Source organism: Canis lupus, chromosome 14 (genome assembly GCF_011100685.1).
Source record: "Canis lupus familiaris isolate Mischka breed German Shepherd chromosome 14, alternate assembly UU_Cfam_GSD_1.0, whole genome shotgun sequence".
Classification (NCBI taxonomy): domain Eukaryota; kingdom Metazoa; phylum Chordata; class Mammalia; order Carnivora; family Canidae; genus Canis; species Canis lupus.
The window spans coordinates 48156715-49310147 of NC_049235.1; the positions used below are offsets into that span (position 1 = coordinate 48156715).

General features: G+C 40.1%; 5 protein-coding genes, 6 long non-coding RNA genes and 1 pseudogene across 24 annotated transcripts; 6 read left to right on the forward strand and 6 right to left on the reverse strand.

Moving 5' to 3' along the window:
* Window positions 1-110482: 110482 nt before the first annotated feature.
* Window positions 110483-636175, reverse strand: ELMO1 (engulfment and cell motility 1). 4 transcript variants are annotated; one of them, XM_038557346.1, is made up of 23 exons: window positions 636050-636175; window positions 537465-537603; window positions 512972-513012; window positions 511948-512020; window positions 475859-475909; window positions 471527-471696; window positions 460419-460454; window positions 449816-449915; window positions 441660-441811; window positions 439242-439320; window positions 434727-434771; window positions 433675-433725; window positions 430958-431080; window positions 429182-429313; window positions 380227-380331; window positions 345721-345829; window positions 270946-271082; window positions 151918-152081; window positions 143889-144001; window positions 134503-134610; window positions 126583-126665; window positions 117462-117539; window positions 110483-111875 (listed from the first exon to the last, which is right to left on the reverse strand). In XM_038557346.1, exons 1-23 carry the CDS (start codon window positions 636136-636138, stop codon window positions 111675-111677), a joined length of 2379 nt encoding a protein of 792 aa, XP_038413274.1. In that variant the 5' UTR covers window positions 636139-636175; the 3' UTR covers window positions 110483-111674. The 4 variants fall into 4 exon arrangements, with proteins under 4 accessions (XP_038413274.1, XP_038413276.1, XP_038413275.1 ...); XM_038557348.1 differs by lacking the exon at window positions 636050-636175 and adding an exon at window positions 558578-558729; XM_038557347.1 differs by lacking the exons at window positions 434727-434771; window positions 636050-636175.
* On the forward strand, window positions 137918-145968 carry LOC111098824. 2 transcript variants are annotated; one of them, XR_005369701.1, is made up of 4 exons: window positions 137918-138045; window positions 138256-138377; window positions 140782-141025; window positions 145731-145968. It is a non-coding gene; the product is annotated as an uncharacterized LOC111098824 (long non-coding RNA). The 2 variants fall into 2 exon arrangements; XR_005369700.1 differs by lacking the exon at window positions 140782-141025.
* On the forward strand, window positions 241134-264516 carry LOC111098825. Of its 4 annotated transcripts, XR_005369704.1 has the most exons (6): window positions 241134-241259; window positions 241945-242245; window positions 242590-245496; window positions 245872-246181; window positions 251176-251305; window positions 257092-257857. It is a non-coding gene; the product is annotated as an uncharacterized LOC111098825 (long non-coding RNA). The 4 variants fall into 4 exon arrangements; XR_005369705.1 differs by lacking the exons at window positions 245872-246181; window positions 257092-257857 and adding an exon at window positions 264383-264516; XR_005369702.1 differs by lacking the exon at window positions 245872-246181 and having other exon boundaries at window positions 257092-257856.
* On the forward strand, window positions 569910-570162 carry LOC119866623 (40S ribosomal protein S21-like). The gene is given in 2 exon segments (XM_038557350.1): window positions 569910-570035; window positions 570037-570162. Coding segments are annotated over 2 exon segments (252 nt in total).
* An 86321-nt stretch (window positions 636176-722496) lies between the features above and the next one.
* LOC119876979 lies at window positions 722497-724851 on the reverse strand. Its single transcript, XR_005369710.1, has 2 exons — window positions 724118-724851; window positions 722497-723680 (listed from the first exon to the last, which is right to left on the reverse strand). It is a non-coding gene; the product is annotated as an uncharacterized LOC119876979 (long non-coding RNA).
* Window positions 724852-758010: 33159 nt separating this feature from the next.
* GPR141 (G protein-coupled receptor 141) lies at window positions 758011-801145 on the forward strand. Of its 4 annotated transcripts, XM_038557353.1 has the most exons (4): window positions 758011-758155; window positions 788548-788626; window positions 789297-789372; window positions 800080-801145. In XM_038557353.1, exon 4 carries the CDS (start codon window positions 800094-800096, stop codon window positions 800997-800999), a length of 906 nt encoding a protein of 301 aa, XP_038413281.1. In that variant the 5' UTR covers window positions 758011-758155; window positions 788548-788626; window positions 789297-789372; window positions 800080-800093; the 3' UTR covers window positions 801000-801145. The 4 variants fall into 4 exon arrangements, with proteins under 4 accessions (XP_038413281.1, XP_038413283.1, XP_038413282.1 ...); XM_038557355.1 differs by lacking the exon at window positions 789297-789372; XM_038557354.1 differs by lacking the exons at window positions 788548-788626; window positions 789297-789372 and adding an exon at window positions 793341-793456 and having other exon boundaries at window positions 758013-758155.
* Window positions 801146-820284: 19139 nt separating this feature from the next.
* Window positions 820285-827566, reverse strand: LOC119876977 (THAP domain-containing protein 5-like). The gene is given in 5 exon segments (XM_038557351.1): window positions 820285-822361; window positions 822363-822518; window positions 822520-823215; window positions 823717-823909; window positions 827366-827566. Coding segments are annotated over 5 exon segments (1185 nt in total). The 5' UTR covers window positions 827446-827566; the 3' UTR covers window positions 820285-822301.
* Window positions 827177-832575, forward strand: DNAJB9 (DnaJ heat shock protein family (Hsp40) member B9). 4 transcript variants are annotated; one of them, XM_038557357.1, is made up of 3 exons: window positions 827177-827367; window positions 829899-830125; window positions 831073-832575. In XM_038557357.1, exons 2-3 carry the CDS (start codon window positions 829909-829911, stop codon window positions 831522-831524), a joined length of 669 nt encoding a protein of 222 aa, XP_038413285.1. In that variant the 5' UTR covers window positions 827177-827367; window positions 829899-829908; the 3' UTR covers window positions 831525-832575. The 4 variants fall into 4 exon arrangements, with proteins under 4 accessions (XP_038413285.1, XP_038413284.1, XP_038413286.1 ...); XM_038557356.1 differs by lacking the exon at window positions 827177-827367 and adding an exon at window positions 827780-827877; XM_038557358.1 differs by lacking the exon at window positions 827177-827367 and adding an exon at window positions 827921-828007.
* A 73555-nt stretch (window positions 832576-906130) lies between these two features.
* On the reverse strand, window positions 906131-934086 carry LOC111098828. The gene is made up of 5 exons (XR_005369709.1): window positions 933340-934086; window positions 926297-926384; window positions 913978-914125; window positions 908097-908291; window positions 906131-906533 (listed from the first exon to the last, which is right to left on the reverse strand). It is a non-coding gene; the product is annotated as an uncharacterized LOC111098828 (long non-coding RNA).
* Window positions 934087-966799: 32713 nt separating this feature from the next.
* Window positions 966800-969017, reverse strand: LOC111098827. Its single transcript, XR_005369707.1, has 2 exons — window positions 968879-969017; window positions 966800-967042 (listed from the first exon to the last, which is right to left on the reverse strand). It is a non-coding gene; the product is annotated as an uncharacterized LOC111098827 (long non-coding RNA).
* A 61290-nt stretch (window positions 969018-1030307) lies between these two features.
* Window positions 1030308-1144457, forward strand: LOC111098830. Its single transcript, XR_005369708.1, has 6 exons — window positions 1030308-1030436; window positions 1031476-1031622; window positions 1074444-1074601; window positions 1115924-1116097; window positions 1141535-1141620; window positions 1144328-1144457. It is a non-coding gene; the product is annotated as an uncharacterized LOC111098830 (long non-coding RNA).
* On the reverse strand, window positions 1135621-1135708 carry LOC119867743 (annotated as a pseudogene).
* Window positions 1144458-1153433: the final 8976 nt, after the last annotated feature.

Below are 1153433 nucleotides of genomic sequence, written 5' to 3' on the forward strand. Positions count from 1 at the left end.
GAGCAAAGTCATATGCCATTCTCAGACAAGATAAGGGGACTGGGCCAAAGTACCACAATCTAGATAAATCTGGGAGGTCCTGCAATTTTTACTCTCCTTGATTAGGCTCTGAGGAAAGCTTATTATTAACTTCATGAAATATTATGAAATGAAAAATTATGAAAACTATCAGACTTGGTGGAAAGCTCTCCTTCTCCTCCTCTTGCTTTTATTTAAGGAGTAGCGTTCAAAATAGCACACAGAGCTTTAGAGTTGTATTCTTTCCAGGATGTAGGAAATACAATTTTTATGGTTTAAAGATTGCTTTGTAGCCATTAGCTTAATAAATGCCAATTTGTCAAATCTCTGAATCTGCAGCAGAGATATCACATGCCAGAGTGATTCCTTGCTTATGTCCTGGGATAGGTTGGTCCAGCAGACACCGTGGATGACCTTGGTCATCACAGGCCTGTGACTTCCTTTGAGGCTAGTCCTCAGGGTCCCTGATCCTGTAACTAAGGAAAGCTCTGGAGGTCACCAGGACCACCACAGCGGGCAGGGCCTAGAGAAGTTCCAGAGACTTCCTAAAGAGGCAGGATAATGGAATGATTAAGAGCTCATATTGCAAAGACAAAAAAGACCCATGTTCAAATATTACACCTATTGTTTACCTCTGAGTAATGTACTAGATCAGTAATATAACCTTTAAATGCTTCAGTTTCCTCATTTATATTGGGATAATGATATTTGTCCTACAAGGTTGCTGGAAGGACTAAAATAGATGATGTAACCAAACTATAAAGCAGTGAACCTGGCAGGAAGAAAGTGCTTGGTAAATCAAAGCTTTGGTTATTATTCCAGCAGGAGTGCGATGAAGTCTGCACCCCAGGTCAGCCTTCGAGAGAATAATAAGACACCCGAGGTAGTTGCGGGCCAAGGTGTGGGGAAATGGCATGGATTGGAAGAGGCAGCATCTATGCACCGGGCAGCGCTCCATGAATGCACAGTCTGCTTTGCTAACCCATAGATCAGTGAGGAATCTTCAGGCAGCTTCCAGAAGAGCACTTGGCACAGGACTGGGCCTCCTGAGGTTCTTCTGGCCTAGATCTATAGCTGTAAGCAGGCCTCTCAGGGTGGGAGGAATTTCTCAGTGTGACACTGTGTGTGGGTTTTAAGCCTTGGTCATATATGTGTGATGCAGGCAGCTCTGCCTACCAACCTGCCCCCCACCCCCCACCCCAGGAACAGGGAGCCCTGAGGTGACCTGGTGTGCTCCGGCCTCCAGGCTGGCCAAACTGGGAATGCCTGGCTTGGCCGTGCAGCGCCAAGCACATCCCTTACCATTTCCAGGTGTGAGATGCCTCAGCTATAGGGGTCTGTCGCACTTACTACACTGCATACACTGCAGGTTTTCCACAAGCAGAGTCATTTTCACACTCGAAGGTCAAGTTCTTACTGGGCAGGGGCAAAACAAGAACACGGAAATCAGGAAGTGATTTTGCTAACTAATGCTGCAGCAAGGGTAGGTGCCTGCACACTGCCGAACAAGACCCTTCCATCACCAAGGTGGGGAGCTCCTCGAGGCGCCCCTCAAACTGGCCGTTCTCATCTCCCCCAGCAGGGCTGCCTTTGTTCGTTGAGCATCGAGTGCACATGACCGAGGATTTCTGCACGACGTGCTGGAGGGCCCTGGATCTGCCCGTGGCTTATCATAACTAGCTGGACCCTGTACGACACCCCTAGGGGACCCCAGCTGTCAGAGGCTCCAATGCTGATTTTCTCAGTATCTGCTTTTGGGAATGAGATTTCTTCCTTGCAGCATTTTGTTACTTTATGTGAGGAGTTTCGATTCAAACCACAGTCCCTGTAGCAGAAGGCTGATGGTTTATAATTCCCAAATGCTACACCTGTGGTCCTGGTTTGTTCTGTCTGAATATGCTTCCTGATTATTTTTTGACCTGCATTGGCCTCAACCATCTCATTCACAGCAAGTGTCTTAATCAGGAAAAAAAAAAATGACCTGGATGGCAGGAGATAATGTAAAAGCTGGTGCTGTCACCAAAGCATATCTTCCCTTTGACTTTCTCCTCTTCCTGACACCAAGGGTCCCTCTCTTCGCTTCTGGCTTCCCAGGATTCCCTGCGGTGGTGCTCAGTTCAGACCCATCAACCTCAGACCCTTTGCTGACCTTCTCCTCCCCAATCAGAGCTTATTTATTCTAGCTTTAAGCCAATCCTCTTTCTGTTCTGTTCTAGAGAAATAGTAAATCCACAACAGGGCTGCACATCTGCTGATTAAAAGAGTTATGAATTTAGGAGGCGGTACCTACATTTTCATTGCGGCCTCACCACTTCCTACTGTGTGCCTTTGGGCAAGTGGATCTGCCTCTCTGGGATTAGTTGAGGTCACTGTAAAATGGGTCAACTAATGCCAATATTATAGAAAAATTCCTAGGATTAAAGAGACAATGAGAGTGAAAAAACCCTAACAGTAAATGTTAGATAACCTCAAAGCCAACAATCAATTAATATTATCCTTCTCAAATAATATTGGAATTTTAACATGCTTTGCTTTGCACATTTTCTGAGGACATTTAAAAGGATTTTAAAAGGGTTTTAGTAATGCACATAAGTAGATGCAAAGTCAGAATTCAGAAAGCCCCAAAGTGGCCAGCCACAGGTCCTATCCCTGGTGAGGGGGAGACTTGTGATGTAATGTGAGAAGCACAGAGTGGGCAATAGGCCAAAGTTTGGAGACCAGGAATGCCTCTCTGGAGCTATGCTGGTAGCTTCCAGCAGGAAAAGCCGTGCACCAGGAAATAAGCCAATGATCCTTGAGCGATGGGTGGCCCAGCAGCAGTGCAAAGCAACCTAGACACACAACAGGTTGTGTGCTCCAACACTCCCCACAAACCCGACCCACTCATTCACACACTTTGAGGTTCTTGAGATTTTTAGAGATATGTATCTGGCAGGAGTATCATGCCTTTTATAACCACGGCCTTCTAAGGAGGGTGAATTCTATGAAGTATAACTTCTTTTGTCTGCTGGGGACCTGATCAAAGTTTGGGGAAAGGGGCTGTGGTGAGTGAAGTACGTTTCATAAGCAAGGCAGAAAAATTTGGACATAATCCAGAAGGAAGAGGGTAGGAGCAGAGAAATGAGAGTGGAGGGAGAAGAGGGACGGATGAGACACGAGGATCTCCCTGGCTAGAAAACAGAGAGAAGAGTGCTGGGAAGTGAGGGGGCAAAACTGAGCTAATAGAAAGGTCCGATGTAGATTTGCAAGGCGTTTGCTGTGCCATGTGTGAAATGATACTTTGTCCAGGTCCTGTAAGGATTTTTGTGGAAATCAATGAGAACAAGTTTCATGCTTGGATCAGAGCAGGGCAGAGCTAAGAAGTCACAGGTGGAAGGAAGTACAGAGGCAGAGAGACCAAGAGAATACAAGCTCAGGAATTCACAGGTGTCTTGAGGAGGGTTTTGGACTCTAATATGCTGTAGATTTGGGGGGGGGGTAGTCTTAAATCATTTTTACCTACGCCTCCAAAGTGTAAAGTTAAGTTTGAATGCACAAAGAATAGAATAAAATAAACATTATCAAAAGTAGCTTGAAGCTTATCCATTCATTCTTTCTTTCATTTTTAGATAAAAGAAGTCCAAGGGTAAGCGGTTTAGGGTCAGTCTGAGAGTTCCATGATGTCTTCGGGGACTTAAACTCCTCATTTTCTGTCCCACTATCCTAGAACTGATTTCCATCCTCAAGATCAGCTAAAAGTGTAAAATGGCTGCTAGAGCTACAGCTAATGTGTCTACATTCCAGGCCAACCGTAGAAGAAAGCGGAAGGCTAGTAGAACTCACACTTTCCCTTATAAAGGAGTTTCTTTCCAAACCTCCCCCAACACTTTTGCTTACATCTCGTTGGCCACACCTGGCTACAAGGCATGCTGGGAAATAGAGTCATATGCCCACTGCTAACCACAAGGGGAGCTGGAGCAGGTGGTCTTTATTCTGGTGGCAACATGCTCAGCTAAAAACCAGGGTTCTAAAAAGAAGAAGTAATTGAATTGGAGGCAACTGCCAACCATGTATGATACACATAAATGCGTGTAAACATTTGTCTTTCTGAACTGAATATGTTTGATTAGGTTGTGTGAGTTCTGGGAAGGGTGGAATGAAGCAGACATACTGGCCTGTCGTATTCTTCTCAGTGGGGTTTTTTTGAGTGCTGGGCAGACCTATGCTCCCCAAAGATGCTTTCCCCTCCAACTCTTGGACCAGAGAGCTTGTAGAAAGATGAGCTGATGAAATCCTCATGAACATCACAGCTGAGGCCGAGACAAGATGGACCAACCTGCAGTGACGGGACCAGCAAGTGTAAGACACGCTCCCGTTGTGTGGGAGAGTTCATTACTACGTTAAAAACAAACAGGGATCCCTGGGTGGTGCAGCGGTTTAGCACCTGCCTTTGGCCCAGGGTGTGATCCTGGAGTCCTAGGATTGAGTCCCACGTTGGGCTCCCTGCATGGAGCCTGCTCCTCCCTCTGCCTGTGTCTCTGCCTCTCTCTCATCTCTCTCTGTGTGACTATCATAAATAAATAAAATTAAAAAACAAACAAACAAACAAACCCAAAACCAAACCAAACCAAAACAAACAAATAAATAAACAAAACAAAAAAAAAACATGAACTAAATCTCTTTTCTGGAAATACTTTCTTGAAGGGACCCCAAGGAAAATTCAGTAAGGTACAAATGGAATATGAACAAAATACTAAAAGCAGCTTCTGGGTTCCTGGTGCAGGATGCTGCACTTGCAGAGGGCCCTTAGGTTTTGTGGTCGACTAGAGGGGTCAGGGTGAGTTGTGCTGGGAGGTTGAGTGGCTAAACAAATGGCAACCCTGTGAACTTGCCCCAGCTTGAGGGGACACTGACTATTTCGTGGCGTGGGCCCCAGAGGCACACAGCAAGCTCAGTCTGTCTGTTGCAGGCTTCTTTGGAGCTCCCGCATCAAGACTTAGGGTCTCATGCTGACTCACTGAGTCATTGCATCAGGAGTTAGTGGAAGACAGAGTAAGAGGGGAGGAGAGAGGATCACAGAATTGCTTCACTGGTCCCTGGCACAGAGCAGTGCTTCAAGCGTTGCCTCCAAACTCCTGCCAGGGTTTCCATTGGGATGTGGTGGGAAGAAGAAGGGGTGGGGATGAACAACTTTCATAGATTTGGCAAGATAAATAAGCAGAATAAATATATCCCTGAATGGCCTTATGTTAAGATAATATGGACCTTTAGAAAAAAAGAAAGATACCAGGGAAATCAATTAAATATAAAATTAGGATTAAAGGCAAGTAATCTTAGTCAAAACCCAATACACCATGTTATCCTATTGATTGTAACTGCTCCAAAGTCCCCAGGGCCACCAACTGAAAGGGTGAATTCTTCAGAAGGGCTCACAGTGCTGCTTGTCATCTGGGGACTGTTATCTCCCCAGGCAAATTTCTAGTCACTTTGCTATGTGTTCTACGTGTTCTACGTTTAAGCGACACCAAATTCCCAGTGATGTCCTCAGACATGCCAAGCGGTTTATGTTTCAGTGCCTTCGCGTGAGTTTCACTCTGCCTAGAATGTTCTCCTCCTTATCTTCCAGGACAACTCCTCCTTCTCCTTCAAGGCCACCTATGGCAGAAACCTTCCCTGTCCCTTGCCAAGCACAAGTGTTTGCTCTGTCTTCAGTGCTCCCAGGACACTATGGGCAAGCTCCCCCTAGCCCTTGTTTTTGTGGCATGGCCATTAGCGTAGGCATCTGACTCCTACCAGATGCTGGCTCCTACAGGGCAGGTTATTTAGCACTGTCCCCCCAGAAGATGCACCTGACTCATGGCAGGTACTCAATAAAGTTCCTGAGGAAAAAAAGAGAAAATATGCTATCTATTATAACAGAACAGTGGGGCGGATGAGGATATTTTCTAAAAATGTTCTCAGGAGCCTTATGTGAAAGCAAGAAACCTTAAAGGCAGGCAGTATATTTGGGGTTCAGAACTAAACCCTAGTTCAAATGCTTCTGAATCAGATCAGGGAAGGGCTGAGCATCCAAGTAGGATCGATCCTAAGACTGGGTAGACAGAAAACGAGAAGTGAGAGTCATGCTGTCGGGGTAAAATCTAGAGTCATGTAATTTCCTCCTGGTTTTTCACTGTTTTTGTAATAAGGTGGTAAAGTTCATTTCCCAGGACACTGTGGACCTGAGCCAGCGGGGAAGGGTAGCCCCGGGGAAGGGCGTCGCCTTACTGAGTGCCCGAATGCACTGCTCTGAGGGGCAGTAGGAAGGGGTCAAGCGACCACACTCATCTCCCAGAGAAGGAAGACAGGGGGGCCTTTGTCTCTGCACCTGCAATAGCAGGTCCTCTCTGCCTCTTGATGATGCCTGAACTGCCTTTATAAATTGCTTCTTGCCATGATTTGGGGTGGGAGGAGAATGGCCCACTTAAATGGATACAGAGGAGTAAAGTGAAGCAAGGTGTTGGGATTGGGGACCCTGCCAAGGGGACTGAAATCTTGAGGGTCAATCTGAATTGACCTGCATTTTTCTCCTCCTCTCATATCCTAAATAATGCTTTAAAAAGCCACTCATCAATTTTTTTTTTTTAATTTTGCAGAGTTGTAGTGTATGTGTGTGTGTGTCCATGTGTGCATGTGTATGTTGGACTGAAGATGGTCCCAGATTCTTTAACACTCTCACTCTGAGAGATGGGGTCCATTTGCCCTCCTCCTGAACCTGGGCTGGTTCATGACTGCTGACTGATACAGTCTGGAAAGAGTGGTTCTGGGCTAGTGCCAGGCCCAGACTTTCAGGGGACTGGCAGCCTTTGCTTTGGTGTCTTGGAGCTGGTTGCTCTGCTACAAAGACCACACGCAGATCCTGAGACTACACGGGGAGGGAGAAGTGCCCTGCTGACTCAGCCTTCCAGCTGTCATTCCAAAGGCACCAGACGTGTGAGTGAGACTAACTTGCCAAATAAGAGTGAAGGCATCTTGGGCTCTCCAGTCCAGCCTGCCTGCCAGCTCAATGCCAACAAAGCTCCACCCCCACCCCCAGTTGGTAGTACTTGAAGCAGAAAAAATCTACCAGAGGAAACCTGCCAGGAAAAGAGATAATAAGATAGTTGTTGTGTTAAGCCCCTAAATTTGGGATCATTTGTTATATAACAGTAGATAATCAGAACAGTGTGTGAGATTGGAGATTGAGGTATGGTTGGCCAGGCTGCATCATCCAGGTGTGAAGGGTCTGGGCATATCTGCCCCACTTCTTTGGTGTTGTGCTTTTCAGAACACTAAGTTCCTTCATTTGAAATCAAACCAGTCCAAAAGCATTGGACTTTTCTAGTGATCAGAGGTGGTTGCTGCATGTTCCAAAGGATCAGTAACCCAGACTCAGAAGATGAAAGGACCATGTAAGACTTTCAAGGGCAAATATCTTCACATTGAGAGCAAAGGTCACATTTTCTGGCTCACACCATTGAAGTCCCCTGAGAATACTGATGTTGCTTGTTTGGGTATATGGGTTTGTTTTTTTTTTTTAAAGATTTTATTTATTCATGAGACAGAGAAAGAGAGGCAGAGACACAGGCAGAGGGAGAAGCAGGCTCCGTGCAGGGAGCCCGATGTGGGTCTCGATCCCGGGACTCCAGAATCATGCCCTGGGCCGAAGGCAGGCACTCAACTGCTGAGCCACCCAGGGATCCCCGGGTATATGGGTTTTTATTGCAATGAAGGTACGGAGAGGAGAGAGGTGAAGGAAGAGAGCTTATCTGCCTGGGGCTTGTTAATATGCTGCATCTGGAGTAAGGACTTGGGTTGTAGGATCCTTTGTTAACATTTGCTACCTCCAAACTAGGTTGAGATAACACATTACCTACTCTCAAGCACCACAAGGTTGGTAAAAATCTCTGAGCCAGTGAACAAGGGGAATCTTTGCCTTGACTCCATTCTCCCCGGAGCTCAAGGGAGGCCTTGTCTCCTGAATCAAGTTAGGAGCAGGGAACATCCACAGAATGTTACCGAAACTGAGGCCCAGAGAGGTCAAGATGACTTTTCTGGAGTAATAGCCCAGGATGGAAACCCTAATACTGATTTTGAATCCAGAGTCTTCTCTGCTGCTTCTTTCCATATCTTTCCAAAGACTCTTGTTTCTTCTATTCTGCTTTTTGGAGACATTCTTTTTATTCCATTCCATTCTATTCAATTCAATTCTAATTTATTTATTTATAATAGAGATTTATTTATTTGAGAGAGAGAGAGAATGCACAGGGGGAGGGGGAAGAGAGAGGGAGAGGGAGAGTCTTAAGCAGACTCCATGCTGAGCCCAGAGCCTGACATGGGGCATGATATCACAACCCTGAGATCATGACCTGAGCCAAAACTGAGAATTGGATGCCTAACCCACTGTGCCATCCAGGCACCCCAGTTTTATTCTATTTTATTTTAGTAAATGTTTTACAGAAGGATGTAAAAGTTTAAATACATATTTATACATACATATAATATATACATTAAATAAATAAATACAATAAATAAATACAATAAATATATATATACAATATATATACAATAAATAAATATATACATTAAATAAATATTTAACATGTAAATATATATTAAGTAAATAAATACATATAAAATTGTTGTTAAATGGGAACCGAATGTTAAAATACATTCAGGATAAAATAAATGTGTTCTAGTATAGCTACATGATTTTTAAATTCGACGTTAAAAGAAATCATTGACGCAGTATGTTTTGCTAAAACAGTACCTCCCTCTCTTTTGACTCCATGAGTTTAGGCAGCGAGTCCCAGATAAGGACATTGCCATTGGGCAAAGGTTCAGGTGCAGGTGTAGTTTGTTTCAGCCTCCTTGTCCCTTAGATAGTCTGGGTCTCCCTGAGGCCTTGAGGGACACACAGACGCAGGTAAGTTGCTCCAGGTCAATGGGGATAGGAGTTTCCTCCAAGTGTGTCACATCTTGTTTTCCCTGGCTTCTCCCTGAAAGGGCTGTCCTCTCAGATCCTCATATAATTTACCCCACAACAGGAAGATAGTTAGCTGCAGCTAGAGAGGTCTGAAATTAGGAACTAGTATATGTCAAGGCTTTGTGCTCTGGGGTGAGCCCTAGCGCCACTGGTTCTCCATGCTGCCTGCTGGCTCAGTGTCTGAGTCTGACATTGCTTCACCTCCCACTAAGCTCTCCTGATGCCAAACTGATCTGAATTTCCGTTAGGTTCCTGATACTCTTGCCCCTCCTTATGGAGCTAGAAAGCCTCATTCCTCCACCTTACAGATAGTTGCTGGAGTCTCACTGTGTGTGGTCTGACCACTCATACTGCGTCCCCTTTGCTCACATGACTGTACGTGCTATCTGTTGCCTGCAATTCACTTATGTCTTACCTCCTGGACCATACCTCTTCTGGGTTCTTGGTGTCTGCCTAAAATAAGCTCTGGCTTTCTGTAGCCATTAGATCCTGAACTCTGGCCCCAGTTTCTGCCTTGATAAGAGCCAGCCTCAGCAGTAGTGTTGGGGCCACCTCAACTTTGTCTGTCTTGGTCTTGCAAGTTTTTCCATTCTCACTAGTCTGCAAAGCTGAAGTCTAGTTGGTGTTGCATTTGAGGCCATCTGAGATACTGAGTCCCAGGCTTAAAGTCATTCTAGAACCAGAATTTTGAATCATTCCACACCTCCTCCCCTACCCTTCTCCAGAAAAGTTATAAATGCTCATGATGGTGGCCAGCGGACGAGTCCGCCAACCTGTCAGATATGACTAATTAGCCATATGCAGAGTAACTTTGCCCAGTTTGCCCTGACCAAGAATGACCTTCAGACCCTCCTACCTCAGTCTCCCAGGACTAGACTCTCGAAGGCCATTCATTAGACCTATTCACTCCCCCTAGAATTCACTACTTTTCTGGAATATGTTTCAAGAGTGAAATAGTTCCTCCAAAGCTACCATGTCCTCACTGCTTTGTGGCATCAACAACTCTACTTTCCCAGAATTCAAGCCCAAAGAGAATGCAACCATCTAACCAGGTATGCTTTTTAAGAGGGCCCATTTGAAGTCCTCTCCCTGCAAATTGACCAGTTCTGGTAAAACACCCAGCCGGCACCTTCCTTCAGAAGCTCTGGTGAGACTTCTGTGCTTGAGGGTCCAAACACCTCATGGCTGCAGGCCACGGTATAAGAAATCTACTTAATTTCTGATTCAGAAACTCTCCTTAAACTCTTTGATGTGAGAAAGTGATCAGACTTCAAAATAGACCTGTGGGCTTAGAAAGCTGCTATTTGGTGGGTCTGACACCAGATACCCATGTGGAAGTGATCCATGCTCGGCTTATACCATCTCTGCCAAAGACAATCCAATTAGCACATGACAGCATGAATAATGCACTTGAGTTCCACCCTGCAGGGAAATAGTTCATTTTCAATCAACAACAATAGAAACCTTTCATCCTCTCACTGTTTGCTCTGAAACTTAGATCTTTTATTTCCATGGGGTCAAAAGTCCTAAATTATATGATTCTGAATGGAAAGAATCAGGTAGTGGCCTTGCCTCCCCATTTTCTTCCACATGCGAATTTTTAATATAAATAAAAGAAAATACTGCACCAGGGAAAATCAAAATGTTTCAGTGAACAGCTTTCAGACTTTCAGCATGAAAAAGATTATAAATAATATATTAAAATGTTCTATTTAATGCCAATATATGGCTTTTAAATAAAATCAAATAAATTTCTTGTTAGCGGTAGAGTACATTAAAAAGCCAGCCTAATTTAATTGGACCCAGAGTCTTTGTAGGGTTTTAGAAACTCTCTGTTGATGGATTCATTAAGTGCATATCTATTGATCTCCTACTATTGATCACCTTATAGTTAGACATTGCTGTAGGCATGAGAGTGAGGAGAACTTAAAAGATTCTTGCCCTCATTGAGTTTACATTGTTTGGACTCATAGTTGACTTGCTGTGCCCTCTGGCAAATAAATTTATTTAAATATGGTTAAATCACTTGCTTTTTGCCATTACTCATCCACATGATCGGAGCATAGCCCCTCCTTGGGAAACTCAAAACCCCACAATTTCCCCAGAGAGCCAGCTTTCTTTATATCAATTTGGTCATTAAGTGAGTGCCAAGGATGGGTTGTAAGGTTTACAGACAGATTGGTTCCCATGTCGAGTGTGAGCACATTTCATAGATGGGGGAAACAACTTCTTATATCAGGAAATTAACTGATCACCTTATATAAATATCTTATATTTTCTAGAATCACAGACCCCTTTGACAATCTGATGAATGGTATGGATCTTCTTATAGGAAAGGAATTACATTAAAAAACACATTCAATTTTATACATGAACTTAAAATATTATGGATCCTTGAAATCCACTTACTTTCTAGGGGTTCCTGGATCCCAGGTCAAGAAGCTCTGGTCTGAAAAGTGTTACTTTTCTCAACTTCTTATTATGTTTTCCACATATGGGAAGTTCTCATAAACTAGAGTTTCTTCTTTAAATTTAGCCACTTGGGTTGAGAAATTGTGTAGTCTGGGCAAACCTATTTCCATATTAGCACTGTGATGTAAACTCTTCCTACTGAACAAGAGAACCAGGGCAGACACTCCCTGCCCTCTGAGATAGAGGCTGCTATCATGAGGCAATGTGTGGGGAATGCCAGCCCAAGATGTGGTCTCCTTTCCCCAAGCCAGATACCATATACTGGCCTTCTTTTTCTTTCTTCTTTTGGTTTATGGCAATAAAACCAAAGTTATTTTTATATTTACTTCACATATTTGAGCGAGCTTTTATATTTCTTTGTATTCCCCCTTTTTTTTGCCTTTTGTAGAATCTGCTGAGCATCCTACCATAGCTGTTCAGAGAATGATCAGGTGAACACCCACAGTGCAGCTATCTCCCTTTCCCCTGCCATGAGGGAGTGCTTTCAGAGGATAGGATGCTGACATGAATTTAGAATTGGTTACAAAATTTACTTGTCATTGCGGTAGCTTGGATAATGGCTCTCCAAAGATGCTCATGTTTTAATCCTGAAATCTGTGAAAAAGGTTTTGCAGATATGATTAGAGATCTTTAATGAGGGAAATTACCCTCGACTATCAGATGGGCCCAAAATAATCTTGAAGAGTCTCAAAAGAGAGGCAAAAGTGGGGCACTTGGGTGGCTCAGTCTGTTAAGGAACTGATTCTTGATTTTGGCTTAAGTGATGATCTTAGGGTTGTGAGATTAAGTCCCAGGAACTTGCTTAAGATTCTTTCTCTCCCTCTCCCTTTTCCCCTCCCCCGTCCCCACTCACAGGTACATACTCTCTCTCTTTCTCAAGAAAAAGAGAGAGAGAGAGAGGGACAAAAAGTTCAAAATAGGAGCAGAAGATATGACAATCGAAGGAAAGGTTGGAATACAAAGAAGAGGCCATGAGCCAAGAAATTCAGGTAGCCTCTAAAAGCTGGAAAATCAAGGAAATGGATTATTTCTTAGAGAACCCAGAAGGAATGCAGCTTTGCCAACACCTTGAGTTTAGTCTGAAAGACTCAGTTTTGATTTCTGACCTCCAGAACCTGTAAGATAATATATTGTGTGGTTTAAGCTAAATTTATTTGTAATTTATTATAGCAGTAGTAGGGAACTGACACAGTTATTAACTATTTAATTAAAAATGAACAAAGGGTCAAAGCAAAGGCAAGAGCAACTTTCCTCAAGAGCCTACCTGTACTCTGTCCCCTAGAACATCTGTAGTAGAAGATGCTCTGGAGTTCATTCAGGTGTGGCTGGTTCTTCTCACTGACTCTAGATGTTAGAGCTTCATAGCTCTGTGTGTGCTTTTTCTGGTCTCTGTGTCTCCTCCTCCCTGTGTTCTCACAGACAGTATGCAGGCTTCTTTGCTCCATTTGACATCTTCATTCTCCTCTGAGTGGAAAACCAAACAAATTATGATTAACTTTAAAAAATAAGAGAAACAGATTTTGAATGAGAGCTCAAGGAAATCTATCAAAGGACCATCTGACCTTTAAGGGTTTTACTAAAGCATCTATTTTGGGAAGGAAATGACATAAAAGGGTTTCAGGTCAGACAGAAAGGATTGGGAAAATCATGTCCCTTTTGAGCTGGCAAAGTGGAGGAGAAGAGCATCAGAGAGGTGAGCAAGCAGTCAGACATATATAAAATGACTTATCTCCCTCCAGGCCCTAACTGAGGGTTGTAGGTGTTAGAAAGATTGAGAGGGCAGTCAGGAGCAGGAGGTTTTACCTTGTTTTACTGTTTGAGACGCTGCACCATCCCACATAGGGAATCTCTCAGCTGCAGGAGATGCCTGTGGTAGAGTAAGAAGTGTGGTGCAGCAGATGTGGCATGGAGATCCCCAGCTTCCCTCAGCTTAAGCATTGTATACGGGGAACTCAGATATTTATTCATGGCATTTAGACTAAGTAGAAGTTGGCTGAGGATGTGGCTGGTGAGGTTTGTGGTGTACAAAGAGATAGTACAGGGACAAAGAGATCCTATAGCCAAGGAGGTTGGGGCAGATAATTCAAGGGCCAAAGTCGACCAGCTCGGTGGGAAGGGCCACATGGCTAACAGGGAGCCTAGAGACCAACAGTGAATTCACCAGCTATAGATTTCAGACTCAGAAGCCATCAGCAGGGCAGGGGACATCCTCGTGGGAAATGGGACTGCCACAGGACATTGTAGGAACTGAACATGCAGAGTAGGAGTCTGCTCTTCCCCACCACCTTCAGATAACCTCCTCATTTGCCATCTTGAAAAGGAATGAGTGAGAGATTCTAAAGATTGACCACATTCCCCAAGAGACACTTGGTCACTCTGAAGAGGCTACTCCAACCCACAGAGACTGAGATGTCACTAATTGGCAAGTTTAAAGTGTAACCTTCATTACATCTGTCAGAAAGGCTAAAATAAAAAAGACCAAGAAATAACAAGTGTTGGCGAGGATGTAAAGAATAAGGAACCCTCATGCACTATGGGTGGGAATGTACATTGGTGCAGCCCCTGTGGAAGAGAGTGTGAAGGTTCCTCAAAAAAATAAAAAATGGAAATACCATATGGTCCAGTAATTCTGCTACTTGATATTTACCCAAAGAAAATGAAAACATTAACTCAAGAAGATACCTACAGCATTATCTACATGTTTATTGTATCATTATTTATAATAGCCAAGATATAGAAGCAACTTAAGTGTCCATCAATAGAAGAACAGATAAGGAAGATGTGTTATATATATGTTTTATATATATAGAGAAATATTATATATACATGTAATATACACATATATGTATAATATATACTTATATAATATACACTTATGTAATATATAATACATAACATATAATGAAATATTACACAGCCATAAAAAGATGACATTGTGTCATTTGAGACAACATGGGTGGACCTAGAGGGTATTATGCTTAGTGAGATAAGTCAGACTGAGTAAAACAATACCATATAATTTTGCCTGTTGTGGAATCTAAGACAAAACAGAAAAATGAATGAAGCAAAAACAAAATTAGACATAAATACAAAGAGCAAACTGGTGTTTGCCAGAGGAGAGGGGAGCAGGGGGGATGAGCAAAATGGGTGAAGAGGAGTGGGGCACATGGGCTTTCAGCTTTGGAATGACTAAGTCACAGGAATAAAAGGCACAGCATAGGGTACATAATCAAAGATATTGTAATGGCCATATAAATGGGGACAGGTGGGAGCTGCACCTGTGGTGAACATAGCATAATTCATAAACTTGTCAAATCACTATTTGGTACACCTGAAACTAATAAAACATTGTATGTCAACTATACTAAAAAAAAGATGGAAACATTAAAAAAATAAAGGATAACCTTTATGTGCATTATTCACAGGATGAAAGGAAGATTCCTTCATTAGTAGAAAACAAGGATGCTGCATCTTTTTCCCATGAACCGGCAGTGTGTACAGTTTTGGACCCCAGTCAACATGGCAATGATAAGGAGGAGGAGGGGTCTATAACAGGGTGACCTAGCCCTTGCCCTTGTATAAGACGTCTTCGCCAGGCTTATGAGTAGCCACAGAATGAAGAGCTAAAGACCCTGACACAATCACGTCAGGAGAATTGGGGAGCGTAGAGCCAAGGGTGGCTAACTCAGCTGAGGGAGCAGAAGGACCTCACCAAGGGAGGCAGAGCAGTTACTAGGGTGGTCAATGTGCTCACTTCTCACGGTGAGAGAGGCCCTTCTGTACCAGGAAACTGGCACCTTCCTCAGGCTCTTTTGGTTGTAAGTCACAGGAACCCATGGTAGCCAGCTTGAGCTAAACCTAGAGTTCAATGGAAGGATGCTGCAGAAGCTCATGGGTTTTAGGAACAGAAAGTCCATGGGGCCTCGGGAAGCACAGGACCCAGGAACTCCATAAGGAATCTGAATGGATATCTTCACTGTTTTTCTCTGAACCTCCACTTCGCTCCCTTTGGCTTTGGATTATCTTCCCCTGTTGCCAGCCTAGAAGGCCGCCAATAGCTTTTGAGTTTATATGTTGCAGGACCAAGTTTCTCTGTATCTCAGGTGAAACTTCATGAAGGGATTCATTTAACTCCTTAGATCCATCTACTTGGGCTAGAAGAGAGGGAGGTCAGCTGTTCAAAACTGTCCCCAAAGCCGTGTAGTGTATGGAGTGGGAGGGGCCAGGTATGAATAAGGGGTCTAGGCTCCTCCCTCCAGGCCATTAGGAAGGGTCTGGTCCTCTCTCTACTGAGTTAAGCAAATTCTAGAGAGCAAGGAGAATGATTTGAGGGAGGGGAGTGGGAGTGGGTAGAGGAAAGCCCCCTCCAGCTTCCTCTGGGCTTGGGAAAGCAGTCAGCACTCTCCTGGCCGTAAGTTGGGGAGCAAAGGTGCAGGGGATATGGCTATAGGACCACTGGCACATTTTATTTCACTTTTTCATGATGTCACCTTAAAGAAATTAAATGAGACTCTCAGTAAGGGAAAAGAAAATTAATGGTGGGGAAGTTATCCAAAGGCAGAAAATTTGTTAAACATTATACCGGGATTTCACAAGAGGTTGGTGTACTGATTTTCTCATGGCTCCTTAATGAGTCTTAGGGAAAAATCATCATATAATTTTAATTTGATTTTGATTGCTTTGTTCTTAGGTCAACTTGATAAGTTTCTCATGATGCTAAATTAGTCATTTTATAAGAAGCTTGCATAAATAAAAGTATAAGGCCTCAGGTGTCCAGGAGTTTCAAGAAAGAGGTTGGAGATAAGTGTGGGGAGAAAGGGAGAGGTAGCCAGAAAGAGTGGCTTTGCTCTTTTCCAGAAATCGTGGCATCACAGAGAGCTGGCTTTCGGCATTGTCCACAGTCTGAGTTTCAGCAGCACCCTGCAGCCCAAGACCACTGGAGTGCCCATGTAGTCAACAAAATTAGGCTTCTCAACTTTGCAGCAAGGGACAATACATACCCTGAGGAGCTTAGTCACAGGAAGGTCTTGGCAGGCTTTGATGGGATTTTATAAACTAGGGAGTTCCTGGAAAAGCCAGCAGTCTTATCTCTGGGACACATGAGTCTGTGTGAAATTACTGTTGGGTCGGTCTCTTCATGGTCTTAGGTCGGTGCACACGTGTTTGAAGGAGATGGTGTTTCAAGACTTTGAGCTCCGATAGTCTGTGCTGCACACATGAGACAATTTGGCACGATTGATCTGTTTTGTGAGAAAGGCTTATGTTTCACCAGTGTAGTTTCTGTTTTCGTTCTCAAGCCTCCCCACTCCACTATAGTCTGGCTGTTGGCAGGGTCTATTTTCATTTTCTCCCCTTTTTAATGTGCCATAACCGTAGCTGTTCTGCGGCCATGCTACGTGTATAATGTCAAGAGCCCTATAGCTGGATGATCTCCTGCAAGATGCCTCCTTTCATTTGCAATGGAGAACTGGTGATGGTGCTCACTTCTGGAAATCGAGCCCTCCATGCATCATCCTGTTTGATCATTCCCCTCTCACAGGTCTGCACCTTCACTGTGCAGGACGGATGGAGTGCGTCTTAGAGTAAGCAAACAATTCAGCTCAACAAATGACCATATCAGGAGCTAATTATGAGTTCTTAGAACTTGTGCTCTCTCCCTCTCTGCTCAGACTCTTTGTTAGGAGACCTGGCCAGGATGCCAGTAGGGGAGACCTTTTCCTGGGATTGGGTCTTATGGTGGGTACTCTGGGATGCAAGAAGTCCAGCAGAACCACAGTGACATACCACCTCACACCCACTAGGATAATTACTATCAAAACAAAACAGGGATCCCTGGGTGGCGCAGCGGTTTGGCGCCTGCCTTTGGCCTAGGGCGTGATCCTGGAGACCCGGGATCGAATCCCACGTCGGGCTCCCGGTGCATGGAGCCTGCTTCTCCCTCTGCCTGTGTCTCTGCCTCTCTCTCTCTCTGACTATCATAAATAAATATAAAATTAAAAAAACAAAAACAAACAAAAAAAAAACAAAAAACAAAACAAAAAAACCACAAAAAAACAAAACCCAACAACCAGAAAAACACAAGTGTTGGCAAGGATGTGGAGAAATTGGAATCCCACAACACTGTTGGTGGGAATGAAAAATGGTGCAGCTGCTGTGGAAAACAGCATGACAGCTCCTTGAAAAGTTAAAAATAGGATTACCATATGATCCAGCAATTGAACTTTTCAGTATATACTACCCAAAAGGATTTAAAGCAGGGTCTCACAGAGTTATTTGTACTCCTATGTTCATAGCAGCATGATCCACAGTAGCCAAAAGGTAGAAGCAACCCCAAATGTGCATAGACAGATGAATGGATAAACAAAATAGGGTATACACGTACAATAGAATATCAGTCTTAGAAAGGAGGGCAGGGGCATCCCTGGGTGGCTCAGCAGTTTAGCACCTGCCTTCAGCCCAGGGCGTGATCCTGGAGCCCCAGGATCAAGTCCCACATCGGGGTCCCTGCATGGTGCCTGCTTCTCCCTCTTCCTCTGTGTGTGTGTGTCTCTCATAAATAAATAAAATCTTAAAAAAAAAAAGGAAGGCAGTTCTGATACATGCTGCAATATGGATGAACTTCCCAGATATTATTCTAAGTGAAATATGTCAATCACAAAATGACAAATATTGTATGATTCCACTTACAGGGGTACCTAGGGTAGTCAAATTCATAGAAACAGAACGTAGGCAGAATGGTGGTTACCAGGGGCTGGGTTAGGGAGAATGAGGAGTTGTTCAGTGAATACAGAGTCCGGAGGCTCCTGGAGTGCCCATGTTCTTAATCTGGGTGGCAAGGACATGATTGTGTTCACTTTGTAAAAATTCAGGTCAGGACTTACAGACTTCACTGTAACATTAAGTTTCAAAAAAAGTGAAATAAACACAGACAATTCCTGGGGATCACCCACTGCCCGCATTCCAAGCCATGCACCAAGGCTCTGTCTACACTGGGCTTATCTGTGGTTTTCGGATGCGCTCATTCCCTCTTGATCATGAGTGAAATGAATGTGAATGAGACATTGGACGCACTTGTCTCTGCCCTCTGTTTACCCACCTGTCATTGCGGTCATTGTTCTGAGTTCAGAGTCAGGCTAGATTGCAGCTCAAGCGTTGCTGTATGGACGCTCATCCTAACCCTTCTGAGTGAAGCAAATGGTCTATGTCTAAAATGGGAGTGACCAATGTTATTGATGAAATCCTCTGCTAGGAACAGCAGTGGGCCAATCTCTTAAGCCAGGCTTATGTTTGGAGCATTTTCTCTGTACCCACATACACAGGTGCCACATACACAGGTATTAGGAAGCTGAACTTCCTGGATGCAAAAACTACCCAGTTCTGGTGTTTAGGAGACAACATACTTATCTCATTTGCTAGCCATGGGAACAAAATGAAGCTCAACAACAGAATGCATTCAACTTGTCTTTATCTGGGCAGTAAAGAAACTGGTTTTCACTTTTCTTCATATGCAGTGTGTACTCAAGTGCGGCATGGATGTTCAGATAATGATCACAAGCCAACTTACCCCTTGCAGTGACCAACCAATACTCTCAGTATGGTCTGAGTGTAAAGCAGACCTTCAAGAATATCAGTTCCAGAAAGAACTTAAGAGACTTGCCTTTCGTGGCCCATGCTCCCACAGTATTAGTGGCTTGTCCATTTACTCTTGGATTGGCTGAGGTGACCATGGCCTGGATTCTGAATGCCTGAGTGCTCGGAGCTTGTTATACACAATGAGCTGACTCATGGCTTTTATTTTTATTTTTTATTTTTTTGGCTCATGGCTTTTAAAAATTGCGAATAGTGTCTTATTGGGGCATTTTCGGATGGTCCTGAGCTAATGTCACAGTCGGCAATGTCTATTTGCTCAAAAAGGACCCAGCATCATCAGCCTTATGTCTAATTCATGTTATAAATTACTAGTGGCAAATGGGCTCCTAGTCTGTCTACCCTGTGCCTCAGTATCGGATTTGTTTCCATCTCTCTCTGCTTCTCTAGATCCTCTGGGAGTAAGGTCTACAGTCATGTCATCTGTGAATAGTGACACTTTTACATCTTTCTTCTGGGTTTTCCTATTTCTAACCTTTCCTTTTTGCTTTCTTTGCATTGGCTAGGACTTCCAGTTCAATGGTAAAGAGAGGTGGTAAAAGCAGATATTCTTTTTTATTCCCTGCCAGATGTAATGTTTACTCTGGGGTTGGTTTTTGTTTTATTTTCTAGATTCCATAATTTCTGTTTAAAAAATAGACTTAAGACTTTTTATAGTAATGTATCTTTTTTCCTCTGACTCCTTTGAGGACTTTTGCCTTGTCTTTGGTTTTCAGCAATTTAATTATCTGTGGCTTCCTTTGTATTTATCCTATTTAGGGCTTACCGAGTTTCTTGAACTTAGCTGCTTCTTTTTTTTTTTTTTTTAAATCAGTTTTGGATATTTCTTTCCCAGTTTCTTCAACTATTATGTCTTACTTATTCTCATTATTTTTTTCTGTCTTTCAATATTAGTTATATATTCCCCGCATCTTTTTTGCTCTTTTCTGTATTATTTTCCATCTTTATTTTTTCTCTTGGTTGTTTTCTGTTTGTGGTTCAATCCAGTTATATTCTGTTGGCCAACTTTCTGTTAAACTAGTTCATTGTTCTTTGATGAACATGGTAGTAAACCCAACTATTGAATACTTATTATCATTTACTACATTTTCCAGTTCTAGGATTTCCATTTGTTTTTTTTCATGGATTCCAATTATCTGGTAAAGTTCTATATTTTCCATTAGTTTTCTTTTTGTATATATTATAGTTATCTTAAAGTTAGTATTTGATAACTCAAATATCTATGTGATCCTGGATGTCACTCAATTTTCTGGAATTTCTTTTATTTTTCCATTGAAAAATATTTCTATTTCATTTTATGCCTATCAATTTTTTACTGAATACCAAAATGTATGAAAAAGAGCAGAAGCTGCAGATAATGTTATTTTCTTCTGGAAGAAGATGTTATTTACTTCTGGGAGGCAGACAGAGTATTGGCAGATTATCTGGGTCCAGTGGAGTTGGGTCAACGTCTGGTTTCCCCTACTGTAAGTTGTGTCCTTCAAGAGTTTCAACAAAACCTTAGAGGTTTATCAGGGCTCCTTCTTTATGTGTTCTCAACTAATTTTTTCTCTCTCTAGCATTTCCAGAAATCAAAATATCTGCTTAGTTTTTACTCTCTCAAAAGTTTCTTTCTTTGTTTCTCAGTATCTAGCCCCATGCAAGCACCACAGAGGGAACAGAAAGTGTCTCAAGAGGTGTTTGTGCGCCAAATGTCAGACTCATGGCAATGCACTCCCTTCTCTATAGGATTTTCACTTTGTAAGAGCTATGCCTTGTTGGGATGCCTGGGTAGCTCAGCGGTTGAGAATCTGCCTTTGGCTCAGGGCATGATCCAGGAGTCCTGGATCCCACATCAGGCTCCCTGCATGGAGCCTGCTTCTCCCTCTGCCTGTCTCTGCCTCTCTCTTTCTGTGTCTCTCATGAATAAATAAATGAAATCTTGAAAAGAAAGAAGAACTATGCCTTGTTAAGGAAACATGGCTTCCTTGGTTTTTCCCTGATGCCTTCAAATGGTTGTTGTTATTTTACCCAGCTTCTGTAGTTGCTTTCAATAGGACATTTGTCTGACACCTACTACTCCATCAGTAAGAAGTGGGAGTATTCTTGTGTTTGGCTTCTAATTGATTCAATATTAGAGACCCATTAAAAGCTCATGATGAAAAATTTGAACTATTTTATGTCATTTTTATGAATGTTTTATTTTTCTGCCTTCACCTTTTTGAGGTATGCTTGCATAGAGCAAAATGTGCTGATCTGAAATGTGTGGTTCAATTGGTCTTTACACGTGTATACTCATGTAACTGTGTCATTTAAGTTTTAAACGCATTTTTCTTATATCACCTAACTTAATCAACACTGAAATAGCTTTGGCATGATAGTCAAGATTCATAAATCAAACAAATTTTCATAATTTGGAATTTAGCAAGGTTTATTTTACTGTGTGAATTACCATTTTAATGCAGCGTTCTCTGCAACAACCTACAACCATGCCTGGCTCTTAGATGAATAAATGTCTTCTGGATTGAAGTAAATTGCTGACTTTATTTTAAAAACTAAGTTGCTCAAGTCTTTGCCTTCAATAATAAATAACTCTAAGTTTGGCAATTTTGTTTGAGTTATTTTTAAACCACTTTTTATTATAAAGATAAATCATTTTTACTGTTCAAAGATGCTAAAATATAGGAAGATTTCCCCAAAATTTTCCTCACCAGCAAGTCTATTCTAGATATAACCAGTATTTATAGTTTGGTATATATTCTCCCTGGCATTTTATGCATGTATATTTTTAAAATTAAAAATACTGTCATATTTTTATAAATTGTCTTCTCTTAAAAATTTACCAATAAACCCCTGTCTCATGTTAACAATTATACTTCCATACTTTCCTAAATAGATGCATATAGTGTATTATACAAAATTTACTTTAAAAATACCCAATTGTTGGAACTTTGGATTATTTCCATATGTTCTCCATTAAAAAACCACATTGTGTTATACGTCCCCAAAGTGAAAAAAAATTCTCCATCTACTAATTATTTCCTTAGGATAGATTTGTATCGGTGGAATTGCCTTGTCACTGTTACACACATTTTTTAAAGACTTTTTTTCACATAGCAAAGTTTCCCAGGAGTACTCTTTGCCAATTTGCACTTCATCAGCTGCACAGGAGAGATCTTCATTCTCCCCTTACTTCATCTACAAAGGCAGAAAATATGTCATGATTGTTTTAACAATTTGTATTTCTTCTGTTACTATTGTAAGGCTTTTCCCCCTTACATTTGTTCTCCCTACATATATTTTATATATATTTTTAGAATGCCTGTTTATACATACAGTTTTTCTTTTTTTTTTTTCAAAGGTTTTATTTATTCATGAGAGACACACAGAGAGAGAGGCAGAGAAGGCAGAGGGAGAAGCAGGCTCCATGCAGGGAGCCTGACGTGGGACTTGATCCCGGGTCTCCAGGATCGTACCCTGAGCTAAAGGCAGACACTCAACTGCTGAGCCACCCAGGTGTCCCACATGTTTTTTCTTTTTGAACAGCTCATGATTTGCTTACTGATCTATAATAGCTGTTTATATATTTCACACTCATGAAAACCGTTGGATTTTCATGTATGTGACAGACACTGTCCCCTTTGCCACTTGCCTCTGCTTATGTTCCCTGCTCAGTGCTGCTAGAGCCCCATAGGGCAACGGGCAGCGCTCCAAGCACCAGATGCCAAGTTGGGGGTGTGTGTGAGAGGGCTGAGGCCTAAGAGCTAGCCACAGGCCAGGTCACCCAGGGCTGGCAGGTCACACGAAGGACCTGGAAGATTCCACCAAAGAGGGAGGGATTTAAAAATATCTAGGGAGTGAAGTCTTGAGGTTTTGAAGGAAATGAGAGAAGCAGAGGTGACAGGGTCAAGACTCTGACTTCTGGCTGGGCGATGGAGAGCAGGACCTTGAAGTAGGTGAGGGTCCTCAGGTGAGAGCGTGCCTGGAAGGGAGGAGATGAGCATTGGAGTTATTCCCCACAATGTCTGCGACACTCGGTATTAGTAACCTTCAGGGCACCGCAGCTAAGTACAGTCCCTACACATAGAGGATTGCCCCCTGGGTTGAGTTTAATTAAGAGGAATCCAGCCTCCAAAAAGTGTAGTCTGTTCCTCTTTGGTGCCTCTCGACTCTGTGCCTGGTGCTAGCAACCTCACAACTAAATTTAATAACCTCAGTCCTGCTTCTTTGGAACCCACAGATCCTAAAGAGAATAAAGGCCAAAGATGACTTTCCCTTCACATCCAGCTGAGGGCCAGTACTGTCCTAGGGGCTTTATTTGTTTTCCTCTGGGGTTTATATGGCTAAGGCACATGTTTCCAGAGTGCTGCATGGGTTTCCTGCTGGAATCCAACACATAGTTCGCCCATATTCCATCTTCAGCAACTTCTTGGGCTCTGGTGAGGCTGCTCCTGGGGACTCTCCCTCAGCCTCTAGTGAAGCCATCTCTAGAGAAGGCCCTGCTCTGAGCAACAGTGGCATGGAACACCGCTGCCTCACAGACAAGTCTGAGGAGTTGCAGGTTGTTCGAGTGGGCTGGGGGTGAGAGAAGCAGTGTTCTCATTCTGGGGGAAAACAAAGGCAAGGGGGTTGTTGGATGAGTGGTGTGGGGTGGAAGGAGGGTGTGTAAGAGAGCGAGATCTAAACAGAAAAGCCTGTAGGAGGTTCAGAACGAAACTTCTTAATTTAGCAGTTCTCAGTATTCGCAGCTATTATAAATTTCACATTTGGGCTAATTCTACAAGTCATTAATCACCTAGCACTAGGTGTATTAGATCTGTGGTCACATTGGAGTTCTCTGAGCATTTAGCACGTCTCCTTTGCAGGCAGAATGGTCCGACAATAAATCTCAGGAGGGTTAGTCTGTGCAGAAGAGGCCGCTGCATCTGTTACTGTGCCCAAGATACTTGGAATGCATGTGTGCATCTGATCTCCATTCCTCACACGGACCTGAAGATCCTGCAGCTTGCTGCTCAGCTTTGTCCTGGGTGCTAGAGAGGGGCTGGGGGCTGTGGGGGGCCAGGGAGAAAGGAATAGGGTCTATCCCATCAGTAAACTTTGCATCCCTCTGATATTTCATACCACCCTTTTCTTTTTCATTTATACTTAAAACACAGTCGGCACCTGCTTTGAGCCCCACCATGCCAGGCATGGAAACCTGAGAGATAAATAAAATACAGCCCTTGTCCTGGAGAAGCCAGTGGGCAGGGGGAGGCAATAGACATATCAAACCTTACAATTCCGGCTTACTGTTTCCGCACAGCTGCATGAACGGAGTCCTATGAGGTCATGAAAAATAATGCAAGTAGCTCCGTGTGTTCAGGCTACATAGATGTCTATGCAACAGGGACTTTTACAGGTGAGAGGGATTTCAGCACAAGGAAAGCATGGAGGGAAAAGTTGTGAAGCAGAGGGAGCAACAGTGTATGCAGAGGCATGAGGATTCCCGGCCGGTGATGGGAGCAGAGGCTGCCAAGAGGGAGCAGACCTGAGAGGGGAATGTGGGAAGGCTATGGCTGGGGAAGAGGTTGGAGCCACAGGTGTGCATTTTCTGCTGAAGAAGAGAGAACTGCCCTTTGGCACATCTTAGGCCGTGTGTAAAGAGGGCTCTGGAAGTGCACACAGAAGTGGACAGGGCATAGAAGGCTACTTCCAATCCTATAACAGCTAGTGGCAGTAGAAACTGGAGAGCTTATGCTATTAGCTTTTAATTTCATTTCATTATCAACATCAAATATTTATGCAGCCTCTGTAGGGAAATGAGTCCCATAGTCAGTAAGGGGTGGAAGATATAGAGGTTAATCAAAAAACACAGTCCTTGGGTCCCTATGTTTGCAATTTAAAATGGATACCCTGGGGTGGAAACGGTTGAGAGAATTAATAGCGGGACAGAGACAACATTTTTGCTAATCAAATGTTAGCTATGAGACTTTGCTATGTCCTTTTATTTTGTTAGCACCTTAGCACAATGGCTCTCAAACATTTTTGACCAATGCCCAAAGTAAGAAACACATTTGAGGCTGTGACCCAGAACGCATACAAAAATTTCACCAAGTACTATTGTGATGTGCTCTGATATTTTATATCCTATTTTATTTTACTATTTTTTAAATGCTGGTCACTGACCCTCTAAAACAATTTCATGACCCATTGCTGGATTATAACTTGCAGCTTGAAAATTGCCATCTTCCCTTGTCCACGAAGGGGAGATGTGTGTGGAGGGAAGAAAATGAGATCACAGACTGGGGGAGTGGGTGAAAGAGTGAGCACCTTTCTCGTGAGGGAAGGGGTGACACGCACAATCGTTCCAGTAAATGCATGTGTCCAAAGAGGAGAGTGAATGATCCAGGGCACTGGACCGGGAAGGGGGACTTATTTGCTCTAAATTAGAAGGTAATTGCTTGATACCTGGTAAAGATGCGGAGTAGCACTGAAGAACCTGTGTTGCATGGGACATTTGGAAATAATAATAATATTCCTTAAAAGAAATTATTGAGCGGTGGAATAAATGTAGGAAATGCTAAAATTTACCTCTCCTATTTGAATGACCACAAAGCATATTAAAGAACTGAGAATATTTCCAGTAGCAAAATCAGTTTATCCCCCCCTCCTTTTTTTTAAACCCAGGATTTACTTTACAGAACCTTTTCTGTTCTGTGGAACACCTATCACCACCTCACAGAGCAGTTTGGGAAATGAGTATAAAGACAGGAATCATTGCAGAAGACACAACGGAGGGTGCCGAATCAAATGGAAGAGGGTTAGTGTCCGAGGGAGCCAGGCCGCCTGTGGAGGCTCTAAACCAGGCCAGCATTTTCCGTGAAGGGCCAGAAAGATTCTAGGCGTTGTAGGCCGCTGTTCTTTGTTGTATCTTGTCAGCTGTGCCATTGTGATGCAAAAGCAGCCATACACAATACATAAGGGAGTGACAAGGCCTTGTTTCTTTCTTTCTTTCTTTTTTTTTTTTTTTAAGATTTTATTTATTCATGAGAGACACAGAGAGAGAGAGAGAGAGGGAGAGGCAGAGACATAGGCAGAGGGAGAAGCAGGCTCCATGCAGGGAGCCTGATGTGGGTCTCAATCCCAGGACTCCAGGATCATGTTCTGGGCCCAAGGCAGGCAGTAAACCGCTGAGCCATCCAGGGATCCCCCCGAGGTCTTGTTTCAATTCAATTTTATTTATAAACACCGAAATTTGAATTTCAGATGATTTTCCTGTGTCAAGAAATCTTATTCTTCTTTTCAGGTTTTCCCCCAACCATTTAAAAATGTAAACACCGTTGCATAGCTCACAGTGGATTTGGTTTGCCAGCCATGGGTCCAGATCTTTGGCATTTGCCTCTTTGCAATGGCTAGAGAGAGTCTAAGATAGAATGCCTTTCTCTCCCCAGCTGCAATACCCAGCCAAAGTAGCCCTAATCCTGGGAGAAAAAAAAGTCCCCCATGCCTCACTTGTTCGTGCCCTAAGGATTTCTATTGTGAATTTTAAACTTGTGCTCTTTCTCACACTAGTAAGAAACTGTGTGGGGAGATTGTGGAAGCTTCTTCGACCTCAGAGCTGTCTGAAGGTCCTTCATCTGTCTCCTGCCATCCACCCTGGGCATGTCTCTCGAGCTGTACCTCCGTATCTGAGGATGGCTTCTCTGACCAGCAACTACTCAGGACTGCTGCTTCTCAAAAATTTCCACCAGAGCCAGAGGAAAAATGATTTGGAGTCTCAAACCTTAAGAAAAATAAATTTCAATTTTGCATTCTACTCCATGACACTTACTCTAATATAAAAAATAATGTGTTTTCCTCTCAGGAAAGTATTCTAGTAAAACCAGTGCTCCATGAAGGGCCTTGGTTACCTGGTTTGAATATCAACTCCTGGCACAGCACCACTCACTCTATGTTTGGAAGCACAGGCTTATGTGATAGATTTCAAAATCCTGGCACTTAACACCCAACAAAATCTGGTCCCAGCCTATCTTTGCAGCCTCTCTTCCCATAAAATTTCTCCTGCCTATAGATGCCAGCACAGGTGGCACCCCCTCGGAAAATGTTCATGATCTTGTAAGCCAATGTGATTGTTGTTGCCTGTGGATCATAACATTCTTACTTGATGTATTATTACATATTTATATGTCTTGTTTGCTCAATTCTCTAGTAAGCTCCTTGAGGCCAGAGAGTATAATTTATGATCTTTCTTTTATAACCTCCTATGGGAATAGATTCCAATGTCTTCTCCCATAGTCCTTGACTCCTGATGCATATACCCTTTTGTGCAAACCCTCCCCTCAAGTGTGGACTCAAAGTGTCACTTGCTTTTAACCAACAAAATATAGCAAAGGTGATGGGTTATCATCATGACCCCTATGATTACCTAAGATATTGTCAGGCTAATAGACTCACCCTAGAGATGTTCCTTCTGGCTTGCTATACTAAAAGGCCATATGGCAGGGGGTCTAGATGGCAAAGACTACAGGTGGCCTCCAGCTGACAACTGGGAGAAAGCCAGTACCCCCAATTCTACATCTACAAGGTAATGATCTCTGCCAACAATCTGAGTGAACTTGGAAGGGGTTTCCCCCGAGCCTCCAGAAAGGACTTCATCCCAAGTGATACCTTGACGGTAGGCCTGGGAGACCAGAACAGAGGAGCTACCTAAGGTGCGCTTGGGTTCCACTCAGAGACTCTGAAATGATAACTTTATGTTGCTTTGAGCAGTTAAATTTGGTAACTTGTTATATGGAATAGAAAAGTAAGACACCCCTTCCTCCACTGGACTGCCTTAACAGCCGTACCTTGTAGGGAGCACACGCTCATTGAAGATTCACACCATGAGTTCTTCACAAATTAGGTCCTAGCATACCCTATCCATATCAAATACAATCCAAGGTGATGTTTCAGGCAGGAGTGTAAACTTATGCCAGATACTTGTTTCTTTTCCTGCCTCACCATCCTCATCCTCATCCTCATCGACACATAAACAACACAATTACAGAAATAGAAGTAGCAAATTAAATCACTAGAGGAGAAAAAGGAACACAAAGGCTAGTACAGTTATTATGATCAATCATCTCACGTAAACCGGAGAGTCCGGGGGTGCCTGAGTGGCTCAGTCGGTTAAGCTTGGGATTCATGACTTTGGCTCGGGTCATGATCTCAGGGTCCCGTGTCAGGCTCCCAGCTCAGTGTGGAGTCTGCTTAAGAGATTCTCTCTCCCTCTGCCTTCCCCCTCCCACATACATTGTCTCTTCCTCTCAAATAAATAAATAAATCTTAAAAAAAAAAAAGCCAGACAGAAAAAAATCTGAGGGTCCTGGCAGCTTAATGAGAAAGGAGAAACATCATGCATTACATGGCTTACAGCTGTGGGATAAGAGAGCCCTAGCAGCTCTTCAGAGGAGACAGTACCTTGCACTGGGCCTGCATCTATTGTCCTTTGGGGTTAGAGTATGGCCTGTAAAATGGGACTTCCTCTAGACAGAGTTGCCTCACACCTGAGGTATGGGCATATTTGGGAGGTCACTGAAAAAGATTATGTGTGTGTGTTTTGTACACGTACATGTATATATGTGAGTATGTACGTGTATTTGTTAGGAGCTGCAGAATGACTCTTTGACACATCATGACTCCATCCAAACCTCTTCCTTCACTAACTGATGATCAAACTCTGGCAGGGCTTCTAGGAATATAAGGCTATGTCCCTAGGATGACCCCAGTTCTCCCTTAAATGCTTTTTTGGGAAAGTTCAATGCTGCCAATGCAGCCAAGCCCTGGAAGAACAATGCTTTACTCACCTAGAAAGAGGAGAGACAGAGCTACATCAGCTCCAGTAGTGTGTGTTGGACCCCATGGCTAGCGGAGGTCCCTGGCAGTCCCCACAGGGAATTGGCCTGTGCTCACCCCTCTGGTGCTGCAGCAGAAGGACCTCCACTCTCTCCCCTGGAGTTGGAAATACTGAAAGCTGAAGGGGTGCCTGGGGATGGCTGACGCCATGCTTACAGAACAAAGGAGCACATGAGGCCTGGAACAGGGAGAGAGAGTCCCACACCAGGCGATAAGCCCGGTGCAGGCTGTATGGGCTCCTTATCTCCTGGTAAGGAATGTTCCAGGCCCAGAACCCTTTCTTATGTGGCTGAGAAGACCTACACTTGAGATGCTGTTACAGGAGAGCTAAGTTCTTGTCTCATGGAGTCGAAGAATGAATCTTGTGGACAATGGAGATGTTGAGTAAAGGGTTAGAAGCTTATTAAGCACAGATACAGAGAAAGCTCTCAGGAGTGAGAGGGGTCCCGACAGCGTTGCCACTGAGGGCTTTTAGTGACAGCCATGGAGAACTGACTGGGAAGCTTGTGGCCTTGAGATTCTTGTGCTGTGTTGGTTTGAGTAAGGACTATTGATAACACCTTCATGACTTTTTTCTTTGTGGTCTGGTTTCTATGATTACTTAGTAACCATTAAAGGAAGATAATCCCTAACATCTTAGAGCTAGGGAGCCATATTTATTTTTACTTATTTTTATTTTTTCTGTTTTTGCTGCCCTATCTCTGTTTCCTTGGGATGGGTAGGAGCCTGACTCTGGGGCCTTGGTGTCCTTGGGATTTATGGGAGTCTACAGATTTATGGGAGCCTAACTCGGGGCCTTTCCCTTATCTTTCCCTGCCTAACCTCATCTACCCCTAACCTGTTCCTACATCATTGCTTTTTTTCAATAATTTACTACGAAGGGTTTACAATTGAAAATATGCATCTCCTACAACTCAGAGGCATTTTTCTCAAGGACCTAAAAGTCATTCCTTTGAAATGTAATCATCAGGAGGATAGGTCCTCTGTCCCTCAATTTCTTTCTTTCTTTTTTTTTTTTTTACTTTTTAAAAAAAGATTTTGTTTATTTATTCATGAGAGACACGCACAGAGGCAGAGACATAGGCAGAGGGAGAAGCAGGCTCCTTGCAAGGGGCCCAATGTGGGACTCGATCCCAGATCCCAGGATCATGCCCTGAGCCGGAGGCAGATGCTCAACCGCTGAGCCATTCAGGCATCCCTGTCCCTCAGTTTCGATGACAGGATAGACTCCTGATTTGGGTAATTACCAGCTAGCAGTCACAGCTGACCTGATCTCATTGAACTGACCAACCCTTTGTTATTTTTCACCTCCCTGACTACTGAGTCCCTGCTCACCCCTCTCTATACCCCTTCCTTCTCCTTTTAAATGTCTAGTCACTTGTGCATAAATTGGAAAGGAGCTCAGCTGTTTTCCAGCTATCAATAGTTACTGAATAAAATCTGTTTTAGCATTTCAATGTCTGGATTTGTTGATTTTTGACTCCATGCTACATGTAATATAAATGTCTATGTGAATGTATATGTGTAGGTATATGTGAAACATGCACAGATTTTACAGGAGACCAAAGGAAGAGCCTCTGCACCCACCTAGGGAGGCAGGGAGGGATTTATGAGGATTTTAAAACCATGTCAAGAAGGTCTGTTACTAGAGTATCTGGGAGAAAAATAATTATGTAAATATTGGCAGCCAAATTCTTTTTTTTTTTAAACATTTTTTAAAAATTTTTATTTATTTATGATAGTCACACAGAGAGAGAGAGAGGCAGAGACACAGGCAGAGGGAGAAGCAGGCTCCATGCACCAGGAGCCCGACGTGGGATTCGATCCCGGGTCTCCAGGATTGCGCCCTGGGCCAAAGGCAGGTGCCAAACCGCTGTGCCACCCAGGGATCCCCTGGCAGCCAAATTCTTAAAGGAAATAAGCCATGTTTTTGCTGGTCATTTTGTTTTTTTTTCTTAAGCAATTAACTTGTTAGAATAATTTGGCCTATCAGGTCAGGATCCATCAGAAGTGGAAATAGTTGCTCTGCAAGTAAAGTAGAAAATTTTTGCATTTCCAAAGGCAATGCAAGGGGGTGGGGTGGGGAAAGAGGGAGGATCCGGAGGGTCCAGGAGGTGGGTCTTGGGAGAATCCATGCCAGAGGAAAGTGCCCAGTGGCAGGTCAGGCAAAGGCTATAAAAGACCAGAGATCAATTATTTAATTGAAGTTGTTTATTGTGTGCTCATCCCCAGCCCCAAATCTGCAGATGTAGCCTGGGTACCACTGCCCCATTTTTGGCTATAATTTTGTTCCACAAGAGGTCTGAAGCGTGATGCAGCACTTAGTTATATTCCCCAAAGGAAAATCCACTTCACAAACATTATCACCAATGATTTCAGTATGTGCTCGCTTCGGCAGCACATATACTAAAATTGGAACCAATGATTTCAGTAGAAGAGTCGGAAGAGGGTCTTACGTTATGCTGTTTCATCAAGTCCACTCTGTATCTGTCCCTTCTTCCCTAGACCTCACTCGCCTGCTCTGCCAGCCCCTGAGAGAAATGGCACAAGAGGTTCCCTTCTCCAGGGCTAGATTCAGAGGCCTGTGACCTGTGCTATCACCTAAGGGCCCAAAAGCAAAGAGGCCCTTATGCGATTTAATGCTCTGCTTTCATCCTCTTAAAATAGATAATATTTTATCCATGAACTCTGTTTTGAGAGTAGCCTGATAGGACAACAGAGCCTGTGCCCACGTGCAGGAGGTAGGTGTCATGGATACATCCACAACCCCCTACCTCCCCAAATCAATATTTGTAATACCCCATCAGTACAGAATTTCAGTGGACCCTGGTTCATGGGACTTTAGCAGGACTCAAAGAGAGAACAAACCAACAATTCCCACACCTTCCACTCAAATCAGAACACCCTTTGACCACAAAAGGAAGACAATGGTGCTCTAAGACACATGAAAGACCAAAGAACCTCATCATATCTGTTCTCACTTGTGTGATATCAGAGCAAGATGTGATCAGGAGAAAAGTAAGCCTTTCGGGAAACCCAGGAGATTTTGGTATAGATGGAGGTGGAAGGAAGAGAGCCATGATTTCCCCCCAAATTGAAGGAATTTCAGCCTTTAAAATTAAATATCAAAGACCAGGGAGTCTCCAGCCAGCTGGAGGACATCTGAGCAGTTAATATCTGAGCTACAACTGTGTCTCAATCCCCAGGAGGAGAGAGACTATTATTGGAAGTCAGTTGTTATTGGTTATGGTAACCCCAGCTGCCAAAACACCCCCTAAATATAATAAAAGTTCATTTCTCCTTTTCCAAAATAGGTATTCCCGATGACTAGCAGGTCTGATCCTCTACAGACTGTCCTCCAGTGGAGATTAAAGGACCAGATCCTTTCTTTCCTGTGGCCCCACCACCTTTATCTCCCAGCTCTCCTGGGGCTGTGGTCCTCTGCAGTAGTCTGTATGGGGGAAAGAAGTCCTTTGGGTCAGGCTGAAAGTGCCCAGATGACTTCTGCTCTCGTTCTATCAGCTAGAACCCAGTCATATGGCTACAACTAACAGCAAAAGGGGCTGGGAAATGTAATCTTATCTGCGTAGCCAGGTAGAAGAGGAAATGAGCTAGTGAGTGAAGAAGTAGGGAAGGCATTCTGGCAAATAAAGACGTGGAAGGCAAAATGCCATGGTGCAGCAGGGCACTCTGAGCCACCGCGGTTGTCAGAACACCTGCAGTGTAGCACTCAGCTCTTCCCCACCCTACCCCTACTTGCGGAGGGCTAGAGACGGTTGGGGCATTTAGTGTGAAGAATATGAGTATTTGTAGAAGATGGGTGGGAAGCTCTGTCTTCTCTGCCTTCAAAGCAGTAAAATCAGAAACAACAGAGCCTCCTAAGATACCAAGGTCATGTGCTTCTTGACAGCCTACCACACCAGTCCATCAGACAGAGACTGGAAGTCAACGCTCCAGATATAAAGAACCCATATTTGGTTGGTGTGTTCTTTGTCTTCTCTCCCCAATGAGCTTCAGATGTACTGGTGGATGACTGGACACAGGAACCCAAAGAATCAGATTTTTACAGAATTACTGGCTGGTGCATCACTCACCTACCTGTTCTCCCAGGAGACATCTACCTTCTGCTAATGGCTTTCTCAGGATTGTGCTGAGCTGTGCCATCTCCTCTTTCAAATGCCAGGAGGAAGAGCCCAGAGCCTTCCAGGGAGACTGTGACATCCTCCCTGGAACATTCTCCAAGGCCAGGGTGAGGTGTATGAAAGGGTGAAGGAGGCGGCCATCTGCATTAGCTAAGTCTAGCCAAGGAAATTGTTTCTGTCTGCTGGGGCTTGACAAATCAATTGATCTATCACGCTGTTCGCTGGGTTTCTTGAGAGCAAGGGCTCAGCTTTGCTGCACAAATACTTCCCAGTATTGAGCTCAAGTAATAGACAGAAGGTTATCAGCGATCATATGAGAAAAGAGCCTTTCTCTAACATCACTTTTCAGCACTAAATTGCAGAGAAATCCATGCAGTTTAAAGGGATGAACTTGCCTCTTTTCACTAAGCACCTCTCTTTAGTGATGTTGTCCCTGTCATTCCTGGAAGGCTGTACAGGGGGGCACTGCTAAAGGACACTAGTTCATGCCACCCCTCCCTCAGGCCCCTTTCTCCTTGCACCCGTTAGGTGATGTTGGTGCAGCTTCTCAGCCTCCACCCTTGCCTCTGTCAAGTTACAACCAAAACACCCAAAGCCACTTGTTCTGACAGTCCATGCAGTCACAGGCATGGCTCACTATGTAATTTGCAGGGCCCAGCACAACATGGAAATGTGGGAGAGCCCTTGTTCAAAAAGCAGGGAAAACATACCATTAAAGATCCTACAGCACAGATCTTGTTCTCTCTTCCACATTTTCTCTCTTACCTTGTCCTGGTGTTTTTAAGTTTTTTGTGTAGTGTAAGTGAAAAATTAAAATTTTACATTATTAGTTTGAATTTTCCATTTGTATTCATATTGTGCAATACCAAAGTTAGATGCAAATGTAAACTTCTCATGTGAGATCACCAAAATCACACAATTTTGGTTTCATATCTCATACATGTATGTATGTTTCATTTTAACAAAACACTGGAAATGCACAGAAAAAAATCACTCTTTTATTTTACATTTCATATGTGCATTTCTACTAATACTCTCTACCTTTGGCTTTGTGGTTTGTGAGAAAGGAGTGAAAAGAAAAGGACAGGAACTATGGGGTGCCATATCTTTTCCTTTTCTTCTACGTGATCATTTTCAGTACGTGGTTGGCTCTTGCAGGGAAGTAGGAAGAGGAAGAGAGAATATGACAGGATTCTTTGGTCGTTCATGTTTTTTTAGAATGCTATTGCCTTCTTTTTCTGTTCAAAGCAACTTCTGGTTTGAACAGAAACCATGGGCTCTTAGAGCTGTCAGCACCTCCACTCACTCATTGGAGACACAACAGGTTTCCTTGTATTCACTTTGAGTCTTGCTGAGCTCCATGCATTGTGGATCTTCTGGGATTCTCTGCTCATATGCATCTCAAAGGCTAAATGCAAATAGACAGAAGCCAGAAGACCTGCATACACCACAAGTCACCTCTGCTCATTCCCTTGCCCCACTGGATTTCACTTACAAAACACAAGCCAAAGATAAATTATTAAGAATTTCAGGATGGGGGCATCTGGGTGGTTCAGTTAGTCAAGCATCTGACTCTTGATTTCGGCTCAGGTCATGCTCTCAGGGTTGTGAGATCCAGCCCCATATAGAGCTCTATGCTCAGCACTGAGTGTGCTTGAGATTCCCTCTCTATCCTTCTGCCCCTCCCCCTGCTCTCTAAATAAATAAATAAATTAATTAATTAATAAAATCTTTTTTAAAAAAGGAATTTCAGAATGATTACAGCAGAACATTATTTTTTGTTAAATTAATTTACTTTTTTTTTTTTAAAGCTTTTATTTCTTCATGAGAGACACAAAGGGAGGCAGAGACATAGGCAGAGGGAGAAGCAGGCTTCTCGCAGGGAGCCCAGTGCGGGACTCAATCCCAGGACCCTGGGATCAGGCCCTGAGCCAAAGGCAGGTACTCAACCTCTGACACAGGCGGTCCCTACAGCAGAACATTAAACTAGGCTCAGGGTTCTTCTGAACTTGACCCTGTGTAAACCAGCTCTCCTGGTGAAGCACATCCAGACAGAGTCAAACTGTATTCTTTTTTAATTTTTTTAATTTTATTTATTTATTTATTTGTAATTGACGGAGAGAGAGGGGAGCAGGCTCCATGCAGGGAGCCCGACGCAGGACTCGATCCCGGGTCTCCAGGATCACGCCCTGGGTTGAAGACAGTGCTAAGCTGCTGAGCCACCCAGGCTGCCCTCAAGCTGTATTCTAATGCCCAGTCCTGCTTAATTTCTCCACCAGAATATTGACAATAGTAGTCAAGGGAGGTGTGGATATTTACATCTTACTTTACCCAAGAATTTAAAGAATTCTTGGATCTTGCAGAGACAATAAAACATAAGGACTAAAAATCCTACATATTTATGATAGTGTTAACCTAAATGTCTTTACAATCAACACTTCTTAAAAGACCTTCCATGGGATTCTCATATTAATTTCACCAAAAGACTGGTAAAAAGCCTTAGTCTGGTATCACCAAGAGAATAGTCTGGTCTGTCCCAGACTGTAGTTTGGTGTCTAAAGGCCAATTCCATTCTTGTTCCACAGCAATCCTTACTGTAATATCCACAGAGGGCTTTATTCTCAGCTTCTGTCTCTAAACATGTGCAATGTCCTTATTTAAGTGGTCTTGTTATCCCAGAATGAACATATTTTTTCTGCTTTTTTCAGTATAAAAATAAAACATATTTGTGGTTAAAAATGAAAATGATACAGAAGGTATGGAGAAAGAGTTAGAAGTTTCCCGTCTAGTAATCTGCAAACATAGCCACCATTAACATTTTTGTGAATATCTTTCCTGACTTTTTCTATTCACATACACATGCACTCCTATAATTCTGGGAACACACACACACACACAAACACACACACACACACTTTTGTTTGTGTTGTTTTTCAAAAATAGTGGCATTCTGTATAGAACATCAGCAGCTTCTGCTTTTCATTTTGATATTGTGTTCATTTTCCCATAGATCTACAGATCTCTCTTTTAATGCATAATTATAATGCTGTTTCTTTAAAATTATACTGATAGATATTTACGTTGTGTTAGGTTTTTCATTGCCATTGTTTTGTTTTTATGTCTACAAAGTGAAATAAGCACATTTCAGGGGTATAAAAAGAAGGGCTGAACTATCTTCTTGCTTGTCTCAGTGTAGATGGAGACCATGATATCTGAATTATCCTTCCAGTCACCACATGACCTGATGGCAAACACTCTGGTCACCCACCCAGTACATACCTGGAGCTCCTCCCTGGCCTTGGCCTACGTAGGTGCCTTCTCCTGCATGGACCTTGTAGCAAACTCCAGTCTGGTCCTTCCTCCAGTCTATTTCTCATTCATCCTGCAACCAGAGTGACCTTTCTAAAAATAGCTCTGCTTGTCTCACCTCTACTTAAAAATCTTTGCATAAGCAGAAGCTGGAGGGGCCATGCTCAGAAGCTTCTGGTGTCTTTCATCAGTCTAGTCTAACCTCTTTCTGCTTACTCTATTGTTGATGTGAGCAGACTTGACTTGTAACCTTCATGTCCTATTTTATAAATCATTGGAAGGTGAAGTTCAGATCATTTTGTTTCTCTTGTCTTTTCTTTTGGCATATTGGCTCATCTTCCAGGATCCATCACTTGAAACATACTCTATCTATGGAAATTGACTTTGAATGGGAACATTAAGTGAAATTAATTCTTGGCCAGAAGGTAGGTTTGGGGAGAAACATTTTCCATTTTTTGGCCACTTGAGAACCACATATAAATTTTTGTTGGCATTAGGAATGGCTCCAGTTAATTTAAGCTAAAGAAAAGGAAAGGATCACAGGAGGAGGCAGGTAGCTCAATTAATTGAAGAAAAGGCTGACCACCCTGAGTTTGGAAAGTGGGAGAACTCAAGCATGGTCTGTTTTGGACAGTGCCATTGCAGTGTCTGCTATACAATCTGTCCCTCTAGAATTAGGACTTTCTGAAGAGAGAGAGAATTGGTCCACCTGGGATAGGAAGCCTGTTGGGTTGGGGGATCTTGGCGTGGGAGTGACATATGTTGATATTATCATGCCGTGAATAAAGGAGGAAGTGTAGCCCCATATTTAGTCTGCTAGGGTGTCTGTAACAGGATACCAGATACTCGGTGGCTTAAATAAAGGAAATTTATCTTTTCACAGTTCTAGAGGCTGCAAGTCCAACATCAAGGTACTGGTAAGTTTGGTTATTCCTAAGTGATCTCTCTGTGACTTGTAGAGAGACACCTTCTCCACATGGCCTTTTCTCTGCATGTGTGCCTCTCTGGTGTCTCTTCCTCTTCTTTTAAGGATATTAGTCCTATAGGATTGGGGTCCTACCCTTATGACCATAGTTAATCTTAATCTGCTCTTTAAAGGCCATTATCTCCAAATATAGTCACATTGTAAGGCACTGGGCAATACGGATTTACCATATGAATTCTCGGAGGACAGAGTTTAGTCTATAACACTGCTCAAAATAATAAGTGACACTATCACCAAAGAAAAAGGAAAGTGCTGCTGGGCAGGCAAGAACAGTGGATGGCCTAACCTTATTTCTCTGGACCCTCATCATACACATAAACATATTTGTCTGACCCATATTTTTTTTTAACTGGTGCAATTTTGTTTTTTAATGATATAAATATATTGGAATTCAGGGAAGGAAATTTAGAAACTTAGAGGAGTGAAGGTTCTCAGTTAATCCCAGTTCCATTCATCCCCTCCATTGCTATATTACTGAGAGAAGGAATGAGGGATGCTGAGTAAGGTGGGGAACACGGGGAGTCTTGGAGGAGACTCAGGATAATTAACTGGACAAGGTGGGCCCATTTCAAACATTGGTCACTTTTTCTTAATAATCCTCAAGTTAAATAATATATTGATACTTCTATGAGATGAACTAGAAATAACAACAAAACACATTCTCATTGGATTTCTCTCCTTTTATGACATAAATTAAATCTCTTTTGCTATTTGTCTCTTTCTTTCTTCTTTCTATACCTTAGTTTGTTTGTTTGTTTGTTTGTTTGTTTGTTTGTTTTTCCCATCTCCTCTCTTTAAGACATCTGGAAGATTAGAGGTTCATCACTGATTTCTCAGCTCTTAGGTTTGCCTTGTCCTCTGTCTAGCTGTTTCTTGTTATCCACAATTCATTGGGTTTTTTTTTTTTTTCATCAACATATATATATCAAACACCTACTATATACCACAAATTGTTCTGGATAATTTGGAAGCTTCAGGGAACAAAACAGGTGAAGACGCCTGGGCTAGGAGGGTTTACTTTCTACTAGAGAGATAAAGAACATGCCATAAATATACTAAATAGGTAAATTACATATGGTTGATGATAATGGTGCCATGGAAAAAGAAAAAGTAGGGTAATGTAAGGAGGATGGAGAATACCAGGACCTGAGGACATACTGATACATTAGAGGGTTCAGAGTGGGTTTCTTGGTGAAGATGATATACTGATAGTCTGTTGATCCCTGTAGGTCTGTTCTTTACCCTTCATCCTGCTCTCTGCTGTGCTAGATGACTTATATGGGCTGCACCAACAGGCTCTCTTGCTCTTTGGCTTTACATTGGGTTAGGCCTATCAATGACACTGACGGGACATTGAGGGAAGTAGCACATTGAGGTCAGGATATTAATTCCTCTGAGTCCCTCCTTGCTAGGCCATTGTTTTGCAGTGGCTATAATCCTTACTGGAAGTTACATATATTTCTGGGTCCCCATAACTATTCTCTCTTCTTGAGTTCCAGTGGTTGCTCCTTGATGTTGCTAACCCCGTGGTGCTTCTCTATCCCTTATTGGTTTCTATTAAATCCACCCACACCTTTGTAAAATGTCCCTTTATTACACTCTCAAATTACCCTAATTTGGATGGCTACTTGTTTCCTGCCAGAATCTTGACTTACGTAGTAATTAGTACTGGGAGAAGTGGTCCTAAGATACAGCCTCTTAAAAAAAAAAAAAAACAACACTGAACATGTTTCTATGATTGGATAGTTCAAATTTGAGGAGTGCATAGATAACTTTCTTGATGGGAGGAGAAGGAAAAGGATAAGATGCTAGTAATCCTTGGCAAGCAGATGTGTCTTCTCTTATCCAGTTCTCATCTGGTTATTTCCCCACTTCCAAAAAGTATAGTTAGAACTGATACACTCAATTGGCAGAATGTTCACATTAGTTCTCTTCTGTGCGGGATGAAGATTATATTGATAGGAAGATCCAAGTGGAATCTCCAAAATAATAAACTCAAAGTAATGTGGCATTCCCTGGAGGAACTGCAAAGATTAATGGCACCATCAGAGACTTGGGAGACGAAGGAGTGATTATTCCCACTTAACTAGTCTTGTTTGGCAGGTGCAAAAGCCAGATGGATCTTAGAGAATAATGGCAGATTGTTCCAGACTTAATAAGGTGGTTATGGTAATCATAGCTGAGATTTTGGATATGCTATCTTTATTAGAAAAAATAAAAAACTGCTCCTGGCACCTGGCTTTCAGCTATTGGCAAGCAAATGCTCTTAAGAAACACGTGGGAAAGGTAGCTGTCAGTCACTCTCCTTCCTTGACCATGTTGGTGCTTATTCAATGAGCCCATGTAGAAAGTGGCTATAGAGACAAAGATGGAGGCTTACCATTTCTCATCCTCAAGGCTTATTTGGCTGGAGCCACTGCTGATTGTCAAACTTTTCAGCAGGCAAGGTCAACTCCTGAGTCCCTGATAAAGCACAGAGTGAGCAGTGATTTGTCCTTATAGGAATAGATGTATATCTCAGATATACATCGACCATGTTTTATCAGAATTCTTCTGCTGGAATTCCCATTTGTGGACATACGAATGCCTTATCCATTGACATGGTATTTCACAAAATGTCACAGCTATCTAAGGCATTTATTTGATGGCAAAGAAGTATGACAATGGGCTCTTTGATATTTACTACTCTCCTGTCACTTAGAAGCAGATGGTTTGATATATTATTGGAATGACCTGATGAAGAAAATCCTTTACAAGCAGGTGCCTTAAACCAGTGGCCAATAGCTGGTGCCATCTTCTCTGTAGCCAGAATGCATGGGCCTAGGAACCAAGAGAAACAAGAGTGGCCAGAGTAATGTTTGCTGTTATCCCCAGAATCTTCAGATCTCTAATCTAAGGAGGAATGTTCTAGCAGAAAACAGTGTCATCGTTCAACTAAAGTGGGAGGTGAGCCTATTTCAAGGCCATTTTTGAGCTCTTCATACTGTTGAACTAAAAAGAAGGTAAGGAGCGGCCACTGCACTGACTAAGGTAGTTGGTACCGTGAATTTGTCAAACCTACTTCTGAAAATACTGGAACAAATTCACAACTGACTGAAATAAATGTTTAAGCAAACTGTACCACCATAAGAAGTGGATTAATGTAAAATATTCATCAAGGACTTCCTCTGAGAAGCAAAAAGTAAAGTCCCAAGAGTCGGTAGTAATTACCCTATTCCCTCTCTTCCAAGGGAACTATCTGCCAAGATGCTCTGTCATCCTGGCACATACACCTTTGGATTCTGCAAGGCTTCCATGACTATCTTTGTAATTTGTTTTTCATATTCTACATAATCTTTATTCATAGCCACATCAGGACTTGAAGATTGGCCCATAAAGTAAACACTGAGCCAAAAATGTACAAGCTTTAGCCAAGACTAAGATAATTGCCAAAAATTCTTGTCTGGGAAGAAGGTAATTCTTTTCGTATTGGCATCCATGTTCTACCTCTCTCTACTGCAAGATGCCTTAAGTGCCATGATTCTGCAAAAATACTGCACTGACTTGACATCAGAGGGAATGATCATTAAATCCCTTTGCCTGTTGGGGGTTGGTTTGCCAGATATAGTGCAACTGAGATTCGGTGGTGTCAAGGTCATGGATCAGGACCGGTAAAGCAGTATCAGTGAGACTATAGTATGGTCTGACAACTGGGTTGTTGTCCATCATCGGAGACAGACAACTTGGCGAAGGAAACATCTGGCTGTCCTTGGTCGGAGGGTATACAGTGGCACTCAGGGAATCTGCAAAAGCTGCGTTAGGAACCATGGGCAAAGAACACTTGTAATTACACCAGCTAGATGAGACTTATGGCTATAATGCTTTCAACAGTCGCCTGAGGGCTACCACCAAATTTTAAGCTGAAACTACCAGCTCAGCTCTGCCATGCTTGGCCAGATCCTACAAATCTAAGTGGCCTTTGATGATTATGCCCTCCTTGTCCATATCTTCTGACGAAGGCAATGTTGCCAGTTGTTTGGAACTTGGGTTAAGGGTATAAATCCTGACTGTGACATCTACTGGCTGTGGGTCCCAAAACCAGTTACATAACATTTCCCAAATTTTCAGGTTTCTCATAAGAAAAATGGGAATCATATTTCACAGAACTAGAAGAAGTAATACTAAAATGTATAAGAAAAAAAGGGAATCAATATTGACTCCATGAGGATGTCATAAGGATTAGATGAGATCATGTTTGTAAAGCACCTTCAAGATTGTCTAGTGCACATCAAGGCTCAATAAATGGCAAAGGTGTTTATCAGCATCATTATCACCATGAAGGCAGCTTCTTCAGAGTCCAGAGGGCAAGAAGATTTAAACAGTCTTGGAACTGGTCTCTTTTTTGATGCATCTTTCATGCACTGCGCTGGGCAAGAGTTACACTATTAAGACTCTGAGATGGTGAAAATGAAAGGGATATATTTGAGTCATCTGTATTAGTCAAGACCGTGAGGATTGAAAGCCACCTGTATAAGAGAAGGAAGAGATATAATACATGACAAGAATACTCCTAGGAAAATGACCAAAGTTAGAGGAACAAGAAGAAGCACAGTAGGGGATAGACACTGGCAAGACAGCCTCAATGGTATTTCTAAAACCAAAGGAGACACTGTCTAAAGATGTATTACTGAAGGCATCATGCAAAATGAGGACTAAGAATGCCATTGAATTTGGTAGGAAAGAGGTCTCAGTCTCATCAAATAAGCAGTTTCCATGAAGTGGCATATGTATCAGTCAAGGTTTCAATTAGGCAAAAGCAGTAGGATACATATGCTGAATATAAATATTGTGAATTAAAATAATATTTATTATCAATTATATACATTATAAATATTAATACAGATGTATTGATTAATAATAGATATTAATGATAAGTATAATATGTTCATTCTTATTAATATATTATGGTATTTGTCACAAGAAGTTGCGTTACACAACTGTGGGGACTTGCAGGCTAGAACCCCATGAGCCCAAGCTGAACCTTACTGTCCACAGGCAGGCAAGCAAGCAGGATGATCCGATGTGAAAAGAGAACCGCTGTAAAGCTAACTGTAGTCTCTACCTCAGGAAAGGTCTAAGGTCTCTTTTAAAAGGTTTCTAATTAAGTAAGGCCTGCCCATGATAATCTCCTTTTTGATGAACTTAAAGTCAACTGACTTGGCAGTTTACAGTCTACATTTGTAAAACCCCTTCATAGTAGGATCTAGAATGGTATTTGTTTAACTAGGAGAACATGAGAAAACAGCCACCTTTGCCCTCTGTCCTTCAACTCACCCAAGGGAATATCACTTGTAGCGTGCCCTAACTAGAAATACTAGAAAGATAATTCTCTGGCTACTCAGCCTAGCCAAGTTGACACAACACAAAGGCATCACAGAGGAGCTAAACAGTGGAGGCACAAAGGCTAAGAATTTTGGGAATAAAGTGGGAGACATCTGCAACAAGAAAGAGAAAGAGCTAGAAGAAGAAATATGTGCAAGGGAATGATTCAAATGGAAAACAAAAGAATGAAATCTAGTTGGAGAGGGTAAGTAGGAACAAGCCCCATTGCTGTCTAGAGAAGGACTCAGTACTGAGAGGGGCCATTCCTCATGAGCCCTTAGTTTCCCTAAGTATTCTTGCTGAGGATGCCCAAAATGCAAGGGCCAGTCCACTCTTTACTTATACCATTTCTCAGAGTTGTGTTTGCAGTAAGCAATCTTCAGGGATGAGGTAATATCTTTCCCAGACAAATAACAGGCTTGCCTTCACTTGCTAACGAAGCAATAAATCCCCAAATTTAGTGTTCCTCTCTTGTAATGCAACCCGTAGCATATGTGTTGCATTACACCATGGGCTCTTTCTGTCGCCCTCATGGGCTTTGGTGGTAGGAGATGGGGATTGGGAACCAACCAACATAAACCAACATAAAGCTCTGGCTACTACTTTTGCTGGGGATAATCAAGTCTTTTGTCTCTGACCAAGAGTCTTATGTCTTCTACCAGCATCCACAAAGTAATAGCAGGTTAGTTCATTCATGTCCAAGCAGGGTAAAATCCCAGACCCTTTAAAATCCTTGACACACAGATGAGAAGACACAAATTTCTAGTAACTACGGAAAGTGCTAGACCTTAAATCTAGCAGAAATCCATTCACAATCAAATTTTTAAAATTTAAATAAATTCTAGACTTCTTTAAAATATTGGTTTATTGGTCCTTGTAATCTGGAAAGCAAACTAAGCTTATTCTCGTCTAAGCCCCAAAGTCTAGCTTTAAATGTATTATCTGGAGAGTGGAATAGTCTAGTGATTCAGTTGTAGAATCTTAAGGCCTGGGCTTTGAACCTTATTTTCCTCACATATAAACTGGGGACCCTAAGACCTGACACTTGCAGTATTGCTTTCATGGGTCATGTGAGAGCCTGTATGGTATATAGGCTAGATACTATGGACACCTCCCAAATGTTGGTTCTCTTTTGTTTTCTTTCTTCCAACTCCTATGCCACACACAGCCATAGAGTTGTTTTCTAGTTTTTGCATAGATTTTGCATGTTTTTACTCAAACCAATGGCATTCAGTATTGTGTGTCCTTTAGATGCCTTATAGAAGATCCAACCATTAACTGGCTTTTATATTCCTCTCTCAAGAGTTCAGCTACTTACAGCTTAACTTTTACTTTTCTGTCTCTGTTTCAGTCCATAGTCTTTTTTTTTTTACTGTGCCACTTTCTATGGAATAAGTGCCATTTGCAAGCAGTTAACATTTACAAAGAGTGCTCGCATTTATCATCTCAGGTGAGCCTCCTCCAGTGCATCGCGTTGTATATGGCAGCAGTATGATTGTCATCCACTCTGCAGATCATTAAGTGGATATGTTACGCTGTCACCCAGGGTTGTACCTTACCAAGGTCATTGGCAAATGGCAGAGCAGGAATATAAACCCTAGTTCAGGCTCTCAGTCTCATGCTCTTCCCTGTCTTATTGCCTGCTCTATCCTCTCTTTTTTCTTCCTGTTCTAGTTATGCTCACCTCTGGGTTGGTTTTTCTGAAGTCTCTTTTTGACCATGTTTTTCAGTGACCCTGTGTATTAGCCAGGGCTCTTTCAATTTCGAATCACAGAAATCCCACTTAAAAAAGATTGATTGGCTCATGTACAGAGAAGGATGGGGAGTAAGTGGTGTCAGGCACTGTTGGGTCTGCGGGCTCAGAGATGTCATTAGGGTTTTTTTCTCCTCTCCATTTCTCAGGCCTGTCTCTTTCTGGGTTTTAGCCTCATTCACTTCCTGCAGATGGGTTTCCTTTTTGTGGTAGCAAGTATGGCAGGCAATAGCTCCTACATACATCTCCACTGCTTGTTATTCTACAGGAAAGAAAGTCACATTATCTATCTGTATGAAATTGGCTCCATTTGGATCAAATGCCTATTCATAGGACCGATCATGGCCAGGTGAAGGGGTATTATGATTGGCTGGGCCAGTGTTATGTGTCTAATCTGGTCACCCAGAAGTTGGGGTTCTGGGTCTGGCAGTTCACTAGCATGCCCTGATTAGAAAGGAGGCAGCATGACTTGGAGGGAAAGTGTAGGGGGAGGGGTCATCTGAAAGCAAAGGAAAACAAGACAGAACAGAAGCAAAACCCCCCAGATGGCTACCAAATTTTACATTCTAGATTGTCATGGATAATTCAAATTTCAAATATTGTAAAAACTGATAGAGATTTTCCCTGAATTTTTACTTGAGATTTTATTCTTTGCAGTAAAGATTATCCACGAAATTTCATGTGATTTAATTTAATACCTGTGAAAACCTTTTCATAACACTAAATTAAAACTCAGGAGCAAACGTGCTTGTCAGACCACACATCCTGATTTGGAGCTCCTAAAACGTGGCTCTGCTAAGTAAGGACAGCAGAGTTTATGGGCGGTGGGGGGGGGGGGGGGGTGCGGTGGTGGTGTCTATCGTTCCTCCACCTGCCCACCTACGGGACTCCATTTCTTGGCAGGGAAACCAGCCTACTCGAGCACTCATTGAATATATATTTAATGGTGCGACATTTACATGATGCCAAGGAGACTTTGAAATGACTAAATTTAAAATAGATTTTAATACCTAAAGCAAGAGAGAGAAAGCAGAAGGAAATGAAGCACATTCTCTGAGTTAAGAAGACACATTACAGAAGAGCTAAAACCAAATAAGCCTGCAGATTTCCAAAATAGATGTTTATTGTGCTATTTCCCATCGTTTTTTTTTTTTCTCTGTCTCTTCCTTCCCCTCCACCCCACATGCATTAGGCGAATTAGTGAACAACAACGAGGATGTTTAAATTACTACTATTTACGGAGCACTTACTCTGTGCCAAGCACTTTACCAAGATTTTAAGATATAATATCTCATTTAATTCTCACAAGAGCGCAATGAGTATGATCCCTACTTACAAGATTAGACAGGAGGCTTAGGGAGATTAAATGTTTTGTCTGAGTTCATTCACTTGATAATACTTCTATTAGTTTCCTATTTCTATTGCGACAAATTACCACAAATTCAGTGTCTTAAAACAACACATGCTTATTATCTTACAGTTTTGGAAGTCAGAAATCTGAAATGGGTCTCACTGGGCTAAAATCAACGTATTAGCAGGCCTGTTTTCCATTCTGGAGGCTCTAAGGGAGAACCCACTTTCTTGCTTTGCTAGCCTCTAGAGGCTGCCTTTGTTCCTTGGCTTATGGCCTGTCTTGACCACCAAAGCCAATAACATTAGACTGAGTCCTTCTTACACTGCCATCTCTCTGCTTCTTCATCTTTTGCCCCAATCTGCCACTTTCAAGGAACCTTGTGATTACATTGGGCCTACTAGAATAATCCAGGATAATCTTATTTTAAGATCAATTGATTAGCAGCCCTAATGCCAACTGCATCATGAATTCCTCTTTTCCATGTAGTCAGACATATTCACAGGTTCAGGGGTTTGGGACATGGAATCTTGAAGGGCCATTATCCTGGTTTCTACAGTACTGTCCTGGTTACTCCACTCCTGATCTCCCTTGCTTCTGATCCTTAGTCCCAGCTTACTCCTTCAGCAGTCACTAAAGATGCTGGCTACACTCCCAGCCTCTGGCTGTTAGGCTCCTGGTACTTCTGTTAAGATGGCTCAATCCCAGACACGTGTACACATATTCACAGATACACACAGACTTCCTCTAGGGAAACTTGGAACATATTGAGCTTCTCTGACTCCTCGCTTAGTACACATTTGCTGAGCCCTAACTCTATGCCAGAGATACAAGACAGCCCCTGCCGTCAAGATGCTCACATTCAGAAGGAAAACATGCAGGTAAACCAGCGGTCACAAGATCCTATGGTAAAATGTGCAGAGTGCTGTGGGGGGCTGAGGAGGGAATTGGGGAGCGTATTAGGGAAAGATTCAAGTGAGAACTGACACTTAACTAAAATCCTAAGTGATGAATAGGAATATTCAAGCAGAGATAAAAAAAAAAAAGGAGGGGGCAGAGTCTAGACAGAGGGAATGCCGTGTACATAAACATGGAGAATAAGAGAAATGGACCATTTGGAGATGCAACTAGTGTAGGTTAGATGGAACATGGGATTCAGTTCGAGATGAGGGCCACAATGACATGAGAAGAAGGCAGTTTAGCTAGTTTGGGTAAAGACTAGGATAGAGTAATAAAAAACCTTCAAGTACAACACCCCAAGTAGAATACATTTTTTTTAAAATATTTTTTTCTTTATTTATTTATGATAGTCACACAGAGAGAGAGAGAGAGAGAGAGAGAGAGGCAGAGACACAAGCAGAGGGAGAAGCAGGCTCCATGCACCAGGAGCCCGATGTGGGATTCGATCCCGGGTCTCCAGGATCGCGCCCTGGGCCAAAGGCAGGCGCCAAACCGCTGCGCCACCCAGGGATCCCAGTAGAATACATTTTATTTCCCTGTCACAAAATTATCTTGCTAGCCTAGGCTGGTGCATAGCTATAGGAGGATGTTCAGGAGCCATATTGTTCTTCTACCTTTGCACAGTTGAAGGCAGGTCACTGCAACGTCTGTTCCAGTTTACAAGAGTAGAAAGTGAAGAAGTCTGAGGCAAACAATTTCCTTTTAAGCAAGTAAGGCAGGGCTGGATTAGGAGGACATTTCTGACCATGTGACAACATATAAACTTTATCCCAAGAGCAATAGGACATGGCTAAGGGGTCAAAGATTCAATTTCAAATATGCAAATTCAAGCACTAAGCAAGGATAGACTGGACAAAGGCAAAGCTAAAAAGCAGGAAGTCTGCTAAATGCGTCTTAAAGATGCATTTAGCAGGAACCCAAGGGGGAAGTGATAAGAAAAGAGTAGATGGAATTGAGTTTGTGGAAGCAAATACAGGAGAGTTTTAAAAGTGAGAACGGATTCAATTGTTAAATGTTACAAAGATGTCAGGCAAAAATAAGGACTGGGTTTGGACTAGGATGTCATTGGTCAGCTTGCTGAGAGGACTTCCGGTGGAGTGTTGGCACAGAAGGGAGTGGAAAATTGGAAATAAGGAATGTAGAAAATTGTCCAAGATGCTTGGCTATGACATAGACATACGTGGTGGTAGTATTTTTTTTTTTTTAATATAGAAGAGCCTAGAGATGGAACGGTTAAAGATAAATGTGAGCAAGGAGTAATTAACCAACAAAAGTGGTTAGAAGGAGGGAAAGAACAGGATCCAGGGCCCAAGGGAGAAAATAAATTCTGTGACAGAAGATAGACCCAGAGCCATTAAAAAAAAAACCATTTTTCCCTTCAACTGAGACATTTAGAGAAAATGCCAGAGATGCTGCCAACTGTCAGCATAAAGATGGAAGGCAGTAAACCAAGGGCAGTAAGGTCTGTCTGGGGTCTGAGGGTTTACTTCTGCTTCAGAAAGTTAAGACTAGATATTAGGACAATTTTCAGTGATGAGTAAATTTGATCACAAGGCAAGATTGCAATATGAGTTGAGTCTTATACAATGAGATGTAATTAATTCCCTGAAGGTACAACCAGAATTATCTTAACAGTCACAAAAAGACACATTGGAATGTTAATTTGCTTCCTCCCATTCTTCTTCTTCTACCCATATCCCCAAGTGTTTTCCCTTTACGTAGACTCTGCACTAAATCATCTTAATGATGAACCCTCCTTAACTTGGTTTGTTCTGCCTGTGGCATCCTTTTCTGCCTTCCTAACTCACCGAATTCCACTTTGTTATCTCAGCATTTCCCTGGGGATCTTTTAGGCGTCTACATCTTAGTTTCATTTCAGTATCTTCACTGTGTCTTTTGCATTACATCAACAGTCTGTTAGTTTCAGACTTTGCCTTCTGGTACCCAGTCGATTAATATACGATTTTGAAAATGTAAATATGCATATATGCAGCAAAGTGCATCAGAGTCGAAAGAACAAAGAAGCAGTTTGTGTTGGCCTATAGGCTGCAAAACCATGCGGTATAATAAGCCCTGAACCTAGAGAGAGGAGTTGGACTTGGCTCCTGTCCATCCAAATGATGTACGTGAATTTCCCAGTGAGGTTCATTGCAGGTATTCAAATGCTGGGTTTTTTCTCCCTCCACTCTCTCACAGAGTTCACTTTCAAATGGGGGAGGCATAACTGTGGCCTCCCCCATTTTATATTATAAAATATTATTTTATATTATAAAATATTTATAAATATTTTATAAATAAATATTTATAAAAGGGAGGAAGGGAGCTGTGCCTGGGTGGCTCTGTGGGTGGGTTAAGGGTAGGATTCTCGATTTCCTCCCAGGTCATGATCTCAGTGTTGAGATGGAACCCTGCATTAGGCTCCATTGAGCTTGGAGCCTGCTTGGGATTCTCTCTCTCACTCTCCTTCTGCGCCTCCCTCCTCTCACTGGCTCTCTTGCTCTCTGTCTCTCCCTTGAAAAAAGAAAAAAAGAAAAAGAAAAAAGGAGGGGAAGGGAACAATAAGGCGATAAGGTTCCACACTTGAAGGAACAAAGACAAAAAAAAAAAAAAAAAGCCCACATAGCACACCAAGGAAAGTAAGGAGAAACAAGTCCACCTGCAGTAGTCTCCAGGACCTTGTTAACAATGACACATTTAGATTTTGATCAATCACTTTGACCAAGATTTTTTTGTGTCAGGGGGAGACACCCAGATTAAAGTTTTTTTGTTTTATGAGATCACCAAATAAGGATCTAGGCTATTAAATTACACAGCTGATGACAATTTTTATTTGTTTAGTTTAGTTTATTTATTTAGCCAAATACAGCCTGGATTTCATTCCCTGGCAAATTTGTTGGTAGCATTTGGGAAACAGGCTTTGGTATAGGACACTTACTACCCAGTAGCCTTGTGATCCTGGTTAAGTTACGAAGTCTTTCTTTCTCAACTGCCTCATTCTCGTAAGGTTGTTAGGATTAAATAAGATAACCATATAAAGTCCCTTGGCACATAGTAAGTGCTCTGCAAATGGCAGTCATGTTGAAGGAAGCAATCAAGAGGACGTGACTGCCTCTTGACTGGAGAGTTGGATCCAGGCAATCTGAGGCTCCTCCCTCCCAATCCTGTCCTTGGAATGTACACTGTGCCTACTATTCCTGCAGTGAGAGCTCTTTCAAGGACATAACGTTGAGAGAGTAAGATGTGTTCATGACTGGAACCCAGCAAAGACCTTTAGACTAATTTGATAGTAACTCTGCAAAAGACAGCATCTAGAATAAATCTATGATTTCCTAGGTTGTAATCAGGATAGTGGAATAAGGAGTCCAAAGCAAATGTGCCCAAGAATTTCTTACACAGAAACTGTTGTGACAGCATGAGCCATCAGTAGAGACACCCCACCATATATATATATATATATATATATATATATATATATATATATATATACTTTCACACACATTTGTGCAATGCATTACATTTAGTGTGCAGATGTGGGTACGTGAAAGAATTAGAGAAGGATGTGTGTCCCCTTTCATTTTGCCACCTTTATATTCATTAGAAAAAAAGAAATACTAAATAAAATGTTAATTAATTTCCCAAGATGTCCTAGTCAATATTCCTGTGTATGGGGACAGGGCTATTGGTAGCAGGGAGGACTTGCAACAATGGCAACAATGGATTGAATATCCCTTTAAACTAAGCTGATTCTATGATCATCGTATTTTTCTGTAATCACAGCCATACCCTAGAGGAAAAAAGGGTAAGCAAAACCCTTTGCTATTACTCTAAAATATCCAGAAAATAACAATAACCCTGCTATTGAAATAGCAAACAATTATAAGGATATCTTTTATAGCATGGTTAAAAGTGGAGAGTATGGGAAAGAATTTAAATTTCCAACAATTCAGTAAACAAACAACGACAAAATCATAGAATAGAATATTTTTCAGCCTTAAAAATGATGCTTGTAGAAGGGTAGGCAATAACCAGGAAGGATATTAAAATGTATTGTTAAGTGAAAACAAGTTATAAAACATGTACATTAGAGTGTTTTTTTTTTTTTTTGCCAGGAAATACCCACCTATCATTTATTCACCAACCTTGCCATCAATCACCCACCTATTGAAGTGTATGCACCAAACTGTGAAAACCAGTTATCTCAGTATGAAAAGATTACTGGTCATTTTATGCTTTATTTTCCTTTTGCTTACCTTTATTTCTATGGTGTTTTCTCTGTGTTGAGTATTTCTTACTTTTTAGAATAAGAAAAATAAATACTATTACTAGAACAAGAGAGAGTCAGAGTGAGAGAGAGCAAGTGCCAGCATGCTAGGGAATATGTTTGTGAGAGAAGAAAGGAAACATTAATTCAGAGACAGACTGGGGTTTCCAGGCCCTAAACTCCGAATCTGGCTTTCAACCTACCTTCTACATTAACTTAATTCAAGTCCTGCTTCCTGATGGATAATTAATCCTTTTGACGGTGAGCTGTCTCCTCATGGCTCATACCTATACCTTGAAACTGACTCAAGCCTATGTCTGAGCCCCACTTGGACCCTGCCTCCTTAAATCTATGCATGTCGTTATGATAAAAGAAGATTTTGCCTTATGTCAGAAGTTGGACCATAGATGATATACCAGGCTGTGTCGATTTTATGATGGGTTGGGGCTACTTACAGTACATATCCATATATACATGTAGTAAACTTCCAGTCTACAATGGAAGTACAAACTAATTGCCAATTGTCATTTATTAGTGCTCTTAGCACTTTTTTTCTTGACACCTATATCATTTTTCTCAATTATATTGTCTGTCCCTGATCCCTGGCATATATTATATAAACATGAGTGTAAATTTTGTATATTAGAACTTGTTTTGGGTAAAATTTCAGTAATTGAAATTTTAATATATTAGGAAGTGACTTTAATATTTATAGCTTTATTCCTAATGTTAAAAATTATACAGGGCAGCCCGGGTGGCTCAGTGGTTTAGCACCGCCTTCAGCCCAGAGCCTGATCCTGGAGACCCGGGATCAAGTCCCACATCAGGCTCCCTGCATGGAGCCTGCTTCTCCCTCTGCCTGTGTCTCTGCCAATCTCTCTCTCTCTCTCTCTCTCTCTGTCCCTCATGAGTAAATAAATTTTAAAAAAATCTTTAAAAAATTATACATTCAAAATTATGTTAACGCTGGTTTTCTAAATCTTTTAGTTTATCTACTTCATTTATTTACCATAATAGGATAATGAAACACAAAATTTAACTCATCTGGTTCAACTGAATACTTTAATTTTTTTTTTTTTTTAATTTATTATTTATGATAGTCACACAGAGAGAGGAGAGAGAGAGGCAGAGACACAGGCAGAGGGAGAAGCAGGCTCCATGCACCAGGAGCCCGACGTGGGATTCGATCCCGGGTCTCCAGGATGGCGCCCTGGGCCAAAGGCAGGCGCTAAACCACTGCGCCACCCAGGGATCCCCCAACTGAATACTTTAATGAAGGGATCATGCAATGGGCTGAATGGGTCCCCCTAAAATTCATATGCTGAAACCCTAACCCTCAAGATAGTGGCACTAGAAGGCAGGCTTTTGGACATGGTTAGATCATGAAGACAAAGCCCTCCTGAATGGGGCTAGTGACGTTTATCCCTAAGAAAGAGCTCTCATCTCTTCTACCACATAAGGTTAGAGAAAAAAACTAGCTCTTAGTAAGTGGGTTTGTACCACAGAATCAGCCTACACCTTCACCTTAGACTTCCCAGCCTCCAGAACTGTGAGAAATAAATTTCTGTTAGTTAAGCCACCCAGTATATGGTATTTTGTTATAGCAGGCCAAACTTACTAAGAAAGACACATGGTTTGCTGAGATGTGGGCAGGATTGAAGGAACCAAAAAGCATGTGGAGACATCCAGGACCTAGTGGTGTTGGAAACTATTATGGGCCTCAGACCTAAAGAGGCAAAAGGAGAAAGTAATGTTTCTGGATCGCATGAAGGTTTGGCACTGTGGAGGAGGGGCCACCCGTGGGAGCTGTGGTTGTGGAGGGCACAGCCATCCCAGAAGCAAAGTGCAGAAGAGGGGCATGGGAAGAGGTACTTACTGGGTCTCTCTCCCCTCCTTCCAGCCTCCCATTGCCCGTAGCCAATGGACAGCCACCTGGCAAGAAAGCCTGGGTGATGCAGTCTGCAAGGGTCAGGACAGGGACCAAAAGAAATCAGTGGAGAACAGAGAATGAATGGCAAACAGGGAAATAAAAATAGTATATTCATGCAACAACTTTTTTTTTTTAAAACTAATTGCTGTCCTCCAAACATTGGGCTAAGTGTACTTGATTCTCTAAACTTTGGGGATTCTAAGTAGATTAGTTGGGCACAGCTTTAGAGGAAGTCTCTGTTTTCTTGAATATTATTTCTATTTACGCATTTCAATAGGGACAGCACTTCATGGATTAGACTTCCAGTGAGCTTTGCTACCTTTTTGCTTCTGCTTGCTGTTCTACATAATGGCACCATTTGAAAAGCCATAAGGATAGAACAGGCACGACTTCTTATAATTAAGCTCAGGAGTAAAATACACAGTTGAATTTTGGAATTTTACATAAGGGAGGTTTCGAGGCTCTTTGTTGGCTTTTGAGAACAAGGACAAATAAGGACACAGAACACAGGAGATAGGAGGCAGGAACGAAAGCAAATAGCTTAATGAGCTATTCAAAGGGAATTCACAAACCGTGCTTCCTGAGCCTTGAGAAATATGGAGGTATTTGGGTGAGGAGCTCATGTTATTATCACTGGAAATGCTTGTATGGAGAAAGGCAATGGATTCTCAAAGAGGGAGAGTTCTGATAAAAATCCGAAATTGCAGAACATGCCTCTTCATTCAGAGCTACACAATCCAGGCTGTGGAGTACTGAATGGGCTTGCATTTCTCTAGTCTACCCTCTGGCAATTTTGGAGTCCTGCTCCATTGATTTTTAAGCACTACCCTCTCTCCTCCTTTCATACAGGCCAAGCAGAAGAACTTGGATAGTACAAGTATATCTTATATCACACAATAAATTAGTTTCTTTGCTACTCTACATAGACTAGTATTTCTTAATGGATGTGTAAGTTTTGAAACTTAAAATATCCACCTTCTGATTCAGGTTCTGTCACTGTGTAAACTCAGAGAAGTCACTTGATTTCACAGGGCCTCAATTTCATCATCTGCAGAGATCAAGTGGGAAACGGGGGGGTTTACTTGGGCTTTAGGAAGTCATTAAATGCATGAGTTGTAATCATCTGTACATATCTGTGTGTACACGTTCCCACTTGCAAATGGAACATCAGTACCATCCATCGGCTTCTCCAAGAACTTTGTGTTCCCTAAAAACAATTATACAAATCTAAGCCAAAAATGTTAGGCACACCCCCATTTTAAATTAAGAAATTCTACAGCTTCATAAAAATCTTTGGTTTAGATTGCAATTTCAGAGCTGTCAAATCCTTTTCTTGAGCTTCAATTGATAGTGGCTCTGCCAAATTTAAGTTTCTACTCTCTTCCCAGTTTTAATGATCTGTAACCAAATAAATCAAACTTCTAACAAGGAGATAAGCCATCAAATGTATTAGAAACAGTCTCGTTTAAAAGATCATTTTTACAATATAAGTAAATATGCCTTATTTTATCTGTTTTAAAAATCATCATTTTAATATTTGGTTTCTCATAACATCCAAGGAACTGCAGCTTGAGATATTTAATAGAATTTCAGAGTAAAATGAGATCTTGGGCAGCCCGGGTGGCTCAGTGGTTTAGCGCTGACTTCAGCCCAGGGTGTGATCCTGGAGTCCCGGGATCGAATCCCATGTCAGGCTCCCTATATGGAGCCTGCTTCTCCCTCTGCCTGTGTCCCTGCCTCTCTCTCTCTCTCTCTCTGTGTCTCTCATGAATAAATAAATAAAAGCTTTAAAAAAATAAAATAAAATGAGATCTTGCAGCAGCACTATCCAAAAGAACTTTCCGAGATAATGGAATGTTCTATAAATTTGTATTGTCTGATACAGTGGCTACTAGTTGTTTCTGGCAATCGAGCTTTTGAAATGTGGCTAGTATGACTAAAGAATTAAACTTTTGATTTAATTTAAATAGTCACACGTGGCAAGTGACTACCGTATTGGATAACACTGTCTTAGAGAATGTCCCCTGTAACCTGCATAAGGAGCTAAAAATCTCACAGCACCTCCTATAAAGCAGGATTTCTCAACAGCAACACTGTCTATTGAGTGGGGTCAGGTAATTCTTTGCAGGGAGGTTATTCTGTGCACTAGAGGGTGTTCAGCAACATTCCTGGCCTCTCCCCACTAGATGCCATTAATGCTTGATCCCCAATTGTGACAGTGTCTTCAGACATTGCTAATTGTCCTCTGGAGGTTCTAGTCGTCCCAGGTTGACAATCACTGGCCTTAAATAAGTTGTCCTTAAGCTTTTCCTTGAAAGTACCCAGGGACCAAGCACCTTGACCAAATGGACCAATTCTAACCAGATTCTTGAAATTATTCGGAGGTTATTCCATATATATGAATGCCCATAAATTCTTATCCAGTGTATGTACTTGTTGGCAACTCTGGTAAACTGTTTATTGAGGAGGAAGGTGGAACTAAGCAAGCTAGTTGAAATGTGTATTAACAGGAAGCTCAACACATAGTGGTTAAGAGTGTGATCTCTAGAACTAGACACAGGCTCAATTTCTGGTTTTGTCAGGAACAAGTTGTGGGTCATTTGCAAGTTAATTTGGTTCTCTGTTTCTTAATTTTCTTGCTTGTAAAAAGGAATGATAATAGTAAACAGACTAGTCTTAGAATTAAATGTAAATAATGCCAATAATACACTTGATTCTTATTATTGTTAAGTAACAGTGACAATAATATTCTACTTTCTTGTGGTGCTACTTGTTATCAAATATTTTATCACATGTGATCTTCTGAATGATTTTATAGATATTGGTACTCCCATTTGATAAGTGAAAAATGTGGAAGCTCACGTAATTTAAATGGTGTGCTCAGGCACATGCTCGGTGGGCTCAGAAAGCTGGATTCACATCCAGCTTGTCCAGTTCCAATGTTAGTGTTCTGTCTGCCGTGCACAAAGATTTCTCCCTGACTTCACCATCTTACATTCTGTGTCTGTGAGGCTATGTGTACCAGGTATGGAGAGTTTTATAGAGTGATCAGGGATTTGTGTAACCATTGGAAGGGCCAAGGTGTAAAAGTCAGAGAAGCCACCTGCCATGATCTTAGCCTGAAACACTAAAGCAAGAGAGGTTCTTAGGAGTTGGTGGAAAGCTGCTGTGAAGCTGCATCTGCTCATGCATCTACATAAAATCATCTCCGCAGGATAAAGGCCTCTGTTTCTCCTCTGCCTTCCAGATAGCTCACTGATGTTCTTACCTGGATCCTGCAGGGAATGGAATTCTGGGAAGTGTAGTTCCTGCTTTACTTCTGCAATGCAGTGGAGACCTAGAAGGGGATGGTAGTGATTCTAAGCTGACAACCAAGAATCCAGCACATAGCCAAGGGATTCATTCAGTCACCAGCAGATTATATGCGGCAGGGAGATATGTAGGAAAGGTCATGGGTCCAAATGCCCCCTTTGGCACCTCTAGTTATCAGTGAGTAATTCATTTCACACTCTCAGCCTCTTTGCCTCTCAGGATTAAATAAAATAACAAACACTGCATGATTCTCACAGTCTGGAACACAGTGAATGCTCAGTTAATACTGGTTCTTGCCTCTCCCAGCTATACCCGGGCAAGTGTATTCTGTAGGCTATTTGCCCTAAGTGCTCTTACATAGTTTAAGACAGATGCTTTTCAGGCAGAGATTGCTGGTTGCTGTATCCACCTTCCTTTCTTCCATAGTGATAGAGACCCCATGATGGCCCAGATGAAGATCATATTTCTGGCCTATTTTGAAGCCAAGTATGGCCACATCCTCACCTGCAGCTGTGAGGGGGAGGTGATGATACCTCTTCCAGGTCTGGCCTTTGAGAGGAACTGGACCCACACTGCTCTTCGTCACCCTCTTTCTGCAGACTGGGACACCACCATGTTGATAAGAGCCAACTGTGGGCTGGCAGCCATGGATCGAAGGCAGCAGAGCAAGAAGCCAGAAGGAAGTAGGCTCCTTGTCCCTCTGGGACTGCATGTCAGCCAAGACAGCTTGACTCAGACTACTATGTGAGTGAGAAATAAACTTCTGTCTTGTTGCCACCACTGATCCTTCTTTGCTGTAGCAGCTTGGCCTGTCTTCTAACTATACATCATTGGATGCAGTCACTCCTACATAATTCCTCAATTATTACATGAAGGCAGCTTTCTGTAAGGGTGTGAATGCTCACTTGAGACAGATTTCAAGCCAGAATGGCCAATATCTCACTTAGCCAGCTAACTTTATTTGAAATACAGATCCTGAGAGCGGTGGGTGCAAAAACAGGGAGAGGCAGAGAAGCATCTGGAACCAACACTGAAGGAGCTCAGATACCTAGCAGGGGAAGCAGGAAGCCCTTTAAAGCCACAAGGTGTACTGTCCAAGATGATAGGAGGGCTGATAAGAAATGCTTTCAATGCAGAAGTCAGTGACATTTCCTGGCTTTCATGAATAATTCTGGTATTAAAAACAAACAAACTAGACAAATAGAGCAATGCTTCCCTCAGCTGAATGACTGGGTGATCATCTGTGCTCAGCAGAGCAGCACGAATACTTCCAATCATCATAATTTAAAGATTCCAAGTGATAAAAGCATCACATTGAAATATCTGTTGCCTTCATGCTGGCCTGGCTATACAGACACAAAGAACTAGAAGGTACTGCTAAGTCCCTGGGATCGCGGCTGGCACGTTTATCGCGGCATTTACTACGTCGTAACCTCATCAGTTGTATAGATGTCCTTTCTCTAGACTGTGAGCCCTCTGTGAATTATTTGCCTTTGTACCTTCTGCTCCTAGAATGGTCAATAAATATTTAAATGGTTGAATCTGTTCAACCTCTTTACTTTGCAGTGACTTGTTCAAAGTCAAAATTAATAATAGAAAAAATCTAATTGCTTTTTTCCTTCTGTGTGAAGAGTTCTATTTTTTCCAGGGCATGAATGGCTAATACAAACCTCAGTGACAAATACAAATATGAGGCATTCTATGACCCAGACCCACATATACACACAAACACAAACACAAAAAAACACACTTGCACTAACATACACATAAACAGAAAGGCACATAAATAAACACAAAACACACATAAGCACAGACACCATACAACACACATACAAATACACAAACTCATGGGTTTTACATTTGAATTTCAGGCAAATAATGAGTAACATTTTAGGATAAATAAGTTTTAAATATTGTATACACACACACACACACGGGACATGCTTATCTTAGGAGCATTATTTGCCCATTTACTTGAAAATCAAAATTGACTGTGTGCCCTGTTTTTTTATTTGCTAGATCTGTCAACGTTACCACAAACACACACATAGGTATATGTGCAGAAGTTCATACAAAAACACATAAGCAAGTATGTACATAGATACATACACCACAAAGATTTAGTTCTTCCTAATATCCTGCCACTGACAAACTGCTCAACAGATTACCTGTTTTAGCTTTCCTTAGAGAGCTGGGGGATGTCAAAGTGTTTTAGGAGGGAAGCAGAAGGCTGATGATTCTCCACTAGTGGTCCTGTATGGAGGAGGGAAAGGGGAGCCTTATTCTTCGGTGATAGGGCCAGCTGCTTTAGAAAGAGCATACCTCCCTCCAAAGATTCTCTCTCTCTCTCTCTCTCTCTCTCTCTCTCACACACACACACACACCCCTCAGCATCTCCAATCACCATAGTCACCACTAGCAATTCCTTCCATGTGATTTTGTAAAGAAAATCAGGCTCCAGAAAGAAACTCCACCCCCCCGCCCCAGAAATCTATGATGCTGAGTTTACAAATATGCTTGGCAGTGAATGATAGGATGGGTTTGTATGAAATCCTACCACTGTTTAGAGTGCTACTATATACCCTTAACTTAGAGATCCTGTGGGCAATTCTTGACACTATGTTCCTTATTGCTCCCTACCCCATAATCCCTTGACCATTACCACCTGCTAATGTCTATTCTTTTCAGAAATGTCTTGGCTATGCTTTTTGGCCTCCATTCCCATGGCGACTGGCCATCCTTTGCCTCTTACAATCTCTTACCTCGATATTGACTTCAGCCCCTACTGCCTCCCTACAATTTGCCAACTAATTCATCTTCTGAGAAAATACCAGAGTGGAGCTCCCAGTGTACAAGTTTGATCATGATCCTCCCTTCCTTGAAATCCTTTGATGGAGCTCTATTTTCTCCACCATGAACCCTTCCTTACCTTTCAGCATGGCCCGAAAGGCCCTTCTCTCTCAGAACCCATTCCAACCTCAGTTTCCACTTTTACCTCTGATGTTTAGCCTGCTCCACCAAAATGAATGATTTTCCATACAGTTACTTCCACTGCTCAGCCTTTCTCCCATCATTCTCTGTGCATGAAGTGTTCTTCCCTTCCTTCTCTGCCTACTGAATTAATGATCCTTCAGATCGCATTGCATATCCTCTTCAACCCCATCCCACACTAACTTCCACTCCTGTAGAATGAATTGCTCCCTCCTCTGTGCACCCATGGTCTTTTACATATACTTTCCATTTACCATTATAGTTATTTATTATCATTTATAAGCCACTCTCCCCACCACCTCCAAGCTTGTGAGGTTAACTCTTATTCATATATGAACCACCAATATCCAGGATGGTGCCTGACACAGAAAAGGGTCTTAGGAAATAACCTAGTTGCTAGAATGTTATTGGGTAACAGGGTGGGTTGAGGCTACTAGCTTGGGTCGAGGCTTTGGAATCAAGAAACTAATATTTGAATCAAGAAAATCCTGTTTATTACCTCCATGGCCTGTAACAAGTTATGTAATAGCTCTGTGGCAGGCAGAACAATGGCCACCCTGAAGAGGTCCACATCATCACCCCTAGAACCTGTGAGAATGTTGCATGCATGGCAGAGGGAAATTAAGATGGGTAAGCAGCTGACCTTAAGAAAGGGAGAGTAACCTAGACCATCCAAGTGGCCCCAGTGTAATCACAAGGGTTCTTGAAAGTGAGAAATTGAAGCAGAAGGGCAATCAGAGTGATGCAATGTGAGAAGGGCTCAACCTACTACCATTGCTGGCTTTGAAAATGGAAATGGCCTTGGAACCAAAGAACAAGGCCACCCTCTGGAATGCTGGAAAGATGAGGAAACGTATTCTTCCCTGGGGCATCCAGAGGGCATGCCTCTGCCAATCCCTTGGTTTTAATCCAGTGTATGCCATTTCAGACTTCTGACTCTCAGAACTATAAGGTAATGACATTGTGGTCTAAGTCACTAAGTTTGAGATAATTATTACAGCAGCACTAGGAAACTCATACAAGCTCCAAACCTGTTCCTTTTTTGGAAAATGAAAACAATAATAATCTCAATCACACAAGGTGATGGAGAAAATCAAATAAGCTAATTATGTAATGCATTGGCACGGTGCTTTGCACGGAATGGGTGCTGAAGAAAGATAGTAGTCGAAGTAATAGCTACAGTACTAATACTCCCACTAATATGATATTGTTGTCATTTAAAGCGGGGGGGGGGGGGTAAGTTGGGAGTTAAAAAAGATACCCAGGGAGCAGCAGTCTACTGGAGTTGTTCATAAGAGGGTAGTGAGAAGGGGCTGAATCACTGCCTTGGAGATCCCCAGGCCCCTCTACAACGACAACAAATGGAAATTGCCACCACTCCCCTTCCCATTTGAAATTCTACAATAATTATGACTATGCATTTGTAGGATGTCATTAGCTACACAGCTCTTCATATCAGCCTATAGCCCATTAGGTAGAAAGTCATCTTTATTTCTCAATGATTTTTCTTGTATGATCATTTTACTGGAGAAGTTTCTCACCTTTGTCTTTTGAGAAAGCTCAGAATCTTATATATAATACATTTCATGGCTGTCATAAAGAGAGAAGAGCTTGAAGCCTACATTCATTTGAAGATGAGATACTGTGGAAGTCAAATAATAATGAACTACATTATTATTATTATTATTACTATTATTCAGTAGAGAAAGAAATGTCTGTACAGAAGAATAAGCCAGATTCCATTAGTCAGGTTATATCCATTATGTATTTGATATGAACTTAGTGTGTATAGTTTTTAATATGACTTTTGAGATTAGAGGTCTGTGTCAAAGTCAGCACCAGAAGACAACAAAAACTAAACACACAACTCTTTAAGGATCTATTCTCATTATAGTTTACACAAACACTTAGATGACTTTTTTTTTTTTAAATCCTGGCTCTGCTGACATCCTAACTTATAATTTGATAAATGCATGATGTGTCAATCCTCAGGCAAAACTTCACTGATGGGCAGAGATACTTACATTCAGCAGAAATCCACAGATAACCCTTAGCTGAATTGTTAGCAGATAGTTAGCTCCCAATCTCACCAGTACTTTAGTCTTCTTAGCCATAGAAAGAGTTGTCAATGTGGATTTCCTGTCTTTTTCCATCTCGGTCCCCAGTCTCTTTTGAAGGGGCTACTGAGCAACAGAGTGGCTACAGGAAGCAAGGAAATGAGGCAGTGAGGGAAGAGGGTGGGGGTAAAGACAGGGGGTAAATACTGAGCCTCTGCTCTATATCAGGCTCATACTTTGCAGATGTTAAACCCATGGAAATTTCCTACGGTCCTGCAAGGTAGCCCCCTTCTCACATACAGGATCCTGCTGGACTGTAAGCTTCATGACTGTATCTTCACTGTATCTCCAGGGATTCGTATGTGCATTAATGCCTGTTGGGGGGAGTTGAAGGACTTGCTGAGGTTGTATAGGCAGCAGCAAAACCAAATTTGAACCCAGGCCTGTCTGTCTGTACATTGACCCACACTGACTATAGTCCGGACACCTGAGCTTCCCGCCCAAGACTTTACAACAGAGCAGTCATGGGCACCGCTCTTGCCGTGTGAAGAATTATGACATGAGATGCTCCTTCTGACCTCCCATGTCCACTCACAGTCTGAATGTGTCTGTGTGTGTTTGCAGGTAGGGAGGCTGGCTGGTCCTGGGAAAGAATGGAGATATATGGGAAGTGAAATCGTGAGCCCCACACCTGTCTACGTGCCTCCTTCACCTGAACACACGTCTGTACTACAGTGTGTAATTCTGTTACTATAAAAGCAAGTGACACTTCAGGACAATATTACCCAGATTGCTTTAATTCCTCTGCTAAAAAGGAAAAAGAACTGTTTTTTCCTATTTCCATGCAGTCCCAAATTCCCATGTTAGCCTAGTTCCCTTTTATAAATGGGGGACACAAGAAGTTTACCTTGACACAGAAGTCAGTATCGATGGGCTCTACTAGGTTGCGGGTTCAAAAGAGGCTGAGTTATGTCTCCTTTTATTATTTCTCCTAGGGTAGAATTAAAGGGCCTAAGGATGACATCAAGTCTTAATGCTATTAGATTTCAAGTGCCAAGGGACCAATCTTTGCTTGTTTTTCTTTTTTCTCTAACAGAAGCATTAAACAGCAAGCAAGTATCATTTCTAGACTTAGAGGGAGAAAGTGCTTATTGCACAGTCTCTCTGGGAAGGAATACAGAGGTTGGAAAAACTGCCACAGTTTATTAATTCCATTTCTTTTCAAAGGAAAGGATGATTTTTCACATGGCCATGCTATAGAGACTTAGCCCATAAAATGAGATTTTCCAAGGGTTTTCCTATACATATCTTAATTATGATTTTTTTTGTTTTTCATGTCTTTTGGTTTTTATCTATTTCTGGGCTGTGTTATTTGACATGGAAAGGTATGCACCTTTCCATGTATTGCCATTGCAATTGTACTCTTATCCCTTACAAATAAGCTTCTTTGTTTTATTTAATCCTTTGCCATAGATTCGACATCTTCAGATAATATTACCATCCCCAAATTTTGTGTGTTTTATTTATTTGGTAGACCTCTACCTCCCTCTTTCATTTAAAATTTTCTGATTATTTGCTTTAGTTGTATCTCTTTTTTTTGTTTGTTTTTAATTCTTGTTCAATTTGAAGAAGTTTGTCTTATAATAAGGAAAGTAATCTATTTATATTCACTGTTTGATCTCTTTCCTGTCATCTCTAAGAATTTAATGTTTTTCTCTTTCTACAGTAATAAATGCTTTTCCACACTTAATGTTGTATATTTTTGTCTCTCTGCTTTGCTTTCTTGGTTGGCCTGCCCAGAATTAAATCTACTTCATCTATCAATTCTATTTCAAATTTTTTTTTTATTTCAAATTTATTTTCAGTTTATATGTTTTTTCTTTTTCTTTGGTCAGTATTTGGTAAAAGTACAAGTCATGTATTTTTTTTTTTTTTTAAGAGAGAGGGAGCATAAGAGCCTGCTTATTCACACCCATGAATGGGGGAGGTAGGGGTAGAGGGAGAGGAAGAGAGAATATTAAGTAGACTACACACCTAGCATGGAGCCAACTCAGGGCTGCATCTCATGACCCTGAGATCATGACCTGAGCTAAAATTAAGAGTCAGGCACTCAACCCAGTGAGCCAACCACACACCCCTTTATTCTTTGTGAAATGTCTTTGAGATAGCTTTGGCCATACCATATTAAAATGAATTCATTCTAGTCATTATAATCACTTTCTAAATCATCCCTAATTGCAATTTTGATTTCTTCTTTGACTCCAGTAGAATTTTTTTTAAGATTTTATTTATTTATTTGAGAGAGAGCACAAATAGGGAGAGGGGCAGAGGGAGAAGCAGGCCAGGGAGCCCTACTCGGGGCTTGATTCCAGGACCCTGGGATCATGATCTGAGCTGAAGGCAATCACTTAACCAACTGAGCCCCCCAGGTGCACCTCCAAGTAGAATTTTTAAAAGCCATTTGCCATTAACTTTCAGTTTTATTGCACTGTGCTAAAAAAAGTTAGTATAATGTCTCTTTTGGAATTATTGAGATTTGCCTTGTGACTCAAGATATCTATTTTTATAAAAGTACCATGAATAATTATAATTTATGATAAATAGATAAAAATAGACATACAAGCTTATTAATTACATTAGTTTTATAAATCCTTAGTAATTTTCTCTGTTACTCTCTAGACTCTAGGACAGGCACACTGAAATTTACTATTGGATATATTTTTGTCAATTTATACCGCTAATATATATTTTTTTAACATTTTAATGCTACATGATTCAATAAATAGTTAGTCATCATCCATGACCATTAATTCTTTATTATTATTCAAAAACATAAAACTATCCCCATTTGTCCCAGTTAGCAATTATTTCTCTTTTTTTCAACCTTATTTGATAATGTTATTGCCATCCCTACAATCTCTTTTTGTCCACTGAGTCTTCATCCACATTATTTTTAATCTTAATTAATTGTAGTTGAATCTCTGGAAAATCCTATAAAATTGAATCTTTAAGTCTGTTATCTTGGTTTTAGTACTTCCACTGAATATATTCATATTCATTTTAATAATTTTTTTCTGATTTGTCATCTTGTTTTGTACTTTTAAACATATTATCCAGGGATCCCTCGGTGGCTCGGCGGTTTGGCGCTTGCCTTTGGCCCAGGCCGCGATCCTGGAGTCCCGGAATCGAGTCCCACATCGGGCTCCCTGCATGGAGCCTGCTTCTCCCTCTTCCTATGTTTCTGCCTCTCTCTCTCTCTATCATAAATAAATAAATGAATCTTAAAAAAAATAAACAAATAAACATATTATCCTCATTTATTGTTTTTTTTTCCTATTTTTTTCTTACATTGGCCAAATTTTTTTATTTTTTATTTTTTATTTTTTTTTAGTATTTCTTTAGAAATTAAAAGTTGTAATTTTGGTCTACTACTGATAGTCTTTAAACTGAAAAAAATATATATTTCTTAATTAGCTCCAAGGATAAAAATAATGCCTTTTCAATATCTATATAAATATGGGATTTAGTGCCATCATACTCACTTTCCTTTCTCCCTTCTTGCCTAACATGTCTCCTTAGGTTTTGTTAATAAACAGTGGGCTTTCCGATCAGATTAATAATAATAGTAATGATTTTTTTTGGTTATGTATATTAAAGAATCACTCTTGACATCTGCATTGTTTTATTTCAAATTAATATCAATTATTTAGATTAATTCAAAATTTTACTTATTTTCTTGCTCATCACCATTAACTTCTTATCCAACCTCCAGATTCAAGTTCTTGGTTTGGGGTATTTGTGCATTAATACTTCTTCAAGTGGGTTTTCTTTTTTAAGATTTCATTTATTTATTCATGAGAGACACAGAGAAAGAGGCAGAGACATAGGCAGAGGGAGAAGCAGGCTCCCCCATGGGGAGCCTGATGCAGGACTCAATCCAGGACCCTGGGATCACAACCTGAGCTGAAGGCAGATGCTCAACCACTGAGCAACCTAGGCATCCCTCAGGTAGTTTTTATTAAGGAAAATAGATGGATGCTATGTTTCTTAGTTCTTACATATATGAGACTCTGTTCTGATGCTCTTGCACATGTTAAATACCACTTTATTAGATGCAAAACCCTTAGGTCGCAATATTTCTCTCTCAAATGCTGTGGATATTCTCTGTTGACTTTCAGCATTTGGTATTTTTAAGAAGTTGGCACCAGTGCCAACTGAACTATTTTTATATTTGGAAGACAACCTGTTTTTAATCCCCGAATTCCGGTAAGATGTTTCTCTTTGTCATTTGAGTTTCAAAATTCTACCACATAGATGTGCATTCCTTTTCAGATATTTTGCCTGGAGACCCTTTTGTATTTCTTTTCAGATATTTGTACTTAAAGACCCTTTTGCTCTGAAGGCTCTAGTCCTTTCAAATCAGGACATTTTTCTTTTATTATTTGTTTAGTGATTGCTCCTGCTCCTTTGGTCTGCCTTGCTTCCAGAATCTCTCTTTCAGATGAAACACACATATACACACTCACATAATCCTCTGGGGCTACTTTTCATCTCTTTTATATTTCTGCACATTGCACATTAGCTTTTTTTTTTTTTTTTTTGGCCTGGGTTTTGGGAGCCTTAATCTCATCTTCTTATGCACTCACATGTGTCTATAGTTCCCCATCTGTTGAAGGCAGCTTCTATTGCATGTTTAAAAAAAGAACAAACTATTGACTTACTTTTAGCAATACACATAACAGATTAATTCATCTTACTGATAAAGGTTAAAGCGATTCACGATTCAAGTAAGATGAAAAGCTGCCCTTAACATCTTCCCAACTCACTTCCCTTCCCCAAATTAGAAAGATGTGTATGTGTGTGGGTGTGTATTTCCATACTTTTTTATGTATATTTACATCCATATAGAAATGTATGCTTTTGAATTTTTTTATTATTTGCAAAGAAACTTTCTATTCATACTGTTTTGCAATTTGTGTTTTTCATTCAGCAACAGGTAGTGGAGGTCACTCCACACTGGCTTAGGTCAGGTTTCCTGGGAAACAGAAGCTGAAGGAGAGAACTGCGTGTTGGGGGTTGATTGGCTACTGCTCTTAGGAATAACATCTGTGGGAGAGGAGAGGGACAGGATTGAACAGAAGGAAAGGTTAAACTGCAATGCAGCCACAACAAAGCTCTCAGCCATCTCATGGAGGGCTTTGGAGCTTTTCAGACTCATCTCCAATTGGGGAAAGGAGCCATATGTACCAGAGATTGCATGTGAACTGCCCTCAGAAGAGGTCATGACCTGGCGCGAGGCAGATCCCCTTGACAGCTTCTGGGGAGGGATTCAGCTTTCAGACATTGGCAGGGAGCCCTCTGGGCAGCTGAGGAAACAGTCCTTCAATCCTGAAGGGGGACATAGACATGGCATCCCAGCACCCACCAATACCTACAGATCTAATATTGCAAAATTCATGAGTGATAACTTTTGGAGTAAATAGATCATCTAAAAACATTCTGTTCCAGAGGCTGCTCACTGTGAATAATGGATCAAATGATGGACACATTGTCCATTTTGACTAAAATGTCACTGATTAAAAAAAAATTTAATATGAACATTTTCAAACACACCAAAGGTATCAAAAACAATACAGCAAACCCTTGTATTCACAGCACCCAGATTCAACAATTACCAAGATACTGCAATATTTTCTTTATTATCTTTTTGAAGTATTTTAAAAAGAATCCCATCTTTTATATACAGCATGGTGACTATAATTAACAATACTGTATTATATACTTGAAAATTGTTCAGGTAATAGATTTTAAAAGCTATTATCATGAAAAAATGAAATTATGTGAGGGGATGAAGATGTTAATAAACCTTATTTTGGTAATTGTTTTGCCATACATTCATGTGTTAGATCATCATGTTCCAGACTATTTCTTAATTTTTTTAGTCTTTATTGTGGAAATTAGGGAAGGAATGGAGTTAAATATGGGATCTCCCATAGACTTCATCAAATCTACCAATTTAAAGAAGAAAACATTATCTATTTATACAAATGCAATGGGTAAGTGAACCATAACTTTTGCTTAAAAGCCATACAATGCTCCAGTTAGAATATGTGTTAAAAGAGTATAAATACCTCCTGTGCATTCTAAGTTTCATAATTAATTTACCTATTGAAGATTTTCTTTCTTTTTTAAAATTTAAATTCAATTAGCCAATATATAGTATATCATTAGTTTCAGATGTGGTTTCAATAATTCATCAGTTGTGTATAACATACAATGCGCATAATATCACATGCCCTCCTCAGTGGCCATCACCCAGTCACCCCATCCCCCCACTTCCCCCCCAGCAACCCTGTTTGTTTCCCAGAGTTAAGAGTCTCTGTGGTTTGTCTCCCTCTCTGATTTGTTCCCATTCAGTTTTCCCTCCCTTCCCTCTGGTCCTCTGCACTATTTCGTATATTCCACATATGAGTGAAACCATATGATAATTGTCTTTCTCCAAATTATGTATTTCACTCAGCAGAATACCCTCCTGTTCCATCCACATTAATGTAAATTAATGATAGGTATTCATCCTTTCTGATGGCTGAGTAATATTCCACTATATATATATATATATATATATATATATATATATATATACCTTCTATATCCATTCATCTGTTGAAGGACATCTCGGCCCCTTTCACAGTTTGGTTATTGTGGACATTGCTGAGGAAAGAGAAATCAAGCAATCAATCCTATTTGCAATTGCACCAAAAACCATAAGATACCTAGGAATAAACCTAACCAAAGAGGTAAAGGATCTGCACTCTAAAAACTATAAAACACTTATGAAAGAAGTTGAGGAAGACACAAAGAGATGGCAAAACATTCCATGTTCATGGCTTGGAAGAAAAAATATTGTTAAAATGTCTACGCTACCCAGAGTAATTTATACATTCACTGAAACTTTTCTTTAAAATATTTAGTTATTCACCTTTCTCCCACATATGAGCTTCCCAGGGCTATTTCATAGCTTTTTGTTTCCCATTGCAAAATGAACTTTTACTGTGAAATAGAAGTGTTCATTATCTCCCTTACTCATTTTTATTCCTCCTGTTGCTCTAAAGTCATCAAATGGTTCTTCCTTTTTTCTTCTCTAAGAAAGGAGCACCACCTGAAGCTACAAAGCTTATCTCTCTGGAGACTTCCCTGTCTTTTCCTCTGTTGTCTTTTTTTTTTTTTTTTTTTTTTTTTTTTTTTTTTTTTATGATAGCCACAGAGAGAGAGAGAGAGGCGCAGAGACACAGGCAGAGGGAGAAGCAGGCTCCATGCACCGGGAGCCTGACGTGGGATTCGATCCCGGGTCTCCAGGATCGCGCCCTGGGCCAAAGGCAGGCGCCAAACCGCTGCGCCACCCAGGGATCTTTAAATAGCCTTTAATATGATAATGCACAATGTCTATCTCCAACTGCTCCTGCTTTGGGTTCTTCATCTATGTAATTGATATAATCTGTGAATACAAAAGTCAGATCCATATCTATCTATGTATCTATGTATCTGTCATCTATTTATCTACCTACCTTCTATCTATCTAAGTACCTAGTACTATCTATCTTAATATTTTGAAATACCCATGGAAATAAAACACAGATATCACCTGTGAATTGGTTTCCTAACTCACATCCAACCATTACTGTGCCAGGGGCTGGAAAATACTTTGTTCTGGGTCTTGCTCTCTAGAGGATTAACCTAAATCATTTAACTTTAACCCAGTGACATCTTTACCTTTGCAGGAAGTCCTATATAGTATTACTGAATGATATAAATATGATTGTTGGAGTCATAAATCAGAATCATGTGACCTACACATTCTGTTCTCAGACGAAAGCCAAGATTACACAAACAAACCCCTAAGAGGTAGACATCTCCAAGAGAAACTTGTTTTTCTCCAGCTTTATTGGGAATAATTTACATAAAACTGTATATATTTAAACTGTACAACTGATGATTTGATATACATATACATTGTGAAATGATCTTCAGGAACAAGTTGATTGACATGTCTGTCATCCCACATAGTTAACTCTTTTATTTGTGTGTGTGATGAGAACACTGTGAATTTACCTTCAGCCAATTTCAAGTATACACTATTATATTATTAACTATAGTAACCATACTGTCCAAGAGAAACTTTTTTAAAAAAATCATTATAGAAAATGAGTATGACAAGTGGAAATAACGTGGTTTTAGGATTTTGACTTCATCCTCAAATTTCAGCATTGTCATGTGTCAGATTCCTCTTCTATAGAGTAGGAATAACAATATTGCCCAGGACAGGTCGGAGAAGAGCCTCAACTAAATATCTGCCCAAATCCCCCATCCCTCAGAAGTTCTTAAATTTTTTCACGTGCAAATATGTTTTGGAATCTTCCTACCACTTTCCATTGTGAAATTATTTTTTTTAAAAAAACTACTTATGTGAGCATTTAATATGTATCAGGTTCTGCTTTCAGCTCTTTCACCACATTGCTTTCATGTATCCTCATGGCCATCCTACAGAATTGGTGCTGTTATTATCCTTGGGGAAATGAACAAAGACCACCCGAATGAGAACAAACAGAGGCTGTTCAAGATTTGCTATAGTTGGGGAGCCAGCCACCATCACTTGCATTTGGTAGAGACAGTCAGGGGAATGGAAAGCTCTCTGAAAGGACAGTCTTCAAGTTTGCTCTGGTCAGAAGCTGTTGGCATGCAGAAGCAGGAGGTAGGCTAACTTTAAGTGGGGCATTTTATGTGATTTCGGGGTGGGGGGTATATTTGGCTTTCTCCAGTGGGTTCTAAGTTGAAAGGAAAGGCAAAAAACTAGAGAAGCTGGCAGTCATGGGTCACATCCTCACACTTCTGGACTGATTACCATAGACCTGGTGGTTTGGCTTCCTGGGCTGGTTGCTGCAAAGGTAGAGGGCCAGAGTTCTGTTGTCACACACAGTCTGACCATTGTCCGTTTGTATATTCAGTCTCTTATTCCTACCTGTGGTTGAGGACGAGAGCTTAACTGACTTGCTCAAGGCATCATAGCCATAAGGGCTTTGTTGGGATTTGGACCAGGCAAGTGGGCTGAGCAGAGCTCCATCCAGAGCAGAGCTCAGCTCCCAGGCTCCATCCACCCCCCCTCCTGCCTGTCAGCTCGGGGATCCCCCAGCTCTTCCCCTTGCCACGGTGTGACCCAGAGCAGCTTGCTTCTTCATCGCTCTCTCTGCCTCCCTTTCCTCATCTGGAAGACCCTTCGAAAAAATAAAAGCCAAACTTTCACAGTATTTATATGAGAATTTAAGGAAATATCCACTGTAAAGTAGCAGCACAAGGTAGATGCTCAAAATATGTGTCTTACTTTTGAGAGAACAAGGATGTACTTTGTAAATACAGGTTGGTTTCTAAGTCCAATTGACAATTATCTATGCCTTCAAATTTTTTTGTTTGTTTGTTTGTTTATGACCAGGAAGTTGGGGAGGTTTATTTGAAACATATTTCAGGCAGCTTTCCTCTGGATAGAATAAGGTATTATGGATATACACGCCCACTACTACTTTTAATAAAATAAAATATCTGGGAATCCTTGGGTGGCTCAGCAACTTAGCACCTGCCTCTGGTCCAGGGCAGGATCCTGGAGACCCGGGATCGAGTCCCACATCGGGCTCCCTGCATGGAGCCTGCTTCTCCCTCTGCCTACATCTCTGCCTCTGTCTATCTTTGTGTCTCTCATGAATAAATAAATAAAATCTTTAGAAATAAATAAAATAAATAAAATAAAATAAAATAAAATATCTAACAATTTCCCCATCATTTCTTCAAATCCTTTTCATTGAGAGTGTCCCTGCTTGAAGCCATTTCTGCTATTTCCCTTCCTCTGGCAGCCCCCACAACAGCATCTGCTTTCTATTTACAGAGCCAAACCCACATCCCCAAGCCAGTCTGATTAATTAGAAATTACCACAGCAGGACACACTCTTCTCCTGCCCTCCCCAAACACAACAGTGAATCTTTTTTAATCCTCTCAATAACCAGCTCATATCCCCCAATTTAAAGCATTTGACCTTCATAGCTGTGTTGTTTCAGGCCCAATGAGAGGCCAGGGATTTGCCTGGCCACATTCCTGGTTACCAGAGCGGCCCCCTGAGCTACTCAGGGGAATGCATGGCTCCAACCAGACTTCTGAGAAACTCAGGCAAGTGGGAGAATTGATGATATACAAAAAGCCTTGGTCTTCTCAAGGTTGTAGTGCTGAGTCCATAGGGCCAGAAAGTGCAGGAGACAAAAGGTTGAAGGAGACCCAGAGAATTATTTAGAATTGACTTGTCCTTCTGGTTCTGCACACACTCTCTGTGTAACCTGTGAGTGAGTCCACAACCTTATAGACAACAGCACTCACCCTCCAGGGTTGCCTTGAGGCTTATAGGAAATAACAGACACAAGTGCAGAGGTAGACTCTACTCACCCCAAGAATGGCATGTACTTTTCCAAGTAAACCATCTTACCAAATGGTAAAAGATTCTACAGTTGTAATTCACCAGTGCAGACTGATGTGGTTTTGAATGGTGGGGTTTGGAGCCAATGGCCAAGAAAGAGTTCTTGAGTTGCTTCAGTGCAAAAAGGTGGTTTTATGAAAGTGCCAGGACAAGGACCTGTGGTCAGAAAGGGCTGCTGCCTGAGGATTTTAAGGACCAACTGGGAATATACTATGGAGTTGGGGGGAGGTAAGGGCAGGGGGAAGTTTCCAAAAGGATTTTTGTATCCCAAAGAAGATTCACAGGATACTGCAGGCCTTGCTATCATCTAGCTAAGGTTGTTCTTCCCTCTAGCAAGGCATTAACATTAAGATAGTTGGGAGTTTCCTAGAAAAATGTTAAACTTTGCCTGCCTCTAGTATTTGTCAATGAGCTGCAGGTTACAAGCAAATTTAATTTTATCTACATTCCCTTCTCACTTTATTCCCCACATCACAGACCATAGCCAGAGGCATAGATTTGGTTAACATTATTGTCAAAAGACTCTTTGAGGGATGCCTGGGTGGCTCAGTGGTTGAGCGTCTGCCTTCAGCCCAGGGCCTGATCCTGGAGTCCTGGGATTGAGTCCCACGTCGGGCTCCCTGCATGGAGCCTGCTTCTCCCTCTGCCTCTGTCTCTGCTCCTGTCTCTCTCTGTGTTTCTCATGAATATATAAATAAAATCCTTTAAAAAAAAAAAAAAGACTTTGATTTTCTAGAAAAGAAAAATGAGAATCTGGTTCTTTAACCTGGATCATTTAACGCTCAGCCACTTTCCACTATGCCCCCATCCCTTGAAGGAACCGGAAGAGCTAGATGGGGACAGGAAGCAAGATAAAATGAAGGGACTCTGAGTTTGAGCCTTTTACTGTGCCTGATACTATACAACTTTTGACATTGTCTCACTTAAGACAACAAAGGGTTTTTAAGTATATGGATTCCGGAAGAGAAAACTGATACTCATAGAGGTTGAGTGAATTGCCTAAGGTTACACAGATAGTGAATTTCAACTTAAACTCACAAAAAATTCCTCAAGCTCATGAGCTAGGACATACTGGTTCAGAGGGAAATGACCTGACCTATTAGCCTAAGCATCAGGAATCCAACAGGTTAACATTAGCAACCTGTTCTTTTTTCGTTCTTTCTTTTCTTTTTCTTTTTTTTTTTTTTAATTTTCTCTGTTCCTAGTCTATTCCACACCTTTTATCTAATCCTCAGCACGAGCCTACAGGAAAAGTGGTTTCAATTATGATCTGCTGCCGAGAGGGATTGACTTTCCCAGTGTTACACAATTAAATGGGAGAGACAGGATTTGAAGCCACGTCTGCCTACTTCCAAAGGAACTGCATCTTTTCACTACATCACATGAAACAAGAAAGACTGAAAAGTGATACTTACTCGGCTCTAAACCAAAGGATGTCCTTTGAAAACATTTCTCAGTGCTTGAACTCTTGGCAACAGCAGCTCCAGGTCACGAGGAGTAGGATTGGTGGGGCGGAGGGGTTGATAGAGTCTCTTGTCTGTAAGCTCTCATTTGGCCCTTCTTTCTACTACTTTGTTCCCTTTCTGCTCTGCCATTCTCTCTTGCTATCAACTTGCAATATCATTGTCCCTATGAGCCCATGAGCGCATGAGCCCAGGAGTTTTTTTTTACTTCTCTGAGAATTTTAAATTCATGGTCAAGTGCACATAAAAAATTCTTGGTGAAGATATTCAGATGGCAGCACAAAGAGGGCTGCCCCTGGAGGAAGGCCTGCAGACTGGCTCCTAAAAGGGCTCCTAAAAGAGTGTGGGGAGATGCTAGGGAGTAGGGACCTTAGGTCAGTCCCCAGTGCCAGTGGCTCAGAAACCTGGCCTAGTCAACACACAGTAAGTGTGGCTCATTCCTCAGAAGTTGAGTCACATTAATCACACTCTCGAGTCTAATGTATTGATATATAACTGACAATTTATTGACTTAAATGAGAACTCACTATTACAGGTACAGAAACACTTGATGCTGACTAAGGTTTTCTGTCCCCTGGATTGAACCAGCATCTGCTAGAGATGTCCCTTGCTCTGCTTCCTTGTTTATTCACTCCCAGTCCTTGGATCTATGGATACATTTTGCCAAGCAATTTTCAAGTCTTGCTGACCAAGGAGCTATGTTTTTCTTACAACTTTAAAGTTACTCTGTATGTCTCCCAAAGATCAATTAGGTATTGATTTAGTAGTTTATTTATTTATTTATTTATTTGAGAAAAAGAGACAGAGACAGAGAGAGGTGGGGGGAGGGAGAGGGAGAGAGAGAATCTTAAGCTCAGAGCTGGACTTGGAGCTCAATCTCAGGAGCCTGATATCGTGACCTGAGCCGAAATGGATCAGAGGCTTAACTGACTGAGCCTCCCAAGCACCCCAATTTTATAGTTTAAATCTAAAATTAACGTTCCTTTTATTTATAAATTATTGGAGGAGAGGGCATCGGACCACAGGTTTTAGCTACTGACAACATGGTTGCATGAATAAATAAATGACTCAGATTCTAAATAGATGTCAATTCCTAACATTCCAACGAATCTATTCTTGTCAATATAGCCAGTGACCACTATACTGCTAAAATATTGGTTAATTCTTAATCCTAAACTTGACTTAACAGCATTTCACACAGCTGATCTCTCTTGTCCTTGATTTGGTTTCTTCACTTGATTGCTATATCAATGATTATCCTTCTATAGCCTCTTTTACTGGTTCCTTCTCTTTTCCCCCTGCTTTTTTCATGGAATGCCCCAGAACTCTTTGGTTTTGTGTTCCTTTCCATGTAAGGGAATCACATAGTCTTATGGCTTTAAATATCTTTTATATGATAGCACTCCCACATTTAAATATCTTTTATATGATGGCACTCCAGCCCAGACCTCTGTCCTGAACACAAGGTTAATATATACATCTAATTATTTGACATTTCTATTTGGATACCTAATGGACATTTCAACTGTACATATCCAAAACTAAATTTCTTATCTTGTGGCTATGTAGCTGAGTTTTGGCTTGTGGAATGTGAGTGGAAATATACAATTTTCTGGGTTTAGGCCATAAAAATCTTTTGTGTAATCCTGTTTGTTTTCTCTCTGTCTTCTGGCTAGAAGTTGATTCCATGGGCAATCTTGAATGAAAATGGATCCATACCAGTGCACATCATAGTAAAATGTCAGAACACTGAATATAAACAGAAATTTTTCCTGAGAGGAGAAAATAGATGGCCTTTCTGTGAATTCTATCAAACATTTAAAGAATTAACATTAATTATTTGAAATGTCTTCAAAAAATAGAATAAGGAAGACTTCTTAGTTTATTCTAAGAGACCAGTATTACTCTGATACCAAAGCCAAAGGCATCACAAGGAAAAGTAAAACTACAGGCAAAAATCCTTAAAAATATAGATGTAAAATTCTTAACCAAATACTAGGAAACTAGTAGAATACTGAAAAGATTATACACCATTACCTAGGAGAATTCTCCCAGGAATACAAAAGTAATTAAACCTATAAAAATCAATATAATATACCACATTGACAGAAGAAAAGAAAAAAGACCTATATGATTATCATAATATACACAGAAAAAAGCATTTGACAGAACCCAATAGGCTTTCATAATAAAAGCACTCAACAAACTAGAAATAAAAGATAACTTCTCTACCCAACAAAGGGCATTTGTGAAAAACCCACAGTTAATATCATTTTTAAGGGTGAAAGACTGAAAGCTTTCTATCAGAAATAAGACAAGGATGTCCCCTTTGGCCACTTTAGTTCAACAATGTGCTGGAAGTTCTTGCCTGTGCAATTAACAAGATATAGAAATAAAAGGTATGTAGATTGGAAAAGAAGAATTAAAACTGTTTCTAGCCATAGAGGATATGTTCTTATATAGAGAAAACTCTTTGAAAATCCATTAAAAATGATTCAAATTAAGAGAAGTTCCTCGAGGTTACAGAAGAGAGGATCAACATACAAAGATCAGTTGTATTTCTAAGTGCCAGCAATGGACACTCAAATGAAATTAAGAAAACAATCTGTTGCACAATAATATCGAAAAAGAATAAAGTACCTGTGCACAAATTTAACAAGGCACTGCAAGACTTGTACACTAAAACTGTAAAATATTGTTGAAAGAAATTAAAGAAGCCCAAAATAAATTGAAAGACATCATGTGTTCATGGATCAGAAGACTTAATATTGTTAAAATGCAATACACTCCGAAGCAATCTATAGATTCAGTGCATTCCCTCTCAAACAGGCCTCTCCAAGGGCCTTTTAAGAGAATTGGAAAATCTCATCCTAAAATTCATATGTAATTGTAAGGGACCCTGAAGAGTCAAAACAACCTCAAAAAAGAACAAAGGGAAGACTCACACTTCCTGATTTCCAAACATGCTCTAAAAGCTTTGTTTTCAAAACTAACACACACGGTATGTTACCAGCATAAAGACAGAAATATAGATGAATTGGATTGAATTGAGAGTCCAGAAACAAACCCATGTGCATATGGTTAATTGATTTTTCAACAAGCATGCCAAGACCTTTCAGTGGAGAAGGAATAGTCTTTTCAACAAATGGTGCACAACAATTGGATATTTATGTGCAAAAGAATGAATCTGAACCTCTACCTCATACTATACACAGAAATTAACTCGAATAAGGAGATCTAAATGTTAAGAGCAAAAACTATACAACTCTTTGAAGGAACTGTAGGTATAAATCTTTGCAACCTCAGATTAGGCAACAATTTCTTTTTTTTTTTTTTTTGGTATATTTTTTTATTGGAGTTTGATTTGCCAACATATAATATAGCACACAGTGCTCATCCTGTCAAATGCCTCCTTCAACAATTTCTTATATATGACATCAAAAGTACAAACGGTAAAAGAAAAAAATCATAAAATGAGCTTCATCAAAATTTGTAAAAATTGTGCATCCAAGGATGTTATTATGAAGCGAAAAAAAAACCCACAGGACGAGAGAAAATATTTATATATCATATATCTGAAAAGGGTTTGGTAGCAGAAACATAAGGAACTCAAGCTCAACGACACAAAGACAGCTTATTTTAAACCTGGGCAAAGGACTCAAGTAGACATTTCTCCAAAGGAGATACATGAATGTGCAACATCATTACCCACTAGAGGACTGCAAATCAGAATCACTTCACATCCATTAAAATAATAACAATAGCAATAATAAAAAATAAAATGGAAAATTAGAAGTGTTGACAAGGATACAGAGAAATTGGCCACCTGTATATTTCCATATTGCTGATGAGAATGTAAAATGCTGCAGCTTCTGTGGAATGTGGCTTGGCAGGTCTTCAAAAAGGTAAACATAGAGTTACCCTATGATGAGCAGTTCCTCATCTGGGTATATACCCAAGAGAACTGAAGACAGATGTTTGCACAAAAACTTGCACATGAATATTCACAGCAGCATTCCTTATAATGACCAAAAGTAGAAAAAACTCAAATGACTATCAACTGATAAATAGCTAAAGAAATATGGTATATTCTCACAATGGAATAGTATTCCTCTGTGAAAAGAGTAAAACATGGAAGAACGTTGAAAATACTATGCTAAGTGCAAGAAGCCAGCAACAAAAAGCTATCTATTGTATGATTCCATGTATATGAAATATCCAGAAAAGGCAAATCCATAGCAACAGAAGGTAGATTAGTGGTTGGCAGGACAGGGAGCAGGACAGAATGTGGAGTGATCCCTTAAACAGTGAGGAGGTATTTTGGTGGGGGAAGTGATGAAAATATTCTAGAATTAAATAGTGGTGAAGGTTGCACAACATCATAAATACACTTAACAATGCTGAATTTTACATTTTAATTTGGTTAAAATGATAAAGTGTGTGTTATGTGAACTTGATTTCAATAAGCAACAATTCCAAAACGAGGGTGTAAACCAAGAGAGCAGGAGACTTGGGATCCAGGAATCAGATGATGAACCTGGATGACCGTGAAGGGAGATCCTAGATGACCACCTTGCATGGAGAGGGAGAGAGCAACTGGTTCAGCAGGCCCTGAGAGAGTATCTGTGAGAGGATAAAATTGGCATTATTCCTGACATGTTCTAAAGGATTGGGGGAGATTTACAGGATTGAGTCTGGGCAAATACAAAGAAAACTAAATTAAAAAACAAGCCTGTCATTAATTTCAGAGAAAACAAATAGTTGTGCATATTCCATGTGGCTCAACCGAGAATTGTGTTTACATAGTTATAATGTCAATATTAAACACTGAATTAATAAAAATTTTGGTGTAAGTGGAATCTGAGGGGAAGGAATGCATGTGTGTGTGTGTGTGTGTGTGAGAGAGAGAGAGAAAGAGAGAGAGAGAATGTGTGCAGGAGAGAGGTGAGAGGAAGAGTAAAGAAGAGATAGGAGGGAGGCAACTTATGCTGCCCACCACTAAGAAATGACAAGCAGTGCTAAAAGCAGCGTGTAATTTATTGATGTGCCTGTGAAAGATAAGAGAAACAGTTGAAACAGTTGCAGAAGGTGGCCTCTTAGAAATGGAAACTTCAGATTGTGGGTGAGGAAGGGGATGGTTTTGGCTTGGTTTGATTTTGGTGAAAATCCTGGTGGAACTATTTGACTCTGTATGTATGCATATATAAATTTGATAAAAATAAAAGCTAAATTATAAAAATTGTGATAATTGGTCTGGAGAAAATCAGTAACACTATTCTTTTCCCTGGTAGTTTATTGTTCTGTATGAACTCCAAGACTGAATAAAGGAGACAAATTCTTTCTGCAGGTGATCACGGAGGTATGGGGTATGTGTGTGTGCATGCACGTGTGTGTGTGTATGTGCATGCCTTTGCATGTGTGTTCACGGGCACACTAAAATCTACTTGTTCACTTACATGTGCTGAAATGAAGGGAAGCGTATTCATGTATACTAATGCAGACCTGGCTTGTGCGCAGCAAGAGAGTAAATAATGTGACGGTTATAAGAAAAGACAAGAAACAAGCTAAAATAATGGAATTAATTAAAGGAACCATGGGCAGAGATTAAGTTTTTAAAAATCTAACTAAACAGCTCTTTAGAATGTAACAGCATTGTGTGGATGAAATAATTGAGATATCGAAATGACTATTATTTTGTTTTGCATTCATTTTCCATAAATAGGACAATCTGATAATTATCATTGTTAAAATAATCTGTTATTCAATAGAAAACTTATAAGCATAATTAACAGTAAGTTTTTGTCAGTTTCTGAAACAAATCAACAACAGCAGCACTGAATGAAATAAATATTTAAATGCCATCTGATATTTTTAAAAAGAATATTTGTATTCAAAATATATAAATTTGGTTGATTAAAAATTAACGACAGTTTTACAAACTGTTTTATTTGTGTGGTGGCATGGTATTGGAGACGGTTGTCTACTCCCAGAAAGAGATAAGCTTTTTTGAGATAGAATTCTGGAAGGAAAAGTATGCACTTGATTTGAACCCTAGACTTTTGGCTCTCAATGTGTGGCTGGGAACCACCCAGTCCTAAGATTTTCTAGCTCAGACTGGATGGAGATGACCAAAGATAAACCCACCCCATTGATAAAAACCACATGTGGCTGACACACATGTATACATATATTGCAATAAACTACTGAAAAATGGACAATGAAATCTGATGTTATAATCCCTGGCTCCTTCTCTCTGAGGGAGTAGAGCCATCCTTCACCTATTCCTTTCCTGGGTGTTACACATTACTCTTAACCCACAAAGGAGATGACCGATTGTTCTCTTTTGTTTCAAAACTTTATTAAGAAGTCTTAGTCTTTGGTTGTGTTTCCTACAAATACCAGGTTTACATTCTGAGCCTTCCTCACTGATTTCTAGCATGGGCTTTGCTTGCTTCCGATGCACTTGGCTGGTGATAGCTGTGGGTGTAGCTTCTGTGATTCTTTGTTCTGGCTGTTACACCCAGTGCTCTCAGCTGTGATGACCATGTGCTTGGGCACACTGTAACAAGATGAAAGATGTTTTAAACTCCTTTTGGAGGGTCAGGTCATTTCTGACTTGAACTGGAGCTGAAATTATCTCGTAAAAAAACAGTCACCAAGATATTTTTTATGCAGCGCCATTATATTCTCCAAAGAACAGGGATTCAGCATGACATCATTCAAACATTTCAAACTTGGTGTCATCCAGCTTGCAGAAGGAGCTTGAAGAGGTACCGTAACCTGTTCTCTTTTCCTCCTTCCAAGCTGAATTACACTTCTCAAAGCCACTCACTGAGCAGATGCTTATATAATGGCAGCAACTCCTGTGTGTGTGCATCTTCATGGATTTATCCTGTTCTCCTTTTCCTCATCTTCTGGTAATAAACCCCCTTTACAGTTGAGAACCCGTTCCAAAAGATTTGAGAGGGTCTGAGTTCCTATTTTAGGGTCTGATTTTCATTTTCACCTATCCTAGCTGTTCCCAAACTTGTTTGATCATCAGACATACCTGAAGAGCTTTAAAGAAGAGGAAGATTAAGTAAATGAATTCCCAAATTTGGGAATGGGTATTTTTCAGAAGCTGCCCACGAGGTTCTAAATAGCAGCCAACTTCAGAATTCACTGGCCTGCTTAAACTCTGGCAACCATTAATTAAACCATTAGTTAAATGACCAAATTTCTTTTTGTGTGTGTGTGTGTATTTTTTATTGGAGTTCGATTTGCCAACATATAGTATAACACCCAGTCCTAATCCTGTGAGGTGCCCCCTTCAGTGCCTATCACCCAGTGACCAAATTTCTGATTGCTGCAGAAAGGCAGACATTTAAAAAAAAAAAAAAAAATTAAAAAAAAAAAAAAAAAAAAAAAGAAAGGCAGACATTTGATAGGGTCACATGATGTTTCACGTTATCCATGTATTTGTCCGTTGCAGGGCCTGCCCTCAGCTCTGACAAAAGAAAACCTCTACTTCCCACCTACCGAGTGGGCCGAACTTAGGACAGAGCTTGAAGTTACAGAACAGGGATGTTCCAACCACAGAGCAGAGAGGCCATGTCCTACAACAGAACCCTCTTGAGGATAAAAGTAATTAGTGGCTAATATTTTCAAGGCTGCATTGGAGGGAGGTAAAATATATAATTGAAAATGGAAATAATTAGGGACACCTGGGTGACTCGGTGGTTGAGCATCTGTCTTTGGCTCAGGGCATGATCCTGGAGTCCAAGGATCGAGTCCCACATCAGGCTCCCTGCATGGAGCCTGCTTCTCCCTCTGCCTATGTCTCTGCCTCTGTGTGTGTGTGTGTGTGTGTGTCTCTCATGAATAAATAAATAAAAAATAAGAAAATGGAAATAAAGTGAAAAGCGAACTAGTTTTATAAGTTGAGGCAGACAGCACGGAGCAAGAGTGCAACAGGACCTACCACAGGATGGTCAACAGCTCATAGACTCTCCAGAGAGAAGAGGGAGCCAGATGAGATCAGAAGGAAGAGCACTCTCTTTGCCCCATAGGGTGCCCAGCCTCCAAGATGGCCCCTGGTGATCCCTGCCTCCTGGTATTCACACCCCAGTAGAGTCCCCTCCCACATTGTACCCATTCAGTCTGTGTGACCAAGAGCATATGGCATAAGTGATGATATGTCATTTATGAGATTAGGTTGTGAAAGGTTACAGCTTCTATCTTGGGCACTGTCTTCTTTGCCTGTGCACACTCTCTGTTGGATCACTTGCTCCAGAGTGAGCCACATTGCGGGTAGTCCTATGGAGAGACCCACATGGGGAAGAACTGATGCCTTCTGCCAAGAGCCATGTGAGTAGCCTTGGAAATGGATGGTTAAGCCTCAGTCAATTCTTCAGAGACTATAGCCCCAAGTTATCACCTCATGTGGGACATTGAGCAGAAGCCACCTAGCTAAGCCACTCCTAGATTCCTAACACCTAGAAATGAAAAGATTGCATATGCTTATTGTTTTCACCTGCTAAGTTCTGGGGTTATTTCCTCCAAAGAAACAGATAATATACCATGACAGCTCTACCGTGAGGAGAGGAGGTCTATACACTTAATATCAGAAATTGCTCTCTATCTTTACAACTTGTAAGTTACTGATGCTTTTGCCAATCTAAAGCATATTATTTATACTCTAGAATATTGGCCAGCAACTCTTGGCTAACCTTTTTGTCACTCTGATTCATTAATTCAACAAATATTTAATCACCTACAATACCAGATTCTGTTTCTGCCTCCATGAATAAAGCATGAACAAAAGGACAAAGTCCCTACCCTTGTGCAGGGCTCATTTTACTGGTGACAGACCATAAAAAGTAAACAAAGACATTAAAAGGTAATTTCAAATAGTGATAGTTTTCATGAAGAAATAAATAGGTGAGGTGAATGAGTGTAACCAGCTGCAGGGCTGTGGAAAGGAAACTTCTTTTATAGGCTGGGCAGGAAGGTCTTGCTGGGTAGTATTCAAGCTGAGACCTGGGGTGAAAAAGAGGGTAGGCCTGGGAAGGGAAGCCTGTTGGTTCAAACTCTCCTCTGGAGTTTATAGGAGTAATCTAAAACCAGCTCCCTTTGTGAAGGACAAGACCCAAGAAAGAGGCAGGCCACTCTAGATTGGTAGGGGGTAGGTTTAATCAGCAAGGGAACTTACTTGCCTGGCTTGTCTTGGGTAGCTAAAAGACAAGGAGATCTCTGTGCCCACCTGCCAGAACCTTATAAGTTATATGGAGGTCTTACCTGGGTTCACTTATGTATACCATCCAGGTGGTCTCGGAACCACATCACTGTCTTCTGTGAGCAGAGAAGGCAAGCAGAATGCAGATTCCAAGGAAAGGGGAGGGATGAGGACCCCAGGTTCTCAACTGCCCTGGCCCACCTTACAGGTCAATTGGTGGTCACGTCCTGTCAATGACTACCCCCAATTGGCCATAAGGAAGTGGACCAGAAAGCAATCCTTCCTTTCAGAGTCGCTATCTGAACTCAACTCCATAGGTGCTGATGCCCAAGTGAGCAGCATTCCCTTCAGCACATTGCTAATTCACAGCAGAGCATCCACATGTTTGGCCTTGGCATATTGCTAATTACAATTCTCTCTCTCCTCCTATATCCCTGGCACTTTTTGAAGAGCAGTAGGGAATATTCTTATAAATTGTTTTATTGGAATGTTGTTTTACAGGCTAGAAAAGAGAAATTATTGCCTGCTTTACTAAATAGAATTTGAGAAATCCTTGGCTCCTCAACATGGCAGTTTTTAATAAGCATTTTTTAAAAATACTCTTAGCTTTTTACCTGTTTCTACAAAATTATGAGAAAATTGTGAGTTTTGGAGACAAGATCAAGTATATTTTGTCAATCTTTTTTGAGCCATTCTCTTGCCCAGCTTCTTGAGCTATTCACTTGCCCACTCTCAAGGTCCTCAGTCTTAGCACCCCACCTGCTGTGTGACCTGAGGAGTGCCACTGGGGTGGAGATAACGTCATCTTGACCATGTCTTTCATTGCTGTGCTGCCATTAATTCTCCCATGGTCCCATTTTGTGAGTCTCGCCTTTCTTCTTGTTGCTTGCAAAGCTTAAAATAGCTTACCATCATTGCAAGATGCAGCTGCTGTGCTCTGTGAGGGCATGAGATCCTCTGATGCATTGGCTGGCTGTTCCAAGCACCCAGTGAATCACTTCTTTCTTCAGCAATCTGGTTGTGCCACTCTGTCCGATCATATTATTTAGCAGCAGTTAATTTGGAGGAACGGAATGTTTTGCATTTGCAGTGTGATGCAGTCTATCATCACTGTTAGTTTGATGTGAATACGGTGTGTATCAGAGTGAGCCTGGGAAGGCACTATGACCCTTGAAGAGAAGCTGGCCTGTGCACAATTTTTCTGTTTCATGTGACAGTGCAATGCCATTGAAAATCTGGCTAATTTCTCATTCTTGCCCTCTAGACTCCCTGTGACATAAATTATAGTGATATTCAATGTGTCACCAGATTGGTAATTGAAAGAACACTTGGCATCCTCAAGAAGGGTTCAGCTGGAGAGATAAATCTATTGGAACATGGTTGAGCTGTCCTTTCCACAAATTTCCTTACTCCTGCCTGGATGGTTAGAAACTGACTAATGGACTCATGAAGTATGGCTTATATTTAGCTAAAAAGACAAAGATTCATGAATCAAAATTAATTGTTGTTACAAATGATGATGTGTAAGTTGGAAAAGAATTGGAGTTACAACAAACAATGCTAAGTTAAAAGAAATCCTGGATCATTTTCCTTTAAAGTGTTGTTAACAGAGAGAGGTATGTTATCTCTGCGGGATGTTGGCAGATTGCATGCTATGATTTGTTCCTTTGTTCTTATTTCCATTCAGAACATCTTTTATTATTACCTCCACTTTACTTGCCCCCCACCAAACCCCCAAGGCAGGGTAATGCCAACCCCTCTGGGGGCTCACTAATTCTTTTTTTTTCAGTATCTATTTTATTTTTCCCCCTTTTTAAAATTTAAATTCAATTTGCCAATATATAGTATAACACCCAGTGCTCATCCCACCAAGTGCCCTCCTTAGTGCCCGTCACCCAGTCACCTCATCCCCTCCCTCCTCTCTTTCTACAACCCTTTATTTGTTTCCCAGAGTTAGGAGTCTCTCATGGTTTGTCTCTCTCTTTAACTTTCCCCCACTCAGTTTCCCTTCCTTTCCCTAAGGTTCCCTTTCACTATTTCTTATATCCTACATATGAGTGAAACAATATGATGATTGTCCTTCTCCAATTGACTTATTTCACTCAGCATAATACCCTCCAGTTCCATCCACGTTGAAGCAAATGATAGTTATTCATCCTTTCTGATGGCTAAGTAATATTCCATTATATATCACATCTTCTTTTTTTTTAATTTTTATTTATTTATGATAGTCACACAGAGAGAGAGAGAGAGGCAGAGACACAGGCAGAGGGAGAAGCAGGCCCCATGCACCGGGAGCCCGACGTGGGATTCGATCCTGGGTCTCCAGGATCACGCCCTGGGCCAAAGGCAGGCGCCAAACCGCTGCGCCACCCAGGGATCCCATATCTTCTTTATCCTTTCATCTGTTGAAGGACATCATGGCTCTTTCCATAGTTTGGGGCTCACTACATCTTTATCTGGCCTGTCTATGGGAAACAACAATATGTGTGCCACAAAATGGGTTCTCAATAAATAATTGTTGAATAATTTTAAAAAAGGACCTTTATAATACATTGTGTGCCCCTCCTGATGGGGCCATGACAGAGATATATTTACAATTTAGTAGGAAGTTGATAATCAATAAGCATTTCAACAGAAAGCACATCAATATCAAACAAATCAAAAAACAGTCTCATGACCTTGGGGTAGGAAAATTTTTCCTAAACATGACATATAAAAATATTACTAACCATAAAGAAGAACATTTGTAATCAGGACTACATTAAAATTAAATTTGTTTATCAAAGGAACCATTAATTGGGTAAAAAGACAGGTCACAAAGTAGATGTTATTGGTAATACCTATATTCAACAAAAGATCCAAGTTCAGAATATAAAGAATTCCTACACATTAATTAGAAGAAAAGCAGATAAGCCAATGGAAACATGGGGAAAAGCACTGAACAGACACCTCAAAAAAGGCGGCTTTCAATGGCCAATAGCTGTATGAAAAGGTATTGAACTTCATTAATCAATAGGGAAATAGTTTTAGACTACGAGGTGATATCAACATGCCTCTACCATAATAGCTAAAATGAAAAAGACATATACACCCTGTATTGGCAAGGATGTGAAACAACCATAGCACTCATAAACTGAAGGGGAGATTGTAAGGGGCTAGAATTATTTTGGAAAACTATTCTGTAGTATCTATTAAAAGTGAATATAGGTACACCTTATGAATTAGCAACTCCACTCCTAGACGTATAGTTAACAGAAATGTGTAAATGTATTCACTTAGAGACATATATAAGAACTTAGAAAAGCACTATTAGCAATAGCCAAAACTGAAGCTCAAACGTCCATCAACAATAGTCTTTACACAGTGGAAAGCCATTCAGGGTTGAGAAACAATCAACTGGATGCCAGAACATGGATGAATCTCACAAACACAAAGTTGAATGAAAGAAACCAGACACAAAAGACTGCATAGGATATGATTCCATTTGTATACATTCAAAAGCAGGCAAAAGAATCCGTACAATTAGAAATCAAGATAATGGTTATATTTGGAGGGTGACTAGGGACTAGAAAAGAACCCAAGGGATTTTTGGAGTTCTGACAATGTTCTAGTTCTTGGGTGCTGATTACTCACTGATAAGGATTCGCCATGGTATACAATTGCAATTAACATTTTTTTCTGGATGTATTCCATACTTGGATTAAAAGTTTATGTTAAAAACCCTCTGCAGATTAATGGATGACCAGAATTAGTATATCCATTCAATGGAATATTATTCAGTCATAAAAAAGGAGTGGAGCATTGATATATATTATAATATAGGAACCTTGAAATCATTATGCTGAGTGAAAGAAGTCAGTCACAAAAAAGCCACATACTATATGCATCCATTTATATGAAATGTCCAGAAGAGGCAAATCCGTGGTTGTTGGGGGCTGGAAGGAAGAAAAATGGAGAGTGACTGCAAATAGAGAATATGTCTCTTTTTGGGGTGCTGAAAATATTCTGGAATTAGTGGCATTGTGCAACCTTGTGAATATGCTAAAAACTACTGAATTTTAAAAGGATGAATCTTACTGTGTGTGAATTATATCTCAGTTTTTATAAACAGTGTTAGTATATTATGTGAATAAACCTGTATTTCCACAACCATCAAGACATATGGATTCTTTAGTTTCTTGTTTAGCTGACACAATCTGCCTGGCTCATTTGAACTATGGATTCCACATCAGTTTGAACACTTGGATTAGGAATCCTAAACTTTTCTTTTACATGGTGGTGGCACTGCCATTGAAACCTTTTGGACCACTAAACAATTTTATTTTATTTTATTTTTTTAATTTTTATTTATTTATGATAGTCACACAGAGAGAGAGAGAGAGAGAGAGAGAGAGGGGGGCAGAGACACAGGCAGAGGGAGAGGCAGGCTCCATGCACCGGGAGCCCGACGTGGGATTCGATCCCGGGTCTCCAGGATCGCGCCCTGGGCCAAAGGCAGGCACTAAACCGCTGCACCACCCAGGGATCCCACTAAACAATTTTAAATATTTAAAGCCAAACCAATAGATTGAGCAAAGTGAAGTGTTATATACATTGAAGAGCATTAAAGCTTTGCTATTTCTAACAATTTGTAATTCATGTGCCCATAAACACATGTCTGTTACAGAATATTTGTCGATAGCAGAGCAGCACTTGCATAATGAACGAACATGAATCAATGTTCTCAAAGTTGTTTGCACTCTTTGACCTAGAGATCCTACTTCTAGGAATCTATTTAAAGAGATAATTAGAGATGCTTACTCAGATTAACTTCCCAAATGATAAAGGAAGGACAAAGAGGGATGGAGTTAAGGCCTTCCAACACTCAATAGTGAATCAGGGCACTATTGAATCTGAGGGAGTCAACCTACCTACCCTATTCCACCCCCACACATTACTGGACAATAGAGAAATATTAATAATGGGATATCACAAATACCAAGACAGATATGACCAAGGCAACTAATTCAAGTCATCTGCCCTCTTTGCCTCTCCTCTCCAATCTTGCTATACTTACCCGAGCTGCTCAGGGCCTGACATTCCCTAAAATCCCCAGAAAGAACACTGATAAGCTTTGGGCTTCCACCAGTTAAAATCATCTGGGGAGTTTTGATCTGAAAATACCTCTAGGAGTGGTATGGGACTGTGTAAATAAATGTTTGGAAATAGGACAGGGAAAGCAGTTGAAGTGTTAAAACAAGAACATTCTCATTCAGTCGCACCAATGCATTCTCTGCCAAAATGTGTGATCTCTATTCTGTGGACGCACAGCAGCGAAGTGAAAAGAATGGAAAGGAGGAGAACTGGGCCACCTTGTCCCTCTTAGATTGGCTTCCAGTTCTTTGAAGAGGAACATAGCAGGGCCAGAGTGGGTGAATCCCCTTTAGTGATACTCCACGGAATTCTAACTTCTGTCTATGTAGCAGGAGACAATGTCAGTATTTAAGAGGCTGCATTCTTGTAACTTGATCTACTTTCTTTGTCTTTCTTTCTTTCTCTCTTTCTTTCTTTCTTCTTCTTTTTTTATTTTTTTATTTTTTTGAGACAGAGGGAGAAAGAGGGCACTAGTGGGGCGGGGTAGAGGGAAAGATAGAGAGAGAATCTCAACCAGGCTCCGTGCCAAGGGCAGAGCCAGACTCTAAGATCACACAACCTCTTGGGGGTCTTGAGATCCATGGCTAACTTCAGCCAGAGAACAATATATTGTTAACTAAAGCAGGAAAGATCACCTCCTTAACTGTTAGTGTTTAGTACTGGTAACATTTGGAAACGAAATAATAAAAACTTTAGCTTTGATAATGTTGGGTATTAACCTGTCACTGAACAACCCCTGTGGCATAAAATATATGCTACAAAATATGTAACTGTTTTTAGTTACCTATTTATCTGTGCCACAAAACAGTGGCTTAAAATCACAAATATTTATCATTTCCCACAGCTTCTGTGGGTTAGGAATTCAGGAGGGTCTGAGCTGGTGGATTCCTGGGCGGGGCAGGGGGGCGAGGTTTTGCTCCTGAGGCCACAGTCAAGATGTTGGCTTGGGGCCATGTTCTCAGAAGGTGTGGCTGTAGCTGCAGGACCTGCCTCCCAGGTGGCTCACTCAGATGATTGACAAGTTGGTGCTGGCTGTTGGTAGGCATCAGTTCCCTATTCCCTATACCTCTCCATAATGAACATGACTGTCCTCAGGGCACAGCAACTTCTTCCTCCAGAGTGATCCAAGCATGCGAAGTGCAGACTACAAGTTTCTGGCCAAGCTACGGAAAGCACACTTGATTGTATCTGCAACGTTCTACTGGTTACAGAAGTCAACCCTCTTCAATATGGAAGGGAATCACAGGGCCGGTATACCAAGAGTCATAAATAATGCAGGACCATCTTGGAGACTGGTGGGCAGACCACCTGCATCAAAATCACCCAGGTTGTTTTTTAAAACTACCTGGGCCTCATCTTCCTTTTAAACAAGCTTCCCAGGTGATTGTATCACTCATATCAAAATTTGAGGACAATTGCTTTATTGTACCAAACCATGTCTATCTATATCTATGTAGAGATACACAAAAACATTGAGGTTATTTGAATAGTTGTTACTTCTGGGGAGTGAGACAGGGTGGCTGGGCAAATAGCACTTTTTAAATAATAAACGTGCAAATTTACAATAGTTTTAATTAATTAATTTTTAATTTTTTAGACTTTTATTTCTTTATTTTAGAGAGAGAGAGAGCACAAGTGGAGAGGTAGGGGCAGGGGGAGAGAGAGACAGAATCTTAAGCAGGCTCCACACCTAGCAGGGAGCCTGACTCAGGGCTCGATCTCACTACCTTGAGATCATGACCTGAGTCGAAATTGAGAGTCAGACACTTAACAACTGAACCACCCTGGCACCTCCTGAAGTGTTTTTTGATGGCATAAATGGTACTCAGAACACATCTAGTCCAACCATCTTGTTTATAGAAGAGCCTAAGGTTGGGAGAGGACAAGTAGCTAACAAAATGAAAGTCAAACCTAGTCCCTGCTTATGAGACTGAGTGCAGAGCTTCTTCCACTGAGGTCCAGCCACCCCCAGTCTGAGGGTTATGACATAAAGCCACCTAGGTCATCTAACTTATGATGATGACACTGGAGACTGGCTGGCATCTTGCCTCCAATGCTTCCACCTGCGTGTTTACCTCTACTGAGAAGCTTTTAAAACCCCAATTCCGAGGTTGCACTCAAACCAGTTAAATGAGAATTTCTAGGGGTGGGCAGGCAGCCGGGTCGGTTAAAGCAGTCCAGGTGATTACTCAGTGCAGCCAGGTTTAAGAGCTCCACACTCAGATTTTGATGATAGAGTTTTGCACGATCTTCCAAGTTGTTGGTGCTACTTTGCTTGTGACCTTATAATAGGTTAGATCATGCCTCCTCCAAAGCATATGTTCTTCCCAGAATCTCAAACTTTGGCCTTATTTGGATGTTGGGTTATTGCGGATGGAATTAGTTAATTTAAGATGAAGTCATACTGGAGCACAGTGGGCTCTTAATCCAGTATGACTGGTGTCCTTACAAGAAGGGGAGTGGCACAGAGACAGACACACAGAATGGAGAATGTCGTGTGAGCACACCAACGCAAGGGGAGACAGCCCCATGTTGACAGACAGAGATTGGAGTTAGATGGCTGCAAGCCAAGAAACATCCAGCCTGGCTGGTGATCCCCAGAAGCCTGGGGAGAGGACCTGGTCCTGCTAACATCTTGATTTCAGACTCCTAGCTTCTGTAAGAGAATACCTTTCTGTGGCCGGAGGTCACCCAGTTTGTGGGAGTTTGTTCTGACAGACCTAGGAAACCTCACGCACCTCTAGACCACCGCAGGCTTGTCTGCACACCAGCTCCCGTTCATGCAGGTGCTGTTCCGGCAGACCCGGCTCTCCCTCACCCCCACTCTGACCACCCATGCCCTACTCACGTGGCTTCTGTCCGGTCACTTGTTCATGCGTTGGTCCTCTTCCTTCCATTCACCTCCAGATCATCCCAGCTGCTGAAGCACCTAGTGGACCTCCTCTGTCCCTGTCTTATAAGGCCCCTCAGAGTTCCAAAATGCCCTGATTATGGGCCTGGAGAACATTTCCTATATTGTACTACTTGCTCCATAACCTTTTGTTCTTTCATCTTTACTGAGGGAAGGGGAGAGGATGGTAATCAGGGACACAGATGCTAGAATTAGGGAGAACTTGCTCATTTTCTGGCTCCATCATGTAGTATCTATGTGGTCATAGAAAAATGTTTTGACCTCTGTGAGCTTCAGTTCTATAATCTGTAACACGGTGGTAATAACCTCCATGCGGGTTGTTATCGTAAAGATGGAAGGGGACAATGTCTACAAAGCGGACCAGGCAGTGTCTTTAGTATCTAGCAGGGATGTCTCTCTCTCAAACTGCTCTTCCCAATCAACCCTGAATTAGCATTCCAATTATCCCTCTTAACTGGTTCCATTTCCTTTTTTTTTTTTTAATATTTTATTTATTTATTTAGGATAGTCACAGAGAGAGAGAGAGAGAGAGAGAGAGAGAGAGAGAGGCAGAGACACAGGCAGAGGGAGAAGCAGGCTCCATGCACCGGGAGCCTGACGTGGGATTCGATCCCGGGTCTCCAGGATCGCACCCTGGGCCAAAGGCAGGCGCCAAACCACTGCGCCACCCAGGGATCCCTGGTTCCATTTCCTAATCCATGGCTCCCATGACATTTATTCTTTCTTGACAAGACTGTAGCCCCCTTGAAATCCTTGTCTCCTATTATTCATTGAATTCTCTGGAGCCAGATTGTAAAACCCCACAGCTCCTTATAATGTGGTGAAGTAATACGTCATCATTCCAGCTCTTCAGATCTGTGATCTACAGAGGCAGCATGGTTGACATGAAGGAGTTTCATTTTATAAGGTAAGAGGTCAGTGGTGTGTGTGTGTGTGTGTGTGTGTGAATGTGTGCACGTGCATGCACGTTCTTGCGTGGGCACGTGTTCACTTTATTTTAGAATTGTCTTTCCTAAAAATCTATATGGAAATCTAAAAATATTTGGAAAAATTTAATGGGGCCAGAGAGGAAGGGAGTATACTGTTAGAAGGAAAAAGACATCCAATCTCTGTTTAGCACAGGAAGTGGGGGAATTATTTCCTGAACTGTTATGCAACAACAGACAGAGGGAGCAAAAAATGGACAAAATAGAAATTAGAAGGAGAAAACCTAGTAAGAAAATGACTGGGAGAGACAAGCTAAAAATTTAAGGGTAGAGATTTTGAAAATGAATAATAGGACAAAAAAAATTAAATGAATCAGTAAATGAATTAAAGTAAAAACTTCAAGAGATACCAAGGAAAAGTTTAGAAATAAAAATTAAACAATTGAAAAAAAAAAATTAAACAATTGAAAGAAGTTCAGAGCTTAAAAGCCAAAATGAAAATCCAAACAAATTCAAATGTACATAAGGTAAAGTAAGGTAGCATGTTAACGAAAATTTAAAAAACTAATAAAAGAAACTGGCTCTAAATCTCAGAAGGTTAAAGATTAAATGGTAAAGCAGGTAAAATAAGGTGAGAGTCTTTAGAGAGGAGGATAAAACACACTCACATGGCAGAATGAAAAGACATTTTTTTAAAAAGATGTTATTTATTTATTCATGAGAGATACACAGAGAGAGGCAGAGACACAGGCAGAGGGAGAAGCAGGCTCCCTGTGGGGAGCCCCATGTAGGACTTGATCTCAGGACTCCAGGATCACAACCTGAGCCAAAGGCAGACGCTCAACCCTGAGCCACCCAGGAGTCCCTGAAAAGGCATTTTAATGTTGAGATAATAATAATAATAATAATAATAATAATAATACCAACAATGAAACACATAAGCAAGTCAGTCGTACCTGGTGGCAGCTGCCAACTTTTCTAGGCCCTAGGTGGGAACCTTTAGGGGCAAGACTCACGTCCTTGTGACCAGGCCTGGTGACTGGAACTGTGGCCCAGCTGCTATTCCAGAGCTTGAAGGCCAAGTCCCTTAATAATTCCTATTTTTGGTTGGTCTGCAAACACCACAAAGAAACCAGTTGTCTTCTTCCTCTCTCTGCATTTTCCCTACCATGAAATATCTTATACTAAGACCCTGACTTGTCATTTCCCTTTAGGGCACCTTCTCACTTCTAAGAAGTCTTCCTGCCAATGGAACCATGATTGGGCTTGCTCCAGTGATTAGGGAGGAGGAGAGAGGGGTTAGCCTCCCTGGCAGATGGAGCTGCTCTTCTCTCACAGCAACAGTCCCTGGAGTGGCCCTCAGTGTTCCAACCCCTATGACCTACATTCAACCACCCATCTTCCTGCAGATGTGTTCCTCCCATGCCAGTCTGCCCACCCTGAGTTCATTCTGCTGTCTAATGTGTACGCCATTGGCCTAACCAATGAAGCAAGCACACTCAGAGCCACTCCGGACTGCTCCCTCGTGTCTACTCCAACATCCCATTGGCCACCTCTTATCCCTCTAAATCTGTCTTCTGGCCTTGTCAGCTCTGCACTTGTCAAGCCCTCACAGTATTGATTTTTAAATATTTTTAATTAATTCATTTATTTTAGAGAGAGTATGAGGATGGGGAGGGGCAGAGAGAGAGGGAGAAGAAGAGGGAAAGAATCCCAGGCAGACTCCATGCTGAGCACAAAGCCCTGACTGGGGGCTCAATGTTATGACCCTGAGATCATGACCTGAGCTGAAACCAAGAGTAGTGACTTAATCCACTGAGCCACCCAGGCACCCCATCAAGCCCTCATTGTAAGTAAGAGGAGTCTGAAGAAATAAGCAAGGGCCCAGAAACGAGTGGCTTTAGGTTCCCTATTTGCTGCCAGAAACTCGAGAAGACAATAGTTTACAGGGATGTGTATTATCTCGAAGGCAGAGGATAGGAAGGAGCTAGGAACATTGAGAGTCAGAAAAAGGATGATTAGCACCAGACCCAGGTGGATGTGCAGACTCCAGAGGTGATTCTATAGCACTGGGCATGCTCGGTGCTGCCCCACTTGACACACCTAATGAACGTGGTGTCATCTTAAGCAGCAGAGGTAGAATGTCAGCTTCTCTGTTGGTTGAAGAGGGTCTGTAGAGAGAGTCTTCAGAATTCCTGTCTTGCTTAACATATGTCTTATTCAAAGAAAGACCAGAATATCTGAGAGGCAGTGGAAGGCTCTGGGGCCAAGAGGCTTTTTAACAATCCAATCAATCCATCTCTGCCTTTATTTCTCCACAATGGAGCGGAGGGCTGCACAGTCCCTTCTTACTCTTATTAATACAAGAGGATCCAAGTCAAGGGACCCCGAGACACGGCCCAGAGCCTTTGGCCTCACTAATCTGATTAAACACACAATCTTCCACTGCTATCTGATTCAGGCCAACACTTACACACCAAGGCCTTTCTGGACTCTGGAGAGAAGCACTGGTACTTTCTTTGCATGGAGAGCTTTGAGCTTGGCATGCCTTGAACTGGCTGCATCTGGAGGGGGCCACCGGGCTGGGAGAAGAAGATGTGGCTGCAGAGACTTTTGGTGACCAAGTCTGACACTGGCATCCCCAGGAAAATCGCTGCAGCTTGTTTCAAAAACAGCTTCCCATAGATGTCGTGCTGATGGTAATCAGATTTAAAATTAGCCTTAACGTGCCTTCATCAAGGGAGGCTTAATTGCAGGGCCCAATCAGTAGATAAAATACTACAACGGCAATTTTGCTGACAAAATAAATCTAAACAAACCAGAGTATTTTGAAAGGGTAATATCTTCTCTGAGGGATCACTCAGTTTTTGGTGTTGCTAAAGCCTATCCCTGTTCAGAGCCATCTCCTTATGCTCCAGATCTTCTGATTTTGAATTTATAAATTCAGAATTTATAAGGTTTCCATCGTGCAGACTGTAGGAACTCTCACTTTGTGGCTGGGTACAGCATTGTAGGGTAAGGGGCCCACTATTTAGCAGCTCTGTGATCCCCATCAAGTTACTTATCTCCTCTGAGCCTGTTTTCTCACTTGCAAAATGAGGGAAATAAGGCACACCTTGACAGACTGTTGAGAGGTTTAAAATAAGTAAGATATGTGAATGATTTGTATTTCCTTTATCTTCCCAACCCAAATGGCTGTGGGTGCTTTCAGCCCTGATGTCCCTAGAGTCATTGCTGCTGACATTTTTTCATGATTTGCAAATAGGATCATTCTGTTGGATGTCAACAGATAGTTGGAGTAGCTCCTTGTCCCCATCCTCTACATCTAGTTCAGTGGTTCACAACTGGGGGCAGTTTTGCCCCCCAAGAGACATTTGGTAAGACCTGAAGACATTTTTCGTTGTCACAACTTACAAGAGGTGGATGCAGGGCAGATACTATTGGAATCTAGTGTGTAGTGTCCAGGGAGGCTGCCAAACATTCTACAAAGCATGGGGCAGCCACCCACAGCAAAGGATTATCTGAACTTAAATGTAATTAGTACTAAGGTGGAGAATCTGGCCCTAGAAGATGGTATGTATTCTTACCCCTGAGCTCCTCAAAGATAAAGAATATGCCCTATACAGTTTCCTTTCTCATGAAGAAAGTTTGAAAGAATGTTGGAGAAAATACTCAAATGGAATTGCTCTAATTATTGAGTGTAAGTGGGGAGGGCAGATTACATTTAAGTCTGACCTGGTCCTCTTTGGTCTTCAATTTGGGCTCTGTTAACATTTCTCTATTATCCTGATTCAGCTCATTTCCTTTGACTTTCCCCCATTTGATCTATGGGATTGACTTGTTTGGTATCTTCATGTGTTAGTACCAGACACCAAGAAACATGAGAGATATCCTGGTGTATGAAGTTGAGGGTGCTCAGACTGGCGAGGGGACTTTTCCAGAAGTCATCAAGGAGTGACCACATGAAACAGATGCTAAACACTAGAAAAAGATGAATAGAATCTCTGGATGAGACACCAAGAAAACTTAGCTAAACTGAGGACAGAGTAATAGGAACAGTCTCATTTTCCCTGGTTGATTCCATTTAGTTGGTGATACAAATGCATACAAATATACAGCATATTCTCAATAATTATCTATCTATCTATCTGTCTATTATCTATCTATCTATCTATCTATCTATCTATCTATCTATCTATCTATCTATCTATCTATCTATCTATCTATCTATCTATCTATCATCTATCTATTATCTATCATCTATCTACCTACCTGTCTGTCTATCTATCTATTTATCTATCATCTATCTATCATCTATCATCTCTCTATCTCTCTATCTTCTATTTACCTATCTGTTAAAATACAGAGAAATGCCTGGAAGGGGAATATAGTAAAATATTAGTTATGATTATCTTGATCAGCTCATTTTTATCCCGTGTACATGGTTCTGAATTTTCCAAAAGTATTTTATAAATTGAAAAACAAAAGATACTATTTTTTAAAGAATTTAAAGAGCCATTTTCAACACGTTTGCCTGAACCTCATATTCTGAGGATTTCTCCTCCTCTGTAAATTGCAAGTTAGATGTTGGCAAGCTGCTGCTAAGAGATAAATTGCTCTCCCACCGCCCCAGCGAGGAGTCATGTCTGGGTAACAGCTGCTTCGATAATGACTTTATTTGGTGATAGATGAATTCATGGTTGCTTTACAGATGCTAAAATGACTTGGGCCAAACAAAATTGGATGTATGATTCTTTACTGCTCCTCACTTTTCTCATAGTAAGTGTGGGAAAGAGACAGCTCCAAGATGGGGCAGAAGGAATGACATGACATGGCTTTCCTCTTTACAGAGGCAGGGTCAGCCCTGAGCACTTGCTCTTGGAGGGCTGTGCATACCTGCCAAATGTGCCAGCATGGGAATACTGCCCCACAGAAGGCTCCGCTGGGGCCTGGAGCTCCATTCCTGTTCTGGCTCTTACTCCCTCTTCCGCTTTGCATTCTGCAGTGATAGCGTATCACTCTTTCCCAGATGTAGACAGGAAAATGCAAAATCTTGTCTTGGATTTTGAAGAAATCCAAGAATGGTCTCCTTTCTCAAAAAGCCACTAGTCTGTAATGGGGGAAGTGCTAGAAAGCTGATTATAGGAAAAGCCTATAAGGCACCCACTGATAGGACAAGGATCATTTTTTTTTCTTTTGTATTTGAAGCACCTCCTCACAGGTCCTGGGCATATATTTTGGAACCAATCTTTATAAAAAGCTATCTGGTGACTTTCAAGGATCATGGTGACCCCAAAGAAAATGGGGAGGTAGCTAAAGAAGTTATCTGAGAGCAAATATAAAAGAGAGAGGCCAAAAAAGAAAACTTGATAGAATCCAGGATACATAAATCAAGGTTTATAGGGGAATTTATTTTTATTTTTTTATTAATTTTTTAGAATTTAAATTCAGTTTACCAACATATAGTATAACATCCAGTGCTCATCCCATCAAGTGCCCTCCTTAGTGCCCATCACCCAGTCACCCCATTCCCATACCCACCTTCCCTTCCTTAACCCTTTATTTGTTTCCCAGAGTTAGGAGTCTCTCATGGTTTGTCTCCCTCTCTAATTTTTCCCCACTCAGTTCTTCTCTTTTCCCTTATAATCCCTTTCACTATTTCTTATATTCCCCGTATAAGTGATACCACATGATGATTGTCCTTCTCCCATTGACTTATTTCACTCAGCAGAATACCCTCCAGTTCCATTCATGTTGAGGCAAATGGTGGGCATTCATCCTTTCCGATGGCTGAGTAATATTCCATTGTATGTATAGACCACATCTTCTTTATCCTTTCTTCTGCTGAAGGACAACATTGCTCCTTCCATAGTTTGGGACTCACTAATTCTTTATCTGGCCTCCTTTCCCACTGTCTATGGGAAACGACAGTATGTGTGCCATAAAATGGGTTCTCAATAAATAATTATTGAATAAGACAAAAGGACATCTCTAATATTGTATGCTGTATGAGTGAGCAAAGTCAAAAATATCAGTCATGACCTAAGTAAATAAAATATACCTTTGATGATTCCAAAGAGGTCAGAGATCAGAAAAAAAAGAAAGAAAGAAAAAGAAGAACAGAACAAACTAAAAGGACCACTAAAGTGAAAAACAAATTTTAAAACAAAATAGTAAGAATAAAAAACAAAAACAAAAACAGAAAAAAAGGGGTGGTTGTAGAGAGAGAATATCGTCTCCCAGAGAGTACCTAAAAGGGTGTTCCTCTTGATTCTGAGTGTATTTTATTCTGTATGTTAGAAGATTCTCAATTCCAAATTTATAAAAGCCAGCAAAACTTATATAGAGACCCAACATCGACCACAAAAACAGAAACAGGATAAAAGAGGGGGGCAGAAGGGGAAGGAAGAGAGAATATAATCTCACATAATGAACCAACATGGTGTTCCATTTAGTTCTGGGTGTATTTTTGTCCTTGTGTTAGAAGGTGCTAACTTCCACCATTATAAAACAAAAGAGATCAAGAAAACAAAAAACAAAACCCCATAACTTGTATATCTACTGAAATTAAATTGAATACATTGAAAGGAATCCAATAATGAATAATATATCTAAAACATGTAATTGTAGAAATATGAAAGTCAAAAAAGAAAATGCTTAAAAACGAAGAGTTGGTAAAATTGTAGTTAAGGAAGGAAAAGAGAAAAAATATTGGAAAATTTTAACCTGAAATACAATGAATCATAATGTAAAAAACCTTCTACTTCTATATACTATTTTCCCTCAGTCCTGGAGTTTTCCAGTGCTGCTCATTCAGTAAACTTGCTCTTCTCTTGTTCTTCCAGTCCTTCTTCTAGGGAGGGGTCTGCTGTGCTGATTCTCAGGAGTCTGTGTCTGGGCAGAGATGCCCCACCTCTTGCCAGGTGCTGGGCTCAGTATGAACTTTTTATCCTGTGGGCCTTTGTTCCCTGGTGGCCTTGCCTCTCCCAAGTCAAAGGTGAAAAGAAGAAAAAAAATTGGCTGCGGCCAGACCTCCAGCTCCAGAGCCAAGAGCTCCCCGTGAGTACGGAGCCGCAGTCTTCCAGACCACACTGGTATCGATGCTCCTGGGGGCAGGGGCAGGTGCACTGATCTGCGCAGCTTGCAGGGCACCCAGCAGCAGATGAGTTCTTGCTGTCCTGTGCCCTCCCAGGGTCCTCCTCTCCCAAAGGGAAGGGCACAGCTGCCTCTGTCTATTGCCGGGCTCTAGGGAAAAGGGAGCTCCAGTGCCAGCCCACGTAATCAGATGGCTTCTCCTAAATGCCCCCAAGAGTTGCAGCACTCCGGCCCTTTACCAAGATCTGACCACGGTTTACGCTGAGCTCTCTCTCAGGCGCCCCTCTTCCAGGAATATTGAGGCTGTGACTTCAGGAATATTGAGGCTTCTCTATCCCTCCTTGATTCTGCCCTATTTCCCTGTCGAGCACTTTTCAGTCAGGGAAGACTCAGGCACGGATTTTTAAATTTCCTGCTTGTCCAGGGATCAGCTTTTGTGCCCTGGCTTCCGAGCTTGGCTTTCAGGCTCTGCATGTCCCGCTCCCCTTTCAGGCCCAGTTTGCCTGGTTTACCGCAGCTCCCCTCCCCCACATTTTTTTTTTCTTCGCTTTCCTACCTTGTTATAAGTGATCACTTTTCTCTCTGTAGCATTCCAGCTGTTTTCTATATCTCAGGTCGAATTTGTAGGTGTTCAGGATGTTTTGAAAGTTACCTAGGTAAGTTGGTGGGACAAGATGAACTGAGGACCCCTACTCTTTTGCCATCTTGCCTCCTCTTTTGTAGGGGAATTTTGAGAATAGTGAGAAAGGTCTGTTACAAGTAATAACTGGGTAAGGCATGAGAGATGCCTGGTGAAAGATCTAGAACTGATGCAGCTGTGGAGACAGGCTCAGACATGAAGCTGAACAGGTGAGGCATGGTTTAAGGGATTAGGGATGGCAGGATCCCAAGTAGGCTTGGGTATACAATCCATGGGGCTTCTAGAGAAGCCTAGTGTTTTGGAGGTAAAGAATTCCATTAGCAAAATACCATGGCCTCCTTTCCCTCACTGAAGAGAACTGAAAGTTAAATTTAGGATTAAAAAAAAATGGCATGAGTATTAGAGGTTGAAGATCCACCACAACTGTCCTTTGGAGTCCATAGAGCCCATAGAATTAGAGAAAGCCTGACTCAGTCCCAGATTCATCTCCTTACTGTGTGACCTTGGAGAGAGACCTAAATTCTCAGAGCTTTGGACACCTCATCTGGGAAATAAGTAACACTACCACCTTCCTCACGAAGGAAATGATCTAATGAATGGAAGGCATTTAGCAAAATGTCTGCCACTGAGTGATCAGTAAAAGGCAGCCAGAACCACACAGGGGGCCACATTTCTCTTGTCCAAAAAAGTCAAGTTACAGAGATTACCCCATAATTCCTGGCACCTCTTGAAATACCCCTTAGCTCCTCACCTTGCTTCCTTACCTACCTGCTCTGCTTGACTCCTGCATGATGACTCAGTTTCTACTTTTGCTCTATTCCTACAGGTTGGACCACTGGTCCTGGGTTTCTAGATAATACCCAGGATCTGGTCACTTAGCATCCACCACTTAGCATACCACACAGGAAGGTGGGGGTAGGATTTGAATACTGAAATAAGGTTTAACAGTAATTCATGAGGAAAAGTGTGAAAGTTATAGTTAACTATGAGACCCATGTGGTCAGCAGGTAACCACCTGGGAGGAGGAGTAGAGTGTGACCTGGTTCTCAAACTCAAAGTGACCAAGTATAGATGTGTTTGATTGTGGGCATCTGAAATGTCTGCTGTGATTTATTATTCACTATTTTTGAGTATTTACTGTATTCTAGATATTTCTTATGAAATGTATAAATATGAATTAATGTAATCAATAGCTGTTATAAAATGATTTTATAGAGAAAGTTTTATAAACCAGGAAATAACTTAAAGTCACACAATCAGCATGTGTTAGAACTGGAATTTGTACACAGAATTTCAAAGCTTAGATTATCTTAAGAACTCTACAGCCATGACACTGGATAAGAGTTGGGCTTTTTTCCTCAACACACATGTACATTCTCTTTCTCTGTCTCTCTCTCTCTCACACACACACATAATTAGCTAGAATCACATGCACACACACTCAGGAGTTCTTTTTTGGTATTTAATTTGTGCATTTATTTTTTTAAATTATGTTTCATATCATCTGATTTCGCTAAATCTCAAAATCTTTGGTTAGGAGTATGTGGTTCTCAAAATCAAAATAAAATAAAATAAAAAGTCATGTTCTTAAATTCTAATCATGAAAAAATATTCTGTAAGTAAGGTCTTTTGTTTGCTGGACTGTCAAAACACAGAGAATTGATTGGTTTCAAGTGACATATTTCAAGTGGAACACCATCAAACTAGAGTTTATTTATTGATGGTGAGCTACAATCCATGTGTCTTACTCTTTTCTGGCTGCTACAACAAAATACCACATACTGGGTGATTTTTAGCAACAAAAATTTATTTCTGGCAGTTCAGGAAACTGGAAGTTCAAGTTCAGGGTACCAACATGGCCAAGTTCTGGTGAAAGCACTTTTCTGGGTTGCAGACTGCCAGCTTTTCACTATATCCTCATGTGACGTTGCTCCCTGGGGCCTCTGTTATAAGGACACTAATGCCATTGATGAGGGCTCTACCCTAGGCCCCTCCTCCAAATACCACCGCCCTGAGGGGTATGTTTTCAACATAGGAATTTTGGGGTACAAGACATTCAATCCATAGCACTAAGTCACATAGGAAGGGTCAGAAGGACTAGGGAAAGACTGAAAAGGACCATAATAGCTGCTTTCAAATATTTAAAGGTTGTCATAAAGAAGATGGATTGAATGTATGCATATGGCCTTAAGTGGTGCACACAGGACGAGTAGATGAAAGTCAGTAAAGGTAATAATGAATGTTCTTTTATTCTTACATGCACAGTAGTCTCCCCTCATCTGTGGTTTTGCTTTCTGGGGTTCAGTTACCCCCACTCAACTGCGGTCCTGAAGCTGATGACCCTCTTTCTGATGTATTGTCAAAGGATCAATGGTAGCCTAATGCTGCTGTCTGTGTCATTCACTTCCCTGCCTCCCATCACATAGGCATTTGTCATCTCACATCATCACAAGAAGGGTGAGTACAGTACATAAGATATCTTGAGGAGAGAGGCTACATTCACAAAATTTTTAAATAGAATATTGTTATAATTCTATTTTAGTATCGGTTATTGCTGTTAATCTTACTTTTACTTACTTTTCTTAGGAAAAAAAAACATAGTGTATATAAGGTTCAGTACTATTTGCAGTTTCAGACATCCACTGGGGGTCCTGGCATGTACTCCCTTCAGATAAGGGGCAGGGGAACTGCTGTGTTCAGATTTTTCTGCATTAGGAGGGGGCATCTCGGTGACTGGTTGGATTCTAGGCACTGTAGTTTTCCAGCACAGGCTTGCTTGAAGATGGGCATCCTATGCCTGGATGGTAGGTCGGATTAATGACTACTAATACAATTTGACCCATTTAGCCTCATCATCCCCAAAGGCAGAGATCCTCATAGTTGTTGACAGTTTTTGTAAGAATCTGGAAGAGACAGACTACAGGGGGTGATTGGAGTACCATTGCCCGTGAGTTATAGGAGGGGCTGCTCGGAGGAGGAGTCAGGTGAGCAGGGGAAGGTAGAGCTGATGTCAGAGACCGACAAGGACATAACTGAGGGTCAATGGCAGCGACAGACAAGGGTATAGAGGATTGGTGGACATTGTAGAAAGCTGGAAATGAGAATGTATGGGCAATAGAGCAATGTAGGGAACAGAGTGAATAATATTAGTGCAGGTCATTAAACTACTGGCATGAGGTTTAAAAAAGCAAAATAAGTTTTTCTTATTTCAAAGGCAGGGCCATATATATATTACAAAAATCTGAAACACAAACTTGGCAATAAACAAACAAGCAAACAAATTCTCAGAATCTATCCAAATATCCAAATAGAGGAAACCATTAAAAACACCTTGGTATATATTCTAAATCCTTTTCTATGCATATTTAATACACACATTTACATTCAAAAATAAAATACACATACTCCTATTCTTCTATAACCTATTTTTTTCAGTTAATAATTTATTAACATCTTTCCTTTTAATGAAACATTCTGTGTAATTTTGAGAGCCAGTCATGTGCCATGGTAGAAATGGATGTCCCGTAAGTTATTTAATCCTGAGGTTTTAAAGTTTTATTTTTAGACATTGAAATCTCTTAAAATCATACACAGGATCTTAGTGTGTAAAACAGATAAAACAAAGGAGCAGCTCTGTTTGATGAGAATTACAAGGTCAGAGTCAGTCATATGTTGAAAACTCTAGAGATATGTTGCCAACTTTTTCTTCAGGAAGGTTGTGAGAGCCTATTTCATTATCCTTTTACCATTCATCATTGAATGTATACATTTCTTAGGCAAAATTCTGTCTTTAGATGTTAATAATATGCCTTTTGAAATTATTTGTGGCCATGAACACTTTCTCTGCTCATTGTATACTCATGATTCTTTCAGGATTTACTTACTTTTCTTGTTAACCTACATTTCTTTTGGAGTATTCTGTGTTGGGTTATTCTGTTTTTCTTATTGATCCATTTACATAGTGAGAGAAATAACCTGTAATCGTATAGCCATTGCCAATGGTAGTGGGCCAAATAGGCATCTCCTTTTGATGTGCATCTCTTCGTCTGTGTGGTGGTGAAAATTTTTTTATTACTCTACCGATCATTCACCTTATATTTTATTAATTGCCTGTTTGATTTCCTTTTCAGAGTTTTCAATTTTGGGGTGCTCTTTTTTATTTATTATTGAATTGACCTAATTTTCTTTATTATATATTTTTTCTTCTACTGATAGGGAAGTCACACATTTTTGTTTTTAGTATTTTCAGTAGTTACTCCCCAGTTTTTACTATGCAGAATTAATTTAAAGTCTAAAAATGTTCAGTATTTCTATAATACTGAAGGTTAAAAGACTAAAATGTGTCAAGTCACATCATGCCCTTTCTTTGTGTGTTATATCCTTGTCTCGCATTTTAATTCCATATTGCTTTAATACACCTTAAATTAGTTATTACTGTTGTCTTTTACACAGCCCTTTGTTGTTAGATTTACTCCAGGTACTCTCCATTTTCTTCCCACTCTTAGAGATCATCTGCATGTGACCAACTCCCTTGAACTGTTGGAATGAAAAAGTGACCATTTTTTCCCCAATTTTGATTGCCATTTTAACTGGGAATAGAATTCTAGTTTATTATCTTCCACTTATTCACTATAGATAGCTTCCAGGTGTTGTTTTACTTTTTATTTTATTTTTTAAAGATTTTATTTATTCATGTATATTGAACTGAAGACTATATAATAGTCTTAGTTTATGTATTTTGGGGCCATTTTATTCGGCAATTACAAAATAATTTTTCTTTTCCACAGCCTGTATTGTCATGGAGCCTTGGCCACAGCTTAGTGCTTCCCATTGAGTGTCTCCTCATCGTGGACACCTGTGGATTTCACTTTCTTTAATACAAACTTAGGTAAAATCATTTAAAATCATTTTTATTGTATTTAAGTTTTTTGTTGCATTTAATTTTGGGGGGGGGGATGATATTTTCTGTATTGTCATGGAGCCAGAAGTCCTTTGAATAAATTCATGAGAGAGAGAGAGAGAGAGAGAGAGAGAGAGAGGCAGAGACATAGGCAGGGGGGAGAAGCAGGCTCCCTGCAGGGAACCCGATGTGAGACAAGATCCTGGGACTGTGGGATCATGACCCAAGCCGAAGACAGATGCTCAACCACTGAGCCACCCAGGCATCCCTTACTTTTGATTTTAAGCACAACTTTATAATGCTCCCCTCCCCCCGTGGGAATCCCTTGTAAATTGCCTTATAGGGGGTCACATCCAGAATGGTTTTCCATTTACTTTTGCCAGGAGTCCAGCTCTGTCCAGCCTATGACCATGTTTTATGTTAGTCTTTCAAGTGGGCATTTTAGAACATATGGGGGCTGTACAAAGGTGAGCCCTAAATCCATATGAGTCATGGGATTAAAGGTCTCAAGATTTCATATTATCATCCTGTATCAATGGATAGATATTTCCCCCTTCTCACCTGCAACCAAGCCTTCTCAGGATCCTGGCTTTTATGGGAAGAGCCCAGTTCTACCTCTCATCTGGCTTGCACACGATGCCTGTATCCATCCTCACTTGGGCATGAGAGCCCACAGCCCTGTCAAGGCACCAACGCCCTCGGCCACAGCTTAGTGCTTCCCATTTAGTGTCTCCTCATCATGGACACCTGTGGATTTCACTTTCTTTAATATAAGCTCAGGTAAAAATCATTTAAAATCATTTTTATTGCTTTTAAGTTTCTTGTTGCACTTAATTTGGGGGGGGGAGTGGGGAAACGATATTTTCTGTATTGTCATGGAGCCCGAAATCCTTTATACTTACTTTCTATCTTATGGCATAATGATTTTCTTTGCAGACAACTACACAATTAATTTAGAACATATTCCAGAGATATTTGGATAACATACATTTGTTGTAGATTATACATATTGAAATATCTATTGAATCCAGTTAATCGTATTACTTAAAGCCTAATACCATTATTTAAGGTCTCTACATAAAGCATGGTGTTCATCAATTCTCTTATATTTATAATAGTCTTAGTTTATGTATTTTGGGGCCATTTAATTCGGCATTAGACATTCTTGTCAGTTGTGTCACCATAGTAAATTGTACCGATGTCAAAGAGAATTACAAAATAATTTTTCTTTTCCACAGCCTTTTATCTTCTATTTTACTTGCCTGACATTTATTTGCTCCCTCCCTGCTATTCTCCCTCCCTCTATGCGTCACTGTGCCTCTGTCTTTGCTGGGACATCTTACCCATCTCTGTACTTTCAATTACTCCCTATCTTTTTTTGTAAATCGGCATTGGTCCAGAGTTTGCTTTCTCAGGCAGTCTGAGGAAGATCTGGTCTTATCTCTGTTTTTGTATTTATACATTAGGCTTCCAAAACATATTCTTTTGCCTTTTATTTTTTGCCTTGCCCCGGTGGTCGTTTCACCTCTTTCACAGCACCTGTGTATAATCTCCATCAGGCGCTATGTGAGCCCAGTCATTTGATTGATGGGCACGTTCAGCCTTCTTAAAAGTGAAGCACCTTTGACACAGGTTCAGCCCCACCTACCTGCCTCCAGACCCATTCTTCTTCAAACTGTCTTTTGTGCTGCTGCCAGTGAGAAAGTGGTGATGTTAAAATACAGATCTGGTCCTGCCAGTCACCTATGGGTATGTCAGTGGCCCCTGGTGATGGAAAGCATACACATCCAGCTGCTGGGGTTGCCATTCACGGTTCTTCACTCTCTGTCCCAAGCTTGTCTCCTACTGTTCTCTCCTGTACTCATGGCTCCAGCCTCAACACGTTTCCTCTTTCTAAGGCCTCATGCTCTTCCCACTTCCGGGAATGCCCTTTATCAATTGTTCTAGAAAATATTGATGGGATCCTGTTGAGTGCCTGGCACTGTGCCGTAGTGCAGGAGCATGGTGAGAACACTTGGCCTGTTTCCTCCCCTCACGGAGCTCCTGGCTACTGGGCAAGACGGTGAAAAGCTCAGTTACAACACGGTAAGTAGAGGTGGCTATGGGAGCATAGAGCAATCTCCAGCCTTGACTTTGATATCCAGGGAATGCTCTCCAGGGAAAGTGAGACCCAAAGGACAAGTAGGGAGCGAGCTTGGCCTTCTCTCCCTCATGACCTGGTGGCTTGCAGTTCCCGCTCTGATTTGTCAGGCCTCACTTCCTCCAGGCAGGGGCAGTCCCCTCTGGGTCTGCGTGCTAGCTCAGTAGGTTGTACAGTAGGGTCTTCTTAGCCATAGACTGTGTTTATTCAAAGCCTCTTTGTTCCGTGTTGGACTCTGAAGTCAGAATCCACTTCTTATTTTTATATCCCTGTGCAATGTGCTTGGTGCCCAGTTAAAGTGCAGTGGAATTGGGTTCCTGGACCCTACTCTTCTCTTGCGCAGCACCTCTTCTGGCCCTGGCCTCACTCCATGCTTTCCGAACCTCTTTCTCTGGCCAAGCCTTCTTTGGTTGCTCTACTCCCAGAATCCTTTTCTGATTCTTCTATCACTCTGTCTCTAAACCCACTCCAGCACTCAGATGGTCCCTTCACTGGCACCCGTGTGCTTTCATCCTTTCAGGGGCTGTAAGGGCAACCCCTTTCATTCTGCAAAATAGAATGACAGACAAGTAGCATCTGCTAAGCAGTGTCTATTGAAGGTGGTAAGTGCTTTTAATAGCACATCTCCTCCAAAAGTTGGTGCCTGGGAAGGTGGCCTTCTTATAATGGAATACAATTTTTACTAAGAAAATGAGAGCTATTCATCCCACTTGGCTTCCTTATTTACACTGGCTTCCAGGAGGAAATTTGGATCTAACATTCAAGTTGGCAACTCTCTTTACATGATGTCTCTAGTAGAATTATTTCCTTCCTTCACCTGGATGTGTTCTAATTATTTTTCTGAATTAAAAAAGCCTACTTAACTTGAAGTGTTCATTTTACATTTTAATGTCAGAAAACATGTAATTACATTAAAAGAAAAATTTAGAGTATAACTATATTTTCACATGAGATTAAACCATACCTCCTTTCCCCCCAAATTTATTTTAAATTGTGGCTTTATTGCAAGTTATTGAAATCCTTATTTCAAGAAGGATGTTAACAGCTTCAGTTTTTCTTTGTTCTTCTCCCATCGCTTATTTTTCTTTCTCACAAAGCAGGCTGCATCTGCTGAAACATGTCATTTAGTTTGAGCTGTACTAGAGATGGTTCACTCAAACCAAAGGAAAGGAAGGGGAGGCCACGGCTGGAGAAGAGAGGGGACTTATTTCCTGAACACTGATTTTCTAGCCACCTTATCCACAGTATTCTCAAGTAATGGGATTTCCATTTTATTAACAAGGAAAGAAGCTCACAAAGGTTAAATGACCTGCCCAACATTTTACTCCTTTGTTTGGAGAAGTCCAACAAATTCATAGTTTATGATCTCATCTCATTGTCATTTCCTAAAATCTCCTGTCCCCCCTCTATTCCTGATTTTAGAGAAAAACAGCCCTGTTATCTGCGTACTCATTGCGGAAACTCAGGAGTCATTTGCACTCTCTCTGCAGCTAGTAGTCCTGCCTCTTTAATGCCTTTGCTCTCTTCTTTCCCGTTGCTTGTACGAAAGTCTGGGCTCAGTGGCTCTGGCTCTGGACAATTTCCATCACCTTCTTCCTAATATCCCTGCTTTCAGTTTCTCCCACTCCAGTCTTTCCCCCACGTGGGTGTTTTGTGGTGATATTTCTGAATGGCAACTCTGACAACATCCCTCCTCTCACTGCACTCTCTTGCCCCCAAGTCAAAGTCCCTTGCCAGCCATGTCAGGATTTTCACAATTCGTTTACCTCCTCTCCAGTATTCTCTCTCATATGCATCCTACAGACCAGCCACCACCAAGTGACTTACAGATTTGTGAAATCAGTCATGGGTTTTCATGCCTCCATGCCCTCTGCACTTTGCTCTGCCTGAAGTGTTCATCTCATGCATGGTGAACATCTGGTGTCCTTTGCAACCTAACTCAAATTTCTATTCCTTTCTTGTTTTTTCTTCATCCCATTATCAAAAGTGTTGAGCACAACCTCTTTCTAGTTCTCTACCCTGTACATATTTATATAGTCCTGTTTACTGTACTGTGACACAATTGTTTGGTTTTTATATTTCACTAATGGATTTGATTATAACTTTCCTGATTTTATAGGTTTTGCTCTTATTTTTGCAAACTTTAGATTTACGTATTTTATTCTTGTTGTATTCCTTGTGCTTAGCTGTGAGCACATTTTGGATTATGGTATGGATATTTTATTTCCTTCAGGTTAAAGGTTTATGGTCATTGTAAAATATTACATAACTACAGAAGATAGATGAAAGGCATGTCCATCATTGGGACACCTGCTGAGTTCATTGTAAGAGCAGGTGCTAGGACATGCTTTATTTGGAGGTGGTTTAGGATGGATTTGCAAATAGACTCAAGAAGCATTCAGCCTGGCGTTTTTTCCTTTGCAGTGACTGTTAGATTTTCTTACCTTATAAGTAGTTGAGTTTGAGGGGGGGCAGTTACATTACCCTCCCCTCTATGGGTTCTGAATAAGAAACTAGACAGGAATGAAAATAGCAGATTCAAATGCAATGATCAGTTTTATTTCAGGTAAAGCTGGATTGGAGAATGCAGCGTAGATCTGATGACAAAGTCAACTTCCTGGGGATCCCTGGGTGTCTCAGCGGTTTGTTGCCTGCTTTTGGCCCAGGGCGCGATCCTGGAGTCCCAGGATCGAGTCCTGCGTCGGGCTCCCGGCATGGAGCCTGCTTCTCCCTCTGCCTGTGTCTCTGCCTCTCTCTATCATGAATAAATAAATAAAATCTTAAAAAAAATAAGACCAAAATCAACTTCCTACTTCACTGCTTCCTTGGCTTTCCAGATTCACCCAGGCTTGAAGGAAGGCTCACGGAAAGCCTTGGCAGCTGAGACATACAAGATGAGCTGTCCAAATATGGACAGCAAGCCTGCACCACATTGCTGCAAAATGAAGAAATGATGTCACACTCTCCAGATCTCACCTGTCTGTAGACAGAGGGTCTAAGGAGGGGTAGGAGAATGCTCTCTTCATAGTCTGGACAGGGTTAATTTCCTATTTAATGCACCAAAGCATGAGTGCTGAAAGAGAGAGAGGCTGGTTCTTCCCCAAAGGGTTATAGGACAGATCAGTCTCCTAAACCTAGAGTATTAGGACCTCAGATACCTTGATAGAAAGAGTTTCCCTTTCATGGACAGATTTGGAACTCTGAAGTAAAAACCAGTATGACTGTCTACTTTCTTTTACCTAACATTTGTCATTGCATCATGATGGTGGGTAGATCAATAAGCACTCCCGACAAGGAGGACATATGGGTTAACGTCATTAAAACTTAATGATAAAGGATGCATTGACTTGACAGTCAGGTGTGAGTGCTCTGATGGGAAGCATAATCGCCTGTGAATTCATATGGATTATAAAGGATTTTTTCCCTGCAATTTATGGAGGGCTCTGGACCATGTCATCTCCACTCAAGTCAATCTGTAATTGCACATTTTGATGACGGTAAAGAGCAGTGACCTGAAGGCATCTAACACTTCTGTGGTGAGTCCAGAGTGGCTTGTGCTGCAACCATGCTTAATTTGCATGCTTGGACCTTTCTGACATCCCTTGCAGCCCTCAGAATTTACGATCCAGATACTCCTCCAATGGAACTGACCTCAGAAAAATCTTTTGCTGGGCTCTGACCCATATCTTATTAATTCATAGTTAGATTTATTTAGCTTTGACTTAATTTATTCCTGGTCTATGGGTTTGCATTCTTTTTTATTGCTAAATGTGCTCCCTCAAAGTGTGATGTGTTTAATTTGGTCAGTTCTGTACATTATAAAATGGTAAGGAAGAAAAAAAGAAAAGAGGAGAGTCCCAGTTAGGAGGTGACAGTGTAATATACATGGTCAGATTTTCACATAGTAGGTCTTTCACTACGTGAAAATCTTCTCCATGAGTTGAGATGGTCTTTAGAAGTAACGTTCTTTACTGATGCTCTGAGTGTATGGTGACCGGGCAATGGTTGAGTCCCCTAAGGCCAGGCTTCTCAAGAGTTAATGTGCATGCGGATCACCTGATTCTGCGGGTCTGGGGTAGGGCCAAAGATGTGTCTGACAAGCTCACAAGTGACGCTAATGACTGAGCAGCAAGTCCCTAAGTCACCAAATCAAAACAGCAACTCATCACAATTAATTTTATTCCACAGCATGTATAAGGGAATGTTATTCTCAGGAAGATGTTTAGGATTAAAATAATTAAAAAAAAAAAACCTTGAAAGTACACACATTTATGTATCTCTTCTTTTCATTAAATATATATCTGTTTGGCAAAAAAATGTTAGACTCTTTTGTACAAAAACAAAGCAAAACAAAACAAAACAACCAACCCCAAACCCTTGCAAATTGTCAATACTTGTAATAATTACAATGATGTAAACTTGGATGTCTGACAGCTTGACCATCCTGCGGAGCCTGTGTTGTAGCAGAACCCCCAGGAGAAGGTAACACCAAACCCGTAGAGAGGGGCCGCCTGCCACAGAGGCATTTAGGTTTAGTATATTAGAGATGGGGATGACGACTGATTTCACCAATTGTGCTTTCAGCTAAGGGGCTGGAAGGGTGTGAGGCATGAAGAAGGCAGGTGTGGGTTGGGGCAGAGAGAGGACACCCAAGACTAGCTGGCGAGGAAAGAAGGTTGGCCACGGTCACAGTGCAGACGTGGAGTGGGCATGGGACCTGGGACTGTGTCCGGGAGACCCGGTGCCGGCCACAGCTAGAACGAGGCTGCTGCTGCTGCTCTTGGAACCAGAGCAGAACAGCACAAGGCAAAGGCCTGCATGGAGGAAAGAAGGGACTGGAAAGCGGATTTCAATTCACATGGAACTGGTGGTGTGAGCGGACTCTAGAGAGAAAGGGAATAAGGAGGTGGTGTTTGGTTTTCTCCAGCAGCTAGGCTGTTTCTTCCAGACACAAGCATTGGGACACTCCCTTCGGTCTGATGGGCAGGTTTTGGGGCAGTCTGGTGCTACTGGCTTGCACCCTCCAGGGAGGGAGGATATGCCTGCTGGGGGTTAGGATGGAAGGGCCCCTTTGGCTCTCTTACTGGCGGTGGGTTTTGCTCTGCTCCCACCAGTAGACTGCAGCAGTGGGAAGTGACCTAAAGCAATGGAGTCTAGAAACAGAATCAGGGCAGTGAGCAAGATGCCAGGGAGGGGCAGAAGAATGTTGGGGGTAGAGGCGAGGCCAAAGAGAGTGTTGACCCACAGCTTCTCTTTACCGCGAGAGGGTTCCAAGGCGTGGGTGTGTTTTCATTCTTCTCTCCCATTAGCTAGATTTTCCAGTTTTGGAGGGGGCGCTTCCGGGCCCGGCCACTTCAGTTACAGTCATAGACGAAGTCATAGTTGCTGGGCTCCTTGGGGATGGGTGGAGGTGCGTCAGGGATCTGAATGTTTTCCAGGTCAAGGAGGCGGAGCTTGATTTCCATGCTGAGCAGGGTGTCCAAATCATTCCGGGTCAGCTCACTCATCATATCCTTCCCCAGCAGCGCATTCAGTCCGTCCGTCCAGATACAGTACTGGTGGAAAAGGAGGTGACAAGGGTAACTACTCACGACAAGAATGGTGACAGTGGTTAACGATGATTACTCAATGTGCGCTAGGCTGCGTGCTATGTGCTCTGCCTATAGCATCATTTAATAAAGTTGACACTTGTGTTTTCCTCTCTGTTTTGCAGATAAGAGGACCAAGGCACCGAGAAACCAAGGAACTTGGTGGCTTGGGGAGTGGGTGGGATTTGAACTCAGGCAATCTGACTCTAGTGCCTGCACTCTTCTGTGCAAATAATACCTTCTTATGTAACAGCAAAAAGATCCGAGTTCTGCATGACCTCACAAACCTCTAACATCCTACCTATGAGTCTGATTTTAAGCAATTGGTAGGCTATATCCCAACACGCCTAGACTCAGCATTAGGTCAAGCTTGCTTCTTTCCTGACTCCAAGCATGGTTCCTGGTTTAGTGGCTAATTTCTGCCTCTCCAATCTGATTCTAACACTCATGATGACAAGCCACTCCCACCCCGAGGAGTATTACCAATGGTAGTTCCGCCTTGGCATTTCTCAGCAAAAGGGCTAGGAAATAATGTTTTGCTGCCCAATGTCTGGTGAACAAGGCTACAATTATTGGTTGATCTTCATGGGAGGTGGGCTACCTCCCTCTCTCTTCTCTCTGAGTCTCTAGTTTCCAGGTTTTTTTTTCTCCTCTGGGTCTGGGAAACCTGGTTCCTAGGGGCGTCGCCCAACTTGGAAAGTCCTCCAGAGCCCCCAGCTAAGAATTTGGTTCTTCCTTTCTCATTAAAACTGACCATGCCTTTGTTTCTCCAGGAGACAATGAATTCCTCGAGGAAAGAAAATGTACCTTGTTTATCTCAGGACCCACTTTGCTCTTGTCATTTTCCCCTCCGAGAAGCTGTAACCTGGGTTATGAGGGTATCAGAGCCATAGTACCTGGTGTCAGAAGTAGCTTCTGCTGTCAGCATCTAAGAAAATTGCCTGCATTCTAGATGCTGTGATCTGCTTACCTTTTAGGATATCCTAGTCCTATATAGGACCTCTGTGATAGCATTTGCTCTGCTCTTACTGTCAGACTAGTCTTCTTTCTGGAATGTGCCCTAGATTCCCCCCTCTCCTGCCCTCACTGGGCCACATTACAATTCCAGGCCCTGTACTTAGTCTGATCTTTGTACGATGGTTACCTGGATTAGGTTCCAGAATATAATAGCAGATCTTAAAATAAAATGTATTACAGGACTGCAAGTACTTTACAAATCATAAGTCACAATGATCTGGAAATCTCACCATGATGCACATCAGTGGCACCACTTTTTAAGCTGAGGGGATGCACCATGAGTATATTATGAGGGTATATATCTGAGTAGTACAGCCCTGAAGTGTAGAACTTTGCCTTGTTTGTGTGATCTCTGCCAAAGCATATAACCCATTTAAACATCAGTTGAATGCTAACAGACATCTGGAAATATTAATGTCCTCATGAATATGTTAGACAGATTCTGAACTCATCTAAACACTTGTTTCCACATAAATAACCTTCATAAAGATAGATACTAAGGTTCTACCCTGGAGATCCTGATCTTGCAGATTGTGGGTTGAGTAAATTTTACTTATAAAAGCCTCCAGATAACTCTGATATACTTCCAGATATGGGGACCACTGAACTCCATGCCCTCTGAGGTCTCTTCCAGCTCAAACGCTGTTTCATTGTAAATCCCTTAGTACTGGATTACTGTTTTTTGTATAGCCATTCCAGGCCTGGCCAGCTTCCTAGTACAGATTAATTTAACCCACAGGAACACTTTCGTGGTGCCTTTCTTTTGAGAAACAGCAGGTGCAGAAAATTTCATTAAAAAGTACACCAACCAATAAATAAAAACTCTGTACTCCTGAATCTGAGTTGGCAGTATCAAAATGAACTTTGAATGTATTTTGTCTTTAAAGAAATGATGTTAACTCCTAGCTTTGTCCATAAAAAAACTAAACATAATGACTAACCAAGTAATAGTAAGCACACCTAATGCCCAGATTCTAGTTGCTAAATACCATTTTCTACCAAAAGGGACCAAGGCTCCCCAGAGAAAATTCACGAAACATGCAAGATGAGCCTGGAATATTTTGTCATAGTAGAATGTGACTGCATATTGTCAAAGACATCTGGTATCATGTCAATAGGACTCAGAAGCCAACCAGAAGATGCTCCTACTTTCTCTAGATAGGACAGTTTATTTATTTATTTTTAAAAATATTTTATTTATTTATTCATGAGAGACATAGAGAGAGAGAGGCAGAGACACAGGCAGAGGGAGAAGCAGGCTCCCTGTAGGGAGCCTGATATGTGACTTGATCCTGGGTCTCCAGGATCATGCCCTGGGCCAAAGGCAGGTGCTAAACTGCTGAGCCACTCAGGGATCCCCCTAGATAGAACAGTTTAGATACTGCAACCCACTAAAACACAAATATTTTTAAATCCATTACTTCATAATGATACTCAAACACCAAAACCACCTCATTGTTCTCACTTGGAAGATGCGCATGACTTTGAAGACTGACAAAGAGAATCAAATATTTATTCTGCCCATTACATATAAATTGTGTAACTGCAAAGATGAGGCCAGTTTCCCACTAATAAATGAAGAAGAAATGATAAAACTGAGATATCAATCTTTTCAATGTCGAATGGGGCCAAGGATCTGGGCAATAATAATCAGTGGCTGCTAACATCCCCCAAAGAGAGAAAACCAGACACCACGGAAGAATACAACACCACTGTTGCTTAAAGTTGGGCCTCCATTAGATTAATCCTCTAATTGCCACTTAATAGGAAATATGGGAGACAGAAAACCATGCGAAATAAAGCGCAGGTGGCGGTAGGCAGAAGAATTCCCTCCTTTTAAAGGAGATCGTGTCCTAATCCCTGGGGCCTGGGAGTATGTTAGGGTGCATGGCAAAGGGAATTTAAATTGCTAATCAGCTGACCTGCAAACAGGAAGGTCATCTGGGATTGTCCAGGTGGGACTAATGTGATCACAAGGGTGCTTAAAAGTGGAAGAGGGAAACAGGCTAGGAGTGAGTGACAGAAGGGAAAGAGAGGGAGTTTCAACTATGGAGGAGGAGGGTGGAATGAGGCGGTGTGGAGATTCAATCGCCACTGTTGGATGAATGTACACCGTGGCCACGGGATGCCTTGTGGCCTCTAGCAGTGCAAAGGGCGAGGAAACGGATTTTCCCCTAGATCCTCCAGAAAGGAATTCAGCCCTGCCAGTACTTTGATTTTAGCCTGGAAAAGGCCTGCATTAGACTTCTGACCTCTGGAATTGTAAGGTAATACATTTATGTTGTTTTAAGCCACTAAATTCGTGGTAATTTGTGACAGTGGCCACAGTAAACTAATACACATAATTATAATCAGCAAAATCTTAGACTCTCAGCAAGGTCACCAGACAGATGACCTGTTTTTTTTTTTTTTTCAATGAATAAATTGCAAGGAGAAAAAAAAGCACAAGCAGATGCTCCCAAGGGAGGGAGAGAGAGAGAGAGAGAGAGAGCAGGAAAGAGGAACCTATGATCTCAAGGAAACTGAAGAAACATGTTGACCAATTGCTATGCATGGATCTTATTTGGATTCTGATTTGAACCAAGTATCAAAGAAATAAAACACACCAAGGAGACAAGTGGAGAAGTCTGAAAACTGACTACCCTTGCTGGTATCAAAATGTTAAAAAAATCGGGTGTGATCATTGGTATTGTAGTTGGTTTCAAAGGGATGCCATTATTTAGAGATGTACACGGGAATATTTACAAGCAACTGATGTATCTGGATTTGCTTTGCTAAGAATCTAGAGGGGAGGCAACTGGGTTCAGGTATAGATGGCGTCACTTTGGCCCTGACGTGATTAACTGCTGACACTGGGGGGCAGGCACTGGCAGGAAGTAGGGAGGTTGGATCCTGTTTCCTGCCTCCCATGCTGTATACATGGTATTGGGGCCAAGGAGACCGGGTTTCTGAAGCAAGGCTCCACGGTTGGAATTCCAGCTCTATTACTTACCACTTGTTTGACCTTGGACAAGAGTCTTAACCTCTTTGTGACTCGTTTCCCTCCTTTATCAAATGGGCATAATAATAGTTTGTTTCTCTCAGCAGTATGATGAAGATTAGGTGAAGTACATAAGACATGGAATGGTTACTGGCACAGAGGAATCCAGGCTAGTTCGCAATTACTATTATCTTTACTAAATGTTGAAGTATTTGGTTTTCAGAGGTCTTTCTCCTTATTTGATAAATGAAGATTATCTGTAACAGAACTTCCTATTTTATTGAGTGATTATGCAAATCGAGGTAATACATATGAAAGAGATCCAAGGAAATTAAAAGTATTCACAGGTATATGGCATTTTCCTCTTCACTATATCAATAAAAAGTGGCAGTGACAAATAAAAATTTGGCAGTCTGAGAACATTTATCCTTATCTGGAATGAACGCACACTGGAGAAAACAGCCTTGCCCAGATTTAAATAACATCCACAGTTCTACTTTCTAAATAGTTTGCCATACAGCCGTATACCTCTTAAATATGGTGGCCTGCCTGCGTGTAACAGCAATTTTATTTAAAAAGAGAAACGGTAGGCCTCAGTATCTATTTTCAGAAAGATGAAGACAAAGTCATACCCTTTTGCAAACTAAATGTCAAGTAACACAGAATTACATTTAAGCACCATTCTAAATGCAGGATTTGCATCTAATCTTTCCTCTCTCTTTGGGATGTACAATTTTATTCAAAAGCTTTAAAACCAGTGAAAAGCAGATACTGAATAACTTCTAAATGAGCAGAGTCTCCTAGGGGAAATGGGAAACAAAAGTCAGATTCTATTAAAATGCTCCCTTCTTTTCTAAAAGCTGTTTATGCAACCACATGCAAAACAAAAATTTGAATGGTATCATCTAAAAATAAGAGTTTCAAGCATAATGTTAGGTTCTCGTTTACAAGAGAACGAGTTACATCAACCATAGATGCTATTTCACCTTACAAATACATTTTCCTAGATCTATGCTAAATATTTTAAATATAGCTGACAGGCATGCTTCAAGAAGAAAAACAAATTATACATATAACAAGATGTCAAAAAGGAATAGAACCATCTCAAAAATAAAATTCCAACAGCAGAGACAGCCCCAAATCTCTTAAAATAACTTAAAGAAACATGGAAGAAAACCTACTTCATCAAATGTTTTAAAGAACAGAGACAAGTTTATCTTGGGAAGATCCTGACTAAAATTTTAATTCTCAATGAAAACCAAAGCTTCATCAGGGCCGATTCTTCCTCAGGGTTGACAGTTATGCCCTTGCTGAGTGTGAAGCATTTGTACATTCTTTCTTTACCATGAACTCTTGGTCAAGACAGTAAGAGGTTGAACCTGTTATAACTGGCAGTTTTAAAAGGAGTTTCCATTCTATTCTAAATCCTTTGTCTATGATTTTTCTTAGGCAGGCTTTTTTGAAATGAAATTTCTTTCCAATACTTCTCTCTGGCTTGTTTTTTAGAAGAAAAAAAGTGACACTGTCTCACAAATTAACCCCAGTGAGACCCTTACCTCGTGCTTGTCAGGAGCTATGAAGTTCAGCTGGCAGTTTGAGTCATACAAGATGGAGAAAGCAAGTTCAAGCACCTCCTACAAGGGATCAGAGAAAACACCGTCTTAAGGAAAATGGGAACATTGTTCTGCGGTTAAAAATGGCTGTGGACTGAACATAGAATATGTAGACATGAGGGGCAGTGGTGAGCTGATGGGAGGAAGGAGTATTTTTTGTTTGTTTTGTTTTGTTCACAGAACATGTCCTTCTATTCCGGGGAAGTCTATATAACCAGATCATTTAATTCTCAAGATAGTCCTTGTAGCAAGTCTGAGTGTTCCTCTTTGATGGGAAGGAGCTTGGAGAAGGAAATGATTGTCCAAAGCCATATAACTCCAAAGCCATGCCACTCTTCTTTCTTCAGCATCTCCCTTCCAGGAGTTAAGGGCTGTTCTATCTTTGATCACCCCCAATGTCCATAGGGGTATGAACTTCCTAAAACATGGAAGCTACATGGGAGCCAATGAGGCTTGCGAGTCAACTCATTATCTTTAGGTCCTTTGATCTCTGAAGTTCTATACAGCAAAGGCTACATAAAACTTAGATATTATCTAGAGGCTGAAGAATAGAAAGGAGAATCAAGGGCCCAATGCTACATTCATTCATTGGTGAGCGTCTACTGAATGCAGGTATGAGTCAGACCCAAAGGGCCAAGGACTAAGTGACACTGTCCTTTCATTGTAGCTGTATGGACATTGGCTGAGACATTCAGGGTCATGTCTAACGTACGTTTTAATAGACTTCTCAAATTATGTGCTGTACATTATTGGGTACAATGATTGTTCTTTGGTTTGAGCAGTCAGCAGGATACAACCTTTGGAAGATGAGAGTCATGGCTCATCTCAACACCCTAAAAGCTCCTAATCTGGAGGGAAGGGGCCAAGTGAACCCACATTGCATTGTTACAACACACAAATATTGTGTAACTCGCACTGCATTGTTACAAAACACAAATATTGTGTAATTTCTTAGGAAGGTAGATCTTTCCACATCATTCTTTGCCTAACATTTGTCAGGGGATTTGCCTTTGACCAGTAACTCACAGCAAGAATGACCGAGAAAGAGGGAAGGCAGAGATAAAGTCAATGCTTCCAGATTTCAGAATTTCAAATGGGCTAAAGAATCTTTGCCAGGGGAACTATGAAGGCCTAGCATTAACTGGATACCTTTCCTGACACAATCAAACATCTAGCTGTTTGGGTTCTTGTGAGGTTCCTCTGTGTCTAACTTGCCTCCAGCTGTCCCCTCATTAAGAGGGAGGGGCTCTTGCTCTGAGCCCAGACGGTATCTTAAACTCTTATGGCCTCCTCACTCTGCCAGAAATAGGGACAATTAAAGGAAAGAATGCTGAGGCAGGAATGGGAGCTACCCTGTAAAACTACCTCTCTCCTCATCTTCATTACTTCTACTGTAGGCCTCTATTCAGGCCTGCCCGCCCAGTGAAGATCAATAATATTAAAAAAAAAAAAAAAGTTCACCAAAACTAATAAAACAAAAACATTTTCTCCATTAAATTTGACATCTCTCTTGAGTGTTTTGTTTGTCATGGGCCCTATAGGTGACATCATAAATTGGATCATCTTTAAAAAAAAAAAAAAAAACAGTCAGGCAATCCATATTAAGAGCCTGGGATCCCATTCCTGGGATTATTCCTAGAAAATTGAAAGCAAGTGAATGCTGTATACATCATCACCTGAAGAACATAATATGAACTAAATAAATGTCTTCCCCAATTTGGGTGAACCGTTAAATAAATCATGAATTAGCAGAGAAATTTATTCAGCCAGACATTCAGTATGATAGTTATGAAGATTTGATAAAAAAGGGGAAATGAACATTATTTACATGCAGATCACAATTATGAACAATGTCTACCTGTGGACAGAGACTGAAGGCAAATAATGAGAAATTAAAATTAATGTTAAGGGGCTGGGATCATAGGTGATTATTTTTTTCTTTAAAAAATGTAACAGTTTATTTTCAATAAAATGTTAAGCTCCAATCTCATAAATTCATAAAAAATTGTTTTTAGATTAGGCACATTGATATAAATGATTTTGTACTAATCTTAGTGTCATTTATCAGGAAAACTCCCTGACTCATGATTGAGAGACTGGGAAGAAAGGTGAGGACCGGGCTTTGCTTATGAATGACCAGTCAGTATATGGTGACAGCCTAAGGTGACCGTCAGAGGTCACTAGGAAAAGGTAAAATTCAGGAATGCATTTCTGGGCTGACACTGGACAACTGGTACTCCTCTTAGGCAGTCATGTGAATCATCCCCTTGCTAACCACAGCCAGTGTGAACACCATCAGAGCCCAGACTCAGCCTCTTGACTAGGTGCTGAAGTCACCTGAGGCCAGAGTGTCAGTGTGATTGTCCTTGTGACATTTTCTCTTCTGCAGAGGCCCAGAGAAGGAAAAGAAATGATGGGGCCTGCACATGTTGGGCTCTGCCCTCCTAAGGCACAAACCAGTGAGGACGTGAATGAGTGGAGTCGTCATGACCTAGATTCCTGATAAACACAGGCAGGAAATAGGAAATTCGTGAGAATGTCAATCCCCACTTTCATTTCACCAAAGCTGCCTGGGAGGGGTGGGAGGAATTAATTCTCTGAACCACATGCCTGCATTAAAGGCTGCTATCGCCTATAATGAGTTTTATTGACGTCTCTGGCTTGTTGTCATTGAGTCACTGGTGGAGGTCAGCTCTTCAGCACTTCGAACACACAGGCTACAGAGCTGGGAGCGATGGCACCTCTCAGACTAACACTCCAGAAAGCTGCCACCTGTCCAAACTGTCTGTGAGGGATAGAGGTGCCAGGAGGTGGGAGAGTGGCAGTCATGGATCTGGGGCAGTGTCCCCCTCAGGGGCTTTGTCACACTCCACAACATTCAGACATCTGATGCTCTGGGGCTTTGCTACTCACAGTCCTTTTTTCCCCTCTGGATTTGATTCAGTGAAAGATTATGTTCAGGAGTTCCTATTTTCATCCTCTATTTCATTAATTCACATCTCTCAGTAGGTGGAGGAAGGCCTGGGATGGGAGAATTCTGAAACAGGGGGCAGGAGAATCTGAATTCCCCCCTCTACCCACCAAACCAGCATGCACTAGGGCCTCTGACCCCATCTTCAACTCTTGGGCTTATGACCAGTGACAAGGCATGTTGGGTCAGGGGAGGCTCAGAGAAATTTTGGGCATGGATGACATCTTGTTTTGGGGACTGCCATTTTCCAGGGATCAAAATGACAGACTGAATATAAGAGCAGAATTTCATAGGACATGTATTCAGTATACAGTGCTGGCTGCCATTGTTTTGAGGTGACAGGTCTCATTTGGGCATTTTTTCCAGCACTCACTTGAACTATGTTGGTTCTCCACCATTTATTCAGGTCATCTTGGAGGGCAAAGACACAAGACATAACTTGGCATGTGCATGTGCTAAATATAGCCATAGACATAGCAGTAGATTTCATAGCTATAAAACACTGCTGCTCATCTATAGGTCTGGGAGTTTGAGTTTCTGTTTTAGAAGGCAAAAATTACCCATTCATGTAGTATATACTAGTAGAGGATACTGCCCTCTTCAGGCAGCTGTAACTTTCTGGCCCCACTCTATCTTAGCCTTATCAGCCAATTGTTCCCCAACCCATTTTCTTCTCTGGGTCCTTTGCCTTCTCTGTCTTTGTTTCTCAATCCTATACTCTGAACTCAGTGATTCTCAATCACTCTCAAAGAACAGAGGATGTTCTTTCATATGGTGGAAGGACCTTGTGCCTTTTCACATACTCCTTCCCCCTCCTAGAAAGTCTTCCTCTTTCTCCCCTCCCTTAGCAATTCCTTTTCAATTCCTCTGAGAGCCTCTCTTCATGTCTCCCGGGCTCTCCCTGTATTTAAATGTTCCAGGACATAGACAACATTGGATTATCATTGCATGTTGGCATATAAGTCTTGTATCTACTAGACTCCTAGGGCCAGGGGCCAGGTCATGTTTATCTCTGAATTCCTAGCTCCTGGCATAGACCTGGTAGAAAGAAGATACTCAATCTCTTATGAATACAAGTGATGAATGAAGTAAATCTCAATAAAAGCCTTTTGGGTTAAGACCAGGGTTTTCAAGCTGATGTTAGAGCATTAGCTTCTAGTTTAATCTGCTTCTTATTTCTGGTTCATAAATCACACTGGAAAAATAAAAGCTGGATTCTAGGACATCGTGAGATGGAAGCTTCTGCTATGTCAGATATATACCTACCTATATCAGTAAGATCTGGTTAGATCAGTTCCTTTCTTTTTTCTAGTCCCAGGACCTTGGACAGTGCCCAGCATATCAGATGTTGAAGGAGTGAGAAGTGCATCAGTTACCCACGTATTGCTATTAGCGAAGTATTTCCCTTATGGATCCTAATGTGTCAGTTTGTCCTGCTTAGTGTTTAAGCTAACCAAAAGTCCCATGGCGCAAGATGTGAGAAACTACCCTCTAATTGGAAAAACTGTCTGAAGAGCCAATAACACACCTTGGTTACTGCCCACTACCATGTACTAACAGACCTCCTGTGGACACATTTTGGTCAGCTTTCCTTTTAAGCTGCAGGTCTCTCCTTTTCTACCAGAAGTCCCAGAGGTAGGGAACAGCAGGCCTGTGGAGTATTAGGAGAAGGGGTGTGGGTATGGGGGATTGAGGAAGGAAATTCTTAGAACCATGGGTTTCCCTTCTGCCTTTTGATGTTTTGCCTGATAAACCAGGTGTATGAACACTATAGACACCGCAAGACAAACAATCTTCATGTGTATGCAATGAAAGAGACAGGCTAGCAGAGATACTGCTTTTCTCAGGCCTCAAGGTAGCCTGGAAGAGCTGGAGGTGACTGGAACATCTTGACCAGTGAATGTTAGGAAATAGCCTCTATTTGCTCTCTTATATATGTGGCTATAGCAGTGTGCCCCATTTATTTCTCCATCCATCCATCCATCCATCCATCCATCCATCCATCCATCCATCCATCCAATTTTCCATGAATACCATGCATGGCAAAAAAAAAAAAAAAACAAAATAGATTGGAAAATATCATTTACTCTGTTTTGTTGATCTCATCTAAGGGGAGGAGTCTGACACAGGAAGGCCACATTGCACCCACACATATCATATGCTCAAATGAGATCATCTCCACACCTGTTTTGATATTGGCAACTTGTATCTTCTTCTCTTTCTCTCTCTCTCTCTTTTTTTTTTTTTTTTTGGTTAGTCAGGCTGGATGTTTAACTGTCTTATTAATATCTTCCAAAACCAAGTTTTGCTTTTGTTTATTTTCTCTGTTTTCAGTTTCATCGATTTCAACTTTAATATTAATTATTTCTTTTCTTCTCTTTGCTTTAGGCTTAGATTGCTCTTCTCCAGTTTGGTAAGGTAGAAACTTTATTGATTTTTAAATCTTTCTTCTTTTCTAATATATATGTGTTTAATGTTACAAGTTTCCCTCCAACATTGCTTTTGCCCCATCCCCCACATCTTGATCTTATATTTTAACTCTGTTTATTTTGTAATTTCTCTTGAGACTTCTGAACTATGGGTTATATACAAGTGTATTCTTAAATTTCCAAATATTTGGGGAGATTTCCCAGCTATCTTTCTGTTACTGATTTCTAACTTAACTCCACTCTGGCCTGAAAATGTATTTTGTATGATTGCTGTTCTTTTAAATTTGTTAGGGTATATTTCATGGCCCAGAATGTAGTCTATCCAGTGAATGTCTCTTGTTTCATTAGAATGTGTATTCTGCTATTGTCAGGTGGATTTCCTATTAATGTTAATTAGATCAAGTTGACTGATGGTGCTGTTCTAAGTCATCAATATCTTTATTGATTTTCTGTCTGCTTCATCTATCAATTACTGACAGACGGGTACTGAAATCCTGATATAATGATAGATTTGTGAATTTCTCCTCTCAGTTCTTTGTCTTTGGTTTTCTGTAGTTGGAATATGATATGCCTAAGTGTTGTGGTTTTTTTTTTTTTTTTTTTTTTTTGCATATTTGTCCTGCTTAGTGTCCTTTAAACTTCCTGGATGTGTGGTTTTGTGTGGGTTATTAATATTGGACTGTCCTTAGCCATTCTTGCTTTAATATTCTTTTGCCCCATTCTTTTTTTCTTCTGGTATTCTGATTATACATATGTTATACTTTTTGCAATTATCTCCCAGTTCTTTGAGGTTTCCATTTTTTCCCTCCTTATGATTTTGTTTAGAAGTTTCTGTTGACTCATCTTTAAGCCACTAATCCTTTCCTTGGCCATGTCAAGTCTACTGATAAGCCGAGTAGAAACATCCTTCACTTCTGTGACAGTGTTTTTATTTATAGCCTTTCCTTTTGATTCGTTTCTAGAGTTTCCATCTTTTTGCTTACATTGCCCATCTGTTCAGGTTGTGTCTTTTTTCCATTAGAGTCTAAGACACTTATAATCTAGTTATTTTAAACTGATAATTCCAGAGTCTGTGTCATAATGGAGTCTGGTTATGATGACTGCTTTGTTTCTTCAGGCTGTTTTTTCTTGCTTTTTGGCAGGCGTGTAATTTTTTGTTGAGATCCAGACATGTTGTGTCAGGCAATAAGAAGTGATATATATAGACCCTTATGGTGATGATTTATGTTAATCTGGCATGGAATTGCAATATGTTTAATATTTACTGAAGCTTTAAGTGCCAGAGGCTTCAAATTCCTCTAGTATCCCTCTTTTTGCCTTCTCTATTGAGAACAAGTGGGCTTCCCTAAGTATTCCTCCTCAGAGAGAGTGTATGTCTGGCAGATCTTTCAGCCCTAATCCAATGTTATTATCTTGGATAATAGGTTGTGTGGCGGTAGGATAGGATATGGGTGTGGTGGTAGGATTTGGGTGAGGGATTGGATTCTATAATTTACCAATTAAACCTTTATCTTTTAGGGACTCTATATCTTGCAGCTGTCACCTTCTCAAATGGTATAGCCTTCCCCTTCCCCTCCTACTCCTCCCTTTTTCTCTGGCTGTAGAGTTTCCTATCAATTTCCTTGAGGCTCTGACTGTTGTTGACTATGTCTCTTCCACCCCCAACCCCACAGTTGAGACAGAAGGCTAAAATGAGATAAAATGGGATAAATTCTCTTCCCCTAGATAGGAAACGGGTCTGCAAAACAGAACTTTGTTATGGGGAAGTCTCTGGCATATGTCATGATTTCTCCTCCTTTTCCCCTGCCAGAGACATGAAGGGTAGTCCTTTTCAGTTCTTCACTGTGGGAATCTGCTAGGGTTACTGGTTGAAAAGCCCATGAAAGCATGCCCCCCAGAAAACTGAAACCCTGAGTTTCTCACCTTCACACTAGCCCACACTCAGCCTTCAGCAATTAATCAGAATTGTCATTTAAGTGATCCTATAATTTATAGTTCCAGTGGATTCTGCTCAGGTGAGCAGATCTGGCTGTGACTCTCTGGATGCACTTGACTCTCCAGATTCCGGGGTGGTGATTTGCCCTGTGACCTCAGTTCCTAGTAGATCCAAGAAAATTGTTGACTATTACTTTATTCAGTTTCTTCTTACTGTAAGGACAGGAGTGACAATTCCCAAGTGCCTTCCACGTTGGGACTGAAACCAGTCTCTCCACACATATTTTACATTATCTTCTCTATCCCTACTCAGAGTGCATGAGTCCTGGCAGTCTGTTTTGCTGCCAACTACACCCTTCCTGGCCTTCTCTGGGTTATAAAGTCTTGTTTCTGCCAATTTCCTCACATTGTTTCCTGTTCAGCTCCAAGTGTTATGTAACCATGGGACAGAGCTGAGCCAGTGCTGGAAATGAGCAGAGACAGTAGTCCCTGAGATTGTGCTCTGATATCAGGTGGTAGGAGAGGCAAACCATGAAGACTGGGAACCTTCATTCAGTTAAGGATGCTCCTCTGAAATCTGAGGAGTGGTACAATCCCTGTTTCCCATATCATGAAAAAGAAAGAAATGCTGTGTAACAGTTGACCCACAGACTCTGAAGCATGCCCTTATATCATTATGTTTGTCAGTTAAGCGCATCATCTGATGATGCTGTGACAGGCTTGACAAAGAAGGAATTCACATCGAGTTGAGGTGAGTTATATTTACGTGACTTAGGAAGCAGTGATCTTGTTATCGGCCTTCTTGGCTGTATCCGCTTCCCTTTACCTTCATAAATAGTACTTTTACAGTACAACTGATCTATGTGATATTTTTGGTACCAAGGTGGCTAGAGCACCCAGATCAATCTAGATAATTTTGTTTATGGATGGGTACTATGTATCACAAGATGCTGAGAGGTAGAAACAAAGAATTGGCTCCCTCGTGGCCTTCCAAGGGCAAATACCTCCAGACTGGGGGCAAAGGAAATTCTTCCATCTTTTCAAATGGTGCCTCCTGCCATACCCTCTGGTATGGAACAGGCTGTTATGATGAACAGTTGGTTGGTAAACCAGGAGGGGAAGATGAAAGATACTGTGATATGAAGAGAATTTATGCAATATTCACGTTGGGGGAAATTTTCTCCCTTAAGCTGATTTTGAGTTATTTAATAATACTTTCCATGATGCTGAAGACTATCAGGCCCTTAAATTGTCTAAAATGTTTTGAGTGTTCTGGTATCTGCCTTTCTCAGGATTCACAGAGACTCCAGAGAGGCTACCGAAGGAGGTAAAATGGAAGAGATTGGGGTGGAAGTCAGGGAGGAGACAACATGAATATAAATGGGAGGCTAGGAGAGCCCCAGAGAATGGATGAAGATGAGCAGAGAAAGCTTGGGTGACAATAGTGGGTGAAGACAGCCATCCCGAAGGTTGTTAGGAGACAGGAAGGGAGAAAACGGAAGAGGTGGGGGTTCTGAAGTGATCAGTGAAAGTATAAGGCTAAGGGATATAAAAGCAGTCAGAGAAGGGAAAAGGAGAGCTAAGTGACATGCAACAGCACATGCAGATGCATGCATGCAAGCACATGCGCACACACACGCACACTGTTACTAACACAGGGATGGGCCCCCTACCATCGCTGAATGCACGGTGCAGATAACACTATTTGCAAGAACTTTGGAAATCATACCTTGTTTTGTTTAAGGGCACCTTTCTCTTTCATATGAGGGCAGTCCTTCCCCGTCACCACAGCTTTGATATCTGCCACCGGCACTGCAATTCATAAGAAAATGAAAGTCACTACACCATGGGAAAGCTGAGATGTCAGTAAAGAAGCAGGGGTGAGCACGGTGTCTGTGGGCACAGCTGTCATTCCTGGAAACTACTGCAACAAGAGAAAAGAAAAAAGGTAAAAAGAGAAAGAGAAAAAGGCAAAATCCCAGGACCAGAAACTAAAATTGATTCTTATATTTTACTAAAAAGCATCCCTGGGAAGAAAAAAAAATCTACGTTCACAAGCAGAATTTGGTTCACTAAAACAAATCCTAAGAAAACCCATCATTGTTGTGTAAAAGTAATGGTATCAGAATCAGCAGTAATGATACTACTACTAGCAGTACTGATACTGATAATACGGAAGAACCGCTGCTGCCAGGAACAATGCCAGGTGCTTCACACACACTGGTATCTCTTGCTACAGTACCTGCATCTATTAGCTTCTGAGTGTTGGATAACAAGGAGAAGCAACCTTACCACAAAAAAAATGAATCCGGATCTGAACACTCACTCTCCAAATTCCAGCTCTCTATCATCTTGTTATTTTTTTCTTAAATTTATTTATTCATGAGAGACACACAGAGAGAGGCAGAGACACAGGCAGAGGGAGAAGCAGGCTCCATGCAGGGAGCCCGATATGGGACTGGATCCCAGGACCCCAGGATCATGCCCTGAGCTGAAGGCAGATGCTCAACCACCCAAGCATCCCCCATCTTGTTGATTCTCATGGCAACTTTGTGAGGCAGGCATATTTTTAATCTCTATTTTACAGACAACAAAAGTAAACTCAATTAAAGAAAGGGAACATTCTTTTCTGATAGGGAAATGGTAGCTGGTATTAATCTTAGAGATCCTGAGAATAATGTAGTTAGATAAAATGATGTTATCTCATGTCTTACTCAGGACTTAGGAGGAAGATAAAAGACATGGACAGGTTTGAGCATTGGAAACTTTTTGCCAAGATCATCTGAGAGAGAAAAGGCAGTAAGATGGTTTGGAACCACACTTTAAAAAACTGTGAAATCACCTGTTCCTCTCCAATCCCTAGTCTTTTAGGCCCACAAGGCATTGTGAACTTAGGATCTGCAGAAACTTTGAGTAATCAATGCCTTAGATTCCCCTAATGAAGAAGATAATAAGAGATTTCATAATTAAAGTTCATATACCTTTACTGAGGAATTGGGTTGTAGGGGAGAGATTTAGATGAAGATGAAATGATGAAACATATAGAATATCAAAATGATACCACAGGAAGACCCTGGAAAAGCTAACATTTTCCAGGTTCCCTACAATTGCTAAGATCTTGTTCAAATCTGTTGAGAGCCCTAGAGCTTTCTCTAACCCTGGATAGAAGTGGGGTTGTAATGAACCCTTCCCATAATCTCTGCACATCCTCCCTGCTCTCTGTTCCCCCATCCACTCCTTCATCTTGCAGTCCTGATTCTAGATTGCATGGGCAGATGTTACTTGTGCTGACCGATATCTGGTCTTCCTCCCTTTCTGGGCATTGGAAGACTATACTTCCCAGCAGTCTATGCAGTTAGGTTGGGCCCCCTGATTAGGTCTGGCCGGTGAAATGTGAGAGGCAGCAGCATGCATGTGTCTTCTTGAAGGAGGCAGTAAAAAGTCCACATCCATCAGCCTCTCGTCAGAAACTGAACAGGCTACACTTTCCATCCAGATGGCACAGATGTGGGATGGCATAGCAGCCATTGGTGTGGCGCAGTCCTTTCACAGCCCATGTCAGTTATACAACGTGGGTGAGAAACTCTTGTCATAAGCCATTGAGATCTGGAGCTGTTTGTTCCAGCAGCATACTGCAGCAATGCAGCCTACCTTGAGGGACATCATCCTTTTTACCTTGGATGCTTTTCCTGCCCCTCTGATTTGGCATCTTCCTATAGATGGTCTCTATAATTCCTGGACCTACTTGTGACCACAACCGGCTGACTTCAGCTCTCCTGAAATTCATTTTTATAACCAATAATCAGCCCTGTTCTCCTCAGTGGTCAATCTGGTTGCCTCATCACTACCCCAGGAGGGGGACATTTGGGCACTTTCAGAAGTTGGGTTGACTCTGTGTTTACTTTTCAATTGAACATCCACCGTGGAAGTGAATTTGCGAAAGAGTTAACCTACCAATTCAAAAGCCTTCTCAAGCTTCAGATGGAGTTTGAGTCACAAGTACCTTGCGGAAATCTTTTGTTGTATAATATATAACATGGTCAACGAACTAGAAAGAGTTTCTACAATCTATAAATACTAAGTTACCCTTTGGCTTTGAAAACCCATCATATGGAACCCGACAAGAGTAACACAAAAGTCTACAGTGGGAGTAGTCTTCAGAATCTCTAATGAGAAGGCTTCAGGGGAGAAAAGGAACTTTTCCACCATGCTTGTGGCAGTACATATTCTGTTTTTTATATGTATTGTCCCCTGTCAAGGAGACAAGCTGCTGTATTACTCACAGGATTATGGCTAAGAGGAAACACAAAATTCTAAAAATACACTGTGGCTTTTAAAGGTTGCTGTTTGCATAGTTTGTCTCTAGATGTACTGGAAGATTAGGCATCAGAAGGGCTAGAATGCCATCCTTTCTATTCCCATGAGCAGAATCAGACTCATGTCCCTTGAATCTACACTCTGAGGAGGCAGGAGAGGGCTATTGATTACTTCAAAGTCAGGCTAGTGTTTCCATTAGACTTTTTTTTTTTAAATGTGGGAGCAGTTTAAAGAAGTGGTACCCGGAGATATGAGAAATAAAAGGGTCCTTGCTGGCACCCTACATCCCACTCTAAATCCTTGGGGCATTCATTCCTTTCAATCTTTTTTCAGGCTGAAGCCTACAGAGAAGAAATAAATGATGCAATGTCACGTAGTTAGTGGGGGACAGAGTTGGGACTGTTTTTTCTTCTACTCTATGCTCTCTCGCTTAGTCATGACTTCTCCCTATTTTTGGAAGGTATCAGCACCCAAATCATGCTGAACACAGCCCCAGAGGTGGCTGGCAATCACTTCAGATACTCTAGGAAACTCTATGGCTGCTAATTTTTGTGGAAGGAACTGAAATTATGATTTAAAACAAAAATACAACTGAAAAAAGTTAAGTATAGCCACCAAAATTCTTTTAGGTTTCACCACTGGGAGCTAAATTGAGGCAGAAACCACCCTAGGAAGTAGTTAGTAAGCCATGAGCAATTGCTGTATATACAGCACCATAGGTGCCTCTAAGAGTGGTGATACAGATGAGAGACAGGTAGACCCTATCCCTGTACAGTTCAGTGAAGAATCTGATCTCTAACTTGGCAGCACAGAGCGGTGGGAAGGGCTGTGCCTTTGGAGTCACTGACTGGCTTTGAATTCTAGATTCACCACTGGTTGTTCCACTTAGGGCTGAAGTGCTTGGAGCCTAACCTTCCTCATCTGCAATGTGGAACACTTACATCGGTTACATCATAGAGTTGCCCCAAGAATGACCTCCTAACACTGGACCCAGGATCATTGTTGGCTTTTCATCTAGGTAGTACAGGGTTGGGGGTAAAAGCTAGGGCTATGGAGTTGGATGGTTGCATAGATCTCTGTTCTACTGTTTACTAGCCATGAACAGGTTATTTAAATTTTTCTGTACCTCAGTTTCCTTATCTGTAAATGAACAATGGGGTCCACCTCTCTAGGTTAGGAAGAGGGAAATTTATGTAGAGCTTTTAGCACAGTGCCTGGCATATAGTAAGCACTCAATAAATGTTTGTAATTATTCTCATTATCAATAATCAAAGTTAATTGTCTCCGTAGATTGAGGGACCTGAATTATTCACCTTGCTTCAGTGACCTAAATTTCCACTTTGCTGTCTCAGCTGCTCCTCTCATCCTCTGTAATAGGCTTAATCACCCTGTGAGGGAGTGAGCCTTTTCCTCGTTGGCCCCTTTGATGTGGGAGTGAGGAGCTCTGGCCTAGATTCTTTCAAAGGGCAGCACTGAGGAGCCTGGGGGCACCCCTGGAAAGCCATGGAGTCTAGTGACTATTGGGGGTGACAAGAGTCTGTAAACTGGTGGTTGAGATGTGGGGCCACCTCTCCTGCCAAATAGAAGTAATACGAGGAGAGATTTCCTAAACCTTAAGGGGTGATGACAGCCAAGGAGAGGCCCTCAATCTTTACTCACCCTCTCTTTATTAAGAAGATTCAATTACACTCTTTGATTCATCAATATCTCAATATTCAGCACTGATTAACTCAAGGGGCGGAAGACAATTTCCCCCTTGGTCTCAAGAGAGGGCAGTCGTACATGGCAGGAGCAGTGGCACTTGATATTAATTAAAGGAACATTTCATTTTTCTAGTGGAATGAAGTTTATGACTTCTAAGGGCTCTAAGAGGATGGGGGCAGAATGCAGAATTGGAATTAAATGCAAACCAGTGGCAGACCTGAAGCAGCAAACTTTAGTTTCCTAAGCTGGGGCCTGCTCATCCCAGGCACATACTGGGCTCATTTTACTTTTTTACATGAATACACACCCTCCTTGGCTCATATGTGCATACAGATACAATCTCTCTCTATCTCTCTCTCCCTCTCTCCCTCTTTTTCTTTCTTTCTTTCTTTCTTTCTTTCTTTCTTTCTTTCTTTCTTTCTTTCTTTCTTTCTTTCTTTTCTTTCTTTTTTTAAATGTTTATTTATTTTATTTATGATAGACATAGAGAGAGAGAGAGAGAGAGAGAGAGAGAGAGAGAGGCAGAGACACAGGAGGATGGAGAAGCAGGCTCCATGCCGGGAGCCCGACGTGGGACTCGATCCCGGGACTCCAGGATTGTGCCCTGGGCCAACGGCAGGCACTAAACCGCTGAGCCACCCAGGGATCCCCACCCTCTCTCTTTCACACACACACACACACACACACACCCTCTTACATGCACACACCTGTACAAGTATGCATTCCTGGTTTATCCTGCAATGGATAAACTGTTGATGGAACAGCTCTTTTGAAGTCTGAAGTACTGGCTTTCAAAGGCTGCAGAGGAAGGGGTGGGCTGGGGGTTTTGAGCCATTGTCGAGGGACCACTGTAACCCTTTCCCGGAACCAGTATCACTCTGTGGCCACTCCCAAAAGCTGTCTGGAGATTTGCAGCACTGGCCTTACTCTTCTGTGACCACCTGTTGAGCTGGTTCTCCCCGGCACTGGTAGTCTGGGTTTATAGCTAGTTACTTTCACCCTGGCCTCTTGGGGTGCAGGCTTTGGTAGAGCCAGGGGGTATCAGCTTGTGGACAAGCCCTATAATTGCCCCTACAAGGCTTAGGAGTGGTCTACACCTCGACTTTCTCTAGGAGCAGGGCTACCAATTTCCTAAGCAGCAGAACCAGCTAGAATGGGAGTGCTGCATATAAAACCTGCAAACAGGGCAGCCCGGGTGGCTCAGCGGTTTAGCACTGCCTTCAGCCCAGGGCAAGATCCTGGAGACCTGGGATCGAGTCCCACATCAGGCTCCCTGCATGGAGCCTGCTTCTCCCTCTGCCTGTGTCTCTTCTTCTTTCTATCTCTGTGTGTCTCTCATGAGTAAATAAATAAAATCTTTAAAAATAAAAAAAAAAAACCTGCAAACAATGCCAATTGGATATCCATCTCTGAGTTGAGAAGTGGATCATAGACCTATAAATTTGGGGATAGGGATCCCTGGGTGGCTCAGCGGTTTGGCGCTTGCCTTCGGCCCAGGGCATGATCCTGGAGACCCAGGATCGAGTCCCACATTGGGCTTCCTGCATGGAGCCTGCTTCTCCCTCTGCCTGTGTCTCTGCCTCTCTCTCTCTCTCTGTGTCTCCCATGAATAAATAAATAAAATCTTTTACAAAAATATGGGGATAAATAATATGTCCAGTGAGAGGGAGAGCCGATTCACTGTCTGTGTGAGGCAGAAAGTCAATCAAGGTGTGTGTGTGTGTGTGTGTGTGTTGCCCAGATCACTTGCCTATTTCCTGGTCAGGTTAAGAACCAGACTATGAAGACTTTGTATATAACTAGTTGCGTTGAGTAACAGTAACCTTTAACTCTTCATTTTACCGTGGTAGAGTCTTGATTCCAAATTGCTGGCCTCTGAACAGTTCCAAGTTCACAAGGGAGGTTTCACCAGTGAGTTTTCACCAGTTAATAGCAAACAGAGGAAAATACAGACACAGCTGTGAATTTTTAATAAAGCTAATGTGATTTAGTAGATGGGACTGTGCTATATTCCAAGATTAGGTCTTTTAGGTCTCTCTTATTGTTTTTCATGATTAAGAGCCCATTTTTAATGAAAGAAATGTGATATTAAATTTTAGTTAGATCTCATTTTTTAATGGAAGACCACCACGAAGAGAAGAGTATCAGGCAGTGCCTAGCTCGGTGGTTCTTGTTTTCATGAGCGTGCATCAGAATTGCCTGGAGAGTCTCTTAAGACTGAGATGGCTGGCTCCCAAACCCAGTTTCTGATTCAGTAGGACTGGAAATGAGGCCAGGGAATCTGCATTTCTAGTACGTTTTCAGGAGATGCTGTTCATGGTCCAAGGACCATACTCAGAACCACTGGTCTGGCCTGTCCACGGTGGAATGGAGAAGGCTTTCTGAGACCTGAAGGGAGGGTCCTCATTAGGGCCAGAGCCCCAGAACGCTGCCGCAGTAGGGGTTCACAGACACTACCCCAGACTCTGCAGTCATGTGTTTCGGATTTCCTTCTCCTCCCACTAATAGGTACCGATGATGTGGGCCAGGAAGGCAGTGCTCCTATGACAGCAAACAAGCTTGCTTCTGAACTAAATGACCCTATGAAGACCAGAGTCTTCCATTTTGCAGCAGGGGCAAAGAGAGAATGTTCCAGCGTCTGAATGTGTCAGGAATTTCTCACTGTGGTTATTTGTTGCCTTTAGTAGCCATGGGCTGCAAGGAAGGCAGTCCAGAGCTGACTTCTGTGGGTCCTGGGGTGATGAAAGGAAGGGTGCTGGGGCTTGGCATAAGGATTTGATCTGGTCAGCATGACTTTTGAAGACTATTTGAAAGTGTTTTTTTATTTTTTTTTTCTCACTCTCACTCTTTGATTTCTCCACCTGGGATATCCTCTGAGGTTATGTTCATTTTATCTCATTCCTCTTCCAAATCAATTCATGACCCTGGTATATTTTAATGTTTCTTTAATACCTGGTTTAACTTGTACACTTAATATTGTCTAAAACCTGGAACCTGGCTTGGTGTTGGGCTAAAATAATCTAGTAAATTACGGACTCTTCAAAACATACATGTTAAAACAGACACCATGCAGAAACAGCAAATAAATACAAATAACATGTATTTCAGGGAATCGTTAGTTGACAATGGACTGTAACTGATCATAGATTTTTCTAAGTTACCTCTCCTGAAGTAGGTTAGCCATACTGGGGTCTGCCATTAGCTCTGCATTATAATTATAGGATACACTGAACTACAATGAATAAATGTGCTAGAAATCAAGCACATGATTCATGAGAAATTATTTCATCACCAGAATAAGACAACTGACAGAGTCAGGCTTCTATTGTCTTTGCTTCTTGAAACAGCACCTGGAGAAGTAGTGCAAAAGTGGATGTCTGAACCCCAGGCGTACGTCTTTCTGGAAAGATATGTGAGCATTCCTTCTGTGCCCTCCTCTGTTCAGTCCCAAACCCCTAATCTCTCAGGTTCTTGTCCATGATGAGAATGCTCAGGCCAAGATGCTCAACAAGATGAGACATGCCCAGTGGATTTATTTGGGTTGGTCGTTTTCCAGCATGCTATTTTGTGACCAGGAAGCTAAACCAACAATGCAAACTCACTCCTCCTGCATGGGAGAGCCACTTACGTTTGTCCTGCAAGGAATCGTGGGGCACTTCTCCCTGAGGACTTTCTTCCAAGTCTCCATAATGCAGGACCTTGTGGTTGGGTGAAAGTCGACAGTACCAAAACTTGTCTGAGGGAAAAATACAGACACAAACACACAAATTTATGAGACAGGTGATTCTGAATTCCAAAAATATCGACATCCTTATTTTCTAATAGTCTTGCCTGGAAGTGCAAGTAATGCATTTGATTTTAAGTCTTCGGGAAGGAATGAATTCTAGAGCCCTGGGCAATGAGTCCCCTTTGGATTTTGATATTTAGTTGGCGCTGTCCTGCTTAACCACTGGGGAGGTTGTGAAATCCTTCAGGAATACTGACACCAGGTTTTCTGAGGTGGTGGTTTCCAGAGCATCATTTCATTAATATCTATAATGACTATGGGGTTTACCACTTGTCCACTTAGGCCTGGCAGATGTGGGGAGGGAGATGTAGAAAAAACGGCTTTCTTGGAACTCTTCTCCTTCTACATACCTCTTTTAAGACTGTTGAGATAGCTGTGTGCCATATCTTAGTTGGTATACCAGACCCCCATCCCTGGGGCTACTACACACCAATTAATCAAAGAATGAATTGTCAGGATATTAGTGATACACATGGGGGTGGAATTCATGAGGAAATAATCTAAATAATTCAGGGATTTATCCAAAGCGCGAGGATATTCACAATCGTCTCCTCTCTAATTCCTAGAGTTTATTTCTCTAAATAGACATGACTAGAATTGGGCTAAAGGGTACAGTCTCCCAGTTATAAAATGAATAAGACATGGGATGTATTGTATAGCATAGAGAATGTAATTGGTAACACTGTAACAACTTTGTATGGTGACAGATGGTCACTACGCTTACTGTGGTGACCATTTTGTAACATATATAAGTATCAAATCACTATCTTGTACGCCTGAAACTAAAAACATATATAAAATATTAAGACAAAACCAAAGAAATAGGCATGACCAGGGCCTTAGGGCCATTCTTATAAGTAACTCCCTCACTTAACCTCCTCTGCATTCCCATGTATTAAAAATATTTGAATAAGCCTGTGAGGTAGGAAGGAGGAGGCAAAAAACACTTTTTATAGATAAGGAACTTAAATTGTGACAGCAATCTTTGTGACGCTCTCAAGCAAGGCTGTGCTTAGACGCCTCTTCCCCCAGGAAGCCCTCTCCGATTACTACTGCCGAAGGGACTCTCCCCATTCTCCTAGCTGCCCCAGCATATTTCTTGATTATTGGTATCCCCATGGTAAGCCTCTTGGTATTTCTCATCATTTGCCACAAGCCGCAGGTAAGCAACTTGCCCTAGCAGGTGTACTGTGAACAATTACTGATGCAAGAAGACTCAGGATACTCATGAGCTCGGACAGTGTGGGGAAGCCAGGGCTCTCTAATGACAGCCACTGTCTTCACAATTGCACGGTCCCAATCCCTTGGCACAGTGTCTGGGACATAGAAGTTGCACAGTTGGTGTTGGCTAAGTTGATAAATGAGGACCCAAGGAGACTTGGTCAAAACGCTTAAGGCACAAAGCATGCATGACCTTGAAAGCATCTGTACGCCCATCTGTGCAGTTATGTAGTTGGTGAATATGGTGGCCTTGGTCAAGTCACCTCATTATTGTGTCTGCAGATGTATTGTTTTGAACTATTCTAATTAGAAAGTGCTCTGTAACATTGTAAGGAAATGGTTTTCCTATCTAAAATTGCCTTCATGCAAAACTTGTGTTTTAACTAAGACTCTTGTAATAGAAAAGTAAGTTTTATTTATTATTTTTAAGATTTTATTTTTTTATTCATGAGGGATACACAGAGAGAGGCAGAGACATAGGCAGATCAAGAAGCAGGCTCCCCACGAGGAGCCCAGTGCAGGACCCGATCCTAGGACCTGGGATCACGACCGGAGCCGAAGGCAGATGCCCAACCACTGAACCGCCCAGGTGCCCGAAAAGAAAGTTTTAAAAATGGAAGGAAAACCACACAATGAACAAAGAAAACTCCCAAACTTGACCCACAAAAGTGAAATGCCTCTGTGATTCCTATCTTCCTCATCTATAAATAGGGTTTGAGAATTCTTGAGTGCAGTCCGAATATGGCAACCCATATATTTAAAAAGAATATGAATTCTGGTGGAAAAATGCGAGAGGAAAGGAAAAATTACTTGACGGCTAGGGCAGCAGCTGGTCTTGCTCAATTTTCAAAATTAAGTTCTATCTATACATACAACACAGGTCATTTTCCTGGGAGAGTATTTCAAAGGGAGAAAATAAAGTTACTCCCTGAATAATTTCCAGTCATTTCAATTAGGCAAACATATAATCATCAGTCCTCTACGAGGAGAATACATTTGGGAATTGGACTTGTGATTCACAACAGGAATTGTGAATTCCAAAGGAGCTGGCCGTGCTTTGGCCGTGAGCATCAACAGTGCTCTTGGGGGGCCTGCATGATGGGCTGCGTAGCTTCTTCCTCCCCAAAGGGAGCTTTCAGCTCGTCTAAGTGGCCTGCGGAGACTGTGCAAAGCCAGCTGGAGAGATTTACTATGATGCCTCCTTCCCGACACCTCGGCAGTGGGAGTTTTAGCTAGTGAGCAACTGAAGGGTGTCCAAAGCTGGCAAGGAAGTCAGTGAGCTGTGCCCTGGGACACGCTGGTCTTATTCTGAGTAAGGGCCCAACCTATTCTCTCCAGGGATCCCTCACTTCTTAAGCTGGGATAAGCTCTAGGGGTAACGGCAGCAACCCAAAGCCCAAGGGTCAATATGACGCAATTAAAGATCATTCATTCTCAGGATGCTGGGGGAGCATTACAAAATTTAAGTGGTACAAACAGATAGATTGTGAAGTAAAATGCACAACTTATATTCATTTGTAAGTCTTCCAAAATCTCTGCCGCGTATACTTTCAAGGGACGTTTATTTATCCAATGAATATTTGCAGAGTGCCTACGAGGCAGGCGCATGGCAGTCTACTGGGTACAGCAAAAAGTCATCAGTATGAAAGGCAGACAGATGTGAGAGACAAAAGCCAAGAAGTTGAAGGACAAAGAGTTCCCCAGGTTCTTGGTGGCAACTGAGAGAAACATGGTGGAAACACCCGTTTCCTAGGTTTGGGAAGTAGGCTTAGGGACTCAGCAACTCTGACTGTACCACAGGGAAAAATGGGAATAGGGAAGGTCTCTTGTGCAACATATTCTCCAACTCAGAAGCTAACAGAGAACAGTGGCCAGTTATCAGGGTTCCTGGAGGCAAAGCAAGCATCGTCTTTGCAAAGTTGCGATGGCCATTAGCTGAAAGGGAACACAAAAGGCTCCCCAGAACCCTGCCATGACAATATCAGGTGCACAGCTGATGGAATTTCCTCCTTCCAGAGGCTTAGGTTCTCTTGACTTTTATGACACCACACTCCTCTGGTTTTCCTCCTGCCTCTGGCTGACTCCTCTCCTTCCTAAGGAGTTCCTTTTTCTCAGTCTACTACTAAAATGGGAGAGAGCAAAAAAGATCTGCACGTCATTGGTGTAAGTGATTACTTTGTTCCTCCCCATCAAACAGGAATCTTGGATGGATGGCAAAATATTAGAGACGGGGCTGAAAAGTCTTGGGGAGGCTGTTTTGCTCATAAGCCAATGGGTAGATATCATGCCAGTGCCTTCCTCAGGATAAAGGCTGGAGTCATTAGCTCTGGGGAGGTTTAGAGGCATCATAACTGGTGTATGTCTGTCTCCAAGGTGGAGCTGCTGTAAAGGACAGCAGAACTGCCAGCCCTGAGCAGCACAACACGCCGGCTCATCGCAGGAGACAATTTTAGTGTCAGCCAGCAGCAGCAGCTTGATTTGCAGTTTCTTTTATGGTAAGAAAAATGTGTATTTCTTTTCAAAACCCAGCGTGATGTTACTAGTTCCTCAATCCCTCTGGGCAATGAATGAGTGGATCGTGTCACTAAAAGCAATTAGTAGGAAGCAGTGAGAACATTATCAAAGATTGTTTACTAGCATTTAAAGAATAAACAGGAGTTAATAGAGAGGTCTTCCAGCCAATTATGAGTGTTAGCATGCTAATAGCCATTTCTTCATTCTCCAAATTCAAAAACTGACAATGGAGACAATTTTGTGCTTCATTTTCTCGTTCTATCTCTGTACGCGTGCATTTGTGTGGGTGTGCGTGTGTGTGTGTGTGTGTGTGTGTGTGTGTGTGAAGAATCAGAAAAGAAAGCCGGTTTTAGAGCTCACAAGCCTGGTGAGAAGGTCTCCAGGGCTGATTAAAGCTATTCCCAATGTCGCATAGATCATTATGGAGCTAATAACCACTGACAACTGTAATTCTTGCAGCTTTGTGTGATAGAGAACTTTCTGAAATGACAGAAATACTCTGTGGATACTTATCCAATAAGTAGGAAAAGAAGTTTCAAGTTTTATTTAATTCCAATTAAATGAGCCATAGGTAACTATATCCAACAGTACAACTAATGGTTAGTCTCCATCATCAAGGCTAGAGACATATTTAGGGCTGGCCAGCAGGACTGCAGGGGAGCTGGGCAAGTGGAATACCAGCTACTGTTGTTGAGTGGGAAATGCTGGGCGGGTCAGTGGGGCACAGGGCACAGCAGGAATGGAGTCTTGATCAGCTCTGCTGTGGACTCAGGGGCACATCTTTGTCTTGGGTACAAAGCCCCTGGTTGGCAGATACGTGCTGCCCAGGGGGCCCTGAGAGTCCTGTTTGGGAAGCAGGTGACTTTCACTAAAGTGAGATCTTAGGGCACTTCCATCAGGATTTTAGAGCTTTCCTAGGTTAACCTAAAATGTGCAACATCTTTAGAGTGTGCAGGTCTTTTTCCTGCTCAGGCTTGAAGCTTTTCAAGTCATAAAACACAAAAGGGACCCCAGCAATGGTTTTAAAGGGAAATGTCTTCTTTGAGGGGTTATGAGATACCAGATTCCTCTGCTGGTCCAGTAAAGGAAGACAATGAATATAGGTAGAGACAGAGGCCCATCCTGCCTTCCAAATCTTCCTCATTTCACTGGACAGTCTTCAGAATGAGAGATGGCTCCCTGCAGACTGCTACTTTCTTTCACAACAGAAGAGGACTCCAGAGCCCCAAATCCTATTAAAGATGGTTTGGCCTAAGTGCTACTTCGGAGTCATACGCACCTGGCCCTCACACATCAGTTAAGTGGCCGTGGCCAAGTTACAAGAACCTTAGGGATTCTGTTCTTTTGTTAAGTAATGTTAATTATCATATTAGTAAAACATATATAAAATCTCCATTTCTGCACCCTGCACAGAGGTGGCTCACAACTTCCTGTTCTTCCAATGAATGGCAACCCCTCTTGTCCACTCCTGCTCCCTCCACCTTCCAAGAACAAGGATTATCTCTTATTTCGATCTACTGGAAAGTGCTCTGTCCCTGAAAATCAACTGGATTTTCTTCCTTTGAAAATCCACTTTTATTTATCCTTGCTTTTTAAAAAATTTTTTATAAAAAAGGGGTTATGATAAGGTTTAATTATTGAGTGAAAAACTTCAATCAAGGATAGAGGAAGAAATAGCCTGCTCCTAACAAGAGTTCATTTGGTTACCATGCCTGAATATACCACTTGGCTCCAGGTTTTCTTAGTGAGCTGAAAGACCAAAGTAAGGTATATCCCTCCTGGAAGCAGCATGGAAACATGCCAGTTCCTCAGGGGCATATGTTTTGCTCACTTCCGAGTCCCTAATTAAAAGTTTATCGAGTTCATGCTTAGAGAAGGGATGTTGGCCAACAAAATGGACAGTGTTTTCAACGAGAAGCAAAAGTTTCATATTATCATTTCTTGTAATGACATTCCACTGTGTAGCCCTGTGCTTTTATCAAGGCTATTCAACACAAAGGATTCTGAAAGACCCTAATCTCTGAAATGTAAGGAAAATAGCAATTCCTGGTCCTGCAGATTCTCATGATGCAAATAATGGCTAACATACACAACTTCTGGAATTTTACCTGAATGCTGTCCTGCAGAAGCCCAGGAGACACAGAAGCAGGGCAAACTATCTAACTATCTTACTCTGGGGTAAGAACAGAATGGAGTGAGGTTTAGTTTGTGAAATCCTTTGTCACTCTCTTGCCTGTGTTTAAAAACCTATATTCTGAGGATCTATAAGCTAAAATTAATGCTAGATATCACTAAAGCATGTTAGACAACGTGCAAAGCACTCTACTGAGTGCTATCAATGCAGGGTATTATCTAACCCTTACTTACAACTGTTTGTAACTGCAGGAACTGACGTCATTTGACAAATGAGGAAATAGGACCATGGACAGCGGTCTAAAACATTACCCAAGGCTACCCAGCTAGTGAGCGGGGAAAGCAAGGCCTTGAAAGCTGCTTGATGGGTCTCTCATGACTTACTGCCTCCAAGTTCTAATGTGGTCAGAATTCCTAGAAACCCAGATTTGTGAATCTCTACATCAGTCTAACCAAGCAGCAGAGCTGTGGATGAGGCAGTCCGGATGATGGGCAGGTATTAACTCGGGTCTTCTAGCCAAAGGCGGTGTTGTAAAGGACTCTATCTGTTCCTCTGCTTTCCAGTGCTCTGGGACAGAAAGCTCTTTCATATTATCCCCTGTAAAGCTGATACCTAAATTGACTCATCACTATTTGACTCACTGTCGAATAAGTTTAAATGGAGCGTGGCCACCATTCCTTCCCAGTGTGCTTGCTCTTTGACCTGCGATGGCACATGGCTGTTCCCTTCTGGGAGCGCCTGTGGGAGCACACCTCTTCCGAAGGGATTAAAATGAGTTTACATCGTGTCCTCATGAATCTGTGTGAATCTAAGTGGAATGTTTCGATGGGGTGATAGGAAACCAATTTCAGCACTGTCTGCTTTGAATCCCTAGTTTTAAGCACATAGACCTGGTCACCAGCTCTTAAATCCATTCACCAAACACCAAAAGGCCTTCCTTTCTGCACCCAAAAGGATGATTTTATATTAAATACGGATGGCCGGGCTCTCTAAGGAGCTTGACTGATAAATGTATAATCCAGGTGCTAATAATTTTTTGTTCATTAGGTAATTTGTTTTTAGAAAACCGGAAAAATTTGCAGATAATTGGCTGACACTTCTTTAGCCAAAAAAAAAACCTCTGTCATAATTACACCTAGGAACAGGATTATTCTAGTAGAATCTATCCCTTTCAGCCTAGAAAGGGAAGACTCATGACAAAGTAGACTGGAAGGTGAAGTTGAGCTCTCTGAATTAGGTTCCGGAGGATTCTAACTGGACGTCAGTGGAGTAACTGGATGAAATGTATCTCCGTGCCATCTCCTCCCTCCTTCTCCTACTTCTATGTCCTTTGGCCAAGTGAATAAAAACTTTATAAATCATCTTATGGGAGCAATATGTCCCGACTATTGATTTTTCCAAAGGTGATGAAGAGATCAGGGATAAAATTGACTATCTGCCCACCTGAGCAAAGAGATAGATCATCTAGTCCTATTCTCCCACTATAGTAGGTGGGAAATTGTAGCCCTGAGAGGTCACGTGTCTGCCTACAGGCAAGGCACTCAGCTGGCTACTTAGGGTTGGGAAGCCTAGAACCCAGTCTACTCACTCCCAGCACGTTGCTCTTTTCCTACACAATCTCCCAGAAGAGTAGTAGCTTCCCTCCGTTGTTGCTTTCCAAGAGCTACAGTCGTGATCACCTTCCCTCCCCACGCTAACTTTAGGACACAGGCATTTTGTCCTCATTTCAGATAGGGGAACTACCCGTGGTCACACAGCTGGTCAGGCACAGAGGCAGGACTGCACCCATTTCATCGGGCTCCGGGGCTCTTGTCCTCACCACCATGCCCCAATACCTTCCTGGAGCAGCATCTGCCCTGATGACAACATCCGATGCAAGGATGCGGGGAGAAAGGACGGGAGCTCTCTCTTCTGCTGTTCTCCCAACCAGAGCCTTTCTCGGCCCCAGCTGTAACTCAGCTCTGATTATTATTCTGCCCATTGTCTGCTCCCCTGAGGCCCCTTCTGAAGCTCACTGCTATAGCTTTCCATCCTCTGGGAACAACCTACATTTTCATTTCTCAAGGAAGCCCTGCCTTCGGAAGTTCCTTAATATGATTTTTAACCATCATATTTGAAATAGTTTTGATTTTACTCAATATCCAGCACAAAGCCATTAAGGCAAATGGCCAGGGGGATGGGCCCAGCATAAAGAACACGAAGGATGTTTGTCATTAGTGGGTGAGCTCTGTGTCTGAGCAGAGCATCTGCTCGCTGGCTTTCAAAAATATCTACCCGAGTTTCTCCTGGGCCGTAACTGGTGTTTGTTCTTGGTATAGTTGCTACTGCTAATGTGTGTTCTTCACCTCTCCCCAGATCTTCTTTTTCAGTTTTATTTTTCTGACTGTGTGTTTAGAGGACAGTACGATGTGAATACTGTGACTTTGTAATCAGCAGCCTGTCAAGAGAAGAAGAAAGCCATCCAAGGGCTTCACTTCCCTGACTCAGAAACACCTGGAAGTGCTCCCTACCTATTGGAACTAGTCTAATGGCACCCATTTTGGCATGATATTTTGGGATTAAAATTCACTTGAGACAATTCAGAACTTCTTTTTGCAAGACTATGAACACTGATTGATCCTATCCTGTCTTGGTTCACTGTTACTTATGTCTCCAAATAAAGTAATTTCACCTAGAAGGGAATCAGTATGGGGGTTTGAGAATCAGGGCCATTCATGATGGAAGTTCAAACCCAACAGTGGGTGCCAGCTTTCCTGTGTGTGCAAGCTGCATCTGTCCACGACCATCCCGATACCTTCCAAGTTGGTGCTTTAGAGAATTATTTATTAAGAGTTAGTGGACAGGGTTATCTGTCAAAACAACAGCAGAGTGAGTCATTAAAAGTAAGGCCATAAAAAAATAAAAAGAAGGGCTATAGGGTGGCAGGAGTATGAATCCTTGCTCTTCCACAACTTTGGGCAAGTTGCTTAACTCCTCAGTCTTGGTTTCCTTATCTGTGAAGTGGTGTAATCACAGGGTTACCCAGGGTTACCAGGAGGATGAAATGCGTTAAAATAAGTAAAATGAGAGCTAGTATGTGGTAAGCTCTCAATACATGTTAGCTGTTCTTGAACAACTACTAGGAGGCTCAAGGCACTAAATAGCTCAGCATGGCTCTTCAGTTCCATGGGTCTTCTGGTAATTCTCTGATTCTCCCTAGGAATGCATGGGGAGTCAGAATTTACCTGGGCTGCTATTCTCATGCTAAGTCCCATGCTGCATGGCCAGCCCTTAAAGCAGCACCCATGCCCCATGATTCCCCGTGGAGCGGGCCGCTGCTCACCCTAGCCGAGGGCAGGGATGGCCCCAAGCACAATACCTTGCCTCCGCCGGCTGTTGAGTTTCCTAAAGCAGGTCCCCTCCACGAGGCGGTTCAGGCGTTGCTGTTTGATCAACTCCAGGATTTCTGGTTGAATCTTCTCCTTTAGTTCCCTGTGAAGGACAAACACACATTGCACAGCATGCCCTGAGAACAGTGCGTGGTTGAAAGGGCATCATGGGCAGATGGGGCAGGAAGTGCAAGCTGCATCTGTCCACGACCATCCCAAAACCTTCCAACTTGGTGCTTTAGAGAATTATTTATTAAGAGTTAGTGGACAGGGTTATCTGTTAAAACAACACTATAGATTCTCTGACATTTACAGAATATTCACAAAAGCACCAGCCGGTTCAGTGACGTTTTGCTAGACCAGTCTCCTGAGAAATGTCTTTCCTTGTTTCACAAAGCCACAGATAAAAACTCACGCAGAAACACACTTGGCTTTGCCAAGGCAGTAAACCTTTGGTCACATGTCCTCCCTACAGCAGGTAAGCTCCCGACTACATTTGTGATCTGCCCGAACAGCAATATTGGGCAGGCATGTAATCATTAATTCCACAGCAAACACTGTCCTGGGCAAACCACAGGACCACAGTTTGCTTTCCATTCTATCACTCACAGATGGGAACAACACATCACCCCAGATCCCAGCCCATAGAGATTGGCATCATGATGGGACAAATTAGGGATTATTTGCATCTTGAGTCAGGCTAATACAGAGTAACTTAGTTTTAGATGCACTATGCTGTTAAGATATCAGGATAGAGTACAGTGTTTTCTAAATCTCTCTCTTTTTTTTTTTTTTAAGAGCAGAGATTTAAAAAATTTTTTTAAAGATTTTATTTGTTTATTCATGAGACACACTCTTTCTCATGAGAGAAAGAGGCAGAGACACAGGCAGAGGAAGAAGCAGGCTCCTTGCAGGAAGCCCGATGTGGGACTAGATCCCAGGACCCCAGGATCATGCCCTGGGCCAAAGGCAGGTGCTCAACCACTGAGCGCCTGCCTAAAAAAAAATTCTTAAAAATATTTTATTTATTTATTTGAGAGAGAGCAAGAGGAGAGAGAGGTAGGGAGCAGAGGGAGAGGGACAAGTAGACTCCACAAGGAGCCCGATGCTGGGCTTCATCACAGGACTTGAGATCACAACCTGAGCTGTAATCAAGAGTTGGATGCTTAAACGACTGTGCCATCCAGGCACCCAGGAGCATAGTTTTTTTTTTTTTTTTAATCATCATCAAATAAAGCTAGAGTTGTTCTATTTGAGCTGGACAGGGAGAGCCGTCAGCAGTGTTAAAGTAGTGATTAGGATATAGAACTTGAAAGACTTGGGTTTCAATCTAGACTCTGCCCATGACTTGCATTTCATGTAGCTCATCTAAGTGTCAGTTTCCCCATCTGTAAAATCAGGATAAGAATCTTTTTATGAAACTGCTGTGACTCCCAAAGGAGACAGTGTGAGTGCAAGTGATTTATAAGCACTGGGCAGGGACAGGAGGTATCACTGAATTTGCCTTGACAATATTCTCTCCTTTCCTCAGGCCAACTCTCCATTTGCCCCTATTTTACTGTAGTCAAGGCTACCTATCTGTCAGCTTCAGCTTTAACTCTGGACCTGCTCTGGAGTGCAGGCAAACTGTCTACACAGGGTGTTCAGCTCACGGAGAAGGTGGGGGGGAAGGTACTCATGCTTTTAAGTGTCTGCTCTGAGAGCCAGGTAGTAGTACTATCTGATTTTAGCTCAGTGAACATCCCCTTCTCACTTTCTTTCAACCCCCCCCAAGTTCTGGGAATAGGTATTAGTGTCATTAATAAGTGGGTATTATTATTTCTATCTTACAGATGGGGAGACAGCTCACAGAGGTTAGGAGTGGAACTCAGTCATCTGCCTACGACCTGCTTCTATTTACACGTGAGATAAAGAGAATTAAAAAGTCACATCAAAGGACCTGGCCATCGAACAGGGTGTGGTAATACTCTGCTAATACATATTTTAAACTCAAGTGGCTTCAAACCTCCTGTCATTTGATACTGTTCCAACTGAACATCTATAAACCATAATATGGAGATTGAGCCCTAATAACACAGCTTGGTACATTTGTAGAGCTTTCCTGTGCAGATCTCCAGGGTCTCGTCTCAGGCTTTCAAATATGAAAACTATTTATTATCAGTGTTCGGCTTTTCTAAAATGGACTTAGTAGACTGCAGCTTTGATGAGCCCTGCTCTGGATGGGAGAAGCGGGGGGCGGCGGGGGGAATGCTGGGGCAGACACACGCCATATGGAATCACTGCTCCTGACTTCCAAGACGAGGCGATGGGGCAGAGAGGACGACACTGCACCAAGGGATGGAGAAACTGGAGAAGGGGCTTGGGAATTTCACTGACTCTCAGGTTCAGATGTACCTTTAAATAATAGTGTTAGTAGGCCGGAGTTGAATTATTAAAATGGAGATAAAGATGCAGGGAAGAGGACCAAAGGAGGAGATAATTGAAAGTGCTTCCGAGTCATTTTAGTTGATGATTTATGACATTTTAGTGTGAGACCCAGATGTGCGCATCATAACACCCTCCATTATTAGGGAAACATCTCCCGGGGATACACTACCAGAGTGAGTGAATCTGCTGCTGCAGGAGTTAGGCGTTCCTTGTTGTGAACCCCCAAAGGCCTCCAAAACATGACTGGGCAATGAGAAAAAGAGGACAACTTTTCTTTTTGTTTCTAAGTGATTTCCTCTTCTTTCCATGCAAATGGACCCACTTGCTATAAAATTCACTCATCTTAGGAAAACATATATATCACACCTACACGGTGTGTCTGTGGATGAGATTTGACCTCAGGGTAATCCAGCCAATAACACCATGGGCAGCAGTTGGGAATAGAAATTCTCAGCTTGGGGTCAATGAGGCCAAGGTTATGGGTTTACCGCCTTTGTTTTCATAGATATTCTTCTAATTCTGTCTAAAGGCAGTGTAAGTAAATAAAAGAAGGAAGATTAAAGGGGGTAGGGTAAATGAGTATGTGAAGAGCAACTCCAGGTCCAGCATGGTTTCTGGGAGACAACCCCAGGTCCAGGCCCAGTGAGGCCAGCACCATACACAGAACACAGACGGCACCACTGGATCAGTGAGATGTCTCTCTGGACCTGTGGTCTGCCCTACTGAGCTGCTACTTGGGTGTTCGCCTAGAACAGAGGTTGGCACACATTTTCTGTAAAGGCCAGACAGTAAATATTTCAGGCTCTGGGGCCCATATGCTGTCTGTTGCAACTACTCAGCTTTGCCACAGTAGAGTGAAAGCAGTCGACAGTATGCAAACACATGAGTGTGACTGTGTTCCAATAAAACTTCATTTACAGAAACAGGTAGTGAGCTGGATTTAACCCAAGAGCTATCTATACTTTGCCGACCCCTGATATCTAAAAGGGTTCTCTGATGACTTTGGGTGGGCTGAGTGACAGTGTCTGTTTCATGGAAACTGATCTCTGTCTTGACACCGAGGGTCTCCAAATTCAGTCCTGGTACTTCTTCTGTTCTTTATATTGTAGATTCATGACTTTAAATATCAACTTTATGCTGACAACTTCCTAAATTTATATTTCCAACCTGGACCTTTCAGCTGAACTCCAAATTCATCAATCCAACTGCCTGTTTGGATGTCTCACAGCCATCTCAAACTTGACATGTCCAAAGCTGAACTCCTGACCCCCTGTCTCCACCTGCTCCACTCTTTCTCTCCTTTGGTTGTTTAGCTCGAAAGAAACCGTGAGCTCCTCCTTGACTCCTCTCTCTGTCATATCCAATCAATCATGAAATACCATTGCTTCTTATCTTCAAAATCTGTCTAAATCTATTGTAGAGACTTTAATCACTTCGAATCATCTCTTGCTTGGATTATTGAAATAACTTTACTGATCTCCCTGCTTTCAAACTCGTCTCCCTAGAGTCTATTCCCAATATAGTGGCAAGAGGGATCATTTAGAAGCCCAAGTCAGAGCACATTAATCCTCTGCTCAAAACCCTCTAGTGGCTCCCCAACAAGGCCCTCATAATCAACTCCCAGCCACTTTTTGGGACTCACCTCCTATCATTCTCCTCCTTGCCTATTTCTCTAGCCACAGTGGCCCTTCTTATTGAGCATCCAGACCTACTCCTATCTCAGGGCCTTTGCACTGGTGACTCTCTCTGCTGGAATATCCTTCTCCTAAATATACACATAGCCTGCTCCCTTAGTCCCTTCAACATCACTCAAATGTTACCATCTCAACTAGAGGGATTTGCTCTGACCCCATTAAGACTGCAAGCTCTCTGTTTCCATTACCCTGCTTTATATTTCCATTGTCCTTATGCTTTTTAACAAGCTCTAATCTTGTTTACTATGCTTATTATCTGTTTCTCCCCACTAAAATACAATCAATGCAGGGCGAGAATTGCGTGTTCCTCTTCACTGCTGAATCATCAACACACAGAACAGTACCTGGTACGTGGCAAGCATTTGATAAGCATTTGTCAAGTACGCTGAACACTGAAAATTACGTGACTGATCAGACTATCCTAGTAGCACTGGCTAAGTGAAATCCCTGACCAAAGCTTGTGCCCAATCTTTAGATTGAAGCCAGATATGCAAGGTAGGCGGTTAGCCTTATTTCTGGCTCTGTTTTTACTTTTTCTTTCTCACCTATACTCCCACTGTACCTTCTGAGATAAGGTGAGACATATACAAATACGTTCATAGTGTGAGTTTTACCATTTATATACCGACAGTGAAACAACATGTGCCGTTCTGGTTATCAGCTAATGATAAGAGTGACCATTTCTCTGAGTGGATATTATGTGCCAGAATATATGCTAGGTGCTTTTCAGGCTCTGCATCTTGAATCTTCATAACAGCACAACCATGTGGATAGTTTAATCATCTTCTTCTTTAGACATCAGAAAAACAGGCTTGGAATGGGTTAGATAAGTTGTCTAAACAGCCACATTTCTAAATAGTGCCCTTGGAGTCTGATACCAGATCTGTTAGCTCCCTGGGTGTGGATTTCCTACCTTTTGCTACTATGCTTCATTGGTATTTATACTTGCATCTCTGCTTCCCCCCAATGTAGTGTTAAATGACCTGTTTTTGGACTATTCAAGCTTTAATAGCCATTAACTTGGATTAATTGTGTGGAGGGAATTATCTTCCCTGTAAAGTCATGCTAAGTGGAAAATAACAAATACGTCCTCACCAAAATAATCAGTCAAGAGCTAAGAAATACAATGGAGCTTCTTCAACCCACTGGATAGTCCCCCTAAATATTTGCTCACGCAGAGTGTGCATTTTTCTTCTCTGGAAACATAATGTTTTATAATAATGGGACATGCACCTCAAAAGATCTCTGCGGCACTTAGGTTTGCCATTGTGCTGTGTGCGGCAGGCACAGAGGGAGCCAGGCAACAGGGAGAGCGCTACGGGGCTCTAGAGGCTCGTAAGGGCACGGCCAGCAGGCTTCTGTGCTAGCAGGCAAGCCCCAGCCAAGTCATTGACCCAGTGTGCAGAATGAAAAGCTTGAACTAGATGACCTTAAAGGTGCTTTTCAGCTCTACATTTCTAACATCCTAACCCCTGAGCTTGGTGAGATGAGTCTCCCGTGTGCTCTCATGACAGCCCCTCACCCAAGCACAGTCCGTGCTCATCCTACACTCCTAGTTTTACAACCTGGGACAGTGTGGGGCGGGTGGTGGTGGTGGTGTGGGGGGAGTCAAGTGTCTCTGCTTGTCCACAGCACTCGATACATATTTGTTAAATGAACGAATGAGCAAATGTAAACCATCATACATAGCCTGTCCCTTTCTTTCTGTTGACACAGGTTTGTCCCATGAGCCATTTAGGCTTCATCCAACCCCACAATGAGTTCCTGTCCGGTAGGTCATTCTAATAGACAAAATATCACTGCACAAGAAGCTGGTGCTTGGCTCCCACCTACCCATTTCAAAGGCTAAGATAATGATCAGGCTGGTCCATGGCCTCCCCCTTAAATGCAATAGTTTCTGACAAGTCTTTATGACTTTATCTCAACGATGGCAAGAACTCCAGTGAGCTGTAGTGCCGTTTAGTCCCATGGCCGAATGATGATGCCAAAGTGACATACACACAGAAGATTTCCTTTATATTTACATTGTTTCTCCTTACATAATAAACGTAAAGATAAGAGCTTCTTATAATTAAGAGAAAACTTCAGAATGTCCTGGGCAGAGTCTCAGGAAGTAAAGAAATGAAGCCCCAACAGGAGCAAAGGGTTTACATTTCACATGTAGTTAACATTCTTACTTAGAACAAAGTCATGGTCAAATGTTAATTTGGGATCCCTTGGCCTTCACTGCAGTGGTTCCTTGAGTCTCCCTTTAGGTTTTATGAACTGTTGTCAAAAGCATAATAAAGCCTCCCTGTGTTTACACATCTGCTGAAACAAACCTTATGAAATCCAACATTTCGGTACTGTATGCCCTGTGATGGGACGAGGTGCCACTCACTGTCTCTCTCTGCAAGTGAGAAACCACATCTATGAGGAGTCAAGCATTTATTGGAGGGCTTTCTGTTTGGTATTTTAAGCTGTATCTTCTGGTTGAGGACCAATACAAAGTCCCAGCAGCACCTGCCGCAGAGCTGGCTGGCGCTCAATGCAAGTACGATTCAGGTGTCACCTGATGCAAGCTGAAGACCCCGGGAAGCATTTCTGTCCCTTGCTGCCCAGCTCCACTCCCACTAAACACTACAGTTTTGCTCCACAGAGTCTACCAGTGTTTCTTAGGACCTGAAAGCAAACACAGTAGGTAGCTGCAGACCTGTGAACTTCTATAAACCTCATCTTAGTCTTACACTTTGCAAAGGAGCTCTGCTGAGGTGGAGAAAGCATGAGCTTAGGGATCAGTGGGCTGGAGTTCAAGTCCTGGCTTCTCACCTCTCCAGACTATTCCCGCTCCTTGAACGGAAATAAGATCTACCTAATTCACACAGATGTGAAGAAATGAAACAGCGGGGGGTGGGGGTGGGAGGGTTCCTTTGCAAACTGCCAAGCATTAAAAATCTCAAATATATAAGAGTAAAAAACAGAAGGAGGGGCAGAAAGAAAAACGAATCAGAAACAGAGAGGGGGTTGATGTCATAATGACACCTGTGTGGTAAGTTGGCTTCGTACGAAAGTTCGGAGGAAGCTGTGTCCACTCTTCTGAGGGAAAAATGAGAACAAATATCACACACTTCCTTACCCCCACCTTTTCTCCTGTTTCTTTCTCTACAAATTATAAGCGTAACAGAACTGACTTAGCTCTTAGAAAACGACAAGGGAAGATAAATAGGCCAGTTCTAAGAAAAGATGAAGCAAACCAAGCAGTCTTCGTGTCGGAGGCTCAGAACACCCTAAAGATGGAGATGACAACTGTTGCAAGTGGCATCTGCTACAAAGTCCTATAAACAGGGGGCTCTGCTGCTCTCTACCTGGGCCTGAGGGCTGATAGTCACAGGGGCTGATGCAAGATGCTCTGGGGTGAGGCAAAGCCAATGGATGAGGCAGTGAGGAGTGAATGTCTCTCTTCTTCTTCTTCTTCTTCCCACTCACTATTTCAATGTTCACACTGCCTGAGCTAAGTGGGCCTTGCTCTGGCTGGGCAGGGCATCTTGCTACTCAGAGGCACCTGCCAAGAAATAGCTTCATGGGCAAAAAAAAAAAAAAAAAGAAAAAAAAAGAAAAAAATTATCCCAAGATAAGAAAAGGTGCTCTCACTTTTCAGCTACAAATTCTCAGAGGACTCATCAGTAAGCAGGCCGCTTCCTGGTTTAAGTCCTGCTGCCAGCACCTGTCACCACCTTCCCCTCGGCTGCCTTCCTCAGGGAGCTGCTGAGATGTAGGGAACTGAACACTTCTGGAGTGTCTTTGGTTGGCCTTCTGTAGAGAGGTCACAACACAGCCCACTTGGGTGCATGTGACAGGCGTTTGGACCAGAAATGGTGGGTCAGAGCCTCCAAGGAGAGAGAGCCCAGGGGTTACTTACAAAATCGGGCGAGACTGGAAATCTTCCTGGTTCATCCTCTCAGACTGACGGATTTTCAGGATCTCAGTGTAGCTCAGGTTCTGCAGTTTGCACTTGAACTGGTCCAGGGAGCTAGGCTTGGTTGTAAGAGCTCTCATAACCTGCTCCTTCACCACCTGCATTACCTGTAGATGAAAGGAAGACCATCATTTTCCTGGGGGTTGTCCTCGCCCATCTGGAAAGATCTTCCAGACTTAAGGGCTCCCTACACCCCTGCTTCCCTTCACTTGCACTCTCTCCAAACCTTGAGAGTGCTCTTCAAAGAGCAAACTGCCATAATGTACATCTTCCTACTTTCTCTTGTGCGGCTGGAGCCACAAGGAAGGAGATGGATCGACTAATTTGGAATTGGGAGCAGTGGGCCCGGCTGGGAGGAGTGCTCCATTTGCTCAGCATATTACAGGACTATCGCTGAAGTCACACTGGGAATGATGCAAACTTCAAAAGCGAAAGAAGCCTAAGCAAAAGCTAGGAGTCTGCATTGCTGCTATTTTTTTCCGGAAGAAAATCGCTGAGACACAATTAACTGTGGAAGTCTGGTTGGCGTTGGTTCAAATGAACGTGAAATGATACCCACACTCGCCCCTCCGAGAATGCTTTCTCCACATAGTTAAGGCCTGAGTGTTCATACAAATGAGGGATTTGGAAATGTGCATGTGCTGCTGCCTTCTTGAGCCAGGCACTAAAAAAAGAGATCTATTAAACAGAACAGACATATCCCATTGGAAGTCTCGAGAAAAAAGAATATGGTAATGTGCTGCCAAAGGACAGGGCCAGCCCACAAGGAGGCAATTAAACATTGCCTTTATTAATGTGATTTCATCTTCATCAGAATTTGTAAAGCAGGAAAAGACCAGAAAATACATAAGGCATCCGAGAGATGTGTAGCAATCTTTCTGTTCCTTTTTTTTGATCCTCCACTGCAGAGGAGAACAATTGTTACCACTGACAAGGTATCTACTGTGTGCCAGATACCGTGGTGGGAGCTTCATGTGTGTTCCTGATCTTAACCCACTCAAGTCTAGGAGTTAGATGTGGTCATCATTCTATTTACATATGAAGAAACTGAGGCTCTGAAGTATTAAGTAACTAGTTCAAAATCATACAGCTGGTTGGTTGGTGGATCAGCTGGGATCTGAACCGAGGATGTGAACACTCTACCCTACTGCCAATCATGCCACCTTCTTGGAGTCGCTTAGTAAAGTAAAAATGAGAGAAAAATCACAAATGTACCTCAATTATAAGCTAGGTTCTGTGCCAGACACATGTTTATTCATCATCTCATTTAATCTTCCCTCCAATAAAGTAGAATAGGTGTTATTATCACCTATTTTAAGACAAAGAAGCTGAGACTGAATGATTGAGGACTTATCCAAGGCCATATGTATCTAGTTGAATTCTATGACACCAGGTAGCTCCATGTGGTGGATACAGCATGCACTCAATGTTGAAGAGCCTTGGGGTGCTGCTTACCCTTTATCACTACAACTATGATCCCACTCTACTCCTTATGGCTTCTTACCAGTTGTTGGTTGAACAAACCATGCATGGTAGGTACTTGGTAATTGCTCCTGGACTAGTCCTACACCAAAATGCGTTCTCATGAAGTGTTACTGTAACAGAGGTACCAATTTTACAGCATGGGAATGACTGTGGCAAACCCGAACTTCCAAGTGTGCCTGAGTGCTAGGTGATGGGAAAATCTCCCCACCTTAGAAGCTATCAGGCGACTGAAATGTCCTCCAAACACCTGATGGCTCCTTGCACTTGCTGAGCTCTGTTTAGTGGTGCAGCCGGTCTCCCATGGTACAGGTTGCTAAGCAATCCACTCAGGTTTCTTTCGCCAAGTATATGTCTCTCTCATAGCTGTCCTGTCACCTAAGGATCCGTCCATTGACCTGCAGGGGTCTACAGGACATTGGGAGGTAGAACACCTGGTGGTGAAACTACACTGGCCTCCAGGAAAAGCTAGGAGCTGCCTTGGAGGCCACAGGTGAATCCAAGGCCATGAGTCCCCTCCCCAGGGATGCCAGGTGCCCTCAAGCTCTGTAGTCATCTGCTGACCCATTGCTTTTAGTGCCCCCACGCTCCGAGGACCCCAGATCAGCCATGTTTTCCTTTAGTCAACTGAAAATGTCTGAACTGAAGGGAAGACAAGTCATAAGTAATGGCAATAAAAACAAACCTGTTTTGAAGCGATATCAACCCTCACTTTCCCTTATATGCTTCTGACGTGTAGGAACTCAAGTTCACAATAAGAATCCCCTCCACCAGGTAAGACATTTGCATTTTCAGGAGGGCTTTCTGGGAGGTAGTTCATGAAAAATGAATCTAATGGCAGGAATCTCAGGAAACTATGGAAGAAAACTTGGGAGAAGGTAGATCTCTATCAAGTACTCATAGATCTGCTTTATCCAATAGGCACCATTGTTCTCTGAGGACCTGTGTGCCATGCCTGCCCTGTGAAGGGGCCGTTGCTGGTGACAGCAGTGGTATAAAGACATAAAGGCAACTGTCCTCTTGTCCTCTGATTCATGGGTGTTTCGAGGACCATGATTGGGTCCTTCAGTCTAACTCCATTGGTCACCAGCTTACCATACACCAGATGATATTGATAGAAGCATTAATAAAAAGTTGCTTGAGAAGCATCCGTTATGAAGTCAACACAACAAACATCACTGAGTACTTACCATGTGTCTATAGTGGGTGAAGCACTAGGAATTCAAAGGTGAATAATATATGGCCCTTGCCTTCTGTGAACTAATGATCTAGTAAAAGAGTAGTCAGACATGGGACATGGGCAATGATCATGACAATAGAAGAGTGGATATAATAGACAAGACGGACTGGTGGCCTTTGGTGGCAGGTGGGGGGGGGCATTTCAGAGAAGAGATCCTATGGCTTTTGCAGGGAGAATGGGTATTCAATGCTGTGGGAAGAGAAGAGTAACCTGAGCCCGACCCCGTCATTAACCCCTTTGAGCCTGGGCTATGTCTGAACTGGAACCAGTTACATAAGCATCGTTTCATGCTCCCAGCATAAGGGCAGAAAGGAAAATTTCCACTTGACCTTCTACCTGATTTGTTTCTTTCTTTCTTTTTTTTTTACTCAAGCAAAATGCTAAATTTGGGATGCTTGACAAATTTTGAAATTGTGACCATCTTATATCATGTGGTATAAACGGTGGTTAAATTTGGTCACGGCTGAACTATATAACACTTTGCTGTTTCATGAGAGGGTCATCACAGGAGTGGCCTCTTTCCCCATTTAGAGAAACTCAGAGTTGAGTTGAAGAGATAATTATCATCTCTCGATTTTATTTGACCTTCACGTGGGAGGAAGGACATGTAAGAGAGACTAAGAGTGATTAGAATGCCAAAAATGAGGAAATAATTTTTAAATAGAATTAGGTTACAGCTGGGCAAGTTTCAGAGGCATCTCCACTTCCTTCATTTCATAGACAAGGAAAGAGGGCCAAGGGATTCTCTCGCTTCATGTGCTGCTTAAGGGGCTGTCGCAGAGACAGTCCTCAGACCACATGGGATTAGACACAATGATTACACTAGTATAAGTGGGCATGTGACCTGAACTGACCAATCAGTATCCTTCCCCAGACCTCTGCCTTGACTGGAAGCAGAGCTGAAGCATGCTCTTTTCCCCTAAAATTGACAAGTAATAACACTGTCTCCTAACATGTGGGAGAGTGGAAGATACTGACACTGATTCTATTGAAATAAAATCTATTGGAAGAAGGGTTTGTGTGTGTCTCTGTGTGTGAGAGAGACAGTTAATAATGGTTAAATTGCATTCAACCATAATGTCAATTCAATCCTGACATTTGGTGGTTTTGTTAGATGAACGTTTTTTGTCCCCATTTGAACAGAATTCTTATCACTTGCAACTTAAGATCTCAAGGAATACATGCAATGAAGTCAAAGAGGAGTGTCAGCTTATGGGATAGAGGTTGCCCAGATTGGGTAAAAGTAAGAGAAGGAAAGCTGGATAGAAACAACGAAGCTACTTCAATAGGATATAACTTTAAAAAAATCATCTTTATTTATATGCTCACGGTTGTACCTTTTCATGGAAATGATGATAATCCCTTACGGTGGTATAGGAAATTCTTCAGCTCCTACTTATATCTTATGTTTAAAATCCACTGTTAAGAGTTACAATTCCTCTAGCTTAAGGCTTTCATCTTTTGCTAGATGTAAGAACCCATAAGTGGGACAATCTTTTAAATTCCCAACAATCACTTATGCCTCAGTTTAAAAGTGAATATCAACCATTTCTTAAGAGTAGGTTGATAAGAAAAGAAAGAAGAAGCCAAGGGGGGACACCTGGCCCCACGGAAAGGGAGGAAAGTGGTTGGTATACAGCAGAGAATGGAAGCTGGTGGAGACAAAGACTGGCTTTGCCTGATTTACTTCACAGTTTTGCTTGACTCTGGCCCTGAGAAGGTCTATGGTCACTGTGTGTGCCACAGAAAATGACCCCAGTGAAAGATGTCATTGATTTTTTTTTTTTACAAAGACAAAATAGTTATATAAATCAAATATTCCTCTATTTCTTTGCAAAGTAGCTTTCAAAAGGGCTACAATTAATGGTGTTCAGTCGCTATCAATGCTCTCTATATACCATTTCAAATCAAGACACTCACAACCACCATGCTTGACTCTGTCTTCTTTGGAAAATATCAAACCTTTTCTCATTGTTTAGAAAACCCACAGATGGTGTTGCAGAGGTATCAGCAAATCAATGGACTTAAAACTTCTTAATTACAGAAGATGCTTTGCCACAGACATCAAATAAAATGTGCTTTCAGAATCCAAATTCATTTACTGGTGTTTTCTCAAGGTCAAACTGTGCCTATGGTGTGTTTCTGGAATTTTTCCAGCACATGTTCTCTGTAATAATGTCACAAGTTCCAAAAAAAAAGTGGGAGTCCCATAACACACATGTACTTCAAATGGAGAAAACCTTTTGGCTCGTTGGAAGATTGGGTTAAAGATGTAAGTTCTGGGGTCCCCTGGCCCCTAACTATGCTCCTGGTTTCCCTGTTGTTCATTGAAATGCGCTCCTGTGTTTTATTCCAACATCCCTTGAGCCTCCATATGCTCCAAGTCTAATCACCAACTTGACTCCACCTTCATACCACAATCCTCATCCAGCATTATTCATCCATTCTCAAGCACCTACCATGTGCAAGGCACCATAAGTGAGATACCTGAAGCTTTGTATCAAATGAGCTCCTAGTTTGGGCAAGTGGATAAGACATGTACATATTTACCTCCTCCAAGGGAGGAAGTGATATTACCATCGTAATATCAAGGAAGCAAGGGGGAGACATTCATTCCCCAAATATTTAGCCCCTCTCAAGTGCTGACACACTGACAGCACAGCATCAGGACTTTGGCTGGGAGAAAAGACCAGATGTGGATATGATGAGAGGCAGAGAAGGAGCCATATTGTTGGAAGAAACAGCATGAGCCAAGGTTTGGAGAAAGAAGAGCATAGCCCTGGGTGGGACGAGTGTATGATGGTTTTATTTATTTGGAAAAGTGAGGTGGGGCTAAGAGGTAAGGCTGAAAGTCAGGCTGGGCCAGACAGTGGTCAGTATGTGGGCTATGATGAAAATTTTGGATATTTTTCCCCTGTAATTACTGATAAGTCACCAGGGGATTTTGGTGGTATGATGGAATTCCATACTATAAACTATGTTGGGGCGCACACAAAAATTGGAGAGGTTCTGCTTGGAGAGGCATCTGGGGAAAGGAAGACATTACAAAGGACTCATTCTCCCTGCTCAGTTAGGGTAAGGAGGGATGTCAGAGAAATCTGGAAGGCTGAGACAAGACTGGTCAGAACTTGAAGGACAGATGGGAGTTGTGAGGTGAAGAGGGGAAGAGAGTCCAGGTAGAGGGACCAGCAAGAGCAAAAGCTGGAGGAAGGGGGTGCATGGCTCAGGCATGAGACAAAATATACTTTGGGAGCCCCCATTCACAGCTTTCAGCAAACGGATGCTACTTGTTTCAGGATGGCTTCTCAGCCCAACACACATAATTATAAAGTCAGGCTGCGATCTTCCTCAAGATATTCAATCCTTCTGAGACTCAGTTTTATCATCTGTAAACCAGAAGTACTAATCATTTAAAAACCATCGAGGTGTTGCTCATTAGATAAAGCCTCATACCCTTTCTGGTACCCTGTGGATATTTGCTCACTATAAAGGGGAAGTAATAGTTCAGAATTCACAGAGGTTTTGTGAAATCTAAATAAGATATTACTTGCAAAGTACTGATACACTGAATGGAACATACTAGACACGCAACAAATGTGATGTAATATTCCCTTCCCTTTTGAGAATGAAATGACCTATGTCAGAGATGTCTCCTATAAAAAAATAACCTCAACAGAGTATTCCCAGACCACATCAGTATCAACCTGGGAACTTGTCAGAAATACAACTTCTCAGACTCACCTGAGACCTACTAGTAAGTAACGCTAGGAGTGACACCCTACAACAGTCCCTCTGGGTGATTCCAGCTCTCACTCAAATGTGAGGAGCACTGGTCTCAGCAAACATCCAGCACCATGTCTCAGCCTTCAGTATGGTATCTATGGTGGTTCTTGTCTATCACAATAAAGCAGTTATGTCAGTTATTGGTGTTACTTTTCCCCTTTCTAGGTATTACAGTAACCTAGACTGTAAATTGGTAGAGGGCAGGCACTATTTCTTATTTGTATTGTGATCCCTACTACTTAACACAGTATCTTCCAGACTTTAATAATGGTTGATATATTCAATGCCGAAGATGCTTAGGTTCCCACCTTTCATCTGTAGAACTAGACAAATACATCCTTAAGAGAATTATAAGACTGTTAAGGTGGTTTTCAAAGCGCACTTTTACAAAGCCTAAAAAATAAAGTCGGTGGCTTTGAAGTGCTGTCTTAGGGTCTGAGAGGTCATTTTGGGGCTTTCCTTCCCAAGCTGAGCTGGAAAAGGCTGGTCAGCGGGCTGAGCAAAGGGTTTCTGGAAAAGCCACTACTGGGCATTGCCGCTAAAGTGGGGGGAAGGGTGAGCACTTAATAAAAATGTCCATCTACCCAATCAGTGGCAACCCATTAAATGGATTTATCTTCATAATGAAGAGAAAAGGCTGTCATGGGGAAGACAGATGTCAACACAATCCAGCTTAAAAATGAGTCATGTGGGAGAACTTTCATTGCTGGGCTTCGGGACTGGACCATTTTTCTTCCTGAGAATGTTCCTTACACACACACACAAAAATGACTGAAGACTAATAAGGACCAAAAAATTGGAAGGATTATGCCGGAGAGGTGTCTGGGTGCTCATATACAGACAGGAGGACTTTCCAGAGGCCAGGGATCATTTTGAAGGGCTCCTCTCCAAACTTAGGATGTGAGGAGAAGTGGCCTTGCCCAGAAAAAGTACTGGAAGTTAGGGTAAAAACTGGTGACATACCTGGCAGCTGGTAAGCAATGACCAGCAAATGACCTAGATGCAGGCTGTTGATCCGCCCCCCTCCCCAAGTCCCCTAGAGGTCTTTAAAATTAGGACACCTTCTGGAAACTAAAAATGGTTTCACTTTGTAGTTTAGCCATAGCTGGGGAGTGGAATGCCTAGGCTCGTCCACACAAATGAGAGTTTTTGCTGAATGGTGTCAAGTGTATTACATGTAAGGGGAGAGAAAAAAAAAATAAAAATGCTTCTGGACCCAAGGAGCAGCTTTTAGGTTTTCTGTATTTATTCTGGGTGTGGGCATAGAGCAGAGGTTGGCAAATTTCTGTTAAGGACCGTATCATGTATGCAGCAACTACTTAGCTCTGCTTTGGCAGCGTGGAAGTGGCTGCAGACAAGAAGTAAATGAATGAGTGTGGCTCTGTTCCAATACAACCCGATTACAAAATACAGGTGGTGAGCTAGATTTGGCCGATGGGCAGTAACCTGGCAAGGCCTGGCAGAGAGGAAAAACACCGGCTTTAGAGTTAGGCAGTGCTCATTTAAAGTCTGGCTCCACGACCCGCTGAGCTAGGTGAATCACGCAGCTTCTCTGAACCTGTTTTCTTATCTATAAAGTGGAGGTGCTCATCTTTAGTCTGTATTAGGAGATGCCCAAACATTATACCCACCATCATGAGGTTTCCTGTGAATCCCGGTCCTAAAGACAGCTTATCCAGAGAAAAAAGAATCCTCCTTTGCAGCATGCAAATGACACATGTGATGACATGGGGCGTTTATAACACATGTGAGGCAGGTCAAGATTATATTTAAGTTGCACTGAACAGAACTGATTTCGAGATTTTAAAGTTCTTGTTTTTAAAAAACAATGTTTTCAACCGCCCCTTTTCCCCCTGCCCTCCCCCCCCCCCCCCCCCCATGAATGGTTTCCAGGCTTTGAAGATATTTTGGCCTGTCCTTGCTTCCTCCTGCCACATCTCCTGCTGGGGTCTGACCAGTGCAGTCCTCTGGTGAGGGGCCTCGTGGGGTCAGGCTTAATGTAAGTGGACAGAAATCACAGATCAGCCCAGTTGGTGTGCAACCCCCAGCCCCTCTTGATTTCATCATGCGTCCTCAATTATACCAGAAGAATTTGAAGCATTTTGTTCATTAATAAATGCAGAAAAGCTCCTTTACATTTCACAGTGGACGTGACCTGATCTTGGCAGGCAGTCATAACAAGAATCAGCAGGTTACTTAACTTCTCCCTCCCTGCGTCTGTTTCTTCAGTGAGTCTCTAACAGCACTCTGAGCTCTGAACAACTAGGGTGTCTGTCGGAGGGGGTGATGATGACCTAATCCAGAGCCAAAGGCCAGTGCTGTGTGCGACGTGGGCAGTGAGGTCACTGTAATTTTTCTTAAGATGGTATTTCTGAAGCCAGCACCTGCTAGGCTTGTTGTGCATCACATCTAAGGCCAAGATCCATACCCCAGAGCTGAGAGAAGCACAGTTCATTGCAGCCCAGAACTTCCCACTGGTTTGACTCTTCTCGAGTTAGAGCCTGGAATGCAAACTGCTGACAGTTGGGACCTGTTCTTTAGGCGGCCATATATCTATACCTGTACTGGTGACCGAAATGAGACTCTGAGTTGCATTAAGTCTTCGGTGAGGGATGGAAAACTATGTAGCAATGATCAAAATAACAGAACTACCTGTGCTTGGAAGTTGGGAATTTTCCTCCAAGGATTATACTTTTTAAGAGTGTTGTGAAATCGACTCTCTTCTTGAATAGCTGTTCCTTTTGTCTACTTTGTGTCATTCTCACCAGCCCCTCCCTGGGCCTCTGGCCCATCATTACCTGTCCTGATCTACCCAAAAGCCTCTGCCCCTTCCAGCCCCTGCTCACAGAAGCTGGATTGTTTCCAAAATGCAAGTCTGATCGTATCATTCACCTGCTTCAAACCTATGATGGTTCAGCACTGCTTGTAGATGAAGACCAGGCTCTCTGGGGTGACCACATGGGCACTCATGGTTGCCTTCCAACTTGTGTTCTAGCAGATGCCTCCTCTTTGGCTTCACCCCCCCAATACCCCACGATCTAGCCCCACTGAGATCCTTTCGGTGCCTTGAACTTCACCCTGGTGCCTTCATTTGTGCTCTTCCTTCCACCTGTGAATAAAATTCTCCTAATACCTGCTCATTCTTCAGGTCCATAAAATCCTCCTCTTGCCGTGCTGCCCTCCCCCCAAAGGTGGTGTTGGTGCTCCCATTCTCCCATCATAGGATTGTCCCATAATGTCATGAACTGTGTCTTTTGTTTACTATGGCATATCCAGAGTCTGCACAATCCAATCACTCAGTAGTTACTGAGAAAATATCTATTTTAACTTATGACTGATGGACTCATCAAGTAATGAAGAGAAAGAAATAGCTTTAGGAATCAGTAATTCTCAACCCTCAGTCTACAATAAGATTTAAAGCATACCTTTAAAGATTCTGATTTGTTTGGTCTGGAATGGTTTTGGAGCACTGGGCATGTTTTACAGTGCCCCACAGGGATGCCAATGTGCAGCTGGGCTTGAGGTCTACTGGTCTAAATGAGAAGGCATAAGGAGATAGGAAGGAAGTGACGACTGCTGCCCTTTCAGGGAGAAGAGAGTAGGGACATGCCCCGGTCCCTCATCAAACTTCCCAGTGCACCTTACGGAAGAGGACCCAAGACCTCTGCTTGTTACTGCCTCTAGTTGCCCCAAGGCGTGGCCTTCAGGTATTGGCTACAATGTGGACAGGATGAGTGCTCTCCCCTGGACAGTCAGAGAGATGGTCAGGGGACCATGCAGGCTCTGAGCAGGCTTCAAAGAGCCACTTTTACTCAGGAGACAGACCATGCGGCCTGGGCTGCTTATCACGGAGGCAGCCAAAGCCACGGTGCTGTGGGCATCTGCCTGCCTCGATCAAGTGCTGCTGAGGGACCCCCTTTAGCAAGGGCAGCCACTGTCTTCCCAGTGAGCCCACAATTCCTTGGGCATCAATCAGCATCAGTGTTCCCCGACACAGGGCAGCAGCCTGTGTGCCAACCCGAGCAGGCAACCTGTAGCTGGCAGTGTCCACACGGGCTTGGGGAACCTGAGGGAGAGCTCGTATTAGAGGGTAGGCAAGGTGACTCTTCAAAAGTACCCTGAGAGCAAAGCAGATGGCACCGAAGCCCTTAGAAAGGGAGCCGGCTGCTCAGCACTGTTCCCTTGCTTGAGAACTTCCTCTGGTTTTTAGCTGCTAATAAGATAGGAATTGGATGGCAGGAGATAAGAGAGATGCTGGTGCAGCTTCAAGCATCCTGAGAATCTGATCCTAATTCAAACTGAGAGCTTTGAGGGCCTTGGCGTCAGTCCCCCAAATAACCCATTACACAATGCCCAACTCCACAGTCCCGTGCAGGTGCTAACTGGGTGACTTCACATTCCAGAGACTGAAACACTAACAGCTGTCCTGTGCCTCATGAGAAGGCATTTAACTTAAGACTTAAGCATCTTTATGGCCAGTAAAAAAAAAAAATAATAATAAAGCTTTCAACTGGCAATTCATCTGAAAATCAATTAGTGCTGGGTGTGTTGAAGAACAATGGATATGGACGCAACACACTTCTCATTTTCTTTAGCATCCGCAGGAAGCCAGTTCAAAAGAGGAGAAACAAAGGTGAAGTTTGGGATCATGACCTTCTCTCTGCCACCTGCCCTTGAAGGGACAGCAATTAAGAGGCAAACAGCAGTGTGGCCAAACTTCCTTTCTCCTCTGAAGATAGGGAGCCAAATTAATACAGTAATCAGGGCAGATTTGCTGGCCAGCTAATTGAAGATCCTGGTTGACAACAGGAAGCTATTTTCTCCAGTGTCTGATGGAGTCGGCCTCAGGCAGCAAAGTCTGAGCAAATCACATTAGTGGGTGACATTTAATCTACAGCTTTGAAAAAACAACATGTCAAGCAAGTCAGTCAAAACACGTGACCTTGTGCAGAGAAAGAGGCAGAAACAAATGGGGCTGGTTTGCTTACAAAAGTCGAGAAACTTTCTTCCCGTAGGGTTGGGGGAAACAGCTAAGAGTTTTAAAATAATTATGCTACTGTTGGTTTTTTAATGCTTGTTCACCAAAGTTAGCCATACTTTATCAAGCACGGATGCTGAAAGCAAAATCTTTTGCAAACCTTCCTGGAAGTTACAAAGAATGACCTTCCCAATGGGAAACTCAAACTGTAGTCACTGCTGAGGTATTGCTCTCTTGCACTATGGACTGTCAAGGCTGAGTGGTGGTGGCAGTGGTGGGGGGGACTGGCTGTCCTGGGAGGTCCCCAAAAGCAGAGGAGGAACCTCACCAGAGAAGTGAACTTTTGAGCCTCAAAGGATTTTCCTTTTTTAAGACACATGATCATGGGGCCAAAATACACAGTGCTAAATGACGAGCAACTCCCGATTGTCCTTGTTAATGGATAAATGACATCCACAGATATCCCTTTATTTTTTTTTATTATTATTTTTATTTATTTAATTATTATTATTTATTTATTTATTTATTTATTTATTTAATTTATTTATTTTTAAAGATTTATTTCTTAGAGAGAGAGGTAGAACCCAGGCAGAGGGAGAAGCAGGCTCCATGCAGGGAGCCCAACGTGGGACTCGATCCTGGGACTCCAGGATCACGCCCTAGGCTGAAGGCGGCGCTAAGCCGCTGAGCCACCCGGGCTGCACAACAGATATCCCTTTAAACATTATGGGCCATTTACCAACAAATCTGAGATCGACTCACTGTCCCTTCACTCACTTGTAAAGTGTGAAGGAAAGGAGTGAATGGTAATGTCTGCTTGTGTGTTGATCTACTCTGGTGTGTCTATCTCTGTGGAGGGTGAAATTTTACCTAATTCATCCCTGTGTGTCTACGATCAGTTTCACAAATATTTGTAGAGTGACTGACTAGGCTAAAGGAAGATGGAAAAGAGGAATAACAGTGGGTGCTGTTAAATTAGCCTCAAACTACTCTGAAATTAGTTGCCATTAAGAAATAAATGAAATGTCTACTGTTTCACAAGGAGGTGAAACCAGAAGCTCCGCACATTGAGGTTTTCTGGCATGTTTTGCATAACGTGTTAAATAGTGACAAATGAAATGGGACAATCTGCCCCTCTGGAAGAGAGATTTAATAAACTTTTCATAAGCAGACTGCTCAGGCAAGACTACAGGGGATATAGGGTGGGAAAAACGAGGCCCGGCTCCCATAAACTAGCTCTGCCATCAGGCAAGTCTGCCAAACCCCAAGAAGTCAGAATCATCGCCTCAGCGAGTCACTCTGGAAGGACAGTGCCACCAAAATGGAAGTGTTGGTAGATGCTACTCAGCAGACAGATGGAGCAGGAGAGATGGCTACACAGTGGGACTTAAAATTTAGCAGTATCCACTGTTCTCTACTCTGGGGAAGGATTGCTCTTTTTTACTCTTCTCCAGATACTTTCCCCTTTTCACTCCTCATCAAACTAACAGTATGACATTTTGAGTGGACCATTCTCTGCTGAGAAATTTTAAACACCATGGTATGCATTTTAATTTCCAAATAAATTCATCTGAATCATCAAAAGAATATCTTAAAGTAAATATATTTTGATTTTCTAAATTTTACCTAATAAATTGTCAATTCCCAGTATTAAAAGCTTTAGAAGTACACGTTCAGTCCTGTACTAGCTCAGCTGACATTTATTAGGCACTTAATATGGGCTAATCACTGGGTGAGGTACTGAGAATACAAAGAACCAGACCCAGTGCCCACCTTACAACACTCACCCTTAGGGGGAGGGAGGTGTATAACATTGGACTTTAATAAGTCCTGTTATAGGTGTGGGCTAACAATGCAATTTGAGGGCAGGAAAAACAAAGTCATTATTAAGCACACCACTGTTTTTTGCATATACAAATGCATTTCTATTCTTACCCTATTGTTTCAACAATGGCACTCTTCAAAGTGAATTGAAATGATATATTCACTATTGGTCTCCCCGTAGGACCTTGAGCTTTCAGAAAGAAGAGACTATACCTCATTTATATTTTTATCACTAGTGGGTTTTAAAATCTCTCATACCTGGAAAATTTCCTACTCAGTCCAGTAAAGTGAAGGTCAACCAGACTGTATTTCTGAGTTACATGTTGAAAAAATGCTTTCTGGTGCATCTTTGTGAAGGCCAGGGATGAATCCCTGTGATAGTTTTAAGCAGAAGGAAAGAGAGGGTTTAGAACAGTAGCAATGATAGATTAACTCTGGTTAGCACACTGCTATACCAACGTCCTGCTGTATTTTTCCCAGATGGTTGTAAATTGGGACACCTCATAAATCCCCAGGCCTTTTCTTTTCCATGGCTGGTTATTACAGTGTCCCAGGGCAGAAGAGCACTTTCTAAACTAAAGTAATTGTGAGCCATTTATTATCTTTAAAGGAGAACCTGTCAACTACCACAGCACAAATTTTAGACAATTAAAACAGCCTAGACTGCTCTGATTCTGCAAAATCCCAACAATCACTTGGTGATTTGGAGCCAGTGAGCCCAAAGAAGATCTGAAATAGCTCCTTTCTCCACTCAATATCTTTTCTTTTTTGCTGATTTGCTCTACCTCTCACAGCTGGTGGAACATAGCTATTTCCACAGTTTCCAAAAATCTACTGCATCTGCCATGCTTCACCTGAATGTGGTTCCTTGCCTTCCTGATGTGTCCTTTGGAGGAAGCTGCTTAGAAGGTAATTGTGCGGCATATGCACCATCATCCCTCTCTCCATTGTCAATGTTGGGCATCACTAATCTATTAGGAGACTTCTTTTTTTCTGCTGGACCAAGACTCTGCCTGCAGGCAACTCCCACCAACCAGTTGAATTTGGCATTCACAACGGCACCCATCTCCATTTCTGGAGGAATTGATGTTGATGACCGATAGTTAATCTTACTCAATACATTTAACTGTTCAATAACTTTGGATTAGAGTTTCCTAAAAGTCCCAATGCCCAATTTCTTTGAGGATTAGCCCAAGTCCTTTCAGGGCCTGGACCTGTGTTCAATCTTAGGTACTTGTGAAAGTTGTTCAATAACTACACAGTTTTTCTATCTGACTCACCATCTTGGCAAGTGAAACCAATACTAACACCTCTAGAAATGATGTACTGTCCACGGTTAGAGTAGGTCTTTGGTCCTAGAATAGTGCCTGACACTCAGAGCTGACACATGTTTGCTGACATGGTGAAACAGTGGGTAGACATGGCTCTCCTAGGTCAAATTATACACCTGCTGATGTTGAACACAATCACCATTTTCCTTCTTTTCAAATTTCCATGATTTTTCTAACTCTGGAAAAAACTCCTGACTATGACCAATGTTTGAGGAACTTCCCTAGAATTATAGTTTTGGTGAAATTAACTGAAGATTTTTTGGAAGCAATCTGTTTCTATAACACAAATCCTCTTGCTACTTATTTATTAAAAACAAATGAAATAATTTCCAAGAGGATATAATTTATATTAGAGTTCAGATATATTGGAGAGTCAATGTTCTGTTTCATTATTATTTTTTTTCTAAAGAAAGTGTTAAAGAAGAAAGGGCATGAATCATGTAAAGTGGTACAAACAAAGCAAGCTTCAAAAAACAAAAACACATTAAACTATACCTATGACAGTTTCCAATTTCTCACTTAAGAAATGTGTGCAGGTTATGTTGAATCTCCCCATGCATCCCATTCTTTAGAAAATAAAATTTTAAACTGAAAACAAATCTAATATCCACCCTTTCTCTCACCTCATCAGGTATGCTTATAAGAGTCAAATGGGATGGGTGCTCATAAAGGTGCTCAAAAGCACCTTTTCTCTATTAGAGGCCATGGAATGGTGACTCTTAGTGCTTCCTGGTGGTGTACTAAGTGGAGGTATAGTGTTTTAAGCTTGGTATCTTTAATCTCATCATATCTTCACAACAATCTTACTACATAGGGACCCTCCATTTCCTTCATTTACAGAAACCACAGGTCAGAGAATTTATAGTGGTGACAGGGGAGAGACTTGAATCCAAGTTCTGAATGTAGAAAGCCTATGCTTTAGGGGTACCTGGGTGACTCAGTCAGTTACGTGTTCGACTCTTGATTTTGGCTCAGGTCATGATCTCAGGGTCATGAGATCGGGCCCCACAATGGGCTCTGTACTCAGTGTGGAGCCTGCTTAAGATTCTCTCCCTTTCTGCCCCTATCCCTACCTGCTCATGTTTTTTTCTCTCTCTCTCTCAAAAAAAAAAAAAAAATTAAAAAAGAAAGCCTATTCTTTAAATTATTAAAATGGAAATACCAAGGTGAAGTTGATTTCAGAATATGAGAGTTGGATGAAAATATGCTTGCAACTCTAACCTACAGTTAACAAATGCTATTGTACTAATTTGGTGAAAAGATTAGCAAGTAGCACATGGTTCCTGGCTAGTAAGTACTCAATTAGTAAGCAAACTCGAAAAGTGTTTATAAATAAAATCCAGGTGAGGATTTTACTTTTATTATTATAGGGCATCTGGAAATTAACATGAACAATCTGACAAATAAAAATGGGGTCTGAGAAATTTGCTGAGGCTTTGCGGGGAGGAGGATGGCATCTACTTTGCAAAATGATGTCTACTGATGGGATAAGCAGAACTGCCATCTGCTAAAGTGAATGTTTGAGGACCTGCAGGAACCAAAGCGGACAAGTGTCACTAAAGGTGGTATAGAAGATGATAGTCCTTGGAAACCATATTAGAAATCTGGTGACTTCAATTAATTGATAACCATCCTGTTTTTTTTTCCCCTGAAGGCTGATAACTATAGGCTTGTATGTACAGATGCATAAGGATTGATGAAACGTTGAAAAATTTGACACCGAAAATGTTAACAAAGTGCTTATTGGTATTTGCCCAAACTCCTTTTTCTGAGCTCACATCTTGTCAAAGTGACTTTTCCTTCTGTTTTATCTCCTTTGGGTGAAAAAAAAAAAAAAAAAAAGAAAAGAAAAGACCTTGCCCTCGAGGAGTTCACTCCAAACCAATAACTGTATTGTCTAAAATGGGAGGTGAGGCCTCTGGAAGATCTCAGAGCTTCTAAGATCAATGCTGAAGTTCAATGCTCAGTAAATAAATGAATAAATGACTAAGTGAATAAAAAGATGTACAGGACTCAACACACATTAGAAATTATATATATAATAACAACTTCAGAATCTTAGTATTTTTTGCCCGGGTGGGACTTTAGAGGTCAGGTTGCAGCATATGCTAATGATAAATTGATTTAATCAAAATCACACAGTAGATACTGGCACAGCAGGGATTTTACTCCAAAGCTCCTAACTCTTACCTGCTTCCTACTATTTGCTCTGAGGCAATGATGTCAAATGGTCATTCCCAAGTACTCTGTTGTTCAAGGGAAGGGAGACCACTTCCGTTTGGGGATGAGAAAAGACTCTAGGATAAAGACAGGTTCTGAGTGGGGTCCTGCAGGATGGGTATGATTTAGATCTAAAAAGAAGAGTGAGGGGGTTAGGGCTTCCTAGGTCAATAGAAAGGCAAATGCTCAAGATCACTTTGAATTTATGGAAAGATCAAAGGAAAACAGCAAGCACTGGAGTCAGAACTGGGTTTAATTCTTGGCTGTCTCACTTTTACCATCCATGTGTTCTGGGGCAAATTTCTGAACCTCTCTAAGCCTGAGTTCCCCTAATAAACTGGAAATTACAGTATAGACTTCGCGGTGTGATATAAGGCTTAAAAGAATATTTGTCAAGCAGCTTTTGCAGGACCAGACATAAACAATAGCTATTGTTTATGCTTATTCACTTAGGGGGAGGGGTAGGATAAAGTAGAAGATGGATTGAGATCAAGCTATGGAAGCCTGTAACTGCCAAGTAGAATAATTTGTTTGAGGGCACCTGGGTGGCTCAGTCGGTTAAATATCTGCCTTTGGCTCAGGTCATGATCTCGGGGTCCTGGGACTGAGTCCCTCATCTGGCTCCCTGCTCAGCCGGGAGTCTGTTTTTCTCTCTCCCTCTGGCCCTTCCCCTGCTCGTGCTCTCCCTCAAATAAATACACAATTTAAAAAAATAAAAAGAAGAATTTGATTGAACTGTATCTTACAGAAAGCAGTGGAAATTTAAGATCTTGAGAGATTAGAACTATGTGATAAAGTCAAAGATTAATAATTAAGTCAGGTGCTTAGCTGGCTTTGCATCCTTCTTGTGCTGCATCCTATGTAACCCTGAGCACATCTTTCCACCTCTCTGTTTTTTCTCCCCCATCCCCAATGGCTATAGGCATCCTTTTAACTTTTGAATTGAGCATTCTAAATGGGCTAGTGAAAAAAAATGCCCTCTAAACAAGGTGTTACTGATCTCTATGAATTAGATATTCATAAAATCTCTAGCTGGGGGTTGCCAAGGGAAATTTAGATATGCTTTCCAACAGTTCCCTGTTAGTAATAGGGAGAAAGAGTCCATTCTGGAAAGGACTACAAAAACTATGCTGTGCCCAGTTTTGGTATGCCACTAAAAGGATAGCACCCCAATTAGAGCTGAGACATTTCTCTACAACTTCAAGATCAACATATCTCTCCTCATTGTCCCACCCAAAGAATAGAAGGAGGCAAAAAGGAGAAAAATTGGGGCACCCGAGTGGCTCAGTGGTTGAGCATCTGCCTTTGGCTCAGGTCATGATCTCGGGGTCTGGGGATTGAGTCCCACATCAGGCTCCCCGTATGGAGCCTGCTTCTCCTTCTGCCTATGTCTCTACCTCTCTCTATTTGTCTGTCATGAATAAATAAAATCTTAAAAAAAGGAGAAAATTTGAGTAAAGAATGGATGCTAAGCCAACACAGTGCATAAGGTGAATGGAATGAGAAAGAAAAGCAAGAGACAGGAAGTGCATAAGTCAAGATAAGTACTAAATTTATTTTTTAAATTATTTTTTAAGACTTCATTTATTCACGAGAGACACACAGAGAGAGGCAGAGACACAGGCAGAGGGAGAAGCAGACTCTTCGCAATGTGGGACTCCATCCCAGGACCCTGGTATCATGCCCTGAGCCAAAGGCTCAACTGCTGAGCCACTCAGGTGTCCCAAGCACTACATTTAAAGCTTTTTTTTTTTTTTTTCAGTATAAGATTCACTTGGAAAAAAAAAGTAAAGCTATGAATGCTTGCTCTTTTAGCATAAGATCTTCAAAAGGAACATCTCAAGATACTTTACTGATATCAGGGCATTTTGTTTGAAGGTGACTGGGAAGCAGCTAGGCTCTGGCATGCAAGTTTATAAATGGTGAGAACCAAGGCATAGAGAAAGGATGTAGTTGCATGAACACAACAGACCCACAGCATCATTTACTGTGGAGCCTGTTCCTCCCCTAGTTAGGATAACCAAAAGTCACACTAGTGTTTCTAAATGACTCCCCTGTCTCAAAAGCCCACCTCCCATGCTCCCATCAGCCAACTTCCAGCTATTTGTCTTTGGCTAACTGGGTTTCTAAGATGGCTCTGCAAACTGCTCACCCCCCCGGCACATCATTAATCAGTGCCAAACTAAACAGGCTCCAGGCCCAGCTGAGAATACAGTGGCTTGGCTCATCACCCCAAGACCTAATGAACACACATGAGTGATGACTATTGGGTAAATACCACACGGAGAATGTGAGTAAGCTAAGTGACTATTGCTTTAGATGTTACACCTAGGAAGTTGTATGACAAATATTGATATCCAGATTGTTTCAGACATATAGTAATTTTCCAATGCGCTGAAGCTTGCTGGCATTTATTTAAAGTGTTAAATTGAAAGGAGGATAAAACTTGGGTCATTTAAGGAGTATATTCAGCAATTTCTATGATATTGGATAAATGTGGCTGAGAATAATAATTCCTGTCAGTAAAGGAAACCATACAGGTGGGTTTGTTAGTAGTTTTGTTAAAAAGGATACAAGAAGCCCTGAATTATAAGAAAAGGTGCCTGCCATGTCTGTGTCTTATCAAAAATGTTCATGCTTTGGGAAACCTGGGTGGCTTAATTGGTTGAACATTTGACTCTTGGTTTTGGCTCAGGTTATGATCTCAGGGTTATGGGATCGAGCTCTCAAGCAGTGTCTGCTTAAGATTCTCTCCTTCTGCCCCTCCCCAACTCTCTCTCTCTCTTTGTCTCTAAAATAAATAAATAAATCTTTTTAAAAGTTCATTATTTATTTAAAAAGATGGTATGTCCATGGATAATTGTCCTGGAAGGGTAGCACACTTAATTATATCTAATATTAATACTACTATCAAGGATTAGGCAAATCATGGGAGGAATACAAGAGACAGTTTCTAAGCCACATCCAAAGGGATGTTTTTTAAATTACCAAGATATTAATAATAGAGCTGGTAAGGTACAAGCCCTAAGGATGTTCCAGGGTATATACTTAACCATAATGGGCAGGGGGAAAGAGATGAAGTTAAGAGAAAACTGGAACACTAAGTAGTAACTAAGTGGGTCATATTCTTTCTCACTTGATTATTTTAGTATATTTCCTAGGTTCTTTAGCTATATAGAGAGGAAGTACATGAGCATTATTTTTTAAGACTTTATTTATTTATTTATTTATTTATTTATTTATTTATTTATTTATTCATTCATGAGAGAGAGAGAGAGAGAGAGAGAAAGGCAGGCAGAAACACAGGCAGAAGGAGAAGGCAGATACATGCAGGGAGCCCGACGTGGGACTCGATCCTGTGACTCCAGAATCATGCCCTAGGCTGAAGGCAGCACTAAACCGCTGAGCCACCCAAGCTGCCCTTACATTAGCATTAGAAACAAGGTGATCTATGGTAGCTTGGTTATCATCTCTGGGCCTTAATTTCCTCTTCTGTAAAATGTGGATGATACTTCAAAACATAATTTGGAAAATTCAAGTAGAAAATGTAAATGAAAGTGCCCGAAGTATTTCTTGATACATATTAGGTATTCGATAAATACGGTTTCCACTTTGATTTTCTTCACATTTATGGCATGTATCACATCTAGCTTCCATTATAGCTTATTTTGTCTGCCTTTGCTAAGCTGTGAAAGTTTCTCAAGTTCAAGATTTGTCTGAGTATCTGTCTCCACAGCACCTTGCAGCTTGTTCAGGAGGTTATACAAAAATGCTCACTGGAACTCAGCTGAATGCCTCAACCCATTAGACAATGGATAGTACAACCTGCACAATATGACCTCCCAGCCCCCACACCTCTACTAACACAATGATCACACTGTGTATAATTTATAAATCCACATTTGCTTCATTCCTTTAGACTGGATTCCTCAATGAAATGAGGATACTTTAATACCTCTTTATATCTGTTTGGGGTACTCTGTTGATGTGAAAGACTATTGCATTAGAGGAGGGGAACGTCAACAAGGTTCACTGGGAGAAAGAAATGTGTGATAAAGTTTATTTCAGAGGAGCTTGTACAGAGCTTGTAGGAAAGCAGTCAAAACATAGAAGTGAAAACTACAGAATGTTCATATTCTTGTAAAAATGCAAGAGACTTGAGGTCTGGACACAGATTCTGACCTCTGGCCAACTTGAGCAGAGGATACAGTGGAAGACAGAGCTGGTTGTCCTCACATTAGGATCCTCACTGTATGACAATAATAAATTGTAACAAGAGAGACCAGCGAGCACCTTAATAAATAGTAACAGAGTCTGAACAGGTGCTCTATTAGCTCTGCCTTAGAGGAGAATCTGGGGAGGAGTTTATGACAAAGGCAAAGAATGGGGTCATAATAAAAAGATATGAGAGGAGTGCAATGGAAAGTTAAAATGAGCCTGTGTGCTACAGTTTCTGGGTTCTGCCATTGTTGGCTGATCCTCTACTGACTTGTGTTGATAATAAACCATGTGGTTTTAACTGGACTCCTCCAATTACACAACAGCATCAGAGGACCCTTGACAGTCTCTCAGTATATGACTCGGAAGCTCAGAGATTTGTACAGAGTTTTAAAGCTCTGTGTCCTATTTAAAGTAAAGATTATCAACCTGGAGTTCTTTGAACTACCTGAAATTGTGTGTCACGTCTCATGAACATGCACAAATGTGTTCTTCCAACCCCAGGGACTCTGTTGCTTTCATCATGTTCCCAAAGTTGGTCATGATGAAGTCCACAAGAAATCCTGATTTAAAGAGGTAGCATGAGTAAAAGAATTACGAAAACCAGAGAAGAAGCTGCATTTCTAGCTTTGGGCTACAAATGGCTTTCTTTGTCCATGGAATATTTTCTTCTAGAAGTGTCCCATGAGCTCCTCTCACACCACATTCTAAAACTCAACTTAACTATCTTCTTTTTAAAATGTTCTTCCTGCGACATTCCTTCTAAGAGTTTATAGTATCCTCCTTTGGGCCCAAAATAATGAAGTCATCTTGCACACGTTTTTCTTTCTTGTGCTCTGTGTCTAATCATCAAGTTATGACTCTACCTTCTCAGTGTTTCTCTGTTCTGTTTGCTCCTTTCCACTGCTCCTTCCTCTGCTTACTGAGGCTCAACATGCCTTATCTGGACCCTTCAGAAGCCTCCGAGCTTATCTCACTCCCTCCATGTTCAGCTCCTCCCATCCCTTCTCCACAGACAGTATGATGAGCTGAACACAAATCTGACCCCCGTGGATCCAGGTGCTCAGCAGCATAAAAGCCAAACTTTTCAATAATGAAAACCGTGCTTTCCATCACGAGGCATCTGCCTGTGTCTTCCTGTCTCGTTGCCTATCATCTCTCAGTTCAGATGCTACCTTCTAGAAACCCTGGGTTACTGGCAATTTCCTTGTTCTTTTGTGCTGATTTCTCTTTTTGAAATGCCCCTTCTAACAAGGCTAACTGCTCATCCTTCACTCAGGCAGGCTTGCCACCCCATCACAGCCTGATCCCACTGTATTAAAAGACTTAATTTAAGCAAACAACACTTCCGCCCTCCTCTATACTGCTATATTCTAGGCAAGGACACTTCCTATTAATCATGTTATCTCCAAGACCTAAAATACTGCCTAATCTACTGAGAATTTGTGGGCTATTCATTTTCTTCTAGTTGGGTTATCCTGAAAGCATCATGGCTGCTCTGGAGTCTCGGCCAACAGCAGCTAGAAGCAGGGAGCTGCCCTGAAAGGAAAAGGTAAGCAGAAAAACAGTTCACAAAGAAAGGTCCTGACTTTTTATATGGCGAATATAAAACCGTGCTTCATTCCATGAGTCCTGCCCCACGGACACTCTGACCTGAGAGTCAGCCAGCTGCATGACATTTCAGCCTTACTTCCATTTTTTATATGGACCAGTTCTCCCAAAATCAACACTATTTCTTCATCAATGCAGCACTGTTGGTGGCAAAAAAAAAAAAAAAAATCCCCTAATGACTCACATGTGGTAGGTCTGGGGAACTCTGCTGAACCTTCGTATGCATACCTTTGTTTTTCAAAACTAATGCTTTATTATAAAGTTTAAGGCTTTTTCGTCTAAATTTGCTTATATGAAATAGGGCTGATAAAACCTGCTCCTTAGAGTCACTAAGGTAAAATACACAACATACATGAAAACACTTCAAAAACTGTAAGGTTGCATACAAATAAATATACATTCTTACTCTCCATTGTTTTAGAATGATCAGAAGCATGTGAATAAACTGCCTCCTAGTATAAAATGCAAAATTCCAGAAGTTCAAGTTGTGAAACACAGAGAGCTTTAATTCAACAGAGCACAATCTCTTAAACAATTTGCCCTAATAATAAAAGGCTAAGATTAAATATATCTATTTGAAGTGAAGTCACTCAACAATATTATTTGATATATTTATTCTTCTCTTTTAGAACTAGGAGGGGAAAAGATGATTTCCTAGTTGGAGGGATTCTCACTGGAAGTGAAAGAAAGCTGAGCAAAGCTGCCACCAAGTTCGGCCCCCAGTTGTGGCCCAGATGTGCACCCTCTGAGAAGAGAGAAGAATCTTTCCAACATGTAAACCTCCTCAGCTTGTAGCACAGAAAGAATTCATGAATGAAGAGAGAAAGCCGAATTGAATCAACAACTTGGGGAGCCAGAAGGCCGGACTGCTGTTTTTCCCAATCTTCCTATCCGAGGCAAAACCCAAAATAGCACGAACTGGTTGTTGGAAACACGGGAAATCAAAGCAAAGGAAGATGCTAACAGCTGAGTCACGGCAAGTGACCTCTCTGATAAGGAGGCTGAGTGCAGCTATAGATGACAGATGATGGGACTTGATCCAAAGCAGGAGGTAAGGCCCTGAGGGAGGCAAGGAGGGAGAGGACTGGGACATGAATATGTTGCCCAGAGTGACACAGAACCACTTATGAAGAACTTCCTTCCAAAAATAATAACTGCTTACATAAAGTTCAGGGAGGCTAATGTTTAAAAAGATGCAATGCTTCTGCGGAGGCATTCTCATACAGTGCAAAGAGCCCTGTTTGGGGAGCTGGAGAACTCAGAGATCTAAGCCTTTCCACTTAACCTAACATGGTTCAGTTTCATCACCTTTCAAATGGATACAACAGGGAGACAAACCATGAGAGACTCCTAACTCTGGGAAACAAAGGGTTGACGAAAGGGAGGTGGGTGGGGGGTGGTGTAGCTGGGGGAGGGGGGTACTTGATGGGATGACCACTAGGTGTTATACTGTATGTTTGCAAATTGAATTTAAAATAAAAAAAAATCACAGTAAAATGGATACAATAACACCTCCTTCCTAGAGTGGCGGTAAGGATTAAAAGGAATGAGGCACCTCGCCTGGCCACTAGACCAGAACAGGTCAATAAATGTTCCTACTCCCAACAGACAAGAAGCTTTAGTGCAGGTAATTCTTTTGACATTACTTTCTTCTCTAATCATTTCCAGTTATTGCATCTCTGCACAAACAGGCAGATTAGAGATCATCTAGTTCTACCTTCTACCCAAACTGGTGATAATCTCTACCATCTCTTGACATATGGCCCTTCAGCCTGCCTGCTAGGAGGGGTGCCACAATATGGAGCTTCAATTGTGGGAAAATTTTGCGGCAGCTGTTAAAATATGCCTACCTTAGAAGGTTTTATAATTTCAAATCATGTTAAAGTGTTTTTCAAAATGTAAAGCACTATATAAATGTAACACAAGCCGAGAGATGAAAATGTATCAGTTTATATTAAGTAGTCTAGTTCTCAGAGGCAGTGCTTCTCCACCCCCCCACCCCCGCCACCCCTTTTTAGCAGTAGAATCCTTTTTCAAATAGATCTTACATATTGCCCAATACCCACAACAAATAAAGGCAAAGCCTGTCTGGGTTCAACTGGAGGAGGGGGTCTGTGCTCAGCCTCCCTCCAGTCCCCAACTTCCTCCTACCATTCCCCTCACACAGCCTGTGTGCACCCCAGGGCTCCTTGGAGAAAGAAAGCTTGAAATCCTTTGCTCTACGGAGAGACAGAACTCTGATATCAGCCCCTGTACTTTCCTGAAAAAGGCAGAGATGGCACAGAGAAAGGATTGGTTTACGGTATTATTTTGAGTGAAATGGCTCCATATGAGTACAAGTAGTAATTAGCTTAATGAAGGCCAAAGCTGTAATTACGACCAGCCTGGATGTAATGCAGTTTGAGACACTTAGCAAGAATTTCAGGGCAGAAAGGAAAATTCAGTGAAATCTGACAGAGAAGCTGTAGGTTGCAATTTTTAAAAGATTGCTTGTTTTTAGTGCAAACAATACTCGATTGCTTTAAAAGTGTTGTGAATACCGCGATTTAACTCATTAACAGCTAATTTATTAATTCTTTCCAATCGTGTGCCAATAGTGTGACTCTGAGCAACAGTACCAGGATCCTGTTTCCTTGTCTACATAAATGGGAATCTTAATCCTTACTCTGAGTGGGAAAATATCTCATAAAAAAGATCCTAAAGACATTTCCCATAAGATGAAAAATTGTTATGTCAGCCCCTTTTAAGTAGTAAGGACTTTTACTCAAATATAGAAATTATTGGTAAATTATCAAATAACTAACTGGGAGTTAATTTTTGCAGCAGCTAAAGCTGACAGGGGATTAATGTCTAGAATATAAAAAGAAATGAAAAAGTGGATAAAGAACATGAAAAGGCAATGCTCAGAAAGGAAAGTCCAGATATGTAAAAACCATGTGAAAAGATGCTCAAATTCACTAGTAATCCAAGGTATAAAAATGAAAACAACAATGACTCTCAGCTATCAGAGTGACCAAAATTTAAAAGATGGTTCATACCAAATGTTGGTGGGGATGCAGGGAGAAGAGAACTCTCACGTACTGTTTCCATTTAGGAAACCAATCTGAAATTAAATATGTGTATATCCTATGACTCTGAGATCCAACTCCTGGGCACAAGTCCCAGAAATCATTCTCACACAGGTCCCCGAGGATCACAAATGAGGATGCTAGTTGCAGAATTTTTCGTGACAGTGGGGATCTGGAGGTAGCATGGGTATATGTCAACTGGGAAGGATATAAATCAAAGGGGGTGAATGCAGACAATGAAGTACTATGCAGACGTTGGAAGTCTACACAGCAATGGGGATATATCTAAAAACATAATGCTGAGTGAAAAAATAAGAAAAATTCTTACTTTTTTATAGTCTGTTGACATTACAGATTTATCATTTATGTAAATGACCAATACACACACACACACACACACAAATAATAAGATATATTTTATAGGGACACGTGCACATTTTAGTTCTGGCATATTTAGGTGGTTCTCTACTAGGGAAGGGGAGTGGATTTGGGGAGCAAGGGTAAAGAAGAACAATGACAAAATAAGGGGAAAGTCTTCAGGGACTTATGATAATAAAAAGCTATGAGCTCAAGGGTCTGCATGACTCAACTCTATATCTGAGGATCAACTGATTCTTCAAATTTTGCTAAGTTCTGCAAAGATTAAATAAAATCCATAAGCCAAATTGCATGATTAAATAGGAGGTACTTGACACCTATTTGTTTCCTTCCTCAATGACTCTCAGAAGATATAAAAAGAATGGAGTCCTCTTTCCTTTGTTTCTCTACTAGATGAAAATAAATAAGGGTCTCAAGAAAATGAGGTATAGGAGTAGTGCTCAAACATGGGTATAGAAGCTGCACATCAGAATCATCCAGAGGATTTACAAAAAAAAAATACAGATAAACAGGCTCCACTCCCTTACCCTCCAGAACAAAGTGGATTATCTCCTCTAGGGTCGGGAGGCAATGGGGATCAGGGCTGAGGTCGGCAGAGCTGAATTTGAAAAGCACTGGCATTGTGCCTCAAGGTCTGTCCACTGTGATCTCAGCCACTCATGTCTTTTGCATCATTGCTTTTAAAACCTTCAACGGCTTTTGCTAAATAAAGCAGAACCAAATTGCTCAAAAAGAAATGTATTTCAAAATATATGACTAGTGTATACAGTATGGTACTCCATCTGCTCTTCCAAAATACTTGAGTTTTAGAAAATAATGTGTAGATAGGTCTATAAATTGCTACCTCCCACAAAACAAAGTAGACTCGCTTTAGGGGGTATGGGAAAATATTTTTTCCTTTGGTTTATCCGCAGCAAGAAAGCTAATCTGTAAGAGCAAGCAAACGTGCCTTCACTCATTCATTCATTTAGTCATTCAGCCAACACCTGGGCTAAAACAAAGTGCTGAGGAGGTACTGAGGATGGTTTGGCTAACTCTCTGTTGGATGTCACTAGGTGCCTCCTTGGACTCTGGCATTTGGTTAGTGTGGAGTAGGACAATCATTCATTTCTATCTTATTTCCCACAGCATTTAACATCATGGATTCTCTGACTTTTCCAGTGCTGCTCAGATGCAGGCTGCAACCACAGAGCTGTAAGGCTATCACCAACAAATTCCTGAACCAATCTCCCCTACCAATGGGTAAGGCTACGACTAGCTTGAGAGAAGCAGCATTTAGTAAAGCAGGAAAAATGTGGGCTTTGGAGTCTGCTAACCCTGGGTTTGCATCCTGACTCTGTCACCTGCTGGCTAAGTGAGTCTCTGTCTCCTTACCTGTGAAATGGGCTAAGGATATCAACCTTGCTGTGTTGCCATGAGCATCAGATAATGAATGTACAGTGCCTGGGACAGTGAGGGTCTGGAAAATATGGAAGTGAAGCTGCTGCTGCTCTAGGTGTTGCTACAAATCCCATATCTAGTCTTCCTATGAAAGCTCTGCCCCGCCCCAGTGCTCACAGAGCTCCAATTCATATGTCTATGTTCCGTGATACATGCAGGGCTCATGTAGAAGAGTTTCTGTAAGTCCAAAACTCTCATGAGAATTGAACCCTCCCTGAGCCCACTCTATTGCCAACTTGGCTGTAACTGGAACAACCCACCTATTTTCAGCCACCCTTCCTTGGAGTCCTAGCTCCTAGCTCGTAACATTACCAAATCTCCAGACAATGCCTGAAATTGATATCTTAGATTCTGTGTACCACTCAGAACTAAAATGTGGCACTACTGGAAACCCTCCATGATGGTAAAATCTTCCTATTCCCTCTTGACATCAACAGTGATATGATCAAGATGCTGGATTCTTCCCTTTGGGCATACTAGCCCTGACTGAAGTCTAACAGATTTCTCTTCCAAGGGCCAGCCTCAGACCTCATCTTCTAGCCTGGCCTGCAAGACCCAAATCCCAACCCTTCTGCCCTGAGTAATATGCCTTTTGGTCAAGCCATTCAAGAGCCAACATATAGGGTTCTGAACCTACTCAAAAAATATTTGTTGAATATGAGTCAGTGAGTCCATGAAAACAAATGATGGAGTGAATGAGGTGTGTCACTCTTCAATTCTGAATGAGTTTTGGATTGATTGGGTAGTTGGACTGTTGCCCAGAGCAGGCAACCATCATCTGGCACTGCCTTTGGAGAGAGACAATGACCTCATATAGCTCTGAAGAGTTCATGTTTTCCTATTCATCTGATGTGTGGATATTAAAACAACTGCCACAATGTCCGAAACTATATGGTTCTTTAAAATTTAATCATAACACGGCACTTGGTTTATATCCTGAAACAATCTCTCACCCAGCACACTAATATAGATATCTACATAATGAAATTCATGCATATATATATATGCACATCTTTTAATGAATATCAATAGATTACTATGGTTTTATGCATGAAAGGGTTTTTTAAAAATCTGGCATAAAACATATCCATATTGAATCTCTCTCCAAAATGGTAACTCAAGAATAAAATTTTCTATGCTGTTTTCTGCCATTTTACTTTTTGCTATTAGATTGACCATCTTGCCTCTCTTGAAATGTCACCTCATTGGACACCCTAGCTAGTCACTCTAGTCTCTGTACACCCAAAGCTCTTTCTATAGGCGTCTATGAGCACATTAAGAGGTGATTTCAATGTCTATGCCCTTGAGAAGCAGTGTAGCCACACTGTGGTCAAGAGCTGGTCCACTGGATCAGAACTTCTGCTTTTGGAACTTAGCTCTGCCATGTACTAGCTATGTGACCTTGTCAAGTTACTTAACCTTTCTTGGCCTCAGTTACTTCAACTATAAAATGGAAATAATAGTACCATACCCCATATTAATAATAATACTTAGTTATTGTTATTATTATTATTACTACTACTAGTACTCTCTTCCTACTTATTCTGTGACCTCCTTGACAGCTAGATGAAGGTCTTCTTCTTTGTTGCACTGGCTCAAGAGTCAAGTGTTGATATATTGTTGATATATTGCGGGCATTCAGTGACTATCAGTTTAGTCCTCCAGAACCCCTTATTTTCAATACAGAAAATTTCCCAAAATGTTCTGTGATGGAGAAAGGGTCCAGATAGGAGTCTATCTTAGTCTGTTTGAGCTGCTGTAACAAAATAACACGGACTGGGTAGCTTACAAACACCAACGGAAATTTATTTCTCCCAGTTCTGGAGGCTGAAAGTCCAAGATCAGGGTGTTAGTTTGGTTGGGTGAAGGCTCCCTTTTGGATTCATAGCTGGCATCATCTTCTTACTGTGTCCTCAGGTAATAGAAGGGGTTAGAGATCTCTGTGGGCTCTCTTTGATAAGAATACTAATCCCATTCACAAGGGCAAAGCACCCCAAGTTCTCATCTCCTAATATCATCATCTATGGAGGTTAGAGCTTCAACATACTATTTGGGCTGGGGGTACAAGCATTCAGACCATAGCAGATTCATTGCAAAACCCCCTATTATTTATAGCAGTCGTTTATCTTTCAAGGTTGTATATCTCCAAAGAAAAGTCCTCTGAAGAAGGACCACATCTGTCTTTAGCACGTTTTCTGGGCTTTAGCCTACTTGACACTGTCCGATTGCCTTCCCTTTTCCTGTGGAACTTTCCCCATTCTCCATCAAGCACCTGAAATTCTCCATATTTGCTCCTTGATAATTTTTTCTGTTCCTCTATGGGAATGAGACAAACTTCAGGGAAACAGGGAAATTTTAACGAGTATGATATCTATTTACAGCAAAACAGGTAAGAATTGCAATAATAATATGTAGGTAGTCAGGTGTCCAATTGTACAACTGAAACAATTTAACTTTTATAAAGGAAAGGAGGCTAAGCTGAGTGATGCTATTCTTGAAGGTAAATCTACAGATTCATTGGCTGTTTTATTATGAATACATTTTCTCTCAACCTGGAAATTCACAGAAGCTCATGGACTTCTATTTATTATTTTATTTTATGTCCTTAATTTTTTTCACTATTTTTTCCCTTTAAAGTCAGATATCACAGACTGAAGAAAAAAACCATAGATAATTGAGATTCTTTTATCAGCCTCCTCCACTAAGCACTTTAAGAGACATTTTATTTATTCTTGGCTTTTGGGAAAATTTCAGCCCACAGATTATTTGTCATTTTTCTCATTTTGGTTAATTTGTCATTGTAGTTAGTTTTATTCTTGGATTCTGTGATTTTAAAAATTGAAGTAAAATTGACATATAATATCCTATCAGTTTTAAGTGTACATCATAGTGATTCTATATTTTTATACCTTAGGAAAATGATCCCCATGTCTCTTTTTTTTAAAATTGAGGTAAATGGTATATCTTGGATCTTTTCTCTTTGAAATTAAGAAATCCTCACAAACGTGATTTGACAGAGTGAAAGTGAAGGGGGAAACAAGGAAGACAAAGAAAAACATGAAAACCTCCATCTTGTAAATGAGTATGACTTAATAATTCTCTTCCGTTGGGCGGTATCAAGGGGAAATGGTGGCTGAGTTCCAGACATAGCATGAGCTTCCGTTGTGGATGCTGCACCTGGCTGCCAGCAGGAATCAAGGTCTAAGTAGCTCCATTTCACATTCATCTTTCATGATAGTTTTAAAGAAATGGTGAGCGTCAGCTTAAAACTTCCTCCTAATGACATATTTCCTATTACGACGTGCTTGCAGAGCCTCTCACACCTGCTGTCTTTCTTAAGGGTGATAATGAGTAAGAATAACTATAATTAAAGTAATCCAGGAGGATGGCCAACAAGAACTGATATTGAGATGGGAATGCCACAGGCATCCAAGGACCTCACACTCACAGCCCTGTCCCTCTTCCGTGCCGTCTGTTTAGACCTTCCAACAAGCTGTCTCTCTCTCCAATGGGCTTTCCCTATTCCCAGCACATGGTGATGGGAACGTGTTTTCTGGAAAGTGGAGATATTAAAGGAAATAGTTATCTCACTGAACTGTGGGCTTCCTGATGGTGGAATTCTTTCATTAATGAATGAAAAAAAAAAAAAGAGAGAGAGATTAGTCAAAGGCATAGGATAGATTGCAACTTACAGAACTTATGGGCTCATTAACCTAACAAGTGAAATTCTGAAATTGGGCTCACATCTTGCAGGAAATCCCTGTATATCAATATTGTATCTTCAGGTAGGAAAGTAAAGGTAGAAAGTAAAATCAATCTCAATTTAGGGAAAAACAGTTCTAAGGATGTCATGACAACTGAAAACCATACATGGAGGGAAACCATGGTTAATAACCCTTGTGTTGGCTGGATACACAGCAGTGGAGGACCTATGGGCTTAGCATTGGCTGGGATTTCCAAAGAAGAGGTTGGATAGGGACATTGGAATTTTCAAGGCACTTGATGAAATTTAGAACTGAAGTTCTAAAATGAATGCATTTCAAAGAGAGAGAGAGAAGAGAGAGAGAAGAGAGAAACTCTTCCTAAAATAGCAAATCTTAAGTGACTTGTATAGGACTGGGATCATGAACTAATTCATTCACTTACATTCAGGGAGTGTGTACTCTGCACCAAGTTTGGAAAATAGAAAAAAATCATAAATAATTCTAATGTATCCTGAGAAGAATCATAATACACTCTAGTTTATTAGGCAGAGAGGTAGCACCAAAGATAAGATGCTGGGGGCAAGTCAAGAATGATGAGAAGGAATTTCCCAAGTAGAGAGATGAAAGGGACATTCCAGGCATGGAATGGAATAGCCTGACACACTGGGAAGCCTGAAAACAGTTGTGCATAGCTGGAACACAGACAGTGAGGGAGCTGGCCAGTGGGGAGACTGTCAATGAGTCTGATGTGGGCAAATCACAGAAACTTTATATTCCAGGCCAAGGAGGTTGGACACCTTGTGCTGGAAGCACCAAAGGGCTCCACAAAAGAGTGACATGGCCACCAACATTATGTATTAGAACAATTACCCTCCTAAATGTTACCTCTTCCAGCCAGGCTCCACTTCATATCTTAAATTTGGATCTTTTTAAACATTTAGATCTTAGACTATTGGCCAATAGCCCTGGCCTTGACCTCATGGTTTAGCTCATCTTTCCTAGACAAATGTCTTTCTCTATTCTTTGGGGGTGTGTTGAATCTGGGTGCAAGAGGCTTGCAAGTGCATGGGCTAGAGAGGCTGTGCCCACTCAGTACACATTGCCACAATCTTGTATGTAGGTGCTTTGAAACAGAGGTCCTCCCACTGGCAGAGCATGTCTCCCTGCTTGCATTCTAGGGCCCTAAGTAACGGAAGGTGTAAAAGAAACCTAACACTGTATAAAAAATACAGAATCACAGAGATCTCAGGATGAATATGTCCTCTTGGCATTGCCTTAAAAAAACACACGTAAACAAATCCAAATGGAAACACTGAGTGGAAATGTGTTTTCTCCTGCTGAAGCAGCACATTTGGCAAACTTATACTTGCAGGACATATAGTTGGTAAATACAATGCAAACATTTCATGACAAGGACAGTGTGCATTAAGCTTCCTACATGTTGCAAGGGTGGAATGCACTTCATCTGATGGAGGCACTGAGAGAACAGAGGGGCAAGAGTGCCTCCATGGGGGTGGGAACAGAGGGGCAAGAGTGCCTCCATGGGGGTGGGACAACCAGAAGGAACATGGGTACAAGGGAGACCCGTGGTCTGCGGGGGACAATTGCTTACTGAAGAAAATGGAAGGCAGGGCCATGGGAAAGACTACTTTCTGGGCGGCAGTTTCAACTTTGGACAATTTGCACCCCCCCGTCCCTGAACTCCACGATGTTCAGTCATCCCAGCTGGAAGCAGGGGTGCTATCAGCATTCAGGGATGCTGCTAAACATCTTGAGATGTACAGAACAGCCCCTGCAACAAAGAATTACCCAGTCCCTAGTGTCAATCGTGCTGAGGCTGAGAAAACCCTGATACCTTACAAAATTTTTTCTGTGCCCACCCTTGGCAGCACTATTCTACTTTCCATGGCTGCATATGAAGACAACTGCCAGTAGATTTAAAAAAAAAAAAAACACCGTAATGTCTAAAAATAAAACCATTTTTATACTTCAAGGAACAAACAGAGCGATCATTTTTTCGTGACTCTCTCAGTGCTTGAACATTTCCAAAGGCTGGGAAGAGCAACCCTGCAATCTATACATAGCTCCCAGCCCCTCAGATCCTCCCTGCGCCGTGCCTCGCCTGGCCTCTCTGGGCTGGCTGCTGCAGCAAAAGATAAGAACTTAATTTATGAAAGGATGCTATTCCTGGCAGGTAATAGCCAGAAACTTCCAGGAAAGGCGTCCTTTCTAATGCCCAGAATCCCTTCCATTCTCTCATTCAATCCCTAGCATTTGGTCCCTATACTGCCCCTACTCATTTCAATTTTCTTGGGCCCTAATTCCAGTCCCGAAACCCCAGCAAGTGTCTGTACAGCTATGCCCTAACCCCTTTGACTCTGATTGCAAAGATAAGCCAGAAAATGAATTTCCTAACAAGCAAATTTTTTTTTTTTTTTTTTTTTAAAGGCAAAAGGTTCATGTGCCATTAAGAATCCGAAGCCCAGCCCGGCTATTACCTCAGACAAATCACCTCTTCATAATTTTCTTCCAGCAAATGTCTGTGAGGGCTGCTAGGCTACAGCAGAAATTTGTTTAATGACAGTCTCTGGAAAATTAAACACCCTCAACAATGGTGATGGATGCATCTCCCCTCGAGCCCACCCCCACGGCCTCTTTTCCAACCGCAGACCCAGCAGCCACACAGAGGACCGAGTACAGATGAATGCCCTGGGCCAGAGGAATCAATCTCGATTTTACGCATACTCTGTTCCTTGCCATTTCCCTCTGAGTCCCCTTCATCTTCATTCGTCTATCCCCAGAACCCCGAGCGGTACTGGCTTGGCTACAGCATTGGGGTAATATTTTTACCTTCCTGCCCTCCTTTCCCTGACCGTGTTATGTAAGAAGATCCCAGCTGCCCAAGGCAAGGAGGTGGAGAGGGGGGAAGGACGCCGAATTCGTGACCAAGACTTCGTCCTCATTTCTCCCCTGCTGCGTAGTCTCAGCAGAATTCATTGTCCTCAGGACGACAGGAGGCTGTCCTACAGGAGGGCAGGGCTAAGACCCAGGCTAAGACCCATTTCATAGATGAAGAACCAAGTTTGGGCCTGGTGGGACTTGCTCAAGGTCATGCACTTGGTTAATGACTCGAGTAGGGCCCGGGGTCCCAGTGGAACTCCAGACTCTCTGAGGAGTAGGGCTGTGAATTTATAAACTCAAGTGGGCAATTTTTCCTTTTGTCTTCTGTGTGGTAGGGTTAGAGGCTCTTTGCACGGTCCCCCAGAATCCCACTGAAGTGACCCACTCAAATTGAGGCTGGGATCTCAGGGCTTTGCCCTTTTTCTTTTTTTTTTTAGCTTTGGCCTTTACTGGGGATTGCACTTAAACCTCAAATGATTAAAGCCAAGCCTTCCCTCTCTTGCCTCTCCCCTCACTGTGAGCAAGGAGAGGATGGAGAGGAAATCCAGCTCTCAACGCCTGTACTTAGTCCCAGGGAGGCTGCATTCTTACATGCTCAAAATGCACAGAGGGGCAAGACGGAGCCATATGATCTGCTGCTTTGCCTGCTTTCATTTCATGCATGAATTTCTGACACCCAGAGGCCTGCCCTTTTGGTTCTCAAACTACTATTATGTTCAAATTCCTATTAGACTCTTATGATTTATACTTTTCTCTATATCTAATGCAATGGAATCCCATAATTTATTGTGTTTCCTGCTTTTTAAGTTAATTGCATTCTAATTCCACACATGCTGGAGAAAAATAAATGCCTGTATACCTTAACTTAACCTACCAGTTTTCCTGGATTCACTCCACTGTTTTTGTTGGAGTATCTAGAAGCATGCAAAAGGTACACACTATCAAACCAAAAAGACAAGGGGATCAGGGCTTCGAAAATGACAAACGAATGGTTGAGACATTCCATGCATCTATGCTCCTCCTGTCTTTCTTCACTCCCCTTAGCCCTATCGAAATTGCTGCTCCCATTTCACTTGCAGTAGATTTTTGCCTCCAATTTAAAGAATCTGAGTGACTCCTGTTAGAGGAGGCTGCCAAATAGCATATCCAGGCTCTGGACACTTTTGGTAACCATGGGCCATCCAATGGGAGAGAGGCAGGACTATGGGCAATGCCAATGGGCGGACTCAGCATCCTTGGAATAGGCTCCAAGTTTCACAGCTGGGGAGGTTGCTGCTGTTGCTTATTTTTTGTAAACGAATTTTCATTTTTCGTCTGTGAGAGGAACCCACAACTAACAAGATTGACTCAAACATTTAAAATCACCAGTTGCAACCCTTGACAGACAGCTGAAATTTGGGAGTTTTAGAGTGGTTTCTGAGCTCTAAGAAGGAAGCAGTATAGTGTATGGGGCATGCATGGACGCTGGTGTTAGGCAGAGCCAGATCCAAATCCTAAGCTGACCTGTTCAGTTGTGCGACTTTGGGTAAGCGGAGTCCAAATTTTTTTATGTGTATCATCAAGGTACAATTTTGCACATTGCTTTTTGGGTGTGGCTTGAGTAAAGAATAGATGCCTTTTCTTGCTCCCAGCACCAGAACACCCAAGTGCAGCCCCAGATACAGGGCAATAAATATTTTGTGAATGAATGTGCATGAGTGCCCCGTCGCTCCCCAGAGTAGCCAGGTGGTCAGCTTCTCTCCTTTATCTGCATCAGCCACATCTTACTAGCGACCAGGATTACACAAAGCCTGAGGCTGCAGTGGGCCCAGAATTGAGAACTCCCCACGGTGGTACCACGTCCAGTCTTACTTCTGGGAGATAGTACCAAACTGCTTTGATTTTTGTAAGACACATGGCCCTTCCTGGTATACCCTTAGTATAATTCTAGAAATCAAACTTGATGGAACAAGATCACAGTAGTATATGAATGATGGACAGAGGCCCATGGGCTACTTATATATATTTAAAGAAACTGGTTACTTTTAAAGACTGTCACTTCAACACCTGTAATAGACTCAAGGGAGAGAAGTTTTGGGGTTCAAATTGCAGGAAGTAGGTGACTGTCTCTCAATTCTTCTGGGAAGCCACACTTGAATTTAACATAAATAAGGTGGGCCAATCAACCTCCGATTATTAAGAAGCCCGAGCTTCATCTCTTTGTGCTCCATCACTTTCCTTAGATGTTGGTAAATCTGTGAAAAGCTCAAAAGGCAGATCAGGAAAAAGAAGATTCCGAAGTTTCATTTTTTGCCACTTGTTAACCAAGAAGATAAGCTCCTTTTGGTTCAGGTGAGGCTTCAGGATTAAGTTCAGGATTCATAAATGTGTCTTTCCTCTGCCCTAGAAAACAGAAAGCTGGCTGTCTCTTGTCACCTGCACTTCCTATCCAAAAATGGGATTATTTTAAGACATTCTGAATCTCCTTCTACCTGCTATCCTGCAGACTCCAGGGCTTTGACAGTAATGCCTAGCCTTCCCCATCCAATCAATAGGACTTTAAGCAAATCATTTAGTGTAACCAGTCAAAAAGAACCATCTGTAAATCAGGTGCAGAAGGCAATTAAAACAGCATCAGCTGCACACAAACAGCATTCTATGTTTGAAAAGTTAAGTCTCTGATAAGATTGGTATATTTTGTCGTCTTTTTTTTTACCCCCATCCGGGAAGCACTGACAAGAAAAGCAGCAGGAGCAGCAACACTCTGCAACAAAAAGATAATGTCGACATCTATTTTGGGCCCTGCTTGGATCCCACTGCCTAGTTAATAACACTTGCTTCTAAAGAGTTGGCTAGCCATCCTCCCAACCTCATTCCCAGTCCTGACTGTAAATATTAACTACGGTCTAAAAAGCAGTCAGTCATCCTACCCATGGGGCTGTTTGGAGAGGCCCCAGGAATGAGACAACCCCTGCAGAGCAAGTAGGAGCCCTTTTCTACTGGATTGAATGTGAAAGAGCTTTTCTGAATGGCAAGAATGTACCCAAGTGTACACTCTGTAGATCTGATACAAAGAGAGCTGCAGAGTGAGTGGGTGACCTTTTGCATGTGTACAGTCATGGACAATGGGCTAGAAGGACAACAGGGACTAGGAACAAGGCAACATAGCCACATTCATGGAAGGTTTTGTCTGGCCAGCCACTGAGCTAAGTGCTGTACCTGTCCTAGTAGTAGGGATGTTATTATCTCCACATTACCAAGAAAGGGCAATTCAGAGAAGGTAAGAGCTTTACTCAAAGGTCATACAGCCAGTAAGTATCAGACTGGGAACCAAACAGAGGCTATAGGAGACAGCAAAGCACATATTCCTTACTGCTGCCTTTGAGGAGTTACTTCAGCCTGGGCAGCCACAGGCTGGGATATGGGTTATGCACTCCCACTGGGCTCACTTCCTGATGTCCAGAGGCAGGCCATATTGCTGAGCCCTGCCTTCCCCCAGTGTGGATGAATGAGTAGGTGCTGTCATATGCTCTTAGTTTCTTAGGTTTCCTTTTTTGTTGTTGTTGGGCCTCCTGCCTCCCATATCTGGTTTTCTGAAGGAAGGTGAATACATATCAAGGTACTACTTAGAAAATTTCTCATACTAGGTTAGAATTAAAATTGTCATTTAACTATTTCTTTTTAAGATTTTATTTATTTGAGAGAAACAGAGTGAGCATGAGTGGGGCGGGGGTGGGGAGGAGGAGAGGGAGAAACATACTCCTCACTGAGTAGGGAGCCGAATGTGGGGCTCAATTCCAGGACCTGAGCCGAAGGCAGATGCTTACCCAACTCTGCCGCCCAGGTGCCCCATATAAGCCTCAGCATCACCCTCCAGACCTTTATCAAGCATCCTTAAAGTCCTCTAGCTTGATATTCAGTGTGGCCCAGCTTGATATTCTGAATGGTTGGCACTCAGTTAGTACTTGTTGAATAAATGAACAATGAATGGCTCAGTCAGCTGATGGATTTAGAAGAGGGTGGGTCTTAAAATCACTGTAGCAGAACAATATAAAAGTAGCTGGCAGGGTGTACTAAAATATTAAGTATTAGAGTCTACAATAGCCAAATCCATTGTATTGGCTTCCAAATGCACTTGAAGAACGCTGCTTCCCAGTGAGTTGCCTGGATGTGAGCCAATGCTTGTCTGGTCAAAGAGTTACTTCTAAACTGTAAGTAAAAAGGTTCATCAGCTTTGTACACCCCTTTGGGAGCAATTGAGAAAATGAATAGTATGCTGCTCCACGAGATCCAAGTGGCCTAACAAAATAATGCAACTCCACAAGGGCCTAAATTATGTTTGGGGATTATGTTGCTCATTAAGTAGCATCCCTGCTGTGAGGAGAACTGGTCAACCCAATGCAAAGAGAAGTAGGAAACACATCTAGTCAGTGAGTGGCCATGAGCTCTTTCACTGTATTGCGATTGAACTGATTATCCTGTTGCACAAGATCCCCCAGCCCCCAGGCCAGCTGCCCTTGAATCAGGGAGTAGCCATTGCCCCCCATGTGTCTAAAAATGTTAATTGGGTATTTGGCGCCCTGAGGAAGTCTTGTTAATAATATCAATAGCAGGTCAATGTTAGGAAATTCAAAAGCTATATTTCGCTTCCAAATTGCAGATTCAATAAATTTTATTCTACATACATATATTGTAATATTTTAGAGTGCAATTTTTTAAGTTAAAAAGAGTTTAAAGTCTACCTACATGTAATTCCCCCAAGTTAAAGCTAAAATTGCCTAACCTTTGAAGGTTCATTTCTCTTATGCTGTCATTAAAATTACTTATGCCTTTAATTTGCTGAATTGCATTTAGTGGGAAATCTCCCAAGCCACACACTGTGCTCCGTTACTCACTCCTGTGTTCTGGGGCATTGCTCCTTATAAGAGTAAGCCATAATTGAAATACTCCCCAAAATTGGATAAAATTATCTTCTACAGAGCATGCTCAGGTACATAATTTAAGTAAACTTGGTTCCATTTTCTGTTCTCAATGAGAAAGTCTATCATTCCAACCATGTCATATTTGCAATTTCAGCTGTTTTCTAATCAGGTAAGTGCCAAAAAAAAAAAAAAAAAAAAAAAAACAAACCAAGCAAATCCGTAGAGTGGTAAGGGTTTACTTCCTCCAATTCTGTATAATGAGAGCATGCAGACGAATTCAGTGACTTTTCAAATAGACTTACTTGTGATGTAAGATTATGGGTACTTTTAGTTTCTTTCTCTCCATCTCCATCTTTATCATGTTCTTAGTCATTGAAAAAGGTCAGAATGGAAATAAATTTCTGGCTTTCCTTTTGTACTTGATCCATTAGCATAAATTTTATAGTTGACACACTGGGTCTTAAATATGCAAAATTTGAATAAGATAGAAACTTTGGCCATGATTACGCTATTGAGTGCCAACTTATAGTAAGAAAGGTGGGTGCAATTTTGGAAAGAAAATTGTTTCCTTTAGAATGTATAAGGAAGCTTTCTTGGGATTCATTCAAGAGGGTCAGTTTCCTTGGAACAGGATGGGCTACTTGAGTCATATCGAGTGCTCTTGGAAAAGAACCCTGTTATTTATAAACTTGTGGCCTTAAGTAAAACTCATTTATCTTCTCAAGGCCTCAATTTCATAATCTCTCTAATCACAACATTAATATAGACTCTAGGATCAAATTATAATCACATGGGCAGCACCTAACACATGGTAGGTCCTCAACACCTGTAACTGAAACACAAATTGAAAACATGAGCTGTGTGACCTTGGATGCACAGGGAATTATCTCCATGGAAAGGAGAATGGCATTTCCTATCTCACAGAATTCTTTTAATGACCATCTGTAAGTATCAGATAGTAACTGAGCAAATTGTACATGCCAGGGACTTTTGTGTATATGTCTCTCTTTAAGGATGTGAATGACAATTAGAAAGCTCTAATACAAGGTATTGTTTCAGGTAATCAGATACTATACATAAGAAATTGCATGGGTTTAGGTGGCAAACATGCGCTATAAGATATAAGATTACCTGCTCTTTAGAAGGTAAATCTCATTCATTGATTCATTAAACATTTATCGTTTGTGTGTTAGGAGGCAGGCAAGGCACTATTAGACACAGTTTAATAAAACATGGCCCCTGTCAATGCATGAGAGAGAATTTCCACACAGTTCTTGGCTCAGTATCTTCGACTCTAACTATTAGTTTTCTTCTTTTCCTCCCTCAAGGAGATCTCTGATTAACTGGGAGACAAGCAAAAATCAATTCAAGGATGGGATGGCAAATACTAAAAGAGAGTAATATGCCTGGTGCCCTTCTGTCACTTCCAGATTCATGGATGGAGGTGAAAAGAGTGTGCTAGGACTGAGAAGTCTATTTGCTTTCTAATGGAATCTTGAAATGCATGGATAAAAAAATGCTATTAATTCAGACCCTACTAATCAAAAGGCTTTGTAATTTGGAAAAAGGTGGTCTGTGCTTACCCTTATAGGGGTAGAGGGTAGGAGAATATAGTGCTAAGGAAATACCAAGTGAGACACAGCTGGAAGGTTCTACGGACATATGTTTTTGTTGACTGGGGAGAGAGAACTGGCTGAGACGATCCAGAGAACAGAGGCAGAGCCTGAGGACAAGAGCTGATTTCTTTTCTTCTCTAGGTCTCAAACATCCAACAAACTCTTGGATGTTTCTAAGATGAAGGTTCCCTGTATCTCTTCAGCCTGCTGAGTAATGACAACACTGTCCTGTGTGCTCCATTCACCTCTGAGTGCCCAACATCAAGCTCGGTGGCCAGCACAGAAAAGGCTCTGTAAACATTTGTTGACTTGGCAGATGAATGGGAAATGCCTGTGTGGTGCCTCAGGGTTCCTCCTGCTGGTGACAGAGACAGCGGATAGAGAAAAGCCTTCCCAGAGCTGCTATTCCAGCCAGGGCTCAGGAATTTTGTTTGGACTGGCCTTGAAAGGACAAGAAGAATCAGTCTTGCTCTTTATAGCAACCCAGAGAGGCACTACAGTGATAGGCGCACTGAGGTGACCCCTGCCTCAAAGCAGCTCAGACCATGTAGGGTTGGAAAGGACCTTTTATGCCGCTCACATGCTGAAGGCTGGGAGCGACTGTACTCCACGCTTGCTTGGATGACACTATTCAAGTGCCACAGATTTTGTGCAGCTAAAACTTTACAGGAACGGGGTGCCACTGTGGCATTTTCAAAGACACTAATCTATTTGGTCCAAGGCACCTCAGATAGGAATGAGTAGTTTTTTCTAGGAGGACCATGCAGTTTCTAGCCGAGGAGCTGGGAGGCCTCTAACTCTATGCTCTTCTCTTGGAACATGGGTTCTCGCCAGCCCTCCAAGGTGAGAAATTAGTGGTGAAATCATAATCATATGAGCAATAGTGACCCAAGCTTGTCTATCTGCACACATTTTATTTTTTATTTTTAATAATTTTTAATTTATTTATAATAGTCACAGAGAGAGAGAGAGAGAGAGAGAGAGAGGGCAGAGACACAGGCAGAGGGAGAAGCAGGCTCCATGCACCGGGAGCCCGACGTGGGATTCGATCCCGGGTCTCCAGGATCACGCCCTGGGCCAATGGCAGGCGCCAAACCGCTGCGCCACCCAGGGATCCCTATCTGCACACATTTTAAAAAACTTTCTGTCAAATATTTCCTGGGCTTGGCTGAGCTACAAAGAGAGGTGTGTGACCAACTCTAGTCCTTGGGAGGAGATCCAGAACCGGGGCAATAGGATAAGGGCAAAGCTCTTCTGCATGCAAGGGCTGGATCTCTGTGGGAAGAAGGGCGATTCTATGAAAGCCTCCCAGGCACATGAACTTGGGGAGGTTTGGGGTTTCCAACTGCTAGGCAGAGAGGGCAGGCAGCTGGGGAGCAGAATGCAGGTGCAGCTGAGGGAGGGTCCCAGCTAGATTAGCAGTGATCTCATGCTTTCAGGTCTGTGATTTCTATACTGTGTTCAAAAGACATGAGGGATGCCACCTCAGTGGACCAAAAGCCAAGAGTTCAAGTTGTCCCCTCCCACTGGAGTGGGAACGGCTCTGCTTTTATCTCTATTTTTTACTGAACTTCCCCTTAGCCTTTTTTAAAAAGAAGAGTTTGGCTGTAGAAATGTTTCAAATATGCTGATCTAGTTCTCCTGGCTGGATCCCAGGGGCTTTGGGTAGGTAGGGGATTGAGAGAGCCCTGTGGGACTGAAGCCAAGGGGGCTGGGTTGAGGGCAGGTCTCACTCATAGAGGCAATCTGTAGCACCAGGAAGTGGGAGCAAAGTCTTAAAGAGATTGGGCCGGCAGAGCGAGGGACAAACACGTGGAGAAGTGGGGACAACTCAGATGGCAAGACATATTTCTGACATTCTGCAAATAATCAGGCTTATTCTGTGCAAATTTAATTCAGCCCTTCCCCCAATCGAGACAGTAGGACTGAGGCTGCTGAAATACTTTCCCAATTAGCTCAGGCGCCAGGGTGGTCTGAGAAGAGGACATCTGCTTTTGCATTAGAAATTGCAGGTAGGGAAGGGCACCGGCTCAACAGCACTCACACAATATGCATCCCTCTTGTTGCACACACCTATGAGACCAAACCTGGAGGGCATGCCTTCCAAGGGGGAAGAGAACCTTTGGGCATGGCTAGGGAAGCCCGAGAGCTGTTTCCTTTTGGGGAGTACACAAATTAGTAACATTAGGATTGTTTCTGCTTTGGATACAACTAATTGAAATGACTGAAATGGAAATGAACATGTGCTTTTGATGATTAGGAGATGAAAAAGAAACAATTAGCATGAAGGTTAATAATGGGCAACATAATTTTTTTCTCCTCGACAATACAGATGCTCACGAGAGGAAATGTCCTTGAAAAACTTTTCAAGTTTGTAATCCTCTACTGGAGACACTAGAAAAAACTTCAAATAGTCAAGGGCCAGATAAATTCTAAAGAAAACTCCTAGAAGTAGTTCAACTAAGTGTTAGAGCCAAAAACCCAGGTTGTCCCCAAGGTCTGAGTGTGAAGAAAGTCTTCCCATATTTTTCATCACTGGACTGAGATGCCAAGCATGCAAGAAAGCTTCTATTCTTCCATCTTGGAGTTTCTGTTCCTGCTCAACCATAGTGAATACCACCATTGCAAGCTTCTCCTTAGACATTATAGAGGTATTGCCCTGTCTTCTAAAAAGGAGTACCCAACTAGCCTAACTGCAAAGTTGCGGGGAGTTCTTTTTCTCTCTCTGATATCCTTATTTGGTAAGACAGCCTGCCTGATATCTTGATCATAGTGCATTAAAGCAAAAAGCATGGCTAGCAATTCAGCGGCCCTACTGAGGCCGTCTATGAGGTGGGACTCCATCCCCCCAGCATAAGCACTCCCAGAATTCTCTCTTGACACTCAACATCTCAACAGCATTTTTCACTCACAGAAACACTCCACATTTTGAGACTCTTGGTGCTCTTATTAGAAAGCACATGGTCAAGGGTGTAGAACAAAGTTCCTAAGAAGTAGAGCCTAGGAAACTACTCCAAAAAGCACAGGAAGTGCTGTATCACTCCAGTAAGAGAACTGGTGGTAGCATGCTAAATGAGAAAGTCAGAGACATTTGGTGCTGGATGTTAGCCTAACATTGATGAGCCGTGTGATTTTGGGAAGAAGCGATTAACTTCCCTAAATCTGAGATATTTCATCTGTACACAGGGCCTGCTGAGGTGGGTGATTGTTGCTGGCTTACCTAATGGTTGCCTTCTTTCTTCTTCCTACTTTTATCCATGTGTCTGTCTAACCTCCGGGCAGTCCTTTAGCCTGAGTAAATGCTGACCCTGCTTCAGATGCAGATCTGATTGGTCTGAGTATAACCCATCCTTTTCTGGTACAGTATATGGTTCAGAACTGGATGTGTGCTCATATTTAAGCCAAGGTAGAGGGGTGACTGGGTACTTCTAGGAATGTTCTTGATTCTTCTGGGGTCATGTCCTAAAGTGACCTCCTCTTCACTGGATATTGTGGTATGTACATCACTAAAGCTGCCACACAGAGGAGGGCAGAGCTCCAGGAATCACAGGAAAAAATGAAGCTGAAGCCCCTGGATTAAGCCAGCCCTAAAGTCCACATTATCACTACCTTCTAGTTATATAAGCCAATTATCTTCTTGTGAAGGATGATTAAAATTTATAAGTTTTCTGTTACTTGCAAATTAAAGTATATAAAACAAGAGAGATAGCTATTAGAATTTTTGGGGACATAAATAAAAAACAAGAGATGTGTTACATTGAGCATAGAACTAAGCACAAAATAAGCACTCAAAACAGGATAGCTTCTTTCACTGGCATATCTTTTCTGGCAACACCGCCTCATCTCAATTAAGGGATTCTTCCAGAGGATCTATTTCAGTTTTATTCAAGCACAGGGACATCTCTGGCATTACAAATGTTGAGAGGCTTTGTTTTACTCATTGGCAATTTCTAGAAGTTGAGAATGCTGGCAGGCAGAAAGAACTATATCCAGAGGACTCTTAATGCCAGTTATGAGTTGAATTGTGTCCCCTTCCAAAAATATGTCAAAGTTCTAAAGTCAGTACCTCAGAATGGGACCCTACTTGGAAATGGGGTCATTGCACATGTAATGAGTTAAGATGAGATCATACTGCAGTAGGGTGGGCCTCTAACCCAATATAACTGGTTTTCTTATAAGGAGATGGCAGTGTGAAGACACAGATATGCAGAGAAAGAGGTCATGTGATGACAAAGGCATAAATTGGTGTTACATAGCTGCAAGCAAGGAACATCAAGGACTGACGACAAACCACCAAGAGGAAAGGAAAGATTTCCCCACAAGTTTCAGAAGGAGCATGGCCCTTCAACACCCTGTTTGGATTTTTAGGCTTCAGAACTGTGAGGTAATAAATTTCTGCTGTTTTAAGCCACTTGGCTTGTGGTACTTTGCTACAGTAGCCCTAGGAAATAAAGACAGTGTCTATTCAGAAATACTAAGAAATCAGATGGAAACCAGACATTGTAAATCATCTATGTTTTTAAAAGACTTACAAATATTATCAGGTGTCCTCTACCCATGATAGTTTATTCCAGGCAGCTAAAAGTTTAACATTTCCTCTCTCAAAGCATCCCAATATCCCTTTACTAAAAGGTATGACCATTCTCCAAATCTTTTTTTAAGAAAATGAAATTAAACGAAGTAGCCAGATGTATGAAATAGATAAAAGTATAGTTCCTACAGTTTAAGGAAACTGGGGGGTTCAGACCTGGTGCCAATTCTCTCTTCTGATCCCAGATCATCCCTGAGGAACTACCAGGTTTCCACAGCACTCAGGCTGAGAAACATTGTTTTAGGGAATGCAAATTATGGGTGCTTACCACCACATTCAAAAGTACAGTAGGAGTTCTCTTGAATGATGGCCACAAAACTGACTCACCAAATTAAGAAATGTTCTCCTTTCTGTAAAACATAGTGACTGATTCTCAAGCTGAATCTATGAGTTGTGCCCCTGGTACTTCTGCTTCCACCACTTGAGATGTGAGATTTTGGAGTCTGTTTTCAAACCTGCTTCTGCCAGTTTGTCTTGTTAGTGTAATTACGTAATTTGGTTGCAGATTATATACACTGATGAAATGTAAGCGTGAAAAGAAAATGCTCTAAGTTGCATGCTTTGGAACACTGGATAAAAAAAGTTGCTAAAACAAAATGAAAACTGCTGGCAAACCAGGTGTGGGTGGGTCAAACACAAAAGACTAGAAGATTCTGTAGTTAGATTGCTTCCTGAGTGCCTTCAGGATCTCATTCTATTTTAAGTAAACGGGAACTGAAAATTGCAGATGGTGACTTTTAGGTATGGCTTCTTGGTCATAAAAAACTCTAGTCACGGGGATCCCTGGATGGCTCATCAGTTTAGCGCCTGCCTTCAGCCCAGGGCGTGACCCTGGAGACCTGGGATGAATCCCACATCAGGCTCCCTGCATGGAGCCTGCTTCTCCCTCTGCCTGTGTCTTTGCCTCTCTCTCTGTATCTCTCATGAATAAATAAATAAAATCTTAAAAAAAAAAAAAACTCTAGTCAGCAAACCTAAGGAATGCTTTGGGCTTACATGAAATAAATAACATGCATTTATATGCTCTAAGTTCAAATAAAATATTGAAGGTACACACATATCATGTAATGATTAATCATAAAAATTTTCACTTTTTTTTTTTTATTAACTAATCAGCTGCCAGGTCTACCTGCAGAGTGAGAGGGCCTTTATTGCAGTTGCTTCATTTTGGATACTCTGTTTTTTCGGATGGGCAAATGTTGCTTTTCTATCTTAGTCATCAATGGCCACCTAGAATGTAAGCTCCATGAGGGTGAGAATGCTTGTTTGCTTTGTTCAGTAATGTTCATTTCTAAAGAAATTCTATTGGTTCAAAACACAATATATATGGTCAGTTTGTTTTTTTTAAGAAACATGTGTTTACCTGTATACTTTTCTTAAGGATTTATTTATCCACTTTACAGAGTGACAGAGAGAGAGAGATTGTTGTATGAGCAGGAGGGGCAGAGGGACAGGGAGAGATAATCCCAAGCAGACTCCATGCTGAGCATGGAACCAGATGGGAGGCTCAATCCCATGACTCTGAGATCATGACTCAAGTGGAAATCAAGAACTAGATGCCCAACTGACTGTGCCACCCACGTGATCCTACCTGCATAATTTTTTAAAGCTACTTTAAAAAATGGAAATTGACCTATAAGTAACCACCTTGTGGGTATAGTTGTGCATTGGGCGTGAGTCCCAGAAAGGACTTCGTTGACTTCCTGGCCATATCATAACTAGGTCAAAGACTCAATCACTTACCAGAGACAGAGAACTGATACCTGCTCTACAACCTGACGCAGTCAGGTGTGTGGGCAGTAGGGAAAGCACCCTTAGAATGGCTCTACCTGCTATCTTTGAATGTTTCACCTTTTGCAAGTAAAAGTCTACAGAGCATAAATCCCACTGCAACTTAGATTTCTGTTTGACTTCATTAACTTAAAAAGAGTTATGTTCTCTGGACATTCTCAAACAGGAAGCAGTAAATAAAACATATCAGTGGTACTGCAGTAGTTCTGGACTATTCCATATGCATACAAGGGTCCCCATCCCCATTCAGATTCCAGATAAACCATTTCCCTGGGAAGCTGCACCCACTCTAAGAAAGCTAGGCCAAGGAGAGAATAGAAAGTGTGACAGCCCATTCTGCTTTTAGCTGAGGAGATTGGGAGCCAGAGGGGCCAAGTCGCTTGCCCATGGCATGCATGGGGTGGCATCTGATTTAGAGTGATAACTCAAATTTCCTGTCTTATTCCCCATACTGTATGGCTCTAGCAAAAGCAAATAGGAGGAAGAATCAAAATGAGTGTGGATGAGTTCATGGTACCACCCTATCTACCCTTACATGGGTCATATGTTCAGTAAATAGTGGTTAGTTTGACATCCTGACTCCACAGGTGGCAATAGCCTGGGAGTTGCTGGGTGTGGAAATCATCAAGACTTTGCAAATGAGAAGAATCTGGAGTGGTATATGTTGTTGGCATCTTCCTAACCCCATTAGCAGCAGGACAAGTGGAGAGCAAATAGACAACCATTTCCCAGTTCTAAGGCCATTCTCTCTAGAGGGATTTTTCTAAAGGAGAAGACTGCCTAAATTGGCAATTAACCCAAACTTAACAAGGGCTTATAGTCACAGCATGGCAAATCTGGTGAAAGCAACCCCAGACAGAACAGGCCAAGGGAAACCTTCTACACTCAAACTGTAGGAGAAAAAGCAATTGGCGGGTGGCCTGTAGTCTTTCATTTCTGGATGTGGCTATCTTTACATTGGAACTTAAGGATATTGGGGATATTGCTGAGGCTGCTTTACTGGATTGTGAGTATTTGTCTACTCATTAGCCCCAGAGAGGGTGATGCTTAATGATCTGCAGCACAGGTTTGGGCAAGAGACACCTATAGTTTGGAGTACTGATTCTGATACTGGACAAGTTATAATTTCTTAAAGCTTCAGTTTTTTATTTATAAGCTGAGGGAAAAAGGTATCTCCCTCAGGGTTTTGCTATGAATATTAAATGAAATAACCAATGCAGGATGCTCAGCTCATAGTAGATGCTCAGTAAATATTAGCTAATAATAATAACAGTAAATAATCTTTGGAAAATACAAAAAACTCTTTCATCAAGTCAATCTCTGAATGTCTATATGTACAAACTCATTGTTAGACATTGTGAGGCTCTAAGAAGTACTCCACAAGAAGAGTTTCTTCATCAGCACAGGAGATAATCCATGTACTTGATTAGTTCTCGTGTGAGGTAGAAAATTATAAATGCAAGGAGAGGCATAGGTAAAGTGTGGTAAGAGGTTGAGAAGAAGAAAGGACAACTTTCTAGCCAGGGAATTTAGAGGGGCTTCATGAAGGAGGTAGCATTGGCTCTCAGCTTTTATGTTTTATGAAATATCCCTAGCCAATGTAAACTAAATTCCAAGTTAGTTTCCAATTATACAGTACATTCCTGGGATAAATTCCATTGTTCTTATTCACATTGGCTCTAAAAAAATAAACTGATTTCTGAAATATCAGCTAAACAGAGACCATGTAGGAAAAAAAAAAGCCTACTGCTCCAATCACCTTCATTTCCTCTTTATATTCAGAAGTCATGTACTTTTACCTTATACGGTGTTTGGTATTTGGCATTACCTATGACACCATGCCTTTCTACTACCACAGGCGTAAAGAGCTGAGTGTAGCCCCTTTAGAATCCGTTGGATCTGCATTTTTCATTCAAAATATGCTCCAGGTAATACTAGTTTCGTGACATGCTGGGTGGGGTTGAGGAAGAAAGGAAGCATGAGAAGAAGGAAAGAATTCTGAGATGTAAAGTTTTGAGAAATTTCACTTCTTTTATATTCCTCCTGGAGCTTCACTATACATATTAGCATATATCAGTTAAACCTACCTAACTCGTTAAACCTAGGATGTCACAAACCTATTTGGGCATGTAGGACTTTTTATCCTCTGGCACAATACGCACTAATTTCCAGTGCAACTTGGAAATTGAGCAGTTGGCATGGCATGTCCAAAGGGTCATTAGAGTATCATACCAAACCTAAACACATTCGGGCAATCTGGAAACCTAGGATAAAAGGTCTGCAGCTTCCAGTCTTGTGATTACTCCTGGGTAGATAATCAAACATGGACTGCCTGAAGGATTTTACTCACCTTCTCCATTTGGAAAGCCCTGCACTCACTCTATAAAAACACTCTTATCTGGACTTTTACAGCATCCTGTGAGGTGGGCCTTATTCCTCTCCTTTTCTCAGATGAACAAACTGAAGCTCAGGGAGATTAACCAATGTCTCTAAGATTGCACCACTGGATGGTGACAGGACTTCAATTCTGTTTCCTAAGCCTCCGTGTCCATTCTACCTCATTTGCCTTAGATTCACAATAGTACTAGGAAGCTAGCATCACCTTAGTTTAGTGCTGGGTAATTCCAGGGAACAAATATTTTTTTTGGGCAGAGATAAACAGTAATCTATAATTTTCATAAAGCCAATGGATTATACAGTCATCATCTCATCAATAGATATTTAAAGAGAGAGATTTTTTTTTTTTTTACAATAAGATAGCCCCCAGCACTCCCTGGTAGGCTAGATCTACACACACTAGTTCACAATCTGGTGGACACTGAACAAAGATGAGCAGAGGTCACTGAGCTATACCCAACACTGACTCAATAAGTAGCCCCCTCCTCTGCTGCATCAAGAATATCTTTCATCTTCTACCAGGAAGTGCAGCTGCATGTTACTTCCAAGACCCCTCAGCTATATCTGGAAGAAACAAAGTGATTTTGCCAAAGCATCAGTCAACAACCCTTGAAATAGAAACATGAAGTGATTACAAGTGACAGTCCTCAAATTGTGCTAAGGCTCGAAAGTGGCGCTTTCTTAGTCTCAGGAGAGAGGGTGGTGCCGCCGCCATCTAAGGAAGCTTAGGTTGTGTGATGGGGATTTCTGGAAAGATATGAAGAGGGCATTTTCTTTGCTGCAGACAATGGATTGTCTTAGTTACATGAAAGCCATAGATTTACACTATGAGGGACTAATCTGGATAAATGGCATGATTTATTCCTCTTAAAGGAAGTGCTTACTTTGATGGTGGATTCATTGTGTTTTAGCTTGAAGGAATTATAACGTGAAAGCATACATGGCATTGCATGCTAATTAGGAGGTTTACTGCCCCAGCCAGGATATTTTTTAGGCTCTGTGAAAAATTCCACACATATGACGAACCCTCGCTGAGAAAAGTACAGGAAGCCCAAGCGTTGTTATACAAACTGGTACTAACTGATAAGATACTCCCAGGAAGGAGGGGAGAAGATGCCCTAGGAGCCCTAAGAAAAAAGGTGATTGCTCCCAACCTGCCACTGAGAAATCCCAGAGTTCTCTTGCAGTGACAAATCATCATGACCAACCACCTTCAGATCACAATTGCAGTAAGTTGGCATCGTGGGACAGTTCACTGTGGACTGCAGTCCCCCCGCAGAGCCTAGATTCCCATCTCAGAGGGGCTCCTTATGAGTGCTATCTGCTAATTTTCTTTGAGCTCCAGTTTCTTCATTTGTACAGTGGGGACACCACTGATCACCTGGTTCAAGGACAATGAATCGGCCAATGGGAACAAAACATACTCATTGAGTCCTCCCATTGTGCCCACTCATAATCATATTTTGCTTTAATTCTTAAAATTTCTAAGTAACATTAGTGTTTGTATTAATTCAGTCTTCCTTTCCCACATCCTCTATTATGCTCTGCTCCAGCTAAGGTACTACACTAGTCCTAACCTAAGGCTGGTTGCCTTTCCTTTGTGATCTTCTTTTTGGTATTCTGGATCATTTCATAAACACATCTTGTCCAATCTCTTGTGCTATCAAATTTCATTAGTTAACACTAAGTCCTGTTAGTCAGTCCTGTTCCTATCTCTAGCCCCAGCACCTGGTGTAGGACCCACTATAACTAGAGGGTATTATGCGAAGTGAATTAAGTCAGTCAAAGACAAATACCATATGATTTCACTTATATGTGGAATCTAAGAAACAAAACTGATGAACACAGGGGAAAGGAAGGAAAAAGTAAGATAAAAGCAAAGAAGGGAGGCAAACCATAAGAGACTCTTCACTATAGGGAACAGTTTGAGGATTGCTGGAGGGGAAGTGGGTGGGGGGGATGGGATAGCCGGATGATGGCCATTAAGGAGGGCACTTGATGTAATAAGTACTGGGTGTTATATGCAACTGATGAATCACTAAATTCTAACCCTGAAACTAATAATATACTGTATGTTAACTACATTCAAAATTAATAAAATCTAAAACTGATGGAAAAAAAAATTAGAATAAATGGAGTACATATCAACATCGTGAATAAGTGAAGGATATCATATGCCTCCATGGTTCACTCATCCCTTAGTAAATGAACATGTGTATTACTTTGGTTTTTGGAACACTTTGTACTTTATTTTTCAATTAAAAAACATATTTTCATAATGATGAAAAAGGAACAAAACCCTAACTCCAGCCCTGCATAACACTCACCCCTCTCTCTGCTGGGGCCTCAGAGGCTGCTTTCCCGGCTTTGTGTGGAAGCCGACCCAGTCCTCTCTTAGAGCGGCCACCTGTACTAGACAGGAGCTGTGCAATCCTTTATGAAGATGGCAATACTGTGGCTGGCTTCACAATTAACAAAATTGTTCGGGAAAGCAGGAGAGTGAGAGAGGAAGATGGAGGAAGAGAGCACACCAGGCAAGGCATCCTTGCTCCGAGCCATCTGATATTGTCACAAGTACACACTGAACACTTAACTGCCCAGCTATTCTAAGCACTTCACATATATTAATTATTTATTCCACACAGCAATGCTCCCCATTTTAAAAATAATGACACTTGGGTACAGAAAAGTTAAGGGATTTGCTACAGATCACTCAGCCGGTAAATGGCAGAGCAGGAATGTGAACCTGGCAATGTGGTTCCAGACATTGGAACCGGCGGCGGTGACATTATACTGCCTCTCGGGGGCCACAATTCTGAGAATTCGATTGCTGTCATTTATTTTCTTAAAAACAGAGAAGTTGAGATTCAGAGAGACTCAATAACTTGGCCAGAGTCCACCAGTCCACACGAAAGAGTGCATAATTCAAAATTTAGTCTGTCTGATTACAAAGCTACTGGGGCCTCTTGGAGTCTACATTCCGTCCTTCTCGCAGATTTAGTGGAAGATGACTCATTATTTTCTATGCTGAGCATCTTGCTCAACTATACTACTGAATATCAAGCAGCAATTTTACCCATGAAAAATTTTTCTGCTCTCTTCCCCAATATGGAAATTAGATTCCCCTGATAACCAGAGCTTACTGTGTCTACTCCACTCTACAAACATTGATCTGGTGCCTGCTGGCTGCCGGGCACCTTACCGAGTGCTTGGGAAGCTCAAGGCATGGACACAAGCCGCTACTGAAAACACAGACATCATACACGGAGATAAAACAGGAGAAAAAGTCCCAAGCCCCAAACCCTTAAACACTAGTACTCCTCAACATGGAATTATAATCAGGAGGTAACCCCACCAGAAAAGCAAAAGACACCTTGCTATTGGTGACCAGTTGCCCAGGAGCAGGAATAAAAAGTCTGGAATTCACCCTGTGAACACAGAGCACAGCAAACATGTGCTATACTTTATAACGACTACAGACTCACGTCAGCTTTGCTCTCCTCTCTTAGGATACGGCTAAAGAAAACACCACACAGACAGCTCTGCTTTGGGTGTGACACCTCATTACTTCATTATTCACATTTCTCCACAACATTTTCCTCCTAATTTTCTATCACAAATTGTCTAATTGCACAGTGTCTATTATTATCATGTGTTTTCTCCAAGCCTTTGGTAGAGGGAGAAAAAATAATAATTTTTTGATTACTCTTGCTGTCTTCGACGTCCTCTAGAACCCTTTGACTCGCTTCTCTACTTCCATGAGAGTTTAAAGGGGCTTACAACAAAATGCACTAAATTGATGAGCCCAAAGAAATACAAAACAACAGAAAATAAATATTAAGGAGAAAGGGAAATACAGGTATACCCCAAACTAGAGCCTGGTCACAATGACAGATCATTCAACGTAGCACTAAGCTTTCTGGGCATCTCTAGAATGCCATCGCTTCAGTCAGAATCATTCTAGAGATGGACCCTTAGCCCAACATTTGCGAAATAAAAATGCCTCTGCATTTTTCCAGTGGTGGCTTACAACATTCCTGTTGGCTCCTTGGGTGGGGTGAGACGGTCACTGGGCAAATTTTCCCAGCAAGATGACTTGCTGGTGTGAATGGCTCCCCATTGCGCACATTCCCCGTCAGGTCGGCCTCCGTGGGGTGGCCACAGACAACAGTCCAACGTCTGCCCAGAGCCCTTGACAGCACTATTTTTAGCAATGCAGCCACATGGCACACAGTGCAGGAGCCTGTGTGTCTTACTTACTTCACTTGATTTTCTTTTCAGTAAGACCAGCTTTAATGACAAGGGGCCAACAAATCCCCATATCAGACAAATCCCCACTTTTGAGTGCAAAACCTGAAAAAGTGACATTTTGAAGAATCCCCTTTGCCATCCTGGCATGAAAGGCGCTGAAGGCAGGTTATTGACATGACTGATCTCTGCTGTCCCTGCCTCTGCCCACCAAGGGAGGATGGGCTGGGGACAGGCTGCAGGCACAGCAGAGGCGGCCTGAGCTCGCAACGAGAACAGCAAAGCTGACAGCTGTGCTTTTCTGCACCGAGCGCCCTGGGAAAATTAACGCTTGGGCAGCCCTGCTGCCATCTGTGGAGTTTCTACAGCAGACAGGTTATTTATAGAAACTTGTTTGTGCAAAGCCAATATTTACCTGTCGGGGCTGTCAAAATTTACAATTCATCTGTGCCATTAGCCTGCTGTTTCCCAGTCAATAATGGAAATTTCCATCACCAGGAAGAGAGGCTTGGGGTAACTATGAGGGTTACACTCCCTCCAGGTGGACAGGAGAATGAGTGGTATGAATGGTTACAGGGAAAGGGCATCTGTCATCTGCATGGCCACTGGACCCTCCTGCTATGCTGTGAAGATAAGGGGCTGTCAGGACTAAAAAGTGGGAGTCTCCCATCACTTTGTGGTGGAAGCTTCCAAGCCACCCTTGGTCAAAACCAGAATGGCATTTTTCTGCAACAGCCTCTGTGTTGCATGTGTTGTGCGCTGTATATGTGTGTAAAGGTGTGTGTTGCTCTCTGCCTTCCAAGGGAAGACTTGTATCTAGAGTAAGGATGGGGGTGGGGCAGTTTTCCATAAAAATCCACACCTTCCTTCTGAAACCAATAGGACCCTCTATTTTCCCCTGAAAACAGCCATCTCTTCTACCTCCCTGATCATCCTCTTCAGTGTCTTTTGCAGGTTCTCCTTCTTCTGCAGGCTCTTTAGATGCACATGCACAGTACTGTGCCCCCCTCCTCCCCTCACTCTTTACTCTCTCCCTTGGTGACCTCATCTATTCAAATGTCTTGCAATATTAGCTCAGGCTTGTGATACCAATTTTGTATCTCCAGCCCCTCTCACTCACCTTTGCTCTTTGGACTCTCTAGCGTTTTTCCATTTGGATGTAACCAGAGCATTCCACAGGTAGCTCAGAAAGTGAACTCATTGCTCCCCCAAATCTTGATTTGCTCTTACTCCCTCCCGTATTTCGTATCTGGGTGGGAAGTTCCAATATCTGCCAAGAAATCATCGTCAATATCTCATTCTCCAACTCACTCTCAATTATATCCAATGGATTACCCAGATCTGTTGATTCCAAACTCTAAACGTCTATTGACCCAGTTCCTATTTTTGGCCACTACCTTGATTCAGGCTCTTTATCATCTCCTGCTTGGATTAGGCTGCTGCCTCCTAACCCAGTCTCTCCTCTGATAATCCTGGACTTTTCAATTAGACACTTCTCTTTCTAAAGCACAAATCTGATCATGTCTCTCCTTGTCTTCAAATATTTCTATAATCTTCAGTAACCTTAGGACAAAGCCCGAACTCCGCAGCAGTTTAGAGAAGGCCCTTTCCATACTGACCTTCCTTGCCCCTCACCTACTCAGACACTGATCAGTGATCTGGAAGGCCATAAGGAGGCTACCCCCTCTGCCTGGAATGTCCCACAAGTGGTCTCGTGCCCCCCACCCCCCACCCCGGATTCTTCTGGCTGACTGTCCTCCTTCAGGATGTAGCCTAGGTATATCGGTTAAATAATATGACAAAATTCCTGAAGGCAGGCTTCAAGTGACTCATCATTAAGAAGCTGAGAAAACACTTGTTTGTGATAAACACAGTCAAGTGGGGGATTATGTGTTCTTTGACTTAATTTCCCCAGTTTCTAGGACACTTCCTAACATGCGGTATATGCTCAATTGATGCAGATTAAGTAGTAAAAATGGTGAAAAGCATAACTAGGATGAATAGGATCTTGATTTTACATGAAAACTTATCTTAGAGTAGCTTAGGAATACTGTCCTTAAAATTAGTGAGATAGAGAAGGGGGATTTGCTTCTGTGCATTGATGGGGAAAGTGGGGGAAACTAAGGCAACATGTGGGATCCAAATTCACAAAACTATGGGCAGAAGCTGGACTCTTTTAGCTAAACCCTGGAACAAGGAGAAGATTTAGCATCTGGTTAGTATGTCAGCCAGGTATAGGCACTTTGTATATATTATCATTTTACCTTTACAAAGGCTCTATAATATAGATGAGAAATACGGAATTTCCATCATGGCCTACTAGACTATCCATAAATGGGCTGGTCTTGTTACCTCTGATTTCTCCGCTTGGCACAACCCCCAGCACTCCCACCTCACCTCACCTGGTGCCTTGTGCACAGACGGAGGGCAGTAAATCTTTGTTGATAGCCAGGGAGTCTCAGACAAGAGCTGAGATTATAGTTGGGATTTCACTGAATTTCCTCATCTTGTTTCTCTAGTGACAGACCAGCTGACGCACCCTTCCTAATGCGGCTGGCCGTATCAGTTTCTGTTGATAGTCATCAGACCATGCTTTCTTGTTCTGTGCTCCTCACATGGCCTAGCCCAGCGTTTTTCAACCTCGGCACTATTGACATTTTGGTCCAGATAATTCTATGTTGTGGAGGCTGTCCTGTGCACTGTGGGAGGTTTAGTAGCATTCTTTGCCTCCACCTGCTAGATTCCAGTAGCCACCCTCATCCACCCACCTAACTATGACAAAACTGTCTCTAGACATTGCTAAATGCCCCCTGGGGTCAATTCCTCCCCTAATTGGAGAACCACCAGTCTTAAATGCTGGTTGCATAGATGATGCAAACATATTTCTGAGGCAAATTCCCAAAGACCTGGGTAAGCTGATTCTGCTGGATCAACCTCCCATCTTTTTAGGTCATAGCTCTTTCGACCAGAGTTACCAAGTTCTCTATTCTCCCCATGTTCCTTTGTGTCTTCTTTACATCTGCCTCGTCCCCATCCCCTGTGTCTCATCACATTTTTCAAGGTTTAAATGGCTGCATCTGCATACTTCAAATAGACAGCTTAAGTGAGGGAAAAGGTATTATGCATGTCACACCAACAATAAGGTACATGGACAATTGGAGGTTCGATTCCTGAGTGGCTGGACTGTCTGACATGCTTATTATTCATTGGTATAAGAGAGGAGGTGACATTTCCTTCAGCCTCATGAGCAAGACTCGGGAATTGAGCAGCCCACAAAGCAGCTTTTTATGTAACCAGCCCACCTTCTCTGCAGGAGACACAGTTTAAAAATCTGTTTTCCTTCCTATTCCCCCCTGCAGTTCCCTCTTCATGGTAGGTGACTGAGCAAAGGGTCACTCACTACTGAGCCACAGATTTCTCTAATTTCTGCCTTTGTTCCTGGTCACTCCTGCCTTCTGCTTCCTCTGGTTCAACCTCCACTGGATTCTAGGGGTATCTCTGCTTTATGGCTCCAGGCAATTTGCCTCTCTTTTCTCTACTTCTTTTCTCCTTCCTAAAGTGAAGATAACAAGTATGCACTCCTAAACAAGCCTGGGGACGGACTCAATCCTTTTCCAACAGGACACAGTTTTACATGCAGGTGCAGTCATTTAGGTATTCCTCAAACCTTCGTGCACACAGGATACTCTGCAAAGGGATAGAGACTTTATAAGGATCAGCCCAATGGCTCCTGTCTTGAGGTCTGATTGGATTGAGGAGGTAGCCTGTGAACCAAGGTGACGATAGGCTTCCTGATGCTGTTGACACTGGGATGCCTGCCCAAACACGTTATGGAGAGTCTAAGATAAAGGCCAAAAACCATACCATGGAATTACTTTCTTACCTCTACCTCCACAGCTACCACCTTAGCCCAGGGCACCATCATCTACTGCTTGCACCAGTACACCAGCCTCCTAACTGGTCTCCCCACTCTCACTCTGAAAGCCTCTGGTCTGCTCTGGGCTCAGTAGTGGAAATCATCTTAAAAATAATCAGATCAGTGCATGATATTTCTTAAAATGTTTCAATGTTCTCTCCCTTTACCTAGACTAAGGTCCAAACCCCTCCTTATAGATTAAGATAAGTGTGATTTGACCCCACTCAAATTACTAACATCATCTTCTGCTCCCCTCACTTGGCTCTGGCCAAAGCAGTCTTTCACTTCCTTGAACAAGTAAACCTCTTTCTTGTCTTGGGTCTTCAGCACCCTCCGCCAGGAATTTACTCTCCTCCACACTCTCACATGGCTGCTTTCTTCCCATCTAATAGATGCAACCTACACTGGTCATTCTCCAACATGCGTGGGCATCAGAATCATCTGGAGGGCTTGCTACACACAGCCTTCTGGGCACACCCCGGAGTCTCTGATTCAGAGGTATATGGTACAGTCTGAGAATCTGCATTTCTGACAGGTTCGCAGGTGACAATGATGGTGCTGGCCCAGGAAAGCACAGCTTTTCCTAAAGCACACTGTTCAAACTAAGGCTCACCAGCCCTTGCGGATTCTGTCTCTGCCCTTTTTTGTTCACTTCATGGCACTTCTTACACTTGAGACAATTTTTCTTTTTTATTCCTTTGTTTTGCTTTTGACGGTCTCCCCTGCTACAATGTAAACTCCATGGGCCAGAACCATGTCTTTTCCGCTCAGCATTGTGTCCACAGAGATAGGTGCAGGGCCTGGCACATAGAAGGTACTCAGTAAGTATTTATTGAAAGAATGACTAAATAAAGGGGGGATTTAAAGGCTGGAGCAAGGGACTCTGAACTCAAAGACCCCTAACAGAAGTTAGAAAGTGGATTTTGAAGAAGAAGGTGGTTAGGAACCAGGGAGGAGGGTCTGGACGCCAGAAGAATATCCCCAGGTGAGGGGCAATGACTGGTGAACAGGTGTGTCTCACTGGCAAACCCACAGCATACAGATGCTCAGTCTCATGCCAAGGACCATCTTCACCCCTGGGGGCTGCCATCTGGCTCAGTGTAGAACACAGATCCTGAGAAGAAGCTCCCAGAGGTTCCAGGCAGATTTGAAAGGAAATCAGTCAAAGAGGCCATCAGAGGCCCTTTAATTAAATGTTCTGCTTGGTAACCTCTTAGTGATCTTCCCGTGTCCCCAGGGGGTCAAACACAGCACCTGGCCATGGGAGGTGAGAGAGAGAGATGGAGCCAGCCACCAAAGCATTAGTGGAATTTTAATGAATGTCACAGACAGTGAGCAGAATGGGTAGACAAGAGCAGTGAAAGATGACACTAATGAATCTTATCCAGCTGTGCAGGTTTATATGATTAATGCCCAGCGCCGAGCAAACGTTTGATTAATAAGACAGCACCTCCATATTATCGCTCTCACCTTCGAGGCCCTAGGTTACAAAGGCTCTTGTAAAGGAGCGGAGACACTTTCAAGCAAGGTTCAAAGAAAAAAAGCAATCATTCTAGACTCAGTTATGAAAATGAATGGAAGGAAAGTGGGAATTATAATGGTGTTCTTAAAAAAAAGAGAGAGAGAGAGAGAAAAGACAATATATTCTTTTCTATCACAGAGAGCCTCAAGAGAGGTCTACTTACATAAGAGAAATTCTATTGGTGTATGAATAGATGGGGAGGAAAATAATACAGAGAGCATAAGAGGACTAAAGTTGCTTCTGTTCTTAGGGGAGACAAATCTTGTTACCCCCAAAGTATTACTTAGGGGACCTACAGGAAGATGACAAGACTCTCATGACATTTTAGATAATAAGGTGAGGATGCCAAATAATGGAAGATACTGGTCTCTTAATATAAAGATAGGCATCATACAAAAGCCTCAAATTAGCTGCACAGATACTTTTTAGGTCTTAAAGTTTGAAGGCCCCAACTGTTAAACTTGATTAGACATATTTGTTTATTATACAAATATGTTAAATTCAATGTAGTTAAGTTAGAAAGAATAGCTAAGCAATATTTTAAAAAAATGATCTCTAATCCTATCACAAAAAACCTAAAATTTTTGATGCATATCTTTCTAGAAATTGTTATTAAGAATAGTTTTAGTATAATAGTGTGTACAGTATGTTAAAAACTTTGCATATAACACCTTTTCTAAATGAAAAACTATGCTAATGAACCACCATCTTTAAGGAATGCACAGTTTTCTATTTATTTAACTTTGCTCCTATTGCTGAACATGTAGATTATCTCCAATTTTAGCCTGTATAACACGGGCCCACTGAGAGTCTGGCACCACATGGGTGTATATGTCTCATGTTGCTAAACAAATCACTAGGTTGCCCTATTTCCTGCTTAATGACTGGTACAGTATGTAGAGTGTGTGTGTGTGTACATGTGTGCACGTGTGTCATATGTTTTGTTATCTTGAAGGGAATTTTGGAAAAAGGAGAATTAAATGTTTCGATCCAAAATTATCATCTTTATGGACAACAGATGCATGAAAAGATGCTCAACATCCCTAATCATCAGGGAAATGCAAATCAAAACCACAATAAGATAATATTTCACACCAGTCAGTATGGGTAAGTATTGAAAAAACAAGAAATAACAAGTGTTGGCAAGGATGGGGTGAAAAAGGAACCCAAGTGTACTGTTGGTGGAAATGCAAATCGGTACAGCCACTGTTAAAAATAGTATGGAGGTTCCCCCAAAAATTAAAAATAGAAATACTGCATGATCCAGTAATTCCACTACTAGATATTTATCCCAGAAAATGAAAACACTAATTTGAAAAGATATATGCACCCCTATGTTTATTTTAGCATTATTTATAGCAGTCAAGATATGGAGGGAACCCAAGATTCCATTGATAGAAGAATGGATAAAGAAGATGTCATGCACACACACACAGAGGAATATTATGTAGCCATAAAAAAGGATCTTACTATTTGTGACAGCATGGATGGACCTAGAGGGTATATGCTAAGTGAAATAAGTTGGAAAAAGAAAGACAAATATATGATTTGACTTATACATGGAATCTAAAAAGCAAAACAAATAAACAAAAAGCACAATCAGGCCTATAAATACAGAGAACAAACTGATGGTTTCTAGAGGGGAGTGGGGAGGTGGGGGATGGGCAAAATAGGTGAAGTAGAGTGGGAGACTGTTCACTCCAATTATGGAGTGGAGAGTCACGGGAATAAAAGGCACAGCATAGGGAATATAGTCAATGGTGCTGTCATAGGAGTGTATGGTGGCATTTGGTAGCTACACTTGTGAGCAGAACATAGAGAGTTGTCCAATCACTACATTGTACACCTAAAACTAATGTAACATTGTGTGTCAGCTATACTTAAATAACACCTCAAATTACCATCTTTATTCAGAAGCTAACAGACTTGTTGTGAAAAATTTAAAGCTATTTTCTGCTCTTGACTCTATGCCCAACACTTGAAACCTTGCTCTGACTCCTAGGCAACCTTGCCACACTGTCGTTGCTCAGAAGAGTGTAAACACACAAGTTGCTGTAAGGCATGAGCCCATTATGGTCTGGATGGAGGAGCCCACACAGCAGGTTCACACAGAGCATTAAGCACATCTTGTTTCATTTTCTTAGTGGTGCTGTGATCATTTATGGTTGAGAAATGGAAACTGGGAACTTAAGGAAATTGTTGGAGGTCACAGAACTGCTGAGTATCAGAATTAGGGTTCAGGCCAAACACTTAGGGCACCTTCCTGATGGCAGATGCCCCTGGGGCAGCGCTGATGGAGAAGCAAGGGAAGGTGAGGTGCTTCAAGAAGGCAGGCTGATCCTCAGCAGGGGACACTGCTGCCACAAGCAGGATCAGCATGTTGGGAAAGAGCCCCAGGAGCCCAAGAGCCACAGGCTCTGCTTTTCAATCCTCACTCCAAACACTGTCACAGGGCTTCAGAAAAGTCAGCACTTCCTTGATTTGGTTCAAGGTAGCCAGGTAAACTTCAGCTGTGACACCTGTCAAAGAGGATCCACAGAAGCTCAACAAGGAGTATACATACTTTCTCTCAGAAGGTAAGGACCCAAGGCTTTGTTAATAGGCTGGTTACTTTCTGCCCTGATTGTGCTGGATACCTACATCTTTTAAGATCTTTTGGGACAGTTTCTCTAAAAATGGTCTCCTTGAATCACCTTCTTTGGAATCACATGGAATGTTTGTTTAAAAAAGCAGATTCCTAAGGCATCTCCCTATTCAGTCCTACTGAATTGGAAATTCTGGAGGAGGTTCCTAAGATTTGACATTTTAATAAATATACCAGGTGAGAAATGTTTTGGGGATATATCCAAAGTTTGAGAACCGTTCCCTAAGTTCATCCTACAATTTATGACTCTGGGCCTTAATAAAGACAAGTTCATTACTGAGAGATTAGCATGAATATCAACTCTCATGTCTATTGTACTAGAGGGCTTTCATGTTACCCCGTATATGCTGTTGTATGTCTCAAAACAACTCACCAGCTGCCCCTCTGCAGAGGAAGGAATGGATTCCAGGAGTTCTGGTGGGTTTAGGGCCACACAGTGCCTAATTGCTCACACTAGGAAAGAAACACTCCTCCCCTGGCTCAAATCATTTTTCTTTCTCTATACCATCTTATCTCTCATAATTCTTATCACTAAGCCCCCTGGCTCTTGCTCACCAAAAGATGGAGAATCAATTTTTAAGAACAAGTTCCCAAGAAAAATAACGCAATGAGAAGGTGTAAAGCCTTCCGTTATCAAAACACCTACCAGATGAATTATTGAGACTCATCACAGAAAAATGATCCAATCCATATTACTTCAGTTCAATAATTAGATTTCTGAAAGTCTCTGAGTAACAAATAAAAATGAGTGTTCTCCATAATGTCTTGGAAACATGTATACATCTTTTTATTCTCTCTAAATCTGTCAAAGGTAGAGTGCCAGGAATCTCAATCAGAGGCCCCTTGTTTTCTCCACAGGGTCCCAAAGGCTATCCTATTCATGTCTCCATCCTTTGCTCAGGCTGTTGTCTCCTCTTTGAATTTCCTCTCAGATGACCTACCCTACTCCACTCCTACCCAAAATGTCTAGCAAATTCTTTATTATCTTCCAAAGGCCAACTGAAATATCTTCTGTTCTTGGTAGGTTCCCAGCTCACCGTCCTCCATTTCCTGCCTCTTTCCTCTCCCAAGAGGACCTCACACCCTCTACTTAAGTTTAATGGAACTCAAGAGTTATTGGTTTATGTCTGTCTCCACTGCTAGACCATTCTACACTTAAGATGAGATCCCTTTTTCATTTTTATATCTCCCTCTTAGGACTTGACACGTAAATAGGTACCTGATTCAAATTTATCTCTCCCAATATCTATTCCCTTTCTGAAAAACCTTTTCTTGTCTAGAGTGTCCTTAAGGCTATAAACATTTTGATTCAGGAACAGGTCAAAGTAAAAATCTATAATTCACTTCAAATTCTTGAATATGCTTGCTTTCTTTCTTTCTTTTTTTTTTTTTTGTTAAAGAAAATAATTAAGCCAGAAACTTTTAAAACAAGGTCATGTTCTCTTCTATATCCAAGAAGTAATTTTAGACCCAAATGCCATCAGATCAATCAATGTATTATATGTTCGTAAAGGACAATTCTGAAATCAGCTAGATTGCATGTAGGAAAAAAAGGTCACTTTATCCAATGGGTTTCATTTTACAGCTCAGAAATGCACCCAGGCGTACAAGAAAACTAATTAGACTACCAAGTGAGGCCATCTTGAGACAGCCTGTAGTGACAAAGCTTTATAGCAGTTTTTGGAATGACTACCATCAAGAATATGTTTTGCCTACATAAAAACCATCAGTTGGGCAATTTTTCAATGACTACTTTGGAAAGCAAGAAAGCTGAACTTATAATAGGTAAATAATAAGCAGTCTATAGATTTGATTATAATGCAGGAAAAATGGCAAGAAATCATTTGTTGAAGCAAGTCCCCACTGCCCTTACACATTAATTACCTCTTGAGTAATCTGAATTTCCTAAGACCAAAATGCCTAGTGGTGAGCAAAGAAAAGTATCATTTCCAAGTTATGTTCCCTGGTAATGTTGTCGATTTCCCACCAACTGTGATCTCCCCCAAGAGATAGCCAAAGCTATTTAGGTGCTGTCAGCCTTGTTTCTGTGGAGAGGAATAGCATCGACTCTTTTGCAATGTAAATTTGAAGTGCGCTCCATGAAAACAGTATTTGTTGAAGCATTCAGCCAACCTAGTAGTTCTGAAATACATTCAAAGACCTCATCACTAAGTGACAATTTTCCAATCTAGAGAAGGTAATGGACAGTTGAAGGAGTATGCTTTCTGGAAACCTTGAGCTGTGTCCTTGACAGGATTAAGGAAAAATCCCTAGAGCTCTGCAGTCCCTGATAGACTATTCTCCTTGGCAGCCAAGGAGTCCTCAAGCAAGAACGCCCTGGCCTTCTGGTGCAATTTCCACTCTCCCTCCTCCAGATCTTCCACTTCGCCAGAAGAACCACCAAAGAGACCAGGTGCAACAAGTAACTAATTTTAGTACTTAGTATCCCACTTTTTCTAAGACTCCACAAGAATCAGCCCATCACGCCTCTTATTCCTATAGGCCTCAGTCATGAACTCGCTCCCAGGAAGCCAGCTCATCCTCCATCACCTAGACTCTCACAGATCTATATTCCCAAAGGCTCTGCTTATGTCGTAAAACGCCTGAATTTCTGACCACCCCTGCCTCCATCTCCGAACCTGTCTACTGTGTCCTCTGCAACCCAGGGTCTGTCATCAGTATACATACATTCTCCTGTATCTTCTCCAAGCACTTGTTTATCTTTCTTGCCCTGTTAAAAGTCTGGCTGACTTCCTAGGAGATTGTTTCTCTTGCATTCTTTTCTAGTTTTGCATCCGACACTTGGTACTCCTGATTTTGGAGATTGGATAGGCTCCTTCCTGCTCCTTCTTGCTGCTTCCAGACCATTTGTTTTCCTACTGCCTAAGCCCCACCCAGTCAGTTCCTTTGAGTTGCCTGCCATCCGACTGTAGTAGCACTATCTCTCCTTATGTTATTTGCTCTCCTCCTGGTCATGTCCACAATATATGAAAGATTTTCTTACCTTCCTTTCTCCTTGCCACCATTCTGTTATCATTCTCAGTAATTTCAATATCCTCACAGATGATCCACCAAACCTCTAGCCTCTTAGTTCCATGGTCCCCTCAATCAATGATCTCAACCATTATATTCCCCGGAGTCACCCTTTGCTGTGATTGCATCACTCCCTTACATTGACTCTCAAATCCCTAGAACCTCTTCCCTGCCTTATGTTTGCCTAGCCAAATACTGATCTTCCTTAAATCCTGTTCTCTGCCTCCACCCATCTGAACAGGTCTGGAGAAAAGCATTCAGTGGTGCTCATCTTAAACTTTAACAAATGAGTTCTTAGTTCTGTTTGGCCACTCTTACTGCATTTCCCTAGTTGATCTACTCTTCACAGCTTCTCCTCCATTAGCAAACCTCTGCGGCCCCAAATCCTACCTCCTCAGTTTTCATCAGATAACTTTGATTCTCATTACACTAAGAAACTAAAAGCAACCACAGGAGAACTTCTTTAATGGGGCAGTGAATGAGCTGAAACTGCTCTAATCATGGGCACCAGTGACCTCCATTAGGACCAATCTGATAATTTACAGTCTTCATTTTACAATAGCTTTTGAAACAGGTGATTATTGTCTCCTTATAAGAAAGTCTTTCTTTTCTCGGTATTCACCGTATTATCTTTTTGTTGTTGTTTGCATACTTTCTACTCCCCCCCACCCACCTCTATTTCTTTCTTAGTCTCCTTTGCTGAGTTTTTCTCCTCTTCCTTCCCTCTAGATTTTCTTTGAACTTCTTTTCTATTTCCACTTACTCCCCCGGGGTGGTCTGATCTAGGACTTTATATGTGTGGACCACTCTCAAATTCTATCTCTTCCTTGGCCTCAGATGCATATATTGCAGTGCTCTCTCCACACCTGCACTTTTAAGTCTGTCAGACATCTCACATCCAACAGGCTCAAACTCAACTCTTCTTCCCTTGCCTCAGTCTCTTCCTCGCACATGTTCCTCATCTCTGTAAATGGTGCCATCAAAACCCAGAATCATCCTTGACTTCACTCATTCTTTCCCATCCCACACCCAATCTACCATATCCAGTCTGCATATCCTATCGGCTCTGCCTTTAAAACAAATTCAGGGCTGTGCTGCCCTGCTCTGTGGACCCAACTAGATCCATCTATGCACCGAGTAATCTGCCTGGCTCTCATGAGCACCATGAAGAAAGTGGTTCACCAGCTCCGACTGGAAGCGGGCTCAACCTCCTGAAGGGTTCCCAGGCAGCTGCAGATTTGAAACAATCCCATCTACAGAATGCTCCACACACACCCCCTCCCCCCCCCCTGCTGACTGGAGTATCTTCAAGTACCAATCCCTTCAGACCTCAGAAAGTGTGCTCCTTTTTGTGGTAAATGAATCTTTGGATGGTTTTCTAAACCACTTTTCATGGACCAGTGAATATTCAAAGGAGAAATGAACTTGAAGCCTGTGCCCCAGCTTATCCCCATCACATGCACCATACTCTATAAACTTCTGCTTTTGTCAGTCCTTAACATCCACCTCACTGGATATTCATACATTTCTATTTCACAAGGGTAATTATTTCGTATACACTTGCAGCAGCATTCAATAACACTCTAGTGGAAAAACCCCCAAATTCAGAACATGACCTCCTTTACCAAGTTCAACCCTTTGGCCTTCGTCTAAGCCACCAGTCAGCCCTAATCTGACCTAACAGCAAGCAACAACTTTCTCATCTGTTTCATTTCACCCTTACTCCCCAGCAGGCACAGTGATCCTTTAAAGCCTGTCATACCATGCTGCTCCTGTGCTCACAACCCTCCAATGGTTCCCTGTCTCACTCAAAATGAAAGCCAAGGTGCTAACCATGGCCTACCATGGCTGACACCCGGCTGGCTCCTGGATGCAGTCCACTACCACTCTCCTCCTTGTTCATTACCCTTCAGGCATACTGCCCTGTGGTTTTGAAACACAGCAAACTTGTTTCCGTCTCAAGCCCTTTGAGCTTACTCTTCTGTCTTCCTGAAGTGCTCTTCCCCAGTTATCATTATATAACTTCCTCTTCACAACTCCAGGGTCTCTTCACAACTCACAGGCCCCATTCATGAGCACCCACAGCTAGAGTCTCCTCTTCACAGGGCCCATCTATGAGCACTCACAGCTTCAGGGTCTTCTCCTCACAGGGCCCATCCATGAACACTCACAGCTTCAGGGTCCCCTCCTCACAGGGCCCATCCATGAACACTCACAGCTCCAGGGTCTCTGCCTCACAGGACCCATCCATGAACACTCACAGCCCCAGAGTCTCCTCCTCACAGGGCCCATCACTCACAGCTCCAGGGTCCCCTCCTCACAGGACCCATCCATGAGCACTCACAGCTCCAGGGTCCCCTCCTCACAGGGCCCATCCATGAGCAATCACAGCTCCAGGGTCTCCTCCTCACAGGACCCATCCATGAGCACTCTGACCAAAAAAAATCCTCTATCCTTCTCTAACTCTTTACCATTGTTTAATATTTTTCCATGACATTGTTACTACTTGACATAACATTATCTGTCTGAATCATTAATTGCTTGATTTCTATTATTATTATATAATTAATGATAGAAGAAATAACCATCTAACTGAAAAATGATGCTTTTAAAAAGCAGCTTAGAGATTTTTTTGAAGTAGGTGAGACATTGATGGAGAACAGTGCTACTCAAAGCATGGTTATAGAGTAGTGCAAGTGAACTGTCTTAGTCCAGTCCAGAACAAGGTAAGGAGCTTATATGAGAATGTGTGTCAATGCCCTGCTTCCTTCATTGAGAAAGTCATCCCAGGAAAAGGATATGATCTGAACTAAACTGTGTGCTTAATGACATAATTGAATTGCAATTTAGCATAAGATCCTCATCCTGCTGCAGATTAGTTACAAATAACTCACTGACCAGCATTTTGAATAACACTGATATAGATCATCTAGCTTAGTGTCTCCTGCTATTTCTTGCCTATGGTTTTGAAAACGATTTTTTAAACTCTTGACCTATCTAGAGACAATGAAATGTGCTGTGAGTTGCCCCCACCACATACATATATAAATAATATACACATTGATAACAATTTTGGAATATATGTATCGATAATGTGCAACACGGGTGATAAGGTAGGATAGATATGAAAGAAGACAAACAGATTTCTTATTAGATTCACCCTGCAATGTACATAGCACGATAATAATTTGATAAATCTGTTGGATTTAAATAAAAGTTATTTTCCACTATAATAAGCTTCCTTCAGGCTGAGAATCTACTTTCTCTCTCCTCTTATATGTCCTCAGAGGAGGACGCTACACAAAATCTCTGTTGTATGGCATGCAGTCATAACTCAGCAGATATTTACCCCATGCCTACCATGAACCAGGGGCTGGGGACACAGTGTGAACAAGACAGAGAAAGACTCTGGCTTTAAAAATTACATTTTAGTGGAGGACAGAGAAGGAAAAGTAACCAAAATTGTTTTAAATCCAACTCTGTATCTTTCAGGGGTACTATTAATGATATTAGTGACTATATAATAATGGGTGTTCACATTATCTGCTATAAAATTAGAGATTTTAGTCCACTAAAGTCCTTAAGGATTAGCAAGAGATGAGATCAAATAAACTATTATTGTAGTACTGTCTTCAGTTTCACAAATGTAATTTTTCTTTAAAAACTGCACCATTAATCCCAAGAGGACTTCTCAAAAATCTTTTTTTCTTTTTTAACAATTTGACCAGATGAATATTCTTTCCTATAAGAAATACAAAGAATCAAATGGCTTTAAAGTATTTTTCTAAGGAACCCAACATTTGAATGTCTTAATTGAAAAGAAAAAAAGTTTAACACAGTGCTTTAGTAGGTTTTTAACAAAATACCCTCCTGCCCCTCTGTCCCACAGAACAATACCTTGATGCTCTGAACTTGATGCAGCCAAGCACGGAGTAGTCTCTGGAGCCAGTCTTTAATTTCAACTACCTGCTTTGCATTAGCCGATAGTAGAAAATCCTGACTCAGCAGGAAAAGCTTTCATATCTTAAAAATTGTCACTTAATTAAATTAGGATTCCTAAATGGAAATGATTTTATAATCTACACTTGCAAACATGCTGCTCTTTGGTGAAATGCTTTTGAATTTTTTCCTAAAATAATCACAGTGTGCTGGACCATTTTAAGCTCTGGCTAAGAGAAATTTCTAGCTGTAGCTGGCTTCTGCTCTAGAATAGGTTCCAAACAGACCAGTGCTTCCTAAGAACCCACCTTGGGAGTCGTGAAGGGCCACTGAAATCACAAGGGAAGTTTAAAATATATAGATTCTTAGGATTTGGCCCAGGTGACTCGATCCAGAAATAGAGGCCTGTATGCTAAGCCATAGGGTTTGAATTTTATCTAGAAAGCAATATGGGGTCATTGCAAAGTTTGAGACAGAGCATTGGCCTCATCATATTTATAATAAAATGAAGTATGAAATATGGATTAAAGGGTGAACCAAACCCAAGAAGGGAAGAGTATGTAGGAAATTCTATAGAGATCCAGGGTCAGTGGTCATGGCCTGAGCCAGAGGAGGGTGGAAAACAGATTCAGGACACTTTTAGGAGGCAGAACTTAAGGAATTTGATGACTTATTGAATGCTTTCCATGCTCTGGCTTAAGTTATTGATTTAGAGCAATTAGCGAGGTTGAAATGGGAAGAAAGGAGACACAAATGAGAATCTAAAATTCAGGGGCCTCTTTGGTGCTGTGAAGGCCCCCTTCCTTCTGTAGAAAGGACAGCTTAGCATTGTTTGTAGTTAGAGCCAATGAACAAAAAAGTCTGAAGCAAAACTTTGGGTATTTATGTGGATAAGTTAGAACTAGAACAGTTACCAAAAATCACTGTTCTCTCCATGTCTAGAAAAGTACTACAGAAGATTGGAAAAGTGTGGGAAAATGTATTTTAAAGAATGTGCATCCCAGTATTGGTTCTAGTGGTGAAAAACTGGGGACAACTTAAGTGTCAACTCTAGAAAATTGGTTAGGTGACTTATGATACAATTATACACCAGAGTGCCATGTGGCAATTAATAAGGCTATCACTGACTGTATGTCTTGAAGTTTAAGTAAGGAAAGGGAGTCACAGAATCATTTAGATGGTGTGATTCTCTCCTCATCCACATTCATAGAAAAAAATGTCTGAGAAGACATGGACCAGAATATCAACAAAGTATTTCTCTGGATAGATGGATTAGAGGCATTTTTTTCTTTAATGATGCTTACAGCTTAACTCAATTTTCATAACAAAGCCAATTTATCACCTACACAACTAATATCCAAAGTATGATGTCTCTAAATGAGCGAAGCAGAAGACCTGCCTCCCAGGCCCATGACAAAGAGTCACCCCTGAACTGTATGAGGACGAGCTCCTGGGTGTGAAATGAGAGAGCAGAGGAAGACAGCCTCAAGAACTGGGCCTGCCGCCCTGCCCCAGGGCACTGTGCGGGAAATCCTTGGATTGTGGGAAAGCTATAAACTTGTCTGGCCACTTTAGCTCTTTCCTTTAACCCTGAAATGCTTCCAGAGTCATGCTTTACTGTGACACCTATTATTCCTGTTTCTAGGTACTCTGAAAACTAATATTTATATCTCCTGCCTTGTAGTAGAGTTATTTGTAACATCTGTTATATACTGCATTAAACTGCAAGCTCCTGGAAGGTAGAATTTATGTTTGATTAAGGTTTATATTCCCTAGAGTGTCAACAATTTGCATGCATTAGGTATTCAACATTCATAAAGGGAATTATTAATGTTTCTTATATAAGGCCCAACGGAACACATTACGTTTAGAATTTATTTTAGAAGTTTCTTCCCTTAAGAATGGATAGTCTTCCTTTTTTTTCTTTAACTAATCAGAATTACAGAAGCCATCATTTTCTTCTTTCATTTTCTTTTTTAAACCCTGGCTCTGATGGAACATAGAACTACATTTTTCCTGCTCAATCTCACTATTACTTCATTCACCTGCCACATGGTTTTGAGCTTTTATTTGAATGGACTGGTGTTTAAGCATCATGTATGTGAATTACCTCAAAGCCCATTTGGAAGTCAGGGAAATAAAAATATAAAGAGCTTAGGGGCGCTTGGGTGGCTCAGTTAGTTGAGCACTGACTCTTGATTTCGGCTCAGGTCCTGATCTCAGGGTTGTGAGATCGAGTCCTGCATCAGGCTCTGCGTTTGGCACAGAGTTGGGGAGTCTGCACAAGATTCTTTTTCTCTCTCTCCCTTTGCTCCTCCCCCCATGCATGCTCTCACTTCTCTCTCTTCTCTAAAAATTAATAAATTTTTAAAAAACATAAAGAGCTTAATCACAAATAGTTTAATGATAAACAATTAAACCATGATTGAAAATGAATTTAAAATAAAAAGCAAACTAGGGAATTTCCATCATGGCCTACTAGACACTCCAGGAAGGAGCTTGCCACAGCCGCTAACACCCCCATATCCTGGTGGTGACATCCAGTGTGCCTCAATACCCCTGCTTCAGAGATTTCAGGAGCTTTTGTTGCCTAAAACACCCCCAAGCTCTGACTATGGCCACTCACCCTCAACACCCTGGTTTCTTGGACAGACCACACCCTTCTTCCCTTTAGCCTCCTCACTAGAACCCCTGTCTCCTTGCACCTCCATCTCTATTTTCTTCATAGCACCCAACATGTCCCTGGCTGCCCAGCTAGCTCACCCCCACTGCCTCCCCCAGAGCAGGCTCTTGGTCTTCCTTATTCACTGCTCCATCCACGGTGCCTAGAAGAGGGCACTGAAGAAATACTTGTCCCGTCAAACAATGAATGAACAATTAAAGGCATTTCCCCCTCTGGGTTATAGAGAAGAAATCTTGTTCTTTCTCCCAGAAGACTATTTTCAAGCTCTGTCATGGAGAGACGTGGGGGAGGCACTGAAAGAAAAGCTCGGGGGTGGGGGAGTGGGGGAGGGCAGTGGGGGTGGATAATCTCTGAGATGTGCAACCTGATTTCCTTCATAGAGTTGTACTTTCATGTGCTTTATAGGTAAGGGTCCACTCTGTTGAAACTAAGGTTCTGCGGCTAAAATAAAATGTGAAAAGCAGTGATCAACACAAATGATAGGCCTGCAAAAGAATCCTGGCCTCTAGTTAGCACTGAAAATTGCAATCGAGTTGCTCTAAGAAACCTAATCCCAGGCACTGTGTACAGTGTACAGATGACAGGCGGAAGGCTTAAATGCTGCCGAAGCCCATTCAAAAAACAGCATTTCCTCTGCATTACCTAGTAGATCATTAGCACCTCTTTGAAGCTCACATTTGCCTGTATGATGTGACCTTAATTGGAACCAGGCATATCTCCCCACATAAGGAGTCCTGAGCTATTAAACAGATACTGCTGGAGAGAATGCTCACATTTGCATGTTTCGATCCCCCCTATATTGCCAGTGTTAGTTTTTCTTTCTTTCTTTCTCCCCCGTATAGAATGCCTTCAAAGCAAAGCTCTGAAGGAAAAATGAATACAGCTCATTTATTTTTAAACTCTGCAAAATCATCCCAGGCAGGCAATAGAAAGAAAAAGAGGAAAGTGCTTGGTGTAATAGAGTCTCATATATATATATATATATATATTATTTATTTATTTATTTTTTTTTTTCCTGCAGCACCTCCATTAAATCTCGGGACCTCTGGCTGCCTTCCTTTCAGGATACAACCTCATTCAAATCTTACATTATCTTGCCTACTTCCAGACGTTCATTATTGTGGAAGTCATGCCATAACGGCATTCCGCCAATGTGAGTTTTAATGTCACTTTTATACAACCTAACTGTAGGCCTTGGAAACCGTTTGTGAAGTGGGAATCAGACCTCAATCTGATCTGGTCAGCTCAAAGGTTATTTATATTTGGAATCCTTTGTGTAGCACTGAATATTAAGACCACAGGTCTTTCAAGTAGGACTCCCGAAAACTCGATCCATACCCATTGCTCCCCCACAGTCATGCTGTTTCAGATGACAAGAACACTCTTTCTCAAGGCAGAAGTAGCAATGGGAACTACCGGTCTGCAGGTCCACAAGAAGGCTCTTTCTTCTCTCAATCGATAATGATGAGAGACCTAGTCTCTAAAACTTTAGATGTAAATGATAAATGATTTGGGTAGCGTGTTGATATTAATATGAACAGTCTCCTCTTTCCTGCATGTAGGATTAACGTTAGTGAATTGAATGAATGTGCCATTTGACAGTTTTGAACAAAGAAGTGGTAAAAAGGGATCACCGAAGACTACAGAGAAATAATGAAAGGAAACTTTGGCCATGAGACAAATTATTCTACAAAAGGGACCAGAATAGAAACTCTAGTTAGAATTAGGGCCAGTTTTATTTAAGAGACCCATTAACCATCTGGAAAACATGATAAGCAGCATGTTGATTAAATCGGCGAGCTGTTCCAAATGGGCTGGCTGTCTAGAACCTGGAAAGAAAATCTAAGGTGTGGAGGATGTTTAGAAATACGAATGGAGAATAATAAGGCAACAATGGCCAGGTATAACTCACTTGTCTCTAACTTATACTCCCATATATTTATAGATAGCCTAAGGAATAAAAGTAGCAGCTAGCGTTCTCCCAAGGATTCACTAGAGGAAATTAATACAAATGCGTCTGGCCTCTCTTCTTCTTTGGAAATTAATACTAAATTAGATTTACAAGAATTTCTTCTCACGCTGCCTCTGTTTTCTGTAACATTCAGGGATGTAGAATCTAGGTCAATAGTTTCCACACTTGAAGATTTTAATCACTGGGCTGCTTGTTAAAGAAGGAATACATATGTCTGAGCCACACACTTGAGATGGAGTCCGGCAATATGTGCCATTAAGTGCCTCGATGAACTGACACTGGCATCCGTTTTCAGCCCCTGGCTCTTGGCGAAGTAACTTTAGGAGATTTGTTAAGTTGCCACTAGGGGGAGTGTTGACCAAACTTTATGTTTCTGGTAAAGGGAGGGAGGGAGGGTGCCAACCGCACCCTGAGGATCACTGGTAACACCAAAGACCTCAGGTTTGGAGAAGAACATGTCCTCACTAGTACCTTCTCCCTTCACCTCTCCTCTGTACCCCCTTCAAGGGAACGGGAAGTATACAAACTACTCAGTGAACACCAGAGGGTTTTGCAGCATTCTCAGTCTTGATAGGCTATATGCACGTCATGCTTTTTGTTTGTGCTTTCCTGGTTAAATGTTTTTCTATTATTTTATATTAAAATTTCTCCAGTTACTTTCATAATTTTATGGTCTAGTTACAAAAGACCGCATTCCTCACTGAGGAATGTTTGGAAGACACCCCCAAATCACGGAGGAGACGATAAAGATCACTTGTAATCCCTACACCCCAAAAATGAGTGTTAACATTGTGGTGCAGTCCAGAATCATTTCAACTCATAATTACATGCTTTTTCCTAGATCAAATCATTCTATTTTTGTATTTTCCCACCCAAATGGTAATATCATCAGCACACTCCCGTGACATTAGTCTTCTTAAACTCTGTCTCCTATCAAAGAGTATCTTTCTACATTTCTGATTTCCTTTTGATAAACTACTTGATTTGGAATAAGAGGGTCAAGGATCATATAAATTTTTAAGTTCTTGATACACATTGCCATTTTCAGGAAGATCACACAAATACATGTTTCAACCAACGAAGTAACAGAATTTGCTCTGCTGGCAATTTGTATATTTTGCCTCAAATACATGCATACTTAATGGCCTATAATTATTTCACTTGTGTGTGTGTGTGTGTGTGTGTGCAAACTGACTGAGCTTTACCCAGTATGTTGCATATTGCCACCCATTGAACTCATTAACGATGTTTTAGCTACCTCCATGCCTGTTTCAGTATCATTTTCAATTATAAATTTGTTAATTCACATTTCCTCTGTATTTTCTTTGACAAAATTGTCACTGGCTATTCATTAATAGAAGGAGTTCTTGGGAGGCACCTGGGCGGGTCAGTCAGTTAAGCATCTGCCTTTGGCTCTGGTCATGATCCCAAGGTCCATGATCCCAGCCCTGCATTAGGCTCCCTCTCTTTCCTGCTCCCTCTGCTTGTGCTCTCTCTCTTTCTCTCTCTGCGTCAAATAAAATCTTTAAAAAAAAGGAGTTCTTGGATTTATTTAAGATTCTATTAGTTCTCTGTTTTCTAGTTTATTATCTTTATTATATCTTTCCTCTTGCCTTCTTTGCTCTTTTATTTTCTAATTTGAGTTAAATCTTTGGTTCACGTATTTTCATTCTTTTTATAAAAATAATAATTTTAAAAAGAATGATTTTTAGGGCTCTTCCATTTGAGGACTTTGGCTGTATTGTGTAAGCTTTCTCATACCACCTTTTCATGGTCATTGTTTTCTAAATAGCCTCTAGCATAAGTTTTGCTTTCTGTTTTGATTCAGTAGTTACTGAAAAGCCAGTGGCTTTAGGAATGTATTAAAGACTTTTGGCCATGTAAGTGAGATATTTTTAAAAAGTTTCATGGATCCTTAGAAAAGAAGGTATACTTCCAGTGGAAGATACCAACTCAACATGTACCTATTGGTTAATGCTTATTAATTATAAGGTGTTCTATGTGTTATATTTGAAATATAACAATAATGCAATGATGTTTTCTCAAAGCTGTATTTTTGTCCATTTCTCTTTTTATTTCTAGTTTTTCCTTTTCATTTTGATGATATTGATATGTTCTGAAAAAAGATTTATGACTACTCTATTTGTAAATCAGTTTGGATGTTTCCTCTATGAAATGATTCTTCTTGCCAGCTAAAGCTTTTTGGCTTAATTTCTTCTCTGATGTCCATATTGCCATTCCTATGTTTTTCTTATTTGTGTGCTGAATTTTTCCCTTTAAATATTTTTTTCTATCATTTCCTTGAATAATTGTTTGGTGAGTAAAACATGATCTATATCGTGTTTCAATCCAATTTAAGATCTTTATCTCTTCACAGGTCTCACCTCATATGTTCATGGTCACAGTGGATAGTTTTTGTCATCTTCCATTTCTACTCTGGCCCTATGCTTTCACCTGGCACACATCAGAACCACCTGAGGAAGTTGGTGGTGGTGGGGTGTGTGCATGTTTTTAAATACACATAACTAAGACTCACTTGCAATTCTGGTTTATAAAGTTGGGACTGGGTTTTTTTCAGTTTTAATAGAATCAACAGGTAAAAATCACCAAAGGATGAGAATCACTGCTTTAAACATTTCCAAAACAAACTCTAAATTGTATTTCTCCAATAATTAAAGTCAAGGATATACACACTTTCCTATTATATTGATAGTATTTCATGGCATTTTATTTTTTATCATTATTTTATCAAGATTTATATTTTTAAAGAATCAATTTTGATGTTTAAAATAAAATAAACATAAGTATAAAATTTATACTAAAAATATGTATAGAAAAATATCATATTAAAAATAAAAGTCCTGGGCAGCCTGGGTGGCTCAGCGATTTAGTGCCGCCTTCAGCCCAGGGCCTGATCATGGAGACCTGGGATCGAGTCCCACCTTGGGCTCCCTGCATGGAGCCTGCTTCTCCCTCTGCCTGTGTCTCTGCTCCTCTCTCTCTCTCATTCTCTCTCTCTCTCTCTGTGTCTCTCATGAATAAATAAATAAAATCTTTAAAAAATAATAAAAATCCTTTTCTGGGTTCCCCAGCCTCATTTTCTAGAGTTATCCACTGCCTTATTCATTTCTTATTCATTTTCCTATATATATGCAAACACATACAAATCTATTCATACTCCCAAAACATAGACATGTGTGAGTGTGCGCGCGTGCACACACACACACACACACACACACCCCATGGGTCATATGCTGTATATTATCCTACTGCTTTCTTTGTTCACTGAGAAATATTTCTTGGTCATTTTTCCTTGTCAGATACATATACAGTTCATTCTGTATAATAAACTCGTATTATCATAATTCATTTAGACAGATGCCACTTGGTATCAGACACGATATCTTGGTTTGGGAAAGCCCACGCAAGTGTAACATATGGTGCTCTTCACCATGGGATATTTTTTCAAATGAACTAGTTACAGAATAGTGGCCTAGGATTTATTTCACTTGAAGCTTACAATTCTGTTATTAACTAGGTAACACTGTTCAATATGATTTCCTATCTTGTAAGCTTTTCCCTGTTTTCTAAGATCTTTGAGACCAAAGTCTAGATCATATTCTCTTTGGATTCCTCTGATTTACCAAAACACAGTGCTAGGCACTTACTATTCACGTGACAAATGTTTTTTATCAATGAATATTGATGACAAGTGCAAAACAACCACACTTCTACTCTTCTGAAATAAGAGCTAAACCATTTCCTGTTTTCTTGGCTACATGAACAAAAACCAAACCCAAATGAGTAGGTATGTGCTTGTGCAATGTCAGAGCTGTCATTCAATCTAGAATCCTTCTTCCTCTAGAACTCTGCTCTTTGGGGTCAGAAAGAAGCAGTGGCCACTCAGAAGATGTGGATGCACAGTGTAAGGTTGCTCGTGCAAGGAGACATCAGAGGAGAAACCAGGAGCCCGCCCAATAGAGCTGTACACCGGGATGGGCATAGCATTCCAGTTGCTATTACCAAGGGACTGGCTGGCCCCAAGCAGAGATTCCTCCTGCAACTTCCTACAACTCACTGGTGAGGCTGTAGCTCTTACAATATGAGAATAATTTCAACTAAAGGGAGCTTAAAAAAGACTACCTGGAGAGAGGCCTTCTTTAGCAAAGAACGGAAGGTCTAAAAATATTGAATTTCACCAAGCATCGTCTAAGAGAATGCGATAATTATCTCCAAGTACTTAACGGGCCTTAGCACCAAGGTGAGACATGAACTGTTTAAAGTGCTTTATGGAGGTGTGAGAAAGTCTTGGCAGTTAGTGGTAATTAAATTAAGTTGAGTAAAATTATATTTCAGATGGGGATCTAGGAAAGTTTCCCTTGTCTGTTAAACAAGTATCCCAAAGGATATGTTGCAATCATTTCAAGTCAAACTGAGGCAGTTATTAGAGAACATCAGAGAAAGAATTATCTTAAATGGGGGTGAGGGAGAGTTAAGTAGGGAGGAGATAGCTGGTTTATTAGTCACATTGTCCCTTTTGCTTATAAGCCTTGTAAATACCTCACTTCCAATGCTAGCTGGGAAGGAAAGATCATGGAGATTCCAGTAACTCAGAAAAGCAATATCACTGAGAGATCTAAGCTGGGCATTATTTACCCACCAAATTTACTCTTTGAAATGTGTTTGGTCAGCTGTGTTTGGCTTCTGTGACTAGCTGTATTTGTCCAAAGGCTAATTAGCTCGAAGGGTAAAAAGATCAGTGAGTTAATCCATAATCTCAAGTGACTGATGAAATCTAACTGCCAACTGGTGCTGGAGCAGATACTTTTTTAAGGATTAATAAGGCATGCCAGCTATTCTCAAATATTAGGCTTTGCTAGAATAAGACAGGATACAACAAGAGAAAAGACAACGCTAGATTTAAAAAAAAAAAAGTCTTTCTAACATTTATATGGTAATTTCACAAACAAATCTTACAGAATTTCAAGGGACATGTGTGTAGTACTTTGCTAGGTGACTCACAGGTCTGAGGTGGCCTTAGGCAGAGTTTCTTCTTTTTGGTTCCTCAATAATACAATGAACATTTCATTGTTGAACATTTACTATGTGCCAAGCACTGGGTTTTACATCTGAACTCAGTTGGTCCTTGCCATAACCTAACAAGGCAGGTGCTGTTACTCTTCAATTTAATAAGTGAGGCCATTCAAGCCCCAAAGTCATATGGCTAGTAAAATTTAAACCCAAGGGCTCTGGCTCCAGAGTTTTTGATATTAACTGCTCTAGGGGGAAGGAAAGGTCAGGATCAAAGTCTCCCTGGGTCCAGTTCTCTGTCTTTAGATTCATTCTGATAACTTGTGCTCTGATGGGCTATGTCATGTAGTAATTTCAGAACACAGCTAAACATAAAAGTCACTGGGCTTTGGAAAGTTCATTAAAAGAACCTGTGCTGGGACGCCTGGGTGGCTCAGGGGTTGAGCACCTGCCCCTGGCTCAGGGTGTGATCTGCGGTCTCAGGATCGAGTCCCACATCAGGCTTCCTGCCTAGAGCCTGTTTCTCCCTCTGCCTACATCTCTGCCTTTCTCTATCTGTGTCTTTCATGAATAAATAAATACAATCTTAAAAAAAAAAAAAGAATCTGTGCTTTTCAGCACACTGTATTTATTTGTTAGGGCTTTGGTCAGAAAGTACAAAGTACCACAGACTGGGTGGCTTAAACAACAGAGACTTATTGCCTTCTCATGTTGGAGGTCAGTAGTCTGAATGTCTGAATACAAGGTATCAGGAGGGTTGGTTCCTCTTGAGGGCTGTGAGGGGGGGATTTGTCCCAGGCCTCTCTCCTTGTCTTGTAAGTGGCCCTGTGTTTTTTCAATGTCTTATCTCAAGGCATGTCTATCTCTGTGCCTGAATTTCTCCTTTCTATTGGGACACAAGCAGATTAGAGCTTATTCTAAGGACTTCATTTTAACTTGACTACCTTTACAAAGACCCTATCTCCAAACAAGGTCATATTCTGAAATATTGACCAGCATCTCAGTTTTGGAGAAAGAAAGAATTCAATCCTAAACATGTATCAAGTCAGGTGTCAACATCCACTTGTGGGGTGCAATCCACCAACAGTGCGGCCAGAGGCAGCACAGGCTCCCATCAGTTCTGCAGGGACGTCCTAAAAAGCCCAACCTTCTACCTCTTGGAAGGGCACTGCTGTTCTTTCTTCCCCCAGCTGGCCAATAGAAGGGCCAAAGTAGGAGCTTGTGAAGGAATTTTCTGATCTGTAAGACTGAACCCAGACATTTAAGGCCACTCTTTGACATTGCCTCTGTTAGAGAACATTGACGTCAGCTACCCATCAAGGCTGTGGGGGAACAGCTTGAGTGAGGGCTGAGGTACTCACATGGGGCTCAATTTGCTCCATGAAAAAGGCAAGCTCCCCATCCATCATAGGATGGCCTTAAACTGTGGAAAGTCACATCCCTGATCCTGTCTTCAAAGGCAGTGGTCTCCTCCCTAATTTGAAAAAAAAAAAAAATCTATGTATACCTTCAACATGCACATTTTTAAATTGATGGCTGAAATTTTTTTATCACATTTGGAATACTTGCAAAGAATATAATTTTCGGCATATTATAATATTGATATAAAAATAAAAAATAAAATGGTTGCATCACATTTTAAAATATATCCTTGGATATATATTCAATAGGGTTTTTATACCCATAATTACTCATTTAAAAATATATGAATAAGCTCTTTTTTAATAGTTGGAAATTTTACATCATTTTTCTCCTTTAATAACAGGTCTGCAAACTTTCTCTGTAAAGGCCAAACACTATTTTAGGCTTTCCAAGCAGTCTCTGTCATAGCTACTCAACAATGCCACTGTAGCACGAAAGCAGTCATAAACAGCACATAGATGAATAGGCATGGCTGGTGTCCCAGCAAACTTTGTATACAAGAATAGGCAGTGGGCTGGATTTGGCTCATGGGTCATTGTTTGCCATCCTGCCTTAGAACTCAAATTCCCATTCTACTTCCCATTGTTCCCATTCTACCTCAATTCTACTCATACAGAATTTTAGCATGATAGAATTCTATGCTTCAAAGTCAACTGTTAATCATACTATTATACGTCTCTTGGTATACATACACATATATATATATATATATACACACACACACACACACACTAAAATCTCATTTAAAATACATTTTCTGTGAACAGGAGGCTATAATAAAAATATTCTTTTTTAAAAAAAATTTTTATTTATTTATGATAGTCACAGAGAGAGAGAGAGAGAGAGGCAGAGACATAGGCAGAGGGAGAAGCAGGCTCCATGCAGGGAGCCTGACGTGGGATTCGATCCCGGGTCTCCAGGATCATACCCTGGGCCAAAGGCAGGCGCTAAACCGCTGCGCCACCCAGGGATCCCTAAAAATATTCTTCTTCATTGAGTATAACAGTACAATTTTAATATGAAGTAATTGAAATAAATACATTACAATGTTGGTGATTATTAAACTGAAGAGAAAGATTTCATCGGGACTCCATTTCTTATTAAGATGGGAACGCATTTATGGATCTTTACTTAAAGGATCTGTCACATGCCTCTGTGTGGCTCTAGAGAAGGCTTCCACACATTGGGCCACACACCATTGTGAGATCCGATGGAGGTGAGAGGAGGCCTTTCTTTTGTCAAGAGGGAGCAAGACCACTGGGAGGGTCCCAAGAGCCCTCTCAAGATGGTCCGTTTTGAGGTACAGGTGGAAACTGAGAATGTGGAAATGGATCACTTTAAAACTAGCCATGCCTGACTTCCCCTTGAAAAGTCTTCCCACTCTTCAGGGGAATGAGCACCCCAGACTGAAGTCTACTTTTCTAATGCATTAGTTATAAATCAGGGTATAAGTGGTGGGGCTGAAATGGAGGTATTAGATGTCAGTAAGAGGAACACGGGCTTGGGAATCAGACACACCTGAATTTGAATCTCACTCTACCACTTACAGGAAGGATAATAAGCTAACTCTCGGCATCTGTTTCCTTACCTGTAAAAAGGGTATATAATGCCTTTAAAGATTGCTCTTAATGCTGCAATGAAATGTATTAGGAAAAAGGACAGAGACCGAGAATGGGCACTAAAGCCTCCCTGAATCCCGCCCTCTGTCCTTTGAGTATTGGGGGATGCACTCTTTGATAAAAACCTGTATCCTACGATGGTGTAGTGTGTGTGTGTGTATATATATATATATATACACACACACACATATCCATGTATATACATCTCCTATAGATACATACATTTTCATCGCACATATATATATATATATATATATATATATATATACACAATGAATATTATTGAGCCATAAAAAAAGACCAAGGAAATTCTATCATTTGTGATAACATGGATGGACCTTGCAGGCATGATGCTAAGTCAGACAGAGACAAATACCGTATGATCTCACTTATATGTGGAATCTAAACCAACCAACCACACCAACAAAATACCAAACTTATAAAAAAAGAGACAGATTAATGGTTGCCAGAGGTAGAGGGTGGGGAGAAGGAGTGTGCTCACAAGGTACAAACTGCCAGTTAAAAGATAGGTGAGTACTAGGGTCGTGATGTACAACTAATGACTATAGTTAGCACCGCTGTGTAGTTTACAGCAAAGTTATGAACGTAGATCCTAAGTGTTCTCATCCAAGAAGAATTTTTTTCTTTTCTTTTTATTGTATCTATGTGAGAAGATGGATGTTAGCCGAACCCACTGTGGTAATGATTGCACATGTTTAAATCAAACCATCACGCTGTACTCCTTAAACTTACAGTGATGTATGTCAATTATTTCTCAATAAAACCAGGGGAAAAAACTGTATCTTGACAGACCACTGTATGCAGTAATTTAAAAATAACAGCCACATTAATAATAATAATAATAATCAGGGATGCCTGGGTGGCTCAGTGTTTAAGCATCTGCCTTCAGCTCAAGGTGTGATCCCAGGATCCCAGGATCCGAGTCCCACATCTGGCTCCCCTCAGGCAGCCTGCTTCTCCCTCTGCCTGTGTCTCTGCCTCTTTCTCTGTGTCTCTCATGAATAAATAAATAAAATCTTAAAAATAAAAAAGAGAGAAGAATTAAAAAAAAAAAAACAGCTTGGAAAATACCATTAAAAGGACCTCTTCATATATAAAGTGCCTAGCACAACGAAGGCACAGTTTTTATAAGCATCAGGCAAGTGTTTCTGACATTGATCTGGCCTTGAAGCCAGTGACTGGGAGGGAGCCTGTACAACTACACCAGGGATGGGAGAGAGAGCGCCACACACTGTTGGTTTGATTACTGCATAGTTACTACAGTGCTCAGAGGGCTACGAGATTTCCCCACCCACTGCTACTCAGACCTCTAAGCGGGTGACATGGAATTACAACAGTTCTCTATCACCATAGTTGCAAATTCTATCTCCCCTGACAATTCTAACAGTTCAGAAACCTTTGGTAAAGTGAACATTTTTGGGTTCACCTATGTTTCATCTCCTAAACTGCTCTGCAAAAAGTAGGAGAGTGGATAGCTCTTGAGTTTGCTTTTATGGTTCTGATTTTTCATTATTTACATTTACCTCTGTACCATCTAGGCCATATAAAGTAGCACACCGAGGGGAACAAAGGCAAAAATCAAGGGCAGTTCTTGGCCAATTTGTTTTTATCAATTACTTTCAGGTTGTTTTGAAAGAACTCTTACAGAAGCCCAACTTTTAAGAAGTGGATATTTATTCTTTATGTAAATGGCAGGAGAATGAATGCTTAAGTGAATATACAAATAAATTAGTGAATACAGTTGACCCCTGGACAATGTGGAGGTTAGACACACCAACACATTTGAAAAGCTGTATATAATTTTGACTCCCCCACCCAAACTTAACTACTAATAACCTACTGTTGTCCAGAAGTCATACCGATAACATAGTCAGTTAATACATATTTTCTATGTTATATGTATTACATATACTGTATTCTCACAGTAAGCAAGTTGGAGAAAAGAAAATGTTATTAAGAAAATCATTAGGAAGGGCGCCTAGGTGGCTCAGTCGGTTAAGCAGTTAAGTGTCTGCCTTTGACTCAGGTCATAATCTCAGGGTCCTGGGATCAAGCCCCATGTCTGACTCCCTGCTTAGCAGGGAGCCTGCTTCTCCCTCTCCTCCCTGCTCATGCTCTCTCTTGCTATCTCTGTCTCTCTCTCTCTCTCAAATAGATGAATAAAATATTTTTTAAAAAAGAAAATCTAAGGAAGATGGTACTGTACTACTTACAGTACTGTACTGCAAAAAAAAATCCACCTATAAATGGATTCAAACCAGTGCTCTTCAAAGGTCAACTTCTATAAAAAACTAGTTTGTTGGGAATTTTGTTATCATGGCTTCTAAATTCTGGGCAACTTTGAGGCTAATGATTGCATGAAAAATAAACCTTTCTGCAGGTTAAGCCATAGACACTCACAGGTGATTTATGTTCATAGATAATACCAAGGCCTAGAACTGATACAGAGCAAGTATTTTGCAAATAGTGGTTATTGACTGAATTGAGAGAGCAAGAAAAATGTAAGCACTCTCCCTTGTTAACAGACATATTAACAAGTCAATTAATTCCTCTGAGACTCAGTTTCTTCACCTGTAACAAGGTAACTGCATGTTGCAATCCTTCCCTCCCCACCCAAGGGCCCACTGAGCCCAGATGAGGGCCCTATGAAGCCACCACCAGAGCACTCAAGTTGTCACCAGATGGAATTATCTTGCCATTTCAGGACTCCAGGATTCTTTAAGATCTAGGATGTGACAGGTTTATAGTAAATAGATAACCAGACGTAACAAAGGAAGACATCACCCTTTCTCCTTTCTTGACAGAATATAGAATTCAGGGGTGTAGAGTGCACAGCTAAGGGGAATGGGGGAGACAAGAAAGCTATCAAGAAGTAGTTGGGAACGTCCATATGGAAGAACCAAAGATATGCATGTTTTCCAAAATTTTATTATGTCTTCATGAAGAAGAAAGACAGAGTTGGGGCAAGATGGTTAAAACCTGGCAATCCAGAAAGATTTATGGGCCATATGCAGAGACCAAGAACATCTTGACTTACAAATGTAAAAGGGACCAATTATTTATGACAGGTCACAGCCTTCCTGAATGCCACAAGGCATCTGCCAAGAAGCACAATATCATTTGATCTTGACTGGCTTCCAAAATCAGGAACGCATACATCATTACTCTGGAGCTTCTGGGACTCTTGCTCTAAAAACATGTTTCCAGTGATTCCTCCTCTATAAACAAGGCTGAGTTGTTAAGAGATATTAGATTTGAAGTAATATTACTATTATTATATATTTATATATAAATATATATTTATTTATATTTTACCTTAAGTACAATCCACAGAGTACATGGGATATGTTAATTTGTTCTCTAAATATTTTTATATATCTGATAGGATAGATATTATCTATATTTTATACATGAGAAAAGTGATAGTAAAGATTGGAGAGGCAATACGGCAAAGACCTACATCTTACTAGTGGCTAAGCTGGGACTTTATCCCAAGCTCTTTGTTCTAAGGGCAGCATCCTTTTCTCTCTGGGTAGCCTCTGGTGCTAGCAGGGCTGAGGTAGTCTCTGAGGATTTAGGAAACTGATCTGAGAGCAGATGGCACGTGCCCTCCTAGCACTCCAGCTGTCCAGAGACACAGCCAAAGAGCTGAGCTAAACATTCTCTGAGATACAAAAAAATAAATGGCTTCTACCCAAGAACATAATCATACTATTTTCTTCTTACACAATGTATTCACTCATCACTTACACAGACACCATAATTTAATTTTCACTCACCAACAGCCTTGCGAGAAGTGCACCTTTACTTCCATTTTTATAAATGAGAGAGCTAAGGTTCAAAGGGTTTAGAGAGTCATCTACCTAGCTCTCAAGAAATTTTATGGAGGATAGAGGGATCTATCCTTAAAGTGGTCTTTGCAGAGCTTCTTGGGCCCACTTTGCAGAGATGTTTGAGCCTGGCTTATGGAATCCAGAGTGAGGGCTTTTGTCCACTGACCCACTCCGTTCTCTAAAGCTGGAAGGGTGTGGGTATCAGGAAGAGAGGGCCAATGGACAGTACCAACATAGGATCCCTAGAGCCCAAGCCTTCGGTTGAATCCTTAACATTAAGTAGTCTAGATCGATGCTTAGTACCAGTGTTGGTGGTGTTCAGACCAGTTCTTTCTTTGATATCATTCTTTGTAGATGATAAAGCTCCTATAATGCATATTTCACATTGTTGAACCATTAGACACGAGTGAGCTCCATCTTAGCTGCTAGGACCTGTGGCCTGGCTGGCTCTACTTAGAAATGATTTGCCCAAAGGGTAAGTCTGTCAGTATGGGCTGCCAGCATGAAGGCCTGAGTTCCATTAGCTGATGGGTGCTTCATTCCCACCAGGCAAATGGATGTTAGAACTGCCCCAGATGCTATCTCAAATGTTCAGCTATAAAAATTCCAACCAAGTCAGAATGAAACTTTATTTCATTATGCTTCCAGGTCTGGGAATGATGCCAGTGAACTGCTCTCCTTGACAGGTCTCTCATCACTTATAGCTCAAAGGAAAGGAAAAGTGAGCTCCCAAAGTGCCAGGCTGCAGCCCTCCTTGTCAGATGGCAACACCTCCATGGAACAGCTGAGCAAGAGGATGAGTAAAGAACTGACGTTCCCTTATCCCTGAAACTCTGCATACTGATGATAATTCCCTGTATGTTCCTTTTCAAAGTCTTGCACAATGCACAGAGCTGAGAAAAGGACATAGGAGAGGGATGAAAAATCAGTTTCTGCAGTAAGCCAGTTCTGATTGCTTGGTAGTGGCTGACTTAGTGCTGTGTTAAGATGGATTCTGAGGCTCCATCTAGGTACAGTGGGAATGATTGCCGCGATCAGTGAAATACGAGCCTTAGAGAGCAGATTGTTTGAAAGCTTGACTTTGGAAATCACCAAGTCTAAGCTTCACTCTACCCATGTGCTGTGGAGCATAAAGGTTAAATGATTTACAAAATTCAGTTGCTAAACCATAGACAATAATCCAAGGCCCTAGATTGTGGATTACTGCTCTCTCATCTATACAAGTACTTTTCTAGCCCTAGATTTCTAGAATATCATAGATTGTTTGAAATTAGCTAGCAAATTAGTGGACTTCAAAGTCCTGTGGCATTCAAAGACAATTGCCGTAATGCTAATTTCACTTACGTAATATATAGCTACTTCCCAGTGTTGCTGTGCTCACTGAAATCCCACAGCACTTCTTTCCACTCATGATAGTCCTTGGCGTGGCCAAGTCCCAGCAGATTCACAAAGCAAGTATCTCGCTCTTAGGTTCAACCCTGCCTATAGTTTAACCTACTTGGTCTGCCAGTGTTGCCTCAGTAAAGACGATAAAGTCCTGCCATGAAAAGAAAGAAGTTGCAAAGGAGCCATACAACTTAATCCAAAACGCATTTGTTGAGTGCTTAAGTGCACAAGGCATTCTCCTCTGTCCAATGTGCAGGTAATGGGTATAGTTGGACCAGAAGGCATCCCTGTCATTAGGGATGGTATTGCACTGTGTGGATTTTTTTTCTCCCTCTCTCAATGTTTTGTGAGATTTCTAAAAGACTTCTTTATTAACTGAAGGTTTAAGAGGACCAAACTTAAGCTGAGCTCTATCCTTCCATTTGCAGATTTGGCTGCAATTGTCAATGTCAGGACATCTCTAGGAGGCTGGGACTGGATTCCTCTAAGAAAGCTCCACAGCATGATTTTGATCTAGTTTACTGAAAACGTTGATTACATTTTCATAATTAGTTTTACATTAAAAAAAAAAACCTTGGGGGAGTGGATAAATAGAATAACATATGATGTTGAAGGTAAGGATTTTAAGACCAAATTAACTGTAAGAACTATTTAGTCAATATTTTCTAGCTAAACAAAATTTGCAGAATTGAATAAGACAACAGCAATTAAATCATCCCTTTGCCTCAATTTATACTTGTCTTCATAAAGAATTATCTGTTTGCAGCAGAGTTACCCTCTCAATCAAGGTTTGCATAGCTTAATATTAAAACTAAACCCATGTTTCCTGAACATACTGAGTTGACGGAGGTGGTCCAAAGTGTGGTGAGAGGCGGGGGCACAATATCTAGGGACAGAAAAATACCACAGATGGTGAATGTTGCTTTCTGCAATTGGAAAAAAAAATAGCACACCTTTTAATTCCCCATGCCAAACAGAGTAATGGAAAAAACAAGATTTAGCTACATGTTGGGTTTTCTATGTACAATGGTTAAGGGCAAAAGTAAACAAATTTGTGAATACTAATATTTTGTTTCTCTCTCTGTTGTCAGGGCAAGTGTCTTCCAGATATTTCACGGAGATGAAGAAGAGATGCAGGTGCCATGACATGATGATGAGGTGGGAGTCACTGGCCTGTTGTATCAGGAAAGTTCTTTGGAGCCCAGTACTGTGCTGTCTATCATAGACTAGTCACTAACCACATATGGCTATGGACACCTTGAAATATGTGGCTAGTATGATTGCATAATTGAATTACAAATTTTATTTAATTTTAGCTCATTTAAATTTAAAAACTGATAACTTCAGTTATTGAAAAACTTTTATGTACATTCAGAACACGTTGGGTATGTGAATCTACATTTTTAATGGTAAATTTTATGAAAAACAGATTTCCTGTGAAAATTTAGTAACCAAATTGAGTTTTGCTGTAACTGCAAATTACACGTTGGATTTCAAAGACAACATAAGAGATTGAATATAAATATTTTGTTAATAATTTTGTAGTTGCATGTTGAAATATTTTGGGCATGCTGGGTTAAATACATACATTATTAACATTTCTAGACCTGCTTTTTTTTTTTTTTACTTTTTAAATGTGATTACTAAAAAAATCAAAATTACATATGTAACTTGTATTATATTTCCACTAGACAGTTTTGGTCTAGAAAGAGATCTACCATATTATCCCTGTAGGACATTATTTTTTGAATAGCTATTGAAATTGTCTTTTACACATTCACATACCTAGTGTAATAGTAGAAAGTGCATAATATTAGGCATGTACAGCAAAGAACCCGTGTTTTTAAAACCTGCTACTGAGACCCCTACAGATCCTTTTTCCATCTAGCCATGCCATCTTGCTTGTATGCTCTGATCTGCTATTTCTTTACATGTCAAACTGAAAACTTCAAGGACATCACTAGTTTTCCTTTTTCCATCTAGTGATCTAACTCCTTTCCCTCCATTTTTCATTCCTAAGTCTTCAGTGGGAATGGCAGTTTTTAAAACAGATAGAAATGGAGATGCTCTGAAGTAGGGAGTAAAGGATCCACTCACATCCCGCCACACACGCATTGCCCCAGTTCCATCAATGGCCCCCAACTCTGAGAGGCATGGTTTGCAAACTATATCACGATCAATGATTTTCAGGTCTCATCTTTTGAATCTTCAATTGCTCCATCAATGTTTGTCCTCTGCCACTAGCTGGAATCTCTTTCTGAGCTGGGTCTATTAACAGAGTCTTCAGAAAGCATGGTAGCCCTGGTGATTCCCACATCTACTGCGGGTCATGCATGCCCCTAGACCGGCTGCACTGTTGTTCCTGCCCCTTCAAGACCCAGGCTGTTGCTATGGCAACTGCAAAACATTCCTGGCAAATGAGAGCAAAGGGCAGCCATGGAACTGATGACCTTCCACCTCTCACAGCTGGCCCAAGAGGAGCCGATCTCACATAGAAACTGACCTAGTTCGTATCCGTCAAAGAAACACTCCTTGGAATGAGGTGGCACATCGTACAGTAACACAAGGGGATAAACACATGGGGCATTTTGGCAAACGAGGTTTTACTTAACTCAAACATCTTTTCCTAAATGGCATTCTGAAGAATTTGCCCAACCACCCGAAAATGCCTTTCTAATTTGACTTTAATTATCACAATGGTTGTTGAATTCAGTTTCCTGTGACCTGGTTCCATCCGACAGAATGAGAGCTGAGAAGACCCCCTTCCCCTGTCCATTCACACTCCTTCCATCCATGGATGCAGCAAACACGTAAATCAACATGTGTGAAAACACAAGCCACTTGCCAGTTCCTAGCTTGGTAAACACAGGCAAATTCCTTAATATTTTGGTGCCTCAATTTCTCCATCTAGAAAATAATCCTGTTAGGGCTGTTTGAAAGATTTAGTGAGTTATTATATCTACATAAGTTGTATTGAACAGTGCCTGGCACACAACAAATGCTCAAGGCAGGTTAGCTTTTCCTATTGTGATTGATTTTATTCCAACTGCTAGGAGAAATGAAGGATTCTATCATTCCAATTCTCAATGAATTTCTTGTTTTTAAAAAATATTTTATTTAGATTCAATTTGCCAACATCTAGTATAACACAGTGCTCACGTCATCAAGTTCAATGCTGAATTTCAGGGGTCGGATTTAACATGTTTATTTTCACTTTGACCTTTCAGGCAAGTCTGATGGTGACATGAAAATCTCAGGAAATTTATCTTTTACTCACCTTTACATGTATGATTCTAATATGTCCTATATCCTACAAATGCCATTAAGAAGAAGTACGAAGTAGCCTTCTGCCTCTGGAGTGAACAGGTAGCCATTTGGCAGCTAAAGGAACATGTTCCTTTCAAGTCCCGTTACCCTTTTTTCATCCAACACTGCAAGCTGAGAAACGAGAAAGCCACCATGTTCTAGAACTATTTCCAAGACTTCTTCATTCAAACCTTAAGTGAAAACACCCGGGACCTCATTCAGGTACTGAAGCCACTGCTTAGGTCAGCAGTTGATTGGTATAGGGCTGTGGCAGTTTTTAGTGGACCCTTTGCAATAACTTGAGGGCAAATAAACTTGAGGGTAAAATAAACTCTGTGCTATTTACCCAGGACAGAGATCCTACGTGGCCCTCAAATGGGTCGTCATCAAAGTATTACGTGATTATGCATAATGTATTTTCTTAGCGCCCGGAGGGGAGAGTTTCATAGTTTTCAAATTCTTAGACTTCCATGATCTAAAAATAGATTAATAACTACTCTTAATTTTTAAAAAACATTTTTACTGCTTCCATAAAAGGCCGTTTCTTCTCTCATTCTTGCCAACAGATGCCAGTACCTCACTCGTGTAAGTGATGCTACCGGGGGAGAGAAGACACCAAAAGAGGATGGAGGGTCATTCTAATGAAATGACGTCACTTAATGCACACCCGTTAGAAACCAGACTTCCTCAAAAGTGTGCGTGTGTCAAGGTGTGCCGAGGAACAGGATGCAATAGGGAGAGCTCACGTGCACACACTTGCCTCCGACCAGGTGGAACTCATCTTGGCACACCATCTTGAGCCTCTTGGGATGAAAGGACAGCCTACATTTCTAGAGGGGCCTTCAGCTAACAAACAGGTCCCTAACCTGGTCAAGTGACCCGGTTCTCCTATACTGTGTACTGTGACTCACAATGAGGAAACTTGGCCATCTCCTCCCATGGCATCGGGTCAGAAGAGCAGGTCAGGTCTCTTTCCAACCCCTCTCACCCTGCTTTCGGGTCTTCTACAGGCACAACCTTCCCAGCTCTTTTGTTTCTTTACCCGCTCGTCACAGACCCATTTAGGACGCAGCAAATTCCAATCTACAGCCACGTGAAGACCTACAACATGCTCTTCTGTCAAAAGGACACTGTTATAAAGGACAAGCCAGTAAGATTTCCCATGTTCAACTATTTCATGTGCATATATTTCTGAACCAGGTGATACTGCTTTCTTCTCTTTCTCTCTCTGTTGTTTGAACCCAAGTGAACTGTAAATAGAAGACATGCAGTGTGCTGTCAGTCTTCCTGGCACATGAGATGGGAAATTACATTAAAAAAAAAAAAGTAACAGTGATGAAGAAGCCTCACAACCAGCAGAGATGCTGGGGAGAGGTTCTTAGGCAGAGATGGAAGCCCCAAGTTCAGCCCCCGCTCTCTGCACCCACGCCAAAAGCGATGCCTCCCCTCTCCATGTTCTGAAAGATTATAGTTCCTCTGGAATCCTACACTGTGCTTGAGTTCTGTCTTGCCACATATATTTTTAAGTTTGCAGCTAGAAGGGTCTCTAAAGGCAAAGAGTTTTTCCTTTTCCATGCTGCCCCTCCATTGCCTGTTTACAGCACTGCTTTCTTATTTTTTTCCTGCTTCTACCCAAAGAAATCGAGAATTTCATCACGAGTGTCAGAAAATTAAACCCCAGGGAGCAAAGCAATAGCTCGGAGCAACCCTTCCCTGGCAAAGAGCCAATCCTTGAATATAACTTTGCAAACCCTCTCTGGTTTTCAGGGGTTTAAAAGGATGCAAAACAGAGTCGTTTGGAAGCGTGGTTTTTGGCAGCCGAAATCTCCCTGACTTCAAGTCATCTTTGCAATTAATTTTTAGAAAGAGAGTGAACATATTCTGATTTAGAGACAGGTTTCATGAAAGAAGTAAGGGGCATGACCTAGCTCAGTTGCACACTCCCCAAGCCGAGATCAGCAGTGCATGCAGAAGAGACGCCTCCTTCTGTGCTTGGGGGTCTGAAGAAGTGTTTGACAGACCATTGTAATAACATCTCTCTTCACAATGCAAACACCAGCAACACAGTCAAGCCGCTCACCGCTCGGCTCCGTGCCTGCACCTTTCTCTCTCTCCCCAGCAATGCACAAGGTGGACTCTTATTAATTTAGTTGGAAAAGCACCCTCTTTTGAAATGGATCTATACCCCGGCGGATAAAGCAAGACCCCACTCCTCATACTAATCCCAACTAGACAAACCAATGTTCCAGTATAATACACAGGCAACTACGAATCCGATCCTACCCAAGCAATGCATGCAGGCTTTGGAATACAGAAGCTCACACATCACGGGAACCCTAGAATGCCTGCTCCTCCATGTGCTCGTTCCAATTCCTAGTTTTCTCGGCAGACAATAGGACAAGGCTGCATTTTAGCTCAGGCTGCTAATACCGGCGGACAGATGTGTAAGGCGGAGGTTTACTCACCAAGCTCCCGTAAGTCCATCTTTCCCAACTACAAATACTGCTGCTAAGCCTGCTGCCGCCACCAAATGACTTAGAGTCGTCCCCCAGAAGAACAATGTGCTGGAATACCAGATGGTTCCCGAGTAAGCTTGTTCATGAAACAGGTTTCCAGTTGAGCCATGTGAATGGAGACCTGCCGCACACCTTTGAATGGTACACACTTCAAGTCCAGAAGAATAAGCATGTAGCTTTGCTTATGTTTATGGAGCCCGAGCCCAGGGGTGCTCCCATTGGCAGGAATCGCAGAAAGATCAGCCAATCAAAGGGAGCCTCCATTTCAGGGAAACTCCTGCTCATTTATTTAGCATCTTCAGAGATCATCGGCTTTTCTAGGAAGAGCTTTTCTCTTATAGTATCACAAGAGAAAAATAATAACTTCAATTCTGGTGCCCTCTGCTCTTTCATCAATAAACATACGTAGCTCCTCTTCTGGGTATTCCTCTATACCCCCACTTTCCTTATAAAGAACTTAAAAAAAAAAGGAAGGAAGGAAAAGAAGGAGAAAAAGAAAGAGCTGGTGATGGGCTAGAGATAGTTCATATTCATCAGCCTCCACCTTGTTGGGAGGAAGGAGGGGGGAGCGCCTGGGCTCAATAATTACTGATTCTGTTGCCATGGAAACAGACTGGCTGCAGCGAGTTGGATTCGTGTAGAACATCTGCTGCCAGACCCATAATCAACTGCAATCTCATCTCTCCCCCTCTCCCTACTTTTATTTGATTGTGAGTTTGCTTTCTCTTCTTCTCTTCACATGTAGTTTTTGTCCAGAAATGTCATGTAACTGCCTTACTTTGTACACTCGGCACACACACACACACACACACTAGAAGTGCTCACACGCCCAGAAATGCGTGCACGCAAGGGTGCATCCCAGCAGGACTCCTACGGAGGAAGGATCTCTACTCTGATTCCCATCCAGAATGTAAACAAGCATAAGCACGGTGCCTCCACCGCTCATGAAAATTTACTGTAAGTTAACCTACAGAGGTAGCGGGTTATCTTTTAAAATATTTGTCATCTAATAGCCCTGAAAGGCCCCCAAATAAAAGTTTGCAATGGTATTTCTCAGGGGGCACTGGTGATGGTTCCTAGCAAATCTTTGCAATGAAGCGATTAAACGGAGAGGCTCGTAGGAGATTTTTAAGCACAAAATCTTTAAGCTCAGCTTCTTCTCTCACAGCTCACAAGGCACCCTGAACATGGGCATCTCCTTAGGGATGTCCTCAGTCCGTTTCTATCTGCCCCCCCACACACACACACCAACTCCCGTTCGCTCCAAATTCTTCTAGTTACAGGACAAGAGTTCATGTCAGACTCTGGATGTGCTATCTTTCTCTTCAACAGCAGGGGCCGCCACTGAGCAACGAATGACTAAATGGCCAGGTCAGGCCCAGAGGAGACCCAGGCGGTGGGGATCTCACCTGTGTGTCTGGGGAAGCCTTCAGCTCTACAAAGACTGAGCATGGCAAATGTCAAAGGAGGCTATGATTCCGGCTTAAGATAGAAGGGAATTCTTCCCTGTCCCATCATCACGACTATCAAGGAGAGCCTTCTCTTTCCTGAAGGTCTCTACCAGCCTGGTGCCTTCAAACCATTAATGACACAGAGCAAGCTTCAGAGGGGGCTTTGCCCACCTCTGGAACCTGAAGCCAAGGTGAACCATCTATCTACCTCACATTCGCAGTTTAATAAGCAGCAGTAGCCCTGGCCTCATGTATTCCGAAATGAGTCTCAGTATAAACCTCATTCCCCTCTGGCTCCAAGCGCTCAGCTCCGGCACAGTGGTCTCGAGGTTGAATTTGTCCCTTCAAGAATCTGGATCCTCCTTTTCCATTTTATCTCTTTTTTTGCCCCCATGAGGTTGGAAAAGACTTCTTGCCCATGTCGGTTCTCTCTGGCCCCCAAATCCAACTCTGGCCATCTTCCTCAGTTCTGTCCAGATGACCTCCACCCTCTGGGGTGGTGCATATCTCGGGGTTTTTTTGACTGCCTTTCTGGAACATTCCTAACCTCTTCTGCCATGAGGACATCTCCCCCCACAACCCTGACCCTCTCACCCTCCTGAGAATATCCAAATCACCGCTGTAGTTAAGCAGCAACATGTCATTCCAACCTGTCATTTGTTCTACAAATGCACAGTGACCAAACAAATTGGTGTGGTTTTTGCCTTATGGCACACTAACTTAGTAGAGGAGGAAAAAAATGTGAAAGTACACCCTTCCTATGGGGTATGATGGAGAGTTATGTGCCATGAGCACAAATGAAAAGTTTTAACTTACTAAGGTGAGGAAAAGTATCTCAGAGGAAGTGATACTTGAGCTAAGATCTAAAGGAAGAGTAAAAATTAGTAAACTAAAAGTGAGAGGAACAGTGTCTCAGACATAAGGAAGAGCACATGTGAATGGCGTATTTAGATGTACACTGCCCAGGAGGGGATGCGGCATCTTTGAAAACTTGAAAGACACCAAATGCTGATTGCAGTGGGAATGATTAAAATTTAGGATGGTGTGAGATGACCTTGAACAGCAAGCAAAGGCTAGACCTGTAGGGTCCTAGAGACTACATTAAGGAGGTTGGTTTTCATCCAATTAGCAAGGACAAACCATTGAAGTACTCCATTGAATGATTCCCTGCCTCTCAAAACACCTACATAATTCAATATAAGAAATGATCTATTTCAAGGCATCTGTAACTTGTTGGACTGGTCTAGCCAGCATTTACTGGACAATGAATAGTCCACAGAGCATTCTAAGCACTTTTATATGAATTAACTGATTTAAATCTCACAAAAATGCTATGAGGTATTACTATCATCCCTATTGTACAGAATAAGGAAACTGAGGCATAAGGAGGCTAAGTAACTTGACCAAGTTGACACAAGGTGGCAGAGCCAGGATTTGAACCAAAGGATTCTAGCTCCAGCTTCTTTAAATTAGTGATCTACAGGGGCCTCCTGTGTCAGAATCATTGAGAGTTCCCCAAAATGAAGATTCCTGAGATCCTACTGCATCCTTCCTGAACCAGAATCTCAGGGAGTAGAATCTAGGAACATTTCCTCAAGCTCTCCAGGGGATTCCTACACACACCACAGCTTGAGAATCACTGCTAAGAGATGTATCCATAAAGGAAATGAATTGTTTTTTAATGTATAAAATGGGGAAGAACTTTTTTTTTGAGAATGGGAGGTGTGTGTCTCACTGCTCTAAGCCATCCCAAAGGATGCATCTATATCAGACCAAGGTCACCTTCCTTGGATTGACTACAAATTCTCAAGTTGAGGGTGGGTACCATTGCACAGTGTGGGGCTTGGTAGCTGCTAGGAGCAGGCATATGAATGAAGAAAGAACATGGGTGTTCTTAAAGACAAGATTCACTGGGTGGGTAGAGATGCTATCAGACCTGCCAGCAGTAAGACAGGTAGATCACGTAGTATTGTGGACACTAAGACATGTCATAGATTTTCTTCAGGTAATGTTTTCCTAGAAAATTCATTTTTTAAGACAAAATTGCAAGGTAGTCTGAGAATATTTTTTGTCCTTCAGTCTGTTCTATCCTCCTCATCTATTCAAAAGCTAGCGAGCAGGGCCTTTGGTTCACCAAGCCAGTCAAGGTGTTAGTTCTGAGAAAAGAGTGGCTTTGCCTACATTTCCACAGGGGCCCCTTTACACCGAATAGCTACACGGTCTTTGGAGAAACTTCCAAAGAGTTTTTCCATAGAATCTTGTCTAGTAGTTTTGTTACTGAGATCACAGATTAGCAGTTAATTTGGCTATTGCTGTATATTCTTTCCTTACTAGACCTGCAATGAAAGTCTATACAAGCCTCAGAGCTGCTGTTGAACCTCAGAAAAGAGAAACCGAGGGATCCCTGGGTGGCGCAGCGGTTTGGCGCCTGCCTTTGGCCCAGGGCGCGATCCTGGAGACCCAGGATCGAATCCCACATCAGGCTCCCGGTGCATGGAGCCTGTTTCTCCCTCTGCCTGTGTCTCTGCCTCTCTCTCTCTCTCTCTCTGTGACTATCATAAATAAATAAAAATTAAAAAAAAAAAAAAAGAAAAGAGAAACCGAGATTTTATTGGTTTGATATCTGAACAAGCCCCCAAGAATTTGCACAAAGTGTAATGGTTTTGCACGGCAGAGGCTCAAAATGTATCATCAGTGGCATGTCATCAAGCTTCTGAACACATTCAGCTTTATTATGCGCTGTCTACAGATAGGAGAAGGAGATCACAGCATCAACCTGGAAGATATGGGGAAAGAAAATCACCCCTGGGCACCTGAGCAAAAATCAGAAGAAATCTCTTTCCATTTCACCCCCCAATACAGCCTGTATTCCCTGCTCTGCGCTGGGTAGGCACTGCTGGTACCATTACCCTGCAGTTTCTTGGGGGAAGATACAAGCTAATTAAATTTTATTTCTTTCCATAAACATGATGTAGTGAATATATTATTACCAAATTTGATGTATCATTCATATACCTTTATAGTACTTTTAAAATAAATTCACAAATCAAAAAAGAATCGTTAGATGATAGTATTTTTGGATCAGTGTCTGTTGCAGAATGATTTCTAAACTAGCTGGCTAGATTTCCCTCAGTGAGCCTACTGGTCTTACCTGAAACGAACACAATGAGCATTTAAAAAGGAGCTGAAGGGGATGCCACGTACTGGCTATGGAGATGTGGCACTAATAGTAAATCCTTCCACTCTCCTACTCCTGGGCCCAACCAGATTACTTCCACAATCTGGCCATCCATTTCATCAGGATGCATGTTCATCACTTGCAACAATGGATATGATGGTAATGACTTTCTTAGTTTATAAAATGGCTACAGTGAACCCCATTTTTGGGTCAATTGATTCTTAAGAAGAAAGTCATGAGGGTCAAAGTGAGCCTCAAAAAAATTCTGACCATGTAGGGTATATATTGTAGAAGGCTTACCTCTGACTACATTTTAGTCTTCTCAAGGCACACTCTCTCTCCTGGTCATCTCTGCAAACATGCATGCACGTGAGCACATGCATGGACACACACACTGACTTCACTTCCACTCCGAAGAGAAACAGGCTTAGTAAAGCCCAAACCAGACCATATCTCCCAAGGATGTTAGGTTAGAGGTAGCATTTCCGCCCTAATAGGTCAGAAGTGTAATGACTACTGCTCAGTTCAACTGTTTTATTTCACTCAAGACACATATTTCTTTAGTTGGTTGGGCTTAACAAGTAGATAGTTATCTCTGATTTTTTTTTTACACGGTGCATTTTAAAACCAAAACAAACACAAAACTTGAACTAAACATGGCCAGGATAACTTTTAGGTATCTTTTAATCCCCAAGGGGAGATGATCGTAACAATATGTCATAGAAAATCCCCATACAAAGGTAGATGCTTCTTTGTTTCACCCTATGGGGAGATGACCATAAGCAGAATTTACCAAGTCTGCTAGTGTTACTCTATCTTTAGGTCCCAGGATGCTAAGCATCACGTGATATACCCTTGTCATCTTTGGGAGGATGGGAGAAATAACAACAAATGTATATGAAGTGCTTACAATGGGCTGATAACATTACAATAATGCCCATTTTCCAAAAAGGGAAACTGAAACCTGTAACATTTAAGTAGTATGTCTACAGTCACCATCCAGCAAGGGTGAGACTCAGGACTAAACTTGTGCCTTTGAAGTACCACAAGCAGTCTATTATACCATTGCCTCAGAGCTCCCATAAGAAAGTTGTTTGGAGCAGGTGAGATTATTCCAATAGCATACTAAGGCTGACTTTTATTTTTGTAACTCATATTTATGAGGCATTAATGTGAGTAGGTTTATTTCCCTAGACTTTGCCATTTTTGTATTTCCCTTAAAAATGCCTAAAATATAAGCAAAACCTACAAACACCAAAATAAAACCAGATCTACAAAATGCAAACATAACTACAAACAAATCTTTTATTCTTCCTCTTTCAGAGCTTGACTTCTGATAGGTGACTATGATTTGCATTTATAGGGTTGAAGACTCAAGGTTTGGAAGTCTTTGAGGTATGATAAACTTGACCAAATGGAATGGGCTGAACTGAGAACAACATGAGGGCCAGAAGGGCAGGGACCAATATGAAGCATCTGTTATAATTCTCGAGTGCCTTCAAAGAAATAGTTGGTGGAATTCTGAAAGCTTATCATCTTGCCAGCTTGTATCTTCCAAATATACCAGGGAAATGCATTCCAGAAATGCAGGCTGATAAAAAATCATGCCAAAAGGAAAAATGAAAATGCCAAAATCCTTAACTCAGCCTTGCCAAGCATGTCCACTGGCAATATGGTGGCAAAAAAATCTACTGGGCCAAAGGTAGGATATTCTTTAGGTGACACAAAATGAGAAACAGCTTCTTCACCATTAGGAAAAGGGAAGCTTTGGGGCTGTTACCACATTCTTCTTGGGTTTCAGCTCTCATGCATGAGTAAGCCTCTTCCAATTCTGAAACACATATCAATTTCACACACAAGTGATTCCACCTTTCGAGAAAAAAAATTAGTTTCTGATATTCTCAATAAAAGAACCAATTTCACAGCAGTTGGTAGAGATTAAATCTATGTTTTATCAAATAGAGTTAACATTGATGCCTTTACTTTCTCTGCTCTTTCTGCCCACAGATTTACGGATAATCTGTGGTCCTGGTCTCTTGTTACAACAAGGAGTACATTGCAACAGAACAGGGTAAACCAGAGAGGAGGGGGGAGAATGGAGAGTCTGCTGTGCAAGAGGGCAAACAAGATCAAGAAGGTGAGTAGATGCAGTTCATCCAGGCAAGGAGGGAGGAAGAGGAGGTTCTAGACATGTAGGTAGTCAGTTCCCCGGGATCATGTTCTGAGATGTGAAAGGGGATCTAGTAAGTATGTACAGGGCCAGATATGGAACCCCAAGGTGAGGACACCCCCAGGACCAGGAGGATCACCATACAGAATTCTAGGGCCAGTCCCGTTTAAACCAGTTATTTTTATCTTGTCTCTTGACATCATCAGAAGCCAGTCACATCACAATGATGTGCCCAGGGTTTCAGTGAATACCAGCAACAACCCAGCTCTCTAGGAACACCTGCTCGGAGTGCACCTCCTCCTGGCCAACTTGCATTGCCAGAGCAAGGACAGACCTGTTCTTAAACTCAGTTCTTAAAAACCACCAGCTTGTAAGAGCCAGATCACTTCAAACTGCTCTCTATTGTACTTCCAATTAAAGGAAACTTTGAAATGTGTACCATAATCCTCTAGGCAAATGATATTGACAGGTTATTCCCAACTCTCACAAAGAACGAGCCCTGAAACCTAATTTGTGCAGCAATTAAATTCGCACAAAAATATAATTTTATTTTATTGCTCAGTACTTGCCTGTATCTTTAAGCTAGCAACTGCAGGAAGGAGTTAATTTGATAATATAAATAAAAATTGGCCCCGAAGGGCAATAACCAATCCATTTACATGCAAAAATACTCTTCTTCCAAGTCATCCCAAGGCAAATATGAAACATGATTTCCAAAATGCGTCGCCTACAATTCTCTCGACACAGTGACAGGCATAAGAATTGTGGAGCAAATATTTCAAATAATTGCACATGTTCAGCCATGAGTAAGTGCTCTTGCTTATATTTTGGGGGAATCTATTGTGTGTTAGACATTTCAGCTGTTCTGTGCATACACCAAATGTCCAGTTTGGGAATAAGAAACTGGCCTCCATTCATTCAACTAATGTTTAGGAAGTGCCTATAATGCGGGGCACCTGAGTAGCTCAATTAGTTAAATGTCTGACTCTTGGTTTCCACTCAGGTCATGATCTCAGGGTCATGAGATTGAGCCCGAGTTGGACTCTGTGCTCAGTGCAGAGTCTGCTTGAGATTCTGTCTCTCTGCCCCAGCACCCCCACCCCCTGCTCATGTACACATACTCTCTCTCAAATAAAAAATACATCTTTTTTAAAAGGGAAGTGCTAATAATGCACTTTCACATGTTGCTACATATTTCTTTCAAGTCTCAGGAACCCAAGAATGCAGCCTTATGTCTTGAAACTAATAAAGTACCACTTACTAAGTTTTATCTTTATGTGTTTCTTAAATTTCATGTTTTTTTTTTTCCCAGTCAACAATGCTCTGCTCACCAGATAAGCTTCTCCATACGTTAAAGCCCTCCTAAGGGTGGTCCTTCCTCGATGGAATTCTCTCCTTCAAATTCCTTCCATATAATGCATGGGCTTGTGCTCTTGCACGTGTCATGTTATTTCATAATTACCTCTTTGCAGAGCTTTTCCCAATGCTGTGAACCCCTGAGAGTCAGATTTATTAACACAACATCAGGAATAACATCTCTAGATGGCTCTAATACCTTAGCTCAAAATATAAAATCTTATTGAAAACCTTTATACTTACAGAAGTTACAAAAGCTTTCTGAGCGCTCCTCTGTTATCCTACCCAACATCATGGATAAAGTTGGGAGACGAGGATATCTTTGAAAACATCTCAGTGACTCATCTCATGTGTCTCCCATTCCTCCCTCCTCCCACCTCTGCAATCCCCAGCCTGAGAGGGAAGAGCGTGCGCTGGAAAGCACTCCTGAAACCTCCCTCTTGGAAACCCATGTTTTAGGCAGTCCAGGTGCTGGCCCAGCTCTGTCTACTGTCTGGTTCCTTTTTTCAAGGATGTCACATCTGTTCAGAACTCCCTTCCAGTTAATGAGTCTTCCTTGAATGGAGCCTCAGAGGGCTTTTGATCTTTGTACCAATCAACTTCAGGATAAAGACGCAGGGACTGACTAAGCCAGTACAGCTGGCTTAAACCCATGCTTTATTTCAAGGAAGAATAAACAAAACTTAGCTTGAATTTATAAGATGGGGTGTTGAGATCAAAGAATTCCCTTTAGACCAGAACCACTAATCATACCAGATTTGGAGCTTGGTGACAGTTCTGCATCCCCATATTTTAAAGTTGGCTTTAAAACTATGACTGTAAGAACATGCATGTTCAGAAGAAAAAATGTACAACATTAAAAACGTAATAAAGGAGGAAAAATTATAATTAATCACACCATGCAGAAGAAACCATTGTTAAAAAGGTTTAAAGCTTCTTAGTTTTTATTTTTACTTAGTTAAGATGTAATTTGCATTCTGCTTCCCCTACATTTAACATAATATAAAAAAGTTTTTCTTATATTTACTTCGTTAAAGATTTTATTTATTTTAGAGAGAGAGATAGAGAGCACGAGCAGGGGAGAGGGAGAAGCAGGCTCCCGGCATGGCAGGGAGCCTGATGGGGGCTGGAAGCTTGATGTATCCCAAGACCCTGGGATCATGACCAGAGCCAAAGGCAGATGCTTAACTGACTGAGCCACCCAGGTGCTCCATTTTCTTATATCTAGATACCATCCACAAATGTGATTTTGAAAGACTGAAAAATTTAATATGTCAATAAATGTGCTCATAAATTATCATATTCTCTTTGCTGAACTGTGGGTTATATCCCATTTTCTTGCTGCTATAAATAACAATGAAATGAACATCTAAATATGTACCTTTTTCTCCCCCAAATGTCTATGGTTCTAAATAGCCACATTGTACTGTGTTACTTTATAAATGAGGTCATCAGCGGTTGGTGGATTTCCCAATAGCACTTTGTCCCAACAGCTTTCTTAAAATTCTATTGACATGCCAAGGTTTCTACCAGCAGAGTGGTAGCAAGGGGTCCTTTAAAGTCAGTGTGGATGGCAAGTTTTCTTTCCTTTTTATGGAAGGAGCTCCATGCTCTTCTGCCCCACATAAACAAGGGAGGTGCAGAGAGGGGCTAACTTCACAAATAACTGGAGGCTGGCTCTCCCAGACTCAGCCACGGCCTGGTTTGAGATGTGAATGTGTTTGCAAGCACCTCAGCCCCTGGTCTCTGTGCAAGAGGCACATGCCAGCAGGAAAAACCAGTTGGCTTTTGTCAGGCAGTAAATACCACCAAAATAAAATCTGAAAGTGTTTTTAAGCCACACACATAAAATTCCCCACTCCCCACCACCACACACACACACTTTTTTTTCTCTTCTAGAAAAGGTTTCATTTTCTTTTTTGGTCCTAAAAGAAATCATCATTCTGAAGAATCATTTCTTCTCATGTCATAGGTTAGCCACACAATGCCCTTCACTTAAGGACTGAATTTATTCTATAGTTTGCAAAGTTTGTTCTAGAATATACTTTTTCCCTTTAAAACATTATCAGCTTATTAAAAAGAAGCTCAAAATACTTCTCTTTTTTTTTCCCCATTAATGGATGGAGAAAAGATTCAATCCAGGTCACATGTGTTGAGCACCTATGTAATTTTTTGGTAGGTGCCCTGGCATAGGAAGAATTTGCCCTTGTTCTGAGGAGTAAGAGGGAGAGAGTGCGGATAACTAAGCATAGTATATGACCATGGTTTTCAGTGGGTTCATCTAGGATTCTGCAGTATGGCCTCAAAGCAGCCATGAGGTAGGACAAGGGGTGGCCAAGGACCTGTGTTAAGCAAGCTAATTTGCTAAAAGAAGTTTTCAAACTCAGTGTATGGCTGAGTGTGTTAAGTGCTTTAAGTGCTACAAAGCAGGGAAAAAGAAAGTGTGCCTAAGAGGAAACAATTAATTCCACTTCCATGGAAGAGCTCCACAGGGCCCATGAGCTGGGCATTGAGGGATGGGCAAAATTTCAACAAAACAGTAAAGCGTCTTCCTTGTTGAGAAAACATGGGTAAAGACAGAGACTTTGAAGCACAAAGCATGCTCAGGGAACCATCAATAGGATTAATGAGAGGTTAGTAGGGGTCTTGAAGCGTGCAATAGGCATTTTGCTTAGAAAAATAGCTTGCAATGGAATGTGGAGCTCTTATTATCACACTGTAAGAAGAGGGATGAGGCAGAGATTTTTGAGTGTGGATATATTATGAGAAGAATTATGTTCTAGAAAGGTGTTTCTGGGGGCACCTGGGTGGCTCAGTCAGTTAAACATCTGACTCTCGATTTCAGCTCAGGTCATTCTCAGGGGTCCTGGGATCGAGTCTTGGGTTGGACTGGCTCTGTAGAAAGAAAGAAGAAAAAAGAAGAAAAGAAAAAAGAAAAGAAAAGAAAAGAAAAGAAAAGAAAAGAAAAGAAAAGAAAAGAAAAGAAAAGAGAGAAAAGAAAAAAGAAAAAAGAAAGAGAAAGAAAGAATGAAAGAAAGAAAAAGATGATAGATAGATAGATAGATAGATAGATAGATAGATAGATAGATAAATAGATAGATAGATGTTTCTAGTAGGGGAAGGAAGCCTCCCAGGTGGGCCGAGTCCAGATTCAGGGAGAACAATTAAAGGACAGATACAATCTGTATAAGAGACGATGGTGTTGGGAAGCAGGGGCATAGCAGGACAAGCCTGATGGTTTTCTTTTTTAAAGATTTTATTTATTTATCCATGACAGACATAGGGAGAGAGGCAGAGGGAAAAGCAGGCTCCCTGGGGGAGCCCGATGTGGGACTCGATCCCAGGACCCCGGGATCGCGCCCTGAGCTAAAGGTAGATGGTCAACCACTGAGCCTCCCAGGTCCCTCCAGATGGCCCCTTCTTTTGCACTGGTGGTTCCAGAGGATGTGGGGACCTGGCAGGAGAGGAGAGGAACCAGGGATCACCCCAAGGTTCCAAGTCTAAGGGGCGAGGTGGAATGCCATGCCACTCCTGGAGTGGAAGAATGGTTGAAGATCGGAGACTGAGTGGAGAGGAGGTAGGAGGGAATCAAGAAGAAGGGCTTGGGGAACACATAAACATGAGGGTCAGCCAGAGGTGGAGGCAGTGCTTCAGGAGTCGGGGAACGAACAGGATCCCAGGAAGCACAGGTGGGGACACAAGCCAATGCTTTGGGACGATGGAGCAGGATGAGCACTGGGAAGAGACCTGACACTCGGGAGGTAACTGCTGACCTAAATAAAGCAATTTCAGTGGGCGGGCGTGGGTGAACATCAGACCACAGTGAGTGGAGGAGGTAGGCGAGTGGAGATGGCATTCTCTCTTGGAAAATTTGGCAGCACAGGGAAGGAAAGAGATTGGATGAGAACTTGAAAGAGGAACGGGGGTGCAAAAAATTTTTTTATGGATAGGAGAGATTTGGGTAGATTTTTAGGTTGAAGAAATGAAATTGAGGGGGAGGAAGGGAGGATGCCAATAAGCATAAAAAAATGTAAGGGATGGAAAGATTTATTTTTACAAATTTTTTGATGTCTATCTTTTTCATCAGAGCAGGGAGTCATAACAATGTGACTTCTTTCCAGTCTTAAATTAGAACAACTCAACAATTCCTCTCAATCTCCACTTGCCTCTAAGAAATCATGTCTTTTGTGGCGAAAGAGGTTTTTGACTGTTCAAAACACCTACTAGTGTATTTTAGAGGTATGTTTCTTTTCTTGAGCTTAGTTACACATTTTCGTTGTCTTTTGATTTTTTTTCTAAAAATATCACTAGTAACTGGAACAACGATAATTATCTTATTTCTTCTTTAATATGTATAGTGTGTCATGTATCTATTTGGTGTGTGTGTTCATTTCCAGAGCCACAGGAAGATGGTGTTTAAGAAGGAGAGAATCAAGGGCTGCAAAGAAGGCAAACGACAGAGATTTTAGAATGTCCATCAGAGGTCATTCTTGACCTCATCTAAACCAATGGCTTTTGTGGCTAAAGAGGTTCTCAAGTATTGACAGTATAATTGAGTGCTTTTTAGAGTCCTATGTCTCTTCTTCTGCTTAGTGGTATTTTTAGTGAGGGCCAAAGGCCAGTTGCAGTGGATTGATAAATTACTGGGAAGTAGAAGAAGAGGTGGCAAACAGAGGCAACTATGTGAGGAAATCTGACTTGGGGGGAGGGCTGGATGGAAGATTAAGAAGGAGTTATCTGCTTGTTTTTTCAAACACGAGACACGTGAGTACACTTATATGCTGGTGAGAAGACTGCATCCAAGAGGACGAGATTGATGATATAAGGACCAGAAGGGATGACTTGACCAGTGGGGTCTCAGAGTAGATGAGAAGAGAATTCAAAGCACGGAAGGAAGAATCCCCCTCTGGGGCCACAAGGGACACCTTCATCTAGAAAGGAGAGGGGTGGTGAGGGCAGATATTGGAGAACAGCCCAGGGTCATGTTGTCAGCTCGAGGCAGAGCTGGACTAGGATTCATTCCTCCCCACACCTGCTCTAGAGCATTGTGTCATCACTCTTGTACTTTCCCCCTCATGGAAATGGCCCAAGTGTTTTACATATACTAGGACAAACCATACAAAATAATTTTCCAATTCATGGGTCAAATATTGGTCATTGCATATTATCATGCATATATCATTATATATATTTATATATCATGCATATATCATAAATATATTTATATATATTAAGCTCCATAATTCACAGATGAAAAGGCTGAAAAACATGGTAAAGAGGGTAAAGATATTAATGTTCCCAAGGCCACCCAGCAAGGAAATAACGGAGCAAGGGTTTGAAGTCCACTCCTTGAGTCCAAGGTCAATGCTCTTGACTTACTAAATCTGTTTACTGAATGTGCTGAATTTATCGATTGAATTTATTCTTCTTTGTGAATTTCCAAACCCTCCTCTTGATTCCTCAGACAAGGGAGGCAGTTGGGGAGCAGGGAGGGGTGTGGAGTGATGGGTGGAGATGGGGAGCCGAGGCCGAGGCTGTGTCTGTGGCAGTTTCGATTCCCCTTTATCATCAACTCTGTCCTAAAGTGTTTTATAACTTGAAAATTCAATGAATACAAAATGCTGGTAAACTGCATCCCAAAACCACTGATATCTTTTACTCACAGCCTTATTTTTCTGGTATGTGCACAAGTGAATTTTTATCTATCTGAAAAATTTCAAAACCAACTCTATATCCTTGACTAACCAAGGTCTGCATGGTTGAGGCTTGGAAGCAAAAATCAAGAGTTGTCCAATGCCCTGACCACAATAACGCAAGCCAAGCAGCTTTTTCCAACACATTCAGGGGCAAGAGCATCTCCATTTTATACACACTTTTTATCATGACAGACGCATTTTAATAGGAACAGCAGCTCTAAGGCATGGGTCTTACCCTTTCCTGCTTCTGCTAGAAGAACTCTTAGTGGCCTGGGAGCTTTCGGACAGAAGCTCATGCTCTGTGATTCACAAAATGGAAATCTGGCATTACATGCCGGTGACATTCACTTCTGCGGCAGCTCAAGCAGCAAAAAGCCATATGCCACACACCTCAGATCCAGCCAAGCCACGCAAACGGAAATGTGAAAGAGAAATAGGGAAATCAGGACCAGAAAAGTTCTCGGGAGCTGATTGCCTCCAGCACCTAAAACACACAATCGCTGTGGCAAGAATCAAATCTTCCTACTCTTATGACACTCTTAGATAATGCATTTTTTTTCTAATTTAAGATCACTTTGGGAGGTAAAGGTAAAATATCAAAGACAATTTTTGTGAATGGCACGGTGTGCTCACGTTTACTATGCAGCGAGGCTGCTACACAGGCATGTGTCTGTTGGCTGTACTCAGGGAGACAGCAGTCACCTATATGGGTGGACTGCCATCAGGCATGTGTGTCCTCTGCACTGAAGGTCTCTCAGCAGCCATCCTGTGAAAGGATAAGCACTGTTATTGACGTTATTTTCCCCACTGGCCTGGAAATAAGACTACCGGGAAACAGCGTACTCCCCCAAATGGTCAGCATATGTGAGCTAAAATGAAGGGGAAAAAATGAAACAGAGGGATTTCTTTTTCAATAGGGGATCCAACCACTCTCCTGGGAAAAGAGAAATTTGGTTTATTTTATGACTGCCCTATGTCTTTGAGGCTTTCAATCACCTTATAGAAAGCTCTGTAGGTGGAAAAATAATTACTACTGCCATTTTTGTTAAGAAATGAATGGCGAAATCATTTTGTAATTCCCTCAAAGTATTGACATCTGAAGAAGAGACTCCGATTGAAGGATCTAGAAATATTTCTCAATAAGGCCTACTGGTATTTTGGACAAGAAAATTCTTCATTCTGCAGAACTTCAGAATACTTATGGTCTCCAGGAATTGAGTAAGAGTGACCGTACCATATTTAAACAGTGTAAATTAATTCAGTTTATTGCCTAGGAAGACTGTTTTAAATAATGTGTGAATTAAACACTTCTGGCCCTTTATTATTTGACATTCAACCCAAAGTAATTGGGCAGATACTATTTCAAAAACATCTGGAGAATATTAAGGTTTAAAGCTATATTTCTTGTTCCCAATGGTATATTGACTTAACTGAGAAAGAGAAGTTTATAAACAAATAACTACTACTATACAGGTAGGAGAATTTTTCCAAAAGAAGTTCAGACTTCCATATCATGGGGGCAGAGGAATAAAATTTCATTCTGAATGAAAGGGAAATGATAACCATCCAAGGTGGTACCCCTGAAGTGGCACTGTGTAAAATCCTAAAACAATTTCAATGAGCAGATGGGGGAAGGCATGGTGGCAGAAGGAATGAGAGTGAACACATATCTGTGATATGAAAGTACCATGGCATACACAAGGAATTATGAGCAATTCATGACATGCAGAGCTTAGAGCAGGTGCAGGGTGAAGACATGAGAATGAAGCAAGAAAAGTAGTTTATGTCGACTGAAGAGAAATCTAGACATCTTGCTAAGGCCGTGAAACTTTATGAGGCAGGCAATGCACAGGCACAGATGGATTAAAAGCAACAGTGATATGGTCAGATATGTGTTGGAGGACATTTGGAAAGTGGGAAGGTTTCAAAGCTGGGGGATAAGTTACTGTAATAGCTGGTGTCTCAGTTAGTTACTGCCATACTAATGCCACGTAACAAGTAATCCCATAGCTAAGAAGTTCTTCTCATACTCACAGCTCTTTAGGTCAGCTGAGTGGCAGTTTTTAGCTGCAATTCTGGGGGCTGACTAGAGAAACCGTACTCTATATGCCTCATTCTGAGATCTACACGTAGGCACAGTGGCCAGCCAGGGTACGTACTTTATCTCAGGATGAAGGCAGGTGTGCAAGAGCCCAAGCCAACCGCATAAGCAACATTCAGGCCTCTGTTCACTTCACATTTCTGAGCATCTCACTGGCCAATGTCGAAAGTTAAAGGGCAGGGGAAATAGGTTTCACTCCCCCATCAGATTGTGACAAGGACTCCAACGGAGACATAAAGAACTGCAACCAGCCATTCAACCTACCAGATGTGGAGTGAGAAAAGCGGAAGATCTGAGCCTAGGCAATAATGAGAAGGCAGAGGAGCTTATAGTGATTGTAGTGACTTTGGCCACTGATTGGTTTCCCAAAGAGAAACTAGTCTGTAAAATTCCAAATAGAAACTCACTGGCCTGCCAGCTCCATGAAGTCAGAACCCACCTGTACTCCCGGTGCCTAGCACCATGCTTTCTGTGTCATGAACACAAAGTAATCTCTGTTGAAAGATGAATAGCAGTTGAAGTGCAGGTTAAACAGTGACACCATTCACCAAAATGGGGAACACTGACATGACCATGCCGTGCATAGGAAGGTTGCGGGATAGTGACATTAAATACCGTCTAGTTACCAGGCACTGAGTAGACCCTGAGAATACAGAAAAATGCAAGGCTCTGCTCTCAAGGAGCCTGAGTATTAACAGACCACTGCAGCTCACTGTGGTAAGTTCTAGGGTAATGGTATTATTCATGGGGCCAGAGCAAGGGGATCACTTGAGGAACATCTCTGTACGCTGATGCCACCAGTGACAATGGCCAGCTTGAGAACTTTCCCAGGGAAGATGTAGGCCCCGTGTGGGAATGATATCTGAGTTAACCACCTGCCTACATGACTTCCTCCCCCATCATTTCCCTGAGAACCTACTACTGTTTTTCATTTCAACAGAACTGCATGGAAAACACATAGAAACAAAAGGAGGGGCAAAGAGGAGGATTGGAGAAGAAGAAACTAGCAGTTTAGAATTCTCATCTTTCATATTCAAGTTTTCTGGTTTATTTTTCTTCCTACAACAAATTTAGCCTTGTTTTGGTACCTTCTTCTTCCCTCCCCACCTTTGCACCTGTTTTTGACCTGCCTGACCTAGTGGCTCTATGCTAGGTAGAGGTGGAGAGAGCAGCTCGCATTTGGTGTTGGACCAGGTGTAGACTGGACCGATCACTCACTGCTGCTCAGATATAAAAGCACAGTTTTGAAAAACTTGCACAGGCATATAACGAATTTAGATTAGCAGGGGAATTATACACATTTAAATAATAAAATACATTTTTAAACGTCTGATCCCTTAGGTCTGGTATGTTTGCAGGAGATATTTAGACATTTCACCTGGGATCTTCTAACTTCTCCTACCTCTTCTGCTGGAGTCTTAACAAATGGTTTCTGACACTACTCTCTCATTCTGACTCCCGTCTCATCTCATCGAGGGCACCTCTTTGCCTTCCATCCCTTGCCTCTTCCTAACATCTGGCACCCTGAGCTGGCAATAAAAAGCACCTTCATGACAGCCCCATTATGTTCTTCTGTTCCACCTTAGGAAACATAGCCCTTGGTACAACTGTGTTCCCAACTCCCATAGCACATAATTTTCTCTGCAATTACAAGATAAATATTTTCTTTTAAATCAAGAAGGACTCGTATTTTAGGAGAGATTCCCATCTAATGGTACTCTCCTTAGCTATCCAACTCTGATTCTTATCTGCCCTTTAATTTAAGACACCTAAATCTCATTATGCTTTACTTAAGATGTAGGCAATTTCCTTTTAATTGGACGTATACTAACAAAATGATTTCTGTGCCATTATCAAATCCCTAACACAATCCACAATGGAATATGAAATTCAGGTCATAGGAACCAGTTAACAACTCATGCAGCACCCCGAAGTGTACTTAACAAAAGAGGAAGAAGTTTCAGAAGTCATTGAACAGAGTTATGGAGAGCAGCGAACTTAAGAGTCCCCATTATGTCCATGTTCAGGGATGGTCTGCAGCTGAACCAAGCGACTGATATATCGTACTGCTGCCCAGCAGAACATCCCATCAATTCTTTTTGTCTCATAATTGGCAAGTATCAGGTTAGTGCATGTTACTCACACAAAGAAACATACTGACTTCTAGGAAGACACTGGAAATGCGGAGAGCTCTAAGCTAGACCTTGAGTGCAAAGAAACCTCCGAGATGCGTATGTCACTATTGTTAGGGCTTATCCAAAATTACTCATCAGACTCAATCACAGTAATTATCAGTTTTATACATGCTCTAGTTAGGGCAAATGTCAAGAAAGCAAAACAGGCTAGCAGTGTTTTCAGCCAACTAAACCCAATAGTTGATCTTTAAACAAGTTTTACATGGCTTAGCTATTTTGTAGGGAAATTACATCAACAGAGTCAACAAAATCCAACTTTCTCTGCATGACTCCGGATACAATCCCTTCATAAAGAGAGATGGCCAGGCTATCAAAGGCATGACCCAGAACAGTCCTTGGAAATGGGCCACTTCATGATCACCCCCACGTTTCTCACAAAAGCCACACAGATGCTGTGCAGCTGGGACCACCAAGACAGCATGCTGGGATGCGTGTTCTATTAACTTAATCACTAAATCCACAGGAGAAGCTTGTCTTTTTCCGAAAATGTTTGCCATCAGCGTTGCCATGACTAGCCTTTTCCTTTTCAGAGGCATTTAGAAACCTGTGTCACCTAGTATTTGCTTTAGGTCACACTGAGCTAAGTAGTTTATCTGTCGGACTTGGTCCAGGGCTCAGAGCCCGCCTCGGGGTGTTCATTTTCCATCCCCATCTCACAGATGAGCAATCTGGAGCTCAGCGGGCTGAATCCCTTGCACAAGGCTATGCAGCTGGCTGGGGAGGCCTGGGCTCTTGAATGACCAGTGTGCTGTGCTTCTGAGGTTCGGCTAAGCCCCTCAGACACTGAAAATATGTCTGTGGGGAGGCTGGGGAGGAGCATCCCTCACTATCAGGAACCCACACAGAGGACTTTCTCCTCATTTAGGAATCTGCCCCCACTGTAGTCAAAGTCTCCCTTTGCAGTCAAACCAAATTTCAGTGGGTTCCCACACAGAGATATGGGAAAATCTGTAGTTCTAGATATTTGAACAAACTACCTCAGAAAATCAAAGCAGCTCAATTATATATACTACATGACCATGTGCAAATGACTGTCTATTTAGGTTTTGTCTGCTGGCACCAGCACCTCCCATTTGTATGGGGCAATTTACAAAGTCAACATTTAAGGGCCTAAGTCTCAGTGATTTGGGGAAATACCATTGTTATTATTATTGTTGTTGTTGTTATTTTTGCTACCACTAGTTTACAGAGTGAGAAAGGGTCTGGGGGCTAAAGGACATGCTCAAGGACACACTGCTGGCAAGGGACCCTGGGACAAGGCTGCCTTCAGACTTTCCTGCTGGGCTCAGGCTCAGCCTCGTTCTCTCCTCTCCACCTGGCATTCTCAATGGGGCAGGGATTGTGCCCCCAGGGGGAGAAATTTGGTTCTTGGAGGAACAGGAAAAAGAAAAAACAAACAACTTACTTTCTTAATGTATAAAGCACAGATATACACACAATACATAAACGGGTAACAATGTATTTGGTAATTAAAATTTCAGGGGGAGGGTGATTAAGGGAAGGATGTCTAAAAGACATCCTAGGGAGGTGGTAATGCAAGAGTCTGGGAAATAACACTTCATGCCACCTGCCTTGGTCAGGCCCATGTCACCTGCAATTAAAACATTTCTTTTTAGAAAGTGTACATACTGGGGTCTATTTAAAAAGATGTCTCTTGAAAAAAACAATAAGTTAATAAAGTTGGTTTCTTTCTCAGTCTTTCAGCTGTCTCTAGATAGCACAATTGATACTGATGAAGACTGTAGGAGACATACCTTGATTGCTGTCCCAATGGAAGTGGCAAATTTCATTTAAAAAAGTGAATGACCTTAAGTGAGTACCTTAAAAGCACTCATTTAAACACATGCACATGTGCACACACACGAAGCCATTTGCTACCTATCCAACAGGAAACATCAAAAGAAAAAATAAATCTATTCATATAATGCATTTGCTTCTACAGGAAGTGCGATTTCCTTCGTGTCAAACCTAAAGACCTTTGTGAAACATGAGAAGCCTCTTGAATAAATACTTGTAAATGGCCTAGACAGCTGAAAAATGGATAACCTCCTTGTACGACATCAGGGCCCTTTAAAAGACTTCTCCTCTACTTAAATATTCATGTTTCAATTAAAACATACACCTACTTTATTAGCTACCCCAGGCCCCGTTCAGATCAATACCAGCAGCCCTAGATGGAATTCTAATGAAGATAAACAACACTGAGTCCTCCCCAGCTTCCCCTGGGCACGGATGCACAAAGCCTCCTTTCACAACTTGCTCCAAGATATTTTACAGTCACCTGCCTCATGCAAATGAGGAGATTCATGTTTATTCATGGTGAGAGTTACAGACCACGTTTCATTCCTTAGGCCAGCTCTGCTAACCAACAAGAGCGCCGTCTGCACCACTGTGAGGTTGAGCTGGCCTAGGAAGGGGACTCCGGAATATATAATTGCCCCCTGAAAAGCATGCACAGAAAGTCAGTAAGCTGGAAACAGTTCGGGGAGTGAACATATTTCCCTTTCTTATTCATGCAATCACTGCCTTTAAGCTCTCAAACAATCCCTTGTCTACACCACACCAAAATCCATGAGAGGTGACTAGTTAGTGGCTATTTTCCATGGATAATCTTCCAGGGGACTTCCCAGGATGTGAGCTCTGTTCTGCTCTCCAATGCTTCCTAATTGAGATTTTCTCCCACTGACTCAGAAGGAGCTCGTAGCCTAGCCAGGGGCAGCTGCGGCTTTGTCTGATGGGCCTGGGTTCTCCCTGTGCACAGTCTCTCCTATTTTAAGGGATGGCTTCTCATCTGCAAGCCCCGAGATTCCAACCTCTATCGTGTGTGCTTTGCATATTATGCTGCTGGGTAAAGTTTCAAAATAGTGCTTTTGCTCTAGAGTGACTACATTTTTCAAATCATTAGTTTCTTACATTTTGGCAATTTGAAAGCACGGCAAAGTCATTTGATCTTGTTTTTAATGCCGATTTTGATAGCATCTAAGGTAACACTGATGCCATGAACAAATATTCTGAAGGTATCTAGAAGGCTCACACATCCCCAGAGAGGTCCGCGCAGTGAGGTAATGGCTACAGAGGCCTTAACTCTCTCCATCCATTAAGCACCTGAGCTTTTGTGAAACCTGATTTTTAGGCTGCTGCTCATGGCTTGTCACATGGAAAACTAAGGTGCCTAATAAAGTTATTTCTTGCCAAATCCACGATGTTTTCAGTTTAAACCCTTTTTCTGTCAAAATTAAATGAGTTCACTCAGTTCAGACCCTAATCTGTGGTACACAGACAGCTTTACTTTTTCTTTTTCTCTTTTCTTTTCCCTTTCCTTTTCTTCCTTTCTCTTTCATTTCTTTTCTTTTCTTCTTTCTTCTTTCTTTCTTTTCCTTCCTTCCTTCCTTCCTTCGTTTTTTAACATAATGTGGCCCCCCAAATGTTTTCTTTTAAAAGGGATAATTTACTCATTTTTCATAGACAGGATTTATCTTATTACATACAAAAGGAATACAACTGCATATGACATTTTACTTCCTCGAAGCATTTTTACATTTATTACTTCAATTTAGTATTGCACCACCATAAGAGAGGGGGATGGGATACTGGTATCCACTTTTTCAAAAATTTTCAAGCATAAAGTTCCTGAGTAGCAGAACCAGTTGGGTTAGAACGTAGGCCTTACAAACCAATGGACAGACAACGTCACTGACATACACGATTTGTACTAGTTGGTGGTTTGTGTTATATGTAGCAATTAATGGCCATTCTATAGATGTGATTCACCTTTAGAGATCAAATCTACCTTCATGAAAAATCTTCATGAGACCTTTGGCCCCATCTCAAAGATATAACTGGTGTGTTGTGCAACTGGACACTGGGATAACAGAGGTTTCCAAATCTCCCCTCCCCCAGGTGATTCTAGGGTTCAGGCAAGGCTGAAAGGTTGAGAAACAGTGCTACACACAAATATCGCTTTTGCTGTGTATATCCTTGCTAGAATTTCTAAAGAGGCATGGTCTACGACAAAAGCTTTAAATGAGATCCCCATACCTGAAATACCAAATCACTTGTGTCTTCTTTCCTACCCTGCTTAAAAAAATGAGGGCTTCAGTGAAATGATTATGGGGCCACTTGTGTGCTGAGGTATCCAGCTGCAGTTTAAGCTCTTTGCTAATGCCCATAAAAATGAATAATGCATGCTCTAAAATATTGGTAATAAAAGGCAAAAACAGAATACAAACTCAATGGCCTGAATCAATGGATTATTCTGCAGAGACTGCTATATTGGGAAACTGGAAGAAAGTATTTTTCAAAGCATAAATATTTTAATCACTCTCTAATTCTACTGCTTTCACATAAATAAAAAACACCGCATCTTCTGCTTTGCCCCAGTCTACAGCAACAAGAAGACAGCTGCTTTTCCAAACATTCACTTCCAGCCAAAGCATTAACTACCATATATTATATATCTCCAAACTAGTGTCCTAAGCAAAGTGGGTTGTAGAAGAACTTTTTGCATCTGCTAGAATCTAGTTAGTGTTTGTAAAATCAGGATTTTGAATTGAGAGATACTGCTTCTCCAGTAATGAGCTGAAGAAAGCAGATAGCTAAGCCCTTTCTTATAGAACCTGGGTGGCAGGTCGACAAGGAAATTCGCCATCCATGCTTCAGTTCAAAGTAGTGACAGTCTGAGACAGTGTTCAAGAAAACTGAAAAGAAAGTGTGTCTCATGTTGGGCTCTTTTAAGATATTCTGAATTCAAATTTGGACAATCTTCAGAAACAAGAAAAACATTAAATCTACCAATACACCAAATCCACATTTGTTCCTAAAATCAATAGCTTCTACTACCAAGTTATTAACAGGAAGAAAAGTGAACTGATTACAATTTCAGCTCTTCTTCTTCCTTTCCAAGTTTATTATCCGGCAAAGCACAGCACTGGCTGATAGACAAGCAGCAAGAAAAAAAAATCAGGAAGACCCTGACCTAGAGGCCCTCATACAGGGCCCATCTTTCAAAACCCTGTTAGAGGCAAAATGGGGACATAAAAGAAAAGGGACACAGTTAAATCTGTGCTTGAGCAATCACTGGCGAAACTCTGACTGGTATTCAACAACAACAAAAAGCTCGTCTATGTTTTAATACCTTAAGTTGATACACACAAATACAGATACAAATTTAATACATCTCAAATTAAATATATATATTATGGTAGGCAGAAAAATGCACCCCCCCATTGATGTCCACATTCCAATCCCCAGAACCTGTGAATATGTGACCCTATATGGCAAAGGGGAATTCAGGTTGCAGATAGAATTGAGGTTCCTAATCGGCTGACCTTAATATAGGGAAGATTATCCTGGATTATCCAGGTGGTCCACTGTAATCACAAGGGTCAGTAAGAGTGAAAGATTCAAGCCAAAGAGGGATTAGAGTGATGAGGTGTGACGTGGGAAGGACAGGCGGGACCCACAGTTGGCTGGCTTTGAAGATAAAAAGGGCCATGAGCCAAGGCATACGGGTGGCTTCCAGAACTTGAAAGGTAAGGAGAGAGGCCAAAGAGGCCCAAGAGCGGCCAAAAAGGACTACAGCTCTGCTGACTCCTTGATTTTAACCTATCTGGTTTCTAAACTATGGAACTGTGAGAGAGTACATCTGTACTATCTAACTACAAAGTCTGTGGCAATTGGTTCCAACAACCATAGAAAACTAGTACACACATGATAAAATAGTATATGACTTTTCTGTTATACCAAAGTAAGGCACAAGTAATACAAAAAAGGCAACCAAAGCAAAAATATTTCATGTGCAACATTTAAATCCCTTGTCATTCCCATCCCTGACCCACCTCTGGTATCCACTCTCGACCAATGGATATGTGTACATAGGATGGGACCCTCGGCGTCTTAGCTTCCGGCTGCCTGTTCATAGCCGTAAACTGCTGTCACTACTTGGCAGCTCAGATATGATGCTGGACTGACGTTTATGATTGGTAAACAATGCAAAAAGATGGCACTAGGGCCACAATAAGAAACTATCCCCCAAACGTGGCCCTTAGATCTTGCCAAAGGCAGTTTTCACTTACACATAAGTTAAATATGAAAAAAAGTTTCAGAGTGACACTTTAGGGACCTCACCCTGCACAGGCAGGATTACATGACCACTGACCCAAGTATCCAGCCATGAGGAGCCACACGGACTCCTCCAGACTGAGCCTCTGGTTCCCTTTGCTGATGTATTCTCAGGGCTTCATTTCATAAACTGTATGTTCTGTAGGACTGGAGTGTCTAAGTGCTCGCCCTCTTGAGCTATTTGGTAGTATTTTCCATATGCCTTATGTGTACATAGACCAACAACAAGAACATTTATTTGCATTATTATCATTTACAAAAATGCCGATTTCTGGAATTCAGAAGAAGCAGAGTGAATGAAATCCTCTCAGGAAGCAGACAGTTCTCTGATGCCAGAACACATGACAGCCTGGGAGGTCCTCTTCTGAAGGAACAGGTGTCCCTTGCACAAGATTGCTGAGGACCGGATGGCTTTCAGAAGCACTATAGTACACGAAGAGTTGATCTGATCCAGGGGCAAGGTGGCCTTGGCCATTTCAGAGACTATTTAACTGTTCACTTTTTTTTGGCCTTGATTGTATAGAGGTCTCCCTGCGACTTTGTTCCTTTTTCTCAGGGATGATTTGTACCTGAATTGCAAAGTCCCTAGTAATCAGGTGAAGTGCACTTAGGAGGCTACTGAATTACTGGGTTTCTTTCCTTCACCTCTCTTTTTCAGTCATGCCTGCCCCTGGGAATAGCAGCTAAGACCCTTGGCAGCTCTAGATTGTAGCTTGCAGATCAGTGCTCTCACAGAGGGGCGTCACTAGGGCCTATTTCAATGAATTAGATAGATGGCCCAAGGCGACTGGGATAGAATGGTGTTTGTCGGCCTCAGCTGCAGGTAAGATCATCACGCTGATGGACACGGTCAGGTTGGAACTGGACTGAGGCTTGGCAAAGAGTGTTATTTCCTTTTCCTGGTTTTCTTTTTTTCAACCAATATCAGTTCAAGATGCCAAGAACCAGAAATATGGTGGAAAAGAAGGATGGAATGTAAGTTCAGAGGAAAGGTGACAGGAGGGCAAAGATCAATGAGACAGTTGAAATTCTGATATTCTCTTATGCCCCAAGCACCAGCTGTGAAGGCCCTACAGGACTGTGAGATCAGACCCTTAGACTCTTAGCAACAGCTATGTCCCAGGACCAGGTCAGCAGGCATGGGTGGTGGATCAAATCTACATCCAGAAAATAGCAGCAAATTAAAAGTATTGAGGACTCTCCCAATATTCCTGTCCTAAACATACCTGTCCCAACCACCAATTATTACTGGCCTTGTGATTATCATTAACAAGGCCTTTATCTAAGGATAGAGATTTTATCTTGAAAAGTTTACATGGGCAGCCCTAGTAGTCCAGCGGTTTAGTGCCTGCCTTGGGCCCAGGGCGTGATTCTGGAGTCCCGAGATTGAGTCCCACATGGGTCTCCCTGCATGGAGCCTGCTTTTCCCTCAGCCTGTGTCTCTGCCTCTCTCTCTCTGTGCCTCTCATGAATAAATAAATAAAATCTTAAAAAAAAAAAAAAAGGCAAAGGCCATCTTAAATAATTAAAGAAAAAAAGAAAGAAAAGTTTACATGATATTTCTGCTTCCTCTAAGTTGGTTAACACTGTTCTCAGCACCCAATATTTACTTACAAACAGAAATGTGAAATTTGTCCGTTCAAAGAATTGAATGCTTTCCATAAACTAAAAAATGTTCCATATAAACTTACTCAACTCCCTCAAAGAGATTTTGCACTTCAATAAAAATTCTTTTTGACACAGCAAAGGACAGATTATCTCAACACATCCATAATCCGCGAAGAAATCAAGTTGCTTAAACAGAGCAGCCTTCCTGATCTTTCTCTAACAGCCACCCGCACAGGTGGAGCAGGAGGCATTTTTCCCGGAGGATGTTGCCGTAACAAGGCTTCCTGGACTAATGTCCTTAAGGGAAAATGTTAATCTAGATGACACATTTCAGGAAAGGGTCTCTGCTGGTGGCTCCAGTTTGGTTAGCCAAAAGGAACAAAGCTGCTCCAAGTTCATCCCTGGAGAGATGAGAGCATCATAAACACAAAGCTCATGTCCATACAGGTGTGTATAGCTAAGGGGCCCCACCAGATGTGGGACTTCTTTGGGGCCCAGAAACCTGCTGCCCCTGCATCAGATTCCCCTTACCTTGTTAAAGTCTTCAGAAGTTGCCCTCATTTCCTTCCAGGTCTTGTTCAGGAGCTGGATACAGATGCAGAAGAACTCCTCGAAGGATCGGTCGTGGGTGAAGAACATTGGGTGGAAGTCGTTGCAGGTCTCACTAGCTGGAAGAAAGAGCAGGGACGTTAGAGAGAAAGTTTGCAGAGTGAAATGAGAGGACACAGTCACACATAGGTGTCCCAAAGAGAGATGACAGGGCTCAAGCCACAGTGGACATAAGGTGTTTTTGAAAAAGCAACCTAATGACAGTCCCTGTGCAACTGTCAAGTTGAAGGTCAGCCAGTGAGACCAGTCCCTAGGCACGGATTTTGCCTGAAGGAAGTCAGCTCCTAACCAACCCCCACGACAAGACCCTTACATCTTTTTTTTTTTTTCAGGATCCCTGGTGTTGAATATGGGCTCTGTGCCTGCTTTTTGACCTTAAAAGGACGATTCAAACAAACTGGCCTCTTTGTCACAGCTCCATCACCCTTAATTTCCCCTTTCTCGACAGAATAACTGGCAGAGGATGAGCTTTCTCGAGCACACAATTAATTGCAACTTTGAAAATAGCATCCTTGATTATTTCTCCAGGGGGCTCTTTCCCTCTTACGGTAGTAAGCAGGGGGACATATGAGATCATATACCATCTGATGCCATTAACCATTTGTTTTGCATTCCCAGACACAGATGGCTGGAGGTCAAAGCAACCCAAATGGCTCTGGAGGCCGTGAATGGTCCAGTCCTGGACCAAAATGTGAAATCAGCCAGACTGCCTTCAGGCCTCCCCATTGTAGAGCTTGGGTGTCAGAGCCAGCGCTCTGAGCTCTAGCTGTGCCTACCTCTCCCCTCCTTCCCAGACTAGCCACCCTCTCATTGCTTCCCTGCTATCTGGGCAGCTTACATTTTTATACTCCTTTTACATACATCTTATCTGATCTTTACAATGCTTCTTACGGTTCATGCCTTACGGATGAGGATACTAGAAGGAGCCAGGTTTTGTGGCCACCCCCCACTCAAAACAGTACCCTAAATTTTTTTTTTTAATATAAGCTATTGTGCATAGTGAAAGAATTCCTATTTTAATTGGAATCTCTTTAAAGGCTAATTAGCCTTCAGGGTTCCAAACGGTGGAATTTCAAGCCCTGGAAGCCTAGGAGAAGAGGATGAGGCAGGGCAGGAGCTGGGTTTATAGCAGAGACCTTGGGTACCTGGGAAAGCCCTGCACCTGCTATGTGGCTGACTCTACCCAGAGAGAATCCTCTGGTGCAGGCCCCAGCAAGTAAAACTTAATCAAAGCTAAGGGAACACACTCTGCTCTGGTGAGGCCCCGAGCTACCCTGCACCAACCTCTTCTATCATAGAGGATTCCAGTCTTCTGAAAGGGTAGATATGAAGATCCATAAATGCTATTTTCTTCCAGACAAGCTAAGGACACAGGCTAACAGCAACGTACAGTCATGTAGGAAAGGTCTGGGTCTGAGGACAAAATCTGGGTTCCAGTCCAGCTCATGCCAATTAGGAGCAAGTCATTTACCTCTCTGCACCTGGATTTTCTTAACTAAAAAAATGTTAATGAGATCTCCTTGTCCATCTTCATGGGTTTTGGAAAGGATTAGATGACATGACCCACGGGAAAGTGATTTGAAAGGAGAGAAGTTGTCGCAAACGTGGAGCAAGGTGGTGATGATAAGGAATGTTGTGCCAGCATATCATTGCTGAGAACATGGGCCATTCTTTGATTTCCCCCTAGTTCCTAGTCAAGCCTGTTCACATCTCAGAAATTAGCAGCAAGAACATATGTCACCCCAGCCCCCAGCCTGTGTCACTGGCAGAAAAATGGCAAGAGTGAAGTTCTGACCTGGGACACGAAGCTATTTAAAGAACTTGGAACGTAAACACAGGCGGTTGTGTGTTTGCTGCCCTGGGCAATGAGCTGTCAGTCTCAATTCCGTAAGCACTGAAGCCGGTGGAATTTACAAGTCCACAGCAGCACTCTCAAACTCTACTGCTATCCAAGACTCATGATTAATCACATTATCACCATATCTTTTGGGGCCCACTGTGATCATATGCGTACTTTATGCCCTAGTTAAAGTTTTTATGGGATTACTGAGATAACCAGACAAAACAGACCAACAACCCCTGCCGTTGCTTGGTGAAGAGAGAGGGAAGAAACATCATTAATAATAGAAAATATACACTGGGTACATATCATGTGCCAGGGGCTCTTCTGGTGTTATCCTCACGACAACCTGGGATGTAGGCATTATGCTTATCCTCATTTTATATATAAGGAAGATAAAACTTGGAGATATTAAACCTTTCATCATGAACTTTTTTGAGGTGGCCCCCAAATGAGGATCTGAAACCTGCATTTATGGTTGGCCCAGCAGGCTTCCTGCCTTAGCGCACAGATATTAGCATAGAGGACATTATTTGACTAGCCTTACTTGACAAGACCACAGGACATTTCCTTGTGACTGCTGCTTTGAAAATTAACTTCTCACCTACTCAGATTCTCTTGAACTGCTCCTTCAAGAGAAACCAGGATCTTGACCCCCGAGTCCAGTGGGGCTCACAGCAAGTACACAACCAGCATCTGCTGGTGGACAACACCTGTCAATGTGACAGTACCAACAGTAGCCATACCACTGCCACCACCATATGTCAGGCATTGGGATCTACATTATTAGTTGTTACAAGAAGCATGTGAGGAAGATTTTATCAATTTCTTTCTTTTTTTTTTTTTTAAATTAGAAAAGGAGAGTTAGAAAGGTTAGGTGACTTCTCCAAGGTCACATGTCACCAGGCTTGCAAGTAGTACAGTGAGGATTCCAACCTCCATCACCAAAGCCCATCATTGTCTGGTTGTACTTATTTCCTGATTTTGTTTCCCAATTAACTCTGACTCTACTGCACCTCCCCCACCCAACACAAGTATGAAAGAATTGCTTTTATACCCACAGAAGATATTCATGAAGTAAAATCTTACAAGTGGCATTAACTATTAATACTTATGATATATTTAGATTTTAGGTTTCCTCTGCTTTCCTTCTACTAGTCCTGGTCCAAGTGGAGTTAGATTCGAATCACCAGGTTACACTCCTCCCCTTTCTCTGGGTTGGGTCAAGCTGTACTCTTGACAACTCTCTTGAATACCTAAGACATAGTGTACCTGGTTCTAGCTCCTACTGAACCAACTTTTTAATCTTCTTGGGGTATTCTCGGCCTCTAGAACACATCAGGTTTCCTATAGATAGTCAGTTCCTGGCGAAGAGTCATATTAGATTAATTTATGTAACTTATTTCAAGAAATAAACAGGTTAGGTTCCTTGTTAATAAGCCCCAATTTTGTTCATTACAACAATGCACCCACCTAAAAAAAGTTCACTTCCCAGTCTCTCTTATAACTAAGAGTGATCATTATGACCCAATATCAACCAGTGATAGATACATGGATAGTGCTGGGTACAGTTTCCAGGAAAGACCTTTAAAAGAGGAAACACTTAACTGGTTTCTTCCTTTTACTTCTGCCTTCGCATCTCAAATTCTTTATTTTATTATTATTTTTTAAAGATTTTATTTATTTATTTATTCGTGAGAGACAGAGAGAGAGAGGCAGAGACACAGGCAGAGGGAGAAGCAGGCTCCATGCAGGGAGCCTGATGTGGGACTTGATCCCTGGTCTCCAGGATCACGCCCTGAGCCAATGGCAGGCGCTCAACCACCGAGCCACCCAGGGATCCCCCTCAAATTCTTTAATTTCAGAACACAACTTCATGTCCAGTAGTGACTGGAAATCCTGTAGCCATTCTGTTAGCATAAAAATACAGGCTATCCCCTAGAATAGAGACTTAGGGGGAGCTCCTGATGACACCGTGGAATCACCATACCTGAATTGACCTCCTAAGGAGTTTTGGTATAGGATTTAAGTCACTGTTTTCAGGTTTTCTATTGCTCTTAGACATGTGAAATTACTGATATGGAAACTTAAATTCATGCAAGCGCACAGATATTAGCATAAGAGGACATATGCTCAGGATTACTGGGGCCATGGAGTAAGTAGGAATAAGGAGGCAGGATTTCATAATGGCTACAATCAGACTACTACATTCAAAGACCAAACCCGATGCTCCCCTAGGGTATACATAAGCTTAGAAAATGAAACTCCCCACATTTGTGAAATATATGACCATATAAAATTTATAAGCATCAAATTAGGTTATGTATATGAAGAATGTGATAAGACATCTAGCATACAGATAGGTTTAGTAAACAGTGGTTGTTAAGTATTACTTTTATCATCACAGTGTACTCTATGGTTTCTTAAAGACTTGAACACTTCTAGGAGATAAGGGAAGTAGAAAAATGTAGTGAATGGTCTTTGGGGTCCTACTGATAGGGAGGGCGTAAGGTCAGCCAATCATTCTTGTTGATTATGTCAAAATCCCATGGGATATTCAGATGCTTAAGCTGAAATTTCACATGCTGAGTGCACATCTACCATCAACACTACCAAATCAACATTGTCTGGAGAGAAAAATAGCACCTGGATCCTTCCCACTGTGTTGCATTATGAAAAGAACATAAATTTCAGAATTGGGTGAGTTTCGATTCAAGTTCTCACTCAGTCGGTGATGTGAGCATCTCTCTCCCCAGCTTCCTTATCAGGAAGATGGACACTAGTAAGATGCCTACCGGGGCTGTAGGGGGTGAAGTTTCTGCCAGAGGCTGTGCTTTGACTCACAGTTAAGTCTAAGTTTCAATCCTCTTCTTCAAACCTCCAAATAATACCCAAGTCTTATAGCTCTTTTAAGTTGGTAATGAGAGAGATGCTGCCAATGGTTCATGAAGAGGTAAACAGTGGGATGGTCCCTGGACAGAGGACTGGACCCCAGAATCGATGTTTTAGGGCACAATTCCTTTGCCCTCCCAGTGAGGGAGGAAGGCACAAGTGGTGGAGGCTGGGAGAACAGCAGTCACACGGGAAGGATACTGGAGGAACTACCCTACTTTCCTTTGTCTTTTGTGTTTTGAAACCACAGGCCTCTGCGGCTGAAGAACACCGAGACAACACAACCATGGCTTAACAGCAGGATCGAGTTAGCATCAGGGCACATTCCCTGCAGGAGTGATTCTCGAGACTGACGAGCAGTCTAGTTAGGTGGTGGCAGCATTGGAAAACACAGCTTAAATGGAGATTTCATGAGGAATAAAGGTAACCAGAGGAGCTGAAATTCAGAAACCACACTAGTCAGCAATTACTGAAAGTTCTCTGCTGACCACTGTTGTAAAAGCTTTGCCTGTCCCGACTCTGAATCCTCAGTAACAGCAGAGTTACTGTGATCATCCATATTTCACAGAGGAGGAAAGTGAGAACAGTGAAATTCAGTCACTTGCAGTGACAGGGCCTGGAATCAAACCCAGTACTCTCTCAACAGTGTTTACAGCCTCCATATGAAGGGGTTGGCTCACCATTATCCTAAACTTCTTTATCTTTTTAAAGATTTTATTTGTTTGTAAGAATGAGAGAGCAAGTGCTCATGCCCTCGAGAGCACCAGTGGGGGTGGTGGAGGGAGGTGGAGAAGCAGAGTCCCTGCTGAGAAGGGAGTCTGACACAGGAGCTTGATCCCAGGACCCCAGGACCATGACCTGAGCTGAAGGCAGATGCTTTACTGACTGAGCCACCCAGGTGCCCCTATCCTAAACTTCTTTAAAAGATTCATTCCTTGCAGAGGAATGGGCAAACAACTCACAGTTGTAAAATAAATAAGACTCAGGGATGCAATGTACAGCACAGGGAATATAGTTAATAATATGTCACAACTTTGTACAGTGACAGATGGTAGCTAGACTTATCATGGTGATCACTTTGTAATGTATATAAATGTTGAATCACTATGTTGTACATCTGAAATTAATACAATATTGTATGTCAACTGCACTTCAATAAAAATAAATCAAAAATAATTTGTTCCTGGACATGTTACACAGGAGACAATAAAAAGATACTGAGGTATTTGGGGATTCATGACTTCTTGTTTTAAGGATGTTCCAGTATTAGAGGCAAGGATAAAGCATTAAATTATTAATATTTTTTTTCTCTAAAATGTTCAGATTGCAGATGTTCAAGATTGAGGATTATCAAGCAGGAAGCACCCCTTCAGACCATCTGATCTGCTTTCCTCTCTTTGTAGATAAGAGCACTGAGAAAGGCAAAACAGGTTGCCCAAGAGTTCATGATGGCAGAAGGGGGCCAAGATGCTGGGAACCAGACTGCCAGGTTCAAAATCTGGTTCTTTCACTTCTGCTCAGTCACCAGGGAAAGTTGTTTCATCTATTAATACTTCATTCTTTCCATCTGTTAACTAGTGGCAACAACAGTATAAACTCTATCAGGTTGTTGTGAGGATTCAGTGGACTGAATCTCGTGACTACGAGAAGTAATCTCAATAAATGTGCGAGGCCACAGAAAGACGATGCTCCCCGGGTATCAAGTGGACCCTCGGCCAGCCCTTTCCACTGAGAAGCGTAAGCTTGCATCAGTAGAGGGATGGCCTAAGTCTCAAGAATGGGTTCCTTAATCCAGAGGTTTAAACAAACAAAAACACAGAGGGCGAGGCTTATTACTGCTTTTTAAAAATAAAAACACTAAGGGAAAAAAAGTGTTGAGTTACTAGGCAATGATTTTATAAATGAAATTTACAGAGGAACTTTCAATGGGACAAAAATAGTAAGACTTTTCAAAAACCAAATTGTTTTCAAGTGCACTATTTTTAACACAATGAGATTCTACTTTGTAAAAAAGAATCAGCTTGATGGTGTTTTAAGTTTGGAATATTAAGGTATTTTCAGAGCTGAGGGTAAAACGAGTTCTTATCAATTTGCTGACATCGAATTCATTTATAAATAGGCCAGCTGTGAAAGCAGCCATAATCCATGTACATTATGTTTTAAAAATAAAAATAAGAATGCCGTATACTTGTCACACTTTTCCCTTCAAAGTAGATATGTTCCTATATTTCCATTAGATAATGCGAGATGAGGTGGGGATTGTCCTTTGGAGTCTCAGGGAAACAAGGGCTACTGTAGTATAGTGAGTAAACAATGAAAGAGAATGGGTTTTAAGTGCTACTCATAACCTTCAGAAGGTCATCTCAGTTCCCTGGGATCCAGATTTCTTACCTGTAAGTGATATGGGCTGGTAAAGTTCCCGCCAAGTCTAAAATTCTAAACTACAGACACATCCATATGCACACACACCAGATAATGTATTTTCAACTCTCTAATGCCCAACAACAATTAAACAATGTGGAGATTGCACCTGCACTGAACTTAGAATTATTTCCTAAATTATTATTTCTTTGAATGACAGGATGGCTACACACTTCATTTAGGGTGTTAAGGCATCAAAATGGCATTTGCTAGGCTTGGAAAATATTTGATGAGCTAGTACCTATTCTGTCTTTCATAAGAAAATTGTTAGATGTTTTTATACCCTTTCAACCTACTAATATAACCTAATGGAGACCATTACATAAGAAAATTACTTAACTATAGATAGAATGACAAGATGACACAGGCAAATGCACAAAATTTCTGCTATTTCATAGGGATTTTATAAGATAAATATAATTTTTGAGATGCTGAAAAGCTCTGTTCCATTCTTCCCATGACCCTCATTATTCTAAGAGAGACTATGAATCCATTTGTAGGTGACTGGAGGGACACAGATTTGGGAAGCACTAGGCAAATTCTGATTATTTTTACCAAAAAAGAAATAAGCACTGGCTTAACATAAAGGGCATTTTGTTTTAAAATTATGAGTTTCAGAAGAAGCAGATAAATCATATTCACACAAAAGTGTTTAATACATGAAAACTGCTAGAGTGGTTATAAAATCTTACTAGTTATCCATTGCATGGAAATTCAAATCAGAACTATTTGCAGCTCTAGGATCAGTCTAGATAATATATTTATGAATTCTCAGATGCAGATGCATACTTATACCTTTATACCTTTGCAGAAAATCTTACCCCTGTAGCCTTTGAGTTTTCTATTTTTAGACCCGGGATTCTTTAATGGCTTGGTTTAGGGGTTTTGGTACTGTGTGGGTAGATGCCGAAAGTTCAGAACCTTTTGTAGGTGGGAGAGGTGAAAAGAGGAGAGTGAGGGCAAAGAATCTGAAGTTCCCCAACCGCCGCTGAGTTCCACCAATACAGAGGCTACCACCCCCACTATTTCAGGACAGGGGATCAGAGGCTTGAAACCCGCTCAGTTCTTTGGAGCTCCTGAAGCCTGGTTTAATAGAACTCTAGATATTCTTTTCTATCCTCTAATGCCTAAAAATAGTATGAAATCCACACTGAAAAGACACACAGTAGCTAATCCAATGCTTCATTGTTCACCTTCCCTATGGGCTTTTTTTAAGGACATGGAGAAAGGAAAAAAAAAATACTGACTATAGTGTTAGGACTGAAAATTAGACTGTAGCACCAAAGGACAGCCAATTCAGCAAGAAGGACCTGAGGCCCATCCCAGGCAACACAATGTGTGTTATTAAAAGAGTAGAAGTTCAGGAGCAAGGTTGGCCAGGGTGCAAAACTTGGTCTCACTACTTAATAGCAATGTGACCTTGATCAACTTATACCTCCCCGGGACCCCATTTCCTTGTTAAAAAAAAAAGACAAGGGACACCTGGGTGGGTCAGCGGTTGAACATCTGCCTTTGGCCCAGGGCGTGATCCCGGAAGTCCCAGGATCAAGTCTCGCGTCAGGCTCCCTGCATGGAGCCTGCCTATGTCTCTGCCTCTCTTGCTGTGTCTCTCATGAGAAAAAAAAAAAAAAAAAAAAAGACAATGCCTTCTATCTCATCAGATTGCTGCAAGGGTTAAATGTATAGTGATACATGATTCATATATTAACATAAAACGAGCACTTAATAAATGCCAGTTGTTACCAGTTCTAGTAGCAAAATTATTATTATTGTATGTAGCTAGAATGGCAAATTTGGAGAAATGACACTTTGAAAAGCAAAGACGTTATAAAACTACAGTAATTAAAAACAATATTTGCCATGACAGAGCAATTCTACCGTCAATATTAGTCTATGCATGCAAAAACAGAACAATGGAATAGAACAGTAAGTCTAGATATAGACCTGTATATACAGTCACCAGATATATGACAAAGATAACACTACAGTGGATTTTCAAAAACCTGTGCTGGGCCAATTGCATAAGCATCTGGAAAAAAAAAATCAATTTTGACTCCCTACTCTACACCATCTACAAAAATCAGTTCTAAGTGGATTACAGTTCTGACTGTGAAAGGAAAAACAATGACGCTTCTACATAATATAGGAAAATATATTCAGGACCTCGAGGTAAGCAAAGTTTTCTTAAACAGGACTGAAAAATCATTAGTCTAAAGGAAAAAGTTTGGGTTATATTAAAATCAAGAATTTCTATTTAACAAAAGATACAATGGGAAGGCAACCACTGAGTAGGAGAAAAACTTGCAAGATTACCTGATAAAGAAGTGTTTTCCATGATATATAAAGACCCTTGTAAGTTAGTATGAAAAAGACAGACAACTCAATTTTTAAAAGTGGGCAAAATGTAAATAGGCACTCCATGCAATAGGATATCTAAGTGGCCAATAAATACATGGAAAAGCACTCAGGTTTTTAGTCATCAGGAAAATCTAAACAACAATGAGATACTTTCAAACATCCATTAGGATGGCTACAATGAAAAGACAGGAAATACTAACTGGGGATAAACATGTAGAACAAATGGAATTCTCATACATTGTTGATGCAAGTATAAACTGGCTCAACCACTTTGAAAACCACTTTAGTAGTATTTAGTTAAACCCAGATATTCATACTCTATGACACAGAATTCTACCCAAACATCTAAACCCAACAAGAATGCATATATATGCTCTCCAAAAGAAATGTAATTGGAAGTTCAGAGCAGCACTATCTGTTATAGTCCCAAACTTGAAAACCCCAAATGTCTACCCAAGAGATTAGATAAATGATAGCTTATTCCTAGAGTAACATATTTACTACAAAGAAATTATTTTTTTTAAAAAATGATATATACAATAACATGAGTGAATTGAAAACATAATGTTGAACAAAAAGAGCCCTATTCAAAAGAGAACATAATATACGATCCTATTTATCTAAAGTTCAGAACAGGGAAAATTCATCTATGGTAGTGGAAGCAGATTATTCTTTTGAGGAGGGGAAGAAATTATGGGGAGGGCAACCCTAAAGAGTCTCCTATAGTTGTGTAATATGCTCTGTCTTGATCTAGATAGAAAGTAGCTAAATGGATAGTCATTTGGCAGTTGTAAAATTCATTGAGCTGTGTTTCGCTTTAAGGATTTGAACACTTCTATGTATTTAAGTTATACTTACATAAAAAGTTAACTTTACAAAGTAGAACATGAGCTTTCTGGGTGATCAAAAACAGACAATTACATTTGGCAACAGATGTTGCAGATAAAACTATTGCAGATGATTTAGATGGACATCTCAAAAGCAGTACTGTCTTTGCCCTACCCATCACCTCTGGAAACAGAGATTTAGCATTTTACTCAGCCAGGTTGACCAGCTAGATAAAAAGGCACATCCTAGCACAATTATCTAAGAGGTATCAGCTTCTAAAGGTGGTCAGATGCACGTCTCCACATCTGGACTTTAGTATAATTTCATCTATTGGAAGGATATGTATATTCTTGCATTTTCTTCTGCAAATGAGGATCCTGACCTTACTGAAGAGTATTGCAAATGTTGATGGAAAAGCTATAATAGATTTGGCTGCTTGTGTATGAACTCTAAGAAGAGTCATAAGTTTCTTTTAAATGAGTTTCCTCCCTTCCTTCACCCATTCATTCATTTATAGCTTCCTTCTTTCCTCTGTTCTTCCTTCCTCCTTTCCTTCCCTTTCCCTTTCCCTTTCCCTTTCCCTTTCCTTTCCTTCCTTCCTTCCTTCCTTCCTTCCTTCCTTCCTTCCTTCCTTCCTTCCTTCCTTCCCATCCATCCATCCATCCATCCATCCATCCATCCATCCATCCACATGCATTGTCCACTTGTCCATCCATTCAACTAGCAAGGTAGTTAAGAGCATAGCCCTGGAGTCAATCTGTCTGAGCTTGGATCGTGGCTCTGCCACTCACTATCCAAATGACCTTGAGCTTATTTATAAGCAAGGATAGATGAATAAAGGATGAAGCTGATGGAGTAGGCAGGAATCAGATCATCTAATTCTTTGGAGACCACATTGAAAGGTCAGGCCTTTTTCCTCCTGCAATGGGATGCCATTAAAGGAGTTTAAATAAGATGATGATAAAGTAACACCTCCCCTTCTCCTTTCTTACTCTACTTTTTTTTTCCTTTTTAATGGGATTAACATTCAGGTGAATTGAAGACTCCTGTTATTCTGGAATCCACTTACTTGATATTTTAGTATATTAAGGATGAGTGATAAATCAGACAGAAATTTTAGAGGTAAGTGGCTATGAGTGTCAGTTCTAGACTAGACTGGGGCTAGAATCCTCCTTCTGTACCTTAACTATATATCCCAACCAAGTTCTTTAATGTCTCAAAGTCTCTTATTATGATGGTAATAACAGTAAGTCATAGCTTGTAGAACTGAGTGAAGACAGAGAGGATTCCCATAAAACACTTAGCACGGTACCTGGCATATAATAAGCTTTCAATAAATGTTAACCATAAAGCCTTGTTCAGAATACAAATATGGTGTGTGATTTCCCCCGCCAAATGTTGAATTGAATATGAGGTTTAGCTTGTGGTGAAATCTTATTTACTTGAACCTCCTCCCTTTGTGAAGGTACTCCGTTCCCCTGGAAAGTTATAGAGCAACAATATCATCATCATCTTGCAAGACATTTAACAAAAAGACAAAATGTGCAGAAACTCCATTAAATTAAGATTTCTGATAAGAGCAAGCTAAGTGACCCCTGGAAGTTTGCTTATAATTAAAAAATGGTCTTGCTGATATGCTCTGCATTTATGCTTTGTCCTCTGGCTGAAACAACTATGACATGCAGGAAAATGGAACCTGGGTCCTTGACATCTTATCTTTTGGCAAAATCATTATCTCTGGATCCGCTTACAGGTCTATGAAAGGGTTCTTTCTTGGCCCAAAAAGAAAAAAAAAAAAAAAAAGCGCAGTAAAAAAAAAAAAAAAAAAAAAAGGAATTCTTCGGAAGAATATGAAATTTGTGGTGTGAGTTAGTGATGTATAAACCAAGTGTGAAGCACACTTACCTGGCTAAAGATATTTTACCTGCCTTCTGGGGGTGGGGTGCCCAGAGGACTCGGAGGGTCCAGTGGAAAATTAGGAAGGAAGATTCTAGTTGGGGGGTAAATAATTCAAGGCAGGGCAAGGAAGAGCATAGTAAAGAAGCAAATTTTTGCATATCTTTGTTAAAACTCCTTTATAAGGAAAATTATTCTGAGAAGTGGCACATTAAGAGCCTGTCATACAGCAAATTTAGCATGGATATAAATAATTGCCTGTCCAACCATGTGAGATGGGCACTCAAAGGTTATGCTGGGATAGAGGCAGATTCAGGAGCAGCTGGGATGTGCCTAATGGAAGACCCAGGAAGAACCGTGGATACCATCACGTGACCATGGATTGGTTACACCTTGATTTGAGGTTCAGAGCCTTAGCCAGAGCTAGGGAGCTGGCCAACATGGCTAAAAATGAGTATTCCTGAATCCAATAGATGCAATATTAAGGGACGAGGACATGCCGAGGCTTGCTCATCTTGTCACTCTTTCTTATCTTTGATGCTCAGTAAATGACTCCCCTTAAAAATCTCAGTGACTACCTATAGCTCTTAGGAGAAAATGCAATTGGGTTAGCACATTCAGCACTTCCCAGGCTAAACCTATTCCGCTCCTTCTAACGTCTATCCTCTGATGGAACTCTAAAATCAATCACAGTTTGTCCCTTTAGCAAATAAACCACCCCTGCTTGTATTTCTATGTGTTCAGCTCACAGGTTTCCCTCTTCATGAAGCCCACTGAGTTGTCCTCCAAAGTCCATCCCTTTGCTAAAGGCACTTTGAGACTCAAGCCTTGACCGCCTGTCTCTCCCCTTTGTGTTTCTACAGACCTTTCATTTTCTCCTCCACCTATTTGGACTGCCCCTTCTGATTATGAACCTACAAAAATAGGAGGCTTTAGTCATTTCTACATTGTTCATAGTTCTCACATGGCCAGCCTCCCCTTAGCACGTGCCTGCACTTCCTTCCTCGGTGACCCTCTTTGTTCTCCAGTAGTGGCATGCCATTCTTCCTCAAGTTGCCATTATGCCCCACTTCATGCACCACTTAAAGAACAGGATGCCCCCAACTTTGTACAACACACATCTCAGTACTTCTGCCATGATAAGGGTGGAAGGATCTACCCAGCCTTCACCCCCTGCTTTAAAACAGTCCAACCTGCAAAATGATCCAGTCCTCTCCTCTCCCCCACCTTTCTGAAACCCAAGCATAAGTGTTCTCTTAGGGGAACAATGAGGGACGTTATAAAGGAAGCAAATTAATTACACAAATTCAACAGAAAAGAAAAACAAATCTGATGATGTTGCTAAAATACAGAGACATTACCCTCCTTCATAGATCAACTGCCAACACCCCTGCCCTGGCAGGGGGCTTCCCTTCACCATTCCTCACCCCACCTCACTCACCACACACCCACTAAGAGGAGGAACACTGGGTCTACCTCTTGTCTTGGGCCCTTCTTGGACTCTGTCAGAAGAAACATATGGCCTCGTGAATTGCATGCCAGTGTGAACAATGCATTTACCCTGGTTGGTAGAATTAAGGGAGATATGGGAGGATGTTAAGGGAATAATCCACTGACAATCATGCTTTTGCCAATGTGAGATTTGAAAGGATGGAGATTTATATCAGTGAACAACAACAGAGTTAAGTCCCTAATATTTTTGCCTATATATAGTTCCGTTCAGTCCTCTTAAACAAGAGAGCATGCTAAGAAGCATGTCTCTCTCTTGCTCAAGATTATGTGGGCTGGTCTGTGTGGAGGGACAGAGAGGCCCTCAGTGTATGAACAGAACACCAGGCCCCAAAAAACATATCCTCAAGCATCGCCATAATAATTTAGGAAAAGGTCAAGCTTCACACAGGCACTTGACTGAGATTTACCAAAAAAGAGGAAGCTAAAGGATAAGGCATTAAATATCAAACCAGAAACAGCTGGCTAGGCAACTTGAAAAGGACATAATCTGAATAACAAGACACTTGGGGAATCAGCTTCAGCAAATTAGAAGGTGAGCAGCCTAAAAAAGGGTGTTACTTACTTTAGAATATCACAATGAGCATGTACCAAGAACTGTTCTAAGCTCCTTACAAGTATTTTCTCATTTAATCATCAAAACCATTCCATGACGTAGGTGCAGCTATTATCATCCCACTGTATAGATGAAGAAACTGAGACACAGAGGAGCGACATGGCTTGGCTCACAGAGCTAAGAGGAGCCAGAGCCAGGGTTTCACAAAGGTTTGGGTCCAGAGTCCTTGTTATCTTGCTGCTCATCGGACAGAGATTTCTCTCCACTGAAGATTTTTAAAGCAGAAAAGCCTAGAGCCTAAAGCATTTCTAGAATGCCTACTTACTATGCTTTAAAAATAAGTTTAATTCCATTTCTTCCTTCTGAGACCCACCACTTTAATGAAGACTTGATCTTGCTAAGATAATTTTTTGGATATGAGATTCTTAGAGTTGGTAAGACGGCACTGTTTTTGCCAATTCGTCTATGGCAGACATGCATTCCCACTGAAACATTACTGTTTCAACGCTGGGGGGTGGAAATCAACAATTTGTACACTCTTAATTTCAGGGGCATTTATTTGCTCACTGGCTTAATAGATCCTTATCCTAATAAAGAAGATATAAAATTTATCTCTTTTAATGCAGGCTAATATCCTGAAAGATTAAGAAATCAAGCTAGTGAGACCAATCTTTTTTTTTTCATCAAACAATTATATAGTGCTTAATATATATGAGCCACTGTTCTCAGTGCTTTAAGATTATTAAATGATTTAATTATATGAGAATTAAACATAAGCCACATTCAATTTTTGTCTCTATTTCACAGGTGAGGGAACCAAGGCATAGAGAGGCTATGAGACTTGTCTGAGGTCACACAGCCAGAGTGTGCTTGTAGGAGGCGATCAGCCTGCAGAGGCTGTGCTCTGAATCAAGTAGGGGCATAATCAGTGTGCTCATTCGGAGGTCTCCTTGCCCCAGTAGCTATTTAACTATATGGTCGCTGCTGCTGTCCTAATCGTTACGGTTAGATAAGAACTTGCCCAGAGTTCATATACTAAGGTCACTAGGCCCCTTTGGCCCTGTCTGGTCACCAACAGATCCATGACTACCCCAGATGCCTCAGATTTTAGAATCTCTTTCATCAATAAAGAGCCAAATTCTATCACTTCCTCACATTAAAAAATCCCACACACTCTGATTTCTTTTTCAAAAAAGATTATGTTAGGGCTGAATCTCTTTATTTCACAGAAAGAGACTCAAAAACAAACAAACAAAAACCCAGCTGCCAGTATTTCAGTAGTATCTTGCAACACAAGTTTGAGTAGAACGTGGCACGTTCACGAGGCTGTGCTCTCAGAACCTATCGTGTCGTCTTGAGCATACACACGTCTTGGAAGCGAGTCTAGTGTTGCGGGTTGATAAAAATTATTTTCACTAATAAAATTAGGTTGAAGCTCTTGTTATTGTTTTAATGAGACTATTTTTCTTCATACTACACAGTTTTGTGGACTAACTGGTATACTAGCAAAGTGGAAACTGGCTTCTTGTCCCTCGACCACCGGAATGGATGCACACATAGATTCTGCATTAGAAATGTGTGTTTCTGAAGAATTCAGTCTTAAATTGATGGGTGAAGATCTATTTTAACCCTTCGTTAGTTATTTAAATTCTTCTTATACTAAATATTTGCTACTCCCCCTCTGCCTCCCCAGTCTTGCTGACATATAATGATAATGAACCCCTACAGTTTCTATAACATCCTTGTATTTTCGGGTGGTTGTTATCCAATGGCAGACTTTGCCTTCAGTTGAATTAGCCTTAAACCAAATTCAGCAAGAGTTATTTTGGCCTTCAGCTTCGTGGCGATCATCTTTTTCTTTCTTTCTTTTTAAACCCTCACCAAAAAGAGGTCATTTTAGATAAGGATGCATCTTAATGAAAAACCTAAGTAAGGATAAGACTAAAAATAAGATGCTTTTAGCCTCAGTAGGAAGATGCTGACGGAAATTCTCAGACCTTCCTTCTATGTGAAATAAAAGTTAATGCTCTCAGACACTTTAATTTTCATTCTTTGTAGACACTTATCTCATTTTCTTGATCATTCAATTTTGTTCTTGATATTTTGAAAGAGTTCTTTTCCTCTTCCCTGACAAATGCATCTAGGAACTTCTATTTTATAAAAGTTTTCCAATTCTCTAAAAATAGAGATCATTGTGTTATTACTTTTATTCTCTTACCCATACAAGTGACCAGGACATCTCATATGGTCACCGGAATGTGACCATAAGATATTCAATATGGCACCATGTTTCCTGCAAAGAAAGACATTACATCTAGCATGTATGTATGCAGGTGGATTCCTCACGAATGCCTTCAAGATTATCCAATGGCCATTAGGACCTTAGAGGGGAAAACATAATGACAACAGCACACTAATGTTAAATAACTGTTATTCGTCTGTCTCACTGCTCTCTGTCACCTCCTTCATAGACTTGTTCTTCGTTTTCAGGGTTCCTTTCTACCCAAGGTTCTGTTCTCATCTTTCTCTTCTCTCCCTTCACTCTTGTCCTAGGAAAATTCATCTAGTCCCGCAACTTCAATGCTCACAACTGCCAAATCTCCATGCCAAGCCTTAGTATTTCCCTTGAGCTCCAGACAAACAGCTCCTTCCTGGATATGTCCACTGGATGTCCCTTAGTCGCCTCAGACTCAAAGGGACCCAAACTCATTATCCAAATTGGCTGGGTTTTCCACTTCAGTTGCTTATCTACTTGGCTGTCCAGGTCAGCCTTGCCTATTCTCTCAGTCACCTCCATATCCTAAACATATTTCATCCTGTCTTGGCTCAAATGCTCATCACTGCTCTCCCAGATTATGACAAAAGACTTTCAAAATGGTCTCCCACCCTCGTGATGCATCTGTTTTCCTTACTGGTCCACATACAGAGTTTGTTAAAATCTAATACAGCCACAACAAAACACAGATATAGCAATGACAAGAGTTTAATTAGTGCTTTTTCACAGTGAAAATAATTAAGCCATTCTGTTTAAAATCCCTCAGATAAAGTCCCAAATCCTTAATAAATGTGGACTATGCCTTGTCTTGAATAAGCCAATATCAGGGCAAGTTTTTAAAATAAAACTTCCAGAGTGCATTTATCAAGGGAGAGGGAGAAAAGAATTTAAAAATCTTAAGAACAAAATAAAATGACCAAAAAGATCAAATACACCATTTACAAGACGTCTAGACGCCAGCATCTGACTTTAACACCCTTCCTCATCCCACTCCCCTTCTCAGTGATAATTCCTACAGGTCTTTACGTTCCAATGTGGTTGGTAGCACCTCTATGGAATACTTTTACTCCTCTTATCTAGAGGCTGACACTTCTAAGTGTTTCCATCTCATCCTCTGCCAATTTCCCAATTGTCTGCTTTCAGGTCTCCTCATAGGAATTCTATGATCCTGGGGACTTGGGACCATGCCTTCCCTGTCTTTGTATCCTCCGTACTTAGGTCTTAAAGACATGTTGTGGAATGCATGGCTCATTGTGAAGTGGTCCCCGACTGATGGTGCAAAGTTACTAAAGTCACAACTTTCAAAAATACTTCATCTCCTTATACTCAACTTTTGCACTGAAATATATTCTTGCCAGTGTCTGTTAACCACTAAACATCCCTCCCCACTGACAAAACAAAACATGACCACAGGAGAAGGCTCTGCAGAGACCATGCCCACACATTTCAGTGCCTGGGCTAAAATAAGCATGTGAGTGTGTAGGACTCATCATCATATTGTACCAGGAAGCGCGCCCTCCCATATTTAAAAATATACTTGTTTGGCTTGATTCAGGCTGCTCCTCATTCCAGGCCTGCCTGAGTCACTGGAGAAACATCCTATTAGGGTGCACCCCCACTGATTGGCTTCCTTTGTATGTTCGCGATGAGTTAGGAGACATGACTCACAGTTCACTGTTATGACAAAAAGAACTTGCTCGCCTTCCTTTTCATTACTGATGTTTTGTGGGCTTCATTGGCACCTCTTAGAAACATCTAAGGGAGCCAGGGGCAGCTCAAGAATTGGCATTATTTATTTTTAACAAGCAACTCTGCTTAAAGTGCCTTTCATCAGAGCAGCAGATACTTTGATGGCCTGGCACATTCGAGGTTCACACTACTCCTGGGAGGCCGGTAGCTGGCCAGTCTCACTCTGCCCTGTCATCAGCGGGAGGCAGGCGTGCTTGAAGGAGGTGACGACAGCACACAATACCCTCCTGCAGGGTTGGCTCCTAAAACCGGTCTCCCAGGGCTGGTGTCCGATACGTGGCCAGCTGGATATGCTTTCTTGGTTATGATCTTCCAATGCCTGACCTAAAGGAGACATTCTCCAGCATAACCAGCGGTCAAGCAGTGAACATGAAGCAAAGGGAGAGGACAGCTAAATGACTGCCACCTCCTACAGATCACCTAGGACACTCCAGAGCTGCCAGTGGAAGAAGTTTTAAGTTCCACCATAGTTGTAAACAATAGAGGTTAATTCCTTTCGTTCCATTCCAGAAAACATTTTGAGTGGCTATATACAGAGGTAAATCAGACATGGACTCTGCACAGAAGGAGAGCAGCAGAATAAAGTGCAGTGAGTTATATGCCCCAAAGGAAGAACACACAAAGGGTTAGGAGAAATCCAGGGGGAGGATGGGTTTATTTTCTTAGAGAAATTGGCATTTGAATTGGACTTGAGGATGGATAGAATCTAATTCATAGTTCTGAATGTGTTTTTCTTTGAGAACAATTTCCCAGGCAGGCTCATTTCAAATTCCACTTACATTCAGGCTCCAAATTCCATAATCAACGTCTCTTGGAAGCCATTTAAATGCATGCATAGAAGTCTGCCTGTAAAGATGCTTCCATGCACAGTTCTATCAGGAGTGGGTTTATGGTGGCCAATAAATGAAACAGAGCAGAGACTAAGTCCAGATCGCTCTGCTTTCCAGGGGATCCTGGTGCCGTGAATTCTGACTCCGCTTTAATAGAAAGCGATAAAAATACTACCACCCACTTACCTCGGAGGCACACTGCAAGGATGGATAATGTTCAAAGCACTTAGGATTTTGTAGGAGAAAAGTGCTCTATGAAAACAGAGCTTTGTTATCATGCATGTTGGGTGAAAATGAAGCGAAAACAATGTCTAGAACATGTGTTTAAGGAGGAAAAAACCCAGACACTAGATTATAACTTTCAAGCGAGTCAGCGTCCCACAGCCAAGGCTCGAAGGGTCGTTCCCAGAGGGTAGGGGCATAATGATCCGGGGCAGGTTGAATATATGAGGAAACGAGGCAAAGACAGTGTCTCTGATGACAGGGGTTCCTATTAAAGTACAGAATGTGCAAAAGGAACCACAAGGCAATTTGTCTCATGACCAGGTAAGAATATCCACATCCAAGATAATCAGAATTGATTCTCTAAAAGCCAAGAGGAGGACATACAGAGGACACTGAGAGGAAAACCTATTCAGTGCCCAAGGCAGAAAGGGGCAGATGATCCAGAACATTCAGTGGTGCAGAATAATGACAGACAATAAAGAAAGGGTGTAAACAGTTGGTGAGCAACTCTGAATTAGATGGGAGCACGGTGTTAAAGCAAGCAAGCAGGCTGTTAGCAGGCTTAAGTATTGGTCCACTCTCCAACACAGAACAGACATACATTTTCTGGGTGAATTACTTCATTTCTCACAACCTCACATAGCTGAGAAAAATCAAAGGAGAAAATGTATAAAAAAAGTATCTTCAAAGATATTTGGGTATTATACATGGTAATTGAGCTGAGTTCTAAAGAATTATTAAAAATCAGAAGAAAGTCCACAGAACAGAGCCATGCATTCTGGCTATGGAGTTTTTTTCCTCTTTTTCAAAATAGATGCAAGACTAGAGTTGGATGGAAGCTTCTGGAAAGGACCCAGTAACCCAGAAGTGATATAACCAGTGTTTGGACTTCCGCGATAGAGAAATATTCAAAACAGATTTTTGACAAATTGAACAGAAGTGGAAGAGAAGATGAAAGAAACAAAGATGACCTTGAAAGCCTGATTTTGCAGAAATCATAGAAGAATAAAGTGGCTGGTGTAAATGGGAAGTTGGATGGAGGAAAGAAAGTGGTATAATGGGGAGGAGGGAGGACTTCGCTGGTATGAAACCCCAATGAGGTTATTACAGAACCAAAGGTAAGCTTCTAAACCAAATAATAAAATGAGGAGTTGAGACTTTATTAGAGGAAAATTTTCTGCATCTGCTAGTCCATCTCACAGAAAACAAAATGGCGATTCTCTTACGTAAAGGAGAGTTAGTATATGCCCTTTAATGTTTTAACAGAAGAAAATCCGCAGTGAAGAGGTTTCTCATGGGAATAGGTTTGATGCCAACGGTTCCCGTGCATTATGTGGGAGAGTCACACATGTTTTTCTGTTATTTTTGTTAACCTTAAAAGCTTTTGTTTTCACTCTAGATTGGTATTTACGTTTGCATATCCTTCTCCAATTCGCCCAAAAAACGGATCTGCCATTCTTTTACTGGGTTCTGGCCAGTTCTGTCCACGAACCCCTATGGCTGAGGACACGGGAAAATAATTGAGCTGCTACCTGGGGAGACACAACCATCGCCTGTGGTGAGGACTCAGCAAGCAGCGCCAGGAATCAGGCCATCAGAAGGCCTGAGCGGCCTGGACACGGGCCTGGAGCCCCTGGCAAAGGAATGTGACAAAGATAAGCGAGGCCAACTTCGTTCTGGAGAAAATTCAGACAGAGGGAGGTGGGAGGGGAAATGAGCTGAGGCAAATAACAATCTGTGACAGAACCCACAGAAATCGGCTATTAGCCCAGCTCCCTTACCAACACCGAACCAAGTTCGGAAAGGTCAGAAGTCAAGGTCGGGCTGCTTTCTAAGCGCATGAACATAGACGACAAGGAGCCAGTGGGGGTAACATTTAAAATCTGTATCTGGAAATATTTCTCCTCTCTCTTTCTCTCTCCATCTCTGTTATATTCTGAACTTCTCTCTGAGTATTTTTCGTAAGGAATATAGAAACTTACTAACTAGACAGGCCATTTTTAAAGGGTTTTTTGCTTTTAAGACATCATCTCATTTGACCAAATGAATGATATCAAAATGCCCACACAAATACGCTAATCTACGGCTTCAGGATATGGTTAATTGGGCAGCTGACACCCCTGAAAGTGTCAATATGGAATAAAAGAAATTATGTAAGAATTATGGAAAAGTCAATCTACTTGGAAACACTGATGAGAGACTGCAATCAAGAGTATAATAAATGCCAGGGTGCCTGAGTGGCTTGGCCAGTTAAGCGTCTGCCTTTGGCTCAGGTCATGATCCCAGGGTCCTGGGATCCAGCCCCATGTCAGGCTCCCTGCTCAGTGGGAAGTCTGCTTGTCCATCTCCCTCTCCCTCTGCCTCTCCCAACCATGCCTTGTGCTCTCTCTCAAAAAAATAAATAAGATCTTAAAAAAAAAAGTATAATAAATGTTTCCAGAGATGATGGTTCCAAATTAACAGACATAATGCTTAAGTGGACCCACCTTCTCAGTCCACAATCCACCATACCCCCAAAATATATATCCCTTAAGTGTCCTACATGGTCCCATGCTTTTCAGTAAGGGAAACACACAGACAACCTTGATGGAAGCCAAAGAAAACAAGCATGAGGCTATGAGCTTTTTGGCAACAACTGCCAAGGATCATCCAGCTTTATACTCTTACACTTCCTATTCCTACCAGTTCCAATGTCTCCCTTGCTCATAACATTCGTGTCTTTCCTCTGCCTCGTTGGCTGTCATCTCATAGGACACATGTGCACTTAGTCCCCTGTTCATCCTGCCCATGGATGCTGACCTGCCTGTGCACTCATGTCCCTGGATCTCCACCCAAGTGTGCCCTGTTTTTGCAGGACAATTTCCCTTATTTTAATAGAAACCTTGTAGAAACCATGAATTAAAAGTCCATGCCTGTGACCCCAAGGATGCTCATAATATATTGGGATAGACTTTTTTTTTCTTAAAGATTTTTTTTTAAGATTTATTTATTTATGATAGACATAGAGAGAAAGAGAGAGGCAGAGACACAGGAGGAGGGAGAAGCAGGCTCCATGCCGGGAGACCAACGTGGGACTCAATCCCGGGACTCCATGATCATGCCCTGGGCCAAACGCAGGCGCTAAACCGCTGAGCCACCCAGGGATCCCCTGGGATAGACTTTTTGGTCTCAATTCTTACTATTAGTGTTGTTGCTTTTTCTAGATATTCTAAGCATCACCTACACCTTAAATTCTTAGCAACAGAGGCTGGAAATGAAAAGATATGACAAGTTTCTTCCTTGCTTACATGTTTTTTAATACTACTTTTCCAATCTCAGGAAACTCTATGATTGATTTCTTTTTCTTCAAAGGGTTAGAAGAAGTTCCGTGTAAGATTTAAAGAAAGGAATCACTGCTGCTATAAGTAAATGTGACTTTGTTTGTGAGAACACTCATGTGGGCACACATAGGCTCATAAAATAGGTGGCCCTTTACATCAGGTATTTATTGAAGGGTGAGATGTACAGATCATGACGTGCCATGGTCTGAGGTAAAATAGTTTGTTTTATCTCCTCTATCTATATGATCAACATAATGATGATTTAAGATAAAAATGTAGGCTCCAACCCAGGATAATTAAAAATGCAACAACTTAAAATCTTTATTTTACTCAGGAAAGATGTTATATTATAATGCTATCTAGAAGAACTTCCTGTCATAACGAAACTCTGTGTGTGTGTGTGTGTGTGTGTGTGTGTGTGCGTGTGTGTGTGTGTTGGGCAGAGCTATTAAGCACTTGAAAGGTAGCTAGTATAACTAAGGAACTTAATTTTTATTTTATTTTTTTAAGATCTTATTATTTATCTGAGAGAGAGAGACAGAGTGCGCGAGCAGGAGGGGGTGGTGGGCAGAGGGACAGGAAGAGGGAAAAGCTAAGCAGGGAGTCAAGCATGGGGCTTGATCCCTGAACCCTGGGATCATGACCTGAGCCAAAGTCAGACCCTTAACTGACTGAGCCACCTAGGCTCTCCAGGAACTGAATTTTTATATTTTATTTGTTTCTACTCAATTTGAATTTAAATAGGCTACACATGGCTAGTGGCAAAGTGCAGTCTTAGAAAGATGAAGTTTAGTTTAAACACCTATTATCAGACAAAATAGTCTCAAAGTACAAAACTAAAATTGAATAGAAATAGTTTGAGATAATTTTACTCATCAGTACTCCCTTTGGCACAGGTTAAACAGGTGACTTTGTTCAAGAAAAAAAATTGCTGGGATATTGTACTAAGAGTTCTTGCATATTAGGTCTTCCAATTCATGACCAATAGAAGTGAATCTCCATGGAAAGGATTTAATATTTTATGCCAGTAACATTAACTGACACAGAAATAGCAGAAATGTAGACATTAGAAAGCAGAACATTAGAATAGCAGAAATGTAAACCACCTAGCTGCTACTAGTATGGGCCTGATGTGATGTACAACACTCCAAGAGTGGCAAATCCCTCCTCTCCCCCAGGATATAATTCCATTCATAGTGGGTCCTGGAACAAAAGAAGCCAGTGGCATACTTAAAGCACATGTTTCTCACATCATGTTACCTCCAGTTAGCGTATTTCTCTATGAGAGAAGGAGGAACATTATAATGGGACTATAATGGCCCACCCCATCAGCCACAATATGGTGGGTGTAGGAAACAGGTGTTGTGTGTCCCTCATAGGTGTATCATTAAGATTCTATGTAAGTCAGGGATAGCAAGTTGGGGAGATTAAAGAAAAGTGTAACATATATAATAGGTAATGTTAACAGTCCTTATAGGAAAAAAAATAAAGAAAAACAACGGTTATGTTACATCATTGCACCACCTTGGCTGTTCCTATAATGTCCTTAAGGAAAAGGAACAATGCAAAGATTGTCGCCATTTGTCATGAGCCTGAACACATGAAGCCTTATTCAGCATGGCTGGGCTACAGGCCCCTGAAAAATACAAGGTATATTTCAAAAAGGAAGGTCTTTGCCTGTGGGCTCCTGAGTTATTACTAGAACAGCAGGGCCATATATATATTCTGTCCAATTTCTCCTAGAAATTCCCAGCCAGAGTGAGGGGATTGGGAGTAGGATAGAGGCATTATTTGAAAAGCACTGCCAAGGAGACAAAAAGGATGAGTGTTTTGTTGTTGTTTTCAAAACGGATGAGTTTTTGATGTAAGTCTAAAAGAAATGCAGTGAACAAGAATGAAGTCATAACACCTGGTACTGGCCATAGAAAGGGGAGTAAAAATGTGAGTAATCAAGCTGTGCACAGTGGTGACCCTGCTCTCGAGAGCACACCAGTCAATATGGCAGAGTGGCCCCCCGCGCAGGGACACATCCTGAACTGAGCCACTGTCCATCGAGTTAGCCCAAAGTGGTCCTGGGTGTTCTTCATTTTGTTTGCTACCTTGATGAAATACTTGCAGCTAATTACACTTTGGAAAATAAAGACACTCATGATTTATGTTTCAAAACCTAAGTAACTGCTTTCATGTGTTTTCGACAGCTCTATCTTGCTTAAGAGAATGACATGTTCACAGGGACTTTACGTTTCACATTTTATTTTGCATTTCACTGGAGAGGCATATGCAGAGCCAGGTCCTTCTGTAAAACCTGGTTTGTTTAAGGCAGTACTGTAGTAATTAATCAAATGTTTCCCTGTTAATTCCATTCCTCCTGCTTGGTATTGGTTTCTCTCAGTCACGTTCTGATTTCTTTCTTTCCTAGGTTAATCTGCACAAGCGCATGAGCTCAAGATGAGTTGCCCAGTTGCTACACTGGTGATGTCAGGATTAGATTATACCTTAACATCTTTGGGCCCAGCACGCTCTAATAAAGATGCAGGTTATGTGGGGAGAAGCCAGTGGAAATCTACCACAAGAGATCAGAAGTTCAATTCCACCTCTGAGACACCCTTGCTTCTGCTCTTCCCCTGGCACTCTGCACCCAAGCCACTACAAGGCCAGAGGAGTTGCTTGTCACACATCTCTAGTATCAACACGAATGGGGCCACTGTCTCAGTCCCCACTGTAAGGAAACCACTGTCATCTTACCTCATCAGCCTCTTAACTAGACTTTGTCATTTCATTCCTCCCCCACTACACCTGCTGTAATCCATTCTCCATGTGGCATCCAAAGGTGATGTTTTAAAACACATCAGAATAGAGGGGAAGGGAGAAGAAATGAGTAGGAAATATCAGAAAGGGAGACAGAACATGAAGACTCCTAACTCTGGGAAACGAACTAGGGGTGATGGAAGGGGAGGAGGGCGGGGGGTAGGGGTGAATGGGTGACGGGCACTGAGGGGGGCACTTGATGGGATGAGCACTGGCTATTATTCTGTATGTTGGCAAATTGAACACCAATAAAAAATAAATTTATTATTAAAAAATAAAAACATAAAATATAAAAAAAAAATAAAACACATCAGAATGTGTTGTTTCCTGCTTCAAATCACATGCCTGTCACACTTAGAATGAAATCTACTTGGATATCATTCTACGAAGCCCTAGGAGCTTTGCCTTCTATCCATCTTCCCACCTCATCTTCAATGTCCCTCTCTTGCCCCTACATCCAGACACACTGACTTCCTGCTGTCCTCACACCCACAAATCTCATTTCCAACTACAAGGCCTTTGCACTGGCTGTTTCCTCAGCCTGGAATATTCCTTAATGCTGTATGGTGGCTTTCCTTGTGACATTCAGGTCTCAGCTTAACAATGTGACCTCTTCACAATCAGATTCGGTCTGAAGTAGCAGCTATCATATCATTTGATTCAGTCTGTGCATTGCATTTTTTTCACAACATGACATTTTTATTCACTTTTTCTTTCCACCCACTTGCAGCAAGCCTCCTTTGGGCAGGGACATTGTATATGCAGCCTATCATTGTGTCCACAGGGCTGAGAACAGTGCAGACACCTAGAAAGGACTGTGAATGTATCTGGTGACGTCAAATTGCCACTAAGGCAGGTATGAGAAGTCTGCCTCCCTCAGGCAAAGTCTCAGAGCCTTTCAATCACTCCATTAACTTCTCTCGTCTAACCACGACTAAAACAAAGATACAACCAAGCAAACTGCAAGCAACAGAGCAGTCTTTTCTCAGCTAATAGTCATAAAGGAAACGAGACATGAGATAAACTGATGGATTCCCTGGATATATGGACAAGACACCACAGCTTTCCTCCCCTGCACCCAGAATTTTATTAAAGGCTGCTAGGTAACTCTACTGATCACAGTTCTCAAGACTGGCCTACTTTCAAAAAAATACTGAAGGCACAATAATTGGATAAGTAGTTTCGAAGACAGGGTATATAAGGGGAGGTTTGGCTATGAAGGCACACTGGGCTTTTGGGGGGTGATACAAATAATCTGTGTTTTGATTGTGGTGTTGGCTGCTTGACTATAAATGCGTGTCAAAACTCGAAGAAATGCACACACACACAAAAAAAGCATAAACTCTATTGTGTGTAAATTATATCTCAATAAATGTAATTAGCAAAAAACTGCTGAGGTCCGAGTCTACCGGAGATAATCTAAATGAAACCATCAAAGCCTGAGCCAGAACGTGATTTAAAAGCTCCCCAGTTATTCTAACATGGAGCCCAAAGTGAGTCCCATGGCTACAGAATAGTCACACAAAGGAGGGGAAGCCAACGGAGAAGGGGCTGGGCCAAAGGCCAGCTGTGCTACTAGCTCTAGTGAAAGAATTCAGGGTTCCTATTTTTGAGGTTTGTGAGGTACATTCTCCTCTCACTTCATTACAATGATGCTATCCCTACTGCCCAATAAGGGGCTGGAATAATGGGTAGTCTTTTTTATACACATCAGACAGAGTCAGGGCCAGGGGGAGAAGCATGGAATGCTTGTTCTAAGGGCAGAGCACTACAACCTGTTCAGTTTTTTTTTTAAGTGAAGAATAATAATACATGGACACATGCTAATATTTTTTCTTTTGTTGTTTGTTTATGATACAGCAAATAGGCTATTTTGGGGCTGATGTGAAAATCCTCAGTGAGGCATGGGCAGGGAAGAAGAGCTCTGTCCGACTGTGCTTACTACTGCCCTCCAATCTGGGGGAGGATGAGTGTCCTTACGGATTAACAAGGATAATGACCATTGCCCTCTCTCAGGTCACCTGGAAGGTTTGGAGCATCACAGGTAGTACCTCCTCTCAGGTGAAATAGTAAGTCCCAATTATTGAGTCGCTTGATTACTCCTAGCTTTAAAAAGATGATTCATCTATATACTCCACAGAAAGTTCTAGAAGTTCCTGTGACATAAGCAGAGTCTAGATTTAGTCATTGAGCTTCAGTAGCTGCATCTTTGAACACTTAATATATTCTTATGTCATTCACATCTTTGCTTGTCATTATGATGAATTCAAAAGCTGCTAAAGTCATTAAAAGAATAATACTTTCATCCCCACTAACTTCTGGGTCTTCTGACCGAGATTTATTCTAGGATCTTACATAACCTTCAGCTGTTTATGGGTAGGGGACTCATTCTGAAAGCTTCAAAATGCTCTATGGTACAAAAAGAGTTAGTGAAAAATAAGGAAGCATGAACTAAAAAAGTAATGCTAGAAGTGATGTAAATGAATTTGGTTGACACTCTGTCATTTACTGAGGCTGTTCCAGGAAATCTGAAGAGTATGAACTTTAGTTAATATTATTAATGATAACAAATGTAACATACTAAGATAACAAAATCTGGGTGCAGGGTACATGGGAATTCTTCGTACCATCTTTGCATTTTTCTGTAAATCTAACACTGTACAAAATATATTGTTTAAAAAAATAGTGGTATAAGAAACTAATAAGATTTGGCATTGTCTATTTACTGCTCCAAATTTATGACATGTCATTGCTACAAAAAAAAGTCTCTATTTTAATAAGATGGTATATATACATTTTTTCACATCACAATAGTTCAAAAGCTTTTTTTAAAACATTTTTTTCCCATCACTGACTTCGCTCTACAGCAATTTCCCTCTCCTTTATTCTCTATTAAATCTTAAAAATACCACTTATTCAAACTTGGGAGGAAGAAGAGTTATTTCCATATTTATGCATTGCCTTGTTCCACAAAGGAATTGAGAGAAAAGGCAAGTAATTCAATAAAGTCTTACTTTTCCTAAATTCCAAAATAGTCTAAAATTACAAAAGTCTTTTACTCTTTCCATGAGAAAGAGTATATTTTATGCAATACTTCAGAGTTAACAAAGCATTTCTCCACATATTAGGTAACTCCTGTAAGGCTTAAAATTATCCTTATTTTGGGGCACCTGGGTGACTCAGTCGGTTAAGCACTGGACTCTTGATTTCAGCTCAGGTTGTGATCTAAGGGTCCTGAGATCAAGCCCCCCATGAAGCTTGATGCTTAGTACAGAGTCTATCTGCCCCTCTCCTGCCCTCTGTTTGTTCTCACATTCTCTATCTCTCAAATAAATAAATAAATAAATAAATAAATAAATAAATAAATAAATAAAATCTTCTATAAAAATAATTATCTTTATTTGGAAATTAGAAAACAGGTTCTGAGGGGTGAAGTAAAACCTTCAAGCCATGCAGGGTGTCAGCTTCCTGCAGGCCTTGTGGCCTTTCCTCCATCCTGCTGGCCCTGGAGCCCACACTGTCACTCTGGAGGCAGCTTTCTGTAAATAAAGCCCATAGAAACATCTTGCTAAATTCTAAATCAATCTTCAGTTTATAATCACGGTGTCCACCTTTGCCTACATGCCACTTCCCTGTTTCCTGAACATAAATAACCCAAGAGCCAGCTGATCTTTCACTGTATTTTACCTGCCTGTCTCCTTTTAAAATTATAGAGTCTATATAACTGCCCAGAAATTATACACAGTTTCAACAGATGAACTCAAGGTCAGCCTTTGAAAGGGAGAAAATTGTTTTCTACACATACACGGTAATGTTTGTTAGAAGTCAGAACCATCTCCGGTGATTGTACCAGAAACATCGAGCCTTCTTTATCTCCTTCCCACAAGGAATTCCAAGACATTGGCACTAATAAATGTGAGAGAAAAAAAAAAGAGGTCCAGGCCTCTGGCCAGCCGCCTTCTTACTAGATGATGACAGCACTATGAGCATCCCACTTGGAGCTGCCCTCCAGGCTTTAGATCGGCCTCGGAAAGAACCCCAGTGTGTCTGCTCTCGTTAGAGCAGGAATTTCGGTTTGAGGTTTTGATATTTTATAATCATTGATGAATCAAATGGGAGAATGAGAATGATGAAAACAAGACAAAACAAAAAAAAAAAATCAAAGCATGAGACAAATCAAAGACTGAGGCAAATGTCTGCAGTTAACCCTACAGTCTGAAACTCATGGCGAGATCAAGGGGAAAGCAACAATATGTACCTTGCATGTGATTTTGATAGATCGAGGAAGGAAATCTTTGAGAGATCAAGGGAGTTTCTGGAGCAAAATAACAGCTGATATAAATTCACTTTCTGATTTTTTAAAGGGGACCTGGGAACTCTCTAAGCAATCGCAGCACAAAGCACAAAAAGGTTTTCAAGATCCTTTCAGTTTACGGAAGAGATTGAGAAATGCCGCGAACAACTCACTATATGCTTATAATGAAACAGAAATCCTCCTCCTGTGTTTACAAGTCGCAGATTCCCATGTAAATAAATTATGACTCAGGAGCGATCAAACATTACCCTCAAAGAAAATAGTCTCCACCAATTGTCTTTAGCAGTTGATGCTGGTGCTTCTTTAACTTGCAAAAGAGCAAAAGAAAGCATTGAGCAACGTAAGTGAATGCCTAGAAGGGCAGGGCTAGGGCTGGCTCACCTTTCCGTTCCCAGCCTCCAGCATTTCATCTACAACACATGTTTGTTGAATACAAATGACCTGGCATTGCATTTTATAGGCCAGCTGAACAACATAGCTTGTTAAATACAGAAATAGCTCATTAATCAGGGTACCTGCCTGTCACAGAATTTCTTCTCTATACATAGCCGACTTTCAGTCTCTTGTACCAGCTTTGAAACACACAATCAAGAGAGCAGGGCTGATCACAAAAGTGGGTCCAGGTTAAGTAACGAACAGGAACACCAGCTTGGCCCCAGTTGAGCAGGATCCATCTTGGCCTATGAGCACTTTGAGAGCTACAAGGGATATGGAGGAGAACAAATGCCCTTGAGTGAGTGAATGCAGCCACCTCAGTACCACTTGTTCTATGGGCTCCATGCATCGGCATTCAAGGATCTCCCTCAATAAGATAATTCCGGCTGCACCACAGCAGCAGACTCTTCCTAACTGGGTCCTGGGGTCCAATCTAGTTAAGTGCCTTATGCATAACCACACCTGCCACCACAAACATATCTGAAGTTTACCTAACCTACAAATAAACATGGCCTGTGCCAGAGTTTGAGAGACTTTCCTAAATAAAGTACATGAACTCTTAATGCTTGAATTTGGAGTTGTCACCAAGAGATCTTTCTGCATTCAGTTGAGGCTAGTGGGTAAATGTCTCCAGGAAAGGAATTCATATCATAGTTTTTTCTTTCCCTATCCCCTTACTGAGAGAAATAGTGATTTTTTTTTTTAAAAAAAAGCATCTTAAAATGAGAGAAACTTGCTTTCTTTGATCAAACTATAAGTCATCATGTTAAATATTTACTATGGCAGTTTATCTGAAAAATCATTATACTTTATCATAAATTATTGCTTTTCCTTTGTACAACTAAACCTTCACATCTTGAAATTTATGATAAAAATTTTCACTGATTAAGGCACGGGTTTCTCAAACTCAGTACTGACATTTGGGGCTACATAACTTTATGTTGAGAGGAGACTGTCCTATGCATTAAAATAATTTTTAGCAGCCTCTTCCCATGTGATGCCAGCAGCAATCTCCACCAGTTGTGACAATCAAAAATGTTTCCTGACATTACCAAATGTGCCCTGGGGTGTAAAACTAACTCTCCGTGAGAGCCACTGATTAAGCCATTAAAATCTAGTGGAAAGCCTACTTTATTATACATTACATACTTAAAAAACACATTTCCTTAAACTATAAAAATGACATAATCTCTTTATGTCATAGAACTTTATTTTAATTATTTTATAAGTGAGTAGATGAAAAGCATTCTTTCCTGCATATTTGCACAATAACTATGACTTCTGTTTTCTGAAATGCTGAAAAGATCCTTGTCTCTTTGGTGTTACAGAGCAGAAGCCTTTGTCCTGAGATCAGCTTGCCATTCAGCTCACAAAACAAAACAAATAAAAGCACTTATATTTGAAAGTTGTCAGGGAAGGACTTAGCCTGAATGCATGGTTGAAAACATTCCATGAGATAATCATCAGAGTGATTCCTACCTATGTTCTTTAACATTTTCAAAGTGCTGGCTCTCTTTGGACTCATGAAGCTACTATCTTCTGTAAGATTTTTATGAATAGAGCCTAAGAAGTAACCTATTTGGATAATTAAAGTTCAGTTGACCCAGAATATAGTGCATTCACTAAAAGGGCTTAGGTTACATTTCTTGATGTGGGCATTTTTTTTTTCCTTTTTCACAGATGTGCAAGTGGATAGAAAGGACTACTCTAGTGATGTGATGTGGTGAGACAGACCCACTGGGAAAGCAAGCACTTGCTTGCTATTCTCTTTTTTAGCCCTTTGATTTATTCATAACTTGGTACAATGTGCAATTATTTCTCTTTAACTTGTTTTCTTTGATCTTCCCACCAGGATGTCAGCTTTTAAGACAGAGACCACTACATTCATCTTGTTTAGGGATAAATACTAAGCACTTACTATACCACCTCGGATACAGCTGGCACTTAATACATGTATATTGAATGACCTGAGGAAATAAATACAGGATCTAAATTGGGGGACGGAGGGGCTTCCTGCAGCCTGAGCACTGCCAGTGTGACTCTGGGAATCCCAGGGTCCTCTCCCCAGAAAGTCTCTGGTTCAGTATTCCAGCAAGGATTCTCTTCTGGCTGCATACCTTCCCATGGAAAGACCATTCTGCTGCAGAAGGGATTCAGCTGACGGCCCTTTTATACTAATTAAGATATGGGACATGTTCAACACACTTTTTCTTTGTCCAATTCAGCTTTCCCATCATAAAGGAAACCAGGCTAGGAGGTAGTGGGTGATGTTAAAGGTGCCTTGCTTTCCCTGAAGAGCTTACAAATTTTGTCCGATTTCTAGCCCCATACTTACATAAGTGAAGTAGCTGATTCTGTCTCCAGGTCAGCCCAGGAAGAGGGTGAAGAGGGGCTTATTGAGCAAATACAAAGAACTCAATTTTCCTTAATACAGTTTTAGGGGAAGAAATATATCCTGAAATGGGCTGGTCAAATGTCCTCTCACAAGGGCTTCTTATAGGCTCTGACCTTACATACTGAAGACCTACTTCTAGTCACACTATCAGTACTGCCAAATTCCCCCATTCCCAGCAATCAGCATTGCTGAGGACTTTCTCTAAGGTAAGCATTCTGGTAGATATCTTACATACATTGTCGCAATTATCCTCATGCCAACTTCAGAAGGAAGTCTTATCTCCATTTGAGAGACAAGGAAACTGAGCTGTAGGGTCCTTCAGTAACTCGCCCAAAGCCACCAACAATAAACTATCAACTTACAGGGCTCTGAACCCAAGCCCTGTCCTCAGGGTCCATGCTGTTGGAGTATACCACTTTTTCACCCTCAAAAAGAATTAACAGCTTTGCTGAGATAGAGTTTCCATATCATAAAATGGATAGATGGAGAAGCCAAGTTCAGAGGCTAACTTTAAGTGTTTTTATGACAGTTTCATCTGTGCTTGAGTGGAAGAAAGTCACGCAGTTTTTAAAAAGATTTTATTTATTCATGAGAAACACGGGGTGGGAGGTGGAGGCAGAGACACAGGCAGAGGGAGAAGCAGGCTCCATGCAGGGAGCCCGATGTGGGACTCAATCCCGGGTCTCCAGGATCACACCCTGGGCTGAAGGCGGCGCTAAACTGCTGAGCCACCCAGGCTGCCCAAAAGTCACACATTTGTTGTTGATAGCGTGCTCCAACCGAGGTTAACTAGGGAGATAATTTAACCCCAGAAGACAACACATACAGGGGCTTAGTTTATATCTAAGGATTTCAGGCAGGGTGCCTTGCTGTAAAATGTGGAATTTCCCATAGGAATTCCTTCTTGGACGTGTTCAGTTTCCTTCCTCCTCTGGCTATTACACAGTGCTTAATCAAATATTGTTTTCTTTCCAAGTGGATATTAGTAGCACCAAAATGTTTGAAACAACTGCAGTGTTAAAAAAATAAGAGATGAAGGAGATGATGAGAAATGGGCCTGTCTGCTTGTTTTTTTTTTTTTTTTTTATCACTTTGGGTAATATATGAGAATAAAGCTTTTCAAATGGACACTGAAACACCTTAGCTCTGGAGAATATTTTACTCAGAAAAAAAAACTTTCAAAGTGAATTATTCAATAAATGGGCTGCCTCTTTAGTGCCTCTTCCCAATTTGTATAATTTTTCTAAAACCAATAAATCTGACCTTCAGTTTGACCAGCTGTTAAAGGACTGGCCTAAATTATGAAAGAGTGCAGATTCTTTCACTCTCAAAGTTCTTTACATGAAATATTATTTAATCACAAAATCTCACTGGATGAATCTTGAGGATTAACAGTTTCATTTGTTATATTTCCTGAAATGATGTTTCTATTTTCCCCTTAATTTAAGTGGGATTTTTTTCCTCTTTTTATCAAAATCACATGTATCATGGAAAGCATTTACTAACCACATAACTGTGAACAACAATGTTTTATACATTATAACTAGCAAATTTTGAATGAATTCTTTCCTTAAGGAATTTTACCATTAAAATCTGGCTATATAATTTATGAACCTTAAGTGGTTTGGCCTCTGTGCAAGTTTTTATACAAGTTAATTATCATTAAATATAAGAGATTTTTCAGGCTTTTCCTTCCATTATGCTTCATGTTCTTCTTTTCCATTAGTAGTTCTTTTTCCTCCTTTTAATTTTAGGTTTCCAAGGTTTTCTCATTTGAACTCAATCTTAGTTCCCTGGGTCCACAGGGAACAGTGTTCCCATCAATTTCTCTATGTCTGGTGAGACCCCACAGAAAGACAGAAGGACATTTTCCTACTAGCCCAGCAGTGTCCTTCTCTCATTTTCAGAACATAACTGTCTGTTCTGTAAAGCCCAAGTTTATCAGATCTCTGCTTCTGTTGTCAAGATGCTGTCTCGGTGGTCCTTCGGGTTGTCATGTGGTGACCTTTCCTAAAAGCTTTTCATTTCCATGCAAAGCCATGTTAGTTTAGTGTAAAGAACTGATATCTCCAGCCATCAAGAACAGTGTATGTTAGAGAAACCAAAGTGTAGGTTAAGAATTCCAATTTTTATATCTAGTTCATCAGTAGCCTCATTAAACTCTTAAGACCCTCTTCCTCAGCCAGATACCTACCTTATCTAATATTTGTTTTCATGTCTATGTCTAAGAACCAATGAATATATACCATGAGTTTTCAAATGATAAGAAATGTAATTGCTTAATAGGTCAAGAGAGATCTATGAATGTCATGCTTCACCTACTGCAGCTCCCTACCTAAATCTCAAATCTCTTCCATAATTCATCTTTCCTGAGAGGTCAAGGCAGGCTGGGTGCCAGTCAGATTTAAGAAAGGCAGGCAAAATTATATAAAAAAAAAGTCTTGATGTAAGGGTATAATCCAAATGGTATGGAGCCATAATATGAGGGCAGATGCAGAGGCAAGAGGTGCACCCTGAATGGTGGCAGGGCAGAGATAAGTAAAAAAGGAAACCTTAGCCTGGGAGGAGGCCCAAAAGGCCCTGCTTACATTCAGCACCAAGGACAGCAACAACCATAGTCCCGCCATCAAAAGATTCCCTATGGATGGCTTTCTAGTCTTCTCCATAGAGAAAGCCTGGAACTGTATATGATTTAAGGATTGTTCAACAGATGTCTTGGAGTGGGGTGAGTGTCAGGTAGAAATCATATGGCTCTTTGTTTTTCTATCTTTGGAGGTACTTTTGTGAAAATATCCTAAGAATTTGCATTTCTAGACATGGAGGAAATCCTTTTTTTAGAAATTTCTTAATTGGCAATACCCACAAGACTGTCATGTAATTTTGGTTGGACCAGAAGCACTGCCCACAACTTTGCAGTACAATTTCATGTGCTTAAAACAAACAAACAAAAAGCCATCGGGTAGTTTCCTGAAACTTCCACACATATTAGTCCCAGTTTACCCTCTAAAGTTATATGCAGTAAATCAAATACCTTTCCACTTGACAACCTTTGAAATTCTTGATGAAAGTTGATGTGTCTCTTCTTGGCTTTCTCAACTTGAGGCTAATCATACCCCATTTCTTCAATTGTTGCTTAAAGACATCATTACTTACTTCCCTATATATGCTCCTGGCTTGCTAAACACCTTCTTAAAATATGTGTCCTAGAATTATTCCAAGTATTCTAGGCATGGTCTGAGGCAAGTATATTCATCACAAGACTATTAACTCCCTCCTTGGATCTGGGAACTCTATTTCTGTGAGTACATTCTGAGACTGCACTGGTTTTACTTAACAACCATTTACCATGGGATTAGACTGACAGTGTAATCAACTAAAATGCTCAGGTTCTTTACCTTGAGTTATTGATCAAAGTATCCTGAGTTTTAAACTTGTGCAACTGATTTTTTTAAATCTAAGTGAAGAATTTTATCAAAGTTCAATTAATCTTGATATTTGTCCTGAGTTTTCAGCCTATTAGGACATTTAAAAATCTGCAATTATGAAATGCTTCTCTTAATTTGAGTATTCTAAAAAGTCTGATGAGTATAATTTGCATATCTTCATTCAGATTATGGATTCAAATCCTTAAAAAGATACAGCCAAGGATAGATTCATGTTCTCTCCAAGAAACTGATTCTAAGAAATTCTTAAAACATACCCTCATGCTAGAAACTAAATACACTCTATTTACAGTACGCCTAATTTATCATGTTAATATTTATTACAGAAAAGAAAGTGATTTTTGATAGAAGTTAAATCTAGGGTAGGTACCTGGGTTGCTCAGTTAAGCATCTGATTTTGAGCTCAGGTCAATCAGTTAAGCATCTGATTTTGAGCTCAGGTCATGATCTCAGGGTCCTGGGATCAAGCCCCATGTCCGGCTCTCCACTCAGCAGGGAGTCTACTTGTCCCTCTCCCTCTACCCCTCACCCTGCTCATATTCTATCTTTCTGTCTAATAAATACATTTAAAAAACCTTTAAAAAAAGAAATTAAATCTAAGAAACCCAGAATGTCTCCAAGTATTTTGTTACTTTCTCTTATAAAAACCAAACATGAGTTTTTTCAATAATCTATTTAAAAATTTTATCAGTGATAGTTTTCAGAATCTAGTTTCAAAGATTGTGAAAATGATACCATTCACCCTCAGTCCCTCAGCATACACTGATTACCTGCCTGCCACAAAGATGCACAAGAATTGGCCTCTATTTTCAAATATCTGAGAAGAAGATGAAATTGGTTATGGGCACAAGAACCACACTGTAAGGAGGAAAGTGATATGTACTATAATAAAGTAATATATAAAGTTACAAGGGCTACTTTTACATTGAGGATAGTTATGACAGGGAAAATGTACTAATATTTTGTTAGATGCTTCTAAGAAATCTTAAGAGATACTGTGAAAAAGAGATAAGATTTTAGCATTCTGTATAATCTTAATTCAAATTAAATTTAAGAATTTCTGTTTATACAGATTATGTTCAATGTAACCGGGGGATTTGTATACCTCTATTACGTAATATCTTACAGAATCATAGGATTTCAAGATTCAAAATAATTTTACCCAAGCCCTTGCAAATAGTGTGCATGCCTATAGTAATTCAGAGTAATTCACTATGTAGCAATCTCCAGTTTCTGGCACCTCTCCCATCTTCATTGAAAACCTGCTAAAAAATTTCAATTTCCATTGCCTGCAAATGTGAAACAGACAAGCTTCTTTGGTTCAAACATCTTTCCAACCATTCATGCACGTATTAGCATATGTATTGCATTTCTTGTCCCAGCAATAATGCTACTGCTTACAAACAATAGAGCTGAGCATATTCCATCACCCAGGAAACAGATTTCTAAGAAGCTTATCATTTAGCTTCCCCATGATACCCATGTCTCCCTGTCAGCCATGTCAAAAAGCAGTTGCAACTCATCCCTCAACATAAATGCTGAACATCAAAATGAATATGAGAAAATGGTTTCTGTGGCCAGTGGACAAATACACAGAGATGATAACAAGAAACAAAGAGCTGGGATGTCTATAGGAAAAAAAAAAAAAACACTTGTTCAAACCAGAAGCAGCAGAGTATACTGCAAAAAACATAGGCTTTAAATATTTAGGTGAAATGCATGTCTATAGCTTCCTAGATATGGGAATTTGGGCAAAAAAGTTCCTTCTCTGAACCTCCATTTCTTCAACTTTTGGCAATTGATACTAACGCAGGAGTCAAACTCCTGGGTCCATTATTACATAGATTTAAGAATTTCTGGGTAAGTGTTTAAGCCTAGAATCAAGTTTCAAGATTCATACCCTCCCCCTTCAGATTCACTGCCCAGATATTCTCTCAAGAATCAACAAAGCATGGTCACTAATTCTCCATTTGCAGGATCTTCCCCAACCAGCTTATGTGTCATGTTCAACAGGGTGTTAGCTACAGCCCTCCAGCAGGTGGAATCTCTCATTGGTTCTGTCTCCTGAGATTTTGAGAGTGGGAAGCTGTCTGGGGAATGCATCTGCTCACCACATCTGTGTTAAGTCTTGTTAGTCACGGGTCCTGCTGTGCCCAGAACTACATTACTGTAAATGGTTGAGCAGTGCCCAATTCTAGGGGACACCATAATTACCACAGGCCATATGAGTGGCACACCTACAGATGGTCAATACCTAACCATACATAGTGGGCTGCCACAGAAGAGGCAGCCCTGGATTATCATGTTTCATTACATATAATCCAAGATTTAGCATTGACCTTAATTAGGAACCAATTAATTACAAATTATTTAGTAAACACTGGTGCTTTGAAAAGAACAAGAGAAATGTTAAAAGCATAATCCTACCCAAAAGGAACTTATAATTACAGTAGTCTTGCCTCCTTCAATAATATTTCAGGAAGTATTTTAATTTCAGTAAAATTTGTGGAGTAGTTCTTTCATCTTGGGGAAAAGACGATTTTTAAATAGAAGCTATTTTTATTGACTACAGATCTCTAGCTCATTCTTTATGAGGTCAGTGTACTCAAGAAGAAAGACAAGTAGAGATTAAAAAGTAACAAGAGTTGCAGTTTCTTCTAAGTAGCTGGTCAAGAAGCACCAAGTGGGGCCTGCTTTCCATGCATCCATTCACTAGATAACTAATACTGAGGGTACTACACCTTCAAAATTCTTACTGCGACCATCCTGGTCAGACCAACCACAGCTCCCATGAAAAAGTTTAAACCCAACCATGGTCCACTGGATGGAATGTCAGTGCCTATTAAAAAACAAGACAGGATATCTCTATTACAAGTTGGGTCTATTTAATCTGGCAATTTTTAAATATGAGAGGGATGACATGGAGAATGAAGGAAATATGCCCTTACTTCTGGTGCATTCTAAGCAAGCAGTTTTGACTACCCACCTACTTGGGTTGTAAGGCACCAAAGGTGGGACTCCACTGGACAGAGGAAGGATATTCTAGGACTAGCAGATTGAAATGCCCACCATAAAAGCAGTTTCCTTTGACTTTATGTGGGTGTGTATATGGTGGTGGAAAAGTAGGAAGAGAAATGCAATGATACACTCAAGGACACAATGATGGAACCCAGTATGAAGGGTGAAAGCGTAGAGCTAGAGTCCTGAGTTTCATTTGTTCTCTGGACCCTTTTAGGTGTTCATTCTCGTGCTGGTCACTGGGCCTGTGAATACGTTTACTCGTCTGTAAAATGGAGATTAATACCATTAAGATGGCTAAGTATTAAATGAGGTAATAGGCTTAAAAATTCTTAGCAAAATATCTAACACATGGTAAGTACTCAGAAATATTAGTATGATAGGAGTGTGTGGATGGCTTAGTCAGCTGAATGACCAACTCTTGATTGCAGCTAGGGGTATGATCTCAAGTCATGATCTCAGGGTCATGGAATCGAGCCCCATGTCAAGCTCCTCGCTCAGTGGGGAGCCTGCTGGAGATTCTCTCTTTGCCTTTCCCTTTGTCCCTCCTCCTGCTTGTGCTCTCTCTTTCTCTAAAATAAATAAATAAATCTTTTAAAAATGATTATTATTAAAAATATCACAGAGAGTAAGTAGGATGATTAATAAATTATTGTTAAATGGATTGAGGCAAACATGTAACAAGACATCAATTATGATTATTTTGAGGAAAATTTTATTACCAATGGCAGTTTTAATATTATTTTATTCCTTTTTATACATTCTTTTTTTAAAAAAAAAACATTTATTTATTCATTCATGAGAGAGAGAGAGAGAGAGAGAGAGAGGGGCAGAGACACAGGCAGAGGGAGAAGCAGGCTCCATGCAGGGAGCCTGATATGGGACTTGATCCCGGGACTCCAGGATCACACCCTGGGCCCAAGGCAGGCGCTAAACCACTGAGCCACCCAGGGACAACACCCCCCACACCCCCCGCTTTTTATACAATCTTTGATGGGCTTTGCATCCTGGCTCCAATTTAAGGTTAAAACCAATGATATCATGGGGCAGATTTGTCATACTTTTGAAAAAAAAAAGCTAAATTTTAACAACCATTTGTGCAAATGTTTAAATTTATAGGATTAAAGAAAATAAAAGGTTAGAGACTGACTCTTTTAGTGACTTCCACCAGGCTTGCTCTTTGTACAATAGATGTCCTGCCATCTGTTACACCAGACAGAAAATGGTAAAGCTACTTGGAAATAGAAGTAAAGTTCTCCTAGAGTCATGAGGCTCTCATGAAATTTCTACAAAAGAAACTCTTTCATGACTTTTATTTCTTGCAAGGCCTTCATCATTCCTTTCAGATTTCTCTAAAATAGCTCACTCAGCTCAGTAACAACCCTTCAGCCAAGAATATTTAGAGCATTATTAGAAGAGGAGAAGCTAGTCTAAGCTTTTGATACACATGAGTACATGTGTGCACATCCACACATGCACATGCTCGCAAAGAGCTCAGCATGTGTCTGTAAGGAAGAACACATCTCTTCACAGTTCTGAGCTTCATCTAAAGAGTTGAGTTTGGTGGGAAGTGGTTACTGGCAGTTCTGCTAGTTAATGATTTCTATTTTGGGCCTTTACAGAGTAGTAAATGTTTTCTTATAAATTTGGGAACTGGCATAATGTTATCAACTTCCCATTGTGTCAAGTAAAACCATTTAAAAAGTCCTCTACTGTTACTACCAACGTTTAATAAAGAGCAAGACATTTTTAATCATAAAGAAGTTGTCAGGGCACAAATACAGAAAGACTAGTCCTTCAGTGCTATAAGATGGCAACTTTATACTAACACACACAAACAAGCGTGGACAAACACACATTATATGTCATAGTTTATATGTCACTGCTGAACAGTAAAAATGCCCAGGGCCCTTAGTCCAAAGTTCTCTGGACTTGCTCTCACTGTCTTTGATTCTGTGGAACTGGTTTCATACAAATGTTAAATTCTCCAGGATATATCACTCAAGTCAAAACAACAGAGTTGTAAAAAAATTTTTTTTAATCTCTCACTCTTGTGGGAGAGATTTAGCTGGTTCATCACATTTTCATTGTAGATTTTAAAATGCACTTTAAAAACCTGAAAGGTGGGGAGCCATGTAGCAGCTGCTCTCTCTCTTGCCCTCAAGGGCACTCCTACACTGTCCCTGCACTTTCCTGCCACACTGGGGAGAGTAGGCAGGCATCTACAGGGTACCAGGGAAGAAAGTGAAGAAAAGGAATCTTGCTAAGCTTTTATCAGCCTAACCAAAGTAGGTGATGGGAAATGATCCTGTGTGACCATGTGGGACAAAACACAACTCCTGCAGGTTCAGGAAGGGCTAAAACACCTTGCATTGGAATGTGCTGTGACCTCTCTTTCAGAGAATCTCAGACAGGGACCCTAGGGTGGCTCCCCAGGACCAGGACACACTCTAGGTATTAAGTGTCGTATGAAGATACTTCTAGAAAACCAAGAGGCCCTCGATTCCATAGGGGCAATATCCCCATCCAAGAATATTTGGCAGAAGGATTCCTCATAGAGCATAAACTATTTGGAAAGTCTAGAGTTAGTGGTCTGATTTCATCCATACTCCAAGAAAGATTTCTGGAACCCATGCTAGGATCCTTCCTTTCTGGGGGCTTATGTGGAGGGGCCAATACCCTCTAGGCACAGTACTGCTTTCCATGAGGCATCCTGTTGGCTTGAGATTTCCCACCAAGGCAATCTGAGGCACCTGAGATCTCCCTGTAGCGAGAGCCTCAAATGAGAGTTGGATGCTATAATCTTTCCCAATGTCCAGCGAACCACCCTGTGACAGCTCCCTTACCTTCACTCCTCTGTATTCATATTGATGAATTCTCTTAATGAACCCAAGGAGGGTAATTCTGATTTGCCCAGGACAATTGACACACCGGTTAGGGGACTTTTATATACATATGCTCTGTAAATCAGGGAGCCCAATGAGCCACAATCCTTACAGCACCTGTCACAAGTGTCAGGTTAAAATGATTTCAAGGCAGGAATGCAAGCTTAGGGTCAATGTATCAGCTCTCTGCATATGGAACACCATAAAAATTGGATAACTTATCCTTGTTGAAAATGAACAGAATGTGTGTCAAACTTAGCACATAGTAGTAGAGAATGTTCTATAGCCTATTAATTAGCTGTTCTATTTTCCTCTTTCATCATATGGCAGAGGCCATTTTTGCGTTTCCTTGCCTTTCAGTGACCATCAATAGTATCTCACAGAGCCAAAAAATGATTCACTATTATGTTAATCACTAGGAATTATTTCTAACTGGCAAGGAGATTAAACCTTTAACACCCACATAAAGGAAATGTGGCTTTGAAGTCCTGTGACGGAGGCCCTGGATAGCATAGCTTAATACCAGGCAGGATTCTTTTTTTTTTCCCTTTTATTATCCTTTTCCCTCTCTCAAATTTTCCCACATGAGACCTCACGGCACCAGAGCAATAATGATAACAATGCCCTTCATTTTCTCATTAGTTCCCAATGGTTCCAAATTACCAATCTGAGCTGGAAATGGAAAAAAGGCAAACTGATGATGAATATCAGAGTTCTCTAAGGGCAGGTGCAGACTTGCACCTCACTGCCTGTTGGCATTTTAGTTTGGGCAGTAATCACTTTTAGAGGTTTCTGTGATACCATCACTGGAAGAGGAAAGAAACAAGGAAAGACATACACAAGAGAAAAAACAGGTATTGAGCACCCATTAGGGATGAGGCCTTCTGCTAGGGGCTCAAATCTGTCATCTCTTTTGACCCTTGCAACAAGCCCTAAGAGTTAGAAGCATTTCCCACACCTTGAAAGGTCAGGGCAGCAGGGCCTATGTGGGTATTTGCCCAAGGTTACAGAATTAGCAAGGGGAAAGGGGGACGTTTAACCATCTAATTCAAACTCTGGTGCTAAAAAAGCAACAGAAATATCTCTTAATGAGGCAGCGCTCCTTTCTCTGTATCTGGTTAGAAACGGGCCTACAAAATTCGAGAACAACTGATCAAAATACGAAAACCTCGGCCAACAATTCTTTTGAGTTTTACTACCTGTATAATATGGGAGTTTTGGATTTTTTTTTTTTTTACAGTAAAACTAAACTGAGTAAATAATGTGTCAGAATTTGGGGTTAAAGTCCCAAGTCACCTGATTCCAGCCCACTTTGGTGATTGCCTGGAGACAAAAGAGGAAAAGGAGCAGAGCACTCAGACACAGAAACTTTCTGATCTCGGAGGCTCTTCATTGCAAAAATTCAGATTTGCAAGTACATATCTGAGTGACTGTTTTGGTCCACATGACTTTTGGGCTTTTGATCTTTGAAATTAGTTGATTGTATTTTGTTTTTGGAAGGTGGATATCTGCCATAATATCAGGTTTCCTTTAGGATAAAATGTTTCACCTTCAGTTTTCACAAAGAAAAGAGAACCCTGAGAACCAGAAACAGGATAATAGGGGTGGGAGGTCATTTTGCAAGGAAATCAAGTAGTATTGGAACTTTAAGAACAAGGGATTAGAAAGGAACCGACTTGGGTGCCTGGGTGGCTCACTGGGTTGAGTATTCAACTCTTGGTTTTGACTCAGGTTGTAATCTCAGGGTCTTGATATGGAGCCCCATGTGGGGTACAGCATGGAGAGTCCCATCTCTGCCCCTTCCCCTGCATAGTCTCAATCTTTCTCTAAAATAAGTAAATAAAAATATATTTTTTTTAAGGAATAGACTTAAATGGTGATAGATGACAGTTGGTTGGCTACCTATAGTTTACTACAGGAGATATTTACAAAGAGGTAGCCTCCCTTCAAAGCACTAGATACAGCCAAAATTCATTGATCTCCTTCATGGAAAAAGACACGTTCTCAAGAGAAACCTTATTTCTTTCCTACCGCAAGCTTAACAAATGGTAGAAGAAATGACCAGGGCTGCCCAGATTTGTTTCATCACAGTAGCACTTATTGGTCCAACTTTCTTCCTCCTGCCATTCCACCTTCTCTCCTTTCCTCCCTGTGTCCTTCCTTGCTAGCTTGCTGGCTTCCTTCCTTCCTTCCTCAATGCTCTCTAGCAGGCATATACAGAACAGACGCCAAATTAGACTCGTGAAGAACAGAGTGGTAAGTCAGACAGTGGTCCTCAAGGAGAGTACATGTAAGCAATTGATAAATGAATGAAGTCATTTAGTAGTGGGGTAATTTGAGAAGGCTGCATCGTCTCCTCCATTTTACTATGAGCATGGATTATTTCATAAGAAAAAAAGGAAAAGAAAATATGTTACAGTAAGTATAATGAAAGACGTAAATACTCATGGGACTTTCTCTGTTACTCAAATATTTAAGATTAATTACCAACCTTAAAAGTTTCCACAGTCTAATGTGTTTAAGTCAGGATTTTATTCTTTTAATCCCTAATATTCTGCAATTAATATCACCCCAAGTGTTAGATTCATCATCTAACAAAAGGAAGAATCACACTGAAAGGCAACCCATGACTTTGGACAGAAATAAACCCTAGCCAGGTTATATATCTCATTCTATGGAGAGTGTTCAGCATTCAACCTGCAACGTCCTGGTTGACACAGCACATCCTGTAATTACCCCTAAAGGCCATTTGATTTGATAATATATTCACCACCATGTATAATTTACATAATGTTTTACAATTATCCATTAATATGCAAATGTTAGGCTAAAGATTATGTGGCCTAGAAATGCAATGCAAGTACCTCTTTGACAATCACACTCGATGTGCTTATAGATATCTAACCCAAAAGGCCTTTTAATTTCAGTGAAGAAATGACACATGGTGGTCAAGACAAAATGTGAATGAACACAACTTATCATAGTACACAAAGCCATGTTAAGTTCAATAAGCAATTATTTAGTTTGGGGCACGAGGCTGGGCACCAGGGGCATGAGGATGAGCAACACTTTTCTCTCCCTGAGGGCCTCCATGACGTTGGAAAGCCCGTCAGAATGAGCACCAACCAACTGGAGGCAGGAAATAAAGCTTAGACACACACATCCTTTGGACTTGTAATTACCATGAAAACAACTGGCCAGGTGAATTGTTTTTTTTTTTAAGATTTTATTTATTTATTTGGCAGAGAGAGCTACAGAGAGAGCACAAGCGGGGGGAGCAGCAGAGAGAAAGGGAGAAGCAGACGACCTGCTGAGCAGGGAGCCTGATGTGGGGCTCGACTCCAGGACCCTGGGATCAGGGCCTGAGCTGAACGAAGGCAGACACTTAACTCTAACCAACTAAGCCATCCAGGCACCCCAGCCAGGAGAATATTATGACACACAATCATCAGGTAAACTAGTCGGTGAAATTAACTCCCCCTTCTCCTTCCCTCAACAATAATCTGTCTAAAAAGGAAAAAGAAATCAAAGTGGAGAAAGGATGATGTACCTATGCCGCCACAGCATCATTGTTGTTGTGTTAAGTGTACTAAAGGAAGGAAATTCAGTTACTTGTTCCCATAGCAACAGCAGCTCGCCTCCTGGACCTAGTAAATGAAGTTATGAAAATTAGTCCCACGTGGAGCACAAGGAAACACTGTCCCTAAGCAAGGGAATCACAGGTCGGTCGAGGTTTTCATTAACAAAGCAGCGCACTTTCCTCAAGATGAGGTCCAGGGCAAACAACACGCACATTAGTAACTCACTACAGGAAGAAATCTGTTCCCTTCCATGGGCACCACCTGACCAGGTGATAGTGCAGTGCGTGTGAGTCCAGGAATTCCAGGCGGATCAAAGAAAATAAACATAGGCCCCTTCTCCTTACACACCAAGGCAGGGGAAGTGGTTTATTTCATCCAGCCAGTAAGAAAAGGAGACCCAATAAACACACTGTAATAACAATAATAATAAACTTATTATTATTTACGAATGTCCAATTCTCTTTAGGTTTCAGTGAGAGCCCCAGAGAGGAAAGGAGGCAGGGATCTGAAACTCAGATGAAAGTTAAGGTTTCAAGCCTTATGTGATTGTCAGTCCAATTGATGGTGTTCACACCTGGACAAAGTCTGATTATATTCCTCTCTGATAGACACAACAAATTAGATAACCAAGTGACCTTCAAAATTGTCAACTAATATCAGCCATATCTAAAGGTCATTCATTAAAAGATGTCAAATGACATGTTATTTAATCATACATATTCTAGAACCAGGGTCACAGTCTTTCTTTTCATCACAACTCCTGCCTTCACCCTTGATACTTTTAAGCCCACGCATGTGACCCTTGCCATCATCTTCAGTGACCATAGCTACCATTCCACATTGGCGATCCTTCCACAATCATACTTGAACTGAGAATGTTAAGAAAGAAAATGTGCTATCACCAGAATCAGTACATCTCAATATTCTAGACAGCCTCCTTGTAATTACCATGGGACAATTAGGGACAACCTCCCTAATTAGTTCAAATACTCCTACTGCGATAGATCTTCAACCTCCTTGAAACCTTGAGTCCACTAGCCTCTTCCCACCTCCATGCTCTCCCATCCAGAGACCATGGTGCATTACTACAATGGTGCTCTATCTTCCAAAGTCCCTAAACTCCTTTGTCCTTCCAATCTTCTTTCCCGTCCCAGTGTCATAATCCTACCCATGGAAGAGCCCTACAGGCCACTTGCTCTGTGCCCACCCAGAACAGCTGAAGTGGCTGAAGGTATACAATCCTACTGCATGGCCTGAATGCACAGCTAGCCTTCTCTGGTAAGCCTGCTTGCCCACAGGCCAATCATTTTACACATTTTCTACCTTCCTTAAACGTCTCTTATTAGGTCCCCTCATTCTGAGGGGGTGTAGATGTCACGGGATTCTTCAGAGAGAAATCAAAAGCAATCAGTAGAGAACTTGTGTCAACTTTCTGCTATAGAATCTACACATCCTCGGGGACGTACTCTAGAGCACGGAGGCCATGTACAAGGGCTTGGAGCGCCACACCACTGCGTTTGAATTGTGACTCCTTGATATAACCACTGTTAGGCCTCTCGGCTTCAGATGCCTCATCTAGGAAGACATAATGACAGTACCTGCCTCAGTGTGTGGCTGCTACAGGAAATAATCCAAACAAAGCGCATGGAAAAGTGTTTGGCACACAAAAGGCACTCAGGAATGTTAACTTTGATAACTACCACTGTTTTTATAAGTCTTGGTCCTCTCTTCTCTCATCCTCTTTTCTTGGCACCCCATTAAAATAGAGATCATAACCTTCCTGCTTTTAAAAGCCAGTTTCTCCATAGATAGTTGGATTCCATTTCCTTTTCCATCTTCAGACACCAGGCCCCATCAGCACTTCCTCTCTCCTTTTCTAGCAGCCTTATCTATCTGTATTTAAGGTATGTCCAGAATTATGTTGGTAAATATTTAACCACTAGCTCTTGGGGTTGGGTGGGGGCTTATTTGTCTTTGCTAGTTTCTGTGACGTACCTATTTCTGCCCTGTCCAGTTTTAAACCGCCACGTGTTTAACAATTGGCCACCAAACTTTTGGAAAATTTAATAATTTGCTCCGGCACATCATTGATGTGTGCTGTTATTTTTCTCATCCTGAAACAACCAAACGAACAAAACAAAGAACATCACAAACAAAAACAAAACCAAAAAAAGTCCCAGGATTCACCCTCTACCCAACCTGCTACTGTCCTCTGGCTAGGCGCCTGGGAGGAGCTGTTTCCCTCAGGGCTTCTTTATACCCAGATCTCTCCTCCACTCTGTATATCCCACTCTTCCTTCCATTTCCGTTCCCCTATGGAGACTGCTCTGGCTAAGATTTCCCATGGCTCCCAGACACATTTTAGTCCTCTTCTGGTCTAAATCTCAGCAGCCTCCCTCTGGTGCCTCTGTATCTTCTGGTTGTGCCCTTCCCCCCCACCCTCTCCTTTACAGGGTCCTCCTCTTCCTCTATGAGACTCCTAAATGAAGGTTTTCTAGGGTGCTGCATCCTGGATTCCCGCACGTCCCACGTAAGTTCTCTCAAGACAATCTTAACCAATGCTGTGACTTTAACACCAACTTATATGGCAAGAACTCGCAATTTGTTATCTCTAGCACAGGCTTTTCTACTGTGTTCTCTGATCTGATCAGGTGTCTGTTCTGACAGTGAAAACACAATAATCCTAGTAGACAGGAGGAACAAATCAAGAATAAGAATGTTGCCTGCCTCAAGCAGCATTCAGGCTACATGGGAAGAAGAGTGTGTCAATCTTGTAAGTCACCGAAGGAGCAATTGGAGCCAAATCTGTAGGGTACCGAGCTTCACAGTACCACTGGATGTAGCATGTCCATAAATATAAACATTTATGCGGGGTGTGGAGCCCAGCTCTTGAATCTATGCAGCAACCTGAGGGTAATGGCAAGAACTAGACAATATGGATTCCTGCTCAGCACAAAGTGACTCTGCAAGAACACATGCAGGTCCCCTGGCTGCAGACCCCAGGATGTCCCTTGGCACTTAGCACCCAAGTCTTCTGAGGTGACTGTATGAGGAGGCATTATGGTTTCAAGCCAGTGGGCCTTAGTGCCGCAAAGAGCTACTGATACTGAGAAAACTGGACTCAAGGACTCCTATCAATTTTAGGGTAGAATAAAATTAATTTTAGGAATAAAGAAACTGGAGGGCAACATATTTGTGCCTTGCTACTTGGAAATCCACTTGCATTACCCAGTTAAGAAAAACTAGTAGGCTGCAATAACCCGCAAAATTTTTGATTGATTGAACAGAGATGCCAATAAAGAGGACTTGGGAATAAATTCTTTATCTGAGCCATTTTAGGGGCAGAAACAATTTTTCACAAGTATTTATGAGGCAAACCTTGCTGGAATTTAAAGAGGACCTGATATAAATTGGGATCCATGTATCCTGTGGAAACTCATCCATGCATTTTTAGATAAAGGTCTTAAATGATTCCTGAGGGGCAGCAGGCAGCCCACACACTGATCTGCAAATATGATGTTTCAGAAGTAAATATTTTGATCAAATGGTGCTAAGATGCTCCATCAATTAAAAAAAAACAAACAAACTGAGTAACCAACATGAAAAAGATCATCCAGCCCATACATACGTGCAGATCATCTTAACAACTTTGAGAAAGTCTGTCGGATGCTCGGATACAGTAATGAACAAAATTTCTAAACACATGCGCCAATGGGATACCTGGTGGCTCAGTTAAGCATCTGACTTTGGTGGCTGATCATGGCTGAGGTCATGATCTCAGGGTCCTGGGATGGAGCCCCATGTCAGGCTCCATGCTCAGTGGGGAACCTGCTTCTCCGTCTGCCCCTCCCCCTGCTTGTGCTCACTCTCTAACTCAAATAAATTAATAAAATCTTTTTAAAAATTAAAAAAAAACACACGCACCAAAGACAGGCAGAAATTCAAAGTATATTATCAATGGCTATTGGGATGATACTTTTATTTCTTTTTCTAATTCTTCTTTTATGTATAGGAGCCTGTTTCACCACCATTGGGGAGGGGGGGAGTTAAGGAAAAATGTCAAAAAGGAGATAATTTCAGAAATGGCTTTAGATTGCTAAAATATTAAAACATCTTTGCTTCTAGTTTATCTCTATTAAGAATCAGAAAATTAACAATCCAGAAATAGAAACTGTTAGTCTAGACCATCTTAAAAATGCACATAAAATTTAAAAAGAAAAAGGCAGAATTTTCTTCTGTTACTAACACTGTGAAGGTTAAAAAGTTTCCTTGGAAATGAAGGTTATGTGGCTGATAAATGTGTTCTTGTAGGCTCTCCTTGGATTGGATTCCTTCACAAATCTCAGAAGGATGAGTTTGAAATATGGACTTTGGGCAGGTTATTCTCACTCATAAATAAAATAATTCAATCTCTGCCTGATGTTACGATATTACCAAATTTAGCATTATGGAGGGACCCAAAACATTTGCATTTGAATATTCAAGACAAAATATTAAGCTTAGGAAAGAGACCAAGAGGTAATCACTGGCCATGGATTGGCATGTACCACCGTCCTGGAGAAGAGCTGAATGTGGGTCATCTATTCCACTGTGACACATATAAATGTTTCCATGCCTCATCCCCGTCTCCAGGTGCACCCTTAATTAAAGCTGTGGAGATACAAGATGGGCCATGTAGTTACGTAGTTCCCAGCCATTGAGGTGAAACTCTAGCCCCTTCCCTCTCAAGAGTATAAAAGCTTGCCTTATCCACACCTTGCAAGTCTGTTCCTAAGGCTGATCTATTTAAAAGAAAAAAAAATGTTTCTAGACCCAAACCATTGGAGTAGAAAGTTAAACCTCAATCAGACTGAGAATGAAAACCCAAATTTCAATCTATCATTTCCCAGCCCCTTCACCTTATAAGACAGGATAAAAATCCGGTTAACTAATAGCAGAAAGGTCCAGGAGCTGTTAGCAGGAAATGAAGAAATTTCCTAGCTGAGAAATCCTCACATTGTGTCTTGGTGCAGCAAAGAAATGTGAACTGCTAATAGGTGCTAACATTTCTAATGTTTCACATCTCATAATGTTGCCCAAATTTATTTCATAACAAGCATTTTTGGGTCAATCTTTGGGAAATTATCTCAAATGGAATCCATTGCAATTTTATACCAAAAGTTAATGAGAAAATGGGTCTCAGACTTAGTAATCAACTTTGCTAGAATGTTCCCACTCATTCTGTTAAAAATTATGAATTGAAAGAATTTTGGAGTCTAATTATGGGTTATATTCTATTTTGCTCCATTTCACCAGCATTAAGTTGAAAATTTTCTTATGTGAAGTTAGTCCGCTTTCACCCTTTTTAACTTTGAGAACATGAGTTAATTTGCGTGCTCACTCTGCATATTTATATCTAAATCCAAGATTTGCTTGGAAATGTGAATTTTATCAGTTGTCAGAGGCAACTCAACATGGGCTGGTGCGATGGAAAAATCAAATTACATTCACACGAAACTTAAGCTGGCTCCCATCTGGCTAAACTTTAAGCTTAAAATAAATGCAATTTTCTTTTCTTCACCTCATCCGATTAGACATGGAAGACACTCTGCCTGGGGGGTGAGAAGATCACAATCGGAGGAGGTAAAAGAGAGGAAAAGTGCAACTGCGCCATTTTCTATCCTTGTTACCCTACCTTCGTGGCACTGTCTGATGGCAGAAGGGGCCATGCCGCTCAAGTCACTTCGTTCTCCAGTGCTTCCAGAGCCTTCCATATCTTGTGGGAGTGTGATAAACAGACTTAAAGAGGATATGGGAGGCTGAGAGAAACTCTCTAAAGATGCAATCTTCTTTTACTTTTTTTTTTTTTTCATTTGTAGTAGAGGGTTAAGACCTAGAAAAAGATCTATTTATCGACTTGGTTAGTTCACTGAAAACCACAGCCTTAGAGGGTTAAGACCTAGAAAAGGATCTATTTATCGACTTGGTTAGTTCACTGAAAACCACACCACTTGGTGATTTCTACAGACACCTGTGAACTTTGTGGGTCTGTGTATGTGTATGCACGTGTGTGCAATATTCAGAACCTGTGTTTAAGTATCAAATTTGGATCATATCTGTCTTTCAGGTACAATGATGAGCAACTGAGATGGGTTTACCCTCATGTTGTCACCTATGACCCCTTGTTTTCTTGAGCAAGGCTTTCTTATTTTGGCTATTATGGTCTTCCAGTTAAAGAAGATGTGGTAAATTTCAGAATAATGGACATCAGTTTTGCTCTGTTGTCAGGGAGGGGTTATGGTCCATCCTGTGGAACCACCATACCTGGATTAAGCAAAGTATGATAATCTAGTGGAAAAGAACATAAGTCATCTCTTTTCTCTATTGTAATATTCCTTTCTGTGTGATTCACAAGGAGTAGGGCGATACTTTCATCAAGGAATAGTAGCGAAAATCTAAGCAATGAATATATAAGATTACTAGAGGTGTACATCAGTCAGGTTAGATTTTTCACTACTTCCTCTCCCACGATTCTCTACTGGCGGAGAACTACTGATCAAAGACCAAGCAAATTGTCAATAGGAAACTTTTTGGGGAGATGGAAATAGTCTATATCCTGCTTGTGGTGGTGGTTACATGACTATCTACGTTTCTCAAAACTAAAGAAATCTACACCTAAAAAGAGTGACCTTTACTGTGCTAATTATATCTCAATAAACCTGACTCAAATAAAGAAGGGAAAAAGCAAAACAAAGCTTACCTGGTTCAATCATCACTCCCTTCTACACCTACATCCACACACACACCTCATGTTCTCACCACATTCCCAAACCTAGCAAAAAATGTGTCTTCCCAAAGCTGGCCTCACACTCTCAAGAAGAAACTAGCAAGGGATTTCACAATTGTACTTTAGAGTTTTGAGTAGGACTATTGTTCAACAAGAGAAATCACTTTTGGATGTTTTGATTCAACTCCCTTAGATTTTCAGAGACAGCTTCTTGATGGTACACATTAACTCCCCTCCTCCAAATTTAAATAGGCTCCCCAAAGCTAAACAAATTTATCAAATAAAGAGGATAATTACGTTTGGTATCATCTTCCTTTACTTGACATAACTTAAAACAACAACCACATTTTACTATATCTTCTCTACCAACATTTGCCAAAAAGATCATCTCCTGGGCCCTTCAATTTCTCCAACAGATTAAAATAAACAAAATGCCCTGTAGATAAACCACATTTCAAGAATTATCTTAGATCAGGGGCAGCGCCAGTGGCGCAGCGGTTTAGCGCTGTCTGCAGCCTGGGGTGTGATCCTGGAGTCCCCGGATTGAGTCCCACATCAGGCTCCCTGCATGGAGCCTGCTTCTCCCCCTGCCTGTGTCTCTGCCTCTCTTTCTCTGTGTCTCTCATGAATAAATAAATAAAATTAAAAAAAAAGAATTATCTTAGATCAGACATTGCTCTAGAATATTATCTAGCCATTAAAAATAATGAGTTCAATAATATTACACACACACACACACACACACACACGTACATGCAATTAAAAAGCACTAGAGAGCCCATCAAATCAAAGTTCCTGCCAGGAGCTAGGATACAAAAAGAAACAAGTTGAAGATGGAGAAAGACATTCTCTTTATTTTAAATCTCCTACATAAAATACTTTAGGGTATCATGTGCTACTCTTTTCATAAAAGTATTAAATTAAAAAATCTAAAACCTTAAAAAAATAATACCCAACTACCCCATAATCTTTGGTAACTCAATAAACAGAAGAGTGCTCCCCCAAAGTGATGAAATGCCTAAAAGGGGGGCTTTTTAAAAAGGGTTCCCTCTGAAAATAGAGACTGGCTGTTCACAACTTGATCTGTTACTACCTTAGAATGCAAACCAATGTATTGCTCCTCTATTTTAATATTTTTCAAACAGCCTGAAACATATAAGTAAAATCATGACCCTATACATTTTTCTCATTTTCAAATGAGAATCACCCATTCCCATTATCTCAAAGAATCAATATTAACAGTCCCTGTATCAAAAACACATGTCACCTGTTGGTGTCACCATTTTTCCCTATTTATACAACATGAGACACGTATGATTTTCATGTAATTAGAAGAGAACCACTCATTTTGATACACAGAATATAAATAGCCAGTATATACCTCAAAAACTGTTTAACATTTCTTGTAACAGTCACAAATAAAGCAACATTTTGAATGCTCAAGTTAACGATTTCTTGGTTTCTCGGTTTTGTTGTTCTTTTTATGATAGTACTTAGTGTGATAAACAGGTACTCTCTCATACTCTTTTGAAGAGTACACACCTTGAGATGACCTTATCAGAAAAAAAGTTTGGCAACAGATATCTAGAACTTAAGGGTGGATGTGGCTAGTAATTTAACTTCTAGAAATATATTCTAAGTAAAAGATTAAAGATGAATGCAAGATTTATCTACAAGATAATTTATAGGTGTTTATAATAGTAAAAATTAGGAAAAACTTCAACACATAAAAATTAGCATCTATTTCATAAATTATGATATATCAACATAATGGAATGATATCAAGTCATCAACAAATCTGTCCCTGAAAGATATTTGAAGATATAGACAGATGTTATAGATATGATAATTGTAAGTGAAGAGAAAAATAGGATTCTGAACTATAGAGACAGTATGACCTCACATTTTTTTCTACATACATGTATATGCAAACTTACATATAATGCAGATAATGTGACTCTACAAACATAGAAATCAGTAGAGGGTAGAAGGAAACACCATTGTGCCTACAGCTGTCATCTCAGGATGCAGAATAGTGAGTGGCTTTAATTTTCTTCCTGAAACATCTTCCCCATTTTGTAAAATTTCAACAGTGAATGTGTGTTTTTAAAAACGATTATTTTTAATGTATTTATTTTATAACCTTATGTATGTGTATATATATATATATATATACACACACACACAAAAATATATGTGATATGATGCTGGGTTTACGTAATTTTTTAGTAGAGAAATGGCAGGAAAAAATTAAGAGCAATTATTATGTGATTATTCACTTAAAAAAGTAAAATACCGATCTTCTCTAAAAGTTATAAATTTCAAAATAAAACATATGCTATAAAATATCACTCATCTAAACAGAGATAAAAATTGAAGGATTACCATGGGGAAAATAGCTTTATTAGTCTTTTGTTTCTAGAATATAAGCTAATGAGGAGCATAAAGATAATTCCACAGCTGACTTTTAGATTATCTTCAGTAGATCAGTAAAGTCCTAGTGCCTGGAACAAGATGTGGGACACCACAGATGCTCAGTAGATACTTGTCTAATAATTCTGTAAGTTGGGGATCTTGGGAGGGAGAAAGGATGAAGACAAGAACCATGTCTTCTTTGCTTCATTCTGAGTACTGGTCTTAGAATATGGTAGAAGCAGAGTGAATTCAAATGAGTAGAGAGGATCCCCAAAGGTTTTGTGGCACTAACCTGGGCCACAGAAGCTGGGTGGATATTAAACCAAAAGCAGCTGTAGGACAAAGTGCCAAGGATCCAAGGGAGTGGAAGAGACCAGTCTGACTCAGTTAGGAAGCTGCAAATGGGCTCCATCTCAACAAAACATAAACTGTTTAGGGGAGTTGATTTAGAGGTCTGAGGTCAGAAGAGCAGAGGACAGATTTTTTTAAAGGCCCCAAACAATAGCTGATTTTCCACAGTCCTGGGTTTGGGTGGGAGAGAATGATCATTCAATTTTCTTGTTAGTCAGGACCTAGAAATTGCCTTCTAATGCCCCACTTACTCTCATTCATGTTCCCTCAAGTGTGTGCAAAGGGGGCCCAGGAGGAAGGGCGTTTATCATTGAACCAGACATTTCTGCTTGGTTTACAGATACAGGCTTTTATATAAATGGCAGTTGATGGCTTTCCATTAGTAATTATTTGAAACAGAATATCCTCTTTCAGACACAAGACTGGAAAAATACTGAAATAAATCAGAAACACAAAAGTTGTTTTAAGGCACCAGTCATTTCTGGCACAAAGGACGGACACTGTCCTTTCATTTAAAGATATGTCTCGTGGCTCCCTCTTAAGCATGCATAGGAAATGTCACATATACGATTCTCATTTTCTAATCTATGAAGAAGCCCTTCTAAAGGGAATAAGTCTGAAAATTAAGGGATATCACTAAGAACCAGGAGCAGAGAAAACATGTGAGCATGAGCCACCTCAGTTGGATCATGGCATGGCAGGCAACTCATCCCTTAAGATAAACTCTGACAGAATAACATGTTTGAGCCAAAAAAAAAAAAAAAGTGTGATGCAAACATTAATGCAAAAACAACACTCTATTGAGTAAGGAATTTCAGAGTGAATTGTCTTATGACAGGATTGGGGGGGGTGTTTAAAATTTTTCAGCTGTGACCTATAGTACAAGACACATTTGTACTTCATCCCAGTATACATGCAGATGAATGTAAAACTGATCTAATGAAACACTTATCTTTGCTACTTGTGAAGCACTCTAAAAATTATTTTATCCCATTTCTTAAAACTCTATTCAAAATTCACTAAAGTGATTTCATTACTCCTGATGAGTCACTATTTGAAATTACTTCAAGAGTAATCCATTTGACTGCCTCCTTCCAGATATATATTTTTTTCTTATTTCTTGAGATAAAATACCTACAACCATGTCTCATGAACTATTCAAAGTTAGAAATCCAATGACTCAAGGTCATGACTCACAAGGAATATTCAAAAACAATACAAATTATATTATTATCTTAAGCATAAATGCAGGCAACCACATGGCATAAAGAAAAAAAAGATCCTAGGAAAAAGAAAAAGAAAAAAAAATCCTGGGGTCCTCTTCTTACCATCTAACCAGACATAATGACCAATCTAAGAGAAAAGCAAAAGGGGTCAAAAGCCAGAGGATTAGATGTATTTTGTTTAGATATATTTAAGTTTTCTTTATCTTGTTTTTCTTTGTTTTATCATCATTTGTTTTCTGAAAACCCAGCCGTCTAGCTAACCCAAATAGCTCAGTACATGTCAAGGGCTGTGATTCTGATTTTTTTTTCTCAAAGCCAAGATCAACAAAGAAACTTGGGTCCTTCTCTCATACAAACAGAACAAAGAGCTTGGTCCTACCAACCGGTGACAATTTAGCAACCAGAGGACTCACCTGTTGGTCTCTGACCTCTATCTGACTGATAGTAACACATGTTGGACTGGGGCTGCTCCACCACCCAACAGGCAGCCTCCAGGGAGCAGAGGGCAAACGCTGGTGGGCCAAATTCCCAATGCCACCTCCATCGGGATGATAGTAACAAACAGTATCTGCTGAGGTCTTCCTGTGTGTCAGACACTGTGGCTAAGACCCATTCCACTGCCTTCTGTCATCCCACATGACATTGCTTGTCCTGACTGAGAGGTTTTATTGACTACTAACTGCCCAATTATAACCCCAGAGACAATCGGTTCAACTTTATAACAAAATTGTATTATGTCCAGTTCTATTACGGTATCATTGGCTGCCACCCATGCAACCTCTAGAAACTTCTTATCCATGTTGATTGAGGGACAGCCTTACACAAGAATTGGGATGGAATTGACACTAATTATGAAGCAGATAGAGATGAAGGGAGATAATGTGCAAAGACAGACAAGTAATTTCCATGTAGTGTGAGAAGTGCTTCCATGGGGAAAGTTCAGGGAAAGCACAGCCCTGTGGAAGAGTGCTATTGGAGATGGGGGTGGGCTGAAGAGTGGGTCTGAGTTGGGGACACAAAAGATTGGGGGATAGGTGCTCTAGAATGAGAAGGAAGTGTGTAAAGGTCCAGGGTAAAGAGGAAGTACATCATGTTGCGATTTCCAGAGCATGGGGGTAGCGAAAAGAAGTTCAGACTATTCTGAGAGAAAAGAGGAGCCCTCCTGTGTGAGGACAGGAGAAAAGAGGAACCCCTTATTTTAATAAATGATATTAAACAGACCTGATTCATGCCTTAGATAAAGCCCAGGTTGCAGGATGGAGCAGGGATGGATTAGAGTGTCAAGTGTAGAAGCAGTACCACGGTGGTCTGAATTAGGGTAATGGCAGTGGAAACAGAACAATCAGGAGACCGAAATCTTCAGGGGTCAAAAGGTACAAACTTTCTGAAGATGTAGGGTCCAGCATGGTGACCATGGTCAACAATATTGTATTATATACCTGAAGTTGCTAAGAGTAGATCATAAAATTCTCATCACAAGCACTGGGTATTACACTATACGTTGGCAAATTGAATTTAAATAAAAAAAAAAGCTCTCATCACAACACACAAATGTGGAAGTATGTGAGGTGCTGGATGTTAATTAAATTTATTCTGGTAATCATTTCACAATATAAACATATATCTGCTTCCCTTCTCAAATCATTACATTTATACACCTAAGACTAATACAAAGTAAGATGTCAATTACATCTCTATTTATTTATTTATTTATTTTTTTAATTACATCTCAATTTAAAAAAAGGAAAGAAAAGAAAAGCCTTTAGGTGCCAGGACTTGGGTCAATGACTGACTGGATGTGAGGCTGTGACCAAGGATGACATCAGTCCCAGGGCAGTTAGGTAAATGGTGATATCAGGAGTAGCAGCAAGTTTAGAAAGGAAGCTGGTTAGGTTTTACTTTTTCTTTTTTTTTTTTTTAAGATTTTATTTATTTATTCATGAGACACAGAGAGAGAGAGAGAGAGAGAGAGAGAAGCAGAGACACAGGCAGAGGGGGAAGCAGGCTCCATGCAGGGAGCTGATGTGGGACTCGATCCCGGGTCTCCAGGATCACTCCCTGGGCCAAAGGCAGACGCTAAACTGCTGAGCCACCCGAGATGCCCAGCTTTTAGTTTTTCTTTATAGCAGGAGCCAGGTCTTCCATGAAGCCCACTGCTGGAGAGAGGAAGTGAGATAGAATATAAGAGAAAAGAGGAAAATATCTCCTCCCTTTGTGGGGAAAAAAAAACTAAAGAAACCTACTAGGGACCATGGGTATTTATAAATTTAGTCTGATTTTTTTCTCTTTTCTTTTTGGTGCTAAGTAATATCTATTCATTAGTAGAAATATTAAAAGCATAGAGAAGTGTCACCAGGGCTGACCTATACATGGGGCCGGCCAGGCACAGTTCTGAGGGCACATGATATTTTAGAAGCCCATGAAATGTTTTCAGCTTAATCGCTTCTGAAATCAGGAGAGGGACACCCGGGTTGAATGTCTGCCTTCGGCTCAGGGCGTGATCCTCAGTCCAGAGATCAAGTCCCACATCAGGCTCCCTGCCGGGAACCTGCTTTTCCCTCTGTCTATGTCTCTGCCTCTCTCTCTCTGTTTCTCATGAATAAATAAATAAAATCTTTAAAGAAATAAAATAAAATCAGAAGAGAACCATAAATAGGATAATAATGAATATATAATAATGAATCCAGTCTGGATTATATTCATCTTTATAACAATGCAGTCAAAACTATAAATTTTAGTACAATTTTAAAGAGGAAGGGATCCACAAAGGCAAAAGCACCTAGGTCTCATGAAAGTCATAAATATGGCTGTGGTATAAATAAATATCGATCACTTCTAACTCTATAAATCTCTCTCGTGTCTGTATCTATTAGGTCTGTGTCCACCTGTCTGAATGTCTCCCTATATATCATCTCCCCAGATCTCCCCATCTCAGGTTTCTTCCTCCACTCCCAATTTTTTCAGTAGTTCAATAAATTGTGTTAACCTTGTCCTGAAATCTACATGCCTGCTCAGTGGAGTGCAGATGCTTTAGTCTTTCTAGGGGTAAATTATAAAGGAATAAAAAGCTTTACAATTTCAGACCATTTGACATAGAACTTTAACTTCTAAGAGTTGATGCTGAGGAAAGAATCAGATGGAATTACAAAGATGTTCATCATAGAGCCATTTCGGCTAAAAATGAAAACATCCCTAAATATCCCGTAATAAGAGTCTGGTCAAAATAATTATGGTTGATCCACACAATGAAATATTAAGCAGACATTAAATAATGATATAAGTATATATTTATTGCTGTAGGAAGACAGTCACAATATATTAAATGGAAAGAACAGAGTATTTCAAACAATATAATTTAATCTCATTTTATGGGGAAAAAATTACCAACCAACCTATCTTGGTGGCAGGATAATGGACGATTTATTAGTTTTGCTTCTCCACATTTAAAAATATTCCAACGATGCACATATATTACATTGGATTACAAAACCATGAAAGGCATGTACTGTTTGATTCAGGATCCATTAGGAGGCATTCACTAAGGAAATTATTAAAGATGCAGGCAAAGATGTAGCCATAGAAATATAGGTCTCCTTCATCATCACTTGTCCCCCTCTCTACTGAGTCATTCCTATATGCACATAAACGTCCTATAATTTCTACCATCATTTAAAAAAATTTCATTTGACTGTAACTTCCCCTCCAGCTTCCACCTTATTTTTCTACTCTGCTCTAAAGCAAACCCCCTTTAAACAGTCACCTACACCAGTACTTCTCACACTACGAGGTGAAGGACCAGGTCATTTTTCACTTCTAATTTGCTGACTGGAAACAGACCCTTCTGAAAAATAAAATAAAACTTAATCACTAGAAAAATGCTCATGAATTGAATGCCGTGGCCATGTCAAAGCACTACAAAGGTTTCCGAAGGCTGACTCTGCGCTACCTCCCTCGCAGCACACCCCGGACCATGCTGTGTGTCACTCCTCTGTGTTCACCGTCCTAATCTCTGTACCCTCACTTGCCATTACCCCCTCCAGTCAGGATCTCTCCCCACCACCTGAGTGAAACTGCTCTTGCTCAGGTCACCCCTGGCCTCTACTGATCGTTGCTAAAATCAAAGATCAATTCTCAATCCTCATTTACTTCCAGCATCTGCAGCGTTCCATACAGGCAGCTTCTCCTTCACTTCCAGCTGAACTTTCTCTTGATTTTCTTCTTACATCCCTTTGATTCCTCTCCCAGTTCTTTCTCTTCTCCCCAACCAGCAACTTTTGGGCTATTTCATGGCTAAACCCTGGAACCTCTTGGATGCTCTCATCCAACCTCCGCTATAAATAGTTCCTAGGCTGACAATGCCCAAAGGTAAATCTCTGGCTCAGAACCATCCCCTGATATCCAACTATAAAATCAACATCTCCACTCCACGTCTAAAAGGCATCTCGAAATTAGCATAACTGAAACAAAACTGCTGGTCTTTTATGTTCTCCATCTATCTCAATGACAAGTCCATGCTTCCGGCTGCCCATTCTCAACTCTATTTCCCACCTACGTTCAATCTGTCAAGGAAGTCCTTTTGGTTCTACCTTTAAAATATATCTGGAATCCAACCGGTTTTCAGTATTTCTACTGCCAGCACTCTGGTTCCAATCACCGTGACCCCTCAACCTGTTTACCATCATGGCATGTAGGATAGTCTAATGATCTACAGATCACCCAAATGATTCTTTCAAATTGTAGGTTATATAATGTCACATATATGCTCAATCCACTGCATGGTTTTTCTTTTTACTCAGAATAAATACTAAATTTGCTACAGTGGAGAATGTCTCTACTCTCCAACCCCACCTTACCTCCTGCTACTCCCCACCTAGTGCTCTCTGCTCCCATCACATTGTCCTCCTTGCTCTTCACTTCCTAAATTGGACACCCCTGCCTCCAGGCACTTAAACTGCGATTCCCTCTTTCAAGAAAACTCTTGTCCCAATGCTATCTTGGCCCACTCCCTCCCTAGATGCATAGGTTTGTGATAAACACAGACCTTTCAATGAGGCAATGCCACGCATCCTCTCTGTTCTGATTTTTCTGCATTCCACTTCCCACCATGCGGCATGCTTCTCTCTTTACTATTTTTTTCTCCAAGTAAAATAAATATATGCAACTTAAGGAAAGAGACGGTGTTCTGTTTTACTCATTGCTACAGCCCTAGTACTGTTAATTAGTATGTGTTAATTAAGTACATTTACTGGGCAAATGTTCATCCAGGTGCTCGTAACAAAAACAAAAATTTGTAAGCAATGAAACTGCCTGTTGATAAAAGACCCATACTTTCATAAAATGGGTACTATTTATATCTATATCCACAATGTGGCCCATATGCATATGAAATGAAATACTATTAAGCTACTGAAAGTTTGAACAAACTGCAAATGAATAAATTCACTAGAAAGAGGTCTATAAACACATTAAGTGAAAAGAATCAGGTGACAAAGCGCCAAGGATGATATTAGCTCATTTTTAGAATAAAATCAAATAGGAAAAATCGTTGAAGTATATGCACTAAGGTAAATTCCTAACCCCAGACAAAAACGCTTTAACTGATCAGGAGCAGTCAACCCACGAGGCCTTAAATTTGAGGTTTTCCTCTGATACCATTAATGACACAGAAAAGCAGCAGGATTAGTTCTGACTTGGGCAGGGAGAGATGGGAAATGAAGTGTGTGCACTCTTTGGTTGGACTCGTCTGGGCTCCAGTACAAAGCAATTCCTGAAACTATTACATAGCCAATAAAAGCCAAAGAACCATTAGAGCTGTGTTTGTCGGGGTGGGAATAGGTATGACTTGCAGAAATGTTAAATAGCATTTGGATTTAGGCTTGTTTCTTCTTCCAAGTTTCAGTATGATTTAAACTCTCCTGTTCCCAAGTAAAGAGGGGAGAGGCAGCTGCTTGAGCCAACAGCCCCGCCACATGACAGGGAGGCAAGAGCCACCAAACCCAGCCGAGAGAATCAAGGTGGGAAACGACAGTGTGAAAACAGCTAGGCAGGGAAGAATAAAGCCAGAGGATTTTTTTTTCTTTTTGCCATTTCCTTTATCTGTTCTGGCAAAATTAAGGTTTGATTCTTCTCAAAGAACTCTTTGCTGGCAATAAAGTTGATATTTCAAAGGAGGAAAAAATTCAGAGTGGGAAAATCACATTAAACTAAATTTTACACTCAGAAGGTGAGAGCAGTCATATCTGCAGGGCAGGAAACAAGTCCTCGGTCCATGCTGCAGGTCTCATCACCAGGAACCCCTCTTAACAAGGTCTTGGGGCATTTCTCTTGCACAGAATCCAACACCAACCTAGGTTATACATATCCCTCAAGAACTGATGATGGCAAAGTGTTGGTCAACTTATTTCATGGTTAGAGTCACTATCCTGGGTACATAAAAAGGACTGTGTTTAGCACAGCAGCTTCGGAGCTGGTGGCCCCCTGGGCATTAATGGTTTTATACCAGAGGAAACTAAGGCACCACACAGGAGAACAGACTTATCTAGAGCTGGTCAGAATGAAGCCAGAATGAACTAGAATCTGTGATTTCTAATGCTCAGTCTAGCACTCTTATCACCCCAAAGGTAGCCATTTAACCACAATCCAAATTACCATGAAGGAGTTCAACAGAGATTCCCAAACTTAGGAGAGGAGAGCCAGCTGCCTAAGAATGAATTGGCGAGTTCATTAAATATACTGATTTCTGGATTCCATGGCAGGAATTTATATTTCCCAGAAGCTCTCCCAAATGAATCTGATGCACAGCCACCACATTCAGAAATCACTGCCCAAGTTATACAAGACAGAAGAGCAAAGAAAAAAAAAAAAACCAGCAGATATCTATTAAAAAAATGCAAGTCATTCTCCTTACTCTATGAAAAAACATGAAATATGCAATTATAAAGCTCAAAATAGCTTCTTCAGAAAAAAAAAAAAAAGATTCACACTTCTAAAGATGCTCAGGCCACAGCTGCAATCTGTTCTCGTGGCCAAACCCTTGGAAAGCCAAATTAAGGGAAGCCACATAGGGCTTGACTGCTGGGATTCAAAACTGTGTGTCCTCCTCCCTAGAGGCAGAGGAATGACCCCACTCCAGAGCTGCACACGTGCAGCTGGGATTGATCTACAAGGAGTCAACAGCTTACTTTCTGGCCCAAGGCAGCCATCCCAGGAAACATGGCTCCTTTCAGGTCCTAGCTGCTGGGCACACCTGTGGAGGAGCAGCTCATGGGTTTCTCTGCATCCTCATTCTGGACTGGTTAAAGTCCGCCCTATTTCCCACATCCAGGGGGTGGTGGCTAGGAAAGCAACTGCAAGCTGAGAGCTGTCTGGAGGCAGTTGGGAATACAATAAATTAGGAAGTCACACAGCTGTGTGTTCTGAAACACAAGATTGAAAATAGATCATTTTTTTCCTCTTTGGGGAACATACTGTAGTGTTGATATTTTCTGATTCAAATTTGGACTCAGTAGGCCTTCTCACTAAATTATCCTGAGGAGGAAGAAAAGGGGGAGGACTGAGGAGGCACCCTTTTGTATAACTCATTCTCACTTTATTTTAAAAAAATGCTGTTTGCAAGGTTTCAGGGTAAAACGGAAAGTTCATAAAAAATTTAGTGATGTCTGAAAAAATATTTTTGCAACTGACCCTAAAGCAAATAGAAAGCTACTCTATCCATGCAATAAATACTTATTACGTGCACATGATATGTAAAGCACTGGGCTACAGGGTAGGGTGGGAAATGGATAAATTCTGAGTCTAGTGCTCAGGGAGCTTATAGTCTGTGAGGAAGACAAGACATTTTAAAAACTGAAAGCAGTGGTTTACAGGATTGTGTAACAGTTAAGAGTAAAGAGCACAACAGCATCCCACAACAGCTAACTGTATCTAATTGCCTGTGTGACCCCAGTCTACTTAACCTCTGTGAAAGGCCCGGACCCCTGGTCTGTAAATGAAGATGTTAAAAGGGTTAGCAACATACTGACCTCAGGGAATCACCTGCCATGTAGAAGACATCTAAAAATGGCAGTGATCATTTACATTTTTAAAAATAAATTCTTTCTACTTATCTTTAAATCAGCAAATGTTTTAGCTGTTGCTTTTTTTAATGAGAGAGAGCAAAGGTGCATATGAGTGGGGGGGCTGTGGGTGTTGAGGCACAGGAGAGGGAGAGAGAGAATCTTAAGCAGGCTCCACACTCAGTGCCTATGCAGGGCTTGATCTTACCACCCTGAGATCATGACCTGAGCTGAAATCAAGAGTCGGACACTTAACCAACTGAGCCACCCAGACTTCCCATAAATTAGCAAGTGGTTTTTTACTGAAATTCAAGTGCCCAGGGCTGGGAGACTCCATTGGCACCTACCTCCTAATCTACTCTAACCACTAGGAAAACCTCTCCACCCAAAGGATGAGAGGTTGTAAAAGGCATCCTAATGTGTCCTGTCCTCTGATGCCCTCCCAACCACTGGGGACTCCCTTGAAGGGAGGAAACACCTCTGTGGGAAGTGAGTTAAAGACCAAAGCTGGGAACATGCTTCTTAGTTTTGTGTGTTTTCGTTTTAACTCAGGTATTTTGATTTTAAAATCCTCACAGGATAGCATTTCACCACTATTTCAGTGCAGTTGGGCATTCTGATTGCTGTCATTTTAATTCTTTGCGGTCCACTTTATCCTACTTTACCATGTATTTGAATCTTTGGGCCCTCTGCTTACACTTTCTAATTTCATGCTACCTTTCCAAATTACTATTCTACTTTTACAGCATGCTAGGACCTTTCAACTTGTGGCCCGGTATATTACAATCCTACAATAAAAGCTGAGGAGGCTGATTAAACTATTGCTTTGGGAAAAGAGCTTGTGGGCCCAAGCCCAGGATATAGAACTAGGGAAAGGTAGTTTTACATTTTACATTTTGGGGGTGAGACTACTAACTTTAAATCTAGAGTGATTTAATAGATGAGAAGTGAAGGTATCATTCATGCAAATGGCTTCTTTCATCTACAGGTATCCTGTTACTTTTATGTCTTCTTTATAATGTTTTAATTTATATAGGAAGCTGTATGTCCTGAAATCCATAGTTTCTCATGCATATAACTACTGGGATTCTAGGTAAGCCACATCCATAGTGCTGCAAAAGAACAGAAGGAAAGGTGGGCATAGATTTCATCAGCACACACACCCCTGACCTGCACTAGGTGGCTGTCCGGTAGCAGCAAGCCTCTCTCAGACTTCCGGCAGTTGAGTATTCTAAGCCAGGCTCCCAACACTGCTTCCATGATGATGCCTCACCCTGCAGCCCCCAGAAACTTCCCCCCCACCGCCCCCCGCAGCTCTCTTGCGAAGCCTCCTGCTAGGCAGGGCTCCCAGTACCTTTGCTCCACCTAGGATACAGCTAGAGCTGGATCCAATTTATTTATTTTTTTTTTAAGATTTTATTTATTCATTCATGAAAGACACACAGAGAGAAAGAGAGGCAGAGACACAGGCAAAGGGAGAAGCAGGCTCCATGCAGGGAGCCGGACGTGGGACTCATCCCAGGTCTCCAGGATCATGCCCTTGGCCGAAGGCAGGTGCTCAACCGCTCAGCCACCCGGGCTGCCCTGGATCCAATTTAAAATAATTTTTATTCACTTCTTTTTCTTCAAATTATATTTAAGTTTTTTCTTGTCATAAAAAGTTTTCATATTTTAATAACAAGACATGTGAATGTGTGTCTGGGGCTGCATGCATGTGCCTGCGTGTAGAAAGAGAATGAAAAAGCAAATATGGAAAATATTAACACAATAGGTAAACCTGGGTGAAAATTGTATATGAATGAGTTCTTTGGACTTCCTTGCAAAAAACGTTTTTAAAAAAGGAATATAATTTTATATCCATTCACTTTTCACTATTCTCCTTATCAGTCCTTTCTTGCCAATTTCCCTTCCTTATTCTTCCAAATGAACCCCACAAGCATTCTGTGGAGTTTCCATCTCTGTTTCCTTTGGCACTCTGGAATGATATATGAGCCGATGCACTGATTTGGAGGAACTCACATCTTTACCACAATATGGATGTATTCTTACCAGGAATAAAACATTCACTTATTTATTTATTTAAAACTTGAATATCTTAGTGAAGTCTTACAGCTTTCTTCACATATAAGTCTGAGATGTTTTCCATTAGGATTAATCTGAAGCAGTTTACATTTGTATGGACACTACTAAAAAGAATCTTTTGTATCCATTTTATAATTAACTAATTACTGCTGATACATGGAATGGCTACCAATTTTCTGTTACCCACTAAGCAGCTACTCTTCTGAACTATATTAATTCGAATACCTTTTCCTTTGCTCCTTCAGGAGTTTCTAGATAGATAGTTTCATTATCTATAATTTAAATTACTTTTTTTTTTCAATGAACTATACGTCTATTTGTCTGTGTCACCCAGATCAAGGAGAAATAATATTGATGAATATTAGTGTTCGATAGCACCCACTCAGAAGAGGAATCAAAATGGTCATCCAAACCTGATGTTTGAGATGAAGCTGGTGGAAAAGTATTGCTATATGGCTGGAAGGAAGACAGTGGGCATCTGTGTTCTTTCTCTGTGTCTGTCTCCCTTCTTTATGAGGTTGGGCAAACCTCCCAGGCTCACCTCTCAATCTATAACCTCAGAGAGATTATAGAAATGGATGCTGGTCATTCCCAGCTACTTATCTTCCCAGAAATGATGTAAACAGGAGTAAGTGCTAAAAATGCCTATGATTAAATATGAATTATTTTCATCCATTTGTAATTGAAATGTGCTTGAGATATTCTTTTTTAAATTGCCAAGTATAATTTCTCTCAGCAATCACTTTCTATGGTGATAAGGATTACCCTATGATTTTAGAAGTATCTACAAGTACTGCCTTCTGAAACACCAACAAATCGCCACAGAACTTCAAATTCTTAAGGCAGTCACTAAATGCACAGAGTTGACTTTGCTACAGGATGAGATACATCTCGGTGTCTCTAAATCGGTGCATATTTCAGCAGTTATCTCCTTCACAAATAGGGCATTTTACAGTTAAAAAAACACTCTAACCTATATTTCTTCATCTAATTCTGAGCTGAGAATGATGATGATGGTAGTGGTGGTGGTGGTGGTGGTGGTGATGACATCCCCAGGTTACAAATGGGAGACTAAGGAGCAAGATGACTAACCATCTTGACAAAAGCCCTTCCTTAGATCAGCTATGCCAATTACCAACCACTTCTGATTCTGAATGCAAGAATCTTATATTGGGCCCTCCTGTCTTGTGATACTACTACTATAAATCCTGATACCAGCTTTATAATTATTGTAAACCCTACTCTCAATAGACTTTTATACTCTCTCCTCCTGACATTTTTAATTTGGGCCAAAAGTGGATATAATCTTCTCAATATAGGCTCAGGCCTCGAACATTCATTTTATCTATTTTTGTTTATTTTTATGTTAAGCTTAAGGTTAAAGTAATATGAAAGCAGAAGTTAAAAGTGAAGATTCAAGACAGAGTCAAGATCTGAGAGGCTTCAACTTTCCATTGAGCATGGGTATAAGCTAGTATTAGGAAAGGGGGGGGGGAGTCCCTTAAGGGGCTTAACTGTTAAAAACTACTTTTCTTGAGTTTTCTTCAGCCAGAATGTTCTAAGAATGAAAGTGATGGATGGTACTTCTCAAAGTACAAAAACACCAATGTCCCAGAGTTAAGTGTCTATTCTAATTGCTGCTGTACTCCAAAAAGTTCTTCAGATTGCTCATCTGTGTTATTTTTACTTGCTAAAGCAGAGGTGTCTGGGTGATGAATTATACAAGGTGTTTCACTCAGCACCACTGGTGTGTTATAATAAATATTACCACTGAAAGACAAAGTAAGGAAATGCTGTGTATTTTCATAGTGTGTGATGTAGATTTCACTCTTGTTTTTTCAAAACAGAGAAGTAGTTATTAAATTTTAATCTAATTATATATAGTCAAATAGGTGAAGATGGCAAAACCATTTCAGGGAAATATGAAAACTTTAATCACAAATGTACGTCCGCTCTGCCCTTCAAAATACACCAGAGAATAACCCACATACAAAAGCATAATTGAGGACGTGAAAAATACACATTTGCTAGGGGAAAGTAAGGTGGTGGAGCCCTAGCATCTTAGTGATGAGAAATGAAATACATTATAATCAAACCCCAATTGCCATTTTTCCGCAACCTTTGATATTGTTACATTAAAAAAAATACTAATGCAGCCCCCAATTCCCAGTAAAGGCAGAATGACAGAGGGCTGTAATCTGACTTCAATTTGTCATAGTTTTCTCCAGCAGTAAGGAAAATGCAGAAGAGAGCTTTGCAAGTAAAGGGACAGAATTAAGGGCTGCAAGTAGCTATTTTTCCTATCTGAACAGAACCTCAGTTTTCTTTAGCTACCGAGATCATCCTGTGGTCATATACTTAAGGAAGGCTGGTTTCATGCCCAGTCTAAGGAGCAGCTAGTGACTGATCCTGTTCCCCTTATCAGTGACTCGGTTAGGCATAGGCACAGGCCATGATGTTAGCTCATGAGACATGAGAGAAATTCTGCTGATGGACTTTTGGAAACATTTCCACACATCTAGAAGAAACAGCTTCTTGTTCCTCTGGACCATGTGATGATATCACCATTTTGCTGCCTAAGGACAAATCTTATACATCAAGGATAAGAGAACCAAAAGGTAGAAAGGATTTGGGTCCTTAATGACATTACTGAACATTTAAATTAACCATCTCTAGGACTTAATCTAACTCTGCAATTACAATATTCAATAAAGGTTCTTCTTACATAAGCCATTTTGAGTCGGGATTTCTATCACTTGCAGCTGAAACCTCCTAACTGCTATCCTGACTGGGCTGGGGCTAGAGTGAGATAAGCCTGTCCCTGGTCCTGGCCCCGTACATTATCACACTCACGAGTTCTTGTCATAGCCAGAAGACATAATCTAATTCTAGAATTTTATGCCCAGGACTAGAGCATTAAAAATCCTTCTATCGATGTCCGTGGCTTGTAAAATCCAAGCTCCTCTGTGTGGCAACTCTTTATGATTTAACTCTTGCTTTTTCTATTAGCATCTCCTCCACTTGCCCCCTCAAGCTATCTGCTTTAGTTGCATGGAACCAGAATTATCTGAACCTCCAACTCTTTTTCACCTACATCTCACTGCCTGGAATTTTTAACCGCCGCTGCCCACCATACACATACCTGTGCTTACCTGGTTATTCTTTTCATGTCTTGATTCCACATACTCAAGTATCTCCTTTTCTGTGTCACACCTCCAAAGACTGTCCCTTCCTTAGCCTGTCCAACTTCCTGTGAGCAGAAAGAACCAACCACTGCCTCCTAGTGACACTAACATAATTTAAATGCAATGTTCTAAATGACAATGTATTTTCTAATTATTTGTTTCTGTGAAGGACCCTGCAGTCAGCAGGTAGGCTGCTTGAGGTAGGAGTGTGTGTTCTACGTCCATGTCATCAGGGATTAGATCCTGACTCATAGAAAAGAAGCCCTGTAAATACTGAATAAATGAATAATGAATGAGAGACAAAAATTAGTATCCTAGCTCTACTAGATACTGAAATATGAGATGAGATGCTACGTATCCAAAAGGTAAGTAAGTAAGCTATTGTGTGTGTGGTTTTTTTTTTTTTAAGATTTTATTTCTTTATTAAGGAGAGAGACAGAAAGAGAGAGGCAGAGACATTGACAGAGGGAGAAGCAGACTCCTCGTAGGAAGCCTGATGTGGGACTCGATCCCCAGACCCAGGATCATGTCCTGAGCTGAAGGCAGATGCTCAACCACTGAGCCACCCAGGCATCCCGTAAGTAAGCTATTGTGTCAGAAATCAAGTTTTCCTTTTATCCTTCAACAACTTACAGTTTTAGGGGCAGTGCTATAATAACACAAACAATAGTCACTACTTTTTAGCCTTAGGTAAGAGTGAGGTATCTGCCTAAGGACTTCACATCTATAGCAAAGATCTTTGCATTTGTCTGTGACATGCCTCCCTTCTTCTGTCCCATACTCTGACCCTCCATACACACACAAATATACTTCTTCTAAAGACTTGCTCTTCGTTCTACTTCAATCCTGTTCTTTGAACTCGGGCTGCCAATTAATTATATTACCCATGCTGTGGGGATCTATGACCATATTCAGGTCCATAGGTATTCTTTGTGATTTTTAAAATTGAAACTAAGGGAAAACAAGTGTCTTGCTCTCAAAAGGGCCTCATGGACAAAGCAGATTACAAAGAATAATTTTTGTCAGAATGTAGAGAGTGAAGAAACAAGAGTCATTGTTCCAAATCCTGGTCCCAGCTGTTACTTAAATCAGAGCATTCTCCTTCCGCCGTCGTGTAACCTGCAGTCTGCTTATGGGAAGTCAGATTCTATCACTCGCAAAAGAAACCATCTATCTTGTAACAAAAAAAGCACCCATTATTTCATTTAATCCTCCCAACAACTGTGTGCAGCAGGATTATCTTTACAAAGAGATAAGGAAGCAGAAGCTCAGAACAGAGAGGAAATATGTGTCCAAGGCGTCCAATTAGGTAGCTGATCTGTGATTCAAGGACGGGTCATCCAGGTGCCGAAATGCAACCACTCCACTTTTCTGCTTCTTTCTACACTATTCTTTGGGCTTCCTGAACACTGATTTGAGCTCAGTGATCCCAGACAATATGCAGTAAGTGTTAAGTCTTGTCTTCATTAATAAACATAGAAGCTATTGATCTTGATTAACTCCTGGGGGTGTAATAGGCTTCAATTAAATTACCTTGATAAAGTGCTCTAAGCATATACATTATCAGATATTGTTGTTTATACCACACTACGAAACATTTGCCTCCTGCAATGTTAATAATTGGGAAGCAGAAAAATAGTGTTTTTAAGACTACTTTTTAAAAACACTATGCATAAATATTTAGTATCAGTAATTTAATTGAATATTAATATGTGTGCTCTGGACACCAAAATATAACCAGTATTTCAGAAGTGGGTTTCCTCAAAAGACGGTAAGTTAAATTACAAGACAAAGCAATTGTAGAAAACGGAATCTTTCTACTTTTGTATATGTCCTTTCCCTCAATCAGTTAGATTTTTAATTGGTATTTCTTTGATCTCTGCTCTTGCTTATAGATCTAGCACAACCATGATCTTCTAGGTCGATTATTGACACAAATCAGAGAAGGACTGTGAACTTAAAAACAGAGAAAAGCAGACCAAAAGCAGACCAAATAGACCAAAGGAAGACGGATTTGTACGTGAAGCTAATTTTCCTCAGAAGAAAAACAGATATTTCCCTCAACATCAGGGTGCACTCAGATTTGTTTTCCATATTAGTAACTTATTTAATATGGCAATGGGCAAAAGGCAATCTATTAAAAAGCAATTTTCCTCTTACTACAGGGTGTTTTATCATTTGATGTCTAGCATTCAATCAGAATGTAGCGATCCTTTAATATTTTATGAGCAGAGAATAACTCATTTGGGCATGTAGACTGCAGAAATGTGGAGTCCTCTGTAAGCCTTGCCAAACGTCCAGAGTGACCTTTACCATGCAAGTAATAGGCCAACCGGAAAACTCAAACTCTCAGAATATTGGAAAAATTATGCCTTAGAATAGATAATGGGCATTTAAAATAAATATGCAATCATTTATAACTTATGGTAGAAGATATTGGTCCCAAATCATTCTTACACTTTCTCAAGTGCAGGCTTCTGGGGGACAGGGGCCATATCTGATTCACTTTTGCATCTGTATTGTCCATCATAGTCCCTGGCACACTGTAAGTAATCAATAGATTTTTATTAAACAGATGAATACATGCATTTGTCATCTGGGATGAAGGGAGCTTGCCATGAGTATGCCAGGCCCTAGGAGACAAAGCCCAACCTCGCTGCAGAGATGGGACTGACTAGGTACTAAATGAGCTGTAGTAGAAGGCTGGAGCCCTCTCTGCAGCAGAAGGTGAGATATGGAATAATATATAGTGCAAGAACAGCCTCTGGGGCACCCCAGGTGAGATCCCCAAGGTGTTTGCTTTCATCTCCACTCTTTATCTCAGCCCCCAGGAATGGGGCTCTGTCCTCGTTCCTGGCTTCATACCGGGTCCTCAACAGTCGGGGAGGGCTGCCTGGCACCAGCCAGAGGTCAGTCCCTATTCTGTATCACCACCATCACCCTCCTACCCAGGAAGCACAGAGCTGACATTCACCTGAAGACATTCACCTGAACAGCACTGTCTGCTCAGACTCTCGTTGCCACGCCTACCCCACCCCCAGCCCCTGCCCACCGAGTAGGGCCCCACTGACATGGACGAGGGTCTGAATCAGATCCACATCTGCCCTGCCCAAAGCCTAGAACTTAGCCATCTTTTCCAAGGTAGTCTCCCTAGGCTGAATACGCTCTGTTCCCAGAGCCCTTACCAGCGACTAAGCCAAAATGAATACAACTACCCATACCATCACCCCAAATATTACCAATCTACTTCTGGGGGAAATGTGGAGTTGTAATAACACAATGAAGTTTGCAGGCACGTTACCCAAGGACACAAAGGTCCTATATGGTAGAGACAGAACCCAGCTCCCCTGTAGTGCCAGCATCCTCCCTCCACTCCCCTGCATCTTTGTTCTGGGTTAACTTTTAGTGTGACAGATACATGTCGGCTGGGCAAAGGAAAAGAGCAGAGGCTGGGTGTCGTGGTGAAGCACAAAAGATTACACTTGCTGCTGCCAACAAGATGAGAACTGATAGCCCAAGCAGGCCACAAAGATGGGGACAATAACAAACACACGACAAGCCCCAGCCAGGGACAGCCTGACTGTTGTCCAGTCTCTAAAAATCCTAGACGGTCTTGTAATGCTTCTTAGCAGGTGGCTTCCTGCAGGTCCCCCCATAAAATTGAGATAAACATGAAACACAGTTATCAGACTGAGGAATTCAGTAGGATTTGCTTGATTCAGGACTTTAATCCTTCAACCAAATAAACAGTAAGCTAGGCAGCAGATGTAAATCTCATCAAATTAGTCTGACGGAGAGTAGGAGGGAGAACTCAGGTCAAGGATGCAGGTAAACTGAATTAACCTTGGTGATCCATGAACCCGAGCAGACTGATAAAGAAATCTCTCAGGTCAGGCTGCTACTCTTCTAATACAAAGATGCCCTAATTTGGGCTCCTAGGTAATGAACTTTCTTGGCGGTTCCATATCAGTTTTTGCTTCCTTTCCCCCGTCTACCCACACTGGAGGACAGCGTTTGCTGGGTTTGATCAAACAGACTCAAATTGTTAGTTTTTCCTTATGAAGTTCTCCATTTTCTAGTTTACCTGAGCAGGACCTATAGTCAGGTAAATAAAGCATAACCCCCTCTTCCAATGTAATCATCGGATTCCTTTCCATTAATCATTTCAGACCATTATTTTAAGCTCCAAGCAGGTAACTGAATATTTATGCCTTCACAACACCACTATACACCCAACATCTCTGTGGTATGAACAGTCTTTCTCTGGCACCCGTGTTATTAAGCCTACAAGGGAAGATTTATATGTGTGTCAGTTCTAGAGATGTTGGAGGGAATGGAAGCCAGCCACTTGAAGGAGGCTCAGTGTTGACAATGACTGCAGGCCAAGTTAAATCAGATTCATCGTAACAGGTTCAACTCAAATTACACCAATGAGCACAAGGCAGGAAAATTATCATACCCCCTTTATCTGGGTGTCCTCTCCTAAATTTTGTAATATACGTAGGAAAAAGAGCAATGAGCATATCTCTGACCACATTTGTCATGATCAGCTACCCATTTTCTTCTATAATTCCTTCTTTCTTAGAGAAAGTATTCTAAACAAGTGAGATACTGGGAGCAAGAGGATTTTAATAAGGTATTCAATTTCTCTTTAGAGAGAAAAATCGTTTCAAAAGAAAGAAAAGAAAATGATCTACTGTTAGGTTAAAAACTGGAATTTTAAAAAAGAAACCCATTGATCTTTTTCCTTAACAGATTACTATAGGTAGGGCTGTTTTAATATCTTTTCATGTTTATAATATCTGAAAGTCAGTCATAATACCTGCAAATTTTTCCATTCTTGTAGTTTTTAATAATGCTTACTCCCAGGACAGACATGCAGAAACACATACACTGCAAACCTGAACCAAAGAATGCTAGGTCCACGGGGGTTGCCCATGCATAGCACCTCGAGAATTCTTTGTGTCAGTCCAGGCACAACCCTGGAAGCTGGGTGCCTGCCAAGCGTCATGCCCGTGTGGGAAACAAGTGTTACTTACGCAGCTCGCCCACTTTTAGGATCTCACACAGCATCTTGGTCAGCTCTATGCTACTGCGGCCAAAGGGACATTCGTGCTTATCTTCCCGGCTACTATTCTCAAGCACAATCTGCAAGTAGAAAGGGAACAGGTCAGAACGGGATGTCAGTTTGTGGAAAACATCAAAAACACTGGCTTTGTGGTAAAAGAGACAGATCCACTTGAGATTACCAAAGTCAGGCTTAGGGCCAAAACAAAATTATACTCTGAGTATATTCTCAGTATAGAGCATGTAAAACTCTTATGCTTTCCAAATCTCCTAAAACTTTCCACCCTCTAAGAGGGTATTTTTGCTCATCGGTTATACTTGCGCAGAAGTGCCGATGGATGGAGAGTTTTTCAAACCAGGACAATAAAAACCTGTTACTGAAGTGGTAAGACTGCTCCCTCCTGCTCCTCTCCAGTCACATCTTCCCCTTTCTGGAGAGAGCAGTTCATTGCACTTTCAACTCCTACATTTTAATCATGTATCTCCCACATGGGTGGGTCCATGTTCTTACAGGATCTCACCCCTGGCATTAGTTTAAAACTTTTTTGTTGTTGTTTTTGAGAGAAAGAGAGAGGGAGAGTCAGTAGGGAATGAGAGGCAGAGGGAGAGAGAGAATCTTAAGCAGGCTTCACACCCAGCTTGGAGCCTGACATGGGGCTCAATCTCATGACCCTGAGATCATGACATGACTGAAATTAGTCGGATGCTGAACTGACTGAGCCATCCAGGAGCCCCAAGCCCTGGCATTAATTGACCAGAGCATGCCTAAGGGACATGTGACACAAACAGAACCAACCAGAGTTAGTCCCTGAGATTTATCATACAAAAAGAGAAAATAAAATGGCCCAATTGTGCTGACAGTACCCAAGAGGTATGAGCACAAGAGCTACCTGAATGCAAGCCTGCAATAAAATTTTAAAAAGCAAAACAAAACAACAACAACAACAAAAAAAAAACAAGCCCAAATGCAAAGGAAAGCAGAGAGGGAAGGCAATGGGAGCCCTGGCAGCACCTGAATGGCTGGTCCCACTTGTTCCTAGAGCAAAGCTGCTTCCCTGTCCTTACAGTTTATCTGCTCAAATCCTTCTTCTGAAAACTCTTTGGTTGGTCCAATAAATTCTCCTCTATCCTTAAGATTGTCTGAAATGTTGCTACCACAATTAAGGGAACCATTGCACACATGGATGAAACAAAAGTAAAAGCAATAGAACTGTGTTTTACAATTATTAAACTTCAAATTCATATGTTGACAAAAGGAATCACCAGCTTATGCATCTCTGGAGCCATCTCGAATACAGTTGTCTGCTACCTCCTCTCAAGAGCTATACCATCCTGAGTAGGTGCGTGTCTCCCAATAGCATCTACACAAATGCTGTGCAAAAACCTATGCTGTTTTACCCCCTAGACTATGAACTCTTCAGTGGTGGACATAGTGTTTTCTTCATTCCATCAATAACAGTCATGGAGTACCCATTATCTATCAGGAAGATGCTCCACAAAGTAGAGACTCCTCGTGGAGCAGTCATTCTAACTGAGGAAGACAAATGAAAAAATAGGTAATTACAGTTTATCACAGGTGCTATGGGGAAAAAAAATAACTAGCTGAGGTGCTAAAAGAGCAACAGGAAAGGCCTGAGGAGCAGAGTTTTGATAACCAAGTGACTGTTGGGAATCCAGGAAGAGAAAGAGGTTGCCATGTCAAAGTCCGGAAGGAAGAATGTAGGGATCGAGGACAGTGACCCTGAGTTGAGCAGGATGTGTCTGGGACAGGCCAGCACACCACCTAATCTATAATGTGAAGGGATATGGGGTTGTGCAAGGCAACACTTTGGGTTGCAAGAGCCCGAGTTCAGGGAGCAGAGGTGAGCCAGGGCCCCTGCCCCGGGGTTTCCATGAGATGTCACCCTAAGACCTAGAGATGCTAACCACGAGGTTTAGGCAGGCAAGTGACATGAGTGACACAGCCTGATTTGTTTTGAAAATATCTGGGAGTACAGAGAATGGATAGAAGAGAGGAGAGGAGAGGAGAGGAGAGGAGAGGAGAGGAGAGGAGAGGAGAGGAGAGGAGAGGAGAGGAGAGGAGAGGAGAGGAGAGGAGAGGAGAGGAGAGGAAAGGAAAGGAAAGGAAAGGAAAGGAAAGGAAAGGAAAGGAAAGGAAAGGAAAGGAAGAAAAAAAAGAAAGCAAGCAAGCAAGCAAGCAAGCAGGCCCTGGGCAGCATTCCTGGCAGAGACAAGGGTGGCTCAGACTGGGCCTGCATGGGGCACCTAGCATGGAGTCATAGGGAAGGAGAGGCAGGCAAGGAATGAACAGGAGAAGGATGGAAAGAAAGAATACTTGGAAGGAGAGAAGAAAGGGGGAAGAAGGAAAAGTAAGTGTGAAGTGCTATCTTACTGATACGGACAGGTCCCCCCCCCCCCCCCCCCCCCCCCCCCCCCCCCCCCCCGCCTAGGCACAGTCACAACATGGTTTGCATTTTCAATCTCCCCTTCCACTCGATGTGCCACGCACAGTTTTCAGAGCCTCCACCATCACCACTTTTCCCTTCGTCATGATTGTCCAAGAAGTTGATGAACCACACCGTTTTGTAAGACTCTCCAACGGTCTGGAACATATGCTCTCATAAATAATTATGTATTGAATATCATCATGAGCATAACCTTTATTGTCCTTGGGATTTATGATGAAAATTCTTCCCAGTGGTCCCTTTGGGTCTACATGCTAGGAGTCGATTTTTTTTTTTTTTTTTTCTCTGAGAAAGCTGAACATCAACTCCAACCAAACCCCTCCTCCATCCAAGCAAGGAAGACCAGTGGTAAAGAGTCTTCGAAAGGCTCATTCATTCCCTTCTCGAAGTCTCTTCTGGGCAATCTACCTGAGTGCAAGGACTCATTAGGTTGACCCTGAATCCCCCCTTTCTGTTAAGGGAATTCTTTCTCATTCTAATCAGGAATTCCGGTTCAGGAAGGCAGGAGGGGAGAACAGCTAAATCCCCATCAAACAGTGAATTTTTCTGTTTTAAAAATTTTGTATCTGGAACAGTTAGACATGTATCAAGGAGCAAATCCCGATCTCCTGGTGACAGGGGAATGAATGGAAACAACAGAGCAAGAAGACAACAGAATATAAAGAAAAGACGGAAGACAGGTAGTTTCCAGCCAGCTCCCAGCTCCCACTGAGGACATTCCCCTGCATTTCACATTAACATTCTATTAACATTTCATGAGCACATCAATATTTAATGAGGATGTGATCTGCATACACCGAAGATAGAATTACTGCAGCCAATAAATGTTCCGGAAACATTTCCAAGGCACTGTTTATTAGCAGGCACTAAATTAAGGAGTAATTTAAGTAATCAATATGTAAATCAGCTCTGAGAAGCCCTTCTCTTTACTCTTTAATGTACCATCCGTCTTATCATATTTACCCACCTAAAGAAAAATAAACCCTCCTTCTTGAGCAGTGTCTTTTAGACAAGGCAGACACAAGTCTTTAAAGTTACCTGTGTGGATTTTAAGATCCACATTTCTGCAGAAATATTCAGAAAAGACTATGATTATGAACATTACTAATAAAGTATTACTAGAGTGAGAGATAATTCTTAAACTAGACAGTAGCTTTTTGTTTTAAATTTAATGCGCTGATCTATCTATATTCAATCCTAACATTCTGGTATTAACCATGTTCACAAGAGACATTCTGAAAAGTTCCATTTGAAAATATACCAAGGCATATTTTCCATCTTCATTCTTTCCTCACTCTTTAATTTTAAGACTAAACATACTGGAACAGAAACCATGATGGATGGAGCACAAAAGCCTGCTATTATCACTCATCCTAGAATGTGCCATACCCCAAAAGAAGTTGTTATTGTCTACATGTCTTGTAAAAATAAAACACCAGATACTTGTGCCATATTAAGCACAAACTGTATTTTAAATACTTTCTGGTTTGCAGGGTATATTTACATAACTTCTATCAATTGATCCCCCAGCAAGTCCATAAGATTGATAAGGAAGGTATTACTATTATTCTCTTTAAGTTCTTGGCACAAGAGGAAGAGTTGACTTGCTTAGATCACAGAGCAAGCCTAGGTCAGTCATAGAGTTTCATTGTGAAGTCTTCCATTTCCAAATCTCTACCTGTGAAGATGGCCTCCACATACATGCTGTCATAAACCCCAATGGATTTCATGACTAAAGAGGTTAAGGAACTTTGATCAATTTCTTCTATCTCACTGAAGTGGGTCTATAAATCCCTGCTCCTCCTAGACAAAAATACAAGGTTCTCTGTCATCTCATTCATCCCCTGAAGATCAGCAACAATTACTCAAGGTGAGTGACCCAGTGCTGCATGGAGTAGCTCACAGACTTTACGTCTCTAAATTTTTAAGTACCCATCTTGAGAGCTCTGCATTTTCTCTTCTCCACTGGTTCAGATCATGAACCTATTTGGCTTGAGCGTTTAAGTGCTAAATAGAAGGCTGGCCACACTCTAGCACTCGCCCCTTCTCTGGCTCCTGGGGCCACCCTTGGCCTCAGCATCACATTGCTGACTTACTCAGCTGGTTACCCCTGACCCATTTGCCTCCACTTTCTTTAGAGTTCTCTTCTAGGGTGAGCTCAATACATTCTGTTTTCCCCACAGCCAAACCTGGAGTGAGAGCCTTAAGGGTTCCTTCCACTACCTCTCTCACCCATGAAGCCTTCTTTCATATGCTGCTGTGACTCTCAGAGTCAGATGAAGCACAGTGGGCTCTTCACAGGCCACCCAAGACAATGTGTGAACATGGACTGCGTTCTCTCCAAAGAGAAGGGATTGTCCATCTTGCTCCGATTCTAATTCAAGGCTGCTAGGAAAACCATCAAACGTACAGAGTCTGAGCAAAACTAGTTTAACTTGTACAAGGCATTCCATCTCTGTGAGACATACAGAAGTTACAGAAAGCTCACTTCCCAGGACTGTGGTGCAATCACAAAACAAAGGCCAAGTGCCCAAAACAGGTCTGATCTACTCGTGGTTTACTATCTCTTTACTGCCCTTCCTCTTCTTATTCCTGTGTGACCCCTCAGCTGCCATCCACATGATGCTCTTACCAGCAACTAAAACAAAATCATGACTGCAGTGAGGCTGGCTCTCTCGGGGACACATGAACATAAGCCAGAGGTTCTCACATCATTGTAGCAGGAGAACCATATAACCATATAACCACTTGCTTACACCAAAATGCAGATAGGAAGCCCCATGGACTCAGAATCAAGCAGGAGTCTTCCACAGGAGGATGTGGTGGTACAAGTGCAAGAATGAGCAAGGACCCTGAAGAATAAGTCACAGTCTGATGATTTTGGCAACAAGTCTCAATGCTAAACCATTATGGCCACGCCAGGACACATATCCTCAGGGTCTTGTCAACCTCACAGGCTCTGTTAAAATCTGTCTCCTGACCCACCAGAGGAAGTGCCAATCTTCTCCTATGTTAAACCAACAACTAAAACAAAAAAACCTCATTTGTATCCATGAAGTTCCCTCTGCAACATAGAAGTAACTCACATTAGTAACAGGATCATAAACACCCCAGAATGGCCCATTAGCCCTTAGATCCCATCACCAAGACCCAGACCTCTTCTGAGGTCAGAATGTAAGCCCAGCTTCAGGTCCTCTCACAGCAACTTGGGAGCCAGGAGGGAACACTTCTCCTGCGTTTCCCCTTGGTACTGATATGGTACCAAGTGCTAATGGTGATTGGTCCCAGGAAGCCAGAGAGAAGCATTAGAAAGTACACTGAGCGGCCTCAAGGGGGCTGCACAAGAGCTTAATTGTGATCATGAATTTTGAGCAAGTCCATAAAATCAAACAAACATGCTGAACCCTAATAAGATGATTTCAAATGGGCAGAGAACAAAGAACATTACAATTATAGAAAGCATGCCAAGCAGGAAAACAAACCAGAACAAGTCAGAATCCCAGCTGCTCAGCCACCTGATCCACCACCCCCATTCTACAGATAAGGGAAGTGAGGCCCCAGAGTAAACGTACCTAAAAGAGAAAGCTTTAAAGGTGCAGACAAGAGGGCAGAGAAAGACAAGCAGCAGCTAATATTTACTGAGAACATTTATTTCCCAGGCCTCGTTCTAAGCACTTTCACTGATGGTCTCACTGAAGGGATACATTCTATTACATTACAGAAATACTTGCACCATCCCACTTCACAAATGGAGAAACTGAGGCAAAGAGATGTTGTCTCATTTGCCCAATATCACATAGTACGGAAACAGGCCCCACACAGGAACTTAGGTGGCCCCACAGCAGAGCACATGTTCCTACTTACCGATTCCTATCAAAACATACTACACATGCTCCTACTGAAAAAGCGGAGGATGAAACAGTAGCAAAGTTTGGCTCGGGGAAGTCCCTACCATGGGACTCATCCCTAACAGATGCGTAGACACCTCTATGGCTCTGAACAGAAAGGATTTTCCTTGATCTACTTCTAACAGGCTTGGTGACTTTCTGCACGTTCCTTAACCTTAGTTTTCCCCTACAAAAATGGGGACAGGAACACCTATCCACAAGGGTTGTACAGATTACTGAGAAAAAGTGGAAGGTGAAGATCTCCTTAGTGCCTAAGACTTCTAAAACACTCAGTGGTAGAGGTGATTGATCTCCTATTGCTATCAATAATTACATGAGCTCTTGTTCCAGGGTATTAGTCTTCGCTTTACTGAAATATTCTTATAATTCTAGGGCAAAGCTGTTAAAAAAAACACACACACGTAACAGAAAACAAAACTGCTATAGTGATTATTAATCTTGCTTTTTGGCAAAGGAAGGGCTCGGGTGGGATAAATATTATTTCTCACTTAGATAGGGTTCATAAGGTTCTTTCAGCATCTCTTTGGAACAGTGGTTCTCAAACTTGAGTAGGCATCTGAATCATCCGAGGGATTGCCAGAGACACAGACCGGGGGGCTGCTCCCACAGAGTCTGATTTGGCAGGCCTGGGGTAGAAATGAACAAAATACGCAAGCAGGCAAACTAAACCATAGATACCCCTGAGAGGCTGAAGGGATTGAGGGAAGGCATGTTACAAAGAATTTTAGAGACCATTTCAAACATATGTTTAGCAGTATACTCAAAAAAAAAAAAAAAAAAAAGCACCTTGCAATTACACATACAGAAGTTCGGTGGAGGAAGAAATAAATCGGATAATAAAACTGCCCATGGTATGTCCAGGGCTAAAGGACAGGCCTCAAAGCCTTTGGACAAGGCCAATGACACCAAGCGGCTGCAATGGAAAGACTGAGTTAAGAGTGTGGCTCTGGGAACACCCAGCGCAGAGTATGCAAAGACTTCAAGAGCTGTTGCCAAGGGCAAAAGAACAATGCATCCCAGGAAAAGAAGAGAAAGAATGTATAAGAGGTCCGATTAGTGAAGAAAACAAAGTAGAAAGCGTACACGGCGAACTGAGATAAATAACAATCTGGACAAATGAGAAGAATGGTATAAAACCCAGCTAATGAGGTGAAATCCTTCCAGAATGAAATTAGGCAATTGCACATACAGAGGCATAATAAAAGCCATAAATATAAAATGGCAAGGAATTGACTGGGTAATGGTGTAGTAATTAAAGCCTGGAGGTTCATAATAGACCTCAAATTGAACATTAATCAACCAAAAAGAAGCGCTGCCTGCACTTTGATATAGTGCAACCAACGCAGGATGTGTGGAGCACACCAAGCAATCAGAGCCAAGCTCTGCTGAGAAGTCCTCCCTGGGGGTATGGAGTTGGGCAACACCAAGAGGGAAAGATTACGTAAGAGCAGGGATGATGTGAGTCTATAACTGCATAGTGACTCTGTTGTCACTGAGGGAAGCTGAGACATGGGCTCTGTTGACTCTTCAAAGGTCAGAGGCCAGATGGAGTGACTCCCCTGCTGATGCCTACATCACAGAAACAGCTACAAGACCTCCTCTCAGGCCAGGACATGTCCTCCTGGGCCCAAGGATGGTGCAGGCGTGGCCAGCACCTGCAGGCATCACTACATGCTTAGAGAGGTAACATCTTGTTTATTTAAAGCCATGGTTTTCTAACATGAGCTTGTGCTAGAATCATCTGGAAGCTTATTAAAACCACAGATTGTTGGGCTCCGACCCCAGAGTTATAATTCAGTTGTTCTGCAGTAGACCCAAGAATCTGCATTTCCAACAAGTTCCCAGAGACTGTGGATGCTGCTAGTTTGGGACCACACTTTACCAGTCACTAATTTAAAGTTATGCCACGTCTATATTCTCATTTTCCATCATTATCAAACAAACCTCTTGCTTTTAAAGACATGAAAAGCAGAAATAAATAAATCTGACGGTTCTGATATTTTTCTGTGACTAATGAAAAATATCATTAATGAGTTCAAATCCATAGAGGATGCGGATTTGGTAGTTGCCAGGGGCTGGGGAGAGAAATGGGGCGCGATTGCTTAATGGAGATGGGGTTTCCTTTGGGGATGACGATAATTAACGTCTTGCAACCATATAGAGGTAGCATTTGCACAACATGTGAGTGTACTAAATGTCACTGAATAATTCACTTTGAAATAGTTTATGTTACGTGAATTTCACCTCAATTTAAGAAAGCGTGAATACAGATGGACTGATGATCATGTGCAAACTCTCAAGTGTTTAACTCATTTGGTCCCCACAAGCCATCAAGCAGGCTTGATGTTACAGATGAGGAAACCATGCCTTGCAGCTTGAGAACTGCATCTGCTGTCTATCCGTTAAATGGGATGCGCTAGCATCGTGAGTCTACAGGCAAGATTCAAAACTTCTGTGCAGGGGATCCCTGGGTGGCGCTGCGGTTTAGCGCCTGCCTTTGGCCCAGGGCGCGATCCTGGAGACCAGGGGTCGAATCCCACATCGGGCTCCCAGTGCATGGAGCCTGCTTTTCCCTCTGCCTATGTCTCTGCCTCTCTCTCTCTCTCTCTCTCTCTCTCTGTGCCTATCATAAAAAAACAAAACAAAACAAAAAAACAAAAAACTTCTGTGCAATGGTTTGAACTGCTTCTTGGGTGGCACAAAATATTTCTATCTCCAAGCTGGGGTGGAGGGCTGACCAGACAGAGGCACCAGAGGTTCAGAAATGGCCCAGGATAATAGTCCTACAGGACACCCAAGGACAACTACATGCAGTCTGAGAGAAGAGTAAAGCATGAGGTCCTTACAAAGCCCTCAGTATCCACTGATGAGGAAGGGCTCCACTGCACACTGCTTAAAGGCAAATCACACACGCTTCCTTGCATTTATTTGTGAAAATTCACATCTGTATTATTATATTGATTAATTATATTAATATATAATTATATTAAATATACAAATATAACAGCATTCATTATATTAATTATAATAGTTCTATATTATCATATTAACATGAAACATATTTAATATCCTGTATTAATTATATTATATACATATATAATGTCTACTATATTATATATGATTGTATATTAATATGTATTTATTATATTATCATTATATTATATATGTATTTTAAAGATTTTATTTATTTATTCATGAGAGACACACAGAGAGAGGTAGAGACAGGCAGAGGGAGAAGCAGGCTCCCTAAGGAGAGCCTGATGTGGGACTTGATCCCAGGAGCCTGGGAAAATCTCAGGAAATGCTGATGCTGCTGGTCAGAGAACCACATTTTGAAAAGCAAGGTACTGTACTTCCCAAATCTGTCATATGAATTCTAGCCCCCACCCTTTGATTCATTCACTCATTCATTCATTCACTCAACAATTATTTCTTTTTTTTTTTCCAACAAGTATTTCTTTAAGCATTCATTGTTAAGGACTTGCTAGTTGCTAAAAATACATATATGAACCAAATACCATCTTTAAGGGCTTGTAATCTATTTGGAAGATGCAAGGGGATGAGATTTGGAGGGTGGACAGGCTTTCACTTGCTATGTCTCTCTTTTATCTACTTTTATCTACTTCTGTTTGCATTTTTTACAAGGAAGTGTTACTTTGCAGGAGGAAGGTTCGCGTGACATGCAATGGGCAAGCAGAGTCAACTGTACAGAGAGGGTGAGCCTTGAAGGGGAAGAAACTGATTCCAGACTCTCTCCTGAGGCATCTTAACATTCCAGACCAGAGGTGAGCTATGGAATGTAATAAAGATTAATTGCAACTGGGAATTGGATGCTGAATGAAGCCAAAGAAGCCCCTCTGCATCTTGGGCAGTATTAGCAATAAATCACAGGATCACGGGGCAAAATTTCGACTCACTCAACATTACATTACTGAATACAAATGCCTTCCATCTCCTTCAATGGAATGCAAAGACACCGAGATGCTGGCATTGTCTGACAGTCACTGCTGGATGAAAAATTAGGCTTGACATTTCTCAAGCCTGATTTCGTACTGAAAAATTGTCACTACTGCCTTAACAGTTATTGCAGTCTTAAAGCTAAGTTACGCTCCACATATATTGTCTGAAACATATTTGGACATAACTCGCTTTACTAAACAAACACATTCCAGGAGAGCTAGTGATAAAATGAATCCCTGTAAGTCAGATCACACCTCATTTTCCCACTTAGCTCACAGATTTATAAATTCGCTCTGGCTTGGGAGAATGGACTTGTGGGGATGGAAAGGCGAGGAGAATTATTTATTTCCTATCACCTTCTTCTAGACAATAATTAATCAGCCTTTTTTGTTTGGAAATGTTGATTTTCTGATTACACACATATTAAATTAGCTACAATGGGAAAATTATTCTTTGAAACCTAATTAAGAAATTAGGCCATACACTGTTTTACTTGAATTAATGTGAAAAGGAAATCTTTCTTCTATTAAATCCAGATTTTTATTTATTTATTTTTTTAAATCCAGATTTTTAAATGGAATTCACCTTGTCTCGTCTCATTCTATATAAGCATCCCAAACCTTGGCTACTTCTGTGAAAGGAGAGCTCTCTTCTGTGGGGCAGCCCTCTTACAGGCGTGGGTCCCCATGTGGTTTCCTTCTCTGCAGACTGCTTCCCCTGATACTGCTCCCCCCTCTCATTTCCCTCCCACATTTATCTAAATTTCTCTTCTCCTTTGGACCCAACTCAATGTTACTTTCTTCATAAAACCTTATGCAATTCCTTCCTAAAGCCCCATAACCCTTTGTCTTTCTCGCAGCAGTTCTCACTTTCTGCCCCAAATTGTCGCAAAGTATGTGTGCCTTATTTTCCCTAGTGGGTAGAACCACATCTCAATCACCTGTGAATCCCTCACAGTGTAGTAAAGTCACATATACACTAGGCACTTGTTAATGAGACAGTGACTAAAACAAGGGAATGGACAGTACAGGACACAACTCTGGCCTCCAGTTGGGCTGGCAGTCCCCACCAAGGGTCCACCAGACATTTCCATCCCTTACAGCAAGCATCAACTTGCCTGGTTTTAACATGAATACTTTCATAATTTTCTTCTGTACGTTCACATGCATCTTCAGGGAGTTACAATCACCTTCTTCTGCCTGCCATCCGTCTTCCCCATTCTATTTCCCTGTGGACTCTATCAACAGTCATGATTTCCATGATGCTCCCAGCAACCTCCAATCTCACCCTTTCCATCGCCCAGGACCCAAAAGCTTCCCCACAGCTGGAGCACTTGGCCACACAAGGAATCCAAACTGTGGAGGAAAACTCATTTTGGAATCTTCTGCAAGGGCCTGAGGGGTCCCCCCTCCCCAGGGAGAGGGGGCCACAGTGAAGGAGCAACCCAGTGCAAATTCTCACTGGGCCAAAGCCCATATTTCAAAGTCCTGTTTAGGGAAACTACACTCACCTTCTTTGTGCATTGTGAAAACAAACATTTACAGAGCTGTTGGAATGTGTGAAAAATGTCCTTAGTTGTGTTTATGGAAAACACTTGGCAAGTATTTGCTATAAATGCTTCCTGTAAATACTGTGAGTGAGAACCAGCAGGAAAAAAAATGTATGAGATGACAGGGAGCCAGCTTCCATAGCAAAAGACGTCTCTGCACACACCCTGCATGGTGTGCTGGCTCCACTCTTCACTCTCCCATTACAAGGGGATCCTGCGTGGGGGGTTAGAGGCAGAGGAGAGGCAACCCACAAAGGGAGCTTCAGGGCTGGCATCCCATGTGAAGTCCTGAAGGGGAGACCTACTCATGTTTCCTAGGTGATAATGCCCCTGGTAGGCCTTCCATCTCTTTGTTGCATTTTGGGCACCAGTTCTGATTACAACTCCCCTGTTCCAGCTGTAAACAGGCCCTCGATGTGAGCCCCATTTCCCTTTCCTGATGACTGGCGTCTCCATTAATTCTACGTTTGCAGGTACAACATGAGAAATAGAAAACAAGGCATTCAAAAGTATTCCTTTATAGCAAGATTAACACGGAGATTTCTCCTACCTATAATTGACATAGATCTCTGAAGATATGGATAGAGAAGTTCAGAGAGTAAAGCAAGCCAAAGCAATGCTTGAGGTTTTCCCAGGAAGCAACCTTGACCAGCCCCAAACTGTCCTCTAAAATGAACCCAGTCCCTCTTATGCCACATGAGGTGCCCACTGGGCACCACAGAGAGGCTGGTTATTCTTGCTCCCAACCAGCCAATGTAGTAAAGACTTTAAGTGTTTAAATATCAGAGAGATCAACTATCTTACAGTTGTTATACCAAAAAAGACTCTAGGGATCCCTGGGTGGCGCAGCGGTTTGGCGCCTGCCTTTGGCCCAGGGCGTGATCCTGGAGACCCGGGATCGAATCCCACATCTGGCTCCCGGTGCATGGAGCCTGCTTCTCCCTCTGCCTGTGTCTCTGCCTCTCTCTCTCTCTCTCTTTCTCTGTGACTATCATAAATAAATAAAAATTAAAAAAAAAGACTCTACTTCTTCGTTTTAGAATATTTTCTTAAAAAAAAAAAAAGACACAAACCCTGATGTATGCAAGGCTGTCAAGGCAAAGAGGCACAGTGGCTTGGCATTTGCACCCTCACTCACATTCTTGCATCCAGACTCCTCCCTTGACCCCAAAGGGCTCTCCTTCACACATTACCCAAGCCTAATGATAAACATTCTTGTGGAGCATTTTTTAAATGTTTATTTACAAAATCATTTACTTTAAGTGCATTTCTAGAAATGGGAGTGTTCGGTCAAAAGATCTCAATATTTTTGCCACTTAAAATATATTGATAAATCATCATCCAAGAAGCTTGTGCCATTTCACACTCCATTTAAATGGGGGAGAGTTCCATTAAAATCATGTCACCACCCAAATCTGCACCTGACAACACCAAATGCTGGTTAGGATGTGGAGCAAGAGGAACTCTCATTCTTTGCTGATAGGAATGCAAAATGGTATGGTCACTTTGGAAGACCATTAGGTGGTTTCTTATAAAAGAAATATACTCTGACCATACTAATCCAGCAGCAGCACTTCTTAGTATTTACTCAAAGAGCTTATGTGCATGTATAAACCTGCACACAGATGTTTATGGAGCTTCATTCATGATTGCCAAGACTTGGAAGCAACTAAGATGTCCTTCAGTAGGTGAATGGATAAATAAACTGGTATAATCTAGATAATGGAATATTATTCAGCACTAAAAAGAAATGAGCTGGGGATCCCTGGGTGGCTCAGCAGTTTAGCGCCTGCCTTCAGCCCAGGGCGTGATCCTGGAGTCCCAGGATCAAGTCCCATGTCAGGCTTCCTACATGGAGTCTGCTTCTCCCTCTGCCTGTGTCTCTGCCTCTCTCTCTCTCCCCCTGTGTATCTCTCATTAATAAATAAATAAAATCTTTTACAAAATAAAAATAAAAGTAAATGAACTACTGAGCTATGAAAACAGATGGAAGAAACTTAAGTGCATATTAGTAAGCGAATGAAGCATATCTGTAAAGGCTGCATTCTATATGATTCCAATTATATGACCTTCTAGAAAAGGAAAGGTTTGGAAACAGTAAAAAAGATCTGTGGCTGCCATGGGTTGGGCATGGTGATGAGGGATGAATGGGCAGAGCACAGGGAATTTCTAGGGCAGTGAAAATACTCTGTATATCACCATAATGATAGATACAGGTCACTACACATTTGCCCAAACCCATAGATGTACAAGACCAACAGTGAACTGTAATGTAAACTAAAAACTTTGAGTGATTGAGATGTGTCAATGTAGGTTCACTGATTTGTAACAAATGTCCCTTCTGATGGGTGATGCTGATAGCAGAAGAGGTCATGCATGTGTAGAAGCAGGGGTGAGTCAGTAGGAGAGAGAGAGAGTGCCCCTCATTCAACTACATCACTTACTGGCAAGAGGAACTGGGCATGCCAACCACCCACTGAAAAGATCAGGACACTGAGGTTAATCCCACCGATTCCACATAGTTTATCATATTGTGAGAAAAGCAAATGGGATAATGGGTGTGAAGGTGAAAGCTCTGGAGGGACTGAATGCGTGGTGCACTAAATCAAGCTAACTAGCAATTGTTTAAAAAATTGTAAGCCATAAACCATTGGTAGGTTGAAATCAGCCACAGTGGGAGTATTTATAACACAGAAATTGACAAATCAGTTTAGTTTTGTTTTCTTTTAAAGCATATTTACCAGCACACCACTGAGTTAAATGTAAAGTACTAAGAAGGTACCCCCAGAACTGTCTGGTCGAAATTTCAAGTCTCTCTAAGTTTCACCACTTATAATAATGAACAAGTTACTTAATAGCTCTGAGCCTTGGTGTCATCATCTGCAAAAAGGGGCAACAATAATGCCAAACCGATAGAGCTGTAAGAATTCAATGTGATAGGGCTGCCTGGGTGGCTCAGCGGTTTAGCGCCGCCTTCAGCCCAGGGCCTGATCCTGGAGACCCAGGATCAAGTCCCACGTTGGGCTCCCTGCGTGGAGCCTGCTTTTCCCTCTGCCTGTGTCTCTGCCTCTCTCTCTCTCTCTCTCTGTGTCTCTCATGAATAAATAAATAAAATCTTTTTTAAAAAAAGAATTCAATGAGATAATGTATACAAAATATTCATAGCAGCCACTGGTATGCATTCATTACTCAATACAGTTTACCTTTTATTTATTCCTACCATATACAGAATGGAGCTCCAAACTACCAGGCTATCAGCAGAATTGACCCCACTGCCAAAATAATTAACTAAACTTTGCTCTTCTTAGTCATGTTCTCATACAGAACTCACGTCCACACATGTAGCATACACATATTCTGATGGCTTTCACAACTGACACTTTATGTGAAGCTTAATTATCAGGTAGCTCATCAGTCCTGACAAACTGTGCCCATCTAGATAATCCCATCAGCTCACTGAAAGGGAGATTTCTTCCAAGTCTGTTTTCAGTTTTGATCCTCTGACATGGCCATGAAGGATTTCAGAGGGGAAAAGAGGGAAATAACACTGGTTGGGGATTGAACATGCCAAATCTTTAATTACTCACCTAACAAATAATTTAAATGGTCAAGTGCTACAAAGGACAAAAATGATAATGATCAAACAATAAAACATAGGATTTTATAATTCTGAATTGAATAAGTGCTATAAAAGAAATAACAAGGAAACATAATCAACAAGAGAGAAGCCTTAAGGATGAAGTCTTAAATAACAAATGAAAGCTCAGTTAAGGGGTAGAGCTAGAGAAAACAGGGGCTGACTCGGCAGGAACAGCTAGTGCAAAGGTCCTGCGATACAGGAGCATCTTCATTCAAGAACTGAAAAGTCCATCAAGCTAGATTCCCTGATCTTGGTAATTGTGACTTTGTAGGTAGGTATGAATGATATACACTGGGGTCTTGGATTCTAAAAGCCTCCAAGTATAAGGTATAAGGACTCTTATATAGAATAAAATTTAATAAATCAGCCAGTGAGAAATTAGTTTTCAGGACTGTTGTATTTGTTACTAATAGTGTTTTACTTGCTTTATAAAATGTAAGAAAAATGTTGTCTATTATTTATGACTTTATCTAAATCTTGGAATCTTGGGTTTTACCAATGCAGGAAAAAAGTTGATAAAATTAAGGTCAATGTAAAAATAAGATTACCTGACATGTCAAACACTACAATTTGTAAAGTTCCTACTGAAAAAAAAAGTTATTTATATCAAATACAACAGTACACTTGGGAACATTACCACCTAAACTTTATTATACTAATACAAAATGCCTTTTGATTTGGTAGGCAGGTTGCTAATACTAGCTGGGTTCTGGTCACATGAATACAACTTAAAACAAAAATCAGCAAAAATTCACCCAAGCATAAGTATCAGCATATCTGGGGCAAGGCCATTTGGGGGCACACCAGTATAGCTGCTAATTTGGCTTCCATTGCAGGATGGACAAAAGCCAGAAGGATAGCTACAGCCAGGAAGGCTATAGCATGTTCCAGATGGAAACCTATTTCCATGGCTTCCTACCATCTAACAGATATGTGCTGAGTGCCTTCTGTGTCTCTGCCACTGCTCTAGACAGAGGAGCATAGCAGAGACACAACACATGATGTCTGCCTTCATGGAGCTTATACACCAGCACAGGTAAACGGGAAATAAATACCAAAAAAATTTTGGAGTATAATAAACAAGCACTACATTTGGAGAAAAACAAAGGTTGGGGGGGGGTGATAAACAGGGAGCAAAAGGATGAAATCACTACTGAATATTTGATGGAGAGGAAAGACCAATCCTGAACCTAAAGGCAACAAGGGAGGAAGTGATAGGGCTAACTGAGGAGCAGGTTCCCAGGAGAGGAAGCAGCAAGTACAATGCCTGGAAGTTGCACTATACCTGGTCTGTCCAAGGTCAGCAGGATGTGTAGACTGAACTGTGCTTCCCCAAAATTCATTTGTTGAGGGTCTAGCCCTCAGCACCTTAGAATGTGACTATACTGAGAGATAAAAGCCTTCTAAAAGGCAATTAAGTTAAAAGGAGGCTATTAGGGAGAGGCTCTAAATCAATAGGACCGGTGCCCTTGTAAGAAGAGACACCAGGGACGTTAGTGCATAGCAGGATGCCCCGTGTGAAGACACAGCAAGAAGGCAGCTGTTTGCAAGCCAAGGACAGAGGCCAAAGAAGAAACCAACCCTGTTGGCATCTTGATCACACAGCCTCTAGAACTCTGAGAAAATAAATTTCTATTTTTACACCAGCCAGTCTGTGGTATTTTGTTATGGGGGCTCTAGGAGACCAATATGAAGGGGGTCTCTGAGGCTGGAGTGAGCAAAGAACAGATGGACATGAAGACATAGCAGCAGACTATGGAAGACTCTTATGGGTCTTGGCAATGACTCTGGATTTTACTCAGAGTGAGATGGGAGCCACTGGAGGATTTTGAGAAGAGAAGTGCTATGATGAGAAAAATGTTTAGGATTGTTCTGGTTTCCTAATAGTCTGAGTACTGGGTTGAGAATAGACAAGAGGGGGCAGCCCTGGTGGCTCAGTGGCCTTCAGCCCAGGGTGTGATCCCAGAGACCCAGGATTGAGTCCCACCTCAGGCTCCCTGCATGGAGCCTGCTTCTCCCTCTGCCTGTGTCTCTCTCTCTCTCTCTCTCTCTGTGTCTCTCATGAATACATAAATAAAATCTTAAAAAAAAAAGAGAGAGAGAATAGACAAGAGGAACAAAGGTAGAAGCAGGAAGAACCAATTAGACTATTATAATATTAAAAGAGGGATATTTAGTGGATTAGATTATTTTTTAAAAGATTTAGTTATTTGAGAGAGAAAGCATGCATGCACGCGGAGGAGAAAAGGGGCAGAGGAAGAGGGAGAAAGAAACGGAGAGAAGCAGACTCCCCCTTAAGCACAGAGCCCAACATGGGGCTCAATCTCACAACACTGAGTTCACAACTTGAGCCAAAACCAAGAGTCAGACATTTAACTTACCAAGGAGCCCAGGCGCCCCAATGGATTTGATTACTATATAGGCAGCAGAGGTGGGGAAAAAGAGGTGGAATTGTGTGTATATTTTGTAGGTAGAATCAAGAGAATTTGTTGATGGAGGTTAATGGCAACTGAGTGTTAATGAAATGAAGAGTAATCCTCTGAGCCAGGGATTTTAGAGTCATTGGAAGGAGCTACTGTGGCAACCCATACTCAGTGCCATGAAACATTTCAGCATTAATGTTCTAAGTAGACTTAGCCAGGCTTAACCCCTGAAGAAAGTAGATCCTAGAAGGATGTTTGTAGCTAAATAACAACTGAGTACAGGAATTTCTAGCAATGAAACAAAATTGCCAGCTATTTTTTAATTCAAATGTTTTGTTTTGTGTTTTCCTCGCAAGAAAAAACCAAGGAGGGAATTTCTGTTTCTCTGTCTGACATGTAAAAAGCTTGGAAGTTGTCACTCCTACATTCCCAACAAGAAAACGGCTGAACAAACTGAAAATCAATACCTCTTCCTAGTTCCATCAGAGAATTGAGGCCACAGGGCAGACTGTCACCCTCAAAACTGGAGAAACAGGCAAATAAGGAGGATTGCAGCTTACTGGGAGCAGAAACCAATGCTGGAGCCTGCTGGGAACACTCAAGGGTAAGCAACATTGCTAGAGACTAGATGAGACTTCAGAGGGAAAATCTCCTGGGGGCCCAGCCTAACAAGGACCCCCACACTTTCATGAGTTATACCTCTGGGAGCTGTGTCATGTTCTCAAGGTGAAGATCAAAGAAAAATCCCCTCTTGCTTCAATCAGGGGGAAGAAAAAATTAAGCATATTGGACTAAGTCTTGAACTCTAAAGAGAATTCCATTCTCCTTAATAGTGGCCTGCCCCCAAGGGATTTGGTAAAACCTAAACTACTTATTGTAGAGCCCAAGCAATCTGGGGGAAGGGAAATACCAGGTTATAGCCATGTTTAGCCTTCTTGTCTCATCTGAAAGAGGAGAAGAGAACTGAGAAAGACAGGTAAAAGGTCACAGCACAAAGGCACAGGCTCATTTAAAAGAAAGAGAGAGAGAGAAACCTAATCAAAGGACTATAGGACACTCCCCTTCTCTCTATATTTGACCATCATATAAACAGGGCTCCTATATAATAACAGGAGATTACAAGTAAAACAAAACAAAACAAAACAAAAACCAACAAGCCTCAGACTCTATTTTTGAAGGAGTCTCTAGAGAAACACAAAGACAACAGGAGAGACAAAAACAAGGATAGCAGAGGGAATTTCAGCCTCTGACACCACAGCTATAACAAACTGTGAACACAGGATCATTCCTAACTAAACAAACATAAACTGTCACACTAAAGGCTTATTTACCTTGGTTCATATTATCCAATACACTATGTCCAGCTTTCAAAAAAAACTTATAAGAAATGCTAAAAGGCAAAAAACACAATCTGAAGAGACAAAGAAAACATTTGAGTCAGACTCAGATATGGTGGAGATTTGGGGCTTCTCAGATCAAGAATTAAAAATAACTATGACTAATATGCTAATGGCTCTAGCAGAAAAAGTGGACAACAGGCAAGAACAGATGGGCAAGGTAAGCAGAGATATGGAAACCCTAAGAAACAATCAGAAGAAAATGCCAGAAATGAAAAACACTGTAACAAAAATAAGAACATATTTGATGGGCTCATTAGTATACTGGTCAGGGATGAGGAAAGAATCAGTGAGTTAAACATAAGGCAATACAAACTTCCCAAGCTGAAAAAAAAAAAAAAAAAAAAAAGGAATTTGGTATCTCAAACCCATTCCTGCTACACTGTTCTACATCAAACCTCTTCATCTCTCATCTGGACAACTAGAATTACCCTGCTCTAGTTACAGATACCACCAATTCATTCTCCACACCACTACCAGCCTGATCTTTCTTAAAAGCACCACATCACTCACTAGTTCAAAATTCCTGTCATTGCCATTGTCTATAGCTGTTTTAGAAGTGGACTCTGTATCTAAATGAAATATTCACATAGAAGTACAACGTGTGAAGCAGATAAATGCAGAAATGCTCTGTTGAATTATGTAAACTACTTAGCAAAGCATGCAAGGTCTTTCCTGATCTGTCCCCTGCCTACCTCTCCAGCAACATCTCCTAACTCTACAGAATTGGCATGGTTTGGTGGCTTAAAAAGAAAAGAATTGAAACAATAGAACAGAATACCCAAGAATTGTGGACAATGACAAAAGTTATAACACCTATGTGATGAGAATACCAGAAAGAGAAGAAGGAGAGAAAGCAACAGAAGAAATATTCTATGCATACATGTCTAAGAGTTTTCCAAAATTAATGAAAGACACTAAAGCACAGATCCAGGAAACTCAGAAGACAACATGCAGTATAGATGACAAAAAAAATCTACATCTAGGCATATTATATTCAAACTGAAGGAAATCAAAAACAAGGAAAACCCTGAAAGAAGCTGGAGGGAAAGAGACAACACCTTACCAAAAGAGGGACAAGGATAAGAATTACATCAGACTTTTCTTCAGAAATCATACAATCAGGAAGAGAATGAATGAAATATTTAAAGTGCTGAGTGGGGAAAAAAGAAAGCATAGAATTCTGTGTCCAAAAAAAATTATCCTTGCAAGATAAAGGAGAAATCAAGACTGTCAGACAAACAAAAACATAGAGTATTTGTCACCAGTAGATCTATCTTACAAGAAACATTAAAAGACATTTTTCAGAGAGAAGGAAAATGATATAGGTCAGAAACTTGGATCTTCATAAGGAAAGAAAGGGCATTAGAGAAGAAATAAATGAAGGCAAAATAAAATATTCTTTTATTTTTAAATGATCTAACAGACAATAGTTTGTTCAAAATAATAATACCAATAATGTATTGAATAATTATAGCTTATGGATAAATGAGTTGAATAAGGGGCAGGAGGGAGGAATCGGAAATACTCTTATAAAGTACCTGCACTCCCTGCAAGGTGGTATTATATTATTTCCAGGTGAACTTAGATTAGTTGTAAATGTATATTGCAAACTCTAAGGCAGCAACTAAAAACTGTTAATAGAAGTATGATCAATAAAACAAGGGAAGAGAGAAAAGGAATCAGAAAATGCTCAATTAAAGCAGAGAGGGTAGATTAAAAGTGAAAAAAAAAACAAAAGAAATACACACACATGCACACAGAAAGAAAGATAACAGATAACAGAAATAAATATGGTAGATATTAATCCAGTTATATCAATAATTGCTTTAAATGTGAATTGTCTTTAAATATATCAACTGAATGTGTGGTAATTAATACATTTTTAAAAATTATTCATGAGAGACACAGAGAGAGAGACGCAGAGATATAGACAGAGAGAGAAGCAGGCTCCTGGTGGGAAGCCCAATGTGGGACTTGATCCTGTCATGCCATGAGCCAAAGGCAGACATTCAACTGCCGAGCCACGCAGGCATCCCTAAATATATCATTTAAAAAACAGAGACTGTCAAGGTAGATAAAAATTGAGATCGAACTACACGCTGTCCACAAAAATCTACTCTAAATATAAAGATACATAGACTATAAAAGTAGAGAGATGGAGAAAGATATGTCTTGGTATAGAGACCCCTTTCAGGCAACAAGCTTGAGCAATGGAAACCTCAGTAAGGTAAACAAAACAAAACAAAAGGGCCCACAATGACCACAGAACTGAATGCAAACAGGCAATACAAACAGGTTCATTAAACAATCCACCTCAAAACAGTCATAGTCCCTAACTGCCAATTATAACAGGCACAGTTGCTAAGATTACCAAAAAAAGAGAAAATTCCATACATTCCCATACCTCCTCACCATCTGTGCTGCTGGCCCCCATCCCATTGGCACCCCCCATGTTTAGTGGCCCCAATCCGACTGGAGCACCCCCAGACCTGGTAATATGAATCAAAAGAAAACAACTAGCTATATTAATATGACTTTCTGGGCAAACTTCAGAGCAAGGAAAACTCAAGAAGAAAAGAGATACATTAAATAATGACGAAGAGGTCAACTGTCTAAGAAGACATAAGAACCCTTAAATATATTCACCTAACCACAGAATACTAAATTATGTTGGGTAAAAACTGATAAAATTGTAAGAAAATACAGACAAATTTGCTATTACACTTAGAGACCTGAATATCTATACTTTGATAACTGATAGATTCAGCAGGCAGATAATCATTAAGAATAGAGTTGAAATAAACAGTTACCATTAATCAACTGGATTTAATTGACATGCATAGAATACATCATCCAATAACAACCAAGTACACATTCTTCTCATACTCACATGGAACATTTATAAGGTAGACCATATTCCAGGCCATAAGATACATCTTAACAGAAAAGAAGAATAGAAATCACACAAAGTATGCTATTGGACCACAGTGGAATTAAACTAGAAATCAATAACCAAAAGATAGCTAGGATATCCCAAAAGATTTGGAGATTAAACAGCACACATCTAAATAAGACAAAGTTTAAAGAAAAAGCCTAAAAAATTTTGAAGATATTTTGAACTAAATGAAAATGAAAATACAGCTTTTAGAAATTTATGGGACACAGCAAAAGCAATTCTTTAGAGGAAAAATTATAGCATTTGATGCATAATTTCTTCTAAAAGAAGAAATTTCTTAAAGAAGATGTAAAATCAATAATTCCTGCACTTTAGGAAACTAGAAAGAACAAATTAAATCTAAAGTAAGTGGAAGGAAAAAAATTAGAATTAGAATAGAAATCATTGAAATTGAAAAGTGGAAATCAACACAGAAAGGTCAATGATACCAAAAGGTGGTTCTCTCAAAAGATCACTTAAAATGATAAAACTATAGCCAGGTTGACCAAGAAAAAAAGGGAAGAGATAAATTACCAACATCGAAAATGAAAGAGGAGCCATCACTACCGACCCGATAATAGTAAAGAGTAAGAAGGTGATATTATAAACAACTCTATACCCCACATATGTGATAACTTAGATGAAAGAGCCCAATTCCTCAAGAGACAGGAGACAGTCTGAATAGGCCTCTATCTATTAAAGGAATGAAAGCAATAATTAGTAACCATTTAAAACAGAAAGCACCATTCCCAAATGGTTTTATTGGTGAATTCTATCAAACATTTAAAGAAGAAATGATGTCAATTCTCTACAATCTATTCCAAAAAATAGGGCAGAGGAACACTTCCCAATCTGTTCATGAGAACAGCATTACTCTAAACCAAAATCAAAGATATCACAAGAAAGGAAAATTACACATCAACACTCTTATGAACACAGATGCAAAATGCTCAACAAAATATTGTCAAATAGAACCCAATAACTATACACTGTAATCAAACGGGATTTATTCCAGATATGCAGGGTTGGTTCAACGTTCAAAAGTCAATTAATATAGTTCATCACAGCAAAGGAAGAAAAATCCTACAAAGATATTAATGCACATAGAAAAAGCATTTGACAAAATCCAACATCCACTCATGATAAAAACCCTCAGCAAACTAGCCATAGAGGGTGTTACAGGCTGAATTATGTCCTCCCAAATTCGTTTATTGAAGCCCTAATTCCTAGTGCCTCAGAATGTGACCATGTTTGGAGACAGGGTATTTAACGAGTTAATAAAGTCAAAATGAGGTCATTATAGTGGGTCCTAATCCAATATGACTGATGTCCTTCCACAGGACACAGACAGAAAGAGGACCATGTTAAGACACAAGCAGAAGACAAACATCTACAAACTAACAGGAGAGATCTTAAAAGGAATCAGTCCTGATGACACTTTGATCTCAGACTTCTGGCCTCCAGAAATGTGAAGGGAAATATTTCTGTTGTTTGAGTCACCCAGTCCATGGTGTTTTCTTACGGCGTCCTAGCAAATGGATACTAATAGGGAACTTCATCAACTTAATAAAGAACATCTATTTAAAAAATCTACAGCAAAGTAACATCATACCTAATGCTGAGACACTTGAGTCTGTCCCCCTAAGATCAGTATCAAGGCAAGATGTTCTCTCTTGCCACTCCTCCTCAATATCTTACTGAAAGTCCTAGGTAATGCAATAAGATAAAGGCATAAAAAGTATACAGACTGGGAAGGAAGAAATAAAATTGTACACAGATGACATGAGTATCTATCTAGAAAATTCCAAAGACTCAACAAACAACTCCTGGAACCTATAAGCAATTACAGCAAAGTTGCAGGATACTGGTTTATGGAATTTAACTAAATGTACCCCTCTAAAGCAAGATGCTAATCATTGGGGAAACTGTGTGCAACAGAGAGGGGCAGGGGGTGTAGGAGCACCCTCTGTACCTTCTGTTCAATCTTTCTGTAAACTGCTCTTAAAAATAAAGTCTATTATTTAAGAATAACTAAGAAGTCAATGAGGCCTAAAATACCTTCCAATCTAGGCACAAAAAAGAGGATTCCCAGAAAACTTTCCCTCTTAAAAAAAGACAAGCACAAGCGAGCGGCAGCTCCTGGATTTTCTGGATTGCAACACGGTGCAGCAATGACACCAAAGAGGGGAGGAACAACAGCAAACCCCCAGCACAGCAGCTGGTGAGCTCTGTACCGTGAAGGTAGAAAATGTATAATCAAAGATGGAAGCTTGATCAATGACAGCTGAAAGGAGGCACCTGGTCACAGAACAGGTGCTCAATAAATATTTATTTGTTTAGCCCGGCGAGACATCAAAATAGACAATGTGGACTGAGGGAAGACCAATTTGGAGAACTAATGGAAAAGTATGACTGAGTCTAAGAGACCTCAGGGCAGTGACTGCTAAGGGCTTCGCTGGTACTCTAGTGAGGGTGTCTGTAGTTTCCAACCTTATAATTCACTCTGGGCTTGGGTTTACAGTGTGTCAACTACATAGAGTTCATTATGTAGCTCGGTTTCATTTTTTTTTTCTCAAGCAATCTATCATTGTATTGTAAAGCCCTTACTGCATTTTAATAAAAAAAAATACATAAACAGAAAAACCTTCAAATATAGCTGAATAAAAAATTTCTGAATCTAATACTCAGCTTGGGCTGGTAGCAAAGGAGAATGAAACAGATAGTCATCCTGTCTTGGACCTGCTTCAGATTTCAGATTCTGAATCCGGCACCGAAAGAAGTCAGGTGGCATGAGCACAGAGCACATACACTGTCTCACCGAGTAGTGAATGTACGTGGAACCCGCCTGCCCCTCCTCGGATGATGGATCTTCTGAGACAAAACCAGGCCCGTGTTAAACAATGATCTCATCCCGAGGCCTGAAGCATCCCTTTCAAATAATTGACTTGGAAGTCAGAAATTCTGCTTTTCCAGTGCAATTAGTAAATCTAATCACATATATTCACACTCTCAAGGGGTCCTGACTAGCAGTAACAGCTTGGTTATTCACAATCAATGAAATTAATGCCGCTATTTTTATAACATGAAAAAAGCCACAGGAAAATAAGCCTCCAGGCTGTGGACCTTGGTCAAAGAAAGAATAAAAATAAAAGCAAAGAATAAAGTATGTCAGTGAGTTATTAGACAAAGAGTCATTTTAAAGTTCCAGCAAGGCTAGGCCTTGGGGTCCTTGTTATTCCAAATTGATTCTGTGCTCCAGATCACCTAGAAGGAAAACGTCATTCAAATAAAAAAGGTTCCTTTACATGAAACTGTGTGTTTAACTGGCAACATATAATTTCATTTAAAAAAAAAAATTAGGAGCAATTGCTGCTAAAGCCATTTCAGGGACAAGAGGAGGGGAGGATCTGTCAGCACTGTGGGAGCAAAAAATGATGTGCCACCAAGCTTTATTCCAATCATTTGCTTCATAGTTAAGTTTAATTACACATTACACACTGTCCTGTAATTATGCCGCTTGGGAAACTGCCAATTTCCCCCTTGAAATGTTAAAAGTTCCTTAATTTATTTTAAAGACTCAGCACTGCCTCCATCAGCACCCTGCCTTAGTGAGTGGAGGATACTTGGTTCCTGCTCCCTTTAAATGACGACTAGTGGGCAGCCAGGGAGCCGCTGCATGGTTTGACATACAGTGTGGAGGGCTGACCATGTGCACGGCCCCAAGAACACTGTATTTATAATAAGATCTGATGATTTTGTGTCCTTGAAATTGACAACCGGAGAATGTGAGAAGCATGACTGTTCCTTCTGCCCGCCCTTGGGAGGCTGAAATTTAAGTTCTTTATTCTTAGCAAGAGAGAGAGGACATATTCATCAAGCATAACTTTTTGCACTGGGAAAGGGAAAAGGCAAATAAAATGGTTTGAGCACCCATTGTGTGCTGATCCTCTATTTAGAACTTCACAAACGTCACCGTGGACCCCCAGGTACTGGTGGCCACTAACTCAGGTCCCTCAGGTACAAGGCACATAACTAGAATGCATGAAGCAGACAGACAATATGATAGAGAGTTCTGGGGCTCATGGTTACTTGAAGAGAGAATGTCTGCCCAGCCTACAGGCAACTCAAATTCTCTTCCCTTTAAAAATACTGGGCCACTTGAGCAAACACATCCACAGACTCATTTGAACCGCAGCTGAGACCCCCGTAGGAATCTAAAAACCCCTAAAAAGCCACCAGAAGCAGACTGCTTGGCTTTAAATTCAGCTCTGGCACTTCCCCAGCTGTGCAACGTTGGGCAAGCCACCTAACTTCTCCATGTGACAGTCTCCTCATCTGTAAAATAGAAGTAACAGCAGTGCTGACCTCAGAGGGGTGTTGTGAAAGATTAATAAACGGGCTTGGCACAGTTGTTATGTCATGGCAAGCTCTGTGTTGGCTACCACACGTATGTTTATGCCTTCTGATGAAGGAGACAGAAGTCAAAATGAGTTTCCCCCAAAAGGCTTTGAATTTGATGTGGGTCTCAGCAAACAGATCTGTGTCCTGGAAGAAGAGGGTACGAGGGTCACCTTATCTTCCCATCTCTGGGAGCACTGACGGGAAAATTGTGAATAATGTGTGTAAAGTACTCAAAATATGCAAAAGCTTAAGAGATGGCAGCTTTTATCATCGTAGGTCATCTCAGAGCATTTCTTTTCAGTACTGCCTCTAGGCCTCCAGGTCTCAGTGGGGAGTTAGGGTCTAAGTCAATATTTCTTCCAACTATTTTTTTACGAGTGTGTTTACCATGTATGCATCCTGAGGAGGAAGAATCCGTCAAAAGGTTTTGAAATCGTGTAAACACACTTTAAATTTTTCATCTGTTAAAAAAAAATGACTACCATAAAAGAAGCTTGAGAAAACAATTCTTAAATACAAATATCCGCCTTTTCCCATAATCTAATTTACTTGACGTATTATAAATATTTCTGTCCTGATTTAGCGTAACATTAGAAACATACATGTGCCCTGGCTCACAACTGCATGAAATCATTACACTTAATCTTATTTTTAAAGGGATTTCTATTCTTCCCCCACTCAGGAAATCCATTATGTTCTAGCGTAGTTACCCAGTGTGCTCAGATATTCCAATCAGTTGAAAATGTTCATCATAAATTAGGAGGGATGTTGAGGCAAGAACTGCAGGGTGCATGAAGAACAAGTCATTTCCAGTGTTTACTCTTAATTTTGTTACTAGAAGCCTCAAGACTTTATAAATTCCGTGTTAGGTATGTAATAGTCTCATTAAGAAAACATCTTACTTATGACAAATATCACACTAAAGAAAGTATACAAGAGAGGTCAGGTTTGTTCTAGTCCACAGTGACCCAAAACCAGAGTATTTCTCTAAGAAATAGTACCGCTGCTTAAAATTAGGTCACTGGTTAAGAAAGCAAGTCCTCAACGATTCTCATATAGCTAAACAGTATGATAATTTATAGATCGGTGAAATGTTTACCTGCTCAGTATATTGTGGAAAATTGCAAAGAACTGTCAAGTAAAGGCTTTGTGATTTGGTAGATGTGTCCAGGATAGGTCACATCTAAATATCCAGAAGAAGACAAGAAAAACCCCAAAGGGGAGAACAAAAAGAAAACATAATAAGACAAACAAACTCTACTCTCTTCTTTTGCCTGTGGTTCTAATTTCTGATATTTAAGAACTAGACCCTGCCTTTCTTCTTGACCACCACAGCCACCGTGCATAGCACCAGCTTGGCAGATGGTAGGTGTTTGATAATATTTCCTGAATGAGTCAGTGAATGAAAAAATGCGAATGTTAAAAGGAATTTCTCTCCCTTTAGTTAGATGCTTTTTAGCATCTAAGAAGATGGGCTGTTTTTCTTTTCTGTGTGAATTTTTTTTCCCCTGAAAAAGATGTAAGCAATAACAGAAATATCTCATTTGCATGCATTTGGCTTTTATTGTTGCACATTTAAATAGCTTATCTGACGTCTTTAGGGCCTGGGATTAATGCACAGCACGCTTCTGTCTGGCTGTAATGCCAAGAGGGAGACAGATGACTGACAATAGGTTCTGAAGCTCCCCTGATCCTCTAAATGTCACTTCTCATGTCACTAGTCTGAAACTTACAACCACGTCTGAAATCTGGAAAGCTTGGCAGTGATACCTTTGCCGGGTTCATTTATTTCTTTAAATAACATCATTCGAGTCTCAATCAAATATTGGGTAAAATGGTAACATAAAGGAAAAAGACAGCCTTGGTTTTCAAAGGATTTACAATTTAATAAAGGTAATGTGATGTGGTATAAACATAAAGTTTGTAGTTAGGTATTGATGTACTTATTGATGTTTATGCATAAAGTTTGTAGTTAAATGAAAAGAGAAGGTACCACCTCTCACACTGTGAGGAATGACTTTCTTTTTTTTTTTTTTTTTTTTCCTTAGGAATGACTTTCTGATTATTCTAGATTTAGGAAGACTGTAAGTAAATACAAACACTTCCTTGATGGCATCATCAACTCTCCATGTCTTCTAACCATTAGTCTTTGACTCTGCCCTCTTCTCCTCCATCTCATCAAGAAGAGCATTGTGGTGTCCACCACACTCCAAGCCCAGAGACAGGAAACTGCAGGTTTGAAGGCCAAAGACTGAAGTTCAAGTTGCACTTGAACTGGCTATTTGACCTACTGGAACTCTCCATACCTCTCTAGATCCCACTTCCTGAGTCTACAAGATGGTGATGACAATGCTTCTCCCACTGGATTTTCCTGAAGACTGAGCTAACCTACAGAAGATGACTTCTAGGCTAACCCAACACACGCTAGGTGCACATTTTCTCAGATCAAACAGGGGATGACAAATGGGACTATGAAGACTGAACTGCATCCTGAAACCACTCTCTTTTAGTTGTAGCGTGTCTTAAGTATTTTTCATGATCCTACTTCTTCCTCAGACCTGACCATCATGTGTTTTGGGGCCCTGAGATCATTACTTCCTGCTTTGTGGCTCAGTCTTGGCTCCCACAATAGCCAGCATGAGTCTTGAACCAAATGTAAAACCCAATCGTTTTGGTTTTTTTCAGTAGCTCCCAATGAATAATTAAATATAACAAGAACACATATTATAAGTCCAAAGGTTTTATTTCCAGTGGAGTCACTAATCTTCTTTCTTCTAAGGTACTGAGAATTGCCACTCCAGGGATGGGGGAGAAAAGCAAAACAAAAAAGCAAACAAAACCAAAACATGCAACACACTCTGCTCTGTACCATTATCCTGTCTGTGAAATAATGACAGCAGGATCATGGGAGCAAGCCAAGTGTCACCCTCCACCTCTCACAGAGAGAACTTTGAGGGGGGGAGAGCCCGGAAGTGAAGCAACTTCAGAAAAAGCAAAAGCAATTGAGACCCAGAAGTCTGAAATCATACTATGCCTCAAGATTTTACTCCAGGCGTAATGGGATGCTCAGATTTCTAATTCTTCCTCCTGTTCCTGGCCTGTCCAAGTGTGGGGTAATTCAATTACATCCAGTACTTTCATTAGTACCCTAGTTAGAGAGTACATTTAAATAACATACAAGAAATCAGGCTGCCGGTCAATAAACTCATGTTGCAAAAATATACCTCTATGAAGCTGTTAAAAGGAATGAAGCCCATGATTCTCAGATGATAAAAAAAAATGAATTAATCCTTGGCAAGAGGCCATTTAAATAAAAACTAAAGAAAGTCTCTAATCAATTAACAAGAAATTATTAAAATCTACTATGTGCCAGGTACTACAAAAGGTAGGCTTATGGCCCAGGGCTCGTTCCCAAAGTGTTTGAACTCTGTTTAGAAAGATTATGTTTCTAGCTGGTCTGGAAGGTGGGTGTGAAGATACCAGACTTCAGCAGGGAGCTCATTAAGATAATTCAGCAACCATCTAGATGAACAGATTAAAGGGAATGATCAAGTCTAAGGAGGCAGAATTTACATATTGTGGCATCTACCTGGGTTTGAGCTCTGCTGCCCACATCTCACTGCCTACTAGACACATCCACCAGACAGATATCCCACATGCATATAAGGGTCTGGATGTCTCCAAATGACTAGCCCCTCACAGACCCGTACTGTCTGTCCCATTAATGACATTGCCATCCTTCCATTCACTCAAGCCAGTCATCTCCCTCTCCCTCAGAGAGAGCCCAGTTTATTTTAGTCCCAAAATAATTCAAACTGCCTCTCCTCAGTGTCACTACCTTAGTTCAGATTACTGTCATTTCTCCTTAAGTTCCCAAATCTTATTTTTGCCTCTCGTCTTGATTTCTCACATTTGTTTTCTGGCAGGAAAGTGATTTTTCTAAAATTAACTCACATCATCTTTACTTAAAACACTTCAGAAATTTTTCAATGCCTTAAGGTGAAAGTCCAAACAAACACTTTAATATGGCCTCAAGGGTTCCTAATGAGCCAGCTCACATGGCCTCAAGCCATGATCCTATTCACCACTCCCTGCTTTAGCCATCCTATATTATTTTTGGTTCCCTAAAAAAGGCGTACACCTCTACACACTTGTTTACATGTTTCCCTCCACTTGGATTACCCTCCATGTCCCCATCCCTACGCCTGATTATCTAGCATTATCCAATAAGTCCTAGTGTAGATGCCACCTCCTGACTCCCACACCTGTGTTGGTGACTCTCCTTTGTGTCCAAGATGCTCCCGCTTCCCCTGCCCAATCAAACTATACTCCACGTGGCTGGGAAAGTGACTGGCATTTACCTCTTCATGCCTCCTTTACTCCTCAATGACAGTACTCACAAGTGACTTGTTCCTTGGGGAATCCCCATCACCTAGCTCCCTGCTGAGCATTTGATAGTTACTCAGTAACCATGTGCAGCCTGAGTCACTGAAAAGAGAAAAAGCTCTACAATTGAGTCCTTGACATTCTGGGCATGAAGATGGAACAGGCAGAGGGAAAGAAACCCACCAAAGAGGCTAAGAAAAATGGACAAGAAGTTGGATCAAGACAGACAGTATTGGCTTCAGGCAAAAAGGAGAAACTGGTCAATGGCAGTGTCTGGTGTCAATGGAAGGGCAGATGAGAGGAAGGAAGAGAGGGGCTGTTCTACATTTGGCAGGAGAACAGTTTCTGGAAAGTGATGAGTGGAAGCCTTGGTGCAGGGTGCTGAGAAGTGAGTGGCAGATGAACTGGAACACGGCAAGAAGACAATCCAGAAAAATACAAATATGTGTGTTTGAGGGAATATGATAGCTGGAGGGGGTGTCAGGGGCAAAGAGGAAATGTGTGTGTGTGTGTGTGTGTGTGTGTGTGTGTGTGTGTGTGTGGGAGAGAGAGAGAGAGAGAGATAATTCCTTTTAAAGATCTCAACTGGAAATCTGACTGGCAAAGTGAAGGGTGAGGCCATATTCAGGTACAGAATAAGAGTTTACTGAATGAAAGATATAAATAATAAATAAATTACTGCATTCAGACAGATCTACCTGTCAAAAATAAAGCAAGCTTCATCAAAATATAAAGTTATTTTTAAAAAAGAACCCATTTGGGGCACCTGGGTGGCTCAGTCAGTTAGAGCGTTTGCTTTCGGTGCAGGTCATGATTCCAGGGTTCTGGGATCGAGCCCCACCTCAGGCTCCCTGCTCAGTGAGGAGCCTGTTTCTCCCTCTACTTGCTGCTCCCCCTGCTTATGGTCTCTCTCTCTCTCTCTCTCTCTCTCTCCTGTCAAATAAATTTTTAAAATCTTCTTAAAAAATAAAATAAATAAAAAATAAAAAATAAAAAGAACCCATTTTTATGTTTCAGAAGAGACCACTCAGCTCATAGATAAAAATTTAATGAGCTGTCTGGGATGACGGTTTTTACCATCTGTAACCACTACTTCACTATTACTGGGATAACGGCTTCCAGAGCCACTCCAAAACTTCCTTGTAGAAGCTCTCAGACTTTGTATGTGATTCCCTAAACCCAACTATTCATGACTTTGGCTTTCCATCTGGAAGTAAATGCCCCAAAGTCAGACGGGACAAAGGAAATATCAGGAAAGTGATGCTGGGGATCCCTGGGTGGCTCAGCAGTTTGGCATCTGCCTTCAGCCCAGGGCATGGTTCTGGAGTCCCGGGATCGAGTCCCACATCGGGCTCCCTGCAGGGAGCCTGCTTCTCCCTCTGCCTGTGTCTCTGCCTCTCTCTCTCTGTCTCATGAATAAATCAATAAAATCTTAAAAAAAAAAAAAAAGGAAAGTAATACTTCTGAGAAAATAACAGACATCTCAGTTATAGACATAGAGATATAGATATTATCACATGTAAATACTGTCTAGTCAGTAAAGAAAAAGGCATGTGAAAAAAAATAATAATAAAGAAAAGGGCACGTGGACAAAAAGACCCACATTTTTCTTTACAAATATGTTATTTTCTTTTAAGTCCTTACCAGATATAAAGTTCTTACAGGTTGCCATGTATTAATCCACGTGTTCATTTTACTTATAACAGTTTAGAGAATACACTGAGGAAAATGGGCTTCAAACGCTAAATTACTTTTCGTGAGACATATGCTTCTTATGCAATTAACAATACAGTCAGCATCAATAAGCTCTAATTTTAGAAACCTTCATCTACAGGCATTAATCAGTTAATGCTAAATTCAATTTCTATCTGGCTTCTTCTTTTCACACTCAACTCTCCAAGGCTATATACTATATGGTATCTCAAAAATACTATTTACTTACTGTGAGAGCAGATTATATTCCTAGAAAAAAAATCTGTACAATAAATATATACACATATAAGCCAAATTAAACTTTCATGAAAAAATAATTTTCTTACGAAAGACTGCATTTCTGACTAAGCACCTGATCCCAGACTGTTCACGGGAATGCATCAAATCCTTTACATAATCAAATTACAAATAATATTTCAGTACAAATCAAAGCTTGTCAAACTGCACATATAGGAAAACACATAAAGTTAAAATATAGTACCTACAGGGAACTCAGAAATCTGACATGGCTTTTTTCAAAGGGGGCCGTTCCCGGGTAGAATAATTTTTCACTGTGCAGTGTCCCATGAATTACAGGTTTTGGCCAGCAGTACCCTACTGGCATGGTGACTATGAAACCTACCCACACATTTCCAAATGCCCTCTGGAGGGGTACTGCTCTCTTGTTTGGAGAAGAAACGATAGCCTAGACAAAGGAGTTGTCCACATTACTATCACTAGACCATGACAGTGCCCGGTCATGAACCCCGGTCTCCAAAAGCCAGTGCTGCCAAGAGGGATCCAACAGAGAATATCAGAGTATTAGATTCATCTTCTTCTAGTTTGAGCCTTACTCTTTCTGCATTAGGCAATTCACTCATCAAGTATTTTCTTAGCTGAGATCCAGTTGTCATTTTAACCACTTGCCAATTCCTTTGGCCTGTGTATTCATATCCTCCTCCATCTCAATCTTGGATGAGTATACCTCAACCCCATCGAATCTGGGCTCCTGTCCCCGATGACAGGGGCTAGCGGTCAGCACAATTCCAGTGCAGCCAGTGGAGCTGCCCTATGTCACCATCCCTAGGCTCCTGCTGGTTCACACTTGGCCCTTTCCACATGGCACTGCCCACTCAGCAGGTGGCACCTTCTTGTTTCCTTCTGCCCCACCCACAAAAGAGTCCCTCTCAGTGGTGGGAGTTTCACTAGTCTGTTATGAAATGTGAGAAAAATCATTTCTCTTTCCTCCCCATCTCTCCCATTCTTCTCTTTCTTTTTTGTTTATCTCATTGTGTCTCCAGCATTGGATCAGTTCAACAGAAGCAGAACCAGAGAGAATTCTCAGTCTCTTTTCCAACAAGTGGAATAAGCCATCAGGGTCTCCACTAAAGTTGGAACTGTGGAGGCTTAGGGTAGATATTTCATTTCTCTTCCTTGCTATTTAAGCCTAAGAGTTTTTGTAAATAAGAGTATTATATATGAGTTTTATATAAGACACTTTCCAGTATCTACTGTGTATTTTTAAATGTCATCATGTGAGAAAATTTAAGTTAAAAAAATCTCAATTTGTGTCCCTGTTGATTTCATTTTATTTTAATATTTATTTTACTGGGCGATGAAAGCCAAAACTCTGGAGCCACTCACCTAAAGGTAATCCCTCCATACCTGTAAGTTAGAAATTCAAATTCAGTTGGAAACCTACGACAGCTGCATGCTTACCCGGATGTAGGCATCCTGGTGGTGCTTGGCAAAGTATAGCATATTGTCCAGGGCTAACATCCCGGGAGGGGTCTGGGTAAAGTCCATGGCAGGGTTGACATGATTCTGTGATTAAAACAAAATATTGGATCAGGTTAATTCTTTCTCCTCTCAAGACCAGAGTACCACAAGGCCAGCTCCAAATAACCAAGTAGGATGACACTTTCTATCTTCAGGTAAACCTACTGGGTTGGCAGTGAGGGCTTCTCTCTACAGGTGCAGCTTTAATATCTGGGCTTAGGAAACTCAGCTGAAAATGGAAATATAAGATTACTCTTAGACACTATGACCCTGTGGGGAAGAGAAAATAATGTAAAAACTGTACTTCTGGTGGCTGTGCTGTTGGTGGAACCAGTAGCATTTGGGGAGAGAGATCTGGGATGACGCCACATCTCTGGCATTCGTCCTTCTGTACTTTAGTGTCTTCATCCTTCTGGGTGAGGGCTAAGTACAGCCATATCAGCCCATGGACTTTGTGCACTGTCCAGGCTTAGACCATCTGCAGGCCTCTGAGTACAGACACTTGATAAAATTTCAGATGTCCACACATTCCTGACATCAGCCTGCTGTCAGGCAGTGTTCTGGTTTTGTGGTCACTACACACAGTGCCAACGGCCACAAAGACAAAATAATAGCTACAAATATGCTCAGAAAATTCTCCATATGCTCAAGATCACTCAGTAAACACCACAAGACTGTTACTCAGAGCTGCAAACCACTCTCCACCATCATTAAAAAGGATCACCAAGATCTGTCCCAAAAATTCAGATCTACATGGCAAATGATTTAAGTCATTTTTTGTTAAAGAGATGAAAAGGAATGTTAAAGAGATAATAAAGAAAACTGTTTTTACCTCATAACACAGGTAATTTGTATGCAGCTACATATCTTTGTTTTGTTCCTGTGTATGTCTTAATAAAAAGCTTGAATCTCTGATTTGCTAGGGACATTTTGGTTCACTGCATTTTTTTCTAATTTAAGTACAGGAAAGCCTTCTTGTTCACTTGCTCAAGGTTCAAACAACTAATACTTTTCTGCAGTATTGAAGAGTACATCGAAACTGTCTTTTCCATTCTGATTTGAAAAAAAAATATGAGCTAATAAGGGACCTATGGAACAGTGGTGCTGCCTACTGGCCTAAGTTTCAAGAGCAACCCCGTCCATATCTCTTTTTTTTAAAGATTTATTTTATTTATTTATGAGAGAGAGAGAGAGAGGGAGGGAGAGAGAGGCAGAGACATAGGAGGGAGAAGCAGGCTCCATGCCGGGAGACCGACACGGGACTCAATCCCCGGACTCCAGGATTGTGCCCTGGGCCAAAGGCAGGCGCCAAACCACTGAGCCACCCAGGGATCCCCCCGTCCACATCTCTATAGCAAGGTGGGTCTGTGCAGTGACTTCAACATTTTATTTTAGCATTTTATTCTGATCAATAGAAGATGTCGGAAAGATTTTAAAATACCCAAACACTACCACTTGCAATAAGAAAGATGCATCTCCTAAAATGAAAAATCACTGGGCAGACCAAATGCAGTAGTGTTTAGCCTTCATTCAATACTCACTAAAGTAGGAGGGTCAGGCTTGTATCAATAATAAGGGGACCAAAAGGCTAGAAATAAATGACCAGAGATTCAGTTTGAAAAGTAACTTGTAATGAAAGATTTTACGACAGCTTTAGTTCTTAGAATAATGGAATTCATCCATTATACACAAATTTATTATTTTGACTTCAATACATTAGATTTCTATGAGCATAAGCAACATTTTAAAAGTTGGTATTTGCTGAGTACTTTCTGAGGGCTGGCACTAGTTTGTGCTTTGCATGTATGATCTAATAATAAATAGGCAGTGGGCATTACTATTATCCCCACTGTATGGATGGGAAACTGCCACTTAGATGAGACAAGAAGCTCGCCCAGGGCCTCACAGCTTGGATTTGACAGAGCAGGCAATGTCTTGTTTGGACAGTATGTCTCCGCACGCTTTTGTTCCCACTTTGTTCCCTACCACTGGTTTATAAGTTGAATGCATTTATTTTGGTGCTGCTAGCATTTAGACTTTACATAGCCAGGGAAAAGTCTATTTGAGAAAAATACAGGCTAATCAATATTAGCTGCTATGAAGTAGCTCAGCCAACAAAGGAGACTGTGCCAAATGTAAGAGAGAAAAAGATGACATGTACTTCAGACCTATTTCTAGGGTTGCTCTGAGTCCATTCCAAAAATAAACACACAAAAAGGAAATCAAATGCCAAAAATTAGTTCCTCTGAATCCAGTTCGAACAACCCCACAAAGCTATGTCAGTGAAGCTGACCAAGCAGAAGGTCCCTGTGGCACTAAAGTCATCAGTTTTGTTTCAGTTGTGCTTCCAGGATCCACTCAAAGCCTCCGTAGCAATCACACCCCTCCTTGGGCACATATGGAGGGTATCTAATAGGGTGATGCTGCTCTCAGAAGGTCTTACAGTTAAGAAATAATATAATTTATTTTTAGGATTCTTTTAAAGAAATCTAGAGGTCTTTAGCAAATAATCCCAATAAAATAATGCCTGCTACGTGTCAGGCATTACTTAAAGTACCTTGCATATGCTAACTCTTAATCCTCATAAAGCTTGCCCAAAATAGGTTCTATTATTATCTTACTTTGAACGACAATTGCTGAGCATCTGGGTAGCTTGCCCCAAGCTTCAGAGCCAGTTATGTGGCAGAGCCGGAATCTGAACTCAGGGCACAGGGTTTTAACCAGGATTTTAGTGTCAAGTCATTGGTCAACTGGACACTGCTGGGAATATCATGAAGATGACCACTGCAGCTCCTCAATCAACATCATTCACTCAGGCAAAGTGGGCCTGTGATCCATCCTTTTGAATAAAAGCTATAATTTCTCTATCCCTCCCAGATAACATGTCAAAGTCTCTCTCATGTTCAATAAACCATGCCTTATTGTCTCCAAGAAATAGACCCTTACTAAACAAAAGCCAATTAGAAAACTGCCTTTGATTCCCTATGACTTGCCCTGAATTGATAAAGCATCATTGCCTTTTAGATGAAAAACATTACTTTGTATTTCTGGGGGAACTATGCGCTCTCCCGCTTGAGCTCACTTGCTTTCCCTCTCCCTTACTTTTAACTTCAGGTATCATTTCCCCAGTCTCCCTTTCCTTGAAATGCCTATTTCTTTTTTCTCTTTTGATTTTAATAAGCTGTAAAATGATTTTACAACCCCAGATTTTGATAATGAGAAAAAGAATAAGAATTACATGCCAAAACAGTTGAAAGCTTTCTATACCGTGACAAAAATACCCTGAGAATCCAGCAAGGCCAACAGTTTCCCCAGTCCTTTCTTATTTATGAGATGCTCTGGATACAGATTTATTTTCTTTGCTTGTTCCATGTTATTTTTTTCCACCTGTCTTGAAATGGAAGCTGCAAGAGCTTTGATGAATAGCTTGAAATTTTTCCTTGTTTTACTGCAAAGCCCGTGTACCTCTGTACATCCTTCTGAGATGCCATTTGTTAGTTCCCGTAGAAGTGCTGCTCCGTGAATCACATTAGACAGCTCCTGGCCCCCAAAGAAGGGGGTAGCGTCTGCCTTCCCTCCCAAAGCACCAGGGTTTTTCCACTTTGGGACAATGGATGAAGAAAGCACAATTTACATTATAGTGAACATTCTATGGGGTGTTTGGGTATAGAGTTCCCAGAGATCTGTTTCTTTTCTGTTACCCATATGCCAGCTTTTTAGCTGAATTACCTACACATCCAAGAAAAGGTTCAAGGCCTAAGACAGAGAATCTTCCAACCTGTTACACCAAGGCCACTGGAGAGCTGGAACGGCTTTCAGATATGATCTAAGCTGGTAGCTTTATTTTGTAGATGAGAAAACTGTACCCCGGTGGAGAGCCGCAATGCTCAAACTTGAGCAGCCATTCAAATCTCCTTGGAGGCTTCTTAAAGCACCAATTTCTGGTCTCACCCCATAGTCTCTGATTCAGAAGGATTGTAATGGGTCTGAGAATTTGAATCTCCAACAAATTCCCAAGTGATTTGATGCTGCTGGATGGGGACCACACTTTGAGTCCTGCTGGTGCCTAAAATGGTTCATTTCGGATAACACAAGTATACCAGAATAAGATCTAGAATCCAGACCCACTGTTCCCTCAAATCCCATGCAACTTCTATGAAAGCACACTCTGATTCCACTGGTTCCAACGTACAAATGCATTTTAAGTATATTCACTGTTTATCTGTTTTGTGCTTTTTGGCTTCTCCTTGAGAAAACAGATTCCTTTATTCAGAAAAAAAAATAATTGTAATTTAGAAGCCTTTTGCTTCTTCTATTGCTCAAATTTCTGACTAAAATAAGATGTATTAGAACCTCCAGGGAAGGTAGGAAACTGTCATCTGTCACTATTTCCTACTCCTGAATGCTTCCTGGTTAGGGAAGCAGGGCCAGCACTAGCCTGAATGATTTTTTAAATGATCTGTGTTTTTCAATTACTAATGCCATGCTAGTCTTTCATTAGTGTGGATAATAAAGAGATGATTACAATAATGCTTGCCAGATGGCATATCGTGAGGAAAGCCTTTGAGAATTTAGGAGTTAATATTTGTGCTATATGAGTGTCTACATTTGCTGAACAAATATAGCATTAAAAACAACCTTTAAAACAAATCACATTTAGTGAATATTCAGTCTACAAAAAGCCCTCTCAAGGATATTTCATGAGGCTGGTAGTTTAAGGTCATGTTCTCCAAGGGGAGGCAGGGTTTGATTGGTACAGATCACTTGGGAGCTGTGTCAAACTACAGCTTCAACAGGTTCCCTAGAAGTGTAGTTGTCAACCTTGGATGCACCTGAAAATCCCCTAGGGAACTTTGAAAAGTCCCAATGTTCAGGCTGTACCCCAAGTCAGTTCAATGAGAAACTGTGGGTAGGGACCAAGCAATTAGATTTTTAAAACTCCCCAGATGATCCAATGTCCAGCCACAGTAGAGAACATGTTCCTCAATTAGTGGGTCTCGAATTTGAGAGTGATGAGAATCTCCTAGAAGGTCTGTCCATCAGATTGCTGCCCCTTCCTCACTCTGTTTCTGATTTGATAGGTCTGGGGTAAGGCTCAAGAATTTGCATTCATATAAGTTTCCAGGTGCTGCTGATGGTCACTGGGCCATAGTTTGAGAACCACAGCTCTAATGTCATAGGAATGCAATGCAAGAGTATGTTAGGGACTTAAATCCACCAGCCAACAGATTGGAACCTTGATTCCCTATACCGGTTAGGCAGTGACTTTTATTGAAATGCCTGCTCTACCAGATATCCATCGATGGATGAATGGATAAAGATGTGATATATATACACACACATACCTATATATGCACACATGGTGGAATATTACTCAGCCATCAAAAAATGAAACTTATCATTTGGAGTGACACAGATGGAACTAAAAGGTATTACACCAAACAAAGTAAGTCAGAGAAAGACAATTATCCTATGATCTCACTCATATGGAGAATTAAAAAACAAAACAAAACAGAGGATCATAGAAGAAGAGAGGGAAAAGTAAAACAAGACAAAATCAGAGAGGGAGACAAACTACATGAGATACCGACTTCTAGGAAACAAACTGAGGGTTGCTGGAGGGAAGGAAGGTGGGGGGATGGGGTAAGTGGGTGATGGGCATTAGGGAGGGCACGTGATATAATGAGAATTGGGTGCCATATGCAACTGATGAATCACTGAACTCTACCTCTGAAACTAATAATACACTATACATTAGTTAATTGAATTTAAATAAAATAAAATTTTAAAAAATAACTGTTTAAATTAGGGTCAAGTTTCCACAGGGTCTAGATTGGGACTTGAAATGAAAAAGAAGATAATTATGTGAAAAAGAAACATCCAAACCTCATACAATTGATGTTAACTAAACATGTATAAAACATAAAGCTAGGTTAATAATCAACTATTACTCAAAACAAAACAAAACCACACACACACACACACACACACACACACACACACACACAAAACCTGCTCTACTTGAGACATGCAGGCCCCACCACTCTGTTATTGGCTATTTTGCACATTTACGTAAGGAGGTTCTCAATAGCATTCAATTTTGTGATCCCCAACATAGACCAATATTCCAAAGAGTCCTAGAAGCAGCTTCTAGAAATCTTTGGATTCTGGCCCTAGTCTCTCTCCATTAAATTCAATAAAAATCAACAGTTTGGATGAATACAGAGAAGGCACCCTATGAAATCTGCCCTACAAATGGGCAAGATGGTGAATATGCTGAAAAGCAGAAAAAAAAAATCTGTGACCAGCTGGGGACTGGTACTGGTAGGCATCATGCCAGGCTCTCCAAATGTGGAATTTCATTTAATCTTCCCAACTACCCAATAAGGGGAGTATTATGAATGAGATAAATGTTATTCATCTCTTCCTACAGATGAAGGTCAGAACCCCGGACTTATGTAAGATCATGGCTAGTAAGTGGCAGAGTCACCACTTCAATTCTGTAGCTTTTTTTCCTATTAAGGTCCAAAAGGTCTTTGGAGAATAGGAAGATGGGCCCCATTAGCAAGAAGTTTAATCAGAAAAATGTAAAGTCCTATAAAAAAATTTAAAAATTCAAGCACAAATCTAGAGAATAAGGGAAATCTGGCTTATGAATAATTCATCAGAGCCCAGCACCTCATCATTAAAATTTGATTCTTTTAGGTAAAACACAAAAGATATGCATGAAAGAAACACCCAGTAAGATGCTAAGGGTTCAGGGCAGCAGATTCTCAACCACCTCACTTCCCTACCATCCCTCCCTTTCAGCAGCATATGTTTTTCTCCTTGCCTGGCCTCTCTAATACCTCTGGTGGCTTCTGTCATTCCATTCCCCCTCCTGCCCCTCAACCTGGCTGTTTCTCCTGGTTTGGCAAGTCCACACTTCTTGTTTGGATAACACTTCTGGCTTAACTGAGCTCTAGGACCATCTGTAACCACCTACTGTCACTAAAGGAACCCCCTCCCCAGAAGTGTTCTGAAACCTAGGAGAGTCTAAGACCATTGATAATATCAAGAACTAGGCATTAAGAGTTGGCAATAGGTCCAAGAAGAGTCCATTTCACGGGATAGTTAGAAGCCTCTAACATGCTGGGTTTCATTATGAGGAGTACAACAAGAAGAACAAAGGAGGTTCCACTAACCAGTCCCAAGTCAGGCCGCATCTAGATATAGTACACAGTTCCAGCACACACACAGCGAGCCAGCTCCTGACACACAGGAAATCATGCATACAAGGGTGGTCAGAAAGAAGAAATGTCTGAATAGAAGGCATATCAGAAAAGTATGGAGGGAAAAAAACCAATTCAGATATTTGGCCCAAGGAGAAAAGAGAGGGTTGTATGGCATGGTATTGGAGGTGGGATGGGTGTTGTGGGTTGAACTACTGCTTCTGTCTGTAGGCATCTGAAGGGTGAATATTATTCAGTGCAGCTAAAAGCAAACAGGATTAGCTGAGAGGTTCCTGTCCTTAGAAATGCTGAGACAAGGAGTGGACATACAGGAGCAGTGTCACGGAGACAATAAAAGGTCAGAGGATTGGAGCCAATGACCTCTCGATGCCTCACAGCCATCTTCTTGTCATTAGAAAATGTTGGCTCTTACTCGTGCACAAGGTACATGGGACCTGACCTGATCAGCTTCATCCAAAGATGAATTAAAGACAAAATAGTATTTGAATCACTACATTGTACACCTGAAACTAACATAACACTGTAGGTTCACTATACATATTTTATTTTATGGAATAAAATAATTTAAGAGGAAAGAAAGAAAGAAAGAAAGAAAGAAAGAAAGAAAGAAAGAAAAAAGAAAGAAAGAAAAAAGAAAAGAAAGAAAAGAAAGAAAGAAGAAAATCGAAAAAGTCATTGCCTCCAAAAAACTTCCAACTCAAAAGTTATCAAAAGTCTTCATGACACAGCTTTGAAATACACGTGCACACACACACACACCCTCATTCATAAATAACTCCACATGTGCACACAATGGATGATCACACCAAAAATTCTGGATTTAAGGCAAATGTCCTTAGTTAAGAAATAATGTCCTTTTTAAAAACTACTCTTCAGAGGTCAGAAAAGGCCATGTACTACCATGTACACAATTCAGAAAACTCTTGGGTTTCCTCTCACTTCATTATCCTGAACAGGCAAAGTTGAGACTTACTGAAAAAAAGGATAAACGTGAATAGTTTATTTGTAATGTTGAGTCAACAGTCAACACAAAGAATTACCATAAAAACTCAATTAAAAAATGCCTTGAGAATAAATGTCCTTTAAAGCGAAGCTGGTTATTTTTTTTTTTTAAAGCCTTCATGAATAATGAAATAATGCTGTCAAGGTTTATAAAGATATCTGCAATTTTTCTACGGAGCTGAGCACACACAGGATTCTGAACAATCCAAGCACCGTGCGTGGTTCATGCTAGTGACTCCCTCCTGGTTCTTCCCTCCACATTCGGCTTGGGTTTTTACCATGTGTTTGGAACCCCCTTTTCTCCCCACCCTTGTTACTCTGAACAGGACATGAACTAGGATGGGGATCTCCATCTCTCTTCTTCACCCATGGCCAGGAGGAGCACAGGGTAAAGGTCGGCCAGAGGGAGGACAAAGAACGTGGGCTACCATAGCTCCAGAGTAGGCCTGGCTCTCCGGTCAGGAAGCCTGTTCCCTGGATTCCAGCACAGCTCTCCAAGCAAGCAGCCTTTGAAAGGCAGCTCTTTGCCATGATAAGCCAAGAGCTGATGAAGCTGCAGCTGCTACGGATTCCTGGGAGGTCACAGGGATGTAGGGGCCTGTGTGCTGCCACCCTGGCCTCCTCCAAGACAGGCACTGCATGGCCCTGGGGTAGAGACCGTGACAGCGGCCATCACAACTCTAATTGTGGGAGCTCGCACACACACAGCACTTACTGGGTGCCAAGGGCTATTCCGAACCAGAGCTTACTAAAGCCCAGGGGCCAAATTGGGTCCACCACTTACTTATGCACAGTTGTATCACATACAATATTAAAAGAAATTTTTACATTTTTAAATCTTTTTTTTAATCAAACGAGGAATAATAATCTGTGACGTGAAAATTACATGAAATTCAAATTTCAGTGCATAAAGAAAGCTTTACTGGAACACAGCCAGGCTCATTTATTTACTTATTCTGTGGCTGCTTACGCATATGGCCTGCAAAGCCTAAAATATTTACTACCTGGCCCCTTACAGGAAGAGCTTGCCTTCCCCTGTTCTATGCATTCAGTCCTTCCAGCAACCCTTTGAGTAAAGAAAATCAGTCCCTCCTTAATAGAAGTTAAGAAGCTCAACTAACAAATAGATGCTAATGTTCTGCTAACTGGACAACACCATGACCCTTCCGTAAATGTCCAATGCTTTACTCTCCTGGATAAACATTGTAATTATTTTAAAGATTCACAAGGACAAATTCCATTATGTTGAAGGGAATGATTTCAGTATCTTTACTCCTGACTCCCTGCCCCACTCTGGTATTTCTGGGCCCCTTCTCCCCACCCTTGACTAAAGGCAAACCTTGCAGTGAGCCTTTGATATAGTCGGGGGTAGAAGCCTGCTTGCAATTGTGATATGTTAGGAGCCTGGACTGTAGCTGCTAAGTGTTCTCCTCCTTCCTCCCTTCAGTACGGCTCTTGTAATGGCAAAGTCTGGCTTTTTGAATTTGGGGACTATGGTCTCTTTTCCACAACAGAATCAGTACAATTCTTATGCCTCTTTTAAAGAGGAAGAAACAGAGAGGCATAGTGAGCTTAAGTATCTCGTCAGGTGCACACACCCATTTTTCTGGGGTTTGAACCCAGCAGACCAGAACTCCTGTTCTTAAGTAGTATTCTAAGAAGAGAATTGGGTAACTACTCAATGGAAAAAAAAGATAACTTGACGGAACACTACACAGCCTTTAAAAACTGTGTTCACAGAGACCTAGTTACCGTAAGTCGAAAAAGATAGGAATATAAAACATATGCTTTAGTCTGTGTAGAATTTCTATAGTAGTATATATTCCTTGGCAATTGTATTTTATCTAGAGTATTCTTATCACATACAATATATATGTATTAGCAATACCAAGATATAGACTGAGCATGTAATTAGGAATTTTTTAAATGCTTTTAAAAACTGGAAAGAATTCTAAGTATTAATAGTAATCATTTATGGTGGTGGAAAGGTGGGAGATTTTTTCTACCTATCCATATTTTTCTGATTTTCTCTAATGAAAATGCATTGATTTTTACTTATATTTGATTAAAGCTATGCCCATTGTTCTCTAGCAAAAGGGAACAGGGATCTATGCAGAAGAACATGAGAAACAGTTTGAATTCTTATCCAGGACTCTGTTCTGAACCCTTTGCAGAAGCCTTCCCTGTAGGCCAGCATCCAGCTATGCCACTATGACACAGTGGGCAGAAAGGCTCATCTCCACCTGCCCAAGTAAGTCCTGTGTAGGCCGGTGTATGACCTGGATCCTATAGACAGCATTTCAGACAGTATGGGATGAGAAGGGTTTCATTAAATGGAAGAAGCCCAGAACAGGTCCTGTCTGAATCAAAATCTCAGATCCAGGGGCAAACTTAAACTTAATCCTGAGGCCTCATGAATGTGGGTCATTTCAGGATATTTGCTCAATTTGCCTGTCCTGCCAGAGTATAGTCCTCTGGGCTTAAAGGACGACTCCCTCCCCTCACTTATCATGACCCTTTTAAGCCACCACTTCCTACAGCCTGATAGTTTACACCGCACCTCACAGCTTGTCAGGGGACAACTGGTCAATTCTGGGCCGGTGTCAGGGCGATGGCTTGTAAATGTCACAAGTTGGACAACTATACGATCTTGATGGGACCTAGCAGCTTGAAAGTACTCTGACCTGTAAATGTTTAGGGTTCCCCAAACCTATTATGTTGAACCACTGAAACTGCTAACATCCAACCATTTTTGACCTAGGAAAATGGAATTTCGCATGGTTCAACCTAATAACAATTGAGCTAAATAGATGCAATCACCCCCAGTGATGTTGAAAGTTACTGAGACGAGATGCTTTCTAGGGAATAAATTGGAAACAACTCAAAGGCAATCAGCTGTAGCTGTGGATAAAAAGACCAACAGGGTATGCCTCAGTTTTGGTTTGAAAATCAGCACTGAAATTAATTTTTTAAATAAACTTTTCTAAGTGCATCTTGTGACACACCTCCCGCCACTATGAAATCCGCAAATAGCAAGGAGGAATTAGCTCCCCTCCTGGGTGCCACTCAGCACAGCCAGTGGAAGACAGGCAATCCTTTCAGTCTGGTTTCACCCATATCAATCTCCCCATCTGCGGACAGAGGGACTGTGACTTTCTCACTCCTGAGAATGAGGATCTGAAAAATAAGAATTTGAGACCACTACCACAACCAGAGAGGCAATAAACTCTGACAGAGGATGAGAACTATTGGAAATGTTAGGTAAATAGCATGTGAATACCAAGTTGCCCCTAACCTTAGCGAACAGATTAGATGGAATTAAAGACTACTATGTTTAAAAAAAAAAAAAAAAAAAAAAGCTCTTTTTTCTCCTTGTGACCCTCACATGCTCTAAGAATCTTGTCTGGAAAGCTCCCCCTCTACACACATATGGGAGGATCTATAAGATTCTCAGAGGGTGAGGCCAGGAGAAACTGGAACTAAGTCCTTAAAGCCAAACTTATTTTTTTGGTAGTTATTTTACAAACTTCAACCTCTTCTAATAACTGGGTGCTTTGATAATTATACCTCCCAGCAAAATAACTTTAAAAAATATACATATATGGCCTTCAACTGATCGTGTTATCACGAAATGTATTCGTGAAGAAAATTTCACTCAAAATTTCCACAACCAGTTTTTTGAAGTACGAAAAATACGCAGGGAAAAAAATACACATGGCAAGGCAAATGAGGGACGGAAAGTGGAACAGACAGGAAGAGGGCTGGATGTCCAGTGAACCTATAATGCCTTATTTCCCTAATAGTACCCCTCCCAAAATAAAGGTGTTTGAAGAAAATATAGCAAAATGTCAGTTGCTGTTAAATCTGAGTGGTGCGTACATACACGAATGCCTTTTAGATTTCTGTTCCTTCTCTCCGGTTAAAATACTCCATAATTAAAATTCAAATTTAAAAAGTCTACATTTTCCTAATCTTATTTGACCTCAGCAAACTAAAGTAGGTTAATGACTTCAGGACTTTGCACCTTAAACATTATAGAATAATACAATATAAGATCAAAAGTAGTCATTGCCAGAAATGCAAATGGGTACTTTGGTCTGATACCACTTTCACACTGATAATGCTATCTTTCTCCTCTGCTGTATGCTGGCATGTAAAGGAGAACGGAAATATATTTCCAACAACAAAGGAGGAAGCAAAATATTAAAGAAGACCCTCAGAGATCAGTTTTCATATTACCTTTCCGTGAAATTCACTGGACTCCTCTGTTTCTCTTAGATAAGGAATATTAATAGGAACATTTCAATCCTCCACAAATGAATCTTTCTTGAACAGACTCGGTGTGTATATGGGCAGTTTTTGTAAAACCATTCTCAACGTATTTATATAAAATCCTCCCTTGTCACCGAAAGAGCATGATTTCCTCTCCTAGTCCCCACTTTCTAGTCAAGGATCATTTTTTTTGTCTTCGGCACCCTGATGTGAAGGAGTTTTGCGGACTTCTCTCGTGGCAGACAACATGCAGAGGGGGCAGGATGGGTCTTGCTCATTCACAAAGTGCTCATTCTTCATCGGTAAAGCTGGCGGGGGTGGGACGTCCCTCAGTGGCCCTGTGTGTAGGGGGTGGGAAGGGAAAACTCAAGGAATAGCTCAAAGGAAGTACAGCTGCCCCTCGCTCCAGAAGGTCCCAGAAAAGCCCACCCTGGGAGGACAGTGCTGGGAGAAGGACCACTTGGGTCTTGTGCCCATCATGCTCGTGGGGCCTCTACATGGCCTCCAGATGCTCCACCCCAGCTGGCTCTGCACAGGTGGCAAAGACTCTAGTCATTCAAGCCCGACAGGGCTTCATCAGGAAGAGCCTGACTAACCAACCACAGAGGGCTAAACAAGCACATGCCGGGGGCAGCATAGCTTGGGGATAAGCAGCCCAGACTTGCATTAACCCCAGATCCAATGCAATCTTCAATATTAGCTGATGTTCTTAGAAAAGAATTGTCACCTTCCTGAAACCCACTGCTTCACCTGTGACCATAGAGGTATCAACTCTCTCACTGGCCTGGTGTGAAGCTCAAATGAAAGAACATGTAGAAAATGCCTTGAACAGAGCCTAGCTCCAGGTAAGCCCCGGGGGAAATGGTAGCTGGGCCTTATTCACTTTCCATTGAGAGTGGCATCAGTATCTTCCATAACCTTCCATTCCGTCTGGAGCTCTACGTTCAGAAAGCCTAGTCTTTATTCTAGGACTGGTTGCCCTCAGGACATCAACTGACCTTGAGTTCTTAGACTTCGGCCATCACTAACTTGACATCTGGCTTTCTCACTGGTCCCATGGTTCTGATTCCCCGGACTACTCTCAGGCCACGCTTACTCCTGGATTTCACCAGCATTGTGCTAAGGAGGCCTCCTTCCTGACACGGCTGCACCATCTCCCCAACCCAGGATCAGACATCAACTAACAAAAGAATAACAAGTCTCCAGAAGATCTTGGAGGATATTCGACTCTCTCCCTCTTCCTGCATTCAAGCGTGGCAGTTTTCAGCCTCCTGTTGTTGGTAACTTGTTCCATTCATAAGGACTTCTGGGCAAAGAAAATTCAATAGCTTTTCTCATTTTTCACTCACTCATACATTCAGCAGCATTTTACCTGACTTCCAGGTACTAACTTACAGAAGATAATGCAGCATTGTTCTGTGAGTATCCTGTCACTTCAAAATGGCTTAGAGATACCCAAGAGGGTGATCAGTGCACTGCTACAATAAAGGAGACACTTCTCTTCACTGATTTGTGTGTTTCCCTGATTGGCATTTACTGTGAAGGCTGCCACTAAGGCATTCTAGAAAGCCCTGCAGTAATCAAATAGATATATATCTGGTTAAACATGATGTCACCTTCCACACCATTCCAACACAGGGAACACCTGTTAATGGGCAGGGAGGCAGAAGAGGGGGCGAAAAACAGGACTAATGGAGGAGGGAAAGAGATAATAAAAGAATAATTGGGGAAGTGGGTGGGGAATGGATCTAAGTTAATTTAATATCTGATATTCCCAGAAGGACAAGGGTGGTGACTCCAGGGAACCAACCACTACACACACAAATGAGAGCTTAGATAACCCTGCTCCTGGTGCTAAAGGAGTAAATGCCAGCATCTGTCTCCATGGGCACTCCTGCACCCCCTAGGCTGCTCTCTTGGAATGGTGCTCACGGTTCTCTACACCATGCCGGGTCTGATTGCAATCCCACAACTCCTGGGACGCAAGCCCAGCTCTGGCTCCTGAAACTTTTTCATCCACACAAACAGAATCAAATGATTCTAACCACATCAGAACCACTGGATAGAGGCTAATTCATGCACAGCCTCAGCAAACTACTTTTGAACCTGGTAAACATACATAATCATGCTCTCGGGCTACTGTGGACCACTTGCTGAGCACACTTGTCAATCTAGAAATATGCATCACAAGAGCTGGTAATAACTGTTTAACTTGAGAGATTTAAATCTTGATGAAGTAAAATTTTCAGAAAATTAAAAATGGGATTCATAAAAACACAGACTAACCAGGTGTCAAGATCTCTTCAGTTCAAGTTAGTTCAAAGAGCACTGAGAGGGAATGGGCTTTGCAGCATTTTCAAAAAGAATTGTAGTGTAAGATCGCTAGGTTACCTACAAAACTGGTTGATGTCCCACAGAGCATGTCAACATTTGGGGTAAGCTTTCCTACTGGATGGCTCTCCCAGCCCCAAAAATCTACACATCATTGTAACATTGCCCAGTGTCTGGGCTCTAACCACAGTAAATAACCAAGTCAAATAGAAGCATGTTCTCCTAGAAGACTAACGAGTCTTTGGTCAGGTCTATAATTATTATTACTATTTTGACTGCTCCAATATCACATGGATAAGATGTGCTGCTCTACTTTTTTTGCCTTATTTCCAAGTTTTGAATAACTTTTCTTAGTAGCCTATAGACTCTAACACTACACATTTCAAAGAAAGGGAAAAATAGCTATGACTTGAGTTGGGTTGCAAATATAGATTTTTTTTGTTGTGATGAGCACTGGGTGTTATACTCTATGTTGGCAAACTGAATTTAAATTAAAAAAAGAAAAGATTTTTTTTGTTCCCTTTTTCAATTGGAAGATCATCCTCAAATCTGATTTATGGGTTTGTAAAAACAAATAGTTGACTCAGTAGGGAGGGGGTAAAAAAGATTTTTAAACCTGCCACTTAAGTATTCAAACTGACTCACTTCAGGTGTTTTGAAAAAGGAATGTGTCATCATTATTTGTGAGCATACTAAGGAAGGGCAGGGTCACACCGAAGAATCTAAGATATTTCAAAATCTCAAAGCTCAGTGTTTACGACTTAGGATTTTGATTTATAAGCACTGCAAAAGTTCACAATTTAGAGATAATTTTCATGTGAAAGAATAAAAATTTGAGAAATTCTATTTTTAACTAATAAGATTAAAATTACTATTATCATCTTCCATTAATCCTAAGATGTCCTTTTTTTCATATTTTAACAGTTCTAAATTTGGGTAGAATTTCAACAAAAATGGCATCTTTGAATTATTCTCAAGCAGACCACAGTCAGTAAGGAATTTTCTTTGCATGGGCATGTGTGAATACTAAAAACACCAGCATCACATGGGCAGAATGGGTATCTGGGTCTGGAATAAACCTTGAGACAATGCCATAATGGTTTTTAACCCCGAGCACCAAATGGTTGTGGGGACTACAGGAAGCTCGGGTGATCCAGACCTCCTTTAAGAAATTTCTAGCCCAGTGTTAATCAGAAGTGTTTAACTCTACCAAATTGCAGAAGGATAGTGTCTCAAGAGCTCAGCACCAATAGCTTTTAATTGTTTTTCATATTCTTTCTAAAGGAAATTGCCAATGCTCTTGATGGCACATAGGACAATTACATGGGACAATACAGACAACAAAAAGTTGAGTTGAAAGTGATTCGAAGGAGTTGGGCTCCGTGGATACAAGTTTCAGGAATCAGATTTACCTAATCTACTTCCCCAGTATTTTCTTTTTATGCTCAAAAGAAACACAAGAGTGTTCAGTGGTGAGCATTTGTGTATTATCAAGTCTAGTAGGGCTCTTTCAATAAACATGATATTTTCTAAAATTCTGAAATAATGGAAATACTGAGTAATAGTTAACTGCTTAGGGTTTTTTTTTCCTTTTTAGTTGTACATAAAATGTGTGTCTACTAATGAATGGCAGATTGGACAGTGAAATAGGAGCATATCAATGTAGCTAGAACAGCAGGATGATTTACCCATGAGATTTCTAGTAAGCTTATATGAGTAGCGAAATATGATCCATTAGTTTATTACTGTAACCAGGCCTTCCTCACTACTACATTTAAATTGATGGAAACCAATAAACCACATCTAGTATAAAGAGGTACTTACATACCCTTAGTTCCTAGATACAATCACCTCCAAAACAAAGACTAAAAATCAACAAAAAATGTGGGGAGAATATTATTTGCCTTTAGAGAAGGGAAAGGGGAGGACAAAGGGATGAAAGGAACAGGTTTTACAATTTTTTTTGACCTTCTGGAACTTTTGAATGTTGTACTGTCGTCTACTCAATATATAAGTAAAGTTAGAAAAGATGTGCTTAAAATAAAAACTTGTCATTTAGAAGAACATATTTTCACCACTTAGAAGATACAGATTGTGCATGATGATGGAAGCTAGAGTTAACAGAGCCTCCGATGACCATCTTGTAAGAAAATTCTCAAAGAGGGAGTGGAGTCTCTAGGACTTAGAGGGAGTACAATATCTAGAGGAAAAGAAAAAGCAATTCCATATGGAGAGTTTTAATTTTAGATGGCTTCTCTTGTCAACTTCATTTCTATTTCTCCTCTCCTTTGAAATTCTGTAAAGGGTTGAGGGTGGAAAGAGAATTGTCTGTATTTTCATTATAAAAAAAAAAAAAGGACGTCATTTCATACTGAAATCCTCTTCTGAGCCACTTAGGATGTTTCAGAAAAGAAATTTACTCTCAATATCTAGGAAATGTTTTCTCGGTACTTCTTTTTACATAAGAAAGACTACATGAAACATTTCAAGGCATCCCTCATTCTGTTTCCTCCTCACACCATTGTCCAAAATACCACACACCAAAAACAGTCTATCATTCTCCCTATCTGTTCATAGACTTCATTAGCTAAGTTAAGAAAAGGTAAGATTTGGTGTGACATTTATGTAAATTGAAGACCTAGTTTGCTATCAGGAGGTACTAACAGCCTTGATTGGGATTTTAGAGTCTTCGGCAGCCAAAAAAAAAAACTCATCTCAGATGGAGGGCACATCATCAATACCAGAAATAGAACTTAAGTCAACTACTCAATTGCCATCAAACTAGTGCATGTATATGCTATGCCGAGAAGGAAAACTGACATCTTAGTTACAATGCAGGAGCTAAATAAATAGGTTCCATGTATGTATCTAGGTACTGTGTGGTTGATACAGTAGAGGTTTTCACTGACTATTTTCATTGACCCCAAATTCCCCACAAATGGCAGAGGGCCCTTATAATCTCAACAGACTCCTAGCAGACTGGATTTTCCACTGTGCAAGGCATGGGGAGAGGATAGCAAGAACACAGATCCTGAAACAATGAGAAAACGGAGTCCAAACAGATATACCACAACCTATTATAGTAAACAACTTTCACAAGACTTGACTTCCGTTCCAATGAAATGTGAGGTAGCATTTCCTGTACCTTAACTTAATCTTCCTAATAAAATGTCTCAAAGGATTACATCACCGGCAACCATTCAGAATTTAAGGCAAACTCATTGAACTCTAGAGATACACTTCTTGAAATCAGATCTAGTGACTACAGTAATATCCCCCTATTCTCAGACCTGGCAGATATGGGTGCATCGGACAGCATCCCTCTCTTCCTGTGTCCCAACCTGTGGACCCCATGTTATCATCTGAAGGTCCAAGGAAAGGGATCACTAAGGGATTAGTGGCCAATTCACGACAGTTCTCTTTGATAGAAGGAAGAAATGGAGTGGAATATTGAAAGATTTGCCTTTAGAATTCATTTCAAAGGAAACAGCAATATTATTTACAATATCCAAGATACAAAAGCTATCTAAGTGTCTACCAACCCGTGAAAGATAAAAAGATGTGATATATATATATATATATCACTTAAACACACAATGGAATATTACTCGGCCATAAAAAGAATGAGATCTTGCCATTTGCATCAACATGGCTGGACCTAGAGGGTTTTAATGCTAAGTGAATTAAGTCGAACAGAGAAAGACAAATGCTATACATTTTCCCTTATATGCAGAATCTAAAAAACAAAACAAAGGAACAAACAAGACAGAAACAGACTCATAGATACAGAAACAAAATGTTAGTTATTCGGGGCGGGGGGTGGGGGGGCAGGGTTAGGCAATATAAATGAACAGGAACAGGATTAAGAAGCACAAAATTCCAGTTACAAAATAAATAGGTCACTGGGATATAAAGTACAGCATAGGGAATATAGCCAATAGTATTGCAACAACTTGATATGGTGACAGATGGTAACTAGACTTATCACGGGGATCATTTTGCAAGGTACAGAAATAACCGATCACTGCAATGTACACCTGAACCTAATAGGATATTGTAGGTCAATTACACTTATATACAAATTTTCAAAAGTAACTAGTGAAGCTAAATTGCAAAAGCTAGAACTAGCTCCTCTCCCATGCTGCTGTTTCTGAGTGGATGATTACACAAATGAATCTGTAGGGAATTCAGGACAGCCCCGGTTGCCCATCCTCTCTGATCAGTTCTCCTGTCTCCCCATGGTGGCATCTTTCCACAGGCAGGCATGATGTATACACCCAAGATGAATGTCTTCTTTTATGTTGGTATTTGTTAAACTCAAAACTTTTTTAGGGAACAGAAATGTCTTCCTTTTAACTGTCTGCTCTCTCTCTTTTGGGCTCCTCTTGGGACCACCAGCCGAAACTCCCACGTGCAGCCTGGACGGTACCTGTTCTGTTGGCATTCACGAGGTTGGACAAAGATAAACCACAATAGCGGTGGCTCCTTCAAGACTCCAGAATTCCTATAATTACTAATTGACTACCTGGCCATGTCTGCCCAACTTCTGGTAAAACTAAAGTCAACTGGCTTGTGTTATGAATAATACCTTTGTGATTATTGGAAGACTGTTTGCATATTTAGCCCTTGATTATATCTGAACTACCTTACCAAATTCCTCAAATAGGAAATGAAACCATGATTGGTGTGTGTGTGTGTGTGTGTGTGTGTGTGTATGCCTTCTGCCCTGAACCTTTCCATTCTATCTCAATCTGTTTTATGTGTCTCAAGTAAATGAGTTATCTACTCCATGATTAATACCCACCCCCACTTCTTTTTTTTCTATGAATGTGCCTGGAAGTCAGCTCGTTTTCTACTGATCAATATACAACAAAACAGCCATAAAAGGATTGAATTCACTACAACACTCATCAAGGGAGGCCAACCCACTTTACTACATGAATCTCTGTTCAAGGTGTTCAGGGTTAGAGGAAATCTATTTAGAAGTCTAGTTTAATCACCAAAAATTCAACCCCCCAAGCTTTGGCTGGAAAGCAAATTAAAATGTCTTCTGATTATTTCTAAACAGCCAACACAGATGCTGTGCCTAAAGAGAAAAGGGTCAGTTTGCCCCTGGGTTCCTGGACACGTCAGCCTGCAGCTTCAGAGCTCATCAGCCATCTGCATTGAGCAGCTGTCTGGGGATGCATGTCAGAGCTCTCATCACCCAGCATCAGGCAATTCAGTTTAAATGTCACTCCTGGCTAGACATTCAGCCATACCCCATGCCCACTGGGTCCCATGGGTAAGACAAACTCCAGGCACCAGTACATGATATTATTCATTGAATGGCATTCACTTTATAATCTGTGGCTGGCACACTGTTAATTACATGGCAAGGAGAGGTCAAAATCAGGCTGAAATGGAATCCAGCTGTCCCACAATATAATCAAGTCCACCTGAGACACTGAGCCATCACCCTTAAATCACCCCCATAAGGACTAGTTCCTACAGCCTCTATCAATAAGCCACAAATGCAGTCCCTGAGTCCTGCAGCTTTTCACTATGAAATGGCATTCCCTTAGTGAATTCAAACTTTAAGGCCTATTTTCCCAGAGGAACAAGAAAGGAATTAAGAATGGCAGAAACCAAGAAAGAAGGGAGTTCTAAAGATGCAATAGAGGGGCGGGGATGATAAAGAAGACGTGCAGAAGGGAAAAAAGAAAGGAAAGAGTTAAAAAAAAACACACCTAGCACTTGAAACATCAGAAAAGAGACAAAGGGGGAGAAAACTAAGATGAAAAGGACAGAGAGAAAATTAAAAAAGAAATAAAGGGGGCAGCCCCGGTGGCCCAGCGGTTTAGCACCGCCTTCAGCCCAGGGTGTGATCCTGGAGACCCGGGATCGAGTCCCACGTCAGGCTCCCTACATGGAGCCTGCTTCTCCCTCTGCCTATGTCTCTGCCTCTCTCTCTCTCTCTCTCTGTGTGTGTGTGTCTGTCAAGAACAAATAAATAAAATCTTAAAAAAAAAAAAAAGAAAGCTTGAGGGTTTTCGGAACGAGGATATTAATACAATGTTTATCACTTCTAAATGTTGAATGTGGCCTTTAGAGCAAGTTGTCATTTATTATCATCACCTTACCCAATACAAATTAGTAACTACCTACAGGTCTTTCAATTTGTTCAGCAAAGGGGCGCCTGGGGGGCTCAGTCGTTGAGTATCTGGCTCTTGATTTTGGCTCAGGTCATGACCTCAGGGTCATAAGATCCAGCCCTGTGTGGGGCTCCACGCTTTGCAGGGAGTCCACTGCCTGAGAGTCTCTCCCTTTCCCTCTGCTCCTCCCCCTTGCACTTGCATGCTCTCTCCCTCCTCCCCTCTCCCCTCCCCAGAATAAATAAATAAATCTTTAAAAAAACTGTTCAGCAGATTTTCAGACTGTCTGATTGGAATGGGGTAACAATGGTCATGCATCACAGAAGAAGACATCATCGGGATACAGAGTAAGTCCTCCCTTTAGGACAACTGAAACTAAAGAAATGTTAGAAAGAGGACCCCACCCTGGAGTAATATCCAGGATCACCTTCACATACATCTCTTAATCCTACAGGGACCTTAGGGTTTGCTTTGCTTTCACTCTCCTCCACGTCCAACTCAAAACCCTACAAAGGACCTTAGGATTTGCCTCTATTCTCCATGCAGGAGAATGTAGCTTCATTTAATTGCAAGTCAGACTGTAAATCTGGAAAATGATTTTCTATGGCAGATTGAGATTTGGGCAAGACATAAAAGAAAACTTTGAAATGATATTTTGAATGATATACAGGAGACCAAGGCAGGTTTTAAAATAGTTTTTGAATACTGTTAAGAATATATCGGTAGTCACTAGGAATAATTTCAGTATACATTACAGTGGGCTAGACAAATGAGTTTCAAAATGGCCTTTCACAAGCCAATGATTTGACAAGCTCCTCAAGACTCAGTGGCTGCTTTACTTTCACTATTTCACTAAAAGACATCTTCAGAATCCCAATGACAATATCACATAAGAAGACTGCTTCCAAAATAGACTTCCTTAACATCACTTCATCCCAAGATATAGACAAAGTACCTTCTTATACATGACACTGTGCTAAAAACAAACACAAGCAAAACAGAGCATAGAGCCTAAGAACCATGAGAATCTTCAAGCACTTTGGTTAGTGACCTGTCACAGTGAAGGAATTAGAAAAGAAAGACAAACACTTTAAGAACAAAGATATGCAATAGAATATTGTTTATAAATAGAAAAACACTGCAGCATTAATGTCCAGCAATTGAAAACATCAAAATATATGACAGTGTGTCAACTCAACGAAGTAAACAGTCATTAGGATGATGGTGAGGCAAGAATATGAAAAAACTATGATATAATGCTTCAAGTAAAATATAAAAAGCTGTCCCTTGGTACTACAGTTAAGTCGACATTTACATGTGGATCAAAAACTAAAAAGAGTGGAGAACAAGAATAACTGGTCCATTGTAATGAGAACACAGAACCTATTTTTCTTTTGTTTTCTTATTATTGTTGGGCTGGCGTTCATGCAATAAACAAAAATTGAAGGAAAAATTCAAGAAGGAAAGAGGCAAAAAAATAGTTCATAGCTTTTAGAAAAATACACAGTCTATGTCAGACAATACTGACATAGGCCAACGTAGAGTACTGAGCTTAATGAGAAAGTATGGAGATGGCAAAGCAATTAAAAATGATAAGGAAGAAGCATAGATGTGTATTCCAGTGGGGAAACAGACCCACTCATGCAAACAGATACCGCCTGTTAAAAACTAGACAGAAAGTAGAAGGAAGAGTTCTCAGTGCAAGTGAAATTAAGAGCTTCACAGAATCTAAAAAAGATCACCTTTCCGATTAGAACTTCAATAATCAGTCCTCAAAACAGCATGTTTTAGTGGGAGGCTGCAGGCTACAGAAGGTCTGAGATATTCTCTCCTCTGCCCTGTCAGAAAACCTTCTGAACATATGCAACCTATGAAAGCTCATGAAACTCAACTCTGTGGCGCTAGCTGCCAAACACATTCATCATGCACCATGCGAGACATATTAGCAATTACATGCATCATCTGCATGGGAAAGTACAGAGAAGTGGCATGGAAACAGTGCTTGTTTCAAGAGTTCTCAAACTTCAGAGCTAATTAAATTTCTTTTCTTTTCTTTCTTTCTTTTCTTTCTTTTTTTTTTTTTTTTTTTTTTTTTTGTTGTTGTTGTTTCCCAATTGGAAGCATAGGGGTAATTAGTGACAGACAAGCTTCACCATAATAATTCAGAATGTGTTCTGGGAGCCACAATTAGAATTAAATCTTAGGAAGTAAACAAGGATGACCTTCCTTCTAAAGATTAACTTTATTTTTAAAAATTATCTATTTATTTTGTTATGTGTCTTATTTTATTTCTGTCACTCTATGTTCCAGAGGACATCATTATAAAAGATTTCTGAAGTGTACCACTAATTAGGGAAAGCTTGAGAGTGACAATTTCACTTAGTGATGGTCATGCATTGATGACATTTGTGGATGACTTAGGCTCCTTCTCACTTGGACTTACTGTTTAATATACACTATCAACTAGGACCTAGAAAGTTCATGAGTGAAGGGACATGAGATAAAGCCACATCTATGTGATTCTTTATATTTGAAAGGGAGGTTTATATTAGGATTAAAATCAGCTTTCTGTAAGAAAAAAAAAAAAAAAAACCCTACAGATTCTTTGAGTAAAAAAAAAAAACAGCCTGTCTGAAAGAGAGTCAAAGTTTGGCTTCAGTGAGAAGGTTAAAGCCACAGAACTCACTCACTCAATCATTTATATTTCTCATGCATGATTTATTCCAAAAATCATTTTAAAAGAAATCTCAAGATTTGGTATATTTTGTCCACAACTCTCTAAACACTTTATAAAACAGTATACCCATGTTTTTGAGGTCGAGTTGAAAGGTTGAAAGTATTTGAGAAAGAGGAAGTGACACAGATTTGATTTTCTTTCATGGAGATAGCCCACATTATACAGAAAACCTAAACGGTTCTAGGGATTTGGAATGAACAACCCAGCAACCGATCCACAACATTCCATTTTTAAAAATAGTTTTAGTACCATAAAAAGATATTTAAAACTGTAAAACAGAGGAAGAAAATAAGAACATTTCAAAAATCAACAAAGATAACATGTATCCCCCATATGATGTGATAAGAATGGCACTTCATCTCTGTTGTATTCTTTCCAGAAAGCCATAATCCCAGTCTAATCATGAGAAGACCTCGTACTCAAATTGAGAAAAATGTTTACAAAATATCTGATTCGATCTTTAAAAAGTGTGCCAAGGCCATTATAAACAGGGAAGCTTATTTTATATCTTATTTTACATCTGAGAAGGATAGAGAGACTAGAAGACATAACATCTAAATGGATCCTGGGAAAGAAAGGACATTAGTAGAAAAACTGGTGAAATCCTAAGAAACTCTTTAGTTTAGTTAATATGCATTATACTAATGTTAATTTTTAGTTTTGATATGTATGCTATGATTGTGTAAGACACTGTTAGAGGAAGCTACATGAAGGGTTAGGTAAAACTCCCTGTACTTGAGTTGACACACTTCTGCTAATCTAAAATTATTCCAAAATTAAAAGTCTAAAAGCTAAAGGCAACAACACAGGACTTTTTCTTTGTGGGAACAAACTAGCCAGGGGAATTTTGTCCATGTGACTTAAAAATAATCCAAATTTAATCTGCATTAGTTATTCCATTTCAACACTTAAAACAAAAGCCAAAATACTTTTGAGAAAAGCTGAGTTGTGAAAGACATTGGGATAGGAAAAGGAAAAGCACAGATTTGAGAGAGACTGGATGAAAGAAAGAGGTAAGAGTAGAAAGGCAAGGTCACTTCCTTGGGTCTGCTTCTGATAGTCGCTGTACAAATAAAAATAAAATAGTCCTAAGAAATTAGCCATGTATCCAAATTGACATTGTTGATTTGCTTTTCATTCTTCTTGGCATAGTAACACATTTTTGCCTGACCGAGGGAAACTACACTCCTGGGGAAGTGAACCTCTCCATCCTCCTTGGATAGGGGTGTAGGAGCCCAACAGGCAGCCTCAAGTATTCTCCACCATGCCCTAGAAGACTGACTTAATTATCTTAACAATTTACATTGCAAACTGTCATTTTCTCATTCAACATCTGACAAGTGAATGAACATACAGTAAACTCCATTTGGCTCTGTGATATCAAAGAACAATGATTTTAACAGAGAGGGCTGCACAACATGATTCTCAGTCACTGCCTCCAGTCCTAAAGCCATAAACTTCCAGCTTAATGATTTCTGAATCCACATGGCAACAGACTGTCAGTGGTCCCAGGGAAGGTAAATCTAATTCTACCACTGTAGCCCACAGGGTTAGGGCATCTTCACGATGAGAAGCTAGAAAAATGCCGACTAAACACAACAATGGGCTTTTGAAAGAGTCGAATGATAAATGACGTTCATAAGTCTAGCATTTGGAAGTCAAGACTCATTTTTCCATAGGGGATGGTAGAAAATATAATAAGAACTTGAATCTAATCACAAAAAGTATTACCCAAATTCAAATTGAGAGACCATGTAGCAAAACAATTGGCCAGTACTCTTCAGAAAATATCAAAGTCAAGGAACAGAAAGAAAAGCAGAATTGCTCTAGACAAAAGGAGAACAAAGAGGACCACAACTAAGTGCAATGGATGACTGTGGAGTGGATCTGGATTGCAAAAAAATGAAGGTATGAAGACTATTTGATTAAATTCGAGCATTTAACAATGTTAAATCTTCAGATTTCAGTAACTGTATTATGTACCCTTATTAGTACATAAACATACACACTAAGGTATTTAATGAGAAAGAAACACAGTATCTCCAACATGCTCTCAGATGGCTCAAGGAAAAGAAAATGTACGTATTTACATTGTGCATGTGTGTACAAATACACATATATATGATATAGGTGTCTATCCTATATTTAATAGAGAATACAGCATAACATTTGTATTTAATACAGAATATAGTATAACATCCATAATACGTATATTACCTATGCATACGTAAGTATGTGTATATTGTGTGTGTGTGTGTGTGTATACATTTAGAGAGAATGAGAACAAGGACGAATAGCAATGAGGAAATGTGGGAAAAGATAAGCAGTATAACTGAATCTGGCTGAAGATTATGTAGGAGTTCCTTGTACTAAATTCAAAGTTCTATCAAAATGAGGGGTTGAAAATTATAATGAGTTTTTGGAACTAGATAGAGGGGCCAGTTGTCTTTTTTTGTAACGTACTAGATGAATTATTTACTTTAAAGCAGTTAACTTTAGGGCACCTGGGTGGTTCAGTGGTTGAGCGTCTGCCTTTGGTTCAGGGTGTGATCCCGAGGTCCTGGGATCAAGTCCTGCATCGGGCTCCCCCACAGGGAGTCTGCTTCTCCCTCTGCCTATGTCTCTGCCTCTCTGTCTCTCACGAGTAAATAAATAAAATCTTTTTTAAAAAGCAGTTAATTTTATTATGTGAATTTCACCTCAATAAAAATAAAAGTAATAACGAGAGTCCTGGGAGAGCCTCTAGGATCCATAATTCAGGGGGCACAGTTTGCTCAAACCCAAAATAGAGACAAGTAGCAGACCTATATTGTTAGCTGGCAAGCTATCAACAGGCCCAGTGGCCACAGAGCACCCACCCCAAACAAGAGTCAATCCCTTGCCCTACGAGCTCCATCGCAGAACCTACTCTCAGCTAGGCTAAGCTGCTGATTAAAGGACGCTCACTCACCTCATGCCCTTGCAGGTACTGTTCAACAAGAGGGCACCCTGTAGGTCACCCCAATTTCACTCTCTAACTTAAATAATTTGACAGCGCCCAAAGTCACTTGATTTTATACTCCCAGATTTTCTTACCTTTGAATCTCCCTGCATCAGCCAGGGCTTTTGACAGAAATACAAATGTATTTACAGACATAAGAGGCCAATTTATGTGAAATTGAACTGGGAGGTATATATATAAATGCCATCGCACACAGAGCATAATACCCTGTTCTACGTGTAAAAAAGGAAAAAAAATTCCTCCTTGAATGAAAGAAAACAGACATGTATTATAACCTTCACGGTCCCACAGCTAATAAGGGGCTGAACGGGGTTTGAATGCAGGTTGGCTGACTCTAAAATCAGCACTCTGGACAGTGGGCTTTACCAAAAGGGCTCTAGGCTCCTACAGTGCCTTCCAACGCTGCAGGTTTTCTTTAGCAAAATAAGGTTTAACTTGTGGTTGAGACATACACCGAGGACGGCAGCTGTGGCAAAGGGAATGGGTACTCTCAGTAGAGGAAGGAACGCTAGATACACAGAACACATGCATTCATGTAAAGTACAAAATGTTTTAGTGTGTGTGTGTGCTAACATACAAGGAGTATTTCCTCCTTTTCATCGCCCTCCTCAAAAAGAAAGAAAGAAAGAAAGAAAGAAAGAAAGAAAGAAAGAAAGAAAGAAAGAAAGAAAGAAAGAAAGAAAGAAAGAAAGAAAGAAGAAAGAAAGAAAGAAGAAAGAAAGAAAGAAAAGAAAAGAAAGAAAAGAAAAGAAAAGAAAAGAAAAGAAAAGAAAAGAAAAGAAAAGAAAAGAAAACCCCATTAAAAACTGGCTTGCATTCACTTTGCCTAATTCATGTTGGGTGGTCAGGCTTGGATGATAAGAGGTAAAGAGCTAACCAGGTTGGGAGTGAGCTTGATGACAGCACTGCCCAGGCTCCCACATGCCCACTAAGGAAACTGTGTGAAGATACTGCTCCCTGCTGGCAGGTGTGAGGCAAGCAGCCTAACAAAGACCAGAGTTTCTCACCTTCTCCACAGTTTTGTAACATTGGCCATGCATCTTACACACTAGTGTGTTTTCTACACTGGCAAATACCATAAGGAGATTCATAGTAATGGCCTGGAGCTATTCACCTGCACTCTGCTGTGTCCTTGAGATTGAAAGAGAGGCATAATAGCTCTTAAATTGGAAGGAGGGGTATGTACGAGATCCATCACATAGTTTTATAGTGGGGAAAGGGTAAAAATTATTACACAGGAAGCAAAATCAATCACCCTTGCCCACAAACCCGTTCTCATTTGCATTCCTGAGTTCTCCTAACCTTCTATTTCAGAGAGCTGCAGCATGGTTTAGTGCCAAACAGCAATGGCTTGGGTAGGAGACAAAATTATCACTGATTAATACTTTGATTATTATAAAAAATAATCACCGAATCACTCCTTACTGTCTGTGAGACTCTAAGCAGGTTATTTAACCTCAGTATTTTCAGATAGAATATAAGGGGCAAAAGATCTATCCCACCAGCTAGTTGTGAAGACTGAATAGGGAAAGTGTATGTCAAACACCAGGAGAGGCTCTGTCCCAAGATAACAAGTAGACAAATTTCGAGTTCCTCTCTCCCTCCCTCCTAGGCCTGGTCATCCACAAAGAGGGCTCACACTTCTGCTATTCTCTTTTTTTCTTCAAAGCCCTACACAAAATGTCAAAAAAGGTCTAACACAGAGAAGGTAGGTGTAAAATGCAATGACCAAGATGCATGTGGTAAAAGCAATTGATGTGTAGGCTTACTTTTATGGTACCATTTTCACAGGGAATATTTTAGAACTGGACACCGTAAAAACTGCCCAGGAGAACTAATGAAAGAATTAAAGCTAGTGACATCATTGAAGATATAACATGTGAGTAGAGGGGCAGGAGGATGGACAGGCCTATTTACAGGGATTGTCACCTTCATTTTCACAGTGATTAAATAAATTGTACAAAAATAAAACCTGATTATAAGGAAAAACGGGTACACTCTGCCATTGTACTCTATAAATAATATTGTTTCCGTAACCAGTATGATTTCTTGTGAATCACCCGAAAGCATTTGCAATAAAAATATGACAGTTACAAGAAAAAGGCAGAGGGACAATAGTAGCTGAGTGACCCAAAAGCTTTGTTCATTCGTTTATTCATTCATTCATTCATTCATTCATTCATTCAGTTACCCATTCATTCAACTCCTATTAGGGAAAGAGATAAGAAAGCCTTAGAAGCTGATCTCCTATTGTTCAGGGCCCATCAGAGAAGAGAGATAAATTAGGAGATGAGTTGGAATTCACTCTATGAAAGCAGCAAAGGTGTGCACAAAGTGAGAAGTAGCACCGAGGAAAGAAGGGTCAAAGACTGTGCCATGGATTCTCCAATCCTCAACTTTCTCACTTCACTACTTAAATTACAGAATGTTTATATTTCCTCAAGGCTAACTCATAAGAAAAGGAAAAGATGGATAGAAATGCCCTATCTAAAATTACAAAAGACACATAGGTATGTATCTTCATGATGATTTCATTTATGACACCAAATGCACTCACAATAAAAGAAAAAAAAGACATCATTAAAATTAAAAACCTGTATGTTTCAAAAGACACTATCAAGAAAGTGAAAAGACAATTCACAGAGAGGGAGAAAAAATATGCAAGTCATATACCTGCCAAGGGACTTAATCCGGAATACATAGAGAACAAAAAGAGGAACAACCCAATTAAAATTGGGCAGAGGACATGAGTATTTCTCCAATATGACCAATAAGCCCAGGAAGATGCTCTATATCATTATCTACCAGGGAAATACACATCAAAACCACAATGCCCACTTCACACCAACTAGAATGACTATCCTCAGAAAGACAAATAATATCAAGTGTTGAGAAGGATGTGGAAAAATTAGAAGCCTCATAAGCTGTTGTTGAGAATAAAACTTAGCGTGAACACTTTGAAAAAACCTGACATTTTTCTCAAAGTGCTTAACATAGTTACCATGTGACCCAATAATTCAACTCCTAGGTATACAACCAAGAGAAATAAAAACATATGTCCACACAAAGACTTTACACAAATGTTCATATGCAGCATCATTCCTAATAACCAAAAGGAGAAAGCAACTCAAATGCTCAACAACTGATACCTAATAAATTAAACGTGACTGGAGTGCCTGGAAGGCACAGCCAGTTGAGTGTCCTACTCTTGGTTTCAGCTCAGGTCCTGATTTCAGGGTGGAGAGATCAAGCCCCGTGTTGGGCTCTGCCCTCAGCATGGAATACACTTGAGATTCTTGCTCCCTTTCCCTCTGCCCCTCCCACTCATGCTGTGTGTGTCTCTCTCTCTAAAATAAATAGATCTTTTAAAATTTTTAATTTATTAAATGTGATTTATACATATATAGTTTTCTCTCTCTCTCTCTATATATATATATACATATATAATATAGTCTCTCTCTCTATATATATATATAGTCTTCTCACTTCAATGGTTCCTAGCACCTTGTGACAAGAAGCTCCATTCGCAATATTTTTAAAAATAAAATCATCAAAATCTTGTTTCCAATGGCAATTGTTGCTATCATTTGCACAATGCTTCAGAAGTTACAAACCACATGCACACACACTGTCCCCTCTGATGTGTAACAACTTTGTTAAGGGAGGAGTGTATAAGATCACCATCACCACTTTGCATGGTAAAAAAAAAATAATAATAATAATGACACAAGTCATTCCAACAAAAGAGATTCCAGTGACTCACCCCAAAAAAGACAATTACCTGAACTCTAAACCTTTGAGAAAAATGAGTCTACCTAATGCCTGTTATAACTCAAGAAAGACAGCAGGAGCTCAGGAGGATCCGAGGACAGAGATAAAGAACATTTAGGCCTTAGGGAACTGAAGCTCAGAAGCTATGTATAAAGAGAGAAGCCACTCTCTCCGAGGAGCATGGGTGTGTTATTTTGGTCATTCAGAGAGCTGATCTTCACTACCTTCATGGAATCAGATCACATGATCTAGCCTAAGTAATGAACTCCAAAAGGAATGAAAAGGCACTTTTCCAGGGAAAAATGCTTCAATAAATTACTGCTGAAACTTGAAAAAGAAAATAAATGGCTGTAGATTTTGGTGAGATAAAACCAAGTAGATCTTCAGCACGGGATTTGATAATTTATAGAGCACATGCAAGTCACAATCACCACGCTGGGTAAAATATGTAGGTGAGGTTATTGTACTCACTCTGCATTTTATTTAAAAGAGAACATATTATCAGTGTGGATTTTATGGATAAGCTGGAATGTAAGCCCCTAGGAAAGCTTGAGGGGTTTATGTCTCTAGACAATCCTGGATTTGGAATCTTTCTACAGCCATGTCCCATCATCAGATATCTAGATTTACTTTATTGTTTTGTCCTTCACTTACAAAAAAATGATATTTATCAGAAACTCTAATAGCAAATGAAAGAGCAGCAAAGATCAATAGGTAAATATTTATAAGCTATAATTCAGGCAATAAGAAGTCTGCGATGCATAAAATAAACATTATGCTAATGACAGACAATTGGTGGTAAAAGGATTACTTTGCTCAGGTAGAAAGATTACACCTTTCATTTGTTCTGTAGGTACCATGTTGATTAGTCTCAGATAGATATTAATAGCAATAATTAGCATTTAATAACACCACAACTAATGCAGAGAACATAAGTCTCAATATGCTTTCTATAGGAATTATTTTTATTATCAAAGTTTTGTACCTGAGACATGAAAGGAAGAAAATCTCTCTTTGTCAGATAAAGCTAAGCATATACTAAAATGGTATAATAAACTTTCCCATTCCAGCATTTCACTAGACACTTTATAAATAAAACCCATTTTGAAAATTTAAAAAACAACCTATATGATCACAATTTTAGTAAAAGCATTTATCTATATAAGTATAGAAAATATCTGGAAAGATACTCACCAAAATCATAACAATATTTTATTTACATATGAAGGAATACGGCTGACTTTTACCTAAATCATTTTGGTCATCTACATTTCTGAATTCTCTGCAACAGCCATGTCCTGCTTTTAGAATCAGATGAGTTTAAAAAAAAAAAAAATTCAAATAAAGTAGTAGAAATGATATGAATAAAAATCTCCTGCATGGAAAGCCAGAAGAAATATACAAAAACACAAAATTATAGATGAGGGTTTCAAAAATGTCCTTACATTTTGGCCCAAAAGTCTAAAAATCCCTCCTAGGGAAATAATTCTAAATGTGGACCAATAGTCACACACAGTATGTTTACTGAATTATTTTTTGTAATATATTTTTTAATCCTTAATTATGCAGGAGAAGGCCTAAGTAAATTATGGTTCAATCATTTAATGAAATGCTATTCAGCCACTACACATGATTTCCATCAAGGACTACTGATGACATATGGAACTGATAGGAAACTGAGCACAGAGTGTAATCTCAACTGTGTAAAGAGCAGAGTTCATAGAATTAGGGGCAAAGAAACAGGCCAAACAGTAGCAGTGCCTGCCTGTGGGGGGCGGGAATACGGGTGCTTTCTTGTGGTCTCCTGTGTGTTTGCTTTGCTTCTTCACCACTGCCTCTGTTCTCTAAAGTTTCCATAATAGGGCCACGCCAGATGGAGCAGCAGAGAGAAATGCTGTTAAAAAGTGGAAAGAGAACGTGCATAAGGTAAAAGTACCAAAAGCAAAACCAAACATTGCAGACACATGTTCAGATCTGGTGAGGGAATTTTTATGGGAGATTTGAAGGATTTTTAAATTTTTTTTTTTTGAGATTTGAAGGATTTAACCTGACAAGTAATTATCTGTTTATTACACGTTTGCACTATTATGTCAACACTGCCAAGGACTTCATGAGCACTTTTGACTGCCCTCCCCCTTGGTTTCTCAGAAGGGAAGGAAAAGAATTCAAAGGAAAAGTATGGCTCAGGAAGGCAGAGCAAATGCAAAGCCCCTGAGCCAGATGAGGGGGTGTGGGGGATACAACGCACAACCCAAAAGATGGTGCTTACCCAACCAAGGCCCCTTGGCTTGCTAGCTTCTACCAGACTGATATTTTCACAAAAAACTCTTTTAGGGTGGAGGTAATTCTTTCTGATATGTAAACTGAGTGAAAACAAAAGGCTGTTAGATAAGCAGTAGTGGAGGGCAAAAAGGACAGAGCTGTTGACCACCCAGGGTAGGGATATGCTCTGCTAGGCTCCAGGATATCAGGGAGTGACACAGGGCCATGGGCCACTACTCAGGGTGGCTCCCTGCAGGACCCGGAGCTTAAAGGTACAACACTCTTGGTAACCAACAGCCTTCTGCAGTATATTCATGCCCAGCACTAAAAATAGGGGAGTACTATATATACAGCGTTGCATCACTAGGAAACACTAAAATAGGACTATGCAAATGGTCTTGTATAGGAAGAGTATTAATTAGGTTTCCTAGCTCTTACAAATAAATCCGAGAGTTCTGGTGTTATAGGCTACCCAGTTTTCTCTAGCCATTCACTTTGACTCCCGCTGGTAGATGGGCACACACAGGGACATGTGTGCACACGCTTCATGCATATATACATACAACATGCAGAAACATGTAAGCCCATTACCACGCTCTGCTCAGAAGAACCCACTGTGGGTACTTAACACAGGTCTAGTGCGGGACGCCCATTAGAGTCCTACAGCACCCTCACGGGTACGCAGAGCAGAAAGACTAAGAAGCTACGCACCACTCAGTCATCTTTATACTTCCAAAGGGAAATCCTCAGCTTTCACCACATCATCTCCTAATTTAAAAATGATCAAGTTTCATCCAAACACCCCAGCACACAATCTCCCGTGGCCTGTTGTCCAAGCAGCATTTTCTTCACATTTTTCAATATCTCCCTGCTTGTCACTCACGCTCCTCCTTCCTCTGTCATGCTCACTCATGCTTTCCTTTGTTCCTTTGTTCTTCCTCCAATTCCTGCATGTCTACACTGCCTGGTCTTTAACCCCATCTCCAATGTCCCCTCCATATTATTTCATGGATTCCTCAAACAAATTCTTTTTATTCCTGTTGGAATTTCAAGGGCACTTTCTACTGTGTATTTTTCTTATATTGTATGTCAACATCCACCTGGTATTAAACACACACACACACACACACAAATGCATCTCCCTTTTTGAATGAGAATCACTCATTCATTCATTCATTCATTCATTCATTCACTGAACACACACCATATGCCTATGCAATGATCGAGTGTTAGGGACTGTGCTGGGTACAAGGGATGCTATGGTGACCAAAACAGGAAAGGGTTTGTCCCTCTACGGAGACATCACACTGGCAAACAAGTGATAACGATGAGGATGGTAGGTGCTGAAACAGGAGAAGGTCCTGAACCTCCCACCCGCCTCACCTTTTCTAGTCTAAGAGTGTAACACATCCCATCAGAATCACAACTGGACTGAGAACTGTAGGGGAGAGAAGGAGAAGAGAGATCAAGTAGAGGGAATACTATGCATAGAGGTCCACAGGGATGAGGAGAATTCCCTAAACACTGGGTTCCATGCAGGTGTGGGCTCTGGCCTGGTTCATCTTTATGACTAGAGGTCATATGACTGGCACAGCATCTTAAGCATAGTAAATGCTCGTGAATATGGGTTGCATGAAAAATAACGAGCCAATTCATTAGTCCCTTATCACTCTATCTGCCCCCATTCCATTGCCTGATCTATTATTATCAAGGAACTCTACAGGTGCCCAATGGGGCGCCATCTTTCAGTGACCCACTGAGACCAGACAGTTGAAGTCCAGGGCCACCCTTCCTCCCATGCCTTGGAGAGCCGGTGTGGGAGCTCAGCCCAGCCCAGGCAGCTGGAGGTGGGGCTCCCTTCAATGCATGGCTTTGCGTTGCTTTCCTCAAGTAGGGGTGGAATGTACTTCCTAATGTGGCTTTCCTATCTGGCATGGGCTGGTGTGGCTTTTCCCCCAACAACCTGGTCCCGTATACACTATTCGAAATGGATTCCACCCCCAGAACCAGAGCTGAACTGCAGGGCTCTCCTTCTTTTGGTTCTCTATTCTCCAGCCTGTCCACTTTCCCCACTGCTCACCAGTGACTAGGAAGGGCTGCGGTGGGGGTGTGGGAGAGAACCTTCCAGGGAGCTAAGAAAGAACATATAGGGCATCTCAGAGTGACGTACGAAGGGCTGGATGGTCAAGAGAAGCAAGATCAGAATTGCTAATGTCGTGTTCCACGAGCAATAGGAGGCAAAGAATTCAGACAATTTCCCGATTGCCATCAAGTTAGGGAGATGAGCATTCAGGACTCTGGTCATCAAAGCACTTGCTTCCCTTCATTACTTTGCTTCAGTTACGGAGCACGGTGAACATCAGTGCGGTAAGGAGATAGCACCTCTGAGCAGAAAGACTCCAAATTTGGAGGAAGAAGAGGGGAAGGGCAAAGAAACCCAGAGACAAAATGGATGAAATTCAAATGAGTGAAAAGCATCGAGCTAGCAGGTGGCAGTTAAGCAAGCAGAGAATGGAAACAAGGCCTCTCTGTTAACCTGAACTGAATCTAGAGAGAGTGAGACTTTCATCTGGCATTTTCATCTTTTTCCTTAGACAGACAGCACAGCCTAGAGGCTGAGGAGGAAACCAGTCAGGCAGCAGGGACACCCACCCCTGGGGCTGCTGCTTGCTGGCCCTGAGTGCTAGGAGAGGTTTTCTAGGAGTCTGAAAAACTGTTAGTACTACTCTACTTTCTACCCCCAGACAAGGATGTGGACGTACTCGAACAGCTGGGTTGATTTGAGAACAGCAAAGTCAATGGGTCTGTACACATCCCCTTAAAGAGAAGCAAGCAGAGGGGCACCTGGGTGGCTGAGCTGGTTAAGTGTCTGCCTTCAGCTCAGGTCACGATCTCAGGGTCCTGGGATCGAGCCCCACAGTGGGCTCCCTGCTCAGCGGCAGGTGGGGGTAGGAGGCCTGCTTTCCCTCTGTCTCTGCCCCTCCCCTGCTCTCTCTCTCTCTCTCTCTTCCAAATAAATAAGGCTTTAAAAAAGAGGAGAGAAGCAAGCAGACAGTTGGTGTGCAGTCCTCATTCATGGTGATGTTCTGAGAATGAAAAGGCCACGGTGAGACAAGCATTTGGTGGGTTTCTCAACCCTGGCAGGACTCTACGGGAGCGGAGAATGTCTCAGCTTTGCACACCCACTCAGCGCTCCTAGGGGCCAGAAAAAGAGCCATGCTGAGATACACTGCATGCACCCATTTCCCCACCTTGCTTCCCCTGCAGTCTGTTCCTTTGGCTAAACAACTCAAGGAGTCACATTAAGTTTACAAGAGTGTCCTTTTCCTGCCAAAACAATGCAGCCCCCTTGGCAGGTTTTTAACCTCCTAAAGAGAAAAAGCCTCATTTTCTTCATCTCTAAAATAGGAAAGTTAGCAGCTGTGCCCTGTGCCTTGCAGAGAGTAAATGAAATACCGTATAGGAGCCATCTGACCCATGCCCCAGGACACGCCCCAAAATGCTGCTGGTGGCAGGGGTGGCTGCAGCGGCGGCTTCGTTACGGATATAAAACCAGTGGAAACCCCAAGGAGTCACCTAAAAATCATATGTTCTCAGCAGGCTAATCAGTTTGGCCAACATTTAAAGAGGAGGGGCAAGAATAAGAAGAAAGCAAAGAGTTAATAAACACCTGTTCCCCTTTTAACTATGTTATCTCCAGAACCATCTCGAGAGTGTGAGTCATTTCTCACTGGAGAGTCTGGAGGTTTGCAGGAGTCCACCAGAGAATTCCTTCTGCCCCCCTCCTCTCTCCTTCAGAATGAACAAGTACAGGAAGGGTGCCAAGATGCCTGCACCAGGACAGTTTTTATATAACCACATTATTCTCAAATTGGTTCTTGTCCCTTCCCATTGGAAAGGTTTTGACAGTCTTCCTACACATACAAAATGCCATCCCCAGAATTAGAATCCCACGCCATGAAGCCAGTTCCTGGTGTATAAATTACTTCCTCCCAGACATGAAACAGGTCTGGATGTCGTGCTCACACCTCCTCTCCCAAGGTCACATCACACCAAATTCAGAGCTATGAGACACAGTGACAATTGGTGACCATTTGGAAAAGAAAAAGAAAAAAAAAAGTCTCTGGAAAAATAATCAAAATAGAAGGCACCCTAATCCACGTAGTGCTGTTTAATGGTTGTCAGAAGCAAGGCCAACAGCAAGCAGGCAACTGTATCGGGGTGTCTCTTCCTTCATCCTCTTTCCTGCACCCCAGAAGAGCCAGAACTGCTCTCAAGGGTGCTCTGATGCCATCCCACCAGGGGCAAAACCACAGGCAATGACAGCAAAGCATAAGGGAAAGAGGTGCTAGATGTTTACAACCAGCCATCATAGATGCCAGAACCTCGGAACTGTTCATTCTATCCTACTCTGATCAAAGGCTCTGGCTCTAGTACTGCCCAGCCTAAGCTCAAGGCACTTGAAATGGTTACCTTAGATGGAGCCAGCCAACTGAAAAATGCTTCCTGCTGTGGCTAACAAAATTTCTTTTATTTATGTTGTGGTTGTGAGCCCTCCCTCCCTTTGAAAATTCTCACAGAAGCAGACAACTGTGACAGACTGGACCCGTAAGGAGAGACATACTTAGTGATGGCCCTGTGTGCTAGCTCTCGAGCAGCAAAAAGGTAGAGGAAAAAGAACTACCTCTTCATTAAAGAGGCCCTTTGAAGGGTATAAAATCCCTGCCCTGATAAGCACTCTTACACGAAAATTCTCGAGAATTCATGGACTTTGGGATGTGTCACCCCTTAGGATTAGCTCTGCTTTTAAAGCTACCTATTTCCGGGGATCCCTGGGTGGCTCAGTGGTTTAGTGCCTGCCTTTGGCCCAGGGCGCGATCCTGGAGTCCCGAGATCGAGTCCAACATCAAGCTCCCGGCATGGAGCCTGATTCTCCCTCCTCCTGTGTCTCTGCCTCCCTCTCTCTCTCTATGTCTGTCAAAAATAAATAAATAAAATATTTTTAAAAAATAAAATAAAGCTACCTATTTCTACTCTCAGACCCAGCTGGTTATGGTCAGATGGAGAACTGTGCCAGTCATCCAAGGGGGAGAAAATGCAGGCCCTGGTCTCATTATGACCATCAGATCCAAATGGTTATATCAATAATTAGAATTTATCAACATTTTCTCAATGCCAGGCAGGTTTCTAAGAACTTACCAATTATTAACTCGCTAATCTCCATAGCAAGCTTAGGTAGGAACTATTACTATGGCCATCTTACTAACGAAGATAGAAAAGTTAAGATGAGTTGTCCAAGGTCCCACAGCTGGTGAGCAAAAACAGGCAGTCTGACCCAGAGGCTGTGCTCACAGAAGCTGTGCTATAGAGTCTCAATAAAATTGACTTGTTTATATATCACTAAACCTGCATCCCTGATGTAGCAAACTCACACCCGTGGATGGTGCCCTTTTGCTTCAAAGTTCCACGTACAAAAAAGGATGCCAAAAAGGTGTGTGCAATAATACTCTAAGAGGTTAATGACAAATGACACACACACACTCTGTCTCTCACTAATAAATAAATAAAATCTTAAAAAAAAGGGGGGGGGCAGCCCGGGTGGTTCAGCAGTTTAGGGCCGCCTTCAGCCCAGGGCGTGATCCTGGAGTCCCAGGATCAAGTCCCACGTCAGGCTGCCTGCATGGAGCCTGCTTCTCCCTCTGCCTGTGTCTCTGCCATTCTCAATCTCTCTCTCATTAATAAATAAAATCTTTAAAAAAAAAACAAAAGAGGTTAATGACTAACGCTGTTCAGTAAGTTGCCTCCTTCTGCCACAGACATGTTTTAAATGGGACAAAGTTCTTGCGTGTTTTAAGCTACAAATGGAAGGTGAAAAGTTTTGGCTGGGGCAGGGTTCTTCTGAACCTTTTAAAAATTCCCCCACCAGGGGTGCCTGGTTGGCTCAGTCGGTTAAGAGACTGACTCTTGATTTCAGCTCAGGTCATGATCTCAGGGTCATGAGACTGAGCCCCACATCTGGCTATGCACTGGGTATGGAGCCTGCCTCTTCCTCTGTCCCTTCTCTTTCATGCTTGTTCTCTCTCACAATAAAATAAAATAAAGTAAAATAAAATAAAATAAAATAAAATAAAAATAGAATAGAATAAAAATAAAATTATAAAATAAAATAAAATAAAAAAATAAAATAAATAAAATAAAATAAAATAAAATAAAATAAAATAAAATAAAATAAAATAATAAAATAATAACCGTACTAAATACTCCACCTTATCAAGCACATCTGAATTGCTCCTTATAAAGACCTCTTCAGCCTGGATAGCAACTAATAGACATATCTTTGTTAGGAGCACCCCCTAGTGACAGAAAGCAGACCCAGCTCTATCAGAGATCTAAAAGGCCCTGGGGCACAGTGGGTGCTGAAACAGCAAAGGAGCTGGGAAAATAGGGAGCAAGGGAAATCTGTCTCCTTCCTCTTTTCAGTAGCCATCCCTGAAAAATAAATCACAATAAAAAATACAAGAGGAAGACGAAGCTCAAAGACTGTCATGACAATGGATCACAGTTTATTGGTTTTAAAAGGTTTCCTTTTCAAATATTTCCTCTAAAAATATCAAAGCAATTCACAAACACAATTATTCATGTGTCCCTTGTCAAGGAGTAAGGACTGATGTGCTTTTCACCATCTTCAGGGGGACATCCACAGCAAGTAAATGCTGGATGTCTGGGGGCTGATTCTGAGATGAGGTTATATCCCCAGGTCCCACTGGCCCTCTGAGCCCCCGCCCCCTGCTAGGGTGGGCACAAGGGGAATAACGTGGCACATATGTACATCAATGACCTGATGGAAATGGGAGGGACAACATATGCCAGGCAGCAAGAGAAATGCAGAGGAAATGAGAGTCTATCCTCCACCTTCCGGGATCCCTGGGTGGCACAGTGGTTTGGCGCCTGCCTTTGGCCCAGGGCGCGATCCTGGAGACCCGGGATCGAATCCCACGTCAGGCTCCCGGTGCATGGAGCCTGCTTCTCCCTCTGCCTGTGTCTCTGCCTCTCTCTCTCTCTCTCTCTCTCTCTCTCTGTGACTGTCATAAAAAAAAAAAAATATCCTCCACCTTCCACAGTGAGAACTCATGCTGGGGCTGCCCCTGCAAGTCACCCTGCACCAGTTTGGACTGTCCTTCCCCAATCCAGAGAGCAGAGCAAGATCAGGGAAGAAAAGATCTGCAAGTGTTCTGCATGGAACTTCTTGGTTGTCTCTCCGCATCATTAGGAAGCATGAGGACACTAACCCGAGCGAGAGGTGGCCCTACGAGGCTGCTCCAACCTGAAGAGCCCACCTCGCAGGAGCTCTGTCCCAGTGATCTGCTCGCTGGGTTCACTGATGGGATCTGCAAACCAATATCTGATTTTCCTGGGGTCTGCAGGAGAGATCTTCCCGGAGCGAACTCTTCCTCTTCGATGTGTACAAGGACAACAAAACTATGGTCTCTGCGCTTGAAACCAAATGTGAAGACAGTGTGTGCCATGCTCTGTATCATTTAACCAAAGACATCCATGAAAAACACCGCAGAGCCCACCCCGGACAGGACACTGGTGATTTTCACCTGTATGGGAAGAGTCCCTTGAAAGACAGGACTCCCACTCGCCAATGAAGGAAGTGAGCAACACAACTGCCTGCAACTTTTTGCCTGAACTATTGGCAGCCTCACTGAATGCCCTCCACTGACTACTTTCCTTTCCAAACCGCCCGCTGTTTGTTGGAGTAAGGAAGGCAAAGGCAGAGAGATAAAAGCAAAAATTATCCACGAGGCTCCATGAGACTCAAGTACTTTCTATCATCAAGTTAGAAGTCTCAATGACATCTTTGAACATATAACTCAGGAAGTGGCTACTTAAAAGAAAAAGCTGAAAATGACTCTGTAAGATCACTTTCAACTGAGAAATATTGATCAAGAATCAACTCAGGGGGTGGGTGCCTGGGTGGCTTAGTAGGTTGAGCTTCTGACTCTTGATTTCAGCTTAGGTCATGATCTCAGGGTTGTGGGATTGAGCCCCATGTCAGCTTTGTGATCACCAGGGAGTCTGCTTCAGATTTTCTCTCCCTCTCCCCCTCTTCCTCTCCTCTCTGCTCTTTCTTCTCTCTCTCAAATGATTAAACTAAGAAAGATAGAAAGACAAAGACAGAAAGACAGAAAGTCAGCTCAGACATCCCCAGATAGCTTTGACCCCATCACAACAATGCTAGTTTACTGGGACTCTACTGACCACTCCTACCCCCCTCCATGTTATTGCATCACATGTTTTAATTATGTGCAGTTTTTTTTTTTAAGATTCCATTCATTTATTCATGAGAGAGACACACACACACACAGAGGCAGAGACACAGGCAGAGGGAGAAGCAGGCTCCATGCAGGAAGCCTGAAGTGGGACTCAATCCAGGGTCTCCAGGATCATGCCCTGGGCTGAAGGCGGCGCTAAACTGCTGAGCCACCCGGGCTGCCCAATTATGTGTAGTTTTAACTCAAAATACATCATTACTATTGTTTCTACAGCCAATATTCATTTAGCTTTTCCATTTGTAGCACATTCTTTCCTGTATGTCCATGTTAAGACAGAAGATATATACTAGATGTGCAGGGACACCTGGGTGGGTCAGTGGTTGAGCGTCTGCCTTGGGCTCAGGGCTTGATCCCAGGATCTGGGATCGAGTCCCACATCAGGCTCCCTGCATGGAGCCTGCTTCTCCCTATGTCTCTGCCTGCCTCTCTCTCTCTTTCTCTCTCTCTCTGTCTCTCATGAATAAATAAATAAAATCTTTAAAAAAGTACTAGATACGCAGACTATTATAACCATATAAAAGCCCTCAATGACAGTATAAGGAAAAAGAATTGAGAAGGAAAGTCAGGATACATAGGTACTAGATAAGAGCTCATCTGCCACAAAGAGACAAATCTCAACAAACAGGGAGGCCCACTGGGCATCTTAGAATGTTCCTAGCCCCTGGAGGCCCCCATGAAGGCTAGAGCCCTCCCACCCCAACCCTGAGGAGACCCTAAGGCCCCTGTTTTGGCCCTACAACCTCATGCTCTGCAGGCAGATAAGCAGAGCTGCAATGTCACTGGGTGTCCCAGTGGCTGTTTGTTCCAGTTTGGGGGCAGTGTGACCCTGGGGACCCTGGTTGGGAGTCCACGGCTGTGCTTTTGGTGCCATCTGGTGGCCGATTTTGCTCTAGCTTCTCTGATAAGGAATCTCCCAGCTAGTTGCACCCTGATGGAGGCAAGAGTGGAAAATGATTAGGACTGGGGCTTCGCAGCATTTCAGATGGGGAAAGGGAGTGTGTGATCAGAATAGACCAGACTGTGGTGTCCATGAGGCAGAAAATAGAAGGTTGGGTTCCAAGGAACAAGCACGCCCAGTATCCGCCTGTGAATTCACCAAGACTGAACCATGGAGGCATCTCAGTCTCTGATAATTCCCTCACCAACATGCCCCGGGGGTCTCAGAGGGAAGGAATGGTCTGGGGCTGGATGAACTGGCAAAGATTGGCCAGAGCTTCCTGGAAGAGCACCCCAGCCCACGGGGGGACCTCCTGAATTCTGAGTGGCTAAAACTTGGAGAATTTTAATGAACAGTTTAAAAAATTATTAGTTGTCCTTTTGCTTTTATGACCTATTGCTTAAGGGTCACTATTTAACTATTTGAGAGCAAAGTGCTTGGTATTAGGAATACTACCCTAATTATTAAATCATTCATATGGAGAAAGGTCACTTACTTTACAGAAAGCTGCTTTACCTTGTGGTTACCAGGCCAAGAGGTGGTTTGTTGCAAAGAGGGGGGAGGGATGAGGAGCACCACAAAATTAGGTAAATGTCAAAATTTACTTTCTACATTTCCCACACACATACTCGATTCTTACTAACACTGTCCTTGGGCTCCAAGGGACCGAATCACATTCTCAGAGACAAAACCTTATGAGGATGACCTATCAGGAATGATGCAAAAATAAAAGCCAAGTCCGCCATAGGCAGAGAGATTCCTCCTCTATGAACAATGATTATGGATTGAAAATTCCCCTGACCTCAATGTCATGAGATTTTCACATAGCAGTGGTTTCGAGGCAGCTTCTGGCTTCATACAAATTAATCAGATCCCAGTCTGCTGTCATGCTCCCCCGTGACCGTCCTGAGCAGCGTGCCAAGTGCTGGGCAGATGCTCCTGTCACCCTAGTGAAGGGCGGGCTTTCTCTTCCCTACTTAGCACACACAGGCCACAGAGCTAGGAGGAAAGTGAATCTAGGACAGCCTGGGCTTCTCCCCTCCAGCGCTTACCCCTGCCTGTAAGCTCCCCAAGCAAACAAAGTACACCCATTCTGCTTTCTCCCGGTAGCTATGTTCTATGAAGTCATTGCAAATCCTGAGATAGCGAACACTGAGCCACTGCTTCCAAGAGGCAAATAGAGGGTTAGGTGTCTTCCAGGCTCTGGTCACAAGACTTTGTCAATCAGTTGATACATAACTTAATGTGTGTGTGTTTTTTTTTTAAGACAACTTATTTAACATATATTGCTGGTTCATTGACGTTGAACTCACAGCAACGACACTAATGTGTGCCGGACTTGGGTTTATCCAATACACATTTCCCCCTTAAGGCACATCACAGCTCCGTGCACTTAGGGGACCAGGCACCACTACAGTATTACACTCGGGGACCACTTGCAACAGCAATATCACCGACACAAAGGGTAAATTTTAAAAATCAAGGCCCTGGCTAGACTACAAAAAGGACTCCCATTTACAGTATGAGACATGAAAATAAGAAGGCAGTGTCACCTTGCGTGACCCCAATGTCTGCAAATGATGATGAAAGCACCACGAGTGTTGATTTGGGGATTACAAATATATATTAGTGAGGAGCTGGATTTGCAAACACGGAATCCACGAACCATGAGGATTGCCTGAATGAACCCTCTTGAATTTAAAATTCTCTATCATCTGTCCTTACTTGCAAAAGCCAACTCTACTCTCTCCATGCGACCTAAACGTCAGCCCATGACCCCTTTTGCAGTTGCCCAAACATACACTATTCTCTCATCAGTAACTCGTATTTTGAACTACACACTTTTTCACAATCCTCCTGGCACAACTGAAAACCCTCATACCCCCCGGCACTACCTGTCATAGTGTCACGGGACACTGTGTGATGCTCCAATAATATCAAGTGATTATAACATCAGCATAACTGCATGTAAATGCCTAGCCTGCTTACCATGTGCCAGCCATTGTGTTAATATGTATGATCCACGAGCATCTAATTTAATTCACACAACAAATTTATTGATGGAGACAACTCTTATACCCTAAAGATAAGGAAACTAAGATGTGAAGAGGTCAGGTAATCTGCCCAAGTCACTCAGCCTGTGAGAAGGAGAGTCAAGAATCAACGCCCGACAGCCTGAATTCAGAGCCCAACCTTAATCCGCATGTCACGCTCACAGTTACTGTTGAATTCATTTAGACCAGGAGGCTTCCTCCTGTGATAGGGAAACAGAGATGGGGACGGGGATGGAGATGGAGGAAGACATGGATAAATATGTATCTCACTTCATTCCTTGCCATCTGTATTTGAGAAAAAATATATTAAAATGACACCAAGCACTGCATATGCCATTACATATAATTATACTTGTGTAAAGATGCGTAATTATCTTCTATCATCTGGGAAGCAGAAAATCCTCTAAAAAATTTACCACGAATCTGTATTAGTCATGTTTTTTTTTTTTTTATTTGCACATATTCTCTGATCCTTTGAGATCTTGGGTCCTTGCTAAGATTGGAGGAACTGCCCTTCCCAGGGTTAGCTAATTCCTAGAGATAGGAAGCATGCATTTCATGGCAAAATAGTCAATCCAGACCCCAAACCCCAACAGATCTCCCTTATCAGAGTTTTGCACTCTGAGCCACTATTCCCCTGCCCTCAGCACCACAAGGCCAGGAAACAGACAACTAGGGGCAGCCCCTGTGCTCCAAAGTCCAATGAGATTATTCAAACTGGCCAATCCTAAACCTGCTTACACTGCCTTGCCTCGCTTTTTTCATGGAAACCACAACAAAGGCCATTTTGTCCATGTTTTCCCCTCACAATGCTGCTTCCCGACGGCTCCCAGTGCTTGTCCAGGTGCACTGTGTGGTGTGACACGCTCCCTCTCTTGAGAACTATGAGCAATGTGGTATCTTTCCTCCAAGTGAGGTGCTGGCCTCGCCACACCTAAACACAATCAAACCTACACTTTAAAAAAGAATCTTAATTCTGAAATAATATTTTTCTCATTAGCTTTTTTTACTTCTACATTTTAGTCACTTTTTAAAGACAATCTAAAAAAATAATAATAAAGACAATCTGAAAATGCTACGGGAAATATTTATCAAAACTTCTCATATTAAGACATATTGTTCAGCAACAGTTTCTTTTAAAAATGAGTTTATTGAGGCACCAGAGCGGCTCAGTTGGCTAAGGGTCTGACTCTTGATCTTAGTTGAGGTCTCAATCTCAGGGTCATAGTTCAAGCCTTGCGTTGGGCTCCACACTGGGCATAGAGTCCGCTTAATTAATTAATTAATTAACTAACAAAAATGAGTTTATTTTGGGACAAGCTAAAAGAACAGGAAAGAAAAGACATTTAGGGGGGAAAAAAACACTAGCCTTGTCCAACTTCAACAGCCGCCTTTCTGAGCTCAAGAGAGACCAGAAAAATGAACTACAGATAACGTCCTTTGTAATGACTGCCCAACAGACTGGACGAAGGTAAAATTCACAAAAGAGAATCTACCAATTTGACAATAAGACAAACTCTGAAGGCTTTCTGGCCAGGAACACAACTCTTCACGGAGTAAGAACACCATTTTGCACCGTTCTTGGTGATGATAATCAACAAGATACAGTTTGTATTCAGGCACCTCCCTGTTTTTCAAAATAAAGGCATTCTAAATATGAGAATCTGCCTTCCATCACCTTGAGAAATACATGGCCCTTGCCTTGTGAGTGCCAATAAACCAGTGTTATCCCAGACAACCCTGACCCCTTCTCCCGCCCGGGCACCTGCACGTCCATGCAGACACCAGAGAATCATTAACCGAGAGATCTTAAAAGATTAAGCTGCTTTGTTTTAGAAGCAGGTGCCTCTCTGTGTTATGACTAACCATACACGCCATTTAGCCACTTTAAATTGAGATTTCGGAATTATTTCATCAGAAAAATCTGCTCTGTTGGGATGCCGTGCTGAGCAGGAATGTAAGGCCATCTGCCTCCTCAAAGGTGCTGTTCCCTATTATCCTTTAACAACTGTTCTGCTTGCCTTGTTGGAGCAACTGCCCCTTCCACGTTGGAAAACTGAAGAAGCTGCCTGTGATTTCCACGATACGCACTCTCGGAAGAGCAACAAAGGGAAGTACTATTCGCTGGGTACATCCTCCATCCCAGGTGCTGTGCCAGGTACTAATGGATGCTCTTTGGTGGCCTCCTACTTGACCGTGAAATACAAGAGTAACAGCACAAGAGAGGAACCAGATGCCCGAGCAGTTTTAATACTTAACCCGCTGGTCCAAGGGCTGGTAATTAGGAAAAATGAAATTGAAATCTAGGCCCCCTCGACTCTAAAAACTTGTCACGTAACACCTCCTGGGCAGTGCCTACTCGGGAGATGTTACGTGGGAAATAACATCTTCATCGTATGAACTGAAGTTTTCTACAACGAGATTCCAAAGATTTTCCAAAACCTCAATTGCTCCTAAAAGGAGGCCAAGGAAGGAGTTCACTAAAGGGAAGGGCACGATCATTCCTCTTTCAGAAGCACACAGGGAGCTCTGCACCTGCACAGCCTGCAGCATCTAGAGCCCGTACTAGCCTCCGCCAGCTTCAGCGCTTCCCCATGATGGTCTCTAGGTGGCGCAATGAGCGCGTGATTCCATTTACTGGAACTTGCCTATTTCTGGGGAACTGGGCACTCAAAAGTGAAAAATCTCTGCTTTGATGTCAAAACTGTTGGAGGTTTTCCACCATTAGAAAATCATTATTAAATGATTCTTTCCAATTTCTCAAGTCTTCTGATGCAAGATCGTGGCCTGGAAGAAGTTTCAGGGGGAAGGACTAAAATTGAAAACTAAAAAAAGAGCCATGGAAAAATAAAGGAAACCGACACTCTTTTTTGGTTATTCTGCGTTCCAGGTCTTCGCTTTTTCTCAAATGACCTTTCAAGTGAGGCCACATAAGATCTAAAGCCTTAGGACGCCTGGGTGGCTTGGCGGTTTAGCTCCTGCCTTTGGCCCAGGGAGTGTGATCCTGGAGTCCCAGGATCGAGTCCCATGTCGGGCTCCCTGCATGGAGCCTGCTTCTCCCTCTGCCTCTGTGCCTCTCTCTCTGTGTGTCTCTCATGAATAAATAAATACAATATTTAAAAAGGAAAAAAAATATCTAAAGCCTTAAAAACCACATCAGATTAACTTTCAGTTAAAAAAATACATTGTTCTGGGGAATCCCTGGCTGGCTCAGTGGTTTAGCGCCTGCCTTTGGCTCAGGGAGTGATCCTGGAGTCCTAGGATTGAGTCCCACATCGGGCTCCCTGCATGGAGCCCACTTCTCCCTCTGCCTGTGTCTCTGCCTCTCTCTCTCTCTCTCTCTCTGTGTGTGTGTGTGTCTCTCTCATGCATAAATAAATAAAATCTTTTAAAAAAAAATACATTGTTCTGGGACGCCAGGGTGGCTCGGTGATGGAGCATCTGCTTTTGGCTCAGGTCGTGATCCTGGGGTCCTGGGATCGAGTCCCACATCGGGCTCCCTGCATGGGGCCTGCTTCTCCCTTCTCCCTCTGCCTGTGTCTCTGCCTCTCTCTGTATCTCTCATGAATAAATAAATAAAATCTTAGTTTAGGAAGCATTACTAGAAAAGTTAAAAAAAAACAAAAAAAGAAGAAGTCACTCTGATTCATTTAGTTAAAATGGAAATGACTCAATGTTTGTAGAAAACAATTTGGTAAATATCAACAAGTTTAAAAATAAAGCCATAGAAATGACAGTCCCACAAATTTATCCTAATAACGTGATCGTGGATGCATATAAATACCAGGTGGCAAAGATCTCAATTACAGATTTATTGGTAATTTCAAAGCATTGGATTATTCAGCAGAAGGGGTTGGTTGAAATATACTTAGTCCATCCAAAAATGAAAAACTCCTCAGTAACGAAAAACAATACATATTAACTAATGTGGAAACATATCCCAAAACAATCCCCACGAAAGACAAGGTTTCCCAAATAATATACAAAGCGTGATACTGATGTATATAAAGTTAATATTTGTGTGTGTGAACTAAAGAAGGGTGTAAAAAGATAAAGAAAGAAGGGTGTATTTGTAATTATAAAGTAATGCCTAGTGATTTCTAATCGCTGAAGCCAAAATTTCATTTTTTGCCATTTACCATGCAGGCCAAAATGGAAATCCAATTTTACATACGTAGAATTTGAGATTAATCAGCTCAAAGTCACCAGAGAAATGCAATGGTGGGAAAGGCCAGAATGGAACCCATGGAGAAACAAAAACAACAGATTATATTTAGGACAAGCTGTGTTCTGATTTGCAAACTGAAAAAAAAGAAAATCCAGGAGGAGTCATCTTATTAGCATCCATAACAAGACAAAACTTTTAGGAAACTATAAATTGCATAAATCTCAATGTGAATACATTTCAGGAGATTCTCAATTTGATTTGGATATGAAACCCATGTATATAAGTGATCCAATCACTAACCCAGTAATAAGATCCCTCCCACAGTTGCCATCACCCGTGTCTTTCGTGTATAGAACCTTAAGCATCTTGTGATGTAGATTTAATGAAGTCTAGATGCATTCCGGGCTAACTACACTTAATCAGAACTAAATAAACAAGCTCAGTATTAGTCACACTTGTGCAAGTTATTCCGACTCGCTGCAGCCAGAAGAGATTTTCATGTGATCCTGTTTAAACCAGCTAAACATCTGGAAAATGTGGAAACTATTCTGCGAGGCGCAAGAGGACCACACGCTCGGAGGAGACATCAGTTACGTGGCTGAGGTCAGACCCCTGGTGTTGGAACGAGAGAGCTTACTGGAGACAGCTTACTTACAATGAAGCCAAGTTTTTTGTAATCCCGGGTGTACATGGACTTGCGTTTCTCCATGCTGCCGCTGCTGTTATTAGGTTCAGACTCTGCATCAAAAGCAATTCTTCGAAGTTCAAATATGATGTCCCTCTGAGCCTGAAGGCGTTGGGGGGGGGGTGGGGAGAAAGGGGGGAGAGAAGAGCTGCTTTCATTGTGTGACATTACATATACTCCCTCTTTCCCCAGGGTCTAAATGAATCACTGCTTTCAGGCAAAAAGAAAAACAGATAAAAGACAACCAATGTTCTAAGTTAGAGCTGGGCATAGTTCCCCTGCCACTCTCCCTGCTGGTCAGCCCTGGCTTCATTCCATGTTTGTCCTCACGACCAAGTCATTTGAAGTGCTTAGGTCAACTGCCTAGTGAAATTCTAGATGGAGTCCCAAATATGATAGAAAGCCTGGGGCTGGGGGAAGTCAAGTTCAAGAATCTGGGAGCCCCACGCTGTCCGAAACAAAGTAAGAGGCACACAAGTTTATGAACAGTATTTAAGCGACAAGGGATCCCGGACTCCACGAAGAAGTGACTACATGGAAACAAGCCCTGAAGAATGGTTAAAAATGGCAAGTCTTTTGTTACGTATGTTTTACCACAATAAGAAAAAAAAATATGTATGTTTTAAATAAATAAAAGGAAGCATTTCCAAACGGGGAGGGCCGTTCCACATTAAGATGCATGGCCTTCCGTCACTAGGAGTGGTAAGATGACAGTCTCATCTCTCAGATGATTACACTTGGCCTTGCCAAAAGTCCGGGGCACGTTGGACAGCCTCTCAAAGCCTCTCCATCATTCTTAATCGCATGGCCTCGCGCCATGGACGAAGTGCTGCAGCAGTTACACACTTCACATGTGCAGTGCACATCTGCAATAGATCAGGCCCTCACGTGCCAATAATGAGTGTTTTCCTTTCCAAAGCTGCAGCGCTGCTTAAGTTGAAAATGTGCTACAGCAGGGCTCCCAGCTGTTTCCTCGCACTCTGTCCTCACACAGTAAAGTTCCCCAAAAGCCTTTGGACAGAGACAGAACCTTCCACGCACAACAACCAGAGACCTAGAGAGAATTGTAACAAACAGCCGACCGACCAAAATGCAAGCCCAGAGATCAGGTGTAGCCTGGGACCACCCCCCCCCCCCTCGGCACTGATCACTGGAGAACGGAAATTACTTCCTCAACCTGAATCAGTATCACGCGGAGCAACCAGAGGCCCTACTTGTCTGGGACCTTGACTCCAGAGCTATTACCTTTGAAGGTATTGGGACCAAGGGCCAAGGTTGGTGGCCATGTGACATCAGGCTTTCTTAGCCAAGAAAGGAAGAGTAAGCATGTGTGTGATGCATAATGAAAGAATCCATTTGCTTTATTCTTATTCTCTGAGTCAAAGTTCATCTAAATTTTAAATACATTCTTCCAAGTTCTAGGGCGTCTGGGTGGCTCCGTCAGTTAAGCATCTGACTTCAGCTCAGGTCATGATCTCAGAGTCCTGGGATGGAGGCCTGAGTTAGGCTCCCTGCTCAGCGGGGAGCCTTCTTCTCGGTCTCCCACTGCCCCTCCCCCTGCTGCACTCTCTCTGTCTCTCTCTAATAAATAAAATCTCAAAAAAAAATGCATTCCCCCAAGTTCTCAGATGGTAAGAAAACAACATCATTATCTAAAAATTCTGGATCTCGGAGTAGCCCGAGAGATTTTACTAACCATTTTCTCTCCCTTATGTGCCTTTTTGCTGCTGTCTAGTGAGCACGCACCTGGTCCTGGGGGTCCATCTTGGTCATCATCCGGTCTTCTAGAAGGTTGAAGGTAAGTACCTGCAGCACGTACAGCTGGTGTGCCATTTCATTGTTGATGGCTCTCTGAGCTCGGATGACGTGCTGGGGAGATAGTTCAGAAATCAGGATTTTTTTTTCTTAAGAAAAGGAAGAAGGAAAAAGCCAGCAACAATTAAGCCCAGTCATTACACCAAGCAGAAGCCCAGAAGTCTTCCCGTGGAGGCACGGGGAATGCAGGTTGGTGGGACCACCTGTCAGCTGGAAGGTGAGGATGCAGGTGATCTTGGAGCTTTTCTTGACATTGCAGGGCCCAGTAAAGTTCTGGATGTGTGGGCCAGAATCCAGGTAAAGACCTCCTGTGTGCAGCAGAGAGTAGAAGAAAGGAAGGCACTGCAAATGCCCTGGTGAGTGCAGCTATATAAATCAAGAAAGTGTGCCGGAGATAAGAGTATCTTGAAGAGAAAGGTGGGTTTCTACAACAAAAGCCTTCCCTGCATGCAGTGGAGGGACAAATGGTGCGTAGGTATTGTAAGCAACTTTGCCATCATCTTACCCTACAATGGTCTCTGACAGGTGATCCAGCTTCTAAATGGGGCAGAGTTTGAGAAGCAACATAAAAAAGCAAAGTTCCAATCAGACCCGAAGTTAATTCACTATGGAAACTTCTCCAGAAAACACCACCACCACAAGAAAATGAGCGGATTCACGTGCCTACCTTAACTCACCTGCCAACAATTAAATGAAAAAAAAATAAAATGACCCCCTTAGAAACAGAACCAAAATGGAACAAATACAAAAGAAATGGCAGGACTAGATATGGGTGCCTTTGCCCCCCACTGGAGCTGGGTCAGAAAGGAGATTGAACCCTTGGGCCTAACCTACATCCTCTTGCGCAGAGACCATGGTTGTGCCTTAAAAATGCCGAACAACCAGTCAATGTGGTGAAACAACCATTCAAATCGGTTGTTTTGAATGCCCTGGACCCAACCACGTCTTGCTGTCTGAAAGAACTTTCTTGAGGTGCCCCAACCCAGCATGCACTTGGGACTCCACGCCCTGGCTGTGAGTACCGTGTCAAAATAGTCGGTTAAAGAGGGAGGGGTGTGGAGAAGAATGAGGAACAGAAAAAAGCCACAGAACCAAAATAATGAGGGCGGTGGGGGTGGGGAGGTAGGTAGGTGGTGAGATTCGGGGGTGGGGGGTGGAGTGAAACCTGTATCCTTCCATTTTCAGAACAGAATGTTAATTCAGAGTATATGCTTCCTACCCAAGGTGTGTAGGCCATCTATTTTATTAGCAACTCCAAAGTATCTGCACTTCAACTTTTTGCCTGAGGATAGCAGCCTTGAACTGCCAACCATCACGGTCCCACAGAAGTCCCATTGAAGCAAACGGATCTTTCAGACACGTTGGTTACAGCCATTCCACTCACCCCATCTACAGGCATTCTCACCCCGACGGCCACACCAAAATCAGAAGAGCAGGCTAAGACCTTAATATAACACTTCCAATCCTTCGTCTCTCCACCTTCCTCCTCTTACACAAATACCTTCCCTGAACTTCGCTCTGATACTGTAGGTTCCACTTTCACTGAGAACTGGGGTAAAGATGAACATTATGAATCCTCCTGCAGTCTCTACCACACTATTCTCGGGCCAAGAATCTATTCGAATGTTCTACCAACACCCATTTCATATTCCAGTTCCAGGGAAAAAGGTATGTCATCCCCCAAGAACTGAGGTAACCTCTTTTATCAAACAATGAAAATCACACTCATATGTTTCTTTTTAAGGCCTTGTCAGCCAGGAAGTTTAAAATCACACTTGATGACAAATTGTAGTCCTTGCTATTGGCTTTGGGTTCTAGAATATTTATTGTGTTTGCCCTCATAAGGTTTTTAATTTGCAGTTGCCTCACGGTATTGGAATGCGTGTGTGCGTGTGTGTGTGTGTGTGTGTGTGTATGATTGTGAGCTTGCAGAGAACTCCTCTTTGAAATCACAGAAACAGAAATTGCTTCTTTGGTAATGCTGGGAATCAATCACGCATGCTTCTTTCAGTCTTTGGTTAAAGTTAAATAGCGGATAAGGCCTCAGGAAATCATGTCACTTGATTTATTTCTAAACATTCAAGACATAACGTGTAGGGCTTCTTTTCCACTGACATTCCAGGTCATCATCTCTGCATTGTAGTTAACGAGTGGATTCCATGTACGCCTTTCCTGCCTGTCTCTGCTGCAAAGGGGTCCAGGGAGATGCCTGTCATCATTTCAGGACTTCTGTCAGAGTCCAAGAGGTTTCCAGTTAAGCTTCTACATTAAAAACAGTTTAGGTTCACAGCAGTGGATTTTTTTTTTTTTTAGGTCCTAGAGCCCCTGATTTCCTAAATGCAAAACTAATGTGATGGGGAGTGTAATAAACCTGCCCCCCTGGGAGAGGTTTCCACCCCTTCCTGGCAGAAAGTCTTTTCTAGAGCAGTTCCAGAGACTCCTCCCTCCAGTCACATGAGACCATTCCTGTGGGAAAGCCCGTTTCTTCCAATTCCAAAGGCGCACTTCTTCTTCCTTTCTAGTTACTACTGCTTCCTCACAGAAGCAAAGGCACAGAACAAACCACAGACTGAAGCCAAAAGAGGAGATAAATGAATGCACCAAACCATTCCTGCCCAAGACAGTACTCACACCACAGAGATACTCACTGTTAAAATGATGGAACGCAGTTGCTTCTGAGCCAAAATGTTCGCCATCTCCTGTTGAAGAAAAACACACCCACGCAAAACCTGAGGTTAGAGAAATACATTTCAACATGGCCCCGAATGGCTTGATCCTGACTGTGCTTCCTAACTGGATATCAGCAGTATTTCTTGTGAAAGGAGAGACTCAAACAGTCCATAGTATTCAAATGGCTTTTTGCATGTTATGTTCAGATAACAGAGCCTCGTCCAAAAGCAAAGGAAGAAAAATCTGGCACCCACAAACTTCTTCCTTTTTAAGGAATTTCCTCCTTCCAGGAAAAAGTGAGTGTTGAATAAAAAGCAAATTCTCCAGATGAAAAGCAATGGTTCTCCACTCAAAAGGTTCATCAGCTTTTATTAGACTGCACATGTGCAGAGAGGTTTTACTAGGAAACATGCCTGCACCAAGGAGTTCCAACCATGTTAAGTCTCCCAGTCTTCTAAGAGCCATTTGATCTTAATCTGTGCAAAACCAAAGAGTGAGTGGTATGTACCCCAGGGCTTGAAAACAGTCTTTGCCAGTCAAGTGTGTGGCGCTTTTGGGACAGACAAATATCTGGGCAGGGGCTAATCTCCAAGAGCCCCCACCCCACCTTGCTAGGCCTCATTTATACACATTGTATTTGGGGCTTTGGCCTGCCTAGCACCGAGGATTTGTAGATGGCTTTATTAAAAGAAATGATTCATAGACATTCTTTCTAAATATCGAGAAACAGGTATTAAGTTCAAACTATAAAGTTGGGTACAACCTTGGTGCAAACATTCAAAAATGAAAATACTGCTCATATTCAGGAAGGCACTTGAGTGTTTTTTGGTAGGGTGGGGCTGGATTTCAGCGTTTGAGTTGCTACTCTTGCTGAGTAGAGAAGAAACTAGGCTATGATTCAAAACTACAACCATGAATTCGATCAAGGTGAAAAACTCGCAGGAAGCAAGGAGAGCCCAGACACAGGGGTGGGAAGGGTGAGGGGGACACACAGGCAGGTTTGGGCAGGAGCAGAAGATTGAGGACTTACAGTCAGAGGACAATCAAGGATGTCAACACTGCTCTCTACACCAACCTAGCGGCGCCATCGCCACCACAGAAAGGAAAGCAAGCAGGAGAGAAGAAGGCATGGAAGTTCAGAGCACTCTGTTAGAGGTTACAACTTGATTTTAACACCCCTGCTGACCCACTGCCTGGCAGAGCCAAGTGCACAAATACTGTGACGTGTTTCAAAACCCCTTTCAATCTTGAAAACAAAGAGCGCAAGCACAATGACGTATTCTGGAACAAGGGTAATGGCAATCTAGAAGGAACCTGTCTTTCCTTGGTGCATAGAAAGCAGGGCTTGCTTCCAAACACAAATAGGTCCATTTTCTTTTTTTCTCCCAGACCAGATGAAAAACAAAGGGCCCAAAGCACCCTAGAGCCCTTTTATTTTCTTTTATAAAAATGAGATTACTGCCTGACACACAAAGAAAAAAATCTTCCGTGCCTATCTTAGCCTATTGATTTGTGACATTTTAAAATAAGTTCAAAGGGACAATATAGTTCCAATATTTATAGCAATTGTTGTAATTATCTGTTGACATGATTTATTTTCTTCATAAGACCATGGTCAACTTAGGAACACAGAGACTGTCTTTTTCATCCTTGTATTCCCAGGCCTAGAGCACTATGTCTGACACAGAGTAGACAGTGAATGTTTGGTTGAAAATGAAAGAATATTTTCTTTTTCTTTCTTTCTTTTTTTCTTTTTTTTGAAAGAATATTTTCTACTACTAAGGAATAGAGAAGCTTGGTCAGAGAGAAAATAGAAAAATCCTTGTCCATATCATGGATCTGTTGTTATTGTTCAATATTACAAAAGGGTTTGAGAAAACTCGAGACTCCATGGAGAATATTTTATACCATCAAGATGATATAGAAGTATAGATAGACATAAATATGGATAGAGGGATATTAACATGGAAAGATGTTCACAAAACAAGTTTAGTTTTAAAAGCAGTTAGAAAAAAATAAACAGTACAAGTAGTATGATCCCATCCAGTGAAAAGATGATGTATGTAGAAGAGTCTTTGCAAAGAACAAAGCAGGGCCCCATGTGTGCAAGGGTCCTCTCTCAGAGCATGTAATCATTCTGCTTTTCCCACCACATCTTTTAACTTTTATAATGGTTTTTAAATAATGCTTATGAAAGTCATAAATATTTGTAGAGAAATTTGGAAGGGACCTCACCAACATATTTGCCATGGGAATAATAAAACCATGGCAAGGAATTATAAGGAAAAGGATCCTTTTGCCCTCATCTTCACAAAACAAATACCCCTTTCTCTTCATTTGTGCAGAGAAAGGGAGAATGTCCCACATCCAGGAGGCATGGGGAAGCCGGACACCCCTCCCTTGCTTCCCTCACCCTCCCAGCCAATGGGAGAGAGCCCAGGGGGCCTTGGCAAAACAGGAAATTCTAGCCCAGCTCTCTGCAAACCCACAGCTCTCTCAGTATGGGCCACTCAGCAAATGCAAAACAGAAATATCACTCCAGTTTGTCTGCCAAGTAAAAAGATCTGACTCTGGTAGTATTTTTCTTCAGTAAAAGTGGATATCGGTGTTTAAAATCCATCAAATTCATTTTATACATTTTGAAAAATAAAGAAAACCCAGATAATGGAGTCCTACCAATGGGCTTGGCCCAAAGTCGGGAAGAGAAGTTGAAATAAATAAAGTTTTTGCGCGGAAGTGTAATTTACCCAATATCCTAAGGCTTTAAAAAAAACAAAGCCGTTCCTGTAAATCTAATAAACAAATGTTTAGATTATGTTTTAATCTAATTGGAGTGAGAAAATGGGCTTGGTGTCTCTTTCAGGCTCCAGGGAGTTCTTCACTCCGCAAATCAGAGAATTTGGTGGGTGACGCCTCCTTGACAATGGGATGCTCTGCAGAGAAGAGCAAGGCCTACGTGGGACTCTTATCTGCTCAGCAATCTGATCAAATCCCTTACTCCCTGTGAGTCTCAATTTCCTCATTTGTAAGAAGGCAAGAGTAAGGCTTTCTACTAACAGAATAAAGTGACATAGGACACAAAGCACTGAACCCTGAGCCTGGCAAGTGGCAAGCTCTTAGAATATCATTGATGGCAGGCTTTGGTAAATTTTCCTACCGACCTCCCAAATTCAGAATGTTTAATTTTTCTCAAGCAAAGCCTATAACAATACAGAATATAACCCAGATGACACCCCCAATTAGTATGGTCTTCTGCTTTACAGGCTCCACTAACCTTCAGAAAATAACATCAAACTTTTCTTCATTATGAACTTGAAACTAGTTTTTTTTAGAACCAACTCTTTCCTTAATTCACTGAAAAATATTTTTTAAATTAAAAATCAAAATATCCCTTTTCTTGACAAACAATAGTCACTGACTCATCTTTAATTCAGCACAGTTTATAAAGTCCAAGCTAATTTTCTTTGTTGTCGCTATTTTTTATTTTGAAGACTAAATTAGTCAGACTCTGGATATTCTGTATTATTATATACATGCTATCTTAGTTGGATTATTTTCTTAAATTATGCAATGTTAATAGACTATCCTTTGTGATTTTTTTAAAATCACAATTATTGGCAATTATTGCCAATCTGTGTTATCTCAAATACTAATTTTCAAAAAACAAAATTTGATTCACAGAAACTGAACCTAATGTTATATTGGCATGCCATTATATTTTCATGGTTATGATTATTCTAGAGTCAGTACAGGTTGGCACCTGAGTCCCTATTTCTCCATGGTCACACGATTCCAATTCAGCAGATTAACAGTAGTTCTTGGTGTAAAAGGCGGATGCAAAGTGTATGCATGTCTAGATCCAGGGATCCAAATCATAGCAGTAAGAGTGGGCATGAGTTTTTGCTTGCCCTAATCCAAAATCTTCCTCCACAGGAAAAAAGAAAAAGCCCATGAGGTCAGACCGGATGGCTTTTTGCCCTACTCTCAGCTACCTATTTGGCCAGGTGTCCTTGGTCTGGCCCGTAGGAGGATCAAGCTTCTCCAGGACTATGTCAGGAGTGCACATGTGAGAGCTGCCAGGCAATTCGCTGAGCTGCTGGAAGTCATCATGAGCTCAGCATTTAGATTTGGATATTAAAAGAGGAGCCCCACCTAGGAATCCACCTACAAAGCCACTCTTAAAAATCCAGCCTGGAAGATAAGGCCTTAAGGAGAGCAGGCAATTCCTAGCTCCAGCCAAGACCAAACCAAAAGCACAGGAAAAAACAAAGTCACTCCCCTCCCCGTGCAAACATAGCGCAAGGAATGAGCAAACAATTCTAAATGAAAAACAAACCAGAAACCCTCACATTTAGTCACTGAGGTTTAAAATCCTTGGCAACAAAAAAATTAAAATGAAAAAAAAATTAAATTCTTGACACAGTGTTCAGTAGCATGGTAGCTTCTAAATTCTTCTAAAACAATGTAGTGGTAACTGTCACTGAGCTCCCGGTACATTATTGGTTGAAAGATCTTTTATTTCCACCCGGTTTTTAGATGAGGTGAATTGTGTGACCAAGATAACACAGTATATGTTATCTTGACGGAAAAAAAAACAACATGAATAGATTGTGAGGTGCAAGCTATGTTCCAAGACACACAAGAATCAGGGATCCCTGGATGGCGCAGCGGTTTGGCGCCTGCCTTTGGCCCAGGGCGCGATCCTGGAGACCCGGGATCGAATCCCACGTCAGGCTCCCGGTGCATGGAGCCTGCTTCTCCCTCTGCCTGTGTCTCTGCCTCTCTCTCTCTCTGTGACTATCACAAATAAATAAATAAATACCTTAAAAAAAAAAAAAAAAAAAAAAGAATCAACTCCTTCCACACCTCCCTCTACGATGATCTTTACCTCAACGCAGAAGAACCAAAGATCCACAAAGGATGGGTTTCACATCTAAGGGGTTTCCTTCTCTTGTTTGAGCAGAGGAAGGGAAATGTGTTGCTCTTCAACCCCGCCCCCCCGCCCCCGGCCACATGCACACATGGACATCAGAAATGTCACAGCAAAGAGCCCCCCTGACATATAAGTAGTTATCTCAACCAGTAGCAGCAAACTGTGTGTTCTCCTCCTATCCTTTCCATCTAAACTTCCATGTGCGAAGCGAGACACCTCTCGGGGTCTCAATGTCTTCATCAGGAAAATAGGGGCAACACCTCCCTTGCCCTAGGGAGCATTCAATGGCATCACAGAAGCTCTCAGGGCTCCTACCTCTGCTTCTACCACAGGAGCAATGCTTTCATCTTTTTATGTTTTTAGCTTCTACGCTGGGTTTCATTGATGAAAGGACTCTGCCTCTGGAACATTCCTAGCATTCTTCCTGAGACAAGGGCTTGCGCATCTCTACCTAGTTCCCACCAGATCTGTGAATGATCCCAGGCTGGCCAGCTAAGCTGCAGAGCAGCGGGGATGCCCAAGGAGTGCCCAGGATGGGAACAAGAGGGCACTCACTGCCCTGAAAGTTGCCAGCCCTGAGTACAGTCTTCAAACAAAAGAAATGCAACTTACCTGCCTTCTCTCATCAGGGGCCTTCAGGAAAAGTGCATTAATCACTGCAATGGTATAGGTTTGGATTTCTTGATCTGTCCTGTAAAGACACATGAAATAATACAGAAAGTTAGAATAGGTGGGGTGCCTGAGTGGCTCAGTGGTTGAGCCCTGAACCTTTGGCTCAGGTTAGGATGCCGGGGTCCTAGGATAGAGGCCTGCATCAGGCTCCCCATAGGAAGCCTGCTTCTCCTTCTACCTGTATCTTTGCCTCTTTCTCTCTCTCTCTCTCTCTCTGTTTCTCATGAATGAATAAATAAATAAAATCTTTTTTTAAAAAAAGAATAGTTTATCTCTGAATTAGACCATGATAAGGGTCATGATCTCCCTCTAAAAAAGATGAGAGAGAAAGGCATGGCCTAGAAAATGCAGTTGGCAAGTGAGTGAGAATATATTTCAACCATCATGAGAAAGGAGATACAGTGGGAGGGTGAGGATGGGGGGGGCGGGGGTAGACAATTACTATTACTGGCTGGACAATGTACTGCTTAGTGGAGATCACCCAGAAAGTATAGGTGGTCAGTGAGCTCTCTCCTCTTCTCCTCTGCTAGGCTTAAAAACATGAACCCAGGGGGTTGTACATGGTGGGGGGCAGGGTGAATGTGATTTTCTGTCTGATGCATGAAGTATTATCTGGGACTAGAATTGGGTATCCCTATACTCCTGGACTTATTACATAGGAAACTGCTTTGCCTCCATGGCAATGATTGGACATAGTCTAAAAACCTATTTCCAAATAGAAACTTTTTAATAACAAAAAAGAATAGGTTTTTGTTTTCAAAATTTATAAACTTGCTGAAATGAAATTAGAAATTCCAAAGGAAGAAAAAAATTCTATAGAAGCGTGTGGTAAACAGTAAATAGGAAGGACCCCAGGCATAAACAAAACAGCTAGTGAGCTGCATTCAGAAATAATTTAGGGAGAGGCAAAGTGTGGAACACGGGCTTTGACAGGATGAAATCCAAAGCCCAGTACACCGCAGGCTGGCTGGCTGGCCTTGCACGAGTTCACAGGGTGTCCCCAAAACAGTTTCTTGATCTGTAACACCGGGTAAGAACACACTAATATACGGTGTTGCTTTTAGGATAAAATGAGTTAATGTATATAAAATCCTCAGCGCGACACTTGCCAAATAAGAAACTCTCTGCTTTGGCAAAGCACACTGTGAATGCCAAGTATGCCCTTGAGATTCAGAGAAAAGACACAGACTGTAGAATTAATACATTTCACATTCAGAGAAATGCGAAAATTATTTCTAGAGAGGTTTCACACAAAAGAGCATGTGCTCATTCTCCCTGAGGCCAGAGTCCACAGCTTGTATGATTTAAAATTTTACATTGTGGTCACCATGTCCCCTCCCACATGAAGGAAACATCTAATGCACTTTGGTAGACATAATACACACAACAGTTAACATTTTGGGTATATTGAGAACTACTGAATATACCCTCACATCCCCGGCCCACATCCCCCACCCAAACAGGCCAATTATATTTCCTCTTGAGAATTTTCAAATGGGACCTGAGAGAGCAGGGTGGCAGATGCTGGGAACCAAGTCACATTAGTGCCAATCAGTACACTTGAGAAAAAGCCTGTTGTGCCCACTCCAAGGAAGCCGTAGTTTCTGTCCTTCTCAAGGCTTAGCTACTTAAGTCATTCCTGGTTTCTATAAAGTCCCCCAGGATCCTTTCAATAAACTCACTGACTAAGCCACCTCAGGGGGTTTGGTGCCACCTGCACCTCCACATATTTTAATTTATAAAATAGCACTGTACAGTGGTGTTCTTCTCAGGGACAATCTTACTAATTACCTGAGTGGAGACAAGAGAGAGAGCCCCAAAGCTTGCAGGCTGCTAAGGGCCTTGCCTTATAGCTCAAGCCTCCGGAGATAAAACACACACCTTATAAAAGACAAAAGAAGGTCGCCTTAATCACCTTGAGCCTAAGAAAGAAGCCTACCTTTAAAAATTCCTAATTATCTATGAAAAGACTCATTATGACACAGAAAGTGCTATTTTTAATGACAAAGGAAAGATGCTGTTGAGAACTTAAGACAGCAAATTGTCCTATGACATTAAACATAAAACTCTAGCAGTATCTACCAACATTCATCAAAATTGATTGCCTACTAAGAACCACTGGGGACAGAAGGGTGCCAAGAACAGGTATGGGACCCCCCACTCCATCCCCAGAGGCCTGTTGCTGAGCCATTTTAGTGTGGTGGGGATGGGGATGGGACATGGTGTGGCTTGATGCCAAATCAGGATTCCTTTTCTGCATTTTTAATTGAACCAACCAAAAACCTTTCCCAGGGCTTTGTGGTGGTTGTCTACCAGAACCATTCCCCCTTTCCACATGGGTGGTGACAGCATGCTTACCCTTGAAGATGTGGGATAAGTTGGCCGATAGTGATCTCCTGAGCCACCTTCTGGTAGAGGTCGTGGCTATTGAGCACCATTGACTCCAAAATGGCCAAGGACCGCTGCAGGATTGAGATGTCCATGGCTGACTTGTTGACAAAGCTTGCTATCTGAAAATCCAAGGAGGACACAATTGACCACTCGTGGTAAACAGAGCATAGAAGCATAGAAGGGAGCTAATCAAGTAAATCAGGAGCTCGCTTAAGAAACACCAGACACAGGAAGAAACGTATCTGGAATTAGAGCGGAATAGTAAGAAACACATCAAGTCAGCGATGATTGCTCATATTACTACAAAGCACTATTTATATCTTATTTCTATAATTTAATAATAATCCTCAAAAGCAGACAGTTTCAAGGAATTATTGTCTGGTTTTTCTGGGATTTTTCTTCGGGGTTTTAGCTTTCAGAGGCAGATGGTTTCCACACATATATTGTAAGGACTCCTGCATTTCTTTGAGGCAGTAATTTCAACATATACTAATAGCCATCCCCTTCCATTCCCAGGCTACTCCTTCACCCACACAATGTGTGATTTTTATGTTTGTATTATGACCCTGTTACATTCTTAAGGGACTCACACAAATCACACTTGTCAACACAATTCAACTGGCAACTTCTCAGTCACTGGCTATTCTCCTTGTTATTCCACGATGAGATGCTCTTTCCCCCGTTCTCCAATTTCTTATGGTTAAAACAAATTCTTCTCATCTCAAATTTAGCACACAGGAAAATATTTAAATTAGCAGTGCTAAAAGTTAAAATAATAGCTTAAGCACTAAAATGTATTCCCCAAGGAATTAATCACCGAGGCGTCAAACATAATAAATCACAATGTAAGAGGGAAGTAAAATAAGGGTTAGAATAATGGATCACAGTAACCCAAACACGTGGGTACCATAAAGGTTTTATTTTAGAGGCCTCATTAAAAGTTATTACTATCTGTTGACAACTCACACGAAAAGGCTGTTATTACATCAACATAATGACTGCTTTCTTAAAAGCTAAATAATTTGGTTCCATGACAAATTGACATTTGCTCTCGTCCCCCATCGACACTAATTTCTTCCTTTCTGCTATCCCAATGACCCCTTCTCCTCATCTCCCCCTCCACCCTTGGACAAGAGAAAATGCAAAGGTGCCCATGGCAACTGCGGTGCCCATCTCCACTGTTTCTAGCTGATGATTCCCTGGTGAAAGTAGGGGTAGCTGGACAGATACCAATACCCTCTCTGCCCCCAGATACGTCTAGATTTCAGGGGTGGGGAACACACGACAGGAAGTAGTAATAGTAATATTACCATTTTATATTCCAAAAAGCTATTATTTTATAATAAATAAAGTACAGGAAGAGTACGAGAATTTTAAGATTCTCAGAAGGCTGCTTGAGCTCCTTTCATGGCTAATAAACTCCTCCAATGTGTTTACTGTCCCTGGCAAGCCTTTGCCTTAATGCTCACAATCTGCTCCCCTTTGTCAAATCTACCAAGCTAAGGCCATCTTTTTTTTTTTTTTTTTTCCGTTATTATTTTTTTTTTTCAAATCTTTTTTTTTTTTTATTGGTGTTCAATTTACTAACATACAGAATAACACCCAGTGCCCGTCACCCATTCACTCCCACCCCCCGCCCTCCTCCCCTTCTACCACCCCTAGTTCGTTTCCCAGAGTTAGCAGTCTTTACGTTCTGTCTCCCTTTCTGATATTTCCCACACATTTCTTCTCCCTTCCCTTATTTTCCCTTTCACTATTATTTATATTCCCCAAATGAATGAGAACATATAATGTTTGTCCTTCTCCGACTGACTTACTTCACTCAGCATAATACCCTCCAGTTCCATCCACGTTGAAGCAAATGGTGGGTATTTGTCATTTCTAATAGCTGAGTAATATTCCATTGTATACATAAACCACATCTTCTTTTCTGACAAAAATCCAATTACCCTCACCCTGAGCTCATGATTTAACACGTCCCTTAGACCTCTTCTAAACAGAATGCCAATTCCTCAGCTTCCTCCTTGACATCACCTCAACCATTTTCCATTATCACATGCTACAGCACAATTCCTGGCACTTATTAAAAAAACTGAAGAATTCACAAAGAAGTTTGTTGATGAGGATGCTTCCGGTTTTCTCGGCACTAATTCCTCCAGCCATGCTTCTTCTCTTGTCCCCATTTAGTCAATTTGGGTTTTGTTTTTTATTCATGACAGAGACAGAGAGAGAGAGAGAGAGAAAGGCAGAGGGAGAAGCAGGCTCTGTGCAGGGAACCGGACGTGGGACTCGATCCGGGGTCTACAGGATCACACCCCAGGCCGAAGGCGGCGGTTTAGCGCTGGGCCACCGGGGCTGCCCCATTTAGTCAATTTGGATGTACCTCAAAGGATTCATGGAGAATCTCCCACCTGAGAGCCTACTGTCAAGACTCCCTCCCCTACCCTTCAGCCTTTGCACTCTCTTCTCACTCATCCAAGTCATACGTATGGATTGGGTACCACCAAATAGGCTTACACTGTCCTAGGATCTAGAAATAGAGAAATAAGCAAAATCCACAGGATTTTGACCTTTAAGGACTTTATAGTCTAGCAAAGACAGAGATAAAAAGCCATTTACTATAAAGTATGTTAATTGCTTATTCTTGGCATCTAAAAGTATAGCTCCATTTAGATATCCAACAAAGCCTAAAATGAAATGGTGTGAAAACCAATCTCACTGTCTTTTTTTTTTTTTTTTTAAGATTTTATTTATGTGTTCATGAGAGACACAGAGAGAGGCCGAGACATAGAGGGAGAAGCAGACTCCCCATGGGGAGCCTGATGCAGGACTCGATCCCAGGATCCCGGGATCATGGCCTGAGCCAAAGGCAGATGCTCAACCACTGAGCCACCTAGGCGCCCCACTCATTGTCTTCTTAATCCTCCTCCCTCAGTGATCACCTTTTTCCAAATTTGTCATAATCATTAGTGATTCAGAGTCCCAGTCTCCTGTGCTCTATCCCTGTGAACACATTTGTGATGTCTCCCCTTTGATACGCATTCAGGTATACATGTACAACATTGGCCCAGGATCCAACTCATTCCTGGATTCCTAAGCATCTTCATTACTTTCCTCTCTGTTCGAGATTCCCTTCCGATACAATTTTATCCTTTCCTTCCATACATATCCTTTTGATAATATTTCCTTTCTCTAAATATCCAACCAGAACTCTCAGTGTTTGCTGATACAAAGTACACCTTCTCATAATGGGTTTCACAGTTCTCTACAAATTACTGGTGATCATGCTCCGAAGGGGCTTGCTTGCTCAATGTTCGTAAAATAGTTCGTGGTCTTTATTTTAATTCATTCATATTTGAATTCCACATACATATTCCATTTCCATTGGTTATTTATATATATTTCTCTCCCATATGATTAATCTCTTGCTTTCATCAAAATATTTTTTAATATTAATCTTTTCTATTATTTCACTTCTTTTGTGATGTATAGAAACTGTCATTTGAGCAATCCTGATGCAGGCTACAGAAGGAGCAGTTTGTTGTAGCATGCTTAGCTGAGTACTGCCGAGCAGATAGCAGGCATGCAAAACATTAGAGACCTACATACAAGTCTGTGGATGATACTAGTGGTGTTTTTAAACTAATTTCTATCTTTTGTCTTTATGTGTCAGTTGTTTTAACCAGACATTTAAATGACCCAATATTTTCATCTAAGGAGTTCTAATAACCAAGGCATCAGTGCTGAGTGAACCTAATGTCTGTGGACAGGCTCCTCATTAGTGCACATACAAATTCATAAAAATACAAATGTTATGTTCTCTATTTTTAAAACTACGGGTCTTAGTATAGTTACAGAGCATTAAAGATTTTCTGGTTAAATTTTAATTTCTCTTGTCTTCCCATACCCTCCCCCAACAAAAATAATCAATAATGACTTTCTTTGCCTTTAGATTATCCCCAGCTCCGTAACTACACTTTTGGCCGACACAGGTGAGCCAGCCCTTATGAGCCAACGCACAGCTGCATGAAAGTAAGACTGTACCACAAGAAAGAAGAGGTAGGAAGAGTCAGCATAAGTGTATATACTACTTCCACATGTTTCCATTCACTTAAAAATGTTACCTAAATAATACAGAAGAGTAACTGCATGGCTTCTAAGAAGCCAAGAGCATCACAGTGCATGAATCAATGACATAACCTATTAAAATCACATAAACACCTCCTAGAATAACTTAGAATGAGATCTTAAAATTCTCCCGTGCAAACTAAAAAGAACCATAGAGAGAGCATGCAGCTCCATTGCCATATTTTAAATTATCTGGGCACAGGCCCATAAATCTCTCAAGTTTTTAAGAGGTAAAAATTACTGGGTATCTAAACAGAACTGGCTGGATGTTTGTCCAGGCACCGAGAACACCATAGAGCGAACCAGGCCCTCCTGCAGAGCCAAGGGTGTAAGAGCATTTGTATGAAACACTCCTTCCAAGAAAAGGCACTGGTGTTGTATTTGGCTAGGGGAAAACCAAATCGCAATACAGGAAGTTCTATGGTTTTTTTGTTTTATTTTGTTTTGGTTTTCTTTTCTTTCTTCTCCATACTTTCCTACCTTCTCCCTAAGTAGCAATCTTTAAAAAGCAACATTATATATTGGCATCAAGGGATTCCATGTTTCAAATGTTTATGGAATGACCTTACTTATTGCAGACAAAGTCTGCAAACTAGAATTTAGATCCCCACATAAGAAAACAATAAAGAAGAAGACAGGGGCTGGCAGGGAAAAATATATTTCTCCAAAGTGGTATGAATTTGGCATTAATAGGAAGCCAAGTCTGGACCACAGAGATAAGCATCTTTTGTCAGTGTATTTCCTAGTTGAGTTTTGTCGAGATAAAGCTCCATTTAAAAGACAGTTGCCTGCATACAATTCCTGGGTTGTCAAAGTGCTGAATTTGATCCAGCTAATGAATAAAAAAAGTTAACCTTACAAAAACTATCAATTATAAAGTCATTTTCTGATGACCATTTTTCAGATTCACACAAAGGGACTGAGGTCTAAGTAGCAATGCAAGAGAAAGAGAATGTGACCAGGATTGAGAACATGAGATTTGTTAAATGTATTGCTTTTTGAGAAAATATTTCGTTTTCTCTTTAAACTGCCAAGACTGCTAGTCCTTGCTTCCTTAGATGCTTTTTTATTTAATTTTAGTGAGTGAGAACCATTTTCTTAAGTAGTTAGGTATTAAATTATTGATATTCTTCCTTTCCATTCATGACTGCAATTTGACTTGAAATATATTTAAATGCAATGTCATTATATTCCTTCTCTTCTTCAAGTTCTAGGGCTTAAAAAAAAATGCTTCCAAAACAAATTTCATTCATTCACTTCACAGAAACATATTAATGTCTTACTCTGTGCCAGGTCCCAAAGATAAAGTCATGCAGAAAGCTGTGATGCCAGCCTCCTAGGACTCATGGTCTACTGGGAGCCAGTAAAAAGAAAAAAGAATTCACAGAATGTGGTGAGTGTTAGCACAAGGGCAAAGAAGAGATCCAAGGAGAATGGAGAGGAGAAGAAATCACTTAACTCCATACCAGTGAGGTCAGGGAGGGCTGAACAGAGGCGATGCCAGTTCACCAAGTCTTCAGGAGCTATTTTTTCCACCACTTGAAAGCACAAGTGCATGACATGGGGGAAGAAGCCCTTAACCATGGGACTGATAACACTTCACTCCCTGTGACATCACTTAACCTCCCCAAGCCATTGACTGCATCCTTGCCTCCTGACCAGGAATAGCGAGACGGCCTATTCTATTCTGGAAAGGATTGCTGTGAGATCACAAGAGATACTGTGGATGAAAGCACAACACAACTTCAAGGAATTTGCATTCAGGACAGCATTATTTTTAGAGCCAAAGAGTCTCTAACAACAGACAGGCAAGGCAATTTGAATGTAGCAAAGAAAGGCCTGCCGTAAATCCAGAATGGGATAAAATGTTTGTTAAGTATGAAAAATCCACAAAACTCAATTTCCAATTTGAACTTACTTCTCTAGATCTTTTATCCTAGAAAGACAAAACACAGCAATTTGTTCTTTGCATTTATAATTTACGGTTTAAATTTCTCTGGCTTTCTCATCTACAGTTGTTTCTTTACTCTTTAGCAATTTGTATCACTGAATAATACAGGCAAAAAGAGGCTTCCTTTTCTAGTGGTTCCCATTAATCATCTCCTTTGGCTTTATGCCCTTATATAAGGAAAGAAAATTCAGAGGTCTGTTGAGAAGGCCCTGAGTTCCCAATCAGCTCTTTGTCTGAAATAAACATGCAACATCATGCAATCTGTGGGGCTTCCATTCCCAACACCCTCATTCAACCACAGGGGCTCTCCTGTGCCCTTCAATTCAAGATTGTTTCCCCCTCAAGATACTGATTAACTTCAAAAGGAGAAGGAGTAACTTCACAGTGAGGGGACCCAACAGATACCACCTCAACAACATAATCAAGGTCAACACCGCCATTACTAACACATATAGACAGCATGGACCCTAATACAATGAGCTGACAAGGACACAGTATTATTTCTCTGGTATTCTTGCCAAAAATGCATCACCTTGGGACACCTGGGTGGCTCAGTGTCTGCTTTTGGCTCAGGGCATGATCCTGAAGTTCCGCGATCAAGTCCCACATCAGGTTTCCTGCATGGAGCCTGCTTCTACCTCTACCCCTCTCTCTCTCTCTCTCTCTCTCTCTCTCTCTCTCTCTCTCTCTCTCCCTTTCTATGTCTCTCATGAATAAATAAATAAAATCTTTTAAAAATGCATCACCTTATTTAAACCATCAAATATCAAACAAATCCAAATTGATTTGGATTTCTACAAAATAACTGACCAGTACTCAACAAAAGTCATGAAAATTCAGGAAAAAACAAGGAACTGTCAGATTGGAAGACAACTATATGCAATGTGGGATCCCAAATTGGATCCTTAACCAGACAAAGGACATTAAAAACTGGTGAAATCAAATAATGGTAATAGTATTGCACCACTGTTAATTCCTTAGTTTGGGAATTGTACCATCATTATGCAAAATGTTAACCTAGGGGAAACTAGATGAAGGTATATGGGAATATTCTATACTACTTTGTGCAACTTTCCAAAAGCCTATCATGATTTCAACATAGAATGTTGATCAAGTGATTCTTCTGGATTTTGCTTTGACTTTCCAGCTTTTGCACAGATTCTTGGAAAGTCTTTATTTCACATAACCCTTCCCAGAAATCTATACTTAGAAATGTATGAATTCCAAACATCTCTTCACTCCCAATACAACAGGAAGAAAAATGCCAATATTCTTAGAAACCATTTCACAATTACAAAGAGAGGGAAAATCAATTAACAAATTAATAAATAGCAAAAATAATACATTATTTAATGTCATATTTAACAGTTACAAAGGCAGGACTATTTATTTGTTGTTACATGACAGGAAACAGAATTGTAGGTTTGCAAATGTGTCTTTACACAACTCACCTGTGGGGAATGGTGGGAGCTCTTCTTCCCTCTCTTCCCACACCAAGTCCACCTTTCCCACCCCTTTATTAGCTTCCTCCTAAAGAGGGAGCAATCGATCCCAGAGACATTTATTGCCCCATGATAACAAGCAAGCAGGCTCCACCTAAGAAGCATGGACCCAAGCACACCTCCTTCTCTTACGTCCCTGCTTTAAACCCGGGCATGTAGGAAATCAGTTATACTCTGCCTCTTTCTGTTCCCTGAATAGCTGATTGAGGGCAGAAAGTTTAAAAAGGAACTCTACTTAGGTCTTGAGAACAACTGAGTCCCGGACAGGGACACAGCAGGGACCACTACTGTGGTGTTGACAACGTGACGCCTTGATTTCCCTTGAGTGAAGGTTCTCGTGAACAAGCCGTTATGATCCTGGTGGGGAGACGAGGTCATCTGCACACAGAATTTAAGTGCCCAGACCCCCACATTCATAATACTCTCAACAGGCACACCAACTGTTACACAAAGAAGAAAGGAAACCACCAAGCAATATCCTCAAAGCAGAGCAAAATATCTAAGAAAGGAATTTGAATCTCAAAAATCACAAGCTACATTACCTTCTTAATAAATGCCACTGAAAACGTGTCCCAGGACACTATCCCATGGTCCATCAGTTCAACAAAGGCCGTCAGGGTGAAGGACAGCATGTCTCCAAAGCTGGAAAACACAAAGAGGATTAATGGAGATGGGACCAAGAGCTGAGCAGGAGGACAGACACAGAGGTGAGAAAGCTTCAGAAAAGTGAATGCAACGGATCTGTAAAAGATCACTGGGATAAGCAGCTGGGCCATAGGAAACTTCCTCAAAAATGTGAGTCAGTGGGAAGAAAGTAGGTGAGCTTTGCAAAGTAAGCTAGGGCCTCAGTGCGACAGACCTGGACTCATACTGACTCTCACTCTGGTGAGCTGTGTCATATGGGGCCATTAACTAATCCCCCTGAGCCTCTGTGTGCTTGGCTGAAAAACTGAATAATGATTCTTATTTAACACAGGGCTGCTTGTAATGCACTTAATAACGTACAGCATATAAGCATTCAGTAGATGGTAGCTTAAAGAAAATCTTCTCAGCCAACAGAGGGCAATGTGCTTCTTTTATTACTCACGGGTATCTAATAATTAGAAATAATTCTAGTAAGACCACTAGCACTTTGCAGAGGATCTGAGTAGTCTATATACATATGTACGTATGTGTATGTGTGTAGGTGAGTGCTTACACACACACAAACACCTCAATACAAATATTACATATATATGTAATATATATGTAAATGAGCGTACTCATTTCTATGTTACACTGGCCAGCATTATATCCTTATTAATAGGCTCTATAGAATATCTGTGAAAATAATGATTATTTGCTGGCCACAGACTTGCAGTGATTTGGAAGGCTGTAGGAAGGTTTGAATGCATGGGTTAGAAATCAGAACAGAGATCAGATGCACTCAGGCAAAAGCACTATCCTTCTAAAACAACTTGACCCTTGTTCCTCACAAGACAATATCCTGGTTTCTAATGCTCTCAAAACAACACTTAACAGACACTCAGAGTCTTACAGAAACTCACCTCTACCGTAAATTATCACCATAATAAATGTTAACTGTCAAAATAAGTACTCTCTTCAAGTACACTGAATGAGGCCCATCGGGATTTCTGCCCATGTATGCCATCTCACAGATTTCATGCACTTGAGACTTAAAAAAAATAAAGTTGGTTGTTCTATTTCGAGTCTCTAGACTCCTACATGCCACAATTGTTACACTACAAAGTCTCATAGAATGTTTAGAATGAAACTTATCAACTATTTTCAGCAAAAATAATAGAAAACAGTCTCCTATTTCTTTTAAAACAGCTTCGTAACTTCCCTTCTGGCCAGTGCTCTCAGCCCAGCCTCTGGGATGACCTTGGTTGGGCCTTCTGCATCACTTCAGAGGCTGTGAGGCTCTCAGGAGAAGACCGTGATCCCAAGCTACTAGAGATCAGAGAGGATGGGGTGCAAGAGAAAGACACCATTATGTGGGTGGTGTCTGGAATCAGATACAAGTTTCCGCTGCAACTCAAAGTGGGCAAGTTACTGATGCATGCTGTGCCTCAGTTTCCTTCTTAAAAATGCCAGTGGTGGTGGTGATACCTTACTTAGGATTTCTGGGGGAAACAGAACAAGCTACCACACTTCAATCTTTTCCAGCAGTGTGTAGTGCATATGTAGCAACATGTGATTGTTAGCTATGATCATTACGCAAAAGTGATCTTCTAGAAAGGTAAATGAAGTTCATGATCTTCAAATGTTTGCCTTCATTGTGTCAAGGATTCTCTGTCCAGGGCAGAAAAAAAAGGCAAGGAGAGCCAAACCACTCAGGTCAGAAATACATTTTTTAAAGGCTTCTCAGAGTCACATACTGGCAATACCAATCTTACAGGGGCTCTCCCTAGATGGCATGCCCCTCAAAATATCCAAACCGGAAAACCCAAGTTTACTTGAAGGAGAATACCCAAAAAAAAAAAAAAAAAAAAAAGTAGAAAGATGAAAAATGGGTTAAAAAGAGTATCAAGAAAGATTAAATTAAAAAAAAAAAAGAAAGAAAAAGAAAATCCAGAGACAACTCCTTCTACAATGAATCACAAGAAAATCCAGATGTCAGATTATGCAGAGGAAAAAAATAAAAAAGGAAATTGCCTCAGGAAAATAAGAGAGCCAGGTATTAAAGCAATTAGTAAGATTAATAAAACGTCTTGGCATTAGTATTACTGTGAAGATATTATTACATAATAATGTATAGTATTAGTAGTAAACGATATTAGCTAATGTATTTTTTTTTATTATAGCATTAGTGGTAAACACCATTAGCATATTTTTTGTCCTTTTTGCTTAGAAAGGGGGGAAACAAACATGGTAACTAATAGTTGCCATTTGCATATATGTGGCAAGTTAAAAGACCTCAACGGCTAAGAGACTCCCATTATACACGACATCGACATCGGAGAATGGCATCCATGGCCTCCATACAGTGCAAAACACAGCCTCGTGTTGTCACTCGCAGTACAAGCAATGAAACAGACAATGACAAAGAAAAAAGCTATTGGAATCCAACTCTTTACTTTATATCCCCTAGAGCTACTTAAAGCTGAGAACAGAGATAGATTAGTCTTCCTTAACTACTTTAGAAACAAAAAATAAATTATATTTTTATAATGTATTATAAATTATAAAAAGGGCCCATCATCCAAGTGGCCTTAGTAACACCTGGGGATTGTCCCACTTCCTCAAATGCTCCAGAGCTCTGCCCATGGACTCCTCAGGCAGGATGCAAGGACTTGGGAGGAAAGATGGAGAGAAAGAGAAAGAGTATTATTTGGTTTCCAAATATCCACATTTTGCTTTTGGGGCCAGGATTTCAATCTCCACGGTTGTGGAGGACATGGAGCACCATTTCTGCAACTGCAGGTAGGCCTTTATATGCTTTGCTGTTATCCATCAGTGTGAATGACTGGTAAGTGAGAGAAGCTTCTTCCAGAACACAAACCAAGATGCCCAGAGCAGGGGATCGCTCCCTTGGTCCATCTAATAACAGTTTATATAAATGTTGTATTATTTATATTCCAATTTTATAGAACTACTACCTAATAACATTTCATTTATACATGTGATATATTTTAATATATTCTATGTATATTCTTCGATCATATATATTCTATTTTTACATTATATATAACAGATATCAAATATATGTGTTGTATTATTACAATATAAAATATACACATATAATATGCTACATACGTATTTATAGCACATACGACATAAGTATAATTCACTGTGGCGTTGTTAGATGGCATACAAGGTTTCCACAAGAGAGAATTTTTTGTAATTCAACCTCAAAACCTCAATTGCAAAGAGAAGATGTCCATGCTAACATGTTATTGCATTCCAAATCCAAGTGACTCAATCACCTAATTTCAAATGATGCAGCTATAAAAGCCCTTACCGAACCCTGACATAGATGTTTACTTTAAATCCTAGAGGAGTGACACAGACTCCAAAGACAGAAGGCAGGAGCCAAGGCCCTGTGTCTGAAGTCAAGGCTGTGTGTACAAGATCAAGGCCAAAAGGGTTACAAGTATAAAGCCACCACATGGCACATGCGGGAGCACTTTTATTTGTTTGGTTTATTTGTTTTTTATAAAGTGCTAAGCTAAAGATTTTGCAGTACTGCCTGCCACAAATTAAGCCGACTGCAAACTTTACATGCTGGTCGAGAGCCATGTCACAGCCAACACACCATGTGTGCTGGAATGATTCAAATAAATGTTTCTCATCAACTCAGTAGAGACCATCTTCATTCCAACAAAATTCAGCCAATCTCAAAGCATTTCAATTTAAGCTGCTAAATTTATAAAAGAACAGTGCTTCCAAATGTTTCGGTTGGGTGCCATGCCCAAGGCAGAAGGGGAGATAAGATGCAAGTTAAGGCCACTTTTTAAAGTTATCGACAAATCCTATCCATCATACTCACTAGATCCTTAATTCCCAAAGTTAATGAATATAGCTCTGCTCTGCCTTTTGAATTTTTCCAAATGTTTCCTGTTGTATATGGTAAACATTATATACATAAAAGGTTATGCATTTCTAAATCACCCTTTAGACGTTCCCTTGGTCTTCAGATTTCATAGCATGCCTTCTGCGTGCAAACGTTCTTTTGGCTCCTTTGTTAAAAATTTAACTGCAAATCAATTCTGGACTCTATTCTATTTCTTTGATCTGTCTATCGCCTCACACCAGTATCACACTGTGTTAATAACTTTTTTTTTTTTTATTTATGATAGGCACACAGTGAGAGAGAGAGAGAGGCAGAGACACAGGCAGAGGGAGAAGCAGGCTCCATGCACCGGAAGCCCGACGTGGGATTCGATCCCGGGTCTCCAGGATCGCGCCCTGGGCCAAAGGCAAGCGCCAAACCGCTGCGCCACCCAGGGATCCCAATAACTTTTTAGGAAGTCTTGAAGTCAGGTAATGAAATCCTCCAACTTGGTTTCTCTTTGTTGCTTTTTCAAGACTGTGTCGGCTATTTTAGGTGCTATACATTTCCTTTAAGTTTTAGGATTGGTCTGCAATGTCTTTTTAAAAAATCATATTGCATTGGGGGCACCTGGTGGCTCAGTAGGTTAAGCAGCCAACTCTTGGTTTTGGCTTAGGTCATGATCTCAGGGTCGTGAGATGGAGCCACAGCGTCAGACTCCCCACTGAGTGGGGAGTCAGCTTCCCCTCTCTCTCTGTCTCTCTCTCTCTCTCTCCCGCTTTGACCCTCCTGGGGCTCATGATTTCTCTCTATATATATAGTAAGTAAATAAATCTTAAAAATAATCCTACTGCATTGAACCTACAGGTTTATTTGGGGAGAACTGCTATCTTAACAATATTATATCTTCCAGGAAATGGCATATTCTCCACTTGTTTAGGTCTTTAATTTCTTTCAGCCATGTATTTATTTTTCAGTGAACAGATATTATATGTCTCTTGTTAAAGTTATTTCTTTGAATTTTATGATTGTGACACTCTGCAAATGGAATTTTTTAAATTTCATTTTCTAGTTGTTGACTGTTAGTGTATAACAATACATCACTTTTATACACTGATGCTGTATCCTGAAAACCTTGTTAAATTAAATTATGAGATCTAACAGTTTCTTTACAGATTCCTTGTGATTTTCTACATAGACAGTCATGTCTTCTATGAATAGAGTTGGTTTTACTCCTTCTTCTCTGATCATTATGTCTTTTCTTTCTTTCTTGACTTATTGCTATAGCTAAACCCTCTAGTACTATGTTAACACAAGTGTATAGAGTAAACATATTTACTGTATCCCCAGTTTTTAAGAGGGCAGAGATTGGCAGGAATTCAGTCCTCCAACATTAAGTATGATGCGTTTTTTTGTTTTTGTTTTTGTTTTTTTTTTGTTTGTAAGTGCTCATTATCAGATTGAGGAAGTTCCCTCTATTCCTAGATTGCTGAGAATTTTATGAATGGATGTTGGATTTATGAAGGGCTTTTTCTGTATCTACCTATTATTTTCCGTATCTATGAAAAAAATTTTTCTCCTTAAGTCTTCGCCTTTGTTTTACTAAATGCTAAATCATAGTGACTGTTTTTCAAACATTAAACCATTTCTGGGATAAACCTTTACTGGCCACAATGTATTATCCTATTTATATATCATTTGATTCTATCTGTTAATACGTTGCCAGGGGTTTTTGCACCAGTGTTCATTAGATGGTCTGATTAGCTGGCACATTTGATATCTAAAATTTAAAATTTATTGGCATAAAGTTATTCACAATAATCCTTTACCTGCAGTGCAACCTATAGTAATATTTCCTCTTTTACTCCTAGTATTGATGTTTGGGTTTTTCTCTTCTTTTTTCCTACTAAATACTTAAAAATAATCAGTTGTGGCTTTAATTTTCTCTATTATTTATATGTCTTCTATTTCACTGATAGGTCCTCTTTTTATTCCTTTCCCTACTTATGTAATTCACACTTATTTATTCTACCTTCTTAAGGTAGAAAATTAGATCATTGATTTTTAAAACCATTCTTTCCCAATATAGGCACTTAAGGCTATAATTTCCCTCTAAGCACTGCTTTAGCTGTATCCACAGATTTTGTTTTGCTATATTGTATTTTATTATCATCCAATTCAAAAAATTTGCATTTTCACCTGGGTTTATTACCTGACTCCTGGGTGTCTTTTAATTTTCAAATATCTGGGGCTTTTCAGCAAATTTTTTGTTACTGATTTCTAATACAATTTCCTTGTGGTCAAAGAATATAATCTGTATAATTTCAATCATTTGAAGATTCTTGAGACTTCTCATGGCCTAGTATAAGGTCTATTTGGGGAACGTTGCCCATGCATTTGAAAAGAGTACATATTCTGCTACTGTTGAACGTGATGCTCTCTATATAAAAAGCCAAGATCTTTATAGTGTTGATCAAATCCTGTATACCCTGATTTTGCCAAGTTTTCCTAAGTTAGAAGACAGTGTTAAAATACCAATTATTATTATGAATTTGTCTATTTTTCCCTTTAGTTGTCAGTTTTTGTTCCAAGCTTTTTGAAATCTTAAATTAACTAAACATTTAACACTTTTATGTCTTCCTAATAAGTTAACCATTTTATTATGAATTATCCTTCCTTACTTCTGACAAAATATTGTTTTGAAGTATTATTTTGTCTGCTATTAATAAAACAACTTAGTTTTATTATTATTATTCACAATCACATGTATTATTCACATTTATACCTATGCATTTTCCAACTTTCAAACTACATTCACCTTTGCATTTCTAGGACATCTCTTATAAATAGCAAATATCTGGGTCATGCATGCTTTTTCAAATTTGATCTGTAATCTTTTCATCGTAGTGATTAATCTATTTAGACTTGATTATTGATATGATTAGGTTTAAGTCAATTTATCATTTATTTCCTGTTTGTCTCAACTACGTTTTGTTCTGTTTTTCTTTCCTTACCTTCTTTTGCATAAGCAAATATTTTTTATAGTCCATTTTAATTCCTCTATTGCATTTTGAGTTATCCTTCTTTTAGCTTTGTATGGTCACATGTTTTTTAAAGAAATATGAGAAAAAAATTTTTAAAGATTTATTTATTTTTGAAAGAAAGCATGTGGGGGTGGGAGGGGGCATAGGAAGAGGGAGAGAATCTTGAATAGGCTTCAGACCCAGGATTTTGGGATCTCACCACCCTGAGATAATGACCTGAGCTGAAACCAAGGGTGAGACACTTAACCGACTGAGCACGCCAGAAATAGAAGAAAATTTTAAAACAAAAACTTTATCTTGTCTTTTGTATTTATCCACATCTCTATAATTTCCCTCCATAGAGCTTGAATTCTGTCTAGTGTCACATCCCTTCAGTCTGGAGAACTTCCTTCATATTTCCTATATAGTGTAGGCCCGCTAACGACAAACCACCTTCGTTTTCCTTCATCTAAAAGTGTCTTTATTTCACCTTCATTTCCAAAAGATATTTTTACTGGATAAGAATTATGGCTTGACAAGTTTTCGTTTGTGTTTTGGGGGATTTTTTTTTTTTTTTTGGCACTTCTAAAATGTTGCCCTCTGGCCTCTACTGGTTTTAATGAGAAATCCACTCTCATTTTACTCTCTTTTTTTTTTTTTTTTTTTCATTTTACTCTCTTAATGTAATAAGCTGTTTTTCTCTGCCTTCAAGGTATCCTTTTATTTTTAAATTTCAGAAGTTCTGGGGATCCCTGGGTGGCGCAGCGGTTTGGCGCCTGCCTTTGGCCCAGGGCGCGATCCTGGAGACCTGGGATCGAATCCCACATCGGGCTTCTGGTGCATGGAGCCTGCTTCTCCCTCTGCCTATGTCTCTGCCTCTCTCTCTTTCTCTGTGACTATCATAAATAAATAAAAAAATTTTAAAAAAAATTTCAGAAGTTCAGGGCACCTACGGTGACTCCCTCAGCTAAGCGTGTGGGACTCTTGACTTCAGCTCAGGTCATGATGAGGGTTGTGGGACCGAGCCCCGTGTCGGGCTCTGCACTCAGCGGAGCATCTAGCTGGGATTCTCTCTTTCTCCCTCCCTCTGCCCCTCTCCTCCCCACCCTCCTTCATACTCGATCTCTCTTTCTCTCTCTCTCTCTAAAAATACGTAAATAAATCCTTAAGTTTCAGAGGTTTGACTATGATGTTTCCACATACAGTTTTCTTCCTATTTATTCCACTTAGGATCACTGAGCTTCTTAGCCCTATACATTTACGTTTTTCAACAAATTTTGGAAACCCAAATATTTTTCTGCTTCATTCTCTCTTTCCTCTCTTTCTGAGACCCCAGTTAAATGTATTTTAAATCAACTGTTACCATCTCACAGATCAATTACTCACTACTCTTTTTGTCCAGTCTTCAGACTAGGGAATTTGGGCTGATACATCTTCAAGTTTACTATTTCTTCTGCCCTCTTCAACTCCCATACATTTAAAATATTATACTTTTCAGTTTTATAGTTTCCAATTGGTTATTCCTTATGGTTTCCATTTCTCTGCTAAGACTTCTCATCTGTGCACTCATTACACTAATATTTTTGTCTTCTAATTTATAAATGTTCCTTTAAAATCTTCATTTGCTAGTTCCAACACCTGGGGCATCTCAGGCTCAGCTTCTACTACTTACTTTACTTTTTTCTTAAGAATGGGTCATCTTTTCTTATTCTTCATATATCTAGTAATTTCTTTATTATACTCTGAACATTGGGAATAAAATTGTCAAGTCTCAATATCCAGTTTTGTTCTTCTGAAGAATGTTTTGTTAGAGCAGAAAGAAACCTAGCTAGAATCAAACTCCAAATTCTGCAGTGAGTGGCAGTTGAAATCTCTTCTCAGTTCTTTCCATTTCTAGTTGCTGTCTTTACCAGGCCCATTGGGGTTCTCACATACATACACACTTACACACATGTACATTCACACTTCCACTTTGGGCAGAGTTTATAGGCGGGTATATGTAGATGTGTAGGTACGGGATCTCATACCCTCTGAGCTTCCCTTTTTTCATGGATTCTCCCTCATAAGCCTCAGTCTTGGTAAGTTACTAAGAAGAAATAGTTTGGGGCTGACTGAGGCTTTCAACCACCCCATGCTAACTGGATGAGTGGTTATCTTCAGGCAAAAAGTACAAACACACAAATCTCATCCAAGGCCCATTTGTTCTTTCAAGGATTGACCTCCCTTTTCCTGTCTACTTTAGGTTGCTATCCAGTTTCTTCAAATAGTTGTATTTAGGTGTTTTTGTTTACACTACTTTGTCTAGATTTTATAATTGTTATCTGTATGAAGTCTAATTAAAATATTATGCCAACACCAGAATGAAGGCCCTGAGCACTGATTTTGTCTATGTTAGATAAGTGAAAACCATGGTCCATGTGTAGGCATACTTCCAGCATCCCTACATACCAAAAGATTAAAACTATTGGCAGATAAAGCTTAAGAAATTACTTTGGCTTCAGAGCCTCCAAATTCCTCTATGTTAGCAAGTTGTACGAGGTTGTCAGAGAAAAACTCAGTTTGAGTCCCAGTTCCACCACCTGATTTTAACTTCTGCATCAAGGAGATAATTCTCATTATACTGATCTCGTGTGGTGGATACAAGTATGAATCAAAGGTAATGAGTGTAAACATTTAGACAGTGCCCAGAACAGAGTAAACCTTCATAAAAGATGGCTTCTGCTGCCATTACCATTAAGTATTTCTACTTTATTAAATTTACATACCAAAAATATTTTAAAAACCTAACCTGAAAACTCAACAGTGCTTTCTGCTTTATTAGGATTTGATAACTAAAGAGTGTACACTTTTTTTCTATGTGGGAAGGGGAGAAGAAGATGAATAACTCAAGACCAGTATTAGACCCTGAAGGTGATCAGAATTTTCTCTGAAGACTCAAAAACTAAGGTGCACATTTTCAGATGCTGTTCAGTCTTGCTCCTTAAATTGAAATTATCTGCCTAACAACTTGGAAAAATGGAAATTTGTTCTGCCTACTGCAGAGGGTTTGTGAGACCCTATTTGGACTCACCTTGTTTAGTGGATAAGAAACGCACTGACGAGGAAAAACTCTGAGAAAAGAAGTTCTGAGATCTCCAAACACAATTATCATGCAGTTCACTTGATAGGTAACTGAGCACTTCCTGAGACTACGAGTAAATAATTTTCATTCCATACTTCAATCCTGAATTTTTTCTAATGTGTATCTTTTTCATACTGAGCCATTGAAGAAAATCAAAGATTTTTGACTTTGAACATCACACAGGCCACAAAAAAGGGAGTTTTTGTTTAAAGTAATACATAAAATTATGCCTAGCTTTGTTCCAGGAAGAGGATAGCAACTCTGATGTAATCATTTTGTGGCAACAAACATAAAGTATCCTTTCTACCACAAAGCAGAGAAAAAAGCAGGAGGGGGGATAAATTTTTGAAGAACCTGTTAATAAGAACATCAAAGAAGCAAAAAAAAATTCACTTACTCAAAATATCTAGATGCATAGTTATATAATCAGTCAGAGGACAGAGTTCAATTATGAAGAGAAGAAGGAAGTGTTACATCATCTATATTAATTGATCATAAATTCTTACCAAGGCTTCATGATCTTCTGCAATTTCTGGTATCGTCTGCAAAATTTGAAAGAAACCATATGAGAAGCATGTTTGAAAGCAATAATTTTTACAAAGAACATATCTTGAAGAAAGCTCAGGATTAGATATGGGGGAGATTTAACTGCCATGATGTAAAGGATTTTTTTCACTTCAAAACATTATTTAAGGTAAGAAATTGGTGTTCTCCAGTGAAAAGAACAATCAAAAGACAAGAATTAAACTACTATCACCAGCCCACTGCACTGACTTAAGAGTAAACACAACCAGAACACTCCATTTGGATCAGAATGTGTATGTGTTCAATGGGGAGAAAATTCCTAGATATAAGAATGGGTACATTTTCTTTCTTTCTTCTTTCTTTCTTTCTTTCTTTCTTTCTTTCTTTCTTTCTTTCTTTCTTTCTTTCTTTCTTCTTTCTTTCTTTCTTTCTTTCTTTCTTTCTTTCTTTCTTTCTTTCTTTCTTTCTTTCTTTCTTTTCTTTAATGGGTACATTTTCAATGAAAAAACATGGAGCCAAAAGCCAAAAAGTACTTAGACCAGTTCTTAAGTATATGCTCAACAATGAAGAAATAATAGATTATTTTTGTTTGGGAAAATGCCCACTAATTCTACTTTGCCTTTTCTTGAGAAAAGATTGCCTCTTTGCAGGTAAGACATCCCAAGATACTTCAATAGTCTTGGACAACAAATGGGACTCTGTGATGGTAGCCTGCAAAAAAGAAAATGTGCAATAGACAAATCTTGTCTGCAAGAAAGGACAACTATGCTTCTTACAAAAACTGGGGTCAAGAAGATAAGAAAACAAGTCATGTTCATCCTATCAAACCACTTACCATCCCTCCAATCTGCCAAATTTTTCCATTTTGAATACTCTTCCCTGCTAACCAGCCTGACCAATTAGCTAAGTCCTACTCCAAACTCACCAGATTCTAGTGAATTCTCCTCTGGGAAGCCTTCCTGACCTCTGATTTCCCTTCCTGGACCAGGTTGAGGGTGGCACTCACACCTGCACTCGCTGAGAGAAACATCAACCGTATAACTTAGGTAGGACATCTCACTGACCTTCCAGCTTCCTAAAGGCAGGGTCTTAGCACTGGGACTCAGTATCATAATGTCAGGCACATGGAAGAGAAATTCTCAGTAAGTGGTTGATGAATGATTTGGCTCTTCAGAAGAAGTTAAGTTTCATTTTCATCCACATAAAATGTAACCACTTCAGAAACCTAACTGACCACAAGGAGATCAGATCTAGTCTCTGGTAAATCACAGGTGGGATGGGGTGGGGTGGGGTGGGGTGGAGGGGGGTCAGGGGGTCGGTAAAAACATATATAGCCATCTTCTTCCTCCTCCCCATCCCCTTCCTTTACCTGCCTTTGAAAAACAAAAACCAAAACAAACAAAAAAAACATCATTAGCTTCCTTCCCTCCCTCCTTCCTCCTTCAAAAAGCCACTGCTCAGGGTGAAAGTAGTAGGTGACCACAGGAAGGCAGACCTGAGCAGGGGTTGGGTCCTCTTCAAGGGCCAAACACTACCATCCACTAAAAGAAATAGGGCTCCTTGTAGAAGGACTGAGGCAAGGAAAGCTCTAGATAAGCCTAGAACAGCTCACTGGGCCAGGAAGGAATGAAATGCTCCAAGAATAATGGGAGACAGGTCAGAAGGACACAGAAGGCTGCTTGAAGCTTCCACAGCCGGATCTGAAACAGACTCAGCACCCAAATAAATGACGGCAGTGCCAGGTTCCAGCTTACTGAATTAAACAGGACCGAATGAGTCCACATTTCAAAGAGTGGTGTGCCCGTGTTGTTAAAGAACCACATCTCATGGGGGTGGGGGTGGTGGATGCATACAAACCTGACTTGTACTGTTTTCTGTCTTCCATGGTCTAACTACTCCAAAATTATTTATTAATTAATTACAAAGTGGGGTAAAAGTGTTACAGTAGAGACCCCTGTTACACACTCTCTTAATTGGCCAAAATGAAACCAGGAATAAGACAAACAGACATCATGTGCCATCAACAGGATGCAATGAAAAAAAAAAAATAACCACAAGGCATCTGTGATATTCCAGCCAAAGATGAGTAATATGGGTTTACAACAAAAAGCAATACAGGATAAGCCTGTAGGAAAAAAAAATCGTGTTCCAATGGGAAGCTGTGCATATCCTTCTGAGTTATCAGATGACAGCCAGGTTGTCTCTAAGTTGTAGCTAATTGATGAATATGTATATTTTGTCCTATTTTGTAGTGATTTAATGGACTTCCTTCTTACAGGTGAAAAGCCACCTTTGCCTTCATTTGCAATTCATTTCCAAAACCCTTTGCTCCAGAGAAACTGGTGCCCTTTTGACTTTTGTTTTGAAACCGTTAAAACATCTGCCTAATTCCCTCACATCACATGAGTAAAATTGTTTTAACACATGCTCATTCTTCTATCTGTATGAGAGCCAGGCTTTTATCTCTTCCTAAAAATCACCTGTAATGAATTGCCTTTTAACAAATCCAAATTGTAGTATATTCTGAAAGTGGCTGAACTATAATCTTAAAACGTGCCGACATCACGAGAGAAAAGGAACCACTCAGGACTAGTTCCACACGGAGTGAGATAAAGACAGGGCAGACTGGTGCAAGGTGCTTTCTGAAGTTAGAGCTCTGTGTTCAAGGATACAACATAGACGAGTGTGAAACTTGATCTGGAAACTCTTCCAGTAAGCACAGAACTGTTGAGTTAATTAAGCAAGGAGGCTGTTAACTGAGGTTGTCCCAAGGCCAGGGGCCTATATAAACAAGACAAAATCTAAGCCCGTGAATGCCACAGGGTTACCAAAAAACCCGGATACCTATGGACAATCAATCACAAATATCCAGCTAGGCTTTACGCTGGATATCAATCAACAATCAAACAATTGCTTTGCTTTGCTTCCTCCTCTTCTCTATAAAAGTCTTTTCCTTGGCCCCTGTGGGTGCAGCACTCCTAACCATTTTCAGTTCGGCACTGACCCCTTCTAATTGATTTTTGCTCAAATAAATTCTTAAAAATTTTAATATGCTTCAGTTTATTGTTTAACAGACTGGTTCAAAATAAGTGTGTATGTGGGGGCAGAGGTGTGTGTATCTGTGTCCCTGTGTGTGCTCATGTGGATCTAGAATATATAAAGCTATCCCCGCAAATTTGCACAACAGCTTTCTGGCCTGGGGCCTGAGCACCTTTAGGTTTTTATCTGTGTTCCACTTGCCACAGCAGACTCTTCTGGCCTTGAGAGTTTCTCCCTGACTAGTGCTTCTTCTTCTCAACTTCCTCACTTTGGGTTCAGATGAAGCATAAACAAAGAGGAACTTTTCGTTATGAAGTCTCTTTTCCTGAGGTTCTCTGTCTCTTTCTCTCTCTCTCTCTTTCTTTCAATATACTGATTTTTTTTTTTTAAGGAAACATACCAGGAAAAAAATAATAAGGTTGATGTTTCAGGGTGGCCAGAAGCCTCTCACCTGAGCCTAAGGTATGGCATTCTGTTCCCTAGCAGAAGATCATTTCCTCTCTAAACAGGCTCTGTAACCCCTTCTCATCTCCATTTTCACTTCCAAAGTGAAGCTGCAGAGCTCATTTGTGCAAGCACATCCTGAATGTCCCTGCTAATCACTGTCTTGAAGATTGTACAGATCCCATCAGCCTCTATATTCCCATCAAGCAGAATGTGTAGAAGAATGTGTTGTGCAGCCTTCAGGGTCAGGGGCTCCTGGGGATGCTCAACCCGGAGGGTCTCCTTTGTAATGAAGGGTGTCCAGATGGCAGGCCTTCATCTCCTTGGAAGGCTGGCCGTGCAAGAAGGGAGAGGCTGCAGACAGTTGCTAGGCTAAGCTGCCGTGCTATAAAAGCTTGCTGCACGCAGATCCCAGCAGCAGATGCTTTGTCCAGTTGACTGCTTCTAGACTCCTTGTTTATAAGTTTCCCCAATAAACCTGTGTCTCCACTGCTATTTCCGGGTCTTTTCTTTGGCCTCACTGGACCATCACCCACCCTTAACTTAGACTGGGCTGCAGTGTGGCTGCACAGATGGACAAAGTCCCAGAGACAAAGTGATGGAAAGGAGGAAGATCCAGTTGAAGGGATTTTTCTGCCACACAGCGGCTGACAAAGCCCATGATGATTGGCCCCTTGGGTGTTTGTGATGCAAATTCCTGGCAGGGCCCCAGAAGGGCTGTTCCAGTTGGAACTCCCTGCGCTCTGCTAACTGCAGGATCCAAGAAATCAGCCAGATGGATCTGGGGAGACCTAGCAGCCTTCGGCTGGGGCCCTGCAGACCACACAGAGCAGCTTCTTTTGGTCCAGGGAGCTGCTTGCTCCTCCCTGTGGCCTCTGTCCAAGGTGACGTGCAGGACATGCACTGTGTGACCCGTGCTTAGCTGCTAGACAGTGAGTCGCTGATCAACTTGGCCTGGCTTGGAGCTTCCAGAACAGCCAAGGTTTAGAAGAGACACTAAATTCTTAGAAACAAGAGCATTAAGTTAGAGCTGACAATCCAGGTCCATGGAGGTTAACAAAGTTACTTTCAAAAAGCAAAGTTATTTTTTGCATGAAGACAAAATATCATAAAACGCTCAGTCCCAAACTGTCATACTCATCTTTGATTTTCCCCCTACACCTCCTCCCATGTGCCTAACTAACCCAGTGTCAGAAATCGTGAGCACTCAAATAATATACACTTTACTAAAGGAATAAAATCTGCAAATCCACTCTAAACCGTGGGTACTAGGCAACATCAGAGCCAAGACATCATTTGGGTGTTTAATTCAAGTCATACATCAATTTTCACATTTCCTAAGGAATGGTCATAGCTCTGATGCTGTCCAGGAGAAAATGACTCGAACGATTAAAGTTTCATATGAAACTGTGTGTTAATGAATGATGACAACAATTTTTAGAAACACAAACACTCTCAGCTATACATACGCACAGCCAAATGTCCTCATCTGTGTCATATGTATGATAGGAAGTGAAGGGGACTCGTAATTTAAACAATTAACATTGTCTTTAAGACAATTATTTAGGAGCTTTACATATCTCTCAAATAAACTCTGGGACTCTTTCCACTGTTCCTGATTCTGCCAAATTCTAGAGAAATGACTTCAACCAAAAAAATAAAAAGCACTCGTAAATTCCCCAGATTAGTGAGAACCCCTCAACTATCTCACTGCTATTTTTCTTAGGAAAGCGAGAATCCCTGAGAGAACACCAGCCTGGTGTTGGCCAGGGTGTTAGAAACAGACAGCTTCCTCCACAAGGGGTAAGTATAAATGAGGATATTTCAGTGAACTACAGGGCTGTTTTTATTTTTTATTTTTTTATTTTATTTTATTTTTTAAGATTTTATTTATTTATTCATGAGAGGCACAGAGAGAGGCAGAGACACAGGCAGAGGGAGAAGCAGGCCCCACGCAGGGAGCCCGATGCAGGCCTCGATCCTGGATCCCGGGAATCACACCCTGAGCCAAAGGCAGATGTTTAACCACTGAGCCACCCGGGCATCCCTGTTCTTATTTTAAGAACAGCTTTAAATGTGTATATCTTCTGAATCAAGAATTGTACTCCAGCAGGATAAATATTAATAAAGATTTTCCTAAAAGAAAAGCTGATTAAAGAATGTTCACAATCGTGAAAAAGACCAGAAAACGATGTAAATGTCCAACAATAGTGGAATGGTTAACCATACCATGCACGTCCTTCAAATTCGTATACTGTGTGTCAACTCTACCTCCACAAAGTCTTTAAAATGAAATAACACACAAACAGCAAAAGTGCTGACCAAAATAATACTAACTACATGGAAATACTGGCAGGTACAAAAAGGCTACAAGTAGACATTATAACTCTCCTTTTGTAAAGCCTGTGCATGTGTGTGTGTACTAAAAAGAAGTACAAAAAGGATATATACACTACAATGTTAAAAAATGTCTCTGGGAAGGCAGGTTACAAGTGATTCTTATTTTTCCTCCTCTGTTTTCTTATATTTATTTTTTAAATAATATAATTTTCTTTTTAAGGAGAGAAAGCTAATTCAAAACACTGTCTTGAGTTTCTTGTAAATACATGAATTTAACTTTTTTTCTCCCTTGACTTTTCTGCCCAGGGTGGTGCTACAGCTTACTCATATTTCAACGGCATAATTTTCCTGTCACATAGCCAAGTGGGAAGGAAACTATAAGAATCCTGCCCTTTCGTTCTTGGAAATGTTTCCCCTGTTCTCCTGTTGAACACTGAAAGGGCACAGGATAAACTGTCCAACTGACTGTGTGCATAGGGGCATAGACAAAGACCATGGTGTTTTATTGAAAGCCCAAGAAAAGCAGTGTTATTTGCTATATCAGACTTAGGGTTGCAGGCATGATTTTTTTTCTTTCAAGTAAAATAAAATATATCATGTCTGAGAGAACTTTTTTTTTATTGAGATGTAACTGGCACAGAATATTATGTTAGTTTCAGGTGTACAACATAGCGATTCCCCATCTGTATACATTGTGAAATGATCACCACCGTGTCTGTTACCATCTGTCACCACACAAAGTTAATACAACATTATTGTGCCCACATTCCCCAAGCCGTACATTACATCACTGTGACTTATTTACTTCAGACTTGGAAGTCTGTGCTTCTTGATCTTCTCCGCCCGTTTTGTCTACCCTCCTCTCTAGCAACCACCAATTTATTTCCTGTCATGTTAAGTCTGGGTTTGGTTTGGTTTTGTTTTTTAGATTCCACATGGAAGTGAAATCACATGGTATTTGCCTTTCTCTGTCTGACTTCTATCATTTAGTATAATACCCTCCAGGTCCATCCATGTTGTCACAAATGGCTTAGTAGTATTCCATTATACATATATTTCGTATCTTTATCCATTCATCCATCAGTGATCAGTAGACATTTAGGGCTGTTTCCCAATATCTTGGCTATTGCAAGTAATGCTGCAATAAACATAGGAATGTGTGTATCTTTTCAAATTAAGGTTTTTATTTCCTTCAGATAAATACCCAGGAGTTGAATTGTTGGATCCTATGGTAGTTTTAATATTAATGTTTTGAGGAACCTCCATACTGGTCTCCAGAGTGGCTGCACCAATTTACATTCCCACCAACCATGCACAAGGGTTCACTGTTCTCCACATGCTCCCCAACACTTGCTATTCTTCTCTTTTTGATAGTAGTCATTCTGGCAGGTGTAAGTTGACATCTCATTGTGGTTTTGATTTGCATTTCCCTGATGAAGAATGATGTTGAGCATCTTTCAAATACCTGTTGGCCATCTGTATGCATTCTCTGAAAAAATGTCTAATTCAGATCCTCTGCCCATTTTTTACCTGGGCTCTTTTTTGTTATTGAGTTGTATGAGCTCTTTATATGTTTTGGATATTAATCCCTTGAGAAATCTCTTAATACTCACTTAAAAAAAAAAACAAAAAACATTGCCCATTCCTTAAATTTCCTTACCTGACACCATTTCCTTGCCCAGATTGAGCCAACATGCTTCCCCACAACTTTATTTGCTTCCTTATACACATATGTTTCAAGCTTAAACAAGGAATGGAATTTCAAAATTCCACAAGGATGGAAAAATTCAATTCAGGTTTCAAACATTATGCTTTGCCAAAGTGACACTCCCATTGTTCCTTTGTTACTCATTTTGCCCCATGGCCCCTCCTGGTACCAATGGGAAAGAGACCTTTAAAAGCTTAGCCTTGAGTAATGACAAGCAGGTGAATAATCTTGGAATCTCATTATAACTCAAAGTGAGGGGGAAAATTCCAGCCACATTTCTTCTGTGTTTCCTAAAAATTTCCACAGGTCCTGCTTAGGCAACCTCTGCCTTCCCTAGCTGGAAATCTGCCCAGGAGTCATGACTAAATGCATTCCAAATTGCAGGATCTTTTTAATTTGTACAGTTTCTATTCCCAAAGTTTTCTGTTAATTAATTAAAGTCTTGCTCTAAGTTTAATTGAGAAGCCAGGTTTTCTTATAAGAAAAATGTCTTTCTCTTATCTTTTTAATCTGAAAAGATCTGAAAAATAGCTGTGCATCAAATGAGCAGCTTCTTAAGATGAGTTGCACGACCCGGAAGAAGGAGGCAAGAGGCTGCATGGCTCCAGAGCTTCCCTCCTCCATGCCCCAAAGCAGCAGGACTTTGAACTGATGTAAGATGGTGAGGAGGACACCAAAGGTGATCCAGACAGACACCATTCCTTCCCATAACAGCATGTGGTGGGGAAGTGTAAGAGATAAATGCACACCAGAACTCACCCAAGATCTGACCTTGAGTCCTTTGTCTGAAACCTGGCTGCATGGGAACAAATCGACATGGCTTACGGATTATAAATAACTAAAATACTAATAACTATAACACACTTTAAAAAAAAAAAGGAATTCAATCACTGTGGTTCACATAAAGTACGTTCAGTGTCATACATCCTCTCCGGGTATACACGTGCAACATGGGATAGAATTCAGACATGCCTCCCCAGTCCTCCGTCTGAGAATTAGTGGTTCTTTGGGGCCCCTCTACAGGTCAAGATGAGTTACAGAGAAAGGCAATGCCGCAGATAATAAGTAACAATGTTGACAAGACAAATGCGTAGCATCCTTTTTCACTCTTTTTCTTTTCAAGCAGAAAGGGCAGTGTCCCTTTGCTGAGTGTCATGGAATAATGTGTGTCCTCTTAGAATTCATATGATGATTCCCTGACCCCCAGTACCTCAGGATGGGACAGTATTTAGAGGCAGAGCCTTTAAAGAGATGATCAGGTTAAAATGAGACCATTCCGGTGTGTCCTAATCCCATCTGAGAAAAGGAAATTTAGTCAGAGAGAGACACCAGAAATGAGTGTGCACAGACCAAAGACACAGGTCTGTGTGAGAGCACAACAGGGAGGCGGTCCTCTGCAGACCAAGGAGACCACAGAAGAAACCAACCTTGTCAACACCTTGATCTTGGACTGCCCAGTCCCCATAACTGTGAGACAACAGATGTCTGTTGTTTAAGCTACCCAGTCTGATATTTTGTTGTGGCAGCACTAGTAAACAAATATAATGGAAATAAATAAATAAATAAATAAATAATAAATAACAACAAAACTGAAGCTCCCAACATGCATTTTTCCTCATTATCAAAATATATAACTGCCAACCTTAGAGGTCCTGGAGCTTGGCCCCAGCCCCTATTCAGGCTACAAATCACAGAGACCAGTGCTTTCAGTGTAATTTAACATTGTAATTGCAATTATGACCACAATTCTGCTAAATTTAAAAGCATTAACACTATACCATTCTGAATATTCAAGAGCGTGAGCCCCCGGATACTTGGGTATCTGTAGCATATTAGCAGGTTACGTTACCACTGGCTCAAGTAGATTGCTTTTGATGCTGATACATCAATGGCTGGGACTCAGGTAATAAATGTAGGGACATTTTTACGTTTTCACTGAACATGCTGTGAATGTGATTGAGGCTGAACCCTCCAGGGCTCACTGTCCCACCAGAATCAGTGACAGGCAGGAGGCAGAACCTTCCACGTGTGGCAACCGCATGACAGCATCCACAGACTGAAGGTGTTTATAATCATAGCTCACACCCCCCTGCTTACTAGTACCACAGAATGAGGGATCTGACACATTCCACAGTAGACCTCAGCCTGGAGCTTCCAACACAGATAAAGCATTTTCTCCTTTTCCTGGGTCAAGCCCCTTAGATCCAAAACCTTATTCAACTTCCCTTGAGTGGTTTCACACCAACACCAATGTATAGCAGGCACACTGAGATTCCAGTAACACCCAGAATTTGAGTTTCCCTGCTCTGCTCCAAGCTGATGTTCACCAAAAATTTAATGAGCAGAGTTTTAGCCCTCATTAAAAATAAATAAATAATAAATAAATGATACATGTCTACAGTCAACCCTTTCCAAATCACCCAAGCTTGCTTGCCAATAAAAAAAGAATCTTTCACTAGTGACAACTGCAGAAACCACATGTAGGAGATGGAAGGAAGAATGGAGGAACAAAAGAATGAAGGAAGGGAGAGGGTCAAGATGGATCTGCAACATGCCCAGTCAACGGTTTATTCTTTGAATCACCAGGTCTTGAAGACAGAACTAACTGCCCAGGCTCAAACCCCCATTCTCAGTGACATTTTCTCTTTCCTCAGAACTATCTATACCAACTTTCCCATCATTAATTTAGAATATTAATATGTAATTAACCACCGTGTTATCTTCACATGCTCTAACTTACATGCTCTACTAGTGAATGCCAGGAGCACCTGACCATATGGGAATGAGCAGCTCCCTGTCGCCTCTACCTTGGGACTCGGGGTCAGGGGACTTATCTGAGCATACACATGTAAGAGCTAGCCCCATCTGGCTCCTTATACTCTCTAGTCACACCACAGAAGCAAAGCCTACCTTGAGAAAGTGAGCTCCCCAAGGAGAAATGCCCATCCCTTTCGGGATCATGACGAAACGCAAACTCTTTCAAGGCCCATTCATTGACACCCCCTCTGTCAGGTTCTGTGAGCTGGAACTGGTCCAACCTCTAGACTCCCAGCCCTCAGAAGGAATCATACCTCAGGTGAATTCTGCTTCTGTAGATTTTGTAATGGCAAGGCTCACATCTTTTAAATTCTACCAACTTTCGCTATTTGTACACAGTACCGAAACAATATTTATTGTATTAAATTTTAAATAATTAAGGATCTACATTTCATCATTTAAATGATAACTTTTTTAAAGTAAGCTCCATGCCCCGGGCAGAGCCAAGAGTGGAGCTTGAACCAACGACCCCGAGATCAAGACCTGAGCTGAGATCAAGAGTCGCACGCTTACCCGACTGAGCCACCCAGGGGCCCCTCAAATGATAACTTCTTTAAAATTACTTCAAGGATGCTATTTCAACCTAGCTTAAGACTTTGAAACATAAGGAGTTTTTTGAGGGGGCGGGGGAGGCAATTTCTGGTCTTCAAAACTAGAAATTGTTAGTACAAGGAAAGTAACAAATACCCAGAATACTGGGAAGAATAGGACAGACTCAACGTCTCGATAAAAGATGCTTACTCGGTGCCACTTTCGACCATCTGCGTGAGGAGAGAGATGCCGTCGAGATTTATGAACTCCTGGGCAAACGTGACATCCCGGGAGAGGCTGGCTAAATCCTTCAAGGCTTCCAGCTTGGCGTCCATGCTCGACGACTGGATTCGTTCATGGAGCTGCTGGGCATTTTGAGCCTTGTCAAGGACAAAAACAAAGGGAAAGAGTGTTCACAGAGGAAACCACAACAGACGAAAAATTACTCTTTTGTTGAAAAACGAAGATATAGAGGCCAAAAGCACAAGACCACATGCATACTCTATACCACGGGCAGGTTTCCAACCATAATGACTCCACCCCCAGGCAATGTCTGTTAACATCAGGACGGGAGGACGGGAATCAACTGCCTTCTTGACAGAGCCCATATTTCCAACTCTTGGAAAAGCAAGAGCACAAAAACAGCAAAGCCCTACCAACGGAACCAGGGTGGCAGTGCGGAGAGCAAAATGGGGGGAAATGTTTACCTTTTAAGCATAATTATTACCTACAAATGACAAAAAGCTATTTGCTTAGTTACGCAATTACACAAATGTATGCAGCATGTTCACCTGTTCAGTCAATACTCTGAGTAACACCTGCCTACACACCATGTTCCAAAGCTTCTTGAGACCCCCAAATGATCTTTCCCAGTTACTGAAAATCTTTCAACAGCACAATGGTGCTTATAAATTTCACTTTTCAACATCATGTGTTTCACATGCATTGGCTAATTACTGCATAAACATAAAACAAAATAATTAGGAAACCAAATTAGCAGCTTTGCCTAAAATTAGACCTCCTTTTAAGGCATCTGCCCTTGGCTACTACAAGCAGGACAGAAAGGAATGGAAATATATTGGGAGGAGCTGACCTTCTGGATAATAACTTGCAGTTCTTATTATTCATTCAGTCATGGTTTTCATATCTACTTTTCAGTTGGGGCAGACAGGAAGAAAAATAAAATATTAAATTTTTCTGCCTGTATTTTTGCCTAATGGACATACCATCTGTTGCACTTATTATTTAACTCAAAACCGCAATGTGCCACTGCCATCCTCAGATTCTCCTTCTTGGGCTCTGGCTTTCTCCTTCGAAACTTGTTATATTTCAGAGAAAGGGGAAGATGGGGGTATTTGTCCCCCACAGTGAGGTATCTTCTGAGCAGAAACTCATTAGAACTATCCGAGGAGCCCCAAGTGAGCTGTAATGGGGTTAAGATTGCAGTGAAGCAAAGGAAACCACCAGGTATTGTCAGCAAAGGTTCTCCACCCCAACAGGCTGCACAGCCAAGGTCCCTTCCCTCCCTGCCCAGGACCCCCTGTGTTGTCACCTGGAAGTAGTCCCCAGAGAGCAGGGGACCCAGCGGGGAAAAAATGCCACCTCTTCAGGGACCAAGAATGAAACCCACGTGCCCCCTCACCCGACCATGGTCAGAAATAAACGGAGGTCTCCCATCGCAGTTACAACCACAACTGACACCTTGCATCAGAAATAAAGAAAGGAAGGGGGGAGAAAGAAAGAGGAGAACAAGAACTCTCTACTCATTCACAGATCCCCAGCTATCTGACAAATCACCCAAAGCCTAAATCCCAAGTTTTTATCTTTTAAAAATCTCTCAAAGACAGATTGTTCCTAAAATGTTCAAACGGCTCTACAGCATTCACATATATTTAACCCAAGTGGATCACTTTGAATTCCTCGAAAAGTACATTTTTCTCCAAGCAGGAAGTCTGCATTTGCTGTACTGACGATGATAATAAGGAGTACTCAAAGATTATCTCACTGTCAGTATCAATGCTAACCTTGTTTGTGCTGCTAATACTAGTAATAAAAACAACGAAGTTCCCTGGGGCCTTTCATGAGCCACTATTCCAAACACCCTCATGAAGCAATTCATTTAATCTACATAGTAATCCTATCAGGTAGGTGTCCTCATCATCTTCATTGTACACAGGAAACTGAAGTGCAGAGAAGTTATGTAGCTTGCCCAAGGTCACAGAGGCGGAACCCAGCAGAGTCGCACATTACCTAAAGCAAGAGTGTGTGCACGTGTGTGCATGCACAAGTGTACACAAGTGCACCCGTGTAGGCGTGTGTGTCTTCTGCCTGGAGACAGAGAGAGTTCAGCCGAGGTAGGTGAAAAAACTGAACATTTTTATGGTATAACACCATTTGCTCATTTCTCGACGGTATACTAACACTTCCTAGGAAATTTTATGGAGACGGTTATATTTCTTTTAACATTTTGTGTATGTGTATAAAAAGTGAAAGAGTTAGCATATGCTGACCCATATTTTTTAGTCAAACATAAAATAATAAAAAAATAATCTACTAACAAGTGAAGTTTACAGATCCAAAATATTTTGCTTATAGAATGAGTTCTAGCCCTTAGGGCTACAGCCAAATCATAAAATGCTTCTTCAAAATGCAGACTCCCCAGGGGTGCCTGGGTGGCTCAACTGATTATCTGTCTTTGGCTTAGGTCATGATCCAGGGTCCTGGGACAGAGGCCTGCATCGAGTTCCCTGCTCAGCAGGGACCCTGTTTCTCCCACTCCCCCTACTTACTATCTCTGTCTCTCTCTCTCTCTCTCTCAAATAAATAAATAAAAATATTTTAAAACAAAACAAATAAAATAAAATGCAGATTCCTGGACCTCATCTCTAGAAATCATAATCCAACTTCTCTGTAAAAGGCCCAAACATCAGCATTTTTAAAGTTCAGGCTTTAAACCAATGATTCAGGCCTGAGGATCACTGCTCTTTAGATTATGTAAACAGGTCTGTTGTAGGTGGACTCTATCTTATGATATTTTGTATATTGGTTTTCCCATCTCACCATTCACCATTCTGAGAATGTGAAGTTCACTACTTGAAAAGCACAGACTTTCAGGATGCTGAAAAAACTTCACCCTGCCAAACACCTAACCTTCTACCAAGGAGTGGCTCACATTGTGGAAATTTTGTTCAAGAACCCATGATGATAAAAAAAAAAAAAAAAAAAAAAAAAAAAGAACTAACTTCTTCTTTGGCTTAGAGAAGACCTTGATACAAAAAACCGAGCCTTTCTAATTCTAAGACCTTATGGAAGGCAAGGTGTACTCTTTCTGCCCGGCCAGCAGATGAGCAATTGTAACAGGATAAACAGAAACTACAAAAACCAGCTGAAACCATGGTCTCAAAAGGTCAAATTAACATTCATTCATGCTGACTAAAGTAAAGTCAATGCTAAGTCAGACGAAAATGTCTCAGCTCATCATGTGGCCATGGAAAAAGGAGTAGGAATTATAATTTCCAGTAAGTAGAAAAGAAGGCTTCAGAAGACAGTTTGGCCAACTCCAGCAATGCATTCTGTGGGGCTTGTCACCGTGTTTAGGTTCAAGATGTTACTGGGTAAAGTGTTTAGGAGTTTTTAAGCCTCTCTAATGTGATTTTCAATAAGAAGAATGTGTGGTAGTCACAGTACCCACAATTTAACTTTAGCCAGATGCTTTTCCCAATTTCTAAATTTATTTTTAGCCTACCACATGGCTTCAGTGGAAACTGAAAATAAGAGTTAGACACAGTTTTTATCACATAGGCAGAGTGAAAATAGTAACACTTGGTATATTTCGCGCAGATTAGTTTTTAGGAAAGCAAAAAAATGCACTGTGAAATAATATAGTTTGAATATGCTAATGTTACTATCCAAAGTATCTACAAGCAAGTAAGAAAGATGAAGATAAGTAACACAGCCAGCTACGGTAGTCTAAATATTCTATAGCATTTTGTTTAGCAGCTTTTATTTGGAAGACTTTAAAGTGTTTTATCTAGAATCAGCTGTCAATGAAACAGACGACATTTCTCAAACTATATTTTTATGAATTGTCATAATCACTGACCAAAACTAGAAAATGCTTAATTAAACATTCTCACAGACACACCCCGACTTTGAATAACAGGCTGTCTTTGGTTTTGTTTGCTTTGATTGTTGACTGAATTTGTTCAGACAGCATTAAGTGGATGTGCTGGGCAAGTGGGTAAAACCAAACAGTATAGCTGAGTTATCCCGTCTGTAATACAAGAATTGTTGAAATGACCACCAAATTCAAACCTTAAAGGCATTTTATTTGTACCTAATGTGCAATAAAAGCTTCCTCCTCTGTAATGAGAAATATGAGGAAGGGCATTCCTGCTAATCCAGAATCTGCACGTGAGGACATTCCAGAGATCTTCTATTTTTCACTAAAGTCACCCTCAAAAATTAACAACTCATAATCACGTACAGCAGCACTGGAGAGCAAAATGTTTGCTAGAAAGCTGTACACTAAGATCAACTTACTGGAGATGTGGTTAGCCGAAGGATAGTGCCATTTTTTATTTCATTGCGATTCTGGAAAAGAAAAATAAAAACTTTGTAAATCTTCAAATGTTAAGAAGCTTGGTAAACGAGAGCAAAGGCAAAAATAATCTAGTAGTAACACTATATAATAAGAATTCTTATGATTCAATTTATTGTCACTTTATTTTCAAAATTATTGAGTAATTTTTAAATTATTTCTACCAAGAACTTTAAACCGGGTATAGTCACTTTTTTATCAAGTTAACATATCAGATGTATCCTGCGCAGAAGTTAATATAAATCCAAAGAACAGGAATATGGGGCCCAAGAACAGCAAACCAAAAAGAAGCAATTGTGAAAGGTTATTTAGAAAATATGACCTAGCAATTCTGCTAGAATTAAAACACATTTACACAAAAACTTGCACATGAGTGTTCACAAAAGCATTATTCGTAATAGTCCAAAGGTGGAAATAACCCAAATGTCCATCAATTGATGAATGGACAAACAAAATATGGTATACCCATTCAACAGAAATTATTGGGCAATTAAAAAAGTATTGATCCATGCTATAACACGAATGAACCTTGAAAACATTACACCAACTGAAAGAATCCTGACACGAGACCATATATGTTATTATTCCATTCATATGAAATATCCAGAGCAGGCAAGTCCGTGGAGAAAGAATGCAAATTAGTGGTTTCCAAGGGCTGGTGGGTAGGGGTGGGGGAAATGAATGCGATGGTTGCAGGGTTTCTTTTCCAGGGGATACAAATATTCTAAAGTTGATTGTGGTGATGATTTCAGAAATCTATGAATATATTAAAAGCCACTGAACTGAACACTTTAAATAGTAGATTTGGGGGAATGTGAATTATATCTCAATGAAGTTATTTTTTAGGAACACCTGGGTGACTATGTGGTTGAGCAGAGTCTGCCTTCGGCTCAGGGGGTGACCCCAGGGTCCTAGGATGGAGTACCACATCAGGCTCCCCACAGGGATCCTTCTTCTCCCTCTGTCTCTCTTTCTGTGTCTCTCACGAATTAAAAAAAAAAAAAAAACACTCTTAAAAAAAGCTATTTTTAAAGGTTATATTAAGGAGTTTGGCTTCTTAACATTTGCTGGCTCTAACTGCATGTCTTAATGTTAAGAACAAACAGCATAAACAAGCAGATCCCAATTCAATCTTCCTCCACTTGGCAGGTGTATTTGAGGTGAGTGTGTTCTGTAGCAGTCACTTAGTGTTCCTGGCATTGAAAGTACAATTTCACTGGCAGTTTTATTTCCTGCCACCAGAGTACGCACCACACTCAGCTTTCAGGAGGTGACCTGATAGGAGTCACACATCCACATGCCCTACTCTGGAACACAGAGGCCAGGAAGTTAATAAAGTGCCACGAGGATCGTTCTCCTGCATCATTCAAGACCAGCCACAAGCTAGAATTTGCTCAGCAGGTGCACTCAAGTGGTGGGAAATTTCTCAGGATAAGATGCCAAAAGCACATAGGACACTCACCCACTCTCTCGCTCAGCCAATTCTGACTACGTATCGGAAAATGAATTTTCTAAAATAACTACCTGAAAGGGAGCAGGCTTTGGGCCCATACTGTCTCCCAAAGAAAACCTAATCTGAACGTTTTATACCAAGTGCAGGATGGCATGAAAGCCCAACTTTGCCAGATCCAAACCCTCCTGGGCGATTCCAGCCCAATCCAGAGCATCCCCACCCAGACACCCAGGGCTGCCTCTTAAGAAAGCAAGCTCCTCATTACTGCAAGTGTCCAGCAAAGGCTGAATAACTGCCTGATGGGCAGGAATGGTGAAATTAATTTCAGTCATTTAAAAAATCTTTTAGCCCTAAAATTCTACGACTCTATGAAAATGGGAAAGGAAGACAGCAAATACTCATTATAGAATATTAAGGAAGCTGAATACCTCTTTACTGCTCAGGTTCTAAATGAATTGAGAAATAAGAGAGTCAGAAGATGAAAAACCTAAAACGTCCCCTTTATTAGTTTTTATGGAGAAAAAGGCTCAGAGTGAGAACTAGAACACAGCTAACTGGGCCCTCAGGTTGGCATACCTGTTGAGGTAAGACCTTACCAGAGGAAAAAGGTGTCCAGTTTATTCTTCCCAAATAGCAAGTCAAGAAGAAAAAGAGGCCCTGCTCATACAAAGAGGCCAGCCAGAAGGATTTAGGATAAAATCTTACGGAAATTTGGAGTGGGGATAAAGGATTCCTAATAACAGCAATAAACATTTAGTGAAAGGCACTGAGCTGAGGTATTGTTGGCGTTTGTTGTCATGCTTATTTAACCATCATAATAACTCTATGTCCATTTTTTTAAAGTTTTTTTAAAGTAATTTTTATATCCAACATGAGGCTCATACTCACAACCCTGAGATCAAGAGTTGCATGTAGGACCCACTGAGCCAGCCAGGTGCCCCAAGTCTCTGCCCATCTTAAAGATAAGAAACCAAAGCTGTTGAGAAGATAAGTCACTTGCCCAACATCACGGAGCAAGAGCGAGGTCTAACACCAGAAGCTGTGCTCTAACGTTCTGGAAGAAGACCAAGATCTTACATTTATCCTCAGAGGAGCAATGCTCCTATCCTCATCAACTGGTCAACATTCAGGAGAGCACAGAAGTAACCATGATAGTAACGAATGCCCTGCAGATTCCCAGAGGCTCCCTGTGAGGCCACAGATAGAAGAAACCGGATGGGGGTATGACTGGGGTGAAAACAAGCAGCTGGCCTCCATGTTGACTCTTGCAATGTTGACTCTTGACTTTCTAGGATCGACGTACAAGTTCTTTGAAGAAAGGGTTTTGAGGATAGTCTATTTAAAACAAAAGTAGTATTATAACCACTGACGGGCAGAGCTGGGTTCAAATTCCTCATCCACCTTGCACCAGCTGTGTGTGCTCTGTGCAAGCTACTAACCCACTCTGATGTAAGCCTTCTCTTCCTCAAAGTGGGGAGAACAAGTCATTGCTTAGAGGACAATAAGAACCACAGGTGACACAGACACTGAGCCCGGCCTAGAACTGGCTCAAAACTGAGAGTGATCGCCACTAGAGAGCAGCTCCCATCCCTCTGCCTGTGTCTCCTCAGATGGCAGTTCATTCCCCTTCTCTTTTTTCCTTTCCTCTGAAAGAGTTGCTTTTAAGTTCATGCTTTGCATTTTGGAATAAAAGCAGTTAAGTAGGTGAGCCATTAAATATGCATTAAAAAACATTAAGGTCCCAGCAGACAGGTGGATGAGACCCAAAGGGAAAGACAGTGCACACAAGCGCTTCAGGAGCTGTATTCTCGCAGGAGAATCAACCAGATTGCACTCTTCTACCCCTGGCTGATGCCACCTTCTACTCTCTGAAGGATGTTAACTTGGCCAGCAAAGGAAGGGGCTCATGCTTGCCCTGATTCTATAAATTCCATCCAAGCCACATGGAACATCATTTCAGAGCGGGGTCTCCAGACAGGATAGTCTGGATGTGACCCACAATTCACTTCTTCCCTGGGAAATCTGGTGTAGGTGACACAGCTGCCCTTTGTGCTATCTCCTTCGGGTGTAAAATGGGGATAGGACCTGTCTCCTAGGTTGTTCTGAGGATTAACTGAAATCATCCATTTAAAGTGCTTGGAACAGTGCCTGGCACATTGCAAACACTCGAAAAAACTAAGTTGGCTGTTTACTATTAGGCACAAAAATATCACCCAAAAAGTACATTGCTACTTAGCTTTATTTGTTTTCAGCAATTCTCTCTATATCATCTGAGCAACAAAAATAATAGTATAATCTACGTTATCCTAAGTCCAAGACCCTAAATTCAGTAGAATAACAAATATTAGCAAATGGATGCATCTTCTATCAACAGAACAACATGGGGTTGTCAACAATAAGGAGCTGTGCCACACGTTGTGCTTCACATCAAAGGCTGGGAAGTGGCACTCACTGCTATATCATTCTTGAGCTTCTACATCTGTTTTGGAGAGGCATTCTTTGATGTAGTCCTGCCAGCATTCAGTAAGCGCTGTGTGTGTTGTGTATGTGTGTGTATCTACTGGCAGTCAGCCCCCACCCTCCGAATGTCACCTCCCTGAGAGTAGATGGTGTGTCACTGCTGTGGCATTCTTTCTAAAACAGTGAATGCCTATGGCCTGGCACATGGGTAGTGCTCAATAAATATTAGTTGAATAAATGTCTAAACCTCCTATACGCCTGGCCAAAGATGAGACATACAAAGTTAAACAAGACTTAACTCCTCAGGGTGGCTGGGTGGCTCAGCCGGTTAAGCAACTGCCTTCAGCTCAGGTCATGATCCCAGAGTCCTGGGGTTGAGCTCTGCATCGGGCTCCCTGCTCAGTGGGAGGTCTGCTTCTCCCTCTCCCCCTATCATTCCCCCTGCTTGTGCTCTCTCCCTCGCTCTTAAATAAATAAATAAATAAATAAATAAATAAATAAATAAATAAATAAAATATTTTTTAAAGAAAAAAGAGGGATCCCTGGGTGGCGCAGCGGTATGGCGCCTGCCTTTGGCCCAGGGCACGATCCTGGAGACCCGGGATCGAATCCCACATCGGGCTCCTGGTGCATGGAGCCTGCTTCTCCCTCTGCCTGCCTCTGCGCCTCTCTCTCTCTCTTTCTCTGTGACTATCATAAAAAAAAATAAAATAAAAAAATAAAGAAAAAAGACTTAAGTCCTGTCTTCTGGAAATTCAACAAAGCGGAAGATTGAGGTGTTATATCAGTACCATGAAAAAGCTGTGGCCTCTACAGTGAGTGACTAGCCCGGTATGAGCACATATGTGTGACAAGAGGAAGAGAGGAAGAGGATACTCAGCAAAGGTCCTTAGTGGAGGTGAAGTTCCAAAGGGCCTTTTAATCTATAAGCAACGGTTTCCCAGGAGAGAAGAAACAGCACACTGCAAAGCACAAGACATCCACATGGAACACAGAATAGTCTTGTGCAGTCACTGACGAGCCTGGGATGCACAAAGAATGGAAAGATAGGACACTTACAAGGAAGACTGACCTTTAGCCACTTAAAGAGGGAGGGGAAGGTGTCTGTGGGTGAAATTCTGGCTCTGATTTGCTGCCCGTGAATGTGTCCTCTCTCTGAGGCAGCCAGTTGGAGAGTATGGTAGCCACATTTGTGTCTAATGCTTCGATTCCATAAGTAAAGAAGATGAGCTTTGGGAACAAAGCTGGTATGTCTTCCTTCATTAGAAAGGACTGCAGGAATTTCCTTTTAAGAACTTCCTAAAAGACTCGTAAATTCTTCAGTGCAAAACTTTTCATGCAAAGATTCTTTGAATCCCTCCCTCCATTGGAAATTCTCTGCTGTTAACAGCGACCCTGGGCTGATGTATCATTATCCATCCATACATGCTTTGAAAGACCAGCCTAAATCAAACTTCCAATTCTCAGTAAATTCTGATGTTAATTTCTATGACAGTCTTTTGATTCATCAATTTGACTAGGCTGCCGTCCCCAATTATTCAATTATCAAATATTCATCTGGGTGTTATTGTACAGGTATTTACAGGTGATTAAAGCTGATATTCAGCTAACATGAAGCAAGAAAGATTATCCCAGTCAATCTGCGTGGGCCTGATTCCACAGACTGAAAGGCCTCGAGTTCTATCAGGAGGTAGCAGATTCAGCCTTTACCCCAGAGTTCCAGGCTATTCTTCTTGAAGGTCTGCCCTATGGATTTCAGATTCGCCTAACCAGCCCGCACCATCATGCAAGCCAACCCTTGCAATAAACCTCTTAGCACATATCTCCTACTGGTTTTGCATCTCTGGTTGAACCCTGACCAACACCTGACTCCACCTACCGAGACACTGCCAAAGCTTTGCATGGCGATGTTTTCCCTCACCGCACTGAGCAATTTATTAACCACCTTTTGTCTCATTGACAGGTTGTACTGGTGACCTCTGGGGAGCAGGCTTCAATGGGTCAATCCAGCAGCATTGTACCAGGTCAGGGTCACTTTTCCGGGCTAGCCAAGGAACACCACCACTGAACGGCATACAAGATGCACGTGGGGAAGAAAAGAAAGTAATGGGCCAACCCCTTCCTCCCCAGATGGAGACAGATATCCTCCAAAAATGAAGAATGTATTCATCAATTCACAGGCCAAGAAACTGCCCCCTGCCCCTCTCTGGGAAATCAGTCTTCAATCTTCCCTATTTCCCCTGATCTTTATTTCATCTGCCCCAGAGTCACCAGAGGTGCACGTTAAAGTGCTGGTTGCTACGGTTCTTACTGCACAGCCACTGACTCCGGGGCCTGGGGTGCTGCATTTTCACTACGATCCCAAGTAGCTCTGATGCAGCACAGTGTTTAGCATCATCTCATTCTAACTCATAAGACTACCTGGCACATTTAGAATAAGTATTCTGAATTTCAAGGAAATAAAATCTGAGGCAAACAAGACAAATGCCAGCTCCTTGAAAATGAAGAGAAAAGCAGGAGCAAGAGTGTTTCTGCAGAAGAACGTCCCAACCGCACACAGTGTCCGAGGAGCAGTGGCCCGGTGAAAGCCAGCTAGAGCTCTGCTGTCATATTTACTCAGGCCCAGCAGCTCCAGACTGTACTAGCCCCTGACATTCACATTCGTCTCGATAGGATGTCTTTGTGTTTCTTCACAGAACCAGCTCAGCGACTCGGCCTCTGTGTGGGTTGGATAATAAGATCCTGTTGAAAAATGTCACTGTTCTCCTATTTTTCCCTCTGAAATTTGTTTTTCTCAGTATGCCAACTTTCTCTCTAGCCAGACAAATTAAGAATTATTCCCTGGTCAAAAATCCAAGTTGTAGCCCTGCTCCTGTTATTTAGCAAGAAAAAGAGAAGGTCGGGGGGGGGGGGGGGGGGGCGGAGGGAAGAGGGGCTTACAGCCTAGCAAGTCCAGACTCCTGGAGGGCAGGCAGCTCCAGGGTCTTCTCGCTGATTCTATCTCTCCTCCTCCTCCTCCTCTCTCTGTCTTTGTGTGTTTCTCTTTCTCCCTGGAAGTGATGGGGTCCTCACATTGGATGTATTACTCCTAACTAGCGATGTTCTTCACACCCATTACTCAAACATGACAAACACTGATTTTGCATGTAAACCTGATCCCTTTTGTCCTTTGTGTGTCCATTTGAGTGATCTTCAAATCTTCAGGCTGAAGGAAATCACGGAGGACAGTACATGATACACTGGTTGCTAGGTTACGGAGCAATGCCTCCAGACAGAGGACTACAGGTCTAACATTTGAGAAGGGATGTCAGAAATACCCTAAAATAAAATCTGAACCTCCCAAAACAGGAAAAAAAAAGAGGTGGGGGGGTGGTGAGGAAGAAGGGTAAGAAAGAAAGGGTGGTGGCAACCTGTTCTAAATGCATATTTCCTATAATTAACATTTGGCCTTGGGAGGCCTGGGTGGCTCAGTGGTTGAGCAACTGCCTTCGGCTCAGGGCATGATCCCCGGCCTGCTTCTCCCTCTGCCTGTGTCTCTGCCTCTCTCTCTCTCTCTGTGTGTGTGTGTGTGTGTGTGTGTGTGTGTGTGTGTTTCTCTCATGAATAAATAAATGAAATCTTGAAAAAACAAAACAAAACATTTTTTCCCCAGGTTCATTTACCATCAGGGACTGCATCCCCACCACCTCCAGACAGCTGGAGCAGGTCATCCATGCCCATTAATTGAAGACTTTGTGTTTGACTTCTCTTCCACTCTATTTTCCTGCCCCTAACTAGATTTTACCCTCAGTTGCTTTTCTTCCATCACTTTACTTTTCGCAGCACCCAGAGAGCCTTTACACAATCCCCAAAATCAAGAGAAGGAAGGACGAGGCAGATGTTAAGTAAGATATCTACTACCTATTTGTGGTGTGTAAACACAGACTATGGAGGTGGAGGGCCTGTTGCATAAGAACGATCTGCTCTCTTTCCATCAGTAATGAGAACCCAGGTAAAAGGAAGGGAAAGATGTGGGTAGACAGCTTGCAGGACCCCAGGGAGTCAACCGGGATGAGGTGAGCCCCAAGGGAAGAACACAGGGGGAGAATGCCTGTCCCCCTTAGCATTTGAATCAACCACTTGTAGAGGACAGAGATGAAGAACAATATGTTTTGCTGGAGAGGAACATGCTGTCTTATCTTAAAGGAACACGCGCTGTGAGGTGTTCACTGTGGCTGAACAGTAAGGCAGGGAAGTTGCCTGCTTCCTCAGCCAGGTCCACGTGGAAGGAATGAGCACACACCCATCCTCACCTGGCATCCTGGCCCAGGCACCAAAAGCTCAAGATTGAATCCAATCCATATTCAGGTCCCTCTGACACCCTCAGGTAAGAATTGACCGAGTCCAACTTGTCAAAAAGCAGGACTCAGTCTTAGACTCAGCCTTGAAATGAGGGCAGGCAGTCCCCTTGAGTGCAGAAGCCGAGGGGGACAATTTTAGCAATCCAGACAGTGGGATCAGCACCAGCAAGGGCAGAGTGTGAGCATCGGGGAATGAGGACGTATATTAATAAAATCTCTTCCGCCACAGGCACTGTTCTGGGGGAACAGTAAGGACATGAGCATGATGGACCCACAGGGTCTGGGAGCCTGGAAAGCGCAGTAGGACCACAAGGAAGGAAGCCGAGGCTGGGCCTGAGCCAGCTAACTTCCCATGTGACCCTGGGCAAGTCAATTGGCTTCAGTTTCCTCATCAACAGAATGGAAGCAAGGGGCACAGTGCCAAAGGTCAGTTCTCTTCTCTTCTCTTTTATTCTCAGTACAACAAACAAAAGAGGAAACATTGAAGGCTTTTGAGCAAAATTACTGATTGTGATGAAGGGGATGTTTCAGAGGAATGAATCTGTCAGCAGCAGTGAATTGGAGGAGGTTGGCTGAGGTGATGAAGGGTTCCTGCAACACACTGTTGCCTCTCTGTCACTGCAGGCTTGGCACTTACTGAGGCAGCCTGCGGGCTCCAACCCCAGGACCACTGGCCTTGAGCATCTCTAGTCTCCACGGTAACATTCTAATACAGGAACCCAAGATCTGAAAAGCTAGTAAGTCATACGCTCTGTGGCAAAAATACATGCCTTTCCTCGTATACATAACTTGAAAAAGGGTAAATATGGCCAAGTTGTTACTGGGTGAGTCTGTAATGTTTAACAAAAGCCTTAAAAATCTTCAAAATCAAATTCTATGGATTTGTCCTAGAGAAAACATTGGAGATGCAGACATCTTGCAAAAGAGGTCGGTGCAATATTGGTCATAACAGAGCAAAGCACTAAAAGCAAATCCAAGTATCCCAGTTAATCATTTATTGTTTCTTATCTCAAAACCCAGCTTTCTTGGCCCCACGTTGGGATAGGAGAGCTGGACCCAAGCACTCTCCTTTGCCATCTGGGAGAATGCTAAGCTTCTCCAGGAGAGGGCACTGAGATGATTTGGCCTGGTCAGATCAGGCAGTTCTCTATCCATCCACTTATAATTATTGTGGAAAAAAGCCCTCAGGCCTCCTGCCCTGCACCCCCTCCTTGGTCCCCCTCACAGGGGAGGCTTCGAAGTAGCTCCGCCTTCTCAACTTGCCAGCAAGAGTCCCACTTTTACTATCCAACACAGGCCTGAGTCCTTCACCGTGGTGGTGACGTCCCTGTGGGAGTGACGCTCTCTTTGAGGAGCCCTGGAGGAGGGGCAGTGCCCCCTCTTGGTCTTTGGTTCTCAAGCTGTCCACTCCTTGGACTAAAGGCCACAGCTCATTTGCTGCAACTGCTCCTTCTGGAATCATCAGAATCCCCCCCCGCCCCGCCACCTTTTACCCCTTTCCTGGCAGTTAATCAGCTCCCACTAGTTACCACTTTTTAAAATCAGTGTCCTGTTCAAATAATGGTACAGTTCCTATATCCTGACTGGACCCTGACTGATACACCAAGTCATCCAAAGTTTCCCTAATTATGAAGGAAAATTCAAGTAAACATGGCCAAGCAGGCCCACGATACATTACACAGCCACTGAAGTGTGGTATAAAAGAATGTTTAGTGATACACGAATGTGTCGCATTATATTGTGCAGTGAAAAATGTGGGTGGCAAACTATTGTAGTGTGGGTTCAAACTGATGGACTAGAATGTGTGTGTATACACCAAAAAATACCAGCGCCCGTGTAGGTAACTACATGAACGATGCTCTTCACTCGCAACAGGTGAAAAAAAGGGAAGAAAGCAGGAAAAATGCCGGGAATTGTGGGTATTCACTCAACCCAGCTAATGAAGACCGTCTATGTTTCTGGGGCAGAAAGCAGCCTCTCTGGTTTTGACAGAAGGAACCAGCGCAAACTAGAGGGGACACACGCAACAGTCCTTCCCCAGCAGTCCTGTTTTGTCATCCATTTGAGAGACACTCGATCCCCCCCCCCGCCTCTCCCCACTGCCATCAATTCTAACTTACCCCCCAATCAAATGTCACGTGCAGATGTTTAAACCTAGCTTACAGTGTCCCTGGCAAGTTCGAGCCTGTGGCCTCAGAAACCCACAAAGTGCTGGAGAAGAGAGCAGCATTTACAGGAAAGCAGCTCATGCTTGCAAAAAACACACACTTTTAAAGGGCCATTCCAGGGGCACTGGCAGGGATCACCAAGGACGCTGGGACAGCTGGGGAAATGTTGCCTCCACGGCTGATTCTAGGCAATGCCAGTGCAAACGGCAGACAAGAGTCAGAGAGAACAAGACCACACCTCTGTAGCATAGGGCTATGGACCAGAGGGGGATGGAGACACCAGGGAGGAAGGGCCGAACAAGCTTGCCGGCTGGCTTCAAGTGCACGGTATGGTGTCACATGGCACCCAGAACGTAAACCTGCTGAGGTGTGACCCACCTACACAACTGGCATCAGAAGGGCCTGGTTCAAAGCTTGGCTTCGCCACTCAAGCGTTGTCACCAGGGCATTTGGCACAGCACCTGGCACCACAGCAGGTGCTCAGGGAAACTCGCTGAGTGAATTACATGCAGGTGACAATATCTCTGGGCTTCCCTCACTGCCAATATAAAGACAGTCACCTCAACTAAATGGTATTGGTGTGGGGATTAAATAAGACAGTGTTAATAAAAGCCTCTGTCTTGCATACAGTATGGACGCAACACATCATAAAGAAGGGGCAGCCTCGGTACCAGGCACTGAAAATATAGAAAATTTGCCCAACGAGGAAGAGAATCTAAGACAAAGGAGACCCAAGTCAGCCATTTTGTCCACCTGCCTTGGGAAAAAGATTATTTTTCTATACTCTCCTTCCCTATGGCCATGGAGGTTTAGGCAGTCTGGTGAAGCTATGGGGCCTCTTCTCTGAATGTCTTTAACTGCATAAATAAAATGCATAAGCTTGTAAAAAAAAAAAAAGCAATAGTGATACAAACACTTTTTAAGCTGTATCATAGTAACATATATGCTGCTTTATCAACGCAGTTATCAGCAATTTTCTCCAGAAAGAGCCAGAGAGTACATATTTTAATCATTGCAGGCCAGAAGGTCTGCAATAATGATACATAAATAAATGGGCATGGCTGTGTTTCAGTAAATTTCATTTACAAAATTAGGTGGCAGCCTGGATTCAGCCCACAGGCTAGTTTGTTGACACCTGTATTAACGCATGAAATAATAAGATATATTAAAAGGTCTAATAAACTATCATAATTTCTAATTAAGTGTAATGATGATAAATGACATGTTGAGGTAGCTGTAATAACAGTGATAAATGGAAATAACTACGATTTCTACTGGTAATATTGGCACAGATACTGCTTGTACTACCACGGCCTCTTGCCTACACTCATGATTGAAGTAATGCAAAATTTCACATTTTCACAGAGTTGTAACTTTCTTCCTATATAAATTCATGGCCCCCAGGTTAAAATGGTGGTTTTCCACTGGACTTAGAAGAAAATCCAAAAAAAAAAAAAAAAAAAAGAAGAAAATCCAAATATTTACTATGCTTTAAAAGACTCAGCTTGATGTGGCCCCAGCCAACCTTTCTGGTCACATCCAATCCACTTCCCACCCCTCAGCTCACTACCCTGTTCCTTTTTGTTCCCTATCACACCAATTTCTTCATGCTTCAGGGCTATCATTTCAGCTGTTCCTCTTCTTGAAATGCTATGCTCTGCCTCCTTGTTATCTTCAAGTCTTGGCTCAAATGTCTCCTCATTAGAGAGACATTCCTGATGTCTCATGGCAATCTTGGCCAAGGCTTACAGATGGACATTGGACCTTCATGACAGATATGGATTGCCCTAGAGATGGCACGACCCTATGACAAAGACCCAGAACCATGGGTAGCACAAATCCTCACAGGAGAATGACTGCTTAGAGAGGAGGTGTAAGTTTTCTTCTCAGGGCTCACATGTTAGAAAAATAAGAGTCCTAAGCTCCCAATGCTGGAAACCATGTCCACACTCTTGTAGCTTTATTTCATTTTTATCCGGTTATTTGTTAACTTGAGCCAAGCCAAATTATACTTCTGACCCATTCTTGAACCTGTATCCTATGGCAGGCCTAACAGGTTAAACCTCAATAGCAACACCTACCACACTCTACGCTCATGGCTTTCTCACAAGACGTCACTTACTTCAGACCACTTACCCCAATCTGAAAATAAATACATTGCTCATTTTTAAAGAATTTCCTGTCTGTGTCCACATACACGAGAACATATGCAAGAAAAGAGGGGGCATCATATGCCTAAAACAGTGCCTGGTGGGTGAAATGTGTTCAGAAAATACTTTTTAAATGGATGGAATGGGTGTTTTAATCAAAATAGGGAGTAAGAGCCAGAACATATCTGTAAACTAAAGCTTACTGGCCACTTACATCTTCAAAGACAGAAATACAGTCCCTTTTGTTTTCCCACAATGCAAATAAATCTCAAACTATCTTTCCTTTCCTTCCCTCTTCTACAACCTTCTGTCAACAAGTGGATATTTATTTCATGCCTACTATGAGGCATTGGTATCATTAAGCATTTTTTAAAATATTTATTTATTTGAGAGAGAGAGAGAGAATGTGCAATGGAGGGGGGCAGAGGGAGATGGAGAGGGAAATCCAGACAGATTCCATGCAGAGAACAGAGCCCGACATGGGGCTCAATCTCACAATACTGACATCACAGCCAGAGCTAAAACTAAGAGCAGATGCTTAACCAACTGCACCAGCCAGTTACCCCTCATTCAGCATTTTTTAAAAAGAGAATTGAGGGATGCCTGGGTGGCACAGTCAGTTAAGTGTCCAACTCTTGGTTTCAACTCAGGTCATGATCTCAGGGTTGTAAGATCGAGCCCCATGTTCAGCTACACACTCAGTCTCTCTCTCTTTCTCTGCCCCTGTCCTTCTGTGCGCTCACTCACTCATTCTCTCTTTCTCTCAAGTAAATAAATAAATCCTTATTTTAAAAAGAGAGAATTGAGAGATATTTGCTTGTGTTCCAATACCAATACATGTGCCCCCAATGGTGTTCTGAATGGAAATGAGCTATAATCCACCACACTGTTCTTTTTGTTCTTTAAAAAAAAGATTTTAATTATTTATTCATGAGAGACACAAAGAGAGAGAGGCAGAGACACAGGCAGAGGGAGCAGCAGGCTCCTCGCAGGAAACCTGATGTGGGACTCGATTCTGGATCCCAGAATCATGCCCTGAGCCAAAGGCAGACACTCAATGGCTGAACCACCCAGGCATCCCTCCACCACACTGTTCTGAGCCGCAGCCTCAGCCTGCCCTGGCACAGGACCAAAGTGACAAACAGCCCCAGAGCTCTGCAACAATTGAGCTCTGCAGCTCACAAGACCATCCAGAACCACTTCTGGTTCACCTGCTCCTGCCCTAAGGGAAAGGGCCCATTTATGAGAAGTAGGAGGGAAGCCATAGGAAAGCAGGCTGTGGACTTAGCATGGGAGGGAAGGTACCCAACAGTGAACACCAAAGAAAGAATGAGCTTTAGTTGGAATCCACATGAGTTGCCTTCATGCCATCCTCTCTTCTCCCTCCTTGCACCAGGAGTGAAATTCGAGTTTAAATAGAGTCTTCTAGAGGAGTTAGTAGGGATGATAGATGTAAGAGGAGGTAAGTAAACAGTTAAACCTTTATTTTTTAAAAACATTTTATTTATTTATTCATGAGAGACACAGAGAGAGAGAGAGGCAGAGACATAAGCAGAGGGAGAAGCAGGTTCCCTGTGTGAAGCCTGATGCGGAACTCCATTCAAGAACCCCAGGATCACGCCCTGACCCAAAGGCAGATCCTCGACTGCTGAGCCACCCAGGCGTCCCAACAGTTAAACCTTTAAATAGTATTAAAAACTCATCTGCATTTTAGCTTTTCTCTGCCTTTTTCACTGGAGCACCCACACTGCACTCAGACATCCAGGCCTTGTCTCCAGAAGCTGTCTGTCTTGTCAGGGTGGGTGGGTGGGACAAAAAAATAACTCTACCTTGGTCGAAAGCACCAGTGACGTAGTCAGCAATAACAAGACCATGCCAATTCAATTAGGAAGGGTGTTTTCCTTAAGAGTTAATCTAAAAATAACTGCCAAAGAAAGCATTTTTTATAGACTAATTCTCTGCCGTAAACGTTCTAATACAGATGAATTAACTAATTGATATGAAGGGACAACTATTTGGTGAATTAAATGCCTTTTTCACATAGAGACTCTATAATGAGGTTTTGGGTTTTTCACTATAAAAAGATCCTGTGAAACAAGATGACATACATCAGAGAAACATCAGCTGATTTAAAAAGCCATTTAAAACATGGCTTTTAGCAAAGGGTATAGATTTAAATAAAACTGAGTTAAAAATCCAGGCTGTACAATTAGTCATATACAATCATGTTCAATGTTACTCAATCTTTCTGATATTTAATTTTGTTAATCTTAAAAAGAAAAAAAAACAGGAAATACACTGGTGAATACGTCTCAGTGTGTTTGCAGAAATTAATTAAGCTCAAAAGAATGACTTATAAACAGCAAATGATCAATAAATAATACATAAATAGCTATAAACAATGGAAGTGCTTAAAAACATAATTTATGACAGATACAAATTATGAGGTGCCTACGCGTACATTTTGCTAAGTGTACACTATTTACTAAATGTAATGAAAGGAAAAAAATCACAAGACTTTAATTGAAAAATGTTAACACTCTAACAAATGAAGATACATTGTTTTCATGCATGAGATAGAAAAATACCCTAAAGAAAGCAATTTCCTGCAAAATTAATCCATTAATTAGTTCAATGTTAGTTAAAATCCTAACATCAGCTTTGACAAGTTGATGCTAAAATATATATTAATCAGAGTAGAGACTAGGCAGGATGATTTTGATAAAGAAAAAGAAGACAGGTTCATCCTACTCGGTATCAAATTTTGTTTCCAAGCTGTAAATGACCAAAGCTGTATGGTAAGGACCAAAACAAAAAGCCACACAGACGCCTATATTTGAAAAAACTTGACTCACAGCAGAGGTGACAATGCAAATCATGAGCGTGGGAAAACAGGCAATCAATTAGTCAAAAAATGGTGCTAGGACCAAAAAAAAAGATAAAATTAGATCCCTACCTATTACACACACACACACACACACACACACTCACACACATTTTCAAAATGGATTGATGACCTATATAAAAAATCAAGCTTGCAAAAGAAAACACAAGAGACTATGTTTATGACATATGGCTAGAGAAAATGCCTTTAAGCAAAATGTGGGAACCCAAACAATAAAGGGAAAAAACAATTCAATCATATTAAAATGATTTTTCAACTTCTTTTTGGCAATAGACACCATAGAAAAGTTAACACACAGCTATGGACTAAGTGGAGATATTAAAAAAAAAAAAAAAAAAAAAGAGCTTGGGTCCATATCCTTTAAAGAACTCCTATCAATCAATGAGAGTACAACACTCCCCTCTCACTGCTGGACAAAGACCGGACAGGCAGTTTGCAAAAGGGAAGTCTGAATAGATAGGAACATAGGAAGTATGCTCAGCTTTCAGCAGTTAGAGAAATATTAATTAAAACCACAAGAAGCCACATGCCACCCCTTCCACGTGGCTAACATTAGGCAAGACTGTGACAGCAAGCACTGGGTAGGATAAAGGGAATAGGAACTCCATATAATGGGTGGCGGTGGCACTAGGATGATTGAAAGCACTTGGGCAATTCCTGGTGAGGTTAAGGATGGGCACACCCTCCAACCCAATGGCTTTCTACATCCTGTCCTGGGGAAACTTTGAAGTAAGGTCGCATGAATACGTGTACAAGGATATTCATTACACTGCTTTTAGTGATACCAAAATTGGAGAAACAACTGCTTATCAACTGGGGTTTATTTATGCCATGGGATATGATGCATAATTCATCTCAAACATAGAACTTTGTTGGAAAACTTAAATTGCAAAATGCTACCTGCAGTACGACAGCAATAACTCAAATTTTAAAATGCTAAACAATTCTCTATATTATTCATGGAAACATAAATATGTAGAGAACCTATAAAACATTCATGAGAATAATGTATATCAATTTCAGACTAGTATTTACCTCTGGGGAGGAGGAATAAAAAGAGAAACAGGAAAAATGACAGAGTAGGGCTTTAGCCAGACCAGCACTTTCTTTTTTTTTTAAGATCATCTAAAGCAATAGGCAAACTGTTAATATCTATTAACATCTAGATGGTTGGGTATGTATGGGTGTCACTTACATCATTTCCTGTGCTTTTTTGGTAATGTTCGAAATACTGCATGATTAAAAAGTTTTAAATTACCATTTAAATGAATTCTGTTAAAAGGCAGTATCACTAGAGCAAAAGTCATCTGTCTGAATCAAAAGTAGTGGCTGGATTTCTCACATCTATGCATTACTTTGTAATGAGGGAATAATTAAAGATAAACATGTATTTAAAAACAATGTGCTGACTATAAATTAGCCTTGCACAATCCTGCTTTTCTTTTCCCTGCCAACAGTTACATTCTTAAAACAACCAAAATGCAGTCTTTTTAAAAAGTGCCTATTAGTCAAGCCAGTGGTTTTCAAATAAGGAAATCCTTTTGTTCTAGAAAGGGGAAAAAAAAAATCCCTCAGATGATGCCTCAGAAGCTAAAATAGACAAAGAGGTATTGTATTCATATTAACATGTTTTATGAGCTGAGGTTTATAAATGTATAAATGTATTTTTATTAACATAAAAATTAAATATCTGATATTGTGGATGATTTTTACAATATTATAACAAGCTCCCACATTCAATTTAATCTGTGTTTTGTTTATCTTCTCAATGTGGAGAAAATCTGGATACATTCGCACAGCGTGCTAGTTTTCTACTGCTGCGTAACAAATTACCACAACTTTAGGAGCAACACAAACGTACCATGTCGTAGTTTCTATTGGTCAGGAATCTAGCATATTTTAGCTGGGCCCTTTACTTGGGGTCTTACTGGGTTGAAATAGAGGTTGGATGGCTCAATCCTAATTAGGAACTCAGAGGCCTCTTCCAAATTCATTTCAGTTGTCGGTGAATTTTCCTTGAGGTCGTATGACTAAGATCCCTCTTCCTCTCGTTTTTTAGCTAGCTGTTGACCAGAAACCATGCTCCGCAACCAGAGGTTGCTTTCACATCCTTACCCTGGAGCTTTCTCCACAACAGGACAGCTTGCGCCTTCTCAAGGCCGGCAGGAAAGCATCTTTGTTAATGCTTTAGCTTCTTATAAAGGGCCCATCCGATTAGGTGAGGCCCATGAAGAAAATCACCTTTTTGATTAATCCATTCAAATGATTAAGGACTTTAGCTGTATCTGCAAATCTCTTGGACATACAGTGTAATATAATCACAGAAATGACATCCGATCACAGGTCCAGACCGCACTCAAAAGAGAAAGAATTACACCGGGAATGCGACACCAGCTGGTGGGTATCTTGGATTCTCCCAACAACACACACGAAAGCACCTGTCAGTGGTAACTGTTTTTGAGAGCTTACCTTGAAGTCTCAGAAGTACTCTTCAGAAGCTTGGCAAAGGTCCATTGGAACACTTTTTCTTTCAAATCTATATACCTCACATCTAATCTCAACTCTCATTTCTGATATTCAAAGTCAGACAAAAAATTTCAAACCTCACAGAAAGAAATGGAATAAAATTGGATCTTCCCCTGTTACCAGACATTGTCCATGCTCTTAAGACAATATATCTGAGCTACTCTTGATCTTATGTGAGCCAGCACGCAGATGCAGCAGTGCTACACTTGCTTAATGATTTTCCTTGAATGGATAGATTCATGCTTGATTTAAAATAAAACAAGTACAATCTTCCTAGTCAATGACACATTTATAAGAAGTGTAAATATATGCACAGGGATGGAAGAAATGAAATGCTTCATACTAAGGTCTGTTTAAAGTCAACTTAACCTGGCACTTTAAGTTAATAATGATGAAGTTATTATTATAGTTTATGTTGATTCTTTTACTTATGTTTAAATAGCTCAAAATAATATTTTAAAAGACTTTATCAGTCAAATACATCTGCAATTCCTGAACCACCTCCTGAAAACCCCTGAGATGGAACTTACTTCACAATAATATAGAAGATCTTGGTTTCAGTTCTAAAGTTGATACTCAGAAGCTGTGTAACCTAAAACCTCAAAGCCCCTCAGACCCCTGTGGGCCTTCAATGATTAAATGAAATCACCCATTAAAGTGCCTGGCACCTAGGGGATCCTTAATAAATGGACGGCATAAGCAGGATGACCCAGTTTCTTCTGACTCATCATTAAACTTTGATTTTATAAGGAAACAGTGAAATGATTACAAAAAGACTCAGTTTAAAGAACGGAGGACACTTTAGCATTGTTCTAAAAAACAAAAAGGGAAAGAGGGGAAAAGGCAAATAAAAAGTCCAAACAAAATAAAACCCTGATTTTAAAATTGAGTTGAAAAATAAAATAAAATAAAATTGAGTTGAATACTTTCAGCCATGAAGGGAAGTTTGACAAATAAATAAAAAGTATGACTCACTAAGGGATGACCGTGGGCTAGGCGCCTTGCATACTGTCTTGCCAGCATTCAGCCTTTTAATATCAGTACACAATAAAACGGGCTGAGTATATTAACTAACAACGTGTTAAGATGTCCACTATGTATCATGCTAAAATGAAAATTGTGAAAGAATGCGTACACTATGATCTCATTTTGCAAAAACAAATACACACCCAAACTCAAATTGTGTTTGAAGTATGTATACTAAAATGTCAGTTTTCACCACATAACAGAATTGTGATAATTTTTTTTGAATTGTGATCATTTAAACAATTTTTACTCTTCTTCTTTTCTTCTAATATGTCTCCAAAGTGCTTATTCTGTTTGTGTACATTTTTAAAATGAACTTTGGATACATCATATCAGATTGCTGAGGAGCAGCAAATAATGGGAAAAGGACTGTTTTATGTAAGTTGTATTAAATTAATAAAAATGGTACCTGTACCTCGTTATTTTTTTCTATCTAAAAATCCAAACCTAACTACAGGGCATGTGAGTCTGAAGTTGCAAGAGAGAGGGCATCTTAACATAGAGGAAGAGAAAGAAAGGTAAATGAACAAAGACCAGGAAGAGACATTGAAAAAAAACAAAAAGTGGCTAATAACCTAAAGATGATGGTATGGAAAGATAGAATGAGAGAAAAATGAAGTCACCGACAGAAACACTGAAAGGAAAAATCAGCAGGAAGAAACAAGGTCACAGGAGGAAAAAAATAAATAAACAGTAGGGAGCAGAGAAAGAATGGCCAAAGAGAAGAAATACATTCTAAACAATCATAATGCAAGAGGAAGCTCTTCTTTCTTATTCATCTCTTAATAAAATGGAAAATCTTAAATAGGATCACAAAATGAATCAGCTGTAAAGTTTTTTGTTTGTTTGTTTGTTTATTTTTCCCCCCACAGGAGTGAGAATTGAAGAGTATGCTTGATAACCAAGGTTTACTTGACCTACACCAGTCTCAGAGACTTCATAGGACTGCAACTAACCCACCAGGTCTCTTTCAGATCTTTCTCATTAGCTACAGAAGCAAGTTCAAGACTGTCTTTGAAAAATGAAGAGGAGTTACCAGCTCACAAGTGCAGCTGATGTAAGAAAGTGCTCTCTTTCACTTTTTAACTTTAAACTTTAGGTATGGTAAAGGAAGTAAACCAATTTCTCCCAAAATTGTACGCATAAGAAGGTGTCAATATTCAAAGTGCCTAGTGGATTCCCTCTAAATTCTTGTGAACAGTTCTGAGTTTACAAGATCACTGTTTCCCCCTCCCTACCCTCAAGAAAGAGAAACAGATATCTTTCCTCCTCCTATATTCTTTATCAATGCAGAAAATTGTCTCATTGCTGCTGCTGTATGTTTTAATAATGCAAAATCTCTTCCACTTTTCTTTATGTTTTCTTCTTCCTCTTAGCTTAAGGAGTTGAAATCTAGAAAAAGTAAAAGGCAGAGTTTAATCTTTGAATAACCTCTGAAAAGTAGTAAACCTATCTGACAGCTCTTTCCTGAAAGGTAAAAAGATATTTTTAAATTAAAAAGCCCCAAAGCTCTCTGCTCCTCTTTCCATAGAGAGGAACGTCCCCTGCCATCTCCCCCTTGACTCTGGGCAGGCTTATAACTGCTTCAAGCAATAGAGTAAAGCAGAAGATTCCAGAGAACTTGTAAGGCTAGGTCATAAAGAGCCATGCAACTTCTGCTTGGCTCTCTTGGAAACCTGGCTCTTAGGAAGTACCCTCTCAGACAGCTTCTCGGAACATGCCACATGCTGTGAGGAAGCCCAAGCCACATGCAAAGGCCACATGTAGGCACTCCAGTTTACAGTCCCAGCTGAGCTGAGCATTTGAGTCATCCCAGTCCAGAGGCCAGACATACCAGTGATGAAGCTTCCAAATGATTCGATCCCCCAGATATTTGTGTCTTTCTAAATAAGACTCCAGACATCATCAAGCAATGACAAGGCATCATCCTTGCTTGGCCATGTCCAAGCCCCTGACCCAGCGCATCAATGAGTATCACTAATCATTTCCACTGATAATAGTGGGTTTTTGTTTTATGTTTCTAAGTTTGGAGTAATGATAGATAACTGGAGCAATGCAGATTTAAAAGGAAAGGACTACACAGTAATTACTGTAAATGAACTAGAACCCCTATGTCACCCAGTGTCATGTCCAGAAAACAGCTGCAAGCAGGTGGAGGTTAAGATCCCTTTCCTCTGCACTGTCCCCAGTCTGTCTATCTAATTTTCTACCTTTCTTTTTTTTTTTAATTTCGTTTTTTTCTTTTGATCTTTGTTCATGTCTACCCCTTTAGTCTGCCCTTGGGTCACTAATTTACTATTTATTGTAGTGGGTATTTATTTCTCGTAAGACAAATATTTATAGAGCAGCTTTTAGACATTGGGATAGCAAAAGTGAGGAAATCTAACTTTGTGACCTTGTAATAAAATGTTTTTCAAACCGTGGATCACAACTATTAGTAGTCAAAAAAAATCATCCTGATGGGTCCCAGCAAACATTTTAAAAATAAAAATAAAACAGAAAATAACAGACTAAAAGTAACAACAAAAAGGCTTTCCAAGTAGTATAGTGACTATTGTTTGGTGAATCTTTTATCCTTTGACACAAACACAGGATGTCTACATTGCGTTTCCATCCTAAAACTTTGAGAAACATAGTCTAACAGCTAGAGAAAAATAAACCTCATTTCTGAAGTATTAAAAAACATGAATGAGATTGTGTTGAGCAAATTTGCAATTAAGTTGCTGGCTTTGGAACACATTGTAAGAGTCTGCAGAGCCATTCTCAGAACTAATCTCTACTGATAAAGGGTTTTGTTTTATACTGTTGTTAGCTTTGTTTAGAAGGATTGTTCCAGTGTTTCTAGGGCCATTTTTGGTAAACAAGTTCCTGCCTTCAGAGTGTGTCACTCATTCTGCATTTGAGCATTACACAGTTAAATGTTTGAGTACTTGAGTCAATCTATTCATTGGTTTAATAGCTGAACTAGAGAACATGGAATTATCATGACCTCTGGCATTTATTTTTGCCTGCAATTCTAGAAGCAGTCATATCTTACTAAATCCAAGCTAGAGAGACCAAGCAAAAAAAAAAGAAAAAGTTAGCTGCCTGTGTAATCAGCATGATAGCCTCTATCCAACAGTCAGTGGTAAACATTAAATAACATGTCATAAAACCACTGACATCTGAGTAATACCAATGGCAGTCAGTACCTCCTCTCTCCTGCAACCTCTCATTTATGTGACTCAGCTTAGACTGGCTTTTTTTCCCCCTTCATCCTGAAATAAGTATATATGCTTCCAAGTCTTCCCTAGAGGAAAAGCAGCAAATGATTTAAAATGATAGCTCCCATCCAATTCCCGAACTCTAATTAGGAAATTCTAAAACCACCCAAAAAATGTTTTTACAGAAAATTTCAGAAAGTCTACTGCCAATTTAGTTTGAGTCACTGAGAGCAAAACAGCAGGACAGAGGTGAGATGACATTCCCAGAAAGGCAATGGCTGGTAGACGCCCAATGCCAGGGCTGAAGAGCTGGGGAGCTAAGTTAGCACAATCCGAGGCGTGTACGCACATGTGTGGATGTGTGTGTGTGCGCAGGTATGTTTCAATTTTCACAAGCTGGGTTTGGCAGACTGAGAAAGGACTGTGGGAAGCACAAGTAGTACCAATCATTCCTAACCCAAACAATATCACAAGAATCAAATACCCAGGTGTGCCTTATGGCTATCATGCTGCCCATAACTCAACCCCAGCCTTTTATCTTCATCTACTGAACTGGGAAAAGTCTAATAGGTCTAATAAAATCTAAATGTTAGGGCAGCCCTGGTGGCTCAGCGGTTTAGTGCCGCCTTCAGCCCAGGGCCTGATCCTGGAGATCAAGTCCCACGTCAGGCTCCCTGCATGGAGCCTGCTTCTCCCTCTGCCTGTGTCTCTGCCTCTGTGTGTGTGTGTGTATTCTCATGAATAAATAAATAAAATCCTTAAAAAAATAAAATAAAATCTAAATGTTAATAATATTAGTAATCTTTTGGTTCCTGACTTAGAAAAACTTAAAATGTAAGGTCTGGGGAGGATTATAAGACACAGTTGCTTTGCAGGTAGTGCAATACTACAGACTGAATGTGTCTCCCCCAAATTTGTTAGTTAAATCCTAATGCATAGTGGGATGGTATTAGAAAGTGGGGCCTTTGGGAAGGTGGGCCTTTCCCCTCCTGAATGGAATTAATGCCCTTATAAAAGAGACCCTAGGGACCTTTCTCTCCCCTTCTACCATGTGAAGGCACAGCAACAATGGCCACGTATGAACCAAGAATGAGGCCCTCAGCAGACACCAAATCTACCAGCACTTTCATCTTGGACTCCTTGCTTCCAGAACTGTGAGAAATGAAATTTTGTTGTTTGCAAGCCGCTCAGTTTGGTATTTTATTATAGCGGCCTGAAAGGACTAAGATACAAGATGACCTATTTCAAAGCATTTTTTGTGTTGGCCACAATTCTTGCTCCAACCTCTATTCTTGGTGACTTGTTTCCACCATATGTACACATAATGCCAACTGCAAACGGCTGCATTCAGTGGTTCCCTGTTTTTGGAAAATGGGTCACACCACAGGGAAGTGTGACTATCATAAGTTTCTCCTTCACTTAATGAAAAGAGAGTATGCAGGGGTGGGGCAGAGAATGCCAGCAAGGTTTCTAAGTCATGGGCCATATTTTCCTTCATGGAAACTCTTAAGTATTTATTTAAGCCTCGCGCTCTCTGCTCTCCTGTGACCACTGCTTCCTCAGAGCTGCCTGAAATCAAGAACTTGAGATGCGTGAACCACATGAATATTAATGGGTCCCCATGGTGAAATAAAGTAAAACAAGTTTTCTCAGCATTGAACTACCACATAATTAAGGGTGAATTATCATTCACAACTACAGTTCAATTCTCAGCATTTGCTATTCGCTACAATGAAAATAAAAATGATAATGCTGGCTTTGAAACTGGATTACAGTCTGATTATCTGCACAATAATGATTTATTTGTACAACATAAGGAATGTGGGGAGAAGAGGGAGCTCTTATTTTTCTCTCCCTATGGCTATTGCTGTGAACTGGAGATAAATTCCTAAAGATAAATTCCTAAATTTGACCACGTCCTCAGAAATAGGTCATTTATTCCAAATAGGGAGTACTTCAATCCATGGAAGTGGTTTAATTATTTTATGAAACCTCATGAATCTTCAAAAAATTTTAATTGATATCCAACAAAGTACAGATGTCTGTGTGAGGAGGGAGAGAATGTATAGATTCTACTTATTTTGGAAAAGATAATTAATAAGCTGTGGGGGGCCAAAAGCCAACAAAACTTTTTAACAGTGATTTAAGACTCTAAGAGAAGCATTAAGATTCATTTACTCTACAGTTCCTCCACAGTGAATAATCTGAAAGTGTATGCGCACATTCTGGTAATTGAATTAACCAACATCATACATAATTTATTAAGAGACTAATTGTATTTTCTATCTTACAAAGAAAACTGCATCACATTAAATCAACAAACAGTCCTCAAACACCTACTTGTTTTGTTCAAGGAACCAGGTGGGACAATGGAACAGGGATCTACAGGCAGAAAATAAAGAGTTTTGATTGCAAGGCATTTCTAATGGAGTGGAAAAGAAAATACAAATTAGCACACAAATAGTTAAACAACGGTTCAAGACAAGAGTAAAGAGATACAGATTCTGATTAGCTAACAAATGAACCGCAGAGACCATAAACTAAAGAAGCAATAATCCTGATAGCAGTAGAGAAGAAGAGAAGACATTTACAAAAGGACCGAATTAAGAAACTAACCTCCAAAACTGGGGTTAAGATCATTTCAGGTCAGCAGTCAAGGTTTCTTCCAGTTCAAACAATTTAGGATTGGTAGGGAGAAGAGGTCAGCTGTCCTGAAATGGTGATTATTTTAATAACACTGCTTCCAGGTGTGTGTTTGTTGCTAAGATTCATCTCCCCAGAAGCAAGGAGTGTGTCATTTCCTGTCTTTACCCCCAGCACCTAATCTGGTACCTGAAACACAATGGGAGGAAGGAGCAAGATTGAGTTCCAGGAGCAAGGTTTATTTGGAGAACACTAACTCTGTCTGAAGTTGAGAGAAGAGGAGAAAGACCACAACACTGAAAATGTGGCCTGGGGTTAGCCTGCTGACACAGATTGATGGCCAGGTTAAGGGAGGAAGGAAGCTGGACCTCATTCTCTCTCACCAACAGTGGAAACCAATCAGAATGATGGCTCCAGTTCAGGGAGCACACAGGCCTACAAGCCAATAAGGATTCGTAATATGGATGGGTTTTCATCATACGTGGGAATAACAGGGAATGATCCAGAGGCTGCTCACACTTCTGGTAGTAGTGTTCAAACACGGCACTAGAACCACCCAGACTTGTTAAAAATGCTGGAACCCTAACCTTGATCTATTGAATCTAAGTCTCTAGATTTGACACATGACTTTCATTTAAGTCTGAGCGCTGCTGTTTTGGAAAATGAAAATATCCCAGGGGAACATGACACATTTACTATCTAGAAAGTAAAGCACTACCATAAATACACGATTATACCGTAAATACACTAGATATCTGGATGCTGCAAATACCTTAATTGGGCAGATTTTATGGTATATGAGTCAGATGTTTACAAAATAAAGCAGAAGAGTTCAGATCCTACTTAAAAGATTGTTTTTTAATGTGAACTCAATCATGTAAGTCCAAAAATGCAGGATGACAAGTATAAACCTAATTAATTTTAAAATCATATTTCCAATAATCTTTCCAAACACGACCCTCATCAATCATCACTTGGTGTCAGTCTAGTCTACCTCCAGACTGAAAACTCTATGAAATCAGGCACTTAATTATCTTTCTCACCCCAGCACTGTTTAACTGTCAAATTTGAATAAATCAATTTCTCCCTCTAGTACTCCTATGCCACACTCTATTACAGACTTTTTCTACTTATTTTCCTATGAATAGAAGTTAGAAAATTTTTGCATTCTAAATTAGGAGTACCCAAAAAGGAAGTTAAAGTTGGGTATGTGAGTCAGGTACCTATATGTTAACATTTTATCTGGCTGTACAGATCAACAAATTCATCAAGAAGATATCACTGTGGAAATAAATAAAGAGTAGTTTTATTTAACTGCAACATGTTATTATTAACCTTAGCCAGGATATCAAGGAGGTTAATAGATAGCAAGCTTTTTGGAGGTAGACATTTCAAGAAAATTCTTCTCCTTAGGTCCCATTATCTCCTTGGAATCAAGAGTGCCACCCCGCATTTGATGTCAATCTCTAGATATATTTCAAAATACCCTTGCATTTCTTTTCTCTCCATAGTAAATGGTTTTCTGGTCATTTCTAGCATAGTCTGACCACTCTTCCCATATTATGCATTCAGACTAATCATAAGGATTCATGATTCAGCTTAAAACCCTCTGAAGGCTCCCTGGTGATCTCAGAATAAGGTTTAAAATCCTAGGGGCACCTGGGTGGTTCAGTTGGTTAGGCATCTGACTCTTGATCTCAGGGCAGTGAGTTCAAGCTCCATGCTGGGACCCACATGGGGCATGGAGCCTATTTAAAAAAAAAAGTTTAAAATCCTTATTATGGCCTTACAAGGCCTTGAGAATTGAGGCTTGGCAAAAACCCTCAAGCCACATCTTGCTCATTTTAAGGGCCTCCACCTCTGTCTTAGATCTCTGTTTAAGGTCACCATTTTCCAGGCTAAATTAAGTTTGGATGCTTTCATCTGTCCTTTGTAACAGCTGCAATTGTAACTGGTTAATTTGGGGTAAATATTTGTCCTTCTTCCCTTCTGGACTATGAGAATCATTAAAGTTGGAACCATCTTGAGCTCAGCACAGTGCCTGGGACATAAAGGAAGTCAATACAAGGTTCTTTTATTGAATATATGCATACAGAGTTGGGTTGGTTTTTTTTTTTTTTTCCTCCTCTTGGCATGGCTGTTTCTGTTTGACAGACCTGGATCATGAGCTGACAGATCCAGTACAAGTAGCCTGTCTCGGAGAGTCCAGTGCTTTCCAAAAGCTGGTGACAGGCATTCCAGCAGCCATTAGGGCAAGGAGCATCCATCACAGAAGTCCGGTTCAAAAACAAGTCAAAAAAGAAAGAACTCAGCAGCAAGGCACATGTGAACGTGGAGTCTTTAACAAGTCCACAGCAGGCAGCAGGTTGTGAGGAAAGACAAGGGAGAGAGTAAAGGGGCAGCACGAGAGAGAAACGCTTGGAGTCAGGAGCCCCAGGAGAGCTGAAGGCACAGGGCAAGGGGAAAAAGCAGGAACCTTTTTTCTTTGTATTCCTGCCTGCTGAGAGCCAGTCCTGGGGCACTGGCCCAGGTCTGCAGGTGGTGGCCCGGGCTTGTCACACCTGGTGGAGGGGTAGGCTTGCAGAGGCAGCCACAGCAGTTCCTGATGAACAAATCCAGAATCTTGTACCACACGCAGCAGAAAAGGGAATGTGATGTGGCTGGGTCAGGAAATTTGCGACATTCCTGGGCTCTGGTTTGCTCAAATTAAAATGCCTATCCCAGGGAAAGTTCTTTGATCAAGAGTAACTATGATCAACTTAAAGTTGGTTTAAGGGAAAGGGGAGGACTGAAAAGCCCCAGCAGGTCCTCTCACAAGGGTGCCAAGACAGGAAACAGAACGCAGAGGGGGAAATCAGGATGGGGAGCTTCTCCCTCTCCACCTCCTCTGACTCCCTCAAGGGGCCTTGATCCTCACTTATCTCAATTCTTCCTGCAGGCGGGTTTCGCTCTGTGCACTTATGGCTCAGTCTACCAAGCCCTATATTTAGCTTGCAGGAAGATTCATCTGCCATGGAATGTGATTCCATATGACTTTCCTGTTCCAGCAAACACCATCACCCGACTCACCTCTCCATTTCAGATCCCCAGAAGAGAATGTGTGGGGACGCAGCTAGGCTAAGGTGTCAGCTCCTTGTACCATGAGCTGTGGGGGCAACAGGGAAACAACACATGGCACCAGGCCATAGAGCTGCTTCTCCCAGGAACCAGGGGCAGGAAAGCTCCCCAGTTAAAGACACATCTCAGTTTGCTTTGTATTCTGCTTGGTGGTGGTGGCGGCGGAGGTGGTCTGTGTACTCGTGTTACTTTCTCCAGGGAAGAACACACTCTAAATGTGAGGCCTTCTGTAAACTATTAAACTGAAATACAGCCTTATATTCCTTCTCCTTAGTTAGCCCTCCCCTGTAATGATTTTTCAGTGACTTTCAAACATTTTTGACCCCAAGCCAAGGGAAAAACTAAGACCATCTGCGTATTATATATGAATGTATGAGAAGCAAATATTTCACAAAATAACATATATAATAGACTGATATTTTTATACCCTAATATAGTCCATCCTTAAAGCTCTTTCAGTTGACTAAAATGATTTCATTCCCACTAATGAGTGAGGATCTACAGTTTGAAAAATGCTACTAGTAATTCCATTGTCCTATAATTGTATTATTTAAAAAGTTTGACACTTTCACATTATACTTAAAATAGAAAGTTCCCCAATCTTTTCTCAGTAATACCTCCAACCCCACAAAATTTTAGCCGCTTTTAAAAGATGAACCAAGTTGACATGAGATGTCTTCTACACGAAACAGAAAAATGTTAACACAAATGCCCCTGCTCACTTTTATTAGATAGCCGATGTCCATCACACTAAAAGGGGCACCTTTGAAATAAAAGTCACCCAAGGCATATGTACAAGTTTGAATTGTTTTCATTGCAGCATTCTTGAGCCAGCCACATGACACCCCTGCTCTCATTTTGTTTAGCGACCAACAGAGACATGTACCCTTGTGTTAGCTGACTCCATTCAGATGCCATCCACCATCTCTGTACAAAACGGACTCTCCCACGCAGAGAGGGAACCGGTTCCCTTGGACTCACTAGCCTTGTCCCAGTGGGAAAGCAGCTCTCTGGTGATGTGTGTACTTTGCAGAATTTCTAAGGCAAAAATACTTGGTTCAGCAATGCTGCTCAAATTGGGTTACTGGGTCAAAGGTGTATGTAGAATCAAAGGCTTTCTGGAGGACCAAGGGCTGATAGAATGAGGACCTTCAGCAGAGGAAACCAGGGGGGGTAAAAGAAGAGGATGGAAAGATCTGTTTTCATCTCCAGCACCAAGAGCTGGCGTACGCCCCATTTGCGGTATGGCATGGTGAGAATTGCTAAAATGCCTGCCTGTCTCACTGAACAGCCTAAGAGCATGGAGTCAGTCTTCCCGGGTCCAATCCCAGCTTACTTACTTACACCCCTGAGCCCCTGTTGTGCCTCCATAAAACAAAACATATAATAATAAAACCTGGTTGATAGCCTTTTTTTTTTTTTTTTTAGAAGATTCAGTAAGAGAAACAATCCATGTGAAGCACTTGGCGGGGAGAGCTTGCCACATAGCAAGCATCCACCAAGTATTTCCCCCAACCAAGTAACTCCTAAGCTGGCCTGCCAGGGTGCTAAAACTCACAAAAAGAGTTCAGTCTTGGAATGAATATATTTCCCAAATTCAGGTTAGATGTAGTTAGCCTGCTCCAGAACCCTTTTGGCTTCCTCTTCCCTTCTATAATCACTTGGTTCTTTCCTCTCCTTCCTCAAAACCTGTGCCCATTTCAAGACCTTCTCCCCCACTAGGTCTTGAGATCATGAATGCGGAGAATGGAACATATTTTTCTCACTAAGCTCTCTGTGGGAACCCAGTATTCAATGTCTGATCACTGAAATGCATTCCACAAGATAATCAAGTGGTTGCCTGACTCAGTGGGACATACAAATCCCAGGGACACAATCCCTATCTGTCCTGATTCTGGGAGGCTCAAGGCCTCTGAAAACTGAAAGTACCTGGGAGATGAGAATGGCATAAAAAGGGGGTGCCCCTCAAATGACCTCATTTCCTCCCCAAAGGTTGCTGGGGCCAACCTTGCCAAGACAGCCCATGGTCATCTCTTACTACCCAGTAAGAATGCATTTAAATAAGATCCTGCCAAGGTATATCACGATATTTCATACACTTTGAAACAGATGGTAGTAGGGGTTAACAGTAGAGTTTACAGTCTACCAATGGCATCCTTCACCATGCCCCCATGCTCTCTGCATGCTCAGGGTTAAGGATGACCAGGCAACTTTCCAAAAAGGAATGGTATGAGTGCAATAATACTACCTTAGACAATTACACAATCCATATCGAAGGCAAATGAAAATGTACAACAGTTGACCAGTGATAGCACAAGAGTCAAGAACACTGATGCCCAACTCAGTCAAAAAGTCACATATAACTTTTGACTCCCCAAAAACTGAGCTACTAAGAGCTTACGGTTGACTGGAAGTCTTACCAATAACATAAACAGCCAATGAACACATATTTTATACGTCACATGTATTATATATTGTATTCTTACAGTAAAGCTAGAGAAAAGAAAATGTTATTACAATCATAAGGAAGAGATAATGCATTTTCAGTACTATATGGTATTTATTAAAAAAAAGTCTATATATAAGTGGACCTGTGTAGGTCAAACCCATGTTATTCAAGGGTCAACTGCACTTTGCTAATCCCTAGTGAGTGGAAGACTACATGTGACAACTTCCTTCAGGTTATCCTCTTAGGGAATAAGGAAGCCTCAGACTAAAGCTGGTAGCAAATGCTCACAGGCTGTAGCTTCCTGTATTTATTTTCTTGAGGTGGTTGCCATCAGGATCACTGGCCTGGGGTCAGTAGAGAAAAGGCATCATAAACAAGCTGGGGCGCATGCAGTACAGACTGAGGGTTTCCCGAAGGTGACCTAGAAAGCTTTGCAGAAAGACCCACCTGGGTTCAAACCTCAGCTTGACCACTGCCCATGTGTGTGACCTCAACAACCCTGTTGCTTAACCTCTCTGGGTCTCACCTCCCCCATTGTAAAATGGACACAATAACACATGCATTTACCAGATAAAAAGGAGATAATGAGCTGAAATGCTTAGCACTCACTCTATATAAAACTCTTTTTGGGAAGACAAATTCCACTGGAATACTTAAACGTACAATTCACAAAATAAACAAGTGGGATGCATCAAACTAAAGAACCTTCTTCATGGTAAAGGAAACTATTGACAAAATGAAAAGGCAACCCATGGAATGGAAGAAAACAACTGCAAATCATTTATCTGATACAGGGTTAAAATCCAAAATATACAAAGAACTCACACAACTCAATGGGAAAAAAAACCCAAACAATCCCCTTAAAAATGGGCAGAGAAACTGAATGGACATTTTTCCAAAGACATACAGATGGCCAACAAGTACATAAAAAGGTGCTTAACATCACTCATCATCAGGGAAATGCAAATCCAAACCACAATGAGCTATCACTTCACACCTGTTTGAATGGCCATCATCAAATACATAAATAAGTGTTGGCCAAAATATGGAGAAAAAGAAACCTTCATACAATTGGTGGGAATGTAAATTGATGCAGCCAACAAGGAAAACAGGATGACAGTATAGAGGCTCCTCAAAATTTCAAAAATAAGACTATCATATGAACCAGCAGCCCCTCTTTTGAATATTTACCCAAAGATAATGAAAATTGGCTATGAAAGAGACACATGCACTCCCACGTTCATTGCAGCATTGTTCATGACAGCGTGGTATAGAATCAGCGTTAGTGTCTGTCAACAAGTGAATGGGTAAAAAGTGTGTGGTGCATGTATACAATGGAATATTATTCAGCCATGAGAAAGAAGGAAATCTCACCATTAGCAGAAACATGGATAAACCCTGAGGGCATTATGCTGTCAGACAGAAAGACAAATACCTTGTGGTATCACTTTAGTCAAACTCACAGAAACAGGGAGTAAGAGTGGTTGGGGCTCCTGGGTGGCTTAGTCAGTGAAGTGTCTGACTCTTGGTTTCGGCTCAGGTCATGATCTCATGGGCCATGAGGCTGAGCCCCGTGTCAGTCTCCACACTCAGTGGGGAGTCTGCTTAAAGATTCTCTCCCTCTGCCTCTCCCCCGACTCACATTCTCTTTCTTTCTCTCTAAGATAAATAAATAAATCTTGAAGAAAAGAAAAATGGTTGCCAGGAGCTGGAGTGGAGGGGGCGCACATAGGGAGAGGCTAGTAAAACTATACAAACTTTCAGCTACAAGATGAACAAGGTCTGAGGATCTAATGTTAAAATACATAACTATAGTTGACAATGCTATATTATGTAATTGAAATTTGCTAAAAGAGTAGCACTTAAATGTTCTCACCAAATAAATAAATAAATCGGTGAGGTGTTAAGATGTAATTATATGGTAGGAGGAGAATCCTTTCACAGTGTATGCATATGTCAAATCACCATGATGTAAATTTAAGTATCTTACAACCTTATTTGTTAATGATACTTCAATAGAGCTGAAAAAAAGATACACAATTCACTTTTTATTTTCTCTCTCTCTCTCTCTCTCTCTCTCTGGGACATCACCTTGAAATATAAAAGTTTCTGGGGCTGAATTTGAACTTGTGAATCTTAACTTTCTGTAAGGCATTTGCATGCAATGCTTTTGCTGAACGCTGCCCAACAACATGACAATCTCTCCCACTGCACTGAAAAGCCAAAGTGAATGGCCCACTAAGTAAATGAAGACTGTTTTGGCAAATACATTTCGATAACATGAGAAAAGTAGGGGAGGTGCCTTCCTGAGGATTCTAGAAGAGAGTCATACCACCCATCCATCAGTCACGAGATGTGTTAGCTTGTTGAGCCTGGGGCATTTTTCTTCTTTAAAATCACAGGTGATATTTTATCTCTGGCAGAGGGAGGGAGACCACCTCACATGCAAGGAAAAATCAGTAACTAGGAAGAACGTGCATAAGTTTCAAAAATTAGTCACCAGTTACCATGGTGATGCAAATATTACCTAACAGCTCACTGGGCTGTAAGTAACCAAGATGATACTAAACACGTTACTTCAAAATGGAAAATGAGCTCTATTTATAGGAGTACTTGCAAAGAAGTAGATGGACCCAACAGCAGACTCAAGGCAGCCCAGGTCTGCCCCTGTGACCCAAGATTCAAGGTCCCTCTCCTGCCCCTGCGCACGTCCTGTCGAGCTCTGTGTCACGTGGACACACAGCTGTGCCCAGTAACAGCTACAAAAGGAGGAGCAAGGACGTTTTGTTTACAAACAAAGGGCAGTAATTGGGAAGAGGAGTCTTCTCATTCCCTAAACTCTTATAGAAGAATAATCTCTCCTCCTGCCCATTCAAGATGGGCAGACTGGGTGACAGACTTAGGTGGCAGTCCCTTTCAAACTCAACATTAACGATTTCCTCAGGCAGCCAAGATTTTTCCCAAAAAATGATGAGGATGCCTGAGAAAATAACAATTCTTCCACTGTTCTGAGTAGCTTTAATTTTCTGAGTATGCATTAATGTTAATTAGAACAAAAGCGTCAATATTATTTGAAATTTTTTTTAAGATTTTTATTTACTTATTCATGAGAGACACACAGAGAGAGAGAGAGAGAGGCAGAGACACAGGCAGAGGGAGAAGCAGGCTCCATGAAGGGAGTCCAATGAGGGACTTGATCCCAGGTCTCCAGGATCATGCCTTGGGCTGAAGGCGGCGCTAAACTGCTGAGCCACCCGAGTTGCCCTATTATTTGAATTTTTAAATTATTCAAAGAGTTGGCTGCAGGCAAACTCTTAGGTCAAACTTATGGCATAACTTCTAGTTTACGATGCACACTATCTTGTACCTGTGGGTGCTGGTACCGAAAAAGCAGTCTCAGAGCTGTATTCCTTCAAGTGGTCCCCAGGTTTCCACAGAATTCCAGGGAGGCTCTAAAAATGCAAAATCCTAGGCCATATCCAAGGCTGGCACAAAATCTGAGTCTCTTGGGTGGGATCTGAAAGCTTACATTTCTAAAAGGTTCTCCCTTCAATGTGTATGTTCTCTAGTGTGAGAATCTCATCCTAGTAATCTCCAGTAAACTTAGAGGTCTGACAATAAGGACAGAAGACAGGACAATCCCAGGGGACACAAGCCAACGCATATTAATCAAAGGCAAGATTGTGATTCCATGACTTTTGGTTGTGGTTTTACCATAATCCAGGGTAAAAACCCAGTACAATATACATGTGTTGTATATGGGTGTGTAATGATCCAAGGATTTACAAACAACATAGGTGATGTGCTGTGACCTATTCTATTCTCATTTTGAATGCTCTCACAGCCAAGAAAATTGATATCACTACCCACCAACTGGTGACATTTGAAAACCCTATTGGAACGTTTTTGCCCCATAATTCTATCACTTAATAATTTTTATAATTTCTCATATTATTCTCCAAGTAGTAGAAAACCATCCGAGCTTTCCAATAATACCACAAAAGTTGCAACATTTTAGTTATCTCTAAAAGGCAAACCAAGTTAAAACAAGAATTCTGCTTAAGATAGCCGCAGCAATACATTTAATGGCCAACATTTAACTTATTTATTTATACCCTCTTGATCTCACAAAGAATAACATGCGGGTCATATAAATGCATTAGAGAATAAATGAAAAATCTTGAGAAAACGGAGCTAAGGGAAAATAAAGACAGGAAACTAAGAGTGTGTGGAACAAATCAAAGGAACAAGCAAAATTAAAGACAACACAGGCCAGGGAATCTAGTCAACTTGTTTACTCTCAGCTTTCCATCAACCAGTATGAAGAGGAAAATGTGATCAGTTATGAAAATTCCAGATCCCATCTGGGAAGACGAAGCAATTTCTAAGTAGCATTTCCAGGCCTCTGGCTGACCCCTTCTCTGCCCCCACACACACAGTCTGGGGAGAAGGAGCCCTCACAGACCAACAGGAGCTTGTTAACCGACCGCCTCAACCTTGCACCATGACTTGATTCGTGGGTAAACTTACAGTCACACTAGGGACTGCTTGTGGGAAGGAATAAAGCCTAGAGCCTGAGGTCATCCAATGCCCCTTCCTCCAGGAACACTTTGTATTTACTTCTGTCCCAGGACTGACCAGCTAGTTGTCATGAGAACTGTTCACAGGACTGACCCTTCCCTCTGCACCAAGCTTACCAGGTTATAAAGTTCCATGAGGACAATATTGGTTCTAAGTATTTCAGTGACTTCTCCATTAAAACTGAGCTAAATGCTAAGCTCTTCTAGAAATTCTCAAAAGGCAAAGTGATAGAAGCACAAAAGTCTGAACTTCCTTTTTGATTCTATAATTCAGTACCCCTGAGATAAGGGGTCAAGCCATCAGACTTCTATGATCCAGTTTCTTATCTGTTAACCAAAGCCAGTATTGTTTATAACACAGGTTGGTCTTGAGGAAGAAGTCCACAAACAATGGGCCTGGTCCAAATGCTGGCGGACAGTGGGTGCCAAATAAATATTAGCTTTTCCTTCTCCTATCGGGGAATCTCCCTAAGACATTGCTTTTACTTACTGCCAGAATCACTATAGTCTTCACCCCTCACTCCCTCCCTCTTCTACAAGCTTGCTAAAGAACTTAAAAAAAAAATCACCCAAGAAAAAAGCAAGTTCCCAGGAGCCATAGAACACCTTTGAAAAGGTTTCTTGTCATTGTTTCAACTACTTTAAAGAAGACTTAGAGATTGGTTTAAAAAAAAAAAAAAGTGTGAGAAAGGAGTCATTAAACATCAAACAAATGCTTTAACCAAGGAATAGGAAAGAAAAATAATTAGTAAATTCACTGTTAGAGGGCAAATGCAGTTGCTAAGATGGGATGCAGGAACATGTCTGTCTTCACTCTTGAATGGGCTAAAAATTGCCTTGTTAATACTAAAGTAGCCATTGTTTGCTTTGCACACTCTATTTTCACGGACGGTAGAAATTTAGAATTTAGACCATCATGTCCAGTCTAGCCCTGAACAGAGGAAATATCAGTCAGGTTTTCATTTTTTTAAAGATGTAAGTGTCCAAGATTAAAAAATGTGGTTGACCTACCTTTTCCGTGATATAGAAGTTTGAACTATCGGCATGTTGCAGTGCAAAGTACTCATGGTTGGCAAGGGACCACCTGAAAAATATAAGCATAAACTGATCAGAAAAACAAATGATGGTCATTTTCATTTTTCTAGCATCAACAGAGTTAGATGCACTTGGCAGTGGGCCCATACTCAACAAGTCCCACAGCACAGCTCCTCAAACAAAATGATATTAGCCTGACCAACCATTTCCTATGTGGACCATCTTGGTCTTATGTCATGCCTAGTGCTTTGAGCACTTTCATGGCTTTGAGCAGGTGTATTTAAATACAAAGCTACATTCTTCCTCGTTTTGAAGAAGTGGAGCAGAAAGAGGAAAACAAAATAAATGAATACAATTTAAATTTTTGATAATTGTGTCATTCCAACCTCTCTGTGTTCTACGGTCCCCCACCAGCATGCTTGCTGCATACACAAACATCCCAATTAAGTACCCGAGGTCTTAAATAAACTGCAAGTAGTACTCTCTTCATAATTCTGCTTTGAAAGCAGAAAAACCTCATGCAACTTCTTTGTGTGCCTCTCCTTTGGATCGTGAGGGCAGCCAAAGACAGAGAGGAAAGTCGTAACACTGTGAAGTTCACATGGAAGCAAAACGACACATGGACTGGTCTTTTAAATTCTTTTATCTTCTATGGGAACCTAAATGGTCCTCTCCATTTGTATCAGATGAGGTGTGTATTTAACCTCGGGAACTTCAGATGGCTCCCTGCTAAGTTGGATGAATGAACCACAACTTTTCAAAATAAATAAAACCAGTCCCAGCGTGCATACACCAGCCATTTCACACTTCCTGCTCTTCCAGGAACAACAGTAATTTTTTGATGTAAGAGGGCATGTAAATCTTACATAGTAATTTGTGATGTCTTTGGGCAGGTCACGTAGTGACTTATGAATAATATTTTATAACTGCTCAGGAATATTTTATTAGTTTCTCAACTTGTGGACTGAAGCAACTCAGATGAATCCTGAGTAATACTTACCCATCACAGACTTCCTTTATTATTGCAGACAGCGGTTTTTTCTGCAAAATAGCAAAAAAGGGAAATGTTGTTAGTTTCATTTCATCATTTTAAGCAAAAAGAAGAAGAAAAGGAAGCCTAATAAAAAGATATCTAAGTAAGGAGAATTTACATTTGCTATTCTTGGTTGTTGTCAGTAAGTCTGTTATTTTTTTCAAAGTGTAATCTACCAGCCATCACCACCAAATATAATGATGATTTATTGCCCTTGTGGTCCTCTTTTCTATTCTTAACGTTATCAGTTGGACAAAATAGGCATCATATTTAACTTAGCTGCATTAAAATCAGGATGAAAACACAGCAACAACGAAAGCCCCAAGGTTAAATGATAACCAGAATTCCTTGGGATTAGTACATGAAGCTGGCAACCGGCAGTTTGGTTTTATGCAAACAAGCTTGGATTCATATTTTTACGAGAACGTGTGGCAAATGGAGCATGAGGCATTGCGAAATTGTTCCTGCAAAGTGTATAGAATTCTTCTCCCAACCATGGCCCTGACAAATGCCAATCTTGCGGCAGCTTGAGCTGGACACACTTGAGTAATGAGACCATGACACCATGTGCCGTGGTGTCAACTGGCCGGCTGACTACAGCTGTGCTCCAGGCCTAATAGCCACAGCTGTGCTCCGCCTGCCTCCAGAGAGAAGGAATGCAGCAGAGAGAGAGACACACACAGCTCACCCAGTGATGTTGAAACTTCTCTACTCTGGATACAAACAGATCCTGTCTGTCCCCTGGGGTGGGTGGTAGCGTGTCAACGGAAAGAACAAATCACAGACAAGAAACAAGGGAGAGAAGAAAAATCAAAGAAACACATGGTCTTGGATTTTCAGATACAAACACAGAACGCTGTCTACACGTAAACATGTTCTGCTTCTGCCCTCTGAAGGGCAACGTGGTATGGGGAAAGGAATTCTGAATCAAGCAGAATGGATTCCAATCCTAACTCTGTTAACTCGTCTGCAGTATAACCTACAATTTCTCTAAGTTGCTGAACCTCGACCAATTTATCTGTGAAATGGGCATAGGACCTATCCACTCTTCAGGGCTGCTGTAAGAATTAAAAGGGAATTAATACAAGGAACAAAAAATTCAAAAAAGGGTTAGGGTTCTGGCTTCTTACCCTCTCATGTTGCTGAAAAGGTTCCATTTTCTCCTTACACACTTGCCCTTGGACACGATGCTACTGTAACTGCCCTGTCGGTGAATTCTGAACACTGTTCACAGCCCCAGCTAGAAGCTCCAGCTCAGTCCACCAATGGTATCCCCTCAATGAACTCCCTCCACCAGAGATCCGACCTCTATGACTGAGTCCACCACCACGTGTTCAAAAGAATGGTCAACTCAACTAAAAACCCAGTGGGAAGAAGGGGCACCTAGAATCACTGAGGAATGGAAAGGTGCTGGGGTATCCCGACCTACTGCGCTGCTCTCCTTTAAAGAGGAGAAATGGAGATTGGGTTCTACAATGACACTTACGTGTTGTAGAAGCCAAGGGCTTCGCAGGAACTTGTCCACTATTTATGGCCCTACCTGTGAGTTGAGGGTGAAGGTGTTCTCACAACCAAATCACAAAGGGATTTTAGGAACAACACTTTGCCCAGAAGACAAGGACTTTGCACTTCCAACCGCCAGGGCCTTCTCCATGTTAATCGGTTTTCAGGAAGACCTACCAGTCCAGCCTCCTCCTCTTTTTTGCATCTCAAAACTGAGATCTAAATGACACGGCTGGATGTCAGCTTTAAGTTACATTAAAACAACAGATCAGATCAAGAGAGCATTGCTACTGACATAGGGGAAGGCATCTAAAACGACAGCTCCCAGAATTAGACTTCCTCGTCGAGGTATCATAGAAGAATTTCTTAGACTTTTTTTTTTTAATTCGGGTCTGATTCATAGATTTAGAACCAAAATTGAAAAGACAGACTATGGGGTACTATTATATTTAGAATATTTTCCTCGTCGAGGTATCATAGAAGAACTTCTTAGACTTTTTTAAAATTCAGGTCTGATTCATAGATTTAGAACCAAAATTGAAAAGACAGACTATGGGGTACTATTATATTTAGAATATTTTTCAGTTGGATATATGAAAGGAGTACAGACCACGGGGGAACTTAGAGATTTAACAAAGATTACAGAAAAGCTCTCAACTACCGGTGAGAAAAGGAATCACAGTTAACTGAACACAATGCACCCATAATGCAGCCTTCGGCGCTTAAAATGGACGTTACGTGAGGATGGGGGCTGTTTCCATGACCCGCTTCCCACACCTACCCCCTCCATTCTTCTTGTTCTAACGGAGCATTGGCCCCACCACCCAACGCTAGATCCAACAGCCTTTCAGTTCTCAGCTCGCATCAATGCAGCCACCTTATTGGACACTGTTACTACCACCTTCTTTTTGAAACCCTCTTTCCAGAGCTTCTATGGTATTTCCTTCAGTTTCCTACAGTTTTAGCCAATAAACCTTCAATAAAACCCAAGAGATCCTTCACTGTTTCTCTTTTGCCTCTGGCAACCTAACTCCAAATTTCTGTTCTGGTCTCTTCCGCTTTTACCTAATCGGTCAGTTCCTCATTCACTTCAACTGCCCTGAGCATATATAGTTCTGGCCCCAAATCCTCTCTTGCAAATCTCTGACAGCTTGCTAGATATAGCATGTCACTCTCCTGCAGGCACCTTACTAAACACACAAACAAAAAGCATCACCCTCACCCATCAATCTGCCCCAGCAATAGCACGGCCCCAAAGCTGCCCCACCCCCACCTCGATGTCTTGCTGTCAGGGCACCACTACTGCTAAGGTCCATCATTAGCCTTCATTCCTTCACTCTTCGGGTCGACTTAGTTACGAGGCTATGGAGCTTTTTCATATCATTACTTCTCATCTCCTAACTACTCTTCTAAAATACTGACACTCAGGGCACCTGGGTGGCTCAGTGGTGGAGCATCTGCCCTTGGTTCAGGTCGTGATGTCAGGGTCCTGCATTGAGTCCTGCATCAGGCTCCCCGCAGGGAGCGTGCTTCTCCCTCTGCCTCTCTCTCTCTTTCTCTCTCTCTCTGTGTCTCTCATGAAGAAATAAAATCTTTAAAATAAATAAAGTAAAATACTGACTCCTCATCCCAACTCCTGCTATCAGACACACTGTCCCCTAACCCCATCATCTTTAACTCTCTCTGCCTCCCTAGTCTCGGTGCTGTTCCTGAGTCAGCCCTTCATTACTAACCACTCACCACAAATTTTCAATCAAATGCTTCACTGGCACATCAAACTGTGACTCCTCTATCTTCCGTTACTTCCTACTCGACTTGCCTACTTTGGACAGTTTATTTTTTCCACATACGTTTCTAGAGAATTCGTCATTGCCTTCCCCTTTCCTTTACCCTATTTTGTGTTATACACGTTTACACTGAGTCTCATCATTATTTCCCCCACAACCTCTCTCCCCTTCATCCTTTCCAGACCTTACCTACCACTTTTGTTAAGAGTTCTCAGGACCCCATTACCAGATCCTTGCAAATAAGTCTCCACATCCCCAGTTTCTTTCTCTCCAACCCCTCCACTGGCCATTATCAGACAAAATTGGACTTTCCCTATAAACTTTGCTCAGGTCACTCTTTTTGCTCCAATATCCTCCACAGAGCCCCACTGACCACCGCCTATGTGGCATAAACCCCTTAACTAACTTGTCATCCAAGGCCTTCCACCATCTGGGCTCAAGCAAATTTTCTACTAACGCTATACATGTTGCCCATACTTCTGGATTCTGATTCACCAAAACAAAACAAAACAAAACAAAACAAAAAAAACCCACTTCCATACTTTCACTTTACACCATTTGTTGAAACATCCTTCTCCTTTCAGTTCCAACTCTAACCATGAACTCTTACTATCACTAATATCCACGTCAAAGCCTTCTCCTGCAAGCACATGTCCCTGATCTCTCCAACTACGCAGGTCATTCCCTCCCTGTACTTAGCACATTAAATAAATCACTCCTAAAAACTTTGTATCTGGGCAGCCCAGGTGGCTCAGCGGTTTAGTGCCGCCTTCAGCCCAGGGTGTGATCCTGGAGACCTGGGATCGAGTCCCACGTCAGGCTCCCTGCATGGAACCTGCTTCCCCCTCTGCCTGTGTCTCTGCCTCTGTGTGTGTGTGTGTGTGTCTCTCTCATGAATAAATAAATATAATCTTCAAACAAAACAAAACAAAACAAAACAAAACTTTGTATCTGCCTTATCTTCTTGTCCCGTGAGAATTCGACATCTTACTTCATCTATGTTAATCTTCTACAGCCCTGGGAAATAGTTGCCACAGTAGTCAGGTGCTAAGAGAATCTAAAAGGAGACTCAATGCATTTCTGTTCAATGGAAAAACCACACATTCACTTTCTGTTAAAAAATAAACAAACCGAAAAAAAAAAAAAAAAAAGAAAGAAAGAAAGAAAAAAGGTTGACTATAAAGCAAACTGTTCTGAAGAACAGCTTGGATTCATTAGCGCACATCCCCCTTCCTCTCATGTAAACTACGCTGGGTGGCTCTAAGCAGCTGCTGGCTCTAAGTTGTGAGACACATGTAGGCTGCACAGACAGTTTGGGAAGGGGGTATGTGATTCACGGCTCAGAAGAGCACTGAGCAGGCTAGCTGACGAGTGTGATTCAACAGGTGATAAAACAGATACCAGCCAAATGATTGTCACCATCCGTTAGCAAGGTCACACAGGTGAGCGGCACTATCATAAACAGGACTGAACAAGATACCCCAAGCAGAAATGTCTAGTCTGGTGTCACCTGCTTTTCCCACTGCCTACATACAGCCTTACTCTGACATTGAGCTCTTGGCGTGACTTAAATTCCAAGCCAAACACTGGCTTGGAACGCTGGCCTATGTTTTAGTTAACATTTGCTCAAGGCGACAAAAGATGTTTCTGCCTATCTGCCCAGATCGCTAAGACTCGGGAGTAGGGTGACACCTTGATAGCTTGCAGTAGACCCAATGAGCAATTTGTCTTTCATCTCATTGAGAGCAAAGGCTCAGGAGAAAAGAAAATTTGGTCTAAAAGGCTGAAAACTGGTTCTTCTCTTTGTGATTCCAGGAAACCCAAAGGAACTAGAAATAAAATTCTACACTCCATTGGAATAAACCTGAATTTGGAATATTGAGACAAAATTATTTGAACTACCTGAGTATGTTTTCATGACTTAAAAAATCATACCTGGGGCACCTGGCTGGCTCAGTCACTAGAGCGTGTGACTCTTAAGCTTAGGGTCATACGTTTGAGCCCCGCATTGGGTGCAGAGCCTACACAATTTTATTTATTTTTTAATCGTAACTAAATTCCTTAAGCGTTTTGTTTTGAAGGTCAAAACTATTTTCTTGGACTCAGCAGTGAGCTGAGATGGGAAGAGTAAGAATGTTTTTAAGGATAACCTGGAGGGTTAGCCAGTTATCAGATTGCAACATGCAGGGGGATCAGGATGGCTGGAGACTACCACGCTCTCTTCCCCCTCCCCTTAGCAATAGTGAAGTCATCTTGCAGCATACAAAAGTATTTCTTCACTTTATATTATTCTGGGAAAATCTTCATGTTGGCAGAAATACTTTTATTTGTCAAACAAAGTATTCATTTCCATATGAATCTGATTGGCAAAGTACTATGTGCCAACAGTTATATTCAAAGGGTAGCTTTTTCTGTTTTTTAAGATTTATTCCTCCTTTTTACTTTTAACTCTTCTTCTCCAAGAGAATTCCTTGATTTAATTCAATCTACCAAAGACAGTAAGCCCGGATAGCAAATTTACTATACAAAAAGTTCTGTTTATGTACTTTTCATAAATCACCTAGATTTTTGAGAATGGCCAAGTCCTCTAGCAATTCATTTTTAATCTGTCTCTGGCAACACTCGCTTCTCTCTAGTCCTTAAAGTGGGTGTAGGTCCTTTGCTTTCCTTTTTATCGTTTCTCCCTTGCCTTCAATGAAATGCCAGGATCATAAATTCCTGAATCCATGCGTCCCACCCTGACTCCGCTTCTAAGGTCTGCTCCAGCGTTTCCAATAACCCTTCGTGTGGATCCACATGGATCCTGCCACCCTTACAAGCTTAACACTTCATCTTCTTCCTTACTAAACCAGATCTTCCTCTTGGCTCCCTTTTATCTCTTAAAAAAATTTATTCTCCCACTCAAACCACATGGTTCCTTTAAAGCATCAGAGAACCCCACGAAGAAATATCCTTGGGAATCCCTGCTTATTAATTTAGGAGGGGGGCAGGGTCCAGCCTGCCTTGAGGCTCCTTCCCTGGAGACAGCCCCGAGGTTCCCCACATCCATGTGTCCTCCTTGACATGCCTGTGAGGAGCACAATTAAATATTAACCACCTGTTCCTATCCGTTGGCACCTAGGCACCTAGCCTGGAGGCTCACTGGGCCCAAATGCTCACCTCGGGGCTCTTAGGTCTGCTGTTGCCTTCGCACCAGCCGGTGTGGGCCGGCGGCCCCCCAGCCGACGAGAGCACCTGGGCATTGTGGCTGCAGCTCTTGCCTCTGACATTCACTTCTCAGGCACACACTTGTCCTAAAACAGACATGCCCCAGAAAAGAAAGCCTGGCTTCACTGAATGCGCGTTCATTTTAAACATTTTAATGACCCAAGAGGGGGGTGGAAATGCTTCTGAGATGACATTAAGTTCACAGACACCAGAAAAGCATTTAGAATGCTGAATTTTTATCTACTCCAGCTTTTCGAGATCTTCTCTCAACTGGGAGCTTTCGAATAACTTTAGGAAATGACTTCCTGGGGGCGCCGGGGTGGCTCAGTCAGTGAAGCACCTGCCTTTGGCTCAGGTCATGATCCGAGGGTCCTGGGATCGAGCCCCGCATCAGTCTCCCTGCTCAGTGGGGGAACCTGCTTCTCTCTCCCCAATGCTTGTGTTTCTCTCTCTCTCTCTCTCTCTCTCTCTCTCTCCTTCTCTCTCAAACAAATAAATACAACCTTTAGAAAAGAAAATTACTTCCTGGGCTTGAACCCCAACTCCCACAGCCCCGGGTTTTGTAACCTTAGGCTTAAGACTTCCCTCAGGGCTTCCTCTTCCTTTTCTGTAAACAGAAACTGTCCCTCGCACACTGCAGTGTCGTGAGGATGACTTGAGATGACACGTGTAAATCCTCAGAGATAGCACCTAGGACAGAGCACGGCTCTGCACGATGTACCTGTGAACAAGCTCTTGCAATTCTCGTATCCCCTTTGGACACTTTGCAGGCACTTTCTCAAAACGTTGGTTAAATAAATACACGGATGGATACCCAGTTCTTCTTTCCTCCTCGAGGGACCCTGGCCCCATGGCTGCCTTTGGCTCTCATCTCCTCCTGTCTTTCACTTCTTCAGCTCATTTTCATTTCACTTGCCAACCTGAATATCCTTGCTTTGGAGGCAGAGACCTCCTCCGAGACACCTCTGTCACTCTCAGGCGAGTGGCTGCGGGACCCCCGCACCACATGCAATTAATGCATACGGTCTGATTAAGAACCTATCTTCCTTTTTTCAGACTTTCAGCTTCTTTCCCTTTCTTCTGGTCTCTTTCCGACTGCCGCCAAAGCTCAGGCAGGAGCTAAAGATGGAATACAGCAAGAGCAAAGCAGAAGCAGTCCTCGGTCCCCACCATCCATCGGCTGTCCATACGGCCGTCGCCTGACAGTCCTTTAATTGCAAAACTTATTGGCCACAAAGACTTAAAGCTTTGTGGTCCTGGACTATTAAAAAGCCTTTCTCCAGTGCTTTAAAAGAATGTGACAGATGCTTTATTCTGACACTTTGAGGCGATACAGCACAGCACTTGGGATTTCACTTTGCTTTTATAAGTGGAAATTCATTGAACACATTCTGCACAGCAGTTATGAGTAATGTTGGCCCAGAAAGAAAAGAAACCCAGCTTCCACACGTCAGGACACCTCTGAGAAGGGATACGCATGTTAACTACGACTTAGCCTACAATATGATTTGGAGAAACTTTAATGTACGAGAACCCGCCTAGTTCCCGGAGGTGCTTCCTGACATTGTGTCAATGACACCAGTCATCTTAGAACAGCTATATTTCCCCCCCAGTGAGCCCTATAACTACTCTCCGTGCTTCGGAGCTCTATACTTTTAGCATAGAAGAATCTGATGTGCTGTAAGGGGTGTGTGTGCTTACTCTGTTTTCCTAATAGCAGCCTAAATAATCTGAAGGAGAATGACAAAACCACCCTTTTCTGGGGGCAAATTTAGCTGGTTCTTGGAAAGCAAGTATTTTGACAATAGTTCCAATGTGCAGCACTGACACAAGACTGCAGTAATTGTCAGAAGTGACAAAGGGACTCCCAATGACACCTCCAAAGTAGTAAAATCATGTGTATCACATTAATATTAAAAATTGAAAGATGACAGGCTATGCCACCTTTTTCTTGACAAATGATTCGTTTCAAAAATGGTTTCCTTATAATGACTTGTTTCAAGCTTCATGAAACTAATTAAATATTACATTTCAGCAAGATCAAGTACAATCTTTGTGTCATAAAAATCACTGGACTGCATAGATGAGCAAAGACATAAATAATTAGCACTCTCGTGTGTTAGCGGGTTAAAGACAAGTGAAAAAAACCTCTCTCGGTAGTCTGATACACTTTTCTCCTCAGCAGAAATTGTATTTTTCTTCAGTTTTAAGGGAAACTGCTATTTTAGAAAGTGACAAAAACATAAAAATGAACAATGCAAAAATAAAGTACTAATGATTATCAATTATCTTTTGTCATTCTCCTTCATCGTCCTTGACTATTTTATATTGTCCTAATATGAATGTCGCTAGAGATACAAGAAACGAATTTTCCCCCCAGATTTCAATATTGCAGGCAGCAACAACAATTGATTTCTTTTTTTTTTTTTAAGATTTTATTTATTTATTCATGAGAGACACAAAGAGAGAGGCAGAGACACAGGCAGAGGGAGAAGCAGGCTCCATGCAGGGAGCCCGACGTGGGACTCAATCCCGGGTCTCCAGGATCACACCCTGGGCTAAAGGTGGTGCTAAACTGCTGAGCCACAACAATCAATTTCAGAATCCCTATATCCCTCTCCACTTTCTTTAATGTCAGTCATCTCCAAGAGGTACACCCACACGACCCTGCCCCGGCTGGCATGCCATTTTACTCCACCACACACTTGGAAGCAATGTGAAATGAGGGATTCACACTGCAAACCAATTCAGGCAGGCCTTATGGTCTGCCTACCTTCACGTGAAAGACTTATTTGTGTTAAGTTCATAGGTGGAAGGTCAACAGTACCTGTGTGCATGGTTTAAAATTTAAAAGGCAGGGGCCCCTGGGTGGCTCAGTCAGGTAAGCGTCTGCTTCAGCTCATGGCTGTGGTTTAGCCTTAGATTGTCACTGTCCCATTCCTGGCACCTATATTTGAGAATTGAAGCCCATGTCCTTCCACTGCTTGCTGGCAGCTGTCTTAGCACATCCATTACCTTTTAAGAAAGGAGGATGAATCGGCATCAGTGCACCCGCTCCCAAAGGAGTAAACTCAGGACACAGCGGAGAGAGTCAGGAAGAAAAAGCCCGGGGGCGGGGGGTGGACAACACGACTCAAAAGTGAACTCACTTCTTAAAACTGCCCTTACCACCAGTTCCTCTCAGTGTGCTTTTGACTGCTGTCTTCTATCCAGTCTCAGTTTCTCTGCAGTTGATAAACCTTCATTATCCTGTGTTTAAACTGGACCTGAACCTTACTTTGCCTTCAGAGCTTTATCTGGCTTTCTGGTATCTGCTCACTGGTCTGATAATACCCTGTCCACAGGTTGACAGTCATTTCTGTTTATCCTACCGAGCCTATCTGCTTTGTAAATTTTATCTATCTATATATGTATATTTTTTGAAGATTTTATTTATTTGACAGAGAGAGAGAGCATGAGCAGGGGTGAGGAGCAGAGGATGAGGGAGAAGCAGACTCCCCACTATGCAGGGAGCCTAATGTTGGCTAATCCTGGGACCCTGAGATCGTGACCTGAGCTGAAGACAGATGATTAACTGACTGAACCCCCAGGCACCCCAACACTGAGCCTTTAAAATATATATATATATATATATATATATATATATATATATATTTGAGAGTGGGAAAAAGCCCGTGTGTGTGCAATTGGGGAGCGAAACAGAGGAAGAAGGTCTCAAGCAGACTCTCCACTGAAAACAGAGCCCATTGCAGGGCTTCAGCTCATGACCCATGAGATCAGGACCTGAGCCAAAACCAAGAGTTGGACGTCCAACCAGCTGAGCCCCAACACTGAGGCTTTTGAGGTCCAATGGAAGAAGCCTCTGTGCTCAGGTTCCCTTCTCACCTTATGCTCAAATCCACACCTCCAGACCTCACTTCGCTGGAGTCGCCTTCTGTCTCAGGCTATTTTAGCTCAAACTCAAACCTTACCCCAAAACTCTCTTTCTCGATTTTCAACTTTTACTCACCTTCTTCTACTTGCTAGAAAATACGCTTGCAATCAAGGTTACAGCTTCCATGCCCTTCCTTTCACTTGTTCGTCAGCCCTAACAAGTCAATCTCACAGGTGAATCTCTAAACCTTCTTCTTTATCCTGCCCCCGGGTACAGAGAAGCAATTAAAAATAGATGCTCGGGGCACTTTTGGTTGAAGGTATAGTAAATGCAAAGGCATAGCTAAATACCATGTGGCATACAGAGGAGCCAACAACATCATGCACGAGTGAGAGAGAGGGAATAAAGAGGCAAGCCAGAGGCAAAAGATGTCAAAGTCCTATAAACAACTCTTGATGATTAGGACCCATCATGAGTTTTTTAAGCAGGAAAGTGACATAATGAAATGTGCATTTTCTAATGATAGGTGAATGCACTGGAGGCCAAGAGACCAGTTGGGTGGACAAATTGGCTAGTGTACTGAAACCCAGAGAGAATCTGAAAGGAGGTGCAGCTATATAGATTGCCTTATTCTCCTTAACCCATTTATAAGGTTCTGGACTGTGAGTCCACTTAAATATCCCTTCAGTAGTGTTTTCTATCATGATGGCTGTCGTCACCATTTGCCCAGCTATTCCTACAAGAAATCTTGAAATAATCTTCCACATTTCTCTCTCGCTTGCCCTCAATGTAATCTTCTTCTACATCTGGATGAGACATATGTTTCACTTCTTTCTGTCTCCCATCACTATCCTAAGCCACAGCATATCACTTCTTGCCTGGACTATTGCGAGGACTGTCAAATTAATCTCTCTTATTTCATTTTATTTCTTGCAAAACATAAAGAGAAAGACAGCAAACAGATTTCTCCTCTCAACTGAGAATTCAGTTTAATTGAGCAAAAATGAACTTTAGAATTCTGCTTTTCCTGCTGAAGATGAATTGCAGATTTTAGGCTGCTTTCTAGTAGATTTCAGCAGAGAAATCTTCTAAAAGTACAAATCATACCATGTCGACCCCCTGCTTATAAACCTTCCTTTTGCCTTTGGCTCTTGGACAAAGTACTAAGTCCACTCAGCTCCTCACAGCAGAGCCTTTACTCCTCCAACCAGCAAAAGTCAGAGCCCCTGTTCCCTCCTACTGTGGGGTTTCTCTTCAATTTCAGAAAGGTAAGATAATAGCCAAGATCTCCTCAAATATTGCCTCTCCATAATTCATTCCATTCTTTATTAGTAGGACTGCCAATTAGACATAGGACAAAATCTCTTAATGTAACTTTTTTCTTTTTTCTTTTTTTAAAGATTTATTTATGATAGACATAGAGAGAGAGAGAGAGAGAGGCAGAGACACAGGAGGAGGGAGAAGCAGGCTTCATGCAGGGAGCCTGATGCAGGACTTGATCCCAGGACTCCAGGATTGCTCCCTGGGCCAAAGGCAGGCGCTAAACTGCTAAGCCACCCAGGGATCCCCTCTTAATGTAACTTTTAAACACAATTAGCATTCGTATATTTCATTCATTCATCTTTTGGGCTATGTTCTGGATGAATTCCTCAATTTCATCCTCCAAGTTATCAATTCTTCCTTTAGCCAAATCTACTCTAGGGTAACTTTGTTGATGCACTATATTGTTTTTATTTATCTTTTGTATTTTTTTTTAAGATTTCACCTACCATATGTACATTTTCTATTTCTAAGGTTTCTAACTGGCTCTTTCTCATATCCATATATTCCTCAATTTGTATCTGCCTACTTGGTGCTCATAATCTCCTGCTTGAGTGAATACTATTCTCTCTCTTTTAAAGTTCTGCCCTTGGGGGATATCCACCACACTTACACTGAAGTCCTCCCTTGTTGGTCGCGCTTCCACATTGCCCAAAGAGAACAGAGCAGCAGCAGCAGATGTGATAAAGAGGGGCCAGTGACAGGCAAATTCTCTGGGGTAATGGATTGGATAGAAAAGCTGAGGGAGACAGTAGAGCCTAGGAGGACACAGTTTCAGCTTCAGCAAACTGGGTGTATGTTGGCATCTATCACTAAGAGGAGGAAACATGAAGATTCTGAAGCAAAACTGCATGGGTTGTGGAGGAAAAGGAGCAATAAAGACAGTTTTGAAGATGCTGAGTTTGTGGAGCAAGGGACATATAGATGGGTAAGGAAAATGAGCTAATAGGTAGTTGTTTATATAGGTCAGGAGGTCAAGAAAGAAATAAGCCAGAAATGACCAGCATCCTATGGTGATGAGGCTGAAAAATTCAAACAGATCACCATAAACTTGTCCCAAGAGTAATGACCCATCCACAATCATTTTGAGTTTTTTGTTGTTTGTTTGTTTATTTTTTTTAGAGGTGGGGGGAGAGAGAGAGAGAGAGAACCTCAAGTAGGTTCCATGTCAGTGTGGGGGCCGAAAGCAGGGCTCGATCTCATGACTCTAAGATCATAAGCTAAGCAAAACTAAGAGTCAGATGCTTAATGGACTGAGCCACCCAGCACCCCCACAATCATTTTGAAAATGGATATATCTCATCTCAAAGCCATTTGGTTGTCTTTTGGCTATGGATGGCTTTGAATGAAGGACAAAAATAAATCTTCATAAAGTCAGCTAACAAAATGTAAGAATACATTTAGAATGCATGGTGGGAGCAAGGAAAGGCATGTTCCTCTCACCATGGCCACCCCCGCCCCCCGCCTTTGCAGAAAGACCTCCCTGCTGAAATCCATGGAGAAAGGGAACTAAAATCTGCAGTTCATTTTCAGAAGGAAAAGTGGAATGCTAGAGTTCATTCTGCTCAATTAAACTGAGCTCTTGGTTGAGAGGAGAAATATGTTTGCTGTCTTTCTCCTCCAAAGCATGTCAAACTCTGTTTTATGAGGTTAGATATACTCCATCACACAGGGAAAGAGAGCTAAAGCCAGAAAGGGAAGTAGCCTGGTCACTTCTTTTAAAGGAAGTTTAAGAAATAACTGCTATAACACCAAATCCAACAGGTGCAAAAATCAGATGAGGAAGGACTATTCCTGTCACAATGTCATTTTACCTTATCATGACACCACAAAAAGCACTAGTGTAGCATCACATGGGCTTTGTTGCGTCTTTGTTGCATGGAACAAAAGGAGATCTTACCGGTGCTACATTTGTACCCTCTGAAAGCAAGGAGACGGGAAGAATTAGTAGTTCCTGATGAAGGTATAAGGCACTTGCTGAGGGTTACTGTGGGAAGCAGAGGGGTCACCAGCCCAGACAGTCAGATGTAAAGGGTCTCACAACGGTGATTTCTGAATCTGGGTCCCTGGGCATTAGCAGCACCATGGAGCTGGATAAACATGGGAAATCACCTACAAATAATCCACTCTGTCTGTTCAGTATGTTTCATACACAACTCCAACAAAGAACCAAGCTTGGGAACCACTGATTTAAGCCCCTCGAAAGAGAGAAATTTGCCTATTGCCCAGGGGAACATTTGGCAACATCTAGAGGCATTTTTGGTTACTACGAGTAGGTGAGAGAATACCACTGGTACCTAGTGGGAAGGCCAAGATACTGCTTAACTCCGACAATGCACAGGACAGCCCTCACAACTAAGAATAATCCAGTCCAAAACATCAGTGGTGCTGAGGCTGAGAAATTCTGATATAATCCAACCACTCGGGAAAGAACAGTCCAGGAAAATCACATGACTTTTAATTTTTGCAATGAAAGATTGGAACCTCCCATTCCAGAAATTCAGTCTCATTTTCCTGATTCTATGGGATTTTAAAATTGTTTATTGTGGTAAACTACACATAACATAAAATCTCCATTCTTAACCGTTTTTAAATGTATGATTCAGTGGTATCCAGTACATTCCTATTGTGCATTCTGTGTGCTATGAGATCTTAAAGTTCCGAATTCAAAACTTTCTCTTTAGAGCTCAGCTGTCATTTTAGTTCGCCAGGCTATCAATATTTAAATGCCATAGGAATTATGGGTTTTCAGGCTACAGAATTGGCTTAATGCACTGAAGGGGACATTTGTATTATTGGTTCCAATTTTGCCTGGAACACAAAAAGCTTGTTCTCTTCTATGTACCACTCTCAAAAATTCATTATTGGCTTGTAACGGTTACCATTAGTAAGCAGAGCTTTAAGTGATTATCTCACTGAATCCCCACAATGCCAGGAAGGATGTATGAATATTGCCAATTCTTCCTTACAAAGCAGGAGACTTGTCCCCAGTCACACAGCTCTTAAGTGACAGCCCAGATTTTGAGTCCCTATCAGTCTACCCACAGTCCATGCTTGTAAGCACCAAGCCAAACTGCCAGCCTCAAAAGGATGTCTCTTTTCAGGTGGGCTCCTTCTGCAGTAAGCCAGGCCACTTGCCACATTTTCCTTAATTTTTAAAAAAATACCACCTTTGCTCTCAGAACACAATGGGTCCCCAGAAATCCCATCATAAGTGGATGGAGCAAGGCAAGTGGCAATCGTGTATGTGTCTGCTCAGATCAGGCTGGTGGGGGGGGGGTGGCATTGGGGAGGGGGCAAAAGAGATGAAGAACTGGAAAAAGAACCACCAGACAAGTGAAAGATGTCAGACAAGAAAGACAAATACTACAAAATATCGCTTATGTGTAGATTTTTTTTAAAAAAATCAAACCTACAGAAACAGAATAGAAAAGTAGCTGGGCAGGAGCGGGGGGTATTGGAAATAGGGAGACATTGGTAAAGGGATACAAACCATCACCTGTAAGATGAATAAGGCCTAATGTAAAACGTGGTGATTATAGTTGATGACACTGTATTGTATAATTGAAATTTGCTAAGAGAGTAGAACTTGAATGTTCTCACACAAACACGCAAAAGAAATATGTGAAATGATGGATGTGTTAATTAACTCGGTGGGGGAGAACCCTTTCACAGTATATTTGTACATCAAATCACCGTGATGTACACTCTAAATATCTTATAATTATATATGTTGATTATACCTCGACAAAGCTGAAATGAAATTTTTAAAAAACGAGCTACCAAACAGATTTATGGTTTAGTAGAAATTGCCTCGGTTTTAGTGTCATGCAGTGCTGGATTCAAATCAGTAGCTTCCTAGCTGTGTGACCTGAGGCAGATTAATGAACTTGTGAACAATTACAAAATAGGGAGTCTACAGTCTGCCTTGTTGGGCTGTAGTAAGGACATGAAATACTCCATCAAGGCATTTAACATACTGCCTGGCACATCGTATGTGCTGATCTCATGATGCATGCATGCTAGCATCACTACTGCTACCATCATTCTTATGTACAAAATGAGCAAAAGGTCCAACATCAAGCACAAAAATTTAAATGTGCTTTATGCAATTAATGAGCTTTCAAAAGGTCTTGGGTAAATAAAATTTATACATATTAGATTTTATCTTAAATATACTATATAAATAGGATAGCTGAGGGAAAAATGCAAGCAGTCATTCTGTACATGCTTGCCTAAAAACACATCATCTATGTTTCCTTTAGGGAAATAAAATCCCCAACCATATAGGGGTAAGGGGGTGCTACTACAATTTTTCTGCTTGAAGATTGAAGACTATCAATGTTTTACTCTCATCCATCCTATTCATACTTCAAACCTAAAGTAGTTGCACATAGAAAGAAAAGTCAATGTAAGGGATGATAACACACAAATGTATGTAAAGCCCAGACTGACCACCAGGAGCATGTAATCTACTCCAAAAGTCACGGATATGTTAAAAAAAAAATGTAAGTAACACTCTGCGCAGACTGAACTAACTGAATAAAAGCTACCGGCAAAGGAGAAATTAGAAGGATGGAGAAACAACTGCATGACAACACCTACACAAAGGTTCAAGTATGATGGAGGCTCTGGGCAGTGCTTGGCAAAGCCAGATGTATAGGAATGAAGAGCTGAAACTGCAAGAGATGAACAAGTACATAAATGTGCAAGGACACACTTTTTTTTTTTTTTTTTTGCAGGGACACACTTTTAAAGGGGCAGCTTCTTCTATAAGGCAAGATGGTACCTGAAAATCGCACACAGTACCGTAGATGCCTTGAACCCTGGATAACATGAAGGGAAATCATAGGAACATGAAGGAGGGACAGGAAGTCAAGTTAAAAAATCTGACCCAAGTTTCAGGATTACTCAAGAATCATCTCTATGACTTTTTTATTTTTCAATTGTGGTATACTCTCTTCAAACAAAATCTTTCCCAAAAGCATCACAAAATGACACAGGTCAATACAAGCTGTGCTGTTGCAGACCTGAACGTGGAGAACCCAGAAGAACATTGCATACCCCTCACCCCAAAAGCATTTGAGAAGGATTGAGCTAAAAAGCTGAAAATCATGCATCTCTCCCCATCGTCCTTCTTGGACCTGAACCTGAGGCATAACAGGTGTTAAGTCTTCCCAAGTGTTTGTCTGGTGTACAGGTAAGAGAGATGATCCAGGCCCCTTGCCCGCCCAGGTGGCCTATGATAACTTTTTTTCTGAGTAGAATTGGGCTCTATGTCCTTGTATGGACAGGATGGAGTTTGTACTTGGAGCCATAAGCAACACATTTCATCCATCCCTCTTCTACATGAAATAACTTCCAAAGGTTGGTTAACACCTATGAGACTGTCTTTCTGTAGATTTCCATCTGGGCAGTTTCTGTAGGTACATGAAGGTTTATATAGAGAAATAATGTATCCAACAGAGAAGAACTGGTGACCTGCTAGCAGTGCACTTGATGAGCAGTTATTACTTAGATAGAAGTTACACTTCAAGCCAAGAGAGAACATAGAACCTAGACAAAGAGTATCAGGAGTGAGCACATGGACCAGAAGGCTAAGCACTGAGGCTGGGACAGATTTAGAAAAAAAGGAGAAAGGCATGGCATCATGAAGGGAACAACGCCTAATCAAGACAAGGGGGGAGAATCTCAGAACCACAGTTAATGAAGGGAAGGATGGGGTTTCAAGAAGATAAGAATGAGTAGCTCTGCAGAGTATAACCAAGAGAGCGAGGCCAACCAAGGCAGAGTGAAGACCACTTGATTTAGCAAAGCAGAGGGCACTGCTGCCCTGAGAGGGCAGCTCCAGGGAGAGGAAAGATTAAGTAGATACTGATGCAACAAATATACTGACAACATGTAAATCAACTTGGAATTGAAAGGGGCACCTGGGTGGCTCAGTGGTTGAGCATCTGCCTTTGGCTCAGGGCATGATCCCGGGGTCCTGGGATCGAGTTCCACATCAGGCTTCACGCAGGGAGCCTGCTTCTCCCTCTGCCTATGTCTCTGCCTTTCTGTCTGTGTCTCTCAAGAATAAATAAATAAAGTCTTAAGGGGATCCCTGGGTGGCTCAGCGGTTTAGCGCCTGCCTTTGGCCCAGGGCGTGATCCTGGAGTCCCGGGATCGAGTCCCACGTCGGGCTCCCGGCATGGAGCCTGCTTCTCCCTCCTCCTGTGTCTCTGCCTCTCTCTTTCTCTCTATCATAAATAAATAAATAAATCTTAAAAAAAAAGAAAAACTTAGAATGGAAAGACAAAAAAATAAAGCACACACCAGCAAGAGAACTCGTAGGTCAAGAGAAGGGTCTCCCAAGGTAGGAATAGAAAAGCTTATTGGTGAACCGCCAAAGAGACGAAGGTTGGGGCAGACCAAGCACCCTGGGAAAGAAGCAGGACCACCCTTCCCTCCTCTGCCAGCAGTGGGGGAGCAGAGCTGCCAGGAATGCTGGTGAGGGGGCAAGGACTGGAAGAAGGGATCACGGAGAAGTTCTAGGGAGCCCGTGAATGTTCCACAGCGCAAACTGGCTGCATGTGCAGTTAGAGCTCCCCCCTAGAATATAAGAAATAGTGAAAAGGAATAAAGGGGAAAGGAGAAAAAATGAGTGGGAAATATCAGAAAGAGAGACAGAACATGAGAGACTCCTAACTCTGGGAAACAACCTACGGGTGGTAGAAAGGGAGGTGGGCGGGGGTGGGGGTGACTGGATGACGGGCACTGATGGGGGCACTTGATAGGATGAGCACTGGGTGTTATGCTATATGTTGGCAAATTGAACACCAATAAAAAATAAATTTATATATAAAAAAATAGAGTTCTCCCCTATTGCTAGATGGTGCCTCCCACCCTAACTCTTCGGTTGTCTCTCCTTCCTAAACATTAAGAACATTAGGTGGAGGGCAGCCCCAGTGGCTCAGCGGTATAGCGCTGCCTTCACCCCGGGGCATGATCCTGGAGACCCGGGATCGAGTCCCACATTGGGCTCCCTGCATGTAGCCTGCTTCTCCGTCTGCCTGTGTCTCTGCCTCCCTCTGTGTGTGTGTGTGTGTCTCTCATGAATGAATAAATAAAATCTTAAAAAAAAAAGAACATTTGGTGGAGAAAGGAGAACGCAAGGGAACTGTCCATGGTGAAGAGCAGGTAAAAAGGAAAACCAGTGCATCTCATTTTCTTTACTTTAAAAAAAAGAATTTATCTTTTTATTAGAAAGAGAGCAAGAGAGGGAAAGAAAATGAGTGAGGTGGGGAGGGGCAGAGAGGGAGAGGCAGGCTCCCTGCTGGGCAGGGACCTCCCCCCACCCCCAGGCACTGCGGGGCTGGACCCCGGGATCGCTCGTGACCTGAGTGGACGCTCCCCCACTGAGCCACCCGGGGGGGCCACATCTCATGCAGTTGTGCTCACACCGGCAGCAACCAGGGCAACCAGGTGGCCTTCACGGAGCTGTTGCTCTGAGCCAGGCAATGTCCTTCATTGTTTTCACGCATCTCCCCTCATCTTCACAACAATCGTGAAAGTGGAAACCGATGATGTCAGCTTTACAAAGTCAAGGTACTGAGGCTGGAGGAGGGTATGTGGGGCTCAAGTGTGAGCACTCTACCCCTGGGCCGACCTGCGGCGGGGAGGTCTCCAGGCTCTGGGCGGAGGAGTGAGGCTGCTCAGCCGCAGGAGGGGAGCACAGGTGGGCAGCAGCCCTTCGGGCTCCATGTGCCCCCCACAGCTGCCCCAAGCGCCTCTCGGAGGGCGAGCACTCAGCCACCCACCACACAGGTCACAGCAGAAGCACGAGCGAGCGGCTGCACCAGCTCACGTTCCCACCCACAGGGCAAGAGCCTTCCCCGTCCACATCCTCCCAGCACTGGCTCTTTCCCATCTTGTTAATTTTCACCCTTCTCCCTGGTGTGAGGTGGTATCTCATTGTGGCTCCAATTGGTATTTGCCTGATGGCAAGGGATGCGGAGCACTGGATGAAGAAGCTGTGGTCTCTGTATACAGTGGAATGTTCCTCAGCCATTAGAAACGACCAATACCCACCATTTGCTTCGACGTGGATGGAACTGGGGGGTATTATGCTGAGGGAAGGAAGTCAATCGGAGAAGGACCAACATTACATGGTCTCATTCATTTGGGGAATATAAAATATAGTGAAAGAGATTAAAGGGGAAAGGAGAGAACATGAGTGGGAAATATCAGAGAGGGTGAGAGAACGTCTGTCACATTCCCTAACTCTGGGAAACAAACAAGGGGTGGTGGAAAGGGAGGTGGGCGGGGGGTTGGGGTGACTGGGTGACGGGCACTGAGGGGGCACTTGACGGGATGAGCACTGGGTGTTAGGCTAGATGTTGGCAAATTGAACTCCAATTAAAAAATATACAAAAAAAGAACAAAGAAGCCGCGAGTGAGAGCCAACACCTGCTGACAGCCACCAGGTTGGTACCGCAGGCTCCACCTGTAAAAAAGCCCTTAGGGGCTCTTCCTGCCAGAGTGCAAACATAGAAATGGCTCCTCACAGTTCAGAAAGAAGACAAAGCAGTCTTCTCCATGCAGACATCCCCCTGAACCACAGGGGCATTGTTAAAGCAAGGCTGGGCAGACATGATCCCCCTAGTCAGGAAGCTTCCTCTTCCAGTTAGTCATAATTAACCCTTGACCCACTGATCAAGGACGGATGGTTTTCTGGGCACTAAAGAAGCAGCACTCCAAGGTGAAACCATCTACAGACTCATGCATGACTCTTTCTCATGAGCCCCTGGACCATGAGGTGTGGGAGCCCCCGCATCAAACTCACTTAGTGCTCATCACACAGTGGACGAGGGGCCCCATCCCTGGCCAAAGGCATCCATGTCTCTGCAGCCAGGCTGGGACTATGCATTTTTCGTCAGCTCCCTAGGTGATTCTTCGGCACACTCCAGGTTGAGTCAGACCACTGGTTTCAGTTAACAGAGAGTGACAACACAAGTGGAAGGATACTCAAGGTTTTAGAAGACCATAAGATAGCAATGCCCAGCCCAACTTCCAGAAACAACCTTTTAGTGGCATAGTAGCCACTCAGGCTAAAAAGGAGCAAAGAGCCTTCTGAACAAAGGTAACACGCCATAGGAGAGAGGCAGAGGCAGGGTTTGTGACCCTCACTGAAGAAGGCAGAAATTAGAAGAAAACCCAAGTCACGATCATTTCTCAAGTCTTCACTGCATGTGCAAACACACTTCCAATCCTTGTGCCAACTTCAGACTCAAGAAACAACACCTGACACCATCAAGAAAAAAACACCTGACACCAGGACTGCCACTAGTTTCTTGCTCCAACTTCAGCACCCGTGGGGTGACCAAGACCTGGGATTCTAACTCTTTGGGTGGGTCTCCATAAGGCGATGCCCACAATTTAGCCAACTGTTTAAAAATTCAGTCTGGAGTGTAAATGAGGCCTGGCTTTGTGTCCTGCTTCGTTAACTGGCAAATCACTTCCACGAACCTCAGTTATCTGCTGCGTTTGTAAAACCAAGAATAACACAAGGAAACATCATGTGCCTTCTGATACAATGTCCCAAGAAGGACACGACAACATGTCTCTGGCATTTCACCCCAAAATGCAAAACCTGGGGGGAAAACAGACAGAAACTCAAACAGAAGGGCATTGCACAAAGCTGTCCTGTGCCCCACAAAATTGTCAAGGTCACAAAAGATAAAGTCTAAGGAAACTACCAGATCAATGGAGACCCAAAGGGACAGGACAATAAATGTAGTAATACATGATCCTGGAGGGATTTCAGACTGTAGGGAGAAACACCTATAAAGGACCTTATTGGGACAACTGAAAATCTTGACTATGGCCTATGGACTTTGAATTAGATGATAGTTTTGAACTAATGTTCAATTTCCTGGCTTTTATAAAGAGACTATGGTTATGTAAGAGAATGAGTCTGTTCTTAGGAAAGATGCACTGAGTATTTAGGTATAAAGGGGGGCGATGCCCCTAAATCACCCTCGGATGGCTCCGAAAAAGGATATATATTAAAAGGAGAGAAAACGGATGAAGTCTGTGAAGCAAAATATTAATAATTAAAGAATCTGGATAAAAGGTAGGCAGAAGTTCTTTGTACTATTCTCACCATTTCTCTGTTTGAAACTGTCCTGATATTAAAGTTACTCCTCAAAACCATCAGGCCATGAAATAACAAGGAAAGACTGAGAAACCAGCAAAGGCTGAAGGAGACCGAGGAACCATGACGACTATATTACAATACAGTTGGCGTTCCTGGATTAGATCCTGGAACAGAAAAAGGACATTAGTGGAAAAACTGCTGACATCCAAGTAAAGTTTGAAGTTTAGTTACCAGTCATGTGTCATGGTTAATTTCTTAGTTTTAAGAAATGTACCGGGTTATATTAAGATGTTAACGTTAGGGAAAACTGAGGGAAGGGTATACGGAAACTCTCCATATGATCTTCGCAATCTTTTCTGTAAATCCAACACTGTTCCAAAATAAAAGAGATGATTTTAAAAAAGTATCAAGGCGCACAGCAAAGGCCATCGCCGAAGGCAAGAACAGGACACTGACTTCACAAACCTCTAAGAATGTGTATCAGGGGCTGCGGTCTTACAGCAGAGGTTCCCAAACACCTGGGGCCACGGAAGAATGAAAAGGAAATAATTCCCTAAACCACTGACCTAGAATCTCTTGGCATAGGGGCCCCAAGAACACTTAAATAAGTGCCCCAGGTGATCCGGATGAGACTCAGACTTGGGCACCAGGTATCCAGCTCAGCACTTCTCAAACTTAACTACCCACAGCAATCCCCTGGGGACCTAGCTAAAAACGCAGATTATAGGTCAGGAGGTCTTGTGGGGGCGGGGAGGTTCTGAGACTGCATTTCCAGTGGGCCCCCAGGTGAAGCCCAGACCAACTGTCCCCAGCCACAGAAGGCAAAGCCACAAGACCGAGGGGCCCAAGCCCACGACACTGGAACATCACGCCAGCCCAGGACCGCCACGTGGATGTGAGAGGACAGCTTCTCTTTGAAGCCGTTGGTTCTCTCGGTTGTAGCCGAACCTAATCTAACTATATTTAGTCCACACCAAGTAGTTCCAGACATGTTTTAAAATTCAACTCCTATCCTCTTCTTGAACAGCACATGAAAAAGGACATCTGTTACCTGACACAAAGGTAGAGAAGACGACCGGGTGGGCTTCTCTATCTGCACGGGTTGCTTCTAGAGCCTGGCAAAAACTACCCCACAGAGCAGTTAAAATGACAATGATGAGCTGGACTGATGACACCTTTTCTGACAACAATCCTAAAATGTTACCCTTTCTTACATTCACTCTCAAGCTCAACTAATTCTGATTTGACCTTTATCATTTATTTTAATGAGTCTTTTGCATCCGCACAATGCCATACAACTCTTGCAATATTCTTCAACCAGATAATAAAATCTGACCAGGGGCAAAAAAATAAAAAAAAGTGTAGATCATAATCATAAAATAGTATTGAGACCATAAATACAAAGTGGAGTTGCCATGGTACCCTAATTTTGAAAATGTCAAGGGATCCCTGGGTGGCGCAGTGGTTTAGCGCCTGCCTTTGGCCCAGGGCGTGATCCTGGAGACCCGGGATCGAATCCCACGTCGGGCTCCCGGTGCATGGAGCCTGCTTCTCCCTCTGCCTGTGTCTCTGCCTCTCTCTCTCTCTCTCTCACTGTGTGCCTATCATAAATAAAAAATAAAAAAATTAAAAAAAAAGCCATCTAGATGTCTACATTATTTGCCTTATGAAACCCTAAGTGTACCCTAATTTTGAAAATGTCAAAAGCCATCTAGATGTCTACATTAGTTGCCTTATGAAACCTTAAGTGTACATTAAGTCTCAGCCTTGTTTCCCCCTTAAATCATTTGCTCTGCAATGACATAAGCAACTTTCCTGAGATAACCTGTAATCAAATCCAACCAAAGCTATACTGAAAGACTGTCCAGATCCAAGGTAAAGGATGTCTTTAAAGGTCAGGGCAAAATAAAATAAATAAAATAAATAATAATAATAATAAAAAGGTCAGGCCATGTAAAAAAAATCTTCTGGATATTTTTTCATTCAGTAAATATTTATTGAGTATTTATTACATGCCAGACAAGACACTAGACACGCAGTACATTTTACACTAATAATAAAATTATAATTGGTATAATTGGCTGGGATGCAAGAGTGAGTCCTTCTATACGGAAATAATGATCTCATTATTAAGCTGTTAATATAATGCACTTGTTGGTTTCTGCAAAAATCGAAGGGGAAAGTGAGTCAGAAAATTAAGTTTTGTGTTGCCTGTAATAAGACAATCTGCACATATTCATGAGCCCCTGCCAGGCAGGGCTGGGACAGCCTCCGCTGTGTCCACCGCGCAGAGCCCAGCCCACTGGGCCCTCCCGCCTCTCGCAGCCCCAGACACAAGCCCTGTATTGACACGGTCCAAGGGGATGTTGAACGAGCATAAAACCCCCATCCATCGCCACTGCATGCGGTACAGAAATCACACTACACTGCAACTATTATTGCACAGATTTTTCAACACAGAGAGAGCAAAGGGGGTGGGGGGGTGGGGGAAGAGCTATCCTAAAGAAGTCTGGGAAAATTCCCAAGCAGAAAAAAAGCCTGAAAATAACCTGCCCGAAAGACAAAAAAAAAAAAAAAAAAAAAAAAAAAAAAAAAACAAAAAACCAAAAACTGGCCGCGGGCATGACTGACCTGATCGATTTCCATGAGTTTGGGGTAGGCCCCCGGCCATTCGATGGCCACCTTGACGATGTCGGCGGGGGGCGGCATCCTGAACCCGGGGAGTCCGAGGCTGGCAGGACCCGGATCCGACGGCCGCACGTGTCTACACCTAGCGAGGAACGACAGACAAAAGGAAGACAAGTTGCTCGGTGCCGATGCAGGGCGAATTCTGCTTCATCACTTCCTGTTTTCACTGGTGGTTTAGGTCTGAGGAGCGGCTCCGGGTGCAGGAGGCACACGGGCACCGCCGCCCCGCCCCGGCCCCGCCGTCCACGCGGCCCGACCCCGGCCCAGGCCCAGGCCCAGGCCCCAGCGCGGGTGCGACCCCGGGGCACAGCTCGGCTCGGCTCCGGCTCCGGCTCTGGCTCCGGCTCCCGCTCCTCCCGCGGGCTCCTCGCGCTCAACAGTCTCCGGAAGAGCCGATTGCCCAGGAAGTCAGGGCAGGAAGCCGCGTTTCTTTCAAGTGTTTTCTGTGTCACCAATGGAGCCCCGCACTGATGCAACCAGGATGCAACCAGGATGTCGTGAGCGAGGAGATGGGCCCGGGGTTTGCACACCTGCACACGCGCGCTCGGTGCCGCGTGCCCGAGGCCGGTATTCTGTGTCACCAACAGAGCTCCGCACTATAGCAACCAGGGTATCATGAGCAAAGGAGACCTGCCCCAGAGTTTGCACACCTGCACACGCGCGCTCGGTGCCGCATGCCCGAGGCCGGTATTCTGTGTCACCAATGGAGCTCCGCACTGATGCAACCAAGATGCAACCAGGATGTCGTGAGCAGGAGACCTGCCCCGCGGTTTGCACACCTGCACACGCACGCTCAGTGCCACGTGCCCGAGGCCGGTTTTCTGTGTCACCCATGGAGCCCCGCACTGATGCAACCAGGATGCAACCAGGATGTCATGAGCAAGGAGACCTACCCCGAGGTTTGCACACCTGCACACCCGCGCTGGGTGCCGTGTGCCCGAGGCCGGCTTTCTGTGTCACCAATGGAGCTCCGCACTGATGCAACCAGGATGTCGTGAGCAAGGAGACCTACCCCGGGGTTTGCACACCTGCACACGCGCACTCAGTGCCACGTGCCCGAGGCCGGTATTCTGTGTCACAAATAGAGCCCCGCGCTGATGCAACCAGGATGCAACCAGGATGTCGTGAGCAAGGAGACCTGCCCCGGGGTTTGCACACCTGCACAGGCACACTCGGTGCCGCGTGCCCGAGGCCAGTATTCTGTGTCACAAATAGAACCCCCCGCACTGATGCAACCAGGATGTAACCAGGTGTCGTGAGCAAGGAGACCTGCCCCACAGTTCGCACACCTGCACGTGCGCGCTGGGTGCCGCGTGCCTGAGGCCGGTATTCTGTGTCACCAGTGGAGCTCCGCACTGATGCAACCAGGATGTCGTGAGCAAGGAGATCTGCCCCGAGGTTTGCACACATGCACACGTGCGCTCAGTGCCGCATACCCGCGGACGGTATTGTGTGTCACAAACAGAGCTCCGCACTGATGCAACCAGGATACAACCAGGTGTCGTGAGCAAGGAGACTTGCCCCGCGGTTTGCACACCTGCACACACACACTCAGTGCCACGTGCCCGAGGCCGGTATTCTGTGTAACCAATAGAGCTCCACACTGATGCAACCAGGATACAACCAGGTGTCATGAGCAAGGAGACCTGCCCCAGGGTTTGCACACCTGCACACGCGCACTCAGTGCCACGTGCCCGAGGCCGGTATTCTGTGTCACAAATAGAGCCCCGCGCTGATGCAACCAGGATGCAACCAGGATGTCGTGAGCAAGGAGACCTGCCCCGGGGTTTGCACACCTGCACAGGCACACTCGGTGCCGCGTGCCCGAGGCCAGTATTCTGTGTCACAAATAGAACCCCCCGCACTGATGCAACCAGGATGTAACCAGGTGTCGTGAGCAAGGAGACCTGCCCCACAGTTCGCACACCTGCACGTGCGCGCTGGGTGCCGCGTGCCTGAGGCCGGTATTCTGTGTCACCAGTGGAGCTCCGCACTGATGCAACCAGGATGTCGTGAGCAAGGAGATCTGCCCCGAGGTTTGCACACATGCACACGTGCGCTCAGTGCCGCATACCCGCGGACGGTATTGTGTGTCACAAACAGAGCTCCGCACTGATGCAACCAGGATGCAACCAGGTGTCGTGAGCGAAGAGACCTGCCCCATGGTTTGCACACCTGCACACGCGCGCTCGGTGCCGTGTGCCCGAGGCCGGTATTCTGTGTCACCAATAGAGCTCCACACTGATGCAACCAGGATGCAACCAGGATGCAACCAGGATGTCGTGAGCATGGAAGGAGACCTGCCCTGAGGTTAACACACCTGCACATGTGCGCTCAGTGCCGCATGCCCGAGGCTGGTTTGTGCACTGCGCCGTTGGGGCACAGCCAAACCCCGAGGCAGAGAGGGCGGCCTTCCCACCTGGACCTTGAATTCTCCCTGGAATGAACAGTGTGGCTTTCTCGAAGGAAGATGATCCCCAGCAGCCTCTCCCAGATTAGCCCAGTTCTCTAGGATGGTTGTTTTAACTTAGTATTTTCCGATGGGTGAGATATTCATATGATGCGAAACATAAATGTTTGTGTGTGTGTGTGTGTGTGTGTGTGAGAGAGAGAGAGAGAGAGAGAGAGAAAATATAGTGTAGCATCTCCCTCCTCTTATGGTTGCACATCCCCCCCCCATAGCCATGTTTACCCCTATGTCTCCAGCTACCCAGTTCTTGCGTGCCCCTCCAGAAAGTCTTCGCGTGTACATAAGGCAGACGCAAAAATATATTACATCCCCCCCCTTCTTTATAAAAAAGAGGCAGCATTCCATACCATTTTTTTTCACGTTGCCTATCTTCTAAATCTTTGGATATCAGTGCAAATAAAGCAGCCCGGCTCCTTTTACAGCTGCATAGTAATTCTCTAGATGGAAGTCTCCTATAGGAAGAGTTAGTTCTCTATCATCTGGGTGCTCAAGTGATTTCTTACTCTTAGCTATTACAAATGAGGCTGTGGTGCGTGGCCTTACGCATGCATCATTTTACGCATGTGCAAGTACCTCCTTACAATAGCTCCACAGAAGTGAAATTGGTAGGTCAGAAACATATGTACTTTCATTTTATTTTATATTTTTTAAAGACTTATTTATTTGAGGGGAGGGCAGAGGGAGAGAGAGAATCTTAAGCAGACCCTCCGCTGAGTGCAGAGCCCAACTGCCGGCTCCATGTCACCACCCATGAGATCATGACCTGAGCTGAAACCAAGAATCTACTGCTTAACTGAGTCACCCAGGCATCCCAAGCATATGCAGTTTTACATTTTGATAGCCATTTCCAGATATCCCTCCATAGGCATTGCACCAATCTGTACTCTCCCCTCACAATCCCCAGCAATGGATGAGGCTGCCTATTTACACACAGCCTCACCAATAGACTGAACATTTGCACACCTGACTCACTGAAAAAAATATACCACATGTACTTTTAATGTGTATTTCTCTTACTGTGAGTGAGGTTGAACATAAAGAGGCAAGTGAACTTTTCAGTGAACTGTCCAAATCTTTGGTCCCTTTTCTATTGGGTTCTTGGTCCTTTCTTCTTAGAAATGGATCTGTGTATGAAGACTCTGATCAAACATGTGCATTTGGCTCTTTATCAGACCAGAGTAGGCCTTGTCAGTTATCACCCCCATCTCAGTGGCAGCTGAACATCACTGAGATGATGGAGACAACAGACGATGATGGAGACAACGGACAATGGCGGCCACCTGGCCAACACCGACAGTTACGGACATAACTAACTTCACCAAGCTGACAAGTGTAAGAAATGAACCAAAACAAAACTGCTGCTCCTTTGGCCAAGAATGATGAGAGAAGCCTGCTATGAAGCCAATCGGTGCTAACCAGCGAGAGCAAATCTACAAAGCAGTGGTTCTTTTCAACAATTACTGAGCCCTACCTATTCTGTGCCAGGCCTGTTCTCGGTGCTGAGGAAACAGCAGCAAATCCAGATGTTAGATGGCTCAAGGAGCAAAATGAGAAACAGAGAAGGAGCATCTGAAGCATGTGATCGTATCTGCATTTGAGAGGCAAAAGTGTAATGGTAAATAGAGAAATCAGGGAAAGCTCAGCTCCGCTGAGAAGGCAGCATTTGAGTAAAGGCTGGTGAGAGAAAAAAAAAAAAGGGCTGGTGAGAGGTGAGGATGTGAGCCAGGAGGAGATCTGGAGAAATCATGTTGAAGGCCAAGGAAACAGATAGTGCCAAGGCTCTGAGGTAGGAACAGGCCTAGCACATTCCTGAAACAGGCAAGTGGCTGAAACCAAGAAAGGGCAAAAGTAGTTCTAGTAGCAGCTGGGTCATAACTTGAGAGGTTCATTCACCACACACTTGAGTCCCTAGACCCTCTTGGTTTATGAGTCCTAAAGAAGAAAGTTCATGTCTGTGCTCATCTATTCAGAGTGTAAACTGGTACAACTTTCCAGAGGTCCTTTTGGCAAACTACCAAAAATCTTACAGTTTCTCCAAGTTATTTTACTTTTCCAGAATATTTCCTCAAGAAGTAATTATTCACTTAACCTTAAATGACAATGCTATTTTGGTTATGATTCCCCAAACTTGAAAACAATCGAATATTCTCCAACAGGGATTTGTTAAATAATTATGAAGTCTCATATATGCAAATACAAGTAGACAATCTGTACTGAGGCTTTCTTCTTCATAGTCTGCACCGTCTTTTACTCACTTGAGAATTCTATGAACCATGTATTACGTCTATACCACATTATCTCAATTCAGGATCCAGATGAGTTATACACCTTAGAATAAAAACTAAGAAAACAGGTTTTAACATGGAAATAGACTGTGTAAATATCAGGTAACACTATTCAAAACAAAGAACACACCATCTTGAGGGTCAGGAGAATTCAAAATGAAAATTAAAATGCGTTTTGAGCACCCTCTTCCCACCTCTACACAAAATCGGCTAGAATTACACTAAAAGGGGTCATCTAACCCCCCAGGAATCAAAAACCCAGGGTGTTTTACTTCCCCTTTAACTGGTATTTATTTCTCAAAGACCGTTGAGACAAAACCTGTTGGACAGGTGAGAGTACAATGATGTGGCTTTCCCTGAGTCTCCGTGGAGAATAAGAAAGCTGCAGTGTACAAAGGAGCCTTTGAGAAAGCCAAGAGTCTGGGGGAAACCCCTGGGAATTCACTTGACAAGTCCAATTAGATCTCATCAGCATTGCCCACACTAACAAACAGCACAGACGGGGCTCCCTCGGGGTAGAGTCAGGTGCACAACTGCAGAATGAATAATCCAGTCCACATCGTTAGCCTCAGAAGTCCACATTTTATCCTCTTGAATTTATATTGGCATGAGGAACAGTTAATTCTCGCTCATCAGAGCCACCAGCAGTAAAACTGAGCCTAATGTTGTCGGAATTGCCCAGTAAATATAAGGCTCATAAATTTGTGTAAACAGCCTGATAGAATAATTCTTATGCAAACTAAAATTTAAGACCCTCTGAAGGGAAGTCTCTGCAGCTGGCTAGATACTCCTCCAATCATTCTGTCTCTGAAGGTAACTCTTGAGTCCCTGGAGGCAGCTGGGAAATGGATGGAGAATTCTACAATGTCCCTGCTTGCCTGCTGATTGGTTTCCTTGATTCCAGTTTTAACTGGAAGATTCTACAACCTTAATATGCATGTCAAATGGCTTGTTGATTGTTGAGTGATTTTAATGAGATAAGAGGAGTCACTTTTTATTTGGGACTTAGATACTAAGTCCGCCTGTCAGTTAGATGTGGCTCCATAACCCTTGAGCAAGTTGAAATTTTATCATTCTGCTGAATGTCTCCTTCTTAGCTGTGGGCCACACACGTTTCCAAGACAACGGAGGGAAACCACTCTTAATTCCATCTAGAGGGACGCCTGGGTGGCTCGGCAGTTAGGCGGTTAATGCATCTGCCTTCGGCTCAGGGCGTGATCCTGGGGTCCCGGGATCAAGTCCCACACATCGGGCTCCCTGCATGGAGCCTGCTTCTCCCTCTGCCCGTGTCTCTGCCTCTCTCTGTGTCTCTCATGAATAAATAAATAAATAAATAAATAAATAAATAAATAAATAAATAAATAAATAAATAAAATCTTTTTAAAAAATCCGTCTAGAAATCTGTCTCTACACATTGTTCTTCGCCCAAAGTTCTACTTATCTCTGAATTTGAAGCCATCTCACTGTTACATTTCTACATCTTTTTCCAGTCAATTTGATTAGGTTTGGATGCATAAAGTTCCCAAATAACCTGATTTTTTCCCTTTAATTTCCCATATAGTTTTTGCTTTCAAAATATAATAGCTATAAATAGCTTTAAACCCTTTTATCATATTTCTAGTCTTTGTTACACCAGCAAACCCCATTAAAAGAGGGGGAAAAAAAAAACAAGCCTAAGAGGACATTCCTATAGGAACTGTGTAATGGAAAAACTAACACACTTGCCTGGGTGAACTGTGTGCCCCACGGTTGCACTGAAAGGGCCTGACAGATGGGCCAGTAGAAGCCAAAAGGCAGATCAATGGGGAATAAATACCTAACAGCTGGATAAATGATCTGCCTCAACTCCTCTGTCCCTTCCTTCCTCCGCAGGAAAACTGTCCTCTGCCCCACTGGCCATCATTATCTATTGGTGGCAAATGATTATTATGATTATGGGAATACTGGGGATAGAGAGTTTCAATAACTTCCTCAAAATATTTACATACTCCCGAGGTGATGGAGGCCCCTTCTAACATGATTGTCAGCTACTGTGGTCCCCTGAAAATTCATATGTTGAAGACCTAACCCCCAGTACCTAAGAATATGAGTATATATCGAGATAGGGCCTTTAAAGAGGAAATCAAGTTAAAATGAGGTCATTAGCATGGGTCCTCATCCTATCTGACTGTCCTTATAAGAGGAAATTTGGACACAAACAGGTACACAGGGACAAGCATCCGAGGACACAGTAAGAAGAGGACCATCTACAAGTCAAGGAGACAGGCTTCAGAAGGAACCAACGATGCCAACATGTTGATCTCAGATTTCCAGCCCCGAGAACTGTGAGACAATGTTTCTGTTGTTGAACCCATCCAGGCCATGGTGCTTTGTTATGGCAGCCCTAGCAAACCAATATAACACTGAAGACAGAAAGCATAAAGAAGAAGCTGATGATTTCTCACAAAATGCTTAAAATTCCAAAAAGCACCATAAAAATTTAAAAATAAATGATAAAACCATCAAGAAAATATCTGCAACAGCTGTGACTTAATCTAGTCTAAATATCCTTAATAATGATCTCCTATAAATATATTAAAATAAAACACTTGCAGAACCTAAAAAAAGGAAATAAGGTAAACCACACAAGAGGAATTGTATGATCAATAAATACCCCAAAGATCACTCTTAACAGTAATAAGAGAAATGCAAATCAGAACAGCAAATCAGAGGCACCTGGGTGGCTCAGGGTTGAGGGTGTGCCTTTGGCTCTGGGCGAGATCCCAGGCATGGGGCTCCCCACAGGGAGCCTGCTTCTCTCCCTGCCTGTCTCTGCCTCTCTCTGTGTGTCTCTCATGAATAAATAAGATCTTAAAAAAAAACAACAACAACAAATCATACCTTTGTTGTCTATCATACTGGCAAGAAATAAACGTTTATTGACTGGTGAGCGTGTGGGCAAAATGACACTCTCATACATTGATGCAATCAAGAAAAAAAAGCAAAAACCCTTTAAAAATAAATAAAATTAATCTATTTTTAATCCACAAAATGTAGGGTAATAAATTTGTCTATGAGAAGAAGATCTGTTCTCATGAAACCACTAAAGCAGCGTTTCTTAACCACAGTGCTACTGACGTTTTGGATCAGAGAATTCTTGCTCATCCTTGGCGCTGCAGGACTTTTAGCAGCATCCTTGGCCTCTACCCAGTATTAGATGCCAGTTATACAATCAAATGATTGCTTAGAAGTTGGAGACAATCAAAATGTCTCCAGACCTTGCCAGATGTCCCTTAAGAGACAAAATCATCCCTAGTTGAAAAGCAGGTCACTAAGGTTACTGATTCTAATCTTGCTTTTCAAAAAATGTATTACATAAACCAACTTTACAAAGTGGACAGTAATAGTCATAAATACATTATTTTAACTGCAATAAAAGAGGGAGATGAGATGTAGGACAAGATTCACTTGAAGAAATAAAAAAACATTTTTTTTTAAGTTGCTAAAAATAGGGCACCTGGGTGGCTCAGTGGTTGAGCATCTGCCTTGGCTCAGGTCATGATCCCAAGGTCCTGGGACCAAGTCCCACATCACGCTGCCCACAGGGAGCCTGCATCTCCTTCTGCCTATGTCTCTGCCTGTCTCTTATGAGTAAATAAATAATATCTTTTTTTTTTAAGTTGCTTAAATCAACAGGAAAGAGAATTTACGTAAAAACATGACAACCCTGATACCACTTGAGGACAATTTTGTATCCTTTCACTCTAGCACGTCTTCCCTCACACAGAGCTCCAGAGAACTCTTGTAGCTTTGGTTTTGGTCCATCTCATGAGCTTTCCCACCGCTCCTCTCCAGGTATCAGGTCCTGCCCCACAACCAACAGTGGGCATGTGTGGGGCCGATGACAATACCCATCTCCCTGGCAACAGTGATTGACTAGCCCAAGGGACAGACACATGATCCAGGCAACTCAATTTCTGCGGATTGCTCTATGAGGCCTGGAAGGGAAGAGTTCTCTCTTTCTGGGGGGAGTTGTTTGGCAGCCGTCTTCCCTCCACGGGGTGACAAACCGTCTGCGATAGGAAGGAAGGGGGCAAGGAGAGACAAAAACAAGCAGCCAAGAGAGAGAGGAAAAGAGGACAAGAGTCCTCCCCATGCTGAGTTCCGGGCTCCTAACACTTTTTCTTCCATTCTCTGAGCTCTCCTAATACTCTTCTTAGATATATGAGCCCATAAATTCCCTGTTATGCTAAGTAAATTTGAGCTAGGTTTCCATCACTTATAATAGAAAAGCTTCAAACTAATACATCAACCCTATCATATCTGTTTATTGCCCCAAGTTATAATCTTGCCAGTCCCTTAGAGAGACAACTGGCACACAAAACACTGAAGTCACACAATCTAACCGTGGAGCTACACAGGAATGACATTTTATTAACCAGTTCTAGGGCTCAGATACCTGCAATGTCCACATTTCTGATGGAGCCTTCAGTGCCTAGGAGCTACTTTTCCTCTCCTGGCTTGCAACCAGGAGTCATGCAGGCATTTGAGGAATTAGTCCTGGCCTGGCATTTCCCACAATACTATTTCCTTCAGATAAGTAATGCGATACAACCAAAAAAAAAAAAAAAAAAAAAAAGAAGCAGCAGGAGAAGAAAAGGAAAGAAAAAGTTAAATCTCTTGTAAAACACTGAATGAAATAATAGCTAATTATGGAACCAACTAGTTCACGTACCATATACTTTTCATAGCGACCTTATGAAATAGGTACTGTTACTAAACCATTTTACAGACTAGGAAACTAAGATGCACAGACACTGAGTAACTTGTCCAATATCTCATATCCCAATGTGGAGGCCCGCCAGGACTCAATCCACATCTGTCGGATTCCATCGCTCATGTTTTTAATCACTATACCACATTTTTTAAAAGGTTCCTTTACCATAGGACGCTTTGGACTTTTAATGTAATATATGTGTCCTGTGAAATTTTCCTATGCAATACATAATATTTCCGAAATGTGTCTTTCTAGAAAATTCTTTTTTTGTTCTTCCATGGAGCATCTTGTGGCACCGGTTTTACATGGGACACACTTTGGGAAATGATGCTTTGAGACCACTCACCTCCTTTGTTTCTCAGGAAACAAAGAAGTGCTGAATAGTCTTGGCCAGATACACAGTGGAAAGTAGCAGAGAAAACGTTTTCCTTTCATTCCATGTTGAATTATCATCACCTGCATCTGTGGGATTATCTCCAGGAAAGGAGCCCAATTCTTTTGAGTAACTCTTTCCAATTCACATTGGACAGTAAAAAAAAAATTCAATCAGCTATAACTTCTACCGTGCAAACAGGCAGAAAACAAAGAGCAGAAGAAACAGTATTTGTTATTTGTGAAAGCTTGGATTCCAACATCTCCCTTCCTGCTTTAAAACTCTAGATGGTGACTCAGGGCCTATCTCACATGAACTTCCCAGTCTGGCTCCTGCCTGCCTCTGAGCACCACCAGTGCCCCCTGCCCACCAACTGCACCCCTGTGCCCACCCCCAAATACACTCGCCACAACTCTAAGTCATGGAGAATACGTTTTTTCTTTAAGATCTCTGACAGTCCTTTTGCAGTGGCTGTGGGTAAAGCTGCATGGAGAAGGCAAGGCCCAGACTGGCCAGGTCAGGATTCGTCTCCAGTTTGCCATGCTCTACTGAGTGGAGGAAAGGCACCGAGACAAGTAGTGGCTTTCTTTCCTCCTCAAACTGCTGGCCATTTCCTGGGCATGGCAAATTCTTGTGCCTCCTGCCTTTGTTCATAATGTTCCCTCTCCCTGCAATGTCTTTCCCTTCCACCCTCGGGTTGGCTTCAAAGAGTCCCACCTAGGCTTCAAAGCCAATCTCATGTGCCAGATCCTCTGATTTCCCTGACCCCATAGCCGCCCAAGCTGAAAAGCAACTGCCTCGTGTGCCTTCTTAGGTGCCTGCAATGCATCTCCCAGAGCACCTTTTCATACTTGATGCTATTAGTTTGAGGCCCCCCACAAGGGTGGGCATCATATATCTTATTCATCTCGGCACCTCCAGTCCTGACCAGATGGTGTGGCGAATAGCAGCTCAGTAAATAGTTTTCAGACAAGTCAATGAATAAATGAATGAATCACTCTTTCCTTAAAAGCAAAGTCAGGGATTTAAAAAAAAAAATGTGAAGGATTACTCAAATCAATGATGCATTTTTGAAATCCAGAATTCCTTTCTCAGAAAACCTCCAGGCACTTCTTCAAGCAGCAGCTATTCATTTGTCCCATTGGACGGGAATAGAAATAGAGGCGCCCAGAGGTGAGAGCAGGGCCTACTCTAGATTGGTTTTCCTCCTGGAGAAATTCTGTCAAAAGCAAGAGGAGACAGGAGCTGAGCTGCTGGTTCTTTGCCCTTCACTAGGAGCTCTCTTGCACTTCGGGAATCAGCATCTCAACTGGAAAGTTCATTATTTTACAAACAAATGCACACACTTCCTCCTTTATTCTGGTTTTGGGGTATTTGCTTTTTGAATTCCTTCTCAGCTGTTGTAATGCCAGTGACTGTTCCCCTCCTGCCCCACCCCCCTGCTTCCCCCAGCTCCCCTGCTCCGGGCAGGCAGGCAAGCCTTGTCACCCGTGATGTGGCTGACATTCCCCAGTGGGGGAGGCAAATCTGAGGCCCGGCTCTCTATCTCAGAACCCAGACTCGAGGCCACAGGAAATGCTGGAGCATTTCCACCATCCTGTGAGCCAAACACTCAAAGTTTCCAAACCTGCTGATCAAAAAACAATATGTGAAACTTCTTTCTCCCTCTCTCTCCAGCAACAGCCGAGCTCTAAAGGCCACCCTAGGAAATTCGATTGCATCAGATGAGCAGCCAGGGCCTTCTGCGGAAGGCAGAGTGCTGGGCTGTGCCTTCACAGGCTGCCACCTGACAACTCAGCACTGAATTAGTCATTCTGAACGCACACAGAATGCAGCGGCGCACACGGGACGGTCCTAGCCTCTGCCTTTTTCTCCCCGCTCAGGTCCACCCGGTTTCATTCTCCAGATGAGCACGAGCTGGTGAGGGAGTGAGGTCAGAGGGCTGCTTGGGTGTTAAGCCAGGTCCTGCCGTGTCCACAGCTCTGTGACTTTGGACAGTTACGTAACATGTCCAGCCCTCAATGTCCTCCTCTGCAGCCCTGGAGTAAGCCTGGAACCTGTCTCATAGGATGTTGTGAAGACTAAATATATAAGGCAATGAAAACAGAGCCTGCTAGGGTAGTATTCATAAAATACCAATTTAGCAGGCATGGGGTACCCGGGTACAGCCCCCTGTAGCCCCCCTAGTGAAACACACAGAGGTCCCACCGCATGGTGGTTCTTTTTCCCTTTAACATCATAAACAGAAGGGGACACAGCGTTCTGACGCTAGAGGGGAATGATAACTCAGCTCCAAGTCCAGGGATGTTTTATAAATAGGGACACTTTTTCTTTTTTCTGGGTTTTAAAAGATGAGCCCAGGTTTCTAGGCAAGTGACTGACTAGGTTGGGAGGAACTGGAAGGGGAAAGGTCATGTTAAGAGTCTGGAAGGATCCACCTGCCTTTCAAAGGCAGAAATGCCTGAGCAGATAACCCAAGCAGATGGAGCATTACAGACCTATTTTCTCTCCTGACCCATGTCTTGCAGGAAAGGTCTCTAAGTATAGGGAGGGGACTCAACTTCTCAATCCTTTGTCTCCAAGAAGAAATAGGTGTAGTCTTCACTTATGAGATAGCTAAGAGTCCCTTGAGAAGAATGGAAGAGGTGCTCTCTACCCAGAGAGGGACCTGCCCCACTATTACTGCACAGCTCCCCAGCTGTATGTCCCTCCAGCCCTGCGGAGTGACTTCCAACCTCTCCGTCTGAGGGGTTGATCCATCCAGCTGCTCCCCCCCTTAACTGAGCTGTCCTTCCAAGGAAAACACTGTGCTGTGTTTTCCAAGTGAGTAGCCCTAAAGTGCTAATGTTCCACCCACTCAGGAACTTGACAGAGGGGAGGCACTAGGGGCCTGATGAGCTTGGCTTGCCAGACCTGGGCCCGGCTGCTCCCCAGAAGCTGAGGTTTCAGTAGGGACTAACGATTACCCAGCACTTCTACTGGAGTACCATATCCTGGCTCTAAACAGAACTTTGAAATGTTTCTCAGGAAAGTTTCTGTTAGAAAACACGAATTTCCTCCATTTTCAGGGCTTTAGACAGCTTATCCCTTTGGTAATTAGGCACAAGCCCACACCCTCAGCAAGACAAAAACCAAAACCTGATTTTTCTCTCTTATCTCCTTTGCTTTAGGAGGCTCTGTCAAGACTCCCAGGATTATATGATAGAAATCTCCTCTTCCGGTTTTTATCTGGGTTCCCTCACAAGTTGGCTGCAATTTGCCTTAAGATAAAATACTGTCAGGGCACATGCTATCAGCATGCACAGGTGGCTACACTTTGAAGAGTTTTTCACACAAACACCCAGATACTAGTGGATCCAGCGGCCCAGCGTTTGTTGTCGACAAACAAAAGGATTGCTCCTCCATAGGCATGTATGTGAACCCAGATATTCCTTACCACATTCATTTAAAAATATAAATAAAACTGGTTACAAACCGGGGGAAAGGTGGCCTGCAGTTCTGTTTTAAAAACAGGTATTGCTGATTATATCCAGGAGTTGCCAGTCTGCTTACTGCCAACCAGTGGATCACGTTCTAGATGGATTTTTTTCGTTGCATGCTCATTTCTTCCTCACTCTCCCCTGGGCAGAGCTTCCCTACACTCCGTTTGCATGCCCTGGGAAGGGGTGAGATTAAAAGCTGACAAGAGGAAAACAGATAGAAGGACTTCTAACTCAGTGCTAACAATTTGCTGAGTACCTTTAAAATTTTACTTTGGTAAATGAACAGGATGCTGATGATTTAAAAGCCATTTTTAGGAGCACCTAGACGGCTCAGTCAGTTAAGCGGCTGCCTTCAGCTCAGGTCATGATCCCAGGGTCCTGGCATGAAGCCCCACAAACCGCTCCCTGCTCAGCAGGTAGCCTGCTTCTGTTGCTCCCTTGCCTGTGCTCTCTCATTCTCTCTCTCTGTTAAATAAATAATAAATAAATAAATAAACAAACAAACAATTAAGTCCCTTCAAACAGTCCTTTTTATCTGCACTCAGTTCCAGCAAACGTGGGACTCAACTAATATCTGTTTTGATAAAGACTAGGCAAAAACCAAACCAATAATAATAAAAACAACCACATACCAAAAAACCCCCCAAACAAACCAAAAAACCCAGCTAGATTAGTGAGTGAGACTGTGAGAAAAAAAATTAGAAAAGGCTATCATGCATCTTATCATTTTCTTATAATAATATACTCTGCCCTTGCCTAGAAAAGAGGTCAGATATTATAAATCTTTGTGGAATACTTGAGTTCTGCTGACAGTTCTGGTAACGGGGTCAGATTCTAGGACCTAATTATCTGAGGCATGAATTTAATGAATGAGGTCAAAGAAAACCTGATTCTACTTGACACCTGAGAATCTTAACTTTTTTCATCTCCTCAAATCAAAGCTCACTGCTCCAAACTTTTTAAAGAGGCAAGATGCCATAAGAAAGAAGACAGGTTTTAGAATTAGATCTGGATTTGAATGTGAAAATGGGTAATGCTTTAGGCCAGGGCACAGGATTACAAGGTTTGCATTTTGCCTTAGGCTATGGGAAAAAACACACTCCAATGGAGCAACGATACACAGGACTGGAGGAGCTTGGTAAGAAAGAAATTGATGACAATGTCTTGGGCTGATATGGTGCCTTGGAGATGGAGAAAAATGAAGGTTTACAAGGTATTTAAAAAATAAAAATGAACAGGAATTGATGATAGACTGGATGCCGAGACAAGGGCAAAGCTGGGGTGAAGGGTGACCAGGATTCTGGTTTACTTAACAGAATAGATGGTGATGCCATTTACTCAACTAGGACTACTCCAAATAGAAGATGCACTCCCTGCCAATCTGTTGACCACTGTCAAGTCAATGGATGCATATGTTCATCCAGAGGAACCCGTGGTAAACTCCAAGCCATCAGTACAAGAGACACCCCTCTTACCCACCTCTTCCTTATGGGCCTATTTCCTTTACTGCAGATTACACCTAAAATTCATGGCCATTTCCTTCTTATTAAGTTGAGAGGCAGCAGAGTACAGCAGTTACAGCCACAGATTAGACACAGATTGTATGTATTCTAATCCTACTTTTACTGCCTCTTAGCCCTGTGGCCTTGGGAGAACTGCTCTCTGTCCTCAGTTTACTCAACCGTAAAATGGAGGGGAAACCACAGTACCTACCTCACAGTCTTCTTGAGATGAGTAATAAGATGATGATGGCAACAAAAAATCCAGGATTTTACAACAAATATGATTCATGAGGAAGAAGAAGGCTTTAAGCACTTCTCCACCACAGATCCCCATTGTACCTTCCCACTTTGTACTAACCCAATATTGATAGTGACGTAGTGAACTTGCTTCTGACTTTGACTCCATGGAAGGAATCGTATGGCCTGAGCTTTTCAGGCTCCACACAGACTCACTTCTTGACACTGGGACAGACCTGCAACTTGACACTACCCCTAAGAGCTCTACAGGAAAAATACCTCATGGCTCAAGCATAACTACCTGGTAGTTATATAAAAAAAACCCATGGCTCAAGCATAACTACCTGGTACCTGGTACAACCAGGATCTCTTGACCGCCTCTATCTTTTTGCTTTTCCACTTAATGAATGGATAAACTTTTGCGTGAGTTGGATATACTCTCCTAAATCCCTGGAGAAAGAACAGAGGGACTCTTTTATAAGCTGATAACATGATTTTCTTCCCACTAACAAGGAATAATCTTAATTGACATCTAGCTCTGTCAGAGTATATAGCCTCAGAACAAGTACTCAAAACTGAAATAATGATTTTTGGTATCAGGCTCCAGTTTTTAATGAGCTTATTATGGCAAAAACCTAAATAGCAAATCAATTCACTCAGGTATAAATTCACTGGGAAGTTACACAGCTTAAAGTAGTTTACAAAACTTGACTGAGAAAAAAGAAAAAAGAAAAAAAAACTGAGGTAGACAGACATTTCAATAGACATTTTATCATTAACTTAAAGATTGTCCAGGCAAAAATTAATTCAGCCATGTGCTAAGGCACAAATTTATTGGGGGACCAAGAGGTACAAAATACTTTTTTAAGAAAAATCTGGGATCTGCAGGAGGGTACTCTTTGACAGACTCATGAAGAGGTAGGGTGGCTGCCCACTCAAAAGTGGGATTAAATTCGGCTCATCAAACTTCCAAAGGATTTCAACCCAATCCCCATATCAACTGACCAGGAAAGGTACATGTTGTGGTAAGTAACTTCCAAGAAGAGTAAAGAGTGATTGCACTCTGCTACCTTCCCCAGTAAGTGCAATATTGAACTCACTGCCCCTCTAACACAGTTGGTGACTGCTTTGTTTTCAACAGGAAAATTTTATAAAGTCTCAAGGTTTAATAACAGGAAATCTATTTAATAATTTATGGTAAAACCATAAGATGGAATAAGTAGTCATTAAAAAATCACATCTAGGGATGCCGGGGTGGCTCAGCGGTTGAACGTCTGCCTTTGGTTCAGGGCCTGATCCCAGATTCCAGGGATCAAGTCCCACATTGAGCTCCCTGCATATGGAGCCTGCTTCTCCTCCCTCTGCCTGTGTCTCTGCCTCTCCTTCTGTGTCTTTAATGAAAAAATAAAATCTTTTAAAAAAAATTTTTAAAAATCACATCTAAAAAATCTATGATGCTAAACATTTCCAAAATACTTTCACTGATTCAATTATATCCATTAATATTTCCATATTAATAAATATGTATTCCAGTAAACCCTACAATGCCAAGAACTCACAACTCGAATTCTCATACATTGTCGGTAGTAGTAGCTCTCCGGGGTACCTGGGTGGCTCACTTGGTTAAGTGTCTGCCTTCAGCCCAGGTCATGACCCCAGGGTCCTGGGATGGTCCTCGTAGGGCTCCCTGTTCATCAGGGAGTCTGTTTCTTCTTCTCCCTCTACCTCTGTTAAGTCTCTTGTGCTCCTCCTCTCTCTCTCAAATATTTTTTTTAAAAAAATCATTAAATAGTAGGTGTCCTTTAAGAAACAGTTTGGAAAAAAAAAAAAGAAACAGTTTGGGCAGTTTCTTATAATATTAAATGTACATTTTCTATACGACCCAGAAATTCCACTCTAAGGAATTTACCTAAGAGAAGTCAAGGCATATGTTCACACAATGACTTGTAAGTGAATGTTCATAGCAACTTTCTTCATAAAAGCCAAAAACCAAAAACAACTTAAGTGCCCATCAACTGATGAATGGGTAAACAAATTATAGAGTATCATCCATACAATGGAAGACCACTCAGCAATAAAGAAAGAATGAATTACTACACACAATAATAGAAATGACTCTGAAGAGCATTGTGCTAAATCAAGGGTCAGCACACTTCAGCCTACAGGCCAGATCTGGCCCTCTGCCTGTTTTTGTAAACAAAGTCTCATTGGAACAGAGCTACCTACGTTCAGTTCATAGATTTTCCAAGACTGCTTTCATGCCATACCCAACAGAGTTTGAATACTTCCCACAATGACCCAACAGCCTACAAGAATACTTACTCCCTGAATCTTTACAGAAAAACTTTGCCAATCCTTATGCCAAATAAAAGAAACCAGACACAAAAGAACATATACTGTATGATTCCACTTATATGAAATTCTAGAAAAGGCAAAACTCTATTGATAGAAAACACATCAGTGGTTACCAGGGTTTGGGGACAGAGGGCTTCGACTTTCACAGGGCACACAAGGGAACTTTTTAGACAGATGAAAATGGTTTGTATCTTCATTGTGGTGATGGTTGCATGACTGTATACATTGCTTAATGTACACTCACTCAATAAAAAGTGATTGGCTTCGTTCTATCTCCACAAAGCTGACCAGAAAGGAATATAGGTGTACAAACTATACGTTGTATCACATATACATGTGACATAATATAACTTATCAATTCCTACCTCCTGCTAGGTGTTACCGGGTATTACCCTCTTTCAGTGCTGGGAAGGTGACATTGCATTTTATATTCAGACCAAGTTTCTGCCCAGACCCACAGCATAGCTTAGCTTAACTAATAAAGGGCTCGTTTCTTCATCCTAGTCTTTCTCTAGACACTGTCTCTGCAATTTCATATGATCCCATAGATACATTTAAATCTATATACAAACCCCAAGTTTCCTCCCTTCCCTCTTCCTTCCTTCTTGCCTCCTTTCCTCTGTTCCTTCATTCTTTCCTTCCTTCCTTCCTCAGTCAATTGCCTACAGATATGTAGTTATCTCGAAAGCATCTCAAACAGCATATCTGAAATGAAACTCTCTTCTCCAGAATCTGTTCCTCCTTTGGATTTCTCTGTATCAGAAAATGGGATTGTGGTAGACCTTTACACCAACCTTTCTGTTTCTCCTCTTCTTCTGAGCACCCTAGAGGATTAGACTTCCAGCTCCTTGAAATAAAAGGGTACACCCATATACACAACCTCTTGTGGCCAGTGACAGGTGACTAGAAGAGACAGAAGCACCAAAGAGTCCCTGCACGACCCTTCATGTCCTCTTTTTCCCGTCACAGCAAATTTGGTAGAACCAAATTTGTTAAAATGGGCAGTCTGATCACGGGAGTTTAGAGAACAGTTGCCCTAGAGGGTCACTTGGATGTGTAGCCCACTTGGCATGACTGAAAACTTTGTGCTAGTGGCCCAAAGTTTTGAGGCTGTTGTTACCACTGCAGGCCCTAGTCTCCTCTGACTAATATAAGGACTTCAGGTACTCATGTGAAAATCTAGGTATCCTTCTTGACGCTCCTTCTCCCTTACCTTCCACTTCCCATTCACCACCAATCCAACTAAACCCTTTCAAATCTATCCCATTTTTCCTATTTTCATGGCCAAATCAACATCTCTCAACTGGACTCTTATAACAGGCCTCTAGTCTCTTTTCCACACAGCCACCAAAGTGGAAACCACAAAAATTTTCTAATAGCTCTTCTGTTTAAGTGGCTTCAATGGCTCCCTGCTATACTCAGGCTTAAATACAAAGTCTTAACAGGTCCACAAAGGCCTAAATAATCCAACCAGTGCCCACCTGTCCAGACCTCAGTCATATCCACTCTCACTCTCCGTCGTCCTCTCTCTGTCTCCACTGTCCCCTCCCTCCCTCCATCCCAATCCCATTTCAGTTCCTCTGGCCCTCTTTTGGTTGCTCTAGCATGCTAAATTCCTACCAGGAACTTGGTCTCCCCTCTTCTCCATTTTCCTTTCCATCTACTTGAAGTCACTCTAAAACACATTTACTATTCCTTTCACTTCTCACCCTTCATTTCTTACTAGAAGGGGAAAAAATAACTCCTGAAAAATCTCAAGAAGTGATGATTAAGTTCTCAGAATTCATAATACCATAAGATCTAAACACTGACAGAAGTAGAAAGAGAAAAGAAGTTATCTCTCTCCAGTCCTTGGTAATTGGGGAAAGGAATTAAACAGAATGTAGGAAACCAAAGAGGCCAGGGAAGGGTTCTCTGAAAAATTATACCCTGGAAGGACTTTAATGACTTCATGACCATCAATGCCCATTGACACTTGTGCTTTTGTATTTAATCCCAATCTCTCAAGAATCCCTCACTTAATTCAGCTCTAAGACCCTGCCCTAGGCCATAAGTCTCTCAGATACAAAAGAGTCTCCTCCCCACAGAAAGGGAGAAGATGCTCCGGTACATCCCTATCTCCAGGCCACTATGGTGTCAAAGGATGATATCCTCCTGGCAAGCTAAACTGGAACTCTCAATACATTTTTGCCTTAGGATCAAATTCTTCAAATAGTCATTATCTGTGTCTTTATCAATATAAAATGAGAATTTAGAGATACTCAGGGGACCTTCATATGGCTGTGTGTCTAACACTGATTCTGCCAAATATATTATTGAATTCATGACGAAAAGTGTTTCAAGTTTCAGACAAAAATCTGGAATGTTTAAACGTATGCTTAAATTGGGAATTTCCTGAAGAGTTTTACTCACACTTGACACTTGTGCTTTTACCTAAATGTTATTAATTCAATTGGAGAAAAAGACCTTCTTTTCATGTTTGCTTGTTTTAAAAATCTTTAATGAACAGGAAAAATAACCACATGAGTTCTATAAGGCATGCTTTAGTGCTTTAATTCTGATCTTTATTTCTGCTATGTATTGTTTTCCATAATTCTTAATTTTTATAATTAAGATAAGAAAAACTCAAGTCAAACCAAATTTGTTTTTGCTGTCATTTCATCATCTTGAAATGTGTAAGTTTTGTTTGAGAAAGGGGAGCAAAGTAGAGCGCTTTGGTAGACATATCCTGTCTTTTAGATACAAGACAGCTCAGGATATTACCTTTCCTAACACTACTGATTAAAAAAATTTTTTTTCAAAAAGTGACTCCTTCTGAAGAGGGGCCAGAAGCACCTTCTTACAAAAGCTCAAAAAGTTTGTACAAACTCTTATATGTCTAGTACTGGAACTTATTAAAGATTATCTCTGGATGGGATCCAAAACATCTTTATAGTTGATGGTTGTGAATGACTGTCATAACTTGTAAGGTGAGAAATGTGGGTATGTTTTTAGCTTTTATCACATAAAAAGCTCTTTGCCAGCATAGGTTTACATCTGAGTCTGCATGGGATGGGAAAGGAATAGTAGTTTCCCTGTCTCCTCCCGTGGGTTAGAAAACACATCCACTTTCACAGAAATAACTTCTAACATCAGGCCACATTGCCATTTCATGTTTTAGATTCTATGATGTGGTCCTAAAGTCTTAGGATAATCAAAGGCAGTGAAACTTCACAGAGTGAAGAGTTCTTCAAATGAGCACCTGGAAATGAAAGCAGTTGTTCCCGTGAATCAATTCCCAAGCTTGCTGCAGGGGATCATGCATGGCGAGGAGAGTGAAGCCAGGGGCTTCAGAGCCCAACAGGAAAGGGATGGACTCCAAGCTCCTGCCAGTTAGTGCGGGCTAACACCAAAGCAGCAGCAGGACACAAAGCCCAGCCGGAGACAGGCTCAGTACTGGTCCCCGAAGAAGCTCTCCTCATTAGAAGAAACAGAAGACAAAACTACCGGTCTATTGCAGAACCACCAAAACGCCAGTTCTCAAATACAAACTACTCATCTCAGTCATTATTTCTTAGGACCAAAACTTTGATTTCAGTGATCATAAAAATTCAAACCTGGTGTGAAGATACAGGAGAAAATGTGGCTTCTGAGGTAAAGTGGAGAGCTGAAGAGCTAACCAACTAGTTAATCGATGGTGATGGTCTGAACATTCTTTTCCTCAATAGTAGATTCTTCTCTCAATTGCTTATGATTATTCCAACTCATCACTTATCTTTTCCTAGGCATAGAGAGACATAGAAGATATCACCATGAACACCACTGTCCTTCCCATGTTGTCATACTACTAAATATGTGCAATGACTTTAAGCTTCATAAGTACAAAATGTAAAATGGTTATGTCACTGTCCCCATCTCCTACTCCGCTCTTCCTCTTCTGGCCATGTGGGACTTCTTGAAGTTCCTCAGAAATACCCTGCTTTCTTCCCACTGTTACCACAACTTCCCAGAGCTGCTTTCTCACCTTATTTCTCACCCAAATGCTATCCCCTCAGAGAGGCCTTGTCTGTATAACCTAATGCCAGTAAAACTGCCACACATGTCAGCACGCATAATTCTCAATCATCCTCTTCCTCTCTCTCTCTGCCATCCTTCTTCACTCACCACTTATCACTACCTTGCACCATATTTTTAAAAGATTTTATGTATTTATTCATGAGAGACACACAGAGAGTGGCAGAGACATAGGCAGAGGGAGAAGCAAGCTCCCTGTAAGGAGACTAATACAGGACTCGATCTCGGATCCCGGATCACAACCTGAGCCAAAGGCAGACACTTAACTGCTGAGCCACCCAGGAGTCCCCTACCTTGCACCATATTATACACTCATGTATTAGGTTATTGTCATAATTCCACTCTAGAGTGTAAACTATGAGGCAAGGATGCTGTCATCTTCAGCATTATATGTCTAACCACACAGTAAGCTCTCAATAAATATCTGGTGAATAAGTAACTAATAAATAAACTGATTAGATTTAAGGTAAGTCATTTATTTCTTAGACACTTTGAGGAAATTCCTCAGAAGTGCAGTGAAAAATAGCAAGTAACAGATTCAACTCAGTAAGTGCGGGACCTGGAGAGCCTGGAAAAGACTACAGAAGAAAGAATTGCTTACCTAAGCATGGTGCAAACTAAGTATCACCAGACTGTTATAGAAAAAATTACTGGGCGACACCTGGGTGGCTCAGTGGTTGAGCATCTGCCTTTGGCTCAGGTCATGATCCTGGAGTACTGGGATTGAGTCCCGCATCGAGCTCCCCTCAAGGATCTTGCTTCTCCCTCTGCCTGTGTCTCTGCCTCTCTCTCTCTCTTTCTATGTATCTCTCATAAATAATATAATATATCTCATGAATAAATTAATAAATCTTTTTTTGAAGATTTTATTTATTTATGCATGAGAGACACAGAGAGAGAGAGGCAGAGACACAGGCAGAAGGAGAAGCAGGCTCCATGCAGGGAGCCCGACATGGGACTCGATCCCGGGTCTCCAGGATCACGCCCTGGGCCAAAGGCAGGTGCTAAACCGCTGAGCCACCCAAGGATTCCCCTAAATTAATAAATCTTAAAAAAAAAAAAGAAAGAAAAAATTATTGGGCACTGGACCTGGGTTCCAGTTGCAGTCATGGAATCAAAATACTCTAAACAAAAACAAAAAGCTAGAAATCATAGCCAAAACGCAGTAATTTACATGAAATTATTATTGTACAACTCTTTGGAGCATCTCTCTACTTGCTAAGTGGGATGTTGCCTGATTTATGTATCATTTAATAAAGCCAATTAGATATAAAAATTTACTTGGTTAAATTTTGTTTTTTTTTTAACATCATTTATTGAAAAGATATTTATAACATTTATATTGAACAAAGACTTACTACACAACATATAAAAAGAGCTCCAATAGGGATCCCTGGGTGGCGCAGCGGTTTGGCACCTGCCTTTGGCCCAGGGCGCGATCCTGGAGACCCGGGATCGAATCCCACGTCGGGCTCCCGGTGCATGGAGCCTGCTTTTCCCTCTATGTCTCTGCCTCTCTCTCTCTCTCTCTCTCTCTGTGTGACTATCATAAATAAATAAAAATTTTAAAAAAGAGCTCCAATGAATCAATATGAAAAGAATAAGCAACCAAAAGCATGGTGGCATTTTATGAGAGAGAAAGCATGAAGATCAATAAACCTATGAAAAGATGGTCAACCTCATTGGTAATTAGGAAAATGGAGAGAAACCCTAACGCAACACTATTTTAATATCCTTGAGACTAGAAATTTTATACAATCTGACAATACCAAGTGTTGAAAGTATGTCGAGCAACAAGAATTTCATGTGCTCCTGGGGAGAATTTAATTTGGCATGACTACTTTGGGAACACGATAGCATTGCCTAGTAAAGTAGTAGGTGTGTAAACCCCCTACATCACAGCTGCTCCTGTCCTGAGTATACATCCCAGAGAAACTCTTACTCATCTGCTCTAGGAGAGGTATACAAAAATATTCATGGCATCATCCTCACGGCAAAAAACTGGAGACAACTCAAATATCTATCTTGAGAAAAATAAACTGCAAGTCACAGAAAAGTTCATACAGAGTAATTCCATTTTTATAAAGTTCCAAAATATGTTCTCTATATTTATATAGCCCTGAAAATTAAAAAAATCATGAATGAATATTCAGCACAAAGTTTTCAAAAGTGAGGGAGGGGAAAGGGATCAGGGTTTCAAAGGTACTGGTAATGTTCTCTATCTCAGGTTGGGTGATGGGTATGTTTTAATTTTTTGTTTTTCTTCATTAAATAATGCATATATGTTATAAATCCTCATCTGCCTCTATGGTATACTTAACAAAAATGTAAAGTTTTTTCATAATTTATTAAAATAAAAATTTTACGTGTTGATATTTATTTACCTAGAAAATTCACTTATGTGAAACACCAGATTTTAGCATGATAACAAGAGTGAGACACTCCTATACTAATAACGGAAGTATCTTTAAACCTTCTTGTATATATCTAAAGTAGCTATGTCTCAACAAACTGTATGATGCAGAAGAATCTATCATCTGCTAGAGAATGAATCTTTTCTTTCCTAAAGAAGGAAGGAGCATGTTTTCTACTGAGGCAGAGTTAAATAACCTTCACATTTGAAAAGCACAGAATAAATGCAGTCTCTTCCTGCTTCTCTTCATCAGTGGCATGTTTCTTATTCCTTGCCTGAAATTCCCTCCTCTCACCCATCCCTTTGCATTTACTCATCACTCCCTGGATGAGTTGATGGCTTGTCATGTGACTATTTAGGAACTCCAGAGGATGGTGGGGTTGGTAGGGTGGCAGTTCATACAGAGAAAAATGAGAAAGCAACAGAGACATATGCTCAGAAATATCTTCTTCCTATGTCCCTGTTACTAGAACTAATAAAAATAATTGTCAAAATGAAAATCGTGAAATGACTTAATTTGCTAGTAACCTGCTAGTAATTACCACTTAGTCATTGTCTTGACCTTTAGCAGTATGAGATGAACACTGGCTCTGCTCGGTTTATTTAAAAAAAAAAAAAAAAAAAAAAAAAAAGGCAGTGAGCTTCTAGTTCTAAAACTCACTGATTTATTATAAATAATTCAGTCTTATCCCCGCATTTTAAAAATAAGGAAGCTGACAAGGAAAGTGACTGAGGCAACAAACATAGCTTCATGTGATAAGACCATAATCTCTGAGATCACGATTACTAACTGGCTCTATCTCTAAGCAGCAGGGTGACTCTGGGCAAATCTCGAAATCCTCAATGTCTCCTTTGTTAAATGTGGGTTATACTGCTACCTCACAGGTCTTCTGGGATGATTACATGATACCAAGTGCTTCCATGAGACACTGGCACATAATAAATGTTCAGTGTGTGATCACTGTTTTTATATCCTAAAATCACAAAGCCAGGAAGGTCCAAAACAGAATTTTCCATAGATTTCTCTTTTTATCCACCTCTAACCTACACATCTCATTTTTGAAATTATAGCCACTTAATAATACCTTTTATAACTTTGAGTTATACTACTATACTTTTCTCTCTTCCCCGGAGCTAACTGAAACCTATGTAAGTATATTCCAAACTAACAAAAATGCAGTAATTCAATAAATATTGGCCACTCTTTCTGCCAATCCCTTCAGTCTAGTTTACATATTTAACGGGTATTTTCAGCTGTTTCTAGATAAATCCCTCACTCGTCAAGGGAACTGGCAGTCAAGTGCCTCTCCTCGGCACTCTTTTTTCATAATTATCTTCCTTTTCAACCTGGCGTTGAGAAGAGAGTGATTATCAGGCGACATCATCTCCCCCCGTCAGTCAGGCTCTTAATGATGGCAAATGTAGCCACAGCCAGGCCTGTATCCTTGTAAAAGGAACATCCTCCTCTGCTTTTCTGATCTCACCCTCTGTGCTGAGAAATCATCACAGGGTGCTGTGACACCTAAGGGAAAGATCACCTGAGAGACCCTCACCTGAAATCCCCCCATGCCATCGGCTTTGCGAGTCGGTGCCTCAGGTTGCAGCAGGAGAATCAGATGTACAGATGTACAAGTGAAGATGAGGCTAGAGGAGGTCTGTTCTGGGAAGGGCATGCGGACTTACTCCAAAGCCAAAAGCAAACAATCTAACTAAACCAATATGCAAAAGTGGTAGTTTAATAAATTTAGACTTTTGTGGTAAATCCCTCTGTTGAGTACTGTGCTTCATCTTTCCATTACAAGAAGTCCGAGGCTTATTTGTTTGTGGTGCTATTTTAATTTAAGCAGTGCTTTTCTTTAAAAAAAAAAAAAAAAAAAAAAACTCAACACGTTATCATAAACGCTTCATGGCTGTGCAAACAATTTTTATTCACTTAAGCCAACACAACTACTGATAGAAGCTCAAAATGTAAATAGAATCATTCCATAATTCCCAGTTCTTTCCTTTCCTTGCAACCCTAGGAGACTCCCTCGGAGTCCAACCAAGCCTCATGGTTAAGGCACTAACGGAGCAAGAGCATCCAATCAATGAGAAAATAAAACATTATTTGTTACTCAATAGTTCTAAAAACATACCAAGGTCATCAACATGAGAGAATGTGCACTGCGTTGGTTTTCCAGACACTTATTTAATGATTTTCAATTTAATTATATATAGGGTGAGCACCATGGCTGAAGTTTCCAAGGAGCTAGTCTGGCCTTAGTCCTGGCTTCGGACAGCTTTTCCCAAGAGCTCTAGCTTACTATACCCTGAGATCACATTTAAAATATTTAACACCAGACAGAGTCCACAATGACCAATCATAAGGGATGCTGGCCATGACCAGTATACCAGTGAGTCCTGGCTGAAGGCCAGCGCCTTGGACACCCAAGAAGCCCAGGAAGGAAAGAGGAGGTGGCGGCAGAAAATGTGATTGTTATGCAACCATTCGTGTCTGACTGTACCAGCAACCAGCTCCCATTTCTCCATGTTGTCCAAGAACTTATTAATACATTTTTGGAAGTCTTACAAAAAGCTGAATATACTATATCTGAGGCATCCTTACCACTTGCCAGATAAAGGGAACATTAGTTAATCATTTAAAAAAATCTAGAACTTCTACAAGTAATTTTTGGTTCTTTGTTCCTATCTCCCTGATTCCTCTAATATTTCCTCTCCTTGAAGCAAAGTAGTACTCAAAAGCACACACAATCATATCTTAACAGGTTGCTCCTTTCTCTGCTAAAAACTTGGTAACTGAAAACGAAGGGAAGCCCTCCTGTGTTTAGGAACCGGTAAATAGATACCAAATTCGTCCTAACCAAAAAGCACTGATTCATGCAGCTCCAGAGGGAAGGGCTGAACCAGTTAGCAAAGGTTTAGGATTATACCTTTGATCAAAGCCCTGACTTAATGTTCACTGTTTTTTAAGGCGTTTTTCATTCATTCAAGATCAAAAAGTTGCAAGAAATTTGTGAATCTGGGCAGCCCTAGTGGCTCAGCGATTTAGTGCTGCCTTCAGCCCAGGGCCTGATCCTGGAGACCCAGGATCGAGTCCCACATCGGGCTCCCTGCATGGAGCCTGCTTCTCCCTCTGCCTGTGTCTCTGCCTCTCACTCTCTCGGTGTCTCTCATGAATAAATAAATAAAATCTTAATAAAAAAAAAGAAATTTGTGAATCTGTAATTCACAGCATCGCTTACTTACCCATTAGTTAAAAATCTCTGTATCCACAGGATGTGGCAGGTCTTACAAGTTTCAAAAGGGAAATTGCCAGGCCATGTGTCTGTCCTTGGGTGGACAAAGATAACTCACTAGAAGCAGATCTTAGTTCGGGGATGAGTCAACGTGGCAGCCTCCCATAGTTATGCAAAAGAGGGGTGAACTTGTACCAATGATGAGAGGGAGGAGGAGTGACCTTTTGTGACCTGAGCAGGGTTACCCCTTACAATACTCCTTGATGGGCTTAGTAGATCAAGGAAGAGAAGGTGGATACATTTGCATAAGGATAGAGGAGCTATCCTCTACCCACAGGACAAAAGGCATCCAGAATCCCTCTCTTAGTACATTCGATATAATTAAGACTCTGATGGGTTGGGATTGTCCTGACATAAAAGGAAATCGAGAGTCTGAAGGGATTAATTAACAATCCATCAAAGTGGTATTAAAATTACTTTAAACTGAAAACATCAGAACAATCAGCAGCCACAGAAAGAAAATTATCTAAACTTAAGCAGAGGCTTCAGAAAATACATCCTCCACTAACACCTACTGCCTGACCTCCCCAACCCCCAACACCCCCCCCCCCATGACTTGATAGGGAAGACTGACCCAGGAAGTATGAATTCAGCTGCCATTAGCATCAAAAAGCCCAACAGAACTTTCCATAGTTTCCCACTGAAGCTCTCAACACCTCCTTTTTATTAAGTTAGTACATAAACCTTTACCTTTGACTATTCAGCAAGTTACTCAATACTGAGCCCTCCAGCATGCATATGTAAATAAACCTTCACTTTTCCCTGTTAATCTGTCTATTGTCAGTTAAACGGCAGGCCCCAGACCTTTTGAAACCAAGTGGGTAGAGGAAAGTGTTCCTCCCCAAAGATCCCAAAGACGGGAGAAGTCAGCAGTGTAACCCAAGTTCAAAAGCAGGATCTGGAGAAAGCTCCCCCAGAGCCAGTCATGCTGGCCTGGGGAGCCTGCACTGGAGCAGTAGCTCAGCTCAGATGTGTGCCTTGAAGAGTGATCCCCTTGGAAGGCCACCCCCACCCCCCGTGTGGCCTGTGTATGAACCTGGACCAGATATGAGCTGAGGCCCCTAGTTCTGTCTCCCCTGGGCAGCCTGAAGCAGATCTCAAACCTGGACCAGGAAAACTACTCATTTGTGGGTAGTGGCAGACTGAAGAGATGGGGAGTTCACGGATTCCAACTAATGTGTGCAACAGAACGCTCAGAAAATTGATATGGAAAATGAAAGAATAGTAACCAGATTTGGACGCCAATATGCACAAACCCACAGAGATAAGAGAGGGGGAGGAAAAAAAAAACAAACATCATTTCAAAAATTGCTATGCCAGGAATAAAACGGGGAGGGGGAACTAAAATTTACAGATGGTCTTCTATGTCTTCTATGTAAATACTCTTACATCTAACTTGCTAAATTCTTGACTCTGCTCACCATGATGTTTCTTCTTCAACATTCAACATTTCTCTTTTCAGAAAATGGACCTCTACTCACAACAATCAGAGATTCATTCCTGATAGTTCTTTTTTTCTCATTCCATTCATATTCATCATCGAGACCAATAGACCCGACCTCCCAAGAAGATCAGTCTTCTTCCATCTTCACTTTCACCATCACTTCTGCTGGGACTGTGGTAATAGCCTCCTGATAGATCCCTTGCATTCACTTGCTCCTCCCTCCACTCCCAATTCCACACACTACAGAGAACTTTTATAATGTCTTATCACTTCCCTGCTTAGAATCTCGCAATGGATTCCCATTGCTCTTAGAATCCTTAACAGGATCTTACCTTGCAACATTCACTCCTCGTTCATTCTCTCCTCGTTCATTAACTTTTCAGCCACTAAGGTCTTCCTAGAAAGGGGTCAGGCTCTATCTTTCCTCACATTCTACCAGGAAAGTAGGAGATGGTCCATAAAGATTTGCTGAATGCTACTAAAATTAGGTATTTTAAGCTACCTACAATTGGATGACTACGTGACCCAGTTTGCTTGACAGTCCACTTAGACCCAATGAACCAGCATACTGTTTGGAAAACTCTCACTTTCATTCTGCGTGGTATGATGGATGAGATACATAGTCACTCTACCTATATGGAAGCTGAAATTCAGGGAGCTCAAATAGTTCTCTCTACTTGCAGTTATACTCTATAAATTCAATGGGAACATCGAATTAGCAAATGCTAAACTATTCTTCTAGGGGGAAATACATGGTTAGGTTCTTGTCAAAGATTTTGTCTACTTCTGTAGGCTAGAAACAGGTAAGAACACCTGATTTCTCATGTCTTACATGTAAATTCACCTGGACGTTGGTCTGTAGATGGTTCAAGCTTTGACTCTTAAAAATATCTGTAATTACAGACACCTGGGTGGCTCAGCGGTTGTGTGTCTGCCTTAAGCTCAGGGCGTGATCCTGGAGTCCCAGGATCCAGTCTCGCATCGGGCTCCCTGCATGGAGCCTGCTTCTCCCTCTGCCTATGTCTCTGTCCCTCTCTCTGTGTGTCTCTCATGAATAAATGAATACAATCTTTAAAAAAAATTGTAATTGCATAATTCATATTTTTGTTTATCTCAGAGCCTACATGGCATTGAGAAATCACTCATTGTTATTATAAGTAACTTGGGGTTCCCTTGTGAATTGTCACTTAAGAACTTGTAGCTAGTTCCTCCGGTTTAAATCTTCAGTGGTACAGAGCTGTAGATTACTGACTACTTTTCTACGAACTTACTATTCAGGAAGTCCCCTCTACAGCGAATTTCTCACTTCTTCGTAAATTTTCATGTCCCTTTTAAAATAATATTTGAAACAAGGAGACTAATCTGCAGGTTTATGAGCAGTATGAATAAAAAATTTTAAATCACACTTTAGTTTTCTATTCAAGAATTTAAGGCTATTTAAGAATCAAGCATAAGAAAAATACTTCCCACTGGTCCACTTTATTCTAACTGGCTCTCTTGGCATGTCAAGACACACTGCTCTATTGATACAAGATGATGTTTGAAATGTTTTTAGCTAGTTGATAAAATATTTAAGACAGTCTCAGAAGCATTTGCCTTACTTTAAAAAAAAAAAAAAGGAGAAGTCTTCTTCCTACCATTTAAAAAACACTAGCTTGTAGTGGGGGGAGGGGTTGAAATTTGGAGGAAAATAAACTCCTAAACCCAATTTGGAGTTCATAATTTGGAATAAATTAAGACTTACAAAAAAATTCCCAAAGGAATATGAAATATATTCTTTGCCCAGATTCCTCCAATACAAAGAATCTACAGATTCCTCTTATCATAGTAGCTTTATCTCTTTTTCATTATTTCCAAACAGTGAAGGAGTTCAGAGTAAGTCACTCCCAAAACGTGCTGCTATAGCATAATGATTACTATGAGCTGAAGGCAATTTTTAAAAGAGCAGACACAGGGGATCCCTGGGTGGCACAGCGGTTTAGCGCCTGCCTTTGGCCCAGGGCGCGATCCTGGAGACCCGGGATCGAATCCCACATCGGGCTCCTGGTGCATGGAGCCTGCTTCTCCCTCTGCCTGTGTCTCTGCCTCTCTCTCTCTGTGTGTGACTATCATAAATAAATAAATCATTTAAAAAATAATAAAAATAAATAAATAAAAGAGCAGACACAGGATGAGCTTTCTGTCCTCTACCAATCTGCTTGAAAATAGAACATAAATTCCTGCTTTCCAAACCAGGACGAGGACAATCTTATCATCTTACATGAGATGCCACTGAGATGCATCTGCACAAACAAGCCTTACTAAATTAACATTTTTCTTCCAGTAGTTGCCCCACCCATTTACCTTCCCATATGTTGCTACCCTTGAAAGCCTAAAATTCTTTTCCTTTGTCTTTCTCACTTCTCTGAAATTTACTGTTTCTTTTGTTAAGATACTATATAAGCCCAAGTTCCCACCATTCCTTTGAGTTACCCATCACTGAGTTTCTCCCATGTATATGTATGCTGCATGTGTTAATATACTTCCGTTTGCTTTTCTCCTGTTATTTCTTTTTTTTTTTTTTTTTTGTCAGTTTAATGTGCAGGGCCCCAGCTGGAGAACCTAGAAGAATACAGGAAAAAGAGCTTTCCTCCTCCAGTACTATCTATGAGAAAGTCGTGAATATGATGCTCCCTTATCCTTAAATACTTCAATATGTATTTCTAGAGATCAGCAACAGTCACTTATGTAATTGCCACACAATTATCAAAATCAGAAAGTTAAAATTGATACAACACTATTATATAATCTACAGGCCTCATTCAAATTCTAATTGTCCCAATGATGTCCTTTACCATGAAAGAAGAAAGTTTGTTTCCCTGTTCTAGGAGCTAATTCAGGATCACTTACAGCATTGAGTTGTAAGAATCTCTTTGGTCTCTTTCAAGCTAGGATAGTTCTTCAGTCATTCTTTTTCTTTTGTGACCTTGACATTTTTGAAAAGTAAGGAAAAATCTATAAAAGTTACTTTGTAGAATATCCCTCTACTTGCGTTTGCTAATGTTTCCTCACAATGAGATTCTGGTAATGGATTTTTGGCAGAAATATGACAGGAGTGGTGTCATATCTCATATCAAGAGGCACATGCAGTTGGTCTGTCCCATTGATGAGGATATCAACTTTGAATACTTGGTTATGATCGTATCTGTCCAGTGAGTTCATGAATTTTATGTTATAGGGCATCTGACACAAAAATTTTAAAACACTTCATAAATGAATCTATTTACATAGTTTCAATGGCTTGTGTATCTTGTTATATTTTCAAAGTTTTTCTTTGAGGGCTCATCTTTATTTTCTACCTATTTCTTCCTTTAATTACCAAATGTAATGTTTCTAGTACTTTCCCTTTTTATCTTATAATGTGTTACAGGAAAAGTGTCTAATCATCGAAAATGATGTTAGTTGGGATGCCTGCATGGCTCAGGGATTGAGCATCTGCTTTCAGCTCAGGATGTGATCTGAGGGTCCTGGGATCGATTTCCGCACTAGGAAACTAACTATGTCTCTGTCTTTCTCTGTCTCTCTCAATCTGTCTCTCATGAATACATAAATAAAACCTTTTTAAAAATATAAATAAATAAATAAGAAATAAATAAAATGATGTTAGTTTTGGCTGTCAGGCGGATGCAGCACTTCCTTTCTGTGCCCATACTCATGGCAGAGGCAGCAGGTGTGCCCTTGACATGCAGAAAAACACTGACAAGTTCGTGAACCTCCACATGCCGGGAAAATACTCTGCCAGCAACCACATCATCAGCACCAAGGATCATGTGTCCATCCAGATGACTATGGACACAGCTAACAAGGTGGACAGGCAGGTTCAACAACAGGTTTAAAACCTACGCTATCTGTGGGGTCATTCCCAGGATAGGTGAGTCAGATGACTCCATCCTCCAGCTGCCCAAGGCTGATGGCATGGTTTCAAAGAAATTCTGACTGGACAGGATCACAGATGTGGGATATTTGTCATAAATAAAAAATACCCCTTCCCCCAAATAAATAAGTGGTGTTAGCTTTCAGTAAATTTTCAAATACATAGGTGAGGGGTTTTTTTTTTTTTTGGCTTCTTCTATATTTTACTTATAGTATGTATAGAATATGTTGCTTGGACAATCCATAAAAATGTCATATAAACTGAAAACAAATGCATCATGAATCATATGCCAATGTGCACACTGTCTCCGTACATTTGGTCTGTTGTAATAAAGAACCATAGACTGGGTCACTTATAAGCAACAGAAATTTATTTCTGTCTGGAAAGTGGAAATCCAAGATCATGCTGCCAGCATGGTTGAATTCTGGTGAGACCCTCTTCCTGACTGTAGACTATTTCTTTTCACCAACATATGGCAGAAAAAAAAAGTGAGCTAGCTCTCTGGCCTCTTCTTATGAGAGCACATACCCCATTCACGAGGGCTCTGTCCTCATGACCTAATCACCTCCCAAAGGCCCCACACCTCCAAATGCCATCACTCTGGGGATTAGGTTTCAACATACGAATTTCGGAGGTACACAAACATTTAGTCTGCAACACACATTTAATTACTTAAACAAGATTAATGAAGTGATACAGATGCAAATAAAAAGTGCCAGTCATTAGAAAAGATACAGTGTTTATAAACAAGAATGGTGAAAATAATTAGATTGCAGGAAAACAAAATTCTTCATTTGTTTGTCAGAAAAACACTAAAGTCTAGGCCTACTCAAAAGCCTGCCTCTGAAATTTGACCCTGACAAATTACTTCTTGTACTGTAATCTATAATGAAACTAGCAAGGATTGCACACACACACAAAAAGACAGGAATACAGATGAACACAAATTGCTTTGAACCTATGGTCTTGTGGAAATAACATAGTAGGTATCATTTTTTAAAAATATACAGAATTATTTGACAAAGTGTAAAAACGTATACATTCTATACCTTGCTTTGAAGTTCTAAGCATAGCCAACACTGCCTAGGAATTCGTTTACTATTTTTCCAGCAGCAAATGCATAAACGTCCTTGGACAGCTCCCGAAAATCCACCTCTTCACTGGCCTCATTGGAACTCTGGGATCCTTGGCCCACAGTAGTCAATTCTCCAGAATAATTCATTTAAGACATAGATCAGATCAGATCACCTCTGTTCTCCAACCTTGCATACCATCACACTTAGAAAACATTCAAGGCATATTTAAAGTCTATCAGCCTCTATGGTCTGGCCTCCACCCCTCCCTGCGCTTCTTTCCTTGCCTCTCTCCAGGCCTGCTACTCTGGCCCTGCCATTCTCCAGCACATCAAGCACAGGGCTGCTCCTCTGCCCAGAACATTCCCTCCCCTGCCAATTCCCCTGTGACGTGCTCCTTCTCTCTACTCAGGGTCTAACATTGCCTCCTTGGAGAAGCCTGCCTCGATCACTAACCAAAACAGTGTTCTGTCTTTCCCACCTGCCTCCCTCACATTATTTTCTTATTGGTGCTCCTCGAAGCCTGACGTTATGTCAGGCATTTGTTTACTTGTTTATGCTCTGGATTCTTCACTAGAAAAGAAGCTTCAGGTGAGCAGGAGTGTTAGGTTCACCACCATATCCCATCTGGGAGAGAGCCTGGCACACACTGACACCTAATCAGCATGCATGGGATGAAGCACTGAATGAGTGTTTAGATTTCCACATGACAAAACACGTGCACACATACAGACGTATATACGTAGAGAATACGAAGGATGGCAACTCTGACCTAGCATCAGAATGGCCTCTAGAGCTTTGAAACTCCAAACGTCAGATCGAACCCCTAGAGATCTGGATTCAGCAGGCATTCACAGGCTTAATTCTGATTCAGAGCCAGGAACCAGAAGCTTCTTATGAGACGCTGAGCTACCTATTAACTGAAGATTGAGGCTCCTTTTCATTTTGAGGATTCCTGGGCAGTGTTTCAGATACTGTGCTTTAGCTGCCCACTCTTGGCTATGAATGACCACATATAAAAGCAGTGCCTGCAGCCCACGGTGGTATGGGCCACAGTGACCTCATCCTTGGCCTGGAGCCCACTTCCTTAAGGAATAAACACACCTCAACCAATGTTCTTTTTTTTTGTTTTGTGAAGAGATGTTGTACACACAGATAATGCAGGTTTCCTTGTTCTGGAAGCCTACCAAATGTGCAGGCGGTTGGGAAGGGCAGGAGGAATAAGAAAGAGTAATCAAGGCATAGGTTTGGATAAAGGACATAAGGTTGCAGGGACAGGATGTTCTCACCTTGGGAAGACTCACTGAGAAGAGGATCACAGGGTCTCCAGATATGTTTACCAATAGTCTTTAATGCTTATCTTTCAGACCCTGAACTCAAATCATCTCACCAAATTTTCACGTTCTAGACTAAATATCTATGTTTCCAGAATCCCTATGTTGAAACCTAATTCCCAGTGTGATGATATTTGGAAGTGGGGGTCTTTGGGAGGTGATTAGGTCATGAGAGTGGAGCCCAGTCAAGAGACCCCAGAGAACTCCCTTGGCCCCTCGTGTGAGGACACAGCAAGAAGATGAACCAGGAAATAGGCTCTCACCAGACACCGAATGTGCAGACACCTTGATCTTAGACTTCCCAGCCTCCAGACCATGAGAAATAAATCAGTGTTGTTTAAAAGCCACCCAATCTATCATATTCTGTTATAGCAGCCTGAGCTAAGACATCTCATGACAGCCTTTCTGGGTCGTCATTATACTCCCTACTGGATAAACGAGTAAGCCACAGTATAGAGCCACTAAAGGACTCTTATACAGTCACAATAGCTAAGTGGAAGATCCAGGGTTCAAACCCAGCTCTTTCACTTCAATGAAAACCACCATCCCCTGCTGAATTGTGGCTGGTGCCCCTAACACCTAGCTCCCCACCATCCAACATACACTCAGCTTAGGCTTGCTTCCTTCAATAATTCCTAATCCCACATGCACACTAGAATCACCTAGAGAACTTTTAAGGGAAATGGTTGAGCCCTACTCCCAGAGATTCTAATTAATTAGGCAGGGCCTAGGCATTAGTATTTTTTTTAAGCTTCCTAGATAATTCCTCTGTACAACTAGAGTTAGAAACCATTGTTCCAGGGCAATGGGAAGAAAGCCCATGCCCTAGTGGAAAGTATCTCAAACAGCATCCACAAAGAATGAATCCACAATCTTCAGAAGAGATCAGAGAGTACCCTGGCTAAGAAGCTTCTAGAACTAGGGATGTGGTTCTAGCCCATCCTGAAAAGAAGCCTGAGGTACTGAGCTCCAGTCTAGAGTAGCAATGTTTGCTACAGCTACCATAACAAAGCACCGCAAACTGAGTGACTTAACCAGCAAAAATATGTAGTCTCACAGTTCTGGGGCTAAAAGTCTGAGAGTAAGGTGTGGGCAAAGCCAACATCCCTCTGAATGTGCTCAGGAAAGATCTATCCCAGGCCTGTCTCCTACCTTGTAGTAGCTCCTTCATGTATGACAGCATAACTCCATCTTCACATGGCACCATCCTACAGTGTATATGTGTCTATGTCCAATTCCTCTTTATTAAGGGCCCCCGTCATAATGGATCACGGGCTCACCCTACTAAGTATGACCTCATCTTAACTAATCACATCTCTAACGGCCTTATTGCAAAATAATGTCACATTCTGGGATCCCTGGGTGGCTCAGTGGTTTGGCGCCTGCCTTTGGCCTGGGGCATGATTCTGGAGTCCCAGGATCAAGTCCCGTGTCAGGGTCCCGGCATGGAGCCTGCTTCTGTCTCTGCCTCTCTCTCTCTGTGTGTCTGAAATAAATAAATAAATAAATAAATAAATAAATAAATAAATAAATAAATAAATAAATAAAGTCGCATTCTGAAGTACTGGGGGCAAGGGGAAGACTCCAACATATCTTTTCTGGGAGGGACACAACTGAACCCCTACCAGGCAGGTAGAGCGAAATGCTGAGGCAGTGTTCCCCAAGGATGCACTTAGGAACATATTCCTGTGCCAGATGTCTACTTCACTCACTGTCCTGACAATTTACAACGTGCACATATATATGTTAAAGGCTCAGAAAAGTCCTTCAATAAAGCAATCTGTTGGCTTTTGTTTATCCTAGGGTCTCTCAAATTTATTTGACTATAAAACCCTTTCCACATCTCATCTATTAATCACCTACGGAACACAATTTAGGAAACATCATAAATGTCTAGGTGTGGATGAGCCATGATGGGTTAAAGCCTCATAGGAGGGTGAAAGTGCCCAGCATCCAGGAGTAGACAATCTGATATGGAAGCAGTGGGTCTCTCTTTGAGAAAACACCCACAGAAACTACAAACAAAAGATAAATTACCACAAATTGCAAAATTTTTTACAGTATCATAAGAAACAATCCTGAGTCTTATTCCACAATCTATATGGCCAACTTTTTGGTAATATGATAATTCATTTCACAGAATGACGTTTCAGCCCTCTGGAAAGTTAAGCTTGGGGTACAGGAATATTGTAATTTGGGGTAGGACATGTTGTAGCTGGAGAAACTGAAAGTGTCATCCTGGCTCCCCATCGATATCGAGCTGCTGCCTAGAGCTAAACCAAAGTTGGAGAGAGTAACTGGGGTCTTCTTTACCTCCCTCCCCCACCAGAAATCCATTCCAAACATGATATGGTACCTCATTTACAGAGGAGACCATACAAGATACAGCAGCCACCTGCTCAACACAAAGTGCCTCCTGGATTGAGATGGAAACTTTGGAAAAGGCTGCCCAAGGAGCCCACATCAAAATTCAACACACAGTGTGGCTTCGAAAAATAAAACCGTGTAATTTACATATTTTTGAAGCAAGATTTTCCTCAAACAGCTCCTTGGACATAGGGAACCATGGGCCATTTCAAAACTAAAAGGCTTAGGTTTTTCAGGTTTTCTCTTTTGAGCAAACTAGACTTTCTAAACTTTTAATTCAAGAAAGAAATTACAATGCACACCAAAGCAGTACTTTCCACAGCAGCAAATTAGAGAGGGCTAATTTGTGGGCACAGCCGTGCCCTGTTATCTGTACCTTGTCACTTTAATTTAGCACAACCCAAACCTCGCCATTCCTTTCATTTTTTTACTTCTCCACATAGAATTTTAGCCTTCACGCTGGGTTTCAAAGAGTCCAAAATAAAACCAGCCCACATTAAGCAAAACAGCCACATAAGACCTTTCCTTTATGTGTGGAGAAAAAGACTTTGAAAGTTCAGAAGGAGGATTTTTTTTTTTTAAAGCATGAAGTAGTCTTGGTAATGTTTTCAAAGGTCTATTTTAAAACGTTGAGATGTTTTCCTCTATTGTGCTGACGTGCATGTGGACAGCCACGTGGATTTCCTCTGACAGAAGCAGCAAAGTTGTCAGTTGTACAGTTGAAACCTGTACACTTGCATCCATTGCTAAGACATCTCGGCTCTGCAAGAGTCTCAGAGAGCCACAAATTGTCAAGCTAGGAGATACCCCTTCCATCCTCCTGCTCTGTGGAGCATTAACAGGCAAGAAGGACAGCTTGAGCTCAGGGGACAGGCGGGTCTGCAGATCCTCAAGGTCCTGCTCTTAGGACAGCAAATCTAGCCATCCTTCAACCGTAGGAAATAGACTGTCAAGAGCCAGAGAATCCAATGCTACCGCATCCACTGATGGCGTGCACAAAGCAAGAAGTGCAAGCGCCCCCCGGAGTCCTTTATTGACTCTCTGGCACACGCTACCCTCGTTAGGGAGAGCCGCTCTCTGAAACACAAATGAATTGTTGTAAACAGAAACACATGTTTTCCACGGCCTCATCGGTGTCGCTCAGCTTCCAAAATCTCATCGCCTTCACCATCCCACCTGCCTCTCTCACCTCTTGAAATTCAGAGCAGACTCCCTAGCACTTTCACCTTGCAAGGAGCAGAAAAGCCTTAAGTATATATCACCTGTGCTCTCATCATTTGGTTAAAAATATTAGTAACAGGGGATGGCTGTGTATCGCCTATCACAGTGGCAAGTTGTAAAAATGCACCATAGACATGGAAATGTAGACTCTCTGGAAACTCAGATGGTAATTGGAATTCGGAGCCAGTACCCACCATAAATCTGTACTTTGCAGCTGTCACTGGGAGTCAAAGTCTGCCTCTTGCCCGAGCAGAGACCCGAAGCCCATTCCAGGGAGCGCTCCCGTATACAGCTGTCAGCCTCGCCACTTGCAAGCGGAGGGATCGGTTTCACATCAAGCCCGTGCCCCGTCGCCGAGGGGAATGCCAGGCAGAGCTGGAAAGGCCAGAGCTCTTTCCATCAAATAGGAACTCTGACAGAGGCACAGCTTCGTAGGGTACCCCAAGGATCACATTTCTCGTTACAGCCTGCCTTTATTTTATTATTATTCTCTGACTCTCAGATGCAAGGAGGCCCAGGGATGGAATGAAAGGGAAAGTTATAGGTCCCTAAGCAGACCACAGGCCCTACCTGCCCTGAATAGCATGTTTCAGGTGATTCTATTTCTAATCCTTTCTCTGGCCCAGAGTTTGATACTCATCATAGCTCCTGACCTGGTTAAAAAAAAAAAAAAATCAAATAGATGGCAAGGACTAATGCCAGAATTCACGTAGGGCTTTCAGTTTTGCTTTGTTTGCAGATGGAAAGCAGGTCTGTTGCTTGAGCCTCGCGGACACTCACCACCCCACTCTCCAGTCTATTGGGTCTGTCGGCCAGGGGCTAAGCACTCTTCATGAGGCAGCATTTTCAGATGAGAGGGCGACGTGGTTGCACAGATGGCCATGCCAGGGCTCAGCAGCTGACCTCGTGATCTTGTAGACGCTGCTTCTCCGTCTCCCAATGAACCTGGGGGTCAATTTCCCAGTGAACCTGGGGGCCAATATGGAAATCCCCAACCAGGCACGTTCTGGTTATCGTTTATAAAGGCATTTGTGTGCAGGGCCTTATCATGGCATGGGCAAAGGAGAAAACAAAATATAAAATTACACTAAATTGAGGACTCTAAGTTAGACCAGTGTGAGCTGATCCCTCTATGTGTATGCTCTTCCTCTGCAAAAATCACAACAACCTTCTAAGCACCCTTCGAAGAAGGATACGGGGTCCGTGCCTGAAAGCACCCAGCCCTTCATCACTCACAGAAGGACCTGGACCCTGTTGGCTGGTCTCTAACTAATGAGCCATACAGAACCACCGCTTCTTTCTGTGGGCTGACTTGCATTTCTGATTTCAGGCCATCTTTAAAAACAGGCTCTGGTGCTCAAGAGCCTCAAGGTTTGGGCAACCTCACGTGACACCCACCAGGGAACAAATGGCTTTTACAAACGAAGCCATTTGGAACCTTGAGCTCTAGGGCTAAGTACCAGGGGCCTTACAGTGCCTCGGTAGAGACGTGAGCACGCGTGTGAGGAAGAACTGCAAACACTCCAGAGAAGGGGGGATGAGAGGCCGGGGAATCTCACACCCGAGAGAGCACTCCTCAGCTGTAGAAAGAGAGCTAGAAACACCACACACACACAACGGCCAGCCCCACATGGACTTTGCACCAAAAAAGTTGAAAACCTTTGGTTCACAGCGGAGGGGCACAGTGTTCTCAAAAGGAAAAATATCTATTTTGGCTAAGTCTCTGAAAGAAAGAAAGTCTGCAACCGAGGGAAGTTAAAGAACTCTAAAGATAACAAGATATCCCAAGAAGGTAAGCCTTTTTTTTTTTTTTTTAAGTCTTTCCTTCCTTTTACATGGCTCCAGACTTTTAAAAAAACAAACAGCAAAAGGGAAGTCGCTACTCTGAGTATAGCCTCTCTCTAGTCCAAGTTCCCACGCGGCCAGTAGTGGCAAGGAGGATCTCTAAGGAACTCGAATAAAGAAGTCTATGCCTCTGAGAGTGAACATATGAAATCAACCCGGCAGTCAACACAGAATCGTAGACACGCCAAGACATTCAAGAGTCTACAACCGGGCTGAGGCTATTACCATATCTAAAGCAAGAACACATCAGTCAGAAGCAGAAAGGTGGCCAACCTTGAACACAGACAAAAGTTGGAGTCTGGGAAGCCAGTCCAGCTACACCGAAGGGAGCCCAAGATTCACGGCTCCACATCCCATTGCCAAGTACGAGGCTGCTCTGCAGGATGGGGGAACCAGGCTCCTCTCACAGGATGCCTCTGGTCACTGATCACACCAGCCCTTCTCCTTGTGATTCCTTGTTTGTCACACTCTCCTGATTACCACCAAGCCTCCCTTGAAGCTTACTATACAAAGGAAATCTGCTCCTCCGAGCGCCAGTGGCTTTGGTTACATTCCTCACAGTAAATCATCAAATTGGCAGCTTGCTCCCCAGTCGCTAGGAACCTGCCAGTTGCACCTACCCCTGGAAGGTAGCCCGGCTCTCCCGGAGCTGACAGTCTGGCTTGTGAGCCTGTTTCCAGGTGAGGCGGCCTGCTGAGGGCTGGTTGGGGGAGAGACGATGACACGGGATGGAGGCTGGCTCTCAGCCATGCCCCTCAACTTTACCACATCTCCACTTCCAATTCAGTTCAAGGAAAACCAAGCCCCTCTGCTGCACAATTTCATCAATACAAATACACCGAGAGCCGCGTCTCATAAGGACAGCCTGTCCCTGGAGCAAGTCCAAGTTTGTTTATTGACTTTTTTCTTTAAAAAAATTTTTATTGGGGGCAGCCCCGGTGGCTCAGTGGTTTAGCGCTGCCTTCAGCCCAGGGCGTGATCCTGAAGACCCGGGATCGAGTCCCACATCGGGCTCCCTGCATGGAGCCTGCTTCTCCCTCTGCCTGTGTCTCTGCCTCTCTCTTTCTGTGTCTCTCATGAATAAATAAAATCTTAAAAAAAATTTATTTGGGGGGCTCCTGGGTGGCTCATTCGGTTGGGTGCCCAACTCTTGATTTCAGGTCAGGTCGTGATCTCAGGGTGGTGGGATCCAGCCCCACCTCAGGCTCCTCACTCAGCGGGGAGTCTGCTGGAGGTTCTCTTCTCTGCCCCTACCCTCCTACTCGTGTGGGCACACACTCTCTCAAGGAAACAAATCTTTAAAAAATTTATTTTGAAGCAATCTCAAATTTATTAAAAAAATCGCTACTATAGTTCAAAGAACTTTTCTTTCTTAACCACTTGAAAATAACTTGCCAACGCCAAGCTCCACCGCTCACCGATACTTTAGGGTGCTTTCCTACAACAATAACATTCTCCTCCATAATCACAACACAACCATCAACATCAGGAAATTAACATGCAACACATGTTACATTTGCTCCTTGGACCCCATTCAAATTTCATCAAATGCCCCAACAATGTACTTTATAGCAAAAGGATCCAGTTCAGAATCACACCAGTGCTTTAGTTCTTATGTCTCTTTGGTCTCCTTCACCCTAAAACACCTCCCTAGGTCTTTCCTTGATTTTTCCAACCTTGACAGTTTTTAAAATTGCAGGCTGTTTATTTTGTAGAAGTCCTTCAATTCGGCTTTGTCTGATGCTTCCTGTGATTAGAGTCAGGTTAGGAGTTTTTGGCAGAAAAATCACGGAAAAGTGAAGCTGCATCCTTTTCCTTACATGTTACCAGGTGGTGCCTGATTTTGATTTGTCCCATTACTGGTGACGCTCATTTTTTTCCCCACCAGTTTGGTTTTTCTGTGTGTGTGTGTGTGTTCAAATCCCTACATGTCCGTGAAGACTGGCCTGCCTACCCCAAAGCCAGGCTGACCTAGGGAGGGCTTGGACATATCTTCGTTTGTACTCTCCCTGCTTTAGGACACCTGCCTCCTCCTTGGAGAGAACTGCAGTGATAGTAACGACAGCTGATCCACACCGACACATTTATATAAAGAGATGGGATGAAGTAGAAGAAAAGAAACAAGAGATGACATACAGAATACCTAGGTCCTTCTCACACAAATTCTCCAAAGCTAAACAGAGGTTAGCGGCATTAAGTTTTTTTCATGCAAGAAAGGTCCCATTTCATGCATTCAACCATTCATTCACTCAAGCCACAAATGTTTATGGGCAGCCTCTTCCTGTAAGCACAGGGACCCTAATGTATATTGGATGCTGCCCTGCCCCCAGAAGACAGCATGGTCTCTTATAGAAATGTTATAAATAAACAGCTACGGTGCAGTGTTGCGAAGGAGATGCTTGACCCAGTCCAGGCTGAGAGGGAAGCAGTCCACACGGGCATGGCTGGCTCACACAGTCTGCATGCTCTGCCTGAAAGCAGATGTAAACAGATTCCAGATGAGACTGAAGCAAAGGTGAACTACAGGAGAAGGGAGACTTGGAGAACGAGGAGGACGGGCACTGGGTTAGAAGGGCTTTGGATGCTCAGCAAGAGTCTGTAAGCCCTGGGAAACCACTAAAGGGTTTGAAGCCAACTGGCAAGATCATATGGGTATTTTTACAACAATGAGAGGAACCCAGAGGGGAAGAAGCAGGGAACAGAGGGAAGGACACATGTTAGGAGACAATTGAAGTCATCTTCATACCAGAGGCTGAGGAGGGTTCATCCAGGGCAGGAACAGTGCGGAGGAAACAGGCGCCAGATTCTTTAGAAACACAGGATGCAACAGCCACAGGATTTTGCAGGAGGGAGAGACGTAGAGGAGAGAAAAGTACCAGGAGTGCCCAGAGGGCCTTCTGGATTAAATGGACAGGAATGGGGGTACCTGTAATCAGGATCCAGAATATAACAACAGTAGGTATTGCTGATTGAGCACTTGCAGACACAAAATGATTTCCCGACCTCTAATCTGGAATCCCAGAGAAATTACATTCAACCCGGGTAAGTAGAGTATATTTCAAGGACACGGTATGCTGCTACGACGGATAGCATGGCATGCGGAGTTACGGCCCTAGTACTTTCATTATATCTGAGTTCCTAACGTTACCTGCTATAGTGATTTCTGTGGGCCTAACTGGGAGTAGTTTTACAGGAAGACAGAGAGATGTTTTTTTGTTTGTTTTTGTTTTTTTAAAGATGTTATTTATTTATTCATGAGAAAAACAGAGAAAGAGAGAGAGAGAGGGAGAGAGGCAGAGACACAGGCAGAGGGAGAAGCAGGCTCCCTGCAGGGAGCCCAATGTGAGACTCAATCCCAGGAGAGAGATGTTTTAAAGCTTGTTCATCCTTGCCTCTCTCACTACTACCTACCACTTATGTCTCCCTAATCCTTTCCAGTGATTTTGGACTGGAAGCAGCAAACTGTTGACTTCATTTCATAGCACGCCCCTCATGTATTTATTTTTAAGTAAAGTGAATTATAACCAATTTTGTTTTGAGAACTTTATGAGATCCTCGAGAAAAACTAAAAATACCCCACAGTGTTAAAAAGCTAAGCTGTGGAACTGTACATTTCCATAGTGAAAGACGGCAGACCCAATGTTCACCCAGGGTCTAGAAGCAATCACAGTTCTTCTCTCCCACCATTCTCTTTGTTTTGTTAGTGTAAAGCAAGCACCTTTGCTGCTTCTTGTTTTAAACCACTTCTCTATATATATCCAATAAGTAAATATTCAGGTCTGATGTAGGAGATAGGGACTTTCCAAGTAAAATCCATCCAATTCTACAATTGCATAGACATCTTGCACACTTTAATTTTGACATATAGAGAGAAAAAGCTCAATGGGATCATAGTTGTTTTTTAGGTGATCTCAAACTTTTTTACTTCATCTATCTCTTCCTTTTATTTATCCATATTCTTTTATGCAATGTATTAGGTCACACTGTCATTGCTCTTCTCAGTGAGAAGCACGTGGCTCCGCAGAGTAACATAGTGAAGTTGACCTTGAATCCTATAAACCTGGGCTCACTTGGTATCTCTACATTACACCCGCCTGAACACTCTTGAGCCTGTTTCTTCCTAAGTACAGTTAGAAACAATGATAAACTCACCTAAGAGGATTTATGTGAGGATTAAGTTGCATTATGCATATAACAAGGATTCTTTCCTTGATCAAATTTTAGTCAGGCTCATGAGTCCTCTGCTCAACTAAACTGAGCCATGAGCTTCCACCTCTGTCCTTGTGGAGTCCAATTCTAGCAAGAATCCTGCTAAATCAGCTTAAGAGAGAATTCCCACCCTTAGTATCTGACCAAATCCCTCATCCTCCCTTCTCCCATGGGTGATAGGCGGTCACCCTGGTCTGCCTTCAGCAAGAATCCTATTGAGTCAGTTTCACAGAATCCCCTGTTCTTGATGTTTCCTTTTAGTAATTCCCCATCCACTGACCCCCTCCCTGATGCTTGGCTATAAATCTCTGCTGTCCTTTGTTACATTAGGAATGGGTCCAGTCCTCTTTTTCCCCCTTTGTTCCTGTAACAACAGTTTACTGTTTTAACTACTGTGCAGCTCTGGGTCTTTTCGACACAGGTGGAAGAAAGCCTCTTACATCGTTCCTAGTGTAAAGCAATTTTCAAAACTTTAAAAACATGACCCTCATACAAATGTAAAATGAATACATATTAAAGATTCTTTAATTCAGTGAGAAACCAACAGGATAGAAAAGTTGTTTCAGAAGATTATAGAAGAGACATATTTATATATAGTCACTGAAAGAAGGACTGCTAAAATAAAATCGTTGAAGTAGATAACTGGGTAATGCCTTGCAGGGCAGCAAAACTGTATCTTGGGAGATTATTTTTTTCTAATGGACAAGAATCACTTGCATTGCACCATTTCCTGTAGGTATTCTTCTACCCTGACCTACTTGTGAAATACCTTAACCAAAGATAAACAGTTGGGGTGCCTATGTGGCTCAGTCATTTAACCATCTGACTTCCACTCAGGTCATGATCTCATCATCTCAGGGTCCTGGGATCGAGCCCCATGTCAGGCTCTGCACTCAGTGGGGTGTCTGCTTTCCCTCTCCCTCTGCCTCTTTCTGCTCCTGCTCTGTCTCTTTCTCGAATAAATAAAATCTTAAAAACAGTAAATAGTAAATCAAAGAAAAGCAAAGAAAGGCAACAAACCTAGAGAATTAGATAATCTTTGGATGGTGCTAATAATCCAGGATGACTTTGAAGAGACTCACAGTCATCATTTTCGCTATTTGCCTATTTTCAAGTTTTAAGTATATTAGTTTGCCTTTATACTAAAATATCATTGGTGTTCAATAAACGGCCAAAAACTAATTATTTGAGAATGCTATATACAAAACCCTACAGGACTCAGGCAAAAAAGTAGCAAGAGGAAAATTCATAGCATCAAATGCTTTCACTGAACAAGAAGAAAAGGGAAATTTAAAAATGACTGCATCACCTTATAAGGACTATTACCCCGAATCTGAGAGCTAAACCCTAAGAAAGATGGAATAGTATACACTAAAAATAAGAATTTTCATTAGAAAAAAAGCTAGCTGAATATGCAAAATTGGGCATAGTCTTAAACTCCAAAAAATAGAATATCTGCAAAATATATAATCAGTTGAATTTTAAATTTACTTATATATTAGTCCAAGAAATAAAATAAGACCCAACAGAAGCCCAAAATAGTTTTTATGGCCTCTCACAGCATAAACTTTCTTAATTTCATTTCTTCTTTAACTTTCCATCCCTGTGAATAGCAATGCCTAAAATACCTCATGCTCAAAACAGGAAGGGTTAGTTATCAAAGGTTAAGGAAACTGAAAGAAAGTTCAAGCTCACTTTTGAATCAACATGTTAGGAACATGTAGGGTAAAAGTAATGGCTATGAAGGCGTCTGTAGGACTGTCCCATTCAGTAGCATACACACACTAACAGGGTTATGGTTGGCATGTTTGTGAAGACAGGGTTGGGATCCCTCGGGTCTACTTACCAGTGATTTCTCTTTGGGCAGCCCACATAACCTCTCTGAGCCTCAATTTCCTCATCAATGTGGCCAGTAATGCACATTCACTGGGGCTTTTGTGAGCATTAAATGAGCTCACATCCTGACACATAACAAATACTAGTAAATACGTCCTATTTTTTTTCTGCCTCCAGGGTCACTTTTTTAAAAAGATGCGTAAATACAAGAGAAAAGCAGGAAAAGCCTTTTCAATTGTATTCTCAGTCACCTAAAAAGGAGGTTAATATCTTTTTCATTTTTCTTTTCCCTTTCTATCTTCAGTACTTTATAAGGTTTCTTTCACATAAAAACCCAATCAGAGGCTCATTTAAATGTAAGAATTTAATTAATCATCACATGTTCTTTCTTCCAAAGTTCTTTTCACTGTTTAATTCAAGAAACAGGATAAGGAAACTCAGGTAGGAAATCAAAAAGGGACTGACTTCACCAACCTTGTTTATCATCCTGCTTTGTTTCCATTATATTCTTTACCTCCCGATATAGGCTTTCTGGACGCTTGAGACAGACAAACAAAAAACCTTTTCTAAATAAGGAAACCAAAGGGCAAAAGATTCCTCCTCCAGGGAATGACAAAGAAAGACAAAGGATCAGAAGACAGCACAAGCTCTTGTATACTGTTGCTATTGTCAGCCTCGCCTTCCTCCATAAATCCCACTAGAAACTAGAAATAAAGGATGACCTTAACCATGGCACAGTGGGGTACCTGGGTGGCTCAGTGGTTGAGCGTCTGCCTTTGGCTCAGGTCCTGATCCCGAGGTCCTGGGATCAAGTCCCAAATTGGGCTCCCTGCAGTGAGCCTACTTCTCGCCTCTGCCTGTGTCTCTGCCAATCTCTCTCTCTCTCTCTCTCTCTCTCTCTCCCCCCCCCCTCATAAATGAATAAAATCCTAAAAAAACCCATACCATGGCACCCTGATACCACTTCTCCTAAACTCGGACCTAATAAACCTATTAAAGAGGTCTGTGCAGAACGTAAAGACTGCTAACTCTGGGAAACGAACTAGGGGTGGTAGAAGGGGAGGAGGGCGGGGGGTGGGAGTGAATGGGTGACGGGCACTGGGTGTTATTCTGTATGTTAGTAAATTGAACACCAATAAAAAATAAATTTAAAAAAAAATAAAATAAAATAGAAGGTTTTAAAAAAATAAAATAAAAAAATAAAATAAAATAAAATAAAAAAAATAAAGAGGTCTGTGCCCAGTATATAGTCCCTTCCTCACAACTTCACAGGGCCCCCATCCCCAAGCCCAGAGGCACAGAAAAGCTTCCTATTTCTGGGTCCCCTCTGGGAAACATCAACCTTGGCTTAAGACTGACCTCCGAAAATGATCATCCTCACCTAGCCGGCATGTTCCTGCCCAGAAGAAGCCAGGCCAGATCCAGCATCATTAATACTAAAGTTTAATGGGACAAGGAGCAGACCCCTTCATCAGTACCCTCACCAACCTAACAAGGCAACCGCCCAACATCTGCCCCTGAGATCCTCCAGTCTAGATACCATGTTCCGCCACTTGGCTGGACAAAGATCCTCAGGCTCCAGCTGGCTTTCTGCCCCCTTCCCCCTCCCCAATCTGGAACCTGCCTCAATCCCAGAGGCACATCCATTCCAGGTTCTGGTTCCTCCTTGATCTGTCCTGCAGGATGTCCATTAGCCCATCTATGCTCTGCCAGGACATGACTATGAGAGCTTGGATGAAGCCCTTTATTCAACACACTCAACAAACTTCTTGGCAGAAAGGAGAGCAGGGAGGAAATGATTTTCTCCCAAGACTTGGGAAAGTGGGTGGGGGGATATCAGGAAATTTTGTTGCGTGTCAATCTCAATTTTATATAAAGATTTTCGGCCAGTGAGTCCTCACTGGATGGACCACCAATTTGTTTTTCACGGGGGCATGAACTCACTCTCAGAAGGTCCTGTGAAGAGTTAGGCCACGCCAGCATAGCATGCCCTCCATTGCAGCCCCAGTGCCAGCCCCATGCAGGTAAAGAGAGGGCGTCCCAAGTACTGAGACTATGAGCCACCGTGAAAGTGTGTGGGAAAGAAAGAAAGGATGAAGTTTTTATCTTTTTCTTCCAGTAGACAAACATTCACCACATTTTTGGACAATGCATGACAGTCACAGGAATAAGCTGAGTGACTACTTTGGGGGAATTTTATAAATCCACGGAAGCTCGAAGCTATGTTATTTGGAGTACCTTTCTCCAACACCCTAGCAGATTTTCACATGTCCTTTTTTTTTTTTTTTTTTTTCTTCAGGTTTTCACATGTCCTTGAAGGACATATCTCCTCTACAATTCTCAATCCTCAGTTTGTGGTGATGATACTGTAACCCCCATACCACATGCCAATGTAAACTCTCTTTTCCCTAGGATTGTTATGAGGAGAAGATATTTTAAATATGCAAATTATTTGGCACACACACACACACACACAGTGTTTCAAAAATTAATAATTCTCTTTCCCTTGTATTTATGTGAGAAATGCCAATTATTTTGGAAGGCAGGGCAACTGATTTAGCGGCAAATGTTCAGGCTTCTGGGAAGCCTCCATCTCTTGTTCTGGCACTATTTAATATGGCACCAGTCTGGTATTTCACTGTGTTCCACTGCAAAATGAGGTAACACTTACTTTGGAGGGAGTTGTGCGTTATAAATGAGATGACACATGGCAACATGAAACATCAGAAAGCATATGCTCACTTAGAACTGAGGCCCTTTGTCTTGCACAGAACAGGGTTTCTTTACTTAAACACTGTACCAGTAACACCAGAAAGGCAAAGGCTGCCCAGCCAGGTTCAGGGGGGCATCCCGGGCTAGAATCAGTATCAGCATGAGGTCCATATATCATAACGTGCTGCATGAACCATGAAGCCACCAGAGTTATTTCAAAAAGAAAAAAAGGAAAGGAAAGGAGAAAGGAAGCAAGCAAGCAAGCAAAACGGAACACACCAGCTTCACTCAGCAGGAGATTCACCTATTCAATCTTCTGGCGTATACACCTAGTTTTGTTTTGTTTAATGTATTTTATATTCCATAAAATTTCATAAAATCACTTCAGTGCGTAAATACTGATTACAAAGCATTTTAACTGAATATATTTTAATAGCCCACAACATTATCCAGCACACACAAAAAAAATAACTGCATCAAATATAAAATGCCCATCTGAAAGGCCACAAATTTCACATAAACCTGGACAGAAGTTAGGAAAGGAGAGAACACAAATCATCCCTTCCCACAACTACTCAAAGATATTTGATTAACTATGTTTGAAAAGACTAAGACAGACCAAATTTTTTTACTTTTTAGTGGTAACACTCAGGCTCCTGACCATCTTTCTTATCTTCTCCCACCAGACCATTTCCTTGTCAAGGAAGAAGTAAGATTTAAACCACTTTCCAAACGGCAAAGTCCTCCCCTCCCCCCTTTAGGACAGAGGACAAAACCAATTTTCTTTCAAATGGTGCATGACATGTGCATCTGGTAAATCTTTCAAAACAAAAATTCTAAGGATTTTACAAAGCACTTAGGAGACGAATAGCCTTGTTTCACCTTGGTCCAAAAATCTGACTCTTAGAATTGAAAGAGACATTCACCATCATCTAACTCAAGATGCCTTCAGTCTTAATTTTAGCTGCAAAGCCTTATCCAAAGGAAACCCTCCAGGAGCTCTAACCTGTAAGGAAGCTGGAAGGATGATTATCCAGAAAAAATTAGGAGCCTAGAACCTGGCTGGCTCTATCCCCACTCATTTTCCCAGCAGGAACTCCTAAGCTCACCATCAGAAACCTGGGGCTCATGGAAACACAGTTTGAAAGTGAGTGAACACTCCGACCCTCATATCACAGATGAATGCCAACTAAAGCCAACAAAAGTGACAAGTAGCAATAATCCACAGGATAAATGGGTGAGGCCTGATCAAACATTAGAGGAGCTCAAAACAGCCACTTCCTGGCCTCGATACAGCCAGAGTGACTAGATGACCCATTTGAGGCCAATAAGACATCAGAGGAAATCTGCTAACAGACACTCTTCTGATGAAAGAGACAAAGTAAGAGGACAGCTATTAGTGTTTCCTTTTCCTCTGTATTCTGGTGGAACATGGGAGGGCATAATGCCTGGTATTACAGTAGCCATCTTGAGATGATGAAATGCAAGCTACAGACAAAAGGCCAACCTACTCAGCACGGGCAAGGAGAAGACGAGAAAGAAGACGAGCCTGGGCCCTTGATGACATCTTGAGCTATTTAATGAATCTGAAGCCACTTGTTTTTGCCTCTGGTTAAGTAAACAACAAATGTCCTTAGAGCAAAAGGCACTGTTGGTGAAGTCTTCTGCTACTGTTTCCCATCCAACATAAAACACTTCTCTTGGTACTTGAGAATCAGTGCGCTGCACCGTAAGTGGCACCTGCATTTCTCTATAAACTATCTCTAAGTTCTTTTCCCAAACTAAAGTCATGTGGAAAGTTAAAAAGCAAGGAGGATTGGTACAGCCACCTAGGAAGACAGTCTGGCACTCTCTTACAAAGCTAAACACTTACAGCCTTTACCATATAATCCAGCAAGTGTTGAAGCTGTAAAGGCATGAAATGACATGGATGAGTCTTAAATGAATATTTCTAAGTGAAGGAAGTCAGTCTGAAAAAGGCTATAGACTGCTTGATTTCAACTATATGACATTCTGGAAGAGAAAAAACTACAGAAACAATAAAGAGATCAGACCAGTGGGTTGCCAGGGCTTTGGAGGCTGGGGGTGCGGGCGTGGGGAGAGGAGGAGTGAGGAACAGGCATCACGTAGGGGGATCAGTGGCAGCGAATTATTTCGTTCAATACTATAATGGTGGACCCATGACATTATACACTTGCCAAAACCATCAAACTGTACAGTACAAGGAGTGAACCTTAATGTAAGCTATAGATGTTAATAAATAATAGTGTATCAATATTGATCCATTAATTCTTTTTAATGTACCACACTCCTAATACAACATACTGCTAACAGGAAAAACTGTGCGCAGTAAAGGGATCCTGTATTGGGACCCTCTGTCCTATCCGCTCAATTTTTCTGTAAATCTAAAACCATTCTATGAAATAAAGTCTATTACTAGAAAGAAAGAAAGAAAGAAAGAAAGAAAGAAAGAAAGAAAGAAAGAAAAGGAGAGAATAGAGGAGAGAGAAAGAAGGAAGAAGTACGGAAGGAAGGAAGGAAGGAAGGAAGAAGAAAGAAAGAAACACGAAAGCACCTCAATCCCTCGAATCCCCTCCCTCCCTCCCCCCTCCCAACCCTCCCGCCGCCCTAACCCTCCCCCCTCACTCCCTACCCCCTACTACCAGAACGCGAAATCCTTTAAGGTAGGAGCTTTTTGGAGGGTGGGAGGGAAAGAATTCCTGAATTTATAAGTTTTCTTCCATTTGAGTAGAAATTCACTCAATTTCAAGAGGGCACGGGAAGGTCTAAGCCAGTCCCTCTCCATCTCACTTTTCCACAAACCACCTGCCCCTACTCCTACGAAGAAGGATCTCTGACCTTCGCCTTAGGCGGCTCCTCTGCTCCACCGTCCCTTCACCCTCCATTGCAGGGCGCTCCTGGGCACACCCGGCGCTCTCCAGCAGGACGTGCAGTTATTTGCACCAGTGCTCCTGCTCTCTGGGCACCCCTGTCCTCTCCCCACCACTCATTCAGCTTTCCAAGGCAACCCTGGGGTCCCCAAGTTATTTTTACCTCTGACATCTCTGGGAGTGAAAAAGGTCTCCTTCAGATGCTTCTCTGCATTAATGGAAGTAATAATCTAGTAAATAATAAATCCCCCAGGCCCTCCAGGTGGTTTCCATAGGGTGGTTTCCTACCCAAGACGTGTTCCACCGCTCCCCAGCTGCTGGGCCCAGAACTCGAACCCCTGTTGAGATCTAGTTTTTCTGTGGAAATGGAGCAGCTTCTGAATTTTTTCTGGGGTCTGGAAGGCAGACTTGAAATTTTAGTTCTAAACAGATTGAGGTTATAGCTGGGTAATTGTTACTTGATGAAAAAACAAATATCTAGTAAAAAAAAAAAAGAATCAGTGATTACTTGGCTCAAATCTCTTCCCCTCTTTATTTCCTTTTTTTTAAAATCTCTTCTGAATAAAATGCAAGTGGGCACATGATCAGTATCCTTGCTGAAAAGTGTAGACTCTATGAAATTGGCCGGAAGAAGGCATTTGCTTAGCAAACATTCCCTGGAGAGAAGTCACTGTGGCCAGATCAATGAAGCATTGGTAATGGGGACCACCAGCTGGAGACTTAAATGCTTGTGTTAGATAGCATCCCTTTGGGTGATAATGGGATTTTATCTGAACGAATTATTCCCATGAGCAGGGCATCGGTGTTTCTAATACATTCAGACCAAACACCAAGAATGAATAATAACTAACAGTTCTCTCCCCTAAAATGTCAGGCTTTCTGACAACTCCCAACCTTTGCACACACTGTCCCCTCTGCCTGAAATGCCCACCCCCAGCCTCAGCCCCACCACTAGCCTCTCCTTTGTCCCATCCACATTCATTATTAAGGATCCAGTGAGAAACATGCAACCTTCCCGAAGTGCTTATTCGGTTCTCCTCCTCTCTGCCCCGTATCACCTGGTACCTATCACCTTTCATAGTGACTATCTTGTTTGCATGTCTTTCTCTCCACTTGACAAAAAGCTCCAAAGACCAGGGCCTCTCTCTCATTTGCCTTTCTGAGCTCCTGCAACTGGAACAGCATGCTGCCTATAGCAGGTCACCAACAGATGCCTACTCCAAACAAGGTTCACAAAAGAAATAAACACACAAGTGGACTTTAGAGCATCCTCCACGGGGTAGATTTTAAAAGCCTTATAAACAGAGTCTCTTTCAGCAAGAAATATTTTTCAGTTTGACAAAATATTAACACGCATTATGTGCATCATTTAGCATAAAAATAAACCCACAAAGTTTAACTCAAGGGAAAGCTTGATTATGTGCAGTTATGCTTCCAAATCACAAAGTAAAACAAATACATTTCCATGTGGCTCTGACTGACACAAATATCTGTGATGCAATGAATTAGACACAATCACAAATGCATTCCTTGTAGGCAATATGGTCCCTCATTTCGCATCTTATGCAACCACAAAGCAATTTAACTTGCGTGTGCGTGGGGCACTGAAATCATTTCTGGCGTACTTACTGGGCCTCGGGATGCTGGGTTTGTTAATGAGAATGAGGTTGTCTGGAAGATGAGCTTACTAGTGTCACAACAGTTACGGTCCAGACTGGCTGGACTGCCTCCAGTCAGTCTCCAGAGGCCTTCCAGAGGAAACTGCGTGTCCCTCAGGGGACAGTGCTCTACCCCAGAGGGTCAGCTCTGCGGGTCCTATCAGCTGGCCTCTGGGAGGATGGCCTCAAGAGGACTGCCCTCAGGAGCATGAGTCAAAATTCACTGGGAAAACCCACCCTAATAAGGAAAATGTCGACACTTCCTTCCCTTATCAGTAATTCCTAGGTCCACTGCCAGTACAGACAAGAATCAGGAAATCAAACTCAAGCAAGAGGTGCAAGAGGTGAGAAAATCTGGTTTTAAGGGTATTTTTAAACTGCTCCTAGGACTTTGACTTTAGCTCATTACATCTCAGGGCTCATTCCATCCTTCATGCAAACACCTGAGGGCCTTCCCTGTACTAGGCCCTGCGCCGAACACAATCAGTTCAGTGAAGAGCCATCTTCTTGGGGTGGCTGGTAAATCTGTACTATCAAAATTTTTCTTTTCTTTTTTCCCTACTTATACATTTCCCACCTTCGTTGCAAATGTGAAAGGTTTCCATTCAGCACAATAAAATAAGGGACATAAACATAATGAGACAAAAATATTCTTAGCAAATAAAAGTAATATAAACAAAGTAAAGATATATTCCTAGTATTGTTTTTTCATCTTAAAATGTAGTTGACTAGGGATCCCTGTGTGGCTCAGCAGTTTGGCGCCCACCTTCAGCCCAAGGCCTGATCCTGGAGTCCCAGGATCAAGTCCCACATCAGGCTCCCTACATGGAGCCTGCTTCTCCCTCTGCCTGTGTCTCTGCCTCTCTCTCTCTGTCTCTATGTCTGTCATGAATAAATAACATCTTTAAAAAAATCTTTAAAAAAATAAAATAAAATATAACAATGACTCACTAGTAATCAGGAAAATGTCAATGAAAATAACAATAAGATACCATATAAGATATTCAGGGCAAAGAACAAAGAATTCCACAGTATCAAGTTTCAATAGGAATATGGCAGTAAGTAGGATGACCTACACTGCTGACTGGGAGTGTAAATAAATTAGTAAAGCCTGTTTGGAGAATAATTTGGTAATTTACAGTAAAGCTGAATAAATTCAGTGGGGCTTTTCCTCAATGTCTCTGATAATTACATACATGCTCAAGGTGACACAGACAAAAGCATTCACTGAGGAATAATTTAAACACACACACACACATACACACACTCAACTGACTAAGCCACAAGGAATAATTTTTTAATGGCAAAACTGGAAACAACTTCCACGTCCATCAACAGATAAATAAAATGCCATATGGATACAGTCTGAAGGCCACCAATATATAGCACTTAAAGGGATAAATTGTATTTACTTTAATGGCTGAGACATAATAACATAATAATAAATAATGGACATAATAATAATAAATGGACAAACCAAGATGCAGAATGATAACAAGAATACAACACCAGTTACGTAAATTAGAAAATAATACCATATATTTTTCAAGGATATGTGCGTGTGAAAGTATCTATATAAAATCAGTAGTCCTCAAATAGGAGTGTCTCCCCCTTTGCTGCTCCCTGGGAGGCATTTGGCAATGTCTGGAGACACTTTTCCTTGACGTAACTCGGACAGGGGGTGCTAGTGGAATCTACCAGATATCGGCCGGATATACTGCTACCATCCCACAATGCAGAGAACAGCTCCCCACATCAACAAAAAAATTATCTAGCCTAAAATATCCGTAGCACTAAGGCTGAGAAACTGTTCTAGGACTATAAAATACAGTGGTTTGTAGATTTTAATTATTTAATTAATAATCCCCTGGCACAAATTTAACTTTCCTGGCATGTGTAACTCTTTTAAGCAGCCAGTGGCTGGAGTCTGGATGCTACCAGGTCCAAGACACAACATGTCATGTTTCCTTTTCCTAGAAGAAAAAGGAGGGAGGGAAGGGGGAGGAAGAGAAGAAGAAGGAGAGGAGGAAGAGGAGAAGAAGGAATCACCAGAGGCCTCTAAAGTACACTTTCCTCCCCTTTGAAACCTAAGAGATTAAAATGTTTCCAACATCCCAAATAAACGTCTTTGCGGGCTCCAGCACTACTGTCAAACAGCTTTACCACGCCTGAAATGGGTTCACACTCACAATGACTCCCTCCCTCCTTCCATCATGTCCTGTCTCTCCTATGATTCTTGTACTTTCAGACAGTGGTATCATTTGCTACTTAGTAACTACCAGTTGGAGTTTCTTATGAAAAATTATTTGTAAATTATGTTTTGGTGAACTTATTATTATTTTCTTAGAGAGAGAGTATGCAAACGGCAAGAGGTGGGGCAAAGGGAGAGGGACAGAGAGAATCTTATGCGGGTTCCAGCTCAGCACAGAGCCCCGCAAGGGGCTCCCTCTCACAACCCTGAGATTATGACCTGAGCTGGAAATCAAGAGTTGGACACAACTGACTGAGCCACCCAGGCACCCCTGTTTTGCTCAATTTAAATCATGGTTGTTGTTGTTGTTTTTAAGATTTTATTTACTTATTCATGAGAGACACAGAGAGTGAGGCAGAGACACAGGCAGAGGCAGAAGCAGGTTCCCTGGACGGAGCCTAATTCAGGACTGGATCCCAGGACCCCGGGATCATGACCTGAGCCGAAGGCAGACACTCAACCACTGAGCCACCCAGGTGCCCCTTAAATCATGTTTTAAGTGAACTAAGGTGCATCTTTACTCAAAGAAGCTTGCTAATAAAACTTTTGTGAAGTTTTTATCATACAATAATCCCAGCCTAATTCATCTGCTGCATTAAAGATTAATAACTATACTTTAGAATCTGTAGCAAGACGCACACATATTAAAGTCAAATCCGCCCCAAGTTCTGAAGTGTTCTCATTTTACTCTATATCACTAAACTGCCCACTTTTCTGTTACCCATTCAAACCTTTGCAACAGTCTGCCAAATGTCCTTATACCTAAATCTTGGGAAGAAATATTCCTGTTCCAAAGGTACATGAAGATACACGTGCTCATTCTAACTAACCTGAAACCAGATCTGTAAATATCAGAAGTCAAAAACAAGATCAATCAATCAATAACCCACAAATTATGCTGATGCAGAGACAAAACTCAATTCAATAATTACAGGGATATTTTTTAAGAACACATATCTGAACAGTACTTACCAGAGATTAAGGCAGGGCAGGGCTGGGGGAGGGTAAGAGGGGGAGGGAGACTATGAAGGCAGAGATCTAGGGCGTGTCCATGGGGTGATGAACAGTTCTATATCTTGATTGTAGTTGTGATTACATGAATCCACATAAGCAATAAAATTTTACAGAACTGTAAACACACGCAGAAATAGAACCAGTGCACAAAAAAAAAAAACAAAAAAAAAACAGGAAATCCCAGAAAAGTCTATAGTCTAGTTCATTGTATTGTGCAATGTCAATTTCCCAGTTTTGATAATGTTCTAATTAAGTAAGATGTTACCATTGGGGGAAAATAGATTAAGGGATGGCTCTATATGTGTTTGTTTGTTAATTTCTTGTGAGTCTATAATGAGTTCAATATGAAATTTAAAAAATAAAAATTAAAACCATGTTGCATATGAAAAACTGATCAACATTATATGTCATTGGGGAATTGCAAGACAACAATGAGATAACGCTACACATCTACTGGAATAGCTAAAATCCAAAGCCCTGACAACACCAAATGCTGGTGAGAATGTAGACCAAAAGGAAGTCTCATTTATTGCTGGTGGGAACTCAAAATGGTGCAGCCATTTTGGAAGGCAATTTGGAAGTTCCTTACAAAATTATACATACTCCCACCATGTGATCTAACAATCGCATTTCCTTGGTATTTACCCAAATAAGTTGAAAACTTCTGTCCCGTGCAAAAATCTACACACAAATGTTTATAGCAACCTTATTAATAATTGCCAAAATTCAGAAACAACCAAGACATCCTTCAATAGGTGAGCAGATAAACAGCAGTCCGTCTACACAATGGAATAGTATTCAACCATTAGCTACTAAGCCCCCCCACACACACAAAAAGATGAGTCTTATATACATATTTCTAAGTCAAGAAAGTTAGTCTGAAAAGGCCACACCCAGTTCGATCCAATTATATGGCTTTCCAGAAAAGGCAAAACTACAAGACAGTAAAAAGATCAATAGTTGCAAGGGGCTCCAGTTGGGGGTGAGCAGAAGTAAGTAAGGGAAGAAGAGGTGCCACATGGATTTTTAGGGCAGTAAAACTCTACTGTAGGATACTGTAATGGTGGATACGTACATTATACATTTGTATACATACAAAACAAAGAGTGAATTCTAACGTAAGCTATGGTCTTCGGTTAATAATAATGTACCACCTATAGGCTCAAACTGTCACAGATGACCACACTAATACAAGACATTAGTAATAGGAGAAACTGTGCAGGGAGACGGGGGTATGAGAAATCCCTGTACTTAGTGCCTGAGTTCTCTATAAACCTAAAACTTCTCTTAAAATAATAAGATCTATTAATTTAAAAAATAAACAACTACATCAGGTCTATTCAGAAATGAAGTCCACTTTGGTAGAGAACATGAATACTACGCTATTCACAGCTGCATGGAGTTTATATCCGTCGTTGTGTCCTCATGCCATCAGTCATCAAGAGTTAAATAAGATCATGCTTGTGAAACTGCTTTGAAAGCAAGGAAGAACCCTGCAGATAGAGGTGGAACTCTAATCTTCCACAGGTTACACAACAGGTATGCATGCTGAAATGAAGCTCCCAGGAAGAATCTGGGCAGCTCGGCTACCTAATGATGTGCAACTCTCAGAGATATACTAGAAAAGATGGCACTGAACACACATAAGCCCTTAATTCTCTAAAATGCATTTCAATGAAATTCTGGTATTGGTGGGAGGTGGGAAAAATATCAGCAGAGCGATATTGGCACATCTATGTTTGCTGCACCATGATTCGAAATAGCCGAGAAGCAGCAGCAGCAACCCAAATGTTCCCTGGCAGATGAAAGGGTAAATACAATGTGGTATATACAGACAACGGGATATTACCCAGCCTTCAAAAGAAGCACATCCTGCAAAATGTCTTTATCCCCAAAGAACATTCCACGACACGGATGAATCTTGTGGATTTTTGCTGCATGAAATAAGCCAGTCACAAAAAGACAAATATTGCATGATCCTATGACACGAGGTGGTCAAATTCTTGGAAACAGAGAGTAGAGTGGTGGTTGCCAGGGGCTGGGAGCATGGAGAATGGGGAATGAGGAGTTACTGTTCAATTGGTGTGGAGCTTCACTTTTGCAAGATGAGAAAGTTCTAGAGATCTGTTGAACAACAATATCCAGTTCCATTGATCTATACACCCAAAAAATGGTTAAGATGAAAAATTTTATGTTTCTCACCACAATTCAAAAAAAAATTTCTAATAACATCAGGAGCATGACATTCACAGAACATTTGGAAAAGTGTAAATATTGATCACAAATCCGGTCATGACACTGAAAGTTTGAGTGAAACTCTGACTCAAAGGAGGACGGAGACTAGCAGAGTCCGTATCCTAAACCCAGGAGAAAAGAACTCTGCGAAGCTGATACACAACAGTTTTTGCAAATGACAAAAAAGTGAACAAAACAAGTTCCCTAAAACCTACCAGATACCAGAAGTTCATGGGAGGAACTTTAGATTGTGACCTCACTTTGAACTAATGCTGATTTCCATTAAATACTTCGAACAAATGCTGATTGCCATTAAATGCTTCAAACTAATGTGGATTTCCATTATCTTCACAATAATGAAAAGAGCTGTCATTAGTGAAGTGTTAGTTTTGCACTGGTTTATATGCATCATTTCACTGAATCCTCTTAGCAACTTTACATGGCAGATGTCCTGGTTATTTATTGCTGTGTAACAAACCATCCCAATAAGTAGTGGCTTCAAACAACAACAATCATTTATTTTACTCATGACACTACAATTTGGCAGGGTGGCGCAGGCATGGACGGTCTATGCTTCACGTGGAGTCAGCCCAGGCAACTCATCTGGGGCTGTTTTCAGGAACCATTTTCAAGACGGCTCACTTATATGGCCGGCAAGCTGTGCTAGCTGTCAGCGGGGACCTCAGCCAGGCCTGTGGACCAGGGTCCTCAATTCCTCCCACCTGAGCCTTTCCAGGAGCAGCTTGAGCTTCCTCATAGCATGGTGGCCGGCTTCCAAGAATGAACACCAGACAGCAAGATGGAGGTGAAGAGCATTTTTATGACTTTGCCTTGCGAGTCATACAGCACTACTTCTACTAAACTCTGTCGATCAAGATGGTCACTTCCATTCAAGATCAAAAAGAAGAGACAGAAACCCTATTACTAAGGGAGGTGACTGTCAAAGTGACATTTGTAAAAACATGTGGAATAAGAGATATCGGTTTGGCCATCTTTGGAAAATACAATCTGCCACAGTATTATCCCCACTTTGTAGATGGGGAAACTGAACTTTGGAAAGGTAATTAACTGCCTCCCCCCTATAAAGTCACAAAACTATTAAGTAATGAGGCCAAGACCCAAGTCCAGGTATATCTGACTCCCAGAGTCCAGAGCCTTTAACTATTCAACTATTCATAATTACTCTGTTTCCCACTTCCTCTTCAAGTCCCACTCTAAATACTCCCGCTCCAAAAATACTTACTTTCTTTCATACTAAGGGCTATTTAATGTAAGTAACATGAAAATAAACTTGAACTTCCCAACTATAGCAGTTTAGTGACTGACACATAGAAAGCCCTCTAAATGGTCACCAAATTAGATATGTGTCTTCTTTCCTGTCCTAAACTATGAACTCCCTTGAAGGAAAGGATCAAGTTTAGCATAACCTGGTATTTATATGAAATTCAATTCATTTCCTTGCACATAGCAACAGTTGGACAAATGCTTATTTGAAATGAACTTAATTGTTAACATGTCTATCTCTCCACTTCTGTACCAGACTGTGAGCTACTAAAATGCAGGGTCAGAGGGCTGGCAGTCTAGGTCACAACAGTCTCCATAACCCACGGCCCACCCCAATACACGTACAACCTTACACAGTGGGCTCTCAATAAGTGTTATCTATGCTGAACAAATAAATGAATGGATGGATGATATATAGGAAAAAAACCAGAATGAACAATAATTCAAATTTCTAATAATTTTCTTCACTCAAATGAGAGAAAACTAGTGCAATTCGAGAAATGAGATGCTATCACTGGGCCTGCTGGTCCCGCCCTAAATGAAGGCAACCTGACTTCTATTTTGGTGAAGAAATAAAAAAAAACAGTGGGTTGCATGCTGGGAGAGAAACGGATAAAGCTGCAAAGGGAAGAAGACATAAGTTAAAAGATTTTTAGCTGAATGAAGAAAAGGATGCTTTCCATAATAAGCCAACTACTCTAGCAGCTTGTGACACTCTCTCTACTTAGATGCTGAGGTCAGTGCGGAACGCCGAAGGAGAGGGAAGGAAGAAGAGAATTCATGTTTACGGATACTATCCTGTCCCAGGCCCTCTGCTAAGTAAGAGCTTGGCCTTCTATTCCCACGCATACATTTTCATAATAAAACCTGGAACAGCCTCAACAGGAAGGAGGAACAAGAAGTAGCAGAGCATTTTACGTGCTCGTAGAAAACCACTTTAAGACATAATTATGGAGATAGAGCAGCTAATTCCACTCCACCAATATTCTAAATGGGAAACCCCACAGGTATTAACAGTGACTGTTAATGGATGAATTAAGAGCAATAATCTCCTTTCATACACACGTCTTGGTTAAAAAAAAAAAAGACAGAAAACAAATACAGTCATCTTTCTTGCATTTACCACCAGCTCCTAGTTTCTTCTAGGCTTTCTACATTTACTCCAACACTTCTTAATTTTAAAAAGAAATCTCTGCAGCAAACTACATGTTCTTTCTTTTCCAGGAACAGGTGGGTCAAATTCATGGGAGCAGCAATGAAAGTGGAAAGTGATAGGAGAGAAAAAGTAGTATCTCTGTGCTTTTCATCCTCAAATTTCTTCAAATAACATTTAATTTTGCTGGCTACTGCCCTTTAAATGTGCTAAATTAAAGAGAGGTGATGTAATCCACTTTTCCAATTTCTCTACTGAAGGGCCTCTTTTCCTGCACACAGTGTACACAAATGGCTTTTTTAGGGGGAGGGGCCTTAGCAGCATGTTGTCATGTTGAGAAAACTAATATTCATATGACTAATGAGCACAGTTGTCTTTCTCTGGTTCATAAAAATGTCCTGTTACCTCTGGTAATTACGAAAAACACTTAGGCAAAAGTACGCCTATCCCCATTCTCAGAGCTCTGCCTCCCACTCCAGCAGTGATATTGTGACGGTCTGAGGTCGCGTCATCACAGATGGCTTCAGTTTTGATATCCCAGAGATTGGTGGCTCACAGCTCCCATGGCTGCAACCACCCCTTCATCTCAGTCCCAACTCTGTGCTTAACAATGTGTGCTCCACTGAGGGGAAGATTCTGCTCAAGAGAAAGTCCGCTTCCTCTCTCTCAACCACCTCCCACCTCCACCCACAAAACATACGTTGTGAATGAACCAGCACTATCATTCGGTGGTGCCATGGCCCAACCACCTATTTAAAATACGGAGCATAAAAATAAATAAAAAAAATAAAATAATAAAATAAAATAAAATAAAATAAAATAAATAAAATAAAAAAAATAAAAATAAAAATAAAATAAAATAAAATAAAATAAATAAAATAAAATAAAATAAAATAAAATAAAATAAAATAAAATATGGAGAATAATTCTTATGATTAGAACACACTCTACAAAGCAATTCTAAATCACTGCAGAGGAAAGAACTCTTCAAAAGAACAAACTGAATCCATGAAGAAAATCGAAAAGCAATTGGAAGGGTCCAATGGATGGCCCGGCTTTCAAAAGGGGTGCTCAGGGGTCAGGGGGTCAGTGGGGCCCTCCTGAGTGGTCAGGAGAGGCCGTGCCCCCCGCCACTTCCACCTCAGCCTGAACCACTTCTGCTTTATCTACTACCTTATGTAAGCAAGTTCCTGCTGCGAGATCCCTCTTGGGGAAATCACCATCTTTTATTTTAAATGACTAGCTTAGTAGATGAAAATATACTTGTTAAGACGTTATTTATACCAAGTTTGCCAATCAAAATCGTCTAGCACGTCAACTGACGTGAGGAAAGGTTATGTAGAAACAACTAAAGAAAGACCACTGCCCTACAACTGTCTTTGATGCTTCTGTCATTTTGTTTTCAAGAACAGTATAGGTTTTAAAATATCTGTGCACTTTCTTTGAAATTAATTAATTAATTTACTTACTTATTTTTGACACTCCTCCCTTTATTTTTTTTTATTTTTATTTATTTATGATAGTCACAGAGAGAGAGAGAGAGAGAGAGAGAGAGAGGCAGAGAGAGAAGCAGGCTCCATGCACCGGGAGCCCGACGTGGGACTCGATCCCGGGTCTCCAGGATCACGCCCTGGGCCAAAGGCAGGCGCTAAACTGCTGCGCCACCCAGGGATCCCCACTCCTCCCTTTAAACAGTGACTCCTCGCTCCCCCTTCCGTAGGCTGGCCTTTTCTACCACATAGAAGGTTTGGGAAACGATGCTACGTGATTTCCAAGGCTAGCTCATAAAACGGACACAGCTGCCCCTTGACTGACTATGTCAGCCCTTCAGTCTGGGGAAGGCCGGCCATCACGTCAAGAAGACAAGCACCAGCATGCCTGCCACGTGAATGAGCGACCTTGGATGCCAATCTTCCAGCCCTCGTCTGACATCTGAGTACAACGTCAGGACAGACCCCATGAGCCACAACTGTCCAGCCAAGTGCCTCCTGGACTCATGACCCATAGAAACTAGCAAAGGTAATACAACCCTTAGTTGGGTTAGCCACTAAGTTTTGGGGTCACGGTTAGAAAACAATAAATCTCGAAGTAACTCATGTTTTTTTATTTTTTTATTTTATTTTATTTTTTCTTTTTTGACTCACAACATCTAGGCTCTGGATTACTTGTCCTTTGGCTAACACACTCCCTCCGTCTGAAGTCCTCATTCTTCTCCCTTCCCCCACTCTCACAGGACTCTTCAGCTCACCAGGAACCCTTCCCTCCTCCCAGCCCCTTGGAACTTCTTCTGAGCCTCCCTTCGCACTTGATTCTTTTGTGTTAGTTATTTGTGTGCCTGTCTCCCGTCCCCAGCCAGACTGAGACCAAGGAAGCTGCGTTTCTGGAGAAAGTCTCAATCAACTTAGAATCCGCACAAAATACCCTGCTGCATGTAGCAGGCATTCGGTCGATTAACTGAACAACAGAAAGAAACGCCAGTTGGTGCAGTATGGTAGATACATAGGACAAGCAGCAAAGAACCAAGTTATCTGAAGGCATTTCTCACTTCTCAGAAGAAATCCCCATGGCCAGAACACAAGGGGCTGTGTGACATGCAAACTTACAGCCTACAGTTCTTTTTCTCACTGTCCCTGGCCTATCATTTAGTGAAACACCCTGTGGTACTTTTCTGGGAACTGAGGGAAAACACACAAGCAATAAAGTGAATTAAAAGTAAATTAAGAGAAGTTCACCAGAATACTTCCACTTCAAAATAATATTAGGTGTAAATATGAGTCACATAGCAATGAATGGCTTTAATGTCATGTCACTCATTTTGCTAAGAAAACTTAAAACCTTTCGTGGATGCTAGCAGCCAATGCTAATGTCTTACCAGACCTATGGGATTGATACATGGGAAACTGAAATACTCAGACTAATACCTCTGAGTATCCTGCTGGAAACTTTTTCTGCGTTTAGAGGTAACTACAGAAATATTCACCAAGGGACTTCTGGGTGGCTTAGCGGTTAAGTGCCTGCCTTTGGCTCAGGGCTTGATCCTGGAGTCCCAGGTTCGAGTCCCACATTAGGCTCCCAGCATGGAGCCTGCTTCTCCCTCTGCCTGTGTCTCTACCTCTCTGTCTCTCTGTGTCTTTCATGAATAAATAAATAAAAATTTTTTAAAAAGAAATATTCACCAAAAATATTGGGGGCGGGGGACCCTATTCACCACATGTAGAATATCGATACATGCGAAGCGAAGAAAAGCTGGAATTAATATCTTCATTAATCTAAATTAGGCATATCCAAGTCACTGGCCGTGGTGGACCTTTGCTGGCCACCTCTCAAGCACCCATGCGCTCTTCCTAAAATGAGTAGATTTTTCTCCTGGCATTCTTTGGTCACCACCCTGTTGTTCATTTGCTAGGGGAAGGTGCCCCATGATCAGATCCAAAGTTCAACCGTGGCAGGGACAGAAATAAAAAAAGGAAAACAAATCCTAAATGACCTAGGGAGTGGCTGAATTAGACTTAATTCTTAGCTCACTATACCTCTAACCTTTGCACATATATAAGCTTTTATGGCTTAAGCCACTTGGCTCTGGGCTTTCCCTTACTTACAATCAAAGTCACCCGTAACTGCTATGTTTGCTGCAAAAATCTAAAACAACACATCCTGAGTGTATTATGAGAAACCTTACCTGCCAGAATAAAATAAGAACAAATAAACCACCAAACAATTGTCAGGTACATTCCCAAAACACTTAATGCTCTTTTTCTCTCTTGAGGATTGTAAAAGCACATAGCATATATTCAAGGCCTTGAGAAATTCCTGAAGTCAAAACAAAGCAAAACCTATTTTTTAAAACCAGTTATCAAAGTTGAATTGACATGGTATTATTACACGAAATCAAGTACCATTCTTCTTGGAAACACATCCTCAATAACAAGTGAGTCAATTCTCAAGGCTATCTATGTAGGAGACCTGTGAGTTTCTTCTCTTTTTTTTAAAGATTTTATTCATGTAGGACCTGTGAATTTCTTAATTCCGTGCTCATTTCTCCTGCAATGCAGAACCTTCCTGGGATATCTCCCACTGCTTTCAGCTACTGCCCATGCAAATTAGCATAATGTCAACCTGAACAAAACAAATTAAGCAAAGTGAATCGATCCACTGGCCCAAAATTCACATTACATGAAAATGCAGAGGCCTTCTGAATCTCGGAAAAATTCTTGATTGCATCTGTGTAGTTCCTTAAATACAAAGATTTCACTACATATGCAATATCAGAAGTACAGGGTGGAGAAGCATAGGACCCCCGAATCAGAGTATCAGGGCTCAAACCCTAGCTCCACCACTTCTAATGTTGGCAACTTTGTTTGCCCAGGCCTCAAATCCTCATCATAAAATGTGAATTCTAACAGACACTACTTAAAAATCTAGTATTAATAAAAAAATTAAATAATAATGATGATGTTCCTAGAGAGGTTAGCTTTGTGACTGGCATAGGGTAAGTGTGCAATAACATTCACGGCTGGTGTTGTAATAATTAACACTGAAAAGACAAATAATCAATACACCAAAAAGCACACAAAAAGACTTATCTTCCAAAAGACATCAGGGCTTCAAGGAAAAAGGAACATAAAGTAATAATAACTGTCAATATAAAGTAAATGAATCTCACTTAAAGTTAAACATGAATTCCTGAATATTTGCTTTGGGAAGAAGAAAGAACAGAGTATATTAAAAACACACTGCACCTCAACAATTCCTAAACCAAATAGCTACAGCACATCTTCAACAAATCTCAGAACACAATTCCCAGAACATCAATAGACCCACATAAAAGTACGTTCAAAGAGTATACCGTAATGAAATCTATGATCTTTCTTAATAATCGGCATTTCAGATGATCAGCATCACTAAGTGAGCATGCAAACTCAAGCCTGTATTTTCAGTTTTGCAACTGACTTGTAGCAGAAATAAGTGGACAAATTATAGAGAATTCCTTTATTGGACTTCAATCTAAAGCTAAGCTTTATTTAGACCTTCAACGTGTAGCATCTATGTTCCACGTCAGATGTGCCTCCAATTGTGAAACCGATGACATGAACTTCACAAAGACAACGTGGGGAAGAAGATAGCAGTCTGACTTAAGAACAACTCTTAGGGGCAGCCCGGGTGGCTCAGCGGTCTAGTGCGCCTGCCTTCGGCCCAGGGAGTGATCCTGGGGACCCCGGATCGAGTCCCATGCCGGGCTCCTTGCATGGAGCCTGCTTCTCCCTCTGCCTGTGTCTCTGCCCCTCTCTGTCTGTGTGTCTCTCATGAATAAATAAAATCTTAAAAAAAAAAAAAAAGAACAACTCTCAGGTTTCACCGTGGTGGATAATATAATACATAAATATCTCTTCTGCAAAGCTACAGACTGAGGTTTGGAATCTCGGGAACCCCATTTCCATCAAAGATTTAAACCAGTAGAATATGCTTCAAGTTTCACACTATGACTGTGTGACCTGCCAATGTCCTATAACCCCAGAAAGAACCCTCAGCCACCTTACACAGCAGCCCAGGCCATGTCCCCTGGAATGCTGGCAACAGCGCCATTCACACAGGCCACCATATAAATGGCTCCATGGAGCCTAGGGGTGCACACGCCACATGTCTTACAGGATGATCTGAAAGGATAGACATATTTGCTCAGTCCAGCTCAAGGCCTACATTCCCCAGAACTTGCCCAAGAAAGTTACTTTGCATTCACTCTAAAGAGCAGCATAGGAGATTTCCATCAAGCAAATACTTGGGCAAACTCAAGTCCTAACAACAACCTTGGAAATGAAATTTGTGTGCAGATGAGTCCCATCAATCACAGCATCGGAAGAATTAACCTCCTGCTTCACCATAGTGTTACTTTGTGTGTGATTCATTGGCTTCCTCAATTTCTCCATGAACCAGCTTACAAAATCAAAGGACTGGAAGTAACTGGCCATAAAAGCTAACACCTACTGAGCATTTTCTATAAGCCAGATCCGATCCTAAGCATTATCTCATTTAATGCTTTCAACAATCCTATTACAGGGCACTGTTATTACCTCCACTTAAAACCAAGGGAACTAAGACCCAAAAGTAGTCCTGCTGATGGCCACACCACTGGAGTGAGTACAGCAGGACTGGATCATAGGCAACTGTTATGGCTTGAATTGTGATTCCCAAAATGTTACATTGCAGCCCTAACCCTGGTATCCATGAATGTAGCCTTACTCGGAAACAGGGTCTTTGCAGATGGAGTCAAGTGAAGATGAGATCATTGGGGTGAGCATTAATCCAATATGACTGGTGTCCTTATAAGAGGAAAATGTCATGCAAAGACAGACACACAAAAAGCAAACTACCATATGAAGATGAGGGTAGAGATAGGAGTCGTGTGCACAAACCAAGAAATGCCTGGAACTACCAGAACCTGGGAGAGGCAGAGAAGGATCCTCCCTTAGAGACTTCCCAGAGACCAAAGCCCTGGCAACACCTTGATTTTGCACTCCTAGCATCCAGAACTGTGAAAGAACAAATTTCTGTTTCCAGCCACCCAATTTGTTGCAATTTGTTAAGGTAGCCCTAGGAATCTAACATAGCAACCCAGGCTCCCTGAATACGCTCTTCCCTGCCCACGCTCTCCACTGAACCTGACCTGTCTGTTAAAGAAGAGACAAGAAAACTTCCATTCCAGGCTATTTTAATGGACTTGAAACTGCTACAGGTAGAAAATGTAACATATTTTGAACTGCCTGGAACCATACTTTCAACTGCAGTTGAAATAAGAGGATTCTCTCCCTAGGTATAGGTCTGCACAAGCTATCCTGCTTACCCAATTTCCAGCGCCCCTGGTAGCCTGCAACTCTGCGCTCCTCCAAGCAGTTAGCAACTTCTCAAACAAATTGTCTTTTCAAAGTGCAGTGTCTGGTGGCCTGGCCCAGTTAATTGCAGTGAGGGAGGTAAGACCCATGGGAGAGTCCAGAACCTGGAATCGGATCTGCCCGGGTCCCTGGGGCGAGCACTACCCTCAGCTGCAGGAGCTGGGAGGGAGTGTGCTGTGCCAGAGGAATTCTCTACCTGCTGGATGGCGGTGCCACGGATGCATGTGAAGTAGCTCAAGTAACCGGGTCAGCATCCACAGGTTGGACTTGAGTTAACAAGCATCAGGCAGGGCCACGTGTGGGGAGGGCAAATCTAGGAACACAATATTCTCAGGGGCAGGCAGGGAGGGAGTCAGACTAATCGGGGGAAGCTTCAGGCAAGTCTCATAAGGAGGCATGAGTCACCAGGCTTGGGTGGGAAGCAAACTTCCGCTCGTGCAGCAGAGGGCCATGAAGGCAAGAAGGAGGGTCTGGTGTGAGCCAAGTGCCCAGCTCCCCATGGGTTATTCTGGCAAAGGATACTGGCACTTGGAACAAAACAGAAGCCAGGTACAGAACACCCAGTCAGCCAGGGGAGAAGTGCATCCAGGATGATCTGATCTCGAGGGGTTGGTCCGGCTGGTCCTAGACTGTTCCAACAACCCCACTCGGCAGCCCCAAAGGCCAGACCTGCAGAGGCGGTGGTGGCCCGGGAGTGCAGGCAGCTGCTCAGGAAGCAGGCAGGCTCCGGCCCAGGGCGTGCATTCCCAAACTCCCTGGCTGGAATACAAAGAGCATTTTCTGGCCGAACAAGGCCAGGGTTCCAAGTTCTATTCTAGAACTGCCATGAAAAAAGAATCCAAACCAACAGTTTTAAATTTTCTTGTAATTTAAAAAAGCTAAATAGAAAACCATATTAATCGAGAGGAGAGTAGTAACTTAACTTTGTTACAGGGCCTGATGGACAGCAGAATTAATTTGGGAACATGAGGAAGGAGACGGATTTCAAGGAAGGTGACTGTGTGACTACACTACCTGGAAATTTCAATAAATTCAAAGTTCTCAGTGGCTAGATGGGTTTGCTTTATCTGTTTTCAATTAAAAATGCAAGTTTTTTTCCTTGTTCTCTCAGGGTTGCTGTGAAGACTAAATGTGATATGACAGGACTTTAGAAGCAGTTTCTATGAGGCAAATTTAAGGCTGCAACATTGCTATTTATAAGGGAAGATCAGTAACAGTATCATTATTTAAATAATTATATATAATTTATAACATGCAGAAAACTATAAAGATGAAAATAAAGTTTGGGCACATGTCTATCATCCAGAAATAGCCAATGCTCACATTTTCATAATTTCAGTGTTTTTTTTTTTTTTAATTTACCCTTTACTTAGGGGATCCCTGAGTGGCTCAGCAGTTTAGCGCCTGCCTTTGGCCCAGGCGCTAAAGGGCCAAAGGCAGGCCCTGTGATCCTGGAGTACCGGGATCGAGTCCCACATCGGGTTCCTTGCATGGAGCCTGCTTCTCCCTCTGCCTGTGTCTCTGCCTCTCTCTCTCTCTCTCTCTCTCTCTCTCTCTCTCTCATAAATGAATAAATAAAATCTTTTAAAAAATTTACACGTTATTTATATAATTGGGCCACACTGTTTCATATCATTCTGTTTTCGCCTATTAAATGCATTTTTTCCTAGCATAAAATGTTTTACCATTTGTAATTGCTGTAATAGTCCATTGTATGATGACATAATTCAAGCATTTACCTGTCACCAGTTTGAGTGTTTTCATTTCTTTACATGCCACTAACTCAGATTGAACATCTTCACACATAAATCTTCGCCTAGTGTGAATGGTAAACAAAAATACACCACATGTGTTAACCTCTTACTAAGTTCCAGGCACTTACACTAAGCACTTTAATGCATCATCCCAACTGATCCTGATACTGACACGTTCTGTTTATGCCGATTTAATAAATGGGGGGGGGGATGTTTAGTCTGGAAAGGTTTGGGAACAGGGTTACAGTCACTCTGGATCCACCTCCTCACTCCAGCCCCCAGCCCCTTGCAGACACACAAAGGAGGATTGGTAAGACCACGGGGTCAAAGCACATGAAGGCTCAGGGGCTCCCTGTGCACAGAGGCAAGCGGCTCCCCAGAAAGGCTGGAGCAGCTTTCACCCCGAAGGTGGTGTGAGGTAGCTGGCCCGGTGCACCCTCTCTAGCACAAGGTGCCCTGCAGGGCGCATGGAGCAAGGACAGTTCGGTTCACTGCAAGCAGGGGAAAAACACATTTTATATTTGGACATCTAGGAACAGAGCTACATTTATGGTGGCGCTAAGAAACCTCAGCCCTTCCCATCCCACTCTAAATGAATATTCACTTTTGTACCTAACTTTGCATTATTTTCTAAAGTGAGCCCCAAACTTGCTTAAGCTTTAGGCCCCACAACACGTAGATCCACTACCGTTTAGGAAGAAATTTTAGGGCTGTCGTAGAGACGATGCTGCGTATTCCACAAATTCATTGCATTTCCCCAAGTGGATCGCCAAACCACATGTCCCAATCTCCTCTACGTTTGGCCACCGTGACTGAGTTCTGGAGAAAGGAAGACAGGTAGAAGATGGGTGGCGTGCTGGCCAGGTGCTGATGCCCAGGGTGACCCCACTGACCAGCACTGGACTTTGAGGTGACCAATCACTATACTCCTTTTGTGTTGTCACTGATATTTTGGGGTCGCTGTAACAGCACTTACCACTACCAATAGCAGCTAAGACAAAGCCTTCAAAGAATTAGCCACACCTCCTGCTGGCTGGGCTTGCAGACCTGCATCACAATTAACCTTGCTGACTTGGCATCTTGTCATTCTTATTTCCAACCAAGCAAGCAAAGCTGATTTGCCTCAAGTACGCACACTTGAATCTGATGGCCTTGGATTTCATTGCTGGCAACTCTCTCCTGCCATGTGGTATGCAAAAGTAAAGCCCAGAGCCATAAGCCACGGCCTCCTTGAAAAAGCACACTCTGAACAGTTGAGGCTTAACTCCTTAATGAGGAGACGTTGTGAGAGGCAGTTATACAGTTTCCACCAAATACTTTAGAATCCTGAGTTTTTTGCAAAGGAGCACAGATGTTCCTATCTCTGACAACAGCCAGAAGGGTCTTGCCAACACATCAGCCCATTGCAAGAGAAAAACAGACACAAATACCAAATATACGCCAAGTTCTCTCTCAAATGGTTTCTCTTCCCTATTTCCTTATTTTAGTCAACTCGACTCTTTCTAGATTGCCCACCACATATTTTCTCATCTCCTAGTGCGCGCAAACATTTTGCAATTATCACCCAAGAGGGCTGAAGATTGTTTTACCCATCAGAAACCACTCTGCTCTATATCCAGTAGCCTCCCCAAGCACCTTATCAAAATATTACATTTTATTTGGGTCACGGTATTCTCTCCCCAGAGGTCGTAAATCTTTCCCTGTGAGGGGAGTATAGTCCTCCAGGTTTCAAAGCCAAGCTAACTCAAGGCTGGAGACTCTCTAATATAATCACACCTTCTAAACTCCAGGCCGTTCTGAAACTGTCACCTTGATTCAACCCTGGCTTCTTCAGAGCCGAATATGCAGCAAATGGATTGAAGCTGCCAAAGGAAAGGCTGGAAAATTAAAGGCTTTATCAAAATCGGGAGTTGCAACGGATTTTTCTGAATGCTCTTCCAACAGGCAGGGATGAAAGAGCCATGCCTCATAAACAGCAGCAGGAGAGAGCCAGGCAGCAGGGTTAACCACTTTCATTGGCCAAAATTGGCCCCTGCGCTTGGAGCTTACAAATGCACTGTGATTTAACCACGAGGAGCTAGGGCCAAAAGTGATGGGCAGTGGTGTCTCTGACCTGAATGAAACTAGGGAGCCAACCTGCACTCCCAATCGCAGACAAGAGGTGCCTCCGTCCCATACAAATGATGACCTCTCAAGAATGCAGTTCACAATCCAATTACATTGTGCAACTGAGATTTTGTGGCCCGGTCTGACTGGTTAGCTATAATGGTTAGAACATCTGGCTAATAAGATTAAAGCCAATCCCAGCATAAGAAAATTAGCTTTCTTCTATTTCAACACCACAGACTCATCCTTACCCCAACTTGAAACAATTTCACAAAGCAAGCAAACACTACTTATCAATCCCCTATTACATACATGGCATCCGGAGAAATAAATTCAATAAGGTGATGAGTTTGTATTATTTGTCAAAGTCTTTTCAGACCTGATAGAGTCTTATTTCTCTGTTTAGACAAAGAATTTACATCTCTCTGGCCAAGAGACTGAATCTTATTGGCTCAATTCATCTGGGTTCCCCCCTCTCCCAAATCTGTGCTTCTTTTTGGCCTAAGGGACCTGGTACAAGTCTCAACACACAACAGCATTAATAAAGAAGCTCATGTGGTTTTCCTGACTCTTTTAGAGCGTTCAGCTGTTGGCAGGAATACACAACACTTTTGGGGAATTTTGTTTACTTGTGAAGCAATTGGCTTTCATGACTTTAAATGTTTCACTGGATTTCAAAATGCTTAAACAGGTGTACAAATAGGCAGATGCAGCAGGCAACACCTGTCTTCCTGTTTAGAAAAAGGGTTTTGGAATTAGTTAATGGACTGTGCAAATTCCAAAATGTCTCATTTCTCATAGTGTAATAATTCAATATAAAATTTCTTTGGAAGTTAAAAAAAAGTCAGACAAGCATGATACCATACTGAATTAAGTCACAGGGTCTGAAAGAACCTCCAAAGGGCATTTCAGAGCTCCTCTCCAGGTACGGTGGACACTATTTAGATATTTTTCTATTTATGGTTCACAATAGAAGCTACCATTTTTTGGCACTCCTCCTGTGCCAGGCCTGTTAAGCACCACATAACATCCTCTAGAAGTCTGTATTATTATCCTCATTTTACAGATGAGGAAATTGTGGATCAAAACCACCACATAATTCGCTTAAATTCTCACATCTATAAATGGAGAGGGTGGGATTCAAGCCTGGCTCTTTCCAGCTCTACGTATCATGCTCTTCGCCCTGCACCAATGTCTTCTACGTTGCAGATTATTTACCTAAAATACGAAAGGGTTAAATATCTGCTATTTCCCTTCAATAACACATGCCATCATTTCATTGCTCTTTGTAGTCAGACATTGCTCTTATAGCCTACAGGAAACTCCTACAGATACAATTAAGCCTATGTCTCTTGACCTAACCTGTAAAAGCTCTGCTTTCACTTCTGAGGCTAGATAAAACTTGCAGCTTTCCATTTTATTTTATTTCTCAAATACTTATCCTAATTCCTCTTTGCCTCTTTTCCCCAGAAATAGATGTCTGATTTTGGAGTGATGCACAGAGCCATGTAGAATGAAATAATCCCTTTTCAGGGAAATACCCTCTTGGGGAAACCTAGGTTTCCATGAGAAACCTAGAAATGAATTTGACAGACAGTGTCAGATTCATTTCCCTTTCTCTTCTTTTAAATTATAAGTGCCCTCTACCAGAGAGGCTGCATTTCTAACCACTAAAATGCCCTTCTCTGAAATTAGGGCTGCATTTCTAACCACTGAAACGCCCTTCTCTGAAATGCCCGCCTAAACTAAATGATCTGCTTGAGATGATGTGTTGGGCGAGTACTTCCTGAGGGCTCTGTTGGTGGACCTCGTGGGTGGCAGTCCCTTGGAGGCAGGGAGTCCCCTGTGGAATGCAGAGCAAGGGAGGTCCAGCACCTCCCTTCTTCCTGGGACAACAAAGCAAACTGAAAAGAGTCAGGAACATGCTGGTGTCAGATCATCATTTCCTCCATAGCACAATGGTCTTCCTCAATCACAAATTCCTTAGAGAAGGAGTCATGCAAGTAGAAAAGTCATTTGTTTTATTGACCTTCTTGACATCTTTCCTACTAGTGTTGACCATCAGGGCAGCTCAGAACCTCTAGTCCAATGGACTCATAGAACCTTCACACTGTACTAACATCAGCCATTTCTCGCATGTTTGAATGTATAAAGCATCCTTCCATTTCAGTCCTTTTCAATATTCAGGACAGAGATTTAGAAAGCCACGGTGTGCTATATAGTTCAGAAAACTCAGTAGACAGACAGATTGTCCAGTACCCACAGGTTCCCCCCTAATTCAAGTCATGAAAAACTGGCCATCTAATAAGCTTCTGTGTCCCACCTCTGTCGCAGCTGAACAAAGCATATACTCCTCAGGAATCTTTTGATATTAGCAATTTGGGTAGAGCCTTAGAGATTCCGGCACTTTAGCAACATGGCCAAAAGCCCAGGAATCAAAAAACAGATGTGGTCTTAAAATCCAAGGCAATAAAACAATTTACCAATGCTGAGAAACCTATAGAGGTGATTTTCAAACATGACTTCTCTCATAACATATCTGTCTTCTTGTTTTTTTTTTTTAATATTTTATTTGTTTATTCGTGAGAGACACAGAGAGAACCAGAGACACAGGCAGAGGGAGAAGCAGGCTCCCTGCAGGGAGCCTGATGTGGGACCCGATCCCAGAACCCCAGGATCATGCCCTGTGCCGAAGGCAGACGCTCAACCACTGAGCCACCCAGGTGCCCCGTATCTCTCTTCTAATGACTCTCTAAAGTCGATGCTATTCAGAACCGGGTTTCTTAGCAGAGGTGACCAATGAGCCTACTTCAGTCTGTGGACCTCCCAGAAGATCTTATTTTTAACTTCCAAAGAGTAATACACCCCCAAAGTATCAACAGTTGGTATTTCTTTAATTGACCATTTTGTTACAAAATAGGAAAGACCCCAAATCACTAACAGCTCTTTTATTTATGTGACAAATATTTATCAAAAAGGCATTCCTGCCCTGTGCTAGAAACTGGGAAGACAAAGATGAAATAGGCATGCTTTCTATCCTGAAAAGAATGCAAAAAAAGAAAAAATTTCCAATTTTCATAGATTTACAGTTACCTAAAATCATTGATTTGCTTTCATGTATCTTTGTCTTGTCTATCTGCTCACCGCTAAACCCCACTTCCTAGAATGTCTGGCTCCTGGGAGGTACCGGGTGGATACTTGTTGAATGAGTGGGTAAATGACACACACTCTGCCAACAACTATTTTGACTTTGGGCAAATCATCGTGGACCTCAGGTTTCTTGTGTGAAAAATGAGTTTAAAAGGATTAAGTTAGGTCCCAAGCGCATGCTCCACAGAATACCGGTTCTGCAAAATGCAATAGGTTTTATTAGAGCAAAAGGGAGCCTGTGGTTAACTGCGATTGAAAACCAAAAATATCATGAAGAAATTCTGACTGCAGGCTTCTCAGCCCTTAGCATGCTATTACATGAAGAGACTCTCCCCAGGAAAGTCCTGTGGGAGTCCCCCACTCTTAAGGCTACCAAACTCTTCATTCGAGAGTCTTCAGGCAGCTCTCTGGGCCCCTAGCACCTAGCAGTTCAGCACACATGTTAAGCTCTCAATAAATATTTGTCCCACAGGCCCGGGAAAGTCTCCTAACAAAAGGATCCCTTCTCCAGGGTCTTCTTTAATATTAATTGTTTTCATTGACCTAAAATCAGCTGATTTGTGGACCATCTTTCCCGTAATCTCTGCCCCTTTCTGGCTCAAGTGACTCACCCTCCTTAACCTTTGAGTTTTCTTATCTGTACAATCAGGATATTAATAGTAGTTAACTCAAAGGACTGCAGTGAGAATAAAACAACGTACATAAATCCCTCTGCATCGTACACAGTAAACACTCAATAAACATTAGCTATTCTTGTTACTCTTCACAAATGTAACATACTTTGGATTCCCCTTTCAGCTTCACCACTAAGCAGACTTTGGCAAGTGGATCCCTGCCCAGCTTCATCACAGGCAGAAAGCAGCCTTTGGATTACATCGGCGTTTCCCAAAATCTAGTTCTTCAATGACCATTTTCCAGCCCTATTGCTTTTAACATTAAGATAATTGCATCTTAGGCTCTACCCAAATTGCTAATATCATGTGGGTGGCTCAGTCAGTTAGGCAGCAATTTTTGGTTTCAGCTCAGGTCATGATCTTAGGGTCCTGGGATAGAGCTCCCCCATGGGGCTCCATGCTTGGTAGAGTCTGCTTGTCCCTCTCCCTCTGCTCCTCCTCCTCTCTGTCTCTTTCTCTCTCTCTCTCTCTCTCTCGAATAAACAAAAAACCTTATAAAAAAAAGATTATTGCATCTTAGTCACGTCCTATGCAAGAAAATCTGTGAAATTATAGGTTTGATGCACTTATGCCTTTTCTAATATGTATTAAAATGTATAAATAATTATTTAAATATATCTTAAAATCCAGCATTAGTACTTAACCCCTCTCCAATGTTATAGGCAGGGAAACTTAACTTAGACTCTCCAAGATCCTCCAGGCTCATGTGGTTGAGCAGCCAGCTATTGGTTTCAGCTCAGGTCATGATCTCAAGGAGGTGAGATGGAGCCTCTCCTACCATGTCTGTGTGGAGTCTACTTCAGATTCTCTCTCCCTCTCCCTCTGCCTCCCTCTCTCTTGCTCTCGCTCTCTCTTAAATAAATAAATAAATCTTAAAAAAAAAAAAAGGATCTCCAAGATCTTTCCAATAAACTATCCTGTATCTTCTCTCCTGAGAAATCACAAACTAGGTTTCCCAAAGCTAACCTGATCCCCCTAAGGAGGGATCATGGTTCAGACCATCAAAGGGGTCCTTTGTAGAAACTAGATTCAAATAATTTAACAGCTGGAATCAGAGATGACAAAGGGCATGGAGCTGACTCTGTGACTTTCCAAGGCAAGAATGGCATTTAGAATTCTCACTCAAGTTCAGATATTTCAACAATTTTTCCCTGTCAAGCAAATTAATGTGTGTACTTATTTGGAACAAAATGTTTTGCAAAAATGGACAACCACTGCAGTTCAATCCACAGAATTAAAGGACATCTCTTAGAAGGTGCTACATTAGCTGAGAGGTAGGAAGACATTTTTTAAGATATATTTTGGGCAAAGACTTCTTCAAATTCTAAAGCTAAAACTCACCAAAAAGCACATAACAGGCATGATGGCACCCAGCCAAGAACAAGAGCACCTGCTCCGCCCCCTCCCCCTAGGAAAAGCACATGTTGAAGCACTGACACCTCAGATGAAATAACCCCCAGTCACCTCACCCCGCTGGCAGTGACCAATGCTGAAAATGTGTCACAGCTCACTCCAAGGCAATACCACTCTCCTTCAGATGTCAGTGAAACCAAGGCCACTACAGTGGAAAAAAAGAGAGAGAGAGAGAGAGAGAGGAAACCGTGAAGAACACTGTAGACCAGTCATAAATAAAATGACCAAGGATTCTATTATGTACACACTTCATGGCCCGCAAACATTGGGCTCTTTCATGAGTAGAAACAAGTATAAGTGGTAGTCTAAAATGTCTTTTCTTTAATATCTTTACTTTTAACTGCAATTATTCTAAAGCCCTTTTAATAGCTGTCACTTATTCATTTCTAGGCTGTAGCAAATTACAGTTGAGGAGATGGCTGCTGACAGCTCACGTCTGCGAATGGCACGTTCTCTTATTTCTGCAAGGTCTGTGGTCCCTCCTTCACGCCACAGCTACCATGAGTATGAAAGTCCTGCTACAAGGAGCAGTGAAGACAACAGTGTGCAGGTCTGCCAATTAGGAGTCCTCCATTTCTCCAGCTGTGTCTCACAAGACCCCTGTATATTCTTTCTCCTGCTGATAAAGGTAGAAAAAAATCACTTTTTCCATACAGACTCCAAACACAGTTTATCAATATGAAGGATGCATGTTTAGGAAGTGGTGTGGTGTGTGTGTGCGGTGTGTGTGTGTGTTGGAGGAGGATGGGGACAGCAATTTCATTTGAAAGGAATTAATATATTCCAGGTATTGTTAACATCATAAACCTCATCCTCTTAGGACTTGCATGCCAGGGAAAAGAGAACTGGGTCAAAGGCACAAAGCAGTCCATAAAAAATAAAATATTTTTGAAGCCAAAATAGTACCTAATAAAAAAAATCTGAGTGATCACTTTTGGCACCTGGAAAGTGGTACAGCCTGTCCCCAAAAATTAAAATTGTATGATACAAAAATAACTCTTCAGAGGAGCTTTCAGAACTCAGGCTAATGAATCCAGTTATGTTGCTTCTTAGCGGTCTTGGCTAGATGGAACATTGGACTCTGGACAGGGACTGGGCAGGACCAGCGCACAACAGAGTACACGCTCACAGCCCTGCCACATCTGTGGCATCCAAATGACGATCAGAGACCAGAACCTTGCGATGACATTTCTTTTTATAACACTGGTTCCTCTCCAAGTCGATATGGAGCCTAAAGATCAAAACAATCGAATGGGAAGGCACACTGGAAAGACCCCTAAGGAGACATTTTCCAAGCCTTTATGTTTTCGAAAATTCAAAGACTCAACAGATGAAAGCAGAACAAACACAAATTAATTGCTGCTCACAAGATGAGCTTTTTACTTTTTAATTAACGTTCTGTCCTTAATCCAAAAGCAGAAGTAAAACATACGATGTACAGTGCTTACGCACCACTTATGGTGAAGTGTTACCTTTTCCCCCCAGGCTTGCTTTACCCTCATCCAAATGTTTAAATTTAAGATGCAGTCTTGGCAGCGTGTGTAGCTCAGTGATGCAAATAGTGTGGGACGGCGCCACCCAGAACTCTGTGAGTGGGAGGGCAACCAGGAAATCAGCTTCCCTTTTCTCAGCGTGACTGCACTCTGTCCACGGGACGATTTGGGACCACAGATTGTTGCTCGTCTTTTCCAATCGGGGAAGGGGAGAGGTAAAGAGAGGCGAATGCCAAGGAATATTTTGGGACTACTTATATTTGCAAAACACCTGAGTTTACACTGTCAGTTTGCAACTCGTCTTCTGGTCCTCACCCTCCCAGCAATTCCATGTCCATCCTGGGGTCTCGAGGCTACAGGAAGAAGGCAGGTAATCTCTGCAACAGGCAGGTTTTGGCGAGGAAGGCCTGGCACAGATTAAGACTGTCAATGGGCAATTCCAAATATGCTGGAGTGATTTGTTTGAAACATCCCTACAGTCTCTTCAAGGAGTGCTACAGGCTGCCCTCCACTTTTTCCACTCTCCCGTCTTGCCGGCTGAGACTCCCCCTTTGGACATATTCCAGAGAGCAGGGCACAGAGGATGCAGTGACGAATGTGCTGGAATCACTACACTCAGGAGCTCCCACCCCATCAGGGGAGACAGAAACGTACACAGGCGCACGTTGCTGAGTTTTGTTTGGGTCTTTTTGGACAGAGGCATGAACTAATTCTCTATGAAGGGCCAATCAGTTAGAGGTCAAGAAGGCTTTCTGAAGGAGACATTTAAGAGGGTGTTAGGTTTTAAAGGATGAAGAATGGAGCTATGGGAAAGAAGAGCAACCAGAAGTCAACCCGGGGCCTTCCAGAAGAAGCTTTGTAAGTCAGTTAGCCAGGGCAGGGAGTCTTTGTGTAAATATAAATCCCAGAGTCTGCCCAGAATCAGAATTTCTGAGGTTGAGGGCCCAGATTCTAATTGTTTTAACTGCTGAGATGATCCTGAAGCAGCTGGTCCATGCTTTTTGCTTGGGATCTCTCCATCAGGTTGGAGCAGCGTCCTCCTTCCATGTTACAGAACTAAGAGAACCGAGGCAACCGAGGAAGGCCATAGATTCTAGTCATTATGAGCCCCTGGCCTCTTGATCCTGAATTCCATGCCTGGACCACTATGTACATCTTCCGTAAAGCATGCCTTTGGCCCACGGCGACAGTGGTTGGTGCCTAAATGGGGATAGTATAGTAGTCCCATTGTGCTATGAGTGTGCCCACTGGTGCTGCGTCCTCCCCTGGAGGGAGCAAAGCCACTGCCCGTGCATCACCGTCTCCCTGGCATCGAGTGTTTGAAGAATGAGTTAACGAATGAAGTCCACAAATGGTACCCACAAACAGGACTTCCCGCAGCATCAGGTAAACTAAGGTCACCTGTCCCAGACAGACCTTATTTCTCTAAAGAGAGAAAAAGAAGACCCAGCAATCAAACTCTGATACTGGAAGACACAGTGAACTTGCAACCTAAATCATAATACAGAGAACGGGAAATGCAAGATGTTTTTGTAGCCATAACCTATTCTAATAAAATGGCATATTTTTCCTACAGCAGTTAAAATCGAGCACATACTTCAGAGTCTTCAGCAAACCTGGAGGGTACTGGAAGCTAGCCACAAAGAGTGCATCCTCGGAGTCCATTTGTGACTCGTAATTCCACCTTCCAATCAACCGATGGGCTTGAACACACAATTCCGGAGAAGAGGTTCAGAAAGCACATATACATATACCCTTTCACATCTATTGCACACCTGCCAGGGCCAAAGAACTCCATCCCCTGGTGACAGTTTTCATTTTGTTGTGACAACACCTGGGCACCATTTCCATTTGTACAGAAGGAAACAGGAGAGAACATAACGAATTTGCCCACAGCAAGGAGGTGATGAGTAATTTCGACCTCGATCTGTGTGGCTGTGAAGCTCCTGCCTCAGTTGCTTCCCAGAGGCAGTTCGGGGAAGTGTCCAAGGAAGCAAACAGGTCAGCCCTCCAGCCGGTCAAGGGCTCCAAGCACTTTCCAGTGCCGTGTGGTTACCCCACGGATGGCAGAGTCAAAGACCAATCAGAAGAGCTGGATTCACACAGACCTCTGGTATTGGCCACACAATAGTCACAGTGTTTCTAGAAGTGAAGGCAGGAAGGGTTCTAAATTCTTACTTAATCTGCAGAGGCACAAAACCTGTAAGTCAAGCGTACACGAGTCTGACCTGAATCATAAAAACAGTCATGGCCTCTCCATCAATGCCCAGGCTTGAAGCAGTTTAGAGACCCGGGGCCCCTTAAGTGAAGGGGGAGGCCTGGGTCCCCTTGAGGAAGGACCCTGGTAGATGGCCAACAAGGTACACGTCCTCCAAAGGGACCTCCAAGCCTTTCATTAGGGGGAACGTGCACTGGGAAAAAGGAAATAATCAGACCTTTGGGGGATTACTAGACACCAGCTCTGAACTAACACTGACGCCAGGCGACCCAGAGGGTCACCGGTGGTCCACCAGTCAGGGTCGGTGCTCCCGGGATTCGGGTGATCAGTGGAGGTTTGCAGCTCAGATCCATGCCACAGTCAGCCCAGCGGGCCCCGGAGCCCACCCCGCGGTCATCCTCCAGCTCCAGAGCGGATCATCGAAATAGGCCTGCTCAGCACCTGGCAAAAGCCCCACGCTGGGGAAGCAAGCCGTCCTTTGTTTATTTCATTAGGGGGGAAAAGGGGCTGTGGAGGATCGGAGAATGTGGTTCCCAAGGCCCGGATGCGCTCTCCTTTCAGAGTGAACTCAGCACACTGAAGTTTGGGGTTTACTGCGTGTGTGCTACTTGGCTTAAAAGAGATGGGCTTGGCTCGGCCCTGGAACACCAGGATTAATCATCCCAGCAATGGGGAGCCACGACACCTATCAAGTTTCAATTGCTAGCTTGAAACCCTTGATAGCTGCTAGAAAAATAATGTGCAATTACAGCCCAGAAACATAAATTATCAGGGCCACGGTGCTCTCAGAATGCAATGAATGAAATGTGGGTAACCACATATGTGGTAGGGATCCCAGCCCCCAGTGTGTGTCACGGATGCCTGGTCACCCACAGGCAGCAGAGAGGAAGGAAGAGGAACGTTCTCTCCAGACTCAACACTGGCTGAACAGTGGACAAGGCAGAGGGACGAGACGCTCCAGGGTTTGCACCAAGAAATGTCTTGCACGTCCTGACGTGTGACGGTCTCTCCTCTCTGTGCCCCACAGGAGTTTTGGGGACTAGGGGAGAATTACAAGGACGGTGATGCAGAGGACAAGGCGCTGGTTTCCTCCTCTGGAAGGTTCCTTACATCCAGGGTAGTTTTGGGTGTGGTGCAAGGGCAGCAAGGCGTAAGCGAGGCCACCACAGGATGAGGCATGGCAAGGCCCGCGGCCGCCCGCCTCCCCCCGTCTGACGCCTGGCCTGGCCCGCGCCTCGGTCACAGCCTCGGTCACAGTGACCTCGGCAACACCGGGTTCATGCAGTGAGAGGCTGCAGCCCGTGTCCTTGGGCTCCTCACTCAGGGACGAAGGAGCCATTTGAAAGGGCTCCTCCCACAGGGACTGAAGGACACAGCCTGCGCTCATCTACTTCTTTCTGGAACGTTCACAGAGTGCCCGTTCGGGGCTCAGCGCTGGGAATATGTACCTTCAGGACCTCCCATCTGCTCAGCACAGAGAAGGACTCACTGTGTCCTAGGAGAGGATACCAGGAAAGCAAGGAAGGTTCCCAGAGGAGGTGACCACAGGGCTGTGTCTCGTAGACCAGAGGGAGATGGGGGTCCAGCGCACTCTACTCTCTGTGCACCCACTGAACTGTCTAGTGCCCTTTCTGTGGCTTCTTTTCTGTTCTAAATGTGCCCTTAATATTCATTTCAACCCCATTACACCCGAGCAGGAATCCTGGCTCTTATACTCTCTTGGGGGAACAGCCAAAAACAATCCCCTATTAGGGTAACCGCCTAAGGGGTAATGTCACCCTGGCGGGACACCTGAACACACTCAGTCTCCTGCTCTAGAGGGCTCGGTAAGCAAATCCGTGGAGGGCTTCTCATCCTCCTCCTCCTCATTCCCCCTTCTCCTCCTCCTCATCCCCCCCTCCTCCTCCTCATCCCCCTCCTCCTCCTCCTCCAGCCAGCCTTCCCCACCACCTCCCTGCCTCACAACCTCGTTTGGGACTTACATAAAAAGATTCTGATTAAAATATGGTGACAAGATGTAAAGTAAAATATCAGAGACATTGGGGGAATAAGCCACAGATCTGAGAAAACAGCTGCATATGGAAGGATTAGGAAATAAATTAGAAAAAAAACTCGAAGGATTTAGAATCCATTTCAGGTGCACTAGAAGAAAATCCCTCCAGTATCGGGAGAACAGGTCCACATTAAAACCCAGGCAGTAAAGAGGCTCCCTCCTCTACTGGCGGCCTCCACAATGTTTTACCTCGAGGTTTATAGTCTTTTTTCACTCCGTGGCACTTTGGGGAATGATGCTTCTCAAAGTGGCGCCGGGACCACTGGGACCTATGCAGTTTCTAGGTGCCCAGCAATTCTTAGGCGTTTTGAAGTCTGAGAACCACAGAAGTAGGTACTGTATCATTCTTAAGTACTGGCAATATCCATGCTAAATCACTCGGTTAAACTGTTTAACATTTGAAGGAGACACTTGTGACTAAATTGATTCTTCTAGAAATTGTTAGATTCTAAAAGTAGTAAGAGTGCGGTCACATTGTGAGCAGGCTTAAATAATGTAAAATTTACACACTGAAGCCAGGGAGACCTTTGCGATGCATAAATCTGATCCTGTCACTTCCTCCGGTAAAACACTCCAGTGACTTCCTACTGCTCTTCTGATGAAGCCCCAGACCCCTGATCCCGATGAGCCCTCCTCCCCAGTCTAATCTGGGCCTGGAGTGCTCCCCGCCCTGGGCACTCTGCTCTTCGGTTCCTTCAACATCTTTGTCTGTTCTTCACATCCACTCGTCATCTGCAGGGACTCCTCTTTCTGCACTGAAGCCCATTCTCTTCCCAGCCAACTCTGACCGCATTAATCCCTTGCCATAGGCTCTTCCAGCATCAGTACCTTTCTCCCCCACCCCTTGGCACAGCTTAAATGTCATATTTCTTCATGTGATCCTTTGATCAATGTACCTTTCCTCCACTACTGGGTATCTAAGCAGCCCAGGAAAGCAGCAATGGGTCTGCTATTTTCCATAGGAAGGGGACTCACCAGTGTTTTGTTTTGTTTTTTTTTAAGATTTTATTTATTTATTCATGAGAGACAGAGGGTGGGGGAGAGGGAGAGGCAGAGACACAGGCTCTGAGAACCACAGAAGCAGGCTCCATGCAGGGAGCCTGATGTGGGACTCGATCCAGGGTCTCCAACATCACGCCCTGGGTCAAAGGCAGGCGCCAAACCACTGAGCCACCCAGGGATCCCCCTCACCAGTGTTTCTGCATCCCCTCGTACACCCCATGGTACCCGGCAGGTGCTCAATAAACACGTGTGGATGAACAAATGCATGAATAAGTATTTTAAAAGGAAGTGCAGGGCGCCTGGGTGGCTCAGTCGGTTAAGCGTCTGCCTTTGGTTCCGCTCGTGATCCCAGGGCTCCTGGGATGGAGCCCCACATGGGGAATCGCTGCCAGCGGGGAGTCTGCTTCTCCCTTTCCCTCTTCCCCCTCCCCTGCTTGTTCGTTCTCTCTCTCTCTCTCTCTCTCTCAAAATCTTTAAAAGAAAAGGAAATGCTGGAGGCAAAATCAGATCCATGGTAGCCATCAAATACACTCTGACCCCTCTCCTAAAAGTTAAGGACTCCAACGTCTCTCTGGTACCCTGAAGACTCAAGCCTTCTGGTAGCTTCCCTTCCCTCTATCGGATACTAGATACCTTCTTTGGCACTTATCACTTCAGATGGATGAGCCCAACTCTTCGTAATGCAATTCCCGGAGTCTGAAAGAAGAGTGAAACTCAATATTAAAACTGCTATTGTGCCATTTCTCTGGGCCTTGCATTGATCTGGTTACGAACAATCACCCTAAAGCCTGTTCGTTGTCTGAAAGATATATTTTGAACTAAAAAACCTGGAGATCTGACTTCTTATATTTTTGTACCTCTTCATGTGCCTTGGCATTCTCAGCTCCAGAGGTCGATTCTCAGACTGTTTCATGGCCCTCTCAGATGCCGGAATTGTTAGGAACACATTCTGAGATTTAAAATGGCCCCAAACGAGTCAGCAATAATCACAACACAATTTCTGTGACAGCAGAATAGTGTCTCATGGGAATGTAAGCGAAGCCACCCCATCTGCCCTCTTCTTTCCGCCATCCTGCTGGCAGTCAGCCCTGGCTCAGGTAAGGAACAGTGTGCTGCCCCGACAGTAGTCTCTCACTTGCTCCTGAAGCAAAGCTCTCAGGACATACTGTTCCCCCTCCTTCACCAAGTAGCACGGCCCCTCGACACAACATTCCCATGTAATAGGTTCGACTGAGGCAAAAATGATTTTGACAGATTGATGGGAGACTTGGCTGCAGGAGAGTTAGCAATACATGTGCTGCAGAAAGAGCATTGAGTTTGGATCTGCATGATGCTGGGCAGCCAGCCACTCCAGCAGGTAGATTTCCTCTTCTGTAAAATGGGTACAGGGTTAAGTCAATGTGTCTGAATCACCGTTAAACTGTTACAGAGTTCGGTCTGAATATAATTCTCCAATGATTTACTGTAAATCTGTATTTCACTATATAAATCTTCTTGCGGGTCTTTATTTTTATTTTTTTTAAAGATTTTATTTATTTATTCATGAGAGACAGAGAGAGAGAGAGAGAGGCAGAGACACGGGCAGAGGGAGAAGCAGGCTCCATGCAGGAAGCCTGACGTGGGACTCGATCCCGGTCTCCAGGATCACACCCTGGGCCGAAGGCGGCGCTAAATCTCTGAGCCACCTGCGCTGCCCTTTTTGCGGGTTTTCAAATGTTTAGTTAACACTGGATCCTATTTAAAGTTACACACCAATCCTAATACCAATCCTGTGTCGATTGCTACACAGTCAAGGATATAGCTGCTGAACAATGCATACTTATCACCTTATTTGGGGGAAGAGATAGTGACTGGAAATTTATTTATTTTTATTTATTTATTTTTAAAGATTTTATTTATTTATTCATGAGAGACAGAGAGAGGCAGAGACGCAGGCAGAGGGAGAAGCAGGCTCCCTGTAGGGACCCCGATGCGGAACTCGATCCCAGGACCCAGGGATCTCGCCCTGAGCAGAAGGCAGACGCTCAACCCCTAAGCCACTCAGGTGTCCCTCTTTTTTCTTTTCTTTTCTTTTTTTTAAATTTATTTATTCATGAGAGACACCGAGAGGGAGGAAATTTATTTTACACTGAAAACAGTGTGCAATTTGTCAGGTACCAAACAAGATTTGCATATAGTGATTAGATGAGTGACTTTTCACTCCTAGAGTAATAGGGGGATTGCTACACTCTCAAAGCGAAAGTTTAGAGAAATAGTTTCCATTTGGCACAGTTCTTTCTCTTGCACACCCATACTTCAGGGCAGTTTAATGTCTGTATTGAGGTCTATCTTTTTTTTTTTCTCATCCAGTTCACGAAAGCCATTATCAAGTGACAGGTACATGAGCTACTGGGTAATGAACTGGCAAGTCTGTAAGCTAGGTGTTGCCTTCTTGAAGGCACATAAAGCAGAAAAGTCACCCCAACAAACTGGCAATAGCCAGAAAGAATAAACAGGAATGGAAACAGGTGGCTTCTACTTAGGTGGCCATAAAATGAATTGTCCAACCTGAGACACTTTTGAAAGGGAAAGTTGGTACGCTCCATCACGCTGGGCCAACAGAGCTATATTGGGTTTCATATTCAGGACTGTAGTCACCCTACTTTTATTTTTCTGTTTTATCCTCAGAGTGTTTTCTAATCCGGTTGATAGGCTCAGATCAAAGAAGAAAGATTAACACTTTACTTCCACCCACCTGCCAATGAACATTAACAGTCCCCCACTTACTGGAATGTTCCAAATGATTCAAAAAGGGATGTTTACCAAGTGTTATTGGAAGGAGTGAATTTCCTTAGTAGCAACACAATCACATGAAACCCAGTTCAACTGAACTAAATTCCTGCCAATTGTTCCTCCACCGGTACTCCACTGACTTGGGGTTTCTCACTGGGCTTCTGTCCACACTGGGCAAGTGCAAACAACCTCCCAGAAAGAAGGCTTCAAGGAATGGGAAAGAGCCACAATTAGCAACCTCCATTCTCTCTACACAAGGCAACATAATAATAAAATAAAACAACAAAACCCAAGGCTAGTTCCAAGTGAACGAGAGACGGAGGTCTATTTACGACAGCTTGTCTTTAGGACCTCAGGTTGCTAACAGGATTCGTTACGTCAATTCTTTTAATTCACAATCGATCATAATTTTCCCTGACCTGTATTTCAGCAGTCTACGTCTCTGTATGCTTGAGGAAAAGTTACATAAATCAAATGAACTTTCCAGCAAAAATCTTAGGAGGAATTTCCGGGGCTACAACTCAGAGAGAAGATGAAATAATAAACGCATGTCTTTAAAAGATTTTAGCAAGATATTTGAATTAAAAAAAACCTGAATAGGAACTATTGAATTAGTAATAATAACCTCAATAACAACAGCAAATCCAATCCACTCCTTTTGGGGTACCCTACTTTACAATCATTTATTCCATTTAATGACCTCAGCAGCTCCAAGAGGTAGGGACTTAGATTACCTCCACTTGAGTGATAAGAAAACTGAGGCTGAGAATGAATGATAATTAACTTATACCAAATGGATCAGCAGGTAGAGTCAAAAAGATACTTGAACCCTCCTACCTGACAAGTATTTATTTAGCTTTAAACCTTAAAGACTCCTGCTTTTCCCTTCTTTCCAAATCCAGTCAGCTACCAAATCTTTTTTTTTTTTTTTATCATCAATGTCAACATCCTTTCTCTTGTGTCCAGCCAGGGGGTCTCCAGAAGTGGTCTCCTTAAAGGAAGAGGATGGTCCACTACTCAGACTAGAAGGTGGGGGCAGAGAGGCCTCTTTTCAAGTGGCATTTCCACGGCAAGCACGCTGCTTTATTTATTTATTCATTTGACCAAGACTGTGTGTTTCTTAGGGTAGGCCCAGAAGGAAGCAGCTGACAGCTTCCATCTCTCTTTGGCACCTCCTTCCTGCCGTACCTTCTAATCTACCTTCCCTGTTGCCTTGGGAGTTAAACTTCTCAATGACTTCCAATTGTGTCTTTTCCTTCCCTAAGATCCTTTGGTTTTCCTTTCCACTCAATCCAAATGCCCAGGTCCCAGAAGAGTTGACACGAGGCCTCTTCCAGACTATCTCCTGACTACTCTGATTGCTGTATTCCTTGGATACGTCATGTGCTTTAATACTCAGCTTTCCAGATTTTTCTCAATGTCACTTCATTGTTGAACTCTTTCCACTGTGATCTGCAAACACTCTACATACACAGACATTTATCACACTCCATTATGACTATCAATGGGTCTGTCTCCCAGACAGCACCCCTCCCCATACTGCTCATATGAAGTGGATCTTATAACGTCCAGGAAGTGCCTTGACTACAGAACATAAAATGCAATCAAAATGGTGGTTGAATAAATGAGTGAATGAGTGAATTATGTATTATGATGGGGGCTGTAAGCCAAGCAACATTTCAATTTGAAAATACTTACATGCATTTTAAGTGTAAGCCACACGTTTATTTTTAAAAATATACTACAATTAATAAATACATGTTTAACTGTGCTTCTCTCATAGAAACCCAGGCAAGGGGGATCCTTGGGTGGCTCAGCCGTTTAGCGCCTGCCTTTGGCCCAGGGCATGATGCTGGAGTTCCTGGATCAAGTCCCACATGGGGCTCCCTGCATGGAGCCTGCTTCTCCCTCTGCCAGTGTCTCTGCCTCTCTCTCTCTCTCTCTGTGTCTCTCATGAATAAATAAATAAAATATTAAAAAAAAAGAAACCCAGGCAAATGTTACCTAAAACTCTTGATTGAAGAATGGACAGTTATTGAGAAAATAGTTCTAATGAGTTGAAGTCCTTTCTGGCAGTGGAGTTAAGGCTAAAGATGATGGAAACATATTCATTCCTTGATAAAGATTTTGATTTAATGAGATTTGTACTGACTTACTATAAATGTGACAAGCACTGGAGAAAATATGATTTAGGAGCTGATATAATAAGTCTCTTTGCTTCCAAAGACCTTGCATTCTTAGGAGGGCAGCGTGGATATTTGTGTGTATCTTTCTCACACATACATACACACAAGCTTACTAGTAAGTGCATGAAAGAATCAGTCCCCTTCCCCCCAAATCTAAATTGTTGAGTACTCAGTCACTTCCCACAGAATGGCCCAGTGTTGGAATAACTAGGGCACAAGGTCCACTATAAAAATGCCATGAAAATGGGGAGGCGGGGCAAGGGGTAAAGGTGGTCAGGAGTCAAGAAAAAAAAAACAGCCTTACTGAGAGTTATTGGAATTCACTCTCACTCAGCCAAAAATACGCAATCTAACCAAAGTCCTTCCACTAGCTCTACCTCCCAAGCCACATGCCTCTTTAGGGCCATGGGCAAAGCCAGCTGTGGCTCTGCATTTGGATTAAAGAGCCTGAAAACAGAAAAAAAAATTATTTTGAAATGCATTACGCTTCAAAATTAAGGGTAATTGTGTGTAGCAGCCTGGAAAATATAGCTCATCCAGTACTGCTCAGCCACAGAACCCCACAGCACAAAATGCTGGCTCTCTAAATGCAATTTCAAACTTAAAAAAAAGAGAGAGAGACAGACAGAGAGAGAGAGAGAGAGAGAGAGGCACAAAGGGCGGAAGGAAGGGTGGAGGGCTGCTATAGGGCTGTGACTTAGAAGAAGGCTGCTGCCTTGGGGAGACGCAGCCCGTATACAAGCCGGCAGTATTTCTAGATCACTTAAGCCACTAGATGCTGCTCTGCACGATTACTGCAGCCAAACATCGAAGGTAAATAAAAGGTCGACAGATAATTACATAAGGAAATAAATGTGGCAAGATGAGGACAGACATCTAATGGATAGAGCAGGAAAGGACTTCACATATAGACACACCTTAAAGCTTTTCCCCCGACCGGGACGATGTCCTGGTCACACTAATGGACTATCTATTACTAGCCAACTAGCCAAGGTACATTTTACAAGCAAATAAATGTAGGAGGGATTTCACCCCAGTAACTCATTCCCACGCAGACACTTCTTAATCTTGTGACAGAGGCCTTGGAATGAGCTTCGTTAACCACCTTCCCGATTTCATTTATCGTATTCCCATCAGGTAGAGGTTACAGTTAACACAGCAACCAGAGGCCAGTTGATTCTAGACCTTGTGCGGGAACTGAAATATGAAATCACTAGCCATGGGTTTCTCCAGCCGTAGCATACCAGGGAGAAACACACGTGAAGTTCAAACGAAACTGAGCTGGGGTTAGGAAGGTAATTATAAATACAGGAGGGAAGGAAGCTTCAGAGGAAATGCGAAGATCTAGAGGAAATTAAAGAACATACAACAGGGTGAGGCCACCAACATGTGAATACACCACATCAGGGTCTAAGGAGTAAGCAGGAAAGAGAAAAAATGGGGCACTTATAACTGCTGTCAAAAGCCTAGCCTGTCTGACGGCACATAATTAGTCTAACTTATGCAAGAAAGCAAAACGATGGCTCTCAATTGGGGTTGAGAGGTTGCCCCTGAGCGGGCAACTGGCAATATCTGGAGGCATTTTTGGTTATCATGACTGGGGGTTGCTACTGGCATCTAGAGGGTGGAGGTCAAAAAAGCTAGTATTTCCAACGACGCCTGGGACAGGCCCTCAACAAAGAATTATCCAGCCCCATACATCAAGAGTACTGAAGTTGAATCTGCCTGAAATAAAGGGTCAGCATAAAAGGGGCAATAATAGCCTGCAAGCAGCCTCAGCATCACCCAAGGGAGAAACCTTCCTGGTGAAAGACTCCAGTCTCTTCCAGTCTCTGGTTCCCTTAGTTGGTATTCATCTACAGGGCCAGGGAAATAGTAAGAGTTAAGACTCTGTTAAGTGTATTCCCTATCCCCACTTGGTCCCTTCCTACCACCAACTGGTTCCATGCTTTTGCTTTCACCATGACTCATCCACAGAGGGGAGGAAAAAAAGTGTTTGCTAAAGAATATGTGTCTATTCTCCTTGGCAAACACTGTTCTCATTTTTGATTAATGAATTCCATTCTGGCTTCTGTGCAATATCATGAGCTTAGGTGATGGGCACGCTGTCCCCAAGAAAAGGATCCACTAACTCTCAAGGCTAAGAAGTTTAGCTTTGCAATGAGAAATCCAAAGAGAGGCACCAACTCGGCAAAACTCAGCCTCAGTGGTGGAAGACGCGTCCCTGGGAGCCATGGCAACCCAGAGCATCTCCACTGGAACCCAGGGCATCTCTACAAGCATATGGGAGTGAAGGCTCCCTAGATGCACTGCAGCAGAGCTCAACATGGGGGGGCCTGGCCGGGCTAGTGGAGGAGAATCAAAAGGATAGAAAATAGCCAGTACAGGCATCAGGGTGCATGGGAAAGGAGGAACAGGGGAAAGGAGTTGGAAAAGCTGGGTGTAGGCTCAAATCTCCTCTCCAAATATCCCTGTCTCATTTCATTCTCCCCAGGCCACACCTATGACATGGGGATAATACTACTATACTGCTTGTTCTCCACCACTTCCAAAACAGTATTCCAGGAAGAAGGGTGTCAGCTGTCGAGGCAGGAAGGGAAATACCACATGGATCCTGTGACTCGGAGATCTCTGGGGCAATGCTCCGTCAGGGCTGACCTAATCATGGTGCCCTCACACCGCTGTTCTTTGTCCAACAAGTACAACCCACCAGGCACACAGCAGCCCTGGAGTCCAGCAAGTAGTAAACGTTTTCTAACTGAGGAAAGTTCTGTTCCCTGAATTAACTGTTAGAACTAAAATAGCCAAAACTGTAGCCTCAATTCCTAAAACTGAGGTTCCAATAATAATCTTGCTCGGATTCTGGAAATCGGTGTTTGTGGGGGCCTAGAACACTGAGAATCGTCATCTCCTTCTATTTATACATGTGACTAATCTCTCCACTGAGCACTACGCCAGGTTGTTGCTGGGCTTAATTCTGTTTGATGAGCTAGCATTCCTTCTCCCACACAGATTCCTGTTGGATACGCTTCACTGTTACTCCACCTTAGGCCAGAGACAAACCTCTGCTCCAACTGTACCTGCACTTATCCTGGGCAAGCGTGGAAACCGCAGTTAACTTAATCCTGGATCCTAACAGTGTCCTTCAGGTTTCGGTGCTGGCTAATGCAAATAAGTTCTAATGGTTAACACTCGGACAGCCCAAATCATGGGGGCGGGGGTGGGAGATTGCAACCCATTGTGCATGATGCATACAGGGGTGACTTTGCTATACCTAAGAACTTGGTGCTAGGGCGAGTCAAAGGTTTTCAAGGGAGCCACCCTGCCACCGGGATGGTTGGTCTTCAAAATCCTTGTTTCGGGTAGAGCTAGTCTCATCCTTCCTCTTCTTTGGTTGGCCAGTCCCAAGGCCAAGTCACGTGAAATGTTTTATCTGGTTTTGTATCATGGTAGTGTGCCGCCACCAGAAAAGACTACGGTCTTTGCAAAAATCTGAAAGTAATTAAAATAGGTCTATGGGGAATACTGGGTGTAAAATATGGAAGGAAAAGTTGAGCAGAGTCAAGTTCCAAAGACCTGAAAAAGCTTAAAAACCTCCAAAGCTCTGAACTAAAACTTGGACATTCAGTCATTTTCCTCGCAGTAAGATTAAAAGGGCTATTTGGGATGAATCCACTGCCATCTCACTCAGTGACAGACATACCACCTGGATTTCCAATTTTGCCACCATGGAGGACTCATGACCCACTGCACCATCAAGTTCTTTCAACAGCAGTACTTTTTAAGATTTTATTTACTTATTTGGCAGAGAGAGAGAGCGAGGACAAGCAGGGGGAGCTTCAGGCAGACGGAGAGGGAGAAGCAGGCTCCCCACTGAGCAGGGAGCCCCATGGGGGCTGGATCTCAGGACCCCCCCGAATCAGGACCTGAGCGAATCAGGACCTGAGCCGAAGGCAGACCCTTAGCCGCCTGAGCTACCCAGGTGCCCCCAAAGCAGCATTATAAAAGTTCAGTCCGGGATGCCTGGGTGGCTCAGTGGTTGTCTGTCTTTGGCTCAGGTCATGATCCTGGAGTCCCGGGATCGAGTCCCACATCGGGCTCCCTGCATGGAGCCTGCTTCTCCCTCTGCCTCTCTCTGTGTGTGTCTCTCATGGATAAATAAAATCTTTAAAAAAATAAAAATAAAAAAATAAAAGTTCAGTCCATGGCTGACACTTTTACTGCATCTGATTGAACATTTGTAAATGGCAGCTCTTGCAGGAGATTAAACCAATAGCACTTTGTAAGGGGTGGGAGCAGCTAAATATTTCTTAAAGTATGGCCTTATGAACCACTTTCATCAGAATCCCTGGCAAACTGGTTGAAAATGTAGATTCCAAAAAAAAAAAAAAAGAAAAAAGAAAATGTAGATTCCTAGGGCCTCCAAAATTATTAAAACAGACATTTTTTTTTTACCACCTTAAGCAATACATTTGACATTAAGAGTCAGCATCTGTTTTGTACAACGCCCTATTTTTCCATTGTACTTGCTGGTGTGGACCTGATCAATTGACACTATGATCTACTCCTGGATTGCAAGGCTAAACTTCAAAAACACTAGACTAGTTGACAAGAAGGAAGCAGAACTTGAGTTGTGTAATTAGAGGAAACACTTGAGGCTTTGTGATGCAGAGAGGGTTTAGTGATTCCCCACCTTTTCCCAATCATTCATTCAGACAGAATGAATGTCTGAAACACCAAAGGACCCACTTGGATGGTTTCAGGCATGAAAAAGTGGTTGCAGGCTTCAGTTACAAAACCTTAAGGGTACTGGCTGTCTTAGATCAGGGCAGGAAATGTCCTCCATAGGAATGAATAGCTCTAAACCCTCAGTGTTAAGAAAGATGACAAGGTAAGCAAAGTGTGCACTCCGCAGAGCCCCTTGGCACGCCCGCAGCCACATCCTCTCCGCAAGGACTTCAAAGCGCTCCCTTCCTCCGCCCCTCCCCACCAGTTCACACCAAACCCCCAAAGGGGGTAAGTTACTTTAAAACACTTAAGTATTGTCCTCTCTCAATACCATAATTTAATAAGTGCTTATGATTTAGAAACACTGTAGAGGCCCCTCATCTGTTTTCTCTTTTATTTTTCTTCTCCTAGACACGTCTCATTTATCTTCTCCCCTGCGTCTGCCACCCGGCCTCCCTATGCTTCCTCCCTTACCTCTCCTCCTCTGCCTCCACCTCCATCTTCTGGGGGAGCAGAGCGGGATACAGGGGCTATCTCTGACCCCACCCCACTCACGGTAATGCCCTGCTTTCTAGGGGAGTATTGCCCTGGCTAAAGCAACACATGTTGTGAAAAGACTTTCTCCAGGGGCGCCTGGGGGGCTCAGTCTTACGTTAAGCATCTGCCTTTGGCTCAGGTCATGATCCCTGAGATCAAGTCCAGGAACTCCCTGCTCACTGGGGGAGTCTGCTTCTCCCTTTCCCTCTCCCCCTCCTCACTGCTCATATTCTCCCTCTCTCTCTCTCACTTATTCTCTCTCTAGTAAATAAATAAAATCTTTAAAGGAAAGCCTGGGTGGCTTAGTGGTTGAGCATCTGCCTTCAGCTCAGGGTGGGATCCCAAGGTCCCGGGATCGAATCCCACATCAGGCTCCTCGCAGGGAGCCTGCTTCTCCCCCTGTCTATGTCTCTGCCTCTCTGTGTCTCTCATGAATAAATAGATAAAAATCTTTAAAAACAATAATAAAAGAAAAGACTTTCTCCAAGGAGTGTGACCAAACAAACACCGGATCTGAAGTGGTTATGCATTATCAATAAATTGTACTGGTTTTCCACTCTCCCAAGGAACCATCTCTCTGTTTCTTTCTTTGGGCTGAAACTCTGAGTTGGCTCAAGATGGAAAGGGGTCTGCAAGAGGAGCCGCTGGGCATGGTGCAAAGGACAGAGGAAACAATCAAAGCCTGTTACCTGGATTCGCTTGCCACTGACACTGCAATATTTTCCCGGTATAATTCCCGTAACAGTCATCTCTTACTCAGTCCATCAGCAAGTATTTTTTGAGCACCTATTGTGCTGGCAATCGGTCTAGGTTCTGAATCTACACAGAAGAGACAAGGTCCCTGCGCTCATGGAACTTTCATTCTAATGGGAGGAACAGACATAATCAAATAAATAAATGAATATATAATGTGCCAGGGGGTGAAAAGTGCTCAGCAGGAAAACTGAGTAGCTTAAGAGGACCAGAGGGGGGGCTGGTTGCTATTTCACAGGAGATAATCAGGAAAGGCCGCCTGTGGGACACCTGGGTGATTCAGTCAATTAAGCATCTGCCTTCAGCACTAGTCATGATCCCAGGGTCCTAGGATAGAGCCCTTAATCAGGCTCCCTGCTCAGCAGGGAACCTGCTTCTCCTTCTGCCCCTTCTCCTGCTCATGCTTTTTCTCTGGTTCTCTGTCAAATAAATAACATCTTTAAATAAATAAATTAATTAATTAATAAGGAAAGGCTGCCTGTAAGCTGACAATTGGGCAGAGAGACCTGAAGTGAACAAGGGAGTGAGCTATCTGGAAATGCGGGGAAACATGCTTTGTGCAAAAGGAGTAACATATTCAAAGGCTCTGGGGAGAGAACTTGGTGAAGAAGAATGTAAGGTGGTCAGAATGGCTGCAGTTAAAAGCAGGAGAGACACCTGGGCAGCCCAGTCGGTTAAGTGGTTAAGTGGCTGACTTGGTTTTGGCTCAGGTCATGGTCTCAGGGTTGTGGGATGGATGGAGCCCCACCTCAGCAGGGAGTCTGCTTGAGATTCTCTCTCTCTCTCTCTCTTTTTCTAAAATAAATAAATATTTTATTTAAAAACAGCAGGAAGATGAGACATGGGGGAGGGGGGGTGGAGATAGGACCATTCATGGCACCACCCATCCCGTAGTCCAGTGCCTGCACCTGAATTCCACAAGACTCAGGCCTGGGCCTGCAACGGCCCCTTCCCTGATATCCACCAAGCTGCTCCCCCAGTTCCCTTCCCTCCTGACCCCATCCCCCTGCAGACTTTCAACACTCCTGGTCATTCCCTCACAGTTTCCCCATTAGACAACCAGTCCATCTAATTAAAAAAAAAAAAATCTGAGTAATAGATTCAGTAGGAAAAAAGGCAACATTTAACCACAGCCCTCCAGAGAGAGGAAATGTACCCTAGTCCGGAGCAGGGGTTCAGAAGGGCAACTGTAAAAAATAAAGTCCGCCACATGACAGCAGGGCATCCGGGCTTCGAGGTTCTGTAAACTGAGGGACAATAATCCTTGAAATAACCTTGGGAAGTAGGTATGGAGGGGAGACAGGAAAAACATGACCAGAAGAGGCCCTTACTAAGAGCTGCTGTCTGGCTTTTTTTTTTTTTTTCCTTAAGATTTTATTTATTTATTCATGAGAGACACACAGAGAGAGGCAGAGACACAGGCAGAGGGAGAAGCAAGCTCCCTGCAGGGAGCCTGATGCAGGACTCCATCCTGAGACTCCGGGGTCACTCCCTGAGCCAAAGGCAGGTGCTCAACTGCAGAGCCCCCCGGGCATCCCTTATAGAGATTTTCCTCTTATTTTTGTGTTACTGTTACCTTTCTTTAAAAAAAAAAAAAAAATTTTTTTTTTTTTTTAAATTGGAGTTCAATTTGCCAACATATAGCATGACACCCAGTGCTCATCCCGCCAAGTGCTGGGCACTGAGGGGGGTGGGGGGCACTTGGCGGGATGAGCTGCCGGCTTTTTGATCTAAAAGTGAACCTGAGTAGGGTTAGGTCCCTCCTGGGGTTCTTAAAGTTACCCCTCAGAGAGTCCATGCCTAAATACACATCATCAGTTACTTTTATTTCAGAAACAAAAGAAAGAAAAAAAAAAAAAAACCACGCCGGCAACACTCCTGAAGTCTTCCGGTGCCCCCCACCTCCCAGCCCCCCCAAGCCAGGACCTGCGGCCTCTGCCTCCCGGGGCGCGAAACCTAGTCTTGGCGCCTCTGGAAACCTTGGATGCAGCGGGCCGGGGCGCACCCTCCTGGGGCCGGGAGCCGGGAGCCGGGAGCTGTCCAGGGGCCCCGGCCGGGCCCCGCGCGCCCGCCCGCCGCACCGCCAGCGACCCCCGCCCGCCGCCGCCGACTTGAAGCGGCCCCGGGCGGGAGGCGGCACCGGGGGCCACTCGGCGGGCAGCCCGCGCCCCGCGCCCCGAGCCCCCCGCGCCCCGAGCCCCCCGCGCCCCGCCTGCGCCCGCGGGCTCCCACGCTCCCCGCCCTCGCGCGCGCCCGCGACCCGCTCGGGCTCCCCGGCCCCGGCCCCCCGCGCGCCCCGGGCCGCCGCCGTGCGCGTCTCCCTCCCTCGGAGCCACCCGCCACCTGGCCGCCCCCCGCGGCGGGGACCCGGGCCGCGCCCCGCTGCCGCCACCGTGCAGGGCCGCCCGCTGCGCCCCCTCCCGAGCCGCGACCGCCCTTCGGGGCCCCCTCCCCGCCGTCCTCGCGGTCCCAGCGGCGTCCCCAGGCGCGTCCCCAGGCGGCGGGGACCCGCCGTCTCCCCCGAGGGTCCCGGGCGCCCCAAGCGCGCCCCCTGCCCGTCCCCATCGCTGTCCCCTCCCCGGGGCGCGCTCGCCGAGGGCTTCCCTCCCACCCGCGGGTGCGGGAGCAGAAGCCGGGGTCCGAGCCGCCGGCCCCCCTCCCCGGCGCCCCTCCCGGCGCCCCTGCCCGGCTCGGGCTCCCGCTCCCGCTCCCTCTCCCGCTCCCGCAGCGGCCGCCGGGCGCTGCCCAGACTTCCCCGAGTGCGGAGCGCCCCGAGCGCACGCAGCCGCCCCCGGCTCCAGCCGCGGCGCCCCGGGGGAGCGGGGGCGCGGGCAAAAGTGTCTCCGCGGCGCCCGGGGCGCCCCCCGGCCCCGGGGCAGGGCGCCCCCTCGCGAGCCCCCCGCCGAGCCCCGGCCCCCGCCCCGGCCGCGCCGAGGTCAGCGAGTCGGGGCGCGGCGCCAGCGCAGGAAACTTTACGAACCTGCCCGGGGGTCGCAGGACGGCGGCGGCGGCGGCGGCGCCCCGCGGCCGCGGAGGGGGCCCGAGGCTGGGTCCGGCGGCTCGGGGCCGCGGCGGGGGGGGGGGGGGGGGCGGCTCTGCCTCTACCCCGTGCCCATCCCCGGCCGCGCACACGCACTCACCCTGGGGCCCCGCCGGCCGCCGCGCCGCCGGCCGCCGCTGCTCTCACTTCCTCTTCCTCCCTCCTGCTGGCCGGAGACACATTGTGCATCTGCAGGCATCCCGCGGGCGGCCGCCGAGTCCCCTCCCGGGCGGGCGGCCCTGCCGAGGGGCCGCCGCCGCCCCCGGCACCTGCGCGGGACTCGCGGGGTTGGCGCTGTCCCCGCCCGCGCGCCCCGGGAGCTGCCGCCGCCTCGGCCCTGCGGGGCGGGGGGCTGCGGCGGGGACGGGGTGCGGGGCCGCCCACCACTTTCCGAAGTCCCCCTACTTAAAAATAAGGAAAATGTCAAGCACCGTGCACGCCTCAGATCGGCTATAAATAATATGTGTGCAGAGCATGACTTCTCGGATGAGCTCACACGCGGCGCTTTGCAGGCACTAATTAACTCCGTCACCGTCATAGCGCCACCTCCGGGAGGCCGAGGGCGCGTGGCGTCTTTTTATATGCTTTCATTTTTGGCAGCTGGCATGCAATTTCGAGGGGGTGGGGGGGGAGACTTAGGCGGGTTGTTTTAAAGCGACTTTAAAAGGCGTTTGGGCTTACCCCGGAGCGGCCTGGCGAGGGTAACCCAACCTCTGCTGCTCTCTGTTGGAGCCCCCGAGGCATGTGCGCCCTGCAGTTCTCATCAGTGACCCCAAGGACTCCCTAACTTGGCATGACTTTTCACGAAGCGAGACGTTCTACCCTCCCCAGCTCGGTATTGGGGGTGCACTGTCTAATGCGACCCACTCCAGTGATTTTTCAAAGCAAAGAATCAAAAAATACTAACTCCCAGCCTAGCTGCCAAGGAGGCAAGTGACAGTGGTTGGAAGGTTGCAGGAGAAACACCTGTCCTTAACAAATTCAAAAAGAAAAAAATAGCTATCTACCCGAAAAGACAAAGGCGGTTACTAATGCATTCCCTTCAAACTGGCCAAGTTGGTAACCCGGGAGCAGGGAGGCATTGGCCTCTAAGGTGGAGGGTAAAACTCCTGCTTAAATTGCAGTCCCACCCCCTCCCCTGTGCTGGCAGCCAAGAGCCCCAAGCAACTATTGAACACTCCAAATGTGGCTCGCCCTGAGATGTTCTGGAAGTGGAAAACAGACACCGGACTTTGTATGAAAAACAGAATGTAAAATAGCTTGTTAGAAACTTTTATGCTGATTATAGCATTTCAACAAATGCTAATAGTGTAAGATGTGATCAGTCCACTGGGTTATTTTATTAGGTTAAAAAATACATATATATAATATATATATGTAAAATGTATATACAAATAAAATATATATAGTGTAAATATATACAACATATATATAATTTAGAATATTTTCACTATTTTCTTTTTACATTCTTAAATGTTTTTAAGATTTTAGTTCTTGGGCAACCCAGGTGGCTCAGTGGTTTAGCACCACCTTCAGCCCAGGGCCTGATCTTGGAGACCCGGGATCGAGTCCCAGGTCAGGCTCCCTGCATGGAGCCTGCTTCTCCCTCTGCCTGTGTCTCTGCCTCCCTCTCTCTCTCTCTCTCTCTCTGTATTCTCATGAATACATAAATAAAATCTTAAAAAAAAAAGATTTTAGTTCTTTAAGAAGTTAGGTTCTTTAAGTAATCTCTACACCAAACATGAGGCTCAAACTCACGACCCGGAGATCAAGAGTCCCACGCTCCACCGACTGAGCCAGCCAGGCTTTTTACATTTTTAATGTGGCAAATAGAAAAAGTAAGATTACACAGATGGCTCTCGTTAGTGGCTCACATTCTATTTCTAATGAGCAGCCCTGATCTGACCTCTTACTATATGCATAACCTCTGGAGGCAATATTAGTACCGGGAAGATTTGGGTCCAGATCATTATAAGCCAATAACTTAAAACAGGATGATTCCAGAAAAGTAATTTATCTTCCCTATTTCCTCATCTGTAAAATGATAATGATATAATAACAGTAAACGGGCTAACTATCAAAATGAAGCAATTGAATAAGCAATCAGCAAATGGAGCCTTTATTAATGATGCCATGAGGCGCTTGTAATGATAACTAAGAATTTGATCCACAACTTTTTAGCTAAGGCATATCAAGATTTTAACTATAGCGCAGAGCATCACCGGCACTCACGAAATGTTAGCTGTCGTAATGTTCCAAGAGTAAATAGGGAACTCTGTCTCCCCTTGCACAGCAATTAGAAAAATCCACCTCCTTGTAACCTTTGGTCCCAGCTCTGCCCTCTGCAGTTAACATGGAGTACCTCACATCCTTCCTCTAAGAGATAACTTGATAGATCTTTAAAGACATTGAATTCTAGCTAAACATTCTCTCCTGAGGACTGACTTTTCTCGATTATTCTAACTCCTTTTTGAGTCCTGTGGTTTCAAATCTCTCTCATCTTAGCCATCTTTCCCTTGAAAGATGCCAGTTTCAGCTTTTAAAAAAAATAGTTGTCATATAAATTAACCATTAAAAACAATACAGCCTGAGGTCTTGTCAATTATTTTTCAAATGTGTCTCTATCCCACCACCGATCCAATGGCAAAGCACGACTGGAAATTCTTTGCTACGTTACTGTTAGGCCATGTCTCTGCTTTTGGGGTTGATATAGGAGACCAAAGTCCTCGGTCCACCTTCTGTAAATCTTTTCGGATTTGATGCAGGTGCCCAATGTCACCCCATATCCACAGATGAGGTAAGAACACTAGGGTTCTGGATGACACCCCACTAAGGGGCTCCCTCCATCACGATGAGGATCCGATTCTTTGGCTTCATTAGTTCCACTTTTTTCCTTTTTCCCCCCTCTTACTTATATTCCACAAATACTATATAGTGAGACCCTGTTCTTAATCTCCAATTTTATTCCTGTTAAGCATTGGGTCTAAGGGTCTATCTGAGGTTTCTTCTTTAGTCATCCAGATTCTAACTTGTCCATTAACTTTATCTATGGCCTACAGTATTAGGAGGTAAAATATCCCCTTCCTTCTATCTAGAACCTGTATTTCTAATTGCTATTACTAATAAGGTGCAGGATCAAGGAAAACCCTCTTAGGGAATAGTTCACACTCTGGATTTGTCTGTTTCTTATGATGTTATTTCACTTACCCCTTTATCCTTTGTACTTCTTCTGTAGGAGTTGAGCTTCAGGTTAATGTGGGTATTCCACACTGCATCATACTGGTTGGTGTATACATTGTCAGTCTATGCCACTCTCGGTGGTACCAACTTTAGCCACTCGGGAAGTGTCAACCACAGCTAGGTCACTCCAGTTGGTTGAGCTTCTGACTCTTGGTTTCCGCACAGGTCATGATCTTGGGTCATGGGATCTAGCTTCCCATTGGGCTCCATCCTCAGTGCAATGAGATTCTCTCATTGAGATTCTCTCTTCCTCCTCCTCTGTGCACTTGTGCACTTACACGCTCTCTCTCTCAAATAAATGAATCTTAAAAAAAAAAAAAAGAAAAAGAAATGTGGCAGGATAATTTGCCCTGCTTGAATATCCTATTCCACAATGGTATTTTATCCAGTAGTTTTAGCATCTCCCAACAAGTCTCCCCACTTACAGTTTGATTCCAGCTTGCTTCCTGTTTCGTTTATTTCCCCAGTTCTGAATTCCACTAACCATATCTCATTTCTCTCTCCCCTCCAGGCCCTCTGGAACTGCCTCCCACTACTTTCACCTGGCTTTGGACCTCTGTTTTTATGTTCTGTTTTAGACTGAACTCATATCTCGAGTCCTATTGTCTTTCGTTGTTTTTGCTCCAGTCTTTCTCCCCATAACCAGGGAAGCACTGTCTCCTTCAAGGGTAGGGGGAATTGGGGGATATATATTGGCCTAAAAGGGCTTAGTTCCATCTAGGCATGCCGTTTCCTATATCAGGACTGCATACTTTTTAGAGGAATGGAGAGGGCTCCCAGAAGGGCTTTGGTAGAAAATAGCATAGTGTATTTTGTCATGAAAGAGATCTAAGAAAAAAAAGAAATTGTTCCTTGTTTGCTTCCTGCTATTGGAGGTAATTTCAACTTGATGTTTTACCAATTAGTGGAATCAAGAGAATTTTGCTGTCAATTTTCCTCCAGAATGTCTACACCTGCAGGCTCCATGCTCTTTCCTTCTACATTTACAGGGCTACGTTTTATTTGGGGACCCAAAGAAGGACAGGACACAAGATCTACAAACCAAGTAGGGGAGAACCTGCATATTACAAACTTGATATCAAATAGGTAAGACTCACATCCCTGGTGTTACAATGCTCCAATCAGCCTTCTGCGGTTTGAAGTTTTGATAAGTTTCTTTCAAGTTTCCTCTATTTTCAGCTTTGGGGTTCATTATTCCTCTATACCTTGGTTCTTCGGACATCTAATATCCCCACTTTACTCTTTTTACTATCTACCATAAACAAATGTATTTTTCAGCCCTTCTTTGTTTTCTTGAAAGTAAGGTCCTTCTATTCTGAGCAACACCTTCTCCCCAGTTTAAGGTTTAAAAATGTTCTCTTAGACCATGAAAAGTTTTCTCATGCGCCTTTGCGATCAATCCTTCCCCTCCACTCACCCAGCCCTAGGCAATCACAGATCTGCTCTCTGATACTAAAAAAGCTTTACCTTTCCTAGAAATCCACAAAAATGGAATCATAGAACATGTATTCTTTTAGGTCTTGCCCTTTTACTATGTGTGATATTTATATCAGTAATTCTTTTTTTTTTTCTTGCTGAGTGGTATTGCTCAGTGGTATTACTGATATTTATATCAGTAATTCCTTTCTTTTTTCTGTTGAGTGGTATGGATTACTTATTTGCTTATTTATTCATCTGAGGTTGGCTATTTGGATTGCTTCTGGTTTTTAGCTAGTATCAATGAAACTGCTACAAACATTCATGTAATTTGTATGTGAACATATATTTTCATTTCTCTTGTATAAATGTCCCATTTACGATTATGGCAATGATTCCATGGGTGTATCAATTTATCAAAACTCATCAAAAACATAAACTTAGAATTAGTACATTTTTTCCTTCACTGGGTAAGCAAATTGTGGTCATCTGTGTCACGGAACACTACTCAGCAATAAAAAGGAATGAACTATTGGTTTTTCTAACAACTTGGAAGAATTACAGGGAATCAGGCTGAGTGGAAAAAAAAATCCTACCCTAAAAGGTTATACACCATATGATTCCATTTCAATACCATTCCTGAAATGATAAAGCTGTTGAAATGGAGAGCAGATTTGTGGTTGCCATGGGTCAGAGACATTGGAGAAGGATAGTGGGAGAAGCTGGGGCATGTGGCTATATAAGGGCTTCGTAAGGGATCCTTGTGGTGATAGGAGCTGCTCTTTATCCTGACTGCGGCAATGTCAATATTCTGCTTGTGATACTGCTCTACAGTACACAGTAGTACAGTATGCTACCCACTACATTTTACAATACTATAATACAATATCACAATCCAGGATTTTGACATTGATATAGTCAAGATCAATTGTATAATTGTACAATATCGTAATATGTTACGATAGTTTCACCATTGGAGGAAACTGGATAAATGGTTCAAGGAATATTTCTGTATTATTTCTTATAACTTTTTGTGAATGTACAACAATATCAAAATAAAAATCTTTACTTTTAGAAAAGATTAATTTTATTATATAAAAACTATGCTTCATTAAAATGGGTTTCTGAAAAGCTCTCCTTTTGTTTTTTTAAAGATTTTTTAAAGATTTTTTAAAAATTTATTTATTCAGGAGAGACACAGAGAGAGAGGCAGAGGGAGAGGCAGAAACACAGGCAGAGGGAGAAGTAGGCTCCATGCAGGGTCTCCAGGATCACACCCTGGGCCGAAGGTGGGGCTAAATCACTGAGCCACCCGGGCTGTCCTTAAGATTTTTTTAAAGATTTTATTTTTTTATTCATGAGAGACAGAGAGAGAGAGAGAGAGAGAGAGAGACATAGGCAGAGGGAGGAGAAGCAGGCTCCATGCAAGGAGCCCGAGGTGGGACTCAATCCCGGGGAATCCAGATCACACCCTGTGCCAAAGGCAGATGCTCAACCACTGAGCCACAGCAGTACCCCTAAAAAGCTCTCCTTTTGGTCTATAGAACACTCAGTTGTACCCTCCAGAGTCCACTCAAAATTCTCCTGAAACATTGTTCCCTCTTTGTCCAGGCACATGACACATTAATTAGTCACTCTGAACCATTTTGTTCTCCCACCTTTTTCCTTACATCATCTCTAAGAATCGTAATTGCATCTTCCAACTTCCCCTCTTGGGTCACCACACAGAATTCAGGTGGTTAGCACACATCAGCTCATCTACTAGCTTAGTCTCTCCAAAGACATATATACCTACAGAAACTTGGCTCATCTCTAGTTTTTTATATATTGATTTTTTTTTTATCTAGGACCCAGATTGATTGAAGGTTACTTTCAGCTCCCAAAGATCCACCATGCCATCAATTTTATTTTAAGACAGAGTCCCAGTTTTTGCCATTGTTAACACCCGATATTGTTTTCCCTCACAAATATGACCTTATCTCTTCTTTTCTTCTTTCATTTCAAAGGAAAAAAGAGGTGATGCAACTAAATGTGAAAAGATGATTTAAAGATAGGGTAGTAATTTTCCTATTAATTGCCAATTTTAAGGCTTTGAATTTGATATGGTTCTTAATACATAAAAAAAGAAAAGACTTACATAAAAAAAGAAAAAAGTTTTGCTAAATATTTGGGTGAACATTAGAGGAAGAGCAACATTAGATATCACGGTAATAAAACATCCTTTATGACCAAAAATAGTAATTACTCACTTCCGAGCAGGTGGATTTGTTCCCCTAATGAGTCTAGTGTTAGGGGCATAAATGGGGAAAGTAAAAGGCAAGTAGGATTCCCTATATATTTGCCTGATAGCAAAAATCTTATATAGCATTCTGTTTCCATGAGCAAAATGTTTTAGATGAACCTAAACAAGTTAGGCCTTCTTTTCTGGAAAATAGACTATGAATTTGATCATAAATATGAGATAGGTTATATGAATAACATAATTATGTTATTTTAAATAATCATAATTAAGGTGAGATCCTCTTTAGTTTGCATGTACACTTACGAAAATAATAAAGTTTTATGATATTTGGTGAAAATAAACGGTGGTTTATTACCAAAAGACTAATTATAAAGGAAACATATTTCACATGTTAGACAGTGGGTTGTGGATATGTTGCTTTAAAAAAAAAGATTTTATTTATTTATGTATTTGAGAGAGAGAGAGCGTGAGAGAGCAGGGGGAGGCGCAGTGGGGAAGGGAGAGGGAGAGGGGGAAAATCCTAAGCCAACTCCTCACTGAGCTCAGAGCTTGATGGAGCTCAAAGGGCTCCATCCCATGACCCCAAGATCCTGACCTGAGCCGAAACCTAGAGTAGGACGCTCAACTAACTGAGAAACCCAGGCACTCCTGGGTATGTTACTTTTAATTAAGATAAGAGATATAATAATCTAGTATGTATTTTCCTTGTCTGAAATCCCTAATGAGAGACAGTAATTAAGTCAAGGAAGGGCTTTTATTTGTGTTCAATTCACATCAGCTAGAGGAAAGATATTTTATTAACCTCCTTTGAAGAATGAAACACAGACTCAAAGAGGTTAGGTGACTTGCCAAATTCATTACAAAGTGGCAGGTTAGGACTGAACACAGATTTCTCAATCCAGAACCATGATCATTCTACTACAACAGAAATCCATACCTCACTTCTACAGTTGACCTTTCAGGGACTGTTGAAGACTTAGGTTTGAAGGCTATCAGATAATAAATGGTATTTGGGGAAAAGTACCTTTGCAGTTATTGAAATGAAGCAGAACTGGTGTATTACTGTATATTACAGACCTATAGAATATAGAACTTGCCTTGATTTAATATTAGGCACAGACGTACTGAGTCATTTGGATCAGGGACTGTATATAAACAAGCCCTAGCCCCTATCTTGTTTTACTTCATTCCTTATAGGAAGGGAAGAGTGGAATTTGACCATTTTATTTGCTGAAATTTACTCTAAATAAGGTTTGCTTTAGGAACCACCACTGAGATGACAATTGTATAAGCATTACCAGGATGAGATGATCTATATGATTAAAATAAAGGTCGAGGCATTCTAAATACACTGTTTTTCATCCCTCTGCTTTCATTTAAATATGCTTTGAAACCATTTCAAGGTTAATAAGTATGGATTTGTGTCATGACATTTAATCACTTCATAGCATTTCATCTTATGAATTATTGTTGGATATTTAGTCTTAAAATTATTTCTCTACTATAAATGACAGTTTAGTTCACATCTTTGCACTTGTAACTTTAAACAATTTTTTCTATTATTTCTTTAATAAATTCCAAGGAGTGAAATTGTTGGGTCAAAAGATAGAAAAAAAAACCCAAAAGATAGATAGATGTATTATATTTGTTGCTACATATCACCAAAATTACTCTACAGAAATGTTGTATCAAAGCAATAAACTTATAACTGATCTTCCTGCTTCTATTCTCTTTTCAATCCAAACTACACATTCCCAGATTAACATTCCCAAAAGTGGGCAGCCCTGGTGGCTTAGTGGTTTAGCACTGCCTTTGGCCCAGGGTGTAATCCTGGAGACCCAGGATCAAGTCCCACATTGGGCTCCCTGCATGGAGCCTGCTTCTCCCTCTGTCTGTGTCTCTGCCTCTCTGTCTCTGTGTCCCTCATGAATAAATACATAAAATCTTTTTAAAAAATTCCCAATAAGCTACTTTATTTATGTCTAAAACATAAAGGTTACCTATCACCTACAAATAATTCTAAATTTAACATTTCTGTTCTCAGCCTAGCCTATGTCTTTTGATTTTATCTCTCCTATTTTTCTACATAATTTCTAGGATTTAGTCAAATATGTTCACCAAGCAAGCACATTTTGAAAAAGAAAGTCCTGTATTCCTTTAATGTCAGCCTCACAAACACTTCCAATTTATTGATATCTTCACCCATGTTTACCTATTTTATTTCTTTCCCTGAGAAATTTCCACCTTTTCTCTATTCCTTATTTTAGCTTAGATTTAAATATTCAAATTTAGGGATAAAGAAAAAGTCGTGTAATTTAACCCTAGGAGATCACTAAGAAGGCTCTGCTAATAGTCCAAGGATTGACTGGGAAGTTCCCTCTCCCCTCCAACTCATCCTTTTCCCTACTGCTAGATCCCTATTTCTAAGAGATGGATCTGATTATGTTACTTCCTTTTCTCCCCCTTTTAAACCTCCAAGAGTTCATCACTGTATTCTAACAATAATCCAAAGTATGAACCATACACAGCTCTTAATGGCCACTTTTCAGACTCATCTGCCAGTACAGAGGCACACATGTGTCCAGAAACTCCTCCCAAAGGTATCAGATGCTTTAATGCATCTCTGCCTCTGCTTTTGTCCATCCTGCTGACAGAAAGCAAAGGCAACTGAAAGGCAAACCATTAGTGAGGAAGATATTTGGAAAATTTGTTATAAATATGTAATGGGTTATGATTCTTGATAAACAATGAATTCAAGCCCATCATTAAAACGCTAGCATTCCAAAAAGCAAATGAGCAAAGGTTATTAAAAGATTATTCACAAAAGGGAAAATGCAGGTGGCAATGGAATATTAATGGAATTTAAGTAAAAAACTCACAGAATTCAAATAACTGTGAGTAACTGTTTTACTCATTGAATTAATGATATATATTTTTTTAAATGACTATGGTAGTCTAGAGTTTAGTGAGACAGACATACCTATACATTCCTAGAAGAAGTAGAAATCATGGAGTCTTTCTGGAAAGTCATTTAACAGAAGCCCTAAAAATATTCCTGTCTTTTGATCCAGAAGTGTCACTCACTCTGACAATATTTCCCTTTTTCAACTTTTTTTTTTTAAAGTAGGCTCCATGCCCAGGGTGGAGCCCAAAGTGGGGTTTAAACTCATGACACTGAGATTAAGAACTGAGATAAGATCACAAGTCAGACATTTAACCAATTTAGCCACGTAGGTACTCCCATTTACTCTGATGTTGTAAACTTAAAATTATTAGAGAAAAAGACAAACATGGTTGGTACTAAAGTGTTTATCACAAGTCATCTTATAAGGTACAACAAATAAAGATTGTGCTGAGTTCAACAACTTTGACACTATTTAGTACTCTTTTTTTCTGTTCTCATAACCACTTTTTTTTTTTTTTTTTTTGTCTATCACTCCTTTGGCACTTGGCAAATAAGCCAAAGAACTCATCTTTCTCCTGATGATCATAAAGCTTGAACTGCCTCTTTTGCAAGGCTATGTGCTTTGAAAAACTCAAAACCATTTGTGAGATGACTAAATGAATGGATGCCTGAATGACTATTAGCCTTAAACATTTCTTAGAGTTGAGTTGTGTCTCTGCTCTCTGAATGAGTAGAGCAGCTATTGGTTGGAGGGCCAAGTGGGTTCTGCTTTAAGGGGGCATTCATCCTCTGCAGGCTCACACGCCACCTCTGTCTTTTCTTTACATTGGTACACATTGGTGATCTCTCTAGGCAATGTGTGAGGCTCAGCTTTTCTAATTGGACGTTGCCTTAAACACTGATGGAGTGTGGGTTCTGGTTGGTCAAATATTTGGGGAACCTACTTTAAAAAAATACCTAGAAGTTCTTGCTATATGCCAATTTTCATAAATCCCATAAATAAAGGGATTTTTGCTCAGACACTACTTTTTCTGAGTGTCTACTTTTACTCAGACACTTCCTTTATGAATGTTTGGGGCATATTGTTAGAGACCTTTAGAATATTAAGTCTTAAATATTCCAGATTTAGTAGGACGTTGATGGCATTTCCTAAACCTCTTTCCTGCTTGCATTAAAAAGGTGCGGGGGTGGTAGAGGGATCACATCAAAGGCCTTCATTCATTTATTCTCAGCTACTACAGAATTATCTAAATTACTGCTGAGGATTATTTAACAAAGGCATTCATCTTGTTACCAAAATTATGAGTGAACTGAGAAAGACCATTTTTTTTTTCTGTAAATGAGGATGGCTTAGATTCTAGTTTTTATCCTGAGTCATTAATGCCTTCCCTCTTATCTCCAATTCTTGTTTTGCAAAGTTTAGAAATGCATACTCTGAAGTCAAGACTTGGGTTCTAATCCTGCCTGTACCATTACTAGGTTTCTGGTCTGATGCAATCTCAACTCTCCATGACTTGTAAGAGAGGATAGTCAGAGCCCTTGCCTCATAGGATTGTTACGAGTATTGAATAAAGTCATATATTTTATTTGGCAAATTTCAATTGCTCCTAAGATGTCAGCTATTATTTATTTAGTGGTGTAGGATAGAACAGAAATTAACAACAACAACAACAACAACAACAAAAGGACTATGATTAACAGAAGACTTCTCTCAACTCACACTACTTATTATAAATATTACTATTTGGTCAGTTGATTCTTCTTATATTTTGAGTAGTCTTGGAAAAGTATTGCAGTGTGTTCAAAAACTTATGTCTTGTACGTGTCATGGAGATAGACAGAAAGTAATTCTCTGTTCTCCATGGCAAAATTTCTCTCAAAGCTACTCCCCCATCATCTCTCCTTCCTCACCTCCACTCCCTCTACAATCCATTCCAATCTAACTTCTGTCCCTGAAACCTCATCGAAACAGCTTTGACAAGGCCACCAACCAGCTGGGGTGTATCGGCTCAGAAAGAAATCTGTCCTCATTTACTCCATTCCCAGCAGCGTTCCACACACTGGGCTGTTTACGCCTTCTCAAGTACTTTCCTTTCGTTTTCCTTCAAATCACACTCCCCAACACTACTGGGCCCTCCTTCTTGGGCTCCTTTGCTAGTTTTCCCTCTTCCATGTGACCTCCAAACATTTGGTTGCCTCAGGACTTGGCCTGAGTCCTACACCATTCCTTCCAGAATAATCCATTCCTATCCCCTAGACGTAAATACCATGTATATGAGAATATCTCTCAAACTAAATCTCTGAGCCAGACGCTTCTCATGAACTGCAAGCTCACACATCCTCCTACCTACTTGATGGTTCCACTTTCAAACAGACAGTGTCTTCCACCCAATCACTCCAACACCCCTTGCCCCACCTTCTTTTCAACCTCAGGAAATGGCACTACTATCCACCCAAACCATGTCTTATGCCAATTTACTTCCCCAGTGAAGAATTTTCATTTCTTTTAAAAATAGAAATGAGGTAATATCACTTCCCTATTTAAAACTCTTGAATAGTAACTAATGACTAATGGAATTAAATCAAAATTTCCCGCTGATTGCAGGACCATCACTACCTGGGTCCCTCTGCCTAAGTGACAGCTCATGCCATCTTCTCCCTTGGGAGTGATTCTCATCCTCTTGCTTGAAACAAACTAACCTTTTTCTTTTCCTTGAAAAGAGTAAGGTTATGCCTTCCCAGGACCCTTGCATCGGCTCGTTTCTCCGCCTGGAAGGCAGTTACCTGGTTTCTACATGTTTAGCTCCTTCTCGTACTTTGGACCATGGCCTTAGTTTGCCCTCAAATAGGTCTGCCTTGACTACCTATGTAAAGTAGACCCCCCACATATACACACTCTACGTATATGATTCCATCTATTTTGATCATGGCTCTGTCAAAACTAATCATTATCTTATTAGATAAGCTTGGGAGCTCCAGGAAGAGACTACCATGTCATAGTTCATTACCTGTTCAATATTATATCCTGGGAGTCTGGGAGAAGGACTCACACACAACTCTCCATAAGTTGGGCTTATCAAATTACCAAATGCACATATCTTCTAGTGTTCTAAGTAAGAATGGGGCTGATATGAAGGAGACACAGGCCCTGAGCTACTTGATAAACATTATAATGACTGTACAATGTGCAAGGAAACCTATAGGTGAAGAAGCTTCATCAAGGAGATGATATCAAAATTCAGATTAGTATAAAGATGATGGGGGAAAAGGCTACTGGGGCCAAGTAAACAGCATGAACAAAGGCTTGGGGGTATGAAAAAGTATGCCATGTTTAAATTGTTAGCTCAAACAAGTTCTCTAAAGAAAATAAATTAATGCAGAGCCATAGAACTTGGAGGAAGAAAAGTCAGAACCTAAATAAAATCAGATGATGGAAAAAGAATTTTAAATTTAAGCAGAAAATGCAATTTCACAACTATGGCTCATTTAAGCTACTGGTAATTAAAAGCATATATAGTAACAAACACCACCTGTGTTTTGCAGGTGTGAAAGACTTTAAAAAAAACACGGAGGGAGGAATAATTTGGAATGGCTCAAGATGCAACTACAGAAATCTGAGGCTGTGAGCTTAGTACCTTTTGACCAATAAGAAGAATGAACATGGTGATAGCAACAATCATCTAGCAGAACAATTTCATTTATATCATTTCATTTCACTTGAATGTGACAAACATATAACCAGGCTCTGGGCTGAGTAGTACAGTCTTGGGCTTGTAAGAGATCACTATCTAGATCTACTCATCTCCATGAGTAGTTGGTCATTCTAGGACTTAAAGAAAAGAAGAACCCTCTATACAACCTCAGTGCAAATGTTGTGCAAATGATGTTTGATCTAGTGAAAATTGTGGTTTAAAATGAGACAGCTCATTTTTTTCCCCCAAAAGTACAACTGGAAGTTTGCACTAAGCCCATTTTCTCATGGGATGTTTATTTATTTTTTTAAATATTTAATTTATTTATTCATGAGAGACACAGAGAGGGAGGGAGAGAGAGAGGCAGAGACAGAGGGAGAAGCAGACTCCATGCAGGGAGCCCGATGTGGGACTTGATCCCAGGACCACGGGATTGATTTGAAAACAGATGCTCATCTGCTCTGAGCTGAAGGCAGATGCACAACCTTGAGCCACCCAGGCATCCCTCTCATGGAATGTTTAAATGATTCTTGCACATAAGGGCAGTTCTGATGGTGAACTGCAGAGAGCAAATAAATGCTACTCATGGAAACTGGTTAAAAAATGCCAGTGAACTTCTCATTTATATATGAGAGACATCTCTTTTAAAGAAACACTTTCTATGTTTAAAATTAATAGATGTTCACTTCCAAAAACAGTGAAAATTGGGAAAAATACATGCCACCATGTTACATATAGATTTTCACAGACATTTTTAGAACTAAAAGTAGGATCACATCATAATATGTCTGCATTTTATCTTCATTGATTTAAAGATTTTATGTTGCGCATTTTGTGATGCTTTTGGCTATCTTTAAGGTTTTTGTAGATAAACATAAAATATCTGTCATCTTCTTACATCAAAATCAAGAATGAAAAGCAATCCTCTGAGTCTTCCTTATATGAAATGTGGAATTTAAAACCCTCTTTTCTATCATAATCACCCTAATTCCTAGATTTTGTAACAATGTAAAGGTTTTGATTAAGATTTTGAGAATTAAATTATTCTTTTGTCATAAAAATCTTCTTTTGTCAAAAATTACTTTACAATTGCATTTGCTACTGTAACTAAATTTTCAACAGTTATTTGAACTAAGTGATGCCTATCATTATTGGTTGACTTTAAATCTACAATCTTGAGTTCTTTATTTCAGTTTCTCTCTCATTCAGATGGAACATACCTTTTTTAAAAAAGATAAAGAGCTAATAATATATTTTCAGAGCCCCATCAACTCTGGAAATATTTTTTTGTGTTGACTTCACCCTGAGAGAAGATAACCTTGCATAAAGATAAACTTCTTACATTTCAATTTTCTGCCTCAAAACTCTGCCAATATTTTGCCTTTAGCATTTAGTGTCACAGAGAAAAAGGCTGATTTTTCTCTGTGAAGGACAACCTGATTTTTATCTGTTGCCCATAACCCACTTTTCAATTTATAGGCTTATTTTTTTTTATTTTCTTACAGTTCTTGCAAAGCAAGAATTTTGTCAGAATGTATCTAAGTTCTAGAAATGTGATAAACCCAATTGATTGAATTCCCCATTTTTGGGTCTTTGAAAGTATTACATATTTATGTCTGATTCTTTTTTTTTTTTATAAAGGTTTTATTTATTTATTCATGAGAGACACAGAGAGAGAGAGAGAGAGGCAGAGACAGAGGCAGAGGGAGAAGCAGGCTCCATGCAGGGAGCCTGACATGGGACTCAATCCCGGGTCTCCAGGATTACGCCCTGGGCCTAAAGTGGCTCTAAACCGCTGAGCCATCCAGGGATCCCCTTTATGTCTGATTCTTGTTCTTGTTCTGCCCTTAGATTTTTCTTCAGGTACATCATATAATTATTCTGTTGACTATTTTCTGTACTAGACATTTATCATTTTCTTTCTTGTCATTTAAAACATTTTTTTAATTCTCTTTCTCTGTTTTCCCCGAGTTTCTCAATCTTGTCGTCTCTAGCACTGATTTGATTTTCTGAATTAGCAGTTTACTTTTTTCCCAATAATGGTTGGGTTCTGAGTTTTCAGTCTTCTTGAATGCCTTCCTTATCTTATCCATTTTCCTTTGCATCTCAGACTCTTCTATTTCTTTTTTGTTTTTCTGCTTCTTTTTCGTGAAGGTTATGTCTTCTTTAATCCTGCTGAGGTTGACAGTTTTTAACAATTCCTTCAGTTCCTGAAATAAAGTCATTTCAGAGGCTTATTTTTCCTCTGGAGTTCTCAATCTCTTGTTTTGGCATTCTTTATCCTTTGGTAATACCTTTTTTCCCCCGCAGGCGTATTATGTTTCTGTTTTTGTTCTGCTTGCCTATTCATCCCAGAGGAAGAAAAATCTATACAGTCCCCCTTTGGATTTTAATAACCAGGGCATAAACTGTGCAAGATGAAGGCAAGCACTCCCTACCTTTTGGCAAACCGGCATTCATTGAATGAACCACTGATTGTATTTTTCTATCCAATTCCAACAGCTTTAGTGCTAGAGAGCATTCTTTTCAAACTCCAATAATAGGCTGGTAGAAAGTCTTAGTTTTAAATGTGGTTGAATGTCTCCCTTCTCCTGACATCTTCATCTGTATTTTATTTTTGGAGGTTAGGATGAGCCATTTGGGACCAATAACCTGATGCCATTTTTTTTTTCTCCTCCATGAAAGTAATTTTCTTCAGGCCTATTTCTCCAAGGCTCTAAACTTCTATTGAGTGATAAGAGGTCCTGCTATTGATGCACTAGGTTGGATTTCCACCTTGTGATAGAAAATCTTCTTGCTCTTATCTGCAGTCCTAAACCATCCTTTCTCTTCATGGTGTGACAAGTTAATGGTCAATAATAAAGCATGAGCGTCCTCCTGCAGTATTTTTTCTTAGTACTCAGATAGGGCAAATCATCAGGGCAAAGATGAGGATGGTTCCCTGGCATTAGAAGTAGTTTATTCATATCCAGTTTGAAACCTTTTTTTTATGGTTTTGTATTTATAGGGAGCCCGACCTTCCAATACTGGAATTCTACATTGTAATGGAAGTCAAGTGAAATGCTTGGTTTACTACTCTGGTAAGCTGAATCTATGTAAGTGCCTTTTGTATTAACCATGTCTCTTATTTTCAGTGCTCTAATGCTTTTACATCTGGGGCCTGGAAGACCCTGAAGGGACTATAACTCCCGGGGTTAGCCAATTCCGAGAGAATAAACAACTGGCCAATGGGCATACCTTTAAAATGCAAACCAGCCAATCCAGAGCCCTTACTCCCCACCACTTCCTTCTGGCTTCACAAGTTGGGTCACTATCCACTTGCCCTAATCCCCCTCAGGACTAGATACTAGATATCTAGTATCTAGATATTAGATACAAATAGGCACAGACCCTATGCCCCAGAACCCACTGAACTTATCCAAACTAGCCAATCCTCAGCCCGCTTATCATGCCAGGCCCATGCCTTCCTCCAGAAATCAAAATACAGGCTCTGGCTCACAATTTTCCTCTCTTCTTCTGCTTCCTGACTGACCCTGGTGCTTTCTTTATGTAGCTCTTCATGGCGTTGGCATACCCACTCCTCTTGGGATCGAAAGGTATAACAAACTATCTTTTCAGAGGCAGTCGTCTTCTGACCTGGTGGCCTTATCATACTTAAATAATAATAAAACCTGTATTTTAAAGCACCTTTAAATGGCAGAGATAAAAGCATTTTTTTCATTAAAAACATTTTAATCTAGTATTTCATGTTTATTTGTCAAAGCTGAGGAGGAACGTTAATTTATATATAGAAATCAGAGGAGTTTAGTGCAGGGTTCTAAAGAAAAGGGTAAAGAAGTCCCCAGAGCTACCTCTCGTTTCCTATGCACTTATGCTCATGATCTTAATGTCCTTCCTAAAGCAAGCAGGCTGTCAGGAGGTTTGTGAGCATTCTCCACCTTGTCTAAACTGAGGGAAGCCGGTGGTAGCAGTGTGCAGAGTGTAATGTCCACACCCACAGGTGGAGAGCTGCATGCCAAGCATGCTGCGGTGTGGGGTTGGTCTCCCCATCGGTTTCAGCTCCCTGTGTTTCCACACACTTCATTCTGTTCACTGAGTTTTCATCTCTAACCTTTCTATTCTGACATGAAACACAGTATTTCTTTTGTTCCCATTTAATTCTTTATTTTTCACAAATTGAATTTTCCCAAGTGCTTAAATTAATGCGTAGCTTTAAGAAGTAATTATTTCTCTTTCCTTCCAGTGTCAGCAGCATTGACAGGGAACCCAGCTCGGCTCCAGCAAATGAGTGGGCTTGTTAACACTTGCTTTGGTGAGGCGGGGAGAGGACACAGGGCTGATTCCTTGAAGGTCACTAATAAACAAAGGCTATTTTAGTTCCCTTGCTGTTAAATGTTTATTCCTTCGTTCAACCAACTCCTGTATTTCTCTAAGCTCTTGCTGAATCTCATGATAAAATTCTTTATAAAATTATCTAACCATTATCCAAGAATCCTGTGCCTACATTTTCTTTCTTTCTTTCTTTCTTTCTTTCTTTCTTTCTTTCTTTCTTTCTTTCTTTCTTTCTTTCTTTTTACATTCTCTTTAAAAATTAAAGTATAAGTGTGATTAGAATTGTGGGGTCCTACTGACTTTTTAAAACTCCTACAAACATTCAAACAATGAATATTAATTGAATGTCTACTCTTCGCAGGGCACAAAAGTGAATTCCTTGTATCGTAATTTAAGATAATGTCACCATAGTACTGGCCAAATGCATATAGAAGCGATATTGCCAAAAATATAAATAGAGACAAAAATAAAAAGACCCAATCTTTTCTAAATGCTTTGATCTGAAAATATTGGTTTTGGCCTCCTGAAGGTGAAGGCCAAACATGTATCCAAGTGATGACTGGGAGAGACTCAGGATCCCTGAGCCAGGGTGGTAGGGATAAGGCTTTTTCAATCATAAAATATTACCTTGGTTCTGCCAAATGCAGTTTCAGCTCTTCAAATGTTAACTCCACTAATGAGTTAGTGCTGGTGCCATACATGTTCTAGTGACAGGTGAGTTGTCTGTAAGGGTTCATTGTTCTCTGAGTTTCCATGGGTGTTTCAGTGGGAAACTGGATGAAGCCAAGTCAGAAACTGCTAGTTAGATGCCACATAAAACCAGAAATGGCTCATTTTGAGTTAGATTTCAAAAGCCCTTTTATTCTACAAACAACGAAATTCCATTAATCTTTGAAATTCCAGAGTCTAAAGCTACGTGATGAAAAAATCTAGCTTTACCTCTGACCTAAGACAGTATAGATTTTTAAAAAAACTATTAAATTGTCTAATTTTTTAAAGTTTATTTATTTATTTTTAGTAATCCCTATACTCAAACTCACATGCCCTAGAGCAAGAGTCACATGCTCATCCCCTGAGCCAGCCAGGTGACCCTTAGATTTTTTTTTTTTTTTAACTGCTAGGACATCTTGTTAATATGTGTTTGTATTGAAAGAATTAGGGGGAACTGTGTTTCCTCCAGGTGTTATAGCATTTCTTTATTGGTAGCTGGTCAAAAATGACTGGAAAGATGCTCGCTCTCTCATCATTGAAAATGGTTGTCTTGCCTGACCAAAAGAACAAAGGTCAAGGGAAAGGGCAGGGCAGGAAGTTCTTACCTGACACCGGGCAGGTACCTGCATTGTTCCAGGCACAGAATTAATGCTTGATGAATAAAGGCATGATGACTTGTTCTTGAGTGTGTGCAAAATACCTCCAGGAGACTGAGAAATATTTGGGGTGGGAGGTCCTTTATAGGAAGCAGGGCTTCTGTGAACTGGTGGGATTTTCTCTGTGAGTAAACTTAGAACCTTAACATGACTCCTGTTTTGCCAAAAACCTTGTGAGGCTGGGAAAGTTCAGGATGCTTCTCTGAATTAAAATGGAATGTTTCAACTCTTGTTTAGCCATAGAATCCCTTCCTTAAGCAGAAACTCCATATTTAGAACAGGTGAATGTAGAGCTTCTCTGGATGGAGAACCTGAATCATACCCTCCTTGACTCCCTTCCTCCTACAGAAGACTCCATAGAGCAGAATTTGAAAAACACAGGCCCAGGGCACCTGGGTGGCAAGTGGTTGAGCATCTGCCTTTGGCTCAAGTCGTGATCCTCTGGGATCAAGTCCTCTCGCGGAGCCTGCTTTGCCCTCTGCCTCTCTCTCTGTGTCTCTGATGAATAAATAAATAAAATATTTTTTAAAAAGAACACAGGCCTACAGGTCAATTCTTCACTGATTATCTAAATAGTGTGAATAGGTTGAAATGAATTTAATTTTTGGACTTACTATACCTGATACCAAGGTTAAAACTTTCATCTCCTTTTCAAGATCCACTGATTTTTTTTAAATCAAATTCTGAGAGATTATACAATCTGTTCTTGGCTTCATGTAGAAAAGAAAAATACTATCAAGTTTAAGCTCCGGAGATTGAACATTGTGACAAATGCTATCTTCTAGTCTGCCATTTGACATCAACTTTGCTTGGAGCCTTCCAATTTTCCAGGCAAGTAATGAGGGATCAAAGTTCTACTTGAGGGGAAAAAAGTCTCACTTATGTAAGAACCCATCATTAAAAAGTCACATCATGGGATATAAGACTTGAGAATGCAGTAGAGGTTGAAACGAGTTTCATTTGATCATTTTCTTTTCATGCTGTTCATATCATTCAATTCATTGATAATTTCATTGATAGAGTTTCAAACTTTTTTAATAAAAAGTTTGAGTTTTCTAACAGTCCAAGATCATGGTGAATGCTTCTTTATTCCTTTTTATTCTCTCTTCCTTTCTTCTTTTTTCTTTTGCAATAGTTTTGTTGAAATAATAATTCACTCATTTGAAGTATGCAATTTAATGATTTTTTAGTATAATCCCAGAGTTGTGCAAGCTTTATCACAGTCAATTTTAGAACATTTTCCACCACGTTAAATGGAAGCCCTAGGGTTCCTGGGTGGCTCAGTTGGCTAAGCACCTGACTCTTGATTTCAGCTCAGGTCATGATCTCAGGGTCATGAGACTGAGCCCCACTTTGGGCTTCTTGCTTAGCAGGGAGTGTGCTTAAGATTCTCTCTCTCTCTTTCCATTCTGCCCCCAACTCTCTATCTCTCTCTCTAAGAAATGGGTAGGAAATATCAGAAAGGGAGACAGAACATAAAGACTCCTAACTCTGGGAAACAAACTAGGGGTGGTAGAAGGGGAGGAGGGCGGGGGGTGGGGGTGAATGGGTGACTTGCACTGAGGGGGCACTTGACGGGATGAACACTGGGTGTTATTCTGTATGTTGGCAAATTGAACACCAATAAAAAATAAATTTATTATTAAATAAATAAATAAATAAATATCTAAAAAATAAAAATAAAGGAAGTCCCATATTCTTTTAGCTATCACCCTTTTACACCTTTCACCACCTTCAGTAGCCACTAATCTACTCTTCATCTCTGGAGTTTTGCCTATTCTGGACATTTCATATAAATGGGATCACAGGCTTTTGTGACTGGCTTCTTTTACTTAACACAACATTTTCAAGGCTCATCCATGATACAGCATGTAATTAGTACTTCATTCCTTTTTATGGTTGAATAATACTCCATGGTATGGATAACCACATTTTGTTTATTTCTTCATCAGTTGATGGATGTCTGGATCGTTTCTATATTTTTTGGCTATCATAAATAACGCTGCTATTAGTATTTGTATACAAGTTTTTGTATCTCTCTTGGGTATATACGTAGCAGTGAAATTGTTGGGTAAAATCCTAATTCTATGTTCAACCATTTGAAGAATTGCTACCAGCAGTATATGAGGGTTGCAATTTCTCCATCTCCTCACCAACACTTGTTATCTGACTTTTTGATTACTGCCATTGTTGTGAGTGTAATATAGTATCTCATGGTTTTGATTTGCATTTCCCTGATGACAAATGATGTTAATAAGCATCTTTTCAGGTACTTCTTGGTCATTTGTACATCTTCTTTGGAGAAATGTCTGTTCAGATACTTTACCCAATTTTAGTTGTATTATTGGCTTTTTATTACTGATTTACAAGGGTCCTTTATATACTCTAGATGCAAGGCTATCAGATATATGATTTGCAAATATTTTTCCCCATTCGATAGGTCATCTTTTCACTGTTTTGATAGTGTCTTTTGGAAGCACGTAAGTTTTTCATTTTGATAAAATCCAATTTACCTATTTTTTCTTATCTTGCTTATGTTTTTGATGTCATACGTAATGACAAATCTTTGTGACCTTGCCCTTGCCCAGTCCAAGGTCACAAAGATTTATCCCTATGTTTTCTCATATGGGTTTTATAGATTTGACTCTTACATTTAAGCCTTTGATTCATTTGGAGCTAATTTTTGTATATGATTCTTATTTTTGTTATCTCTTTCTTCTTTCACTTTTAGGAGTCCAGAGAAGGATCAAGTTTAAGACAGCCTGACTGAATAACATGTAGAAATATTAATAAACTGGTTATTAGTGTGTTGAAGAAGGGGAATATTGAGGCAATGGGGTTAGTTGGTTTTATGTTTGTATGATAAATTATGTGATAATTATCATATCTTCCTGGATAAAACTGTGGTCAAACAATATTCAGAATTTCATCTCCACTTCCTTCTTGCAAATGAACACTTCTTCCATTTTACTTATGAATATTCATACCTTGTTTCCATTCTTGCTATACAAGCTGTTTTGAACAGTGCTGCTTACATAACCCAGCTTTTGTTCCTCATTAAAAAAAATCTGCTTTCTCCACAGGCACACACACACACACACACACACACACACACACACAGTGGTACCTCTTCCCAATATGCTCATGTGTTTGCTGCCACAGCTGTCCCTGCAATTCACCTCTTCTCATCACTCACCTTTTAAGTCATATACACATTTGAAGCTCCTCAGTTATTTTTACAGGCACGTTTCAGCATGGGGGCAATCTAGATGGTAAGAAAAAACCCACGATGGTACGGGAGGGTAAGACAACACACTAGAGTATTTAGTCATTCCTTTGTGTTTTAGTATAGAGATGTAGGATTTAGCCATGGTGTAAGCATAATGCATAATTATCACATTGGGATGCTAAACACAGACATTGCATTCACTCTGTGCAAAGAGTGAGATCTAGTTCATAGAAAATGCAGGTTTTGCATTTTTCCAACAAAATAAGTGAGTGGGGGTGGAAGGAGACTGGCATTTTGGTGATTATTTCAGAATACTAATGCCTACGAGAAGCAGTGGCAATGCTGGCTGGTCTCCACTGCATTATGTCGACAGAAAATCGAGGGTTTCCCCTTCCTCTTTAGATGTCTTTTATGGTGGCAGCCCAACAGGTACTTTTGGTCAACCAACAAGTAATTCTTTTGGACCTTTATGAAGAAAATATTATCTGAGTGTTCAGGGAGAGCTAGGACAGGAAAACTAAATCAAGACTCAGGAAAAAAAATGGAGGACAATTAAGTATCAGATCATGTGATCCTGAATATAAGGATCAGAGAAGTATGAAGAGGAGAGAAGGTCAGTGAGCCTTGGTGGTGGGGGGGTTGGAAGTGTCAAGAAGCTTTCCAGGAGTGTGTAGGTTGGGTTGGGGTTGTGCAATTTTTTAAAAGATTTTATTTATTTATTCATGAGAGACACACACAGAGAGAGAGAGGCAGAGACAGAGGCAGAGGGAGAAGCAAGCTCCATGCAGGGAGCCTAACGCGGGACTCGACCCCGGGTCTCCAGGATCACACCCTGGGCTGAAGGTGGTGCTAAACCACTGAGCCATCCGGGCTGCCCGAGTTGTGCAATTTTTAACCCTATAGGAGGTGAGGAAGAAAAGCTATACTGTATGCACAAGAGAAGGACAGAAACTAAGCCTGATGGTGGATTAGGCTCCAGACCAGGCCTTGTTACAATCTCACTTAAAATGTCTAACAATTCTGAAAGGAGGTGTAATAAGTATTCCTTTGAGGAGTTTACTTACTTGCTCCTGGTCACACAGCTTCTAAGCAGGAACACAGTGTTTGGATCAAAAGTTTTGAGTCTTCTCCAGCAACACGTCCTGTAGCTGCTGTCCTGTAGGCACAGAGACTGGAGTTATTATCAATGCTTTCTGCATCAGGTCTGGTTCTTCCCTACAGCTCCCTCTCTGACGTACCAGGCAACACAGAGACTGAGACACTCTGTTTCTGATTGGTGGGTTCCCAACTTGCTAATGCTTAGATGCTTAGAATCATCTCAGGAGTTTAAAACAAACAAACAAGCGAATGAATCTGTTTCTAGACCTCACTCTGGACCCAATGAAACCAAATATCCAGAGATAAGATGCTTATCTCATTTCCAATCATCCTCCAACACTTCACATACTACTATGAAAAAGTAGGTCAAATGATGTATGTGTAATACTATTGTCAAGTGATAAAAGTCTGTCAAATGAATAATTCATACAGTAGCTAAAATCATTGTTTATCCACTGATTTGATGACTATGAGTTGTTACCTTGGTTTGTTCTTCAGTATTATATCATGGTCATTCTTTGGGGGGAAATAACTGTTTCTGTGTGATGAACATGAGGACTGATGGGCTCTTCCCAGTCCAGAGTCCATCCATTTGGAATGAACCCGAAGTGCATTTGACCAGCACTGCAAAAAGGCAGTCGCATGTTTCCTGGCATGAAGGAGGATCCACATACCAACTTTCCTTGCAACCCTGTCTCTCTTTTCTTCCTAATTTAACATAATTGTGTTAAAACTAGCCTCAACTATTCCTATTTTTTCCAGACTAAAATGTCAATGCTTTGTACCCTCTTTACCATTGTCCTATGGACTAGGAAGGTGGTTGATAGACCCTTGCTGGTTCTCCTAAACTGGCCCAACTCAACTCTGCTCACTGAGCTTTGTAGTAGGGTAGAAGATGGGAGATTGGCAAGTAAATTTACTTGATCATTATTAATTCTATTTGTAATCTGATTTAACCTCAAGTTGTAGATATGTTTTGGGTTGGATTGTGTTCATCAGGTTTATTTAAACATTGCTTGATTTGGTTGCAAATTGAAGTGCTTGATAAAGTGGTTTTATGATTTTTCCATCACTTTCTTTCTCTACCCATCCACTTTAGCATGCTATCAAGGCTTCTGCACTGCATCATCCAGATCTCATACAGACAAGTGATTGGAGATATGTGACAACGTGATTAGAAATACTGCAGTTCTCCAAGTTGAAGAGTGCTTCAGTCATAGACATAATTATTAGTGTAATAAAAACAGGAAAAATCTAAATGAGATTCACCTCCCTTTAGTATCCAATGGATCTCAGATGATAATTCAGCTTTGGTTCACTTTCCCTTCTGCATTTATTATTCCATTATTATAAAATGTCACTTTGCCTATAAAATATTTTGTCTTGCTGTCAAGTTTTATTTGGTTCAGCTTTTAAGTCAGGAGCATTTGTGGCTGAACACTCCTGTCTTTGCCAAAGGAATTTTCCAAGCTACAACGTTTGTTAGTTTTGTAAATACACACATTGTTTCTGAGGTAGTTTGGGAACAACGTTCCCTTAAAAAAAATACCTACTAAAGCAAAAGACACACATTCACAATGTGACTCAGGTTCGATGAGAACATTCTTTATCGTATAAACTGAACTTTAAAAAATTGCTTTTAGAATTGATTTAGGTGGAAGAAAAAAAGGCAAATAATCTATGCTATTCATGGGACAATCGTCACTAGGGAGAATAGCAAACTGTTTGAAGCAAAAAGAAAAGAGTTCCTTAAAAGCTTTAACACGCATGAGATGATTCAGTTTTGCCACATTATCCTGGTCTGCTTCTTTCCCACCCACCATTTCAATTTCAGTGACCTTTTCCTTATCATCGGGCTTTCAAAACTGTCATCCAAATTTCCAGCTGCTTCTCCAGCATGTAAAACACCAGCCAACCTGGTAGGAACCCCAACTGTTGCCCTTTCCTCCTACTGCTCCTTCCTAAATAGAAACTCTTCATTAAATTAATTCTCTCCATCTAGTTTGATGGGCAGAAGCCTGTTACCAGGGGCATATCCTTTCCCTTAGTCTTTGAAAGGGGAACGAATCAAAGTACTGACTGTATTGAGATGAGAAACAGGTTTTTTTTTTCAAAAAAGATTTTATGTATTTGACAGTATGCTTATGCTTGTGTGCTAGGGGAGGGCCAGAAGGAGAGGGAGAAGCAGACTCCCTGCAGAGCAGGGAGCCAGGATGTGGGGCTGGATCCCAGGAGCCTGGGATCATGAGCTGAGCCAAAGGCAGATGCCTAACCGACTGAGCTACCCAGGCATCCCAGAGAAATAGTTTTGGTAAAATAAATAGATAAATAAAAAATAAAAATAACAAAAAATTTAAAAATCCAATAGGAACTCTGGTTAATTGATGCATTCAGTATGTTTTAGTTCAAGCTCATAAGATTTGTCTGACCAGACATGTTTAGTGTTCTATCTACACTCTACCAGATTGCTTTCACCATACAATAGGCCTTCTTTATTGCTGATGTTTGCAGTGCATCCCTCCTAGGCATAAGAAGAGGCATGAATTATTTTTTAAGAACGCCAATGATTCTCATATAAATCCAGTTTTCAAGTGTTTGTCAATAGACAAGATAGCTTACCATCACCCATAAGGACACCAGCTACTTTTGATAAGGGTGTAACAAATTAATAGATTTTACTTATTTTACTTATTTTCAGGGAAGGGGCTTTACTTTGATGAGGTTTTGTCTTTGCTAAATATACCGTGGATGGGATTCCGACCTTTATCACAGCCCTGAACATGCTGCTTAGACCACTCTTTAGAATGTGTCACAATGGCTACTGTCAGCTTTCAGTAAAGACAACAGATGAGCACTAATGATTCATGGTGAGTGCCACACTGTTCTGTACGCACTTGTGGATTATCTCCATTTCAGGTTCCCTTGCTGTCAACTGGCTTTCATTAGAGATTGTCCGCTATGATTGAATAACCATATTTTAAGTCATATGCAATGTTACTATATGAATAAAGGCTAATGTAAAGGAAAGGGCCAATGGAGAAGGAAAATCCCAAGTTAAGTATACGAAAAAGACGACATTTTTTGTTAATTTACAATATAATCAAGGCCTTCTGATGTAGTGTCAGTCAACTTCTCACTGAAAAGTGAGGATGTGGGTTTGGAAGTCATCTCACTTAGTCATAACCAATGCCCAAGAGTGAGAACTGATAGATATTAGAAGGAAAAAGAGAAGAAGTGTGGTTGCAGCTGTAGAAAGGGAAAGAAGCAGAAAAAAACATTAATGTCACACAAAAAATTATAAACCACATACAAAATAATGGATCCATTCGTGATTGCTCTGTGAGCTTGCTCTGGCACTTACATCATCCCTCAATACATGAGACCTCTAGACCAAGAAGGTAAGGTGAAGGAGAGTGTACAGCAACTTTTTCAGGTGATCCCAGCCAGGAGAAAATGCAATAACTTTCACAGTTAAGTTCAAAAGCCAAGAGGCAGCAGACATCCCTGATTCAGCCACATAAACAGCTCTTTCATGGCTATTTGCAAAGGTGGGTTTTTGTACTAGGTCCGACTGTCTTGACAAATAGTGCAGCTGATAAAAACCTCCTGGCAAGGAACTTGCAGTAATTGAATAGATCCCTAGGCTGGCTGCCATCCGGGAATATAGTCCCAGACACCAGCTTGGCAGGGCCCCTGGGCTGCTCACCCTGGTCAGGAGTACCTCCCTGCTCTCAGAGCTAGAGGCTGCATTCTCACTTTAAAGGAGTCTCATTTCCTCCATTTTACAAGAACAATGGTTTTCAGCCTTCAGTGTGCCTGGGAATCCACTGAGCTTGGCTCACTTCAATTCTCCCATGCACAGAATAGACTGTGATTTAATGTGGATTTTCATTTCTGCCTCAACAGAATGGATTTCCTGCATGAATCACCTTTATTGTGGTTTTATCCTGGGCCACTTAGCCACGTTATAAATGATCTTTAGAGGCATGAGATAAATCTTCTGACCCTTTGATTTGCCAATTCTATGAACCAAAAAAGCTTAGGCTTATTTAGCAATCTATTTCCAGGGACGCCAACAGGGCTTTTGGTAGGTTGACGGCAGAAGACGAATGGGCAGTTTTGGGGCAGTCTATGAAATGGCTCGTGCGAGAGTTCCTTGTATTCCCTGCCCTGTCATTTGTCTTCCCAAATTCTGTTAGCAGATCTTCTTCTACCTCTGAAGTCATGCTGTGTGCAGAGCTCTATCTTTTCAAAGTTGCAACCTTGTTCCAAGTACCACCTTGAACAGGTTCCCCTGAATACTGACTGGGGCAAACCTTCATTTGGGGCAGTGTTTCTGGGCAGGATGGGCCAAAGTGAGTTCCAGGAACTTCCAGGATCAGCCTCATTAACTAGATGAAGCTATCAGGGTTCTTTTGTCCCCTTCTCTCTCCTAACACAAATACACAAAAAAGCAGGGATTGCATTTCAGGCAGTTGCCTTCAGAACAGATCTTTACATTTTTTTCTTTTACCCTCCACCAGTCCTTCCAAATCAATGTCTTCTCTTGGGAACTGTTCTAGTTGCTCAAGGCAGTTTACAAAGAGTAGATTTCTTGGGTGACCATGCGAACAGTCCCGCTGATGACAGGGGCCCTGTAAGCTCAGGACTGGCCTTGCTTGCCTGCACAAGATTGCTCTGCTTTTCTCTTTTGCACGTTTCCTTCCTAGAACCCAGCGTTCCTGTGATCTGTCCTTGTCAGGATCTGGCATTGATGTGTATAAGTAAATATCCAGAGGCAGCAGCCAGGCTAAGGAGCATAGCTAACTCCTCCTAAATTCACTGAAGCCTCGTGTCTGGGACTCCTCCTGTTACCTGCGGAGTTTGTCTTTTTGCAGGGGGATTAGTGCCACGGGAGGCAGCTGAGAGTCTTCCTCAATAGGCTGACTTTCAGCTCTAATGAGGCTTTCAGAAACAGCCTGGCCCTCAGCTAGATACGAGGAGAAGGGCATGTGGCTGACCCTCTGATGCAAGCTTATGGATGTGCTCTGTTGGTCCTTGTACGATAACAAATTGTGCCCATTTCACACACCAGTGCTTCTTCAAATTGATGACGAGTACCCCAAGAGGAACCTTAATTGGATATGAGTTACCAGCTGCAAAACCCAGAAGTTCATCTCCCTGGCAAGATGGAAATTTGGCAGTAGTTTAAAACTTTTTTATTCTGAAAGTATAGACACTATGAGGAGTTGCAAAAATAGTACAGAGAGGTCCCATGTTTCCACTACTCAGCTTTCGCCGATGATACCATCTTACATAATAGAGCACAGTAACACAATCAGGGAATTGGCCATATTTTCATAGCAAGGGAGAATAAGCATCAAAAAGCCTCAAATGTACACTTAGTATTTAGAATTTTGGTCCAAATTTACTTATTTACTTAAAGAATGGCTATAAATTAGTCACAAACGGGCACTCCATATGTGCCCCAAAAGAAGGATCCTATTAAAAGACCTTTCAAGCTAGTTTGATCTTTATTCCTGCACAGAAAAGATTCTATGCAAAACGTGGTGCATTATTCAGAAAGTGGGGCTTTCAAAAATAAGGGACCTTCAAACAATCTTATTTACCTTTAAAAATAGGTGTTCTTGGCTAATCAGGTCACTTCTGGCATCTTTTTATGGAATCCAATTCCCCAGATATCTTGACCACTATGTTGGTTGAATGAAGCTTAGGAAGAATGGAAGGGCCAGCTTTTTAAATAGTCACATATCTATGATGGGTTGGCGAGGTGCGGTTGACATTTATTTATTACATAGGAGATAGGAGCTCAGCTCCTGAACTCAGGTCAGGTTTAAGTCCTAGGCTTGCCCATTATCAGAAGGTTGACTTTGAACAAGTTCCTTGACTATTCTAAGCCTCATTTTTCTTAAGCATAAGATGAGGATGACATACTACGTGAGAAATTCGTGCCAAATGATAGGAAACTCTCAGGCGTATAGTAGGTGCTCAATAAATTTTAGCTATTGTTCTGAATAATCATTTCTGATTAGGGTATTCTGGGAAATAATTTTTATTCCATTCCATTTCTTTAAAGCTGGTCCAGGTAATCTGTGAAATATCTTCCAGTTTTATGGTATGAAAAGTAGCTGCAGAAGATTTATTGTTCCTCATATTTGGAAAACCACTTGGATTTCCATTGCCGTTATTACTTTCAAATAGTAACTGCTCAATATCCCATGATGCATTATAAATCATTGTATAACTTCCAGATTATTAACTCTTTGTTGATAAGATACGTGTATAATAAAATAGCCTAAAATTGGATTAAAACATAATCACAGGGTTTTCAAGTCTAAGGTTAATATTACTTAGGTCCATATAACTGATCTGAAGTTAATACATCTAGATCCATAGTTATGTGGATGTTACTTTCTTCAAGAATGTAGCAGATATCATTGGAAGTGCTTGTAACAATTAGTGAAAGATTACGGAACCTTAATTGTTTTTGAAAAATTTTTATTTGTTATGAAAAGTAGATCTGTTACCATGGTTGCCTATGTCTTATTTATAATTATAGGCTTTCCTTTTCTGGTAGTTAAAGTAGTTTAGGAACCAATAGCAAATCCACCCTTTCAACATCAGCCCTACTTTAGTTGATAATTAATTAACAAATCACTGAAAATTGCAAGTAAATAAAAATGTTAGGCTTTAAATTTTACACTGTATCCCCAAAACATGTTTTTGCTTCTTTTTATTTTATTTTGTTTTGTTTTATTTTATTTTATTTGCTTCTTTTTAACCAGAATGCTATACCCCCATTTATGTAGGGATGAATTACTAGGAAAAAAATATCTCAAAGTTTTTATGTGAAGGATTAATCAGTAAATAGTGTTGGGAAAATGAAAGGAGTCTTAATTTTGGCATTATGAGGTTTTGTTGCCAGTTAATGTGATGCTTTGTATACAAAGACTGCTCCACAGTGATCTAGCACAGAAGGCAGATTTCAGTGATTGGAAATATGTCCTTTTAGGGTTTATATTTCAAAAATCAACACCTCATTAACGACTCAGGTCTTTTGGCTCCTTATAATGAGAGCCAGCCCAGGTGAATTACTGTATCAGAAAAGGGAGCTTGTGTTGGTAGCACCAAAGCAGAATGCCCAGGACCAAAACCCAACTCTCTATTAAATAATTGTCACTAGCAATGTGCATCTATGCTTTCTTGGGTTTCCTCTTCTGGGGAGAGGAAGCAAAGTCACTGCCTTTAAATTTCTGTGAATTGTATTTTCAGAGTACCAGAAATATTAGAAAACATTTGTTTCAACTTGGTTTCTAACAGTGTAGTCTCAGACAAATAGAAGAAACCTGGGGCCATCAGCAAGACCTTCTAGGTAAACAGACTGGTTGATCAACATAGGGAAACAGACTGGTTGATAGAGTTTCTAAAGAAAATTTAAGGTAATGTCTGATACCTGGACATGGAACTACTATCCGAGCATAAAATTAACGATGGAAGGAATCACCAAGAGAAATACTATATTTGACTTCTTAGAAAAAAAGAGCTTTCACAGGTTCAAATAGCATAAATATAATTATATACCAAACAGGAGCAATATTTAGCCACTAACAGGTACAGGAAAACCAGAATGTTTTTAATATTTAACAGATTTATATTTTTAAGAAAGGGCAAAGAGTCACTGAGGTAGCAAATGATAGAAAGAGGCAATTCACACTAGACGAAATATAACTGCTAGTACCTATACTAAGAAAGCACATAAAGTTGCTAATATTAAACTAATGGAACATAGAAACAACAACAAGATACTGTCTTTTCTTTCAGGAAACTAGCAAAGAATTAAAATGCTGGTTATGCAGTATTATCTTCCAGTGTTGGTAAAGACTTCATCAGTGTAGTGAGAGCCCTGGGCTCAGGAGTTGGATTATCTGGATCCCAAATCTGGTTGTATGACTTTGGAAAAGTTATTATGTGACTTCTTTGCACCTCAGTCTCTCCTTTGTAAATAAGTATAAAATAATACCTACTTCATATTGCTGTCATTACAGTTAAATGAGATAATACAATAAGGCATTTAGCATGGTGTCTGGCACACAAGACGCTAAAAAAAAAAAAGGTAGCTGCTGTGAGCTACTATTACAGTCCTACCCACTGCTGGTAGAAGTTTAATCTACAAATTGTAATAACACCAGAATATTTTATGGCAATACTTAATCAAGAGCCTTTAAAATAGTCAAGTCTATTTTTAGGAAACTGTTCCAAGGAAGTAATCTGTTGTGCACAAACACTGGGTGCACATGATATGCACAAACACTATCTTTAGATGGTCATAAAGATAAAATATTCCAAATGATCTAAATGTTCAACAATAGAGAAATGAATTTAACTTGATTACACGACATGCTCTGTCGTAGAACACGGCATGACTATTACAATTGTGCTTCTTAAAGAGGTTTTAATGACTGGCATATGATTATGAAAGAACATGAAAGAAGCAGAAATGAAATTATATTTACAACACCTCAATTATGTGAACACAGATATAAATTGAAGACATAAATACAGAAAAATGTGAAGGAAACAACAACTATGTTAGTGGCTGTTGTTCCTGGGCAGTGAGATTATGGGTATTTTTTTAAAAATAAACTTTTCTGTGCTTGCTTTTTCTACAATTGAGATGAAACCTGAATTCAGAGAAGAAGATTAGAGATGGTGCAGTGGGACATATCTTTTGCTCCTCATAAACTTTAAAAGCTCTATGAGGAGAAACAAGAGGAAAAAAATCTGTCAGAGACACAAATATAAACACATTTATGTTTTGATCTGACTTGTCCTTGTATGAGCTAGACTTAACCTCTCCCCACAGGCAATTTTCTTTCCATAACTACAGTCAATCGGTTGATCAACCATGGTTGTCATGGGTCTACTGTACGCCAGGCCCCTGGGCCACTCAGGGAGGACCAACCACGTTGAGCAAAGCGGAGCCTGTCTCCATTGAGCTCACGGTCAGGGGAGTATTTAGCAATTCCAGATAATAGTCTCAACAAAAAAAGCTCAGGCCCTCCTGTATTTAGAGATTTGTAAAGTTGCTGGAGTTGTTCTTTAATTTAAAAAAATTTAGGGGCACCTGGGTGGCTCAGTCAGTTAAGCATCTGCCTTTGGCTCAAGTCATGATCCCTGCATCCTGGGACTGAGCCCCAGGAGGACAAGCTCCATGCTCAGTGGGGAATCTGCATCTCCCTCCCCGCTTGTGTGTTCTCACTCCTGCTCTCTCTCTCCCTCTCAAATAATCACAATCTTTAAAACATATATAAACTCCTATTTTTATGTTGATTATGAGGGATTAAAAAAAAAAAAAACCTGAAAAGAAAAAAACAAGATGTCCAAAGTGTCTGAGGATGCTGGCCTTGTAGAAGTGGCTGGAGGAAAAGTTAGCTTGGGTCTTAGGAGGGAGTTGATGTTTGAGGACAAAGAGTTGCCAGCTGTGCTCCAGGTCACAGAGAATGCCTTTGTTTGTTCTTGGAAACTGTTGCTTTTGTTCACCAACTCCCCCACCCTGCCCCAGAGAAAGCAGACAAACAGTCACAGTCCTGGCGTTCTGTTCCTTTGTAAAGCACCCTTATTCCTTCTTCTGTTAGCATTTCTACCATTTCGTGACCTTGATAAAGATAATTAAGCAAGCAATGAAAATGACTCAAAAGAAAGCAGATTCATGTGAAATGATTTCCCAGTGTGGAAGAATAAGCTCCTTTTTCTGCCCCATATTAAATAGACATTCACATATTTGCATTCATATTTGTGCATATGCACACACACATCTATGCACACAGAATAATGCAGATAACGCTCGCTTAGCAATGAAAACTCTGAAGCGGATGTAGACATTTTTGTTAAGAAAGAAAGTACACTGTGCTATTAGTACGTGAAAAATAAGAAGATTTATATAACTTGAGGAGGCCATCAACCTTTTCTATAAATGTTATGACTGTGTGGTTATAACCACAAGTAAAAATAGATTAGAAAGACTTGTTTGAAATAATAGTTCAACTACCCATGGCTCAACCACCTGCAGCTTCACTTTTTGGGACAACAATCAAGAATGAGAAAATAAAAGTATAGCCAGTATAGACACTGCCAATTATCTGCCACTTTACTAATGCCCCCACTGGGCCCCCCCAACTCTTCTGCACTCTATCCGTGTTTCTAACAAATTAAACGTAGCTATCAGCCTTCCAAGACTTCTGCAGATTAGACATAGAAGGAGCCCTCCTGGGCGAATGGGTAGCATAGTCTGTTAAGTGTCCAACTCTTGATTTCGGCCTAGGTCATGATTTCAGGGTCATGAGCTCAAGCCCCGAGTCAAGCTTTGCACTCAGCACAGAGTGCTTGAGACTCTCTCCCCCTCTGCCCATCTTCTCTGTCCTTCTCTCTCTAAAATGAATGCATGAATGCATGAGTGAATAAAAAGAAGTCCTTCCTACTGCTTTAGTGTACTGATGGCAACATGAAATAACAACCGAAAGTAAGGAAGAAAAAATCAGAAAACCATAAAATGTAGATGCAAAAAGTCCAGGAACTAAGTTGCCTGGTTTCAGACACTGTAGAGGAATAGTCCTCAGCAAACCCTGAAGAAATGGCTACTTAAAAACACGTATGTACAGAATACATTTTCACACAGATTGTGCTAAGTGGTTTTTTTTTTCATTTAAGTAAATTCTACCCCCAACATGGGACACAAACTCACAACCCCCAAGATCACGAGTTGCGTGCTCTACCAATGGAGCCAGACAGGTAACCCATGATTGTGCTAAGCCTTAAAGAAATGGTGAAGTTAGAGTGGTGGGAAATTCTTCTCAGTGTATTGTCCATTTACAAATATCTTAAAACAAGTGAGCCTAAAGGAGTAAGATTTTGACTCTACAAAAAAATCTCATTTAAACTAAAAAAAAAAAAAAGAGAAACTCATTTCAGGTGGTTCTGGAGAACACACACACACCCCCATATGCACATATTCCTGTACAATAATTAGCCACGCTTGAGGAAAATGTTTTCCTTTGTGACTAAAGCTAGAGAAAAAAAAAACTGCTTTGGTTTAAGAAAAAAAAAAGGTTTTTGAAAATATCCACAGGGAACAAGCAATACATTTCTTTAAACTGCAGATATCAATGTAATTACTTCAAAAGGCAGATCAATGTGGTTTGACTTTTGAATATCTAATAAAACTACCACGCATTCCTCCCAGAAGAGATTCATTTTCATTGCATTCCATAAAATACATTTTTGCCATTCTACAAAGCTCAAACTGCTTTCCACATATTCTATTACACACAAGATTGAAATGTGCCTCTCTGATTTTTCTTACAGTGATAGTAACTTAGTAAAAGATTCACCTGGAGATTTTATAGTGAAATCTATAACCCCTGATCTTCAAGATACAGCTATAGGAAGCTGGAAAAAAAAAAGTTTCTGAACATCACAAACTTGTCAACTGGGATTTCTTACTAGTAGACAGATTTAGAGCAATCTAAACCTAGTTCTCGGAGTTCTGCCTAAAAATCAACTCGAGTATGTGTTAGGAAAACAGACTCAGGTTCCGACTTCATTCTCACCATTCTGATGCAATAATTCTGAAGTGTGGCAGCGTGGCCTAGGAATGTGCATTTAACTGCCCACCCCTGGTGCTGAGGGACTGACTTTTTGGGAAGCCCTGATATCCCCAGAGCCATTGGAAGAGGCTTTTCCATTCCTTATTTATGGTTTCTCAGTGTGTGTGTGTGTGTGTGTGTGTGTGTGTGTATTTATTAAATACACTGGAATTCTAATATAAGATACTTCCCTGTTTTCAAGTTTAAAATTATCCTCTCCTTCAGTTTTGACCTTGCTACATCAAATGTATACATCCATTTGACAGCTTTTTTTGGTCTTGACTGCACCACCTAGTGTGAAGAGAGGTAATTGCAGGTTCTTTTGAAAACGCAAAATGATTTGAATGCTTTTAGGACTCTAGGTAGAGATGTAGCAACCAGACTTTTCCATCTAGCATTTCAATAAGATAGGGACTTCCTATGGTTTCTCTAAAGCATCATTAAATCTTAAGCTCTTAGCAACTATATATGATATCAAATATTTAATTTATGATTTATTTATTATTGCCGGAACAAATATTTTGTTTAGAGCCGAAATTTCTTAAATATTTAGACTGGCATTTCATCATTTTGTATACAATACATGTATATTTTATGGCACACTAGGCACCTTGGTATAGTGTGTACTTTCAACACATGTATAATGTAATATATGCCTATTTTAGATTTAGGCCAGAGCATTAGTTAACCTTCTGAATTATTACCAAAGTTGATATTTGAGTCTTTGCATTTGCGATAAGATGTTAGTAAAAAAAAAAAAATTCCTTGCTTTATACCTGGTCAGCATTATAATTCCCAGTTCTCATGCTGTTCCTTCTCCTTAATGACAATTTGTTGAGTAACGTGGCACATTCTGGTTTTAAAAACAGGCTGGGGATCCCTGAGTGGCGCAGCAGTTTAGCGCCTGCCTTTGGCCCAGGGCGCAATCCTGGAGACCCGGAATCGAGTCCCACGTCGGGCTCTCGGTGCATGGAGCCTGCTTCTCCCTCTGCCTATGTCTCTGCCTCTCTCTCTCTGTGTGACTATCATAAATAAATAAAAATTAAATAAAAAAATAAAAACAGGCTGCCTTTATAAGAGATACAGGAAAATTACTGCCTTAAAAAGCTTATTTGACAAATGACACCAGGCAGAAAACTTAATATTGTGCTGAATATGAAGCCACAAACATAAATGGGTATTATAGCATTTCCTATGCTAAGATTTCATGAATAAAATAGGAGAAGCTAAGTTCTGTTCTTGTTCCACCCAAAGTTGCAAATTAGGAGTGCATTTTGGTACATACTTCCCAAACTATGCCTAATTTTAAAAATACCTAAATGGGGGCACCTGGGTGGCTCAGCAGTTGAGCAACTGCCTTCGGCTCAGGGCATGATCCCTGTCTCGGGATCGAGTCCCACATTGGGCTCCTTGCAAGTAGCCTGCTTCTCCCTCTGCCTGTGTCTCTCTATGCCATGACATCTGGCGAGAGGACTGGTTGAAATAAGTCAGTCAGAATTTTTCAGAATGTACATCCACAGAACTCTACTTACTCTGAAGGTTTATAAGTGTACTTGACAAAACGGCATCATGTTCAAATACCTCTTAGAACCGTCATATTCAACAATGTCAGCAATTGGATATTTCAGAATGTAGGATATTTCAGAATGTTTAAATTCATTTATCCTTTCTTCACGGAATAGCTCATGAAACAAGAGTTTCTAGGAACTAACTTTAGGAAATGTTGGTTTCATAGATTGTTTTAACTCAGACGTATTTTACACACATACACCTATATTGAGGTGCATGCGTCATACCTTAAACACAGATTTGGAAAAACTGGACCATTGTTCTTTGTGCTCTGTAATTTACTACATAGCTTACTGTTAATGTGGGAATAGTGTCTTAAAAACGTATGTTAGGGGCAGTCCGGGTGGCTCAGTGGTTTGCTGCTGCCGCCTTCAGCCCAGGGCCTGATCCTGGAGACCTGGAATCCAGTCCACATCAAGCTCCCTGCATGGAGCCTGCTTCTCCCTCTGCCTGTGTCTCTGCCTCTCTCTCTCTGTCTCTCATGAATAAGTAAATAAAATCTTTAAAAAAACCTGTACGTTAAACTATCCACTGGAAAACAGAAAACATCATTTCACGGTGAAATCTAGCGTTGAGAATTGCTACACAGAATATAGGCTCTGTCCTCAAGACCTCAGCTGGGCAGACATGGAAGAGATAGTTTTAGGATAACGCAGAGAAGAGGTCGTTGAGCTACTGCTACAGAATGCCCTGGGAGACCATGAAAATGGAAATTGTTCGTTTGTTGGACATACTTCATATGATGGACAATAGGTCTTGGAGGACACAATGCTTGAGCTGAATATTGAAGCATAAATAGGGATAAGTAATTCAAAGAACTGGAGTGAGGTGGGGCATGTGCTGTAGGCAAAGGGGCAGCCCCAGGCACAGAAGATTTGAACCCAAGCGTTCCAGCATGCTAGTGAAGACGACAGAGTATTCAAAATGACTTTTATGGGCTCTTGCCTTAAACTCATTTCAGAAATTAGTGATTTCTTCCTTTCTCTTATCTGTATTATTTTTTCATAAGCTACCTCTACCAAATTTATACTTATCTATCCGCAAATAAATAGTGGCTTGGTGGGTGGTAATGCAGTGGACGTGGATGCCCGGGGCCCTATTCTGCATACAGGTTTAAGGCAGATTTCTCAGGCTTTGGTGAGCTTTCATTTAGCATACTTCTACAGGCTTAAGATTCCCTGATACTCTGAGCAAATGAAGAAGGTGAAAAATGTGCAGTCCCTAGAATGTCCTGTTACCAAGGCAGGTCCTCTGTCCATATTTCTCCGGCACTTCAGGAAGCAGAGAGGCCCAGCATGCAATGCACTTCAGTCGTTCTGGGTGGGGGGTGGTCACTGTTTCTGACTACACGGAGAAAGGAGAGGTGCTCTGGGCAATGGCTGACTGGTATTCTGGGTGGTTTACAAATGTCTATCCAGGCATCAGAACAGTGCCTGTAAGGCAGAGTCTGTAACAGGAGGATGAAGTTGGGAAGGGATGAGGGATATCTGTCTATACTTCAGAATGAAAGCCTCCATTATTTTCAGAGGTAAAGCACCAACTAATCAGTTGCTTTTGTCTATCATTTGACTTTGGAGATGCAGAAATTTCTCCCAATCCTGGCAATAGTCCTTTGAAAAAAATTGTATTTTATGACTATCATTAAAAGAAAAAAAAAACTAACAAAAAACACCCTTTGTATGTATTTTTTGTGGAAAATAGGAGAGCCTGTGTCAGGCTGTTAGCCAGATATGAGTTTTAACCAATTTTTTTTTGAAAATTTGTAACAAATAATGACATCTTGGAGCTATTTCTCTCTGCAGAAATGAGCACAGCTATTTATTTGTTAATTTCCACATGAAAAGCATAATTTTTAGAAGCATCGTATAAAAGAATCACTGTGCACACAGTACTTTATTCCAATGTTTATATTCACTTGGACCTTGTTAGGACAATTTTGAAGTTAATATTAATAGTTTCATTGATGGATGGCTTAACTGTTTCTTCCAGGTGAGGCTATAAGGTTCAGGGAAAATTCATTATGGTAGATAGTTGTGTGTGTGGTGGGGGTATATTAGGCAATGTTTGGTTAAATTAGCAGATAAATTCCATGTTTAACTGAAGATTGCCCAAGTGAAAATGAACCCATGTCAGCCAGTTTCTGCCCATAAATATGTCAGAGACTCCAGGAGATTGAGAGGCTGGCATTTCTGGTTTGAGCTGTGAAAATAACGAGGCCAGAGTATCCAGTGCAATGTTCTCTAATAACAGTCTCATTTTGCAAGGTCATGTTGCTCAAGGTCATCCTTAAGTAGCTACTGTTTTATTTCAGTAAGGTCTCTAGCCCTTACTTAATTCCAGTTCAAAAAAAAAAAAAAAAAAACAAAAACAAAAAAACAAGCTTGTCTTTAAAATGACAGCATTGAGGTAAGCAATAGCCACAGAATGCCTAAGGGTGAATGTCAGCTTGCCATTCCCTGGAGGTAAATACATATATATAAACTTTAAGTTTTCAGGTTTAATCACCATCCCTCTTCTCTTATTCATTAAATGTATAAAATGTCTCCTTACTTATAAGACCATATGTATAAAGTATTATAAGCTAACACAATTGAGTCCTTATTAATGAAATGATCTTTCAACCTACACAGATCTTTTCCAGTTCTTTTTAAGAAATCTGCAAATTAGACATTATTATTATTCTTACTTCATAGATGAGGAAACTGAGGACCGCAGGTTCCAGTCCGTTGGATGGTGGAACACAGGAGGTGAACCCTTTTCCATTGACGTGATCAGAAGTCCTTGGGCTACTAGTTGAGGGCTCTTTCAACCATTGCAATGGTCTCTGGATATAGATTGTGCTAGAACTTTATTCTCCTGTAGGGGAAAGTTTCCTTTACATAGATTATACAGTAACAGTTTAAAAAATATTGCTTTATTTTAAAACTCTATAAAATCTGCCTAACAATATTACAGCAAGTTTGTTTAATATATAAGAGGGGAAAGTGTGTTTTTTAAAGATTTTATTTATTTATTTATTTATTTATTTATTTATTTATTTATTTATTTATTAGAGACACAGAGAAAGAGGCAGAGACACAGGCAGAGGGAGAAGCAGGCTCCCTGCAAGGAGCTCAATGTGGTACTCAATCCTGGACCCCTGGAATCATGCCCTGAGCCAAAGGCAGACACTCAACTGCTGAGCCACCCAGGCGTCCCAGGTAAAGTATTTTAATGCCAATGTGGAGACTCACTGAGGCCCTCCAGAATTAATATAAAGATTATTTGAGCGCAAAGACATTTGAGATTTAATGAAGCAGCAAAAAGTTTCCTTTACAGAAATTTTGGAAGTGGGGCTGCCAAGAATCCCCTCTCTGGGGGATTTTTGTTTTTTAGACATTTTGTTTTTTTATTCATGAGAGATCATGGGATCAGCCCTGGGCCGAAGGCAGGGGCTAAACCGCTGAGCCACCCAGGGATCTCTGGGGGGATTTTTATGACCATAGAGAAAAAAGTTAAGACCAGTCTGACTTGCATAAACATTATCACAAACTTTCTTATTCGTTCTCCTAGAAAGCCATTTGTTCCTCCTGTAGAAGCCTTTTTCTTCTCCTCCCCTCCCCACACTAAGTTAGGTATATAACTCCCATCTTTTCTGTTCAGAAAGCCACTTGTTTTGTGTATTCCCATATACGTATAAATAAGTTTTGGTTGTTTCCCTGTTAACCTGTAAGTTTATATTTAATTTGTAGGCCTCTAAGACATGAAGGTAAGAGGGTAGAGTAAAAATGTTTCCTTTCCTACACCATTACCCCAAATCAAATACTTCTAATTTTTTTATTGTAATACAAAGCGTGTAACATAGTTTATCTTTTTTACATATTTGAATGCAGTCCCTTTTATTGACTTACTTTGTAGTAATTGCAAATATCTATACCTTTTTCATAGATAATCATTCTATTAGATACAATTTATTGAGTACTATCTGGTGCCAGTAAGTGGGATAAATTATTTCATGTTTCAGTCCATCCAATTTTCTCATATCTTTAAGGCAGATGTCAGTATTTTGTATATTGCAAATGAAAAGTTTAAAAATCAGAATGATTAGCCAGTTTGGCAAATATAACACAGCTAATTAGCAGAGTGAGGCACCTTGCTTTTCTTCAAAATTATCAATTTAATGACAATACATGATTCAATCCACGGGTTCTTCTATGGTACATCTAACAAGATTTGTTGAGCATTAGGTCACTTCCAGACTTCAATAAATAACAGAACTAGGAAGTGTTTTGAATGTTGCCTTCCCCACTATTTGGGTTACTTCTTTCCGAGAGATTCTCAGAATGTAGTTCTTAGAGTCCAACATTATGGATATGTTGGATTATGGATATGGATATGTGGTTCATGATACATCATTACCAAATCGCAAAAGCATTTTTTTCAATTTGTATAGTAGCCACTATGAAATCTAAGTTGTACTTTGCTTTTGTCCGACCTTTGTCTGGGAGTCTTTTTTTTTGCATGTTACAGCTATAAAACAAATTATAAGTACCCATGGAGGGGTTTTAAAAAACACTTTACAGATAGTTCCCCTCATGGTATGGGACTAGTGATATATGAGATACACTGTCGGTCCTCAGGTCAGTAATCAGGACCCAGTGGTATATTTAAAAACAGACAGGATGCTCAAATGCATATAATAAGATAGTGTAATTCTCCCATTTTATCCCTTCCTGGTTGGATTCATGTTTGGGCTTTACAAACCAAAAAGGCAAAAATCTAAAAATTATTTATTGAGGAATCAGAAAGTAAAGCCCATGAATCAAGATTCACAGAGGTGAAATGACTCAACTGGGAGGAATCCCTGCAGTTTTCAGGTGGCATGAGAAAGAAGACCAGCTCTTCCAGATGTGGGATGCAGTAAAAAGGGCACAAATTTTGAATAAGAGCAAACTGGGTTTGAGACCAACTCTTTTACCTACTTGCTGTGTGACCACAGACAAATACTGATCTCCTGGGGTCTCGGTGTCCTCATCTGTAACATGGGGATAATATCCTTTTCAAATAGTTGCTGGAAGGGTTGAATGAGATAATGTGGTAACATAACCCACAGGAGAAAGATACTCACCAAATGCAGTGTGGTGGCTTCCCTGCTCCAGGGAGAGGAATGGGACTCAGGAGAGGAGCCATTTTGCCTGGAATACTTTACATCTTTTGTACAAATGCACAAAGATCTGAAACAAGTAGGACAAAATATTGACATATGTTAATCCGGAACAGTACTTGTTAAATCATTTTCTGTAGTCTTTCTGTTTTTCTCTTCAAGTTTTTAATTAAGCTCTTCTGGTGTCTGGCATATAGGGAACACCCATTATGGATTCAGATGCTTTCTCACACCCCTTGTCAGAAGCCGGCATCTCTACCCTGGAAACCAAGGAAACAAATTCTGGCTTGTAAACCTGAGCCAGGTGGAATGTGCCTCTGGGGAACTGCGCATCCACCTTTTATAATGAAGTTCAACACATCGAGCTCACCCTCTATTGTGCAGACTGGGATAAACACCAGCACCCCTGTACTGTCTTCTTCAGCTTTATCATTCAGTGCAGAGACATGGCATTTTATGTGATCTATAGTCTACAGCTGGATTCCATTTTCCATATGGGATTTTCTATCAAGGAAAGCTGTTTACATTTTAATTTACTGTAGCATGCAACTCCTGCCAATGTATGTGTCACCATGATTTCCAATTTGGAGCCCTCCCTTCCCTACAATGATGTTTATTTAGTCTATACAGTTTGTTTAGAGTGTCCTCATGGAAATTCTGGATTTAGGGGTATGAAAGTGACTCTTGAGGAGCTCCTGAATGTGGTGGGGCTCCTCTTGAAACCTGGCTTTCCTGAAGCTTATAATAAATCAACAGATCACCATGTATAGCAGGGTGAGCTTAGAGATGACCCCAAGCTATCTTCATGTTGCAACAAATACTCACATAACATACAACACATGGTTCATCAACTCAGAGGGTTTTCAGCCTTTAAACAACACTGGGCTCCCGAGTCATTTAGTTGTTCTTTTTTGATCTCTCAGCTTCCCATCTTTGTTCCCTCCCATTCTTCCCTCACCTCGACCCTGAGAAAGGAAAAGAGAGCATTCTGGAGACAGAAATTAAATTAATTGAGCCCAACCTAGTGTGCATTGTGATGGACTCCCCCATTATTTCAATTCTATGGAAAAAGACTCATTGTTCACACACGCTGGACTCATTGAGATCAGTATTTTTCCACTGCCAGAGAAAAAGAAACATAGTTTTCTTTCTTTCTTTCTTTCTTTCTTTCTTTCTTTCTTTCTTTCTTTCTTTCTTTCTTTCATTCTTCTTTCTTTCTTTCTTTCTTTCTTTCTTTCTTTCTTTCTTTCTTTCTCTTTCTTTCTGGAAGAATAGATACAGGGGACATGTGGCTGTCAGCTCGCTCAGGGATATGCACAGAGGAATTTCAGAATGTTTTAGATATCACGGAATTGTAAGTTAACAGCTGACAGAGGTAGTTACGGAAATTAGACAGTCTTTCAAATCATTTATCAGAGTGCTTACAATTCCCATTTCAAGGCAGGTGAAATAATAATGCATATTTGAAACTTGAATCATATTCGATGCTTGCAAGAGAAAGACTATCTGCATCCAAATTATTTGAATAAATGGAAGAACCAGAACTGCCTGGGCAGATACTGCTGCCGCCACTGTTTTAACATGATGCCTAGCAGCAGCCAAGGGAAAAGGCGAAGAGAGCTGATGCTCATTGCCATTAAACAGAACTGTCCTTGCAAATCCATATGTCATCCATGCTGCTTTCAGGCTGTTTGAAACAAGAAGTCAGAAAACAATCCGCAGCCTTACATGTGGCAGCAAAGGGTCTGGCTTCCTTCAAGTGAGAAGAGAAAACCCTTGTCATGAAAATGTTGCTCCCTTCCTTGAAAATGTTTCCCTTGGTGTTCTAAAATAATAAAACGGCAATAGGCTTTTAAGCCAAAAAGCAAACTCCTCCAGGTAATTATAGTGCATAAAGGATAACTGGAAAATATGTTGTGGGAAACCAAGGGAAGGAAAGATATTTTCCTTTTTTTTTTTTTTTTTGATGTTTGGCAATGTAGCATCTTTATGATATTTGGTTATGGCAATGTAGCTCGGCTGGGTGGAAGGAAAACACCTAAAAACCCCAAACCCATCAGTTTTACAATAGTGTTTCAATAGGGTTTCTGCTGAGATTTAGAGCAGTACTAAGTGCCCTTTTGTGGCAACATCCATACAGGTATTCATTGAGTACTTTGCAAAATGATGTGGGTAAATGATATACAACTCAAATAAAACAAAAAAGACTAGTCAAGTTGAAATCCTGTTAATGCCAGAAAACCCAGCACGGAGCAAATATTTTCATGTGATAATTTAAATGGTGGCCTAATATAACCAAGATACGCAGTGGGAGAGTTGTTTATCCTCTGTCCTCTAATGTGGTTGTCCTAGAAAGACGTTCACTTTTAAGGATGGCATTTAATTAAGACTGTAAATTACAGAAGATGTAAGAATGGTCACAAAACCAAAAGTCAGGGGAAAATGCCACCTTGACTCTCTTCTGCCCTCTGCTGGGTGGTGCATATATATCCTTCTTGTGCAGGGGGGCAGGGGGAGGGGGGAAGGTGTGCATTTCTCCTGTTTGATTCCTCCCAGAAAACAATGCTAAGGCGGGTCTGGATGTGATAAATATCTCCATTCTGGTGAACCTTGGAGATAAATATGGGAGTGAATGGGGTGTTTATTTCTTTTCTTTTACTAGTTATAAAATTATGATAAGACATACATAACACAAAGTCTACCCTTTTCACCCAATATACGTGTACAGTTCAGTGGTATTAAGTACAGTCAGCTCCACCACCACCATCCATCACCAGAACTTGTTTCATCTTGCCAAACTGAAATCCTACACCCATTACCCATGAGCCCCTCCACTTCTCCCGTCCCCCAGCCCTGGCAACAGCCACTTACCTTTCTGTCTCTAAAGAATTTGGCTACTCTAGGTACCTCGTGTAGTATTCGTCCTTTAGAGATCTGGTGTTGATTTGTTAAACTCATAATGAAATAGGAAAAGCACATCTAGGCTATAAAGAGGAGAGAGGAAAGTAAAAGAGTGCATCATAGCATCTGGAAAGCACACGAAGGAGGCAAGGAGTTAACATAGACAAAGCAGCAGGTGGATGAGGGAGCAGTGCAGCAAAGCCTGGTGAGTGCCTCACCGGTCCAGCTCTAGCTCAAAAGCAGCCCCAAGCAAGTAAACTGAACAAGGAACACAGCTGCTATGTGGCAGAGGCTGGTTTGAGTCTGGGTTTTTCTGACTCTAAAGTTGCACCGCATTGATATTTTAATTTCTCTAACCAGTTTCCTCTAGCCTGGTTACTCATCTTTTACAACATGAAGAAATTCCCCAGGGATAAAGACCATGTCCCTTTCTCTCTGTTTTCTCACACATGCGTCGGTCACCCATCCATTAATTTTAGTACGTTTGACTTTGGAGGCCTTGAACTCCAGGTATCTTTTTTTTTTTTAAGATTTATTTATTTATTTATGATAGACAGAGAGAGAGAGAGAGAGAGAGAGGCAGAGACACAGGAGGAGGGAGAAGCAGGCTCCATGCCAGGAGCCTGACATGGGACTCGATCCCGGGACTCCAGGATCGTGCCCTAGGCCCAAGGCAGGCGCCAAACAGCTGAGCCACCCAGGGATCCCCGAACTCCAGGTATCTTCTATGATCTTTCCTTTTGTCTGAAACACTCTAACTTAAGAGTGGCTTTCTAGGGTTAACACCTGGTCACTGGCATGTTGGAATAGTGGGCACGGCTCATGGATTCTGCGGCGTCACCCCTCGCTCAGCTCTGATGCCCTCGACGCGGGACTCTCAGCACCTAGATTCTGTGTGTTGGGTTCTCTCTTTGTAAGGGTTTCAAGTCCCACTGAAAGCCACAGCGTTTTTATTATCTGCTGCATTTCTAATGCTCTCGCTGCTGATGTTCTTGTTTGCTTGACAAGCTTGTGCATTTGCTGGAGAAGCAATGTTCTCATCTTGTAAATCTGTTTTAAAAAAAACAACAACAACAAGAAAATAGACTATCCTTCTCACTGCTGATGCTGGCAGTGGGGATGGGGGTTTTGGGGGAATTTTCTAGTTCTGCCAGACTGAGATCCTGCCCAGTGCTCTTCCCTATGCAGGCACAAGGTGAGGGCCCAGTAAGCCACAGTCATTGTTGGCATTCGGCCCCCGGAGCACCCTGGGGAGTTTCCATACAGGAACATGGAGCAAGGACAACATTTCTGCCTACCTTCTCTGATAAATGTCATCACAGAATCTGTCGACGTTAGCCAGGCATTGCGCCAGCTGCTCCAGCTTATGTCCTCAAGCATTCTTTGGTGTCTTCCTGACACGCACACTCCCCATGACTCACACACCCATCCAGTACCCCAAGCTTTGCCCCTCAGAAGGTGAGTTTTCAGCACAGTTTAGGAATAGAAAGAGAAACAAGAACGTCTTCATTTTCTTCAGAGCATCCTGAAGCAGACACTCAGGTAAGAACTTAGGTGCAGGGGGGCTTACTGGGAGGTTACCCCAGGAAGTGGAAGCAGGGAGTGCAATGAGGCAGAGAAGGAGAAAGCCAACAAAGGGGATGTGGACAAGGGGGCTGCAGGACACAATGGGGACTCCAGCTTTCTAGGAACTCTCTGAGAAACTGTAGAACATGCCTTAGGACTGTCCCACCCAGCATGGCAAGGCTGGGCATTTACCCAGGGTCCTCCCCAGGGACCTACCCTCCCACTCCCTGGTTGTACGTGTGCAACCTGTATTGTTGGGAAGGCCCCGGGAAGACTGTCATACTGTTTGGAGGAAAGCAGTGAAGGTGGAGAAAGCTCAAGGCCACAGAACCCAAGACTTTGATCATGAATCTGAGCCAGAGTCCAGAAGCTGAGAGCTGACTCTTACTTAGGACAAGAAAATGACCAAGGTCCTATTCCCAACCTGATTTTAAAATATGACACATTTACTCCCCTGGGGCCCTCAAAATTATTCAGTCCCACCATTTGGTGTGACAGTAATTGATCTGATTTCTCGTAATCCCTTGTCTGTGGTGGCAGTAGTGGCAATGGAAATAAAAAGTCACAAGGGGCACCTGGGTGGTTAAGTTGGTTAAGTGTCTGACTTTTGGTTTTGGCTCAGGTCATGGTCTCAAGGTTGTGAGATCAAGCTCTGAGTTGAGCTCCACATGTAGCATAGAGTCTGCTTGGAGTGTCTCTCTCTCCCTCTCCCTCTGCCCCTCCTCCCCACTCTCTCTCTCTCAAATAAATAAATCATTTTTAAAAGATTTTATTTGTTTATTCATGAGAGACACAGAGAGAGAGAGAGGTAGAGACACAGGCAGAGGGAGAAGCCGGCTCCTCACAGGGAGCCCAATGCAGGACTCGATCCCCAGATTGGGGATCATGCCCTGAGCCGAAGGCAGACACTCCATCATGGAGTGACCCAGGCATCACAATAAATCTTTTTTAAGAAGTCACAAAAGTCATGGCAACACTGGACTGAAGTCAGGCTTCTCCAAACTATTATAAGCTGCCGAATTTTGAGGTGGCTTCCAATAAATATATTTTCTGGTGTCCACTGAGGGAGGCACAGGTATGAAGATCTAGAGTAAACACATGGGTATGGATTCTCAGGAGGCTTTTCTGGTGGGACTGAAGACACCAAGCCAAAGAGGATGGCACTTTGTGGGCTTGTGGAAATGTATCTTAGAGTGACTAGTATGTTCATTCAGTTGCTTAGAGGTGACAAAATCGTTTTTTGGAATTCCCTTGCTCCCCTAAATTTCAGACTGGATTAACAGAAATCGGTCATCTCTGAGTATTATTTTTTTTTTTTTTTTGGCCAAAGAAAATCTTATTTTGTCCACACAAACAGTTGCAACGATCATGATGCAGTTGCAATGGTGATAGGCATCCTGACAAGACCTAGAGGTGCCCATGAACCATTTGATTAAGATTACATACTTGCGTTCTCCTCCATCAGCCTAGGGCGTATTTGCCATTTTATATCCCATTAATGGTTTCTCGGCTAGTTTTTCTTGAGCTCTATGCTAGCTGCTAAAGGTTGCCATGATTCCAGAACCTGAAAAAGCAGTTAACAAATCCACTAAGGTAAGGTGTCACCCATGTTGAAACTATTTGTGAAGTGGGGATCCTCTTTCACCATTTATGATTCATTCAATGATGCTTTGACCAAAATGCCATGCCACAGGTTAGCAGAGGATATGATGGGATAAATGGGCAGGGAACTTGCTCTTTTTGCACAGTCATGTGTTTGGGGAGGTGGGAGGGGATGTCCTTGGGGAAATTAACTGCGTGCTAGTCTTGGCAACTCAGGGTGGAAGCGGAGGTTGTAAAGTAATGAGAATCTGGTGGCTTTCAGTAAGGCCTTTGGATACTATGATGAAAATTAGTCCTGGAGGGAGGACAAAGGTCAGCAAAGGTCATTCCAACATCACAGATGTGAGGAGGGAGGACAAAGAGTGAATAAATTTGTTCTTTTGGTGGTTTGAGTTTAGGAATCTATTCATAGTTTGGGTCTTGGCTGTTGTGTGCTCCGACTAAAGTCCTTTATAGTTAATTTTTATTTTAGCAAAAGTTTGGGTCCATTCTGGAAGTAAAAGTTTGGGGTAGGCAAGAACAAAGTGTTGGAGCATGATATAAATGAACGTTGATGCAAATATTCTCTGGCTCATTCTCTAAAGATTGGGCCTATAGTTCCTGAGAGGGGGGCTTCACAGGAACTAAACCTCCTGGAATCCTGGCAAGAAGCTACCTCTACTCCCATCAGAGCACCAAAAGCAATTTGGAAATTGAACAGTTAGGAACTGGAGGTGGTGGCCACATGAGCCATTGTTGTCTTCATCCCCATGATCTCTCACACTCTGGATGGTTCTTTCAGAGCTCCGGCACCAATATTAAGAATTTCAACACCTCAGGAAGGACAGGGTGGTGGTGTTCCCTATCAGAGATAAGGGCATGGACTTGAGAGTGGTTTCAGTTACTTGCTTTGGGTGAAAATAGAACCAGGTCTCAGACTCTAGGGTGTTGTGCTTTCTGCCCAGTAATCATGATTTCTTTGTCTCCTGTGTTTCAGATGTACCTTATATTTCTGTGTATGCATCTCTTTCTCATTCTTTTCCTTTCACTTCATCTACCTATGTGCCTATTTCTATCCATGTAGGAAAGGGGCTATCACACAAGTTAGTCTTTTTTTTTTCTTAGAGAGAGCGAGAAAGCGAGAGAGAGCAAGTGTGAGTGGCAGGAGGAAGGGGAGAGGCAGAGAGAGAGAGAGAATGGATCCCAAGAAGACTCCATACTGAGCACAAAGCCCAACACGGGGCTAGATCTCATAACCCTGAGATCATGACCTGAGCTGAAATCAAGAGTCGGACGCTTACCAACTGAGCCACCCAGATGCCCCATGCAAGTTAGTCTTTTAAACAAAGGATAAAATTGACTGCTGGACAATAGGCAAATTGCTATTGCTGGTAAAATATTTCTTTAATTTGAGCTAAGTTCGGAATTTGTTGATAATTTACTCAAGGCATAATATGAGCTATCTGTCAAGTTGGAAGTAATTAGTGATAATTCAATGAAAGGGGACAGTTTTAATTTGTTTAAAAAATCACTTAAAAATTGTAGACATTAACAAACTCATGAAATTAATGTTTGTTGCTGTATATAAACAATTAATGTACTAAGTACTCTGTCCATTAAAGGCAGTTTTAGCAGGGTCTCCATTTGGAAACACTTTGTAGATTATTTGTTTGAGTAACTATGTGCTAGAGTATGATGTTATTAAGTGAAAATGAACTTGAGAAGACAGACTATTGTTAGAAATTGTTATTCTTCCATGGAATTGAGCCAGACTCCAGCCTTTATTATCAGAAAGCAGTGAAGGAGGCCATGAAATAACACCATTTGGCCTCTAGGGAGAGCATAAAACTCCTCTGCATTAACCCACCTCATCCCATGTCAGAGGGATTCTAATGTGAATGGATCTGTGTACAGGGTATTTAATGACTCCCAGCACTTAGATGTTGAGAATTTTGAGAAACAAGGGAAGAAGTTTTGATTCCAGGTCAGAATGGAAAGTTTTCTGTGTTTTCTTCCCCTCTGTGCAAATTTGCTCTCCTTTCTCCTGGCACTACTTCTGAAAAAGGGGTAAGGGGATGCCTCCTCCTACCTCCAGGAACCTATTGATCAGATTCAAATTCTACTTACCTCTTCCTTGATTTTCTTTGGCCTGATTCCCCTTGGAATGGCTTCACCTGGCTGTTTGAGTGGCAATGATTTGAGGGTCAGAATAGGAGTTTGGGCCAAAGGGAAATGCATGGAGGAAGTGTCTTTGTCAGCTTTGCCCCTTACTCTCATAGCTGCCACATTTAAGAAGTGAGTCACTGAGCTTCCATTAAGGGTTCAATATTGGGTCTGGGCCCAAAGTCCTGCTTAGTGATAAGATGGCACTTTGCCGGGATCCCTGGGTGGCGCAGCGGTTTGGCGCCTGCCTTTGGCCCAGGGCGCGATCCTGGAGACCCAGGATCGAATCCCACGTTGGGCTCCTGGTGCATGGAGCCTGCTTCTCCCTCTGCCTATGTCTCTGCCTCTCTCTCTCTCTGTGTGACTATCATAAATAAATAAAAATTAAAAAAAAAAAGATGGCACTTTGCCTAGGCTTACGCTGTGTGTGTTGATCTATGTTGTATTAATTATCTATTGCTACATAACAAATTATTCTAAAATTTAGTGACTTAAAATATTAAACATTTATTGTGTCACATGGACTTTGTGGGTCAAAATCTAAGTAGCTTAGCTAGGTGTTTCTAGTTTGGATCTCTTATGAGGTTGCAGTCATAATGTTGGCTAGGGCTACAATCATCTGAAGGCTGGGCTGGGGCTGGAAGATGAATTTCAAGATGGCCCTCTCACATGGCTGGTAAAAGGAAGTCTGCCTCAGTTGTTGTTAGCTGTTGAGAGGAGTTCTAAATCCATATCACTTCAACCTCTCTATAGGGCTGTTGAATTGAGTGTCATCTTGACATGGCAGCTGGCATTCCTTTAGAGTAACTGGTTCAAGAGAGAAGAGTGAGTGAGCAAGGAGAAAACTGCAGTGCCTCTTAGGTCCTAATCTCAGAAGTCATACACCACTGCATCTCTTTGTTAGAACTTAACCCTACACTGAAAAGTAGGGGAATCGGGCTCTACCTTTTGAAGGGAGGAGTACCAGATAATTGGTGGACATATTTTCAAACTACCACACAACGCAAAGACTGCTACTGCTCACCAATCTCTGTGTGTCTCCTTTTATGTTGGGCATGCAGCTAAATTTTCTATCCTTACTCCTTTTTGTCACCTTTGTTTTTGGAGTCATACTCTTACCTCTGTGACTGAAATCGAGTCCATGAACATCAGCAGAAGTGATGCACACACATTCCTTCCAGGCCTGTCCTCTCAGGAGCTCATCCACAGTGGCCTTGGAGGCTTATTGAAGATGTTGCCTCTGAGCTCCTAGCATCACAAGCTGAAAAGAGCCTTGGTGTGACAAGTGGAACAGCTCTGCTGTCTGCAGTGGTCTGAGATCTGAGGAGGTAATACACTTTTATCATTTTAGATGCAGATTTCTGGGTTTATCTCTTATAGCAGCTAGATTTATTTACTCTAGTAGGATATTTTCAACAGGGACTTAAGAAAATGATGTAGGATATGAATATAAGTGTAGGATAACTATAATATTTTACATATTATCATGGAAAATTTGGGGGAAACTGTAGAATACAACGTCAGTGGTAATTTGGGGATAGCTTTTGCTTATTTTGAATACTTGTTTTTGGGGTATTTTCCAAATTCTCTGTTGTTTGTCATTAAAATGTAATATAATATTTATTATAATTTTTATTCAAGTATAATTGACATATATATTATACTAGTTTTGGGCATACAACATAATGATGCAATATTTGTATATATTACAAAATGATCACAGTAATAAGTCTAGTTAACATCCATCTTCATTCACAGTTACAGTTTTTTTCTCTTGTGATGGGGACTTTTAAGGTCTACTCCCTTAGCAACTTTCAAATATACAATACAGTATTATTAACCATAGTCACCATGCTATGCATTACATCCCCACAAAATATTTTATAACTGGAAGTTTGTACCTTTTGACCCTCTTCATTCATTTCACTCACTCCCACCCTTTGCCTCCAGTGGGGATCTTTCCATGTCTAGGAGCTTGGTTTTTTTTGTTTCTTTATTTTTTTTGTTTTTAGATCCACATATGTGTGAGATCATATGATATTTGTCTTTTTCTGTCTGACTTATTTCATTTAGCATAGCACTCTCAAGGTCCATCCACGTTGTTGCAAATGGCAAAATTTCATTATTTCTTATGGCTGAGTAGTATTCTGTTGCATGTGTGTATAGAAATTCATACACACACACACACACACACACACACACACACACATATATATAAACTCTTTATCCATGTATCCATCAATAGACACTTATGTTGTTTCCTTATCTTGACTATTAAAAATAGCTACAATAAACATGGAAGTAAAAATATCTTTTTGAATTAGTGTTTTCGTTTTCTTCAGATAAATACCCAGAAGTAGAATTGCTAGATCATATGGTAGGTCTATTTTTAATTTTTTGAGGAACTTCCATGGTGGGTGTACCAATTTGGTTTCCCATTAATAATGCACAAGGGTTCTCTTTTCTCTACATCCTTGCCAACACTTATTTCTTCTTCTCTTTTTGATAATAACCATTCCTACAGGTGTGAGGTGATACCTAACTGTGGTTTTGATTCACAATTTCCTGACAATTGGTGATGTTGACCATCTTTTCATATATCTATTGGTCATCTATATGTCTTCTTTGGAAAAAGGTCTATTCAGATCCTCTGCCCATTTTTTAGTCATATTGTTTGGGACCTTTACCATTGATTTCTAGGAGTTCTTTATATATTTTCATACATTTTAGATATTGACACTTTATCAGATATATGATTTGCAAGTATTTTCTTCCATTTGATGGGCAAATTTTTCTTTTTTCTTTATGATTTCCTTTTTTTGTGCAGAAAGAAGCTTTTTAGTTTGATATAGCCCCACTTGTTTCTTTTTGCTTTTGTTGACTTTGTTTTGGAGTCAGATATATAAGTTATTGTCTTTAAAAAAGCAAAATACTAATTTTGTAAAGATAATGAATCCTTATCTCTATTCTTATTTTTACAACTATTTTTATTTTTGTTTTTCTTTTCTCTCACTTTGATGACTTTTATCAAAAGTGACCAAGATGCAGCTAATTACCTACCTGAGAATCCTAGTTACATGTCCCTCACCTCAATTGAGATTCCCCAGATAGTAGAGATTCATAACAAGAGGGGGCTAAGTCAGAAGATCCGTTGGGACTTCTGTAGTGTAGACCAAGCCAGAGGAAGGAGCCAGGATCTTATGTACCAGGTGGGCATAGATGAACTATGAGAAAAAGCTGTTTATGGCACTAATTCAGTCTCAGGTTTGCTTTTGCATTTTGTAATCTCTTCCTTTTTTATATACTTTTTCTTTCAGTTCCTCAAGTTCTTCCCATATCTATTATTTCATCTCAACTCTATTGTCCTTATAGTTAGTTCCCTGATCCTATTTTCTGGAGGTCATGTTCTCTATGTTTTTTTGAAAACACCAAGCCAATGCCTTCTAAAATTTTCCTTTCTCTTCCTTCCTTCTTTCTTTCCTCTTTGGTTATTGAAATACATTTTTATATGTATGCTCTTCTAAGTTTTCAGGAACATTACCTTTTCCATATGCTTCTGTATATTTTGTTAATCACCTTGTGTTTTTCATTTGTTTGTTTCCACATATTTTAATAGGAAAATATCTGTCTAGGCCAACAGATGATATGCTCAGCATAGAGGGTATCAAAGAGATTCAAAGAGGAATAAGAACGGTATCTGCCCCCTGGGAATACCATCTCAACATTTATCAATACATCCTAACGAATAGTCGCCATACCAAATACTAACCTTACATCAGAGGGAAGAATGGAGCATCCTGAGGGTTTAGAGGAGAGAGCAAGTAACACTGCCTAGAGGCATCAGAGAAGTTTTGAAAAGAAGGATAAATTTGAACCATATTTTGAAGAATGAGTCATAATTCATTCAATAGAGTACAGGAGGAAATAGTACATGTGAGTGAACTTGTAGAGGTAAAGAGAGCAAGTAGTTTGGGATACTGATAGTATAGGGTGATATCCAAGGGTAGGAGATGATGGCAGAGGGATAGGCAGGAGGACATTATGAAGAAACTTGTGGTCCATGCTGATGATTTTAGATTGCAATTATAAGGCAAAAAAGGATCAACTGTTGGCTTTTATTTATTTTTAAAAATATTTTATTTATTTATTCATGATAGAGAGAGAGAGGCAGAAACACAGGCAGAGGGAGAAGTAGGCTCCACACAGGGAGACCGACGCGGGACTCGATCCTGGGACTCCAGCATCACGCCCTGGGCCGAAGGCAGGCGGTAAACCGCCCAGCCACCCAGGGATCCCCAACTGTTGGCTTTTAAGTAAGAGGTTAATGTGAAGAGTTCTATATTTTGAAAAGCTCATGGTGGCATGGTGGCAGTGTAAAGGATGTATCCAAGAAGTTCCCACTGCAGATGGGTGATTTTCCAAACCCCCTGAGGGACTCCTGAAGACACAGGTGTCCCTGGGAAAGATGCTGCCAATTATTGTGAAAATATGTTTTAATGGTCCTTCTTTTATTTTTTAAGATTTTATTTATTTATTCATGAGAGACACACAGAGAGGCAGAGACATAGGCAGAGGGAGAAGCAGGCTCCATGCAGGGAGCCCAACGTGGGACTCAATCCTAGGACTCCAGGATCACACCCTGGGCCAAAGGCAGGTGCTAAATCGCTGAGCCACCCAGGGATCCCCAATGGTCCTTCTTTTAAAATAATCCAATTAACCATTTTTCTGCCTTCCATTTAAATATAAATATTTCTATTATGTGAAGCATTCAAAATAGCCCTGGATTGCTCATTCCAGCTAAAAACATGTTTTACGTGCTTGTGCCTTATTTATAGGCTGCCTTTGCCATTGAATAATCTGAAAATCTCCTTAGTGGTTAGTGGTGAGAAGTGTGTTGTTTCCCTTTAAAACACTTCCAAACCAGCATTTCCTCCTGTGTCTCCCATGTTCTATTCTCTGTACTTTGGAGACATTAACATGCAGGTCAGTTGGTGTCTGTTGCCTTCTCTCTGTCTCCTGGGACCTAAGGAGGTGTGTAAGCCTGCCGGTCCCCTCTCCAGGACCTTGTATTCTTGGTCCCATCGTGACATCTGCCAGGCTGTGTTTGTTCACTGGGGCTTTTGGCAGCTCCAGTTGCTTGTGAAAATGAGATGATTTATGTAAGACAAAGAAATGCTGCCAAAATGTCAGGATTTGTGCTGTGTCAGGTGGCTGCAGGTGCTCTGCATTGAGCAATAGTCGTTGGAAAGTCATTAGCAATTACTTTACAGCAATTCTGTTAGGTGGGGTAAAGCTTTTCCCAGCAACCCCTGTTTGCATAGGAGCCGAGATGCCAAGAGAATGAAATTCTCTACCTGTGTTCCTTGGTCCCTGCGGGAGTCTTTCTATGGTTGAGATTAGGTGATATCTCTCCTGTTGATGATCCTTATTCCACAGGAGGCTCAAAGGCAGCAGAATATTTCTCTGAATTACAGAAACCAGTGAGTAAGGAATAATCAATGGGGCAAAAGGAGTCCCAGCAATGTATTTCTTTGAAGAAGCCTACAGGGAATTTTACTGCACTGAGAGTTCTCTCAATTGTTGAAGAGACCTTTTTGGACCTTTACATCCTGTACTAGTCTGTTAGAGTTGCCATAACAAAATGCTACAGACTGGGTGGCTTAGACAACAAAAATCTATTTTCTTGTAGTTATGGAAGCTGGGTGTCCAAGCTCCATGAATGGCTGGGGTTGATTTGTGCTATGGCCTCACTTCCCAGCTTGCAGATGGCTGCCTTGTTACTGTGTCCTCACATGGCCTTTCCTCTCTGCACACAGAGAGAGGGAGCTCTCTTGGTATCTGTCTCTTCCTGCTTTTTCTTTCTTTAAGATTGATTTATTGGAGAGAGAGAGAGAGAGAGAGAACATGGGGGAGGGGAGGGGCAGAGGGAGAGGGAGAGAGTATCTTAAGTAGACTCCATGCCCAGAAAAGAGCCTGATGACATAGGGCTCCATCTCACGACACTGAAATCACAACCTGAGCCAAAATTGAGTCAGAGGCATCCTGGGTGGCTCAGCGGTTTAGCGCTACCTTCAGCCCAGGGTGTGACCCTAAAGACCCAGGATCAAGTCCCATGTCGGGCTCTCTGCATGGAGCCTGCTTCTCCCTCTGCCTGTGTCTCTGCCTCTCTCTCTCTCTCTCTCTGTGTCTCTCATGAATAAATACAATCTTAAAAAAAAAAAAAGAAAAAAAAAAAGAGGGGCAACCCCGGTGGCTCAGCGGTTTAGCGCTGCCTGCAGCCCGGGGTGTGATCCTGGAGACCTGGGATCGAGTCCCACGTCGGGCTCCCTGCATGGAGCCTGCTTCTCCCTCTGCCTGTGTCTCTGCCTCTCTCTCTGTGTGTCTCTCATGAATGAATAAATAAAATAAAATAAAATAAAATAAAATAAAATAAAATAAAATAAAATAAAATAACAAGAAAAAAGAAACCTAAGATATGGGACTTTTCCTTTAAAAAAAAAAAAAGAAATTGGTGAAATTGGTGAAAAAAGAAAAAGAAATATGCCCAAATGACTGTGCCACTCAGGCACCCCTGTCTCTCTTTTTATAAAACACCTCTCTTATTGGATTGGGGCCCTGACCTTATGACTTCATTTAACCTTAATTACCTTCATAAAGGCCTTATCTCAAATGCACAGTGGAGGCTGAGGCTTCAACAAAAGAATTGGGGCGGGGGGGACAAAATTTAGTCCATAACATGGCCTGACCGGGAAAATGAACACCGAGCCTGGAAACCATGAAAGCCAGGGACTGGGAATTTGAATTTGGACCTCAGGACTAATTGGATTCCTGGCCAAGGGTAGACTATACCACCTCTTCAAAAGGTTTTGCCTGGGAAAGGATGCCCTGTTGGTCCTTGGCTGGGCTGGAAGGAGGAGCTGCTTAGGATAGAGGTATATCTTAGAAGATCTGGGTAAAAAGGCCAGACTAGAAAAACTCAGGATTTTTAAAACAGAGGCTACCTTGAATAAAATCGATCACTCTCTCAGCTCATGGCACTCTTCATACACATTTCTTTCCTGGTCTCTAAAGTTCTCAATGAACTGCAAGTGGTCTTCTGACAACCCCCGAGCTTACTCATTTTTGTCTTCATCTTCCCTCACCTTGCGGGATGGAGAGACTGTATTTTATCACATAATGACATTCTCAAGGAAAATATAGAAACACCCCCCTACCCCCAAACAACAGATACTACTCATCCCTTGTTTCAAGGGCCTGTATCTGCCTTTTGGGTGGCAGGCAGAGGGAGAAGCAAATACATTTCTACAGAAATACCCAAACACTGGATCAAAAGCAATGTTACATAAAGTGCATTTTGTGAAATTGGACCCTGCAAAGTTCTCTGGGAGGAAGGAGTTCTGTGGACAAATTATTGAGGAAATAAAGAATGTTATTTTCTTTTCACAGAGATTCATATCCCCAAGAGCAAAAATAAGAAATACTGAAAAAAACAAAAAAAGACCTGTTTAATTTTACCTAACCCAGGATTTTCTAAAGTTAAGTGACCAGAAAAGCTACCCTTCTTTCAAGAGCAGACACTTCTTTGGAAAATATTCCAGATTTCTTCAGGTTGTGTTGGCAATGGGATGACATAAAGAACCAAAAATCACAAGATAAAGTCCTGTGGTCACATAATTTATTTCCCTCCCAGAGAGTCCTTAAGTAATCCCCTCAAAATGTAATCCATGCTCATTTTACTATTGTCTGCACCCTCCCGTCCTAATGCTACTCCACTGTATTCATCATAACCTTCTTCCATGCATCGACTTTATGTCTGCAAGAAAAGTGTCTCTTTTCATTTGGTCAAAGGTAAGAGCCTTTTGCGTAATTCAAGTTGAAAAGCATGATTGCATGACAACTCAGGTATCTCCACTTACACTAAACAAGGTCATCCTGGCCTTTCTTCAGGGATCATGTACCATTTTTAGTATTTCTGTAATGCCTGTCTATACTGCCTCACCTACAAATTGGGGCAGTTACAAACACTAGTCTTGCCTATCTCTAAGGTGGGTGACAAAGATTAATAAGGTGAAGTTCAAAGAGCCACTGTTTATTTGGAAAAGAACTGTAAAAAAAAAAAAAAATACAAGGTGGTTTCATTACCCTAAGAAATTTGCAGAAAACAGCAGAGTCCAAAGAGGCTTCAAAGTCAAATGCAGACCTTGAGTCTGGTTCTGGAAGCACAGGGAAGACCGTGAGTGTGGAGAAATAGAGCTCTAGAGAACAGGAGCAGAGGGTCCATACTGGGACTAGTCAGTTGCCCAGTGGTTGACTGTCTAGTCAAAAACACTTGGTGTTGCTAAGACGTTGGGGACATGGGGATAATCTAAAACTACTTTGGAGTTTAGAGTCCTAAGGGAAATAATAAAGGAGACAGGCATTCTCTTGCTTTATATCTGGACTATAAGATGGTTTTGGTAAATCGAGGAAAGTATGGTGCTGTCCTATTAGTGACAACAGAATCGGCATTAGCAAGCCTCACCCAAGGTGTCCAGAACACAGGTGAAGAGAAGGTCCACCTCATGTATTAGTAACCAGCATGGCCTTAATCTCACAGGATTCCTGAAGGGGGTCTGGCTAAGCTCAGTTGGTGGAATGTGCAATTCTTGATCTCAGGGTTGTGAGTTCAAGCCCCACACTGGGTGTAGAGATTACTTAAAAATAAAATCTTAAAAAAAAAAAAAAAAGGATTCCCTGAAATAAACAGATTCTGGGGAGGCTTGGCAGTGGTTGTAAATCCTTCAGCAACAAGCGGGAAAAAGTGCTAGTGAAAGAATAGTTACTGTTAATTTGACCCCACTTTGAACTTCAGCTTTTACTCTGGCAGCACATCAGCACCTTTTTTCCAGAATACTCTTGACATAACCACTAAGATAACCTAATATCCCTGCTCTCTGCATAGTGTTCCAGAGCATTTGCTCTAAAGCCATGCAGCTGCATTCAAATCCTGATGCTTCTACTTACTACCTGTGTGAGTTTGGGAAAATTACTTAATCTCTCTAATCCTCAACTTCCTTATCTGTAAAATGGGTAAATAACATAGCAAAATTTAGTGGTGTTCTGAGGGTGTGCAGGGGCGGGGGGCGTGGGGGGGTGCAATTGACTGAGATGGACATCTGGAAAATCCTTTTGGATTGATCAGTTCTCAGGAGGTAGTGAAGAGATAAAGAAGGAAGCCTGGGAGGAGAGGCTAGAGCCAGATCAGAGAGGACTTAGGACACTATCCTAAAGGGTTTACACAAACTCTGAACAACGCTAATGCACACACATGCTAGCTATGGAGTTGAAGCTACCTAAACGTTAAGAACTTGTTTCTGTTTCTGTCTGTATATGCACCTAGAGGAAAGGAGTTCCCTATTCATAACATCATAGACTGCTGCACTCTTTACCTGTAGTATGTAGCCCCGGCCTTCCAACACAACTGTGAATCAACCGGAGCGGAACAGGTCTCTAGATCTTTCCCTGTTAAGAGGACTAAGGAATTTCCCCAGGCTTTCCTCTCTCCACCCATCTTCCTCCACGCCAACCACTTCATCCACCTACCCATGTGTAAGGCCCTGCCTGGGTACTGGAGATGTAGATATGAATAAAATATGATATCCGCCCCCAAGCAGTGAACAGCCTAGTTTAGCGGATGTACATACGAGCAGACATGCCATGACCCAGTGGGCTAAGTGCTTTGGGAGAGATTGGAATACAGAGTGATGGGGTCCCTGAGGGATGGTGGGGAGGCTTCACTAAAGCAGGTATTTGAGGTGGGTCGGGAAGGGTACGTAGGTATTTCCTGGGCTTAGCATCTTGAATGTGAATTGCATGTAAAATAACATTATATTTAGTTGTGTTGACTATTTGTTTTCATGGCAAAGGAGAGAAATGAGCTAAGATCTGTTCAGGGCCCACATGTGTCAGATACTCTACTAGGTGCTTCTTTAAAAATCTTCTCATTTTACTCTTAATCCATTTTGAGGTAAGCATCTCTTCTTTTACTGGTGAGGAAACTGAGGCACAGAGACAATAAATAAATTTACTCAGGATCTCACGGCTAGAAACCGGCTCAAGGAGGAAATAAAAGTGGCTTAAGGCTTTCTCTTTGGGCTTAGGAATAATAGTATTAATAGCGATGATTTATTGAGCATTTACTATGTATCAGCAGTGGTTCTAAGCACTTTACATGTACTCGTTCATACAATTCTTACACTCACCCTGAGAGGTAGGTACGCCTATGATCATCTCAGTACCATAAATGAGCAAACTGAGGCAGAGGTTGAAATAACTGGTACTGGGGCGCCTGGGTGGGTCAGTTGGTTAAGCTTCCCCCTCTTGGTTTCAGCTTGGGTCATGATCCAGCCCTGCGTTGGGCTCCACGCTCAGCGGGGAGTCAGCTTCTCGTGCCTGCTGCCCCTCCCCTACTTGTACACATGCACACACTCTTTCTCTCTCTCAAATAAAGAAATAAATCTTTAAAAGGAAGGAAGAAGGAACTGGTAGTGCACTAGTGGCCAGGCAGTCAGGACTCGAACCCAGGCAGTCTAGCCCCAGAACACATTCTGACCTACAATTACAAGATCCAGACAGGGGTCAGAAGAGCCCAGCTGATCGCACCCTAACTGCCCCTCCCCCCTCCAGTCCAGGCTCATCTTACTAACCCAGGGAAAATTGCAATTCAGGTCAGATCAATTCAGGGCAGATACCAAGGGATGTGTCATGGATAAAAATAAGTCACAAAAGTACAATCTGGGGGCTGTGAGGGAAAAAGTGTACGTGTGTTTGTAACCACAATTGCAATGATTTACCATTGCAATAAAGCAGATGGGGCTTATGTACAAAAAAGTGTCTGAGGCTGTTTTTTTTTTTTTTTTTTTTTCCATTACATTCTTTTTCCTATTAGCTGCCTTCCTGACTTACTGCCCCAATGTGAAGACTCTAGGCGGGGGGCAGTTGTCCTAGCTCACCTTATACTGGGAATTGTTCTGTATGTAGGCATGTCAGCCCGATGCTGGTTGGTCCACAAGTCACCTTTCATAATCACATGGATGGGTGGGTAGGGGGCCGCTCAGGCCTGAGCCCAGACTGAACTGATACATCTTGGGAGTGAGGCCAGGTCTGGTTTTTGGGTAGCACTGAATCTGGAGTGGTGCTTCATCTACTTTAATGTGCTCATGAATCACTTTGGGATCTTGATAAAATGCAGACTCTAACTCGGTTGATCTAGGGAGGGGTCTAATTTCTGGAAGCTCCTAGGTGATGCTGATGCTGGGGCTCAAGGACCACACCTGGAGAAGCAAGAACAATCTGTTATGGACAGAAAGAGTGCCTGGGCACTCCTCCTGGCCTCCAGAAATGGGAGCAGCCTTGAGAAAAGCTTATGTAAGAAAGGAAGTGAAAGAAGGAAAAAGAGGTGAGCCAGGTATAGTAGAAGTCAGGTCATCCTGCCCATTTCCCTAACTGTGATGGTTCCCAGAGCTATTGGATAGCATGAGGTAATAATTAATATTATTTTTTTTAAAGAGTTGGTTTTTCCTACACTTTTTAAAAAAGATTTTGTTTATTTATTCATAGAGACATACACAGAGAGAGAGAGAGAGAGAGAGAGGCAGAGACACAGGCAGAGGGGGAAGCAGGCTCCATGCAGAGAGCCCAACGTGGAACTCGATCCAGGGTCTCCAGGATCACACCCTGGGCTGCAGGCGGTGCTAAACTGCTGCACCACCGGGGCTGCCCAATAATTAATATTCTTGATACGACAACTTTCTTTTGAAAATCAGGCCATTATTTTCCGGATTATATACACTGAATAAATTTGTAAGGTGTGAAAAAGTGGCATAAATATTTCCGTCAAGAATTGTTAAAAACTAAAAAAAAATGGGAGTTGTGGGTAGTGAACATCTGTTAGAAAAAAAAGATACTTCTGTAGGTTTCCCAAAGGATTAGATAAATAATGCATTACTGAAACTTATAAAGCCATATCCTAAGCTCTTGTGGTGCCATGGGTACTGCTGTGGTGAGATAAAACTCGAAGAAAACAACAGATGTTCTTCTTTTCCTCACTTTGCTTTTTGCCCCCAGCTCTCCACCCACTGAGTCATCTACTGCTCTGGGAGATGATGGGTTCAGAATCAGTTGAGTTTCTGAAGAGAGTTGACTACTTTGAAAACCTCTGGTAATGGAGTCAGAGCCAAGTTTTTGAGAGAGAAAAAGTTCCTTGAGTTTTTAGAGAATAGGGAAGGACTCAGCATGATGGAAGATCTTGTTTTTGTCACATGGGGGATTTGAAATCAAGCTTGATTCACTAGAAAGAGGAGGATGCTCAAGAGAGACTCCCCTTGAGTTTGGGGCCACCTCAGAGTGTCTTCGTCTGCGTGAAGTCTGAAGAGGCAGCAGAGCCATAGATCAACATGGGAGAGGAGGTGTAGATGTGAAATAGTGTGAGAGAAAACCTTTACATCCCCTTTTCTGGATCTCTTGCAATTCTAGGGTGATACAGGGCGTTATCTAAGAGTTGCCTATGCCCCTCAGAGGGGCTCATATGGTGGAGCTGCTATGCGGTGAGAACAAAAATAATCAGTGATATGGGTAGCTCCTGAGAGTAGAGTGGAGGAGGAATTCAAATATTTCATCAATGGGTACAGTGGAGACAGATGTCTATGAACAAAGATTTAGCAGGACAAGTGCACTGTCACAGATGTCAGCATGCAGCAGGCTGTATGGAGAAGGAGGTGGGGCCCTCACACTGCAATGTAAGCACCCATGTCCCAGGAACTACCTCACCTCCAAAGACAAGGGGAGAAATAAGGGCCAGGTGGTGAGTGGGGTAAAATATTATATTGACCATTTACTCAAAGGAGAGCCTGGGGAAAAATCCAGAATGGAAAGATTTACCTTGGAATGGAAAGTTTTAAATTTTCTCAACCAGGGAAAGCAGAGGTTTGAGAACAATAGAAAAAGCAACTGTGGCAAAACAAAGTTCATTTTCCTATGCCCATGTTGGTGACTATAAATTTTGTACCTGCACTAGAATTTGGTGGATTGGGAGGAAGTAGGGCTAAATAAATGCTCATCTGGATCCGGTAGATTTTAACTGAACTCCTAGTATGTGCCAGCCATACTTTGCAAGGTGCTGGAGGGACAGCAGTGAACAAAATAAGTTCCTGCCCTCTTGGGGGCTGGGGTGAGACAGAAAGGAAACACGTCTGTGTGCCACATGTTGAATTCTACGAAGAAAAGTCAAATAAGGTGGGTAAGAGATAGGCATGTGGTGTGGTGTGTGTGTCTTTGTGTGTGGTGTATGCATGTGCACATTTGCCTAGGTGTGTGTAAGCTGCATGTTCTCTTGCAAGATTCTATATCAGCTGGTCTGGGAAGTCCTCACACAGATAAAGTACTGTTTGAACAGAGACCTAATTACAGGGAAAGAAAAGACAAACCAAAACACTCTGGGGAAAGAGGATTCAGGTAGAAAAAACACTAAACGTGAAGACTCTGAGGTCTGAGCAGACTTGAATGAATGAGTGGCTCTATTTTCCCTTAAAAATATCATGAAGTCTCTCTCCTCCAAATCTATTGTTTGGTTTTGCCTATTTTTGAACTTTATAGGTTTTCTTCTGTGACTCTTTTTTTTTTTTTTTTTTTTTTACCTTGTGTAATACGAAGGTTTTCAGATTCATTCATGTTGACATGGTGCTGAAGTTCATTGATTTCCCCTTGCTGCAACCCGTTCCATTGAATGAGCACACCATCATTTATCCATTCTATTGCTGATGGGCCTTTGGGTGGTTTCCTGTTTGTTTCACTATAAATATTCTTGTATATATTTCACACAAAAGCTTCCCTTTTTAAGGCCATGCTTCCTGACCCATCATGGCACTCATAGAAAACAATGATATTTGCTCAGCACATTGGGAGAGGCTAGAGGGGATTTGAGGGGGGTATCTTCAGGATTATTGGTGAGAAAATAAAATTTAAATATCACATAATTGTGTTAAGAAACTGAATTTGTATAAAACTTCCACATAGAATCTAAAAAAAATCAGATTTTATGCATGGAATTTCTGGTCAAGATTTTAAATGATGGTCTTTTAAAATTCTTGACCAAAACCATCATTCTCAAGATCAGGAATAAAAACTTTAAAACCATGTAATAACAATTCAAAAATGATATTTAAAGACTCAAACAGCTCTTCCTTTTCTTTCATTGACAAACATTAGATTGAAAATGACTTGGGACGCCCGGGTGGCTCAGTGGTTGAGCATCTGCCTTTGGCTCAGGTTGTGATCCCGGGGTCCTGGGATGGAGTTCCATTTCAGGTCCCTGCAGGGAGCCTGCTTCCCCCTCTGCCTGTGTCTCTGCCTCTCTGTGTCTCTCATGAATAAAAAAAAGAAAGAAAGAAAATCTTAAAAAAAAAAAAAAAAAAGAAAAAGAAAATGCCTTGATAATGCAACTGGATCTCAAATTCATTTGAAATTGTTTATATATCAACAATTATGAAATAATGAAGAAGTTCTTATTTGCTGAGGCACAGTTACAGCAATCACCTTTCAGCTATAAGGGAGTCACAGGAGGAACATTTGCTGCAAACTGTGGGAAACACCCAATTTAGAGACTTGTAGCTAAAATTACACCTCGTAGGAGTCTTGCCAGACCTCCCTAGCCCTCGGCCCTGCAGCACAGAAATGGCATTCCTAAGTCTGCACACTTTCAGCAGTTACCCATCTAGTGTGTGGGAAGGTCATGGCTGTGCCTTGGGCTACTGGAGGTGCTACCTCCAGTAGTGGTGCTACTGGAGGACCTTGTTTTTGATGTGGCTGGCACATGTAGACAACCCCAGAGATGGACCCCTTTGCTGCATGCAGTGCCTGTGGAAGAGAAGCTTGTGTGGGGTTCACTCACCATCCTCTCAGCTTGCCAGGTGTCCCATCAAGTCCGGGCCTCCTCCACCTCAGCATCCTCTGAGGAGCAGCTGAAGGCAGGCAAGGGGTACCCCTGGCTGGAGAGAGCCTGGCTGCACATGAGAATCATCTTGATGTTTTGAAAAATACTGATGCCTGGGTCTTGACCCAAGGGTCTAGTCCTCAAAACAACCTTGTGCAAAATTACTTTGCTCATGCGATTTTTACAGGAGGAGAAATAGGCTCCGAGGCAACAAGTCACTTGTCCAAGGTCACAGAGCCACAGTTCAAATGTAGGCTGGCTCCAGAGCCTGTGCCTTAACCCCGGTGCTGTGCTGCTTCTCTAAATGACTACACATTCTGAACCTCTATGGTTCCTCACTACTAATTATTAATCACTAATGCCCCTACTGTAGTGATACACTCCACAGAAGTTCACATACACAGATTAGGAATCATAAGATAGTTGGATGATTCCTAAATGATGCCCTTTTAAAAGACACTCTATTTTTCAAAGTGTTCAAAAGCATCAAGAAATCCACCGAGGCCTTCAATTCTTGGAGTCTCCTAATGAGTGTAAACAGCCTGTCACTCAAGCTGACAGGTCACAGAGTCTACAATTGCACTTCAGCTGGCCAAGTTCACCTTGAGAGTTAGTGCTGCAGCTCTCGGTTATTTTCAAAAACAGAAAAATAGAATTTCACTGTCTAAAAAACAAAAACACAGAGGAGACCTTGTCCTGGTTCCGCGGACTGGGCCGGAGAGGCTTGGGGTGCAGAACCAGATGCCAGAGGGGAGGCAGCGCTTTGGTTCAGAGGCACCCACGGGGCTTAAACCAGGCCCCCGCTGCCGGCGGGGTCAGTGGGAGGCCCACCGAAGTCCGAGCGTGAGAAACATCTGCTTCTTCCTCTTTTCTGAAAGCTGTCAGGACAGTAAAGCAATCTGAGACAAGAGGGCTTTGTGAGAATTGGTTTCTCCTGCAAACAAGTGGGCAGGCCACGTCAGCTGTTGGCAATTCTAATGACCTTTGGGTGGAATACAGAAAACAATTGTCGAATGGCTCTAAAATAACTGTGTATTCTGACCTCTTCGTCAGCCCTCTTCTGAGCGCTGCTGCTTCCAGAAGAAACTAGGTGGGATGGTGCTCATGCCTGTGAGGCCTTTCTATCTCCTTAATAAGTCACTTGCCCCCACTGTACCTTGCAAAGGCAAGGCACTGTCTTCCTGACTCCAACCTCCCTCTCGCCTCCAACTTTTACAGCAGCTCTACAGGAAACGTGGTTCACAGATGGGGGGACCCCAGGTCATTTTCATTTACTGACCCCCATTGCTGCCAGTGCTGGTGGGGCAGGCAAGAGCTGAGTATCGAGGGCCTTTCTTTCTCCACTCCCACCCTCATAAGAGGAGAAACAACGAAACATACACAAACTTGTCCAGATGTTGAGGATGAAACCAAAAGGTACAATTCCAAAACTTTCTGGAAGCCACCATTGTGGAAGATGCAGTGAAAATAATAAGCCTTTGCTCTACAAACAGAACACGTTTTACACTGAAATTCCTAAAAACCAGGAAAAGATTTATTTGTTCTTCCAGGAGGCTGAAAATTAATTTCTTCCTTTATGGAGAGAGGAAAGAATTTCAGAAAGAAGAAATGGGGCTCAACTATGGAATTAGCAACAGAGGGCAGCTGGGTGGCGGGGAGAGGATTCCAGTCCCTCACACCTAAGGGGAAAGTGTGTGGCCATGTGTCTCATTCTGGGTCTCCTCAGGTAGATGAATCTAATGTAATTTTGTTTCTTTTTGATTAAGGCAATTAATTAGAGGCTAAAATTAAATATTTGATTTTCATGTTTTTCTCATTATTTTACCTGGAAAATTTATAAATCTCTTGTGAAACCAATTTATGTTTTGGTTCAGAAAATAGGGATACTGTATCTACCTAGGACCCTTCTATCCAGGAGCCAAAGGGTGAGCCTGTCTAGGACCTGCCAGGCAATCAGAGTTAGGGTCAGCACCATGTCCTAAAAGGAAAACCTTTCTTTCCCCCCACCCCAAGAAGGGCTGGGTGAAGGTATAGATGAAAGTAGGGGTAGAGTGGGGCAGGTGAGGCCACTCATAATGAGACAATTGGCAAAACCAGTGAGAGCAGCCCTAGGGTTTTCCTATAGCACACAAGACCTCAGCTCCACCTGAGGACTTGGGAGAACCAGGGGTTTAGTAGGGAGGAGACAGGGCTCATGCTCTGAGATCTCCTTCACATGACCTGTGCTGCTTTTCTTTATGAGAAAATAGTTGTGCAGGGATGCCTGGGTGGCTCAGAAGTTGAGCGTCTGCCGTTGGCTCAGGGCGTGATCCCAGGTTCCTGAGATCGAGTCCTGTATCCGGCTCCCCCATTGGGAGCCTGCTTCTCCCTCTGCCTATGTCTCTGCCTCTCTCTGTGTGTCTCTCAAGAATAAATAAATAAAAGCAAATGATTGTGCATCTTGTGTATTGCCTTTGGCTTTCCATCCCTTTAACAAAAAATGTACAAAACCATTCACCATAGAGAAATGGAAGCCCAGAGAAATGAAACATTCCAGGAAGTGTAACTTGTTGGTGGCAGAGCCAAGACTGCAAGCCAAGTCTCAGGACTTCCGACATGTGGCCTCCCATAGCACAGCACCGCTGAACACTTGACTGCCTCATGCTGCCTTCACGTCATTCTGCTTTAGGAGCTTAACATTTTATAGCAAGGCCTATTTTGGTGGCTGGAGGCAGGAGAGGACAAAAAAAAAATCATATAATATAGTTTTTCTTTTGTTAGTAGACTTGAGAGCCAGGCATAGAGGACAAAGGAATGAATAATTTAAAGACCAATGGCCAGAGAGGTGGCTAAAACCCATTTATTCCTAACCGACACAAAGCTGGCCTCTGTAACTTGACGTGTAGCTTCCATCTGCCTTTCCTCCTTTGGAGAGTTTTGCCCTGTGATTCTTTTTACTGAAGTAAAGGTGTCTATTACACAGTCCAATGGCACTCAATGCAAATTTGAACTCTGTGAGTTTGAGATAGTGTGACCTGAAATATTAACATGGTCTCAAATGGTTACCTAAATTGAAAAAAATATATACGTGTCTCAAATTAAAAAAAAAAATCACACAATTTCAAAGCAGCGGGGGCCAAATGAACGATATGCTACATTCATATTTGACAATGTCACTTCAGCTGCTTGATGAAAATACCCTGCTTCCTTTGCCAGCGGGCTGTGGATCACCCTCCTGCTCACATGCACCAAAATCTCTGCAAAAGAGTTTGGTCACTTTTGTGCTGTTATTTTAATATGCATTGCTACTTAAGCATCTAAAACTTTCCAAATCACATAACAATATCATTCAAGATGTCATTAAGTCATAGAGCTCGTATGAGTGCTGAAAACCGGGTCTGGAAATCAGTGACTTTGCAGTGCAAGTTACATAAAATGCCATTACAGAAGCCAGACAACCACTGAGATAGGCCAAGCAGTAATATTAGTCAATTCTCAAAGGGAAATATTAGAGAAAATACTGAGAGAAGAAAGAAGATCGAAGGGCAAACATGTTATATGTTTGTGAATAGATACATTTTGAGATAATAGTCCCTCCATCGGGCCCTCAACTATTGTTTTCCCTTTAGAAAAATTAATTATGAGAGCTTTAAATTACATGAGGTCTTCCAAAAGACATCCTTGACGTACATAAGCATAAGCTGTACCTAAGTGTTACGGGTTGAATTGTGCCCCCACAAAAGATGTTGAAATACTAACTCCCAGAACCTGTGAATGTGATCTTATTTGGAAATAGGGTCTTTGTAGATGATCAAAATAAGATGAGGTCATTAGAGTGGTCCCTTACCTGGTATGACTAGTGTCCTTATAAAACGGGGAATTTGGAAGCACAGACAGATATGCACAGAAGGAAGATGACAGGAAGACACAGGAAGAGCGCCATCTACAAGCTGGGATTGCCTGAGACTACGGGAAGCTAGAGCTAGAAGAGGCATGGTGGAAAGGATTGTCCTTCACAGCCCTCAGAAGGCAGCAAGCATGCTGACACCTTGATTTCAAACTTCTCGCCTCCAGCACAGCAAGACAGTAAATTTCTGTTGTTTAAGCCGTTTAATCTGTGATTCTTTGTTATGTCGGTCCTACCAAACTAACACAACCGATTGGCTTTTGTTGAAGCAACTCATTTTTGAGGAGGTACAAACATTCCCAACATTTTGGCCTCCCCCTAATAGGTGACTTTATGGTGGAGAGTCCGTGTGTGTCTAGGGCGATGAGATTACAGGAGGAACTTGGGGCACTGCCTGGATGGCAGGCACACTTCCCGGGGTCTTGCACCCATTTAGATTAGAGCCGGGCCAAGTTGATGGGAACAATCAGGAAGGTTGAAGTTTGCCTAAGGAGGTCAGAGGCAACACTAATAACCTGCATTTTCATCAAGAGCCAGGAGGGTAGAGTTACGGAAGAGCATGGCTGAATGGAGAGGTGAGGGCAGAGGTGGGTGGGTTGAGGGGAGGAGTCAGCACTGAGGTGGTGGAGGCGGTACAGTGAGAGGTACCACAGATTAAAGCGCTGCACAGAGCCAGCCTGCCAAGAGGACGAGGCTGGCGCTTTCAAGGGACAAACATCATGCTGGTGGGGACAGAAGCAGGAGCCCTTCCCTTTGTGCTTGGCCAAAGGACACCGGCGGTGATGTCAGTTGGAGGGGATGGAGGCTATCCACAAGGGTGATTCTGGAGTCACATGTCTCGTCGTTCACAAAACAAAATGGTTTCTTGAGGTGATGTCTATTTCATGTACAGGTTGGTGATTTGGGAGACAAAGTCCAGTGCCAGTTGGGCTGCTGCGATGTCTGAAGTAAAAGCATCTAACAAGGACTCTGTGGGCAGAGATACTCAGAGGTTGAGATTCAAATGCACCTCTTAATCCTTGAATGGCTCAGATCTCTTTCGTTTTTTTGTTTTTTTTCATTTTTTTTTCAGATCTCTTTTGATCCAAGTTTTGCTTCCATTCCTTGCACACATGGAAGCAAGCAGAAATGGTGGAGGCGGGAGTAAGGGATTATATGTCTTTGAGAGAGAGCGCTAAAGACGACAGACAAAATAATAGCAACGGAGTCACTGTAGCTAAGATTTCCTGAGGACTTTAGTAGTGCCAAGCCCTAGACCAGCTATAGTAGTGCCAAGCCCTAGACCAGCTATGTTGGTTCTCGCTGTAATCATGCATGGAAGCTGTTGTTACTCCTTTCTCATAGATGAGAAGCCAGTGTCTCTCAGATTCTAAGTAAATGCTCCACATCACGCAGATGGTGAATAGTAGACTATAGTCATGAATGATATCACATAGTAACATACAGGAACTAGAATCTGCGGCCTGGGCTTTCCTTGAAGGAAGAGATGAGAACCAGGTTACCCCCTTGCTGTGACAGTGGTGGGGAGGCTGAGGTCACAGGACAGTTTGTCCTCGCAAAGTCTCAGTATGAACAAGGGGCTGGACATTAAACAAGAAGTGAAAGTTAGACTGGGCAAGTTCCCAGGTTGGAGGAGGGGGTTGCTATATGGTGAAATCCACATTTTCTCAGTATGTGCAAGCAATAAACGGCGTTAGAGAAAGGTAGGGCAAGGGCAATAGCATCAAGAGGAATTCATGGTTTGGACCACTTGTTCCTACTGTGAATTGCTGTTCCTATAGATTGCAGTTCTGAGGCCATAAAGATGAAATTTCAGAAACGACCCCTTTTGCCCATTACTTACTGCAAAATGGAGACGTAAGTTTCCTTGTCAAGCACTGTTTAAAGGGAGCTTGCTTGCTTCTGAGTTCCTCTTTTGCTCCATTCCTCAGCTGCCAAACGCCGGCAGAGTTTGGGCACTAATTTTGCATGTAGTTGTAAGCTGTCACCTGGGTAATAAAGGGGAGGGAGTCTAGCTGGAGAGTATGTTTTCCAACATGGCCAGGAGCATTCTGTACAAAGAGAACTATGATCAATGATTAAGTGGGTAGCTGAGTTCGACTATAAAACTTGGCCAAGATCAAGGCAGGCATGAGGGGTGGCCTGGATGAGGCCATTTGAGGGCCAAGGTGGTGGCCCCAGAAGAACCACCTTACTGGGGAGCTGCAGAAGAGATCTTGTGTAAAGGATGGTCTGAGAGGCAGGAAGTAATGATGAGGAACTGGGCTGATGTCCTCTCCACAAAGCCACTGCCCTGACTCTTCCTCTGGCCGCTATTCCTCCTGTAGGCTGCTGTATTCATTTCCTGGGCTGCTATAAAAATGACCTCAAACTTGATGGGTTACAACTGAAGTGAATTCTCTCACAGTTCTGGAGGCAGGGGGAAACTCCTTCCTTGCCTTTTCCAGCTGCTGGTGGCTGTCAGCACTCCTTGGCCTCCTTGACTGCGTCATTGCAATCTCTGCTCCATGGTCACATGCTTCCTCCTCTTCATGTACCTTCTCTCCTGTCTCTTATAAGGACACTTGTTATTGGATTTAGGACCCCCCTGAGTAATCCAGGATGATCACATCTCAAGATCTTTAACTTAATTACTTCTGCAAAGACCCCCACCCCCCGCCCTTTTTGTAATAAGGTAACATTCGCAGGTTCTGGGCATTAGGAAATAGAAAAATCTTTTGGGGGACCACCACTCATTCAACCCATTATAGGTGTCAAGAGTCAGGGAACTATGAGGACTTATGTCTTTGTCGTTTAAAAAAAATGTTTTTGGTCTCTTTGTCACACCTATTGCCTAGGCTTGTATTTATGAAGGGAGTTTAGTGACGAGGCAAGTCAAACTTCAGGATGTCTTTTTAGCCAAAGCTATGCTCCTAAGTGATCTCTAGGTGACTCCTCTCTCTTGGGCTTTCCAGTCTGATCTTCTATAACTACTCCTCTGCCTGTGTCCTTCGGCTGTGGTGGGTGAATTGACCCAAGGACGACTAAAAATGCAAGGGACTTCTAAGGCCATCCAATTCCCATGGGTTGCAAGTGTTTAGCACAACTATGACTGACTCTACCCCAGACTCATGACAGATATTATCTATTGTGACGCCAGTCCAGCTAGAGCCTTAGACTTCTCAGATCAGACCTCATAGCAGCCACTGCCATGGGTTAGAGTTAGCACATGAGGTGAAATCTCTTTGCCATCTCTGACTCATTTTCTGGATGAGGAAACTGAGGCCCCAAGAGGAAGAGAACATTGGTAAAGGTGGTGCTCTATTGCTGTGCATCTCAACATTTCATTTGCCAGCTCAAAAAAAAAATCAGATTAATAAGATTAACAACCCCTAGGTTTCCAAATTAGGATTTTTTTTTTCACTTTCAAAATACCTAGGTGGTGACCTGATTTTCTTCCTATTTGTTTTAACAGCTCCCTACCCCACACAGACACATGGAGCCTGTTACCCTCCCAATGTGACTTATCACAAACTGTACAGCCATCCTGCTCTGCAGCTTCTGACCCAATCTGCTAGCTCATATAAAACAAAATTTATATTAAATGGGATTTTAGAAAAATTGTCATGGCCTAAACTGAACATCGTTTGTTGGGAAACAAACCATATATTGGCAATTTTGTTTCCAATTCTTGGCTCGCGGCTATCTGAGTTCTAGGGGGAAGCAGGGGGGGGTCCCTCTCTGGGCCTCACTGTGCCCCTGCCAGTGTTGTGCCTGACACCATCATTTCCTGGGAGCGGTTCCCACCCTGAGGCTGAGTGGCTGAGATGCTGACCTCCTGAGACAGGTGAATCTGCCCTGTTTGGATCTATTGTTAGAAAAGAACAGCCCTAAAACATCACATTCAACTCAGCTTCTCCAACAGTTCTTTGGGCTTCTACGATTTGGGGGAAAACTGGCAGCATCAGCTCGGGTAGGGGTTAAAAGGACAGGAGTGAACATTTCAAGTTTAGGGGGGAAATGAAGAAATAAGGCTAGAATCCATCTTTAGCTTGGTCTGCTTGCTCCCATGGGACTTGTCCGTGGGTCGCATGGGGTGATGCCATCTTGATGGGGGATTTTGAGGAAGAGGGGGCCTGCCATCTGCAGTGACCGAGGGGCCATGTAGGATCCTCCATTTAAGCCACAGCTCAGTCCTCTGAGACAGCTACTGTCACTCCCACTTTACAGAACAAGAAACCAAGGGTGAGAAAATTTGTTATTTGCTCAAGGTCAACTAGTGACTGGCAAGTGAGGTCACTCATTTCCAGTGTTGCCTTCTGATCAAGTAAGGTATACCAAGAGGGGTCCGCAATAAGTGCTGGGGCACTTTTCTTGAGTATGAGATTTCTCTAGAGGAAAACTCTACAAGTAAATTCAACAGGGACAGTCATTAAAGAAAGGACATCATTCAAGGCTGAGGGCTGAGATAGAACACGAGATCTGACAGGACAAATCGTGTGATCAACAATATTCCCTTCACCCCCAGACGAGACCTCTCTGAATTCCAAAAGCCCTTCCTGAGTCCTACTAATCTGAACTTTGCAAACTTCACTGGCAGCGTTAGTCACATTTTTATTATATTTTGAGTGACTGTTAGGGCCACCATACTAGGCGCTTGGCAATATCTAGGATGGAAGGCCTCATCTAACCCTCATGACAACACTGGGTGGATGACAGGTATTGTCATTTCCATTCCACAAATTAGGGAGAGAACACAGAAGGTTACATAATTTGTCCCCCGTCCTAATCTTAGGGCACAGTGGGGTTTTTAGCTCCAAGGCTGTGACTCTCCAGTGTATTCTGGTTTGAAACTCCTCTGAGGGCAGAAAGAGTGGCTTTGTTTTCATTTGTTTGTTAGTTTCCCTTTCACTGGGGAAGACTGTGTCATTAATGTGTCCCTTTCTCTGTTCCCTGCTGCCTTTGTCCCTTTAGTATCCACAGTCCTAACTCATTCCATTTTGGTTTGGATTTCAACTGGTTGAAATCTAATCCCTGATACTGTTAGCTGAGAGAGCATCAAATGTTAATCCTCCAGGGAAACTGTTTTAAAAAGGAGACTCTGGAAGGGCAAAAGGCCTTCGAGACTCAGATGATTCTCTAATGATAGAACTTGAAGCAGGCTGATAGGGAAGACGGCTCTGAGCCCAGAGGTTGCCTCAGAGCTTCCGAACAGGTGGAGGAAAATGTGTGGCTCATGGACCTGCAGCATCCTCACCACCTGGGAACTTGGCAGAAAGGCAGAATGTGGGGTCTGCACTTTCATAAGGTCCCCAGGTGGCCTGGGGGGTGTATTACAGTTTGGGAAGCACCCGTCTAACCCATACTCTGACTCCTTTGTCTGAACTCAGGCGGAACTCAAACCACCTTTTCCAGGTGCTCAGGTGAGAGGGAACTTTATACGGGTAAGAGAAGCAAAAACCAGGTCTGGGCCTCCCATACAGAGCTAGCAGCTTGCTGGGAATACAGCTGACCGATTCAAAACCGAACAAACGAGCCAACCTCAACGTGCGGTGGCTGAGCTAGCAAAAATCGACCAGGTCAGATCCAATTCAAAATGTTTAAGTTTTAGATAAGTGATATCTAGTTTTTCCCCCGTGAGGGCAAATGTAAAATAGCCTAAAATTTGTATTAGCAGCTGGAGAGTTGGCCAGACCCCTTTTCCTCTGGGAACCAGCACATTCATTTCTCTCACAGCTCAGCTCATGAATTAACTATTTCCCCTGGAACTGAAATTGGAAGAGCTTCCCTGAGTAAAAAGCAATTTCATTCCCCTCTGATTTTTCTTTCTTTCTTTTTTTTTTTTTTCTAAGTGCAGGTTAGCCTGAAGCTCAGCACTACCCTCCCTGCTCTGCGAAAATGCTCCAAGCTGACCCGTTCTCCACAATGTCATCTTGCGGGTAAATTGGAGCCTCAGAATTGGAGGATACAGCAGGCCCAGAGCTCAGTGTTTTCTTAGCTTATTGTACTGTATTTTTGGCAAGTCTTTCAAACTTTAAGTGTTTAAAATTTTCCCTAATGTTACTTACCTTGCCATCTCCTTTAGGGATGCCAAGCGAAGGTTAATGAGATGGTGCGGGGACTTTGATCTCTTGGGGAGAGAAGGAAGCCTATAAATATATCCAACACTGTCACTAGGTATAGACGAGATTTTAAAAAGAATGATAAATCATGAACACAAGCACCAATCCACATTGACCTTGCTGCTGCGGGGCTGTCCTACGTATGGGCGTGGCCATCCGAGTCCTGATGACTGAGGGCTTACTGGCCGGTTGGTCTCTAACGCAGCCCAGCCTTGCCTTCTCCTGCAGCACCCTTTGTAATAAGCCCCCGTTGCCTTCAGATCAGATGCCTTACATCCCAAACTTCAGTTCTTGTGTTTTGATCTTTGCTCACCTCATCAAGCTCGATTTTTATCACTTCCTCTCTCTCCTTTGCTGACATTTCTGTTCTCCAACACCTCCTCTCTTCAGTGCACTTTCTTATGACATTTCTTCTTTTTGCTCAGAATACTCTTCTCCCATTTTCCAAATATCATCACCTGATTAGTGCTGATCCCTCATGTCTCCACTGTGTCCTCCAGGAAGCCTCTAAGTGTCTTCAAAGCCTGAGTGGAGAGGGCCTCACTGGGGCCTATTGCATCAAAGGTTTAAACCCTTTCTAATAATTCCCTGCTTATTCATCTTTCTCTTTTAGACCAGTGGTTCTCAGCCTTGGTTGAACATTTAGAGTCACATGGGGACATTTTAGAACTCTAAATATCCAGATCATACCCCAGACTAATGAAATCACAATTTCTGGGGGTGGGATTCAGGTATCAGTATTTTTTAAAGCTCTTCCTGTGATTCTAGAGTATGATTCAATTTCAGAACCACTGTAATAGGTTGCAAACTCATGAGAGTGCAGACAGTCACAATTACCATAATGCCTGGTACATAATGGCACCCAATAGAGCTTAACAAATGAGTAAGTAAATGAGATGTTGGGGTTGCAGCTTTGCAGAGCCTGAACGTTAGTTCCTGGGTCATGGTTGGAGGATCATGCTCTTAGGTACCTGAGGCCCTGAGATTCATCTTCAACAAAAACCAATGAATTTTATTTTCAGGAAATGTAACCAAGTTAATCAGATACTTTTATCACTATTCCTTTCCTGCTCCCAGCCATTAGTTCATTCTTTTCCCAGTAAGGAAAACTACTTAGTAAAATTAAGATTAGATAAGAAAAGGGAAGGAAGTGGAAGGTCTTACAGGATGTTTTCATTTGTCTGTGATGCCTGATAAACATCAACTTTCTCCTATAAAGATTCCATGGACTTCCATGGACTGGATATCCTTGACATTTGAGATACTTTATCTAAAACGGCTCTGAAAATCATAAAGTGGCATTGCTGTTATTATGATTGCATTTCACTGATTCCCATAACAAATATTCAGAGGGCCTTTATAATTGCACTGAACAATAGGACTATAATAGGGGAAAAGGGGCAATGACTTGCTACTTCTTTGAGGTGAGTGTGCTAGAGTATTGTGAGGATGGGTCATTGGCACTCAGGGTGGTAAATCCAGGAGCTGAGAGAAAGGAATGCTATGGAGCTATGTTACCTGCAACACTACCCACCTCCAGGTTGTGAGCACAGTAAGAATGGAGGCCATCCTCCTTATTTGCATTTGCTCAGGGCCTGACACGATTCCTGGAGTATAGTGATTATATCAATTGTCAATGAAAGATTAATCATTATGGGCCATTTGTGAGGTCAGATTCTTTGAAATCCAAGTATTACAAAACCATCTTAGATTCAACTAAACATAAAAGTATTTATTGGAGGGGCTGGGGTAGTTGAGAACGTCAAAACCAACATCAGAAAAAGAAAACCATAACTTAAAAGCAGAACCTTGGGAAGGCCATACCCAGGGCTCTTCTCAGGACTTCTGACCCTAGAAACTTGGGTCCCCTTGGCATCATTCACCTCTGCTTTTCTTGTTCATGTTAAGTTCTTTCTGTCTTTCTGTAGGATGACTTAGGACATGTAATAGGCACAGGGGCAGGCAATAGCTGTGGACTCAACATTTTCCAAATCTTCCCTCCAGAGAGGAAAGGGCTGTCTCTCCTGAGCTTAATTCCATGGGAAGGACTCTACCCAGGTTGGCCTAGGTTGGCCCAACCTCAGACCAGTCACTGAGGCAGAGTGTAGGAATATGTCTGTAAAAGGGTGGGGGGGCACGGTTTTCAGAGAAAGCAGATGTTCTCAGAACTGTGCCACTTGCTGGCATGTGGTTGTTACAGGAGACTCCTAACCCTGTCAGGTACTGTTTCTCAGTTATGGGAAACAGATAGGATTAACAGGCTGGGGCTATTCATTGCAGATTTTTAGGAAAAGTACAAGAAGGTCTAAATGCCCCTCTGCAGGGTAACTGCAATTACAATGAAGGAGAACATGTAACTTTTGCAAACCATCAGCTAAAAGCCCATTGTCTGGAAATCATGCTTTCATGTTTTTACTGAAATTAGAATGACATTTATCCCATAGTGCCCTGAATTTGGTAAGATAAGATTATGATCAAAACTTTTGGCCTGAATGGAAATAGCAAGAGCATGGAAAAGGATACCCTGCCCCAGAAAGGATTGTGCTGGTTACTCACAGAGTTTGGCTGCTGCAAGGACCGTCCCCCACTGAGTGGGGCTCCATGCAGGTCTGGGGTCTGAATTGTGTGCAACGGGAGAAACCTTCCTTTATCCACACTGTGCTGATAAACTTTCCCTGGTACTTCCTTTAATAGGAGATGGGAGAGTGAGAGCTTTGGACAAGTGTCTACTTATTATTCTGAAGCTTCCATTTTATTGCAAGTAAAGGACTCCAATGTGGTCTTGTCCAGAACGAGGAGGTCTTGGCTAGTCATCAGACCAATGTTTCCACAGTTCCTTCTGACGTTACAAAGTTCCAGAAGCAAGGCAGAGAGTGCACTGGCTTCCTTCAAAGTGGAGCATTGAAATAAGGCTCTCCGGTAAGAAACATCTTGTGGGAGCTGGGACAGTGGAGGAGTTGGGATAACAGGGCAGGGGTGATGTTCCTCAAGGTTTTCATGTTGCCTGTGAAAATTGGGTCTGGCAAAACAATAGGCGAAACAGAGGTCACTGAGTCCTGCTCACAGGAAGCTAAACAGCTTGGACAGTGTGGGGACGACACAAGTAAAGCAGATTTTCCAGGAACAGGTGAGATCCAGGATAGGCCTGGGACCCTGGCATAAAAAGAACAAAGTGAGGCCCCAAAGAGGAATGGAGAGAACAGAACTGTCAGCTGGAGGATGGAGTCAAATCCCAATGATAGCTGGACAGATCCCCAGGCTGGGAAAATGGGGCGGAGGGAGACTTCTTTACTTTGTCTCAATTGTCCTCTCCCAGGCTAGTGACCCAGGAAAATACAATGACAGTAGCATTCTTATAGCCCATTTTAAATAGGACTGCATTTCTGTGGCTGCCTTTGCAGACAAAGTTCCCATACAAATTGCTACTGAGTGTTTGCCACATTTTAAATAGGGTTCTTTGGTGAAGCCACGGTTCAGGGTAGCAAGAATTTTTTAAATTGCTATTTAAAATAAACACTGCATGGATGTTTCTGCCCTCTGCTAGCATAATTGCTCTCAGGGGGCAAATGATCTTTCCCTCAACCAAATGAATTAACAGATCTGTGGTTCTATAGTACAACTCCCCCTCCTACCACACAGACAGACATAGGGTTTGGGAGCAGGGGACAGAATATAGAAGGAAGTAAGTGGTTCTGCATGAAAAATTGAGTTGAATTCAGAGTTTGTGTGGACAGAGAGAGGGAGGGAATGGAGGAGGAAAGAGAGCGTGCTGGCTGGGAGGAGGCTGATTCTTGAGGAGGCTGGGTTGTGAGAAGGGATGACTGGCAGAAAAACTGAAGCTGGCTCTCCTGGTGGAAGGACTGGCCAGGGAAATTCTAGAAATAGCACCCTGTAGTTATCTCACTTTATTGAAAAAATTACTACAAGAATACGATGTTAAAGTGTATATTCATTTGAAAAACCATAAAGGCAAACAGTGCTTGCAGTTTTAAGACTATTCCATTTTTGGGGCACCTGGGTGGCTCTGTGGTTGAGTCTGCTTTTGGCTCAGGGTGTGATCTCAGGAACATGGGATCAAGTCCTACATTGGGCTTCCCATAGGGAGCCTGCTTCTCCCTCTGCCTATGTCTCTGCCTCTCTCTGTGTGTCTCTCATGAATAAATAAAATTAAAAAAAACATTCCGTTTTCACGTATATCCTATGATGTTTGCAGTATAAATCTGGCCCCAAACATTGCCCCAGGATCACATAGCCCCATGATGAAAGTGATGCACACACCGGCCTTGCATGGGAATTTTGTAGGAATCAAGGAGAAAAGCGGTGTAGTCCATGTTTGGGTCTATGTGGGGTGAAGCTAAAAGGATACCATCAAACAGGAAAATAATGTGATGGAGGGGCAGGCCTAAGGAACCAGAGCAAGTAAGCCCTGAGGAAATGTAGGGACAACATTGATTCTTCCCCACTGGGCAAGGACCTCTATTTACTCTTTTCTTCCTTTCTATTCTTTATTTTAAAAATCCAACCTTTTGGGACTTCTGGGTGGCTCAGCGGTTGAGCCACTCGGTCCTGGGATCAAGTCCTGTATGGGGCTCCCTGCATGCAACATGCTTCCCCTCTATTTCTCTGCCTTTCTCTGTGTCTCTCATGAATAAATAAATAAATAAAATCTTTTTAAAAAATGAAAATAAAAATCCAACCTTGTATAACTGAAAATTTTCAAACATCCTGAAATGCTGAATGACTATCACTCTGACTTCCTGTATACTCATCACAGAGTCAAGAATTGTTAACATTTGGCCATTTTTGCTTTATTTCTTCTCCTTTTCTATGTATGATTTTAATGTTTACTATTTATTTTATTTTTATTTTTTGTGGAGCCATTGGCATATAAGTTTCAGTGCACTTGAGCTCTATAAACTTAAGCACATATTTCCTAAATACAAGGCACTATCACTTAGCTATTGAAAGGAAAGTTCAACCCTAAGAGCTTAGGAACTCTGAGGTCACCAGATGGCTGGCACCTGGGTTATAAAGCAGGGAGCCCAGAAAAGGCCCCACCCCCACCTTCTAGGAAGTCTGGTGAAGCAGGGAGATAACACCCCAACTCTTCCCCATGCCCACTCCCACCGGGCTACTGTGTAGTGTGAAAATTGATGCCCAGAGATATCCATCCTTGCCACACATGACCCATCTTCTCTCCTTTCCTTTTTTTTTCTCCCATAGCTGTTGTCCTGTGTTCTATTTGCTTGACTATGTTTCTTTTTTTTTTTAATTTTATTTATTTATTCATGAGAGACACACAGAGAGAGGCAGAGACACAGGCAGAGGGAGAAGCAGGCTTCATGCGGGGAGCCTGATGTGGGACTCGATCCTGGGACTCCAGGATCACGCTCTGGGCTGAAGGCAGACAGATGCTCAAGCGCTGAGACACCCAGGCATCCCGACTATGTTTCTACTCTCTTACTCCATGAGGCATCTCCTTGTTGCCAACTCCAGGCTGGGTCACGGTTAGGGGGATGGAAGGGAAGGGAAGGTGTGGTGGGAAAAGATGAAGTGCTGCTTCTTAGGAAAAACAAGTCTTGGGCATGATCTGGTCCAGGGCAGCCCCTGGCACTGGTTGGGGAAGGCTATCTTGGATGGCCTGGTGATCTATCAGTCTGCTCTGCCCAGGTTCTGTGTTTCCATCTGTGCATCCATCACTCTGTCTTGGTTTATGCCTCTGCACTATCTCTTTCTCTCCCTGTGTCTGTCTCTTTCTCTTTCTCTTTGGCTCTCTTTGACTTTTATCCCTGTCTACATCTGTCTAGCTCCTCCCTTTATCAGTTTTTCTACCTCATTTTCAAATGATGCTAAAGTTAGAGAAGAAGCCTGTTGAAGCAGGAATAAGATATGCCACTCAACAGTATACGCTCTTTTTTAAGGAATATTAGTGTCCAGACATCTGAGAAGCATTTTGGGGCTGTACAGGAAAACAGTATGTGGTTGTAAAGAATAATGTTGGCAATAACCAATAAGGACATAAACCACTTCGTGATTTTGTTTGTTTCTATTTGGGTGTGAGTGCTCATGGCCTAGTTACCATCTCAATGGTCAAGATGCTTTATTTACCACGCTACTGTCTCCCTGTGGCCTTTATGGGAAGATGAAATCTCCTCTGTGCCAATTAAGGAGTAAAGGAAGAGACAGGCTCTGCATTTCTAGATTCCTGCAGAACAGGTCTGCTAGCTATGAGCCTGAGGGCAGTGCAGACAGCCCCTCCTGGAATCTGCCAGAGTTGTGGTTCCAGCTGGTGTGAGGACCTTTGCCAAAAAATTAGAAATCCCAATGGCATCGAAGCAGGTGCATCTCCCAGAGCAGACACTGGGCCCCCGTAACGTGCCCACTCAAGCTCATGGCTCACCTCAGAAAACCTCAAGCCTCTGGTAATTGTTGTAAACTGGATATGGCTGGCTAGGCTCAGCTGATAAGCTGAGGTGCATGTAACAGAATAGGACTTTTTCTCTCCAGCATCATTTCATACTCCTAATTGTCTCTAATGTAAACATATAATCTGGTCCGGCAGGCAGCCTCTAAATCAAGCACCAGGAGTAACAAGCACCAATTACAACGCATTTGAATTCTGCATTAGACCACTGAAATCTGATTTTCCTATTGTTTAGGAGAAACCTCTAGGGGTTATTAAGGTTAGCTGCCAGTAAAGTTACTGACCCACCATGTTTAAGTTCAATGTAAATATTATTTATTGGGAACCCATTATACACTCTGTACTGTGCTGGGTCTATGGGGGGATGCACAGGTGGCTAAAGTTGGCCTCAGACATGAGACAGGTGACGGGAGTATGGGAGCATGAGCAGAATCAGGAAGGGAATTGGAAGTCCTCCTGAAGGGGGGTGGGGATGATGCGAGCAGGGATGTGACGAACACGAAGGACTTGGGTGGGTAGAAAAAGGGAAGCCCAGAGGGAGACGAGTGACAGCATGAAATGCTGCAGACTACAGCTGTTCCTGGAACTGGAAAGTAAGTTTAGACAGTAGTCTGGAACTGTCCCAGGGGGGTATGGGGGGGAAGCTGTGAAAATCTCTCTAGCACTTTGGGTGTTTTCACTGTGTCATGGGAACCATTACAATTTGCTCGGTTTCTTGTAGTCAGTCAGCAGGACTGAGTTTATGTGGTGGGCTGACTTTTAGAAATGTGGATTAATGCTTACACTTAAGTAGACCATGCAGGGCTCGGAGGTCAGAGAGACTTGGGTTCGAGTCCCAAACTCTGTACATCCAAAGAGAAATTAAACAACTCTGAGCTCCAGGCTGCCCCACATGCTTGCTTGCTTGCCTGCCTGCCTTCCTTCCTCCCTTCTTCCCTCCTTCCTCCTCCCTCCTTTCTTCCCTCCCTCCCTCCCTCCCTCCTTCTTCCCTCCCTCCCTCCCTTCTTCCCTCCCTCCCTTCCTCTCTCTTTCTTTCTTCTCCTACGTCTTGCCTCTCATTCTTCTGTGACACATCAGAATCTCAACTCCAACTGATGACAGAGATGACCTCCACAGGCCAGATCTCACCTGTGCCTGCTGTGCCATCTCTCCCAGCCTTTTGTATTTGTCTTTACCCCACACTCATCCAGATGCTCATCACTTGGCTAATTACCTGCTAAGACTCCACTGATGGAAAAGCACTGGGGAATGATGCAGACTTTACTGAAAGGTCCTTGGGGGCAGAAGAGGGTGTTTACGTCAGATTTTCCAATATTCAGATATTAAAACCTCCCATTAGAGATTTTTGTTCTTTAAAGTTACTTCCTGGCAGTATGGTCCTCTTCTCCCCTGACAGCATCCACTGGCTCTCTTGTAACCTCCTCTTAGTAAAATAGTTTCCTCCCCTATTAGGCATAGCAATTCAACCTTGGCCCAATTCTTAACTGCCATTTGTACCCAATCATCATGGTGAACAAATCAAAGATCTGTTTTAAGTGGCCATCTAGTGGCATCTGGTGCTATTTGAGCATTCCCGGGGGGTAAAATAACACCTACATGAGGTGTTTTAATTTAGGCCCTTATGGAGATGATAATCAAATTTCTAGATAGAGTTAGCCCTTACTCTATGGACGAGCACCAAGTACAAGTTGATGGAGTAACTATGGCTATATTTGATTCGTTCTAAAGGATATGCAAGAGGTTTTTTTTTTTTTTTAAAGATTTATTTATTCATGAGAGACACAAAGAGAGGCAGAGACACAGGCAGAGGGAGAAGCAGACTCCCCACAGGGAGCCCAATGTGGGACTCGATTCTGGATCCCGGGATCACGCCCTGAGCCGAAGGCAGACGCTCAACCGCTGAGTCACCCCGGTGTCCCTACAAGAGGTTTTGATATTAATGTCCAGACCCCATTCACTGTGTTAACTGGTAATAACTCTTAACTAGCAAGCCTAATGGCCTGGTGCTGGGGGAATCTGATCCATTTCTTTATGTACCTCATTAAGGAGGAATAGCCCCTTCTTGCCTTTCCATGGTCCTTAGCTATTACTTGTTGTTTTTGTTGTTGTTGTATTTGTTTAGCTCTTGCTTTTTAGCTTAGGAATGCTAGTAATGCTGCAGCCCTTGCTCCTGTTTCTGCTGCATGTGGTGGCACTGCCAGCTGTGTCCTCTTGCAGGGTTAGTGTCCTGCTTGCCCTGGTGACAAGAGTAAGATTAACTTCTAACCTAAAATTGAACTCCTAATTGTGTCATTTTATAGCACCCTCTCCATATTGTAGCAGATTTAGATGTGACTGTGCAGTTACCGTATGCCAAGTAGTATATGGGTACATAGCTATATGATCTTGATTTTGAGTGTTTGTTTATCCATATGTAAAAGAGTCATAATAATATTGACTTGTGGATTTAAGCTCCCTGTATCACGTAAATCACTTGGAAACTAGGAAGTAAGTACATGTTTCTTTACTCCAAGTTCCTACAAATTTCCCTTTTCCACAAATGCTAAGTTGCTATTACACTATTGATCACAATATGCAATTAAGGGTAGAAGAATCAAGATAATAAACTAATATTTGTCAACATGGCACTCACATTATTATAGAAAACCGGACAAAAACTCAAAAAGAAATGAGGGACAGAGAAGGAGTAGATCAAAAACATGTATTTGAGAAAAAAATGAAATCATCACTCATCCAACTGGATTCTAGATCAGAGATTATCAGTTGGAGAAGTGGATAAAGTAAAATATTATACAGGCCTTGTTTTTTATTTTATTTTTAAAAGATTTTTTTTTTCAAAGCAGTTTTAGGTTCACAGAAAAATGGAGAAGAAGGTACAGATGCCCCATCCATACACATGCGCAGCCTCCCCTACTGTCAACATCTCCCACTGCAGTGGCACATCTGTTACAATCAATGATACATCATAATCACCCAAAATCCACAGATTAAATTAGGGGTCTCACATGGTATTGTATATTCTACTAGTTTGGACAAATGTATAATGACATATATCCATCATTATATTATCCTTCAGAATATTTAAACTGCTCTAAAAATCCTTTGTGCTCTGCCTATTTATCTTTCCCTCCTGCAGGTCTCCAGCAAACACTGATCTTTTTACTGCCTCCATAGTTTTGCCTTTGCCAGAATGTCATATAGTTGGAAACATACAGTATGAAGTCTTCGGATTGGTTTCTTTCACTCAGTAAATATGCATTTAAGACTCCTCCATGTCTTTTCATAGCTTGATAGCTCCTTTCTTTTTAGTGCTGAATAATATTCCATTGTCTGGATGTACCAGTTTATTTATCTGTTCATCCAGCAAAGTAAATCTTGCCTGATTCCAAGTTTTGGCAGTTATGAATAAAGTTGCTATAAATACCTGTGTGCAGATTTTTCTGTGGACCTAAGTGTTCCGTTCCTATGGGTAAATACCAAGGAGCTCAACTGCTGGATTGTATGGTAAGAGTATATGTAGTTTTGTAAATAACCACCAAACTGTCTTCCAAAGTGGTCAGACCGTTTTGCATTCCCACCAGCAATGAATTAGAGTCTCTGTTGCTCCACATCCTCACCAGCATTTGGTTTGGGCTGTGTTCTGGATTTTGGCTATTCTAATCGGCATATGATAAGTATCTCATTGTTGTTTTGAGTTTCCCTGATGACATATGTATGATGTAGAACATCTTTTCATATACTTATTTGCCATCTGTGTCTTCTTTGGTGAAGTGTCTGTTAAAGTCTTTGACCCATTTTCTTTTTTTTAACTGAGCTCCTTGTTTTTTTACTGTTGAATTTTAAGACTGTAGGTATACTTTGGATAGCAATCCTTTATCAGATGTGTCTTTTGTAAATATTTTTTCCCAGTCTGTGACCTGTTCTCTCTTTTTCTTGACAGTGTCTTTCACAGAGCAGTAGTCTTTAATGTTAATGAAGTCCAGGTTATCAATTATTTATTTCACAGACCATGCCTTTGGTTTTGTAAGGGCCTTGTCTTTTACCCTAGAAATAACTGGTTTTCTCTAAAGAAGGATGGCTGTCCTTTATGTGGTGACCTATTATGTTGGTGACCAGGACATAAGACCTTTCATTCCTCACTCAGGACCCTTTCTGTAAGCCTTTGCAGCAATCACAAAATGAACTTTGGATTTTTCATCATGTTTTTAGTTTCAATGTCTTTTCCCCTAAAATGATGATGGGAAAAGAACTCTGAACGAACAAGTTTAAATTTAGTCTGCCATTTAGAAATGAAGTGACCTTGGATACATGACTTAACTCTCTGAATTATATTTTTCTGCAATTTGGTAAGATGATATTTGTCCCATGTGAAGCCACCAAGTACCTGACATGAATTCACTAAACCTTATACCTAATCAATCATTCCCAAGTACAATGTCTACCTTGACCATGAATATTTGTCAAAAAAAAACAATTTTTAAATTTTACTCATTCGCTTCTTTCCCTGGGTTTAAGTTTTCCTAATGGACTCAGGCACCTTGCTTTCTCACTTTTTCCCTAATGTTTCTAATTAAGTTTATGCATTCTATGGGAAGGGGTGTGCATGTGTGTATATGTGTGTGTGTGTGCACAAAGGCAGTTTCTTTGTGAGCAGTGGTGAAACAGGATGGAGTTGTCCAGGGAACACTGAGTATTTCTGCCAAAGCCCCTGTGTGCTACCATGTTAACTAGCCATTGCCACACACTCAAAGATTTTACTCTGGTGCCTATCCCATATGCTCCCTTGCTATGGATACTCAAACACTTTGGACTACACATTTTATTTTATTTTATTTATTTTTTTTTTTTTTAAATTTTTTTTTATTTATTTATGATAGTCACAGAGAGAGAGAGAGAGGCAGAGACAAAGGCAGAGGGAGAAGCAGGCTCCATGCACCGGGAGCCCGACGTGGGATTCGATCCCAGGTCTCCAGGATCGCGCCCTGGGCCAAAGGCAGGCGCCAAACCGCTGCGCCACCCAGGGATCCCTGGACTACACATTTTAAATGAAGACTTGGCAGGTGGGCAGCCGCCTCCAAGATGAAACTTCTTATTTTAAACCTGAAAATATAATGTGTTGCAAGATTAACAGTAGAAGCAGAAGATTTTCCATCTGAATTTTGGAACTCAGGCCAGGTGAGGTCTAGCAAGTTTTCATCTCAAGTGTTTAGCAAGGGAAGTGTTTCAATATGATCACAGTCACATAAGCACAATTCTACAGACTTGCCAGAGACCGTAGATTAAAGGTCTGGCAGGTGTGCCACTTGACTGACCCACTCCAAAGAAGTTCCTCCAACCATATTCCTTCTCTTTAGGGCACACGTCTTGATTTGTAATTATACATTACTAGTGTGACTTCATCTGTCTTCCTTCTATACTATAAACTCCAAGAGAATAGAGCCTGTGTCTAGCACAGTGCATGGCACACGAGACTTTCTGTTGTACAAAGGAAGAAAATGGACATTTGCTCAGTTTGTATTTATGTGTGTGCTAACTGAATGCTAAGTAGAAAACAAATAAATCATTACTGAATGGTAATGAGAAGAATCAAATGGGAAGAACATTAATATTTATGTAATTTAAATTTGTAAATTTTCTATCAAGCCCTAATTAACCATTCTCCCTTTATCGATTGGATCTTGAGTTTGTCCTGGTGCTCCAATAACAATCTGAATGCATGTAGGATTTGTATATAAAATAAAAGAACAGAATTGTGGATTTTAATATTTTTCAAGACATTAAAGAGGCTGCCCTTTTAAAATAAAAATATTTAATTATTTTGAAACCTCTATTTTCTCAACTGTAGCACAATTGAAGAGTGTTATTTTTATGTAGATGGAAATGAAATAAATGAAATATGGAGGTAAGCATGAACTGACCAGAACTACTCAGAAATCAAAGAAAACTCAATGAATGTAGGGAACAGAGGGTATGATTTAGGGAAGAAAAATCTCTTGAATCCATTGAATCCATGTTGAACTAGAAATCGAATAATGACATGAATAATACCTCATTGACAAAACATGAGAGCTATTGAAATAGATGGAAAAGGCAGGGTATGAAATCAAATACAATTCACTTGTGCTGAAAACAACCTTTAGCGGCAATGTGTCATACCACAGTTAATATAAAATAAGTCATTATTTGAAAAGAGAAAAGAAAAAAGAAAGCTCACCTTATTACATCACATCAATAATACATTTTCTAGAAGCTCATCATGGTTCTTCCTATAAAGGCCAAATAATTCAGAGAAATCATCTTTCATGTCTGCTTCTGCCTTTCTGCCTAGGAGGGTTCATTTCATTATTCTGTTTGGTTCAACCTATAAAAATTCTCAAGGGGTTTTAATGCAAATGAATCCAGGCGCTCTATGTAGCCATCTAAAATAATTCAGGACAAAAAGGAAAAAGTAAAATAAACAACCTATTCCTATTTCTACTCTCAATCTCATCCTCATAACAAGGTGCTTTTTGCTTTAGTTATCCAGATAATAAGCTCAATTCTTTTAGCTTTGCCTTTAGAAAAATTACCATAGACTATTGAGTATTCTTTTATTCTGTAATGATTACATTTACTGGGTGCTGGGGGCTGCTCAGGGTGATCCAAATTCCTAAATTTTTGGACCTTCATCTCCTTATCTGGAAAAGGGCATAATAATACCTACTTCATAACATCTTGGTTAAGATTCAATGAGATAAAATAAATAAGATGCCCATGGCAGCATCTGATACATGGAGGCTGGTTCCATTCATTCTTTTATTTCATTATCTCTTTGACAACAATAACTGTTCACTCATTAAGTAGTTTCTCATAGGAGCTTAGAACCTGGTGAGTGAGAAAGACAAGAAAACAGAAAATAATATGTGATTAATAAAGGGACGTAGGTATGCGTGAGGCACCTGACCCACCAAGCAGTGTATGAAGGGTGAGGGAGGTTTTCCAGTAAAGGAGTTTTGAGAAGTGAGGAAGGGACATGTGAACTGGAGCAAATGCCTAGAGGGGAGAGTGGGCTCTGCTGTTTATAGAGAACTGAGAGTTGTTCTATCCAGCCTTATTCAACTGCAGTAGAGGATGTAGTAAGAGAGCTGGCTTGTGGTAAAAGCAAGGGCAAAAGTCACAAGTATTATATATCTTCTAATATACTTTGGACTCTTATCATGAGGGTAACAGAGGGCATCTCAGTGTTGTTTTTTTAAAAATAGCACTTTTTTCATATTGCAGAAGTTATACCTGCCTGTTAAAGGGAATACAGAAAGGCTTATAAATAAAAATATAAATGAAAAGCCCCCCACAATCCTTTTGTCCTAACTGCTGTTAATATTTTGGTGTAATATTACTTAAAATTGAGATAATACATTTTATTTATTTTTTTTTGTTGTTACAAACATTGCATGTTGATTGTAAAAAAAAAAAAAAGGTTACAGATAATTAAAAACACCCATAAAACACACCGCAAAGCCCTTCACACAGCTACATCTAACAGCTTAGTGTATATCCATCTGAGTCCTCTTCTCTGTGATTCTATTGTTAGTCTCTGTTTGTGAATTTCTGTTCAACATTTCCTAATCTATATGTTCCTTTTAATATATCAGGAGAGTATTTCCTTACCACAAAATTTCATGTACAGCATAATTAGTAATAATAGAATAAATTATTTTGGTACAATTTAACCAATTTCCTATCATGAACATTTATGCTTCCCCAAATTTTCATCCAAATGACAAAACTTTCATAGCTAAACCTTTCACTAAAAGGTTTAGATTTTAGATCTCTAAAAATTCCCATGGAATAAAACATTTGCAGTGGCATTTAAGGTATTTAAAGATGTTGGTATGTATGCTGCTAAATTGCCCACTGAAAAATAGTTCCAGTCTTTCTTCTGCTCTATGTCACCTCAATCACTGAGTAGATATGAGGTTTTTAAAAATTGACAGTTTCATAGGTAAAGCCTGGTAACTAACTCATTGTCAATTGTGTTCCTCTGCTTAATTATGAAGTAAAGCCTATTTTCACATACCAATTGGTTAATTTTATCTACTCTTCCAAATTGTTTCCCCCCCCCCTGGAACTTTTTTTTAAATTTATTTTTTATTGGTGTTCAATTTACTAACATACAGAATAACCCCCAGTGCCCGTCACCCATTCACTCCCACCCCCCGCCCTCCTCCCCTTCTACCACCCCTAGTTCGTTTCCCTACTCTTCCAAATTGTATGTTAAAAAACCTTTTATTAGAATTTATTGTATATTTTTTAAAGATTTTATTTATTCATATATGAGAGACACAGAGAGAGAGAGGCAGAGATATAAGCAGAGGGAGAAGCAAGCTCCTCGAGGGGAACCCAATGTGGGACTTGGATCCAGGGACTCCGAAACCACACCCGGGGCTGAAGGCAGACGCTTAACCGCTGAGGCACCCAGGCATCCCTATTATATTCTTTTCTTATCAGATCTTATATTAAGGATATTTACTCTTTATAGTATATACTGAAAATATTTTTGTTTATTGGTAAATTATGTTCCTGGGTATTATGTTGCATAGAAGCTATTGGAAAAAATGTTTTCTGGAGTGCCTGGGTGGCTCAATCTAACCGATTGAGCATCCAACTCTTGCTTTTAGCTTAGGTAATAATCTCAGGGTCTTGAGATCAACCCTCCTAACCCCCACCCCCTCCGTTGGATCAAGTGGTACCATGAGTTACCACTCAGAGGGGAGTCTGCTGGTGATATTTTCCCTCTGCCCCTCCCCTTGCTCATGTGTGCATGTGCACTCTCTCTAAAACAAATCTTTTTTTTTTTTTTTTAAAGCTTTCCAATATTTTGATAACTGAATCTATCAATCTTTTTATGGGTTTTACTTCTGGCATTGGGCTTAAAAAAGCATACCCTACTGTATGATTACATAAATATTACATGATTTATCCTAGTAACCACATTTTTTTAGCCACCTGGTATTTATATTTATGTAGTATATGAAGTAGAGCTCTAATTGCTTTCTTTTCCCCCAAACACTTCCCAGATGTCTTAACACTTCTTGCTTTTCTTATATTTTCTTATATTTCCTAATAGTTTATCTTTTGTTAATACAGTTTTTATTTTCTCCTTGCTAATTGATTAACTTATTGAATATTTTTATGATTTACCATTAACTGGTTGACTTTTTTGAGTTATTTTCCTGATAACCAGTCATTATATACAGCATTATAAAGTGATGTTATATCTTCTTTTTCTTTTTGTATTTGCTTCTGTTATTTCTTTTCTTGTACCAGTACTCCAGTTAGAATTTCCAGGCATTCTTAAATATGTAAGTGTGTTTATTCCTTTTTTTCTTTTCTGTCATTTGCTGTTTTAACATCTATCAAAATGATCACTTGATCAACGCTTTCCCCTTCTCATGTATTGACACTGTTCAACATTTCTCAAACTGGGTTGTAAAGCATATTATTTCTAGCACTAAAAAAGGTTTTATGGGGGAGGCTGGCTGACTCGGTAGAGCATGCAACTCTTGATCTTCGGGTTGAGCTCAAGCCCCACGTTGGGTGTAGAGACTACTTTAAAAAAAATCTTAAAAAAAAAAAGAAGAAGAAAAAGGTTTTATGATCAACTAAGTTTGGAAGGAGTGAAGACAGCTTCTCCTTGTATATGAACAAATCAAGGTTGTGAGGAGACTTGAAGCCAGGAAATTTCTTTGACTTCGTTTAATTCAGCTTCCCCCTTTTTCTTATTCCATCAGACATTTGAAATATGTTCAATTCATAAACGATATTACTAGAAATCCTAATATTAACCATTGAATTTCTGAAATTTATATTTCAAAATTAAATTCTCTATTGGGATTTCTGAGTTAGCATTGACAAATGAACATACAATGTGTTTTGGGTTTTTTCCCTCTGTGTGTTCTTTCTATTAGAATTAGGTATCAGGATTATACTAGCTTTCTAATATTAACAAGGAAGCTTTATGTCTGTTTATAAGATCAAAAGGAATTTAAATAGCAAAGAAATAATCTTTTCTTTAAGATCTGAACAAACATGCCTGAGAAGTAGCTCCCTTGGGGCCAGCAGCTTTTATGTTTTGACAACTTCATCTTTTTCTTCTATGATTATTGTTCAGCTCAGAATTTTTCCACATCTTGCTTTTAATTTGGTTTCTTATCTTTCCTAAAAGGTCATCAATATTAATGAAAATTTCAATTTCTCCACAAAATACTTAGTTCTTGAATTCAGAGATATAATCAATTACAAGCATCACAAGCTTTATTATCAGTCTCTCAGGGGAAAAATCCTATTAAATTAACTAAAAAACTAATTTAATAATTAACAATGGCATACATCAGGGTGTCTGGGTGGCTCATTCAGTTAAGCATCTGCCTTTGGTTCAGGTCATGATCTCAGGGTCATGGCTCTACTCAGTGGGGAGTCTGTTTTCTCCCTCTCCCTCTGCCCCTCCTCACTCCCTTCCCAGCTTGTGCTGTCTCATAGATAGATAGATAGATAGATAGATAGATAGATAGATAGATAGATAGCATACATTTAAATGTACAATTGTGAACCACTTTCTTTGGTGTCTCAAAGTTAAATCTGTGATTCTTTTTTCTCACTGTCAAAAGGTTTCTGAAAAATTGTGCCCATGAGGAAATGATTATGTAGTATAACATGAAGATAATATGATTTTTATAGTCCAAGTCTAGAACTTGAATAATTTATCACATTTAGATTTAACAGTAAAATTTAAATAATATCAAATAATATTAATGTTTCTATCTGTATTTCTTGCTTATTTAAGGGGTCTGTTTTGCTTTTGCTCCTTAATTGGATAATGTCTACCAGTAAACAGCTCCTATTGAAGGTCAATCCTGTAACTTTTAACAAATAGAAGTTCATTTCCTAAGTGATTAGACTCTGTGTATGAACAGGTCACTCTAACACGTTTGAGTATTGAAATGTGTCTGATATATTTGGAGATACACAATGGCCAAAAAACAAAAATAAAAGCACAAATTAATTAATAAATAATATTATAAACCCAAAACTTAGTTTTTGAAAGAATACCAATATTGACAAACCTTTGTCAAGACTGACAAAGACAATCTTAGCTGGTTGAACGTCTGCTCAGGTCATGATCCCAGAGTCCTGAGATTGAGCTCCATGGAGGGCTCTTTGCTCAGTCTGCTGCTTCCTTCCCCTCTACCCTTCCCTCTCTCTCCCATGTGTGCTCTCTCTCACTCTCTCAAATAAATAAATAAAACCTAAAAAAAAAAAAAAAGACTGATAAATACAAAAAAGAGAGAAGGCACACATTCCTAACATTGAGCAGGACAAAAGAATATTAATACAAGGTTTAAGATACTAATAAGGTGATTATACAAAATAATGAACAACTTTATGCTAATAAATTTGACCACTTAGATGAAATGAAAAATTCCTTGGGAAAAAACCTAACATATTTTTCTAAAATAACATAAAATTAAATAGAAAATGTGAATAGTTCCATCTCTTTTAGAGAAATTGAATCTATAATTAAAAGCTTTTCTCAGAGAAATCTCCAGGCCCTAATGGCTTCAATGATAAACATTTTAAAAAGAAATAAAGCTAATATTACCCAAGTGCTTTTGGGAAACATAGGATGAGGGAACATATCAAAACCTACTTTATGAGGGTAACATAACCCTGAAAATAAAATGGCAGGCATTAAAAGAAAGAAAAGTTATAGACCAATATCTATCATGTACATAGATGGAAAAATTCTTAACAAGATATTAGGAAATCAAATCAAGAAATATACAAAAAGAATAACACATTATGACCAAGTAAACTATCTCAAGAATGCAGAGTTTAACATTTGAAAATCAATCAAAATAATTCATCATCCTAACAGAATGAAGAAAAACCATATGATCATCCTGATTCATACAAACATTAAACATCCTTTTATGACAATACCTCTCAGCAAATTAGAAATAGAAGGAAGCTTTTCAAACTGATCAAAAGTATTCACAAAAAAAATCTACACCTAACATACTTAGTAGTGAGAGAATTAATGCTTTTTTCCCCAAGTCCAGAAATAAGGCAAATTGCCCACTCACACCATTTCTATTTTATATTGTATAGGGAATCGAAGCTAGTGCAATAAGGCATGAAGATGAAACAAAAGGTATACAAAGGTATACAAAAGGTATGCAAAGGAAAGGAATAATTAAAATGATTTTTATTCATAGATGATATGATTATATATGTAGGAAATTCTAAATGAATCTGTAAGAACTACTGGAACTAACAAATAGAGCAAGCATACAGGATACAAGTCAAATACAAAATTAATTGTATTTCTTATTCTTTTAAAGATTTATTTAAGAGAGAGCAAGAGAGAGGTGGGGGTTGGGGCAGAGGGGGGAGGGTGGGAGAGAGAGTCTCAAGCCATCTCTGTGCTGAATGCAGAGCCAGTTATGGGGCTCAATACCAGGACCTCAAGACCATGACCTGAAGCAAAACCAAGAATCAGAATCTTGGCCAATTGTACCACCCAGGCACCCCAAAATTAATGATATTTCTATGTATTAGCAACAAATAATTGAAAAAAATCAAATTTAAAAACCAATACCATATGCAATAGAATTAAAAAACTAATATACTTACAAATAACATGTAAGATCTCTATACTGAAAACAGCAAGCTGTTGCAAAGAGAAATTAAAAATGACCTGTACCATAGATGTATATCTATCCCTAATAAAAATGCTTTATTAATTATAATTTGCAATAAGATTTAAGATCATATAAAGATTTCTTTTTTTCTTTAAGATTTTATTTATTTATTTGAGGGGGAGGAGGCAGAAGGAGAAGGAGAAGCAGACTGAGTAGGGAGACCAAGTCAGGGCTGGATCCCAGGACCCTGGAATCATGACCTGAGCTGAAGGCAGATGCCTAAACAATTGAGCCACTCAGGTGCCTCTAGTTAAAGATTTCAAATTTTTTTCTTCTTCTAATGTTTTCCTTTTCAAGATTTTTTGGCTATTATAAGCCATTTGTGTTTCTTATAAATATTAAAATTGGGGGCACTTGGGTGGCTCAGTGGTTGAGCATCTGCCTTTGGCTCAGGTCGCAATGGGTCCTGGGATTGAGTCCCACATCAGGCTTCCTGCAGGGAGCCTTCTCTCTCTGCCTGTGTCTCTGCTTCTCTCTCTGTGTCTCTCATGAATAAATAAATACAATCTTTTAAAAAAATTAAAATCGATTTGTTAGTTTTTACCAAAATGCTGGAATCGCGAATGAGATGATATTGAATCTATTAGTCATTTTGGGAAAGAGTCACATTTAAAAAATAATGAGTTTTGCAATATATTAAAGTGTATTTTTTGTAATTAAGTATTCTTGAATTTCTCCCCCCATTGTTCTATAGTTTTCAGTGAGGGGTGTCCATTTTAGTTTTCTTTTATTCTATATTAGTGACTCCTTTTTCCAACAGTGAGGTAATCAGCTCTCAAAATCCCTTACATATTTACTGTTTGATCAATTCCTCTGGCTATAATCAATCCCCAATCACTGCTGCCACACTTCTCCCCCGCAGAGAGGACTTCATCATGCTACTTGGGTGCTGACAATCTGTGCTGGGTTTCTCTTGTGCAAACATCCTCTACTCCCTGCTTGGGCTTCGACACCTCATTCCTGGCCAGTCTCATGTATATATGCCCTCCTCATTCTGCTTGGGACCTGTCATTTCACACTTTAATTCCCACACATGTAAATGTCTACCTCCCATTGTTGGGTTTGATTCCTAACACTGGGTAATCATTACCCACACGGATACCTTCCAGACCTACCTGGACTCTGATATCCTCTATAAATCCTTTCCCTTTCAGCTTTTTCACCCTACTTAGCCTCAGCCCCTGACACTCTGTTCTACATGAGGATATACAACCAAGTAGCTTAAATGGGTAATTGTTTTGGAGATGGAGGAAAAAGAAGAGAAGAGCAAGATAGACTTTTTAATACATCTATTGGGATAATTAGATAGCCATTTGTAAAAGGACAACATTGATCTATCCCTCAACTGTGTACTAGCATAGATTCCAAATTAATTAGAAATTTAAATTTGAGGGATCCCTGGGTGGCGCAGCGGTTTGGCGCCTGCCTTTGGCCCAGGGCGCGATCCTGGAGACCCGGGATCGAATCCCACGTCGGGCTCCCGGTGCATGGAGCCTGCTTCTCCCTCTGCCTGTGTCTCTGCCTCTCTCTCTCTCTCTGTGACTATCATAAATAAATAAAAATTTAAAAAAAAAAAAGAAATTTAAATTTGAAAAGTGAAATTACATATATTCTACAAGAAAACATGGATGAATTCCTCTATAGAGTGTAGAATACTTTTCTACTTAGGACTCAAAATCCAGAAGCAATTTTCATGTAAGTAAAGTAAAAAGACAGAAGACCAACTAGGAAAAAATACTGCTGCTTATATCACTTCATGTATAAAGAGATTCTAGAAGTAGAGAAGAAAACTACCAATAAAATTTCAGAGAAATAGCTGATTCCAGGTCATTTGTGACAACAAATGAACAACATAAACCCTGACACCTCTATCTTGAAAGTAAGGAAGTTATTTGAAAATCACTGGGGTCATAGCAGTAGGACTCTCGAGCTGACTTTAATTGCCTTCCACTTGTCTCAAAAATAGGAGAATTGAACCATCAGTAAGGATAATAGCTACAACGAGGTGACTCATATCAAACATGCTTAAATCCATGAGTTCATAGTGATATTCTAAAAAGAAAACAAATTTGTAATCACCATTAGAAAATGATCTGCAACTGATCTCATTCAATCTGAAAACTGGTAAACAAAGTATCTTGCACTTTGTGTACAAACTATATATACATATGCCCACATATTCATATTCCATTGATGAGAAAATGTTCTTTATAAAATAATTCTAGGTGGAAACTGCAGGAAGAATGATAGAATTAGGAGTATCAACATTTCAGAACCTCTAATGAAAACTGGATCTAGGCAAAGGGCATAAAACACTATTAAAATCATCTAGTGAAAAGTTAATAAGAAACTTTACAGTGAATAGCTCAGGTTGACAACACTTGAATCTATTGATCCGTTTTAACATAACTAAAGACAGAGACAATAAGATACTATGGGCCTCCTGACGTGATGCAAAGGAGGTACCAAATGCCAGAGATGACATATTCTTGCTAAACATTGAACCTGAACCTACCAAGCCTATATGTACCACTGTACAGGAAACACAAAGGACAGAAAAGCATTTACACAATATCCCATTGACGTAGTAATGAGATGCGCTATGTCGAAGACTACAGAACAAATGGCCCACTTTCTTCAAAAGATAAATTGCAAATAAAAATACAAAAGAGGTGGAAACTATTGATTACAAGAGGCACAGGAGATATATCAACCAATGCATAATGGAGATCCTGTTTGGATTTGATTCCAACAAGACAACTGTGAGAATAAATAAAACAAAAAACAACTACCAATGAACCAACCAACAATAAAAGTATTTATATGACATACTAGGATATCTGAGCACTGATTGAATAAGACACTAAGGAATTTTTTTTAAGGTATAATAATGGTATTGTGGTTATTTTAAAAGGAAGAGTCCTTATCTTTTAGGATTGATACATTCATAGATGAAATGTTATAATATCAGTAATTTGTTACACATAATCTAGAAATGGTGGAGGTGTAGATGAAAGAAGACTTTCCAGGTTCAAAATGATTGAAGATTGAGCCAAAAAAAACCTTGAGGACTTGCCTATGTTGAGGCCAAACACCTTAGGAGATGTCTTTGGAGCAAGATGCCATATAATCAGTACCCCTTACCCACACCTATTAAAGTTTGGCTATCTTAGTTTTTCACAGTTAGCTAAAAATTTATCTCCATGATGAACACACATTCTTAATTGCTTTTACTTCAACACTTTCTCCTATTGCACTAAGCAAACACGTTTTTTGTTTTGTTTTGTTTTTGTTTTTTTTTCAGAATTTATTTCGGCTACAGTTCTCTTTTCTAAGTGACAGAAGTGTAAAACATGTCCTCATAAGCCACCATGGTTTTTGTTTGTCTGAGGTTGCCCACATGTCATTGGGTCCCTCTTTTCATAAATGACATTTCTGACAAGCATTAACGCGTGGTTAACAACAATCCTTGCTATGTCTCCAAGGCTCACAGAAGTGCCTTAGGGAATGTGGAATAGCAGAATTACAGTCCTTCCCTTCAAGGAAATTGTGTAGGCAAAGTACTGGGCACATCATAGGAGAGCGACAGAGGTTGATGCCCTCCTCTATGTGCTTGCTATTGCTCAGAAGGGCAGGTGACACAGTTGTGGAACAGAGAGACCAGCTCATACTTCTTGGGTGTTGTATACATGCTGCCACCATGCATATATATGTATATATATATATACACATATATATGTATATGTATATGAAATAGGTTTTACGTCTGCCTGTCGTCTGTCTGCCTGTCGCCGAAACACAACGTGTCAGCTGAAATAGGTTTTAAACCAAAGTATTGACCATGATGTACCTGAAAAGCATCCTTGATTTTTGTTCTAGTGAATACCCCTTCTAAGGGGACATTTTAGCATCATCCTAGGTGGAGTTGAGGCATTGGAATATTAATGAGGATGAGTCTCTATTGGGTCATTACCAATACTATATTCATTCAATAAATGCACATCTGCCTACCATGTGCCTGGCACTGGACTCAGTACAGTGATAGAGAAGAAAACAGACATAAACTTCACTGTTCTGTAGCTTATGGTGCTGTGCAGAAGACAGATGTTTGCCAAATAACCACATAAACATATGCGTATAATTGCAACCTGTGACAACTGCTTTGAAAAAAAAATGTGGTTTTTGTTTTATTCTTTGTTTTTAGGATGTGTAATAAGAGGATCCAATTTACCTAAGCAGCTGGCTAGGATCCGAAGGCTTCACAGGAACCTAACAAAGAGGTGTGATTGAACAGGGGCTGAGGGGTCCCTGGGGGTTGCTAGCGGGTTACAGAGCTGATATTGAAGAGCCTGAGACAGAAAGGACAGTTTGTATAAAGACACTGAGGCAGAGAACAAGTAGGAGATTGCCTAGAGATGCTATTTCAAGCATTCTAACCAGGAAACATACTCTGACCCTAACATAAAGGAAAACCAACTCAGTTCAGCTATTGAATATCCACAGGGATGAGGGAATGCTGTGGGCTGATGAGCAGATGAGGTTGCAGGAGAAAAAGAGAAAAAGAATGGGTTTTAAGAGAATAGTACACATTCAAGGGAATGCTTTTCTCTTATCTTTTTTTTTGCCTTTTGTGTCTGTGACTCAAAAGGCAAGATAACTAACCTCTGAAACCCTCCAATTTCAGTTGTTTACTCTCTTGAGGAGAAGCCAGTAGCTTAGAGCCGACAGAAACGTCTAAGTCATAATTCTTATAGTAGAGGACAGGAGATGATGTTTTCTTTAAACCACCAAAATGAATTTTAAATTCAAATCAAAACAGAAAAGGGGATTTCAGAGCCATCCCAAGCATTTGGACAAAAATCAGGTTGAGGTAGGGAAAGAGGACGGAACCAAAAGAACCTAGGAAGCCAGCGTTTACTGTGCGTTTGAAACCCCAGTTTCTTTTCTTTCTTTTTTTTTTTTTAAGATTTTATTTATTTATTCATGAGAGACACAGAAAGAGAGGCAGAGACACAGGCAGAAGGAGAGGGAGAAGCAGGTTCCATGCAGGGAGCCCGATGTGGGACTAGATCCCTGGTCTCCAGGGTCACGCCCTGGGCTGAAGGCAGTGCTAAACCGCTGAGCCACCCGGGCTGCCCACAACCCTAGTTTCTTTAAAATTTCCCTACAACCTTCCCTGAAAGGTCATCACTGTAGTTGTTGTTACTTTTATCATCATTTTACTGACCAGGAATGGTAACTAGTTCAAATTACCTGATTAAGTGTGTGTTATTTTCACTAAGCCTCATAGGAACAAGGGTGGTGTGAGCTTCCTCAGCTGTTTTGTCCTTCTTGCCAATACTGGCCATTTGGCTCAGTAAAAGGGGCTGGCCCCTCTTTGCCCCTGTCACAGCCAACAGTCTATGTTACCCAGTGTCATGGTAATAAGAAGGAGTGTTCTCCTCTGCCAAGGCCACTGGGGAAGCAGGTCTTTGCATTCTCACAGTATACACACTTCTCCTGTGTGTGGAAGAGACTGCATTCTCTGTAGATCCTGCTTTGCAAAGCATTTTGGTTCTACCCTTGGGAAATGTATGTGCAGGAAAGGCTCTGCTTATGAGTCCTTTATTGTGGATTGTTATCAGGTTTCCACATCTTTGGAGAGTGTTTAGATTATAGGCGGAAAAACTGATTTTTTAAAGCTGAAGTTAAGCCAGTACATCATCCCCTCAAAAGTGTCTTCTATTAAAAACAACAGACACCAAAAAAAAGGAAAAAAAAAAAAAAAAGAAAAAACGACAGACACATACATCTCTCTCTCTCTCTCTCTCTCTCTCTCTCTCACACACACACACACACACATACACGCACACACAAACACACGCTATACATAGAGGAAAAAAAAACCCTGCACTGCTGAGAGACCCATTATGGTCTTGCTGTGTATTAGAAGACAGGCACTATTTCTACCAGGCAGTAGCCTCCTGGTCTCCTTGGAGACCACCCAGAGGAGACAAGCAATGTGAAGTCAGGAATCTTGATGGGCAGTGGAATAACCAAGGCTGACTATAGTCCCTTCAGGTGAGGAGCATTCCAGAGAAACATCATGATTCAGATCCAGGAGCTATAATTTTGACTTTGCCACTGACCAGTTAAGGAGAATTTGCAAGTCACTGAATTCTTTGTGGTTCAGTTACCTCATCTAAAAGGGCATGGGGGCGGCAGGGTGGGGGCAGGGGAGTATATACTGACCCTTTCTTCCTATGCATTGATTATTCAAATTCTTAAGAATAAAAATATCATATTTTCCAAGTGATCGAATTTGGAAGGTCAACGAAGCCCAAGGATTTGGTAGTCATAAAACTATTTAATATTTGGCCCTTCTGAGCCTCATATGTAAAATAATACCTAGCTCAGATGAGATCATGTATTTGAAACACAAAACATATAATCAAAGGGTAAACACACTGGCACCCAGTAAACATCTCCTATATAATTGTTAATATAATAAGACAGAGCACAATGTAATGATTTTTTAAAAGCACATGATTTGGAAACAGACAAGCCTGGGTTGGATTCCTAGTCTGCCCCCATGTGACATTGGTACAATATTATAACTTGCTGTTTTTACATGGGGAGAATAGTTCTGTTGTGAGGAGTAATTATGTAAACCATTTGGTACCATCTCTGATGCATAGGAAGTATTCAGTATCTATCTGTCTACATATCCATGCACTCATCCATCATGTGTCTATATCTTACAGCGTAGCTTATCATGCTCTGAAACATCTGCTTCTCTGAGACCAAATCACGTTAGAAATATTAACCCACCGAATTCATACAGCTGCATCCAAAGTTTAACCCTTTTCCAAAGAGGGTAATTATCATAACTGCTTCTTTTTTTTTTTTAATTTTTTTTATTTATTTATGATAGTCACAGAGAGAGAGAGAGAGGCAGAGACACAGGCAGAGGGAGAAGCAGGCTCCATGCACCGGGAGCCCGATGTGGGATTCGATCCTGGGTCTCCAGGATCGCGCCCTGGGCCAAAGGCAGGCACCAAACCGCTGCGCCACCCAGGGATCCCTCATAACTGCTTCTTGATAGTACTCAGGGTTTGTTTGTTTTTTTGCTATAACACCAGATGTGTTTTTATTTGTGATAATAATTTGGACTGGTATCTTTGGAGTTAACTGTGCTATTACTAATTATAGATAGTATCACTGAGAAAAAAGCATGTTGGAGCTTTTGGTGTCCTAAATGTCTGAAATCAATTTATGAAGCTAGGACTAAGCCTCATGATCAGCACATAGTAACTGGTAATGTTCTCTTTCCCCTCTAACTTAATTTGGTTGTCAAGGAAAGATGTAGTGTGATTTAAGCCAAAGGATGATTATCCCAATAGGTGGAGTCTCATCGTAGCCACTATAACGGTCTGTCACACTTGCTTGGTTATATATGAAGCCTGCATAAATGGATATATATATATATATATATATATATATATATATATATATATATATAATGTACTTGATTTAAAAATATTTCCACAGAGGATTTCCTCTAAGGTCCTACTCTTTCCTTAACTTTATCAAAGCTTTTCTTGATTTTTTACTTACCCAGAATTAAATTAAATTAACTCTTAGAACAAAAATGTTTTTGTCATAAAAGATATCTAATTTTCAGATCCCGGAATTTCTATAACTGTGTCACATTAAAAACTTTAACATTTTAATACTGCTACAGCATAAAGGTTAAATATAAAAATACATTAGCTTTGATATGAGTATTGAATTCAGCACCTATTTGGCAGAACTATTTATACAAAATAATACAGTTCCTTCTGCTAACAACATAAAAATGTGAGCTTTGATTTCAGTTAATATAAAACCCTAGAATAACCATAGTCAACTAAAAGTTCTAATAATCCATGTCAACCATACCTGGTGATATAGAATTTTTTAAATGGTATTTTTATTTTTGGCCCAACAAAGCATTTCCCCTCCAGGCTATCTAATTCTGAAAGCACATACAAAATCAGGTGTTAAAAAATATTTGATAAAATGAGCTTCAAATGAGATCACCATAAATACAGAAATGGGGCTAAATAAATTGTATAAAAAGTCAATAGTTAGATTGAAAGTCACAAATTAAAAGGATGAATTTTGCTGATGGAAAAAAACCCTCAAACTTGAAGTATAGAATATGAGGCTAAAATATATCATTATTCAGTTAAATGATTAAATCGACAGCCGTAGGTTTAATCCGTTTGATTTTGCAACCTGAGAATGAACTCATATTTACAAGAAAACCAATACTTAACCTATTTGTCTTTCTTGCTATTTGCGATGGTATCTTAAAGCCAAGAGAGAGAAAAAATTGCTTAGAAGTTCAGATGATAGTTGATAACACTGTATTGTGTAATTGAAATTCGCTAAGGGAGTAGAAGTTAAATTGTTCTTACCCCCACCCCAATAAGACAAATATGTGAAGTGATAGATGTGCTAGTTAACTAGATGGGAGAGAATCCTTTCACAATGCAAACATATATCAAATCACCATGATGCACACTTTAAATTGCTTATAATGTGGGGTACCTGGGTGGGTCAGTCAGCTGAGTATCAACTCTTGATCTTAGCTCAGGTCTTGTTCTCATGGTCATGAGTTCAAGCCACCCATTGGGCTCCATGCTGGACATGGATCTACTTTAAAAAAAAAAGCTTACAATTGTATATATGTCACTTGTAACTCAATAAAACTGAAGTCAGAAACAAAGTTCAGGCCCCCATTTATTGAATCCTTTAAGTCGATAATGTAATAGCTTTGAATATTCATTCTAAATAAATAACGTTTTATTTATTTTTTTTTATTGGGAATCCTGAGCACCTGTACTGTTTTACCTCCCTATTCTCCGCTAAAGACTTTACTTTGGGAAGAAGTGTTTGGAAGATACAGCAAGACTTGCTGCTCTACAATAAAACAATTATATGAGAACTTCTGAGAAGTTGCCAAGAACAATCAAGAAAGATGTTGCTTTTTATGCAGAACACTCACTGAAGAATAGCTTTGCATCTTAGTCAATGAGCAGATTCTCATTATTTATTTAGATTCATCTAGCAGTTATTCTCTGAAGAGCTCATTAGAGTAAATTATTCCAATATCATATTCACTTACAGACTCATGTTATTTATCCCTAGGTTTATTTTCATATTTTTGCAGATTTTCCCCACTAAATATGTCTTAATTCTAGTCACATTTCTCTATCCCCACCACCTCAAGCCTACCCCAGCCTATTACTTTTCACTTAGATGAATACAATTTCCTGTAAAGTGGGTTCCACCTCCACTTTTGCCTCCTCCATCTGTTCTCTACTCCACAGTCCCCATGATGTCTTTTCTGCAAAGAAGCCAGCTGGGATTTTAATAAGGATTACATTGAATTGGTAGATCAATTTGGGGAGTATGCTTATCTTAAAAAATATGAAGTCTCTGATCCATGAATGTGAATGTCTTTCCACTTATTTAGGTCTTTTCTAATTTCTTTCAACAGTATCTTATAGTTTTAATACTACATGCTTTGTAGTTCATTTATTAATTTTACTCCTATGTATTTTATTCTTTTAGATGCTATTGCAAGTGGAAATTGTTTTCTTAATCTCATTCTCAGATTGTTCATTATTGCTACGTAGAAAAATAATCGAGAATCCCTGGGTGGCTCAGCGGTTTAGTGCCTGCCTTCAGCCCAGGTCGTGATCCTAGAGTCCCGGGATTGAGTCCCACATCGGGCTCCCTGCATGGAGCCTGTTTCTCCCTCTGCCTGTGTCTCTGCCTCTGTGTGTGTGTGTGTCTCTCGTGAATAAATAAATAAAATCTTTAAAAAAAAGTGAAAAGAAAAATAATCAATTTCTGTAGTTCGATCATCCTGAAACTTTGCTTAACACATTTAATAGTGGATTCCTTAGGATTGTCCATAGAAAAGCTATTCCTTAGGGTTTTCTATATAAAAGATAATGTCATTTGAAACTAGAGATAGTTTTACTTCTCTCTTTGTAATCTGGGTGTCTTTCATTTCTTTTTCTTATCTAATTACTCTGTCTAGAACTACCAGTGCAATGCTGAATAGAGATGGTGAGAGTAGTCATCCTTGTTCTTGTTCTTTTTCTTAAAGGGTAAAGTTATGATATTCACTGTGAGAGTATAGATGCCATTGATCAAGTAGAGGAAATTCCCTTTTATTTCTAGTTTATTGAATTTTTTTTTCATGAAAGGGTGTTGAATATTGTCAAATGCTTTTTCTGTGTCTGTTAAGATTGTCATGTGGTTCTTGTCCTTTTTCCCTCGCCATTCTTCAGATTATATAATCTCTATTGCTCTATCTCAGGCATATGCACAGTTTCTCTGGCCTCCTTCCCCAGGGACAGTACAGTTTTAGCCAGTTCTCTTTGACTGAACCCTCTAAGCTTCAGTCTGGTTATCACATCTACCAGTTAGTTTCCACTGATTGATAGCTGATTCCTCTATTGCTTTTGACAATACCCTGGGTCATAAATTGCCCCATAGTCTGATCTAGATAAAGCTAGCCTCCTTTGCAGGAATAGTCTTTGAGGTTTGATTTACTTCATCAGGGCTCTTTTTAGCTATCTTGCTCTTTGTTTTCCTGTCATAGTTCTAGCTGCTCAACAATTTGTCCTGTTGTTATTAAGGAGACTCTCCCTAATTGTTCACCTCTGAGAACTCTACTGCTTTCATTAATGCTCTTGGACTTGAACTTCCTCATGCTGTTACAAATAAAGGGATGCTTTTCCTGATTTCTTTTTTTTTTTTTTAAGATTCTATTTATTTATTAATGAGAGACACACAGAAAGAGGCAGAAACACAGGCAGAGGGAGAAGCAGGCTCCCTAGGGGGAGCCTGATGTGGGACTCAATCCCAGGAACCCAGTATCAATCCCTGAGCTGAAAGCAGATGCTCAACTACTTAGCCACTCAGGCATCCCCCTGATTTCTTTATTTAAGTTGATATCACTCTCTCTCTTCATTTGCCTTGCTTTATTTTTTTCCATAGCCCTTACATTGACCCAATAGTCTATTACATATGTGTTTATTTTATCTATCTCCACCATTAGAACAGAAGCTCCTTGAGGGTAGCTTAATGCTGTATACCTAGTTCTTAGAAGAATCCTTAGCATATAGTAGACATAATAAATAATGGGTAAATAAGTGATGCAGTGAATAGTGAGGGAATAAATGTCAACAAATACCACTATCAAAAAAGGATGAGGGAAAATTTATAGCAAGAGTCTAGCATTTGCATAGAGATGACTATTCAGAGAACCTTTGAAGTTTACGATAACACAACAGTGTTGAGAAAATGACAGGTAGAGTGGGATGAGCAGGCCTAATGCTCTAAAAGAAAATAAACTCAAAAATAATAACGATGATAGCACTAATTATAGTAACAACATAACTCACACAAAGTGATGCTTAAAGTGGACCAAGCCCCATGCTGCGTTTGGGTCCTTTATTTTATTAAATATTCACAATAATGCGTTGAGGGAAGTACTGTTTTACAGATATGTATCGTGAACACAGAAAGGTTAAGGAGTAAATGCAGGGCACAACTGGCAAATGGCAACATTCTGTGTCCAGACTGGGCAATTAGAGACTTCAGGACCTGTTTTATTAAGTAAGCTATACTACTATGCCTAAACATACATGGTATTAGGGATGGAGAAGATGGTTAAAAGTAAAGGAAATAAAGTCAGAATCTTCACAGACCTTAACAGCTGAGCGAAAGGTGAGGTCATGTTAATATTAATTCTCAAATTAGTTTGGCCCACAACATTATCTTTTGTGATCTCAGTCTTCTGTGAAGTCTGCTTTCTACACCTCCCCACATAGGTTCTGAGGGATCCCTCTCAAGACATGTCATTTGTCTCACAATAATTCCTAAGTGTGGTCTAGGCATTACTATTTTTCTGCACAGGTATCCACTGGGCTTGCATGACCTCCTGCTGAACATCCTGGTCTTCGTGGGTGTCCTGTGGCTACTCTATGGCCTTCATCATCAACGTACTAATTCACAAGACTAGAATCACAATGATTAATGAGTCTGGAGCAGAATTGAAGACCATGCTTATGGCACTCACTCTGTGGTGCATTTTATCTATAGTCTGGGGAGCCAAGCAATGCTGCTTGTGCCCAATTCTGTGAGTGTTCCTTGTAAAGAGATCCCCCCCCATATGATTTAGTACTAGGCCCATGGATTCCATCTTGGGAAGATACTTGAAGTTGCACCCCTTTCAGCCTTTATGTATCCATATAAGCCTGCATGCATGGTCTCCTTTTTCCTCTTAAATCAAAGCAAAAGCAGTAGCATAGATGGTTCTGTGAGAACAGATGTTCTTTAAGTGCTGTTTGCTAATCATGATCACTGTTGAATTTCAGCCCTGACACAACCTCAGCTTAAACTGGTTGCCCCCATTGTCTCCAAAGCTGTTGCCCCGATATTACATTATATTTTCACATCTCATTAGTATTTCCAACTTGTATATGATCTTAATTTTGTGGCATGAGGAAACCAACTAGAAAAGCAAACACGACACATGCTGCTTGTCCTCTCTAGGGTTCCAGTCTCTAAAATGCACTGTTGGAGTCACCTATCCAGAATAGTTCCTGACTATGAGGATGATCACTTGGGAAAACGCCTCAGGCTTGAGAAAGGGATTGCATGAGAATGCAGTTTTCTTTCATTTGCAATGCGAGACAGTGGTGTCTTACTTGGAAGAATTAAAGCAATTGTTAGCCCTGGTGACAGAGAGTGGCAAAAACAATGTAAACTCTGAAATCAGACACTCTGTGTTTAGAATCCTGGTTTTTTCATTTCAACTGAATTCAACAAACACACATTGAGTACCTACTGTATATGTCAGCCACTGCTAGGCACCAGTGACAGAGATGAATAAACCATTATCCCAAAATGATAGAATTCAAAGTCTAGTTGGGCAAATCACTTTAGATAAAAATAGACAAAAAGATGTACTAGGTCAAGTATAGTACAAAATTTCCTATTTATTTGAAATTAGATCGCATTAATTGAAAGTTCTTAAGCCTTAATTGAATTTCTTCATCCATCAAATTGATGACCCTAATACTTTAAAACATTATTTTAAGGCTTGGAAAATTGTGCATATATATGTGTGTATACAAATGCATGCATATACTCACAGAGACAGAGAAAGAGAGAAAGAGGGAGAGAGAGAAAAAATAATGCGCAAACCCGTACATTTTTTACCAAGATTTGCCTTTTGGTAATAAGGTTAAATAACCTCTTGGAACTTCTGCCTTAAGTTGAAGGATGAAACATTTGCTTCTATTCTCTTCTGTTCCAAGTTTCATTGACATATCTGAAAAATGTAGTTTAAAAGAAATAATTCCTAACAGTGATGGGAAAAAAATGGAAGTCTGCTATCAGGAAGGAAAAGTCGAAAGGCGTTGTAATTATGAAGGAATCAGAGCTAAAAGAATACAACCCAAAATACAAGTTGGAGACAAGTATCTCAGATGGGATCCGTCTCTCCCCAGACAGACATTTTAGAGTCAGAGTCAACAAATAGAAACAGAGTCAACAAATGGAAACAAGACAACCATCAGGGTAGTTCATTAAAGGTCTTCCTTCAAAATAGCTAGGCTAGTTGGTGGCCCACTGCTTCTCTGCTCACACTGCCCACCAGGAGGAGCCCTGGGGATACTGTGGGGTAGCCAAAAAGGCAGAGCAAAGGTAGAGATAAAGCTGTACTTTTGGGGACAGCCAGGAATTAAAAATGGAAACGGCAAAGTAGACACCAGGATTTACCCCTAGACTAAAACCAAGGCATGAGTTTCTACAGAGACAGTTCTGATATAGAGACTCTCAGAGAAGCATTTGGGTAATAGGAAAAATGGGGAACCCTACCCTATTCCCTTAGGCTTCTGCACACTCTGCCCAGCCTCATCCACAGACCCCCTTTCTCAATAAACACCACTTGTCCATGGCCAGGACTTCTAGTCACAGCAGGGAGATAGGAATTCTCCTTTGTGAATGAAAATAGACCCCTAACCAATAGAACTTTAAGTCTAAACTATCAACTCAAAATAGGAACATAGAGTTTTAAATCTTCAAATATTTCAGGAAAACTAATAATATGAAACAGAGGCACTGGTATCATGAAAACACAAGAAATACACAAGGAAGCAGAGTTAATCAGCTGGGGGTGAGGACAACAGAAAACATTAACAAAATTGGAACTGTAGCTGTTATAAATCAAGACAGAATTCTTGGAAATAGAAAAGGAAACAGGAGATTGCAAAGTAGATATGAGTGAAACACAAATTGGTGGTCTAAGAGACTGAAAGAGGAGAGTCTCCCAGAATTCACTGCAGAGAAAAGAGTAGGTTGACATGGTTTCAGAGGTTGGCTCTGACCTTATGCAAAAAAAAAAAAAAAATTATCTGGGTCATCGCTACCACAGCAAAGCTAGTGTTTGCTTTGTATTTGGGAAGCTGGACCAGGGATGGGTTTGAGATCCCAGGTGGGTGGGTTTTATTATTATTAGGGTTGGCTTTGTATTTTATAGGAATTCATTTTATTTCATGTTATTTCCTTCTCTACATTAATGCTTTATGTCTAAGAGAGTAAGAGTATGAATCTTTTTGCCATTGTGAAGGGACCATCAGCCGCCACCATCCACTGTTCAAAATTCTTTTTTAAGATCATCGAAGCAATATTTGAGATGGATGTGAAAGGCCTCCTAATTTGGGCTATTTCTAAATATCTTCTGGTGGATGGCTGGATGTATAATCTATATAGTCGAACTAAGAATCGCTTTCCTATACCTGGTCCTTACGGAGAAGGGGAAGGCAAACTCAAAATCTCCGTTGGGGCTGATAACTAATGGTGGATATAAAATACAGATGCTGTATTTTATTAGAGAAACTTAATTTTATGATAGCAACTCTGGGCCGTTTATACCATGAAAAACTCGTAGAGAAGTTTGCCACAATTTCATACCCTAGCGATGCCTCCACAGACTTTATGGGAGTGTTATGTAAGATCATTAGAGCAGAGCTGGTTGGAGTATGTCCCCAGTGAGCTACCTGCCACAAGCAGCCAAGTTAGAGACTTGTCTGAACCTATGTCCCCGAGATAGGTCTTATGTGAAAGAACTTTCTCTGATATGATAAATATGTGCTTCCTCCCTAGCCTTTGCTTATGTGAACAAAGGTGATTTTTTTTCTTACGGCAAAGTTCTCTAAAATGACTATGGCACAGACAGTTTTAAAATAGATTCAATCTCCCGAGGAGCTGTGGGTAACCAAAATAGGGATCATTTTGGGTGGGTGGGGGACATCTTCGGGAAAGGGATAGGAAATTGATTAGGGGATAGGTTTCAAAACTCTCTAAAAGTGTAAGTTTTTAAAAGCCTATATTTAATGAGATCATTTTGTTTGTAATGATTCCGTTAAGGTAGGAATTGTTGACTGGATTAACAAGACTCCAAAACTTAAAATGAGTGAGCATACAAGCTTAAAATTCATTTCAGAACAATGTGTCCTTCAAGATTATAACCGGCTATAGGCACTCACACTTCCAGGCAATCTGTAGTCACTCAGGCAAATTCCTGAGGAGCCTGGGAAATTTTATGCACTGTGGCTGGCAAGAGAACAGTTATGAAGCCCACTATGTGCCAGTTGAACATACGGCAGTCTGTAAGTGAAAAGAGAAATTTGAAAAATATTAGGACCAGAATTTAGATGAGATGTTCATTCTGGAAAAAAATTGTAAATCAGAGATTCCGTTCACTTTATATACTCAAAGATAACCCAGAGAAACCACCCCCCCTCTTTTTTTCCAATCAGGTATATTTAGAATATCTCTACCTACTCTCCCACGATATTCTGGGATAAGAGGTTAAGAATGGCAGTGCTTTCCTGAAATGTCTGAGGTGGCTCAAAGAGTTTAACAACTGGATCAAGATGCCAATGGTTTCAAATCTTTAGCAATCTAAAGATGGACAAAACTGGAGCTTATGTAACACTCTCCAGAACTGCTTCAACATTTGTTTGCTCTAGAACTCTGTGGCTAACTACACTTGTTTCTGTTAATAGTAGAAGTTCACAAAGTACAATCCACAGGCCAAATGTGGCCTGCTGCCTGCTTTTATAAGTAAAATATCATTGGGACGCAGCCGTTTGTATATATTGTCTATGACTGCTTTTGACTTATAACGGCTGATTTGAGTAGTTGTGGCAGGGCTCATAGGGCACTCAAAGCCTAAAATACGTACTATGTGGCCATTTATGGAAAAAGTTTTCTGACCTCTACCTAGAGCATCCCATAATATGACACAAGTTTCCTGAAGATGCTCATTCAAATGAGGGCAGACAAGTACTGAATAATAAAGTGCTACGAAATATGAATGAGAGCATCAGTGTGGACAAAACTCAAACTTAAAGTAAACTCCAGGGGTGCCCGGGTGGCAAAGTTGGCCAAGAGTCTGCCTTTGGATCAGGTCATGATTCCAGGGCCCTGGGATTGAGCCCTGAGTCGGGCTCTCTGCTCAGTGGAGAGTCTGCTTCTCTCTCTCTCTCCCCTCTGCCTCTGCTGTGCACACACTCTCTCTCTGTCAAATTAATAAATAAAATCTTAAAAAAAATAAACTGTGTTGTGAGCCCATTCAGGAAAGATCCTGAAGTCTGCTGGGGTCACTACTGTGCAACCACTAGAGACACTGGCCACATTATGGTGTGTGCCCACAGATATCCCCGTCCATTGGCACCACAGCTACAGGAGGTTTAATCCTCTGTACATCTACATGGTCGGCTGTTTGGAGCCCAGTTTGTGCCATGGAGGAGATATGGCAGGAACCCTGACATAATGGCCATCATTTTTCACAAGTCTCACCCAATCTGGTGAGCCACTGTCCTTCCAGCATCATCACCATCAGGCCTGAGAGATATCATTTAGATTTTTATTTTCAAAGAAGGTGCCATATTTAGTAAATAGAAAAGAAAAGTGATTTATCTAAGAATAGAGTTGTGGGTTGATAGGTTTTCATGGAACTCCAGTTTTGTATGGCGTTGGTATCAGATTTTAGAGGCTTGTTTTGAAGGGACATGCAGGGTGAGTATGCTCAAGTTCCCTGCTTGCTGAGTATTGAGGGGTTTTCTGGAATGTGGGATTTCCATGCTAAAACTATGCAAGTTCTGGGCAAACCAAGAAAAATTAGTTACCCTAGGGCCATCACTCGTCAAAGTAAAGTTTTGGAGGAGAGTGAGATTACCATCAGAACAGTGTGGGTTGTTCCTTTATCCCCCTCCCCTTTGATTTACAACCAACAGGGCATCCAGAACTGAGCAAAAGTGCCTCTGCGTAGTACACCAAAACACCTGCGAGATCCACCCACATGTGCATCCAAAAGTGGGTCAAGAGGACCTCAGAGGAGGCTATGCGCCCAAGGGAGTCTGAGGATGGTCCCCACTTGCTGCTATCAGGAAAAAGGTAATTTGGAGAGTACACGAATGGGAAATAGAGAATTTGTGGAGGACTAGCCCAACTGATGCGAGAACTTGGTGAGGCTTTGGAGACACAGACAATTCTGGAATCAGAGGAAAGGGAAGGAGAAGGTGAGGCAGCCCCATTCCCAAGAGCTAATGCTGCAACATGCTGGGATTGTGCTGGTGGCAGCGTAGCAGCTGGCAGCAGTTACCTCTCTGGCAGAGGAGGTGGCAAATGAAGTGTGTAGCATATTTGGCTCAATAAGGGAAACCAAAAAAACTTGTGCTATAGCACCACCTCCTGGAAATAAAGAGAAAGGCTTCTAATTGCCTATTGTTGAACTGTTACCATCAAGGTAAACGAAGCCTTCCATAAATAAGAAAGGAGTTTGCTACCTTAAATGTGACGGCAGAGGCGCATTTCATGAAACACTATGAAAAGTCATAGTAATATGGGGTCACAAAAAGAAGATGACAATTCAGCCACCTGAACTCTAGGACAAGGCATACTGCAATCTAACTGATAATTCAAAATAGCTGTTATGGAAAACAAGCTCACGGCTGCCAGAGGAAAGGGAAGTGAGGATGGGCAAAATAGGTGAAAGGGAGTGCTTCCAGTTATGGAATGAATAGATTGGGGATAAAAGGCACAGCATAGAGAATATAGTCAATGATTTTGTAATAGCGTTGTAGGGTAATGATGCTGACTACACTTGTGAACATAGCATGACTTAGAGAGATGCTGAATCACTATGTTGTACATTTGATGCTAATGTAACATTGTGTATCAGCTACCCTCAAATAAAAATTTTTAAAACAAAAACACAAATCCCCAAATGGCTGTTATGAAGAAATTCAATGAACTACAGAAAATGCAGAAAGGCAATTAATTCAATAAACCCAAGAATAAAATTAATGAACAGAAGGACTACTGTACCAAAGAGATTGAAATTACTTTTAAAAAAGAAATCTTAATTCTGGAACTGAAGAAGTCAATAAATAAGATGAAGAATGCATTAGAAAGTTTTGGTAATAGGGCAGATCAGATGACAAAAAAAGAATAAACCTGGAAGATAGGAATTTAGATTTCTTCAGGTGGAAAAGGAGAGAGAAATAAGATTTTTAAAAAGTGAAGAAACCCTATGAGGGTCTCAGACTCTAGTAAGAGAGGCAATCTAAGAATCAAAGGTGACTATAGTTAACAATACCGTATTGCACGTTTGAAAGTCACTAAAAGTGAATCTTTAAAGTCCTCCTCACAAGAATCAAATCATTATTTTGTGTACCGGAAACTAATAGAACGCTACATGTCAATTACACTTCAATAAAAAATAAAATCAGGAATGATGATATTAGATTAATCCAATTCATAGTTGAGTTCTCTTAGAAAAGCACGTCATTTAGCAAGCTATTTAATTGCCTGAGATGATACGTAAAAGAAAACAAATACGTACATTTAATATTATCACAGTATGTCAAAACCTTGCAGTCCTATCCTAATCCCTATCAATAGTGGGAGATAAAGTCAGATTAATTTAGTGATGACAGTTTAGCCATCTGGATGACTATCTTTTCTAGTAATGGGGAACTGGAGGAGCAACTGACATTTACTGATTTTTACTTAGGTTGGATAATACCTCTTCCCAGAAAGCAGAAGCAGAGGTTCTACTTCTCGTGCTAGCCATGGAGAGAGAAGTGTGAACAAGTGAAAAGGTAGTATTTCACATCTCACGTATGTACGGAGAAGACACTTTTGGATGCAATACTAAAGACTACATATAACAGACATAATAATGTATTACAGGGTTGCCTGAGGACTATATATAAGATAATGTGAGGAAAATACTTAATGGAAGGCATAAGTATTCAACAGATGCTAGCTAATAGGATTATTAATCATAATCATTAATGCAACTCTAACATAATACCAAGTAATGACAGTATTTATAAGCAACAGTCTTGGAAAGTTACCGTCCTATTTCTGAGTTTTCTTTCCCATCTAGAAAATGAGCCTAATGATTCTTTTTTTTTTTTTTTTTTTTTTTAGCCTAATGACTCTTACCCCCAAGAGTTGCTGAAGGGATGATATAAAAAAATATTAAATTCTTATTTATTTGAGATACAACTGACATATAACCTTATGTTGGTTTCATATGTATAACATAATGATTCAACATTTGCATATATAGTGAAATTGTCACCACAATAATTCTACTTTAACATCCATCAAACACAGTTATAGTTTTCTTTTCGAAGATTTACTCTTCTACCCATTTTCAAATATATAATACAGTATTAGCTATACTCATCACGCCGTACAATACATCTCCAGGGCTTATTTATTTTATATGAAATTCTTAATATCAGTCTGGCACATACTGAGCATCCATCCATCCATCTATACATCAATCCAACCATCCATCTTCCCACTAAGCAAACAATTATTGAGCATATGCAACGTGTTTTGTGCTACTGTGCTAAGTGTTGGTCAGTCACTGTATATAAATTATACTCTGTAATTTCATAGAATTTATTTTCTGTTAAATTATAAACAAAATATGTATATTGACTTAAATTTGACTTTATTACAGTAGATAAATTAAGGTTTTTATTTACAAATTGGGAATGATAGCAAATGAGAGATTGTGTGTGAATGAGGAGACTTGTGTACCAAGGCTAAGGAATTCAGAAATAAATAGCATCCAGCCGACTGCTGGCCAGTATGATGAGGCCTATGCTGTAGTACAAGGAGATGACAAGTTCCCCAGCAAAGGTAGAATCAAATTAATAGGCAGCTTCTGGAGCTGTGCTGGTAAGTATAAATACAATGGTAAAATAGGCATTTGCTGAGTAAATTAATAAATTCATCCTCTAAGAGGCGCCTGGGTGGCTCAGTCAGTTAAGTATCTGACTCTTGATTTCAGCTCAGGTCATGATTTCAGGGTCTTGGGAACGAGCACCACCTTAGGCTCTGTACTCAGCAAAAAGTTTGCTGGACATTCTCTCTCCCCTTACCCCACCATCTGCTCATGTGCACACACACACTCTCTCAAATAAATCAATCTTTAAAATAAACAAACTCATCCTCCAAGAAAAAAAATGTACTGTAGAGATGCAGTAACCAAAATGAGGACGGAAACACAAATGTTAAGGAAACAGGAAAACATGGGATGATTTTTTTAAAAAATAAAAATGCAACATTAGGAGCAGCTAAAGTAAAGACCCACTATAACTATCTATTAAGTTTCTCTGGAAAGAGCTGGTCATTCTCAGGAGAACTGTGAACCTCTCACTTGAGGCGTGAGTATTAAGGAACTAAGGAAACCATCATAGATGATGAGTTGGCTAGGGCTCAATCAGGTGGGAAGTCTACCTGGAACTAAAGAAGTCAAATCCACCCTTAACTACAAAAAGCAAGCACAGGGTCCTTCACGGGAGACAAAGCAAAACAGTTAAGAGCTAAGTGGATGCAGAAATGGAAAGTAAGCAAGGAAATTAAGGTTAAGGTCAGAGAAAATAAGACTATTTCTGTAAACAGGGTCAGGATGCTTGAAGCTTAAAATTAGGTGTTGGCCTGGCTTAACCTGGAATAAACGTTTTTGCCTGGTGATTCAGTTACTAGATCTATCTGGTGTGTGTGTAAATTACTGGCGAATAAAAACATGGGAGATTGGAATTCTTCCCCCATATGCTAAGATTTCTTAAGTTATAATGCCATTAGATTTCTTCTCTATAGGAGTGTGGTCTTCCAAAATACAGGGACTCCTGCTCTGCTTCTAGAAAAACAAGTTGTGCTTTAAAAATAGTACTGTAGAAATTGTTTCGTGAGAATTACATAGGCCTTGAATCTAGTTCCTTGCTGAGAGGAAGTATAGGTTTGAGGTGTACTCATGTTCCTCCATAAAATTCATCTGTCAACCCTAGCAACTACCCTAAAATACCTTATAATATCCAGACATGCATATAAATAGAACACCTCAAAGTCTGGAGGAAGCCAAGTGAATAACATCAGTTATTCTAGCAACACTTCACTTTAGGGTGAAGCCCCAGTTTGGATATCAGGACGTCATCATCATCATTGCCATCATCATCATCATTATCACCATCTTTACAAGGGATTTCTTTACAGGTGACAATTTTTTTTTAAATAAGTATAATGTGTGGATGCATTAAATGGTGAAAACCTTGGGCTTCTGCACTGATGAGGATGTTTGATGGTCTCTGTTTCAGAATATTCTACTTGTGGAGTTTGAAATTCATGGAATACCTTAAAGCGAAAGTACTGCTCTAGATAAAGGCCATACAAATCATAAAACAAGCAAATTTAAAAAATTTTTGCATTAGAGGCACAGGCATTATCCCATTGTCTTAATTAGTAAAATGGGGGCTCAGGGAGTCTATGTGGTCTAAGGGCATCTAGTTCACTAGATAAAAGAGAGGAACTTGGAATGCAGCTGAATTTCCAAATCTTTGCATTCTACTGTGAATGAAGAATCCAAATCCTAATTCATGTGGCTGGAAAGTTACATTGCGACAGGGATACCTTGCACAGGTTACCAGAATGAAATTGAACAATATTCATTAGACATAGGTATGTGGTTTTCATCTAGGCATCTGGCAAGGTTGCTGTTGGCAATATTGACATTCTGGAAACACAGGCTGTCTGGTGTCTAGAGAGTAACTTTTCTGAAGGACTGATGTTCAAATGGAAACTTCTGGATGGGCAGAGACCTTGGACTTCAGTTCTGTTGCACATCTTGAATAAAGACGTAGTGGTCGTATTTAGGATCTAAAAAGTTCTGAAAACCCGTGTAGCAAAATAAAATTTAGGCAAGATCAATGCAAAGGTCTTCTCTTGGTTCCAAAAGCACAGGATGGAGGAGATGTGGAGACAGTTCTTTTTTTAAAAAAAACAACCACAGTATAAAGAGATATCATTTCACAGGTCTGAGCACACAGAAGCATTTCCTGGAGTTCTGGATGAATCCCTATGAAGAAAAAAGTTAAATGAGCTGAAGGGTATTGAAAGTAGAGAGGCTAGGAGGCTGGAGGAACTCAAAGCCACACCACGTGAATATTCTTTTTAATAGATCATGGCCCCTGGCTTGGAGAAGACTCAGACTGGACAAGGCAAATGTCACCAGGTCCTTGCAGGGCTATTGTGTAGGAAAGGGCTTAGGCTTTTTCTCTGTGGCTATGAGGGGGGGATTAGGAGATGTGGGTAGATAGTACAGTAAGACATTTCCGTTTGTAAGCAATGAATCACTTGAAATGTCAGTACTGTCACAGGATGAGCAGGCAGGCTGGATGATGACTTGGAAGGGTGTTTCTAGTAACTGTGTATCTTCAAGCACTGAGCTGCTGAGCTTCACAGATCCCTCCCCTGCTCTTTAAATATTTGACGGGATATCATCACCAGTCTCATTTTTACACAGGGTCTCAATATTGAAAATCAATCCTTTAATGAGCTTAGGAGGATTTTGAATATCTGCAGCAGAGTTCAAACAGAGTTTACTTTGCGTATTGATTTAATAGGTAAGAGCAGGAAGCTCGCAAATGCTATATGCAAATTTGTTCCAAATGAGCTCCGAAAATGGATTTGGAGCTAATTGTTTTGGCACTTATTTCACTGGGGATGAAACACTGGCCAAACGTATTTCAAAGTGAGGAAGAGGCTCTGTGAGCATCAAACCTAGGAAAAGGAGCAGTAGCATGCAAGAAATTTGGAAAAGGAGAACATTCCATCTGAAGCCTCAAGGGAGGAAAGGGAATGTTGGCTGAAGTCTTATTTGGAAGCCACAGAACGGTGAAAATAATTAGTGTCAAACAACTTATAGCACTGCATTTCCAGCATGGGTCATTTTTAAACATGAACTTTTATTGTTTCAGTATAATCTATAGACAGAAAAGTGCAAAAATTGTAAGGGTAAAACCAGATGAATTACCACAAACCAAGCACATTATCTCCCAGATCAAGAGTGAGTATAGAAGTCCTCCTACTTTCAACCACTTACTTGTGACATCCTGTATCAGTTTTGACAGTATTTAAATTTTATATAAATGTAATCACTCAATGACTTCATTTGTGGCTGGCTTCTTTATATTATATTATTTTTTAATTTTTTTTATTGGAGTTCAATTTGCCATGGCTTCTTTATATTAATACGATGTACTGGCTTTGGCAGCACATATACTAAAATTGGAATGATATGTTAATACAATGTCTGCAAAATTCATCCGTGTTTTTGTACGTAGCATTACCTCATTCGTTTTCATGGCAAGAGCAATTCTGGACATTCCACACTTTTGTTTTTGTAATATGTTTATTTTTGACCTCTGGGATGTTCCAGATTTGGACTGTTATACCTACTGCTATTATGAACATTCCTGTAACTTGCTTGGTATACACACATATGCATTTTCTGTTGGGTGTGTAGCTAGGAATACAATTGCTGGTTCACGAGACATTTGTATGTTCAGCTGTAAAAACACAGCTTTGGTGTGCCACTTTTCCACTCCCTCTAGCAGTGTATGAAATTCTATTTACTCCATATCCTCTGCAATACTTAATGCTCTAAGTCATTACACTGTATTTAAATTTTAAATTTTAATCGTGAGGTATTAAATTCTATTTAAATTTCAGCTATCTGGTGTATAGTTAGTGGTATTGCATTGCGGTTTTTATTTGCAGTTCCCAAATCACTAATATGTGCTTACTGGGAAATCTTTTGCAAACTGCCTATTTGTGTATTTTGTGTATACTAACTTCATTGTATTATCGTTTTGTTCCCGATCCATACCTGATATGAGTTCTTTGTCAGTTTATGAACTATAAAAATCTGTTCCTACCCTATGATTTGCCCTTTTATTCTCTTGATGATGTCTTTGTTGGGCATAAAAATCTTCTTTCAATGTAGTTTAGCTTATCAGTATCTCTAGTGATTAGAGATTTCTGTATTCTAAAATAAATCTATATCCCAAGGTCATAAAGATACTTTGTTATCTTCAAAATAAAATATTTCCTGATTGCCATTTGTATTTATTTTTTATTGTTTAAATTACTATTATCAAGATTTTATTTATTTATTTGAGAGAGAGAGAGCACAAGTAGGAGGGAGAGGCACAAGGAGAGGGAGAAGCCTACTACTCCCTCTTGAGCAGGGAGCCCAACTTGGGGCTGGACCAAGGATGCTGAGATCATGACCTGACTGGCCATCTAGGTACACCTAGTGTTTGAATTATTTAGAAGTCTATTGAGTAATTTTCAAACATAAAGTTTTTATTGTTATCTCATTTCATTATTGATTTCTAGCTTAACTGTATTGTTGTCAAAAATGTACTCTATATAATTTTACTTTTTTTATATTTTTAAAAAATTTCTTTTAGAGTCATTTGGTTAATCAGCTTGGCATTTGATGTGAATTTTGTATTTGTTGAATATAAGTTATGTAAATTAGGTCAAATGTATTGATTGCATTGTTTAAATATACTATAACCATATTGAATTTTTGTCTGCTTGATGTATCAGTTACTAAGAGACATCTGTTAAGATCTCCCTATGTTTATGAATTTATACCTTGGATTTAGTTTCATCATTGTTTTGCTTTATATAGTTTGAAATTCGTTATTAAGTGCAACAAATTTACAACTATAATATTTTGGAAAGATTAACTCTTTTATCATAATAAAATTTCCATTGTTTATGCCCAATAAAGTTTCTTACCTTACAGTCTAATTTGTCTGATAAATATATTAAAAATACATAGCTATACTGGCCTCAATGTTTTTTCCATCCAATTTAGGGTTTTTGTGTTGTTGTATTTTAGGTGTGTCTTTCAATCAACATTGAGTCACATGTATTTTTTTCATCTAGTCTAAAAAACTTTGTTTTTGACTGCTTACACATTTACATATTATTTCCTCTTTTTTTTTTTTTATTTCCTCTTTAAATATTACTTCTGCTTAACTCTTTCTCTTCTCTCTTTCTAGGACACGAATTATGAACATGTTAGAACTTTTCCCTGTGTATTCTTTTGTGATTTCATGTAATTTTTTCCCTTTCTTCCCTCCTCTGTTCTTCAATCTGGTATTTTCTTCTGATTTATTCTAGTTTCATCTTCCGGTCTCATTGTCTATTAGTCCCCATTAATTATTTAATTTCATTATTTTACTTTTCTGTTTTAGAATTTCTATTTGAATTTTAAGATAGATTCCGGAATAAAATATAAAATTCTCTATATTTCACCTTATTTCTTCAAACTATTAATCACAGTTATCTTAAAGTCCCTCAGTCTGGATCTCCTTATGCATTTGTTTCTATTTTGTGTCTATTTTCATGATTTTGGCTATTAGGTTTTATCTTCTGACATGCCTGTTAATATTAATCGAAACTCGAGGAACTCTCCTTAACTTGTTGGGTGGGATGCTCCCTGATTCATGGGTCATTTAATAAAACCAACTGTATCTTCAGATTATAAAATATATATTTACTGAAACAAGCATTATGTATAAAAACTTTGAGAGCTAGTTTACTGATCTAGATAGTGTTATTCTCCAGACATTACTTTTGCTTGGGGTAGGAAGGAGAATCTCCTAATCTATTCAATGATTATTTACCTAAGTTAGTTGCTTAGAAACTGGGCTTTAACTTTGTGATGGCAAAGCATTTCTAGTTCATGCTTTTTCCAAAGGTGTAGTCCTACAAATGTCCCCCTTGAAAGCATAATTATAAGGACATTACCTTCTTGGTGGTCCCTGAACTCTAATTCTGCACCTAACCCAGATGTCCTTCACTTCTGAGCCTCCTAGCTACCCCTTTCTGCTCGATTTCTCAGTGGCCAGTTACAAATCAGAAATACCTTGCATGAAAACTAGAGTTGAAAATCACATTCACCATTTGTATTTCCCTTTTCCTGGGGATTTTGTTTTTCCAGGTTCTTACTGCCTGGCCAGCTTTCTATACCAACAGATTTTCAAACCAATAGATTTTATATTCTATCCAATTTTTGTAGTTGTTCTCAGGTGGGCTTATATGGAACAGTCTCCTCTACCATTACTAAACACTAAAACTCCTCCAGCATGAGTTATTTTGAAACATATAACATTTCTATTCCTATAACACACAGAGTGCACAGCTGCTGAAACTGAAGACTTTCCAGACAAAGAGGCCTTCCCTTGAAACTAAAAAAAAAAAAAAAAAAAAAGTCAGGTGCACTAATAACATTATGCTCAAAATGAGAAATGTGAACAATAGGAAACAGGAATTGCAAAATGTGTGCCTAGAATATTCTTTTCTTTTTTTTTTTTTGCCTAGAATATTCTTCAGCATTGTACAGGAGACCAAAAATCATTGCAAATTACCAAAATTATCTTTCTAATTAGGGCCTTTAAAGTAGAAACAACCCAGAAATGGTGTGTTTGATGCTTGTGTTATTTTTTTAAATGCAGAAATGTCAAATTAGAGCTAAAAATTGGAATATGTTTAAAATGTTGATATTTAATAAATTAGCATTTTTAACCCTCAGATTTCTATACATTATCATGTGGTTTACACAATAATTATAATATTTATAGAATACTACAGTGTTGTATAATATGATAGGCAAATTTGAGCAGTTTGAGGAACTTATTTTTCTTAAGATTGATTTATTTATTTTAGAAAGAAAATAAGTGGGCCAAGGGAGAAGGAGAGAGAGAATCTTAAGCAGACTCCCAGCTGACCATGGAGCCTGATGCTGGACTGGATTCCATGACTCTGAGATCATGACCTGAGCCAAAATCAAGAGTCAGATGGTCAACTGACAGCCACCCAGGGATCCTGAGGAACTTATTTTTCTTTCAATATTTGCCACTTATTTCTGTGAATGTGTGCATATCTTCTTTCTGAGATAATGTTGAATCTAAAGAGTGAGGCTATGGACAAACGCACTCATATCATAATCAATATAATATATATCAATGACAGATCTAATCACCAAAATATAAGAATAGTAGTTCTAGATCCCCAAGGGGTTACAGAATAATTCTATACATTTTGTAAAGGAAATATCATATATGTATAATCTTTCATCCCAAACATAGTACACAGCTTATCTCTCCTTTTTGTTTTTTATAATATCACTTTTTCTCCTATTATCTACAAAACTTGGTCTGAATGATTTTTTTTTAAGTGGATTCTTGCAGTAGTCATAAAACTTTAGTACTTCTTGACAATCAGCCTTGCTGTCATTTTGCAACCTGGACTTTTCATTTTAAGAGGTTGATTTTTCAATGCTAGTATGTTTGAAATAGTTTTGAGGTTTTGTGGTTGCTGTCGACACTGCGGAACTTATAACACTTTGGTTTCCTTTTGCTTTAGTGAACTGGCCAGGCCTCTGGCGTGCTTGCAGACCATGGAAGTGTCCAGTGGGCTTACTATTAGAAAAGAATCCTATACAGAACTCAAATAGGTGGCCCATCTCTTCACCTCCCTGAGAAGTCTGGCTTTTTCAGGTAAGTGCAGAAGACCTGGGGTGGAGGGCTCATGAATGAAAGTTGTGCTTAAAGAGCATGCTAAACTTGCCAGTGAAGCTCTAGTTCAGAATCTTCAGGGTGTCTGGATGGCTCAATTGGTTGAGCATCTCCTTTTTTCAGGTCATGATTTCAGGGTCCTGGGATTGAGCCCTGCATCAGGCTCCCTGCTCAGGTCATGAGCTCAGGATTCTGGGATCGAATCCCCCATCAAGCCCTGCACTGGGCTCTCTGCTCAGTGGGAAGTCTGCTTTTCTATCTCTCACTGCTCCTCCTTCTGCTCATATTCTCTCTCTCTCAAATAAATTAATAAAATCTTTTTTTTAAAGAAAAATCTTCAGCCTTGCTGTAAAAAGCAAGCTTATTTACTCTAATCACAATTCCTCCTTTAGAGAAAGAATTGTCTAGTTCTTCCTTTGTAGTACAGAAGTAGTACACCTACTTCTTATAAGTGGTTAAATATGAACAAAAGCGGTTTCAGAATCTGTCAAAAGAAAAAAGAGAGTCTGGCTAAAACCATCATAGAGTTCTTTAGGGCATTTGATACTGCATTTATATATCACTGAAATGTTTATATTTTAAGTGGTATTTTTTTCACTATGAAAATCTTTAAACTCTATTACTGGTAATATTCTCACATATGATTTAAAATTATTCTAGCAGCCCTAATAACAGAAAAAATCAATAGTAATCAGCTATTGGAATTTGTAAAAGAAATATTTTCAAAATAACATGTGTAATAATGGTTATTATAATTCTTTTCATTCTATTTTTGTAGTACTACATGAAAGGAGGAATCTGAAAATAACACAAAAGTTAAAAACAACATCTGTTCAGATAATTTTACATTAAGCTTCTTTTCCACCTTTATTTCCTTTTTACAAGAAGTACTGCACATCAAATATGTGAAATAGAATATAACGTAAACTTAAAGTCAGTAATGTACAACCTGAGTTTGAGAGTTTAATATTGCTTCTTTTTTTAAAAAAAAAAATATTTTATTTATTTATTTATTTATTTATTTATTTATTTATTTATTTATTTATGAGGGAGGGAGAGCCTGGGTGGGAGGGAGAGGCAGAGAGAGAAGGTGAAGCACACTCTCCACCAAGCAGGGAGCCTGACTTGGGGCTTGGGCCTAGGACCTCAAGATCATGATGACCTGAGCTGAAGGCAGATGTTTAACTGACTAAGCCACCCAGGTACCCCTAATTGCTTCTTTAATAAATCTGTGATATACTTTTGGATAGGTCACTTAATTACTGGATTTCAACTTCTTAATTAAATGCATAATTGTTTATCTAAGAAATTTTATTAGGGACTCCAGATTTACAACTCCTTGTTTTCTTTTTTATTGGGTTTAAATCAATTAGTCAATATTTTAACGGATCAACAGGAGTAATGGGAAGACCAATAGAGAAGGAATCAGGTGGTATGAATCCAAGTCTTTTATTTTCTTGTAATTGGCTGAGTGATTTAGAAAATATTTTCTAACCATTCTAAGCCAAGGTTTGGCAAATTTTTTCTGTGAAAGACTGGATAGTAAATATTTTAGGTTTTGCAGGCCAACAGGCAAAATTGAAGATAATATGAAGGTAATATGAAACCATTTAAAAATGTAAAAGCCATCTTAGCTCACAGGCAGTACAAAAATGGAAGATGAGCTATATTTGGCCTTAGGGCCATAATTGTCCAAACCCTGTTATAGGTAATAATTTTCATCAATTATAAAATGGAAGATGTAGGAGTTCATAGATGATACATAGAGTGATCCACCAATCCCCTAAAATTGTATACAAAAATCTGAGTGTATGTAAACATGTTATTTTTTAATAGGACAAAAGGTTCACATATTTCATCAGATTTTCAAAGGATTCAAAATCCAATTAAGGTCAAGGATCATAGAACTAGCTGATGACTAAAGATGTTCTCCAAATTTGAAATTTAGTGAAATATTTAATTGAGTACCTAGTATGTCTAAGCTACTGTGTTAACATTATAATAGATGTTAGCATATTATGACCAAAATAACATGTCAAAATATATTAAAGATTGTAATTTGCACAAATCAATGATATCCTTCAAAGTAATAACTTTGAGAAAAATTCTGTAATTAGTCAGACATTTCTGAGATAGTACCTTGCAAAGTATCTTCATAATTCACAGTATAATTATGTCAAAATATTAACCAAATATTCTTATTACCTCATCTTGTTTTTGATGACAATGATATTAGTTATGACCATTATAATCAGACTTAACCTAAGCAGAATTTCTTTCCTAAAAATATGATTTCCTTAAGAGCAGGAACTATACTTTTTTCATCTTTGTATTTGGGAATAGTGTTTGCCACATAGGAAGTGCTCAACATCTCTGGAATGGATATATAAATGAATGAATGAATGAATGAAAAGATGAAGACACCATCATGGTGATTTTGTGCCATAGATACCAAAGGCTTAGAATCCAAAATGCCCTAAGAACAGTAGTCACTAAGGTCAAAGATTGGTTCTCTTTTTGATGTTGGACATAACTGTGATTTCAAAATACTTGGTCAACTAAAGATTGCAGTTCCTGAAGATTAAGTCACCTTTTCCAAAAAAAGTGAAGTTTGCTGAATGTAATTCACGTGTTACAGATGTTCCAGTGACCTAGTCTGGGAGATGGGGTGATATGAGAGTGATGTTTTGTTGAAGGAGTAGCAGTATGCTCAGCATCTAAGCCATTCCCGCTGAGACCAAGTAGGAGGTTGTATCAGCTGGAGCATTATACCTAAATGGTAGGCTTTCTGGGGCAATCCAAAAGTCAGATCTAACAGAATTTAGAGTATCACTATGCTCCCTAAAAAAGAAATTTAGCCTCATTTCCATTGCCTGGCCAATTGATGGTGCCAAAATCTGAGTACCATTCTCTGGGAATTCCCCAAAGCTACATGGGGTAGGTAGAGAATGACTTGGATCTAAAAGTACCTCTCTTCTCTATCTAGGAATAATTTCATCTTCTGAAAGAGAAACTCGTGCTACAATAGCTGGTTTGTGATTCATTCACTTCTCTTGGGAAATTTAAGTCTTAAGATTTAAAAAAAAATTTAAGAAATGTTAATGAAAAGCCTGCATAATCTACATGTATCTGGAGTTATGCCTGAAATGTCCTTATTCAAAAAAGTACATCCTACCTCCTTTCCTGCCTTCACTCCCCCTCCACCTCTAAAAGCTGTTAGGGAAACAGCAACATACTATTCATTTTGGGTTGTAATTATAGAGCTTGCTTGTGTAGTGTCACTCTGCATTAAACAGCACCATTTGTTCAACCGTTTAGAGGTTGTGCTAGAGTCATATTCCTGGATCTCCTTAGGGATTGAGATTAGTCCACATATAGGCCAAAACCCAAAACCTTTGTAAATGGGATCTCAAATATATATATATATTTGAATGAATGAATGAATGAGTGAATGAATGAATGAAAAGATGAAGACACCATCATGGTGATTTTGTGCCATAGATACCAAAGGCTTAGAACCCAAAATGCCCTAAGAACAGTAGTCACTAAGGTCAAAGATTGGTTCTCTTTTTGATGTTGGACATAACTGTGATATATATATAATTTATTTATTCACGAGAGACACAGGGAGAGAGAGACATAGGCAGAGGGAAAAACAGGCTCCACACAGGGAGCCTGATGTGGGATGCGATCCCTGGACTCCAGGATCACTCCCTGAGCTGAAGGCAGGCTCTTTAACCACTGAGCCACCAGGCATCCTGGATCTCAAATATATAATCCAATATGTTCAAGGTCCAAGGTCTTACTTAGATTATGACACGAAGCCTAGTCCCCTCCCAAAGGATTTCTGAGACACTCAAGGAAGTGCTTTAGGAAGCCCAAGGCAGCAAGCTTCTCTCGTCTGACTGCTGCCCCAGGATCTATTTGCAGATCACCTCTGAAACTTTCTGGTCAGTTTCTCTCCAAAAAGTGGGTAAGGTGCCTCTGGTTCCCTTTCAAACACAACTAACTTGAATCTGTGACAATTTTTTTTTGAAAAACTTTTTCTTGAAGGACTAGACTAGGTAACAAATATTTTAGGCTTCAGAGGCCATACAATCTCTGACACAACTACTCAATTCTTCAGGTATCATGCAAAAGCAAATAGTGCATTAATACAAAACTTGATTTATAAAAACAAATGGCTGGTTCACAGCCTATAGTTTGTTGGCCCATGAACTATATTGAAGGCTTGATGACAACTGAAAAAGTTACAGAGGAAAATGAAAGTCTCAAAGTTAGAATCACCTGGTAGAGGCATCAGTACTGTACTTCTTCCTGGAAGTCCCCAGGAGCCATCTCTCCTTGGCCCTGGTTTGTGGCCATGCTACTGAGGCCACTCACGAATCTGGGGCAGAGCTCTACCCTTCTTCCCTTTACAACCTAAATTCGGGTTTCTCCCTTCCTATGTGAGGCTCTGCTTAAATAATAAGTTCATTATATATATATATATAATATATATATTATAATATATAATATATAATAAGCTCCACTCAAAAATAAGTTTGTACAGGGGCACCTTGGTGGCTCGGTCAGTTAAGTGTCTGTCTCTTGATTTTGGCTTAGATCATGATCTCAGAGTAGTGAGATGGAGCTCTGTGCTGGACGCGGAGCCTGCTTAAGATTCTTTCTCTCTCCCTCTCCCCCTTTCCCTCTCTAAAAAAATAATAATAAATTCATACTACAATCATCTCTAAAAAGCAAAGCCTGTTGAACAGAAATGTGATCCATTTAGGTCTGAAGCATCTTCAATACCTTCCATTTATTTGTATTACTAAAAAGCTCACCAAAATTATCTTTTCTTGACTAAAGGTAGACTCTGCCCTAAAAACAAATTATTTTCCTGTTTCTTATTTTTATTTTGGTAAAGTACACACAAAATTTACCATTTTAACTCTTTTTAAGTGTATAGTTCATTGGCATTAACTATATCCACCTTATTATACAATCATCACCACTATCCATTTCTAGAATTTTTTCATCATACTAAACTGAAACTCTGTACCCACCAGACAATAACTCCCTACCTCACCCCTGGTAACCACTATTCTACTTTTTGCCTCTTTCAAGTTGACTATTCTGAGTCCTTAACATAAATGGATTCATAGTATCTGCTCTTTTCTGTAAAGACAAATTCTTGCTTCTATTGTTAGAATCACATGAAAAAATAAATTGCCTGTCTCTTCTGGATTCCAGCTATTTCTGGCTTGGAAATATTGGGGCCTAGTCTGAGAAAACCTGGTGTGAATCATCTCCCACTATTCTCCAAACTGGTTCCCCTGTGTCAATTATTACAACATCTCACCTTTCCCCAAATTCACATTACACATTATCTTCTTTTTAATACTGTGATCCATGCCTAGAATGGCACTACCTCACTTTCCTCGGTGGGACTCCTAGTCATCAGAACCAGTACAGCAACTACATGTTGATGTTGGTAGGTGGAATTGTTCTGTCACTTGGTGCATTAGAAAAACTTTCCCCTCCTATGAGTGTTTTTCCCTCCTATGGGTGTCTCCTTCAGTACTAACACACAATGCCTCACCTCTGACACTTCTGGTTACCAAATGTATAGAGGCTTCTCCTCCCTCATCAAGTAATTCTCCATAACACTAGCAGGGTGGCCTCTAATTTAATTTAGTCTGACACTCTCTACCTAGAGATAGGGCCAGACCCCACAGGTTAAAGGCCCAGTCCCACCAAATGGTTCCCAGCTTGCCTCAGATACCAATCACAAGTGGTAGGTCCTTATGATACCCATAACTCTGTCAGATTTGGCTGCAAATGGGGTTTCTACTATTCCCTCCTCAGGTCTGATTAATTTGTTAGAGCATCTCATAGAACTCAGAGAAATACTTACTTAATGTTGACCAGTTTATTAACAGATATGATATAGGACACAAATGAACAGCCAGATGAAGAGATATGTAAGGCAAGGTCTGGGTAGGGGCCCTGAGCACTGGAGCTCTTGTCCTTGTTGAGTTAGGGTACCCCTCCGCACCCAGTGTGGATATGTTCATCGACCCGGAAGCTCTCTAAAGCCCCAACTCCCCTGCTCTTAGGATATTATAGACTTCTTCATTTGGCATGATCAATTATTAACTCCATTTCCAGCCCTCGCCATGCTCTTGTGGATGGGGGATGGAGCTGAAAATTCTAAGTTTCTAACTGGGATTTGATCATTCTGGTGACCAGCCCTCACTGAGAGGCTATCCGCAAGCCCACCCAGAATCACCACCATGAAACAGGATGTTTCTAGTACTCTTATCACTTAGGGACTTATAAGGGGTTAAGGAATCCTGTGTCAGGGACTGAGGGCAGAGACAAATATATGTATTTCTTGTTATTTCATACATGTATAATGGCACTCATGTAATTTATCACACAGTGCCTTAGATTATTTTATTATGCAGGTCTTCTCTTTTCCCTAGGTCGTAATCTCTTTGCAGAGCAGTGACCATATCTATCGCAGACTTTACTCTATGCAAGGGCCTGATTTAGAGAAGCTTTAGCTGGGCTTTGGACAAGATATGCAACAATTAAAAAAATAAAAGAAATTTCTCATTCATCAGTCTGCACCCCCCCATCAGTCTCTCTCTATATACACCATTTTATGTATAATATATCTTAAAAACATCTCTACCAACAGCAAAATTATTAAGTTGGCCTGTTCCAGATCTCTTCTCATGAAACAAATATCACATAAAACTTTTTAGGTTTTGGGGTGCCTGGATGGCTCAGTAAGTCGAGCATCTTCCTTCAGCTCAGGTCATGATCCCTGGGTCCTGGGATTGAGCCCTGTATTGGGCAACCTGCTCAGCTGGAGTCAGCTTTTCCCTCTGCCCCTCCTCCTGCCCATGTTTGCACTCTCTCTCTCTCTCTCTGAAATAAATAACTAAAATCTTTAAAGAAAAAAAAATTTTTAGGTTCTCTTGTTTTCAGGAAAAAATTTTTAATAGTAAAATAGACATTTTTATACTTACTTCACTCTTTATAATACTATAGGTAGAGAGACATGTAGAAATACTCAAAGATGTTTATGACTCCTGTCTAGGAGACATTATTAATACATTTGGAAAGAGACAATTTGTCCATGTAAAACAAATGCAAAGATCATGTCATTATGGGAATCTATATTTGTCAAATTTTTTAATGGCTAATAAGCCAGAGATAGGTATAATAATCTTTATTTTACTATTAAATTTTTCCAGAAAATTTAATTAAAAGAACCTGAGAGTTTAATGTCAAACTATCTTCACTGAGAATATCTGAAACAGGCCAATTCTAAGATGTTGCTCTTGGCAGAGACATTTACAGAAAAAAATGGTTAGATAATTTTTATTAGATTGAATAAAAAGAAAAAGAACATTGAATAAAAGTCATTAGCTAAATGATGTATAGGTAGCTAGTTTTCTCTACCAGGTCTTAATCCTATTAAGGCTTATTAGAAAAAATTGAAAGCCTTTTATCAAGAATATTAATTGCTTCCCAGAAGAACATACCGAAGTGGATTACACAAAAAGCTCTCTTCCAGGCTAGGTTTAGATCATTTTTCCTTTACAGTGCTAATAACAGAATCAAAGATTAAGGTCACCTGGATACTGCTGCAGGTCAGGAAAGCGAATTTTATTAAGTCCTGAGTTTTCCCTAGCAGCCTCCATACTCAGGCATGAGTTGCATGATGTGGACTCCGAGTGCTGGGGTAATTTAGTGAGTTTGAAGGTCAGTAAAGACGGAGAGGGTTGGGACTCTCAACTGAGTCTTAGTAAGTGAAATTTGGAGGACTAACAAGGAATGTGACACTCAGTTACATTAAAACAGTTTTTTTTGTTTTTGTTTTGTTTTTTTTTATTTATTTAATTTATTTATTTATTTTTTGTTTTGTTTTAATAAGTAAAGTTTCATTAGAACACAGCTACATGCATCTGTCCATGTCTGATCTATGGCTGCTTTCCTACTACAAGGATGGCTGAGTGATCCTGGAAGGGACTATATGACCTGCAAACCAAAAATATTTACTATGATTTTTTTTACAAAAAATTTTTTTGCCAGTCTCTGATAATATAGCAAAGGATTTTTTTTTCTGTTGTAAATAAAGTTGAAAGCTATTTATTTATTTAGATTTTATTTTTTTGAAGTAATCTCTACAGCCAGTGTGGGGCTCAAACCTACAACATCATCTTACTAAGTTACCTCATGGTTCCCCATGTTATATGTTCTCCCTCCAGGCAATGAGTAATAAACCAGAGTTATTCATCTACACGGGTCCCTGTGGTCCCTAGAGCCCTTTAACTGAATGTCACTGACAGATGGGACAGTGAAGTGGAAATAATTTCAATTTGTTTTATTATAAGAACTATAACCTCTACAGTGGCAGTAGGAGGGAAGAAGGGTGATGATTATTGAATAATACTGTGTCCTGGGCATTTTCATTTGTTAATACTCTTGATCCTTATTCTCGTTTGAGTTAGATGTGATCTCTTTTACTGACACAAAAGTTGAGGCTTATTGGAGTTGACCAAGGAGTGGGGCATAGCAGATGTGTTTGTCACTTAGAAGTATACAAAGGCTGAGAGACTCATGATTTTTTATAAAGAAAACCTAGCTAAAAGGAATAAAGCTATGTCTCTCCCCCTGGGGTAGCCTCTCTTGTATGTATTGAACAGCAATGGGCACCTGGGCCATGATGCCAGATCATCTCTCTGAATATTTTAGAAACATCTCTATTCCTCCTTCTCATAGACATAAGTTCTTGGGCAGCTGTTGGTTATGTCCTTGCTATTAGCACTTAAAATAGAAGGTAAGGGGGGTGCCTGGGTGGTTTAGTGGGTTAAGTGTCCCACTCATCATTTTGACTCAGGTCATAATCTAATGGGTTGTGAGATCGAGCCCTATTGGGCTTCATGAGTATTTGTATGATTTTATATTTAAAATTGAATATCACACAATGATCTTTTTCATGAAAATTAAGTCATAAAATTTATCCATTAATTTATACCCAGCTCCTACATATTTCTATGGATATAGCCCACTAGATAATATTCTTTCTTTTGGAAGAATAACCTATGTTCTTCCTCTCCCACAGCTCAGTTTAAAACCACCCTTAAATAACAATTAAGAAAATAATAATCTATAAATATATTTTTTCATACATTTAAGTGGGGTTGTCACAGGAGGAAAGGAGGGGATCCTTGCTTTGTGACACAAGGGAGACTTTTGCTAAGCACCATTATATCTCAGCACACCTCTGTCTTCCCTTTCATTTCACTTCTACACAGAGTTGCCAGATGTAGAAAACCAAAATAGAGGACTCCCAGTTAAATGTGAATTTTGGATAAGTGACAAATACTTTTTAAAATATATATATGTCCCAAGTATTGCATGGGATACTTGTACAAAAATAACTATTAATCTGAATTTCAGGGATCCCTGGGTGGCGCAGCGGTTTAGCGCCTGCCTTTGGCCCAGGGCACGATCCTGGAGACCCGGGGTCGAATCCCACGTCGGGCTCCTGGTGCATGGAGCCTGCTTCTCCCTCTGCCTGTGTCTCTGCCTCTCTCTCTCTCTCTGTGTGACTATCATAAATAAATAAAAATTAAAAAAAAATAATCTGAATTTCAGATCAATTGGGTATCTTCTATTTTATCTGTCAATTCTACACGTGAATACTTACAGCTCAGTTTTCGCATGGTGACTTCTCTGGTATAATAGAATTGAATTCAATTTCCTGCTCAGCCACATAGAGAGCCCTGCCTGGGCAACCTAGTTGACCTGGAGGTAATAATTCTTATTGCAGAGAGCTATTATAAGGATTACAAGGAGAGAATGCAAATAAATCTCCTAGGTTAGGGCCAGGAATAGGCAGTTGCTCAACAAATACTGGCCAAATGTTTTTCTCCTTTCTTCATTTAAATTCTCTCTCTCTCTTTCTCCTCTAAAATAATAAATAAAATCTTAAGATAAAGAGGAAAGGCATCTGGGTGGTTCAGTTGGTTAAGCTTCTGTCTTCAGCTCAGGTCATGATTTTAGGGTCCTGGATTGAGTCCTGCATCGGTCTTTCCACTAAGCAGGGAGTCTGCTTGTTCCTTTCCCCATGCCCTGGCCCATATTCCCTTTCTCTCTCTTCTCTCAAATAAATAAATAAAATCTTTAAAAAAAATTCTCTCAATTCTTCTCCCAGCCTCTCTTGAGAAGACGTAGGTGCTGCTCCCTTTTCCCTCACAATAGATGGTACCCTTTCTCCTCCTCCTCCTCCTCCTCCTCCTCCTCCTCCTCCTCCTCCTCCTCCTCCTCCTCCTCCTCCTCCTCCTCCTCCTCCTCCTCCTCCTCTTCTTCTTCTTCTTCTTCTTCTTCTTCTTCTTCTTCTTCTTCTTCTTCTTCTTCTTCTTCTTCTTCTTCTTCTTCTTCTTTTCTTCTTCTTCTTCTTCTTTTTTATTTTTTATTGGTGTTCAATTTACCAACATACAGAATAACCCCCAGTGCCCGTCACCCATTCACTCCCACCCCCCGCCCTCCTCCCCTTCTTCTTCTTCTTTTTTAAGTAGGCTCCATGCCCAGCAGGGCTTGAACTTACCATCCAAAAATCAAGACCTGACCTAAGATCAAGAGTCAGATGCTTAACTGACGGAGCCACCCAGGCGCTCCTATTTATTTATTTATTTATTTATTTATTTATTTATTTATTTTATTTTTTTATTTATGTATTTATGATAGTCACAGAGAGAGAGAGAGAGAGAGAGAGAGAGAGAGAGATTGAGGCAGAGACATAGGCAGAGGGAGAAGCAGGCTTCATGCAAGGAGCCCGACATGGGACTCAATCCTGGGACTCCAGGATCAGGCCCTGGGCGCTTAAACTGCTGAGCCACCCAGGCTGCCCTGATGATCTTTTTAACTGTAGAGTTTGTTCCACTTAAATGATTACTGAAATGTGCATCTATTCCTACCTTTCAATTTGTTGCTACTTGTGTACCTTTTTGTAGGTTTCATTTTACCCTTCCTTCCCTGGACCTTCTTTCCTTCCTTCTTTGATCTCTTTTCTTTGGAATCAATTGAACTTGCTTTTTTTTTCTTTTTTCTTTTTTTTAATATTTTATTTATTTATTCATGAGAGACACAGAGGGAGAAGCAGGCTCTGTGCAGGGAGCCTGACTTGGGACTCGATCCTGGGTCTCCAGGATCACACCCCAGGCTGAAGGCAGCACTAAACCTCTGGGCCACCGGGGCTGCTGCCTTCTCAAGTTTCATATTTTTGCCCAGTATTTTGGTTTTGTCTGATATTTTAACCCAACAAATTAGATATTATTATTGTTGTTTCATATAAAATCTGTTTAGATGCACCATATATTTACAGTTCCTTTGATTAGCAGTTTCTTTCCTTTGTGACTCAGATAGTGCTTCTTGTATAACTCTCCTTCTTTCTTAAATTTTATCTTCCACATGTTTAAAGATAAGTTGATGTTACACTCTTTCAATTTTTATTTGTACACAGTCTTCATTTTGCCCGTATTCTTGAAAAGATCATTTTGCTGGGTATACTTTGGACCTCGATAGTTATTTTTATTCTTGTTTTAAGATAATATCCTACTGTACTCTGGCCTCCACTGCTGCTTATAAGAAGCCACTGTATGTGTAAAGTATTTTCCTTTTGGGTGATTTGTGTTTTCTACTGGACTGCCTTTAAGATCAGCAGCCTCTTTTCCTTACTATTCTGCAGTTTCACTTTGTTGTGTGTAAGTATGGATTTTTTTTTCTTCATCCTGTTTAAGATTTTTTGAGCTTACTGAGCCTGATAATTGTTAATTTTTATCAATTCTGGAAAATTCTCAGCCATTATCTCTCAAAAAACTGCCTTTCTTTGCTCTATCTTCTGTTCTACAACAAATTTAGCATCCATGTCTCTTCTTTTTTATGATTTCTACTTTCTTGATAAGAACATAACATAGTTGCTGAGTAACTGAAGCCAGGCTCTGTTACTTAAATATAACGGCTCTCTTATTAGGTATGTAAATTTGTGCAAGTTACTTAACCTCTCTATGCCTCAGTTTTCTCATCTCTAAAACAGGGAAGCAACAGTATCTGCTTAATGGGATTATTGTGAGGATTACAAGAGAAATGATATGCAAAGTGCTAAGAAAGGTATACGGTGTGTTTGCTTTTAATATTTTTCTTTCTGTGCTGCATTCTGAGGAACTTTTTATTTTTTATTTTATTTTTTTTAAACTTTTATTTATTTATGATAGTCACAGAGAGAGAGAGAGAGAGAGAGAGAGAGAGAGGCAGAGACACAGGCAGAGGGAGAAGCAGGCTCCATGCACCGGGAGCCCGATGTGGGATTCGATCCTGGGTCTCCAGGATCGCGCCCTGGGCCAAAGGCAGGCGCCAAACCGCTGCGCCACCCAGGGATCCCTGAGGAACTTTTTAATATCTATTACGCGGTTCACCAATTTTTGTTTCCTTTATCTAATATGTCCTTTGAGATGCTGGTTCTATTGGCATACTTTTCATTTTCAAAAGTATAATTTTGGCTATTTTAAAAATTGCCTGGTCATCCTTTTAATCTTTTACTTTTAATGTATTCTTTTATTTCTTTATATTTTTATATTTGCATTGACAGTTGCTTCTGCAGGGTACCTTCTGTAAGACACCAAGAAACCCTAGGCCACTTTGAAAGTTGCTTATACTGGCCTCTCCTTACTGTGTTGGGAAAACATATTGAAGGAAGGGATAGAGCAGGGTCTCTGATTTGATAAAGCTGATTTGAAATGACTAAGAAATGGGTCTGACAAAAAAAGAAACCAAAGCCTGAGGTTGGGAATTCAATTTGAGATTGACACAGTGGCTTTTAATTTTTGGGTGCCCCTCAGAAATATTTGGAGAGCATTTTAAAAATATGGATGCCTAGGACCCTCTCCAGAGGTGGGAGGCAAGCATCAGTGTCTTTCAAAAGCTTTCCAGACAATTCTATTATGTAGCTGGCATCAACAAGAATACCATGAAAAAAACCTGAAACCACCCCAGGTGTTCCAAACAGGGAAGGATTTCATGTAGAGGATCAGATGCTGCAACACCATTGGGAAAGTCGAGAGAGTAAAGACGGGACAGCTGCTGTATTTTTTCTTTGGAAGCTTCAGGAAATATATAGCATAGGAATAGGAAATAGGAAACTCAGAAAACTGCCATTGAAAACTATAGCTGCCTATGCTCCAAGAAGCGTGATTCAGCAGAAGCCTGAGACCCTCCTCCAGAATGACTTCTCTGCTCTCTCCAGAAGCCCTTGGCCTGAATGCTGTCTACAAAGGAAAGGTGATGGCTTCTCTTTAGTTTCATCATCAAATTGTCATAGGAAACCCCTTATTATTAGTAGCATCTAACTCTAAACTCTGGCCAGGAAGTCTAGAGGATAGAGAGAAGGGCAGAAATGGTGCATATTTGTCAATATATTGAGAATCACTGGACTGACATAGGTAAACTTCCAAAACTCAGAGCATAGAAGGGGCTTAGGCTTATTAGTGACTCTGCACATCAAAATGTTTCTTGAAGCATTTTTCCAGATTCAAGAAGACTTGAGGTTAAGTTCTCCCAGTGGAGAGAATGTTTCTTGATCCTCCAGATTCCTATAAGCACCAAGAGGAAGTGGAAATATTTTCTTCCCCCTACAGTATCCTCAATTTCTGGCAGGGTTAAAGAATTCACAAATTAAGGACAAAACAAAGAATCTAAGTCAATGAATTAAGGGAACATTTTGAATCTGGTATTCAAATGGAGGGTTTAATGTTGAATACCACGAAAATGCAACTATAAAAAAAAGGAAAATATGTGTGGTACCAAAGCTCATATTCTTTGTTCTTCATGCCATTTTTAAAAGCAAGTCGTGGTTTGGATTATGTAGGGTTCTTTTTTAAAATTTTCACATGACTGAGCATGGATGAAGGAAAATACAAGATACCCCTTTTCGTGTTGGTGGCTCCCCATTCCTGTTCCCTCTGAGAGCAACCACCCACCTGATGTGTTCCCTACTTCTCACTCCCACGGCCTCTCCCTCTTCCTCTTTCTCCTCTATGCTTCCCCAAGCTTTTTCTCTTCTTCCCTTTATCTCCTTCCTGTTAAAGTATCTGGCAGTGGAGCTGGGCAGAAATGTGGTTAGATACGTGTGGGGTTTCTTGGGGGTGGAGTAACCTCAGACTCTGTGCCTGAGATTAAAAAAAAAAAACATCCTAGAGGTAGACAGCTGCACCATGAGCCTCCCAGATCTTCTCCTCTCATAATAACGAGAAGAGATTGAATGTCTACTACTCCAAGATGATCATACTCAGGGTACCTAAATACAGCCCTTAGAACCATGTTTGCACATATTTAGTGCCTTAGTGTAGTATCATTACTAAATTTTCACAACTTGCAAAGCAGATAGTCCCATCATTCCCATTTTATGGATGAGGAAATAAAAGCTTAGAGGAATAAAGTAACTTGCTCAGTTTCAAATAGCTAATATCCAGATCAAGTGGTATACATCCCACCTATTCTGAAGTTTCCTGATTATACAAGCTTATTCCTCCAGGAATAAGGACATTGATAAACCAGAGTGTCCATTTAGTCTGGCCATATGAAGAAGTAAAACATACCATCTTAATTACCCTCATGATAAACATTTATAGAGTGCCATCTCTATACCAAGTCCTATTGATTGGTTTATTTAGATTATTTGCATGCAAGGAAAACAGTACAACTTTATGAAATATGCAACATTATAATAATCCAATTTTCAGATGAGGAAAATGAAGTATGGAGATATTAATTAAATAACTTGCCTAAGACAGCCCAGCTAGCAAATGATAAAGGCAGGACTTCAGTGCCAAAGCTTATAATTCTACGCTATGCTGGTAATCTTATTTACTTGCCTGAAGTAAGGACAGAAGGGTACAGAAGTTGACAGAAAAGAGAAAATACAGGAATAATCAGTCAGTTGATGAAGAAATATCACTTAGAAAGGAAAAAAACCCAAAACACTGAGAGTGTAAAACTCCCAAGAATAGAATTATAACTATGGTGGAGTTGTTATAGGGAGGTAAACTTCTATACAATATTATAAAGAACTCTCCTGCAATTATTTTTGTCTAACAATGCTGTGGGCTGCCTTGCAAAACAAGAGTATGAATTCTAGGATGATGGAAGTGTCTGGATGTGAAAGAAATTTCCTAAATTGAAAAGAACATTGGCGTATGTATGACTTCTTAAATAATATGTAATGTCGAAGATGCACTGGATCTAGGAGTTAGCTTATTTAAACCATCATAGCAGCCCAGCAGATTTAAGGATGTAATTTTATAAGTGGCCATGTTAAGCATGATGAGGAAAAATGATTGAATCTGAATCTAGTATCTGATCCTGCCAGCATTTCCCTCAAACTGTTTCCTGACAAGTTAGTTGGCAAAAAAGCTGGCCCAAAGTAGTCTGTGTTTCAGTTAAGCAGGACTTGTTCTTCCTAAATTTATTTTTGTGTTAGGAAGACACATTTCTTCCTCCACAGTTTAATAGAAATATTAACAGTGGTGACAAAAGAAGGTGCCATTTGCAGGGAGTGGAGAAAGCTAACCTTGACCTGGCAAGACCCAGGAAAATGAGTAATAATATCACGTCTGAGGGTAACAGTGTGTGTGGAAAGTCATGTATTCCTCCCAGGAAAAGGCAGATTACTTTAGGCAACTGGTAAGGGGGAACAAGGAGGCATGTGCAGGGTACTAAACCAATGCAAATAGGTCCTTTCCTTGCATAACCATTGACTTCCTCATGCAAGAGGATTAGAGCTGCAACAAGATGGCATAGCTCAAATGCCTTGCTTAAAGTGTATTCGAATGAGTATAACAATGGCTACCAGTCTTACATTTCATAGACTACAAGTCATGTTCAGGGATGGTATCTCACCCAAGCCTCCTCAACATTTTACATACAAAGGAAACAACTTAACGGCTTATACAGATTCTTTCTAGATAGTGTCTCATTTATCATCCAAGTGACCTTGAGATGGAGTTCTTACTAAACTATATTTTTAACTGAGCCAAGGAAAACTATATTAAATGCACAAGCAATAGCACCTATCCTGAGTGTATCTATAATGGTTGTTTTGTTTCTGCCATCAAAGTCATTAACATCAGGCAATTAAGAAGTATAAGGCAATTTTGTGGGAAGAAATATTAGAACTAATGTTTAAAAATGTTTATGAGTATGAAAATAGTATTTTTCTAATCACAAAAAATTTTTACAAAAAACACTGAAAAAGTAAACAGGAAGAAATGAAAATCATTCATAATCCAACTGCCCAAACCAATTACTCTTAAATATTTGATAGAGCCATTTTCAATAAATACATATTCAGATTATATAGACATCAGTGTATAAACAGTCTTGTCTTCTCTATCACATGAATTTTCTATGTTATTTAAGCATTATTTCAGAGGCTTAATAGGTCATATGTGTATAACATAATTAACTGACCATTAACAGTCTCTTTGCCTCTAATCTGTACATTTTATACATATTGCTAGTATTGCTCTTAATAATTCCTAGAAGAGGGATTACTTCCTTAAAGAGCATAACTGCTATTTGTGATCTAGCCATTAATTGCCAAATGGACATCTGGAAATGTGATCCCAATTTCAACTCTAATAAACAGTGTCACCTCATGTTTGCCAGCACTAATGACTGTCATGATATTTTACTTCACTAACTTTATAGGTGAAAAAGATCTTACCATTTCATTTTTCACTTATTTGAAAACCACTGATAACAGATCACTTTACCCTGTCAGCACAATTCATTAAAGGCACAGATAAAAGAAGTATCTGTAAAGGGCAGTCTTAAACTAGATGTTTCTGCCAACAGTATAGATCAGATCATCACAAGTAACTCCCAATGGGCATGGTAGACACCTAGGGGCGAAGGGCAAGGAAGGTTTGGGGATTGAATGTGAGAGCAGGGAGCACAGGAGCAGGGACTCAAATGTGTCTGTTGGAGTCAGACAGACTCAACTGGCCTCTCCTTCTACTTAAGGTATTTCTTATTGAGTGAACAGTTGTTGAGTGCCTGTTGTGCGCCCAGCACGCCTGCACTAACACTCGCTCAGCACTCGTTTCATAGCATGGATTCTTTGTTCACAATGCCCTGTCTGCAGAGGGTAAAACAAGGATGGGTTCCAAGTAGAAAAAGTGAGAGCACTTGGAGGGACCCCCCACTGGCAATGTTTCCTTTGGAGGCATTGAATTTAACCATATTCACTCTTCAGTATAGAAAATGGAAGTGTATCTATCTTTCATTGTTTGTCTTGGGGGGGGGTATTCCCTTATTCTTTTCTTTTCAGATTAACAATTTAAAATGCCATTATAGAAAAAAATTGAAATATACAGCACAGCAAGGAGCAATGAAACCCCATGTACCAATTATCTAGCTACTCCCGCTATGACTTGAGTCACAACTCCGGTTTGATTTCTTCCTTTCCTTAAACCCTACAACCCAATCACTTTAAAGAAAACCCTGGATATAATATCCATAAGTATTTTGATATGTATTTCTAAAAAGTAAGGATGCCTTTTTTTAAAAAAATAACAATAATACTATTATCTTGCCCCAAAATAATTCCTTAGTGTTTTCAGATATTTTGTTTTTGTTGAAATATTCCTTATCATCTCATACTGTTTTCAGTTGGGTTTCTTGAGTTGGGTTCCAAACAGGGCCTATACATTGCCTTTGTTGATATGTTTATTATAACTTTTAAAACCTAGAATTCTTTCCTCTCCCTCACTTTTCTCTAGCAGGCAGCTCTGGCTCATTAGGGAAATTATATTTAAAGCCCACAATCTGGGTGCCAGGGATGCTTCTTGTTATTGTGGTGGTCATTGTTTCTGGATAGAGCTAGGATGTATTAAGAAGGTATTTTTGTCTTGCTTACACAATTTTTTTTAAATTTTTATTTACTTATGACAGTCACAGAGAGAGAGAGAGAGGCAGAGACACAGGCAGAGGGAGAAGCAGGCTCCATGCACTGGGAGCCCGACGTGGGATTCGATCCCGGGTCTCCAGGATCGCGCCCTGGGCCAAAGGCAGGCACCAAACCACTGCGCCACCCAGGGATCCCTACACAATTTTAATTGCTGTTTACCTATCTATATAACAGGATGACTTTTTTCCTCTTGAGTTTCAGAATTCCATACTTGCTTAATCAAATATTCCATGTATTCATTTTAACTAGTGGTCCAGTTTCTTTAGGGTGAAAATGGGGATGACTTACCACATGATCTGGCTCTTAAAATCTTCCTTTATACACTGTCACAATCATGAATCAAAACTGAAAAAAAAAAAAAAAAAAGCAGGGGAGAGACTGATACTGACAGAGCTCCAAAGGCTCTATTGACATTGTCCAACTTGACCTCTTCATTTTGTGGACAGATACCCCAAGGACAGAGAGGTGACTTGCTCAAGGTGAATTAAGTCAATAGTTCTCAAATATTAGTATGGTCAAGAATATTCTGAAGAACTTGTTTGAAAATTGATCACTGAGCATCAGCCCAGAGATTCTGATTCAGTCTGCATGAGTCCCTGGTGAGGTCAGTGCTACCAATGCATGGATTAACCTTGAGTGGCACCAATCTAGAGGTTTCCTGATAAATAATCAAAGTGAGCATTTTCTTGGCTACAGCTCTGTTAAAAGTACAGAGAAACTCACTTCAAGCCACCTGGAAAAGCACTGTGAACACATGCTGCAAAAATCAAGTCATGGGGTCTTGGAGCAGGTGAACTGTGAATTAGCTAGGTAGTTTGCCTCCCTCAATCTACTTGGTGTCTTCAAATTTTCATCACAGATTAATCACTCTAGGTTAAATCCTCCTTTTAAAAATCAGGTTCTTAAAAACAAACAAACAAACAAACAACAAAAAAAAACAACCTACCCCTGCTGGCAAATTAAGCCATTGATTTCAATATAAGCTGGTTTCAAACACCACCAGGAAATCTTATGTGAGTCTCCTATCTATATGAAATCTTTCTCTGAAATATCATAGCTTCTGCCTGTATCCCTTTCTTGGCCCTAAATACTTTCTGCAGGATATATTTAGACATTCTTAAACAAGGAGTGATCTAGTGAACTAGGTATCCTAGAAATGCAAATTTCCAACTCCATAAAAGACACACTGATTTACCTGAATAATAAGCTCAAGGTTTGATTAAATGCAGCCAAAAGTGTCAGAGGTTTGGAAATCTCAGCCCTCTGTGTATAGTAAAAATAGATGACAGATACCCCAAAAGGTAGGATAAATACTTTTACTTCATAACAATTCAACAATCTCAGAGTAACTACTTGTGTCACAAGTTTCTACAGGCTTTTGGACATAAGAAGAGAGGAATAACTGAGTTTCTGCCCATGGATGCCTTGATAACAGAGATTTATCTACCTCCACATTCCCTAGGCTTGTGTTCATAGGTGCACATGTTGTATGGAGAAGGACCTAAGAATTAGTACTGGTGATTAAGAGACTCAGATTACCTCTCTCACTCTTTCTCAAAAATAAATAAATATAATCTTTAAAAAAAAAAAAGAAAAGAAAGAGACTCAGATTACTGACAAGTTTACCTGTGGGGAGTAGATAAGACAATACTAAAGAGCGTGGAAGAAATAAAAACAAAAAGGGTAATATAGTGATCAATTTTGCATACTTAATACTACGTTTGTCTGAACCATAAAAACTAGACTGTTATTCACTTATCATACTACTTTTCTCTGCTTCTCAAGATAATGTATCAGGTCATAAAGCATTTTTTTTCTTTTAAAGCACATCTGACACCTGAAAGAGGGGAAACCGTGGTTGCCTTTCTGATGAATCAGCAGATAGGGACAATACATTAAAAACAAGACGCCTCTTAAGAATAGTGTATTCAGTTAGCTACTGCCAGCAAAATGCTGTGTAATAACTCATCCCAAGACTCGGTAGCTTAAAAAAAAAAGCAATTGTTTATCTTTATGTTCCTATGTATTGGCTGAGAGTCAGCCAGTTGGTCTAGGCTGAGTGGGGTGGTTCTGTAGACCTCAGTTTAGCTTGCTCCCACATCTGGTGCCTGCTGACTCAAGTTGGGATCTATTGGATGGTTTAGTTCCACTCCATGTGTCTTCCATCCTCTTCTTGGGACCAGGGGCTAGCCCAGTATGCTCTTCTCGTGCTAATGGCAGAGGCACAGGAAATATGCAGAAATACTGCCACTTAAGGTCTAAGCTCAAAACTGGCACCCTGTCACTTTAAAACCTTAGCCTATTTGCCAAAGCAAGTCATCTGGCAAAACTTAAAGTCAAGGGGACTGGAAATACAAGCTCTTCCTGCAGTGGGAGGGATTGCACAATCACATGTGTACTGGTGTACACACAGGGGTGGAGAGCGAAGAACTGGGCAAATAATGCTCCTGCCACAAATATATATATATGGCATGTTATCAATTAAATTAAACATTATTACATATAAGAAAATTCAGATAAAATACCATTGGATTCTGATGCTAATCCATAATGCTTTCTTATGGGTAAACTGTTAAAAACTACCTCAGCCAATGTATCCAAGGACTATCTCTTGTTTAGATTTCTGTTCCTCTTTTGCTGCTTAGGTTCTTTTAATTTTTCTGTATTCCACATGGGGCCAATGTTACACTTGCCCGTGTGGAGCCTTATTAGCTAATGAAAGTTCCCAACTCTAGCTTCAACTGCTCCATCACTTTAAGTATATACCATCTTCAACACATGCTGTCTTGCTGCTGAAGAACCTCCAATTCATGGCTCAAAGTACCCATTAGTTGTAATATTTACATGACTGAAACCTTATTTCTCTACTTGAATATCCTGTGTAATTTCAGCCACCATTTATTAACAATTTCCTGGACCCTTTTAATCTCTTTGTTGTCTCACTTAACAATTCTGCAATATTGACAGTATAATTTCCATTATACAAATGGGGATGGGGGAACTGAATTCAGGGAGATAAATAAATGGCTTAAAAATCAAATTGGTTATAGTATCAGATTTCAAATATGGTTGTGTTCAACTTCAAAGTCAATGACTTTCCTATTATTTTCTTTTTTTTTATAAGATTTTAACTTTATTATTCATGAGAGATAGAGATAGATAGATAGAGAGAGAGAGAGAGAGAGGCAGAGACACAGGCAGAGGGAGAAGCAGGCTCCATGCAGGGAGCCCGACGTGGGACTCCATCCTGGGTCTCCAGGATCATGCCCTGGGCCGAAGGCAGGCACCAAACCTCTGAGCCACCCAGGGATCCCCCTATTATTTTCTGCATGACTTTTATTTAAATCCCCTTCCCTACCACCCACCACCTACTCCCTGACCTGGGTTTCTAGATTTTCCACTGAGATACAGTGAGGGGTAGGTTTTATGCCAGGTGTTTTGGTGGCAAATGTTGGTTGGGACCCTTTCTATTCTCTTGAAAGCCCATGGGTTTGGCAGAGCATGTGTTATTGTCCTCCATAAAGCTGAGAAGGCTATACTTTGAAGTAAAGGGATTTATACAGTTAATAAGTGGCAGAGCTGGGACCTAGGCTCAGGCTACTTTTCTCTTGCATCACTTAAATTACTATATTTAATCATAGTAACTGAAAGAATGATAGTGTGCATTTTTGGTAATAGCATTAGCCAGTTAATTTGACTCCAAAGGACTGTATTTTTCTATAGGGCTCTAGAACTTGGGAATAATAAAAGAGTGAATATTCCTCACATTATAATGAAATAGTTATAAATATCTTAGTAGAACATAGTTACTACGCAGTCTTATAGTCTACTAGGTTTTAGAGTGTTAGATTTGTAACAAGATTCTTCAGGAACTTGGAAATCTTGGTAACTAATTGCTGGTTACCTAACTTCTTGAATGATTCAAGTTATAGAATAACCCAAAAATGAGCCAAATAAACTTGAATTTATCCAAATAACCTTAAATAAATCAATTTCCAATGAACATTTTAAAATGTACAGATCTGGTCCAAGGAATCAAGAATTTACTTTTGTGTTTTGACCTGCCATATTTGAAGCAAACACTGTTGCACCATGGTTTGTTACTCAGATGTGTAGAAACAGGATGTAAGCTGTTACCTTATTTGCAATGGCTTGCCATTGATCTCTGTCTCAAACATTAGGAGTTTTGCAAAATTCAGTGAGTTCTGATTTGGGTTAGTTATACCCTCATGAAGGCTGAAAGATGAAGTTTCTTTCCTGAGCACGATTTATCATATCCTGAGTTCTTCAAAGCATATTATAAGAATTTTTCATTATTGATATATTTCAGTTTTTTGAGTTTGTCTTTTAAAAAAGACTTCTAGATGGGGAGGAAAAAAGAAATTATTGAGATTTATGGAGTAGCCGCATAGTGTCTAGCCCCATGCTGGGTACTTTACATAATTCATCTTGTTATTGGGCCCACATTACAGAGGGGAAATAATAGCATTTTTATTAATGCAAACTGAAGATAACTCTAATTTAACTTTTGTGTTGTTATCAGACATTGACGGGTTCAAAACTTGGGATTTTTCCTCCTGTTCTCTTTTCTATTAGAACATATTTCCTATACTAGATACGTAAACTTGTATCCTGCTAAGCAGTATCAGCATCATGAACTTACTATATGTTGACTTCTGTTAATGGCAGTAATATGACTGCAGCACTTCTAAGTCTCAAATACACACACTCGACTCTCTAAAACAAGAGAATTTGCCCTGCCAGCACTCCCAGAAAGAGTCCCGAAATTCCTGGGGCGCATGGGTGGATCAGTTGGTTAAATATCTGACTCTTGATTTCGGCTCAGGTTATGATCTTAGGATGGTAGGATCAAGCCCCACATCTGGCTCTACGCTCAGTGGAGAATATACTTGTCTCCCTCTCCCTTTACCACTACACACACACACACACTCTCTCTCAAATAATTTTTAAAAACCCTCCAAATTATGAAAAAAAAACTTTAAACAATAAAGAGTCCTGAAATTCTTTCCAGTTGGACCAATTTTGGGTCATAAATCCATCGTGAACCAATAATTGTGATTAGATGTAAGTTAAATAATTAAATGTACTGCTCAGTTTACCTTAGCCTCAGGTTAGAGTCCCATCTTTGGAGTTGAGACATGGAGTCAATTTCTTCAGAATGACATAGATTCTGAAATGGAAATGATGAGTTTTGAGGAAGGCAGAACTAGAGTCTGAGGATGCAGGCAAATACAACCATCTGCAATATTATTCATTCTTTCAATGAACCATGTAGACAACAAATGGTCTTCCTAAGAACTGTGGGGAAAACAAATAAAAATAAAAAAATAAACATAGTTTCTTCCCTACGTGTCTATATATTTATTATGGAGAGGAAAGAGCTAAAATAATAACCATAACAAAACTTGAAATGATGTGAAACAAAATTGGTACAACTACTGGGGTGGCAAAGATAATTACATTTCTGGAAGAATAATAGAAAATTCTTGAAAGAGTTGAAATACGACTTAGAACACAAAGGACTAGTTAGGCATTTTCTTGATCATGTGTGATATGTTGCTGAGAGAAATCAGGACACAGGAAAAAACAAGCTTTGTTAGGGAATAGGATAGACAGGGAGATTAGAACAAGAGGTAATAGCTAGAAACATAGCACCCTGAAGAAAAAAATTACCCCATTTCATTATTTTATTTGGGATTAGTTTCTTAATAAAGATGGCCAAAAAAATAAGCATACGGATGAAAGCATGATTTCTTGTTGGCTGAAAGTTGTAACTTCTTGTTGGCTTAAAGTTAGTTGTAACTAACTCCTTCAGTTAGTTCTGTTGCTCAGGAAGCCAGTGTACCACAAATTGTATTTCTTTGTTCAAGTAGTTCTCTTCTTAAGGATTTCTCTTTTTTTTCTTTTTCTTTCTTCTTTCTTTCTTTCTTTCTTTCTTTTCTTTTCTTTTTTCTTTTTTTTTTTTTTAGAAAGAGAGAGAGAGAGAGAATGAGCAAGGGGTAGGGAAGGCCAGAGGGAGAGTGCGAGAGAGAATCTTAAGCAAACTCCATGTCCAGTGTGGAGCCTGATGCAGGGCTTGATCTTGCAACCCTGAGATCATGACCTGAGCCAAAAATCAAGACTTGGACTTTTAAAAAAAAAAAAAAAAAAAAAAAAAAAAAAAAGACTTGGACTTTTGACCAACTGAACCATCCAGGCGCCCCAAGAATTTCTATTTCTGCATGAAGTTTCAACTTTATTTATTTGCTTGTATCTCATGTGTTAAAAAAAAAAAGGACATAAAATTGCTAAACTTCCAGCCAAATTTTCAACTCAAACTTTGTATCCAAACATTAAAGTGAAGATTTTCCTTTACAGATTGGAGTTTGATAAGTGCTTCTCATGGGGCCAAGGGTGTTATGAACATTTATTAAAGCCTAGTTCTATATAAGGTGCCCAGGAAGATATGTGAAAGGTTCCCTAGCCAGTGAGCCTCAAGTTTCCATGATGACTGTGATTAGAAGGGAATAAGGACATGTCCAAACCATGGGGGTGTCTGATTCCAGAGGGGCTTTCCTAATTATGTGTCTGGCTATGGTTAACATTTGTCGTTTCTTAAACACATAATAACCCTCAACAGGGAATGAGGCCAGAAAATGTAGATTGAGGTCTTGTGAAAAGAATGAGAAACTGCTTTCAAATCTATGAAAGCAAAAAGCTGTGATTTTTCCCTATAGTCTAAAGCATATGGTCTAAAATAGAACCAATAAAAGAGAAATACAAATATACCTTGTCACCCTCTTTCCTCCTGGAGTTAAGTAGATTGAGGACATATCTGAACAACTAGGCCTAGATAATCAAAGTCTACACATAGAGTATATATTTGCTGATCCGTGTGTTCAGGCTATAATGAAGAAGACTGTGCTGTTCATTAAACAAACCTTTCCAAGTTTGGTGTCTGTCCTTTGAGTCTCATGTTGTTCTATTTCTGGACATTTCCTGTCTTCTCCTTCTCTCCCCTATTTTGTCTACCAAATCCTTTCTATCCTTCAATTCCATTTCAAAAGTAGCCTTTCCTGTGAAGCTTCTCTGGATTTCTCCTTCTCCCAGTTCAGCTTGTTCTCCCAACACTCTGCTCTCAAGGCACTCTCTCATTCTACCTTTGTGTATTTCTACTACATGTATCTGCCTCCTTCAGTAGATGATAAGCTTCTTGAGAGCAGAGTGATTCATTCTATACTCATTCATTACTATATAATCTTTCAATTTCTTGGGAAAACATATGCATCTTAAATAAGAGTGTTTAAAGGTAATACACCAGGAAATAGGTCTCTGCTCTCATAGCTTTGCAATGTATTGCTTCATCTCTTTCGGATTAAATAGACAATTACATTGAAAGTTGCCATCATTAGAAGGTTTATACCTTGTAAGAGAGATGAGAAGCATTAAATTCAACAAATATTCAACAAAATATTTCGTGTTTACTATGTATCCAGCATCGTACTAGTAATGAACTATATAGTCATGATCACTGCTTTCATGGGAGATTCTCATCTAGTGAAGGAAAAGGTAAATCAATATACAAAATAATAGGCACATTTATAGTCAGACATTGTATTAAATGTTATGTAGGCAGGGAATGGTGATTCAGGATAAAACAGAAGCTTTAGAGAAGATGAGGGTTAAAAAGTCATTTCTGCTGATGAGCCCTGATTTGAAGTAAATGGAATGACTACATGAATTTATGGAACGTTTTGAAAAGCCTTTTATAGGCAAAGGAAATATGATGTTTGCCCTAAGCAGGAATAAGAGATGAACTGATACTAGAACCTCATCCACATAAGTGTGGGTTCTTCTGAGATAACAACGGTGATAGAGAATATAAAAATACTTCAAGGATTTTAAGTTTCACATGCCCACCAACAGCATGGAATTTGAAGACAGTGTCTCAAACAGAGCTCAGATTCATAAAACTCTTCTATTTTAGGTTTTCCTGATAAGTTTTGTGAGGGACACTATTGAGACATGAAGAGTAAGCTTTATTATATTTGTAAATAGGGAGTTTCATCAGATGATATTAACTTTCTCCTGTAATCTGGGAAGGCTGTGGTATACAGTGCAATTTGTATTTGAATATGTCCACACAGATCTGGGTGGTTCTGACATTATACACCCAGAGGCTCTTCCACAATTCAGATTTCCTTCTCCTGGTGATAATGCAAACACCAAAATTATGGTCACCTGTATTAGTTTCCTAAGGGTGTCATAACAAACTACCACAAACTTGGTGGCTTAAAACAAAAGAAATTTATTCCCTTACAGCTCTGGAGACTAGACATCTGAAATCAAGGTGCCAAAAGAGTCACACTCCCTCTGAGGCCTCTAAAGGAGAATCCTTCCTTGCCTCTTCCAGCTTCTTAGTGACTCCAGGCACTCCTTGGCTTATGATTGCATATTTTCAATCTCTGCCTCTGTCTTCACATGGTCTTCTTCTCTTCTTTTGCCTCTCCACTGTGTCTTTTTAAAGAACATTTACAATTGGATTTGGGGCCCACATGGATAATCTTGGATAATCTCATTTTAAGATCCCCAAGTACATCTAAAAAGATTCTTTTACCAAATAAGATCAACTCATTGGCTTGGGGGATTAAGACTTGGATATATTTCTTTGGGGGCTGGTCACCATTCAACCCCACTACACCATTGCACTCAGAAAATATGGGAAAGACTAGGAGGGCATTTCTGCTCTCATTGTACATAGCAGTTCTAGCTATAAATAAATGAATATAGAACATTAATAGCAATACTAGAATGTCATCTGAGATGAGAAAACATCACCTAGTGGAAAATATTTAAGCCAAGTCAATGACACAAGTTTGAGATCTCTAGTGAACGCCGCCTTTCCCCTTGGACAGTCTTGGAACTTTAAAGTGTAAGTCCTTTTTGAATATTCTATTTTAAGGCCTTTCAAGAATGAAGTTAATTCTGTGGCCAGAATCCAGAGAAGCTGCCGATTTGGTATCAGGTAGCTTTAAGAAGATGAAAGGTGAATCAGGAAGCCCAAAAGAAATGCCTTTAGCTGCTTGGTAACCAGGAGTATTGTAGGTAGTTCTGTTGTTTGAGCCCAATGTGGAAGGACGTGTGACCTAAGAGATGGAGTAAGATATGACTGCAGAAGCCAGGTCTTTTTAATTCACAGTCTTACCTTACTTGACCATCATATTCAGCCATGAGTTTTCTTTTTTTTTTTTTTTTAAATTTTTATTTATTTATGATAGTCACAGAGAGAGAAAGAGAGAGAGGCAGAGACACAGGCAGAGGGAGAAGCAGGCTCCATGCACCGGAAGCCCGATGTGGGATTCGATCCCAGGTCTCCAGGATCGCTCCCTGAGCCAAAGGCAGGCGCTAAACCGCTGCGCCACCCAGGGATCCCCGAGTTTTCTGTACAACAAACTGCCAAGAAGTTTTCTGAACCATATTTGAATATCTGGTGCCCCTTCCTTTATCCAGCATTGTTGGTAGCTTCTTCTAATTACTTTAACATGGATTTTACCCTCAGTTTAATTGGCAAACTGGTCCTCATTTTCCTGTACAAAGGACCAAAATGCTCCTAATGACTTAGTTCCTCTCTTCAAAAATACTGAAATTTACCGTTTGCCACATATATCTGAGAACCATGAATCACTGTTGTAAAAAGGCCTGAATTGCCCAGTCTTTGAGCTCACCTTTGCCATAGTTAGAATGTGCAGTTCAGGGGCAACTGGATAGTAAATCAAGAACAAAGAAGCTGAGAGTTAGCTGAGGAAATTAGTGGCATCTTCTACTCTGGAGCTTTCAGTAGGGTTCAGTCCCTGTGAGACAGGGCAGGGAATAAACTTTGAAAGGAAGAGGTGAGGGAATAAGAGTATAAGGCAAAGCTTGAATCCTTCCAGAGATTCCATTAGAAATAAACCAAGGTTAAAGAGAAGTAGGAACAGCCCTTACAAACAGGGGCTAGCAGGAATAATTGAGGAAGTAGGCCCTAGAGAACTCTAGAGTCAGGTTAGAACCAGATTCTGAAGAGCTGACTAGTCCTGGGAAGATCACTGATCAGAAAGCGACAACTAAATAAATGGGTGGGAATGGAGTGAAAGAAAGGAGTACCAAAACAAGGAGAAATCGATGGGATTCAGGGAGGCTCAAGATCTAGGGAGGGTGGGAAGTGAACCAGGACCCAGTCAAAAGAGCAGAGTCAAGGCTGGCATGACTTGAGCCTGGTATTTCTGGGAGGGCTGTGTCCCAGTTATTAGCTCTTTATCCAGGGATTCCTGAGGACAGGGCAGCAGACACTTGAAGATATTAGCCTCTTGTGCCTGTCGATGGCAACAGATGGCCTCCCCTGAGCTAGATCTCTTGGGTTGAGCTGGTCAGGGCCTACCATAACATCTCTCAGTATGATATTCAATCTCAAAAAGGAGGGGTTAAGGACTTAATAGTCCAAAAAGTGAAAAGAATTAAGAAAAGGGCTCAGGAATCTATCTGTAAGATAAATTACATTTTGGTAGTTAAATTTTAATGCAGTTTTTTTCTATTATATTGCAGTCTGATGAACTCATTCTCAAACATTTATTGACTTTAGAGAATAGTGAGTGAACTTATTTTAATTACCTCTCCAAGTCTCCTGCTAGTATTCAAATTAATTGTCTTTAAATACCTTGGTCACGAGATACAAATAAATGCACCGGAGAAACAAGCAGAGATGGAATGTCTACTTTTTTTTTGCCCAGGACTTTTGTACCAGCAACCCAGTAAAGTGACACTCAACACTTGGGCTTCAGTGCTGCTACTTGTTAGCTGAGTGATCTTGGGAAAGTTGCTTAACTTTCCTGAGTCTCAATTTTTCTTTCTTTCTTTCTTTCTTTCTTTCTTTCTTTCTTTCTTTCTTTCTTTCTTTCTTTCTTTCTTTCTTTCTTTCTTCTTCTTTCTTTCTTTCTTTCTTTCTTTTTCTTTCTTTCTTTCTTTCTTTCTTTCTCTTTCTTTCTTTCTTTCTTTCTTTCTTTCTTTCTTCTTTCTTTCTTTCTCTTTTCTTTTCTTTTCTTTTTTCTTTTCTTTCTTTCTTTCTTTCTTTCTTTCTTTCTTTCTTTCTTTCTTTCTTTCTTTCTTTCTTCTCTGATTTGAGAGAAAGAAAAGAGAGAAAAAAAAAGAGAGAGAAAGCATGAGGGGAGGACCAGAAGGAGAGGGAGAGAGAATGCTCAAGCAGACTCCCTTCTGGGTGCGGAGCTCTAGGCAGAGCTTGATCATGACCTGAACCAAAAATCAAGAATAAGCTGCTTGACCAACTGAGCCACCCTCTGAGCCTCAATTTTTTCAACTCATATTTTGGATAAAAAAAAATACCCATGCCCTAGACTTCTTGGGAGGATTATAAGTAATGTATGTGAAATTTCCACCATAGTGCCAGGGCAGCTTTCATTACCAACGAATTGTGTTGAATAGACTTGCCCACTGTTGGTAAGAAAGCATCAATTCAGAGACGCCTGGGACTAAAGAAGGGAGGAGGGTGAGCCTTGGCTAATTTCTGGCTATTGTCTGGCTATATTCTCAGTCGCTTTGACTTGAGGAAAGTCTTTCTGCTCTGAGTAAGCTTCTATTTCATTTACCTTGAAACTATCATGTCCTTCTGCCACAGATGTTAGTTCCCAAATGAAATGTCATCTTTCCCTTGATAAAGAGGCTCAACATTCTCTAAAGACATTTCCCAGTCCCCCTCAGGTGTTCTGTTGGCTATCGCATCTTGACTTGTTGACAGATTATATTGGGCTCCAAGACAGAGGTCAATGATTTTCCTAGAGCCCTATTTAGATGGGAAGGGAAACTACAATTTGAACAGGAGAACTTTCAGAACCTTTAGAACTGGCAGTTTTCTATCACTGTTGTTGGTTTTGCTCATGGAGGGCTTGAGAATATACTGTGGGTTCAGACTTCATAGCACACTTTAATAACTACAGCCCTACAGATATGCGCAAAGTTCTCCCCAGGAACGGAAAGACCTCACAGACTGCTCCTTATTTTGGGAGAAAATATGTGGTAAATAGTGTGCTAAGGTGGCTTATGAAGTAGTATATCTCTCTGTACAAACACGAAGTCTCTGAGTTTCAACCTCATGGGCTTCTGACATCAGCTCTCACTTCCCGTAGAAGTAGTAAAGTCAGGAATAGTGTTTAACAACTCAATTAACTGGACAAATAATAGCTCAAACCCAGAATGTTATTGTTGGTTGGGACTGATACTTTTGATTAGTGAGGCTGTAGATCTAACTTTACTTAACAATGCCTAAGAAGTATTTTTTGCAATTTTTGTTGAAGAGCCAGGAGACTCCTTTCAAACTTCAAAATAGGATAGCAAAGGATGAGGACTGTGAGAGACGGCAAACACAAACAAAAGAGGTAGGAAGATTTTTAAATATATTACTTAGGCATATAATTCTGTCAAATGGATTTCTTTAGAGTTGACATTTATGTTTTGTTGTTTTCCACATTGCTTCTGATATTTGCAGACAGATTTTTTTTTTTTTTTTTTTTTTTTTTTAGCTACCCTGAGGTGATGCTTAATGTGGAGCTCTCATTGCAGAGTCTTTTTCTCAAAACATTTTGGATAAAATGCTGCTTGATTTTCCCAGAGTGATTAAAGCGAATGCTCCTATTTTTTTCAATAAACATAACAAAATATAATCTGTTCTGAGGATATCGCACAGGAAGGGAAGCAGCTTCTTCTCATTGTTCTGCATCTTCTAGCGGGGCTGGATATTCATCCTGGCTCCTAGATGTCCTTGAAGAGAGATTCTTGGGGGTGGGGTTAAAGCATGGCTCTGCTGCTCAGAAGCTGCCTTTCATTTCTCTGGGCCTCTAGAGTCTTTTTATAGGTGTCATGTGGTAGGGAAGCAGTTCTGCAGTGGAAAAGGAGACTGGAGGCTTAGATAGTACTTGTTAGGTAACGAAGGTCCCTGTATGGGCTACAGTGTCTTCCTCAATTTAAATGGTGTGCTGGACACCATGATCTCTAGGTTTCATTCTAATGGGAAGAGTTTGTGATGTTGTCTTCTGATCCCTGGCACAGGTATTTCGCTGGCCCTGGTGACACAATGGCGAATCACACATCATTTATGAATCCTTCATTTCTGGGACAAGGATGGGTATGAAACCCGATAAATGAAAAGTGAGACAGGAGTGATAAGCGCTGGGACGCCTGGGTGGTTCAGCGGTTGAGCATCTGCCTTTGGTTCAGGGCATGATCCGGGGTCCTGGGATCAAGTCCCACATCAGGTTCCCTTTGGGGAGCCTGCTTCTCCTCTGCCTACGTCTCTGCCTTTCTACATGTGTCTCTTATGAGTAAATAAATAAATCAATAAAATAAAATAAATAAAATAAATAAAATCTTAAAATAAAAGTAAATAAATAAATAAAATAAATAAATAAAATCTTAAAAAAAAAGAAGTGATAAGCGCTATGAAGAAAATGACTGGGGTGGCACTTGTTCTCTCATATTCAATGAATCCACCCACGGTGCCATCTGTTCAGAGTGCAGCAGGAGGAAGTGAATCCAGGGATGGAGTGGGAAGCAAAAAAGAATGAAGTGTAAGGTCAAAGGGACATGCCCTTTCTCATGGGCCTGGCCAAGTCACCCACAGCTCTTAGCTCCTGGCATTGCAGCCACTGAGCAGGGAGCTGATATCTGTCTAACCAGGGAGCTGTGAGTTACACCTTTGTTCCCAACAGGAGGGCAATCTTTTGCTTAGCACCATTGACTGTCTTAATTCTTTGCCTTGTCAATAATGATTCTCTCTCTCCTCCTCACTATCAGAGGCTCAGTTCAGACAGTTTCTTTCTTTCTAAATAATGGCTTTATTGAGATATGATCCCTATACCATAAAATTCACTGTTTTAAAGTGTGCAATCCAGTGGGTTTTAGTATAATCACAGAGATACATACAATTCCTCTTTTTAGTAATTAGAGGAAGGAACAATATAGTGTATATTATGATTTCAGATGTGTCTGGACTTACTGTTTCCTTTTAAAATTTATCTATTTACCATGTTTCCTTGTTCATTTTATATTTTCTTCCCTTCTTTTGCTTAATTGGCTTTATTGTTATTTCATTTTTCCTTCTCATAATTTATAAGCCATCCCGACTTCTATTCACCAAGTAACCATTCTTAACTTTCCTCAAGAATTTAAACTCATATTTTTTGGTTTCCCTACAGTTAAATACTACATTCAATCACCTACCCAATAAAACAAGAATCTTAACATACAACTTTTCCCTTTTATTTTCACCGCCCCGACCATACTAAAACCATTATTTTAGTTTTGTATGCTCAGTAACATAGATTTAATCATGTATCACTAATATTTTGGTTCACTACTGTATTTTTGGAACCTCGCATATCCTTTTCCATTTTGCTGTAATATACATTAATAACTCAGGAAGGGGCTCAGAGAGTTAAACTTTCTGAGCATTCGTGTATCAGAAAATGCTATTCCTCTTCTCTCTCACTTGAATTCAGATTTGGTTGAAAGCAGATTTCTAAATTCAAAATCATCTTTCAAAACCATTCAGATTTTTTTCCCCAGCATTTAATATATGTCAAAATTCTAATGCTGGTTATAGATTATCCTGTTTTTTCCCCCACTATGAGAACTTTTAGGATGTTTAATTTCATTCACTTAACAACTATTTATTAAGAAGCTCTTATGTGCAAAGCACTGTTCCAGATGCTAGAGGTCAAAAAGTAGCTTGTCCTCAAGAAGCCTGAATTCTAGTGGAGGGAATAAGAAGACAGACAAATAAAGCATATGGTACATTAATGAAAAATGCTGTGGGATTTATGTGGGAATAATAAAGTAGGAAAAGGAGATGAGATGTGCTGGCAGGAAGTGGAGTGTTGACATTTTAAATATGAAAGTCAGGAAATGGATTACTGAGACGACCTTTGACTAGAGACAAGAAGCAGTAAAGGAGAGATCAAACAGTGCAGACATCTGGGGGAAGAACACTCCTGAAGAGGAAACCATGTGGAAAGACTTTGGGGTGGGGACATGTCATGGATGTCATGGAGGAAAAACAAAGAGTGAAACCATGTTTAGTTAGAATATACCAATGAAAGTGATAGTTGTAGGATATACAATCAAAGAAAGAGTAGGGGGGAGGCAGGCTTCAGTACTTTAGGACCTAATAGACCACTTTCCAAATTTTGATTTGGCTCTGAGTAAAATAAGCAGCCATTATAAAATTGTGGTAAGAGGAATGACATTGAAGAGCACTCTGGTTGCTGAGTTGAAAATAGACAGTAGAGGAGACAAGAGTCAAAGAAGGGAAAATTCATGGGTAGGTCAAAATTCCCTGGGAACGATGATATAAAAAAAAAAAAAAGGAAAGATGATATGACTTGAAACACAGTGGTAGCAATGTAAGTGGTGAAGAGTAGACATGTTTCAGATTTGATTTTTCATAACCTTTTAACTTAGAAGTAATTTTTTAAGAGTTTAAGTAATCTGTACACCCAACATGGGACTTGAACTCACAACCCCCAAGATCAAGAGTTGCATGCTCCACCAAATGAGCCAGCTAGGTGCCTCTAACTTAGAAGTGTTTATAAAAGTATAAGTATGGAGCAAAGGACTCCAATATACCCTTCATCTAGATTCCCCATTTGTAATATTTATCGCATTTGCTTTTCACAATGCGATAAATATATATATATATCACATATAAGCACATATACATACACACATATATTTTGATCATGATTCTTTGATCCATTTGAGTGTATACTGAAGACATGGTGCTTTTATGGTATACAGTGTATATTTTCTAGGAACATAACATTTTTAATATAATGACACACGATCAAAATCAGGAAAGTAACATCGGTGCAACTCTATTATTTAATCTACAGACTTTATTCTTGTCTTACTCATTGTCTCAGTAATGTCCTTTTACAGAAAAAAAATCTGGTCCAGTGGATTATTTTGAAGGAGAAGGGATAGGAATTGGTTAAGGAGTTCAGGTGAATTTGGGGAGAAAAAGAGGAATCAAGGAAGATTCTAAGGTTTTTCACTCAAGCAACTAGAGAACAGAGTTCCTATTATGAGCCTGGGAGGATATTGGGAGGAACAGTATATGTGTATGTTTGGGAGGTGGGAGGAAAAGCATAGGAGTTCAGCTTTAGATACACTAAATTTGAGACGTTTTGTTAGACATCCAAGTGGATATGTAGTTTGTCTTTTGTGACTTGAAATTCTATCTTTGATATGTCCAATGTCTTTTCTATTAATTTGGCTCAATCCTGAGTAAAATCTTCAACATGAAGATTTCTTCTTCTTCTTCTTCTTCTTCTTCTTCTTCTTCTTCTTCTTCTTCTTCTTCTTCTTCTTCTTTTCTTCTTCTTCTTCTTTCTTCTTCTACGTATGAGGAATGTTCTTCAGTTATCTATTTGAATATTTCATTCCATTCTACTGTTTCCAGATGCTGTTGGAACTTCTAGATTTGCCCTAGGTGTTTCTTAGAGTTTCTTTTAAACCATCTGTCTTTTGTTGTTGTATTCCATCTGTGAGAATCCTTCTGAACATTCTTACAAGCTCACTAATAGTGCTGGTTCAGTATATCTTTTATCCAGTAACAACTATAATTGAATTTCTCATCATTCTCTTCTATTTGACAGTATGTATTAAAATTTAAAGTTACTCTTTTCTCTTTTAGAAAACTAACTAGTCTCGTAGTTCTTTTTGCCTGAGGGATTTGATGTCTTTTTAATGTGTCATTTGTACTCTTAAAATATTCAGTGATTATTCCTATTCTTTTATAATTGATTTGATATGAAGATGTCATCATTGCCAATGGACATACTTGAAACACACAAAATCTTCTCCAACCTCAATCTTCAATTTTGTTTAGTTTGGGGCAATTCCCCTAAGCGGTACCATTTGCACCAATCCTTATGATATTTAAACTTGATCGGCATAATAGCCTGCTAATGGTATCGCTCTTTTTGTCTTGCCTTCCTCTAATCTTTTCTCCAATAAAACCAAAAACAAGCTTTTAGAATTGAAGTATTAAATGGCATTTTATATTTTAAAATTTGCATCTTTCATAATTTTCAGGATAAAATAGGAAGTCCTAGGAGTGGCAACATGCTATGTATTTGGCAAGCCTCATCTACAGAAATTCATCTGTGTTTTATTCATTTACCTAATGTTCCAGGCACAGCAAACTACAGGTAATTCTCTGAACATGCTTTTTCTCCAACTCTTGTCTATACATGGAGTACTGTATCTCTTCCTGTCTGCACCTGGAACTTCAAAGCATCCTTCAAGATCCAGCATCTGTTACACATCTGTGCCCAAGAATTTCTCTATTGCCACTACATGCTGATGCTTTCACTCTCCACTATGTGTTAAATCAATTACTCCCCTTTCTGAATTCTTGTGGCAGTTTTTAATGCCCAGTAGGTGTTGCAAATAAGACAGAGAGGCAGAAAGAGATCAGAGAGAAAGAGATTTAAATGCAAGGATGTGTTTTGTTCATCTCAGAATCTTCACTATATACTATACAAAATACAATGACCTGATTTGTTTATTAAATTAAATGAAAAATCCCATGTTGATTGTAGTTGCTTTTCTATTTAAACAAGAAGGGGTCTGGGACCTAAGGTCTACGCACTCAGGAGGACACCTTTTTGTAGGGCTCTACAATTTTTTAGGACTCTCATTTTGTAGGCTGGTCTCTGATGTTGGCTCTGTCATGGATTCTTTATAAAACAACTACAGAAGCCATTTCCAATATCTCACTTCTAATATTAAGGTAGTTTTTGGGCCATGGGCAATGACCACTGAGACCTAAGCAAGTTTGTAGGCAAAGAATTGGGAAGGGAATTGTCGAGACACAAGGAAATATCCCCCAGCCAAACCACAGGGTAAGCTGAGGAGCTCTGCAGTACGTAGACTGAGGTCAGTACAGATGATGAAGAAATCATTCAGGCAGGACAGGGAAATCCTGGTGCTTTAGTGGCATAGAGGCTAGATCTAGAACTACAAAAGCCAACGGGAAGGATCTAGCATAGCATGCAAAGAAGTTTACACATCTCCAAGAGACAATAGGACGCCAGGGGAAATTTTTTAAGAAGAGACACAAAATCATTTATCACAGCATTTAGACTCCAGTCTCAGTGTCTAGCTGCACATTTGGGGTCTACAGAGGATCTACGGAGAGATCTACGGTGTTATCAAAAGCAATAGAGAAATCAGCTATCAATCAGTGGAAACTAACTGGTAGATGTGATAAGCAGACTGAAGCTTAGAGGGCTCAGTCAAAGAGAACTGGCTAAAACTGTTCTGTCCCTGGGGAAGGAGGCCAGAGAAACTGTGCATATGCCTGAGATAGAGCAATAGAGATTATATAATCTGAAGAATGGCGAGGGAAAAGGACAAGAACCACATGACAATCTTAACAGACACAGAAAAAGCATTTGACAATATTCAACACCCTTTCATGAAAAAAAATCAATAAACTAGAAATAAAAGGGAATTTCCTCTACTTGATCAAAGGCATCTATAGTCTCACAGTGAATATCATAACTTTACACTTTAAGAAAAACCTGGAGGTTTTAAAGATAACATTGTAGGAATGGCATGAAAATAGTAACTCTAGGGCATAGAATGAGGGTGAGGAAATGTCAGGGTGGGGGGTGGTCATAACAGGAGATATACCTTGAAATATAAGTTGGGGTCAGATTGTAAAAGGCTCATATGACATGGTAGGTGCCAAACTTCATTCTTTTCACTAAAAGGAACCAAAGAAGGATTTTAAGTAGGAGAATGAAAGAAGGCAGAGGGAAACTGAATTTGAGGCCATGCTTCTTGTTAAGCTTCAGGAGTCAATCATAGATAAGGAAGAGATCCCGGCAAGGTAGTTTGTGTAGAAACAGGGAGACAGTCCTGCTCCCTTAGAAGAGTGCTCTGGATAAACTATAGATAGTTTATTTCTGGGGTCTTGACATCAGTTACTAGACTAGATCCAAATGGGGTCCGGTCAAGAATATGTTTAATAAAGTTAAGACATTTTTTCATCATTATTTCACCCATTCAATTAACAACTTGTGGCGATTATTAAAAAATAATCAGGGTGCCTGGTTGGCTCAGTTGGTTAAGTGTCTGACTCTTGATTTTGGCTCAGGTCATGATCTCAGGGTCGTGAGACTGAGTCCCACATTGGTTCCATGCTGAGTGTAGAGCCTACTTAAGATTCTCTCTCTCTCTCTTTGCCCCTCTGCTCTCTCTCCTCATGCACAAAGATGTGTGTATTCTTTCTCTTTCTAAAAAAAAAATAAAGTTTAGATCTCAAGGATACAAAAAGGGGATTGAATAGGATAGAATATTTCAGGAAAAGGTAAAACAATGAAGATATATGGATAAGATATCTAAACAGGATCAGCAAATAAATGTAAATGTTGTTTAAAGACATTTTCTGGTTCCTTGTATTACTAATGGATCATCTTCATGGAAGAGAAACTACACCCCTTACTTTCTTTCAGGTCTTTTTTTTTTTTTAAGATTTTATTCATTTATTCATGAGAGACACACACACACACACAGAGTGAGAGAGAGAGAGAGAGAGAGAGAGAGGCAGAGACACAGAGAGAGAGGCAGAGAGAGAGAGGCAGGCTCCACGCAGGGAGCCCGTCGCGGGACTCGATCCCAGGTCCCCAGGATCATGCCCTGGGCCAAGGCAGGCACCAAACTGCTGGGCCATCGAGGGATCCCTCTTTCAGGTCTTAAAGAGATCAGCTGTACTCTTTGGCAAACAGTTTATATTATAATAAATAATCAACTGAATAAAGAAAGATATCTGTATCATTTCCAGGTATACAGACTTTGAAACCAGGGAAATATATGTACCCTATGATCGATCAAATCCATACTTAGGTAAATTCCCAAAGAATGGATACTTATTTTTACAAAAGATATTTATAAGAATGCTCAGAATGGCATTATTTATAATGGCCTTATAACTGGAAATAATATTATTATCCATCAACAATAGAATGAATAAGGGACACCTGGGTGGTTCAACGGTTGAGTGTCTGCCTTCAGCTCAGGGCGTGGTCCTGGGTCCAGGAATCAAGGTCTGTATCGGGCTCTGCACGAGGAGCCTGCTTCTCTGCCTTTCTATGTCTCTCATGAATAAATAAAAATTTAAAAAAAAACAATAGAATGGATAAATTGTGATATGCTTGTTCATACAGTATAATAAACCACAATAAAAATGAACTAATTAAAATCAAACACATGAATGAATCTGAAAGCATAATGTTGAGTGAATGAAGCTCAAGGATATTAAACTCAAATAAACTTCAAGGTTGGCAAACCTACTCCATGGTGTTAGTTGTCAGGATAGAGATTACCTTTGGTGAGGCTACGTTTACTCTGTTAAAATTCATTGAGCTATATATCCTTACAGCTGAGCACTTTACTATAGGTATTTAGCTTTCAATAATAATATTTACATTAATTTAAAAAGTTCATTAGTTTCTGTGGATAAAGGGAAGACAGGATTCTTGTTAATCTTTTTTGGAAGACAGAAGGGTAACTGAGAATTATGGTCTATGGGATAAATGCCATAATTGAAGTAAGCATGGTGCATTCCATGGGTCAAGGGACGAATGGTTTACAACCTGAATTGAGAGTGGAGATTATGAAAGGCTTCCTGGAGGAAATGATGCCTCAGTTGATTCTTGAAGGAGAAATAGGAAATAACAAGGTATGTCAGGGTTGTTACCTACTGACAACAAAACCCATGTTAGCTAGTTTAAGCAGAAGGTGTCTGTCTATATTCTGTAACACTTTACAAAATATCTTGGAATGTCTGGGAACCAGGGTTGGTTGTTACAGAGAGATCATGGCAGTTTATAAGAATGAAAGAGGATTTGAGAGAGATGATATGTGACTGATTATACTTTCTTCTTTCAAAAGTCAGTCCTGATTCTAGTTCAATAGCTGAAGAAAATGATAGAACTTATGGTGGCACATTCACCCCTGATTCAGATACAAACACAATATAAATTACATATTTGCTTGACAGAACTACTTTTCAAAGGAAAAAATAAAGGACAAATACAGAGATTACCCATCACACAGAAGAGGTATAACATGAAGCAATCTTTTAAGTGGGTTACATGGAAATTCTATTCCATGCTCACAGAAGCAGAGCTTCTTTGGGGTCAGGTTATTATTACTGTTTTTTTAAATTAGTTTTATTGAGATATGAGTCATATGCAAGAAAATTCACCAATTTTAAGTGTGCAATTTGATAAGCTTTGACAAAAAACTACAATTGTAACCAACATGACATAAAACATCCCATCCCTCCATAAATTCTCTCATACCCCTGAAACATAGGCCCTGGGCTACACTGATCTTCTGTCTCATTAATTTCAATTTTCTAGAAAAAGAAATTATATGATATGTAGCCTTTTGTGGCTGGCATCTATTATTTCATACAGCGTTTCTTAACTCCCCCCCTTTTCTTAACTTTTAAAACTATTACCCTTGTAAAGAGCCTTTTTAGCCATTTATTCCCTAATTGTCTCTTCTCTCCTTATAAAATTTTATTTTATTATTTTAAAAAATATTTTATTTATTTATTCATGAGAGAGAGAGAGAGAGAGAGAGAGAGACGCAGAGACATAGGCAGAGGGAGAAGCAGGCTCTATGCAGGGAGCCGGACGTGGGACTCGATCTTGGGCCCCCAGGATCACACCTGGGGCTGCAGGCGGCACTAAACCACAGAGCCACCCAGGGATCCCCTCCTTATGAAATTTTAATGCCAAGATATACTCTGTGTTATTTATGTACTTATGTATGTGTTTTATGCATAAAAAGTAAAGTTTTTTCACACCTCAGGAACAAATTTTTGAGAATATATGATTTACATGTATGTGAGTTTAATGCTTTTGTGATTCATCAGTGGTTCACTTTTATTGCTGGGTAATTTTGATTGTATGAAAAGACATTTATGAAGTGAATAAGACTAACTGCAAATGTGTTACAAAGGTACTAAGACTATAATTCAACTACTGCTCTTCCTCAAATCTGATTCTCAGGCTCCCTGTTGTCAGTAAACATCTTTTTGTTTTTTTTTAAGATTTTATATATTTATTCATGAGACACAGAGAGAGAGAGAGGCAGAGACATAGGCAGAGGGAGAAGCAGGCTCCCTGCGGGGAGCCCAATGCAGAACTTGATCCCAGGCCCCGTGATCATGACCTGCACCAAAGGCAAATGGTCAACTACTGAGCCACCCAGGTGTCCTGTCAGTAAACATCTTTAACCATTTGTTCAAGTTAGAAATCTAGGAGTGACTGAGATACTTTCCCTTCATTCTCCCATATGCAGTTCATTAAATTCTATCATTTTCACCTCTAGATCCTTTTTTTTTTCCCCTTAAGATTGTATTTATTTGAGAAAGAGAGAGCATGAGTGGAGGGGAAGGACAGAAGGACAAGTAGAATCCCCACTGGACATGGAGCCTGACTCAGGGTTCCACTTGGGGCTAGAAGTGGGGCTCAACCCCAGGACCCTGAGATCACAGCCTGAGCCAAGGTCAGACGTTCAACTGACTGAGCCATCCAGGCACCCGACCTCTAGATTATTTCTTAAATCTGGTCTCAAGGAATCAGATTTTGCCATGACCCAGAACATTCTAGACATAGAAGGATGTTTTTAATCTTAAAGGAAATGGGAAGCCACTGAAGGAATTTAAATAAGAAAATGTAAGTACTTGATTAGTGTAATTAAAAGATTCTTAAATCTTTCATTTAATAAAGAATAAATTATGGGTGGGGGGATGGGGTGACTGGGTGACAGGCACTGAGAGGAGCACCTGATGGGATGAGCACTGGGTGTTATACTATATGTTGGCAAATCGAGCTCCAATAAAAAAAATATACAAAAAAAAAAAAGAGAATAAATTAGAATGTGGATAATGAGTTAAAAGGGACCAACACTATTTGGGAAAAGGATTTCCCCAGAGAAAAAAATGGTAGTGGTTCTTTTACTCATTTGAGAGTATTGGAATGGGAGAATTGGTAGATATGCTGCATTTTTAGAGGAACCCATGAGAACTTAGCCAAAGTCTCACTGCTAAAAGATAACATAGCTGTGACATAAAGAAATTTACATACACTCCTATTGATTGTTGCTCTTTGACTTAATCGATTTTTCTTGGCCAAACTAACCAGTATCCTAAATGAATTATGTATATTCTTGAATCATATGCTGATGAATTGAAAGGACTTAGAGAATTAAAATCATACTTCAAAGAAAAATATTTTGTGTACTTAACACACTCACTTAACTTTCCTTTCATGTTATAATTTTTCCCCCACTGGCTGCTGCAGTACTATTATCTATGTATCAGCTATAGATGGTCAGCAATCCAGTTTCATGCACACTTAAAAAAAAGATTTTATATTTACTTGAGAGAGAGTGAACATGAAAGAGAGAGCATGAGGGGGGAGGTAGAGGGAGAAGCAGGAGCAGACTCCCTGCTGAGCAGCAAGCCCTACTTGGGGCTCACTTCGAGGACCCACACGCACGCACATACACACACATCTCTGGGAGCCTCTCAATGAGGCCTCTAACTTATGAAAGCTTAAGAACCAATGACTTACTATGTTCTCAGTCTCGAGTATACAGATAGGCATATGACGTAGTCTTTATTCTTAAGGTACTTAAAATTTATATCATATAAACAAATGACAAAATCACATTGCTAGTGCTAAGAAGGAGATAAGAACAAGGTTCTGAAAGTTTTTCAGTTTTATTGGAATTTCGTCTCTTTCAGGTGACTTCTGAAGTATGGCTGGCCACAACACTTCTTCCTGCAGTCCTATACTGACACCCCATTTAACCACGCTCTACTTCATAGTACTCATTGGTGGGCTGGTGGGCATCATCTCCATTTTGTTCCTGCTGGTGAAAATGAACACCCGATCTGTAACTACCACAGTGGTTGTTAACCTGGTAGTGGTCCACAGTGTTTTTCTGCTGACAGTGCCTTTTCGCTTGACGTATCTCATCAAGCACACCTGGATGTTTGGGTTGCCCTTCTGCAAATTTGTGAGTGCCATGCTACACATCCACATGTACCTTACATTCCTATTCTACATGGTGATCCTGGTCATTAGGTACCTCATCTTCTTCAAGTACAAAGACAAAGTGGAATTCTACAGAAAACTGCATGCTGTGGCTGCCAGTACTGGCATGTGGCTGCTGGTGATTGTCATTGTGGTACCTGTGGTTGTTTCTCAGTATGGAACTTACGAGGTGTATGATGAGCAACATTGTTTTAAATTCCACAAAGAACTTGATCGAGCATATGTGCAAGTCATCAACTATATGATAGTCACTACTGTCATAGCCATTGCGGTGATTCTCTTGGTCTTCCAGATCTTCATCATTATGTCAATGATGCGGAAGCTACGCCACTCCTTTCTATCCCACCAGGAGTTCTGGGCCCAGCTTAAAAACCTATTTTTTATAGGAGTCATCCTTGTTTGCTTCCTTCCCTATCAGTTTTTTAGGATCTATTACTTGTACACAGTGGCAAATTCAAGTGACTGTAACAATACTGTTGCATTTTATAATGAAATCTTCTTGAGTGTAACAGCAATTAGTTGCTTTGATTTGTTGCTCTTTGTTCTTGGAGGAAGCCATTGTAAGCAGAAGATAAGTGACCTATGGAATTGCCTCTTGTGCCGTTAGTTATAAACTACAGTATTCAGAATTACTTTATTTTGGGAGTAAAAATGGGCACAGAGAAGTAAGTAGGAAGGTGTATTTCCTTACTTGATTAAAAACCATGCCTTAATATGGCCAAACAAGAAGACAATAAAATGCCAGAGCATTCATTCCAGTCTTTATTTAATCCCTACCATCTCTAAATGAGGCCTGAAGAGAGTCTAGTGATGTTCAGTCCACCTAGAGTTACAACACTGGATTATTTCCAATATAAAAGGTCTACTTGGCCCATCCAGGCACCATGGGTCTAATGGTCTCTGAGCTTCAGCAGCTTATTTTTTTAGTTTCATCAGTTTGAAACATGGTCTTCTTTAGGCTTTAGATTAGATACAGCCCTTTTTTCATTCTACTTAACCTTAGGTAAGTTAATCCTGGTAATGAATCAGCCCAAAGACACAAACTCTACTTGGCTAACCAGATAAGATGTCCATTCAACTCCCACCCTGACGAACAGTAGATAAAAGCTGAGAACAGAAAGAAACTTTTCTAGATTATCATAACTTTGGTGGGAAGTCACTTATCTAGAAATCAAGAGAAAAAGAAGTCCTTGTGACCTTCTGCTATAACAAGGTTATCTAGATTTGACCTTTGAAAAGTCAAGTTTAATGGCATGGGATCAACATCCTCAATAACTACAAAAATCATCTAAAAGCCTACTAAACATATATGAATGAGGGTGAAACTATAGGTTAAAGAATATTCCTGACCAATATGCTCCTAAGCATTGAATTCCTAGGGAAGTGATTGCATTTTTCCCTTCTGGCTTTTTCAGAAATCTCTAGATGTCCTCGGCCACAGTTAATTTAGATTTACCTTGGAAAGAGAAAGTTACACTTTTTAGAATTTCCTTAAAGTTATGAGTCTTTAAATAAATGAAAACAATATTCTTAAAAAAAAGTTTTGAGAAATATATGTAAAAATTACTGAGATTAGACTATGAGATTAGGCCACTAAATTGATACATAGGCTTGTGAGTTTTTTTCCCTTCATGCCTATATTTTACTATTTCCCTCAAAGTTTCATAATTTCAAAACTCTCTAAGAAAGTAATCCAGTTTCATATCTAATGCTTCAAAAAACCTAGAGCAATTTATGATAGAAATAGAAGAATAGAATGAATTAAGGTAAAAATTTTTTCCCAGCAAAATAAATGTTCAGGTTTTAAAGACTTTTTTCATAATTTGTTATACTCTATGGATCCACAGATTTATTAGATGAATAAGAAATATCCCTGTGAGTTTTTATGATCACTAAAATTACTGAGTCATAGAAATTAATTTTGAGGAAGAAAAAGAAGTAACAAGCTACATAGACTTGTTCTCCAAATTTTCCTGTTTTAAAATTTATCTATCCTTTTTTTAAAAGTTATATTTTCTTTTTTCCTTATTTGTTTTCTTTTCCCATTTGTTCTTAGTTTTTTCTTTTCCTTTTGACTCATAGCATTTGTAAGAAAATTTTTAAGATCCATAGAAGTTTTAAGAAAATTTGTTACACTCATAAAATTTATAATAAAATAATAAAATATAATAAAGATAGTATAGAAGGATATAAATAGTACATTAAAATTTCTAAACAATTATTTATGGAAATTACATCAAATTTCTCCTTATATATCTGTGTCTTACTATCATAATATCTGTTAACTTGTAAGTTATATTATAATCTCTTCCATATTTTAAATATGTTGAGCTCAACAATTATGATTTTCCCCGCATTATTACATATTGTGACAAAGGGCTTATTTCTGTGGATCTCTAAGAAATATTACCAAATATAGAGATGCAATATTCCATAATATAAGATAATATATTCATCAATATTTAGAAAATAATTGGTAATTTTCAATGTGTCTGTTCATTGTCTCTAATTCCTAAGAAAATGAATCTCATGCAGGAGTGGGGACATCACTGGCCTCCTGTCAGGCCATTTTTGGATATCAAAATTATAAGAATATACTACTGGCATTTTGTGGCAGGGGCCAGAGACTAGACATCTCGCCTTGCACACAACTCTGCATAGTAAATAATTATCAGGTCTTGCTGTGTATTTGAATGTTCTTCCAGACATTTATGAAGTGAAACGTATGCTCATAATAATTGTCAGGTTTTATTCAGTTTTCATAAACACATAGTAATTTTTGGTATGGTTTTAATTTTCTGAATTTTCCAGAAATGTGGCTGCTATGGATACTGAGGAAAGATTTTATCCTGTTTTCCTCAGAACTTTACTAACTTTACTAAGAAAAGTGTATTATTAATGTCAACACCATCTGTAGCATCCAAATGTAACATAACACATCTGTAAACAATATTTGTAGCTGTTGTATTCAGGTGGATACTAGATATAGGTGACAGCATCAGACCGCCTGATTTGTCTCCTTTTGTGATCATGTCTGAGTATTTACACATTGAAGTATATATTATTTTATTATAAGTAACTTTCTCTTTCATTTTTACGTTACAGTTAGAAATTATATATATAATACTATAGGAGGGTTATATTATCTATAAATTTTGTTTTAGAATGGTAAAAGTGTTACCAAATATTTGCAATAAAAAGTAAGATTTTGGGTCTGCAAACATTGAGACCACCTGGGCTAGCATAGTCAATTTAAAAGGGAGATTTACCAATTATGACATTACGAACAGAAAAAATATTCTTATATTTTGGGAATACTTTTTTTTTTTTTTAGAGAGAGAGTGCATGCACACATATGCGTGTGTGCGAGCTCGTGGGGAGGGAGAGAGGAAGAGAATCTTAAATAGGCTTTAAGCTGAGCAAGGAGCCCCATGTGGGGCTCAATCTCACGACCCTGAGATCATGACCCTGAGATCAGGACCTGAGCTGAATGTTTAACCAACTGAGACATCCAGGTACCTTTATTTTGGAAATATATAACCTCAGCTTGATTCAATTCTAAATTATTTCTTTTGTTTCTGTAATGATTAAAAGTGTAAATGCAACTTACAAGAAAATGTACATGCAGGGTTTTTGTTGTTGGTTTTTTGTTTGTTTTTGATAAGACAAAAGCATTTCACTGAGCCTCACAACTCTCAAGTTGGCTCATGGTGAATATCTACCAGATTTTAAACCCAGGGATAATGACAATTTTTGAGGCCCAAACAGAAGGGTTGCTTCTGGCACCCATTAAAAAGCTTTCTACTCCACCTTGTTCATTTCTTAATTTTCCTCTGAAAGGGTCTTTGAGTTCCCTTCCTTCTTAACCTGACATAAATTAGGGAGAAAGAAACTATTTTACTTGTTGGTGAAATGAGCTTTGTGTGGAATGATTCAAGAAGTGGTGAAAATCCTCAAATCCTCATCTAATCCTCCTCAATGGGACTGCCATTATAACTGCATTCCTAGGGTAATAAATCAGTGTGAAGGGGGGCACTGAGCCAAGATGTTCTCAGTCACCAATGGGACTTGAATGGGAAGTCAGTGAGGTAAAACTGTGAAGTTGTCATTTCTTAGACTACACAGATTTTGCCCACTTAATGTCTAATAAGACGAAGCACAGACCAAGGACTCACACTTACAGGGGAGTGGTAGGAACAAAGAAATTCCCTGTGATAGGGGCTGATTACAGCACTTTGAAAATAGGTGGTCACAAAAACCCTATGGTAAACGGACACAGTTTACACACACATATATATACATATAAAGCATGTACAGAATACATTTACCGACTTTTTATGTTATTATTAAGGCTTCCAAGTTGCTAGTAGATTATTAGTATTAAGTTTTGGGGGAGTCAAAAGTTGTATATGCATTTTCGACTATATGAAAGGTTAGTACCCCAAACCCTGCATTGTTCAAGGTTCAACTGTGTGTGTTTGTATGTGTATGTATGATACCATATATGGTATGTAGAACCAAAAACAAACAAACAAACAAAAATCAAAGTTGTAGAAGCAGAGAGTAGAATGATGGTTATCAGAGGCTGGGATGGTGGAGAAATGGGGAGATGTTGGGTTAAAAGGTACAAAGCTGTAGTTTTGCAGGATGAACAAGTTTAGAAATCTAGTGTACAGGCATGATGACTATATTTAATTTTGTTTTGGACACTGGAAATATGCTAAAAGTGATTTCAAGTGCGCTCCCCCCAAATATGGTAACTATGTGAGGAGAAATGTTAATTAGCTCAACTGTAGTAATCATTCCACTATGAATATATGTATCAAATCAGCATGTTATACACTTTAAATGTGCTTAATTAAAAAAAAATCTTTTAATGAGGGGTACCTGGCTGCCTCAGTGGGTAAAGAGTACAATTCTTGATCTCTGTGTTGTGACTTCAAGTCCCATGTTAGGTATAGTGGCCACTTAAAATCTTTGGGGTACCTAGGTGGTTTAGTCATTTGAACGGCCAACTCTTGGTTTCAGCTCAGGTAATGATCTCAGGGTAGTGAGATGGAGCCCCAAGTCTGGCTCCTCCCTGCAGTGGGGAGTCTGCTTTAGGATTTTCTCACTCCCTAGGCTCCCTCAACCTCTGCTCTAAAATAAATAAATAAATCTTTAAAAAAGTCTTTGAAAAATAAAACTAAAACATCTTTTAATGATAATATTAGCTTTTACCTTCCGTCATATTGAAAATACTATCAATACAAAAGTTTACAAAGACAAAAAGGCAGATGTTTTCTTTATTTAACACTAGATGGCAGCCCAAAGTAACAAATTGTATCTACTTTTCAAAGCTTAGAACTTGAGTTTTAAGGTTAATTTACTTAAGAGCAGGAGGTGGGAGAGAAGAGAAAATGAAGTAAAAATAACAAATTTTTAAAAAAGAGTAATATATTTTGGTGTTTTCAGAACTCTGCACTAGATTCTAAAGTTTTTTTTTTCAAAAAAAAAATTCCATAGTAACTTTGTTTTCTTGTGTTAAATAGGCTGAGAAACTTAAAATATATTTCTAGCAATAAGAGCAAAAATAATTCTGAAAGCAAGTATTTTTTTACTTAGCTCATATTTAGAGATTTTTGTACTTTGATAATGGTTTGTTGAAACTAACTTTTTGATCCTAAATTAAATTGATTCTTAAAAATAATGTGTAGAGTACACCATTGCCTTTATAGAGGATCAGGATTTTGGTGACCTGTTTCTGTTTTGTTTTGTTTTGTTTTGTTGTGAATGCTTGCAACATTTGAATGCTTTTAAGATAGGGTTTCAGGAAACTTCCCTAAATTTGAAATCTTGAAAAGTTTAGAGTTTATGAGGAACAAACCAATATATTACTTAAGTTCTTCCCCTCCAATGACAGCCTTTGACTAGCTTTCAGAAACTTTATTCTTCTGACTTGTAGACAGTGTGATGAGACAGTTCTCTAGCCACTAGGATGTAATTTATGACTGCTGAAATCTACATCAGAAAAAGAAAATCCAGGGAAGAGAAAGCAAGTTAAGATTTATCCTTTCTGCCACAATAATAAATAAATATATGGTGTCCACTGGGTGCCAAGTAGAGAAGTATTCATGAGAAATACATATTGTGATTTCTAATATGTAAAGTTGTTGGTGGTTGTTTTAATAATTTCAAGCTTTCAGAAAAATTACCAATAGAATATAAATATCTTCTTTTTCCCCGAACCATTTCAGGATAAGTTGCTGACCTGTTACCCCATCACTTCTTAATATTTTAGTGAGATTTCCCACAAACAAGGACTGTTTCTCCTACAAATCATTATACGAGCTTACAAATCAGGAAGTTAACATTGGTTCATGACTACTATCTAATCCACAGACCCCATTTAACTGTCACATTTCTTTTGTCTCCTTTACTCTGGAATGGTTTTTTGGTCATTCCTTATTTTCTATGACTTTGACACAAACTAGTTTTTTTTGTAGTTTATCTCTTACTTTGGGTTTGCCTCATGATTAGATTCATACTATGTATCTTTGGTAGTAATACCACAGAAGTGATTTTGTTTTCTTATTGTATTTCATTACCATTAGGTGGTCCACAATTCTGACTTGTCCCATTACTGATAAAATTCACTTTGGTCTTTTGATTTTTTTTTTAAAGGTTTGAGAGCACAAGAACATGCAAACAGGACTAGGGGCAGAGGGAGAAGGAGAGGGAGAAAGAGAGGGAGAAGGAGAGAAGTAGACTCCCCACTGAGCATGGAGCCTAGTATGGGGGTTCAATCTCACGACACTGAGATCATGACCCGAGCAGAATCTAGAGTCCAACACTTATTTAACTGAGCCACCCAGGTGCCCTGGTCCCTTGATTAAGGTGGTGTTTGCCAGATTTCTCCACTGTGAAATTCTTTTTTTTCTCTTTGTAATTAAGTGTTTTGTGGGAGCTATTTTAGATCTATGTGTAATCATATTCCTCATCAAACACTGGCCAACTCTCATGGAAATATGTTCAATATCACTAGCATTCAAAGAAAAGCAAATAAGATAACAAAACATTTTTATCATAAGATTTCTTAACAGTTGATAATATCTTTTGATTGTGAGAGTAAAAGTCACTTTTATTGGAGAGCAATTTGGAAATATCTATAGGAGTTTTAACAGTACCTACCTCTTAGTATAGCAATTCTACATATCTGTCCTTAAGAAATCCACACATGCACAAAGATACAGGATGTATACAGCAAGGGTATATAGAGTGGGGGCACACTGCACCATTATTTATATTACCATAAAGTCATAAAGGAACTAAATGTCTTCAAGTGGGATGATTAATTATTAAGTTATGGTATATCTATGTTTTAGAATTCTATGAATTAAAAATAGAGGTGTATGTTTTGATTCAGAAGAAAACCTCCCTACTATTAAGAGGAAAAAGCAAGTTGTTTCTTTCTCCATATCTCATGTTATATGCACACAATCAGACTTTAAGCAGATCCTGACAAAAAATATCCCAAATCTAACTACTTCTTAGCGCCATTATCACTCTGTGCCATCAAGGTCCAGCAAAAAAACAGGTACCTCATTAAAGCTCGGTAATTTGAGAGTGTATTGAAGATGTACTGTTTAAAGGTACAAGTAGAGTTAGCAAACTCAACAAGAGATAGTATGAAATCTCAGGGTTAGCAACAGTTCAGAGCCCTCATTAGCCTACGTTTGAAGGGGTGAATGGTAGATGTCATAGAACCTAGAAAGAGTAAAAATTTGAAGAGGGCAACCTGGGAGGAGCTAGGGGTAGAGGAACACACCAATTTCTGTGACTCTGCAGGAAGTGAGCCAGGACAATAGGTACTCTCCTTACTCTCTTCCTGCCCTCCAATTTCTGCCAGAGTGCACCACTCTCAAAATCAAACCAGCCTCCTAGGTGCACAAAACACCATGGAGAAGCAAACAGAAAATATCTAAAAGACATCCTAATCCAAGGCCCTATCTTTTCTTGCCATAGCTTCCTAAATGCTCCTAACTGCTCTCAGGGCTTTCTTATTTGCCCTTGTACTGTCATTTATGCAGCAGTTGAAGGAATATTTTATTTCTCTGCTCTAAACTTTTTAATGGCTTTTTATCACACAGTAAAATCCAAAGCTACGGCCATTTTTCTAGCGTCGTGGTGATGATTCCCTAGGTCACTTCCAATTCACAGGTCTTCTTGCTATTCTTTGAAATATCAATCAAGTTCTAGACTCAAGATTTTATACTTGGTATTCCTGACTGAAACACTCTCTACCCAGATATTTCCATGGTTTTCCCCTCTATTTCATTTACATTTTGCCTAAAGTGTCACCTTGGAGTTCCTGGCTGGCTCAGTTGGTAGAGCATACGACTCTTGATCTCAGTGTTATGAGTTCGAACTTCATGTTGAGCACATAGATTACTTAAAAAAAAAAAAAAAAAGTATCTAAAAACAACAACAAAAAAAAAGTGTCACATTTCCAGAAAGACCTTCACTGATCATCCCACCAAAAATGTATTCCTATTACAATGTATTCCATACCTTGCTTTATTTTTCTTCATACTATTTCTTCCTCTCATGCATTGTATAATACATTCATTTGAAATTTTAAAATCATTTTCTCTCTTCAAATTGAATGTAAGCCTCAAGAGAACAGGAATATTTTTTCTGGTTTCTTTATTGTTGCAAACTCAGAATATAGAAGTTTTTTAAGGCAATATATGCTCATTAAATGTTGATAAAGGAATGAATGACTAAATGAATCCTTCAGGGTATGGGAGGGAGCAGTAACTTCCACAATGCATAGGAATAATCTATAATATATCTTTTGATATATACATAAATAACCAGAAATAACAGCTTTTATTATGGCTTTTATTGTCTTACAACATAATCATAAGCCATGGAACAATTTGGTCTGCTCAGTAAGTAAAATCTCTCTATAATTTACTAGCTTTAAGTGATAAGATAGCTTTTCTACTCACTTGCCAACAACAGTTGTCAAATACAAGCCACTCTATTACTGACAGGGGCCTTTGTGTATCCTGAGAAATGAACACTTTCCAAAACGGTGATTATTATGAACTTTATGTAACCGCTGAGCTTTAGGGAAGATATGATTTACTATTTATAAGTCATATTCTTTAAAAAGTCTACTCTGTATTTAATTACTTTTAAGGCAATAGGAAAATAACAGTTGCCCTTTTGAGCTAAAAACAAGGCTGGAGTTTAAGTCATTCGATTGTTTCCTTTTAATGGGTATGTGAGCCAGTTTACTTTCTCTTATTTTCTTCAGTGACCTGAGCATTTTTGATAGTATCACTTTAAAGCTAAAGAAAAAGAGCTAACTTATAGAAACATGTCATTTATTGAAGGCTTATAATGATTTTTAATATGCCCCAAGGAGATGCTTCTTTAATAACTATTTCTCTACATTTTTTGTTCAAGGAGAATGATTCTTGCATGAAATAGAATCAATGACTTTAGATATTGATTGTATTTTCTGTTGCTATGTAATTATTCTTCATTAAAGAATAAAAAGGAAGATTAAAAACTCACAATAGACATATTCAATTATTTTATATACACTTTCTAATTAAGTTCTCACCAAGCCAAATTAGGATGGACTTTTACTGAAAGTAATTTATGATCCAGGATGTTGTTTAAAAAGCACCAGAGATTTGATTAAATTTAGCAGTCATTTTTTTTTATATGTTCACCTTTGTTATATTGTTTATGATCTTATTGGCTAAAGCAGTTGCAAAGCACAGACTAACCTTAAATTATGTTGGAGGCTCCACGGGCATCCAGCATAAAGCTTTTAGTATTCCAATAGGAGATGATTCTCTCAGGAAGCGAATCCTCTATTACAGATTCATTCAATCATAGAGATTTGTTTCAAAGCATCCTGAAATCTGAGCTAGCCCACTATGTTTACCAGCCCAAACCCCCCAAAGCTCAACTCTTGCATTACAACTCAAATATTTCATTATACATGATGTTTTTTCTCTTCAGGATGGCCAGAAATCAGAAAGTCCTATTCATTACAGTATCTTACACATAAAATCTGGCTGAAGACCAGAGATAGTTAATAACTTTAAACTGAAATAACTATGTTGGCAAGAAATTTCATAAACTCTAGAAACTGTATTCCCATCTTAGCACTGTGTAGGAGAACAAAATTGCTTAGGATATACCACTTAGTATGGCAGATTTGATGGTGGCATTTTCCCAGTTTCTTTCTCAACTAACCAGGAATATCACATATGTCTTTACAAATCCAGATAGTAGGGATGTTTGCCATCATTTATATAATAGTCATTTTTCTGGTTTTCTTCTGTGTAACAATCCTAAAACTTGGTGGTTTAAAACAATAAGCATTTATTACATTTCAAAATTGCATTGGTCAGGTATCTGGGCATGGTTTGGCTTCTTCTGTTCCATACGGCATTGACTAAGTCATTTAATCGCATTCAGCTGGCAGACTGGCTGGCCTGGAGGGTTCAAGATGGCTTCACTTACATGTCTGGTGCTTTGGTAGCCATGGCTAAAATGCTACGCTCATAATATTGACTGAAGCATCTTAACATGGCTTCTAGAACATGGTAAGCTTCCTATACTGTAACTGGTTTCCCCAAAATAGAGTGTTGTAAGAGGCCCAGGCAGAAACTGCAAGGCTTTTTATGATCTAGCTTTGGAAGTCCCAGAATATCGCTTCTGTCACACTTTATTCATTAAGCAAGTCACTAAGGCCAGCCCAGATTCAAGAGGAGGAATAGGTTCTATATTCTACTTCTTGATGGGAGTATGACACGCTTGACATGCTCCCTGTAGGGAGGGGGAAAAATGATGATAGCCATCTACCATCATGAGAGTATTAGAATCATGATGACTATGGACCCATGCTATGCAGTGCATCACCAAATGATTACTTTCCAAAAGAAAAGTTATCTTTAAAATGATGCAATTTGGGGCAGCCCTGGTGGCTCAGTGGTTTAGCGCCGCCTTCAGCCCAAGGTGTGATCTTGAAGACCTGGGATCGAGTCCCACATCGGGTTCCCAGCATGGAGTTGGCTTCTCCCTCCTGTGTCCCTGCCTCTCTCTCTCTCTCTCTCTCTCTCTCTCTGTCTCATGAATAAATAAATAAAATATTTTAAAAAAAGAAAAATAAAATGATGCAATTTGTAGCAACCGTGATCTTTTTCAATTCTAGGTCTGAAATATTTCGAAGTATTTTTGATAGCTATATTGAATTATTCTAGCCAACTTGAAGGTATCCAAGACCAACATGATCTGAGTTTCCCTTCATATTATTTTTCATCTGAGGTATAGTTTTGACTATTTGCCAAATAAAATGTGAAATATTTCAGGTAAACATATATGCAGAAAAACACAGTGCCCTACAAATCAGAGGTTAATAGCAGATCATACCATCTTGAGCCAGCAAGTTATACAGGTTACCACTGGGGTCTTACTTTCCCACATGTAAAAGAGTTTAAAGATGATACTTAACTCAGGGGTCAATCCATAACAGGAATAAAAGAAGGGATAGATATCATTACAGGTTCTACAGACATCCAAAAGATAATAACAGGGTATTATGAATAGCCATATGCCAATAAATTTGATAACTTAGATGAAGTGAGCAAAGTCTTTGAAAAAACAACTTTCTAATATAAACAGAAGATCAAAAAGAAAATCTGACTATCCTTGTTTCTATTTTAAAAATTGGAGCAGCCCCGGTGGCCCAGAGGTTTAGTGCCACCTTCGGCCCGGGGTGTGATCCTGGAGACCCAGGATTGAGTCCCACATTGGGATCCCTGCATGGAGCCTGCTTCTCCCTTTGCCTGTGTCTCTACCTCTCTCTCTCTCTCTCTCTCTCTCTCTCTCTCTCTCAGTGTCTCATGAATAAATAAATAAAATCTTAAAAAAAAAAATTGGAATTGTTCTCAGAAACCTCTTTACACAAAAACCCTCCAGGCCTAGGTGATTTTGCTACCAAACATTTAAGGAGGAAAATGAGATAATCCATGGTCAAAATTTTCAATCCTCTAAATTAGAAAGGACACTGACATAGAATAGGGTAAAAAAAAAAAAAAAAAGACAAAAAACTCAAAGGGGTTGTAAAAATGAATGTGAAACAAACTTTCTATAGGTTCTCCTTAAATTCCATATAGGAAATGTAGTAAAACAAGTTTAGGAGGAAGAAATAATCAAACTTGTGAGACACATGTCTCAGGAAAGATGATTCTAAATTATATTTTGTTTCACTTTGTCTTACTCAGAGAAATGGAACTTGTCACTGTTTATGTGGAATTTCATGCTACCTTTTAAAAAACAGACACATATCTAAGAATGACAAAACAGTTGAATTGCTTCATAACATGAACTGATGTAAGGTTCAAGAAGATCAGTAGATGAAGCACAGCATTATTCACATTAAGAAACAGCATTCGGAAAATCCATATTGTGTTAAAGTGTAGTGAAAATGACTTTTCATGTCTAAATAGGTAAGTGTAATTCCCAGAACAATCATAAACAGTAAATATATGTCACTCTAAGGGAGTTAGCAGCAAACATTCCATGGCAACAAGACCAATGGCAGGTTCTCTAACAAGCTCAAAGTATACTTAATATGCTCTCAGTTTAATTGTGAGAATCATGAGTGACTGAAACAAACACTTCCAGAAATAATGCCTTTGAAATTCTTTGAAGTTATAGAATAAATGCAGGTAGAGTTTAAACTTCATAAAATAAAATCCAAATCAAGAAATAAATTACTCAAGATGAAGATAATTATCCGGTAAATAATTAAAGGCTTGACCTAAAAAGTACTAATTTAAAATTTAGGTAAATTCAACATAAGGAAGACTTAGTAATGGCCAATAAGTTACTTTTGGTACTACTGGATTTTTAGATTTTTGAGTTTTATTTATTTTTAAATCATTCTACATACTGCAATTGAAAAGAGAAATCTTGGGTTAAATACGTTGTGACTTTCTAGGTGGGGCTTCAAATTGAAAAGAGGGATATCCCTATTTTTAACTATTTTAAACTCCTATTTGCTGTTAACAGGTAAATTTGAGATGTTACACGTTAAGACAAAAAGAACTAGCAGAGAATTAGAATAAGCTTTGAGACTGAATAATTTAAAATTCTTACTTAGTGTTCTATAGCATTTAGAAGTAATTAGATCTAAGCATAATGCAACGTACTTTAACCATCATCATTCAAACACAGCCACAAGAGATAGCATATTGTTACTGTTCTTCCAAAACTAATTGAGGACATACTAGGTGCTAAAGAGGTTCAGAGTATGTCATGCCAAAACATACCACTTTGACATAGGACTGTTTTCAAATGAAGATAACTGAGAAGAAGCAGACACAAAAAAATCCTCCCTGTTCTCTGTTTACTCGGAAGAGCAGGACAATTCTTAATCATCAGAGACAACTTTAGACTGTTATCAGCATCAGAGTAAGCTACATAAAAAACCTTACTAAAATAACCCTTATCTTCCCCCATATATTTACCTTCCCATAGCTCGCCATCCCTAGGGACCTCAACCTGTTTTTCCTTTGTCTTATCGCTTTCCTTTGTTAAGATGCTACATAAAAGGGGTGCCTGGGTGGCTCAGTTGGTTGAGCATCTGACTCCACCTTGGCTGGGTTTAAGATCTCAGGGCCATGAGATCAAGCCTTGTGTCAGGCTCCACACTCAGTACAGAGTCTGCTTGGGACTCCCTCCCTCTCCTTCTCTTCATCCTCCTCCCCTGGCCCCTCACCCCTGTTTTGCTCACATGTGGACACACTCTCTTTCCAAAAAAAAAAAAGATGCCATTTTATAAGCCCTAAGTTCTGACCACTCGAGTTACCCATCACTCAGTTACCCCATACATATGTGCAATGAGTATACATGTTAATATGCTAATAAATTGTTTTTCTCTGGTTAATCTAGCTTTTATCAAGTTTGTTTTGCAGGCCCAGACACGGAATCTAAGAAGGCAGAGAAATTTTTTCCAACCATTGACTGCCAAAGATGAGTAAGTGTTGACCTTGCCTTGTAATCAGGTAAGGTGGTAATTATGAGAGAATGATCTAGTTATAATGAACCATAGACTGCCAAAGATGAGTAAGTGTTGACCTCCACCTCTCAGTAACTTGCCTTGTAACCAGAGACTGATAAGGTGGTAATTATGACAGAGAATGATCTAGTTATAATGATATAAATAGAGTTTGTAAAGACAGAGGAGTGAATAACTAACTGGTATGTGTGCATGTGACCACATCAAAAAGGTGACATCTGAACTGGTTTCTCAGTGATACACAAGGCCCCACTCTCCATGAGTTCTTGTTTCTCTTCGGCCCAGATTAACAAAAGAAGAAGAGAGAAAGGAAAGATTTGTGGGAACACTTTATCCACGTTTGGAAGCAATTTCTCCCACACCAAACATTACTTGTTAAAAACTAGGTGCTCCAGTCTCTATTCTTAGTAGTGGTGTTTCTCCATTCTCAGTATTTTGCTATTGTTAAGGAAGGAGCTGCTTACCACAGTGTGACATGGACTGGTTTGGCTTTTTTTTTTCTCATTAAAAGGTTTTGTTTACAGTACTTTTCTTCAGAAATGCATTTCTGTTATGATATCTAGTCATGTGCTTCTGCCTACTGACAAAGGAGACTAGATTATATTACTGAGGCAAGACAGGTTTTTTTCAGTCTCAGCTCTATGCCCCTCCTATATTCTATCACATATTTTCCCTTCACATTTTCTAGTTAATAAAACTAAACATGCAGGTGGACTTGCAAGTTGATATGCCAAAAGATGTTTCAAAGCACCAAATTTAACATATTACCCTTTTAAACATATTACTTATTATTCCAAAGAGGAATAGATGGTGCTTTCTTATTTAATGACTATCTGGGAATTATTTGGAAAATGTGAATGAAGCCCTTTGCTCTCTTACCTCATTCCCCCCAAAACTCCTTTTCCTTTTTTTTTTTTTTTTTTTTAAAGATTTATTTATTTATTCATGAGAGACACAGACACAGGCAGAGGGAGAAGCAGGCTCCATGCAGGGAGCCCGACGTGGGACTCGATCCTGGGACTCCAGGATCACGCCCTGAGCTGAAGGTAGGTGTTAAACCACTGAGCCACCCAGGGATCCCCTCCTTTTCCTTTTTCAACACCCAATCACTGAACTGACTTCTTTTTCATCCATGGTTCAGATATGTTCTAGTCTCACGTCAGTAAATTCATTTTCATCTAGACTAAGCATTCAATAAAATTAACCTCATTTCACATCTTTGATATTCTAGTCTGTTGTGCATATTAAAACACTACACATTTTCATTAATGAAAAACCTGAACCATGTGCTGAAAGATTAGACTCACTCTGGAACTTGATCCTGCTCCATTGCTTCTCATTTTGAAATGTATTTCAGTAACCAAGAAACAAGTGAACTGAACTTAAATAGTATCTTCCAATAATCAAAATAGTACTTAATAGTCTCTGAATTTATCTTTTTGATATTTTATATAGTAATTTGAGCATTAAAATTTATTTTTCAGGGGCACCGGGGTGGCTCAGTGGTTGAGCGTCTGTCTTTGGCTCCAGTCGTGATCCCGGGGTCCTGGGATAGAGTCCAGCATCTGACTCCCTGACAGGGAGCTTGCCTGCTTCTCCCTCTGCCTATGTCTCTGCCTCTCTGTGTCTCTCAAGAACAAATAAAATCTTTAAAAAAATAAAAATAAAATTTTTCAGTAAATATGAAATAACAGTGGTCTGAAACTCTTAAGAATTCTGTATAGAATTGACCCAGCCCATTTTTGGATAAGGGCTGATTTTCCTTGTCATTCTAGTTCTACTCCCACCTAAATTGGTGGGGTTTTTGTGTATTCAAATCTAGAACAAAATAGAGAATAAAGTATGTAAAGAGCTTCTGATCTGTGATTTATGACACAATGTAAAATATTATTGCATTGTTTAAATTTTTTGAAGTCATTTATACCTTTCCTAATAGAAATTATGGCTTTTTTTTTTTTCAAAAAAATGTCTATACACGAAAAATTTTACATTAAATTTTAGGGGATCCAGTGACTCTCCTGGAGACTTCCTATAGTTCAGACTCCAAGTTACAAAACTCACATCTGGAAGGAATGCTACTTCACATTTACTAGGCACTATTTATAGCATGCCAAATGAAAGATTTAAAGTACCATTACACATGTCAAAGTTTAGTTTTCAAGCTTTGTGAGATTATCAGAAAATGTTTGTATAAACTACAAATTGCAGGCCACTGTATGCTATAACATCTCCAAACATAAAAAAAAAAAGATTTTTAAATAAAAGTATACTTATAACTCAAGTTATTAATTTAACAAGGCCTCACTGAATAGTGGGGTGAAAATGCATCATAAAGCTGAAACTTGGTTATCTGGTGACTGTCTCAAAGTAGAGACAGAATTAGACCCAACAAAATTGCTAAAGTATGGTTTAGTACGTGACAAGTTGTTCACTTGACAAATGTTTATGGAGCTCCTACTCTGTATTAGAAATTGTGCTAAGGGCGTGTGGGTGGCTGAGTTGGTTGAGCATCTGCTATGGCTCAGGTCATGATCTCAGGATCCTGGAATCGAGTCTTGCAATGGGCTCCCTGTTCAGTGGGGAGTCTGCTACTCCCTCTGCCTTTCCTCATTCTTGCTCTCCCTCTCAAATAAATAAAATCTTAAAAAAAAAAAAGAAAAGAAATTGGGCGTAAATTTTATGCTTCACATGATGAAGCGTAAAAGCTTGTAAAAAGCTTATACTTTGAAGGTATGAAAATTTATATTGGGGGTATGTATAAGAACAAAGAAGTAAAGAAGCAATGATGACATTGGAAGATAAGTAGTATGATGGGGGGAAGTAAAGGTAGCTAAGAGACAAAAAGGGCATCTGGAAAGGCAAATAAAGGCTTTTTAGATAAAATAATGAACAGATCAGTTCTAAAGGATGAATAGAAATAAAAACCTTAAACATGTGCTTAAAAAGTCATCATTCTATAAGCCCTGTTACAAAAAAGTCCTTCATTTCTTTTCCTGAGCCAACCCTTTCCAATTACATATACAGATTCTTTATATACTTGCCTATATAGATCTCAAAATAACATGGTTAATTTGCTGTTTTTAAAGTTTCTGCATTTAGGCATTCTCTTTTGATATCCTACTATGGTTGATAAGAGTTTTGCTTTAATTACATCAATCACTCCTTGCTCCTGGCCCCAGCACAAACATGCATGCAGGCACATACACACACACACACCTCTCCTGTCACACCTTATCTTCCTAATAGTGTTTATACTGTATTTACATTATTTTGACTATGCAAATACAGTGTGTACTAGGATATAATGGTTTCACCTTTCTACATAGTTTGGATATTCTGATTTGTTTGTAAAGTTTTCTCTGAATTTATTTATCTGTATTATTAACTCAACCCTTAATATGCCCCAGATATGTGAGATTCCTCTGAAGGTGTTAACACGTTAGTTATTCTATCAATTTTCATCTTCTTGAAGAACTCTATCCCTGAACCTTCTGACCTACTCCAATTTGGGCTGGAGGCTTTTTAGGCCTATGGTCAGCTTATGTTGGGACCTCCCTTAACTACCAACTTAAATTCCCTCTGCTTCTTTATTTGGATTTCCTTTTTCCTATTTCTAATCTCTAGATCAATTGAATGATAATATCATCTAGAAAATAATTTTAGGAGATAAGCCATTCTCTTGATTTTCTTTTACGGTCTTATTTCCATAAGATGCATTTTCTAATAGCTGCCTTAAAGGATACAGAGGAGGCAATCTTTGGAGACTTTGGGTATGGAATTCTAACTTGGAAATCTTTTTTCCTCAGAATTTTCAGATCATTGATCTCCGGTCTTCTTGCTTTCAGTGTAGCCATTCAGTTTGAAGCTGTTCTTGACCTTTTTTTTTTTTTTTTTTCCTCCTGCTGAAGGGAAGATCCTTTTTGTGTCCAAAGTTCTGATTTTTAAAAATAGTTTGCGTTGGTGTGCCCCTAACACACTTTAAATTACTAGAGCCCTTTTTATTTTCATTAATATTTTTTCAAAAATGTATTGTTTTCAAGTATGCAATAGATTTTCTCAGTAAATGTTAAGTATAGTTGGGTTCTTCCCCCTAACTTTCCTTTTACTTAGTGTTTTCTCTAAATTGCTTTCTACTAATTTTGCTACTTTTAATATTTTCAGTGACTGTTGACAGCAGGACACTGATGAGAAGCTCTGTACTCAGGAATGAGTTATGTTCATAAGATTCATTGTAGAGCAAGGAGATTCAATTTTTGCTGTATATGAGAATCACTTAAGAAAATTTTTAAACCACAGATGACTCAGTTTTATACCAAACCAATTGAAACGGTTTGGGTAATGAAAATATTTAAAAGTTCTCAAGTGATTCTGATGGAATAACGGTTAAGAACCACTGCTGCAGAGTGACTTAGCTGGACCCAACTTGAACCTGCAATGTGAAATCTTGTTCTAATGAGTTTGTTAAATTCCTGAGAGAAAAGTAGAGGGCATAAGCTTTGTTGCCACAGTTCTGGGAAGCAAATTATGTGATAGAGGCTGGGTTGGAGTTCACTATTCAGCTTACAATCATTCACTTAACACCTCTCCTCACTATGGCATCCTTGCCTCTATCTTTTCTGAGGAACTTCTATTTTGTCCCCTCTAGGGAATAAACCTCCAACCTTTTAAGTTTAGAAAAGGGACACGTACCAAGCTGTATGGGTAACTACTGCTTGTATCAAATTTTTTTTTTTTTTTTTTTTTTAAACAGGTCTTCACACCTCCTCCTCCAATTCCAGATACCTGTTAACTTCAATTAGTCTTTCATGATTCTGTCATAGAAACACAATTGCTTACTGGCTTCTTCACTAATGTGCCTGATGTCTCACTTTCCAGAGCCTATGTGGCTTTGGCTTTTCCAGCATGGTCTCTTGGTAATCACACATTTTATAGGACATCTAGCATACTAAAAGATACTGTTACAAAGAAGTGAATTAAGGCCAATTAAGCCTTAATTCAGGCCAATTAAGGTCTAAGTTTGGAACTGGCTTTATCACTTTCACCGTATTCTTTTGGTCAAAGCATTCACATAGCCCACCAGATTGAAAAAGGTAGAGAAATAAATTCCACCTCTTGATAAGGGAGTGACAAGGTCACACTATAGAAGAGAATACAGAATGAGATATATTCTGTAGCCATATTTGGGTTTACTTCCTTTTTTATTATACAGGATAGAAAGCAGAGACTATTTTGGGGTGGGAATAGCCTTCCACAATACAATCTATTCATAGATGGCATAGCAGGTACTGGTAAATTGCATTGTCCACTGAGGACATGGAATGTTTCAAAGATTATGTGAAGATCTAGGTCTTTTCCTAAACATTCTTAAGATGTTTAAGATGTTAAGGATCCATTTTGTAAGAAGGTTCTTGATTTTAAGGGAAAAGAATTAAGTAGGCAGATTCAAAATATTTATCCAAACATTTGAGTGAATTACACTGTCCAAACAAGTAATTAATGAAAATTCTGCTTTAAAGAGCTTACAATCTAGTCAAAAGAACATCCATAAATATGATATAAAAAATATAAGGCAGATGCTGTTACAGTATTATAAAACAAAGCTGTTTTGTTTTCCATAGGAGTAGACAGGAAATAATTTTGACTGGGAAAAGGGAGACAAAATTCAACCAAAGCTATAATTTTGACTGAATTTAGGGAATAAAATAAACATGAAGAAAGTCACCTGTATGGTATGTTTGGAAAATGCTAAGTAGTCCAGTGTGGCTAGAACACAGGATGAAGCAAATCACAGAGAATCATATATGGTAAGAAGCTTGGCTTTATTCTATATTGAAGAGTAATTTCAGATTTCTGGGAAAGTCAAGTAGTGAGTGGATGATATAGTTAGATCTATAGTTGAAGGAAAAAGCTAACAGCAAAATCTAGAATATGGAAGGGACTGAAAACACTGGTAAGATTAGCTAAGAGACTAAAATAATCCAAATAAGAAATAGAGTTGGCCAGAACCCCCAAATATAGAAGTTAAAAGGCTTGAAACACCCTGAATTGAACATAGGCAAGCCAAGAAAATATCTTAAATATTTATAATTTATTAAGTTTAAAGAAATACAACCAGTTTAAATTATTCCTGAGTAGACTACAACTTTAAATAAAGAGAAAATAAATACAATACGCACAGGTAAAAACAGAGTTGAAACATTATTTTATAATGACTTATTAAAGTTATTTTCATCTACAATAATTATTTCAAATAAATATTGTAAAATGGAGCATGGGAATACTTAAATACATTAATTCTACCAATTATCTGTACCTAATTTATGCAAAAATCTATGGTTTTTTTTCTCCCATAATAAAGATACCAATAAATTAACTTTTCATATTTAAGATACATATTATATAATACCAATGAATTGTATTAGCTTGAAAAAAATAAAGTGTGGCCAAAAATAATCACCATGAATTTACAAAACAATTAGTATACTATCTGCTGTGCAGTCAACTAATGTTTATTGAGCACCTCCTATTTTCCAGAACCAAAAACATGTTACTTCATTGAATTCTCAAAACACTCCTTTGAGATTAAGTAGTAGTATTTTTTTATAAAAAAGGCAAGGAAAAGTGTGATAAGAACTGATAGGAACTTGCTCAATACTATAATCAGTAACATATTCAATTATATTAACTGTCAATTTTAAATCATTATTTTCTACATTTCTGCTGTTCCCACTGTCTTTTTCACACTTAAAAAAAAATTCTCATGGGTATAAGCAATATTTTTATTTACATCACCATCATTCCTTTCTTGCTTGTCTAAGATCACTCCAGATATACAGTTTCTTGCTTATAAATTTTAATAAAATACATATATGTAAGTGGGCATGTATAATATTAAATAGTACTCTATCATTCTGGAATTTAAAAATGACAAAAGCACACATTTAAAAAAGCTACACATTATATATAAGTTATGATTTCTAAAATATAGTAATCTACATAGTTTTAAAAATTAACCTCATTACAATTTTTGGTTTATAAATTATAACCTTAAATATAGAATATTTTTTTTAAATATAGAATGTTAAGGAGATTACCTGACTATGTATTATGATGGTCAGCTACATATAGGGTATTGAAATACATATTCTTTGAAGTTTAAAGTACTTCCCCTATGAACCGGACTAATGGTTATTATCACTCAAGTGGAATAAAATTATAAAAGGAGTACTATTATTACAAATAACTATAGTCAACAAGTCAAATACCACAGAATTCAATTCTGAGGATAATCCAATAGCAAATAACATCAAATACTAGCCAACATCTAGTATTATGTAAGTATGTATTATCTTACCAAAAAGTTGTTCTATTAAAAAAGTATCTTAATACAAAGGAAAGGAACTATAAACAGACTAGATTTTGTAAGTGCCCTTATTGTACAGATTACAGACTGAGGCTTCAAAGTAATTCGCCCAAATCACATGCCAAAGGTAGAACTGGCACTGATATCCAAGCCTGATTTCTCTTCTGGGCTCCTTTCACCATCTCCATGTTCTCCCATTTTATGAATCATATTACTTATTCACTCTATTTTAACTTTAATTTAGAAGATTACCAAGTGGTGAAACTTCTTCTTTACAGTCCAACAACTCTCTTGTTTTTCTTAATAATGAACACTACAAGAACGGGATGCAGTTTTTAACATTAGAACATTTTCTTAGCTTAAGATGAGAACTTTATACCGGAAAAAGTTACATATAATTTAGTTTGGCTGCAAAAAGCTTATATAAAAGTCATAGTGTTAAACTCTTTACACTCTATATCATAGTAACTTCATATGTTGTGAAATGATTTTCTATAATCTTGACATTTTCTTCAGGATAGCCAGTTTTCTTGTTTTAGCTGCCTTATAAGAGCTTCCAAAGACTTCAATCTTCCAAGAGTTTGTTGTTCTTGTAGCTCGAGAAGAGTTATCTTTGAATGTAGTTTAGAAACTTTCTGCCAAAGATGTTCCTTATTTATATCTTGTCTGCAAGTAAGAATGTTCAATTTGTAAAACTTCTGTCTCATAGTCTACATCCTTATATAAGGAGTCTTCAATGTCTAGATCTTCCATTTCCACAGTTTCTTTTTCAGCAGATACAAATGAATTAATTGGTTTGGAATTTTCTGTGGGTACAAAAATGGCAATAACAGATTCTTTATTTGTATTTAACTCTTCGACTGTTTGAGTAATTGTGCTGAGTAAAAATGGACTTTCCTGTGCGGACTTAATTTCCATGGAATTATTTGTAAAGTTTGGGTTAGCAAGATGATTCGCAGTTATTTCAAACACTTCTTGGGTTTCCAAAGATGGCTGAACATCTTCTGAGTTTGAAGTTGTCAAGGTAATAGTTGTAGAATTTAGATTCTCAAAAGATGTGTGAAAACCACCTATATCTATGTCTTGGGTAACTGAAGTTTCCAAGGTAGATACTGGTATTCCAATATCTTGTTTAAGCAGATTAAGAGTTAATACGTTATTTTGTATACATTCTGGTTTGGGAGCTGGTGGCTTCACCAAAGTAGATGAATTACATAATTCTGTGTGTTCAAGGAGAATATTTGTATTAACTGTATTTTTCTTTAACTCATTTGAAGCAAATGATTCTTGTGACTTGGCTTTTAGGCACACTTCTTTCTCATCATCTAATTTTTTCTTCTGAGATTTTTTTTTGGAAGGGTCTTTTTCCTAGAAAATAATATTTTCAAATTCTAAAGATGTTCTCACTAACCTTATTCTCTTATTAGTCAGTGCTGAATATTTAACTACAACTTTGAGAAATATACCGGCCAAATAAATTTGCACAAGTTAAAAAAATGTTCTAAGCATATAACGACTCAAATATACTCTAAATTTAGTTTTTAAAAAAGTACTAAGCATATTCATTCAATACATGATGGAAACATTGCAGGTCACTCAAAAGACCAATACCAAAATCTTAGATCATTAACTTACATTAATAACTTAATGATTTATATATGTGTTATCTTTTGTTCTTCAGTTTAAGTTTTTTTAATAAAATTATTTACTTTTAGCAGAAGCATAAATTAGTCTTCCTTTTCCTCAAGTATCTGTTTCCCCAGCAGTTATCTTTCCCTCTCCCTCCCTTAACTTCCATTACCTGCCACCCTGCAACCTACCATCCTGCTCAGCATTGTCCCCCTCTCCCCTATGTGCTGCCTCCAATACCTGATCGTCTTCAGGCAAAGAAAATATTGTTGGAATTGCAGTTTGTTTCAAATATCGAATACCCCATCTGATGTCAAGAGAGTCAGGAGTAAAATGGTCACTACACAGGAACTGGTATTTACTGGGTACCCATGAATCTCGTTTCATATTCTTTAACCATTTTTCAAGTCTTTCTTTGTCATGTAGAGGAAACCTGAAATTAAAAAAGGAAAACTTTGCTATATTTTTACAATTTTGCAAATTCCAGGGCTGCATATATAGGTAACCTATGCACTGAGTGCTGCAAAAGCAAGGCAACCATCTACACTGAGTAAAAGCACCTTAATGACAATTCTACATCATCTCTACAGTAAAGATGACTAAGCTATAAAATGTGTAGGCAAAGCTTTTCAGAAAAATGGCTCGTAGGGTTCCTCTGTGGCTCAGTTGACTAAGTGACTAAGCGTCTGACTCTGATTTCAGCTCACGTCATTATCTCAGGGTCCTGGGACTGAGCTCTGAGTTGGGCTCCTGCGCTGAGTGTGGAGCATGCCAGAGATTCTCCGTCTCTCTCTCAGCCCCTGCCCCTTCCCCTTCTTGCGTGAGCACTTTCTCTAAATAAAATCTTAAACAAAAAAGAGCAATGGCTGGTAAAACATAACAAGTCCTTCAAGTAAAAATATGTGTTCCAACAAAGGGTGAAATCTATTCATATTTTCTGTGGATTATATTTCATTTTTATTTTGTTATGTATTTTGCCTAGAACTAGGAAAAAGCTTTTCATAAACAAAGTCCCACTCAAATGTATTCTACACTAATACTACAAGTTAAATGGTGTCTTGTCTATAACTTAAGAAATATTAAGCTTTAGGCTCTTACTTATATTAACATTTTTAAAATAAGAAGTTAGTTCAAACAAGTGATTTAATTGACAATGAATACTAAATTTTATAAAACTACTAATATTCCATTCCCTTTACCAGATTCAGGCTCAATTCTACCCATATGTAATTTAATATTTCTAAACTTCTACAACCAGAGAATTGAGAACCCTAAAATTCAAGCTCTGAAAACTGACACAAGAACTAAACAGGTTACAAATAGACTCTGATATAACATGAAATAAATCAAACAGAAAAGACAGAGAAAGGTAAGACAGTTCTTTATATGTGTTGTTCCTGTGCTGACAATAACCTTTACTGAGAGTTGGTGCTAACTTACTGAGATGTGTTTTATAGGCAAAATTGGGCTAATGACAGAATCTGAGAGAAAACTTTTTCCTACCAGTCTAAATAGGTTTCAGTTTAAACTGCATTGAACAGTTAACACAGTATTCATATTTCTTAAAATGATTTTATGAAGTCTAATTTCCTACTTTTAAAAAAGAATATAAGGTTTCTCATACAAAAAGCAGCAATTATATATTCCCTCTCAATTCCTACCACTTAGTTTATGCTTTATAATAGCATGCTTCCTCCCCTCCCCCCATCCTGCAAATACTGGTAACTTTACAAGATGCTAAAGAAAAGGAGTCTAGGTACTTTATAGAAAATCATTTTTAACTCAAATACCCTTACATGGAAAAATCATATGACCTACCTTCAGAAGTTCTTACAACAGATACAGTTTTCACACATGGTTTGAAAACTCCTTAACCTTGCACATATCAAGACCTCAGGTTATAGATATAATCAGAAAAGGCATTGAAGGACAAAAATAATTTTTCTTTTCAGAGGACCTGAATTCTTTTAGCCATAGAAAAGTTCATACCTTTTCTGCTACATCTAAAATGAGAATATGCCCTTTACAATATTTTTACATGTAATCTCATGTATAAGGATGCTGTTTGCAAACTATTTCTATCATACCTATATACTAAGTTATCACACAATTAAAAAAAAAATACTCTGAATATCCTTACTGGTAACTGGACTGCAATGCTTTCTCAACAGGTAAATCTCTAAGAAATCTCAGGCAATACGTTTCCTGAACAACTCAGGGCCTTTACAGTGGCTCAATTTGCTTGTAATTTTGTTTCACCATCTTTCTAATTCCTCCCAAAGCATAAAATAATATTATAAACTTAACACTATATGCACACACAAGCTGAATTCTCAAAGTAATCTATAGTACAGTACAGCTTGCTACAGTGTTAGCATTAACAAATCCAATTCAAGTTTGATGCTATTAGGGGAATAAAACTAATTTTTATTTTGCGGGTTACATGGGGGAAATAACATTTAAAAATCCACTTTTGGTAAATTCACATTTTGAAGAAAAAAATCTTTGTAACTGACTTCCTCTGGCATTGTTATTTTACCCTCCTTAAATACAGTAACTATGGAAAAATTTAAAGAATTTGGGAGTCTGGAGTTATTGCCCCCCCTCCCCCCCCCAGATGAAGGCCAAATCAATCTGGAAAATGAGGCTAAATCAAGTTCAACATGTTTTTGTTTTCTGGGTTTGTTACAATACTTTCAAGAACCATAGCTATTGTTAAACTAGAATCTCCCCCAAAATCTCTCTCTGCATCTTGTGGCCTCCAAGCGGGAAAGAGTCCTGGAAATACTGCCACATGTGAATTATTTTGGCTTATCAGGGTTCCTCCCCCACCCAAACCCATTAGTTAAAATAATGGAAAACAACCGTGTCTGTGAGCAGAGAGCTTCCGGTCTTAAAAAAAAAAAAAAAAAAAAGAAAAAAAAGTCTTCACAAAATAGCTGGTAAAAAATCTAAAAGACGATCAGGTTAGAGCTAAATGAATTTTACAAACAAAAAAAAAGGAAATAGAATATTGTAAATATGTGGATTCTCACATACGTTAAGCACGTACTGAACGTTAAGGGCTGCTTTGCCTATTTGCACACGAAAGGAAGTAGGGACGATTTAATCTCCCTTTTCAGGTGGGAGATCTTAGGCAGAGAGTCTTTAAATAAATCTGCGGAAGGTCAGTCAGCTTCAGAGTCGGGGCGCCGGGTTTGGGGCCTCCGGAGTGCGGCTGGCTTTGGGGACCTGCACTCGAAAATGCCACCCGCTCCGGCTCCCCTGTTCTCCTGAATAAAAAGGGGGGTTTCCCTCCTGGGGCTTCACGGAGACAGAGCGTGGCGGCTAGTTGGGCACGACCCTGACCTGCTCCCGGGACGGTCGGGAGGGCGTCACGGGGAGGCCTGCGCGAGGTCACGACGCTTCCAGCGTGGCCTACTTCCTGAAGGGCCTCCGTTTCTTCGGGGGGAAAAAAACGGAAGGAAGGGCCGTCTACGCGAGCGGAGTTACCTCCCAGAAGGCGTGAGGTGAGCGTGAGCGCGACTGCGGCCGGCCTGAGGCTCACCTGAGGCGCACCTGAGGCGGAAGTCCTCGTCCAACAGAGACCAGGCGAGGGCGGGAAACGCTCTGAAAACCGCGGAGCGCCGCCCCCACGCGCCAGCCGGACGTTTACCCGCCCCCCCCCCCCCCCCGCAAAGGGCCGCTCCGCCTCCCACCAGCCCCGCGTCCTTCTCGGTTAGGACGTTTCTGAATAAACCTGAACTCGAGCCTCCACGTCGTCCTCCCGCGCTGTGACGGGACGCGCCGGTGGGGCCGAGGACGACTCTCCAGGTACCGCCGGCCCCAAACGCCACAGCCCCGTGGCCTCACCGTAAAGGCGGACGCTTCTGCTCCGGGGACAACTTACGGGTAAAAACTCAGCTTCCGGTCCTTACTGTTCCGTCCCCGACGGTTCTTACAGCAAATCGCCGCGCAGTAGCGAGGCATCGCTCCCTCCGCGGCGGCCCGGAGGGGCCGGGCCGGCGAGGGGCGCTGGCGTGACCCCGTCCGCCAAGGCGGAGCGGGCTACCACCCCCGGCGCGTCGCCGAGCCACTGCGCCTGCGCCACAAGCGGCCGAGCCGGAAGGGCGGTCGCGACCGTCGACTCACTTCCGCTTCTGCCGGCTTCAGCGCCGCCCTTTCTGGAGGTTGGGGCCGGAAGTGACGCGCGGGCGGAGCGGCAACAACAGTTTTCCACGTGCGCGTAGGGCGCCAGGGTCACGTGGGGACGCAGGAGCCAATAGGGGAGCGTTTCGTGTAAGGTCTTCTCCTGAGGTGGCGGCAGCGGCAGCGGCAGCGGCAGCGGCGGCCGCCGGCCAGCGGGGAGCGAGCTGAGGGGGGACGCGGCGGCGGCGGCGGCGGCGGCTGGCGGAGCGCTAGGTCTGTGTGCGCGCGGCGGAGGGGGGCGTCGGGGGCCGTCGGGAGCCGGCGCGAGGGCCCGTGGGGGGCCGGGCGTCAGCCTCCCGGCGCCTCAGCTCTGCGGCGGGGCAGCGGCCGGCGGAGGGTGCGGGTGAGGGACGAGGCCGGGGTCGCGGGGCGGGGTGTGCAGGGCGGCCCCCCCGGGGCCTCGGCCGCTCTTTGCGGGCTGACCCCGGGGCCCCGGGGCCCGCCACGGTCGTCGCGGGGCCTCCAGCTGCCTGCCTGGTGGCGGTGAGGGGTGAGGAGGAGGAGGCGACCGAAGCCCTGACTGGGGCGTTTCGTGTTCGGGGCTGGCCGCGGGCTTCTCCGGGCGTCGGACAGCTCCTCCCGGGGCGGGGACGGCCGAGGACACCGCGGCGGCGGCGCCGGACGGGCCGGACGGGCCCCGGGCGTCTGGGGATGCAGGCTGGCCCAGGCCGCTGTCCCCGCGCTCGCCCTCGGGAAGGAGACGTCCGTGGGCTGCAGAGTGTGGAGCGGCCGGCCAGCCCTCACTGGAGCCCGCCCGCGGCGCGCCTCCGCCTCCGCCTCCCTCCCCGTCAGGCTCGGACCTGCCCTCGGGCTGCGGCAAGTACAAGTACCTGCGGTCTTGGTGGCGTCCACGGCCCCCGCTCGGCTTGCGTTCTTTCTTTACTTTTTCTTTCTTTTTTTTTTTTTTAAAGATTTTATTTGTTTGTTCACAAACAAATAACACACAGACACACAGAGAGAGGCAGAGACACAGGCAGGGGGAGAAGCAGGCCCCACCAGGGAGCCCGACGCGGGACTTGGGACTCGATCCCGCGACCCCGGGGTCACGCCCTGGGCCGAAGGCGGCGCTGACCCGCCGAGCCGCACCCGGGCTGCCCCCCAGGTTTGGCTTCTGTAAACCAGGAGCTCGTACTTGATCCTTAGTACCCGTGACTCTGAGTAAGTCTTCGGAAAGGAGGAATCCGTCTGCTAATTGCGCTCAGCAGAGGCCACAGGAGAGGAAGGCAGGTCTGTTTCCACAAACCCTAGCGTCTTTCGTCAGCCTTGTTATGTCATCACAGGTTATTAAGGACTCCTAGTGCAGACTTCACAAAACACGGGATCACATTCGTTTTTGAATCCCAGGTCGTCGCATGTGTACTACGCAGGATCCTATGTTGATTCCTTACGTAGATAGACCACCTTTAAGGTTAGAGAAGTGGTTTTCTTCTCTTTGACTATCAAGAAGTTTGAAAAATAAGTGTTTACCTTATCTAAACGTACAGACTGTGATGTTTCTGGGAGTCTGAGCAGAAATCTTGAATTCCGTTAGGAGTGGTTTTTTGTTTTTGTTTTTGTTTTTTTTTTTAACCAAAACCCCATTTATACTTTTTGTTTGTTTTTGGGTTAAATATTTGGGAATCTTACAATTAAAAAATCATCACATGCTATTGTATTGTCAAGATTAATATGCCACTGAGATTCAGTATGTGCAGCCCTTGGCTCACCTTGCTGAAAGGAAAGTGAAGTCAGGGCTTTCTTAGGGAGGGAGGATCACCAGTTCAGACATACTGGGCTCTTTACCTTGGTATTGTACTTTTTTTTTTTTTTCCTGCGAAGTCAAATAGTTTTAGTCCTCTTAGAATACAAGTTCTTGAAAGGCAAATTGACATCCCTTTAAAAAGTATGTGGATTTTCCACCCTTTTTACAGTGTTCACAAATCATTAGCCTTCAGTGTTTACTGGTAAAAAACAGTTATTGAATATTTTTGTGTCTACTCTGTGTCTGATCAGAGTATTAGTGAAAAGGTAAAGCGATTTTTTTCTCAATTTGAATTATATTTGCTTTTAAGAAGGTCACAACCAACGTAGAGGTAATAAAGCCTGCAAAAACGAAATAACATGGGAACAAGTACAAGATACTATAGGCTTAACATTTTGATGGCACGTTAAGTATGCATTGTATCCTAAAAGAAGAATGAAGTGTCAAGATTGGCTCCATGGATAAAATTTTTTTTTCTTCTTTTTTTTTTTAGGATATTAGAAATGGCTACTCCCCAGTCAGTTTTCGTCTTTGCAATCTGCATTTTAATGATAACGGAATTAATTTTGGCATCAAAAAGTTACTATGATATCTTAGGTGTGCCAAAATCAGCATCAGAGCGCCAAATCAAGAAAGCTTTTCACAAGTTGGCCATGAAGTACCATCCTGACAAAAATAAGAGTCCTGATGCTGAAGCAAAATTCAGAGAGATTGCAGAAGGTAAGTAAATGATTATCTCTGAGGTCTCACAAATACTAATTAGTAGTAAAGGAGAATTATAGCTAAGAAGTGTATATTTGGGGATAATGTGATGATGGGTCACAGAGTAGGGTCTACATTTAAATAAAGGAGATTGTTGAGACTATCTTTTTACCACAATTGCTTTGATTCCTGGATGGATGGATGAATGGTAATATCAATTTTTATTGTCACATAGATCCTAAAATGTTAAAAATGTATTACTTTATTCTTTTATTATTTATGAAATTGCTTGTTTCCATGTTAAAAGAAATTTTAGATATGTAAAAAGCTAACTTATGAAACAGTTTTTATTTACTAAGTATGGAGATTAAATATAAAACATTAGCTATAAAAAATTTAAATAGACTGAAATGTTTAGGTTTTTTTCCTTCACTTGATCTATATTTAAAAGCCACATTTGTGTTTAAAGGAAAAATATGAAACAAATTTTAAGACTAGTTCTAAAACAAATTGCACCTCCTGAGCATTCAGTAATTAATGGTGGGTGGAAGTAATTGAGTAGAGAGTTAAACATTTACTTCAACTAGTAAGTAAGTGAGAATTTTAATTGGTTGTATTGGACCGTTAAATTATTTAATACAGGTAATGGTTTTACCCAAGTAATATGAAAAATAACTCTGTAATTGTTGTCCACATGCTTATTTGTAAGTAATGGTGTAGCATTCATTTATTGGTTATTTACTAAGGGCTGGCATTATTCCAACAGCTGATACTGCACAGTATATAGGACAAAGGCCCTGCCTTTTGTACCTTTCATTTTTTTTCCTGTGTTTGTGATGTCTTGGCTTAATGGTGATATGAAATCTTTTCCCTAAAAAAGAGAGTTGAATTCACTTATTTGAAGAGATTTGGATGTATGTAATTTTCATTACCTTCAGTTACTAAAGTATTTTTATTTCCTTCAGCGTACGAAACACTCTCAGATGCTAATAGGCGAAAAGAATATGATACAGTTGGACACAGTGCTTTTACTAACGTTAAAGGACAAAGAGGTAGCGGAAGTCCTTTTGAGCAATCATTTAACTTCAATTTTGATGACTTATTTAAAGACTTTGGGTTTTTTGGTCAAAACCAAAACACTCGATCCAAGAAGCATTTTGAGAATCACTTCCAGACACGCCAGGATGGTTCCAGTAGACAAAGACATCATTTCCAGGAGTTTTCTTTTGGAGGTGGACTGTTTGATGACATGTTTGAAGATATGGAGAAAATGTTTTCTTTTAGTGGTTTTGACACCACCAATCGGCACACAGTACAGACTGAAAATAGATTCCATGGATCTAGCAAGCACTGCAGGACTGTCACTCAACGGAGAGGAAATATGGTTACTACATATACTGACTGTTCAGGACAGTAGTTCACGATTTTTCTGTTCTTTCTAAACCCAACTAGTTGAATTTTCTTCAATATCTTTGATGCAAAACAATTTTCTGTGAACTATTTTGACAAGTGCATGATTTCACTTAACTTGATAAGGTATTAAATGTATTTAAATGGTTTTTGACAAATTCAGCAACACTCAGTAGAGAAATAGCTAATTATTAATTTCCCTGATTAGGAAAGATTCTTTAAAAAAAAAGATTGTAATTCTGCCTGGTTTTTTCTCTACCTGCCCTTGGGCTTACTTATGTGGCCAGTTTTATTACCAAGAAAAGATTGAGTTCGCCTGATATATTTAAAGGTTAGCCTTTGAAACTTATTGTAGATTTAAATTGTGTGAACTTGAATGGTTTTTGCAGTGAAACCTTTGCTAATTTAAAATTGCATGCTCCGCAGCATCTCTGACTTGGGTTGCTAAGTGTACATGAAATTGTAATTGAGTCATTCAGCAAAGGATAGCAGTATCTTTCCACTGAAAGCTTCAGAAAGGCATGATTTAATATTCACCACAGAACTATACCTTCCTGCAGTAAAAATTGGAGTAAAGGAAATGATTGTATTGCTCATAGCCCTTTAGGCCAAAAGAACATTGAAAACTTTTGAAATATTACCAAGAGATTGTTACGTGTTTGGTCCCTGGCTAATGATTTTGTAGTGTTGAAATCATAGCTAATTTACACATCTTTTCACATTTCTTTCTTAGTTGTTGGCGCTCTAGGTCTTACATGGATTTATGTATTTTTGTGTGTGTGTGGTTCCTCCTCTTTGCACTCATCTTTATCTATAGATTGACTAATACCTCATTCTATATGTAAAAACAGCCAGTAATTTCTGTGCAACCTTATTATGTGCAATATTTTTAAATCCTAAGAAATGTGTGCTTTTGTTTTCATATAGACTTATTTCTTTAGTCCTGCACTTTTTGCATCATACTCCATATGAGTATTAATCCTATGGATACATATTAAAACTAGTAAATGTCTCATACAACATTGTGAGTGAGAGAAATATAGTATTTACAATATGATGTTCTCGGTTCTCATTTTATTGTTAAAAGTTTATTCTGTAGTTCTAGAGCTATGGAAGGTATATGAACAATGGGGCCATAGACCATATTCCAGAAGTTATTTTGGACTAACCTGAAACCCTGATGTGACCTTGTTTGGTTGCCATTTGGTAATTTCTCTTACTTTCTTATCATCCTCCTTCCCTCACAAATTTTGGTACCTTAAAGATTTTGTTAATTTTAATTTTGGTGTATTTGTTTGCTAGGAACAAGTATACTTTCCATTTTAGGCCTCATTGGGGAAAAAGGAGAGACTTTGCATAAAGTTATTTGTTATCATTTTTAATTTGAAAGCTGTGAGGAAAATGAAATTATTCCATTAAATTCATGTATCTTAATTATTTCCTGGAAGGTATACTTAATACTTTTGTTTGATAATAAGAAAATAGCTGTAGCTTGAATTTTGGTCTAAGCATCATCTGTAGCCTATCAAACAGAACAAGCGAGGCAAGAAAAAAAAGCCATTTCCAAATCAGGATTAACTTTATATTTTTAGCAGCTGTCCCCATTTTTGCAGGACCTGATTATCTCTTGTCTTTCCCGTGCTGAAGATTTATTTGAAATCCTTCCTTCCTTTTTTTTTTTTTTTTTTTTTAAACCTCCCTTTGACTCTGGCATAATTTTTGCAACGAAAAAATAGACCCTGAATCATACACACTTAAGGTACAAACTAAATATTGAAAAGATACTTAGGTAATCTGTGGAGGTGTGTGTGTGTGTGGTTTAATATATAAACACCTGGAAATTAGACCAGTAATCAACATAAACATTTCCTCAATAACTTAAACTTTTTCTTTTTTTTTAATCTGTATGGGTATACAGACAGAAAATGGAAAATGACCAATACAATAGCTTAATCTATACTTCCTACACAAATCAACAGTCTTTTTTTTTTCCTTCTAGACAAAATAATATTGTATGACTTTTAGTCTTTCTACTGAATGAGTTTTTTGTAATCTTTCCAGTTTTCTGGATTGAATATGTCTTGAATTGGATGCTATAGGGCACACAGTAGACATGAGATTTTTTTGTGCTCCAGAATTGGCATAATTAACCGCTTATCTGCTTGTTGATCTTAGGCATTTTTTGTGCTATGAGTCTTAGTTTCAATTCTGAGATTAGTTCTATGAAAATTCAGGCTGCCCAAGGACAGCTAAAAATTTGCACATTCCTAGGGCAGGTATTTTCTGAAATAGAAGTTTGTTTAGCAATTAAAAGAACACACTGGAGGAAGAAGAGACCATTGCCAAATGGAAGAAAGAAGAAAAATATTGGTACCACCAACAGGTCTCTAAAGTTTTTATATTAATGTTAATCCTGGTACCTTCAATTCCACATGACAAGTTGAATATAATCAGCCATGATTGTTTCCCCTCTCTCTTGGTCCCAATGACAGAAAATATAAGAATGAAGTCATAAAAGTGCTTGGAAAACAAGAGTTTTGAGAAATTCCAGGAAGGTATAAAGCAGAAGGAATTAGATTGAGAGAAAAAGCAAATAACCAAAGCCAAGGAAAGTATCCAGGAGAAGTTTTAAGGCTCAGATTTGAGTGGGAAGGAATGGGAGGAGACAAGAAATGGGCCAATGTTCAAGTAATGCTGATTCATTGAAGAACTGCATTGGGAACCCTTGCCCTTGCTTCTTACCTCCAGATAAATTGTTACTGAGAAGCTTTCTTTAGGGTAAAGCCTAAAAGAATAACTCTGAAGATACAGATTACTCTGTTAGGGAGGCTCCCTAGTGATGGTATTGAGGTGCCATAGAAAGTAGAATAGAGGTGAAGTGAATTTTCACTTGGTGTTAGGGAGGGTGAGTAATAGCATTTCACTCCTAGATTAAAGCCTCCTTACTTGAGCATGTGTCAAGAACAATAGCTTCTGCATGCTGTCCACATACTGACCTATAGGTGCCTGCTGCTTGAAATGCCCTAACAACTTAAACAGAACCATAGCTTCTGTTTAAAATGGATGTCTAATGCAGGCATATATAGTAATTCCTGAGGAAACTTGCTTTTCACAGCTATCTGCAATTTGATGTAGTTCTTTATGAATACATACAGATGCCTAAGGAATATCAGACATTTAAGGAAAACCAATAGCAGGGAAGAAAACCCTGATATCCAACCCTGACAAATAAAATTCAGGAGATAATTCTAATACTAGGAGATAATTTAAAATTTTAGAATTACCAGACTTTTGATAAAACACTACATCAGTGAATCAGGCATAGGTCTTTGTCTTATCTAACCTGCTTCTCCAAGATTTCTTTCCATCTACTGATGGTGTCAGGAAGGATAGATGAAGCAATTTGCATGTAATCATTACAACCAAAGTCACAGGAAGATACCAGTAGATACGTGGTACATGTGTTCCCTACCATGCAGGCTGTACTTACTTTAACCCTTCTACAAAATTCAGATTCTTCCTCTTATCTCCACTTTGCTGCTCAGATTCCTCCCCAACTTTTCTTTAGACCTTGCTTTATGGGGGAACTATCTAGTGAAGAAAAGCAGAGTTTGCCATCTCAAAATATGCCCTTTAGAATTATTATCAGAATTATTTTAGGCTGATTACTTTTCTGATTACTTTTCTAAAACAAAACAAAAAACAACCCACAAAAAAAACTGTAGTCATGGGAGAAGCTCTGAAAACCAGGAAGATGTTGGCTTTTATAGGAGACATATTTGTAAGGGTGTCTCCCTCTGCTCTAGAAAGATGATGACTAAGTCTCTAGAAACCCTGACCAATGGAGAAGGCATGGAACAACCTTACTCTTGTTTATGTTTTTACCTGTAAACTTTCCATAATTAGCTCCCTCAACCCCAACATCTTTTGTCTTTCTCTGGAGATGGTATTTAAGGTGATAGCTTGGGCCATTTTAAAATCACTCAATTCCAGGTATCTCCCATGTATACAGGAGATATAGATGTTATTAGACATCTGTTTGTTTTTCTCCTGTTAATCTGTCTTTTATTACAGGATGGGTGGTGGTGGGGGAGAGCTATTTCAGTCAAGAACCTGGAAAGGAAAACATTTTCTCTACAGTGATTTCTTGTGCAGTCGTATTTATTGTTATTTATTATAATAACGCCATAGGGTGCCCGTGCTTCCATTCCAGTAGGAGGAGACAGGAAATCACCATAATAAATATGTAAATTACTATGTTAGACGATAAACTCTACAGAAAAAGTGTAGCACAGAGGAGAGAGAGGGGATATTGAAAGAGCAGGCAGGCCAAGCATGTATTGCAATTAGCAACAGGATGGTCAGCGTAGGCCTCACTGAGAAGGTGAATTTGCGTAGGTTTGAGTTGTTTGCATGGAAGCACGAATGACAAGTTCTAGGAAGAGCAAAAAAGCCAATGTAGCTAGAGGCCTGTGAACAAAGAAAAGTAGTTGGAGATGAGTTCATAAAGGTAGTGAGAGTTGGGAGTGGGACAGATTATGTAGGGCTTTCGGCTTTCATAAGGAATTTGGCCTTACAACGTGATGTGATAACTCAGTTACGAGCAAATAAATGACTTCATCTTCCATACATTTAAAAGAGATCATTCTACCAGCCGTGTTGATGATGAACTGTGGAGGGGTAATGATGGAATAGACTATTTGAGTGTTCCAGAATGAGAAATTGGTGCAGCTCACCCAGTGCACCAGGATGCTAGCAATGGAGGTGGTGGAGAGTGATTGGATTCCACACATAATCTGCAAGAAGAGCCGGCAAGATTTGCTTATGGTTTGAATATAGGTATGAAAGAGAAGGAAAGGATGATTCCAAGCTTTGTGTTTATATAGGACCAGAAAGATAGTTGCTATTAACTAAGATGGACAGGGCTACAAGAGAAAGGCATTTAAGAAGGAAGATGAGAAGTTCAATTTGGCCATACCAACTTTGAGACGATGTGGGAAAGGTGGAGATACATCTGGAATTTGGAGAGAGAGAGCTGAGCTGGAAATGTATATTTTGGAATTGTCAAAATATAGATGATACTTTAAACCTTGAGGCTAAATGAAATCAAGGGAATATTTATACAAAACACAATCTAAGAACTGAGCTCTAAAAGTATAAGGAGAAAATGAGGTACTTACAAAGATATATGAGAAGAAATAGCCAATGCAGGAAGGATTTTGTGTCTTGGGAGAAAGTGAAAAAAAAATCTATCAAGAAGTCTAAAGTGATCAGTTTTGTAAAATGCTGCCACTAGATCCAGCAAGATAATCCCTAGAGTGGACCATTGTGGGGTTTTTTTGTGAGTTTTTTTCTTTTTTTTAGCAATTTAGAGGCCAGAAATGACTTTGTCAAGACCAGTTTCTATGAGGTGGTAGTGGTGCCTCTACCTGTTTGGAGTAGGTTTAAGAGAATGGCAGCCAAACTAAGTGCTTTTAAAGAAATTATTTGGAAAATAATTTACAGTGAATTATTGGACAGAATTTTTAACATGGATATTTTAGTAGAATTTCGATTATTACTCCCAACTGTGTAGCAAGTAGCTTGTTCTCCAGAATGGCAATGATTTAATCAATTGTGCCTAAGTAATGCAGCCTCCATAAAAACCCAAAAGGGGAAGGTTCAGCAACCCTCCTTACCAGTTTGAACACATGGAAATTTGGGGAGAGTGGTATGCCTGGAGAAGCTGTGGAAGGAATCTCCATGCCCTATCTTCATACTTTGCTCTATAATCTCTTCTATCTAGCTGTTCCTGAGTTATATCCTTTATAATAACCTATAATCTAGTAAGTAAAATGTTTCTCTGAGTTTGTGAGCTGCTCTAGCAAATTAATCAAACCTGAGGAGGAAGTGGTGGGAACCTCCAGTCATATAACCATTTGGTCAGAAACACAAGTAATGTGCTGAGCTTGAATTTGACATCCGAAGTGGGGGTGGTCTTGTAGGACGGAGCCCTTAACCTGCGGGATATGATGATGTCTCCAGGTAGCCAGTGTCATAATTGAGTTGAACTATAGGACACCCAGCTGGTGTCCAGAGCATTGCTTTGGGTGTGGGAAGAAAACATGCCCCCATGCATTGGAAATTTGAGTCCCAGAACCAGACCTTTTAGTGACTTCAGAGCTTTCAATATGCCAGTCTATATTATGAATTTCTAGAAGATATACCAATTATTGTTTGCCAAACTTACTAGACCACAGAACCATTTGATTATATCCAAATGTGCCACTGACAAAGTTTGGTAAACACTGACCTAAATAAAACTGAGTAAAAAATCATAATGAATCTTTTGAACATGTGCACAAACACATACTAAATAGTAATTCTTCAAGTAGAGCAAAAATGATATGCTTGTGTTCCCATTCTCTCATCTGTTTGAATTAACTACGACATGAAAAAGCTCTCATCAGCCCCATTATGATTTTATTTAGTCTACATTTCATCACCATGCTTTTCTTTTGATCGCTGCTATAGCTATTTAACATTGTTTTTTTCAGGACTATACACCTACAAAAGTCATCATCAAGCAAAATAGGACAGTACAATTTAATAAAGTGAAAAACTCCTTTATTAGTCTCCCAAGAAAATAAAAACTAGTCATTGTTACTAAATTGTATTTTAAAAATAAGATAGTATTTGAGTACAGAAGAATTAAAATGTGATTATTAGGATAAAGAGCAAATGATTCTTACTGTGTCATCCTTTAGTAATTGGACCAGTATTAGCAGCTAGTGGTATCAAACAGGTTCTGACAGTTGATTAGTGAATTGAGGTATTTCTAAGTAATGAGGAATAGAATAATGACACTCACTCCTATATTATACATACATTTTCTTGGCGAACTATCCTTTGGCTATGTCTGCAGAATAATGGGATAAATGGAAACAGATCAAAATACTATACAGTGAATAATTTATTAGAGTCTTTTGAGAATTGATTCATTTTTTCTCTGCGTATATGCACAAATAAAAAATTACCTTATTCCTAGTGCCAACTTTCATCATAAGCTTTCTGGCAAGTGCTGGCAAGATGGTCTCTCATCTTGTGAGAGAATATAAAGATTAGTTTCTCTTCTAACCCAACCATACCAAAAAAAATTATTACACAATGGTGAGAGGATGGAAGACATCAAGTCTAGAAAAGCAGTGTATAGAGTTTTGCTCGGAAGAACTGCAGAGAAGTTGGTGGGGGGGAAGTGAGGTTAAAAGGTTTCCCTATAGAGTGGCAAGAATTAATTGAACAGACATTTGAATAATACCAGGTGCTGACATGGAATGAAGCAATGTCTTCAAAGGTCTTAGGAAAAAGTGGTTTGAAACTTAGAACTTCATAACCAGATAAATGATTAAAAGAAGGTGAGAAAAAAATGAAGCCATTTTAATAATGCAAGAACTCAAAGATTATTACCCACATATCCTTTATGGAAGAAATACTGATTTTTGCTTTAAATTACAATGTTCAAGAAAGGGTACAACACAGGAAACAAGACAGTGGCAACTGAGTATTTATCTTCACATAGGAATAAAGAGAGCTGGAAAGAAATCAAGAGGCTACATTAGAATTTGACGGTTGGGAATTTCTCAATTTGGAAAATATGAATTTTGTTTCTTTCATGGATCTAATTACTTAATTTACAGTTAAGTTGTTTACATAATCGTAAGTGTTTTGCAATCAATCTATAAACAGTATACAAAATATTTAATTATTTTTATAGGAATTATGTAAAATGTACCTTACATATTGCGAAATGGAAGGAAAAGGAAAGAAAGGCAAGGTGGAAGACAAGGTTAGTGTATTAATTCTATCCTCTTTCATGGTAGGTCATCAATTGATTCTTGAAAGTTGATAAAGAGTAGTGATTTAAGCATATATCACTTGCAATTTTAATGACCAGCATGAGAAGAGTTGCTAACATCATTTCTGAGATGTAGCACCGAGAGGTTGGGGAAAACTTACTTGCATTTTACATGAACCTCTGATGTTTGAGTTTCTGTTTGTGAATGCATTTTTTCCTACATTAGTATAAACTTAGAGAAAAAAAAAGCAAACCCTCGTCCATCTATTAGGATGCCTGCATCTAATAGAAAACCCCTATAATGAAATCTACCCAAGTCATAAGATGTTTCTCTTTTCTAACAGAGTCTGAAGGTCAGGCAGCTCCAGGATTTGCCAGGAATCTGGCTTTGCTTTGTAGTTGTCTTCCTCTGATCTCTGTGTTGGCTTCATTATGGTGGCTATTATGAGCAATGAAACCTTTTCTGGAAGCCCTTCAAAGAACTTTCCCTCCCATCTTATTGACCACAAATGTTTCCTGCAGTTACATACCCACAGCTAGACCAATCACTAATGGGGGGAATACGACCACCATCATTGGTATTGGCCAGTCAAGACCACACTCTGGGGCTGGGGCTATTCTCCCCTACAAGTCATGGTCTCCTGGAGAAGTATTGACACCTGAAGAAAAAAAAAGCGGTGCTCTATTAGAGAGGAATTGGAAGGATGGAGGGGAAGGCTGTGCATGCTATGAATAGTTGAATACTACAAAAAAAAAAAAAGGCTTCAGTGGTCTTGAACATTTTACTTCCTTTATGATTTATTCCTTACTGTTAGACATTTTAATAGAAGAGTGGGCTCTTCTCTTTGTATCCCCAAATGGTGCCCAAGGTTTTGAGTTAGGAACCAACGTCACTTTAAATACTGTAGAATCTTGGCACTGGTAGGTTTAACATTTATGCTTCCAACTACTTGGAACAGACCCCAGAGTTCCATAATATAGTAATCTGTGATTTTTCTAAAGTACAAAATTGAATTCTATGCCTTACTAGTCTACTATTCATTTAGGTAGAAAGCATGCCTAGCCGCCTAATTCAACATCTGTGTATCAAAATATCCCTAGTTTGTATTTGCCATTATGTAGGCATTTTAAGAGGGAAATTATTTCCTACATGGTGTTCACTAAATTAGAGATCCAAGTCCCTTTCATCAGTGTCAAGTCAATTTATTGTATTCTACCTCTTTTGTGGTTTTGTTTCTTTTCTTCTTTTCTTTCTTTCTCTTTCTTTCCTCTCTTTCATTGCTTTCTCTTCTTCTTTCTTTCCAAAGAAGAAAGGAACTCCCCTCATTCCTTCCGGGGTCTTCGGTGGTCTCGCGGCGGTCGTTCTTTCTCGCTTCTTTTCTTTCTTTTTTTCTTCTTTTCTTTCCTTTCTTTTCTTTTCTTTCTTTTCTTTTCTTTCTTTTCTTTCTTCTTCTTTCTTTCTTTTTCATTTTCTTTTCTTCTTTCTTTTTTCTTTCTTTCTTTCTTCTTTCTTTCTTTCTTTCTTTCTTTCTTTCTTTCTTTCTTTCTTTCTTTCTTTCTTTCTTTCTTTCTTTCTTTCTTTCTTTCTTTCTTTCTTGATGATGGTTGCTACCATGGCACACTTACCTGGTCCTATTTTTTGCCACTCGCCTCTCTGTTCCTGCTTCAGTCAAACCCCGTTTTCCTTCATTTATTTGAATACTGGCTTTGAATTTTTATCTACTGGCCCTTAGGGAGTCAAATCGACATCTGGATTATTTCCCTTAATCTTGGTCCTACCAACTCACTGTTTTCATCTCTTCTACCACCAACCTATGCTGCTGAGGCCATGAGGTGCCAAGGATGCCTCATGGTAACATCTTTTCTGGGGTGGGACACATTATGTAATTATCACTCACTATATTAGCAGTTTATTTTATTTTTTAAGATTTTATTTATTTATTCATGAGAGACAGAGAGAAAGGCAGAGCCACAGGCAGGGAGAGAAGCAGGCTCTCAGAGGGGAGCTTGTTGTGGGACTTGATCCCAGGACCCTGGGATCATGACCTGAGCCAAAGGCAGACACTCAACCACTGAGCCACCCAGGTACCCTAAATTAGCAATTTAAATCAATATTGCAAGCACTTTCAACTATTCAGTATTTTAAACTTAATTTCCTATTATTTAAATAAAATTTTGCATAATATCACTTGAAGTATTATATGATTCATTACATATATTAAGGAAAAGTCATTAAAATAAAATTCTCTGCTGAGAGTTCACAATTGACTTTTAGGTACGACTAAATGTGTTAATATGTAGATGATTGAAAGAGCCACAGCATTTTGTTGTTTAACCTTAGTATTTTCTTTTTTTTAAGATTATTTATTTATTTATTCATGATAGTCACACACAGAGAGAGAGAGGCAGAGACACAGGCAGAGGGAGAAGCAGGCTCCATGCAGGGAGCCCGACGTGGGATTGGATCCCGGGTCTCCAGGATCGCGCCCCAGGCCAAAGGCAGGCGCTAAACCTCTGCGCCACCCAGGGATCCCTATTTTCTATATTTACATAGAGAAAAACATTTCTTTGCTTTCAGGGAAGGTTATGATCCATTTATCACTGTTTCTTTTTTCTATGTAGGTAGAGGTGTATATTAGAGTTGGTTACTCTACACTGCAATAATGTAGTAGTCACATTCATTTTCTTAAATATTAGCAAACTAAAATATGTCTAATGATTTTATTAGGAATATTATATATCCATAAAAGGAATAGTGCTAAACTAGCTGTTTTGCAAAGCGTGTTATATATGTGTTTAATGAAAATAAGAATTCTAGAATGAAGTATGGGAAACACTGGATTATGAAAGTTTTTATTATCCTAAGACTTCTCAAAGTCATTAATATGCTAATTTATGTTGGGTATCTCCAAGAAGCAGATATAGTTTGAGGCATTTCTAAAATCTATGACAAGAGGCGCCTGGGTGACTCAGTCGGTTGAACGTCTGCCTTAGGCTTGGGTCATGGTCTCAGGGTCCTGGGATCAATCCCTGCATTGGGCTCCTTGCTTGGCCGGGAGTCTGCTTCTCCCTCTGCCCCTCCTCCTGCTTGTGCTCTCTCTTTCTGTCTCAAATGGATAAATACGATCTTTAAAATAAAAAATAAAACCTATGACAAGAAACCCTTTTTTAATGAGCAGCTTTCTGGACTAGTTAAGTAAAAGAATTCCATGTGATACTCTTTGGAAACTTTGGACTAGATATTTCTTTCAATCTAATTAAAGAACAAACATTTGTAGAAAAGGTAAACTTCTAAAAGCATTACCCTAAAGCTTTCCACGAACAAGTGTTAGGACCAATGTCCCCACAAAGCTATTGTGGGTATAGAAAGACTTTATTAGAAGAGTGATGTGAAGAGACCTAAAAAGTGCAGAGTTAAAAGTGCAGAGTACATGTGTATGGTGTTACCTTACTTTTCTTGGTTGTGGATATTGGGAAGCTCCAGATTAAAGTTGGATGTTGGTCATCAAGATAGAATACCTGTGATTATGGCAATGCATCTCTAAAGGAGTAAGGGCCCAAAAGTCCTTCTTTTCTTATTCCCAGAGTGCCCTTTGACTTCTATATATGTTTGCCACCTGGAAAATGACATAAAAATATGAATATAGAAAGCCTGTGTTGGGGAAATTAGAAAATTCACCCACATGGGAAAAAATGCAAAGGTGAAGGCATCCATATTCATTTATAGCTGATCTTCTTTCTTTACTGAGAAAACAGAAGTAATCTGAAAAAAAACTTTTCCAAGTTTCCCACTATCCTTCTATAGCACAAGCTCTACTTTCTGTACCTTTGCATGAACCTGTTACCATCAAGAAACTTCATGTTCCCACTGACAGCAAACCCTTCCACTGTGCACTGGATCATGTCACTCAGGACATTCAATACATTGCTCCAGAAATTCTTCCTTCTTATAAAGATTTTGCTTCCCATTCCATTATTCCCATATTAAACTTATTGCTATTCTTTCCATATTAAAAACAAATTCTTCTCTTGACTCCACTTTGCCAACCAATTGCTGTCTCATATGTCTACTTCTGTGGAGAAGTTTTGCTACATCACTCTGCCAACACTTTTTTGTCAGGGTTCTCTTTTCCTTGAGCTCACTTTGAAAAATCAATGTCAAATCACACATTGATCATTTCTCTTGGTTTTTCTTCTCCCTCACTGGTTGCTCCCTTGTTGATTCTTCTTGTTCTTTTCATCTTCTTAGTCCTGGTTCCTTTCTCCCCTCCACTTCTTTCTTTTTCTCTTCTCATTTCCTCTTCTTCCTTTTCCTTCTCCTTTCCTTTCTCTGTCGTCTTCTGATTATACTTACTCCCTATGTGTCCTCTTTTCGTGGTTTTAAAACTGTCAATATACCTGCCATTTCCAAATTTCTGCCTCCAACCCAGATCTCTCCTAAATTCCATACTCATATATTCAGCTATCTAAAGTACAGCTCCTGCCAACACCTCCAAAATACAATTTGTGATATTCCAACTGAAATCTGTTCTGCCTCAGCCAATTGCATATCCATCCTTCTGGCTACTTAGGTTGAAACCTTGGAGTGATTCTTGATTTCTTTCATGCTTTTGCACTCTCACCCAATAGCTAGTCTTACTGGCTATATCATCAAAATATTTCCAGAATCCCACAACTTCCTATCACCCCCAATGCAAATATCATTATCATTTCATACAGATTAAAGATAAATTTTCATCCTTTACCTCCAATAATCTGTTATCAAAGCAGCAACTAGGATTATTCTCTTAAGGTAAATCAGAGCTTATTATTTCTCTACCAAAACCTTTTTATTCCCTTCTCATTCACAATAAAAGCTACATTCTTTATAATAGTCTACAAAGTCCTATATAATCACCGCCCCCCCCCCCCTTCAACTCACTAATTTTATCCCTTTGTTCTCTCTGTTCCTGCCAGATTGGCCCTTTTTACTCCTTCAGGAACGTGCCAGGCATGCTTCTTCTTCAGGGCTTTTGCACTAGCTGTTTCCTCTAGTTTGGGCCACTCTTCTAACATAGGGCCAGCCCTTCCACCTTCTTCGAGTCTTAGCTCAAATATTACTTGATCAGTGGACTTCCTGGGCCATCTTATTTAATACTATACCATGCACACCCTCCTCTGCACTCCTTATCTCTTTCATCGCCATTTTTTCCCCACAGCACTTATTTGCTTACTTAGTATGTTATCTGTTTCCTCTTGATAGAAATTCCATTAGAATGCCAATCTCTGTTTTGTTCACTGATGTGTCGTAAGTGCCTAGATCTATGACTACCATAGAGTGAATACTTGATAAATAGTGAATGAATGAATGAATTTGACATCTTACACAATGCACATATCTCAGCAATTTGACTTTTGGAAACATTACAGAGAATTCTTCATCTCATAAAAGATTAAGCTGAATAGAGCTATTTTGACTACCGTAACTAAGAGTGACATCTGTTCATAAATATATTGGGAATCTGACATAATCATCCAGCATTTTTTTTTATTCTAAGTAACACCTCTTTTGCTATTAATTTTTTCTCATTCTTTTTGTCAGACATTTTAGTGTTAGAAAATAATTTTCTGTTCATCTACCATGTCCAAACTGTCAGAAATACTATCTCATGAGAAATTATTCTTGAAAGAAGACAAAATCAGTTTATATATGGATCCTGGTGCTCTTTAGATACTCAGAAAACTAGTATACTGCTCCTCAATTATAAGAAGATCAAAGGGGAAGTTTAGAAAAACTTTTATTGAGTTAAGAAGTTAAAGTCAAGTGTTAACTCTTTTTAGATAGATCTTCTTTCCTGAATGGGGTTGTGGCGCTTATCTTTTAAAAACCTTAAAAGAATACTCTTTCTCCCAACCCCTTTGAGCTGTGTGTCTCGGCACAGGCACCTAAACATATAATTTAAATTTCATTTTACAGCCACAATAAATGGTGTACTGACAATTTCCCCTATTTGATAATCATAAACAAAAGAATTTTGCCTTTCTCAACACTTGTAGAATATTTTCAAATTGATCACAAAGTATCCCAAAGAAATCTCAGTGAATTCATGTTTAGATTATAAAGTATCTTTTCCCTGGGACTGCTAACAGAAAGACTGACATGAACCTGATTTTGCCAAGAGCTATTTCATGGTAGCTACAGAGGATTTCAGGGCCATTTAGCTCTGGATCCAGCTATGCCTGAAGCTAGTACTCCTCTTGGACTCCTTAGTTATAAAAGGCCAAAGATGACTTCTTTCTGTGTAAGACCGTCTGAGTTGAATTCTTGCAATTGTCGCTCAAATAAACCCTCCATTAGGTGTTTGAATTCTAGTCGAATTCTAGCACTTGTCACTCAAATAAAACCTCCATCAGTAAGGAATCACATTGGGTTGCCCCATAAAAGGAAGGGAGAAGACAGGAACACAAGGGTAGGTAATGCTTCAGTAAGAAGATGAATATGTGCTGGCCTGGTGAGAGAGTGATCCCCTGAGAATGGGAAGAAGTAGGGGTGGCAAGTTAAATGGCAGAGCTTCCCCTCCCATTTAGCTTCCCTGGAAGACTCCACAGAGACAGTACATGCAGGTCTATGAGTGCCTCAGCCTTAATAGCAGTAATGTGCACCCCTATTATCAATCCTGTTGTCAGTGTAGACTTCAGGGCTTCCCAAAAATTGTGCTGGATCATAAGGTTTTCCAGTTGCTGTAAAATAGCCTCAATATGCTATGAAATATTTTCATCTCCACTGTGATGTAAAAAGAGGTTGGGAAGCTCCCAAAGAGGATTGCCACATGGAGCTACTATCATAGTGTCTGCAGTAGATAGAGTAATGGCCCTCCAAAGATGTCCATGTTAACCCCAGAATCTGAGTATGTTCAGGTACAGGGCAAGGGGGAATTAAATTTGCAAATGGAATTAAGATCATTGATCAACTAACTTTAACATAACAAGATTGTCCGGGGCTATCCAGGAGGGATAGGCTCACAAGGGTCCTTAAATGGGAAAGAGAACGCAGAAGAGTCAGATTTGAGAAATGGTATCCTGAGAAAGACTTAATTTTGCTGGCTTTGAAGATGGCAGCAGGGGCCATTAACCAAGGAATGAGGGCAGCCTCTAGAAGCTGGAATGGAATGAGAAAATAGGTTCTCCCTCCAAGCTTCCAGAACGGAATACAGGTCTGCCAAACCTTGATTTTAACCCACTGAGACCCATTTCAGAATTCTGAGCTTTAGAACTATAATAAATCTGTGTTGTTTTTTAAGCCACTAGGTTTGTGGTAATTTGTTATAGCTGCCATAGAAAACTAACACAGTGTGTCATAGAGGACAGAGGTTCAGCTCTTACTGGCCAAGTCAGGCAGCACAAGGTGAAGGATGCTGACAGGTGTGGACTCAAGGGCAGGACTGCTCCATTTTGCTGTCACTTCTTAGCCCAGGATTCCCGGACATTTCTCAGAGGGTAGCAGGGTACATCAATAATGATGATTTTGACTCTCTCATCAACAGGAAGGGAAGGGATCCAAACCAGATTTAATTTTATCTGGAAAATTAGGTGGTCGCATCAGAGTATCATGAAACAAACTTGTACCCGGAAATATTCCATGCCAATTATATAACACTGATTCTAAATTTTGTTATTCTTTTGAAGTCACTTTTTCAAGTCTTCACAACTCTATCTGTAACCCCTCCCCATCCCCTCACCCCCCCACTGTCCTTTTCCTGGAGAATTTCTATTGTTTGAAGTTTATATATTTCTTCCGTTTGCCATTATCCTCACCAACAATAGCACTACTCCCTCTTTGTTGATAATCCCCACTAAACTTTCCAGATCTCTTTTTCAACTTGCATCTACTTTCTTCAGCAATACCCAAGTAACTATAGTCCCATCTCTTCTATTCTTGGCCATGTCTCCTACTTCCATGAAAGACATCAGGCCCTCCTCACTCCTTCCGTTCTTATCTTGAAGACATCCTGTTGTCCTTGTATCTTAAAGGTACTGATTGTCATGAATGAACATGAATTTATCCTCCGTTGGGGTTCTAACTTTTTTTTTTTTTAAACTCTGCTGGTTGCAGTTTGTTGAAAGCTTTCTTTTTATTCCATTCTCTGATTTTATTTTCTTCTGACTACTTTTTTTTGACTACTTTTCTACTGAATTCTAAACACATTTTAAAAAATAATCATTTGTCTATCAACTGCGCCAAATTTTTAATTAGAAGTTGACTTGCAGAAGTTTCTGCAGCTTCTGCTGTGTAATAAAAACATGGAGGAATTCAATTCAATTTCATTTCTTATGGAAGCATACCACTAATTGGACTAATAAATTTTTATTATTGGTGGTACTTGGTCACATTTTTGCCAGACTGATATTTCCCCCCAACTACTCTGAGTAGTGATAGGAAGGTATAGACTACACCCCCAGACCTTTAATTTTACTTGTGGACTGTGTCTTGGATAGTCACATGCTAATTTTCATATATCTTGAAGAACTTTCCACATTACACTACAGCATAAAGAGTGACTTTGCCATTCTTTCTTATAAAAATCACTTGGTATATATTGGTTGAATTGCAGTTTCAGACGTATTGTTTGTTTTAATTAGATGGATAAAAATATATATTGCCCAAAGGTGAAAAGACTTTTTTCAAAATGGTCAGATTCTTCACTTTTTCCATTATTACTGGTAAAGAAGAAAAGATTACCTTTATTCTATTTAGCCTACTCCCTGAGGGACGCATTTTTTTTTTTCATTGAGTTTCACTGATGCATTAGCATCTATGACACAGCAGAAGCTGAGACATTACAAATGTCTGTAATTGTTTGCATTGCTGTAGGGAATATAATGTTGTTAATATCTGTTACTGGGCTAAATGAATGAATTAAGTAGCCAGAAACAAATATGATTGTCAAGCATGATTTAGTTGGCTTATAGCTTTAGAACAGCTGCCAAATTTAATATGGAGGGTGGAAGAGAGTTTCATAAATTTGCAACCAACATTTGCAGTGTTGGACACCTCTGCTTCTCCACTAGATGGAGGCCTTGCTTTGCTTTAAAGCTTGTGGACAGCCCAGATGCCACAGCATGCCTTAAAATGAATGGCATTCTATGGGGGTTTTCCTTTTCATTCTGTGTTCCGTTGCTCTTTCTATTGTTAGCCATCAATTGTGCATTGTGCATGCTTTTGTCCTTTGGAGTGGGCCATAAAAGAAAGAGGATCAAGTCAGAAGTGGGGACAGTAGGGAAGTCGGAGGGTAGAGGCCGTTCTAAGTGCAAAGCCCTACTGTGAGGAAGGCGGATGTGTGTTTATTTATTTATTTATTTATTTATTTATTTATTTATTTTAATTTTTTATTTATTTATGATAGTCACAGAGAGAGAGAGAGAGAGAGGCAGAGACACAGGCAGAGGGAGAAGCAGGCTCCATGCACCGGGAGCCCGACATGGGATTCGATCCCGGGTCTCCAGGATCGCGCCCTGGGCCAAAGGCAGGCGCCAAACCGCTGCGCCACCCAGGGATCCCTGTGTGTTCCTTTAATTCCTCTATTTACCCCATCATATCAACACCCTCTCGGCCCCCTGCTCTTGGATACATAGGATATGCCTATGGCATTTCTGATTTATATCAAGACATACCTTCTCAGTGTCCCATTTCCTCATTTGGATTCATATGCATATTTGGTTCATCTAATAACACTGTACTCATTGAACAGCTCTTATGCATTGGGCTTCCCCACTGCACATTTTCTGGCCTCAAGGGCGGGTCCTGCAGATGGCGGAAGGAGGAGGGGAGTAAAACTGGATAGAGTTTTAGTATTAAATTTGGTCAGATATTCTGTTGCCCAAAATACTTAGAGGGCTTAAATTTTTAATACGATAAAACATACAGAATAGAAAGTTTACCATTTTAACCATTTTTTTAAGTGTATAGTTTACTGGCATTATGTACATTCACATTGTCTTGCAACCGTCACCACTATCCATTTGCAGAACTTTTTCTTCCTCTAAACTGAAACTCTGTACCCACAATAACTACTCATTCCTCCTTGGCCTCAGCCTGTTGTAACCCCTATTCTACTTTCTATCTCTGCAAATTTGACTATTCTATGTATACTAAATATAATTGGAATCATACAATATTTGTCCTTTTGTGATTGACTTATTTTACTTAGCATAATATACTCAAGGTTCATCCATGTTGTAGCATGTGTCAGGATTTCTTCCTTTTTTAAGGTTGAATAATATTCCATTGTATGTATGTACCACATTTCATTTATCCCTTTAACTGCTGATGGACACTTGGGTTGCTTCCACCTTTTGGCTGTTGTGAATAATGCTGCTATGAACATTGGCCTACAGGTATTTGAGTTCCTGTTGTTTCTTTTTTTTTTTTTTAAGATTTTATTTATTTATTCATGAGCGACACAGAGAGAGAGGCAGAGATACAGGCAGAGGGGGAAGTAGGCTCCCTGCAAAGAGCCTGATGTGGGACTCGATCAACCACTGAGTCACCCAGGTACCCTGAGTTCTTGTTTTTAATTCTTTTGGATATATACCTAGACTTGGAATTGCTGGATTATGTCGATTCTGTTTAACTTTTTGTGTAACTGCTAAACTATTTTTCTTGGCAGCTGCACCGTTTTACATTCCCACCAGCAAAGCACTTTCTCACATCCTCACCAACACTTTGGAGGACATTTTTTATTACCTATATGGACTTATCTACAGACCTGCCCAGGATTTCCTTCAAGGACACAGAAGAGGAAGCTGTGAGAGCCAGTGGAAGAGTGGAAGCGAGTACTAATAGCCATTTTCTGCTTGCACTCTATGCCCAACGAGGTCCAGTTTGTCCAACAAACTAGAAGCAGTCGGATAGCAGTGACTGTTAGGAAGTGGCTAAAGCTGGTCCAATTTCCTTAGTCAATGATATCCTAAAGTAAATAGCAGGTCTTCCTTGTTAAGAAGAGCTAGGAGGGCCTAGAGCTCTGGGTCATCTTCTACCTCTTTTTTTCTTTCATGCCTACAGGTAGAAAAAGTGAATAAAGTCAAGGCCTGCACGTAAGTTCTTTATTTTGTATAGATTTGTTCCGTCCATTCTTCTCAAAAATCAAGATTAAAAAATTTAGAGGGGATCCCTGGGTGGCTCAGCGGTTTAGTGCCTGCCATTGGCCCAGGGTCGTGATCCTGGAGTCCCGGGATCGAGTCCCACGTCGGGCTCCCAGCATGGAGCCTGCTTCTCCCTCTGCCTGTGTCTCTGCCTCTCTCTCTCTCTCTCTCTCTCTCTCTCTATGTCTATCATAAATAAATAAAAATAAATATTTAAAAAAAAATTTAGAGATCCAGGGACACCTGGGTAGCTCATTGAGCGTCTGCCTTCAGCTCAGGTCATGATTCCCGGATCCTGGAATCGAGTCCCACCTCGGCCTCCCTGTGAGGAACCTGCTTTTCCCTCTGCTTCTATTTGCTTGCCTATGTCTCTGCCTCTCTCTATGTCTCTAATGAATAAATAAATAAATCTTTAAAAAATGTTATTAGAGCTCCAGAGATAGATTCTTGCAAATCAGAAACTGTCAACTCTCTTTTTTAATTACAGTGTTTATCTCCTCTAGCATTTTTTCATATGGCTCGTTTTGAGGTCAGAACGAAGACTACTAAAATCTGCAACTTAAATATTCATGGTTTCTTTCCTTCTTGTTGTCCAAATTTGTCCTCCTTGAAGTTTCCTGCAGAATACATGGTGGAATCGAGGTGCCATCTCCTATTTCCCCAGCTTTCTCAGTGCTGGAAATTGGTTCTAATTTCATCCTTTTTATGAACTTACTAATTTGTTCATAAAATGTCTTCATAACCTTGTACAGTCATGGCCTACAGTTAAGCAATTAAAGATAGATAGAAATGAGCATTTTGGGGTTGATAGTGAATGAAAGAAGTAGCTAAGGGCCTGAGGTGAAACTGAGGCTCCCCCACCCAGGATTAAGCAGCAATATTAATTGATAATCCCTAACAGTTATCCTCAGCACTTTGTGAACATTAATTAAACCCCATGACACTCTGTGTGAGGCAGATATTGTTATCACTGTTTTTACAGATGAGGAAACTATCTTAAAAAAACTAAGAAACCAATTGCTGAAAGAGTATCTGCCTAAGCCTTTCACTTTCCACAGTCCTGTAAGTGGGGGAAAAAATGGGGACAAATAAATTCTCTTCCTCCACCTTCCTTCCCTGAACTAAAAAGCTGCTTGGAATTTCAAGGACATTTTGAAACAACATTACTTTTATTTTACTTTTTTCCCTTTTTGCCCAGGTCTTTGAAGAATTTAGAAATCAAGAAAAATCTATTCCTGTAATTAAAATGTGAAAGCGAAAGCTATTTGTAGCAGAAAAACATCCCATTAATGTGATTTCCTTGTGGTGGATTGACAAGTTCAAAGCAGGAATGTATGTTGCCATGGGCACCAGATTCTATTTGCTCTGCTGGTTCATTTTGCTTAGCTGCTGAAGGAAGAGGGTAGCATTCAGCTAGAAATCATGGAGCATTGTTAGGATAGATTTGTAATTTTTATGTAACACCTTCTCTTTATAGATCTGTACAGATCATAGCAGCAAACTGTTTACAGTCACTTTAGGGGCAGAGTTTCCAGAATCTTCCAGGGATATAGACTTTGGAAGGGGTGTGGGGGCGGTTGCCTTTTCTCCCTTCTCAAACGTCTCATCCATAACCGGCTGTAAATAAATATTTGTCAAAAAGATGGGGGATGGATGGATGGAGGACTTATTATCAGGCACCAGCTGCCCGAGTTAGACTTTGGGTTTATGGGGAGCGACGTTGGGGAAGAAAGGGAAGGGGAAAAGAGGAATGTCAGGAGAAAGAAGCAAGCAGACATTCCGGAGTGGTCTGCAGTCACTCAGACACAGGAAAGCAGAATCAAGCTGTCCTGTAGTGACAGAGACAACAATGAATGAGTGAGAGCCTTGCGCTACTTTCCTAAGGCCACTGAAGTTAAATATACAACAAGCTGTTAATGTTGATTGGCCTGATGATGGTCCCAGCATCCTCTCTCTCCCTTCACTGGGCTTACAAGGTCTGGGAGCAAGTGAGAAATGGTGAGGGTGGGGGTGGAAACTCTCCCTCTCTAGAGGGACAGAAGTGATTCCCTGGCATTGAACCAAAGAATGAAGTTTTGCTTCATTTGTTTCAAGTTATCAGGGCCAGGTGACTTTCATTTTGAATTATGCATTTTCTTGCCCTGACAAATGAAGCCCCCTGCCAATGTCTTTGAATCAGGAAAGGCTCCTGCTCCTCGCATGCAGCAACAGCAAGCATTTCACAATTTAGAATGACGGTTCCAGAATTGCAATGGAAGTGGCAATATTTCATAGTGATTTTCTCCCTTCCTTCTCTTACCCTATGTTCAGTGTTGTCTAAGCAAATGCTGGCAGTGTCTTTTGTATCTGCATGATGCCTAAGTAAGCAAAAGGCCGGATAAAGCAAATGTCTTCCAAATCTCCATTTATCATGAACACGGCTTGTAGTTTCAGCTCTTTTGCTTGATGCAAATAAGCTGACAGATGTATATCAGCAGCAGCAAATCTTATGACTGACATAGCGCTGTCTGCTGCTGAATTTATCTCTGTATTTTTTCTGGGAAGGGATAAAATCGTGAAATAAAATTATTTGGTGTTAATGCTCCCTGACCTCTCTGCTCCACTCCTCCTGTTTGGGCCCCAACACACACCACTTCAGAACTCTAGTCCCCAAAGACCTAGTGGCTTGGTGCCCCCAGAGTTCGGGGTATCTCTTTGCAGTTTATCTTTTAGGCCCACGTTATTCTTTCTCCCCTTCTTGCATTTCCTCTTTGAATCTCCCAACCACTAACTGCCACCCATTATATCCTTTACTTACTTATTCTTTGGCCCTTGTAGGTAATTGTTTCATCATGATTTCTTATAGCCTGATAAACTAATCCACAACAAGTATTAATACATAGTAACAACAGAGGGCATAACTTCTCAAAGGTTCCCACTAAAATCAAAGGGCTGAGGGGAATGTACGGTGGGAGGCAGGGTTATAGGGTTGGGGAAAGGAAGGCCAGGGGGAAACTGCTTAAAAATCTATTTTAAATTGCTTTTTAAATTGCTTTCCATTTAGGTTGCTTAATGCTATAACCCATCTGAAAATCCTAGCACAATTCACTCTTTATATGGCTTGTTCATTCTGTGCTTTCCCCAATCCCCAGCACACTGCTGAGCACTTCTGAAGGTGCTCAGAGGTCAGCCCCTATTTCTGGATGAATCCTGATTATCATGTATCCCATCCTTTAAAAAACTTCATTAGTATAAACATATATTACAAAAGTAATATTTGCTTTTGTAAACTCTTCAAATAATACAGAAGAGTGTGAAAGAAACCCCTTCTTCCTAATGCCATTCTTTGTAGAGAATACAACTAATAATAATTTGCTAGTTATTCTTCAGGGTTTTTTTTTTTTATTTTTATTTTTTGGTAAATGCATTGATTGCTCTATGACTTATTATAAATTACTTAAGTATGTGTGTTAGCTTTAATCAGTACCTTATTATTTTTTTTAAGATTTTATTTATTTATTAATGAGAGACACAGGCAGCAGGCTCCATACAGGGAGCCTGATGTGGGTGGGACTCGATTCCAGGACTCCAGAATCACGCCCTGAGCTAAAGGCAGGCACTTAACTGCTGAGCCACCCAGGTGTCCCTAATCAGTACCTTAGAGTGGATTAGTTTATCTTCGACATGTACTAATCAAGGTAAACATTCAAGGAATGGTCAGTTACCATTGAAAGACTAATCAGAAGGCCACACTTTGGAAGAACTATTATCATCATTTATTTTTTAGCATACAATGTATATTAGAAATGATTCTTCCTTTGTAAAATCATTAGTATTTGTGATGTGTGAATTGGTTAAAAATGTTATATGGACATATCTGCACATGATGAATAGTGTGTAAGAACTGATTAAGTTTAATCTTATACCCTAGCCTGGCACACTAAGTTGAGGATGCCATTCTGTCCTGTGTGCACTTTGAGCTAAGAGAAGTGAGCACACCTGTATTTGGACCTGCCTGCTGAGAAATCTTGTGTCCTGTGCTTGTGTCCTCAGTCCTTCTGAGACCTGTGTTCATGGGACTAGATACCCTCTGATGGGGCACCTGTGGGGAAGAGACCTGTGATAACACCTACTTCTAATCTTTGGAGCCTGTAGCTGTCTATCAAAAAGAACCTAATGCTTGTGAACCAGTTGGTTTGGGTCAGTTCCAGACACATGTATTATTATAATACAAATAAACAAATACAAATAAGTAAACTAAATAATACAAATAAGTAAAAATAAATACATATTAGAATACCTACTTATTTAAAAGACAGAAGTAGGATCATACAATATATATTGTTTGCTCAAAATACGTTATGGAGTAAATTTCTGTAGAATACTGGCAGAAGAGATTTGGGTTAAGATGGACTTATTTTTTTAAAAAAGATTTAATTAATTAATTAATTAGAGAGTGTGCGCATGTGAGGGGAGGGGAGGGGCAAGGAGGGGGAGAGGGAGAAAGAGAATCTCAAGCAGCCTCCTCACTGAGCACGCAGGCTTGATATCATGACCCAGAGATCATGACCTAAGCCAAAACCAAGAGTCGGACACTTATGCGACTGGACTACCCAGGAGCCCCAGGACGGACTTTTAAAAATCTTAAATTTCTATCACATGAGTGAATGTTTGTCCTACTCATGAGATGAGTTGTCTTTTCAGAGCAGGCTATGGTTTACAAACATTTATTATCTATTTTTGATTTTCATAGTAAGATACATTAATCAAGGAAAGATCGAAAAAAAATCAAGAAGGAAATGAAATCATCCCTAATGCTCCCATTTGGATATGACGGTGTTACTGACAATTGGATGTGTTTCCTTCCAGTGTGAGTGAGTGTGTATGTGTGTAGACATCTGTACATACACTCTCATAAATAGTATCATACTAAGGGTAGAGTTTTGCACTATGCTCCTTTCACTTAGCATTATAAAGTGAGCATTTCTGTGATCATTAAAATAACTTGAAGCATAATTCTATGGTTATCTAATAATTCCATCATATAGATATAACATAATTAAACCATTTCCCTGCCATTGGACATTTGCATATCTGGATTTTTTTTGATTTAGTATTATCATATTTTACAGATTTTAGTACTTAAAGCTTTGCTCTCATCTCTGATGCTATCGTTTAGAAAGTGTAATTTATATATAAACTATTTCAACCTTCTCATTCATCTGTCATCCTCCAAAAACAAACAGAAAACTCTCTGACCTCATGCTCTGTCATTTAGAAACATTTGAAAGGTTTTAAAAAAATAGGTGGCTGTGAGAGAATTGTTAGTGTTACAAGCCATGCTTTTGTTTCCACACACACACACACAAGAGGGGCACCTGGGTGGCTCAGCGGTTGAGCATCTGCCTTTGGCTCAGGGCTTGATCCTGGGGTCCTGGGATCAAGTCCCACATTGGGCTCCCCACAGGGAGCCTGCTTCTCCCTCTGCCTGTGTCTCTGCATCTCTCTGTGTCTCTCATGAATAAATAAAATCTTTAGAAAAAAAAAAAAAAGAAAGAAAAAGCCTTCTTATTCTCTTTCTGATGGCTAGTTCTGGGAAGTATGGGTTTAGGATTCCAGGCTGACTTAACCATTAGAATCCTCCTTATATTCAAGTTCTGTCCCAGCTCCATTGTCTCCCAGTGGATCTCGCTTGCCCTGCCATTATAGTCCCATCCACTGAAGCACCCTTCAGTCACTGACTTCGGATGATTCCTTCCTCCTTTGTTCCTGTTTTCTCGAGGGGAAATAAACCCTTTAAGGTTTTGTGTTGCACTCAGCAGATGCCAGTGACATCCATGGAGCATCCCAGTCCCAAGCTCTAAAAAGTAGGAGTGTGGTGGCACTAGCCATCTTGTTCCACAGTGAAGCAGAGAGAATTCACAGCTGTTCTCTGCCAGCTCTCTCATCTCCTGAGTCTGTGAAGTGACAGTTTCCATGGGCTCCAAGTAGATGTTAGGAAGCTTTTTAGAGTCCTCTGACCCTGCAAGCTGCTAATTAAAGTGCCACCAAGATGCTTCCATTGGCTCTGAGCTAGTTACACGTACATTTTAAAGAGCTGACCTCTCTCCTTTCTGTCTCTTGTACCCCATTGTGAGTGCTGTGGGTGGCCAGCAAATAATAACAGATAATAACCCTCTCCTATTCTTTCAAACCTCTACAGAAATGCAAATCACTGCCTTTAGAAGGAAGCACACAGGCATATGAATTTTATATCAGCAGGGATTACCAATGAGTCATGCTTGATGCTGTTGTAAAAACTATTCAGGTGGGAAGGCTAGTACTGCAATAAGAGAATACAATGGGGAAAGTCTCTCTCTCGTGAATGTGCAATTATCAAAGAGCACACAACACATACACAACTACACACTTGTCCCAACCTACAAAAATGGACAATTATATAAATCTATGCCAAAATCTCCACAGGAAGGAAAGCTAAACTTTCCAAAATCAATGGTTGTCACAATGCAGCAGAGAATAACTCTGGAAGATGGTGAGCAGAGTTAATACCTGAGTGAGTGCCAGAACTCATGCAGATGTGTGTTATTTATGCCCTTAATTGTTATTTCTAGTAGGTGTCTGGCTGCCAGTGCACATGAGTTAAGTACTGTAAAATAACAGATGTCACATATCACAAGAACAACAGGGAGTCAGCATAAGCAGCGGTGTAAATCCGATTACTTTAGATACTAGGGAAAAGAAGAGAAAGTACACAAAAACAGATGAGCCTGTGGCTGTAATTTATAAAACAAATTATCCCATTCAAATGTGTTCTATACTAGTTACATATCAGCACTGAGTACAGGAAGGGAGAAAAGCCATCTTGGAATAAGTGAGCCTGTTTGGGTTAACAAAGTTTCCCTTCATTCTCAAAAGGACAAAGAGGAGGAGAAAATGAATAACAGAGAACAAAGGGAGAGAACCAGCCAACCAGCGACATTTTCTGGAGAAAGGCATATAGATGCAAGAAAAAGACTGAAAAAAGTCTTGGATGTAAATTTTAAAGAGCATCATTAGTGATTTGGCAGAGAGAAGACATGCAGTGAAGCTTATAACAGCACCAAGAGATGGTGCTCACACCAGACCAAGGTAGTTTACAAAGACTTAAGGGAGCTCGGAGATTTTAGCAAACATAACAAGATTCAACTGAGAAAAGTGAACACAGACGCATCTGGGGAAAATAATCTTAAATAAAGATCCCCAGTTGGAGAAGAAAATGTGTAAAGCCTGGACCTGGAGTGAGAGCAGATAGCTGATGCTATCTAAATTGCAAGGTATTACAACAGCTCGGAAACAGAATTCCCTTTGGGGCTTTAAATGCAGACGTGCCTCATTATGAGGCGTTGATGAAGAAACTCATGTCCCTCATTACATATCGGAATACATGAACCTTGTTCACAATATAAAAAACATTTTAGGCCATGTAAACATACACATATGGCTGAATCTGTTCTCTTATTTCTAGTCACACAATAGAAATCTGATTATACCAACTTGTAATTTTTAGAGCTTAAAGAAGTACTTAATAATAATAGCACTTATTAAGGCCAAGCACTGTTGTAAGCTTTATATATTTAACCAAATCCTTATAACAAACCCCAGCATAGGTGCAATTGTTCTCTTCCTCAACAAATGAGGAACTAGGATGTAGAGAGCTTCATGGAACTTCCCAAAGCCATACATTTAATAAATGGTGACTCTAACAACACCCAAGAAACAAACAATCCCACTAAAAAGACAGGCGAGGGGGCACCTGGATGACTCAGTGGTTGAGCATCTGCCTTTGGCTCACGTCATGATTCCAGGGTCCTGGGATTGAGTCCCACATTGGGCTCCCCATGGAGAGCCTGCTTCTCCCTCTGCCTGTGTCTCTGCCCCCCCCCCCCCTCTGTGTCTCTCATGAATAAATAAATAAAATCTTATAAAAAAATAAAAAGACAGTCAAGAACCTAAATAGAACTTTTTTGAAAGATGACCAACAGACACATAAAAAGATGTTCAACCTCACTCATCATCAGGGAAATGTAAATCAAAACCACAGTGAGGTATTACCTTACACCTGTCAAAATGATTAGAATAAAAAAAAAAAAACAAGAAATAACAAGTGTTGGTGAAGATGTAGAGAAAAAGGAACTCTCATAGACTGTTGATGAGAATGCGAATTGGTGCAGCCACTGTGGAAAACAGTATGTAGGTTCCTCAAAAACTTAAAAATAGAAATGCCACATGACCAGATAATTCTGCTACGGGGTATTTGTTTACTGAAAAAAAAAAACCCAAAAAACACTAATTTGAAGATGTATGCACTCGTGTGTTTATTGTAACATTATTTATAATAGCCAAGATATAGGATACACACACACACACGCAAACAAACAACACACACGGAATATTATGCTGTCACAAAAAGGATGAGATCTTGCCATTTGTGACAACATGGAAGGATCTAGAGGTTATCGTGCTAAGTGAAACAAGTTAGACTGAAAAAAGATAAATAACTGTATGATCTTACTTGTGTGTGGAATCTAAAAACCTCAAATGAATAAACAAAAAAATTCAGACCTATAAATACAAGGAACAAACTGATGGTTGCCAGAGGGAAGGGGGGGTGTGGAAGGATGGGCAAAATGGGTGAAGGGGAATGGGAGATGAAGCTTCCAATTATGGAATGATTAACTCATGGGAATCAAAGAGCATAGGGAATATAGCCAGTGGTGTTGTGATAGTGGGGTATGGTGATAGTAGCTACACTTGTAGTGAGCATAGCATGACACATAGATGTTGAATCACGATGTTGTACACCTGAAACTAATGTAACATAGTGTATCAACTATTTTCAAGTAGAAAATAATTACAAATAAATAAATGCAGATCCTGGATTTCAAACTCAGACAGACTATCTCAAGTTCATGACCCTTTAGCATTACATAAGGCTTCCTATCTGTGGCAGAAAAGGAGGCTTACTTGATAATTCCCTTCAGTTGTGGATACACTTTATTTCTGAATGGGACTGGAAAGGCTGACCACATATCTTCAGCCATCCTTCTGATGTATGCCTTCTTGTCTCCTCACTAACAAATATTTAGTTCTCCTCCAAAGGGGATATAAGTGGCTTGTAGGACACAGGTCAAAGGTTAAATTTTGTGATTCTAGCACCTGAACATTCTTCATCTCTAACCCATTGAGTTGTAATGGTTTTTAAGAGGCCTAGACATGCTAGAGACCATGAAGAGTCTATTTAGATCTAAGGATCCCTCATGACTTTTGTTACTGAGTTGAGAAATTAGAACCATGTGGGCCTGGGTGGCTCAGTTGGTTAAGGGTCCGTCTCTTGATTTTGGGTCAGGTCATGATCTCAGGGTTGTGAGATCGAGACCTGCATCTGGCTCTGTGCTGGACCTGGAACCTGCTTGAGATTCTCTCTCTCTCTCCCTCGGCTCCTCTCCCCCACCTCCCTCTCCAAAAAACAAAAACAAAACAAAACAAAAAACAAAAAAACCCAAACCAAAACAAACCCAAACCAAAGCAAAAAACCTGTAGTTAATTTAAGGAGGTTGTTTAAAATAACTACAGTAGATGATTTTTGAAGATTACCCCATGCAAACACATATAAGTATATATTATTTGTGAAACATTGGGCTTCTTTGGGGATGCTCTTTCTGCCCCCTGGAATCTTGAGATACCTATAGTTGCCTCATGACCATATTTTGAAGGAATCCCTAAGATCGTGACTACTGGAGAATTTATTTACCACTAGCCTGTCATGGTGCGGTTCTTTTTTTTCTTCCTGGCTTGAGTCTCTTACCATTAAAGTCATGACTTTCTAATTAGACAACAAAACCACACTTCTTGTGGAAGAACATCATTTAAATCCTCGTGGAAAGCATGATGAGTATCTTGTAACTAATCAAGATTTTCTCTCTGCATTGGCAGCTATGGGCCTCAGAGGCAGAGTTGGGACCCAGCCTTGATACGTGTCTCATTCTTTATCCTCATCATCTTTCCTCTTATCATTTGCCCAGTTTCTTGACTTATTATTTTACTGTTATGGGCTGACTTGTGTCCAGGGCCCTAAAATTCATATATGGAAGACCTAACTCCCAATGCTTCAGAATATAACTATATATGGAGACTGGGTCTTTAAAGAAGTTAATTAAGTAAAACAAGATCATTAGAGTAAGCCTTCATCCAGTATGATTGGTGTCCTTTAAGAAGAGGAAATCTGAGCACAAACCTATACAGAAGGAAGACCATGTGAAGCCACAGAAAGAAAGATGGTCGTTGGGATCCCTGGGTGACACAGCGGTTTGGCGCCTGCCTTTGGCCCAGGGCTCAATCCTGGAGACCCAGGATCGAATCCCACGTCGGGCTCCCGGTGCATGGAGGCTGCTTCTCCCTCTGCCTGTGTCTCTGCCTGTCTCTCTCTCTCTCTCTCTCTCTCTCTCTCTCAGTGTGTGACTATCATAAATAAATAAAAAAAAATTAAAAAAAAAAAAAGAAAGAAAGATGGTTGTTTACAAGCCAAGTAGAGATGCTTCAGAAGAAACCAATCTGAACTATGAGAAAATAAATTAGTGTTGTTTAAGCCTCCCAATCTGTGGTACCTCGTTATGGCAGCCGGTTATGGGTTAAATTGTATATCTGCACCCTAGCCCACCCCCTAACCCCCCTGCCCCTGGCCCCAGAGACAAGAAGACAAGTCTGACCAGAAACTCCCCCTGACAGTAACCTGATATTGGATTTTTAACCTCAGGAACTGTGAGAAAATAATTTTCTTCTTATAATTATTAAACCTCCATTTAGCTGAGTGGTGCCTAGGGGTAAATAAACCAATGAAAATGTAACTCTGCCTTTGAGAAGGAGTGGGTGACATGGAGCAGATGGATCAGAAAACAAGAGACTGAACTCCTACCTGACACTACTATGTCAGAAGGGACATTTCTGTTATGCAGTACAATGGACTGAATGTTGTGTCCCCCCCAAATTTATATGTTGAGATCCTTACCCTCAATGTGGTGGTATTGGGAGGTGGGACCTTTGGGAGGTAATTAGGTCATGAGCCCTCATAAATGGGATTAGCGTCCTTATGAAATAGATGACGAAGAGCTCTCTTGCTCTTTTTCTACCAAATGAAGATACAATGAGAAGTTGGCAGTCTGCATTCTGGAAGTGGGTTCTCATCAGAACCCAACCAGGCTGGCACCCTGATCTCAGTCTTCCAGCCTCCAGAACTGTGAAAAGTAAATTTCTGTTGTTAAAAGCCACTCACTCTATGTACTTTGTTATAGCACCCAAACTGACAGACACACAGGAATTGGCTGGACTTGGCCTCTTCAGCTCTCCCATAGGAACCTTAGTGGTGATCCAGCCCAGTGAATCTGCTGCCAGCCACATCCCACCGTGAGGAAAAATGCCCTCATCACAAGAATAATTTTCTTTGGTACTGAGAGAATCAAAGGTATATGGACTAGAGGTTTGGTACCACTTACTGATTCTTTTACTTCATCTGAGAAATAGCCTCTTTCCCTTTTCAAGAGACAGATGGAATTCTCTATTCCAATAGGCCCATGCAATGAGGTCAGGAGGATTATGCTCAACATTCTATCCTTGCTTCTGTTCTCCTGGCTCACTTGGAGATCATCCAGAAAGAGGCTGGAAATAAGTTGATGAAATTAAAATGTAGCACATGACATATCCACAGAAGAATAAGTTCTAAGAATTGTGTGCCCATTTACCTGATTTTGCTTACCATAGACATCTTCAATCAGTCAGGTTAGATACTTGGTACAGGTATTTAAGAATAATAACTGGGATCCCTGGGTGGCGCCGCGGTTTGGCACCTGCCTTTGGCCCAGGGCGCGATCCTGGAGACCCCGGATCGAATCCCATGTCGGGCTCTCGGTGCATGGAGCCTGCTTCTCCCTTTGCCTGTGTCTCTGCCTCTCTCTCTCTCTCCCTCTGTTACTATCATAAATAAATAAAAAAATTAAAAAAAAGAATAATAACTAGATTTATTACACAGTGGCAGCCGGTTATGGGTTAAATTGTATATCTGCAATATACAATTGCAGTGTGTATGTGTGTGTGTGTGTGTGTGTGTGTGTGCGTGTGTGTGTTACAAGGCATATTAGTCAGGACTTCTTAGTTATAAGCAACCTAAACTGTTCTTGCTAACTCTAGCAAAAAGCGAATTTATTGGAGAGATTCATCACAGAATGCATAGGCTCTGAAATGTGATGATTTCCACACACTCAAAGAATAAGAACAGAAACCGAGGCAGTCTCTCAGCCATGAAAAGTACCTGACCGTCTTTTACAGGCTCTGCCCCAGAATGAATGTGCCCCCAACTTTATTTTTTTAATAAAAATTTACTCCTCTCCATATCCAATATTTGTAGCACCTTCTCCATATATTCAGAGTACAAGACAGAGTCCCAGTCCCTGACTTGATGCCCAGTCTCTGGTTAGGGTAAGGTGTAGTCCCACTAGGACTTCACAGAGAGCTGGAGAAGAAATTCCCCTAAAGGGAATTAAGGTAACATTAGAAGGAAGGAGGATATCTTGCTTGGCCCAACAGTAATAATAACAATGACAAGAGTAATGACAGTTGTCCACTTGATTCTAACTCCTTGCTTCAGATCTAGTGATCTGTCCAGGGTGACTCGTCTCTGGAGTGTTTCAGGCTGTTCTTGGCGCTCTGTCTACAAGAGCATGTCTCCCTCTTGCTTTAGGATCTATATTGTTGATCACAGAGAACTGTTAGCCTTCAGTTAAGCTCCAGCCCAGAACATAGTTTTGAAGGATTATTACCATCTACTGATTTTCAGGGCTTAGTGTCTTTTCAGTGTCTTCTGGAAGCTGCCAGATGCTGGCTTTGTTAGTTTATGGAGGAAGCAGGACCGTGTGAAGCTGCCCCGTTGCATCTCACCCTGGGTCTGTGTACTTTTAGCTGACAGATTTCTAGCTGGATAACTGAGCTACTCTGCCCCAAGGCTATGTGATGAAAGCTTTCAAACCTTGGTAGAAATGGCATTTACTGTTTGGGAGCTAAGCTGAGGCTGGTTTTGGTTTAATCACAGCCTGCCACATCACATAAGCTAGCATATGTTACTTGAGAAGGAGGAACATTCTGAGGGTTCATAGTATAAGGAATGGTTTCTCTCTAATTAGCTGTCACTTTGAAGGGGAGGCATCATTGTAATAAACTGTGAGTGGATGGGTGATAGCAGAAAATGTACAGGAAGCCCAGCTGCATGGGTCCCTGAGCAGCCCAAGAAGGCAGTGATCTAGAATGGTAGGGCTTACTCGACTTCACTGTCAGAGCATTTATGTTCATTCTCACCCCTCACACTTCCCTTCCCTTATTAAATACCCAGAATCTTTATGCTATTTCTCAATTCTTGTTAGAACAGTTGGTAGGTAGTCTAATAAACATCAGCACATACCAAGGTGCCAGGAACTGGGTGAGCTGCCCCTCCAAGGGGCTATTGCATTTTAAAACAGGGAAATTTATAACATAATGGAATCAATTTTATTTTGGTGAATTTATAGTTAACAGAGACCACTGGAGTCTTCTTCACATCTTTAAAAACACAGGTTACTGACCATTTTCCAATTCTGCCCATGTGCAGCCTTAGCTGGGGTCCATACAGCTATTGTGGAGGGAAAAAAAAAAGTCACACTGATCAAGAAAAGGGCCCAGCTTCATTTGGCTACACAGCAAGTTCTGTGCCTTCGAGGAAAGGCTAGTGGAAAAGCTGATTTAAAGGGCATTTAGCAAATAAAACGCCATATCTTCGTTCTCTTTAACTGCAGAAGAGATCACACACACTTTCTTACACTTCTTACAATCATGCAAAGACCAAACCAGTCAATATACACTTAGGGAACCTATGCAGATAAACCATAAGCTAATTGAGAGCAATGATTATACTTTCAACTCCTTTGTAGCATACATGTCACTCTAACTTATTCAATTCGTTTAATAAAAATTTACTGAGCACCTACTACATACTAGGTACTATGCTAGGTCTTAGTAATTCTACATAATTAACATGTGGCTCCTCTCAGAGAGTTCAGAACCTAGGTGAGGAAGACAAGTGGGCACACAATAGTTGTAAAATAATGTGTGAAGTGCATTCCTAGTTGTAGGAATAAAGCACTGTCCTGTCATTGAAGAGGATGAATTAATTCTGTCTCATTTTAGAAATACTCTGGCATTTGAGCTGGTTCTTGAAGGATAAGATGGTCTCTCAGTATCTCGTTAGTTTAACATCCTGCATGTGGCAAATGTTTAATAAACGTCACTGCTTAACAATCTTAGAGAGGAAGGAAACTAGAATTCTTTGAAAGTTGAGTCCATTGTTGTTTCTCCGTTTTTCTTGGATTGAGGTTGTATATCGTAACCAGTCCACCTTCATTAATCAGATTCCTGTGTGGTTCATCATTAGGCCGATATAATTAGGGCTTCTGAGGTTTTCACATAGACACTGTATAGGAGTTGACAACTTGAATGCAACAGGAATGCAAACTTGTTGTTGAAAGTCTCATTTCTTCCTTTTTTTTTTCCCTTTGACTTTTGAAGGTTTTATATTTTAAGTTGTCAGTCTTGACACCACACTCATAACCCCCTGGTAATTGAACCCAAAAGGCATTCTGATGAATGACTGAAATTTATTGCTGTGACGGCACTTAATCCAGTACTATTGAGAAGTCAACTCTACCACTGTAAATTTCAGATTTTATAGTGATATTTTGACTACACTGGGCTTCCCCCCCTTCCTAGTGTTAGTTATCCATTATCTAGTGCAGTATTTACAAAATAAATGTTGAGAAGCCTACCATAAATTCTCTGTAGGGTCATTAGTGACTTTATATTTAACAGTAATGATTGCATTAGTCCAATGTATTGAATTTCTATTTTCAGGCAGAATTAACAATTTAATGTTGTTTGAAAAAATATTGGCTAGCCACTCCCATCAGTTGTTTTTGTCTGCATCTAGATGATTCCACATATCAGGATGAAAAAGAACAGATTATACCAACCGTCGGGTATTTAAAAAAAGATCTGAATGTGGATATTATCAGGAAATCAATAAAATGACTGGCTGAATTTGTCAATTTGTATTTAAACTTGATGCTGGGCATAGATAACTCTGCCTTTTTATCAACCTTTAGGATTTCAGAAACAGTAAAAATCCTAATTTCACCACAAGGGGGAAGTAGAACACTAAAATTGTCAAAGGGAGCCTAATGAAAAGGTGTGGTATGTGTTAAGAAAACCTGGACTCCAGCAGGAAATAAGAACTTAAAAAAAAAAGTTGACTAGAATTTAGCAATCTTTGTAGCATCATGCTCACGTTAATTTCAGCCTCTTCATACTCTGTAAACTTCCTACAAATGTCTCTTTTTGAAATAAACATATGGTTTACAAGATGGACAAAGAAAATAAATAACGATTGTCGGAGAGGGAAGTACTTCACATTTCATCTTGAATGATAACATGTGAAATCTCAAGTATTTAGGAGTTATTGTTAGTTTTCTTAAGATAGCTCACTGGCTGCCTGGGGAGTATATATTTTTGAAGCTGAAACATCTGTGGAAAACAGATCTGCCAAAGTAGTTGTATGATATGGTTTAGTATCTAAACAGAGCCGAAGCTTCTTTCAAAACGTAAATATTTAGGGGCACCTGGGTGGCTCAGTGGTTGAGCATCTGCCTTCGGCTCAGGTCCTGATCTCAGGGTCCTGGGATTGAGTTCTGCAGTAGTTCTGCTCCCCTACAGGGAGCCTGCTTCTCCCTCTGCCTATGTCTCTGTTTTTCTCTGTATCTCTCATGAGTAAATAAATAAAATCTTTTTTTTTTTTTCAAAAGGTAAATATTTAATCTTTTTTTTTTTTTTTTGGCATGCTTGTAGAGCCTCCTATCAAGAGAGAAAATCAGGCAAGTCTTCTATTTCTTGTTGAGTCTGACTCAAGATTCTCTTCCTTCAAGAAACATTTCTTTCTTTCTTTTTTTTTTTTTTATCAAGCAACATTTCTGATCTCATTCCACCTTAAGCAGCTGCCTCTTCTTTAGTGGGCATCAGAATCCCTTGGAAAAGTTGTGAAAATAAATTGTTGGGCTCCTATCCCAGAGTTTCTGATTTGATGAGTCTGGGGAGTGGCCTGAGGTATGTACTGATGCTTTGGGTTTAGGACCACTCGTTTAGCATGTATTCACTCAGTTTACGCTATCAAATACCATCACACCAAAGTCTAAAGAATGGTTCTTATTTGTTTGGTATGTGGGAATTAGGTTTTGCTAAATCTTGTTTAAAACCAGGAGGCTGTTGACTGTGGCTCCTGAAAGTTTCCTCTTAGCAGCTCTGCAGATGGATTTTATTCATTAGGATTTGACCTGAATATTGTCACACACTTTTGAGTACATTTTCTATATTGTGGCTTTTTGAGCACACTGTCACTTGAAGTAGACCTGGGCCTTTTGTCCCTGTGCCTGCCCTTTCAGCCCTGGAGAGCTAGTACAGTGCGTGGTCTATAATGTGTGTGCCCTCAAATCTTAATAACCAAAAAAAAAAAAAAAAATTAAAATACTAGTACAGGAGTGCCTGGCTGGCTCAGTCGGTGGAACATGCGATTCTTAATCTTGGGTTTGTAAGTTTGAGCCCCACTTTGAACGTAGAGATTACTTAAAACATAAAATATTTTAAATAATACCAGTACATATGCCATTTAGTAAGTAATTCTTCACAGAAATACTAGTACTGATGTAAAATGAGGATCAGGAAAGGATTTGGTCTGAATCCTTCCACCTATATATCTATAATGATTAGTTAAATGAGAATTGGTTAATTGCCTGTATTTTTTTTACCTTTTGCCTGAGTGAAAGAAAAACAATGGGCCAAACACAATGCCGGGTATCAGCATATGGCTTCTGTTTTAGTCACCAGTTCAGTGGGTAAATGGCAGCCATGTGATCTCAGTCAGCCTTCCAGAGCCAGATGAAAATAGCCATACTTACCTAAAGAGATCCACCGAAGAAGACAACCAGCGGCAGCAAAGTCTTTTGTAAAAGTAAGTGTCATATGTAGATTTAGTAAAGATGGTCAGCTTCACACTATGGGTTTCACTGGTCAGATCTATTTCTTTACAAATCACGTTTCTAGAAACAAAAGGATTATAAACAGATGCATGGATCCACTGAGGACCATATAATATACTGGCAACCATTTAAAGGTACTGAAGATTAAAGCTGACTATTTACCAGCATGGCATTGAGTGGGTGTAAGACTATATATGGCCCGCGTTCTAATTGCTTAACAAATCAACGCAGGCAAAGCAGTTAATCAGGTAGGCCCTGCAGACTCTGCCACCGATTCCCTGATTCACAATAAGCCACACACTCAGCCTTTCGGAGGTTCCGCATGCATGTGTAATTTCTACTAAAAAAGCTATGAGATGGTGACGTCTAACTCACCATTGTTTTCTAATACTCCAACCCTAGCTTCAGGGCGCTGAATAATGATTCTTTTACTAGGGCCACCATGAGAGTGTTTATGAAATGTTTTGAGCTTCTCAGATGAAGACATGCTATTCCACGTTAGGACCCTCCTCTCAAGCAAGGCTTACAAATAGATTTCAAAATAATAGTTTTTTTAAAAAAGATTTTATTTATTTATTTGAGAGAATGAGAGAGAGAGCACAAGTGGTGGGGGCTGGGGTGCAGGGAGAGGGAAGAAGCAGGCTCCCCACTGAACAGGGAGCCTCAGGTGGGGTGTGATCCCAGGACCCCTGAGGGTTAACCAACTGAGCCACCCAGGCACCCCAAAATAATGGTTTTTCAAAAGTGTGAGGAGATATGAAAAAATCTTATTTGATCTGCAGAATTTGCTCTTGAATTACCCATACTTACCATACTTGCCAATATGGCTATTTCTAGTTATTCCTGCATGATGGTGGCTTGTAATCGCAGGTGATTAGAGAGAGGCAGGCCATAGCTGTTGAATGCGGCTGAAAACAGGCTTCCAAAGCAGCATCACACACTTACCTCCTGGTCCTAGCTATAGGGCTCAGCCCCTTGAACATTTGCCCACTCTCTCCTTTTATCCCTCCTTCTATGTTTGGCTGATTAATTCAGTGTCATGTTCATTTTGGCTATTTCCTCTCTTCCGGCCAGTGCTCCCAAGAGGTTCTAGCAAAAGTAAGGACTCTGGTGTCAGATTGCTTGGATTTAACTTTGACTCTAACACTGGCTTCCTGAGTCTTGGTTTCCTTCATTCTAAAACAGGGATAGAATTTATCTCAAAAGTTGTTGTCAAGATTTGCTGAGATAAATACAATTCCTGACAAATATTTATGCTCACTATATGCCAGATGTTGTTATTATGAGGTGTTTTTGCATTTAGCTTGAGCCTATGTCACTGTGGCTCTATGACCTGTGCTGCTCTTTCCTGCTTGATTCTGTGGCACTGAGGTCCTGTCCCAGGTTTCTGGAGCTGGGTACACCCTTTGCTCCTTCTAGGGTCCTCTTGCATCTTCCCTTGGAGATAGGGTTCCTGAGTTTAGGAGAGTTCCTACTTTTCTATTAGTATCACTATCTCATTATGTTTTGATCTCTGACAAAAGCAAGCAATCTTCGGATCTACTACTAAGGATTTAAAAATCCTTGGTAGTAGATTTTTGGATTTTGATTTTGGATTTAAAAATCAATATTCAGGGATGTTTGGGTGGCTCAGTGGTTGAGTGTCTGCCTTTGGCTCAGGGCATGATCCCAGGGTCCTGGGATCCAGTCCCACATCACACTCCCCGCAGGGAGCCTGCTTTTCCCTCTGCCTATGTCTCTGCCACTCTCGCTGTGTCTCTCAAGAAAAAATAAAATCTTAAAAAAAAAAAAAAAGAAATCAATATTCATTATCAGTGTGCCTAAAGTGACTGAATCAGTTGGCCATTATTGTTCCACTCATTAGTCATTGATGGATTGATGGTATGACCTCAGAATCCCCATTTCATGAACAATTATTCCAACGCCAGCAAAGAGGACATTAAACTTCTTTTGTCTCCAGCCAAGTTTTAGGTTCAACCTATTATGTGTTTTAATTTTTTATGTCCTCTTCTAGAGAAATCTCATTCAGTTATTAGGTTGAAATATTTTCTGCTACCACAAAGCCAAGTATTTGTGCTGTTCTGTAGGTTAAAGAGGCCAAGCTCCTTGAGCCTAGAGGAGGAAGACAATAAAGCTCAAGTAATTTATTCCTTGCTTATACAAAAGTGGTGGATGGAAGATTTCCATCTTTGTGAGACTTTGTAGGGCACATTTCGATATTCTATAGAATTGGTTGGGGAAATGTGGGGTTAAATAATGAAGAAAATTTTGCAGTGAAGAACAAAAAAGCTGAAAAAAGATTTCTTTGCCTATAGCATAAGGTATAGAAAAATGGCTCTATTTTCAGATGAATCAATCTTAGCCTTTCCTTTAACAATAGGTAAATGAGGAACTTAAATCTCCATTAACTTTGAATACCCATGCTACATCACTGTAACCAACGGTTTGTTCTTTTGTCCCACGAATGAGCTGAAGACAGGGCCTTACTTTAATATGAAATACACTGATTTTGTTGGATTCTATTACATTCTCATGCTGCTAAAAAAATCTTTTCATGTTCAAATTCCACTGTGTTTTCAATGTCAGGTTTTTTCTTTCAAAAGGAAAAGGGTCCCCTGTGGAAGTTTATGAAAGCTGACACATTTTCTTGTAAAATATCCTTCTGAGACCATATGGTTTATCGGTAAGCACATATTTTTGGACCTTTTAAAATGAGTATTATGAAATTAACGTGAGATGTTTTTAGAAAAGTGAATGCTATTGACTCTGTAGGGCACAATGCCTGTCTCCATTGTGGTTGTTACTCTTTATAATTCCCTGAAAAAGCCATTTTCAGATAATTAAAAAAGGTATTTGGAGCAAAAATACTTATCAAAAGAGGTTATATAACAAATGCATGGCAGCCAGTTGTCAAAGTTAAAAATACCCACTTCTTTCCCCCCAAAGCCATTAGATCTATTACCACCTAATTGCTTGGAAAATTCATTTTCTTTTTCTCAAATCACAGCCTTAATTGAGGTCTGAAAGCTCACCAAGTGCCTCTTAAATCAGTAAACGTAACTTTTAAAAATTCTTCTATAATTTATCTTTGTGGCCAAGAACATATATTTTTTTTTATTTGAGCAGATATGGCAGCTGCTACTAGTAGAAGAGCTTCTTACTTGGAGAAATAAGAGAACTGGGAACATGTTTGACTGTTTCTGATAATGCATATTGAGGGCAAGAGTTCATAGCAAAGTGAACAGATATTGATGCAAGCATATTATTTAATCACACTGCAACCAAAGGATTTTTAACCAGTTTATGTGGGTATTGTATCCTAAATGTCAAGATGAGAAGCAAAAATCTATTCTTCATTCTGGCTGTGAAACTCTGCCCTTCATGTATGCATCAGCAAGAGTAATGTGTAATATACACAACCTTCTTCATTGTTATGCAAACCCCGAAGAATGTACAGAACAAGAAATAATTTTCAACTTTGGTTTATGACATATCAAGCATCAGTGATGATTAGAGTACCTAAATCTGTGTCTGAAATCAGAATTAATTTTAATTATATAAAAGGGATGAGACTAAATGTGATTTTGAAATGAACATTGAAGCAATCATTCAGGTTAGGGTTGCTGTTTTAAGGAATTACCTTGGGGATCTATAAATGAATTTGAAAAAATTCTGTTTTCTTTTTTTTTTTTTTTTTAAGATTTTATTTATTTATTCATGAGGGAGAGGCAGAGACACAGGCAGAGGGAGAAGCAGGCTCCATGCACAGAGCCCGATGCGGGGCTCTATCCCAGGTCTACAGGATCAGGCCCTGGGCCGAACGTGGCACTAAACTGCTGAGCCACCCGGGCTACCCTGTATTCTATTTTCAAAATGTTTTTGAAACCCCTTTATCAGAATTCCCTGAGTTAGTTTACAATCTACTTCTCCTTACTAGTTTATTATTAATTTATTACTTTATTACTTTGTCTGCTTTAAGAGTTTATTTGAGCAAAAATCAATTGGAAACAGCAGCACCAAACCCAAAGTGATTAGGAGAGCTTCACTGTCAGGAGCTCAGGGAGAGACTCTTATGGAGAAAAGACAGAAATGAGGAAATTATCCATTAACTATAATATAGAGCCTCTTTGGCTGTTTGTGATTACTTGTCCTTAGGCTTTGATTTTGCAACCTTGACACACTTACACTCTTGGATTTTGGTTTGCTTACATAGGCTGTCATGGCATTAGGGTCACAACAGTCTAATGGTCTCCTTGTTTAATTAATTTGATAATTTCCACCTTTGGTTATCCTCTCATATGTGAGCGATTGGCCAAAAATTTGGTATTAGTGCCACTCTTAGGCACCGTCAGAGTTAAGTTGCTCTTGTCTCACTGTGAAACTCACCGGTTGTGAGGTCAGATCTGGGGAAAAACTGTTTTTGCAGTTCATCTCATTGTCCATGTTTCTGTTTTTTTTTTTTTTTTCTCCAAGTATAGAGAGACCATCCAATGTACTGCTGATACTTATGAACATGCCTTTAAGACCCATAAGAACAGAGTGTATCAGCAAGACTATAAAAATAACTACTAGGAAGATAATACCAAGAGACTGACGCATGCTCCTTAGCCAGAACCTCCATCCACCAAAGAATTCGGTGTGAAATAAATCAAAATATGTACCTAAAGAACATCAACTGGTTTCAGCCAACTGGCTTGTTTGTTAATTTCCTATATTTACTGCAATACCAGAGGTGTTGATCCAGCTACAGTAGAAGGTATTTGCCACAGCACTGACTTCTCCTTGTTCAGCCAAAAGGTAATCTAAAGTAATTCTATTATCTAACATCCTTCAGCCCCGCCACCAGGAAGAAAATCTAGGGACTGTTGTACAGCTATAGCCTTACCAGTAGATTTAGACATAGTTGCCAAAGTTAAGGAGCATTGACTTTCCATGTGTGAACAGAGAGAAAAAGCAAGTAACAAAAAGGCAGAAGAAATAGAGCTTAAAATTGGAAATAAAGATCTTGATCTGTGATCTTGGGAGATCTGTCTACTTCAAGATGCTGTCTGCTTCTGGGGAGAAACCTCCCTAATCAATGTAAATTTTAGATCTCCAGCTAGTGTGTAGCTGGAGGAACCCTTTTTGATTGGAGGATGTGGACTAAAGGTTCAGGTACCTGTATTTTTGGCTGCTGTTTGGGTAGTGAGAAGGACCTGGTATGGTCCCTTCCAATGTGTTCAAGGGCAGTCTTTGCTTTTACTGATTCAAAATCAGACAGTGGGAGGAAATTGAAAGTGCTAGTCTGGAGAGTAGTAGGACATTAGAGGAAAATAGAAGAATTCCTGATCCCGTTTGGTTTATAGATATGTAATGAAATCTCAAAGACAATGAACATAATCCAGTACCTGTAGAGTTGTGCTATAATTTTTTACTGAAACATAATTCTTTCCTCTAAAATCACTGTCATGTCTATCAAAGATAATCACAGCAAGACTAATTTGTTTATAAAATAAGTCTACTGGTCTGATTATGTAAGCACAGCAAGAATCATGATCATCTGGATACGCTCTTTTTAAATCTGCTTTGCTGGAACTTTTCATAAGGAATCTTAGATTGGACTTTTAAAAGCCTCTCTAGGCTTAGAAGTCAAGCCAAGAATTCACCATCAGACTTTGCCTGGAATATGTATAGATTTGGGTAAATTCCTGTGTTCTGGGGGTTGCCTAAATATTTTGAGGTTGCTGGGCCTGCCACAAAGTGACTCTTCATAGTCAGCTGGTAAGACCACTGGGAACCATAAGGTTCCCATAAAGGCAAGGTACAAGACCAATTTTTCCAAGGGGCTTTTATTGGCTCCATAATGTCAACTTTAGTTTCTTAAAACTATCTGGTTATATCTGACTTTATGCATATTTTCAAATATGACATTGTAGTCAAAGCCTTAGTAATATAATCAATGTTTCCAATTACGTCCCATTAAAGAACAACAGATTCTTACTGAACTTATGTAAATCACTATATTGCCATGAAAATAAGAATATTCAATAAGTTTCTGAATTCTAGAGAAATCAGGAAGGGAGAAAAAAGTAACTTTTATTTTTTAGTGGTCTTTACACCCAACCTGGGGCTTGAACTCACAACCCAGAGATGAAGAGTGGCATGCTCTTCTGACTGAACCAGCCAGGTACCCTGTAAATGTTTTAGTCCTCTACATAGATATACATTACATAATTACTATAAGTCACAGATAGCTTATGAGAAAAGAAACAGATTTTCTGAAATCTGCAAAATAAAACATTAAGGAACCAGTAATATTTCAAAGAAAAATTTATACAAAATATAATCATCCTCATTAGTTCATTCAATACCATATTTTTAATTCTCCTTCTGATTGAATCCAGTGTTTTCGTTGGTTCTAGAAATTTTTATCTAGTTCAGTTTTATGATCTTAAAGTCACCAGAAACCTGTATTCTAGAGTATTTGTCAGAGTCCTTTTCGTGAATATCTCTTTGCAAAAGCATTAGAGTAGAACAATAACTATAAAAGACAAAAAGACTTGAAAAATGCCCATGGTTAAAGATTTGATGACAATTCATTTGACAAGGAAATGTAGTTATTTCTGTGACAGATAATAACTTAGGATAATAACTGGACAATGAGAGTATTGACAATTTTCTGGGAACTTTAGATAATTTCTGAGATACCTATGTTAGTAACATATATCTATACACAGATAACCTAAGCAGGTTTATCATTCCCTCTTAGTTGATAATGCTTTCCACATAGTTTAATGTACCAAATAAATCACCAAATAAACCTAATTAGTTTAACATCTCTATTTTACAAGATGACACAAATCCTTTGAGATTTTTCAGAGACCCTCTGGGAAATCTCAAAGTTACTCTGAGACTAAAGGAACTCTATTTAAAAAATTATTTTAAGAAGTTGTCAAAATGTCAAAAGGTTTGAATATTTGACTACTAGAATCTCAGCTCATTATGAAATATTATTTATTGATTTAACTAAAGTGACAATAGAAAATTTTGAAGGCAAATACAGAAGGTTACATAGTTGTGAATAAAATTTAGCTCTTAATATTGAGAAGACTGGCTTTTCTTAAGTAATCAAAGACCTGATAAAGACAACATGAAATGGCAGTAAATTATTTTGGTAACACACAAATTTTGCTTTCCAGATAGATTACACAAATCTCTTATCAAGAGCAGACCAAGAAAATAAAAAAGACCAGACCAAGAAACCGTCATCCTTTTAACAGAGAGAAAACCAAATTCTAATTTTGTACCAATGTACTTTTGATATTTAAACTCATTATTTAAAAACTTAAATAAATCCGTTCCAATTTTAGTTACCTTGACCATCCATAAAATTCCTTTTCAAAGATTCCTTCTCCATGTACCTTCCATAATCTTTAAAAAATGTCCAGTCAGGTTTTGTTGTATGGCTTTTCTCTTTCTCATCGAAACAACCACTTATTCATTCTATTTTCCTTACCTACTTTTCATATATAGTTGTTTCCTTTACTCTTATTATTTCTAAATAGTTTTAATCCTATATATTGATTAGAATTCTTAACCCTTAGAATCCTTTGTCCCTAGTGAAAACTAAGAAGCAAACAATTATGGGCTGTTACACTTACATTCTGTGAATTAACAAGTTTAGAAATACATGTTACAGTTTCTAGAAGTACATTCTTCTTCCTAGGAAATTTTTCAATGCAGCACAATACACATATACTAATAGACCCAAATATTTCTAGTTCCTCTCTAAGAAAGGAAACCAACAGTGGATAAACCTATGTTCAGTAATTAATGTTTCAGTAACATTTTATAAGTTTTATAGGTTTTTATCTTACCTGGAAAGGGTCTGGATACTTGGTGAATATCTATTATTCAACTTATCTCAGTGTAACTTTAAAGTTTCAAGTTACCAAAAAGATTTTGGAGATTATTGTTCAGTAGACATACCATAAATCATAATTATTATTGAAAAATTTATTTATAAACTTTTTTTTTACTCACATCTGTTTAATTTACTTCATCTTAACAATTATATTTAGGAACTCATGAACACTTCATGAGAATTACACAGCTAATCACCATCTTAAGTTATTTTTCTTGCTAAAACAAATTCTGTAACAGAGATAACATGAGCTTATGTGACTTTTAGTAAACTTAAGTAGCATAAAAGTATTATACTCACTGCTGATAACTGTAATTAAACCAACAAACTTAAGGAAGCTTTTATTTACTGATCATTAGCTTAGATCATGTAAACTTAAAAAAAAACATTAGAATTAGGTTTTATATTTCTGAGAGTATACTTGATTTATTTTAATGCTTGTCTTTGAGTCAATTAAGTAGAAATTAACTTTACAAATTAACTTTGCTAATACCATCCAGAGGTAGAAAAATATCATACATCTATAACATGTCTGTGCAGAGATCTCATAACTTTTGTTTAAAAGTTTTAGCCATGAGACATGTATGATGATAATGCAGAACTCCATAGCTTATCAAAGAATGGTTGGATACACATTGTACTTCTGGCAGATAGAATAAATTAAAGTTACCTCCGCAGATGGCTGAAATTTTTTTTTTACAATTATTCTTTTTTTTTTTAATGGAAGTATAGTTGACATAATGTACATTGGTTTTAGGTTTACAGCATAGTGATTCTACAGGTCTAATACTTATGCTCTGCTCGTCACAAGTGTACCTGTCATCTATCACCATACATCTATTACAATACCATTGACTATAACCCTTGTGCTGTGCCTTTCATCCCTGCGACCTTGTTTGTTCCATAACTGGAATCCTGTATACCTCTTATACCTCTACACCAACTTTGCCCATTTCCCTACCCTTCCCCTCTGGCAACCACTAGTTTGTTCTCTGTTTTTATGTGTCCATTTCTGCTTTTTGTTTCTTTGTTTCGTATTTTAGATTCCATATATAAGTGAAATCACATGGTAATTGTCTTTCTCTGACTTATTTCACTTAGCGCAATACTCTAATTCCATTCATGTTGTCACGAATGGCAAGAAGTCTTTTTTAATGGCACAGTTATATTCTATTATATATATTATATGTCTTCTTTATAATATATATCTTTATACGTACATGAAATATGTGATATGATATATATATAGCTTTTTTTATCCATTCATCTATGGACACTTGGATTACTTCATAGCTTGGCTATTGAAAATAATGCCACAGTAAACATAAAGGTGTATATATTTTCCTGGATTAGTGTTTTTGTGGATTTTTTGGGGGGTGAGGGGGAATGTCTAGTAATGTAGTCATTGGATTGTCTGGCGTTTCTATTTTTAATTTTTTGAGGAACCTCCATACTACTTTGTATAGTGGTTGTACCAATTTGCATTCCTACTAACAGTGCACAAGGGTTCTTTTTTCCCCACTGCCTAGCCAACACTTTTTCTTTTCCTTCCTTCCTTTTCTTTTCTTTTCTTTCTTTTTTTCTTTTCTTTCTTTCTTTCTTTCTTTCTTTCTTTCTTTCTTTCTTTCTTTCTTTCTTTCTTTCTTTCTTTCTTTTCTTTTTCTCTGAGTCTAACCATTCTGACAGTGTCGGTGATATCTCATTGTAGTATTGCTTTGCACTTCCCTGATGACCAGTGATGTTGAGTATCTTTCCATGTGTCTATTGGCCATCTGTATTTCTTTGGAAAAATATCTATTCAAATCCTCTGCCCATTTTAAATCAGATTATTTGGGAGCTTTTTTGGTGTTGAGTTTTAGAAGTTCTTTATATAATTTGGGTGTTAACCCCCTAGTCAGACATGTCACTTGCAAATATCTTCGCCCATTCAGTAAGTTGCCTTTTCATTTTGTTGATGGTTTCCTTCGCTATGCAAAAGCTTTTTATTTTGGTGTAGTCCCAATAGTTTTCATTTAGCTTTTGTTTCCGTTGCCTAAGGAGACATATTTAGGAAGATGTTGCTAAGGCAGATGGCTAAAAATTTTACTAGTATTTGTGGGAAATACTTTTAAGATTTTTCATTCACCTAATTTCCAAATAGCTTTCTTATTTCTCTTATAAGAATGACCTCTTATAAATTTGCTTTTCAAGAGGTGGCTTTGAGTTTGACAAGATCTGGTAGGGCATTTACATCTCAAAGGCATGGAGAAAAAAATGTGAATTTTCTCCAAGAAGGGCTTTTGTTTCCTCAATTTAGATCTTTTACAGTATCTGCAAGACTTTTAAGATAAATAAAGGAATTTGGGGGATTGGTAAAAAAGGACAGACAGGTGGGGTTTGGATTATTTCTAGAGCTGCATTTCTGTTCTCATAAAGACTCAATTATAAGACAAGTACAATTATTTTAAATTCTTCAAAGAATTGGGTTGCAACCTGAGTGACCTCAAGACACTCACCTAGCCATCGAACTACATTATCCTCAATTGCTTCTTTGTATTAGGGAGAAGATCTTCGACTAAGATAGAAATCAAAAGATTCCTGTGTTCCAAATTTAGAGCTGTGTTTCTTTGGAAACTTTTGGTAAATTCTTCCACAGTGGCTTCAGAATGTTTTTCTTTCCTTCTGGGTACAGTTTCATTTTAGCTTAGGAGAGAACACCTAAAAAAAAAAAAAAGTTCCTATCTGGTTCTGAGTATTAGTTTCCAGGGTGGTCAATTTCTGACCATAAAGGTACTTAAAAAAAAATTCCTGTCAAGTTTCATCTGGGACTAATGTAAATATTCCTGGCAGAATGATCAACCCCATGGACACAATAAGGGTCCCCAAAGAAGGTCCAAAAGATCCAACCTTGCAAGATCCCGAGCCACTCCCAAAGATAACTGAAAGAAAGACTTACATACTTTTTCAAAGAGCTGGGAAGAGTTGGTAGGACGCTAGCTACAAATGGGGTGCAGCCCACATTTCTGTCTTGCCCTATTTTGGGAGCCCCCAACATGACAGTTGATAAATCTCAGAACACAAAATGAGACAAAGAAGTCAGCAGCTGTCCCTAGGATAGAAAGAATTGATAATCCATATTTTTTCCTGCCAATCTGAATTTGGAAAAGAACATGAAATGTTATCTTCATCTCTCAACCAGACATCAAAGAAAGAAATCTGGGGAGAGCTGGTTTTGTTAAGAATTCTTAGCTTTGCTGTCTTTTGCCAGTTTCCCAGGATGCTGCCTATAGTGAGTGAGTGAGGTATCTCAGTGGATCATCAGAAACTATAGAGAAAAAAAAATTCCCTCTACCTTTTTTTAGGGAGCACTTGGTAGAAACCCCTTTTTGGCTAGGATGTTTCATAAACGGGTAAGTGTATTTAAGATGGTTAAAAGTAAAAAAAAAAAAAAAAAGATGGTTAAAAGTTCTCTACTGTGACCCCTATAATTCAAGATTATCTTTGGTTAAGTTTAACCTACTTGTTCAGCATTAAAACAACAAAAAAAATTTTTTTTAAAGATTTTATTTATTTACTCATGAGAAACACAGAGAGAGAGGCAGAGACACAGGAAGAGGGAGAAGCAGGCTCCATGCAGGGAACCCGACATAGGACTCGATCCCAGGACTCCGGGATCATGACCTGAGCCAAAGGGAGACACTCACACTGAGCTACCCAGGTGCCCCTAAAACAAACTTTTATTCACCTGAGGCCTCACGGGACTCGATCCTGTTTAAGTCAAACCTGGTCTGTCTTGGGACCCAGCTGGGTTTTTAAGTTACACCCAGGTCGTTTGAGACTCAGTCCAGTTTCTAAGTCAGATCCAGCCCAGCTTCTAAGTCAGACCCAGTCTATCCCTGGACCTGGTCCTTCCTGGACCCCATCTGGCTTCTAGGCTGACCTCAGATCCAGCCCAGCTTCTTAGTCAGACCCAGTCTATCCCTGGACCCGGTCCTTCCTGGTCTCCATCCGGCTTCTAGGGCAGGACCCAGGCTGACCTCGGATCCAGCCCAGCTTCTAAGTCAGACCTTGTCCATTCCCAGACCCAGCCTTTCCCGGACCAAATCTGGTTTCTAAGTTGGGCCCAGCCTGACCGCAGACCCTGTCCAGTTTTAAAGTCAGACCCTGTGGGTCCCTGGACACAGTCTGTCAGGGCTCAGGTCTGGTTCCAGAGTTTGGACCCAGGCTAACCCTGGACCCAGTGTGGTTCTGAAGGCGCCCAGCCTGATTTTAGTTCAGCAGGGTTTCTAAGTTGGACCCACTCCAACTCCAGACCCAGCCCAACTTTGGCCAGCTTCCAGAACCAGTCGAGGACGAAGCCCAAATAAAATCCGAAAAGTCATAATGCAAAAGCTTTGGAGCTAGGACCCAAAACCCAGGAGCAGCTTTTCCACCATCCCCAGAGGCAGCAGGAAAGCAGCAGTTCAAGGTACCTACATCTGGTTGCTTCTTGCTCCTGGGGGTGCTGGGGGTCTCCTTCATTTCCTTTTCTGACACCAGAACTGTTAAAAGATAAATTGAGGCATATTAAACATTTTAAGAATTCATTTGCCCACAAATTGATTCCATTTGGGCAGTGCCAAATTGGAAGTGATTTGGAGTGCCCGTTGTTACTTGGGAGTTATGTTCTTACTGCAGAGGGTGTTGCCCTGCTTGAGTCACCTTCTTCACTTCTCAGACTTGAATCAATGAATTTTTGTTTCTTTAGAAGTTTACAAGGCTGTGGTATAAGCAATTCCAAGATATTTTGTGTAGCAGCATCCTCTCTGGAATGACTTTGTGCGTCTCCTTTGCACCCCAGGATAACTTGGATGTAAAAGTGAGAAGAAGGCAGCTCAGTGATTAGTATACATTGCTCTCATTTAATCTTCACAGAAGTCCTATGAAGCAAGTATTATCCCTGTCAGAGAAGGAAACAGAATTAAAATGTTTAGGTGATCTCAGATCCCTTAGAACTAGTGTAGAGTTGGGATTTCTCTGGCACTAAAGTTCTGCTCCTTATCCTCCCTGTTGTTTTCCTTCCAGGGGAACAACATCATTCTGCAACGCTTAGCTCCGTTGTGTTTGTGAAAATTCACATTACTTTTTAATTGTGTTACATGTATACATATCTATGTAAGCTTGGGCCGGTGCATTAGAGCTATTTTTAATATCATTTGAGATTATATAGCTTTGAGAGATGAGGAAAGGTGAAGAAATGTCATTTGTTTATGCATAGCAGGCATTATGATGGAAAGCCAAATAACATTGGGCACTGTTGACAGTAATAATATTTTACCTCCTAGTGTTACGAAAATTTGCTTCATTAAACAAGATCAAACAAATGAACCAACAAGAAGTAAGCCTATTTCTAACAAGCAGGCCTGAAGAGTAAATAAAGCAATGAGAAATGAGTTGGTGATTTTAAGTAAAAGCCTTGGGGAGGATGGAATGGAAATGATTCAGGCCTCTACTTTGGATACGTCTGGAGACAAAAGAATGCATAAGCACACTGAGTCCTGGTCTCAGGATGAGCAGTTTGGGTGGTATGCATCTTGTTCAAATGACTTGACTTTCGGAGAAGTGACAGACATTAGAGATCTGTAGCTGCCTAGTGATGGCCTAAAAGAACCATCTTTTCGTGTTTCATCAACTACATCCATCAAAAGCTAACATGCACATACTGCTTCCTGGGTGCCAACTAAGGTGACCAACTCATCCTGGTTTGCTTGGGGCTTTCTCAGGTTTAGTATGGAAAGTTCGGCATCCTGGGAGCCCCCTCAGTCCTGGGCAAACCAGAGCAGTTGGTCATTGATGTCAGGTTCTGTTCTAAACGCTTTATATTTAGTAATACATTTATTATTTATTATTGTCATTTATTATTTGACATCCTTGTTTTGCAGAGGGGGAAGTGCTTGCGTGGAGAGGCTAAGAAACTTGCCCAGGGTCCCTTAGCCAGTAAGTGGCAGGCAGGATTTGAAATCAGGCAGTATGGTTCAACTGTCAGGCTGCCTCTAAGTGGATGGCCTCTAAGAGTGTTCTGCTTTGTAATAGAGAAAGAGAAATTGTTTGGGATAGAATAATGGCCCCAAACCCAATGCTACTCTCACGGTGCATTATGCTGGCTATATGGGCAAGAAAACAGGCAAGCACTGGGTCTGAAAAAGAAGTTCTTGTCAGAAAGTAGAGCGAGCTCTTTCAGCACGTGGGAAGTTTAATTAACCCAAACTGTGTGGCCAGGGAAGGCATGAGATACTATATAAAGGACCCAGCCTCCTACTTGACCTTGTGGTTGGTCAACAAGCCTCTGATAATGGCAGCTGTAGGAGAATGGATATCAATGACAGTGGCTGCAGAAAAGCAGAAACGTTTGCAGTGGACTCAGGACTTCCAGGGCAGCAGAGGACAAGATGGGAGATTTGGGGTAGAATCAATCACATTATGATCGTCCCCAGGGCCATGGTAGTGTTGGTCTGCCAGTCTGCGTGGTCCACAGAAGCCTGGATTAAATGAATACATGGCGGCGAGGACGTCTTGGCAAGGAGATTCTCGAACATATCCGTGATGGGCTGCCAGTATGTTAACAACAACAAGCCCCCAAGACAACGAACAGGTAAACCAATTTGGAACCATTTCTTTTGGAGGGTGAGAACTGCCCTATCTTGTGCTATGTTCCACAGGAATTAGCAGGTTAGAGCTTTCCCTGATTTGAAAAACCATAAGCACTGCCATTTACTGCTGTTTCTGTGTAATGTCTTCAGTTGGACAACCAGGCACAGCCCTGGGGGCACACTACATTCTTCTGGGAAGATCTATACCACATCCAGGCCTTTCCCAGATGCTGGTTGTTTTGCAGGCATTCCCCAGGTGATTGAAATGTGAAGCTCAGGGCTTGACCCTGAACCAGATCATTAACTTAATGAGGGCCTCTGACCTGAAATTGCTGGATATGCTCTGTCTGTTGTAAGCAGGACCCAGGACACAGAGGGCCATGGGACATTATGGTGAGGAACAGTTGCTGTGGCTTGGTGGAGAGCAGCAGACCCATGTACCACACTTGCTGGTGGTGTTAGCTAACCCAGAACAGGCATTCAGTGGGGCCTAATATCATCTTTCTTGAGGAGTTACTGAGTGCTGCCGGTACCAACTAAATGCTTGTAGAATTTAGCATGTTACAAACGTGCACACCATCAAGAGGATGTAGTCTCCTTAAGGAAGGAAGGGATCATAGCTTGATGGGCATATTAAAGAAAGTTCTCCACCTTCCCCAAGGAGTCGTGCTGATTCTCCAAGCACTGTGGACCCAGCTCACTTTGGGAGGTGACATCTTGTCTCTCAGTTTTCCTTTGGCTTCACTTGTAATGGGCTTCAGCTCTCCTATTATCGGATCGGCTGCTAGTTATGTGTTCCACCACCTTCGGCCAACTGACATGCGTGCACTTGCACAGGCTCTGGGATCTGGTTTCTGCTTCTGCCCTCATTGCGCTAATGAATGCCCTCTCAGGTTTGGATCTTCTGATCCTCAGTCCTGGTGGCTACATGGAGCCAGTGCTTGCTGAGCTTGGGGAGGACTGGCCAGGCTCTTCTCATTGTTGCTTTGCCTGCTTGGAATATTTCTATGTTTCAGCTCAGCCTGCCAGTTCATGCCCACCAGGCTCAGTGTAGGCTGAATGAAGAAGTCAAGATCCCCTTTGTGCAGCTTCTGTTGGCCTCCTTGTCCTTGGACACTATGAGCTGATTGAGAGCTGCCTTATCCTAGGAGGAGCCCTTTGCCTGACTTCTTACCTCTCCCACCTTCTCTGAGGGTTTAACATTGATCATAGGCAGAAGTTAATTGGAGATAAAAGTTTATAGTTAAGCAGGCAGGTTGTAGCACAATATCCATATAATCTAAAGTAACTGGGGTTCTCTCAGGGTCATTGAAATGTACAAAGCTATTCTTCCAATGCATTTTTTTAAGACCTAGATAAATTGTGTGTCGTATAAAATGCATTGTTAAAGTTTCCAATTGAGTCATTGGATTAAATGAACCTTTCAACACCTTTCAGAGGAAAAGAGATGGTATTCGGCGTGATGAAATAGTAATGCTTGGCTTCATACTTACGTGGTACAGCAATCTTCAGGGAAGACTTTACTTACAATGAAAAATAAAAAGAAATAAACCAATGAACTCCTGACTCTGTATCAGAAATATATATATATTTTAAACATGACAACTTCTGGGACATTCCCAGGAAGGAAAATGATATCCAAAGCTCCTGCCTTCCTTTGATCCACTATTAAAATGATTTCTAATCCTCCTCCCCTGACCCAACATCCACTAGCACCTACTAAATGATTAATTACTCAAATGCTAAAAGCTGTCTGGGTTTCTCTCTTTCCTTCAAAAGCGAGTGTTACGTTCTGCTAATGTCACAATTAGCAGGAAGCTGGAAGCCAATCTCTGACCTGTGAACTAATACAGAAGAGTAAGAGGAGATGTGATTAGCATATTAGAAAGGGATTAATTTTCTTTTCTCTTTGATTTTCTTTATTCTGAACCTGCGTGTTAGAGAACTATTTGAAAGGTTCTATCAGTTTGGAATTCATTCAGATAGTCTCAGATTTGGAGAAGAACTTAAGGTCATTCTTAGAGATGCTTACTGTCCTTTAAATAACATTGTATGTTACCTTTATGGAGAATAACCAATGACAGAAATCCCTGATCCTACTTTGTCTGCGTTCCAAAGTCTGCTTGTCTCACGCTTTTGCTTCCCTCATTTCACTCTCAGACTGTTTCTGTGTCTTGACCCTCCTGCTGATTTAAAAGTTATATTTTGTTCAAGCATTCTTGTCTGCTCATTCCTCATTTTAATCTATACCGTGATTATTTTTCTTAAAACTTAAAGGAACTGTGGGAAGGGGCCTTGTTCCTGCTAAAATAATACTCTTGCTTATCCCTCATTCGTATATCTATATCATAATTATTTTTCTTAAAATTTAAAATGTCTGAGGGTAGGGGCCTTATTACTGTAAAATGATGAGCCTGTAACATGGATAGTGATGATGCTAAGTTAAAATAAGTAAGAAATCAAATATGAGGTACACTAAAATGGTTATAAGAAATGTTGACATCTTTGGATAAAATTTATATTTTTATTTAGCAAGAGCTTCTTGAAAATAATATCACAGGCACTGGTAATGTTAAAATGTGTAAACATTTTCTTCTTAGCATTCAAATTTTTATTGAGCACCTACTGACTTTGGCTCTCCCAAGATGTCTTTTTGTTCCAGTCCTATTTGCTGGGAGTCCCAGATTATCTTGCAGACCCAGAGGGGAGAGAGGAAGAGAAAATGAGGTGAGATTTTGGCATGCTGAGGCTTGCTGCAGCAGAGCAGGGGTGTCCTTATAGCTGAGAGTCACAGATAAACAACCTGGGCCAGAACTAACTGCTTCAATGAGAGAAGATGGGCCTACATCAGACCATGAGGGCTTAAGGAACAGAAAGAGGGCAGATCATGAATCCTACCAACTGATGAATTTAACATCTGCCTAATTTAACAGCAGATCCCCCAGGGACAGGCTCAGTGGTGTGTCAATGACTGCCAGTCCAGAGAAAAGCATAAGGATGGAGAATATAAACCCCAGACCTCCTCATACTGTCAGGAGGACACGGGAAACACGTCTTTTGTGCCCAGATGTCCTCTTGCAGAAGAGAAGGAAGAGAGAGAACCTCTGAAAGACTGGATATTAATCCGGAAAAGACTGGGTTCTCTAGAAAAAAAAAGTAGATTAATTTACAAGATTGGAATAAACTCAGTTTTTATCACTAGTCAGCAGGTGGGGTGCTAATGAGACAGATTAGATGGGTTTCATACAAAATAAAGAAGCTGAATTTTCTCTGCACATTTGTGTGAAATGAGTGATATTTTGGTACTCTTTGCTGTGTGTGTGTGTGTGTGTGTGTGTGTGTGAAGTAGGGCAGTCACTGGGCGAAGGAAGAGGAAACAGTGATATAGAAGGAAACATTTGGAACGGGTACTTGAGTAGTTCTGGCAAGCAGTCACCAGTGTTCCCCACCCCCAAGTTTCGCCCATTGCACATGAGCACTGCCATCTGTTAGACAAAATAGAATGAAATATGGGCTGACTCGAAATAAAAGCAACACACACAGGGAGTGTTAATAACGTGATTTTGGGGGATCATGAAAGACTGATTGAAGAAGTAGTCTTTGAGCTGTATCCCTAAAAGTGAGTAGAGTTTCAAAAGGAGGCCATTCAAGAGCTCAGAAACAAGGGAATCTAAAACTTTCTTAGGAGAAAAGAGAATGTCCAGTTTGTCCGGGGTTAGAGAACACGGAGGGAGGGAGTTGAAACGTGGATTGAGAAGTAGTGCCCGGCCAAGCTGGGAGGGCAAGACAAGGGGTTTGACTTGGTTCTACAGGACATTGGGATCTGCATGTGAAGTTTGTTTGCCTCACTCTCCCATCGAGACTCTTTATTGATTCATCCTAGACAACGACATCATGTTCTAGAATGGGTTGAATGACATATCCTGTGGGGAGCCTGGAAAAAGAGGTTCTGAGTCAGATAAGTTTCAAAAATGCCCTACATCAAATATAGTGCACATTTGCATGTTAAAAGTGCTACGAAAAGGGTGCCTGGGTGGCTCAGTTGGTTAAGCATCTGCCTTCAGCTCGGGTCATGATCTGAAGGTCCTGGGATTGAGCCCTGCATTGGGCCCCCTGCTCAGTGGGGAGTCTGTTTCTCCCTTTCTCTCTGCTTCTCCCGCTGCTCATTCATGTGTGCTCTCTAAAAATAAATAAATAAAATCTTAAAAAAAGTTCTAAGAAATCCTGCAGTAAAGAAATCTATTTGTCACTGTTTATGTTTTTCAACTCAGCATGTGCTGGACCTATTAGATTATGGAATACTTTTTTTTTTAAGATTTTATTTATTTACTCATTACAGATAGAGAGAGAGAGAGAGAGAGAGAGAGAGGCTGAGATACAGGCAGAGGGAGAAGCAGGCTCCATGCAGGGAGCCCGATGTGGGACTCGATCCTGGATCTCCAGGATCACACCCCAGGCCCAAGCTGGCGCCAAACCGCTGAGCTGGGGCTGCCCATATTTTTGGGGCTGCCCATATTTTTCTTTTTAACACTAATTTTTAGTGTTAACCTTCCTCTAAAAGTTGCTTTGCCTCTTGGACTTGAATTGCTGCAATTCCTCACATGAAAATTGCAAACTCTTTACGATTCGGGTCTTTGTTCAATGAATTTTTTTCCATGAACATTTTGTGAGCTGCAATATTTCTCAAGATTCACCTGTTACTCTTTAGAAACTTTTTTGTTTGCTGACCATGGAAGAATTTTTTTTGAGGTGAGGGGAGCTCCATCGTACATTTTATGGTATATATTTTATTATTATTATTGGTTTCCACTGTTCTTTGGGTCCCTGAGGATAGAATACATACCTTATTAAGGTATACCTTAATAATCTCTCTATTTCCATCATTTAAGACAGTGTCTGGCACATAGTTTAGATTCAATATAATAAAGCTTACATCAAATGTGATTTATTTTAAATATTTTATTTAAAGATTTTATTTATTTGAGAGGGAGGGAAGGAGAGAGAGAGACAGAGAGAGCGAGAGCGCACATGAACAGGGAGAGGGGCAGAGAGAGAGAGAGAGAGAGAGGGAGAAGCACTCCCTGATGAGCAGGGAGCCCACTGGGGACTCCATCCCAGAATCCTGACTTGAACCAAAGGCAGATGCTTAACCGACTGAGCCATCTAGGTGCCCCTAAAGGTTTTATTTTTAAGTAATCTCTACACCCAACATGGGGCTTGAGCCAACAACTCTGAGATCCAGAGTCACATTCTCTACCAACTGAGCCAGCCAGGTGCCCCTACACCAAATATTTTAATAAGAAAGTTTGATGATGCAACAATATGCTTTGCAAAATTTTTAACCCTAACAACTTATTATTTGGAGATGCTTTCTTTCTCCAGGGGCCTGGTCTTGTAGCCTGCCACCTCCTGCTTTTTGCTCTGTGTACCTTAGGTTCTCAGAGCAATAGTCATACTTTTTGGCATGAAGAAAAACTTCGAAATCAGGCCTAACCTTATAGGATTTGTTTTGGGCAGAGCATGGAAATTATGAAATCTTACTAAATGCCAGGCACTCTTCTACACATTTTATATGTATTATTTCATGTAACTATCATAACACCAAAGACAGATATTTATTTCCTCCATTTTACAGGTAAAAGGGCTGAAACTCAGAAAGGATAAATGTCACCCAACCCGGGCCAATGTCAGGATTTTACTCCAGGTCTCTTTGCCTCCCAAGTGTATGTCTTAACTCCTTCTGGTTGTATGTATTACGTTTTTCAAGCAGGCTACGTTTTGGAGTTAGTTTTAGGCTCACAGCAAAATTGAATGGAAAGTAGCACATGTCCCCTGCCCCCCATACAAGCACATCTTTTCCTGCTGTTAACCTTCTGCACTAAAGGGGTACATTTGTTGTCATCAGTGAAACTACATTGGCACATCATTATCACCCAGAGACCATAGTTTACTTTAGGGTTCACTCTTGGTGGTATACCTTCTACGGGCTTTGACAAATGTTATAATGACACGTTCCATGTGTTGCTTTTGAAACATTTCACACATTTGCTCAAGCAGTTTCTTTGCAGACTGATATGAAAGGCTGGTGGGTCCAAACTCCAGTTTCAAGAAACTTGATGCTATCAGTTCAGTTAGGAAGGATGAGCTCCTGGGGACCAACTTCCGGCTAACAAGTCTCATGGATTTATTTATGAACAAGTGCTAACCTAATAGTCAATGGGGATTTGCCTTTTTTGTCACTAGAAAATCCTCATCTAAGGCAGCCCTTCCTGTTATCAAACTTCCCAGGAATCCAAGTTGCTAATCAAGGTGTTGTGAGGCAAACATAAACGTATGAGATGGTAGATGGTAAAATAAATCGAGTAGCCTTAAAGGGTATTTCTTGGGGTTGTGGCAAAAACTAGAGACTCACTCCTGCTTTATTTCCCACTGAGTATATCTAATGACTTGTCTTCCAGACCTCTCTGAATAAGACCCAACAAATTATTCTTCTTCGACTTGACATTTTCTAAACTGCATGCACGGTGCCACATCATTGTGTCTGCATTTATTACAAGCATGTGGTCATTCAGGTTATCCAATGTCAAAGCCCAGGCTATAGTGACTTATATCTGGACTGGAGATCTAAGGAGATTTAGAGACACCTTGATGTTTTGCATGATTCATTTCAAAATGCCTCTCGATGGTCACTCCTGCAGAAGGCTAATCACATTCATTTGACATTAATTAATATACATTTCAGTTGCAGAGGGATGACTTTCCTAATTTTGTTCCCATTTTTTATGGATAGCTTTTGCTTAGGTCTCACACTTTATTATGCATTGATTTCTAAAAAAATTAGGGGGACCAAAAATACCTTTTGTTGTTCCTCTAGCAGGATTCATCAGAGACTGGGAAGGTGGTGATAACATGGTGTATATAGGTGATAACTAGTATGTTTTTCAGCTTTACTTGTATTTATTTAGAATCTGGAATGAATGTCTCATATATTAAAATAATACAAAAAATCATTTGGCAAAATGCAAGTCTTAGAAAAATTAAAATAGAAAAAATAGAAACATCCAATCTCATAATTTTTCTCATGATCCGCCTTGCATCAGCTTCACCCTGGCTTCCGTCATAGGCTGCTTATGACATTTTGACGAAGTGAATTCCACCCTGAGCCAACCTGAGTTGTGTACCTTATGTGACCAGGGTAGTAGTATTCTCTTGGGTGCCTAAAACCAGGATCTGCCAAATTAAGTGTCACTTTCTATGGAGTATGGGATGTGAGCCACTACCTTCAAAGGGACATTGTGAGAAGAACTCATTTTCCCAGGCTTCCAGGTGATAAGGCCTTTGTTTGTCAGCTTTAATTAGCACATGCAAGGTCTGAACATAAATAAAAGAATGTAAGTCTGTCACTGGTGACTGTGGATTTGTTCCAAACATTAGTGGTTTTCTCTCAGGCTATTCTTTAATTATGATACATAGCAATTGAGACTTTTTTCAAACAGACATCAAAACTCTCACCTTTACCTCCTGGTTAAACTTCTTTAGTTTAATACTATAAAACCTATGCTTGATTCCCATCCCATCCCAAGATTGTATATCTTCTTGATATAAGCCTTCTTGAGGGCTCTTACTTTTAAAAAATGGATTGCTCCTTAATGGAGAAAAAAAAAAAAAATTCCAAGTTGGTTCTCTCTTTTCTAGTGAAAATTCTTATTTTGAGCAGTGAAACAGTCATACCAGTTGGAAAATCAGTCTATCCTACTTTCTAAGCACAGATGTTCAGGTTTCCTTAAATATATCCCTTTTGAAATGAGTGGAAAATTGATGTCTCCTTGTCTTGATCACTAAGCCAGACTGGTATAGAACAAAAGGGCTTCTTCACTGTGTGCCTCTTCTCTTTTCCTTAAGATGCAGGATTAAATTAAAACTGCAAAAATGAGAGTCAAAATAATTACATGGGGTGCACAGGTGGCTCAGCTGGATAAGCGTCTAACTCTTGATTTTGGCTCAGGTCATGTTCTCAGGGTCATGAGATGGAGCCCCGTGGCAGGCTCTGTACTCTGTACTATGCATGGAGCCTACTTAAGAGTCTCTCTTTCCTCTACCCCTCTCTCTCTCACCTTTCTCTTAAAAAAAAAAAAAAAAAAAGGAAAGAAAATTATACCCCACTCATTGTTCTTGCCAGAGGAGAGATTGTAAGTCAACAAAGGAGAGCCCAGTTCCTCAAGCTATAATAGGATTTCCCTTGTGTGTTTTTCCCTCTTTGTGCAGACATTAGTGAGGTAAATCCCATTTCACTTAATAACTGCCTGGATTAAAGTAGTTCTCTGAAAAGACTAATTTACATAAAATAAGATGATTTGAATAATTGGTGCTAGTTTGGATATTGAAAACAAAGCATACACCTGGAATTTTATAAAAGATTTTGGCTTGATTGACATGCCTCGGATGTTTGTTCCTATATGAATGAGGTTAAACTTTACATACAATATTTATGTGTCAGTAGAGAGGGCTGCAGAGAAATTTCCATACAAATAAATTCTTTGCCAACTAGTTAGCAGGCACTTTGCCTAAAAGCCTGTACTTCCTTAAATTACAGAAATATGAAACCAAAGAGAAAAGGAAAAACGAATTCTTTTGAAACTAAATATTTAATGTTTTTCTTTATAAAATCCTATACAATGGCTAGCAATAGTTTCATAAAAAGGGGTAAATATTAAGAATTTCTTTATATTTGGAAGTTAAATACTTTTTGTCATAGTCAAATACAATTTTATAAAAATTGTTTCATTCAATTTTGTGAAAGAGCCATGGTGTAATAATAATAATGGATAGTTTATGTCTAGAGTTTTGTAGCATTTAGACAGAGGTTCCCAAACTCTCTCTGTAAACAGCAAGTACCTATAGTATCTGGTAATTTTTTCACTGGGTCCCTAGGCCAAAAGAAATACCTAATATACCTTTTTTTAAAATATTGAGGCCCATGCAACTTAGTAAGTATTTATGCTGTAATGTCATAGAAGCCATTTGGAAAAATAATACACCTAGAATGAAAAGAAAAATAATATTTTATTCTTCAGTACCTACAATTATTTACTAAGAGTGTGTATGTGACTGTTGGACCTGGCATGCATTCTCAAACTGTAAAATCAGATGGAACTACCACTCTCATTTCTTGTTTTACATTGATTTTTGTTTAGTTCTTGCTTTTTTATCATAGAAACATCTGAAAATGTTTCAAAGGATATGATGCTATCACACTACATGCATATATGAGATCTTCATGATGTACACCTAAACCCTAAAACAATGTTATATGTCAATTATATCTTAATAAAGCTGGGGAAAAAAGACATAACATCGTCAAAAGGAATGTAAGTAGATCTGATGTTGAAACTGGATTATCTTAGAGCTGTACTTTGTGTGTGGTGTCTGACAATGGTCTCTGTGTTTCCTCTGACAATTAAAATGTACTGTGGCACCCTTAATGGAATTACTTTGGTTCCCTTGGGTGGCTGTGTGCAGTTTGAGAAGGACAGCATCTAGGACAATGTATTCCCAAAAATTTTATAATACATCTTGATATAGTTTAACTATCTAAAGCTAAATTTCTTTCAGTGTTCTCAGTTCTTGCACTGGTATTAGTCCTTAACTGCCAAAGAAAGTATTGGCTATATTCATATATGTACTAAGCATCCTTCTGCCATAATTACTTCAACATATTGCAGGAATAATGACAATCTTTTGCAAGATAAATATTTTCAGAAAGGTTGACTTACTTTAATTTTCCAGAAAAGCAGTAGATAAGCAACCCTCAAATGGATTAGAGACCAGGATGGACCCAGCTGGAGAATGGAATAAATGACCAGATGGAAGGGTGATGACCAGAAAGCCTCATTTGCTAAAGCATTTACCTGACTCACTGCCATGGCATTCCTGTTTTCTGTTTTGTTTGCCATTTTCATGCTTGGAATAATACTGTTGTGAACACAAGAATCAGAGTGCATGGCATTCAGGAGAACACCTCATCTTGGAGAAGAATAGAGAGCATACAATGGATCTGGGCTTCTGCTTGTATTGTTTCATGCACTTGAATATCTGATTAACTGTCTATTATCTTCAGAGACCAGAGTTGTGAGAATTAAATGAAGAAGAGATAGGTAAAATTTAGAGTGTAGAATAGTCTTGGGGAGGGCAGGATTGGATGAAACATGGAACAGGCGTGAGGCAACTCGAAGGCAAAATAAGATCAAGGGAAGATGTAAGAGATAAAGAAGGATTGGATCTGCAGGTGAAATCTGCCCATTTGGATGGTAGAGATGGGCTACTAGGGATCAGCTACTTCCAGTTGCTTGCTAAGCAATCCCATTGGGTAGTCCTTAATTCTTCCCGCATAACTTAACAGTGTGCTAGACATCCTCATAAATGTTTGTGTATGTCTCCAGTAATTTCCTTAGGACAAATGTTTAGATGGCGAATTGCTAGATCATAGAATAAACGTGTGTTCAGACTTTTGATACACTTGGCCAAAGTTTTCCTTAGAAAGGTAGTAATGATTGAAAGTCCACCATTAGTGTATAAATCCTGGAGTCCTTGGGCAAGTCCGCCCAGGACAGTTCCTTAGCAATGATATGAGGGATTCTTCTACCTGTTAAAAGGCCAGAAATTGATTCGCTGAGAAATACTAGATTTGCACTAAAAAGCAACAATAGGTAAGGTTTAATAATTTATGGACACTTCTGAGCATCTGTGAATACAGTGAGATTCTTGCCGCAAATTGTGCTTCCTCCCGGAGAATGGGAATGCCAAGTCAGAGTGGCTGAAGGGGTGGTCTCTGGTTTGGTCAGGGTACTTCTATCTTGCTTAATGGAAGTGTTAAAACTGACTTCATTATTTTACTCAGAAGTCTGCTCTTCTTCTATTTACCCATCTCTGCAAATAGTTCTGTTCTCACATTTGACCAAGCCACACCAGGGAATTATGCAAAAATACCACTTTAAGCCCCACACAGAACCCAGTAGCCAATTTTTTACCAATTTCTATCCATTGTATTCCCTGCATATCTTTCAAACATACCCCAATTCTAGTGCCTTCATCTACACCTTTGTCATTTCTTGTTTCCTAATGTTTTTGCTACCTTCAGCTAACATGACCTCTTCTCCAATCTATTACGTTGACACTAGAGTGAAATCTCTGAAATGCATATCATATTGTGTCATGTTTCTGCTCAAGATTCTAAATAATACTATTGCCTGCAGAATAGAAACTAACACTTACATGGTCCTATTAGCTATAAAGCCCTTTGCCATGTCACATGGCTGTTATGACAGAACAGCCATGCACTGATCATGGTTTTCATCCTGAAGTACTTGCCTGCCCCCCCTTTGAGGTACCATATTCTCATGTGGGTCTTATCCCTCATGCTTTTAATATATGATTCATCTTCCTAGGCACAGCCTCTTTCACCTTCCCACCTGATGTTCAGCACTGTGTCTCTAGCTTTGACTTCAAACACCTTGTCCTGCCTATAATCGAGAATTTCCCTTTGTCCTTGTTGCTCTCAAGCTACTGTAGAGAAAGATATCAAGGGTGGTTCTGGAGTCAGTGCATCAGTTCTGAGTGAAACTGTTCTGAGGGGAAGGGAGGGCAAAACTTTCCAGAAGGAGTTCAGTTCAGTTGCCTGAGCATCAGGATTGAGGATCTCTGGCACCAGAACCAAGGCCGACCATGACTCTTAGGGGCAAAGTTCCATCTCAGAGTCTTGTCTTATTTGCAGTTTCCCCCCGCCCCCGCCCCAACAAAGCTATCATAGGATGCTGTAGAGACAATTAAACTTTTAGGAACAGAATTCATTCTGCAAGTTTAGAAGGAATGGTTTCTACTTGCTAAATCATTTGCAACTGAGTAATAGTTTAGGATTTGAAAAAGCAGGAAAGTGCAATTTCCTACCTGATATCTTAGCCTATTAATAAATAATAAGGCAACAACTAACGTGAACTGGCTATCCTAATTTTAATGTTTTTCATGCTGAAATGCAGTTGGTTAATGAAACAAGAACATTGCTTATGATAAATAAAATAGACACATTTATCTTATTGAAATACTTCTTAATTTTTAATCAGAATAAAGGCATTGTAAGTAAATAAAGAATTGACATTAGTGTTATTTACTTTAATGATATGACTAGAATACATATAATTCACGTTGAGTCTGAAGTGTTTTGCTGCCAGTTCCTTTACAAGAACTTACGTTATTAAAAAAAAAGAAAAAAAGAACTTATTTTATTTTTGATTAGTTTTTCCATGAAAATTATAACCATTAAATTTTCTTATGTTCAAAGAAAATGAATATAAATATTGAAATAAAGTACTGCTGTAAAATGTGTAAGTAGATCTTCATATATCAAACTTGTATTTGTATCTTTGTTATAGTCCTGAAAATTAACATATGTATAATACTTTTCTCTTAGGAAGATTTTCTTGTCTTTCCATCATACTATGCATGATTGGATGAGGATGGCTTAATTGGGAAAGTATCTGGAATTCCAATAGGTCATGGGGTCTATTTTTGTCAGAGAAGCATGGGAGGTCACAGACAGGGATCACAGAATGGAGAGGGAAGGCAATGTTCATGGAGATCCAAATCCCAAAGAAGCCGCACTAAAGAGATACTCTCAAATATATGTAAATGTATTATCTATATTTTCACTAAATATCATATAAGTATTCACCAGGTTAATAGTTAATAAAATGTCAAAGAATAAGAGATTGGAAGGTACAAGATTGTGTGTTTTTAAATGGGAAAGGAAAGATAAAATATTTATGTTTGGAGAAATGTTGATTATCAAACATATTGTGAACTTTTTCTACATCAAAATAATTACTTCTCACTAAGAAAAGCTTTCATTGACACCCCATCTTGAGTTATAAACATATTGTAAAACCCATTCAACTGATTGATAGTTTTTGGCTTTTAGGAGAGTTTTCAATAAGATGAAGAGACTGGAGTGGAGTGAAAGGAGACCATCTGTTTCAGTGTTGAATGTAATTTTCTATTATTAATATAACAATTAGCAATTGATAATTATTCCCCATAAAAGCTGTGTTCATAAATGCTTAAAACAAGGCAGGTTGAGTGGGTTGGTTGGATAAGTCAGAGGGGATTTGGATCAATGAAATCAGAATTTAGTGGTTATATAGTTTGTGTTTCTTGTTAAATTCTGAATAGTATTGAGATATAGAACAGCATTAAATTAATTTCTTTTTTTACTTTCATTTTCATGCAATTTCCCACATTATACCCTTTGCTATAATACATGCCATGTTCAATTAAGGTATGCTAGCATGTTGAAGTATTTTTCAACAACTCTGTTGAAATCTCATGAATGAGGTCAGCTCATGGGGTCAAACTAATACATGCTAAATGCTTGTATGTAATTTTTTAGCTTGAGACAGGCTCAGAGGCATTTATTTGACGAACTCCTAAGAATAATTGGTTCTCCAACAACCTTGACAGAACAGGCTTTGCAAGAATAAAATAGGTCCTCTTTCATTCCTTTCCTGTAGCTCATTTTAAGTAGCATCTTACAACAATCCCAATTTGAAAGTTACTTCTATTACCCAATGAAAGTAACTTGTTTCTTTTGAGCCTTTTGGTCCCTGGGTCTTTAAATTGCTTAGAGCTCTTCTCTCAAACTGTCACTGTTAATCACGCACATTTGTTTTGCCTTATGCTTTACTGGGCTGGAATTTACTAACTCTTTTGCATGATCCTGTTATACTGATACACTTAACATCTGCCATAAATGATTTACTAAGACTGACTTAGTGAAAATGATATTTCAACATATTTGAGTAAATGCACTGAAAACATAAATGGCTTTCTCACTTTTCAGTACTCTCCAAACCTTTCTAATTATAATTAAGATATAATTTTATTTCGTTATTATTTGGGGCCCAAGTTGTCACAACTTATCTTTCCTTTTATGCAGCATTTTCCTCTTAAACACATCCAGAAAACTTTCATTTTATCCAAGTAAGTACAGGACTTTGGTTGCAATTTCTTTTTTTGATCAGATGCATGTTTCAGAGTATGGGAGATTTTGTGATTTTCAGAGTAATACAAAGGCCTAGGCTAGGAATTTAACCCAACAGATGAACACACACACACACACACACACACACACACACACACACACACAATGGAATTTGATGCCCATTTGGTTTTTTTTATATTGTTCACACCAAAGGTTATTTTATTCAAATGGATAAAATCACTTGGGTCACTGAAGCTAATGTAGTGAGTCTAGCCTTTATGTTAAAGCATTAGCTTAATGGATTAATATGTCTCTTCTGAATAAACAGCCCTCTTGAGATTGTTTCAGCTTGTGAGTTCAATAAATTTAACCATCCCCAAAAAGCATTAGGCTTAAATAGAGTTCTACTCCCTTGGGACATCAGCCTTACCAATTCAAAATCAAGATTTACAAGGGGCACCCATTGCATTTCCTTGTCAGTGCTTCCTTTCCATCCTTGCTTGTGTTCTCACTTGTTTTGGGAGACCTTGCAACAAACGAGACTCAGTTGTATGGCTTTAGATCTGTAACCATTTTAACTCTAAAATTAGTGACTAGAATATGCTGCTATATCCAGAGACAAAGCACCATTTAACTTTGGGGAACTTAGTGTTTTGGAACCTGAATGACCTTATCCTTACTGTAAGGGAAGGACTTGATGTTTTTGTGGGTAGAATGGTTTAAAGGAATATCTCCAGAGCTGCCATGGGGAGGTGGGTAATGGGAAAATGTCATTTATTTTTTTATTTTTTATTTTTTTTTAGCTAAGGCTGCATGGGTATGGAGATCACAAGTTGCTGCAGCAAGGCAGGACACAAACAACACAGAATACAGAAATAGAAATAAACCCCATTTCAGGGGCAGCTGACTGGCTTAGTCAATTAGGCATCTGCCTTCAGCTCAGGTCACGATCCGAGGGTTCTGGAATTGAGCCCCTCATCTGGCTCCCTGCTCAGCAGGGAGTCTGCTTTTCCCTCTCCCTTGCTTATCCCCCCAACTCATGGTCTCTTTCTGTCTCAAATAAATAAGTAAGTAAGTAAGTAAATAAAATCTTTTAAAAAGTATTAGTAAATAAGATGTCACAGGTTGGGTCTTCTTTTTAAGAGTACATTGAAGCAAACATCCATAAAAATCTTTCAATAAATGTTTGTTGCTCAAAGCATACTTTGATCAATCATTAGTCCGAGACTGAGAATAATCTACAATCGTAAAAAACAACAAAATGACAAAAGACCTACGGTTGCAATCTGGAGGCCTATGAGTGAAACTTTTCCCTCAGTGTGTTTTGCCTGTCAGGATGATTTTAAAAATGAATTTGAAATTAAAGTGAAAATGCAACTTATCCAGATCTGAAGTAGCTGCAAAGCAGTGCTTAGAGGGAAATTTATAGCATTAAATGTATATATTAGAAAATAAAAATGATTTAAAATTAATCCCATTTTCCACTTTGAAAATTAGAAAAAGAAGAGCAAATTAAATCCAAAGTAAGCAGAAGAAGAGAAATACTAAGAATTATAGTAGAAATCAGTGAAACCAAAACCAGGAAATCGATAGAGAAAATCAACAAAACCAAAAGCTGACTCTTAGGAAAGATCAATAAAATCAATAAACCTCTATCCAGTCTAACTGTGAAAAAAAGAAGATACAAATTACTAATATCAGAAATGAAAGAGGGGACATCACTAGAGATCCCAGGGATGTTAGAAAGATAATAAAGGGGGACGCCTGGGTGGCTCAACAGTTGAGTGTCTGCCTTGGGCTCAGGCAGTGATCCTGGAGTATTCAGGATTAAATCCCACAATGGGCTCCCTGCATCTCCCTGCTTCTCCCTCTGCCTATGTCTCTGCCCCTCTCTCTGTGTGTGTCTCTCGTGAATAAATAAATAAAATATTTTCAAAAAAAAGAAAGATAATAAAGGAATACTATGAACATCTCTGTGTCTACAAATTTATTAATCTAGATGAAATGGATCATTTCTTTGGAAGACACCATCTGCTAAATTTACACAAGAAAAAATAAAATGATCTGAATAGGCCTGTATCTATTAAAGAAATTGAAGAAATTGAACCAATAGTTAATAACCTTCCAAAACAGAAAGCACCAGGCCCAGATGGGTTCCCTGGTAAATTCTACCAAACATTTAAGAAAGAAATTATACCAATTGTTTACAATATCTTTCAGAGGACAGAAGAAGAGGGGATACTTCCTAACTTATTCTGAGGTGAATATTACCCTAATACCAACCAGACAAACACACTACAAAAAAAGGCTACATAGCAACATCTCTCATGAATATACAGAAATCCTCAACAAAATATCAGCAAATTGAATCCAACAATTTATAAAAAGTTTTATGCCTCATGACCAAGTTGGATTTATCACATTTATGCAAGGCTGGTTCAACATTCAAAAATCAACTAATGTAATCCATTACTCCAACAGTCTAAAAAAGAAAAATCACATGATCATATCAATAGATACAAGAAAAAACATTTGATAAAATCTGAAATCCATTCATGATAGAAACTCTCAGTAAACTAGAAGAGAGGGAAACTTTCTCCACTTGATAAAAATTACCTACAAAAACCCTACAGGTAGCATCAGACCTAATGTTGACAAACACAAAGCTTTCCCACTAAGATCAGGTACAGGCAAGGATGTCCCCTCTCACCACTTTTTTTTCAGTATTATACTATAAGCCCTTGCTAATACAGCACAGCAAGAAAAGGAGTAAAAGGTTTACGGATTGGGAAAAAAAGACATAAAACTCTCTTTGATCACAGATGGCATGATTATCCGTGTAGAAAATCCAAGACAAAAAAGTTGATTTAGAAAACTGCTAAAACTAATAAACAATTATAGAAAGGTTGCAGGCTACAACGTTAATATATAAAAGTTAATTGCTTTCCTATATGCTGAAAATGAACAAATAGAATTTAAAATGTAAAGAATCATAACCATTTACATTAGCACTCCAAAAATGAAATACTAAGGTATAAATCTAACAAAATATGCACAATGTCTATATGAGGGAAACTATGAAATGTTGATAAATAAAATCAAAGAACTAAATGAATGGAAAGATATGATGGCGAATAAAAAATTGCATCTTGTCTAGATGTCCGTTCTTCTCAACTTGATTTATATACTTGATGCAATAAATGTTCCAGCAAACTATTTTTATGGATATTTACAGACTGATTCTAAAGTTTATAGAAAGACACAAAAGACCTAGATAGCCAACACATATTGAAGTAGAAGAAAAAAGTTGGAGGTATGATGCTACCTAACTTCAAGACTTACCATAAACACAGTAACCAAGATAGCATGACATTGGTGAAATAATAGAAAAATAAATCAATGCAGGAGAAGAGAGAGCCCAGAAACAGACTACATGTATATGGTGAACTGGTCTTTGACAAAGGAGCAAGGGCAATACTGAGGAACAAAGATAATCTCTTCGACATATGGTGCTGAAGTGTCACATGCAAATAATATCTGTGTGCAAAAAAGTGAGTCTATACACAGATCTTACACCCTTCACAGAATTTAAAATGAGTCATAAACCTAAATGTAAAGTGTAAAACTTTAAAACTCCTCGAAGATACCGTAGAAAACTTAGATGACCTTGAGCACAGTGATGCCTTTTTAGATACAGCACCAAAGGTGTGATCCATGAGAGAAACACTGATAAGCTGGGTTCATTAAAACTAAAAGCTTCTGCTCTGTGAAAGACAATGTCAAGAAGTAAAAGACAAGCCACAGATTGGCAGGGAATATTTGCAAAAACACATCTGATAAAGGACTGTTATCTAAAATGTACAAAAAATCCTTAAAACTCAACAATAAAAAATAAAAAAAAAAACAACCTGATTAGAAAATGGGCCAGAAACCTTAGAGACATCACCAAAGAAGATAGATGACAAGCATATGAAAAGTTGTTCCACATAGTACATCATCAGGGCAATGTAAGTTAAAACAGTGTTGTCTTATTACACACCTATGAGAATCATCAAATCTGGAATCCTGACACCACCAAATGCTGGTGAGGGTGTGGAGCAACAGGAACTCTTATGCATTGCTGGTGGGAATTTAAAATAGTATCACCAATTTGGAAGATAGTTTGGGGATTTCTTATTAAACCAAACATACTCTTACCATATAGTCCAGCAATTGTGCTCCTAGTGTCTACCCAAAGGAGTTTAAAACTTATGTCTACACAAAAATTGACACAAGGATCTTTATAGGAGCCTAATTCATAATGGCCAAAAGTTGGAAGCAACCAAGATGTCCTACTAAGTGAAAGAAGTCAATCTGAAAGGGCTATACACTGGTTCTGTTTCCAGCTATATGACATTCTGGAAAAGGCAAAACTATAGACACAATAAAACAATTAGTGATTGTTAGAGATTGGGATGGAGGAGATGAATAGGCATGATGAATAGATGAATAGAATTTTGGGGACAGTGAAAAAACTCAATATGATATTATAATGATGGATATATGTCGTTAGACATTTGTCCAAACCCATAGAATGTTCCTCACCAAGAGTGAATCCTGAGGTAAACTATTAACTTTAGAGGTTAAATATAGTATGCCACTGTTGGTTCATCCTTGGTTTGAAAGAAAAAAAAAGGTACTATTCTGGTGGGTGATGTTAATAAGATAGGACATAATAGTGTCCATACAGGTGTTTGGACAGGGGTATATGGGAAATCTCTGTTCCTTCCTTTCAATTTTGTTGTAAATGAAAACTGCTCTACAAAATAGTCTAAAAAAAAGGTAAAATGCCACCATAATATAATTTGTCTTTCATGATTAAAAACAAACAAACAAACCCACACTTGAATTAAAAGTACTTTATTCTAGTTTGCTACAGACTCCACTACTTCCCATGTTTTAATATTGGCAAAGTTTATATGTCTGTATTCCTCTCTGGGCTTTATAGTTGATGGGGTTTATGCTCTCTGATAGTCAGGTAGTAAGGGTCCTTTTATCCTATCACAACTTTGTATAAGAAAAGAGTGATGCTAAGCACTAATAAGTCTATATTATTTTCTTATAGATTTTTATTTTTTTATTTTATTTTATTTTATTTTATTTTATTTTATTTTATTATTTTATTTTATTTTATTTATTTATTTTATTTTATTTATTTTATTTTATTTATGATAGGCACGCAGTGTGAGAGAGAGAGAGGCAGAGACACAGGCAGAGGGAGAAGCAGGCTTCATGCACCGGGAGCCCGACGTGGGATTCGATTCCCGGGTCTCCAGGAACGCGCCCTGGGCCAAAGGCAGGCGCCAAACTGCTGCGCCACCTAGGGATCCCTATTTTTTTATTTTTAAGTGATCTACACCCAACATGAGACTTGAACCAACAATTCCAAGACCAAGACTCCACACTTCACTGACTGAGCAGGCCAGTTTCCCCAAAAGGAGGCTCTTTTAAACTAGTAAGAAGTTTCCAGAACAAACTAAAGAGAGTAAACTCCTTTAGCTCCAGCTCAGTATTCTCTCTCTCTCTCTCTCTCTTTTTTTCCCCCAATATTCTTATTTTTGAGGAGGAGCTGGAGTTTGCTGCTTTAATTTTTCTGTGGAATATCTATAGATGCTTAGAAGTATTTCTAAAATTACCATTATCAGTAAACCTAATTTAGTTCTTAATTTTTAATGTAAATCTAATATTTCTCAGTGATCTAGTTTCTCACCTTTATGAGGTGGCAGAGTTACTCTGGCTCTTGCTGTGGGCAGATAGAACTTTCCTGAGTGTACCTCTTCCAAGGATTCCAATGCCATTTCTGGTGTTCATATCCAGATCCCCATGGTGGACCTTTAATTGTTACTACCTGTTGGAGGAGTACTTTGACAAAGTGTATCAAAGTCTTTTTTTTTTTTTTTTAAGATTTTATTTATTCATCACACACACACACACACACACACACACACAGAGGCAGAGACACAGGCAGAGGGAGAAGCAGGTTCCATGCAGGGAGCCTGATGTGGGACTCGATCCTGGGACTCTGGGATCATGCCCTGAGCCAAAGGCAGACACTCAACCACTGAGCCACCCAGGTGTCCCATATCAAAAGTCTTAACACACTTATATCTATTATCCAGTATTTGTCCTTCTAGGAATTTGTTCTGTAGAAATTATATACCTTGTATGTAAGGTTTTATTTTGAAGGATGTCTACTTTCCTGTTAGTTCTAAGCGTGAAAAACCACGATCTAAGTGCACCCGAATGGGTAATTATTAAATAAATTCCAGTATAGTAAATTGGAATTTACTGCAGAAATTTAAAATCGTTACTAGTATATTTAGTAATATGGAGAAAATATTTACAACAATGTATTCTGTGGAAAAAGTGCATTATGTGTATGCTAACGGACTCATTGAGTCTTTAAACAGTCAGTATAGAGTCAGAGAGTAGGTTTACAACTGTCCCAAAATGTTAACAGTGGCTCTCTAGGTGCTCCGTGTATGTTTTCTTTGTATCTCTTTGTGCTTTTCTATGTGTTCTAAATTTTACTGTTTTGTAATGAGAACAATACCAAAAATAACTTTTAAAGAGGTACCCTGGTGCTCTGATGGCTAATGGTAGGCAAGCGGCACTCCCTAAAGACCACTCAACAAGGCTAGTTTCTGGCTATGCTCCTTGCCCAAGCCAGAAGACTTGGGCATCAGATCTCTGGAGAGTCTTTTCAGCTACCTGGTCTGATTCTCTGCTTTTAAGATAATCATGATTTGTAGATCTCTTGTTGTCTCAAGCAACTTTTCAATTGTAGAGGAATCAGAAGCATTTCACTGTCAGAGCTAATGGTCCATACCAGTACCGCCACCCTGTAGAATAATTATGCTTTTAAGGGGAACATTCTCTATTACCCTGTGATGGTTAAGTGCAGGATTGTTCTCTTCATTTCAAGAGGAGTGGCTCTAATTTAATGCTTCTGAATGATATTGAAGAGAAAAGGTATTTGTTCTCAGAGAGATCTTTTTAATAGGATCACTACCTTGAAGCAATGTTCCCTTGGAAACTGCTTAATGTCTGTCTGTGCAGCAGGGGTATTAGATTTTTAGAAGGTGGGTACATGTGTATGTATGTGAATTCACATCGAAATGGCTAAAGAAAAGTATGAAAAAAATGCATTCATATCCTAAAATACCAAATTAAGTTAAAATTATATAATCATTTTTCAGAATAGGGAGATAATGAAAAGAAGAAAACATTCGATTATTATAATGCTTTCAAATGTTAATGTCATGGGAAAAATGTATATCTAAAATACACAATTCCCAACTCACACTAGTTTTTGAATTCTTCTTAGCCTCCATGCTTTGGGTTATATGAAGAAATTAATATATGTTACTGCAGTTTTTGGCTTGACATAAAAGCACTTGCATATATGGTATTTTGAGGGTGTGGGAGGGTAAATTAATATGAAGAGCATTAACATTTTGTGCTTTGATGGATATTCTAAAAGGAAAATAGAATCATATTCATTAGATAGAATAGATTGCTTTAGAGGTACAAAACATTATTTCAGTTAGTGTTCAAATCACAATCTGTAGGAGTTAAACATACCCACTAAATATTTAAAGGAACATTGGACAATATCTGCCTCAGTGGTCCTGAATGACCAGTGTGCATGTGCGTCAGGGATGTGCCACAGGGCTGAGAAGATAAGAAATCAATGCTGAGCATTTCAGATTGCCAAAATCCCTCTCTACTCTAAGGGGTTGTAGCAGAGTTGGATGGAGGAAGAGGAGGCTCCAATGATTCTGAATTTTGAAAAATTCCCAGAAATTTCTGCTTAAAAACTATGCAGTTTAGCTTTTTAAATTTAAGAATGAAAATACCAGGATCCAGAAATTGAAGTGTCATCGCATAAAATCACCAAATTAGTTTTTGAGAAAACTAAGATTGATTCCTCATTTAGCAGATAAGCTATTTTAATTTTTAATATGCAGATTGAAAGGGTGGGGATAGGATTAAATACTCAGTAGATTAAAAATTTAGTGCTTCTCAAATTGCTTTACATTTTCTTATCCAATTCAACCCAACACTTTGCTTGTCACTTATTGATGCTATGACTCCTACTGCTCCAGCTCTGTGTCATATCTGCCCCTTTGGTATAGGAATGAGTGACATCTCTATGATGTCAAGATGTAAACCTGATTCGAAAAGTTACACCGTGTTGGGAAATGAGTAGAAAACAAATATGCATTGACAGTTGCTTCAAGAGGTTAGCACTGAAGAAGAAAAGTGATAGTGGTAGTTGGGTACTAGAGAAAGGATAAAACTCTGTGAGATGTGGTGGAAAAAAATGGAGAAAGTGTTATAGCAATTTTTCTAGATGGTACTGATGTGGTGTATGAAAATACTTTCAGGTTTTCGTTGTAGTAATGCTACATAACAACCAACCTCTCATGGGCACCTGGGCAGTTCAGTTGGTTAAGTGTCTGCCTTTAGCTCAGGCCATGATCCTGGGTTCTGGGATCCAGCCCTGCATTGGGCTCCTTGCTCAGCAGGGGAGTTTGCTTCTTCCTCTAACCCTCCCCTGGTCCTGCTCTTTCTCTCACTCTCTCTCAAATAAATAAATAAAATCCTTGAAATAGCCCCCCAAATCTAATGGCTTTCAACAATAGTGGCTTGCTTTCTAGTGGGCTTGTGGGTTGGATCTGACTTGCTGGGCCCTGCTGGGCTTCTTGGGCTTGGATACGGCTTGTGGATTGGTTTAGGTTTGACCTCATACTGACCATTCAGGGACCAGAAGCAACACCATGTTCTTTTCAAGGCAGTTGATAAAAGCATGATTGGTCATGCTAAATCACTATAGCAGATTTAAAGCTTTTGCTTGTACGGTACCCCTTTGCATAGTCCACTGGCCAGTGGTAGTCACGTGGCCTTCCATCAATGAATGAACATCATCAACATCAATGAATCAGGGAAGTACTCATTTCTTACAGATTGAGGGAGTGACCATATGAATTTCAGGACTGTATATGACAAAGTATAATGTTCCACAGCTCTTCTTCGGCACCTTCCTACTATCCAGGTCCTTTATACATTGACTCATACTTTGGGTTGCTGAGCCTCTGGTTCCCACCACTGTGTTCTCATAGTACTTCCTTTTACTGTGCAATTGGAGTTTTCAAGGAGGCTTCCCTGAAATGGTGACATGTGAATAAAGTCTTGAAAAAAGGCAAAGGAGAGAGCCATACAGGTATCAGGAGAAGTTTTCTAGGCAGAGATAAGAGCAAGTATCAGGTCACTGGGCAAGAATATATCTGTTGTGTGCAATGATAAGGAGATAGAGTGGTAGGAATGGAATGAAGGGGAGAATAGTAGATGATGTCAGAGTGGTAAGGGAGATGGATGGTGGGTTAAGTAGAAGAGTGACACAGTACAGCTTTTTTTTTTTTTTAAGACTTATTTGAGAGAGAGAGCATGCACATATGCGCATAGAGAGAGGAGTAGAGGGAGAGAAATCCTCAAGCAAACTCCCCTCTGAGCACAGAGCCTGATAAAGGGGCTAGATGCAGGGCCAGATCCCAGGACCCTGAGATCATGACCTGAACTGAAATCCAGAGTGAGATGCTTAACTGGCTAAGCTCCCCAGGCACCCCAATTAACTCACATTTAAAGGCTCATTCTGGCTGTCACATTGAGAATACCCTATAGGGGAAGGAGGAACTTTGGAGACTGGTTAGGGGGCTATTATTATACTCCTTTAAAGAGATAATGGTGACTTGAACCAAGGTGATTGCAATAGAGTTGATGAGGTGAGATTCTGGACATATTTGAAAGGTAATAGGATTGGATGTGGTGTATGAAAGAAAGTCAGTGATGACTTCTAAAAAGTCAGTGATGACTTTGAAGCAACTGAAATGATCATACTTTTTTTTTTATTTTTTATTTTTTTTTAGATATGGGGAAAATTGTGAGAGAAACAGGTTTAGAAGGTCAAATCAATTTTTTCCATCAGAAGTTGGGAGATTTTTATTTGAGATGTTTTTTGGAAGATGTTGAATAGGGGTTTGGTGCAGTAGATTATATTATTTGTTCACAATTTGTCCTTACCTCTCAATCCTTGTCATGGCTTCCATGGGGTGGAGTATACTTCTCTCATGCTGGACTTGGCCATCTGACTTTCTTTCACCAGTTAAATGTGGGTGAAAATAATAGTATGCCAGTTAAGCTGAGGCTACCAATGGCATGGCAAATAATGTGGCAATCCCTTTGAAGAGTTCTCTCTCTGCCATGCAAAGAGCATGCCCTTGAGGAGCTGTTATTCCCAGAATGAGATATGTGTAATATGCCAGAACTGATCCTGTAGCCTGAAGCAGAGATGCCTTGGCAGACCTGCAGATAAATGGGCAAGAAATGCATCATAATAGGACAGTGAAATTTTTGAGGTATTTGTTACATAGCATTATTAAAGCAGGGTATGATGAATGCAGTTAGATAATGCAATTAACTGTGGAGTTTATGGGAGAGGTCTGGCTGAAAATATAAATCTAGGAGTCATCAGCCTGAAGACTGATAGATCATCCAGAAAATAAGTACATATAGAGAAGAGATCCAGAGATGGAGCTTTAGGGCCCTCCAGTGCTGTTATCAAAAAGGGGAGGAGGAACCAGCAAAGGAAACTGAAGTGTTCCATTGGTAGGGGAGAAACCAGGAGAGTGGGGTATCCTGGAACCCAAGTGAATGAAGTCTTTCAAGGAGGAGGATGTGATCAAGTCAATATCTGACTAAGTCAGATATTGCAGACATGTCATTTATTTGGAAGACTGAGACCTAATTTAGCAAAAGGGACGTGAACTTGACAATAGAAGTATTGGTGAATTGGTGATTTTATGCTTAACAGAATGATGTAGTAGAGATGAAAAAAATCATGAAAGAGAGGAGAATTTCTAAAGCAATAGCATTTACTTGAGAAATTATGGGATCCAGTGCTCAAGTAGAGGAGTTGGCTTTGGATGGAAGCATGGAAAATTCACCTATAGTAACAGAAAAGGAAGTGCAGTACATGCAGCTGGGGTGGATAATGTCATAAAGTCATGGTTCAGTAGCCAGGTGTTTGATAACTGAGTTAAAAAAACCAAAGCAAAATGTATTGAGGGCATGCATACAAGACAGCATTACAGGACTAGTTTATCTAATCTATTAGTCTATTCATTTCTTTACTTGTTGTGTGGAGATACGATTGCAGGTGACACTATCTACAAATAAATTAGAGAGAAAACAATAAATCAGGACCATGAATCCCCTTCCTTCTGTTTCTGACCATCTTGCTGCTCTGTGTCAACTTTAACAGTTTACAAGGGAGAAAAAGTAATCTGGTAAGTTTTCCATCTTTATTTTTAAGATACTGTACGTGTTTTTTTTTTTTTTTTCATAAGATCCTGTAGAATAATACCCTGGAAGGAGATTAATTTCACATCCCTCATACTGCAAAGATCCTCTTTCCCCCAATGGAAAACTAGAAAAGATTGATGAGGTCATTTTGGCTGTTTCACAATAAAAATTTCCTGTATTTGCTTAGCAATTAGGACATAAATATACTTTATTTTTAAAAGGTACATTTTCACAACTACTTCACTTACAATGGTTAATTTTATGGTAGGATTTAACTTTTTGCCAACTTTAATTTATGATGTTAAAGTGTTGCATTTGAGTACTTTACTTAATTGGCTTCCAGAGAGTGACGGACGGGCAAGGCTTAAGTTAATCAGCTCTGAATCTCTAGAGCAAATTTTCTTTTACCTTCTTTATTAATTTTCTGCTTAGGGGTTGTCAGGAGATAGTATAAATCCCTTTGGGAATCCCACATTCTAGAGAAGCCAATGCATGAAAAGATAATAAACTGTGTGCTTTTTTGTACTTGTGCTCCTCCAGGATGGGATTCTTGAATAATTATACCTTCATGAGATGAGAAGCACCACTCTTTTGTATTTAAAAATGAGCTACATTTCAGTTCATCAGCAGCAATCCTTTATTTTGGAGTCTTGAGGTAGAGGTTGGAAATACCTCATTCATTTCTTCCTTTGTCTTTCCTGAGGAAAACCACATCCAATTTTTAGTTCTTCTAGACATCAAATGGAGATGAAATGTCTACTAGAAAGAGAAGAGAACACAACTGTCTCAGTCCATTTAATTTTCTGTAACAAAATACCACAGACTGAGTAGCTTATAAACAATAGAAATTGATTGCTCGAGGTTCTGGAAGCTAGAAGTTCCATAGTAGGATGCCAGCATTAGAGGGCCTTCTATCAGTTTGCAGAATTCTTGGTGTGTCCTCACATGGTGGAAGGGGCAAGGGAGCTCTCTGGGATCATTTATTAAAATAAGATTATTAATTTCATTCATGAGGGCTCCACCCCCATAACCTAATTACCTCTCAAAGGTCCTACTTCCTAATGGTGTCACTTAGGGCATTAGGATTCCAGTGCATGAATTTTGAGGGGACCTCAGATTCAGACCATAGCAATAACAAATTGTATGTTGAAAGGGGGATAGGTTGTTTTGTGGAATTTTATTTTTCAGGTGAAAATGTTAGTTGATTATAGTGTGTAACATATTTTCTATTAGATAGCAAAATTATGTCATGGCTTTATTTGATATAAATCCACTTCACGCATCTCAATTGTTTTTAAATTATCAGGGAGCTCACACATAATTTTTAGAATTTTGTAGCAAATTAAAATCTACCTTCTTTGGTAATTCACATAGTTTATATGCTTAAGGGAATGAAGTTTAATATCACAAATTCTGTAGGATTTTCTTCTTCTTCTTTTTTAAAGATTTATTTTGAGAGAGAACAAACAAGCAAGTAGGGGGAGGGGCAGAGGGAGAGAATCTTCAAGCTGACTCTCCGCTGAGTGCAGAGCCCAATGCAGGGCTTCATCTGAAGAACCATGAGATCATGATCCAAAGTCAGACGCTTAACTGACTCAGCCACCCAAGTGCCCCACAAAATCTGTAGGATTTTCTAATTAACTATGCATTTTCTATTCCAGCCAAAAGATTACCTAGTTGAATGAGATAGAAGAGTTATCAATGATAGGAAAATTATCATTGAGATTACCTAGTTTTTCCTAAACCTGTGTGTATTAGGGTTTCTAGAGAAACAGAATATATATGTTTACATTTATTTATTTATTTATTTATTTATTTATTTATTTATTTATTTTTTCATTTATTTATTTATTATGAGAAATTGGCTCATGCAATTATACAAGATGATAAGTTCCACTATCTGCCCGCCATAAACTGGTTGCCCAGGAAAGTCAGTAGTGTAATTCCAATCCTCTGCTTTTTATTCTATTCAGGCCCTCAACAGATTGGATAATAACCATCCATATTGGGAGGCTCAATCTACTGAATCTGCCACTGATACAAATGCTAATCTCATCTGGAAATATACTTTAGAGTAACACAAACTGATTATTTTATATTTGACACCATTTTTCCTTTTTTTATCCAAAATCTAATTCTGATTTAGAATTAATGTTGAAATGTCCAAAGCAATCTACAGATTCAATCCCTATAAAAATTACTGTGGCATTTTTCACAGATAATAATAATCCTAAAATTTGTATGGAACTACAAAAAAGCCTGAATGGTCAAAGCAATCTTGAGAAAGAAGAACAAAGCTAGTGGCATCATACTTCCTCTTTTTAAACTAGATTACGAAACTTTAGTATCCAAAACAGTATGGTACTGGTATAAAAACAGACACATAGATCAGTGGAATAGAATAGAAAGTCCAGAAATAAACCTCACGTATCAATTAATTTTTAAAAGATATATTAATTTTTTTTGAGAGTGCCTGTGAGAGTGGGAGGAGGGGCAGAGGGTGCGAGTCTTTCACGCAGACTCTGTGTTGAACATGGAGCCTGATCCCAAGACCCATGAGATCATGACCTGAGCTGAAACCAAGAGTCTGACACTCAACTGATGAAGTCACCCACATGCCCTAAAGTCAATTAATTTTGACAAAGGAGCCAAGAATATAAAATAGGGAAAGGATATTCCGTTCACAAAATGGTATTGGAAAAATTGGATATCTAAGTGCAAAAGAATGACACTAGACCTCTGTCTTCTACCATACACAAAAATAAACTCAAGTGGATTAAAGAGTTGAATATAAGACCTGGAACCATGAAACTCCCAGAAGAAAGCATAAGGTCCTTGACTCTGGTCTTGGCTGTGGCAAGAAGTTGGTAAAAGGTTTAAGTTTGCAGTTAGAAGAGAAATAAAGTCTGAGGATCTAATGTATAATGCTGACTATAGTTGATAATACTGTATCGCAGAATTGAAATTTGCTGAGAGTGGAACTTTTCTCATGAAGAAAAAAAGAAATATGTGAAATGATGAATGTGTTAATTATCCCGGTGATGGGAATCCTTTTATAATCTGTGTGTATATCAAATTATCACATTGTATACTTTAAGTATATTATAAATTTTATATGTCAATTATACCTCAGTAAAGCTGAAAAAAGGGGGGAAAAGAAAAAATAAGCAAGCATTGATCGTGGTGATGACTGACTGTATCACTGTCTTTCAACTTAGTGGATATACTCACAACCCACGCGTGTCTTTAAAAGGGTCTGTTTTATGGTATGACTTATATTTCAAATAAGACATTCATAGACAATAATGAAAAAATATTATTCGTATCTACTATGTAACAGTCATTATTGTTGGTGCTGAGGATTCCTTAGTGAATGAATGAAACACAGTAGAACTTAATTTATTCGAATGGGAATAATTCTAGTGGACTTCATAGTTCAAAGAAGTGTCAGAGGAGGGGATGAAAGAGACCTAAGCAAAATTGTAGGTAGAGGAAAAGCAGCCCACAGAGGAGGATGAAGCTAAGAAACGTGTAAATTACCCTTGGAAGGGAGTGATACTTTCCAGAAATAGGAGAAAATAAAGGAAGAGTAGACCTAGATACTGAAAAGAATTTAAGGTAGTAGTACAAGAACTCAGTGGTGTTTCTGTCTGGAGGCATAGCTCTGTACAGGATGATGAGATTTAAATTCTATATTGACTTTTTATGTGTATAAGGGAAAATATCACTTCCATAGTCACAGGACTTCAGCATTCTTCACCCCGGACTTAGAGTCTTTTAGAATCTAGGTGTTTGGCACTACTAGTCTCAGGTGGGGATTTTGACCTGGGCAGTTTTCCTTGTCCAAGTTGTTGTTGCTTTCCTTTAATTTTATTTATTTTATTTTTAGTTTTTACCATCAGAGCAACTGACACACAGTTTTAATGGGCTGTTTGGTCTTCTCTTTTAGGTTGTAAATTTTTGCTGAAACAAGCTCTATGTTTTCAAGTGCCCTGTGTCCCTGCTTTTCATAATAGCTCAATAAATATTTGATACATGATCAGGTTTTTTTTTTTTTTTTTTTTTAACAGCTACTTCATTTCCAGAAGAAGAATGAATGGATGTGAGTTGCTAGGGTGTGTATTCTGAGCTAGTACTTCAGTTAATAGGAGGGTACAGTGAATATCTCATCTTTTATTTATGCTTATCATTATGCAATTCAACCCAGAAGTAGAAGTTGGCAAGGACTCTCCTAGGTGGAAATATCCCAGAAATCCACAAGAGGGAGATATACTGCCACTGAAGGAGAGAATGGAGCTAATGAGATAACCAACTTCAAACTTTTTAGAGCAGGATATTTTAGTGTATTTCCCCAATTGAAAATGAGAAAAAGATAGTCTTTCTATCCTTTGGCTTTACTGTTTTCTTTTGGGGATGAGAGATTAGATTTGGGATGCTCAGTTATTTGCAGACTCTTGGAATATGCATGATATGTCAAGGTTTATGACACATCAACGGCTTCAGTGAGCGTATCTAAAGGCTTTAAGGATTTTTGTTTGTTTTTGATCTGATTGTGGCTCTTTCAAGGACGGCTAGCAAAGCTGCTTTCTCTCTGCCTCCTCTTTTCATTTCTTTGGCAGTGACAGTGGGGAGTTAGTGCTGGCCAAATTGGGTTTAATACCCTTGCTGGGAAGTGCCCTCACTGATCTCACGGTCTCCTTTGGGCGCGATGTTCCAGCAGGATGAATCATTTTGGGTTTCAGTGGCCCTTACCTACCAATAGGAAAGGCTGAACTCCAGATAACTGTACAGAAGAGGAACAGAAGGAAACTTTATTTTGAATAACATATATTTGTACTTTGAAATTCATACTTGTTGCCCAACAGCCTCATGTTTATGTGGTCACTAGGGACAGAAGCTGTTTATAATTTCAACATAAATGTTTGTAATATTATTACTAGATTGCTTCTAAGTTTTATTTTGACTCTTTTTAGAGAATTTTCTTTTCTCCTCCTGTGTGTTTACAGAATGATAGGGTATAATATTTTCAGTGTTTGACATTCCTGACCTTCCGTAATTCTTTTTTTTTTTTAAGATTTATTTTTTTTATTTGAGAGAGAGAGAGCGAGAGAGAGAGCGAGCACATGGGTGTGTGGGCACATGAGCATGGGGGAAGGGGCAGAGGGAAACAGAGAGAAACCCAAGCAGATGCCACAGTCACCATGGAACCCCACCTGGGGCTTGATCTCAGGATCCTGAGATCATCGCCTGAGCCCAAAGAGTTGGCTGCTCAACTGACTGCACTACCCAGGCACCCCTGACCCTGACCCCTCTCTAATTCTTAAAACTATTTCTTCCGTTGGCCTTCCCACTCCCTCTTTTTTTTTTTTTAATTTTTATTTATTTATGATAGTCACAGAGAGAGAAAGAGAGAGAGGCAGAGACATAGGCAGAGGGAGAAGCAGGCTCCATGCACCGGAAGCCCGATGTGGGATTCGATCCCGGGTCTCCAGGATCGTGCCCTGGGCCAAAGGCAGGCGCCAAACCGCTGCGCCACCCAGGGATCCCCCCACTCCCTCTTTTTTAGCTTCCCATTCTCAATATTCTTCAAATGGTCCTTTCCTTCCTTTCACATCATTGCTGTCCAGGGTGCCTCTGTCTCCATCCTGTCTTAGGGAGACTGTATCATTTAGAGATTAATAAGAGTCCATGCTGGAGACAATCTGTCTGGGCTCATATCCTAGCTGGTACTGATTAGCTACGTGTGACCTTGGGCAAGTTGCTTATATTAACTGTGCCATATAGCCTCACAAGCCACAAAAGGGAGTTAGTGATAAATGCCTACCTACCTCATTGGGTTTCTGTGAAAATATCAATTAATATATGTAAAGGATTTAGACCGGAGCCTGGCACATAGGAAGCACTCTTTAAGTGTTGGGTATTATCATTATCAATCTCTTCCATCAGAGAGACTCTTCTTGCAGAGGATCATCTACACCCAAAGCCTCAAGTATTTCCTATATATCTTTTCTGAGCTCTCAGCAGCTTTCCTTGGGTTCTCTACACATTTCTACAAGGACGGCCCACAGCTACCTCCGACATGTTTAGAACTGAATTCACAAAAAAAAAAAAAAAAAAAAAAAAAAAAAAAACAAAACCCTGAATTCACTGTCTTACTCTCTTCTCCTTGCAAACCTGCTTCTTCTGTTTTCTCTTTCAGCCAGTGGTACCATTTCTTTTCTGGTGGCCGAAGCCTGGGAACAATGAGTTATCTTTGCCTTCAGTCCTTGACCTCCAACTCACTTGATTACCAAATTATGATAATGGATCTGTTCACACTTCATCCACACTCAAGCCCTTTATTACCATACAGACCCTGAAACCCATCTCCTTGTTCCTACATGTACCTTGTTCTTGCCACCTTGGCCAGAATGACCTTTAGAAAAATGAACATCTGATCACATACCTCCTGAGATGAATAATTTCTATGGTTTTTATAGCTTTTGAGATGATGGTCTGACACACAAGATCTTTTGCAGTCTGGCCTCTGCTTGCCTTCCCATGCTGACCCCTGGTTGCTCTCTGCCACATGGAAAATATTATCCTCATGTTAACTTGAGGGGACAAAAGGGAAACTTCATTATTCATGCAGAAGAGAGGGATTAGTATCTAAATACTTGTGCTTAACAGGACCTGTGTTAGTAAAGCACATGGTAGGTACTAAATATATGTTAATATCTGTACACATAAAGCCTGGATTCTGTATGAATGAGGATTTTTTCTTGCTCATGGACTTTAAAACTGTCTTCAATGTGTTGATTGGAATCAGCATGTTCCACAGCATAATTAAAATGTGAGAAATATTTCTAGCACATCAGTAATAGAGACACTTTCAAATAATGTCTAAGGAAATGCAAGCTCAAACTTACAAATAGCCTTTTACACAAACAACACTCAGAGGTACATTTTCCCCTTAATGCATGTACATAACTTCCATTAACAGTCTTTGCCTCTGTGTTTAGCTTTTATTTTTATGTCTGTTGTATAAATCTGAGTCTTGACACTTTAATGGAAAGATCTTGATTTGTGATGACATCATATCAAATGTAGAGATAGTTGGATTGTTTGGAAAACTTTCACTTGAGAGTATCGATCTGTAATTCTGAAGCAAAATTATTTTAAACCTGTGACATTCTGCTTCTCAAGGGAGCTTCTTCCAGATCACAGGTCCCACGCGCTACCTTCACCTCTCCAAGTTTTATTTCCTCTATGACTTCTTGTGGGTAGCTGCAGGGAAAATGGCTTGATGTGACCCAATCCCACTTCAAAGGCAAAGAGCTGAGACTGGAGGGGAATGTTAGAAGTTGTTATGGCTTCTGTAGGGAGGGGCTGACACACTGCCTGGTGGGTGACATGGGATGGGTCATGGGAAGGGAACAGCTGAAGCTGTCCTTCCTTCCTTCCTTCCTTCCTTCCTTCCTTCCTTCCTTCCTTCCTTCCATCCTTCCATCCTCCCTCCCTCCCTCCCTCCCTCTTGCCCTTGTTTTCCTCTGTGTCTTTCTATATTTCTTTTTTTTTAAAGATTTTATTTATTTATTCATGAGAGAGAGAGAGAGAGAGAGAGAGAGGCAGAGACACAGGCAGAGGGAGGAGCAGGCTCCATGCAGGGAGCCCGCTGTGGGACTCGATCCTGGGTCTCCAGGATCATGCCTGGGCTGAAGGCTGCGCTAAACCGCTGAGCCACCGGGGCTGCCCTCTATATTTCTTTCTTGATGTTAGTGTAGTGGTTAGCACAGAATTGGTATTCTAGAAACCACTCTGGTGAGACTTTGTCCTACATCCTGTAATCTAAACCTGTTTCACACAAACTTGGGGGCAAGTTAAAGGTTTGACTGTACCAGAGTTTCCTGTTTCCTGTGTTGCTCTGGGATTCTGAAAATTGGAGGTGGGCATAAATCTTTGCTTCTCCTCGCAGTTGTCTTTTAGGCCTTCCTGACTGAGGGTGTGGCCATTGGATCCTGCTCATCATAAATGGAAGTCTGAAACCCAGAAGTTTCCCTAGGTTACCTTCAGTCACTTCCCACCCCACCTACCCTTGCCTAGCAGCTGCCCTGATGAATGATGTATAGCTTTGACCTTCATGCTGAATTGTGACCGTAACTTTTTATTCTAGCACTTTGTTCACTGGATCAGACAGAAGATGAGGGTTTTATCCCAGGGTAATACCTCTTTTCCAAATGTGAACCTGAATGGATATTTCAAGGATCACAGAATATAAAGTTGGAATCTAGGTCGTTGTCCTCTTATTAGGGAGGAAGAAACTGAGACTCACCAAGCTGAAGTTACTTGCTCAAGACAGATGTAGTGACAGAGCTAACAGATGGGAGCTCAGTTACCTGACTCCCAGCACAGACCCTCCCCCGCTCCATTCCTTGTTTCTCTTATTCTCCCTCTTTATTCCTTCTTCCCATCCTCCCTTCTGTTTTATTTCCATTATATGTGAACACTTTCACAATGCGGAAGACATGGTCATTGTTATATCATAAAACTCCTAACAATCATCTCTTAAATGACCACAAGGTATTATTCAAAGTCATGAAAAGATGGACTTTATATTTTGAGTGTTTTATTCACTATTAAGTTTCTCTAAATCAGAGAGTTGAGTCCCCACATTTTTGCTTTCAGACTGCTCAGCCAGTGAGGTTGGTTTGTTCCCTTTCATGGCTCATTTTTTTATAGCTTGTAAGGGCAACTCATTGTCTTGCTCTTAGCCAGTTCTTTTGTGTCATTTAATATCACCATGACACTTCTCTCTGCTGACAATCATATCCTAGCTACAGTAATTATTTTTCTTTTTAATTTAAGAGATATTTCCAGCATACAAATAAGAACAAAAGAAATATAACAGAAGTCCACATTTTTCCCTCTCCAGCTTTAATACATATTAATATTTTGATATGACTTCATCAGATGCTTTTAATGAAATACAGCATTGCGGATAGGAAAGTCCCTTAAGTTCCAAATGTCCTCAGGGATAAGCATTGTCATAAAGTTAATGCGTGCCCATTTCTTTATATTACGTCTCCACAAGCAATGTGTTTTTAATAACAAATAAACGGGCTTCTGGGTGGCTCGGTTGGTGAAGTATCTGACTCTTGATGTTGGCTCAGGGTCCTGACATTGTGCCTCACGTCCAACTCCATGCTCTGTGGGGAGTCTGCTTGAGATTCTCTCTCTCCTTCTTCCTCTGGCCCTCCCCTTCCCGTCTCAAATAAATAAATCAATCTTTAAAAAAATTAATTGAAATAAACAATCATTGTGTACGTACTCTTGTAACTTTCTTTTTTCACTCAAAATTACTTTCTTTAGATGTAGCCATACTGATTAAGTAATTTGTTTTCATTGATCTATATATTATTCACTTAGGCTGCTATTCCTTTTATTAAAGGAATAATAATTTTATCTATTCTATTAATAGATGTTGAAGGTGCATTCAGTTTTTTTCTATTGTAAACTATGCTGCAGTGAACATCCTTGTATATATTTTTTAGTGGTCTTATGTGGGAGTTTCTGCAGGGCACCCACCTGAGAGTGGAAATTTTGGTTTGTAGAGCATATTTAACTTTGCTAACTATGCTAAATGATTCCCTGAAGTGGTTTTCCAACTTACAGTCTCCTCAGCAGTGGATGAGAGTTCTCATTTCTCTCCATTCTCTCTGTTGTAGTAATGAAACGTATTTCACCAGTGACTTCTCACTCTCTGTCTTTTAGGCATGTGGTAGCTTACATTGTCCTACTCCCTTTGAAATTAGCTGTAGTCATGAGATTTGTTTGGGCAATAAAATGTGAGCAGAGTCTTAAGGGCCAGTGAGACATTTGTTATGTACTCTGGACTCTGCCTCAGTAAATTTTAATGACCCATGTGGTGACTTCTTCATCATATTGGGTCTCAGTGAAGATGACATGGAGCAATGCCTCCAGTTGACTTACAATAAAGTAGGATTGTAAATAAATCGGGGATGTAAATAAATTACAATAGAAGCTGGAGAACCATGTTCTAGTGGCCAAATCTGGCTCACTGCCTGTTCTTATTTTTTTTTTTAATTATTTTTGTTATTTTTTTTCACTGCCTGTTTTTGTAAAGTTTTATCAGAACATAGCCATGCCCATCTGTTGGATATTAAGTTGGGAAATTGAAGTGGAAACCATGTGGCCTACAAGGTTGAAAATATTTACTATACTTGGCCCTTTGCAGCAAAAGTTTGCTGACCTCTGTTTTAGACCAGAGATTCTGAGGTGATTTGTTACTGCTGTATATCATAGCACATCCTGACTAACCTATTCTCCAGGGTGTGGTATTAAGTGACTATACATTTTTTTTTCTCCATTTAATGGGTATTTAAAAATGTTTCTTATCAGGGAATTAAATAATTCTTTTTTTTGAAAGCCATAGATATATGTTGCTGACTGACAGGTACCTAATGGCCCTTTCTTTCGAAAATTCTTTTTAAACAACTTTATGGAGGTATAATTATACACAGTAAACTCACCCTTAAAATGCCATGATTTTTAGTAAATGTATAAAGTTGTTACAATCACTGCTATCCAGTTTTAGAGCAATTTCATCATCCTCCAGAGTTTTCTTGTGCCCATTTGCAGTCAATCCCTACTCTTACCCCTAGCCCCAGACAATCAGTGATATGCTTTCTACCTGTCTGTAAACATTTTCTGCTTCTGGACATTTCCTCTAAAAGAAATCATAATTTTTGAAGAATGTTAATCTGAACTGAATCATGGTATTTTTTGCACTTTTCTTTTTTCACTTAACAAGTTTTTGAGATTCATCCCTGTTTCAACACCAGTCAGTAGTTTGGTCCTTTTTATTGCTGACTAGTATTCCATTATAAGGAAATTCCACACTTTATTTATGCATTCACAAACTGATGGAAATTTGATTTGTTTCTACTTTTTGGCTGTGTGAATAATGCTGCTAAAAACATTTGGGGACATGCCTTTACATAGACATATGTTTTCATTTCTCTTGGGTAAATTTCTGGGGATGGAATTGCTGCATAAAATGGTAAGTTTACATTTCTCTTTTTAAAGAAACTGCTCAACTCTTTTCCAAAGCAGCTGTACCATTTTACATTCCCGCCAGCAATGTGTGAGAGCACCAGTTTCTTCACATCCTCAGCAACATAATTTTTTGATTATAGCCATTTAGGTGGGTGTCCAGTGGTATCACATTTTAATTTCCTTTTCATTTCACTAATTACTCATGCCATTGAGCAAGTTTTCATTTCACTAATTACTCATGCCATTGAGCAAAGTTTATGATTATTAACCATTTACATATTTATGAAATATCTACTCAAATAATTTATCCATTTTGAAATTGGGTTGTGTTTCCTTATTATTAGTTGAAAGAATTCTTTATATATAGTTGAGGTCCAAGTCCTTTATTAGATATAGGATTTATAAATACTTTCTCCTAATATGTGGTTTGTCCTTTCGTTTTCCTAATGGTATCCTTTGAAAGACAAAAGATTTTAATTTTGATTAATACCAGTCTATCATTTTTCTCTTTTATCATGTTTTTGCTCTTGTTTTTAAGACTCTTGCTCAACCCAAAGTCATGACAAATTTCTTCTAGGTTTTCTTCTAGAAAGTGTGCAGTGTTAGTTCTTACATTTAGGCCTGTGACCCATTTTGAATTGATACTTTTTTTGGTGCCTTGTGGAGAGGAAGGTAGTATTAGTGGTGAAAAACTGATGCTTTACAGAGTTTGATAAAGAAGAGAGTCAGTCAGAAGCCAGAGAACCCATTTTGCAACTTTCCATATATGAAAATAGAAAAAATTTTAACTATGAAAATGTGTTTCTTCTGTGGAGTATACATTCTAAAAGTTTATCAATGTTTATAGTGTGAGTAATAACGAGAGCTTACTCTTTATGTGTATTAAGTTGTGGATATTTGAAAAGAAACTTTAATTGAAGCTTATGCAACCTTATTTTTCCTTCCGGTTTTACACACTTCAAGAGAGAGCCAGGCAAGTCCAGAGAGACTTAAGTTCTCTTCAAAGATTCTAGGACATAACTCAGCAAGGAACACTTTCATAATTCTTTCATAAAACGAGGGGAACACAGATGTCTTTGAGTAGGACTAACACTGCTCTCTGTAGAGATTTAATTGTACACATGGAGATAAGCCTTTTTTTTTTTTTTTCTTTCTAGCTGCAGCAACTTGAGAGCAGAGTGGGAAGTTACACAGTGTGTATTTAGCTGTAGAATTACTCGGTGACTGAGCAGTGTTTCCCCTGCCCCACCAACCTAAAGGGGCAGGCATCATGGTCACAGTAACAGTAGCAACATCCAAAAGGATCCTCTTAATCTTCAGGAAAATGCACTATCTCCTTTGTTCCCCATGTTCCTCCGCCTCTGGACAGAGTCCTGGGTGCTGTTCTCATTGTCCTTGTGGTGGTCTTATTCAGGGCTGGCTGATGTCCACACCAAGTGCTGTCTTCCAGGCTCTTCTGCTCTCTGTCCTCAGCACCCACAGGCCTTGAACTCAAACAGACTTGGTTTGAATCTCATCTTTGCTGTTGTCTCTGTGACCACAGATAATCATTTGTCCCTGTTGGGCCTCAGTTTTCTGACCTGTAGACGTGAGAAAATAACACAGAACTTTCAGGATCGCTGTGTGGATTCGAGGTAGTTGAAAGCACCTAGCACAGGGCCTAGACGGTCATCACACTTCTCAGCATAGAAAATAAGGTACTGAGTACATACTATAAATTGCAGCCAAAACAAAAAACAGAACCAAACCAAACCAAAACAAAAAGCAAATGAGTTGTGGTGGTAGTAGGGCCAGTAGTAGGTCTTCTTTTTCTTCCTCTCTTCCCTCTCTTCCTCTTCTTTCTTCTTCCTTCACCTCCTTACCGTGTGACAGATGACATCAATGCTGCAGATGTTCTGGTCAGCACCTCTGCGCTCTGAAGCTGAGCCACTGTCATTGCCACAAATGTCCTCTCCTCTCTGGGTGCCTATTCCTGCCACCATCTCTTCCATCTTCCCGTCACCCTACAGATAGGGCTGTACCCACCAGAACTAGCAGTGTTTTTCATTTCAGGACAGCCCAGGCTGAAATGCTGCTAAGTATTTTAAGGGATAAGGCTTTTAGAGTACCGTCTGGGAGCAGGGCACCTCTTCTGCAGCCCGAGTTACTCATCTGCAAGGTGCAGTTTTGAGTAAAACTGCTTTATCTGGAGGAGACCCAGGCCTGGAGACCCAGGCTTCTTTGCAGTGGGACCTCTGGCTATAGTTCTCTCCTCTTCCTCTTTTCCCCCTGGAGTAGGGACATTTTTTTTTTCTTCCTGCCCTGGGATTGCAATTTCCTGTTTTCCTTTAATTTTATCACCCATGAATCATTCCCATTGACATGAGACAATGCTTCAGTATTTACTTGATTCAGCCACTGCCCTCACTTAACATTTTCCTCCGGCTTGTGCTCCATTTCTCTGTCCCCTCCCCAGAAACAATTCAGTGTCATTATTGGCCCTCACTGTTTTGTCTTCCTCATGGCTGGTCTTTCCATCACTGACTGCTCAGGCTCGGTCCCTTCTTCTCCACTGGTAATTTCTTCCTCAAGCTCATTAGTAACCTCCCTGTTGCCAAATTCAACGGTCAGTTCCAGACAGAGCTGGAGTCCGGGTGAGGCAGTTGTGGTATCTAAGGTCCAAACTTTTAGGACACACACCCCGTCAGGGCAGCTGGGCACCACAGTTGTCTCACCCGGCCGGACCAGTCCCTTCTCTGTCTTCATCTGACTTGGCAGAAGTTGACGGAGTTGAACCTTCATCCTTTAAACATTTTCTTCTCTTGGCTTCCATGGTTTTTCTTCCCAGGCTCCTTTGCTGGCTCCTTCTTTGCTCTCTGACCTACACATGGTGGTGCATGCCCCAGGGCCCAGTCCTAGATGACCTTCCATCTCATTTCTCTCATCTAGTCTTATGTCTTTATATGCCAGTGAGTCCAAGATTTTATCCATAATTCCAAGCTACCAAGCTCAAGAGTCATAAGTCTAGCTTTTGTTTGTCCTCTCCTGCAGTGGACTGAATGTTTGTGTTGCCCTCAAATTCAAATGTTGAAATTCTAACCTGCAATGTGTTGGGATTAGGAAGTGAGGCCTTTGGGAGGGGATCAGCTCGTGGATGGTATTAATATCCTTGTGAAGGGGACCTCAGAGAGCTCTCTCAACTGCTTTTCGCTGTGTGAGGATTCAAGAAATGGGCAGTTCTGACTCAGAAAATGGTTCTCACCACAACCTGACCATGATAATGCTCTGATCTTGGACTTTGAGTCTTCATAACTGTGAGAAATAAATTATCTGTTATTTGTAAGCCAGCTAGTCTGTGACACTTCATTATAGTAGTAATGACACTTCATTATAGTAGTCTGGAAAGACTAAGGATGCCTCTCCTTCTGTATCTAGAGGCATCTCAACGTAGTCTATCCCAAGAAGAATCCTGACCTTCTCCCCTCAGTCTAGTTCTTCTACTTCTCGTGTCAGTAAATGGCACGTCAGTCTGTAGCTGACATCCCGTGCATCATCAGCCGGTCTCCCAGTGCCCCATTCAAACTACACTCCAACTCGCTTTATGGAGCCCCTCTGCTACTGCAGCAAGCCCTAATTCAAGCCAACATCATGTCTCTCCTGGACATGAGTCCCTTTACTGCTGTTTCTGCAACCGCTTTTGAACCCTATAATGTATACTACATTTCGTAGCCAGTGAGATCTTAAAACATAAATCACACCATGCATTATCTTACGTAAAGCCCTCTAATTGCTTTCCACTGCTGTTAGCATAAAATCTGAACACTTTATCATGCTGTTACACAGCTCTATATATCCTGGCACCGCTAATCTCTGCCATCATCCACTACTTTCATTTGCTGTGCTTTAGCCACACTGAATACCTTCCTGTTCTTTAACCTTACCAAGTTTATGTACAGGTCGGGATTTTTACAGGTGTCATTTCCTTTGCCTAGAATTCTCTTACCCTATATCCTTTCCTGACTGTCTTTTTTTCTTTATTTAGATTAAGCTCAAGTGTCCTGTCTTAAGAGAAACCTTTCCTGACCGCCCAATCTAAAGAGGTGCCTCCACTCCCTTACTCTTTTTTATTGCACGAGTAGTGTTTTAGTTACGCACTTATGTAGGTGTGTGTTTTTTGTTTGATGTCTATCCCCCTCAACTAGTTAGTTAGCTCTAGGAGAATAGAGACATCGTCTTGTTCATCCTTTTATCCTCAGTGTATAGAACACTGCTGAGCACATGACTCAATAAATATTTGTTCATTAAGTGAATGAACATATGTACATCCAGAGACTGCTTCTCCCTCTTCAGACCACTTCCAACTGCTGAATGTTTTGTTCCATGATTTATCTCTCTTGCCTCCGAGGAACATCCCATCTCCCTCCTCTGAAGAAGAGCTGTTGATGAGGAGTAGGTCTGGCCACTTACTCCTTCAGGATCTAAGTTAGGATTCCAGTTGGGTGCCTCCTGTCCATAGTCTGATTTCTTGCAAATAGTGATAGTCTGGTTTCTGAGACATGTTGGTGTCAAAGACAGAAGATTGAGCTGTGAAAATCAGTTGGGTTTGTCAGGAAAACATAGCTGAAGCATGAAGCAAAATTGGGCGTTGGGATTTTGGTGGGTGGGAATCTGTGCTGAAGAAACCCGTATTGTGGGGAGTCCCAGTGAGAGTGGACTGGATGAATTCCAGCGTTGGAGTATGGATTCCTGAGGCCATTCCCTACAGAAGCAGAACATGTATTTAATGTTGCAAATTTAGGTTTGTTTAAGGAATCGTAATGCAAAAAGCTTTATATGGAGTTTCAGCCTCCCTTTGGGACTTGCCTCAGCTGGGTTTTTCATGCTCTCTCTGCATCTTCCTTGATGAGGAAGATCGCTTTACTTCTTTCTACAGTAATACCTATATATTATCTCTAAAGTATTCTTCAAATTTTCTGTCCTTGAACAACAGAGAAATGTGCTGTTTCATAATCAGATTTTCAGAGTGAACCTTGGACTCAGTTTCCAGGTACACTTAATCTTCCTGACCAAACATTGCTTGCTTGTGAGAGATCTTGTCCTGCCATCTGTAGGACATATTTGAGGCAATACACAGAGATGTCCCTTAAGAAAGCCCAGTACACATAAATCTGAGCTCAGTGAACCCTAACATATATATATATAAGAAGTGATTTTGTTACAAAGGAATAAATAGTGGATACTACTAATAATTCAAAATAATTAACTTAAAGGAATAAGATAACAAAACATATTTGTGCCCTAAAATAAAGAAACTGTAAACAAAAAGCTATCACCCCTCCTAAATAAGCATATTTATGAGCATCTCTCAACTCAACCAGAGACAGCGATGAATTCTGGTTGGATTCATTAGTTGACAAAACTATTGTTTGCTTAAGGCAGCAGTAGAGATGTAAGTTTCCCTCACTTCTTACATAGAGAAGTATCACCAGAATTAGTAATTCCAAAATGCTTCTTTCTCTGCACCAAGCTTTATCATTTGTGCTGCCAACAGCCGTGTGGGTGCTATTATGCCTGTTTTACAGATGGGGAAATGGACAGAATAACTAACCTTTTACAAATGTGGCTAAAGCTTCATAAAGTAAGTCTTGCTTTTTGAATAATGGTTGTACCTCTTATTTCAAATTGAAAGCCCAGCAGGTTTTTGACATCACCAATTTTCCCAGTGAGAAGGGAGCTAAAGCAATGATGTGTCTGTAGAAGTATGAACAAGAACTGTTACCTTAGAGTTTTGTAGAAATGGAAAGATGCAAGAACACTGACTTTTGTGGTTGTTCTTGATGTGTTGGGGAAGTCTATGGACAATTTTGGGTATGCAAGAGGTTGACTAAGAAGTGTGAATTTACTGTGTTGTTCTGCCCTCAGAAATATGTTTGTACTTCATTTTAGCCTCTCACTCTCTCACTTGCTCTCTCCTATTTTTTAGTGACTTTGTTTTCTGACTATGAGCTGTTTGGCTGAAATTCTCTAGGCATGGCTATATTAAATAATTAGATTAGTGACAACAACAATATCCAGGGGAAAAAGACTAAAATAGAATGTCATTAATTACTGTTAATGTTTTAATAGTGATTTGTGTTCATTCAGATGAAAATTCTTACACAGTTTGAAAATGACCTTTGAGGAAAAAGATAATTTCTATAACACAGAAGATATCTGTGGCCTCCCAAACTTCCTAAATATTTGATAGAAATTTAACCATCTATTTTTCCTGAAGTGATAACTTGAGAAAATGTCTCAATTGATACATCTAATCATACCTCATACAATTGAATTCTTTTAAAAAGTGTTGGAGAATTCTGGAAAATTTCTGGAACCATTAGCATTTAGTATACTTACAATTTTAGAGAAAAAATAAATATTGATCTTTTCCTTGGAATTCACCTGTCACAATTATTTAAAAGCAATGAATCCATATATTCTGAGGAGAGAGAAATAGCAGGTATTGGGAAAAGAGAGAGTTATGTTGTAAGATTATGTTTCTTTGATTTGAGGATTAATTAGAGAAAATGTTGGAAGGAATATGCTATTATTAATTTATGGAATATTTGGTAAACAAGTATTTGAAGCATGGGAAGAAAACAAGAAAACTTCAGGTGTATGGGTATTGAGTCTGTTAAAGTGAGTTCCTCAATGGAAAAAATGCAAAGTGATATAGATGACCAGGGGCCATGGAAACTCTTGGGTGAGTGTCAGAGATAATTGGGAGGAAGAATGCCCAGTAAGAGAGTTGACCAGTGATGGTGATGATGTAAGGGTAAATTCAGCCTCTAAGCATGCTTTTAATCCAGCTAATAGACTAAAAATGCAGAACATGAATTCAGGAGCTTTTAATCCAGCTAATAGACTAAAAATGCAGAACATGAATTCAGGAGCATAGCTCCTCTGAATCAATTTCTTGGTAGCTGAAATTTGGGTGAATCACACTGACCTTCCATAAATGCTTTGAGATGTATCTATGCTTAAATATAAAATGACATTAAGTCAAGTATCACCTAAAAGCTAACCAATCCTAATAAAACATAAGTGTATTTGGTGTCTTAATCTGTTTTCATTTTTTTTTCACTAAACCAAGGCTTCAATTCCACTCAGAAGAAGAATAAGATGACTAACTTATTTTTAAATCCAATGATTAGAAGTGATATTTCCTTTTTATAATTCAGCAGCAACACTCCTAGTTGCTTTCTGGGCAGGTTATGATATTTTCTTCTTATTCGAATTTTTCAAAATCAAGGTATTGATTTCATCTTGTAACACTAATATATTGTTGAAATGAAAAAGGGATTAATCTCATGAAACAGCCTAAGAACTGTGACTCAGAAGCCAATCTGATCTAGAGTTTGGGGAGAGCACTATAGTGAGAAGAGATCCTTTATAAAAGTTGCAAGAAGGAAAGAGGGAAGCTCTACTACCAGCTAACTTACTCTCTAAGAATAAGCAAATATAAATAAATAAGTAATCAGTGTGCTGAATTATATAATACATAATTAAATTATAAATATATATGTATTATATATATAATACATGTGTAAACATATCCATAACATTCAAATAAATAGCCCATTTTATGTTCAGAATTTTGATAGAGGCCTTGGGGGGGTATAAATAAATAAGTACACCATATTTCAGGGTTCTTGTCCTCATCAGAGCCGTACAAACTGATTTCTCATTACCTCTGCAACTCTCTCCTCTGCTTCAGTTCTGTGACTTTGATTCCCAATTCTCTTCTGTAGGTAACAAAATTAAGGTTTCTCTAGATCTCTGAGAATTAAAAAAATACAATCAATATGTAATTATAAGAAATAATATGCTTCCCAGATTCAAATCTAAAAGAATAAACCAAGCTTAAATGTAATATAATCAATGGTATTAACATCTCTAAAGGAAGAATTTACCAACAGAAGCCAGCAAGAGCATGAAACCAAAGAAAAATGAGGAATAAGAGCATCATCTTGGAGAAAAATTGCTTTGAAATTGCCTGGGGTTCTGGTCCGTAAATCACGTATGCATATATAGACGAGACGGAAGCATCCAGCTCTCCATGCTCGCTATATTAGCCACGGAAATTGTACAATTAGTTATCCTTGTTCTGATTCTTTACACTAAACTCTTGACTCTAATCTGGCTTCCCATAAGCTTTGCCCCAATGTCAGTATGATATCTGACCCAATGGGCTGATATGTCTCTTATTGAAAAGACATTCTTTGGCATTCTGGCCCATACTTCAATATTTTGTGAAACTGGTTATTGAGACAGGTTTCTGAGAGATTGAGCAGCTGATAATTGATATTCTCTAATGTGTAAAATTGAAGGTCTTGCTCTGATCTGTGGGGCTCTCACTAAGTAAATGCCATCACAGGAAGCTCTGACTGGGATGCCAGGTGCCTGGGGTTTTTGCCAGTAGTACTTTTTTGCTTAGCTTACCTCACCTTTCAAATTACAATGCCTGACTTTGTGCTTCCCATTCCCTCTTCATGGTGCACTTTCTTCTATCCATCCCAATCTGACCATAGAGGTGGTGCAGGGTTTACACCTAATGGAGCAGTGGTTCTCAGCTGTGGCTGCTGATTAGAATTGCCTGGGGAGTTAAAAAATTTTTAATGCCAAGCCTGCACTCCAGACCAATTAAATCAGAACCTAAATAGAATGGAGCCAAAGTCATTTCAGTGTGCAGCCAAGGTTCAGAACTACTGCTTTAGAGAGACTGTGAATTTATAAAGCCCACCTGAGTTCGCCTTTCTCCCCAATTCCTTTTGTACCCCATCTATTTTCACACGTCTTTGCATTTTTTTTTTGTCTTCCTAGTTTGAAAATATATTCCTTGTGGTCATGGAATTGTTTCTTACATGAATTTTACATATAATTTGTTGAGTTACCTCTTATATACGTGTTTTGGATAAATACTGGACATAGAGTCTATCTTACTTACAATAAACCATTCTTTTCCTAGGTTGCTCAAGCATATTTCAAAGTTGGTAGGATACAATCCACATTCCTTCTAATTTGGTCATCCCAATCTGTCATTTTTGGCATGAGTTGTATGGGAGAATGTGTGAATGTGTGTATGTGTGCGTATAAATCGAATTCTGTTGAAATTCCAAAGCAACATATTAAATAATAGAGGGAAAATTTGATTTTGTTATCTTGTATTACTGACAGCCATTTTTCATGATCCTGTTTTTTTCCACTCAGTACAATTCAGAAACTTATATTTTTATTAAAATGTATTAATCTGCGTCATCAGCGTGTCATTTAAGCCCTAGGATGATATCCTAGGCAAGCGAGGCTAGTGATTTAACTATATGATAATATGCTTTTATATCCCACATATGAAAACCAAGATTATGACATTCTGAGTTCATGAATAGACCAAATAAGGCTGTAGCCTTTTAATAAAAATGTCTGTCTCTAGATTTCAGCAGAGCTCAGATAAGTTCACATGGTGACTTGGCCCACATCTTTTTTCGTTAATGTAAAAGGAAAAGTTTAACAAACTCTTTTGGAGCTGCTTCCCACTTTCATGTTTTGCTCTGAATACAACATCAAGGTTTTAGGGGTATGACTAAAGGGTGACTTTAAAAAAATGAAGATGTTGAGTGAGTAAATGCAGCTCAACCTGGTAGTTTTATTCCCCCCTTTGTTTTCCTTTTTTTTCCCCCTCTTTACTATGACTCATGGTGAATCATAGTTTGACAAACTACCGGATTAACTATTTAAGAATAGCATGGTATAAGCTGGAGGTATTTATCATTTTTCTAGGATGAGAACCCTAACAAAATATCTAATTAGGACTTTTTAAAATGAATTAGACTGGAAAATTATATCTATTTTTCCTTGTAGAGTTTTGTCGGGGAAGCTGGTTACTGATTCTTATTCTCCTATGTACTATGAGCTACTTAGTGCCCATAAAATAATGTCAGAGTCTGCTTTTAAGGAAAACATCCTTTCAAAATGGAGGGGTTAAAGAACTTTGAATTGCTCACATGTGACTGACAAATTGCTTTAACCTTTAGCTACTCTGTATTACTTCTGACTCACTAAAGAATCCAAGCCAAGACTGAAGAAAGGACTTCATTTTATTCCTGAAAGAAGCAACTGCATGTGAAATGCCTTTAAACTTAACAGTTAGGAATATTAGCATTAGATGTCAGGCAGTGCCTAGTACATCTAGATTTCCTTTATGATAAAGTGTGACATTTCATGCTAGAACTCGGAGTGTATGTTTCTTTAAAATCGAGTCCACCCAGGTGTCACTTTCCGGGCTCATTCCAGAAAGAGGCACCTTGAGGAACATTTTATTCTTTCCCATTTGTATCCCTCATGTAACAGCACTCTTGTTGATTAAAGGTAATTTGACAAATGGAATTTAAAAGAGGATTATTAAAACGGCTAGCAAAAAATGCAGCACCAGGAATTCTGGAAACCTACAGAAACGACTTCTTAAATGTATTCTTTAATAATTTATATTTGACATTTAGATTCTGAGCAGTTCCTGACTGAGAAGAGAATTGGAACAGAGACAATATGTTGCCTGAGATCCTACTTAGCTATCTGCATCTAGATAGCCATGTTATAATTAGAGTAAATTCTGGGGGTTGCATGGCAATGAGAAACTCTGAGCAGTAGACACACTTTATGCTAATAGGGATTGCATTGTAATCCTGTGTGAGCGTTGAGATCAGTTCTGATTTAAAGCTACAAGTTGTTATTTATTATTGGTCAGGATTATATTGGTGGCAAGAAGCAGAGACACTTCTCAAGTGTGCTGAACACAAGTAGACTCTCTCCTAAGAACAGGAGTCAGGAGGTCTGGATTTCAGTAGGGTGGCGGTTTTAGATTCAAGACTGCTCATGAACCTTAATGGCAGGAGCTCATGCATCTTTCCTTTGTGTGTAACCATTCCCGGGACTGAGCTGCACACCAAATGTCTGCTGCTTTCTGGCTCCTGGTCCAGCTGTGCGTCAGCAGGATCAATGGCGTACTGTCCAATTAAGCAGGGGCAATGGGTAGGAAATGATTTTGTGATTATGTGGCTGAGGTACGATTCCAAAACACATTACTATCAAACATGTTACTGGGAACAAAGGAGGAATGAGTCCGGAGAAGAAGTACTGTGGGGGAGACGGTGTCACGTTCAAGTTTGTCTGTATTGAACAGGAGATGACTATAGATATCCAAGGGGGCATATGTAAAAAGGCATTTGGTTGATTGAATCTGAAGCTCAGGGCAGAGGGCAGGGCTGTAGAACTAGCTTTTGTTGTTCTTAGCGCATAAGTAAGAGTTCAGATCATTAGCTCAAATGCAGCTACCTGAAAAGGGCATATGGTGAGAAAGGCAGGGTGCAGAAAAAGTGAGAAGAGAATAAAACCCTGTTGAACATCAACTTTTAAGGAACAGGCAGAGGAGAGGCAAAAATACACACGTAAGAGATAGTAATAGAATAGTCAGAGAGGGGGTAAAACCTAGGAGAGAATAATACCATGGAAACCAAGGATATACAATTTTAGAAAGGATTGGGTCTCTATCATTCTCAAATGGGACAGAAGGGACCAGTAGTATAAGAATAGACAATTGACAGTTTTGACACTATGAGGATTGTTGGTTGCCATTTCTAGAGCAGTTTTTGCAGAGTGGAGGCAAGTGTGGGGTGGGTAGGAGGTGAAAACCAGCTTTTCGTGGTTGGGAGAAAATGGGAATGGGAAGCGAGGATGTGGAGATAGTTAGAATAGAATATTTTTCAGAAACAGCTGAACAGAAAGTAAGCACAGAACTAGAGGTAGGGACCAAGCAATGATACATTTTTAGGATTGAATAAATCTGGGTACATTTATTAGCAGGGGTAGGAGACTGGAGGGTACAAGAAGATCAAAGGTTTGAAAAAAAGTTATGGTACTAATGAAGCTAAGAGACAAGTAATGTGGAGCAAGATTCCACATTCTTCTCCTTCTTCTTTTTTTTTTTTTTTCAATGTAGGCAGTTTGTTTTGGCAGGTGTTGAGAGTGCAAAACAGAAACTCATCCAGAGAGATGGGAAAGGAGATGGGGCATGGCTCTCCATCTCCAAGCGAGGATCCTACAAGTGGGCCAGCAGAGTGGGAGCACTTGGCTACAGCCATTTTGGGCCCCTTCAGAAAGCAAGCTCCCAAACAAGAACAAGCTCCCCAACATAGGGGAAGGGAACAACTCTCAGAAGTGTCAGAAGGGGCACGGGCCATGCCTTATCCCACACCACTTTGCACCTGTCCAGTACACACCTTGACAGCTCAGAATGGGAGGGTGTTAGGGGACTGTGAGTTAGGTACAAGTAAGGGATTATAAAGAATATATATGTAAAGTGTATTGTCTAATTATTTGTTTATTTGTTTATTTATTTATTTTCAAATTAACTTTTAAATTGGTTTAATGTTTGTTTATTTATTTTCAAATTAACTTTTAAATTGGTTTAATAGGTCATTGCTATCTGCCCCAACTCTATGTCTCTGATCTCCTATTATTGTAATGGCATTTCCTTTCTTTTACCTTTTTTCTTACCTATGTTTTTTTTTTTTTTTCCCCAAGCAACAATGCTGTTGGTATAATGATGACAGGAACACTTGAAATCCCCAAACAGTTTATTATAAACTATTTTTAAACTTCTTTTAACCATTTGGATCTGCCTAATATTTTAGTGAAATTCATAATACAGTGTCATTGACTGGCTTATGTTTTATCTCTCCTTTCTTGCTTACTTCCAGGAAAAAAAAATTCTAATGAGAAAAAAATTTCTGACATTTCCTTCAGCAAAAAAGATTTAACAAAACACTCTCCACCTCCCCCAACTCCTACCAAGTGCTTGAAGTGCCCTACACAGCAGGAAAATTAAAGTTTTTATGGTCAGGGGCTTTCTGCAACTTAAAAAAGTTAACCACTTCCTTCTGATGTTGGAGATTCCAGACTGGCCCTTCCCAGTGGAGTTCAATCACACCATGTCAGCAAAGTGTGAGAGCTGAGACAGGACTCGGAAAGACATAGCATGGGACATTTATACAGAATGAGTTAAGGAAATGTAACCATGTGCCATCTGGCCACAAAATAATTTACAGTCTCAACACAAATTCCTGATATTACACCTTGGATTCCTTGAGACGTGAAGTCAGATATAACAGTTAATTATTTTTTGAAGTGTTTGTCATTAGCAGCCTCACTCAGCTATGCATGTTGTGATCAAAGCTCTAAGGATATCTGTAGACTTGTAACAGCCAACATCTCTCTTTTTCTGTTCAAGAAGAGAAAAAGAAATCCGTAGCTCAACCCAACATCCTGAATGTTTCACATCTACTTCACTTGGTGCTTCTGAATTGAAAAATTGATGACAAATAATATATGCATTGTTTTCACTGGGAAGCAGTTACTGAGCTCCTCTTTTTTATACACAGAGTACTCAGAATTAAAATTTTAAACTGGGGAAAGATAAAAACCTCAAGTAGTATTTGAGCAGAGCAAAACTGCTGAGAGCAGGAGATGCAAATAATAAAGCCTTGAAAGCATTCTGCAATGCTGTGAAGAGAAGGAGGGATTAAAAATAGGTTCTCCTATCAGACAAACAGATTGGAATTGGGCAGTGAGGCTTGACATTAGGTTCAGACACTTGCTAGCTAGTGACAATGGACAAATGGTAGAGGTCTAGGAGCCCCAGTCTACCCATCTGCAAATGGGTGGCTGTGAGTTTTAAATGAAATGTGAAATGATAAGCATGGTGCTTGGCCCTTGAGAGATGTTTAATCAGTCATTATAATTAAAAAGAGATCCTTAAGGGATATACATGAAATTGAAAGTGGGTCTGATGAATAGACTGAAAATTGTGTATGTTAAAGACAAGCTGAGAACTGCGGATGGACTGAAGGGAATGTGGATGTGCTCTGAGTGGGGGAAGCTGATCACTGGCAGCATTAGGGAGGAATAAGTATGCTCACCTCTCTTTAACAAGTGATGCACTTTTTCAGGTTAGCTCAGGGAGTGAGAACAATGGCTACGTGGAAAGTTTAAGAAAATGCACGTGTTCCTCCACTGCCTAATTTCTCCCCCATCCCATCTTAAAAATATCATGGAATTAGGTAGGACTGGGTAGGGTCCTGAAATCTGTACATTCAACATGATCCTCAGTGGGTGTGATTCCTTAGTTCACATACCACTGGGTTAGGCAGTGAGGTCTAGAAGTACAAAGCTAGTTTAGAGAATCTCTATGTGGTGATGATTTAAAAATATCTGGGGAGAGTGGTCTTGATGCTCTCTGAAAATCTGAAATAAAGACTATGGACCCCTTTTAAAAAATGGAGTCTGTACCTACTCATGAAAATTTGAATACATTTCAAAGTGTTCATTTACCTTTGAAGCTCAGCCACACCAGGCTAAAGAAAATCCACTGTAAGTCATTATTTATGGAAACAGAGCTCTTTGTGGCACAGATAACAACGAGTCAAATAAAAGGATTCTTTCCACTGGTTCCTAGTGGGCTGTGACAGCGAGAGCTAGCTCTTCATCAAAAACTTGTGTCCTTGCTATTATAGTGTAAAACCGTTGCTGGGAAACAACTTCATTTGTCCCAGACTCCTTCACATCTAGGTGTGGCCATGCCAATGGCCTTGCCAACAAAATATGAGCAGAACGGACATGTGTCACTTGCAGGAAGAGAGGGTCAAGAATGAGACACACCTTCTCCATCCACTCCTTTTCTTACCTGCTGTCTGGATGACCACCTCTGGGGTAACCTTGGAAATCACATGTTGAACGTAGGAGAGCAGTAAATTGGATGGAGGTTGGGTCTTCAAACACTGCTCCCAGGAATTCGGGCAGCTGATTCAAGAACACCCATTTTGTTTTTGCATGCAGGAGAGATAAATTGATGAGTTAAGCTGCTGAGATTTCAGCAGGTTTTTGGTTTGTAGAGCAGCCAGTGTTAACCTAACTGACCACTGTAAGACTTTGGAGCTACTGAGGAGGGTTGAGCCCTAGACCACTACTTGAGAAATGACTGGCAAGCATATAGTCTTCTGGCATAGGTCAGTAGGTTCAATTTCCCCTCTTGTGGGCAGTGAATTTCATAGACGGTTCACTGTGAAGTAAGCAATGAGTGAAGCCAGTGGTGGAGCTAGGTCAGTTACTTAATTCCTCTGACTCCTCTCCTCTAGGATAAGATGTGTTTTCAACTCACTGTGTTTCATTCCGGCAGGATGGTTTGGGACACTTAATACTAGCCTCAGGCCTAATGGCAAAGGAGGGAAAGATCTCTTTTTGCTTCTATTTTCAGCACACAGTCTATGCTTTAGCTTTCCCATTTAGAAAACAGGGCCGATTCTCTCTCTTCTTGTTTCCTAGGTATATATGTTTTAGGAGTCGAAAGAAAGATTTAATGCTGCTGTGGCAGAGACTTCTAGATAGTCCCCAAATCCCTGTTCTTCTTTTCTTCATGAACAAACAACTAGGCTCATTTCCCAGCCTGTCCTGCAGTTCGATATAGCTATATGACTGGGTTCTTTAGCTCATAGAATATGAGTAGAAGTGATACATGCCACATTTTTTCCCAGCCTTGAAAAATCTTCCAAGTGTGATTTTTCGTGCTGTTTTTCCCTTTTTGACTGGCTGGGAGGGAAATGGGCATGAGAGCCTTGGAAGCTATGTATTGAAGATGGCAAAGCCTCTTGTCACTTTAGGTCCCTGAATGACTGTGAGGAGGGCAACTCCACTGATCTGATCACTTGCCCAGCAAGAAATAAAGTCCTGCTGAGTTTGAAGCAATATACGTTGTGGCAGTTGGTATTTCTCTAACCAATATAAAGAATAACTAAACTTTGGACCATGCATTCCTCCTCAAGATCCTTCAAAAGGTTATAAATAAGTAAATATAAATATATGTCTGTGTGTATATAAGTAATGGATATGTATTTTATATATAAGATATTTACACAGTTACAGTACACACACAATTATGCACAAACACACATGAAAGGAAAACATTGGTGTTATTTTAATTGGAATGACTGGAATATAATAGTAAGAACAATTGGTAGATACTCTAGAGACCTGGTTTGAGGGGCAAGATAATTGCCATTGGCGAAACCCCTTATCTTAGATGAGACCCCATTTTTTTTAGATTATTTATTTATTTATTCATGAGAGACACAGAGAGAGGGGCAGAGACACAGGCAGAGGGAGAAGCAGGCTCCACACAGGGAGCCCGACATGAGACTCGATCCTGGATCTCCAGGATCATGGCCTCTGCTGAAGGTGGCACTAAACTGCTGAACCACCCAAGCTGCTCAAGACCCCTTTTTTTTTTTTTTTTTTAATTTTATTTATTTATGATAGTCACAGAGAGAGAGAGAGAGGCAGAGACACAGGCAGAGGGAGAAGCAGGCTCCATGCACCGGGAGCCCGACGTGGGATTCGATCCCGGGTCTCCAGGATCGCGCCCTGGGCCAAAGGCAGGCGCCAAACCGCTGCGCCACCCAGGGATCCCAAGACCCCATTTTTAATGGGAATAAGGAATGGCTTTGAAACAGAAGTGGCTTTTATATTTTTCTCTTTTTTGGCAGTGACTTGTTTGTTCAATTTAAAACTCAGAGGAGATTAATGTTAGAATTGTTTCTTTTGAAAGGAGGGTGGAGGGCTGACTCCCAGCAGATTAGATTAAGGAAGGCTCCGTAGAAGCTTCCTAGAGGACCACCCCCAGCATATTCTGGAATATCTTCAGTTACATGAGCCCTAAAGTTGCTTTTGGATATAACCTATTCTCATCCTCCTAGAAAAACACAAGTTTTTCCATTTTTTGTTTCCAGCTGTGTTTAGTTGACAAATAACACTGTGTTCTGCTTCCACTTTCCTTTTTGATTAATAGTAACCTAACTAGGCTGAACTGATGGGATTCCACTGATATTTTATCTTCTTTTCCAAGGGACTTACATTTGAAAACAAGTTCCCAGGAGTATGACCAAATTGCAGTTTAGGATCTGTGTCAACACGTTTGTAATTGCTTTTGTAGAAGAATCTTTGATATTTGCTGTTAATGATGGAAATATTGTTACTGTCCCTTTGAGCTTTGAGTTGAATTTTATTCCTCTGAGTATGTGTGTTTGTGCTGTGTGTGGATGTGTATATGTGTTAAATGGCTAATATTTATGGCAGTGATCAATGATACATTTGATTAGGGTCCTCTTTTAGCTCTGTGGTGAGATACATCCATTTGTTAGCTTATAGTTTTAAGCCTTATTCTAAAGTATTATTAAATGAAAAAGTTGACTGATTTTATCAGTCAGTGTCCCAGCAGGAAACAGATGGAATACTTAAGTGGAACAATAAACAGGGGTGGAGTTTTTGGAGGAGTAAATACTTGAGAGCTAGTAATTGTGGAGTGCCATCACTCACTGTAGGACGGGAGAGGCAGAATGAACAGAAAGGTGGACAGCTGCCTGAAAGGAGCTGTGACTCATGGTTGAGGGATATCGGTAGCTCATAGCTATCTTGCAGGAAGGGGATGGCATCCTCCCCAAAAGTGTTGAAGAGGATAGAGGCTTGATTGGGAAAGGCAAACAAAATATCTAGCCCAGTGGGCATTAGTCTTTGTTGTGATATTTCAGAGTATTTATAAAAATGAGGGTAATTATTTCTCAGCATTAAAGATCTCATCCTTTATTTAAAGATGCTTTATTATATGTGAGACCCTTCTTAATTATAAAAATTCTTTGTCCAGTATCACAACCAACAGTCACACGTGGCTACTTAAATTAAGTTTCACTGACATTCGATAAAATTGTAAATTCAGTTCCTCAGTGACACTAGCCACATATCAAGTGCTTGTTAGCTTCACATAGCTAGGGGCTATTGGATAGGCTTCATGTAGCTAGGGACTGTTGCATCGGACACCACAGCTGCAGGACATTTCCACCATCGCAGAAAGTTTTGTGGGTGAGCGTTCTTCTAGTTATTTCATTGTTAAATTGCCTGATTTCATTTTGATTCAACATGAAAGTAATATGACTTTGGTGATTCATTTTGCCCAAAATTCTAGGCCTCAAATGTATTATTTTAGTATTAGAAATTAAAATATCTTACTATGAATGAGTTGGAGTTATTTGAATGCATGCAAAAAAAAAAATCAGCTCTGGCCAACTCAATGAAAAATGGAATATATCCGAAGGATCTAGTGGAAACCTAGAAGTGGAGTGGGAGGTGAGGGGAGGCTGAAGAACCAGGAGTACAGAAAACCAGGAGTTAAGGAAGTGAGGGCTCTGAGATGGGCTCCTTACATGCCGAATGAAACTCCAGCCACTCCTGTTTTTACTGCTCACAGAGAGGGTCTAGTTGACCACCTTGATTGGCAGGAAGTGGGCACTTTGATATATGAGTCCTTTAAGGCTGCACACAATGAAGAAAAGGCCATTCTCCAAAGTAATTCTAGTTTGATAGTGCCAAGAAAAGGGAGAATGGATGGAAATATTCCCAATCCCTGAAGCTGTTTAGTATAGCTCACTGTTTGGCTACTTAACATCCGTGCATATCCTTTCCATGCATATAGCGTGCATTCTAAGTGGAGGCAATATTACTCTCAAGGGGGCAAAATTGGTTCTCAGGGGGAAGGAATATTTGTGGTAGGCTTTTGTCCTCTCCCCCTCCAAAAAGTACATGTTCTGATCCCCAGGATATGTGATTATGTCACCTCACTTGGTAAAAAGGGACTTCACAGAGGTGACTAAGTTAAGGATTTTGAGAAAAAGAGATTACGCTGCATTATCTGAGTGTGCCCAGTGTAATCACAGGGTCCTTCTAGGAGGGAAGCAGGAGGCTCAGGGTCAGTAACAGGAGACGTGATGACACAAGCAAGAGATTCAAGGAAGTTACGCTATTGGCTTTGAAGGTGGAAGATGGAGCCAGAACCAAGGAGTGCAGGTTGCCTCTAGAATCTAGAAGAGACAAGGTGATGGATTCTTCCCTCGAGTTTTCAGAAAGAACAGAGTCCAATATCTTGATATTAGCCCAGTAGAACTGACTTTGGACTTTTGACCTCCAGAAATGTAGGAAGAAAAAATTACACTTTAAGCTGCTAAATTATGATCATTTGTATAGGAATAGAAACTAAATCCAATATTCCAATGGTTTGTGGCTCTCCGAAGCTCAACCCTACATCACAAAATCTTATTCCTTACTATTTAACTTCTCTCATTAGGGAGAATTTAAATTAAATTAAATTTTTCTCCTTGGGGGAGATACTAATAGAAGATCGAGAAACACTAATAATAGAGTTTCAAAAATGTTCCTACCTCTTACATTGTTTACGACCTAAACTATGTTCACTCGTTTCCCTGCGGGAGACAGCCTGACGTTGTGGCATGTCCCTGCATTTTAATCTGTGTGTGAGATATCTCGGTGGTATATTCTGTTCCTCGTGGTTACTCTGTGATCCGTCCATCCTGATATGACCCACATTACGGACTAAATGACAAGGTTAATCCCCCATCACTAAGCGTCAGTTATGGTATAGGTGAAAGGCACCTGCAAAGAGAAAGGCAATTACTGAAGAATGATGACTCAGCAATGAAGGGAATATGAGTGAGGGCTAGAGTTTTTAGTTCTTGTACTTAGGATTTCTTCTGCGCTACCCATTTACAGTTCCCTTTGCTGTGGTAGGGGTTGTTTACCTGGAACATGTATGTTCCAAATATGCCTTCTTTAAAAGTCTAAAACCCTGGCCATTGATTCTTCATGGCTGTTGATTCACTCTGTTACCAGCTTTATCAGTGTATAAACAAAGACAGATATAGCCAAAAAGCCAGCACATGCTTAATGTGTGTGGGTTCAGACATATGCACACACCTTGAAACCATCATCGCAATCAAGGTAATAATCATATCCGTTAATAAGTTACCTTGTATCTCCCCTTGCCATTGCCCCCCATTTTTTTGGTAGAGAGACTTAATATAAGATCTATCCTCTGTAATTAAAAAATATATTTTATTTACTTATTCATGAGAGACACAGAGAGAGAGGCAGAGACATAGGTAGAGGGAGAAGCAGGCTCCCTGTGGGGAGCCCAATGCGGGACTCAATCCCTGGACCCAGATCTCCCCCTGAGCCAAAGGCAGATGCTCAATCACTGAGCCACCTAGGTGGCCTCTTAATAAGTTTTGAAGTGCACAATACCCTGGTGTTGACTATAGGCACGATGTTGTACAGTAGATCTCTAGAACTTGTTCATTTTGCATAACTGAATTCAATGCCTGTTGAACAATAACATCCCATTTCCCCCTCCCCTATCTCCTGGCAACCACCATTCTGTTCTGTTTTCATGAATTTGCCTATTTTAGATAGCTCTTAGAAGTAGAATCCTACAGTATTTGTCCTTCAGAAACTGACTTATTTCATGTAGTATAATGTCTAGAGATGAATATAATGTTCATCTCTATTCTTGCAATTGATAGGATTTCCCTCTTTTCAAAGATCGATATTCCATTTAAGTATATATGGGTATCCCCCACTTTTTGGAGGTTGGCATTACAACACTTCACCTTTATGAAAGACCTACATTGGTACCTGATTTTGCCAATGGAAAGAAATCTAAAAAGGATTTTCACTTTTTGGAAAAAAGGTAAATAGTGTCCAGTGCTTGTTTTGCAGTGAGCCGTTATAAAGGCAGCTCAGATCCCGAGAGTGGCCCCACCAAGTTCCTTCCCCAAGAACCACACTCAGCATCTCAGCATCAAGCTGCCATAGCTCTGAACTGTGTCTGTGAGCATCTGTGCTTTATCTCCATTTATTTTGTATATCCATTAACAAAATATGTCCTAAAGTATCAGAAAAGCCCAGGAGAGGTTATTTTGGGGGTGCGGGAATGCTAAAAAATTCTCCCATATGAATTAGTGGAATTGCTTCTTTGCTTTATGAAAGGTTTCATAGGAATGTTCTATTTATAATGAGGGAAAACTGTGGTACATTTTTTAAAATTCATTCATCTGTCAATGGATATTTGATTTGTTTCCATATCCTAGTTATTGTGCATATTGTTCCAACAAACATGAGAGTGAACATACCTCTTCAAGATTTGACTTCAATTTACCCAGAAGTAGGATGGCTGGGTCATATGCTAGTTCTGTTTTTAATTTTTTTGAGAAGCATCCATTCTATTTTCCATAGCAACTATACCACATTACATTCTCACCAATAGCATATAAGAGTTTTAATTTCTCCACATCATTGCCAATACTTATCTTTTCATTGTTGTTGATAACCGCCACCCTAACAGATATGAGGTGATATTGAGTTTTTTACCTGCATTTCCCCAATCATAAGTGATGTTGAGCACCTTTTCTATACCTGTCAGCCATTTATAGGCCTTCTTGGGAGAAATGTTTATTCAAGTCCATTGCCCATTTGAAAAATCAAATTAATTTTTATCACCTAGCAGGATTGTAAAAGAATGTGTCCCAGGGAATTACCTGGTTCCAGCCATTCTCCCTGAATGCATTTAATAGTAGTAACTACTTTAGGATCTTGGTCAACAAGATCTTTTGCCTGTTTTCCCAATGGCATGAGGATCCTAGGATGGTCAAGTAACCGTCTTAACTTCCATTTGAGAGCACTGTTATTGGTGTTCTGTGGTAGAAATTCTTGTATAGGAATTTGCTCCTTTGTGTGATAAGAACCTCTAAACATTGGGACTAGGAGACAAAATACTTTGTGGGTGGATCATTATATATGACTGTGAGGAAACTGAACAGAGTTTGACTTTTAAAAGGCAATGACATTTTTTTTTAAGCACAGGAGTTATATGATCAGCTTTGTATTTGGACAATAGGGCTGCATTTAATTTACTGTCTGAATTATTCTTTAATTAGTTGATGATCAATACACCTCAAAATAAGATTTGCAGCTATTTTGCCAGTTCCCTGAGGCTGCTACCAACCTGAACTGCCATAAATTAAAATTTCCTCTTGAGGATTTTTTCAGATCACATAGATAGTGTGAACTCTGATTGCAAATGTGGTGTAGGGATGGCTTATGGTTATGAATTACTAGGGTGAATGTATATATTTTTTCCATTTAAGAGAGTTTAGTTGGCATAGATGAATTTCTTTTCTGTTCCACTGTACTTAGTGAGGGTTCTCACTCACCCTTATACAGTGGGGGTGGCGGGAAACAGTCTTGAGGAGCCCTGGACTTTATTTCACATCCCCTACCTTCTAAGTAGGTATCAGAGTGGAAGCTCAGGGTCTCACAGCTTCAGTAAAAATCTTCAGGTCAAAATTGGGCCGCATTCTTTTATCCCCTAGAGTTTCTGGGTTACTTTATTTTTGAGGCCTGACACCAGTAATGCTTTTGTGTTAGCTCGGTGATGCGTTTTTAAAAATACTTAAAAAACTGTACCTGATATTTTATTTTATTCAAAAGGTTGTTTGGCGGGATCTAATCTGTCATACTGTCAAATGTAGAAGTCCTTACACCTTTCTTTCAAAAGTAAAAAAATATAGGCTCAAAGTTACCATGACTTTCCTAAGATCACACAGCCGTTTTGACAACCACATATCCTCTGTTGGAAATGAATTGTAAGACAAGGCCAAAGCCAGCTTTTCTGACAACGCCTGGCACCTTGCCTTTCCTCTATACTTAAAAGGGATCAATGTTTGAATCAAATGTAATTTGACTACATGAAACAGAACCTATTAAAAATATGCGATGGCAGAAGGAAGATTTGGTAGATCTTATAGAACTCAAAGGTAGAATGTGTGGTCTGAAATCAGAAAGGGTTGGCATTGGATGTGAAAAATCATATAGTTGCAAGGCAGTTGCTCTCTCCTGCTTTCCTGTCCTCAGGGTCTCCAGCTCTTTTGTGTTGGCTTCATTCTCTCACTTTGTTTGTTAACTGACTCTCTTTATATCATTTTGAAGTGGATGGAAAAATGACCGCCCCAGTATTTTAAAATATATCTCATAGCTAAAATATTCAACAGAGACTGACTGGGATCTCTTAGTTCAAACTCCGATAAAATGACAGATGGGAGACATGTAATTGGCCCAGCTTAGGCTTTTCCTTCCAAAGAGCTTTGGCCAGAGTGGTACCTTGGGATATGACAGGAGACTTTATGAAAATGTGGTATGAAGATATATATTTATATATATCTCATAATGCTTATTGTATAATATAATTATAATTATATACTATGTATCTATATCAGTTTCTATCTCTATGTCTTTACTAGGCCATGAAGTACTATGGAATATCGGGGCACACCAAAAACTTGGGTGTTTAAAATAATGTGGTGGCTTCTTTTACATTTTCTTAAACAAAAGTTAGACTTACAAAAAAAATCTTTGCCTTCATATTAACCCTTGCTCATATAATATGCTTAGAAGAGTGACATTTATTTCCTTCTCAAGGTCATTATGAGTCACTAAATGTGATTTAATGCCTTGTTCCAATCAGTGAGTGTCAAATATAAGTTGCAATAAAAAAAAAAAAAGACCTTTTTGAACCCGACTCCTTATGAGGGTAGTCACCAGAAAGAAGCCAGCATATAGGTAGATTTAATGAATGGAACAATCCATCATGAATAGAACAAGACCGACTTGAAACCACTACTGATTATAAGTGTATTTCATATGTTTTATGCATATGAACTAAGAGTCTATAGATGAGTTCTTTCCTTGGTGTATTTTATTGCTTGCAATCATCATATCTGAAATTCAGGTCCTTTTGAATATTGGGTAGAGGAAAAGAAGATAAATGTGAGGGTGTGTGTGTATGTGTGTGTGTGTGTGCATGCATAGGGCAGTAGTTATTTTGAACAATTAAGGGACATATCTTCTAAGGATTAGGAAACTAGCTTTTCAGGAAGTGATTTGAGCATATATTTTTCACATTTTTAAATATTCATTTTTTTTGACTTTTTAATGATTTTATTATTTGAGAGAGAGAGAGATAACATGTGAGTGGGGGGAGGGGCAGAGGGAGAGAGAGAATCCCAAGCAGACTTCCTGCTTAGTGCAGAACCTGATGCAGAGCTCCAAATGGATCATGACTTGAGTCTAAATCAAGACTTGGATGCTTAACCAACTGAGCCACTCAGGTGTTCCTTAAGCACTGATTTTTTAAAGAACTCAAAAATTATTGTCTATTTGGAAGTTCTCTAGAAACCCAATCTAGCACAATTCCTAGAGAAGCGCTAGAGGAGTTATTGAAATTCTAAGGGCAATAATCTAAACATGTTTTCAGAGGGAGAAGAAAAATTAGGATGGATTAATCTCCATCATCAAAGGGGATGGTAAGAGCAGTGTAGGAGATTGTAAAAGAAATAAATGGAACAATTTTAATATGTTGCCATTTTTGTTGAGAAGATAGTTTGTCTACCCCTTTAATAATGCCCAGCTCCCAGTATTTACAATTTTGTATTTGCTGGTCAAATCAGTTGTGGATTCTTTAGTCCTTGAACCACATTGTGATGACTGTCAAAATACACGATAAACTCATTTGAATGAGCTACAGATAAGGTTCTTTCATATAATCTTTTTTGGTTGTTTTGTGATATTATGTAATATGACTCCACTAAAATAAACATAATAATTTTCATCCTGAGAAATAGCTCTTTCAGTTTTTTTCCCCAAATATAGTTTTAGGAGACAATTAATCAGTGTCTTTTTGAGAATTTACAAACTCTCATAAAGAAATGTGATAATTCTGATGAGCACTGATAATTCTTTTTTTTTTTTTTAAATTTTATTTATGATAGGCATAGAGAGAAAGAGAGGCAGAGATTCAGGAGGAGGGAGAAGCAGGCTCCATGCCGGGAGCCCGACGCGGTACTCGATCCCGGGACTCCAGGATCGCGCCCTGGGCCAAAGGCAGGCGCCAAACCGCTGAGCCACCCTGGGATCCCCAGCACTGATAATTCTGATGATAAATAGAATTGTTAAATCATATTTTGTGCACCTAAACTAATGTAACACTGTATTTTTTATTAGTTTCAGAGGTAGAATTTAGTGATTCATCAGTTGCATATAACACCCAGTGCTCATTACATCAAGTGCCTTCCTTAATTCCCATCACTCAGTTACCCCATCACCCCCACCACCTGCACCCCAAGCTCCACCTCCCCTCCAGCAACCCTCAGTTTGTTTCCTAGAGTTCAATGTCTCTTATGGTTTGTGTCCCTCTCAATTTTCATCTTATTTTATTTTTCCTTTCTTTCCCCTGTGCGCCTCTGTTTTGTTTCTTAAATTCCACATATGAGCTAAATCATATGGTATTTGTTTTTTTCTGACTGACTTATTATACTTAGCATAATACCCTCTAGTTCCATCCACATCATTGAAAATGGCAAGATTTCATTCTTTTTGATGGCTGACTAATATTCCATTGTATATGTACACTATATCTTCTTTATCAGTTTGTCGATGGACATCTGGGCTCTTTCCATAGTTTGGCTATTGTGGACATTACTGCTATAAACGCTGGGGTGTGTGTTCCCCTTTGAATCACTGTGTTTGTATTTTTTGGATAAATACCTAGTACTGCAATTGCTGGGTTGTAGGATAGCTCTAGCTTTAACTTTTTGAGGAAACTCCATACTGTTTTCCTGAGTGGCTGCACCAGTTTGCATTCCCACCAACAGTGCAAGAGCATTCCCCTTTCACTGCATCCTTGCCAACATCTGAGTTGTTAATTTTTGTTGTTTCCTGAGTTGTTAATTTCAGCCATTCTGACCAGTGTGAGATGGTATCTCATTGTGGTTTGAATTTGTATTTCCTTAATACTGAGTGATGTTGAGCATTTTTTCATGTAATAACAATATATGAACATTAATTATAATGTATAACATTAACTGGAAATAAAATAAAGGGAAATGTGATAGAAATATACTAAGTTTCTAAGAATTCAGGGACCATAATAGTCATTAACATAGACACCATTCTTAACTAAGATAGGGTCTGTTACAGTGTATATGCTCAACTATTATTTGTTGGATGAGTGGACAAGGTACATGTTCTATTGACTCCAAAGAGAATAAATAACATGATATAGTGTCTTGGTCTTCTTATTTTATTTTGCAGCATATAATCAGGTGAATAAAATAAAAATAAATGTGGTATCAAGTTGATTTGTAATTCAGGCTTGGAAATCTAGGAGTTTCTGGGTCATAAAATGATGGTTAAGGTTGAATCTACATTATCTACATTAACTGCTAGCTTGTCCCTGAGAACTTGTCCAGGGCTCACTGACATTACAGAGAACAAGAATTATGAACTGCAGCCTTCCTGGACACATAATTTATCTCTTTTTGTATAGCATTTACCTTGAATAGTGATGAGTATATTAAAAATGTCATAAATAATAAGTCATATAAGCCTGTCTTATTTTGGAGTTTTAAAATTAAGAACTTAGGGGAGAACAGATGCAATAATAGAGTGAATTGGGCAATGATGTAACATTTTTTAGTAAAATTAAAATAAAATTTTAATAAAGATGGAGACCTCTTCATATTTTCTCATATAATTAGAACCGGAGAAAATATTAACTGACAATTTGTGATATTTTGCTCTTAATAGTCTGTGAAGTTGAATCTCTAAAGTGTGGGGATAATATCATCTTTGAATTCCCAAGGTCTAAGATAAAGTCTGGCCTCTCCCTTGAAAGGGAAGTGTAACTAATAATAGTAAATTCTCTATTAATGAGATAACCTCACTGTTATCTCATTTGGCTGAGAAGTCATCATCCCTAAGTCCTTTGTGAACAGCTTGTGGGTGAAAGTACTTTACACTTCTCTTTCAGAAATCCGCCTCAGACTTCTTCCTTTTTACTAATAAGATGTTACAGTGCAGTGTTGCTTTAAAAAATGTTTGGGCCATTTGAATGGCAAGATTGTCACCAAAAATATTATATAAAAATTCCATTTTCCACAGGGGCAAAAGGACATAGTGCTGAAGACAGAGGCTTAAATTTCAGTTTTGAATTGAATGTGTCTTGAAACATGAGGCAATATATCCTTGGCTGACTAACGCAATGTGTAAGATGAAATACCTTTTATAGAATCCATCTTGGAAAGTATAAGCCAATGACAGGCAATCAGTTGTTTTTCAAGATGAGATAAGGACATAGTTAAAAGCCTTAATGTTGATGAGAAATGGGCTTGCTGGTGCTTTAGGGGACTGAATGCGTTGTTTGTAGGAAACAAGCTTTGAGTTTTCAGGAAAATAGTGTAAGTGCAATAAGATGTCACCGAAACAACGTATCAGAGAATGTTAAATCTTTGTTTAGAACAATAGGCTCAATGATCCCTTTCTCGGGCTCATCTTTGCACCCCTCCAGATGAGGTGATACTGTTTTGTACTTATTACTCTCTCCTACTTCTATGCTTTGTGCCACTGAGCTCTCTGTATCCAGCTTTGACCTTTTCCTCCAACCTTCACAATCATATATACACGTTTCTTAGATGTCTTCTCTTGGCTATCATACATGGCCTGAAATTAATATTATGATCTTCTCCCCCTCCAACCCCCACAACGCCCAGGGTTACCCAATAATAGTTTCTCTTCTAGCAGTTCAGTCACTGGTACTATCACCATTCATCCAGTTGCTCAAGACAGAAAACTGGGAGTTACCATAGACAGGGCTGCCACTTGGCCATGCAGCGCTTTCTAGGAGAGGCTCACTTTTCTCCAAGCACACACAAACCCAACTTGATGAGCAAAAATCAGGTTGGGCTTCAGTCCCCACTTTCCCCCTCAGTTCAGGGCACGACATGCATAACTGTGTGGGGACAATCCTCATTCTAGATTCTTCTGCTTCCTTACCCACATCTCTGTTCAATTTTGAACACTCGCATATTCTGTAATCTGCAACTCCTTTTCTTAATTCTCTTAAGTCAAATATTTAATACAGAAGGCCAGTATGTATGTTATAGTATGTGTGCTTATTCTAAGAATACAGAGAACACCTGTGAACCCAGCACCTTCCCAAGAGCCAGAAAGTTAATGGGATTTTGCTCTGTTCTTTTTGATCCTTACTGCCTCTGCCCTATTCATGCTCCCAGCACATATCACTTAAACCGTTGCCCACATCAAGCCATAAACCACATCACCACACCTTTAATCATTTCACTCCCCTGCTTGAAACTCTTCTCTAGATTTCCATTCCTTAGAGAAGAGCCTCTAAGTTGCTCAGCATGGCAGAGACGGTGGTACGAGTTCTGTCTCCCATGAGGCAAAAGCTCCATCCTTTGCCACTTCACAGTTTTAGGGAGAGCTCAGGGCAGTCCTTCAGACAGCCCACACCCCCAGGGGCTCTGCAGGGGGCACCTCTTCTCTGCCATGCTGGGCCAGTCCTTTCACGCTGGCCTGAAATTACCTCTTTATGTCTGCCTCCCGCCTTTTAACTACTCGCTCTTTGAAGACAGCAAATCTGTCTTATTTATTTTTGTTTCTAATCCAATTTCTGGATCATAGGGTTTCAAACGTCTGAATCAAAATGGTGAGGAAAGTAGTTTATTTTAATATCTTCGTGGGTGATGCCAAATCTTCATTCTAAATTTTTGTTTTAGATCAACTGGCTATATAGACATTTGTTCTGGATGCCTTTCAATGTTATATTTAATATGTATAATATATATATATATATATATATATATATATATATATATATATATTTGCCAGCACGTAAACATAGTCTCTGAGTTACCTTGGGGGAAATTTCTTAATGTGAATCGGGGAATTTGACAGTTAAAACAGAAGATGATGTTGATTATTTTCCCCACTCCAATGTAATTAAGTGACTGAGCCCAAAGGACTTACTTGGCATCATATAAACTCAGTTTACATGAATATTGTCCCAGGGCCCTACTGGGCCCTATTTTTAGAAGTTTCATTAGCACCCACGTATCTTCTCTTTTTCTCCCCTGTTTCATCTCTGGCACCTCTTCCCTCCCCAGTTCCTAATATCCCACAGCTCAGGGTCAGCTGAGGCTCCCATCAGCAATGTGTTCCCAGAACAGTTTCATTTGTTACAGTTTCCTGTCCACACTCTCTGATTTTTAAAACTTCTCTTTTCCCAGGGCCAACAATTTTTACTGGCTGTCAGGAGGGAAGCAAGCTCATTAAATTAATTCAATTAGGATATGAGTAACTGATATTTAGCTTAATCTGCCCCAAGTGTATCTAAATTTTAAAAGAGGATACCGTCTACCCCACAGAAATGAAACTTGAATGATGTGTTGTATTTAGTGGGTGGTATATATTTTTCTAATACCAAATAATGCACATGCCTATACTTTTCCCCACAAATTAGCCTTGCTTGGATGTGAAAATATTCACATTGACCCTTTCATGAAAGAAATGATAAATTTCATAAGTATAATTTTGTGGCAAAGTCAAATATATTTACAAAACATTTCAGAATCAATTTGGGTAATTATTACCTGTGGATGTCAGCCATAAGAAAAAAAAAATCTCAGCCTCTTTTTGCATCTTTGAACTTAGAAGAAGTAGGTTTAGTTTTTGACTTTTCTTCTTCTGCAAGAATCCCGTACTGTGAGAAGGCTTGGTTAGTAATGTAGGCTCTTCTTTTCTCTAGTCCTAATGCATACCATGGTGGTAAGGGATGTGTGAAACTTTAGTATATTTTTCAAAGTGACAAATATTTTTTTGGAAATACACTGTTTCAGAGCAGGTGCAGTGAATAAGACATGATTCCTGTCATCACTAGCTTATTAGAGGTCCTCCTGCCCAGATAGAAGGCAAGATGTGACAAACATTATATAGAGAGTACAAATAGCCTCCTTAAGTTCCCAGGAAAAGATTAATTCTGTATGGCAAAGAGTGAAAAGGTTTTGCAGAGGGCTGGCATCTGAAGAATGGCCATAATCTTAAAATGTAGAGATATCAGATAGGGTGCTCCAGATAAAGGGAGGAACGTGAGACAAAATGCAAAGGCAGGAAGGCAGAAGAGGCCTAGGGTGGAACTAGAGAGTCTGAGTGGAAGAGAGGTTAGGACCAAGTCTACTACTTTAGCTTTTGACTGAGAAATACTCTCAGCACATAGAAACTTCTTTGTTATTCTTTTTATTTTATTTTATTTTATTTTACTTATTTATGATAGGCACACAGTGAGAGAGAGAGAGAGGCAGAGACACAGGCAGAGGGAGAAGCAGGCTCCATGCATGGGGAGCCTGACGTGGGATTCGATCCCGGGTCTCCAGGATCGTGCCCTGGGCCAAAGGCAGGTGCTAAACCGCTGTGCCACCCAGGGATCCCCTTCTTTGTTATTCTTAAGAAGTAACTCAGGCTTTCTCCTTTTCACTGCTTAACATGTTTATAATTCAATTGTTTTCATTCTCAATTGGTTTGATTTGGGGGAACAATAAAAACTCCTTTTGCTGTCAACTAACAGAAAAATTTAGGAAATTGTTCCACATTTTGATATTTAATTGTTATATCTTAAAGCCTCATATTGTCCAACGAGTTTTAAATTTTCTACAGTTGTAGATTTTGTCAGACACTGCTAATGAGTTTTAACAGGTAATTATTGAGTTCCAACTACAAACCAGATGCTATTTTGGGGGCTGTGAGTGAGCCAGAGCCAAAGTCTCTGCCTTCATGGAACTTGCCTTCTAGCCAGGGAAACAGACATTAAACAAGTTAACAAATAAACAAATAACTCATGGAGTGATGAATGCTCTGAATTTTTGCTATGGCAACAAGGAATGATAAATTCATAATGCCTTCAATAAAGAACATGTATTTCATGCTCTTAGATCTGGGGTTACTATAGTGACTTTGTTCCCTGCTATGAGTGGGTTCTTGTTTGTTCCATGTATCTGTCATTTCAGGACCCAGGTTGAAGGGGCAGTGGCTGCCGTAGACAGGCTCTTCTCATGGGAGGTGGGGGGGAGTGGGTATCAGGAAAACAAGAGGGGTGATGAGTCTTATGGTCCCTAAAGCTCATTGTCACTTCCAACTATATATCATCAGCCAAAGGAAGTCATGTGACCACGTGTCAGGTCAATGAACTGGGGAAATACATATCTCTCATAGGGGATACTGTGAGAAAGAGTGACTATTTGCTGACAACAATCAAGTCTACCTCAAAAAATAAAGTGAATGAGTAAGATTTTTTGAGAATTATGTTTATCATAAAGAAAGTAAAATCAGGGATCCCTGGGTGGCGCAGTGGTTTGGCGCCTGCCTTTGGCCCGGGGCGCGATCCTGGAGACCCGGGATCGAATCCCACATCGGGCTCCCAGCATGGAGCCTGCTTCTCCCTCTGCCTGTGTCTCTGCCTCTCTGCCTCTTTGTGACTATCATGAATAAATAAATAAAATCTTAAAAAAAAAAAAAAAAAAAAGAAAGTAAAATCAGCTAATGAGATGTATTATCTGGAGATAGAGCAAGAAGCCCCTAGATAAGGTGGTCAGAGTTTAGATGAAGGTAGAACAATGAGCGGAGAAAGTCATGGGTAGAGTTGGAGAAAAGGCAGTCCTGATGTAGGTAACAATAGGTGCAAAGGCCTGTAGTGGAAACGAGCCTGGCTTGCTCAAAGGGTGAAAGATGGCCAAGGTAGCTGAGGCATGGTAAATAATGATGATTGGAGAGTTCAGCATGGCAGACAGGAGTCAGATCATACAGGAGCTTATAGGCCTGGTAAGAAGTTTGGGTTTCATTCTTGCTGCAATGGGAAAACATCAGACTTTCAAGACAAAGTAGTGACATAATATAATCTATATTCAGAACACTTCCTCTTGTTCTGTGGAGTAAGGACTATTAGAGTGAGAGCAGGCAAGGATAGCAGCAGGGAGATGAATTAGGAGACTATTGGGGAAGTCCAGAGGAGAGACTATGGTGGGTGGCAATAGGGAAATGAGAAGGAAAAGGGGAGAAATCTAAAGTGGAACATATTTGGAAGTATAATTGAATTAGGATTTATTAATTTTTCTCTTAGAAGAGATAGTGTGCTTTTGAACAGTCTGAACAAACACACACGATGTGGTGGGTGGGGGGTGTGAGCATGAGACTTGGAGTCAGAAGATTTTTCTTTATTTGAGCTTTGCCTCTTAGGGCATGTTTGATCCAGGGCAACTTAACTATTCTGAACTTTAGTGTCCATAATTCCAATAAACAAACAGATGAATGAATTATCTAAATAAATAAATGATAAGGGAAATGACCAATGACCAATGTCAGGTAATTTTCAGAAGATTAAATGTGAAAGAAATTAATATAAAATACAAATAGTCCACATGGGTAAGGCTTATATTTCTTTGCCTTAATGTAGTCATTTGTGGGCATCAGAAAACCCCAAAAGTTCTAGATATAGGGAGTTCCTTAAGTTGTACATCTTGGAAGATGATACAGTGGTGGCAGTACTGGCTTATAAATTTACTTAATCTCTTACGTAAAATATCAGTGTTGTTTCTCCCGATCTCCAAATGAATGCAATCACTGGGAAATGCAGGAACTGCAGAAGCTTGAAGTTTTTCTAAACATGGATTTATGATATATGTTCTTGCAAGTCACCCTCTCATGGGCTGACCTATCCGCTGCTGCCAGGGATAAGGGATAGTGTACCATAAGCCTTATCAGTTAATATAGCACTTTTGCCTGTAATGGAGTGATTAAGCCATTGTTTTGGTGAAAACACCTTAACATCGAATTGAGCTGTCAGGGACTTGCAGGTAATGTAGCAATTTTTCAGACAGGGTTCTGGCATTTTCTGATAACATCGCTGTTTTAGATGTAATTAATACTACTTCTATTTGACTGGTGTTTCTGAGGCATGAACTTCAACTACTTCATAAGTCCAGAATTGGGGAGAGAGGTGACACTTTCCCAAGTGTCTGAATCTCTTTTTCTCAGATTCTCCCCTCTATTTGAGCTGGTTTTTGTAGACCTACGACTGCTATAGCTCGTGATTAAAAGCACAAGCGATACTCCACGCAAACTTAAAACTATTTCCACTTGCTGTTTCTACTAAAGATTCAGCTAATTACAGTTATGTATACACCATTGCAGCTTCTGGGGTGCATATTTAATTGAGTCACCTTAACATTAATATTCAGTTTCTATATGCATGTGTCGGTCAAGTTCCAGAAGAAAAAAAATATAAATCTGTTGGTTCAAGGGCCATTCACAGAGGATGAATGGCATTAGGGAAACAAGGGATGTCAAGGCGCCTAGAAACTAGCAACAAAGGAAGCCATTCGAGTCCCTGAGCTTGAAGGGATATAGCATTACTTGAACCTAATGAAAGTTGCAGCTTCAGAGAAGGGATTAACTACTGTTAATTGAAGACCTAGAAGAATATAATTGGCAGAAATGGTCTAAAGCATAGAGTGTAAAGGGAAGAAATATACTAATTTCTCTCTCCTCCCAACCTCTGGTTTCCTTATGGTGATGCACAGGGACCAAGCCCTACTTTGGCCAGGCCACAAAGGGGCTAGGATGATGTGGGCCATTGGCACAGGCTTCTAGGGACAGATCCGAGCGAGAGAAGAACTAAGAGTGAATTTAAGAGACTAACTGAAGAATAACTGCATAATTTATAGTTCTCAGCTATACTGTCATACTCTGGAATATGCTCCCCATTATCTGAAGGGTTTTTAAATTTTCCTAAACAATGCTTGAAGTCATCTTGAGGGGTAATGTTAATGAGGCCATCAATAGTATTGTAACTCTCCAAGTTTGGAAATCACTGGGTCATGAGAACAGTTCATACATGCTGTTTTGTTTTACCACAGGCCAAACTTAATAGGGGGTTGGGAATTTTGAACCCTGGTTCCACCACAAAATAAGCATGTAACTGAGCTACCTCACAGTGACCTGTGGACTTTGGTTTCCTCACTGTAATAGGAGGAAGAGACTTTCTTTTTTAACTTGTCAGGATCATTGTAACCACTGCCGAGTCACAGATAAATTCTAGAGTATGTATTTGGAAAAGGCAAATACATAGCCAAAAATCTATGTAATAATGAAAGCCATGTATATGTGATTTGAAGTTTAATGCTGCTTGGGATTATCCAAATTATCAGACTTAAAACAGCAAGGTTAGTTGAAAGTTGATGTAAACACAGATATATTTTGTACATTCTGCTATGGCTTTGTGGTATGAAATTAAATGCAAATACTTGTAACCAATGAAAAAATGAAGCATGAGAGATTGTTGGAATTCTGATACTGCAGAGATGGCTGTTTCTATGCTTCCCACACAACATATCCTTGCAAATAAGCATCCATGGAGGAGCAAAGGTAACCCTAGTGAAGCCATTAACTGCTTTCCATGAGGTCTGTACCCTTAAACTCAATACAACCAGAGTGGAGTCTTTGTCTCTTGCTCTTCATGGGGCAAAGGTTTATCTTCCTATTGGCTGTTTTCCCCCCTTTGTATGTTCCTTTCCATATTCAACTTCCTCCTTCCTCTTTCATATTCTGTATTTTTGTCTGATTCTCATGCTTTTGTCCTACGAGCAGGCACTTAATTTGGCATGTTGTAGAGGCTAAGGGGTCGTTAAGAGCTGTCAGATTACAGTGAAAGAAAACAAGGGGAATCAAAGCCAAATCGTTTGCTGGTCAAGAAAGCTCAAAGTTAACAGGAGTTGCCTATTAAGAGAGAAATTGACTTTAAGGTTAAAAAAGGCACGTCTGGTAAATGTCCTTGTTTTCACAGTTGTGGGGAATAAAGTGTATATTAAGCACATGATGTCACGAGTCAGGGTTAGATGAACTTCCTTCCACTCCCAACAAACCACTTCTCCTGTAACATCTCAATAGATGGCACCAAAATGCACAATATGCAATCATAGGAGTCACTCTCCCGAAACCATCACACCCAGTCACCCACTGCATTTGGCAGGATTCTGTTGATTGCATTTCCTAAATATCTTCTCATGTAATCTTCACTCATTGGCTTGTTCATTCATTCCACAAGTATCTGTCAGGCACTGTGCTAGGTTCTGGAGATACAGAGATGACACCATCTTTATGGTCTTAACCTCACAGTGCTGAGAATGTAGCGAGACAACATTATAAAAGGGACTTCAGAGAGCTCCTTTCCCCCTTTGCCATATGGAGACACAGCAAAAAGATGGCGATCTGTGAACCAGAAAGTGGGCTCTCACCAGACACTGAATCTGCTAGTCCCTTAATCTTAGGCTTTCCATTCTCCAGAACAGTGAGAAGTAAATTTCTGTTATTTATAAACCACCCAATCTATAGTGTTCTATTATAGCAGCATGAATGAACTAAGACAAGAAGGGTCAGGAAGTAGTAGACATAGGCAGGTTAGGAGTTCGTATTTTATTTTCATTACAGTGGGAAATCATTGAAAATTGGAGAGTAACATGATCAGGCTCCCATTTTGAGAAGATACCTCTGGCTCTTTGGTAGAGAATGGTTTGGAGGGTATCAAGAATAGGGGCAGAGAAAAGCAACAGAATTAACACAATGTCAAGGTGAGAGATGATAGTGGCTTCCAATGATGTTGGTAACAATAGAGAAGGAACTAAATAAATATTGCTGTGGAGGACTCTGTGCTATGCTGGCCAGGGGCCCCTTTTAAGACTGAGACACTTTCTTCTGGCTACTAGGAATGTTGACTGCTAATAATTTAGAGCTTAGTCTATATCCAGGACTTGTCCTTTGCCCAACAGAAGTGCCTCATTTGAGATCATGGCTTTGGGTTGGCTCTCACCCAGTAACTGGTCCATGAGGAAGAAGAATAAGGCCCTTGACTTAAATCAGGACAACTTGGAAAGACCATTCTAGTCCCAGAGGGCCCTGTGGGATCAGCTGAGGCCTCTGTTGCTCTGCCCATCCTGCTTCCCTGTTCCCTTAGAAATATTGTCCTGTGTCCCTGTGAATGGGAGTGGGGTAGGGAATAAGGAAGAGAGAAAAATCTATTATGTCTCCAAGGTTTCTGACTTGCACTTCCAGGAGAATGATTATGCCTTTTACTGGACTTGAAAAGACTGAAGATCGTTAATAGGCTTTTGAATATGCTTTGCGTCAGAAGATTCCAAGATCAGCCTGTTCAAGCCGGAAATGTCAAGTACCTAGAGTGTCCTCTTCTTCAGATCTCCACAGCCACCTCTCCTGTCTTGGCCATCCTCTCTTACTTGGAGTTCTCCAACAGCTCTTGACTCATTTTCCTGGTTACAGTTGTTTCTCTTAAATCCTTTTTACATTATTTAGGTAAAGCAACATTACAAAAGTTCACAGTTTAAGTTTCATATTCAAATGCTTTCATGATTATGAATTGTCCTGAAGATACAGTTTAGATCCCTTAATCCAGTTTATAAACTCTGCCACCTGGACTGGTTCTAGACTATTGGCCTCATCTCTTTTCCCTCCCTCTTTTCCTGTGTTTCACTCTGAGCTTTTTTCATGCCTCGAATGCACCTTGTTTTGTCTTATCTTACGATTTTTGCACGTGGTGTTTCCTTTGACTAAGACATTCTTACCACCTCCCACTCTCCTTTTAAAGGGCCAACTCCTAATCATACGTCAGGACCAAGTTTAAATGTTAGCTTCTCAGGAAAGACTGTCCTGGAACAGTCTTATGTCATATGTGACATATATGACATATGTGACATATTTTGTGACATATTTTCAGAGATCGCTATACTTTGCTTATAATCCTCATTCGGTTTTTGTTTTGACAGGCCTCGGACAACTTATTTCTACATTAAGGGAAAGAAAAGTGTGGTTTTAAACTCACATAAATTTCTGTTTGATTATTCTGTAGAGCCCCATCCCCTTTTCTTAGTCTCCTTTAATCATTAAATCAAAAAACATTTAAAACTACTGCCAACCCCCTCTCTGAGACCTTGGGGTATAGGTTTCCATTAAAATTGCCTTCTAGTTCAGGTAAAACTTCATGAACTCGGCTCTTTACAACTCACTGTCCCCCTCTCCTGGCCATACACATAGTAGAACCAGGAACTCTAACAGATTTCTCTTGCCCAACCTCGGCATCCTGGGAAGAAAGGGAATTTTCACCACCTGCCTACTTTGCTGAACTTGGCTCTATGTGAAAATATTCTGGCTATAAGTTCCCAAATCTGTCCCTAATTGCATTTTAAAAGGCACACCATCTCTTCTATTTTTTTTTTTAAGATTTTATTTATTCATAAGAGACAGAGAGAGAGAGAGGCAGAGACACAGGCAGAGGGAGAAGCAGGCTCCATGCAGGGAGCCCGACGTGGGATTCGATCTCGGGTCTCCAGGATCGCGCCCTGGGCTGAAGGTGGCCCTAAACCGCTGAGCCACCCGGGCTGCCCACCTCTTCTGTTTAAGACTTTCTTGTTCTAATGCATTATATCAATTTATTTTTTTTACAACTGATTAGACATTTCTTCATCAGAGGCTATTCTATTCAGACATTTAATCTCTGAAATTCTGAAAGTGTGGGAATGAGGACAGAGCACTGGGGATTTCTGGCCATTGGGATTTGCACTTGAGCATGGATTTCAATCTCAAATCCTTTATGGATTTCTCTAAAATCTCCACGGCCCTCTCTAGAGGAAACTTAATAGGTGATTAAGGGTGATTCACAGTCTTGACTTCAAGCATTGAAAATGCCATGGTGGGGCACCTGAGTGGCTGCAGGTTGGGTGTCTGCCTTTGGCCCAGGTCATGGTCCTGGGGTCCTGGAATTGAGCCCTGTATCAGGTTCCCCGCGGAGAGCCTGCTTCTCCCTCTGCCTGTGTCTCTGCCTCTCTCTGTGTCTCCTGAGTAAATAAATGGAACCTTTAAAAAAAAATGAAAATGCCATGCTGCCTGCTGCAGTATTAAAACATGCCCTTGATGTTTATTTTCTGGGTGTCAGAATTCATTAGTCATAGTTGTCAGAGATCATACCTAGACCCTGTCTGCTAAACACCAGCTCCAGTAAGAGTGGATTTGTAGGTGCTGGTCAAAAATGGCAGCCTTTGCTGCATGCATTTAATGGTGATATATGTTTTGCATCTCGCAAATAATCCACTTAATGGGTGATTTTCTGAGGGCTCTGCTCTGGAGATCCAAAGGACAATATCATCCTGACTTCTTTGGCTGAGAGGTAGACAGACTAGCCACCAACTATTGAACTGCACAAATTGATTGCCGGGCCACAAGCAGAGTTAGCAGCCTGGTTGGCCATATTCACACACAAAGGCTTTGTTCATGACCCCAGATCTCATCCACAGGGATGAATCCTTATAGACTGTGGTCCAATTAGTGCTTTTTCTTCAAAGGTGACATCAGGAAGCTTGTAGCAGGTGTCTGTAAAACTATCAGAAGTTTTTGCCATTAGAAGCTAAAGTGCAGAATAAGATGGAGAGAGACCGGTTTTATGGACAATCTGTAGAATTCATTGGGTACTCTGGGAATACTGGGGTCGATGCAGCCCACTTAGGTGGTTCTCCCCCATAGAGGGGAGATCCTGCGAGTAGGGCCAATGTCTGAGTTATCACTGCCGTATACCTGTTGCTTAGCAGGGTGTCTGCCTAAAGAAGCCACTCAATAAATATTCACGCTGCCAATGGATGTCTGACCTACAATAGGTCAATAGGATGCCTCTTCGTTCATGTTTCATTTGATTGGGGCTGCTTTAGCAACTGGGTGGTTTGTCTCAGCTGTTTCTCCTTCTCGGTGGTCATGAAATTCTGCCCTTTCCAGTCACTCTGTCCGTCATCCAGGGAGAGATGCTAAGTGGACCACTGTGGCCCTGGTGCTTCCCTCTTGAGGTCTGGACTGAGATCTTGAGGAGCGCCATCTGTTCTCTTTCTCTGAACATACCGTAGCTATGGTCTTAGTCAGCTCAGGCCACCATTACATACCAGAGATTAGGTGGCTTAAACAATAGAAATGTACTTCCTTACAGTTCTGCAGGCTGGAAAGTCCAACATCAAGTTTCCAGCAGGGTTCAGTTTCTGGTGAATGTTCTCTTCCCGACTTGTAGACAGCCACCTTCTTGCTATGTCCTCACATGACACACAGATACACACACACGCACACACAGAGTGAGAGAGCTTATTTTAATAAGGCCACAGTCCCACACTTACCACCTCATTTAACCTTAATTGCTTTTCGAAGACCCTGGCTCCAGATACAGTAATATTGGGAACCAGGGCTTCAACATATGAAAGTTGGGGGAACACAATTCATTTCCCTGTAGCAACTATTTTAAACATCTACCTTCTGCAAAGATTGTCATCTCACAAAGGCAAGGGTACTACCATTGGCTGTATCTTGCAGAGTCCTGACATACAGTAAGAGCAAAGGAATTCAGTCCCTTGAATTCCTGAAGGGACTGGACATTTCTAGTAAACGAACTGAATAACCTTGGGGAGAATTCTTTACCATTCTAGGCCTATATTTTCCCTTCAAAAAAAAATGAAAGGTTGAGTTCAGATCTCTAAAATTTGATCTGAACCTTGTAATGTATAATTTTCCTTGCCTGAGGGAAATCATTTTAGCTTGCTTGGTAGAGCTCTTTATGCCTGTCTAAGGACTTTATCATTAATCAACAAGGATCTACTAAATGATGTGTAAGGTGCTGTGTGGGATACCAAAGAATTTAGAAAAAGACATTTAACATCGCTCTTCCTACATCTTCTTCATTTTTGCCTAAGGGGCTTATGGGGAATGATGGCCTTCTTTGTTTTGGGTGTTGCAATGCTAAAGCAGCATAATTTTAATTTCATCTACCACTGAGTAATGGGAAATTTCTGATATATATGATATAACCCTATTTGAAAAAAAATCACTCTTGTTCTTCACAGTGTCAGATAACAAGTTTCTTCCATAGTTTTTAATGAATATTTATTTTCAATATAGAGTTCCACTTTGTGTCTTTATATTATGAGTTTATTGCTTTAAGGCATTCCTAACTGTTATAGCTACTTTATATTATCTGCTTGGTGGTCTTATGTGTTGATATAACTCATTCTTCTAAATGGGCTCTGAATGGTTGGGCCCGAGACACATGGATTCAATATGAGCCTCTCTCCAACTCTGGGTTTAACACGGTCTTAAACCCAACAATTAATCTCAACCTGCAATCCTCTTCCAAATTTGATTTGCTGGCTGTTATTTTTGGAAAACTAGAACTCATTCTTTTTTATCTCTGGCCCACTCCAATTAATGATATTATTTTGCTAATAACATACCCTTCCAAAGACTGTGCAGGGGACTTGAAACATGTGGTAGGTTCTGGGATGAACAGAATGACTTTTGAAATGACCCGTGAAACCTATGCTAGTCTATAAGCTCGAGATAAGGCCAAAAAAATAAAAATACGTATACAGATTTAATAGAATTTGTCTCTTCAAGATACACTGTATTTGTGAATTTATTATGAATCTCTTTGTGCGTCTCTGTTTTTTTCAGTGGCTGCTCAATATTTGATTTTGAAATTTTTCTCCTTTCTTTTCCCTACTTGAAAAATTTCCATTTTGTACATGGATGCTTTTTTTTTTTCCTTAAGGCTGTTTTTGTTCTATCTTTGTTTAACTTAGTGATTATATCTGTATATAAATTGTCTCAAGATGAATATTCTGGATCACACCCTAACAGGAACAAACTCTTCTCTTCTTATGAGTAGGTATGATAAAAGTCTATGTTCTTTTGGACTTATAATGCAAACTTTTTGATACACTTTATAGTTCTACAGCAATTATGTAGGTATGGAATATGAGGACTATGGTAGGAAGAAGCTGAGTGTATTTAAGAACAGATAGGAAGGATGTGAATGAAACAGAATTAGCAATGGGATGAGTTTTGCCATGCACACCATTAGTGAGCTGCAGTGGAACCCAAGAAGATTCCTATCACTCGGAGGCTGTGTAGTGCCTCTTTGGGCTGGAAATTGCATTCTGCTATACGGGCTTCATTAGCATCACAGTCCTGAGCTCCTGTCATAACACCCAAACGTGCTGTGAGTACTGCCGTGGGCCTCTCAGCACCTGCCATGCGTGGATCACTGATCAGAGCCAAGCTTTCTTTGCCTTTGAATTCCTACTCATCAGTTCAGCTTGGGAAGGGAGGTGATGTGCAGAGGCAAAGACTGTAAACAGTGTTTGGAGGAAGTGGTGGATCAAAAATCCTGTCGTCCTTTGTCTTCACAGAGCATGAATGACAAGGGGAGGCTCAGTGTGGGGTTACCTGAATTTCCCCATCTAGGAATAAGCTGGCATGCACTCCCAGGGATGAATGGTGCTTCTGCAGAGCCTTCCCTGTCACTCTGTGCTGTCAGCAATGATACCAATTAGTGTCAGTTTTAATGGTGGCTCTTGAGACCCAGAGGGGACCAGGTTTGGGCTACTGTACTAGGAATTTGCTTTTTATTCAAATGATAAGGAAAATGAACATTCTTCTTGGGTCTGCAAATGTGGATGGAGAGTGAGTTAGTCACTTGACAATCATAAATAACATTTTCATCTGGGCATGGTTAATACTTATTCTTTGGGGTGGTGTTCTGGGTGTGTCGACCCCTGAGGTCTGAATCTGCATATGAGATAAGAATGCCCTCAAGTGCATTACCTTTTTTTTTCTTTTAATTAAACAATTTTTTTTTTTTTTGGGGGGGGCGGATAGAAACGATGGCACAAACCTTGACTACATTTTCCTGGAGTGGTGCTGGATTGTGCTGAGCCATTAACTCTCCTTTTACAAAAATTACTTGCATTTTTTAATTGAGCAGAGTCTACATGCTGCCTGTAGCCATTGGAAAAGTGGTTTAGGGTTTGTGTTGGTGAACTGTGTCTGCTTAAAACGTGATTCTAAATTACTCAGTGAGCTGATGTGTTTTTAGATGGTCTAATCTCTTTAGTGAGTCGGTGCTTTCCTTGGGATGTGTTTCTTTCATGTTTACTTTCCTTTAATTATCCTTCTCTTTAGGGAAGGGACTGAACTGTCCAAGTGGCAAAAATGAGGAGCATTATCTCTATCCAACACAAATCTCATGTCAATACTGATAATCTGGTACCTTGGAGATGGTTACAATTATAGGCTAACACAGAAAAAAAAAAAAAAAACCACTTTCGTAAGCAGAGATTTAATACTAGGGATGAGAACTAATTCAAGCAGTGAAACTAGTTCACCCTTGCAAGTCAAGCTAGTATAGAAATCTGACTGAACCTGAAAAAACCCATGAATTTTTCTTCTAACATAAAGAAAGAATTTAGATTGTTATTTTCTGAAGAAAGGGGAGCTACCATTTTCTTATCTGCCAAGTTCAGGGGGATCCTTCCCTACACATTCCTTTCTGTTTGTAGTGATATTATATACTATCAACAACACAGCCTGCTCCTTCATTGTAGAAAGAGAATTGATGGTTTTTGAAGTCTGTTTAAAACCTGAGCCTATCCAGACTTAAAAGAAGTCAGGTAACATTTCCATTTTGTCATATGATGTATTATTCTCCCTTTTAGAATTGTGGCAGATTTTAAAAGACCTCGTTGTACTGTCTTGGCATGACACACTTCCCATATTATACCGCTTTTAGTGGTGAGCTTGACATGCTTCTCAGGGTTCTGCTGAGCAGTGTTATTTGGGTCTCAGAATGGAAATTTAAGTCATGAACTAAAAAACTTTAAGAAATCCACCCTGCCAAAGTTCTCTTTAAATACAAAAATAAAGTAAGTAGTTACCAGCTATTCGAAGCAAATACCAAGTCTACATTGAGGAACCATATACCATTATGGGGGAAATGGAAAGAACATAATGAATTCTGATTTTCAGATTCATTACTAAAAGTAATCTGAGAAACTTTATGTGTTACTCACAGCTGTATCTTATACAATCTCGCCCTAAATGGGGCAGTCGTACCATTTAATTCCCATAGGGAGTTAACTCCCATAGGACTCCCAGTTAAGTCACATACGAACTAGCAGTATGTGTTACTGATAACTGAGGGCTCTTGCATATGTGTCAGGGAGAGATGGGGATGGGGAGTGGTTTGGGAGAGCCAGAGCAGGAAGGAGCATGGATGATGAAGAGGAGAGATTGGTATCAATATCTCACCAGGTTCCAGGGACTAAAAGTTTGAGCTCCCAAAGAGGGGTTGAGGAAGCTGTGAGAACAGTTTAGATTTTCTGAGTTGCTGGGTACAAGCAGAATTGTTTTGGGGGCAGATATGAATGAGTGGCATGACCCTGAGCGAAGGACATCCTCAATATTCTGATACTTTGAGGGGCTAAGCTCTGGGATGTCTGCAGGCAGCACTCTCAGCCTCAGGGAACGTTTGCCGATGGCATGCAGGCTACACATTGGCATTTATGTGCTGCTGCGGTGAAGCACTGCTGACACTTCTCAAAGTAGCTTCCGGATGCACATGTGATCACATAGGGTGGCCCGGGTCAGGAAGACGATCCAGGAGCAAGAAGAAGGCTGTGGAAGCAGGCTGCTGTTGAAAGTAGCTAAGACCTTCTCTTTGGGCCCCCCCAAAATTTACAGTCAAACCATTGTGTGGGGTAAAAATCATGCCATCATACTTTGCACACACAGAGGAAACGTGACCTTGTTTTGTGGTCAGAAGCTGATGAAAAGACAGACTTTATTTTGTGGTCAGAGGCTACATGGGGACTAAGTGAAATTATGTATGTAATATGCTTGTTTTGGCTTCTCATTTAAGATGGCTAATGGAGCGCACGCATTAACCTCCTTTCCCTCTCAAGACCCAAATAAAATGTTAAAGACTAAGAAATGGAATACACTCAGCGGTGAAGAGAGTGGAGAACAGCTGACAGGGTATTTCAGTTCTTATCTGGAAGATGAAGCAGATAGGAGCATGCTGGTACATGCAGCCCGGTTAGGACCAGGGGCCAGAATAAGTCTGGCAGGAGCCTTCAGAAGGCACCAGACTTGTCGTGGGCCAGTATAGGAGGGTGAGAATAGGAAAGTGTGTTAACAGGCATGAGGGAATTAAAAGTGTGCCTGCTGGAACAAAAATACTTTGGTTTCCACACCTCCCTTCCTTTTGCCTTTTCCTGTTCTCTGGCAGGCGGAATGTGGACAACTCAATATTTAAACTTTGACAAGAAAATCCAGAAGATTCTTCTACACAGAAATTAAATAAAACTGCCTGGGAGCAGTTGGGGCTGCTATTCTGACATTTGGGCTTCTCTTCCCACCTACAAGCTGCTTCCTTACCCTTTACTTTAAAGTGAAATCTGTGAGGTCATGAGTCCTGTCCACATACACAGCTCCTAGTTGAACTTCCTATTTAGAAGAGACCTAGTAGGAAAAAAGACACCTGTATATAACATCCAGGATAAACATCACAAAGGAAAAAGAGCTAATTCAGACAACAAAGCTATAGCTTAAAAGAAATACAAACAGTAAATTCCAAACTTCTCATTTGTATAATTAGAAAGAATAAGACACAAGGACTAATAAAACCAGGTCAACATCTCATGAAAAAAAAAAAAAAACAAGAATAAGAAAGAACTCTTAAAAATTAGAAATATCCATGCAAAATGAACAAGAACATGGGTAAATTGGTCAGTAATTAGGGAGTAAAGTAGAAAACTTCACAGAGTAGAAAGAGAAAGATATAGAATGTACGAGAGAGACAGAGGGAGGTTTCTATAGGAAGGTGAGCATAACATTCATGTAATAAGAATTTCAAATAAGAAAAGAAAACAAAATGAGGAAATTATATGGGGCATGGAGGTGGCTCAGTGGGTTAAGCATCCGACTCTTGATTTCAGCTCAGGTCATAATCTCAGGGTTGTGAGATCCAGCCTGGCATGGAGCCCTGCATCAGGCTCCCAGCTCAGCGGGGCATCTGCTGGAGGTCGTCTCTCTCCCTTTGCCCCCTCCCTGCTCATGCTCACTATCAATCTCTCTCTCTCTCAAATGAATATTTTTTTTTGAAAAGTGAGGAAATTATCAAACCAATAGTAGGAAAAATGAATGTCTTTAGATTGAAAAGGACCTCCAAGTATAAAGTATAGTCAATGAAAATATACACATACTTACACATGTGCACATGCACACACACCTCATAGTGGTTATTGTATTATTTCATGTAAGAACACCAAAGGTAAAAGTACACATCCTACCAACAGAAAAGGGAAAAAAATACATTCCTATTGGAATGACAATCAGGTTTGCATCAAACTTTTCGTTGATAATCTGCAATCCTAGAAAACCATGGAGCAATATCTTTAAACCTCTGGTGGAAATTATTATTATTTTTTTTGGAAATTCTTTTGAATCTAGAATTCCATACCCACTCAGATATGATGGTAATTACCCTTCTGACATGTGAAAAGGTGCAGAAAATTAACGTCCATTATATATTTTTTAAGGAAGTTACTTTTTTTCAAGCATTACAAATTTGGAAACCAATAAAAGGGAAGATGAGATACTCAAAAAATGTAGAAATAACTCCGAAGTCCCTTGGAAACAAGTTCAGGATATCAGCTATATAGCAGGCCTAGAATCAAGTATCAGGCAGCATCTGCTGAAGAAGGTTGGAGTAGAATCCAAGCGGTAGATAAGAATTTTAAGAGTAAAATAAGTGACTGTAGACATTAGTGATATAGTAGAGAAGACATATTACTTTTTTCAACATGAGAAAATAAAAGCAAACTGGAACTCAAGAAAACACACATGCACACGGAAACCTCTGTAGGAAGGCCATAATCCAAATATGAAGCAAATGAACAAATTGGCAGCTTTTGAGAAATTAGTGGGATATAAAAGAAGCCATATGACCTGAATACTAACAAGTACAGAATGCTAATACACTTCTAAGCTTTCAGTAAATTTTATATGTGTGCATATAATAATGGAAGTACCACTAGTGCATTTTCAATTCTAATAACCAGTTTATCAACAAGGCATTGTAAACTTTAATAAACAGAATAGAATGTAAATGTTATCAGTCTTCTCAATAAAAAGGTGAAGATACAGCTGCCAGATAAGAGAAGGTGCCAATATCTTGACCCTACAGACTGGAGAATACAGAAATACTGACACAAATTCATGAAAGAGAATATTATAACTCTCTATATTTATTGTTTAAAATTACATAAGTGTCCAGTAGAAATGAAGAGTCAACTTATAATAAGAATGTATAATGCCAGTCAAAAATTAGGGGAGACGAGATAGAGGAATAGAACTAGAGTTAGGCTAAATCTTTATATTTCATACCAAAGTCAGATTTGACAGATCAGGAGATTTTAGTGTATGTTTTTTTTTTTTTTAATTTTTTTTAATTTTATTTATTTATGATAGTCACATAGAGAGAGAGAGAGAGAGAGAGAGAGAGAGAGGCAGAGACATAGGCAGAGGGAGAAGCAGGCTCCATGCACCGGGAGCCTGACGTGGGATTCGATCCGGGGTTTCCAGGATCACGCCCTGGGCCAAAGGCAGGCGCCAAACCGCTGCGCCACCCAGGGATCCCTAGTGTATGTTTTTAAGCATTAAAGAACTAACTACTAGAAGAGCCACAACCAAGAGTTTAAAAGTTGTCACTTTTGAAAGCCAGACTTCAGACTAGAAAAATGGCTTGGATCTTTGCTTTTCATTTAATATGCTTATTATAGAATTTAATTTGTTAAAAGTAGTGCATGCACTACCTTATGGTATTTTTAGGAAAGAAAATATCTGAAATCTGGAATAAATATTCTTTTCCCCATATTTGTCATAGAAATCTCTGAACAAGTAGTTCCTCTAAGTCACTCTGAGAGACTCCCTGGACTTTAAGTTTTACTTCGGTGTCTCAAATTTTAATGTGCATTTAAACTCCTAGGGGATCTTATTAAAATGCAGATTCTGATTCAGTAGAACAGAGGTGGGGCCTCAGTTTTTCTGCATTTCTAACAAGCTCCCAGATGACACTGAATCTGCTGGTTTCTGGGAACCACAATTTGAACAAAAAGAATATCCCTGGATATCTTCATTTTTCTGCTTCTTTGCATGTATGGTGACTTTTTTTTCTCCCCCTGCAGGCACCCTCCCAGGCATAGTGACTTTTGATGCCAGACATGATAAATGTTACCTTGGTGGATGCTGTATATTCTTCTATTCTTATAAGTATTCTTGAGCTTTGTTCTAGGACGCAGTTAAGTGAACTTGGAAACAATTTGATCCTTTGAGGCATTGGTGGGTCCAGAATAATCTCTGATCTAGGGATAATTTTACCCCGATATGGAGGCAATACTCTTCTACCCTCTATCAATTATGAGTTTTACATTCTGGCTGTTGGGAATACAGACTATTCCTTGCCCTGTGCTACATTGCCTGATGTCCGAACGTCTTAAAAGCATCGTTTTCATTTATTATTTTCAGTGTTACAGTTATTTTAGGCATGGGGATAATTTGGCTCATTACCCTATCTAGGCCAGATGCAGAAATCCCTGGATATTATTTTCTATCCCAGTTGTTTTTGCTTATGTAGCTTAGTGTCAAGACCTGTGAAGGGCCTGGGATTTTACCTTGTTTGCAAACTAACCAGTTAGTTTGCCACAGGTTTAGAATGTGGGCAGAATATACGACATTCTTGGATCAGAGACAAGGGATTTATTACTCCTGGCACAGCATGAAGCTTGAGCTCCATATTCTTAAAGGTTCCCCTTGTCCCCCAAGTCCTGTGGAGGGATATAAACTGGCTTAGTTAAATGGCATGCACACAGCAGGTCTGTGTCACAGCTGAGGATTCCTGAGCCTCATTCTTACAAAGAAGATGCTAGCCAGTTTGCCAAAATTTGTTCCAAAGGGAGCTTTTAATTTTAATTTTATTTTTTTTAATTCTTGTCGCTAAAAAAAAATCTGCTGTCTTCTCCAGAGGGGCGACCCTGTCTTTATCTTTTAAGATTGTTTGCCATACAGTTATTCTTAGAATGGTAGTAGAGATAAAAGCTGTCATGAGACATGCTGAAACCCCTCCACATTTAGCTTTGCTGATTGAGCTAGTTGTAGGCTTTTGGTAGTGTGGTCATCCCAACTATTTCTAATTAGGCATTGAGGATGCGGAATACCTATGCAGGAAGAGGGCTGGTGTCAGTCTGACCATAAAAAGCATTCAGAACACACACATATTGATTATTGATTGAGCATTTACTTGATTTCAACAAATAGGATTCTTTACCAGCATAAGAAGGCACTCAAGCTACTCACTTTACCAAGCATTTTTAGAGTTGATATATAATCTCAACTTTAACATGGGCATGTACTCACAATGTAGATTCAATGCCAGTTTATTGAACTTCGTCAGTAAGATACAATGATATTATTGACCATGTGAAATGATGGTTTCCAGTGTAAATTTTATAAATATCTCACCATCAAGCTGATTATTTGCTAAAATGGAAAGGCAAAACAGTAAAAGAAAAGACTGCTGAGGTGTAGTCAGGGTCTTGTCTTTTCTTTGGAGAATTTCTTGGGCTTTGATAATACGACATGGGCTTCACATATGACATTGTCTGAAAGAAGCAATTCTAATTATGTGAAACAGAGAGTAGATATGCCACAATGAGACTTGATTAAAGAAACAGAGCTGATAATATTGACTTTATTATTTGGCAAAATCCCATAGGAAGCCAGAACTATTAGGTAAAACTATCTTAACAATGTCATAAGCTGATCAATAAAACCTACTCAAAGGATTAATTGGCTCACATAACAATTTAAACATATCATATTCTCTAAGGAAGCAGGTTTTATCAGGTATTTAAGACAGGCTCACGACAGATAGAGAGACATTGTGCCCTTTGTATGGCTTCATGTTAAAGTAGAACTGGGAGGGGCTAATATTTGTAGATGACTTCACGAGTCGGTTTGTATTATCTGAACTGTGAATGGATCTAAAGCTTTTTGTGGATGGCATGAAGGAAGTTTATAACTCAATATCACTCAGGGGGTCTTCCCTTAGCATACTTAGAGCAAGGGGTGCTTCAGGAACCATGCGGATCTGTGTAGAATTTGATATGTATGGATGCATTGCATTTTGGAGGGAAGAGATTTAGTAACGTTCATTAGATTCTGGAAGGATCAATCTAGATTAAGAAGAGTCTTTCAAAGCCTAAATAAACCAAGGTATAACTTGGAGACATTTAGCTTGGTGTTGTTCACTTTAAAAATTATTTTGAATGAAAATTGTACGTTCAAATGTTACAGAGAGTGGTAGACTAAATCAAGAGACAAAGAAAAATCAGGATTAAAAGAGAGGAAGGTGAGGGTAACTAAAAAGAGAAAAGAAAAAACCAACCATGGTTAACCTGAGAACAAAAAATCTTGTTTGTACATTTTGGGGGTAAACTAATTATTTGTCGACTAGCAGAAATGCCAGGCCGAGATTTTTTATTTGAGCTGATCAACTAATTTATCAAAGAAGACCATTTTTTAGTTATTGCTGAATTCTTCATAAAACCTTGAGAGTTCTGCTGTGGTATATACATGATAGGCTTTCTCTCTTCACAGAGCATCCATCAGTACCTCCACCACAATTAGGCCTCATTTCCCTCATAATTTCTCATAGGTCAAGTTGAACATCTATACAGAATCCTTCCTCAGTAATGAGCCCTCATCTTTGCCAAACTATTAACTTAAATTAGTACTATTTTTTTTTGTTTATCTCAGGATAGGGATTACTTTATTACTTTGAAATTATGGATAAAGGTTTTGAGACGTATTTCAAATTCTTTTAGCTTAGAAACAATTGAGTTATCATTTCCTCAAACTGTATTTTATATAAGAAGCATAATTCAAGACATGCGCTCTATTATTGACTACTACACAAAGCAATTTCATATGATTAGAGAAAATTGCCAAGGATGATTTAAAGCTATTTAGTGATTAATTACCTGTAAGAATCCTTTTCCTCAAAACTCAGGAAACATATATTGGCCTAACCATATATTGGCCTAACTAGAAGCTGATCCTTGGATGATTGTTATTTTTTCAGTTATTTATGTATTTATGTATTTATTTATTTATTTATTTATTTTATTTTTGATTACTTCTCCAGTCTTTTAAAACATTGTTGTCAAAACCCAATTAGAGAGAGGAAGGATATAAAACTACGTGGAATTCTCTTTTTAATTAGCATTAGCCTGGTTTATAGTTTAGGATTCCTTTCTAATATCTTGCCTCAGGACCTTGAAAGATGCTATTCTATCTGTCTGGAATACTCTTCCCCAAGATATTTACATTCATGTTGTTGCTCCAGAGTCTTCCTCCTAAACAGGCTTTCTCTAGTCACTTTGGAAAATATCAATCTAACTCAGCTAATATTTAATAATATATAGGCTATTACTTACATTTTTTCTCTTCTTCATTTCTTTACTCCCTTATTTTTCTTCAGAACATTTACCTCTTATATTCCACATCAAGTGTTTTTGTCTCTATTTTTCATTAGAATGGAAGGAAACTATGAAGGCAGCTTCATTATTGAATCTCTTGCTTCTAGAATGTCGAGAACATTGAAGCTCCCCATTGAGTATTTATTGAAAAAATAAATATACAGACCTTTATCTGAATATTTTGGAATGGTTTCTTTAGATGGATTGTATAGTTGTCCTGTATAAAAACAGATGGCACTTCTTTGACTATGTTAGTCAAAGTAGACTGTATTGCCTTGTTCTAGGAGTAGTTTCTAAGAAGTTAGACTTCATACTTAGCTACTACCAGCAGGAATAGCTAAACATCAATAGCGTAATCTGAGTTGTCATATTTACCACAAACTTGTAAAATTTAATCAGTCATTTCCTTACCTGTTTAAACTTTCAGTATTTAAATCATCTTTTTTCTATTATCTTGCATAGAAATATGGCATCCTGAGCTATCACTAGTACAAGATATTAAGGTTCAAAGATCTAAATTATCCATTTATTATTTTATTCCACATAATTTTATTTATTTTTATTTAAATTCAACTAGCCAACATACAGTACATCATCGGTTTCAGATGTAGTGTTCAGTAATTCATCAGTTGTGTATAACACTCAGTGCTCATCACATCGCATGCCCACCTTAATGCCCATCACCTCGTTATCCCATCCTGCCACTCATCCCCTCCAGCAACCCTCAGTTTGTTTCCCAGAGTTAAGAGTCTCTCATGGTTTGTCTCCCTCTCTGATTTCTTCCCATTCAGTTTTCCCTCCCTTCCCACATAATTTTAAAAATAAGATCCATACAAAGAGTAATTGAAATAGTAAAGGAGAAATTATAATTCATATAAAATATGTGGAAAAGTATGATATGAGTGGCTAAATATGAAAGTTACTGCAATTGTCTATTATTTATATTCTTTGATTCCAGAAAATCAACAGCTAAATTTAGGACTTAAGGAACTTAAATATTAAATATTAAAATATTCTTTTTAAGCACTCAACTCAGGTGCTTAAAAGGAATATTCCACCTGCATCCTTCAGGTGATCTGTTTCATTTAATTCTTAAATATCACATTTTATAATCTGCGATAATCTTTAAATTACTTCAGGATTTATTTGAACTGCATAGGGTCTCGAGTCAAACAAAAAACTATGAGCTTCATTTTCACAAGAATTGTATTTTTAATTCTTTATTGCATACTTTAATATTTGTGGTGACAAATTATAGACTAATTCATGATCATCTCAAGGCAGAAAATGAATCACTATTCTTACAAAATAAGGTGAAAATCATTTTAGAGTTATTTTTAATCTACAAATCTCAATTTTAAATAGATTTTTTTTAATCATCAACCTTTGTCTTTTTTTTGATGTAATGGAGTAAAAGTTGAAAAAAAAAGAATTGAGGAAACAGTTAAAAATGACTTAGTTGTACTGATCCAATGATCGTAGCCTCCTATCAATGTTTGCTGCTGAACTTTTCTCATTACCTGTCATCAAAAAGAGGAGAAGTACGGTCCCTATAAATTATGTCCTGGAGCAATTGCAGTAGAAAAATGGTGCTATTATTTTATCAAATTACTTTTTATCTACACAACTGCTCTCTTTGCTGCCATGGTATTGTAAATTAGGTGGTAATGTTTGAAAAAGGGAGTTGTTACTTAGTTTCTAATCTCTGCTTCTATCACTGACAAAATAATTTTGTCTTTTAAGTAAATCCTGTAAGACTCCGTTGAGTACTTTGTGGGCCGGCCTATAGCACTTGTTTGGTGCTAACACATTCTCATGATAAAAATAAATTTAAAGGAATATTTCATTTCACTAGTGTTATGGGACTATGAGTTGGTAAAGAAGTATTATTACCTTGGAGGAGAATGGTTACTTTTACATGGAGTACCAAAATCTCTTGTTAGGCCAGCTTCCAGCCAAACCTGGCAGTGAGTCCCCCAGGGAACTGGGTGTATGGACTGTTTCTTCCTTTGTGTATCATAAACTACAAGGATTCCAGTGGAGAATTGCCAGCATCTTCTCCACTCCATTTCCCTAGTTGGATGCAAAGAATTTGACTAAAGAAGAGGGCAGAACTGAAAAATGGGCAGGAAAAAACAGCAGCATGAACCTCTTTAGTTTTTCAGTTATATGAACTAAGAAATCCCATCCTTTTTCCCCTTCAGCTCCTTTAAGTTGATTTTATGCCTTTTGAAATGGAAGGAGTCCTGTATAATGTACGTTTTAGCAGTGTTTGTGGGAATACTCACATATTAGTAGTTCTTGTCCAATACACTTCCCTTGGGTTTGTCTTTATAGAGGGTGGCCAACTATCAGTTCAGAGTGCTTAAGTTTCTTCATATCCCTAGACTCTGGAATAGTATTCTCATAATTTCCACAATTTTCTAGTGGATACCATTATGTGAAATAGAAAATATAAGAGAGGGTAGTTTGTTTGGAAATTGGACAGAGTTGATCCTATGAGGATATGAGTTAACAGATAGGTGTGCCTGTGGGACTGCCACACAAGGGGCTGGAAATGCTGATCTGGAACTCAAAAGCAGGGCTCTGAATTGTAGTGAGGAGAGTGAGGGAGACATGTCTAGGAGAGGAGAGCACCCTAGGTATTCCCACAGGGTGGTGCCAACCTGTGATCCTCAGACCAGGTACAGAGGACTTTCCAAGGGTTATGCTGGTGGGTCATCTTAAGGAAAACCACTTGCCAGATAATTGCCTTCATATATAGTATTTTTCTAAAACTGATTTACTTGAGCAGTTACCTGAGGTAGACATTCTCTTTGCTATCTTTTCACCCACAAAACCTCTTTATCTGTGTTACAAAAGAAAAGCCTACCTTTTCCCATCAAGAGTCTCATTCTGGGGCATGATCTTGGGATTTCAGAGCCTGCAGGATAGCAGCAGAGGGACAGTTCAATAATTCTTCTGATTAAGGCACTATAAATTTCCCCTCCTCATGGGGAGATAGTTTCAATAAAGTTTAACTTTTTGTATTTATAATCCTTACCTTATATATTAATACTTTTATGTTTATCTCTTAAGTTTATATATGCTAATATATTTAAATTATTTTATCAAATTTATACCAATAAAAATTTTAATGAGTTCTTAATTCACAGAAAATGGATAGCCTTGTGTTTAAAAGAAATTGAAAATAAATTTCTATATTTGTGGCAGAGATAAGATGATAAGATGATAATGAATGACTTTCAAGTGTAAATATGTATATAAAGATAGCATGTTATAGAAACTAGGGAAAGAAATACAGATTCAAGGAGAAAAACAGAATTTTCCTCAGGTCCTGCCAACAAAAATATTTGAACTATTTGAACACTGTGTATGCAAGTGATTGGTGTGTCTTTGATATTAATGTGAGCAGTGCCCCTTTGACAAATGTCTGACCAAAACAAGTGTTTGGATTCTGAGACTCAAATTGGCTTCTCTAAGAAGCCAATATAATTTAAAGCCCCAAGTTAGAAATTTATCCCATTGTGACTCCTTTGGATCTTAATTTGGGGAAAATTCAAGGACCTCAATGGTCACCTTTTTTGACCAGTATTAGAAACTGAATAATCTTTGAAAAATCCCTGAAAAGATACTACGTTCTTCCTTCTATCTCTTCATCTGTCCTTCTCTCCACCCCTCTCCCTTTTTTGTACAAAACATGAATACACTTATGAAATGAATTTGTATACTAAAGATTGGTGATGAATGTTGAGGATATGACCAGCGAAGAAAGTGAGCCTGCAGTTCCTCAGGAAATACAACCAATGAACCAAGTATTATTGTGAAGTACAAGGGCCATGACAAAGGACGCACACAGGATATTACATTGAGAATGTATAAGAAACATGTACCTTATCTGGGTGAAGTAGAGATGAGGGTTATCAGTGAATGTTTCTAAAATGTGTTTTCTAAAAATGTGTCATCTAAATTAACTAATTAATCTGTCACTTCTTTCTTGAGAGGCATTGTTCTAGAAAGGCTCAAGAGAGATAAACTCATAGGACTTACATTCTATCTGGAAGGTAGAGACACAGTGAACAGGCAGCTGAGGAAATGAATGGTGTTAAGTTTCAGGTAGTAAGGAACGCCATGTAGAAAAACAGGATGATTTATTTATTCATTATGTTAAGACTTAATGAGTGCCTAGTATTTTCTTAGAACTGGTCTAAGAGCTGGGTGTACAGAGAATAAGACAGAGTCAGTTTTTTTCATGGAGCTTTCATTTATTTCTATTAAGGAAAAGAAACAAAATACGTGGCAGGAAGTCACATAGTGATAGAGGTTATGAGATGAAATAATGAGAGAGAAAGGGAGAGAGTGGGGAGGTCTAGTTTTGGTAGGGTGATATTGAGGAAGATGTCCCAAGGCAGTGACAATTGAGCAGAATTGTGAATGAAGTAAGAGATCAACTCATGCAAATATCTAGAAAATGTTTGCTCTGGGTAGAGGAAGCCTGCAAGGGAAAAGACTGTGATGTCAGAAGGATAATCATGTGTTTGAAGAACAGCAAGGAGGCCAGCATGGCTCGAGAAGAGGGAAGGGCTGGCAGGTAGCAAGTGAGGATGGAGATGGACAGGGTCAGATCAGGAAGCTTTGCAGACCGTGGTGAGGAGGAGTCCATTTTAAATGTGAGTAGATGCCATTGAGGATTTGAGCATGGGAGTGAGGTGGTCTGGTTTATATTTTAAAATGATCACTGCAATTCTGTTTTTTGTGTTTATGTGAGCTTAGGGGTGACTTTAGCTTATTTGGACAAAGAAGGGGATCTGAAGTGGGTACCAAAGTTTCAATCTGTGGACGAAAATTGAGAAGCCATCATATTGTATGTGGAGACCTAAGTGAGAGTTGAAGTCTGGGGGTGAGAGAGGCATGTTCTGTTCAAAGATCTAGAAAATGTTCATTTGGGCTAAAGCCTAGAGTACAAGGTTAGGAGTGCAAACGAGAAAGCTGGAAATGTAGAGTTGTGAAGAAGGAGTTTGGATTTTATCTTGAAGACAATTGAAGTTTGGGAGGATTTTAGGTGCGGCAAACAGAGCAGTTCTGTATTTTGAATGGTTTGCTCAGGCTGTTGGAGAAGGGGCTGCTGGAGTTGGCAGACCAAGGAGGGCATGACAGTAACCCAGGCAGAGGGATGGTGACCAGGATTATGACCAGGATTTGTCCGAACACATCTTGGGGGTACCTCCTAATTTTGGAAACTCTGATTACTGATCAAGACATTCTTCTACAGAGTCAATCCACCATCTTGGAATTTCCGCCAATTTTTCTTAGTTTCTCCTCTTGTTACACAGGACAAACTTCATTCTGTTTCTGTCTGGCAGTCCTTTATACAGTTAAAGGCAACCATTAATGTCTCCTTTTTTCACATTTCTATTTTTGTGTGTAAATGTCCCAGATTTTGTTCACTCCTGTGAGTTGAGTGTTCCCACATGATATAACTTTGTTCCCTCTCAATATCCTGTTTATTTTTATCTTGACCAGTTCTCTTTGGTCTGTGGCCTGTCAGAGTGTGCCATACTAATTCTACCTGCATAGTAAAGGGGTGAATTATTTCTTCCCTTTTCCTAATTATTACATTTTACAAATAATAACTGATGTTCCCAAGAACCTTTCTGGTACTTGTACAACACAACTGCACTTGCAGTCAACTAAAATCCTCATTTTTCCCCTGTTAATGATACCATTAAACCACATCCTCTTCTTTTTACACCCTTGATTTCTTAATTTCAAATTCCTACGTTTGGACTATTGTTCCACTCTTTGTGATTCTGATTCTGGCATCCAGCCTATGAACTCTAGCTCTCAGGTTCCTGATATCTATAGTAATCCCCATGACAGAATTGTTTTTGCAGCTATTTGGTGGCTCCCTACTCTGTTTTAATGGATCTTGCTCACTAAAGGTGCCAGTGAAGAATCTCTTCAATAGCTTCCAACTTTTTCTGCAACCCTCCATCACCTTCCTGTATCTACCCCTCCAAATAAAGCCTGCGTGGTATAGGTATATATTCTGTGTTCTGTGTGTATATATGACAATGAATTTAATTAGGTAAACATATCTCTGATATGGTTATAGGTAGATAAAATGCAGTTTCCTTAATAAGACTTTAAAGGAGACTTCATTGTTAATGCTATAAGAATCTATGATATAGGAGAGCTGACTTTTAAAAAGGAGAGACTTTGGCAGATATTTAACTTATAGTCACACATTGGTCTGGCCTTAGGTCTCTATGTCTTCTTTCTCAGGCTTGGGAACTGAATTAAATAATCGATAAAGAAGTGTCTGCTCCATATTAGTTAATGTCCTTGACACTGGTTATTTGTAAATAACAAAGATCCCATCCTCATGGAGTTTACATTCTGGTGGATGAAACAGACTTTCAAGAGATAAATGCTGTATGTCAGGGGACAATACGTGCAATGGATAAAAACCATGGAAGGTAAGGAGGAAAGGGAGTGCTGGGGCCAGGGCTTACTATTTTATATAGAGTAATCAGGGAAGGCTCTTACAAAAAATGACATTTGTACAGAGACATAAAGGATGTGAAGGAACAAGCTTGACAGATATCATAGAAAGAGTTTACGTGTAGAAGTAGCAAAACATGCAAAGCCCCTGAGCTTGGGACATGCTTCTCATGTTCAAGGCTATTGTAGTTGGAGCTAAACCTGGTATGCAAAGGGAAGAATAGGAGATGGGTCAAAGAGGTAGTGAGAGGGGGTGGGATGTATGTTCCTGTAAATTTGTGGTTCTCACACATTTCCCTTTGTCCTCATCTTCTGAGGAACTTGTTAAAACAGACTTCTGGGCCCCACTCCCAGAGTTTTTATGACTCAGTAGGTCTGGCATGGGACCTGAGAATTTACCTTTCTGACAAACTTTCAGATGATAGCGTTGCTATGCTGTAGGGCATTGTAGATCATGGTAAACACTTGGGCTTTTATTGAATGATACGAGAACCGATGGATGAGAAAGTGTAGAGGAGTGACATTTTGAAAGCATAGTCTGGCTGTCTAGAGGACCAGGGTGAAAGCAGGGTGTCTAAAAAGGAGGCTGTTGCAATAATCATATAAGAGAAGATGGTAGCTCTGTACGGGGTAGTGGCAATCTACCATAGAAGTGGAGAAAAAGTAGTTGAATTCTAGGTATAATTTGAAGGAAAACCCACTCCACATTTTTACACACCCTGGACAATATGAGTAAGTAATGGCATTAAGAGTCTGTCTTTTCTGTATTTTCTTGGATTGCTGGCCCATATTTAGTGCATCCTGCACAACTCGAGTTGAAACCTTTAATTTAGTGCATATTTTGCATGCACTAATATACATGAATACAAGGTGTCAGGATAATTGACTCCTGTGATAGGCTGCAAGTATGTATCTTTAAAATACCAGGCATATGCTCTAGATTTTATTTTGTTTCACCTTTGTTTTATTGAGCTAAAGTATGTCATTTATGAGACCATTACTGTCAACTTCGAATTTCATTAAATCATTCAGGTTATAATAGAAGACATCGACAAAAGGACTGGCTGTGCTTTGTGTCTTTTATAGGATTCCTTGGAAATGTCATTATGATTATGTCTTTTTGTTAAATGGGATTTATAGGAACTGCTTAACATTTATAGAGGAGACAACAGCCCCCTCCCAGCCAAAACTCACCCCTCTGCTCCGTGCTTATGAATCCCGATGCTTTTGCTGTATAGAAACTCATTTTTATAATGCGTGGTGGTCTCAGACTTCAGTTTTGTATCTGGAAGTCTTGGTGCCACAATGACAACTTGTCTTGAGCCAGTTCATCTTCCTATTGAATGATAGTGTTTGCTATTCGAATGGTAACACAGGGTGAGGGTCATTCTATCTGACAGTGTTGCCAACTGAAATGCTTAGTGTGTTTTTAAATCGTGGGTTATTAGAGCCAAAGGGACTTTATAAATCACCTTGTCTGTTCTCTCATCTTACAGAAGTGGAAAATGAAACCAGAATACCTAAGTAGAAGACTTTTTCTTTTCCCTCCTTCTTTCCCTCCTTCCTTTCTTCTTTCCCTTCCTTCCTTCCTTGACTTCTTATTTTCTTTTTCTCATAACCATTATTAGAGACAAGCAGGTATACATTAAAATCCATTATCTGTGGTTGAATAGTGAATACTCTAACAATAAATTTTGCCAAAATACAGCAGTCACTCTGTGATCAAAGCCATAATGTTAAAAATGTGGCTTGTGAAATTATCTTTGGAGCGATAACGTGAGGGGGGGCCGAGAGGTGTCCTTAGGGATGGATGGAGCTCCATCTTAATCTGAATGACAGGCATATTGAAGAGAGGAGAAAGCAGTTTTTATTTCTTATTGGAGAGGAAATCCTTCTTTTAGCTACTCAGAATCGTTTCTTTTAAAAGCTGTCCTATTAATAACAGTCAATAAAACTCTGGGGGGATAAAAGCAAGATCAGTAATCAGTTAATGCAAGGGGGGAAATGGTGTGTAACAATGTGTGGCTCCATTGGGATACTGACCCTGAAACTCACGTCATGCCTTAGAGCAGTTGGTACATGCCTTCTTTTTAGTTACTAGTCAAGTACCAATGTCATTTTCTCAGATATTTCCAAGCTGTGAGAGGTAGCTGCCTAAAAGGAAATCTGGGGGCTATTCCTAGAACAAAGTGAAAATTGATTGTGAGAGGGAAAACAACAGCTATTCCCTACAATAGGGTAGCGGGAGGGTGAAGAGGTTCTCTGAGGGCTCTTTTGAGACTGAACCAAAACTTGTCTACAGACCAGGCTTGCTTTCCAAGCCAGGATATGATAGCAAGAGAGGTGGACGGGGCAACCGTCTTTTCAGTATCTGGGATCTCAATTCCTTTTTCCCCCCCTAAAATCCATATTTCTTAGATTTATCTCTTTCTAGAATACTCTTTTCCACGTTTCCACCTGCCTGCTGTCCTTGCAGTGTGGACCTACTGTTGTATGATTCATAGGTCTCGTGCACGCTTGCTTTACTTCTTAGGGAAGGAGAGAGACTTAGAGGCAGACAGGGAAGGGGGAGTCTGAGATAGTATTCACCATTTGTCCTTACACCTGGCGGATGGTTTTCTGTGTTTCCATGTGAACATGTGTTTACGAGAAATATTGCTCATGAAATAGTGTCTCATTATACTATGTGGGAGAACATTTTAGAAGAAAATAAAATGATCTGCCCATCAAATATAGTAATAACCCAAGGCAGATAAGTGTTTGGGCTTAAGGGAAAGAACAGGTGTGTAAATAGATAACTGGACAAAACCACGTTGGAGAGATGAGGTGCATGAGGGCTACTCCCGACTGGATGTCCTTATCACGTTGGAGTATTTACTATTCCTAGAACACGCTGTACAATTTCACCCTCTGTGCATATTCACACTCCTGCCCCACGAAACCTGTCAACTACCCCACAGACTCTAGCAATTGACGATGACTTTCCTTCAGGGCTCCGTGAAAACTCCTCCTCGAAGTCTGTCCTTTTCCATTTGAAGTGCTATTTCCTTTGTGCTCTGGCAGCCAGCAATTTGCTTCTGCCTCTACTTGCGGCCCTTATTTCATTTTCCCTTGGGTAATGTTTAGCTGTTTACATGCATGTCTGCACCACTAGATTATAGGCTTCTCGATTACAGGTACATTATCTTATATTTCTTTACTGTGTGACACCTAATGCAGTGACTCCTCGTACTGGCCCACTCAATACGTGTTTGCTGAATGAATGAGTGTAATGGATCAGTTTGTCCTTTGGATTCATCCGTGGAAAAGTCTGAATGAAGCACGGAGGCTGTATCTCGTCCGAGTTTATATATCTAGAGAGGGAGATGGAAGCCACTTGAAATGATGAAACTAGTCTTTTTTTTTTTTAAACTAGTCTTATTTTGATTCAAATAACATTTTTGATATTTTCAATGCATGTATCCTTTCTGCTTTAGCACATTTAAAAATACATGATTTGGCTTTGTTTCTACGTGGGTTTTTTTTTTCCTGGTGCATGTGTGTGTGGTCTACCCTCTTAATAAATTTTTAAATGTATCATACAGTAATGTTGACTATAAGCACTAAAGTTGTATAGCATATCTCTGGAACTTATTCATCTTGCATAACTGAAACTTTATACTCACTAGAGAATAATTCTCCAGTGCCCTTTCCCTTCATCCCTGGTAACCAGCATTCTACCCTCTGTTTTGTGAATTTGCCAATTTTAGGATACCTAATATATATGAGACCGTGCAGTATTTGTTCCTTTATTTTTTTTTAAACTTTTATTTATTTATGATAGGCACACAGTGAGAGAGAGAGAGAGAGAGGCAGAGACACAGGCAGAGGGAGAAGCAGGCTCCATGCACCGGGAGCCCGACGTGGGACTCGATCCCGGGTCTCCAGGACCGCGCCCTGGGCCAAAGGCAGGCGCCAAACCGCTGCGCCACCCAGGGATCCCTATTTGTTCCTTTATAATTGGGTTATTCTGAAACTTTGAATCTCAAACTGGAGGACAGTATGCTGTCCTCCATATGTGGCATATGGCAGGATTTCTTTCCTTTTTAAGGCTGAGTAATATTTCATCATATGTATGTTTCCTTTTTCCATTTATCCATCAATGAACATTTAAGTTGTTCCCATATCTTGGCTATTGTGAATAATGTCACAATGATCATGGCAGTGCAGATACCTCTTCAAGATCCCGATTTCAATTCTCTATACCCAGGAGTGGGTTTGCTGGATCGTATGAAATTTTTAATATTTTAAGGAAACCCAATGCTATTTTCCATAGTAGCTGCATCACTTTACATTCCCCCAGCAGTGCGCAAGGGTTCTACTTTCTCCACATCCTCACCAACACTTTATTATTATTAATAGTAGTAGTAGTACTAGTATTATTATTTTGAATAGCCATTCTAACATATTGAGGTGATTTTCAAGAAAACCCCCCCCCCCAATTTGTTTACTTTTGTGACTGAGGGATCCTCCCACTCAAACACAACACAGGCACTCACTCTCATCACTATTGTCAAATAAATATGGTACAGCAAATGAAGTCAGTTCCTGGTTTGTGGTTCTGGACTATGACTGATGGAGGTATCTGGATCAGAGTCCAAATTTAATAGCTCCTGTGCTCCTTGTAGTTCTGTATTATACTTTTTAAATTCATATGTATATAAATGGGTGAGAGATTTAACTACACGTTTTGAAGTGCTTTATTCTTTCCTAAAGGATCCAATTTCTCCTCCTTCCCCTTTCTGTTCCTCAGAACCTTCTTCCCCATCCTCCTTGTTCTTCTGCACTGCCATTGTCTTTGTCATCTTCCTAATCTTTGTCTCTTCTCTTTCCTCTCCTCCTCATTATTGAGGAATCTGACAGCTTGGTGTAGGTTCTTTTGTCCTTTACACTGAAATTGAAAGGTCCCTAGCAACTAGAAACTGAAGTTCTTTAGGGAAAAAGAGAATTAAAACAGAAGAGATGTATCTTGGTATCTTAGTTCTTCAAAATAAATAACCGTGAGGACCAAATGCTAAATATGGAAAAGTTGTCTGATGTATGTCCTATTGATAGTGTGATGGTTATTTTTATGTGTCAATATGACTAGGCTATAGAATCCAGTTTTTACATCAAAACTCACATAGGTACCTCTGCAAAGGTGTTTTATAGATGTGGTTAACATCTACAAACTTGAGGTAAAGGCGATTACCCTCAAGGATGTGTGTGTGGGCTTCATTCCATCCACTGAAGGCCTTAAGAACAGAAACTATGGGGGTCGGAGTGCCTGGGTGGCTCAGTTGGTTAGGTGTCCGACTCTTGGTTTGGGCTCTGGTCATGATCCCATGGGTTGTGGAATCGAGTCCTGCATTGGGCTTTGCTCTCAGCAGAGGGTCTGCCTGGGGTTCTCTCCCTGCCCCTCCTCCCACTCATGTGCATAGTCTCTCTCTTCTCTCTCTCTCAAATGAATAAATGTAAAAAAAAAAAAAAAACTCAGTCTGATCACTGAGTCAATACACATACACACACATACACACAAAAGAGCAAAAACTGAGGTTTCCCAAAGAGGAAGAAATTCTGCCTCAAGACTGCAACATTACTTCCTGTCTGAGTTTCCAGCTTGCTGTCCTGCCCTATGGATTTGTACCTGTCAGGCTCTATAATCACATGAGCTACATCCTTAAAATAAATCTCTTTTTACATATATCTTATTCATTTTGTTTCTCTGGAGAATCCTGACTGCCTGACTGATACCAATAGGAAAACTTATTACAGTAAATAAATGATAAAAACTATGATTCCTGGAATCTCCATAAGCAAGTCACTTTAACGATGCTTTATTTGGTATTTAACAGGCTGTATATTTAACTGGCTGTGACTACAAATTACTAGAAGGAGAGCAGACTGTACATATGTTGTTCAAATAGGTGATGACTACCATAGCAGTTACCTGCTGGCATGCCATAGTAGCTGATAAAGTCTAAAAAAGGAGGAACTGTTTTGGAGTAGATTATACTCCTCTTAAGGGTAATGTATATAATAAATACGATTTTGATATGCTAAGAGAATTCAGTAAGTATAGCCACATAAAGTATATTCAGAAGAAAATTCTTAATTTGTAGGATATTATGGTCAGAGATTTAATGTTTAGTTGTGACTTAAAGCATACTCTTTTTTTTTTTTTTTACCATCGTAGAAATAATGTTAGCTTCTGGGCACAAACATAAAAATTTATTATATAACATGCCAAAACTATTACTGTGTGAATACTGTTTTAGAAATTAAGCTTTCTATGTAATTATATTTGTAATGGGAAAACTCAATGTTCTACTGGAAATCTGTCTTTTCTAACTGCAGTTTTAGTAGCAGGATCTGGGAATTAATCTCTTGACTGACCTGGCAGGCAAAGAAAGAAAGAATTTTCCCAGTTCAGATCACTAATGTTGGAGTCTGGGTCAGAGACCTCAGCATTTTGATTGAATATTTAAAATTTATTTACACGATCAGTACACAAATATTAATTAATTATAGGGCACATATTTTATGCCAAACACTTTGCAAGACACTAAAGTTATAAAGATGAAGATGTCTTGAGGTTTTTCCATGGGTTCAGACACACTGCCACCCTGTCTCTCAAAGAAATAGGACATAACATGGTAAGTACCATGGAGGAGATAGAGGTAAGGTACAATGCAGGTATAGCAGCAAGAGCTCTTTGAACCAGCCTGACTGGAGAGTAGAGCTGCACTAAAGACAGAGGTACAGACTGGATTTTGAAGGATCTTACAAGCCACATAGAGGAGTTAAGATTTTAACCTAATAAGAAACTATGTTTTGCTTATTCAATACTCTTGCTTCTTCAGAGACTAATATCTTCTCTGGAGGAATTGCTTTTTTTGCAGATTTAGCCATGGGCTTTGAAGGGTGGAAGGGTGGACCGCTATTACAGTTGGAGAAATCATTGTTCCAGCTCCTCCATTACAATGACTTCTCCAAGGATGGGCTCATGATCCTCACTGAGTTGGTCAGAATACTTCTGTGGATTTTGCTACCTATAGGTTGAGCATGGGCGTTTCTTTTCTACGTCAAAGATCATTAAGGTATGAGTCAGGATTGTTAGCCACTAATTCGCTGCTTTCTGGAGAAGCTGGTCTGGGAGAGTGAAGTAACCTACAGTGAGAAATGGAAATAAGAGAGAAAAATAATTTATTTACAGTGCTTGAGAGCTTTCTTTTGGGTGTCAGCAGACAAACTCTATCCTCCTTTTCTATGTTTTGTGTTTTTTTTTTAACATGAGCCAATTGGCATGTGTACATTTTTAAATTTAAGCTAATTTGAATTGGATTTATGCAACTGAAGAATTTTGATTAATACTAATAACTGGAAGAATCAGAGACACGATCGTTGAATATAACAAGAGGTCATTTTGTCACCAGTGGGAGAATGGAATGAAAAAGAAATAGAAGAGGCAGGGAGACCAGATAGTCCACTGCTTCCCAAAGTGTGAATGAATGGGTCACTGGGATTGGAATTGCCTGCAAAGGATAAAGTCATTTGTTAATAGTGAAGATTCTAGGCAACTGAACAGTATTTCTGAGCAAGGGAATGAAAATCTGCATGCACATCAAGTGATCGTTTTGTAAACAAATTTTTAGAATTATTCAGTTTGGAAGTTATTATAAATGTGAAGGTAAGAGTTGACATCCTAGATTTGGGGGAGACGTAATGGAGATTAGAGAGAGAGAGAGAGAAGAGAGATTGAGATTTGGTTGGTAAAAATGCACAGAACTTGATAGTTGTGTGGCAGGGTGTGAGGTGCATCTAGAATGATTCTCTCAGGTATTTGGTTACTTAGTATATCTTTGCATTATCATTCTGGTAAATGGGAACCTAGAATAAAAGAGTGGGTATAAGAGGATGGATGAGGAAATTGGGGCTTTGATTATTAGTTTAAAGTGTTTATAAAGCAACACAATAGAAATTTACAGTGGAGCTAACTGTATAGGCCTGTAGTTTAGAGGAGCAATATGAATTAGAAAGATAGATTTAATGGTTATCAGGGAAGAAGAGGAAGTTGACTCTATTGGCAGGACTAAGATTTCCCAACGAGAAAACAAATCAGGAGAGAAAGTCTGGGGTGGAGCCAAGACCTGGGGACCACTGCTCTTTAAGATAATATGACCAGAGAGTTGGCCGTTGAATTATTTTTTTTTCAGAGATAGAAGACTTATGACTAGCTGATAAGTTCATGATATAGTCTTAAAAGAGAGCTATTGAAAAGGAGTGAAGGTAATAGCAGTTGAGCAGGTCAAGAGATTATGAGGCTCTCCTTTGGTATTAGCGTTCCTCTGGATAAAAACTGGAAGTCATCTGAGTGATCTAGATGCTAACATCTGCAGCGAATGTGCAATGATTTTGAAGTGACACATTGGAAAGGGGAGAAATTAGAGTGTATGATAGTATGGGAATCAAAGGAGAAATATTTTCTTTTCACACTGGGGTGGGATGAATTAATTGATTTGGAAGTACCCGCAGGCAGCCAAGAAGATACAAATGCCATTTTCTCTCCTTGGTGTATAAAACTCATAAGCACACGGGCAGCTTCCATTCAGAGGAGTTGTAAGACAAGCCTTATCCTAAGAGAACGCTTTTGTTTTTATATAAGCATAAGGATGAGAAGAACACCCTGTAAAGCAACCAAGAAGTAGAGGAGTATTTGTCATGGAACTGGGAACTCCAGAATTGGAAAGAATTAAAAGGAAGGTCAGCTATGAGATAATGAGAGGGAGATGGAGAAGGGAAGGAATGTTCTGTAAACAGGTTCAGAACCACATGGAGATGAGCAAACAGAAGAGGAAAAATGATCAGGGAGGTGTAAGATAAAATATCTAATTCATGAGTTAAGGAGAGAATACACATGTACGCAAAGACACAATGTCATTCAAGTCCCTATATAAAATTGTGCCAAAATATTTTGTATATAAAATAGAGTTCAGAGGAGACATAGAATATGCTGAGAAGTGGCAGTGGAAGGATCTTGGGATAGAATGGGACGTGTATCAATAGGATTAATTTATAGGAAACACTGAAAAGTGCAAAGTGTAATGTAGTACCATAAGGTGGTATAGTCAGGGCTATGATCTAGAAATTTCCTAGATTTTTTAACAAACTTTTTACATCAGTATTTTTTTGAAATTTTGCATGTCTGCGTACCTACTCTCAGTTAACTAAATCAGGCTCTCTGATAGTAAATCCTGGGGACTTCTGATTTTTTTTTTTATAGCTCTCCTTCTACAATATATTTTATGATATATTTGAAATAAATAATACTATATAATTACACAAAATATAGAATATATATTTAAATAATATATATCTACTTTATTATTGATATTATAGTTCAACTTAGATGGCAATAAACATGTATGTGACTGGCCAAAAAGAAAGATTATGATGAATAAGTCTCATGATTAAGGTTAAGGATGGTTAGAAAATCATGGGAAGTGCTTAATTCCAGAATTTTACTTTGGAGGCAGTGAAATACAGTAAATTATTTTAAGCAAGTAATGATTCTACAAATGATGTATTTTAAGGGAATTATTATGGTTTCTGTAAATAATATTCACCAATAAACTTCCAGTGACTTAGAGTTATTCTACTCATGTGTTTGGAATCAATATATTTAGAACAACATGACTTTAAACCAAGTTTATTCAAAATTTTGGTAGAAATGAAAACTAATCTGTAATCCTCTAAGTATTATGTTTGTCTGATGTTGAAAATCAAACATACATTGTTATTATGATTTTAATGCACAGTTATATTTTATATGGTAAGAAATTTATTTAAGTGGAAAATCATTAGTTTTTACTGTACTATTGATTTTCAGTTTATGTAATGAATTAAAAATTACTGATTTTTAAACTCAGAAACAAAACTTATATACCAGTGCTTTTTATTTACTAAAAAAATGATCATCTTTAGCTTTGTTCTTTGGACTAATGAATTCTCTGGTGGAAGTTAAAAATCCTAATTTGGTGAATTAAAAACAGTCTATTTTTCATTACTCTGGGGCATACAGAGTGACTTATTTTATGATTTCTGAAGTTGCATATCTTTTCTGATCTTCCCTAAAGCAAAAATTGTGTGCCACCTTTGCAAAGTTTTCCTTACATTTGGATCTGTCTCTGAAGTGACTTTTAAGAACTATCTAATTCTGATCAAGAATTCTGTTTCTCTCTGAAAAACTCCCTTCTGTATCTGATTTTGGATGACATGATGGTGATTACCTTTGTTCCTACTTAGATATGTTGAGATTGCCTCCAGGCTTTGAAGTTCTGAGAGGTAAAGAAAAGATGAAATACAAATACGTATGTGCTGTTTTCATATGGAAATGATATTCTGAATGAGAAATAACTTTTTTGTTGGCATGCACTGGGTCTTATAGAATAAATTAAGAGGCACTTGGAAGACAGGCTGCATGTGTTTTCTTATAACTACACTAAGATACACTATTGAGTAAATAAAGACCAAACCTTCCAGGATTTTAAAGGATAATTGAAATTTTCATTAAATTTTAGCACTTAAGAACTTGAAGATTTTAGGTTTATTTCTATGTTTGAAGCACATCCATTTCATTCTTAACTTCCAATTTCTTTAGTAAGTAGTTTTATACTTTATCCTTTCTGATTATTAAAGCTGCATGTTTTCATGGCAAAAAAAAAAAAAAAGTGATATAGAAGGGTATAGTGACACTTTCTTGTTACCTCTCCACTCACACTTAATCACTATTCACCTTTTAGTATATATCCTTTCAGACTTTCCTGTCCCTATGAAATGCAGTCTGTAATGCCTCATTCTGTGGGTATCTTTGGTGGCCCTGTTTGGGTTTTCCTGTTTCTCTTTTTGTTGAGCGTTCTCTTTTAATGTGCTTTTCTCCATTCTATCTATAAGGGCCTCCCTATTTATCTCTTATTTTGGCTTCTCTGCCTTTCATCTTTTCTATCACACTTTTGCTGTTTTTCACATTCTCTGTATTCATATTCATATATATGGAATATGTGAGTATATATATATGTGCAAGTGTGTGTATTTATACATATACTTATATCAAAATAAGACCATTATACACATGCTGCCTTGTAATTTAAAAAAAAAAACTTTATAACAATCAATATAGATCCAAAGCTCCATTTTTATTTATTTTTATTTTTTAAATTTATTTTTATTTTTTATTTTTTTTAAAGATTTTATTTATTTATTCATAAGAGACACACACAGAGAGAGAGAGAGAGAGTGGCAGAGGGAGAAGCAGGCTCCATGCAGGAAGCCGGATGTGGGACTCCACCCCGGGACTCTGGAATCATGCCCTGAGGTGAAGGCAAACACTCAACCTCTGAGCCACCGAGGGATCCCCAAAGCTCCATTTTTAATGACTGAGTGGTGTTCTATGGTATAGTGTGGTATAGATTTAATCTATTCACTGAATCCTTTTAAACAATTTTTTTTGGACATTTAGGTTGTTTCCAGTTTTTTGATTACTGTATTTAGTCCTTTCATTGCACAGTTTTATGTATTTATTCAAAACATGTATTTATTATGTATTTATTCACTTCTTAGTAATTGAAATAAGTTATTACTATTACTAATAACACTTACTGTAAACATCCTTAATCCAATGTTCTAAATTATATAAACTTAGAAATTCACTATTAAGCTAAGCTCAAAGTAGTTTTTATGAGACTTCTTGGGAAAGATCGGTTTTCTTTAAATAATAAGATTTTTTTTCAGGATTTTATTTATTTCATTCATTCATTCATTCATTCATTCATGAGAGACACACACCGAGAGAGGCAGAGACATAAGCAGAGGGAGAAACAGACTCCCTGCGGGGAGTCCGAAGTGGGACTTGATTCCAGGACCCTAGGATCAGATCTTGGGCTGAAGCAGAAGTTCAACCACTGAGCTACCCAGGCATCCCTAAAAAATAACATATTATAAGACGTTACTAGCAACTATTGGTGGGATGTGGCTTTTTGTTGTTTTTGGACATTTCTAACAGTGAATTGGCTGATGAATATATTCTGAGCTGTCTTCTTTATGACTAACAGGCTCAGTGTCTAGAGAAAGGCAATTAGGGTTATGGCTGTTGTTTAGGATCCAAAGAGCAGAATTAAGCAGTACAGTCACATAAGGAAGGAGACTTACCACCTTGCCCAAAACAGTCAGATCAATCATATTCTTTTCTCGCAACAGCAGGCCCTCCTTTTAAGTTTTGGCTCCCCATTCTTTAGTTCTTTGTCTAAATAAGCTCTAAGCTGCTTGAGATAGGAGCCTTGTTTTCACTGTGTTGTTTTGTAAAATGCCATATGCACACATGACATTTTGTAGATAATAAAAACAGCAATGATTATAGGCTGTTGGTAGTCCTCTGTTGATATCCCTGCTGGTAACAATACACTAAGATATCACTTGACATTCTATTGAGTTAACAGAAACTGTTGTGTTGATTTTTACTGCTGTTAAGAGCAGAGAGAGTATTGATTTTAATCAGAAGGAACAGGGAGAAATTGCTTTGACATGTGTTTTTTACTTGATCTTTGAGAATGTTATGAAAAAATAAGAAGAGTAAATAATAATCTATGCGGAGTTCTTTCAAAAGGGCTGAAAGGTTGTTTGAAAGTAGTGACCCCAGGGTAGAGATTTAGTTTGGGAAATGAAATATTTAATCAGCCATCTCAAAGTAATTTCTTGCATGACTGTTAAAAGCCTTTCATTGGAATATGAAATAATTGTATTTTTAGTCAACCTGTGATTGAAATATTGAAAAAGTGGTTTAATTTGTTCATCACTTTAATATTTATATATTTATTCATTCAACAAATAATAATCACCTGCAGTAGGCTGGTGATGTCCTAATCTCTGGAGGGTACACTAAGGAACAAAGCAAATAAAATGGGAGTCTTAATGGAGTTTCCATTCTGGAGGAGAAATATTCACAATTAAAAAATGTTATATAATATGTCAAGGGGCAATAAGTACTATAGAGGGAAACATAGAGCAGGTTAATAGAAGATAATAAAAGATGATGGAGGCAATAAAAGACACCAGTGTATGTGGATTGATAGTAGACATTTTACATGTCATAGTTAGGGATAGTGACTCTGGAGAACTGAAGAAGCTTTGAGTCAGCCATGTAAGTATCTGTTGAAAGAATACTCCAGGCAGAAGGAAGAGCAAGAACAAATGTCCTGAGGCAGGAGTATGTTCAAGAGACTGCCAGGAAGTCTATGTGGCTGGAAGAATAGCAGATATCACCAAGGAAGGTGTCAGATTTAGATTTTATAAAGCCTTGAAAGCCATTATATGACTTTGACTCTTATCTAAGTGAGATGGGAAGCCAGTAGATAGTCATAAGACAAAAGTGACCAGATCTTACTTTCACTGAAAGGGAAAAGTCTGGATGCTATAATGAATACCTACACAGGTGGTCAACTGGAGAAACACTAGAGTGGACTAGTTGAAATCCAAGCAATGGGAGATAGTGGTCTGGATCTGGGTGATAAAAATAGAGCATGTGAAAAATGATTAAATTTTTGCCATAGTTTGGAGATAGAGCTGACAGTTTCCTGATGGATTCCATGTTGAGTGTGAAGTAAAGCAAGCAAAGATGTCAAGTCTGGATGTTGGAGAGTTTAGTGTTTAGTTTCTAGTTCTATGAGAGGTCATGACTGCACATGTAAATTTGGCAGTCATCAGCATAAAATTGACATTTAATTCCATTAAAGACAAGAAAGCCGGAAGAGACCATTTCTGGAATAAGTTTAGATAGAGAAGTTCTGAGAGCTGAGGGTTAGGGGTTGGAGGATCAGTAGTGAAGACTGAGAGGTGAAATAGTGGCATGTAAGCAGAAACAAAAGAGTAATGTTTCAGAGGCTGAGTGAAGTAACTGCTTCTGGAAGGGGGGAGGAATGCCCCGAGTCGGAAGCTATGGAGAGGCCTAGTAAAATAAGGCCTGAGTTGGTAGCTGGGAGTTATTGGCCATCTTGTGAGTTGTTCAGAGGAATAATAGAGGCAGAGTCTGCAGTGAGAATAAGAAAATAAAAAAAAAATAGCAGTATAGGTAATTATTGAGTTTTGCTATAAGCAGAGTGGGATTGTTCAGTGAATGGCCAGACAACACACATGCCAGGCCTACTGGAACAGTGTTTGTTTGGGGAAAACTCAGAGGGGCAGGATCAGTATCAGAAGCTTGAGCCTCCACTGTCCTGTGCATTTAGGGCAATACATAGAGAGCTAGTAGGTTTGAGTGTCAGATTCCTGAAGAGCTACTTTGATATGAGGCTGTGGGGCTTTATAGCTGCCACCAGCTCCTCTCCTGATGTTATCTGGGACTATAGTGATACTTTGATTCTAGCCTGATTCCTTCAGTCCCTGCCCTACCAGCTCACAGGGCAAGGGTTCAGGTTTCTGGTTGACCGTGATTGATTACAGTAAGTACAAAGTCCCCAGTTTCCATGGGAGCTCTGTAAGACAGTGAATTCTTTTCTGGGAGCCCAGACTAAGAGATTAGTCTTGGCAAGGTAAACCTTATCTCTTAGGTCACCAGAGAGGCAGTAGATGGGTATGGGAAGGTTTTTCCTTAACTTCTTTCCCTCTCCTCTCCCTTTCCCTCCCCACCTTTCCTCCTTTTTTTGCTTCCTTTCCTTTGATGTGCAATATTGCAGATTTTATATGCTCATAGGAATAATCTTCTAGAAAGGATAAACCATTGAGAATGTAGGAGAAATAGTCACTGGAATGATTTCAGTTGAGAAGATAAGAGGATTAAGATTCAGTAATAGTGAAGGGTTTGGCCTTTTTGAGGAGAATAGATAGCTCATTCCTGTTAGAGAAGACAGGGTTTATAAGCATAAATATGCTTATGTTGGGGTCAAAACTAGTGGCCATTCTCTTAGGATTGCATCTAATTTCTTAGTGAAACAGACATTTGCAATAAGAGCAAGGAGACAGAAGCAGGTCTTGGAGTGATTCTAACAATGTGTGATTCACAATTTATTTTCCCAATGAAAACACATTTTATTAATTACATGCTCTGAAAAAAGAAACTACTTTCCCTCTCTTGTGGAGGATTGCATTTTGTGGATTTCTGGTAGACAGTCTTGGCTAAATCCCTTTAGCTTTTGGTCAAAAGCTTATTTTCATGGGGTATGTTCTATATGAAAACAACCTCATTTTTATGGTGTTTTGTGATTTGAGTCATGTTAAATGGATTCTGTAAACATAACACAGAAATAAGCAAAATGTACTTGTGCTTATATGGCATGTATGTAGAAGAACCTGTACTTAGCATACAAATATGTTTAAAATTCAGTAACCTTCATGTGGCTCATAGCAGGCAAAAGCATGACATTTGAAATTGTGTCTTCATTGCCTTCTGAGGGCATAGAATGATTGACACATTCTAACCTATTTATAACTGCGAGACTGAACCAGTTATTCACATAAATTCTCTTCCCCCCTACATTTGGAGTTTAGATAATTGGATTAAATTATAGCAAAATAAGTTAGAACTGCTATGATTATACTCTCTTGGTGGATGGGGAGACTGGCTATTCTGGAAAAATGCATTTATTTTATATGTGTCATTATTATGTATGATTCTTGAAAAAGCAAGCAAAACTCTTCTATTTCAAAATAAATAAAATAATAGATAATAACTGGATTCCATAATCCTCGACTTTAATATGGAGTTAAGGTTGCACTAAATGACTCCTATACACCCTTCAATTACAAAATTTTATGATCTCTCAAAATTGTTTTAGCATGTGAGCCATTCGTAGCTGAGTAAGTTATTAACTTAGATGATGCCATATACTAGTAGTATTCCAACACCTCTGGTTGTTGCTTCTGAGATAGCATTTCCTTAGTTCCCTTTGAGATGATTTTGCCTTTTTACTTCAAGTTGTTAAGATAGCTCAGATAGAAATGGGGGAATTATTTCAAACCTCATATCTTAATAGCAGGAGTTTGGAGGCAAAATTTCCACAGAATTTGTCAAAAACGCAAATTTCCAGGACCCATCTTTTAAGCTTCTGAAATAATGATTTGAAACTAGGCTTAGAAATCTGCATTAAAAAAAAAAAAAGAAATATGCATTTTAGTAATTACTACTCAGGTAGTTCTGAGGCGGTTGGCCAATCCCCACTTTGGAACATGGCCCAAGTTAACATATAGAATTTATGTAGTTTTTTTCATTAGTGTGATTTAGTGACACTGGACATGAGGACTAACTGCCATGATGCTTAGCTAAAAGTCAAAAGATGATGAAAATTAGCAAAGTTAATAGAAAGTAAAGGGCTATGTGGCCGGGTGACTCTTACCTGATAATTTTTGGGGTTGTCATGATGTTGGAAATAAACTGAACCTGGGAGAAGTTTGTAAAATATTGTAATGGGAGAAAGTATCTTAACTAAATTTCATTCAAATACTTAACCCTTGGAGTGGGTTGGGAGACACTCACACATTGAGTTCTGGAAGTAATACCTCATGTGTGTAAAAAAAAAAAAACAACAACAACAAATCTCAGGTATTTTATAAACTGGATCAGCTTTATCCTCTGTTCGTGTTTCTGGAACTACAAAGCAACAGTTTCTGAAAATATGATCCTTGAATCTGTAACATAATCTATTATCCATTCATCCTTGGACTCTCTCTTGAGCCCAGAAAGCTGTCATGTTGGAAGTTAGCAGAGATGAAGAACCCTGCTGAACTATACTGGTAAATTTCACTCTTCCTACCCCTCTTCCTTTTTTAATCTGGTAGTTTGTTCATATCTGGAACTTGGATATGTGTTCTCTAGCCCAGGGAAGAGCTTCTTCCATATTTTGCCTTTAAAAATTGTGTTTACATTTTTAAAAATGACAAACTCCATAAAAATGAAGAATGGTGACAAATGTTTATTTTACAAACCCTTAATTTTTCAACTGTAATTGGCAATATTAGCATTGCAACCAATATTTTAAAGAATTCTTCTCTGTTTCCTTTGCTTCAAGTGTACTTCTCATTTCTTCCTGGGTGTGAAATCCCACCAGCTCTTTGAAGTTTAATTAACTTACTTTCTCTGGAAGTTTCCCCTGATCACCACTCTTAGCCTTCCTATCCTCCTCAAATGAATTGCCTCTTCCTCTGAGTTTTCATAACAATTTGATCATGATACTTATCAACTTGTAAGCTCCATAAGTAGCATGACCATATGTCTTGATTTGCTTGGGTCAGCTTTTCTGGCATAAGTATTAGCAGAGCCCCTTTCATTAGAAGTGTCCCAGTTTGGATAATAGATAATATCTCCATCCCATAGTGAAAGGGCTTTTTATTTCTAGTACTTAGCCTGTTGTCTGAGTCTGAATTGATTTTATCATTTAATGGCTATCAGGATTGTTAGAGGTCTGGAAGAAGCCTTTGGTATTTTATAGGTATTATTAATTATATCTATTATTTATAGGTATTAATGTTCAAAGACAGCTGAAGTGGGAGCCCATGAAAGCCATTAGGTACTCCAAAAAAGGTAGAGATAACTTGGTCCAGACTTTTTGAGGAATTGGCTGTACCTAAGTCCATGGTATCTGACTGCTGATCCAGAGGAATGTCCAAAGGAGAGGGAATGCCCTCAAAGATGCTTTTATTGTTTCATGTAAAAAAATAATAGTGTCTAGGTAGTAAGTTAAATATATTTATTGGGTTGTTCCTTATTTTAAAGTTATGCCTAGTGTTAGACTATTGTTTGTAAGGTAAGATTTTCTTCCTTTTTTGAATTGGTGGTAATTGAAAAGGTCTTTATCTTTCCTTATCAAAATAAGAAGTTGGCAACTCCCAAGTCCAAACATTGGCTAAGAAAATGGGCTGGGAATGGAAGGGGCTATCTGGACTCACAAGGTAAGAAAAATGGAAGGGCAAAAACTTTTCAATGTAGAAAGACCTGTCACCTTTCCGGTCCACTTCTAAAAAATCAGAGGGATAGTATCTGTTTTGTTCATTGGTTTATCCTTGGGTCTTACACAGCCTACTACATAGTAAGTATTCAATAATTATTTGTTATATGCATAAGTTAATGGGCTCCATGAATAAATTACTCTACTGAAAACATCTGAAGTGACCAACTTGGCAAACAGTTGGGTTAGTTGTGCCCTATTGGGTATGCAGCCTTCACTGTGAGTAGGGATCCATGACTCCCAGTTATTCGTTCTTGCCTTGGTTCTCTCACTCAAAGTTTTAGCAAAGAGTTCCATTTTTATGTATGTAGATTATTGTAATGGTCTCCTTCTTGTTTTTAATTTTTTTAAAACATTGTGGCAAAATTAACATAAGATTTACCACCTTCACCATTTTTAATGGCGCAGTTCAAGGGCGTTCAGCTCATTTACACTGTTGTGCTACCGTCACCACCATCTATCCACAGAACTCTTTTCACCTTGCAAAGTGAAAATTCTATAGCTATTAAACAATTGCTTCTTATTCCCTCTTCCCCCAGCTCTGGCAACCATCATTTCCACTTTTTGTCTTTGTGAATTTGACTATTCTAGGTATTTCATGTAAGTGTAATCATACAACATTTGTCCTTTGTGACTGACATATTTCACTTAGCGTCATGTCCTCAAGGTTCATTCATGTTGTAGCATATTTCAGAACCTCCTTCTTTTTTAAGGCTGAATAATATACCCTAAATATATAGATATATACCCTACATACCCCAAAATGGAATCACTGGATTATATGACAATTTTATTTGTAATCTTTTGAGGAATCACCATACTGTTTTCCATAGCAGCTGCAAACGATGCAATTTTACATTTCTACCAATAATGCATAAGTGCTCTGATTTCTCCACTTACTTGCCAATAACTGCCATTTTCTGTTGTTTTTGGTAGTAGCCATCATGAGTGTGATGTAATGATCTCTTACCTGCCTTCTTTGTTGCCCTGATCTTTCTGTTCTGATCCATCCTCTTCACTATAGCTAGAGCATTTTTTCTTACCTTATAAATCTGACCATATCAAATCTATTGACTCCTGATTTCTCTTGTTTTGAATTCTAAGTTTCTTCACATGCTAACTTCTCAGGTCTCATTTCTATCCACTCTGTACTCTAGTCATAATGATGTATTTGCTCTTCTTTATGTTCACTGTTTGCTTTCATGTCCCTATGACTTTATACTAGTGATTTCTTCAGCTTGGAGTGCTTGTACCTTTTCCCTCATTGATTTTCCATTTGTACTATTACTTTTCCATGATTTTTTTCTTTACATGTATATTGAACAGCTCACTTTAAAAAATTTAGTTCTCATTCCAAACAAAAAAATCCATGAAATAATGGGCTTAATAACCTGATCATGTTAATTCTTAACACATCTTGATATATTATATAGCGCAGAAATTAATCTTGAACACCACCAGTGCTGTATGTACTACATTTTGTGAGAAACTGTGTGAATGCATCTTCCCTCTCTATCTGACCAGCTCCAACTCCCCCTTAGGTAAGTAGTATAGTGAATCATGGTGTTGGCTCTGTATTTAGAGGAGTGGGTCCAAATCCTGACCTACTGCTTACAAATTGTGGGATGTTCAACATGTTATTAACCTCTGTGAGCTCCAGTTTCCTCTTTTGTAGAAAGGGGATGATGATAGTTTTTACCTGGAGACTTCGTGTGAGGAGTTATTAGGGTAATGCTTGCGGAACTCAAGATTATCTTAGTGTTCTGGCTCTCCTTTTTTTCCTTCATGTCGTTAAAAGATGATCAATGTTTGCTTCTGTAAATTCATTCAAAGTTATTTCATTATGAAATTGACAAAAACAAAAGTAAAGTTGAATCAATTCAGGATATGCTTTTATAATAAATTTATTTTTTATTGGTGTTCAATTTGCCAACATACAGAATAACACCCAGTGCTCATCCCGTCAAGTGCTTTTGTGATTATTCCAATATAAGGTTAGTAATTATAGTCATTTAAACTTGACTTTTCTGAGTCCCTAAAGTAATATTTCAGAGCCAAATGGGAGGTCAAGTTGACCTTTAGGATGTTTTTTCCTACCTGTTTCAGTCACCATCTACAAGATTAGTCAATGTAACTCTAAGTTAAATACAGGCCGAAGGTTGTGAAGCCAAGTCTTCAACCACTGCCTCTTTCTCTGCAATCCCAAAGGCTTCAAAGAAAACCACATAACACTGAGTATTTACTTCAATCTCTACTAGTGAAAGAACACAGGAACAGTTGGAGAAATTGGTTCTATCTCTCAGCCTTATTCTTTTCTTAGTCTCTTGTGTCCTGGTTAGGTTTTTCCCTATCCTCTGTCATGTTCTCAGCCAGCCTTTGTCCTTGGAACTGTCCCTTCCTTTAATCTTTTGTCCTCAAAATGAAATGAAAGTTCTTTTATTTACCCTTTCTATCAAAATCCTTTGTGCAAAGAAACTGAAAGAAGAAAAGGAAAAAAAATGAAGATTAGAGGAGGAAGAAAGGGCAAACAATTGAAGAGCTGCTTGAGAGCCAGAGTTACTTCTGTAACTCTGACATTTAACTCAAGTATTGACTTTCTTGTTATATATGCAAATGGCTTTGTCTGCATTTCTGAGATGGTAACTACCTTGGATAGAAACTGTACCTCTGCCTTCCCCCCCGGTACTGTGCAAGTACAGAGTGAACATTCCATAAGCAGTGATATCATATTTTCATCTTCAAATTTAAAGATTCTCTTTGCCATTTAAGAGATATTCAATGAAGATAATACCATTTTTTTCCTGCCAGATATGTTTCGGTCATAAGCAATGAATAACAACAACAACAACAATAATAATGATATTTACTAAGTAATTTTATTTCCATGTCAATAAAAAGGAAAGCTGGGTATGATTTTCCTTTGAAATGATCCTCTTTTGGCTTGTTATTAAAAATATAAAAAATTTTTCCTAAGTAGTTGCTTAACATATTTATGTATCCAAGACCTTTATCCTACAACTTTATAGACTTCCAACATTTAACCCACGTGAACCTGACATTTAAGATAAAGTAGGTGGTATGGCAGTGATAGTTGAAACTTCAGAGGTGTTTACTGTTTTTCAGGCATCTAGTTTCCAGTTTTTATGATCCCTTCAGAGACATTAGACCTTTTGATCCTAATATAATATTTTTTATTTAAGAAACTAATTAGACTATTTGTCAATAATGCTCATTAAATGAAAGGTCATATCTTTTGGCAGAAAATATGAATTATGGATCATGCAAGTAAATTTACTAGAGAATTCAAATTATAGTTCTAAAGAAGCTCACAAGTTTAGTTTGGCAAGTGAGTTCTTCGTACTCTTAGCTAAAATTAATCAATTCTGGCAGAAGAAGGAATGATTTCTTGTTTGCAAGAAGACTCAGATCATCATCCTTTTTCCATTGATTGATTTCTCCCTAATTTCTGTGAAAAGCTGTGTGTCAAAAGAAACTTTGTTTTTATGTTGTCATAGCAAAATCTAATAACAATTATTATTTAAAACAACCTCTATGGCAACAGAAGAGATTTAATTATATATTTCCATGAGAAATGTAATCAAATTGTATAAAATAAAATTAAGGCAAATAAATCCACTTCTGGAGTAGCTGCAAAATGAAGCATCTTCAGCAAAAAAATATGTGAATGATCAGATGGGATATGGGGCATCTGAGGGACAGTGGACTGCCAGATATTTCCAATTATTAATTTGAATTAAAGGATTAAAATATGTGTATATAATTTTTATGGAGAGAAAGAAGGTCTTTTAAATATAATTTTATTTGTTGCCTGCTTTTATCCCCCTCTTTTAATAGTTCATGTACTGATCTGAATCTCTTATTTTGATCAACATTGGCTTACTCTACAGAGAACTGGAAACCTAGATTTGGAGGTGTTTGGTTAATCTCACACAGACTCAGGGACCAGGTCAGTCTTTAAGCCAAGCCTGTGTAAGGCCAGGATCTGGGCTTCATGGCAGCTACATTTGTTCGAATAGCATATGTTGGCTACAGTTGAAAGTTGGTTGTAGCAGCGCTAACAAGGTCTTTCTAAGAAGTTCTCTGTAAGATTGACAGATATTCTAGATTAGCAGCTGCCAACAGTGACTGAGGATAGGAGAGGTAATAGTCAAAACTGGTAGAGAACCAGTGGTTAGGGAAGCAGGGAGTTAGCGGGTCAGAGAGTGCCCTAATTTAGAAGCATTTCGTTGTGCTGGATGTCTCAGAGTAAAGGATTGGGATCTCCAATTCAATGCCAAATGGTTGCTGCATTTTGCAGGTATTTCTCCATCACACACTCAAACAAACCTCAATATTCCAGAACTGTGGAGTTTATTTTAAAAACCACATTAGTGCACATGGAACTTTCTCCAGAATAGACCACATATTGGGTCACAAATCGGGTCTGAACCGATACCAAAAGATTGGGATTGTCTCCTGCATATTCTCAGACCATAATGCCTTGAAATTAGAACTAAATCACAACAAGAAGTTTGGAAGGACCTCAAACACATGGAGGTTAAGGACCATCCTGCTAAAAGATGAAAGGGTCAACCAGGAAATTAAGGAAGAATTAAAAAGATTCATGGAAACTAATGAGAATGAAGATACAACCGTTCAAAATCTTTGGGATGCAGCAAAAGCAGTCCTAAGGGGGAAATACATCGCAATACAAGCATCCATTCAAAAACTGGAAAGAACTCAAATACAAAAGCTAACCTTACACATAAAGGAGCTAGAGAAAAAACAGCAAATAGATCCTACACCCAAGAGAAGAAGGGAGTTAATAAAGATTCGAGCAGAACTCAACAAAATCGAGACCAGAAGAACTGTGGAACAGATCAACAGAACCAGGAGTTGGTTCTTTGAAAGAATTAATAAGATAGATAAACCATTAGCCAGCCTTATTAAAAAGAAGAGAGAGAAGACTCAAATTAATAAAATCATGAATGAGAAAGGAGAGATCACTACCAACACCAAGGAAATACAAACGATTTTAAAAACATATTATGAAAAAAAAAAAACATATTATGAACAGCTATACGCCAATAAATTAGGCAATCTAGAAGAAATGGACGCATTCCTGGAAAGCCACAAACTACCAAAACTGGAACAGGAAGAAATAGAAAACCTGAACAGGCCAATAACCAGGGAGGAAATTGAAGCAGTCATCAAAAACCTCCCAAGACACAAGAGTCCAGGGCCAGATGGCTTCCCAGGGGAATTTTATCAAACGTTTAAAGAAGAAACCATACCTATTCTCCTAAAGCTGTTTGGAAAGATAGAAAGAGATGGAGTATTTCCAAATTCGTTCTATGAGGCCAGCATCACCTTAATTCCAAAACCAGACAAAGACCCCACCAAAAAGGAGAATTACAGACCAATATCCCTGATGAACATGGATGCAAAAATTCTCAACAAGATACTGGCCAATAGGATCCAACAATACATTAAGAAAATTATTCACCATGACCAAGTAGGATTTATCCCTGGGACACAAGGCTGGTTCAACACCCGTAAAACAATCAATGTGATTCATCATATCAGCAAGAGAAAAACCAAGAACCATATGATCCTCTCATTAGATGCAGAGAAAGCATTTGACAAAATACAGCATCCATTCCTGATCAAAACTCTTCAGAGTGTAGGGATAGAGGGAACATTCCTCGACATCTTAAAAGCCGTCTATGAAAAGCCCACAGCAAATATTCTCAATGGAGAAGCACTGGGAGCCTTTCCCCTAAGATCAGGAACAAGACAGGGATGTCCACTCTCACCACTGCTATTCAACATAGTACTGGAAGTCCTAGCCTCAGCAATCAGACAACAAAAAGACATTAAAGGCATTCAAATTGGCAAAGAAGAAGTCAAACTCTCCCTCTTCGCCGATGACATGATACTCTACATAGAAAACCCAAAAGTCTCCACCCCAAGATTGCTAGAACTCATACAGCAATTCGGTAGCGTGGCAGGATACAAAATCAATGCCCAGAACTCAGTGGCATTTCTATACACTAACAATGAGACTGAAGAAAGAGAAATTAAGGAGTCGATCCCATTTACAATTGCACCCAAAAGCATAAGATACCTAGGAATAAACCTAACCAAAGATGTAAAGGATCTATACCCTCAAAACTATAGAACACTTCTGAAAGAAATTGAGGAAGACACAAAGAGATGGAAAAATATTCCATGCTCATGGATTGGCAGAATTAATATAGTGAAAATGTCAATGTTACCCAGGGCAATATACACGTTTAATGCAATCCCTATCAAAATACCATGGACTTTCTTCAGAGAGTTCGAACAAATTATTTTAAGATTTGTGTGGAATCAGAAAAGACCCCGAATAGCCAGGGGAATTTTAAAAAAGAAAACCATAGCTGGGGGCATCACAATGCCAGATTTCAGGTTGTACTACAAAGCTGTGGTCATCAAGACAGTGTGGTACTGGCACAAAAACAGACACATAGATCAGTGTAACAGAATAGAGAACCCAGAAGTGGACCCTGAACTTTATGGTCAACTAATATTCGATAAAGGAGGAAAGACTATCCATTGGAAGAAAGACAGTCTCTTCAATAAATGGTGCTGGGAAAATTGGACATCCACATGCAGAAGAATGAAACTAGACCACTCTCTTTCACCATACACAAAGATAAACTCAAAATGGATGAAAGATCTAAATGTGAGACAAGATTCCATCAAAATCCTAGAGAAGAACACAGGCAACACCCTTTTTGAACTCGGCCACAGTAACTTCTTGCAAGATACATCCACGAAGGCAAAAGAAACAAAAGCAAAAATGAACTATTGGGACTTCATCAAGATAAGAAGCTTTTGCACAGCAAAGGATACAGTCAACAAAACTCAAAGACAACCTGCAGAATGGGAGAAGATATTTGCAAATGACATATCAGATAAAGGGCTAGTTTCCAAGATCTATAAAGAACTTATTAAACTCAACACCAAAGAAACAAACAATCCAATCATGAAATGGGCAAAAGACATGAACAGAAATCTCACAGAGGAAGACATAGACATGGCCAACATGCATATGAGAAAATGTTCTGCATCACTTGCCATCAGGGAAATACAAATCAAAACTACAATGAGATACCACCTCACACCAGTGAGAATGGGGAAAATTAACAAGGCAGGAAACAACAAATGTTGGAGAGGATGCGGAGAAAAGGGAACCCTCTTACAGTGTTGGTGGGAATGTGAAGTGGTGCAGCCACTCTGGAAAACTGTGTGGAGGTTCCTCAAAGAGTTCAAAATAGACCTGCCCTACGACCCAGCAATTGTACTGTTGGGGATTTACCCCAAAGATACAAATGCAATGAAATGCCAGGACACCTGCACCCCGATGTTTCTAGCAGCAATGGCCACGATAGCCAAACTGTGGAAGGAGCCTCGGTGTCCAACGAAAGATGAATGGATAAAGAAGACGTGGTTTATGTATACAATGGAATATTACTCAGCTATTAGAAATGACAAATACCCACCATTTGCTTCAACGTGGATGGAACTGGAGGGTATTATGCTGAGTGAAGTAAGTCAGTCGGAGAAGGACAAACATTATATGTTCTCATTCATTTGGGGAATATAAATAATAGTGAAAGGGAAAATAAGGGAAGGGAGAAGAAATGTGTGGGAAATATCAGAAAGGGAGACAGAACGTAAAGACTGCTAACTCTGGGAAACGAACTAGGGGTGGTGGAGGGGGAGGAGGGCGGGGGGTGGGAGTGAATGGGTGACGGGCACTGGGGGTTATTCTGTATGTTAGTAAATTGAACACCAATAAAAAATTAAAAAAAAAAAACAAAAAAAACCCCACATTATACTATCTTGGAAAGAAACTCAAGGGAAGGGCTACAAAAGAAACATTAAGTAAGACCCCTTCATGGAACAGGACACGAAAACAACTTTGAACTATCATCTATCATATTGTACGGTTCCCTGCTTCAGTCCTGAGAACTAGTTTGGCAGAAACTCCTTTAATTTCATAGAACATGGCAAACATTAATTATTCAACCTTAAAAAAATGCTTTTATGTTATACAATGTTTACAATTGCTGGTGGCTTTAAAATCAACTATGAAACTGATCTTCCTGACCCTCCAAATACACAATAGGGGAAGGAAAGTACTAGCTCTGGTATTTTCTGATGTGATGAGTGATCTGACTGATGATGATGACTTATTCTAGATTTTCAGCTGATGGGTCTTTCCACAGGGAAACCACAAGGGCTGCCAATTATATTTCAGCTTTTTCCTCTAAGTCATTTTGTAAGATTAGAACTCTCACAGCTGAAATGACAAAATTAATGACAGTGTATAATAATGTTTGGTTATAATAAATGATGCCAAATGGAATTTCTGTCATCCAGTCCAGTAGATCTGAGACTGACCATTATTCTCCAGTGAAAACTTTGAGAGTAAAAATAAAGTCATAATGAAGTACCTTGCAAAGAAGTAATAAAATCTTGGCTAAAATTTACCTTCCAATTCAGAGTCAATAATATGTTAGCTGAGTCAGAATGTGAAGCAAAATAAAACTTCTGAGTTCTCTCCCTTTGGCTTGGCTACTTATTTGAAAAGAGCAGTAGGGAGATTAATATTGATAGAACTAATAATATATAGAAGGCACGATAGAGAACACAAAGATGAATAAGGCTTAGTACCTTTATTAGAGAGTTTCCCATTTTGGGGGAGAGATAAAACCTAAATACAAAAGACACTAATAAGGAGGAGTATGATAAATCAAATCTTTGAGAATAAGACTGAAGATCTGAAGGTCAATACAATCATGGGAAGAGGGCATAGAAGAAAATATATCCCTTTCTAAAGTTTTGGTGATTGTTACTCCTTGTGAATCATTTACTAAATAGATAATGTTTGTGTCTTCATGTGGAAACTCTATAGGCTCCTTGCATCTACTCTCCTTCTTCAATCCTCCCCTAAGTGAAGGGATACTAATTTAATTGGTTAAATTTCAGAGCAATGACTGGGCAATGCTTGTTTGTAGGCAAGGACACCACACACTGATATATTACGTACAAAGAACTGTTGTACATTTTCTCCTTCTTGCCCAATGTAGTTGAAGCAATGATCTGATTCAGGTTGTACTGGCAGAGAAATTGTGACTATGTTTTATGATATACTCCCTTTCTGTCTTTTCTCAAAGAGCTTTGTCCAACTCTGTAAGATTGGTTCCATGCCCATTGCTTCTCCACTCTCTGGTTCCACAGCCAGGTCTGGGCTTCAAACTTGACTGTGTTTTTTCTAGATGAACTTGACATTAGCCTTGAGAACAAATTCCTCTTGTTCCATCTGCTCCAGCATTTAGGAATGTGTGTTTAGTATGGCTTTCAAAAAAAAAAAATATGGCTTTCAGCATACTGCTGTGATAAGGTCCCATACTTGGGTCTAAGAGTGATGGGGAAAAAGACATTGCATCTCCTCTTTTCTTTTCTTTCTTTCTTTTTTTTTTTTCATTGCATCTTTTCTAATACCTGGTGTTGTTTTCTCTGGTTGAGTAGGGACATATAACTGGGAACTTATGTTTGGAAACAATATGCTTCATAACAAGATAGGGTTTCTACCCTGGGAGTTGAGAGATACACCTAAGATGGGGGGGACATCAAAATATAAATAGCTCTGTGGAGCTAGTTGGGGAAGAATAAGAAGTTACACTTTGCAAGGCTGTGCAATATCAAGGGCTATTATTCTTGAAAATTATGAAAATTTTAAAGTATAAAGCATCACACAATTATAAGTTATTAAATTACTGTAATATAAGAACTTCAAATGTCTTAACTAGGCAATGTGATATAGTAGGAAAATTAGACCTCTAGTTGCAGATACAATTTACTGATAGAGTAACTTTGACCTTGCTTTCCTTAACCCTCAGTTCATTTTGTAAAATGGGAGTAATAAACTTTACTTTATAGAGCTATTGTGAGATTTAAAGTCCATATAGCACATTAAGCTCCTACTGGCACACTGTGGGACCTCAATAGATTGTTGCTATTGGTAGACATCTCATGGCCCTTGGTAGGTTTCCAATAAATATTAGTTCTTCTAAAGCTTTTAATCATTCTGTAGCTAGTTATGTACCTAGTTCCGGTAACAAATATGCTATATCAGCAGTAAAAACATCTCAATTTTATTATATATATGAAATCTTAGGTTTTGATGGTGGATATATGGCATTATTATGCCAAAGATATTCAAGGATAATTAAACCCTGCCCCAAATTATGGATGACCCTCGCCTGTGGTCCTATGAAAGATCTGCACACAAGGAATATAACCATGGAAGCAAAGAAACTCTTTATTATTTGTGCCTGAAATTCCAGCAGAGAGTTTTTATAACTTGACCTTTTCCTTGCCTCTCAGTCCAAGTGTGAGGGCTTACTGTGCTACTGCACAGAAAGATAAAATATTTTTAAAAACAGAGAATGTACTGACATGAAGGGATGGCTATATTTATGGGCCACTTCATTTATTCATTTATTTAAATACAGTTACCTTATTCACTAGTAAACACGGCTAACCTGCATCCTGGAATCAGATTAACATTTTTCCTTCTTGGAAGGAGGTGCAAAGGAGGGTGCAAGGAAAAAGTCTTAAGAGGCTTCCCTCTCATACATTTATGTTCCATCCCCTTTGATTCTTTCTCTAAACCAATGGGCTTAAAAATCAAATGTTACAATTAGGTCATTTCTTCTCGGAGGAAAAAGTAGAGAAGTGTCAGGGAAGTTCTTACCATCCCTTCCATGTGTCTGCTTTTCTAATAATATCTAATGGTCTAAAGAGATAGATAAAGAGTATTAATTTCAAGGCCATACTATACAAAAGGCATCTATTCACCTCAGTTTGCCTGTTGCCAAGGAGAAATAAAGCTTCTGATACTGAAGAGAAAGTAAACTTTCAAAATTAGTTTTCCTTCCTTATACTATGGTAAAATTAAGCCTTCAAGTCTACAAATTTCTTTCTTAATTTTCTTGTTCTGTTCCATTCAATTGAGAATGGTTTCACACTGGCAGAGTTTGAGTTTGAGTTACTCTTTCTCATTGAACTTTCCTTCAGTACCTCTAGAGAGGGAACAATGCAGCACCAAGTCTTTGCATGGGTCCCACGTCACCAAAGATCCAGTAGTCTGCAAGATATTTGAAAATCACATCATTGAGCTCACATCCACAAAAATGAGAAGCAGATACAATATTCTAATAGCTCAATACATGTTACTGTGTATTTGTCTTTGTATGAACAGATATTTTCATTTCTCTTGAGTGCCATGTCTGTGTCACTTGGCAACTATCTGTTTAATTTTACAAGAATCTAACAAACTGTTCTCCAAAGTAATTAAACCATTTTTAAGTTTCGGACAGCAGCGTTGGAGACTTTCAGACTCCATATCTTCTCCAGCAATTGCTATTGTCAGTTTTTAAGATTTTATTCATTCTACTAGGTATAGAATGGTATCAAGTTGTGGTTTTAATCTGCATTTCATTAAAAACTAATGAAGTATTTGCATGTGCTTATTTATCACCAGTCTTTTTTCTTTGATGAAATGTTTGTTAAAATATTTTGCCCATTTTTTATTGGGTTGTTTCATTTCTATTAATGAGCTATGAGAAGTCTTTATATATTCTAGATCATAGTTATTCATCAGCTATGAATTTTACAAATAGTCTCTTTCAGTCTATGGTTTGCCCCTCAAAGATTTTATTTATTTTCTTATAAGAGAGAGAGAGAGAGAGAGAGAGAGAGAGAGAGAGAATCCTGAGTAGACTCTGTGCTGAGCATGGAGCCCAATCTGGGGCTCAATCTCAGGACCCTGAGATCAGGACCTGAGCCAAAGAAACAAGAACTGGATGTTTACCTGACTGAGCCATCCAGGCACCCTGTGGTTTGTCCTTTCAAATACAGACATTTTAAAATTTTGCTTGTCTAAATTATCTTTTTTTTTTTTTTTTATGGATTGTGCTTTTGGAGTTACACCTAAGAAATCTTTGCCTAACATAAAAAGTTACAAAGATCTTCACCAATGTTTTTTTTTTTTTTTTTTTAAGATTTATAGTTTTAGCTTTTACATTAGGTATATGATAAACTGAATTAATTTTTACAAATAGTACAAGGTTAGATTCAAGGATCTTTTTTGTTTCCTTTTTCCTTTGTTTCTCGCTGTCTCTATTTAATTCCGTAGATATCCCAGCACGATTGCTGAAAAGACAATTTTGTCTTCATTTACCTCTGTCTTTAACAATTTTGTCAAAAATCAATTGACCCTAGACATGTGGGTCTATTTTTGAATTCTCCATTATGTTCCATGGATCTGCACATGTGTCCTTAGACTAGTAGTTTATTACTTTAGCTTGATACTAATCTTGAAATCAGTGACCGTGAGTCCTCCAGCATTGTTCTTTTAAAAATTATTTTGAGGGAGCCTGGATGGCTCAGTTGAGTAAGTGTCTGACTCTTGATTTTGGCTCAGGTCATGATCTCTAGGTCCTGGGCTCAAGCCCCACATAGGGCTCCCGCTCAGCCAGGAGACTGCTTATCTCCCTTTCTCTCTGCCCCTTCCTCTGCACTCTTTCTCTCTCTCCCTTAAATTAATAAATAAATCTTTAAAAAAAATAAAAAACAAAAATTATTTTGGTTATTCTAAGTTCTTTACATTTTCATATAAAATGTATAATTATCTTGTTAATGTCTACAAACAAAAACAAAAACCTCTACTAGGATGTTGTTTGGATTGCATTGAATCTAGACAGTGATTTGGGCAGATCTGACACCATAACAGTAATAAGTCTTTCAGTCCCTGCACAGGATTTAGTTTTGGTTTCCTTTATTTTTTCTCATCAGTATTTTTTCCAGCTTACAGCATGTACTTCCTACCCATATTTTATTATACTTATTCCTAAGGGGGTATCTTCTTACTTCTATTTTGCTGAAATTCATGAGTGGATACTAAATTATGTCAAATGCCTTTTGAGGTAGCATCTGTTGAGATCATCATATCATTTCCTCTTTTTTAGTCTGTTGACATGGTGAATTAAATTGACTGGTTTGGGGATGTTGAATTTGCATTCCTAGGTTCAGGCCCACTTAATCCTATTTTATTTAATGTTAGGACTTTATTTGCTAACATTTTTGGTAAGAATTTAAGAGTAGTTTTTATTTTTTTTATTAAATTTTTTTTAGACAGGGAGAGGGAAAAAGAGTGTGTGAGCTAGCAGAGGGGCATAGGGAGAGGAAGAAGACAAATCTTAAGCAGGCTCCACACCTAGCATGGAGCCCTACCCAGGATTCAGCCTCGCAACCCTGAAATCATGACCTGAACTGAAATCAAGAGTTGGACACTTAACCTACTGAACCACTCAAGTGCCCCTTTATTTTTTCCTTCTAAAGTCCTTGTCTTGTTTTGGTATCAGGAGAATGTCAGCCTCATAAAATGAGTTGGAAAAAAAAATAAAATGAGTTGGGAAGTGTCTCCTCTCCTGTATTTTTTGGAAGATTTTGGGTAGAATTGGTATTATTAATTTCTTTGGTATTTAGTAGAGTGCCCTAGTGAAGCTTTTTGGGCCCCAACTTTTCTTTGTGGGAATTTTTTTTTAACTCTAAATTTATTGCATAGACATTGGGCTATTCATCTCTTCTATTTTTTTTTAAAGATTTATTTATTTATGAAAGACACACACAGAGAGAGAGAGAGAGAGAGAGAGAGTCAGAGACATAGGCAGAGGGAGAAGCAGGCTCCATGCAGGGAGCCCAATGTGGGACTCGATCCCGAGACTCCAGGATCACGCCCTGAGCTGAAGGCAGGTGCTTAACTGCTGAGCCATCAGGCATCCCTCATCTCTTCCTTCTTGAGTGAATTTTGATAGTATCTCAGGAAATTTTTATTTTATCTAAAGTCATCAAAAATTACTAGTATTATGGTGTTCATCATATCCTCAATATCCCTTTAACTATGTGATAGGCAGAGATGCCCCCTTTTCTTATCAAAATATCAGAATTTCTCATCCAAATATTGTCTTCTGTTTCTCCTTTTTGACCAGTCTATCTAGACATTTATCAATATTTTTGCTCTTTTAAAATAACTAGCTTTTGCCTTTGTTGATTTCACCTGTTGTTTTCTATTTTTAATTTCATTGTTCACCAGTCTTTATTTCTACCTTCTGTCAGCTTTGGTTTTAATTTGCTCATATTTTTCTGTAAAAAAAATTTTTTTTTCTTTCTTTCTAATGAAAGCAATTGATGGTGTGTCTCTGTAATAACTGCATTAGCTATATGCCACAAATTTTGACATGCTGTGTGCTCATTTTTAGAGTGTAAGGAATTTTCTGACTTCCTTTGGGAGATTTTTCTTTGATCCATAGAGGCACTTAAAATTGTGCTGGTTAATTTCTAAATCTTCAGTGGTTTGCCAGATAGCTTTCTGTTACTGGCTTTTAGCTTCAGTAGTTCATAGCTTACCTATTCTTCCTCGATCATTTTTGACTAGTTCTAAACTGTTGTTACCCCTTTATGCTAACCTGTCATGCTTGCCTTTAACTTTGTATCTGTTTCTCAGATCTCTGCCTTTACTGCAATCACTTCTTCCATGCTCTGCCAAAAGTACAGGAGTGCGTGTGTCCTATTTCCCTGACAAGATGCTTATTACTCATTGGACTTTAGTTCATTTGGATGCCTGGTTCAGTTCTCTGACAGGACCACGAAATATGATTGTGTAAATTTTCCAGCTTTTTACTGTTGTTAGAAACAATGGCTCAAATGATATTTTCTTATAGCTCTCTGCATCTTTAGTGAGAGTGGCACTTCAATGACTGAGATTTTTGGTGTTTAGATATTAAGTAAATGATCCAAGTTTTCATAACTAGGAGGTGGTGTTGAACTCCAAAACTCATTTTCCCTCCATAGCATCACATTGAATTATAAGCTCTTTAAAGACTCAGGGTAATATTAAGTTATATTTATATAGGGTTTTTCCAGTTAAGAACACTTAAGTTCTTACATTTAGTAGCTAATTGAATCTTTGTAGTCTTGTGATTTGCCCATTATTAAGGTCCTTATAAGTGAGAAGAATCTCTATTTAATAACTTGAGCTGAGTAATAAAGATAAAATTCAAACCTGTTTCCGAGCCCACAGAGCTTCCCCAATTCCAGGTCAATGTAGATATTTAAAATGGACATAACCCTATGGATTCTTTAAATGTTGAGTTTATTTCCTGAAAGATAAAAAAAAATTAGTAAGAACTTTAGTTTTCAAAAAGGAAAATGAATTATTGAGAAATAGGGCTTAATATGTTTTTTTAATTCTAGAGCTACTTTTAGCCATCAATATCATTCCTTTTTCTGGATGAAAGTAAAATGGATGACACTCTTTGAAACTGTGCTGTTATCATAGAAAAAAAAAAGACGATTTTGCTGTTCTTATAATGAGCTAAAACTACTTCAAAAATAATGTCAACATATCTTTCCTAGCATTTGTCTATCAGTGGGAGATTGCTATTAGAGCACAAATTAGTATTTTATTAATATTATCACTTATACATGCCATTTTAAATAATCTGTGTACAATTATACTGAAAAATTAAGGACATGCAAAATTCATCTTAAAGGCAAAGCAAACATTATTTGTAAACCTACAGATATTTCAGACATTAGGATTTATACAATATGAAGTTGAGGCAAGTAGATAGCCCACTCAGGCCAAAATTACAAGAGGACATAAATGTGAATAAGATGTTCTTCCTATTATATGTTTTAAGTGAAGTGCATTCTATTCCTAAAAATTCTTCCAAAGCCACATGAAAAGAAATGGTAAAACTTCGAGTTTATAAGGTGAGAAAATTCTACCCCATTTTAGTAGGTTTAGTAGGTTTTGAGTCAATATCCTAGAAATAATTAGGAATGAGAAGAATATGGGAAGATTTAAAGAACATCACAAATCCTACTTGTCTCAAAATATGTTCTATAGTGACTAGATTTTTGCCTTTGAATTATGTTTATAGGCCTAGTGTATTTCTTCTATATGGAGCCTGGATATTTCACTTTTTTTCTGAAGGAGGGGAAAAAAAAGTCAATGTTAACCAGTTTGCATTTGCAAAAAAAATGGCACTGAGAGAATGGAATTATGGTCAGGTGGGTTTGTATAGGAGATAGCTCAGAAAGGGTATAGAGCTTATGACGTTTCCTCAGAGAGAGTGATCCTGATAAACATGAATACTCTGGGCATATGAGACAAGAGAATAGGAGTAGAGTAGAAGATTTCAACTCTGATGGCTTTTCCCAGAGATTTAGTAAAGAACATACTTGCTAACATGGATTCTGGACTCTATCTAGTCCTTGTTAACTACAAAGGGTGTACGCTATTTACCAAATACCCACCACGTCTGAGGCATTATTTTGGGAGCAGTGTGATATAAAACTTAGAATGTTTTGTCTTTTTTTTTTTTTTTTTTGCTTTTTTAAAAAAATGTATTCATGATAGACTCACACAGAGAGAGAGAGAGAGAGGCAGAAACACAGACAGAGGGAGAAGCAGGCTCCATGTAAGGAGCCTGATGTGGGACTCGATCCCGGGACTTCAGGATCATGCCCTGGGCCAAAGGCAGGTGCTGAACCGCTGAGCCACCCAGGGATCCCCTGTTTTGTCTTTTAGGGGGTCTATGATCTATTTGGGGATATATCATTACAGAAAAAAGTAGATAGGCAATAGTAAAGATAAATATCCTCAAAAGGAACTTAGAATACCCATTGAGTTTACAGCAAGGTGCTACTTACAATTCCTGGAATGAGATAATTTTGGACCAAATTCCAATGAGAAAGTAGGATTTGAAATGGTCCTTGAGAAAGGTTTGGAAGAGTGGAATACAGAAGTGGCATCTTCTAAAGGGAGTTAATCAGAAGAAGCAAAATACAAGAGAAGGAGATAAATTTGTCTGGAGTGATACTCAGTGGGGAAGGGTGGAAGATTAGTGGTTTTAGGACAGGATTGGATTGTGGAGTCTACTGCTCAAGCCCCTCTTATTCTATTCCTTAAATGTAATATTGCCTTAGTCTCCAACCTCAAACCCCTTTTTCACTTTGCATAATTGCCTGAGGGAACTCACATCCTCTCCTGAGACTTCAGGTAGGAAGAATATGTGTTGAAAATTTTCAAGTTTGTATCTCTAGCCATTAAATTTCTGTATTTCAGTGCCTCAGGCTAGTATATCCAGTTGCTCACCAGATTTCTCTACTTGAATATCTCCTATTAGAGAAACTAAATGGTATTCCAATCTGATATCATAATCTTGCTCAACCACCTCTCCAAACTCTTTCTCCTTTTCCCACAATCTTGTCTTTTGAACTCACTACTTATGTGATGCTGGGCAAGTTGTTAAGGTCTTTATACCTTGCTTACTACATTTGAAAAAAACAGGGATACAATTATTGTTTTATTTAGGAGTTTCTGGGAGGATAAAAACAAGTCCAGATATGTAAAACCATAAGAACCGTGCTTATTACCTAGTAAATTCTCCCGAAATGTCATTGCTTTTTTAGCCATTTAAGCCAGTATGTTTCATTACCTTTCTCCCAGTATTGAATTGGTCAGAAAGTGCTATCCAATATGTGCTTCTCCGTTTCCTTCTCTCAATCCCTGCTGGTGTGACCTTAGTCTAGATGTGCATTACTTCTCAACTGCATTGTTTTGATAATTGTAATAAACTGATAAATGCTCTCCCTATCTCCAATTTCACTCCTCTCCCCTCTAATTTCAAAAATGCCACCATCGTGACCTTTTGAAACTGCACTGAACAAAATGCTTCGAGGAAAATGAGTTGCATTCATAATGAGACTCAAATTCCCTTGAATAGCAGCACACCAGGCTCTACGTGATCTGACCCCATCTGCCTGTTTGGCTGTCTGTGATGCCACTTTGCCAATGAATCCAGATGCTTTAGCTATATCAAGTCTTCCTCTCCCTTTCCATTTTTGCAAATGCAACTCCTTCCACTTTCATAGTCCATTCTCCAATCCCTTTCCTTTCTTATGCAACTTTTATTTCTTCTTTTGACCAACTGATATACTTTGGCTTCCTAAATGTGTTCCTTCCCAGGCCATTTTGGGTTGGATGATGTATCAAGAAAACAGCAGGAAACAGATGATAGAATCTCAAAATGAATCATGTGAGGAGGGCTTAATATAGGGATTATTTACAAAGGTGTAGATATGATTAAGGAAAACCCATAAAGGATAGTGCAGGGTCTTAGAACTACCAACAGCTGGAAGCAGTTATTACCCCTGTGCCTGATGGGGCAAGAGGAGCTAGTACCTCATGGTTTACCCTGGAGAGGACCACCTAACAAGAGATGTGCTCTGTTGCATCACCTGTAGCTATCTCTCAAAGAGGAATCAGGGAGTAAACACCCTGTCCTCAGAATTATTGTACTTTCTGTCCTGTTTTTAGTGTCTTCCACTGTCTGAGCTCAGTGTGAAGCCAGAGGGTAAGACTGATGAAATAGCCATAAAGTCTGCCCCCTGAGAGCATCACAGAGTAAGGCAGAAGGGGAATCTGGAAGGACAATAGAAAAACATTTAACAAAGGTGCTTTCTTCTGCAGTATCTAGTCCCCAGAACATACCCTTATTGCAAGGTATATTGGTATAGTTATAAGGTATACAACTAATACATTGTGTTGAACACATGTCTGTTTTTGTCATCAATTGAGAAGTGTTTGATCATAGGGACTGTCTTTATATTTTCTCAGCATTTAGCCAGGACCCAGTGTATTACCCTGTACTTAAATGAACAAACCAAACCAACAAATGAATGAATGGCATACCAGGGTGAGGTCTGTGCCCTGTAAAACATGGGAATTGGTACTGTTTATAGCTAATTATCTAATTCACCTTCTAGAACTCTAGATGTGTATGCTGCAGTTCAGGCCTTTATGTTAAGACATGATGTCTATTTCTCTTTTGTGTGATATGTAAATGAGTGCAAATATGCACATGTGTTGTTTACTTCATAATGTTTAAAAATGATGATGGGTCAGACAAATACCAGACAATTTACAAGCTTTAGATGTATGAGAAAACAATTTCTCTAAGAAAATGATCTCCGTTTAGTCATTTATTCACTTGACTTAACCCCATGCTGCTATTAGTTATGCAGGGAAAATAGTGTTTTAATGACTCTTCAGAAAATGTTCACCCCAGGAAGAAATACTGTATGACTGGAATAGGCTAAGAGGATATTTATCTCTCTGCGCTTTTTGTGGGTCTTAATACTATCACACCTACGTGCTCCAAGAAAGACATTATAGTAGAACAGCTGCTAACAAAGGTGTTTATGATTCATATGGAAATTAGGACTTCAGAAAGAATAAAGTCCTTTTGAACACATTAACTGGCCTAAATATAAAATATAAATTACAGGATCTACCCTTTATATGAAGCAGTATAACTATGATTACAGTTAAAGATAACTCAGAAAAAAATATAAAGAGTTAATAATGTAATTCTGTCTCTGGGTTTTTTAATGAAGCATTCTGATTTTGAAAAAAGTGATGTTAGCTTATTGTGGAATTATGGTTAACCAAGTTCTTTTGTAACAAGAAAATTAAGTTTTTAAGATTTTGAGGAAGACATACCCCCTCCCTTTTTTTTTTTTAACAGTTGAGGAAACTGATCTTCAAAGAGGTTATAACTCATAGAAATCACTTTTTAGTTGGTTGCAGGGATAGAACCCATTTAGGGATTCTCAAGCCTAAATTCCTTATACTACATCATGCTGTCTCCCTAATGCACTAGGGGAATAAGGCATCATGTAGACAGCCAATCCCCATGGGATTTGATTTCTGGAGAGAGCCCAGGAGTTCTAGAATACAGTGATTCATTTAATAAGAGCTTTCATACAGAATATGAAAGCCTAGATCCATTTATAAACTATAGAACAGAAAATGTCTCTGCTAAGGAAGCTTTGTGGATGAATGATTACAAGATGCCATAGTTAATTATCTCCCTTCATAATGGCTTATCAAAGGAAAGCAGAAATGGTGCCTATGTTGTTTTTAGGAAAAAAGTTTTGCTTATTTTTCTGTTTTCATAAACAAGAAGGAAATTTTTTCTAAATTACTTTTTGTAATAGTAACTTCTTAGAGGAATTCCACATCTTCCCTTTTGCTGATGCACGCCAAATCTTACTGCCTTTATGCTTCCATACCTCAGATTTACTGTTAATTTTCTTTGCTCCCTTCCCAGTCTCCTCTATAGTCATTTGTATGGACTTGAAAGCTGGATAAAGGGAAAATGAGCTAAGAAACAACTATCCAATTGATTAAATGGAACCCATTTATTCTTGTATCATGGATGAAAACTAATCATCTGAAATCTCATTCACCATTTGTTTCTACCTGCTCTATGTTCTAGTTGCTGAATGAGAATCTTTAAGGCTTGGAGCTATTTTTTGATGTTTATCCTTGGAAAACTGGTACTAGTCTTTGTCATTTATGACAGCTCCTACATTGGGACTGCTGAATGCCAATTCGAAGAAAATAAAACATAATGTTATCTGAGCTATTTTCCCCACCCGGCAAATATTAGGAATATTTCCTGAAATAAGTAAGAGATTTGTTTTCTAGGCCTGAACTTTACCATAAGTTTCAGAGTAAGGTGTCTGCCTCCATCTGGACTTTCCTCAAAAGCTTCTTGATCTTCACTTGTCTCTTCCTCCTCATACTTGCTCCTCCACCAGTCTCCTCCACTTCAGTATGCAAGATGTGGCCCCAATTTGGGTGACTAAAGAAGAAATATGGAGACCTGAACTAAACACCTAGAAGCTCATCTGATGGTCTCTCAAGAATATGGTTAATTATGCCACATAGGAAAAGAATATACAAACCAGTCCACCCACCTGCCTTGAGGTTGTGGCTATACCGAAACTCTCACTGATAGGAGAACTAATCCCCTTAAGGCATTTTAAAAACATATTCTAAAAAAAATAAAAAATAAATAAAAATAAAAATAAAAACATATTCTGAAGTAAGTATCATGACTTGTCTTTGAAAAGATGCATAGAAAGTGAAATATCGGGGTGCCTGGGTGGCTCAGTCAGTTAAGCGACTGCCTTACTCTTGAGTCATGATCTCAGGGTCCTGGGACTAAGCCCCACATTGAGCCCCACATTGGGGTCCCTGCTCAGTGAGGGTCGGCTTCTCCCTCTTCCCCAGCCCCTCCCCACCACTTGTACGCTCTTTCTTTCTCTAGGTCTCAAATACATAAAATCTTTAAAAGAAAAAAAGAAAGTTCAATGTGAATTTGAGATATGTCTATACAAAAAAAAAAAAAGACACAGTAGTTGAAGTCCATTCTGGGTATGGGGTAGTATAACTGTCTCAGATAGAAACCAATGTACTATGTGAAGGAGCACTTAACTTCAAAACTTCTTTCTAGAATATTTTGTGAAATAACTGGAAATAGATGGGACTCAGCTTCAGTAAAGCTTGGAAAGCTTTCAGAGCTAGGCTTAGGTGCCTATAATGGGTGGAACTGCATGTTATAAATCATACCAGTTTATTAGTAGCAAGTGGGATAAATCCTGAGGCAAGTGAGGAGAGAATTAATGAGAAGGTGCTCTATACTTAAAGCATTTTGCAAGATAGATATAAGATATATGTATATATGATAGATATATAAGATAGAGAAAGAGAATGTGCAAGTGAGCTAGCTATAAATAAAAAAGCCTGGCAAGAAAGAGAAGGAAGAGAGCACTGACGAGGTGTCATGCTCTGAAACTGTAGGTATCTGCCACTAAACACCTTGATTTGAGGACCAAGATTGCTGAACATTGCAAAAATAGTGGGTTGTGTGTCTGAAGAGATTACAAAAAATGACTGCCTGAAAAAGGCCAATTATTGTTTTTAAAAAGTATTTATCCTGGGATCTTAGCACCCGTGAGCTGAGTTTGTTCCTCTAAACACTGGGAGACTGGCAAGGGACTAAAGGAAAACCTATATATGAAATGAGAGCTTTGTTCATCCTTAAAGACTCCATTCTGACTCTTCTTAGGAGTTAGTTTTACTCCCCATCTCTCTCATATCTTCACGATTTTCCTCTTCACTGGCCCTTCATCAGGTTGTCAACATATAAAAATGTTCACGCGGAATTATTACCCCTTCCCTTGGATCTCCAGTACACCTCTTGCTCAATATCATCATTGTTCTTTGTGGCCAAATTTGAAAGAAAAATCTCTACTCATTGCTTTTTTCAGTGTTTTCTAGAATTCTCACACCCATCACTCTACAGAAGCCAGCTTCGGAGGGCACTCATTGATAGCCTCCAACCTGCCATCGATTGGCTTCTTTTCAGTGGTTCTCCTCCCTGACATCTATGGTATTTGCCATGACAAAGCATCCTTTGTCTTGGGAATCCCTACTTTCCTATAATTTCCTCTTAATTTTTTTGACCACTCTTTACGAGCCTCTTTCTAGGTTTCCTTTCCTTCCAGGATCTTGGGAATATGGGCATTACCAAAGGATGAGTTCTTGGTTTTTTGCTGTTCTCATGCTTTTATCTGTTGCCATCCCCTCAACTGTGCTTGATTTCCACAAACCTCTGTTTCCAGTCCAGACCTCGTGTCAGAGCTGCCAAGTTACCAGCTTCATGCGGTGGGACTGAAGGCCTCTCAGAGATCATTGGGCTAACTCTGTTCCTGGATAAACTTGCTCCTTCTCTTCTGCACTTCTGCCTTCTTATAATTACTTTGCAGTCCTCTCCCCTGGAAACTTTGAGATCTGTGACTCCTCTTTCTCACATCCCCAGGAACTGATCAGTAAATCTGGCTGATGGCACGCCAAAACTCACTTTGGGGTTCCTTATCCCTTCCTTTATTTTTTTTCTGCCATTCCCCTCATTTGGCTTTTCTCATTCTGAGTGAGTTTAGATCATCTAGTCAGCCTCCTAATAGTGGTTTTGTCTTCAGGCTTCTCGGTGCTTCTCCACACTTCTCCTAAATTACCACTCTGATACCTTTCCCTTATTATGTTCTCTCCTCCTCCTCCTCATTCCTTTTTTAGAGAGGGGGGCGAGGGGCAGAGAGGGAGGGAGCAAGAGAATCTCAAGCCCTTGGTTGGGCTCTGCACTGGGCAGATGGTCTAACTCCCCAGTCACACTAGACTACTTGTTGTTAGATCATGCTCAGCTGAGTCTTGATTATTTTGCAGGTGCTTTCCCTGTTTGGAATTTTCTTCTGCTGCTCTTTGCCTCTGAATGAGTTTTTTGTTTTTGTTTTTTTTCAAGTCCTAGCTCTTGTCCTGCTGCCTCTGTGAAGAGGTGGGATGAAGCCCTACTCGTGTCTCTTCTCTGCACACACTGAGAAGTAGTGGGGCAATGAGGGTAGGTTGTGAGTTTTGATGTCAGACCAACATTAGTGCCAATCACAGCCTCTCCACATTTTAGCTAATTTGCTAAGTTATTAATTTCTCTTGGTATGTTGTTTCAATCATTTCTAAAATGGATCATTGATATATTCCTCCCAAAGATGCTAATATTATTGAGAATTTATAGTGTGCCAGTCATTCTTTTAAGCTTTTGACATGAATTAACTCATCTAATTAAGGAGTAGATTTAAAGAGCCTGTCACATCATAACTATGTGCCAGCACAGAATACTTACTACACTCTATCAGTGCTCTTGGTTTATGAAACTCTTATACTACTATACCATGTGCTTTCTGGAGGTAAGAACTAACTCTGTCATTCATCACCTTCTTTGTGGTACAGTATTATAGCAAGTGCTAAATAATTGCTGCACTTTTGAAATTACAGCAAAGCAGAGTTGACCATTGAACTGATATTGGATTACATGCGACTTGTTATTTTGGTTAATGGGTTTCCATATTCATACATAGGAATATTCTAGCCAAGATTACATATAAAGGCATTAGCATTTTAAAATGCTAATTTTTGTGGGGTTCCTGGCTGACTCAGTCAGTGGAACATTGCTAACTCTTAATCTTGGGGTTCTGAGTTTGAGCCCCACACTGAGTGTAGAGATTACTTAAAAATAAAATCTTAAAACAATAAAATACTAACTTTTGTATTAGAATAAATATAATAAATCACATTGTGATAAGGTTGTTTAAATAATTTAAAATTGATGCTCTTATCTTCTTGTTGACACATGCTTCTTTTCTTTTAAAGGCTATTTTTGGGCAGCCTGGGTGGCTTAGTGGTTTAGCACCTGCCTTCGGCTCAGGGTGTGATTCTGGAGTTCCGGGATCGAGTCCCACATCAGGCACCCTGCATGGAGCCTGCTTCTCCCTCTGTCTGTGTCTCTGCTTCTCTCTCTGTCTCTCTCTCTTTCTGTCTCTCATGAATAAATAAGTAAAAAGTCTTAAAAAATAAAGGCTATTTTGATGGGAGATAGAGTGAATAAAATTAGGAGTGGATAGGTCTCTTATAAGAAAAAAAGTCAGAGAAAAAATTATTTGAGGTTAGGTGAGATTTTTATCGTTTACTTTTGGTTTTGTGATTTCAAAAGGACCACACGGTCAGTATTGACATTTGCCATCATAATTTGAATTCGACACTCAAATGGCAAATATCTGATAAGAACCCAGAATGGCCTACTAGACCTGTTCCCTGGGGTTTTTAGTTAACTCAGAAGAGGCAAAACATGGTCAGAACTGAGAACCTTAAGCGTCCCCTTAGAGAGATGGTTCTATCCTCCACGTCTGTTTCATAGTGACCCAAATGTGCTAAGAACATTTGAGTTTGGATGCTCTTTTGTCCGTAAAGGGAAAGGATCTTGGAGTAGATGCATATATTTCATTATCCCTGATTCTGCTTCTTAGAGACTGCTTTGTACCCACCCCACCCCACAGTAGAACAAAACAGAGCAGCTCCTTTATGGGACATTCCAAAGAAGAGCTGCGTGCATGTATGGGTAGGTATATATAGCAGGGTCCTAAGGAAACATCGTCCTGAAAAGTCAAGTCCTCATTAAGAGGTAAGCATGCAGTGAAGGAAAGAAATTTGGAGAGAGGGAATACAAATAAGGCAGTAGCTTGGGTAGTTAGTTTATTCTTAAAATATCTTCGTGACATCAAAAGCAAAGGCAAAGGAACAAAAATTAGCAAATGGACTACATCAAACTAAAAAGCTTTTGTGCAGCAAAGGAAACCATCAACAACATTAAAAGGCAACCTACAGAATGGGAGAAAATATTTGATTCATGTATGTGATAAGGGATTAATATAAAAATATATATGGGCAGCTGCTGGGTGGCTCAGTTGGTTAAGCATTTGCCTTTGGCTCAGGTCATGATCTCAGAGTCCTGGGATGGAACCCCACTTTGGGCTCCCTGCTCAGTGGGGACCCTGCTTCTCCTTCTCTCTCTGCGCCCCCTCTCCTCGCACTTGTGTTCTCACTAGCTCTGCTCCCTCCCTCCCTCTCTCTCTCTCTCAAATAAATAATAAATCTTTAAAAAAATAAAAATATATAAAGAACTCACACAACTCAATAGCAAAACAACAGCAACAACAATCAATGCCCTGGAAGTGCAGCTCACTGATGTCCCACAGAAAATTCAGCCTTACTTGAACGAAACTTAATTCCTTCTCTTTTGCACTCTCTCCTCCAATCTTAGCTCATCCTACATTTTTAAGTTAGGTGAATGTCATCGCTGCTTAGCCTTCTAAAAGCCAGAAATATGGGCATTATCTCAGATTTTTCCATTCCTCTGTATTCTATATCCAACTAACTGGTCAGTAAGTTTTATTCAATTTCCTTAGTATTTTCAAAATAGGTTACATTTTCCCACTTTATTCTCAATGCATCTGTTTAGACCCATATCATTTCTTGTCTTGAAAACAGCAGCAGCTTCAGTCATTGGAATTCGTGGTGTCTGTTTTCTTGTCTGCATATTGTGTAGGGGTCCCTTCTCTCTTCCTTTCCTCCTATGTGTACAAACATATCATGCTTTCAGTAGTTGTATCAACTCTGTGCTCATTGCTTTGATTTTGTTCTGTGAGGTTTTCTGGAGAAATAGTCATATCGTCAGATTGTGCTTCAAGGGAATGTTTAGGGGAGCCTGGCTTCAAAAGATATCTGGAAGACTAAGGGTACAAGATGTTCTTCCTTTATTTCCTAAAGCAATAAAAACCACGAGCCCATCCATGGAGATATTAGACTTAACGATTCTCCCCAAGCTCTTCATTTTCTCTCTTGATCTGTATTTTGCTTCTCTGCTTGTATTTCTTGGAGACATTAGTTCTGGTCTTGACGGATGCTCCAACCTGTGTGGGAGCAGTAAGACCATCGGGAAAAGTCTCACAAGGACTCTTGCCTCTGTCAGTTTTATCATCTCCTTTTCATTCTTAACATTTTGTTACTGTTAGGTAGGAGGAAGTAAGAATTGAAAGTTTTCTAGATTAGCAAAATGACTGAAAGTTACTGGATTGTTAAAAATGACTAATTTGCCAATTTGTGAGATTCTCTGCCTCAGTTGCATAGATCCTGAGTCTAACCAGCCAACTTGGAATTGAACTAGTTAAACTAGATGCACCTTTTCCTCACAGGATCCAGTAAACAGTCCCCTACACAGTCTTTTGTGACTTTAACAGGTCTCATTGAGCCCTTGATTCACTCTCAGGGGGAGTGATCATTCTTAAATTTCAAATAAACGCTATCACTTTTCTACTTTTTAAAGAAGATTTATTTATTTCAGAGAAAGAGAAGAGAGGCAGAAGGAGTGGGGCAGAGAGAATCCCAAGCAGACTCCCTGCTGAACGCAGAACCTGATGGGGCGCTTGATCTCATGACCTGAGTGGAAATCAAGAGTTGGTTGCTCAACCAGATTCACCACACAAGAAGCTTCTGTGGCTTTTCTTCTTAAAATCCTTCAGCTGATTACCTTTAGAGTAAGATGTGTGTTGGATGATTTGCTTTTCACATACATCCTATGCTCTCCCCCTTCAACTCACTGTCATTTTATCCATCCCTCCCCACAACCTTCTCCCTGCTGCTGTGCATTTCTTCATCTATCTCTGCATTCTTCAACAATTAAAAGGCAGCACCAATGCCATCTGGTCAAGGAAGGCTTTTCTCATTGTCATTGCTTCCTCCCCCTTCCTGCACAAAATGGGATGGGTAACTTCTTCCCTGTCTTGTCTCATAAAAGGATCCAGTGCTTACCTTTGTTTCAGTGTTGGTGTGCTTCCTGATTTCATAATCCACCAGACTGGAAAGTTCCAAGGTCAAAGGTTCTGATTTACTTGACTTTCATTCTCCTAGGTCTAACACAGTGCCTGGGGCTTAGCAGGCATATAATATATCTTTGATTAAAATTAAGAACTAAGTATAACACCATGGGAATGGAGCTTTTAATGAAATCTCAAACTTTCTCAAACCATTTCCACAGATAACCCAATAATTTCTGGTTTATATCACACCTGGTGGAGGATTCTTTGGGGCTTAAAGTTGCCCTAAATATTTCATGTAATGTAGCATATACTTTTGAAGAGAGAAATTGTCCATGTAAGTCTATGGTGTCTAAGCAGGCACATGTAAGGAAAGAATCTTTAACCTTCCTGTAAGTTCTCAGTAAATGCTTTCAGAGGATCTAACTGGATTTAGTTCCTTAGAGACAAGAGGGAAAGTTGATAGGATACTATAGCTGAAGCTCCTTGGTTCACTTGAAATGGGACTGGATCAAGACCATCCTTTTGCTTATTATTTTGTACAAGTCGACATTATCATATGTTATCAGAGTAGACATTAACAAGGTTTAGTTAATTGTCCTCATTGAAATGATGGAATGGATTCTAGCAAATTTCTGTTCAGGTTCATGTGGAGCACCAACACACAGGAATATGAAGGAAAGAGAACAATAGCCTCTTGCTCTCAAATTGCTATCTTACTCTCATTTTGTCAGTTTTGACTATTAAGTGAAACCTTGCTCTTTTAGCTGAAATAAACTACCTTTCCATCTTTCATGTGGACCCAAAATGCCAGATTTATTTTCCTTTTTTTTTAATGTCTTAGAAAGGTGGCCGGTCAGAGGTCTCTCAGGGACTACACAGTAGTGATAAGCTGAATCTGCCACTAGGTGTCATTATATTTTCAAATAAATGGCTTTAAAGACCATTTCAGTAAAAGCTAGCTTCAAATCTTAGTTTTTTTGTGATCCTTTCCATGACATCTATGGAGTAAGTAATAAAGCTTTCATTCATCTTAACACATTTGCCCTATTTAGATTTTGGAATTTATTTTGTCTTATACCCAGCCTATCGCATTGTGAACTGGTACTTAGAATGCGTGGATGGTACTTTTCGTGATGCAATACTGATCTTGTCTTCACTTAAGAAGATGTGAAAACTATTCAGAAGCACAAAACAATATATATTTAATAGCCTTTCCATTACAGAAAGCTAATAAAAATTCCAACATGAATAGATTTTGCTTAGGAAATTGCATTTCCATTTCTCCTGGGAAAAATGGGTACTTTATTTTTTTATGTTCCTTTGTAAATGACTACTAAATTGCACAACTTCTGTGCATTCTAGAGTCGTGCAGCAATTTTATCAATTTTTTTTAAAAAGTACTACTAAATTATTGTGATCAATTATAAGCTTTCCAATGAACTTGTGATATGGTGTTAGTCATACTTCACCAAAGGGCTGTACATACATCTGTTTTTCCTTCAAAAAATAAAATAAAAATGTAGGAAAAGGTAATCAGTGAAGCATAGCAATCTCACACTTGCATATTTTAAAATCTATGATCACAGCAGGAATAGTAGTTATCTAGTTGCATATCTAAATAATAGGCTTTCAAAATTCCAAGCTAAATTTAGTGTTATTTGGAACTATGTATGCTCTTTATGTTTTTTGAAAAGATTTTTAATAATTGACACTTTTTATAGAGAACCAATGCCTAGAGCTGAAAATCTCATTTTCTATATGGTATGGTATATTCCATCTTTCTGTCCATTTCTCTGGTATAAACTAGAATTTTCAGATTTGGACATGAAAAAGATCTTCCTTCAATACCATCATCTGTCACATCTATTCCACTTACACACTGTTCTCTTGTATAGAGGATTTTTCTTCTGGAACAGCCAATTCATACGGCTGGTGAAGCCTTCATAATACAGGTACCAAAGCAAGACAATTGTTATGTGTGGTTAGTGCTCTAGGATTCTTCACACTCACTAACAAAGTTGATTAAATCCAGGGAATGAACCCTAGCCTAAGCCTATCCTGGGAACTTCTTGCCCCCTGAGGCTGTTTCTGTGATGCTGAATTGAGTACTTCCTTCCTATTGTGGCCAGATCAGGAGAAGCATTGGAATTTTTCACTATTGAGAGAAAAGTATTTAAGGATGAGGACTTTCACCCATGATAGGAGAGAAATTGTTGACAGATAAAGGTTTACAAATGAGCAAGGATGATCATGATTACTATAACATACTGACAAGGTGATACTGTGTCACTGTCATCTTGATATGACTGGTACCAAAAACAGATTGGGGGCTGGATAAATCTTTACTGAATTGAGTTATAGGAAGGATTTTTAAAAGTATGTGGAAGTTTCTTTTGCTACTATCTGAGGTCTATGTTCCTGTGGATACAAGATCATACTTTTGAACAAGACAGTGTCATACGGGGTGATATGCTTGAGTTTCTCCCAGGGTAGTTGAATTTGGGTTAGAGGTTTGCTGGTCATACTCTCTTGCCTAAGTCTATCTTGGCCAATTGTATTCATTGCAGACCAGGGCTCATGTTTTGGGGATATGTTCTACTTCATTCAACAGAGAAAGAAAAAATAGGGCTTCAGAATGAGAGAAGGACCTTGCACTTGCAGGAGAGTACACTATGATTAAAATCCTTGTCTACAAACAGACTGAAGTGAAGACACCTACCACATGGAAATGAAAAGCATACCTTTTCCCTCTTTATACATTCTTCTGACCACCATGGTCATTGGACATCTATTGAATATCTAAAGGACAGAGTTCCACGTGGTCATTACTCTCCCACAATCAGCTGACATCCATTTTAGTCACATGTAGCTGCTCTGAACACTTATTTTCCTTACGAGGAATCTACTGTTTACTTCTGCCCTTCTGCTCCAGAAGGGGACTTGAAAAAATTGTTTCTCATTTGGATATGACTGTATCTTAGAGCTGACTCTGGAAAATTAAATGGAAAGGGGTTGGATATATTTAAAAACAGTAGATCATAAAAAGGAGAGACTTCTGTTTAGTAAATTCAAGGACAACCTCAGAAGTACTTTCCTGATATCTACATATGAAGTGCTCTGAAGGCAGATTTCATTTAGACCACTAGGCAGTGCTTGGGATGTCCATTCACTCCCAACCAGACAGCTCTGCTATATATGGAAGGAAAGAGTACAAATGAGCTCCGGGGTAGACTTGTTTGAAATCTGGCTCCTTCCATTATAACTTTGGTGATCTACACAATTTACTTAAACTCACTATTACCAACTTTCTTCATCTAGTATAAACTGGGTGTAATAATATTAATGAACTCTGGGTAATGCTATGAGTTTTAACTATATTAATGAGAATATTTAGAATAGTACCTGGAACACAGTTATAATAAATATTAGTTATTGCTATTATTGTTGTTATTACATTGGATTTCTGCCTACTAATTCCTTTGAAAAAAATGGAACAATTTTCTTCAGCCAAGAAATTTTGAAACCTACCAATCTAGACTATTAATGTATGAAAATTCTCTTTTCTCCACTCCAAGCATTTTGCCTGGTAAATTGGAAAGGGTTCCATAGTTCAGAGCAATGAAGCGCTCAGGTCAGTGCTGGGTGAACTCCGATGAATTGTTCTTTGATGAGTTGTCATTTTCTATTCTTAAAAGAGGCATTAAGAATTTATAACAATGTTCTAGTTGCGTTATCATTTGGATGGTGTGTTTATGCTAATATCTACTGCCAATCCTAATTACCAGTGGTTAAATTCATTAAAAAATAATTTTTTTTCCAGACTCTTGTCTGATTCACCTTGCTTCCTAGAATATCTCAATTTCCTTTTGGTTCACTTGCTGCAAGTATCAAATGATTTATTCACCAAACGGTATAAATCAGAGGTGCTTTTACTTATTCACCAGTCATTTACTCAATGCTTCTTGACACTTTGTGTCTATCCAAACATTTTTCCATATAACCTTAGAGGTCATATGGTCCAACAGATTACATATTATAGAATTATTTTTGTATGCTCAGTGACAGGTGGTTCTCCGTCTGTTATACCAGGGCTAGGTTCTTGCCTGGGAATAGCTCATACTATAGTTGGTGACACATTATATAGACCTAAGAGTTAAGTTACAAAGCTTTCACATTTTTCAATCTAATAAGTCATGCACACAAATATTACTCACTTGTCCAAGATGCAAACTAAGTAGCAGTCAGGTTGAGAGCAGAATTCAGATGCCCTGCTTCTAAAATACAACTTTATCATGACACTACTTTGCTCAGAGCCATTTTTTCTTGTAAAAAGTGTTGTAAACAGTGATTAGCTATTTAGATAGACTACAAAACAAACTTAGTTTAATGAAAAAAATACTTGTTTTTATGATCAGAAGTCATGGATAAGAGATGAAGTTTTGTATGAATAAGAAATCTCAATTTTATTAATCTACAAACTCAGATTATAGTGCTTGTCCTGTCCACCATATAAGCTAGGTTTGGCATCGGATGCAATTACTCTTGAGTAACGCTCATACTCTTTTGTAGAAGGTAAGATTTCTAAATTTAGGAATATCCCCTTCATTAGCATATCTTTTTCCAATCTTGTGGAAGTACTTATCATTTTGGAGGAAAAACAATGTTCTTTACCTCATACATCTTGCAAGACCTCAGTACCGGGTGTTGAGCGAGACAACCTAAGCTTTTGTGGCAGGAAATGAATCTCCACTCATAAACCCAGTCTTTTAAGAGATACCTCTGGTAGAAGGTGATAATTGTTCTCTACTAGTTCTTCTCCCTCTCTCTCAGAAGCAGAACACCCCAAATCTTAGTTCATGACTTCTCAGAATAAAGATTACATTCCCTTGACCCTAGGATGTGTCCCTGTGAATACATTCCTGCCAATAGAATATAACTGCTTGTGTAGGCAATGTGTGAACTTTCACGGGGGAGGAGTGTCCTCTCCCTTCAGCTTTCTCTTCTTGCTCTCTGTAATATGGATATCTGTAAATTTTTACTCAATCATCCCAACAACACTTGAAACATATATACTGTTAGTATATATAGTGAGGAATTTGAGGTATAGAGGGGCCAGGTATCTTTTTTAAGGTTTTTTTTTAAAGATTTTATTCATCCATTCATGAGAGAGAGAGAGAGAGAGAGAGAGGCAGAGACATAGGCAGACGGAGAAGCAGGCTCCTTGCAGGGATCCCTATGTGGGACTCAATCCCAGGACCCAGGGATCATGCCCTGAGCCAAAGGCAGATGCTCATCCACTGAGCCTGGGTGCCCCAGAGTCAGGTATCTTATCAAAGAAACATAATCCTGATGGAGCCAGGATTCCCCACTCAGGAAGCCTGTCTGGTGAGACTGTGTGTGTAATTACTGCTTCTCCTCAGAGGGCAGTGGAATTTTTGCTCTGCCTTTTTCCTGGCTGGGCTGGAGGTGATGTGACTGTAGTCATCCCTGTGCCTCCTATTTCATGTACATTAGCAAGGTTCCACATACATTACCAAGTTTTCGGGGAGGCCTTGGTGGTCTGCTGGTCATCTTTCCACCATAGATATGACTGAAATGTCCATTGTGATGAGTAAATTTAGAAACACTGATTGGAGCATAAAAGGCTCTTCATATTTTTAGCCCGAGGAAGGAGAGAAGCCTAGAATACAGATGTTAGACACAGTAGAATTAACATTTCAGAAGTGGTATAACTGTACCTGTTCTGCTCCCAGTTGCCTGGACAATGAGTCTTAATTTTATAATGATTTTGTAATGAGAAAAGCTCCTTTTCCTCTCTATTCAAGGAAATAGTGAGGTCTCCTGCTCCTTTGTCTAGAAAAATTTGTGAGAGGGCTTTATGGGTTTTATTTTCAAAGCTGAAGTCCAATAGGATTAAGGCAAGAGGGATTTCTTCCAAGGTAAGGAGACTACTAGAGACTGAATCAGGAGCAGAAAAATGACTGTAGCTCAGGGAAGAAAACTAGAAATTTATATAGTTTTACAACTTCATTGGTAGAAGGAGTTCAGGGGGAAAGGTCTTTAATGATTTCATACTGCAGATAAAAGATAAAATGATGAGGAAAGTAATTTTTTTAACTATAAAAAGACTACATTTATGCTGGAGGTGTAAAAGCTGGGAAAAAGAGCATGAATGATGTTCCGTGACAAATCAACCAAGCAATTGCAAATCCACATGGTTTTGCCTGTATTTCCCATCTACCTGTAGTCTGAAAAGGACTTTGTGCTGAAAAAAAAACAGTTGTACCTCCTTCCAGCCATCAGCCTGGCTGGAGACTATAGTGGTCTGTGTGTGAATGTTCTTTCTGTCCCATATTATTGGTCTGAAAATTTGGGATTTCTTGGGAATCATAAAGAATTAGAACCCCTGAAATACGTGTCCTCTCAACCTACCTTACTCTTTCAGTCAGATTGTTCTGCTCTGTCATGCCATTCATTCTTAGATTATGGGATCCTGGTCAATCCAGAAGACCCATATAGGATTCTGTTTCCTTGAAGTTTTGTGTGACTACAGATTATAGTACGAATTCTGGTCCAAAGGCTCATAATTCAGCCTGGGGACATTCTCTTCAAACCTCCTTCTTCCCAAGGTGCTAAGCGTGTCAAAAGGAAGACCAGGTTGCTCTGCCATGAGCTTCTCCTGAAACAACATGGAGCCCAATCTCTGCTTCAAAGCAAAGGAAAGGAAAGAGAATTCAGGCCAAACAATATATCCTAAAGTTACCCTGTTCCACACAGAGCACATATACACATATTTTATCTATAGACTGAGAATGAGCAAATAAGGATCCAGCAAAATAATCAGTCTTTGAAATGTGCAGCTGCCTCATGATCATTGAGGGCTTGGCTAGTGAGTCTTTCCACCCTCTGTTGCCCATCAGAGGCCTTTGCCATGTGGGTCACTTCCAGTTTGTAGGCATTCATGGTCCCAGTTTCTTCTGCTTGCCAGGAAAGCTGTATTCAGTTTCCTCTGGGATCCCTAAGCTTAGTCCATCTTTATTGTAGTCTTTGTTCCTTGAATTCCAGGAGGCCCACTGCTGGCAAATAACTCACCTTTCATCTTGGACCAGGTGACAGTGATGTCCTTTCAGTTGTTTTCCTCTGGCATTACTCTTTCTCTTTCTTTTCTCCCCACATTGTCTGGCATCACCTGCTAACCTGCATTCCAAAATTCCCTGACATAAAGCTCGACTCACAAAGCATTTTATGAAGCATGTAGTGCTCTATAAGTGAGCAGCATTTTTCTGTATTTAAGCAATTATACTTGCTAAAATTTGATTTTTCTTAAATAGTTGTACTCAATAAAAGCAGTTTTAAATGGAGGAGGATAAAACAAGCAAATGATTTTGGATCTTTTCAAAGCGTCAGAAATTGATGGCCCTTATTCTTTTTATACTTCCTACATTGGAACTACCTATGACAAATGGAGACTAGGGTATTTTGTGTGCATGCATTTTTTGGCTCTAGTCCCATAAAAAGGGTCAGAAGAATCTTTCCATTTGATAGTTCAGAAAACTGCCATAACTGCTAGTTCAGCTGACAATTGCCAACTTAGTTGTCCAACTGGCACCAGTAGCTTATCTGAGATTGAACGTGAAATGTTTAAACACTAATACTTCTGAGCCACTGAAACAGTGTGTCTGTGCTGTGGGGGAGACATGTTTTCAGCTGTAATTCCAATCACAAAGTTATGTTTTCTTCCAAAAAGAATGAGCAGAATCAAATCCTCCCATTATTACAAGGGAGTTGGATAATGCAGAACAAAATCAAATGGCCAGGCTGTGTTGTAGACGTGGATCTTGCAGTGTAAGAATACTCTCATGAGCAATGAGGATGTCAGGAACCTGAAGAACCATTAGGTGTGCATCATTTACTAATAGTGTTTCTGACACATAGTAGATGCTCAAAATATGTTAGCTGAACATGGAAATGAAAGATATTAGAGGGAACGCATCCACTCTGGATGGCAAGTATAAAGACTCAGACTTTGAGGTGAGACGTAAGTAATTACTGATTAGAGATTGAGATTTGCCTTCAGTGATAGGATGGGTATTAGTATCTGATTATATACACACCCCACCCCTTTAAAATTCATTAAAACTCCTTAATGACTACCTGTTGTCCTTAGGATAAAGTCCAGATTCTTCAGTGAGTCACATGCCTTGATTTTTGTCCTGTCTTCTTTTTTTAAAGATCATTTTGAGATACATTTCCCATTCTTCAACCCATCACCATGCATTAGCCATCAAACAACCTGCTCCTTGAATAGATAAACAAATTACAGTATATCCATATGTTGGAATGCTATTCAGCAATAAAAAAGCAATGTAGTACCGATGCACCCAGTTCAAAAACTTTATGTTGATACCCAGACACAGGAATATATACCAATAATTCCATTATGTTTTCTGTTTTTTTTTTTAAAGGTTTTATTTATTTATACATGAGAGACAGAGAGAGAGAGGTAGAGACACAGGCAGAGGGAGAAGCAGGCTCCATGCAGGGAGCCCGACGTGGGAACTCGATCCCAGGTCTCCAGGATCACACCCCGGGCAGAAGGCAGCACTAAACCTCTGGACCACGGGGGCTGCCCACCAATAATTCCATTAAGAAGAAATTCAAGAACAGGCAAAACTAATCCATAGTGATAAAAGTTAGAACCAATATTGACTGTGGTTGGTAGCAATTGAATTATAGGGTCACAAAGGGGTTGTCTTAGGGAGTGGTGATGCTCTATACCTTGACTGGGGTGGAGGTTACAGAGTTGTATATGTGTGTCAAAATTTACTGAAGTAGTTTTCAGGCATGTACATTTTCCTGAAGAAGACTTCTGTGGTTTGCTTTTTATAGATCAGATTATGCTACTTCAGGTATTAGTATCTTTGTTCATGTCCTCTGCTGGGAATCCCTATATTCTTCTTTCTCCCTAACACCTCCACACTTGGTAAATGCCTACTAGTTTATGAAATTCAGGTTGAAGAGCCCCTCTGCGAAGCCTTTCCTGACATTATTTTGGAGCACTAATGTGGCTAAAGTAACCCTGCCTTTGTGCTTTCTTCAAAAGTTCCTTAACTAAAAAATATTAGATATTTTTATCCATACCCCAAGAATATGTTATCTAGAGTTGTTGATTAGTTATCCTTAAATTAACTATACAGTAATGTCTATAAATGCTTTTTGGTTGTGGTTTCAGCCATTTGCAATAAGTTAGTCAGGAATTTGCTTCACCATCCTTTCACTCAAGTGTGAATTCCCTGCTGTGGTTGTTTCTCTGTACTTCTCCCCTCCGCATGCTGCCCTTCTTCTCAAGGTACAGTGAGGGAGTACAATGGAAAGATGGAGTCACATAGACTTTCAGGAGACTGGCTTCCCTCATGGGTCTATGACCTTAGGAAAGTGAGTCAATTTCTCTGAATCTCAGTTTTCTCTTATCTGAAATGGGAATCATATGACCCAACTCCTGGCATTATTAGGAAGAAGTGCAAACATAGTGAGCGGCTTCTAGTTTAGGACTTGACCATAGTAGTGCTCCTCCATACATATCAGCTCCTGGTTCTGCCTGCTGACCTAATCAGACTGTTGTTTTTAACTGATGTAGGTCCAATGGCTTGTTGGGCTCACTGCCCACCTCTGGCACCGTTTCAGTTGTGCTGTTTCTCCTGGTCAGACAGATATCTTCACCAAGGGCAATCGAAGCTTTTCCTGTTTTCTGGCTCTTGAGACAGGTAGGGTAATTGATAGCCTGAGAGTTCTCCAAATACAACTTTGCCAGCATTTTTTAAAATATGTACATAACTCTTATAATAAAGTACTGAGCTTTCCTCTTGAGTTGTGTCCTCTCTGTTTCCATGATAATCTTGTCTCCTTTTCCAGATACTCACCCAGAGTTGTGCCTCTGTTAATTTTCATGAAGTAGCATCTACTTTCTTCTTTGAGGATTAAATTTTTCTTGAGTACTGAAGGTCATGAAGCCATGATACGTTCAAACAGAGTAGTTGACATCCCAGACCAGCCATAGTAAAGGAAAACAAATTTCTTTCCCATGGACAGATGTCTTATCATTCTCATTGTCATTTGACAAGAATAGTCATGTTTCCAAATTTCCAATAGCCAAATATTGTTGGCAAGTTATATCACCAACCACTGTACTTTCCTAAGTAAGTTGGAGGAATGAGGTATGGTGAGGATAGACTCAGGATCCTGGCTGTAAAAAAGTTGAGATAAGAATATTTGTATCATGTCTGATACAACTTAAAATTTTCCTTCTAATTAGCACACATATGTTGTTATAACTATTATTAAATCATCAAGACTAGGCTAGCTTTTGAACTCATAAAAAGAATGAAGAGAGGGAACACATTTTCCTGAGGTTAATGACTGACACTAGTGGTCTGGCACATTATTTGTTAAATGAAAACTACAGAAAGAGGCAAATTATGTGCAAAAAGATTAGAGAGTAAAAATCACATAAAATTACTGTGCTTTCAGTAAGAAAGGCAGAAAGTGAGGGGTCATATGACATGTTGGCTAGATAAAAGAAAAGTACTCTTGAGAAGAAAACACAGTATTAGTTCACTTGTGGAGAACTGTGTATGGAGAAGTGTTGGGGAGGAATGGGACCAAGAAGGCAAGAGGAAGCTGGCTGTATCCATATACTGGAGATGTAGATAAGCAGGAGTCTGGAAAGGAGGGAGTGGACTATGTGAAATGATTGAACCCATTCCTTTACGTTAAGCTTTCAAATGCTTTTGTAATAATTCACAGGACACTTCAGAGGAGTCATGTAATTGAACTGGCAGAAAAATAAGGAATAGGCCCCCGTGAAGGCACCATTGTGAAAGAAGAGCTGCTTGCCTGACCTGTCCATCCTGGGTTCAGCAGCATCGTCACTCCAGACACTTGGATCACAAGGTATGAATGTCCACTTATGAGCCTGGGTTTTACAGAAACAGCATCAAATATGACTAGATGAGAGGCTGACCTCAGATATATGAATAGTATTTAATTAATATAATACTACTAAATAAGCATAAACATTATACTTTACATAAATGTATGAAGAACTCCACTATGACTCACTCCCTGTATTGTTCTACTATTAAATGGCAACTAAGAAATTGGATGCTAAGGGAATGTCCAGTGCTAGACCTATTCTGGGTCTTCTTTCTTTGAAAACTTTGTGTGTAGGATGATCCTCTTCTGTGTCACCAGGTTCTTCATGATGTGCTTTCCCTCTGTGAATCAAGATTGATTGATCAATTGTTAAAAATTCTCAATTGTTTCATTTGCAACTGGTAAAAACTCACACTTGAAACACGGATTTTGTTACCAGCTCTCTATCTGTTCTTAAGTTGCTGCTTTATATGTTTAATTGAGGGACCTTGTAACAACAGCAATAATAATTGGAAACCCTTATCTACTTTACACACGTACATATGTGTGGACAACTTAATTGTAACCAGGACCTCATAAAGTAGGAAGTAGTGCCATCCCACCATATTGCTGGGACACTTAGGCACAGGGATAGATGTAGGGTAACTTGCTCACACTGTCTGTGCTGGTAATTAGCAAAGGGGTTTGAGCCTGGGCAGCTTGAATCCAGAGCTGATGCCCTTAACCACTGCCATTTACTCTCTCTCAAAAGCATCATTTTTCCTCCTATGTAACCTAGCTATTAGAATTAATCAAAATGGTTCCTCTCTCTTCTACATAGCAATCAGGAGAATTCTACGGGTCATCCTTCATTTTGATGGAAGGTTTGACTTTTAACCAGACCTATAATATGATAAAGCTAACTCTACTATGCCGAAGTCTGTTTTTTCTTTTTTTTTTTTTTTCACACCATCAAATGTCTCATAACCTGCACTTTTTAATAAATATGTTTTCATTTTAACCTATGTGCTACTGTTTGGTCATCAATATATTTTGCTTTAATATATTCATAATCCAGAAGAACGGGCCAGGATATATATTCAAAATTTGTATAGAATTGGTGTAGAATTTTGGGATGGAGGATGAGAAGTTGGAGTGGGCACATCAGAATGTGCTTCCTGAACAGCTAGAAGAGTGATGATGATGATGGTGCTCTGATGTGGATGTTTCAGGTGGGAGAGAGAGTTTATAAAGGGGTAGGGAGTGGAGTGGAGCTAAACCTGACTGCTGTCTCAAGAGGAGTAAAGGACCACTGAGAGGGAAGGGCTAGTAAAGTGAGTTTTGACCCCGATCTTGAAGGAAATAATGGGTGTACTGATAGCACCATACAACGTAATCTGTGTGGATGAGAATCTCAGCAAAGTTTGGAGGCAAAAATGGCCAAGATGCAGCTAATCTGCAGCAGTTCCCTTCGTTTTTCAACAGATGTAGCAATCTCTATTATTATGGTTATAGTTTTTTGGCTTCTCAGATAATTTTAACTTATTTCTAGAAATGTTATCACAGCTTTATCTTTATTGTGACCAGATGCGAGCAGATTCAAAGCAATTGGGGTTGTCTGGAAATGTTAGAGTTTGTGTAAAGCAGACATATCAGTCAGAGGTAGACTGCTGTAGATTATAAACACAAGCCAAGACACTTTGCACAAATGACAAAAACAAGAAACAAAAATCTCTGTAAGACTATATTGCTAATTTATGTGTCTATTAAATATAGTATAAAGTTTATTAAGTTGCTTCAAATGCATATTTCCTATAAAATCACTAACTTGTAAGCTAATGCTATTTATTTTTGGTCATTAATTCACCCTTCTTTATGAGAGGTAAGAGCCTCATAAAACCTTAGAGTTACAAGGACCTGAGAGATAATTAAATATATGCCTTCCCTTTTGCAAATGACAAAACAGAGGCTCAAAGAGATCAAAAGATCTTCCTAAGGTCACATAACTGGTTACCATCAGAGCTGAAGCTAGAATTCTGATCTTCTGACACTTAGGTCATGAAGTGCTTATTTTCCTAATATTCTCTGAAGTGGCCTTTATGGATACTTGGAAAGTCAACCCCTTAAGTGTCTGGTTCTAATTACATCACGCATTATACACCAACAGTGTGATACATTATAATTCATAAGAAGACATTATGAAACTAAATAAAATATAAACAGGATTGAATTTTTGTTATATGACACATTAGAGAGATTGACATTAGAGGCAAGGATAGAGAATTACAGTGCTGTTTTAGGGAGACTTAGATTTAAAAAAAAAAAAAAAGGAACTTGATATAGCAGTAAGCCAAGGTAAATTCTTCATCAGGGAGTGATGTGATTTTATGATGTTCTAGGAAGATTATTGTATCAGTTATATGGATATTGGCAAAAAGTCAAGTAGAAATCAAGAGAAGGAAAATGATATCAGAGGCTTCTGAGATGATCCAGAATTGACATGAGTTAAGTATACCCTCCAGTGATGGTGACATCTGTGGACCACTCTTCATTTAGTGTCTGTGTCTATTCAGGCTGCTGTAACAAAATACCCTGGACTGGGTGGCTTAAACAACACAAATTTATTTCTTCCAGTTTTGGAGCCTGGGAAGTCCAAGATCGAGGCACCAGCAGATTGTGTGTCTGAGAGCCAGCCACCTGGTTCACCGCCATCTTCTTGCTATGTCTTTACATGGCAGAAGGGGCAAGGGAGCTCTCTGGGGTCTCCTTTATAAGGGCACTAATCCTATTCATGAGGTCATGCTCTCATGATAAATCACCTCCCAAAGTCTCCATCTCTAAATACCAACACATAGGAGATTAGATGGCAACAAAAGGATTATGACACAAACATTTAGTCTGTAGCAATTAGCAACTGGATAACATCAATAATGGGGAAAGGTGAAAAACTATTTGTCATGGTTCCTAACCAAGGCTTTGAAATCTATGGAAATTAAAAAATGCAGCCACCTAAGCTCAGCCTTTGTGATTCTGATTTGATCCCAGGTGGGTTCATAAAAGGTGACAGTGTATATGAAATGCTAAATAAGAATGGGGAGACAACAGGAAAAAAAATCACTTTTCAAAAAGAAGATGTAGGGATTCTTCAGTTTACGAAAGCAATTTTATTCTTCTTCCTTGAGAAACTGTTGAATAAGTAGACTACTGCTAGTTAATGATAAAGCCATGTGTTCCTTACAGGTGACTGAGGTTAGACTCAAACACAACACCCCTAGACGTCCTAATGTAAGCAGATAGAATTAAGTACGTATAAAAACATAAGAATTACTTGCTTTCAAGTGTCCTGTGTTTTTATTTCACCTTTTCTCCTTCTCATTTTTTATTCTCTTTCCCAAGTCCCTGGGTACTCTCTAATTTTCCTTTTAATACACACCTCTCTCTCTGTCCTCGGGCCCCTCTCACCAGGTGGAGTCCTCTGGGAGGAAGAGTGGAAAGGGAAACTAATGGCGCCAAGCCTCCTACCTGAGTGAGAGGAGAAGGAGTCTTGATTGTTTTCCTTTAGAGAGACTGGGGCGTAGTAGGATTTGTTTGTGAGCACAGAATCTGTCCCCAACTTTCTCATTGTCTTGTTCCACTTGAGTCATTCTAATCTGAAAGTCCTGCTGTAAAGTGTGGAGGATGCACAAGGGGTCTTCTTTCATCTTTCAAAGATCACCACTCACTGTTTTGCATTCTAAGAGTGTGCATCTCAGCCTCTACCTCATAAACTCCAAAAGTGGGATCCCTGGGTGGCTCAGCGGTTTAGCACCTGTCTTCGGTCCAGGGCATGATCCTGGAGTCCCAGGATCGAGTCCCACATCAGGATCCCTGCAAGGAGCCTGCTTCTCCCTCTGCCTGTGTCTCTGCCTCTCTCTCTCTCTCTGTATCTCTCATGAATAAATAAAATCTTTTTTAAAAAATAAATAAACTCCAAAAGTACAGGCTGAAGATTCACAAATTCATTTCTCCATTTTGGACTTCTTTGAACTCCAGATCTTGTATTCCAACTACCTGCTCGACATCACCACTTGTGTATGTAATAAGTATCTTACTTTTAACATACTCATAACTGAACTGACCAATTTTTGCCCCAACCTGTTTCCCCTACATGGCTTTGCTCTTCTTAGTTACTTGTAATTCCATTTTTATGGTTTCTCAGGACAAAACCCAAAACTCTCAATCTCAGAGTTTGATCACCAGCCAAACAAACAAAAGTCCTTGGAGTCATTATTGACTAGTTTCTTTCACTCAACTCACACATCTAATTTGTCTGCGAATCCCATTCACAGTATCTTCAAAATATATCCTGGCTTCCAGCTATGATGGACTGGCTTGGAGCTAACTAATCCTCCCACTGAGAGCAGCTAGAAAATCTGGATAAAATATAGAAAAACATCTGTTTGAAGGCATTGTATGGTTTCCAAGGCAGCCAGGATTTGAGGAGTCCTAATCCCAGAATAAAGAGAATTGCAGAGAAGTGAGGTTTACCTTCTAAGCCAATTCTGCCCTTGAGGTAGTATGGGCCAGGAGTGAGAAAAGCTGAGCAAAAAATAGTTATGGGAAGGCTGGTGGTACTGGGGAGATAAAAACTGGACTATAGGGCCTTCCAGATGGATGGGCCCAGAATCCCAGTTGAAAGCCCTACATGTCAACAGGCAAGGTATATAAGGGTAAAACAAACAGATCAGGCCTGATAAAGCTTAAGCCCTGAGTAGGTTAATGGCTCCACTCCTACTCAAAACTGCCTTCTAGAAGCTTAAGAAGGGCCCTTTGGAGAAAGATGACATCACCCTTTTGATCCTCTACAATTTTTCTATAAACTGTCCTGATTTATCATATATAACCTTAGGGCGGACTAGACAATGAAAGATACCCACAGGTGATTCAGATATCGGAATTTAAAATAACTTTAAAAGTTGTGTTCAGGAGGGGCCCCTGGGTGGCTCAGTCAATTAAGCATCAGCCTTCCACTCAAATCATGATCTGGAGGTCCTGGGATAGAGGCTCCATCATTGGGCTCCCTGCTTAGCAGAGAGTATGATTTTCCTTCTCGCTCTGCTCCTTCTACCCCTGCTTGTGCTCTCTCTCTCTCTTGCTCAGTCTCTCTTAAGTAAGTAAGTAAGTAAGTAAATAAATAAATAATTTTAAAAATTGTGCTTAAACAACTTAAACTTAATGACAAAATGGAAAACTTTGCTGGAAAACTGAAATCTCTAATAATAAGTGGAAAATCAAGAACTAAAAATTATCATTTTCTGATGGTGGTAATTTTTTAAATGCCTTCTTTAATTTTGTTTTGATAAACCAGAAATTTTTCAATTTTACTAGTCATCTCAAAGAGCAAACTGTAGGCATTGGTTCTTTCCAGGGAAATGGGCTAGTTTGCAAGAGGCAGCTGTAGATTAACCTAGTAAAGCACACTAGGATTTAGTTTTCACATCCAGAAAATGCAGGGTTTAGATTAAGTGAATATTTATTGAACTTCAGGAAAACATTGATTTTTGAGTTATAAAGAAGACAACGAGTTGGAGATGTGCCACAGGTAGAGTTTAGGAGAGAAGTCGGGGTTAGATTCATAAGCTAGAGGGTGTTTCATCTGCCAAGAAGTGGCAGTTGTAGCTAAAAGAGTGTATGGGATCACTAAAAAAGACAGTGAAAAGACAGAAGAGGGAGCATGGAAGGGATAGGGATGGAGATCTGGACATCTGTGCATTTCCAACAGTTGTCTTTCTCAATCTCAGAGTTTGAGCACCGGCCAAACTACTAAAAGGGCAAAACAAATAAATACCCTTCCCCTGAAAAATAAAACAATTTGTGTTTTGCTAAACAATTTTTCTTCTTCTTCTTCTTCTTCTTCTTCTTCTTCTTCTTCTTCTTCTTCTTCTTCTTCTTCTATTTCTTCTTCTTCTTTAAACCTTTTCTAGTAGAAGGTATATGTGGATATATATATGTATGAATGAATGACTTATGCTTCAAAAAAGTAGGATTTTTGAGCACCATTAAAGAAAAAATGGCATTTAAAGATAAAGTAAGAAACTAAGGTTATGCAGTCCTATTCTCAGAGAATCAACTAATTTAAGGACAAGGGTATTAAGGACAAGGGCCTGAATTGTAGGTGACTCCATGGGACATGGCAACACCAGGGTATTAGAAAATTTCCATGGCTATGTGATTTTAGTGCAGATGTTGGGTTCCTTGGAAGATAAATCAAAACATCTATTAAAGCTATGTATTTATCACAACCATAATATTTTAGGTCTTCCATTTTAGTCATTCACATATATAGCTTGCCCAAGATTGAATGCTTTTAATTTCTTGAGCATATAGGCCATAAATACTGTGTAAACCTGATGACGTGTTAGTCAATGACCTATAATCTCAAATTGAAAACTGTGCTGATCTGGCAGGCTGTGTAAGAAATTTTCATCTCTCTGGTATTATCAAAATCCTGACATGCTTTTAAAAAATTGTTAAAATTAACTACGACACTTGCTTTAGTATACACATGGCCTTATAATTTACAATGCATTTGCCATGCTGAAAGATTGATTTCAGATAGGTCTAGCTTGTCTGACTGGGGAAAAAAATTGTCATTCTGTTTCATAGAATAAAACAAGACTCCACAAGACACATTCAGTTAAAATGAAGCAAAATCTGCAGTGTTTGAGAATGGTAATGCCTTGTGTTATCTGGATTTATTGATCAAAATAAAATCAGTGTTCCATTTCAAATCTGCCTGCAGCAGCATGCTCTTTTCAACAGCCCCAATTTTTTTTGAAAAGCTTCCCACTAAACTCTCCACCCCCCACCTACCCCTTTTCAGCATAAAAAAATCTTACAGAATTGCATACTAACTGGAAGATTAATAAGTCATTTCCTATAAAGTTAAGGTAGAAATAAGCCAATGAATTAAAAACCCATAGGTAGGGGAGCTTCTGAAAGGTGCTTTCTTAGCACATGAAATTACAAGATGTTTCTATTGAACCCAACAGGCTAGATTTGAATAAAACCTAATCTTACATTAAAAATTATAGCATGAGAGACTATGGAAAATTCTCTTATAAAGTCTTAAAACTTTTTCTTTTGTGAAGAATTATGTACATAGGGTATTGATTTTTTTATCTCAACTAAACAAGAGAGAAAAATTGATTGCTGAGACCTACCCCAAAACTTAATGTTTAAAACAACAACTAGTTGATTTCATCTCAAAATTATATGGATCTGGAATTCAGGCAGAGCTTCGCTGGGTGATTTTTCTGCTTCCCCATTGTCTTGATGGAGATAACTTAGTGGAACTCAGCTGGCAGGTGGACTGATTGACAGCTTCGCAGGTGTTTTCAGTTGACATCCTGGTGTGGGTGGTTGGAAGACTGGGCTCCCTGACTCTCCACCATTTAATGGAAGTAGTTGTAAAAACTTTGCAACAAATTTTAACACAGCAAACACTGTTTCAGTTTTAGGTCTTTCAAGAAGCCAAGATGGGAATAGATAGGAGACTTATTGAGGGTAAACATCTGTGAAGGATAAAGAGAGAGTGAGCAGAATAACGAGAGCCTTCATACCACAATGAAGGTCTGATATCTATGAAAGGAAGGAGGAAAAGGAGGATTAGGTAGTAAAAGACTTAAACTTTAATGGAATCCTGGCAAAGTCTCTGCCCTGAGCAAAAGTTGCTCATTAGAAGAGTACCATGACAAGGGAAAATGAGCTAGACCTAATACTGCATTGTGCTAAGTCGTTGGCTGGAAGCATATTGGGAAAAATAATTGTCCAGTGGATCCAGAGGGACGACAGCTAGAGTTAATAATCAGCTGTGCTTCCCACAGTAGGTTCTGTTGAATGACAATGTAAGACACCTCCATGACTGCCATATCTACCGAGGTAGGCATTTCATAAATAAGATGAGATATGGTAATAAGGTAAGTAATTATGCTTATAAGGGTAACACCAATGTCTGTTCATTTCCTAAAGAGTAAAAATCATCAGAGAAGAAACCAGTGTCTTGATTAGCAGACTTCGAGAGAGTCTGAGGAGTTGTGCTTGCTCTCTCAACCAAAAAGAAAACAGCTATACTCTGGCTACAAGCACTCAAGTCTTTGGCCAGGTTTATCTTCTGGGCCATTTATGATTTATTATATAACAAACTTACCTTTTTGTCTTTCAGTGACTGATGGGCCTGGGCAGGGGGGTTGAGCGTGGGTTGGAGGCTTTGTTGGGATGCTTAGGGAAATAGTGCGGTCAGTCTTCTGTGGACATGTATGGAAAATAATACTGGCTGTGAGCTATGCTTTGAGTCATTATGCAAAATCAGTAGAGCCAGAACAATTCTATTTGATTTACAAATTATTTACGCCCCGAAGAAATGTGGAAGTAAAGTTTCTGGGAGCTGGAATGTTAATTTTCTGCTTTGGCTCTTCAACTGGAACTGTCTAAATGACTTCCAGGACTGAAAATCCTTTTACATTTCTTCTGGAACTTCAAGGGAAGCGGGTTGGCAGTGACTAAGATGGATTATCTTCTAATGTGGAAAGTGGGGACAGAACCTTCTACCTAAGGCCACAATGGGGAGACAATAAGAATATTTTCTGATCTTTGTCCTGGAATGGAAACTGATTTCTTTCAATTCTTGAGACTCTTAGGCTGTGGTGGAGTCATTAGGAGTTGATGTGTATGATGCTTATCTAGGCAACTTGCTGATGTTTGATTGAAGTATAGTTGGCATACAGTGTCATATTAGTTTCCAAAATAGTGAACTGACAATTCTATACATTACTTCTTATTTAAAAAGCAGATGTCAGGGCTCCAGCTCTTGAGTTTCTGGCTATAGGAGGTCTGGGATAGGGTTCAGAGCTTCTTTCTGTATTATTAAGAAGCTTCACTAGAAGGCTGGTGAACACTAAAATTTGAGGACCATTGTTTTCAGACAGAGGTAAAAAAAAAAGGAAGCATTTAGAAGGATAATGCTCAATATCAGATCTATCTACAATGCTACTATTAATTACAGGCATGTGTATTTTCAAATTGTTACTTTCAAGATATGCTTCATGCACACTTATGTTGTATTGGGATTTATTCTAAGATATAAGGATACAAAAAGAATGGGACACCATCTTTTCCTTAGGCAGCTCACAATTTGATGGAAGGAATAGGTAAAATACAGTAATGTCAAATATATCCTAAATTAAAAAAATATTTATAGAATAAAAATGTATAGAGGGAAGTGATATGCTCTGGGGCTATAAATAATGGCTTTACAGAGGAAGTGATATACAAACTGGATTTTGAAGGATATATTGGTGTGTGTTAAATGAATTAGGGCAGAAAAAATAATCTAGAAAGAAAAAAAATGGTTTATACGTAGGTGCAGAGGTATACTTGAGTATCTGTAAGTAGTGTAAGGAGAACATAAAATGTAAAGCAAAGCGGTATAAAGGATGAGTCTGGAGAGGTAGGTAGGATACAGATTATAAAAGGTCTTATATTCCATGCTAAATATTTTAGTGTTTTTTAATATTTTAGGTTTTTATCCATTTTGCTAAAGTGTCATAATGTGTTTTTGTTTTTATTGTTTTGTTTTGTTTTCTTTAGTGAGTCATGGATTCCTCTGGAATAATCTATCAGAAATTTTCACATATTTACACATGCAAAATTTTTGCATTTAAGTTCAGGGAGTCATAGTCCAAAGAACACCCATTGTACACAATGCTTAAAGAGAGTCACATTGTCACTTTGTGCTTTAGATTAATTGCTCTGGTTAGTATCAGTTCAGCAGTTGAACTGGGTGAGAGAAGGCCAGACTACAGGCATGGAGATGAGTATGCAGGCAGTGGCAATAGAAACAAAGTGGGGAATCAAAAATGCCAGAACTGGGATTATTACTAAAAAGGAGATAGTTAAAGTCTTCTCCCAGGTTTCTGACTAGGCTTTTGATTATATAGAAGTGTTACCCGATGCAATAGGAAATATGAGAAGAGTTCTTATGGAAGAAGGAATGCACATAATGACTTGGGCTTTGCACATGTTAAGTTTGATATGCGAACTGACGTTTCAGAAACAGTTATATCCACGGGTCTCTTGCTCAGGGAAGAGATCAGTGTAGCAGATAACAGTTGTTAGCCAACTGCACCTGTAACACGTTGCCACTTTCTTGCTGGTCAAGCTCTGACTTTGTGGCTTCCCCCTCCTCTGTGCAGCTTGGGAAGGTAAACCTGACCTCATTCTCAGGAAGGATTGCCTCTCGTCTGGAATAGTCTGTTCTGATCATAGTGAAACCATTTCCCTTGCCAGTGATTTGCTTAGGAAGTGGCTGGTGATTCAATTCTGGTCAATGAGAAATAAAGAGGTGTCTTCTGGGACCTGCTGAGAGAGTTCCTTTATGCTTATGAGGCCATTGATGTGTGAGAATTTGCAGCCTGGAGCAGGTGTAATCATCTTTAATCCATGGAGTAAGCTAGCCATTATGCTGAGGATGACCTTTCTGCTATTTGTAACCAAAATTATCCTAAACTTGGGATTTGGGATTGATCTATCTATCATCTGTTCATCTAACATGGAAAAAATAGCACAACATAAAATTTGCAAACTTAACTGTGTTTAAGTGTACAGTTGAGCAGTGTTAAGTAAATCCACATTGTTGGGAAAAGATCCCCAGTATTTTTCATCTTGAAAATATGAAACGTTTTACTCATTAAATGATTTCTCCTCACTTATCTGCCCCCACCCCCCACTCACCTCCCAGCCCCTGGCCACCACTGTGTATCTAGTGAATGAATAAGTTGTAACTAAAGCCATGAGAGAGAACAAAACCTTGTCCAGAGAGAACATAAAACTGAAGACTCTGGTATGTTAGGAGGACGAAGAATAAGAAAGGTCTACAAAGGACATGGAAAAAGATCGACCAGAGGTAGAAAGAGACCTGCTATCACGCAAGTTCATGAGGCTCATGAGGGAGAGGCTTTGGGAGATGGATTAATTATCACACTGGGTGCTGCAGGAAGGTGTATTCAATGCAAGGCCTAGAAATGTCAACAGTGTTTTGTAATCGGGAAGTCATGGGTAATGTCGATGAGTTTCAGTGGAATAAGGTTGGAAGCCAGAGCTGAAGAGTGAATAGTAATTGAATAGGAGGTTTCACAGCAAGAGAAAAAGCCATGCGGTGAAATCCCCCCTTTTTTAAACTCGCCCGTTGAACACCCAGCTAATATTTGCCCTGTTTTCAGCTCTATGATATAGAGAGCGTTACCGCAGAGACTAGAACAAAGCAGAAGCTTGAGCTTTAGAGGCCCCGTTTATCCTCCTGCTGCCTAAATGAGCACATATCCTCTAGAGCAACTTTGACTTCTGGCCAGCTTTGTGAGCTTTGTTTAGCTTTGTGAACCCTGTGGCTCTATATTGTTTTATGCTTACATGAGGGTCCAGGAAGAGGTATCTTTGAAAGGGTGGAATTTGCCCAATGGAGGGATCTAATTTAAACAGTGTCCCAGTTTCAGGACTGTACGCACCTTAGGAGACATATTTGGTCCTCTCTAAGCACAGCTTCCAGCAAAGCCTCGTCTGCTTTAAACTTAAAGCAGCTTCATTATTATTATTTGTCCATTTCCCCATATTAGTTGAAATGGAAAAAAATATTAGTATTATGCAGTATCAAAGGTCACTTTAATCTCCACATTTTTTTCTCTGTAACTACAAAAAAGAACATTTTAATGAAAGGTTGCAATCTGTTTAATTATAACCCCAAGTGGCTGAGCTGCCAGGTGAGTGGTCTAATGCCATTCATCCTTTGAAGCCCTATGAATTGAAAGAATTTATAGCAGATTCCTGGATATCCTCAGGGCTAACTTTAAACGTGACTAGGTTGTAGATTTCCCAGGCTTGACCAAAGTGAATTGTTTTTGTTTTTTTCTTAAAGAGATTAGCAGGTAAAAATGATCTTAAACACCACAGAATAAGTATATTCAAATAATAAAAATATATATATTTCTAAGAAAATTATGTTGAATATAAAATATAGATTTTGATGAACATCTCACTTGTCATCTAATTCATATTTGGTGAATGAATCAAGTATCTACTATGTGTAAGAACGGAGGCAATGTCCAGGGGTACCGTGTAACAAGCTCAAAATATTTTATAAAGTGGAAAAGTCTCTCATTTTTGGAAAGCTAATTTTTTTGTATGCTAAGTTGTTTTAGGTGAATATGAGGATGACATGTATAGTTAAGTGGCTCTACTGTGCTGGAAAATAGTTATCTTTTCTCCTCCTACTCCAAATCCTTGCTCCTAACATGGCATATGGATCTGAGTGATTCTCCTTGTTGTCAATTAAAATTCAGAAGGTAAATTCAGAGACCAATGTGTTATTAAGATAATAAAATATGCTGCACTACTCAGTAGAAGTCAGAGTATGAGTAGAACCATTTTTGAAATATTGTGTAAAAAAATATTTTGGATATGCATACTGGTTCACAGAATGTTTGGTGTTTTCAATGAATAAAATAAGTTTTGAAAGAAACTTGAGGCAGTAAATGTCAATTAAGCCCACAAAGATGGACATATGTTTATATGATAACAAAAAGTTTTTGGAGAACAAACCATCCTGGGCTTCTGAATATTTAAATGAGAACATTTCAATGTTCTATCAATATACTGGTGTTAAATAACAAGACAGTGACTGAGAACAAAGCTCTTTGCTTTTGTTTTGCTGCTTTGCAGTCAGGGTATTTGCTGGAGTCAAATCTAAGATATCTGTTTATTTATTGGCCTGATTCCCAAAATGCCTCAAATGGAAAATTGCTCGTTGCCATTTAGTCCCTGTGGATTTCTACAGACCTGAGGATTTAATTACCTAGTTGTTCACTTTATGAAGTGGTCAGCCTGTGAAGCCGGCTCTAAGCTGATAATCACCTGGGAGAAAGAACTGCTGGTTTTTACCCTGATGATTTTAATTATCTTTGGTAGCTCAAGAAATAGTAAGTCTCTTTAAGGTAGTTGTTAACAAGAATTTTTGACAGTAGAGAAGACAGGGGATATATTTCAGTGCTCGAAATGCCAGATCGAAAAGAGATGCTATTCATAAGTGAATGAACTAATGGAGGGGAAGACTGTAATTGGATGTTCTCTCTTATTCCTCTTCCTTTAAATTCCCACAATAACCAATTTATTCTGGAAGGGCCTTCCGTGGACTATAAGCATTATTCTCTTTGTTTTTGATGTTGGCAACTTTTTAAAAAAATGACACAAAACCAAAACCAAAAATAAACAGGAAGAGTTCCAAATTAAATAGGCCTGCTGGTTGATTTCAGCCTATAGGCCACCAAATTCCACCAATTTCTGCTTGAAATTTTTCCTTGATATATATATATATATACATGAAAGTGATTTCTTTCTCTTCTAAATTCATATAACAATTATTGTCTGTGCTCCTCATTTTGAAATTAATCACGAACTGCCTCATGACATCTTTCCTATTATGTCTTGAGCTATTGTTGAATTTTTTATGGCTCTGAAACTTTTCACTTGCCTTGAGCCTCTAATCAATTGTTAACTTCTTTCGTGCAGAAACTGTGTCTTCTATTTCTTTGCATTTCCTCTAGTGCCAAACCCAGTGAAGCCTCAATGAATGAATGTTAGTTTTGTTTTATTTCATAAGATGCATAATATTCCAAATGTATAGTCACCTTTTCTGTAAGAGTACTGAAATGACAGAAAATAAGATATAATCAGTTCATATTCATGGAGTGATGTTTATTTATCCCTGGAAGAGCTGCGAAATTTGTAAAAAGAAACAAATACTTCCAAGGAAACTCAGGAACCAGATCATAACTGCCTCAGATGTGTTACCAGGGAGAAACATCTCCCCTTCTTTCCTTTCCTACACTGAAGAGTGAGCAGATAAAGATTAGGTGAGCAGAGGAAGAGATAAAGCAGCATGTCCGGAGCCTCTCATGCCTACTGCTTTAATTCGTACAGCTCCACAGGTCGTGATCATCATCCCCATTTTACAGATGAGGAATTGTGTGGGGAAGGGAGGTGACACAGAAGGTCACACAGCAACTGTCAGAGCTTGGGTTTTAATTTGCAAATCTGGGCTGCTTCTCTCACCCTAGCAGCTTTTACCTTGCCACCTCCAGGAAGGTGGGTCGTTGCAAATGTGCAGGATGAAAGAGCTAAGAGACAAGGTCAACGCAATGCCAAGATGTGTTTATCTTTTGCAGCTCCTTCCTCTCTTCTCTTCATTTTTCTTCCTTGGCTTCAATTCCCTCGTGCTTCTCTTGGCTCTCTCAATCTGCACTGCTGCTTCTGACGCAGGCCCTCCCAGGCCCGAGCACCGAACCTAGAATCCTACCGAGATCTTTACTTGGTTGAATTCTTCTTAAGGCGTTAGTTCCATGTCCCATGTTCTGATAAGTCAGTTTCCAATGACACATTAATGACCATTGATGGATTAATATTATTCTTCTAGATAGCATTTAGAAGACGATATACCTAACAGGTATTGTTAGGAATTTTCAATACGCTAGGAGACATAGAGGGGAAAGTTTTCAATTAGGAGTTCCTTTTTTCCATTTCAAGACAAGTTCTGTGATAGACTTATCTGAAAGGCAAAAATAGAGGCTTTCTTTATTAGGTGCTCATTTATGTTAGTCTTTAACAAGCGGGAACTATTTGAAACAATACAGAAAGGGCCTCAGAGTTTAGATTTGGTTAGGAAAGCCCTGAAGAAGTCCATTTCATTGTGTATTATAATTTCTTGTGCGAGCTCAGTAAACATTCTTCTTTGTGAGGTATGTGATTCCACATGGTCAAACTGAGAAGTTCATTTATATGAGCAGATTATTTGCCTAGGCAGTACTAAGCAGCATCCCTGAGCACCTGCAGGGGTATTTTCCTTGGTCTCGTCTAAGGGGATTGTCTCTAATACAAGTGTATGGAGAAGTTCTTACAAAGCAGTATGTTTGAAAGTGTGCTCCTGCATCAGGATCACAGAGGCGCTTTTTAAAAATGCTAGTTTCCAGACCCAATGAATCAGAATCTCTAAGATTCTGTATTCTTAAAAAAATGTTACTTTAGATGGGTAAGGGGCTCATGGGAAATCTTTTGTAATCAGAACAAATCACTTCCTGGAAAAAATGCATTGATTTTAGTTAATTCTGCTGCTCACAAGTGCCAAATGCATTTGAAGACAAAACTATTTCATACTAGAGAGATGTAGAACCAAAAAGAGTCACTGGGTCACTGGATTACCAGTATTAAAGAGAATCTGCACAATTTTCTGGAGTATATTAAATACAAGTGGAGACTCTCTCTGCTAGGTAAAACTATCATAAATGTGTTTCTTTATCTTCCAACATTTCCCAGGGAATAGCTGAGATTTCGTACAAAGAATGAAAATGTGCACTGCTTCCAACTGTCAAAACAGTGGGCTATGCCATCACTTTAAAACCCCATTTGAAGGTTGTATTATATCCCAAGGTATTTCTTTCTCTTTTTATGCCCTTTATCTCCTTTCCTAGTTTTTATTTTCATGGAAGGTAGTCCTTTTAGGAAAAGCAGTTGTATCTGAAATAATTTTTTGAGTAGGAATACCATGCTAAGAATACCACGGTTTTTCTGCTTCAGTTTCCTTACATTGGAGAATGATTGGTCCATGGAATAGTTTGGTCCTGGCTTTGTCGTTCTTGTGGACTGTGCAGTCTTGCTAACGTAGCTTCATCTTGCCATGCCCCAAGTTTGCCACCTGTAAAATGAGGAGGTTGTGAGGGCTGATTTCTGATGTCCCTTCCAGCTGTAAAGTTGAGAGAACAGAGACCCTCTTGGCAGGTGTTTTCCCTATTTGGAGATGTTAATATTCAAAGGAAGCTTTTCTACTTTTACTGTGAAATAATATGCATATTTCTCCTAAGAGAAGACATAGAAACAAAACATAAAATGGATCATTTGCATTTAAACTACTTAAGTAAGATGGAAATTACTCACTTATTTAAGTGAATCAGCATTTCCACGTGGAACCTAGTGTGTCATCCTACATTTCTTAAGTTAATCACATCAGGAAAATAGCTCTAGAGGTAGGTGGGCCAACATTAGCAAAACAAGGCTTTTTTTTAAAAAAAAAAAAAAAAAACAATCCCTTTAATGTGTATTTGCTTGAATTAGTGTTTCCTTACAAAACAGGTGAAGTCAGCATTTCAGAACAAATCGACTAGAAATTAAGAATTGGCATGCTTTTTATTTTCTACCGATCTCTTCTTACCCCTTTTTCTGTTCTAGAAGAGTGGCCTCAATATTTTCTGACCTGCACAGCTATCATTAAAAGAAAATGAGTATGTACTCCTCAAAATGTATGTGTATATTTATATGTTGTATATACCATGTAGTTAATATGAGTATCTCAGGGAATAATATACAATTACAGGAAGCTATCATTAGAGAAAGTAGATAGAAACCTTTTGATAATTCTAAATTGGGCTGGCATAAGGTCTCATATGATTAAGTCATTGTTATTTTTATTTACAAAGATATTTTTTGAAAGCTCTTTGACCACCTTGAGATTTAATTTAGTTGGAAACCTTGTAAATATAGTCTTTAAATCTAATTAGGCATACATCATCTGTAATTCACTGCAATATGTTGGAAACTAAGGAACCAGTGAAAATGGTGAGTTGGGGAAGTCCTGCCCTTCCCTCAGTCTCCTCTGCAGCACGTATGTGACATGTGACTCTCGGACAAATGGACTGGGAGTAGAAACCCAGGTTCATTCAACCGTAAACATTAGCCAAGTTTTATTTCCTTTTTTTATTTCTAGAGTAGAATAAAAGGAAGTTCAATATTTTCTTCCCACATCCCACTTCAAAAATTACTGCTCTTGCAGTGTAGTAACAGGGACAAGCTGTGCAGCAAATGAGAGGTGACTTTTTGAGTCATTATTAGTAGCAAGGCTATAGCTACAGTAAAGCGGATACAGTGTGCTTCCCCTTCCCTCTGTCGTGCTCCCCATAATCAGGTGTGCATCTTCTTAGTAATGGGTAAGTTGATATGAATTGAGGTGGGAAGAGTGGAAAGGAAGGACATGTCTGTTATGACCAGCTTTCCCTAATCATAAGCCACTCTGTGAGTTTCCTTTTGTGGTTTTTCCCTTCCTGTAGGGTTTGTGGTCTTCTTAATCAGGAACTATTATCCACTGAGACAGAAACTCTATGGTGTCTGTCCTTAGCAAGGGCTTTAAAGTTAGTTCAACTGCCAGTTGCCCATTTTCTAATAGGGACTATATTCCCTTCCTCGTGGGAAAAGATGGAATACCATTGAAACAGAATATGTTATAAGGCTTTTAAATCACGATTAATATAGTTGCCCAACTGCCTGTTTTGACAGTTGAGAGCCATGCATATTTTCCTTCTGTCTTTTTCGAGTCTCGGTTATTCTCTGGGGCATGTTGTGAGATATATAAAACTAAATTTTGCACGCTGATGGTGGTTTTGCCCTGAATAAACATGTACAGTCTGCCCACATGTTTTTTTGTGTAGATTCTCTTGGTGATCTCATGGCTGCTTTTTAGTGCTGTACTTAACTTTCTCTAGTGTGAAACATTCGGTCTTCAAATGCATTTGGCACTTGCTAGTAGCAGAGTTAACTGAAAATAGTGCATTTTTCCAGGAGATGATTTGCTTTGATCATGAAAGAGCATTTCCTGGGATTGCTCTGAAATAGCTTGAAAAGAAAAATGATTATTGCAAACACAGTTTGATGTCCACCTTTAGATACACACTTCATAAATGACTACTGTATACTTAAAGCAGGCCCAAGATACATAAACTCAGGAGAATTTATCCTATTTTTAGAACCTGGAAATCTTTGGAGCTAAATAATATAAAGGAAAAGTATAAGGGTTTGACATTTTATAACCATTCCATGCTAAAAATGAGTACTTACAACCCACTATCCAGTACTGTCATTTTCAGAAAGGGAGTAGAGGAAAACCTGCCAGGATAGAAACATCCTGCCACGTTATCCGCGAGAGAGCCAAGAAGTGCAGTTTTAAATCCCATGCTTCTAATTGGACTCGTTTATTTAAAATTGATTTTTCATTTAAATTATATAAGGAATGCATTCTTCTTGTAAAAAAAATGAAATTAAAAAGTAAAGTTTCCCCACCCTTCCCACAGACCATCTGCTTCCCCAAATCCTGTCCACAGACTCTCCCAAAGTATCCATTATTAACTATTAGGATGAATTTCTTACACATGCTTCCAGGCATTTTCAATTCATATAAAAGTACATGTGAGAAAATACACACACACACACACACACACACACACACCCTTGTGCATGGGCTAATGCTCTCAGAACCATCCACTGTTGGATAGTTGATGAGGTAATGTTTCTGGGGAACTTTCAGTGAGTGAACTGACACAAACACAATGTAGGGCACCATCCACATGGAGGTACATTTCATGCACCATGCAGAGCAATTACTTTCCCGTATTTATTTAATTTCCCAGAGATTAAATCTGCCTCTCTTGCCTCTGGCCACGATTTTTCCAGCTTTCCAATGATTTCATGCAACTGTTGCCCAGTCCTTTCAGGTTACGGTGGTGTTTAGCATGTCCTTTATGATGTCAAAGCACTTCTGTTAGTTCTCAGTTACTGGGTGAGGCTTTCTTTGATTTCTTTTACTGTTCTCACAAAAGCCCTTTGTGCATCCCAAAACTTGCATCGTGAGAAGCAATGTGAGCTTCTTCCTTGGTGATAGGTCTAGCACTGCCACTAACAAACCTTTAACAACCATTATGGATTTAATTTGTTTGTGAGTACATAGATAAATGGCAGAAAGGTAGACCATCATCCAGCAAATAATACAAGCTGTAGACCTCACTCAGTTTATAGCCATAGACCTCATTGATTCTGTATGCATTTTGGGAAACTCATTGGTTGGAAGTATGTAGTATATTCTGCTAAAAAGATACCATCATTGGCTGAGAGCATAGCAAATGCTCAATCATGGGAAGAAATACAAATGTATTTTTCCAGTTATCTATTCCTGTTATCTGTCTACTGTGTAACAACCCACACAAATCTTAATGGCCCAGGGAGCCAGTTTCTAATGCTTAAAACCTCTGGGGTCAGAAATTGGACAGAGCAGAGTGTCAGTGGCTTGTCTCTGTTCCTTGCAATCTAGGATCTCTGCTGGAAAGACTAGAAGGCTAGGGCTGATATCAGTAAGACACATATTAGCTTGTACGTGTGGTAGTTGATGCTGGTTGGTGGCTGTACTTCAGCTGGTTGTTGATTGGGCTGTCAGCCAGAACATCTATAGATGGCCTAGGCATCCTCAGAGCAGGAGCTCGGCTCACAAGTGAATATTCTAAGAGGCAGGAAGTGGAAACTGCCAGTTTCTCATGGCCTGGAGCCTGGAGACTGGCCAGTGTCATTTTCACCATATCTATTGGTAGAACAGAGAGAGACACAGCCCAGATTCTAAGATAGGGAAATAGATGTAATTTCTTTATGGCAGGAAAGTCAAAAAATTGTGGGACTGATTGTTTTTGGAATTCTGTAAGCATGAACCATGTACTATAACGAGTTGTTTATCTATTTTCCCCTACATTAGACACAATTAATATCTCTAAATAGTATTATATCTAACCCCCCTGCTTACAAGTAGTGCAAAAGCAAGCATCTTCCTCCTCCCCAACTTGGTATCATATTGACTTTCGCTGTTTTGCGATTTCCTTTTTTTACATAACAGCTTTCAATATCAATATTCAGTTTTAATATAAATTTATCATTCCTTTTCTCTTGCCTATATAGCATTCTATTGTATAGATGTATGGACTTACTTAATCTCCAAGTAGATTTCTATTTATTTTACATTCAAATTGCATTTACCATGTGTCAAGCACTGTTCTAAGCACTTTATAAATAGCCACTCATTGAATTTTTATAATAGCCTGATGACATAGAGACTATTTATCTCTGTTTTACAGATAAGGAAACATATGAACACAGAGGTTAAGTCACTTGCCTAAAGTCAAATAGCAATGAATAGTGGGGCCCAAACTTAACCTGAGTCTGCCCGACTTCAGAATTTACTTTTAATCATCATGCTTTGCTACCTATTGGTAGATATTTTCTTTTCCCTTAGCTAGTATAAGCCCTACTGCCATGGATGACTTTTTAAAAAAAATATTTCTAAAAATTTCCCGCATATATAAATATACATATGTTTAAAAAGGACAACCTTTAATGATATACTTATTCACACATGTGAGCATTTATCTTCGCAGAGGTGGATTTTTCCTGTCAATTTAATGAAGCTGAAGCTTCAGGACCCATCCTCACTCGCATGGCTCTTAAATGCCAAGAGTTGTGGAGTATTTTTGGTGCAAGGGAAATCAGGATGCAAACAGAAAGCATTTCTAAGTGAGCATTTCTGGTAATTATCCTAAAGACAACTTATAAAAAAAGAAAAGACCTGGTTTCCAAGATGCCTATAATTTGTTTTAATTTCTTTTCTCATTATAAATATTCACTTTGGTAACTAATTTTGAATTCACCCTGCTGTATTATTTTTCTTCAAGAGAGCCTCCCAGATTGCATAAGCTTCTGGCTTCACAAAGTCTAGATCTGCCTCTGTTTTTGGGATAAATTTCTATAAGTAAAGTTGCTAAGTCCAAGGACTGCCTCTTTTAAAACTTGATAATAGTAAAGATCGTAATGACTAACGCTTATGTAGAATGTGTGTGTGTGTGTGTGTGTGTGTGTATCAGACACAATTCTAATTATGTATACTAACTAGTTTATTTCTTACAACATACTATGAATAAGTATCACTATTATTTCCATTTTGGGTTGAAGAAACTGAGACACAGCATTGTCATGATTTATAAAGGTACATATTTCCACATTGCCTCCTTGAAGGCTTCACCAATTTTTCTAACAAGTTTAAATGAAAGTGACTGCATATTATTTAATATTTTAATTTTTAAAGAAATATAATGGCTAATGCATTTTTTAAAAGATTTATTTATTTCAGGGAGAAAGAGGATGAGGGCAGGAGGACCAGAGGGAGAGAGGATCTCAGGCAGACTGCACTGTGCATGGAGCCTGGAGCCTGGAGCCAGATGCAGGGGTGGATCCCATGACCCTGAGATCATGACCTGAGCCTGAAACTAAGAGTTGGATGCTCAACTGACAGTTGAGCACTTAATGCATTTTAATTTACATTTTCTGTTATGACAGGCATTCACTGAGTCTATGTTTATTGTGAAGCTATATATTTTTTTTTTCTGTGAATTTTAACTGGTCTGATTCGATCATTCAGAGTCCTGGATGCTTGGAGATGTTGGATACTTATGAGTCCAGATAGATTCCAGTAGTATTAAATAGGCCACTTGGTGAGTTATGCCATGGCTGATGCACAGATTTCAGGGAATGGCTGGCAATGCAGAGAAACTATGTAAAGAGCTATGGCAAATGAAACCACTGGGTTAGGCATTTTCTTTGGTATCATCTACACTTATTCTGCAAGCATAATCCTTAGAACAGGTTGAAAATACTGAGAAGAGCTGTGGAACAATATGGCAGCTGTTTGCAAGTAAACAGCAGTTTTTGTATATTAGGTATTTTTAAGGTCCAAATTCCAAAATGTCTTGTTTGTTTTGAGACATGAGAAGCTAAAGAGAGCCTAATGAGACCAGAGGATAAGAAGAGACCACAGGCCTAGGTCCAGAGTGTTTGGTGTGGAAATTCTCATCATAGCCCAAGTGACCATTAGAAATGTGACCCCTGAAATCGCTGATAGAAAATCCAGAGTCCTTTGCAGAAGGGCATAAGCAACTAGTGGAAACAATTACTTATAGAAGTCATTGGTAAGGACCCTAACAGACCTACCCATCAGTCTGAGGGGATTGAGAAGAGTCCTAACCCACAGTGGGGTAAGAAGTTAGTGTAGCCTCACCATGTGGGCACCATGCAGTCCCCTGCTCTCAGTCAAAGACCAAATCACTCTGTGCCAAATGCAGCACAGAGTGATTAAATTAAATAGTCATAGAATTTCCCTACCAGACACAGGCATTTCCAAGCCTCTGTGCAATTCAGTGCAATTTGTGTAATTATGAAAACACAGAGGTCAAAGCAATGTGAAAAGTAGTGGTCACAGAATTGTAGAAACAGAGGTAGCAGCAGTAGCAATTAAGGCAGATGGGTTTATGTATTACTAATTGGAATTTAGTGATTTCAAAAGAAACCTACAGCCAGGGCAGACCTGGAGATAAGTTGCTTCAAATCTCCTTCACCTTTTATTTTTAACAAAAAAGCTATAATTTATTAATTAAAACGTAAAAGGACAACTATTGCCAAAATCTACATTGTAAAACAAATGAAGTAATGTGATCAGCAAAAGAAGGGTTTCAGCACTCAAAAGTTGATAATACCGAAGATAACTTTCTTTAACACCGAACCTCTATTTTTCTTGTGGTTAGAAGATATCAGAAATTTGGCGTTAAAAGAGAAATGTCATGCATAATCCATTAAGCATCTAGTAAAATTGGGGTTGATGCTCCCATATTATAATTCATTTGTTTATGAACATTTCCATGTGAAAAAAAAAATCATACAAGTAAGGAATTCTTGTAAAAACAGGTGGATTATGTGGACCCTCTAAAATTTCAGTTTTTTATTTCCTGCTTGTGTTGTGGGAGGAGGAGATATAATTGTCTTCTAGGCTCACAAAAGTAGCAGTTGTAAAACTGACCTTTGCAAAGGGCCTGCTTTGCAGATGTGAATATTGCCATGTAACCTAAATTTGATGGGGACATTATGGAGCATTTCATCATCATAACAGGTTCATAGGATTCTGGAAATCTACTAAGAGTGCATTATCGGCTATGTCTGTGGCCTGAAAATTAATATTAGGATTAAAACTATTCGAAGTTTCAATTTTCTGGGCTACCCTATGCTCATTGCTGAAGAAGTAAATAAAATCTGTAAAATGGAAGAAACCCAAATTTAAAATGATCATCCTAAAATTATTACCATTTAAACTATTTCCTAATGTGAGATATTCCAACTCTCCAATACTACTGAAGAATATTAATATTCTCTACTTAATATCTTACTAGTGGCCTCCTAAACTCTTAACTATTTGTGCAAATTATCTTCTGTACTATATTTCCCAAAACTGTTCTGTATTTCTTCAAAAGTAGCTGTTTATTTATCTCTAATATAATTGTGGATTTTATATAATTAAAAGTTATTCTATATCTATTGGGACTTTAAATGATGACTTACTATAATGCGACCCATGAAAACAATCTCCACATTTTATTTATTTTTTATTTCTTGGTTGAATCTATTCCAATATGGTAAGCGGACAATTCTTTCAGCTTTATTAATATGTATGGCCTTCTCTGGGTAGGTTTAGTTTCCTCAAATTTATGGCGGTAGCTGGCATTAGGAATGGAATAAACAGGTCTGCTTAGCTCTGCAGAAAATAAAATAAAGTGTAATTTCATCAACTTTCTCTTTAGTTGTCAGCTCTAAATGCAACTCTCATGTTACAAGGTTAGTGTAAGGCTGACATTAAATCATCATCTAGGGCCATAGCTGAAATACGTTGAATTATGTATTTAAATGTGCTCACACATTATCTCCACATAGAATAAAACAAAGTAATCAGATTTCCATTTTATTTCTCTGCCAGAACCTACAGTATTATTTTGCACTCGCTGGAGGGAATTTGGCAATGTGTTATTCTCCTCAGGCCTGTTTTCGCACGATAGCAATTCGACTGAAGTGCAGTGTAAAAGTATTTATTAAAAGCTATTCCCCTCTGGCACTTGGAAATGAAAGACAATAGGAGTGTGCTGTTTTGCTCTCTGGGAAGGGTTCACATTTTGTGAGTTGATGAAAAAGTTTAGTGTATCACACCCTTAAATAAATATCTATGCTTGCCCCTAGGGAGAAAAGTAGCAAGAGTTTGCAAAAGTTCTTAAAACGCTTTGAAGAACAGTGCCCAGCACCTTGGAGCAAGAATGAAGACAGTTTAGGTGCCCAGTCCTGACCAGCCCTTTCAGATTTGAGCCCTGACTCTCTCTGCCTGAGGGCTCGGTCCATTTCATTGACCCATCATCATTTCCCATGCCTGCCTCTGAGCATCTAAGACACAGTCACGTGTTTTGGACGTGTGTTTAGTCTCTGCCCACTTGGCCTTCGGAATCAGGAATTCATCTTCCTGACAGAATGGAAATACCAAGAATATCTGCTGTGAGTTACGAGCTCATGTACGTCCATGAAGAGTTGCAGTTTACCCCCTGCTAACCGCCGCCCCCTCCACCCCCAGACATTGTGAGTTGTTCAGGCCACCTGCTTGGTCTTTGGCTTATGTTTCTCTGGGTAGTTCTTCCCTGAAGTCTTCACCAAGTCCTTCCCATAGGAAGAATCCACTGAGTTTCCTGTCCCATGACTACTGAAGGTACTCTGGAAATCTGTTCCACTTCGATCAACATGTGCTGTGGTTTTCTGCTGTGGTACTGCCTTTGTTAGCCTGGTCTTTGGTGCCTGCCTGAACCAAGGGTGTATCTGCCCAGCAGATACTGAGATGGTGAACATCAGGTCGAGAGTCATCTTTCGTAGCCAGCCCTATACCTGAGTCAGCAGCTGTCCTAGTCTTCCCTGTCCTCGTTTCTTCCACCTCACAATCAGCCTGCATTCCTTTGGTTCCCAAATGCGTGTTGGTTGAGCCTACTCTATGACAGGCTCAATGAATTCTTGATGAATGATTCATGTCTAGTGATGTGTCCATTTTGCGGTGGTTGAGCGCGCTAGAGAGACTAATGGTTTCAAGATCCGAGTGGAGTAGACAACACACTAGTAACAAGCCATGTAGTATCTTGCTTATTCTCTTGGGTAACTTTTGTGTGAGACTCATTTTTTAAATCTTGTCAGAAATCTGAAGTAGTAATAAAAATATAAATAGTTGGAGCTTGCAATGAGAAAGAAACTTGAACTTTTGAAGTCCTCATGAAGCACAGCATCCACTGGGGTCAGCAAGCAATGAAATTTTCGAGAGGTTGGGTGCATTCTTTGAGCACTAAGGATGTGTTATTTCTGATGAATGACTGCATGAATAACTAGTTATTAAGTTAATTCACATTAGAAGTACCTCATGCATTTAATTGAAGAGGTTAAGCCTGAAGGCATTACTTTTTTTAAAGTAAAAAGAACATATAATAAGATAATGTTAATTCTGAGTGAGTATAGTTACCAATTGCCTCATGCAGCAGCATATTTATAACTCTCGCCATACTTGTTTCTTCTACTTCCTTCTGGATATTTTGACTTCTCTCCTTGAACCCCCTTCAGCCTTCTGATGTTTCATCTAATTTCCAAGTTCTGTTGTTATCATTTTTCCCCCCTTCATTTTCGCTTCTGAGGCTCAGTTCCTGTGTTTTCTTTTGATGTAAAGAATAATAATAGGCTGTTGGTTGAATATTTTTCAGGTTTATTAATATGTATTATGCCTTTTGTTACCTTTTTTTTTTCTGTTGTTCCTTGAAATTTATTTTTGTAGCTGCCTTCTGGCAGGCATAGAGAGAGACAGCATAGTTACCCAGGCTTTAAAATGAGAACAAATGGATGGGAAGAAAACAGCAATAAAAATATTTCTAAATTGGACCATTAAATTTTTTTCACAATTTATTGCTATTACTCCACAGTATCAAGATGATTCACAACCATGTTAAAGTGGAAAAAAAAAAAAGATTTAAAGACAATCATCCTAATTTAGCAGAAATAACATTAAAATAAATGCATCTTTACAGTGAGGGTTGACTCAGAACAGGGAAATATTGTTTGAAGGAGATTGTCAAGGAAGAGAGCATCTTCTGACAACAGGAAGAAATTGAAGGGCAAGTTTGACCCAGAGGAGGGAAATATTGGGAGCTAATATGGCTCATCAATTGATGTAGGACCCTTCAAGTGTGCTTCATGTTTTTGAAAGTAGTTACTATAAAAAATTAGATAATAAATGAAAAGTATGAGGAAGGCATACACCCAGGACAACATTACTGAGAAAATAGTTCTAACCTCAGTGGACAGATACCTGTGCGGGTGAACAAGTGGTAGATGGAGAGAACAGTACTGATCACTAGCTATGCTACTTGGACCTAATGTCTCGCTCTGTTTAAGAAAACAGTGGTGACAACTTGGGTTCAGTCTCATCTGTACTTAAACTAAGTTGTCTCATGTTTTCAGATGAAGAAAGAATGTCTGAGGAATATTGTACAGTTGGCATTTTTTCTCAACATTCCTTGATTCACTCACTCATCCAGTTGTTCAGTCATCTTTTCAGTCCCTATTATGTGCCAAACACTAAAAGAAACGGCTCAAGACTAAGACCTTGACAAAAGAATAGTAAGCCTCAAGGATGTGTTCTAGAATGAATTGGGATTTTCTAAAGGTCAAGTATTGGGTAATGATTCTAGAGAGAAGCTTTTTTTAGAAAACCTAGTCTATTTGATGAAGGAAATAAGATTAGTGTCCTTCATTTAATTATATGCTGCCTTGATGGTGAATTATCTTTATATCCTTCATTTAATCATATGCTGCCTTGATGGTTAATTATCCTTATAATTTTTATATTTAAAATTCTTTACTTTTCTTTACTTAAGCTGTCAACTCCTTAAGAATAGGAATCATGTTTTAAACCTCTCTGTAAATCAAACACTTAGCATACTTTCAGGGACACACTAAAAGGTCAGCAACTGTTTGTTCAATGAACACGTCCAAGTTCAGGAGGCGTTGTTGGTTAGGAAACAAGTTGTGACTTAGTCCTTTTTAGAAGTATAGAAGTTGTCAATTTGCTTTTTACTTACATCCATCAGTGGCATTCTAGGAGGTGTAAATGTATCCTTTACTCCAGAAGGCTTATAACACTGTGTCATAACTGAGGAGTGAGGGCAAAAGCACTACAATTTAAAAAGAAAAAAAAAAAAGATTTTAAGCATTACCTTCATAATCAAATCTGCATCTTGATTTTATGTCTTTAGATCACTGTAGGCAATAGTATAATAAAGTTAAAGGGGATTAGATTGTGGCATTTAAAACTATAAACATACCACATCTCCCTAAAGAATTAAGAGGAATAAAACCCTAAAAGCAAATTGTGTATTTTTAAGGATACAAGTATCTTCTATATTATCTCCAGATTTCACAACTCCTTCCAAGGTATTTTCTCCCAATGTTAATTTATAGGATAGACAATAACATAAATGGCTCTAAAAACAACAAGAGTAAGATTTTTAAGACGATAACAAAATACTCTCATGTTTGCTCCAGTTCAGAGATATTTTTGCTGATAAAAAGGGTGATTTACCATAAGATGATTTTCTGTCTCTATTAATTTATGGGATACGCGATGTGGCTTTTGCAGTTTTGCAGCATTTCATTTATCAGCCAAAGAAGCTAATGAAAGTTTGCCTCAACTCTCCCATATTTAATGGGCAGATTTAAACTTTTCTCATATTAATATAAATTAGATGACTTTTGTCCTTGCCCGAAGTGACAATGTCAGTGTCTGAAGCTTACATCTTTCATGACTGTCAGCTAATTAGAATGCAGGACAGCTGTAAAGTTCTCATCTCTAATCCACCCTTCTGGATTCCATCCACTGTTAGCACTCCTGTCAATCACTGCAGGGCCCCGAGCTACACTTCCCAAAACCTGTGATAAGCATGGTCTCCATGAGTATCAACAGTAGGAGGTAAAAAAAAAAAAAAAAAAAAAAAAAAGTTACCTTTCTACATATCAGAATTTAAAATAAACTTGATAACCATACCACTGTAAAGTCCTCAACCCACTGTCACAGAACAGATACCATCTTTCTTAAAACTGAAAGTTTGTCAGAGATGTACTCTTGCTGTTTCTTGTTTACATACGTGTGCAGTACTAGGAAATGTGTTTTTGGGAGAGAAGTCGTTTTCTGTTGTGACTTCTCCCAAATTCTAGGAATATATTGACCTTATTTCTGGCCCTTCTCACTGGCAGCTAGCCCTCCTCCCCTCTCAGTCCTCCTGGGCAGGGCAGGTGCCACAGATGGGGATTCTCTTTCTTTTTGTTGCACCACCTTTCTCCAGACTTCCTCTGTTGACTTCCCTCTAAACTTTTTGCCCCATATTCTCAGTTTTCCTCACACTTTGATCCTTTACATTGATTTTTTTTTGTTTCCTATTTTCTAATTTAATTCAGGTCGTTAGTGAAGCTCATTTGAGAGGTTTCGATTGGGGATTGCACATTCTTCTACTTCCCAGTGTCTCAGAAGCAGGAGTCAGTATTTTCTAGACAGTTTTTATTCCAAAATATGGACAGAAATCTACCCCTTTGGACAATCTCTCTGTAACACCCTTCAGTAACCACTGGGTCTTCTTCAAATGCATTGAAGAATTTAATACTTGGCTGACAGTATTCCTCTAGACTTAAACTGTCCTCTTCCTGTGTGGCTTAAATCCGTAAAGGGATGACCCATTAAACACTCCAGCTACTCTTCAAACAATGTTCACTGTCACTTGATTCAGCCACTCATGCCCAGAGCTACTCCCTGGGCCCCTGCCATCCTCTACCATGAACCCATTACAGGAAACAGAATCCTTGAATCCCAACAGCCTCATTTTCTTTCTACAGTTGCTGTGCCTGTTCGATACAGCGTTTTGACATCTTTGAGACCTCTAGATTCTCTTTTGCTACTCAAAATGAGTTGCATGGACCATCAGTGTGGCATCGGCCTCACTTGGGAGCTGCTTAAAACGTCCCGGCCCCTCCTCAATCCTAGTCTGCGATTTAACAAGATCCTCAGAGGCTTCATATGCACATATAAATTTGAAAAGGTCTACTCTAATACTTTCAGATTTTCCTAACAGTTTTTTAAAAGATATTTATTATTTATTTATTTATTTGAGAGAGAGAGAGAGAGAGAAAGCCAGCATGAGAAAGGGAAGTGGCAGAGGAAGAGGGAGAAGCAAACTCCTCCCTGAGAGAAGAGCCAATGCGGGGCTCTATCCCAGGACCCTGAGATGATGAGCTGAGGCAAAGTCAGACACTTCACCGAGCCACCCAGGTGCCCCACTAACAGTTTTTACTCAGCTCCTTTTCTACCTAGCTTGCATGTCTAGGTCACACATTGCAGTTTGTTCCTTACCAGCACACTCATCTGTCATTGGACCCATTGACTAGTCTCCTCCTTGGATCAACCAAACCAGCATCCTTTCCTCCTGCTGTGCCTAAGCTGTTCTGAGGGCTGCCAGAGGAAATGACCTAACTGGACTGGGTTTGTGACCTCAACTGGATCCCAAGACTGCTTAGTATTCTGTTCTTGAGCATCATCCTCCCACTCTTTCAAACTGCATAGCTCTTCTCTCCCAATTCCTCTCTTTCTCCCTCCTTCCCTCACTCCCTCTTCCTCTCTTACCCCCACTTTGCTTAAAAAACTCTTATTTCATATTTAGAGTGAATGGGATTCTTCAGCCACAAACAATCCTAACATCTTACCTACGTAATTACAAACACCTATATTCATTCCTGAGGACTCTTTTTTAATATCTAAGGTTTTACCACCATCATACTGATTCCACTTAACCATTTCCCCCTCCCCTTTATGAATAAACTTTTTATTCTGGAATAATTATACATTTACAGAAAAGTTGCAGGATGTGGTGAGATTTCTCATATATCCTATAATGGACTGGATAGTAGCAACAGTATGGCCAAACCATAACCTCAGTAACTGTGAATGGGGCCTTATTTGGAAATGGAGTCTTTGCAGATATAATTCTCATAAGAGGAGATCATGGTTGTAGGTGGGGCCTATATCCAATGACAGGTATCCTTATACGGGACAGAAAAAGAGAAGGGGGAGAGGGAGGAAGCCATGTAAGATTGGAGGGCAGCTACAAACCAAGAAACACTAAAGATTGCTAGAAGTCACCAGAAGTTAGGACAGAGGCATGCAATGGATTCTCCCTCACAGCCTCCAAAAAGAACCAATCCAACTGGCCCTTTGTTTTCAAACTGCTGACTTTTAGATATGTGAGAGAGTAAACTTTAGTTTCTTAAAGTTTTCACTAATCTATTATGGCAGCCCTAGGAAGTGAGTATCATTCCCCATGTGGTTTCTTCTAATGTTCCATCTTGCTTTCCCACATTACATTTGTCAAACCTAAGAAACCGATGCTGATACAATGCTATTAACTAAACCCTAGTCTCAGTTTAGGCTTCTCTAGTTCCTTTTTTTTTTTTTAGATTTATTCTTTTATTTTAGAGAGAGAGAACATGGGCACAGGGAGAGGGTCAGAGGGATGGGGAGAGAGAGAATCTCAAACAGACTTACTGCTGAGCATGGAGCCCAACACTGGGTTCCATCCTAGATCTTGACCCTGAGATCATGATCTGAACCAAAACCAAGAGTCAGTTGCTCAACCCACTGAGCCACTCAGGGGCCCGAGACTTCTCTAGTTTTTACATTAACATCCTATTTCTATTCCATGACTCAATCTAGCATAACACATTACATGGAATTTTCATGTCTCCTTAGTTATCCCTGATAGAGGGATAATTAACATAATCTTTGCTTATTTTTTATTTTTTGACCTTGGCAGTTTTGAGGAGGACTGGTCAATTATTTCCTCGGATGTCTCGCAGTTTGAGTTTGTCTGATGTTTTTCTCCTGATTAAGCCAGAGTCATGGATTTTGGGGAGAAATACCACAGAGATGAAGAACTTTTCTCATCAAATCACATTAGAAAGGTACAGAAGATCAATGCAGCATCACCGGCGATGTTAACATTGATTGCTTGGTTAAGATCGTGCTTGCAGGATTTCTTTGTTGTCAAGTTATTATTTTTCGCTTCCCATCTTCTATTGTTTGGATGTGAGTAATTAATTCCAGCCTACACTCAAGGGAGAAGGACTATGTGTATGTATTATTTGGAATATTTCTGTAAGGAGGATTTGTCTGTTCTCCCTCATTTATTTGTGTAGGCAGTCATTTAGTCCTAGCAGTACAGACTGATGCCCAGGAACGTGTAGCTTTTTATGTTCCATTTCCCATTCCAGATAAAATCTCTTGTCTCTGCTCTGTTTTTCCCTTCCAGCAACAGCATTCTGCCCAACGTCATTCTCTCCTTTCTTTCGTTTATTCGACATTTATTGAAAACCAGATACTACCTGTATCTTAATGATAAGATGGTAAATAATTTATAGTTCATTTGCTCCAGAAGTTAACAGACTGGCAAGTTCTGCTATGTGCCGTTTACCTTACTAGATCCTGAGGATGGAAAGGTATTTGGCACCACCCAGAAAAAGACACTAGTGACTTCTTGAGAGTTCCTCCTTCCGATTTCTTACCTGCATTTACTCTCCAACCCATTTCAGTGGTATACAGATTTTCCTACACTGCATGCCATCTTGCCAGGGAGATTACATTACTTTCATAGTTTCAACTTTTAATCTATGCTGATATTCTTTAAGTATCCATATCTATAGGTCTGGAGTCTCTCCTGAGCTCCAGACTTGTTTATTGTGCTTCTATGTGCAAGAGTCCAAAGACACCTCAGATGACATGATACCCAAATATTTTCTTCCTTTTTCAAGTTCAAACATTATTAATGACAGCGTCACTATTGCCAAAGATAGAAACCTGGGATTCATTCTGAGAAACTCCCTACTATCTTTCTAAGTCCAATTAGGTACCAAGACTGTAGAACCTCTATCCTAAAGACCCCTCAATACACTATACTTTGTTTTCAGTGTCTGCTTCTATACGCCATGTCTACATTCTACAATCTTCCAGAGCTGGCACACTAAAATGTAAGTCAGATCATATTCCCTTCTTATTTAAAGTATTCTCAGCATGTATTGTCTCCAGTATAAGGCCCAGACACACAACACCTGTGACATCTGATCTTTATCTTGTCAACTACATTGTCCAGCATTCCCATGGTTCAGTCACACTGAGCGAGATGCCAGTTAGCTTTCAGGTTCGTGTGACTTTGCACATGTCCTTCCCCTGTTCCTTGGATGACTATCCCCTCATTTTCCATAAACCCCCACTCTTTTCTTTGTGACCACCTTAAATATTTTCTCCTCTATTACTCCTTCCCTGAACTCTGCAGAATTACTCCTCTATGCCTCCTTAGACAATTTTTTACATTATATTTTCATTGTTTATTTATTATACAAATTTCCTTGACCAGACTGAGTTCCAAGAAAATAGCGAGAATGTTTTATTTATCTTTGTATGCTCATTGCCAAGCACACAGAGTAGCCAGTTTTCAGAAGACAGTTGCTCAAAGAATGAAGGGAATACAAACTTGTAAGCATCTTATGTCTTTGCTTGCCAGCCAGATGCTTGTGTCAGGATATCTTCTATTTCGTACAAAAGTGCATTATCTAAATTATCTTACCTTCAAATTTGATTTCCTTTTTTGACAGAGGAGAAAGCTGTGGTCCAAGGCTTGGATTATAGAAAAGGGCCTCTGGCAGTTACTTGTTGAGATATTCATGTTAACTATACCATCACTGAATAGTTTATACTTCATGACATGCAGCTGTACTAACAGGGACAGGCATATTATAAGACCTTGTCATGCCACACTCCATACTCCTTTGCTGGTCAGCCATCCAGTGCTGTCATACTCCTTACCTACTTTTCGACACATTTCTTCTGACATCCTGACTTTCATCTTCACCAGCTCCTTGCCTCTCAAAGCTGGAATTTCCTTAATACACTCTATTCGCGGGAAGGTCATTACTTTCATCTCTAATGTTCGCGTGATACTTTAGAGTTTTAACAACACTTTTCTCTACATTCTCATTTGCTCCAACTTCAGAGGGTTATTACTGTTTCCATTTTTCAAATAAGCAAGCTGAAATTCACAGAACTTACGCTCTCTGTAATATTCCCCAGATAGAACATAGTAGACCTGGGCTTAGAATATTGGTTTGATTTAAAATCCAGTGTACTTATCCACTCAGAAACCAGGACCTGAAGACATCGTTTGAACCCTAGAAAAACAGTATCCAAACTAAAATTACATAGGAATTATTTTTTAGGAGCTAGTTTAAAGTCAAGTTTTCTGTTTGTAGAAGATAGCATTGCAACCAAAATATTCTGATCAGATGTAGACTTTATAAGTTTTGATTTTGTGATTGGTGAATCTTCACGAGGGGGATTTATAAAGCATCTAAATGTATATGTTTCGTGCTTGTTGCAGAAGAGGAAAATACAGAAGCATTGTCACGCATTTCATTGTCTACTCTGTGACAGAAAAAAAATCAACCATGAAATGAAAGTGTTCTTTTTCAATAGAAGTGTCTCTGCATTCATATTTTTCTTCAGTGCTGGTTTTTTGTTTGTTTAAAATCAACTTAAGAAGTTGAATATAAATATAATAGCTCGGGAAATGATGAAAAATATTCATTTTTTTTAACAACTCCTAATCACCACTGAAATTAGAGTTTTCACCCAAGGACGAGCCTCACCTTTTTCTTTCTCAGAGCAACTGACACTATTCCTAGTGGCCCACTTATGTGTCCCTGAACACTTGGAGAGGATATGGGTGAGTGACAGCAAAATGGTAGTAACATGTGTAAGGAGACTCTTTTGATTCCGAAACAGTTTAGCTTACTCACTGTATTTCTTTTCTTTTCTTTTTTTTTTTTTTTTTCTCACTGAATTTCTTAACTCCATTCATTACAGAAAGGGTGCTGAATCAATACAATGGTAGCCTGGTAGATGATCCCTGGGTTTGGGCCACAAATTGTCCTCAGTATGGAGTCTATGTGGCTTGATTTAATCTAAGTAATTTAGAAGTGATCTAGCCTATTTGAATTTTCTTGCTTTATTTGTTTTCAGAGGGAGGGATATTAACGTTCTAATCCTCAGAAATATTTTTGTCTGAAAAATGTTTTACCCTCTGAAATAGGGAATAAACATGGGGTCTTTTTTTGGACTTTAAGTCAATTCTGGTATTTTCATGGGCTTACATTGACTCTAAGAATGTCCTTACATGACGCTAGAAGGTCCCAGTTTTGAGTGACTGCCTTTCTCCATGACCTCTCATGTGTAAGTGGTCTTTGTGCTTTGGCCACCTGAGCAGCCTTCTCTGAAAGCCGACCAAAACATGGTTTTTTGGTATAGATGGTGTTATTAATTGTCATTTTTTTCACATTTCACTGCAAAGTGAGTTCATTTATTTTATAGAACAGAAGTCATCATTGACAGAGCCCATATACTAAAATCTTAGTATATGATTTTATACTCTAAAAATGGGCATTTATAATAGAACGCTAAAAAAGTAGAAGTCCCAAGTATCATTTTAAAATGTTGCCCATATATGCTGATTTTTTAAGAATAAGTCAAAACAGTATTTTCAACAAAACTAGTTTTTCAGTCTTCAATATTCTAAAATGTCATCACTGAAACAAAAAAATGATTTAAATACAAATTTAAACAAGTAAACTGAATAAAGACTACTAGAAACATGATGTGGTATAGTAGAAGGCCCAGAAGTTTTTGAATCAAATTTATGTGGTTTCAGATAGCAACATTATCACTTCCTGGTTCTGTTTCCTTCAAGAAATTAAATTTATTTGAATAGAATTTCAAAAAATGGAGATAATGATGCGTATTAGCAGAGTTGTTGTGAGGTTAAGAATAATATATGTAAAATGCATGACATATCTAGGGACTCAATGTATGTTGTTGTTGCTCTTAATATTATTATCATTATTATTATTATTATTATTAATTATTGTTATTACAATGACTTTAAATATCCTCATTTCAGGTTTTTGTCTTGTAACTGAAATTGCGTTAAGTCACCCTGTTATATATATATCAAGTGGCTTCATAAACCTTTGCCCATAAATATATTTATGGTACAAAGAATAGAAACACATTACTAGAATGAAGATTTATAAGGGCATATGAGCATACGAAAGTGTTATAAGTTAAGCTTGTACTATAGCATTTCCCAGTACCAACATCACAACAGGAATATACTTAGCAGAGGTTAAGAAGATGGCAAAATCTGATTAACTACACACATTTTCAAGAGATGTTTCAGTCTTTGTCACAAGTGAATTTTTATAGAGAAACAATCTATTTCCATAGGTAGGTCCCCAGGCAGGTGTGGGCTTCCCCATAGGATACCTTGCGGAAAACATTATATTTGAATGAACGTGTTAGCAGATAAAGCTCAATTCATAGGTAATTCAGACTTCGTATAGTCAAGGGGATGCAGAAAGAAAGCAAGAAGCAGAATGGTGGTTGTTCACTGATGATGTTGGTCAGGAAGCATACTTGGTGTGCTGACTTATACTTGTTCAGGACCGGATACTCCATTCCAGAAACAACTTGACCTTTACTGAGGGAAAGGGCACCATTTTACTTGTGTGAATACAGCTTGAGATAGTTTGCACCCACTAGCATTTTTTTCTCACAAGGTACTTAAAGATATACTGCTATTGTTCAAACTTCATTTGAGAGACGTATAAGCGACTAACGTATTTAACAACAAATTTAACAATCTTCCTTATCCACTCCTTTCATCTACCTCCTAAGAAATGCACAAGGGCTTTCTGATTCCCCATATTCTTCCCTGTCTTTCTGGTCTCTCCTCACATTACTCTCAGCGTAACTTCTCAGCCTCATACCTGATTTTGCTGATGTAAAATTTAATATTTTAAGGAACATTCTATTACACTTCCATTTGTTTTGGTTTATGACTCTACTTGTGTGCTTAGATTGTTAGACGACATAAACCATGTTATTTTGTACCTTCAAAATATATCCAGAATCCATCTGCTCTTCACCCCCTCATTCTATCATCCTAGTCCAAGCCACCATCATCTCTCACCTGAATTATTGCAATTACACCAAATAGTCTCCTTTTTATTATACTTTCCCCGTAACTGTCATTGTCTACACAGCAGCGAGTATGAGCCTTCTAAAAGATAAGTACAATCCTGTTACTCCTTTGCTCAGAACCCTTCAATAGTCTTTCATTTCAGCCTGGGAGATGCAAAAGTCCATATGATGGGTGACAATGCCCTTTATCTTTTTTTTTTTTTTTAAGATTTTATTTATTTATTCATGAGAGAGACACAGAGAGAGAGAGAGGCAGAGACGCGGGCATGGGGAGAAGCAGTCTCCTTGCAGGGAACCCGATTTGGGACTCGATCCTGGGTCTCCAGGATCACACCCTGGGCCGAAGGCAGTGCTAAACCGCTGAGCCACCCAGGCTGCCCACAATGCCCTTTATCAACCAGTTTCTCTCTGACATCATTTACTACTCCATCTGTTCTTTTCACTCCAGCCACACGGATCTTTTTTCTCTTAACCAAATGTGACAGTCACTGTCCTGTCTCAAAGTCTTTGCATTGCTACCCAATCTGCTGAGGTAACTGCAGGACTCATTTCATCACGTCTCTTGGGTGTCTGTGCAAATATCAGTGGGGTCTTCCCAGACGACTCTAAGCAAAAATACAGTATTCATTACATTTCCTGAGCCAAATCCTTGCTTTATTTTATATCACCGAATTTATCACCAAATGATATCCTATATATTTCCCCCCCTTTTTTAAATGGTGTCCATTCTCCCCATAGAATACAGCCTCCATGGGAACAAGATTATTTGTATGCTTTGTTCACTGCTATATCTATAGCACTTTGCACATAGAGACAGTCAATGGATATTTATTAAGTAGGTGGATCAATATATAAATGTCTTTCATGTTAATGCTCCATGTATGTGAGTGTTAAGTTATCTGCATTAGGTGAGATAGTGATGGTCAATGAGGGAGAATGAGGCATATTCTTCAAATTAGTAGTGACAATGGGAATCAAATTTTCCCCTAAGTATGGACACATTTTGATCTTGTATGTTTGTATGAAACATTTAAGATATAATAATGTCTTACATATTTTGAGGTTTAAATAAATTCTAAGGATAAGCTTTTTCAACCAAACAACTAGTTGCCAAAATAAATGCAGAATCACAAGACTCTAAACTATTCCTCTATTTCTGGTTATTTAGGTCAACGAAAAGTGCATCTCGGGCTCAGTGGTTGAGCATCTGCCTTTGGGTCAGGGCATGATCCTGGAGACCCGGGATGGAGTCCCACATCAGGCTTCACGCCAGGAGCCTGCTTCTCCCTCTGCCTGTGTCTCTGTCTCTCTCTTTCCATCTCCCTCCCTCCTTCCCTCCCTCTCTCTCTCTCTCTCTGTGTGTGTGTGTGTGTGTCTCTCTCTCATGAATAAGTAAATAAAATCTTAAAAAAAAATAAAAGAGCATCTCAATAACAAATATGTTTTAGAAATTATGACAGGATAGAAATCAGTTTAGTGATGTATGATTCAACTATTTTTCTAGCTCCTAATGAGAATAAAATATGGACTTTTAGAGGTCGTTCCAGTCCTAAGTGAGAGGGATTACATAGGGAAGTCATCCTTGGTCCTATGAGGTCCCTGAGTGTCAAGAACATATCTGGGTTGGGTGGAGATGATGATGATGATGATGGTGATGGTGATAAAAATAACAAGAGCTAATAGTTGATGCTTACTGAAGCTCACCGTGCACAGGCACTGTTCTAAGTGTTTGCTTGAACGAATGTACTTAATCTTTACAACACTCTTGTAAAGTAGGCATTGTTATTCCCATTTTACAGATGAGGAAACTCAAGTGTGAATAGGTTGAATAAATAGACAAAGTCACACAAAAATCATAAATGGCAGAGATAGAATTTGAATGCTTGGCCCCGTCTCTCTTAATCTTCCTGTTAACTTGCCAAGCTCCTGCCTGGAGCATAAGTAGAACTCCAGAAAGTGTGTGTGCATGCTCCTATGTATGTGTGTCTGTGCAAGGGTGAGTACAGGCACACTTATTTGTGTGTGTGTACATATGTGAATTGGTAGTGATGACAAGACCATTAATATTTAAAGTGAAATGATAGATCTCTGAAGAGAGCAAAGGTAAGGAAATAAATACTATTGTTGAGCTTTATACGTGTCACTTCACTTAATCAGCATAGCAGCCTTTATGAGGGAACATTTTTGCTTTTTTTTTTTTTAATAGATGAGTTATCAGAGGATCAGAGAAGCAAAAGCCCCACCCATGGGAAAAGCCCTGTCTAGACAGTGGCAATGAGATTGGGAGGAAAATCTCACCTTGTTCCTCAAGAGTAAAGCCCACACCTCCCCTGGAGGCATAAGGAAGACCCTGTGGCCTCCTTGCCAAGATCCTCTGACCTTTCATCTTTTCTTGTCTGGGAGGGGACACCAGTCAAGAGAAGACACTGGGTCAGTGTAAGACTATGTAGTCTGGGGCTAACATTGCCAAATATTTCCAAGACATACGTGAAAAATTATTTATTTCAAATTCAAATTTACCTGGGTGTTCTGTTTTCATTTCTTGTTTATTTATTTGTTTGTTTTGTTCAATCTCACGATGCTACTTGTGGCTTGTCTACCTCTGTCAGGAGTGCTAAACAGATCACAAGAGCAGACAAAGACATTACCTTAGACTTTGTGAATCCCCATGTGAATTCATCAGCTGCTCATTTATTCACACCTCATTGGTAGAAACAGTGGCTACCCATCAGAGCCAACATACTAAGTTTGTGAATGTTCACTCCTAGAGCTTACTGTATCTAGAATACAGAGGTCCTCAAATTTCAGTGTACATGAAGATTACCTGGGAAACTTGTTTTAAAAAATGCTGATTCTTGGCTCTAACCCCAAAGTTTATGATTCTTAAAGTAGAACCCTGAAATCTGTGTTTTTAATGAAAAGTCAATGAAAACCACCTATGGGTGGTCGGTTCCTGGAACATTCTTTGATAAGTTCCAGTCTGGTGATTGGAAGAGACTTTATCCAGATATTATAAAAGTCAATATGAAATATTTCTCATTGAGACTTTAGATCCTGGGACATTGTGTGCTTTGAATTCCTCTAAGGTGTTAATGCAGATTATAGACTATTATTGTATTATAAGTATTACTCTTTTTTTTTTTTCTGACAAATGATAGCTAAGTGTGTTGGCAAGTGAGAATTTGCTGCAAGCATACTGTGCTCCCCAGAAGAGAAATTTTCTCCATATTTCTGATTGGAGCCTTGAGTCAAGTGAAGTGTCACATTCTTACCAAGTAGCTTAGACTCTTGAGCCATAGTCGGTTCTGCACCAGAGTTATTTATGAAAGCCTTGTTTCTGGCAGGAAAAGGTTCACTGGGTTTCATTGGGTTAAAAGCAAGGACTTGTACCTACAATTTTCAAACCGATTCTATATTTCAACATAATGTTTGTTATACTGATATGGTATGTGGAGGCATTTGTGTATTCGTTGTTGAACACCCAGACTGCTGAATCCTTTGCAAAGTCAAGTCAAAGCAGTGAGCATTCTGGGAGAGATGCCAACAACAAATGGTAGTAATCCAGCCTTGTTGTTATAAAAGCATGAATCAAAAGCTCAGCATCTTGCTGAGACAGCGATCGTCTTAACCTTGTTATACTCCTGAGATGGTAATATGAGGTCTTATCAATATGGTTGATATGGCTCTCAAAGGAAAGCTGAGGGTTGAAACTGGCTAAAATTTATCATGGAGAATATTGCCTTGTGGGATGTCCAGCTGTAGAATTGTGACTAACTATTAAATCCTCTGTGAAGTTGAGAAATATATGGTGCACTGCCTGCAGGATAAGAGAAGGGGAAAGAAGTAGAATCAAAAGTGAAATAAAACTGGTCAAATGAGATGAAAATCTGATATCTTAATTTTTAGCCATAGGCATCAGTTTTTGAGATGACCCCTTGGGAGGCTTCTGATTGACTGGGGATAATGCCATGCCAAGGAAGATTAAAGGCTCCCTGGGTGGTCTTAGTTTAAATGGTGAAATCTTTTTGAAGAAGTTTTGTTTTTATTATCAAATCTAAGCTGTGTTCAAGTTATAAGTGACCCAGACAATTAATTGCATTTGAGTATACAGAACAAGACTGCTGTGATTTACAGTGTCTCTGTCTCTTTCTTTATTTTGAGCTATATATCTAGCAACTTTCTTAGAAAGGAGTCAAACCAAGATTTATACCAAGAAGACGAGCTTTTCTTCGGAGTTATCATTAATATTCACTTTCAACCTCATACCCTCCAGGATGAAGGTCAATATGCAGAGTGTTCAGAAGCCTCTGGCTTTGAAGTAAGAAAGACCTGGGTGTGAATTACAACTTTGTCATTTCCAAGTTGTGAGACCTTGGGCAAATTACTTAACCTCTCTGTGCTTTAGTTTTATTAGCTATAAAATGCAGTTATGTTAGTACTGGTCTCATAAAGTCTTTGTGAGAATGAAATGACATATCATATGCAAAATGCTTTCTACAGCACCTGGTGCACGGTATGTGGTATAGATATTAACATTTGAGACTTTGAGACCCATCCCTCCTCCCTAAAAAAAAAAAAAAAAAAAAAAAAATTGCACTTCTCTTTCCCACCCAGGTTCTGAATATTTTGAAAATTTTAGAAAAAATAAAGACCCCGAGAAACACCTCCTTATTAATGATAGAGAAAGGTTGGAGAATACAGTTTAGTTTGACAGACACATTGGCTTGCTAAGTGTATGTAATGTCCCACATTTGGCAGACTCACCTTACTTGTACCACCTGAGCCAGCCTGCCAGCCTGCCCGTGGAAAAAGGAAGAAGTGAGGAACATGCTCATCCTTATAAGGAGCTTTTTTCCCAAGCAGAACTTGGCTGAGCATGCACAGATATTCTTTCCAAATTCACCAGAGCCATGATTCTATATTATCAGTATCTAAGTGAACAAAGGGTCAGGAGAGAGAAGGGAGGTGTTAGATAAGAGTCTTCCTCACAGAAATGAAGACCAGGAGATGTTCTCATCTAACAAAGTGTTAAAATTGTCAATAATTTATTTCTACTATGCTTTATTTCATTATTTAATTTGGTATGAGCTTCTACCTTTATCTCTTCAAATCATACTCTGGCTATTGCTGCTGTGACAAATTACCACACACTTAGTGGCCACAACAATACAAATTTATTCTTCTACAGTTCGGGAAGTCAGAAGTCTATAATCAGTCTTGATGAGCTAAAGTCAAGATAAGGTTAATTCCTTCTGAAGGCTGTGAGGGAAGAATCATTTCTTTGCCTCTTTCGGCTTGTAGAGGCCACCTGCTTGTGATTCTTTCTGTGCATCATTCCAACTGTTTGCTTCCTTCATAGATCTCCTACTACTGTCTCTGACCATCTTGTCTCCCCTTTAGAAGGACTGTTGGGACTATGCCTCCACATACAATCTAGGAAAATCTCCCATCTCAAGATTCTTAATCATATCTGCAAGATCCATGTTACCGTGTAAGGTAACAAAGTCACAGATTTAAGGGATTAGGTTGTGGATGTCTTTGGGTAGCCATTATTTAGCTGACCAAATGACATTTTGATTGTCTGAGTCTGTCTTGTACCTATTTTCCTTATTTTGTATAGCATTTAAAAAAAAATTTCCTGAATTGGGTTGTAAATTCCTAAGAATAGATATCAAATCGTCTGGGTTTTTATATTTATTCTGCTTTATTATCTCACATGTTAAAAGCCAACTAATGCTCTTAATAAGTACTCAGTAAAGCTATTGAATCATAAAACTTGAAAAATCAGTGTTGAGAATGAGGCCTGTGCCTGGTTTACTTATGTTCAGGGGAAACGAAATCTCAGTTTTGACTTTGGATTCAACAAATATTCAGACCATATAAGAAACAATATACTTTGGAGTGAAGAATTAGAATGTGACTTGTTTCCCAGAATTCTCACTGTTGGACTGTAGAGAGGCTTTGGGACAGTCAATTAAGTGTTAAGATTTACCAGAGATCTAAGGGATTATCTCTGCCACACTCTCCTTCCTTCAGATAAAGAAGAGAAATGCTGCAATTTTTGTGAATGGATGTGAAAACTTATGCTGCACAATTTAACCTGCTCTCGCCATTAAACTTTGGAGATGAGGGTTATTATACTATGGAATTTGATTCTGATTTTAGCTGCATTGTTGATAAGAAGTGTATTGTGACTTGAAATAAATACACAGAAAATAATTCCCTCTCTCAGATGTAGGTGCATTTCAATACATGATTGTTCATCACTTAGGGGTTAAATTAGAAAATTATGAAGACCAACATGAAATTTTAAGGTATTCAATTTACATTAATAGATATCTAAATGAACCATAGAATTAGCCTTAAAACATATAGTCCAATTCACACTCATTATTTTAAAAGTTAGTTATGCTATAGAAGCTTTGTATATAGTATTTTGTTATATAAGTAAGATTTAAAAAAAAGATTCTTTGTCCTTAGCCCTGCAAATTTACAATTGCCCTTTGGTACTTCACCTGTACTACTTTCACATTCTCCCCTTCCCTTCTTGACTTTTCCACTCTTGAATGGTAGAAACTGAATTGTGGGGCTAGAAAGGACCCTAAAGGTTACCTTATCAATTTGGACATTTTACAACTGAGAACATAACTCTAGAGACATGAGTGACTTGCTTAAGGTCACACAATTATTGGCAGAATTTTATTAAAAACACAAGTCTCCTAACTGTCTGTAAAGAGTTTCTTCCACCTCTATATATTTAAGGTAATTTAAGAGCAGAGAGCAACAGGAAAAATTATCAAGGAGTAAAGCAATGGAGGATGAGAGGATTTTGGAAATACTGTGGCCTAAAGGAGGCACGATTCTCAGTCACCTACTTTCATATCTAACAGAGTTTATCATTTGTTAGAGGAAGAAAGATGTGCATGCCCTGGGGTTTGAAAATACGAGCACAAGCGAAGATATAATTTTGATGGACAGTGCTGGTGAGGACCGTCTCCCCTCTGGGTGAGCAGAACACCTGAGAACCAAGGTCACAGAACCTGGAGAAAGGACTATAATAAAGAGGTGAGTTAAAGGGATGCTAGGAAATTGCAAAAAAAAGAAAAAGAAAGAAAGAAAAAGAAAGAAAGAAAGAAAGAAAGAAAGAAAGAAAGAAAGAAAGAAAGAAAGAAAGAAAGAAAGAAAGAAAGAAGAGAAAGAAAGAAAGAAAGAAAGAAAGCAGGCAGGCATGGCAGTAGCAGGAACAATGTTAATAGTAGGAAAAGAGGTATGTAGAGTTAAAAGTATTAATTAAGATAGACAGAGGGTCATTTTGTAGTAAAAAAATGACTAAATGAACAATTTAAGAAGATTCTGAAACACCAAACAAAAGTACCCAAATATCTCTTAATATTCTAAATATAGAAAGCAGTATCTATTCAATATGCAAGGATAAATTACAGAACTACAATTATAATGAGAGACCTTAATACCCACTTTTAGAATAATATATAGGAGAATTGAACAATGATGTCAACACATTTTCTTGTGTAGAGAGATACAAACAAAAATAATAATTCAGAAACATATCCCTTGAATATAGAATATAAATTATTTTCTATGTCCATGGAAACTTTAAGAAAATGGATAATGTAATTGACCACAAAGCAAATTTTAATGAAATTTTAAAAGCAAAATTTTGGGACTTCTGGATGGCTCAGTCAGTTAAATGTCTGACTCTTGATTTCAGCTCATGCCATGACCCTGGGGTCATGAGATTGAGCTTGATGGTGCTCAGCTGGGAGTATGCTTAAGATTCTCTCTCTCCCTCTCCCTCTGCTCTTCCCCACACTGTCTCTCTTTCTCTCTCAAATAGATAAATAAGTCTTTTTTAAAAAGCATATTTACAGACTACTCTCTTTGACCATATTTTTAAAAAGTAGAAATAATGAAATGATGATCCTCTTTTTTTCCTTTCTTTTTTAAAGATTTTATTTATTTACTCATGAGAGACACATAGAGATAGTCAGAGACATAGGCAGAGGTAGAAGCAGGCTCCCTTCAGGAAGCCCAATACGGGGGATCCCTGGGTGGCGCAGCGGTTTGGCGCCTGCCTTTGGCCCAGGGCGCGATCCTGGAGACCCGGGATCGAATCCCACGTCGGGCTCCCGGTGCATGGAGCCTGCTTCTCCCTCTCCCTCTGCCTGTGTCTCTGCCTCTCTCTCTCTCTCTCTCTGTGACTATCATGAATAAATTAAAAAAAAAAAAAAGGTTTAAAAAAAAAAAAAAAAGGAAGCCCAATACGGGACTCTATCCCAGGACCCTGAGATCACGACCTGAACCAAAGGCAGATGCTCAACCACTGAGCCACCCAAGTGCCCCCTCTTTTTTCTCTTTAATGCCAAAATAGTAGCTACTTAGAAAATAAGAATACATTCCTGGTTAGCTCATGGATTGAAACCACATGAAAACTGAAAGTAGACTCTCCGAAAACACTAAAAAAAGATGAATATCAGAACCCATAGAACATAGGAAAAAGAGAAAATGTAGTCTTAAAACCCTTTTGATAAGTGGTACAGTAAGAGCAAAAGAGAATGAGACATTCTTGAAAATCCAAAAAGAAAAAATTGATTTCTCAGCAAAGTGAACATTACCAAAATGGATAACAAAGTACAGAACTAAAATCGAATGCTTATGACCAAAGCAATAAGAAAGGCGATCCCATATAAAAGAGGCGTTATGAAGCCTGTGCTTTGCTAGTGGAAGTGTAACATGATGTAGGCACTGTGGAAAACAGCATGGTGTTTTATAAATTAATTAAACATAAGCCATATGATCCAAGCAATCCCACTATCGGGTATATGCCCCAAAGAATTGAAAGCAAGAACCCAAATAGATACGTGTACACAGTGTTCATAGCAGCATTATTCAAAATAGCCAGGAGGTGGAAAGAACCCAAGTGTCATCAACAGATCGATGGATCAACTAAATGAAATAAGTTCTGACACTTGCTATATTGTGGTTGAACCTTGAAAATGTGTTAAGTTAAATAAGCCAGCCATAAAAGTATTGCATGATTCCACTAGCATGAGGTACCTAGAGTAGACAAAGAGACAGAAAGTAGAATAAAAGTTACCAGGGGCTGGAGGAAACGTGAAATGTGGGGTGATTGTTTGATGGGTTCAGGGCTTCTGTTTGGGATAATGACAAATTTCTAGAAATGGACAGTGTGATGGTTGCACACTATTGTCAATGTACTTAGTGCCACTGAAAATGGTGTACTTTTTTTTTTTTAAAGATTTTATTTATTTATTCATGATAGTCACAGAGAGAGAGAGAGAGAGAGGCAGAGACACAGGCAGAGGGAGAAGCAGGCTCCATGCACCGGGAGCCCGACTGTGGGATTCGATCCTGGGTCTCCAGGATCGCGCCCTGGGCCAAAGGCAGGCGCCAAACCGCTGCGCCACCCAGGGATCCCGAAAATGGTGTACTTAATGCACATTTAAAATGTTTAACATTGGGGGCAGCCTGGGTGGCTCAGTGGTTTAGCGCTGCCTTCAGCCCAGGGGGTGATCCTGGAGACCCAGGATCGAGTCCCACATCGGGCTCCCTGCATGGAGCCTGCTTCTCCCTCTGCCTGTGTCTCTGCCTCTCTCTCTCTCTCTCTCTCTGTGTGTGTGTGTCTCTCATGAATAAATAAATAAAATCTTTAAAAAATAAATAGAATAAAATGGTTAAGATTGTAAATTTTGTATTATATTGTATATGTGTATTTTACAACACTAAAAACAGACATCGTGACCAGATATTTTCATGAGTTTTAAATAATCTTGAAAGAACAGATATCTCTCATGTTAGTCTATTTACACAATAGAAAAAAAAATGAAAAGTTCTTTAAATTGTTTTTGAAGGCAGTACAACCTTAATTCCCAAATCTGGCAAAGGTATTTCCATCTGGCATCATTTCAAAAGAAGATTTATTAGGCCACCTAGAATTTATATAGAAATTCAAAGGTGGTTCAATATCAAAATCTCATTATAATGTACTTAATTAACACACTAAAGGAGGGGAAAAAGGTTACAATTTCAGCAGAAACTGAAAGCATGTTAGACAAAATTTCAGAGGATATCCTGAATAAAAAATGAATAGAATGAAATTACTTTTAAAACCTTAAAATCAAGGTGCCCAAGTGGCTCAGTTGGTTAGGTGTCTGACTCTAGATTCCAGCTCAAGGTCATGATCTTAGGGTCCTGAGATGGAGCCCCACTTCCGGCTTCTTGCTCAGCTCACTCTCTCTGTCTCTCTCTCTGTCTCTCTCTCTGTCTCTCTCTCTCAAAAAAAAAAAAGTTTACATGTAACTTTGACTCCTCCAAAATATTACTAATAACGTACTGTGGACTGGACATCTTACCAATAACAGTTGATTAACATATGTTTTATATGTTATGTGTATTACATACTCTATACTTACAATAAGTGGGCTAGAGAAGAGAAAACGTTAAGATCATATGGAAGAGAAAATACATTTACAGTATTCTGTTGTAAAAAAATCTGCATATAAGTGGAACCTGTGTTGTTCAAGGGTCAACAGTAGTAGTAAAATCATCAGCTTATAAAACTGTTTGCACAAAGTTATGCATTACAGAATTTCTCAGATGGGCAAAACTACTGAAAGTTGGAAATATACTAAATGTCCATAAACAGGGGAAGGCTTTAAATAAGTATCGGTTCGTCCACAATGTGGAATATTTTGCTATGATGAATCCACTACACATACTCAAAATGAGAACTATACCAGTTGTACTCAAGGCATTTTTAAGTGAGAAAAGCAAGACACAGAGGTGTGTGCATGATCTGATATGAAGTTTATCATTGATCCTAAACTCCCCATTGATGTAAATGTACGTGTGTACACATATGTGTGTGTGTGTGTGTGCGTGTGTGTGTGCAGGTGAAATTCCATGAGACTGACATAAAGCCAGGAACTACAGACACAGGGTTGTTAACATGAGTCATCAGCCTGATTGGGAGAAGGGGCAGTAAATATGGATGAGTTGGAGAGAAATGTTGGAAAGGTGACTTTGGAAGGAAGCAGATAAGGAGCTTTTTGTCTGCACGTCTCTGTGTGTTTTATTTATTGCCACAGGCATGTGCTAGTCTATGTTTGAAAAATGTAGATAAAAAGAGCCAACATTGAGTTGGATGTCTGCCTCCCGAAAGACGTGTCCATTCGGAACATGTGAATGTGGCCTTATCTGGAAAAATCATCATTGCAGGTGAAATTAATTTAAGATCTCCAGACAGGTTCACCCCAGACTAGTGTGGACCTGAAATCCAAGACGGGTATTTTGAGAAGAGAAGAGAAGAGAAGAGAAAGAGAAGAGAAGAGAAGAGAAGAGAAGAGAAGAGAAGAGAAGAGAAGAGAAGAGAAGAGAAGAGAAGAGAAGAGAAGAGAAGAGAAGGGCTGAAGATGCAGGAAGAGGAGAAGGCCATGTAAAGGTTGAGGCAGAGACTGGACTGAGAAGCCACCAGCCAGGAAAAGCCAGGAGCCACCAGAAGCTGAAAGAGCCAAGGAACAGAATCTCTCCAAGAGCTTCTGGAAGGAGTACTGCCCTCCTGACACCCTGACTTCGTGCTTCAGGCCTCGAGAACCAAGAGAATAATTTCCTCTTGGTTTAAGCCATTACGTTTATGTTCATTATGGCAGCCTTGGGAAACACAGATGCTCAACCTCTATTTCGATGGAAATTTTCTGCGAATTCCAATATGTAAAAAAAATGAGAACTGCTCCAGTTTAGGAATGTGACCCTGCACCTCTCCTCCTCCATCTCTGTGTCTCCACTCAAATACCAGGTAAGCTTGGTGCACAGCTTGCAGATCACTGATTTAGTTCCATCTCTTCTGTACAGATAAAAAGAAGCTTGAAGAGGGTTTCCCACTTCTTGGTGAGCCAACCAAACCTTGTATCCCTTTTTTATCTTATCCCTGAGAAGGCTTGGGGTCATTGTGAGTCCCTTATCACAGCCGGGCAGGGTTTATAGTCCGCTCTTCTCTCTGCAGGACTAGGAGAGTGCTGTTTTTTTTTAACTTTTCCCAGATACATTTCACTGCTACACAATCAGGGTTGTAAGGTTTTTAGTAACTTTGAAAAATTCTTTCTGTGTTTCATTTGGAAAGGATTTTGCATAAACCACTGGTTTCTTGCTGAAGATCCTTAGATAAGCATCTTTCACTCACAATATGTATCCCTCATGGATTCTTAATTTTGTGTCTGTGATTCATCATACGACAGAACCAAGTTGAGAATTCCCTTCACATCACTGCATGCAAAAAGTCCCAGGATATAAAAATCCTTGAGAAGGCAGGACACTGGGGGTACAGAAAAGAAGAGCGAAGCTACTGTGAAATCAGCAGAGGGGAAAAAAATGCCAGGGAAATGCAGGTAAGGCTCCATGTCTCCCAGCACGTTGTAGGATTCCTGCAGGATGAGCCAGACATTTTCCTCAACCTACCAAATTCTGTTTTTAGCCCTCCCGAAGGGAGCTTCCTACTTTCCCTCAAAGCATCATTGCAAGGCATATGAGGCTGAAAAGGCTCTGATGAGCTAGATGCAGTGTGGAGATGTGAAAAGGACCATTTTGGGGTGACATTGTAACCATCATTTTATAAAACTTACATGGATATCTTTGAGTGTTTGAGATCAAGATATGTTTGGTGGTGCGTTGAAGAGTTACCTGGAGCTCAAGAAATAATTTGTAGACCTTCTGCTTGACTCTTCAGCAATCACACACAGATATTGTGAAATTTTTGGAAAGCAGGTTTAAAAAAACCATGAGTGCTTACAGATTGGCACAGGGCCCATGGAAAGCCAAGGATGAAGAGACGATGCAAAACCAGGGTGACCAAAACAGAAATAAACACAACAGTGAATGGGGTGGAGCTTTTTTCTATTTATCACAACTAAGGGTTTTATGTATTTATAGTGATAGAGATACAGATGCTATAATTACCCTTAGTAATATGTGTAGTTTTGGGGATATATATATCACATTTGATAGATTGTTTATAATTTTTATTTCATTGAATTAAGTGGGTTCAATTTCTAATCTTGTTAGAGTTCCTACTAGCATAAATATGCCCCCAATAGTGCACAGGACATACCGACACTAAAAAACATTTTTAAAAAATGTATCTGAAATTCACGTTTAACTGGGTGTTCTGTGTTTTAATTTGTTAAATATGTCAAATAGTGTTCTATTTTAAAGACAGAGGGCTTTCTTACTTTTCAGTACCTAGATGATACTGGTGCCAAACTCACCACTTCTAGTCTATAGAAGCCTCAAGGGGTTTTCCCAATTTTTGGCAAATTTATAGAGAACTTACATTCACGGGTCTCTCAGTCTTTGTGTTTCTTCACCCTTGCATATAATGTCTGTCTCACAATTCCTCAAACAGACCCAGCACTCAGCCCTTGTTTCGGGTTTCATGAACAGCCCCTGCACACACTGCCATATGCACATACCAAGAATTTAGTGTTTGTTTGTGATTTGCTGTGATTTGGTGCATCATTGTGAGAGGCAATAACACCATCATACTTTGCTTTCCTCTCCTTTTATCTGCTGTATTCAAATCCCTTCTTCCTGGCGGCCCTCAAAGAGCCACACTCTTCATCGAAATTTGGGGATCAGCTTTTTCTTAGACCTGGATGGTGGGAATTGGGAAGAGAGAAGCGCTCACCTTCTACTCTAAAGAATCAAAACATTTTTCCCAACGGAGGTTGATTTCTCCTGAGGAAGAATTCTGATACCAACTGTGAAAGTAATGCATTTTCTCCATTTATTACATATTTATTATAAGCATAAAAGCAAGTCTACAAGAAAAGTTGGGTTCAGTAGATGTTACATTGGAAAAATCAGTGTGAATTCACGTCCTTAAAAGACTTATTTTCCAGCTCTATCATTATCATAAATGGCGCAACAGCAGGGGCACTACTCTAATTCATTACCAACCCTCATGTTCACCCGTAGCACACAAATCCTGATCCCTGGAGGGTAGTTGCCTCTAAGTTTAGTACAAAGACAAAAGGAGATGGATCCAAAGCAATCTGTTAACCAGAAATCAGAGCTGCCTCTTGAAACATCAGGGGTAGCGTTTCAATGACAAAAGAGCCAGCAAATAATAATAAGAGTAATAATGCTAATGGTTAAATTGGAACAAGCGAAGCCTGCAAAATGCCATGCATTCACAGTTATACTCAAAAGAGAAAACACAAAGTGAGCAAAGATAATAATAATTCTAATACAACAAAAGAGTTATTCCAATAGGGTCTTTATATCTTTACTGCTTTAAATAAGTAGGAGAGTAATGACATGACATTTTATTCTCTTTGTTTAGCATATGCTTCCATATGTCTAGCACATATACTCTTCTGTATAAGAAAGAGGAATTAAAATATATGAATGAATCATTATGACACAGGATTTCCACACAATGAGGTAGATCTGGTCTTAATATGGAAATGACCAGAAAGGAGGTGGGCATACAAAATGCTAAAGGACTTATCAGAATTAACGGCCTTATACAATAATGACTCACCAGGTTATTAAAGTTGATTACAACTATGGCATACAGGCATACACAATGACCATTACAAAACAGGATGTTCCAAAATTATAAATGACCCAACCATTCTGAGAGGGGAAAGCATAGAGATTTAATCCCTCATCTCCTAGGAGATGAAGCCTCTGCTCATTATGAATAAACTCTTATGAATTTTAATGAAATACTAATAAGGAATACACATATTTTCATAATTGAAACAAACCAGGTCAATGTATCATAATGCCAAGGCACTGGCATAAGGACCTCCAGCTGTGAGTAAAGAAAGATAAGTTTTCAAAAATTAAAATTTACTTTAAAGACAGGGATACATGGATCTCAGGATATAATGAGTGAAAGATTTTTGGTTTTTTGGTTTGGGTTTTTTGTTTGTGTTTGTTTGTTTGTTTGTTTGTTTAGAGAGAGAGAAAGGGAGCTCTCAGGTATAGGGACAGAGAGAGAATCTTAAGCAGGCTCCATCCCCAGTGCGGAGCCTGATGTAGGGCTTGATCTCACAATCCTGAGATCAGGACCTGGGCCCCGTTGGACACTTAATAGAGTGAGCCATCCAGGTGCCCTATGAGTGAAAGTTTTATATAAAACGGCAGTTGGGGATCCCTGGGTGGCACAGCGGTTTGGCGCCTGCCTTTGGCCCAGGGTGTGATCCTGGAGACCCGGGATCGAATCCCACGTCGGGCTCCTGGTGCATGGAGCCTGCTTCTCCCTCTGCCTGTGTCTCTGCCTCTCTCTCTCTCTCTCTGTGACTATCACAAATAAATAAAAATTAAAAAAAATAATAAAACGGCAGTTGGTCTATTGCAGAGGCTTAAGTTTGCTTTACCTTGGACCATGCTACCAAGTTCCATAACCACAAACATAAGTGAAACAGCCAACAACCTGGGTTCTAGTATTCTAAGTAGGCACTGTTTTTCATTTAGATCTGGAAAAAAAAATTAATTTCTGGAAAGGTTGTAAACATTGGTACAGAAAGCTTAGGAAGGTATACAAATTAGAACCCTGTGAAGAAATGTAAAAGTATGAGTTTAAGTTTCATTCATGGTATTAGTTCTTTTGGTACCAGTGTGATTCTAAGGTATTAAAAAGTTAGAGTATCATTGACTGTGTTTGTTTATGTTTTATTTGCTTTTTAGGATAATTAAAGTATTCAAAATAATCAGTCACAATGAATTGCTAAATGCCATTTAAATTGTTTAAAGGAATTTAATTAATCAACTTTACAGTTAATAACTAAATATCTACAAAAATCGATCTTCCAAGTTTTGCTTTTTAGTTATGTGGATTTAATGAATTAAGCATTGAGTAAAAGGAATCATTATATTGAACCAAAATGAATCTTGAGATATAATTTTAGAACAATTTTATTTTCATCTTTTGCTGTTTTTGTTTTTGTTTTTTTTTCCCCAAATCTGTCTTATAGGGCCAGTTCTTCTTTTGTCTCTGTTGAAAACAAGGGCCAGGTCTGTGGTTCTTCTACTAATGGTGGCCTTAAGTTCAGACACAGTACCTAGTTAATATTAAAATGTCCATTCCCGTGTACTAATCAAAATTCTAAACTTAAATTTGAGATTTCTCCCTATTTCTAACTTGATCCAGCTGCGGGGTGGAAGCCTACAGTTGGGAAAAGATGTGGTCAGTTGGTTCCCTAGCACTTCCATTTTTCATCTCCTTTTCCTTCCCCTGATCTAGCTAACTGTATTTGTGACCACCTTGCAGTCCGGGTATAGGAAGGCAGGAGAAGAATGAAGGTGGAAGAGTTCTTATTAGCTGGTACCATGCTCTCTGGGATTATTAGGAAGTTAAAGTGGGTTCTTTCCTTTTACTTTAGAAACTGTTCCCTAGCCCGATTACGTTCATTCGGGAAATCTTATGTAAGTTGTGCCAAGTGCATCTCTGTTTTGGACAGTCGTTCACTGCTTTCTCAGCCCTTTAAAATTTCTTGATACCTTCACACTCTCTGTCACTGTCAACTACCATGTGCTTCTTTTTGGGTGGGACTGGAGATGACCCCACACTAGGTCTATTGTGTGTGTTCCCTCATCTGGTCTATGACTGAATCTGGATTTATAAGCTAGGGCCAACTCTTTTAATTCATTGTCAAAACAGCAAGCTACCTTCTGTCTCACCCTTTAGCTTTTTAAAAAATATTTTATTTATTTATTTGAGAGAGAGAGCACACAAGCTGGGGGGAGGAACAGAATGAGAGGGAATAGCAGGCTCCTCACTGAGCAGGGAGCCCAATGATATGGGGCTCGATTTCAGGACCCCCAGATCATGACCTGAGCCGAAGGCAGATGCTTAACTGACCATGCCTCTCATGCACCCCTAGATCTTCTAAGTGTAAGGTAGATGCTTGTGCATTGTGTCTCTAAACTGGGTGTGACACCTGTAAAATTCTCCCAGTAGTCTTGACAATCGCTCATTAGATTCTCAGTACTCCTGCCAACATGTGGGACTGGTGGCACAGCTCTCCCCAGAGAAATCTCCTTCCAAATTCTCTTTAAATATGTAAATCTTAAATTCTTCTGGTGAACTCATGGTTAAACCACATGTGAATAGTTTCCAAAAACCTCCTTTTTGAATTTTGTATATGGTCTAGTGCCTCCTATGGAATACAAAACCTATTATATTATTTGGCTTCTGCCAAACTTCAATTTTAATATGTAGTAATTAATATAAAGTACAAATTTAGTGAGTGTTCTCCCCGCATAAAATCTCCTCTTCATCAGAAATTCTTTGAACATTTGTAATGATCTGAGTTAAAGGACTCTTTGGATATCACAGACATCTGCCAACAGCCACATGAACTGGGTGGATACCCAAAATGAGAACTACGGTCAAGATTAGGGGAACATCAAGCAATTTAGCAGCTCTACTTAGTGAGCAGTGCTTGAATTAGACTTTTTCCTAATGTTCCATTAGCATGGTCTTTTATGTTTCCAATTAAGTTATTAGTGCTGGGAGATCAAGTGAGAGCTACTTAAGAGCCTTTCATTGATGGCGAGATCATAGGTGTTGGTTGTTAATTAACAGCACAGGAGTACTCTTGTCTCCTTAGGTCTGTAATGGAAATCTCGGCTTGAAACCTTAGCACCTTTACTACTAGAAAGGAACCCTGAGGTATCAGGTGATTTTTTTTTCAATATTCAAAAGCATTTATGGGCACCAACTAGATTTTTTTCCCTTGAAGATGACATTAAGCCAGTGTTTAATAACCTTTATTTCAGAATCACCCTGGGTTTTTTTTTTTTTTTTAATTAAAATGAAGATTTTTTTTTAGCTCTCATCCCACACGAATATGATTCAGAACTTTGATGGGCCCCAGGTATCAGCATTTTATTTATTTTTTTTTTGAGGGGTATCAGCATTTTAAATAAGGATTGCAGGTCATCTATGAAACACACTTTAACCTAGAAATCTTTCATGGAAAGTCCATCAACTTAAAGAGGTTAGACAAACCACCTCCCATTCCCCTGGTCACAACTACATGAGATCGCCTGAAAAAAACTCCTCTACTTGGTCAGTTTAACTCTATCCAGACAGTAATTTGTCACTGAGAACTCTTTTCTGTGTTCAGCGTTAGAGCAGAAATCAACCCCAACGCAGTGATTCTCAAAGTGCCCCTGCCTGAAAACACCACTTTAAGTTATCCTCTCTGGGCAATTGGAAAAGGAAGATAAGTTTTAGAAAATCATTTATCATCTTTTCTGACTTTACTCTCAGATTTCATTGATGTTTCTGTTTTGTTTAATATTAGCCATGACAGGTAAGTTTTGCAGATATAATTGTTCATAGAGCCTGTGTTGAAGTCCATAGTATCATGGGAAAAAGACTGGATACACCAACCATTACCCTATTGCCTTCAGTCTGCAGGGGAATCGATGGTAGGTGAATTCCACAATGTCTTTATCTTCTGGAACATAGATGCTAGTAGCTTTGACTTCTTTTTCATCACTTTGACAGTCTGCTGTGGACTGTGTGGCAACTTTCAGCTCAATGATGTCAAACAGAAACTGCTGTGAAGGGACTTAGTATAATCTGGTATCTAGTCAGTCTCAGAGACCCATCCTATTGCCACAAAATGAGCCCTTTATTTGGATATCTTCCATTGTATGTTTCCTGCTTTTGTAATCTATTCTAACCAATACTTTATCTACCACACTTGGATGCATTGTGTTCTTCCTCAGATTTCCTAGGCACTGCCTCCTACCCAAACCTCCAGCTTCTCTTCCACCTCAGTCACATCCTCTTTGGACAGAAGCTAAGGTCCACTCAGTTCTATTCCCTAAAGCAGGAGGATCAGTCTGTTGGTCAGTCACTTACTCCGGGAGAGCTAGGCCTTTCTACTTGACCAGACTGCACAACCAGAATGGCCTGCCAAACTGACCAGACACATATGCAGAGTTTCTCACTCCTCTTGTTACATCAGAACTTGGTGAAACACCACACTACCAGGGTAGGCTCTGACATTCTGAGCAGCTGTGGAAGGCGTTGCCAGATAATAGGTACAGAGTACATAGAAGTTAATGCCCCAAGAGGTGACCACTGGGAAGCAAATCCAGAGGGAGCAGGCACATAAATTTCTTCACTTCCTTACCTTCAACTACTATCAACTACTTCAAGGCACAGTTTCTCTTTACATCTGGTCCAGAGAAGACTCATTGCCTAAGTGGCTGGACCTGTGATCATGCTGCCCCCTCTGGTTTGTGGGAAAATGATAGCAACATGTAAAGTCTCACCTCACATTAGTTTGTAGCCTTTCTTGCTCCATTTTTCTTTTTTACCATCATCACTGCTTTATTTTGTACCTCTCAAGTAAAGCATCACCACTTAAATTCTTGCATCAGGCTCCACTTTCTAGAGAACCTTGGCTGTTTGGCAATTATAATAGCCTGGGCCTTTGGAGTAGATTAAATACTTTCTATAGCACTTACGGTGTTTTCTGATTTACAGCCCAATTAAGCAAAGGCAAACCTTTGAATATCTACTTTGTCTTTAAAAAAACAAAAAACAAAACAAAACAAAAAACAGAACAGGGACACCTGGGTGGCTCAATGGTTTAGCATCTGCTTTGGCTCAGGGTGTAATCCCGGGGTCCCAAGATCCCACATCAGTCTCCCTGCAGGAAGACTGCTTCTCCCTCTGCCTATGTCTCTGTGTGTATGTGTGTGTGTGTGTGTGTGTCTCATGAATGAATAAATAAAATCTTTAAAAAATCTTTAAAAATTAAAAAATATAAAAACAGCACTAAATGCAATATGGAGACAGACACACACACATACACACGTGAATTTATTTCTAATCATGAAACACACTGACTTAAATACTTAATTTGTTTTTTAAAAAATACCTAATTTCTTGAATGTCATTATTCATAAGCAGGGAAATGTGTCCCCTAAATGGCAAATATTATAAGGTCCTTTATTTGTGTACCAGTGTTTCGTTTCCAGTAAATGATTTTGTCATATTCTTGTGCTGTCCTTGCTGCTCCCCACACCATAGAAAGGTAAAGGTACTTACCTTATGGCTCTCCCTTCTTCTCCTGACTGAAATCTCACATAAAATGTTCTCCTTTGCATTGGCAATAAGGGCAATTGAGCAACCAACAAGTTATAAACCTGATTTTCTCCTTAAATAGAACTATGTTTTTTTAGAATTGCAACTGATGGACCTAACAGAATACAATAGCGGCTTTCAAAAGAATTTTTTTTCTGAAGGGCTTCTGGAGCATAAGAAATCAAATGACCTTTTACCACAAGGAAAGTGATTTTTTAGGCAAAAGGTCAAAGGCTGGGAGAGGAGTCATTCTGCGCTGTAGCTATTTACATTGAACCTGACCTGTAGCTACAAGATTGCACTGATGAATAATGTCTTTTCTACTGCTCTTTACCCCTTACAAACATTTGTCATTTTTAAGTAAATTGCATCTTCATTCCCACTGAGAATCAATGAAAATATGGGTATTGATCTACTATAATGGTTGAATTTGATTGCTCTATTTTATAATCATTCCCATAATAGTGTTTTTAGAGAAAATAGTAAATTAGCTTTCATTTTCTTTCAGTTTTGAAGCTGAAACAGGCCAATAAAAAGCTAAGTGACAGAATTTGACAGTCTGGGTTTGCACATTTCAACTTTCAAATTATCACAAACAACAAGAGCAGGGTTTCTTCTGGCCTTATATGCACTGACATAGAGACACACATACACACATTATATTTGTTCTTATAGAAACTTGTCACCTGTTGTTTTTATAGATCTCCCAATAGGGAAAAACCTAGTTGGAGGTACTAAACTAATTAGATCCCCAGGGCTTTCCTAGATTCCTTTCCTGGTATACTGATAGTTACATTCTTGTTTGCTTTCTGAAAATTGAAAACCTGGGTTGGGTTTTTACCTGTTTACTTTTTAAAAACTTTGTCATGTTAAACAAAGATTTTGGTTTTTATATTTTAGGAAATAAATTTATTTTGCATGATTATTTTTTCTTGAGTAAAGTAATTTAGCCATTTATTTATTTATTTTTTAATTTTGCCATTTAATAGGATATATAATATCTAGCTCTAGCATGATTTTAATTTTTCCCATTAAAAACTTGTCTAAAAAATAAATAAAAAATAAAAACTTGTCTAAAAATCTGCCAAATTTGCCCATATCTAAACTGGCTGCACATCTCATAGAGAGATCTCTCTATTTAAATACACAATTCAAATAATTGGAACACATGGGATAGAAACTAAAACTATTACATTTTTAAAACTTATGTCATCCCATTTCATAAAATGAGCCCAATTTCTAAAGTAAAACCAGAGAAAGATACTGTATTAAAAGTTTGAAAGTTGGCTCTGCTATGAGGACAGCATTTTTTAATAAAACTAAAAGAATGATGTAAAAAATACACTACCAAAGAAAGACATGGTATATGAAATAGAGATTATCTCCTTTTATTACTGGTTTCTGCTAGAGAAAACTTTAATAAAGGAGATGTTTACCTCCCTGAAAATGGGATGAATCCCTGCAACTAACTAATGAAAAAAAATAAAAAGAGGAAGCTACTGTTATTATATTTCCTTCTTAAAGTAGAACAACTTGCCCTTTGGTTTTTAGGCAAGGTGCTTTGAAACCTTGGATAATAGAACATTCTGTCCATAGATGATTTTGTCCATAGATGATTCTCTAGTAAGCTCTTTGGAAAATACTTATAGAGACCATCTTGAGTACCACTACTTCTCACATCACTAAGATCAGGAAAAAAAAAATCACTATATTTTAGACATGACAGTCTCATAAACTCATATCTTATGAGTTATTTAGAAAATCTAATATATCTAAAATGTAAGTTATTTAACAACATAAATAAGATAAATAACATTCCTAAGATGAAGTAAGAGCTGCAGACTTAGTTCATTTTTTCATTATCCAAATACTTGCATGATTTTATAGTGAAATATTAATAAATTCAGTGTCACTTTTAAGAGGCTGCAGTATGATAGGCTACCATATTCAATGTCCAAGGTATGCTATTCATTAATTGCTTACAATTAATGAATTATCATTAAATTGAGTAATTGAACATACTTAGATAAGCTACTCCTTGGCAAGCCCCTCTCATGTGCAGTATCATTTTTACCGGTTAAATAGAACCTTCTTAACTGCTTTGAAAATCAATTTTATTAAAAAGCATCAAATAATTGATTGTTTTTATTTGCTGCTAGTGTATTAATAGACTCTGAACCCAAATAATTACTGAGGTTCATTTGATATGGTTTAAAAAAGGCTCTGATGGTAAATATCTAGTGGTTGGAATTTTTTGCTCAGATTCTGATAGTAACATTCTCTTTCCACTCCCTTTTGCTCTATCAGCCATTTAAATAATGGAAATATTGGGTAGAGTGAACAAAAATAGTTGGATATTCATATTCTGATGTTTTCAATGCATGTATTGCTTTAGTTATTACTACTTCCACCATTTGTATATGTGTATAAGCTGTATATGTGTATAAGCTGCTATAAGCTGTATATGAGGACCCTATATATTTGATGTAATTTAGACTTGTATGTTACTTGATTTTGAAACTTTCAAATGACTAAAATAAACATTTTTTACTATTTGCATTTTTTGGTTGATGTGATACATGTATGTAAGGTAAATGTTACCATCCTACAAAATATTTATAGTCCCAAATCTGAATACATGTTGTCATTTGAACTATCAGATGTAGTTCACTACCATTAAATGTAATCATTACCATTGAATTATAATGGTTGAAGTAATGATATGACTCAAAACAAGAATATAAAATCAGCACAGATGAATACAAGATCCTATAAAAATACTCTGAGGCCTATTTAATATCTCTATAGTAAAAGAGGTACTTCCAATTCTCCAGAAAAGGAAAGACCATTCAGCAATGATACCCTAATAACTGATTAATTGTTCGGTTAAACAAACAAAAAAAAAGAGTGATGTGCTCCTATCTTGGTATTCTATACCACAGTAAGTTAAACATTTAAACATAAAAATGAAATTAAGAACTGGAAGAAAATGGAATTGAATATGTTACCTGAACACATATTTGAAAAGGCCTTTCTAAGCCTAGCACCAAATGAACAAGTAAAACTTGAAAACTTTTCTGAAAACTTTATAAACGATATTAAAAATACAAAACAAAGAAGGGAAAATTAGCAAAATAGATCTAAGACAAACACTAAATTTCCTGAATATGCAAACAGCTCTTATAAATCACTAAAAACAGGGGTGCTTGGATGGCTCAGTCGGTTAAGGGTCAGACTTGATTTTAGCTTAGATCATGATATCAGGGTCCTGAGATATCAGGGAACTCCTCATGGGCCTCTGTGCTCAATGGGGAGTCTACTTGAGATTTTCTCTCTCCCTTTCCCTCAGTTCCTGGCCCCCTCCCTGTGTGGGTGTGCACACATGTTTTCTCTCTTTCTTAAATAAATAAATAAATATTTTAAAATATCATTAAAAAATAAATCATTAAGAACAATGAAAAAACCATATTAGGAAAAGGTCAAAGAATATGAAGAATAGTTGAAGAAAAGAAGAAATGCAAAAGACCAATTAACTTAGGTAAAGAAGTCCAAGTTTGTTAGTGGTCAAAGAAATGCAAAGTAAAATGCTCAAATGTCATTATGTCTTACTAAATTTGCAAAGCCCTTCCACTTACTTTTTTTTTGTTTTAATTTTAATTTTTTTACTTTTTTACTCTTTTTTTTAACAAATGTACACTACTGGTAGGAATAAAAATTGGTATCACATTTCCAATGGGTGATTTGACATTATCTTTTAAAAAACAAAAACATCATTTAAGTGAAAACAGAAACTATATGTTAATTAATGTTTATGCCAGGTATATATAATGAACAGCTGATCCTCATATTTTTATATATTTCCAAAGTTTTACAATGAATATGTTTTCTGTTTATAATGGGGGAAAGAAAGATTAATATTTAAGGTATTTTAAGGGATCATAAATAGCTTCAGTGTCAAAATCCCCAGAATATAAATACATCAATTTCTTTTCTGACATCATTTTAAATTGTTTCTCCAAATCTTGATACATAAATCCATTGAAGTTAAAACAAATATTCTGGATAAAAACATATGGATGCTTTTGGATCTATTTGACATATTTAGGCAGACATGAAGATGCTTCTGATAAGGACTTGAGATATAAAGTACAATGTCTTGCTTTACAAACTCTACTACCTAATTTATTACGTGTTTCAGTTGTTCAAATTTGGTTAAATATTTTGTGAAATTTTAAAAATATTTCCAACCTCCAGGCTGTTGTTCCCCCTGATTCAGTTTTATGCATCTGGCCCCTGGAAAATACTTTCTTATTTGTTAAGTCCAGCTGGTAAACCTTCTTATTTCAGACACATCATCTCTTCACTCAACTTGAATTGGCTACTTCTTCTCTTTTTAGTTTATATGAGAGTCTCCTACTAAATGGTAAGCTCAAAGAAGGCACGAAATAGATCAGATTCATCACTCCTGCTGCAGGAACTGGCATAGTATCTGGTAAATAGTCAAATGAATATTGGTTGAATGAGTTCATAAAAATACTGCATCAAGCTCACATCTAGGGATTTTGAAGGCTGTTGGCTGGATCAGTAGAATATGAGAAATGATGAGAAGACAATTACAAATTTTCAGACCTTTGATAATTTGATAATTATCAAATTAAAATTAAATTTCATAATTTACTCTAGAGTATCAGAAATACCATAGATAAGCTATAAGTTCAGGAGTATGAATTAATAATCAAAATTTTAAAGGAAACTCTGAATAACGTGGAAATAGATTATGATTAAAGTATATTAAGTGGTAGCATAAGTGAAACATGTTAAGATTTAAAGTAAAGAAGAACTGAAATAAAGATAGATTTAAAAACCTCATTCTGTCAGACCAAAAGTGCCCATCTATAGACCACTGCTCCCTTCATAGTTCTTTTTTAGAAATTAGACAGTAAATCTGATTGTTCTGGTAGTCATGGCTTTTAGTATATTTCTCCAATTACTAAGCTTAATGATGAACTTCTGAGTGTTCTGATTTGTAATCCTTGGATTTTTACTAAATACCTCTTCAGATTTGTCATAATTAATTTGCAGTATTGAATTAGTACCATTTCTTAATGAATTCTTTGCTCTAAATTATACTAATAGAATCACTAAAATTATATCAGTGTGCAGAAGAATGCCACATTTGCTGAACTAATTCTGATGTTTTCAATAAACCTCGCTGGACTTGCCTTAAATTGGATATCTAATAATGGGAGGCAATGTTCAATCACTTTCATGTATTCATACCTACTGTGTTAATCTTCATAGACTACTATAATAAAATACCATGGGCTGGGTGGCTTAAACAACAGAAATTTATTTTCTCTTGATTCTGGAGGCCAAAAGCTTATAAGCTTAAGATGTTAATAAGGTTGGTGTCTGTTGGTCTTCTCTTCTTGGCTGCCTTCCCAATGTGTCCTCATATGGCCTTTTCTTTGTGTTTGAGCTCTTGTGTCTCTTCTTCTTCTTATAAATATGCCAGTTCCATTGGATAAGGCCTTATTCTTATGGCCTCATTTAACCTTAATTACCTCCCTAAAGGCTCTATCTCCAAATATTGGGAGTTATGGATTCAACTATGACTTTGGGGGACGACAGTTCAGTCCATAACACCTGCTGACCACGAAAGCCTTATGGGTTTCTTGGTTTGACTTAAGACAGATTTCTTGTCTTCAAGCCCTGACCTCCCTTTTCTTAGAGCATTTATGTTAGAAACTTGCAATTTTATGAATCTTTCTCTAGTGCTTTGAGATGTGCATCTTTTAAAAAGCCTCTTGCCAGTTTTATGGATCCAGAAATGTCTTTCTCAGGGACCTGGGAGCCATCCTTTGAAGTTTAATAATCAAAGAAGACAATGTCTTTATCTCCCAGTTTCTATGGAAAAGTAGGAGCCTAACTTCAGGGGATACCTTGCTCCAAGTTGTAAAATTATCTATCACAAAGACAGAAGAAAATTTACTTTTCCTTTGTGTAAAACCAATTAGTCAGCATAGATCTGCTTACAATCGCCCTTGCCCCAGTGCACCATCCCTGTAGACATGTTTCTAAATGTTTAGGAGTACCTCTCAGTCAATGTTTGCTTACTATTTATCAACATAGCTACCATTGTTTTTATTCCTTGTTTGCTCTTGAATCTTCAACTTTTAGCAGAAATACTCTTCCATCCTAGATATAGTGTTTAGACCTACTTTTAGTAAGGGTGGTAAGTAATTTCAGTTTTTGTTTATCTGAAAATGTTTTCATTTCATCCTCATTCTTAAAAAAGTGTTCTACTGGGTGTGGAATTCTATGCCAACAGTTATTTTTCTCTCAGCCTCTCAGTTGGCTGTATTTATAGGGGTCTGTTTCTGGACTCTTTATTTTGTTCTATTGATCTTTTTGTTGCTTCTTTCACCAAAGCCACACTGTCTTGATTACTGCAGCTTTATATTACATCTTGGGGTCTAACTTTTTTCTTTTCTAATACTGTGTTGGATATTCTGAGTCTTTTGCCCCTTCATATAAGTTTTAGAATTAGTTTGTCAATATCACATAAATAACTTTCTGGATTTTGATTAGGATTGCATTGTATATATAGATCAAAGTGGAAAGAACTGACATTATGACAATATTGAGTGTACCTATCCATAAACATGGAATAGCTCTCCATTTACTTAGTTCTTTTTACAATTTAATTTATCAGAGTTTTGTAATTTTTTTCACATAGATCTTGTACATATTTTGTTAGATTTATATCTAAGTATTCCATTTTTGAGGTGCTAATATAAATGGTATTGGGTTTTTTTAATTTTTTTTATTTTTGGTATTGGTTTTTAATTTTAGATCTCATTTATTCATTGTTGATGTGTAGAATAGTGATTGACTTTTGTATACCAACCTGGTACTCTGCAACTTTGTCATAAACACTTATGAGTCCCAGGAAATTTTTGTCTATTCTTTCAGATTTTCTACATAGATGATCATGTCCTCTATGAACAAAGGCAGTTTTATTTTTTTCTTTTCAATGTATGTAGCATTTATTTCCTTCTTATCTCATGCATTATCTAAGACTTGCAGTAGGATGTTGAAAAGGAGTGGTTAGATGGAGCATCCTTGCCTTGTTCTTGATCTTAGTGGGAAGGCTTCTGATTTCTCACCATTAAGTATAATGTTAGCCATAGATTATTTAAGGATTTTCTTTATTAAGTTGAGAAAGTTCCCCTCTATTCCTAGTTTACTGAGAGTTTTTATTATGGAGATTAGCTTTCAAGATTTTGAATCTATACCCTCCAAATGGTAGTTAGATATGGGAATATCAAATTTGGATTTACTCTTGGAAGTTGTTAGCAATAGATAACATTTAGAATCAAGGCTGAGGGGATCCCTGGGTGGCGCAGCGGTTTAGCGCCTGCCTTTGGCACAGGGTGCGATCCTGGAGACCCGGGATGGAATCCCACATCGGGCTCCCGGTGCATGGAGCCTGCTTCTCCCTCTGCCTGTGTCTCTGCCTCTCTCTCTCTCTCTCTCTCTCTCACTGTGTGCCTATCATTAAAAAAAAAAAAATAGAATCAAGGCTGAGGATGTAATTATCTAGAGAATGGATACAGAGCAGTGAATGAGAACTATAGGGTAGTGTTTAAGAGCTCTGTATTAGTAAAAGTAGAAGAGACTATGTGAGATAATAAATGACTACCCAATTAAAATTTCAAGTTTAGTTCTCACTAAAAATCTTTTGTAGGTTGACAGAAGCTTTCCTCCATCTGATGACTCTGAGATCTATCCCTTCTGCATCTTATGACACTGCCATCTCATAGGTGGCTTCCAACTCACTAAAATAGTGGAAGATAAGACTGGAGGAGATGTGTTAGATCCAAACTATCTCATCCTGGAAATGACCCACATTCTTTATGCCTATAGCTAATTGGTAAGAAAGTCACATGACCCCATTTTCATTTTTCCAGCAAAATAGTCTGTAGAAGGGAGCAATTCTAATAATTGAAGGACACTTTCCCTGTCCCTGTCCAAACGATGAGCCCTGGAGTCAGAATGTCAGTCTAAATCCTGCTGCCATTATGCATTTGCTGCATGACATTAGACTAGTTACTTAACCAGACTATGCCTCAGTTTTCTCTGTGAAACGGGAGAAACAATAGTAGATTTGTTATTGAGGGTTTATGAAATTTAAAGGAATGCATGTATATTATATATGTATGTATATTATATGTCACCAAAAATGCTACTGTTATTATTATTATTATTATTATTGTGAGCAGAATAAACCATCAGAAAAATCCTCACAATTCAGATGATAGCTGAGAGAGAAAAAATAACTATCAACAGAAAATTCAGAGTCTCTTTTCCTTACCACCATATGTCATGTTTCCCAGAATCAGATCACTTTGGAATTGTTATTAAACTGTTCCTAGACAGGAGCAGGTAACTACTACCACCAGTCACAAACATTTTCTTGCTAAAATAGATTTATTCCATGTGTTCTAGTGGCTTCAGAATTAGAGGTTGTCTAAAGCAGCCCCCAAATCCTAACTTTGGTTCCCTGTATTCTGGCATTGCCACAAGTCGCACAGTGCCAGAAAACTCGAATCACATTGTCTTTTATGTAAATGTGCCTCCTGGAATTGTGCAAAACAGCAGTGATGCCTCTAGGGTCTATTTCTGAACAAAGGTGGGTGGACCTCCATCCAGTTCTGAACATTTCTTAGCTTTCTTAAATTCACAATAGAAAACTGACTCTGACACTGGGTTACTTGTTTCTAAAGCATAATGAGAAAAAGAGAATATCACATCTCTTAAGGTGCTTTAAACCTAATTCCCAACTCCAGTCTTACAAGCAAAGCTTGATATACTCAGACCCCATTATTCTCCTTCTGGAGTTACCTTTCCGGCTCTTTCTCATATTCCTAGGTTAAACCTCTTGCTTCTGTCAGTGGTCACTATGAGAAATAACTATAAGGGATTAAGAATACTCTTTTTTCTCATGTGTCTATTGCTATTTGTATGCCTTTGGAGAAATGTCCCTGTCATCTGCCTATTTCTTGACTGATTATTTGTTTTTTTTGTGTGTTGAGTTTGATAAGTTCTTTATAGATGTTGGATACCAGCTCTTTATCTGATAGGCCATTCGCAAGTATCTTCTTCCATTCTGTAGGTTGACTGTAGTTTTGTTTACTGTTTCCTTTCTGTGCAGAAGCTTTTTATCTTGATGAAGTCCCAATAGTTCATCTTTGGTTTTGTTTCTCTTGCCTTTGGAGACGTGTCTAGCAAGAAGTTGCTGCAGCTGAGGTTGAAGAGGATGCTGCTGTGTTCTCCTTCAGGATTTTGATGGATTCTTGTCTCACATTTAGGTCTTTCATCCATTTTGAGTTTATCTTTGTGTGTGGTGTTAAGAGAATGGTCCAGTTTCATTCTTCTACATGTGGCTGTCCAATTTTCCCAACACTATTTATTGAAGATTCTGTCCTTTTTCTAGGAGATATTCTTTCCTGCTTTGTTGAAGATGAGTTGACCATAGAGTTGAGGGCCCATTTCTAGGTTCTCCATTCTGTTCCACTGATCTGTGTGTCTGTTTTTGTGCCAGTACTATACTGTCAGAGCTTTGTAATATAGCCTAAAGTCAGACATTGTGATGCCACCAGCTTTGGTTTTCTTTTTCAACATTCCTTTGGCTATTTGGGGACTTTTCTGGTTCCATACAAATTTTAGGAATATTTGTTCTAGCTCTGTGAAAAATTTCAATAATATTTGATAGAGATTGCATTGAATGTGTAGATGGCTCTGGGTAGCATAGACATTTAACAATATTTGTTCTTCCAATCCATGAGCATGGAATGCTTTTCCATTTCTTTCTGTCTTCTTCAATTTCCTCAAAAAATGCTCCACATCACTTGGCATTAGGGAAATACAAGTCAAAACCACAGTGAGATACCTTACACCAGTCAAAATGGTAAAACTAACAAGATAGGGAACTGCAAATGTTGGCGAGGGTATGGAGAGAGGGGAACTCCTCTTACACTGTTGGTGGAAATGTAAGGCTGTACAGCCACTCTGGAAAACAGTATGGAGGTTCTTGGAGAAGTTAAAAATAGAGCTACCCTATGACCCAGCATTTGCACTACTAAATATTTACCCCAAAGATAAAAATATAGTGATCCGAAGGGGCACCTGCACCCCAATGTTAATAGCAGCAATGTCCACAGTAGCCAAACTGTGGAAAACACTGAGATGTCCATCAACAGATAGATGGATAAAGAAGATGTGGTGTGTATGTATATGTATATATATATAATGAAATATTACTTAGCCATCAGAAAGGACAAATATTTATATTTACGTGGATGTGTATGCAACTGGAGGGTATTATGCTCAGTGAAATAAGTCAATCTGAGAAAGACAATTATCATATGGCTTCACTCGTATGTGGAATATAAGAAACAGCATAGAGGATTATAGGGGAAGGGAGGGAAAACTGAATGGGAAGTCATCAAAGAGGGAGAAAAACCAAGAGATTCTTAACTATAGCAAACAAACAGAGAGTTGCTGGAGGGGCAGTGAGTGGGGGGTTGGAGTAATTGGGCATTAAGGAGGGCCCGTGACATGATGAGCACTGGTTGTTATGCACAACTCATAATTATTGAACACTATATCTGAAACTAATGATGTACTATGTGTCCACTAATTGAATTCATTTTTTTTTTTTCTTAAAGAGTACTCTTGCCTTGATGAGTACTGGGTGATGTATAGAATTTTTGAATCACTGCATTGTACACCTGAGACTAATATAATGCTGTATGTTAACTAACTGGAATTTAAAAAAGAAAAAAAAAAAAAGAAATGCCTGAGAAACTGTCACAGTAAGAGGAGCTTAAGGAGACCTGATGATTAAATGTAATATGGTATCCTGGATAGGATACTAAGAGAAAAAGGATATTGAGTAAAAACTAAGGACATCTTGATAAAGTATAGAGTGTAGTTATGATAACGTATCAGTATTTGTTCACTAATTGCAACAAATACAGCTTACAAATATAGGATGTTAAAAATAGGAGAAACTGAATTTGGGTTATAGGGAACCATCTGTGCTATCTTTGCAAATTTTCTATAAATTACAAGCTATTAGAATAGCTTTATTATTTAGAAACAATAAAGTTTAATAATAAAAAAGAGACAAATTAATACAAAGAGAAATAACTATAGCAAATATGTTCTAGCATTTGCTGTAAACACAAAAGTATGTTCACAGTTTTTTAAAAAAGATTTATTTATTTATCTATTTGAGAGGGAGTGGCATAGAAGTAGAGAGAATCCCAAGGAGACCTGTGCTGACTGCACAGCCTGCCGGGGGCTTGGTCTCAGAACCCTGAAGTCCTGACCTGACCAGAAACCAACAGTCAGACATTTAACCTACCCGGTTCACATTTAACATGAAAATATTCTCTGTTACATTTCTTAGTATCCTCTACATGAAATTCTACACGAACACATTTTTTAGAAGTTACTTAAGAAAAGTTGCCCTGAGGAATTGACTCTTTTTCCATTCTTTCCCTGGCTCTTAGGAACTTCGGAACCAAGTATGAGACTTACTCACAACACCTATGTTAGTGCTTCTGAGAGGAATATTTGTATTATTTTTCCTTTTTAATTTTTACTTGTGTTCCTTATTTTATTGATTCCAAACTGGCTTGAATCCTTTGTAGAAAGATATAGGAAGTGAATAATTTTCTTTTTTTGTTCCTAGACTTTTTCATGAACATTTTTTCATGAGTATTTTAATAGCTCTCTTAGTAATTAGTTTGATAATACATTAGTTCTGATATCTCATAATAGCCTTATGTTTGTTTTTGATATCTTCTTATTTTATACTTAAAAATATGTCAGGAGAATGGCATGGCAAAACCTTGATTATACTGATCCTGTAGAACAGCATATATAAACACTTGTCAAAGCAAACATTGTGCTGGACCAAGTTACCTGGCAAGGAAGACTTTATTCAAGGCCAATTTGCAGGGGACACAAGAACTTAGAGTGAGTTCAACTTCACTAGAACAGAGTGGGAAAGTGTTTCTAAGCCTCTCGTGGGGAGGTGGGGTCCTAGGCCACCTGGGTTTGTTAACCAGTTTTACCAAAGGAAAAGTATTCTTCATGACAGAAGGTAATTTTACAACTTGAAGCAAGGTTGACCACCAAAGTTAGCCTCAGACACTAGGAGCTAAGGGCACAGGCTTCCTGGGTGTTTACATATCAAAAAGATGCCCCCCCCCCCCAAAAAAAAAGATGCTTCCCTAGTTAGTCCTTGAGAAAGACATTCTTGAATGGTAAGACTGGCAAGAAGCTTTTTAAAATTTACATCTTAAAGGGGGCAAAGAAAGAATTTACAAATTTTATAAAGTAAATGCTCTAAAAAAAAAAAGGGAGGTCAGGGCCTTTAGTCTGGAAAAACGTCTAAAATTTAGTCAAGCTGAGGGAAACATTAAAGGACTCTTAACTAAGACTGGAAACAGTCAAGGGAGTTCTGAATTCACTTGTTTTCTTTTCAACAAAAACAGAGGTTTAAATCCTCGTTCCTCTGGATATGAAGCTGCCAAATACTTGGCAGTTGGGATCACCTGCTTTTATCACATTTCAAAATCACTCAATGATGCTACCACAATAAATGATATTTAATAGGAATTCTGTAACGATGTAGCATTGCCTATATTTTGATGGAAGAGGAGGTGCTCAGTAAGTATACTAAAAAAGATTTCAGTGTTTTACAATCCAACATGAGTAGTTCCTCATATAATAACAAACTGTCAAAAATAAATGTCTCACTCTTGCTGAAAGCAAATGAAAGGAGACAGCGAGAAACAGTGGTTGCAGGAATGAAACATTTACTATTGCACCGAGTGATCACTTCAGGAAGAAATATAGGCTAATAGTGATTTCTGTGGTATTTGGGTGGTTTTGCCTTGTGGGGGAAACCAATATGAAGATGGCAAGCCTTTGGGAACTAAAACGACACCAAACTTGATGTCTGTTATCATTGTTTGTTGATTTCTGGAGGGAAAAATGTCAGTTAAGAGTTATTTAAACAAAGACCAGATGTGAATATTTTGGAAGGCAAAAGTAATTTTGTCATGATTCATCATTGCTCAGTTTTTACTTTGAAGAAATCTCAGAATATGAGAAGACAAGAACACAATAGTTTCAGAAAAAAAAAAACTGTTGGTCCACAGAGGGACTAACAGTGTCTAACGTAGAGAATAGGTTTCGGAGGCTGAATTAAAATGTGGTATGATTATTAAGGCCAGTTTTCTTCCTAAATAAATGATTCAGTCTAGCAAAACTATATTTAGACTCAGGTCAGAACTATTTTTTTTTCACTTAGTTGCTTCAAATATCCATAAGACACATCGCTTGAAAAACTAGTGAAACAGATTTGCCCCAGATGCAACCCTAAATTCCTTCATCAAAACTCAGGAGTCAGATGTCACATGACATTGAGTTATACTCCTGCCTACAAAGGAGGCTGGTGATAGGAAGCAGAAAGAACATCTTGTGTCATTTTTCCTCTGGTGGGAAATATCCTTTTTTAGATTTTCCTATCTCATTTCTCCCCCTTTTGAATGTAGGATTCCACTCAGATATATGAGCAATAAAGAAATTAAACAATAATAGATTAGTTAGCAGCATCTAATCCTCCGCTCTATGGAACAGAGCCTCTGCTCAAACTCCTGGCTGCTTCATGCTGTGTAAATGACAAGACCCTTCAAATCATCACCAAGCTTTTGAAAAAGGCCAAATTTCCTCTGATGATTAATCATTTGGGCCTTAGCAAGCACCAAGAAGGTCACTGAGGTGACATTTGTTCTCTGAGAACTCCTCGAAGTTGGCTCTTGTGTCGTATTAACTGAATAGTTTCTCCATTTTTATTTGTCCTGGTTTCCACTTGCCCCTTACATGCTGAGGCTGTGTGGACTCACAATGTCCTTCTCATTTCTGCCCTCCTCCACCCTTTTCTCCTCTTTCGTTTTGGTTTCCACCTGATGGGTTTTCTGTGTCCTGTGGCAGGTCAGCGACTAGAGCACCTGCTCCAGGTTTACTCAGAAATAGCTTCCAAATCTAGGATTGTGAGTTCTTCCCAATTTCAAAATTCAACAGGGCATTCATTATAGGATAACTGCAGAACTATCTTTTGGCTGGAGGCCTTGATCAGACAATTTATGTCCCTGGGACTAACACCTTCCTCCCAGCCATTATTTTCTAGCAGGCCTTCCTTAAGTCACACCTCATGCCCACCTTGGTACTTCTGAGGTTAACACAAACCTCCCACACTCATCCATCCTACATTTCCATAATGGCAAATTCTGTAATTAACTTCTTAGTTGTAGATTCAGCACCATCTAAATGAAAAAGCCATCATTTCATTGCTAAAATAAGACAGGGAGGGGTAGAGTCTATAAAATAAACAAATGGCCAATAGTAATTGGAGAAACACTTGTTTTTTTCTTTCTTTAATTATTTGTATAGTATAACTGTAATGAAACCAGGGAAGGGTAGCAAAAGACTAGATGTGTGCATCATAAATTCTTTGTCTTAAATCCACTGCCTAGGAAGCAATCTTTAGTACAGAATTCTTTGTAAAAAGCCCTTTTCACTTATTTTTGTTCAGGATGATGACTGAGTTCAAGGAAGCTGAAATAACATATGACATTGCATGTGACACCTTATAATCACATTAGCATATGTGTTGTACTTTTTTGTTTTTGTTTTTATCTTTTCAGGAAAAGGGAAGTAGCTATGAAATTCTGATCAAATATGAAAACATTTTCTGAGATTTCTGTGATCCTCAGCATCAGATACCAATTTTCTATTCTATTTTCGGGGGACTTCATAAGGTGGCCAGCTGAGCATAACTGACCTACCTAGCTATAAGCAAAGCATGACACAACTCCTCTCCAGGATGAGCATATTTGCTCTGTTACGTTGCCACATGAAAGGAAGCCCCGTGGCAGTCCTAGTCCTTGCCTGGTAGGTTTAAATGGCCTTAGGTCAGACACAAAGGCAAAGAGATTTGACCTGGCAGTGCGAAGGCATCAAATAAAGGAGTATCATGCAGAACAGAGATAGAGAAAGAAGTGAGGATGTCTTTCCTCTAAAGTGCCAAAACTTGGGCTAAAACTCTATGTCCTGTAAGTGTGTGGATTTGGCTCATTGAAGCTGAAATTTAGTTAGCTCTAGGACAGAGTTTGACACTGATTGTGTAAAACATCACAGGGTCTTGATTTAGTGGGTAAAAGATGCAGAAGAAACGATGACTAGAGACAATCTAAGCATTTGGCAAGTGGAAATGTTCCACATTCCAAGATCGACGCATAGGATCTTCGGTCCCTCCCATGTCTCTCAGACTGCTCTTCACCAGATCACCCGTGAGTAATCTTGCTAAACCAGCAGACACTTCCCTACCCTTTCCTGTGACTGCCCAGTGCATTCCACAGTTTCTTACTCTCACTCTCAGTTTTATCCTGTTTCTGGCTACTCTTCCATCTTTATCCAATTTCCAAATATTAGAGTATCCTTGAGTAGGACTCTGGCCCCCTTGCTTTTGTAGTCAGTATTCTCTCCCTAGGTGACCAACTTTTCTTGTATCCTTAATTATTGCTAATATTTGGGAGACCCACTAATTTAGGCATCTAGCCTAGACCTTTTTCCTAAACACCAGATTTACATATGTATATTATGGCCTGTATGGCATCTTTTTGTGATGTCTCTTAAAGTATCTCAGACTTAACACATCCAAACAGATCTCAAATTTTCTTGCATTTACTCGCATTTTCCTATCAATCCCCATGTGATTCTTGAGCATCTTCTGTGTGCTAGCTGGAATATAAAAGGCACATTTCTCTGAACAGATTATTTTATGGTTGAGAAGGATTTTGTTCAGTAAATTAATGGGGAAAACTAAAAATTAGATATTAAGCGTTAGGTTATGGTGTAAAGACTCAGAGAAAGATGAGGCTGAAGTCTTGGGGAACTTGGGGGGTGCATGTGTGCAGTATACTGGAGGGGCCCGTGAAATTGTGTCAATAATTTTGGGTATATATACACATTCTGTAGGCGCCCATAATTTTCTTATGAGAAAACAAGACCCATAATTTTCTCATTCAAACTCTCAAAATGGGGGCACCAGGTGGCTTAGTGGTTGAGCATCTGCCTCCAGCTCAGGGCATCCTGGGATTGAGTCCTGCATCAGGCTCCCTGCAGGAAACCTGCTTCTCCCTCGACATATGTCTCTGCCTCTCTCTCTGTGTCTTTCATGAATAAACAAATAAAATCTTTAAAAACAAAACAGAAAACAAAAACCCAAACTCTCAAAATAATCTATGTAAAAAATGTTAAGGACCAAGTATTGTTTTACAGCCACATTTTTTTAATGAAAATTTTTAAATAAGTTGCTGGAAAGGAGAAATGTTAATTTGACAATAAAAAGGTATATTTTCTGATTTCATCTCAAGCATTATCTGATATTTCAGGAATCAATTACATAGTTATAAATAAGAGTATTAAGCATAATTTATTAAAAAATTTTGAAGATTAAATGAGGTGTTCATTAACTATGAATTCCATTTTTAACCACCCAAATTTGCCTTCTCTATACCAATTATCCTCTAATATTTTTACGTGTGTTTTTGTCGTTTTGGTCAAGGCCACTTTGTACATAGTCAAACCATGCTTGTTTAAATCTGGATAAGAGTTTGACTGATTGAAAAACTAGATAACTAATTGCATTTTCATGGTTTAATGAATTATCATTTGCTTCAGTCCCTCATGAAGTCAGTTTTGGTGGTCTGGCTGGTTTAACTGGTTATTTAGCCTGTTTCTGAGTAGGAAGCAGAGAAGATAAATTGATATTAAGGGTCACTGCAAGTGGTAGGCAGAAATATTTAGTTTCACTGCTCAGAGCTCTTTATTGATCCTTCTTTCTCTACCCTGACATTATTCAACAGTTGAATCATTTTAAAATGGAAAGCAAAGGCATCTTGAAGAGAAGAAATGCCACCTTTGAAAGCTTGTGGAGCACATATGTAGACATTGGAAAGTCATTCTATCCACATTGGTTTAGATTATGAAGCACTGTTTAGAATTTTAAAAGCCTTGGAAAGTTTAATTACTTCTCTGGAACTTCTATCTCACTGGTCAATTCTCTAATCAGTGCCCAGCTAACCCAGCTAACTGTATTGTGGATTCCCCAAAATATTGGTCTGCGGGAAATTGTGGCAGTAAGGAAATTTAGGTTGTGTTTTTTAACACAGCTGGTCTTATTTTTCTTCAAATGTGGGGAGTTGAGCTAGCCATGAATGTGGGAAGGAAGTGATTTCCCAAATATAGCAAAAATCAGAAGTCAACTGAGTGTTGCCTAAAAATATGGGACACGGTCTGCTAAAAATTAGACAGAAAGATGTGCTAACCTTGTAAGATATATCTCATATCCCACACTCATAATTATGCCATCATTTTAGAATTCCAGATTTCTAGGAAATTATGGGTCAGTTTAGATAAGGCACTTGCAAACTTTGTTTCCCTGATGTTTTAAGTGGTCTTGCTGATGCACAGATTAGACTAAAGGTAATTGATTGTGGAAAGGTGGAGTCTGAGAGAAAAAATTATTTAATTTCCTTGGCAGAGTCTATTTCAACAACATGTGGCCCACTTTCCTCTGCTGACAAACACAGTCACAAGTTCTAGGATGACTCTACCATTCTGCACAGGTGAAACAATTACTATGTCATTGTGAAGGTATTGATCTTGAAGATCACGATGAATATGACAAATATTGGAGAGAGATAAAATAATGAAAAACAAAAAACAAGAAGTATCTAGCAATGTAGAGATTTTTGTTTATTGTATTGAAGAGGGTGGTTTCTTCTAAGTGGAGGAGGTATAAGTTATGCACAGATATGTAAATAAATATATAGAGATGATATATGTATATGAAGCATGTTTGTACAACAAAATATCTCACTATAAACAGAAACAAATTAGACAGTTCTGCAAATCCAACCTAGAGACTGGGCTATCCATTCTTTGAGGATTTGTATTAAACTTTTTACATGAGAACTAATCTAAACTTTTATGTCATTTAGATTGATGAGAAGAAAAAAAAAAGGAAAGAAAGAAAATTTAAAAAAGAAAAGAAAAACAATGCCCTTTCTCCTCTGGAAACTACTGAGCTGCCTAATATCACAGGAGTAGACAGATGGTTTTATGTAATTCTGTATCTCATGTCACTAATAAGAACCACTTAGCAATGGGGGACCATGAATATTAGTTTGGCAGTAAGATAGAAAATATATTTGAATTACCAGCATTTAATATAGGATAATGGATAAATGTCAAATCAAGTCTTGGGGATATCAAATAAAAAAAATAGCAACCCAGAAGCTAACATTAATAGACAACTGGGTGAAATTGCTGTGCAGTCATTTTTAAAAATGGCAGAAGCACCCATGCTACTTATCATTAGAAATCAGATTTGTCACTCTTAATTGTGAAGATGGACTTAATGCGTATTCACAAGTTTTTGAGCATATAAGTACAATTTCCCTAAAATCTTGGCACGTAGAATGAAATTGTCTTGCCTCTGATTATGAAGGGTAAGAACTGTGAACATGTGTGGTCACAATGAAAACTGATATAGCACAAAGGAACACAATGGGCTGTGAAGGTGAGGACATGATGGCAGTGAAAGGCTTTCTGTTTCATTTCTGTAAGTGATTCATTCAGGGCCTTATCTCATGATTAATGTTGACAAATAGCTATATTCCAGAAGGGGAAAAAGTCAATTTATGGATTTATTAAATCTATTTTTTAAAAGATTGATTTATATATTTTAGACTGAGATAGCGTGCTTGCGATTGGGGGAGGGAGAGAGGGAGAGAGTCCTCAAGCAGGCACCTGCTGAATGCAGAGCCTGGGCAAGATGGTGTGATCTCCCTACCTATGAGACCATGACTTGAGCTGACATCAAGAATCTGACACTTGGGCAGCCCGGGTGGCTCAGTGGTTTAGTGCCACCTTCAGCCCAGGGCATGATCCTAGAGACCCGGGATCGAGTCCCACGTCGGGCTCCCTGCATGGAGCCTGCTTCTCCCTCTACCTGTGTCTCTGCTTCTCTCTCTCTCTCTCTGTGTCTTCCATAAATAGATTAATTAATTAAAAAAAAAAAAAAGAATCTGACAACCGACTGAGCCACACAGGCACCCCTAAATCTAGATATTTTTAATAATGTTTTCTCATGAATTATCTCTTATCTTTAGCAATTATAAATATTATAATTTATGTTATGTTATATTTTATGGTGTTTTTAGTAAACCCTATATTTTTAATCAAAGAATCAATATGACTTTATTTGGATAATATATAGACCCTTGGGGGTAAATTTGGGAAGAGATTAAGAAAATAAGAGAATAGAATTGGGACAAAAAAAAAAAATTGAAAGGGGAGGAAAAAAGAAAAGCCTGAGCATACTGAGTGCTGTTGCTAGCATATGGATTATTTAGGACCGTGTCTTTGAGTTCATGCTCTGCTATGTACTAGTTGTTACTTCTGTTTCCTGAACCTTTTTTTACTCCTATAAAATGAATGTTATTACTTAATCCATGGAATTTTTAACATTGAATGACATACATAATATATGTAAAGCATCTTGAAGCACATAAAAATGTGCAATAACTGGCAGATCTACCTATATTGCCTTCATAAATGCAGACTGTCTTGTTCCTCCTAAGTGAATTTTACGGCTCTGTGGTTTAGCTGGGTCATATAGTTTTTCTGATCCATTGGAAAATGCCATCTGGAAGGATCCAGGGACAGGGTGGTACAGATGAAGTTGACCACAGCATACTTTTCCCTCAGTGCAAAAACCTATGTCATCAAAAGTCATTAAATATGAAAATATAGAAAGAATTGGTAGATGTAGGCTGTTTCTAAAATCATTACTAATGCAGAGCTTTAATTTTGCGAATTAATTTTTTTGCTCACTTTGTATTATTATTTTAGTTGTAAGTAGGCGAAACACAGAGATAGTTTACTAGTGCTTTTGATGACTTGGATGATGTCTATAAAGCTAATATGCTTGTCTGGGCCATTTTCCTGCCTATTACACCAAAGGCTAAGTGTTTTTACTATTTATAGGTTTATACTTCTTATTTTAAAAGCTTAATTTCCCAACTTGTTGAGGACACCTAATTTCTTTTCTATTGTAGAGTCAAAGTGACCTCTCATTTTAATACAACTAGAGGTTTACTTTACAGTTAATAAAAACCACAATTTCCCTCTTCAAATTGACCAGTATTTAACCATCTTCCATAGTTTATTTTAGCACTCTGTAGCTTACATATCTTATGTAACAAGACTTTAAGTATAGTTACAGGTAGAAAATTAAATACAATTGTGGTGTGGAATTAAAGGTATTTAGGCTCAAATATATGTATTTTTAGTTGTACGATATTATTAGTTTTTTGTTCTCCTTTTATCTTTTAAGTTTATTTTTAACTGTGGTAAAAAGCACATCCCATATCACCAGAAGGGAGGTGGGTGGGGGGTGTGGGTAACGGGCATCTAGGAGGGCACTCACTGTGATGAGCAACCCTGTGATATAGGGAATTGTTGAATCATTATATTGCACATCTGAAACTTATTACACTGTCTGTTAACTAACTGGAATTAAAATAAAAACTTAAGCAAAAGATCCCCACATCTCTAGTTGGACTTCAATTGCTTTTTTTTTTTTTTTTTTTTTTTTTTTACATAAGGATACTTACTAAAGGAGATCAGCTCCTAAATTGCCCAGCTATGTCTGTGCAGAGAAGAATACAGGCTGCTTTTACTAACAAAAGTGGAGAATTGAAGCATATACCAGTGGACCTGTATTGCCTTTTTTTTTTTTTTTTTTTTTTTGCATGAAAGCATTCTGTGATATTACAGAAACAGGATGTTTCTGTATGATATGATATGATATTGGAAACATTTGTAAACCAAGGCACAGTTAACTCATACTCAGTTGCAAGTGATATCACATCTCATCAATGCTTTCAATAACTTTGAACATTCATAGAGTTGGATTATATGCAAAGTTGTTGTTGTTTTTTTTTTTGGATAGCTCTCATGATATCATTGAAATTTGATAAAAATGACAAGAAAATCCAGGCAGGATTGCAGTTCATTTGAAAATATAAAGGATATCAGATTGGGCAGTAGCTCATGTAGCCTGAAGAAAGTCTACTGGTAATTGCAAATGGATCAGAGGCCCTTTCCTCACTGAGTAAATGGGGCAGAAACACCACCCAGGGAAGCCCCGGTTGACAGTGATGGAAATGCTTACAAGGTGGCAAGGATAAAACAACTGAAGCAAACGTAATCACAGAGATCAAGAAGACAATGTGCCAGGGGCTGGAAAACTTTGCTGCAAGAAGTAGCAGGATGGCCTGAATATAAACAAATGTCTCTATCCGATATTCTGTTTAGATTCTATCTTCATTGGCATGTGAAGAGCAATTGGTTGATGATGAGGCAATCACTCATGTGGTGGTAGAAGGAAAAGAACAAAGTGAAAGTGAAAATCCTTTTAGCAGGACCTGGTATGGAGAAGCTAATCATGAGCCTATAGGATATATTTGGATGATTTGAACTGGAATTCATTACAGGTGAAGAGGATTGATGTGAGACGCATTCCACTGGAGATTGGTGATGGGGAAAAGGAAAAGGTAGTAAGAACTAGTGGGTTGCGGAATGGAGGCTAGATTTCGGTTTGTTTATATGTGGGGAGTTCATGGATATGATGGTGGATTGAAAGGAAGGATCTAGTGGAGAGGATGAGTGTTAAGAATACAAACCAGAAGGCAGATTTTGGAGAAAGTTTGGAGTGCAATTGAGATTTCACCTTTCCTGAGCATATTTTGATAAATGATAGGCCACCATCTGTCTGAATAGGAGAAGGGAATATATGAGACGGCGACAGTGGTAATGGGGAGTGTCAGTAGAGAAGATGAATTTTAACTCAGCGTTTTCCTTATAGTTTGCCATCTTAAAGGACTTAAGAAGTGAGGACTGAAGGTATCTGGAGCTCCAGAATTGAATCTTATGTTGCATTAAAGACAGACTCCTCTTGTTACTAGTATCTATTGAGTGTTTTTCTGTATATCAGGCACTCTGCATATTCCCACCTCAATTTCACAGCAATCCTTGATAGGAGGTACAAACCAAGGCTCAGGAAGGGTACGTTGATGGCAATTATGCTCCCAGTGAGTGTCAGCTGGGATGCAGTCCAGGTATGCCTGCCTACAAATTCCCACTTCTAAATATACTCCACAGAATTTAAGCAAACACTTTTTCTGACTTAGTTCGATTTGTGTGTATTTGTGTGTGTGTGAGTATGAAAAAGGGGTTCTTTGATTTATCACGTGCGAGATTTCTTCTCAGCTTAATTAAAAGCTCCTTGTATATAGGGACCCTGCCCTCATTTGTATTAAGTGGAACATTTTTATTGCTAAACTACAAGCTCTTTCTAAATTTTTGCTCTTTACGAAAGGTCTTTCTAGGCATTTATTTTCAGTAAATATTAATCAAGGTGGCATTTTATATTCTAAGTGATAATGAAACAGTCCCTCCACCATGGATTTCAGAGCAAGCTGGAGATACCCTGCACCTGTATATTGACTGCCTTTTTCTATGCCTTTCATGTTGTCACTGGGTTTAGAGGGCATTTAATGACCTTCAATGGCATTTCTTATATTAGATTCTGAGTTTGGACAGAATCACAGAGGTATCTTATTTCCAACACCTGTATGTCATTATATAAGTTAAATGCTACCAAGAAAATAGAGTCCATTTTGCTTTACTTGAAAAGAACCTATTTAGAATTTGTCAAAAGCTCCATACATAAATAACCTGGAAAAGTTAGTCACAAAGGACTTTCAGATACTTAAAAAAATTACTCACCCCTCACACTACCCTACCTGTTTCATATCTGTATTGAAATGTGCTTAGGGATCTAATGCATCCCAGACCTGCATCAAAGTCAAAATCCCATTTCACAAGGGATATAAATCTCCGAATTTGAAATAGCTTTTGCAAATGTTTGGAGTTTTAATTTCATACTTGCCTAATTTTAATGTGGGTCAAGAAAATGGAATGACAAATGCAACTGGTAGTTGGAATAAAGGGATAGTGCCTACAAAAGAGCAAAAAAGAAAGAAGAAAAAAAAAGAAAGGAAGAAAAAATCCATTAATATGTATTTTGAACCCATTTGTATAGAAGAGAATTATTGTAATCAATAAAACTATATTATTTTGAGCTTAAGTGCTTTGTTATTAATTGAAACTCATGATTGTTACTAATTATACATCTTCAACTCATCTTTTATTTACCTGCCAATGATTTGCTTTATCAGAATTTTCTTCTCTGACTTTGGCAATCTCCTCCTGTCTTTCCCCTTCAAGGTTCTTTGTACTTTTGTCTCAGCAGTGGAATTGCTGGCAACGTTTGCCTTTGTGCTTCATCCTTTCAGTTCTTTAAATTACAGTCTCCTTCCTCTGTCCCACTGAAATCTCCTAAGGACTTTGAAGTTAATCTATAGTGATACTTGCCCTGCCTCCAATTACTAAGGAGTGATAGTTGATGATAATAAGTGTACTCTACAACTGAGTGAGCCTGTTGAAGTCGATGCCCTCTTATTTGCTGTTTATCCTCAATTTAATAAAGTTGATTGACTTATAAAATTTGCTTGGTAGGAAAAGTGTTTCCCAAGTAGATTAACTGCTCAATTATTTCACTGTGATTTGCCTATACAATTCTTGCTGAGGATTTCATGCTAATCTTGCTTTTTAGTGACAGATGGTTGATCAGAAATTATACAAGTTTATGCCTATAAGAGAGTACCAACACCCTTTAGAATATTGTTGCTATCAAATTTAGATTCATTAGAATAATAACTGCCAGGCAGTCCTTACAAGAGAAAAGCACAGGAAGTTTATTGATTCCATGATAACTCAGAGCTTCATGTTACTGCTCAGTCTTCTGCCAGAGGAGAGATGCTGTTGCTTGTGGGAGTTCTCCCTCTACTATGAGAGTTGGGAACATCTTCATTTCCACTTCTTCTTCCTTTTTTTTTTTTTTTTTTTTTTTTTTAGAATGAGATAAAGAGAGTGAGGTGAGGGGCAGAGGGAGAGAGAAAATCTCACGCAGAACACAGAACCTGTTTTGTGGCTTGATCTCATGACCCCAAGTTCATGTTCTGAACCAAAACCAACAGTTGGATGCTTAACTAACTGAGCTACCCAGGCACCCCTCTCACTTCCACTATTGAGGCTGGTTATGAAGATCAGACCTGGTGGAGGGTCCACCACGTCTGTCAGTGACAACTGACGGAATTGTCATTCTCCTTCTCATCCCAGGTCACTATTTTAAACCATGGTTTGGAAATTCAACTAAAGACAAGTTCTGCTGCTGATGGTTATTCTCACCATGCCTACATTAGCATTCTGTGTACACCAGGCTCTTAAGAATGTGGGCTAGATGTTGAAGAGTGATTTTTTAATCTCATGTTGGTGACCCCAAATAACTGGCTCTAATTTATGAATCTCTAACCCTATATCTCGAAAGAAATTTCTTATAATAAATCAGTCAACTAAGTTTGCAAATAATTTTGGGTTCTCCAGAGAATGTTTGAATGGTGTCAGATTCTCAGGGCTCTTTCAGCATTGGCATAAAAGCAATAAAGCTAGGGTGCACATTTCTCCTTTGTTGAGTGATGGTCTGTCTCTTCTTTTTTTATTATTTATTTGAGAGAGAGAGAGAGAGAGAGAGAGAGAGAAAGAGAGTGAGCATGGGCAGAGAAGGGGCAGAGGGAGAAACAGACTCCCTGCCAACCAGGGAGTGGTTGGCAGCTGTGGGACTCGATCCCATGACCTGAGCCCAAGGCAGATGTTCAACCAACTGAGCCACCCAGGTGACTGGACTATCTTTTCAAAGCCACTGGTAAGCATAATTGTTCAAAGTGGCTTCCTCTTTCCCATCATTTCTACCTCATTTCTAACATGGAGTTCTATTATAAGTAATTCGATCCCCCCCCCCTTTTTTTTTCTGTATTGACAGAATTTTGTTTTTGTTTGTGGCCTTTTGTCATTTTGTCGACCTCTTGTAGCTTCCTGTTTTTCCTCCTGAGTTACTGGACCTCTCCCTGTTTTCTTGTTGCTCTCATGAGAGATTTTCTCTATAAAGTATTTGATAATAGGCATAGTAGGGAGCCATATAAAACCACCATTTAGGGCAGCCCCAGTGGCCCCGAGGTTTAACGCCGCCTTCAGCCCGTATGATCCTGGAGACCTGGGATCGAGTCCCATATCAGGCCCCTGCATGGAGCCTGCTTCTCCCTCTGCCTCTCTTTCTCTCTCTCTCTCTCTCTCTGTAATGAATAAATAGATTTAAAAAAATCTTTAAAAAACCCACTATTTATTGTTGAGTGTAACTTTATTGTATTAGCTAATCAAAGTACTTACCCAGTGTAGTCTCTGTCATTTTTCCTCTTGGCCCAACCAGCAATCTTCCATTTTCAGGAAAGATTAACTTCAGAGGACATAAAAGCAATAGGCAAAGCTTGGTTGACACTTTACTTCTGGCTGAAAAGGTATAGTTATTCCTGCTAATGAATAATTGGAAATTAGTTCCCCAAATTTTTAATATATATAAAATAATAATGATTCAATGTCAGAACGGTATTCATTAATTTTGCCCCATTACCTCTCACTCCCACTACCTCTCACTCCCCTAGACACATACACATCCAGGAGCAGTTATGAGTTTTATTAGTCCAAATACCTGGTTATTTTTGTGACTTTTAAGATGTTGGTACATGGTTTGTGGCATAAAGAGCACAGTGGATTTAGTTTCAGAATTAAGTATGATACCTACATCTACTACTTATTAGCAGTGCAACTTTGGGAAAATCATTAAATGACTCTGAGCTTTAATTTCCTCATCTAAAATAGGGGTCGTGGGTGTTTTATCTGTGTTATAGGACTGTCCTTCTCTGAGATGAGACTTTTCTTGCTAGCATCTCATGAGTTACATCACTTATTCTGAGAGATTCAACCACTGAGGTGATACAAATTTCATTGTTCCCAAATTGCCATTGCTTAGGCACAATGAAGGTATGCTATCCTTAATGAGTTCAAAAGTAGGTTGATTTGTCTTGAAGCTGTAAGATAAATCCATAGTAGCCTGAGGATTTTACTCTATTACTAATTCTAGTCATAGACTTCATGAGATCTGCAAAAGTCCAGTTTTGTAAAATTCTCCAGCATCACTTTGAGGGTTGCAACTCATGTTTTTAAAACACCTCTCCTTCCTACCACCATTTATTCCATCCTGGGACCCCAAACCTTCAACAACAGCCTGTGCTCCAGGTTGATACCACCCTCTACTTCTCACCACAAATTACTCTTATTCAACCAGCATCATTAGGAATTAATATACTTGGCTTTTTGCAAAGTGTTGGGGAAAAAAGAATGAAAGACAGTCCCTGACATTAAGGGATTCACAGTATACTGGGTAAAATTGATGACAAGAAAATCATTAAAGTTAAATGTAGTAACTTCTGTGAAGAAAGCTAGAATTCTATTGGTGCAAGGAAGCAACTAATATAGGTTTGCCACATAGATGTCAACTAATATAGGTCTACTTCAGGACAGAATGTGTTGGGGAGGAATAGCTGATATCAGATGTGAGTCTTAAAAAATAAACATGTGACATTATTCAGCCATAAAGAAAAGAATGAAATCTTGCCATTTGCAACAATATGGATGGAGCTAGAGAGTATAATGCTAAGTGAAGTAAGCCAAATACCATATGACAAATACCATATGATTTCACTCATATGTGGAATATATAAAACAAAAGAAAACAAATGAACAAAGGAAAAGAGAGAGAAAGGAACTAAAAAACAGACTCAACTATAGAGAACAGATGGCTAGCAGAGGGGAAAGGAATGAGGAGATGGGAGAAATAGGTGAAGGGGATTAAAAGTACACTTATCTTGATGAGTAGTGAGTAATATATGGAACTGTTGAATCACTATATAAAATGAACGTGTGTTATACAGCACAAGGAGAGAATAAGGAGAGAAAAAGCACTCTGTATTTAGGGAAGAGCGTCCACAAGGCACGGGAGTAAGAGAGTATAGTGTGTTGGGAAGCAGACTTCCAATTATTCCATTCCACTCATGGAATAAACTGGAATGGGGGATTTGTGCAGAGGGATGACTAGAGGTATCTATTAGTCAAGGTTCTCCAGAGAAACAGAACTAATAGGATAGATGGGTGGATGGATAGATAGGTAGGTAGACAGATAAATAGATATAAGAGGAGATTTTTTTTAGGCATTGGCTCACATGGTTATGGAGATCTAATAGCACCATAATTTACTATCTGCAAGTTGAAGAACGAAGAAAGTCAATGGTGTAATTCAGTCTAAGTCCACAGCCCTGAGAACTGGTGGGCCCATGGTATAAGACCTGGTCTGAGTCCAAAAGCCTGAGAACCAGATTATGTCCAGGGGTAGGGAAAATGAAGTCTTAGCTTAAGCAGACAGATCAAATTCACCCTTCCACCACATTTTGTTCTCTTCAGGCCCTCAACAGGTTGGATAAAGCCCATCGACATCAGTGAATGCTATCCTTACTCAGTCTACTGATTTAAACACTAATCTCCTCTAGAGATACCCTCACAGACACACCTAGAATTAATCTTTTACCACCATTTGTAAATAACGCTTATTTACAAAATAATGTTTTATGGGATCCCTAAGACCAGTAGGTTTGACACATAAAATTAATGAACATAACAAGATGGTATGATAGAGGTAAACAAGGGCCAGAGCTAAAGGATGTGGTAGGCCATCCTGCAGGGGTTGACTTTTATCGTATGTGTTATAAAAGCCCATTTAACAATTTTATGTAGGGGAGTAATACAATCAGATTTATGTTTTATGGAGATCATTCTAACAACAGTGTGAAAGATGAGTTCAGTGGTAGAGGAAGTTTACCAAAGTCAGCAAGGCAGGTTGGATGTATTATATTAGACCAGATAACAAATTCTGACCAAAGCCATGTATGTTGCATTCTCAAAAAATATTTGTTAAATAAACAAATTAATTTAATCAATCTCTCTTATAGGTACACTGATCCAGTCAATGGAGGATGTCAAGTTTGGTCTTAATCCAGATTTTAATATAAAAATCCGCCACAAGGGAGAGAGCAAGTGAGTGTTGCAACACTCAATGGTTTTGTAAAGGGCAACACGAATCAGTACTCCACCAGAGTCCCCTCAAATGGATAGTACAGAGGAAGGTTGGTATTTGTATGTATGTGTGTGATTGTGTGTGTGTGTGTGTGTGTTTACATCAATGTGTGTACGTGTACTCACATTCACAGTGCAGAAGGGAATAGGAAATTCAGTCAGTGAGATAGAATGTGAGCCCAGGCAAACTTGATGTTAATTATAAAAGTTCATAAAGAAAGAAGGATTACATCAATAGAAGGTGACTCATAGTTAAAAGAGGTTTTTCATCCATAAGCCATTTATTGGTAACAAATACTGTGCTCACAAATGAAGCCAAGTAATGCACTAACAACATAATTACAATGATTTTAGCTGTGACAAAAGGTATGCATAAATTTCAACCTACGCATGTAGGAATCTACAAGACATGACATTGTCTCCAAAGAACTGTAGATGGAGTTGCATGGGTAGCCCTTAACCAGTACTTTTATTTATAAGGCATTTATAAGAAAATAGCTCATTCACATCCTCACTAAGTGCTGTAATTTATACTTTTATTTTTTTTTTGTACCTCATTCTCATTTGTATTTCCCCAGATTTTGGAATTTCTTTGGGCTTGGAGTGGAACTGCTGATAAATATGTTGTGAGGAGCCAAAAATTTTATAAAGAGAGGGCATAAGATTGAGAGATAAAAATGCAATTTATAAATGGAGACAAAAGGCAGAGTGGAAATTAAAATTCTTCCAAGTTGTAGTATATGATTTAAATAGAGTGCAATTTCCATGAACCAGAGGGAAAAATCAATATAACAAGAGTTTGAAATGTAAGGAAATGCTTAGCCAGCACATGCTCCCTCAGTTACCCTGACCCTCTTCATTCTGAGGTTGAGAAAGTGATGTGGAGTCATGAAAGAAAGCTGGTTTCTCCCAGGAAATGCTGGGAAGATAAAGAACTGCCTTACAGTTCAGGCTAATAGATTGCAGTATGTAAGAATTCAATATCCCCAGGCTTCATAAAGGAAGGGAAGTTTTCATATCGGCCTGTGGGACTTTTCAGTCAAATTTTAAATTTTGAACATGTGGAATTCAATATGCATGGATTCAATAAAAGCACATGTCACTGCATTTTGGATATAACGAAACAAAAAAGGAGTGATGTTTCCATGTGAAATCTTCCAATTTATATTTCATCAAAAGTACATTACATTTGGCTGTGGTGCTACATGCATTTATCTCTAAACATTGTATTGGAAGAAATTTGTTTTCTTTGCCCTTCTCAAGTATACGGTTCACTGTAAAGGTTTTAAAGAACTAAAAATTAGACTTGCAACAGTTTCATTGCTAAGGCAAGTATTCCCTTCTTAATCGCTCTAACATAAGTAACTATAATATCTTGAAACTTCTCATTATTGCATAAGTAATCTTGCTACTGGAAGAGGAACCTTGAATTCATCTGAAGTTACACAAGGACTATTTTAAGAACGCTTAGAGAGTTTGTTTCCTGGAGAGCCTGACAGTTTTCTTCAGAACTGCTGCTTTGTACAGAAAAGTAGTAATTGTTAAACCTTTCTACGTGAAGCATACAATTTCTCAAATGTGCCCTGCATAAGTATATTTTAGGAAAGGTTTCAATTTGGTTGCATAATTTCAGCCCTTGCTAGGCCCACAGTGATGATAACATTGAAAAATAACTTGGTATGCTGCTTGTTCTCCTGCTGCTAAAATTTTATCACAAACTGCTAGTTTGCTAGGGATTAGCTGCTAAAATGCTCTCCTGATTAATGTGCTAATTAATTAATGCAGCTGCTAAATTGTACTGCTGATTAAAATACACCACATAGAGAACACTGGAAAAACTAGTCAATCATTCCAGGTGCATTTTTACTGGAGGAAAACCTCAGATACTGAACAGAGTATTCAGATCTGTAGCCTGCTTATGGGAGCCGCTGAGAGATTTCTTCAGTCAGACCCCTCTTAATTTTTTTTTTAAGTTTTTATTTTATTCATGAGAGACACAGAGAAAGAGGCAGAGACATAGGAAGAGGGAGACCAGGTTTCCCGCAGGGATCCTGGTGTGGGACTCCATTCCAGGACCCCGGGATCACGACCTGAGCCAAAGGCAGACACTCAACCACTGAGCAACCCAGGGGTCCCCAGATCCGTCTTCTTTTACCTCAGTCCTTAAATTGACTTCATGGCCAGAACCTCAAAATAAGACATAGAGAACAATTAGGATGTACTTTTCTCTTTTTCTATATAGCAAATTAATTTTCCCTAGAAATAACTACTGTGGCTCAAATTTTACTAAGACTTCAAAGGAGTTTGCAGTGCACATAATATGTTTTGAGTCAAACTCTAATATCAAACTTAGCTTGGTTGGCTCTGTTGTGAAAGTCTGAGACAACAAACATTTCTTCTAGGTGATTCCAGTTGTGGTGTCCCTTCCGTAAGACCCTAAATCTCAGAGTAAATGTTCTGCCAAACAAAACAGGAATTAGTCAGCATCTCATATATACAAAACATTGTATATTTAGGTAAAAACATAAGACATTTTTACTTTCTTTGAGAACTTCATTGTATAATGTTGGGAATAAAGCATACATCTTAAAAGTATTTGCCATTACTAGACCACAAATGAACAGGTACTAAACCAGTGGAATAGATGTAAGAACTATAGGGATACAGAGGAAGGCTAAATAATTTGCATTTGCAGTGATTTCTTCTTCAAGGAAGTGGAAATGGATATAAACCTTGAAGGATGAAAGGATTTAAGTTGATGGATAGTTGTTTGGCACAGAGAAATCATATGAATATATATATAAAAATATGAGAGGGAATGGGCCTGAAAGTGAGCAGAAGCTCAGTCCAGATGGCAAAGCCAAGGCCAAATTGGCAAGACCCAAGGATTCTGAGAGTGAACCCCAATGCTGACCAGTAAACAGGCCTTGAGTGCCAGGCAAGAAAGGGTCAATGAGCCACTAATCTTTTGGAAAAGAACAACTTGTTTTGAGGTCTGTCTGCAATAAGAAGAGTATATTGAAAAAAAAAAAAAAAGAAGAGTATATTGGATGAGGAAGATTCTGGAGTGGAAAAGATAAATTAGTAAGGTTTTCCCTAATCCAGATATGTTGTTTGTAAGTTAAAAACAATAATCCAAGACATCAAGGTGGATAGAGAAGGTACCTCTGACAGTAGACCAAGAAGAGTCTCTGATAAAATGAAAACACAGGCCGTCATTATTGTCAACAGACTCTTAACAAATTATCCTTGCATTTGTATTCATATTTCTTACTTAATCTTGGGGTATTGTGAGTGCATTTAATTAGCTTTCTTCAGAAAATTCCTACAGAGGGATGGTCTCTTGAATCATGTTGTATACATTTAGACAGGTGACAATGCTTAAGTCTAGTTCCATTGTTAAGGGCTGAATTGTACTCTTCCCCCAAAAGATATTTTGAAATACTAAGTCCTGGCCTTATTTGGAAATCAGCTGTTTGCAGAGATACTCATGTAAAGATGAGGTCATTTCTTTGTACCCTAAGCCAATGTGACTGGTGTCCTTATTAGGAGAGGAGAAGGGACACAGAGATAGAAACACACAGGAAGAAAATGGATATGTAACAATAGAAGCAGAGATTGGAGTGAGCATTCACAAATCAAGAAATTCCAGGGATTGCTAGCAATCACTGGAAGTTAGAAGAGGCAAGAAGGATTCTTTTTCAGGTTTCAGAGGGAGCATGGCCCTATCAACACCTTCATTTCAGACTTTTAGACTCCAGAACTGTGAGACAATAAATTTCTAATATTTATGCCATCCAGTTTGTGTTACTTTGTTATTGTAGCCCTAGGAATCTAATAGATCTAGTAATAATTCTAATAATTAATTTTACTTACTATGCTCTTAGTATATGCCAAGGGTTACAATGAGCTCTTGCATGCATTACAGTAAAGTACAGTCCTCACAGTAACACTGTCTGGCAGATATTACTGTTACTCTTTTCATAGAAATAAGAGTAAGAGAAATTGAAAGCCTTGTCTAGAGTCACGGTCTATCCGATCTCAGTGCTAGTATAACCTCACCGCAGGAGGAAAGGAGTCTCATGGCTTCTCTCTGCAGACAAAGCAGGACAAGGTCAAAAGCTCTATAAGCAAGATGAGGAGCAATTTTTAACCCAGGAATCCTGGAATCCAAGGAGTGAGGAAATGAAGCTGTGTTTTAGCCTCCATCCTGTTTTTCTTATTGTCAGCCTCAAAAAAAATACCCACCATCTCTTCCTTGGAGAGCCTACGGTAGCTAAGATGATTGGCTTGGATATTAGAAAACTTCTATGCCAGTATTCCTTCTTAACAAGTGCGTAACAAAGGCTGAAGCTTTAAGATCACAAGCAAGTTCCACTTGGGTTGGAAATAGAACCAGATTCAACTGCACAGTCCAGTGGTGTGTGCTTGTTTTTCCTTTCTTACTAAATTCATGTTTTCTATAAATGAGTGGAGAAGTTGAGATATCTCAAAATGGGAATTTAATTTTTACACTAGTATTTATATCACCAGAACGCACTTAAGGTGATTTTAAAAAATTAATTCAATAATCATATATTGAATACTCAATGAAAGTCAAGAGGTTCCATGCTGGGTGGGAGCAGGGGACACCAGAAGGATTATGATGATCTTATTTTTTTCTATTCTTCTGAATATCATATTTTAGTGGTCTTTTACCCAGAATGGATCTTTTATCTTCCTTAACCACACTTGCCTATAGCTGGGTTTAATCCCCAAAGACAGGGAATAATGTCTTGAAATAGATACTTTTTGCTCCTGGCTAGGGATTCTGTACCAAATACGGCGCTGTTTTTGCTCCGTGTAGGTATGTTTTACGCCTTGTTCTCTAAAGGCATGTAGATGGTCAGTTGGAAAACAGAGCTCAGGCAAAGCAATTCTCAAAGTGACTCCCTTTAGGTTCACCTTTTGTGGTTTACTTTTGAGGGTCAAAACCTCAAAAATTGCTTCCTAAAAAAGGAGTTCAGCCACTCTTGGAGGAGATGATGGGCTCTCCCTGGGTATTTTAGATTCTGTTTCATTAATATGTCTTTGAGAGTTCTACATCCCAGCACGTTGCCTCCCTGTTTGTGCTGATGTTGCTTGTCCCATACTGGAGCTTAACTCGGAGAAGGATGCAGGGTGGTAATGAGGGTGAAAATGGAAAGAGGGCATGGTGAAAGAAAATGAAATGTGGTCAGTGAATACAAACAACATGATGCTTTGAGAGCTCTAATACAAGCAGGTGGAAGGAGTAAAGGTGGTACATAAAAACACCTGAAGAACTTTGCTTGGGGTTATTGGCAAAGTTTTCATGGAAGACCTAGCAATTGAGTCTAAGGATTGTGAGATATTTCTCCAGGGGAGAAGGAGGAAGAAGAGAATTTCTGATGAATTAATAGATGCAGACCTAGATAGCAATTGATGGGATGAGGGGATAGTGATATATCAATGGCTAGACTCCTGGGAGTGTTTTGCCCTGTGCACAGGCACTTGTTTGTTTGTAAAGTATATTAGCACTAACTTTTGAAATAATGTGATAATATTAGGCAGATTGACTTCTTTTTAAGATTCTATTTATTTATTATTTTAGAGAGAGAGAGAGAGAGAGCAGGGGGAGGAGTAGAGGGAGAGAGGGACAGGTAGACAATGTGGAGCTCAGAGCCCAATGCAGGGCTTTCTCATGATCCTGAGATCACGACCTGAGCCAAGACCAAGCGTAGGATGCATAACTGACTGTGCTATCCAGGATCCTGAAAATTTCATTTTTCTAAAATGTATTCATTCAAGTAATATTTGAACATTTAGTTAAATAAATTCAAACTATTAGAATTTGAACCTGTCAACCAAACAGCTTCATCCTATGCTTACCTAAGAGAGCAGTATTCCTACCTTGACAATTAATGGAAGTCACAAAGATAAAAATCTAAAAAAACATATTTGATCATATAGCTGGCAGTATCTTAGTTGTGGTCCTCTCCTATCTCACATGGAACACAGATTCTGCCCCAAAATGAAGTTCTAATATGATGGGTAGATTTTTATAATGCTTAGAAAATATCTTCTCATTGCAACAAAACCGTGACAGAAATCATATCACAGAAAGTAGGAAGGAAACAAATTCTAACATGTATGATGCGATACAATGTGAGTGAGACTACAGATTAAATTAAAAATGCTTTATTGAATGGCCTTGAAAATGCTTTTTTGTTTTCTAACTTTGAAATGACCTGTTAAATTGATCTGTGAAGGTCATGAGTGCCCTTGGAAAGTGGTGCTTAAATTCTTTTCAGTAGCAGAAAGTCCTGGTTGAATTAGTGCAGACCCCATGGAGACTTCTGAAGCTGTTGATAAATCATGTTTAAGAGCTTTTCAGCCCAAAGCTCAGCTGTAAACTCAGGCAAAGCCATGAACAAATTTGCAGGTGGCAATGCCCCATAACTATTCCCTTCTAATCCAAAATGATCCCTTCTGAGCCACTTCAGCATCAAGCAATCCCATTCATCAAATTAGGCTGAAGCATGCATATCTTCACTTATATTCAGATCTTCTGTGCAGTCAGATCTGGACCAAGTGAAGAGTAGTCAGAGTAAATAACTGATTCATGAGTTAGAAAGAAAAGTGTAAATCCGTGGATTGAAAACAAACATGAAGGGCTTAAATGTGAGCACAATATTACAAGTGTTGGACAAGGGCACAATGATAGCTTCCCATTTTATATGGATACCCTGTTACTGAAATATATATGTATTCTTATCAGTTTTACTAAGCTATAATACCAAAGAAAACATTTTAATGTGTCTTTAATTTATTTCTTATATTGTATTCCTTAACTTTCCTCAATATATATTTTTTTCTACAAATGTTGAAAAAATAGGTAAGGAAGAAGCTTGTGTCAATAAAGAAGTATTACTTGGGGTGCCTGGGTGGCTTGGTTAGTTAAGCATCTGGCTATTGATCTCAGCTCAAGTCTTGATCTCATGGTTGTGAATTCAAGCCCTGTATTGGGCTCCACGTGGGCTATGGAGTCTACATACATATATACATACATATTTAAATATAACTTTAGAACATTCTGTCCAATCATATTCTAGGCCCAATATTCTAGGAAAATAGTAGGGCACAAAGCAACAAGTAAATGGAGGTTGATTCACAGAAGCAACCTTTGTTGCATTAGTTTCTGAGTCCTCTAGATTAATAGTGTAGATTGTAAGCTTAGGGAAGAGAGTGATCATATCTTTATGTTTTAGGGCTTATTACGTATGTCAAAACTAAATTCAACCCATGAGCTCTACTTTTTCATTACATATTATGATATTATATAAATTGCATAGGGAGCCCCTGGGTGGCTCAGCTGGTTGATTGGCTGACTGTTGGTTTCAGCTTAGGTTATGATTTCAGGGTCTTGAGATCCAGTCCAGAGCTGGGCTCCACGCTGAGCATGGAGCCTACTTGGGATTCTCTTTCTTCCTCTCTCTCTGCCCCAACCCCTCATTCTTATTCTCTCTTTTTCTCAAATAAATAAACCTTTAAAAATTTGTAATAATCCAATAATGGAATATTATATAAAATTAATAAATAATGGCCTTAAACAAATTTTACTTATATGGAGGAAATGTTCATGATAGACAGTTCAGTGAAAAGCAGGACACCAAACTACATTTAAATCATGAACATAAATGTAAAATATGAACATATATAATGTATGTGCTTGAAAAAAAATACTGGGCAGAAATAACTAAAATATTAACAAAATTTCACTACACAGATGGAACATGAATACCTAAATTTTCCCTTTACATTGTACTCTAATTTTCATAGTTTTGACAAATATGTATTCATTTATAATAGGGAAAATCAACAGTCATTAAACATAAAAATGAAACAAAGTTAAGTCCTTTAGTGGCTTCAAATGCCTTCAGGGAAATATTATGTATCTTCTTTACTAGTCTCATGGAAACTTCCTCCCATTTTTCCCACTATAGTATAATATTCTTCCCTTACAACAATTTGTCAAAGGAAGGTGATGGGGTTGGTACCTTCTAGGTGCAAGCATTAAGTGAGTGTTTTTTTCTGTAGAAAAGTAAAATGCATAATAAGACCTATTAAAAGTCAGTCTGCTTTGGGCACCTGGCTGGCTCAGTAGAGCTTTCAACTCTTGATCTGCGGATCATGAGTTCAAGCCCCACATTGGGCATAGAGCTTACTTTAAAAAATAATAATAATAAAATCAGTTTGGGGGTGCCTGGGTGGCTCAGTCAGTTGAGCGTATGACTCTTGGTTTTAGCTCAGGCCATGATCTTGGGGTCATGGGAGCCTGCTGAAGATTCTCTCTCTCTTTCCCTCTCCCCCTAAAATAAATATATAAATTTTTAAAAAATATTTTAAAAGAAAATGAAATATTTGATTGGGGTTAATCTTCTTGTAAATAAAAGGATACATATGTATATATGTTTTTACTACCTTGCATTTGTATGAAGCTTTCTTCTACTTCAAAGTATTTTCCTCATATAAGCCTTCTAGTAACTGTATGAAATAAATGGGTCAGGGAAAACATTTTCATTACCACTGGATATGAAAGGAAGTTTAGAAATCTTTTGAATGACATATTCCGGTAAAAGAAGCTAATTCTTCGATGACTGACTTTACATAATAGGATATTTTAGGAAAAGGTCGAAGTCAAAAACACATTGGGATCTATTCCATCTTCTTTGCCTTTGGAAATCTTAACAGAAGACTCTTCTGTGTTTAGAAATGAGCTGATTCTTAGTTTCAGCTCAGATCATGAGGTCATGATCTCATAGGTCCTGAAAAGGAGCCCTGCTTTGGGCTCTGTGCTCATTGTGAAATCTGCTTGGGATTCTCTTGCTTTCCCTCAGCTCCTCCCCTTGCTTGTGTACTCTCTCAAATAATTAATTAAATCTAAAATACAAACAAACGAATGAACAAGAAAACTCAGCCTAAGCTGAATCAGTGTTGGTCTCAGGCAGAAGGAAAACAGGCTTGGTAATCCACAAACTGCCTCTTCAAAGTTCTAGTTGAAGTCAGATGGCCAGGCTGATGGCAATGAATACAGGGATATATTATGTTACTACTAGAAGGGAAAGCTAATGATCGTTAATACTAACATATTGTTAGTTAGATTGCTAATTGTTAGATTGTTAGTACCATAACCTTTATGAAGAGACCATTATGTAATAGGATAGTTTCAAGAAACATTTTGACTTCTGCTTCCAGATCTGTGGAATGGTTTGTCATAGACCAGTGCTTCTAGGGAGAACAACCACAACAGCTGAATTTTAAATAGATAGGGATCCCTGGGTGGCGTGGCAGTTTAGCACCTGCGTTAGGCCCAGGAGTTAGGCCTGGAGTCCTGGGATCGAGTCCCACATCGGGCTTCCTGCATGGAGCCTGCTTCTCCCTCTGCCTGTGTCTCTACCTCTCTCTGTGTGTGTGCCTCTCATGAATTAATAAATACAATCTTTAAAAAATAAATAAATAGATATATTTATATAAAGATATATATAAATACAAAAAATGTATATTTATATTTAAAAATTTCAGAGGGCCTATCAAGCAATAAGGCTCTATTAGTCTGGTCTTGGAAAGAAGAGAATCTTATTGACTTGGGCCAACATTCTACACATTGCTTTCTGCTGGAGACCATTTATTGACTCTTAAGAAGCCCACAATGAGAGCCTCAGAAGCCAAGGATAAGTCCGCTGAGAAGCCTGAGAAGCCAGTAAAGTTTTGAACAATCTTATGAGATTAAGGAGACAAAGAAGCCAGTAAAGTTTTGAACAATCTATGAGGTTAAGGAGACAAAAATTGGAGCTTGAAAGTCCCAAAACACCTGAGATTTGGGAACCCAAGGTTATAGACAGAAGGGAGATGGAAAGAAGAAAGCCCACACAGTCTATGACAGTTTTTCCTTTGGGGCATTTGCTGAGTCCTAAACTGCAGAGAGCAAGAGGCTTAGAAGCCAAGAAGATAAGTACTAAAAAGCTAAGCAGAACTGAATTTTTGGAGAGCCTGGCCAACCAGGCTCAGTGGTTGAGCATCTGCCTTTGGCTCAGTTTGTGATCCCAGGGTCCTGGGATCGAGTCCCACATCGGACTCCCTATAGAGAGCCTGCCTCTCCCTTTGTTTATGTCTCAGCCTCTATCTGTGTGTCTCTCATGAATAAATAAATAAAATCTTTTAAAAAAATGAATTTTTAATAAAAACAATAGAAGAGAAAATGAAATGTCATCTTTAAAGTGTGGAGAAAAAAAATCTGCCAATTTAGATTTATGAACTAAGTAAAAATAACCTTTAAAAGATTGAAGAAGGGCAGCCCAGGTGGCTCAGCAGTTTAGTGCCGCCTTCAGCCCAGGGCGTGATCCTGGAGACCCAGAATCGAGTCCCACGTCGGGCTCCCTGCATGCATGGAGCCTGCCTCTCCCTCTGCCTTTGTCTCTGCCTCTCTCTCTCTCCATGTCTCTCATGAATAAATAAGTAAAATCTTAAAAAAAATTTTTTTTAAATAAAAGACTGATAAAGATATTTTTATACAAGCAAAATTGAATTTGTTGCCAGTAGACCTGAATTAAAATAAATGTGAAAAAAATTTTTTTAGGCAGAAGAAAACCAGTTAATGGATAAAAAGTAGGGGAAAATAAAGGAAAAATGGAAAAGGTGGCTATATGAGTAAGCCTAAGTGAAAATAATAATACAAAAAATGTCTCAAGGTATTTAACCATATCAAGAATTAAAATTTATACATAATAACATGAAAGAGAGGAGTTAGGAAAATAAAGTGTTCTAAGAACATATCATTTTCTGGGAAGTGGTAAAATTCTAATTTATGCTCAATTCTAATAAAGGATCTCTAATGTTATCACTACAAGTGAATAAATGCCTAACCTGTTATCCGTTGCTTTAGGAAGAAAGGTAGATAGAATATGTGCGAAAAACTAGAAATGAAAAGTAAGATGATATATTTAAACCTATGTATAGAAGTTATTGAATTAAATGTAAGCAATATAAATTTTCCCATTAAAAGAAAAATGTTGTTAGACTGAATGAAAAAGAAAAACACATCTACAAACTATTTGAAAAAAATATACCTTAAATAAAAGGAAATGTTGAAACAGAAATGTTGGAAATCAAGTCTTAGGAAAAATTATAACATATAGACACAAAAAAAAGAACTTTATAACTAAATTGTCATCAGATTAATGCTGGGCTATTAAGCTTCAGTACATTAATACATTTAAAACTAATAAAAATCATAGAGACTATTCCCTTTGATCTTCTTAGAATTAAAGCTGAGAATCAATTACAAAATAATTAGAATATTTCCAAATATTTGGGAGCAAGCAACACACTTTTTAAGAAGAATAAAACTATGAGTAAAAAAACAAAACAAAACAAAACTACAAGAGATGAGAAGATATTTTGTATAAACTTATAAAAACATAAGACATATACAAACTTTAGGATGCATAAATATCAAAACAAGAAAGCCTTATATTCATATATTAAAGATAGAGGTACATACATGTAGTCATTTTTTTATGACAAAGCGACACTGAGTGTAGAGAGAAAAGTATGAGTTTTTCTAGAAATTGATAAATTCAATAAATTGGATATCTGTATGAAAGAATTGAATATTTCCTCTCTACATCACATTATGGATATAGTGAAATTCCAGTTAAATGTAAAATAAAAACCATAAGGCTTCTAGAGGAAATTTTTACAGAATATTTTATACCATTAATAGCATCTCAAGCACAAAAACACATACCAATATGTAGATGACTTAGAATATACAAAGAATTCTTACAAATAAATAAGAATATGAAAGTCAACCAAGTAGAAGAATGGACAAAATACTTGAACAAAAATTTCAAGAGAATACTCAAAGTGTTATAAATATATGAAAAGGTATTCAATCTCATTTGTAATCAATGAAATTCAAACAAAAACCAAAATAAGGTAGTACTACACACCCACCAGAATGATCAAACTTTACAAGACTGGCTCTACTAATTTTGATGAGAATGTAGAGCATGGGGACTCTTATTCACTAAAATAATTCAGCTCCTTTGAAAAATTGCTTGGCAAAATATAAATGCCATTTGACCTGCCATTCTATTCTTGCACCCAATATATAGAACACCAAAAGACTTACTCAGGAAAGTTTGTAGCAGGATTCTTGGTCATAGCCCTAAGTTGAAAACACCCTAAATATCCATCAACAGTAGAATGGTTAAATAAATTGTGATATAATCATACAAGGAAATACCAATCATCAGTGAGAATGAGTGACTACTACTTAATGAAACAAGATATAATAAATTATATCATTTTCTGTTCTAGAGTGACTGTAATATGATAAATGCATAAATGGGTTAATCTCAAAAACTTGATAATAACTAAAAAAAAAATCCAGATGCAGATAGAGTTTTCATATCATATAATGAAGTCCTGAAGCAGGAAGTACTAATTGATGGTAATTGCTACATTGCGGAAGGAAGTGCACTGATTGGGTGGGGTCATGGAGATAACTCGGGATACTGTTATTGTCCTATTTCTTGATCTGTGAATTGGTTATACGGTGTGTTTAGTTGGTGAAAATTCATTAAGCAGTAAACTTGTGTATGTCATACCTAGATGAAATTTTACATTAAAAAATTAATGCTTTGGCTAGAGCAACATCCTTTTAAGAGCTACTTGGTGACAGACAGAGGGCCATATATAGAATGTGATTCTAATTCCCTATCTCATCTTATTCCTTTCTTTTGCTCTGGAAGCAGAAACTTATTTATTTTCCTCCTCCATTACCAGAAATGTGGCAAGTTCAGAACAGATGATAGTTTCTTTTCTCAGGATTAATTTATCTTTCTGAAAATCACCCAGATTGATGTCTCCAGATGTATATTGGGTGTCCATGGAAAAATCAGATATCAAAATGAAAAAAGGCAGAAAATGAACTAGTTTCTTTTTACTTTGTACATTTAAAGAATGTAAATGTGAATCAGCAAGTTTTAGAGGATGAATCTTCTTAGAGCGGCAAAGGGGAAGAATAATAAGAGTGGGAATGCCAATGCTTCAAGACTTGCAATAGTATGCGTGTATAGGTAGAGGGAACAGATATCAAGGGAAAAGAAGGGAAGAACGATAAAGTATTTGGAGTTTGGTTTCTCCACCACTGAAACTGCAAGCAGATGTAAAGACAAATTTTCATTTTTTCTAGGTGAATCATGTTCTCCACAGTGGCCCTGTGACAGATTTTGCATTCAATTTCTATTTGAAATAATCACCTCATAAAGCCTTTGCTAGTATTGTAACTTGCTTAATGCTCTATTGTGTGTAGCCTGCAGCCAGGCAGGAGCATGACAAGGTCAGAAAGTACAGACAGAAAGGGTCTCTGAGCCAGAAAGGAGCAAACCCCGAGAGAGTGGCGAGGGATGAATAATTTTCCTATCACCTTATAATCATTTACATTACTGTCATTCTGCCTTTCTGTATTTTTGGCCATTTTAAGACATTTTTTTTACATTATAGAAAAAATAGTGCTCGCTTCAGCAGCACATATACATTATAGAAAAAATAAATTATATCTTATTCTGTTCTATAGAGACTGCAATATGATAAATGCACCGAAAAGCAGTGATTCAGTTTGGAACATGACTAGGGTGACCAGGCATCCAGGTTTGCCTATTTCATGGTTCCATTTACTATCAAAAGTGTTCCAGTTTATCCACTACATTATATGGTCATCTTAGATCAACATTCACCCTAGATCAACATTATGATTTTGAATGGGGACTTAAGGACTCGATGGGTGATTGTGTTGCTAAATCAAGGAGGAAATAAGCTATATTTTAATGCTGAAGAAATCCGTTCCTAAGAAGCAACAGTCAGCTTGTCCTAACAGTAAAATGTAGAGGCTTTTTACTGAAGTAATAGGTGTATATAAGCATGTTTTTTCACATAAACTGCAAAACTATTTAAGTATAGAAATATGCAGTTGTTGGCACTCAGTAAAGGGAAGCCACTTGTATATCAAATGTATGTAAGCTTTGTATGATGATGGTTATTTTATTTCTTATTTTTAAAAGATTTTATTTATTAATTCATGAGAGACACAAGGAGAGAGGCAGAGATGTAGGCAGAGGGAGAAGCAGGCTCCCTGTGGGGAGCCCGATGCAGGACTCAGTCCCAGGACCCCAGAATCACCACCTAAACCACAGGCAGACACTCAACCACTGAGCCACCCAGGAGCCTGATGATGGATAGAAAATCCCTGAAAATCAAATGGCAAGCTGGAAAAACAGACTTTCAGAAGTCTAATATTATTTTGTTAATTTATGAAATTCCACTTACTTCATCTGTATCAACTTGTTTTATCCAACAAATAGTTTGAGTTTCACCTATATGGGCTGACTTTTCAAAATGATTGAATGTTCTTCGGCAAAATTTGACTACTACTGGCATGACCTGGCTTTATTTACATCTTGATTTTTCATCAGAAATAAAACTAAAACATCTTCTATAAACTATTTGCACAGAAATAATAGCAATGATGACTTTGAGATGCTTTTCCTCCTTAGTTTTTATCCTTTCCACACCATATTCTTTACTACCCTAAAGTATTCTGCTTTGCCACCATAAAGTATTCTATACTACCCTAAAGTAACCCTAAATAAAAGGGTTTTATTCAACAGCCATTAGTTATTTCCTGCGTTCACATAGAGCAAATGGAAATTCATATGTGTGCCAGTTCCCTGCAGGACTCAGAGCAAGAACAGCCCCCGACACTGGCCTGGAGGAGGAAGGCGCTGGCCCTGATTGTTATCGTGGGTTGGGCTAAATTCTAGGCAACTGCCTATACTTGTCCTTTTCTTCTCTGTGAGCTGACTGGTCTGTTTCCTAACAAAGGATTTTTATGTTAAGAAGAGTTCAATTTCTATTAGAGCTAGAATCCTCTCTATTTTATGCTCATTTGGAGGGAAGGGATCTCACTGTGGAGCACACACATATATTCAGGTACATACGCAGGTTCCAAGCACTCGCCTTGCAAAAACGTAATAAGTCAACAGATTTTGGTGCTTAGATATCCTTTTTTGTTCAAGAACTCCTTTGTTTTCATATTTGAAGACACATTTATTTCAGTATTATTACAAATTACTGCCAGAGTCTAGCTTATTTTGTGTGTGAAATAAAAACCAAGTCCAAAAGGAGAATGGAGCAATATCTACAGTTGTTCATCTGCAGCGAGCTAATGATCTCTTCAGTATTCCCTGTCTCTAAGTGGCCCTTCCTGGTCCCAAGCAGGGATGTCATCTGAAGCCACTGTCTCATTGGCCTCCCACAGGTATAATTCTACTTTTCATCTAGCCTGACCAAGATGGCGAAAACAAGGCTAAACAAGATGGAATTTTTACATACAAACTTTTAATAAGAAACTTATTGGGGGCACCTGGGTGGCTCAGTGGTTGAGCATCTGCCTTTAACTGAAGTCATGATCCCGGAGTCCTGGGATCAAGTCCCACATCGAGCTCCCTGCATGGAGCCTGCTTCTCCCTCTGCCTATGTCTCTACCTCTCTCTGTGTGTCTCTCATGAATTAATAAATAAAATCTTTAAAAAAAGAAAAAAACTTAGGGAAAAGAAAACACAGAAAAGCATGGAAATGGATAAATCTGCTAACGAATGGGAAATAATCTCATCTTTTTACTCTTAACCAAAGGTGATCACAAAGGGTAGACAGGTAGAGTTCACATAACTGCCTGTCCTGGTTTCTTTACTGGCCATGCCTCATTGTCTTTGAGAAATCCTGGCAAAGGACACACCTCCAGTCCTTTTTCCAATCTTTGAACTTTTCTTAGTCTTCTTTATTTTCCTTTTCTGTCCATTGTTACCTAACTTAGTGAGGAAAATGGAAATCACAGAGATAGGCACCTTCCTAGAAAGATCTCCTTTCTCTTCCAGAGCCATCCATTCATAATCTTTAAATTAAAGTGTGTTTATTAAAAAAAAAAAGTGTGTTTATTGAAAGAAATCTAGAAAATCAATTGTTTAAAAAAATTATTCACCTTCCAGAAATAACCATTCTAAATATTTTTATTTTTATTTTTTTCTAAATTTTTAAAAATATTTATTTGTAACATAATGATCACTTTCCAGGTCAATAATATTATTCAAATATATTATTTAAATGACTTTTCATTCTATTTTGATGTTTTATAACTTAATGGGTAGTTGTTGGACATTAATATTATTTCTAATTTTTGAATTAGATGACATGGTGAATGTCCTTGCATAGAAGTCTTTGCACTTTTGGAGCCGTAATACCTAGGGCATTCCAGAAAGGCTATGCCAATTCCATTTGCTCTAATAATGTATCTATAAGATAGCTTCATCCTGCCACATCTTTAGCAGAACTTAAAATTTTTTAAAAAGATTTTATTTATTTTTGCAAGAGAAAGAGAAAGAAGGTGAGCATGAGCAGGGGGAGGGACAGAGGGAGAAGCAGGCTCCCCACTTAGCAGGGAGCCCAATGAGGGACTGGATCTCAGGACCTTGGTATCATGACCTGAGCTGAAGGCAGACGCTTAACTGACTGAGCCACCCAGGTGCTCAGAACTTAGAATTTTTAACTATATATTTTCCAATTTGTTGGGTAAAAAATGTGAATCCTCATGTTGAGAGGAAACATTTAAAACAAAACTACTGATTGGCTATTTACTTTATGAAATTATTTTTTTCTCTGTGCCCATTTTTAAAAACTATTTTTAAAAATATGAGTGTATTATTTAGCTCTTACTATATACGTCACTTACTAGCTTTGTTCTACCTTCTTTTCTCTTGTCCTTCTTTCCTTTTATCCTTCCTTCATTTTTTCCTTCCTGCCTTTCTCTCTCTCCTCTCTCTCTCTCTCTCTTTTTCTTTAAACAAACTCATTGGAAATACTTTTAAAAATAACATTAAACAACAAATAGTGCTGCCAAGATGAAAAGATTTTCTGTTGACTTTGATTTACAATTTGGAGTAGGTATATAATGCTTGTTCCTCTTAAGAAACAAAATATTTTCTAAGATGTAAAAGAAAAAAAGAGGTTGAAATTTAAAAATGAGTAATTAAAAAAAAAAAAAAAACAAAAAAAACACTTGGTTTCCTGTTCCCTGATAGTAGATCTAATGGTTTTTATAATAGAGAAATTTATTTTTCTCTTTCTTTTCTGCCTGCTTTGATTTATGCTGAATTAATATAGTACTTGGGTTCAATAGTGCCTGCATTAATGAATAGGATGAAAGTAATGGCATTTATACTCCACAGCATAATATAGAAGACACAAAGATGCAGTCCAGCCTGTGAATTTCTTCTTTGATGCACTATCCGCCATAAGCTACTGTTTAAAAAAATCACCTATTTTATAAGGAAGGATATTTGGAAAAGTTACCTAACTTTCCAAGACATAGATTTCTCAAACACAAAATGAAGATCCTTGTTGGGCTTGGAATTCTGTTTTGTTTTCCCCTAACTTTTTAATATAGATGTTGGTTCCCATATACTTCTAGGAAATAATGCAGAATGGCCGTGTATACCTTGCACTCAGTTTCTCTCAATGGCAGCATCTTGCATAACTAGCATAATATCACAACCAGGGAATTGTCATTGGCCCAATCCATTGACCTCATTCAAATTTCACCAGGTTTACATGCATGCTGTATGTGTGTGCACACTTCGCTCTATGCAGGCTGGCAGTTTTCTCATTGCCTGATACCGACTTACCACATGGTAGGTCCTCAGCAACTGTTTAGTAACAATTCTTGTCTAATCTTTCCTCTCTCTTTTCTTGAAAGGAGAACTTCTGGGTATTCTTGGCCTTTGATGGTTCATCATAGTTAAAATGATGATTTCTTCAATGATGCCAAACTCACACTTAATCTCTTTTTCACTCCCAGACATTTGTAGGGGGAAGCTCAAAGTTTAGTAGCAGAGCCAGGGCTTGACCCAGACCTAAATCATCTGACTCATTCCATTACACTTGTTTCCCAAGCTTGTTCTACTGTAAGAATCATCTGGGGCAGTGCTTCTCACTCTTCTGTGTATATACAAAAACCTTGGGGATCTTGCTAAATTACAGATCTTGATTCAGCAGGTCTGGAGTGGAGGCTGATATTCTGCATTTCTAAAAAATTTTAGGTGATGCTGGTGTTGCTGGTCCACCAGCAATAATTTATGTAGCAAGCAACTTAGATACTTGCTGAAAACTCAGATTCCCGGGGATTTTTTCTCAGGATTCTTGTTCAGGAAGACTAGAGTGTAGTCTGGGAATTTATATTTTTATCTAACATCCTAGCCAATTCTTAGTATAAATTACTTTTGGCAAATCCCAAATATCTTCGATACCACCTCTATGCAGTTTCTGAATTTTTCTGGTTCCTTTTAAATGTACAAATATTGTTTACTTTAATATTGTGATTTAAAGATTTGGTGCAATCAGCTTTTTCTGTCATTTTATTTTGCTTGGCTTGGTTTTTGTCTTTCGAAGGCCCCAAATCCAGAAGGAAAAATCAGACTCTTTTACTGAAAGTTTAGTTCAACTCATAACAGCTTTAGGGCATTAAAATAATTTCAGTGCCATTCCATTTGACATACAAAGATTTTATCAGTGCTTTAAAAAGTCTTCCTAAACCTGTATATAACAGCTCTTTTCCTGATCTAAATAAATAACACATTGGACTTGCAACCAGAAATTTCTTATCATCTCTGAATTGACTCTTTCCTGGTCCAGATAAAAAATAGTGCTTAATCCCCCAAAGATATAGACAGTTATGTGAGCTGGTAATATTGATAAAAGAGAATCATGGCCAGACAGGAATGGCTAGATTCAACTGTATAAGTTGAAGCTGTATAAATCATCAAATAGCATGGGAATTGGAAAATATCATTATAAGCAACTTGTGTGAACCCCTGATGTTTTAAATTAGCCATGAAATGTGACTTGCTTTGTAATATTTTGGAGCTTCTAAAGATCCCAGCTTTTAAATTGAAATTTTCCTATTTGGCAGCAACACAGCAGGCCTACAAAATAATTTACAACCATTTTACTTTGTTAGTTATCCTTTTTAAACAACCCTCGAGGGGAGGAAAACATTATTAATCCCCATTTTATGGATGAGGGGATTGAGGTATTAAGAGGACTCAAAGGTTTGATTTAGCGGCACACTTGGATTCCTTAGTTCCTGTCCAAGACCCTCGTCATCCTCACTACATCAGCATGCCTGCTCTTATTATTTTGGCTTATCTTGATAAAGAACATGGACTCAATTTTCAAGTTAACTTAAGCACTTAGAAAAACTGGGGCAAATTTAGCAGCATTGCTTTCTCACACTGATGGAGTAAGTTCTATTCTGCTATTCTGCAGGGCTACTGATTTTTTCTTTTTATTGCTGTTATTTGTAACTTTTGTACATCTTCATGGAGGAGTTCACACCGTAGGACTACTCTTTTAGAGGAGTTTACTTCAGTCATTTTTAATAATCAAAAAAAAAAAAAAGAGGGCAGAATTGTGATTCTTTTTTTTTCCCCCTCACTCATTTTGTTCAGACTTCCAAAGAATGCGTATGTGGGAATCATCATCGACCAGAAGGCACTGTAACTGTGATTGAAGTAGGAATCTGTACATTGTAAGTGATGCTGGAACATTTCCTTAATATTTCATTCCTTAGCAAAATAAACACTTTACTTTGGTGTTTTATGCTTTGAGAAATATTTTTTATTCGTACTGTTATTGAAAAAAATCTTCCCTGTAACCTTGTGTATTCTGCAAAGCAAATCTTGAAAGATGAGGTCACCGATGCTCACTCAGCAAGCTAGAGGTTCTCTTTCACAGAGGCAGGGATGGAGCTGCTTCCGGTCTCTTCCTGCTGCAAAGGAAGTAACTGAAAGTAACACAGTGGTCACCAACCCTCTCCTGGACTGAATACATATTTTACTGATGTCATTTACATATTGTTTCTCAAAGCATAGTTCCCATCAGAATCACCTCAAATTCCTGATTAAAAGAAAGATAACTTTAATGTACTTAGCAGCTACAGAGAGAGGACTGGGGAGGCAACCTGGAAATCTGCACTTCAACAAGCTTTTCAACCTGCACTTTAACATAACTACTCAAATCTGAGATCCACAGCATCAGGGTAAGAGGCTTGATTTGCCCTGGTCATAGGATCGCTTAGGGAAACTGTGAAATTTATGGGTAACTGGCATTGCTTTGTTTCTCTACAGAGTGAACTTTGGCTCTAACTTTCAATTACTTTCTCACCAAAATAGTTTCTATCTGGCAAAACTATCCAGAGTGGCAAGATGCCTGGATGTTCTTGAAATCTTCTCGCCTAGCATCTTGGCCCAAGTAAGTGGACTCCAGTAAAGGAATCTTTGCAGCTCAGGATAAACACCAGGGGCTAGCCTTAGGTTTATTCCTCCTCCTGGACTTTCAGGCAGTGGGCCACGGGGACAGGATGCCTGTGCTTGCTGGAGAGCCTGTAGCAATTATTCATGGCTAGCCAATTGGCTTTCACTGTGTACACCCTGATAACCTTTTTTTCCCCAAAATGCTAAATTTGATATCTCCTTTAAACTGCATAAACATTTTAATGGATATAGAACTCAGCCATGCAATAACACTGAGCATTTAATGGTGGCATGAAATGTAAAGGGGTCACTCTGAGGTCTCTATTGCTTCCTTATATTCGGCCATATGTAGTACTAGTCAATGAGATTCAAGGAGATCATAGTTACTTGGAGTAGTAGAACACTAGGTGAGAAAACTTCAAAAAGTATAATGTATAAAGAGAAATAAAACGCAACATTATTAACATCATTGTCAAGAAAAGTGATGTCAAATTAAGTTCTCTTTTTTAGGTTTCTTTAAAGGCGCCAAAGCAAGGCATTTTTCAGGAGAAAACCTAAAATACCAGATTTCATAGTTTTGGAATATCGCATGCTCGTGTAATTTCCTCAGATGCTTAATTTTCTAAAATCTCTTTATCCGGAAAATTATTTCTACCAACTCTAGTTTCATTGTTGTTCCCATATCCTTGACCGTTAACCCAAAACATAGACATGGACTTGGGTGAGCCAGGGGCCAGCTGTATCAGAAACTGCCAGGGTTTTTACTGAACCTAATGGGAGCTTAAGACCTTACTGCAAAGAAAGGAGGAGAGAAGAGGAAACTGGTTTGACTCGCCATTTCTCAACCTTCTTCAATTTCTCTTCCATAAAATCAAAGGGGATTGTATCAGTTTATCTTTAATGTAGTTACCAGCTCTAAAGCTATGACCCTCAATGGAACCTTTTGGGAGAGGGAAAGGAAAGGAAGAGAAATATAAAATAGGAGAGATAAGAGGAGGAAGGAATGACAGGAGGGAGGAGAGGAAGGGAACAACTGTCTGGTTAAGAGAACATCTCACCAATTACCTTGTCTGTGATTCTGTGATACTGAGCAAAGGAGTACCTTATGTGGTATTCAGAGGAATTAAATAAATAAATAAGCAACTAAATAAATCACAAAAATCATTACTAGTTTTCTCACAGCCAAAAGTGATTTAATATCTACTTGGCCCCGGTTAGTTTCATGAATTATTCATGTATCCCTTTAGGTACTACCTGTGGTTGATCGAGTTATGTGGCATTGCTGATATGGACAGTGTCATGCTTGGGTTGTAGAAGCCAGTAAATTGAAGGTGGTTTATAGGAGGAATGCTAGAGGTGGCTGCGATAAATCTAAAAAGTTATTTCAGTTCATTTAAAAAGCCTCTGAAATATAAATAACAATCCCAGTGTGAATGGTAGGCTCTTATCCTATCCAGTTTCTTTGTTTGCTAATAACTGTGAAAATTATCTCTCACCCGCAGAATCAGAAAAGTTTATATATAATGACAATACATGGACACTGTCTCTGGCGAAATGAAAATTCCTTGACCATGCCTTATTTTATTGATTCTACTGACTAAATATTCTATATTGGAGGATAAGTGAATATGGATATTTAACAAGATTTTGGGAGAAATCAATATGCATGTATTTACTGGCTGCGTTTAATTTTTAGGAGGAAATAAAAATCTGCATTGAAAAGGCTAAAACTTAGATTTATTTGTATGCATCGAAGAACAATTGGAAAGGAAGGGTTTTTTTAAAGTTCAGTCAGCCAGACAGATCACTGGAGGGAGCTCTAACTTCACAACAAAACCAGAACTCTTTCTTCATTTGCAAATTTCACCTATAGCCAAAGGACACCCCCCCCACACACACACACACATCCTTAAAAATCAATAATAAATATGAAAAGGGTCTGGAAAAGAAAAACGTGCTTGGGGGCATCATATGCCACATTTACTTACAAATAAAAACAATATTATTCAGAGCCAGAAACATTTAAACAAGGCAAAAATATAGGGTATACAGTGAGAACCCCAATATACACTTTCCATGAAAAAAATACTTTGAAAAATATGCTTTATAGTGGTCAACTCCAAATCCCCCTTATAGCAAAGTAGACACAAACAGAACAAACCCCATTCTCCTGCCCAGTCAGGTGGAAGCTGGACTTGGTGTTCACATCATTAGTATAAGCTCTCGGGCGTTCTCTATGGGGGGAGACTTTGTACGGAGGTGTGGATGAGGTCCTGGGCTCACCCTTCGCAACATCACAACTGTACCTGTATCAGATAAGTGAAGGGCACTTAGCTTTTCAGGACGTGAGTGATGTGCTTGGCAGCACCCTGAACTGGGGACCAGGACACCCAGACTTTGTTCACTGCTGGACTTCTAACTGTACGTGAGCCTTTGGGCTTTTATGTTGCTGGTAAAATAGAAACATGTAAAGGTTGATCTACATGATTTCTAAAATCTCTTCAACTTTTTAAGCTATGATTATGATGTTAAAATTGCTTATTTGCTTTTTTTAGTACTGACTAGGGTATACATTTGTAGAGAGTGGTATTTAGAATTCAGGCCTACAGTTTATTTATTTAATTTTGTGTGTGTGTGTGTGTGTGTGACCAATGGAGGTTTCCCTTTGTTATCCAAGTTCTCAGGGGCAGGAGGCCCACGTTTCTTTTGAGATATCCAACACTGATTGTTCTAGCTTAGTATAGGAGCTGTGTGAAAGCACTACCAACTTCTGGGAGTGGGCTTTGTGAATGTCAGCCCCATTCCCCCTGAATGTGAACCATGTTATGTTTAGAAATACAGCAAGAGCATGGGACTGGCTACAATAAAAGCTGAATACCACATTTCAAAAGGGAACGAGATGAATCTGGGAAGGAGATGTCCAACTTTGCTTCCCTGTGTCCCAGAAAGGAGACCAGCTCTTTCCTAAAAGCTCTGTCCTAGCTGACATATAAACATTCCCCCCTGGGCACCCTCAAGTGCTCCATGCCTTTTGATGTCTACATAGTTCTGAAACCAAATCATAAGGGGCCCACTTTGTGGCAAAAACTATCCCATAGTCAAGACTCCCCAGTTACAACAGAGGGTACTGTTTTGAGACCCTGGGTCTGAGTGGCCACAGGAAGAAACTAGACCAAAAAAAGAGCAAAGGGATGGAAATGGATCCAGAAGGGCCAGAGTTCTTCACTGGAGATGAGAATATGATAATACTGATAATACTGGGTCATTAGCCCAATCTCCTAGTAAACTGGCTTTTTCAGAAATAAGAAACCCCTGGTGGCTTGGGCCAAGGGAAACCTCCATTGGTTAAACCTGGGAACTCTATCAGCAAGAGGCCTGGCGCATTCTTCCTTCAGAAAGGGAGGGAAAGCTTCTGGCATTCTATCCTGCCCTTGTCAATAGCGGGTACAAGCAGCAGTGATTCAGGGATAGCAGGCCGGTGATCCCAGCTGATGCTCAGAACCCGGTTCGGTGCAGTATTCCTTGAAAGTATTCTTGTAGCGTACTGTGCATGCGCCAATTGTCTGCTCTTCAGAATGGAGGCGTCATTATTAGCAAGGGGACGGAGGCAAGCTGGCTGCCCATCACTGGGCTTACCATAGGGGCCCACCACCAAGTGCTCAGGGACAGGAGGGCCATGTTTCCTTTGGGATATCCAACCCCGATATAGCTCTAGCTTCATTCAGGCCTGCTGTTTAGAAACCCCCAAGATGTCGTGTTCCAGTTTAAAAAACTCAGACAACATTTTCTAAGATTCCTTCCTATACACACTTCTTTATCCGCCTCCCATTACTTACCTGGTCTTTTGAAAGCTGGCTTCAGCTAAAAAGCAAATCTGTAGTAACATTCTGAAAAAATGACTCTGTAGGAAGTTGAATATCTTTACGATCTGGCCAAACCTGGTAGGAATTCCATATGGCCTGTTTAGATAGGCCATGGAGCAGGGACTTCCGGCTAGGATTTGTTACAGTGTTACCTGAAGCCAAGCATATAATTTGCAGGTCCCAATGCAGATGGAAATGCAGTGTCCTTGCTTAAAAATTAGGATAGTGACAGCAGAACGTTAAACCAAGCACAGGGCATTTCTGAGCATAAGGCCACATGTGACTTCACAGGTCCCATGTTCTATGAAGCCAGTCCTGCCTGGAATGATGAGGACCCTGGATTCAATCTGATAGACACATAGGACTGGACTGGAGTCCAAAAGTATTACCCACAGAGGGGGGAAAAAGAAACAAAACAAAAACTAATACAAATAAAACACAATAAAATAAAAACCGAGCTATTCCTACCAGAGTATTTTTTAAAAGGTGAGAAATTATTTCAACAAAGAAGCTGTGATTGTGTTTGGGCCAAGTCCTTAAAAGGATAATTAGTTAAATAGTTTTGGAAGGAGCACCATGGAAAGAGGAAGTGTTGAAATCATATGATAATTTTGTTAATGCCAATTAAAATTTTCAATCTGAGAAGATGTAATGGTTTCTTCCAAATAGTTTCAAGAAATTGGAAAACAGCTGGAGATACACACAGGAGCACAAAGACTGACAAGAAATCTCTTGGAGGGGCTGGCAAAGCGTAGGGGAGAGGTGCTTTCAGAAGGCTGGAGGCAGTTTACCTGTAACGGCCCACAGCCTTAAAATAATTAAAATAAAGTATATGTGGTAGTTCAACTGTATAATTTCCTTGTGGGTTCTTTTTTTTCCCTCTAGCATTGTATTTTGCCCAATCCTATTATTCCAGTGGGGGAAAAATTACCTTGGCAATAAATACACTGTATTGTAACCTTCGATGTAGTATTTTGTGGTTTCAAAAACAACTTCGAAACTATTTTTTTCCCTTCAACAATAGCCATTATTCTGCAGTGATTGACTTTATGACAGTGTGCCTTGGCATTCATTTTGCTTGAGCTCAGACCTCCAAGTAAATATTTTAAGGTAGCGTTGTGTGATTTGCATTGGTTGAGATCTGGAACCATACAATTTCACAGCTGTGAATGTGTTTTCTCCTCTCTGCACTGCACAGCTTGCTGGCATCCTGACTGCCTCAGAGAGGCACCTTCATCACCTCTGAGATGGCATCTGACATTTCCTCCAGCCAGTTACATGCAGGTAAAGTTTCTATTATCACATCCAATACTTGTCTCTCTTCCCCAGGTCCTGAGCCTTTTGCTCCTTACCCTCTTCTCTGGACAGAAGCTTATCATTTTGGACTTACAAGTTCACCGTCCTATGCTAGTCCTCTTTCTCTCTTGAGTTAAAAACTGGCCAATCTAAAACAAAACAAAACAAAACAAAACGAAACAAAACAAAAAACTGGCCAATCTGCCCATTTTTGGTTTACCTATTAATGGATGACTGTACACCTGGGCGCCTTTGTCAGTAACATGTTTGCTTTTCCTTCGAGCCTTCTGCTATCAGAACGTTTAAACCAAATGAGTGCCTAAAAGGTAGAATTTATGTCATGGGAAAGGCCAGAAGGAGAGTTGACTTTGGGAAGGAGTGATATGTTGTGACCTTAAAAATAACAAAGTTGCTTACTTTCTAAAGTAAAGGTAATCCTATTTCTTAGGTATTATATCTCATTCCTTTGAGGATAAGTATGTTGGCTGACCAAGGATAATTTGGAGAAGTTAAAATTTAGGGATCTGAAGACAGGCCATGATTATGGCCTTTACAGTCCTTTCACAAGGAAAGTAGATTGAACTTAAACTTCCCAATAAGACAGCCCCCAGGGCTAATGCTTTTGGGATAAACTTGAAATGAAACTGCTTCATACTGAAATCCATTAGTCATTTCTTTAGCAAACTCTCCTGGGTAGGACCCCTTTAGCCTACATTTCTTGATTTCTGCTGTAGTTTATGGTGTTATGACAAGGTCCAAAAGAAGACTGTGGAATGCAATCTGTAAAAGCACCTTTTACCTAGAATTTTTGAATCAAAAATGACTCTGGAGAAAAAACATGATAATTATAGCTTAACATAATAATGCAGAGGATACAGCTTGCAATGAGGTAGTTTCAATCATTGTCATTATTATCACAGTTTTTGGAAGTCATTAGTTGCTGAATTTTTAAGCATTTTCCTTAACAAAATGAAAACTGTATTTTTACTCATGCAAATGATGTCATCAAATAAGTGTTCTGAAGATGGTGAGGAATTGTGTTTCTTATTATCACTAGATCTTCCCCGAGGCATGTTGCAAGAAATAGTTTATTTATAGCCCCAAATCCCCAATTGCATAAGGAAACAAAGGACGTTTTTACTCAGGAATTTGTTTTATATTTTTAATTTGAAATAATTTATACTTAGAGAAAATTTGCAAAAGTAATATGAAGAATTCCTGTTTACCCTTCACCCAGGTTCCCCTAACGTTAATATATTACATAGACATACTCCAGTGATCAAAACCAGGAAATCAATGTTATCGGCGTAATGCTTTAATAATAAAAATTTTGGGGGCAGCCTGAGTGGCTCAGTGGTTTAGCGCCTGCCTTCGGTCCAGGGCCTGATCCTGGAGACTCGGGATCGAGTTCCCCGTCGGGCTCCCTGCATAGAGCCTGCTTCTCCCTCTGCCTATGTCTCTCCCTCTCTCTCTCTCTCTCTGTGTCTCTCATGAATAAACAAAATCTTTTAAAATAATAATAATAATAAAAATAATAATAATAATAATTTTCCATGAATGTCTTTTTCTTTTGTGGTAGAACCCAATCAAGAGTGCCACGTTGTATTTGGTTGTCACATCTATTTAATTTTCTCCCTTGTGTGAAAATTCCTCAGTCTTTCTTTGTTCTTTATGATGAGGGTCATATTTTAAACAGGTTATATTCTTTTGAGCTAATTAATAATGAAAGGACAAAAATATCCCTGACATTTAAAAACTTCAGGAGGAAATGATATATTTTCTTAGAAATATTTGAAATTATTAGCATAATCTTTGCTATTTTTGAATGTATATATTTAAAATTATAAATTAAAATCTAGTTGTAAATATTTTTTAATGATTTTGAAAGAAAAATTTTGTCTGCATATTGGCTGTTTTCTTTTTGTAATGAACTTGTCTTGAGCAACATAAATCTAGAAAAAAACTTTATAAGTGGCTTTTGGATTTACAATTTAGAAGAATTTTTGCAAGAAAAGTAATTAGTATAATTTCTCTATTGCCTCTGAAGCTTAAATTGGAAAGCAATTCTAGTAATTTTGTAGCATCATTGTGACCAACCATCTTACTCATTTAAATAACAAAATAGATTTTAAGTAGTATGATCAAATTCTGCATGTAAACATTTATCTATAGTCTGTGTTCCTAACTTACGTTCCTGAAGTCATTGTTTATAAATCTGATACAATTATATAATTGTATATAAACTACATGTGTGTGTAATTATTATTAAAATTGAGTATTAAAATTGAGCCACACCAGTGGTAAAAGTTATTGGAAATTATGGCAAAAAAAAGCAAACACTCTCACTTCTATATTTGTAAGTGTTACAAAATATATGCAAATGGCATTGAATAGATTATTGTTTTTTTTTTTTTCCTCGAACCAACAGATTACTGCCTGTTTGGCATAGATATAACATTGTCTGATGGGTAGAGTTAGCATCATACTGCTTGGCTAATGTCTAAGATGGATATAGTGGGAAAATGTTCATCAAAATGATTTGATAACAATTAGAACAGTATCTTCTATTTACACATTTTTAACTGTAATTTTATTTAGTGCTCAGAATATTCAGTTGTAAAAATTAGCTACTCCTGAAGTCAGCTGTTATGCAAATGTATAAAATCATCTACTTGTTCTCTACTCTTTGTCCAAGGTGCCCTGTGCATCAAGAAAGATTGAAGGAGAACCTGGGTGGCTCAGTCAGTTAAACATCTGCCTTTGGCTCTGGTCATGATCCCAGGTCCTGGAATGGAGCCCTGCATTGGGCTCCCTGCTCAGCAAGGAGCCTACTTCTCCCTCTCCCTCTACGATACTCCCATTCTCTCTCAAATAAATCAATAAAATCATTAAAAAAAGGAAAGGTTGCATACTGTTTGGGTATGTATATATTTGTGTTAAAGCCTAGCTCCCCTCTAGATCATGGAGCATGATGCCAGTATAGGGTAGCCACTTAATAAATGCTTATTGAACCTTAAATGTCTGGATTAAGTGGGAAACTGGTACAGACACTCAAATATATGACAATTGTGGTGATAGCAGCAATATTATGGACCCAAACACTGCATGCTATATAGACAAACTCAAAAGTTCCCCACCTTTTGGTAGCTTTTGAGATTTTGTTCTTGTACTTGTCTAACTTTTATTTGTACACAAATTTAAATTGTTTTGCCTTTTATTCTTTTTGGCAGTAAAAGTTTTTTTTCTGCTGAAAACTCTAGCTATCAGTAGAAGTAAAACCCTAATTCGGCCTCACCCTCCAGCACCATCACTAGCTAATAGAGTTTTACGTAAAGGATGTATCTCCTCATCTCTGTATTGAATTTTTAGAATTACTTCCTCAGTGCAGTTGTAAGGCTTTGAAAAGTTCTGTTTGTAGAGTTGGTGATTGGGTAACATATTTTGAGTGAAGTTGTAAAGAGTCCATGAATAAAAAGAGCAGAAAAGAAGAAAAAGTTATAGATTGAATCTAAGGATGTTAAAATGCAATTTTAGCTTTTTCTCTGATAACAGGCTTCTCTGCCTTCAGTTTCTTGCTACATTTGAATGAGATACATAGAACATTGAGCTACTTTTAAGAAAATCCTCCATTGTGATTGTTTGTTTCTTTTTTCTTCTTCTTCTTCTTTGCTTCTTTCTTAAAAAAAATATAGGCATTCTTTTCTAAAAGCTGATGCCTTGAAGTAAATACTACATAGTACGTTTCTACTTATGGTAGTTTGAATCAAGGCTTTAGATTGGAAAAGAAGTAATTTGTACTCAGACTTCTTGCTTTTTTGTAGCTTCATTTGCATAAACGTGCAATTTATGTAGGGGGTGATGTACTGTATTGAGAAATTCAGAGACAGCTGCCAGGGCCATCTTGCAGGGAAGCTGTGTTCAACCTGAAATTTAATTTAAATATTTCATTTCATTATCATAGATTGCAACATTGGGAGTAAACTCTCCCTTCTTTGGAATCAGCACTAATCCAATCCATGAAAATTCAATTGCCCTGTCACTCTTAGTCTGCAAATTTTGTGGCTGAAAGCACGGAACTGCAAACTTTGCAATGGAGATTGCCTGAAAGAACACTTTTGACTTCTTACTTAGAAAGATCTTTGTCCTAGGGATTCAGACAATAAAATTCAATTTAATTAACTGAAGAATTATGTTTATTGATGTTCTCCTGCTACATCATCAGACATAAATGCAAGTCAAATGGTATCTTTCCCTTTCCACTAGTGTTTTTAAAATCAGTTATTTTTGTTACATTTAAGTTCCTGCAATTAACTGCTGATTTCATCTTACCATAGGCCTTGCTTCAGAGAGTGTTAGTGGTATCAACATTATTGAAACCAATGTGTGTGCTGGTGATTAATAACTACTTCGTTACTAAAAGAAGAATTTTCTCCCTTAATAATAATTATAGAAAATAATCTATGAATTATCATTTCTAGAAACACATCTATTGTTATTAGCTAAGATTGTAGGAATTATCGAAATCTCGAGAATGTCAAGACTCTGCAAAAATACATTTTGATTTCCCTGGTGTGATAAAAAAACATCATTGCAGTTATTGTTTGTGATTAATACAAAGGATGCAGGGTCATCTTTTCCAATGCCCAGCCTCATCTTGGTTTACATATGAATTTTAGCAGCTGATTTTTGGAAATAGTACTTTAACCCCAAAGAATAATTCTTGTCCAAGGAAAATGATGTGAAGCTGATGAAATAGTATTTTTTCAAACAGTGCTGTGGTTACCTTATTTGATTTTTATGTCTAGTTGTTTGTAGCTCAATGACTGCATTAATGGCACATCAGATAGTCCATTAATGAAATAAATGCATGCACATACATACATACACTGAGACTTCTGCTCACACTGACATATAAATACAGTGAAAATGGTGTATCTTTTGGAGAAAAAATTTTTGGGGGGGGGAGATTTTTTTTCCCCTCCTACGCTAACTAAGAGCTAAATTGTATCTTTTTTTAAGAGTGTTAAATGAGTTGCTTCATCACCTCCATCTTGGTCCTTGCAATTTCCATAAACTTCTTTTCATCTGGGTTTGGATAGAGAACATATTGATGGATTCAATATTCAATCCTGAAAAGACCCCAGAGGGGAATGAATGTACTCAGAATAGACATGTAGCTAATCAGTGTGCTTAGCTTTCCTACTATGATGGATCAGGGCCTTTTTGGTCATGTGGGGTTTTTAGCCTGGGAAAGCAAATTCCCTTATTGTCTTATAGGGGATGGACTTTGGCTGAATATTTATGACATTGAAACCCCAATGTAAGATGCATCTCACCCCTTCTGAGTTGGACATCCTTTCTGCTGACAGTGTTGACATTAAGTTTAGAAAGGATTTGCCATTGGCATTGTTTTAACTTCTGTTTTTTAATTACTTTTATTGCCACATAATTTTGAAATTTATGGGCAATGCTTAAATGAGTTATAAATGGATGGAATTATGAAGTAATAAAAATAAATGAAAACTGCTTCATATTTTAATTATTTTTAATTTGTTCTTATAGTTGAAAGAAAATAAGGATGTACCACAGGGGTCACGGCTTGGAAGGAGGTATATTTTGTGACTTAGAATGCTATTTTCACCCAAGTGAAAACTAGAATGGATCATTGGAAGCTCAACAGTCATGGGATTATGTTTGATTAATATTGTGTTTACTGAGAGGGCTTCTTATAAACTATATTTATACTTTTGAACAATATTCTGTTGAGACTGGGTGAAAACAGATGAAGGCCACTTGTATGAAAGTTTGTATATGAATTGGTCCCCAAAAGTTGAAATTATGCTTCTTGCTCTTGAGGAACTCATACTTTATCATGGAAAAGATATATACATGCCCAAAATAAAAAATCTGAGCATTATTAGCGGTATTGTATTCATAAGTGCTAAAGTATTCATAAGAATACAGTATTAAAGGAATTTAGAAGAAATAGTTGTGGCCTTGGGTTATTCAGAATACGTTGTTGAGAAAGATAAGGTTTGTTCTGTATCTGAAAATATTTGTTAAGGGAAAGGAAAATAGAACATGTCAGGTGGGGAATAAATTTGTAGAAGAATGATATTGGTATATTGAAGAATAATATGGAGGTTCTCTTAACACAAGTGAGGATAAACATAATGCATAGCAGATTAGTGCCAATGAAAATAATACCACTAATATTTACTAAATGGTTTGTATAGTCCAAAGGATCATGCTATGTGTATTATATTGATTATCCCATGTAACCCATTTTTAAAGATTGACAGCATCATATTGGAAGACTTCACATTTACATTTGACCCTTTAGCAGTAGAACTAATGTAAATCCTTAAATATTCAGTGATTTTATTTTAAAGATTTATTTATTTATTTTTGTGAGAGAGAGTGAGTTCAGGTCAGGGGAGGGGCTGAGGAGGAGGGAGAGAATCTCAAGCAGATTCCCCACTGAGCATGGAGCCTGTCATGGGGTTGCATCTCAGGATCCTGAGATCATGACTTGAGCCAAAATCAAGAGTTGGACACTTAACTGGCTGAGGCACCCAGGCACCCGAATCAGTGATTTGATTTGGATGGATGAGATGGAAAGTAGACAAGGAAAGCAGCTGAGAGATTACTCTGAAAATCTGAGTGTTAATGAATTGTGCCATTCTGCATGAAAATAGCGGATTTGTCTAGTGGTGTGCTGGTAAATATTTAACAGTTAACTCCAGGGGAAAATGCCCTACTTTGATAATTTGCCACTTTCTGTGGTGTAAATACTTTCACAATGACTGAATTCAAGCTAACAATGTAAGATCAACTGATTCACCAAATGCCTGAAAACAATTGGCTTTGGCAAGCCAGTATGAGCTACCTAGCACATCACCCAGTTCCCTTCAGACATAAAGAAACTGAAGAATGAATGAGTCTGTGATGAGTTTGCTATGCAGAATAGAAGAGACTATCTCAAAAGGTGCATCCAGTTTGGGGGAGTCAGAGCCTGGGTGTCACTGACATGGAGCAGCACAAATCCAGCTCTGCCTAAACTGAACATCAGTCACAGAAAAACTTGACTCTAGTCTCTCTCTCTCTTTCCCTCTCTCTTAGGCTGTATTTGCATGATTCTAGTTGCATGGAGGAGAAAATTTTCTGCCTGGGTAACTTGGGGAAGGCACAAAATACTGAGGCAATGATAGGATGGTTTGGTACAGGATATTTGGATCAGTTCAAGGATTAAGTCTGAGCCATTAAGATAGAGAGACTAGAGACTGATTTGGGAGGACTCATGTTCATTTAAGAGACCATGAAACATGCTGTTTATTTCTTCTGGAGAAAGGGTATTGTATAGAGCAGGGAAGCATCCATCCTATCTATGCACATCACTCTGGCATTGTGAGAGGTCAGAGACATAAGACACTTTCTCCTGGGGATTCCTGGAAATGTTTAGGGGAATTGGAAAAACTCTCAACCAATATGAAGTTCTTTTTACAATTTTTTAAATTTATTTATTCATGAGAGAGGCAGAGACACAGGCAGAGGGAGAAGCAGGCTCCCTGTGGGAAGCCCGATGTGGTACTCTATCCCAGGACCCCAGGATCACGACCTGAGCTGAAGGCAAACGCTCAACCACTGAGCCACCCAGGTGTCTCCTTCACAACATGAAATTCTATTTTTGCAAGTATAAAGTAAAATTTGAATGGTAATAATCATTTAAATATGTACCGAAAGGCTTCTGAAGGCTGGGAAATTTAGGAAGAGACAGAAGGTGAGAATAAACCTAATCATCCTGCATGCAAGATGGTAACCAAGAAAATGTGTCCTGTAGTGCAGCAGGACATGAAAGGCTGAAGCTCTAATGAAAAGGCCAGAAATAAGGAGGGAAAATGGGAGTCATCAACTAAAAGATGACACTTCTTGATGGGATCCAAGTCAGGGAGTATGAATTAAAGGGATCACATTGCTTCTGATGAAGCCCTCAAGAATATCCATCGTCACAGCATTCTAAGTGAAACCAATATATTTTACCAGTCCACAATTGTGAGTGTGTATAATAAATTCATTTTCCCAAAGCATGCTTTAGGAATGACTATTTCTATACCATTCTCATCTGATTCCTAGTTTATAGATCTCCATGGTCCTCTAAATTCCTGCCGACTCACAGCATTCTAGTTAGCAGTGTTGGGCAATAAGCATGCCAAGCCTGCACTGAATAGTCCACATGTCATATGGAATGCTTCTGTCTTCCAATGTCTGAAGACTTTGCGATGCGTTCTGTCTCCACTGATGTTTCAGTGGCAGGTGGCTTTGTTGTTTTGAGCAGCAGGGATGATTGAATTCCCTTGTTCCTTTAAAGGGAGTATCTTAGCTTTTTTTTTTTTTTCTTACTTTGTCCTGAGTGGGTCTCAGAGCAAAGAAGTGACATTTTTCTTATTTTCCTCTCCCTTTTTCAGCAATTAGAGGTCAGTATAGAGCTTTTCTTAAATACTCCAATCCAAAACCCTACTGGAAACCTACTTTCGCCCTTCCTGCCTGCCAGCCAAACTTCCCAATGTTTGATTAGGATGTTTAGCTGAAAATTTGCATTTCCTATTCAGTCTTTTGCTGTAAAGTATGGCACAACATACACACACACACGTGTGTTCCAGCTGAAATGGATAGACTTACAAGTGTTATTGCATAGAAACTATGGAGAAAAATAGTGGTGCCGTGCCCCGATCCGCTCACCGAAGGAAGAGCTTAGAATGCACTCCTTTAATTGATCTCATCTATGAAACACATGGCCTTAGGCCATGAAATTTAAGTTTTAAAATTTAAAATGTTAACTAGAATAAATAAAATTTCAGTATGCAGAAGCCTGGCATGTAGATTCATTGCTTTATTTACCTTCACACTTCATTTCTTTACTTTTACATTTAATTTCTTCAAGTTTTGAAATTTGCGTTTGAATTTTCATTAGACATTATGGCTCTTCTTTAAAGGAAATGTGTTTTCTTTGTGGATATTGATGCTGCTTCCTAAAGATTTTAATGTCTGCTGAATCTTCCAGCTCTACTATAAATCATGAGGATGATCTCAACTTTGGCTTTATGGATTAGAGGTTGACTTCTTCCTTCTCTCACATTTAAGTTTAAATACAAGATTTGCCCCCTTTATTTATTTCTCCAAATTATGTAGTTCTCCCTCTTATTTCTAAACCTAATGCCCTATTTCTAACCTTCTTTAAGTCTGCTTTGATTTCCTTATTTTCACAGATACCATCTCTCCCACTCAACTTGCTTCTTTATCCTAGAAAGTAAACATTCTCAGTTCTCTCCCATCTGCAGAAGTATTTGTTCTTTTGATCCTGTCAACACTTTGCATGTTTATTCATTTCTCTTTTTCTTCTTTTAAGCCAAAACTCTTATAAGAGTAGTGTTTCTCCATTGTTATCATGTTCTTACTTTTCTCTAATTCAATTGTTTACAGTCTTTTATTTGCTCCCATCACATTATGAAAAAAAAAAATCCCTCTTGGAGATTATAATGAGCTCCTAAAAAACAGTCAATAACACTTTTTAGTCCTCATTTCCTTGCTTTTTAAAGCTGTAGGATTTTACCATATTGATAACCCCAATTCTCTCTGAAATTCTTGCCCCACTGGATTTTGCAAATCAATTCCACCTTGACTCTCTTCCTACTTCTCTGATCCTGACTCAGACTTTGTCCTACAGTCTGATACATATTTTCAATGGGATCAGTTCTTTGGCTCTTTTCTTTTCTTTCTTTCATTTAGTGAAACAATGCTTCATTTAGTTAAATGAATGCTATTGAGCAGTAATACCTGTAACTCATTTGAGTTGCATTAGGTTTGCCTCATGTGCCTCTGCAGTCCTGTTGGAGAACAATGGAAAAAGCTATTTTGTTCAAAGAGATCTTTAGAGACTTCTAGAACCTTTCATTATGTGTAAAATTTCCATCATTCTCTATTGCTTTTGGCAGAGGAATTTATGGTTCCTGTTGAAATGCAAAAAACAAAAAATGTTTTCCAGTAGGATTCATACACTGTCAGCTATACCTTAAGTCAAACCAGAAAAAAATAGTCATTATCCAACAGTACACAGATCCAGAGATGTGAAATATAGGACAGATACATTTTATTTTATTTTATTTTTTAAGATTTTATTTATTTACATGAGAGAGAGAGAGAGGGAGAAATGGAGCTGGGGGAGGAGCAGAGGGAGAGAGCAGACTCCTCGCTGAGTAAGGAGCCCAATGTAGGACTTCATCCCAGGACCCTGGGATCATGACCTGAGCCAAAGACAGATGCTTAATCCACTGAACTACCCAGGTGCCCCAGTATAGATACATTTTAATGAGGTCAGGGAGAGGGGTAAAAGAATATTGAGTAATAGGAGGCACTCTTTTGAAAGGGAAAAAAATGATTTGTCCCTCTGGGTTTCCTAAGCAAAATGTTACCAAGGGTTAGCCTTGAAAATGCCTAATTAAAAAAAAAAAAAAAAAAAGACAAAGTAAATATTGTAAATATATTTCCATGAATGAATAAGCTCAGCATTTTGAAAATGAGAGTTCTTTTCAGAGTATGTATTCCCTCTGTTTTTTTTTTTCTTTATTTTTGGAATACTCTCCTGGCTCTCAGTAAATTAAGCTGAATCACAAGAGATCATCTCCCTAAGGTGTTTAGTCTAATTAAGAACAATAATAAAAATCTCCATTAAAGCCTTTACTCTGGGAAAGCCATTAGGAAACCACTAGAGTGACAGCAGTTTTTCTTCCAAGTTCAAGTGTTTCCTTTTACTCTGGTGCAATAATTATAAATGAATATTCTTTGACACCAGCTAGTCCTATTGAATGTCTCTGGAGTGGACCATAAACTACTTTGTAACAGTAGATAATTCACTATCCTAATATGGAAGCCTATTTTTGCCTACTAATGAAAAATGGTATAAATTCAGCCTCCTGGCATTTCTAATAAAATATTACTATTTTCACAATATGGCTTGAAATTTCATGGCCTTGGAAGATAATATATTTTTTAAATTTATGAATCTTAAAAATTAAAGGTCTGTCTGTTCATACTGTTTTTTTTACCCATAGATTCACCCAATGGGGTTTTACTAAGTTAGAAATTCTTTGTTATGTGGGGTTCTTAACTCTGATATTAATGTGGGGTTTTTGAGACTACACATCCTAGTATTCACCTCTTTAACTATGTGCAGATAAAATTTAGTAGGACTTAGTCGATCTTTATCAAAGTGACAACAATCTTATCTTCCTTTTTCTATATTTAATGAGAATAATGCATTTGGAGAACATCAATAAGTAAAGAGTCTTCCTGAACAATCACAAGGACATCGATTATTTAAGGACTATTTATATAAGTATTCTTAAAGAACAGATGTTTTAGCAATGCCAGCAAAACCAATAAAGATTAACTTGCATATGATGCTCTTTGTGGCGTATACTGTTCTCTGATGACCACAACTCTCATTTGTAGATCCCTTCCATCACACAGCACCATCATCCTGTCAACTATTCAGGTATCCAGAATTTCTGAGTGCAAATTGGGTGGCTTCCTTCTCCTCATTGTCTCATTTTCTTTCTAGCTCAGATTTGCTATTTTTGTGTATAAGTCTTTTTCTTTGGGAGTTGCATATGAATTTGTGGTGCTATATGGCTACTGGTATAAAGACATCAGAATTCCCATCTAACATTTATGGTTTTAGCTTCAGTTACTGAGAGGAATTTTACATACCATCATAGGTTAGTAGGAGGGATATTGCTGGGTTG

Coding starts and splice junctions, on each gene's coding strand:
- ELMO1 (XM_038557346.1), bottom strand. CDS start 636,138: ATGCACAATGTGTCTCCGGCCAGCAGGAGGGAGGAAGAGGAAGTGAGA. Junction 513,013..537,464: donor AACTCATGGAAATCGATCAG/GTCAGTCATGCC, acceptor GCTATTTTGCAG/AAAAAACCGCTGTCTGCAAT. Junction 380,332..429,181: donor ACAAAAAACTTGGCTTCATT/GTAAGTAAGCTG, acceptor TTTTAATCACAG/AATCATGTCAACCCTGCCAT.
- GPR141 (XM_038557353.1), top strand. CDS start 800,094: ATGGCTGGCCACAACACTTCTTCCTGCAGTCCTATACTGACACCCCAT.
- DNAJB9 (XM_038557357.1), top strand. CDS start 829,909: ATGGCTACTCCCCAGTCAGTTTTCGTCTTTGCAATCTGCATTTTAATG. Junction 830,126..831,072: donor ATTCAGAGAGATTGCAGAAG/GTAAGTAAATGA, acceptor TATTTCCTTCAG/CGTACGAAACACTCTCAGAT.